The sequence below is a fragment of the Sparus aurata genome, chromosome 8 (genome assembly GCF_900880675.1).
Source record: "Sparus aurata chromosome 8, fSpaAur1.1, whole genome shotgun sequence".
NCBI lineage: Eukaryota > Metazoa > Chordata > Actinopteri > Spariformes > Sparidae > Sparus > Sparus aurata.
The window spans coordinates 9,535,166-10,657,328 of NC_044194.1; the positions used below are offsets into that span (position 1 = coordinate 9,535,166).

Consider the following 1,122,163-nt stretch of genomic DNA (forward strand, 5'->3'; position numbering starts at 1 on the left):
CCTGCACCTTTAACACACATCTGAAACCTTCATGTGGGATCACCTCCCTCTTCCTCACTCTTTTTGCTCATCTCCCTCTCCTCACTCAGTTAAAGCCGGAGTTGTTGTTCTGAGTGGTAAACATGTGCTAAGGGGGTGAATGGCTAAGTTTTCTTTTTATCCAATAAAAATGTCTCCTTGCCAGATCGATTGTTGTTGCTAGGAGACTGAAGCATCCTTTGGCAAGGGGCTACAGCTCTCCACGTCTGTTGTTTCCCTCCCCATCTCTCTCTCTCTCTCTCTCTCTCTCTCTTTCTCTCTCTCTCTCTCTCTCTCTCTCTCTCTCACTCTGGCGCGCACGCGCGCACACGCACGCACACATCCACGGAGCGAGCTGGCGCGCAGAGCAGTGGCGCCCATCCTCTCCTCTCAGTGCGACTCCTCCGAGGGATCAGGAGTAGACTAAGTCAAACTTCCAGCGGCTGAAGATTTTTTTTTTTGTGCGCAACATTCAAATGATCCAAGTCGTCAAGGTAGGTCAATCAGAGCGTATTTTCCTCTCTGCTGGGCAAATGTGTTGCAGTCTTAGATTTCGGGTTAGGCGACAGAGTGCAGAGAAGAAGAAAAAAAAAATTGTCAGTCCGGGACCGTTTCGGGGCGCGCGTTAGCCAATCCTACGGTGGGGAACAATTTGCTTTGAACTTTGCGCAGGATTTAAACACCCGGTCGTGCTGCATAAAATGTGGTTTCTTGTGGATTTTCCGTTTTTTTTTTTCAATCAGACGCCCCCGGTGATCGCGGGCTGTGATAAAGACAGGAGAATAAAAAAAGCCCTGGTTGCTAATCTCCGCAGCAAGATGCATGATAAAGATACAGAAGGTGAAACAAAGAGTATCTGCAGCTGCGTATTTTACGCTGCGCGGAGAAGTTATTTGGGTTCAGACGCACCGCAACAAGGCATGTCCCGCGGCTTTAAGCTTCCTGGGAGAAGGAAAAAATAAATAAATAAATAAATCAAAAGATGGGCGGGTAGTGCGTCTCTGGAAACAGGCGTACAGGTGGATTTGATATGTGTTCAGTGTTTATCAGAGGGACGACTTTCCTGCCTCGCTGTTAGAGCATCCACTCCACACCTTGCGCCAGAGGAGGAGGAGAGGCGCGTGGACCTGTGCTGAAGGTACAGCAGGACCAAAAAAAAAAAAAATGTCTCCATCCACACACACTGCTGCGCACACATACACACACACACACTTTAGACGTGTTTCCACTGACGGTCGGGGCTCTGAGGTGCGACAGAACTTGGACGAGCGTTTTCCTGCATGCGAGCCACATGTGGTTATTCCTCAAAACGGTTCTACCTTCCAGTCAAAGTCAATTACATATTAGAAACCTGGAGAAAAGCGAGAAGATCTAGGCCCGTGGGGTGTATTCCTGCAGATCAGGTGTGTCATTATAACGGTGAGCCCAGACTGACCTTACCTCTGTAGACAGTGTGTTTAAGAAAAAAAGAATGGTAACTGTTTTAGTTTTCCTCATATGTTTGGTGTGATCAGATCCAACTGGCATTGAATTTATATGTTTTCACACATGGGGGAGTGTATCAATGTGCTCAAGAGCCACTGATTAACTGTGGCTTGCTGATGATGCCCCCCTTGTTGTTTGTGTCCTGAATCTAAGAGACAAAACTTTACCGAAACGACTGGCAGCGGGCGGCGACGACATCATGTTCCTTCTCCATTGAGTCAAACGTTTGCATTGAAGGCTGCTTCTAGAATTTCTTGAAGATCTTCCAAAAACCACAGTGCTGTTTCCTCTGTGATAATCACCCTGTCTGTATCTGTATTGTAATTTCAGTACCACCATCAGAAGAAAGGCTTACTACAGTCGGATTACTGAGAATTTTAAACTGACTCTTAATGTTTATGTGATCTTTTAGAGAGGAGCGAAAGACCTGAGACGAGGGGTGGGCAGTGGCTGTACCGCTAGATACCTGAGAGGCTTGGTTCTATAGCAGACACACAAATAATAATAATGATAATCATCATCATCATCATCATCATCATAAAGGACTCGTGCAGCAGTAAAGAGTGAATGCAGAATTAGCTAATTATTTGGCCTTACAAGTGGTGTCAACATGTTATGTGTGTATTTGTGTGTGTATGTTCATGCACATGCGTGGCTGTGTGTGTAAAACTAGAATCGTTGGCTTTTCACGTGATGTCAGAAATTTGTGATCTACATGTTTTTGTTGAAATCTTTCTTTATTTCACTGATCCAATTCTAACTTTTTCCACGTTTGTGTGTACGCGCAGATTGCACGTGTGTGTTGCAGAGTGTGCGCCTGCGTGTGTGTGTGTCTGTGTGTGCAACTTGTTGCGTAATTAAGTGCCAAATTCATAGATGTGTTCGTTCACACTTGTGCGACGTTGTGGCACTGGAGGGTCAAACGCCGCGTAGAGGAGTGTCACAGGTGTGGGTGGGCATTTGGTGGCTTGTTAAACCTTGAAGACATGCTTACATGCTTCTCTATGGGCGTACATGCGCTTGCGTTTGTGTGCATGTGTGTAATGAGAATGTGCGTCCGCGTGCGAGTCAGGGCAGAATTGTCTGTCAGTGAATAGATTTGGCCTTGAGTTTCAGCATTTTTAAGCTGGTAAATGTGCTTACATGAGCTTGTGTTTGTGCATCATTGTGTGTGCTTTTGGTGTGCGTGTGCGTGTGTGTGCGTGCGTGTGTGTGTGTGTGTGCAGATGGCCTTGTAGCTTCCACTGCATGCAGCACAGAACCTCATCGTTAGCGGTGTGCTGGCACAGTGCATAGGAAAAGGAAGCCCCTGCATCAGTGATGTCTACTAGTTTTATTGGATGTGAGAATTGGCAGGCGAGCTCTGTGTGGATGTAAGTGTGTGATGTGACTTAGATTTTGGAAGCACAAGCCGTGCTGATTGTAGATCATCTATCGTGAGCCGATGGTCTCCCTGATAGTTTCCCCTGTGATTGATTTTTATCGGTTTCGCAGTGTGTTTGATAAATCCGACAACTTTAACTGGAGGGTTTTTGTCCAAAAAGATCCCGATGATCAGTTTCATTATCACACAGTGAGATAAGTTCAGTGATGTCTCGTCGACTAACGCACAGGCCGAATTTGAATCCTGCATATGAAATGTTAAAGAAAAGGAAAATAAAGTCAGTTCTGGTGTAATGCCATGAAAACGTCTGTGTTTAAGTCACGCATTTTCTTTGCAAAGCAGCTCTCTGTACTCGTCCATTAACATCATACTCTGCACAACTCTGTTTTTTGGAGTGCATAGTACTCGAACACCCCTGTAAGCTTGAAATGTGCCCGTAAAGAGTTTATTGTTGTTTTTTTATTCATGGAGCACAGTGGCAGCTGTGGTCAGTTAGAATTCATGTCAGCTGCAGTTAATTCCAGTATGGACCTGTGTTCACGTTTAAAAAAAAAAAAACACATCTGAATATCTACAGTCATGTCAGAAACCACACCTGCAACATCATCCACCTTTCTGCGCCCCATCCACAAAGCACGCGGCTGCTCACATTGTGCTTCAGGACTGAGATGGAAGTGTGTTTAACATGAGCTGGTGAGAATATATGTGAGTGTCTGGACCACAGTATGTACTGAGCATGTGGACAGACAGTCATCAGTGTTTTCTATGGACATTTTGTCACTGTTGGATTTTAACCAACAAGTTTCCCGGTCGACCACGGGACAAAACTTTTTTACAGAATCCGTTCAAGCTTACGGCTTTGGGCTCGCAGTATTTAACAGTAGGTCAGCGGTGTGAGAGAAGCCCCACAAGATCTTCCATCTTCTATGCGTTACTCGGACGAGGCGTTTTGGGTGATGGTGTTTTACTTTGACAGTAAAATCTGGCAAGAAGGTGGCGCGATTACTGAAGGAGTGCAACACAACCCAGATGAAACACTGTGATGGATCATTAGAGATCCGAAAGGACAAACTTAATGACACGCAGCAAACTACGGTCTGTTTTATGCCAAAGCTGCCGCCTACTGCTGCCGGCTGAATCAACTCTTTAGGAAAGATTTTTTTGGCATAAGATAGTGTATGTGTTACAAGTGTGTTGTACCATTTCACGGTATATTGTCATTATTGTATACTGTGTATGTGCCTTTGTGATGCACAGTTTGGGTTTTGCAGTCCTCTATCAGTAGATTTCCACTTGACTTAAACCTTACTTTGTTACACATACTTGTTTTTCACCCATTGTATTCAAATTCATTGTCGGTATTTATTCTAATACTCAAAAGCACACCAAGATTTGTACTTTACTTTTCAGTGGTACGTGACCTCTTTATGTTTTTAAGGATATTTCAGCCATGGTTGGAAGAGTGTGATTGTTCCATCCCTTTTCAACTGTTATTCCAGTATTTCTTTTGCAACATCACATCTCTTTCAAGGTGTATTTCATGTAGTGCTTTGCATTAGCACTTTGAAAAGTCCTGGAAAGTATAGTGAGACTTGTAATGACCTTAAAGCCTCCAGATTATTCTAATTGCACCATTTTCTGCAAAGAATAACACAGTACCTAAAATTGGTGCAGTGTACATGTTGCTGCTGTGTAGTGCTGTCTGACACTGGAGACAACAACAATGTCAGAAAATGTGAAATCTCTACAGTATATAGCGTATATCTTAACAGCAGTATGTTTTTTTAAATGTGATGGGATGTACATTAAAATTCATAATACCTTTAGAAACGATGAGTTCATGATCCATTCAATCCATCCATCCATATCTGTTACTATTTGCTGTCAAAGTTAACGCAATAATAATGCGTTTGGGGAAAATCAGGGAAACGATGGAGCAGTAACGTTGCGGACGGCGAGCGGAAACAAACGTCCTTGAGCAGGAATGGATGAACAAAAGGGTCTTCTGAATGGCAGGTCCAGCTTCAAAGCGCTGCCAGATGGTTTCCTCGACGAGAACAGAGCTATTTGCATTTACTGTCAATGTGAACTGAGTTACCACCAGAGTAGGTCGGGTGGCAATTACCGCTAGCAGACGCAGAGAGCCCTCCTCCACGCTCTCAGACCACGCTGTGTAGTTCGCAGCAGAGACGCCTGGATAACTCCAGATCCCACAAACTTTCAACTTGCAGGCAGATTAACATTGTTAAGTTAACCTTTACAGAGTACAGTTGGACACTACATTGTGTTAGTATTGCTAAGGAATGTTTCGTTCAGGTCGGTATGCCCATCTGTTGTTGCCTGTTGGGCTCGAGTTCTCAGCATATTGTATTTGTAGTTGTTTTGTATTTTTGCATTAATAATAGACATACATTTGCACAAAGCGAGCATATTTGTCCACTCCCATGTTGAAAAGAGTATTAAAACCTCGAAAAATAAGTTACTGTAAGTTATAACTACGGATAATAATGCAATATATCATGATACAATATTTGAATCGACTGACAGCCCTATTAATTATGTGTTATGATGATGTATTGAAAATCAGTTTGACGTTGTTTTGCTTGCTTATGTTTATCGAAGCATTTGTCGCCACAATTGCGGCAAAGCAGTTATTTCTCAGTTAACTTTGGAAGCTGTGAGCACAAACTTCCTACAAACTAACCCCAGCGCCACACACACACACACACACACACACACACACACACACAGTACATTTAACACACACAGCCACGAGTCAAAAAACGCCACATTCAGAAGTGGCAGACAATACAAATGGTATCACACATTAAAAATCCATTACCCAAGTTAACAGTGTATGCTTTCCATGAGTAATGTTGAAGCTCCACAGGTGTTTTTTGAGCACAGCGTGTCAGAGCCTCTTAATGTTTCTGTCCATGGTGCTGAACTCATTTTAAAGGAACTTGACTGATTCGCCATAAACAAGTATGATGGATGGCCGTCTTTCAGTCTTTTCTTTCTCTTTCTCTTGGTTTTCATGGGTTCATCAACGCCTGAAGACCAGCGGATGGAAACATGGGATCTGATCTCAGCAGAGTCGGGAGGAGCCTAATACACTAATTAAACAGGTAGGTGACCTCGAAGTTGATGATTTGTTTTGCCCCCACACTCCATTAATGTTTAATTATATTTTTTTAAAAGGGTTTTACTGTGTAAGTATCGGCATGCTCAAACAGAAGTCCATTCATGACTTTTCTCACTTTATTACGTATTATAGGAGCCTTTGTTGCAGGGCGCATAAGGGGAACTCTGAAAGGGAAAGATGAGGGAGTTTACAAGGACGGTCTAACAATGCAATAGAATAACATTATAGTCTTTGTGCTCACTCCGAAAGATATAAACACAAACATGTCCACAAGATTAAAAACTGCGCTGCATCATGGGAATTGAAAGATCCAGCAATTTTGGAGTTTGACTCTCACTCTGGACTTCGAAATAGGATATCGTGACTTCTTCTGTATTGATTTTGACCATTCTTTTCCTTACGCTGTCTTGCAGGTCCTCTCTTTAAGACTATAAGTTACACTGTGACATGTGAAAAAGGGCTCATATGCCACCAGTGGATACAGTATTTAACACAGGGCGTTATCGTTACGACATCGCTGCTTTGTTCCTTCTTTCAGTTCATCTCCACAAGTAAGCATCTCTAGAAAATTGTATTAAAATGATTCCCGGGCGTACTTAATTGGATGTAAAACAGTAACTGGGAAATGATACGGTAAGATGTATTATTTGAAGTGGCCTAAGTCGCTCGCCGTTGTTAAGGAATTGAAGAGAGGAGGGCGAAAGAAGAGTTTAGGCGGAAAAAGTGACACATTTAAATGAGAAGAAAGCATCATAGAATTCTATGGAAAGTGCATTTTTGACCGCTGTGGCTTTGACAGACGAGGATTTAACTAAGACAAAAGAAATGTCATTAACCTGCCAATAATTGTGTTCAATAGTTTGGGGTTGCTGTGCCTTTTTTTTTTACAGAAGATCTATTAAGTATTATTGACCATTGAAGTTGATGCAGGATCTTTACAGTTATAGCAAAATTACCTTGCTGAAGATCTCATAAAATTAACCAGGGAAGCGGAGACAGGCGACCGAGCCGCAATGCTTTTGTTAATCAAAATTTCAATGAATCCCATAAACTACGTCCTTCATTCTGTTGCTGAAGTTTCTTCCCAAAGTTCTTGTCTTTTCAGGGTTGTTTCTTTTTTTTCGCTCTCTCTTTTTTTTTTTTTTTTTTTTTAAATACTACTGTTTCTCCGCTCCACATGTTTTTTACACTGTTATGCTCTGGTGAGGAAACAGGGAAGTGTCTGGAAATCACTGCTGCTGCTTCCCACAGCTCACCGCTCATCAGCAACAACAACACACACTGAGCCTCACTCACTCACACACACACACATACACACGGCACATAGCACTACACTGTCTGTTCACTGACATCCATCCTTCCTTACATGCACAGACTTTCACACACACACACACACACACACACACATACATGGTACACTCGGGGGATGAGGCAGCGAAAGGGCAGTGGGATGTACAGCTGTGATGGTGTGTCTCAGAGAGAGATCAGACTCTTTAATAAATGATGAGCTTGAGGAGGGTAGCAGTGTGTGTGTGTGTGTTTGTGTGGGATGGGTAGTGAAAGGTGGCTTACTGGTCATGCAGTGGCTAATATCAATAGGAGGGGCCATCTTGAGAGTTACGGAGTGACTGTAACTCAGCAGCGACACTCAGAAACTTTTGACGTCTGTTAAGATTGTTAAGTGTTCATTCGTCGGACTCGGTGCAACAGTTGTGATCTCTAATCATTCCAAATACTGTTATTATAATATCCAGGAGCGGATCCAATACTGGTTAAACGTTTTGGGATGAGCAATCTAAAAATAGACAATAACAATACAAATCTGCTGCGTGGGTGTAGTATATCCGCTCTGGTCTTGATGGTGGCAATGGAGCTTTTCTCAGTTATGCGAGTGTACGTGTGATGTTACGCCAAACAACTGGAGGTTCGTTCATTGCTTCAGGCCCCAAGGCACTATCACTAAAGCAGTGAAGAGTGCAGATAGTGAAAGTGTGAAGCTCAAAGGTTGGCACTGTCACATGTCAAATCATTTCTATCATGGGTGATTTTTGATACCAGATCATTTTTGCATTCATTAATTAATACATTTCTTCGTGGCGTGGTCCGCCACACGGGGGGATTGCTTGACTCACAACAGCACAAATAGAGCCTTTCCGGTTTACACTCAGAAGGAAAACAAAAATGATTGTGGCGTACCACGAGAAAAGCTGAAACATGTGTTCAACATAAACAAAACAGATATTTTTACAACAACGAAAAAATGTTTTGGTTCCCATGCACCTCCCGAACGGTCTGACCATTCGGAGCTCTCTGTCACACAGCGCCTTCCGCCAATTTACATAAGCTCTCTCTCAGGTTATGATTACATGACAGCCACAATAACCTTCTCTTTCTCCACTATTGCATCAGGTGTAGTAACTCCCCCTGGAAATTCACTCCTAATGCATGGGTTGAACCCTCTCAATCCCTGCTCACTGCTGTGTGGGCATCTGCCACACACCTGGGAACTACATGTCAGCTGTGAATGTCACCATGAAATAATCAATAAAGGACAGTGTATACAGCATTATTATTATTATTATTATTATTAATAATAATAATAATAATAATAATAATAAAATTATTATTGTTGTTGTTGTTGTTGTTGTTGTTGTTGTTATTATTTTTATTATTATTATTATTATTATTATTATTATTATTAAATGCAAACCTGTGACTGTCTAACCTCTAACAAAACACAACACAACACAACATAGTTCATTATCACATGATCACATTTAAAAGCATACAAATTTAAAAAATCTTAACGTTTTTTCTAGTGTAGTCATTCTTTTAATGTGCACAATAGTTAGAAACCCTGCTTTTTTGTATAACACATAAAACATAGATATCAAACGATAAAGAAGAAGAAGAAGTTTGTCAAACACAAATATGCCTTTCATAATTTTGTACTGACAACCACGTATACAAATGAAGAAGTGCGCAGATGCACAAAAATTGAGAAATAACCTGATTCATCATTGACACTGATTCAACGCAAGACAACACAAAATGAATGACAACTTAGATGTGATTCTTTCTTAAAGAAACATTATGAAGACATTCTTTGTCTTCTTTGTGTTTCTCTTTTGATCAGTGCAACAACAGTGTTGTGAATAGAAATCACAAGTCTGTTATGGCGCAATGTAACTGCTAACTACAAACACAACTCATTTCATAACAATGTTATGTGTTGAAAACTTGTATGTTGAAGTAAACATGTGTGTAACACTGAGATCCGACCCTCGCACTGAAGTTACAAGCCACCTCCAGCTGACCTCTTTACGTCACCAGCAACAACAAACTCTGCCTCAGCATTCGAGAAAGATGGCGTACGAAGAGCAAGACAAAGCTACATCTTTGTACAATTCGTATATGGTGTACATGATAATTACACAAACTAGATGCACAATGGCGCTCTTGCTTGCGGTTATTATCGGAGGAACGCCGCCGCCGCCGCCGCCATCCTTCTACTTCTGAATCCGATCTGTTAGAACATATACATGCACGAGTAATGCAACTATCAATCGAATAATCTAGGTGTTTTAATCCGACTATGAGAAATCCGATCCGGTCCGATTTTAGTCAGACTAAGGTGTATACATGCATCTTAAAAATCCGATCATAGTCGGACTAACCCAATAATTCGGTGTTCTCGAGTCACGCAAACGTAGTGAGAGACATCATTCACTCTCTTACTATCAAAGACCATCAAAATCATTTTGAAGCAGTTATTTTAAGGTAAAAGAGTGACATAGTGTTGCTTCAAGAACCTGTTTTTGTTACACATACACTACACACAAAATCCACATACAGAATGCCCTTCATGAAAATGACAAATAGCTCAATTTTGTTACTTTGAAAGATAAAATACAGGGTCCATGTTTCAATGAAAAAAAAAAGGTTGTGCTTCTTGCACTGCAGTGGAAACAATTAGTATCCCAATAATGAGGATGACAAATCCAGGGTTAATGTGAGAGAGCAAATTAAAACAATTAGTATCACTTAAATTCTCATAATTAGTGAGGAATGACTGCAGTAATTGTTTTTTACACCTCACCACCTCAACTGAATTAGCCAAACCCAACCAACATTATTTTTGACCTAAGAGTCTTATGTCTCTGTCCGAACCAATTGTATCTATTCCTTTAACTGTCTGAGGGATACTGTGGTCAATACTCTCCATTACTCTCTACCTGTCCATTGCAACACGCTGTGCACCTCATGTATCGACCGCAGTGACGACAGACTGGCGGGGTGTGAACATGAATTAAGCAGGATGCAGCAGCGGCAGTGCCATGAAGAGGTTGACTGATGCTCCATGATGACTCCCAGGGTCATTACATGACAGTTAAGTTGATAGATGCCATCCACAGAGGGGTAATTCTCCTTCTGACAGGCCCCGCCGCCCTCTACAGTGATGAAATGCCGATCTGATGAATGCTTTCACACATTTCCCAGCCCTAGTCTGTTTTTAGGCTGAAACAGCCATTTTTAATCACGCCATGTCAGATGAGGTCCTGACCACTGAAACCCTCCGTGAAGTAAAGGAAGAAGAAGAGACAACTGATTGAAAACCAGTGGGAAGACATAACAGATACATCTGGGGTTGCAACTAACAATTATATTTTAAAATATAGAGACAGATGTTAAGTTTTCACATTGTTTTTTTTTCTTCAACCACAAGTTAACAAGTCTCTTTTCGAACACAGCTGTTAACAGGATGAATAGAGATGAGGTAACGTATCTATTTGTGGCCATATTACATTAATAACACCAATATGACAATGGTGAAACAAAGTAAACGTTCTAGTAACGTTATCATCCATCGGTCATCTGTGGGTTACATATAGGTAACAGATTTGGCTCAAGATGTATTTTTAATTCTCAAGTTATCTTAAATCAACAAGCCACAGCAAGTTGTAGTTGAGTAGCAACGCCAACATGAAATGTTAAGTTACAAGCCAGATGTTCTGATGCTGTCTAGCAACACAGAGGTATCTCCTGTTGTACCACCAGACTACAGAGCAGCTTCAATCCTCTCCTCAATTCATCCTCAACACTCCACCATAAAAAAATTGTATAAATTGAGACTGCTTCATAAGCAGTTAAAAGCTTCCTTTTTTATGTTTAAGGTGCCGTAACCAGTAGCTGTTTGTCATTTTGGCTTCATGTAATACTTTCACATTAAAATGTCTAAAAACGACTCGGCCTTCATTACACATATTATTGACTTTAAGCTGACTTTACCGTAAATAAATCAGGTAACCGATTACCTCCGAATGACCAGACTACTAAATTAAGTTGCACAAGCTAAAAGGTTTGAACCACTTAAAATGTTCAGCCTTCTTTGCTTGATCATTTTGAGGTCATCTGTTTCCTTTGATGTTGCAATCGGTTCTGGGAGTCAGAGAGTGAGGAAGGAAGTTTGCGAACTGAAAGACAGAACTTCATCAGTGAAGACAACGCCATGATCCCACGCTCTTCGCTGCTTCAAACTACGTCTTTTGTTTTTGTTGTTTTGATTGAGAGACCCCAAGTGGCAGCAATGACGTACCGTGCATTAAAGTAACAGTTGTCAGAAATCGTTTTTGAAGGTCTCACTGCAGTCAAACAGTCCACAGTGCTAAGAACGCCCACCGTAGACTTTATGAAGTACTCAGAGGTTAAAAGCTCTTTTAGCAGAGAATCCCTTTGGAGTACCCACTGCACACGAGAGCACAGTTTAGTCCGTGTGCCCCCGAAGCGCACCACTTCCTCTACGGGTTAATCCAATTTTCATCACAAATGCACTTCTTTATCTATCGCAGCATGCGGATTACAAAACTGCAGATCTTTTGTTGGGCAGAGATCAATGCCTGTGTGGTCAAATCTTTTCAGTTTCGGGTCCAGGAAATCAATTTCTGTGTTTCTAGCATGAGACGGCCTTTTAACCTTTGAACCTAATGCCGGTCGTGAAATGGACTCACAGGATCAATACAGGAAACGCTGGTTTCTATCTGACTGTGTGAACAGGAACATCAATAGCCATCTAAGACTACCTAATTATTGATTGTGGTTGGGAAATTATAGGTGATAAAGGTGGTTTAACCCAAGTTAGCCACCATCTCCCGGTAGATATATATTTTATCCAGATATTTTGAGGTCGTTTTTCAGTGAATTTTCACAAGCCTACACAAGTGTGTTTTTAATGTCGATCGAGGGATGTGCATCGTGTCTCGCTGGCTGTTGAGCTGTTGTGTTTTCTGATATCTTTCTGTCCTATTTATGGATCATCAGTCTTTCCTGACTAAAAACGCACTTAGTAAATAATTAATGGTCACAGCCCATTGCACTCGTTAGACTGTCAGAAGTCTGGGACACCATGTCTACGCACACACACACACACACACAAACGCACGCACAGGCAGCGTAATTGTTATGTGAGGGCCAAAATAAAAGTAGTACACTCTTCACACATTCTGAAAAGGGCTACACGCGTGCTGTCTCCTGCAATTAATCAGTTTCAATTCACATCCTCTCGGCATTAATGAGCAGCACTGTACTTATTTGGCCCTAATCGCCAGAATAGAAAAAAGGACAAAGAGATGGAAGGAGAACAGAACACACACACAAAGCAATCAATGAATTAACTGATACACCCCTGATAGTGTGCAGTCTGTTGTCCTGTCATAACTAAGCCTCTGATATAAAATCTGCCCCCTCTCGTTCTGTTAAAACACAAAAATAACTCACACACATGCACTTACAGTGTCTCCCATACTGTGAGATTCGCGTCATTGGTGCAGCTGTGGGGTCTGTGAAGTGCACTATAGATAGATAAACAAGCACGCACAAGCATGAACACACACACACACACACACACACCGAGTTAGAAAAAAAAAAACCCAGAAGAAACACACACAGAGGGCTGGGTTGTAGGGCTATCTCTCCTCTCGGCGTACTGCGGTCCATCGACCCTGCATGGCTGCTCTCAGCTGGATACGTGTCATCCACAGCAGCCCTGCCTGTTAGGGGGAGAGCACGGGCTGTGGAGGGTGTGAGGGAGGTGGAAGTAAATGGGGAGAGTGGAACACCAGCCAAGGAGGGAGGATGCAGGGGTGATGCCATGGAGGAAAAACGGGGGATGAAACGGTGGAAGCAAAAGAGGAGTGTGTCGGCGGTGTGTATGCAGCCTATTCACCGATTTCAGATTTGAGCGGGGTCAGAGGTGAAATGGGGTTGTCTGTCAGATGTAACTCTGCATCATAGCTCCCAGGGAGAAGGGTCAGTAGTCAGCCTCCCTCCTTTATCTGATCCTCTCTCCTCTGCTTCTATTGACAGTCAGGATGTTTTCTGACTGATGTTTACTCACCATGTCCCCCCCCTCTCTCTGTAATAGGTGTCTGTGGTGATGTTGCCATGTGCCAGCTGCTATCTGCTCTTTTCCTTCTTTATTCAGGTAAGACACTGAATGACTGTGTGTTGTATGTGTGTGTATTAAATGAATTTATTCTATTTGTACAAATGTTCTCCTTACTGAATTTCTTGGTGACATCTGAAAGGACATAACTCTTAAAAGTATTAGTTTGACTTTTTGGGAAACACGCAGTTAGAGAGGCTCAATGCTGCTCGTATCCATTAGTTTACAGCAAAGCTAAAATGAGTGGCTAGTTAGCTTAGCTTTGCATTAATAGTGAAAGCAGGGGGAAAGAGCTAGTCTGGCTCCAAGGTAACACCTACATGGACATTTAAAGCTCACCGGAGTATTTCTTATCCAGATGCAGTGAATTCCTGTTGTCCCTCCTGGTTGCCTGGCAACCTCACTGTAAGACAAGGCTCAATGAAGTAGCTTGTGTCTCAGTTCTGAGGCTGCATCCTTCAATGGGACACGGTCGAGGCCTTCCTAGACCGCCAAAGGCCGAGCTGAGTGTTGCAGCACTCAAAGGATGCAGCCCTTGAACGGAGACACAGTAATAGTCTGTAATAACCCCATGTTGAACCACAGTAACATTTTTCATGGTTTAACAAACACGATAAAGCATGCTAATTATGAGCTTGATAGAGAGCGTTTACCTTCAGAGAGAACCATGCTAGCTGTCTCTCCCTCGTTATGCTAAGCTAAGCTAACCAGCTGTTGGCAAAAGCTTCGTATTTGATGGAAAGACATTAGAGTGACTTCAACTCACTCATCTATCTATCAGCAAGAAAGCAAAAACGTTGAATGATTCCTTTAAAGGGCTTGGTTCTTTCAGGTTTTCACAGCTGTCAACAGTTGCTGTGCTAGTTAAGATGTTGGGCAGATATTACTGAAGAGCACTGGAGCTCAATGAGCACAATGCACCAGGTCTGAGACATACAGTGTTGTCATACATGAGTTGACCACAGGCACTATGCAGCACAGATAAGATGTTAACCACTGCTGCTACTGAGAAAAAAAAATCTCCAGTTGTCTTCAAGGTCAGAAGCTTTGACATGTGAAGTTTTTGAGCTGCTCGCCAAACGGAAACTTTTGTTTAGAAGCGATTCCAATCTCACAATCCTTTGAGAGTGAGCATGATTATCTAACGCGTCCACTGGGTTTGATTCTGACTGTATTCCGCTTGAGAAAGTGATGGTGTTTGCCAGCTGAATCTCGAAACTCGGAGGTCTTCTAGCCTATTTTAATCCCTAAGTGTATTGTTTGTCAAAGTTTAAAATCCCACCATGGTTTCCATACTCCATGAACTGACAAATCATGTCATGGTGAATCGTGTGGCTGCTTGAGAAGAGAAAACTGCCTTCTTCAATCCGATTTAAGCTGTGGCAGAGTTTGGAATAAGGACATTTTAGTTGGTTTTCAATATAGGGCTCAAGCATGTAAAATATTATGATCCTATATATATTTATAAGTCGAGTGCCCTGTCCTGAGCTTTAGCCTCCTTGGCAATATTTCAGTAATAAAGAAAGAGGGCTCCAAAAGTGAAATGGTTTCTGTTTCACTGTGTGTTTTGCTTGCACAGTTGCTCTTGAGACAGGAAGCTGGGTTTGGGCACTTTCCAAGAGGTTATAATGAAGCAAACATTCAATTTCAGTGGACACCATGAGAGCGGTGTAAAAATGCTGGGAGATATTATTTGGCACATTTCTGGGAAATTGACTTCAAGAGTTGCCAATTACATTAAAGCATAGTGTCGGAGCAAGGCGTCGAGTGAAACTGTTGTTAGAGTCTCAGCTCCATAAATATACAATTTTAGATGCCACAACACACACACACACACATACACACACACACACACACACGTGTGAATGCGCTTGTGCACAAATGCGTGCGCACACTCAAAACAAACACACGGCCACATCTGCAGCCTTGTTGCAGCGTTGTCCTCAAAACTGAGCTCATTACAAAGTTCCCCCTTTGTGTTAGTTTCAAAGTGGCCTCTAATAAGGATGTGAGTTTGTTTAAAGAGTTTATTTCCAGGAACTTCAGCGATTTCTGTGGATTACTGGAAATCATTCAAGGAGGTTGTACTTTTGTTCCCCCCAATGCACAACAAATACCATGGACACACACACAAACACACACACACACAGACCATGCATCGTGTGTGACAGCTTGAAGAATGGATATACATTTTTCATCCGTGCCATCAGTGTCCTTCCAAAAAAGTTAAATCATATTTCCATCAAATGCATGTCTCCAGTGGGATTTTGACAGGAAACAACCAAAAGCAAACCCATCAGGGACTTGAAAAGACCATATTAGGGGACGTCATGTGGCTCACACAGGCCCTTCAGTCTTCTCTGTAATGATTATTTATCATATATCCTGACTCTGTGGGTCTCCTACGTGTTTCCTGAACACCCTAATTCAGATTTCTGATGGTTGACAGAGAAGGGATCTAAGACATAGAAATAGTCTGCTTTTAGGTCAACCCCTCAGAGAAAGCAGAGGTGTGTGTGTGTGTGTGTGTGTGCACACGCGCATGTGTGTGAGTGTGTATGTCTGAGTGTGCGCATGTGGGTGGGTGTTTGTCTGGGTTTGTGTGTTTGTCTGTGCGTGTGTGTGTCATATTACAGAGCAGAGTGGTAAAGGTATGGCAGCCGCCTGCAGAAAAATCTGAGCTGCCTGCATCTAAGAGAAGCTTTCATCCTCCTACCTGCCCACCAAAGAGGGGAGGCACACACACTCTCTCTCTCTCTCTCTCTCTCTCTCTCTCTCTCTCTCTCTTTTACACACACACACACACGTACACACACACACACACAAACCACGGTTGAGGCCACAAATTTCAGCAATCAACAGAGATTTCACTACAAGTTTGCTCCTTGGTCTAGATTGATTTTCATAGTCAAAACGTCAACCTCCAGCTTCCGTTTCATCTCTCCCGAGGACTGAAGAGACGGCAAGTTAGACATGAGAGGCAGAATTTTAAAAGAAGAGAGCTTTTTTCAGCTACTCGAGGCTTTTACTGACTTTGCATTAGCTAAATAGTTGAAAAGATATAAACACAGAGAGGAGGCAGGAGAGCGACTAGAGGAAGAACAAGTTTTGCCTATTTATCATATCTTAGAGCTGAATCTTGGAATCCTTGGACTTTTTAGTATTGCGTTTGCATAAAGTTGTGGAACTTGCAAGAAAAAGAAAAGGTCAAAATCAATGCAGCAGGGAGCGAGATGTGCTGACTTCAGTGCCCCGTCTCCACCTGGTATTGACATGCAATATATCTGGATATGTTATCTCACTTGCGGCGACCGGAAAGCTATCGGTAAGGCACGTTTATCAGTACAGCCAGGCCATCTCTGACTCGTGTAAATGCAATCTGTATCTAGCTACATTCTTCAGATTAAGACTCTACAAGCATACTATCTGCTATAGGAGGCTGTGCTAGGCTAAGGTGGTGCTTTGAGCTAAATGCTAACACGAAGACAATGCTAACATTCTGATGTTTGCCAGATGTAATGCAAATACTAGTTTAGCAGGTTAGGATGCTATCGATAATTAGCACTAAACACAAGGTAGCTGAGGCTCATGTGAGTCACATTAGATTTGCAGCTCCTTAATCACGGTACTGGACAAATTGAAAATGTGACATGATGATGGCATTTGTTAAAAGATGATATACGTTATTGCAATTTGTTCTCTGGATGTTTGAGGTGCACCAGTTGAATGTGGTGGGGCACCAGCGTGCGGACAGGGCAGTGGACCCTACAGGGCTCTTCATCATGTGTTATCTACCATAGGGGCAGCCAAGAGGGAACTTTTGCAACATGTTTTTCGACCAACTTCAGTCCTACTGTCCCTGGGTACAATTAATGTCTGTGTCAGATTTCATGGCAATACATCCCATAGATGTTCAAGACTTTCACTGAGAAACAAAAACTGTCAACCACGTCGTGGCGTCAGAGGACAAGTCAGGCGATCATTCAAGTCATCAGCGTACAGTGTCCAACAACCAGACTGCTGGATTCACGTGTCCTGAAAAATCCATCCCTCCAGGTTTTTAAGATATGCGGTTGGGGCCGAAGGTATTGAACCAATCAGGGTCCTTTTAAAGAAGAACTGGCAGCTGTGAACATGGTTTAGATGTGACGACCAAGAGATTAGCATAGCTGCGACAGCATCAGTTAAATAAGAACTGGAAAATGACAATGAAGGCTTTTTTCAACGGAAAATATGTTTTTGCTCTTCTCTCGACTAGCTTAGGTAAGAGTTTGAGTCTGTCTCCACGTGTGGTAGCTCTCTCCTACTGCTGGCCTAAATGAATTTAGCCTGTGATAGACGGGGATAGACGGATGGCTTGTCACCTGATGAGTATCTTCTGAATGTGAGGCCTTTTCCAAACAGATTCTAGCGACAACTTTTCTAGATGGTCATCTCATCATCTCGCACTTTGGACGCCTGAATGTTTTGTGCCGATCCATCGAGATGATGTTGAGAGACTTCATACTTGTAAACTTTGGCCAGCTGTTGGTGAAAGTCATCACAATGTAGCTACTGTGAGCCTCGATTATCTGCAGCAAATTTCATGCTTGAAACTTACCTAACGACTTGAAAGGTGTTCCTCTGCTCTCCCAGCAAATGCCCACAAACGACCAATTCCTCTTCAAGTATAAAGAAAGATAAGTGGAGCGCATATGGCAGGATCACTTCACTAGTGCTGGGATACAGCAGCGTGGTTTCTGAAAAGTTCACCAGCTCCACCTCTCTCATTTGAGATTGATCACAGCAGTGCTCATTAACACTTTGCTGTAAATGCAAAGGTCAGTGATCCAATGTCACCCAGGTATCCAGACTGCATGTTAAAACGATGTGAGTTTGTACAGCTAGCTTCCCTTAATGATCCTCGATAGCATGTTTTGTTATACTTTACTTACTTGGTAAGATACCTACATCTTTCAAATCTGTTTTTACAGATACGAATTTGACATGTAAAATCTGCGGATAAGCTTATTAAAACAATTTTAAAGACTGTGTTGACTATTACAATAGTTCAGGCTATCTCTGAGGAGACGAACACGGAGAGTTGTTGGTGAACGAGCCTGTCAAAACACACAGTGATAGCTTTAATTGAGTTGTAAGCTGCGATAAGCAGCATCAGCTGTTGTTGGCCTCATTGTTGTCAGTTAGCTTCTTCCATGGTTAAAATGCATTCTGTCCTCGCACTGTAATTATGCAAGGGAGAGCGGGAGCAATAAATCTGATAACACGCGCACACACACACACACACACGCATACATACGCGCACACTAGGGGTATAAACTCGTGGACGAGCACAGAATTGTTGGAACAGAGATCAGATTAGAGAAGCTTTTCTGATCTGTGGCATGAGAAGACTGGGCTCATGTATCAACCAGCCATCTAAGCTGGCTTATCCTGATACAACCAGGGGCAAACACACCCCCCCCACACACACACACACACACACACACACAAAACACACTTATAAGAAGAAAGTTTACTGGGTGATGTAAGTGGGGGGGAGGTAGGGGAAGAGTGGGGAACAATCTCCAAACAGTCCCATATCCTTTTTAGTCATGGCCCCGCTTTGGCTGTGAAGCGGAAACAACTCTGAGCCCTTGTTAACAGTGTCCCCAAACTCCACTAAATGTCTACTTTGCTGTCTTTATACTTTATAGTAACATGTACTAAAGTATTTCATCCTGCAGCTCCTGACAGCTTTGTGATTTGTCCTGCGCTGACTTTAGTTCTCTCTCCTCTCTCCTTCTCCGAGCAGGACTGATGTCCAGATGGTGTGCCCCTCCATGTGTGGTCCAATCCAGCTCTCCCTGACCATTTCATGGGCCTCAAACAGACCCAAGCATCCACGGCCGCAGCTTGACTCAACCCTACCGCGCACTCTGTACCTCGCCCTCGACCCCTCACCCCTAACCTTCGCCCTCAGTCCCCCACCTCCCTCCGTCAAGCCTCTCCTCGCATTTTGACAATCCTAGCTCTACCTGAGTCCAACATGGTGGCCCGCATTCCCGCTCTCGTCTTGGCCATGATGTGTCGCGGCGTCCTGCTCTCTGTCGGAGACCCGCCTCCGTCCCGCAGGGAGATCCGCATCGAGGGAGATCTGGTGCTCGGCGGCCTGTTTCCGGTGCACGAGAAAGGTGCTGGGATGGAGGAGTGTGGGCGGGTGAATGAGGACAGAGGGATCCAGAGGCTGGAGGCCATGCTGTTTGCCATTGACAGAATCAATTCGGACAACAATATTCTGCCCGGGGTCTCCCTTGGGGTCCACATCCTGGACACCTGCTCAAGAGATACCTATGCACTGGAGCAGGTGAGCATGCATATAGATGAGAGGGATGGATCGGGATAGAGGAGTAGGAGAGAATTTTCAGATGTGCACTTCTGACCGAGGGTTATGAGAACTCTCTGTCGTGTATCATGGTCCTTTTCTTTATAACAAGTTTGCTGATGTAGCTAACCAACTAGCTAGTTAAACCTTAAAATTGTTATTGCAGCTAACGTTAGCAGCCTGGTAATGAAGCCGTGTGCTATTTATCTGATGGCTTGGTTGATAGTGTCCAAGCTTTTTTTTTATATCTTAATCACATGAATGGCTTTGTGATGATACCAGGATTGCCACAGTAATGCAAGAGATATCACCACAGCGGAAGTCGTTGGACTTAAGGGCCTTGCTCAAGGGCACCTAAGTGCTCAAATGAGTGGGAGGCAAGTTTGAACCGGCAACCCTCCGGTCTTGAGCTTCGCTTCTCTGATCATTTTAAGTTTATTGCTGCCTGCCAACCACTATTAAGCACTATTCGCATGTGTGTGGGTGTAATCCTAGATATGTAAATAAAGATCACTTAAGCTCTCTTTTGCACAACGCACTGTTTTCTGTAAAACTTAAACAAGGTTTTTGCCAACTTATGTGCAAAACATACATCATCGGTGAATGATGATGTGTGTATATGAAAGCGGGGAAAGCAGTCACACCCACAACAAGGTAATGCTACGAGCACATCACTAAAATAACAGCTCAGTTCGAGCATTTATTCTCCAACAGTGTTCATTTGTATCTGTATTCACCTGCGAGTGCTGATGCAACTTTTTAGCAGCGCTCGATGCAGTTGGTTTAATTAGCTGTTTTGTTCTCTTGTGCTGCCGGGCAACTTGAACTTTCACTTAAAAGTTGCTCTGTGAAGTAAGTTGTGGTGTCAGAAGTAAAGAAGTGCAATTTTTTCCATTTTAAATCAGGTAAACCTATAAGGTGTCATTAAAATGCAATATTCAGGTAAAGTAAATGTTCCTCGAAATTCTATTTAATCCACGACGGGTAGGAGGGCTGCCGCAGACGATGATGAACAGTGAATCCTTGATGAGAAATAGAGATGGAAACAATTTGCTTTGAGGGAAATGAGCCGGATATAAAAAAAAAAAAAAAAAGAAAAGAAAAGAAAAATAACACTTCCCCTCAGGGATTGTTATCTTGAAAGAAAATAGATCGTATTTTATTGCTTCGCTACTTAGCGGATGATGCATCTAGTGATCCTATAGAACGGGCTATGGATTCTTTATGTTCAGCTTCCTGAAATGAGTTGCAGGTTATCCGGCTGTTTATCCACAGACCAGCAATATGTTACACCGTGCTTCAGTCTCAGAGGAGTTAATTTAGCCCCTTCATTGCAAGCCTTTAAGAAGCCCCCAGTGTAAGGCAACAGGACTTTATAGTTGCTTCAAACAGACAGATATTTTACATAATAGGAAAACTATCACTTGTGTCGCATATTTCTTATATGGAACGTAATTCAAAGTGTTTCACAGGCTGATTTGAACCAACAGATAACGATGGCCATATGGTATTCAGTATGTCTCGCGGCGTTTGATATGAGATGTTGTGTTTTTCACAGGCTCTGGAGTTTGTGAGAGCCTCCCTCACCAAGGTGGACGACACGGAGTTCATCTGTCCGGACGGATCTTACGCCCTGCAGGATGACAGCCCGCTCGCCATCGCCGGAGTCATAGGTGGATCCTTCAGCAGCGTCTCCATACAGGTAACGCCCCTGCCAACATCATCCAACTTTCACCTCCGTGGCGGCTTCTTCGCTCAATCTTCTGCTCCTCCGTCACAAAGTCTACGAAAGCTGACTCCCGGTGACACGCCCGCGCGAGTGTGTCCATATCTGTCTCGCTGCCTGTGTGTGTGTGTGTGTTTGTGTGTACTTATTTCTCAGAGTCAAGTTCCGTCGGTGTGTTCTTGTGTGTCTCGGCAGCTCTTGTAGCTCTTGTCACAGAGCCGGGCAATTTGCATAGTTTAGCATAAAACCTCCTTCTCCCCTTACTCCTCTGTGACTGCACAAAAGCATCCTCCTATCAGTCCTTAAATCCCTAATCTCTGCAACTGTCTCTCTGTCTTCTCCTCCTCTCCCTCTCTTCTTCCTCTCTCTCTCTCTCTCTCTCTCTCTCTCTCTCCCTCTCCCATTTTATGTATTTCTCTTTTTTATTCCAGGCCCCTTAAATCTTCGCTCTCTTCCCTCTCATCGCCGCCCGCCTCTCTCTTTTCTCTCCTTCTTTATATGCATTCAGAGGCACCCCTCGCGGCTATTTGGGGAGAGCTCAGTGTATGCTGACCTCAGCCCCCTTCTTCTTCTCCTCCTCCTCCTCCTCCTCCTTTCCTGGGGCGGCCATTGTTAACACATCTGCTTCATCTCTTGTCCTTCATCACACATAATTATCCCCCTGTTCTCCCGCCGCTCATTCTTGTTGCCCTTTGTTGCCGCGGCTGTTGTTTTTACCTGTCTTTTTTTTTTTTTTTTCCGAGGGCAGGACTGTTTACAAGACCCGAACTGCGCTCTGCTTTCTGATCTCCTGCCAGTGAAGCTATTCCAGCTACTCCTCCATGCCGCTCCGCTTGGCCAGTCTGTCTGTTGCCTCCAAATGAAGTCGTAGGGAATTATTTCGTGTCTAACCATGCACAACTAAACTCCAGTGTTTTGCAGGCGTTTACGTAGCAGGCATCATTCCTCCCATCGCTCGCACACGTGTGTGTGTGTGTGTGTGTGTGTGTGTCTGTGTGAGTGTGTGTGACTTGCATTCCAAGCAGAAAACACACAGCAGCCCTCCACTGCACCAATTTTTTTCCTCCTTCCCCTTTCATTTTTTTTCCACTCATCTCTCATATTCAACCCATTCCTACAGTACACATCTCCCTTCCCCTCGCTCGCTCGCTCTCTCTCTCGCAGGAAGGCAGCAGCTTTTACTAACAGAGCAAACTCTCAGTGTCCCTACAGAGAGGCCTCTTAGCGGGCTGTAGTCATTGTTCACTGGCAGGTAATGGAGCAATGCGGTTACATCTTGCAGCGTGACCTTCCCTGACATTTAAGTCAACTGCCATCTCAAAACCATAAAAACCCCCAAAGCGCTACAAGCAGCCACCCGAGTGTGTGTCGGCGGCGCAGGTGCCTCTTTGCATGTCGACCTGTCCTCGTGCGCATCCGCGTACATGCACGCCAACGTGTTTTCTAATCTTCTACATTATTAGTCTAATGAGATTCTGACATGTTGTCAAAACAGCTCATCAGCTGTGCCATGAATGAAATATAGAAAAGCCCAGAGTGATGCGCTCTAAAAGGATTAAACTGAGGCGAGAACAGAACGGCCGTGCGATTTGTGTTTATTTGCATGTGCGCGCGTGTTTGTTTGGTTGTGTACGTTTACGGGTCTTTTGTGCGCACGAGAATGTGTAGCAATAATATTTCCACTGTTTGTGTTGGCGCCTGTGAGTGAAATTGTAATGAAGAGAACATGACCGAACCCCAATCAACAGTAAAAGGGAATATTATATGGACATCAGTAGACCCCAGATGATGTCCATCACTAATGCATGAGTCAGTGATTTATTGAACTTCTGCGCGCATGCATGCGTGTGTGTCTGTGTGTGTGTGTGTGCACGCACTATTTTGTGTTTCTCCGTGTGTGTGTGTCTGTGTGCGCCTACACTCGCCGCATTGTCTTTTATCTTTAAATAATCACATTATGCATGAAGCAAATCCTATCAGCAGCAACCTGCTAAATACGTTTTTAATTCATCCTTTGATAAAAAAATAAAACACATGTATTAAAGGATCATTCCAATTATTTTACCGGGTCTTATTCTCCAAGTCTTTGACGACTTGCTAATGATTTATAACTTTTTTTTTTTATTTCTTGGTGAACTTGAGGCACATGAAAAATCTACTGGCCGATACAAACAAGGGGCATTTTTTAAAAAACCTTTTTAACACAACAGCACCACCCCTGCAGTGACGCACATATTTAAATAGCTGTGAGAAGTGTGGCGGTTTAATAATATTGTGGTTGATATATTCTTGACATCATTCACACTGCTGGCTGACAGCCCTTAAGCAGACATCTTTACTTGCCAGCTACCAAAAAGAGGCTATGAAAGACACTGACATATTTTTCTCCAGAGAACATTTGAGGTCATGTTGAGTTCAATTCTTTGGTCTTTCTTTGTTCCATCAGACCATATTAAAGACAAGGCGCTCCCTAACAACTTCTTTTGACTTCGCTATTTGGAATACCCAGCATTGATCAGAAATTGTTGTCAACGATTCGAAAATATTGAGCTCGGCAGTGATATTGATTTGACATCCTGATTTCCAAAAATTGGAGTGTGATCATTTGCAAATGAACCGTGTTAACCGACAACGGCTTTACAAAGTGTTCCCGGACCCAAGTAGTAATATCCTTTATACAGTCGTGTGTTTGAGAAACGACTGATCGAGATTGATCCTTTCACACCCCGATCACGATACTATCACCTGTTATCGATGGACTGCTTACCTGTGGAATGTTCCAAGCAGGTGATTTTTGTACTGATTTTCCCACTACTTGTTTGAAACATGTTGGAGGAATCAAATTCAGAATAAGTATGTATGTATTTACAGCAAGCAGATGATGATGAGGTCGAACATTAGATATATTGTCTTTGCACGGTTTTCATTGAGCGTATTTCAAAAAGAAATTGGAAGATTATCACAATAAAGCATCCCAACTTTTTGAGGATCAGGCTTGTATACAAATGATTATTGTTTTACCTGTCAAGCAGTCCAAGGGGCGAATATATCCTTTGTAGCAGTATCTGACCGGCAGATAACAGAGAAAGTGTTAATCCTCGTCATCCCAGTGTGGCGCTGGAACAATCCACATTTTTCACATGTTACTCACACAGAAGTGTTTTGTTTTTGAGACACTTCACCACTTCCTTTGCTTATCCTCCAGTCTCCCGCTCTCTGTGTGTACTTGTATGCTTCTTTCGAGTGCCCCATTAAATTAATTGCACAATAATTGGCTCTGCTGCCGCCAACCTCTCAAAACATTTGCATCGCAAACATTACACTCTCGTTAAGTTAAGTTGAGTTAAAGCGGTTCCACATCGCAGGCCTGACGGATACACATTCAAACTCTCATCGCTGTAACTGTTAATCAAACCACGTTTAAGGAAAACGCTCCTTACAACGCTTTACAGAAATGAACTGGAGGTTAACGGGTCAGCGTACAAAAAAGACAGAGACGTCGCAAGTCAATAACAAAAAGCGTGATCATGGAAAGGACAACATGTATGTCAATCCTCTATGATTTAATCGTGAATAAGAGTTAATTCTGGAACAAAATCTCACTTGTGCATCTCACCTCTTTCCTCAGGTTGCCAATCTTCTCAGGCTCTTTCAGATCCCTCAGATAAGCTACGCGTCCACCAGTGCCAAGCTCAGCGACAAGACCCGCTACGATTACTTCGCCCGCACCGTGCCCCCCGACTTCTACCAGGCCAAAGCCATGGCCGAGATTCTCCGCTTCTTCAACTGGACGTACGTGTCCACCGTGGCGTCGGAGGGCGACTACGGGGAAACCGGTATCGAGGCCTTCGAGCAGGAGGCGCGCATGAGGAACATCTGTATCGCTACATCAGAGAAGGTAAAACAGCACTATAGAATGAGTTTATATGTGCGTGATTATGGCCTGATAGCAAAACCCCCCCAAACTTTAATAAGTAGTGTCATGCTGATGTATGGCCTGAGGCTGCACCAATAACAGAGAATGGGGCACCATATTTGAGCATATAAAAGTTTGTCTCCATGTCTTATCTTGTCTTACACACAAATGGGGTTTATATTACGCTGGTGTTATCAGTTGTGAGGCAGAAAATGAAAGCTTATCTCCAAGAACTTATTCTGGGTACTTTCACAGTCACATTTTTTCATCTCATTTGCTACGGAGGTGCATGATGGTGTGAGACAGAAGTACAGAAGGCGTTTGTTTTTCCTCCTATGAATGAAAGTGACATGAGGTGATATGGGGACATCAAATCCAGTTGGGAGCTGAAGGAGCATTTACAGTAAATCACTCATTACATAATGTCCTTTTCCTGTCCAGGTGGGGCGTTCGAATGCCAAGAAGTCCTATGAAGCTGTGATCCGTCAGCTCCTCCAGAAGCCAAATGCCCGCGTGGCCGTCCTCTTCCTGCGCAGCGACGATGCCAGAGAGCTGCTGGCAGCCGCTGCCAGGCTTAACACCTCCTTCATCTGGGTGGCCAGCGATGGCTGGGGTGCACAGGAAAGCATCGTCAAGGGAAACGAGGTCACTGCCGAAGGAGCCATCACACTTGAGCTGGCAGCAAATCCTGTGCCGGAATTCAACCGCTACTTCCTTAGCCTAAACCCAGGGAAAAACCTTCGTAATCCCTGGTACAGGGAATTCTGGGAGCAGCGGTTCCAGTGCTCTTTGGGTGGCGGGGGAGGTGTTGGATTGGGAGAGACGCCCCTCCCGCCATGTGACCAGGACTTGTCAACGGACAAGAGTAACTTTGAGCCCGAGTCCAAGATCATGTTCGTGGTGAACGCGGTGTACGCCATGGCCGCTGCCCTCCACAATATGCAGCGGAGCCTGTGCTTCAACACCACCAAGCTCTGCGACAGCATGAAAGCACTGGATGGGCGCAGACTCTACAGGGATTACATCCTTAACGTCAGCTTCACAGGTAAGAGAGCTGGAGCGTGGCGAAGAGAGCCAAGAGTCCTAGATAAGGTGTTCAAGGTGGATGAAGTGTGGAAAGAAGCGAATGTTTGAGAGGAAGTTGGGGAGGAACGGGGGAGGGAGATAGAAAGAAATAGACGGAAATGTGAGGGCGCCTAGTTAATAGTCCTCTCATGAACAACACAGGGATGTTGTCCTTCTCCTCAGCCCGAGCAGCCAAAACACAGAACATAAAAAGTACTGAGACAAATCCGCTTAATTGCGATGTATTGTCGGAGCCAGCCTGCCATTGACACCTATTACCCATGCGTAATTGATACGACACTACAAAGTTGCTTTGAGGAATGCAAGCTGCAGTTAATCCGTCAGCCATATTCTTCTTCTCTCGCACTAATGAGATTGTGTGTGTTATAATAGCTCCTATAGCAGGCTGCCTGTCTGTCTGTCAGTCTCTGTAGAGTTGGGGGAGCAGAGACAGAGGATTGGCTTGACTGACAGATGGCGTACAAAGAAAGCGTTATAAATAAACTGCTGTGTCTCGGGGACTGACACAGGTTTAGAGGTGCTTATTCGTCTCCCAACCGTGACCAGGAGCAGACATCAAAACAGCCAGACAAACAGCGCTAACGTGGCAGCTTTGCCACGGGACGCTGGGGAGCGAGCGCGAGGGATGGATGGAGGAACGAAAGAATGGCACTCACCTGCGGAGGGGGGGGGGGGGGGAGGCTTGCAGATAAGACTGACAGGCAGACTAAAACGAGAAAAAGAGAGTTTGTGCGGGAGGGTAAAAGGGAGCGAGACAGAAAAAGAGATAGGGAGGGAAAGGAGGGAAGGAACAAGGGAGCACTGAGGCAACGCCGGAGTGGGACAGCGTGCGTCAGCACAAGACGAGGATTCTCTTTGAAATTCCCCATCTTCATTTCTGCTACAAATCAAAGGACTCGGAGCATTTCTGCCTGAGAGGAGGAGACAGAGTGAAGGAAAGAGGGAGGAAGAGTGTGAGTAAGATAGAGAGGGAAGGAGAGAGAGTGAGAGAGAGAGAGGAAATAGTCAAGGCGATTGCAGTTGCAGCCTCCAGTTGGCACAGATGATAACCACTCCCTTATAGGATGCATACAGAGATGGACGGGTTAGATATGCAGATTCACACATAGAAAGTTTAAAAAATGCTGTGGAGTAAGTTGGAGAGGAGAGGAGAGAAAGGGGAGAGGAGAGGAGAGGAGAGGAGGTGTGAATCCCGCTGTGACATCCCTACATCTTTATTTCTGATCATCTTTCTCCTTTACATTCTGCCCTCCCGCTCTCCCTCCCCTCCTATTCACCACTGATGTATGTCCATGAGGCGCATCGCTCTCACTCTGCAGCAGGGAAAGAGTAACAGCATGTACAAGGATCTCCGAGTTCTTTACAGCTCAGCGTCAGTGACGACGGTGACAGCATGGCAAACAGCTGTATCTGTGTGTGTGGGGGGGGGTTTAGAAAAAATGCATTCAAAGAATCTGTGTCGGTGAGACGGCGAGGGGGTTTTAAAAAGTGGCGGGCCGGTTAAAACGGGATCCGTGGCGGGCGTTTGGTTTTTGAGCTGCCGAATGATGCGCACACACACGCACGCACACACACACACACACCGCTGTACATATACATCTCTCCATCGGCAGCGTGTAAAGGAAGGAGCCGAGGTGAGTTGAGGTTGAACGTGGGGTATAAATACTGCAGCATCACCATCCGCAGTGCTCTCAGTCTGAACTGTAGCAGACGGAAAACCAACACTGTTCGGCGCTCTCTATCTCTCTCCCATCTCCTCCTCTTACACACACACACACACACACACACACACACACACACACACACATGCATGTGTTCATTATACGTGCATCAAAGTTTGATCCTCGCTTACGTATTCCCGCCCCCCAGTACGCTGATTTACTGCCCCCCCCCTGCACCCGCCCTAACTTTACATTCACAACGCAGCGGACTGTGTCCTTTTAGCTGCGACGAGGCTGTTTGTGTTGTGTGCCGGCGCGAGCCTATGTGGTGCGCCGAGGCAGTGTGTTGTGTGGCCAGGAGTGTGTTTTTCATACGCCGCTCTCTCTTCTAGTCTCATCTCGCTAGTTGCTATGGTAATGAAGCCGACACTATTGCCAATTGTTGGACTGATCTGGTAGATCATGGGAACTGCTCCCTACCAACTAGTAATAGACGCAGGGGCACATTTTGCGCATTTTTTATGAGGCCTCGCTGCATCCCTTCGACACACACACGCGAAAGACACACACACACACACGTGCACACGCGCGGAACACACACGCACACGTGCAAAAACAGTCGGCTTTTCTTCTTTTTTTCACAAAGAGGCAGCTTGAAAATGCTTGTTTTTTTTGTTTTTTTTTCCACCAGCGTGAAATTGCAGACACCCCCAACCCACACACTTCTCAAAGCCATCATTCAACTCCCACCCACCCACCGCCCCGATCTGCAGCAAACATATCAGTATATACACACATGCACGCAGGCTTCTCTTCAAATAGTGTTGATAGATGTGATATTCCCCCTTCCCTGCGCTTTTGTGTGTGTGTGCGTGCGTGTGTGTGTGTGCGTGCGTGTGTGTGTGTGTGTGTGTGATATGTCTGTGTTAGCAGAGGCGGTGTGCCTTCAGGGCCATATTGAGCAGAGAGCTTACTGCAACGTTTAGATGCTAGAGAACAACCTTCGCTCCTTCCCTCCCTCCTTCCCTCCTTCCTCTGTCTCTCCGTCTCCCTGTCTCTCCCTCCCTCTCACTCCTCGCCCCTCCATCTCTCTATACGTCCCTCTCCCTCTCACCCGGAGAGTGTCCTACTCTCTCTCTCTCTCTCTCTCTCTCCCCCCCCCCTCTCTCTACATTCAAAAACAGCACATCCCACTCAGACTTCACAAGGTTGCTCTCCTGCCTCCACCGCCTCCCTGCGCTGGTCTGTTCCTCCACTCCTTCTCTCTCTGCTCATCCATCCCTCCATCCATCCTTCACCTTTTCTTTTATTGATTCCTCCGTCTAAAGGCTTTCCTCCGTCCACCTATATCTCGGCTGCCGTCACATCAGTTTCTCGCTTTTTCTCTCCTGCTATCTCCTCTCACTTTCTTCCCTCGTATCCCTCTCCCTTGTCACTTCCCTCCTTTCTCAGCCCCTTATCTTGTCTCCCGTGCTCATCCTCCCTCCCGGCGCCCCCCCTCTCCCCTCCAGCGTTCGGCCGTCCGTTCCCCTTCTTTTGTCTCCCCCCCTATCTCACCGCCTTTCCTTTCTGTCAAGCCTCGTCGCTCCGCCGCCGCACCTTTTCCTCCTATACATTTCTCTCACTTGTTCGCGACTTCCCTCTCTCTGCCCTATCTGTCCTCTGCTCCCCTGTGGCCTGTTGGTCCGTGGCCCAGGCAGCGCCTCCGTCCGCGGGGACCAAGTCCGCCGGGAGAACGAATATAGCTGATGTGATCCGTCTGTGTGTGCGTTTGTGACATGTGAGTGCATCCCTGTGTCCAAATCTGTATATTCTCGGGGATGTGTGTGTAGGGATGTGTGTGTTTGTGTGTGTGTGTGTGTGCCTCTGTGGGCACAGATGTGGAAGGTCATCAACCATGTGAAGCAAAGGGGAAAAAAAGGACGAGAAAGGTTGGTCGCCCCGTTAGCATTCAGCGCCGCTGCATCTTTCTGTTCTACCTGGAACAGATGTGCTTTGTGAGTGAGAGGACCTACTTTGTCAAACTTCATGATCACGACTAAATCCAGGATTGGGTTGATTCGATGCTCCGACATATAACTCTCTATTCCCGAAGCCAACGACTCATCAGCAGTCTGCTTTCAGGTTTTTTTTTTTTTTTGGTCACACGTTCACACAAAGACAAGATTTGCCCTCTCTCTGTGTGTCTGTGTACCTCGCTCACTCTCAGCTCTCCACTTTGAGATTACTTATTCCTACTTATTCCTCCCAAGCCCCTTCGCCTCCCCTCTCCCTCCCTGCCTTTAATACCCACAATCCCCCTTGGGCTTCGCTTTAGCCCGACATGGCCGAGAACATAATTAATTTCACAGCTTCTGAATGAAAAGCCTGTTTTTCACCATGCTTCTAATTAAGCTGGAATAATAAGGTGCTTCTCAAGTTAGCAGTAAATGCTAAAGCATCTCACAAAAAAATTGAGGGATCTGAGTTACGGCAGCCGCTTGTCTCACCCGAACTTTATTTGTTTTGGGTTTTTTTCTTCTGTTATTTGTTTTATGATCTGGGGCACCAGCTGTTTGATCAACTGCATTCACACACACAAAAAAAAAAAAAAAGAAGAGCAGATTTTTGGTCGGCAATGCAATGAATCCTCTCAGATAAAGAGCAGCATATTCACAGCTGGAGAAGGTCACAGAGAAGGCACGGCCGATCTTTGGATGCCGGGGGGGGGGGGCCTCAGCTGGACGCAATCAGCAGGAAGTATCGTATGGACGAGGTCGCGCAGAGTCATCAGTCATGCTGTTTGGAAGAAGTCACCACGTTCGATTCTTTGAATGATCAGATTGGTTGAGATTGTGGTTACGTCGCGTGGAAACTTCCTTTTGAACTGCGCGTTCGCTGAAATGCAAGCGCTTTGTGGCCGTGGGAGGTGCGTGACTCGGTCGGTCCGTCCACCCGACTGAAATATCTCATTACCTTTTGGTGGATTATCATCAATTTTTTTCAGAGATCCATTGATCCCAGACGATGGAGCCAAATGACACACTGGTGGTCCTCTCACTGTCCCAGTAGTGCCACCAGCGTCTATCCTGTACATCTGCCCTGATGGATTGGTGCTACATTTTGCACAGACCGGTTCCGAGAGGATGAAGCCTAATGACTCCTCCTGACTTTTCCTCCAGCGCCAATTATTCAATGAATTGCTGTGAAATTTGGTGCAGGCGTTTATGTGCCCCTTAGGATGAATTATATTAACTTCTGTGAATCCCAAACATTTAACTCCGTTCACAGTCATCATTCTAGATTTTGGTCGGTTTATGACCAAATACCTGCAAAAGGATCCGCATTCCCATCAGCCTCAGCTGTGTTTATGTTAGCTTGCTGACAGGTTTTACTGCTATGGACATTATATCAGCTAAACATCAGCGCATTGTCGAAATGCGACCTCACATTACCAAGTGGCTGTCGACTCTTTGCACAACGATCTCTACTCGCGCAGCAGACACTGACCAATACGCCGGCTTTGCTTTTCTTCACTGAGCCAAACGACGCTGGTATAATGCGTGTGAGTTTAGATAGCATAGATAGTCGTTCAGTTCATTTGACAGAAACCATAAGAGCTGATGGATGGTTCATTCAGATTTGCCGACATGGTGAGCAAAAAATACAGATAACGCCTAGTCGTTCTCCCGCGGTTGTTTTTTGGTGAAAGCAGTGCAAAAGCAGCGTTCTGCACAGACAGTAATATTACCAAGTCACCTATTACTTGCAAATGGAAGTAACTAGTAATATGAAATACAAAACATTTTGGAAGTAACTTGTCCGACATCTCATCAGCTTGCCGTCTCACCCTCTTTACAGAGAAGTTGATTCAGCTCCATCACTGTACTTCCTCCGCTGACAACTTGAAAGGTGGAAAGCAATGCCCCTTCATCCCATGTCCGTACCTTTTGTACAGAACGGCGAGGTGGAATAACTTTGCAGCGTTCCCCTCTTGAACAGCTCCAGTCTTGTTTAGTGAGAGCCAAAATCTTTGAGCCACCAGACTTTACAAATCCAGCCCGTTTGAAGAGAGAGAGAGGTTGGCGCCCGTCAGTCAAGGATCCGAGCTGCGTGTCTCAGCTCTCCGCAGTCACCAGAGGAGTCTCGATGGCCTTCGCCGGCTCTAACTTGCACCCTCATACACTTTTTTTTTTTTTTTTCTGATAAGCCGCTTTGTCACGTCAGCAAGGTCGCTTGTGTCAGTTGTTGGGAGGAATCGCCGGCCCTCTGAGTCCTGTTGCTCTCTGGATGTGATGCGATTGAGGGGAGTCAAGGACGAGACACCCTCAAATGGGTCTGTAGGCTAATGCTGTTATCTCTTTAGTCTGTATTACACGTAATTACCACATACAGCTAATTAGGCTTCAGCGCACATCTAAGGTCCTAATAAGGTGCAGTTATGATAATTAGCAAGTGTTTTCTGTGAGTGTGTACGGGAGTCTGAGAGGAGGAGGCCTGGCTGGGACTCTTGCTCAGTGTTATTAGCAGACTTTATTATCTTCCAACTTGTGGTATAATGGATTCATAACTCTTCTCTGTCTGAAGATATTATCAGCGCCATCCTTATTGAAATCATTTTCATTTTGGCTGTCACCTAAACATTTAGCCCCAAAATCCAAAGAAGACTTGACACTTAAAATTTCCTGTGACAGAGGGAGAGGAGGAAAGATAGAGGGTTGTGCTGTCTCCGTGATTTATGGATTTCATAAACCCTAACCCCCTCTGCTGCCATCTGACACGCCATTCTTCTCCGAACACACCGAGCTCGCACAACAATAGCACAGCTTTAGCCCTCGCTGGTGTTCGCGAGCACGCGCACACACACACACACACACACATTCGCACACACACACGGGGAGCTAACAGCGGGGTCAGAGCTTTGGTTCTGTCAGCAGAGCCTCCCACAGCGCTCAGAGCAATACCTTAACCATCACACTGTAAAGTAAAACCTAATGGAGCTTCCACGGGCGTGTGTGCGCACATCCTCACACACACACACACACACACACACACACATACACTTTTCAAACCAACAGCTTTATTCGCAAACTGTGTTTTGATTCATTCCACTGAACCCAAGCTGTATGTTTGGTAGAAAGAATTTGGCCCCGTGATTCCTGCAGTTACCCAATGACACAGAGATATGAGGAAGGCGGCGCGGTATCATTAATGCCGCGCAGGCTGACGACGGAGGGCCTTGTTATGCGCCGAAGAGTGATGCCTTATAAAGCCAGCGCTCGCTGCACTATCCCCAGCCACATCATCATTTGACAGGGGAGGCAGCAGCGTATAACGCTCAGCCCTGTGCAGTGTGTCAGCAGCACGGAGCTGATTGCTCCTCTGTAAGGACAGAAGTGGCACTGTCGGAGTGACATACACTTTGTCTGTGTCAAAACGACCAAGTGTCAGCACTGTCAGGTCCAACACCGCCTGCGAGAAGTTGCTTCTTTTTTACTTTTTTTTTTTTTTTTTTTTTTTTTACCAGTCCATGTCCACTTTTCTCCTTGGGTTGCTTTTAATGGTTTCAGCATCCTGCCAATTTTACAAACGTCTTCTGTTCCCACATCCTCAGGGTAGATGGTAATCCTTTCGTAACAACTTGTACACAAACCAATTTGGCAGTTTCAGCAGTGTACCTCCCTCACACGAGAGACCCAGAGGCTAATTCTATCAATGTGTGGGTAGTTGCAGCACTGCCCGGGGATTCAGTCCTCTGTCTTCATGCCTGTACGACTTTATGGGCAGTTTGTTAATGATGCATTCGGTAATAATCTTTGTCAGTTCCGATTTTAGAGCAGCGTTTTTGTCCCTATGTGACCTCAGGGAAAGACGGGAGGCCAGTGATACACACAGCCATCACCAAGCGCACCAGGCATTTATAGCCTCTTAGCAAATACTTTAGTAACTGGCTGGTCTTCAACAATGAAAACACTATTGTGAAATGCCCTTCACTGTCTGTTCTGGACTCCTGAGGCTTAACTGACCACGGCTTATTGTCTCTGTCCTCACTGCTGCTTTTAACAGGCATCAATGAGACATCAATGGGATGCTTGTTTGTGATTGTTTAGCCTTAATCTCCTTTTCTCCACTCGTCTTATCACTTTCTCCTCCACTCTTTGTCTCCTCTCACCCCCTCCCCTCCCCTCCAGCTCCCTTCGCTCCCCCTGGCAGCGAGACAGTCGTGAAGTTTGATTCCCAGGGGGACGGCATGGGCCGGTACAACATCTTCAGCTACCAGCGCTCTGCCGATCGCTACGTTTACGTGCCGGTGGGTGAATGGGCAGAGACTCTGAGTCTGAGCAACGAGCTGATTCACTGGCCCAGAGAAGTTGTGCCCACCTCTCAGTGCAGCGACCCCTGTGAGCGCAACGAGATGAAGAAAATGCAGGCAGGTAGGAGACAGTGTTCTTTTTTGTCATAGAGACATAGCGCACCAAGCAGGAATGCCTTTTGAAAAGAATCTCAGACTGTCATACTCTGCTGCTCATATTCCTGTCTCCCAGGTGAATACTGCTGCTGGATCTGTACAGCCTGCGAGCCTCATGAATACCTGGCTGATGAGTTCACATGCTCGCCCTGCGCTCCTGGCCAGTGGCCCACTGATGACCTTACCTCCTGTTACGACCTTCCTGAGGACTACATAATGTGGGAAGATGCCTGGGCCATCGGTCCAATTACCATCGCCTGTGTAGGGTGAGTGATAAAGGGCTGTCAACATGATGTCGGTAATGATGCCTGACTGGTGGTCAAGTTCCAAGTGCGTGTCTGGATGGATTTTGGGATGAAGGAACGGAGTTGACAGTTCACCCTCCACTGAATGAGCCGCCCTCCTCAGCCTGTAATTGGCTTACCCTGATACTCTTACCCATACCGTAACCAATCACCACTCCTAATGTTTAAACGCAGTCTTTGAGTAGAGAGAGTCGCGTCAGCTCTCTTTGTAAGTATCTCTGAATCACGTGACGGCCAAGCATTTTGAACTCCCGTCGTCTTCTCAGAACCTAACCAACTCAACCAAGTAAAGCAACTAGAACGAACCGATCAGTGGCAGAGTAGAGGTGGTTCCTTCACCATCCTCGGAAAAAGAATTGAAACCCCTGAACGGTGATTGTCCAGTTACAGCTGAGCAATCGTAACAGCACTTTTTTTCCACTGGCTGAGGCAGCGTACCGCGAGGCTCTGATGATGGCAATACTCAGCATTTAAAGAGCCCGGAGGGTGTCCTTTCCTCTAACCTCTGCTAAATCATAAACACGCGAGCATAACTGCAAGGGAAAAAAATGGCATGGCCGGCTAACTAGCCTAGCCTTCTACCCACAGCAACCGAGAGTCACTTTTATACTCTCATGGCCAAGGGGCACATTGTAAGCTTACTGCGTCCTCACTGTGTGGAAGCTGAGAGCATCAGAGTTTAATGCTGGCAGCCGTGTTTCAGCCTCTGTTACCCAAGATAGCATTGCATTTACAAAACACACCAGATAGTCCTCATCCTGAAGGCATTTTCTCTTGTATCGTTAGAATTGAATACAAGCCCTACAATGCAATACAAGAACAATGGGGCTTCTTTATTTGCGTGTCATGGATTTCGAACTGGAAAGGACCATTTGTGACTAATGAAACTACTTGTCTGCTATACTATCCCCCCTTGTCCACAGCTTCATGTGCACCGGTCTGGTGTTCTGGGTGTTTATCAGACACAACCACACACCACTGGTGAAAGCTTCGGGCAGGGAGCTCTGTTACATCCTCCTCTCGGGAGTCTTCATGTCCTACGCCATGACTTTCCTTTTCTTGGCCAAACCATCTCCTGCCATCTGTGCCCTACGGCGCCTCGGCCTGGGCACGTCATTCGCTGTCTGCTACTCGGCCCTGCTCACCAAAACCAACAGAATCGCCAGGATTTTCAGCGGCGTGAAAGATGGAGCGGGCGCAGCGAGGCCACGCTTCATTAGCCCGTCCTCTCAGGTGAGTGACCGCGGCATCAGATCCATCCATCTGCATCCGTCAGAGGGACTGACGCGCAGACAGTGGATCTTGATGACCTTACCTTCCTGTCCTCCCTTCTCTTTTCAGGTGTTCATCTGTCTGAGTTTAATCTCCGTCCAGTTAGTGATGGTGTCAGTTTGGCTGCTGCTGGAAGTTCCCGGGACACGGCGCTTCACGTTGCCAGAACGACGACAGACTGTCATCCTCAAGTGCAACGTTCGCGACTCCAGCATGCTGCTGTCTCTGGGATATGATGTGCTCCTGGTCATCCTGTGTACTGTGTAAGTGTTTCGCAGCTGGTTTGAGTTCAGAAGTTTCATCGATTTCGGTGGGTTGGTATCTGGGGTTTTTTTTTCCGGAGGTGGTGTCTATCTTTATGTCGAAATGTGAATCTCTCCCTTTAGGTATGCCTTCAAGACCAGGAAGTGCCCCGAGAACTTCAACGAGGCCAAGTTTATTGGATTCACCATGTACACCACCTGCATAATCTGGCTGGCGTTTCTTCCCATTTTCTACGTCACATCCAGTGACTACAGGGTACCTTCTTGAGCACACACACACAAACACACACACACACACACACACACACACACAGAAATACGTATCTGTGTCTTTTGGGAGGACAATACATTGGCCTTCATTCATTTCCAGTTGAGCAATCCTGATTCCAACCATAACTGCGACATGCCAAACCCAACCCAAAACTGAATGTAGCCATTATCTTCTAAGTAAATAGGCTTAAACAAGCGTATTCCTTTTCCTGCCCGGGGTTAGATCAGAAGATAACCAGTCTCACGTTAAATATGAAGCTTAGCTTAGCATAAAGACTCGAATCAGGGGGAAACAGGAGCCCCTCTAAAGATTACTAATTAATAAACTGTATCTTGTTTGTTTAATCCGTACAAATGACAATGACTCTGACTGTAGCTTCATAGTGGAATCTGACTCCAGGCAAGAAAGTGTATCTCCCAAACTTTTAATTATTCCCATTAGCCCTAAACATAATGATTTACCTTCTGGAGACGTATTTATTTTTCTTGAACAGGAGGGGAGTCCCTTTAAAGTCACTGCGTGAGCAGTTTTTTGCCCCCTCAACATGATTAAGCACTGTGGAGTCACAGAACAGTGACTACACAGGTGTAGTGGAAGCTTAAACAATTTCTAATCCTGCTGGCAAACGTCCCGGCTCTGCAGTATTGGGATGACAAACAGACAGGCTCTGTCAAACTGCTGACACATGTCCAGATTTAACAGCAAAGGGGAGCGAGTGAGTGTTCACCTGATCCATACAAATCTTAAGCACACACACACACGCACAGTACACTGTATCAAAGGGCATAAGAGAGGAGTGCTGATGCCAGGGCTGCTCATTTGATCCCCGTAAAAAAAATTTAAAAAAAACAGCTCACTTTCTCTTCCCCTCTCTCTCTCTGTAAATAAGCATCTCTTCGGCCTTGTAATCTGACTTTAAGATTAGTCAGGTAGAGGCACTGCATCACCAACATCCACAACCGCCCACTCACACACACGTAAGTGTATACATACACAGAGGAGATGTTAAAGGGGTTGATTACTAATGTGCTGCTCTGTGCAGCACTGTGGTTTTACTGCGAGCTGCTGTTATCCAACCCTGTAGCCCTCTGCACGCACAGATAGACGTAGCGATGATGATACGGCAAACCCGAATGGGACGCACGGCGTGCACCTCTCCGCACCTACTTAAGATAGTATGCAGGATTGATTTCGCACATTGAATCACAGAGAATGAAGTCAAAGCTTAGATACTGTTAACTTCAGCCTGTGTGGTCCCTGTTGATTAAGTCTTTTATTGATCCGTGGTGTAGTTGTTATCCTCTGGACCATTGCAAGGTAACAAAGTCTTTCAATAAAGAGTTACTCTCCTTTTGCAGGCCTCATTGGCTCTGTGTACATTCAGTGATTGTTAAATTACCTGACGCTTTATTATAGTCTATATTTATCTACTGTGTATCAAATTGGCTTTAATGTATTGGTATTATTTTATTCTCTGTCAAGCACTTTGTAATAGTCACTCAAAAAGCGCCTTTGAAAAATGTTCATTATTACAGATTATCATCATCAGATTAGCTCTTAACGGCAATTACTTTGTACGACATTAGCATAAGATTTATCCATCAAAGTCTGGCTGCTAATTACTGTCTCCTCCTGCGTTCTCCGCAGGTTCAGACCACTACCATGTGCATCTCAGTCAGCCTGAGCGGCTTCGTGGTTCTGGGCTGTATGTTTGCTCCCAAGGTCCACATCATCATGTTCCAGCCCCAGAAGAATGTGATCAGCCACAGGCTTAACCTCAATCGCTTCAGTGTCAGTGGGGCTGCCACCACATACGCATCTCACGGTAGGTTACATGCAGTTACCTCATTTTTAAAGAGACAGGGTTTAGAGCTGCACTCTTTCTTTTTTTTTATCCCGTCTCTGTCAAAAGGGTGTTTTTAGCTTTCAGTATTTGGAACAACAGACAACACTGTTCCACCTATGCTATAGGGGATACAACTTTTTTTCTTTTTTTTTTCAATATTTTGGTGTTTTCTGGATTTTCTGGATTTGTTCCTATAGAACAGCGCAGAACAGTTTTTTGAACAGTCTGTTACTGTCACTCCAAAGGTTACCTTTTGCAGTGATGCGTGATTGACAAGTGAGAATATGAGCTTGTAAGACTGTAAAGAATGGCATCGGCCGACAGAGCTGCAGTGTCGAGCCGGGCAATGACATGCCAAGAGAGAAGTCCGATGAATGGAATTTTTGACTGGACACATATTTCAAGTTTTTTGTTACGACAGAAAATAACTATTCACATATTTTAAATATCTGTTGCACACATTGCACCCCTGAATGAATACTAGTATAAAGCCTGGTGTGGCTCCAGAGGAAGCTGCACCCGTAATCCGACAAATTGCATTCGGTGGTGTCACTCAGTAGCTACATTGCATTATGGGTAATGTAGGCAACAGGTTTTGAAAAGAAAGAGAAATGTGTGGATATCTCTGGTTCTGCTGTGTTGATTTTCATCTTTTGTTTGTAAACCGTCCGAAATGAGCAAAATGAACGCAATGCAGACCAGCTGACTTCTTTTACAAACTTGGCGCCTACATTTCCCACAATGCAATTGTTTCGATGAGTGACGTCACTGGAGGCAATTTGTCAGATTACACGCAGCTTCTTCTGGAGCCACACCAGACTTTATACTACTGTTTTACATGTGCAGTAGCTCTCCTCGAGACCTGTGAACACATTTGAGTGTTTAAAATTGCTGTTACCCTTTAATTTGCCAATAAGGGCGATGCTGAGGCCAGGCTAGCATCTAGACCTCCACCATCACTAAGATTATTTGATTTCAGGTCGCGCTTTTATACTGCAGCTTTAAATGTAACGACATGATGTGATAAAGATATTGTTTTATTAACTGAGGAAGGCTTCCACTTCCACAGAATGATTGATTTCTTTGTAATTATCTGTCTTTTCTTCTTTGTCGTTCTGCCTCTTCTTTCCAGCCTCTGTCAGTGCCCACCCAGTCCCAACCGTGTGCAACGGGAGAGAAATCGTCGACTCCACCACGTCCTCCCTGTGACCACATCCAGTCCAGTCTCTAAATCTGCCCCCCCCGTGACTGTTAGCCAACCCATGAACATTATTCCCCCCCCCATCATCATTCAACCACCTCATACACACACACTGTATTCGCACACACACACAAATACACGCACAAACAGACAAACAAACCTTCCTTGTGGACTAGAACTGTATTGTTTCACAAAAATGTAGAAAGTGTGTAACTATAATTAAATTATTTTCTAGGGATGTACATACATGGAATCGACATTGTTGTAAGTAGAGAAACAAAAGAACAAAAAAAGTTTTTAGGAGGAATTTTTGGAGCCTTTGTTTTTGATAGCTTTGTTATGATGCGGTGTAAATAGACTCGCGCTTAATCATGGTAGGAGGGGGTGTGTGTGTCCCTCAGTCTGGATGCACATTTTGTGGCTCTGCTTGCCTCACCTGCAATATCCCACAGACTTTTTATTCTCATGCTTTTTTGTAGGTCTCATTGTAATAACCAATTATGTATGCATTTCTATTGTGTATCTGTACATTTGTATATTATACTACTGATGGTTCAAACAGCACAATGTTGACAAGTCTTGTGACCCTAGAATGAATGTGGACAAAAAGGATAAACTGAATAGCTCAAGATGGCAGGCACGGGCATGTACAAAAAAAAAAAAAAAAAAAATCCATCAAGCTCATCGATTTTTGTAGTTACTCTGTGCCCGAAACATCATTTTCAGTTGGAGAGTTCATCTCGTCACATCTTGTTAGATTTTGCTTTGCCTCCTAAATCCGTATAAAGAAACCCGTTGTGGCTGTTTTTTTGCAGGTAAAAAAACAAAAAAACAAAACGTGTTTTGCTTTTGATACAAATGTTCATTTTTCTATTTCTAACCATGGAATCCCTTTATATAAATGGCCATAGTTCTAGACGTGTGTTCAGCGAAGCAACAGTGTGTACGCTCCCGCTCTCAAACTGCTGTAATGAATAGACACCAACGGCAGGGCTGAAAAAGATATCGTGCACCAACTCACTTCTTTTGCCTCAAAACTGTCCGTACCCGCAGTGCTGCGATGGTACTGCAGACAAAAAACAAATCGGTGTCTAACCTGCTAATTATGAACTCTATTCGAAGGAAAATGTCTGCTTTGCTGAACACATGTTGATTTTTTTTCTCCGACTACAGGGGAGTGGTAGCTGATGTTTTTGTTCCCCAATAGATACAATACGTGGTGATGTTTTTGAATATGGCTATGTGCCTTAATTGTATGTTTGATAGTGCCCCAGGCAGAGGTTGTAAGAGATCGGTTTTTACATTACCAGCTGCAAATCCCTGTTTGGTAAATGTGAAAAGTGACCCCCAGTATAGTAGAGTACATGTTTCAGGGTGTGACTTTTGCCACTTAGTTTTAATCCCTTCCAAGCCTTCTGCTATTGATTGTTTACCTGAAGTGTGAATCTGAGGAATCCTTAGGTGGAAATGACGTTCTCTATACCCCCCTCTTCTCTCTCCAGTCTGTGATTTAAAAAAAAAAAAAAAAAAAAAAAAACACAACTTAATGGAAAAAATTTATATTTCTGGTAAACACCCATCACACTGATTCTCATTTGACATTTCTTACAGCTTAGCGGGTCCAATAAAAAGACTGGAAAAAAGGGGAAGAGAAGCTCTTATACCATTAAGATGAAGTCGTTGACTCGTCGACTTATTCAAGTGTGCGGTTTACATGTCTGTGTTAAATGTGTTGACGTCAAGAGGCACAGTGGAGCAGCTGGCTACGGCAGTCCCAGAGAGGCTCACGAGGGGAAGCAGAGCACACAGTGTCAGCTGCTGGCAGATCCCGACTAACAGAGAGGATGTCGAGGGTAGCGCTCATATGCATAACATACATCACATTTACGAACATCCATACCCATCAAACTCTTTGTTCTGTGGCTGGGAATATGGGAGAGTCACTGCTGGGCGACAGTTACGTAGTTGGGGTGGGGAAACGCGTGAATATGGTTTTTAAAAGTAAATCTAAGTAGACTAAATTAGAGGACTAATTTTGCGTAACGGCGCATTTCATTTCGAAGGCACAATGTGTAAGAACTGGCATCCTGTTCACTTCAAACTCAAAGCTGATGGAGGGCAACACATGACGAGAGTAACTAACTGCTGCCAACTGTGGCTACTGTTAGCTTAGTTAGCACGAGCATCCCAATGTCACAATGTCCGAACTGTTGTTTCTTCTCATTCTGTTGATGATTTAAGTTGTAATTCTTACACGTTGCACCTTTCTAAAGAGTCGCCTGTCATGCAAGAACTCATCGCATTTAGAAGATTAATGTTGATCATTATTAATTAGTCTCAAATGGTTCAAATATGCTGTCTAAAATAAATTGTGACTGTTAAACTCCCAGACGAGGATTTTTTTTAAATCAATTTCCTTCCGGTTAAAATTCATACAGTAGGTGCAGGCAGAACTGTCTTTTGACTGATCCACACCTTTTTTTTTCTTTTTTTTTTCCACCGGCGGTCTTCCGACAGCACCCTGCGATTATCACAATGAATGATAGATTGAAAGAATTTTTAGAGGGATGCACCAAGACGAGCCGACCTACATTGGGGCGTGTGTTAGGTGCAGAGAGCAGGAGGAGAGAGCGGTATGTGGCAGAGCAGAGGGGAGTAGCTGCTGCTGCTGCTGCTGCCGCCGCTGCTGCTGCTACTGCTGCTGGATTATGTAAAGCACTCCCACAGCCCAGAAGTCACAGCGCTTCTATGGAAGCTCAAAAGCATCTCAGAGATTCACAGCCTTTGTTAGCAGAAGGCTTAGCCATCCACTCAGTGGTCCTGCTCCCACAAGATACACCCCGCATGGCAGGGTTGCTATGGACAACCACCACCACATCCGCTGCCGGAATGTCTATTTGTCTGCGCGGAGAGGAGGGTGGGAGGAGAGGGCGAGAGGAGAGGAAGAAAAAGAGGAAAAAACGGGGTGCTGGTTTTTGATTCAAATTGGCAGTGACTGATGAGATTTGGCTCACTCAGGCACGGTGCTCTACTCCCCAGCCTTTAAATGGTTGAGCACTTAACCCTGATTCTCCTCTCATTTAGTCCGGGGACTAGCCTCCGACAGCAGTCTCACACTCTTCCCCTGACCCCTCTCTCTCCCTCTCTTAATCCGTCTCTCCCCCCCCCCACCACCACCACCACCACCACCTTCCCCCCCGTGCCAACAGTGTGTCCAACCTCGTCTCTGCTCTGTGTGTGAGACTTTGCTGGCCGAAGCCGGTCTCAGCCAAGACCACCGCCTAAGCCCCGGACCAACAGATTGGTGGCCCGCACTTAAAACCGAAGCACTCAGATGTGGGCGCCCACTTGCAGCGCATGCCAACAAGGTCGGCCTTGAGGGAGGGTTGGAAAAGGGATAAGGGGAAAAAAGGTAGACAGAGGAGTTGGAGAGCGTATGAGAAAAAACTAAACGGGATTTAGATGTAAAGAAAATGCATCACTTTGAAACACACACAACACACACACTCACGCACACACTGCAGTCAGTTTATCATCTCATGTACCCACTAGTTCTCTCTGTGGCTTCCCTTAATTGGCTTTACTCATGAATATCCCCTTTTCAAACGGCAAACCATCCACTACATTGTTTCCCCCTATTCAGCCTCTGCCAACTGCCATGTGCTCTACAAAGGTCTCTGTGCTGTAGCCCCCCCGCGCTATACGACAAAATGTGTCCTCGGCCTTCCAGGGCTTTGAAACGAGACAGAATCTGAGGGAGGTCAGGCTGAACTCTGGAACTTGTCAATCGCAAAAAATAATAAAATATAAAAGAAGAAAAAAAGAAAAGCAATAGTTCCCGTGTTGACGATGAGTGCAATAACGAGGCTGTGATGACATCATAATAAATAACAACAAGCAAAACAGCCGGTGTCGTCTGCTCGTCCTTCTGTGTCTCCTGTGGGAAACGTAGATCTGTGCGAACAGGAGCGTAGATACATTTGTCCCTCCAGCAACATTAACAGCCCCTCACCACCACTTTTCACAGACACACACACATACACACACACTCACACACACACACACACGGACTCTATTCATAGTGTGCGCTGGAAAATGTTGAAAGATGTCTCCAACACTCCTAATCTGTTCCCTAAGTGATGGCACTCCAATTAAACCATCCAGTGGAGTGCTCCCTGCTGTAGGACAATGCCCTCCAGTGTGTAGGCTCCATCTACCTCCCCCCGCCAAAAAAAAAGACAAAGACTAAAGGAAAAAACCTAAGTAAAAAGATAGAAAAGAAACAATCAAGGTTTAAAAGGACGATAAAAAATAAACCTGGGGCGGGAAAAGAGAAATGTTTAGGGCACCATCTGTCAATAGTTCTGTCCCACTCCGCCTTTAGCAGTGCGACACAGCGGCAGGGTGTGTCGGTGGATGTATCTGTTCGCGTGTTGATTCAGAAAAAAACACTGCAGATATTTTGCAGCTACTAAATGTCTGCTCCTGTCACTTATTTATTTATTTTCCTTCTACCTACATCACTCTGCCTACAGGTTCTACTTTTGCAGAACTAAATGTTGACTTTTCTGGTGCCTAGGCAGTGATTGCCCTCTGGTGGTCGGCTCAGGTCATTACACAAATAGACTTCAACACACTCACAGGGTAGACACAACAGCCAGGAACTTCTATTCATTTTAAAAGTTAGGCAGGGTGTACGTTCAATTAGATGGTACTGGTGGAAGACGTACTCAGATCCTTTACTTGAGCAAACAAATCGATCCACCAATAAAACAGAGTAGAAAGTGATTTATTACATGTAAACATCCTGCATTCAAATCCAGGTACAGCAGTATTGTCTGCAAAATGTCATTTAAAAGGAGATAAATATGGTCCTAGTGACTGATTTAGGCCTTTTATTAATTTGCACCACAAACATTTTCACATCAAGGAGCACTAAACTAAACTAAAGGGAGTAAAGTTACTTTTACCAACTGTTGACAGGTAAGTTTTTAGTTTGCACTTGGATTCCTGATTTCTGCGTGTAGAGAAACAAGAAACAGACTAAAATCAAATCAGACAAGGACATTAAAGATTGTAAAAAGTTTTCTCTCAACATCTCTCTGTTGTCCACTGCCCTCTACTGGAGAGCCCACTGAAGGCCGGGAGCCACAGGGGCTTATTAAATAATCATACAACGAGAATTATTTATATAAATAGATATTTTTGTAATCATGGAAAAACAACAAAAGATAAGACCCTTTTCCGGTAAGATTTATGAGAAGCTGAGCCGTGTTCGGACGAGGGTCAGAACAGCTACAGATGATTTAAAAATTGTTCACAGAAATTGCGAGTCTGGTTCCTGAATCTATCTTCAAATTATTACCACCAACGTTCTGGTGAGAACCTGAAATGTAATCAGTCACTGTGTCCCACCAAATCAATATTACCATCCCGTCTATGATGCTTTTATTTTTTCATTTTCATTTTCAAATGTCACACTGACAACTGGCTCATTTAAGCTGTGTGAGGTCATATAACATGTTGCATGTCAATATCAACTCTTTGCACAAGGAAGATGTTAAAATAACAGTCAGAACTGTTCTGACCCACAGGAGGTGGTGTGACTTGTGTTATTATGATCATTTTGAAAGTTACACGTCACTTTAAGGCAACACTGACCTGCTGTGCACTCAGATTTTAAGATATCAGGCCCAAGAAGTGAGAGGCTTTTGAAGCACTGAACAATTTCAACTTCAAGTTCGGAACACCTGAGCATTTTCTCAGCTTCCACTAAATCAGAAGAAGAAGCTGGATCGTAAAAATTCAAATCCACAAAAAAAAAAAGCCCTGGGACATAAATCGGCTAGCTGAGAGTTAAACCGCTGATTACACAATGGCTTCGGTTTATTTTGGCACATCTGCCACCGAGATCAGAAAACAAGCTGTGAGTTGTGATTTGTCCTTGAAGAGAGCTCCATTTAAGTGCTGTACGTTATGATGATAGGGAAACATTATCTCTGCTGCTGTAAGTGAACACTTGCCATTACAAGGAGAAATCATGTAATTATGGGGAATTATCTTGTCAAAGTAATATGCAGCACAATGCAGTCCCATTGTGCAACAGCTTTACAGCTCAGTCGCACTCTTGAGGCAAAAAAAAAAACGGGGAAAAAAATACACAAAGTCGTCGGCATTTACTGGACTGATTACTGAACCTTTTTCCCCCGAGGAAAGCCCCAAATTTAATATCATATATTCAAAATTACTTTTCAATTAAACTGCCAGTTGGACCGCTTTGTGTCGAAGAATCAGTAGACAGGAGAATCAATCAAACGGAGTCCGCTTATACATAAATACATCATAATTTATTTGACATACATGGACAGCCAACACCACAACGTCACCTCATCTCACATGACATCTTCATTTTCATCTTCTCCTCATAATAAAGTAATTTCAAACTGAGCAAGAAAACAAACAGATGAGAAGATAGAGCCTTTTAAATGGCCAGAATATAACCAGCAGTCTGTGTAAACGTCTGTGGGAGATGGACACACACACTCGCCACGGTGATCCTGGTGACATTTACACCGTGGCTGTCTAAAGACGCATTGGACACAGACTCAAATGAATACAAACGTAACAGAACATCAGTCAAATAGGTCCTTGTCTTACCCTGAGCTCTTCTTACAGCCTTTCTGACATCAGCTTGAATCAGAATATTACCAGGAAGTGTCTAACACACACACACACCGGCTTCACAGTACTATGCTTCCAGTCTGGACGGCTCTGTCGTACCGAGCTTTAAGGCCACCGTGTTCGTGGGACTCCTCTGAACCTGGCCCTAGGTGCGTGCTGTGTGTGTGTGTGTGTGTGTGTGTGTATGTGTGTGCTTGTATGTGCGTACACACAGTTGGTATTCCAGGTACCAAAGCTCATAAAGGGGTTGGTTGGTTGGTTGAAGGGGTCGTTTGGGTGGAAAGTTTCCGGAGGGTCCCGTCTCTCAGCCCAGTCGCTCCCACTCGGTTGCACCGCCTCTCTAGCTCCAGACCAACGCTTTGGAGTGAGACGAGTTGAGCTGCACGTGTTCAAAGTTCTCTCCGTTCCCCTAACATCAAAAACACAAACAATCATTCGGCACATTCGCTAGCCTCAAAATCATCTTTTCAACATCCTACGTTTTGTCAAAGCACTCTGAATCATTTATGATTATTCGGGAAAGGTGCTGTATTAATAAAGTTTGATTGGGGTTTTTTTTTTGTTTTTTTTTTTCAGAGCGAGATTTTCTTACTGTGAAAGTGCCACTCACTTTGGATGCTATGGCTTTGAGTTTGCCGAGCAGAGAGGGTTTTGTGTACACGACTTCATCCTCCATGTCTGCCTCGTTCTCTCCCTCCATCACAGCACAGCTGTCAGCACCTGGCAGCTCGCACTCCTTATTGGCAGACATCACCAAGCGGGAGTACTTGTACTCCAACCTAGCGGGGAGACGAGCGAAGGGAATCAATACAGCAGGAAGAAAAACAAGAAGCGGAAAGATGTTGCCCACATGAATATTGACAAAAATGATGTGATGTGACAAGGAGAGAATGGCAGGAGAGATCAGACAGCAGCAGCTCGGAGGCGAGGCAGAGCTGAAGGAAGAATGACAGAAAGCTGACGGGAGCGCCCGGGGAGAGCGTGCAGGAGGAAGAGGACTCCGGTGTAATGATGATTTGCAAAGTGTTTTTTTTGCATTATTTGGACGCATCTGAAATATCATCCAGCAGGGGAAACCACTGACTGACTAGCTGCACCTAATACTGTAGGTGCAACAGGTGATATCTGGCATCTTTGCAGTCTTCTTTGACATCATGCTGTTATACAGCCTTCCAGACTGCTATATTTTACCACAGTGCCTGAGAGCCACCATCATTTTAAAACGACTTCCAATGGATTTAAATACTGAGCTTTGAATAATAGATACCTTAAGCCTTCATCAATAACCGGAACCTGAAATAAATACGCATCGTAACATTGAGATCTGTGACTTGTTGCTTCCACTTAAAGTCCATCTAAAAATGTCTCCGCTGACTGTTTATCATCTTATGTGTGCGGATATTCTGTGCAGTGATTGAGATCCTGACCCACCATGCATCGTGGAAAGAGACAAAGACATTGAGGTTTTTCTTTTTTTATTATTCTTATTGAAATCACATCAAGTTTTCCGGCTCTCGGTACATGAGTGGGATGCTGTTTTTTTTTATCCGGGGCGAGATTCACTGTAGACTCAATAGGGAGGGATTTACTGGCTTGCGGTGACTTTCCCACACAACTGTTGTAAATTTTTTTTCAATCATGGAAGGCCACAAAGACAATGTGAGTTACAGAATTTTGCTCAAAATTGCATCAATTAACTAAAATCGGTATACAGGGAGAGCTGCCTGGAGGACAGGGGAGACTTTTCAGCACATAAATGTGGGTTTAAGTGTCAGAAATGTCTCTTAATTTGAACATCTTTTATGTTGAGTGTTATCCAGAGAACACACTGTAAACGGAGAGAAATGTAGTGGATCACATTGTCGTAATAGAATCGGACCAAAGTTACTTTCCCTTCTTTTCGGTAGACTGAGCTCCAATTCATCAGTCAAGCTTGGTTAATAAAGTGAGGCCAACATACGTCACGTTTGGTATTAAATCAAAGAGGAGGGCTGGGAGTAGGGAAAGAACGGGGAGAGGAAAGAAAGGTTGAAAAGGGAATCATACCTTTTGTTCTTCTTCCAGAAGTAGCAGGTGAGGGAGACGAGCAGCACTGCGGTGAACGCTCCCAGTCCTGCGCCCAGCCTCACCCAGTACTCCATCCCCTCGCACGGCAACGTTTTCTTCTCCGGCAAGGCCACGCCTCCCATACACAGCTTCGGCTCCGTCCACACATACAGCAGGTCCTGAGGGGTGAACACGCACGCACGCACGCACGCACGCACACACGCACACACGCACACACGCACACACACACACACACACACACCAAGCATGAAATAAGAATTATACAAAGAATTCTCTCTTTAGAAAATCCCCCCGCGTATACGGTGCTGTTTGACAGCATTTGGAGAGAGGGGTGTTTGAAATTGGTTTGGATTTACTCCTCAGCATTTCAAAGTGAAACAAAGACTGTCGGCTTTAATGGTGTGTGTGCGTCAAAACCCTTTTTTAATGCTTGGGGAGTATGATTCCTACAGTCCGTTGGATGTGGGTGTAAACAAGCCCACAGATTAGAGCTCAGTCAGCACATTGTTTCATCCCAAATCCAGTCCGTCCCAGTGCTTATGGAATATCTATCACACACCTGCTGTCCTCCCTTGCAGGCTCCCTCTATCTGATGGTAGTCTCTGTCTGTGCATGTAGGACAAGCTCCCGAGCTCTCCCAGAGGAAATGGAAAGTGCAGCCGTCGCATGTTCCTGCAGGGCACCGGCTGTAATGGCCAAAAGCACAAGCTGTCAGGTCTGCGCCGGCATCAACAACACAGATAAACAGGTTTGTCATGTGATATGAGGCAGGCGACCGGAGAGAGTGACAGACAGGAGAGTACCTGGGAACTGAGAGATCTCCTTTTGTGCTCTTTACCGGGTTGCAGCGGAGTGTCACCACTGCGCTCCGACCCAAGACGCAAGATGAGGTCTCGTCCAAGGACCTATGAAAAAAATTGAGCAAGAAAGAACCTTAGAGCGATCCTCTTTTTTTTCCACCTTTTGTGCAGAGAATCTCTGAAATTATAGGAGGTACCTGTAGTAGAAGTTGATATCAGGGACTTTCTTGGAGGTCTGGGGCCACAGCTCTGGTCCCGCCTTGACTCCGTCGAGTGCGTTCTCCACCGTCACTCCTGTTAATCACATACAAAGACAGACTGATTCAAAGCGTCTGAGATTTTGCTTTTTCCTCTGCGACTTCAAAAGATGAACATGACCGGACCTTTTTTCTTTTTTTTCCCCATCTTTCAAAAAGCACCAACAGCTGCAGGAAACACACTGTGCACAATGCAGCGCGGTTATGTTCGCTCACCGAGGAATGTGTCAGCCAGGTTAATGGATTGCGAGGAGAGCGCCGTGTGGAAGCCTCGTCCGCTCGCCGGGATTATTGTCGACTGACAGATGAAGGTCTTGACGGAGTTGGCTCCCTCACCTTTCTCTCTCTGGGAGTCGGTGACGGATAGGTCCGTTACATTGTCGGTGCACACGGCCAGCTGACCCTTAGATAAAGAACGAGAGCAAACAGAAAAAGGCGTTGCAATTCATCCACATAAACTTTTAAAAGGGCAGTATTTTCTGCTTGTGTGTGTGTGTGTGTGTGTTTTCATCTCCTCCCACCTGTCCCCCACACAGGCTGATGTTGAACTGGTGGAAGTACTTGGTTCCTTTGGAGGTGAAGCTCGGACCGTTCATCAGCGATCCCACCGACCCGAGGAGGCTGAAGTCAAAAGTCAGAGTGGCGTTGCCCTCGGTGTGGGTGAAGTGACAGTCGCTGTAACATAATCTGTGATCCTGTAAAAGAAAAAAACAAACACATATAAAACATTTGTAAAAGTCTGGTAAACACGATTGTAAGAGTAGCTCCATTTCCTATCACGACGCCTTCAAACCTTATCGCTCCTGCTGGCGGGCCCGCAAGGTTTGCAGGCGTCTGGGCCCGGCGTGGCGTGAGAGACAAGGTACGTGTTGCGCGGACACTCCGTGCACTGGCTGGTGCGCGTGTCTATGTAATGTCCGGGTGGGCACGGCACACAGGTGGAGCTGGAGGGCTGGGCGCTGAGGGCGCAGGCCCGGCACTCTGAGGACACCCCGTCCACAGCGTTGCTCACCGTGATGGAGTAGAGCCGCGCCACGTCGTTGACTCTCCGACGAACCTGAGAGATCGCAGAGAGACGAACCCGTCGTTATTGAGGCCGTTTTTAAGCATCTTTATCTATTTTTTTTCTATTACTACCAAGTTGCTTTTATATTGTATCCAATAATATCTGATGTTCTTTCCCTTTCTTGTTTATTTCTCATATGAAGCACTTGGTGTTTGTACTCTCTTTTTTCTTCTTGTACTAAAGCAAACCATCTTTTTCCACATGCTCTCACACAAACCCTGAAATGAGTGTGCCAAAACATACACGACTGGCGCTTGATACAAAACGCAGGTACAAGTTAATGATTTAAGCTTCACCTCGACCCTCTGCCACTGAAGTTGGAGGCATCTGGACTGAATGCCCTACCTCAACAAAAACACTATTCTTTCCAGTGTTCAGGCTTTGTGCAAGGTAATGAGTAAGCACAGTGATGAAGTAGTCTGTTTGATTTGTGGTTCGGTTTAAACACTAACACCACCTCAGGAATGATCTTTAATACCCAACAGAAGGGGAGTGTTCAGTGTACCAAGTGTGGAGCGGATGTGCAGGTCCAAAGGCCGTCTCAGCTGTTCGTTGAGCTTGCTTATTGAGTCGCTCCGGAAATATATTTTTCAAACCTTTTCTCGTGTCTGGACATAAGACAGCGAAGACGGATACATGGATATGCAACAGCATACACTATAAATGGTTTACACCTAAAAGGGGCGTGGGCTTGTCTTTGGGTTTCGATTCATGTGTTTAATAATAATGATCATTTCACTTACAGAGGTGAAAGAAGTACTCTGTCACTGATAACATTACTTACTAAAGTAAAAGAATGGAAGTATTACCACCTAAATGTGCTACACGTTCTGCAGAATGGCTCTTCTAAATGTAACATTATTGTAAGATATCACATCATATCACACAGCCACATCCTATTTTTTTATGTAAAAAGTATCTTTAAGTGTCAAATAAATGTAGTGGAGTACAAAGCAGAATATCTCCATCTGAGGTGTAATGGAGTAAAACTATAAAGTAGCGTTCTCATCATGTGTCTTAGTCCACACAATGTCCGTAAACATGAGGAGAGGAGATAAATCCTTTAACCTCAGCTTAAACCATGTTTTAGTGTTTTGTAGCCGTCTTTATTTATGATCCATGTAAAAGTGTTGACCGCATACTCACATCTGATGGTTGGTTCGTCCTCTGGAAAGCCCACGTGTAGGAAACGGAGGCGTTCTTTGTCATGATGTGCGTGTACGACTGCCTCGTTTTCGCTCCCTCCCAGGACTCCACCACTGTCGTGCTTTTCCTGTTTACATCCTGAAAATAAACACGGTCACTTCATTCAGCTCACCTTTCACAATCTTTCACAAAAAGATTTGTGGGGGGCTAGTCTCACCATCATGAAGTAGAGCTCGCAGTCAGCCGCGCACACGGTTTCAAACTCAAAAGTGATGCGGCCAAACTCGGTCGCAGAGTGGCTCGACACGGACGTGGGGAGCCTGGTGGGAGATGGAAAAAGGGAAAAGGGGAAATTAGTCACGACAAAAGCAATCAATGGAGACCGAAAACACAAGCTGACCGTACTTACTTGAAGCCAGGAATATGGATGTTGAGGATGAGGTAATCATTATCTGAGCTTCCTGCTCCGCTCTGGATGTGATCGCCTGCCACCTCCCAGCCTAGAGGACGTGACAAATACAAATAACCCTTCTGTTTCGAGATATATATACAGTCAGGTAATACTGACTGGATTAACTTTGGTCAGTCTACTTTTTTATTGTTCATTTTTGTTGAAAACTTTCAAAAATAAACTAAAACTATCAACAGAATCTAAAGAAAAAATGGCTTTGACGTTAGTGCGTCTATTAATTGAGTTGCAGAGATATCCACTTAACTAGCATGCTAATCAGCTAACCTCGGCCCATCCCAGTGCAAAGCCAACACCAACACTTGCCCTGGCGCCCCGAGCTCCCAGTATGGACCACTAGATGCACGGCTAAACAAGCTAACGAGCTAACGGCAGCCACAGTTTACCCCAGGTTACTCTGGTGACATGCAGCCTGTTTTGAATTTGACCAATTCTTACATAAAGCACCTTTAAGGAAAAGGTTTGTTTTTTTAGGGGGGTTTTTTGTGCATAGAATCAAAATAAAGGATCAATAAAACATTTGTGTCTATACAGTAAAATGAAAGTGTTAAAATACATTTGGTGGCTTTACAAGTCAAGGTACAACTAAAGGGATATTAATTTGCCAATCGATTAATTGTTTCAGTCATTTTACAAGCTAAAATGTCAAACATTTACTGGTTTCAGCTTCTTGAATGGAAGGATTTGTCACTTATGATGGTAAACTAAGAGTCTTTGGGTTTCAGACTTTTGTCTTAGCATATTTTTGACTATGTTGACACATTCTTTTATGAGAAGCAACAGGGAGAGAAAGACCAATATAAAGACAGATAGCAGGATATGGATGTATAGAATTTAAAAAAAGACACCCACCATTCATACTGTCACATTTGGAGTTGCCCACATTGAAGCACGACGTCTTCATGTTGGCAGGAAGAACATTCCACCATTTATACTCGTAACCCAAAGTGGGCTCGGTGCCTGCCGGACACTTCCTACACGCTGCGGGAAGAAAACACAATGAAAAACACGATTAGGCAAACGAAAGTCACTGGCAGGGATGAATCTGGATAAACAAAGCCCTCAGTACGTTTCATCCCGTCGGAATAGGTCCCAGGTGGGCACGGTGAGCAGGTGGCTGTGTCGTTGTTATAGAAACCGGGGTTACAGGGGGGGCAGGGCTCTCGCTCTCCACTCGGAGGCAGCGGCTCAGCATCGGCCACGCCCTCCAGGCAGATCTTAGGCTCCATCCACTTATACATGACCTGCGTCTGAAACCACACAGAGATGGAGACGGGATGATGGAACAGAACTGTGATTGCGGAACGGCTCTGCTCTGGGTGTTTTAAACCTGGAGGGCGGCCCCTCCGTCTCTCACCTTGCCCTCGTGGTCGCACGCTGTGTGGATCTGGAAATAGTCCTTCTTGGAACACGGAGGTTTGTCCTTACACGTGGCCGATCCCTCGGCTACGGGGACGAGTGGACAGAAAACGGAGAAAATTAAACAACATTTGCCAAAGAAACACAGCTGCAGACTACTTTAATAAATAATGTTTCGCAAAGCCAGTGCATGAAAGAATCCAAACGTAATGCGGAGCCGTTTAGTTGAAATAAAATACAGTGAAGCAAAGGATGATAGGTGATGCAAGATGTGAATGCAGACGGGAAATAATAGAAAGACTAATGTGCTCTTAAAGAAGGCCACTTTGGCAGGAGACTGCTAAAAACACAGCGGTAAAGCAAAAAGGTCATTCAATATGCATCAAGAGCTTGTACTGAATTAAATATGTAATGTGTTCTGAATAATCGAGGCTCCTCTCAGTCTCTTCGCCGTGGCTCCACCAAACAGGAGACACACTCGCAGTTTTCGGAAGCAAATAAGAGAGGAGGAAGGAGGAAGTCACTTTATTAGACCATGTTAAGATATCGCAAATTGACGAAAGCCAGGTTTCTGTTAATATACCGGAGAACATCAGCTCTCTTCTAATGGTTTTAATCCATTAGCCCTGCCTCTCAGCTGGGCAGAGTCGTACCCTGACTGCTTTTCACGCTGCAGTGTATTTGTGTTAACGCCTGTCGAGCAACAACCTAAAATAGATCAAGGGGCACTTTACTTCTGTCCCCAGAAAAGGCAGATTAGAAAACAAATTCGGGGAAAAGTAAGTCATATAGGAGCTTTAGGAAAAACACCGGGAGCGCGGCATTATCTGAAAAAAATACAGCGACTCCCTTGCGACACCCGAGCCCTCCGCACCGAACTAACAAGCGCGTTTCTCCGTCTCAAGTTTGACTAACGTGGCTGAAAATAGGACGAGCTCTCGTTCTACCCCTTCTGCTGTGTTCTGCGCTCCTGTGAGCGGCACCGATAACAATTATGCCACACTGAGCACTGCCACTGCGCTTTCATTGTGTCGTTCCGGAGATTCAACATGCCGTGGGATTTGGAACGCTTGAATTTGCACCGCTGTTTGTTTCCTACCTGCATACTGAGTGGTGGTGTTACAGGGGGTGCAGGAGCTGGCACCGTGGCCGGAGTAGGTGTCGTGAGGACAGGGGTCGCACGTGGAGGAGCCCGGGGAGTGGCTGAACGTCCCTGGCTTACAGGGGAAACACTCTGAGGTGTAGGCGACTCCTGGTAGAAGGGAGTGACAGAAAGAGAATGAAGAAGGAGGATAAATACATGATCAAGTGTACTGATAAGATGAGCGTAGAACACAGAGAAGAAAGGGAAGTCGCTCCCGACCTTCTATTTGAACATTTTTCAGCAGAACAGGCTTCACCACTTTGGTCCCCATCAGGACTCCGCCTGTCCTCCAGTACAGGATGTTGGTGCCAGATTTCAGGTTCACCTAGAATACACAAAATATCATGTGTTGTCAGTCAAGCTGTATGACAAAGCAGGCGCAGAGGTTCAGAAAACTGGTCAAACGGTTTGAGAAATGAGATATGCCATCTTCAAATGACTTTAAGGAATCAGTTTCACTGTAATGTGGTCATTTCAACATGCCTTCTTACAGAGTTGTTGAAAGAAAACGTCCAGGATGTTTGGGTGTGTTTACAGAAAGATATTCATAAAACCTGTGCAGAAAATAATTGTTGTAAAGTAAGTAATCAGCTGGGGAAGTTTCGTGTTGATATATATTTTGACCCTGTGCGTTGAGGAGACTGAAAAAGGTGAAAACTGAACTAATAGATGTCACCAGGAAACTTTCCCAGTTAATTACTCACATTAAGATGATACTTTTTGTATTACAACCTTTTTAAAATGTTCTGTTTAGTATGAAAGTATGCAAATGACTTAGAGTTTTTACTGAGGGAATTATGATATCTCTTTTTATCGCCTCTTAAATCTGAAAATACCATACCAGATCTACAGTCGTAAAGAAAATAATTAAGAATAAAATGTTGGATCAATCAGGCTGTTATGGATACACTCTGTTAAAACCTTAAGGATATAGAAAGGATTAAAACTGGTAAGTTTAATGATATGACGACTTCCGTTCATTTTAGATAAAGAATAAGACCCTAAAGGTGCATAGAGCTGCAAAATCAATATTCTCAAATTCAAACAGTAGTTCATAATAAGCAATAATGTCATACATATATATATATCATATATCATATAAACATAATATGGCTGGATAACTAAACTTAGAAATATTTTCTTGGATTCTTTTCAAATGTAATCTGTCTGTCTGAAACTGACTAAAAAGTCCCACATTTCAAACCCCACAAATACTTATTTCATTAAACCTTTATTGAACCATAAGCTACAGAAGAAAAGAAATAAACATTTAATGTTCTCCAGGAGATCCACTTACTGCATCCACCCTCCGCCCAGCATTAAAGCTAATTGCAATTTTACAGCGACTGGAAAAATACTGGAGACAACAATAAGTGATGCCAGCCGCTCTCTGTGAACTAACAGGCTTCCTGTTTGTTTCCACCCACTTCTCGCTGCTCGGCCCGAGCTCAACACATTTACTTCGGAGGGCCGAGCCCGGCTGCCAACGATCTGTCCTCTGAAGCTATTGTTTATCTGAAGCGCTCACCGTGTGGGTCGCCCATTCGCCGTGGTTGGTCAGCTTGAGCCACTTTGCGTCAGCCGACTGATCCATCTCCTGACACTGGTCGTTCTGGATCTAAAAACACACACAAAGGATCAAACTACAGTATATACAGTATAACTACAGTATTAACTCATATACGCGTGTGCACTGGGAGGATTTAGTGGCGTGCAAAGACTTTTTGAAGGGCAGGGGCGAAAAGAAGGGCACTTTGGCTCCCAAAAGGGCATTTTATCATGTTTTAACCAGCCAAGGGGGCAGTTAAGTGTGTTTTCCCAATCAAAAGGACACTTTAGCACGCGCTTTTCAACAATTGGGCCACGAGGGGGGTCGACTGCCCCCCCCCCCCCCCCCCTTGTGCACACCAGTGGTTGTGATGGCAATTTAATGAAAAAAAGAAAGAAAACATCTGCCACAACATAATGATTCAATACAATCTTAATCTTTCCAGCAAACCTGCCTTCAATTAAAACAATTAAGAGACTCATCGTCTGACTCACCATGGCAGCAAAAGCACAGGTGCAGCTAATGACATTACTTATGGGGTCTGCTCTGTGTCAGTATCCCAGCAGTGAGCCGACACGCACAATACACTGAAACCGGTGCACCTACCCGGAATGCGGTCAGTATACCTGTCTTTTAACAGATTCTTAACACAAAGAGGTCTTTCCTGGAGCCATCGGGTGTCATGTGAGGCAAATGTCAGCTCACGGCAGACAATGGAAGAGGTGTTGCTTCACTGAGGAAACACTTTTACAGAGAAACTGCCCCTAAGGTAAATCAGTGCTCTTAACAAGAGGTACAGCATCAGTTGTAGTATGCTTTCTAATTGGATTTCTCCAACTAGATGTAGCATTTCTGCATTAGCATTGTGACCATTACGTGTTCGGGCATCGATGGGGAGTGAAAAGACGAACTGATGTGCTCTCCGGGGTGTCTAAAGCATCTCAGCATCCACTTAAACAGATCGATTAAACAAGACGACAAACGCTAATGAAACTCACGAAGAACTCGAACAGCAGGTTCTTGTCTGGATACTGGTACTCAAAGCTGACGGAGCCCTGCTTCTTCAGGTGGACGGCGTAGATGAGAGAGACCGTGCACTCGTCCCTGTTGGACTCCAGGTAGTTTCCTTGAGGCACCCAGGACGAACTGCAGGGAAAAAGAGGCTAAATTAATTTTTACACTTAGAATCCAGCTTTCAGGGTTTATTGTTTTTGTATTTTTTGCAATTCAGCTCTCACACCTGTTGCAGGTGAGCCTGTCATCTCCGCGGGGGCTGTTTTCTAGCGAGGTTGCCAGGCTACTGAATCCAGCGGGCATGGAATCCCATTGGTCGAAGCGGACGCCGCTGCCGAGGGAGTAGCTCCCCGCCGCACACTGGGTGCACTCCTGAGCCGACATCTCCAGGAACTCCCCGGCGTCGCACGAGAAGGCTGGAGGCACAGAGGGATGGGGGGAAAAAAAGGGGAGAATATTGAATAAGTCGTTTCCTGAGACTCCTTTGCATTTTTCTGCAAAAATAACACACACAAACTGAATTTGCACACGGATGAAGACGCTGCATTCAGTCTCATGTAGCTCCTGTGATGAGGCAGCTTAATCCTGACATCCTGTTACACACTGCGCTTTTCTTCCCCCACCCCACTGAGCCATCGTGTCTTCTGCAGCTGCCAGTGTTTTGACAGTGTGAGCCTTTTCTGCATACCTGATCTGGTCATATGCTATTGTGATGCCTCGTCATGCTTCAAAGCAAAGAATGCAACAAAAAAAAAAAGCTCGTCTGTGGGTATGAAATGTGTGGTGTGTGTCATCCGGGGGATAAGGTGTAATTTGAGGATAGTTTTGCTGTGGCACTCATTTTCATGGTGGCAGGTAACTTCATTAACCGAGCCTCTTGCATTGTGTTATGTCGAATCACAGATAGCACGATCGTTAAGATGTCAGATAGTTTGCCCAGTTGCTACAAGGAAACGCATGTCTGATGTTCTTCCACTGAATTTGAACAGGAAGAAGGGACCCAAAAAAAAAACAAAAGGCATTCAGTGTTTTATTCAATGATCTATTGTTTCAAGAACTGTTTCTCTTTCATGCAGTCACATGTGCAAAGCATCCGTGTAAGAAAGCCTTACGCCCATTATTATGCACCCCGAGAGTTATTATCTTCTACTAAGATCTCACCAGTGACAATCTCAATCCAGCCATTAGTGAAGCGGTGAAGCGACAGTATAGGTCAAATCTGTTCCAGGGAAGCCCGACAGGGAAAAAACTTGTATGACTACTTGTAGAAAATTCAGGGGGGGTTTCACACACTTAAAGTCTTCCTTCCTGGCTCCACTGAGATGAGACAGAGATAATGTTTGTGAGTGCTGCTCGTCCCAACACAATTAAGGATTTACCGCTCTGACTCATCTTTTACTTAGATCTGATTCCATGGACGAACAATCAAGAGCACTGACAAGTACTAAATATCAAAAACACGAGAAAGCCCCAACTCTGCAAATGTCCTGTCTTAATCTGATAGTTTAATACTTAGAAACTGTACATGAGCAGATTTCCTCCTGGTGTGAAACACCAGCTACTGAACCTCAGATAAGATGCATATAAATCCCACATTTAAATGCGTCTGACAATACACATTAAATGGTGCGATATGTACAAATTTCAGTTGAAAACAGAATGTAAAAAAAAACAAAAAACTGTTTTGACATCATACTGGTCCAAAGCTCCTGTGCCAGTGGTGTAAGAGACACTACCCTGTTGATCCAAGCTCCCAGTCTGGACCAGTAAGTGAACGGCTAATCAAGCTAACTAGCTAACAGTTACTCAGTTACTATTTTGATATGCTGTCCCGTTTTTTGTAGGAATTTAAAATGCCAATTCGTACATATAGCACCTTTAACATAAATCTAACAAGTTATTTGAAAATGCTGATGATAGTCTACCCATGATTCCTTGGGCAATCTTGTGAGCATGCTAACTTAACTAACCACTAACTCAATCGCTGTACTGCACCTTTCCATAAAGGAAAACTAGCCAGCTCGTTAAGTATTATTGAAACATTTATCTCCAATTTGAATTATCATCACCCCACGTGCACAGACAATGTTGTTAGCCACAATGGATTGTTTTTTCTACTAACAAGCAGGAGACTCTGACATACCCTCCACCTCCAAAACCATTGGAGATAATTGCAGAGGGTAAGGCTAACTTGGCTAACATTAGCTATACTACAACTGCTGCAGACTAGTTCATACATGGCCCTACATGTTACTGAAGGCACGGTTTAAACTGCAACAGAATTTTGAAAATATACGTAAGTAGTATGGCGTTTTTGTTTTTTTACGTTGCATTGTCGCTGACACTTCAGCTGACGCCTTCAGCTGAAGGGTCCTTGGCCTCAAAAGAGCCCAGTATAAATCAGTTAATTAACGACTGGTTTTTAATTTCCAACTATTTTGATCATCTTTTATCCTTTTGAGTCATTTCTTAAAAATTCTCTGATTGCAGTTTCTTAAATGTGAATAAATCTTTGGGTTTGTGGATGAAACAAGACATCTGAGGATGTCATCCTGGGCTTTGGGAATCACTGATCAGTATTTCCCACCATTTTTGGACATTTTTATAGACCAAACAACTAATCAATATATTAAAAAGATTATCCAGCAGCAGAGCAGCTGTGTGACAGTGTGTTGCTCTGATATTATTGGCCAGTGGCTTCACTTGGTCTTTGAGTAGAGCAAATCCAAACAGGTTGTGGTGGTGGGATTTCCAGGCTCCTGAGCGTCTGTATCTCACTACGAAGAAGGTGAGATACACACACACACACTTTAACTTTCACTCAGTCACACTTATACTTACTGCACTCAGTGCCGCGTACTGGTTCTGGTAGTCCGGTGCAGGCCCCGGGGCTCTGTGGGATGGCCACTCTCCACCGGGATCCTGTGCTGTCACACTCTGTGTACTCATAGTAGTAGTCCGCCTGCCAATTACACACACACACACACACACACACACACACATATGCATAAGCAATCGGTCACCACAACCCAAACAATGGGCAGAAGTAGGCCAGAGGTTGGTCAGTAAACATCACACCACAATTGCCACCACCCAAATCAAAGCCCTGAGTCATCGCATTCTGGGTGAGAGTCTTTTACAAATCAGAGCTACTGCATTAGCAGCCAGCGCTGAAATTAACTTCCACATCCAGCTGCTCAGCCTCACAAAACATGTCCGCCTGTTATCACTAGAGCCACAGCCACTCTTCTGCCCTTGATACACAACATACCATCTCCACGGCGATGGGAACAGTGGAGGGGGGGGGGCCAGTGGCAGCGGTGTGGCTGCCGGTAAAACAGGCGGGGGCATCTCACCAGCAGCTTTTCCACATTTTCAGGATGAACACTGATGTTGGTGTTACAGTTTTTAAATGTGGAGTCTGGAGCGAAAAGCCTTTAGCTTCTCGCCTCCACCACCACCATCTCTGTGTCTACAGAGGAGGGTGGCCTAATTTCTGACAGTTTACATAATGTTGCTCCTTGAGCCAAACCAGATTTTGACACCACGGCGAATGCATGCAAGGGCTGTTGTGCGAGGAATGATTTTCCCTGCTGTCAGTCGTGCCTGTGGGTCCTGTGATCGAGGAAAAGCATCGCTGTGAACCAAAAGCATCGACGCAGACGCTTGAAACGTGACAAACCTGCTGAGAAAAGTGATCTGAACTCTGTCGCACTCATCATATCTCAAGCTGTGGTGAATCACTGACGTGGCAGACTTTCAATACTCATCTCGCACTGTTATTCTTAAGCATGAGAGCATCTGCCCTCCCCCCCCCCTCTAAGATGCATTTCCCCCAGAATGAATGACCGAATCCAAGATATCAGCTCTGATGTCGCACGCAGCCATCCAAGATCAGCAGCACTGTCATTTAGCACCATTATGTTGCCTTAACCGAGGGAGCGGCTGTAATCTCCCTGCCAGTGTGAGAGAGCACAGATTGGGACCAGAACTTGGGAGGAATGTTTGCTCCTTTATCTTGGAACTTGTCTGTGCTGCCAGTCAGGACCCCGAGGAGGTGTTGAGCTGAGCCAGACCAGAAGGGGAAGGAAAAGGGCCAGTCCATGCAGGAAGCTGATAACAGAACCATGCACAACACTGAGTGGTGAAGTTCAACACACACCAGAGCCTCAGCACACATTCTCCATTCATGCACTTTAAACTTGATCTTTTTTTTTTTTTTTTTTTTTGGCACAGTGGCGCTCTATTTCCCACCTCCTGCAAGATGACGACGAGAGGGAATGATTATATATATATTTTTTTTTTTTTTTTTTTTAAGAAACATCACATCCGGAAATGTGTCATCAATATTTAATCGTATTTGAGTAGTACTGGATTACCCCCCCCTCCCCTCCTTACCACCACCACCACCACCACTCACTGTCAGTGACCACAGCAGCTACAGTCAGTCCGTTTACGCTGTTTTTCTCTCCTCCTTCTGATTGCTCTAAAAAGCTGAGGACGAGCTGTTATCGATCGGCTGTGGCATCTCTCACCTCGCTACACGGCTGCTGTCCTTTGGCCCCGTCAATCAGCCCGAGCGCGCAGAGGATGAGAGCGCAACTGGCGACGAACCAAGCCGAGGACCGCATTGTGGATCATCGAGGGGGGAGAGAGGGAGGTATAAAAAAAAAAAGAAAGAAAAAAGAAAAGGCCTCGATCCAGGGGAGATAATCGTCTCATATAAAACCTGAGATCAGTGGTTGTTCGGGTACGAATCGACACCTGCTCGTGTCGCTCCTTGTCGGCAGATTGTAACCCTCACCACCTGCGATTATCCTCAGACTGTGCGCTCCGGGGCTGCTGCCTCATCACGATCAAGCCAGGCGGCGTTAAATAGAGCTTCCGGTTCACGTTTTCAAAGTAAAGCTCGCACGACGCACACATCGGAGAGGAATCGTTCGCTAGTTTACTTATCCATTCGTCTTTTCCCAGTAATTATATTATAGTTGTGTCAAAGTAAAAAACCTTCCTCGCCGTGAACAACAACCGCTTTACTTTCCCCGTCGTGATGGCTGGCGGTTTTATTTTGAAGGGGAAACAATACAACATCCGGTGTTTTCTGCTGACTTGGCGCAGCTCTCCGTGCGTGTGCCTTTAACCACCGGCTCTGACGCTCCGGTGACGTCGCTCAGGAAAAAAAAAAATAGTGTTTTGTTATGTTGGAGCCAGCCTGAAAAAACGATAAAAAAAAATAAAAGTAAATTTAAAAAAAATACGTTCAATAAACGCTTCAATCTTCAAGCTGCATGTGTTTAGATGAGCTGGAATATTATAAAATTAGGGCTAATTTACAGTTTCTGTAGAGGTCACGGCAGCAGATTTCTTTTTTAAAATGCCCCAGCTGCGTTTTGTCCTGACCCTGAAGGCAGCTTCTGGTAGATGGACTACACTGTTCATAAATCCAAACCACTGTAGTCCACATCACTGACCGCCAGAGGGAGCCAGAGCTCCACAGTCATCATCATCCCTGCAGGATGGGTCACACAGGGCTGCTGCTTTGTGTCGCTCATCTGCCTATAATGAGATGTTTGTATTTTGGATTTCAGTGCCAAAACTGAATGCTTTTTTTTTTTTTTTTTTTTTTTTTTTAAAGGCATAAATGTCCTCTGGAGACTGTGAAGGTTTGGTTTTGGAGCTGGCAATGTGGCCTGTTACAGAGGAGGGTCAAATGTATTTTGGAGAGGAGATTCAAACTCAGAATGTTAATATTTTACATTTTAATGAGGTAAAAATACAAACTCAGAATGTATTTATTTTTTCCAAAACTGAATAAAGAAGCTGTTGTCAGCAAAATAAGGTCCCCAGAACACTGTTTGAAGCTAGAAAGGTGGCAGGGTCCGCCACATATTAACAAAGCTAAACAGAATGAAACTGTGTTGTCCTTTAACGTCAGTTTGTTTATTCAGCTTATTCAGTGATGAAAACAAAAACAGTTTGTTTCTTTAGTTTGTTTAAGCATAAAAAACAGTCAAAGTCGATCCCAGAAAAGCACTCATGTTCTTATTAAATATGATTTTTTTTTTTTAAATCATGACAAATTATTTGACATATCACCCTAATAATTCAGATACTGCACTCTGTCTTTGCATTACCTGAAAAAGATATTCAGGCAATGCAACAGCAAAGTGTTTCGCTACAATCTTCTTCTTGTCTAATTTTTGAGAAAATCTAAATCTAATTTCTTATTACGTCCTGTCTGTATATAATCCTTTGAATATGTGTTTGTTTAAGGCGTCGTTTTAGATCAGCGATTAAGAACATTTCAAGCAATCATCAGGTAATATTTTGTGAGGTTAAACCTGTTAAGGTGGCTTGATATATTAAGAATTTTAACATTTATGTAAATCGATATATAGAATTATAAGATCTCATTCAATATAATCTAGTCTTAATAGACAGCTGACCACAAGAAGTCCTGCCAAAGCTCAGAAAAACCATGAGAGAGCGCAACCACTGCACTTACTGCAATGGAAGTGACTGTGCTTTGGCTTTGTAGGTCAGAACAGCTGTGTTGACAGGGCTTAATCCATCATACACAGGTAGAGAGAAAATAAGGCCACACAAGAATTATACAAAAGAATGCGCAACTGCGGATCTCTGAGGAGACATGCACATTATTCAACACAAGCTTGCTGCAATGCTAGTGTGCATCTGGCACCCTGATGATGGGGCACCACTGCTCTATTTCTTAAAGAAAATCAAAAAAATCCGATGCCGGTTTGTAAAATGCGTCACTGCCCTGAGAAGATCCACAATTCAAAAACAGCCATCATTTGCTCAGTCATTCTTTTGAGGGTGCCATCATGTCACAACAACTTCTACTCTCACACGAGCTTTACCTTTAAGTATTATTATCACCAGATGTTACATGGACATGTTGCTGAAAATAAATGCAATACATAGCAGTACAGAAACGTATCGCATGCTTTTTATTAAAGAATTGCCCTCATAACTATTTGGTCCTGCTAAGTTTCTAAATGGTAAGCACAAAACTTTGTCTCGGTTTACATCGTGAGACAAAAGAGCTCATGCATGTTTAATAGTCACAGGCCGGTTCAATTTGTCAGGGTGTGTTTCACTCACAACACAAGTTTGTCGGAGGGACGGAGAGCTGTGCTCATAACAGATTTAGTTTCTTTGTACTGTAATGACGGAGAGGAAAAACAATAAAAATGTGCCTTTGTTCACACGAAGTCTTATAATATAACCTTCTTATGGACAGAGATTATGAATGAGGCCTATTACCTGTGCAGGTCTTCAATAAATGAATACGTATAAGAATATGTTTTATTAATATCCAGGGGCCTGCAGACACCCCACATGTGCAGCATGTCTGACAGCATATTAATTAGCCACATCTCTTAATGCACCAACATTAATCTATCTCTGCTCCACACGAGCAACATTATCTAAAGTGGTTGTTGTGTCTCCTGACGGCACATCCACAAGACCGAGCCCTGCAGCTATCAAATCAAATCAAATCAAATCAACTTTATTTATATAGCACCTTTCATACATAAAAAAATGCAACCCAAAGTGTTTTACATTAAAAGAAAAGAAAATGAAACAAACCCCCGTAACATCCCCACTCCACGCACCCTCATTCATGTAACACATACACATGTACACACTCCCCATACACATGATACATACACCCCTCCACCCCGCCACCCCCCGCAAGATACAATGGAATATGGCTGAGCACTGATAGATCATGTGAGGAAACACAATCGTATGGGAGCATCCCCACCGAGAGCCGTCCAAGCCCACGACCACAGGGGACACCGACAGAGACCGCCCCGACCCAGACAGATAGGGGCCAATACCACGGCCATAAAGCCGTGGGGCAAGACTCCCCAACCGTCTGGGCCGAGAGAAGCCCCAGGACGGTACCCCCGTAGGCAGGCCAGACAGAGCTCCCGGTGTTGATGGCCCCCATGAGGAGAACACTGGAGCTGGAAACTATGAAACAATAAATAAAATAAGTAATAAAAGAAATGAAAAACCTCCTAAGACAACATAAATGAGTGTTAATATAAATTACAAAGGGTAAAATATAACTTTTAGGCACTTAAAATTGTAAAAGCAGCCTTAAAATTAAATAAATAAATAAATAAATCAATACAAATAAATGAATGAATGAATAATAAAACCTTTAAGAGAAAATAAAAGGACAAAGGAAAAATGACAGGACAGTATAAATGAGTGGAACTAGATGAGTAAAAGAGGACTCAGTTAAAAGCTAAATTAAAAAGGTGAGTCTTCAGCCTGCGTTTAAAAACATCAACAGACTCAGTGGCCCTGAGGCCCTCCGGCAGGCTGTTCCACAGGCGAGGGCCGTAATGATAAAATGAGGCTTCACCAAAGGTTTTGGTTCTAACAGTGGGAACAGATAAAAGACCAGTACCGGAGGACCTCAGGGTCCTCGAGGGCCGATATGGTAAAAGCAGGTCAGACAGATAAGAAGGCCCAAGGCCGTTAAGACACTTAAAAACTAATAAAAGAACCTTAAAATCGATCCTGAAGCGCACAGGGAGCCAGTGCAGTGATTCCAAAACTGGTGTAATGTGAGCCCGCTTTCTGGTCTTCGTCAGCACCCGAGCAGCTGAGTTCTGGAGCAGTTGCAGCTGTGAAATGCTCTTTTTTGGGAGACCAGAGAGCAGGGCATTACAGTAATCTAACCGGCTAGAAATAAAAGCATGTATTAGCACCTCTGTGCTGGCCAGAGAGAGAAACGGGCGAACTCTGGCTATATTCTTTAGATGGTAAAAACCGATCTTTGTAGAATTTCTGATATGTGGAATAAAATCAAGCTCAGAGTCGAAAAGAACACCCAGGTTTTTTATGCACTGTGAGTGTTTAAAAGTGTTTAGTTTTGGTAAAAGTTTCTCTCTCTTGCCTTCAGGACCAATAATTAAAACTTCTGTTTTGTCCTGGTTGAGCTGTAAGAAGTTCTCTGCCATCCATGACTCTATGTCTAAAATACAGTTTAAAAGGGAATCAATAGGCCCCATGTCATCAGGAGACACGGCGATGTAAAGCTGTGTATCATCAGCGTAGCTGTGAAAATTGATCCCGTGCCTCCTGATGACGTCCCCAAGGGGAAGCATATATAGATTAAAAAGTATTGGACCTAAAATTGACCCTTGGGGCACCCCATATTTAAGTTCATGCGTTCCTGAGGAACATGTATCCATACTTACAAGAAAGTGACGATCTGTGAGGTAGGAATAAAACCAGTTAAGAACAGTACCAGAGAGGCCCACCAGGTGTCTGAGTCTATTTAACAAAATGTGGTGATCTACTGTATCAAAAGCTGCGCTTAGATCCAGTAGCACCAGGACTGACAGTTTCTGAGAGTCCATGTTACACCTGAGATCATTAACAATCTTCACGAGGGCTGTCTCGGTACTGTGGTTCATCCTGAAACCAGATTGACACTGTTCTAAAATATTGTTAGTGTTTAAAAAAACATTTAATTGGATAAAAACTAGCTTTTCTAAAATTTTACTTAAAAAGGGTAAGTTGGACTCAGGTCGGTAGTTGGCAAAAATATCAGGATCCAAATTGCTCTTCTTCAGAAGGGGCTTCACCACTGCTGTTTTAAAGGCAGCGGGGAAGACACCCGTCTGGAGAGAGCAATTCACAATATTTAAAAGTTCAAACTCAAAGAACGCATAAAATTGTTTTAAGAGTGAAGTGGGAATTGGGTCTAAAAGGCAGGTTGTTGGGTTAACTCGGGAGAAAACTCTACCGAGTGTTTCTGCATCAACCAGGGCAAAATGCTCCATTGTCTCCTCAGATAAAAGCGATGGTTCAGGTCTGTTAAAAGGAACACTGTTTTTTTCTAAAAGAGTGGATCTAATGCCATCGATTCTACCTCTGAAGTGGTCTGCAAAGTCCTCACATAGATTGTTTGTTGGAACTATGGAGGACTTCTTAAAATCAGTATTAGTTAAACGAGCGATTGTGGAGAAGAGGGATTTATGGTCATTCTTTTTGTCTGAGATGAGTTGTGAGAAATGGGAAGTTCTTGCCTGTTTTACTGCTTTATTGTAGGTTTTGAGTTTGTCCCGGAATATGTCAAAATAAACTGTTAACTTTGTGTGCCTCCATTTTCTCTCTGCACTCCTGCAATTTCTTTTCAGTTGTTTTATTTCGGTCTTTATCCAAGGTGGTGTAGGTTTGATTGATACCGTTTTTGTGGAAAGTGGAGCCACTGAATCTAGGGCTGACCTGAGTTTACTGTTAAAATTATCAACAATAAAATCGCAGGGTGCAGGTAAAATGTCAGCAGTGCTGTTGTGTAAAACTTCAATAAAATTTGCAGCCACTTCAGGAGTAAGATAGCGCTTCCTCACTGTTCTCACCGGGGCCTCCTTTTGGATAAAACTGGGGATATCGAAAAACACACAATAATGGTCAGACACAGCCAGATCGACAACAGAGGACACACCAGTGGGGAGGCCATATGTTATGACCAGGTCCAGGGTGTGTCCTCTGTTGTGAGTGGGCTGTGTGACGTGCTGCTTAAAATCCAGGTAGTTTAAAAGATTTAAAAAATCAGTTGCAGTGGGATCTGAATTATCATCTGTGTGTATGTTAAAATCACCAGTTATCAAAACTCTATTATAAGTTGAGTGTAAAATTGATAAAAGTTCGGAAAACTCACTGATAAAACAGGGGTGGTGCTTGGGTGGTCTATAAATAGTCATACATAAAATCGGAGGACTGCTAAAAACAAAGGCATGGTGTTCAAATGATGTATAGTTGTTAAAAGAAATGTCCTTTGTTATTATAGAGTTTGAGATAATTGTTGCAGTCCCACCACCCCTGTTAGAAAATAAAAAACTAAAGTTTGGTGGGGAAGCCTCAGTGAGAACAGCTGGTGCATCAGTGCTGAGCCATGTTTCAGTTAAAAATAAACAGTCAAGTTTGTTCTCTAAAATCAGGTCATTGATGATAAAAGACTTGTTCGACAGGGAGCGAACATTAAAAAGTGCCATGTGGAGGGCTGCATGTGGGCTGGTTGACTGTGAGACCTTGTTGATGTTGACATGTTTCAGGTTATGACGGGAATGGCAGGAAGGTGTAGTGGGATGGTGGATGTGTAGTGGTCTGTTGTCTGTAATGACTGGGATGTGTGCAGGATGTGAAGTGGAGGTGGACTTGTGGCCTTGAAGGAGTGTCAATATCTTCCCAGCCATCTTCTCCTGAACAGTGATCTGTGCTGGATGGCTGGGAAGATACTGACACTCCTTCAAGGTCTGTGTGCAAGTCACGTCAAATTAAAACAGACGAGCAAAAGATGTTGGGTTATTATAGACGGCGATAGGAGCGATAGCATGGCGTGAACACTGATCAGTTGTTTTTAATAGTTACTACAGCATTAAAGTATTCAGTTTTTGTGCATTTTATCAAAACATACAACATAAAGTTGGTTCTAGATCTCAGTGTGGGAGATGGAGCCAAATCTCTCGGTCGTGATTTTACTCTCAGTGGAGGACTGCTTTCTTTTTGACAGTGCTGTTGCTGATTGGAGTCTGGTGTTGTTTATTTCACACATTCTGTATCTGCAATGAAGTTGTTTTTCTATCTCTCTGGGAACTGAGCTTGATGTATTGATCTTCTGTTGGTGCGGTCACTTTTGGTCACTGCTTCATCGTGCTTTGGATGCAAATCATCCAGCTTCTGTAAAGTGTTTAAGAATTCGATGTTAGGCCAGTTCAGTACCACACATACAAATTACTATATGTCCGTGGGAATAGCAAAGGTATGTCTGTAATGTTTCTTGTAACCTAATAATCACAATTGTGGCCAAAGTGTTTGCAGTTTATATTGTGATCAGGGAATGACATTTATGTGATCACAGGCAGAAGTATTGTTTACTGTAATATTATGTGTTTGTGTGCTTAATATCTTTGATTTGGCCTATATTTGGAAACTAGACTGTTATTAACATGATTTACGGATGGCTTATGTATTAAATAAATAATTGATCTCTATTGCAATTATCCTTATGACTGTCCATTATTTTACCTGTTCTGTGCCCTAGATGATAACAAATCCAGTCCTTTTTACCTGTTGAAATACCTTTAAAGAGCAGTTTCTGTGTGAGTGTCTGAAAATTGATTGTGAAAGCCAGCTAAAATCTTGCCGAGCGCACCATATTGGTCTGGGCCGGCACTGTCTTAAGGCATGCTTCAACGGAAAGGGATGCAATTCAAGGAAATGTGACCCTGATGTGTAATGCTAATATCAGCTATGGTTCAAAAGAAAACCATCCTCGAGTGTGTTCCATCTCCTGTAGAGCTCACATGGATAATAAATGACATTCTGCACAAAAGTGTGTCACAACCGCTGTGTGCTGATCCTGAGACTGCCCGGGTTGCAGAAGCCGTCCGCACGACTTCCCTTTGTTGAGACTGGCAGGATTCCGTCAAAACGTTTCACCTGACCTGACAGAATTAGTCAGAAGTTTGACGATGTGTTGACTCTCCTTTTTGTGGGTGCGATACTGTTTTGCTGTAATGTGGCCTCGTCTTCTGAATCTGCCACCTGATAGACGAAAAATACACCTGTAATTTATCTTGCTGTGCATGGTTTTTAATATTACTGCGAGCATGGAGTCAAAGATCTGTAATGCAATGCTTTCACTAGTGTGCACCCGAGCCCCTAATACATTATGGCAAAGACGTGCTAATGCCATCTCGGTGAGTTCAGAGCTTTTGTTAACGCTTGATGAAGCTTAGATTGATGAATTGCTTGTTTCCAGTGCCACCACATAGACTGACAGCTGCATTTGCTTGGTCATCAGCTAATTTAGCCAAGAAAAGTCTGAGCTTGGAGAAAAACAGCGCCTGCTATAAGATGCTCTCTATTTTTGTCATAATGCGTCCTATGAAAAAAAACAACATATAGACCAGTTTGGCGAGGCTGTATTGATGCAAGTCTGCTTTATGTGATTGTATGAATATTTAAGTAGCCGTCACCCAAGGGCAGCTGGGTTTCTCCTGGCTCGCTCTCTCTCTCTCTCTCTCTCTCTCTCTCTCTCTCTCTCTCTCTCTTTCTATCCCTCCCCCCTCTCTCTCCCTCTCCCCTCCTTTCTCTTTCTCATCTCGGGCCCCTATCACTTACGGTGTTTGCCTGTAACATGAACTCTCATATTCAACCATCTGTAACACTCCAATAACCTTTTACACTCCGGAGCCACTGCTCCGTGATCAGACGAGTTCATTAATTAATACTGGTGAAGTGTAGGGCAAGTGTATTAGTAACTGACCCTGAATCAGATGGTAACCAGAGTCCACCGTGGCCCAACCCCTGCCTCCAAACTCGCAACAGGCCAGGGACTACCCGCTCGAGAAAGGAGACACCCACCAGTGACACGCTGCAACTCACACACACACACAACACATACACACACAAAAACCCTGAGACGCTCACATACATATAGGTTGTCAGGACGGCAGACAAGGGAGCAAGAAAGAGTCACCCTCGCCTGTAAGAGTGGTTGGAAACCGGGTCTGGAATTTTTTTTCTAGAAAAAAAAGGGAGAATGATGTAATAAGAGAGCTCAACCTACTGACCCAGAAAGTCTGGTGACTGGAGATAAAGTCTGGGATAAACTGATGATCCATTGATACAGCTGCTGCTGCTGCTGCTGCTGCTCCTGCTGGACAAGTCGACAACTGATGCGGATATGACATGAAGAAGAAGACATGCTGATAATGAGAAAAGCCTGATGTCTTATGGTATGGATCAAACTGAATGTCTTCCCTGGATAAAGAGAGGTTTCTATTAAAGGAAATGACATATGTTCCTTACTAGTAATTGTTCATACTCTAAAGTTTGATGGTGCACAAGAAGCTCCTCCAGGTTAACTGCCTGGTGTTGCCCCCCACACAGGGAAACCCCAGATCCACCTAATGCCAGTGCAACTAGGGTTTATTTTACTGTCTCTTTTGGTCATTTCTGAATCCCCCAGCATGCACGGACTGCCTTGCTCCTCTCTGGGACACTGTTTTGGTTACCCGTCCGATGTGAACACTGATCCAGCACCTGCCCAGGAGCAAAACAGCTCCAGACGGAGCAGAAGTAGCCACGGGCTACCTGCAGTGGACCCGGTTACATCCCAGCCAGAAGGCCTGCCAGTCGGTCTACAGGAGCAGCAGCAGCAGCACGAACAGGCTCAGAGGACTGTCAGCTGTATCTCCACACACTCCACCAGAACCAAACATGTGAATGGCACCAACTCGAACTCTATCTGCCACCTGCAGGATGCAGGTGAGGACCCGTGCTTTGAGTCACCTCCACCCTGCCGTAGCCTCTCTCAAAGCTCAGAGGAGGATGAGCTGGAGTTGGACTGTAGTCCAGAGCTGGAGCTGAAATATCCTCAGATCCCCAGACCCTCCATTATTATCAGAAAGCCGAAGGTAAGAGACACTGGAGTTGGTAAGTAGAAAGTAACTGAGTACATTTGCAAAAGTACAGTATTTCCAGTGAGAACAATGTTTTTTAATGCTGTGATACTTCATATTTCAGAGGAGAATAGTGATGGTGACAATGGTTATCATTGTTGGCGTCTCTGTTATCCAGGGTCAGGGTTCAGGGTAAGGGGTTAGAGTAAAGACTAAATGTGAGTTTATTCAATCATTTAGTCTAAAACAGAAATGTGAAAGCAGACAGAATTGATACAAGTTCTCCAACCTGACTGGAAAACCAGTTAATCTTCCTTTTCCTGGAAGATTTCACGCCTGGTGGCTGACAAAATTGTATTGTTAAAGTGGGATTCACAGGGAACCAACGTAAACATACGTGGTTTCATAATTCTACATCCATTACTTCATGCAATCAACATTTACTTCATAATGATACATTAAAGCAGAAAACATGTCTATTTCCAGTTTGAATTCATAACACATGTCATATGACATAATAATGTATAAAGTACTACTACAACATTAAAATACATCACGAACAATCATGCAGTGATATATGAATATCAAATAATTACTGATTATTATGCACAATGATAACACTTACTTAGAGCCACCCCTGCTTTTAGTCTCATCTATTTAATACCAATCAATAAGGCCTTTCAAAATAGAACTATTTTTAACAGGAAGCAAACACTTATGTTGTGAACCTCTCAGTTCCTGCAGTTGATTGTGTCTGACTGTAATGTGATGGCAATATTAAAACACTGTTTGCATGTCAATCAGAATCGGATTCATTGCCGAGCAGTCTTTTCTATGTACAAGTAACCTGCCATGTGCTTCTTTTGTCCATAACAATAAACAAACGGTAAAAAACATATATATGTTTAAAATAAAGTACTGTTATATCACCACAAGGGGGCTGCATAACCAAATCAAGGTAATCATACACTGAGTGTGTGGAGTAAGTAGACACTGTTAAGATTTAATTCAGTCATTTCTCATCAGACTACTAAATAAAATCATCTTATCAGTGAGATGTAAAGCTCTGAAACTCTAAACACACACACACACACACACACTCTGCGGTCAGAGGGCTCGGTGTCTGTAGATAGGATGTCAGTGAAATGTGTCCGGAGCTCCTGTTCAACATGATCTGTGTCTGCTGATCTCCCTGAACACACACACACACACACACACACACACACACACACACGTGCAGCTGTGTGCTTGTAAATGCCTCTCCGTGTTGGGGGGTTGTTGCTCTTTAGTCTGACAGTAACCGGCCGAACACAGTCTGTGTGCGTAGGATTTTCCTCCTTAGTCCAAGAGGAGGTGGGCCCATTATGTAAGCCGTGCCCTCGGGCTCTGATCAATAATGCTGATCAGCAGTGGAAAACTCTAGAAGAATGAGAGGCGGGGGGGAGGGGCGGGTTTTAATAGGGAATCCTGGAATTTACACTGTTGATGACTTGATCCAAAGGGAGACATCTCATCAGCAGATGTTTAGACATCTGTTGGGTTTGATTGTTTTCGGCCGGGGGATTGTCCGGTTCCGTACGGTTTTAAGTTAAGAAATGTGCCGTGAAAGTATTGAACACATGGTTGATTTATTGTGGCGGTCAGATACGAGCTGTGAGAGTTTCAAATGCAGTGACCGATGAAAACATTGCGCCATCTGTAACCATTACTCAATTTTTTTTTTAATATAAAATCCCCTCTTTACTACATTGTACCAGCATCCCAATAAAACTACAGCAGTGGCGCTCACTGGCCAACAATACAAGACGTGTCTTTGGTGGACACCTCCTGGGGGTCATGAGATAAGGCTTGTGAATGTATTGAACCGCTCCCTCCCCCCTCAACATAACTATCACTGTACCGTGACTGACTTACAAAACTGTGTTTTCAGCGTTTTGCAATTTTCTATTCTGACACAGGAAGGAGGTTTCACAATGTTTATTTTAGCAAAGGCAAATATTGAACATGTGTTACACCAGGGTTGCTTCCTTATTGAGCCGTACTCTTGACAACAGGGTCAAAAGAAAAAAAAAAAAGAAAAGAAGCCCGATTGATCCGCTGGACGTAGGCGTGATCTGAGCATGTGCATTAACCCTTGTAGCATTCCACCTCCTTATCGGCTGACCTCTCACAAATCACAGCCCCTAAGGCCGAGTGAGTCCTGCCCTCGAGGCGCAAATTTAATGTCCCTTCTGTTGCAGAGCTCAAGGGACTGACTGTAGAAAACAATGGCTTTTAATGAACGCCATCATGCTGTAAAACAAAAAACAAAAAAAAAAGAGGACAGTACAGGATGTCAAGTAAGAGATACGAGAGGGAGTGTGTGAGTGTGACTAACAGGAGGTAATTTCTGAGCATTCATGTGCCAGTGCAGGGTGTCGCTGCTCTGTGTGTAATTCCTCGAACTTAATCATCAGTCTCTTTGAATCCAGCGCAGCAGATTTAGCTTTGATCTCCTGAACCCTAAGACCTATCTCTGCATGTGTGTGTGTGTGTGTCCGTATCAGCGTGTGATAATACGGCTGAAGCATTTATCTCTGACCCCTCCTTTAAAGGCGGACATGTTTATGGAGACTTCCTTTATCAAGAGCACAAACTTCTGTCACTCAGCACAGTACACACACACACACACACACACACACAGGAACAATGATTTATTGTTCATCAAACAATGTTTAACAATGAACACTCCATACAAATTCTTCTGTACGCTCGCTCTCGCACAAACAAGGCCACACACAGAAGTTAAAGATTACTGTTATTAAGCAAATGGCGGGGGTTGGTTTGAGCAAGAGGACAGAGAGCAAAGCCTGAACGCTCCCCTCTAAGGCGATCACTGTCAGCTACAGTTCCTGAACTCTGCTTACACATGTTCCAATATCTGACAGTAGGTTTTGTCTGTGAGTTGCATGCAGAGATTTTACTGTAAATCAAAGGGTGGTGAGCCCAGAGGTCCAATTCCTCTGTGTTTGTTCAATGTTAAAGGTGCAATATGTAAGAAAAAGCCACCTGTCAAATCCTAAAAACTCAATACGAATAGGGGGTGGTACAGCTGGTATGGGTTACAAGAGTAACCGCTAACTGCTTTTGATTCTTACTGTTGTTAGCTCATGAGCTCAGTTAGCAGTGCTGCTAGCGATCCACACTAAGAGCTCAGGGAGTGTAAGTGTCTAACTTCAGTAGTTTCTTCACATTCTGTTGATAATTTTAGTCATTTTTTTAACGTTTTCAACAAATTCAACAGATTCTAAAATACGGTCCCTTTAAGACATCTTTGAATGTTAATCAGAATAAGATGTGTTGACAAGTTTTTTCCATTAAGAGGGATTTGCTTCGGTATTTTGGTGCATAAAAAAAGAGTAAAGATTTTGGGGAAAAAAAGTAGTTACTGCAAAAGTCAAGAAACACAAATAGTAAATAGAGAAAAATAAAAAAAATTATTGACATCATTTTGTTTCTGAATTGGGCTGTACAAGACACTTCTTTGATACTTTGATCAAACTAAGCTGAAGGGTCGCTACTCTCTTCCATCTGTGCCTGTGTGTGCAACCTCATATGCTGTTGACAGGTGACTTAATCTGAACCAGAATGCTATCAAGCATGTTTTTTTTGTTTTTTTGGTCATAAATTACCGATTGATCTACAGCCCGGACCCTTGGATTCACCTTCTGATTGCCCATAATTACACTTTATTCAGCCTCACGCAGGCATGTGTGTACATATTGATGTGTGGCAGGTCATGCTCATCAGATTAATGTGTTTGTTATTCAGTGATGACCTTACAGTGACTGACGGCATTCCCTTTGTGTTCCCGTCCCACACGCTGCCCTCAGGATTCAGAATTCCAGGAAACAGCGTCTGACAGGTCGGACGGCAGGGAGACAGAGGATGGAGGGTTATCAGGTACGGAAAACAACAGGAGCTTCCTCCCCCTTTTCTCTCCACTCCCTTCTCCACCTCTTCCACAGCTGGAGCTGCTGGGTACAGATTTGATAATGGAAAAAAAAAAAAAAAAAAAAAAGCTTCTGGCTGGAGCTGTCGTCTGCTTGGGGAAAAACAACTTTGATTTCTATGTGGAGGAACATATTTGTAAAGAAAAGAAGAGTCACTCTGCGTGTGAGGGGGAATGACTGGGTTTACGCAGTTGGGTGTCAAAGTGTCAACGAGTCACTGAGGAGGAATTTTTGTTCCATAACTTGCCTGTTTATGAGTGATTAGGGGGACTTTGTACAGTAAGACGTGGTCCATAGGAAAGGAAGGACATTCTTTGTGTATTACTCTGTGTGTGTGTGTGTGTGTGTGTGTGTGTGTGTGTGTGTGTGTGTGTGTGTGTGTGTGTGTGTGTGTGCGCGTGTGTGTGTGTTCACTCACCTTGCCTGGATGTCTGAGAGCAGCTGAGAGCTGGCGGTTACCTTGGCGATGAGTCTTGGGGCAAAGCCTTGGGAGGGGTGGAGGGCTGCAAACGGGTAAAAAGGATGCAGCTGAGTGGCTGATTAATAATGTGATTGAGTGTGTGTGTGTGTGCGTCTTCGTGTAGGTGTGAATCTGAGCGGAGCTGTGTGTGCCAGCTGACCTACAGGAGAGGGTGTGTATTGTGTATCAGAGCCTTGGCTGCGCCCATCTGCAGTCAACCTCAACCTTTTGTTTTCTAACCCCCCGTCTGATAACATTACAAAGAGTGGATTTTGGGGGGTGGGGGGCGGGGATATAAAAACATCTCACAAAGTAATGCGGTCTGGTGCAAACACACCATAATCTACAGCCTCAAACAACTACAAAAATCTAATATTCTGTGTATTACACGGTGGAATTTAGTGAATTTAATCATTAAATGCTTTATATGAGGTTTAAATCGCGCGCATTTAAACACGTGATGGTTACTTTCAGATTCCCAGCTCTATTAGAATTTGTTTTTTATGTTCTTTTATGTTCCAAACACACATTATGTTTCTCCACACCATCCATAATTAAACACACAGTATGTAATTATTGCCGCGAGGGGTCTCAATCAAAGCGCCGAAAACACAAGACGACGTGTGACGGGTGTCACAGTGGCGCGGGATCACGGGAGTTGTTTTCCTCTCTCGTTAAACACCACGATTGCCAATTAAATTTCATCTGAAGTGACTGAGGCAGCAATGTTCCCCCAATTTTCATGTTATGTTTTGTCACGCTTGCATAGTTACTTCCTCTATCTCTGTGTCTGCTGTTTCCCAGGAAGTTACAGTAACAGGAAACCCGATTAAGCGAACCGTTACGTTGAATAGAACACACCTCATCAAAATGCGTAAGAGAGGTCGCATTGTGTTCAATCATTTTCATTTCTTGAACTCTTCTCCTGTATGCTGGGTAGAACAACAGGCAAAATAGGTTAAGCAAACTACACTGCCATTAATGCTTCACTAACCCAGCACGGTGTTCTCAGATGCTTTTAAAGGATTAACATCTTTAACTATGCCTCTGTGCCGCGAGCACATGAGCACATGGAAAAGAAAACAAGAGAACATCTGCCCGGGTACAGTACATGTGGGTTTTTTAAGGGTTGTTATAATTAACACGAAGAGCGCTGTACTCTCTGACCACTGCAGTCTCTTAATTCCAGTGAGAGAGATTTAAACAAGCAGACTTTGTTGCACCCCGCTCCGCCAAGGATAAAACGGGAGAGATTATGATGCACCGGGGGGTCATTTACGTACAGAACCTCCTCTGTCTCTCCTCTGCTACACGCACATACGCACTCACGCGCACAATTGTCACACTGACCTTGATTTCCTGTGGTCACGGTGTGTGCGCGTGTTGTTGGAAGGGCCTTCCTGCTCTCTGTGTTGGAAATCCTGCTTATTCAGCTTATTCACACAAACAAGCAGACAGACACAAGGGTGGACAGACCGAGGGAGGGACGGACGGGCGGACGCAAGGTTTCTCTATTATGTGGCCCGTCTCTCCAGGGCTCTACCCGGGCCGGCTCGCCCACCTTCCTTTTGTGTCCGTGTAGTTTAACTTTAAAGGTGCACTGTGTAGTTACGAGGAGGCAATTGTAAGATGAAAATCTTATTGCTTATTGATTTTGATGACTACATAAACAGAATAAACACAATAGACAGAATTTCTTACTGTTTTACTGTGTTGACGTTGGCAGGAGTGCAATATTTCTAGACTCAAACAGTGTTCTGGGACCTTATTACCCTTGAAAAGTGTTTTCTTTAGATGGTAATATATCAAATAACTATTTCTGAGTTTGTATTATTACATTAATATTTTAATTATTAACTTTTAATGGTTTCAATCTTTTCCCTGAAACTACTTAGCACACCTTAAGTGCTGTTTGCCTGCGTTTGAGTTTGTTTGCACATATCCAAGTACAGAAACAGCATTATATATGAGTGTTCGTACAGGGAGTGATGAATTACTTCTTCTTTTTGTTTCCAAGAGCAAAGTTTAGTGTCCCTAATGGTCTGACAGTGTGTGCTCTATCGTTTCTTGAGTGTCAAGCAAAGATTTGTATCCGAATGTTCTCTTGTCTGTGCGTGTGTGATGAAAAAAAAAAGAAAGAAAGAAAGAAAGGCACACCAAGTACTGCGCACTTTTGTCCAACTCTGTGGATATTCCACCCTCGCTGTACTGTAACAGAGCCATCTGCTCTCATTCCCGTTTTGGCAGTCATTAGGTTAAGTGGAGAGGCTCTGCACTGTAAAGCTCAATAAATCTGGGTGGCTTGACCAGCAATAACAGCCTCGGTGACAACATCTAAGGACTGCAGCTGAATTACTGTATCTTGATCGCTTTGCATATGCGCTTTCATGCGTGTCATTCAAACGCATGCAAACGCGGTGACACACGCAGGCATGCAAATGCATAAAAATAGCGTGCAGTTTATAAATGTTCTCTACTGTTACACTTGAGTGCGTCGCTTTTTCATCTGAGGCGAATTAAGTTGTGGTCAAATTCCCCTGATGTGGCTGAGACAAGAGGAAGAGAAACTGCAATGAATGGTGGTGACAAAAACGTTTCTAATGCCACCTCTGCTAAAACCAGTGTGGATCACAAAGGGGAAGCCCGGAAAAAGTGAGGCTCAAATGTCATGACAATTATTACACACACTGCTTTATCTTATCTGTATCCCTCTGCTATATATTCATGACAAGGGAGATGCCGGGTTTGTGTGAGAGAGACACCTCACAAAGGGAATACAGACGAGAAAACGGCGAATGACGGAGCGTGACGTTGCATCGGCTGATAGAAAACATCGAGAAGTGAGAGTTTGTAATGAAGCTGGGGAACAGGAGATCATTTCACAAGTGCGCTGAGAGGCTGACGCAGCACTGACCTCATAAACCTCATCCAGCCAGGCACCGTGGTGAATGTGTTTGGATGTGTGTGTGTGTGTGTGTCTGTACATCTGTGCAGAATGGGACACTGGTGGTGGTGGTGGTGTGAGTCATCCACCAGTGATTGAATTAGCTGAACTTTGGCTGAACACTCAACAGGGAACAGACAGGGGGAAAAAAAAAAAGCTGAATGCATTACATTACCCCGAGAAACTGGTGAACACATCTCAGAGACAGACCGGCTGACAGTGGGAGTGTCGAGCAGATGTCATTAAAATATCACCCAGCGTTATTAAAGCCGCACATATCCCCCTCTCTGTAATGCGCACGCGAGTCTCCTCCAGTGACCTAATAGGCATTTTCTTTCCAAAACAACGTGGAATATTACTTCAGTAGAGAGTTTTATCTTGCGGTTTCTCCACCAGTGCAGCGAGTTTATATGCCCTGAACAGTTGCTGGGTCAGACATGAGGGAGAAAAACAAGTGGAAAGAATGCATTAAGTCTATTTGGGACGAGTGAGAAATAAAAAGAAAAAGAAAAAGAAAAGAAAAAGGCTAGCTTGGTGTTTGAAAAAAAGAAGAGAGGAACGGGCGATTTCAACAAGTATCTCAAATTTAACCCAGGGCTGTAGAAACATGCGCTGCTTCAGCATATGGTGAGTGTGCTGCCGGTGTAAACCCCCAGTTACTCAGAAGTAGGTCACACACGTGGGGGTGGTGTTTATGTACTCTACAATTACATGCAATTATTTATCTGCTCCTTTCCTACACTGGTGTGATGTTAAGTGTGGCTTTACGTTCCTCGAAAAAACAGCCACGAATAAATTGCTTTCCTTAAATCCCATTTCCTGTCCGTTTGCGTCACCGTTTGAGCCCAATCCTGTTGCTTTTTTGCGCCTCAGTATTCTTCAAACCTCGGACCAAAGGAGACTCGCAATCAGGCCTGCCCCCTTACAGGAAAGACCTCTCTGTCGTTGTGTTCAGATAACTGTCATATCCTGTTTAAAGTGGAGGCCCTTGGAGGCCCGACGGAGAAAAAAACAGAGGGGCCTCACATGCAAACCTACATATGCACACACACACACGAGAACTGTGGGAAACACTGGGCCGACAAATGAAACATCTGTCCCAGAAATTAGACCTCAGATACCGGCAGTGTGAGACAGAGAGGCAGGGGGAGGGAGAAAAAAAACTGTCCAGTTACAGGCAGTGACACGAGGAAACGCCCACTTACACGCAGGGGAAAAGGGCAACAACGCGACCTTCAGTGTCCTTACCTGTCCGCATAAAGCAATCAGCCTTTATTTACAGTCAGGGATACGTTCAGCTCGTATGGGTCCATGCAGGTCAGTCATGTGGACGTTTTAAGCCGGCGTGAATTGTGTACACACGTAATAAAAAAATGGTGGCTGTGGGTGGAATTTTATAGAGCAGCAAAAAAGGGGACTTTCGCTCGTGTTAACCGCTTTCTGGTCGCGTCTGTGCAAATGCTATCGTCCCTCTGAATCTCCTCATCCAGTTGTGGTTTAGAGGAAGAGGAGTGACACTTCTCTGAAAACATCTGAAACGGAAAACCGCCGACAGATGCCCTATCTCCACCAATATCTGTAGAGAAGCTGTTTCGCTCAAACAGGCTGGTTGCCATAGCAGAGAGGAAGTACTTTCTTCCCACAGCGGTTGAGGTTTTAAATCTAACCTTGATATGATGTAAAGGACTTGACACTTGACTTTCTGCTTAAACTCTGTTTCACTGCTAGTATAACTTATAACTTCAGGGAACTATTGACGGGCTCCACGATCCACCATCACTGTGAAAAGAATGTCAATTAGTAAACAGAGTTATGTGCATCTCTCTTCTCGTGGGCTCTGGTTTCAGATATAAGCGCCTATGTTGAAGCCTGGCAGGATAAAATCGTGAGATCACATGCACCTGAACATGAACATTGTGGTCTCGCAAGTCCTAACAAAAGAATTGACAATTTTTACATCCAGGTTTTTGTGCAGATTAAACAAAAAACAGAGCTAGGCTGTTTATCCCTGTTCCCAGTCTTTATGCTAAGCTAAGCTGCTGCTGGCTCTTGCTGCACATTGAGCCAACAAACACCAGAGTGGTCGCAATCCTCTCATCTAACGACAAGAAAGCGAGCAAGCATATTTCGCAAAAATGTTAAACTATTCCTTTAAGTATTCAAGATTGTAAACATGTATTTAAATATCATGGTGAGGATGGCTTGTACAGCTTTGCTCTGACTTTTATTTTCTCGTACTCCTACATACTTCTCTGCTCTACACTGCGCACACATCTGTTTCCTGCACGGTGGGAGCTCTGAGAGTGGTGGTCTCGGGAGGGAGTGTCCTCTCTGTCAGAGGCGACCCCTCTCATGACTCATCCTATTGTTCACATCAGCACTTTGAGTCACCCCTCTCCTAAGTTATGAGAAGGTCCGTAGGAATGTTTTACTTCTTCGACGCCCCCACCTCCCACATGTTTAGATTTCAGACCCAACCCTTTGGGCTGTTTTCTGTTCTTTTTGTCATTTCCAGTAAGCATGCTCTGGAGGTTGTACAGCAACTTAAATTACTATCCAACCCAATGAGATACAATCAAGAGGATACACCCCCGCCCCCCTGAAATAAGCAGGGCAATGCGAACCAACAGATCGCCATGAAACTCGGGGTTTCTGTGAGCCGACTTAACAGAAGGGAGGGTGGATAAGCAGATCCACTGACCCTTCATCAGTAAGCAGATTACTCCTTATCACAAAGAATGGTCAGGATATGCAGTCTGCGACAATAACAGGCAGCCGCTTGATCTGATGTAATCAAAGTGAAGAACGATGAGAAGAATAACCGGAGGGAGTAATGATTATTTCACCTATAAGCTCTGAAAGAAAAGGGGCCGTAATATTTGATCAGTAAACCTTGAAGTTGCTTAAAGTAACATTAATTGATATTTTGGGCACAAGAGGCAGAGCAACAAGCCGTAAACCTAATACTGACATAAAGGTGCTGAAACATGTTAGTAAGCAGTTGCACATCCAGCAGGCACAGAGTAGGATTAGTTTTTGAGCTCTGTTTTGGTCTCCATCTACATTCGAGGAAATTATCTTTTCCTTAGCTGCTCAGTGCTGCAATCAAGCCCCCAGGAAATGACACCGTGTAGTTACAACATCACATGACGCACTGGGGCCAAAAAAAAGACTTTTTCTGATAAGCTTACATTGTGGGAGAAGTAAAACTGTAGATAACATTTGACAAAATGACTCGTTTCACTCTCATAATTTGAGCCATTCAGACCAAAACAATTTGGAAAGTGTAGAAGAGCTGCAAGATTAAATTATTTAATCTCTAAAGAAGGTAGCTCAGTTGGGGAAAGTCTCTGGTTCACGCCATCTATTGGCCCCCAACACGGAGGATCCATGCATTTCTACACCTCTCTCCATTCACTACCATAGACCCTTCCTTGGGGTCCACCGAAAGGGGCGTGACTTTGTGTCTCTATGAGCCCATTTTAGGGTTTTGCCACTACAAGAGACCCCCTCACATAGTACCAGCGTTAATATCAAAACATTGATGGTGCTGCTTTAAGGAAAAGAAAAGGGGGGAAGTAGCCTCTGCTCATGTTAAAGAGTTACGGAAGCTAATGTTAAAATAGCCTGTACAGTTATTGCAATTTAAAATACACAATCCCACAACTGATTTGAATCAATTACTTATTCTAAATCACTTCTCAGAACCCACTTTTATAGACATTCTGTCATGTGAAAGCACCTTTTTAACTGAATTTTTAATTGTTCCAGTCCATTTATCTGTTTTTAAATAACCCCTGTACTGTCCTTTACTGCATTTATTTTTTTTTATTTTTAATATATTTATTGTCGTTTATAAGTTTTTAATGTCCATAATCTTGTTATCTGCTCTTAATTCCTTTTTGATGCAATGTTGTCCTTTTATTGATTCTATCCTTTTATTTATTTCTATTTTTGCATTCTTTTTCTTCTTTTTCTGTGATTTTGCCTGTCTGACATTTTTTATTCCTCTGACTTATGAGGACTCATATTGACTTTTTGTGTTTTTACATTTTCTGACTAGGCTTACTTGTGTCTGGCTTCACTATAGAGTGTTTGTTCTGTAAAAACTGTCTTGCTGAGTTTGCTGCTTTTGTTTGATTGTCAAAGCACTTTGTAAACTCTATTTTTAAAGGTGCTACATAAGTTTATTAGAATTAAGTTAAAATAATTCTAATAATTATATTCAAAACACCTCAATGAATTAAGAATATACACTTTAACATACTGATTCCTCCCTTTTTATACTTAATTTTTATATTTATATTTCATTTTATTGTTTTTATTCTCTATCCTGGGACTTTGTTGTTGCACCAAACAGAGTTTTACTCTTAATTTCCTTGTATGCTGAGTTTACAGTGACAATAAAGGCAGTTATTGAGGTCAGAGATAAAATACATTGTAATATGAAGGAAATAATGAAAAAACTAAGATATAAAATAAATATATTAAGTATCTACAGCTGGTTCATGGAGACTGTTTTCAAATACCACAGAAAAAGTCTCATCACAGAAAAATGAGTCTTTCCACAACACAGATTTTAACTTTTTCCAGGAAGTGATGACGAATTTATTTAAAAAAAAATAAATAAATCTAGTGCTCGTCATCTGTGTGCGCGCGTGTCCGTGTGTGCGCGCGCGTCCCGTCCACACGCCCCGCCCTGAGCTCGAGGAGTCCCCCACTCCTCACATGAAGGAGGAGGAGGAGCCCGGGCGTGACGTCACTCCTCCCCGTCCCACCCATCCCACATTTACATTTTCTATGGGTGCTGACTGCGTGTGTGTGTGTGTGTGAGTAAGCGTGAGTGTGTGCGCTGAACACTTTACTAGAGCGGCGCGGCGGCGGACACACCTCAAGCCCCGAGAAGTGATCCGGAGAGGAGCGCTGACGTTTTCTCCTCTTTTTTCTTTTTTAAATATTGAACAAGTTCAGTTGGAGAAGTAGCGTCGGGCTCGACTTTGAGGTAGGTGTGTGTGTGTCTCTGTGTCTATGTATGTGTGTGTCTGGGAGCTCGTGTGTGTGGGTTTTTTTTTTGTTTCACTCAACAAAAGCAGCGCGTTTGAACTGTCTGTCTGCTGTATGTGGTTGTGTTTTGTTGTTGTTTTTTTTAACTGTAAAGTGAGGAAGAGGAGGAAGAAGGGGAAAAAGCCCGAGGAGTGAGAGAATGAGATTGCAAAAAAACAACAACACACACATACACACAAACTCTTGTTTCATTGTCTCCTTTTGTTGCGGCGCATGACTGCAGCCCGACGGGACAGTGGAGGGGAGCGAACACGTTGGGGTTTGTTGTACAGGACGTACAGTTAACGTGGACTAGTGGTGTTCATGGCAGCTGGCACTTTGCGCTATGGGAGAAGAATAGAAGAAGAAGGGGAAAGGAAAAATAATGTGGGTTTTATTCTCCCTGGTGTGTCTGAAGCGTTTGGGGGGATCTCATGGCTGAGGCTCATGTGATATTCCTTCTGACCCTCTTAAAAAAACAAGGGAAAAAAAGTGCAATCACTTGTTTTTTTTAAAAGAGAAATCAAGATTATTAATCCACCTTAAAATCACAGTTTTCTCTCAGGGTGCTTTACACAGGACTCCCTCTGTTTTTTTTTTACTGCTGTTTTTTTATCTCCATAACCTGACAAATAACGATGTCATCTTTTATTCTCGAAAAATGGGTGAGACACCCTTCTTTTTTTTTTTTTAAACTGAATGTGTTTTATGGATGAGCTTTATCTGAAGTGTGTGAGTAAGACTGTGTGTGTGTGTGTGTGTGTGATGGCACACAGCAGTGACTTACAGCTGCCTCCTGTGTCAGAGCACATGGCTACAGTCAGAGCTGACACACTGGCCCTGTGCTGTCATCAGGCGCAGAGGTCAGCTGTCATGTGAACAGCCTTATGATCTGGCAAACGGGTCTCAAACTCACGGAGTTTCTTGTTCGCAGTGCAAACACGTCTCCGAGAGTTCGCTGTCAAACTTTAACAAGACGTTTAAACAAACAGGGTTCAGCCCGAGTCGAGCCAGAGGGCTGAGTGTGTGTGTGTTTGTGTGTGTTTGCTGGGTGGAGGCTGACCAGCAGCTTTTAACATGTGAAGAAGTTTAACACCGCTTCATCAGATGGGCTCCGGCGAAGTGAAGTGAAGTGAAGAGAAGTGACGAAGGCAGGTGGTATGAATGAATATGCTAAACTCTCCAAGGTGAAGAGCTTTCAAGAGAGAGAGTGTGTGTGTGTGTGTGTGTGTGTGTGCGCGCAAGGAGAGGAAAGTTTCTCGCACATGTGTTAGTCATTTAGAGCCGAGTTCGCTAAACGATTTACATCTGTTTTGTGATCTTTGAACCCGTTCCTTCCCTCCTCTCTGTCTCTTTCTTCTGTTTCTCTGTCTCTCTCGCTGTCTTATGTTTCCTGTAAACGCTGAAGCTGTCACTGTGTGTGTGTGTGTGTGTGTGTTTGTGTGTTTGTGTGTGTTTGTGTGTGTGTGTTACAGCTGGAATGCTCTCTCCTGCATTATTACTGCACTCACAGGAATTTAGATATGTGAATGAAATGAGTTTCCATCCTATAATGGCACATTAGTGGTTCCTTCGCAGATGTATCATTATAGAAGCTGAGGCCGTGTCAAGGACTCAACCTGACCTCAAGAAAGTCAAGGTATTTAGGTCAGGAATGGGTGTGTGCGTGTGTGTCCATGAAGGGGTAACTGGCAACCACATGTCTGTTGACAGTATTATCTCCCACAGTCCTACTGGTCCGTCTGTGGGCTCAGAATCTTCATTACTCAGCAGAACACGCTGATCCTCGAGCGCCGCACACGACACACTGTTTCTGTGTGCGCGTGATTCACGATTATGCTCCGTTGCTAGTTCCTCGCAGACATGTTGTTCATATGGGTGGTGAAAGACTACCTTGTAGCAGATGTTTTTCAGTCTTTTCCCCTGTAATGAGTCGAGTAAACAGAGAGGGAGGTTTTTTTCAGAGGGCCTCTGTTCTGAGAGCGGAGCCCTCTTAGTTTTACCAAACACGTCTCCACTCCGTCCAGTTCAAACCTGCCGAGAGGCTTTGAGTTGTGCAATGTTTTTCATCCCTTTTAATGCTCTAGAATTGTTTCGCCTGGGGCTGGATATTGTTCGGCTTTGTTTAGATGTGTCAGTGTTTCACTCGTGTTGGATATTGATTCCCAAAAATGCTTTTTTCCGAGCATACTTTGAGGAGTCGAGTGTTTCTTCTGAGCGTTCAACAACAGAGCAAACACTTTGCCCAATTAAAACTGTTAAAAACTGGTAAAGTTGTGTCTCAAAGGAGGACATAACTAATTGAAGAACATGTAATCGTGACCCAGTCGTGGGCCGGAGGTGGAGGACCTCGCCTGACTCAAAGCCCACCTTCACTACCATCATGAGTAATGCACTTTTCTGAAATGAAAAGTGTTTTAGGTGCTATTTCACACAGCAGGCGTCATATTCAACGAGTCTGTCTGTTGTTTACGCCGTCGTCTAGCAACCCAACGGATCGCGGGCCGGAAGATGTGTAGAATCTGGGTGGTGTGCCACCTCCGCTCAACAGTTTCCTGTGGTACAACCTGGTGAAATGAGTCAAAGGGCAACTCCCACACAACTTGCTCTATCTCTTTTTGTGGTGCAGGAAATGCAGTTCCGCACCAAATGTCATTCTTAAGACATCATGTCTTGACACGTCTTTGAGAATGAAACGTCAGAAACACTGAAAGTACGACATGGTTAGTCACTTTTCCTCAAACTTCATGAGCGAATTTCCATTTGCAATCACGCTTGGTTCCTTCGTGTTATATTGTAAGATATCACAATTTTTGCTGTAACGCTTTTATGAAAAGGAACGTTTTTTGGGGGCGAAGGACAGCGGCGCTGTATGCGCAGTAAACACCATGTATTTATAGACTGTGGGGTGTTGTTTAAACTGTCACTACTCCCTAAATTGATTATGAGATGAGATATATTTGGACCTGGATGGTTTGCCACCTCAGCTAAACATTTACCTGAAAGCAAACCACAAAGTACCATTGGATGCTAACTATTAGCACTTTTTATTGACATCCACTCCTAGAAGTACATTTCACTCTGCACCACAGCAGCGCTGTATGATTATGGCAGGTTTGTGCAAACAGAAGTGATGCAATCACAGCCCCTCGCACCAGGACAAAGGATCTGTTTACACTGTGCTGGAGTTGTGTTGCCATGGTTTTATATTATGATGTCACGATTAAGGTATTGGGTTTCTTGATGGAGAGCTGGTGTGGGATGGATTCATATGAGCATCCGACATGCTGAGGCCTGACCGCCCTGATGTTGGCTTGCTCATAAAAGAAAGATAAGATGTGTGTGCCCAAGACTAAAACAGGCACACACACACACACACACACCTACAGAGACTCAGCTTCTCAAAGAATCCCATTGATTTTCCTGCTGTTATGCTGCAGCTTCAATCACAATAAAGCACCATTACTGTGCCGACCACTTTGCGTAGTCTTGGAGGAAGGATGACACACACACACGCGCACGCACACAGACTCTAAATGCCCTCCTCCGTCCAGCTTGTTAGGTAGAAGTATAGAGAGATTGGGAGTCTGAGCTGCATGAATTGGATTAGGCTCTTTGTAAGTCTCTATCAAGATATATGATCCTGTCTTATTACAAACAAACAGGAGCATACGCCCACTGAGGGACAGAGCCACTTGTTTTCTCCTGCAGCCTGAAGCCAGCGGCGGCTCTCAGAATGTATACATGCTTTGGAAAGTTTCATCAGACAATGAAACCACATGATTGCCAGCTGGCCCGTCTAAAAATATGCATCCACATGCTATATTTTGTATCATGTCAAGCATAGAGCATGGAGTCGGTGAGAACAAAGACTCCTCGTTTGGCTTGTTTTTGAACACCTGGTTAACTCATTATACATGTGCGTGCGTGCGCGGTCGGCTCGCACCTTGTGTGCCTGTCTGTCTGGATAACTGTCGATTCGCCTGGTTGCCCAAGGTAACAGTTGTTATTGGGGTTTTCTCTACTAGCATGTAAACAAAGGAGAACCTCCCAAATCCTCCCCGGTGTGCCCCCCAGCCAATGAGCACCGAGCTCCCAGCTGGGCTCAGCCAGTAGACGGCGTGAGGGGGCGTGACTCTGCGCCATGAGGAAAAAACAGCAGTAAAGCACAAAGCTTTGAATCTGGAACTGGAACAGACAGCCGAGCCATAACAAAGACTCGTCCCTTTTACGACTGAACGGCACTTCACACTGCTGAGCCAGACAAAACGGCTGTGGCTTTCTCTGACCGCATGGATTTAAGAGAAAGATATTCGGAGCTGCATTCGTGTGTGTGTGTGTGTGAGTATGTGTGTGAGGAATGTGCAGTATATGAGCACATGTTTACATCTCGGCGAGGAGGAGCCACATGAAACATGCATGTGCTCTGTCTATAATTTGGCGCCTTAGGGTGTGTCTTACGTGGAAAAGCAGTCTGGATTGAGCGCATGTGTTGTTCATCTGCCTCAGTCCACCTGTTCGAATCAGGCCTATACATCTACATACAGGAACATGTGTCAGTGTCAGCTGTGAGGGAGTATAGACCGGCCCTTTGTGTTTGACTGACAGGTGTGAACCCCCCCCCCCCCCTCGCTAATTATTCTGGACTTGTGTTCAGACTTTGGTGCGAGTCAGCGTTTTGATTTTGACCTTTTTAAAGAAAAGTGTTGCCGTCACTCAGAGACCGTCGGTGTATGGAAACCTGTCTGGCTGCGTCTGAGCGCGCCCCTACATGTACACGCTGTTGTGCGTCCGAAAGCCATAATCGCTTTGCAGGTTCATCACATTCCTGTAGTGTGACTCAAAGTGGTGTCTGTGCCCTTTTTCAATCCATCCCATTCATCCTGTAATCTGCCTCGGCGCTGGGCTCGCAACGTGTGGCAACAGGGCCGCGGAACGAGCCGCCGCAATAAATAACTTCAGTCAGTGCTGAGCACAAGCTGTCTAATGCGGGCACGTTTTAAACAAAGGGATCGATTTGTCCTCATCACGTTAACAATAAGAGGTGTCAGTGATTCTTGTCAGTTATGGGGACAGCCGTTGTCGAGGCACGTCAGCTGACAGATTCTGGATATTTGCTCGCAATCGGCCCTTTAAAAAGTCAGATCTGGAAGCAGTCAAACCCACATTATAATCTGACATGACCAGACGCAGCCACTGTGGTTATCCGAGATGCAAGACACGAAGAGGGACGCACAGCGATTTGAAGGACTGCAGCCACAAGAGATTGCTATTTTCACAACACTGATTCTAATCGGTTCCCGGAGTCACATTAACATCGTACATTCAATCATTGCCAAAGTAATGAATGTACTGTTTTGTTTCGCGTTTCACTTTTCTGGGGTTTTTTTGCACAGGAACTTGCAAAAGACATGAGAAGTTGAGTTGAAAAGGTTCCTCTGTTTCTGAGAAGATACCGTGTCCGGTGAACAACAAAGGTCTTTGTGTGATCGGCTCGTTTAAACTCGTATTTTCGAGCGTCCTCAACTTCAGCTGCCATTTAATGTCCCGTTTCCCGAAGAGCTTAGAGGCCCTGACGCACCGGGGCGATGATCAGCCATGTCAGGGAGCATCCACCGAGCTTTAGTCGGTGCAGTGTGTCCCAGTATTTAAAATGCCAGCAACGTATTTCTTTTCACGCAGGCGCAGAACGTACAAGCTTGTTGGCGGTCGGCTTCAGTCTTTGCGGTGTTTTCAAGTCCCTGTTTCTTTGGCCGAGACACAGGGGATGTGACGCGGTGCAACAGTCTGCCTAGGTCGACTGACAAAGGTGTGTGAATCGTAATACACCAAACGAATATCACGTATTATCGACGACTTGAAACTAGCGACTGAGGCCATAAACTCAGAAAAAGGGGCATTTTCTCATGAGCTTACATTAAATCGGACTTTCTTTGTGCAACCAGTGGAGTTGCCACTTCTTAAAAAGAATGCCACTTTAAGAGTCGCTGAAACAAAGAACAAAAATATGGTTTTGCAGTAAGCGTTGGGTGGCCAGAGAGTTGAGAACCAAGTTATAGGGAGAGCGTTTCAGTAATTCAGATGTTGTTTTTATATGAACGATTACTCCTCGCTGCTCTGTTGTAATGAGTTTGGGTGTTTGCTCTTCATCATGACAGTCTGCAGAGCCGCCCAGTACTCCCTTAATGACATCAGGGTGTTTTTAAACCTACACACACACACACACACACACACACACACACACACACACACACACACACACACACACACACACACACACACTGCATAGCTAAAGGCAGAGACAGCCCATTCTCCCCTCACATGATGCAATGTGTTACATTACCCTTTCATTGTGTGGGTGTTTGTGCGCATCTGTGCTTTATGAACCCTAAAACCTCGATTGTAAATTCCCATACCCTTGCGTCTCCCTAGTGACATCATCGTGTTGTGGGAGCGGGCCGGGCGCTTTTCGGATGTCGGTACACGATGAGGCCCCTAGAATTCCCCAGCTCCCCTTTCTCCCCGGCTCCAGACCCCCACTCCTCGGGAAAAAAAGGAAATACAAAACAGATCTCAACCCCCAAACTCCCAAGCATACTCTCTTTGAGGAACCATTTCCCTCTCACTGTCTGCGTTGCATTGTTTCTCCCTCACAGTCCAGTCTTCTTTTGTCCGAACGCTGTCAGCGTTGGCTGCGTCTTCTGCATCTGCATCTTCTGAAGATTGGTTACTACATTTGAGCCATTCACTCAGTCTAAAGTAGCAAGAGTCGAACTTTGCGTACAGACAGAAACATGTTTGAGTTCATGGTGTTCCTGTTTGGTCTTATCTTATTGGCTGCCATCTTTCTTTGGCGCGCACTGGTAGGTCAGTTTTTGGAAACTGTTTTGCCAACACACACTACACTAAAAACGACACTGTGCGTATGCGGGTTGTCTTATTTCTAATTGATGCGGACTCTGAATGTATTTTTATGTGACAGGAAAAATGTGTGTTTCCATTGTTTGATTCTAGAAATACGCGCACATGTACGTCACTGCGCTGCCAGCTGTGATTTATGTGTTGTCACTGGGGGGGAGGCTTGTAAACGAGCACGTACGTACACTCGACACGGCTCGTCCGGGAAATGAGCACAATGTCACTACCGGCCCCCCCCAACTCTCTGCTTCCCCTCCACTCTCTCTGTCACTTTCTCCCTCTCTCTCTGTCTGACTCTCCCTGCCCCATCCCCCCGCAGCTGCCAGTTAAAAGCTCATCTATCTGTGTGTTTTAATTAGGGCCTCCCCTATTTATGGCTGAATGGCCGCTTCATTAACAGAAAAAGGCTAGTAGACGCACACTTGGATCTGTCCGGCCTGTAGCACTCAGCCAAGGGGGGGAAAGGGTGTGTGTGTGTGTGTGTGTGTAGGTGTGTGTGTGTGTGTGTGTGTGTGTGTGTGAGAAAGGGAAAGACAGAGAAAGAATGGGGTGTGGGGGTTGCTTGAGGGGTTTTGGTGACGCAATTTCCCCCTGAGGGGTGGACCTCCCATCTGTGAGTGGAATAGACAGGATCTGGCCAAAAAAGAAAAGATAAATGGAGACTGAACAAGAGGAACTATGTGGGACATGAAGGAGGCTGGGAATTAGGTTTCAAACACTAATATAGAAGTATGGTTTAGCATTTGTTTTGCTCTTGTCAGCCTCCTTTTTTATCCGATCAGAAACCACAGATCAGTAATCCCTCCTCCATGTCAGCTGTGTCCACGATCGGCCGCGTATCAAACCAGATGCTAACGTGCTGATCAATCCGTTCTTGGAAACCTGACCCTCCGTGCGCACATTTGTGCAGGATACTGAGAATCACAAATCCTGGCTCGCTGAGGATGGAGGAGTGGGTGTGGTCAGCCATGTGTTCATAACCAATGACAGTTGACAGGCCAACCCCACCCTGTGCGGCGCGCTGGATGGCCTGCTCTGGGTCGCGCCTTGCACCTTGGAGGAGAGCAGGGGGGTCAGATGGTGAAGCAGTCCGCCAGCTGCTCTCCTTGCCTTCATTTCCTCGGTCTGTCAAGGCAGCAGCAGGAGGACGGCCGCTCTGGACTCGTGAGAGCTGAACCCAGTCTGTGCGTCTTGATCTCAACTGAAAAGTTATCCGCTTCTGTCTTATTTGAGTGCTTTCTTTCCTTCTTTCTTTCTTCTGATCGCTTTTAGTTTGGTATTTACAGTGTTGTTTGTTTCATGGCAGTGAAATGAAAGGGAAGCGCTGCTAATGGCCAATTTAGGTTCTCTTCCCCATCCCTCATCATTAGCCTTTCTGTCCATCTGTGCTCTTCTCTGTCTGGTTAGATGAGGAAGAATCCTTTTCGTGCATATAAATATATATATATATATACTTTTTGTTATTGTTGTAACCAACAATACCACATTACTTTATCATCTAGGCTGACCTTGTGTATGATCGTATCGTATCGCGACAGCTAGCTGTAAAAACAGTCGGCGGCCAGAAAACGTCAGCTTAGCAACAGCAAATCTCATCATGTGAAGCTGTGACATGGAAATTCTGGTTTGTTTTTGCAGAGGAAAGATTAACATGATGATGAACACCTGCGCTACACTTTGCATAAAATTTGTCATCATCTGTCGGCAGTTTAAAGTGAGCAACCGTGAGCTGAAAGGTGCTGCAAAGCTCCATCGATCTGGCGCAAACTGCACAGCCCGGCAATAATTCTGTCTGTGCATTTGTCACTGTGAGGGACACCTTTCACATAACCCACAATCATTTGATCCGCCGTTCTAAAATTACCGCTCATAGCCGCCGTGAGGTTGTCTTTGAGGGGTTTATTTCGGTTGGCGAAAGTCCTCCCCAGTGACGCCCATCTGCAGCCTTCAGGTGTCAGTGTGAGCTGGCAGCGGCTCTTTCCTGCCCCTGAGTGCTGTGTCACTGGATGAAGTGTCCAGGGGGGTGGGGGGATGCCAGGTCGCCATGGCAACCCCTGAGACATGACAGTTGAGGGAGGAAATTGAGAAATGGGCGCTTATTATGAATGCAAGTCTTTGTGCGTGCCTGCTCGTATAGCAGAGCCGGCCGCGGTGACGCAACCGCTTGGCACGCAGCGCGGGCACTCTGTCCTTCCGAGATAAGTCACTCTATCAGCTCTAGTGCGACCCGCCACTGTCGGGTCCACTGCCACACAGTCGTCAGCGCAGGCATGCTTATCAAACGCATCACGTTTTTAAAAAAAAAAGTCCGATTGCTTCCTGTTTTTAAGACTAAAAGGCTGCCAACCACACGTTCTTGTCTATATTTGTACAGTGAAAACAAAGCTCTGTGTGTGTGTGTGTGTGTGTGTGTGTGTGTGAGCAGGGTACGACCTTTTGTGTTTCATTTTCTGCATCGATTCAACTTTCTGTCTTTCTTGCGCTATTTTTCTCTGCCACGATTCATCTGCAGCTGATTAACAACGTGACACATCACAGTTTACAGCACCGCAGTCACACACAGGTTATGAGGATGACAGGGAGGAGGGCGAAGTAAACAGAGGAAATGTGCCTTTTGGCCAACTCCCTCGTCTCCTGCCCCAGACACTTTCCTCTGACCCACTTCTACTCCTGTCTTTTTTCCGTTGTTATCCCCAACTCTCCGCTCGTTTTATCCCTAAATGCTTGGACGTTTAAAATCCTCTCAGTGCTGCGGGCCATTCTCCTGGGCATTTTCGGAGTTTCAGGTCTTTATGAGGCTCATTATCTGTGTGTGTGTGTGTGTGTGTGTGTGTGTGTGTGTGTCTGTGGCCTGTGCTGTAAGGGTGTGTTTCCAAAACCAATAAACAAACTGTTTTTAATGGGATTCCTGAAGCAGCAGGACGTGCTTTCCCCCCCAGAAAAAGTGGCGCACCTTGGTTCGAAACACTGACACGCTCGTACAAGTTCGGAACACAGTTGTGTTCCGGAGTATCAACACGTGCACTCCACCGTTCTGGCAGTTTGTTAGAACGTCACAAATCGTTCAGAAATGTCCCGCGCAGACTGAGCCGTGCATTCAAATACTGCCCTACTTTACGTCACTGGAACATTCTTTATCTGCTGCGCTCTTTAGGTGTTGAGCGTGCGCTGATAGTGGAACATGTTATCTATGTGGCTTTTGAGTGGAGCGTAAAAAAATACAACATGCAGAAACGACCGGCCGAGGAGGGCCGCCTTCAAGCAGGGCTCCAATTTGAGGTTCCTTTTGAACTCCCTATGTCACTTCCCCTCTCCCTCGGGGCACGGAGGAAGTCGGAGCAGATGTGTTAAGCTAACGGACACTTTGACAACACTGCCAGTCTGTAAGTTCCTCTACCCCCCCGCAACCGGCAATAACACACACCGCCTTTGATGTTCACAGCACGTGTGTGCTCACAAGCAGCCCCCGACTGCAGCCACAAGCTGTTCTGCCCACCTCTGCCATCTCACATGCACACAGCATGTCCTGGCTGTAACAACATTATAGCCAGCGGTGTCTGTAGATAGAAAATACTGTTGACTGCAGTAGTCAAAAAAAAAAAAGAAATCCCTTTAGCAGTACCTCCTTCCCCAAACTTGACCCTCAACCTGCGTTGGTTAAAAAAATAAATGGAACGCATCCCCGGATTTTAAGATTTACGTCGGCCGCATGAGTCTGTAAACATCATGTTAAAAGGTTACTAATCTGAGATTAGAAGGGATTACCCACCACTACGACTGTGAAATCACAAACCACTGGGAACACCAGTATTTCCATTTTGTCAACATGTTCCACTTCCATCCATCCGGAGTGTTTACCATGTGGTATTTCTCTGCCTTTGTTCTGCAGCGTGCAGCCACAAGCCGTGTTTATCTTCGCCTCCTTTTGTTATGTAACTGACATCCTTTCTAGGATGCGAGAGTGTCGACCCCTAGTGGACTCCGTGGCTCGTTACATCCATCCATCCCTGTGTGTGTGTGTGTGTGTGTGCTTTGTTTTGATTCTGAGGACACACGCTTCCCCCACCTTTTGTGTCTAGCACGTGCAGGGTAATGCATCCTTGGTACAGCCGATGGATGCTATTGGATGATGTGATGTTTTCAGCCCTTATCGGTCACATTCAGGAGAGAGTCGGCTCGCAGGCGTGTGAGAAGCACGACTGTTGGGAGAATCTGAGTCATTCGCTCAGGCTGCGGGAGAAGAAACGCACGTGACGTTTGTTATCTAATGTTGAGCAGACTATTTTCGTAATGCACAATCAGACCACTTTGATGTTATTTTTAAGGCAGACCTCTTTCTGCCAGTTCTGCGTGCGGCTGTTTTTAACAGACGGGGTTGAAATGTGAAGTACCATTTAAAAACAGAAAGTGGAGGAATAATCATTGATCAGTGAAATCTGTTTCTGTTAGGGAGAAACTGTTCTTTGCCTGGAGATGTTCACTGAAAGTCAGTAGGAGGGAGAGGAGGTGATGGAGGGAGCACAGAGAGAGAGAGAGAGAGAGAGAGAGAGAAAGAGAGAGAGAGTGGGTGTGTGTTTGTGTGTGAGCGTGGCTATAAAACAGACTTTGAAATCCACCCAGCTCAGAAGCAGACAGCTGTGCAGACCAGAGCACCTCTCCCGTGTGACGCTCAGCAACGCGCTGATAAAACAGGACAGCGAGGTGTTCTTTCTTTTAAAAAATAGCTTTTTTTCCGGACGAAACTGTACCGAATCAGAACAGCAGAGATGGCGACAATGTTCAGATACCCCGTCTTTCCTCATCTGCAGGGTAAGAGTCGAGCCAGGATTGAGTTTTGTGCATTTTGTTCTTCTTGAACAGCAGATAAAAGTGAAGTACTCTTCTGTTCCAGCCTCTCTATTATTATTCTGTTCTCATTTCAGTTGTTTTGCGTGTTCATGTAGAAATCCCTACACATTCATGATCTTAAATCGGAGCATGTGATCAGTCGGATGCAGAGCGGCGTTGTTAACGGTGGCACTTAGTTGCCACCGTAAAAGTTATTTTTGCTTTGGTGTTATTGTGTGTACCCTGTGATTACGGTGACGCATTGGTCAAACTTTCTGTGTCCCAGTCAGTCATTTCTCAGCTGTAGGTGACCCTGTTGGTCCGTAGGTAGCTGTTTTTCTTTGTTTTTAAATCCCTTTTTGAATGGAGAAATACAGCTTACATGTTTTTATAACTGCGCAAGTTGCAGTGTGCTCACATCTGGGGGTCGTTAATGAGGGTTGTTTTTATTTTGTGAGGTCAGGATTGAACCTTTTGGGGTGGTAATGTGTCAGCAACTTTAGATACGTACATAAATATGTGCCTGAAGGGTTGCCTGAGGAACTTTTCTTGACTCATCTCTTGATTTCTTTCCTTACGCCCTCTGATAGGAGTGTGAAATGTTCCTCCTCGCTCGGTGTGGAACAATTATGTAATTCCAGCTCCATCGCCATCGAGACCGTTTAAAAACTCTGCGCGTGCTTAAGCCGGAGGAGCAGGCAGATGTTCGTTTCATGCTTTGAAAGGAAGAAATAATACGTCCCCGATGGATGTCGACCCCTCGCAACGCGGATATGGACGATCCCTCCTCACCATTGCATTGCTGCATCCCATACTGTGACATCCTGATGATTAAATTTAAGGTTCCCTTCATTTGCTTTTATCGTTTCAGATCCGTGTGACCCTGGTCTGTCGCTGTCACCAGGGAGGAGTGTCATGGCGGAGCCCGACTACCTGGAGGGAGACTGTGATGAGCTCATCAAACCCAAGAAGCTGATCAACCCGGTCAAGAACTCCCGGAACCACCAGGACCTACACCGAGAGCTGCTCATGAACCAGAAGAGGTCAGGAGACAGAAGAAAACAATGTGTCTCTCTCTTCGTCTCTTGTTTGTGTCCGTCTAATTTGTATCCTGGTAAACTGGCCTCATAAATCCCCAGAGATTCATTCACTTTACAACCAGCTACAGACGGCTTTATCGCGGTTTATTGCGCGTGAGCGAAACTCGGTCGCTGATTATCAAAGGTGGCCTGATTCCAAACCTTTTATTGGGACAATAATAATACTTCCCCACGTGCAGACATTGGTTTAGGCATTTATTGGGTGGTTGTTGTCCAACGGATTCCAGACAATCCTCATCTCCTTGTTTGGTTATGACAACAATACCACGCCTGCCCTTTTGTAGAAGGGGAAAACCAGCACAGTGTCCAGATCCACGCTAATACGTTTTATCCATGGTGGAGGTATTCCAGTCGTGCTGCAACTTCCTTGTTATTGGTCTGATAGTATCCATGCAGACTGCGCTGATGCTGTGTGTCACTTAAGTTTACTCCACTGGTCCCTCCAGGCCCCAGCAGCAGCAGCAGTATTATGTAAAGCTCAGCACATAAAACTTTCATAGGAGCTATTATATAAAAGCCCAAGTGCATTAGTGTGTCGAAAAATTGGTTATGTAAAGGTCACACAGATATACCGTGCAGGATCGACCCGGTCTGACTGCTGTTGATAATCACACCGCACCGCGCGAGCATCCATGCATCCGTGTCGATGTCCGTGCGCGGGAGTACACACGCATACAGGGAGCTATGATCCCGCCTTTTGACGCTGACTGTTTGTATTTTCTCTCACCAAACAGCGCCGACAGCTTTGTGTCGCAGCTATTAATAGCTAAGTAAACACACATGCTGTTGACAGCTGTTACATCACAGCAGCGGTGCTGTGTCTTAAACAAATCAAAGACTGGGGTGCTTTTGTAGTGATGGGAAAGCGGCCGCAGCGGGCAGGATAAGCAAGAAATGTAATAAAAAACATGAGGAGCAAAGCCGTGTTTTCCGTTCCAAGCGCTGCGCAGTGTTTGTTTGTAGTCGTCGTCTAGACGGAGCATCAGTAGAAGTCTGTGAGATAAATCTAGGGGGTTTTGGGGTGGATGAACTCTGTTTTCATTGGGCTCTCCACCGTGTAGTGAAAGTATAGAAAAGCTTGGCTGCATAGTGGATTAGTCACGCTGATGAGCGAGGCGAGGGGGGGGCGGGTGGGTGGATGGATGCATGGATGGATGGACGGTGAGGGAGAAAAAAAAAATGTGTTATGTAATCAAGCTTACAAAACAGTCTCTAGCTGAGGGCCTTTCTCTGCCTCTGCTACCTTCGCTGTGGTGACCCCTCCTACACACACACACACGCACACACGCACACACACACACACACACACACACAGAGGAATTTCAGACATTCGGCCACAAAGCCTGGTGAAGCAGTTCAGCAGATGGAGGTATTGCTGTGTCGCGTTTTGAACACACATTCTTTGTAGTCTGCGAAGGGGGCAACGCACTCATGGGAGGGGATCGTGGTAATGAGGGTCAGCCGTTACGTAAAAGATGCCCTCAGTGAAAAGGACACCGGCGTAAACATCTTTACAGCCCGTCTAACTGCGCCGAGTGACCTTGACCCCTCCTCCCTGTTCTAGGTTCATACTTGCTTTCATAAGACCCCTCGCAGTCAGGGCAATCGGAGCGTTTCTCTGCGGCAGCGACTGGAGGTAAAGTAGTTACTTGTTGTGAATTAACTCCCACGACTTCTTGGAACACGGCGGGCTCGGTTATGTAATCTCTCGAGGTTTAATGGTGCATTTAATTAAGGCACACTGTTGTTGCTACACTGCAGGCAGGTGGGCATGCTGTGTTCTCCCCGAAGAGCCGACGCAGCCCGTGTGGAGTCGGGCTCTCACGGGAAGAGAATAATAATCTGGATAATAAGGGTTTTTAAATTGATCCTCTGAAGGGCACGGAGATTACACTTTTTTTTTTGCCAACTGATAGCCTCTGTCCTTTTTTTTTCTCTCTCTCTCTCCCTTTCTCTCTTGTGTGGCACTTTTATTGTGCGTCCCTAATCCCTCCACTTGCTTTGCTGCTCATTGGCCTTTCCCGGCTGACTCCGACCTTCGTCTCCGTTCCCGCTCTGTCTTAAGCACTCCCGAGCCTCATCCTCAGCCCCCCCCCCCCGCCGCCCTTTTCTCACGCACTTTTTTGGAGGAGTTCGGAGCATTACGTAACATTTGGTATTTCTCGCTGTTTCTTCGCGCTCACACTGAGGCGTGTTCCTCTTTTTGTATTTTGCTGCACGCATCCAGGCAGTTGTGTAACAAATCCCTCCTGGTTTCCCAAGTAACTTAGCCACCACAAGACAGCTTCCATGAGTAATATGTTCGATGAGTTATGGTATGGTTTGACGTACTGGGAATGTTTTTAGGGAAGGAAAAAGGAAAAGGGGTCCAATGCTGGCAGCTGTCATATTCACAGATTGGTGACTTTCCCTGAAACAAGACTAGAAATGTGTAATCCTGAACATCTAGATCTGCATGTCAAACCAGAATCAGGTCATGGTCATCATCTGTTACGTATGAATGTGAATATTAATCTCCGGGGCTGTGCGGTGGCATCGGCGTGGGTTGTCGGGGAGGTTTGTTCACTTCGCTCCCGTTTGGTAACATGCCGTGTCGCTGATTTGATTTTCTGCGCAGGGGCCTGGCACCTCAGAACAAACCTGAGCTCCAGAAGGTTCTGGAGAAGAGAAAGAGGGAGCAAGTGCTCAAGGCTCAGAAGGAGGAGCAGGAGGCCCACAAGAAGAGGAGCGACCTGGAGATCGAGCTCATGAAAAGGCAACAGAAGCTAGAGCAGGTAAATGATTGAAGGAACGAAATGTACTTGTGTCTTTTCAGCACTTTGCGGGGATGCACCTTGCTACTGTGTCTGAGCATGAAGACTCAAGAGCCCCTTGAGACATGAATTCAGGCTTACATAAATATTCTCTGTGTCTGAAATGTTTTTTTGCAGAAAAATGCAAAGACGAATGTTTTCCCCTCATTAAAACCGCCAAAACATGTGCTATGGAAAGTATTTGCCTATTCATAAGTGTAACTGTTGGACAAAAGATGATTCTGACTTCAGTGTAAAGTCCATTCTCAGTGTTTGTGCACCCGAGGCTTTACGTTAACCATTTGTGATGTCACACAGTAAAAGAGAAAATGTAGACTTTCGACTTTCAAGAAATGTGAAAACAGCATTTTAGTTTAAACTCTACACAGTTAAGACATTCAACTGTAGGAACAAAAAGAAAAACAGAACGGTGGCGAATGCCCCCCTGATGCCCCATGTTAAAAAAAAAAATAAGAAAGTGCCCTCTGAGATGCCCATACATTAGACGAAAGGTGATAAAGTGCCCTCTCTTCACTGCGTATACATAGTGACTTTCTGTGCGCTGGTGCCCTTTTTAGTTTTTCCGCCCCTGCATCTCAAACATACCGAGTCCGCCACTGTTTTTGACCGGAGGGGGGCTTCAAAGTGATCGTCCGCCGAATTGCAAACAAGATTATAGCTATAATTAGCTTAATCCTGTCTTTTGTTCCTGCAGCTGGAGCTGGAGCAGCAGAAAATCGACGAGGAGCAGGAGAACACCCCCGAGTTTGTGAAGATGAAGAGCAACCTGCGCCGGACCAAGCAGGAGACCGACGGCGAGGAACGAACCACCTAAAGAATAAAATTAAGGAACCAGCAGGGGTAGTCTGGGTCCGGCTGATTGTGCGCATGTTTTGTGGTGCACAGAGTCGTCAGGAGCGTGTGTGGTGGTGTTGGTGGTGGTGGTGGCCCCCCGACCGTGGTCTCGAGATGAACTTTCCCAACCTAGCTGTTCCTTTCCCCGCAGTGAGGAGAGAGACTTTACAGACTAAAGACACCCCCCTCCCCCCCCCCCTCCTCTGTCTGCCTGCCACGGAAACTGCCAGTACTCACCTCTGCTCCTCACAGCCATCCAGCAGCAGCATACAGCTACCACCCCCACCCCCTGCAGGAGGGACCGAACACAGACATGTTACACGCCTTTCAATGGAGGGCGAGCGAGCTTCCAATGAGCTCTGATGGAGATAAACACACAAACACACACACACACGCAGGAGTTTTCATCCCCTCCGTTTCCACTCCTCTCTCCACAACGAGCGGTCGCGTTTCTCTTTACTGTTATCGATGTTGTCATTGTTGTTGTTTCTTTTTATTTTTTATTTTGTTCTCATCTTCAGAATCAAAAAAAAAATTAAGGAAAAGTGGACACTGGATGGACTCTTGAAGCTGTGTAATGTAAAAGCCAAACAAATGTGCTTCTTTGTTATTTATGTTTGTAGCTTTTAGCCCGGGTATATGGGAGGACACTTTTTAGTCGTTTCTGTATTTGAGTTTTTGTTTTACAGCATAGTTTATCGAAGCCAGAACGGGACAAAGGGAGTGTACGGTCATGTGAAAAAAAAAAAAACACTCAAGTTTGCTTTATTATTAATATTATTTTTTAAATTCCAGACATGCCATTTCCTCAGCTAATGCAATTTTTGAGCAATAGTAGAACTCCCAGGCATGAGAGTGACCTTTTTTCTTTATATATTCTGTTGTTTTGTATAAATAAAAGTGTTACTTAAATAAATAACTTAAGGTTTCGTTAGGTGGGTTAATGAGAAGGAGCCTTTGAGCCCCGTCTGATTCAGTCTTTGTGTGCTTTTGTGAACAAAGCGTTGCCAGAGCGCGTCCACATTCAGGCCGACTCTCATGACAGATATAGTTGAGTAATGGATCTCTGGATGTCTGCGTGGCGTCTGAAACAACTGTGATAAATCCTGGAACTTTACAGCTACAGTGTTTTCTCTGTTTACAGTGGAGCCGCAGATGTGCAGACGGATCGTGATCATCAAATCTGAATTAAAGCGGCAATCTCTGGGCCGTACCCAAATTCCAAACTGGTCACTGGATGTGAGAAAGTGTGATAACTATGGATGTTAAAAATGCACATGTGGTGGTTATTCAAGTATCGCACAGTAATACTATGGGTCTAAAAATTCTGGTTTGTGGGTCTCCAAGAGATGAAAACTATTATTTTAAAGGGAAGAAGCAGATTTCTAACAACATAATCCTGTATTCTTCTCCAGAATCTTCTTTTAAATAAACTTAATTTTAACACGTTCCATTTATTTATTTTTTTCTTTCATTTTGTTGTGCTGCTGCGGGAGTCTGTGGGTTTGTCCTGTAACTCACAGCTAACACTAATAATTATTTTCTGTGTGGAATGTGATGCAGAGATAACAGCGAGCAGTACATCTATCAACCGGAGCTCATTACTGCGATAAGCTCTGCTTATTTAGTCCAAGGCTAATGTTGATTCTGCTCACAGACTGCCAACATTCAGATGTCTGGACGTAGAGCAGCATTTGGAACAGAACCAGGCTCTCGATTAGGCTACAGATATTTTTTTTTGTGATGGTTTTTTAGGCAAATCAAAGATTTTGCCACATGTGGATCAAGCTAGAATCTGGCAACATGAAGAAAAAACTATAATATTGTATTTTTATTGCAGTTGTTGGTAATAGGAAGTTAAAATGTGCAACATGATTTATCTGGATTCAGTATTGTTTTAGAGCACACCACAAGCTTCAGTATTTCCATCAATGAGACGCCAACGAGAGGAACTGCGCTATTTAGTGGCACTAATGATACACTGGGCCACTTACGGGTTGGAGCCAATAAAAGAAAATAAATAGCCTACAGCTTAAAGTCTAGGCTACTTTTCAAAATAAAACACAGAATCTGTGGTTTTGATGGGTGAAGCATACCACCAGTAGGCTATAAATAAAAGTGAGCTCAGAGTGGAAAGAAGGTTGAAGCAAGCAAATAGCGGACAGTAAGGGAACGGTCATTTAATAAAAAAAAAAAAAGGAGCATTGGATCAAAATCAGGATGTTGAGGGCTGCTGAGAGTTTTAAGCATTTTGATTCATGTCTTTTTTTGGCAATTCAAGTTTTACACAAGTCAAAACTAACAGAAGTTAAAAAATATTATTTTTTGTATTATAACCTATACGGACAATTATCAATGTCATAATATTATCGTGATATGAGACTACCTATCATACTTTCTGATATCAGTATATGACAACATGGCTGAAGTGTTGTCTTTTCTTGGTTTTAAAGGCTGAGTCACAGTCAAGTGATGTCATTTTCTGAAATTGCGAGACTGTTCAACTTATTCTAATACATAAATTCCACATTACTGCAGATTATTAACCAAAAATGTCTTTGTGCACAACAGCAATATCAAAGTAGTATGTCCAAAATATTGTTATATTTGATTTTGTGGCCAATTAAGAGATTTAAATATATTGTATATCATGTATCGTGATGGAGCCTAAATAATATTGTGAAATTATTTTAAGCCCATACTGCCTGGCCCGAATATATATACTATAAAACATGTATCTTTGATGCTGTTTGTCTTGTTAATTGTGGCTGTTCAGGCACAGTTAAGCATCCTAATAGGATTTATCAGTGAATTGCCATAAAAATGAGGCCTGTCAGATCCACATATTTCCTCTGTAAGTCTCCTGGATCCAAACAGGACCCACCAAATCATCCAATAGAAGTTCTTTGATGCCAGTAGGTGTCTCGTGGCCAGCAGGAGGCAGTGACGCGCCGCCGCTGCGTCTCACCTGCAGGGAGAAGAAGTGGACCCACGCTCTCATCAGTCCGCGACAAACATGGCCGCCTGTGGGCTACTCCGCTCCCTCTCTTCCAACTTTTCCACAGTTTTGCCTTTACTTACCCGCTCGGCACCGCTTTCTCCGCTGCGGCTGGCATCTACACCTTATTTTGGAAGAACACTAACCTCTTCTAGCCGATTAGCAGCAGGTATTTCCACACGAACGTGTTTTATGGTAGCGTGTTAGCTAAAAGTCTCGGTAGCTAAGCTAGAGGGTAACGTTAGCTAAAGAAAAGGACACGAGAGCTGACGACGCTGTTGCGTGTCTTGTTTGTTTTCTTCTGCTGTGAGGGGATTGCAAAAATACTCTAAACTCTTTTGGTGGGAGTTTAGTTGTGTTCTGAGTCTGTTGTGTTTTCTTGCAGCACTTAAATTCACAGACAAACACGAATGGATTCGAGTAGGAGACGACGGGATAGGGACCGTCGGTATCAGCAACTTTGCGCAGGTAACATCCCTGTCCCGTGCACACACACTGAAGTACACACTAAAGTACACACTGAAGTACACGTGGTTGCTTCAACCTTTGACCTTGCTTTCAGGAGGCTCTGGGAGACGTAGTTTACTGTGGACTGCCAGAGGTGGGAACACAGCTGGCTCAGCAAGGTAAGAAGTTCAGTGCAGTGTGGCTCAGGCTCATATTACATAAAGCCTGATCTCATGCATCTCATCTGGAGAACTGATGATGCTCCACTCCTGGTTGAGCTGCAACTAACTCAAATGTATCAGTGTAGCAAATACTGTCACTAAGTTAAGATCAGTTACCTGCAATACAAGATTTTTGATCATTCTTGTACGGTAAGGTTAAACATGTGTTTTCACATGGCCTTGAAGGGTCCAAACTATTTTGTCATACAATTTTATCTTTTCACTGAGCAACATTAACATTGACGCCCCTATTCGCTTGATCAACACCCTGATTGATTATCTTATTTTATTAATATCACTAAATTTGATACATTATAGATGACGGTGCGGTAGCTACGCTTATTTTAGTTCAACCAATAGGCATCAGAAATGTCATGCGTTGGTTAATTTGCCCAGAAAATAAGTCATTAGTCCTAGGTACCTTATGTGTGCAGTTTTGATTGATGCATCTTGTGGTAAAATTAAGTGAACTTATTGCTCCTGTGGTTCAGCAAACATACAGCATTTAGTTGTAATCATGCCAAAGAACTAGAGCCTCATCCATCAACTGGCTGTTATTAACATATCACAGATATATCAGTCACCAAATATGTTGTGCAAAAATGTGCCAAGATGCTTGGAGTCATTTACACATATTTAGTTTCCAGTGAACTTTACTATTTGAGTGCACTGATGTCACCCATAACATGTCTTTGCCACAACTGGTTGATATCCACATTTGAAAGATCACTGCAATGACGTATTTATCAGCCAACATATCAAAAGCAGATTTATTTTTGCTTACTATTGGCACAGGCCGCAGAAATTGAGTAATTTTTCAGGTGCAACCAAAAACACCCACTTTAATTAAGGTCAACATAACATTTGTATTGTATTTGCTGGTGCTTTCTGTGTTGTTGCCGTGTCTCTGAAATATTTTATTCTTCGAATTATTTTCAAAGATGAGTTTGGAGCTCTGGAAAGTGTCAAGGCAGCCAGTGAGCTGTATTCCCCCTTGACTGGAGAAGTTGTAGAGGTCAATGAACTACTGGCCGACAAGCCTGGTCTGGTCAACAAATCCTGTTATAAAGACGGTAAGCACACACTTCAAAACACATTGTCCAGTCTATAAATGTCATTCTGTTATTTAGAGAAGGCCTCGGAAAGCTTCTGTAATGGGCTGTGAGGTTTAAGGAAACAGCTTAGAAGCCTTGTTATTGTTATTGAACAGTAGATGGCAGTAACGCACCATAACATAGAAGGCAGCCACTGGAGAGGAAGATGGGTTTGCCAGTGTTTTTACATTTCTTCATGTATCTATCTTTCCTCCCAAACAGCAACTATGTTTCCTTTAATTTAAAAATCTGAAAATCCACTTGGATGATATGATAAAACATTGTCTGCCTTTTGCTATTATAAGAATTACTTGGTGCTCTACAAAACGGGTATTTTTTATATGATGTTAATAATCACTTCACTATGCACTGATAATGTAATTTTGATAACTATAAAGGTAGAAATATTATAGACACAAATAATCTGACTTAAACAGGTTCAAAGTCGTCATACTGACAAAAAACTAGTTAAGCCATGGTTGGAAAACGTTGGTTGTGAGGTTAAAAATATGACACATGTATAAACGGGCTGAAATAGGCCAAGATAGTCATATATTGTCTTTGATGTCTAACAAACTAGATTATAACTGCTTTAATACAGGTTGGCTGATGAAGATGACTATTGCCAACCCTGCAGAGCTTGATGCTCTAATGGACGAGGCATCCTACGAGAGATACATCCGCTCCATTGAGGACTAACCCGACCCTAACCACAGCACTTATTTGTGTTCCTAATAAGTGTTAAGCTCCCTCTCTCCTTGTAAAGCACCACTGGCAGGGAGATCCTCAAGTTGTACCTGTGTCAGTTACAATGCTATGCTTAGCATCCACCAGGGGAGCTCAAAGGCTCCAGACTGCTGACCTGCCAGTGTTGTAGAGCTATGAACTTTAGGAATCCTTTATCTACTGTTTAAGACTGACATTAGGGGACTGGTCAGTCTGCACTGACTCAACATCCAATGTTGTTTTGTTGCAGCCTCAAATGCTCCAACAGCAGAGGATGAGACTCACGGTCCATAGAAGTTTCCAAGCATTTCAGTCAAAACTTGAATTTTTGTTCTAGGACATTGTTAGACTTTAAAAAGCACTTTGGTCATTACGGTATTAATAATAATGTTGGTCTACACTGCATGTTGACAGCAACACTGTAGACATGGGACCTGTATATTAGAAAATAAACATTTCCTCAAACATTGTGTTTTGTCATTTTTTATTCCCAAAGGTATAACTTCATATTATAAATCTTGGCAGTTTTTAAGAAATACTACTTGTCAATGTGCAGGTAATATGCAAAAACAGTCAGAGCAACGCATAATTATATTTGCATATTAAGTCATTGCATCACATAAAATGAATACAAAGAAAACTGTTTTAGTCGACCACCTGTGATATACACACAGTTTGTACAGCTTGTAGATCATACAAATTTAAAAAGGCACCCCAACAACCAAAATGAAAAATACAATATTGCAGTATTAAACATTTTCATACATGAGGCCAAGGAACCAGTGTTTGGCAACTGAGCAATGGATTCATACCAGCCTAATACCTGAGATTAAACTCTCGTGGAAGAAGTTATGAGCATTTTGCAAATCTGTCTCTTTCATCTACTTTTCTCTTCATCCTCCCTTTCCTATTCTGTAACGTTTCACTATTGTGCATTATACTTTTGACTGTCTGTCTTAGAACCTGTAAACATTCAGTCTTGATCACTAGGTCACCTGAGTGAGGTGACCGCCCCACCAGGTACTACAGAAAACCTGTCCTTGGCTATTGGAGTTCGCCTGGCTCTGCCCCGAGGTGCAGCAGGCCGAGGGAGTCCCTCCATCCTGCGATAATCACTCTCCAGCCTCTCCCTCCTCTGGGTTCCCTCATACATCACGCTGGTAGTAAAGTCTCTCTCGTTAAGGAAGGCGATGGTCTCATCCCTCTTGCGGCTCACGTATCCTTTCAGGACAGCGTTGTAGGGGTTAGATGCTGCATCTGCGTCTGGATCTTCTAGCTGGTGTTTGAATTCCATGCGGGTGATAACAGGCAGCAAGAACTGTTTCCCTGTTGTCACCACACCCCCATCGCTGTGTGATAAGCCCAAAGCCTCAGAGACCAGGCGTTGGGGCAGAGGCACCAGATCACAGCCTGAGCGCTTGTCCACATACTGTCCAAACTTTTTCCGCACCACAGCAACATCATGCAGAGACTGAGTCCTCCGCTCCTCCAGGTCTGTAACTACTCGCTCGGGATATGTCTGGCCAAACACCACACCTAAAGAGTGAGGAGAGCAAGGAAAGAAGATTTATACAAATAGTTGTATACTGTGGGGAGCAATTTTTCTAAATAAAAGCATGCTTTTGCACTGAAAAAAATCATTTAATCAAGAATATTGTGAAGCAGACTGTTAACTTTCTCACCAGAACGTCGAAGCATAGACGCGGGACATTTCCAGGGTTTGTGAATAAGCTCATCAGGCAGATCTGCAAGTTCAGGGCACCATTTCCTGACATAGCTGCCGCAGGGGTCACAGGTCATTGCTGCGTCAACGGGGTGCATGACAAAGTTCCAGTGATCCAGACCACACATGCCCCCGTTCTGCCACATCATAGCATCTATGGCAACATCTGCATCCACTAGGGTGTCCTAAACACACATACAATTGGTGAGTAGTACTTACTTACAGTATTACACTCAGCATTGCTGTATGATATCTGTGTGCGAGCATGTTGTGCCAGCGTCTCACCTGGAACCAGCGATAGCCTTCTTGCCAGGGCAGGTGGAGGTATGCTATGAGAAAGGATGCCACCACATGTCTCATGTAGTTGTTCATCCAGCCTGTCAGCCACAGCTGCCTCATGGCTGCATCCACCAGAGGGTAGCCTGTTCGCCCTCGCTGCCAGGCCTTCAGGTGGCCACGATCGCTGCTCCACCGCAGGGCCTGCAAATACCAGTGGGCGAGTAAGACTTAGAATAGAGTGATAAAAGGCTTAAAATCTATTCTTTACTTAATATTAATGTGCTATCAAAATATCCAAAGCCTAACTCTACCTTGTATGGAGGTCTGAGTGATTCCCAGGGGAGGTCAGGAAACAACGTTAGCTGCCAGTAAGCCAAATCCCTCCACGCCAGTTTGCGCTGGAACTTCGGCGGGCGACAGCGTGCCCCTTTGGCGTCCCACAATAACCAGCGCGGGCTGAGCTGACCAAAGTGAAGGTATGGAGACAAACTGCTGGTATTTGGCGCATCAGCCCTGCCTGACTCTTTTTCATATCTGTACACACCTAGGACACATGAGAGAATCATATGAGATTGTTAACGCCTCGCTTCATAACATTCCTCCAAACATTCTTCGATGTATGTACAATTTGCACAGCAGGTGTCTCACCATCTTGAAGAAAGGCTTCTAGTCGTGCATGCGCTCCTTCCTCACTGAAGTCCCAGGCTTTACGAATGTTAGCTGCCCAGTCAATCTGAAATGAACACAAAAAAATGAATCACGTCACGATCTGATCTAAATCTGATCCAGGGCCGTACCTCTTTACTACAGTTACTGACCGTTGTGCCATCCTTTCTGCGGGGCATGCGTGCCAGTCCTAGCGTGTCCAAAGAGACACCCTGAGGCCAGTTGGAAGGTGCGGGTAGAGATCCAGGAGGGTCCAAGGGAGCCCCTAACGCAGAACCTGGGTTCTGACTGCAGCAGCTCATGTAGTGAGACACTGAACCTATTCCTACATCAAGAAAGGAAAAAGTTCACCAGGTCAACGGCTGCAATCACCATACAAGTGTTGATATTAACCACGAATATCTAAACAAGGTTAGCACTAACCTCTGAGTCCCACACCCTCCGTGCTGACAGAGTAGGGGTCTTTGAGACAGTACGAGTCGAACATTTTGCATTCAACACCGTCTTTCTGCAGAGCTGACACCACCGCATCATCCCTCTCCTTCAGCCATGGCTCATACAGAGCGTTCGCCACGACTGTTCTTGCTCCTGTCTCCTTTACCAGCTCCTTAAGGGTGTGCACAGAAGATCCAACCCCACTTCTCTCTCTGTTTGCCTTCAGGAAGACAAGATGGCTGCCAATGCTCTCCAGAGATGAAGAGAAACAAGACAAAGCTTGATGAAGCCAGTATTTACCTGTGATAATATAAAAAACAGGTGATTAGACAACCTTTAGGAGCCTTTAAAATAAATATGCTGTCGATCTGTGAAGTTATTAAAACCACCACAAAAGGCAGTCACTGATTCTTCAGTCAACTTACAAGCTCCCCCCATGGCCACTGTTATTCCAGGTCCCTCCTCTTCCTCAGGGCTCCAGATGAAGACAGGGATGACTGGTGCGCCAGCCTCCAATGAGCCAATGAGAGCAGGGTTGTCACAAAGCCGCAAGTCCCTCCTGAACCACAGCAGCACCGGCGGCTGCGCTGATGGAGAACAGGGCAAACCTACAACCTGCTGTCCGGCGCCTTTACGCCGCTGTCGCCTGTTTTTAGAGCGTTTAGGTTTCTGTGATTCGGTCAAATCTCCCACATCCATCATTTGGTTGTCTTCTTCACCTGTGGCTTGCTTGGAAATTGAGCCAGACAGTCTGGAGACACATTCAGTCTTACTTGTCCCTGGTGTCTCCTTATTACATTTGTAAACATGTGCGCTTTCCTGAAGCCCGGTCTCTCGGGTTGTTTGTGGTGGGCTCGACTTGACCCAGGGAGCACCTCGTGACGAGTTGGTGTTTTTTCCTCTGCCAACTACATCTGCTAGCTGGGCGTGGCTGCTTCCCTGAGGCTGAGTTACTGAGGCCAATTGAACAAAGCGTCTCTGATTCGGTCTGTCTCCTGGTTGCTGAGGCGGAGAATCTTGGCTGGGAGTTGACAGCCGGTGGTCTTTCATCTCCAGTAGAGAGAGAGCCAGTGCAAGTTCCAGTTCATCATCTTCAGTCTGCAGGTTTATCAGGACAACTCATTAATATCACTGTTAAAGCAACTCCTTACTGGGGTTACGATGACAAACGTCAGGTTCAATATTTATGACTAACAAACTGTGTGTTAAAGCATAACTTGTTTTTCAAAAGTCTTTTGCAACATTTCCTTTGGAGAAAATGATGAGAGGGACTCAAATACATACTAAATAGTTAAAATAAGTACTGTTTCACCTGTAAGAGCAGATCAACATACACCATTGTCATTCTTGTTAGTGACTGGCGAGCACTGATAATTAACAGACTAATACATAGTATGTTTGTTAAACTTATATTCAGTACTTAAGTTGGGTCATTTTCAACATAGGTTTAATCAGCTAGAATATCAGAAAACACCTGGTTGTGCAGGTGTTAAATATCCTTGCAGTAATTAGTTCTGATTACTAAAATAGAGTACACATTTCATATTGATTTCTACTAATACATTAATTAAATCACAGAGGCCCAAACTACAGGCTTTCCCTATCCATTATTTATATCCAAGAGGTTGCTGTTATTGCCAATATTTCCCATTTATATGACAAATGTAGGTTAATATTAACGTAAAGGAATAAATCTTTGTTGTTTTTATACTGCTAACCTAGCTTAAACAAGGTGGTATGTTGAGACACAGGTAATTTAAACCTATTATAACTTGAAATACACGTTTTTACGATTTAAACTTTTTTCCTTATAGCCCATTCTTCACTTTCAACTCACTTTATGGTGCATTTGGTCCAAGAAAGACAAAATAGTGTGACTTAAAACCGAGGATTAGCTGCTGCTAGCACACGAGCTAACACAAGCTAGCTGTATTTGTGAGGTACTAGGAGCAGGTAAGTTAACGTCAACCTGAGTGGACTGCAGGAGGAACTGGTGAACGTATTAGTATATTTAGAAGATTAATTTCTCGTTCAAAAAAGGGTGAAATGTCAATGAAAGTGACACTTAATTTGTCCAGAATGACGCATCCAAAAATGCCTATATTTTTTATTTCTGCTTAAGTTGACGTAACTTAACTTGCTAGTTGTTTGCTAACACGTTAGCCATAGCAAATTCACTCACAAGTTAATGCTAATTTGGGGTACCATATTTGTGTCTCTTGTACTGGTCAGTAATTACTAAATGTAGCTTCAATGGGTAAGTAAGACACACGGACCAACTTTATTTAACTTAACTTAAAAAACAGTTGTTCTACTTGGTTCTCACACGCTTTGAACACTAAAATATACTTTTACTTGCCTCTTCTATGTATATTAATATTATTACAGGTGACATCTGATTTTCTGTCTCTTTTCTTTTTGATGTTCTTTCATCTGTACCATTGAGCCCCGTGTATACCTCTGTCCTAATGAAAGACTGCTATAACAACAGTATAGTGACATGTAAAGTCAGTAACGTTAAGCCATCACTGACCTTAGAGAAATACTCCCTGTAGATGGAGGTGAGGGTGGAGTGCAGGGAGCTGTTGGCCGTGGACAGAGGCTGGATGAGGGACAGAAACTGCGACCGGGTCTCCTGGTGACCCAAGGCGGACACGCACATCGCAAAGAACCACTCTGGATCCTCTCGACCCACCAGAACTTCCCTCAACATCTTCCTCACCAAGGCTTTACTGTCCTCGGCACCAGCCGCTGCTGCAGGAGGCATCTTCAAGTGAAAGGTGACGATAAACCCTACCTGTAAATGTCTGCAAAACTCCTGAGAGCTTGAAATAAGTCTAGTGCATCGCTAAAACTCAAATATGAGGCGTCGCACGTCCTGTAGCTGGCTGTTCCCTGTAGTGGTTACCAAACAGCTGATGCTTGAGTTACACAAGCCATGTGTTTGTGTTTTGTAACCTGCAAAGTTGTGTAACAGGTGTATGTCACCAGTAGGGGGCGCACCAGTCTCATAAATACGAGCCATGAAGGGGATGCTCATGAAACCCATGGGTGCGTGGCTGTTTTCTCCTGTGCATGTAAGTAACAGTTGGGATTCCCTGTTTACATTTCATTAATTTGACACCAGGGAAGAGTGATATAGATAGAGTCAATGCTACAGGAATGTATGTTTTGTTAATATCTTTCACTCTCTCTCTCTCCGGTTCATCTCCCTGTCACTCCTCAAATCATCAAATCACACATCTCATCTACAATGTGTCATGACAGAAGGTCCCCACAAGCCAAATCCAATCCAATAAAAAGATTCCTTGGTTCAATTTGAAATTGATGTGCAAAATGCCGGGAGGACATCTCCCTTAAGACAATAATTCTAGCATTTTTGCATAGCCCTTCATCTTGACAGGAATGTGGTCCTTTTCAAGTGCGCCCCGTGATGTGAGACTGGAAAACAAAGCCAGGAGACACTATACCCAGCAGTGAATTTTTAATCACGGTCTGTATTCACGCCGTCGAGGGGTTGCTAAGTAATTGATTTTTTTTTTTTTAATGAGACCCTGCGTAAGCGTTTGAATGTACGCAGCGGGGAACAATAATTTGAGACACTTGTGGACCAAACTCTGAAATGCTTTGTGTGGCTGGTAATCTCCATGAATAGTCGTATATGACTAAATGTGTTTTTTGTCCATGCCAAAGTGTTGTCAAGTGTCCGTCTAAAATGTGACACAACGTCTTCATGTACAAGGACATGGGAGTCTCAATTATTCAGGCTTTTGTCTGAGAAGTAGTTGGAGTGAATGAAGGGAAGATGTGTTGAGAGCTGTGGTATGTGGCGAGAGCCGGACGGGAAGAGGGGGAAAGAGAGAAAGAGATTGAGAGAGAGAGAGAATCAATAGTGTTTAGACAGAGAAGTGGAGTCTAAGTGTGTGATCAATAGAGAGCAGAGAGGAGAGATTAGCTGCTTTTCTCTCTCAAACTAACACTGACAAATTGGCGAATTGGTGTATCGGCCCTTGGGCTAAACGGATTGACCTGCTGTTTCCATGTTCCACCATGTACTGTCAATAAAGATCTGTGTTCATTGTGGCTCTCAATGAAGAGAGTGAATGAAGCTCCGGAAAAGAGGAAAAGGGTGAAAGGAAGAACGGGAAACAGAGAGGTGAAAACAGGGGAAAAAAGCAAAGTGCAGCTCAGGTGCCCGAGAAGCCTCGATCCTCACAAAATGCCCGCACCTTTGTCTCATTAACACATCCGCGCACTCACATGTGCATCCTCGTGCACATTGTTATAAAACCATAATAACGTCTCCAGGAAAATTAATGGAAAGACAGATTAAAAACTAAGTGAGGAGAAACGGGCCACTGGTGTAGCTATTTGCAACTCATAAATCATTCTGACACACCCACGCGCAGGCAGACACACGCATAGACACACACACCCCTACAAACACACACACACGTACTGTAATTAACCACAGGCTATTTACTCTCTCCTGCTGTAAATTAGACATGCAGACACAGTTATTACATTAGGGGGATCTGCCATGCAGAATACTAACAGGAGGAGGAGGGGGACACTGGTATACACAACAAACTGCTCATACAAACATAAACACACACACATACACAAGAAAGAGGGTATGGAAGAATCATAGACTGACGGGAGTGAAAATGAAGCTGCAGCACAGAGAATAGGGGCCCCCAGCTCTTTGTTCCCTGCTGCATTTCATTATCTGAAACGCCAGCCAACACACACGACACACACACACACACGCACACACAATGCACCTCCCCCTTCCCTAAAGCTGTCTGCCTCCACTCCATGCACGCAGCACAAAAAAGAGGAAAATAGAGATACTGCGTCAGTGCCATTCACTGGCATCTGGACTCGGTCATGACAAGCATGTCTGCATGGTCATCCCGAGCAGATCAGCCGGTCCAGAAGCTGCTCTGAGTTCCCCTTCAACCTTGCGCTTTCCCATAAATTCTATTTTAAGCAGGACAATAGGAGATAAGGACTTGATTAAAGCAAGTATTGATACTCTGTCTTGGGTGGCTTGTCTCCATTTAGTTCATCTGAAGTTTTTTCCTTTTTTTTTCTCCCCGGCAGTCCACCTCCATCTGTTTGTGTGTGTGTCCTCTGGTTCCCCCTACCTTCCTCACCCCTCTCTGTCCCTCTGTTTTCCCACGGTGATCGATAGCTCATTACAATCATTGACTGCGGCTCATCAGCACCTGTTAAGGTCTGGAGAGACAGAGAAGGTGCATGTGCGTCGGAGAGTGTGCGTTGTGTGATGCAAGCATATTGATAAATAGAAAAGAACAGTCTTGAATGAGTCTGGGGCGAAGTTTGACGTTTGAATGGTTATTTTCTGATTCACATTCATCGCCGGGGGTATCTAGCTTGTCGCCGCTTTATGGTCCGTGGTCTTGGGGAACATCTTATTATGCAACTCACGTGGGTACCATGGTTTGTTGCTATGGTGATTGCCAAGGGAGCCAGAGTATTATAGGTGTTTATCCTAGACAGGAGCAAGGCTACTCACCGTCTATCAGGACACGCTTCAATTTACCACACAGTTTGGACCACACATTAAGATCAAAACAGTCACAGAGGGACAAAGGGAGAAACCTAGCATAACATAGTCAAGTGCGGATGAGATTTAGTGGATAGATTATTCAGTATTCATATTCCTGGAAGAAAGACCTTGCTCAAACACTCAGCTGTTGGTTTAATGCGTCACTGCAGGGTTTGTTTTTGGAGAGGACAGGCAGTGAGCGAAAAATAAGCAAACAGAGAAAATAAGAGAGAGATTCTGAGAGACTGTTAAAAATCGTTGAAGACGGCAAGGAGAAATGTGTAAAATATGCTAAATAAATAGACAATAGCGAGACCTCAAGAAGTCCCTCTTGGATTCATTCACAGGATGTGGTCTAAGAAAAGAGGAGAATTGGCGTAAGGGTGTGAAGTTTTAAGGAAAGGGGATATAAATAGAGTGAATACAATAGAGGACTGAAAAGAGAACAAGTCTCTGAGCCCATGCATAAATTACACACATCATTTACATATTCATTATGTTTTGTGTACTAATGAGAGTATTTGCTTAATACCTCCACCACCACTGGCAGCTTTTGTTCGACACGAGAGATTTGAAAGAGGAGAGCAAAAAAAAAAGAAAAACAAGGGAGCAGGGGTCATCTTGGTAAAATGGGCGAAGTCAATGGTTCACAATCGATTTTTACTGATAATCACATCAATCGTATTCCCGTGTAGTGAGTGCATGAACAAGCACAACCTGCACAAGGCTGTTAAGAGATGTGAAACAAAGCACACAAGATGGGGGGGTTGGTAAAAGTTAATTAAAACAACACAAGCTTTCGCCAAACTCTCGTCATCTCTCTCTTCTTGTCTCGGTGGAATAAGTAAGCGCTGTGGTAATTACCTACCGGGCACTCACTCAGAGCATTCCTTCAGGTGCCAAAAAAAGTCTCCCAAATGACAACAGAGGCCGACGATTTGCGGCGATCATTTAAGAAATGAAACGCTATATTTATTCCAATTAAGTAATGTTGTGTACATATACAAACGCACCATTTCATACACACAGAGAGACTAAATGATTCAGAAAGTGCATGAATGAAACGAGGGGAAGAGAGAGGGATGGAAATGTAGAGACAGGGGGAAGGGCAACGGAGGGATGAGCTACAAATGAGAGCGATGGCGGTGGCAGGTTGGCACAGTGCCATCCAGTCAGGACTTGAGCGGGGGCGGGCATGGGCATGGGCGAAGGGGCGAGGAGAATAAGAATGGAAGAGGAAGGGAAACAGACCTCCATACTACTACCATGGTGCCACCTTGGCACAGGCACAATGAAGCGGGATACAAGCCGCGGAATGGGCAGAGAAGAGGAAGGTGTAGGAAATATCAGAGGACAGCAGAGCATGGAAGTGAGCAAGATGCCAGCAGACAGAGGATGAGTCAGATGTAGATTAATGAAGGGAAGCGTAGAAGGATTTTGAAGAGAGAAATGGATGATACTATGAAACTGTAAGGGCTAACTCCGTGATGACCATTGATCGTACAAAGGAAAACATCGGCGGAAAATCCTGCTTTCGGTAATTTTTCCGATTTTTCTTTCTCCCAGTGCCAGCTGCTGCATGCCAGCCGGCGGGCACCATGCCAGCCTGCAGTCGTGGCATAACCGAAGCGATCAACGCGGTCGACGGAGAACTGTCGTAGTTGAAGACAAGGAGACTCACCTCGGAGGATTTGCTGCTAATCACCGTTTGTTTGCTTGGACAAAGCCAAGAAGAGGTGCCCAGGCAACGGTTGCCAGCGATTCTGTGATGGCATCTTTTCAGGGTGGCGAGGGCACAGGGAGGAAGATGGCACGCAGCCAAGACAACACAACACACACATTTGCAAACAGAAACCTCCATACGGCGAGCAGAACATTTCGGATGCCTTACATGTTTTGGCGATGGCATCCCCTCAAGGGACAGAGACGAGGAACAGAGATGGCACCATGCCAGATGCAAACTGGGAGGCATTCGCGGGCGCCACCAGAAGCTCTGCAAAAGCGTAGTAAACGCGGACACAAAATCATAGCAGAAGGTTGGGACCAGCCACAAACGCAACTGTGGTGCGAGTATGGGATAAAAACCATTTCCTGACTGCCAACTCTACTCAGTGCCAACTGCTGCACTGGAAGGAAGCTGCTGCCCATTACAAAGAACCAAGACTAGGGATCATACCATTCCAGTACGAAGAGAAGAAGAGGAAGAGAAGAGGAATAATGAGCAAAATTAATAGAGGATATAGTGGAAGAAAAATACGAGGAATTTTGTGCTTAACGAAGAACAGTGGGAGTGGGTGGACAAGGATGATGAAGAGCCTCTTTCCTGCACATGCACACCTGGGATGTTCTTAAAGGGATATCCCCTCACACTGCTGTGTGAGTCAAAGGGAGGGATGTGTTGGCATCATCTCCAGGGTGTCAAGCTGTGTTTCTGTATTGCCAGTCAGGGAGGGTGCTGCAGTCGTCAGGGGCGGGCAACTGTCTGGGCATCTCATCTGCAGCTAATTAACAGCCACACACTAATTCTAACAGCCGATCATAATTAGCGATTTAATCGCTCGTCAACGCTTTTCTCCCCCCTTAAATTGTGCCTCCTATTTGGACACGTGCGGATAAGCTAAGGAACGCCGGATCCCCCCTCCCTCCCCTCCTTCTCGTCCTTCTTTCCTTCATCCTTGGCTCCAGACTCCAGTGGGATCTTAATTAAGCCTGGGCTTCATTATGCAAATGGAGTACAATAAACGACAGCAGAGGTGGAGCTGGATCCAGACTGAAACGGAACGGTGGGAGGGGGAGCACTGGAAGAGGAAAATGAAGAGATTTGGAAGGTTACCAAAATCGTCTATGTGATGTTATGACATTACAGTAACTGTTCATTGTTTTGACATGTACAGTGTGTCTTTGGTGTGTCACGACCACGTGTGGTGGGAGAAGCAACACTTTGTGATCTGATGCTCCTTCTCTGTTGCCATTGGAGAAACTTCTCTGAAATAACACTGGATACGCAGAATGTCATCTCTCACAAAGAAAATTCATAAGGGAATGGTGACAATGAACCCCTTAATATCACCAGTTGGCCGGTGTCGTGGATATGAAGAAAGATGGTAAAGATAGGCAGAGAGAAAGGAGGCAGACAGAAACACTGACGGTGGCAGCAGCATGGCAGCTAATGTCATCTCAGTTTAATCATCGCATGGGATCATGGGGTTCATGAAAATTCATTTGCATATCATTAAACAGAGAGAGGTTATTTGGTGCGGGCAGCCAAAATGGGATTGGATGAAGGAAGGGAGAAAAAAAAGGCAAATGGAGGGACTCGTTATTAAACAGCAATGTTTTATAGTCCGCCAGCCGATTCATTTAATTTGGGCGTAATTAAAATGTGTCAGACTCAATCAATCATTCCAACAGGGATACTATCAATGTTTCAGTCTGAAAAAAGACTAATCAGTTGATATGCGGTCGGACATTTTCCAATAACAGTCTAAGTGCTTTAGTCTACTTTGAGCTTGACCCATCCACTCGCTTTTCTCATTTATCTGAAGGAGTGTATCAAAACATCCATTGTGACTTCTATGTATTGTGTCAAGACATGTCTATCTCTGACAGGTGGTGATGCCACTCTGTGTTAGTCAGTAAGAGGATAGCTCACACTGTCTTTTTGACCTTAGTAGCAAGCTGTCAGCTGTGTGTATGGATGTGCATGCATACATGCATTTCTCATTTGCATAAGTGATGTAATTAGACCACCCTTTCACATGCAGATCAGTTTGACAACATGGCAATCACTCCAACACACACATACAGCCATGCGCGCACACACACACACACAAACACACGCGACAGCACACGCTTACTGCCGTGACCAGCACCATATCATGGGGAGTCTGTTGTCTGTGAGCAGAGAGTGTAAAGATTAACATAATCCAGCTAATAAGTGTGAGTAATATTCACACAGTGACGCGTGGCGTAGACACTGTCCTGCTGATGCGTATTTGTATCTCATTATAGATGTAAAGTACTGAAGGGGGGCCGACACAGGAGGGGGGTGCCAGTGTGGATGGGGGATGGTGAGGGGTCACAAAAAAAGTGTGGGCCGGAATATAAAGACACCAAAGAATGACAATGAACAGCAGTATTTTTTTTTATAAAGTTATTCTATCCACTCTTTCTGCAGAGGGCTGATGGAGTATAAAGACAGATTACACAGGGTACCTCATAACTGAGATGCTGGAGATCGGTATAGGAAGTCTTTCAAATGTCTCCATAAAATCAGAGAGACAATTTCACTCATTTGCCCGTTCGGATACTGTACTAAGAAGGCACAGAGTGTCAGTTTTTGTGGCAGAACGTAGGAATTATAAATAGAGTGTATTTGCGCTTGCAGGCTAGCTCTGCCACATGATTGATTAGGATGGTGTGACAACCATTAAAAAGTCATTTAAAAGATGGATAGGGACCACATTTCCAAATAAAAACCACTTTATACCTGATGAAGTGCTGAACAAACTCTCCTTCAAAGACATTTACTGATTACTCCCGGTGTGTGAGTGAGTGTGGAAGCACCCATATACTTTGTGTAGCTCTGCATCAGCTATAGAACATACCAAAGCAGTCTTAAGGACACAGTAGGGCAGCTGTAGTGGTTTTCACCTTTTTAAAAACTGAAATCAGATTGCAATTTTTAGATTCAAAGACACGGCATGATGTTCATTTGGTTGGGGGCGTAATCTCTACGTGTACACACAGTGCCACAAACAGGCCGCCACGCGCACACTGATTGAAATGTATCTGATAGCACAGCGTCGCCTCGACTGAAGCTTTATCCAAAGAAGCAGAGCTGTGTCTAAATGTGCGAATGTATTTCAGCTCTGTCTCTTTAACTCAAGGCTCCACCACAGCAGCATGCTTTGGGATTCATGCATAAACATGAGCTGGCCTTTCAGCTCTCTCCTCACATAACCAATCTAAATCTAAATGAGCCCCCACTACAGATACACCAGCAGGCAATGACATTACACCCCCCCCCACCCCAGCCCCAGCCCAACCCCCTACTCTACCCTACTACCCCCAGCGACACATATACACCAGCAGGCAATAATTTCACGCCGTCCCTCAAAGCCCCCCCTCCATCTCCTATGCGCACACACTCGTACCCCTTTTTGCCGCAACCCCACCAGCTGCACAGTACTCATTTGATTAAGAGGGGGAGGACAGGGAGAAGGAGAAATGGTGGGGGATCACTTTATCAGGATGACTTTCTAAGATGGCTATCATCAGCTCCGAAGCTATCTCAAGCCCTTTTTCTGTGTTTACTTTGCTATTGTCCTCTCCGTCTATCTGTTTGTCTTCTCCCTGCAACCCTGATCAGAATTGTTTCACAGATATGTTTCCTGTGTTGTCGCATTTATGTGTAATGGTTAAATGAATGGCTCGCTGCTGGAGAACTGGGAGAAGATACCAGTTTGTGCTTGAGACTCTGAATGAACAACACTTTCTTTTATTGTAGTTTTTCCTCTCTGCCTTGCCTTGCCTTGCCTTGCCTTGCCTAGTTTTTTTCTCTCTGACAAGTTGTCTTGTCAGCCACTGGAAAGTTTTGCTCAACAAAAGAACAAAATAATAAAATCTGCTCAAGCAACCTACGCTTTGGTCTTTGAAATGTTGCATATGAAAATCTGTGTCCTAAATGTGCTGTAGTGTGCAATTTTCCTCCCCTCTCTCCTAGAGTCGTAAAACACATTATCATCAGGAGCAGCAGCAGAAGCAGCAGTGTAATTCATCCGAGGTCGTTAATATTCATCATATCATTTAGTCACAAAGGAAACTCATCTGGCTGAATGTCACAGATGTAATTAATGAAGTGACCCCAGAGGTCATGGCTCCATTCACCAAACGCCTTCCACACACAGTTGTGTTACACACACACACACACACACACACACACCGTTGCACATCAAAAGCCTTCCAGCCAGACACACACCAACACATAACATGCAACCTGGAATATGAAACACATTACACGCAGACACCCTTGCATACCACAGCAGTCACAAAATGGCTTCTCTCGGTTAGACCAAAAGGATGAGACCAGAGCATGCACCAAAGCAGACTTTATTTAGCTCAGTGGAGTAAGGGAAGGGGAAGGAAGAGAAACACACACCAGTAGAGGAGAACCAGGGGAAGGAGAGTATAGAGACACACTAAACCACTGGAGCAGGACATAAGGACAGGTGCACATCACAGGTATCTTTTTGGTCATCACTATGGCAACAACATATCCAGAAAAAAATGAAAAGAATAGTTTTTTTACCTACAGTAAGGATAACAGAGTCCCTTCACCATAGAGGACCCCAATATGTACATCTTACAGTCACTAAGATCAAGAGAATATGAGAGAAATGAACTTTGAAAATAATCAGTATACAAAAAACTGCCTTTGTGGTATTTGGAATGCACATTTCTGTACAGAAGAAAAGCTCATTGGTATTGTCGTAAACATTGGTTAGTTTAAGAACAAAACATGACAGCGTTAGTCCAAATCCTTTGGAAAGTTGGCTGTGATGTCAGTTTGAGTTCAGCAAAGCTGTTTTCAGCTGGACGAACTGACGAGAGACATTGTAACACAGAAAGACTGAAAACATACCAGTAGAAGGTTTGGGACTAAACTCCTTCAAATAGCTATGCAGTATCTCCATAAGTATTGAGAAGTTTAATGCCCCAGGCAGGTTTCTCTGAAACTGGAAGCTTGAAAAAATAATTCTGGTATTACGAAAGCCATTTTTGTCTTCTGAGTAGGGGTAATTAATAAGATACTGAAAAACAAACCTGATGGAATTGAGCCCCACATATCCATTTGTTTTCAACAGAATAAGAGAGGCGCAGTTTATCAACAGCATCACAGGTATCATTACAGTTTGTAGTCATTAAAGCCTAGTGGTAAAGCGATCAGAGCATGCATCTTTCTACAGTATCGTTAGAAACTACAGTACATTAGCAGCAAACTGGACATCCTTAAGGGCTGAAGTTCAACACTATGGTAAAAAAAGAAGAAAAAAAAACTGCAACATTTCTCAAGAGAAGTAAAACTCTTTAACCGCTATATTACAGACTGCCATGGCTCTAGTTTGGGGTTTTGGTTACAGTCTCCAGTGTGCTTATGAGAGGCAGAAAACAGTAGCTTAGATATAGGGACTCCTTCCTTCTTTAAAAACAGCAATACATCGTCAAGTAAACAGTAGCGCTTATTTTTGTAGGTCATATGGTTAAAGTATTATCACGTCTTTGGATTTTTGTCTTAAAGCATTAATTATTGTTTAGCTATTATTGTTATATTATCATTATTACAGTTAGAATAAGGACTGGTTGCAAATGAACACAGGAAGAAAGGTAGAGAGAAACCGAGGAAAGCAGGTAGGGAAGGAGAAAGAGGGAAAATAAATTAAGTGTACAAAAATAACATCAATAACATCCAAAGTTTTTCTCAGCTTTGCGCAGTAGCTCCCTATCTGTAAGTGGAAAAGGGAGCTATGTCTCAATCATCCAATGAAGTCTTGAGTCAACCATACAAAAGCTAAATACTGTACATTTACCCCTCACACTATTAAACACTTTAGTTTCGATAAGGTTTTTGTAACAATCTATTACTCAGAGGTGAAAAGCTCAGATCTTTGAAATACAGAGATGTTTTTTGTAGATATCTTTTTTAATACTTAGTCCAAGGTTAAACCATGCCTCTTCTGCTTTAAAAACAGAAAAGTATAGTATTAAGATCACATTTGAAGTGGTGCCGTGTTGAGCTGTTGACCTGAGCATAGAAAGCTTTACATTAATCACATAACATTGGTCAGCCATTGGTATATTCAAATAGAACGGAAAGGCAGTAAGTCACCTTGCCTGAACATATCAAAGCTGTCATAATCTTTTCATAATCATGACACTATTATATCGAAGCAAGACAGTTTATCTCAATCCATAAGATTTATATTAAGAAACTATTACTAAACACACACAATGTAAATTTGAGTTTGGTTAAAGTTTTCATATACAGTTTAATGGTTGAGTGCTATAAAAAATAGTTTGCCCGGACAGGACAAACTGGCCTTTACGTTCTGTGCTATTTGGGCGGTTATCCACTAAAGGAACATAGAAGGTGTACATGTACAACAGAAGACTCATCATTGGCTTGTGGAGGGTGGAGCTGCATCCAAGCACCGTTTCAGTCCATTGGTACTCGGCTTACATATGCCAGATGCAGATCTCACCCATTCACCGTACAGACGTCAGCTCTGCAGTTTGTTACTGAAAACAAACATGTTGAAACTAAATCCACAGACATGTAAAATTTTGGTTACGAGCTTTGGAATCTGAGTCAGTCTTTACAAAAGCTCTATGCGAATACCTCCGTCTATTTCAAGGATATTTTCCGTTTTTTTGTTTTTTTTTTCCATCTTCTTTTTCTTCCACTGTTAACTGCTTTGTTTTTCTTCAAGTTTATCTTTTGGAGCTCTCTATTTACACTAAAATCTCTTTGACAATTTCTTTCCCAGCCTCTTACAGACTGGCACTACATGCTACACAGCTAGTCATCTAGCACTGTCTGGTGGAGGGCCCATTGTGAGTCTGTCATGCAGACTGAGAGGTAGACTGCAGGTCTAGCTGGGCAGTGAGGTCACATACTTGGAGAATGCTCTTTGGCCTCTGTGGCATCTGGTTGGTTTTATCAAGGTGGTGTTTGGTTGTAGTAAGGTGTCTGACAGAATAGGGAGAGGAGCTCTTTACAACAAGAAAGTACAGACCAGGAAAGAGAGTTTAAGAACAATATGAAACGAGGAAAGCTGTGGACTTGGTTTGGGCTCTCTCCGACTTTCAGTTGGGAGAGAGTTTGTCTTTGGGCCACTGTGGCTCTGCATCTTTGGGGTGTTCAGGTTACAGGTTTGGCAGCAAAGCGGACAGGGTATATGTTGAAAGGTTGACAGCAGGTGCAGGAGAGGTTTTGGGGAGAACGGAGTCAAAGGACGCAAAAGGACTGTAGTCTGCCTCTCTAAGCTCTGTCTCTCTCCCCTGCTCCTGCAGACAGCTCGGCCTGCTCCCTCTCTGCAGAGTCAGAGCTCAGGCTTCTGGCCCTCTTCTCCTTGGCTCTGGCATTCTGGAACCACACCTGCAAAAAAAAAATAAATGTGTAAGAATAAACATTAGCCTTTGCCTCTCTTTGACTTATTTAATCACAATGAATGCAGATCGAGCTACATCTTATTATTTTATAATTCAAGAATATTTGAAAATGTTACCTGCACCACGCGGTGAGGCAGTCCCAACTCCTGGCCCAGCGCCTCACACTCGTGTCGGTTGGGGGTGCGGTGGCTCCTGTAGAAGTCTCTGAGCTGTAGTATCTGGAAGTGGCTCATCTGCGTCCTTTGGCGCTGCTGCTGATGGTGGTGGTGCTGCAGACTTTGTGTGTCACCCCAATCTGAGCTCGGTCCGCCAGATCCCTCAGGACTAGGAGAAGCTTGGTCTGCCATACTGGAACCCTCCTCACATGGGTACTCATCATCTTCTTCCTCATAGTCATCATCCTCGTCTGGGTTGTTCATATCAGTGGTTGAAGACAAAGAGGTCACAGGTGGCTTCACAGTTAAATCTTTGTTGCTGATGAGATAGCCATGGTTTGAGATAGGGTTGGAGGAGATAGATGGACCTGGCCTGTCCATGAGAGATGACATGACCATCCCCATCTGCCCACTGGATCCATTGCTCATGGACAGGGCGTAGCCTGCTCTTTCAGCTTCAGCCCAGTGACGAGACCTCATATGGGCGTCCAGGGCACTCTTTACCTTGAAGAGAGCCCTGCAGAATGGGCAGCGCAGGTGGTTAAAACCCAGGCTGAAGGTGGATCCTGGCCCCGCTGAACGAAACTGTCCTTTTCTCTCTCTGGCCCGTGTATTCTGAAACCAGACCTGTGAATGAAAGACCCAGTATATTTAAAAATTGAGGTACACAAAAGCATTATGTCACCTTATATGCTTTTCTTTTCCACTCACTCGCTCAAAAATATTACATTCACACAAATTGAAGTACAATAAACATCCATAAGGTACCTGAACCACACGTCTTGTGAGGCCTACATCACGTGCAATGCCTTCCAGGACTCCTCTGGTTGGATTAGAGTCCAAGCTGTAGCGCTGATACAACACTTCCAGTTGTTCTGGGGTGATTGTGGTTCTCTGACGTTTATCCCTTCGGTGCTCCTCCTCAACCTCTCTACTGCCCCTTTGGCTTTCAAAACTGGTCTCTGACATAAGCTTTGAATTCTGCTTCATAGGTGTCAGGGAACTTTGAGAGAGACTGGTGAGGGTATTGCTTGAGTGATCGGAGAATGCGTTCTTCATTTGTATGCTGTTTAAGTGTGAAATCATGGGATGTGTAGAGTTGGGGTGCATCTGGGACATAGCACCCGAAAGCATTTGGCTGGCCATCAGGGTGTGGTTAGGGTGGAGCATCATGTAAGGCAAGGTACGATCTGTGAAGCCAGAGTGGAGAAACTGGACCTGGGTCTGAGCTGCTAATACATGCCTGGTCTGATGCTCTTGCCAAAGCTGGAATGATGGCAAGGACATCGGACAGAGACTGCACTGGAACTGAGCCTGGGTTTGGGGTTGGACCTGTTTTTTTGGCTGGGTTTCAGTGGATAGGCCGGAGTTGGCACCAGGCAGCCGAGTGTGGCTTCTCTCAGACTCTGGAGCAGCAGGGATGCTTGGTGATGTATCAGCAGGATTTTCAATTGCTTGATCAGAAGAAGAGCTTTTTGTATGCGCCTGGCTGGAATGAGCCATGGACGAGATGTTGGGTTCTGTTTTTGGAGAGGAAGAGTGAGGCCGGGGTCTTTCTGGAGTACTTTCAGGCCGCAGATTGGGCTTGAGTTCTGGAGAGGATCCTGTTTTCATGCCCTGAACAACTTCCTTACACTCAATGCCAGCATCTGGCAGAGTTTCAACAAGAGCTGGGCTCTTGCTAGTCACAGGAGAGTTTGTTTTATCTTCTTGTTTCATATTAACTAGCGGTGGTCCACCTTTGACTGCTGGATGCTCACTGTCTGTGCAGTGAGAGGAAGAATCAAGAGAAGGGGATTCAGGGTTGGTGTAATACTCATACCTCAGATCCATGGAGTTTTCATTCTGAGAATCACCTTCACCCCCATAGCCGTTATCCTCATTATCATCATCATTCTTCAAGTAGCCATTTCTCCCTCTGTGAATGTTGTCAAGCTGGTTCTTTCCCTCTAATCCATCATCTGATCCCCGGTCTTGATTTTTGCGAGCTCTCTGTCTAGCATTTTGGAACCATACGACAATGACCCTGTTAGGGAGACTCAACAGAGCAGACAGCCTGTCATATTCTTCTTCTCTGGGGTAAGGAGTGGCCTCAAAGACCCCCTGCAGAGTTTCAAGTTGTTGCTCTGTGAAGCGAGTTCGGGAAGAGCGTCTGCCCCTATGGGGCTCTCCTCTCTGGAGGTCTACTGTCTGGGCCTGTGGGGAGGTTGTTACTGGAAGGCCTGGGGACAGTGAACCGGGGGAAAGTGTTAGAGGCTGGTTTTGTGCTACTTCCTCTCTAGACTCCTCCAAGGATATGGTTGGGGGGTTATTAAAATTGTAGGGGGAATCTTTGTCTCGCTGACGTTCCTTAAATAGGGTGTTGCGGAACCAGTGTTTGATGACTTTATGTGGCAGACCAGATAGTGCAGACATCTTGTTGATCTCTTCATCGCTGGGAAGGGTGTTAATATCAAAGTGTTTCCTCAGAACAGTGAGTTGTTCCTCGGAGATCCGGGTTCTGGTTCTCTTACCCTGTTGTTCAAGTATTGTTGGGTTGACTTGGGGTTGCTGACCTGTTTGGTTGCTGGTTTGGGATGTTTGAGCCTGCAGTGTAGGACTGAGCTGTGGAGGCTGACCTTGCAGAGCTGGGCTGAGCTGGGGTTGCTGGGCTAGCATAGCTGGACTAAGCTGTGGCTGTTGACCGAGCAGTGCTGAGTTGAGTTGAGATTGGTAGAGTTTTGCCAGCTCAGGGTTCACACTTGAGTCTAACCAAGGTTGCTGGAGAGCCACAGACTGCATCACAACTGGAGAGAGGAGGGGTAGGTCCATGGGGAAAGGAATTGGGGGTAGGGGAAGCTTAGGCAATGTCAGAGGGGGTAACGGAAGCTGGGCCATGGGAAGAGAAAGCATAGGCAAGGTAAGAGGTATGGAATTAGCTGGGGATGTGGTATGAGAAGTAGCTGTGGCAGATGTGATTGGGATGGGTGCCTCTTGTTGTGACAAATCTTGAGGTTGAGATGGACAAGGAGGAGAAGGTTCGGGGGCAGTTGGTGTTGGGTCTATACCTGGAGGGCATGTTTTGGTTATGGGGTCGGAAACTGAGGACACAGGTGAGGGTGCAAGGGTTGTAACTTGAGGCTTAACTGGTTCTGGTGTTGGTTCTGATTCCAAAGATGGGGTTGGGGTTGCAGCTTGGGGGCAAGCAGTTGAATTCTCCCCAGGTTTCGGCTGTGTGAGGGGGTACATCTGGTCATACTGCAGCCTGTATTCTCTGGAAAACCTCTCAAGTGTAGCAGTGGGAAACAGCATCCTGTGAATGTACTCTTTGTGGCTTTTTAGAATCAAGGCATCAGAGAAAAACTTTCCGCAGTCTCTACACTTTTCTCCCTTTCCACAGCATACTTTCCCTTTGTCTGCTGATTCTTCATCTTTGTTCCACTTTTTCTCTTCTGTATCTTCTTTTCCATCTGCTACTTTGTTATCCATACAGCCTTCCATCTTTCCATCCTGTAATCCAATAGAGTCACCTCTTTCCTCCTCTGAGCACATCTTGTTGATATCAGAGCACTCTTGTTTATCTGGTATCATAGGAGTTGATATCTGCTGCTGGTGCCTGTGTCTACTTTGTATGTACTGCAGTGCCAACTCATAGCCATAACTCTGCAGCAGGGCTCTGAGAGGCTCCCCGTTTACAGCAGCATAGGGCACTCTGGGAGGAGGACACTGCAATCCAACAAGATTAACTGAGGAGGAATTGGTTTCCTCCTGTTGACTCTCGTTTTTAATGGTAGGAACAAGAATTTCTTCTTTTTCCTTCTTAAGACTAAAATCATGTACTCTTTCTGTCTGGTCATCCTTGGCTTCACGCTGCACACGATCTTTGAGTTGACTAACATCTGGGTTTGAACTTTGTCTCTGTGTTTCTTTCACGTCTATTTGGGGCCGAGACTCCCTTTTAGCTTCTGCCTTCACTTGCTCTTTTAGGATGGTGTTAATAGATATTAACTGACTTAGTTCTGGGCTCTTAACAGCTAACTCTGTGTTCAGCTTCATGTCTCCTGACAAGTAAAAGGGCAGAAGAAGTTGCTGCTGCAGAGAGAACAAGCTGTCTGGTGTCAGGGAGAAGTGTTGTTTGAGGAGATTTTCTGTCCCGTAGGGAAGGTGCTGCATCAGTTGGGACTGGAGCAGAGCTGTTTGTTGTAACTGAGCTTGGGCTTGTGCCTGGGCTTGGGCTAACTGCTGCTGTTGAATTAACATTAGCTGGTTTCTTGATGCTAGAAGCTCTGCCACTCGCTTTTTAGCCTGCTGGCTGTCATTTTGGTTAGAGAGAGCTGGCTGGGCCTCGGCTGTTAAGCCTAAAAGCAAAGAGGTTGAGGAGTTTAAATCTGACCTCTTGGTAAAAGAAAAACCTTTGGATGTTTCTTCTCTGGTGGTAGCAGCCTGGGTAGCAGTAGTGGGGACAGAGGCTGAAGCAGCTGCACTTGATGCTGGGGTCTGTGGAGCTGAGTTCTGGGCAGCACGAGCTCTAGTCTGGTGAAGGACAGAGCGAAGATGTATGTCCAGTGTGGAGCTCTGGCTGTAGCCCACTCCACACAATCGGCAGCGATAGGGCCTAGAATCTGGGCCACGGGGAGCCTCAGGGGCAGCAACACCTGTGCCAGAGTCCTGCAAGGCTCGCCTGGCCCGGTGGAGATGGGACACAGAATTATAGTGGACGAGAAGAATGGTTTTCTGGGTAAAAGATTCAGAGCATATGGTGCATTTATAGGGCCTAGTTGGATCTAAATAGCGGTCCATTGTGGGGTTAGAGCTCTTTTTGACAAGAGAGCTGGAACTAGGTTCTGATACAATCTCCTCATGTGGCCCTTTCTCCGGCTCAGGTAAATCCTCCTCACCTTCATCAACTTCATTAACCATGTCCTTGTCTTTAAATTGAACTTCTTCTTTTTCTTCCTCCTTTCCTTCCATGACCAGGGTTTCTTCCTCTATCTCTTCATCCTCATCTTCTCCTGCTTCTTGACCCACTTGTGGTGATAAACTAAAATCTTGCTGGACTGAACTCTTATTGTGCTCCATGTATTGCGCTGTATGGGGTGGTAATAGTGTATTCTGCCCCTGCGTGTTGTCCAGCTGTGAGTGTGTGTTCTGCATGTGTCTCTGCAGGGCCTCCTGACTGCGGCATTGTCTGGAACAGAGGGGGCACTCTGTCGCCGCTCTCATGGCATGGTACTGCCAGTGCAGCTGGAGCTTCTCCTGAGTTGGGAACGCCAGGCTGCACCTGCTGCAACGGAACCGGTAACCATGGCGATCAGAAAGAGGAGGGGGATCGCTGGGTGAGGAGGTGGGCGGGGAAGAGGGGGGGATCTGAGTTGGGGACTGAGGAGCCAGTCTGCCATTGGAAGGGTGAGTGGTGTTGTCTTCCAGGGGTGGGGTGAGTAGAGCTGTGACATCTTTGGGTGCGGCTACATCTCCCTCAGTGTTCTCCTCTAAAATGCCTGCAAAATATAAGAAAAATAGTGACTGAATGATGGAACAATAATATTACGACAACAAGACAATGTGTTTTGAACAAATGACCATGAAATGGTTCTGTAATTTAAGATTCTCTAATTATCATCTAAAATGTGGTCAATTTGATCATGCATGATACACCAACCTTTGTTGTTCTGTGAATCAGGTGAGGCAATGGAATCAGCAGGAGGGGAACAATTTGCATTGTTATTCTTGGTGTTTTTATTTTTCTGAGTATCATCTGTGTGCAACTCTGTCTGTGGAGCCATCTGCAGCTCAGGCTGCGGTTGTTCCATGGAAAGTGTGACCTGCAGGAAAAGAAAAAGTGATTGTCTGTCAGTTTGAGGTTTTTATTGCCAGTTACAATCAAGTGTTATTTTACCAATTCAGACTAAAAGAAATGTTGGATATTACCATATTTTCTTAATCCAACATTATGAATAAAACATGTTTAATTGTACAGCATAAAAGCAAGCAAATATCGAGATGTATAAACATAAGAGTGCCTGCACACACTCTTCTAATATCATAAAACATTAAAGTGTGAATTTGTAAGTGTATCGCTACATCTTGCACCTGCCTGCACAGCAGTGCAGACAGAGAGGCACATCAATTTGGTAATAAGTGTATATGGAGATATGTGGGTCTGCCCTTCAGCTCCTACGACACCCTCCAACATGCCCCAAGGGTTTAATAAAACTTTACTGAGCTGAATAATGAATTTATTTAAAATCATTCTTCATATAGAAACCTCCATCTCCACAGCTTCAAGCACCGAGAGCAAATACTATATCTACGCGAACAGCTAGCTACCCTAAGGAAAGGACGGACAGCTAAAGATGAGATTTACATGACAAGAGTTTTCTCTGCGTAACAGCTTCATAAGAGAGAGAGAGAGGAACAACCACACAGACACACACACACACATACACACTGCAGAGAAAACTGAAGGTCAGGCTTAATCTAGAGAGCGTAATTGGAAAGCAAGGTACATAATGGCCATCATCACCTCAGTCTGAATTAATGAACCTCAATTACTATCAGAGAGAGTGAGGGAGGGGTGGGAGGGGAAGGAGGGAGGACGATGGTGCGGGAGGGGGGGTTGTAGAATATGAAAAAGAGAGGGAGCAGGGAGAGGGAGGGAGGAAGTATGGGGCAATGAACAAAAAAAAACTGCTTCGGAGGGAGAGAGAGCAAGTAAGGGAGGGGTAACGCATAAGAAATTGAGAGAGAGCTTGGGAGAGACAGAAAGGGAGGGGCAGGGACAGAGATTGCTGAATAGAAATGATAGGAGTTGCTAGAGGGGGGAGAAAGGGACAGCAGAGGGGAGAAAGGGTGAAAAGCAGTCAGTCAAGTGGAGGCGAAGAGCACAAGAGACAAAGGCCACTTAGCATACGGGCCAGGGAGATGGAGGATGGTGATGTGGATAGATGACCAGTCTTTGTTAGTTGGAGAGACACAGTAAAAAGCATGGGGGCCCCTTTTTAGCTTGACTGCACTTCTGGTAATAGAGGGCTACTTAAACATGCATTATAGAAAGACTGGCTTTTCCCTCACTCACTCAGTCAAACCCTCTCTCTTCCACTCTAAAAGACGCGCATACACATACACAGAATGTACGGCTGCATCAAAGATGATAGCGGGGAGCTACTTAAACATGCATTAAAAAAAGCGCTGCCTTTCTCTCTGGTGCCTTCTTAATGGAATTGTCTCCCTACATTTCGCTCTCCCCCATCCCCCATCGCTTCCCCTTCTCATTTTCTTTTTGCTTCCTGACGAACGCAAATACAACAAATACACACTTGCATGCACTTACTGTGCTGATGAGCTTGTCCACACAGTCCTGCGCCACACTGTGCACATGTGTGAGATGCTGTTGAAGGTTCATGTATGGGACTTTAACCTGGCACAAAGGGCACTGGACAGTCTGAGAGAGTGGAGGGAGAGGAAGGGAAGTGAGAAAAAAAGAGAATTATGAAGCCGCAAGAGAGCATAAGATGTCCGCAGGTTTGTGGGATTACACGAGCACCTGCCAGGTCTCCTAATTGTGTCTGCTGTTACATTTTATAGTCACATGTACAGACCTGAATTATTAAGTGTCGACTGCTCACCTGCTGGTTCTCATTTTGCTGGTGTATTCTGGGGCGTTTGGTTGAGATGGAGTTTTCCATTTCCTCACATCGAGAGGATGGACGCTTGACTGGGGGCGATGACTCCTTCTTTTCTCGTTCCTCCTCCCTAGTTTCTCCTGTTCAGAAAAAAATTACATTAGGGACGTATAATATGGTAAAAAAAAAAAAAAAAAAAAATCATACTGCGGTTATTTTTGACAGACATAACAATTGAGATATGATTCAGGAGCAGCGCGAGGGATCATTTGTGCATCGCATTTTTCATTTTCACCCACAAGAAAGAGAAAATACGATTATAATCATGATGTGACATTTGTTGTGGTCTGTACAAATCAATCATGTTAATCTTCCATCTCGATAAAAAGATTTATTGTCCAGAGCATCTCGCAGCACTACAGTACTCCATTATAATGCTGTTTTGGCACATTTTCCCTTTATCAAAAAAATCGCAGTCTCTCTTTGTCTCGCAGTCTCTTCTCTCTTTTCTACTCGACCATGTTGTGATTTCAGTAATATTCCGATTAATTGCACAGCCCCTATAATATGTGTTGAATTGTTTTGCAAGTAGAAGCATCCATACCTTTCTCCTCAGAGATCTGCTTCACCCCCAAGTTACATGAGTCTTTGGTTGTGTCCAAAGGACCAGCGGTGGTCTCACTGGAAGTTTCCATATCCTCACTGAGCTCTCCTGGGAGGGCACAAGACGGATAATTAGGTTACACAAACACTGTGCTTCGTACAAACTATCAGGCTAATTGTAGTTTATATAATTCTCTGGATAGCATCCTTCAAAAAGACCAGTGTCTTTGGACCACACTTCATTCTTCTTGCTTGCCTCCATACACTATTGATCAGGTATTGATTCTCCATTAGATTCTCCTCAGAGGTGGAGTAGAGTTAATATGGACTTACAACACATCAGTTCACCTCGATAAGTCTTAATCTGTACATGACAAATCACGGGATACACTTAATTCAAAACTGAAGTGTTGAACTACTCATTTTCATATAATGTGCCAGCACTCCAGACTGGGTAGAGTCAGTCTTTTATCTTCCACAGACTGGCGACTGGCCTCCACCTCCCCCATTCTTGTCTCGGGGATTTGTATTGGTCCATTGATTAGCAGGTGCTAGTTAGCCGTTGTCAAGGGTTATTGGGGATATAACAAGGATGTGTATCGACTAATCAATTTACTCGATCAATATCTCAGCGACAGCCATTACTCATTTTCTCACTCTTTTCATCTTAATCGCGCCGTCTGCTCTCTGATGTCAGCGAGCACATGCAGCATGAAATCAAATACAGCCGCACAGCTCATATTTGCACCTGTGTCACTGTCAGGGCTTTTCCTGATGGTAAAAATGGCTGCCAGCTCCTCTCCGCCCATTGGCTGCAGCTGTAGTAGCCCCTCCCTCTGCTGATGGGTTGGGGTTTGACTGTGTTTCAGTACTTGGATTTTAGAAGAGGAGGAGTGGTTGCATAGGAGACAATGGAACAGCCACGAACCTCCATCAACCTCACCATCATACTGCTGCAAGAACTAAAAATAACGAGGCAGAAAGGAGAGAAAGCAAGAAAATTATTATTTGGTTACTATCAATTGCTAAATACGTTTTTGTTTCGAAGCTGCTTTCAGGGATTGTTATTGAAATTATACTGACTCTGTACACCCGGACACTGGCCTCATGGTGGGAACTGAGGGAATGTCCTCGTAGCTTCTCCAGACTGCTGGTCACGTAATCACACAGGTTGCACCTCAGCTGGACGGGGTTGCCCTTAGCAATAAGAGCTGCCCCCTCCTGACCCCTGTCACCACCCTCCTGGAGGTGAGCGGCGAGCTGGTAGCGGGTGCGGTGTCTGTCAGTCTGGCAGTGCAGTGAGAAGTTAGCCCTCAGCGGGGTGGTGTAGCCACACAGCCTGCAGTGGCAGCCGCCAGCGACCAGGGAGCACCACTCGGACTGGGCCAGAGAGCGAGGGGCGTTCAGGTGCTGCTCCACAGACTCTAAGCTGTCGGACGAAAAGCAGGAGCAGACAAGGCATTGAAACACACCCTGGGAGAGGGGTCCTGTGGGGGACATAGATGGGGCTGGAGGGGGAGAGGGAGAGGGGGAGGGAGATGGAGTCAGTGTAGACCCAAGGGTGACTGGCTGTTCTGCGACTTGTTGGGTGGTCAGTCGCATGTTCAAGGAGAGCTCGGCGCCTAAAAGACAGAGAAGACACCCAGTTAGGATTCTTTTTTTTTTTTCAAACTTTTATGTTGGTTCGCGGCGAGAAGACGTGACGAAGTACTCACCTGTGTTTTGTAGATGTTTAAGCTGCGGCGCAATGCTCCTGCAGTGAGACAGATAGTAACCTCTCTGGAGCCGTAGCATGTTATGTGTGTGTTTCTCGCTGGTGGTGTGTATGCGCAGGTTGCGGGCAATGCTGGTCTCGTAGTCGCACACATCACACCGCCACCGCTTACCATGAGAGTGAGTGTGTGCAGGTGGTGTGAGCTTGGCGGGCTGGGCGGCAGGCGTGGGAAGAGCGAGTGGGAGCTTGTATGTGGGCTCTTCCACTGCGTGACCGTTGGAGGAGCTGCTATTGTTGGTAATGTGAGTGGTGTGCATGTGACCATTCGAGTGTCCCCCATTCTGAACGTTATTAAGGTGTTTATCCGACTGCATGTGTATGCTGAGGTTGCCTTTCGACGAGGTAGCATAGTCACACACCTCGCAGCGGTAGGGCTTGTAGCCACAGGCGTAGGTTTCACCGCGGGCCAAGCGAGGATGGGGTTTCCCCGAACTGCAATATCCACACACGTCTCGTGTTGCACCACCACAAACACACTTTCCCCCAGAGGCGCTGCACACACACTGGCCTCCCGTCTCTGGATGTTTCTCTTTCATGTGGACTTGCAGTGTATGCTGAGACTTATAGTGCCAGTTACACTTGGGGCATTTCAGCGTCTTGCAGGAATTGCGTGAGTGCATTATGGTCATGTGACTAGTTAGGGAATTAGGAGAGAGGTCTTGGTTGAGGTTTTTAAGGACAGCTTCTTTCTGTTCCCCATCTTTGTCTCCCTCATCATCCACCTCTGTGTATAGCTGGCTGTCATTTGGTTCTGGAGCTTTGGCACCATCTCCATTCGAAATGGAAGAGTGAGGAACCCCTGCCGGCCCATCATCCTCAGCAGGTGTACTGGCAGGCTCCGTACCTGCCACTGGAAAAGCCAGAGTAGACTGCTGGGATTTAAAGCTCTGAGGAAACCCAGAAATCCAGCCCTGATCTCCCTTAATGTCTTTTACCTCTGTCTCGCTCAGCAGGGCAGAAGAGGAGGACGGACAAGTGAAGTGCTTTGGAGAGGCGGAAAGAAAAGGGGAGGGCTTTGGAGAGGTGGAAGGAGTGGGGGAGGGCTTTGGAGAGGCGGCTATTTTGCTGTCGAGTGTGCCACTGGCCTTTGCAGTGCTGGAAGAAGAGCTGTGCTGGCTCTGTTGAGGTAATAAAGAACATTTGGATTTGGTTTGGCTTTGGTTTGAGATGGCCTCCTCCTCTTCCTTCTCCTCCTCTCCGCCTCTGCTGCTGCTAAGGGCTGCTCGGAGGCCCGCTGTAACTGACACCTCTCCCACACCTACATGCGCCTCCCCTTCTTCCTCCCTTTGCCTTGACAAACATCCCTCCCCGAAGTCTTCCTTCATCCCCTGCTTTTGACACGCTCCATTCTCCTGTGAATGTCGGCCTCCTTCATTCTGCTCCCCTCCCTGGGTCTCGTCTCTAGCCTGGGACCCCTCTGCGCCCTCCTCCTCCTGCTGCTGAGGCAGGGTCAGGGGCTCTTTGGCAGGGGCCATGGCTGAGGTATGAGAGGATGACCCTTGCTCAGGAATGACCGCCAGGGTCAGGAGAGGAAGAGATAAAGCCTGGGGACTGAGGTCAGCATCTCTCTCCTCTCCTCCCCCTCCATCCCCTCCTCCTCCCTCACCGCTGTCCATACCAGAGGCTACAGCTGCCACGCATTACTTCCCCACCTGTGTGTTTGAGATACAGAGGAAGAGAAGGAGAGAGAAGGACAGAGAGAAGAGTGAAGGGAAAAGAGGAGAAAATGAAATACATGAGTCATGTAAATAGTATTGCATAACAGTGGAGGCAATTGATTGCAGTCCCTGGATAGCATCTGTTCAATACTGCCTTCACAGTGCGCAATACAGAGGCTGGTTACTCAGGGGTTAGCGTTAGCCCTTAATGGGAAAATCAATAGCATCAGCGCTAAACTAGGTAGAGGAATGCGGGTAAAGACTACGCAGGAGGTCTATGATATTCCTCAGGGGATAGGATTAAATAAAGAACTGAACGCTTCTGAGCTAAAGGGCTTCCACTAAATTGCCACACTTAGATAAAAGCGGATAAAAGAACAGTTTTTAAAGCCACTGTATCCATCTCGACATCTTTTGTTGTGGATTAGGACAGAGATATTATGTGAGACGTAGGAGTCTCCGTTTGGCACGGGACAATTTATAACACATGGGATGGACACAATATCATAGATAACTGGGTTAATCTAATTTCGTCCAAAAATACAACAAATACTGATGTGAAGCTCGTACAGTTTTTGTTGAGATTTCAGAAGGGTGTTGACTGAAATCTGTGTTGATCTTTGAGTTTGTGATGTTACAGTGCAGTATAATATTTTGACCTCTCCTCTTTGTATGTGTCTATTATTGTGTCCCTATAAGTCTTGCACATTATAAAACACACCCATACACACACTGTTAACACTAAAGCAACAATGTACATTTAAATAATGAATTTATTTTTGCAATAACACTAGTGTAATAACATACAGTTAAAAATGTTGCATTTTAAAACAGTTATTTAAAAAAAAATCTCCATATTCTACGACAGCATATACTTTGCTCTAGAACCGAAAAAAAAAATGATTTTAGTGAAACTAGCAGAGGGCTGTGGCATTTAATCAAACATGGCTGACTGTAAAAAATTCAAGTTGATGATTAAACAATTTTAGAAATTGAGCTACGAGGTTCCTCAAAGATTATGAATCACAAGCACAATGATGCATCACGACGGAGACTTCCTAAAAAATAAATCGCACCTCTCCTCCTCCTCTTCTGTCTCTGACTGACAGATGGATGCCAGATTAGACAGATACATCTTTCTCAGTCTGTGTGTGTCCCGCAATCTCATTACTGACCTTTTTTAATCAAGGAGAGACCTTAATGTACCCTTTCACCTTCTCCTTCAACCAGCCAGCCCCCTCCTCCTCCTCCTCCTTAAACACCCTCTCTCCCTCTCTCCCTCTCCGTCCTGTAGCCACCCCCCTCTCCCCTCTCTGCACCTTAAAGATATATGGCTCATATCGGCACTCTGATAGTGCTTTAATGTACTGTGTTTATGTCACAGGCCACAGACCCTTGCCCACTGCAGCTGTCCACTGTCCCGTTGGAGGAGCGCTGAGGGGGCTGAGCCTGGCTGCCAGCAGCTGAGAACAGTCTCTAATCTGATAAAGATTTTCATTTACACTGCAATCAATAACCTGGCTCTATCGGCAATGTAACTATTTATACAAACATTCCTGGCTCTCTATCGATCACAAGTGCGGGAAACCATCATTTAACAACGTGTGTGTTTGTGTGTGTGTGTGTGTGTGCGTGCACATCTACAGAATGTGTGTGTTAATGTGGGTACATCCTGTTGTTCACTGCAAACTGATTCTGATAATGTCAGGCACACACACACACACAAACACACAGAAACACCTGAAATGTGTCATGCATATTAGATATATATTAGATATGTGTTTGTTACCAGGTGTGCACGATGCAGATTTGCAAATATACAACATAAAGTGTTTTTGCTTGCATCTCTATAGTCTGGCGTGTGTGTGTGTGTGTGTGTGTGTGTGTGTGTGTGTGTGTTAAGAAAAGAGAGAAAGGAGAGACAGGGGTGTGGGGGTGTGTGTGTGTGTGAGAGGGGGGGGGACAGAGAGAGACACAGGGAGAAGAGTTGTGTGAGCTATACTTTAGGAAAAATGCATTTTGTTTGTCATTAAAGGATTCCGGATAAACACAGTTCGGATGGTGTTTTGAACGCAGGAGGAACCCGCCGGATCCAACACACCAGCACACACACCAGTCTCAAGGTAAACTGCACTAAGCTGTGTTTTTTTGCATCATTGTGAGGAGTGGGTGGGGGGGGGCACACCAGGCTTCGAGAGAATAACCGGACGGGTTAAGCGACTATACTCGAAGTTCACTCCCCGTCTGAGTCTGTGTTGTCAAGCCCCGCTGGCCGACACTCTGCCTGCAGACTACTTCGAGCCTTTGTTTACAGTGGATCGCACCGTACCACACTCCGATCCGGCGACACCAAAAGAGTGATCGCCGTCCACTAACCAGTAACAGGTGACTCAACGCGCGAGCCGATCGACACAAAAAGCTCGATTTCGTGCGAATAAGCGGGGCTGCACACTGACACAAACACCCTCCGCCTTCCCCCTGGTAGCCGGGGCTGCTTCCTAAAAACCCACCCGGTCCCTTTAATATCGTAAACAAATGGCAGACTTACATTTCTGCAGCGGCTCTGGTACAAAGCTCCGTACGCTGAATGTGTAGTAGTCCAGGAAACAATCGGTATAGAGAGCCCACTCATTCCTTATGAATGATCCTCTGCGTTTTTACGGAGCCAGGAGGAAAAAACCGGGGAGAGGGAGAGAGAGAGCAGCGGGGTCCAAGTTGTCACCAAACAACAGTGTAATTAAAGCTACATATAGGCTGTAGTAAACAGAAGAATGGGGGACGGAGGGGTTTGTGCGAGCTCCAGAGGTAGAATGAGTTCTGATCACTGTGGGGGGAAAAACACTTGGCTCTTTATTCCTGCTAATTAGTTTCCTTCAAAAAATGGCTGAGATTACGCCCAGTGCGCATGTGCGTAATTGCGCAGACACCGCTAATTAGCCCGTTTGGATCAATAGGATTCCGCGAGAGAGAGAGAGAGAGAGAGAGAGAGAGAGAGAGAGAGAGGGGAGGGAGAAGAGAGGGAGGGAGGCAGGCAAGGGGGAGAGGCTACAGGGGACGCATCGAGAAGACAAGGGGGGAAAAGAAAAATAATAAAAAAAAAAAAAAAAAAGTGCGAGAAATTACATCTGAAATGATGGATTTTAAACGCGGAGAGAAGATTGAGGGTGGAATATTTTCAAAAATGGATTTTAGGCGGAAATATAAGAAAAATAACATCTGATGTGAAAAATGAAAAGAGAAAATAATATCGCAGAAAAATCATTGATTGCATTAAAAACACATTCAAATACCGCGAAGTAGAAAAATGTCAAAAATAAAGTCAGTATTGACACACACAAAAAAGAAAACACGGATATTTAATCCCTAAAGTCTTGTCATAGGAACATTATGATGCCAGAAAATCTGCAACAAAATGCGACATTATCACCGGGAGTCACTGTTGAGGACTAGAGGCACACAGCAAGGCCCCGGAGGATTGTTTCAGGAATAATATATTTACTTTCTGTCTGATATCAAGCACATAAGCAGGCGTGTATCCCAGATTTAAATCCTTTTCTCTCTTTTTTTTCTTACCATGAAATATTTAAATTCCTGTGTTATATCCTGTCTGCTTTGGAGAAGTTGCAATCTGTGATCGACAGATTTTAACAGACAAATATTCGTCTTTAACAAAGAGATCTGAAGACGAAAAAAGGAACAAAAAGAACAAAAAGAAAAAGGTAAATGTGTTCATGAAATGACACATTGCACCTGTGATTGTGCTTGGACTCAGGCAGCAGGTCTGGAGGTTTCGGGCACTGCTCTGCTGGTCAGTTCTCTCACTTTGGAAAAAACAAAAACAAAAAAAATAATATTGAAGCGTGAATTGATGTGTCCATTTCTGTGTTTGTCATCACGGAGGACCTTTAGTGGCTTTTTCTGCTCCGGCCGTCCCATCCTCGCCACTCGGCTCTATTGTTATGATAATAGGTACTATTGTGAATTTCACGCTGGAGGTGCAATCTGTCGATCGTCCATATTTTAGAAGGTGAAGACTGCATTTATTTGTAAGATCAAATAGTACCTTTTTTTTTACTTTATCACGCTCTGATTGTCACAGCTGACCCCGTCCTTATTTAAGAATTGTATAAATATACATTTAGAAAAGATATCAAAGATACAATATTACAGCAAAAAATCTGATGGAAACGTGGAAAATAAATATAGAAATGTTACAGTGTTACCACAGGAGGTGAAACGGGCTGTAGCATTAACTGCAGTAAGGTTACTATCAGCTCAGCGTTGCGTGAAACACCCGCACTACAAGGCCATATCGGAATAGAACATGAATATTAATGATATTTCGTTCTGTTGGTTTTGAAAGCACTGACATTTTTAATCTGGCTCGGTTTGATTATATTCTTGCATTGTGCGTCTATAAATAAGTAAAGAATCGATGCATCGGCCATTCAATTAAGAGCCAGGTGGTTTGACCTGCGCGTGCAGAACATCCAATAATTATTTTACGATTTGAAAACGTTTAAAGGGCTTGTGTGTGCGTGTGTGTGTGTGTGTGTGCGTGTGTGTGTGGCACATGCCACCAAGCAGAGATTGCAGGTTATCACAAACATAAATCAGCGCCTGTTGTGTCGTCTTCGTGCCCACATGGATGTTTTTCTGCTGCTGTAATGGCTGCAGCGAGCGCGGCGACGATTTAATGTGGTTTTATGAGCAAAAAAGACAATTGGCAGTGAGTGGTGATATAATGGTAATGTTATTCCATTTAGCAAGGTGTGACTGACGTGCGTGCGAGCGTGCGCGTGCGTCCCTGTTTATGTCTTAGAATCTGAAGAAAAATCTTCAAATGTTCATTGAAGCAAAATATTTGCTGCTTAATTTGCTGTTTGATTTGTTTATCCTGTGAACTGCAGGGTGATCACAACATATCACGTGTCCATATAGTATATTACATATAAAACAATAACTTGTAAACAGATGTGAACAGATGTTGAAGAAAAAAACATAAAAAAAAAAAAAAGATTGGGCTCTGAGAATTTTGCTTTGATTTTAAATCAATTTTTCAGCCAATTAGTTTTTCACCACAGACAATAGATCTTTAAGTTTACACTCTGGTGCTGTGACGCAGCAATACAATGCTTTCACATCTCCCTCATATCCAGACGCTTCATGTTATTTGCATCGCCGGCCATTGATGTAAATTTTTTGATTTGCATTCAAATTTGCAATTGGATTTTATTTGCAACATTTAAAACAATGAAAAGGCAGGTGAACACCCACACATTTGATGTCTGTGCCTGCCTGCGAGGAATATGTCTGCGTGTTTGTGGTTCACCGTTGAAATACAGGGAAATGCACCATCCCACGCAGCAGACCTGTGATAAAGTCATGGGTTTTTTGTTTTTTTTACAGCCCTCAGATAAAGTCATGTTTTTACAGAACAGAATAGAATAACAGAGAATCATTGTCCGGATCTATTTTGTGTGTACGCGTTGAGAGAGTTCAGATATAAGAGGGTACGCTCCCCCATGACTGACACTGCAAGTTCATTTCCGTAGTGATAAATATAGAATTCCAATATTTTACAAATATCAAAGCTCTCGTGTGTGTGCGCGCATTTACATTCACATATTACACACACACCCACTCACACTCTCGCATGCATGGGCCACACTGTAAAACGCGCCATGCTTTCCATGCCCTCAGGTGTTTGCCAGGGGTTGTTGTTTTCACTGTAATATATAGTTAGCCCTTCCACCAATTTACCCTGTCAGTGCTAATGGGGCAATTAACCACTGCGATACCCCCCAGGCAGAGGGAGAGCCGAAAGCTCCTCAACTCCAAACTTGTCTTTATGACATTTATATGACAAAATGTGGGGGAAGCTAGGGACCCATCTGACACCTTGGAGGGTCCTTAATGTCACTCCCTCCCTTGCCCCCGCCCTTTTCTGCCCCAGGGTATGGCACTGAGCAGAAAGTGTAATACATCATGTGCAGGAGAGGCTAAGGCCTTGTCCAGGAGCGGAGAAAACTTTGTACCCCACATCCAAAGCTTCAATGGGACATCTCTGATTTACACACTGTGTCTACATCTGCATGATTACTAATGTAAACCAGCCTTTATACCCACAAACACGCTTCCGTGCCAACACACTCCAACTTGACCTCTCCCTTCATTTAGGTCTTTTCGGTGTCTATAAGTCCCTCCATCTTTGTCTCTGCTCACATTCCCCCTGTCTTTCTTACATCCCCAAGGAGGCAATAACCTCCCTAGCAAGTGCTTCCCCTTGAGCCGTTGTCATAGTAACTTGTGGGCTGGTCGACATGACATGGTCCAGAGATAGATGATAGGCCAGAAATGGGGAGGGAGAAGGCACATGGGGGATTTGCACCCCCTTTAATTTGGTTTGCCTGATTCTGATTCAAAATGTTGTTTTTCTCCCCCCGTCTGTCTGAGGGTGAGGCTCCTTCAGCATCACCCTGCTTTACATTTATACAGGTATTTACCGCCTGCGAAAGCGTTACCTGCCTTTCTCTACGGCAGCGGGGCGGACGCTGTCGTGGGAGGAAAACACATGTGTCGACCTTGTTTTATAACGGCATTAATGCAAAATAAAAATATAATAGTAAAAAAATATATATATGTTAAATATTGTATTTTTAAAATAACGTTTAAATATTTTCCTTTCCCGTGTGCCCTGCAAAAGACCTAAAACACAGCAGTCTCTTTCTTAAAAACAGAATAAAAATACTGTTAATGGTGAGGAAGCCTGGATGTTTTTACACTTTGTCCTTTTTTGAGCTTTCAGCGCAGAGTCTGCTATTTACTGTCATCACCAAATTGCAGTAGGAAATGCAGATATTTGAAAGTCCAGCCGGAGCATAAAGACATCAACGCATTAAACCCCCGTCTTCCCAAGGCTCCATTTTCTGAATCTGTGGATAGCACTGTTACTGTTCCAACGCCATCTTATTGACTTTTGTAATAAAATGAGTTTAACAGGTTCAGTATTACTACAATTTGATCTATCAGTCTATTAGACTTTGTGTTTCTGGAAGAGGAGCCATGGTTCCTTTCGAAACAAAATGCAAAAATGTAAATATGTCAGAATATTTATTGAATAACGGGCATGTAATGACATGTGTGACACAATGTATGCGTGTGGAAGGCACTGCCGACAGTTGAGAGTCAACCTTGTAGATTTGCGCAAATACATTAAATTCATTTTTCACGTTTCTATTTGTCACGGCGGTCGTGTTTTTCATAAGAGGTTTTTTAGTAGAATGGCCCTTCAACTGGAGGACGCGGTGTGAAGCAGCATCCTCGCTACAGAAGTCGTGAGCAAGATGACAAATCCGAGCCAGCTCCGTGGGTGCTGCCCCTCAGCTGACCCTGATCTCTGACCCCAAGTTTTCTATAAGGATCAATTGATCAGTAATGTTAAAAGCACATTATATTTCAAAAATAGCAACTGTCCTAAATGTATCAATTGCATGGATGATACCTTAACAGAACAGAAGGCCAAAAAATATATAAATATTTTAAACAAAAAGGAGGTAACTGAAATTATTTCACCACTCAGGAGGTTTATTATTCTGTTGATGAAGAATTGAAGCCCTGTTCTCTAGAAGCTGCACCACAACATTTGCTTGATTTAAAATTGATAGGCTACACCTTGTTTGCCAGAATTAAATGGTGTAAACAGTTTAAATGCTGCAGAAAATTCACCACCCTTTCATAAAACTCATAAAACCTCTTTGATGAATCGTAAAAAATCTTTACCTCATAAATTATATGTCCACCAAGATCCAGGTTTTAATTATTTAAAATTTTACTTTCCACCTCAGGGTTAGAAATAATTATGTAATGACAGACTTTGAGGTGGATTTCTGCCTTTGATGTGTGTGTATCAGAAATAGGTTTGTTCAGGTACTGACCTACCTCCATCTCACCTTACAGAAAAACCTCCAGATTCACTTTTGTTTAATAACTGCAGTCCCAGCAAAGAAAAAACATGAAAAACCAATCTTCTCCCCCAGACGCCCCCCACACACACACACCGAGCTACATGGTTTGCTTTTGTGCTTGATATTTTTCTCCTCGTCGTGCGCTTTGATAATAATTTGTCGGTTTTCTCATCTGGCCTCCTGTTTGTGTGACCGTCTCTTTTTTCTGTTTTTGGGTGCGTTTGATGTGCTTGCTTGTTTTTTGTTGCCTCTGCCTTTGACGGATGAATTTCCCCTTGGGGATCAATAAAGTGTATCGTCTCATTTCATCTCATCTCATCTTACCACCTCAGCTATGGCCCTCCTGCAGGAGAACATTAATAACATTAATGTTAGATGTAGATGAGCGTGCCTACAGGTAGCCAATATTTAGATGCAATCATACTCGGCCATAAGTATAATGAACAGATAGATAGATGCACGGATAGATGGAGGGAGGGGTGGAGGGATGGAGGTGGGGTGGGTTGCTATTCATTTGACTGTATTTCCTCCTCACATTAAATGGCTTAACTGCAAAACATGCTTGTAAAACTGAGCAACAGCGCCCCTCAATGGCCGGAGCGCGTAACTGAGAACTCACCAGGCAGCAAAAACACACAAAGGGCTTCACGGACACCGTACATTCGCGGAAGTTGTCAAAACGTAACTCAGTAAAACATGTTGGGAGAGTCGCGTAGATAAAACTACAGGAAAGGAGCAGTTACATTAATTAGCATTACCTCTCTTTGTTTCAGGGCTTTCGACATGGACGACGAATGGGAAGAGGAGGTACGAAAACACATCAGCGCACAGGCGTTTGCAGCGTTAGCTTCATGTGGCTAGCATGCTAGCGGGCAGTTGAGGTCCTGATGGGGTCAGTAGGACTAACGGTATCTATGAAAGACGTCAGGTTCAGCTTCAATATTAGTTACTGTGTTCATTTTAACCTTTAAAATTGAAGTTTGGAAGACAAACTTCCCACTGAATTTTTTTTTTTGTGTGTTTAAGCATGTGTTTATATCGGTTTCTTGGTGTAAACGTGCAAAAATCCCTGAGATAATTGTTTAAATTTCTGACCAAAATATTGTGCATGAGCCCTGGCATGGACATAGTTGACTATAATCCGATCACTTTATTTTACCTTAAGAAAAATGTATAACTGAATTATAAAACTAATACCCATTTTTGGTCTTGTGTTGTGTTTAGGAGCAGCTTGTTGTGGTGGAGCTTTCTGGTATAATCAACAATGACTTTCTGTCAAAGTGTCGGGGAACATGTAAGATACTGGTGAGTTTGAAGTTAACACCTTGTAGTAAAAAAAGAGAAGAAGCCAGGCCAACATGCACGACATCAGTATCGATGTAAGTCTCTAACTGCATCACCCCCTGAATCATATTTTACTCATGTGCCCCAGGATATTGACAGTGAGAAGCCCATGATGCAGGTTGGACAGTATGTGTTCGCAGGAGAATATGAAGGTAAGCATGGAACATGCAGACTTGTGTGGTGTAACTAATTGTGCCCACTTTTAAATTAAATGGCACCCTTCTCCTCTCCCTTTTCATAAAGCAAACACAAATGAGCCTTAGTAAACTCCTGTAATAGATTTGATCTCAATAAACATTTTAAACTGAAATCTTAATTGCTATATTTCCCTCTTCAAAGACACTTTGGGAACTTGCGTGCTGTTTGAGGAGGGACCAAAGAAAGGTAAGCTTCTCCATATTACCACTTATTGTTTACGGTTGGGTTTCAGTTATACATGAGGGATTGTTTCTTTGTTTTGCTAATTGTCGTATTTTACATTTGTCTGCAGGAAAAGAAGGCAGTGATCCAGAGCTGAAGTACACGTGCCACACTACAAAGAAACTGATGATGCAACGAATCTTCCTCACGGAAAAGAAAGAGGGTGAAATCAGCACAGGTCAGCCAGAACAGCTACTCCTCTTTCTTCTAATACAGCTAATTACATTTTTGTGGCATTTTTTGTGATTAGTGTGACACAAATCTTTATACAGTTTTACACACCACAACTGTAAATGTTTTTTGTGTGTTCCTCCAGCAGGAAGTGATGAAACTGGTGAGCAGAACGACACAACCTGCCAGTTCAATCAGGAAGAAAATGCCGTCCAACAGGTCGAGTCAGAAGAAGACATAGACAACACAGATTTGGATGACTCAGCAGTGAGCTGAGATATGAAGGCTTTTCTGTGTTTTGAACTCCCTATAAGTGTAGAAACTAGCATTTGTGAAGCCTTGAGGGACTTCATGTGTGAAACAGACAGTTGGATCTGTACAGTTCAACAGTAATAAGGAGAAGTGTCAGTGGTACTGTCAGTCTTGCACAATGTGTCACAGTAATTTCCAGGAACATATAATGCCTCTTCTTCACTGAACCGTAATTCAAAGAATGTAATATTTGAAACACATGATTATGGAGAAATGACACCTAAAGGCTAAAGAGGCGTTTACAAATCCTCATTAAAATCTATTCCTCTCAGATTCAGTTGTTCTTGGGAAGGGCAGTTCCAGAAATATGCGGGAAGTCCTCAGTTTAACTGGAAGGAAGTCCTGTCATTGTGTTTCTCTGATTTTTTTGTTTTTTGTTTTTTTGTTCCTACTGCTCATGATGACTAGTTAGCTTACTGAGGAATATAAATCTGCTTGATTAGCAAGGTTACAGTAGAGATGTGCTCTTGAGAGAATGAACCATTCATACATGTAAAGAAAAGATAAAATACTTGTTCAAAAAGGCGCAATCTGTATGTTTCTGGTTTAAGTAGAGCAGCTGATGAGTTGGTTTTATCTGCACTTCTATGACTACTAGTGTATAGTGATGAAGCCAAAACAAATATATATATTTTTTATTTGTTTATTAATTTAATTTGGCTCAATGAAAACGTCTTTATTAAAATATATACAGTTTGAGTGTGAGTTTGTGATTTCTTTTTGTAGAATTTCTTCGACAGATCTGTCTATTTGCATCTGGTTACAAAGCAAAAGTGTCCCAATCTGGCAAAAGGCTTTTCGTTTTTGAGAAAGGACAGTAATACAGCTGTGAAGAAATTAAATAAATTGCATTTCTATCGCAGTTCATGACATTTTTTATTTGTTTAATTCTAATTAAAAGCGAATAAGTGCTTGTTTTGGGTTCAGCTCAGCTTACCTGTCCCAGACACTGTGTAGTGGAGTTATGAATGAACGAAGTTTTGTTGCCTTTGAGGACGTGGCGGTTCTCGGCCAATCCAATCATCGATGTTCCCTCGGAGTGGACCAATGAACGAGCGACATCGCACTCGCTTTCGCGGATTCTGATTGGTCGCTTCGCGTTTTAGCACAGGAAGTGTAAGGGTGTGTTTCCGAGGGGAGGGTCTTAAACTCCATCGAGGAACTTCCCTGAAGACACCGGTGAGTTTTCTTGATAAGTTATGGCAAAAAATACGAAAATTAACTCGAATGTGTGTCTCCTGTAGCTATTGTTGATAAAGACGCAGTAAGGGCAGTTAAATAGTTTCTTATTTATCTAAGCTGGACGAGTGAAAATGTAGGTTAGCACGTAAAACTAACGGTACGCTACGTTAGCCAGTCTGATGTTGGTCCCTAACCTTGGATTTGGGATATTAACGGGAACTAACTGGTAGCAACTGTTGCTATGACTCGTTATACAACGACTTTAGCTATATTTAGTGTGTCAGGACACAACATAGTGTGTCACACGAAAGCAGCAAAAATAGCAATGAACGGTCTTTACGTAAGAATGTAGCTAGTTAAGTAGTTTATCCACATACCGCATCACACTGCCTAATGACAGTAACATTGACGTTGCATCCGCTTTATAAAGACTTGGATTGATGTTATTTTTTATTTCAGAAGATCGGCAGAAAGTGTAAACACTGGATTTCTCATTGATTGATAGATACAAATCTAACTAATGTAGTCTAATACAGCAGCCCTACAGTAGCTCTCCATCTAGGTTTCAGTATGTTTTTAGATTGGTGTGTATGGTTGGTGGGATATTAAATATTAAAAACAAATGACCGCAAAGTGCAGTACAATTCAAACACCATTGGCTTTAACATAACCATAACAATACTTTGATAAGGATAGGTTTAATTGCAGTGCTGTTGTATTAAGATGCATTAGTTTGAGTTAGGTTTACTTTATAACTTGTTGCGTATTGTTGGTTATGTTAATATTTTTGATAATTGTTGAGCTGGTGATGATATAATATGTGTATCGTCATCTTCTACTAAGTACCAAGAGGAGGAACAAATAAGGGATTGCATCAGCTGGAACAGATTAGCCAAGCAATCCACCTCTCATAGTCAAAGTATTTGCTTGGACTGTGAGTCAATGCGCAGGCATGTGCAGCGTTGAATAGCCCTATGTTGAAAGCTGTGATCACCACTGACAGAAAAGTGCATTGGAAATATAAGGTTTTGTACTGTTTGCGAATTAACCAGAGCTGATTGCGGCTTATTTTGTTATATCTCATCTAGACATAACGCAGGATGGAGCTGCGACCACTTGTCATGTGTTTTGCACTCTGTGTGGTTTACGCCACCAGTAAACCCACTGAGAAGAAGGACCGTGTTCACCACGATGATCCCCTCAGCAACCGAGAGCACGATGACGCAGACAACTTCGACTATGACCATGAAGCCTTCCTGGGACAAGACGAGGCCAAGACATTCGACCAGCTCACACCAGAGGAGAGCAAGGAGAGGCTCGGGTAAGAAGAATACAAGTCTGGGCGTGAATCTGTTTTATGAATGTCCTCTTACAGCCATAGTGGTAATAAAACTGCGGTAATGACCTAATTTCACCTCATGGAGGAGTAAAGTTCATCTGAGGTGATCTACTAAGTGCTCATGTAAGTGAATGAGCTGGATGTTTCATGCCGTCTCTCTACAGCATGTTGGTTGAACGTATTGACGAGGATCAGGATGGCTATGTGACAGTTGAGGAGATGAAGCGGTGGATCAAGCATGCACAGAAGAGGTGGATCTACGACGATGTGGACAGACAGTGGAAGAGTCATGACCTCAATGGGGATGAAGTGGTGTCTTGGGAGGAGTACAAAAACGCCACATACGGATACATTCTTGGTACGCCAACATACTAACTTTACTGTACATATTTGACTCATCCATGAAGTATTACCTGCAAATAGCGCAGACATGCTTTAAAAATGTACTTTGGGTCTCGCCTTGCAGATGACCCCGACCCCGATGATGGCTTCAGCTACAGGCAGATGATGGCTCGTGATGAGAGGAGATTTAAAATGGCAGACCAAGACAATGACTTGAAAGCAAACAAGGAGGAGTTCACAGCCTTCCTTCACCCCGAGGAGTACGACCACATGAAAGACATTGTAGTGCTGGTGAGTAACAAACGCACACTCACACAGGTGTTGAATAATGTATTGTTTAAATCCCTTTCTCACTGTCTTGTGTGCTCATTTCTTCCTCTAGGAAACCATGGAAGACATAGACAAGAATGGAGATGGTTTGATCGATTTAGACGAGTACATAGGTGAGTTCTTCAGAGTGTACTACACACAGTTGAAAAGAGCCAGAAACAGTCCATACTGGTTAATGTTTGAGGAACTCTTGTGAAATTTCGCAATGTCTTAGACCAACATTACATGTACGTTTACTAAGAAGCATTGCAGCATCATCAACACCCTCACTCAGCATGTTCCTATCCTTTTCTGCGCTCTAGGTGACATGTACAACCAGGAGGGAGATGCCTCGGAACCCGAGTGGGTGAAGACCGAGAGGGAACAGTTTACCGAATTTAGAGACAAAAACAAAGACGGGAAGATGGACAAGGACGAGACCAGGGACTGGATTCTGCCCAGTGACTACGACCATGCCGACGCTGAGGCCAAACATCTGGTCTATGAGTCAGACTCAGACAAAGTACGAACTGGAAAACTTAACATTTCCACAGAAAAGCTTTGTTGTCATGAATTTTACTTCCTGTCTAATTCACTAAACACTGGGGGAAATTGAACTGCATGTGTGAAAGCTCAAAGTAATTTATAAGTCTGTTTATATAGTATGTACACAAGTCTGTTTGAATGATTGTAGTGCAGGGCTACAAAACACAGAGAACACTTACATAAGTCTCAATGAGACAAACAAGTGCAGAACATTTATGTAAGTCTAAATTTAGACATATAGTCACATTTTAAAAATTCACTTAAAACATCTGCATGTTGTATGTCGGTAGTCGCTTCACAGTGAAAACCAGCCACTGCTCCCCTGAGGCTGTGTTGTTAACCAATAGTCAGTTGGTGTGCCTGTAGTTTGGGGCATTTTTTGACCCTTTCTTTGTCAGCCAGTCCATTTCAGGGGGCTCTGACTTAATTTCAGCTGTAACAGAGCATGATAAATGCAAGAGAAGCAGGCTTTCATCTCAGCTCTGCTGGTATTGTAGCCCTCTGAGATAGAGTATGTGTATTTTCAGATGAGAAAAGTCATTTATTTTAAGCATCCACAAGTGCAAATTAAACAACACATACCGAATACCTACAGTAATGCATACCAAGTCTTTGTGTACTAGGCTCATCATGTTTGCTCTCACCTTCTCAGGATGGCCGTCTGACCAAGTCAGAAATCGTGGATAAGTACGACCTGTTCGTGGGCAGCCAGGCGACCGACTTTGGAGAGGCTTTGACTCGACACGACGAGTTCTAATCATCCACCTGCCTACAAAGACTCTGTGTTCATCTTTTGTACCACCTTACTCCCCTGACAGCGGATGGAGTGTTTCAAACGAGATTAGCTTGCCTGATCCAACGCCAAGGACAATAATTTATTTAATTTCTTGAATGTGCCCCGTTGTACGCACGCTAACGTAAAGTAAAGTGTACATGCTCGGCCAGTATGTTCTCATGCTCAGTTGTCCATAAGATTGGGATGTATTGCCAGCCTTTCCTTTGCTTCCACACACTACACTTGCCTTTTCCAGGTCAGGCGAGGGACAGTGTTAGATGACAATGTTTTTTTTTTATTTGAAAGGATGATTTTATTAAATAGCCATGTTTTGTTACAAAACCCTAATAGGACAAGTTAAGGCTTGCAGTATACAGAATAGTTTGACATCTTTTTTTTTGGTTTTGCAATGCACTGGACTTTGAAGAGTAGAATTGATTTTTAGTCAGTAGAATTTCTTCTACTCTTCTGTCTAATCATGTAATCAGGCCCATTTGTACTTTGTTTTCTTGTCTTTTATTGGCCATAATTTGGTATTGCTGGTGATGTCTGGAATGGGGAGTAAATATTAAATTCCAGTGACAATGAAGACTATTTGGACTTGTGCAATACAGTTTCATCAGTGGGACCTCGCTGTTTGCTATACAGGTCCCCAAAGCATCCATAGAAGCTACTCGAAGGCAGGCTGTGTATGAATTTAGAGACTGACGGATGCTTTGTCTTCGAAGCTGCCTCCTTTCTTCTCTCTCATCACCTCAATAATGTGTTTCTGTGTGTGCGCGTGTGCGTGTGAATCTGTGTGTACATATATTACTAGTATTCTTAATGACTGATTCCCCCTTTTTTATGTTATGTTTTGTTTGACTCAGCTGAACTAACTCATTTGTGTGCCAAGCAAGAATATTTGTCCTGTTTTGTAAGCGGTTTTGAAAGAAAAAAAAAAAAAAAAGAAGCATTTTCCCTACAAACACTTTGCCCTCCTAAATTTGTTATGCTTGTATTCTCACTACCACCATTTATAACCACTGTTGGTAATTTGTATGGTATACTATAATGTATATGAAAATGTTTTTTTACATGCTCACTGCAGTGACCACCCTTTCACTAGTGACTTTACTGTAAATAAGTTGTTGGTCTGCAAACGGAGCACTCTTAACAATCAGGTCCAGTTTTTGTGATTGAGAAGAATGTCTCAATAAAATCAAACAAAGTTGGAGCTTTTAGTTTTCTGGGTTTTTCTTTTTCGCCATCACAGTTTTTCCGAGCTTTTCCCCCTTTTCAGGAAATGCTCTGTTTCCTGGTTTCTTTCTGACCATTGACCCACTTTTCTGTTTTTCAGACCCTTTTCCTCTTGCTACTTCTTTCGGCGAATCATTTGCCTCCTGATCTTTAAAGCAAACATTTAATAGATTGAATCTACAGACACTCATTACATTAAAGCTGAATACGTGTTTCAAATACTTTCGGTTTGTGTGCGTGTGTGTGTGTGTGTTAATGCGGACAGATTATTGTCAGTGCTATAGCATCACAACCACGCAGTTCAAATTAAAATGAAGGCTTAACTGAAAAATGGCTGTGGTCTGAGCAAGGGTGCTGAAACTAGGGAGCTAGGAAGTAGGAAAGTGACATTTTACCCCCCTGTATTCACTTGTGTGATCCCTTAACTGCGACTCTCGGGCCACCATTAGGTCAAAATTTTGATTTGTCCAGTGCTTTTGTTCATGAGTAAATAGACTTAACACTATTCATTGAGAATCCTAGCCTCAGGTTTTACATACTCATGTATTTGTGTATAAAGATTGTGTAGGTTCTGAATGCGCAAAGGAGTTTAGAAGAAGTGGGTTAATCTGCAGGAGGTGAAAAGCTGATGTTTGATAACAGACCTACTGAGGTAAGGTGACAGATTGCTAATTAGAAAAGTACATTAGTCACATGCTGCAGACATTGCTCTTGTCAAACCTACTGAATGCAGCTTTCTCATCCTTTTTGACCCACCAGGTAAAGACTTCAATTTGTTTATGACTAAATACGTGCTAAATTAATGGTCTTCCCATCAGTCACAAATGTACTTTGTGTTCAGTGCTATTTAGCAAATGTCATGTTAGCATGCTAACATGGGAATTTGTGGCAATGGTGAACATTTTACTGCCAAACATCAATATATATTAAGTTGTCATAGCGAGCATGTTAGCATTTTGACAGTAGCATTAAGCCAAAAGCATAGCTGTGCCTGGCCCCAGTCTGTGGCTCTTACGTACGTAGGCCAGAGCTGATCATACGAATGACTGTTGTGTTGAGGGTTTTTCCACAATCCACAAAGAGTGTAGCCAACAACAATGGTAGTTAGTGTCAACCTGTTTAAGAAACACTGCTGTAACTTGAGTCTGAAACTTCAGAACAGCCTTGTTAAATGACTTTCTTGGTTTTTCAAACATGGCTGACATAACTGTAATTAACAGATGCTAAAACATCAGAAGCACAAACTGGGGTAAGCTCTGTGCCGCTGAGTTGCTACCATGCATTGCTGTACAATAGTTTTTAAGCAAAGTGGGTCTTCTCCTTATTATTATTATTACAACTTTCACCAACCAAATCCTTTACCTAACCCCAGCCAGCTCTTATCTTATCCCCAACATAACCATTTTGAGCATTATAGCTAAACTTAAGCAGTGCCCCTGCCCATAAGCTTGCTTTAATAACAACTCTTGGCTCATTGATTCAGTTGGACAATAACTTTATTCATGTTCAAAGAAAAAAAAAATGAGGCAGCTTGTAGATTAGGCATGACAAACAATTAATGCTGCAGTACGTTTTGAAAGTTTTGAACATAAAGTAGCAGCTATTTAAAGGAAAAACCTACATGGAGCCACACGGGATGCAAAACCGCTGCTGCACTGTGAGTTTTAAACAATGAGATTAAATGATGTCACAACAGGTGTTTTGCATGTTTTACACTGTGATTCCATGTGGATTCATTTTTAGAGAACAAACAATTTCATTATTAGTCGTAAACAATTGCAGACAGTATATTTGACTTATTCATTCTGGCTGTTCTATAACTAATCTTCCCTTGAATGTGATATATTCTTGAAAAATTGAGTCATAGTTTATGCTGATACGTTTAGTCAACTACATGGTATAAATGGTACAACAGTAAGTATTGTAATTGTGCGTACCTACAGCACAAGCAAACCCACACGGCACTGATGACGTGCCTGTTGCCACCTTTCTGTGTCATCCATCTTCACCGTGCCTCCTCCATTCCCTGCCGTCCATCCCATCACTCTCAATGCCTGCGATATAGCAGAGTCATCACTTACTAAATGTTAGAAATATGGGATTACAACGAGCCATCACCCTCAGCAGCTCTTCTTCGTCTGACTCGAGCTCCTCCTCACCTTCACTGTTCTTGTCAGCATCTTCATCCCCGAGAAAACCATCATCATCCACCCCCTCTGCCTGGCAGCAGTCTTGCGTATTTCCTGAGATTGTTGAGGGCCTTCTGTCCTGAGATGGACTGCCAGCGTCTGAAGCCGCATGTGGGTGTTCTGCTTCGTCTGTTTGATCCAGTGATGTGGATTGTTGGTCTTCCTCTGCGCTGAGGGTCATTGATGTTTGCTGTGGCTTTGTTACAGGGGTATCTAGGGGAGATGTATCTATATGGACCAGCTTGGCTATGAAAGGTGCATGGTCAGGGGTAGTTGGGGGTGTACCGACCTGTTTCGGGAGGGGTGAGGGCAGTAAAGGGGAATATGGGGGTGTCTTCACACGAGGTTTACAGAAGGGTTTGTCTATTTCTGCTGAGGCAATTCGGGTATGGCTGCATGGAATACTGGATTGAGAGGTGGGGCTGGTGACGGGCTCAGCAGGGTCGTTGTTGGTGGTTGTTTGAGTATTTTGTGAATCAGAGCGGGTGATCGGTGGGGTGGTGGTGGAATCATGGGTCGGAGGGCTTGGGCTGGTGTTAGGTAGTGCTGTAGTCGAGTCAGGTGATGAACAGGGGTTGACTTTAGGTGCATCTTGAGCGCTTTGTGTCGGGCTCAAGTGTGTAGGGGCTTGCTGGAAGGTGGGTGAACTAGTGGAGGTTTTGGTTGGTGTCAACACATTATTATTGAGGATCACAGGACTGTGCACAGTTTCAGTGGGGATGAAGCTGGTGTCGGGGGCAGCAGTTGTTGTGGGTGGAATGGGTCCTCGGGAAGCGGGGAGGTCTTGGTGAGTGTAGATGCCAGGGTTGTCTGGTAAGCTGAAGGAGGGATTGTAGGTTCCATATTCTTCGTTGTTGTGGGGCACTTCCTCCATGTGTGGCATGGCATTACGGTAACTCAACTGAAGAGCAACCACAGTCATCAGGTCAACATTTGGAAAAATTTTATCTCAGAGAGGAGGTGAGTGAATGATCCTGGTTCAGTGTGAAAGGTAGGAACTTCACGGCCTTCTAAGAACCAGGAAGTCTAACCTTTACAGAATGAATCAGTGTTTATGTGTGTCATTTACTTTCAAGACTGATGAGGTGTCTTTAGTTTAAATACTGTATAACTTGAGCTTGAACGTAATTCTCAAAACAAGGTCCGGTTTACTTGCTCCAAGCGTACAACCACATCTTCACACCTTAATCAGAGGACAAGATGTTTTGAGATTGAGAATGTTTTTGTTAAACTGTCTAAAACATTTTCTTCAAGCATTCATTTCATCTTTAGGAGTTTATTAAAGGGGAAGGGACGGGGAAGAAAGGGCCACGTGTTCACCCAAAGAACCTGGAACTTTTAGGATTACTTTCCAAGGAACTAAAAGGTTCTCTGCCCATTGTTGTCTGCGTTTCCAATGCAGTCTAATGAGCCACTGACATGAAAAGCGGTAGCCTTTTCTACATGTCATTTTTGCACACAACTAAGGCCTGGGCCCATCGGACATGTCTGGCACTGCACTGAGTTCCTCTACTATGGAAAAAATGACTACCCCCAAGCATGTACCTTTTGGGGTCGCTGGAATTTAATTTAGACCTTGGTCCCTCAAAGGTTCCTAGTCCTTGGGGAAGGTTCCTGGTGGTGGAAACGCGGTTTAGGACAAGGATAGGATTAATATGAGCTTCAGTATTAGATGACTAACTCACCAGCTGGAACCAACGTAAGCTCTGTAGAAGTAAATGCAGGAGAAAATATTTTCAGAAACTTAAACTTCCACAAAAACAAATCTTGGTAAATTAATCTAGATTATAGAGATTAAGGCTCTCACCACATTTGGGTGTTTGCCCTGGGCCACACAGCCCCTCTCCAGTGGGTCCCTTTTCCCCTTGTGTTTTCTCTTCAACCACATCACCATAGACACGATACATCCAAGTAAAGCTGTGAACACCAGGCTCAGAAACAACGCTTTTCCCACAGTGCAGCCTGTCATACGGCCAACTGCCAGCGGACTATATGGGACTGCAGTTTACAGAGACAGACATGCAGAAAGTTTGGTTCAGTCTGCAGGATCATCAGCAATCAGCAATGAATGTAAGCACGTTAGTTTGTGTCCTTACCTGATTGTCCTTCAGATAACACCTCTACCACCACAGTAGCAAAGGTGGCCTCACCTGACTCCTGGTCTACAGCCATTACCTGCAAAGGATTTTGATTTGTAGTGGCTGGCTTTAAATATGAAAAATCAGTGATATGATCTCTTGAAATCAAACAAGAAATCCACTGATTACGTTTCCACTGAGACTCACCTCTAGAACATGTTTCTGCTTTGGTTTGAGCTGGTCGGTCCTGGTGATCAGAAAACCATCATGTGTGATCTGGTAGATGTCCGTGTGATTCGATGTAGGACTGAAGGTGAAGTGAATTTTTGGATTGAAATCCTGTCAATTGATGGAGACAAGGGAGGTGATGGGTAACAATATTAGTCAAATATAGGACTGCTCTGAGTATTTTTGGGCTGTGGCTGTATATGGTGTTATGAGTACATACGTGGTTGAAGTCTTGATCTTTTACATGTAACATCAAGGCCTTGCTGCCATAGGTAAAAACCAGAGAGGCCAGGTTCTTTCCTGCAATTACAAAACCTTGATATTCATCCCTGTCGAACTTTGGATAAAACTCATTGACTGCCAGAACTCGGACCAGCACTGTGGCAACAGAGTACTTCCTGGGGTCGTCGTCCTGATATGCCTGGTTGCAAGACACAGAGAGAAAGTAAGACAAAGCAGTGAGAATGAAATCTTTCATCCCAACACTAACCGAATATGTGAGACTTACCATAACCTGTAGCTCCAGCACTGGAGTTGTTAGTCTGTCTGTAATCGTCCGAATCAGTCTCACCTCCCCTGTCTCGCTGTCCATCAGGAAATGCCCGTCATCGTCTCCTGGCATGAACAAAAACGCAGTCAGAGATGCATACATGCAAGCACAGCACATTTTGAATATCGACTTGCACCGTGTGTGCATGGTACCTGAGAGAATGGCATAACTGACTGGAGAGCTGAGTCCTCTGTCTCCATCCACCGCATGAATTGGACCAGGAGAGAAGTCCAACACAATGTCCTGCAGTATGACATACATTTGTCAAATTTGTACGACATTTAAAACAGCAACCTAGTGAATCAATCTGGATGTTGCAGCTGGACTCTCAGATCTGGATCGAAACACGTGTCGAAAATCTAAATTTAACATGAGTTTTAACGTAAAAAGTGCAAGTACACAATTTCAAATATGCTTGATAAAACCATATAGCAACGCATCAGGAAAGATGCAGTGCACAAGAATAAAAATACAGATCAAAAGTATCTATATTCAAAGAACAAGAATTGGTGTAGTGTTGCATCCAATCATCAGTGTTGCTTTCTGGACTTGAAAAATTGAAGTGTTTTGAGTTAAATTAATATATGTAGAGTGTAATTTATTGTCACAGAGCCTACAAAGCTATTTTCCATATTTTTGGAAAAATTGATGTTGTGGAGGTACTTTCAAGGGATTTGTGCATTTCTCTGGATTGAGCGGTTTGATACTTTCACAGTCCTGCTTTATTATGGAAAAATTAACGGATAACTTGCTTTTTCAATCTGGGACCTTTAATGGACATTTCTATATAGCAGTGGTAATATACGCGTTGAAGGAGGGTTTATCAACTGACCTCGTTCCCCTCTGTGACATTGACTGTGTACACAGGGCTGGTGCAGATGGTGCTGGTCTCATCCTGGAAAAGCAGCATGCAGGGCAGGAACTGTGGGTACTGGTCATCTCCATCCAGGATGTTGATGGTGACGATGGTGCTGGTATTGAAATGCTCAGCTGTGGTCATTTCCTGAGATAATGACAAGTCAGGAATTCTTTATAGGAAATTGCCTTGATTAAAAATGTCTGCTAAAGAAATGGATACTGAAGAGGTAGTTCATCTTCTCTACGTAGTAAGCATCCGGAGCATCAAGGAATCAACTTTACTTTATTTTCTCAGGAAGGATGATAAAAGCATAGAAATTAATTTGATTTAGTTGAATATGGAGACATTTAGAGAAATGAAATGTTTACCGCAGCGTGGATGGTGACATTAAGCAGTGTTTTGGTCTCATAGTCAAGAGGTTTGGACAGGATCACCTCTCCACGGTTGGGGAGATCAACTCTGAAGTACTGTGCATCCGGCTGCAGAACAGACACACACACACACACACACACACACACACATACATATGTCAGCAATTATCCAGTGATTTTGTGTGTGAGGGGTAATGCTGTGTAGAAACACTGAGGAGAGTAAAAAGTTGAACTCACTGATGTCTGGTCAATGGAGTAAATGATCTTGTCATTATCTGCATCTATTGCCTGGACGGTAAAGACCACAGTGTTCACTGGAGTCAACTGGAAAACATAAAAGCAGAAAAACACTTTAGAACATGAATCCTGAGTATTTTGTGTCCATGTGTTGGTGAAACAGTCATACCTCACTGATAATGAGAGAGAGGACAGTGTCGTCTGCAAACGTAGGTAGATTATCATTCTCATTGAGAACCTCCACCATGATCCTGTACACACTCTGCAACAACAGCAAAATGAAAAAAAAGAATTAAAGAAGTCTGAACGTGGGATGATTGACTAAAGAGATATTAGATAGATGACGGCACAGTGTGTACCTGAAGTGTGTCCTCCTCATGACACGATAACTCAGCCATCAGGACAGGACCCTCAGTCTGAGAGACAGGAGAACAGAGAGTCATTGTCTAAATCATGAAAACCAAAAGAGCAAATGAGTGGCAAGACAAAACAAAGGAAAAACTTTTCATTTCAAAAGCTCATAAAATTGAGCTGTTTTCAAGTTATTTAAAGAATAAACCCAGGCTTAAAAAACGTTTTGAATTAGTTTTGCATTTACTGCTCACTCTCACTCTCATCTTCTTCTTCTCTCTTTTCTCTTTCTCATTCCCTTTTTAACAACATGACCTATATTTGTCGGATGTGTTGTGTAAGTGTAGAAAAACGTAATATTGCAACATGCAGTTTCACTAAATTTGTACACTGCCCAGCCCCCCCAAAAATTTGCACACTATTTTGTTTGACCGCCGTCACAATTTGAGCCAGATGAATCGTGGCAGCGTCATCCTGGAATATGCTACCCCATCAGGGAAGAAAAAATCCATTGATAGAAAAACCTGTTCATTCACTATTCAGCTAGTCAGCTGACCTGATTAACCGTAACAACCCCAGATCAACACAGGCTTGTATGGTATGGTAAATCTGTACTCATCAGACCACATGACCTTTTTCCATTGCTCCAGAGTCCAATCTTAATGCTCCCTAGCAAATTGAAGCTCTTTTCTCCAATTAGCCTCACTGATAAGTGGTTTTCTTAAGGCTACACAGCTGTTTAGTCCCAATTACTTGAGTTCTCTTTGCACTGTGCATGTGGAAATGCTCTTACTTTCACTGTTAAATATAGCCATGAGTTCTACTGTTGATTTTTTTACGATTTTGATTTCACCAAACGCTTAAGGGGCGATCATTCAAGATCTTCTTAAAGATGATGGTTCACCACTGTCCTCCCAGCTTTTAATATTGCGTTGGATAGATTTAACCCAATTGTAGCAGTTTAAGCAGCCTCTATATTTGTTTTCTTTGCTTGATGCAAGCCGATACTTTGACCCTTATGAACCAGAGTCTTTTCCACGACAACAGGATATGTCTTCCGACATGGTTGATTAAGACATCAAAAGCTACTATAGGCATCACTTAGGGTTAAATAACTTGTTGCCAGCTGATGCATATTAATCACTTATCCAATTGAAGGCTCTTAACTATTGCTTAGTTACAGTAAATCCAGGTGGGGACTTTGTTTTGGCCAGGCCAGGTATTAGTCATACAAGTAGAAAATGTTAGGGTGCTGTGCGAAACTTTGTAGCTGTAGTAACTATCTTTAGTTTATATATATTAAATAATAAGATATGTTGACGGAAATTGAATGAGAGACAGACAAAGAAAGAGAGAGAGAGACTGTTAATCTGGTTGACCTTTTTGCAGCTGCCATGATGTAAGACAGCTGGCTGGGAACAGGATGACGGTAAGAGCGATTGTGTCCGGTCCAAGGAAGAGGCTGTAGGGTTCAATCTTACAGTTTGTTCTAAACTTAGTAACCTCCTCGTTGCGGCTCTGCACTATCACAACTGTTCCAACAGCCTCAAGGAAATGGTATTGCTCCAACACTCATGTCAGTGCATACACGGGGCATATCCTGACTCATTTACCTCTCGGTCGAGGACCTTGTCAGCTGACGTGTTCAGCCGGAGGTTTCTCTCATCCAACAAGAACCAATGAGCGTCTTTCCCATCCAGCCTCCAGTGAACCCCCTCCATTGTGGTGTCAGCCATGAGTTCAGCAACCACTATTCCCGGAGGGCTGTTTTCTCTGATTGTTGCGAACACATCCTGACCGTCCAGACATCCACCCCATCCTGACATCCCTGCGTCAGCGCAAACACAAATGCATAATGTAAGAAATGAATTCCTGCCAAGATCTCAACTCTAATGCGAAACAAATGCAGAGCGGTGTTACCTGTGGTTGCGGGCAGACACAATAGGACCAGCAGTGAGCAGACTAGGGCCTTGGCTTGGAACAAACTCCATTTCAGTTCAGTGAGGGCCATTCCTGGGCTCAGTCAGGCCTCAGGAACCAGTTCTTGCTGAGTGAAGAGAGACAAATAACAAAAGACGGTTAAGTAAACAAAGTGATCCTTTTACCCTCCTACAGTGTAAATGAATGGACTTAGCTGTGCCTTGATGGCAACGTGTCTTAAGAATCATCATTAAGTTAAGACGCTGGTGCACAGATACACTCTGCGTTGTTCATTAATTCCTCTAAATCCCCTGTAAGTGGGTTTCTGCATGGCTTTCCCCAGTCTGAGGGAGCAGATCAGCAGAATAGTAGCCTGTAATCTTTCTTCTCTTCATGATTTCCCTTCTCCTTCCCTGTCCATCTCTGCACACTGGTACTCTTCTGAGTGGAGACCCGCCTGTCAGTCTGTTAACAGTGACGTTCACGTAGCATAGATCCTCTGATTCATACTCTCCCTGTATCTGTGGCTTAGCAGAATCCGGGGTCACATCTTACTGAAACAGCTCCTCTGCTGCGAACGTGAAGTAAACCAACACATATAAGCCTTCCATTACACACTCAATTGAGCTAAACTATGAAAACAGACTGTTGTCAGCTGTCCGACCTGTTGTTGTCAAATCCTCTGCAGCTCGTCTGTCAGTCTCCATAACCTCCTGACTTGTGATGGAAGCAGCATCTCTGATTCCCCAAAAGCCTGAAAAGCCACTAAACGCCCCTCAGAACGACAGACTGGGGCTTTTTGGAATAATCAAAGTGACAGCAGTAGATAACACAGGCAAAACACACACACACTCAATCGCACGCTGATCCACCCCTACATACATTAAAAAGCAGACAGCAGCTTATGGTGTGTATCCAAGGATAAATGTCAGCTCAGAGGCTAAAGCCTGAAGGCGGGACTTACCTGGTCAGGGACAAGGACCGAGCCAATCAGCTTAGACGCTGGGCGGTGAGAAGAGACGCGGGTCACAAGTGAATTTAAGAGATTTGTCTGGCACAAGACACTTGACCTTTGTAAACAGTTTGACATGCGATCGAAGCTCAGCAGTCAGAGCGTACGTAGAGCTCGCTCAAGCTGCAGTCTCTGTATTTAAGAGCATAACAGGAAGTCACATTTACTGTAGTGAAATAGGTATCATACTTAAATGTGTAAATGTATAGGTTAGAAGCTGCCAAAAGAGTCTGAGCATGCACCTTGGCCACACAGCTTGCGCCTCTTGGATTTGTTCAATCACCTAATGAGGTCTGACAAGGGATTAGCTATCAAACATCAGCTGTTCACCTTCTGAAGATTAACCCACATCCTTTTCCCCACTTGTCCCAGCATGCACAGACACAGGGAGAGACTCCTGCGATGAAAGCTATCGTCTGGCTCCATGAGAAATCTTTTGGTTAGTGCGGCCTTGTGAGTGGTTTCCATTGTGAGATAAAAGCGGGGGGGGGGGGGGGGAGCAGAAGTGTGTGGAGACTAAAGTTTGCCTCAGGGGGAAAGGAGGAACACTGCACCATCTGTGTCCCTGACAGAGAGAGAACACGGAGGACGAGCAGCTCTCAGATCAGATAACTGTTTAAAGATGGTAACTCCGGCAGAAATAACGGCATGAATTGAGAGGAGGAAACAAACGCTCTGTGTTGTCGCAACAAGCTAAAGTTAACAATAGCTGAGCGGATTAACAGATGAGCAGACTTGTTGAGTTTCCTGCTCTGACTGGATGTGACCACTGGATGTCAGCAGAGATGTGGTTAAAAAAAGACTCAACTTTTCTGTTTTATAGTTGCATGCTTTAGCATTTAGTCACATGTGCACTTATCAAACTCTCACACTTGATGCATATGAAATTTAAAACAGGAGATTTTTTCAGTGTATTTTTTTTCCACTGTGTGTATAGTTGGTTGGGTGTGTGAGTGTGTTTGGGCAAAGCATGCACGACCTCTCAAATAAATCAAGGCTGTATTAATGCATTAAATGATTAAACACTGCAAAAATCAAATGTTGCATTTAATGTTAATAGATCTTATAGATTGATTACTGTGCAGCATGCAGAGCAGCACTGCTCTACAGATGTCAATATCAGTCTGTCAGTCAGTCCACAATGAAATATCTAAAAAACTATTTGATAGATTAAGACTACATTTTGTGACAACCAGTGATGTGCACGAGGGGGGGGCAGGGGGGGCAGTTGCCCCCCCTCGTGGCTCAATTGTTGAAAAACGCGCGCTAAAGTGCCCTCCTGGGAGCCAAAAGGTGTGCTAAAGTGCCCTCTTGGGAGCCAAAAAAGCGTGTCAAAGTGCCCTCTTGGTTGGCAAAACACACTAAACAAGGGGACCTTGGCTGGTTAAAACATGATGAACTGCCCTCTTGGGAGTCAAAACACGCACTAAAGTGGCCTCTGGGGGGCAAAAAACGCGCGCTAAAGTGCCCTCTTGGGAGCCAAAACGCACGCTAAAGTGCCCTTCTTTTTGCCCCTGCCCTTCAAAAAGTCTGTGCACGCCACTGGTGACGACATTCTTGCAGCCCGGAGGATGAATCCTCTGCTCTTTGGTGACCCTGTGTGAAAATTTACCCACAACTATTGGATGGATTACCGTGGAATTAAGGCTGATGTTCATGTCCCCTCTCAGGATGAACTGAAGCTTTCGTGTTCATCTCGCACCATCATCAGGTCAACCTTTAAAATGTTTCAGTACTTTGGTTTGTAGCTAAATATTTGCTAAACTAGACCTGATGACATTCCCTGAAGATGGTAGATGCTGAACATGGCTAACATTATATCTGCTTAGCATCACCATTTTGGGACGTGCATGTTAGCATTACGCTCAAGCACCCGTGTGCCTCCAGCTTCACTAAATAACCCTTGCATGACAGAAAACAGCAGGCAATGTGAGTGGGCGATGCCATCAAAATGACCCTCTTGACCTGCCTTCCTCTCTCTCCATCTGCTAGTCTAAAAGTGAGACAACTATTCTTGTTCTAAGTAGCAGACTGTTTGTCCAGCACATTGACCCAAAACCGTCTGGGTGTAACGCTTATCACCGTCTTCCACAGCAGAGAAAGGCCCTCTGGGTACAAAGTGGGTGTGAGGAGCAACATTTTGTTCCCGTCAGTGTTCATCTGGGAGGCATTTTTGACTTGTGATGGGTTTTTTTTCTTCATAAATCTCAAAACTACTTTAAATGTTAAATCCCCCCTTGACGTGTCACATTCTTCTAGTTTCTACGGCTTATCGCAGTCTTCAATCAGCCCTCTGCCATCCAGAGGGAGTGTTTGTTGGAAAATCCACTGAAGCGAAGAGGGCAAGTCTTGCGGGAAAACCTTTTTAATTGTGATTATTACAGGCAATGCAGCATGAGTCATCGACAGAGGCTGTGAAAATCTTAGTAAAGGATCTCCAACAGATATAATTTCCAACTTTACTGACAACAATCTGGCACCGGAATGGCGATGAGCTCTCCAGTCTGCTACATCCATTTGCAAACACATGGGTGTCCTTTCATCACACCAAAAAAACACTCCACAAAGGGACGTGTGTGTTTTCTGTGCACGTCTCAGAGCTGTTGTCTGTGAGGGGGGCACTCATGGAAAGACTCTGAACTAATAAACACAGCAGAGAGGAGACGGACAACAACATGAGGGGAAAGCCAAGAGCTGTGGAGACAGATGTGGGGGGATCGGGCACAGTGGGATGCACTCTGGGATTGTTTCCAAAGCAGTGAAACATGACTACTTGTGTTTACCCCGCCCTCTCTTTCTGTCTCTGTACACACACATACATTTTTTTGGCTGCCTCAGCAGCAACATGGCTCCCCTCCAGTCTCCAGCCCAGGTTTTAGCTGATCACCAAGAAGGGGGTCTTTGGGAATCATCGCCACTGAGCAGAGCTGGGAGGGGAGATTTTTTTTTTTTCCTCTGACAAAATGAGGGGAAACACTGAGAGAAAAGAGTCCACTCTCAGCTATCCTTCTGGGACTGCACACTGAACGAGGCAGAGACAATCGCCGGTGTCCGCGCACCGCACACCTGAACTTTTCCTGCGCGCCCGCCTTCTTTATCTCCCTCTCATCAGAAATAACACGTATCAGCAAGGATAGTAATAATCATCAACTGTTTTTTTCTCACAGCCATCCGCCTTCGTGATTCAGGAGTGAAAGTGTTCTGCAGTTATGGCCCCAGGGGGGAAATGTAAGTGTGTGACTGCAGAGAAGTGACGCCCTGCCCGCATCCAGATGTTTCATGTTTCCCCCTGCGCGCTCTTTGGAAAAGATCCTGCTCGCAGAGGAACAGGGGGATCCTAAACACACAGTTCAAGCTCCGTGTCACCAGACCTTGTTTAATAGGACGCTGGATGACACGTTTTTTGTGTAAAGGTGTTTGGAATTGAATCCAAGGTGTCCCAATTGTTTGTGTCTGTGTGTGTCTGGAGAATGGAGAGCTGCAGACTGAGGACGCTCCTGCTGCTGGAGGTACATTTGCTCTGGGTCTGTGCGCTGTCTGTGCAGGGGCTCCCCGGTCCAGATCAAGACAATGGTGAGACTGCAATCATTTGCTCGGAACTTTAGTCACATTTATGTAGTTCTGTTTATTTTTCGTGTTGATGTTATATGGGGATTATACTTGTGCACAACAGTCACCAGTTGTGGGAAAAGCATGCAGGAGATTTTTTTTTTTTTTTTTTTTTTTTGGTATAAGTAGCAAAACTACAAATTATATCTAAGAAATCAAATCAAAGTTATGTCACAGAGAGTGTTAATATTGCATTATAATAACTAATTAAAGCTGCAGTATGTAAGAATTGTCCACCCCTCAAATTCATACTCCGGACAAACAGGGAGCACCATATCACTAGAGTTACCGCTAACTGCTGCTTACTGTAGCTGCTGTAAGCTATTTAGCTCAGTTAGCCATGTAGCTGGTGGTCCAGACTGGGCGCATGAAGTGAGGATGTGCTTACTGGTTAGCATGCTAACTTCAGTATGCAACACAATACAAACTACATTTTGACGTCACGTTGAAACTCTTATTTTTCCACATTTTGTTGATGATTTGAGTTCATTACATGCATGCGATGCATCAAATTTTAGAAGATGATCCCTTTTTTTAGTAACTGTAGATGTCATAAATAGGCCTAATATTTTTAGTTTTCTGTACATACCGGTAATTGTAGTAAGAAATGTAAAAAAAAAAAGTGCAGTTTTTCCATCTGAAATTCAGTAGAGCGGAAGAACAATACATTCAAATACAACTTACAGTGAATTGTACATTGAGCACATGCATTGAGCTACTTATAAAACCGAAACAAGATTTCTTGTAAAGTTTGAAGCACTATCTCCAGATTTAAAGGGTCGTAACAGCCTGAGATAAGAGGCAGATGGGTCGGACTGTGTCATGCAGGCCTGTTGGTGTTTGAGTTCGGTGAAGCAGCCATGTGTGACCGGCTGATGAATGGCTTCATTCTGATTCCCCCTCAAAGACTCACACTCATCACAGCACAGAAACCTGAGTGCAGTCGTCCATTACGCAGAGCACGACCTCATGCTGCATGCATGTGTCTCATGTGGGACTCTCTGTTTTATCTCCTTCCCAGTGATTGACCTCCTGGCTGCTCTAAACATGTCCCACCACATAACCGGCGTGTCCAGACTGCAGAGTGCCGGCAGTGTGACGTACAGAATACGTCCAAGGGCTCCATACCTGAGTCTTCCTCGGGAATATTCCAACTTCTTATACTCCAACCTTCATTCAGCTGGCATGGGGGTGCATTTGGTGGGGCATCAGTCATCGAGCTCCCGCGCCACTCTTTTCTCTCTCTCCTCTGGGTCATCCCCTATTCTCCAAATCATCTCCTCCACCCTCAACAACACCCTGCGTTTGGACTACCAGGCCGGGGGAGGAGGAGGTCAGGGCCTCACCAGCTTTCACTTCCCGAGGAGAAACCCCTTCTCCCGGGAGGAGTGGGTACAGCTGGCTGTGAGCCTGGAGACTGATAGAGTGGCATTTTTTGTAGACTGTCAAGAAGCCGTGGTTGTGCAGATAAAAAGTAAAGAGAGAATCAACCTGGAGCTGCCTCAGGATGTGGCTGTCACTCTCGGCAGCACACCGGGGAAGAAGGACAGCAAATTCAGTGTGAGTTTCTCTTACGAACTGGATCCCTGTGCACATTCACACACTGAAACAAGAGACACCATCTGAACTGACATTTGCTATTTTTTGGGTTAAGTTAAACAAAGACATTGTGCTATATTAACCATGTGATCACGAGTGTTTGCCTCCTCCTGAAAACACTCTTTAAGGACGTTATTGAAGCCACTTTTTGCATAATCACAAACTCATCAAACACACATTAACAGTCTCGGGAACGACAGAAATGTATGCCCAAAATGCATTTAACTGCTCCAAATTATTTTCCATATTTTCTGCATCCATTTAATGTTCCTTATGTAACATTTTGTACGTGTTCCTTTTTTTGTGTTTCTTTATGAATGAAGGGATATCTGAAGAGGGCTGAGATTTCAATGAGAGCATATCAGAAACGGCCGTGGCTCTGTGACAATGTTACAGGTAAATTAAAAACATAGTAAATCATGTTTCTGTGCATTACATTTAAGCACTGAAACAGGATTCTTCACATATCAGTTTGTGACGGCATGCTGAGGCCTGAGGGTTGCAGCGTCAATCCCTCTTTTTATTTTTTATGCTCCATTCTTTCTCTACAGGACTTACATAATAACAATAATTTTGCGTTTCTGAGCTGTATTTTGCAACTCTGTCTCGAGAACCACGCAGAGACTTACTTCTCTCGTTCTTACAATGAGTTAGAGATGTTAAGTGTTGGGACCACCATGGTTTTTGTGCATTAGATCATATCTTTAAGCCCTCAGGCAGAAAGTCTCCTCAACAGTTTGTTTATTATTTCTCGGTGTGGGTCTTCATTTTGACAGCATTTTCCCAGGATGTTTGTTTAGACTGCAAATTTGTTCCCTTATTCATTGAAGAATTATCGAGGAATGTCTTCTCCCACCGACTGCTTTCTTCTCCTCCTAGATGCTCTGCCGTCGTCTCACAGCGCAGATTCTCGGACCGATAGCAGTCGAATGCTCCAGCAGGATGCCTCCCATAGTAAACCTCAAACAAGCCACAGGCCAACAGACCAAACCAACCATTATCTCCATGAAGTCCAGGGTGACCAGCTGCAGAGAGGTGTGGTGCTGGGGCCCCCAGGATCTCCTCAAGGGGTAAAGTCTGTTTCTCAGGCACAGAAAGACGACAGGCTGAGGAAGCTGGAGAAGAGGCTGGAGGAGCTGGCTCATATGCTGGACATGGTCAAAACTCAGGTACATATTGCATGTCAAAAGTATCCATTTCCATGATAAAATATCAAGTAGTGTGACATGTGATATGTTGTTGCTTTCATCGATTTTTGTTTTTCTGCAGAATGCCGACCTACAGTCACGTGTGCATTACCTGGAGGGATGTGAGTGTGTGAGGCAGCGATGTGTGTGGGAGGGCCGTGAAGTGGAGGATGGCCAGCGTTGGCAGGTCGACCTCAACACCGTGTGTACGTGCGCATCTGGAAAGGTCACATGTCAAGCTAACATCAAAGGTAAAGGTGATTCCGCTGCTGACAGCTCTCTTTCTCTCGCTCATCCCTTCCATCATTTGCTTTCCCTGTTTAACTCGGTCGCACACAGACACACACACACAAACACACACACACAAAAACAACCTTTTGTTTTGACACACTTAACAAAAACACTAACACACATTCAACTGCTTTTAAGTAGCTAGTGTGCAGATGGCCGTCCCTCTCTCAGACCCCTGTCTGTCTAACCCCTGTCAAAATGGAGGCGAATGCTTCGTCTTGACCTCTGATCCTGCTGGGTTTCACTGCTCCTGTCCGCCCAACACCAAAGGACCGGTGTGTCACAGACAGCTGAGACAGGTATTATCATACCAGAATAAGTGGAGTAGAGTAGATTCTTTTACGAAACAACAAAATGCCCGTGTTGGTTTCAGTCATTATGTCCATGATGTAAAAATGTACATTTAAATTCCAGACTTTATAAAGCCGTGTTTGGCCATGGCAGCGTCAGTCAGTCAATCAAAAACATATGTCCAAATATCTCAACAACTATTGAATGAATTGCAATCAACATTTATACCCAGAGAAAGATTTGTAAAAGCTTTGGGCACTTGGTTAGCCTTTTGTTTAGTGCCTTCATTAGGTCATAGCTGTATGTTGTGTTTTGTGCTAATCAGCAGATGTTAGCATGCTAACATGCTAAACTAAGAGGACTGGAGAACATGTCAAACATTACAGTAGTGCCTGCTATAATTCAGCATGTTATCGATAGCCACATTTTCACCCAAAGGACCCAGAATTGTTAGTCCCAGGAACTAAAAGGTTCCCCCTTAGCCAGACCTGTGTAGATTTGGCAAATTAGCCAAAACCGAACTGGCTTTTGGGTGCAGATTTTTCAAAATAGTGGCTGAAAAAAAACTCTCCAAGTACTCCACCAATCAAATGGCATTTATGTCCCTGGATCTAAATGAAGACCCTGGTTCCTGCAGTGAAAGTGCAGCTATTTTTATTTTGAGCATGTTAGCATGTCAACATTATTATGCTTATCTAGCTCAAGGCACTGTGCCTAAGTGGGGCCTCACGGAGCAGCTAGCATGGCTGTAGATTGTTTGTGTGATATGTTTGAGCATGTGACCTTGAGTGCTTTTCCCAAGTTACTACTGAAGGTGATTTGGTTTTAGTTAGAAGATTTGTTTATTGTATGTTTGATTACCCGGCAGGTCTCCAGAGCTTTTCAAATGCTTGAGGTGGGTCACAATCTCAAATGAAACAAAGGTTTGAAACCCCCTACTGTAGTTTTCTTATAGCTTCTTATAGTTTTAGCATTTTCTTTTAAGTCATTTTGTTTGTTTTGTTTGTTCCTTTCAACATTTCACCAGGCAAGGTGCTATCACAGTAGTGACGTTGACATTTTGGGAAAAACACCAATTACATTCGCAAGAAAGATATGAAGATACCGTCTCATAAATGCTGTTTGGCTGATTTCTCTTATCAGGCGGAGTGAGGCTAGTTGTTTTGCCCTGTTCCCAATCTTTGTGCTAAGCTAATTTTGACATCTCCTGGCTGTAGCTTCATATTTAAGAGACAGGTGAGAGAGGTGTCTTTTTATCTAACTCTCATGAGGAAAGCGAATGACTGTGTATCTCAAAATGTCGAACCATTCCTTGAGTGTAACTGATCCAGATTTTAGATCACTTGTCAGTGTCTGTATGTCAGTGGTTTAGCTGTAGATCATTGCTTTGCCTGCTGCATTGGGTGAGTCCAATAGTAGTGCTTTGCTTTACTCTTGTCTTTTATAACTTCTGGCTATGGGCATTGCAGTGGGGTTTAAGGCTGGGTAAGAGGCCCTGTGTCCCCCCTCCCTACTTCTAGGCATGTTGGGTACCCAAACCAGAGAACAACTGTGAAGGCGTGCAGCCATTTCAACGCCACTGGGCCTTTAATCCTACTTCTGGCCTCTGTGAGGACTTCCTCCACTGCACTGGAAACAGCAGCAACAACTTCCCTTCCTTTAATGCCTGTAGGGACCAGTGCATGTTGGGTGCATGCTGCCTCCGTAAACCAAGACAGGGTCCGTCTTCTGGCCGTCAGCATTACATTCACCCTGGATACAACATCTCCTCTGTGAACCGGACTCTCTCGGGATACGACCAGCATAATTTGGAAGATGAAATATGGTACAGCATTATAGAGTTTAACCGTACTGAGCTGGACGATCTTACAGGAAACCATACAAAGGTAGATTGCCATGAGGACCCGGATTCCACTTTCAGCTGCGATTACATCACTGTAACACAGTGCCAAACTTTGGTGAAAGACCAAGCTGGAGAGGCACAAGTAATGAGCTTCTCTCCCGGAGTGAAGTGCTCTGATGTGAAATGTGGTGGAGGTTGTGGATGTTTCTTTCAACACAAGCTCCGGAGATATGGGGAAAGGTTCAGGCAAGGCTGTGAAGAGTGCATATGCACACATAGTGGCAGAGTTGATTGTGTGTGCAGACACCTGACCCAGCGTAAAGAGATTAGAGACCTGACGCAGAGAGAGATGCGCTTGTACCAACGGGCTGTGAGGAAACTCTACGCAAGGCCAGGTAAGACTGTAAATGTAAATACTTTTGTTACTGATCTTGCTTACCTTTTCAAAATTCCAAGTATACCTTTGTATCTTATCGGTTTACTTGTGTTTGTGTGTGTATACATGTGGATTTAGCTCTATGGAAGGGCTTTGCACTACTGAGAGCAGAGTTCTCCCCTCTTGCCAGTGATCATGCCTTCTTCCTCCCTTGGCACCGCCACTTTCTGCGACTAGTGGAGCGTGAGCTGCAGTCCATGTCATCATGCAAACTAGCCCTTCCATATTTCGAATGGACAGTGGACAGTGGGTCAATGAAGTTCTCTGCTGCCTGGCAGGCTGGATTGTTCGGAGGAGACGGTGAGCCCAAATCTGGCTGCGTCCCACATCACTCTTTCCAAGGCTTGACATCCCGCTTCCACTGGTCCCCTTGCCTCAGACGGTGCTTCAACTCTTCGGTTTGTCAAACAACTTGTAATGATGGTGTTTTGAGCTGTATTACTGGTACCAGGTTAGTCTAACTGATTACCATTGATCCCTTTAGGTGTGGCTGCCAGACGCAGTGACCCTACAGCGGACTATAAACAAGGCAGACTTCCAAGTGTTCTCCCAGTCCCTGCTGACCTTCTCAGGCCTCTTTAGGCAGTGGGTAGGGGGCCACATGGCGTCACCTCTAGCTTCTTACGACCCTTTATACCTGTCACACATGGCATTCATGGACAAACTGTGGGCACAGTGGCAAGAGAAACATCAGCATGGATCAATAAGACAAACTTCCAGCGAAAATCATGCTCAGAGCCAGATCCTTTATCCTGTTGAACAGAGGCATGTCAAGATGAAGCCTTTTGATGTCACCCCTGATGATGTGATTTCTTCCCAGCAGCAGATGTGTATTGTATATGTGCCCATAACCATTGGTGCACCTTGTAATATCACATTGTTACATACACACCCACAAGGAAGTCGGGGTAGGTTTGACAAACACAAATCAAACTATGATGGTTTTGTCATTGGTGGCTTTGAAAGCAGTGGTTATGACCAGCATGGATATGATCGTGATGGCTATGACCGGAGCGGTTGGGACAGGTGGGGCTATGACAAAGATGGCTTCAACCGGGACTTCATTGATAGGGATGGATATGACGTATCTGGTTTCAACCGCTATGGCTTCAACCGTTCTAATGTCACCTGGTTTGGCATGCGCAAAGATGGCGTTTTTGAGAATGGGAAGAAGAATGGAAAGGAGAAGAGTGATCAGACAAAAAGAGACAAGATAATGTCTGAGCTCTTCAGCGACACAGGCTACAGTATCACTGGATTCGATCCGTTTGGTTTAGATCGCGGCGGGTTTGACGCATTTGGCTTTCAAACAGATGGTTACGACAAGGACAGGTGCAACTGGTTCTTCAACGGGCCGCACTATTTGCGGTTCTACTTCCACACGCAGCAACAACTGGTGTCATCCAGTGACAGAGCTTTAAGCCGCATTCCCCGTATCTGCCCTCCAATCACCCCCCTGCCCCAGAGCTGGGCCATCCAGGACTGGATGACTTTTGATCTGGACAAAAGCTTTGCTCTGAATGGTCAACTACAGCAGGAATGGACAGGACAATATATGCCAGAAAGTGATGATACTGTTAAGGCAGCTACTAAAAATAGGAGCAAAACATGGCTGCCAATCACACCAGATCACAGGTACGAGCATCACAAGAAAAAGGTGACAATTGTCTCACAAAGCTGGCCTAAAGTGTGTGGTTAAATGTTTGTGACACGCTCAATAGGATTTGCTTTAAAGTAGGTTGCACAGTTGATTAATTAAAGTGCTTTTCCTTCCTTATCCTAGAACTCAACATGACCCTTCCCTACGCCTGATTAGACAAACACATCACTTGCTAGGCTGTAACTGATTAGGTTTCTATTTCAATCCATTCAAGTAATCTTTTCAATAATTTTGATGTTAAACCAAGGCAGTAACCTTGCAGATCCACACTTTATTTTACAGCTACAGCAGCCAGTTAGAACAGATGTTCTCAAGTTTCCAGAGTCAGAGTCACATGATTAGTTCTCCCTACAACTTTAGCATCCAAATTCCAAGCTTAAGCTAATGTCAGTAAAAGTTTTTGACACTAAATTCTTTGGAAACAGAACTTGAGATATATCAGCTGGCTTTATGAGGACAATATGTCAATGGTTATATCTTTGAAAAGTAAGTTCATCTTTTCCAATTCCAACCAATGTTGTTATTGCCTTTCCAAAACACTTTCTGTAGGTTTTGTTTTAAGCTCCACTGGTTCAGCGGCTGTCCCCTTGGATCTGCACCTATCACCTGTCCCGACCTCTGCCGTCAGGCCCGTTGCCATGTTTACCCTGAGGCTGTCTGTCATATGCACAACTGCGGTTCCTGTTTCACAGAGTGGCGGGATCCAGCTACTGGGAACCATGTGATATGCCATGGCTGGTAAAAACTGGATTTTTTTTCCAGAAAAATGCTGGAACAAAACAACTTTCACAGCATTTCACTGCAGTGAGAAGAGATTGAATCATCAGTTGGTACTGATGTGCCAACATCATCTCTGTGAGCACAGAGAAAGAGAAAAAAACTTGAAGATTGATTGATGGATGACTGTGAAAGATTTGTTTCTAAATATTTTTACGTCTTTCCAAGATTATCCATTTGTCCTTGTATGATGTACTCAAACTCAATAAGTTGTTAAAGCAGCTCATTCTTTTGGTTTTTACATCCCACAACTCTTGAGGCTCGCTCTTACTACTCGCATTAAAGGAGGAATTTGTAAGATATGGCCAGAATTTTGGTTTAAAAGTTTTTAAAAGATGAACTAAGAATACAGAGTGTGAAAAAACAACAGTGACATTGATGTATTGTGTTTTCAGATATGGCTACTAGAGTTAGCTTGCTAACCAGGTTATCCCTGGCCTGTTCTGTATGTAATATCACTGGCTCCATGGCCGACTGAGCCATGAGCTAATTCACTAACGATAGCTAGCTAGAGCGACCAAAGAGCAGCAGTTGTTGATCACACTGCTGATATGCTACCCTTTCTGTGTTTGGAGCTACCTTCAATACTGCTCATATTCTAAAAATTATACCTTTAACCCTGTTTCCTATTGCAGCAATTAGCTGCTAATGAGCCAGATATTCCCCTCAGGATTTGGTAGGGACCAAAGACAGAGCTAAAAGTGGACTGAATATTGGACTCAGATTCTTCCAGGGGAAGAAACGAGACTCTAAATGATTGCTAATGCTGCTTGTGATTGCTGGATGTGCAAAGAGGCAACTGTTTGCAATGATATTCAATATATCAAATTTTAAGGGGATCATTTATTAATGTTTTGTTTACAACTTGCCACCAAGAGTCCAAAAACAGTTAATGCAGTTGATCTTGATCATCTTGATAGTTGTACATGTTTTTGCCAATGCATTTTGTGTCACTAACATTTGCCAAAGCATTTCTGTAAGTTTTAGGTGACAATATAGTTGTTCCTAGTTAGTGCAATTGTGGCGACTGTGTTCAAGCGGCTGTCATAGAGGAGTGAACAACAAACATGTGGGACTTTAATTGAGGTTGGACTGGCCTCATGAAGGATTCTCTGCCTTTCTCTTAGAGTTATGTAAACTTCTGTTCTGTGCTGCTTATTGTGCGCATTGCTTGCCAACAATGTAATACACACGTGCACAAACAACCTGCTGTCTGCTCTCTCACCCCCTTTGACTATTCTCCGTCACTGTCTCTGCCTTTTCATACATCTTGCCTTTAATTGTTTCTGCATGTAGGCCTGAAGACTCCAATGGCACCCAGTTGATACACACTCGCAGACTCACACTCCCACATACACACACACACTTTGATCTCATGCATGCTTGGCTTGCTGGAGGAAATGCCTTTTGGCTGCTGGCACAGTAGGCAGCCTCACTAGCTTCTCTCGCACACTGTGATTACTCCCGTCTCTCACACACAGACATTGTCCCTGTCCTTTGACGAGTCATAATTAAAATAATTATCTGCTGAGACGTCCTGGCTAAGCAGAAATAATATTTGATGAGGTGCTTGAAGGCCTTTGATGAAAAAAAATGACATTGACCTCCAGTGTTCAGTATGCGCCATACTGTAAACAGCTTTGTTTTTCATCAGAGTAACTTAAAAAGCCGTAGAATGGGGTATGGTTTGGAGGGAACCTCCAGAAAACTGCTACCCCTTCCAGTTTTTTCCCTGTTTCTCCAACAGTAACTCTCTTTCAGCGTTAATAGACTTGCCGGTGGTAGTCTTTAACTGTTGGAAGGCTGCAGGCACTTGTGGTTATTGTTACAGCCCATAAAACATAGTGTGTGAGAGAGCAAGCACACGTGTATATTACATCAGAACCATGCTGTTCTGTCATTACTGGGGAGAGAGCAGAGCCAGATGTTCCCCAGTGACCTAGAGTCAAGACAAGGTGAAGAAAATCCAGATTCATAAACAGAGAGGGACCATCTATAATGTTCAAACTTTCTTCCCCATTCATCTTTTCTGACTTGGGATATACAGACACACTCCCCACAAGTTAAAAAAAAAATGTGTGTGCACTTAAACGTGTGTCTCGTCTTCAGGGTGTGAGCTGGATGGCACAGTTCATAATGTGTCCCACAGCAATGTTGATGGATGTCAGACATGTACGTGTAAGGTGAGTATTTGAAATGCACTTACACCAACACAAACATTTGTCAGACCTGAGCTTCGATCTTCTTCATTTTCCTTCATTGCCAACAGGGGGGTAACAGGGAATGCTGCCCTCTACCCTGCCCTTCACTGGACTGCACCCAGAGGGAGACTTCACCCGAAGACTGCTGCCCACAGTGCAGGGGTAAGAGCACAGTATCAACAACTTCAGGAAATGAACTTGGATTGTTGTAGTGTATCCATCATCAACATCACAAATATTACCAGAGCACAGGATGCATATAGGGGTTCATTGTTGGTATTCTCTCCTCAGTAGGTTTTTCACACAAAACAAACAAAATAAATTAAATAGTCTCAATTTTACAGCCCTCCTAATAATCTCATTCTCTCACTACACACATGCAGATACACATACTGCCAACTGCATGTATGTAGAATTTGCACAGATCGTCTTGACTTGACATTGTGTATTTGCTATGTATTTGCATTATACTGCATATACATATGTTGTACATAAAGAGAGCTCTTTGGGTATTTGGGTGATGTTTTTGTCTTATTATTCCTTATTTTCTTGTATTTTTATATATTTTTTCGCTCTCATACCTCATGTTTGGTTGTAAAATGGCGTTTAGAGTGGAAGGCAAAGGAAGAATTTCATCATTCAGGGAAACCTCTTTGTAACAGTGCGATATGACAATGAATATTTGGACCTTCATAAAAGACAACATTGTCATTCTGCGCCCAAAAGCACAGCTTCTTTGACACATAAAGAAAACAGCCTTTGCAATGCATCCAAACACTGAACTGAAGCCAATGCAATTAACATTTAGCCACTGATGTCAAATGTGTTTGCAGGTTGTGTCCACTCTGGTGTCCAGTATGACCACGGAGCCAAGTGGAGCCCAGAAGAGAACCCCTGTGACGTCTGCTACTGTTTGGTGGGTCCGATGCTGACTGATGTAAACATTACGTCTTTTCTGTCACCTTCATCTGCATTGATATCGTTCTCTCCTCTCACCAGGAGGGTCACGTTCGCTGTGAGAGGGAGCAGTGTAACCCCCCGTGTAAAAACCCAGCTGCTCCTCCCCCCAATACCTGCTGTCCCGTTTGTCAAGGTGAGTTTCTTTAGTTCACTGTGTGTGGGTTCAGTGAACCGCAGTGACACGGTGTGTGTTTGTGCGCGCGTGTCTTGTAGGCTGCGGTGTGAACGGTCATGACTTCCCTGACGGAGGTGTGATCCCAACTGGAGACCGTTGTCAGGAGTGTAAATGTGTGGTACGTCATTTAACATCATTTTCACCAAGAAAGCTTTTCTTGTTCTGTTTATTAATAATTTTCAAGATTGTTTTAAAGTTTATCTTTAGCATGTATGTTCTCCTCCAGAATGGTAATGTGGCTTGTTCACCCCTCCCCTGTCCCGCCTTGTCTTGTCGAAACCCTGTGCATCGCGCTGGAGACTGTTGCCCACGGTAACCATCCCTCATAACCTCATTCATTTCAGTTTCACACCTGCATCAGTCCAACTCCTTCTTTGAACACAGAGGTGGTCTAGGTATAAGATAACATGAGGTCTTTGGAGGTTTTTTCAATACAGCAGAAATATTTCCAAGAATTTTCAATCCTGCAGGTGCGAGCAGTGTGAATACGAGTCCAAAGTGTTTGCGGATGGACAGAAGTTCCCCTCCAGGAGAGACCCCTGCCTAGAGTGCCGCTGCTCTGTGAGTTCAGTCCGAGTGTGTTTTGTCTGATGTGATGTTCATGTGGCTGGACTCGTGCTGTGTTGGCACTCGTTCAAAGAAAACCTGTCAAAACCCATTGAACTTTCGGACGGCAATTTGAATGCTGTCTGATAATCTGATAATAGGATTAAGCGTGACAATGAACTGGTTTTGTCCTGAAAATCTCGTTGAAAGCATAGCATAACAAATCCAGGCAGGTTGAGGATTTAGAAACTTGATAATCCTTGTAAGATACACACATATTATAGACAAACAATCTTGATATGGGTTGTATAGATATGTTTTTGTTAAAGGGGACCTATTCAGCTTTTTTTTGTCAAAGTCATGAAAGATCGTGCAAACAGATGCTCCTCTCTCCCACAGAAACACTGCTACTGAAAACAGCGGTACTAATCTCTATCTACAGATATCCTCATATGAATGCATATAAACTTTTCACGTTTGTGTTCCAAGACTGCATCTCAGCCAATGCTTTTGCTCTCCAGATGAACAATTTACATGCATGCAACCCAAGCCCAGCTCGGATATGATTGACAAATACAAATGGGGACTAGAACACTTACGATATCAACATTTTGTCCATACATGTATCTGTCTAAAGAGCTTATCTGCCGACAAACACGCATACACAGATATATCCGCAATAAACCAATATCAGGCAGATTTATCAGTCTATCTCTACTTTATATTGAGCTTTTGTATCTGACAGTATCAGACTGTTAGAATGCTCAATCATAGCGACACTTTTAATCCCTTCCTGTGTCCACCTGACAGGGAGGTGAAGTGTCTTGTGAGCGTATGGACTCATCGTGTCCCACACCTCGCTGCAGTCATCCAGCTAAGCGCAAAGGAGAGTGCTGTCCCACATGCGATGGTCAGTACATCTGTAACACTCATGTTATAAATGTTATTTCTTGTGTCTTTATTGAGTTTGTTTTGCCACCTTCCAGTTTGATTTTTAGTATTCAAACTCAAGCAAACGTCAAAAGTTTGTATTTGTTCCCACAGAATGTGAGTATGACCGGAGGGTGTATGCTGACGGAAAAGTGTTCACCCCCGCTGGAAGTGGACCCTGCCTGCAGTGCAGATGTAAGGCAAGTCTTTTTCGGTACATATCCTACAAAATTGTGGTGGAATTTTAGGATTTATGTCCGAAAGAAAGTTTAGTCCAATGAGCAAATCTGGATCTGACGTCGGACTCAAAGTTAAACAGGGTTTCTATCTTTGTTTTATGTGTTTGTGGGTGTTGAAGCACAGGTATCATTCTATACTTTTCAAAGTAACTAATGAAACTTTACTTTATGTTTTCACACACTGTGTCTGTTACAGGGCGGTAACGTTATCTGCCGTGAAGAGAAGTGCCCTCCTGTCCAGTGCTCCAACCCTGTTACAGACCCACATCTCTGCTGTCCGATATGCAAAGGTTAACAATGCATTCACACACACTTACACGTAATCACACACACAGGTGCAGCTCATCAATGGGTGTAACTCCTCTCGTCTCACCGTAGCGTGTGTGTTGGACGGTGTGGAGTATGAGGAAGGCTCCAACTGGCACCCCGAGGGTCCCTGCTCCAGCTGCACATGTGTGAACGGAGAGGCCTTATGCACACACACACGCTGCCCCTCCACCGAGTGTCGTCATCCCACCAAGATCACCGGTAAGAACGTGCGTGTTTGAGCTTTTTTTTTTTAAATACAGATGCCTGTGTAACTGCAGCACGCTATCTCTTTCCTCTCCTCAGGCTCCTGTTGTGCAGTGTGTGAAAGCTGCACCTATAACCATCGTATCTATAACAATGGCCAGAGGTTTACCACCCCTGACCAGCCCTGCCACATCTGCACCTGTCAGGTAAGCATGACCGCGTCACACACACAGAACAGAGTATTGTTCCCCTTTCAAACCAGCTGATGCAGCCTCCTCTTCTCCTCAGCGCGGCAGCGTGGAGTGCGAGAGGAGACCCTGTCCTCCACTCAACTGTTCCAACTCGTACACACCACCTGGAGATTGCTGCCCTAAATGTCCAGGTACTCAAAGTCAGACACATTTACGGTCATAAATCAAAGCAGATGTTTTTTTTTAGTTGCTTTCTAAGTGTTTGCATCTTTGCCAGACTGCTCCTTTGAAAATCGTGTGTTTGTGGATGGAGAGGCGTTTCCCAACCCTGTGAGTGTGTGTGAGGAGTGTAAGTGTGTGAGCGGCACGGTCGACTGCCACCAGGCACAGTGCCCTCATCCTCGCTGTAACGCACCTCTACCTGGAAGCTGCTGTCAGAACAACTGCAACGGTGAGGAATACACATATCTGTCAGGAACAGAAATAGATTTAACTCATTATAATCTCACAATGACACACAATTCCTCCATGTTAGGCTGCAACTATGCTGGAAAGGAGTATCCCAACGGGCAGGAGTTTCCCCATCCTACTGACAAATGCAGGACATGCAGCTGCATCGTAAGAATAATGAGCATCAAAGCATGTGCTGATCACCTGTGGTCCACTTGGGGCAGGTTCTCATTTCAGTCTGTGTTATGTGCGTTACAGAATGGGAATGTTCAGTGTCTGATGAAGAGGTGTCCACCACTGTCGTGCTCCAACCCAAATGTGCTGCCTGGAGACTGCTGCCCCCAGTGTCCTGGTAAGGATGTTCAAGACAAGTTGAGAGGATTGAGAAATAACTATAGCAGTGGTATTCACACTGTGAGGGTTGAAGGGTGCATGACAGCGCTCCAGTTCGGCCACTTGATTTGAATAGTTTATCAACACGGTCAGCAACTGGAGCAGCAGCAGTTGCTCACAGAGGTAACTGAAAACCATTAGCACCCTAATCGTGTCACAAAACATCTTTGATACATATAGTTGAAGAATCAGTGTGACTCACACATTTCAAGATAACTGTGAGATCTGATGCTCATCTTGATGCTTATGAATCCAGTTAGAAATCAGAGAAATAAGACGCTCGTTTTAACTCCAGAATTTGTCTAAGAGTCATCACATGTTTAAATTTTCTTCAGGATAAAATGTCATCCATGGATAAATTGAAAACAGGAACTGCAAAAAGCAAATTGTGGCCAATTTTGCCAAACAAATACAGGCTAAAATAAACGTGGCTAAAGTTATTAGTTTGCAACTACAGTAACTCACCGTACTTCCTCTTTACCCTCCCAAAGCAGCACCCAGCATCATGTTTTTTATACTTGAATTTTTCTTGTTATTTTAAAAGTAACAAAATGATTTAGATACAATTTGAAGGGCAGATTGCGATGTCCCAATCTTTTTTTTTTTTAAATTGATAATCTGGTTATGAAAACTTTAGACAAGTGTATATACATATATTTTTTTTAAAGATCTCTGGTTATGCTTGTTAATTCTAGACACAGCCTTTATGCCCCTTAACTCCCTCTTTTTATTGGCATTGTACAAAATGATGGTTTCATACAGTCTTCATCTGATCCTCATTTGGAAAAGAGAACGCTAAGTGAGCATTATAAAAATCCTTAAAGCATCTGGTTTAAATTAGTTGCCATTAAGGATTTAGAGTTTAATGTTGTTTTTTTCCAGACAAATGTTCCTTATTTACCCTTTCTGTAGTTGCGGTAAATATGCATTTCTGAAATAATCTGCTGTTTGGTTTGTCTCTTGGCTCATGGTAATGTTTGAGCCCAACCTCCTATGAAATTTTATAGCGAAGACAAAACAGCTGACACTTTTCCCTGATGCTCCTTCAGCTCCTCCAGCGGACTGTGTGTATGAACGCCGAACCTACAGACACTCTGAGCGCTTCTACCACCCAACTGACAGCTGTCGCTCATGCGCCTGCACCGATGGGAAAGTTCACTGTCAGCGCAAGCCCTGCCCTTTCGCTTCCTGTTCTCACCCCATCACGCAGGAGTGCTGCCAGACCTGCGAAGGTAAAACTTATCTGCCCAAGAATTTTTTTTTTTTTTTTGTCAGTTGAAACAAAACACCTCATCAAGTTTGATTCGGTCACAATCTGTACTTTTTTAGTCTAATCATGTTTTTCGTCTTATTTCCCTTGCAGGCTGCCTTTATGAGGGTCGAGAGCGAGCTAACGGAGAGACGTGGGATGACGCTTCAGATCCGTGTGCGGCGTGTGTTTGTCGCGAAGGCTCGGTCCGGTGTGAGAGGAAGCGCTGCCCACCCTCCAACTGTAAGCACCCGGTCCAGAGGCAGTGCTGCATGTCCTGTGATGGTGAGTGATTTGAAAGAAAAAGGTCCCAATTACTGGAGATGATCCACTGACCTTCAGATTACCAAATTTTCTACTTGCAGGCTGCATGTTTCATGGTGAAGAATATCCTGATGGCACTGAGTTCGGTGATGACGAAGACCCCTGTAGCGTATGTTACTGCTACGGAGGGGAGGTCGTCTGCACCAAGATGCCCTGTTATGGAGAGTGCAGCCACCCTTACAAACCGCCCGGACAATGCTGTGGAGAATGTGAACGTACGTAAAGTCAAACTCTGCCCACGGTCCCAATTTAGGTTCATTGATTTTAAACTTTCTTTCGTTTCTCGTGATTACAAAATGGCTTTGTATGTTTTTATTTGATAGGCTGTTTCTACAACAATGCAGTCCTCACAAGTGGACAGTCAATCCCTGACCCCGGAGACCTCTGCTCTGAGTGTACCTGCCAGGTAGCATCAACACACACACACACACATTCAAATACACACTCAGCGAGTTAATCTCTTCAGACAACGTGTCGTGCTTCTTCTCTTACAGACCGGCTCGGTGCGATGCAGGAAGAAGTCGTGTTCAGCGGCCTCCTGTCCTCACCCGGTCACCAACGCATGTGGCTGCCCTGTCTGTGACGGTAACCAGCTCACATTACACCACAGCTCAAGTGATGTAAAGTAAGTGACTCATCGATGTGTCGCTCTGTGCGCAGGCTGTCATTTCCGAGGCGTGACTTATGCTGACGGACAGATCTTCCCTGGAGGAGAGGGAGGGTGCCAGGAGTGCACATGCTCAGTGAGTGCATTCACGTTGGGGCCGCTGACTCGCAGCATCCCTCACAGCTGCTGTGCATCTTATCTTTGTTCTTTGTTTTCCGTAGAGAGGTGAAGTGGTGTGTGCGCGGCGGAGATGCCCTGCTGTGTCATGCCCACACCCAGCTCTGGACGGCTGTGCGTGCGGCGTGTGTGACGGATGCAACTTTAATGGACGCGGCTGTTTCAACGGAGAACGTTTTCCCCACCCTACAGACCGCTGTCAGCTCTGCTCCTGTCTGGTACTATCACACACACTCTGATTTACATTTTTGATAGATTTAATCCAGCACTAGGACTGTAACCAACTATGTGAAGGAGTTATCGTCACCCTCAGTTTGCGCGTTTGTGTGCCTAGAACGGTGCTGTGGTGTGCACGCATGTGTCTTGTCCGAGTGTTGCCTGTGGGCGTCCGCTGACCCCTCCTGGAGAGTGCTGCCCCGTCTGCACAGGGATTTGTCTCCACCAGGGGGAGGAGTACCAGTCTGGCTCCACCTTCACTTCGCCCTCTGATCCCTGCTCGTCATGCTCCTGTCTGGTCAGTCTGACAGCTCTTAATAAATGATCCAAATCTGAATTGTATGATTCCACCTTGTCCCTTGCCTCTCGTCCTCTGATTAGAATGAGGTGGTGAACTGTCAGACGAGACCTTGTCCGGTCCAGTGCTCCCATCCGGTCCCTTCAGACTCCTGCTGCCCCGTCTGTGACTCCTGTCTCTATGAGAGTGTCATCCACTCTCACGGTCACACCTTCACGCCCTCCTCCAACCCCTGTCAACGCTGTACTTGTGTCAGAGGCACCGTTACCTGTGTGCCCATGGTCTGCCCGCCAACACCCTGCCTACGAACTGTTACCAAGCCAGGACAATGCTGTCCTGAGTGCACAGGTACGTGATATGCAAAGGATCAGATGTTTCTACTGATTGCTGAAAAAGCACGCATGCACAAACTTCTGCACGCATAAAAACCTGTTGTTACCTTGTCATCAGTGTGTACGCTCGATGGACAGGAGTTCAGCGACGGGCAGACATGGAGCCTGAGTTCAAACCCCTGCTCCACCTGCACTTGCCAGGTCTGAATCAACCATTTGCCTTTTCCCTCCATATGAGCTCTTTTCCTTGTGTGCAAGTGCTAATCTGTCTAAGTCTCACAGGTAGGCGAGGTTCAGTGTGCGCCTCCCGAGTGCCCCAAGCTGCCTTGTATGCATCAGGTGACTGATCCCGGAGCCTGCTGTCCTCGCTGCAGAGGTAAACACATCGCTGGAAACTGTAATCACAGGTGGAAACTGTTTTACCAGTGACTGAATTTTCCTCCCTCAGGTTGTATGTACGGAGGAGAGGAGCATACCGAGGGCAGCAGCTGGTTCGCAGACTCCACCCCCTGCATGACCTGCATGTGTGTCGACGGGGTGACCACGTGCTCTGAAGTACGCTGTCTGTCTCCCTGCGTCAACTTCATCAGCGTGCCCGGGGAGTGCTGTCCTGTGTGTGCTGGTAAGAATTCAAAACATCAGCTGCATTTTTCACAGTTTTTCCAAGTTGCTTGATGATCTTATATGATTGTTTTTGAGCAGACTGTGTATTTGAGGGCAGAGTGTACGGTCCAGGTGACAGTTTCCACCCAGCTGATGACCCCTGTCAGGTCTGCACTTGTGAGGTATGATGCATAAACTCCAAACAGCTGGAAGCCTGATTGTGACTTTTTTATGTTTAACTTGTTAACTTCTAGTTTTTAGATGGTCAGTTCGGCTTTTAGTTCATAAAAACATGAGAAAATCAGGTTTGATCAGTCCAAAACCAAAATATTTAGAATTCCTGAGAAGCTGGAACCTTGCTTCATTTGGCTTTTTGTGGTAACAAATTACTTGAATTTTGATTCAGTTGTCAAAATTGTTGCTGATAATTAACATTATCACTGCTAAAACATTTCTGGATATATTAAGGATGGTTTAAAAGCAAATGATCACAATCTAGACAGCAGAACCAGAGAAATCACCGCTTTTATACCACACAATCGTCTTCCTTTTTAAAACCTGGTGCCTACATTACCCACAATGCAACTTAGACATTGAGCGATATCACTGGAGGCATTTTATCAGATTACACGCAGCTTCCTCTTTATACCTCTTTTCCACATATGTAGTAGTATTCCTCAGGACCTGTAAACACACTTCAAAGTTTAAAATTGGTGGAGTCACCCTTTAAGACACTACAGGTGAACAAGGTTTACATAAACTAACATACATTTCCATAAAACTTCTGTCATTTTCACTCTTTAAAAGTATATTTTTACATAAATAAATTAAAACTAAGGTATTATCTCATTAAATTTGTGGTAATTTACATTTCCAGAACAGAAATCTAAACTTTAATTAAAAGTTTTTTTTACATTTTATAGAAGCAATATAGCCCAAAATCTCATCTTGACCAGTGAATGATGAAAAAAAAATATTTTCCCGACTGTTTCTGGTCCTAATCTATAGTCAATCAATTTATAGATTTACCTTTAGATTTAGATTTACCAAATTGTTTTAGCTCTTTAATAATAGACGTACAAGCAGAAGTTCTAGAAATAGATGCTTAAGATGTAGATCTTATGGTAGCAGCAGTTGAAATTGAAGTAGTATTGTCATTTTAGTAACCAACCTGTGTGTATCCCAGGTGATGCCGGACGGAGAGCAGCACCTGAGGTGTTACCGGAAGCAGTGTCCCAGTCTGGTCGACTGTCCCAAGAGCAACATCTTGTTCTCAGGACCTGAATCCTGCTGTCCTGTCTGTGCACGTCAGTACCCGACTAAAGCATGTTGTGCTACGCTCTGTATCACCTTTCAGCTGTTATTGATCTCTGTAACATTTGTTTGTGTGTTCAGAGCCTCTCAGTAACTGCACCTCTGCACTGATCGGCAACGAGGTCCTGGCGACAGATGACCCTTGTTTCACCTGCCACTGCAAGGTACCGCAGTGAAGACACTTCTCTTGAGTTCTGTTGTGATCTGTGACATTTGCTGAACTCATTCTGCAGCTGCTGACATTGGCTTAGTTTATGATAGCCACTAATGGAAAGTAAAATACTAGAACGAATATGTGACCTAATTAGAAAATCAGCCATCACACAGTTTTAGTTTCTTGCCATTTGAAGCAGTACACTCATACACTGTCTTTAATTTAGGACCTGACATGGACCTGCTTACACCAGATGTGCCTCCCGCTCACCTGCCCTCAGAATGAACAGTTTACCCCTCCTGACTCGTGCTGCCCTGTGTGTAAAGGTGAGTTAACACTGTCTTGGGATTTGAGCTGAGCCTTGTCGGTGTTAAAACATCCATATTTGTGATGCTTCTCCTGTGTTTGACACAGACTGTGTGATCGAGGGCCAGGACAGACGCGTCGCCAACGGCAGCAGCTGGACTGACAGCGACGACCACTGCGTCACATGTACCTGCAATGTAAGTGTCACAGAAGGACTCGCACTGCTCGTGTACTGCTTCAGCTAATAATAATAATGATAACATTTACACACCACAAAACACTAATCATACTCAAAATAATATGAGGAAATATTAAAGATATAATATTCGACATTTCTGTGTTAAAACTTGACTTGACTGAAAATGTCTTCACCCAGAGAAATATTTTTTTTTACTAAAGGAAAAGGTGTGTTTCATTTGGTCTCCTGTAGCTTTAAAGAGCACCTTGTAATGTTTTTAGACCTATATTCTTAAACTGCAGGAACTGTAGATGGGAATTTCGATCTCAACTCACCAAAACTCAGAATAAACACCTGTATGACACCAACTGTATTGTACCATCTGAAGACTCAGACCAGATTTCTTCTCCATTTCCAAAGAAGTAAGATTAAATTGTCCCTAAATTCCTGTAGTCTGCAGCCTTAGCTCATATTCCTCGTATCAACAACTCTGTCTGTGTTTGTTTAAGAAAGTTGCACTTATGTGAACAACACTTTGCCTGAATGATGGAGATATGTCTTCATCAACAATGCTGGCTGCTCAACAATGAAGACAGCATCTCGCACATCCCACTTTACATGTGTCTTTTCTTTTGTTTGTTTGTTTTGATCGAGAGACCCCTGGTGGCGGAAATCACACACTGTTCATGTTATGCAGGTTTTAAAAAAAATGAAAATAAAGAAAAAGAAAAAGCACAGAAAACAAGTTAAAGGCCTTTGAAAGCTGCAAACAGCCAGGACTTGATCTATTTTGATGAAGCAGAAGTGTAAAGCAAGTAAAGTACAGTCTAGCACTGGACCAAAAAATTGTTTATAAGTCTTGCATCTATTCAGACAATCTGTTTTTCTAAAGTAATCTGTTCTCTTTGTTTCTGTTCTCAGTGGGGCTACATTGAGTGCAGCATCGAAGAGTGTTTGCCTGCAGTTTGTCTGGAGGGTCAGAAACAAGTGAAGGTTCCTGGAAAATGCTGCTATGAATGCCAAGGTATCACAGCCAGCCAGAACACTGAGCGTCTATGATCGTGTCTGTTCAGAGTACGTCTTAACATCGTTCATGTGTGTGTGTCTGTGTGTGTGTGTGTGTGTGTGTTTTAGACTCACAGGCGTCGTGTTTGTACCAGGGAACAGTATATCACTGTAACGAACGCTGGGAGGTGGATGAGTGCACCAGCTGTACTTGCGTGTCTGGAGACGTTCACTGTCACACTGAGCGCTGCCCTCCCCTCACCTGTGCAACTGTCAGTATAAGAAAATAAACACACTCACACTCTTTCTCATCATGGTCTCAAAATGTTCCCATGGTGCCTCTCTGTTCTAAGCCTTCAGTCAGCAGAGAGACATTAAATATCTGGGAGTTGTCTTTGGTTTAGAGGTGTTCGCTGCAGACACTTGTTTGGCTCGCTCAGAGTCCCCTGAGTTCATAGTTTCGAAGGCAGTGTTTGTGTGTGTGTGTGTGTGTGTGTGTGTGTGTGTGTGTGTGTGTGTGTGTGTGTGTGTGTGTGCGTGTGTGTGTTTGCTTCCAGGACGAGATGCCAGCCATTGTCCCTGGTTTGTGCTGTCCTCATTGCCTTCCTCGTCCAGCCACATGTATTGCCTTCGGAGACCCTCATTATCGCACCTTCGATGGCCGCATGCTGCACTTCCAGGGAGCGTGCACGTACATCCTGGCACAGGACTGTGAGTCTGGAGACTTCAGGTGAGCGGTCGCTGTGCAGCAGTAGACATTTTTTTGACTCTGTCTCTGACCGGCTTGCACTCATTGCCTTAGTTGGTTGGGCTGGTTCATTTTAGGCCTGAGATCTGTGATCGGTTAGATTGGCTACACGTCTGGTTAGCGGGGCTCGTCATCACTTTTCCATCCGGGAAAAGTAATTATTGCATCCTGGACACCCACTGTCCTTAAAGTAACAGCAGTGAAATGGATTTGATATCTTTTAGTTTGCAAAAGCATCTACTTTTCAAGATGGGTTTCTCTGGATGCCTGTCGTAGAAAAGACTTTGCTTCGTACATTTAGAAGAGGAAGCAACAACTTCTCAATTCACGCCCCTCCTGAGGTTAAGAAAATGACAAGACATGAAAAGAAACTTGACATTTCATCTGAGCATTCAATAAAGAAGTGGTATCACTGCACTCTTTACGCCCTGCTCCTCCTGCTTACTCCTCTTTGTCGATGCAGTATTCACGCGACCAACGACGATCGTGGCCGTAAAGGAGTGTCCTGGACTAAAGAGGTGACCGTGTTCATAGGAGACGTCAGCGTGCAGCTGCTGCAGGACTGGGTTGTGAAGGTGTGCGCGAATACTGCAAATGTGTGTTTGGGCAGTCATAAGTGTGTCATGCATCCACTCAGCTGTTTTTGCACTCCTCAGGTGAACGATGAGGTTGTGACGTTGCCGTTCCTCAAAGAACCAGAAATCTATGTCGAGCGACAAACCAACACCATCTTACTCAACACTAACATCGGGCTGAAGGTGCAGGCTTTTGTCTCCTTTGTCTCATTGTCTTTGTCAGTAGCATCTGACTGGATACACACTTATACACCCACTGATCCCCCTTCAGGTGCTGTGGAGTGGCCGTTCGCACCTAGAAGTGAGTGTGCCAGGCTCCTATAAGGGCCACACGTGTGGTCTTTGTGGAAACTTCAACAACTACTACCAGGACGACCTCCGAATGCCCAACGGACGAATCAGCCTGTCAGAGTCTGACTTTGGCAACAGCTGGAAGGTAAAATAAATACTAAGTAGAAACACAGAGACAGAATAAAAGAGATAAAGTTGAATTTTCATGAATCAAACAACTTATTCTCCTTTTAGGTCAAAAACGGCAGCCACTCCCTCTCATCCTGTCGTCCCGGTGAGGATGTCGACCCCTGTAAAGACGCAGGCTACCAGGCCAAGAAGGGGGCTAACGCTCGCTGCAAGGTGCTGAAGTCAGCTGCCTTCAAGCCCTGCCATCGCGTGGTGCCTCCTGAACCGTGGTACGGAGCCTGCGTGTACGACCTCTGCGCCTGCGGGGCCAATACTGACGAGTGTCTATGTGACACGCTAGAGGCCTATGCCAGTCAGTGCAGAGAAGCTGGAGTCGTCCTGCAGTGGAGGAGCCCATCACTGTGCGGTGAGTGCAGCACAGACTGAAAGGCGCTGACAACATGTTTTCTTCAACAGCTTCTCAGTATGAGCAACAGGGAGAGTTTAAATGACAGATTTCTGTAATTGTGTGTCCGTCTGTGCAGATGTCACATACTACAGAGCGCTAATTTAATGATTTAATAAACTATTTTGACAGCTCTTAGTATGTTTTTGTGATGTCATAGCTTTGCGTCTCAGGGGTGAATTTATTCTTTTAAATGCATGTTTAATATTGAAAGGGTCTTTTTAAAGCCAAACCAAATATTTGTATACCCTAAAGCTAACAAAACAATGAATACAATGTTAGAATAATACATAGGATGGTTGGCAGGAAGTAGCGCTCATGCCAAGGACACTACATTTTATTTATTCCATTGTGGGAATTTTTGAGGACACATACATTTCACACTCAAGAATTGACTGATGGTTGCTTTTTAAGCTACGAATGTATAATGTTATCATGAAAAACACAAGATTTGAAACCAGGGTTTTAAATGGCTCTAAACATGAACTTTCTAATTTTGAGTTGACAAGAAAAACAAGGGGTGATATGTAAAAATTCCACTTAAGTGCATAAAAAAATGATCAATTTCTATCTATATTTTTCATTTCTACATCTTAAAACCAAGTTTATCACTAATGCTCTGACCAACATGCACTTAAATTTACTCTCAAATGAAAAGCCAAAGCAAGTAGTGGTCTTATTGTTGTCAGACGCCGGCCAGTTATTCCTGGTCACCATCACAGGTTAACAGAAGGTCACATCCTTGAGGCGGCCGTGGACACAATGTTCTCCGTCCCTCTCATTGTTTCCTCTCTGTCGCTGTCTTCCACAGCTGTGGGCTGTCCGGTGGAGAGGGGCTTTGTGTTTGACGAGTGCGGACCCCCATGTCCCGTTACCTGCTTTAACGTTGATGTGCCACTGGGGGTGATAGAGAGCCACTGCTTCAAGCCCTGTGTGCCAGGCTGCCAGTGTCCTGCTGGTCTGGTCCTACACAACAACTACTGCATTCAGCCAGAAAAGTGCCCCAGGATCATTCACGGAAACCCCTCGTAAAGCTTGAAACGAGCACTTTCAAGTGGACTAGTACGCACACACACATGCACTGCCACCACTAATAATCTCCACGTAAGGGACTGCACAAGACTGAATGACAGATGAACCTCCATCACCTGTGGATTTAACACAGTGACTGTGTGAAATACTGCATTTTTTTTAATTAACATTGTAATATTATTATTATTATATGTAGCACTGAATATTTATACTACACAGGGTTTGTTTTTATTCCACATGTTGATTTGTATCCATTGGCAATGTCGCTACCTGTTTGTTTTACACACTTATGGTATATTGTCCACAGCCTTTAGGTTATTTTAACAGTATTATTTATCTGAAGCGCATTTGTTTACTGTACAGGTTTACTGTCGGACTCTATAAACAGTAAGCCTCATAATCTCAGGTACCCTTCTTTCATTCTCCGATGTACAAATAAACAAAGGCTTTACTAATATATGTGGTGTTTCATTTTTTTATTCGGTGGTTCATTTTATTACCCATTGAGACATGAGTGTGATCTTGGTAACGCTCTCTTACTTTCGTTTCTTTGGATGTTTCCTGGAAAGAAATTAGTTATTTGGTACAGCGTTCAGAGGGAAAATTTGATTTTCAATTAAATGTGAAAGGTGTATTCTTAATAACAGGTCAACTGAATGTTCAAACATGCCATTTTATTTTGGAAATTCGTGATATGCGGAGATTAAAGTTCCCAAAAACAAATTCATTGATATTTACTTGAGATTTAATGAACTCTTCCTCTCCGTTAACACTGCCTCTGAACTCAACTAAGTTAAAGCAACATCATGTAGTCATTTGTATTTTGTTCAAGTTTCATATGGGCCACTGTTTTCTTCAGAATTAGCCCCAGTTGCATTATCTTTTCAGGAAAATATTAGGAAGAAACTACAGACTCTTACCAGCATGAGCTTTATAAGACTGAATTATGACATATACTGAATGAGACAGGTGACACAAAAATAAAATATATAATATACGAGCTGGTATTAAACAACTTTCACTGCTACAGAACACTTTTCACACATCGCATGCATCACATTTCACTCCTCTCCGTCTCCCTCTGACAGATACAGTCACTTTTCTTGCTTGGTAACCTGATCCAGCTGTTTTTTCCAGAGGGCAGCTGTAACCATAGTAACAGCCTGTATAATTCAACAGCCCGCAGTGGTGAAAACATGGAGCGGGTAAGAAGTTTTGACGTTGGTTGGGAACTGTTTTCCATTTGTATAGTAACCCTAATGTCCTCATGTCTTCCCCCAGGATTGTATCGCTGGTCTGTACCAGTCCCTGGGTAAGTCCACCGGAGCAGAGTTCTCCTCTGAAGACGTGAGTCTCCTCTACCACAAAGTGTTTCACGTTCCCTTCGACACTGATGAGGCGCACGCAGCCATGAGGAAGGTAACTCAGACATATTTGGAACAGCTCACGATCAAGGCTGCTATCGTTTGATCAAAACCACATTATGTTTCAGATTGCAGGAGATGACAGGAGCTGGTCCTGCGTCGGTGAAAGTGTGTTGGATGTTCTCTTAGAAATGGAGAGAGAGAGGGACAAGAAGCAAAAGGTAGTCAGGGAAATTCTACCAAGAGTTTATCCAAGAAACCCTCTGACTAAACTGTTATTTTTGTCGTCTTTCCTGGGGGTCATTATTCTTGTCTCTCTAGCTGTACTGGGACCTCCAGCTGCTTAATGGAAATCTCAACCCTCTCCATTCGATTGACAAGCCAGTCATCATCGTGCACCGAAGCTCAGAACCGAACACTCTCAAAACAGCTCATGACCCATCAGATTCAGGACCTGCACAGTCGTGCACCTCTGACACAGGCGGTTTACAGGTACAGGCTGTGCTTCGGCGGTGTCGTAGATTTTCCCTTGCATGGAAACGGTTGCCTTGTTCGTCTTTGACATTTGCTTTCAACTCACAGAGGGAGAGACTGATGGAGGATAGAGAGCTGGACGGCAGCTTGAGGGCAGCAAAGAGGCTCAAGAAGGCAGCCAGGCAGTGCTGGGCCAGGTGAGCCCAGCAGGTTTAAGAAGTTACTCAAGTACATCTAAAAATAAAGGCACTTTGCTTGACCCTTACAGAATTTAAAGGGAAATTTAAAAAAAATTACTCCACTACATTAATTGAGTTTCTAGTTAGCTTGCAGATTGAGGAAATATGTCTTTTTTCATCTCACAAAAGTCTCGTATTATCACTGTGCCTGAGTATTTACACATTGCAGTATCGCTCCTTTTTTATTTTTAGATTATTTGATGCTTTGTTACCACTAGAAACAACCGGTAGCTCTACCTAATGTTACGAGTCATCCTTTACACACTGAAGTGCTTCTTTATTATAGTCATGATGTTGGTATTTGTTTATGATTATCTTAGATTGGCATCAGAGGGCGTGCAAGGTATATTATTGCCCTCTCCGTGGCAGACACGAAGCCCAGCGGTTAGAGGTCAGGCCTGGGGCTGTGTCACGCTGTCAGACGTCCTCCTCCTGGTGGAGGTGAAGTACGATGTGGTGACCCACTTGCTCTTTACAGAAATGCTCCAGGAGCACTACAGTAAGGAAAAGTTTACCTGAACCGTCGTCAAAACATGAATATAAAGTACAACATCATAGATCATTGATTTTTTTTTTTTTTTTTTTGGGTGAAACCACAGCTCCCAGTATCTGGGAGACCATGCTGCCATGGCAACAACAGGAGGAAGAACAGGAACTAGAGGATCGAGCTAAGGATGCTATGGAGTCGGGTGACATGCTCCGTCTGGCTGAGCTGCCTGGAGCATTCAGGATATACAGGTAACACATACAGGGCCGGCTGTGGCTCAGGGGTAGAGCCAGCATCTTTTTATCAGGTTCAACTCAATTCAATTCAGGTGTCCTTGGGCAAAATACTGAACCTCAAACTGCCCCTGATGTGCTGGTCGGCACCCTGCATGGAAGCCAATGCCATCAGTATACGTATGCATGAATTACTGTAAGTCGCTTTAGACAAAAGCGCCTGATAAATGATCTAAATGTAAATGTATTACTGTACATTTAAGATGAAATGGAGACTAAATTCACATGAAAGTCTTGAACTGAAAAGAAAACAACACCCAAACTACAATACAGGACTATAATTTAGTTCGAAAAACTAACTTGGTTGAAGTAAGAATACAGATCAGTTCAGTTATGTATAAAAACACAATTATTTTTATCACAATGCTTGGTGGCAGGTGGTTTATAATCTGTCCTGCAGGGCCGGCCGGGGAGTGTCTCCTACAAGTCGTCCTGAGTCCAGGGAACAGTCCTGGTCTGCTGTCACGCTCCTGTGCGAGTTGGACACATTTCGTCAGGAAGAACGGGACGCACTCACGGTCCTGGGCGAGAGGTGAATACTTCTGAACCATTAGCTTGACTATAGTCTTTTATAATAATACCACTGGATTACTGTAGGATCTTGCTGAGCTCGCACCCAAATCAGATTTGACACACATGGATTTATGGATGGCTCTGACTGCGCCGGGAATGAGTTGATTCATTAATCTTCTGCCCTCCAGGCTCGACAGGGAGAGCCTGACACTGCTGTGTCTATACATCAGGGTGGCAACTCTCAGAGCTCAGAGAGAGAAAATGTCCTGCAGCGCTCTTCTGGCAGCTCGGCAGTCCTGGGAGACATGGTGAGCAAACAAACACTGATCGTGAAAAATAATTGTGTAAATGAAAACTACTACTTGGCATCCTGTGTGTCCCTCGTGTGTCTGTTTAGGCCAAATGTGAGGAGTCCGTGCAGAGCAGATGAGGCAGCCCTGTGGCTACGTGGTGGAGGGGAAGAGCGAAAGACAGACTCTATCTCCGTGTCGCCACAGCAGGTATTGTACATGTACTGATGGGCCTACGATTCCGAGACAGTAAGAGGAAAACACTACAGCAGTTTTTATCAGCGGCAGAGCAAAAACTTTGGCTCCGTCACAACAGGCAGTGCTGCAGTTGTTGGTGCTGACTCAGGAGCAGGAGAGGAAGCACCTGATAAAGCTGGTACACGGGGTCTCCCTGGAGGACTTGCAAGAGTCAGGCTGCAGAGTGCCTCCGAAAGAGGGTAAATCAATATTTCACCGCCTGCAAGTTTTTGGCAGAATTGTTTTCTTTTTTGCTCCAATCGTTCTTGTTTCCTGTTTCCTGTCTCCAATGCAGATAGTCACACGCAAGCCGCCTTAAAAAACGGCTGTGTGAAAAGGCTGCGACAAATTCATGCCGACCTGCGCGCACGCAATGAGACTCAGATCCCCTTGATGCAAACGAACCCTCAGCCTCAACACCAGGCCAACACGTGGTCCCAACAACAGCTGGAGGATTGTTCCCTGCTCCTCTTGACCCATCTGATGGAGCTCCAGGAGGTCCAAGCCTCTGCAGTTCTGCCAGCACTGACGGACAAGGTGAGTCGAGACGACCACAGCATGCAATCCAAAGATTACACAAAAGCAATAACTGGACTCTTTTTTATGTGTCTGTTAGAGTGCACAGCGTGTCCAAGCTCTGCGAGATGAGTTTGAATCGCAACTTCAAGCGCAGCGCTACACCAACTCACTCCAACTCCTGATCTCTGATGCCTATCCTTCTCCAAACTTCAACGAGAATAGCAGCAATGAGCAAATCGCTACCCAGTCCTGCGGCAGCGGAGCAGTCGATGCCCCAAGAAGCAGCGACCAGCCAGCTGAAGCTCTGATGGTGGATTCAATCAGTGGTGACCGCCGAGAGCTGAATGGAGTTCAGGCTGACAGACAGGACGTCTGTACAGGTAGTGCAAATAAAGGCAATCGTTGATTCCCACCCTGTACAATCACACCTGCAGTTACATTACTTTGCATCACCCCAGGTTGTGGGGCGACCGTGGAGGAGCTGCCCTACTTGGAGATCGTGTGTGTATCAGATGCAACAAGCCATTCTCATCAGAGTCCCGCTGCAGAGGGAGAAGCACAGGTAAAAGAGGAGGGCAGCGCAACAAAGATCCCCCAGAGCTTCGAGAAGCAGGACTCACTGATCACCCTCGCTTGGAGCAAACCACCAGAGGATGACACGGATTGCGAGGAACAGAGCCAGGGCGGCGAGGGCTGTATGCAGACACAGGTCCAGCCAACCGATATAAGCAGCATAGCTGAACACAGGCAGAGTGAGGAGACTTTTGGAGACAGAGAAGATTTGAGGCCCACTCTGATGTGGTCTGACTCCACAGGTCATTCTGACCCACAGGCTGCAGACCAGCAGTGCAGCACAGTAAGACCAGACTCCACGAGCAGACCTTGAAATACATTATTAATTTGTTGTGGATCTGATTTTTTTTTTTTACCCTTTTCTGTTCTCGTTAGTTGACACTGGAGGGGAGAGCGGTAGCTGAAGAAACAGAGAAAGGAAAAGCAACACATGCTTTGGTAGTGGAAACTGCGCAGCCACTCCTCTCAGCTGACCGTCCCGAGATTAACCGGCTCGGCGGTGACCTCTGCGATGAGACAGTTCATGTAGAGAGAGACGGGGTTGAGGCGGAAACGTGTTCCTCTGCAACAGAGTCAGAGGCGTGGGACCTGAGAGGGCCTGACCGCACTCAAGCTGAGGAGCAGAAATATGCAGTAAGTCTGGTGTTATTTGTGCAACCAGCGCTCGTTATTTACTTTTTTTTTGATACAGTACCCTTTTTAACTATCTGCCATCTCCTGTTGTAAAGGTTGACCGTAGCCCTGCCGAGAGAGAAGCCATACTGATGGAGCGAGAGCGAGCCAGAGAACCGGTCTCGGCAATGGAGAGAGAAAGGACAATGCGCAACCTGGTGGACATGCAAAGAAAGGTGGAGCAGAGGCAGCAGAGAGATCGAGAGAGACAGCTGCTGAGGGTGAGAGAAAGGTGTAGACGACGAGGAGTAGAGATTTCTGACACAAGCTTACATCCTACAGAAAGGTAGACAGAGGAGCACTGAAAGATTTCGGATACTCCCCCCTGAGATACGGTTCGTCTTTCAGGTTCAGGAACGTCTGTCGATCATTCAGAACAAAAAGGCAGAGGAAGACCTTCTCGGCCTAAAACACACCGACAGGCTCCGACACCTCACGCAAGATCTGCCACAGGTAAAATACTGAATATTGAGTTATGGCTTTCATTATTGATTAATAAGCCTATTATTTTCACTGAGAGATAGTTTATAAATGTCAAATATTACAATAAAGTTGTGAATAATTTTCTTTACATTTTGTCCAAAGTGATAACTCTTTATTTCCAGCCAATATTCCTAAACTCAAGAGTCTTAATTTAATATCGTAAATGATGGAAGAAAAGCAGCAGAGAATCACATTTAAGAAGCAGGGACCAGCACATTTTAGCTTGAAAAGTTTAATTAAAATTATTTATCGATCATTGCAATAGCTTGTCAATTAATTTGTGGGCTTTGAATCCACTAATCAGCGTATCTCTACAGCTGGAGAACCATAACTATTGTGTTTTTAGGAGGATAAGAACCAGCAGAAGACGGTCGTCAAAGAGCGACTCGAGCAGCTGAGAAGAGAGCGCTCCTATGTCATGCAGTCCAAACGAGACCGGTAAGGCACACATCTCAGGAAACACTAAAAGTTAACCACCATCCCCTCTCTTCCCTTGTATTTGATCTTATTTTATATTCTTTGCCCATTATAAGCACTTGCCTCTGGGTATGAAATGTGCTTTATAAATACAGATTGCTATTCCTTCCTTTAATCCTGTAGGAATACTGCAGGATTTAAGGAGCTCCTGGGCCCAGTAGCTCTCAACAGCAGAGAGACAGATGAAGCAGCAGACTGAGCATGTGCTTAAATTCATGTCTTGTTAAATAAAAAAAAAAGATTGTTAGTGAGTCCCATACGGTTCATAAAGGTTGTCAACAGTAGAAGTACCACAAAAAATGTTTGGTTTTCTAATAATCCATTAAGTTTACAGATATTTTGTGTCAGTGAAATGTTGCAGGTTTTGTATCAGTAAAGCTCTTCTTGTTTTTTGTTTGTTGTCATAATAACCACATATAAAAAAAACCTTCTGAATGCAGGTTGTGTATTTGAAATAAAACATCTCAAACCTGTGGTGACTGTGTATTATACAGTTTAATTATCATCTCGACAAACATAAGCATAAACAGTAACGTCATTTATCAATGACCCCCCTTCAGTTGTGTACACATTATCCCCCCTGTGCCCAAAATTACATACACAATGAGTCACAGAGGTGCATGTTAAGTCTACAGAGGTTCCATTAACTCCCCTTCATGTTAACGCAACAATTATATTGGCACTGCTGGCCATTACTCACTTATGTAAGAAATAATGATGAGACGAAGGACACTGCTGTAGACTGAATGCACCTATGGACTGGGGCTGTATTTATTTACAGGTCTATGGGAATGGAATTATTTTAACATGTCAAAGGATTTGGCTAACAACTCTACGATGGGGAGATATGTATAATACAGAGGGTTGGTGCGGGCCCAGTGGTTTTCCTGCAAGAGAGGATGATCTCTCCCCGGCGAGAAAAAAAGGAAAATGTCTACGTGGGAGAGATTCTCGACAAATAAACATTCTGTTTTCTCCTCTGTAATCAACCCTATAGTATAGTGTCCACGCACACTGCAGTCCAACACAAAGCAGGAATAACTATCACCCTAATAAGCCAGAACATTCCACAGCAGCTCAAAACACACTGAGCCACTGCATTACAAACATACATAAGAAGTACACAAGTGTGTCCTCATACCAAATAATGAGCACACAAATTATGTTCAAGTTCTGAGGTCTCAAACACACTAAACATTCAAACCGACAAAGACAAACAAGCTTAAATTCCAAACTAAGAAAACATGGCGCCTGGCTGACCGGTGCTATAATCAGGGCTTTAAAATTCTAGCAGTGTGACAGCTGGGGACTAAACAGAACCAGTCCCATTTTCCAAAATATGACAGTTCACCTTAGAGGATGCAGTGGGTTAAACATGTGCGGTTCTCAGCAGGCTGTGCAGAGGACACACTTTTAGGGCTTCAGTCAGGTCGGCTCTTATGATAGCAGGGCACTTTGAAACCGGTGTGGAGTCAAGATTTCTCTGTAGTGTCCGGACCCTGGATCTACATGTGCAAGATCTTCGGCAAGAAAGCAGCATGCGCTTGTGTGTGATAGACTAAACTACACCTTATACAAGATAGTCAACAATATTTGCATTTTATACACTAGACTGGTGTTTCCCACAGTGAAAGGTAAAAGCCTAGGATGAAAACGGGGAGGTCCGAGTCAAGTTCAGTCAATGAACCTCTGAGACTGGGAACACCTTCCTGCTGGAGGCTTTGATGAGCACTACTGTCCATAAACACAAAATGGTCATCACACATCCAGCATATCTCTGACTTATGGGCACCATGGAACTGAGGAGGGTGGATATATGTGTAATATGTATTTGGGTTTATCTCTTTTTCATGGGACTCATGAAAGGAGAGAAAACTGCATGTATGTGCGTCAAGTCTTGAATGGTGTTAGCGATGGGACTCAAGGGATGTTTATGTATGCGTCTGTGTGTGTGTGTGTGCGTGTCTTCCGTATGAGTCTTTCTATTGGTGTGCACACTGCACTCCTGGGCCATGATGGCCACCTTCTTCATCAGAACTATCATTGTAGGCCTCTCTCCTCGCTCCGCCTCCTGAGCCTTGGCTCTTGTCGAAATCTGTCAGGTCGACTTCCTCTGCATCTGCTGAAATGACAGGATTCTCAGCGCGAGCAGGCAGCAAGCACTCGAGTTCCTGAAATAAATTAATTTAACAGAGAACGCATCATTACACAACAATCAATCAAGCTTAATGGAGTTTAAAAATGTGCAAATGTTTCATCATCACGACTCACATTCAGTTTTTCAGCACTAATCCAGTTGTTCTCAGGAAACTGGACGTCAAACTTGACGTAAAGGTCTCCCTTCTCAAAGGGATTTCTGTACTGAGGCATTCCTTCTCCCTTCACCATTCGGATGCAGCCTGAAACACAAACGCACATCAGTTAAAGGGAGAGAAGGCATGCAGACACAACAACAATCTCATGATATACAGTATGAGGCTTTGGCTTTTGTATGCCTTTGCCCAATTTATAAGCTATGATTTGGCATTTATGATTTACACACTGGATTAAAAAAAACTAGTAACACATTCCACTTTAAGTTTTAACCGAAAAATGTATGTTTATGCAAAATATCTGGAGTTAAAAATACATTTTCGAGCATGCACCATTGTTAAAAATGTATTAGAGACAAAGTTGTCACCAGGAGATTTTTTTTTCTAAACACTTGCTGCTACAGTGGAGATTGACAGCAATATGGCTCATGGTTGATGTTTACTTCTGACTGTGCTTAGTTCTGTAAGCAACATTTCCATTATTCCATGTTCAAGTGGATCAGCCTGCACTCCATTAGTGTCAGTGTGGATTGCTCTCCAAAATCATCAGTTATTTTTAATCTGCTGTCCCAAAAATAGTGTGGCTCCACCACCCGCTTAATAGCTTCAGTAAACAGTAAATGTAAGAGCCATTATCTTTTGTTAACAACAGATGTCCACCAGATAGAAAAACAAGGAATGTGATGAAAGAGATCAAATCAAGTAAAGTGTTATAAAGACATGTTCACCTGGCTCGATGATCTTGCCAGGTGGGTATTTGACAAGCAACTGCCGTCCATCGAGGTGAGTGACGGTCATCTGGAACCCACACAGAGCCTCAACCAGGCCGATACGTTGGACCATGTGAAGGTCACTGCCTTCACGGCGGAAATCCTGATTTTGATATAAATCAGAAAATGTGTTGATTGGTTTACATGTTTGACAATTATGGAAACAGCGGCTAAATATTATTAATTTCCCTTGATAAAAAGTAACAACTAAAAAATCTAAATCAGAATCCAAACTGTTTTTTTTTACCTCATGTTCTTTCTCCTGCAGAACCAGGACTATATCTCCTGGTTCAACACCAGGTGCTTGGTCAGCCTCTCCAGAGAATGTGATCTTCTGTCCATGTTTCATGCCTTTGTCCACATGCACCTCCAGAAGCTTAGTCTCCTTACACACCTTGTGACCCTCGCACTTTCTGCAGCGGTCCTTCTCATTTATCACCTCACCTGCACACATCCAAGAGATCAGACGATTACAGTTGCTGCGGTAGTTGTAATTGTACAATATCCATATCTTTTAAAAGAATAGTCGGTGTGTGTGTGGGTGTTGGTGGACATATTACCCTCTCCATTGCAGTCTGTGCAGACTGACTGCATCTGTTGGACCATCCCAGGGGCCAGCTGTCTAATCATAATTCTCATACCTCGTCCTCTGCATGCCACACACTTCTGCACAGCTCCAGCTTTACCCCCCTGACTGAAAGTAGAATAGGAAAGCATCAGCACTGATTAGTTGACAGGTATTTCTATCCAGCAAAATTACTGATATTCCATACTACGTTCTGTCAGGGCAACCGCGGATCAGTTTCTCTTTGTTTTATGGCTGAAATGAAATATTCAAAGAAAACTCACCCATTACAGGCACCACAGAGCACATTCTTACTGAGCTGCAGTTTGGTGGTTTTGCCATTGTAGAGGTCTTCAAGAGAAACTCTGGGTGACAGAAGAGTTGAGATGTTAGCTACAGCAATTAATATTGAGGCAAACCAAAGAAGCACCCAAAACTGCTTTTATGTAACTTACTTGAGAGGGTGCACCATGTCATCTCCTCTCCTCTTGCCTCCATTTCGTCCTCTACCTTGTCCCCCCATGAACCCAAACAGTCCTCCGCCAAAAATGTGGGAGAAGATATCGTCCATGCCAGGCCCTCCGCCTCCTCCCTCCCGCAGCCCCTGTTCTCCATAGCGATCGTAAAGCTCCTTCTTTTCTGGGTTTGTCAGCACCTCATAGGCAAAACTGATCTCTTTAAACTGGAAAGGGGAGGCAAAAAAAAGAATGAGACAGCCTGACACAGAGAATACAAACAATACAGAAGATCACAGCAAAAAGGGGCAGCTGGTTTTGTTTTTGATGAGCCCCTCTGACAAAGTAAAAAAGAAATGATAAAAGACAGTCTCGTCTCTTGTGACACATTCTCCCAGAATCTGAAAAAATAAGTCATGGAGCAGCGCAAATCAAAAACTAATGCACTTCTCTCCAGGGAAACGCATGTTTCATGTTCTGTACTCTGATCTGTACCTTGTGTTGATGCTCAAAGAGTCGGACTGTGTGATCATAACAAACTAAGACATCAACTCTTGGTCCCAACTGTTGAGCAATTGAGCTGCTGCTGTTGATTCTGCCGCCAACTACGCTGTTGCTGCTTTTACCATGACATGCTTTGGTGCACTCATACCTTGTCTCCGGCATCAGGGTTCTTGTCAGGATGGTACTCTTTGGCCAGTTTGCGGTAGGCCTGTAAAAACACAAAAGATAAAATAATCATATATCAAGTGAACAAAGCCATGTGAGAGCCCTGAGGTCAGGTGCCAAGTGTGTTATAAGGCTCTGCTAACAAATCATTAAGTGTATCACCTGTCTTTACCAGCCGTACTAGCCAAGGGCTTGACTTGTGGGCCTGCTGTCAAAAACATCAGGGCACCCAAAGAGCATCGCTGCCTTTGATATCTCAAGACCACTCTTAACACTCTTACGTGTAAAGACGTCGTCAACAAAACGAGATAAAAAAAAAAAACACCCTCTTCACAGTTTCCTTTCTTACCAGTAGAGGAGTCCACATGTATAATAGCAGTCACGCTGTTTTGGCAAAACCCAGAATCTGTTAATTTACCACTGAAAGCACTTAATTTTGACATAGATGGGTGCTAGCTGTTTCAACCCAGCGTGTTACATTTGGTTAGGGGAAAACGAGGATGACGCGCAATTACGTTGCAATAACTCATAAAATCATCCAGTTAATCGATTGGTTTAGGTTACACAACAGAAGACGGTCGGACACAAAAGGCCACACACTGACCGTAGCTGCTCTGCTGTTAGGAAGGAGTTTACAGTGACGTGCATGTTGGCTAACAACCCCACAAATACAGTGCCGTTTATTAGCTAGCTACACGACGGGTGAAATTAATGTTAGCTAGCAACCGCCGCTAACGTTTATCGATTAACGTTAACCGAGTTAATATTCGCACCAGTTTGAGTTATCGAATGTTACACAAACGCCATATAAACACAAGCTTATTGTCTTTCTTGGTATTTTAAAACTGTGTGAGCTGTTTAGCTACCGCTTGTGTCGTTTCAGCTCGACCTGGCGTAGGCTATTTGCTGGAATGTAGCTAGTTATCATCTAGTAGCCGGTATTATCGCACTCGTGGTCACCAGTGTATTTCTTGTTTATCGGGTAGGTTAACTCCATCCTTCTACTTTAAACAGGCACGGAGAAAAGGACAATCGTTGTCGGTATTTCGTCCAGACCTTTTAGCGGCTTTGTTTGTCCTCAAACACGAAGCACTTATCTATTTTAGCTAGCTTAGTGTACTAGCTATGCTAGCAAGCTAACTACTGGTGGGCATCTTTAGCTAGCGGTTAGCAAACTAGATCACGTTGATTAAGTTAGCTCGTTTCTAGGCCACATTTCACCGGTGACCCCTCTTCCCCTTTTTATCCAGCCCTTACTCCCTCAAAATTCCCGATTCGTTTCAGATGGTTCTCTCACCTTTTTCAGTTCATTTTCAGAGGCAGAGGGTGAAACTCCGAGGATGTCGTATAGCTTCGTATCCACAACGTTCGCCATGATGCTAACCGGCTACACTGAGAAGACCTTCTGCGGAGGTTCAGCTGAGAGAGGAACCGACGCAAGATCCACCGGCTGGGACTGTCCAGGGTTGCCAGATACTACGACAGACACAAACACCCACTCGGAAACAGATGCCAGAAAAAAGGCAACCAGCCGACCATACTGTTCCTAACACAGCTCACGGGGCTAATATTATGTTTTCACCTCGTATGTGTTATTATTTTTGTTGCGTATCCAACAAAATGTTGCGGGTTTTTTCACATTGTTTTCCAAATCGCCACGTTTTTTTTTTTTGTTTTTTTTTTTTTAAATAATCAATGAAGCTACAACGTTACTTTTAAATACACACAACTCATCAGAGATTATATCTTTACATATATATATATGGTTGAAATGGCTTCAGATTTACTGTATTGCTACAAACATTAATTCAGATTTGGCCACCATAACGTGGGGGGGTAATTTGTGAGGGAGTTAGGGACCGTCTTTAAGTTCAAAGCTCCTTTTTAAATGAATTTTGCTCTGTGAAATATCCCCAAAAATCTGTCAGCCTCCATATGAAGAGGAGCATCATTTATCTGAGGAAGGTAAAACTGAGATGACTTGAAATAAGGTCTGAAAAATGTGTCATGAGACATTTTCAGCATCACTGGAGATTTGTGGCCTAATTTTAGGTGGTGAGAGTCAGATTGTTAAGGTGCATCACAACCAGGAGGCCTCATTAGCTCAGCTGGTTACTGTTTACATGATTATCAGTTAACATGGTGTATAGAAACCGAACTCTGAGGTTAATAGTGTCAACTGTTTGCATTAAAATGAACTTTTTCCTGTCAGAAATTGAAGGGTAGGGTTGGAAAGTAACTAAGTACGTTACTGAAGGACTGTTGTTAAGTGTAATCAGAAGTAGGACTATTTTGTTTCAATTATTTGCAACTTTATACATTAATTCCGCCACATTACTGAGACAAATAATGCAGTTTTTAATCCAGAACACACCTTTCGAAATTTACATCTCAACATTTTTGAACCAACAACATGACTGTTTAATATTTAATATATTAAAAATGACTCACTGGCTAACACTGCCACACTGTTTACAATTACACTGTTCATATTGTACAATGCTATGTTTATACAAGTCTATTATATTTCTTACCTTTTTGTTATATTGTCTACTTATTATTATTAACGTTTATTGTAATATTACTGTCCTCTGGCTGCTGTGACACAGAAATATCCCCATTTGCTGGACAGATAAAGGGATTCCGATTGTGATTCTGATTCTGCATCATATGAAATTTTACTTTTGACCTTTTTGCAGTGGTAAGGGAGACTGGGGTAAGTTGAGCCAGTGCTCAGGGTAAGTTGAGCCACAAGACCACTTTTTTTGGACATGCTATATTATCGAAACAGTTATGTTTACACTCGTTCTGTTTGTTTGAAGGGATGCACAACATCCTGAAATATATGCAGATATATTAGTTAGTGACAAAACAATGATTGCCTTGATGTAGGGATCCTAAATATGAAAAATATTTTTTTTTTCATCTTACCCCAGTCTCCCCTATTCATACATTTCTACTAAACGGTCTGAATGCTTTCTCCACCACTGGCTTACAGACCTGAATATGCCTTCATTTTTTTTTTTGCTTGGCAGGGATTATGAGAAGACGACAGCTAATGCTGAATTCTTCAACAATCGTGTTCGGCAGGTGACTCAGCTCCACGGTGTTGCTGCAGATGCCCATATGTTAAAATAATGAATGTGCAGACCTGTAACCTGACACACTCAGACCTGTTCAGCTGCAGGAGGGCAGCACAGGAAGACCAGAGTCACCGCACAGGGGGGTCCGCTGTTCACCAGGTTATGGATAAGGCACAACATTTTTGTGGGTATCCTTTGCTAGGGTTCAGTGTACGCTTATTTTAGTTGCAAATGTACCAAAACAGCAGTATGGCCTAATGCCATCGATATTGGCATGCTGAGTACAAATCACAAAGTCATTATCTGGTACCTTCCCTCCCTTCTCGGCCCCACATCCCACATTCACCCATCCGGTATTTTAGTATTAGAGTATACACAGGTGAGGCCTAATTGGTATTTTCACTACTCAAAATAAGTCAGGGATTTGGGGGATATGGGTGTAAATATATGCATGTGCACAGACAAACAAAAAAAATGTGTTGCATTATTTGGTAGAGCCAGCATATTGTTATTGGAAGGTTGCTGGTTCGATTCCCCCGGCCTGACTGTTGAAGTGTCCATGGGCAAGATACTGAACCCCAAACTGCTCCTGATGTGCTGATCGGCACCCTGCATGGCAGCCACCGCCATCAGTGTATGAATGTGTGATTTACTGTAAGTCATCTTGGACAAAAGCATCTGCTAAATATCTATAGATAGTCAGATAACTTTATCTATTCCCGAGGGGGAATTAGGTCATCATAGCAGCGGTACAAATATAATCAAAATGTAAGGGCAAATATAGACATTAAAAAGTACTATACACAATATGCAAACACTGTACATACTATACAATAAAATGCTTAAGCAGTTACAAGGATAAGATAAAAAAAAATACGTGAGGTAAATAAAATAAAATGCTGAGCAAAGGTGCAAGAGAAATAAGGTGCAAATAAATGCCCTAAAATGTAAATGATCCCCGACTTTGTATATCTTACAGGTGATGATGGACAAGGAAGAAACCCCCCCCCCACACACACAAGAAAACAATATAAATTTTGTTTGTTTATTATCAACAACAACATCTAATTGGTCCCTGGCGTCAGAAGAAAGGACAGTGAGCGACAGTCCCTAAACACGTGTCGCACTATGTGGCGTCCATAAACTTGTTTCTTGTAATGAAATTGTATTTTATTGCATCTTCTTTCACAATTTAAAAAACAAAAACACTTCTAGATAGTTCCAACTCGTGGTACAGTAGCAGATGAACCCGAACCTCACATTTTACTGCAGTAACTCGGCGCGGTTCTGACCCGTCTCGTCACTGCGAACCTCTAGGATGACAGCAGATAAATACTCAGTCGGTCTCGCGCGCTTGATGGACAGCCGAACTTTTGATTACGTTCTAGGTATCCGCCATTTTGATTTCCAAATCTGACAGCTTCTGTTTTTTTCTTCTTCTTCTTCTGTGTGTTGCCCGCCTGCTGAAGTGAAATTCGGACAGTGTCAACACAGCCGCTCAGCAAAAGGCCGACCCGCCGTGTTATCGGCTGTGTTCATGACATTGCAGCCGGGTGAAAGGGGGCGATATCTTCAAGCTAACAACGCAAGTGATGAACAGCCAGCTATGGGCCTCTGGGTGACCTGACAGCCCAAAGTCGTCGTCGAGTTTGCCGTTCATGTTGCGGATGACGACTGATACAATGGACATAAGGTAAGGGCGGCTTGTTTAAGGGGGGTTGGACACAGAGGAAGATGTAACCTAACGTAAACCCTTGTGTGAGCTGCCGCGCTGTCAAGTGATCGGAAGACGGTTAACGCTGTCAGGAGGACATCGTCCCACTGAGCAACGCAGCCGTTATAAACAACACATCGATGCTAGCTTCTCATCTGATACGAACGTCGCCTGCAACCGGTACCCGTTATTAAAATAAATAGTTCTGCTTATGTTAGCATAGATGATTGAGACGTTTGCCATCGTTTACGATGTTCGTGCAGGGTGAGTGGAAGGGAACCGTCGTTGAGCGCTGGAAACACAGCGACCGGGTTGATAAGAGGAGATAAGCTAACTTAACGCGAAGATAAGATAACCGTCTCGATAAGCCCATCCAGCTGAATCCTGAGTGCTAGCATGTTGCTACTAATAACCGTTAATAGCTCATTGTAACCGCGACCAGCTTTTCCCAGGACGCAAGAAAAGGCCTGTCTCACAGCTGAGCATGTTCCTGTTAGAACATTTTAAATCCATACATGACAATAGGGCAATGATGAATCGCTGAAGTTCATAGTTTAGTTTGAGCTTTAAAGCACCTGTTTAGCCTCAACATGTTTATCTGGGTACACAAGGGCAGCACACTCAGAGATCGTTTATGTTATGCAATCGATATTAATGGTGCATAGAAATCAGCAAGTTGTGCTAAATGCCTCATTTTACACTATAAAACTGTGTATTCCCCACGTGTTTTTTTTAAGGGACAGCTGACTTTGCGGTATTCAGGATCATGTCCATGTATAAGCGCGGCCCTTAACCACAATTCAGCAGCATGTATACAGTGGGAAGTGTTTACTGTAAAGGATAATGGGCTGAATCATAAGCCAAGTGTCATTAAGTACTGTTCTTACTGCATCTGTGGTTTGATTTGGTTCGGGGGGCTCATAAGCTGGAGATCCCTGCCTGAAAGTCAATGACAAGTGACAGCTCCTGCCTGCTTCATACAGTGTTAGACTGTCATCCTCAACACACCTAGACTTAAGTTGGCATTTTGTAGTAACACTGATGTCAGAAGACTCAGTAGTCTGCCCCTATCTCCCTGTCTTATTCCATATCAAACACTAAAGCGAGGGGATTTGTTATGTTCTACATCATTCTTCCTCTAGTCTTTATTTGATGATGTGTGTTTCCATTCTCAAAGCAAGCTAAGTAATGTCAATTACGCAGATGAACAGAAATAACTCTATAACAAATGCATTGCTTCCTGCTCTTTCCAGAGTGCAAGCCTAGTCTCTGCACTCACGTTAACTTTAACTCTTCTTCTGGCTCTAAAGAAGTCTTCCTGGAAGTCATTTGTTAACCTTTATTATTTCACATTTCTCTCATTTCTTATTACCAGGTCGAAGCCAATCTCTCCTGGGTTTGTGTGTGTGGTGTTAGTATGAGTCAACTGGGTGTGTTTGCGTCTCCATTTTCTCAATTTGCTGATGCTGATTGATGCGCAGGCCATGCAGAGTCAATAAGGCAAATGGCTGTTTAGCGAGACTGAAGAGGATACTAGTCCTTGTCCAAATGTAAGAGCATACAGTATATTGTATCATAACATCGTCTAGTGCACACTTGAAAACAGTGCCACTAACTTGTACATGTATGTCTGTCACATCCCCTTTTCGCCTGCAGCTAAGTGTATGTGCCTGTAACGTCAGCCATGTTTTGGAAATTTGATTTGCACACGTCTTCTCATCTGGAGGCTTTGCTGGACAAAGAGGATGTCACTCTCATCGAGCTCATGGATGAGGAAGATGTCCTGCAGGAGTGCAAGGCACAGAACAGGAGGTGTGTTTGGTGTCAGCTTTAGCATATCAGCAGAATATTATTATTATTATTATTATTATTACTACCATATTTCAGTCTCCAGTCATTTCTGCTGTTGCTAACTGGTGCTTCCCCTGTCATCATTATGGATTTGTAGGCTTCTCCTGTTCTTGTGCCAGGACCAATGCATGCAGGAGCTGGTCCGTATGATCACTACAGAGCCCCCTGCTGGTGTAGAGGAGATCAAACGCTTCAAGTAGGTGGTGGTGGTGTTGAATGTGCTGATGTAGTACACTGTGTCCAGGAAAAATGTGTTTTGCTGGTGCTGCACTACATCTTATCTCTCACCTGCAATTGTGTAGTAAAGATGAGAGCTTGAGTTGGCTCAAACCTGTAAAAAAGTGTTCGTCATCTCAGCCATTTGTAACGTCATCTCAGCTATTTGTAAGGCATTCAAAATGTTAAAAAAAACCAAAACTGTTGGATAATCAACCTCTAAAGACAGAAATCCTGTCCCAGAAAATGTTTTTTTTTTCTCCATTTAACTTTAGCAAGTAAAGTAGAAAATATGAATTGATTTAGCCTCTGCTTTGTTTTACTGCCAGGTGTGTTCTCTTTTATTTATTACAGGTATCCAAATATAGCATGTGAGCTGTTGACATGTGATGTGGGAGTGATCAATGATAAGATGGGTAATGAGGAGCCTCTGTTGGAAACTCTGTATTCCTTCCTGGAGCAGCCATCCCCACTTAACCCCCTCCTGGCGTCTTTCTTCAGCAAGACAATTGGGAACCTCATCACACGGAAGACTGAGCAGGTAACACACACAGACACATACGCACACAGCTAAATCATAGGGCATTCTCTAGAGAACTTGACAGCTATGTTGTTGTAATTTAATTCACAAAGTCTGAGGGGTGCTTTCAGCAGGATAATACCTGCTCACATTGGGAATTACTCTCAATGAAGGTGGCTGTGATGCCAAACTAGTAAATGCTCCAAAAAAGCAGTGCATAGTTCCCCTGTGTTTTACTGTGTTAGTAGTAGGTCCTAAGGATGTCAAGGTCAGTAGGCTTGTCCATCTACTAATCGGCTTGTCTGTCCAGAACAACATATCTTGCAAACTTTTCTGAAAGCTTTGACATTTTAATGTTTATGTTGCAGAGGGAGGATTTGATTCTGGCAACCTCGTGACCTTGACCATTACTTTAGTTCTTTGATGCTTAACTCAAACACAAAAACTCAAAAACTAATTGCAGGACCTTCCTATGGATAACAATGCCAGTCAAAAAGGCACCCTTTTAGTAATACAATAATTTGGATATTTGATATTTTTAGATTTTGTATTTGAATGTGAATGCTTGTATGTGGTTAGGAGTTGCATAGCAATGTCATTTTTGCATATTCAGTAGTTTGCATTGTGGTTTTGATTCAGGCTTCGCTCTGGTCGGAAAATCTTTTTCGCTTAGGAAGGTTCCTAAATGAGCTGGAAATATCCAAGTGGCAACCGTGATAAGAGGTGGTTGAAAAGGAAAGGAAAGGTGCCTCACTGCTTCCTTTCTTATCCTTTTTTTTCAGTAGGGTACACAGCTGTCCTCAAAGTGCAGTTGGATTCTCTTAGCACTGCGGCTGTTATTTCCCCAGTCCTCATGAATTCTGCTTCACATCCTACCTCTGCCTCGTGAGATTTTATATCAAGGTTAAAAAAAGTGTTCAGAAAAAGACATAAGATGTACTTTTTTTGACTGTTCTACTGCAGGGTTTTATGTGAACAAGTGGCCCAGCAGGATACATCTGCTGGCATTGAAGTGATTGACACTTATTGTTGGTGACAGGGTTAAAACTCTCAACCCTGAAGCTAAATAATTGATTGCACACTAAAAATGGTGTAGCCCAGGCATCTGTGCTGTGCATAGAGACTGAAGCAGAATGAAAAGAGCATTCTGTTGTGTGTTAGCAAATGTTTTGAAATATATTTAGGAGGTGAAAGGAAGTTTCTTTCGTGCTGCTCATTTCAATGAAAAATATCTTGATAATCTTAATTCTATAAATAAATAATCCCAAATCACAATTTCTGACACGTCATTTATGTCTTTTTCTTACTTTGTGCCTGGACACTTATTTTCAGTTTCATGTTTATGGTGTTTTCTCTGTGTTCTGTTTTGCTCAGGTGCTTAGTTTCCTGCGACGGAAGGAGGGATTCCTCTCTCTGGTCCTGAAGCATATCGATACATCAGCCATGATGGATGTGCTCCTGAGACTGATCAGCTGTGTGGAACCACCCCCACTTCGGCTTGAAACGCTTACTGTATGAGACAAATTGACCCACATTTTGTATTTGTATACATAAAGCAATGATATTGTTTGCAGTTCTAATATAATATTTTTCCCTACAGTGGCTAAATGAAGAGAAGCTTGCACAGAGGCTCGTAGAGCTCATTCACCCTGAGAGAGATGAAGAGGTAAGATGACATCTCAAGTATTTTTATACAAATGAGTAGCTCATTTATGTGATAAAAAATACTGTTGCTGGCCCTCAGAGATAGACAGTTTATAGGCCTGTGTGTTTCTCTCACAGAGGCAGTCCAATGCATCTCAGACTTTGTGTGACATAATTCGTCTGAGCAGAGACCAGGCCAATCAGCTCCAAGAGATGTCACAGCCTGACCCTCTGCTGACTGTGCTGGAGTCGTAAGTCGCACGCACGCACACACACACACACACACACACACACACACACACTCCCCTTACAGGATGTGGTGACATACTCCATTGTGTTCCTGCAGGCAGGAGTGTGTGGAGCAGTTGTTGCAGAATATGTTCTCAGGAGAGACTACTGAAAGCTGTATCATCAATGGGATTCAAGTTCTTCTCACATTACTGGAAATCAGGAGGCCTGTGTGAGTGTGAGATTTTCAATCAATTTCCAAATGTGTACACGTAATACTATCTAGTTCTACTTTAAGTGGATCGCTAAATGATTTATCAGGATCCTCTTCATGTGTTTGACATTTGTTTGGTCTGTGTTTATGACAGGGTGGATGGTGTAATGGATGCTCAGGGATTCGAGAGAAGTTACACTGTTAACAGCACCATTTTGTTGGCCATCCAACCACACCTGATACACTTCCACCAGCTACTTCTAGAGCCACCCAAGGTACATAAACAAATATGTAATCATCTGTAGGGCCTTAATATTAGCTAGTGTAGCATCATAAATACAGAAAGTTATTGAACAGTTCTGTTCGAGATCCCCTGCAGAGCATTATAATGCTTCCAGGTGCTACTCACGGGCAATATAAAGAGCATCAAAAATAAACAAAACACACACAAGAGCAGTCTCTTTCACATACAGAGAGTGAGAGCATGCTATTAATATCAAGCATGGTGTTGTTATTTCAGTGCAGTAGCAGTATTCTTCAGTAGTTATCTTTGTTGCTCTGCTATTTAGAAAACCACTACTATACAAATGTTGCAGATGTGTAACAAAACTCTGCTAAACCTTGAGACTGCTGTTTCCCATAGACCTCTCTGCCATCTATCTGTGTATTTTTAGCGAAATCCCATGCTGACTACCCTGGGTGTGCTGGAGGAGCCATTGGGGAACACACGTCTGCACGTAGCCAGACTGGTGGCCTCTCTGCTGTATACCAGCTCCGCTAGCCACGCAGTAGTAGCACAGGAACTCTGCCGACTCAATACGATGGACCTACTTCTGGTGAGATGAGCAGAGGTGTTATATTTTTTGAATACAATGTTGAAAAACGGAAATGTTAAATGTCTCATTGGAAAATCTGTGCCTTTTTAAAGGACTTGTTCTTCAAGTATACGTGGAACAACTTCCTGCACCTCCAAGTGGAGCTTTGTGTTGCAGCCATCCTCCGGCCCTGTGCCCATGAAATGAGGCTTCAGCCTGGCATGGGAGCCCAGGAAAAATTCAAGCCTCCTCAGGATGCTTCTCAAGAGCAGGCTGCGACTGAAACTCCTTCTGAACCTCCAGTCACCACTGAAAACTCTGCACATAATCTGATGGTGACTCATGTGGGTGTCTGTTTGTGTTTCAAGCAAGAGGCTTAAGTGACGTTTGATCTAATGCTTCGTTTTGATTAAAGACAATCGATTGACTGAATCTTTGTCTCTCACAAGTTGTTTCAGCACTGCCACCTTGTCCAGAGGATTCTCGAGGCATGGGAAGAGAATGATAAAATACAGTAAGGAGCTTGGAAATAAAGGCTTGATGTTGTTTTTGCTAACAGCCAGTAGCATATGGGGCTTAAGTGTGGTACTTCTGTGTTCAGGTCTGAAGGCGGTATGAGAAGAGGATACATGGGACATTTGACCAGGATTGCCAACACTGTGGTCCACAACCTGGAGAAGGGCCCGGTTCACACACAGATTAGCAGCCTCATCACAGGTGTGTGTTTCTGGGAAGAAAGTGATTGTTATACACTGGCTGAAAATATTTTCCTAATGCTGTTGTTCTTGCATGTAGAGCTGCCAGAGGACTACAGAGGGCGCTGGGAAACCTTTGTGGACCAGGACCTGTCAGAAGCCAATAGGAGGAACACCATAGACTTGGTAAACCTGCACACATGCTCATCCACTGTGTCTAATAGCTGTTTGTAATAAAACACGCACTCAAACGTCATGTGTGGCATTTGTGGTGGTTTTTCACTGTTCAGATTGGCACTGGGAACCCACGGCCATCCTCCGAGGATGATATGGAGAGCCCCTTCCCAAAAGAACTGACACTACAGCAGGTACACGGACATAAGCACACATTCTAAAAGACTGAGGGCTTCTCTTATCTGAGACGGTAATCTAATTCAAGCTGTGATGTGTGTTTCAGGCATTTTCTGACTACCAGATCCAGCAGATGACCGCTAACTTTGTAGACCAGTTCGGCTTCAATGATGAGGAGTTTACTGATCATGATGACAGCATTGGGTAAATTAAAGTACACTCCTATCTGTAAGATGGTGAACTATTGTCATTGTTTGTCAATTGAGTGACTTCTGCTGTTATTGCAGGGCAACGTTTGACCGAATTGCAGAGATCAATATCAACATCGATGCAGGCCAGGACAGTGTGAGTGTATTACATGTTTGTTCTATGTAGGGGAGTCCCGAATTTTTGGGGCTTTGATGTTCAGAGCAAAACATTAATGGGTTAGTCCTCCTCTTAGTATTTGTTCTACAGCATTGTGAATATTGATGTACATTGTTTAAACTTAACACATTTCATTTGCCCATCTGCCCTTGTAGGCTAATACAGCTGTGTTTGAGGCCTGTTCCAAAGAGAGGATTCAGCCCTTCGATGATGATGAAGAGGACATTTGGGAGGAGAAAGAGATGAACTTTGCAACACAAGCCAAGTCACGTAACAGGTCAGACACCCAGCAGTAAATACAGATGCTCTTAACATTAGTTTTTGGAATTCTTTATTTCTGGATAATGTATGTGAATTATTGTCCATGCTCGACCGGACACACTAAAAACATTTTTTGTTTTATTCAAGATTTGGTGGATCACAGTCATCCCAGGGCCAAGCAGCCAGTAAGCCAGGTGATAAGACAGCAGCTTCTGGCAGTGAGGCCTCTGACAGAACAGCCGACTCTGACTCTGAGGAAGGAGAGGATCCTAAAGATGACATGGATCCTTTCTCAAGCCTGGGCCAGACCGAGACAGCAAAGAGTGAGAAATGTCACATTGTATAGTAATGCATAATTTTGTCTTTGACCTATATGTTAGGATTTATGCAGGTTTTGAGTGAGTGTCTCGTGTAGATTGTGTTGGGTGCTCTTTATACACAGCCACTGGCTGGGTTGCAGACTTTGGGGAGGTGAACTCAAAGGCTCCTGCAGCAGGAGTGGGCTTCTCAGCCTGGGACACTCCAGACACCCAACCAGCTGCCACAGAGGCAGAGGAGAAAGGATGGGCCAAGTTCACCGACTTCCAGCCTTTCTGTTGGTGAGTCTTTTGTGTGGTTGGAATATGAGGAGCCTTTTTGAGGAACTGCACATTAGATATATATCATGTGATACTGTCCCTGTGTCGCACAGCCTGAGTCCACAGCAAAAACTAACAAATACAAATATATTATTTTCTTCTTATTCACTTACAATTATTTATTGTTCAAACCTGGATTGTACCTATTGTCTCCAAAAGTGTTTAGATATTTTTTAAATGTGTTTTCAAAAGAATCAAGAATTCAAAAGAATATATATTTTTAGCACAAGCAAAGACAGACACACAACATAATGGGGACAGCGTCATCCTTAAATTTAATTAGCTGTGTCTGTAGTTTATTATAGGCACTGTATTTTCTGCAGGTTTTCTTATCTGTGTGATTTATGTTCCTAGCTCTGAAACAGGCCCCAGATGCAGCTCTCCTGTGGACTCAGAGCTCAGCGCATCGGACAGCACCAAACCAAACCAGAACCGTAAGTTGCTGCGGCATTATCTTTTCAGTTATAGTAATTTGGGAACAAATTACATTGCTCTGGATTAGAAGAAAGGATATTATAGCTGACAAATGTTTAGATATTTTACCTATGTGCGATTGGCATCTTTTAACAACTGCCCCTCTATCTCTTACCGCTAATATGAGTCGACTTCTTCAAAAATTAGCTTATATCCACATTAAAGTCAGATTGTTTCCTATCCGTCACTTTCTGCAGCATGTGTGTGGAGTGTGTGTGTGGCGAGAAAGGCTCCACTGGTGGCATCAGACAGCTCTTCCTCCAGCAGCTCAGACAGCGATGACGAGGAAAGCAAGACAGAGTCTACGACCACCACAGAGACCATCACCACGGGGGCTGGCAAAGAGACCATTCGGCTCACCGTGGACGCCAAAAATGAGAGGGCAGTCTTCAGCAGGTACAAACACTCACACTCGAATAATATGCAGCTTCTTTGTCTTGATTGGTACAGTCTGCCCCCCTGTAGCTATCGCCCTTCTTTCCCTTTCCCCTCCAAACTTTTCCCGTAAAATTTTACCTCCTCCTTCTCTGTTTTTCTTCTGATATTGCCCTCCTCCTGTCTGTTCCCTCCTTTCTTGACTCCAGAGTATTCAGACCAGCAGTCAGACGGTATGTTTTGCTCGAGGTCCTCTGCTCTGGAGTGTGGAATGTTTTCCTGAAGTTGTTTGAGGGATTTTAAAAGGCCATCACAAGAACAGATGTGCCACATGTTTTTAGTTTGCTTGTTGCATTTAACAGGATGCGATGTAACATTTAATTGTGCCAGTATCCAGGACAAGTCTAATTTTTCCACAAAAATACACTAACCCACAGCAGGGGACTTGTAGAGAACCTACAGGACCTTCCTCCCAATCCTAGGGCTCATACCACATTCTCAACATGACCCCAGTGACGACTCCCTGGCATGAAACAATTGACTAAACATCTTACGAATCAAATGGTGCTCCGTCATCTTGCTTACGCAGTTATACCAAAAGATGAGTGTATGACTCACTGTGGTTATATGATACAGATAACTCTTTTCAGTCATAACATTGACCCAAGGTGACACGATTTGCTTTCTTTCAGAGCACCAACACTACTAACAGTTTGTCAGGTAGCATGCAATGAGCAAAAGTTGCCACCAATTCAACATTCTAACAAGTCAATACATTAGTTACTAACCAACGTTCACCTACGAGCATGCTACAGTTAAAGAGATCCGACTTGGAATCTGAGTAACTACCTTAGCTCTTAGCAAGTATTTTCAGAACTTACAGTACACATTGGCAGTAACAGAGGAGTGGATGCACGGGTTTGCTGTACGTGCTGGGCATGGTAATGTAGCCGGTGTGGGCAGCTGAGAGCAGATAGCTGGTGAAATATAGCTAAAGGCAGAAAGAAGCATCTGCAGTTTTTTCTTTACGGTCAGGTGACGATCCCTTGCTATCCATCTAGTTTGTTACAGCTACATTTGTTTTTTGCAGCGAAGCAGATAAGGTGCCATTAGAGGGACTCTCCATCAAAGACAAGGGGAAAGGCAAAGACAAAGAAAGCGGAAAGGGAAAGAAACATGGAGATGATCCCAGCCCCGCTACCGCCAGTCCAGTTCCCCAGTCAGCTTCTGTTACACAGTAAGTGTGTGTGTCTTTGTTTGTATACAACTCCAATCTTAAGGTTTTCATTGAGAACTTTCTATTGAAGCTTAGAAAGAGTTGCCAGTGATCTATGCATTATCCTCAGCAACATGCCTTTTATTTTGTCTTTTTATAAGAGGTGTTACTGATTCCTTTAACTGTAACTTCCTGTGTCTCTGTGTCAGAAGCCTCACTGGCAGCTAACATATGCAGATAAAACCAAGTTTGTTTGACTTCTCTTTTACTGTCTTTTTTTATCATTTTCTTTTGACTTGCAGAGAGACGCAACCCTCTGCTAATGGACCGGCCTAATGATGCAGCACAGGCACACACATACACATACTTCTTATTTGTCCATTCAACACACAGCCATGCCATCTTTGCTTCCTGTTAGCAGCCCTCCAATGCTCTTTGTTTCCTGTTCGAAGAATGAGAGATCCTCAGTGTTGAGGTCAAACAGCCCTGAACAGTATGTATGTTGGATAACACAAATCTACGTATGGGTACTACTGATCTCTCCTGCACCTTCATGACATATTTAAAACTGCTTCCAAGAGGAATGTGTGTTTTAAAGAACTTTTTCATCTTGCCAGACCCCCCCCAAAAGCCAAATTGTGTCTCATATGAACTATTTCAAAATGTGATTTTCTCATAAAACTTGGGAAACACTCTTACCTGTGTTGATGAGCAGAGGCTACACCTAGTTTGCCAGCTGTGGCACTTTAATCCTAAGAAATGCATAAGTGTGAAATTTGACCTTTTTATTTAAATCAGCATCAGAGTTTCAGGTTGTTTGAGCATGTGTGGTCATGAATCACAGCCCAGAGAATTTTCTATCAGAGCATTTGACTGTTTACACTTTACTAAAGCAAACCGTCTTCAATTAATCAGCCAAGATTACAAAAGCCAAGATGCTTGCACAGCTAGCTGCCATTCTCTCTTTAGCATTGTACAAAGCCAGGCAGACATTTTACCAGTGCTAATGTGTGAGTGCTCATAATTTGGCTCTTTTTCATACATGCTAGCAAAATAATTTCTCAGTCCAAGTAAGATTTCTTTGCTTTGATCATGTGGAACATAAATTGTTAATTTGGAGCATCATGTGTCACTTCCTCCTCAAACCTCTGACTGATTCATGTAGTGTAGAGGTGTGTGTGTGGTGTTGTATCCATGTGTGTAGACATGTGTGCGTGTGTGTTTGAGCTCTGTCTCAGGTACAGAGTGCATTCTCAGGTCCAAGGAGAGGTATGCAGATTTAAAGAAAGCACACCTGTGTAACACACACACACACACACACACAGGGCCGTACACACATGTATATGCAACCAAATCTATACACACGTGCAAAAAAATACAAAAAAACCACGAGACACAGTGATGTGCACCGATTCATATCACCCTCAGAGCTGTTTAAATGTAATATTGTGAAATTTGAACCTGTATTAGGTTGTGGCTATTCTTGGTAACATGTAATCGTAATATAAATGTAAACAGTATATATAAACATTATATCTATTTTTGGAATAAATCCAATGTATGGAAAGGCAGTTATTTTGCAGGTTGCAAAGTGTGTATTGTATGTGTGTGTCGTACTGTTGAAATGAGGCAATAATGATGTCTGTGTTTCGGTTAATACCCCAGCATCAGTTCCTGTTCCTCTGCTACATGCTTCCTACGTGGAGGTTTGGGAGTGCAAATGCGCATAAATGTGAGTCAGTAGTCTGTAGTATGTCCTCTGTATTCTTTGGCTAAAAGGGTAATTCTGGTTTATTAGCGCCTGATTCTTACTTTGATTCATGAGTTTAACACAAAATATCAGGTTCACCAATCTGATGTGGGGGAGAAAAGAAAGTTGATTATTAAAGGTGCAATATGAATTGATTTATAGTTTTAAAACATAAAAAAAACCAGAATGTGATGACATTACAGTTTCATCTATGCATTGTGTTGCAGGAATATCGAGTGCAGTTAGCATGCTAACCAGCTAGCCCCTTGCTATGAAGTTAAACAAAGGCACCAATTCTCCCCCAGTGCTCCAAACTCTCAGTCCGGTCAGAGTCAGCTGATACGACTGTATGGTTAACTTGGCTAATTAGCCAACGGCAGCAACAGTTAGCAACAGTTAAACTGTGTCTCTGGTGGTGATATGCTGCCTCCTTTGTTTGGAGTATGAATTTGACAGGTGGCCATAATTTACATGTTGCACTTTTTTAGACATATAAAAGTTGTTTGTGAACGTCCATCACATTGTGATGCAATGCTTCAACTTTGAACTTTAATCATACCATTTGTGCACACACTTGTTATTTGTCATGCGGGATTATCAACTTTGGCAAACTATTTTGATAGTCAATTATTTGTTAGACATGGCTTTTTTCAGGCAAAATACAAAACATTATTTAATTTCAGCTTCTCAACAGTAGGTTTTCTTTTTTTTGATGTTCTTATAAACTGAACAACTGTCCTATTTCTTGGGGACAAGTTATTAACAGTTAACCTTTTGAGTAGAACTTAATCATCAGAAGTCATCAAAATCAACAGAAAAGTTGTAATAAACCAGAATTATCTTTCAGGATTGCGTGTGCCAGTCATGCTTTACATTATCTTTCTCCTCGTCTCTCTCTTTCTCAGGGCAGGAGTTGACTTTTTAATTGCATATATGCCTACGGAGCAATTTACATAGATTGTTGTATTTATTTTGGAAGCACTTTTTCAAGAAGCACTTTTGGTTTGTATTTGGTGGTGCCACCAAGTGTCACCACATTATTCCCCACTCAAAGAGGTGGGAATGTTTGACTTGAATGAGTGAATCATGTAGATACTTTCGGATACTTTTCTTCTTCAATGCTTTCTGCCAAAGTGTGTCTTCCCACCAGTTGCACAGCTGGGTCTCATATCTGTGAAGTAGCCTCCTTTTCTTGCAATGCTCTTACAGGTCTAGATTCATCGAAAGCGGTATACGTTTGATCCCTTGTGTGTTTCTTTCTTTGCGTCATGTGATGGAGCTATCAGCAGCCACATGTCAAAGAAAGACTTTGAAGATTCATCTTAGATCACAGCCATTTTGCGTTTATCCGTTCAGCGCTTCGAGCTGTTTAAAGTGGAACTGCACAGAGAGGGAGCATTGGTTTAAGTCAGGGTTAGAGGAGACAAACAGGGCTGTTTTACGTCAGGGTGTGTGTTTGTACAGGGTCAGAATTTGTCATCTCGTCTTTCGCCAAAACCTAAGCACTGCGTCTGACCCTTACCTTTGTGTTTTTGGTGTGTGTGTGTGTGTGTGTGTGTGTGTGTGTCCTTCACCTTGAGAGTGCAGTGCGTGTGCAGTGTAGCTACGGGTACGGTGTGATGTTATGCATAATGGCATGAGGTACAATGCAGTCATCTTTAAAGTGCCGTTAAGTTTGCACATCATCTCATTCACCTCACTGGGTATGTGCTGTACTCTGCAGTGGATGCCCAACACTTTTTGATTGAGAGACAAATGGGTGTTAAATTGTTACTTCATCCCCACTGGGTGTTATTTAACACTGAGGCCATTTGAAAGTTGAAATCTTACTTGCATTATAGCTCATTACATATCTGTGTGTGTGTGTGTGTGTGTGTGTGTAAACGAAGTGGTGTGAAAGACAGCTGTGTTGTAAAATGCCTTTTTTTTGTAAAGTGGACTGATGCTGGTGTTGTTTTTAGTTTTAATTTTTTTTTTCCATTTAGAGAGTAATGTGTCTGTTACCTGTTGTCAATTTAGCTTGTACATTCAGATATGAACCTAATAAATATGTCAGACCAAGAAGAATCACGAGTCTCTGTTTTATCTCCCATTTAGAGCATGCTGAAATACACACACACACACACACACACACACACACAAAGTCCAGAAGTGTGAGACCACTTTAAAATGTAATACTGCTGTTTCATTATAATTGATCATATGTGCCTAAAAATTCAAGTTATAAAGTAGAATTTTGAAATAGCCATAAATAAAACAATAAATAAGAAAAAAAACCCTGACTAGTATTTGCAATTTCCTTCATTTCCTTTGAAGGTGCTATATGTAAGAATTGACCACCTGTCAAAACAAATAGGGGGGCAGTATATCATCTGAGTAACCACTAGCTGCTGCTAACTGTAGCTGTCATTAGCTAGTTAGCCCAGTAAGTGTGCAGCTAGCGGCCAGGACTTGGAGCTCAAGGACCAGGGTAGTATAAATGTTTACACTGCTAGCAGAGGAGCTTTGAACCAGGACTCTCGAGACTAGCATTAGAATAATATGTAAGTTCTAACATATTGCCCCTTCTTTTATATATGTATATAGCTCACACCACATGTTTCGCCTTGTTTCCCCTCCTGAGAAGCTATTATTTGTCCTCTGATATAGTGACTGATTGAAGTCTTATTTACTTTATATAGCAAACTTTATTAGGTGCTTTGGATACAACTAATTCAGTTTCTGTAAACTGTTTGAGTTGTGTACACTGCCCCCTTAGAAACCTTTATTCCAGCCATGAATAAAAGCTGCAAAAAAAGCCCCTCTTTGCTTAGAATGACATTTGACTTCTGACATTTAATTTATTTTCTGAATCCTTAAAGGAGACCTAGTATGCATTTCCTTTTCTTTTCTTTCCTTCAGTGTTCTTGTGCATGTAAAAAGTCTTGAAAGTTAAAAAGCTGAACAGGAGCTGCTCTCTACCACAGAAAACAAAGTTCCTGAGGTGCCTGAAACGCCTTGTCAGTAGTCCCGTCTTTAATTCTGTGACTTCTTGACATCACACCATGTCATTATGTCACACATTTGCATGATTCGTGCCTATATTCACAGTAGAAGTCAAGCTAACTGGAAGCTGAAAGCAAGTCATACACGGTGAGCTGTGCTGGCTCAGGCGTGTGTGAGCTGACCAATCAGGACCTTAAAAACACATACACATCTGATTATTTCCAGGTTTAGAATGAAAGAGATTTTCGAAGTGGCCTCAGACTTTTGCAGCCTTCTTGCGTGTACAGCACAACAATATGGCGAGAGTCTTCGAGAACATGTTTACCTTCAGGGGCAGGTTGAGGCAGCGGATTATGTTGCATCCTGGTCCATACAGCGTGTCCCACGAAACAATTAACACTACACCCTCACGCCATCGCCATCTTCCCCACAGTGCAAACATAAAACTTGCTGTCACATAAATCTTACAGTGCTGCAGGCAGAGGTGATTTGAGTTCATATGGCTGGGTGGTGGAGGAGCAGGAGGAGGAGCAGGACACCCATTACACACCTCACATCTCAACACTTGGGAGTCTGTGTTTAGTTGACTTTTGGCAGTGGGTGTATTTTCATTCCTCAGCTCGGATACATCATGTCCTGTATGTCATCACATTCCTCTAGTTTATGAGTTGAGCACACCTGGAGAGCCACCTTTACTTTGTCACCCACACCTGCCTGCTCACTTCTGGAGAGGAGTGTGTGTGTGTGTGTGTGTGTGTGCATGCGATGGGTGTAGAAAGAGGAAGAAGGCGGAGTTGTGTTTTTTGTGTGTGTGCTCTAATGGGGCTGTATGTGTACGTGTGTGTGTGTGTGTGTGTGTGGAGAAACCTGCCTGTCCGCTCCAGAGCTGGGAGAGGTGGAGCCTGTTGGGTGTGGGACTCCAGACAAAGACGACGCAAACACACTGACACTGGATCACCGTGAAGGGAGAGGCGAGACAGCTGGAGGGGAGACGCGCGTCACAAACTCCTGGACTAGTTTTGCGTGTTTTGTTTTAAAATCTGGGGGGGAAAAAACAAACTTTTTTGCCATGTGTTTGTCAGCTGTATGGATTCATCTGTGAGCTGAGAGGCATGTTTGTGTCGGAGCAGCAGCAGCAGCAGCGGGGAACATATGCCGTGCGGATGAAGTGTGTGGGTTAGTGTGTTTGGGGATGGAAAAGTGGGGCTGGCACGACCGACAGCTGTGCGCTTAGCTCTGCGCCATGGGGGGGTGCCACAGCTACCCCTCGGCTACCAAGACGGACAGCAAGACTCCCTCTGACATCAGCGGTCAAAAACTGTGAGTTGGGTTTTTCTCTTCCTCAACTTTTAGACTCACTTTTTTTTTTTTTACATTCTTGAGTATCAAAACAAACAAACAAAAAAAAGATGACTGAAGCAGCGGATGACTCAATAAGGGAGGCTGCACATGGTTGACAGAGGAATGTTCTCCAGATAAGAGTGTGCGCGCCCGTGTGTGTGTGTGTGTGTGTGTGTGTTTTGCATATTTCCCCGATGGCATCAGTAAAATGTGGATTCCTCCAACAGCGGGAACACATGTCGAGAGGCAGTCGTTTTGAAGCCGGAGCGGTAACTTATAGATGTTGTTGACTTGCGCGTTTCAGTTCAAATATTTGCTCCAGGACGAGTGTGTGTGTGTATGTGTGTGTGTGTGTGTGTGTGTGTGTGTGTGTGTGTGCGCGCGCAGCCAGCTGGCTCTGCGGCCGATCGGGGACTGTTGATTGCACCCACACGGGGCGCGAGGTAAAGGTAAACAGATGGCCCTGTAGAGTAGGTAGAGCTGGGTCGGTCACAGGAGGAGCAGTGTTTACACACAAACACTACATCGCAAGTAGGTCCGGGTTCATTGTATGTATGTGTGTGTGTGTGTGTGTGTGTTTGCGCGCGCTGACAACTGGTAGCCAAGAGGCGGTGACCGAGTTGATGCCATGGAGGTGGATCAGAGCAGGATGTTAACAAAAGAAGTTCCTGTGGACATTAGAGGAGTTTGTCACGGTCAAGGATTAGAGGTCGACCGATATGTTTGTCATCAGGGGCCGATTCCGATCATTTGTAGTCCGCTAGGCCGATAAGCGATATTTGGAACTGATACGCAGTAGGAACAAAGATGTAGAATAACCAGAAGTGTACTCAGCATCTCTATGTTCTGCTACTTTACTTTTACTCCATTACTTGATAACTTTAGTTGTTAGTTACTTTACAGCTTCAGATTATTGAGTTTTGATTTGTTATTACTCGTCATGTGTTACACACAAGCTGTGACGAGATATACGTCATCATCCTCAAGAGGAAGCTGATGTCGGCCTGGTCGATTAACGGCCCAATGTTAGGACATTTATATCATCGGTTATCGTCTGATAGTGGAATTACACCGAGAACCGAATTGCTTTCATTGACTTAACAAGCCGAGCATCTACACACAGGGACGCAGGAAGTCGTCAGGGTTGGGGTTAATAGGATTTTGTCATGATAACGTGTATGAAATCTTCATTCACAAATAATTTACAACAATTTGAGATTGTTTGGCACCACAGCAGACAGCAAAGTTGAACATCAACATACAATTGGTTAAAGCAGCCACATTATCTACAGTCAACAGCAGCAAAGAGGGGACAAGCGGGGAGAAATTTGCCAGGCCCCATTATAAAATTGCTCAATTCTGAGAATTGTTGAGTTAGAAGACACTTTTTAAACTTTGCAAAGCGCTTTTTCAGACTAATTCTTAATCATTTCCACCTTTTTGTAAATTCGGCATGTGTAAGTATCATTTAGGGGCTGTTGCAGCCCCCCAAAGCACCCCCTAGTTCCTGCATCCACGTCCACACACTCGGAGACAGGATACAGGATACAGGATACACTTTTACGCACCTTTGAAATTGGTTTGCAATGCGCCAGAAACAACACAAAGAAAAGACTAGAAGAAGAAAAAAAGAAAAAGAAAACTACAAAGCCTAAAATGGTGAGGAAGGTTGAGGAAGTAACGCAGTTTCTATTTGCAATTTGCAATACATGTTCTGCAGGGCTTCAGAGAGGAGTTTGAACACAAAAAAATCTCACTACAGCTGTTGAACATCCTCGGGTTCGCGTAACTACAGGATAGGAACTTCTCTTTAGATGTAAAATGATGGGTCATCTTATCAGTATCAGTCATGAGAAGCAGGTAAATATCAGTTATCAGTATCAGCTGGAGAGAATCCATGTTGTGCATCCAGAGTGGTAACCAAGGAAGTCAGGACCTAATACACAATAGTAAGTAGCATAGACTGATTTAATCAGGTGGATGAGGAGGAAGTGGCCATAAAACTGTTACACCATAAAACCCTAAAGATAACACGTACAACTAAGTGCACCGGTGCTTCCTACCCTGTAAACTATGTAGAGTTATCCTGCTGCTGTGTTGTGGTTCAGTGTCAATGGGCGGACACTGAGCGAGAGCACAGAGTGTGCTGACTACAGACGGAGAGAGAACGCTGCAATCAAACACAAAAACACCAACGTGGATAATCAGAAAAATGCTGGATATCGGCCCCAGTGATCAGTCTGTTAGGATTGGCGCTTTCTGTTACCTTTTTACGCAGCTAATGTTTACATTCTTCTCTTTCGCTGTTCCTCTTTCTCTTCTTGACCTTTTACTTTGGACAAAGACCTGCTGTTTGGACCATTAAACTCACACACATTTACACCAGGGCGAGTGAAACTCCATAGAGAGGGGCACTGTGTTTCACTTATCGCAGAAGGCAAGGTCACACTGAGTAAACTCTCAGCTGCCGTCCACGAGGCAGGCGTAGCAGCTGGCTGATGCCTCCACACTTTGAAATATTCACTTTAATCAGAGCGCTTTACGCACAAAAAACCCAAAACGCACCGGCTTTCAAACAGACGAGAGCAGAGCACCGACAGAACAAGGCTAAAAAGTGCGTCAACGTGGCCTCGCTGTTTGCATAAAGTCAAATCTTGAGGGCCAAGTTTAGCTTTCCAGTACACTCCTGCAATTCGCAAACAACATCATCCACTTCCTGGCAGCTGGTCCGATGTTCCTGATTACAACACAACACTACCTGAAGTTTAGCAGCGGGGGAGAGAACAGGTCACACTTTATAACTTTCATTTGAATCCCTAAAAAAATAGATTCCCCTTCAATTTGTAATGGAAGGTAGGGCGACCTAAGTACTACATGGTGTTTTTTAACCGCCTAAGTTTAATCTACATAAGCAAACAAGACTATCTGTGAGAAGATTGGCTATTTGTGAGTAGTTGTTATAGTTCTTTTAAAAACTTTTTAATGCCTGTCGTCTGGTTGGATAAGTCAAACATATAAAACACAGGGGGTCTCACTGCCAGAGGGAAGACGCGACGCGGAAGTAGACAAAGAACCCTGCTAACATACGGCTTTATTCTGTGACGGGAATGGGTACGTTCAGCATTCACTGCATGCAAATCACCCTTGCAGGTAGTCACAGGTGTTTATCAGCTCCAGCTCCGGTTGTGGTGGAAACACAACATCCGGGTGGACGCGCTGATTTGTGGCCGTCGACAGGAGCAATGTGGTGGCGCGCGCCGAGGTTAAGGCCACTTTTTCCGCCGTGTTTGTGTTGAAGAACCTGAATAGAAATCCTTCTCCTGGCAGCGGGAAAGGAGTCTGCATATACTTTACACGCTAATCTTTGACCTAAAAGTGGCATTTGTTTCAACTTCAGCGCTTTGCTCCATCGAAATGCACCAACCTGACTCGTCTTCTACCTTCAGGAGAACATAAAAACAAACATTTTATCTTTTTCTAACAACATAGACAACAATACTCAGCTCCTTATCTGTGACAACCAAGCCCGAAAAGAATTTGACAAGCGTCACCAACTGGGATTGTTTGCCTTCGACTAAGCCAACATCACATGTTGTATCTGAACTACACCTCTCCCTTCATACTTTATTATTGTACACTCATCATGTAAAAGCTTTGGGGGAGAAACACGGACGAGCCTGATATTTGCACTTTGACATTTAAAACACCAACATCAATGTCAAGTGCCTGACTCCTGAAACGACCCTGTAGGTGACCTCTGACCCCAATGCTGCAAATTGTTCTCTTCCCTTCTGTGGAGCAGACAACCAGCCCCGTTCTCCCCTTGGCACATGAACCTGATGTAGGCGAAGAGGTTTGTTTGAGCCGGCGGTCCTCGAGTCAGCGCTCACCTCCGGACATCATCCCGCCCACTGTTAGTCCTTTCGTTATTTACTTTGTAGCACCGACCACTGCAGCAGCGAGCTCCATAAACAGTAATTACTCCGGCTCTGAATTGACTGCCTTCATTACGTTTTTTACTGGATGTTCACGTCTGCAGTTCAAGCGTGTGTTTGCATGTGTGTGTGTGTGTGTGTGCCAGCCAGAGAGGGCAAGACTGATAAGAGCCGATCAGAGAGTGTAAAACGTGTTATCTGCAGCCTGCAGCAGGAGTAATTAATCCGCTGACCTATCGATTGTTCTACACAGCAATATTTTCTGACGCTCTGTCCTTCTCTCTCTGTCTCTGCTTCATTAACTCTGTACTATCTTCCCAAGGGGAATTAATAACAATAATCTGGAGGAGCGTCCGTATCTGCAGCAGCAGTATGTGTGCCAGAGGATCCCACACACGGACGTGTGCGGCCTCACAGCGCTGCCGCCCGGCGTCGACCACGCAGAGTGGCTCGCCAGCAACAGTGAGTAGACCTCATTAAACGCAGCAGATTTCGGACCGTTCGTACCCTTTGTCCTCCCCCACACACTGCGAAAAAAAAGAAGGAGGATTTACGAGATGTGGTTTTCTTCTCATCGATTTCTTTCAGCGGTGGCGTTTTTCAAGCATATAAACCTGTTCTCCAGTGCGCTGTCCGAGTTCTGCACACCCAGCACCTGCCCCACTGCCTGTGGACCAGGCAACACGTAAGTTCCTGAGAAATATAGGCTGAAGTACGCACTTAAAGGCTCAGTTCACCCAAATCACAGGCAGCTTCAAAAAAGTATTTTTACCAGCCCCGTAGATCTTTGTTATTCTTAAAATAACAAAGATCTATTTTAAGCTCGCCAATTTCTGGTCTTAGTGAACATTTTTTTGTATAGTTTTTGTTGATGAAATGAACACTGATTACAAGCAAGAAAAAAAATGTTTTCACTTTGTTGCAGTCGTTTCTGAGGTTTTTGAGGAGGTCCTGAAACATCCATCACATTCTTCAAAAACAGTCTTAAAAGCTTTCGACGGGGCCGTTTCTTGACTGTCCTAAGTAACTACGAGTTGTTTATGCAAAGACAAATTGCAGCTGAATTTCTCGGAATGTAATTTTTCGATTTACTTTGGGCTGCACAAGTGAGATATCACAGTATTCACCTCCACTTAGTAAAAGGGGAACACCCTTTTTTAATTTGACATATCAAAGTCCACACTGTTTTGGGGAGAACTGCTGCATACGCGGTGAAGAAAAGCGGTATAAATTCTTTCTTGACTCCTGAGGGATCTAATAAATGTCCTCGAGTGATGTCAGTTTAAATCCTCATCTGTTGAGGCTGAAGGTGACAAGTTTGAAAAAGACTGATGTCGTTCTAGTTGCATTGTGGGTGAGAGAGAGAGAAGAACGTGTGGAATAAAAAAAGATGATGTTTCAAAATCCACTTCCACTCAGCTTTGGACTGCATCTGACATTCCTTATCAGCAGATGGAGTTTACTTAGTTGCCAGTAGGAAACCCTACAGTGACATCATAATATTTATCCTTTGAAAAACATTAAACATGGTTACCCGTTGCTGCGTGTTGTTTTTGAACAACCACGTGTGTCTGCGCCGTCAGGGTTTATGTTTGGACCGACGACCACGGCAGGAAGCTGAAGTGCTCCGCCCCGCTTTACTTCGACTACGCCATGTCATACATTCAGGAGCTACTGACTGATGAAGATGTGTTCCCCACAAAAGCAGGTAAAGGCGTTTTTATTTCTCCTGCATTGATCTTCGTCACAATCAAGTTTCGCTCTGAAGCCTTCCTCTCCTCCCTGTCTTTTTCCAGGGTCAGGTTTCCCCACGGGCTTCATCTTTCTGGTCCAGAAGGTGTTTTTGCTGTTTTTCAGGACTCTGGCTCACATTTACTGGGCTCACTACAAAGAGACACTTGCGTTGGGCCTGCACCCACACCTCAACACACTCTTCACACACCTCATACTCTTCTGCCGGCAGCACGCCCTGCTAGAGGCAGAGGACACCGAGCCGCTGCAGGACCTCATCACAGCTCTGGGACAGCAAGGCGGGGCCTGAGGAGCAGACACAAACACGCATCCATCACACTTATTTACTTGTATCTGTTTATAATGCTTAATTATGCATCTCACCGCGTTGGGCCAACCTTAAACGTACTTCACTGCATGTATTTTATTTGAAAAGGTCTGAAAAGTACTGTTTTCTGAACAGTATGCGGGAGACTGAACGAGTCTGTGTTGATCAGACCGGCTCCTGTTGTGTATATAGCTTGTTCTCATCAGTTATCATGCTACTGTGTGAAACTGTATTATTGCATGTCTGTTTTAACACTATAGTGCATTATTATATTTTGATAAGGTCAAGAAATCTTCAAGGTGACTTATGTCTTCCGCATAAATCGAATCGTCCTCTGGTGTCCTCTCCTGTAAGACACCAGCCGACCGGGGACGGTTCACTTGTTACAAACAAAACGTGCCATCGAGGGCGTTGTGTTAACGCAAATGTGACCACGACTGCATGGAACAGCACAGCTTATCTCTGCATCTGCGAGTATGATACTGTATTCTGTAATAAACAAAATGAAGGACAGTTTTCTGGATAAGACTTCAGGTTTTTTTTTTTTTGTCAAAAGACAACCGAATAAGAACACTGAAGGAGTCTGATACAGTAGCTGCTGCCAACAGGTGTTTGAGAGAGCAGCACCACCTGCTGCCAGCACGGGAGCCCAGCATGCATCTCATTTTAACCTTCACTGTCGGCTCTGGTTTACTGCGGTGTGTAAATGTTTGTTTTGTAGGCTGCAGCGTGTTGCATTTCATATAAAAGGACAATAAGAGTCGAGGGGCCGAGTTTCAGCGTCCGCGTAAGGCTTGGGTCAACAGTCACACCGTTCATCTATTACAATTACAAACACCCTCCAGGACTCTTAAAGCTGGAACGCCAGCATCTACTGTGAAACCTTTGTCTTCATTTCTTCAATTTTAGTGTTGTGGAGTGAAGCCAAAAAAAGTAAATGTACCCTAGTTAAAAAAAACCTCAGGAGTGCACTTCACAGTTGGCTGCATCACAGAGACAAGAGAAAGCCCGCTTTTCCTAGATTTAAGCCAAAAAACGCCGTCCTTATCAATTCATCGCTCAGTAAAACATGACTGCACAGATATAAGACTAATATTTTTAGATTCAGTTACCATTATCCATTGTATATTCCATTGTATATTGTCCATAAATGTGCATAGACATAATAGAACAAAGATCCTCCTAGTGACTCTTGAACTTGCCTGAGAATCATCAGGTTTTTACGTTTTCTTCAGAACCACATAATCCAGGTGATAGTTGCCTGAACATCTGTGGTGGTGTTGCAAATTGGAACTGTTATTTATTATTTATTTAATGATTCGGCATACTTTTATCGGTGCCAATTGCAAATTGTAAGTCAACATAGGCTAAAAAAAGGTGGGCTCACTGACTCCATGGCAGTAAACTTAGTTTATATCCTCCAAAGCTCCCCAATGACAAAGGCTGTTTCAGTAATGACTGACCCCAGACACCTCGGCCTCTGTGAACATACTGTGTGCATTCCCAAAGTGGGGAAATCTGAGAGCAAGGATGTTTTACTGATGAAATCAAGGGACAGATTCTGGAGCTGCAGGGCTACCAGAGGACGCCTTTGTATGCTCAGACGGCACCGCGGGGCAATTTGACGAGACGATACGAGCTGCTTTTGTCTGCTTCCTGCTGTCAGCCACAGAGACATAAAGAGTATACGGAACTGAAAAGTAAACTGATACCGAAACCATGAAGTCGCTCTTGCTGACCCTCAGTTTCGCTGTCAGTGGAGCGGCAGACTGTATGTACAAGTGTCTCATGTATAGTAGATGCAGAGTGCTGTCTCTCTGTGGGGTGGGTGAACCAGGTGTATTCAGAACAACGCAGCCTACTCATACAACAAACACTCCTTCACCTAGCTGAGGAAAACTAGATGCACTTACTACTTCACTCATTTACATAAATTCAAACAGCTAAAGCTAAAGAGTTGCATGTAATTCACTGCAATGAAAAGATTGGTGAGGACTATAAATGTAAATCTGTTATTCAGCTGCAAAAGTAAAAAGATGTTCAACACATCCTTTGTTTCAACAATTAAATGGAGGTCAGACACCAACTGCAAACCATCAGGGGTGATATTATTGTAAGGAGAAATCATATTTTTCACGAGATGGAAGGGTCCAATGGGATTTACGCACATGGCCACCACAACAAAAGTGACTTAAATCTTGAGATTGTTTAAATAATATGCCAGGACGGGTTTTAGTCTTCACCCTGACACCACGAATAGGATCAACTGGGAAGATATAATCATAGAATTAATCATTACACTGATGTGCTGTGGTCCTTCTTTCGTCATGAGCATGTAGTCCCATATTTCACCACAAAGAGGCATCAAAGTATCATCAGAAACGGACAGACGGTCTGACAATACTGATATATAAACCGCATGAAGATCATTCATTCCAGTTAATATTACAACATGTTAGTAAGAATTGACTGTCCACACACAGGAGGCAGGAGACTAATTTGAATTAAGTAATGCAAAAAGAAGAGCCAATACACCGCACAGCTTTATCGAGATTTTCTTTGAGAAACTTTACGGAAACTCAGTTTGAGTTTTTCTACTTGGCTGATTTAGTGCTGCCATGATTGATCCGCTGAAAATACAAAAAAACAGCTCGTCTGGCAAAGTGTTTCTCAGTGTGATTCCAGATGCCCTGAGAAGTATTCTCCAATGAAAGCATATCTCACTGACACCTGCCTCAACCCGTCTGCTGCACTCACTGAACCTGACAGAGGAGAAATCTCAAGTCCACATCCAAAAACTGGACTCTCCAGACTGAACATTAATCAGATTTCTGTCCTCTTCTTCTTTTCATGCCTAGATTTACCGTTGACAAGTGAAGCTGACAGCTGCTCAGATTGTACTCACAGATTGTGAATGTGACCAGACGTCTGATTTTCTTTCAGCCCGAGGTGTCCGACAGGCTCGTCAGAGTTAAGACTGAGTTTGAAACTCAGCCTTTTTCCGTTGAGAGCCAAAGCATCTTTGCCTGCTAAGAGATCACACACACACACACACACACACACACACACACGCACACAAGCGCTTGTTCTTAGGACAGATAGGAGATGTGTTAATGCACATGTTGGACTGAGTTGAGGCTCACGGTGTTGGAAACTGAGCTTAGAGGGTAATACTGCAAACTGCTGAGTCACAGACACACACACTCAGGCTTTTAATTAAGACCTGAAGTCACCTCTGCATACAGAGCATTCCTTTAATCAGGTTCAGACTCTGAGCTTCTCATCTGTGTCGTCCCTCACATAAAACCCATACCTGTTGTTACACAAGGAGAATGAGGAGAACAGGGATCACTGCGACCAGCGCAGAACCAGACTACCTCTCTTTGTCTTTACTTCTCTGGACGTTTGTAAATCGAGGGACGCGATGAGGATCGGAGCCCTGGCTGAGCTGAGCTGAACCGGGTTACACGACGAGGCCTATATTCATTTCCCTGCACAAGAACACGTTTGATATGTCTGATATGAGATCTTGCTCCATGTCAAGAGGTAAAACGAGGTATTAGTGCCTGTCTAATAGTGATATTCTTGTCCAAAGTATCTAACCTGTTCAAAAAGGTGTGATGATGAGTTAAATTGTATTGATATTGTTGGTATTCAGTGGAATAGAGTCATCAGACAAAAACCGAATCATTAATTAAAAGCTTATTTACTTAAAAATGTCTAATAAAACATCACTTTAAAACTGTGAAATACTGAAAAAACTAACTAAAAGACTAAACTGAACAATTAATTTCTGTCGAGTCATGATGCAAGTTTTCAAAGTAATGACTCGAGTCGACATCTCTGGTTGTCTATTAAATAATTACCAACAGTTGTGATATTTAATCAGTTTGAATAGTTTTTCAATAATAAAAAATAAATAAATTCTCGTTAAAACTCTCTGATTCCAGCTCTCACTTGTGAATATTCTCTGGTTTCTTTTCTCCTCGACGACACTCAGCTGAACATCTTTGGGTTTGTGGACATTTGAGGACGTCATCTCCGGCTTTGGGAAACACAGATCGACTTTTTGCACCATTTTCTGACATTTTATAGACTGAACAACTAGCTATTAACGGAGGTAAATAGTAAACGGATTAATCAACAATGAAAATAATCATTAGTTGCAGCAGTACTCATCACCAGGGTTACATAGTCCTGTGAGAGCATTCACACAGGACTTCATCACCGCTGCATTAAGGTCACTCGGATGGACACCTTATATTTGTTTTCACTGAGATTGAATCTGGGCTGTAAAGATAAATGTCAGTTTGTGCAGTTAAACGAACAAATGTCACAGGGATAGAAGCATAACTTTTAAAAAGGGCAAGCAGACATGAATCTGGACTAAATATATATAGATATATATATATATATATAAAGTATGTAGTTCAGATACAACATGTGATTCCTCTGTCAGGCAATGAGAGAGAACCAGGAGCTGCACTGAAAGCCCCGTCTTTCATCTCTTATCAGCAAAGTTTTACTGTGAGCTAATTATTGATTGACAATTGTTTTAATCAGTTTTACAATCAACCGTCCAACAATCACACTCACGCTTCAAGGTCACACCGACACCTGCAGGCTTTGATTATAAAGCTCCACCGCTCCAGAGCGCCACTGATAATCGCTTCGATAGGAGAGCAGATTGATGTTGGTTCGTTTTTGTCTTGTTGTTTGTTCAGCACTTTTCAAAGGGGCACTGTGCAGATTTGGAGAAGAAATTCAAACTCAGAATTTTAATACCAACAATATTACCGACAGAATTTCCTTCTGATTATAATTTTATTCCCCAAACTACACAGTGCACCTTTAAACTGTCCCTACTCCACATGCATGGTATCCTTATTTACAAAACAAACTTAGCTATACGGCTGATTTTGCATTCTGCCTGTTTAAATAGGTCACATCATGCTTTTTGGGGTTTTGCCCGTCCTTTATTGTGCATTTTTTGTGTTTTTGTGCATGTAAAAGTCCAAAGGTAGTTATTCACTCCCACAGAAAACAATGCTGCACTGCAGTCGAGCCTGTATTTCCGTAACTTATGTGTCTAACTATGTAACAGGCGTTATGTAAATATACATATTTATATTTTTAACATAAAATATATACACTTAAGCCAGGCATTAGAGGTACAGTCGCTACTGCTGTAGTGGCGTTATTTTTGATCACACTACCTTGCTCAGTATGACGCACCACACTCTGCCTCTGATTGGCTACATCCTGCCCGATAAGTAATGTGATGTGCAGCTTTGACCAAAGATTGAACAGAGGCGGGATGTCTCACTCTGTAGGTAAAACGGAGTATTCCAGGCACAGTGTGCAAAGAGATACTGCAGAAATGAACCATGTGAGAAAAATAATGTGTTTTCTGAAAATCAAAGTATGTAAATCTGTTTAACTCGGAACCCCAAATAAAAGTATGAACCTTAAAATGTGCATAATATGACCTCTTTAAAAAGTTTTGCTTCACTAGTTACTTTTAAATTTCAAATCAAAAAAATGTTTATAGTTTTCTCTGCTTGTCTCTACATGATGCAGCCTATGAATAAAGTTGCGTTACAGTAAATGAAACATGGCCATAGTATTCACTGGCAGACTTTAATATGGCCTCGCTGCGTTAATGATGTGTGCAGAAGTTCCTTTCTAAGTGGGTCAAGCTCATTCTTGCCACAATCCAATAATACAGTGATTGTATTATTGGATTGTTTCAGTCTATAAGGAAACCTGTAAGGTCACCATGACCTCTCATTTGAAAAAAATAAATAAAAATAGGACAACCAGAATAACAAAGCACATGTGGTTTACTTCTATAACTAAGATCACATATGTACTGGTTTAATTAGGTTGTGAGGTTCATTAGAGGAAAGGTTGTTGAGTAGGACAGACAATAAGCCGTCTTCCTCCTCCTCCTCCTCCTCCTCCTCCTCCTCCCTCAATCAGGCTTTATAAATAAGAGAGCTCAGGACTCCAGCAGCTCGCCTCAATGGGCTCACATCTTTTCTTTTTCTTTTTTTTCTCCGCTGACTTCCTTCCTTATTAAAAGCAGAAGGTCAGCGCGCAGAGAGGATGAGGGGATGCTGCCAAGGTCACTCATCTTTGCTGGACAGTCTAGTCTTGTAGAAGGAACTCTAAGAAAGCTATTTTTTACGTGTTTAAAGTAATACTTCTCATATTTTTGGTCGTCTGAGATCCGCCTCCCCCGTCGCCGGGCGGTGCGTCTTCGCTGCGCCGACATGTGCGCGCTGCTGCCGGCGTGGCTGTGCCTGCTGCTCGGCTTCCTGCCTCTGGAGATCCAGTCCCGGGCTCTGACCCTGCAGAGCCTCACTCACAGACACAGGTACACGGACCCGCTCCACATTCACACCGGGGAGAGGATGCTATTCTCATTAACGGGGACTGAACTTTACTTCATGTTTTTATGTTGCTGTCGTTTGTCAAAGTTATTCGTTATTTCTATTTCAGGTTTAATTAGGGTCTATTTTACAGTAAACTGAAATATCTGTATGCCAAATTAATATGAACATTTTGATATTTTAACCCATGAAAGACTTCTGATGAATCACTGTCATCCAATAGTGAGTGACAGTAAAGTTATCATGCTGTTTATTTTACCTTATTGTTCCTCGGTGGTCCCCATACCCAAACAATATGCCCTAATATTATCATCAAGATCATATTATATATATATATATTTATTTAATAAACTGTTTTGTCACAGGTTTACATATATATATATATATTATACATTTGGGCTGGTCAATACATCAACGTTACCATCATGATATGAGACTTTATATATATTCTCTTAAAATTAACTTACCAAATTTTTTGACTTACCTTTATCCAGTGGCGGTTCTAGACCAGTTTTAATAGGGGGGCCAGGTTGGGGTCGGCTTTTTTGTAAGGGGGCACATACAACCCAGAAAAAAGGATAAATCCCTCATTTAGACAAAACAGTGTTTACAATTTCAGCAATTTTGATTGGGTAGTAAATTGCTGAGACACTTTATTTCTGCCTTTCCCTTCAGAACAAAATCATTGCAAGAAATCTGTCATTGTGTTATTAATGCAGACTCCCTGTCAGGGGGGCTTTTGAGATGATTTCAAAATATCAAGATGAGGTTTGTCACCATATCAGAGGTAAACTACGCGATTATCATGTCCAAGTGAATTAACGATAAGGATATTTTTGCAAATAAAATGAAATATAATAAATCACCTTTAACTGATTCGTGAAAAGGCAACGAGATGAAGCGATAAACAAACGATGCACATATCCTGACATCTCCGCTAGATTCATCACACAGTATTATCTTATATGTATTAATAACAGGATATCAATATTTCACAGTTATCGTGGATATTGTGATATCGTTACCTCCCTTATCAAGAAATATATTGTGCATTATTTTAAGGCCATATCACACAGCCCTAATGGGAAATCAACTCAAGCCAGTTTATATATTATTTCATATAAAATCACAATCTGAATTATATAGGAAGCCCTCCATTGTCCTTTTAATACAATTTGATTATGGATTTAATCGTTTAAATCGTCTATCAAGCAAAAACAACAGACATTTCCCAATTCCAGCATCTACAACGTGATGATTTGCTGCTTTTCTCTTAACGTTACGTTCCATTGAGAATCATTGATTTTTAGGGTTTTGGTGCAGCAAACATTTGAAGGTGTTTTGCGCATATTGGACTTAGTTTTTAAAATCAAATTATCAATTCATCAATCAAAGAAACTAATAAAGCGCTTCGTCAATAATGAAATAATCAGCAGTTTCAGCGCTAACAGCTGGAGAACATTAAAAGGTCTGTGTCCTGGCCTCTGGCAGCCATTAATGTGAGAAAAGGGTCCAGCAGCAGAGTGAGGTAATTCCTCTCAGCAGCAGGAGGTGAGACAGAGGTGAGGCTGATTTAGGGGGATTTGGGACAAGGACACATACCGAGGGGCCAGGCGGCAAAACAAGCTCAGAGGAAGGTAGACTACAGCGACACACTGCTCAGAGAGCAATGTGAAGGCTGTGATAGTTGAGGATGTGAGGGCAGCATCAGTATACCCGGGTGTCAGACACGACTTTTAACTGTAATATTTCGTGTTTCCTGCGTTTAGAGAGGCCTTTGAGTCTTATATAAGAAGGATTTCTCTCTAATTCAAAGTTGTTTTTAGCACTTTAATCCCATATTACTGTGAATACTCGTTGCACAACCAACGAAAAATAACAGGCGTTTATTATTATTACTGTATTCATTGTTTTTTAGCAGTTGAGTTTTAGACTGATATTTTAGGTTGTATTCATTTTCATTAATAAAAGGTTTCAGTACGTTGGGGCACAGCAGGTGTCCAAGAGAGAGGAGAGAGGATCTCAGTGTGATTCAACACTGATGGATGTAACATAATACGGCTGCTGGCACCTGACGAAATGCCTCGAAAGGAAAAAAAAAAAAAAAAAAAAAGAAGGAAGAGAGGAAGAAAAATTAAAGGATCCTGGTGTAATTTAGAAAAAGACAGTGAAGAAAGAGGAAGAGAAAATAATCAACAGACCCAGGAACAAGAAACTGGTAACAGTGGGGATCTGATGGGAACAAAAGTTTGCTTTTGCGCAAAGTAGTTTTGAGGAGTTACGACAGGAAAGTGTGTGTGTGTGTGTGTGTGTGTGTGAGTGTGTGTGTGTGTGTGTGTTCAGGTCCTCTCTGAAGAAGAACCCCATGCTGCGCTCTAACTTGGGAGGAATGTTGGAGAAGCTCCTTTTGCACTCAGACTCTCCACAGGTTCACAACCTGGACTGCCATACAACACACACACACACGCACAGGAGAGAGAGAGAGTGAGAAACAAATGTGAATGTTCTCCTCAGCTCATACTCGTGTCATGCTGTGTTCCCCAAAACCCAAACCTCGACCTTGAATCAGTCTTCTCAGCCATGTTCGCAGCGCGGCTCTGTCCATGGTAACGCTGGATGTTCAGCTGCTCGCCGTGCCAACATCTCAACCACCAGGCCTGTTGGACAGATTGGCTCAATTTTGTACAAACATTCACTGTACAGGGTCCACAGAGGATGAAGCGGAATGATAAAGGTGATCCTCTTGTGAAACAGCTTGGCATCGACTTCTTTGATTAATGGTTCCCAGACAGTGAATCCCAATCACTTCTCATCTGGTGCCAACACATGAGGTTCACATTTTTGCTCTCAAGGAGGATCTCATAACTTTGGCAATCCTCTGACTTTTTTTATTTACTTTTTTTTTATCTCAGCACCGTAATTATGTAGAAGTTTGTCCAATACCTGCTTTTATGGCCAGATACCTGCAAAATTAACGACATACCCAGCAGCCTCAGCTGCAGTGCTTAGCTCTAATTAGCAAATTTTAGCATGCCAACTCATCAGACTTGGATGGTGAACATGGCAAAACATTACACCTCAATATCATCATGTTAGCACTGTTTCTGTGAGCATATTAGTGTGAGTAAGCCTACATAGGCGTAAATCCAACCACCCCATAGTGTGAAAACTATATATATAAATATTATATATGGATAATCATCACCGGTCTGCACTGAATTACCAGTTGCTTTTTTCTTAGCCGGTGGTTAGCTGACGTTTGCTAGCTAGCCACAGTAATCAGCAAATGTATGCAGCTGTGTGTGAGTTGATAAGATTAGCTTGCAACGCAATGCATAGTTGAGTTTCCGTTAGCAGAGTTACAGCGCTACTCCAAGAATCGCTCATGAGAAAACGTACTGTAGTTGTCGCCTCTGAAGTTGATAGGTCTGTTGGATATGAACCACTGCCTCGCACAGATGCATAACGGCTGCAGACTCCCATGCCTTCGACACAGACACACACTTGTGTTTGTTCATTGCTGGTTGCTGGCATTGGTGCCGCTATTTGCACCTGTGTTGGTTGTGTTACACTGGCAACCTGTGCAGTGGCCTACATTTCCTTGTACTGGGAGGCACCTCTGCGCCAAGTGCCTTTTCCTCCAGAGGCCTCACCACAGGTGGTCTTTAAAACGTGTATGTGCGTGTGCATGTCTGTTTTTGTGTGTAGGAGGGAGAGAGACAAAGACGGTGGAAGAAAAGTGCATCTCAGCATGTCATTTTTAGGCGAGTGTTTGTATATATGTGTGCACGTTTTCGCGTTGGTAAACCTTGTTTGTTGCCAGACAGTCATGTGTCACTTGCACATGTTTTTTTTTCCCCCCACTAATGCCCAACCAACATTTCGACCATGTGGTGTGTGTGTGTTCAAGTGTGTGCCTTAAAAACAATACAAAGCTAAAAGAGCTGGGGTGAGTGAATGAATCAATATGTGTGTGTGTGCGTGTGTGCATGTTGGCAGCGAGAGCCCAAGGTGTCCGGCCAGAGGAGTGATCAGAATACCAGTCAGGATTACTTACAGGATAAAGATCATATGGTTTTCTGGCCCACTTCTCACACCAAACAAACACAAACATTACATTGGCTCCATCTGTCTCCAATTATTCTTTGTTTTCTCACCTCACGAATAGCCGACGCTTGAGCGGTGAGTGAGGTGAGGACACGAATACACACACATACAAAGTGATTTTCTACTTTGCACAACAGAAAAATGCGAGTGGGAACGACGCCGCCAAAAATCGTTCGTTCTCCTGCTAGTCTGTGCATATTAACGCCACCTAAGAAGCGTAAAATGGATGAATGTATTGACTTCAAGATGATACATTCATGGAAGTTAATTAAGGCTTTTGCTAACATTGCTTTAAAGGGCCAGTTCGTAATGTAGCCAGCCTCTCTTTCGAGAGTAGGCGCAACCTTCCTTATGTTAGATCCTACATGAAACTGCCTCACAGCTGCAACTGCTCAGGATTATCTTGAGTAACCGGGTCAGGATTTCTGGAAAGCGACATCGCTGTTCAGTTTTTCCAAATGTATGTTTTTTTGGCACTCGATCGCTCCGTCACTGATACCTCCAAAATTTGCCGACCTGCACCGAAACAGTCTTGAGACGCTGCGTGGAAGCCGCAGTGCACCGAGACCTCCTCGTCTCTCCTGCTGCTTTACATCATCTATAGTAAGCGTTTCATAATCTCTGACTGGTCACATGGCCAAACAGACGGGCTCTCTAGTAGCTGACCTCTTGAACGTCTGAGAGAGTGTGGAGGATGAATGAAAAAGAAAAAACAGTATTGTTACGACGTGAGAAAAAAAGTACAGCTACACAGCCGGGAGGTGAGAAAGAACAGTACTTCAAAACACACTCAGGAGGAGTGCTGCTGTAGGAGCCTCCGACTGCATTGTGCACTGCTCTGCTCTCCTCCTCTGTTTCTCTCTCCTGCTGTAAGATTAGACAGCTCAGACACTGTTGCTGATTAACTGAAAATATCATTATTAAGCTGTGTCGGTGATGGAAGCCTCAGCTGGTTGTCGGTTTAAACCACCTTGATCCGGAGAGGTGCAGGAAGCAGAGCAACCTTTAGGGGTCGCTAGTTGAGCATTTAGACTGTTGGTCTGAAATTCAATCACCTACTAAAAAAAAACACAACTCCTGACTTCTTTAACTGTGTTCTGCAGGGCCACGCGAAGATGAGTTAGCAAGAGCGCTTGTTTGCCGTTTTCACCTGGAGTCTGACGAGAGAATCAAGTTCAACTCACCGCGTCCAATACGTGGATCGATCTGGGATGTGTTTCGCTTAATAAAGCAACAAATCTGCGGCAGCTTAAGAACTTATACATGATAGTAAGAGCTGCATGCATTCACTTGAACCTGATGTCAAATGATGAAGGAACAGCTACCACTTCCAAGAAACTCGCCCTCAAATGACCCTCTCCTCACTCGGGATGTAACAAGTAAAAGTAACGGCACAGGAGTCTGAATATTCGCATGATTGGTCGAAGTCAGACTGTTGAAATTCACCTCAGATTAATGTAGGAATGTGTCAGAACTGAAATGCAAGCGGTCATCCTATAATGAACACTAACACACACACACACAAACACACACACACACACACACACACACACACACAGTGTGACTTGAGGTAGACTCCCACCTGTTCACCACCCTCTGTCTATCTCTCCTTCTATCTTTCCTTCTCACTTTCTCTTTCAATCCACTCTTTCTCTCCTCTGTGTCCCTTAAAGAAAAGAAGAGACCACAGGTTGAGCACAGTGGACATTCCTGCAGTACAAGCCTGACTTCCTGTGAGGCATTTCATCTAGTCGTAGTGATTCGGTTTCACTCAGAAACCCGAGCAGGCGACGTGCGCGTGAACAGGCTGTGTGTGTTTCCGTGCTGCTTTTCGATTGCGTCTAAACATTTCCTCCATTTCTCTGTCCCTCAGGTTGGCTTTACCCAGACCGACTAAATACCCAAAGTCTTCTCACACCGCCATCACGCCTACTGCGTCTGATGTCCCTGTTGCCATTAACAACCACCTCACCCAGGGAGACAGACATGTCGTCTGGAGGGCCCGGCTCCACAAAGAGCCCCCGTCGAGGTTGTCCGATCAGCTGCTTGACCAAAGCGACGGCGTGCCACAGGAACCGCCGGCCTGGCAGCGCGGGTCACGGGGTCGTCGCCATGCCAACGGCAGCGGTGGGAGATCCCACGGACATCTGATGAGGGTTGGGTGTGTCCTTGGCACCTGTCAGGTTCAAAACCTCAGCCATCGTCTCTACCAGCTGATTGGACAGAGCGGGAGGGAAGACTCCTCCCCCATTAACCCTCGCAGTCCTCACAGCTACGGATAGGACCACACCGCAGATCTATATCGAGATGCCTTCATCAACAAATGTTGGAGAGTTAGCGAGGTCCATTGTTGAACAAGTAGGGCCGACTTATATAATAAGCCTTTGGTGTCCTTGCAACCATTAAAATGTATTTGGGCTGTCCCGCATCTGAGGTGTCGAAGCTTCAGTGAGAATTTCCCACGAATATTCAAAGCTTCAACATTCACGCTATACTTATTTTTTTTTACCTATTTACTTGTCTTTAAGTGTCATTTTCAGTCTAATGAGGAGAAGACATTGGCCACTGTCTATTCCATCCTCGCATTCAAAGTCCAATAGGTCCACATGACAAGGGTGCGAGTTTTGTGCCGCTGGGAGGGTCAAACTCCGGCTTTTCTCAGCCCCGTGCCCACAGGACAGCTTTCAGATGGTTCTCTGCTCATTCTGTGTGCACGCGTAAATGTGTTAATGCCTGGTTTATATGTGAACAGGTCTTGTGACTAATGAAACACCATTGTCTTGCCTGGTTTTTTGGTGTAGCCGATGCACCGACGTCTTCTTCCTCTTTCAGAAGAGCACAGACTGAAGCTTCGAGGTCTCAAACCATTCGGGTCAGCCCTCTCCTTTATATGTTTTGATGAAAAACGTAATTGCTGGCTGGATCACGGTGAGAGCCAAAGCGTAGTCCTTTAAGACCACACTGTTATCGCCCATTATCACCACTTCACTGCAGTGACGCTAGAGTTTCTCGGTGTCCTGGCACCACACAGTAACAACCACTTAGACACTATTTATGTGAATGGGGACAAACTAAACCTGCCTTTTTTTTTAAACTGTCCTACCTATCCGTCTGCTATCGTCATCAATGGTGATCCTGAGCTCAGAGATAATCCATCCTCCACCTTCACCTCCACCTCCCTCTGGGAACAAGTAGCTTTACTCCAGAGCGCCCAGAAACCAAGAATAACCTCCAATCAAACCCGGTTAACCCTTCACCCAAAACCCCACAGTGCGCACAGTTAGCCAAAATAACCACTAACCCTAATCCGTGGACTGTCTGCACGCCTCTTTAACAAACACAGTGTCTCGTAACCGGTGACGCGGAGAGAGGCCGACCGTACTGTAGAGTGCTAAATCTGCCGTGTGTTATTTTGATTGTGCTAACTAGTCTGTTTTCGAGCCTTAATCGGTTTAATCGTCTGTAAGGCCTTATAACGTCTTGCCTTTTCGCATTTACAAATCAAGCATCATGGTCAAAAGTCGACTACTGAAAGTGTTATTTGAAGCTTTATAGTCCTCTGCTTTTCCTGTATGTGTCGGTCCAGCCTGTCTTCGCCCTCTGTAGTCTTACTCACACGTCAGACGTCGATAGGAATGCATGAAGCACTTTATTCAGTGTGACTTGAATTAAAAAAAAAAATGTGTTATTTAACTTAATGAGAGTGTTTCGCTGTAAATATCCCTCTTTACTAAATCTTCGTGTTCACCTGAGAGTCTAATTCCAAGTGTCCTTTTGTAAACCATCTGTGTTGCTGTTTTTTTTTTTTTTTATAATGGCGGCGCTGTGAAATAAAAACGTCTGTGAAAGCTGCACGTGCCTGTTATCTGTTGGTCTGAGGAGAGAGTGTGACCTTTTTTTAAAGTTTATGAGTGGAACGTTTGTTAGTGATACTGATTATTAATCTAGGCTACTACACATGCATGCACCACGCACGCACACACACACGCACACACACACACACACACACACACACACACACACACACACACACACACACACACACACACACACACACACACACACACACACACACACACACACACACACACACACACACAGATGGCCAACGAGAGCAAAGGATAAGGAAAGTGAAAAGTCCAAACCACTGCGCAAAATATGTCAAGTTCACCATGACATTACATATCTGTGAGTGTGTGTGTGCGCTTCTTAAAGGGAATCGTCTGCCTTTCTTACACTTGATTTTCCTTGAGCTGCTGGTAGATTCTGCTCTGTAACTGTTTGTACGAAACATTTCAACCTTGTAATGAGCAAAACCTGTACACTAAATCGGCCGGACACCCCGGGGGCCAACACAAAAAGGACTAACAGATCCGTCGTTGAGTCCGATGCAGCATCCTCGAACACAGTGTCCTGCCCGCGCCACCATCTGATTGGTAAGACGTCACAAATGGCATGGCAACAATAACAAAACAGCAAAATTATCAGAATCTGCGGAGTAAGTAGTGACTGAATGTAACACATAAATGTAGCGGAGAGGAAGTATAAAGTAGCAGAAGAAGGAAATACCGAGGGAGAGTACCTCAAAATTGTGCTTAAGTAACTGAGTAAATGGAACTGAGGTGCGTTCCATCACTGGTTGTTCGAACCTTTGACACAAAGACTTTCACTTCGGTATATCGGTTTTCGGTCTCTGATAAAGGCGTATCAGTCGACCCCTGGCACAAATGAATAGACAGTTGCTTTGCTCTTGTTTGAGCTAAGAATTACAATGGCTTTATCTGAATGAATTAGTTAAAGTATGATCATCCGCGTCCTCAGTTCCAGGTAGCACTCGACAGGCTGAAGAGAGTGATTCACTACAAGTTTGTTCAGTCGAGAGAGAGAGAGAGAGAAAAAAGAGACAGATTTTTTGAGCTATTCTTTTTCACACTGTGGATGTTGTCTTTCATGGGCAATGGGAGTAGTCCTCCCAAAATAAACGGAAATCAGTGGAGCAGAACCAGAGATACTGTACTTTTCATTCCACACATTCTTCTCTCTTGTGAAAACTGGGCAGCTTCGTTTACCCACAATGCAACTCAACCCCAGAGAGTTTCGGGGGTGAGATTCTGGCGACGGCTAATGTGGCCTCAAGCGGAGATGAAGAGCGAGGCTACAGCCGTCCGGTGCGCTCGGCTAGTCTTCAAACCAGAGCCAACACCGAGTCGCGTTACATCACTCGAGATGCTTTATTAGATAAGCTAATTCTCAGAGACACAAATTAGATTTTTTACATTTGCAGCAGCACTCTTCAAGACCTGTAAACAGGCTGTGATGTGTTTAATTGTTGGAGTTGCCCTTCACGCTAGAAATGCAGTGGCTCACTGGGGACCTGAGGTATAATTTGGGATTTGAGGGAGGCTGCCAAGGTGGCCAATCAGAGATCAGAGTTCGACTGAGCCTCCTAAACCACCAGACACGCCCCCAAGTTAAACAAAAGAACAACTAGTAGAAACCTCGACAGCTTTTCTGACTTACTGTTCTCAACGGTTTGGTGGATAAGCTCGTATGTCTAATCTTAATTTTCACAAAATGAGACAACAACAAAATGGTGCAAAATACTCGACCCAGTTAAGTGTTTGTTGCTGTGTGTGTGTGTGTGTGGGGGGGGGGTGTGTGTGTGTGTGTGTGTGTGTGTGTGTGTGTGTGTGTGTGTGTGTGTGTGTGTGTGTGTGTGTGTGTGTGTGTGTCCAGGCACTGACCTCTCCTAGGGCCGAAAGCCAAAAAGCCAAATTCTCAAAAAATCCTACGACAACCTATCAAACCTCACATCCCACTCACTGCTCTCACTGTGCGTTTATATTATAGATATGAGGACGTTATTAAGAATTTCCTCTCGGTCACACGTTCAGTCCAAAGTGTGTGAGAAAGGAAACCCGATGACCCGACGTGACTCGTGAAAAACAGGTCATCTGGTGTGTTTGGCTGGCAGGAATCAATAAATCACGAGTACTGGGCCATCGACTGAGGACTGTTAAATAACTTTTCGGCCGACTTCACCTCTGGTCCAACAAACAGAACCGATTTACCCTGATTAATACGCAATCGATGTGTGGACTGACACAATAAAAACCAGGACATGTGATACTTGGAACTCCACAATCAGGTGCCTCTGCAGTGTGTTACGTAACGTGGTCAATACTCACAATATGTCTATTAAAGCTCATTTGTTCTAGTTTAATTTGTTTTGTGAAAAATAAGCCTTTAAATTTTAATACTAAACCTGTTAAACAACTTAGCTGTGGAAAGAAAAGAACTACTGAGTCATGCTACATCAGTCCAAACAGGTATCCTGCTGATTATTGAAAAACTCTTCCTGACATGGACAAACACACTCATGTACACAAGGCCAAGGTTCATCACGGGGTACCCCATTAGCTGAGGTTTGGTTAAAGTGTGACTGAACACCGGCGTACACTTTATGTAGGCCTAACAGTGCAGATCAGAGAGTTTCAGTTTAAAACCAGCAGGATATATAGGAGCAGGGAAACGTTCAGTCAGCTCCAGAGGACCAACGCACCACAACACAGACTTGACCTGTCAGCCATGAGGGTCGTCAGCCTCGTACGTATCGGCTTTAGTACACACAAAGCTTTGTTTTTGGATCCATCTGTTTTGTCTTCTTGTAATTTACTTCTGAAAGACTATTTGTTATTCATCTGAAAAGTTTTTTTTTCTGAACTGTACTTTCATATTGCAGGGTCCAGATCCATCGCTGGCTTATCGGCCAAATTTGGAAAAGGCTGGAGCTAAAGAGAAGGAAGAATACAGAAACTTTGAGGTAACTGTTTCAAAGCGTTCCTCCTGCTTAACGCCACTTATTCAATGCTGCATTCCTTTATAGCAAATTGACAAATTCAGAGGTGAGAAACACACCGTTATTACAATTAAATACCATGAATTTTAAAAGTTGACTTTACTAAAAAAGTCTGGAAAACCAATTCCATCAGAGTTACTAAGTAAAGTAAACTATTAATTTAAGTTGTACAAGCTAAAGAGCTTTAACAACTTATTAGTGTGCTTTACCTGGTAAACTTGAGGTCAGATTTTATACTGTGGGAGGGTTATAATTACAAAAACAGTTTAGTTTATTTCTGTTTGTAAGGACACAATCTTATCAATCACCATTAAAAAAATGCAATTATACCCGAGTTACCTGAAAGGAAAGTTTCTATCTCTAGTCTCTTTCGCTTCGATGTAAATGCAGCTCAACTTTTGTTGCTTTGTTGCACCCGAAACTTTCCCCTAGCTTCATGCTCTGTGACTAAAAAAAAGAAAAGAAATGTAGAAATCTGCTACACACCCTCATGTGTGCGGTCACAGGAAGAGTCAAAGTAGGAGAAGTCAACCAAGTCATGAATTTTGGCCTTTAAACCGTAGAGGTCATTGTGGAGCCGCTCGATAGCAAACTATAAACCTGAAATGATGTCAATCGCTTTTACTACATGTGTGTGCGTGTGTGTGTGTGTGTTTCAGACAGGAAGTCTGATCGACCGTGTGTTCAAAACATACAACTTGATGCACACCAACCAGACGCTGGACTTTGTGAAACAGAAGGTGAGCACATCAGGAGCGTGTGAAGTGTCATCAACAGCCTCTTCACTTAAACACTGAGGGTTTTTCGATCCATATGGATTCTGATGTATGTGATTTGTGACCGCATCGTGCAGCCCTATTACTGACCCTGTTTATGTAACTTCTCTTGCACTAAATCTCACTGATTTTGTCATTTCTGTGTATTTTGTGAATGTCTATTTTGCTGTGGTCGACTGAGTGATCCCGTCAGACTGAGCAAACAAATGTTATCCTGTGTTTTGAAGTGAAACAGACAAGAACTGACGGACTCTCTGTCAAGACTAAATGTATAACTGACCTAAATAAGTTTGCAGAGGCACACTGTTCTGTTTTTGTGTATGTGACCCAGTCACGGTCATCTGCTCCGACGCCGTTTAGGGAACTTTGTATGATACTGGGGAATGCTGTTAATATTTAAAGAGGTGCAGCCCTGAAAGCACAATGTGACGAGCTGGTTAATAGTGCTATCTCCGGTCACTGGATGCATTTTCATGAACTGATTTTTAAATGATTTGCAGACACACCAGATCCCTTTATCCCTGAAACTTCAAGAGTAGACATTACTGAATAAATTCATCAATAAATAAATAAAGAAAAAGGGAAAGACATTTTGAGAGAGAAAATCTCCCCACCAACGCTGTGACGCTTACCTTCCTGCAGCACTCTGAGTGGACCGGCTGCACACACACTCAGATGGGAATGATGGACGCCATCATGTCTCTAGATCAGCTGGTGGACGAGTCCGATCCTGACGTGGACTTTCCGAACTCCTTCCACGCCTTCCAGACTGCCGAGGGCATCCGCCAAGCACACCCAGACAAAGGTGCCATGACAGGGACAGAGAATACACACAGAGGCTGCAACAAGCACATAGACACATCTGTTAAACATCTGCATTCATCCTCAGACTGGTTCCAGCTGGTGGGCCTGATCCACGATGTTGGGAAGATCATGGCTCTTTGGGATGAACCACAGGTAACTTTATTTCTCTTTGATCCGTTTCGTCTCTTAATGATCATCTTTGTGATTCTAATTATTAGAAATACCTCAAACATTCTTAATGTCATATAGTTGATCTAATGAATCCTAACAGCAGCCCACTGTATGTTTGCACTCTGCAGTGGGCTGTAGTGGGCGACACCTTCCCAGTGGGCTGCAGGCACCAAAACTCTATCGTGTTCAGAGACACGACCTTCCTGGACAACCCAGATGAAAAAAATCCCAGCTGCAAGTTGGTATTTTCATGATGCATTATCAAAATATCTGAATGATAGTCTGGGTGGTTTGTTGACTTTGTTGAAAATATGCAAAGAAACAAGGTTGTTACAATGTCAGATTTTTTTAAAAAAGACAACAGTCTTTCGATGCCATGGCAAAGAGAAAGGGTCAGAGCCACTATATCATTATCCTTTTTTTTTTTTTTTTTTTAAATAAACCTACACTGGTGCTGGTTCAGAAACAGTCACTGAACACACGCCAACACATTTTGTAACAACGTTAATATCTGCACACTCCCGGGTTGCAAATCTGATAGCAGATGTGCTTCATTTTTGTAGGTTTGCTACCACTGAATGCAGATGTTGTAGCAGTTGTATTAATTTGGAGACCGCTGCACAGAAACACAGAATGTATTACACAACTTACTGAAAAAGTTATAGATGAGGAGGGCACACGTTTTTCTTCGCTTTTGGAACACTTGTGTGCCAGGTTTGCCTTTGAAATGTAAAAAGACTTCAGAATGTATTGCCTTTACTTTTACAAAAAAAAATCACTTGAATTATCCTCATGACATCTCTAGTCCATAAACTTCGTAATAAGTTATGTGTTGGATTTTGTCCCACTACGTGATTTATTTTACTCTCTTTAGTACTGAACATGGGATCTATGAACCACAGTGTGGGCTGGACAGTGTCTTTATGTCCTGGGGCCACGATGGTGAGAGACATTCAGCCACACACAAACTGGGCCGTGACCAATCTCACGCACAATCACCCAATACAATTTTTAAAATAATAAATGATCGGTTTGCCACCTAAACCCCTGCTTTGTCGTTTTCAGAGTATCTCTACAAAGTAATGAAGTTCAACAACTGTTCCATCCCAGAGGAGGTGAGGTCTTGTAAATAATAAAGAAGATAAGAGCAGAGCAGAGATCAACTCCTTCTCCTTTCAGGGGCTGTACATGATTCGCTTCCATTCGTTCTACCCTTGGCACTCCCACGGAGACTACATGCACCTGTGCAATGACAAAGACCTGCGCATGCTGCCCTGGGTCCAAGAGTTCAAGTGAGTATCCATCTTACTTCTCACATGACTTTACTTGTCGCTTTGACTTGAAACGTCACCTTCCATCCTCTCCACAGCAAATTCGACTTGTACACAAAGACAAGCGAAATGCCGGACATCGACGAGCTGAAGCCGTACTACCAGTCTCTGATCGACAAGTACTGTCCGGGAATACTGAAGTGGTGAAAAAAGGACAACAGAGAATTCAAATAGCAGCAGAATTCAGCTGATTCAGCTCTGCCGGTGAATGGTTTGACGTGCTATTACTTTATAGTAATACTAACGCGCTGTATTTACACACATATAAAGGAATCACTGCGCTTAAAACTACACACGATAACCTGAGTGACTGTATCTCACTTATGCTGTCAAGTTATTACAAATGTCATGATTGTTACACATTTTCAGATAAAACAAAAAACAATCTGAAGAAGCATTTATATTTTAATGTATTTTAATGTTATAAAAATCATTTTAAAAAGTACTAAATCTATTTGTGTGGTGTTTCATTTCTAACAAACAAATGAAAAAAAGACATGTTTGTGAAAAAAAAGTGCAGAGTTTTAGTTCTGTACATACAGTAAGAAACCACAGCGACAAATATAAAAAGGGCACCAACACACACCACAGACAAGACCGAAAAAAAAAAGTGACACGAACAAAACACACACTTACTCTCTAGACAGGAGACACATAACCCGCTTTATATTTTAAATTCCATATTTCTCTATTATTTTTTTTCAACATGACTGAATTTCACTTTTAATGCAACATAAGGTTTTAAAATCTGGCAAGATCTGCTGAACTAAGTGATCAGTTTATGACGTATACAGCTGATATATGGACAGTGTACTGCATTAAAGTGAAGGTGGAAGAAGGCAAATGGTTTTCCATGATTGACCTGCTCAGAAATTCAAATATACAAAAGAACACTTTCTTTGGTCATTGTGAGAACATTTTACGAAGGCCAGTGGTCAGATCAGTCTACGACGTCTATTACCTGCGTCTTTTCTCATCTTTTTATTTCCTCCTCCTCTTGTTCCTCATCCTGTTCATCATCACCAACAGTTTCTTTCTCCTCTGCTTCCCCCTCATCCACCTCATCTTCATCATCCTCCCCCTCCTCCTCCCCCTCATCTTCATCATCCTCCCCCTCTTCCTCCTCGGCTGCCTGCTGTTCATCTGACTTCCCACAAAGGTCTGAAGCGCCGTCAGGTACATGATCACTCTGACTGCTGACAGTTTTGTGTCTGCTCCTGTTTTGTAATCCTTGAAGGAGACAGATGATGGTGCTGCATGCAATGAGGGTCCAGATTAGCGTGGGGGCAGGAACACCTCTGACCTGAGAGCGCACCCACCTGACCGCCTGAGCAACAGTGGTGTTGGACATGCGACGTACAGGGGATTTGTCCTGCACACAAAGATGAACATAATTCAATGGTGATAGGTTTGAGGTACAGAAACACATCTGTGCATTTTTAGATCTCGAAATTTACCTTGAGTCCATACTGGTTGAGCATGTTCTCCAGGAAGGCATTGCCCAGGTGCACTGTGGGATAAAACTCCTCATCGTAGACCCTCCTCCACCAGCGCTCTGGGTAAGAGCTGTCAACAAAGACCAACCCAGTCACCATTAATTTGAAATGAGCATCATCAGATTTCCTCAGTGAGTGTAAACAGTGAGACAGAGAGAGAGGGAGATAACTGACCCGTCAGCCTTTGGTTCGGTGAACCAGTATCTGTAGCGGTGGGCTCGAAGGAAAGCAGGAGGCTGCTGGTGGAACGGATACTGAGAGACATCTGTCTGGATCAACTCGATCACTGCAGGACAAAACAAAACATTCTTAAAAACCAGACAAAAATCACTTCCTTCTATTTGATGGTAATTTAATACTGAATCATTTAATGTAGAGAATACTTTTTGCACGGTGCTCTGTGGCTTTTAAATGCCTGTAGCCCTGGTAACATGGTTTAATCTCACACTAACACACCATCACAGATGATGAAAACGTAAAAAAAAAAAAAAAAACAATTGGTGTTTGTGCTTTTATAGTCTTCATCGCTAAAAGTAAAGACAGTTGAGCAGTGTGTGCATTTGTGTCTGCAGCGTTCCCTGTCTTGATTATACCACTGGGGGGCACTAGAGACAAGTTTTCAAATTCTACAGGTGGCTTTTACTGCAAACACTGATGCCCTGACCACATAACCATGGGTATTTTTGTAAACAACAACAAAAAAACAAGTATTCTTTAAAACAAAATGATCTCCTCAAGAAAAATGTTTTAGCCCCATTTCAGAAATAAATCTCTGTCCATACTAACACACTAAACACATATCATCTGGATCTTCACATACAGAGAACACACATGTCACATGGTGTAAATAAGACGGAGACTGTATACTCTGACTGGTTGCTTAGTTACAGAAGATCGTATGAACGAGGGGTGCAGCATCTTTGGAAGATTTGATCCATAAAGTGCAAAAACGTCACATACCATCTCTTTTGCCCTGCAGCAGTCTGTAAATGAGGCTGGTGAACCATGGAGCCTGTGTGTGAGTCCCGAGGGCAGCAAACCACATCTGCCAGTCCAACCTGGGCTGGTGAGGGGTCACCAGAGGAGGAGGCGCACTTAGGTTGCCTGGCTTGTACATGAACTCAATCTCCTACAAGATAAATAAAAAAAAGGTCACTGAAATAAATTACTTACAACAAAACAGGACTTCCTCCCTGGTATTATTGTATAGTTACAAAATGTGTAAACTATGGGCATCCGACACAGCAAGTCCTGTCGCCATGAACTGTCATTAACAGGCTTTAGGTCACGTTTTAACAATATGAACTTCTCTCTCTTACCGTCCATGACACTCCGTCATTGCTTCCCTCGATGACGACCTCCGGCCGTCCACCGACTCCGGTCATCCTTCTGAATAGACCGTATGAGTTGACCAGCTGGAAGCGATCCGTCACCTCGTAGGCCCGGCGCACTCCTGGCCACAACCTGCCGTGAGAGTCAAACTCTATGTAGGTGAATGGCACCTGGAAAAGACGAACACAATCAAGAAGGTGAAAATATTATGGTGAAATGAGGAATTATAGGACAGAGAAAGCCACATATGTTGATGGTGGCAAACAGAAAGAGTGAGGTGAGGTTAGAAGAAATACTGTTGCATAATACTGAAGCTCAACTGCATGACACAGCTTTACAATATGAAGCCAATCATTACTGTATGTCCAGGAGCACCCACCAGGCTAACAGTGAACATAGCAGCGGTGGCAGCAGCAAACAAAGTCCACTGGACAGTTCCACAAAACCTCCTCAGGAAGCCAGAGACACACGCAAACCTAGAAAAACACAAAATTAGACATCTTATTTGTGTACTTAATACTTTCTATTATAAAGGTACCATGCAAGAACGGGACAACATAATCAACCACACACATGGGGGGAGAATCATACCTGAACATGGATGTGACTATCTCCCAGGTGAGGGAGAGGACACCAATCCAGATACAGGGGATGGTGACAGTCTTCAGAAACTGGTTAAACTGGTGGTATGTGAATGCTGCAAGGACAAAAAAAAAATGTAAACGAAAAAATGCAAAATTGAATTGTCTATATTCACATACATTTACACAGACACACACACACGCACCTGTCCTGGAAGAGATGGCGTTCTTCTTTGGATCCAGCTGCAGGTCAAACAACACAATTGTTCCAAAGATCATGAGAGCCCAGACTGCCAGCTCCACCAGGTAACACAGCCACGACCACAGCTTGGAGTCTGAGCGAAGCAGAAAGCAGAAAGACAGCGTGATGATAGTGTGGTAGGTGGACTATGACAGGGTGGAGGACAACGGTTTGCAATATGTGTGTGTTGTATGTACACTGTTCATCATACCATTGTTGCTGATGTTGTCTGCCTTGCGTAGCCAGAAGCGTACGTGCTGGTCGTCCAGAAGCGACAGACAGAGGGTCAAAGTCAGCAGGTTGAAGAAGTTGTAGTTGCCCGTCAGAATGATGAGGACTTGCAGCAGCACCTGCAAATAAAGGAACCCAGAAATAAGTAAAAAATGATTCTGCTGCACAAAACCAGGCACAATGCTTAACATAAAAATCCTTGCTAATTGTAGATTGTTTAAGGGGAATTTAGGCCTGTAGTGTAACCTGCCATCTAAGCATAAACCACTATACAAGCCTGCAATATGAAACATTAACCTGTTAACACAAAACACAACTGATTCTCTGAGCAAAGTAAAGCAAAAAAACATTGTGAGAACAATTGTAAAAAATAAAAAACGCTTGTTTTTCTACCCACCTGCAGGTAAAAAGACCCGAGCCGGAGTCTGCGCAGTGGGCTGAAGAAAAGCAGGGGTACAGCGATCTCTATGATGTAGGTCCCCATCACGCTCAGCTTCTGCCACCACACTGGAAACTGGTGGGCAAACCAAGCCAGCGGGGTGGGGATACACTGAGTCTCGTAATGGTACGTCAGAGCTGTTAGTGAAAAAGAATATCATCGAATGAAAAGGTAACCAGGCAAGATCCTGATGCTCACTTACAAAAGCGAATGCCAAACAGCTGAGATAGTCTTGTAATAAATACTTATATTCACACACACCTGTAAGGCCCCACCACGTGGGACAGCGCGATGTGAGTTTCACCACACCAGAGGCAAACATGAGCCTGAAGAGCAGCCAGCGGATGAGCCAGAAGGTCACACGATCGTGCTCTCTGACCCCTCGTGACCCTCGGATTAACGTCAGCGGAGCAACGAGGATACAGAGGAATCCTGTCTCCAGAAGCAAGTTGTCCCTGGACAAGTAATAAGTTGAGAAAACAACAGGAAACAAATAAATGGATGGACAGAGAGGCAACGAAGAGTAAAGCATGGTCGTCATTCTAATTGAATTATTACAGAGTTGCTGCACAGCAGCAGGGAGAAACATTACTATGATGTTAGAAACAACAGACTGAGGATGACACAAACACATCAGCACACTGCCATAGCCGTCTTGGGATTCTTAAACCAGCTGCTATTTATAGCGCTCTTATGTTAATTGCAAAAATAATCTAATCATTACTCACCACTGGAAGTACAGAAATACTTGGCCCACCTGAAACAAGAAGTAAAAGAGAATGGGCGGTGAGAGAAGACGCACCATGACAGCAAATGCAGCAACCCGTGATTGAAAACTAGCCACAGTCAATACTGTAAGCTCACCTTGTACATGGACAGGTACAAGGCCCAGAGGCAGAAAAACACCACGCTGTCCCGGAGAGCTTCCACCAGCGTGGCGGCGAGGCTCAGCGCCGCCCCTACAAGACACAGCAGCTCCATGGCGGTGTGCGTATCCAACCCGAGCCGAGGTCCAAGCCACAGCAGGGTGGGAGATGACAGCAGCTGTTCCCCCAGAGGTTTACCGCTGTAGCGCAGCTGCCAACGAGCAGGCAGCAGACCCTCATTACCGTAGAGACCTGGAAAGAGACATAAAACATGGGAGTCAACAACATTTATTAAGATCTACTGGAAGGATGGTCAGTGTATCTTCCAATTAACAATAATTAAAAACTGGAAAATAAAAAAAAATCAATCAAAACCAAAATGGGAAAAAAGATCTGCATCTGCATTAGTTGTTACGTTTCTGCACTGACAGGTTATTTTGCCTAAATCTTTACCTGTCTGTATCCATTAGGACTACATTCTAGAGCTGATGATGACATCATATTTATATTGTGATGAGATTATAAGCCTATGTTGTGTGTAATATATAAAATATATATATATATATATAAATAATTATATATATATATATATATATATAAAATATATATATATATATATATATATAGTATATATATATATATATATATATATATATATATATATATATAAAAAATATATATAATATAAAAAATATATATATATATAAAAAATATATATATATATATATATAAAATATATATATATAAAATAATATATATATATATATATATATATATATATATATATATAATATATATATATATATATATATAATATATAATATATATATATATATATATATATATATTCACACACACACACACACAATATATTGTGACATGTCAGGAGTATTGGATTTTCCTGTGTTCAAAGGCCACATAACTGTAAAATTATGCAATTTTATGAACTGATTCAACTATCCACATATTAAATTATAGTTTATCAAAAACCTCGTGTTTTTACTTTAAGAAAAGACCCAAAAGTTATCAATATTGAGGTTTTTTGGTCAAATATTTCAAGAGGTTTGATATTTTTGCCCAGTCCTAGCATTTATGAAGTGCTTCCCACAAGATGTTAAAACATCAAGATATATAGTATGTATCACAATGTAACTTAAAATCAGAGCATAGACAGACCACCATCAGGATCAATGCATGTCTGCCACAGTCCAGTTTGAAATGCCTTCTACAAGGGATAACTTGTACACTTATATTTGACAAGTAATTCAAAAGGGCTTCTGTGTGTTGGTTTAATTGACTGTACTCTGAAATGAATGGATCCATTCTTGGAGTGGCTTTAAATAAATGGAAAGTGCACAGGGGGATAACAACACACTGTGAAATTAAGTTAGCACTGTGACTAAAGGCTTTTTCCAAAAATATGGGCGTGGGCGAGGTCTTCAGGAATTCTGCTGGGCTACTGAGAAATAAAAAGCGTCCTGCTGTGGTAAAAACTGAGGTTTTTATGGATAGTGTAGTAAAACACATTGCTATCATGTGTACGTATTTACAACAGGCTGAGTCTCCCAAGCAGCTTTTAGCTCGTAAAGTTGGCCAGGAGCAGGGGAAGCATTCAGGAAACTTCCATGCTGTCCTTCCACCTCATAAGGGAGCATGAGAAGAGCGCAGACCGCAGCTAACATGCTAACACATTAGCAGTGAACACAAGTAGCACTACGTGAAGTGGGGCTAGCGTCCACACACGTAGCAAGGCTGTGAGTCTCACCTGGAATCTGCACATAGAGGGAAACAAAGGCAGTCAGATAAATGACCGCCATGCACCAGAGGAAGATGCGCCGCGGCAGGATGACTTCCCCCATGTCTGAGCCGAGCTGATGGACGGGCACAGCCGCTGCTTCTACTGCTTATGTGCCGCTGCCTGTTTCCAATGGCAGGACGGGAAACAGGGAGCGCGATTTAACGCAGCCGCAGGCGGGAGGACACGTAGCGGCGAGCAGTTGATAAACAAATCGCTCGAGCGGCCTCAAGATGGCGCCGTAGTTCCGTTAGACGTTGTGCTGCATTCATGTAGCATCGGATTTACCACAATATAAGATGTTAGATGTTTCCGATTACGACGCTCATCAATCCTGTCTTTACCGTTTTCCTTGTGTACTTGAGTTGGTATTTTACATAATTGTATCAGTCATGAATATAATACAAGGCAAGCAATGATGTCCATCGATTTGTGATGAAAAGTCCAAATTAAGTCCTTATTTTTGAAATGATCTAACATTTCCAATATTTCCTTGACTTTGAAAATGCACCATATTCCCATTTCCGGTAGAGATCGGAAGATGCGGTACAAAATAAGAGTTGAAGCCCAACATCTTTGGTTCTGCTACATTTTTAAAACTAATGACAGATTAATCAATGTGATAAAAGATTTACATAAATTAACTGAATGTGCCCTAAGAATGTAATCGTATTCTTTTCAATATCCCATATACAGCTAAAAAATACAAGTATTTTGATCATCATTAAAATCATTTCATGCAAAAACATATTGTTTCAGCATCTCAAATGTGAAGAGTTTCCTGCTTTTCTTTTTAATAATTTAAATTCAGTTTTAAGTACCTGGACTAAACATAAGTTGTGTCAATCAATTAAGAAATAATCAGTATAAAGAGTTCTATACATAATAGTTAATATAGTTAATTAGCTCCACAACAACAGCAAAGCATCCTGCTTTAATACTACGACAGGAGTAATATTAATCTAATAATATAGCTCACAATGATTATTTATCCTCTTAGTAGTTATGTTTTCCTGATTATACTTTTTAAAAATATTATTTACTGCAGGATTGCGAGCATCTTTACAAAAAAAGTGAAAAAAGTATGACCATACTCTTTGATAAAAGTTGTGAACAAAAAGATACATCTTTGTTTGAGTTTATTGTGCAAGACTTTCCAGGCGAGCATACAGATTCATGGCAATAAAATGTGGGTCTGCATGCTGCTAGTCAGAAAGCAAAAGCATCTAAGTATGTACATTCAAGTTTTAGACACAAATATAGGAAACTGATCACAAATTGCTGATCACACAAACAGATTAGAGTACCACTTATTATCTGACACGGCGAGTCAAAACATCAGGAATTGATTGCACAGGCAACATGAGTAGTAGGTTTAATAGATTTTATGTTACAAAAATACTAAAATCTGATTTTTAGAGAACATTTACACAGTTTCTTTTCCGGTGGCACCTACACCAGAGGATGCTTTCCCCATCATTGGACATTTACATCAGAGATTTACAGATCAGTAGCAGGACTATTATGAAGAACATGAGTGCCAAAGCAACAGTGAAGAAGCTTGACAAAAAGCATTTGAAATATGTGTTTCCATTTATAGCCAGATGACACTACACCCATTATCATTTGCCCACTCACTCCATGTTTAAGTGAATAAAATTCTTACACCATTTGAAAAAGTTTTAAGATATAGCAATAACGACCCTGATCGTAACAATGGCTGTACATCTAAAAAGGAAAAATATTGCCCTATAAAAGTTTTTTATATGCCTGTAATCCTGACCTGTTTTTCTCACTGATGTATGGAAAAAACACGACTAATCTGTGACACTTATTTGACACTTTCTGAAGGAATCTGATTATCTTTAGGATACTGCCTGTGAGCAATACTGACAGTAATTAGGAAGGTTATCAATCAGAAAAATCAATACAAAAGTCTAAATTAGAAAATTATCTAGGAGATTATTCCTTAGAAAAAGAATGGCATCATACGATCATCTGGATTATTTGGATTTTAGATTCAAAATTTCTAGTAGATACTACTTTCAGGAAGATGAAAATTAAATACTTGCCTTGCCTGACAGCCATTATGTGACCACTGTGAAATGAACAGATCGGAAACAGACTAACACTGAGTGAGAATTCAACTTCATTGTTATTATCTAATTATTCCATGGTAAACTACTGTGTCCCTTTTGGCATGACCATTTAATGACTCCTCCTGGGAGCTGTGGATGGACAAATTAGTCATAGCTGCCTCAAGCCTCACGGGATTGCCAACATACTGTTGCTTTGAGTGACCCCAATATGGACGGCTGCAATACATAGGCAAAAGTTAGATACAGTGGGCTCCTTTGGCTGTTGTTGTAAATCTTCAAACACTCTCAGATTACCTAATTCCCAAAGAGCTGCATCAGTATCTCCTGCACACATGCTCTCTTTATACAAACAGAAACATCCTGCACTCCTCTGTTGACACAGACTGCATGTTTTTAAGTGTATGAGTACTTGTTCTTTATTACCGGTGTCCAAACCTTTGGATCTTTTACAGAGTTTTAAGGCAGACATAAATGACTTAAATTTGGACGGCTAGACTCAGATTGTGTGCTCTGCTGACAAGTGAGGTTTGAGTTTTACTGTCATGTAGCCCCGTCTGTTTCGCTCGTGCAGGTCTGTCCGATATTTGAGGGTACGGGCTCCTGGTCGGTTTCCCTGACACAGATGACAGCATCACCACTCACATTGATGAGACACTGAGCCTAAAGGAGCAACAAAGACAAGAAGATTAAACCCTTCGAACACAAATAAATGTGAGGTTTGAGGATGCTAATGGTAGTGCATTGTGCTTCGATGTATAGATGGACTTAATAGGGTAAAGTGTGTTTGTATGAGTACCTGGTTCTTGTTTGGATTTTCCATAAACACACACTCTTTCATGCTGTAGGACACTACTGCATTCCCACCCAGGGCTGCTACATGAGCTCGAACCATCGCAAACACTTCTGCTATGAATGAATGGAGGAAGCCACTGACACCACCTTCCTGTAGAAGACAAACACACATGTCATGTGTACAGGGATGCCTTCACTTGCACAAGATGATCCTGGGGCCTATACATGCGAGGTACGTCCTTGCAGCCTTACCTCCCGCAGCGATGTTGTCTCTCTGATAAAAAACATGTTGATGATCCCAAGGTATTTAATGATGCGTGTCCCAGGCAGGAAGGAAAGCGGCGTCATCTTCACCACGGTGACCGAACTGCCTCCAAACCCGCGGGTGGAGCGCAGTGAGCGCGAACGTCCATCAGGAACCGGACTGGAGCGCTCCAACGATGAGACTGCAGGTTCAAAGAGAGCAGGCAGAGGTCCACAAGAGGGAGACGTGAAAAAGGAAATGAGGGGAAGGAGAAAAAAAGGCAAAAGGAAATGGAGATACACTCAAAAATAGTTGAAAAATGAAAAGCAGATATGAACTTCAAAGCAGAAAGAAATGTGAATGTGAATGTGCATGAAAAAATGCTGTTAGCGTTTACACAGCTGGAGTAACACGTGTGAACAGTTATATGTGAGTAAGTCAGTTGTCTGTATGTTAGGTAGATATGTGACTTTACATGCAGTGTTGTGTGGATGAGCGGTGCCAGGACAATCACGTGAAAAGCGTGCGCTGCCATGCATGTCATGCAGTTAAAGCGAACAGACAAGACAGTTACACAGTGTCTGCAGACAGACAGACAGACCTGGGCACAGCTGTGTATGCTTACATGTGTGAATACAGACTCTGCAGTACAGTGAAGTACATGAGAGGATATTTACATCCGTTTGCTTTTGTGACAGAGGTTTGAGAAATGGAGACGGACAGAGACAGCTGTGAGCTGAGCTGGGCACATGTACACGAGCCAGAGTGTGAAAGATGCTCCATCGTCTTACTGCAAATTTACCTGATGTGGCATACATCCATCAAACCAGGAACCTTCAGAGCCACACATTAGATTGTAGTTCACTTACAGAGCACAGGACTGAAAATCATACCAGATCTTGAAGAAAAGCACTGCCCCCACGCCCCACTGATCTTGACCACAGTCAGATTTGTGTATGAAGAGGTATGTAGTAGAGTATCTCCTCAAATCATGTAGTGTTTTCTCAGCTTAAGTAGATTCACAAATGCAAATGCAGAAAAAAATCAGAGGAATTCTTCCAGAAATTGTCATCAAATTGCAAAGTACAAGCTTGCTGAATGCAGAAAGAAAACAAAAGAAGCTTCGTATTAATTTGTCATCACGGTTGCCACGACTAAAGGCATCTCAAAGCCAGGCTGCTGATTGCGGATCCCTCTGAGGGGCGGGGCTTCAACTTTCACACTCTAGCTAAAAAAGCTGGTGCTTGATTTACGATGCTCCGCCCCCCAGCGGCATGCATGGAGGGGTGTGTGAGTGTAACGAGCATGTGTGTATGTGTGCGGGATTGCTTGTGAGACTGTGTTCTGTATTTGTGGGTTTGATCACCAGAGTGTGCTAGAGACTGTGTCCTCCTACTTGTCTTAACTGATCCTCGTCTTATGGTGTGAGCTTTCAGCCTAAGCAGCTCTAGCCAGGTGCTGCATCTGTCTGCAAAGGAACCGTAATCAACGGAGGCAGCTGGAGAGAACACACACACGCGCACGCACACACACACACACGCGCGCACACACACACACACGCGCACACACACAGCCCACGCCCGAACATCCACAAACGCAACAACAACAACAACAACAAGAGAAAAACGAACAAAACAAAAGAAAAAAAACAAAAAACGAATCAAGACAAAAAAAACGAACAGAAAAGAACAAAAGTGCATGAGGTTTGGGAGCGGTGCAGTATAACTCTGTCCGAGACATAAGGATGAGAAGTCAAAACAGGGCAGTTGTTTTGGTAGCGGGGAGGTGGGTCAGGGGGTGATGATTGAGAAGGGGGGCTTACCTCTAGATGAGACGTTGGTAGTCTCTTGGACACCTGTCACACACACACAAACATCAAGAACTTTTACTTCAACGTCTACTTTTGTCCATGACAAAAAGCGAAAAGAGTTTAGGGACAGTCCCTAACCCTTGTTGCGAGGCTAAGACAGTTAGCTTTTACCTTCAAAATGTTTACCATACATGCATTTATTTGTGGGAGCCTGCCACATTTAAAATAGACAAGATTTGTAGAGCGCTACCTTGCTCCACTCTTACTCTCACAATCATGTGTAAGACAACGGACCGTCTTTGAGCAGCCTCTCCTCTCTTTGAACACTCTGAATCAAAAATGATCGTAGAAAATGGCTTGCCAAATTCCTGAACAGAATCTATGTTCAGTTCTGGAATGGAAAGTGTAATGAACACCTCTGCAAAAATGTGTGGGTCAACAACAACACAGTATGTTACTGCTTTGTGAGACCTCAGTGGCAGGAAAAGGTCGGGCAATCCTTAGTGGACAGGAAGGAAGGAATGAAGAACGAAAGGATAATAAGCGAAAACTAACTAAAACTATTGGTATTTTCACAAAATAGCAACACAAAATCATCAGTAATGTGGATATAATGACCATGTGGGCAAAGGCAAGTATTAGAACGAGTACAAGAGTCTGGTACTTTACTGTAGCTCAGCCTTTTAATTCAGGAAAGACACGCCTACGTCATATCACCATATAATGATATCCAAAATCTCAGATGTTATGTAGTCTCATTTCACAATAATGATATATCCATATGTTGTCCAACTCTTTATTTAATAATTTGCCTAACTTAAGAGCGTAGGTGTGCCCCCCCCCACCTCAGTCAGCTATTACCACAAATAGAATTCTGCACTTACATCAAAATACTCCATCATCTACAAAGCATGAGGTCTCATCTAGACAAGATCGCACTCAAGTTCTACATGAACAGAACACACCGTGCTACGACACATCACTGTTCATTTACCTGCTGGGCGAATCATAACCAGCTGATTCTGGCAGAGTTTTGCAGCTGGGGTGAGTAAAGAGACTGTACCTAAAGTGTTAGCTGAAGAGATTGGCAATGCCTGTTAGTGAGGCCGGGCAGAGGAGGAGGTCCACGAGCAGACAAAAAAAAAAAAAAATGTGTAAGGCTACCTGAGATTTTGGACGACAGCTGAGTGTTGGTGGATGACGAGTCTGCGCACAACTCCATGGGAAACTGTAGCTGCTCTTCAGTCTCGATGCACCCTGAAACGATACACACAATCACCTCGGTACTCTACTGGACTTCAAACACACAACATGACAAAAGTGATATTTCTTGAATGGCTAACACTGTCTGGACTAGTGTGGTCCTAAAAGGATAGTTCTGTTTTTCTATTTTCACTAGAAACTTTTGAAAGCATTTTTTATGCTTATGCATTCAGATTCAAGGTCTGTTGAATATTATCTATTAGCCTATCATAGCTCAGATACCGAGATCTACTAGCAGCTCCTCTCTCCAGCTTTGAAATGGTTTGTAGATACAGCAGATGGCATGTCTTACGAAACCTAACTGACTTATAGTCTAGGAACAAAAATTACACATTATATCCATTTACCATTTACTATTACTCCCTGTTCACAAGCACCTACAGTGAATTAATATGACTATTTATAAATCAGAAAATGTAATTCGGTTCAATGGAAGTGTATTTAAATTAATTAACTCGTCCTCCATCTTTCAATATAAGAAATAGTTGATTTTGGGACCTCTTCATTAAGTCAGCTGTTTTTCTGAGTAGCATATAGCGAATATATGCTTCATTTGATTATACATCCCTGAGCTAAAATTATAAAAATAAATAATGATTGAAATCTTTCTTAAATAAAACTGTTGACACTATACTAAATAGGACATATTAAAACTTGACTGAAGCAATGGGGAACTGAATTTTAAAAGGTATTAAACTTTTGGACTTTGTGGTTTTTGGGAAGTTTTGAATGCCTTCTTTCTACCCAAAGAATTTCCTTTAACCAGACAGACCTTTGGTGATGGGCTTTTCTGCTGGCTTCTCCTGAGTCTGGTCTTTATCATACGTCATAGCAACCGCTGTCACTGCGACCTGGGAGGCAGACGGACAGAGGTAAAGAATTTAATTTTCTGAATTTTAATACCAGTTCTGTTCCAAATGCAATTTCACAAATGAAAGACGGCTTGAAACTTCTCACCTGTATAAGTTCTTCTTCTGGCACTGCTACGGTAAAGTTGAGATGACAAAGACAGCAGGGGATCATAGAGCGCAGCTTGAAGTAAAAACTCTGCAACAAACACAGTGAATTACTTTAAAACACTGCAAGTACCATCGTAAACAGTGTGGGACACAAGCTAAGCATGACACCACATGTGGTGTAATAACTACTTGATCAATAAGGATTTCTTACCTTCAGCAGATTCTCACATAGGTCGGTGAAGATCTTGTTCAAGCCTTGGTTAGTGAGATTGGCATTACTCAACCTAAAGACCCTCACTGATGTAAACATCTGGAATACAGTAACACAAACACATAGCATAAACACAAAAAGTCCAAAGTTCAGAATTCCAGGACAGTAATGTGTAATCTGATTTACGGGTGGAGATGTACCAATTGATCGGCAAGAGACCTAAATCGTCCGTTTTAAAGCATAATTAGCCATGACCAGTGACCAGCCAATTAGTGTCAGATATACCCGATTTTGTATCAGTCAAATTTACACACAACACAAGAGTCCTTCCTCTTTACCTTTCACTATCAGAGTCCCGTATATCCCAGTATGCATTGTGTAAATGGTTAAATTCACTTAGACCATTTCAGTAACAGGCCATTCAATCAAATAGTGTTATCTTTACTTTATTAATGGAATGTTTCATAAAAGGGTTCCAAAATGTTTGTTTATGCTGTTAATCATAGTTCTTTAAAATAAAGGAATCACCAACAATATTGGCAGACTTGTTACAGCCATGTTAAAATTCTAGTTTTGCTGTAAATGTGTGTCCATCACTGCACAATTGACATGCATGGAAACGTCACCCAAAACTCCTTCATATTACAGTTTGGTAAAGATCACGGCAGGGCAATGTGTAGAGAAAGAAACATGAAAAGTATTATCAAGAGTGACCTGAACTGCTGATGTCCAGTTGTAGATTCCAGGCATGATCTCAGTGTTGCAGCTGTTGAACCCTGAAGACAGAAAAGTGGAAATGGAAACAGGGGGGATGAAGCAGACAATAATGACATTTGTAAGAGCCTTGTCCCAATCAGAAGACAGAGCATGTGCAGTGAATGATGATGATGTACCATCATTGCTATGGAGCATACCTGTGGGGATCGTAGCATCAGTGAGGAGGGAGTGGATGTCCTCCACAGCATCAGTGTCATCAATCTTTTGGAATGATATCAAATGGTTACACTTGTCCGCAGAAACCGTAGCATATAAATGTTTTTATCTTTATAGATACACACCTCCAGGACAAAGGCATCCTTCTTTCCATGTGAGAGGTCCAGTTCTGACACTTCGTCTGAGCTTTCCGAGTGTGAGCGGAAAAGTCTGGAACGTTGCCTTGGCTCAGGAATCGGAGAGCCCACCACTTCCTCTGTCAGCTCCTGCCAGCCAAAAAAGAAAAAAAGACACAAGGCCTGAGCAGACGGGATGTCAAAGTAAACATCTGAACACCACGGCAGCAGCAGCAGCCAACATCTGCATCTCACACTAGTAGAAAGACTATGTTAATAACACACCACATGCTCACACTCATTCAAGTACCCAAACAGCTGCATCATTTCACACACGCAGCTGGTGTTAATTTGAATATGGATCTGGAAGAGTAAGGAGTGGCCCAAACACACACACACAGACACAGACACAGACACAGACACATACACATACACACACACACACACACACACACACACACACACACACACACACACACACAGGTGAGAGTGTGAATGGGCAGGGTAGATGGTCGTAATACAAATATATTAATAGATACTACGACTCTACAGTGGGATGCCCTTGAAAAGTGACTCTGTAGTGGGTTACATATCGTCCAGCTCCCAAACGTCCCCCAGCTGTTATACAGTTATTGTGTTGTAGTACTGCGATTAATATAGTGAAATATTTGTCATGCTTTGTTGTGTCTCACAGCTAAAAGTTGCCGTGCTCAGTACCATGTTTGTGCCGCAGAACACCTCAGGGTCCAGGGCAAATAATTTCTTTAATGACCAGAGAGAGACAAGAGGGGTAAGTTTGTCACGATTCACAAACAATTTATGATTATTTACATGTTTATAACACACTAGAACAGAAATAATTTTACCCAAAAATGATGAAAACAGTCGACTGAAAAGTTTATCTGTTTATGGAACACTTATTGTGTAAAAAATAAAAAATATGCTGCCTGACATAACACTGAGTGTGACAGTGAAGCACATATCTTTAAGGGCCACAAACCATGCCTCCTTCAAAACATTATGTGATGTTATTTGACCTAAATTACATGTAAATAAATAACACTACAAGATTCCTAAATATATTGGAACAACTCAATTTTAAACTTGTGGTTGAAACAGGCATCAAAACTATTAACTTACAGTATATACTTTTTTGATAGGTTTAACACTGACTAAGTCATGGGCTGGGGGCTAGAAAACCTTCTCAGCAGTGACTGCTGTGTGTCTCACCGGAGGGTTTATTTGATAGATCTCTTTGTTCTTGGCTATGGTGTCATTGATCCGTTTCTGGATGGTCAGGATGTGGTGCTCATTGCTCAGGTCACCCGGAGTCTTTCCTGCTATCTGGATGCCCCCAGGTGCCGGTAGGGCTGTCAGGTAGACTCCTGTAGCAGACTGATCACACATACACATACATTTAGAAAGACTGTGTTGCATCAGACACACCTCGGGCTAATTAAACTGTTAACCTAAAATGTCAACCTACAGCCAGCCCCAGGAGCATGTTCTCTCCGATACTGATCTGGATGCGTAAGCCAAACAGAGCGTTCATGCTTCGCAGCTTCAGTTTGTTCATCAGCTGAGTGTGGAGCTCGTATTCCATGAAGGGCAGCAGGTTGGAGATGGCCGTTGCATTCACTTCACCCTGAGCCTTCTTTTTCAGACGACACAGCCTAGAAGACAATAAGCGTTGGCATTTACTTACTTTGATGCGAAGCTCCATTATGGGATGTGTGTTGTTCAGGCTAAATGCTGCTTGCAGGAAAATATTTTCACATAATATAGGTGTGAAACAGAGAGATTTTGCATTTCTGAATGTTCTCTCAGTGCTACATTGCATTAGATGTTATTAAATGGACTGTTATTTGAGTTTGTGTAGCGTTGTAATTCTTAGATTTGAACACTTTCAAAGTACCGAAACCAATAATTTAAAGACTACCAAAGCATCCAAAAATACAATTGCCAAAAATGTTATGAACATAATATCTTCATATCCAAAGCAATCAATGTATGTTGTAACTTTGGTCTTTTTTAATAGCTGTTCATCAAAACGGTGTATGTTTTGCTCATGATTATTGAATTCTTGCAAATTTCAACACCAGGAGACAACAAGCAAATATGATGACCTCTTTTCATTTCATATATATGCAGAATTTTTGTTTATATTAGTGATTGTGTTATTGAATCACTAGATAATACTGGAAGTATTTGAAAGGATAATAATGAAATTCAAGAATATTCCTAGCCTTGAAAAGTATTTTCCAGACTATGTGCAAACCCTGTTGAAATATTTCTGTTACCGAACTTAATTTTTTTAGTGCCGAACGGTTTGGTGCCATTTAACTTTGATTTTTTTTTTTTTTTTTTTACCTGGCCTGGATAAGGCAGCCCTTCCCTGTGACAGCTGCCTCTGGTGGCAGGTCGATTGTTGTGAACAGCACATCAGGAACCTTGAAAGAAATTAAACAGTTATTATCATTATTCATACTTTTTCCATCAAACAGAATATAAAATTGCATATAAACATGTAGGAGTCTTTGATTTAGGCAAACAAAAAATATATGTGAGACCTTTTGTCGTCTGCAGTGGTAACAGTAGGTGAGCTGGGTTGGAAAGGGCATGTTGAGTTCATCATACGGGATGTGACAGAAGCCACAACTCGGGGGTGACGGGTCCTCAAACCTGCCAAACAATACACATCATCTGCTATGACTCTCTATAGCTTAATCCAGATGATCAGAATCTCTACTGAACTCTACACATTAGAGGGTTTAACAATCAGTTTGCTCAGTCTCTTAATCAGAACAACCTGTGGTCGACGATCCCGATGTCTAGGCAGCCTTCACGCATATACCGAGGATTGAGGATGGCTGCTGTGCCTGATGCTGACAGGATACACACCTCCTCGCTGTGTTGGGGGGAGATGGACAGAACAAGAGAGAGAGAAAGGGAAGAGGAGGACAACAGGGCAGGAAACCCTTATCATAAACTGGTCCATGAGATCCTGATGCAATAATAGGAAAAGCAGGACAAATGTATAAAAGGGTAACAGTTCTCCCCATGTGGAGGAGTTTATTACATACCAGATGCTAGTGCTCTCGCTGTACCCCACAACAGCATGGCAACCAAGAGCTTTGGCATGAGATTTGATCTCCTGACGAATCTCCTCCCACCAGGCATCGCGAGTCTCTGGCTCATCTATAAAACACAAAACTCTGAATCAAACAGCTTTCACAAAAAAGTCAAAACAACATCCCTCTCTAAGCACTAAAGTCTAGCTAATGATGAGTTAGTACTCAACGTAACTGACCGTTTTAACATAGTCAACTTAAAAACAACTGCCCTGGCAAGTGCAAACAGGAAATCTAACGAGTCTGTATCTAATCTTATTATATCTACTCTGAGTGCTTTGACTAACCAGAAAATAACAGACAGCAAACAGTACAGTTTGTTTTCTGATGATGACTCATGGGTTAAATGGTGTATCAAAGCAAGCCAAAACCAACTATCAATTTGTGAAACAAAGTGACAATGAAGATGATTTAATGATTGAAGATGATGATGAAGGCAAAGTCAATGGTTAGGTTAGTCGTGTGTGTTCTCACTGGCATTTATTCTGTGTACGTTAACTTAAAGCAAATTGTCTCCCTCTTCTCTGTGGCTCCTTTCAGTCAGCTGCACTAACAAAAAAGACATAGGTGAGAAATACAGGCATTTGGTATTTTTTGGCCTGAGTTGGGATTGATCCGATCCAATATCAGTATCAGATGAGGATACGAACGTAGTGTAAATCATTTAATGGACTGGCATCCCCTTGCCACGTACCGATCCAGATTGTGTGAAACACAGAACTGTCAGGTTCTCTCTTTGCACTGTGTAAAATTCTCCAATTACATTCCAACTCATATAGAACTCATAGAACTATAGCATTTTTTCTGATTAATGGTATCTGTGTTTTTTTGTCAGGTTGCAGGTTAAATAAATTATTTTTAAAGTGCAGCTTTTGCTCTCTGTCTGCAGTCACCACTCTGTGGCCTCACTCGATATCCCCCCCACACCAATATCTGCTTGGATACAAGTCTCAAATAACAGCCTATCAACACTGAATAATCTGAAAGTAACTCGTAACCAACTATAAACTCAAGTCATTAGATAAATGTAGTGGAGAGGAAGTACAAAGTAGCAGAAAATGAAAATAATATCGATCAATAATAATCATAATGATAACAATATTCAGGGGGAAAAAAAGCCATTGCATCACTTAATATTGTCAGATGTCCGAATTCAGTCATCGAAATTATATCAGAACTGAAAGAAAGTGTCTGGGTACATCTCTAGTGTTAGCTGTGGTGGTCTGACTACAGGAAAAAAAATCTTGCTGGCTGGTCATAGAGTATATTATAAATATACTTATAAACATACATAAGAAGAACCTGTGCCTGATGTTTGAAAATTGTTTTCTACACCGGTGACAAAGGTTTTAAATTCAAAAAGATTGAGCCTTCATCATACTTAGACTAAACCATGGGTGTGTGTCAATAGTCTCATGAGGCTTTGCCACTTGTTTTAATAACTCAGTTCAGAAGAGACTAATCACTCAAAGTTGTGAGTATAATCTCACTTATCAAATCTCACAGTTTATCAAAGGACAAATGAAGGAAGCGACATTAGAGTATTGAGCTGCACCCCATGACTTCCTGAGAGGGCCACATGCTGACGATGCCCCAGAAAGAGAGAAACTCAGCTGTTTGGAGAGACAGGGGAAGAGGAATGGGTGAGGGGGACAGAATCAACTGAGGAGATGAAGAATAATGGCTGATGATCAGGCATCAGGCCCACAAAGTGGGTTCCTTTCAACCAGAAGCAGCATGTCACACAGGCACAGGCTCACCAACGTGCACGCTCATGACCATGTGCACGCTCATGGGCAGAGAAGGGCCATATTCATTCACCAGAGTCCATCAAATCTAGTTTAAGTTAGAAAATACTGAGTGATATCATGCCTCCTCCTTTCCCCAAGCGCACATCTGTCCTTACATCATCCATCCCAAATCAGTTTTTAATTTTCCTCAACTGCCACCCAACCAATCAACCTGCCTTCCATGCATCCATCCATCCATCCCTCCTTCTCTCTCTCTCTCTCTCTCTCTCTCTCTCAGTATGAATACGGCCCAGTGAGTAAAGGATGCACATGCCTGGTCAGTGGCTCTTTGTCACAGAGTAAACCTCCTAAACCTCCTCTGGTCTAGACAGGTTTGACCACAATGCTGACTCAGGAAGCGTTAGAACAGCGCTGGGACAACGTTAGGGAAGAGCTGCAGCTCTTCTGTGCAGCAGGATGAGCTGGGTGTGGGGAGGAGGAAGCCAGGCCAGACTGGATGGGGTGGGGGTGGGGGACACAGCGCATGCTCAACTCAGCTCAGCACACACTCACACAGATTAGAGAGAGGAGAATGGCAGCTCACTGAATTCATCAAATTTAAGTGATACGCTATCCAGCTAATGTTGAATTTGTTTGTGTTTATACTTAGGCTAGCTGCTCTAAGTTGGCTAAATGTCAGTGCTGAGTGCATGCTAAGAGGTTTAACTTCACTGAGCTGCCATCACTCCGTTGGGTGAGAGCAGTAAAAGGGGGGAAATACCTGCAGTGACACTATTCCAGTCTAGCAGTTTGTATGAGCGCGTGTTACCCAAGGCTGGGCCAGAACACACCGTTAGTACAGAAAAGAGAGAAAAAGAAAAGAAGAGATAGTCTAACAAACAAGCACAGCACAACAGCAGCACTCCACTATGCAAAGACAGACAGCACTTCACAGTCACTATGCAAAGACAAACTATATTCAGGCCTACAAAAATCTTAAAGGAAGAAGACTGACAAAGAAGAGAGAAGAACAGAGATGAGTAAAAGCTGAAGGCCTAGCCAAAATCTTAAAAGACTTGAGGTGAAGAGAAGCTATATCATACAAAAAGGTGCATGCAGTAGCAGTTTCACTCTGGTAGACGCACTTTCTAAACTTACTGGTGCCCTGTGGAGTTTTGTTGTAAACAAACAAATGTTATGTTTACATTCAGAGTTTCTCACTAAATTGCAACTTATGTATTTTAATTAAATGACTAAAAAAGCCGACATTAATATGGTTTTAAATGGTTGCGCAACACTGCCAACAACTTATAATCAGCGCACTAGCAGGAAACAATCAGCAGAGTATGCTCGCAAGTGCACCATACGAGACATGGATATCCACTGTTAAGAACATTGCACCACAGTACTTCTGGTCAAAACTTCACAGGGTACCTTTAATGTTGCTCTGTAGTTGATAATAGACAAGGCATAGCAACAGTGGACAGGGCTCTTTTCAGAATGGCTTCCAAGTTGAACCTGAAATTTGGATCCAGAAAAACTAGGTGGAAGACAATGTTGATAACACAACACTACCTTAGACAGGATTTCTGTAGGTTGTAAAATCATTTCTGAAATGCTTAGCTGGTTTCTCTTGTTCACCTCTGAAAAGAACCCTGCTTATCCTAACCCAGCCAACATTCATCAGCACTCCCCTCTCCCTAAATTCCGAACAAACCTCCCTGATTCATAGTGGTACAGGACCATTAAACCGAGCAAAGGGGCAAAATTACAGAGACTTCCAACACCTTCAACAGGCAGGCTGAATCTCAATTAATAAAGGCCTGCATAATAAATGAAAACATATGTAGGGCCCTATGAAATCCGTTTTATTTTTTCCCAAATTCCGTTTTATTTTTTCCCAAATTCCGTTTTTTCCGTTTTAATTTTTGGGAATTCCGTTTTTTCCATTTTAATTTTTGGGAATCCTGATTTACTCTTATTAAACTACTAGAAACAGTGTGTTTTCAATGTAAATAACTCAAATGTACACAAATTAAATAGAAATTACCTTAAATTAATTGAGGGGACAAACATATTTCCTCAACACTGTACCGTACAGTACAGTAAAGTGCATCAAAAATATTCTGACTTCATAATGTCTTCATACAGTAGTATATTTTGTGTTTTTATGGGTTTCATTGAATAAAAACATGGTCAGCTCTCAGGCAGATCCAGAAAAGCCTCCCAGCCCAGGCAGAGTCAGCTAAGAAAGCTGTGGCTAACGGGGCTAGCTAGCTAACAGCAGCTACTGTTGGCAGCAGTTAACAGTCACTCTGGTATTATATGCAAATAATATGAATCGGACAGTGGCTAACTCTGACGCATTACACCTTTAATTATGATTTCTCAGGTCTGCTTCTTTGCAAAACAACAGTGCACCTGACACATACAAGTCGTTCGGGAACTGCTCGGCTCTGTACTGAGGGGTAAATGTCAAGTTTCTCAGCTTTTTCGCCGACGAAGACGGAGCCGTGGGCAGCCACTTCGCCATGCTTGCAATGTTTTGACGGGAGAGCTCAGTCTGTGGGGAGGGGGGCGGCGGCGACTTGTTGTGCCACCCAGATTTGGTTCCCCCCGTGCAGTTTTCCCCAGACAAAAGTTCCTCTTCCACACGAGAACAACATTTCAGTAAAATTATGTCAAATTCCGCGATATTCCGTGTTAAAAAGTAGATTCCGTTTTAATCGGCCAATTCCGCGATTTTGTCCGCAATTCCGTGATCGCGGAAATCATAGGGCCCTACATATGCATTTCACAGATAAGAAGCACATTTGATAACTGAAGGCAGCAGAGCATATATTTAAGAAACCACAGTACGTCACCACAGTGCCACCTGCAGCCAACAACACCACACAACAGAAGCAGCAGGCAACAGATTGGAGCCATGCACCATTGTTGCACCTCACCTCCAGGGGACAGCACACAACAACACAGCAACCAGCAAACACACACAAGCACACACACACACACACACACACACACACACACAGTCAGTCAAACTACGAGGTGAAAGTTGCCCCTATTCATAGAAGTGATAATAGCCTATCCTTTATTTCCATCTAAATGCTTCCAAGCTGCAGGCTGTAAGAGCTACCAGGAACAGCTTTCACCTTCTTTAGGACTCGTACAGAAGTCTTTCAACAGGATTTATCTGAACAATCAAACAGATTGGGAGTGGGACCACACACAGGAAACAGATCAACACAAAAGGCTAATGGGCAGCATTAACTAAAAGCCAACGAGACTGGACACTCACACGATACTTTAGGTCAATGGTGGAGCTCACTCTTATCCTTTCACAGGACAATGAACATTAGGACATCATGTACTTGTGTGGTTTGAACTCACCAGGGTTGTGTATACGGTCCAGCAGTTTGACAGAGCGAGCGCTGACCACTCCACCCACATGAACCAGAAAACCAGGTGGGAAAGACGTCAAGGTGAAGAAGGGGAACTCCTGCAGATAGAAAACCCTGTCACTTACAGTAGGGGAGAACATACTCTAGACTTTTCCCAAATTATTTTTGCTGATCATGTTTAGTGACTGCTCCATGATTGTGATATTTTAATAGATTTGATGGTATCTTTCATGACTTAAGGTCTATAAAATCAGGGTCCAAATAAGATTCTTGTTGATATTTCAAATGTGCTATATTCGGTTTTGGCGATGTGTAATGAAATTTGTAAGATTGTTTACTTTAAAAAACATTAGAAATTTACAACTTATAAATAAGCACTTGTTGCATAAGCACTTAATGTACTGGTCATGCGATATCATCAGTAGATATTGGCCTTTTACAAGTATATATGCATCAGCAGATATGTTGTCTAGTTACAGAATATATAGCTGAGTGCACTAAATGACTAAAAAATATCCTGCCTTCTTTACACAACATATGTTCAATAACATTTGAGTGTTTGCTGCAAAAATAAAATCTGTTGAGCTTTAAAAATCCAGCGCTAACGATAGTATAGTTGTCTGTGCTGCAAAAATGTTTCAAGTCGAATAGCGAATTTAAAAAGGAAACTCAAAAATAAAAGCTTATTTGGACTGATTTTTTTTTGTCAACTGTATTGGCATTGGCTGCAAAAGCCCAGTATCAGTTGGACGATGTAATAGAAAAAATTTTATATTCTTAGAAATTCAGGGAACATATCAACAGAAACCCTATAAAAACTAGTATTTAAATGTGAAAAAAGAAATCTTTTAACAGCGGCTACGCATTCAATAATAAATGTTTCAAAACATTTTAAAAATTGGACATCAAATTTTAGATTTAGTTTTGTCTCTGTGTGCATTGTCAAAAATATTGCAAAAAGTCAACATGCAGCAATGATCAAGTGTGATGGCGTCCCTTCATGCAAGGTTTGTTCCCCCTATAAAGAAATTCCCACTTGGTCAATTCCACCCTACAAACGCAGAGACGACAAACTGAAGGGCATTTCAAATAGATTGGAAGTGATTGAGCCTAAATATTTTGTATCACTGATACACTGATATCACTGATTTCTTTCAATCTTTTCAAATCTATATAAATGCATTCATTAGGTTTGGAGTTGAACGTGAATAACAAACACACAAAAACACACACTCCCACAAGGTCCTGGCTGAGAATCAAGACCGTTTCACATGCTTCTCTCTGTCCACTAACATGGCAGCCACCCCTCTGCCTCCAGTCAAATGATGTGATGCAGATCCATGCAGTCACTCACAAGAGGAGCTGGAAATACTTTAACTGCATTTGAGCAACTTGGTATTCATTCTAGGTTGCATTGATAACCACCTTTACAGAACACCTCAGGGTCACATTGTGATTTCCAACCATGCATGTATATGTGATGGGACTACCATTAGTTTCTGTCTTGTCCAGTACTGCAGGAAGGAAGACAGCTACTAATTTGACTGACAGCTCCTCCCACTCGGAGCAAGAGGGCAAGAATGAGGTGATGATGTGAGCGTGCTCATTCCCGTTACTGACACAGGAAAACCAAATCAGACTCAGGGAAAAAGAGGTCGGAAAGGAGGTGAGGTGGGTATACAGAAGGCACACACACACACACAGTCATACACCCCTTCAAAGGGAAAACAACTCCTAGCCTCTAGCTCTCCACCCAACATGTCTGTGAATCTTTCAGAGTGCGGCGGGTGCTGAACAAACACACAAACAGGGTCACGCATGAACGCGCTGCCATTTTGCTCAACCCAGCCTGCCCCTGTGAGATCTACAAACAGCTGAGGAGGGGCGGGTTAGGAGTTGATTTAGACTTGGTGGAGGCCATCAGCTGGTCAGGGTGTTAAGGGAAAGGTGGAGAGAGAGAGAGTGTCACACTGATGGGACATACCCTGGCGTTTAACAATAACCCAGAGGAGGACGCTCCCTGAGTAGCACAAGTGGTCAAGAGGACAGAGAAAGGGAACATTACTTGCTCTTACACAGACCCACTCCCCACCTCAGCAGTGTAAATTAGTGAGCTTTGACAAAGAATGTAGCTGTGAGAAAAGTGTGCTCAGCCTAACTGCCTATGTGCAGACACCCAAGGTTGAAATGAAAAACAAACTGCATGTCAAAGGCTGAACTTACAAAAGCCACCATAAGCTCGCTGCTTTGACTTCTGATGCCCCTTGTGGATTAATAATACAACTGTATTCGAATGCTGCTAGTCAACCAAAGCCTAGATCAAAACAAACTGGCATGTATAAGTATGTGAAAGTAAGTGACACTGAACACGTTGGACCTTAATTAAACTGGACGAAGCAGCATCCATGACAAACGTTTCTTTTTGTGAAGTCTTTGGAAATGTTTGATAATGTTCTTTTTCTTATTTATGCTGTTTTCTTTGGCTTTGTATGTGCTATTATTAATCATTTGTTTTTCTTCTGGTCTTACTTTCTAAGTCATTTCTATATTTGCACCATTATTATGATCATTACACTGCAGATGGAGTTGAAGTAAGTTGGGAGAGGGTGTAGAGGGTAGTTTGGAGAAAGCAACTTTGACTTGAAATTTGTCATGCATTTCATTCTCAAATGTCTGCACCCAGAGTTAGTCATTAAATACATGTATGATGAGCATGTGTGAATGTTGAGTGTCATTGTACCCTCTGCTCGAGAGCCGTCTGCGTCTGTTGTCTGAGCAGGGTCTTCAGAGGCCCAGCCTCCTTCCCAGCGCTGCCCCCGCTGCCCATTCCTGATCAGAGAAGAGAGTGTGGCTTCAGTTTCGTCACTTTCAACACAGAACTCAATGGACTAGAAAGCAAGTCAAACTGTCAGCTAGGAATGCACGATAAAATCATGAAGCACTGAATGTATCTGCCAGTGGGCCATTACAATAAAAGTAGGAATGATAGCATTGTAATTGCACTGCAGGAGAGACTTTATGTTCTCTGGAATAGGGTGAAAAACAAGCATATCCGTATCAGACGAAAGGAGTAGGAAAATACTGGCTAATCGGATAGCTACAAAAATCCAATATCATGCATTCCTACTGTCGACAGAATATTACATTGAAGTATTAATGATATCCTGAATAGTTATGTGAAGTGCTAGAATGAAAACACTAGATAAACATCCTCATCATGAGACTAGCCTAGCCTAGTCTCTTCAGGCCTAAACACTGGACCTAAAGTAAGGTTTAAGTAGGACATCTGTCAGTACTGTTGTTTCACAATGAGCTCCGGGCAGTCACAGCATGCATGTTGAGTTAGTGTTTGTATAACACCAGTCAAGTTGATCACGGTGTGAATAATCCTGCTGTTGACCCAATGCACAAGTCAAGCCCCAACACACAAGGTGCTGTTATTTGATGACACACAGTGGTCCTACTATACCAGAGGCTGCCAGCAGCAGGTCCTCGGTGAATGACACGCTCTTTCTCAGCAAGGCAGAGTCTGAGCGGACGGTGGAGGGAGGGGGCGGGGTGGTGGCTCTGGGGGCAGAGCTGTCCCCTGGAAGGGACAGAGTGTTTGTGGAGAGGGTGGGGGAGCTGGGGCAGAGGAAGATCCCAGGCCTGAGTCTCACTGGCTGGGGCCTCTCTGATCCAGCAGAGAAACAGATGGAGGATGCACAAAGGGGAAAAAAAGGTATATTGAGAATGGACAGGCAGAGCAATGAGGAGAGACAACAACACCTGGGATGGGCACAGAGCGCAGAAAGATGGGATGGGAAGACGGTGGACACTCGTAGAGACCGAACAGCCTGGTAATTATAGTAAATTGCCATTTTGTTTCATAGAATTAATTCAGCATAGCATTGTGATTATGTGAGCCATTTTCTTGTTGATGGGTGTTTTGTTTTGCTTTAACCGCTCACTCATCTAATCATCTAGAATCACTGAGAAACAACTGTAGTATCCACTTTCATTCAAGCTCTGATAGAGGCTTCTGAGAGCAGTTAACCTACTGTTTTTTTCCAGGACAAATGAGGACACTTTAGGAGTTAGTTGTTATTTATGTCAAATTAGAACAACCTGTACAACTGCTTCAGTCTCATCCACGCCTGTTTCCATTTTTCATGGATTGAGCTGAAAGGTTATATGCCTACAGAATCTTGATTTGTTGATTATTTCTCATGTTAGAGGAAACCACCATTGATTTAGAGCTGCAACCATTAACTTAATCGCCAACTATTTTTGACAATCGATCAGTCGGTTTGTGTAAATTTTTAAGGGGAGAAGAGTCTAATTTTCTACTTCCAGCTTCTTATGTGTGAACATTTACAGGTTTCTTTACTCAAATATGACAGTAACTAAATATGTTTGAGTTGTGGACCGAACACAACATTATAGCATGTCATCTTAAGCTTTGGGAAAGGCTCATTGACATTTATCCACCATTTTCCAACATTTTAAAGACCAAATAACAACTCAATTGAGAAAATAATTGACAATAAAATTAATCATCAATTGTAGCCCTACATCACTGGGCAAAATACCAGATCCATTATAATTTAAGGACTGATATTATCTATAACATGTTTTCATTTAAAGTAATACTGCTGCGTTGATCTGTGAACTCTGACACATTATGTAACTATCTTGCCTTTGAGTTTCAGAGTTGTACCTATTTGAGTTGCATGAATGGAAGCCAGGCTACAGAAAAGAGGTATGCAAAGAATAAGGTTGAGCAAATGGGGGAAAAAATGAGAATATGAGAAAAAGAGGAGAGAAAGGAGAGGAAATATGAACAAGAGAATCAGAGGAGTGGGGGGATCAGTCGGCTTGTGGGGGCTGCTGGTCCCTTCCTGGTGGGTCAAAGGAACGGCTCTGGTAGGAAGGTTCATCGGGCTATAAAAGCAGTTAAGAGCTGAACTGTGGTAAAATGTGCTCAAGTTGTCCTGGGAGCTGACAACACTTACCTTTTCCTCAATGATTAACCATTATGGCTGCTAATGAAGAAGTGACCTTAGATCAACAACAGCCCCTCATGAGACACAGTGCTTCCATTAAAAGACCACAACAACAACAGGGGGACAAAACTCACACAGAGATCTGATGTGTCTTCATATTACTAGAATCGTGTTTTAAGTCTTTTTCAATAGTGTGGAAAAAAGAAGACACACAAGGCCTCTGAGGACGAGGGGGAGGATGGGACCTGGCTAAACAAATATTCACAAGAAATTAATGTTAAACTCAACATGACAAAATGCGTAAAAAATTTAAAAAAATTAAAAAATAAAAAAAGATCACCACCCGAGTAGCACCACAAATGAGGTGAGGGATTCAGGATGGGTGAGAATGGGAGAGGGGGATGGGGCGCCAAGTGTTCTTACCCGTCTTGGGCGTCAAACTGAGGTCTGTGTCTGATGATGAGGACTGGCGGCTGCATGGCTTGGAGGGAGAGAGGGGGGGAGGAGAGGAAGAGGAGGTGGGTAGTGCTCTGAAAGGGGTTGGTGGGCCAGAGGACGAGAGCAGGTCCTCACCAAATACCGGCCTGCCAGGAGAACATGACACATACACACACCCACGTCAGTCACCGCCTCACCGCTCTGAGCGTGTGTGTATGCACATGAGAGTGTTGCCATTTAGTGGGAAGGTGAGTATTTTTTGTGTGATTTGTTTGCTTTGGGTGAGGTGTGTTTGAAGTGCTACGGATGGCTGGGGAACAAAAAAAAAAAAAGCAAGCGTGGAAAGCAAAAATTAGAAAACAACAACAAAACACACAAAGACGTAAAACACACACAGACATACACACATTTAACAAAAAAAAAAAAAAAGCAACGTGGCAAAACACAGGAGGGTCAGATTTAACAGAGGATGACAAGCTGAAGCATGTGTCCCAGTAGAGTGAAGCAATAGTCAGGTGACTGTAGGGAGACAGTCACGCGCCCTTCCACAGGGCCAAAATAAACAGCCAATATAAATGCATAATGATGCATCTGGGAACTTGGCCTCTATTGTTTGAGAAAGGAAGAGGAATTTGAGGCTACCATCAACGTCTGAAAACGGGATATCTGCCTTTCTTCTTTGGCTTGATACCTCTCTCTGCACCATGGCTTTGCTGCTACTATGTTGCTGTCAAGCAAAGATATATTTACTTTTCTCCTCCAATGTATACATCACCATCTACTCCTCTTTGTATTTTAAACTTCTTCTCTTTCTCCTGTATCAGTTTTCTTCCCTGCCTCTGCGTACCAGTGAAGATGAGAGTGGGAACAGAGACAGAGAAGTTCTGGGACAGTCTCTGGGCGCTGCAGGCTGAATGCACTGGGCTGTTGTGGGTGGAGCGGCATCCATGGGCAAGAGGAGACCTGGGCCAATCAGCACGCACAGAGAGGACAGACGAGAGGGGGCCGATTTGGACACGAGGAGTGAGAAACGTCCCAATCCGAATGTAGCCAGAGAGAAAAAAAGAGACGCACACAAGAACCAACACCACAACATTGCAACAGAGTGAAAAAGGAGACAAAAAGGAATAGAAGTTTTTACTCCCTGGCTGTCTTTGCCTCAGCAGGAAATTCATGCATAGCTCTCAGCTAAAGGTCTCAGTCTCAAACAAACACACACAGCTGCAGGAATGTAAACACAACAGAAAAGGTGACAGAGGCCCAAACAGGCACAAGTTAACCTGTAGGATCCCAAACAACAAAAAGTGATGGTTTCAGCTTCTCAATAATTAGAATCTGCTGATTTTCTTTGTTTTATATTATTGTCAAATGTTTAATGTGTTGGGAGAGAAAACAGGCCATTTGAGGACCTCATTTTGGACTCGTGAGGGGGCATGTGTCACTATTTTCTGAGATTTAATTATTGATTTATGCTTCTTCACAGAGGACAGAGACTTCTTTTACAATGAAAACTTGACCTAGACTGCATTATTACAAAGGTGCTGACAAAACAAGAGAAAATAATCATTAGGAGCTGCACTGATAATAAAAAACTATTGTTGAATAATCGACTGTATTTCTTTTTAAGTAATAAGAGAAGAATATATCTATTGTCGAACAGGGCAAGAATCAAATCATCACCAAACAGTGTTTACATCCCTGATATACATAACCTCACACAAACACACTGACACACAGATACACTGTATAAATGCAAATAAGAGGCACACATGCACTCAACTCTAGTTATGCTTACAGTAACTAAAGGAAATCACAAGCTAACCACTAAAAATGCCAGAGTCAGGGCAACAGAAAAAAGTGACGGAGCACATTGTTAGAGGCTGGGGAGAACACAGGAGTGCTAGATACTCACTAAAAGACGCAGCACTAGAACATGCAGAGGCAGAGCTGAAAGCCATGCAAGAGCGGTCTAAAAGAGCAGACAAGGCAGGAGCGGGGTTGAGGATGGCTGTGTGTGTGATGTGCATGTGTGTGTCTCAGGATATGTTGTGTGCTGTTAGTTTCATGATGCAATACAAGTGACACATCAGACATAAAGGGGGAATCAAAGATACTGAGACACACACAGGACTAACTGCTAGACTATAAACAGACATTACATTCTTTACATTCTGTCAAAACACTCTCAACCTCTCATGCACACACCGATCATCTTTCCCCATTCTCACAAACTAGATTTGCAGTGAGACACATAAAAAGGGGCCGGGTCCATGCTTTCGTTGTTGCTTCATACTCACTCCTTTCCATCCTTTGAAGGGGAATTACAGGCATTGGAGGCAGGGGCTGTGTTAGGGTGCGTATGTGTGGCAGTGTTGGGGGCACTTCCAGAGCTGAGTTTGTCCAATGTGCAGGCAGTACCTATAGCCCGAACCACTAGGCCAGACTCTCCCTCCAGGTCAAAACACTGCAAGTAGCCCACCACTGCGTTCCCGCCCATCTCCAGTACCTTAAGCCCTATTTTCCTCTGCAGCTCTCCTAAAAAGGGGGTAACACACACATGAATTAATTCACCATGAAAGCAGGTGAACCAGGAAGTTCCTCTTCCTCCACACCAACATGAAAAGAGGATCACTGTGAATTTCCTTACCAGACATAAGAGAAATAAGCCTCTGACGGGCCTCATTGGAGGCCCGAGGAGTTCTAATGCGGTCAATCCACTGGTACTCTGGATCTTCATTCACCACAAGTTCCTCCACAAATCCGTGCACCATCGCTGCCCGGTAGCACCGTGGTATGGATGTGGCTAGCGTACACAATTAGACACAAGGAGCGAAAGGATTTTACACATAGATTCAATGGTAAAATATCATTTTAACTGTCTGTTCAGCAAACTTTCCAATTCTAGCATATTTTCTTCAGCATCAAATCTTGTTTACAGATATACTGTTGACACAGAAATGGCTCGTAATTCTGTTGAGCTTGGAAATGGCATCTTTCTTGACTGAATAAGAGCATCAACATTATGCCTAATACATCAAATGTCCTGAAATGAACCATCTTTCATGAAAATTGAGTAGCCACTCTATGTAATGTTGATCTGCATTTCATGTTAACTGTGTCTTTTAAACTGTAAACAAACAATTGTGACGCAAAAGTCAAGTCAGACGTACTGCAGAAGAACTTGACTCCGCAGGAAGACTGTCTGAATCGGTTCAAATCATTAAAAAGCTCCACTTTGACAAGGACATTGATCTCCCCTCGGATACCTAATAACAAATAAAGACACAGAAATACAAATATTAAATGAGGTATAGTAAATAAGGAATATAAATCACAATTATCATGGTCATTTAAGTTTATTCTTGTACCGTGGATGGTATCATAGATCGGAAACCAGCCAGAGATGACAGAAGCAGCCTCATTGCACAGCAGCGGGTCGATGTCAATGTAAACTTTCCCTATGGCATCATTAGCACTGTAAGTATCGTGGTCCAACACTGTGACCTGCAATGGCTCGTCCTGCAAATCCTCATCATCGACCTGGACAACAAGAGAAGAAGATGCAAAAGGGAGCAGAGACACGAGTTTGAGAGAGGGTAGGCATGCGAAAAACGTATGTAACGCATCCACATCATGAGATGTATTAAAATAATATAGCCTAAGTTAACTTCACAGGTACTTACCTCAAATTTGAACCACTCCGAGTTCCACTGTGGATTGAGAGACTTGGGACAGACATCAGTTTTGAAAGTTGTGTTTCCAAACTTAACCTGCGATATAAAAAGGCACAAGGCACATGTTTTTAATGCCTCATTTTCCCTTTTAAGTGATGAAGATGAGCCATACTGAGACCAAATATACGTACATATAGTATGTTATTGCTGATGTGTGAACAGTTTATTAGGGTTAAGGTTGAAAATTAGGGTCACCCACCTCTACAAATGCGTCAGTAAGGTCACTGGCTCTGTCCATCACAGGCAAGTGGCGCCCTGCCACAATTTTGGCCTTCAGTTTCCCAGGCATGATGTAATTATAAGTTTGTCTGTCAAAATCAATAATAATATCAATAACATTGAAACAATTATCAGTAGATTTTCAACTGCTGTAATTAACGCTGATGTCTCTAACAACAGTGTAGACTGAAGAGTGAGCCTCTTAACTGCATGGGCATATGTTGTTGACAGTTAGAAGAGACCCCCTTCCTCTATTTACATGCTCACTAGCTAATAAGCTAACCTAGCCCCCCTCAGCTAAACACGTCTTTAACGCTTCTGGATTTAATCTTGATAGCTTATCGCCTCGGTTCAACGCTAACTATTGAACTAAAGTTTATACAGACACCAGCAAAAGTCAGTTAGCTAGATTGTGTTAGCAAAGCAAAGCTAGCAAGAAAAGCCACTTAGGTTAACTGCATTGCAGTCACAATCTCCTTAGCTCTACCTGATCGGCCATGTTTTCACAGTCATACTGAAAAGCCACCGCCGCTCATGTAACAACAATATTATCTCTCACTTCTGCCAGCGCCAACAGTATCATCCTTACCAGCGCTGTAATATCAAAAGACGGCTGTCAAGGCGGCCGCAGGCTCGTTTAGCTCGGACATTACTGTTGACAGCCCACCGCTCGTCTGACCTCCGTAGCTCTCCCATAACACGAGTCGTTATTTCCCAGTACACCGGGCAGGAAAGTGTCGTTCGAGCTGGAAATATTCATCAGCTGTTAATACAGCTACAAACACACAGCTGTACGAGTGCTGTTACGACCGACTTATTTAGTAAAAACACATGTCGCTGTTAGCGCGCAAAGCCAACGGTTAGCCTGATACGGATACAGCTCGTGATGAATGAGTTTTCGGGGGTTGGTGTGTGCTGCCTTCGTGTACATCCCGTAGACTCGTACATTCATTTGTAACGCGACCCTTCTGTTTAAAATAAAAATAACTAGATAATATTGAGAACAACCAGTCTCACTGAAAGTATTAAGCATTATACACGCAAATACATAATAAGCACTAAGAATAGATTTTGGTTTCTTTTTAAGGTATGTTACGTAGCTACATTAACAGATATTCCGACGCTACCTAAAGGCAGCGCAGGGGTTTGATTTGGACATGCGCACCTTGAAACCAACCGGTCCAACTGCTTCATTCTCCAGGTGGCATCCAAGTACTCACCTTTTGTTTAGAAAATAAAGGGTTGTAGACATACCTGAGTAGAAGTAATGATATGTTGTTGAGATATTACTTTGGTAAAAGTCAAAGTCACCCATATAAATCGTACTCAAGTAAAAGTCTTGAAGTATCTGATAGTAAATATACTTCATTTTCTGGGAATAAATTGAAACTACTATCAGATAGTCTCAAAAGTACTAGTAGATATAAATTAAACATTTATTTACATCTATGTATGTAGGCACCATATACTAGGGGCCAACCATGGATCCAATATTTTTTGGGGGGGTTTGTTTGTTTGTTTTATCTATTTATTCATGTATTTATTTATGTACATTAATAGGCTACAGGAATGCATCATTTTCCACTTTTTTCATCAAGATATACCTTAAAATTTCTTGCTAATTAGGGTGCTGGTTGAGTCCTTTTGTTAAGTAATTCTGAGTGTTGTGCCAGGTGGATTTGTCTGAATTAAATCACAAAGCCTACAGCTTGTCACATCTTTCTACAGGGGGAAGTCAGACCATAGGTTGGTATTTTGGGGCTGTATGTCTCCATGAAGACAAATGTCTGTACCCTACAGTCACCCTGCGTCACGCATGTATGACCATCTATATGTGTTGATAAGTGCCTTATTTCACTTGGACCTAATTTTAAGCGTTACCTTCTTCTCTACATAGCAGTTTCACATTACTGGCTCCTTGTTCACTACAATATGTGACATAGCCCTAATAACAGAGAGACAGGAAGATGATGAGGGAGATGTTGATCCCAAGATAGATACAGTACAAAAGTTGTGTTGCATGCTGTCTCAAGGAGATTGAACCTGCCTCTAAAAAAAACACAACATGCTTTAGTTCACGTTGGCCCACAAAACATATCATCACGTCACAGGAGAGTGACACCATCAAGGTCAACACTTTCCAGCCATTAAAGGGTGGCAACAGCCATGTGCTGTAAAGAACAACAGGATCAAATGATCACCCAGCAAGTGTTTACTTTCTGCATCATACTATACACATTTTAATCATGTCACACAACAAACACATTATGGCTTTGAATGTGAGTTAGCCTCATGCAAATGTTTTCTGTTTTTAAAAGAGAAGGGTACAAACATATGCTTCTTAAGTCCCTCCATCTTGAACGTGATGACAGGGCAGACAATCACGCTGTCTGTATTCCCGGTATTCCCACATAAAGCTGTAAACATCCTGTTGGAGACCAGCGAAAAGCCAGTTTTGGGTCACCTCACATCAAAGTATGCCCTTGATGTGAATCTCAGCTGTGGTGTGTTCCCATAAGTCAGGTGAACTTGTCTGTCTTCCCCAAGTGAATTCTGGCACTCAAAGCCTGTCTGCGACCCTGAAAAACAGTGTTCACATTTGAAATACGGGTGAAAGTTGCAGGTTGAACCTTTGATGTTGCTGTTCAAGTCGCACAGTGGTCATATTACACAGACGGGGTGGATGTGTAGCAGTAGTGATACCTTTACACAAAACTAAAGCAGGTGTCTTCACTAGAATCCCCTGTTATCTCTGGCTATTCTTGGCCTGAATTTCCCCTCAAGTATTGTTCATAATTGGCATGTATATTCCGAAAAGGTGCATGCCCACAGTCTTTTTTTCTTAGAATATCCAACACTTAGGTACAGTGTCGGTTAAAATGGGGAATGTCAGTGTTACCTGATATTAAATCATAATTGTAATACATAATTATACACCTTGATAACTGAATTTGAGCTATTACTGTGCTGATGTGATGTGGATATTCCTGACGACAGCTGTCTTTAGGTTCTGCTGTGTGCTCTGTGCTCTTTAGGAACGGTTTTTGCACCCTTGGCCCCTAACAGGTTAATCCAACCACGTGTTTAATAGTGACTGAGTGGGTGCACCACATTGTGTGGATGACAGACATAGCACCACAAAGGTTATTGAATATAGCAATGCGACATCTGCTGCATAGCAACAGTAACAGAAAGAACAATAATGTCTACAGTCCTTGTGTTTGGCTTCACAAACGTGTCTGCATGGTAACATTCAAGGTTGTATGTTTGTGTAACACAAACGTGGGCACTGTTCGGAAATCTGTCTCATACTGAGAGGAATACTGTATGATGTTTTGTTTTCTGCTATTCCTCTCCGTTGACACATAGGATTAGAAGGACCACTTGGCAAATGCTTTATTTTTAAGTTTCAGACCTGGGTCCAGTGTGATTGTTAACAAGACACCATCCTTCCCAACAGAGGTGATAATCTATCAGTCAGCGAGGAGTAGTTGAGTTAACAAGCGGAGCTTTCCTGTTAATCCCAGTGACCGACCAGTCATTTCTGACTGAGAGGTGGGAGGCGTCACAAGGCCAGATATTAGTCGGAGAAAGGGAAGACAGCTCACTACATACATATTTCAAAGTACCACAGATGCCATCCTGACAGAACAGGCCTGTTGACTAGAGTCGTCTGCCTGGCATCAATACAAGACTCTGCTTGTTGTTACTTTTAAAATGTGTCTGGATCAAACTGCGTGCAACAAATATAATCCATTCAGAACTACAAGATGCATTTTGGGGAAGAACAGGAATTAATGATGTGACTATGCTGCTACTTCCACTGTGTCAGTGAGGTCTGTCTCTATACATAGAGCAATGCGATGATAAGAAAAATTCCACCTAATAACCTCTTTAACGGAGAAAAAAGGACAAATATAAAAAGTACAGTATGACATTTTATAATACAAGTAAATACAACAACGTATAAAGAATAAGAAAATGATAGATTCATGCCGGATCCAGGAGGGCAAGGAAGTGTTTTTAGAAACCTGCTACACAAGGAGTTAGTGGAGTGAGTCATCTTCTCGATAGAGGATCTTCGGTGCACAAGTCTCACATATAAAAGCAAGCTGCTGTTAAACACCACTCTGATTTCTTACTCTTATACATTGATGCATCCTCTGGTCATCACTGGACCATTCTTTTCTTTTTGAGAAAACAGCATCCTGACTGTTACTCTATCAAAGGTTCAACGATGTCTGATGAGTAAGTCCTGTCGTCACAAAGCCTAATTTTTCTATGGTGTTTATCGGTCTATGTGCATTTTTGTTATTTGTTTCGGGTAATAACTTTCTCTTGTTTTTTCTTGTTTGTCTCGGATTTCTCTGGTGCAACAAATTCCACGCGGCCATGACAGTTATGTAAGTAACAGCTTGTATGTCTTTCCGCTATCTAACCTAAATATTTGGGGAAAACAGTACGATTTGGATGTTTGGTGTAATTTGAATTCCTTGTCTTTATTTCTTCCTCCTCAGTACGCACCATCATCCATGGCCCCCAAGGTTGAGGCTAAGGTAGTAATACTTATTCAAACTGACAATGTTTATGAATAATTGTGCTGCTGTGTTAACCGGTCAAGTATTTATGTGTTGGCATGTTTGAATCTTTTCACTCAGCTCAACAGCTTAGCAGCAATTGGGTTTTACCATGTAAACAAATCTCTACAGCACAAGTTGAAGTGAATATCATCATGTTAGCAATAACTATAACATTTTCCTCTTAAATGACATTTTCCCTCTTTACATAGGTCGTACAACAAATACAGTACAAAGAAAAGAATCACATGTCGATTTGTTGCTTTCATATTGCTCCCACCCTGTTTTGAGGTACACAATATACTGTAAATATCCTGTAAATGTGAGGTAAATGTAGCGCTGTTTTGAGCCATATGTAGTCATGCATCTGCAAGGTTAGGAGACATTTTTGAGAGAAGACAAATATCTCTTGTCATGACTAAATTCTTTAGCAATAATGCTTATTGCTGTCAAGTGGGACACTCGGATAAATAACGAGTCAAAGACACAAATTTAGGTCCTATGACTGATGTCACTTGATGTTAACTTCCTTTTATCTGAAAGGAATGAATGCGCTGCGATTGCAAAAAGAAAAGTTACCAGTAATTGTAGCAAACTAGGAACTTATTCTAGCTATTGCAGGTAAAGAATTTGCAATTTATCTAACAAGAGTTGCAACATTATAGTGAAGATGTCTGGTGTGACATGTCATGTTTTACATTATTTTCAGCCGAAATGCAAGATTTCAGCCTCCCGCAAACTCTCACTGAAGGTAACAGTTCTTTAAAAATAAATGTGCAATACGTTAACTTTTTATCTTACAAGCATAGGAAAATTATAACTGCTGATTTTGCAACAAAATTCCCCGTACTTCTGTCATGTTAACTTTGATATATCTAGATCCTCTTGCTGGCCCGTGCTACAGAAGAGCTGGAGGCAGAGAAGGCGGCAAGAGAGGAAGCGAAGGTTGAATACCTGGGCGAGAAGCTTCCACCGCTGCAGTTAACTGGTTTGAACGAGGATGACCTGCAGGTAAAGAAATCTGTCAGAGGACGTAACGCATAACGTAGAGGACAGTCTCGTTTTTGTACTTAAACATAATGGTGTTATTTGTGTTTCATAGAAACTCTGTAGACAGATCCACGAAAAGATCGAGGTGGTGGATGAGGAACGGTACGACTGTGAGGCCAAAGTCTTCAAGAACAACAGAGATGTATGTCAGGCACCATGACACAGTAGATTTACATGAAAAGAAAAGAAAAAACAAGAAAAAGAGTTCTTTATAAACAATAAGTCATCAGCTTAGCTTTTCACCATCTTTGTAGATACATCAATTGAACCTAAAGGTGCAGGACCTCGGGGGGAAGTTCAAGAAGCCCGCTCTTAGGAAGGTGAGAGTGTCAGCAGATGAGATGATGAAGGCTCTCTTTGGATCCAAAAACAAGGGCTCCATGGACCTGAGGTCCAATCTCAAGTCTGTGAAGAAAGAGGACATCAAACAAGAGAAGGTACTCAAGTAGATGAACGGTAATTAAAAACAACAACAATAAAACCTCATTTTCTGAATGTGTGTTTTGCTACCTCAGGAGCTGACCTTGGAGGTGGGTGACTGGCGTAAGAACGTGGAGGCCATGTCTGGTATGAAGGGCAGGAAGAAGATGTTTGATGCATGATGTCCAGGAGTAAATGGAAATAATGAAAAAAAAGATAAACCTAAGAAAAACATGCATGATTTAAAAAAACTACTTAAAACTCTGAAAATGTAAGTATGCAAGTGTGATTATACACATGACTTTTCTACTTTATTATAAAGTAGCATTGTGAATACACAGTATATTACTGCCTGATAATGCTGTTATGTAAAAGAATCAAATACATTTGTACATATTGCCTCCTCTTTCTACATTTCTGTTGTTGGTGGGATTTAAATGAATTTTGAATTTTGCAAAGTTGCCTGTAATTCCAACAGACTTGACATCGTCTATTTACACAGTTATAAAAAGGACACTGAAGCCGTTTTTCATGTAGGCCTACAGTTTCCCCTCAAAGCTATGCCATTGACTTATAGTGACAAAGCACCGGAGATATTTTCTGTCAGAGCCAGGATATACTTAGCCTTTCCCTCTTGACTGGAATGAATTCCTCTCCAATAATAAACAGTAAACACGGTCACACACACACTCGTAGCTGTCCTTGGACTGACATCAGAGAGTGTCGGTAAGACGCCGGTTGAATGATGGAGGGTGAAGGATGAAGTCGGCAGCCTCTTAGGTATTTACGAGAGCTTGTGAGCATTTGCCTGAAACTTGGATGGAGAATAGATATCAGCCCAGAATAGACTTCATTCACTTTTGGTGCGGATCAAAATGAAGGGACTGATCCAGGAATTATTTTCTTACTTAATCTAAAATTATGAGGTAATTAAACTAAACTAACTAAATTATAATTTACATTTTCATTTACTTTTCCAGCGTGTTTAGGTGGCTGGTATCTATGAGTGACAGCAATTTCATGTGGGTGTAAATAACCATCAGCTATAGGGGAATTAAAGGGGACTGTTGGGCCTTGGCGGAGGTTTGCACTCTAAAAAGCTTAAAATGGTCCTCATGCACCACAGCTGTATTTCTCTTAAACTGTCTTTTTGATATAGAGCGTTGGCTAAAAATCACCAGCAGTCTGGATTGACACACTTGGAAAAGATGCATCATCTAGTTGAGGGACTACCCAAACAGCAGCAATTTATAACTGAATGTAATCCAAACAGTTACTTTATATGTTTAACAATGCTTAGGCAAGGACATTCATCATACTATGATTGATGTAATGTGTGTGCTGTTGTGACAAGGCTGAAATGTGTGCTGTGTATGCTAAAGGTGTGTTCAGGATTAATGTGATTGGGAAGCCAACCATACATCAAATGAGAAATAATGCTGTATACCACACCTTTGTTTAACATCTGCAGCAACATCTGCCCAGATCTTTAGCTAATAACGGATGACAGGCTGATGACTGCAGAGCTAACAGTGAATGCTACGGCTAACAAAAATAAAGAAGAAAGATCCTCATATCCTTTAGATATTGAACAGTTATACTTGTTGGTCAAACAACAAGCTGATATTTACACAGACTGTGCTTTGTTCCCGTCTATCTTGAGAAATGCTGTAGTTTGTTTCTACATGAGATTCTTGTGTCATCATTAATGCCACTATTAGCAACAACACAACACATTTTTTAACTATCCAGATAGCTTTAAAAATGTTTCATATTAAGAGACATCCCTTCAATCAAAGTACAAACCAAAATGTAACGATTAAACTAGACAATACTGATGTACAAATATGTCTAAAAGAGGCCATGGACATTTTCAAAAGCATGATTTATTTAAAGTGCGTATTCCACAAATTGTGATAACCGCTTATTATTTATGTTGGTGTTATATAGTCTTTAGACAATGTATAATTAATTGGCAGAATACCTTAGTTTATGTAAAATCAGTTTAAAGTTTGTCTGAGTCTAACTGTTTAGAAGTACACAAAATGCATTAAAAACTAACCCAAATAGATTTATTCTTCAGATTTGTCGAGGCAGAGAAACATTTAAAAAATACAGTCCCTGAGAAAAGAGATTCAGGTTGCAGGTGAACTCCCAGCACAACAAGAAGAATTAGGTATATGTAAAGACAACAAAGTAAGAGATTATGGCGTAGTAAAGGACAACAGGGGACAACATCACTGCTTTAGGAAATCAAAAAGTTTTGTTTTTTTTAAATAAAAAAAAACATCACACAATTATTTGCAGTGTCAGAAACCAAAACCAAGAACAAAGCCTAGCACCAGAGCAGCAATTGTGCGTTTGTGTTTTTATCTCCCTTTATGACAACAAAGACAGTAGGGCACAACAAGTTCCTTAAATTGGAACGTGAACAATAAGAAAATGCTGCCATTTGTCTTAAATAACAATAAAACAGGATAAATATACAAAGTCATTTTCATTTCCCTCTACTAGAAGAGGAAGATTTTTGGACACAGATTTCAGTTAAACTAGCTGCTGACTAAAACGGCCCTTAATTTTACATGTGAACATGTTAAAAAGCCTCCAGTAGAGGTCCCTCTATCCACTATTTCAATTATTGTCTTAGGTAACTGGAAGTGAAGAGAGAATCGGCCGACACATTGTTTTATGATTTGCATGACTCGTGCCAATAACTTAAATAATTAACTGTTATTGTAGTTTAAGGCTTTTGGTGTTTCATCTGTAAAAACAGTCCTGTGAGGCTCCAATACCTGAATATCAGTCACAACAAAAGGCACAATCAACATTAATGAGTACAAACATGGAATGGCACTAAACTGAGGTACAATTGGCCATTTGTAGAAAAAGCATTAAACTCAAATGGAAAAAATATTCATTAGATAAAGGTTTTCCTAATTTTTCTCCAGTTAAGACTCTTGTGCAAGACTTGCAATCTTTATGATCAAGGACACTTAATTTCATTAAATTTACTTGGCAATGTCATTTAATTTACATTTTGTCTTTGGATCATGTCCTTTCCCTGCAGCCAGTAGTGCAGATCATCCTGATGCACAGCATTATCTTCATGTAATATCACACACTCATTGACCAGTACCCTCTTAGTAATCAACAGTACATCCAGTGACACAAACTCTTTGGCAGGAGCTTTATCAGTAGTATATCCTTAAAAATGACCTTCAGTGCTGCCTTTCACTGCAGCTTAATCGGATCGGATGTCACCTTCTCTGTCAGTCAGCAGCATGTAGCAGGAATGACTCTCCGGCCTTAAAGTGCCCTGGTTGCAGTAGTTGTAACCGTGACGACCATGGTCATGGTGCGGCCACAGGTGACCTTGTTATGACACCTGCGTAACCCACATGCCACGTTTGGAGTGAAAGTTGTGGTAAAAGTTCCTCAGGTGGATCCTCTCCACTTCGAGTCCCCCCTCGAGGATCCTGGAGCAGAAAGCAGAGGAGAGTTTGTTAAGTTACTTAAAATGTGTTAGCTTTATAGGCAGCGTGTTCTAAACTTAAAACTGCCATAATACTGAAATTAAATGTAATATTAGGCTAAGGTAATACATAGGCTTATGTAATATTCATTATTCTTGTTCCTACAGTTGAATGTAGGAGCCATTTTCACAATGATTGCTGAAAGGGTACACGTTCTCTGTGCTTATTGGAGATCTGAGAATGAAGTTTACAGTGAAGTAGGAGGCATCTTGTGTCTAGTGATTAAACTTGTGAAATTAAAAGTATTTGCATATTCGTAAATTCAGGAAGGGAAAGCGGCTTCTTTAAAGATTTTCTCGACATAAACCACGTCAGACACACATGAGAGACTTGTGTGGACAGTAAATGTAGGCTACTTGAGTAAATGCAGTTAATTTGTTCTGTCTCTGTGTTTGGTCTCTACCAAATTTAGAGGGAAATATTCATTTCTTTAGATAATGAATGCTCTATTACGTTCACCAGCTACTCTAGCTATAGTAGTAGTGTGCAGAGGGTTTTTAGAGTTTTTGCACTTGAACAGCTGCCTGCCTTTGGTGAAAACTACGCTATGGGAGCGGTGAGCGTGAACACACAACCATTAAGCTCAGACAGGACAGCTAAAAAATGAGGTGTGGATTTGGGTGATCATTTCTACAAACGACCCCTTTCACTTCGTCAATTCCTTTAATTTTTCATCATCTGATCAACATCGTGCACTGATTACATTTTTAATTTCACCTCTCAGTTGCTTGAAGTAAGATATTCAACAGCTATTCTCAAAAAAACAAATGTGACGCAAAGAGCGTTGCATCGCTACGCAGAGCTGTCGTCACTGGTCTGAGCTGTGGCGTATTTAACAGCATGTTTGTGCCTATTTGGTTTGGTTTTGATATGTTTGAAAGCGCCACGCTAGTGCGCAGGTGATGTAAATATTTCCTGATGCTTTCGATACATTGTGTTGCAATGTTCATTTAATGTACCATAAAAAAAAAACATCGGCTGTCTCTAAAGAACAACTGCTTGAGTTTATTTTAATAAAACATAAAATCAAACAGTAGTATACTCTTACACTAACTATCTCTAACTTTATCATCAGTCTGCCATGTTGAATGCCTTCCAGCTGTTATTTTGCAATGTCTCTCTCGCTTTTCTCAGGTAATTTTCAAAACACTGTAAAAAAGGAATGTGCTCGAACCTGTAACACTTGTAAAATGCAAGTACATCTGTTTTGAAATGCCTTGTACAGTACAGCCAGACTTAAGATGGTCTGGCTGTACTGTGGATTTTCCATATTTGCGCTGTTAAAACACTGTATTTACATTTACATTTACATTACTGTATCAAAAGATATTGTCATGCTGCAAGCTCACTCGACTCAACTAACCATGCAGTGGACTACATCTCTCTAGTCAGTGGATTTAAGTGGAGCTTGGAAACATTACATCAAAGACATTCATTTTGTGATCTTAACGATTCCTCTGCAAAGTAGATTTTGGATGTCATCAAGATGAATCACAATCTAGAATTGTCATACACATAATTGCCCACCACTACCCAAATATAGTGTCATGTCTTCTGTTAAAAATGATTTATTGCCAAGCCTCTCATTCAAACTGTATCTTCTACTGTTGGTGCAGAAATGTGTTGGATCCTCTTTTATGGCAGAAGCTAAAAAAAGGCTTTTTATACTTTTTTCTAAACATTTAAACGCAAAATAAAATAAAATACAGGGAATAGACAGAACAATTATGAGCAACAAATAAGTCTAAATCTATTAGAAAGCACACCTGTCGATGAGCTCAACGTCTTCTCCTCCCCAGGTGTCTTTGAATTTCTCTGTGTTCATTCCTCCCACTGCCTCCAGATCTGATTTATAGATCCCCAGCAGGCCAAAGCCATCGAGCTCCCAGAAACCTGTCACACAGATGGTCACATTTTTTATTTAAATCTAGTGCCACATGCAATGAAACTCCTCCTGTGAATGTAGTTTTTAATTCTCATTTATCTTTATTTTTCTTGTTTGTGCTTCACAAGCCGACTGGGACACACACTACATGTCTTACCATAAACACTGCTTTTGTTTTAGAGATCTCAGGATAAGCGATAGGACATAGCACACTCAGGTTTCAGTGAAACAGGTGCAGCTGGTAAGGCTGATTTTTTTGCATGCGTGCCCTTATGCCATACGCTGGTAATTCAACAAGTCACGGCAAGATACACAGCTGAAGATATGAGTTTGGAGGTTTCTGTGTGGATTCCCTCAAGCGGCAAAGAAGCAGTGGAAGAGTAGGCTTAAAGGAATAATGGACATGTCATAATAAAACTAAAGATGGGCGTATTTACCTCTGGCATCAAATGGCGCAGCCCCACAGTCCAATCTCATGACTACTGGAGCAAAGACCATGTATCCCTCCACACAGTGCGTTCTGATGGCATCAATAATGTTGGAGGGGAAGTGGAGGTGGAGGTCACAGAGAAACACAATGCTGTGTTTTTCCTAATGGAGAATTAAGAAGGGAAAAGATATTTATTATTACGCTCTTTTCACTTTATCTTGTGCGTTACAGTGGAGTGATGCTACGATACTCACCTTTATGAGGTCAACACCCGCTTGCAGCCCAGCAGAGCGTTCAAAGTTTCCGCTCAGCTTCAAGTAGTCGTACCTGATCAATTCCACAGGCACTGTTTTAATACATCGTATCACACAATGAGTGTCACAGGTCTGGATTCATTAAAAGACGTTAACATGTACCTGTGCAGTGAGGACTTCTCAAGAGCCTTTTTCACGTCCATGTCGGAGCTGCTGTAGTCAGTGATGATGAGATTGAAGTTGGTGTCCTGAGTCTCTTTGAACAGTCGTTCCATTTCAGTGATCAGCTGCTGCACCCAACGAGCCTGGTTTTTCACTGAGGGGGACATACAGACAAATAATCAGTTATTTAGGGAATGCCTACACTGAAAAAAAGGCATAACAAGGTCTGTGTATTTAATAATGTGTATTACACATAACTGCAGTCACAATCAGCATGCTTAAATTGAATTTAACACTTAAGCGGTGAGACGATGGACTCTACAGGGTGGCAACTTGCGAGCCTTCGTTTTAAAAGATCCCCTCTGTACATGTATTAATTACTAATTATTATTAATCAAATTGGCACTTATTCCATCTCCCCCCATTAAAAAGGCAAAAATAAATGAATATGCAGATATTTTACATTTCACAAGTTTAAGTGTGATTTTAAGATTTCTCTGTCTTTGAAGTGGAAATCAGATTTTCATAGTGCGCAGAGAACCCTAACGAAAAAACTGCTTTCGAGTGTCAAACTCATGTCGCAGATACATGATTCAACGCAAAGAAGCTCAAACATTCAGCTGTCGGAACGAAATGAAAACCACATATTTGACGAAAGGGGTTGTTTTAACGTTTGACTTTTAAGATCTCTTCCCAGGGAAGTTGGCCTTATGCCGTGTTCCAGTGAACGTCTGAGGTCGGGATTGCCTCATGGAAACTTCCGTCTTCCGGCTCCAGGTGCAAGACACTAAAGGCTAAAAAAAAACTCGACTGACCAAAACAAAATGATGACTCTTTGGTAATTTAACCCTCAGCAGTGCAGCCTCCTTGCACTGTAAACGAAATAGAGGAGGAAAAACAACACGTGAGGTGTCAGACACTGTTGTACATTTTATTTTACTGCACTTTCATACTTGGAAACGTAAATAAACATTTACTGCAGACTACAAATACACCCTAAATACACCTGCACATAGGTGCTGTGTTTGTTTGTGACATCGGGCTCCCTCATGAATTTGAGGTAGATGAATGTGAAAGCTTTTGTGTGGCATTCCATTGTACTGTTTAGTAGGAGGTTGGAAAATTTCAAGTTTCTAGATGTCTGGAACAACAAAAATCCGGTGAGATCTGAAACTTTATGCAGCTTCAAATCTGACTCACGACTGAGGCCTCTCTTGTTTGATTTAGTGAATTGACAAGGATTGTTGTGGTTAGGACATGCCTATTAGTTCAAGATATTGGGGTTAATCTCACGTTTTTAAAAAATGCTTTGCACTCCATTGCTTTGTGGTTGTGAATGCTTGTCATCAAGTAAGTTATGTGCAATGTTGTGTGTCCTTTTATGATGAATGTTTTTGTGAATAGCAAAAAGTTAAAACAGAAGCAAAACATACAAAAATTATGAAACAAAAGGTTGGTGAATGTATTTGGTGTAATAAGCCAACTAAAGGTGGGTGTACCTGGCACTATGATGTGAACTGTAGCAGCTGGATTCCACTGGAAGTCCACAGGGTTACAGAGCAAAGGCGGAGGTTTCAGCTCCTTGACAGTTGTGTCCCTGCGGCGACGCCTGCCGCTGCGGTTCAGATTGTAGATGTAGTGCGACAAGCGCAGCAGCTTGCCACTTGCATCTATTACCTCCAGCTCCAAGAGGTAGCGACTGCCCCTCACCTCATCCACACGCTTCACCACATTAATCACACGCCCCAATCTGAACAGCCTGCAAGAACAGAGAGAATTAAAAAAAACAAACATTGAAATGTGTTGCAAACCAATACTGCGATCTCTGATGATTGTACTCGTTATTTAATTACACTGGAGGTGTGGTTTATGAATAGACGTGAAACACTGATTCAAGAAAATACCACAATACGTTAAAAAACTAGAAATACCACATGGCGGATTTATAATATTCATATTAAGTATTATATGCATCTTCAAGACTTTGAAGAATTTAGTGGAAAGGTTAAGACAATAACGCTGAAGTCTAATAAGTGTGGTTCTTACAAAATGAGAGTTGTCACCATATCAATGTTGTTATGGACAATGTTTATTTCCAGTGAGAAACATGCTGCTTGAGCTTGATCACACAACAATCACCTAAAGATCAATAGCTCAGTATCTTAGAGTAGAGTCTGTTGTGGCAGATAAGATACTGGGTCATGATCATTCATATGAATAGATTTGGAATATCCCTTGCAGTTCCAGCTGTGCTCTAACATTAAGCTTGAGTCTGATGGGGATGTAAGTGAAAGACCAATGTTTGATGCAACCTTTTATAATGACAATGTTGAAACAAGGTTCAGAAGGGCCCGGTGCCATGTGATTTGGGTGGTGGTTATGGGCGGGGGCCCCGATGGCCCAATCCCCGGACGGTGACTCTGGCCGCGGGGACATGGAATGTCACCTCACTGGGGGGGAAAGAGCCTGAGCTAGTGTGGGAGGTTGAGTGGTACCGGCTAGAGATAGTTGGGCTCACCTCCACGCACGTCTGGGCTCTGAAACCCAACTCCTTGAGAGAGGCTGGACTCTCTTCTACTCTGGAGTTGCGTGCGGTGAGAGACGGCAAGCTGGTGTGGGCTTGCTTATAGCTCCCCAGCTCAGCCGCCATGTGTTGGAGTTCTCCCCGGTGAATGAGAGGGTCGCCTCCCTGCGCCTTCGGGTCTGGGATAGGTCTCTTACTGTTGTTTGGCTTATGGACTGAAAAACAGTATAGAGTACCCGGCCTTCTTGAAGGCCCTGGGATGGTTACTGGAAAGTGCTCCAACTGGGGACTCCGTCGCTCTACTGGGGACTTCAACGCTTACGTGGGCAGTGAAAGCGTTAGCTCGAGGGGTGTGATTGGGAGGAACGGCCTCCCCGATCAGCCTTGTGGTCGTGTCACCTGACCTCCGACCGTATGTCTTCGACACTCGGGTAGAAAGAGGGGCTGAGCTGTCAACTGATCACCACCTGGTGGTGAGACGGATCTGCTGTCAGGGGAGGAAGCTGGACAGACTTGGCAGACCCAAGCGCATTATGAGGGTCTGCTGGGAATGTCTGGCGGAACCCTCTGTCGAGGAGCTCTTCAACTCCCACCTCCGGGAGAGATTTGACCAAATCCCAAGGGAGGCCGGGGACATTGAGTCCTGATGGACCATATTTTCCACGCGGAAGTTGTGGCTATAAGGTCTCCGGTGCCTGACATGGCGGCAATCCCCGAACCCGGTGGTGGACACCGGAAGTGAGGGATGCTGTCAAGCTGAAGAAGGAGTCCTATCAAGCCTGGTTGGCTCGGGGGGAAGGGGAAGCAGTCCTCCACCAACACTGTTGTTTACAGTGGAGGTGGGGAGCTGTTGACCTCGAGTGGGGACATTGTCGGGCAGTGGAAGGAATACTTCGAGGATCTCCTCAATCCCCATGACATGCCTTCCATAGAGGGAGCAGAGGCTGGGGACTCAGTAGTTGATTCATTCATCACTCAAGCCGAAGTCACTGAGGTAGTTCAAAAGCTCCTCGGTGTTCATGGTAGTTTGCCCAACCAGTCCACATGTGCTTTGTGGACTTGGAGAAGGCGTTCGACCGTGTCCCTAGTGGCATTCTTTGGGAAATGCTTTGGGAGTATGGGGTCGGAGGCCCTCTTAAGGGCTGTTCGGTCCCTGTACAACCGGAGCAGGAGCTTGGTTTTGCATTGCCGGCAGTGAGTCAGACCTGTTCCCAGTGCATGTTTGTCACAAGTTCTGTTCATTACTTTCATGGGCAGAATTTCTAGGCGCAGACACTGGCCGGAGGGGGTCTGGTTCGGGAGCAACTGGATCTCATCTCTGCTTTTCGCAGATGATGTTGTCTTGTCGGGTCCTTCGGAAGGATAGAGAAGGATTGTCCGGGCGTGGAAGGCTACCTGGACCAAAAGTATATAAACTGGATGATCAGCTAGAGTTTCTCAGGTCACCGTTGGGTGGCTCATGTGTGTATGTTCTGTATTTGTGAATAAAAAACCTTTTGGACAGAAGACCTGCTGTTTCACCTCTGATTTAAGACTCCAACTGTAAATGTATTTTATAGTTAATAAGTAAGTTTATTGTGAAGTTAAGAAAAGTAGCAGCGCACTACAAGTCTTAAGAGTACATTTCCAGAGTCCATGGGGATGTTTTCAAATGTTTTGTTTTATCCCATCGATGGTCCTAAATAAAAAAATATTCTGTTTATTTATCATAGAAATGTAAGAAAACCTGAAATTTTTGTTGTGATGCTATGCCAGTAAGGGTTTCTGGAAATTCACTTTAGTTCAGTTATCTTAACGTATCCATTAATGGACTAAACGTTTCAGCTCCAGATATATGTGACATGTTAAAGGCATTGCAGGTAGTAATACATGATCTTAACTAGAGGAATTCAAGGGAAAAATTAGGGTTAAATCTTTGACGAATTTTCATCTTTGATTTGAACAAAATTTCTTATAATGGAAACAAAAAACACTCACTGAAATTATCCCAACAATACTCACCCAGGTCGCTTTGCCTCGAGTCTGTCCATGAAAGCCTTGACCAGGGGCAGAGTCTCACTGGAGGAGAGCTGCACGTTGCCCACCAAATTGCATCCAAAGTTCACGTGGTGCGATCGCAGCGCCTGAAAGTCCTGGTAGCTGACCTGGAAGGTATCGTTCCAATTTACCACTGGCAGAGCATTTTTTTCTTCTTCTTCTGACCGCTTTTTCCTCATTTTGCCTCTCATCGCTGTGGGGCTGCTCATTTCCAGATCAAGTTGTAGAGGCATGTTCTTCTCTATCTCCTTTTCCCAAAGGTGTTTTCTGGTATATGTATTTGGAAAAAGGGGGTTATTTCTCAGGCCCGACCAGATTTCTGGCACTGATTTTCTTCTTCGGAAACCAAAATCCTCCTCGCCATCAAACACCGATCTCCTCCTCTGGAATCCAAAATCTTTCTTGTCATCAAACACTGATTTTCTCCTCCGGACAGGAAAATATTCTGCGTCATCTAACACAGATTTTTTCCTCTTGACAGGAAAATCTTTCTTGTAATCTGACACTGATTTTCTCCTCCTGACAACATGATCTTTTGCATCATTCAGCACTGATTTTACTCCCTTTAAATCAGAATCTTCTTGCTCATCTTGCAGTGGGTTCGCAAAATCTGACATTCACCAGAGGGAGAGACAGAAAAAGAGAGTGTAACAGACAATACTACTAAAATACTACATTTTGTTTTGCCAAGAGAAGGGGCTTACAAACACCTGTGGTACTTTTTTCCTCAGGACCGTCTGGTATCATGTATTTAGAGAAACGATTCCTGCAGACAAGAGGAAAAAAAGAGGACAATGAATTATGCAAAGATTCAGCTTGATGTTACTTTATGATCACAGATTAGATGTGACACTCTCTTCTTTTGCTAAAAGATTCTCAGTCTCTGTCCTACTGTGTGACTTTTTATTGATTACGGATGCTCACGTCTTCATGTCACTGGGGTGCTCCGGGTAGAAGCAGTTTTCATCCAACTCCATGTGTGTGAGTCTGGTGTAGTCATTGGGGTAGATGTAGGAATAGCGGACCTGGGGAGATGACATGAAATAGCATGCTGTTCAAGCTGGGCGGTATACCGGTTCACATCGAATACTGGTGTATATTTCCGTTATGATAAGAAATTTTAATATACCACAATACCGATGTATTTGATTACACAACGTTCAGAACACTATGTTACGCTGCGTGACACTGTTTTAGACCAGACCCTTTTTAATGTTGCGCTTCTAAACAGGCATGGTGCGACTGCAAGGCATGGTGAGGGTAAACAGTAGTGCTCTGGTGTTGCGTTACGGTGAAGATGGACAGGAGAGACATGGCAGTTCATGACTTCATCCGCGGACGTGAAGATGAGCAACTGCAAAGCTACTGAGGTCCGGGAAATGCTAGCGTCTCCTCGGTCTCTGTAGCTGTCAGCTTGTTGTTGTAGCGGCAAGGTCCAAGGTTTCAAATTAAAAGCCCCCCCGCTAAGAACCCAGTTCTAAACTCCAATAGAGCGCAACAGTGAGGTTCCGGAAGTGAAAATGCCATCCATATTCTGAATAGAGGATTTGAATTATTGGCCACAATGTCATAACCATCCAAAGTAGACTTACCACGAGTTATGAGATTGTGAAATGATGGTATATGATCCTGTAGAAGCCACAAGTTCATATGATATCAACCATGATTTAAGAAAAACATGTTTTTTTCGCGATGTCATGGAAAAGTACTACACTACCCACAATCCTATAGTGTAACAGCAACGTCTCTGATTGGTGGAGCTCGCTGTTAACATGGAAATGTTTACCAAACCCACGAATTTCATGTTTGCTAGTTACTGCTACCACTGAACTCTACAATCGTTTACCACAGAGCTACCATGATTTCACTTTCTGACCTATTGCGTTTTTTTAGAGATGAGGAGAAGAGTGTTGAAAGGGTTCAACCGAACATGAAATTTGCGGGTTCGCTAAACATTTCCTTGGTAACAGTTTAACATCAGGTTGTGTTTTACTGAGGAGGTGAGAATATGGGCCACAGGTCTATAATTAAGTAAATCAAGTGTCACCACATTTCTTCTGATGCACATCACTGTTCACGGCCAGCTTTGTGCTTCACATCATGTCACATGTTTACGCCTACCCCAGTGGTGGCTTTTTGGGAAAGAAGGAATATTACACCTCCCTTTTAGATAGACAATGTGCCGCCTTTTAATGTGCCGCCATCTAAAAAAGGCTAGTAATTCCTCTCTCAACCAGTAGAAAATGCTGTGAACACCTGATTATGCATGAGAAAAAAAAATACCGTCATATACCGTGAAACCGTTCAAAACGGGTCATAACGCCCAGCACTAGCTATGAGAGTTTAATAATGCATCATGGGAAATTGTATAACTGTATAATAAATGATAACTTACATGTAATAGTCATTAACAATTTATAATAATTATTGTATAATGGTTGTAGCAGACAGTAAACTTGAACACAAACAATAGATCAAAGCTGCCACATCAAATACAGTAAACAACAGCACAGAAATGAGGAGGGAGATAATTTTTTCCTAGACTTCATTATAAAATCACTCTATTGTGGAAGTTGTTGATTTAGGAGAAACTTTATAAACTTTGTATAATGTTTACATTGAAAAATGTTTAATCATTTGTGCCTTCTTGTAAATTCGGCATATGTTAGACATTAAATATTTTTTTCTTTGTGCAAATACTGTCATGTCCGTTTGTCCCCAGTGATGTATGTGTTTATGTGTACATAAAGAAGGGAAGTGAGATCAGATCACAAGTGGTCACTCGAGATGCATGTCCACACGCCTGATGCCAAAGACGCATGTTGATGCCGAGAATAAACAGCAGCAGTTTACGTTAATGCAGTGCAGTGAAGATACACATGTTCTATAGAGGAGTCAAGCTTATATATGACACAGATCTGCTCAGTTTGTGAGTGACAGCAGAGCCGTCAGTCTTCAGTGTGGTTAAAACTGATTGATAAACCACCCAACTTCAGGGTTCATGATCAAAGAAAGATTTCACATCCTGTTGACACTTCTGTTCATACTCGCTCGCTCCCTCTCCCGTGCATCACTCTTATCATAGTTGATGATGGTTTTTATGATGCCTCATTTTAGGGGTTGATCTGCAGTGAAAGAAGCTACATAAATACATACAGTCAGAGCTCCTTGGTAGAGGGGTAGATGTACGCCTTTGAGTGTGTAGCTGGGTTCGTACGAGCAATCGGCCAGAACACCTTTCAGGAAATTGCTGCTGACCAAAGGCACTGCAAATAACAAACACAATGATTTGATTTGAGGTTACTGTGTGCATTCAGCAAGAGGAAACAAGTTACACAACATTTGCAATGTAGACAGTAAAAAATGAGTGATTTGTCTGCTGCGTGGCAGAGAAGCAGAAAAACAGAGAGATGTCTCTTACCTCGGTAGAAAGTGTCACGAGGGTCTTCCCTCAACATGTCTGCTGTTGCACCGGGCTGTTTTGAGAGGATGTGATGGTGGCTTGCAGCCGTTTGTGGTATAGTGGAGACATCAGACGGTAACAAGCCAGACTCACCTGTGTCGTAAGAAAAACACAAGTGCTCTTTGTTAATTATGCAACAAAAAAAAACACTAACTTAATTTGCAGTTATGAGCATCCTAACAGAGTAATAAAATGCAGACAGATTTGTGAAAGACTGAGCTGGAGAGTAATAAAGATTTACTGAGGCTGCAGAAATGATGTGTGGTTTTTCTGTACATACTAGCAAAGAGGGAGATGTGCTTGGAATCAATAATGGTGAACCCAAAGTCTTGGTTCAGGAGCTTCCACTGTGGGAAAACAAATGCAATGAACTACACAGCTCTTCCACATTATTACCCACATTGCATATGAAGGAGATGACATTTTATATTACTGTCCAACTACTTACCGCCACTTCCACATGGCCAGTCCCTTTGTCGTCTTGCACAAAGAGAACTTCAAAAAAGTACCTCCTCTGAGAAGACAGCCTGTCAGACAACAAAATAAAGAGTTCAGTCATGTAGCTGTGTACGTCTTGGTTTGCTTTGCTGTAGCAGCTCAGATACAAATCTGTGCATCAGTCTCCTTCCTCTGGGTGCTGATTAGGCAGATATCATTATGTATTTTCTCTTATAATCAGGATAATTGTAGGGAAGTGCACACATTTTAAAACATGTTAGTTTTTTTCTGAATGTATTCCTGCAAATTTCACCCCATCAAAGTGTTGAGGTGAAAGCTGTGCCAAAAACATTCTTCTGGAGCTTCATGGCAAAACAGCACTGCAGCATTAGTTGTGCTTGCTTTGAAACTTGTTTACTTGGGTTATGTCTGGTTGTTCATTTGGGTTTACTACAAGCTAGAACACCCTGCAAACTAAATGTTGATCTTAAATGTTGCTGTTTAGATTTTCAATTGCTGGCTAACGTGGCTAACTGTCCCACACTGTGTCACGTACTACATCCACTACTAAGTTACAGTGAAGGATGCCCACACAGTGTGTCAAAGTTTCCAGCATATTAGCAGTAATGCTATGAAACTCTTTGAAAAGTGGTCTTATTTTTTTTCCATGTTGTAACAGCAGTGTAGAGTTTTTACCTAGCAAACCACATTAGTTTGGATTTCCAGAAGGGCACATAGATGTTGACATGACTGTTCTAACCATGACATAAAACTGTGTCATCTCAGTGAATTATGTTACTTTCAGTGAAAAGTTGACCAAGACTTAGTTGTTGTGTGTTTTGACAGCATTAAATAAGACAACACAACCTGTCATAAACATGTCAAGCATGGCTGCTGGAACCCGACTGGACATGAGTTAGCATTTACGCACCTGCGCCATTGTCTTGAAGACAGTGGGTCATGAGGGGTTTATTTTATTAGATGCTTGATAAAAAGTTTTTTGTTTGCACAAACTTAAGAGCGTGTTTTCTTCGATGACATGAATTCAATCAGTTAATACCCCCCCTTGTGAATTTTAGGTAGATTAGGCTGTCGGGAACAACCCCCCATAACAATACGGTACTGTATCTCCATCTACTATCTCCGTGCTAGCTCTTCATTCAACAGTGAAATGAAGCCTGGTGTCAACTCACATAATTGATCCAGAGGTCTGACTGGCATACTTGCCAAACTCGCCCGGGACTGCCCACTCTGTGCCGGTCTAGAGATGAAAAACCCACATGTAAATAAACATACACAAATGTGATACCAGTGTTTCCTCTAGGATTTTTTTCAGCAGTGGGGGCAGGCTCTCCGGGGAACTGTGGCAGCATAAATAAATGATTCTTGACTGCAGATTTTACTTTTATGCCCAGCATAATCCCCCTTTTTACTGAATGGCTGGCATGGAAAATGGCTTTTTAAAAACTGAATGTAAAAATAAAAAATAATAACAAAAATACAACAATAAAAATATAAATAAAAATAAAAAAATAAATAATAATTTCTCGATGGGGCTGTAGAATCAGTGGAACCGGCTATTTTTTTCAACCCATTTAGGGTCCCAGCCTGATAGTCTGTGCTTCCCTTTAGGTTTTTCTCCTCTACTCAACTCTCATCTCTCCCTCCTGCACCATCACTTTGCTCTCCTGCTCCTTCTCTTGGCTCTCCCCCTGCTGTACTCTACTCTCCTTCACTTTGTGCTCCTTCCTGTCTAATGTTACCTGTCTTATACGATTACATAAAACATTAACGTTAGATAATTTACACTCACATCACATCTGATTACAAGTGTGAACACAATTTTTTACCTAACCATCATCATTTGAGTCAGTAAAAGGCTAATGACACCTGACTAGCGTCATCTTCATCAGGTGTCTTTCTCTTCTTTGAGAAATATTTCAAGCTCATCTGAAAATTCAGTCAGCAGTGACATCATGGCATGTATATATTCGCTTAATGCTATCGATTAGTTTACTCACGCTAGCGACACTGAGTTGAGTTGGCATCGGGCCCAATTAATTAAGCTACCGATATGTTACGTAACATTAGCTGGCCATCAATATTTTGCGAACGTCTATCGAACTTATAAAATCTATTATAAGTTTTCTTAAGCTAATAAGTCTACCTTTTCTCAGGTGAGTCGCTGCCCTATTTTCAAGATGACACTCCTCTGACTCTCCGACCTGGTGCCTGGGTGCTTTCAAGGCCGTGCTCTCGCGAGTAATTAACGTTGATGGCACCAGTAAATTCTTGGGGGAGGGGGGAAAATCTATTTCAAAGAGTAGATACTGAGCAAGATAAATATCTAGTTTGCCTCAGCACTCGCGACACCCAACCCAGTGCACGACTCTGCTGCAGGCATGGACTGGCCATCTGGCGTACCAGCGGGCCGCCACACGTTTTTGGGCCAGGCTGTCATAATTTAATCAAAAAAGTTTATTATAAATCATTTTTATCGACCGCAACGGCCCATTGGTTGATTTTCTTGAAGGACATTGGGCTAATCCAAAGAAATCTCTCAGCCCTCCTCTTTTTTTTTCTAAGTGCACAATTTAGAGGGGGCGGCCCATTGGTCCATCTTCAATATAGACATTGGACTGAACCAATCAGGATATAGTACGACAGCGGCCCCCCCCCTTCCCTGCACTTTCACCTGTAACTCCCGCTAGTTTCAAAAGGTGACTTCAGGATCACGCAGTGCTGCCTAAATCGTGATGCATGCTGGTTAAAATGTGTCCACGATGAACTGGATGGGAGTGGTTTCTGCTTCGCATCCGATATCACATGACCATAAGTTATCGCGGGAGCAAGGCGGCTGCAGAGCAGTTGCGCAGTTGCTCTCAAGGTACTGTGCGACCCTAGACCCACCTTCATGGCGTCAAGACTTTGCCCTAATTGGCTCTCATCTACGCTGATGTATATGATGTGTGTTTCGATGAATTTCCATATCCATAAGCGCCTGTGCCTCCTTTCTACTCAAGTATCACATACTTTCAGATAAGTAGCAGCCGTGTGGCCACACCTATGGGAAAGTCAACATGAATAAACCTATAAAATCCTTCATGTAACGCAACAACCCTGAAAGATGTCGTCAATAAACTGTGCGCAGTGGGACAAGGCATCTGATTCAGTCATTTGTTCTGATTATTGTATTTCATTCATTCAGTGAAATGTATTTCATTCATTGTGAATAATGTTGCAATAAGAAAATGCATCATCTTATGTGTCTTTATGCTTATTTATTAAATGTCAACAAATTCCCCTCAGGTGTGATATAATCATGCACCTAAGCACAGTTGTCATCATAATAATGAATAACTGTTGTATTGTATTGTTATTGGTTAAGATTTACTATAATGTACCAGATAGACAACGTTCACATTTATTTAATGGTGATAATACAAGGAAAACAGAACATGAGCATTTACAGTAAGGCAACATTTAGGCTATTCATCTACTCTTGATAAACCAGTTGGACCATTAATGTGCCACTGTGTGACCGTTTTGAAGTTCAATTACAAAATATCCAAATTTGAAGTTGTTATTGTGACAAAGCTGTCACATTCTGTTCTCTCTAAATATGAACTGACACACACACACACATATATACATATATACACATTATATATATCTATATATATATATAGATATATATATATATATTTGTGTATTTTTTGGTTGACTACTATTTTGAACATCTCAGATTGAATAATCTGACTGACAGGGACAGTGTACAGTCGGTAAGCAGGTAGTAACGTTAGGATAATACAGGGACTGTGAGGTGATGGAGGTAACGTTAGCTCTATTACATGTAGAGTTATCAACGGGTCGGGCCGGTGTTATGCCGAGAAGTGCCTGCATGCTGGGATCTGCATGCCGCTCGCAATTGCCGCTCGCAATTTCTCTAACACTCTTATGAGGTTAGAGAAATTGTAATCAAGAGTGTTTATTCATATGAACATGGACTCCATACATGTAGCAGTGTGTTTGTCTTAAGCAGCCAGGGATGCATATCTTGGAAAGTTCAAAACCAGCTCTGCCGAATACTGCATCTCCCTCATGCTGCGGCATGCAGATCCCAGCATGCAGGCACTTCGCGGCATAACACCGACCCGGCAAACCCGGGCTGGGTTAACGGGGGGCAGACAATTGATGCGGGTGTGTCGTGCTGCGTCGGATTCGGGCCCAAAAACCCGCGGGCAGGGTCAGGCTGTAATTTGATAAGTATCAATAATAATTGGTATTGCATACTTCCCGAAATCTGGCAGCCGGGACTTTATTCTGATAAAATAGCAAATGGTCAAGGCTGAGAAGTGTTGGATGAGCAGCAAGTGTCCATTTAAGGCTTCATTATAGCATTTTAGATATTTATGTTAAAGGTGTGTTGAAAGGCGGCATAGTTTGAATTTGTAGCAACCATCTATGCTGTAGTTAAACATGTTTTAAAAAACTGATCTTAAAACTGCTAAATGATAAGTAAAAGCTTTGCAATTAAAGCATTACTAAGTAAGTGTAAAACAAGTTTAAAAGTATTATTAGCAAAAGGTATGCCCACACTGAACAAGAGTAAGACAGTGTCAAATGCTTTTAAGACATACAGTAGTTGCTTTGCTTGAGTTCATAAAGCAGCCCTGTCTTTAGCCTGATACGAATGCATGTTATAGCTTTTTAATGGAGGAGCACCTTTTAACCTGAAGAATTGAGCTGCTATATCAGGGAAATTCAGAAAATACATATTAGAGATGATTTCAACAAAAAGGATAAAAGAATCAATTGAACTATACAGAGCAGACAAAAGTGGGGAAGTTAACAAAAGACACTAAACCTCTGAGATTTAGGATGCTGATGATACATTATGCTTGAAATAGAATATACCTAAGGAGGTAGAACTATGTGTTGAGTAAATTTACTTATTTGCTTTCCACGATGGTTATTTGATAGACCTCTAAAGTAATATAAACTGTAAATTTCTAATAAACCTGAAGGCAAAAAGTTAAGGGTTTTTTTTTTGCTTGTACTCCGCTAATTATGAGGGGCCGGTCTAAGCCAAAAATGCCAGGGCCGATTTTTTGTCCCAGTCAACCCCTGCTCTGCTGTGAAGGTGGAGATATGATGCGGCGGTGGTGTATTTGCAACAATTACAAAAAAAAAAAAAGAAAGACATTTGTATTCGGCAGAGCTGGTTATGACATTCATTAATTTTGTTCATGTTGATGAATGTTAGAAGAAATATGAGGATATGGCCCTGAGCCATTGGCATACCTTTCCAACCCATGCCAATAACTTCACGTTGAGGGGAGAGTCATCTGAGCTGAGCCAGAATTCAGAGTTGTCTTCAGAGCTCACGGCAAACACAAACTCTCCTGAGACAAAGGGATAAAGACACAGATTAAGTGAGTGATTATGGGAAATGTACTACAACCATTTACTCAGTGTAGTCAAAGAGAGAAACCTACGGTGGCCCTGAAAGGTCACAGCACTGCAACTTAAGAAAACACATGCAAAAAGACAAAAATGTGTTGTGTTGCGGTCTATTTGCAGCGCGTTTTTGTAATGTGTTGTGTTGCGGTCTTTGCAGCGCGTTTTCTAAATGCTGCGCATGTGTTGTCAAATTGATGAAAATGTTTTCTCAATTTGCTTGTGTTTTGTCTTTTTGCATGTGTTTTCTTAAGTTGCAGTGCTGTGACCTTTCAGGGCCACCGTAGAAACCAGACGAATACATGTTGTACCGTTGGTGTGTGGATGTAGATAACCGAATATCCTGAGACCGTAGTTGCTCCACTTAGGACTGATGGCCAACTTCTTCACCGTAGTCCTGGTCTGGATGCGCGACGGAAGGGAAACACAGAGGATCAGCCATGATGTTTACTCAAAGTGACACAACATTGTGCAGGGAGGTCTTTGCCACATAAAAACACTTGGCTGCACAATTACAGCATTATCCTTCAAGAGCCACTCATGAGAAGGGGATGAATGATAACTACATGTGATAGACGATCTTGATAACGCTGTCCTCTGGTGTAGTTGAGAAAAAAGTGACGGCAAAAATCAGATACCCTCATCTAATTGTATCAATGTGTAAAAGGCTTCACTGATTTTGAGGTTTGAAGCACGTGCCTATATTTCTTTATCTTACTTGAGATGCTCAAGGCTAAAATAAAACAAATCCAAATAAGGATTCAGGAAAAATCCTGAAAAAAAAAAAAAAATAAGCAAGAAATCTTAAGGAAACATTTTGATGTGCCTTTATGAAGTTTAATTGGCAGTAGCTTTTCTAAGATTACAGCTAGAATGACATCCGACATGTTTTGTAAGGGATAATGCCCGACGAGATGTTCATTATCATAAATGAATCTTGCTTCCGCGAAGTCCGATTCATTTCTGTTAAGGGACACCTCGAAGGGCATTATCCCGCTTATACCATGGTCACTTGCCAAAGAAAAGAAATTTGGACCATTAATTTACATTTTCATGCGTTTTACAATCAAAATATAAAGTTTTTCACAAGCCATAACTTAGTTTATCTGGTAACGCCTGTGGGTTTGACTAATACCTGGAACAATCATTACTCTCCCGTAAGATTCTTATGCAACGGAAACGTTGTTCACTCCTCCAGTAAATAGGACAGACCATAGATACGACTTGGCAACGGGAGATATTCTAGTCCGCTCAGCGATGAGCCAGAAAGCTAACGCTATGCTAGTAAGATTCAAAGTCAATAACATTGCGCACGGTTGACAAACAGAAAATATAATTTGACAGTATGCTAGCTAACACGATTAGCTCGCTAACCAGTCATGTCATTGTCCCCAAATCAATAGCAACATTTTCACGAACAAATGACCGGCCGTGTGTAATGTTACTGTGGCCGCAGCCTGAAGCAGAGAGCTGAACGGCAACACCGGCATGTGAGACAACTCGCGTATCAGTACATTTAGAGGGGAAGTGTACTTTCTGCAGCTTGTGTGTTACAGTCGCCACCCTGTGGTGTTCAGAGGATAAGACACTGAAGGACTGACGGACTGAACTCAGTGCTGGGAATATAATATTAAGGTTTGATACGCCAGCTCGCGCATTGATTTACAGCAGTGAACAGTCAATTTGACTGGAACTACTTAGTAGGTGTCCATATATCAGGGGTTAATGGACACCCTGCAGCCAATCAGAATCGAGTATTCCCCCAGACCATGGTATAAGTAAGGGATAATGCCCGACGAGGTGTCCATAAACAGAAGTTAATGGACGACGCGGAGGCCTAAGAACCGTCCGATGCGCAGCGGCCATGGTATAAGTATCGTTTACTGTCAGCATGTAATGGTAAACTATGTTGAAATTTCATACATGTGATGTCTACTATCTTAGTTGAATGTGTGACTTAAAAATAAGGATTAAATGTAGCGTGCTGAAGTTGTTATTTCATGTGTCCTGTTGATTTTACAGTATAAGTGTGCCCAGCTTAGGTAATTTAGATATTAATTCACATCTTTATTTTTATAAGTACAGCTGCAGCAGAGCGAACTGTCGTTAGTTGTTTTTGTTTTTAAGGGTATTTAGTCATAAACCAAAGTGGTGAACCAATGGAAATGTTCACTTGATGACTTGGCTGAAGTCAAGAGCTTCAGGATGACCACAGTTATAATAAGCTTGAATGTTTGTACAAAGTTTCATGGCAACCCCTCTGAGATAATGGAGACATTTCACTTAAAAATACTGATATCAGCCTTATTTTAGTCTGGACCAAAGTGGTGGTCCAACTGGCGCTGCCATACTGGAGCGTGAGTGACTCACATGAGGATACAGCGGGAAGTGCCCGTTCTTGCGGAGGGCAGCTGTAGAAGTGCCACACCAGTCTTCAAAGGCATGCAGATTGGCCCGTCCCTTAAACTGCAGGTAGAGGAAAGAGAGAGCGAGGATGATGCTGGGAACACCCCGGTGATTGTGTTGCATTCAGTCAGCAGACGGACAATTAACCATCTGGCTTCAGTGCTAAAACTAACAAACACAGACTTCCTTAGAGACCACTTGTCAGAACCATGACAGGACCAAAGGTGGACCTATCATCGCGCTGTTTAAATCCCTGCAAAAGAAAGTGCCACATAAAACGGTAAAGCAAACAACAGTTTGTTTGATGACTGCTTGATAAAAGACAAAACATAACTTGATTACTGGTGCCGAAGAGGTGAAGACTGCCAATACTCTGGAGGATATTTACGTTTGTCTATTCCAACACTAATTTTGCAAGTCATGGAAGTCTTGTTTGTTGTTAAAGAGAGTGAGGTGCCATTTAGTTTTTTTTGTGAAACTGCTCAGTAGACTACATCCCTCCTCTTGTGCAATGTATGTCACCAACATGGCAATCACCTTGGCACAGGAGAGCAAGTATCACCCAACCAATAACTAAGAGGGCACCGGTACAAACATGATCCCTGGGAATATTACAGTGCTTATGAAAAGCTTGATTACACCGATCTGTAGAGACAGACACAGTAACAGCTTCCCCCAAACATAAAATGTGAGGTGGAAGCAACTGGCTAGAGCACAGTGCTGCTAAATATAGTGGAAATATGATAACCCTTATACGTTACATCGGAGGCTGCTGAAGCAGACCCTGCTGCAGGAAATATAGTGTACACATACACATATGCACTGTAATAGGAAGTCATTGAACAGGCCTAGGCAGGTTGATCAGAGTTCAGAGGAGGTGAGACTGAGTGTTTACACACACACACACACACACACACACACACACACACACACACACACACACACACACACACACACCTCTGGTTTCCAGGTTGGTGGAGTGTAGTTGGATCTCCGATCATCCAAAACATTCACAGGGTCTGTTTGATGGTCCTCGCTGAACTGGAAAACACACACAAACAAAATCCCAACTTCAGCTTGCTTGCCTCTACCCCTCCCTGCACAAAACACATATCCCCTTGCATCACCACATTTTCTATTACCACATACTTTTCCATGAAACCATCCTTACCACTTTGTCGACCATGGCTCTCCACCAGCTGTTGTCATCGGTATAAGGATTCAAACCTGAGGGAAGAGAACTTAAAAATAAGAGGCAATAATATGCAGCAACTGTATGTCGGAGTCCCTCAAACAAAATGTGTTCTCAAAAATCGTGTGGCTTGATCTGCTTTATCCGTTTTGCTAGTAAAATCAGTTAACTCCAAGTTTAAACCATGAGGGTGTACTGTCGCTAACTCTTCAGTAAGTAAAGTCGCTGTTGGCATCATCGCCTAATATGCATAACTGGCCATGTGCATTTAATTTAATGCGCTGTAGGACAGAGGAATAACGTTGTGGGAGGGAGAAAAAGTGAGAAAAAACACCCTTATTAGTTTTAGAACTACAAATAAACTTAGTAGTGCAGTGATTTATATTATTGGATCAGTCAGCAGCAGGTTCGCGCATGCGCGATTTAGCAGCCTGTGAGTGCTTTGGGATGGGGGACGGGGGAGGGGCCCACGGCAGCACCTGCTGCTCATTGATAAGAGCAACAATGTAAAGAAAGCAGAAATGTATTCTGTTAAGTTCTAACCTGTTGAGAAGAACTGTGCTGAAGAAGAAAAAATGAAACTTAGAAAAAGCTAAAGCGAGGGAGATGTCATGTATTTTGTTGTAGTACTGGAGTCACCACTAGGTGGGGCTATAAGATTACAAGGACTGTGCTGTATATGTTAAAGCGGTACTAGTAAACACTAGCCGTTTTCAGACAGAGCACCAAGCCGCCAATTTGCCCGTCCTTTTGGCGGATCGGTCCGCGGTTTTAGAGAGAGGGTGGCAAATTGGGGGTCTGTTGTGGTCCGCCGATTTTCCGCCTCGGAGGGTACACTTATATCTGCCTCGCCTGCTATCTAAAAACGAGGCAGAATTGTGCCGGCCTCTGTGTGAGGTGTCGATGACCTGCACTGTTGTGCGACTCACAGCTGGGGAGTTTTAAAACCAAGAAACAGCTGATCACAGCAGTCAGTCCTTCATTTCACCCGCGGACATTAAGATGAACAACAAAACAGCTACAGAGACATCTCCTCGGTCTCTGTAGCTGTTTTGTCCCATGGGGTTCAATGTAAAGCTCTTATTTTGAAGACAAATTCTATGTCACCGTTGACAGCCCAACTTCAAACTTCATGTCACGTCACATGCTTACGCCTACCTCAGAGGCGGCTTTTGGAAAAGGAGGAATATTATGCCTCCGTTTTAGAAAGACAGGCTGGCACATAGCCGCTCTAACCTTGGAGCAAATGTGCCGCCTTTTCTATGTAAAAAGGGCTGCTGTTCAGTCCGATTCAAGATGGCTCCTTATTGAGTACTATAAATTACAGTAGATTCAACTTTTTAAAGTTGACCTAACAATTCCCCAAATATTGATGCAGAGCCGCAGTGAGGAGGATTTGAGACAAACACGCACTGGGTGGACTGAGTAAGTGAATACAAACTGACTGAGATGACTGACTTTCATCTCAGCTCCGTTCACCAGAGCAACGTCTGCCTGTGGCTCAGCAGCCATCTCACCAATCAGATTGACCGAGTCCATTGACAACAGACAAGCAGACAGACTGAGAGACAGACAGCCAACATATAAATAAGTAATGTCAGAAATATGTAAGACTTGTGGATTATTTATAGAATAGACTACATAAATAATACTATAAAATGGTGAATATAACAAGTGTCTAGATAGAGACAAGAGCCAAAATACAGTATTCATAATTTATTTGACAATAATCCTTTTTGTTTTGACCTAAAAAATTATCCAACCTGTTTCTCACAAAAGTGATATGATCTAAATTTTGTGATGTATTGGTTGCACCCTTAGTATTAAGTAACAATGACAGTAATAATTGAAAACGACATGTTCTATTCATTTTTTTCACAGAGAGGATCTGCTGGCCAATCGAGTGCTGCTGCCTTATTCTACTGTATTTAAGGTTTATTTTGCACAGTTTTGATACATTCTTTCATACTTATTTAATGTTGATTTTGCAGTGTTTTGTTTAGGTTTTGGATTTGGACTATTTTGATATATAATAAATCTATTTAAATATAAATCTTGGTGAAATATTTCAATTTATCAGTGTTTTGTCAGCATTTTGAAGACATTTAAAAAATACTGTGGTATACCTACAACTGTGATAATTTTTGTCATTATTACCACGGTGTGAAATTTTCAAACTGTTACATTCCTACTTGCAAATAGCAATTCAATTTCAGATGAAAATATCCTTGCGTGATTACAGATACTGTGCGAAGGGAGTCATGTTTCCTGTACTGCCACTTATGAAAACATGGCAACTGTCACGATCACGGGTGGCAGTGTCGGTGTTTGTGCTTGTGTGTTTTGTTTTTTTCCTCAGAGAGGTGCTCCGGCGGGCTGGGCGGAGTTACGACCGCAGGAGGGAGCACACTCACACACCTGCAGCAGGCTGACAATCAGCGCAGCCTTTTAAGACCCCGATCACCACGCTTCCAGCTGCCAGATGATACGCTACCTCTCACTGTGCATGGCTCTGTTCGTAAGACTTAGATTACTAAACCCTAGTGTACTCGCTTCTAGAGTTTCTCCTTACGCCGTTTTCCTGTGTCCTCAGTGTACCTCCTGATTCCTGCGCCCAGACCCGCTCGCCGGCACCTCTGCTGCCACCCACCTGCCCTGCGTCCCTCCGAGCGCCGGCGTGCGCCTCCGCGTCTCGCCCCCCTCCCGAAAAGCTCGACACCACCTCTAGTTCTGACTCCTACCTCAGTGACTCTGCCGTTGCCTAATAAAGAGTTCTCGTCCATCCCTGTACTGTGTCCGCTTTTGGGTCCCACACCCAGTGTAACAGAATCATCTGGCCACTGTAATGGATCCAGCGGACCCGGCTTCCATCGCTCAGGCACTAAGCGCGCAGGGAGCCATCGTGGGAAGGCACGACCAGGTGCTTCAACAGATCATGGAGACTCAAGTGGCTTTTCACGCATGCTCCCGTTCTCCTACACCCAGACTCGGCCCGCCAGTTCGTGGTTGAGGTGGACGCCTCCGACTCCGGGGTGGGGGCCGTCCTCTCTCAGCGCAGCGATGCCACTCACAAACTGCATCCCTGTGCCTACTTCTCTTGGCGGCTCACACCTGCCGAGCGAAATTATGACGTAGGTAATCGAGAGCTGCTGGCAGTGGTATTAGCCTTACAAGAGTGGCGACACTGGTTGGAGGGCACCCAGGAGCCATTTCTTATCTGGACGGACCACAAAAACCTCCAATACCACCTACGCTTAGCACGGAGATTGAACTCGCGCCAGGCTCGCTGGTCCCTTTTTTTGAGCCGCTTCAACTACACTCTCTCATTTCGCCCCGGGTCCAAGAACGGGAAACCGGACGCTCTATCTCACCTCTTCTCCAGCGACACTCCCTCTCTCGACCCCGAACCCATCGTGCCCTTTCCCCGGATCGTAGGAGCCGCCACCTGGGAGATCGAGACCATGGTTCGGGCGGCCCAACGCACCCATTCCGACCCCGGCACCGGTCCTTCTAATCGCCTGTTCGTCCCCGAGGAGGTCCGCTCCCAGGTTCTCCAGTGGGGGCACTCGTCCAAACTTAGCTGTCACCCCGGAGCCCAGCGGACTTTACGCTTTCTCCGGCTGCATTTTTGGTGTCCGGGCCAAGCCAGAGATGTCAATGAGTTTGTGGCAGCTTGCGTGGTGTGTGCGAGGAGTAAGCCCTCTCATCGTCCCCCCGCTGGTCTCCTGTTACCCCTGCCCATTCCGAGTCGCCCCTGGTCCCACATAGCAGTGGATTTCGTCGCCGGGCTCCCACCCTCCAACGGCCACACGACCATCCTCACGATCGTGGACCGTTTCTCGAAAATGGTTCACTACATCCCGCTAACCAAGCTTCCGCCCGCCACTGAAACAGCAGACCTTTTAGCTCTCCACGTTTTCAGGCTGCATGGACTTCCCACTGACATTGTCTCGGACCGCGGCCCGCAATTTACGTCCCAGGTCTGGCGGGCTTTTTGTAGGGCTTTTGGTTCTACTTGCAGCCTGACGTCCGGTTACCATCCGCAGTCCAAAGGACAGACCGAGAGCGAACGAGGATTTAGAGACTGCTCTACGCTGCGTCACTGCACGTAATCCCTCTTCCTGGTCCTCCTTCCTCCCTTGGGTGGAGTATGCGCACAATTCACTCTCCTGCGCCGCCACAGGTATGACTCCTTTCATGGCTGCCTATGGCTACCAACCACCCCTCCTCTCTGCGCAGGAACGAGAAGTTGCTGTTCCCTCCGTCCAAACTCACGTCGCCCGGTGCAAGGAGGTTTGGAGGATGGCCCGAGAGGCGATTACGCGCTCAACTCGGCGGAGCCAGCAACTTGCGGATCTCCACCGCGTCCCTGCCCCTCCCTACCAACCCGGACAAAGGTTTGGCTCTCCTCTCGTGATCTTCCTCTACAGGTGGAGTCCCTCAAGCTGGCCCCCCTTTCGTCGGCCCGTTCGAGGTGGAAAGGATAATCAACCCCTCCGCTGTCCGCCTAAAGTTGCCTGCACCCCTACCGGTCCACCCCACCTTTCATGTGTCGCAACTGAAACCTGTGTCCACCAGTGACCTCAGCCCTCCGGCCGAACCCCCGCCACCCACCCGGCTCATCGACGACCACCCCGCATCTACAGTCAGCAAGATTCTGGATGTTCGTCACCGGGGTCGTGGCTTCCAGTTCCTAGTTGATTGGGAGGGCTATGGCCCAGAGGAGCACTCCTGGGTTTCACGGGCCCTCATCCTGGATCCCACCCTACTACGTGACTTTTATCGTGAGTATCCGCACAAGCCGGGCAGGACGCCCAGAGGCGCCCATTGAGGGGGGGGATACTGTCACGATCACGGGCGGCAGTGTCGGTGTTTGTGCTTGTTTGTTTTGTTTTTTTCCTCACAGAGGTGCTCCGGCAGGCTGGGCGGAGTTACAACCGCAGGAGGGAGCCCACTCACACACCTGCAGCAGGCTGACAATCAGCGCAGCCTTTTAAGACCCCGATCACCACGCTTCCGACTGCCAGATGATACGCTACCTCTCACTGTGCATGGCTCTGTTCGTAAGACTTAGATTACTAAACCCTAGTGTACTCGCTTCTAGAGTTTCTCCTTACGCCGTTTTCCTGTGTCCTCAGTGTACCTCCTGATTCCTGCGCCCAAACCCGCTCGCCGGCACCTCTGCTGCCACCCACCTGCCCTGCGTCCCTCCGAGCGCCGGTGTGCGCCTCCGCGTCTTGCCCCCCTCCCGAAAAGCTCGACACCACCTTCAGTTCTGACTCCTACCTCAGTGACTCTGCCGTTGCCTAATAAAGAGTTCTCATCCATCCCTGTACTGTGTCCGCTTTTGGGTCCCACACCCAGTGTAACAGCAACATGCCAGCTACACCTTGCAGCAGATTTTTTTTTCCTTCCTTTTTTCTAGCTTTCGCTGTCGTGAGTTTGGATGATGTGTGTTTTGTGTCTCTATGTTTTCCCATATGTGTGGGTAATGACTCTGCAAAATGTTGCAAACAAAATCTACCTCTGGGTACTAATAAAGGAACTTGAACTTGAAGAAGATAATTCTACTCTCCTGTAATGTCACAAAGTATTTGGTTGTTCTGAATGTCCTAAAACATGTTAAGTTAGTAAGTTTAATGCCCTGCATGTCCCAGTGTGTTTTACTCCTATTGTTCCAATTATTTCACAGAGTAATGAATGAGATAAAACAGTTCCAAGTTTTCTTGAAATGTGTATTTGAAGTTGGAATGCAGAATAAATAAAGGAGTTATTGATTCTGTTAAGGGTCACATTTCATTTTTCCAGTAATAAAAGTTCAATGTATTTGCATTTTATACTGAAATCTGCCAGGGAGAGAATAAAATAAGAGCACACCTATTTATCTAACCTGATGGAGCACATATCTCTCTGTGGGCCCTATCTTAACGATCTGAAACGCAAGTATCAAACGCAAAGCGCAAGTAGCTTTATGGGCGGATCTCAGGCGCTGTTGCTATTATGCCGGCGGGATAAATGACTCTTGCGCCCGACGCAAATCTAAAATGGGTTGGTCTGAAGTAGCTACATTAGTCATAGGTGTGGTTTGGGCGTAACGTGCAATAAACCAGTCAGAGCAGAGAGAAGCAAAGTGTATGCACGTTAAGCACACGCTACATTATGGCCAAGCATGCGCCCTTAAAATAGCATCTGAACAAGCGCCACTGACTTTAGACTAGGTTTTGTCTGGTCTGTGGCGGAAGTGTTTTCTGAAACGGCAAAATAGCACCAGTGAACGTTTGCGCCGGAACACGCCTCCTCTTTTCGCTGAACCGCCCCGGGAGCGCAAAGTCATTCCCTAATTTAAGGACGCGCGTCTGTGGAGGGAAAATTCCAATGTGCGCCGAGTGCAAAATAGGAATTATACAAGCGCCAGTGTACAAAGTCAATTGCGCTGAGTGCAAGATAGAGCCCTGTAAGTGTTGTGTCGGTCGCGAACGTGTCTATGGAGCCAGAACGGTGACTTTAAAATTTGGCATCCAAAAAAAAATTGGCATTGAAAACAAAACCAGTACTGAAAAGTCAACATTGTCATTGAAACATTTTTATTGAAAACAGTTGTATTGGCATTGAAACAAGTATTGGCACTGAAAAAGAAACTAATATAAATAATTCAAATCCCAAAATCTGTAATCTGTACTGTTGTGCTAACTGTGGCTAATGCTCCGTGCTTGGCGCCCCAGTACTACTACCACACTCCATACGCATGGACAGAACCAGATTGACAGAGACTTGGACACATCAGGAGAGAGCTTGAAGAAAAGTCCGCAAGGTAGTTGGACTCTGTGTTGCCCAGAGACGGCCGGTTACAACGGTTTTGTGGCTGGACCGTCCAGCCCCACCTTCCCGCAGGCTGCTGCCATTACCTTCTCAAATCAAAAATATGCAAACCACGCTCTACTTGCCACTCCCCTCAGGCCCCTCCCTCTCGACACCAAAACAGTGACAGAAAGTTGAAACTGAAAATCAGTGACACTGAAAAAAAACTGACATTGTAAAAAAATCTGTCACTGAAAAAAAATTGACATGAAGAAAAAATCTGAAGATTGTCATTGAAAAATACAAAAAAATCCCAATAAAATAAAATGAAAAGATTTTCGGATTTGAATTATTTGAATTAGTTTCTTTTTTCAGTGCCAATACTTGTTTCAATACCATTACAACTGTTTTCAATACAAATGTTTCAATGACAATGTTTCCTTTTTCAGTACTGGTTTTGTTTTCAATGCCAATTTTTTTTTTGGATGCCAAATTTTAAAGTCATCGTTCTGGCTCCATACGTGTTGTTCAAAAAAATGAATCTTTTGAGTGAACGAAGTGAACAAAATCAATTCATCTACTGATTCCTTCCTTTCTCAGTTCAGTTGAGCTCAGCCGCAAGCATGCCGGCTGGACTTCGCACTGTGATTCCTTCATGATTTGCGAACCTACTGCACACAAAGAACTGTCGCTGAAGACGTGATTCTCGTTCACGTACTGTGCTGAAAGTGGCGCTGTCACTCACCCACTCACTCAGGGCAGAGGAGTTGATTCATGTCCAGTAAACGTACTGCTAAAATTAGCGCTGTGTTGCTAACATCCGTGTAGCATCATGTTAAGTGATTTTACTGCACAGTAAAAGTCACTCACGTTCACGAACGTGATTCTCAACCGGTAACATAATTCACGTCCGCCTCGTCACTCACGTTTGCGAACCTGATTCATGTTCACGCTGATTCAAGTGACAGCGCGAATGTGATTCACATCCTCAACAGGTTGTTCGCGAACGAGGGACTCCAGAACGTGAGTCATGTTCACGCTGTCACTCACTCATGATTCTCGTCGCTGAGGACGTGATTCTCGTTCACATACTGTGCCAAAAGTGGCGTTGTGACAGTCACTCACTCAGGGCAGAGGAGTTGATTCACGTCAGTAACCGTACTGCTAAAATTAGCGCTGTGTTGCTAACATCCGTGTAGCATCATGTTAATTGATTTTACTGTGCACAGAGGACACTTTCACCGTGTAATAATTTTAGTGCATGTATACAACTCAAAGCAGCGTTGCATCTCGCACAATGATTGTGTACTATAGTCCGTGAACGCACCGTCCCTCAGTAAGTGAACGAGAACCTCAGGGCTGATTAATGAACTGAATGATGGATCGTTTGGCTGCTTATCAGTTCAGGGAGTTGGAGAGCATTGAACGATTCTGTGAGCGATTCGGTGAACGAATCTTTTGAACGAATCATTTTAATGAACGATTCTAGAGATTCAGTACAGTAAAAATAACTGCTGTTCCCATCACTACTCTCTGTCACTTAGCGTCCTTTGCTCAAAAAGATGAGGAGAGGATCACACAGAGCGACACCTGCTCCTCTTTTACTGTGGCTTTGCTTGCCTTGGATCGTACTAATGGCCACGAACAAACTTTCTGTTCATAGAAAAACACACTAAACTTTTTTCTTAAAAAAACAAAACAAACAGACACAAAACTGATGGTCTCTCCTAAACAATAGAATGGTAATTTAATGGGAGTGAAGTGATTAAACCTGTTGGGTACCTCAGTAAAATTCATTCCTTCAAGTTTCTTTCTTTCTTTTCTATTCTATTCTTTATATTGTCAGGCTTCTGTATCAGTCACAGGTTGTCTATTAGATCTAAACACGGTCTAAATGATGCACCAGTTTCACAGAAGTGAGGACATATTATTGCTGAGTAGGAACACACACTCACCCCATGATTCTGTCTCAGCCATCTCATAGAAGACAACCAAAACTCCGAGCAGAAGAATCGTCCCAAATAGAAGATATTTGCTGTTGCGCAGCAGTGTCTTCAGGGGGGAAATCACCGCAATCATCTTAGCTTTCAGGTGCAAACTCCTACAGAGTTATTCGAGTTGTCCACCTGCTACCCAGTTTGTGTGTGCTGTCCCTCATTTAGTTTCCCAACTTGCAAATCCTGTCATGCAAGTCTAGCTTTATCTGGGGAAACAGATTAACGCTGTTTGCATAGATAAGTTGTTGTTTACAGTTGTCATTAAAGGGATAGTTCAGGTTTTTTGAAGTGGGGTCATATAAAGTACATATCTAGACGCTTTGTACCGCAGTGAAGGGGGTCCAGCGAAAAAACGAAATTAACCACCTAAAACAAGGCTCACCTAAAACATTTTACATCAGGTCAAGTGTACGTTGTATAGGTAAAATTCATACCATAATTTTACCTATACAACGTACACTTGAACTTGTATAGATTTTTTTACGTGAACCTTGTTTTAGGTGGTTAATTTCGCTTTTTCGCTGGACCCCGTTCACTGCAGTATAAAGCTGAGCATCTGGGCTGGAGCAGCTCTCTACTTCTCCAAACTGAGGCTGCGCTGATCGGTGATTATGGTAGGAAACAGATCGACTATAGATATGTACTTTATATGACCTGACTTCAAAAAAACAGAACTATCCCTTTAATAGATGGCTCCGCCCTCCCTCACATTTACTTTCCACAGAGAAAAAAAAGAAAGAATTCATCCTCGAAAAGGGACTTTCTCGTTAGCCTGGTTCTGTGGCTTCAGACCTTGAACAAACCACGGTCCGTTGCAAAGTGAAGCATGTGTGTACCTGGACTTGTCTCCATGCCAACGACACACGGACAGCTGGGTCACTGTTTGAGTTCCTGGTTGTCCTGTTTTCGTAATCTATTTGTTTTTTCTCTTAATAGGTTAGTTGTTTCTTTTGTTAGGCAGCCTTAGTCGGGAGGATTCCTCGGATGCGACGGCCAAGGCTGGTCTGGGGTCTCTTCTCTCTTTTTTTTTGTTTGACCAGGAAATCCTGCCTTTTTCCTTTCTTTAATTAAACACATTTATATTGACTGTGCTGAGTCGGCGTCCTTTATATGTTACTGGCCTTTTTTTTTGTTCGAGTCTTTGTTTTGTTTAATTCAGGGCCGTAACATATTTGGGGGCTCGTCCGTTCCATGTTGGGTCTTCTTTTGTGGGGTCCAACCGAGTGCCGGTGTTTTTTTTGTATAGGTTGTATAAGCCGTACCTGGGTGACTTTGTGGTGTGCCTTTGTTGTTACTGACACATGTTTTTTTTGGCTTGCTCTTGGTTTGGTTTTGTTCAAGCCATGTCGTAACGTGTGTGTGGGCACTATCATTCATAGTACTGTTTGGTTTGCAGTGTGTTTACAACCTGTGTTTTGGTGTGTTTGTCAAGCTGCGCACTCGTGCACCGTGTTTTTTTTTTGGGGTGTTTTTTCTTCTTTGCGCCATTATGGAGTTCAATGCCAAGAAATTTGTTGCTCATCCGACATTAGAGGAGTTTCACTTATGTACCAAAGAGCATTTAATATCTCTGGCTAGTTTCCTTGAAATTCCAGTGACAAAGCAAATGAAGAAACAATCTCTTAAAGCTGAAATCTCGTCTGTATTGTCTGAAAAGGGTCTTCTGCGGAGTGAAGAGACTGTGAAGGGTACAGATTCTGATGTGGGTCAAGCAGTTCGTCTCAAGGAGTTGGAGATTGAGATGCGCCGTTTAGATTTAAAAGAGAAGGAGTTGAGTAATGAGATGGAGGTGAGGAAGATGGAGGAAGAAACAAAAAGGCAGGTTCGACTGAAAGAGCTGGAGCTGCAGCAGTCCACCGCATCCCCATTTCACTCCTCCTCCAGTGGTTTTGACGTCGGTAAATGCATCCGTTTTGTTCCGTCTTTTAATGATAAAGATGTTGATAAATATTTCACCTTGTTTGAACGTGTCGCCAAAACCTTGAAGTGGCCCAAACAGGTGTGGACCTTACTTTTACAGTGCGTCTTCACAGGTAAAGCTCAGGATGCCTATGTATCTTTGTCATCGGAGCTGAGCCTGGATTATGAGGAAGTTAAAAAGGCGGTGCTGAGGGCGTATGAGTTGGTGCCCGAGGCATATCGTCAGAAGTTCCGACGTTTTAAAAAGTCGGATGACCAGACATACGTGGAATTTGGCCACGAGAAAGAAATTTTGTTTGATCGCTGTTGTAGTTCTCTGCAGGTTTCTGATTTTGATAAATTGCGTGATTTGGTGCTTGTGGAAGACTTTAAAAATTGCCTGCCTGAAAGGATTGTGACACACATCAATGACCGTAAAGCACTGAATGTGTCTGAAGCTGCTGTGCTTGCAGATGAGTACGTTTTGACGCATAGGGACACTTATGATAGGCCGCAGCCCCCCCTTGAGCGCAGTTTTTCTGCACCCAGGCCTTCTGCGTTACAGAAGGGGAGTGGGGTCTGGGGTGTGACGTCAGGAGTTAAGGAGAGTGACAGGGTTTGTTTTTTTTGTAAAAAGCGTGGTCATACTGTTGATTACTGTTTCGCTTTAAACAAAAAAAACTCGTCTCCTAAAGCTGTCAATCTGTTAAAAACCGAACACTCACTGGGTCAGTTTCACAGCAGGTCCAGTTCAACTCTCTCCCCTCCTGAATCATCTCTTCTAGAGAAACCTGATGAGGTGTTTTTGCCTTTCATTATGAAGGGTTCAGTCTCGCTGACTGCTGGTGGACCGAAAGTTCCTGTTGTTATTTTGAGGGACAGTGCAGCTTCTCAGTCTATTATTTTGTTGCCCCTGTCTGAAACATCTTCAACTGAGTCAACTGTGCTAGTCCGTGGGTTTGACATGCAATTTGTGGGGGTTCCGCTGCACACCATTTATCTGGACTCAGAGTTAGTTACCGGGCTGGTTGTTGTCGGGGTCAGTGATGAGTTTCCTGTGGGGGGGGTGTCTTTCATCCTGGGGAACGACTTGGCGGGTGGGAAGGTCCTGCTTAATCCTGAAGTGACAGCTGGGCCCCAGTCTGAGTGCCCGGATGACTTGGTGGAAAAGTTTCCAGGGGTGTTCTCCGTCTGCGCTATTACCCGCGCTATGGCAGAGAAGCAATGTCAGTCGCTGTATGGGTCTGGTGATGGGGAGGTGGAGTTGGGTGATAGTTTCATGGCTGACGGCGACTTATCTGTACAGCCTGCTTCTTCCCTAGGCCCGGTTTCTCCCCCACCACTATTTCCCCCTTTTCCAGTGGAGGAGTCAGACAGGAAACTTTCTATGTCACGTGAACAGCTTATTGTTGAGCAGCAGCGTGATCCCACACTTATTTCTCTTTTTAGGGGTGTGGGTTCTGGTGATGATGGTGGGGGTGGGTCTCCCAGTTACTTTTTTAAGGAGGGTGTGTTAATGCGTAAATGGGTGCCGCCTAATATTGAGCCACAAGATGATTGGGGGGTTGTGAAGCAAGTTGTAGTCCCACAGCGGTTCCGCCAGGAGGTTTTGAAGCTGGCCCATGATAATCCTCTAGCTGGTCACCTTGGAGTCAATAAAACATATGACAGAGTGTTGCGTTGTTTTTGTTGGCCGGGCCTTAAAGCGGATGTGCGTCACCACTGTCAGACCTGTCATGTGTGTCAGCTGTCCGGTAAGCCCAATCAGACGATTCCCCCGTTTCCGCTCTATTGTTGGAGAACCCTTTGAACATGTCATTGTGGACTGTGTAGGCCCTCTTCCCCGCACAAAGGCTGGTAACCAGTTTCTCCTAACTATCATGTGCTCCACCACTCGTTTCCCCCAGGTCATTCCCCTGCGTAAGATCACCGCTCCTGTAGTCATTAAAGCACTGACGAAGTTATTTTCTTTGTTTGGGCTGCCTCGGGTGGTACAGACAGATCAGGGGACAAACTTTATGTCCAAGGTTTTTGCACAGGTCATGAAACAACTTGATATTTCCCATAGTTACTCTAGTGCATACCATCCAGAAAGCCAGGGTGCGCTTGAGCGTTTTCATCAAACGTTAAAGTCTATGCTCCGCACTTACTGCCTTGAGTATAGTAACGATTGGGATGAAGGGGTCCATCTGCTTCTCTTTGCAGTGCGCGAAGTGGTACAGGAATCACTGGGTTTTAGCCCGGCAGAGCTTGTGTTTGCCCATACTGTGCGTGGCCCCCGGAACTGCTTCAGGAAAAGTGGGTTGGTCACTCGGAGCCTCAGAATCTGCTTGACTATGTGTGCAATTTTCGTGAAAAACTTCACCGTGCCTGTGAGCTGGCTAAAGAGAGCATGGCTGTTGCGCAGGGAAAAATGAAACGCTGGTTTGACAAAGATGCACAGAGCCGTAAGTTCAGCCCCGGTGATAAGGTGTTGGTGTTGCTGCCCATTCCTGGCTCCTCGTTGCAGGCACGTTACAGTGGGCCGTATGTTGTCCAGGAGAAGGTCAGTGAACGTGACTATGTGGTGGCGACCCCGGACCGTAGACGGCGGAATAGGCTTTGTCATATTAACATGCTGAAGCCTTATATGGAAAGGGAGTCTGTTTCACCATCCCCTGTTGTGCTGAAATCTGTGGTAGCGCTGTCCGGTGCTGAAGTTATTGATCAGGCTGAGGCCGCCGCGGCACTGTCCGGTGCTGATCTGCTGGAGTCTGCAGATTTGGATTGTGATGTTGCCTTGTCCAACGCTGTTGTTCATGGCCGTTTAAAAAACTCTGAAATGTTAGCTAACCTTAATGGTTGCGTTTCGCATCTGTCCCCATCTCAGCGTGAGGATGTAGTCCGTTTGATTAATTTGCATATATCATTGTTCTCGGATGTGCCTTCCCAGACCCATGTGTTGCAGCATGATGTCGATGTAGGAGATACCGCTCCAATAAAACAACATGCTTACAGGGTTAATCCAGCTAGACGAGTACGCTTGCAGGAACAAGTGGACTACATGTTGGGGCATGGCATTGCAGAGCCTAGTTGTAGTCCGTGGAGTTCTCCCTGCCTGTTGGCTATAAAATCTGACGGCTCTGACAGGTTCTGTACCGATTTTAGAAAGGTGAACGGAGTCACTAGGCCAGATTGTTTTCCTCTTCCTCGAGTTGAGGATTGTGTAGATCATGTTGGCGGTGCCAAGTATGTGACGAAGCTGGACCTTTTAAAGGGATATTGGCAGGTGCCGCTGACTCCTCGGGCGAAGGAAATTTCTGCTTTTGTGACTCCGGACGCCTTTCTCCAGTATACAGTGATGCCATTCGGCATGCGTAACGCACCAGCAACTTTCCAGCGGCTGGTGAACATTGACCTGTCAGGTATTTCTGGTTGTGAAGCGTATTTAGACGACATTGTTGTATACTCGGGGTCCTGGGTTGAGCACATTCAGCAGCTCTTTTCTGTGTTTGGGCGTTTGCGTGATGCTAATTTGACTTTGAACCTTGCTAAGTGCGAGTTTGGCCAGGCTACGATCACTTATTTGGGCAAAGTGGTTGGTCGGGGCCAGGTCAGGCCCGTGCACTCGAAGGTAGAGGGCATTCTCTCCTTTCCTATTCCTAGCTCGCGACGGGAATTGCGCCGTTTTCTAGGAATGGCGGGTTACTACCGCAGTTTCTGCAGAAATTTTTCTGCAGTTGCGGCTCCCCTTACTGATCTGTTGAGCCCAAAGGGGTGTTTCCGTTGGTCTGAGGGTTGTCAGCGTGCTTTCGAGTGCATTAAGGCCTTGATGACAAATGCTCCAGTCCTGTCTGCCCCTATGTTCGATCGTCCATTCAAACTTTCTGTTGATGCAAGTGATGCTGGTGTTGGGGCAGTTTTGCTCCAAGAAGGTTTGGATGGGGTTGAACATCCCGTCTCGTACTTCTCTAAAAAGTTTAATAGGCACCAATGGGCGTATTCTACTATTGAGAAGGAGGCGTTGGCTTTAGTTCTGGCTCTGAAGCATTTTGAAGTTTACGTCGGTTCTGCGAGTTTTCCAACTGTTGTGTACACTGATCACAATCCTTTGATTTTTGTGAATCAGATGCGAAACTCAAACCAGAGGCTGATGCGCTGGGCGCTTTTCCTGCAGTCGTTCAACATAGAGATCAAACATGTTAAGGGGCGGGACAATGTCCTGGCTGACACGTTGTCACGCTGTTAGGCTTGTGAAATTTGTTTTTTTTCTCTTTGGTTTCCTCAAGTTTGCCTCCCCGGTATTCACAAGTTTAGGGTGGGGGTGTTACGTGTGGCCAGGTGTGTATGTGTGTGTGTCCTGACTCCACCCTGTTCTGCCTTCTTGAGCTCAGGTGTGGGTAATCACCTGAGCAGTTAAAGGGAGGCGGTATCAGGGCGGCTCTCTCTCTCTCTCTCTCATTACAGGTGTGTTGCAGGAGGAGGGAGGCTGTGCTGGCCTCACAGTCTTGTTGCTGTTTTCTCCTTTGTTGTTTCAATTTGGGTTTGAGTTCCTGGTTGTCCTGTTTTCGTAATCTATTTGTTTTTTCTCTTAATAGGTTAGTTGTTTCTTTTGTTAGGCAGCCTTAGTCGGGAGGATTCCTCGGATGCGACGGCCAAGGCTGGTCTGGGGTCTCTTCTCTCTTTTTTTTTGTTTGACCAGGAACTCCTGCCTTTTTCCTTTCTTTAATTAAACACATTTATATTGACTGTGCTGAGTCGGCGTCCTTTATATGTTACTGGCCTTTTTTTTTGTTCGAGTCTTTGTTTTGTTTAATTCAGGGCCGTAACAGTCACTCACTGCTGCGAGCGCAATTTTTAACTTTCGCTTTCGTTTTTGTTCGCGTAGTCACAGTTTGCTGGCTATAGGAGCCTAGACTGCACGAAAATGGCGTGTTCCAAGATCACTGCTAAAAGAAAAGTGGACAGTGAAAATCGGCGTTCAAGAAGAATGGACCGAAAAATGTGCATTCATTCTCCCTCCAACCAGCACAAGACCATGTGCTTAATATGCCAGGAGACTATGGGCTCTATCTTAACTATCTGAAACGCAAGTATTAAACGCAAAGCGCAAGTAGCTTTGTGGGCGGATCTCAGGCGCTGTTGCTATGATGCCGGCGGGATAAAGGACTCTTGCGCCTGACGCAAATCTAAAATGGGTTGGTCTGAAGTAGCTACATTGGTCATAGGTGTGGTTTGGGCGTAACGTGCAATAAACCAATCAGAGCATCATCTCACATTCCCTTTAAAAGCAGGCGCACTTGTTCCATGGTGGATTGCTATTATAATGGCGAATTTGCCAGGCACATGCCAGGAGCGGTTCACAGCTGAGGAGACCGACGTTCTCGTCAAAAGACCGATAAGTGGCACTGTATGGGAATGGGAGAAATCCATCCAAATTAGCTTTGGTTAAACAGGCGTGGGAGGAAATTGCCACAATTGTTTCTAAGGCTGGCATCCCCAGGACATCGCACCGGGCCTCGGAAGCAGTGCGCATGGGCCGAGCAGTGCGCAACAGCCAGCTGATGAGGGAGCAGCGCAAACACCAAGGTGCAGACCCACTACATGCCGTGGCAGCATTGTCGGACTGGACCGCACTGTCCAGGATGCGGCAAGGTATTAATGCCCGTCTTGACTGGGTAGCGATGTTGCTGCGGCCTCTCAGGCGCATCGCCTCAAGTCTCCAAACGCACCACCTGCTCCTGTTGTGCCTCTTCCTCCTCCTCCCCCAACTCTATCTCCGTCCACCATCTCAAACTTTTTTTTCCCTACTTTTTGTATGGTTTGCAAAAACTGTAACTGCTTCCTTGTAGACGAGAGAAGCAAAGTGTATGCACGCTACATTATGGCCAAGTATGCGCCCTTAAAATAGCATCTGAATAAGCGCCATTGACCTTAGACTAGGTTTTGTCTGGTCTGTTGTGGAATTGTTTACTGAAACAGCAAAATAGCACCAGTGAACGTTTGCGCCGGAACACGCCTCCTCTTTTCGCTGAACCGCCCCCAGGAGCGCAAGTTCATTCCCTAATTTAAGGACGTGCATCTGTGGAGGGAAAATTCCAATGTGCGCCAAATGCAAACTAGGAATTATACCAGCGCCAGTGTACAAAGTCAATTGTGCTTAGTGCAAGATATAGCCCTATAGCTGTGATGAAGATTTCCAATTTGAAACAGCATTATGAGACGAAGCATAGGAATTTTGAAGAGACATTTCCTCAAAATTCAGAGGTAAGAACAACAAAATTAAATGCACAGAAATCGTCATAGCAAGTTGCAAGCAGTATTCTTGTCACATCTATGACACAACAACACTTTGTAAAAACACTTTGCTCAATAATTACTGGCTATGGGTGGTATATTTGACTTCTACACATCTAAGACTACAACTATACTCAATATTAAGCATTTCTACTGCACCAATGTGGAGAAATTCAACAATAAATGTCCGATATTTATACCTCCAAGTGGCATACTTTCATATATTTGAACTACTGTAAAAACACTTTGCTCAATAATTCCTGGCTCTTGATGGTATATTTGACTTCTACACATAATTGACTATATGTTTGCTTAATATCAAGCATTTTTACTGCACCAATGTGGAGAAATTCAAAAATAAATGTCCCATATTTATGGAATCTGGAGGTATATATAGGACTTTTATTGATGAATTTCTCTACATTGTGGAGATAGAGAAATTATTTAAAGCATTGCATTAATGCATTAATGCTTTTATTTGAAACAAATGTGCCCTGCCATTGCAAACAGTGCACCTCCGAACTCACGTGAAAAAATAAAAATAAAAGTGCATCCTTTTGAAAAGACTGTGTCCCTTTTTGATAAAATGCTTTTGTAAACATAAATTTAACTTGTCAGTATGCTTGCTATTATGAAAACAGATCAGTTTCCATATTGGTATTGATAAAGTGTTATAACTTTCATTAAATACTTTATTTTGCAAAAGGTGCCTTTTGTATACAAAAAATATTTATATCCCTGAAGATATGTGAACTAAATTAAACATCTACAGGCACTGTATAGTAAAAATGACATGTCGGTAGCTGCACAGGACATGAGGTGTGTACTTTATGTCTTTTTAACAGATTTTTGACCAGGCAGATGAGCCTGTCTACTTCCTCTTGCTTGAGACATCATGGCTTGTTCCGGCTTCATAACACAAACCTGAGGTTGAACATTTTCAGCATGTGGATGAACCTCCGGTTTTCCACTGTATATATGGGCATCATATCTTTAGCGATATGCACTGTGACTGCATCCGTAAAAGCTGTCCACCGGGATCCTTTCAGTAGCGCCTAGATCTAAAAGTGGCTAAAGGAACGTCGATTGCTGCTCAGCGGCATACACCGACCCCTAGACTGGTATAAAGATTCTTGGAGTGGTATGCTGCTATTGTGCCGAACTCAATGATGCAGCATGAGCCCTTGACATGTAAACTTGTGTCACACTGTGGTGAACATAAGATACTGCACCTCAGTAAAACAGCAGTAAAATCACAATCACTGTGTACACATAATAAAGAATGTTTCTTAACACCCCCACTTGTACTCAGGTGGATGAAATTCAAACAAAAATTACACACAATAAAACACAATTCAGATGTGGATCTCTCCCACTCTTTTCAGATGCCAAACATAATACCTGCAAACTTTCTCAGCTTTGGTCATAACATCTGTGACCATCTCTTCAGTAGTGCAATATAATAGTGTCACTTTCCCCTCGTTTAAAATTGACCTTATAAAATGGTACTTAATGTCCACTCGTTTGCACCTCTGTCTGCTGACAGGATTTTTGGCTAAGGCAATTGTTCCCTGGTTATCCTAATACACTACTGTTGGTGTGTATTTGTAGTCATCAATTCCTTTCAATAGCTGCTCTAGGTATATACACTCTTGCATTGTAGAGCCAGAGCCATATACTCTGCTTCACAGGTTGAGAGTGCTACTGTAGGTTGTTTCTTAGTTTCCCATGAAACTAAATAACTGTTTTTACTTAGGCTCACACAGTAGCCTGTGGTGCTACGCCTGTCAGTAGTATCACTTGCCTAACTCCTCACTGTCGTTTCTCCTGAAACACAACTCCTTGTTTGTAGTGCCTCTGAGGTAGCCTACCTTAAAACAGGGTTCTCCCCAGACGAGGGAACAGCGGTGCTGCGCCACTATACTCATTTTCATTGTTAGCTGCTTTATAGCGGGTGTTTGTGGGCTTCCGCGATCTTCTCGTTAAAGACGCGCCCCCCGGCTGACAGTGACAAGCGTCCGTCCCCCGGCTGACGGTGACGAGCGTCTGTCCGTCCCCCGGCTGACGGCGATAACGACCGTATCTCTCATCTCAAACCTTGCTTTGTATTTTAATTTCCTCCAATGTCACTGTTAACAGAATAAACCCACTTACCCCCCACTGTTTTCTTGCCCTTTGGCAGAGTAGTCAGGGTAAAAGTGTTGTTTTCCTTAATGACTGGATTTCTTCGTCCATTGCTTAAACCCACTGTTTTGATTTAACTGAGTCCATAGCTTCCTTAAATGTATGTGGAACGCCACACACTGCTCTGTAGCAGTAATCAATGGTAGTATGGATCTCATCACTGTCAATGTTGTCAGTTACAAAGTCCTTTAAATGACTAGGTTTTCTCCTCTCTCTTGTAGGATACCTCCCACTGCCAGGTTCACCACTTGTCACACTTGACTCTTTTTTGATACAGTCAGATGTACCACCTTGTGGATTTTTGTTTCTCTACCTTAGCTCTTGAGCCTTGTCAGTCCACATAAACCCCCTGTTTGACTCTGTTAGCCACAGGCTGTCTCACTGTGTCATACTCATTGTTTGGTTCTGTCTCAACTGTCTGTGTGTTTTTCCACATTTACCTTGTTCACAAATTTGACAAGTTTGTGTTTTTGAACTTTCTCTGTGTCAGGATGATAACTCAAGAAGGCTGGGCTGTTCTTATCATGACCAACAAAAAGTCCCTGCTCACATCTGGAATACAGCTTTCCCTTGTCCTGTTTGTATGTGTAACATACAGATCCAAACTTCTGCATTTTGGATAGATTTGGCTTTTTGTCTGTCAGCATCTGGTAAGGGGTCTTCCCTGTTCACTTATTAAAGCATATGTTTTAGGGGTGGGTAAAAATATCGATTCATCAATGCATTGCAATATAATTTTTCCCAATTCAATATCGATTCATGAAACCTCTGAATCGATTCGGGCAAGCGACCACCCACGGTCCCTCGCCGGACCTCTCGGTCCCCGCCTCAAGCAGCTGGAAGCGCTTCGCCCACGACCGGTTGATGCGCAGCAAAACACCGTCAGAGCTGCAGAGGCGGGTAGCCGATATCTGACGCACCGCTCTTTCGCAGACTGTAATGTAAACTAACAGCGCAGCCGGTCTCATCCTAGCACAATGGCACTTTCTCAGCTTAACTATGGTTGTACTATTGTATAACTTAACACATCGTGTGCCTGTGTTTACATTTCAACTAGAGCTTCCAAGAGGAAAGATTTATAATTTAAGATTACTTTTTTGAATTTGAAAATTATCAACAGGTACTCTAATGAATTATTTGTTTATTACTGCTTATTACTGAATCCATATCGAAGCATTTAAATCAATATTGAATCAAATCGATATTGAATCGAATTGCGACCTGAAGAATCAAAATCGAATTGTGAGGTTCTTAACAACACCCAGCCCTACTAGAAGAGGTGGGTAGTGATGCAAAGCCCTTTGGGAGCTGGTGCTACTGTAATATTGGCTCACACTGGGTTTGTTTATCTCATGTCTGACTGTTGTCCATTTATTTCCCGCTGCCACGAAAGGTCTATTGCTTTATAGCTATTCATGTTGTGCATCATGTTTTTGAAAAGTAACTTAGTAAAGTAACTAATTACTTTTGAAAATAAGTAATCAGTAAAGTAACTGGATTACTTTCTTGGAGAAGTAATCAGTAATCACTAACTAATTACTATTTCCAAGTAACTTGACCAACACTGGTAAGGACCAACTGGCATCCCACACAGCTGCAAACATAGCGGCAGTAAAACATGCCCTCATGGAGGAATGGGGCATTAGGTCCAAGGTTGTATGCATGGTTACTGATGGTGCAGCAAATATGGTTGCATGTGTCAATAGCCCTTCAGATTAGACACAGCCACTGCATTGCTAATGTACTCAACCTGGTTGTGAAAAAAGCCCTGGATCAAACCGAAGGATTGGGTGATTTGAGAGGCAAGGCAAGGAGGATTGCCACGTACTTCAGGACCAGGACCCTGGCCAGGGAGTGGCTGCGGGAACTTCAGCAGCAGATGGGGGTTCCAACCCACAAATTGATTCAGGAGGTGGAGACCAGATGGAACAGCACCCATGACATGATGGCAAGGCTGTATGAGCAGCGGTGACCAGTAGGTGCAGCACTTGGGTTGCTGCACACCGATTTGGCTGCCTTGACCTCTGCTGAGTACCACAACATGTCAGAGTGCCTTGATGTTCTCTCACCTCTGAATGTGGCCACTGTGGAACTGTCCTCAGAAAAAAACTCTGTCTGGCTCCAAAATCATTCCTCTGATGAAGATGCTGAGGCACAACATAGTGGTCAAATCAGGAGAGGTAAGAGATGTTATGGCTGTGCAGCTCTGCAGCCATCTACTGTGCCTCATGGGGGAAAAGCTGAGTGGCTACGAGATGTCCAGCCAGCACTCTATGGCCACATTGCTGGATCCGAGGTTCAAAACCATGGGTTTTTGTAACCCAACTAATTCTGCAAGTGCTGTGCAGCGCTTAACTAGTAGGTGTGTGTCTCTTCTCAGGGACAGCACACCTATCCAAGTACCTCCAGAGCCAGTAGGGGAATCTTCAGGTATGAATCTATGGTACGACAGTATTGTCATAATTATATTATAGCCTTTTGTAACATGTTTTTGTCACGATTTCAGGGACAGGCCTTTGGGATCTGTTGGACAACCAAGTATTGGAGACGAGGAGGGTCCAGAGTGCAACGGCAAATGCCGCAGCAGAGGTTCAGCGCTACCTCACCAAGCCCAATATCCCACGCTCTGAAGACCCAGTACAGTTTTGGGCACAACACAAACATGTGTACCCCAATTCTATTGGCCTGTGGCACTCTATGTACACCTGCTTCCTCTGTGCCATTCGAGAGAGTTTCCAAGGCCAGCAAAGTGGTCTGCAAGAAGAGGAACCGACTCAGCCCGGGCACAGTGGAACAAATTCTGTTCCTGAATAAATATCAATTGTAATGTAAAACAACACAATAATGCCCCCTTTCTGACCCGTTCACAAGCACCACCCCTCCCTGTTTACACTCCAAAGTACCTGTCCAATCACTCTCCCAGAATAGGCATTGTCCTATATGCACTGTCAAAGCACTTCCCCACTACATTTAAGTCACTATCATTTCTGCACTGGCAGTGGCAGACTGTTGAAATATACGGCACTGCCTATTTTACATAATTTGTGAGAAGACACTCACAATTATCATAAAAATGTGTGCATGTTCCTACCCACCCTTCATTCATCTCAGATTCATCTACCTCCCCAATGAACAAACATACATGAACAAGAACTGTTCACATGCAGAACACCAACTTTATTTTATGATTTTGTAAATGAAATTTTCTTGTTTCAATCAATGCAGTGTCCAATGTACGCTCATTTATTCAGTTATTCATACCGAACACCCAAAAGTAGAATATGGTAGCTAATCAACGTGGATGTGAATTCATGACAGTGCCTCCTTTGGCTTTCACCAGCAGATGTCGCCATAGAGTCTGAAGCTTCGAGCATTGAATCATTTTTCGATACAATTGGATTGAGTGCCTCATTGGTTCACGAGGCTTCATTTTGCCATCACTAGGAAGCTGCTAGGTATAATGGACAGTCACCTCTCACGCCGAACAGGCAACTCAGGAACACATTCAGACACAGACACTTACCCTGTGCCTCAAAAGACTGCGGTCAAGTGAGCCGCTGTCTGATTTTTGTTGCGCCTGAACTACAGTTAATAGGGTAAGCATAGTCCTAGAGGTGTGGGCTATTTTTGTTGGTTTTTAATAGTTGTTGTGGTTGGTAACTCGTAATATCTTCTATCATGCGTGAAATCTGGATATATTGTACTTGAATTTTGACTTTAAGGTCAAAACCAAGTCAAAAGATCTATATGTTGTTATGGCCAGGGCCTAGGGGAAACCCTGGCACAACAAGAAATTGAGACTCCCCTCTTCCTGTTCCCCAATCACCACCAGCAGCGAGCGTTTTAACAAAGTTTTATTCAAAACAAAACACATTTTCGACAAGCATGCATGCTGGCAGTCTGGGTCAATGGAGGAGAGTCCGCAGGAACTGGGAGGAACCGGCCTTTAAACTTATGGCTCCAGGAAAGCAGCCAATCAGCGCCACCTACAATCAGACACACCTGCAACCACTCACATACTCACAGGTAAAAGAGGGATATTAAAAGACAAATAGAAACATGACCTCTAGGGTCGTAACACCTCCCCCCTTAAAACTGAACATTTCTTCCCTAAAGAAATGTTCAAGTTAATGCAATTGGGTGTTGGTCACATGTCTGTTCCCCCTTAAAACAAATCTACATAAAAACAGGACCCAAAACCTTATTAGTGGCCACCACAATGAGGAGAGAACACAAAAAGCAAATACACCAACTGTGGTAACAGATACACACACACCAAAAACAGCAACAGGTGCCCCACACAATAGTGGAGTGCAACATACACCACACAAAAGGCATCACTGTGTAGTCAACACTACACAAAAATGTTGCCAGCTTACACCTAAGCTGCAACCACAAGTGACCCAACAAAAGTGAACTGCCACTACCACACCCAAAATTGACACCTTGTGATCTCAAACCACACGTTACTATATCATGGAGTGTAACAAAGAGACAAAGGTGACCAGACAAACTGGGACGCCACATCCACTACTCAAGAGCCACTGATCTGGGGAGTGACACCATGCCAGTCACACTAATTAATACACTAAATCAGCAACACCTGTGACCACACCAAATGTGGACTGCAACAACCACACACACAAAAGGCATCACTCTGTAGTCACCACTACACAAAATGTTGCCAGCTTATACTTAAGCTGCAACCACAAGTGACCCTACAAAAGTAGAGTCCAGTTCCACAACCAAAAGGTCACAAAAAGTTACTGCACACAAGTATTAATTAGGGCCACACATCACAACATGAACACAAAAGCAGCCATCTCACACAAAACCACGTTGCTATGCAAAGTATAAAAAAGGAAAACTGTAGACACACCCCAACTTTACCTGCCTACAAAAGGTGGCTATCTCACCTAGGTAGTCTTCAGTGGCTTGCCGAGCTCGAGGCGTCTTTAAACGCTGAACTCAGTGAATCACCGAAGACCAGGAATCTAGTCAACTGCGAATCACTGAAGCGTACCCCCACTCAGGATTACCACCAAAAATAAGAAAGGCAAAACAACAAACATGGCAAATCCTTGAAAATGCCCGGCAGCTTTCTGGTTAGGGTGCTCAGTCAGAAACACAACATGCAGCAACAACAACTTAACAAAAAAAGATGACCACTACACTTAGCTAAAGGCCACTTACACAGACAAACTAAACCAAACCACATCTACCTCACCTCATGGACATTCAGATCCCGGACGAGCCCCCAATTGTTACGACCAGGGCCTAGGGGAAACCCTGGCACAACAAGAGTGTGAGGCTCCCCCCTTCCTCCAAGCACCACCAGCAGCAAAGCATTTTTCAATAGTTTTATTAACAAACATATTTATCACAATCACACACTGCTGGCAGTCTGGGACAGCAGAGGAGAGTCCGCAGGAACTGGGAGGAGCCGGCCTTTAAACTTATGGCTCCAGGAAAGCAGCCAATCAGCGCCACCTACAATCAGACACACCTGCAACCACTCTCTCACTCACACATACTCACAGGTAAAAGAGGGATATTAAAAGACAAATAGAAACATGACCTCTAGGGTCGTAACAATGTTATTCTGACTATGACATTTCACCAAACTAATTGGAGATGGAGATGGAGTACTGTCATTCTGAATTAAAATGAGTCTGTGGAAACAAACAGGTTTCCTTCCAATATCGATCTGAATTTAAAGGGGAATATCTGACATTTTAGAGGGCTTTTATTTCAAAATTACACATTAGAACTTCAGCATTCACACTAATAAGCCCCAATTGTTCTATTTCTGATCAGTGCAACTAAATTACAAAGACTAGTGCCTCATGCCAAATCACTGTAGCAACCCAAGTAGCAAACACAATTTTCATATCATGTAGACTTAGTTAGCAGGTAATCATAACCCGGTGCAACGTTTTTGCCATGCTGCCTCTCTGAAACATGAGTAATAACCTTATTTCTCTAAAACCAATTCAACCACTTAATACCGAACACAAACTAACGTTGTTATAACTGCCCCTCACTTGAAAGACACTTTTGCTAACCATTAGCCATAAAGACATAGCTTAACACCAGAGTTAGCATACAAGCTAACAAGCTACGTAGCTGGACTGCAACATGGTAGGAGATATGCTACTGCCAATATTACTGAAAAACGCCGCCACCATAGCCTTGTGGTTAAAATAGAGAATTAATCAAGCAGGGGTCCTTACTTGTCCAGCAGAAAAGCAGACAACTCTGCATCGCTCTTGAGTCCTTACAAATTCTGCAGCTCCCTCCACCAAATGACATTCCAATATTTTCCCTTTTTTTTTTTTCTAGCTCTGTCCAGTTCTTTCTTTTAACACAGTCAGTCTTTTTATTTCTTATCTTTGAAGTGGGCAATGGTGGGGTATTGTTCAGCTCTGTTGTTTTTGTCTGTTCTCCACCATTGTTTACAGTATGAGCTTGATGTATCTGACCAGGTAAGAGAAGGCACTGCGCCTGTGGCTGCCAGCAGCCTATGCAGGAGAATGATTGACACTTCTCAGACACTCCCCCTGGCTCTGATTGGTTGTTTTGATCTGGGAGTGGTGGATTCTTGCAAAATCAGGGCCACCTTGTGAACCACACACAGTGTTCTATTGTTAGGAAAGCTCTATTCTATTGTTGTTCCATATTGTATACAATGCTTCATTGTTTTTTATTGCCTCAATATTTTCCCTTATTTTTTCATTCTTTATTGTATTTGTACTGAATGTACCTGCTGCTATGATGACCAAATTTCCCCTCTGGGATTAATAAAGTTATCTATCTATCTATCTATCTATCTATCTATCTATCTATCTATCTATCTATCTATCTTCTAATGACTTTGGATTTTTACACAGCTGACCTGTATCTTACTCTAGAAAATATAACAAAAAAATAGTTACAGACTACAGCTTTAAAAGGGGATGGGCCTTGGCAGAGGTTTGCACTCTGAATCCCACCTTAAATCACCACACTAAAAGCTTAAAATGGTCCTCATGCACCACAGCATGAAACGAGTGCTGCGTATGCCAAAAGGTGCTAAAGGTGTGTTCAGGATTAATGGGATTGGGAAGCCACCCATACGTCAAATGAGAAATAATCCTATATACCACACCTTTATTTAACATCTGCAACAACATCTGGCCAGATCTTTAGCTAATACCAGATGACAGACCGATGTCTGCAGAGCTAACAGTGAATGCTACTGTGCTTTGTTCCCGTCTATCTTGAGAAATGCTGCAGTTTGTTTCTACATGAGACTCCTGTCTCATCAGTAATGCCACTATTAGCAACAACACAACACATTTTTTAACTATCCAGATAGATTTAAAAATGTTCATATTAAGAGACATCCTTTTAATTAAAGTACAAACCAAAATGTAACGATTAAACTAGACAATACTGATGTACAAATATGTCTAAAAGAGGCCATAGAGATTTTCAAAAGCATGATTTATTTAAAGTGCGTATTCCACAAATTGTGATAACCACTTATTATTTATGTTGGTGTTATATAGTCTTTAGACATACAATTAATTGGCAGAATACCTTAGTTTATGTAAAATCAGTTATATGTTTAAAGTTTGTCTGTTAAGAAGTACACAAAATGCATTAAAAACTAACCCAAATAGATTTATTCTTCAGATTTGTCGGGCATTGAAACATTTAAAAAACACAGTCCCTGAGAAAAGAGATTCAGGTTGCAGATGAACTCCCAGCACAACCAGAGGAATGATGTATATCTAAAGACAACAAAGTAAGAGATGATGGCGTAGTAAAGGACAACAGGGGAAAACATCACTGCTTTAGGAAATCAAAAAGTATTCAAAAAAAATAAAAATAAAAAAAACATCACACAATTATTTGCAGTGTCAGAAACCAAAACCAAGAACAAAGCCTAGCACCAGAGCAGCAATTGTGTGTTTGTGTTTTTATCTCCCTTCATGACAAGAAAGAAAGAAAGAAGAGCACAACAAGTTCCTTAAATCGGAATGTGAACAATAAGAAAAGGCTGCCATTTGTCTTAAATAACAATAAAATAGGATAAATATACATGGCATTTTTCATTTCCCACCACTAGAAAAGGAAGATTTTTGGGCTAAGACAAAAACATTGCATTTAAGATGAATGGAAACCGTTATTCCTTTGAATAAAAGGAGCAGGTAGATCAATAAAAATAGCTTGTGCTGGCTTGATGGACACAGATTTCAGTTAAACTAGCTGCTGACTAGAACTGCCCTTAACTTTACATGTGAACATGTTAAAAAGCCTCCAGTAGAGGTCCCTCTATACACTTTTTAAAATATTGTCTTTGGTAAGTGAAGTGAAGGGAGAATCAGCTGACACATTGTTTTATGATTTGCATGACTCTTGCCAATAACTTAAATAATTAACTGTTATTCTAGTTTAAGGCTTTTCGTCTTTCATCTGTAGAAACAGTCCTGTGAGGCTCAAGTACCTGAATATCAGTCACAACAAAAGGCACAATAAATATTAATGAGTAAAAACAGGGAATGGCACTAAACGGAGGTACAATTGACCATTTGTAGAAATAGCATTAAACTCAAATTGCAAAAATATTCATAAAATAAATCTCAAAGTTTTTCATAATTTTTCTCCAGTTAAGACTCTTGTGCAAGATTTGCGATCTTTATGATCAAGGACACTTTTCACATTTCATTAAATTTACTTGGCAATGTCATTTAATTTACATTTTGTCTTTGGATCATGTCCTTTCCCTGCAGCCAGTAGTGCAGATCATCCTGATGCACAGCATTATCTTCATATGTAATATCACACACTCATTGACCAGTACCCTCTTAGTAATCAACAGTACATCCAGTGACATAAACTCTTTGGCAGGAGCTTTATCAGTAGTATATCCTTAAAAATGACCTTCAGTGCTGCCTTTCACTGCAGCTTAATTGGATCGGATGTCACCTTCTCTGTCAGTCAGCAGCATGTAGCAGGAATCACGCTCCGGCCTTAAAGTGCCCTGGTTGCCGTGGTTGTAACCGTGGCGACCATGGTCATGGTGCGGCCACAGGTGACTTTGTCACGACACCTATGTAACCCACATGCCACGCTTGGAGTGAAAGTTGTGGTAAAAGTTCCTCAGGTAGATCCTCTCCACATCCAGTCCCCCCTCGAGGATCCTGGAGCAGAAAGCAGAGTAGAGTTTAAGTTACTTAAAATGTGTTAGCTTTAAAGGCAGCATGTCCTAACTTAAAACTGCCACAATACTGAAATTAAATGTAATATTAGGCTTACGTAATACGTATGCTTATGTTATATTCATTATTCTTGTTCCTACAGTTGAATGTTAAAGCCATTTTCACAATGATTGCTGAAAGGGTACACGTTCTCTGTGCTTATTGGAGATCTCATTTGTGACATCACAAAAAATTTGCAACCCCCCGCCAGTTCTCCTACACTGAGAATTACGTAAGAAGTCAGAATTAACCACATCAAACACTAGAGACTTGTGTGGACAGTGAATGTAGGCTACTTGATAAAATGTTGTTAATTTGTTCTATCAAAAATATGACACAGCATTGGCATAGCATGATGTTTTACATGGTGTCACGTAGTGGAATATTCAACACTCTTTTAGCTCTGTGTTTGGTCTCTAGCAAATCCAGAGGGAAACATTCATTTCTTTAGATGCTAAATGCTCTATTACATTCATCAGCGACTGTAGCTATAGTAGTAGTGTGCAGAGGGTTTTTAGGGTTTTTTTTCTTACATTTTTCATCATCTAATCAACATTGTGCACTGATTCAATTTTTTATTTCACCTCTTATTTGCTTGAAGTAAGCTATTCAACAGCTATTCTCAAAAAACGAATGTGACGCGAAGAGCTGTCGTCACTGGTCTGAGCTGTGGCGTATTTCACAGCGTGTTTGCTTGGTTTTGTTGTGATATGTTTGAAAGCGCCACAGCTAGTGTGCAGGGGATGTAAATGTTGCCTGATGCTTTCGATCCATTGTGTTGCAATGTTGATCTAATGTAACATAAAATGAACCATCGGCTGTCTCTAAAGAACAACCGCTTGAGTGTATTTTAAGAAATGTAAAATCAAACAGTAGTATACTCTTACACTAAATATCTCTGACTTTATCATCAGTCTGCCATGTTGAATGCCTTCCAGCAGTTATTTTGCAGTCTCTCTTGCTTTTCTCAGGTAATTATTCAAAACACCGTAAAAAAGGAATGTGCTCGAACCTGTAACATTGGTAAAATGCAAACACATCTATTTTGAAATGCCTTGTACAGTACAGCCAGACTTAAAATAGCCCGTGGATTTACCATATTTGCACCGTTAAAACACTGTATTTACATTTACATTACTGTATCAAAAGACGTTGCAATGCTGCAAGGTCACTCGACTCAACTAACCATGCAGTGGAGGGCTTGGAAACATTACATCGAAGACATTAACATTCCTCTGAGAAGTAGATTTTGGACGTCATCAAGATGAAACGCAATCTAAAATTGTCATACACATAATTGCCCACCACTACCCAAATATAGTGTCATGTCTTCTGTTAAAAATGATTTATTGCCAAGCCTCTCATTCAAACTGTATCTTCTACTGTTGGTGCAGAAATGTGTTGGATCCTCTTTAATGGCAGGAGCTTAAACAGGCTTTTTACACTTTTTTCTATACATTTAAACGCAAAAGAAAAGAAAATACAGAAAATGGACGGAACAATTATGAGCAACAAATAGGTCTAATTCTATTAGAAGCACACCTGTCAAGGAGCTCCCAGTCTTCTCCTCCCCAGGTGTCTTTGAATTCCTTGGTGTTCATTCCTCCCACTGCCTCCAGATCTGATTTATAGATCCCAAGCAGGCCAAAGCCTTGGACCTCCCAGAAACCTGTCACACAGATGGTCACATTTTTTATTTAAATCTAGTGCCACATGCAATGAAACTCCTCCTGCAAATGTAGTTTTTCAATTCTAGTGGTTGCATTTGTCTTATTGATCTTTATGTTGCTTGTTTGTGCTTCACAAGTTGACTCGGACTGGGACATTGCTATTGTTTTAGAGATCACATAACAATGACAGGATAAGCGATAGGACATGGCACACCCAGGTTTTACTGAAACAGGTGCAGCTGGTAGGGCTGATTTTTTGCATGCGTGCCCTTAGGCCGTACGCTGGTAATTCAACATGTCAAGACAAGATACACAGCTGAAGATATGAGTTTGGAGGTTGCTCTGTGGATCCCCTTAAGTGGCAAAGAAGCAGTGGAAGAGTAGGATTAAAGGAATTATGGACATGTCATAATAAAACTAAAGATGGGCGTATTTACCTCTGGCATCATACGGCGCAGCCCCACAGTCCAATCTCATGACTACTGGAGCAAAGGCCATGTATCCCTCCACACAGTGCGTCCTGATGGCATCAATAATGTTGGAGGGGAAGTGGAGGTGGAGGTCACAGAGAAACACAATGCTGTGTTTTTCCTAACGGAGAATTAAGACGGGAAAAGATATTTATTATTACGCTCTTTTCACTTTATCTTGTGCGTTACAGCGGAGTGATGCTTCGATACTCACCTTTACGAGGTCAACACCCGCTTGCAGCCCAGCAGAGCGCTCAAAGTTTCCGCTCAGCTTCAAGTAGTCGTACCTGATCAATTCCACAGGCACTGTTTTAATACATCGTATCATACAATGAGTGTCACAGGTTTGGATTCATTAAAAGACGTTAACACATACCTGTACAGTGAGGACTTCTCAAGAGCCTTTTTCACGTCCATGTCGGAGCTGCTGTAGTCAGTGATGATGAGATTGAAGTTGGTGTCCTGAGTCTCTTTGAACAATCGTTCCATTTCAGTGATCAGCTGCTGCACCCAACGAGCCTGGTTTTTCACTGAGGGGACATACAGACAAATGATCAGTTATTTAGGGAATGCGTACGTAGATAAAAAGGCATAACAAGGTTATGGGTGTAGGTGTATCTAATCTTATGTATTACACATAACAGCATGCTTAGATAGAATTGAACACGTGTGCAATGAGATGAAGGACTCTACAGGGTGGCAACTTGCAAGCCTTCCTTTTAAAAGATCCCCTCTGTACATGTATTCATTCTCAGATGTGAGTGTGTGACGTGGTTTTTACAGTAAGCACGGCATAATTACCACATTTAAACCCTTAAATTGGCACTTATTCCTTCTCCCCTCATTAGAAAGAAAAAAATATATGAATATGCAGATATTTTACATTTACATTACAAGTTTAAGTGTGATTTTAAGATCGATCCATCTTTGGAGTGGAAATCTACAGAGCCCCAGACATGACATGGTAAAAAAAAAAAAATTAAATTGTTGCCACAAATACTAATACTAATACTAACCGCACTTTCATACTTGGAAACGTTAATAAACATTTAATTCACTTTCCCACAAATACTGCGATCTTCAAATACACCCTAAATACACCTGCACATAGGTGCTGTGTTTGTTTTGTGACGTCAGACAACGGCTCCCTCGTAAAGTTGAGGTAGATGAATGTGAAAGTTTACAAGTAGGAATTCCAACATCGAGTGGCGTTCCATTGTACTTTGTCTAGTAGGAGGTCAGAAAGTTCCGAGATGTCTAGAACAACAAGAAGTTCGGTGAGATCTGAATCTTTATACAGCTTCAAATCTGTTGTGGTTAGGACATGCCTATTTATTTCGCATATCTGGGTTAATCTCACGTTTTTAAAAAATGCTTTGCACTCCATTGCTTTGTGGTTGTGAATGTTTGTCATCAAGTAGGTTATGTGCAATTTTTTGTGTCCCTTTACGATGAATGTTTTTGTGAATAGCAAAAAGTTAAAACAGAAGCCAGTATACAAAAATTAAGAAACAAAAGGTTGGTGAATGTATTGGGTGTATTAAGCCAACTAAAGGTGGGTGTACCTGGTACTATGATGTGAACTGTAGCAGCCGGATTCCACTGGAAGCCCATCGGGTTACAGAGCAAAGGCGGAGGTTTCAGCTCCTTGACAGTTGTGTCCCTGCGGCGACGCCTGCCACTGCGGTTCAGATTGTAGATGTACTGCGACAGGCGCAGCAGCTTGCCACTCGAATCTATTACCTCCAGCTCCAGGAGGTAGCGGCTGCCCCTCACCTCGTCCACACGCTTCACCACATTAATCACACGCCCCAATCTGAACAGCCTGCAAGAACAGAGAGAATTTTATAAAAACAGTGAAATGAGTTGCAAACCAGTACTTCAATCTCTGATGACTGTACTCGTTATTTTATTACACTGGAGGTGTGGTTTATGAAGAGATGTGAAACGCTAATTCAAAACAATACCACAATACATTAAAAAACTAGAATTACCGCCTGGCAGATGTATGACATTTATATTACTTATTACATGTATCAAAGACTTCGAAGAATTTAGTGTAAAGGTTAAGATGGTAACGTTGAAGTCTAATAAGTGTGGTTCTTACAAAATAAGAGTTGTCACCATATCAGTGCTGTTATGGACAATGTTTATTTCCAGTGAGAAACATGCTGCCTTCACTCAGAGGACTGACAGAGAGCTTTATCACACGGTGCAACAACAAGCACCTGAAGATCAATAGCTCAGCATGTTAGACTAGAGTCATAAGAGTACATACCAGAGTCCATGGGGATGTTTTAAAATGTTCTGTTTTGCCTCATCAATGGTCCAAAATAAAAAACATATTCAGTTTATTTATCATAGAAATGTAAGAAAACCTGAAATTATTGTTGTGAAGCTGTACCAGTAAGGGTTGCTGAAAATCCACTTCAGTTATCTTAACGTATCCATTAATGGACTCAACATTGCAGCTGTAGATATATGTGACATGTTAGAGGGATTGCAGGTTGCAATACATGATCTTAACTAGAGGAATTCAAGGGAAGAATTAGGGTTAAATCTTTTACTAATTTCCATCTTTTATTTGAACTAAATTTCTCATAATGGAAACAAAAATACACTCATTGAAATGATGCAGATCCTGAAAATACTCACCCAGGGTGCTTTGCCTCGAGTTTGTCCATGAAAGCCTTGACCAGGGGCAGAGCCTCACTGGAGGAGAGCTGCACGTTGCCCACCAAATTGCATCCAAAGTTCACCTGGTCCGATTGCAGCGCCTGAAGGTCCTGGTAGCTGACCTGGAAGGTATCGTTCCAATTTATCACTTGCAATTTATCTTCTGACCGTTTTTTCCTCATTCTGCCCCTCGTCACTACCTTCGCTGTGGGGGTGCTCATTTTTAGATCAAGTTGTAGAGGCATGTTCTTCTCTATCTCCTTTTCCCGAAGGTGTTTTCTGGAATATGTATCTGGAAAAAGGGGGTTATTTCTCAGGCCCGGCCAGACTTCTTTTTGATCGGCTTCAGCGTCAAACTCTTCCTCGTCGTTACGCACTGATCTTCTTCTTCGGAAGCCAAAATCCTCGTTGTCATCAAACACCGATCTCCTCCTCTGGAAGCCAAAATCTTTCTTGTCATCAAACACTGATTTTCTCTTCCGGACAGGAAAGACTTCCTTGTCATCTAACACCGATTTTCTCCTCCTGACAGGAAAATATTCTTTGTCATCTAACATAGACTTTTTCCTCCGGACAGGAAAATCTTCCTTGTCATCTAACACCGATTTTCTCCTCCTGACAGGAAAATATTCTGCGTCATCCAAAAGAGATTTTTTCTTCCGGACAGGAAAATCTTCCTTGTCATCTGAGACCGATTTTTTCCTCCTGACAACATGATCTTTTTCATCATTTGGCACTGATTTTGTTCCTGTTAAATCAGAAGCTTCTTCCTCATCTTGCAGTGGTTTAGCAAAATCTGACATTCACCAGAGGGAGAGACAGAAAAAGAGAGTGTAACAGACAATACTTCTAAAATACTACTTTTTGTTTTGCCAAGAGAAGGGGATAACAAACACCTGTGGTACTTTTTTCCTCAGGACCGTCTGGTATAATGTATTTAGAGAAACCGTTCCTGCAGACAAGAGGAAAAAAAGAGGACAGTGAATTATGCAAGGATTCAGCTTGATGTTAATTTATGATCACAGATTATATGTGACTGACAAAAAGACACTTTCTTCTTTTGCTAAATGATTCTCAGTCTCTGTCCTACTGTGTGACTTTTTATTGATTACGGATGCTCACGTCTTCATGTCACTGGGGTGCTCCTGGTAGATGCAGGTTTCGTCCGACTCCATGTGTGTGAGTCGGGTGTAGTCATTGGGGTAGATGTAGGACAAGCGGACCTGGGGAGATGACATAAAATGACATGCTGTTCAAGCTATGAGCGTTTACTAATACATCATGGGTAATTGTATGATAAATGATACAACCAAAAAAATTATAACTTACATGTCATAGTCATTAACAATTTACAATAATTATTGTATAATGGATGTAGCAGACGGTAAACTTGAATACAAACAATAGATCAAAGTTGCCACATCAAATACAGTAAACAACAGCACGGAAATGAGGAGGGAGACATTTTTTTTCCCAAACTCCCTTATAAAATCACTCAATTGTGGAAGTTGTTGATTTGGGAGAAACTTTGTAAACTTTGTACAATGCTCACTATGACAAATTCTTAATCATTTTTGCCTTCTTGTAAATTCGGCATATGTTAGACATTAAGTTTTTTTTTATCTATGTGCAAATACTGTCATGTCCGTCTGTCCCCAGTGATATATGTGTTTATGTGTACATAAAGAGGGGAAGTGAGATCCGATCACAAGCGGTCACTGGAGATGCATGTCAACACGCCTGATGCCTAACACGCATGTTGATGCCGAGAAGAAACAGCCCAACAGTTTCTGTGAATGCAGCAGAGCCGTCAGTCTTCAGTGGGGTTAAAACTGATAAACCACAGAACTTCAGGGTTCATGATCAAAAAAAGACTTCACACCCTGTGGACACTTCTGTTCATACTCGCTTGCTCCCTCTCCCGTGCATCACTCTTATCATGGTCAATGATGTTTTTTTATAACATATAATATAATCAGATTCCAGAATTGATGTAAAGAAAGGTTCATACATGAATCATTTACAAATTTAAATATTTCTGATTTTAAAGAATAATTTCATGTTTTTTCTGGATTTATTTTATTTGCTTTCTTGCTTCACATCAGATGTGAAGATATACATGAAGCTATACTTACTGCTAGTATATCGTAAGCAACAAAAGGCCAGTTGCATACGATATAGCACAGTGTTACTATGACCAGTATGACTGATAATCTTCATCAACATATATGAAGCTATACTTGTCTATGCTGTTGGGTTATGTATGTGGTTGCTTGGCAACCAGCAAAGACTCCAGGAAGACACCACAAAGTGACTAATGAGACTTTGGAACAATAGGCTGCAGGATCAGCTGAGATAAATCAGAAGGCTGTGAAAGCTTCCTGTATGACTTTACGGGAACATAAACAAGAACACAAAAGCGTCATGGTGTTTTTTTTTTTTTGATCCCACACTGGATTCAAGAGCTCTGTTGTGTGAATGATGATCTCTAAAGAACAAAGTGATCTGCAGTGAAATAAGCTACATAAATACATACCATATGAATTCCTTGGTAGCGGGGCACACGCACGCCTTTGAGTGTGTAGCTGGGTTTGTACGAGCAATCGGCCAGAACACCTTTCAGGAAATTGCTGCTGACCAAAGGCACTGTAAATAACAAACACAATGATTTGAGTTGAGATTACTGTGTGCATTCAGCAAGAGGAAACAAGTTACACAACAGTTGCAACGCAGACAGTAAGAAGTGTGTGATTTATCCGCTGCGTGGCAGAGAAGCAGAACAAAAGAGAGAGACGTCTCTTACCTCGGTAGAAAGTGTCACGAGGCTCTTCCCTCAACATGTCTGCCGTTGCACCGGGCTGTTTTGAAGGGATGTGATGGTGGCTTGCAGCCGTCTGTGGGATGGTGGACACATCAGAGGGTAACAAGCCAGACTCACCTGTGTCGTAAGAAAAACACAAGTGCTCTTCGTTAATTGTGCAACAAAAAAAAAAAAAAAAAACTGACTTAATTTGCAGTTATGAGCATCCTAACAGAGTAATAAAATCCAGACAGGCTTGTGAAACACTGAGCTGGAGAGTAATAAAGATTTACTGAGGCTGCAGAAATGATGTGTGGTTTTTCTGTACATACTAGCATAGAGGGAGATGTGCTTGGAATCAATAATGGTGAACCCAAAGTCTTGGTTCAGGAGCTTCCACTGTGGGAAAACAAATGCAATGAACTACACAGCTCTTCCACATTATTACCCACATTGCACATGAAGGAGATGACATTTTATATGACTGTCCAACTACTTACCGCCACTTCCACATGGCCAGTCCCTTTGTCGTCTTGCACATAGAGAACTTCAAAAAAGTACCTCCTCTGAGAAGACAGCCTGTCAGACAACAAAATAAAGAGTTTAGTCATGTAGCTGTGTAGGTCTTGGTTAGCTTTGCTGTAGCAGATCAGATACAAATCTGTGCATCAGTTTCGCTCCTCTGGGTGCTGATTAAGCAGATATCATTATTTATTTTCTCTAATAATCAGGATAATTGTGGGGAAGTGCACACATTTTAAAACAAGTTAGTTGTTTTCTGAATGTATTCCTGCAAATTTCACCCCATCAAAGTATTGAGGTAAAAGCTGTGGCAACATATGTAAGCAACCCTTCAATATTACTTCCTTTTTTAAAAATGTCTCATGTTACTGAATCTTTTCAGCCCCATGTCGCGCAGAAGTCAGGGGAAATTTCGACGTCCCAAAACATTCTTATGGAGCTTCACGGCAAAACAGCGCTGCAGCATTAGTTGTGCTTGTTTTAAAACTTGTTTAATTGGGTTATGTCTGGTTGTTTATTTGGGTTCACTATAAGCCAGACCACCCTGCAAACTAAATGTTGATCTTAGCTGCTGATGTTTAGATTTTTAATTATTGGCTAACGTGGCTAACTGGCCCACACTGTGTCATGTACTACATCCCCTGCTAATTCACAGTAAACGCCCACACAGTGTGTCAAAGTTTCCAGCATATTAGCAGTAATGCTATGAAACTCTTTGAAAAGTGGGCTTATTTTTTTCCATGTTGTAACAGCAGTGTTGAGTTTTTACTGTATCAACCACACTAGTTTCGATTTGCATAAGGGAACATAGATGTTGACATGACTGTTCTAACCATGACATAAAAATATGTAATCTCAGGGAATTACGCAAATGAAAAGTTGACACAGTTTTACATGATGTGTGTTTTGTTTTGACAACATTAAATAAGACAACACAACCTGTCATAAAGATGTCAAGCAAGGCTGCAGGAACCGGACTGGATGTGAGTTAGCATTTACGCACCTGCGTCATTGTCTTGCAGGCAATGGGTCATGAGGGGTTTATTTTATTAGACGCTTGATAAAAAGTTTTTTGTTTGCACAAGCTTAAGATCATTTTGTTGGATGACATAAATTCAATCAGATAATACCCCTCTCGTGAATTTTAATTAGATTAGGCTGCCCCCCATAACAATACGGTACTGTATCTCCATCTAGTCACATCGATGCTGCTAGCTCTTCATTTAACAATGAAATGAAGCCTGGTGTCAACTCACTTAATTGGTCCAGAGGTCTGACTGGCATACTTGTCAAACTCGCCCGGGACTGCCCACTCTGTGCCGGTCTAGAGATGAAAAACCCACATGTAAATAAACATATACAAAAGGAGATACTATGACATACTGAAGAATGTTAGAAGAAATATGAGGATATGGCCCTGAACCATTGGCATACCTTTCCAACCCATGCCAATAACTTCACGTTGAGGGGAGAGTCATCTGTGCTGAGCCAAAATTCAGAGTTGTCTTCAGAGCTCACGGCAATCGAAAACTCTCCTGAGATAAAAGGGATAAAGAAACAGATTAAGTGAGTGATTACGGAAATGTACTACAACCATTTACTCAGTGTAGTCACAGAGAGAAACCAGATGAATACACGTTGTACCGTCGGTGTGTGGATGTAGATAACCAAATATCCTGAGACCGTAGTTGCTCCACTTAGGATTGACGGCCAACTTCTTCACCGTAGTCCTGGTCTGGATGCGCGAGGGAAGGGAAACACAGAGGATCAGCCATGATGTTTACTCAAAGTGAGACAACATTAGGATCTAGCACGTGGATGTAGAATGCACCTCAGAGTGGAAACCAAGCGTGTTTGCCTACGCTCATATCGGAGTGTGTGCAGGGATGTCTTTGCCACATAAAAACACTCGGCTGCACAATTACAGCATTATCCTTCAAGAGCCACTCAAGAGAAGGAGATAAATGATAACTGCATGTGACAGATGATCTTGATAACGATATCCTCTGGTGTAGTTGAGAAAAAAGTGACGGCAAAAATCAGATACCCTCATCTAAGTGTCTTGAATGTGTAAAAGGCTTCACTGATTTCTGTAAGAGTTTGAAGTACGTACCTTTATTTCTTTATCTTAACCCATCACATTGATCGTATGTTTTATGTAATGTTGAGAAATACAGTCTGACAGTGGGAGTGATTTCTTGTGTATTTTACTTTTTGCGGATCTTTGTGGTCATCCTGTGCAGCTACCCTTGTCACAAATGAACAACAAGTGGAATTTATCATTGTGTAGTGTTCAGTTGAGCGTATAAACGAGGGGAGGGTCATAGCAATTGCTTTATTAATTTATTTAAGATTGTTTTCTCTTTTGGTGGCTGGACACCGAGGAGACTCAATGTGTAAAAGCAGTCTCATATCACCCATTTGTGGTTATAACAGCAATTAAGTTGACATTAAGATTAAAATAACAAAGACTCAGTTTAGTAAGTAAAACAGCTGCATCACGTGACCGCGCCAGAGCTGCAAGAAGAACACGAGTAAAAGAACGAAGTTAAAAGATAGGCGCCCAAACCTTATATATGCAAAAGAGAGTTAAGAAGATATGAAAACAAAAAGAGTTTGAATACAGCTATGGCCACTGAGAAGCAGCAGAACTGGTTCAAGTTAAGCCAACATCTGCTACTCAGCTACTTTAAAACAACGACTCACTGCCCAAAGCACTCTCATGCCATGAGAACAGAACTACAGATGCCACACCAATACAAACTGTGAACCGGACTTGGGGAACCAGAAAGCCTACAGGCAGCAGTATGAGGCTGTAAATAGAGACAGTAGCAGTGCTTGAGAAAAATGCTAATATCAGCATGGTAACATGCTTTACAATTGCCACGGTCCCAAACCCAATGCTAAACTGATCCTAAGCAGAACAGTATGCATGATAAATACATTCTTCCAAAATTCAATGTGCAAAGGAAATAGAGGAGATGCTCAAGGCTAAAATAAAACAAATCCAAATAAGGATTCAGGAAAATCGTGGAAAACAAATAAATTAGCAAGAAATCTTAAGGAAACATTTTGATGTACCTTTATGAAGTTTAACTGGCAGCAGCTTTTCTAAGATTGCATCCAGAATGACATCCAACATGTTCTGTATCGTTTACTGTCAGCATGTAATGGTAAACAATGTTGTGTGTGACTTAAAAATAAGCAATAAATGTAGCACGCTGAAGTTGTTATTTCATGTGTCCTATTCATGTTACAGTATGAATTAGCCCAGCTAAGGCAATTTAGATATTGTTTAAAATAATTCACATCTTTATTTTTAAAGCGGTTAACTACTACGGTCCACATACGTATTGTACCCTTTATAAAGCTAGTGCTATCCCCTTAAGAGTTTTTACAGGTGACTCTGTATGTGTAGACTGAAAGAAAAAAAAAGTGCTTGTGTTCAACTTTACATTAATAAAAGTTAATAAAACATTGATAAAAGTAAATAAAAGTAGCAAATAAAGGAAGAAAGGTGCTTTTGGCGGTTCATTTGGGGGGCAACATAAACAAGAAGTCCAGCTGCAGCAGAGCGGACTGTCATCAGTTGTTTTGGTTTTTTAGGGTATTTAGTCATAAACCAAAGTGGTGAACTGATGGAAATGTTCACTTGATGACTTGGCTAAAGTCAAGAGCTTAAGGATGACCACAGTGATAATAAGCATGAATGTTTGTACAAAGTTTCATGGCAACCCATCTGAGATAATGGAGACATTTCACACAAAAATACTGATATTAGCCTTGTGGATGGTCTTAGGTGCGGATCACTGATGTCTGTAGGATTCATCCTCCAGGTACCATGAATGTCTTCACAAAACTGAATGCCAATCCATCTCATAGTTGCTGAGATATTCTAGTCTGGACCAAAGTGGTGGTCCAGCTGGCACTGCCATACTGGAGAGTGGGTGACTCACATGAGGATACAGCGGGAAGTGCCCGTTCTTGCGGAGGGCAGCTGTAGAAGTGCCACACCAGTCTTCAAAGGCGTGCAGATTGGCCCGTCCCTTAAACTGCAGGAAGAGAAAAGACAGAGCGAGGATGATGCTGGGAACACCCCGGTGTTTGTGTTGCAGTCAGTCAACTTGATACTATTTTTTTTACTGATTTAAAAGACAAACATAACTTGATTATCTGTGCCCAAGAGGTTTAGACTGCCAATATTTAGGAGGATATGTACAGCTTGTTTGTTGCTTGGCCCAGGGGTGTTGTTTCATGTAGAGCTGGACAATTTGAGTGTGGTAACATGCAGATAGTACAAAGGGAGGAAACAAGGAAGTGAAGTCACTTTGCCTCCAGGCGATGTTCCTTCAGATAAAAATATGTAAAGTTGTCAATGGCAAGAGACGTTTTTTTTTTAATCCAGTTTGATTCATGCTCTGAATTACACGTAGAATGTCTATCTATTCTAAAGGTAATTTAGCAAGTCAAGAAAAGTCTTGTTTGTCGATAAAGAGAGTGAAATACCATTTAGTTCTTTGTGAAACTGCTCGGTAAACTACATCTCTCGTCTTGTGCAATATATGTCACCAACAAGGCAATCACCTTGGCACAGAAGAGTATTAAAAGAGGTTCAAATAATGACGTGTCTGGCTATGATGAGAGCTGCTGTCAAGTGTTGAACAAGACACGTCACGCGGTTTTTGGGTGTTGGTAGTCCAGTGGTAGGGGAGGAACATTGCCTCTATATGGTCTGGCAATTACAGGCTTATTCACACAGCGTTCCTCCTATGAGTTCGACCAGACCTCAGGTTTGATTTACTAATATATACCCCTTCTGCTGTATACAGACATGTCTTGCTTAAAGAGCCTGTTCACAGCATGTTTTATCTCTTACCTCTCGTTGTATCTAGACATGTAGATAGTTTTGGTTCAACAGAACAAATTTTTGAGGAGGTTTCTTGCAACTACTACCTACCAAAGAAATAGTCCCTATAAATAAACTGTTGAGAGTGTGCCCTTTGTGATATCTGGCAAAGAAGGCTGTCTTAACTGATCTGTCCTTGCTGATTGAATCACAGTAGGCAAATGATGCCCGAAAGAGTCAACTCTTCGGGCATTCATGCAACATACTCTGCTGTCATCAGCACACGGTTAAATGTTTAGCATGACCCATGTGCTGAGGTTCAGGCAAAAGGTTATAAAATAATCACTCAAGCATTTCACAGGGCTTCTTTTGCTTGTAATGATTTAACAAACACATGATCCAAGTCCACTTGCCTGGGAGTCAACCTTATTTTATGTCAACTGTGGTTCTGCTGCACTACTATCTCTTTCTTTCCCTCATAAAACAGTTCGACTGACAGCAGCCTTTACTCTTTAAAGCAGATTTAGTTATAGGAATGAGCAATATGTATAAAATCGTCTTTACATTGTAATACTGATACGAAACATGAAGAGCTGCAGCGATTAGTTGATCAACAGAAAATCAACAGGCCACTTTTTTAAATCTTGATAATCAGTGATTGTAAACTCAAAGTAAATAAAGTACATCTAATTCTGTCATAAAATAGCAGTTTGGGAGATATTGCAGGGAAACATGCCCTGGCATAAACAGTCATTTCCGAAATCAATGATGGTAATTAAATTGTGGGTGTAGCATTTTGTCAGTTTGTGAGACAACAGGTTAGACAATCTTATTTGGAGGGCAAGCATCATCCGACAAATAACTAAGAGGGCACCAGAACAAAACATGATCCCTGGGAATATTACAGTGCTTATGTAAACTTGATTACACTGGTCTGTAGAGACAGACACAGTAACAGCTTCCCCCAAACATGTAATATGAGGTGGAAGCAACTTGCCAGAGCACAGTGCTGCTTAATATAGTGGAAATACGATAACCCTTATATGTTGTCGGAGGCTGCTGAAGCAGACCCTGCTGCAGGAAATATAGTGTACACATACACATATGCACTGTAGTGGGAAGTAATTGAACAGGCCTAGGCAGGTTGATCAGAGTTCAGAGGAGGTGACACTAACACACACTGACACACACACGGACACACACACATGCACACACACACACACCTCTGGTTTCCAGGTTGGTGGAGTGTAGTTGGATCTCCAAGCATTCGAAACCTTCACAGGGTCTGTTTGATGGTCCTCGCTGAACTGGAAAACACACACAAGCAAAATCCCAACTTCAGCTTTTATTGCCTCCACCCCTGCCTGCACAAAACACACATCCCCTTGCATCACCATATTTTCTATTACCACATACTTTTCCATGAACCCATCCTTACCACTTTGTCGACCATGGCTCTCCACCAGCCGTTGTCGTCAATGTATGGATTCAAACCTGAGGGAAAAGAACGTAAAATAAGAGGCAATAATATGCAGCAACTGTATGACGGAGTCCCACAAACAAAATGTGTTCTCTCTTTAAATAGACTGTCGAAGAATTTTAACTGGTGCTTTTGAAAGAACCAGACAACCACACCTGTAAATTACTTAAGGCATCCTATGTAGGATTGGTCATTGCTGTTGGTAGACACGTCATTCAATGTTTGCCGCTCCTCCACGGCTCCACCGTTGAGACAGAGAGAGAAACGTTTTTCTTTTGTCTGATTGTTTCACAGCGGTTACATTCTAAATCACAAATAAACACACCACACCTCCACACAACTCTCTGGATTTTGTGTGAATGCAGCTGAAGTGCACGCCTCATCCTTTCTGCTCTGCCTATGTGTGTATGTGTGGCTCAGCCCTGCCCTCAGTTGAACAGACACACTTACCCCTTTTAGATACAAAAGGTGGCACATTTGCAGCAAGGTAAAGGCTGCAATTTGCCGCCTTGTCTGACTAAAAGGGAGGTGTAATATTCCTTCTTTTCCAAAAAGCCACCACTTGGCCGCCACTGGGGTGGGAGTTAACATGTAACGTGACATGAGGCACGGAGTTTGGCGTGAACAGTGAAGCAGGTTGAATTTTTCTTCAAAATAAGAGCTTTACATTGCATCCCATTGGAGTTTAGAACTGGGTTCTTAGCGGGGGGGCTTTTAATTTGAAAGTAGGGACCGTTAGTAGCTTGCCACTACAACAACAAGCGGACAATGAAGAGTTACATTTGTGTCAATCGATACATTGTTTCCTCTCAGGAAACTCCCACACAGTATACCTTAAACTGCTTCGACACAGATCGCATCCTGTGTCATAAATCTAACTGTCCAGTCGGCCATATGCAAGCTGCCTATGATACACCTAATTTACCCAAGGAACCATTTTCTCAAAAAATACAAACCTGATCTCTCTGATTCCTGTGTATTCTACAAAATTGAGACAGAAACGATTGTACATTTATTTTATGATTGTATCTATGTAAAGTTCTTCTGGATTGATGTTGAAAATATGTTTGAATCGCTATGTGGGATTAAGATCAACCTGCAAAAAAGAGATGTCATTTTTTACTTTGAGAAAAAAGTTATGGACCAAAGTCATGTATTTCTGTTAAACCTTTTTATATTATTTGGACGATTTTATGTACATACATGCAAATGGACTGAAAGAAAACCTAATATACACCAATTTAAAAATGAAATGAGGATATACTTTGATACATTAACAGGACTAATGAACAGGAAGGCCATCCGGACTGTAGCTCTCTACAGAGCCTTGAGATCCTCATTGTGATTTTTTATTTATCCACTTATATTTTTTTATTTATTTATTTTCTCCACAAAGCCTTTGGGTCCTCTAATTGAGTCGAATGTATGTACCCCATGTTCAGTATTGTTTGTTTGTCATTGGTGATGAATTTAAATAAAGATTGGAAAAAAAAAGAAAAAGAAAATGCAAGCTGCCTTTTCATCTATTGCTTGTGAGCTTATGGTGCATGAACAATGAAGCCCAGTGTCTGAGTGGAGTCCCACCCCACACCCTGTTCCAATCCATTGCTGATGACCACTGAATGCAAGTCATCTCAGTCACAGCCCTAGATGAGCTGCTATGGCGGTGTTGGCAAAAGAAATCTCTGGCAGAGCAGAAGAGAATTATTATTCCTTCAAACCTCTTTCTGTCATCTCTTAAATTATAGCCTGGAGTTTATATAAAGGGGAGCTCACTGTCTTTTTTTTTTTTTTATGAACTTGTGGTATCAGTTAGTGAATTGGGGTTATAATGCTTGCAAACTCGGAGTCTGTCATTACCAACAGGGCGGAGATCTCCACACACACACACATACACACACACACACACACACACACACCCCCTCAAGACGTGGGTGCCAATTTTGGTAACACAAGTAATTCTAGAGTGGCGGTCGAGAAAAGAAGGAGAGGAATATTTTTATCTTCATCTGCGCTCAGCCAGTTTTCCTAAGTACACTTCTGCTGTCGCCTTTTTGTCACCACATTCACTACAGCACTGCCCTGGTAATGCATTTGTTTACTATCAATTCAAAGTGACTGCCAGCAGATTCGTAAGGTGAAATTTAATGACTCAACATTGAAATGTTTCAGTTGCTAGAAAGAAAAATTCCTCCAGGGCTTGACAGGCTTTCAGCCTCCATACTATGTACACAAAATAGGCTTCTATTCAAAACAACAAAGTACTGGAAGTCTTTCATGTCGTTATTGTATTAAATTCATGTTTTCGTAATTTGACACTAGGGCTGCTGCTCTCCTTAGTCAGCCAAAAAAAGAATCATGTTATTATCTTCACCTTATCTGCCCCTCCCTACCAAAGGATTATTTAGAAAAATGTGGGGGAGAAGCCCAGTAAAGACAATGACCAGGCAGCCATTTCTCCATCGGGACATTTATTAACATGACACCTCATATGCTATCTGTGTTCTTAAGTGTCCATGTGACCTACATGTGCAGGGTCAAGCATAAGAGCGCTCCGTAGTAACCATTGTCACCAGTATCAGTCACTCAGTTCCTTTCTCAGCAGTTTACGGGCAGTGAACACGATCTGCTCTGCTGCACGACAGGAAACCACAACAATAAGCATTTGCAGTGAAAACGCTGCTAGGTTGTTAGTTAGGAACCTCTGAGCCAAACAAGTTAATAAAAAATGCTCTCTTTTAGATGCTCCTTTTTTAGTTGTCTGTCTTTTACTTTTTCAGTAAAGGTTCACATAAGCTGATTCAGGTTGGTTGTGTATGTGCACAACTCTGACTGACAGTAATGCTTACTCAACATAACCAGTAGGTTACAGGAAGCGTATTGTTGATCTGTTGTTGAAATAGTTGGAGCTTAATGAGGAGTCAATATTAAATCAAAGCCTGTGTAAAGATGTCATTATAATTTATGACTTGAGAAAGCTCTGCAGGCTGAGCCGCCTCATGTCACCCAGCCACCTGCTTCTTGTTTGATAGGAATTTGATTTGAGTCACAAACTAATGAGTGAGGAAGTGAGAATCAAACAAGAAATTAATCAGTTATGTCCTCGATTAATCGAGTAGTTGGTTGTTCTATAACACACACCATCAGAAAATGGTATAAAACGTTTGTCCGGGTTTCCTGAAGACTACGTTGACGTACTCAAATGTTTTGTTATGCACACAACCCAAGGAGATCTAGTTTACTGTCATAGGGGAGCAAAGAAATTGGAAAAAGTCAAATTAAAGAAGCTGAATCAGAGGATTTATCTTTCTTCCTTAAAAAATAACTTTAACTGATTAATCTGTTATCCAAACAGTTCACGATTAATTTAATCGTTGAAAATCTATCGATTATGTTTTGCGGCTCTTCGTTGGTAAATGCAATCAAAAAGGTTCCCTGTAATATCAGAATTTCCAGCGAGAAGAAAAGTCTGTAAAAATGTGTTATTACTGCCGTCAAGGAGGTTTTGTTTTCACCTGTGTCCGCAGGTTTACACAAAAAATACTGAGCAGATTCCCACAAAACTTGGATGGAGGATGGGTCTCGGTCCAGAATAGAGCCCACTAACTTTTGGTGCAGACACGATAAAAAGGGACGGATCCATGGATTTTTTTTTTCACTTTCTACCAGTGAGAAATAGGCCTTTTTTTCAACACTTTCATTAATTTCTCAAGGAACAACACACGGATCTTGATGAAACAAATATGGCGTATTTAGGTGGTCGGTATATATGAGTGAGTACTAAAACGGGACTGTTGGGACGTGGCGGAGGTATGCACTCTAACTGAGGGCAAACCCAGTTCTAACTATCACTTTAATCATTGAATAGAAACGCATTAATGAATAAACAATTCCAACTGTTTAAAAAAATCCGCTGCTTAAACTCCTTTATCAGCCGACATGAGTATCACGTTTCATGTACAGGAACGTGAGTTATCAACATTAGTGACAGTTTTTTGCCGTGACTAGGGAAAAAAATCATATCTGAGTGCAAAATATGTACATTTAAATGTGCATATTAATGAAATAATAATAACACGTTTAACCGATGAGTATTATTGGTGCCAACAAGCGAGGGCGGCAGTATTTGATCAAGTAGTCGACCAATCGCACACATCAATGGTAAAATCACCAGCAGCATCCTGCTTATGGACCTGGTTCAGTTATATAAATCCTTGGTGTGTTTGTCCTGTGTCAATCCCTGTGGACAGCTGTAGAGGAGGTTGTACAATCATTTGGTTGTTTAGTTCAGCTGACTTCACTAATATTCATCACTGGAGAAGAGAGTCAAAGCAAGTAACAGAATAGCCCTGCCTCAAGCTGAACGTGTCTCGCTGCCCTCTTTCTCTGTCGACCGCTTTTTCCGCTTACATCAGTTGATTTTGTGATTCGGCATCATTTCCAGAGTCTGTTTGCAGTCTGTCGTGCTGTTGCTCCCGCGATGTCCAGAGAACAAATGTGTGATGAACCGACAGACAAAAAAAATGTGAGTCTTGTCACTGACTATTCCAATCACTGAGTTTTAAGCAGCAGTCTTAGAAGCTGCAACTCTTTTGACACCTTTTGTCCTCCAAACACCCGGAACAATCCTGATGTTGACATCTACCACGCTTCTGTGACATTTTTACATCGTCATGTTGCTCTTTGAGCTCCGTTAGAGGGCTATGTGGAGTCCTTTGCCTTTGAGACAAGCCCCACTGTTTGTGAGGAGGGGGTGACAGCCCAGGAATGTGTAGATAGGCGGGCTCTTGAATGTAGGTCTCAGGCGTGTGTTTACACGTCAGACGTTGTTCAAAAAGTGCCTGTGTGATGTTTTGATGTAACTCCCTCGTGGGCAGACCGCATCCTGACTAGTTTTTCCGCGTTTTCATCTCCTGCCGTGCCCGTGTGATGACACCCTGATGTTAGAACTAAGTGTGAGAGCAATGAGACAGATGGTGAACCGAGGTGTGAATACGGTAAGGGCAGGAAGTTTGGTTACCCAGTGTGAGACTAGACTTCCTTCTGAGTAAACCTGCAGTCTGACCTCCCCATCCCCCCTCATGACTCTGTATTTCTTCCACACACAAGCACACGCGCGCGCGCGCAAACACACACACACACACACACACACACACACACACACACACTGCTCCATCTCTTCAAGTCGACCTGTGTTTCACCTGCTGTGGGTTCAGGTTTCCTGTACAAACGCATCCAGCATCATTCATGTGAATCAAAAACAAAAGTAGATTACTGTTACTGTTCTTGCTCACATGGAGATGTATGGATATTATTATTATATATATTGTACTGGCAGTCATCTAGCAACATAAGGGCCTAACATTTTAGGTCAAACTGGTTTGTTGGGGTGCTGCACTGTTTTAAAACCTAAAATTCATTCTGCAAGTTTCTTTCTTTCTTTCTTTCTTTCTTCTTTTTTTCTCCTTCAAATTATTAGGCACAGGTTGTCAATTAGAGCTTTACACTGTCTAGTTTCACAGAAGTTTGGACATATTATTACTGAGTGGGAGCACTCACTTACCCAACTCCTCAGTCAGGTCCATCTCATGGAAGACGACCATAACTCCGAGCAGGAGAATCGTCCCAAACAGAAGAAATTTGCTGTTGCGCCGCAGTTTCTTCATGGGGAATAACGCCGCAATCATCGTAGCTCTCAGGCGCAAACTCCAACAGTTATTCGAGTTACAGGCTTTGTCATCGGGGGGCAGCGACCACACAGTGTGCCCGTCCGCCTGACACCCAGTGGGTGCGCACTACCGGCGTCCTGGATGTCCCCAGTGCGCGCTGCCCCCGGCGGCTCTCATCCCACGAAAAATCCCACCATCAAATCGGGCAGCCGTCCTTCACACTGATCTCTCGATCATCTATGTTTTGTTTGTTGTTTTTAAATTGGGCTCTCTGCTGCTGCGTCCTCACCTCTTCACCGGCGGGTGTCGCACACTGGGCAGCACAGACAGCGGACTGAGGAGTGGATGTCACACCGGCTGTAACCCACACAGCTTCATGAAAACACAGAGTGGCAGGGAAAGAGCGGATCCACGCTTCCCGCTTCACTTTCAAAGTAAAAGTTTCAGTTGTTTCATCTGAGATTCGCTCCCTGGTCACCATCGGGGGCCAGGACACAAAACGAGTCACACGGAACATCCCTGCCCGCATGTTCCATGATAAGTGTCGGGGAAGAATAAAAACTGGAAGAGGATAAATGGGGGGAAAATATTATTTCAGCCAGATGGCATCGCCTCGGTGGCCCGTGAGTGACCCCCAGTGGTCCGCAAGCAGATCACAATTAACATGAAATGTTTCCAAAACTGTCAGTGACTTTGAGTGACTCCAAAGCCTCATAGTGTGTAGAATAGGTGTGTTGTTTTTAATATTAAATGAACTCATATGTAACTTCAACCATTATTATTTGAATCGGCTGTTTTGCTGTGTTGTCAGACTTCAGCAATGTATGCTTGCTGACCGTTTTGTGACTGTTTAATAGCGTCACTGCCTGCATAACATAGGTCTGCATTACGATTTGTTACAAAAAAAAAAAAACGGTCAGTGCAGTAGGTTTTATGAGACGAAACTTCTCCTGAGCCAGACATCGCTTGAGTGATGTCTCAGAAAAAGCAGCAAAGTTCTCCAGTTCACAGCAGCAACAAATGCATTTGAAATAAGTAAAACTGTTGATTTAATGCCTCATTGGATAAAAATGTCTTGTAGGCTTGTAACCTTGGTAACAGAGGAAGCCAGAAATCTAAGATGGCGCAATCAAAAAACAACAAGAAAATAAGCCTCATCAATACAACTAAATTACAATGACCAGTGCCTCATGCCGATCTCTGTAGATATCCCGAGTAACAAACAATATTCCTCACATCATGTAGACAGAGTTGCCAGCTAATCATCACCCTGCTCAATAGGGGTGTGCCAAAATATCGATACTACGATATATCGCGATATTTCGTCTTGAGGTACGTTATCGATGTGGTGGAAACCAAGTTGTTATGCATGTGCTTTTATTTTGAAGGATATTGGAGACGTATACAGGAAGTTAAGTGGAGAGCAGCAGCTTTACAGTTACGTCAGGGGAAGTTCAATGTTGTGAGTCCTGCTGAATAAACGGAGGTAACATAAAAGTCTCGTCTGTTGTTGGCATTCCTACTGAAGAACACGACATGGTGTCAGAAGCGGGGCAGCGGTAAGAAGCAGAGGACAGGCAGCGGGAGAGTATTTCCCCCCCCCAAGACTCGCGAGTGGGAAAATGACGACCGACGGTGGCGCCGCTAATGACGCCGTCGCACAGGCTCCCCGGCTTGCAGCTAACCCTGCTAACCCACCTCCAAGTGCAACGTTCACGATTCAGCCTCCAGAAGCATTTGACTTCTCAAAACCCCAGGACTGGGAGAGATGGATCAGAAGGTTTGAAAGATTCAGACTGGCTAGCAACCTGCATCTTAGCTCTCAAGCTAACCAGGTAAACACGTTGATCTACTGTATGGGGGACGAAGCGGATGATATACTGCGGGGCCAAGCTTTATCCGACGCACAGAGACAACAATACGGAGCAGTAAAAGACTCTTTTGAAACATATTTTGTGCCCAGGAAAAATGTAATATATGAAAGGGCAAGATTTAACCAACGGGTACAACAGACTAATGAGACAGTGGACTCCTTCATCACTGCTTTGTATACCTTGGCTGAAAACTGTAGCTATGGAGCACTTCACGACGAGTTGATAAGAGACCGCCTTGTGGTGGGACTCAGAGACACAAGTCTAGCAGAGAGGATGCAGCTGGACAGAGATCTGACCTTGGAAAAGGCACTAAACATGGCACGGCAGTCGGAAGTGATCAAAAGACAGCAAACAGATCTCAGGGGAGAAGCTAAAGGTGAAATTGATGCTATGATGACAAAGCACAAGAAACTAAAGCAGCCCACACCAAAGACATCTTTTCATCATAAAAACCTGGCAACAAAGTCCAAAGCACCAACTGATCGCCAGCAGTGTTACAGGTGTGGAAAAACACCAGCACATGGAAAATGGCAGTGCCCAGCCAAAGAGGTGACATGCCACACATGTGGGAAAAAGGGACACTACAGTAAAGTGTGTAAGTCAGCCAAAGCAGTACATGTAGTGGAATCTAGTACAGCTTGTGGAGATACACCTTTGTTCCTAGGCTCAGTAGATGCAGGAACAGCCCCCTGGTACACAGATTTGACTATCAGAAGCCATAAAGTGAGGTTTAAGATAGACACAGGAGCGGATGTCTCAGCCATTCCAGCCCAGACATACTACACCATCGCTGATAGAGACTCCCATTTAACTGAAACAGACAGACCACTATTTGGCCCAGGTGGCACACCACTCTCTGTCATAGGCAAATACACAGAGTCACTATGTAAGGGGGAGCAGGTGATTCAGGAGGATGTGTATGTAATAAAAGACTTAAGTACAGCTTTGCTAAGCAGACCAGCTAGCGTGAAGCTTAACCTTGTCTCCAGACTAGATAGTGTGGATAAGAAAGTAATGGCAGAGACTTATCCAAAACTTTGTCAAGGCTTAGGGATGTTGCAGCAGCCGTACACAATCAAACTCAGGCCAGATGCCATTCCCTTTTCTCTAACAACACCAAGACGCGTCCCTATTCCTTTACTTAGTAAAGTGAAGGAGGAACTGGAGAGAATGGAGAGTCTGGGCGTCATTTCAAGAGTGGAAGAGCCAACAGAATGGTGCTCAGGGATGGTTCCAGTCCCATCAAAAAATGGCTCAGTGCGCATATGCGTAGACCTCACCCGCCTCAATGAAGCAGTCTGTAGAGAGAAATATATCCTACCTTCAGTAGAGCAGACGCTTGGATCTCTTGCAGGAGCTCGACTCTTCAGCAAATTAGATGCCAATAGAGGGTTTTGGCAAATCCCATTGTCCCCAGAGTCAGCACTGTACACAACGTTCATAACTCCCTTTGGACGTTTTTATTTCAACAGATTGCCCTTTGGCATAGCGTCAGCCCCGGAACATTTTCAGCGGAGGATGTCCTGGATCCTCGATGGGCTGCAGGGAGTAGTCTGCCACATGGACGATGTTCTTGTATGGGGCAAAGATCAAGAGGAGCATGACACCAGGCTTCATGCAGTGCTGAACAAGCTTCAGGAAACCGGCGTCACACTAAACATGGAGAAGTGTGAACTGAGCAGACACAAAGTCAAGTACCTTGGCCACATCCTGTCTGCTGAGGGTGTGCAGCCAGACCCGGACAAGACACAAGCCGTAAGAGACATGAAAGAGCCCTCTAATACAGGTGAAGTCCGCAGTTTCCTGGGCATGGTTAACCAGCTTGGGAAATTCATCCCAGGGCTGGCAGAGAAGGACAAACCACTGAGAGACCTTCTCTCCAAGAAAAATCAGTGGATCTGGAGCTGTGTGCAACAAAATGCATTTGATCAGCTGAAAAATGATCTCACCTCACCTCCAGTGCTGACACTCTATGACCCCAACAAAGAGCTGAAGCTGTCGGCGGATGCATCTTCGTATGGACTCGGTGCTGTCCTACTGCAAAAAGAAGGAGAACAGTGGAGGCCGGTTGCATACGCATCACGTTCAATGACAGAGACTGAACAGAGGTATGCTCAAGTGGAAAAAGAGGCACTAGGATTAACATGGGGATGTGAAAGGTTCAGAGACTTCCTTATTGGGAGACATTTTTCCTTAGAGACAGACCACAAGCCACTTGTTAGCCTGTTAGGTCATCAGACACTAACAGAGCTCCCTCCCAGGATCCAGCGATTTAGACTTAGGCTCATGAGGTATAGTTATTCTATCTCACACACACCTGGCAAAGATCTTCACACAGCAGACACTCTCTCACGTGCACCAGTCACCACTACTCCAAGTTTAAAGTTGACAGACAAAGATCTAATGGAAAACACAAACATCTATGTTGATGAGATAATCCACAACATGCCAGCTAGCTCATCATACATGACACAGCTGAGGGAGCAGTTGAAGGAAGACAGTGTTTGCTCTGTAGTTATGTCATTTTGTCAGAAAGGTTGGCCTGACTACAGTAGACTCACAGGTCCAGTGAAAACCTACTGGCCAGAAAGAGCTGTACTTACTGTGCATGATGGATTGTTACTTAAAGGCTCCAGACTTGTCATTCCTACAGCAATGCGCAGCTCTGTCTTAAAGGCTCTTCACGATGGACATCAAGGGATGACAAGATGTCGAGAGCGGGCTAAAGAAACAGTGTGGTGGCCTGGCCTGAGCAGCCAACTGAATGAACTTGTGACAAACTGCACCACTTGCATCAGAGAACGCACTAATCCTGTGGAGCCGCTGTTGCCGAGTGAGCTCCCAGAGAGGCCATGGCAAAAGGTGGGAGCAGACTTATTCACCATGAACAATTGCAATTACTTGCTTGTAGTAGATTATTACTCAAGATTTGTGGAGATTGCTAAACTAACGCCAACACGTTCAGAGGATGTGATTGTGCATCTGAAGTCTATTTTTTCCAGACACGGCATCCCAGAACTGTTTTTCAGTGACAATGGCCCACAGTTTTCCAGCCAACAGTTCACAGACTTTTCATCAGCCTATGGATTCAAACATGTTACAAGCAGTCCAAGATTTGCCCAAAGCAACGGTGAAGCAGAACGACATGTACAGACTGTGAAAGGACTACTAAAGAAAGCTCAAGACCCATATCTTGCTCTGTTAGCATATAGAGCTACTCCATTGTCTAACGGCTACAGTCCTGCTCAACTGCTTATGGGCCGCAGGCTTCGTACTCCAGTGCCCCAGCACCCCTCTCTACTCAGCCCAGAGCTCCCTGATAAAGCCACGGTCGCAGAGAAAGAGAGAGAGAGAAAGAGAAATGACACAAGAGTATTCAACAAGAGACACCGTGTGAGGAATCTACGTCAGCTCACACCTGGACAGCCTGTGTGGATTACTGATACCAAGACTCAAGGCACAGTGGTTTCAACCCACTCCACACCCCGCTCTTATGTAGTGGACAGTCCCACAGGCACCATTAGGCGCAACAGGCACCATCTTGTCCCCATGCCAGGGACTGTTCCTCAGAGTCAGACACCTTGCACATCAACTCAGCCAGAGGAGTCTGTCTCAAACACACCAAGTCACCGTGAGCCCCCAAATCAGTCTCAAAAGACAGTAACACCTATCCCTACCAGAACTAGGTTTGGCAGAGTGGTGGTTAAACCTCTGAGACTGGACTTGTGAGAAAAGAGATGTCGGACAAGGGGTGATATAGGGAAATGTTTTGTTTTGAAGATTGCATGGTGTTCTTTTCAGAAAGGCATAAGAGTTTGTGAAAGTTTATAACAGGAAGGGATAGATATAATTTTGTCTCAGTCCCAATGTTTTTTTTAAAAAGGGGAGATGTGGTGGAAACCAAGTTGTTATGCATGTGCTTTTATTTTGAAGGATATTGGAGACGTATACAGGAAGTTAAGTGGAGAGCAGCAGCTTTACAGTTACGTCAGGGGAAGTTCAATGTTGTGAGTCCTGCTGAATAAACGGAGGTAACATAAAAGTCTCGTCTGTTGTTGGCATTCCTACTGAAGAACACGACAATCGATACACTGGTGCCAAATATCTATATTTAAAAATGTAAAAAAAATAATAAAAAATATTTTTTTTTTTTTTTTTTTTTTTTTTAGCCCACCACCACCACCCCTCTTCGGAGGACAGCTTTATCTTTATTCAAACATAGGTACACAACCAAATAAAATAAAAAAAAATGGTTTAAGTAGCTCTGAAACCCACACATATAGATATTTAATGATAGTTGTACTCAGTGTGTGTGTTAAGAAGAGACACTGTGCAATATACTCTTTGTTTACTTGGCTGTAATTCATGTGAAATTGATTGACAATGTTTTGTAATTCCTGTGAAATGGATTCAGTGCAGTCAATAAATTCTGAATTTCTTCAGTGACACAGATATCGTGATGTATCGTGGATGAAATTCCTTGCAATATATCGATTATCGCAGAATCGCTGTATCGTGATATATCGTTATCGTGGGCAAAATATCGTGATAGTATCATGTTGCGAGGTACGTGGTGATACCCAGCCCTACTGCTCAACATTTTTGCCATGTTGCCTTTCTGAAGCATGAGTAGCCTTATTTCTCTAAACCAATTCAACCACTTCAGAGCGTGTGGAACACAAACTAACGTAATTATAACTGCCCGGTCACTTTTGCTAACCAGTAGCCATAAACACAAAGCTAAACTGCGTTGCTAGCATACAAACTAACAAGCTAGATTTACCTTCAAGCTCCGTAGCTGGACTGCAACATCAACCATATGCGCTATTGCCAGTATTAACTTTACTGTAAATGCCGCCACCTTGGCCTTGTGGTTGAAACACAGAATGAAACAAGCAGGGGTTCTTACTTGTCCAGCAGAAAAGCGGCTAACTCTGCATCGCTCTTGAGTCCTTCCACCTCTGAAAATGACCTCTGACAGTTATCCTTGTTTTTTTCTGGCTCTGTCCAGTTCTTTCTTTTAACACTGCTTAACTTCGCCAGTCTTCTTATTTCTTCCCTTTAAAGTGGGCAATGGTGGGGCATTTTTTGGCTCTGTTACTGTTGTATGTTCTCCACCATTATTTCCAGTTTGGGCTTCAGCTTAAGGTATCTGACCGGGTAAGAGCAGGCACTGCGCATGCGCGGGGATGGCTCTGATTGGTTGTGTTGATCTGGGAGCGATGGATTATTGCAAATCAAATTATGGCCACTGGGCGGCCCACAGACAATGGATTTTTACACAGCTGACATGAATCTTATTCTACTGTCAGATCATAATGACAATTTTGGCAAATATACAAAAAAAATAGTTACAGACTACAGCTTTCAGTTAAGTTTTTACCCTGATGATCCAATTAATTCACAGAGTAATGAATGAGATAAAACAGTTCAAAGCGTTTTTTGAAACGTGTATTCAAAGTTAGAATGCCGAAGAAATAAAACAGTTATTGATTCTGTTTAGGGTTGCATTTCATTTTTCCAGTAATAAAAGTTCAATGTATTTGCAAGTTGTAATGACCTCTGTTGAGTAAGGGAAAGTTCCCTAGCTGACTGTTGTGTAGTTTTATATGACATGAGCCTCACTGATAACTGATGGCTCACTTATAACTGCAGAAGAGTTGTATTTTGTTATTTAAAAAAATATACCAAAAAATTACCAAAATAATAATAATAATAATAATAATAATAATAATAATAATAATAAAACAACTTAAACAGCTTCACAGTAAAGGCATTTAACTGAAGAAGGACAGGGTGGCTTAAAGTTTCGTCTCCGATGTTTTCAAGTGGTGACCTGGGCATACCTCTTCTTCCCCTTGAGTGACATTCAAACACCTGAGTGGCATTTACTTCAGGGATTGTAAAATGGGTAAACTCTGCACCTGTGCATCCTTGTATTTGATGAACAGACGTCCTGTAGAGAATCCCTCAAAGGTTATTGTTTTATGGTTTCCACGTGCAGATTAAAAGAGGATTGAGCCCCTAGTAGAAAAAGTGTCCACTTGGCTGGTGGTAATTGTAATAAGGCTTTAATCTATATTTTTTTTATTCATGTACCCAGCATCAATAGTGTAGAGGATTTAGGGTGTTGTGTTATGTTAGGAGATGTCCTCTGGGTGGTAGCATAGCCTAGGCCAAATGTGGTTTACTCAGTAGTCAGAGTCTATAGCGCCACTGCTGGTATGTTGTTGACCTTTCGCCATGTTCCTGTCATGTTATGAGAAGTGCCCCAATAAACCAACGTCAACTGACCTCAGTGTCCGTCCATTCTTCCTTAATATTGTAAAAATATTACAAATAGCAGCAGATTAAAAATACACATGTTTCAAACAAAACTCATCACAGTTTCATTTGTCATCAGAGTAGCTTGATTGGTGACATTGCACCTGTCAGTCAGGTGTGTGGTTTACATAATGTGCGTCAATAGTGGCGCCGCCAGCCCGAATCCTGTACGCACTGTGCGTACTTTTTTTTGCAAAGTTTGAATGAGCAGTGCACTGTCCAGGGTGCTGAACAGGGGCCGATTGTAAGGTTCGGCGGACTAGATATTCAAATTATGCAAATCAGCGGGTGACACCAGACAACGTCTGCCCAAGCAAGTCAGAGCTTTTCTTTCTATCACACATTGACCTTGAGAGACGCAGCCGCATCTGAGAGGACGCTCGCGCGTGTGTGCGCAATTGCGCATAGCTTGTGTTGCCCCTTCTCCACTATACAATACAGCTCAGCTCTACTCGACTCAGTTTAGGTGCTTTTCCATCACAACTGAGTTCTTCATAGTTCCTCCTCAGCGGGGGCGACGTCGTCATATCATGGCGGCTACAGTCGCGTCATATCGTTCTCTTTTTTTCTCTCCTCTGGTCAGCTCCAAACTCACTCGTCTGCACCGCGATTACGGACCACAGCGTGGTTTTCCACACAGCAGCCATTTGACTCGTGTCAGAATAACCACAGTCGCACAGATTATGTGGGCGCTGCAATCTGTTATTTCACTGATACTGAAAACATTAGATGTTGTCTTAAAAAAGTATTTTTCCATTTGCCGTTTCTGTGCGTACTTTGACACTGAATCCTGGCGGCGCCACTGTCAAAGCAGCACAATGGCTTGTTATAATCTGGCAGAGAGAATAAGAGCACACCTTTCTATCGAACCTGATGGACCACATATCTCTCTGTGACTTATTCCTCTGTGGTCTTTGCTGGTTTGCTTGCCTTGATGATGGCCGAGAACAGACTCTATTATTCACAAAAAAAAGGACTAAACTGCTTTCTTTAAAAAAAACAAAAAACAAAAAAAAAACAGACACTCAGCGGCACCGAGCAGGGAATACAATGAATCGATGTTGCATAAGTCAAACATTAAGGAAAACTCCTAAGGAATACAATGGTTTTTTAACTGGAGATTAAATAACCATTAGATCTAAACACTGTCTAAAATGATGCACCAGTTTCGCATTAGTTTGGTCATATTGTTGCTGAGTAGGAACACACACTCACCCCACGATTCCGTCTGAACCATCTGATTGAAGACGACCACAACTCCGAGCAGGAGAATCGTCCCAAACAGAAGATATTTGCTGTTGTGCAGCACTTTCTTCAGGGGTAATAACGCCGCAATCATCTTAGCTCCCAGGTGCAAACTCCTACAGAGTTATTCGAGTTACAGGCTTCGTCACTGACACCCAGTGGGTGCGCACTACCGGCGCCCTGGATGTCCCCAGTGCGCGCTGGCCCCGGCGGTTCTCATTCCGCGATTAATCCCACCATAACTTCAGGCAGCCGTCCTTCACACTGATCTCTCGGTCATCTATGTTTTAGTTTTGTTTTAGTTTTTTAAATTGGGCTTTCTGCTGCTGCGTCCTAACCTCTTCAGCGGCTGGTGTCGCACACTGAGCAGCAAAGACAGCGGAGTGAGGAGTGGATGCCACACACAGCTTTTTGAACACAGAGAGAGTGGCAGGGAAAGAGCGGACCAACGCTTCCCGCTTCACTTTCACGGTAAAAGCACTTGTGACAAAAATTAATTAAAAAATAACAAAAAAGAAAGCTCTCACAGACGTGATAATATGTCTTCAATGTCACCACATACAACGGATAAAAAGTCTAATTGTAGCTACTTATAGAACGGCGCACAGGAGTACTTGTGGCAACATTTTTGTCAGTGGGTAGTTTTGTTTGTGCCTGGCTTGACCGGTTCCCCTCTGTAAACATCCGTTAAAAGTGCCAGCTTTAAAATACACGCAACTAGGCTGATCCAAACTCATTGCAGTTTGATTTGTCATCAGACGAACCTGTTTGGTGACATTTACAACTGTCAGTCAAGTGGTTGGCACAAATCATGAGAAACCTGATGGACCACATATCTTTCTGCCACAGAGCGACACCTGCTAGTCTTTTACCTGAGGCTTTGCTTGCCTTGGATCTTACTAATTGATGAGAACAGACTATAATGTTCACAGAAAAACTTAACTTCTTCTTCTTTTTTTTTTTTAAAGCAAACAATGCAAACACACATACACGATGCGTTGTCGTCTCTCCTAAACAACAGAATGGTAATTTAATGGGAGTGAATTGGTTAAACCTGTAGGGTACCTCAGTAAAATTCATTCGGCAAGTTTTTGGGGGTTTTTCTGTCTATTCCTCACTGTCAGGCTTCTGTCACGGGTTGTCTATTAGATCTTAACACTGTCTGAATGATGCACCAGTTTCACAGAAATGAGGACATATTATTGCTGAGTAGGAACACACACTCACCCCATGATTCCATCTCGACCATCTCATAGAAGACGACCAGAACTCCGAACAGGAGAATCATCCCTAACAGAAGATCTTTGCCGTTGCGCAGCAGTTTCTTCAGGGGGAAATTCGTCACAATCATCTTAGCTGTCAGGCGCAAACTCCTGCAGTTATTCGAGTTACAGTCTTTGTCACCGGGGGTGGGCGACCACACAGTGTACCCCTCCGCCTGATGACCAGTTTGTGTGTGCTGTTCTTCGTTTAGTTTCCCTACCTGCTACCCCTGTCATGCAAGTTTAGCTTTTTGTGGGGAACAGGTTAACCTTGTTTGCAGGTATTTTGTCGTTTGCATATTGTAAGCCGTTCAGGCCCAAACTACATTCTACACTTGCACACATACATACTCTCAGTAGTGCATGCGAAACATGCCTATATGTGCAAGTTCACATCCACATACAAGTTCATATTCTGTTATGTATGTAACTAAATGTGTATCTGTGATAGAGTAAGACATCGGGAAGATGATGCAATGATAATGAAGAGCTAACCTGTGAGGGAATTAGTTTGGTGAAAGGTCAAAGCCAGAATAACATATTGATCTATTGATTTGGTTTTGACCATAAAGCCAAAATTCACTTACAATATTTCCGGATTTCATGCGTGATGGGAGATGATATTACGAGTTAACGACCACAACAACTATTAACAACCAACAAAAAAATAAGATAAAATAAAAGCCCACCCCTAGAAAGTCCCCTAACACACACAGCAGACTCCCTACAGATCAAAGAGTGTTTTATTTTGAAACTTCAACTACCAGGTACAGTGGGAATAATTGGGTTTACTCTCATTAAGGAGAACATCAGAGTAAACAATCACTTGGATTTGTCGGATAAACGATTGGTAGAATAAAACTTACACCTGATTAAATACTTCACTGTCACTTTAAGATTGATCGTTTGTGCACATTGCACATTATTTTTTATTAAATATCTCAGAATGCTGCACATTGCACATTTGCACAGTCACATGTATTTTCCCATTTTGTATATATTGCACACATCATGTACACACAAGGACAGCTGCTGTATATAGTATGCCTATTTTTTTTAACTATATGATAGTTTTTATTATATTTTTACTCAATTGTTATTTTATTCTACTAGTGCAGTGCCCGTAAGAAAAGTGTATTCATATAAAAAAGTGGGAGGTTAAGTAGCTTTTTCATGGATGGCCAAATGAGGCTGTGTTTGAAGGTGGGGCGTCAGGGATATTTAGGTTTGTTGTGAAATCCGAAATTCCAGGGTATAATTGGCCGTTTTTGACTATTTTTGATTTTGCCATTATATTTCACCTTAAAAACTATTTACTTGGTGTCATTATTTTCAGCACAACCTCACATGTGTGACTGTACAGTTATTTTTTTATTTTGACATAGGGGAGACCGGGGATGGTTGTAACAAAGGGATAGTTTTAACACTCTCAGTTTGACCAATCAGAAACGAGCTGTGGTGATGTCATCAATATAGTCCATGCCCACTGACAAATTGACCTCACTGGTGAAGCCTCATGTCTCTGAGTTGAAAACTGTCTGTTCTGGAGCCAAAAAACTATTTTTCAGGTAAGAAAGTAAAAATTTCCATCACAACTATTTTTTGCATAGTGTCCATTGTGTTGTAGATACAGTTGTTTCACTTACATAAGCTCAAGTAGTAGTTTCTCTAGTTTAATTTGATGTGTTGTATTAGTGCTAGCTTTGAAGCCAAATGCTAAAAATGGTTAGCTTTTTAATGGCTGCCTGGCATGGGGATGGTTGTAACTGCACCCCAGGCAAGGACAACTACATTTGCCACAACTGCCTATCTAATTAAACATATTATATGTGCCTTAGGCAGTTTGCTATCTTCTTCACCTTAAAAACACACTGTTCAAAATAGGCAGTTCAACTATTCAAATGCATTTTAGTACTTACTAAGTATTTAGTGCAGCTTTGCACCACACTGTTCAAAAGTGGTTTGTTCCACAGAAATTCAAGTGTTCAAATACTTTTTCTCATTAACGTGTTTCAGGCTACAAAACACACAAACAACAGACACCAGTTTGTACTTTATTATTCTTTATTTTATTTATTTTATGTTATATATATGTATTTATTTTATTGTATTTATTTTTATGTGTTTAACTTGTACCTTTTATTTATTTTTTATCATTATTTTTGTATTCTGACAAGTTTATGGTTCCTTCTTTATTATTCATTAAAGTTCTTGCATACATTTTAAGTGTAGATCTTTTTTTAAGTATAATAATTTAATTGTTACATCCATCCTCAAGTAGTGTTACAATTCACCCCGGTATTGGGGTAGGTTGTAACAACATACCTCTTTGTGTTTGACATTAATTTACATAATCTGTGATGGTGTAGTAGAAGTCCAAGTGTATGTCATTCACAGCAGACAAATATGGGTACCACATGTCAAAATTTGAGATCTCTAGCACCAACAACCACTGAGTTACACTTGCTCAAACAAAAAGTGTTACTATCATCCCCGGTCTCCCCTACTGTATTAACACAATGGACCTAAAATAACAAAAAAAAACATAAAATCCGAGTAGAATTTTTTTTACTGTGAAAACCACAAATATGTTTAAAAAAACATTTTTTTTTAATTATAATGCAAATATAAATTGTTGTTTGCTAAATTTGTGCATACGTCCTTCCCACAACTTCCTGTTCCTCAACAACCAAACTTGCTGCTTGGACACTTTCGTGACAAAAGCCCATTTTTACAGTTTCTTCCTGCACCAGACACAAAGCAAACGTGACGGCAATGTTCGTGAAAAAGCGTGGCGGACATGATTTACCCCAAATACGGTTTTGGACGTGCCGATGCGTCCGGTCTGTCGCCTCGGGAGGTGGGCCGTGGTCCGCTAGCTACACACGAACATCCACAGATTCCGATTTCACTTTGTTGTCCGCGCGTCTCCAGATCTCCTCAGACACGAACAGACTCGGTCCGGACTCATTTAATCTCATTAATCCACAACAGTCAGTTTAGATGCACAGTACAGAACAGAACAGACCGAACCGCCGGCAAAATCCCGGTCCAGCTCGCACCGCTGTAGGTATAAATCTGCTTGTTTCTTCAGGTATGTCGTGGGCTTGAGCTCTGCAGTGATTGGCTCTGGTGCGCACGTGACTGTGGTGGCTCGGTGGACAATGCTGCGAATTTGTAAAGCATTTATGAAATAATTTATTAACGGTGTCATTGCAGTCCAAACAAATGCGAAGTTGCACACCCTTGAAACACGCAGCAGCCATGTTGTAAGTCTCGGGTCAGTCTGATCCTGATCCGCAGAGGTATTTGATAAACACACACAGACAGACAGACAGACAGACAGAGATTCCTTGCTTTTATAGAGATGCTACTTATTTTACCCTCTGTGCTGCTGTGCTACCTGTGAATTTCTCCCAACGGGCATCAATAAAGGAACATCTTATACATCTTAAAAGTGAAGATGTATATAGCCTACGTAACAGTGGGTATGTGAATACATAAAAGTGAATATTAATTTGAAATCTCTACATCAGACCTTCCTGGTATTACCTGAGTTACACTCTGAGACGGAGCACTATCATTCTGAATAGAAATGAGTCCTTGGAAAGAAGTAGTTTTCTTTTAACGTAAATCTAAATTCATATGGAAATATTGAAAATATTTGACTATCAAGTGGGCTTTCATTTTGAAATTCCTCATCAGAAGCTCCTGACATTGGACCAATTATTCACACAATTAAAATGCCATGGCCTCCATCTTCTAAAGGCTTCAATGTGATCAGAATTAGGATGGTAAAATGAATAAGGTAGATAAACGATTAATTAATTCCTTAAACGCTCAATAAATCAATGAACTAATCGTTCATTTAATTCATCAATTAATTAACTGACTGAATTAAAATGAAATTGCAAGTTGCGTTCATAGGTCGGTGCTTTCATTTGAACTCTGTTCTTGCACTGCATAACCGTAATATCTAGTATATACAAACTGTAATATTTAGTATATACAGGCACCACAAAATAACTGAGCTTGTTTGACCAGGGGTTTTCAGAGTGGAGCTAAAGATCCATGCAAGGAAAGTCCTCCCAAAACTAAGCAAACATCTAGACTCCAATACATTAAATACTTAATGAAAAGCTCTTTTACTTTGTGTTATCATCCACCTGGAGAGAACAAGCAGTACTATTCCTTAATCACACTGGAGACGGATCACATCCGTTAACTGACACTGGTTTACCTGTGAGAATGCAGGAGGATCATATCAGATCCTGTTCTGTCACAGGGAAAGGAACACTCTGACCTCCTTTGTGAATCTAAAAACGATACTTATAAAATAATGAAATTCATCACTTGGGAGTACCATCACTTGGATCATCATTGTTTTCTGTAAACAGATAACTGTGAGGAACAGATTAAACAGTCCAGAACATCACAACACAATCAAGCTGAAGCTATTGTTTATTATATCCTTCTGTCAGGGCAGACCAGGCAGTGACCTTTCCAACAGACAAAATAAACTCAACACGCGACCCAACAGCCCAGTTTTAAAATCAGCCCCCTATTTCAGTTTCTGACCCACTCTACTGGTTCCTGTTGCCTAAAATGAACGAACAGGGCTCCCATCTTCTTCCAATGGCATACCATCTCTAACAGCCTGAATCTGATGAGCCACATATGCACATGTTCATACTGTACATGTACTTCTTACAGTAAATTAAGACTAAGACTTAACTGTTTATTACTTGAGTGTGTCCAGGAGAAGCATATTAATGTCCTTTCTAGCTGGTTTAAAATACACATATTCCAGTTAAGTAATGGGTTGAATTCATCATTTTGAGAACAATACAGAAATCACAAGCACAACACTGGAAAACAAAAAAAAGAAAAAAAAAGTACAAAATCAGTATTTCCAAAGAAAAAACTGAACAGTCCTGTATCCTGGGGGCTACAGGGGAGCTCTATATTCAGAGAGAGAGAGAGAGAGAAGCTTGAACTCCAACAGATTTTCCAGGTTAATGTCTTATTCCACCTATCCACAGTGCTGCTACATACGTACTTTGGGACACAAGCACTCTAACATTCAGACACATATCTATGCACACAACCATCACAACTCCAGGAATTGATCAGTAGGCCCATGAGAGAGGAGGGTTGGATGGATGGCATAAAATGTGAGAAGGAGCATAGGACAGAGGGGGTAGTGCAAGGTAAATGGTCTAGCCCTTGACGGGTGAGGGTTTGAAATTCTGCACTTAACACTTGGATGCACTTTTTTTTTTCCTACCCAAAAACACCGTGAAAACACATGCACAGTTCAAAGCTGTGGGTCGACAGGGTTTGTGGGGGGGTGCAGGCTGTGGCACACGATTCATTTATTAAAACCACGTCTCACAGTGCCATCAGCTGGGGAGGCCCCACCCGCTCCTCTTAGCAGCCACAGCAAAAAAAAAAAAAAAAAAAAAAAAAAAGCCCAGACACAGAGAAAAGCCAGAGATGACGCGCCCAAAATCAGTGCTCTCGTTGACACGCTCGTTCTTACATACACACACTCACACTTCATAAACACAGTCAAACCTTAAACACAAATGGCCAAAGTTACAAAAGTCTGACGAACTGATGAACCATATTCTCATCTTCATCTACACTTTCGCTTCGCTCGCGGCTTCTTTATCTCCATTCTCGACCTCCATCTCATCATTGCCGTTGCTTCCAGTCTTCACCTTATCCGCTTCTTTCTGTTTACAAGAAAGAAAGAAAGAAAGAAAGAAAGAAAGAAAGAGCGAGAGAGAGAAAACAGATCAGCTTTTATTTCCTCCAGTACAGTCTCTTAGAAAAACACGCCCTTTCCTCCCTCTGCTGGCTGTTGTAGAAAACACAATCTTTTACCTTCGAGTCCCTCTCTGCAAACTTCGTGAACATGTTGGCATAGATGCGTTTGTCTTTCTCGTGTTGCTCCTTGATGCGTTTCTGACAAAGAACCACCTGGCAGGATAAAATTGAGGAGCGGTCACACAACCATACTTTCAGATATAACAGGTACAGCAAAAGCACAAAAGATACAATATAGTAAAATAGGATGAATTCAGACTGGTCTTTAAGTAAAGACAAATCTGATATATTCTTTTGTCGTACCTGGCTCTTGGCAGCCTTGTTGGCAGGATACAGTTGAATAACTTGCTGGAAGTCATCTCTTGCCTTATCAAACTCCTTCATACCAAACAGTGCCTCTCCCCTTCTGAACAAAGCCTTCTCATTGGATGCATCCAACTCCAGAGCCTGCATTAACAAACAAAGCATAATGAAATGTTTACAGTATCTTACCAAATACATAAAGCCACTATATTATAAAAGACACCTGTGAAAGACAAACTATACTCAGTGTGAAACTACTTTAAGACCAACAATGTCCACCTTGAAGACAAACATTACCTTATCACAGCTTTCTAGGGCTTGGTTGGGCTCCTGCAGTTTGAGGAAGCACATGGCCAAATTCAGATGTGCAGCCAGCCGCAACGCTTTCGCTTTCTTCTCGTCCTCCTCCGACAAACCGGATTCATGTTCCAGCCATGACACGATCCTTTTGTACTGCACTGATGCTTGCTTGTATTTTCCCTCCTTAAGCATAGAGAATCCACATGAGAGAACATAAATTATTCATCCGTCTTAAAAAGCCTCTCTTCATAGCAGTGTGTTTGGTAACTACAACCCCCTGCATACCTTAAAATACTGTGTTCCTTTCTCTTTGACAATAATACTCTGCTCCAGCTTCTCCGTTGTGTTCATTTCCCATGATTCTTTAGCCTAAAAGATAAAAACAAGAGATAATTAATCCACTTCTTAGGGCGGAAAATGTTTCTGTACACAGCTGACATGTAATTGGCCAATTTAAGTCTAGACTTGTTTACCTTCTCAAAGTTGGTCAGCTTGATTTTGTATTGCACCGTTGCTCCGCCAGGAATATTATACTTTTCACTTCCTGCATTCCCAAAACCGTACCTACAAATTACATATACTTGTTAGTCATCTCAAGAGTGTTGTGTAAACGTTATCAGTTGTTGCAGTTTAACGAAAAGCAGTAGAGTAGAGCAGCAGTGAAGATTGGAACATTTTGTAGCAGGATTTCTTATTTTATTCTCATGACAAAGCTTAGACCTCTGTAGATGACTGTTTAAGCCAAATTTCAGTCTTGTTATAAATAGGCCCAAACATTCCACTTTCTTCATAGCCCAATGACTTTAATCCCTATAGGGTCATTGATACACATCTATATTTATCAGTAAAGGCTAGTCAAAGATAGGCAATGATCATAAATAGACGTTCAGCCTTGAAGTTTTAGATTGACACATGAATAATGTCATAGAACAAGAACAAACACTGGCTATAAGAATACATCACTTTAGCAAAACGTTGATCATACTTAGGCTTCATAGTGAAGAGTGCCTCCTCCTCCTGCTCCATAGCCATGATAGCCTTCTCCACTCCAACTGGGAAACCAAGATTTTCTCCATCTCCGATCTCAAACTTCAGTTCTCTCTCGTCAAATATACGTCCCTCACAGGAACCCTCCACCGTTACTGAAAGGAGTTGGGGAAATGTTGGGGTTAGCTTGTGATTCAAATCAGACTCGAGTTTGCCACAAACTTGTTAACATCCGGCAGATTGAATGCTGAGGGGAGGAGGTAGCAAAGGAAAGCCATCGAATTTCTGTGAATAACTGAGTCATTTCAACTCTTTTGCTTTGTTAAGGATGTCTGTAATCACAAAGTGAATTGAGAATGGGGAATAACTGTGCGAATGAAAGAGACGTGGAAACCATTTGTATAGAGTCCACCATTTTGATGTGATAACCATCAAAATGGTGTATAGTCAAGTGTTTGTTCAACCGATACAAAAAACATTCTGTTTTCATTTCTTCAAGGGTCATTGCAGCTGCTGCTACTACTACTACTATACTTTGATATACTTATTGCTTAAGTTATGCATTTTGCATTTGTTTATTGAATCATGTTTTGCTTGCCACTTTCTAAAACCAATTCTTGTCCATTGTCTTTGAAATTCTTACAAGTTCAGCTAATAATTTGATGAAACTAAGAAAATGTATGAAAATTAATCTACAGACACTGAAAGAGTATTAGTCGACCACTAACATGGTTACAAGCGAAGTTACTCACTAGCATTGTTAATTTTCTTGAACTCCATGAAGTGCCATGGAATGGATGCACACACTCTTTGAGAAAGAGTATATATATATATATATATATATATATATAGATATAGATATAGATATAGATAGATAGATAGATAGATAGATAGATAGATAGAGAGAGAGAGAGAGAGAGAGAGAGACACACACAACCTCTCAAGGGATGGGGATGAATCAAACTTAAAATGACACTAACTAATCTCTATTAATATTGTGTTACCTTCAACGGAAGCTCCTTCATTCGGCTTGGAATACCCCTGCCCTTTGGTGATAATGCGACGGATGATTCCTTCATCCTCATCCTCAGTTATGTCCTCACCTCGAAAGTCAAACAACTCCACCTAGAAGTGCATAGACATGTCAATTAAGACCTTTTCACACCAATAAAGGACCAAAGAGCACAATGGATAATTAAAATACCCTGATATTACTAAAGCTTACCTCAAAAACAAGAGTGGCATTAGGTGGTATCTTCGGTGGGCTTCCTGCAGACCCATATGAATACTCTGGCTTACAGATGAACTGGCTCAACTCACCTACTTTCATTGTAGCCACACCGATGTCCCATGCCTTTATTACTTGGCCTAAAAGACAGGGGAGACTGATTACCAACACTTGCGATGTAACTATGACAGGTGAACGTTCGTGTCTCTGCTAGCTATGAAACCAACCTTTGCCCAACTCAAAGGAAAACTTCTCTCCCCTGTCTCTGCTCGAGTCGAAATGAGTGCCATCCAGAAGTGTGCCGACATAATGTACAAACACTTTGTCACCGGTCATGGGCAGCTCTGTGCCTGTGCCTTCCCTCTTCACCAGCTAGAAAACAAACAGCAAGAAGAGAATGTATCAAAAATTCAGTTACAGATTTATAAAAAATGAAATCATCTCTGCACCAGACAAGTAAACCCAGCCAGACACATCTGTGTATTGTACCCACCCTGCAGTCAGGTACTGTGCATCATAAGGGATCAGGCTGCCAAATCTTCAATTTTGAATGAACGTGAGCTGTAACGTCTTATTCAAATCCCTTTGAGGGTGTGTGTGTGTGTGTGTGTGTGTGTGTGTGTGTGTGTGTGTGTGTGTGTGTGAGAGAGAGAGAGAATATCAAATGACTCGATCACCATTAATAGCTTTTACATTTGCACTTCCTCCTGGACTCCAGATCATTCTAGAAATGTGGATGGTTGCAATGCCTAATTATCTATGTTGTCTGCGTTATGCTAATGACACAGATGACAGGAAACTATAATACATTGCGTTAAGGTATTGTGGTTAGCTTGAGTTAGCTGCTTTTTGTTGACAGTGCACGTTATAGGCTAGCTTGCAACAGCTAACGTTAGCATAGCCGCGTGAGTAAACAAGCAGCCCGCTAACCACTCACTCGGCTAGCTGGATTAATATACACCCCCCGAAATACAAAAAAAACATACCTTTAAAACACCCCCATCTTTCTTTGGTGTGATGTCCTCTCCCTCCATTGGGATGCTGTGTTGTCCTTCACTTGTCTGCTCCTCTGCAGTCATTGTCATGAAGAAGCTTCCCCGCTCCTACTCTGACCTGCACTTCAATTCAAACCAACACTGGCTAATAGTCGTGGCTAAAGCTAACTACTTCTCAAACCACGCCAAATGCAGCAAGCAACAACCTGACTGAGGTCAACGCTAGCTAGCTAACTAACGTTGGTTAAAGCTCTCCGCTAGCCTAACTTAAGCTACTGGCGAATGCTAACGTAAACAAAATACACGCCACAGCTTTAAACTAGCTGCCTTGAGACCGTTCTATGCTATCGTTGTGCACCAGCCACACTTGTATCCAAGCAGGATATAGGCTTCCTATCAAGTTGCCTCAAGTCCACGTTGTCTTGCTGCCAAGCGTCTGACAAGCGCTTAAAGAAGGGTAGAGAATTTTCCAGACATTTCAAGGAGGAACCATGGGGATAAGCCCGCGTTGTGGCGCTACTTACATAACGTACGCATTTTCCGGGGAGGCGGTGCACACGCACAAACCAAGGCAACCCCATAAACTACATGTATTTTATGCAGCCACATAATACATAATAGAGTACTCAGTTAAGATATTCAGTAATGTCTGCCGTATCCAGCGTTAAATGACTAAAATAAGCATGTAGACGTACATAACCCCCTCCACTCGGGCGTTACTGTATAGTAAAACAGGCGCACGTTGTTTTATCTCGCATCCTATTGGTCAGATTCTATGTCCACTCCTCTCTGTTGGCGCGGTTGTTGAATTGCCGGGAGTCGAAAATATTAACACGTAAAGAAAAAACTACTTCACATTAAGGACAACTGAGGGTAAATATAGCGACGATATCTGCCAGTTTATGATCATCAGTAACTTAGATGTAAGAGTTCAGCTAACAAGGGGACTTGGATTGTTTATATGTTAGCTAGCTAACAGTATAGCTATGGATCAACACAGCTAAGTTAGCGTTGACGTTTCGTCTCAAAACATCTCATCTTTAAGTGACACTCTTTAAAATGAAATGATAGCTGCTTGTCACAACGTGTAGACGAATTGTATGCTGTAGTTGAATTATAATCCATGACGATGTGGTGAGTTCACGTGTCGTGGTATAAATTATGGAAACTTAATCATAAATACGTCAATATATGGTCTGCGTAGAAACAGGATTTGGCGCATGCGTAGGTGCCTCATGTGAGACATAACATCGCTATCACAAGTTGTGTCTCGTAGCCCCTACATCCAGTCTAAACTGAAATTTTTTATCTTGTTAACCCTGTTGTTGCCCTCCAGGGAGGATCACGAGCATGGAGAACGGAAGAGCCCAGTTTCCATTTCCCTACCAGCCCTATGACATCCAGGAGCAGTTCATGCAGGCCCTGTACAGTGCACTTGACCAGGGCAAAGTTGGCATCTTTGAAAGTCCAACTGGAACGGTGTGTACGTGTGAATGCGTATAAAAAAGAGAGACTGGAGCAAGAGCCATTCGATTTTCTTGACGTGTGTTTCCTTTAATTCAGGGCAAGTCTCTGAGTCTGATATGTGGAGCGCTCAGCTGGCTCTCAGACCATGAAGAGAAGAGGAGACAGGAGGCCGCTGCTCTGCTGCAGGAAGGAGAGGCAGCTCTTTCCACCTTCACCCCTCAGCCCTCAGCCAGCAGCTCCTCCGCAGAGCCGGACTGGATCACTGATTTTGTTCAAAAAAAGGCTGAACGAGATTTGGTGTCAAAGTTGAAGGCAAGGGTGTCATTGTGTTTCAGATGTGACCTCTTCGTGGATCTCTGGGGAATGTTGGCTTTAATGTTGTTGTTGTTTCTGTGTGTGTCAGGAGGAAGAGTTGAAAAGAAAGAAGAGGGATGAACGATTGGAAATGATCAGAAACAACGTTCAACTGAAGTATGCGATGAAGAGAAAGGTAAGCGACCAGGAATTTACCCCATAAATGCAATCACTCCGAGCCACGACTTTAAATCTCTGTGCGTGCCTTTGTAGAGCTCTGAAGATGATGAGGCGTTCAAGTTGCTCCAGCTCAGTAAAGAGGAACAACCTGAGACGCGAGGAGATCAAGAGGACGAGGAGCTTATCGTTGCAGAATATGAGAGCGACGACGAGTCAAAGACCAGGAGCAGGTGAGGGGCCCCCCCCATTAATTGTCCACCAATCTCATCGGGTGTTACGTCCCAGTGAGTTGTTGAGATGCCTGACAGTGACATCGGAGTGTGTTTGCTCTCATGCTCAGGTTTTGTGCTGCTGAGGAGGACACAGATGATGACCTGGTTGAAGAACATGTCACTAAGGTGTGTGCTGTGCAACTGTAAGAACGATTGTCCCACTGGTTTGAAATATAATAACGATGAGTGTCACACATTATGCTGAATTTCCACAACTGCATGTTCTCAGATTTACTACTGCAGTCGCACTCACTCCCAGCTGGCCCAGTTTGTCCACGAGGTTCAAAAGAGTCCGTTCAGCAAGGACATCAGTGTGGTCACTCTGGGCTCACGGCAGGTATGTACGCACGCACGCACACACACACACACACACACACACACACACACACACACACACACACACACACACACACACACACACACACACAAAAGCAAAGTGTACCAATGTTTGCTCCCGATGACTAGAATGACTATGAAACATGACTGTTAATCAACTCAAATCTGTGTAATGCTCAGAATCTGTGCGTCAACGAGGAGGTGCGTCGCCTGGGCAGCATCCAGCGCATTAACGACCGCTGCATGGAGATGCAGAAAAACAAACACGGTGAGAGCCCTCCTCACACACTCGCTTCAACGGCGCTGTCTTTACTGGTGAACATTTGTGGCTGACTTCAAGCTCGTAATAGATGAATTAAACTTTGTTTGAAGCAGGAAATCACTGATCAAGATGAGCTTAAATAACAATGAGTTACAAACAACGCTGTATAGATGTCTTGCCTTGAAGCCAACATGAATGAATCAAACGCTGCCCGTCCATCCGTTTTGTAGAGAAGCAGCATGACGAAGAGGGTGTGAAACGTAAGCGCGGCCCAGCAAAGACTGTATGTCCCTTTAACAAAGCTTCGGCACTGCAGAAGATGAGGGATGACCTTCTGGGGACAGTCCAGGATATAGAGCAGCTGGTGAAACTGGGCCGCGAAACACATTCGTGTCCTTACTACGCCACGCGTCTCGCTATTCCACCTGCACAGGTAACGGTGTCTTCTTTTGTTCATTCATTCCTTTGTCTCATTAGCCTGAAGATGGCTTAGGAACTTTTGTATTTTCCCCCCAAATTTCCAAAGGTTAACCCGAGGAGCAAAGGACAATCAGCTTAATCTATGGTGGTGTGTGTTTATTGTGTCTTCATAGTTGGTGGTGTTGCCCTATCAGATGTTGCTTCATGAAGCTACGAGAAGAGCAGCAGGAGTCCAGCTGAAGGGACAGGTAGCTGTTGTTTTTGAGCATTTCTGATTCCATCACAATTTTATTATATTTTTTTTGCTGATCCATTGTCAGTATTATCATAAAAAATCCCCCCAAAGATTAACCTGGCACACAGGAGCACATGATGGTACACATTTCTGAGGAAAGATGAAAAAGAAATATGCATATCTTATAATTCTGCTATACTTTCACCCATTTCTCTACTAGAGCTGCAACTAATAATCATTTTCATTGTCAGTCAATCTGTTGGTTATTTCCACGATTAATTGTCATTTGTCTATAAAAAGTCAAGAAATTGTGGAAAATGCTCAATGCACCTGTCTAGAACCCAAAGTGACTTCTTCAAACTGCGTCTTTTATCCAACCATGAGTCTAAAACCCAAAGATCTTCCATTTAATATCATAAATGACAAAGAAAAGAAAAAAAATCCTCACATTTGAGAACCTGAAACCACCAACTGTTTGACATTTTCGCTTGAAAAGTGACTGAAAACATAATTTCAGTTATCTAAATAGCGGGTGATACATTTTTATTTCAGCCGACTAGTGGTTGCAATTGTCAGAAATACAGTTCTGTATTTGATAGTTGTCTCATTTTACAGCTTTTCTCTAAATGCTTCGCACAATTTTCAAATCAGTGCAGATGTTTTCTTTATTTCCTCTTATTTTGTCTATTACAATGTTTCCGGTTGCAGCGTGTTGAGCTCTCAGGGCCACCGTAGTTCCCGTTATTTGAAATGGAATCAATCTGGCTTATTACTGACCAGGAATATAAATATATATCTATATATTTTTTTACAGGTGGTGATCATTGATGAAGCTCACAATCTTAGTGACACCCTCTCCTGTATACACAGTGCAGAGCTCACTGGAGCGCAGGTACACACATCCATACATCATGTACAAATGCATGGAGTTTTAAATGATGCCTGTTCCCTGTAGTAGTGTGCTTAAATGTGAATCTTCTGCAGCTCTGCCGTACCCACTCTCAGCTCAGCCAGTACGCTGATCGCTATAAGTGAGTGTGTACACACTCAAACACACACCCCACACAGTAACATGAAATTAGGAACTGTGTTACCTTCCTGAATCCTGATGTCTTAAATTTCTACAACACCAGGAGCCGACTGAAGGCGAAGAACCTGATGTACATCAAACAGATCCTGTTTGTGATCGAGGGGCTAGTCCGCGTGCTGGGAGGTGAGTGTGTTTGGGCTGAAACTAGTTTTTGATTATTGATTATTGCCTGCCCTTTTTTTTTTACGTAGATTGTAAAAAAAATCCACTTTTAATATGAACCATATCCCTGCAGGTAAGGTGGGGCAGAATCCACAGAGCCAGACGACACAAACGGGTCAGTAAATTATCCACGAAAAGGCACTATTACACCCCTTAAGCAGACTTTACTAATCAGTCATGTTTCTCTTATCTTTTAGGTACCGAAATGCTCACCATCAACAACTTCCTGTTCAAGGCTCAGATCGACAACATCAACTTGTTTAAGGTATTACCAATATGTGTTGTAATGCTGTTAAAATGAAAATCACAACCACGCCTCCATGCAGCAACTCTGATTCTTTCGATGTCACTCTAGTTACAGAGATACTTTGAGAAGAGCATGATCAGCAGAAAAGTAAGTTTAACACGCACATACGTACTGACCTCGCCCTCATATAAATGCAGTTCAGTTCTGAGAGAGATCTGCCGCAAGAGCAACTGAATACCACGCGTGTGTCCTCTCTCTGCAGCTGGGAGGCTTTGTGGAGAAGTACGCTGGGTCAGGCGTGAGTCTCCACGTTCAGAGCGGCTCCAACAAGGAGAACCGACGCACCGAGGGATTAAACCGTTACCTTCAGACGCTACAGAGCAACCAGGGCGCTGCGACAGGTCAGAGGGCAGGTGTTTCCGTCAGACACATTTGGAAGATGAGCATCCCCACTGCAGACACGTGGCGTCATCTGTTAAGGGGAACTGGATCCTATTCAATCATGAGAAAACGTACTCATTTATTTTAAAGTTTAATCTATTTAGGGACAGGTGTGCAGCAAAGACGTATGCAGAACGCAGCAGCATTTTTAGCCTCAGCTGATTTACAATGCCTGTCCCTTAGGTTGGCGTTTTAAAAACACAAAACGTAAAACTCAACAGCAAATACGCAAGAGACGATACAAACACAAATTCTGCAGTAAATACGTACAGGAAAACGCAGACAGGATAATATAAGCCACGGACGGTAATACAGTGCAGAAAAAAACGTCAATTGTTGCGCTGCCGCTTTCACCATGCAGCACTGAAATATTCATCACTGCAGTAGGTAGTTGCACAGCAGGCCAAAAAGGCTTTTAAAGCAGATACTTTTCATGTGAAAGAAGGTTAGATCAAAGGTTGCTTCATACATTTTTATGATTGAATCAGTCCTCCTTCAGGTATAGTGTAATGAGGGTTTTGAAGGAGCTCAGTTGAGTATATCTTTGTTATCCTGGAAAGAAAAGGGATAATGATTAACACCAAAAACAAAAGGAACAACAGCCAAATTGTTATTTTTAAGATTGTATCAGAATCTCACAGTCAGTGGATCCCACAGTACCCACAGATGTAGTCCTACTAAAGAAATCTCCCACATCACCAAACACGTGTGTTGTTATTTAACTGAAAAACCAGTTTGGTGCATGTCAAATCATAACCATGCCCCTCACATCCAGCCGCGTCTCACACTCTCCTATTAGGCAACAGAAACTGAACACTGTTGGTTCCACTCATCTGTTCGTTATGATTTACTGCGTCTGCCCCGTCTGCTCCCATGTGTGCAGTGTCTCCAGCCGACCAGCAGGGGTCTGTAGAGGCAGAGAAAGTGCTGTCTGCGTCCCCCATGATGCAGGTGGAGGGTTTCTTCATGGCCCTCACCAACAGCAACACTGACGGCAGGGTGGTGGTGCACAGACAAGGTGCTTTTCTTTAAATGTATTTATTTTAAAGTGCAATGCTAAACAAATGAGTGACTGTAAGAAGATCATTTATCCCCACAGCAATCACACTGGAATACCTGATCAATCACTTGTCCACTCGTTTGTCTTTGTAAATATCTTATTGTTTTTTGTATGTATCTTGCGTTTTTCCATTTATTTAAAATTTAACTTTATGCATATCTTTCTGATTGTTTTTTTTGCAAATATCTCGAGCTGTTGTCACAAGCGAATTTCCCCCGTTGTGGGATAAATAAAGCCAATAAATCTTAATCTTGCTCTTAACGGCATCAAAGTGTTTTGAAGCACACCGTTTTGTCTGACGTGCAGGCACTTTGTCGGAGAGCAGCGTCAAGTTCCTGCTGTTGAATCCGGCGGTCCACTTCGCCCAGGTGCTGAAGGAGTGCAGGGCGGTCATCATCGCAGGAGGAACCATGCAGCCTGTGAGTTGTTTTGAATCCCAGCAGAGATGAACGAAAAACCCTCGTGTGTATGTTTTTATAATTCCTAAAGATGTCGCATGTAGGTTTCAGACTTCAAACAGGAGCTGCTGTTCTCCGCCGGAGTGGGAGAGGAGCGCATCACTGAGTTTTCCTGTGGTGAGTGGCCCATTTTATAACACGCAAGTACTTATTCTTGTGTTTTTTTTTGTAATGCGCTCTCTCTCTCTCTCTCTCTCTCTCTCTCTCTCTCTCTCTCTCTCTCTCTCTCTGATGGGTTTATCAATATTTCTGTGTGTGGGACTTCTTGATGAATATTCCAACGCTTGACAGAAACTCAAACAATAAGAGATTTTTTTTCAGTGTGACTGCTAATTTTCCTGTTTGGTTATGCACTCAGACTGACTAGATGTGAGTCATGATTCCGTGACATGATAGATGTGAAAGAATTATATTATTGATAAAATGATGATAACAATGCCCCCCCCCCCCCCAATCCACTCTATGCAAACAGTAGACTTAATGTTCGGGATGATGTGAGCGTTACATTTTCTGCCCATCATCACACAGGTTTGCAAATTGGAAAAAGGAAGATTACTGTATCATATGTGCTCCTGTGACTGTGGCACACAAATGTAAAGCCACGTACTGTGACTATGTCCTTAGACCGATGAGAGTCACTTTTACCAAGTTCATTATTTATATGCACAGACAACACCCCGAAAAAAATGGCAAAATGGTTAAAACGCCTGTTATGTGCTGACAGAACTTTGCTTTTGCCTGGTGACTTCGTCTGTAGGTCACGTGATTCCTCCCGAGAACATTCTTCCTCTCGTCTTGTGCAGCGGTCCGTCGGGTCAGGAGCTGGATTTTACTTTCCAAAACAGAGACTCTCCCCGCATGGTAACAAACACGCACGAAGTAGTTCATTTGAGGATAATTCCAGTATTTTTGAACCTGGGGTCTAAGTGACTTTTAGGTAGAAATAAATTGCTCCTGTGAAAGTGGGTCTATTAAAATGGCTTGTTTCTGTCACTGGCAGGCACAGATTGTCATTCTAAGCATCTGACAAAGTTTTGGATAAGATCTCTACACGGATCAGCGTTTTTGTTAAAGTGTTAGATCCTTTTTGATTAATTAGAGACAGTTGTTATATGACTCTTTTCAAAGCAAACAGACTCCGTTGACAAAAATGATCTTGCAGAATACAGAAATTGCAGTTCTGCTGCCTCGATCTGTTATTTAGTTTGTGCTCTCGTGCGACTTTGTTGTTGTATCGTGTTATTTTACGATCTGTGCCAATTCCAAAAGTTTTTGTATCTATTACTCACTTACACATTAAGAATATGTAAAAGGCACAGGTTAACAACTATCGAAATTTCCTTTTAAATTATTGCTGTGATGGGGTTGACTGTAGCTGACATTGTTTATACAAATATTACTTTGTCGACAGATGGACGAGACTGGGCGCATTCTGTCCAACATTTGTAACGTGGTCCCGGGCGGGGTGGTGTGCTTCTTCCCTTCCTATGAGTACTCGCGGCGGATCATTTCTCACTGGGAGGCCAGCGGTGCGCTGACTCGTCTGGCTAACAAGAAGAAGGTACATCAGCTACATTACTTTTTCTTACATGAGCTGCTATTTAAAAAAAAAAAAAAAAAAAAAAAAAAAAAAAAAAATCCTAATACTTGAAAAAGGAATTTTCCTGACACTTTAAGTTGTCTGAATTACTCTCTCAGATATTCCAGGAGCCGAAAAAAGCCAACCAGGTCGAGCAGGTGCTGAGCGAGTTCTCCCGCTGTATCCAGGTAGAGCTGTCACTCCTCAAACGCCAGCCCTCATCACCTCGCACTGAAAATATATTATTATTGTATAATCTCATTATATTTGTTCTTTCGTTAGAGATGTGCCGCTGACAGTAGCAGTAGCCTCACCGGAGCGTTGCTGTTCTCTGTGGTCGGAGGAAAAATGAGTGAGGGCATCAACTTCTCCGATGACCTGGGCAGGTGTGTGGTGATGGTGGGGATGCCGTACCCCAACATCAAGTCCCCGGAGCTGCAGGAGAAGATGTCGTATCTGGACAAACACCTGGTGAGACTCCTTACGAATAGTCCACACTGCATCCACAATCTTGGAAAAACTACGGACTGTGTAAATAGAGGACGAAGCCAATGTGGAAGTGTCTTAAAACTGTATTGTTTCTATTGGCAAGACTCCACTGGTTGCAGAAAGTAGTCCGATTGTGTGTAAGCCTATGTGAAAATGACCCTACTTCTCACCTGATTTTTCACCTCCGTGAACAGTTCCCTAATGAGTGAACGGTCTCAATCGTTAGTCTCAGATCTTCTTCAACACAGCGTGATGTTCATTTAGTAAATTATGGTCCCGTTTCAAGTAAAAGAAACGAGGTATGCTTCAGGTGTCGCTACCTTTTTATGAATGGCGAGTTGTCTCCTGGTTCTCAGTCAAATCAGGATAATCTCTCCAGCTCCACTCTCTCTCATCCAAATGTGGTCACCCCTGGCCCCAGCAAACCCAAGATGGGGGATGAACATAATGCCAAACTCAAAGCCGCAAGAGTATTGAAATGAAGCTCATCGTCGGTCTCAACACAGCTTTGTTTTGTTTCCCTTGTAGCCTCACGGTGGAGGAAGGAGCCCTGGCCAAGCACTGATAGAAAACCTCTGCATGAAGGCTGTCAATCAATCTATAGGTAATGAGGCAATATTCATGACAGATATGAATAAAAAAAAAAAAACATTAACAGCGATGATTCATTCTGAAGGTGGTAGACAGAATAATTCACATATATTTGACTTCATCTGCCCGAAGGAAGAGCTATCCGTCACCGTGGCGACTATTCCTCCATGGTCCTGTGTGACAGACGTTACGCTCGACCTGCGACGCTCTCCAAACTGCCCACGTGGATCAAAGATCGCACCAGCACGCACGCGTCTTTTGGCCCCGCTTTTGCTGCTATGCGGAAGGTGAGAAGCAACCGCGCGTACGAAATCCACAATACGACCGCTGCAATCACCGTTATTCTCATGCCGTCTGTCTGTTCTTTCTTTCCCAGTTCTTCCTGGAGAAGAAGCAGAAGCAGCCGTAGTCTCAAAAGAGGAGACTAGAAGAATGGATTAGAGAGAATTTGCCGGGAAACTCGCTCTGCATTAGCGAACCCAAGATTGTGCTTCATTAAAAATACTGTGAGATTATTAAAGGGCTGTGTAATAAGTTCCTTATCACACGATTGCCTCAGCTCTTTTATGCTGCTTTATGTTTACATTCATGAACATTTTGAAGCCAAAGCACGTCTGACTGGAGTTCAAGGATCAGTCAGGGGACAGCTTTTCTGTTCTCAGTGCTTCACCCTTCTTTATTTAACACGTTCAGCTTTCATGTTTTGTCTTTTAACTTGTGTTCTGATCCAGCTCGCCAACATCTCTGGTTTAGAGAAGTGAAGATGAATGCAGACAAAGGCCAAAGGAGGAATTAATCAGATTGACTCAGATGTATCAGCCATGTCTTCTAATGCAGTCTCGAACATGTTGATGGCACAGCGCATGATAAATACTGAAGCGGCACTGGCGGAGGCACCCGTGTGACTGATTCACACTTTGTGATGTTAAATATTTAAAGGACTTGACGTAAAATGTTATGTAATGGGAAAAAAAACCCCAACTTTTATTTAATGTGGACGTGTTAGTGAAATTATTTCCGTGAATGTTTATGAAAATATGATTTAAAATGAATATGATTATCAGTAAATTGTTTCGTTATTTGAGTTTTAGTGGCGTTTTGTTTTATTTGGGTAAACCAACCAATGCAGTGAAAAATGATATTAGTGGGATATATTTTTATAATATAGAGTGATTAGAAGTCCTTCGTGTACAAAATTATCCAACAATGTCCAATGCTTTCATTATCAGTGCTTGCAGTCTTCACTCTCCATCACGTTATGCCTCCCAGTCATCATCGTCTGCCGTTGGATGTGGGGCAGGAAGTGGTGGGATGACATCTGACATCCTGGCAAATGCACCGCCGGTACCAGCAAGCGCTTCACCTGACTCCCCGCCTGCTGGACCCTTACCAGATATGCCTGCGGAGAGGACACAACACATTTATTTACTGCCTGCAGGTTCAACCACCTGCATCAGTATCCTTAAATCCCCTCTATCTATAAAAAGGATCCTCACCTTTCCGCCGCATGGCGAGTTTATTGAAGAGATCGGACATAAAGTCTCCACCACTAGATGCAACTCCCACTGCTGAGAGACGAAGACAAGCAGTTGGTGAATAATTACAGTCAGTATTATTTCATTAGTAACTCTTCCCTGTGCTGCACATCGCTGCAACAGGACTCGATCTCGTTAGCCGGTATCAGCAGCTCCCTCTAAAAATTTAACTACAGAGTTCTCACGTGCTGCTTCCGACTGCATGACTTTCCCGTCCTTCTTCAAGCTGCATCATGTAGCAGTTAATAAAACATGAATTCACAACCACATCTCCACTCAAACAATCTGACACCTTGCTCTTGCTCCTTCTGTTTCTTCTTCTCCATCTTGCGCTCTTTGATGTTGCGCAACTTGGCTTTGCCGATGCCTCCGGCGTTGCGGATGGACTCCAGGAGACTTGCGCGGCCGTCCGACGGCTGAACCACCTCGCTGGGAGCACCAGCGACAGGGGCTGCAGTCAGAAGGGAGACAAGGGTGGCAGTACGATTACGCCCATTAATGTCAGTTAGGTCAATCTGATTAAGGGAGGAGCACTCTGTCACACTCGATCATAGTCCTACAAGTATGTGTTATGAGTGCGGGAATTTCGAGTTGCATGCGTGACAAACCTGAACTTGGCGTTCGAGAGGCTTCAGCGGGGCTGTCAGCAGGAGGAGGAGGCGGAGGAGGCGGAGGAGGGGGAGCTCCTGCAGGAGTGGCGGGGGCGAGGGCGGGCTCAGGAGGGGGAGGAGGAGGTGGTGGGGGAGGTGGAACATTAGGTTGGAGCTGAGGACCTGAAAAGAAGATGCGAAAAAGTCAGCTCACAGACAAAACAACATAAACCACAATAAGACAGTGGAAAGTGTGTGTGTGTGTGTGTACCAGGTAAATTGCTCTCCTCAGAGAAAGAGGGCAGCTCAGGGATGTTGTGTGTTGGTCCTGACGGGGCAAAGCCAGGCCCGAGGTCTGCACTGTAGGACAGGTCGTCTGCGATGCCCGGCAGGTCGGGCAGGTATGAGGGCACATCGATCTCGGGTACCTGGCCCAGGTCCGGCACGTAGAAATACGACTCTGCCGTCTGTTAAGAGACAAAATATTATCAAGATTAATCACTTAATGTATCATTACTATTCCTACATATTAAGAATAGTCATATTATTAATGTGCTTCGGTTGGCGAAGAGCGTGAGGCACCTGTCTCTCCAGTTGCTCTCTCTTGGTGATGGACAGCGGTGCGTCAAACGGCTTCTCTTCTTTCTCGGTCTCTAGTGTTGTGTGTGTTTTTGTCACTGCTCCCGCCAGTGGATCAAGGAACACGTACTTCTTGTATCTATGAAAACACAAATCCAAAGACATGAAGAGAAGATTTCAATATAATCTGTGTTTACAGTGAGCATCTGTGTCTATTTGTGTGCGTGTGGACTCACAGGTTCTCGGTAGTATTAAAGAGCAACAGGGAGCTGACAGATGAGATGTTGCGTGGCAGGCTGCCCAGCCCCTCCTCCGTCTCATCCTCAGACCTCTTCTTATTGCTCACACACACGGGGAAATACATCAACTTCTCCTGAAAAAAAGACAAGCAGACGTTGAGTGAGAGGGAGATCTGGAAAACGTCAACTTAATTCTTGAATTACGCACATCACAAACGCAGCCGAAAGTGGCCCGGCGGATGCAGGCACGCGGGCACACGCACGCAAACACTGTCTGCCATGCCGAATTATATGGTCAGGGATATTGCTTCTGGGGGATATTGAATAATGCATTTCTGCACAGGAGAAAATTGCTTGCAATGTTTTCATTTTTTTTCTCTCTCTCTCTCTGACAAATACAAAGAGGCGCACACACAAAATATGCCGTTTTTTGTAAGGTTCCCAAAGATGGTAACGTAAAAACTGTGGTGTTCTCTATCAATAATGCAGGAGCTTATGCAGAGTCTCACACACAAAAAAAACACACAAAAAAACACGTTGAACTTTCCGACACGTCCGTGGTTTTCATCAACTTTGGAGAAGAAAAAAAAAAAAAAAGACGAGCTAAAATAAAATTGGGATGTCGTGATCTCCTCTGCCACATCTTGAAACCTGCCCCGGCCTGATGAATATTCTGTCCAAAAGTTTTTCTAAATGTCACGGTGCCCATTATAGCCAATGTAACATTTAATTAAGTGGATGCCAGTTGGTTAATTATCTCAGAGGTGTGAAAAAATTGAGACTGATGTGGATGAAAGCTCATCAGTGTCGGTTGAGTGATATATGTTTTTAACAAGCACGCTGCTAATCATGAGAAAACAGCTGTTCACGAAAGAGAGATGATAAGTTTCCATAACAACAAAAAATTCAAGAGGCACAGCGCAAATAGTAACACAAACACCTAAAGCAGACTTGTTCAACTGGTGGTCCGTGGGCCGAACGTGGCCCTTTAAACAGCCTCATTCCGGCCCTTTGATCATTTTACCTGTGAGCTCATTAGTCCATTCATTAGTTATGTCTGTATCCAAGCATAGAAAAACTCTCATTACAGTGAAAAGTTTTAACCCAGGATGACAAAACAGAAAACCTACCTCTAAGATGAAAAAGGTGCATTGTTTCCACACATACTACACACACATCACAAATGATATGCTTTTCAGTTAGACATAGGGAATGTAAATGCGTGGCCCATCAGTGCCTACGTTTTGTTTTTATTTCTAATCTGGCCCCTCTAAAAATAAGTAGTTGAGCAGGCTGGATGTAAGTCCTATGTTATAACAGGCCTGTGGGGCAACCTAGCAGCTCAGTTGAATATAGCGTGCGCCCTATAAACACAGGCTGCGTCCTTTCTGTAGCGGCCCAGGATTCAAATCCGTCCTGTGGCTCTATGTTGCATGTCACTACGCCCTCACTGTCATCCTGTTGCCTGTCATTTCTCGAAGATGTCCTATCTAATAAAGTCACGAAAAGGCCCAAAACACACATACATACACATATATATATGTATATATATATATATATATATATATATATATATATATCTATATATGTGTGTGTATATATGTGTATGTAGGTATATATGTATGTATATATATATATATATATATATATATATATATATATATATATATATATATCTATATATATATATATATATATATATATATATATATATCACGTTGTGTCATGTTTTCACTCAAATGTTATTTGTCGTGAGAGGTACATTGTGTCCAGATCAGGTCAAACATTAATTTAAAATACTTTTTGGTCAGGCTTTGGTTTAACATTCTAAGATTTTGTATCAGAACAAAAAAACCTGGCGCAACGGTGATTATCATGGCTAAAACCACCTCGCTTCCAAAACATCTGCATCTATTCTGTGCAGTTTGAAGTAAAAATGCAAATACTATGAAGGCTGCAGCTAACTATTCGTTATCATCTATCACCACTTCATCTGTCGATTATTTTCCTTGATTTTCTTGATCGTTTTTTGGTGTAGGATCAGTGTTTCCAAAGCCCAATATGAAGTCATCCGATGTCTTGTTTTGTCCACAACCCAAAGATATTCAGTCCCTCACAGACGATCAAAAAAACCCAGAAAATATTGAGTTTAAGAAGCTGGAATCAAAGAATTTGGATTTTTTTTTCTCAAACACACTCAAAATAGTTGACCACTAATCAATTAATCATTGCAGTTCTAAAAAAAAAAACCTACTTTAATGCAAATAATTATTTAAATCAAAATAAAGAGTCATCTATCTTTTTAAACTAATCCATGTCTGGGTCGAGTAAGGCTGAGAAAAGCGGCGCAGGTGTCCTCTCCGGCCACCACATCCTGCTCTTCTTGAAGGAGCCCGAGGCGATTCCTGGTCAGACAGGATACGTCATACCTCCTCAGGGGAGACATCAAGGAGATGCTCTCATCACCTCAGTTGACTCCTTTCGGACATGCAGGAGAGAGCACTTCCACTTCCAGCTCCCTCTAGATATCTGTGCTTTTCACCCTGCCCCCAAGGGTGAGCCCCAGATGCTCACTCTTCCTTCTATCAGTGATTTCATTCTTTCAGCCACAACTCAGTGCTCATAAAGGTTTGGATATAGATTTTTTTTCCCTCTCCATCAATGTTGACACCACAGCGACAGAAAGAAGAGCTGGTTTCTATTAATATAAAAAAAAAAAGGGGGGGGCCGGAGAGCATATTCCAATTATCGAGGTCACACTGCTCATCCTCTCCGGGAAAATCACATCTCAGAGCGCTGGAAAGAAGACCTTGGATTCTGGAGGTGCAAGGTGGATTCTGTCCACGCCATGGCAGGTTCTCTTAGGTCATGGGAGTTCGCCACTACAGTCTGCGTTAACGTGAGGAGTCGTGACTTTAGCTCCGAGCCCCCTTGTGTCCTTTGATGACCGCAGTGAGAGCTGCGTCGCAGTTCCTCAGCACCAAGATAAAAGCCATGTAAATGGAAAATTAATCATGCCTCTTTTATCCCTGTTTGTACCCGCAGTTTTAGCAGCGTCATCTGTATAAAGAGGCCTCGACACCATCAGACGAGCACACGCTTTCTTCCGTTTTATCTTAGCTACAGCACTATGGCTTGTGGGCTTCGAGACATTCGTTGCAGAACACTTTGTGGAACCAGTTTTTTTATTTGTTGCATAATTGGAGGCATCGCACGTCAGAAATCCCCGCGTCGTCAACATTTTAACGCATTCATCTTACCTGCAAGGCCTTCTCATCAAAGGGCCGCAGTTTATTCTGTATCCTGTGTCGAGGGCGGGTTTGCGAGGAGGGGTCCGTTGCCTCGGTAAAGATAGACGAGTAATCCTGAAGTCGATCTGGGGCCGGGTACTTGGCACTGGAGAAAACCTTTAAACACAGAGAGGAGCTGATGTAACGGACAGACACAGGGCTAATTATTGTCTTCAGTGATCTCACTGTGTATCATTGGTGCAATATGTAATGCTGCTTCCAAAGGTGGTGGTGCTGTGTTACCTTGGTGGCCTTCTTACTGCCTTTGATCTTGTCGACACGGGCCTGAGCCAGTCTGATCCGGTCAGTGATGCTTTGCAGCTGGCAGCGGTTCTTCTCTACACTGTCAGACACCCTGGAAGCAACACAAACACACACACACACACAATCCAATATAGCTGGGTGCATCACCTGAGATTCTATTGTTCACTTTTCTTTGATACATGCACTCTGCAGCAGGGAGCTGAATCCCGAGAAGGAAAGAAACAAACTATCGAATTACTAACGCATCACCTTTCAAAAGATGTGGCATACAAGTGGCATAAAATGTGGCCTGAGAATATGAATTCCTCATGTATTAGACTACGGAATCCATAATTTAAAGACAAAACATATATTTTTCTGTTGATAAATACATGAAAGATGCTGATTCCAACAAACTCGGTGATGTTTGTTGTTATGTGATACTACCTTATGGGGGAAAAAAACCCTCTTGTACTCGTAAGCATTTGACTTTTTTTGACTTGATCAGAAATGAAAGAATGATTAATCAATACCATCAACCAACAACATGGAACAATGCGACCAAAAACCTAGAATTTCTGAAGACGCAACCACTAAAAAGAAAACATTTCACTGATTATCACAATAACCGATTGAATTTAACTTTCTTTTGAGAGACTAATCCAACAAATCCTTTTAGCGCTACTCATCCGAGACGGGTGACATGTTGGGCGTGATGTTAACATACAATTCAATATCATTTAATCCATAAATGACAAATCCTCTGACGCAAAATCCTGTAGTCTGTCATTTGCATATCATGGGGAAACCATGACACACACATGCTATTGTTAATTTCAACAAATCCTTGGTTTTCATTGTGGCTTTAAGTCCATATCACTAGCTATTGTGTGTGTGAGTGTGTCTGTGTGTGTGTGTGTGTGTGTGTGTCTGGGCTAACCTTTTGAAAATATCCGTAGAGATGGTCTCAAGGTAGAGTAATGCATCTGCTATCTGATGGACAGCCTCCTCTCTCCTCAGGTCTGGCTGGATGAGAGGCACTGAGTACACCTGGCCCTCCAGGCAGTGCTTCTGCGTCATCCTACATACAACAACAAAGAGCAAAGTTTATGATCAAGGACAAGGCTGTGTGTTACTGACATCCTTCCTTCCTAATAACGACATCGGTGTATTATTCTGGTAAATGAAACGGCCAAATCTTTCACAGTGGTAGTTTTCAGATTCAACACCACTAAAAGTAGTTGTTATCTATAGACCTTTATCGTTGTTTAAACTCTGACCTCCTTACAAATACACACTTCTCGACCTCATCTGACTCTCACATGACAACGTCGCAATATACATCCACACTAACTCATTCCAATGCTATGTTATATTCGGTTTTACACCAGCTCCGGTCGATCCCTGCGGCTGTATATGGTTGACATGAACAGGGAAAAAGCACACACTATGGCTGTTAACAACCATATATATTCCAAAAGAAATAATATGACAGTGTATCCGTGCTAAAGAAAGCATCGCCGCGAGCCTTAAATCCAACAATATCCGTTTAACGACACGTTAAACTGCGAAACGTCGTCGCTTGGAAACATTTCTCTCACCTGACCATGGGTGTTGTTTACTTGTTAACGGTTATATGACAGTTATTATAAGAATTAAGTCGGCTATAGGTGCTAGCATCTGAGCTACTGGTTAGCAAAACAACGGTTCCGTACTTCCGCATCCCCGTGTCATGTGACCACGCCATATTTGTAGTGTTGCCTTCATGTTCGCTCGGACATTTGTAATTTCCAACTCAATGAAGTGAGACATTTATATTTTATGACAAGACTATAAATTCAAAGCAGCATTCTTCAAAAGAAAATTGATCATTATTAGTATTCATAGTAAATTATATTTTTCTACAATTTATTTTATTTGTCATTGATGGCAACTCAGTAACTCAATTTGCAGAGATAAAATGTACTACAAGAAACGAAAGCTCCAGAGCAGCTATTGAATGGACCTTGACGTGATTTGGCTTTATATATCATTTCATGTGTTAAACAGCCAAATTTGAGCCCAAAACAGAAATTAATAAAGAAATAAATAGATGAATAAATAAATAGAGGTTTTTTTTATTTATTCCCCTTTTTATTTATTTATTTTGTATTTATTTTATTTTTATTTTATATAGGCTATTATTTTTTCATGTATTTATTTATTTATGATCTCGGGAGTTTCAGTCTTGCGTACATGTAAAAAAGTTTCTTCTTTTTCTTCTTTTTCCTTATCTTCTTCTTCTTCTTCTTCTTCTTCTTCTTCTTCTTCTTATTATTATTATTATCATCATCATTATTAACCTATTACTATTACTCTTTATGTATTAGTTTACAAATAATCTTTAATTATTCTGGCGGGCTATAATAACACTTGAAGGAAGGGTAAGATATTTCTAGATGTTACAACATAAATATATTTTTAGATGTCCTATGTACTCAGGCAGACACAGGACTGCTGCTCAGATGTTGAATCTCCTTGAGCAGCCTATAGGGCGCGTGCTTGCTCTGTAGTTTCCCCCGTGCATGTGCGTAATGACGCATCCGTCCTCCAGCGCCTCTCCTCCCCTCCTCCCTCCTGTCACATCTGGATCTGGCTCCTCTCATCAGCACCACTCAGCGCAGTGGGAGATAGAGACAGAGGGAGGGAGGGAAACGGCCGAGAAGCGGAGGGTAGCTCGGTCGGTGCAGCCTCGTCCACAACCGAGCAGAACCAACAAGCGGAGAGCTGGAAGGACATTTCACCTTCTCATCCGCACTCACGGATATTTTGCATCTCCTCTGCCCTCCATCCGTCAGTCCAGCTTCTTTTTTTTCTTCTCCTTCTCTCCCCCCTCTTGTCCTGAGTATGATGAGCTCCAGCCTGCTGGAAAACCCTGTGCAGGCGATTCTGTACCTGCGAGAGCTCACCACCATCGTCCAGAACCAGCAGAGTCTCATCCAGACGCAGCGCTCCCGGATAGAGGAGCTGGACCGGCGGGTGGACGAGCTCATCGGCGAGAACAGGCACCTGCGGGACGTCAGGGTACAACAGCATCATGCTTACCATCACCACCATCACCATCACCCCGACCCCAGCTGCCTTCTCCTCCACCACCACCCTCAGGACCCCCAGCTCAAGACTGGTGCGGGGTCTCTGCCGGACCATGCGTCTGCTCCAGCACAGGTCGAAGCGGCTCCTGTGGTCGAGGAGTCGCCTTCTCAAACTATGGATCCGGGGGACATGCAGCTGGTCCCGGCCGACCCATCCACGGTTTCCCCGGTGGAAAGTGACCCAGAACACGGGGCAAGTTGCCACAGCTGCCGCTCTTTGGTTCCGATGACCCCCACAACCCTGTGTCGGTCCCTGGCCCTGTCTAGGAAATCCGAGTGAGTAGAGGGTTATATGGATGTTTGCATATGAGTGTTTTAAAATAGTCCAACAGAGAATATACGTGTTAGTCTCCTCAGAAGGTTTCTGCATTTTTTAAAACCGTCTCTGGTTCCTGTTGCAGTATCGACCCACGCCTGAATAAATCCCTTACCTTGGTTGTAGTAGACTGCTTTCAATCCTCCACAATATTTCTGTAGCATCCGTCTAAAAACTGTATAATTGCGCAAGTGCACGCGCGCGCGCGCCCTGCAGATTGAGAGGTGTTTAATTAATGAAGAAGGCGCCTGCACATTTCCAATTTTCAGCTGTGTGTGTCGGCTGAAGACTGTGCCAGCAGAGGAAGAAGGTGGATTATTTAAATGAGAAACTGGATCACGATCACTGGATCATTACGTAACAAACAGCTGTAGGCCTTTACGCGTGTGTGTGTGTGTGTGTGTGTGTGTGTGTGTGTGTGTGCAACAAACAGCACAGCGGTCAATGTCAGATAAGCAGCTTCACGTGCGGTGATGAGACAGAGAGTCGCTGTCCGCGCTGCTGCTGCTGCTGCTGGATCCTCTGTTAATTACAGCACGGGATCTGGGAACTCTCACGGGACCTGTGGGCCTCTGATGTTGCTGTGTTAGATGAGACACACGTGCACAGAGTCACACACACACACACACACACACACACACCCCGTGCTTGGAACCGGAGCCTCATAGTAGATCAGCACATCACCAACAGTAATGAGAGGAAACCCATCTTTCTCTCTCATTTTGTGGCTTTGTGTGTGTGTGTGTGTGTTCATAAGTTGTATCCCGGCAGGAGTCCTGATTGGTCTCTCTGGGACTCCACCCCCACTGAGAGGAGCAACACAGAACAGAGGAGGTTTTGAGAGGAGCAGAAGAGTGCAGAAAGGGGGATATATATTAAAAAAAGGAGTTGTTGATATTAATCGCAGGGAATGATTCACCTGCAGCGCACACTTCCTGCTCTTGAGTCGTGTGTGTGTTCGCGTGTGTTCGCATGAGCGTGTGAGCCTGTTGCTCTTTCAGCCCTGCCTGAAACCTGAGTTGTGCCCTGCGGCAACTATTTGTCGCCATTTGACGTGAATCGGTGCAACGCGGCTGGTTCTTAATTTAAAGGAGTTCAACTGGGGAGGAGGATTTTACAGTAAACTCATTGTCATTCTGAAAAGCTGCGTGGCCGTCCACCAGTTGATCGGGCGGCTGAGTGGGCTGAGAGGTTCATTACATGGCCTTCTTGTTCCTGTAGGTGCTGACGGTGTGTCCTTGAATGCAACCTTACAGCCACAACTGCTCATTGATTTTTTTAGTCTTTCTGGATAGGACTGGCAGCTTAACACCTAATTTCTAGCTTTGCCTCTGGGGCCTCCAGGCAGGTCAGGCTTTCACTTGCATTTTTATAAGATTCACCTTCCTGTCACCGCCTGCTGCCTCCTGCCTTCTGCTGCCCTCTGCCTTTCCTGTAGTCGGAGTGTGTCAGCATGTTTTTAGGCATACATATGTATGCTTTGAATGTTTATATAGAGCCCACTTTCCCTACACGACATGCGGGCTGTGTGAGTGTGTTTGTGCGCTCTGCGTTGTTTTAAGTGCTGCCGATGCACATGGATGGGCCTATGGGGGGAGAGACAGGATCCTCTCCTCCGCTCATTCTCCATCTCTGTCTCTCCCCCCCTCTCTCTCTCTCCAGCTGAGCCTCCTATCTGCCCCACTTAGCCCATGGAGCGAACGGTAATCAGCCATTCTCAGGAGAGAAAATGGCAGAGATGATAGAAAGGGGAAAAAGAGAGGGATGCATGCTCGGTCGTCGTCTTGGATGGAGCCCTCGGAGGTGTCTAGAGGAGGGAGCTCGAGGCTGACATTGGAGTGGACGGGTGAAAGGAGGAAGGAGAGAGGAGGAGCAGGGGAGGGGGAGGTAGTGATGAGAGAACAGGAAAGAGAGGGAGGGAAGGGTTCAGTAAGCAGAGAGTGAGACAGGTAGAGGGAGAGACCAAAACAGGGAGGACAGATTTTAAAAAAAGGGTGCATATGAGGTAGCTGTCTCAACAGTTTGTCTGTCGTTACTGGCAGACAAATAGAAAGGTTGGACAACAGAGGGACAGGCTGTGGCATCCTGTGGCTCAGTGGCAGGTGCACACAATGTACTGGCAGCGTTTTACGTCCAAATGGAGCCGCTCTTGTTGCATGTCAATACTCCACTGGGTGCTGATGAGGAGCATTGCATTTAAGTAGTCTTACAAAACAGGACAGAGGAGAGGGGCGGTGTGAGGGACGGCAGGGCACAGAGATCCGGGGAGAACACGGGTCGACAGCAGGAGGAATGTACTGTTAAAATATTCACCTGTTCTCTTTGTAAGCGTTGTTGGGAGCGGATGGTCCGTTGTGTGCCTGTCTTGTACAGACAGATGGATGGACCCACTGAGAGTGTGTGTGGTTGTGTGTGTGTGTGTGTGTGTGCTTGCGTGCTGAGGGACCCGAGGAGCCTGGCCTCGTACTTGGGGCTCGACTGTTTTGTATCAACCTGGCAAAATAATTTAGCTTTTACATACCGGCTGTGAGCACGAAATGGCTCTGCAAGTTCAGAGCTTTCTACATTTTACATTACATAACTAATTGGACTAACTAACTAGCTAAACTAAGAAAATCAATTTAAATAAATGATAACATTTTTCTGCATGCATCCGTGGGGGATTGTGAATGCAGATTGTGATATGATTTGTCTAATTTTAAAGCAATAGTTTGACATTTTGGAAAATATTTGTGTTTTCTCTTTCCAGATTGGATGGGAACCACTCTCACATCTCTCTGTAAATCACAAAGTTATATGCACCCCCGTTAGCTTAGCTTAGCATAAAGACAGGGAAAAAAACAAGTGATAACTCCTATGTCAAATCCTTGCAGAGCAAAAGTGTACAATAAGTTGTGGTTGTACCGAGGGTTTTTGGCCCATACCATGAATTTCCCCGGAGTATCTACTCCAGACTCCACATAACCCCCCCCTAAAACCATAACTGCTGGGCTGTGCACTTTGGTTTTTCCTGACTTATGCTAAGCTCAGCTGACCCGCTGACGGTAGATTCATTATTAACACACAGACACAAGACATGCTGTGAATCTTAGCAGCTGAATCTCTGCAAGGATACGAAGACGCATATTTGCCAAATGGAAAACTATTCCAGGAGACATGCTCATTTTTTTTTATTTTGGCTTACTACTAGAATGAGTTCACATGCTTTAGTGCTCAAAAAACACCTACATAGTGTGATGTCACAATGTCACGCATTTGTAGGCGGGACTACCGATGAAGCGCTTCAGGAGCAGTGTTTTTCTGTGGGAGAGAGGAGCTTCTGTTGGTGCAGACTTTGACCTTTTGAGATCTTTTACATGCACGAGAATCTAAATAAAACACTGAAGGAAAGAACAAATACAGACAATGGCTCTCCTTTTAAGGATGGTACTTATTGTTGATGTAATTGTCTGAGGTGTTTGAGATTTGGCTCCCTCTAATGAGTTGTCACAGCCTGTGGCTTCAGTGCGAATATCAACCCCAGTCAGATTGTGGATCTGACACCTGACCGATGAATTGTGTCTCTAATAAACTGATGATAATGTGACAGAACTTTTTTCTTCCAATGAAGGTGAACTCACTGCACAGATTTATGGGTGTTCAATTAGTTTGAGTATGATAAAGAGGAGATTAGATTAAAGAGATACATTAACTCGTGGGTTTTTACATTTCAATGGATATTCCCTGATGGCAATTAGCTGAAGTGAAGAAAGAAATCCATTTCATACAAGAGAAAGCTTCCTGTGCAGATCAAGGGACTGAACGGTAAAAATTGGGGAAGTAATGAAGTAATAAAATGGAGAATGATATTAACCTGCAGGTATCCTGTAGGGGGGGAAAAAACACTTTATTTATTATCTGGTATTCTGGTCCCGCTGTTTGATTGATGCGATAGGGAAGCCGAACAAAGACAAATGTGCGCGCTGATATTGAGAATATTGGGATTTGACGTAATTGTTTTAGAGATGTTTGTAACCCCTGGGAGCAGTTTAAAAGAAAACCATTTGCTTGTATACTGAGAGAATTACTGCAAGAAAAAACAAGCGAGTAAATAAATGCTGTCCATAAACTCAGCGTGGGTACCGGGGCTCCAAAGACGACAACAAATTAGTCACATATGTACAGTTAGTTTGCGTCCGTGTGAGGGGTGTCGGTGGTGACGTAGGTGTTACAACAGATGGAGGAGTATTATTCATCGGAGCCAACTGTGAGGAGCGCTGATTGGAGGTCTTTAAAGAAATAAAAAAACATCATTGTGCCTTTAAGTCTGTGGAAGTTGCTGTGAAAAAAGTTGCTTTTTATAGCTCGGACTGTCACAGTGAGTCTCGCGCCGACCCTGACTGCCTGTCACTGTGGGTCTGTGTCACAAGCAATATGCTGGGCCCAGGTCAGAAGACTTACTGTAGCGTAGCCAAGAAACTCACTGTCAACTGAATGCTTTCAGCTCATTGTTGAAGAACCCCGTGTGACCCGCAGTCCTTAGAAAAAAATAGACCTGGCAGACATATTCTAAAGTCGTATTCATGCCCGTTTTTATGTCTCTGGTGGTGGAAGGAGTCCTGCAATCCAGGAGGTCAAAGGGTCGATATGTGCAGCAGTTTAAACACGATCTGTCTTGGTTTATATTTTGTCCTGTTTCTTTTTTCTCTTTTCTAAATTGTTCCAGATAAGAGCACCAGCGAAATGCCTAAAATATGAATGTAGATGTAAAATGTATGAGAGTGAAACGAGAGAGGCGAAACTTAAGAGGAGACGGAGCAGGAAGCGGAGCTTGAGTAACCATCTGTCCAGATTGGGTTTGGGGAATTCTGCTAAATCACCGCAGATCTGATGAAATGGAGGCGTAAATAAGCACATCCGCGCGCACAAACATATAAATACCCGCACTCATCCTAAGCGTTCTCAGCCTTGAATTGACCTACATAGGGTATTTACGCCGGGATCAGTGCCAAATTGTAAACAGAACCGATGGAAATAATCCAGAGGAGTCTAATGAGAGCTTCTCTCCAGGATCCTCTGGGATGTTGGACTAAGAAAGAAACATAAAGAGGAATATGAAAACAAGGCAAACAACAGCAGCAGCAGCAGCAGCAGCCAATAAAGACTGAATGACATGCCTGTCCTTCCTGAAATCTGTCTCCTTCTTACCTCTCCTCCTCTCTCATCTGCCCTCCTGCAGGAGCGAGACCGTGCTGCATCAGTTTTGCTGCCCCGCCCCTGAACATCCAGAGGCCGACTCCACCGGCTCATCCGGGTAAGAGCAACCAATCACAGACACTCTTACTCCCCTCCTTGTTGTTGCCTCTGCGGTGTGATGCTGAGAAACTTTCTGGCCCCTACATGTGTGTCATCTGAGTGAATCACGTCCACACCCAGGCTTTTAATCGTGCTTGTTAGTGTGTGCACAGTACAGCATGGCAGTGTGAAATGATGTATTTATGGGCGCCTGGAGTTACGGCAAGAGAGTTAAATGCTGCGTAGCAAACCTATAGCTCTCACAGCCTCGAGGGTAACTCACAAATAGAGAGTTATAGAAAGCAAGGGGGTGGGCGGTGGGGTATGAACTGATATTGCCACCATTAAAGTGCCCATGGCAACCCAGTAATGACGCTATGAACTGCTGCCACTGCCATAGTAACTGAGGGGATATGACTTTTGCCGTCTGTCTCTGCGTGGGCAGATGGTCTGTTTGTTGTTTTTGAATGTGCTCATTTCAGTTTTGGCGCGCACGGGGGCGCGTGAATGCGTGACGTTTCACTGGGAGGGTTGTACAACTTTGAAAAGCTGTTATGTTTCTCTGATGATTGCTGTTTGCCCAACCCCCCTCCCTTCCACTCTCCTCCGGAGTTCCTCCCATCTTTTAATCCTCTGTGTCTAAATCCAGTCTTTCCTCATCCGATGTCTTCTGCTTACTTCTGCGTGCACCCCTGATCGTTATCCATCCGTCTGTTTCTAATCACCTCTCCGCAATTATTTCCATCGCGTCCCTCCCTCTCACGTCTCTCTCGCTCTCATTCTGTTTTTTTAATAATATCACCGTCTGCCTGTCTCGAATCCCTTCTCTGGTTTTCTCCGATCTGATGACTTAACTTCTTACTCCCACGTAGCCCTGATTGGATGAGCTAATGGCACAGCTGCAGTTGGACGTCCACCTGAGATGATAGAGGAGCAGTGTAACCTCATTATTATCATCCCATGAAGTTGTGTGTGTGTGTGTGTGTGTGTGTGTGTGTGTGTGTGTGTGTGTGTGTGTGTGTGTGCGTCTGGTGGCTGGCATCGCTGTCTGTCATCCGCTGAACCCATCTGAGCATCAAAAACCTCCCAGGAGATGCCATGAGATCCGCCTGCAGCCTAACCTGTTGTGCCTTGTCTCTCCTCTATTCAGCTTTTGTGTGTGTGTGTGTGTGTGTGTGTGTGTCTCCCCTGGCTGTACAGTACCGTGAGTCTCTGAGGGGGACTAGAGAGATGCAGCTCGACAGGTGCTCATCTTCTCTTCCCCACGTGACGTCACGCGAGCAGGCGGAGCAGCAGAAGCGTGTGTGCTTGGCGTGTTTGTTTTGCAGCTACGTATGTGAGCATGTGTGGGGGCGTGTGAGCTCGGGACGGAGATAGAGAGAGAGAGAGAGAGAGAGAGAGAGAGTAGAGAGGATATAGCGCCCATATCATTATGGAGGCTTTTGCTGTCCAGATGCATTAATAGCTCGACTCTTGCTTTTAAATCCCCTAATGTATTCTAATGTACTCTAATGTATTCTGATGCAGCGCAAGGGGCATAGCAGTGTTTTAATAGAGGTTTTGATAGAGACAGCCTCCAGCGTGCACACACGCACACACACACGCACACACACACACACACGCACACACACACACACACGCACACACACACACACACACAAACCAACACAGTGTCTCCGTATCTTCGTGTTTCCTCTCTCTGTTCTTTATCTCAGTCTTTCCTCCTTTCCAACTTTTATCTCATTCAGAGATTATGACAGAGCGTCTTCCGGCCCTATCTCAGACTTTTTTAGCCGGGGACGCAGAATATTTGCTTTCAAGGCATTCGAAGGAAACAAAAGAGGAAACTTTAGTGATGCAGTCATTATTTAACCATGAGCAGGCTTTTTAGTCTCCCCGGCCCTGTTTTTTTTTTTTGCACTGTTCCCCCTTGTGTAAAAAAATTATTAGAGTAAGCATTATCTGGGTGGAAGAAAGATTGCGCACACACACACACTCTTAATTGCACGCCATTATAAAAGCTCTTAAGGGGAGATCATACCTCTATGCTTACCTCAGTCCAGAGCAGCCATATAAAAGGTGCTGAACGTATGTGTTTAGTATCTTTTAGAGGTGGTCTGATGCCAGAAATGTTCACTTCACTTTTTGTCCACAACAGAACTTGTTGTTGAAAAGTGCACTTTACACACAGTCTGCTGTGTCATGGCAGTACTTTGCTTCGGTAAGCCGTACATGGCTTTCGCACTATTTTCGACAATGCTGTCATGTAAAAGAACATTGTTCCATCTGTGGACAGGAGCTGGGATTATGTGAAGAAGGGCTGTGAGCACTAGTACACAGCCTCCACAGACGACTTTGTCGGATTCAAATATATTTTTGTTGTTGCTTCCAGCGGGTGCTGTTCTACAGAAATGAATGTTTATTAAATATCTGTGCAGCCAGATTTGGTTATTTCCCTTCTTTTTCTTCGAGTCATGTTTGACTTTGAGGATAAGACACTCTGTCTGTTACTGTATTGCATTGCAGCCTGTGTGTGTGAGCACTTGTACAGCCTGGATTTAAAAATAATTCTATAGATGTCAAGATAGTGTTGTCATCGTGATTTGTTTGGCCATGATAATCAGGTGGTGAAATCTGATTTCGTGACAGCTCTATCTGTAAACCTAGCAGCGCAACATAGAAAAATGTTAAAGGACAATCATTCTATTTCTTTGAAGGAGACTCTTTACCACAACTGGTACTGAAAAGTTCATCCAAACTGATGTCATTGCTTGAGAAACAAATCAGCTTTTGGAGTCATGCAACATACACAAAATCAGCACAGATTTCAATCGTGAAACATTGTTAGTGACCACTCAAGAGTGCAGATCCAGCTGTGTCCAATAAAACTCCCCGCTTGCCATCTCGTGCACTAAAAATACTTTCCACCCTATCGATTCCAAGTATCAGACAGTGTCAAAGATGTGGGAACAGAAGAGTTCACATGAAGAAAACATCTTTCGCAGGGTCTTCATTGTATGTGTTTTTTTTAATGTAATGAGGGTATTGTATGAGGTCACACAGTAGACATGAATGTCATAATGGTGCATCACAATACATTTAAACTTATTTTTTGTTCATGTTTTTTTGCACATTTGGGGTCATGTCACCAGCTTCCCCGGCGTAACTGATGACTGCGGGCAGTGTAACCCAGGAATGCTTTGATTGGTCCAATCTGTAAGCACATTGAATTTAAATCATGTACATTATAGCCACCTAAATGATGGATGTGTTTGTTTGTTGCGCTTCGGTGGTGTGAGGTTGACAATGCAGGTTCTAAATGTAAGACTACTTAGTCCCCTCAAGGAAATTCCCATGATGGAGCAAACACTTCAGAATCCAGCGTGAGACACTCCTTTTTGCTTAAAAGTTCATTAATCTCCACTTCAATCTTGATAGATTTGTTTTAATCACAGTTCAGCCGGGACTCTCACATCAAAGTTTAAACCCTCATTCAAAGACTATGCGGTTTTCTTTTTGGATCCGTTCATCCTGAGCAAATATGTGCGAGCTAAACACAGACTGTCACTGAGTGCAAGCTTTCCTGCCAGATACAGAGGTACATAACAGTCATTGAATACCCACATGCCAAAAGAAACATCAAAAGAAATAAGGGATTTCCCTTTTCCCTTGTTGCTTTGGTGTATTACAATAACAAACGGAACAATATGAAGAAATATACATAGAAAAAATTACCAATACAATATGAAAGAAAATATTCTATAAATATGTTATGTAAATGAAATAGCTGCAGTTTTGAGTAGTATTTACCAGGGGATGTGCCAAAAGTTCACAGGCGAATAATGAATATTTGACTGTAAATATGTGACTATGAAATGATAACTGTGCCTGATTGAACTACAGCAGGGCCTCATTTATGACACCACAGTCAGTGGGGCACAAAATGGTGATCAATTATAAGTGTCCAAAGTTTACTGCTCACAGTAAAGTAGGACTGAAACCATCGGTCAATAAACTGGTTCATTGGCTTGCTAACCTCGGGGTCCGGACTCTAAAACGTCGTAAGCTGATCATCCAGGTAGAAAATAAGAATGGGGCTAAATCCTGCCCCACATAAACATGATGATTTTTCAGACTTTAATCCACCTTTTTTTTTTAAAATGAAATACTACACAATATAACTACCTCAGGCTTCTAAAAAGTAATGAAATGAAAGAATCTAAAAAGAGAGAATCCCTCTTGGACCGAACTGCTCACGACTTATAGATGTGCAACCTGTGACGAGGGGTAAAAATGCACATAGCCCTTTTTTAAACCCAGTTTACTAAGTAGAATATAGAATAATGTAGAAAGAGAAATGACAAATACCTACCACAGAGCATAATGTATACATACAATACTAAAAAAAAGTCAAAAGTACAGAGACAGACAGCACAAATCGACACACTTAAAGCATATAGAAACTTATAATCACACTGAGGAAGCCTCGCAGTCATGGAAAGATCAAGAGACTGAACTGCTCTAATGGGGAGAGGGAAAAAAGAGCAATCGCCTTTGGTTTTAAATTGATCACTTAGAACAACCAAGAAGCTCTGACTGGATGACCGAAGAGGCTGGTCAGGGTAGTAAGGGGTCAGTAGCTCGGAAATCAAAAACAAGGGCTAAGCTTTTTGAGCAGAGGTCATACTATGGTCAGTTGTGGCCCGAGGCAAAAATTCTCAGGGGGCCTTTTATTTTATAAATAATCTGACACACACACACACACACACACACACACACACACACACAAAAGAAAATGTACTTGTACCAACCTCAACGTCATCCCATTCTAAATAACCATAATAAACAAAGGCCAGTGATCAAACACATACAAAGCTTTTTGAGGCAGCAGCGGTGCACAGAGGTTTACGGGATACCATCAGGGGACACCTTTCCCAGATATCTTTAGTTAGGCTTGAAACATTTGCCTGGTCCTGACGGCGCGCCTCTGCTTGTTAGTAAAGAAGATAATCTTGACTGGTATTAAGTGCAGTGAGGCTAGAATAGGTGTACAAAAAAGTTGGGAACCACTTGATTAATTGTTTAGGTAACTTAATGATAATTTAGTGATGGTAAAAGTGCTGAAGATTCCCTCTTTTCTGCTTTTATCTGTTTTATTTCTTTGCACATTGAATTTCTTTGAGTTATAATGGTTGAAAATCAAGTTACTGACAGATTAATAGGTAATTTAAATATGGCTGAAGCCCTGAAGGTGAAGTAGGAATACATTTGAATATGTAGAAAAAAGGAAATGAGGTAAGAAATGCTTTTGGATGTCAGCCGTTAAATAAAGGCATTTTAATCCTGGTCACCTGTCCAGAATTCGACTCCTGCAACCTGCAGTGGAGCCATAAATCTGACCAAATAGGACCAGGCACATAAATTCAGTCATCCTTGCCCCCGAGCCACCACAGCCACACATTACTCTCCACCTGCTTCTTCCCTCGCGAACCTCCCCACACTCCACACAGTTGATGACTCGCCGCTGCGATAACGGAGCAGAGTTTTGAAGGTCAGTAGGGAGGACTGATAGCTGTCTGTCCTCTCATTTCCATGGCAGCGGACAGATGCTGAGCCTGGAGGATGGATCGTCCTCCGGTGGTGGACAGGAAGTGGAGGGGACCAAGAGAGAGGGACCCAGCGAGTATGAGATCTCCCTGGAGAATAAAAACAAGCAGGTAATGTTCTTTTTTTTCTCTTTGGTTTTCTCTCTGAGTGTGTGCGTGGGCCCGGTAAGCACATGGTGGGACGGAGTGGATGTTGACTCCCTCTACCTGTTTCACCGCGAGGAGGTGTGTGAAGGATGATCATTTGACATTGTGCCTTGACGTGACAAAAAAAAGATTCTCATTGAGATCTATTTCTGTCCGTGTTGACATGAAAAACAACACCAGCGATTCGGCTGCCACAGCGACAGGAACACGAAAGATGCTAGGTTGTCATGGTAACAGCTAATAACTGCTTCTGGCGGCTGGAGATGTCTTTATTTCTCATACCGAACTGCTGAAGGGTCGGCTGTTGCTGCGGCAGTGCGAGTGTGTGTATACAAGTGTGTGTGTGTGTGTGTGTGTGTGCACTTTTTGTGGGTGTGCTTGTGCGAGCAAACACACACCCAGGCACATGTGTGGCTGTCCTCCTTTTTCTCCCTCTCTGCCTCTTCTTCCCTCTTCTTCCCTCTTCCTCCCACTCTCTCCCCCCCCCCCCCTTTATTTCCCTCTTGCTGAAAATATAGGAGGGCAAAAAAAAAAAATCCTGGAGGATGCTGAGATTAGGCCTGAGCTGCTCTGCCAGCGAGCGGCGCAGGAATAGGCTCGTGCGGGTGTCTCCTTTCCTATTCGTTTTACTCAACGGCACCTTTGTCACAGGCAATCCATCCTCCTTCCAGTGGCCCCTCAGACGGTATTAGGAGTGGAGTGATGATAGATGATGTTTACTTTGGCTCTAATATCCTAAAAGCCCCAAACTGGTTTTCAAGTGAGAAGGAGTAGGGTGCGAGTGGGAATTTTGTGACTCAGGCGGCGCTCGAGTTCTTTTGATCTTTTGTCGACATGGGCACAAAATGGCAACATGATGTTTGCCTGCCGGTGGATGAATAAATATTTTCCAGTGGCTGCTGTGTGCTTTGCAATATCACTCTTGCAGTGTCATCAGTGGGTTTCAGAGCCTTGTAAACATGTTTGATATTTAAACTCACTCCCCCTCACTCTCTCCCCATCCCCAGATAGAAGAGCTGGAGCAGAAGTATGGAGGCCATCTCATAGCGAGGCGGGCGGCCCGGCGTATTCAAACGGCCTTCCGGCAGTACCAGCTGAGCAAAAACTTCCAGAAGATCCGTAACTCGCTGTCGGAGAGCAAGTTGCCCCGCCGGATCTCCCTGCGCCATCCCAGCCCTTCAGGCCGCAACCGGAATTCAACCCAGAGACACAGTTACAGCCTGCATCCGGGAGGAGGACAGATACCCTTACGCTCCAAAACTCCTCCTCCGCCCCCGTGCCGCTCCACCTCTCTGCCCCCTTCACCTGCGTCTGCCCCCACGGCTGCTCCCTCTCCGGCCCCAGGCCCAGCCCCCAGTCAAGACCCTTCGCAAACACTCACACAGCTGGAGGACTGCTTCTCTGAGCAGGTGAGTGTCTCTCCCACCTGTTTCAAAAGAAGTCTGATTGTATGTAAGCTTATGAGAAAAAAGCACTACTTCTCACTGGATTTATTACCACAGTAAATAGATTCCTAATGAGTTTATGGTGTCAGTCTCTAAACGCTGGTCCAATTTAGAGTAAAATAGGTTAAACAAGCAGGGTATGCTTTAGGGCATTGCTACCTTGTGATTGCCAAGTTGCTACCACGGCATGTGCTCACTTTCTCAGTCAGATTCAATCAGGATAGAGACCAAGCAATGCGTGTACTTACCAGAACCAAGCTCTTGTCCTAATAGGGTTAGGACAAGAGTTGGTGACGGCTGTCATGCCAAACTTAAGGCTTCAAGATGGTAGTCCAGGAACCAATAGGTAACGTCACAGTCCAGACTGAAATATTGTAATGACTTCCAGTCTGCTGTCTGATTCAGCTGTAAACTGCTGATGAATTTTAAAACGAGTTCCCTCTTTCAACGGTATCTAAATAACTATTTGTTGGGTAAAAATGACATTTTCTTCAGACATGCATGGTGCCCAGAGGATGAATCACGATCAATTTAGTGACACCTGCAGGTCAAAGTTTTCACTTCTCTTGTGAAATATCGTGATATCATCAAGATGGACTGACATAACATGAACGATGAATGATACTAACTTTGGTGACACCATTAAAGTCAACATTTCAATTTCCAATCCTATCCTTTTTACGGCTATTGCAAATATTCAGCTGCTCGACTCGGCCTCATATCTGCATTGTGTATGCACAGACTGCACTACATTGGCTGGCCCCACTGGCGCAATCACTGGCAGCTTCATCTGAATGCCATGGTCTGCTCAGTAGCCAACCACCATCACTGTTTATCCAGTTCCACTAGTCTCCCAAATAGCCACCAATTAGCAACCCCTCAAGTATCAGAAACATTCCTCACATGAATCGTGTCTCTTGACCCGATTAACTTGCTGGTTTTGAAGTGTTTAAATGTTTTTGAAGTGTATTCTTTCATCATCATGTCTGCAGCTTCATTCCTTGGCCCAGTCAATTGACGATGCCCTTCGTGGTTGGAGCTTGTCGGAGGGTGGAGAGGGGAAGGGTTTACTGATGGACCCAGGGGCTCTTCGCGCAGCTGCCGAGAGCGCCTGTCTGCCACGCAGTGCCAGCTCGCTGCTCATGGCATTCAGAGATGTCACCGTTCACATCGACAGCAATAGCTCCTACACCATCTCCTCCGCCACCACCACAACCACCACCTCTTTGGGCAACGCAGGCGGAGGACAGCCGGGCAGCAGGAAGACTTCTGTGAGCGGCATGGCTGGGGGAGGAGACTTAGACGAGCCAGAGTTTCCTGCACCGCCCCCCAGTGAGGAGCTGGAAATGGTCGATCCAGGATCCAGGAGGGGCTCAGCCGTACCAGTTCAAGGTGGAGGTGTGATGGAGGGGGAGTGCGGCTCCACCTCCACTTCTACCTCTACTTCCACCTCTATCTCCACCTCGGCCCAGTCTAACCAGCAGCCTGCTCAGATTTACACCCAGTACCAGCAGTACCACTACACTCATCCTCAGCAGATCCCCGGAGGGCCGAGCCCCGAGGCCCTGCAGGCTCTGGTCGTCTCTCTGCCCAGGGACCGCTGCCAGGACCCAGCTTCCTGCCGCTCGCCAACACTGTCCACAGACACACACCGCAAACGCCTCTACCGCATAGGACTCAACCTCTTCAATGTGTAAGTGGGCCGGCCACACGCAAACTCACACACACATGACACTGCAAAATATATCCGTGCCCTGTGGCTCAGGGTTCAAAGTACAATTATTGCTGTGTGTGTCTAACAAATCTCCAACAGCCCGGCAAAACTGCTCTGAGCAGCTGCTCATTAGTGTTTGTAATAGTCGGGAGGAGCCGCCTGTTCAGTGCCATCTTGTGATGTTGTGATGTCAATGAAAAAAAGAGGTGGAGAGGGGGGCGGGGGACGTATAGAAGGATTCACGAGAGGGAAAGAAAAGAGGGAAAAGGCAGTTAAAGTGGAGAGGCAGTCAAGGAGGTCAGGAACAATGTGAGAGCCGCTCAGCTTCTATTAATAGAGTCCACGGTTGGCCTGCACTTATTATTAGTTAATACAAATTAAAGTAAATTAACTCACATGCATCAGTGAGAGCGGGTCTGATCCAGAAGTCCAGGGCTAACAGCTTTTGCACATGAATGCACATTTTCATTCCTTCGTTCTCTTTGTGCTTCCTCTTGCACACACACACACACACACAAAATCACTTCCCCTCATTCACACACACATTAAGCACCCTTTCTCTTAAAGACAGTGTTACGCATTTTCTTTCTCACTCAGGCCCACACACCTATCCGCTTGAAAGCACAGAAACATCACACACGCGCTGTTAAACGCTTCACACCATCTCCTTTTCTGCTGTTGGCTATCTTGCGGGCAGGAACCCAGAGAGAGGCATCCACTTCCTGATCACACGTGGCTTCGTCCCGGACACGGCCATCGGAGTGGCTCACTTCCTGCTGCAGAGGAAGGGCCTGAGCAGACAGATGATTGGAGAGTTTTTGGGGAACAGCAAGCTGCAGTTCAACAGAGATGTCCTAGAGTGAGTCTTCATTATTTTTATGCATACATTTATATGCATCATTAAATATACATATGGTTAGATTTTGATAGCGTTTTATCAAAATCAACGTTCAGCTGCACCTCAAGGTCTTCATCATTCGAGTTTGCTCAAATATCTTGGAAATGAGATGTAAATCGCAGGCATATATATTTTTTTTTTAACTAATAGATATCACCCTGAAATGTCCCCAGATATTAACTTACAACAAGGTTGTTATTTTTCTAATTACAACTTTTCTAAAAAATTTTACGTTTAAATATGCAAATTGGACATTTTCTTATCAAAAATACACAAAACTCCACAATTTTCCACAACTGAATGCTGGATAAAACCAAGTTAAACATGTTTTTTTCTTTATGTTGATATATTAGAGTCCAATTGTTTTTACAAAGGGACTTTTGGGTGTCTCATTTCATCACTCCATGAATCAGAAAACACTAGGTTTTTACCCAGTTTTTATAATAAGCTGTTATACAAATAAGGCTATGAATATTAAATGAACAAACTCCTCTGTTAAACCCTGAATAATGTAGTTAATAAATTATAGTTAATGCTACTGAAGTGTACGTCTCTGGTTCAGAGGAAATAGGCTTTAAACATACTATGTGCTAAGGGTACAACATTAAACTAGTAGATGTCACAATGAAACTTCCCCAGTTGATTATGAAGACAATCATTATTTGTATTACAAATTTTCCAATGCTTTATGTTTAATTATGCTATTAAATATGTGCATAACTATTAGAACAGAAATCTGAATTAAAATAAACACCTAAATGTTCATTAAGGATGTTTTCTCTCCACTAGTCTGAAAGAAGAAATGTAATCCAAACAAAATATCAAAATTGACCAGTGCATTAAAAAAAAGCTGCTTTCACCTGTAGTGCCTCCTCTTAAAATTGAACAAATGGCTTATTTTAATGATGATAAATCACTTACTGATACTTATATATAGATCAGGTTAAAGCCATCAAGGTGTTCTCTAGGGATTTAGTATTGCACTTCTACACTGTCTGTGGATTTTGTGGTCAACAGTCAAAGCAGCAGACGCAGAGATATCCTCGCTAGTAGTCCCTACTATGAGTCAGGAACTAAAAATGCTTCAGACTGTAGTATCTCTTTGTTAGACTCTCTCTAACCGTTGAATGCTGGAGCATGCCCACGTCTTTCAAACTGCACACGTCTACTTTGAAATGCAGGCTCTGTATCTTGAATTCTCCAAGCCCAAGCCAGCAGGACTCTGAAGACATAACCGTTGTTATTTCTTAGGCTTTAGAGAACTCGACAGACGCGTCATAATTAATGTTGCTCCAGGACCATCATGATACCAACCAATCAAGTTCTTTTAATGTCACATCCAAGAGACTCTGGGAAAAAGACCGGAAAAGATGCATACATGATAGAAGTTATTCTTTCAAATACGTGTTTAAGGTTGTGAAAGGGTATATTTCAACCTCCTCAACCATGTTTTTCTAAACCCAATCAAGTATATTTTTGTCGCCAGAAATCGACGCCCAGTCTCCTGAGTGAGAGTCCTATTCTTAACCCACTCAGCTACAACAACTTCCTCCAGGTGCAGTTATTCATTGGTGTTCTGTAAGTTGAAATGATGGTCCCTGGAGCACTTCTCTTCCTGCATGACACTAGCTCGTTTAGTAAAACCCTTAGTTAATCATAAAGACCTCTCTAATAGACTGGACCTCCACTTACCTTGCGGAAAAAGGGCTACAGAACATCTGGAGCGAAATCAGTTTATTTACATATTCTTGCATGTGGACTTGATTTAATTACCTGCTACTTAAAGCGAAACTTTCGGCAAAATGCAACCTAGGCTTTTTTTGTGTGAATGTACCCCAGTCAAACCTCCGAATAAAACCACAATTACGACGAAAGAGGCACTTTTAAGATTTACCGTATTTTCGTTTTCGGGTCAAACTCATGTTCAATGGGAGTGCTACGGGCACTTTAGCGATAGCATCAAAATCACTATTTTTAAAACACTAAGAAGGCTCTACACAACATGAAACTTTGCTCGTAGTATCACCAGGGTCTCTACACATGAACACGAGCATTGAGAACATTGTTTGTGTACACAGAGTTTACTAAAATGAAAGTTTTTGAACAACTCACGTTAGCAGTTGCTTGTTCTGCTCGCTGCAGTCCTGCCAGCCAGAAGTATTGATCTCCGAATGCGACGAAACCTTGAGGACAGTTAAGGTGGACCGCTACTGTCTGATATCTCTAGTGACTTTTCTGCCTTTTTTATTTTAGTATTATTTCTTATATGAGGCTCCTTTTTCAGCTTTAAGGTCAATATTGTTTTTCGCTAGCGACAAAATAAATAATCCATGCATTTTTATGGAACTAAGCTTTAGGAGCAGTCCACCTTAACTGTCCTCCATGTTATGTCACATTCTGAGATCGACACTCCTCCCCTGGCAGGACGGCGGCTAGCGGAACAAGCAGCTACTAACGTGAGTTGTTCAAAAACTTTCTTTTTAGTAAACTCTGTGTGCACAAACAATGTTCTCATTGCTCGTGTTCATGTGCAGAGACCCTGGTGATAATATGAGCAAAGTTTCACGTTGTGTTGAGTCTTCTTAGTGTTTTAAAAATAGCTATTTCGATGCTATCGCTAAAGTGCCCGTAGCACTCCCATTGAAAATGAGTTTGACCGGAAAACAAAAATACGGTAAGGCTTAAAAGTGCCTCTTTCGTTGTAATTATGCTTTTACATAAAGGTTTAACACGAGTACATTCATAAAAAAAGCCTAGGTTGCATTTTGGTGAGAGTTTCCCTTTAACTGAATGACTGACAGGATTTGAAACAAGCATTTCACCTCAAGGTCCACCGAGTAACAGCTCTGGAGGTTTCCACCACATCACGTAGGCCTCGTCTGCAACATGATTAATTGCCACTGTGCAGCAGATGCTCAAACTTCCATTTTATTGCGACTTCCTCTCATCTTCGCGGACTTAATTACTAATGAAAGTTCCTTTATAACATAAGGAGCAATGCTACCTCACTGTCTATTTAGTAGAAGTTCTGGAGCTTTCAAATGTGCCTGTTTGCTGTTTATCCATGTGTCTAGGTTGCTCTGTAATACAAAAAAAAAAAAAAAAAAATGTGAGGAGATAAAATATTAAACAGGAGATTTGTTCAACATTAATGTATTCAGGTATTCTAAAATATCCAAAATAGAACAAGCTATTGGAACCTAACCTGACACACACACAGGGCGACACACACAAGCACGCAAAGTCACTTGACATGCGGCTCTTGCATGCATAAATGCAACGCATCCACGAGAACACGCGTTCGCTCAATGCTTTCACACTCACCCTTTTTGCATCCAAGCAGTGTAGACAGAGATCCAGGATAGGGAGGCTTTTTGCTGAGGTTGTTGCAGAGCTGTAGAAATAGGTCACTGCACTGAACACACACACACACACGCACACACACGCAAGCTCAGTTTCTTTCAATCAGACACATAGACACACACACTCGCGGACACATAAACGTGGACGCACAATCTTGTGGATGTACTTCTGCCGTTGCTGCAGCTTGTCTTCAGCCTTTCATGCACCTCTCTCTCTCTCTCTCTTGCCCGTCGCACTAAAGATATCATTATTTTCGTCCTCTCTTGCCTTTCTTTCCCTCTTATCTTCTACTGCTGTTAGACCCGGTCGTCCCCATTGATGTTTGCACAAAGTGTGTGTGTGTGTGTGCGCGCGCGTGCAAACATGTCGTCTCTATGTGCGTCTTCCAGGTCAGTGCTTGTGTAATGGAAGTATGACTGTAAGGGGGAGATTTGCCATCAGCACTTGGGCACTCATAGTTTGATGCACACGCGCAAACACTCACCTTCTCCTCACAGTGACACACTACAACCAAAGCCCATCTCACTCGCCTTTCTCTTTTGCTCTCTTTCTTTGCTTCTCTCTCCCTCCCTCTGTCTGTCTGTCTGTCCCTTTGCAGTTGCGTTGTGGACGAGATGGATTTCTCGGGCATGGAGCTCGACGAGGCCCTGAGAAAGTTCCAGGCTCATGTACGTGTTCAGGGAGAGGCGCAGAAAGTGGAGAGACTCATCGAAGCCTTTAGGTGAGACTGTCAACTCGCTCCCCAACCAGGGGGAGCCTTGCTGACTAACAGGCTCTGGCTCCACGTTTTAACACGATTCAACACAACGACAGTCCATCACACGACCGGGGAGGGCTTGTGAGGGCACTCTTAGCTTTTGAGAATGAATAGACCTTTTGCCTGTAGCCGCCTATGCAAAAAAAAAAAGCATTCCTGATCTAATCCTGCAGCCATGGGGTTGTGAACGTCTCCAGATTTCTATACTTATAAGCTCACTCTATAGACAAAGTGTTTAGCTGGTTCTCACTGCGGCAGGCTGGGACGAAGCCAAAGCCTCATATCATTAACAAATTACACTGATTGCATGTAACCTTTGACTAAACTCAGCAGTGTTTGATTGTCAGCCAATCATAACGGAGATCTGAGCCGCAGGCAATCAGTGTGCGTTCCATCAGGACCAAAATAGATGTTCTATTTCACAACTTTGTCTCCTGGATGACACACAGCTACACAAATCTTGGGCCTTTGCGAGCTGGTTATTTTCTTTTTGTATGTGCTTGACAGTTACGTGTCCATTTCCATCCCAAATTACACATGAATATGTAAAAGTGCATGTTTAGTACTCATGGGGTCGTAGCGGCAATTCAGTTTTCTGCTAGTATTTTTGTCGGTGCTGACTCCTGCCCTTGAGCCACTAGTATTCATGAGCAAATCTGCTGAAGAGTTAAGACTCATTTAAATACAGAGGGGGCCTTGAGAGACCGACTGTAGCTTGAACACTCCCTTTGCGCCTTTGAGTGGACTGTCTGGCTTCACCTCTAACAAACCCCTGGGCAGAAACATTTTTTTTTTTTTTTTTTTTTTTTTTTCTACCTTCTGACTGAACATTTTTTGAGGCGAAAACAGACAAACTGCAACTGATGCTCTATCCCCAGGCAGGCACCGTCCTTGAAATGTCCTGCTGATGTCCGAAGATTGCTCCTAGGACTGAAAAGGCAATAAAAACGGCCATCATTGTTTTCTATTTCAGAGTAATCGGTGTACATTTAATCTCTCTCTGCCGACGCGCTGCTCTTTTCCCTCAGGATTGCCAACAGTGTCACCACCAGCACACGAGTTGAGCCACTGCCCCTTTCAAAGCCATTAACAAAGATGTCCCTCCGAATTACGCTTAATTGCGAGTATAACTCAACATTACGGGAGTGTAATCACCGTAGAAAATGTGCTGCATATTAATTGTCTGCCAAACAACTTTCTGCATCTACAGTGTAATCCTTGTTTGTCTGAGCTGCTGACTTTTGTTGTCTTCCAGTGGTCTTAAAGCTAACGTGGATTTCAGGCGTCTTTTGTTTGTTGTGGTGAGCCAGTTTCTCAGTACTTTCCCCCAGTATTCTTCCCCGTCTGTGGCAATCAGCCCTCTGGTTCCTACTGAAGATTAAAGCCTTTAACAAGTCTAAGAGTCTACAGTCACGCTCGCAGCTCTGCGAGGCTGTACACTGTACCCTGGCACAATTTTCCTTTGAGCTTAATGCAAGTGCCAACATGCTGACATGCCCACAGAGACAGTGTTAACATGATGGTGGTATAATGTTTACAGTGTTTACCATCTTAGTTTCTACTTGTTAGCGTGCAAACATTTGCTAAATAGCACAAAATGCGTGCAATAAAGCAGAGCTGAGGATGAAGGGAATGCTATTACCTCCTCCAAGGAGTTTTTTTTCAACGTTTGTTTATTTGTTGGTTTGTCAGCAGGATTATACAAAAACTGCAGAACACATTGCCACAAAACTTGGACGGAGGATAGGTCTCGGCCAAGAACAGAATCATTTGGTGTGGATGTGAATCCAGGAATATTAAATTTTTGTAATTTCACAGGGAATAATGCATAGGAAAAAAAAAAAATCTGGCATATCTAGGTGGCTAATATATATGAGTGAGTACAATATGATGTGAATCCTGAGCTTCAGTTATGGTTAAGCAGTTATTTGTGGTTTTAAACTTTGACTGATACAGACTGCTACACATTTTGACACTTACTGAATCAAAGGGGGCTGCTGGACCTTGGCGGAGGTATGCACTCTACTGAGTGCCATGCTAGTTTTGCAGTTCTGTTGTCGCAAGCCAAGGTGTTATGATTATGGCAATACGTGAGAAGACAGTGGATCGGCAGAGGTATTACTCTTCACCCCAGAGGGCTGATAGCTGTCTGAACCCAATTTCATGGTAATCCATGCAGTAGCCGTTAAAACCTGGACCAAACTGCCGCCTTCGCTGGAGCCACATGATGATAAAAAAAAAAAAAAACAGGTTATATATAGTGTCGTTTTCTGTACTGTAGTTTCCAGCAAACAGGAATGTTAGCATATATGTTGGAGACTATTTTTAGCTGCGGATTAAGGCACATTTGTTGCTGGGACAGAACTGCAGGACTGATGCAAAATAAGCTCAATGTCCATGTTCATCGTAATAAATGAACACGTCACTCAGAGATGCAGCTCATTGATGTGTTTTAAGAGCTACAGCAGGTTGCGGATGCGTATACAATACTTGCTCGAGGAATCCTATTCACGGCTGATTTTATTCTTTTCTATTGGATTTGGAGCGGTGTGACTTGAAATGAAATCACCCGTCCCATCCATTAAAAGGAAAGTGAGTTCCTACTCCAAGCAGAAAGTGGTGAGGGCAGAGACGAGAAGGAGCAGTCATGACACTTTCCCCCCCTCTCTGCTTCTGATTTGAGCGGGCCAATCAGAACACCCACCGCGGTCATCAGTTAATCACATCACACTCAATCATACGTGCTGAGCCCCGGGGTGCAGATTACAAATTCATCAGCGATCCGAGACCACACTGTCTGTCGCTGGAGCTGTAGTGAGTATAGGTCAGAAAATGAGCTGGCTTTATCGGGACAGCCAGACATCCGATGCCACGTCTGTTACGTAACAGTTGTTATGTCATCTGTTTGAGGCGTGTTGCACTCTTGTCGTGAGCAGTTCCTTTTATTCGAAGCGGTATTTGTGCCAGCTGGCATGCAACTTTCATGTGCAGATATGAAGATAAGAGATTGAGAGCTAGTGCTTAAATAAACTGGTTACGTAAGACGGAGATCCGCGCTTGTAAACGTGTGAATGAAGCACACATATGCGCACACACACACACACACAGTGCTTTATTTATTCGCTCAACTGTTTTCTCTCTCGGTGCACAGCCATGTATGCACTTACACACCCATGCATATGCTAATTCGCATACATTCACACTCACACATACAGTGGATCTTGCCTCGCATGCAGTATTTGATGAATTTGCCGCAGAGTTACATCAAGTTGGCAAATCAAGGGGAGCTCGTTTGTGCCTCTGTGTGTCTACGAATGTGTATGTGCATATTATATCTGTGGCAGCGTCTGTGCCGAGCAGGATCTATTCTTCCTCAAACAAAAGCATCACTGCTCAACTGGGCTGTTGTCGATTGATACCCCGCGAGTTCCCTGGCCTTGGATCTCGTGTGGGGTCTGGGAAGAAGGCTTGCTGGTCGTGCAGGTCTCAGATGTGGCCTCTCGCTCGCATACACTCTGACAAGTACATAGTCCTCTGGAGCAGAGCAGCCCTCTCCATGTCTGCATCCTGCCTGGCTGCAGAGATAAAAGCCTCCCACCACTGAAATGGCCCACTGTGTAAGTGTAAGTGACAGTAAGAAAAGGGAGATGTGGGGGGAGGAGGAGGAGGAGGGGTGGAAGTGAGAGTTTGTGAAGCCTGTGGGCAGCGAGGGAGCAAAGCAAGTCCAAAATGCAGCATCTCTGGTTCCATCGTAGACCGGGCAGTGTTACCTGACCTCGGGCAGCACCATTTCGCATTGTCAAAAGACTTGTGTGTCCTGTCAGTCTCGTTTGCTCCTCACATACGAGTAGAACTTACAATCAGTTTTTCAATCAGATTGTCTGATTACAGACGAGTGCAGCTTGTTTTGGCCTTAAAACCCGCCTTAAAGTGTTTGAGTTTGGTTTCACTGTCCTGAAATGCGCCAGCTGAAATCCAAAGATTTCCCCCAAGCTTTTCGTTGATATTTTGAAACGTGAAAAACAATTTGAGCTGAGAGGAACTCTTGCGATTTGCGGGTGCGATTGGGCACAATAACAAAGTCACAGAGAAAATCATTAAGATTTAGTACATCGGCTCTGGAGTGCTCGTGTTGCTACTAATATTCTCTTCCCTCACTGATTATAATTTAACTGGAGCATCATCATCATCTACAATCCTCCAAAATGACCACAAAGTTGAATCGCTGCGTTTCTGGAACGGTTTCAATATCAAAACCTTCATGAAGGTGAGGTTTCAGGCCGTTGTATTAGATCGCTTTCATTTCAGCGCGGTGTACCAAATGAACTGAGCATGATTTAATGTCAGTCAAGGCAATAACTTCCAACAGTTTCTTCAATTAGCTGATGTCAAATTGATTTTTGTGTTGCTGGAACGTTTGTTGTGTGAGCTGAAGAAATGATCTTATTTACTGCATTAATAACAGAATGTGGTTGGCTTGGTTACAGTGTGTAGATAAAGCCAGACAATGTGATTCATCCGGGATCCATTAAATCCACGATTAAACCCCATTAAAAAATTAGCAATGAATCTTTAAAGGGAAATTCTAGGGGCCTTTGTTCACATGTTTCGGTGTGTAAATGGTTCATACTTACCGGAAGTCTGGAACCGGTCTAGTAGTTTGCCTCAGCTTTCAGCCGCTACATGGCTGCAACGTAATCTTTTGGGGCAAGTCCGACTGTGAAAGTTATGTCCACTAAATGTGTTTGTTTTCGCCACTGAAAGGTTGTCAAGTGTCTGGCAACATTTAAGAAACGATTCCTAAGGATAATCCGATCTGTTTTGTTACAAGAAACATATGTCTCATTCAAGGAGAAGACTTGTCCTGAAATCTAGATCTCCATCCATCCATCGTCTCTAACTGCTTACTGATGGCAGAGGCCGCCATGCAAGGTGTCACCCGCACATCAGGAGCAATTCTGGGTTCAGTATCTTGCTCAAGGACACTTCGACATGCAGCTCAGCTCAGCCCGGAGCTGGGATGTGAACCAGCGACCTTCCGATCACTAGCCGACCTGCTCTACCCGCTGAGCTACAGCCGCCCCGAAATCTAGATCTTATATCTGAAAATACTGGAAGTCCCCTTTAAATGGATTAGTAGACTTTATACATCAATTTTGATTATTTTAAAGTGACACGGAGGACATTTTAAGTGTTTATGAAACAGTCTCGTGATTCCTCTTATGATTATAAATGACCTGTAACAGCAAGCGAGACAATCAGTCCAATCACATATATCACATATTAAAACATTACGTCATCCAATCGATCCTCACTTTTAAAACCAAAAGAGCTTTACAGCAACAGGTGCTGGTGTCCTATCGCTTTTGTCAAAAGGGGGCGCTAGTACTTCCTTGTAGACACTTTAACCTACATAGAAAAAATGGACACTACTTACACTGCAGTTTTGTACTACTGACCCCACATTAATGTATAGTGTACTCATTTATTTATTTGAAACGCTTACATTTTGTATTATTTGTTGTATTTTCTTTAATTTAAATATTTTTTTAAATTTCATTTTATTTCCTTGCATGTCATTTAGTGTTCCGTCTCGCCCACATGTAATTGTATATGGATTCTCTGTTGGAGCAGAAACCTGGGGGTGGTATATTGTGTTTATCCAACTGTATCTGTGATTCATTGCATTTTGTATGATTTCATATAAACAAAGATTCAATGTGCTTGCTTGGTATTATTCACCGGACATGTGCTGTACTTTATTTCCTAGTAACCGTGTTGCTGTTATGCTGATTACATTCGATGCTGCTGATGGTTACTCGTAGCATCTTCTTTAAGCTTTCGTAGTGGTATAATTGCCTCGAATCCAGACCAGTATGGCTGGTAAAAAATACTCGCCCAGACGTATAAATCTGTTGTCCTGTTGCTCCTCCACAGCCAGAGGTACTGTATGTGTAATCCTGATGTGGTGCAGCAGTTTCACAACCCAGACACCATCTTCATCCTGGCCTTCGCTGTGGTCCTCCTCAACACCGACATGTACTCGCCTAACATCAAACCCCAGCGCAAAATGGGCCTTGACGACTTCATACGCAATCTAAGAGGTCAGTGTGCACACATACAGTATAGTACATGCATATGGGAGAGATGAAGAGTGTGTATGTACAGTAGCTGGATGCATGTGCTATATCGGGGAGTGTAAAGAGCTCGTATAATGAGCTGCAGACGCCTGTATGGCGTCAGAGTTTGAACACTGGTGATATGCAGTAACTTCACGTGCGCACACATGCACATTTTTGAACTTTTTACTGCAGATTATGATGAGGAGATCCATCGGAGAGATATGTCAGGAGGAATGATAAGAAAAGACGAGAAAAGAGAGCAGAGGGCAGAGGAACTTTTACAACAAGCACTCTTTTATCGACCTCACCATCGGTAATTTGAGTGACAGCTTCTTGAAGTGAAATAAATTACTTAAAGAGGCAGCGGATGCTCGCCCCGGCTCCCTACCATCAAGAAAGAAAAACCCTCAGCTGTGCAGGAGGAGATTTCAGATATCCTTGAGTCAGAGTTCTGCCCCAGAGACCGCAGCGTCGACCCATTTAATTGAGGCTCACTTAGCGTTAGATTTAACGATATGAGCTACAGTCACCGGAAGTATCTCATCAGCTGCAGCCTCCCCGAAGGCTCTCAACACATCCCCTGTCCGGCGAGCAGATACCAACATTCACTAAAACTAAAGGAGGGTTTTGACTTTCATTTGTATCTTCAGCTGGCAGGACAAGCCACAATATAATACATTTCAATATCTTCTTCATAAATATTGCACAGTTCAGGTTTTAATTTATGAACAGTCCAGCTTTTCCCAACAGAAGCGACAGACCACGGTGAGGATGTCATTGTGCCGCACGATGACGGAACAATGGCCGTGACACAATGACAGCACACACACTGGGAAAAAAGCACGGTTTCGGATTCACAGCTGCCAACACTAATTTCCAACACAAACCTAATTTGGTTTTTTTAATACCTCAGACAAAAACTACACGAGCCCACAAGGCCAATCTCAAATTCAGTGATTACTAAGTGTTTGGATCCCCATTAACTTGCACTGTGGCTGTTGTTAATCCTCTGGAGGATACACACAGAGAAGTAATTTCATTCACAATCAACTTCTGTGAATAATAAGCACAAATATGACATTTTAATCAAGTGTTTGATTTAAATATGTTTGGCATTGGTTTGGAGTCTCTTTGATAAATAATTAAGTTTGCCACATGGCACCAATTTGCTATAATTATTAATCAAAGTTTTCAGTAATAGGCAAGTCACAATAAAATGAAAATGAAAAAAAAAATTGGTATTCTGTAATTTAAACATCGATTAACTGTCAAAAGTGGAGCAGAGCAGCTAAGCTAACTGTCCTCCTGTTGCTAATATACCACTTAAAACCAACTTTTCCGAGGTTGTCATCAACGAAAGTTAACTGGAAACATTAAAAAGTCAGACAGTTAATGTGTTTGCAACCAACTCAAGGAGTTAACGTTAGCTTGAATAGCTACAGAAGATGTACCGCCAAAGTAAAAGTACCTGTTTGGTTCCTGTGACTGATGTCATAAGATTGTCAATACTGTTAATCTTAATAGGCAAGTCTCGTCACTCAGCAGCCATCTGACAAGATCAGGCCCATGTGAATGAAAAGAGATAGAGCAATAACTTCCTTTTCAATGCTCACCCTGACATAAAAACTGCATGTATAGCATCACCAATAAAACTGCTTAAAAACTTTTGAGACTTAGTTCTTAAATAATTTAGAAGCCTTTTTCCCCCGCAGGTTATAGCTGCATGTGCAGTTTCACGACACCAAGATTTTTTTACAGGTTAGTACAGAGTGCCGAGAGGTGACGCCTGAAGAGATTCGAGTTTCATTCTCCTCTTCCACGCCCGTTAGAAATCAATCTGCGAGGTAATCCTTGCTATCGGTATACACTTTTGTCCGTCACTGGGCAAGAGGTAACCCGGCAAAAGGAAGGTTAACTGGTGATGCATTTAATAAGCTCAGGTGTGTTGTTACTTGCAACGGTGGCAAATGATCCAGCCATCTTTGCAACAGCGGCACCGCTTGTTGTTGTCCATTCAGCGGGTAGAAATGATCACCTGCAGGATATAGATGACGTCTTATGGATGATTGTTCCCTCAGGTGTGGATGACGGAGCAGACATCCCCAGAGAAATGGTCGCAGGCATTTATGAGAGGATCCAACAAAGAGAGCTGCGCTCCAACGAGGACCACGTCACCTACGTGAGCCGCGTGGAGCAGTCCATCCTAGGCCTGAAAACTGTGAGTGATGCGTGTGTGCAGATCGTTCCCCTTTGCCTTTCTTCTCATTTCAGTGAGCTGTCTGCTCTTGTTTGTGCTGTCTCCGCTCTCTTGTGCCATGTATTATTTCGCTGCAGTCTGTCCTCTGTGCTATCTGTCATCTCCGTCTCTTTAACCTCGCCTCCGTAGATCCTCGCTGTGCCCCACAGACGTCTGGTGTGCTGCTGTCGTCTGTTTGAGGTGCCTGACGCCAACAAGCCTCATAAACAGAAACTCTCCCAGCTCCAGAGAGAGGTCTTCCTCTTCAATGACCTCCTGCTGGTAAGTAACGTCTGTTACGTCACTCACTTCTCTAAATATGCAGCTGAAACCAGCCAGATATAATCAAATTTACAGTATGTTAATTCAGTGATGTTGCGTGTCTTGCTGCAGATCCTTAAGCTGTGTCCCAAGAAGAAAAGCTCGGCCTCGTACACCTTCTGTAAAGCGATGGGTCTTCTGGGAATGCAGTTTCACCTCTTCAGTAATGAGTGTAAGATGCTGTTTTACTTTGCAGTAGTTTATTCTCGGTTACACTTATGGCCCGGGGCTGGAAAAATGCTGAGCTAACTGTCAGAGCTGTCTGTCAGTTCGAGGTTGAGACCCAGACTTTGAATGAATAAAAAGAAGGAATGCACAGCTGTCAATTTATTGGCAAGACTTTTCAGGAGAGTTGCTTGCTTGATCTTTGAAAGAAAGTTTATTTGATCAAAATTTGAGTGGTTATCTCTGGTAAGAGATAATGTTGATGTGACCGGACCTGCAGTAGGCACACGTAATGAGGAAATCAATGACAATAGTGTTTACTATGTTTACTAGCAGGCAGAGCCCAAGGACGTGTTTTTTTTTAAAAATGTGGATGCAGTGTTGGAGCCTCATTCATTCTAAAGAAAGCTGCTCTCTGGTGCATGAATCGAAAGCCATTGTGAACGTGCGAACAAGCTGATGTTAGGATTTAGCTCACAAATTGTTGGTCATTCGCTTACATTTGTTTGTGTGACCGTATCATACCTTCCCTCAAGCTGTGCTGCAGATAGAGCGTCCGTCCAACCGAGTCGGCTAACCTTCTGTTTAGCTAACATTTATGGGAATAAAATAATTTAAACTTGTGTCTCTTCTAGACTTTCCGAATTTACCAAATGGCTTAACGTATGATACTCAAACAAGACAGTTCTTGGGGGTGGTGCTAAAAAGAAATTATCCACAGTTTTAGAGCTGCTTTTTTCACAAAGTGAGCTTATGAAAAAAGTATTTTGGGGCCCCATGTTACTGTAATTATCATACCCGTATCGATCTTTATTCAAGTTAGCTAGTTGCTAAACCGGAAGTTAGCCGGCTCGGTTGGTGGAAGTCTCGACGGCCCCACAATGCCAAAAATCTGGGTCATTTTAAAGCCGGGAGGTCGACCTTTTTTGGGCTTCAGGCGCTATTGAGCAGCTTTCCTTGGAACGAATGGAGCTTCACCTCCAACACTGCATCCAGGTTTTCCAGGAGAATAATTTGACATTACGATGGCACTACAAATTAGGGGGTCGACAAAGTTATTACAATTCATGCTCAAGGGAGCGTGAATGTCACCCAGATTTCATTTGGTAAAGACACAATGCAAGGATGGCTAAAACTAGTCTGTGAAACATAAAAAAAGAACACCAGCCAATTCACCTTCTGTTTATATACGCTTTCTAATGTTTCTGCAGACTTTTCGTTGCAATGCTCAAGAAGATGTTGCTGCCAGCAAAAACACACTGAGCTTTTTTTGCTGGTATTTTTAGGTGCAACATCTGGAGATCTGTAGCAGAAAGTGAAATCAAAACTGCATCACTCAAGTGAAAGTTTGTTAGTTTTTCTAGTTCCCTTTGACACTTGTCGGGGTTTTCTCATCAGACTACGCCCACGGCATCACCATGCTGAGCCCGTTTACCTCAGAGAAGAAGCAGCTGGTGAGTTTCTGCTCCCCGAGTGGAGACGAGCTCAGGAAGTTTGCCGAGGAGCTCCGAGAGGCCATCACAGAGGTCAACGAGATGGAGCAGATACACATCCAGTGTAAGAGGAAGCACACACACACACACACACACACACCTCATGCAAAGGACACAAATACTGCAGTGAAATGTATGTGCCTGGTTGCAATCCTCTTCTTCTTGTGTTCCAGGGGAACTGGAGAGGCAACAAGGTATTCAGCCACACGGCATTCACACCAATGGCGGGCAAATGGACACGCACACAGGACACGGCTCTCCCTCAGGTGCTGGTTTTGCTCACGCAGCATAAGATGCATAACACAGCACACACTACGCATAACGATTCATACATTACTCAAGGCAATGTGGAAAATGGGACAACTTCACGGAAGAGAGGCGCATCAAAACACACCGAAAATGAAAATGGAAAAGAAGTGTGGATGATGGTCAGAGGGCTTAAAGTTTTGCCTCCGCTGTCATTGTCACTTGAATTCTGTCTTTATGCTAACATTAGATGCTAGCCCTGGCTACATGATTGCTCTCAGTGAGAAAGCTATATGTTTGGCAACCCTAACCACAGCACCAGGCGAGCCATTTCCCCATTTCCAGTCTTTATGCTAACTTAAGCTGCTAGCTGGCCCTGACAGATATGAGGGAGTTATTTATCTCCTCATCTAACTCTCAGCAAGAAAGCAATTACATGGATATTCCCAAAATGGTGTACAATTCCCTGTTAGAGTTGTAGGTTTACATTTTTATTCCACTTCGGACTGAACCAGGCTAGCTGTTTCCCCGTTTCAAGTCGTAATGCTAACATAAGCGGCTAGCTTCACGTCGTATGCACCAGACAGACATGAGAGCGGTATCTAAACTCTCAACAAGAAAGATAAGAAATATAATTCCCAAAATGTGTAACTATTTTTGGGTATCGTTGTTGGTTACGATTTTTCCTCCATTATGGACAGAACCAGGCGAGCTGTTTCCCCGTTTCCAGCCTTGATGCTAACATAAGCTGCTAGCTCTAGCTGTATATTCACCTGACAGATATGAGCGAGGTATTTATCTCCCCATCTAACTCTCAGTAAGAAAGCAAATTAGTCTATTTCTCCAAATCCCTAATTGCCTGGTAGACCTGCTGCTTTACACTTTTCTTCTGCTTCGGCTTGCTGTGTTCCCCTCTCGCTCCCGGTTTAATGCTAATGTCCAAACTCAGCGAGCGCTATCAACATCCTTAACATTCTGTATATGAAGCGTAAATCTGCCTGTTGACTTACAAACAGAACCGTTTGTCCCAACAGGCCAACAGGATCCGTATGATAAAACTGGCAACAACAACACAGTAGAGGTAAGTGCTAAAGCCATTCTTGTCTCTCTCAGGTAAGTGCCTGCATTGACAGCATTGTGGGTGTGGTTTGTGTGTGTGTGTGTGTGTGTGTGTGTTTGTGCGTGATTGCAGTTAGACAGGGACCGTGCCTCCTCCTGAAAAGAAAAGTCTGCTTTATGCTTTGCTTTTAAAAGAGCACCGCCCGAGGCACATCCCCACTATGCAGCCTGGGATACAAAAAGGCCGCCGAGAGGAGTCTGCGGTAGCGGCGCCACAAACAGTCTCTTTCTGTGCCTCGTGAGTGGATCAGCAGCCACTCCACTCGCTATACAACATCCCTTCTTTCATCAGCTGCTGCTTGCCAGCCTTACTGTATAAGCCTTTGCAAGCCACCGTAAGCCTGGCTGGCTCCTAGAATACCATCTACAAAGCCAGATAAGCTTGATACCGTTAACAGTCTGTTGAGTGTGTGTGGGTGGGTGTGTGTCTGATAAAAAAAAAAAAACAGCCCTTCCTTTAACTAAACATAGCGGTAGAAACTGTTTTCCCCCACCTTTTCCCCAGTTTTCTCTCTGTTTTATACCTTCGCCCATTCTCTCGCCTCTCTCTCTCTGTCTCTCTCTCTCCCGCTCTCAGTCAGTCCTTTAGAGATGTAATTAAGTGTGATAGGGAGACACCACGCCCTCGGTGTCACTTCTCTCCTCTCCCGACACCCCCGAGCTTCTCATTCTGCCACTCATGACCATGTCCGCACACACGCACGCACCTGAAATCCCAAAACGTTACCGCCATGATTTCTTTCCCAAAATCTCCTCTCACCTCGCAATCCTTTTTCTCTTCCTGGGCTGGTGTGTGTGTGTAAAATAAAATGTCTAGAGAGAGAAAGTGTAAATCATGTAAAAGCATGATTAAGGGAAAAAGAGAGGAGGTGTGTGTGTGTGTGTGTATGTGTATTTTGCATGCGCTCGCTCTGCATTTTACCTTCCTGCATGCCTGCATGCCCATGTGCGTAACACACCAGAGGGCTGCGTAGAGGCTGCGTTCAGGCTGGTAACTCCTCATGCGTTCTCTGACTGTTCCTAAACTAGGTGTCAATTCACAACAGGCTGCAGACCTATCAACTGAGCCAGCCCAGCATTGAGTCAACGCCTCTGGCCCTGGCTGCGCCACCCGCCCTGCTCAGCCCCGTCCAGACAGGGGAGCTCCGCCCAGAAACACTCATCCAATGCCAGCAGATCGTCAAGGTGATAGTCGTGGACCAGAGCGGGCGAGGGCGGATGGAGGCCTTCCTCAGCCAAGGCCCGGCTACCCATCAGCTCATCCAGTCCGCCCTGTCCACCCCCGTACGCGTCAGAGAGGGGGATGGTCCTCAGCCCCCTCTTCCGCCTCCCCCTCCACCTTACAACCACCCCCACCAGTTCTGTCCCCCTGACTCACCCATGCCCCTCCACCACACCATGCCTCTAACCCGCAGACGCAACTCCAGCGGCTCCCGCAGCATCGTTTGAGTTGTCAGCTGCTCTACGGACCCCCGGGGGGGGGCCAGACCCTCACACTCGCACACGACAACATGCACTTGTCTACTTTCTCCGAGTGGTGAGATAAAAGCATTGCAGGGGATATACTGTATGAGTCCAAAAAAAGGGACAGAGGAAGAGGAAACCAACCAGAATATATTCCTAGTCTTTGACTGAGTGGTGTAGTTTTTGAACGTGGAGTAGTTTTGATGCCATTTCTGAAAGACTTTTCTTCTTTCTTTTGTTTCCAACATGTCACCCAGTAGCTGATGATGTTGTCCATCTAGATTTCACACCCTTCAAGAGGTCTTGTGACTTTGCATTTTTAAATGTCACCTGTCCAACAACTGTGTCTGCGAAACCGATGGGCGACGTCAGAAAAAGCAGACTTTGGCAGCCCTGAAAGGACAAGGGATTGCTTTAAATATGAAGGATAAAAAAAACTTTTGATGATGACTTCGCACCTCTTACCAAACTCAGTGAGGGATCACTTCAGCAGAGCAAATCTAGCTTCCCCTCACTTTCTTTATTTTCCTCATCTCTGCATAATGTGAGCAAACCAGCTTATTTGTTTCCCTCATTTTCTGGGGAACAGATAATCAGTATGTGTGATGAAGAAGGGCAAAGAACTGCTGCAACACCACCACCACCACCCCATCATGTGCAGTGAAGTGTAGTAAGCTAGGATGCTGCTTCTCTCTAACCTAATCTAAAAAATCTGAAACCATATCCTGACGACAATCATATTTTTCCCATGCTTCATCTTTGTGTTGCTGAACTTGAGTGAGCAGATATCGTCACTGTGGCGTGTGACGGCCCCGATTCTGTAGCGCTTTGCTCTCTCGGAGCTCAGGAAAGGATTTGTTGCACTGTAACATGTAATTTCTGCACGTCTGAGTCGAACAGAGAGCGCGCTTGTGTACTGTGTGTTCAATCTGCTTACTCATGGGCAGCGGAGAGTAGGGCTGGTAATTCATCCAAAACAAGGCTCGAACAGCCAGCCGAAGCCTTTCTCCTCCTGTATATTTACCCCTAATGGGATACCTAGTGTGAATATTATTGTTACCTTTGGCAATATCTCTGCCTGGAAAACTATAAGAATAAGAATTGCTCCACGCAGGGCAGATCAAGGTCACCTCACGAAAAAAAACAAAACAAAACATCACTCTCCTCTCATGTAGTATATTTTTTTTCCTTGCACACAGAAAATGTTTTAAAAGCAGAGATGCATTCCTTTGCTGAATGTTAATCAGGGGGAAAACCGAAGATGTCCATGGAATACTTATTGATTTCACCGTGTCGTCTGTCCAGCGTTGATGGTTCCAGCTTGAGCCGGTTTGTACAGCAGATCACAAACCATCCGACTGAGACACGCGGAACACGTCTTGTATCTTTTTGCACCACAGAATATATTGAATATATATTGTACATAGATAATATAGATTTATTCTGAAAAAGTGATTGGTTTGCCCAGTGTGTGTACCCACGTATGTATTTGTACAGAGAAGATTCTAGTTTAAAAGAAAAAAAAGGATATTATAGTTATTATAGATATTATTATTATTATTATTATTATTATTCACATTTAATATCAGGGGGGTGTCCTAAATCCTACTGCTACCAGAGACAGGAAACAGGCAGCTTTTATAGAGTACACTCCAGTTACCATGGTAACACACACTGATATTATTACAGATCTACATTATTCATTAGAAAATTACCATGTCATGTTATTATAGGATTACTAAGAGATGGCTGTGTCACCTGTGAAGGTGTGTCAAGGGCTATGCTGTATTGGTAAATACATGCAGTTAATCACTGGTCATTTGCACACACACGCACATACACACACACACACAGGTATATAAATACAGTATATATATATAAAATAGATATATATACAATTATATATATATATTTATTTAAGAGCATACACAACCACGCACACTGATGTATACGTAGCTGCCAAAGCAACAACAGATCCAGCTTAGATTCACCTTAGAAACTGCTTGATTTCTCGTCAGAAAGCCCACTTTGTTTACTGTAAACTCTGACTGACTTGTACTGTACAGCATGAGATCGTTTATTTCATTTTTTTTAGGTTTTTCATTTGCAGTACAAAGGGGAGGGGGGGGGGGAGTTTAATTACATGTTTGTATCATTATCGTCGGGCATGTTGAGTTGATTGATGTCATTTTTTCTCCCCTCTCTCTCTCTCTCTCTCGACCACTTCCTCTCTCCTTTCTTTCCCCCGACCGGCCCCTGCACCGATCTGCATCCTCACTGTGGAGCACTGTCATTAATCTTTGCACCCTCACAATATTTCTAAAAAGGAGATTTCTTAAGAAGATCAACATGTTTACTAATGGAATATTTCTAATTTTTTCTGTTTGAAGAGAATGAAAGAATAAAAGTAGTTTTTACTCTCGATCTCGGGGCTTTGTGTCTGTGTGCCTTGACGTCAGCGCCGCCTCTCCAGCAGTCCCTCACCTCCCGGACTCTAATGGCTTGAATTTTGCACCAGGTGTGCGAGAAGGACGGCGGAATGAAGGGATGTATGGGAAATCAGTCTTCAGCTGCATTCCTGCGTCCTTCCAGCACAACGGCTCTGACCTCATTCATTAGCGGGCGAGGGTCAGCTGCAAAGCAATATTGAATCTGACTTGTTCTAGTGAATGTCAAGTTGTGTGTAGTGAATCCGTGTGTGTGTGTGTGTGTGTACAGCGTTTACCATGGTGTTGAGTCTGCCCTCTAAACAATAAGACAGCCATTTGTATATCGTATTGCGAGGTGTATTCACGTTAAGTGTTGAGGCCAGAAAAAAATACAAGCAGCTTTTATTTTTGCAAGTCACTCTTGAGAAAAGGGATAATGCTGTCAACACCTCGACGCAGGTAGAATTACAAAGAGATTGAAAAAAAACAACAAAAAAAACAATACCATTTTGGCTGAATAAATTATCTTACAAAAACATAGATGATATCGACATAAAACAGTAACGACAATACACAGTGAAATCAATTTGTGCAAAGTACCTGAAGGCTTGCAGATGTGATAGAGCTCTCGCAGTCAGCTCACCGTTTTCGCTCTTTTTTTCTCCCCGTCGTCTCTGAGACTCTTTGTCCCTGTCTCCCTTTTGTTTCTCTCACTCTCTTTGAAAACAAGTGGACAGGCGGTTCATTTAAGGAGGGAGGACTTGCGCTGAGAAGTGGGGTTGAAGTGGAGCAACAAAGTCTTAGTCGACTGACAAGGCCATTCAGTTCAGACTGTTCTGTTCACCTCCTGTTCCTCCTCCCTCTGACCTTGAGTGGTGGAGGCGGTCCAGTCCGTGGTTGGCGTCCCGGTGACCTTGAAACATTCAAGTGTCACTCCTCCGGGCAAAAGTGTCCCCTCGGTCGGTCTTCACATAGTGGTCTCCTCCCATTCCAGCTCGACATCGCCTGAAAAACAAGGTTAAATGAATGGAGTGAGCTCTGTCCCGTGACGAGTGTGAGGTTCATATTTTGTTGTTGTTTTTGTTGTTGTTTACCTTCCATGGCGTCCAGGGAGTCCATCTTTTCCAGAGCAGAATAGCTGACAAACCAGATGGATTGACTGTTGCCTTTGTTGTTCAGAAGTTCAAGTGTGCTTTGGTGCAGGAAGATGTACTGCGCCTGAAACACACACACACACACACACACACACACACACACATATTGAGAAACACTGAGCCGATGTCCATATTAATTAATTTGATGTAAAATCAAGTCTCAAGATTATGTTTTCTCTGGTGCCCTGGTGGTTGATGCAGATCATGAAATAAACCCTGGTTTGAGTCCAACTGGAAAAAAAATCACTAAATTAATAATAGTAATAAGAATAAATACATCATAAGTCTGGATAAAGCACATGAACTTACATGCAATCGTGATAATGCCTCTTGATATGTGGCTTTTTTTTCTCTCTTTCAGGACAAACCTGTCGATCGACTCGTTTTTGATTTATCTCCCGGTCATGCACACAAAGTGCTCTACAGTCATGGTTTCACACACTGCCAAAAGTAGAGCTGCACTGGACAAATTTTTCAATTTCTTTACGAAATTTCAGGGTTTTTTTGCTGCTCGGTCTTGGACAACATTTTCTCTCTTCTTTCAAACTTGTCAAATGTAATCTGCTGCAAAAAAGGTTCTCCTCCTGAAGCACAACTCAAGTTTCACATAATAAGCCCGCCAACAGAAATCAACGTATAGAGAAGACATTTTTACTAAAGTGTGCATCACTTATGTCCTCACAGAACCTTATCAGAGCTGATTTGCAGATTTATTTCTATTACAAAAGTAATATTTAAAGACTCATGGATGTATTACAGTAAGAGTAGTGGATACCGTGTTTCCAGACAGCACCAAGTAAGTACATTTCTTTTCAGGCTTCCTCAGGCTTTGAGTTTTCTGACCCATAGATCTTCCTAATTAGTGTCCTTCACCGGCTGAGTGGTGAGATATGGACGCTTGAGAGTGCTGTGTTTTCAGATGAAAGAGCGACTCTTCCACTGGGGCAATGATAGAAAATGAAAGATAACCTTCATCCCTGAAGGACTTTGGTTTATTTCTGTCTGTGTGTGAATTTGTAAACCAAAATGAACTGAAACCAGTGTTGAGCTGGGTGCTAGGCAACCACCTACGGTATTGTTAAGTTGCAAAGTGGTACTAGGATACAATCCTTACAGATCCTTTATATTAAAGAGCATTTTTACCTCACATACTTAAAACAGCATGAACATTCACTAGAAACTCCTGGCTCAACCACACAGTCAAATGATGAACTGCAAGGTATGAGCTGACTCTTAACTTTATCCTATATTGATTAAGCTTATTGCTGTGATCTGCAGATGTGGAGACATACGTTTTGAAGTCAGGCTACAAGACAGATTTTAAATACTTTCTTAATTCAATTCAATCATCTAGGGAATTTCTTTGGAAGTAAAAACAAGTGAACACACCTGAAATGCTACATTGCAATTGTTCATTGTTGTGTCATCATACAAACCATGTAGGAACACAACAATGGGAAGTCTAGAAGATGATTTATGCATTTTGTTTAAGTTCAGTAGTTCTTTTTTAGTCTCATTTTTTAGTCCCCCCCACCAGAAAAATCACATTCACATCCTCCCTCAGACTGGCCGTTGAAGCCACAACATCCTCAAAGTGCCAAAATAAAAAAAGAGTGTATATGCACACTTCAGTGCTCACAGATGCACTCAATAAAATATATTTGAAGCCTAGTCGTATCACTGGTACAGGCATTTTCGTGTAAAACCTACTCCACAGTCTAAAATATTAAATACAATTTCTCCAAAACTATTTGGTGACCCCTGGAAATGAACTTGCGTCCTGACCCCCAGGTTGAGAACCGATGGCCCAGATAATAGAGTCCCACTGTTGTCTTGTTCAAAGCTGTCAGTTAAAGAACTGTTCTCCAGTATCTCCGCAGTGAAATTTGTGAGTTCATATAATACGACTGGACTCTGGCACACTGAACACTGCTGTCTCAAAGAATCATGCCCTCGCCGGTTGCAAGCGACTCTTGTAGCTGCAGACACTGCAGGGCTCATACCTCACTGCCACAATGTGGAAACTAGGAAATGTACAGAGCATCTAGAAACAATGAAACAATAACACCGAGAAGAAGCACAGGCACCAGGCGAAGGGTCCCTGCAGACCCCGAGACACTGAAGTAATGACTGAATCGGGTAATTTTGGGATAGGTTCATGCTGTTTTTAAGAGGGGGATTCCTGCTTAGCATATGCCTTTAATCCACTGCCAGATCATTCCCTTTGTCAAAGCGAGAATTTTCCAGATATTTCCTCACGGGGATGGGATCACAGCAGGGCACGAAGTGGAAAGTAGGACAGCTACACTGCCACTGGAACAACTTAAGACAAAATACTGTATGATCACCCCTTTCTTTCCTCTTTTGTTTGTTCTTTTCGGGGCTCTGAAATAAACTAATTTGACGTGCACTCACCAGATTCTGTACCATACACATCCGCTCGCTGCGCAGCTCCGCCACCAGGCCATAAATATCCACGAAGTCGTGATCTCTGACGTGCTGAATGAGGTGGTCGAGAGCAATAAACACACCTGTCCTGCCCACACCAGCACTGAGGGATAGTGAGAGAACAAACCATTATACTGTCTGCTGCTCTGCACTTAGAAGACTACTAGTGTGTTAAAGTGAAACTCTCGCCAAAATGCAACCGAGGGTCTTTTTGTGAATGTACCTGAGTCATACCTTCGTGTTAAAGCATAATTATGACGAAAGCGCCACTTTTAAGATTGACAGTATTTTCGTTTTTGGGTCAAAATCATTTTCATTGGAGTGCTAGGGGAAAATACTATGTTAGCATTATGTTTTTAAAACACTAAGAAGGCTCGTAGTATCACCAGGGTTTTTACACATGAACACGAGCATTGAGAACATTGTTTGTTTGTGTACACAGAGTTTACTAAAAAAAAAGTTTTTGAACAACTCATGTTATCAGTTGCTTGTCCCCCTCGCTGCCGTCTTGCCAGTGGAGAAGTGTCGATCTCCGAATGCAATGTAACCTGGAGGACAGTTAAGGTGGTACGCTACTGTCTTCCGACAACAACTATCCACGCGATATCTCATGTGATTTTTCCGGCTTTTTATTTTAGTATTGTTTCTTATATGAGGCTCCTTTTTCAACTTCAAGGTCAATGTTGTTTTTCGCTAATGACAAAACAACAAATTATCCGTGCATTTATATGGAACTAAGCGTTAGGAGCGGTCCACCTTAACTGTCCTCCATGTTAAGTTGCATTCGGAAATCGACACTTCTCCACTGGCAGGACCGCGGCTAGCGGAACAAGCAACTGGTAATGTGACCAGTTAATGCTTTCTTTTTACTAAACTCTGTGTACACAAACAATGTTCTCAATGCTCATGTTCATGTGTAGAGACCCTGGTGATACTATGAGCAAAGTTTCATGTTGTGTCGAGTCTTCTTAGTGTTTTAAAAATAGCGATTTTGATGCTAACCTAGTATTTGCCCCTAGCACTCTATCAAAAATGATTTTCACCCGAAAACGAAAATACGTTCAATCTTAAAAGTCATGATTATGCTTTTAAACGAACATTTGACTCGGGTACATTCGCAAAAAGACCCTCTGTTGTATTTTGGCGAGAGTTTCACGTTAAGCACCAGAGGAACAGAAGAGGATATTATATCATTGACAGTACGGCCTTTTATGGATGAATTTTGCTGATACGAGACATATTTATGCCTTGTCAGTACACACAGTACCTGCAGTGGACCGCTATAGTGGTGTTGTCGTGCCTGTGGGCTCGGACAGCTTTGACAAACTTAATGAGAGTGCTGCAGGACTCCGGGACTCCGTGCTCGGGCCACGATGTGTAGTTGAAGTGGCGAACCAGAATGTAGTGGCCGTGCTGCATAGAGGCATTAAGACAAGACGAAGGACAGCAAGTTAAATGTCATGACAGTACCCGAGTTTATTTCATTGCACCGCAGGGCAATATGTCGATATTATACCAATACTGTGATATGAGACTACATATCGTCTCTGACTTGGATATCGTTATATGGTGATATGTCATAAGAGCTGTCTTTTCCTGGTTTTAAATGCTGCATTATAGTTAAGCGATAACTAACTAACTATCCAGACTGTTCTAGTAGATGTGCCTTTACACACGTATTACTGATGATGATTTTGTTTAAAGATCTCATTATGAGAATATTTTAGTACCAGTAGTCATCCCTACAATTTTGTCACAATATTATCAAGGTATTTTGACATAAATATTGCAATATTTGATCTCGTTGCCCTTTTCTAGCATTTATGAAAAGCTCTGCAGGAGATTTTTAAATATCGTCATATACATGTATATTGCAATAAATCCTAAAAATATTGCAATATTAATTTAAGCCGTTATTGCACTACTTCATTATAATGTGAACTTTTGTATTCATATTATGATGATGAACAATATATTCACAATAACACGACCACATTTGGAGACATTTTTGATCAGATTTATTCATGCAGGAGTTTTTTCTGTTTGTCAGATGTGGAATAAATAACTATCAACACGGTGCATTAAGGAACAGTTTGACATTTTGGGAAATCTGCTCACAGACAGTGAGATAAGAAGATCAATATCACCTTCTTTAAATTCAAAACCGGAACCAGGGGACTGTTACATAAACAGCGTCATATTTCCCAAACACACAAATATGATCATAAGTCTTCTCATCTCATTCTTGGTAAGAGATTGTACGAGCGAGTTCCCCGACATGTCGGATAATTCCTTTTAAGTGGTTTTGCCTTTCAAAAATATTGAAGACCATTTGCTAGAATAAATATGAACAAAAGACACCCACAGTAAATCACATTTTATTTGGTTTACTATACATAGGTCGTTACCTTCTGTTTATGTGGTGCTTTACAGTTTACAGTATGCACAGTTCATGTGTGAGGGGTCAAGAGCTCAGTTACCTTTTCTACTTTGAGGGTCCTGACAGTCCAGTCAGGCAGGACCTCCTCTGACACTTTTGAGACGAGAATGTCACTGAACACTGACATCGGCTTATTGTCCTCTGGCCAGTACTTGTGACACCGAATCTGAAATGTCACACACACACACACACACCCGCACACACACACAAACACAAACACATTAGATCTTCGAAGCAGATATTACTTTCTTGGCAATAGAGTTGTAAACCCAAAATGCAGCACAGCCTGTCCTCAGAACACTATTTCATAACAAATCCTTGATGACGCACTCTGCCTTTCTCATAACACTGCGTGAGCATGGCGATGGTGCGGGTTCCTGTTTCCCAGATCATCCTCCAGAAGTCCGCCACAGTGCCAGGCAGAGGACCCTGGGTGGCTATGAACTCATTGGGACAAAGGTAGCCCTAAAAATGTACAGGAAAGGAGAGAGAAATGTTTCATTTGCGACATAAAGACCCACTGAAAAAAAAGAAACACAATGTATTATTGAAAAGATTAATTATAAGAAACAAATTAATAAGCCTGAACATTACAACCATGTTTGGAAATGATGAATCAGAGAGGCGCAGGGAAATATCTGGAACAAATTCCTCGAATGGCAAGAAATGCGCTTCATGCCTGCATAACTTCTTTCATGACCTGATAATGAGTCAAGTAGAAGCGAGCCTCCAGGTCAACCGCCGGGCTTTCAGCAGCTGATAACTTGTACTCACTGAGACAAAGCTGGCGTTGATGTAGTCGGAGCCCGCAGTGCCCGGTTCTGACAGCAGTTTCACTCGGTTGTTATTGTCTAGACACAGTTGAGATCCACATGCAGTTAATATTAGAGCTAAAACACAGAGATAGTTTTACTAGGTTTGATAACTCGGGACAGTTAGTTTTTTTTCGATCTGGCCACGTACAAGGTTTGATGTTGGGGAAGCGGTTTTTCGATTTGTTCCAGGGCAGGTCGGCGTCAGTGGTGCCCAGGTCCTGCAGCAGTTTTGGAAGCTCCTGGGGATATAAGATATATATATATTAAAAAAATCAGTTTTCACATAAATACACTCATGAAGTTAAAGGTCAGGGTTATAATTTGGGCTTGCCAAGATGTTATTCACTCCCTTTTTAAGCTGAAATCTTGTGAGTCTATGTGCATAACCTTGATGTTGAAGCTTTTGGAGACTTGGACTATGCCATGGGGCCATTTTCTGGGGTCTTTTTTGGTTGTTTTGTTGAGTCCCTATCTACTTCAGTTGTTTAGGAGAACACTGCAGCTCTGTTTTGCTGCTCCAGAAATATTGTGTGGATTACAAAACTTCACCCAAATTTCAATTGGCATGAGCATGACTACTGGCTGAATTCTCATATTTGGGTGCACTTACTCTTCAGGTGAACGTGCAAACTTTATAGATTTTTGAAAAACACAATGAAAATGAAGAGAGTGTCGGAAGTGTCTAAGTTAAGAATTACGTATTGGAGGTCTTAGATAGATGAAATACAGACAGAAGCGAGCATGCACATTCTGACATATGTTTTGTATTGACTATGCACGTATTATGGTCATGACAAATATTTTAAAAAAGCAATATGTATAATAAAGACTGTGCTACTTTTATTTTCCTATGTGCAGTTGCTGCCATCTTATATGATTTTTTTTCTCCAAATTCGTTTCTCCAATTTTTTTTTTTGAACTTCTGTGAAGTGCATGAAAACAAGAATAAAGCTGGCACTTTCCATTCATCTTCACTGTCTCCACTAAACTCTCCTCGTTATCTGTTTTCTGTGATGTACCAGACTTTCCTTTATGCGCAAATTTTCTTTGGCAATAACGGGCAAATCTTCTATTATTTCATCCTCATTCATACATTTATGAGAAATCTTCTGATATAAAACGTGTCCAGCTTGCGAGCAAACACTTACAGCAAACTCTTCCTGGAACTTGGCATTGTCACTGGCGCACAGATCCTCTACGTGCTGCAGGAAAGACTTCTTGTTGACAGGCCTGACAGAGAAACAGAGAGAAAAGCTCTTCAACATGCTATTTTCCGTCGGTTTATTCTCGGTTACAACGTGCAGTACCGAGCAGTACAGAACGTGCTGATCTATGCCGCAGCTACTGTGTGAATAAACACATTATTTATGCAGGATGACTTACTTGAGTGATTTCCTGTAGCTGAGCAGCCTGCACAAAAATAGACAGCAAACATGAACCAAAATAAACAAATTAACTCAATAATGACAACCCACACTGTGGTATTTCTGACAGATGAGCTGATCCACAGCGCAGAGAGTGTGTTGTTTTGTATGTTTAAGCCAAAGAGCTTCAACCATTTGAAATCAAATCCACTGATTAAACACTGACTTTGATGGTTCACTCTGAAAGAATCTGTGAACGTCAGAAAACTTGAATGAAGCATGTGGTTGTTCCCCCGTGTCTGACGCTTCCTTGCATTACTGATGACTTGTAGCAACGCAGATTCATAGCTATCGATAAAACTTTCCATCTGTGCCCTCTGAGACCGCTACGCTGTCTGAGCAATTTCAAGAGAGTGGGTGGGTAAACACATTAAAATAGTCTCAAGGAGAGGAGTGTCAGCAGAGCTCTGAAATTCCTCTCGTGACGGAGGAAGAGGAGAAGGCTGTGGGCACTACTAATTAATTCAATTATTGACCTCCACTGAAAGTTTAGTACACAACACACAGATGATTTCAATTAATGGGAGACGATGATGACACATGCATAGTGACGAGAGGAACATGCGACAAAGAAAACTCAACAGAACGTGACGCAAACACACACACACACAAACAGACGCAGGTCAAAGCCAAACTTACTGGATCACATAAATCTCTTTCCGTCTAAAGAAGAAGGAAGAATACCTGGTGAGAGAAATGTGCTCAGTGAGAGAAGAATAATGTGATTCAAGGCAGGTTCGTGTGACGCACGGAAAGTTATTGGAGCCATTCGTGTGACAAGTTACAAGGAAAAGTGTGTTATTTTAACAGATGGTGGTGTTCATATAGCTCAGCTCAGTGTCCAAGTCAGTGAAAAACACTGCTTTTGTTGTGATCAGACTGTTTTTGAAAGAGATACGCACCTTCCCAGTGATGGCACATTAAACATAACGATGAGCAACACATGCAAAAATAAAAGCCAATTCTACACATGACAGCCTCCTTTTTTCAGAACTCGGGGGAGTCAGCGGGTATGAAAAAATTTCATATTTGATGTTAAATAAGGCCGGCTAATATTTGCTTAAGTAGGGCGGTTATATTACTTTTACACATAAGAGATAAGAGACCAGATCTGTCTGCCAAGTGGAATCTCTTATTATTTATTTAGAATCTCTCACGTGGGTGATTTTTCATCCATTCCTCTTGAAGAAATCCACATGTTGCCGCTCTATGTTTATTTCCATTTTTGTTGTTATGTGGGTATCTTTGTGATGTCAAAGAGGGAAGCTTTTCACAGCTTTTCAATTTTATTATTTATCTCTCTTGGAAAGTAAAGCAAGATTTTAGATTTTTTTTCTATTCACACTGAAAGCTGCTTCTTCTTTCCTGAAGTGTTTTCACCTTGATACACCAAAGCTAACACTGAATTTGACTTAATTTCTCACGAGCTTGCAGCACTATTGTCTGTGCAGTTGTTAGTGCCAAAAAAACGACAAAGACTAGACGCTGAATATGTAAGAGAGGGTGGTTGGCGAGATGCAGACAGGATGACTCGTCTGCTCTGCAGAGAACTGAAGGTAAAGTTTAAAGCCACAACGATGCTGTGTAGTTTTCGTAGTGCTGCTGCTGCTTCTATTTTCTGCACAAACTCTACCACACTAGAGGAGTTTGTGCTGACAGCACATCAAATTGGCTGCAGCAAAGAGATTTTTCTCTGTTGACTTCGATTTAAAATCTTGTCTGGAGCGGCTAAATCAAGCCTCAATTCATGTAGTGTGCACACAGCTTCAAAACCGTGTGTTATATTTGGTGAAGTGACACTTTTAGATTGAAACTAAACACACGGACTAACCGGTTGAGCTTTTCCTGTTTCAGCTCCAGATCTGCCACAGCGATCAGCTGATCCAGTTTACACTTTGTCTCTATGATCTCTGCCTCTCTGGGTGAATAAGTCCCACCCTCCTTCTTACGCTGATGGATCCTGAAATGTCAATCAAACACAGATTTAAAAAGAATAGAAAAGGAAATACATCTGTTGCAAATTCAACAATCTGAAATAAGCTGTGTTTATATAGGACGGTGAACATTGATTTAATGCTTGTTGCCATCTTACTTGACTGAGCCACATATGATGATGATGAGCAACACAGCCAAGAAGAAAGAGAGCAGAACTCCAAGAATGATCTGCTCTTCTCTCGTTAACAGGCCGTCCACTACAGAGAGAGGTCGAGGAGACAGACTTGATAATGTCACACAAAAACACCACAATCGGCTGTACAGGTTTTTGTTGTCACTTATTAATACAGGGATGAATGCACGTACCTGCAGTTTTGACATGCTCAGAGTACTCAGAGTCTGTGGATTGGCCGTTGACGTTAGTGGCTCTGAACTTAAACCTGGTGAGCAACAGTTGAGTGTCAGCATTATGTTGCCATAAAACATGTACATACAACAATTTCAAGTTGTTGTTTGCACTTACACGTAGACCGTGTTGGGCTTCAGAGGTCCATTGCAGAAATTATCTGTGTTGTTCTCCTTCATACAGTCATCACTCTCTCCGATCACGTATGTTCCTGCCGTGCTGTGATTGTGCCTCACCTGGAGCCGGCTGTCTCTGGACACGCTGCTACCGCCTCTGACGTGTGCGGCCGTGCGCGATGCCCCGTCCCCCGCAAAACAAGGTGGGTTGGGGAACCCCTTGTCAGTCAGGTAAGGGGCAGGACGATCAAAAAATGCTTTTTTCCAGTTGGTCAGGTTGTGACTGTCCTTCACTGTGACAGGAGTTAGAGAGGAAGGAAAGACACATCACAGGCAGACTCAAATTTCTGCTGACATAAAGCCCCTTTGGTTTTTGCTTACATTTTGTCTTTTGTGAGCTTAGCGCAGAGTGACGTACTGTAAAACGAGATTCAACTCTGGGCTTAAAGCACAATAACAATATTTATGCATGTATTTAACTAAAAGTGATGGCTGTCAATGTTTCTGAAGAGTCATACCCCCTGACTCGGCCACGATGACCTGGATTTTTGTGATTGGTCCGTTGTCGTCACTATAGAAACAGGCAGGCATGCGGATGGTGATACTCCTGTGGGTTACCATGGCAACCCCTCCATGGCCCAGCGCTGCCTGGGGTCTCTGGGTTGGCTTGGCCGGGGCTGGATCACACAGAGGAACACACAGACACACACACAAACACACACACACACACACAGGTTGTGTGAACATAGCGTGTGTGACAATGTGGTTTCAGTCTCATGCATTTACATATAAAACGCGAGAAACGGGCTGCTGCTCTGAATCATGAGAGAAAACCTGCACCTCCACATCATCCACACACATCTAACAATACTGCTGACTTACACTTGCTGTGTCAGAGTGGGGGCCTGTTTGCTGTTGTGCTGTGCGATTATACTGTGCGGTGGCAATTCTCTGTCTCCAATCTATGCTGCACTGCTGCAACAAGAAAGAGAGAAACTCTGCAGCGCAGTGCAGAGCACAAGCAAAGAAGGGGGGACTTGTACCTTTGATCCCTGTAGTTATCTGGACATGTGGGCTCGGTGGGCTCCTACCAGCCCCGTTCTTTGCTGAAATCTACAAAGAGACAGAGAGAAGAAAGGAAGTAAGACAGCAGAGACGAGTTAAAGAAAACTATTCTTTAACCAAGCGACTGTTTTAACAAAGGCAACCTGGAGTTACAGCCTCAGGGGCAGAAAGTATAAACTACGCCCAAAAACCATGCATACACCTTTTCCCTCACTTAAACTGCTGTTGATTCAGACCCTTCATACACACTTTTCTATAGACATAGCTGCAACTTAAATTATGAGGTGAACATGAAATATAAAGCAAAAGGTCTAATCTTACAGTAAATCTTTGTCTTCGAGATCTTTTTCCAAAAGTCACATATTTTGTTTGTATTTTTCAGTCGTCACACTTTTCATTAAAACGCCACTCACACACACGTTCATAAACATAATTTCAGTTATTGATGTATGATGAATTTACCATTATTTGTATTTACATTAGACTAAATGATCTTTCAATCTGATCCTGAATTGCAAAGCACTCTGAAAAGACTTTGTCAGACTGTTCAGTTTCAGCTCTATAGAAAAATCACAGATAATCCTTCTGACGTTTAAAAATAAAGATTGAGATATTACTGCCCTGATGGTTTATAATGGTAAATGTGCACTATAAATAGCCATAGACGTGTGAAATGATCTCGCATAATGACAGCTGATCTGATGCTGTTGAATCGCTGATGAAACACAGTATGTTGCACCGCACTGTGCCTCTTATTTTCTGCTCTTCTCGGTTTAATGTTTGGTGGAGCAGACACAAGTATACATATTTAAACTGATGTTTAGGAGCTTTTTTCATCATCCGTTTCTCCAACATGAGTGCTTTAAGGTGCATGCCTGTGTGTTCTTCACCTGTATACTGTAGTTGTTTCCTCCTTTGAGACCCTCTATGACAGCAGTCATCATGTTCTGGTCATTTCGGGTGATATCAAGGCTGATGTTCTTGACCAGCTGGCCTTTTTCGTAGATGTACACAAAGTAAGCAGTTATGTTTCCATTGGGCTCCTCTGGAGGGGTGAAAGTCACCCTCACACGGTTCACCTCCTCTGGGATAACGGAGACAGTCACGTTCTTGGGAGGATCTTTGGGCTCTGGGGACAAAGTTGAAATGATACATGGGGATAATACTGATACATATTGGTCATATCTACAGGTGGGCAGCAGCTGTTGTAGAAGCTCCAACACGGTTTACAACTATAAGGCTTTGGTGCAGCAACCAAGCTGTTTGGGGACTACCTAAGCCGAATTAATGTAAATTTAGTCTGGAGAGCATCCAAAATAACTTAATGGCTTCAACTAGGTTTAATGGTAGTAGTTGGCCTCCAGTAGAATTCTTTGGTTTTGCCTCTAAGCATGTTGGGTGTTGTTACCTGGTGTTCTAGCAGGTTTTATGTTTTTACGGAAAAATCCAACCACCTGCCAAATAAGTGCACATACTGTACATCTTTCAGAATACCCAGGGAAACACTGTCCAAGTCTTCACATACCCTCTTCTAGCGTTCCAAATTCAATAGGCCCGATGGCTTTCCCATCAGTGGCTGCGTGCTCCAGCGGACCGGTGAAGGCAGTGATCGTCACAAAGTAACGAGTGAAAGCGGTCAAGTTAGTCACGACGACTGTCATCAACTCTCCTGGAGCTCGGACCGTTGAGGTGTTCAGATCCGGACCGACCACCTGGTAAGACAGAGGATTTAATGGACAGATTTAATACTACAGAGCAGAGTTGGAGATATTTATTTACGCCAAAACAACTCTTGTTGACCTAACATCTGAGAACATTTGTGTTTGTGTGTGTGCAACTTTAAAAATGAAACTCGATAGAAGTGACCTGCACAAGATACGACGTGGGTCCAGAGAGAACAGCTGGAGAGTCCCATGTGATGCGAAGACCGTTGGAGGTGGCGGTCACATTCAGGCTACGGGGAGGAGCATCAGGAGCTGAGGGAGGGGAAAAGAGAATACAGAACGCCTATGAGGTACTATTAACTTTAAAAATGCTTCAAATTACATCTCTGTCTAACTAATATATGTATTTATTTACACATTATCTTTATCCTTTCTCTATAATTTTTCTTTCAGTTGCTGAATTCACATACTTTAGCATCTACTACCAAACCAGGTCAGATACAGTATGACTAACTGACTGCAAGCGCTCCCCTGGCAACACAGGAAGGTCATATCATCACGGTGATGTTCTTACTTCCAGCCAGGGTGCGTGCATAATTCCACCGTGTATATTCTCCGACTCCGGCGTTGGTCACAGCGGCCACTTTGAAGCGGTAATATCTGTATTTAGCCAGGGATTGGAGTGTGATGCTGTGGATCTCTTGGGTGCTATTCGAAGCGTTCACCGACAGCGTGGCATCAGAGTCCACGCAGACTGAGGTCAGCTCGTCCTCTGGGGCAGGCTGCGCGGGAGCTGGTGTGTTTGGTTCACAAACAGTCGAGAGCAGCTGTGCAATGATGTGGTACTCTTTGAGCAGGCCAGGGATGGAGAGCGGTGGAGCCCACTGAAGTGTCACATTGTTAGTTGTCACCTGAGAGATGGTGAGGAAGCGAGGGGCAGCTGGGACTGTTAAGTGAGACAAAGAGGATTAAAGTATTTACTCTGTGTTACTGTACGTCAGCAGCTGAAATGATACACATTAGAATAAGACTACCTGATTCGGAGAGAGTGGAAGCAGTACAGTTTACTCGATCTCCAGGTCCTGCAGAGTTGACTGCAGCCACAGTGAATTCATACTCCTGGTCGGGAGACAGGCCAGACACTGTGTACTCAGATGTGTGAGCCTGGTGTGTGTAGGACTGCAAGTCTGCCTCCAATAGAATGTCATAAAATAAGATCTGTCCATTAGGGTTGGCTGGAAGTTCCCAAGACAGCTTAACTGAATCCCAGCTCACTCCTGAGCAAGACAGGTTCCCCACAGCATCAGCCACTGCAGACAGAGACGTTGTTATACTGGCATTAGCTCTGGTTATCATTCTTTACTGCCCCCTGTAAGAATTAATAATCAGACTCAACGTCAGCATATGTGTAGGTTGCTTCACACATACTCTCTGAATAACTGGAAACTGTCTGGAGACAAACATTAGAGATTTGTCATTGGAAATCCTTGAACATATTTCACAGGAAAGGCAAAACAAAACAGCTTTATCTTTGCAGGCTGCATATTCAGCAACTCTGCGGTAATGACCCGCTGTTCCTGAGGGGAATCACATTCGACTTGTGTTGTGCGGTGCTGCTGTGCCTTTTTCATGATGACTGATGAGCTTGTGAAACAGACGCTACCCTTTGGTGTAGATTGCATATTTCTTCACTCGGACTGAAATCATTCCAATAGAAGGTTTTGAGTCAAGTGTTTATATGGAACGGAACTGATAACATCTGGTGTTTCCATGCAACAGCATATTTAATTGGAATAGCTTTGTGACGTACGCAAAAGTGACATCACAGTACGCATTCGTCTTCCTCGTCCGGTATTTGTCTATTTTAGCACACGTTTGATTAGCTCCCTGTCCTGAAAATGGAAATCTATCACCTAGGAGTCCTTTTATGTTTAAGTTCTCATGAGTTTGTATTAAAAACAAACTCTCTGCAGCAGACCACTTCACCTTAGAAGCCGACATCTTTTGTAAGCGCAGAAATCTTCGTCACTGCACATTTTATGTCAGGACGGTGGGCATGTGCAGAAAGAAAGCAGCCAGAGGTGGTTCGAACAGATGAGATTAAAGAGGTGATCCATTAAGCCTTGGCTCTTGTCTTTACTAACTATTTATTCTCTTCTTTTCTTGTAAGTTCTTACTTTTGCAAATGGTTTTGCAAGACGTTTTAATATTTTTTTGCAAACTTGCTCTTCTTGAATGCCTCTTTAGAGACATTAAGGTATTTAAAATCAAATTGAATATACCGTACAAAGCACAAACTGTGAGCAGCAACATCAATCAATGCTGCATCCCCTGCGTGTAGACAGTGTGTACTTTACCTGACTCGTTAGTCGTGAAGGTCACAGGGCTGCTGAACTGATTCCCATGGCCCACTCTGGTGTAACTGTAAACACTGATCTCATAGGAGCTGTGAGGCCTGAAGCCTGATAGATACTCTGTGGTCAACGGACCAGAAGAATTCTAGATTCGCGCGCGCACACACACACACACACACACACACACACACACGCACACACACACACACACACACACACACACACACACACACACACATACAAAATTGACACATAGGAGATTAAATCATCCAATCTTGATTGCTGGAGTGGATAATGTAACTTATTGTATCTGCAGACATATGCGCATGCACGTGTACGTATAATGTTACCACTGAGTGGTATCTGGAGTGTGAAATTAGAGCTACGGTCTGTGTGACAGTGTGGATTCTTACTGAGTGGTTCTCTGGAGTGTGTGTGAGCGCGCGTGCGCGTGTGTGTTGTTGTTATTATGGGGTAGCTTTCAGTGTGTGAAATTGACGATACCCTGTGTGTGACGGTGTGTGTGATGAGGTCCCGGATCCTGAAGCCGTACTGTATCACCACTCCATTGGGCTCCAGAGGAGGCTCCCAGCTCAGCCACACAGATACTGCTGTGTGGTTGTATATAGTCAGGTTACGAGGAGGAGACATGGGGCCTGAAACACATAATTAGGCAGATGAAGACAGTAGATATACACCAATGATTTCTTAAATGAAACCATCTCATTGTGATATTCGAAAAACTTTCAATCTGACCTCCTTCGTCAGTGTGCAGCTGCAGCATCAGATACGGCCCTGAGCCTTTGCGCGTTGCAGCCGTAATAGTGAGGTTATACGCTGTGTATGGAAGTAGGTTGTTGAGGACGAACGAGGTGTTGGGGGTGTGTGTTGTGTTGGAGCCTCCAGTGCCAAACAGAGTCAGGGTGTACTCTGTTATCTCCCCGTTGGCCTCGAGAGGGCGCTGCCAGACCATTGCGATGGAGGAAGATGACAGATTCCTGGTGGACACCAGCAACGGCGCAGAACTAGGAACTGAAAGGTAACACACCCACGCACGTGTCAGTAATTCAACGAGTACACCTACCATACTCTACCTGAGGGAATGCTTGCGTGGATAAACTCACTATCATCATCCGTTCTCAGGTACATCGTGCTGGTATGGTTGTAGGCAGGTCCAGCACCAGTTGCTGGTGTAACAGTCAACACATAAGGGAAATACTTCTTGAGTCTGGTGAATAAGAAGACGTTGTCAGTTGTGGTATGCTTGATGGTCTTGTTGACAGCTGGAGGCCCTTGGTTGGATAGGTTAGCTGGGACTCCGGCCTCCTGTAAGGTGAGAATGTAGGAGGGACGACCATTCGGCTCCAGGGGAGGGTCCCAGCTGACGATGATGGCTGTGGAGCTGAAGATCTGCGCAGTCAGGTTCCGGACCGAGTCACTGGGCACTGAGGAGGGAAACAAGTAGATTGGAATTACTATTATCATCTGCCAGTGAGAACAATGGGTGAAATCTGTGAGCCTTTCGATGCGAGTTTACTACACTACAGAGTAAGGCGTTAAATTAAGGGCATCAATCAACCACACACACTCCCGACACTTGAGGGAAAATGAACAGCGCACCAATCATCATCACCATTATCATCATCTGTCATAATCATGGGCAGCATTGACAACAACAGCACGTCAAGTAGAACAATATGGCAGGACATTAGAAACACAGAAACTCAGCGAGTTAAAACAGCACGGTAAACAGACACATAAACAATACCCCATAAAATTAAAGCCCATTCAGAGACACACAGAGGCAATTAGGAGGGAAAATGGCACACTGAAAACATCGGGAAAGAAAGGGGTTGAGGAGGAAATACTTATCCTGTTTATCATCTCAGCCCAACCAAAAATACCTCATGGTACATAGAGTAGAAAAAAAACGGGGGAGATGAAGGGAAAAGGGAGCTAAAACTCGAGAGACCCATAAGATGAATGAGTGGATGTGAGGGGCCAGGTGTGTATGGGGGTCTGAGCCCAGAGGGAGTGAGCCCCTGCTGGGCGTGGAGGTGCCCTGGAGATCCGGTGCTTGTGCTGAGAGTGGAGCAGCTAGAGCACAGGCAGAGATACAGAGTCAGTATGAGCAGTAACCATCAGCAGAGACAGAAAATACTTAACAAGAACAACATTAACGAGAAAATAAATACATCACAACATAAACATATGTACTGTTCTGTGGCGGATTGTCTGCACCATTTTTCACAAAATCACATAAAAACAAAGAGATCCAGCTTTGTGTGCACGTCACTTTTTGTAACTGAGGATATCAAAAAGTAAGTAAGTACGACTACTATATGCAAAAAACTTCAGTATCCATGGAAACAATGCAATTGTGGCACGAGCACAGCGTGAACTTTCTCAAAGCACATCAGGCTTTGTGTTTTTTTTCTCCGTGTCATCATATCGTAAATGCTCCTGTGCCCTCTTTGTCTTTCTCTGTCTGTTTTTTTTTAACAACTTTCGTTGCGCCTAGTAAAAGGAAACACAAACTGGCTGTCTTCAAGAAACACAGTGTCACAGGCAGACGAAAATAGAGCCAGTTTGCCAGACCCACTGCTATCTCCTTATAATAGGCTGAACGTTTTGTCTTCAATCGCAGAGTTTTTATGTAATTTTATTTTTAAGTCGGAGAGTTTTGAAAAAAGTGCGCAGACTTGCCGTCCAGTGAGATGCTGAATAGCTGTATGCAATAATTACCTAGCGTCATGTGCAGCTTTTTATTTTTATGTGTATTCTTTTTTTTGTTAGTTTATGTTGGTAGATGTGGGATTGTGTTGGTGTGTCTGACTGACCGTCCTCCGGTAAAAACACGGTTAGAGGCTCGCTCTGGACCCCTCCGTCCCCCTGCAATGTGCTGGAGGTCATCCACAGGCTGTAGTTTGTGCCCCCAATCAGAGTTAGAGTGTAGGAGTAGGCTGAGTCAGGAGAGGCAAGGGCAGGTAAGTCTGAAATAGGAACCCTCTATGGAGGAAAAAAAGAAAGAAATGTTACTGCAGGGTTACCACAAGCATTTGAAGAAGAGCAACTTCATTTGTTGCCCATCTAACAAATGACAGAAAAACCCAACATTAAGTCCTGAGCAATTGTTGGTGGGCCATGGGTCTCCACTCATTCAGATTGTTCCTTCAAAAGAAGTATTGACTTTTTGGCCAGCAGCATTTTAACACAACACGAGTAATAGCACATTATGGTGTTATTTATGCAGGCATATATTGGCTATCTATTTACACAGCTTGCAGACATGAAGCGACATTAACATTCATTAGGAGTCATGTTTGTGTCCACCTGACAATGACTGACAATTAAGTCCAATATTCTCTCTTCTTTGGTCTCCCGAGAGAATTATCTGACTCTTTGGCTGCTCCACTAGGTTTAGTAGCTTGTCACCAACTTTTTCTGATGGGCTGTGTAGGTAGCTTGCAGTGAGATTTCTGAGCTGAAAACAAGTGCCTGCTGCTGTTAAGGAGAGCAGAAAGAGTGAACCAAAAAGTGAGCCAAATTCCGCTAAAATGCTTTGCAGAGTTGGGTGATAATTCTCGGTGTGTTCGTCACTATGAGTGTAACCTTTCACATTACATGTAGTCGTTTGACCCTTTGTTACATAAATATATTGATAAGCAAAGCTTTAATTTGTCACATGTCTGTATATACTATATGCAGTATGTCTCACCTGTTCAGTCACAGTCTTGTTACCAGAGTAGTAAATACTGTAGTGTGTAATGATTCCATTGGGTTCGGTAGGCGGGTGCCACAGCAAGGTGACAGAGGAGGCGGTCACATTTGCAAAAGTCACATTCTGCGGCGGGTCAAACGGTTCTGAAAGCCAGCGAGCAAAAAGACAGCGGACACACTCAAACACAAATATTCTGAAAGTGATTCAAATGCATGGGGATGAAATATTTTGAGAATGACAAGGTTATCTTTCAAAAATGCTAAAACAATTAACCAGCACCTGCATCAGTGGTGGTAAAGCTGATGTAGATCAGCAATCCTCCATCTCCTAGTCTGGTCCAGCTGGACACCGAAGCATTGTAGCGGCTCTCTGAGTCTACGTTTAGAACCACTGACGTCCCCGTCACATTCTGCCACTGCTCAGTCGTTTCATTCCTGACAAACAGAGGAACTGTTTATGTTGCAGTGAGTTCTGTTTGAGAGTGAAACAGACAAAGACAAGTGGATAAAGAAAACTCACCAAACTCTGACAATGTAGTAGAGTACGTCTGAATTGGCTTCCATTGGAGGTTGCCATGACAACTCTACCTCATAGTCTGACAGCTTCCTGGCGTGGAGGAACTGAGGAGGTGTGCTTGGAGCTGAGAGGCAGGGGAAAGACTTTCCAGTAACGTAATAAAGACCAGTGCATCATGGCTTATCAATACAGGATCTAAACCGATGAGTGAATTTTAAAAATTAGATTTGCACTGGCAATTAAGAACCTCAGATGGCCCCTCGGGAATGTGCCGGAGAGAAAGAGAGTGTTGCCCTGAAATTAAAAACTGGTTAGCTGTAATGACGTTGTTGTTGTTGTTGTTGTTGTTGTCGGAGACTTGACTGTCACGTGCCGTCAAATACCTGTGATGTAATGTCATTAGTAAGAGCTGAAACAGAGAGATGTAACTGAAGAGGAAAAGACGAGAGGAAGGTCGGATTTAATCAGATGCCCTTTGAACTCTGGGGTGATGTAATCGTGCTGGAGCTGAAAACAAACCCTCCCCCTCTCCTCCTTCTCCCCACCCATCCCTCTCACCATCCTCCAGAGTGGTGATGTTGAGCGGCTCGCTGCTGTAGTTTCCGGGCCCGACGCGTGTGTGCGCTTGCACCATGACGCGGTAGTGTGCATACTTCCTCAGATGCGTGATGTGGATGTGGTTGGTTGGTGAGGTGAGGTTGAGGTAGTGGCTGGAATTCCAAAGCTCCAGGCTGTAATGGGTAATGACCCCATTAGGCTGCAGAGGAGGCTGCCAGGTCACGTTCACCTCGCTGGAACTGACCGACTCAAAAGCAACGTCGTACGGAGGACTGCCTGGGACTGGAGACACATAAAAGTTATAGCGGTTATCACTTAAGGTTTTAATATGTGTGTATTCATGTGAGTGGGTGCATCCATTAACCCACCATCCTCTCCAGACAGCAGGTGTAAAGTGTCCGACGTCTGGTTGCCGTGGCCGAAACGCGTGTACGCCCTCACAGATACGTTGTAGTAGGAGAACGGCTTCAGGTTCATCAGGGTGACTCTGTTAGAGGAAGTGTTCATCATGGCAGAGTAGGATTCATTCTCATACAGGACCTCGTAGTACTGGATCACCCCATTGGCTTTCTCTGGTGCAGACCAGGTCAGCATGGTGGTGGAGGGGCTGGTGTCATCCACACTGAGGTTCTCAGGAGGGGAGTCAGGCTCTGAGGATGGGATGGACGAGAAACATCTCAGAGTGAATGGCTACGGACTAAATTTGATATATGAATTTAATTTCACTGTTAACAATCCAGTGATTAAGCAGTTTTAGAGGTTTATAAACATTAGTTACAACTTTAAAATGACCATCTAAATGAATTTATCCAGTATTTATCAACCATTCACAAAGTATTATAAACATCAGTTGCAACTTTACAATAATCAATTGCTTGATAAATAGTTTAAAAAGCATGTCATTGTTTGCTACAGTTATATAAGTATTGACTAAAGTTAATTTTGCCTAATTCTTTTTTTTTTTAACACTTTACCCTGGTACTGAGAGTAAATCAAACATTTCTTAATGATGGTTACTAGGTTTTCTTTCAATGTTTCATATTAAATGTCACTGTCTTTCATTCACTGACCTTGAAGGGTTGTGGGTGTCAAGTTTGAGGTGCGCTGCCACACACTGAGCACCCACAATAATTTAACAAGGTGAAACAGACCAAACAGTTGTGTAAGCAGTTTGTGTTCAGCACATACCGTCCTCTAAAGTGAAAACAAAGATGTCATCTTCCTCAGACAGAGAACTCTCTCCCACAGCTGTGGAGGCAGCGACACGCAGCTTATACCCCGTGTACTTGTCCAGATCTGCACATTAGAGCACAGATACTTAACAACGGCGCTGCAATATAATGATCATAATGACTGCATGGAACTGTGCAGGAGAGGTGATCACTCACCTCCTATCAGTATGCTGGTGGTGTTAGAAACCCACTTCAGGGCCTGATTACTGTGCAGTTTAAGACCGTAGACGGTATAATGTGTGATGCGTCCATTAGGGTTGAGTGGTGGGACCCAGCTCACTAGTATGGAGGTGGAGCTGATGTTTTGATAGGACACTTCGAGCACTGAGCTAGGGACTGAACAACACATAAAGTGAAGGACATCATTAAGGACAAAGACATTTTTAAAGGCATAGCACACTTTGTAGGCCTTATCATGAGTTGTTTTATGGTTAATGGTTATTGTGACATGCGACCGCTCACCCTGCTCCCTGGTCTTCTCAGTGATATCTGCTGCAGGACCCTCTCCCACAGTTGTGGAGGCAGTGACCCTGAACGTGTAATCGGTGAAGGGACTCAGATCCAACACCAGGTAAGACAACTCCTCAGACCGAACGTCCATCACCTCCTCTTTCACTGTTACACCTGCAACATTCATCCAGATGCAGATGGATACACAAGACAAGCATGCACACACAGGATTTAACAGCGCTGAAACAATAAAGATCAACAAAGCAGTGTTAATCCTCTCCCACCTGTGGTACCAGAAGCTGTTGCAGTACGTGTTGAAAAGTGTCCCGTAATTGATGCATCATGTGTGGACGAGCGAAGCTGGCCCGGGGTCAGGGCCAAGGGAGAGGAATCTGAGGTCATATCCCCGGCTTGTGAATGCTTTGTCAGCCAGGGTGGAAGTGTGGCGGGTGGCACAGAGGTAGGAGAAAAGGAGTAGGACCCGAAGACCACAGAGTCAGTGGGGAGAATATCTGTGCTGTTAGATTGTGAAGCAGAAGCGTTACTGGTGCTGGGGTTCTCGGGTACTGTGGAGTCAGTAGCTGGTTGAGCGTCGGTGTTACTGATTTGGCCAGAGGAGTGTGTGGAGCTGGACGCAGTCACAACAGTGGGCCGCGTGCGATCAGAAATAGTGGCCGTGAAAGATGGCGGTGACGTGACCAGACCGAGCTCGAGCTCAGCAGTTCTCTTACGTCGATTGTTATGGACTTCAGGGGGAAGTGTCTCATCTTCGTTCAAACCGGTGTTATTCTGAGGGAAGAAAAAAAAAATGCATCTTATATTCTGACTGTAGCGCTCTAAACTCATTAGCTGTTAAACAAACCTTTCTAAATATTCTATCCCAAATACTCTTTTCTTCTTTTTATTTCTATCTATAATTCAATCACTTTTTTTTCCCTCTGCTTCTGACTCTTGAGCTGTTGCAACAAGTGAAATTTCCCCAGTGAGGGATCAATTCTTTAACTTGTCTCATCTTAGAAATGTCTACTTGAATCAGTAGACTTCAATTGACAGCAGACATGGCTTACAAGCTGCATGAGAAGATGTACTGATAAAAGGCTCAATTATTACAAAGATCTTATCAAATTACAGTGGAGCATGTAGATCAAGTGGACATAGGATTTGTACCGTACAGTCTAAGGCAATCCATGAGTGCATTAAGGGCAGAATATTACCCTTGTACTATTGATCAATACGTTAATTTATGATGCTGAAGTGGTGGTTTTGCTTTGGAATACATCACACTGTACAGCCTGATGACACAGCCTTAAATCACCATGCCCTCATTTTCATTGATGCCAAGACTACATCAGAATAAATACATATAAAAATGATTAACAAGAAAACAAACAAAACCTTTCAGGAGTTTTGGAGCATTAGCCGATCACTTTAACGGGCCAAATAATTAGTATAGGACCAGTTTAATGAGGAAGTGATGGATGGTGGCATATTGGGCTTTACACTTAAAAAAAATGTAAACAAATGGTTCAAGAGCTTTAATACAGAGCTGGAACACCTGGCTTACTTCTGCAGTGAGTGTGATGTCCTGAAGCAGAACGTCAACGACCAGAACCTGGAGTCTGTACTGGGTGATCATGCCGTTGGGCTGAGCAGGGATTCTCCAACTCACACGGATTGAAACTGAATCCTCGGCTATCGCTGTCAAGTCCTGCACTGCACTGGGTGCTGCTCACACCGACACACAAATGGAAACACAGACACACAAATAAAGAAGCAAACACACACTCGCAAGGGATCACTGATCATATCCCTTTGTAGCTTTAATATTAAACTGAAAGCGTTACTCAATTAATCGATTAGGGAACAGACAGAAAAGTAATCTGCAAGTATTTTGATTCTTGTGTGAGTCAATTTTCAAGCAAACCTCTGAACGATCTCTGGCTCCAGCTTATCAATAATGAGAATATCCTGCTTCGCCCTGTTTCAATCACTGCAAACTGATTATCTATAGATGCCCAACTGTTGGTTGGACAAAATAAGATATCTTTTATCAAATAAATTTCTCGATTAACCTTCAGCAGGTGTAATGACGTCATCCTGTGCTGCTGGACCCACTTCTCCAGCGGCTTTGGCTCGCACCGCTACCGTGTACCTCGTGTACGGGGTCAGACCGGTAAAAGCAAATCGCATGTCTCCTGTGCTGTTCTCATACAAATATCCTGGTAAAAGAACAAAATGAAAATAAATTCAGTTTGAGTCTGTTTATGCATGCACGCCAGTGTGTAAAATAGTGTGTTTAATAACCTGTAGGTCCATAAAGGTAGAGCACGTAGGTGAATTTTCCTGTGATGATGTTGGGAGAGCTCCAGGACACGGAGATCGATCGAGACGTCATATTTAAAATGTAGAAGTTTTGTGGCGGGTCTTCTGGGGCTAAAAGACACAGAAATAACATTTCATACATGCGGTAAATGTTGTTTATGCTGAGCACATTCTAATTCATAGACTAACCATAAAATATCCACACCTGATTCTGGCATGCGGACCATAGTGGAGGCTATCTGTCCCTCTCCATCAGAGGTGAAGGCAGACACTTCGAATAGATAGGCGGTGTAAGGTCGCAGCTGATCGACTCCTACTGCTATGGGCACACTCCAGGAGGCTGCAGGGGGCACGGCGGAGAGGGTGATCGGCGGAGACGATGCTGTTATCTCCAAGGGACTGAGAGTCGCCCGGGACAGGATATCGGCTGCATCCTAGACATACAAAATCATACAGGACGTACACAGAGGGAAAAGCATAAGAGAAAACAGTCCTGGCCTTGTGCCCTGCTAGCATCTATAATCTTGACAGAAAAAGGAACTTCTCACAACAACAGTTCAGTTAAGAATACAAAGGGTGAAGGTATAATGAAGTACATTGCAGTGAGGCAGCGCTCCGGTCATGATGTCCTCTGCGTTGACCTCCAGCGTGCGGACCGTCTGCCCTGTGCGGGCGTGTTTCGCCTTCACAGCAAACTTTGTGATGAGGCCGTTGATGCGGTGAGGCAGGAACCAGGTAACCATGACGGAGGTGTGGTTCTGAGCAAACGCGGTCAAGTTGGTCACCAGACCAGGGGCTGCAGGGAATTGAAAATACTACTGTAAATACAACTGACTGTTGTAGCTTCATCATTGTGTTTTACTCATACTCACGGGACTCAGCAGTCTTTATATATAAGGATTTGCTGAAGGCTCCTATTCCAGCTGAAGATATGGCTGCTACCTAAAGGGACAGAGAGAGTCAGTAGGTATTACTTAACGAATAATGCACGTTCCTGTCGATGGTCATCAGATACAGATGAGGAGCAACGATCAAGCAATGATCACAGCTGGAACAACACTCTGTTTGAGGTGACTCAGTGATCCCAGTACCACATAAACAACAAGGATACATCGTCAGTTATGTTTGCAGTATGTAAACAGACCACTTTGCTGCCCGCACCTTTGATTTTCTCAACGATTTAAACAGTATAAATCAAAATGAGAAATGAATTAATAATGACGTGGAAATTAAATGCCAATTTAAGTCTGTTTATCAGGCTAGAGGAGAATTTGTATAAGTGGACAAAATGAAAAATGACCCCTCCAAAACATCCATCTTCAGCTTTTATTGGATTTATATTTAGTTTACCGAGCAAAACACTGCATATTTAACAAACATGTCAACTTCTCAATTAAGAGGAAAATAATCTGTCTGTAATCTGTTAGTTTGGCTCCAAAGCATTTGGTTTTAAAGATCTTTCTAAATGCCAATACTTAGGTTTGTTCCAAGCACAACACCAGCACAGTACAGTTAAATATTAAATAACAACATCACCAGATGACCACCACTCTCTGAATTTTTATTTTTTTTAAGTAGACAGGTAATGGGCAAAATTCAGGTTCAGACAACTTTATAAATCCCACCAGGGGCAATTTGTTTGAGTAGCATGCCTCGCACACATACCAAAACATACAGTAACATGTAGACACACAAACAGTTGAGGATATATTGGGATTATTGCCAAAATAACCAAGTATAACCAGTATCATGAATGAATGACACTTGATTCTCAAATGTTCTTGAAAAAAAATGGCAACAGGTAAATAAACACTCATCCTATTGTGCATTAATTTGTGTTTACGGAACAAAAAGGAGCCAATTTTAAATAAATCATTGTTTTATTTGTTGCAGCTTACAGTGTGTATGATTTTTAATGCTCAGGTATCAATAACATGAATATATGGGCCGACATAGGAGAAAGAAGTTGGCCAGCACTCTCACGGGTGGGATGTGGTAATATGACACACACACACACACACACACACACACACAATGAATTATAGTATGTGCGTGTGTGGTACAGTCACAATGTGTGTTCCCATTTGTATGAAGGTCATTGTGGGTTAATGAATTCTGAAAACTAATAAGCACGATCACATTCAAGCTCAGTGACAACAGACAGTGGAAAGAGCCAAGGCTGATCCATAGATCTGTTTACCTGATTAATAATGCAATCAGGATCAATTACAAGTATTCAGCCAGATCAAGAGAATAGTCTGGAGCTGTGGGATCTGTTTTTGCTATCCCCATCCAAATGAACATACATGTGCTATGAGATATTTATCTAAATATATTAACCCAGATTCAGCAGTTCCATCCATACAATATGGTCGATGTATCATCCTTTATTATGATTATTTGCGTAAAGTTGTTCCCAAAGTAAATTCCTATCAGCTACCCTGTAGTGTTTTGACATTTAAATTGTGTCTCCTACCTCGATGTGGTATGTGGAACCTGAGGTGAAGTCAGTGAGCAGGATCTCTGGTATGTCCAGGTACTTAGTCACCTGTGTGAAGGTGGGGTCGGGATACGGACACACCTCCTTGTACCTACAGGAGGAAACCATCATCACCATCATCTCCCAAATCAGGAACATAATGTGGCTAACTGAGGGACTCCAAGAAGATTTACATATTACTTGAACGATTACTTGAGCACTATTTTGAGGCACAGTTCCCGTACTTTTATTGAATATTTACATTTTATGCTACCTCCACTACATATTAGAAGGAAATTTTGCACCACTTCTTTTTCATCAAAATGTGGGTTTACAAATCTGATCCACTGAAAAAACTCATCTTATCAGGTCTGTTTACAGTAGAATTGAGACATCAAAACATTATCTCGTTACAATTATATGTATTATATTATATTTGGATAAAAAAAAAAAACAGTTATAGAATTTTTTTCTGATTTCAATAAATATAATTTCCTTTTTTTCTCCCATAAAAAAATACTTATTTTTTATTTATTTGACTCTCTGGTTCAACTGGCCATAGTCAGCTGTATTTGCCATCAGGAACATGTTGAATGTTGTCAATAATTAAGGGTAATTTAAATCAAAAACAGGTTGACAGATCCTTACTGATTTGTACAAAATGAGGTTTTTAGGACTTTGTAATATCTGTGTTATAAGAAAGTTTGCCGATAACTGTTGTAAACTTCATAAAGTAGTTAAAACCTCCACAGAGACGATACACTGAAAATTGTACCTCAGTGGAATCACCTCCATGCATGGAGAAATGAAAGTCAAGGCCATAATGAACACAAGATTACAGTGTACAAAAAAATGATATGTCCATTGACCTTCTTTCCTTTATTTGCTGGCATTGCCCTTCTTCTTCATTTTGACAGTTGCATATTTGGTCATTCTCCATCTGACATTTTCATGATCTCAGCATGACTCAGCACATGATTGCCATTTGCTATTCTGTCATCATAGACGCACACAATAAATCCCTCCTGAACTGAGAATTTGAGACTCACAACCTCTGTGGACCCACAGTAATGGAACAAAATGACAAAGAATTACCTGATGACATATTCATCAATATTTTTGGCATCTGGTGTCATCGTCCAAGAGAGCAGAATACCATTAGAGCCCACGGCCTCTCCTTCTAGGCTTAAAGGTGGATCTGGAACTGGAGTAGAACAAGGGAAGCGTGTGTGAGGGAGAGAAGAGGAAAAAAAAAAGTCTTTCCCTAATTCTACTGTGTGTTCCAATTTATCGATACAGCAGAAATACTATACAAATATTTAAATAAATAACACAGAACACAGTATCACAGTCATTTGGAGAATAGTGTTGCTGTCTGTCTGAGACTGATCTTCCAAGTGTTTGTGTGTGACTCTGTGTGTGTGAGCAGGCCTGCGTGAGTGTTTTAGGCTGAACACTGATGAATAAGGCCTCACACAGCAGTGGCATTTCACTGACATTCACTGCAGACCCATTCATCGTGTGGTTCAAAAGCCCGGGCTTAAGTTACCTAAGAGGAATTAAACAGGGAAGGGAGAATACACACACACACACACACACACACACACAAATGTACTGTACTAATTCTGTTCGTCAGTGTGTGTGTGTGTGTGTGTGTGTGTGTGTGTGTGTGTGTACAGGGATTGAATTAAACAGCAGAGGGCAGGCGAGAACGTGATGGCACTTGAGCGGTTCAAGACATAAACCATCCAAACAACAACAAAACTGTGTGTGTGTGCGTGTGTGTTTGTCTGTGTGGGCACGTCTCACCACTCTCGTTAGTATTGATCATGCGGCTGACTCCTGGGCTGATGTTGGAGGAAGAGGAAGCTGTGACCATTGCAGTGTATTGTGTCCCCGGACTGACATTCTCCACATCAGCCTGTGAAAACAGAGTGCGCACAAACACCCAGTCACAACAACATGCACACATTAGAGCATCAGTAGTTCAGAGGTTGCACACATACAGCCATCAGCACCGCCTGCCAATTGTCAGCGTCAAGGCTTGGTCTCCTTTTTTTCCTTCTTTTTATTTTTAGTAGACTTGCTCTACTTTGTTTTCACACTGTAAACGCTCAGAGTGGCTGAAGCTGCATGCTTTAAACCCTTAGCTGCTGATTTCAATGCCTCTGTTCTCTTGCCATAACGTAGTGGGTGGGTGTGTCATGTAAATTTATGGTCTTTATACATTTTTGGTTACTGTTACAATAAACATATGAAAGTGAAGTCTCACACCAAATCCTGAAAAAGTGTTCCCATAGAGTAATCCCATCATTCTCTTCTTGATTCATTGTTTGGTCTATAAAATGTAAGCGGACAGAAAATTGCCCATCACTTTGATGTTTTTCATTGCTTGTTTTGTCAATAGTCTTTTGTTATTGCTGCTTTTTTCGCAACAGTCAAAATATATTCTGTTTACTTTCACACAAGACAAGGAAAAGCAGCATATTTTCTGAACTGTAAAGGTGGAATTTGTGGAATTTCAGGTTATTCTTGTGTGAAAGAAGTTGCAACAGTAACAGTATTTATTTTCCTCATAAGAGTTTGTAGATATAGTTTTATTATTAACCTATACATTTATTTCTTCAATTAGCTGGGCTTCCCCAGCCATCCATCTTATCCATCTTAGGGAAATCTAATATTCCCTGCGATATCTCTTCAAATAGAAGCAATAATTAATGTAAAGCCTTCTGTTATACCGTGGAGATCATTAAGGCATCACCACAACTCCATTTGAAGATTAACAGAATTAATCCTCAGCCATCTGTATCAATATGAAGGTGGGTGGATGTAAAAGGATGACAGCTTGTTTCTGCTTGTGGTTGCACTTGTTTGTATCTTGATATAGTTTACGTCTGTTTGACAGGAGATCAAGTGTTGCCTGTGTTGTGTCTTTTTGCTTCAGTGTGTGTTGCAAACAACATTTGCACCTGTGACATGAGTACGCTGGATGGCAATTTGTCACGCCAAAACCTTCTGGTCCCTCCCAGAAATGTGACCAAGCATTTTTTTCTCCAACTGTGCATGTAAGTGTTTTATGGGTGTTCTGTATATCTTAGTGTATGAGCATTTATGTGCACAGCAATGCCACGCATGGTGATGATGAGTGTTGAATTCTTACCTGTGAGTGTACCAAGCTGAGTGTGAGCAGCAGCAGGAGTGAGAGGAAGGCCATGCTGGGTAGCAGAGTTAGCTTTAGTTTAGACATTGCAGGTTAGAGGCCTCTCCAGCTGAGCCGCATCCAGTGTTAGTGCACAATCTCTAGCAGTGGTCTACAGGTAATCCACTGAGCGGAACAGGAATAACTCCAGGTCTAGCAGTTAGTTAGTGGCATGAGCAAAGGTCACAGTGTTAGTCGTCCAGGTGTTGGATATTAACGGCTCTCGGTCCTGAGGTATTCCCAAATTTTTTTGTGGCTAGCCAGGGAGGGCAGTTGGTCCTTTCATTAGCAGGAGGCTAGCGTTCTCCCTCCGGTCTCCCTCTCTCTCTCTCTCTCTCTCTCTGGGGAGAGCTGCTTAAGCAAATGAATGATTCAGGGTTGAGCTCATGAGGCCAACTTAATAAATAATGAGATCTATTACTCAACTCTGTGCTCTGTGCGCTCTGTGTGTGCTGTGTAAGGTTACATTTTGGTGGGTATCTGACACCTGGCAGTTGGGAAGAGCCGGTATGGGGTGGGACTTGGTTGAATGGGAGGGGAGCTAATGCAATTCATGTTTGTGTGTGCGAGTAATTTGTGCCTTTTATTATCATAACTCGGCTGAAAGTCCGGAGCACTAAAAAGCAGGGCCTCCCACGTTTTTGCTGCTCTTAACACTGCACCCTTGTTACTGCTTCTTGGCAGTGTGTGTTTCATTGAGGATGCGTGTGTACCTGAACGTATCCATCACGTGCAGGTTGCACTGTGACTTTTCCCTGGTTTGGTTGCAGGGTCACCTGGTAATGATCCACACACCCCGGCGGCTGCTCCCAACGCAGCGAGAATGCACGTGCAGACACATTCACGACACGCACTCCTCGCACACGGGCTGGCACTCATGAAGGACGACCGAGGGAGAAATAGAGTCAGAGAGGTGGAGAAAGTAATTAAATGAAGAAGCAACCGGGGCAGGTGATAATAATGGGGTGTTGACCGGCGCAGGCCTTATCTACCTGTGGTTACGGTCAGGGAGGCAGCAGTCCCCGCTGTCACTCCTCTCACTCTCGCTGCGCTCACGTTGTAGGTGCAGCCGTCCACCAGCCCCGTAACCAAGGCAACCCGCTCCTCTTTGGGTACGATGAGTGTGTTTGTGACCGAGGAGTTGGCCACAGTGACTCTGTGGAAGTCCAACTCTCCAGATGCGCTGTCCCAGCTCAGAGAGACAGAGGAAGAGTTCATGTTGGCTAAATGAAGCGAGCATAATCCTGCTGGGCCTGGAAAACAAGTTTTTTTTCGTAATTTTACACTTGGTGTCTTCAGCATTTAGGCCAGAATTTAATTATTTCTTAAAGTGGCACAGTGCTCGAACTGAGGAATCAGACAAATGATTTTCTCCAAATGTAGGGGAACATGCTTGATTGGTACAGACCCCAGCAAAACACAAATTCTGACTCATATCGCTACTGTAAAATCTTTAAAAGCAATTGCAATACCATTTTTATTTTTTTATCATTCAGCCCTATTCTGCATGTGTGGGTGGATAAGTGTCTCTTACGTGTGCTGAACTCTCTGTGGACTTCCTGACTGGTGTCTGATCCGAGGACACTCTGAATGCTGACACCATAGTCTGATCCGGGGATCAAATCCCTGATCTCATAACTTGTGCCCTGGACAAGCCGTTTAATCCATGATTTCCTGTCAACTGACAGCAGGCCAAACATAATCTGAGAAAAACGAACAAACAAACAAATAAACAAAAATCTTCCAAGTTACTGTTTAGGGGCTTGAGAAAAACACAATTCAAGATTCAATTATCAAACATTACAAAACCGAGACATTTTATTGCTTCAGCAGTCCTGTGTATCTACCGCTGTCTCTCATTTTTGTTGATGTGGGTTTGTACTGTGCGTGCATGTAATGTGCTTGGTCATTCTTTTTGGCCGCGGCTCTATCGAGGTCATACATCTTTAAAGAGTTGGTAACCAAATCTGTGGTGTGCCGACAACAGTTGCTAAGTAACCAACAGGTGAGCGCGGAAACTGACGTAAGTGGCCTCATTTGTCCTTGAAGAAAAAAATTATTTGGAGTAATATGTATCTGAGATCAATGGTCGAGGACGCACATCATTACGTCTGGAAGTTACTGTCCCTCTCCCTCCTCCTGTGATTGTTACTTGGAGCTGGACAGGTGCAGCAGTGTACTTACCTTGTAGCCCTCAACCCCTCCCAGCGGTGGTCTCCAGGTGACAAAGACAGACGTCACTACCTTGTCTGAAAGAGCCACTTCCTGCGGCACTTCTGGGACTGGAGAAAAGATTATAATTAGCATGTGACCCATGTGCTGACACTTAATCATCTGTCACACTGGCTAATAGTCGTGTGAACAGAGGTGTGAAGTGACCTTTATAATTGCTTTCTTTTCGGTAGGGACTGTGCTGAGAGTCTAACATCATTTTGTACCTTTACCTGAATGTGAAAAATCTAGTCTAAAAAATTATACTTTTTTTCCAAGTATAATCAGTGTCATCATTGTAAAAAGCACCGTTCACCAGCATTACAAGCAAATACCGAAAAGACATACATGCATAATTTCCTTTCCTAGGCTTTTTACTACGACTTCTATTGTGACAGTGATTTATTTCAAACCACCATCCTACACTGGCACAATATTGTAATAAAGTGTTATCAGTGAAGTGAAGTAAGACTGAAACAATATGCAGACAAAATCATTTCCTTTCTGTCTCTCGTGGTTTACCTGGGAACCCGCACTCCTTGAAGAGATCTCAAAACTCCTTCTTTCAAATACTGTTTGTGATAGGATTTCTTTCCTTTTGCATATTTCCTGCAACATTCATTTCATGATCCAAATCATTGTATTTCTTCCCTCTCATACACACACAACATATGACTCAAACAGGCCTTGTAAACAGTAAAAGTGTTTGTGCAGTTGCAGTGTCTTTCAACACTGGGATGCATTTTATTTTTAATTTGACTTTTCTTTAGCGTTCAACACAAATAGTTAACTGTTTCTAGGTTTAAAATGAATAATGTATTGCCTTTAATAACTAATTTTCCTTGCTTTTGACCTGACAGCCGCCAAATGCATAGTTTACTGTAAACATGTCCAGAGTTTACTGCTAATAAATGCATAATAAAGCATGTATTCATTTTAATACAGTCTCAAAAATCCTGGTAAATGTTTATCAATTAAATAATAGGTAATGACTCAAACTCAGTGAATGTGTTTGTATTGCTTTTAAACAAAGAATCTCACAGGGCCTCTAATTAATGTTCTTAAGCTCTTTATAAACCGCTAACAAGCGCTTATAATCGTCTCAAACTTACTGGTATGGAGGATCATAGTAGCAGGCTCACTTCTTTTTTCCCTGCTGGTGCTAAACACTTCGACTGTATATTGGCTGCCCGGATCAAGGCCTTCAAAGCTGTAAGATCTGTGAACACACGCAGCTCTAGCAGTCAGTGTTTTCAAGTACAAAGTGTGATGTAATCCATTTTCTAAAAGAAAGTTTGATCTATTGATTGTAATTCCACTCTCATAAAACTGTAATCATGTTTGTGACCTGGCTGACGAGAGCGAGGCTGACCTGGGCTCCTGATGAGAAATGTTCAGCTCTTGATTGAACGCTCTGTTTTTGATTGACAGGATGAGCCCGCTCGCCACTCCCCTGACTGCACGCCAACAAATGCATATGGATGAAGTGGTTTTATTGACGAGAGACACCTCCACCGGGCTGGGAGCTGGCACATTACAAAAAGCATTGCACGTAATCGTTAGAACAGAGATATTGAGCGGTGTGTGTACGTGTGTGCGCCTGTGTGTGCGTGTGTTTACCCGCAGTGATGTTGACAGTGACGGGGGAGCTGTCTATGAACGACTCCTTCTCTGTTCGTACTGCAAAGAGGTAGAGTCTGCCTGGAGTCAGACTGGAAAACACTGTGCTCTGACTGTAAACCTTCTGCACCTGGAGCACATGAGTGATAGAACTTGACACACAGCCTTATTAAAAGTCTGACAGTAACAGATACGTAAATATGATATGATACTGATATGATAAATATGAAACAGAGAAACATCGACATACTCTAGGAAATCAAATCTTAACCTAAACCAAGCAGAGGTAAAACGATTCACTGTGTTCTTTTTGGTTTACCATGTGCGAACGGTCACAGTTGAGGCAGATGACCTCGTAGCTGTGAGCCTGTCCTTGCGCCGGATCCCAAAGCAGCTCAATGGATGAAACCGTCACCACACCCTCCCTCAGTCTGTTAGGAGGAGCCAGACCTAAAAATCACAAACCATATCCCACAACACGCGCTGTAATTACTCACTAACATACTGAAAAATAATTACCTTTGGTTGGGGACATTTAAAAAAAAAAAAATAGGGGTCATGTGATAAATTATGCCTACATTATTTTTTTTTCTCCAAAAAATAGAAAAAGCTGAATCTTTACAGTAACAATGAACTTAATTTGTGTCACAAAGTTAAAATGAATTTCAATAAAGAGGCAGGATAGAAGACATCACAGGAAAGTCGATAGAAGAGATGATATTGCTTCTTTGAATCTAAGCTCTTCAGGCCGTCTGTCACGTTTTCATTTAGTAACACAGACAGAAAAAAGCTCAACTACATCAATGTTACACTTTTTGGGGGGAGATTTTAGGTGATTCATCCACCTTTAGAAGCACACTGGCTGATTATTAGATATCCAAGATATTAAGTTTTATAAAATGTGTATAACAAATTACATATAGGTACAAAATGGTGTTGACTTTGTGAAGAGAGAAATGTATTGGTGACCATTTTGAAATTACAAATAGAAGTTAGAGCATCTGGTTTGTTTTGTTTTCAATTACAAAAAAATGCTATTAAAGCATGTATAAGTGAGCAAAGCAGCCAAAAAGAGCAGCTCAGTGGTCCGGTGACTGGGCTTCAGGTCAAATGTGTGTGTGTTGTAAAAAAATGACAAAGAAAGCTGGATTGATGAATTAAATGACAAGAAGGGAAGTGGTTAATGGAACCTCTCTGTTGTGTAATCATTAAAGTGAATATGTGCCATGATATTTTCATTGACACCTTCAAATTAGAACCATTTCATTATATGAAATCATTCCTCACCTGTTCTAAACGGGTGGGTGTGGTAAGGTGGTCCCACCTTCTCTCGGCTGGTGCTGTACACCCTGAGCTGGTACTCTGATCCTGGACTGAGGTTGTCAAGGGTTATGACGTGAGCGCCAGCAGGGAGGGAGTACCAGTCACACGTGTACCCGCACGGACCTTTGCACACTATGTCACAAACTCCTGGACATACACACACTTTGACCCCATCGATCAGAGCCAGCTGTGGACGCTGGATGTACAGCTGTGCAGAGTTTGTGCTCACTGAAAGAGGGACTGCTGCTTGAACTGGCAATGGATCTACGAGACAAAGATAGTTTACACAGTCAGTCGTAAAGAACAACATCTAAATTGTTAAAAGATACACTAGGTTCACAATTACATCTTTTTTATCACAGTCAGTTTAAACACTGAAATGGGTTTTTTCATGCTGTGATCATTACTCTTATTCATATCCGCGATTAGGGACAAAATCCACAGTCCTCCTGTCAAATATATTCCAAACTTCATCTGAAGCTTGCTTTCCAAATAAATGAATTAAACTGAATGTCTCCCAGAGTTACAGCCTGTTTAGTTCAAGATGGTTGGTACCATCCTTCCAGTGCCTCTCAACAGGGAAACATTGTCTGGGGAAACACAAAGAGGGAATTTTAGACTAAAAATGCTGTAACCTTGGAGGATACTCACAGACTACTTCAGACTGGCACTCTGCTGAAGCCTCATACTGCATTAGCTTCAGACAAACCTTTGAACACATTTGTGCACAAAATAAGGACAGTGGATTTGTCCTCCAGCGCTGGCAATCTTTCAAAAACAAAACGCTCCCACTTCCATTTTTTTAGTAGTCACTTGACTGTTGTTTAAGGACATACATAAAAAAAACTGTGAATGTATTCTCTAGAGGGTTAGTATCCTTGTTTCTCTAACCTGTGGTGTGTATGATGTCCGTCCTCTTGCTTCTGTCCTTTCCCCTCAGTGAGACCACTCCAACCTCATAAGTCTGACCTGGAGTGAATGTGCCCAAATTAACACACACAGACTCATTTACCCAGTGTGCACCAGGACTGGACTGATTCAACCACAGTGGACTCGGAGTGGGGTAAATGAGTGGGTGGGACGTGATATAATAACCATCTGGTGGGTCATCAGGTGGACCGGTCCAGCAGACTGTCAGGTTTTCTTTCGTGCTCAACACCGCCAGACCACCAGGGGCTCTCACCGCTGAGAGACACAAAGTGGGAATTGTATTTAGTTTACAGCTGATGTCGGTCAGCGGTCAGCAGACGCAGCTGATTAATTATTGTGTTCAAAAGAAGGGAAATGTTGTCTTCATAACAGAGACACAACTTTGTAATTATTGATATTGATGGCAACAAAAAGCATCACACAAACATACTTGTTAAACCAAATGATTTGATCACAGTGTACGAAGTTACAGACATGTCTACTTGACTTGAGGTTTAAGAGATGTAACTCTGCTTATCTAAAGTACGTGTTAGTGAAGGAAATCCTCAGCATTTATCTTCAGAAGATGCCACCATCCTTGCAGCACCTTTTGTTGAAGTGGAGTTGATTTCCGGAAGTGTAGAAATGTGGTCCAGCCAAATCTCAAGTATTACTGTGCTATAAAATGTAATGTAAATAAGATATATGGTGGCAATAATTGAGAATTATTGCACCATGACTGTGATGTTTTCATTTGTGTATTTTTCTATTTTTTAACACCATGCCTTGTAGATTTCCTCTACTGGGCAATAGTGGTAACAGAACATAGTCACAGAAAAAAATATAAGTTACATTTAAGCGCTGCCAGTGAAGCTCAATGGGATAAATTTTAACTTTACCCCAAAATGTGCTCAGTTTAAGTGAATAAATTGATTTAAGTGAATCACTGTGTGAAACAGTCCATTTCCACAGATTGCACCGGAATAAAAGCAATGTTGAGAAGCATAATCTGCCAGCAAGCAGTTTACCAGCTGGTAGTGAGCCATCCATAAGATAAATCCTGTTTTTCAAGTAAGTCTGATATACAGCTCATCGACAAGTATGGCCTCTTCTTAGATGTCCTTCATGTCTGTTGATTTTTAGACTGTGACTGTGATACTAACAAAATGTAAGCCTGGATATTAAGCCCTGAACATCCTTCAGATATTCCTTCCAAATGGAAAGCAAAGATATATTTGTTTCCTTTGTATGTTGGATTCTTTTGCTGATTGCTTAAAAAATGATTCGATCCTTGACTAAACCATGACTCTATCCAAACTGAGTGTTCTACTGAATGATTTTGATGTCGGTGCAGCTCACATTCTAATCAGCTGTTATAAGTAACACCTGTGCTTTTTCTACCATGAAGGCTGGCTACATGCTTACCAGTCCGTACAGTCACAGGCGTCTGGCCAGAGCTCTCTATCCCTCGCTGGGTGACTGTGTAGACTTCAACTGTGTATTTCCTGTAAGACTCCAGCCCTCCAATCACAGCAGTGTATGACTGCAGCCCATTAGTTTCAGATAACCTGGAGATGTTGGTCATTCCAATTATCCTCTCTTCTTTTGTAGACATGTCCGCGTAGCGTACAGAAAATGCCCATCCAACCTTAGACTTTGAAGCCGTCAGCATCCAGTGGACGCTAATTTGACTGACGGCAATGAGGCCTACAGTGATATTTTGAGGAGGAGGAGGTCCTGTAAGACAGAGAACATTAACAGTTATTAGCATTGGGTGTTGCTTGTGTAACTTATGTGAATGACAGCAGACTCACTAGTGTACGCAGTCCGTGTTTGTCCCAAGCTCCAGGTGGAGCCTGCAGGGTGAACGGCTCGAAGGGTGAAGGAGTAGATGCTCCCTGGAGACAAACCTGCCACAGTTACCCCTCGGGAGGAGAGGGAAATGAGGACCCTGACAATCTTTCCAGTACTGCTCCGGCTCTGTGCGCCCTTTTTGTCCTCTGATTTCCCGTCTCTTTCTTCTTCAACTTGACACAACTCTCCGTTTGCCTCTTCTCGGTACTGGAGGAATATCTCAAAGGCTGAAAGATTAAGGGAGTTCAAAGGGGAGAGGTCACTCCAATGAAGCTCCACCTGTCGCTCTGTCACCTGAAGCAGGTCGAAGGAGAATAAGGCAGGTACTGGAGGGGCTGTCAGAGAGGGAAAAGAGCAGCGTCATAGTAACATTAGGGGAAGAAAATCGACGAAAAATTACATGGTGTGGCTAAAGTAGTCATTGTCGTATATTGTTTCTTTATCTACACAGACATTGAGCAAAGCAGTTGGTGAAGGGATGTTATGAAACAACACTGAATCGTCAAACTCGGTATGTACAGTAAACATTCTGGTTAGTAAAGGTATATTACACAAGTTATTTACTCTGGTACTGGCAGATGAAGGGTAAAGGGATGTTACAGAAGAAGGGAGTGAGAAAGTATTCCCGGCCTGTCGCATTCCTCTGAAGGGCAAAACAGTCCGTATGATTGGCTGGCAGTGATGACATCACAGTGTTCGTCAGATTGTGGGCTGAGCCGTCAGACCAGCGAGGTCGCCCCTCCTCCTGTGGAGCGACAGAAGAGCCACATTAAGCACTGTACTGTTTACACATGGCAGACATCAACAGCTTACAGTTATTAAAAGTGAAAGTATCAAAAACAAAACTCCTGTTTAAGGAGTAACTGCTGCCACGGGGAATTTCATTTTTACAAAGTAAATCCATCTTTGAAGCTCTGACGTTCGGCCCGTTGTGGTCTTGCTGCTCTGTGATGTTGCTGCGGAGGATAAACCACAACACGCGAGGACCTCACTGCAGGCTTCAGTCGAGGCAGTCAAGAAGAAAACTGTCATTATGGCTTGACAGACTGGTTTTGATGTTAATAGCTTATATCTATAACATCTGTAAATCCTACCAAGACCATTAACATTGCATCCCCCAGTCAGTATAGTCACTGTAAATACAAAACTATCTGTGCAATTTTCTCAAAACATACATTTTAAATGGCATGTTACACCTACGGCATGTTAAATGCGGCTAAAATGTTTTCCCTCAGAGGGCCAAAACTTAAACTTAACGGAGCAAAACCCTATTGTAAAAAGTTATATGTGTATGAGTATATTATACGAGTGATGCACCTTCATCATTGAATTAAATCTTTGCTAAAATCAACCCAATCCTGTACCCGCCACGCATATAGATACCACTCCTTAATCAGTCCCCTTCCTGTCATGTGCCTTTATAAACCTCAGCGCGCTTCTTTTATTCTATCAGTGTGAATGATTATTCTTCAGCGTTGAACTGGAATGGAAATAAAAAATGTGTGCAGGCAGGTTTAATTATACGGCAGAATATTTTTTTAATCCACTGTCGTTTACTTCACTCTCCGCGTGTTCACTTGTACTCAGACTAACTAATTAACTTCTACTGGGTATTGAAATGCACTGTTTTTTAAAAAATATTTATTTAAAAGGTTGCCTTGAAAAATCTCGTTTTAAATTAGTAAAAGTTAAGTTATTCATAGAAATCCCATGATCCCCTGTGATGAAAGGTGGTTAAATGATTTATACAGAGGCACGTTCTCAAAGAATCATTTGCAATTCTGACGAAGTAAATGGGGAAAATAAAGTGATATTACAAAGTTATTATTTTGTAGCTTTTACTGAAAAATAAAAAAGTCTCTTTTTCACCCGTTCCGCTTGTTAAAGTGTATGTTGCTGTAATGAAGCTACCTGCTGGTCATTCAGTCCAGTCCACAGCAGCAGCAGGTTGCTGTGGCTCAGCAGGTGTGAAGAGATGAAGAGCAGATCTTCCGGCGTCTTCAGATCGGCCAGGTGACTTCCAGCTGCCAGGTGTCTGCAGCTGTGCTGGGCATCACTCCAGGTCAGACCCGTCCTTCTCACAGCGTAGCAGCTTTCCCCACAGGCCAACCAGTCACAGGGGCACTGAGCTGGAGACAGCAATCATCATAATATTAACTAATACTGGCAGATTCCACCTTGCCTGCAGTCAGGTAAATGCAAATGTTCACAATACCTGTTTCCATGCCAATGCTGAGTGTCTGCTTCACGGTCAAATCAAGGTGTTTAAGGAACATCGTCACAACAACCTTTGCCATGAAGCGTGTGCCAGGCTGGAGACCTTTCACTGTGTACTGAGACTTTGCCTCTGATGAGTTGATGTTGAAGATGTGTCTGACATGTGTATGAGTGTTGTGTAGATTCAAGGCGGACAGGATCTGTTGGGTGTTGATTTTCCATGTGAGGACAGCAGTAGTCGTCGTGCTGTGTACATGAAGGGAGGACAGGGAGACTGGAACTGGACACAAATAGAGGAGGGAAGAGTAGCAGAGGCACGATGAAAGATGGTGACATCAACTAGCTTTAATTAATCAGCAAGTGTGTCATTTATCTCCATCAGGGCTGTGGTATTTAGGTTCACAGACACTCACTGAAGTGAAAAGTCTTTGCCTCAAGAGTGGCATCATTTCTGGTGGCTCTCAATGTGATGTTATAGCCTCGAGGGTCCTCAACTAATTGCAGTGACATTTTGCAGTGAGGGGAGCATGCTGAATGATCAACAGGCTCCACGTATACCTGCAGAGACATTGTGACAAAATGTTTACTTCTCAAACTAATCACACTTGACCAGAGTATACCTGCACAGGTGTTCTTACCAGACGGTTACTCGCGGTCCTGCAGGTGACTGTGTAGGTGTCTGGATCTTTAGTGGAAGGAAAGCACGGAAATACAAGTTCAACCTCGACGGGGTTTAAATGTTGCTCACAGGTCAGCAAGATCACCTGAGGAGGAAAACAACATCCTGTCACAGAAGCTATGCACCTGACATACACTAACAACAGACCTATGAAGCATACTAGATCTAGAACATTAACTTCTTCACAGAGAAATCAAAGTATTGCATGCCTTTCTTACCTGACAGAAATGAGCAAGTAACCACAGAAGCTCTGCTCCACCCATTGGAAATGTCACTCCATCTCATCAAGCACACCTTCCAGCAGTCATTGATCAACCTGCACACACACAGTCACTTCCACGGCAAAAAACAACAGATCCTGACTGGGCTTTCCGCCATTTGTAGGCTCATGAGTAAATCCAAGACAGCTGTGCGTAAACATCGGTTGTGGAAAGTCCCAAACTATTTGTGTCACTGACGCACAGCTGAGCTTCAAAAAGCACTTTTAAACTGTCTTTTTCTGACTTGAAAAGTCTTTGAGAGTAACTTAGAAGTGCATTTCTATCTCCTTCATATCTAGCTAAGTTATAACTATTTGCACTTTGGTTTTATGCAAAGCCTGGACTTTGAATTTAGCGCGCACTCAAAGTCAGCATCAAAGTTCAATGGATGGTTCCCCTCTGAATGAAAGCCTTATGTGAGAGAGGAGAGTCCTAAGAGAGAGAGAGGGAGGGAGGGGGAAGGAGAGAGAGAGATTGAACAAGTATGAGTTCAACCCATTTGTTCTGGGTCTTTGTTGGGATAAGAGCAGCTCACTATGGCAACCACGGGCACATGTCCACTCCAGAGCTTGGCTCCTGAGGAGCAGAGAGGTGGGGAGGCTGGGGATGAGGGGCATACTGAGGGGGAGAGAAGAGGGATGAGAGGATGCGGTGGGGCTTTGAGAGAAATTGAGTCGTGCGCAGATGGCAAAGCCACCAGCTTCACACCTCTGGATGACCGACGGTCAGTCACAGCGGACAGGTCCAAGAATGTGCTCTAAAATAAGCATGTGCTGCAAAATTGTGCACAACAGTGCGGCGGTGAGAATGGTTTGGCTCGGACGCAGGGTGTGGTGGAAGTGCCGGCCCGTGTGGAATGACGGGAATGTGAAAGGGAGTAATGATTGACAGGCAGAAAGCTGAGTCCACTGAAGGGGCTCTGTTATGATGAGGTGACTCCCTCAGAGCAATAACCTCCAAGAGGTGAAACACAAACACGTGTCAGCACTGCGAGAGCTGAATCAGGATGAGTATGTGTAGGCAGTAAAGGTTTGAGAATGAGCAGACACATTGCAGGTCGTGAGGTCAGTCTTGTAATAATTCAGACAAAAACACTGTTAAATCTTTTATTCACCTACTTTACTTAAAAATGTAACTACAAAGAGGGCAAAGATCACATTTTAGAAACTCATTAAACTGCTCTAACAAAACAAAGCATCACATAACACTTTCATTTGTACAGAGGCTAAATTCATCTCCTAAGAAACCAAAATGCATATACAGTGTTTGAATCGAACAGTGGATGTATAAAATAAGCAACATCTGCTGTGTCAACATGATATCAGTTGTTAATATACAGTAGTTAGGAAGCTAATGGCGTCATACTATCACTTGAAAGCTCTAGAAAGCGCACTGGGTTGGCACAGCAAGACAATAAAGACTAATGTGCAGACAAAACTACTTCCCACTTACTCAGTTATTTTCAGTATATTTTAGTTACAAGTACGACTCAAGGTCAGTGTTGTAAAGCTATCTATGTGACAAACAAAACAAAACATGGCTGGTTTTCATGTTTATTCATCAGTACTGTGAGAGCCCCGCCATTATTTATCCCTCTATTCGTACAATCGCTTAATTTCTTATGCTTTTATTCAATTTTCTGCCTGCTTTCAGTTCCACTGGCAGGTACAGTCCACAGGCTCCTGGAAGTTGTACTCCACAACGGTGGAGTTGCGAGAGCAGTACAGTGTGACGGAGCGCGTTTGTAGTCCACTCTCCCGGCAGCATTTACAGAAACGGGCGTGACTGTTGATGTTAAAGTTAAATATGGTTGCAGACGGACATTTCCCATCACAGGAATAGACCGTTACCTGTAAGAGGAAGGGGACAGGATGATGATGGGAGAACGACAGGGAATAATTGTAGTTTTAGTAAATAATAATTAATAATAACTAATAATGTTTAGTTCCAGCCTCCTTCATTTTTTCTTTTCTCTTACCGGCGCATTGCTCCTGCAGTCGTCTTTTCTAATGGTAGTCCGAATGGCCACGCGTTTGCATGTCTTACCGTCCTCTTTACCTACACACATGTTCACACAGAGGTAAGGTGCATACACACTGACACAAAATACCATTAAACAGCAGAAACATGAAGTTCAAACACACACAGAGAAATGCACAACACACACACTGGTAAATATGTACTCACACACAGACACACTCTTTGATCATTTTACAGAGAAGACCTGCCACTCACACAACTCTGAAAGGCCTATTGAGCAGGGCTCTTTGTTGCCCAGCAGTAGGAGTTTGCCTTGATTGACAGTTGGGTGACGGGGGGCAACGTTCTCACAGAAGAGATCCGGCTCTCCTATTGGCTACTGACCTAAACTTAACCTTACTTTTAAGCCAATCAAAGCCTGTCAAAATTATTTGTTGCAGGGTTGGAATGTATGAAAAGAGTAATATGATCTCCAGCTTTTTGCTAATGGATGAGTGTGTAAAACTGGTGTTAACACTTTGATTAGTGGAAATATTCAATACAGCATATTGTCTGATTAATGGTTTCAAACTGGAGAATTATGCAAGGTTAGATGCTGTTCATGTTGAACTGTGTTGGGGATTAACCACTGATGGAAGAAAATAACAAGACACACATACACAAAAATAGACTCCCACACATTCACACAAAGCTGTCAAGTGAATGAGTCACTGTGTGTCAGGATGCCAAAGCATCACAGTAAGTGGGAATAGTGCAAGGTGGTGGTACCTGTGTCACAGTTAGTACTACCAGTGGGAGTTACGGGATTAACAGTAAATGGCAAAACACCCACTCCAGAACCTGGGAGCATCATCAGGACCGCAGCCATCCGGTTTCAAAGAACGTCAGGAGGACACACACAAGGTTAAAGTTTGGTTCAGAAAGCATTGTTCAGTGTCACACACAAACATATAGAGGATGGAATCAGTGCAGCTGGCATGCACATGGGTTTCACTTCTTTTTTGGGTCACACCGGGCAGCCAGCCAAGGAACTCAGCCATTTGACGTACTACAAAGAAAAGCTCAGCAGGGCCGACAAACTGTAAAGCCCCGAACCTTCTCGCATCCTCATTGGTAGAACGCTCACCGTGGAGCACCCTGATTGGCCAAACTGCAAGGCCACTGCTGAAGCAGGCAAGCGGGCGAGGCTGCAATGCCGAATCCCCAGAGAGACAAAATGTCACCGCTTAATGTTTAATACAGACTTAATTCACACAACATGAAAATATCTTATTTTGTTTTGTAAAGCAGACATGTAAAACAGCTCACAGGTCATCATCTGGAAACCACAAGTTCAGGTAGTCGTGTGTTGACTATTTCCTATGTGTTGAGTTTTTTTTCATTAAGTATTTCTTCTGCCTGAGCTGTGCTGGCTCCTGAATATGTCAACAGTAGGGTCGGGTACTGACCGAACTCAATTCTTTTAAGGGCACTAACTGAATTATGTCAGTACTCCCGAGAACCAACTCATGTTAAATAAAACTGTGTCAAATTTCGTACCCGAGAGTGAATCTAGATGAGAGAGGGAAAGACAGAGAGCCAGGTTACAAACTCTTCATGGGAAATACATTTTAAGTGGGGCGTTAGCAACTTTATCAAGGTCAGAAAGCTCCAGCAACATTTGTAATAATAATTACAAATATGATAACTACGCTTTTATCATTGTCTTGGCTTATGTTAGTTTACCACTTTTGATCACATTAGTCACTCAGTCAAGCATTATTATGGATCCCACTGCTTCTCCTGATCAGACCCTTTGCCTCTGATTGGTTGCCTTCGTTGTTTGGGTTGATCAGGTTTAAGAAGGGAGAGTGAGATTGGTTAAGGCTGGGGTAAGAAACACAGTTGGATCGATAATAATGCCTCAGCCACTGTTTCAAGCTTTTATCTATTTTTTATATGTAAAATTCTCTAAATAAAATAACAATGTTGAATTGAATAGTATGGACTTCAAGTTTGGACTTCATTTTCATGATTACAGAGACAAAAACATATTGAAAAAAGGTTCTGTTGGAGATCAGTACCAACTTCCAGGTACCAGTAGATGTAAATGTGAATGGTACACAAGCCTAAGAAGATTTGAGGACGAACTGAGAAAGCCAGGGATTGTGGGAAATGTAGTGTTAGGCCAACCACAGGCTTTATCTCCACCCTCTACAACAGGCCACACCCCCAACCATTCAGCCAACAAGCCCATCCACTGCCAGGCAACAAGGCGCTCACCCCACCAATTGACAGCTCAAAGCATTACCCGTAACACCAATAAATCTCGAGACTCACATGTCTTGCAGCAACCGTCCACGTAGCTCTGAACTACGCCGCCATTCTGTAGGAAGAAAAAACTAAATTAATCAGAAACACCATTCAAATAATCTCAAGGTGTCCAAACAAACATTAATATATGGTATTACTTCTGCGGATAAAATGATTTATTGTCATCATTGGGCACATGAATGTGGACAATAAAGGGTTTAACCTTAAGATATATATTGCTGTACAGTTAGAGCTCCTGACCTGAACACACTCTGTGTCATTGAATGGCGGGCAAACCACCCCAGAGGCGAGTATCACAGCTCCCACTGTCGTTTCCATACAGTCATAACGTGTACAGTTCTCCACCCAGGAACTCCCTGCCTGCACACACAGTCAGAATCAGTACTGCGCCAAAAAGTGGAGCATTGAACACGCGTGAAAGTGTTTGGTCTTACAGCAAAAAGCTCTGCTGTTCCGTTTTCATTGGTGAAAGTACAGGAGATGTTTTTACAGGAGCCGCAGCACACCTGAGGGTCTATGGATGGTACGTACACCTGGTGCTAAAAAGATGAGGCCCGAAGTGAAGATTAGTGGATGAGTCAGGGTGTTAAAGCTAAGCTGAACAGATAAAATCTGAAAAAAAAATGCTTCTTACAATAATCTATCAAAAGGTGTTAAATTTGTTTGATACATACTGTTCCACATTTCTGGGAGCAGTTGACTGAGGAAATTTCCATAGCGTAGAATCCAGAGTCTGGATCTCTATGATGCTGGCAGTGGACGGTGTAACACAGCTCTCCTTCAAGGTACTGAACAAGAGACTGGCCTGGGCCCAGCACTGTTACCCCTTGGAAGAGACAAACCTCTGCCTTCTCTAAACATATAAACATACGACAAATAATTATACTGTCATTGATGAATAAAATGTTTTCATGGTTAATATAAAAGTGGCAGGGAGCCGGGCAATTGAGTAGTATGAAACAATGGATTAAACAACATCTACAGCACGTCTATTGTCACTCTCTGTCTGAGTGCTGTCATGCTTTTATTACACCTACGGCATGTATGCTGGGGACAGCCACAGTTGGTGCTGCTGTCTGGAACCTCGACCAGCACCTCCCCCTGAGAGAAAACAGAATGCTGACTTAACTGAATCTGCTCACTTTTTCTTCCTCGGAGCAAAAACCTGATTAGACAGTGACTTGTGATGCAGCTTTTTGCTGACTTACCACCTGACAGATGGGGAGAGATGTGTCCTCACATTGGCATTCTGGGAGTGAAAGAGAGAAACTTGTTGAAGATTAAGTTAATCTGAGTACGTGACAGGCATATAACATCATTAACTCAGCACACACAAATAGGATATACTGCAGGTGTATGCATTTGTGTGTGCGGTTGAATGTATGTGAATATTTTTCAACGAGGCCTTTGTCCCCCTATTTAGAAGGGATCATTCTTTGAATATATGACATAAATATTCATACATATTTATACAAATATACAGCATGACCTTGTACTTTTCTCTACCATAATGATTTAGTAATATCTTCAAATTAAATTGCTAAATGTATTCAGACTGCTAGACAGGTTGACCATCTTGTTTCCTCAGATTTCATGGTTTATAGGGAGGGGAAATTGTCAACACATTTAATTACTGATATCATTTTTTTCTTTAACTTGTTTTGTCCTTGTTTTTCATGTATTTCTTTGTTTTTATCGGATTGCTTATAGATTGTTTTTTAGCTCACTTTACTTCTATTTGACATTTATTTTTTTGCTGTAATTAAAGTGTATCTCTCCTAAAGAAAGGGGAGGTCGAATGTATAACTTTGTGGCTTCTTGTCCTCTCCTGACATAAATCTTACTATTTTTTTTATGTTGGTTTTATGTACTATTTTGTGTGTGCAAATAAAATAAAATAAAAACAGTTAGAGTGCGTACCACAGTGGTGCTGTGGGCAGCAAAGCCCAGGGACAGTAGTTTGAACCACAGTGAGCCCAGGTGCACAGCTCACAGTTGATTCGGGGCACAGGTTGGCATCACAGACTGCAACACATTAGAGAGAGTATAAAAATGGCTTTAAAGACACAGGTACAAAAGCAGACTTATGCACAATGTCTCACACACACAAACTTACCACAATGGTACTGAGGACAGCAGCTGTTGGTGTTGTTAAGATCCACCGCCAGAATTTCTCCATGTGAACATGTTGGAATTGGTTCAATGCATGACTCACACACTGCTCACACAGAAACACAAACAACACGTTCAGTTTTTTGCTGTAATTGATGGAGGTGTAATAGATGGAGAGGTAGCAGACGGCCAACCACACACCAAAGACTTCGGAATAGAGTTTTGTGTCTGACGTATGAACTATTAAAAGCTTACCACATAGGTAAGAGTAGCAGCAGGTTTTTTCCCCCCTGACCTCCACTAGGAACTGATCTTCCCTGCAGTGTGGGGCAGACACAGGAGGGCATGCCATGGGGTCACACTCTGAGAAAGACCAGTCACAGCAAAGCAATTAGTGAAGGCCACATACAAAAAAAAAGAGGTTAAAAGGATCTAAAAACTTCGGAAAGTGAGGAGAAATGAAAGTTTGTGCTCACCACATCTGTACTCTGGGCAGCAGGATAGAGCGCTGTAACCGATCACAAGCCTGTTCCCATTTTCACAAGGTGGAGCTTCGCTGTCACAGATGGTCATGTTGCACTCTTACAAGTAGTGAAGGAGAAAAAAGAAGTGGAGGAAAAAGACAATTTGTTATATTCACTCGTCATGATATGAATTTGGTCTCTGAAATGTACAGAGATTTTGTGGATACTGGTTAGCTACAATAGATGGTGAGACTTGGCAGAATAAATAGAAAAGGTTAAAAAATCATCTCTGGAATACAATCTCCAGATGATTGTGTTTGCAGATCAATTTCTAAACTCACCACAGATCTTCTTTGGGCAGCAGGCTCCCTCTTCCACCACGTCTAGCACATACTCTCCCTCCCTCTCACACAGCGGTGTAGGGACAGTGTTGCAGTCTGGCTCAACAGCCACCACAGAGCCATTCTCCATACACTTGTACAGACAGCAGCTACGAGCAGAGCCGTTCCACACCTCGCCCGGGGCCCTGGGGTTACCCTCATTATCGGTGCACACTGGATACATCAGAGTCAAGTAAATACGCTAATGATTCGGCTATGAGGTGTGTGAGTCAAGGAGCAATATAAAGCACAGGCCACAACTTAATCAGACTGTCTGACAGTGCAGTTTTCATCACAAAGACAGGTAATTACTCTGCCACTCACCACAGCGATCCTCAGTTACACAGTAAGGGGAGTCAGCGCGGTGCAGGATGGTTCCACTGCGGCACACACACTCCTCTCTGATGAAGGAGCAGGTGGTCTCCTCGTAGTACTCTCTGTTCAGACAGGTGCGACTGGTGCAGGTGCTCACACATGGCTGATACTCCTTACCAGGGGGACACCGCAGTGCTACAGGATGACAGGCGTTTAGCATTGCATGAGCAGATGAGAAACACGGACGAGTGCATCTGCGTGTGTAATTTCTTTGTCTCCTTACGGCAGAAGTTGTGTCGTCTCCAGCTGATGCAGACTTGATGTGTGTAGCAGACCGCCACGTACGCCGCCAGAAAATCACATTGGTGATCCTTGTAGTGCAGGTCGCCCGCCCAAATGATGTCACAGAACTGCTCTGGAGTGACCTGCAAACACACAACCAGGCCAGAGTCATGTAGGACTTCAACTAATGAATATAGTCTTTATTGATTTAACGGATTGGATCCCAGTTAAATGGTTTATAAATTTCGTACGGTGTCATGAATTGCTTGTTTAATTTGACCAGCAGTTAAAAACCAAAGAAAATTCTGTTCACAAGGACAGACAATAGAGATAAATCCCAAATCCTCATACCTCAGAGGCTGGAGCCAGAGAATTTTTGACATATTCATCAGCTAAATGACTCAAACGACAAATTAATTGTCAAAATTGTTCAGTGTTCATTACCTCTTCATCATGATCACAAATTAATCAACATCTCTCTTCAGAACTAAAGTCATGGCAAAGTAACTAAACACATGCTTCACGATCGAGCTACCTTGCTGTGGCATGGTGTGAAGGCTCTCTGACGAAGCATGGACAGACAGGTGGAGCAGTCCCCGGTGGTGCAGTTGTCTCCAACCCTGCGTGTGTGTTCGGTTTCATCTGTAGTGTGAACTCTCCAAGCCTGTAGGAAGAGCATCATGTCTCCCAGCTCTCTGACCACTGTGCCATTGGGCAGCTTCAGGTCATCCTCTGGATTTCCATCACAACAACCTGACATGATGGGCAGACAGATGTGTGGTGTTAAGTGTGGTTAAGTGTGTGTGTGTGCGTGCGAGTAATATTGCTGCATTACAGTGAGCAAATGTGGACTAAGATATTGTGTGTGTGTGTGTGTGTGTGTGTGAAACCACCTAATTAAACCAAATGGCTCTCGACATCTCAAATTGTCATATCCCATAATGAGAGGAGTCAAAGTGATGCTGCTGTTTAGACACTAAGCCTTTAGGTGCTGATAGCTGGCACTTAGATAAATGAGGCTGGTGCTGATGAAGTCAACGCTGGTGTGTGTGTGTGTGTGTGTGTGTGTGTGTGTGTGTGTGTGTGTGTGTGTGTGTGTGTGTGTGGGTGAGTGTGTGTGTGGAGACTCACCACACAGGCCTCGAGTGGGCACAGATGAATTATAAGTTGTGATGTACTGCAGCACCATGATGCCTGTGCTGTGATACCATTGTATGCTGACCCCACCAGGTGTATGGATCAAGTACATGCTGCCTGTGTCTTCCACATAAAGAGAGTGGCGGGAGAATGGAAGGCGAACAGGTCTGTAGTTCACTGTCACCTGGAGACAGATGGACACAGAGGCAACAAGAACCGCATTATTTACGTGGGATAAGATGAACTCTTGGCAGTAAATTAGGCAGAGACTCACCTTGCGATCCAGTCTGTTGATAATGATTCTGTAGGAGGAGGTAGTGATGTTCAGCTTCTTAAAACACAAACCAGATGTTCCACCTGTTGGACTCTGTAGGGCAGTGAAATTAGAAAATATAAAGATTAAATAAAGATAATATTTACTGAATAAATAGCAGCTTTTGGTTATGATGCAAACGTAAATGTAGTGAACAATAAGAAATAGTCTGTACTTACTGTTCGTCTTATGGAGTTTACGCTCTACAATGAAAACAAAACACATCAGAGAAAAATAGTTTAAATGTCATGTAACAGAATTCATATTCCATTATTTTTTTCATACCTGGCTGGTCGGACATTTCTCCACGGTGCCAATAATAGTCTCTCTGGGCAGGTTAACCAGGATGTAGGAGCCATTATCATACAAGGCCACGTTGTTGCCATCAAAGGTGATAACACGCAGGTCTGACATCACAGTGCAGCGACCTGGAAAACAGCAAATTGCATCAATAAAATTGAACTGAGATCACAGCAGCAATAAATTTCTTTTAAGTACTATTAACATTTGAACTTACAGGGGCACTGCCACTGTGGACAGCAGGGGTCTGTGTTGATGAGGATGGGCATGCCCAGCAGACTGCACTGGGGCTGGGTGGTGTTGTAACGACAGTGTAGAGAGGAGTTGTGAAGCAGCAGCTCTCCATTAAAACAGATCAGCTCAGCACACTCATCAATACGGTAGGAGTACGGAGGCTGGGGAGACAAACATTTTGATTTGCACGTTAATATTCTAGTCTCAATATCAACTCTTTACTTCTTACCTCCTACCTGAATAACAGATACAGATTGATTATGGACTCATGCGAACAGCAATAATTGTATATTGATAGTCTAAAGTTTTACAAAGTAATTTTAACGATATTTTTACTTCACTTGTGCTTTTCCTACTATGACAAGTCAAAATGTTTACCCTGAGGAAGGTCTATAGACACTTAAAAACCACTGTAAGTAAATCCACTCATGTATATAATCAATTATATAGCACACCTAGTATAATTGTCCCAATTTATCAATTTCAGTACACACATTTATCTTCAAGGTGTTTGTGTGCATGTTTATGAGCAGTGTGGCTGCCTTTTGAACCACAACAGCGACACTTACCGTACAGGGAGAAGTGGGCAAGAGGAAAGGAAGTGTGGTTGATGCCTCCACTGTTACAGGTGAAGTGTCGGGGCTGGTGATTATTTCGGTGGTTACCGGCTCAGTAGTCGGCTCGATGGTTGTAGGAGGTGGTGCTGTCGTTGTCACAACTGTTGAGGTGTCTGTTGGAGTGGTGGTGTCTATAATGATGGTTGTTTCTGTTGGTGCAGGTTGAGGTGTGGTTGTAGGTACGATCGTGCTTTCAGGAACAGAAGTGGGGGCAGTTGTGACGACTGTGGTGGGTGGTGGCTGTGTGGACGGGGAGGTTGGAGAAGGTGGGGTGGAAGTTACTGGAGATGGTGTGGTAACAGTGGTGGTGGTAGGAGGGGAGGCCGAGGTAGTGAAAGCGGCAGTAGTAGGTGATGGAGGAGAGGAAGTCGAGGGGACTGTAGTAGCTTCAGTAGATATGATGGAGGGTGCTGTCGTGGTGACCGTTGTAGTGACCCCTGTGGTTGTCGTAGTTTGAGTTGGGGTCATTTCAGTTGTGCTGAGAGTGGTTGTCTCTGGCTGGGTTGTTGGAGCGAGAGTGGTGGAAACAATAGTGGTGGTGGGAGGGGCAGGTGTGGATGGAGTGGTGACGCGCTCAGTGGCTGTAGTTGTGCTGGGAGTAGTGGGAGCGGTAGTGGTTGTTGTGGGCCTGACAGTCGTGGAGGAGGTAGTTGTTGCTCTGGTGGTTGTTGTAGTTGTGGTTGTAGTGGTTGTGGTAGTAGTGGGGGTTGTGGTTGTGGGCCTTGTTGTGGTGGTAGTAGTAGTAATTGTGGTTGTTGTTGGTGGTGGTGCTGTGGTTGTTCTGTTGGACCGCGTCACATATGCAAATGGTGTCGGAGTTGGGGGAAGGGACACACCTAGTGGAAATGATTAATATCAAAAGTGCATATTTTGTAATGTTATAAGAACAACTCTTGAATAAAAAATACATACAGTGAGGATAACAATCCCACTATTTGTTGATGGAATTTTAAAGATGAAACACTTTATTGCACTCACAGTCCTCTGTGTAGACGCATCTTCTGGTGACTTCATCAAGGACCATGTTCTTGGGACAACGTGGGAAGCAGCCCTCCACACTGCAACATACACAGACCACTTCAGCACCTGAGCTAAACATAGATTCTTTTGTAAAATAAATGCTTTTAATTAGCCAGGCCTCTTACGGAGGCAGAAACTGGCAGCGTGTGGCATCTGGGTCACTGCACGTGTGGACACAAGGGCTCGCACAGGCCTGGTAGCGCCACTCACACATCATACGGTACGGTATCACAAAACTGCTCTCTGCCAGAGGAGAGAAAAAACACCTGATTAGTTCATCTTAGTTCATCTTAGTTCATCATGTTAATGTGTGTTTGTGTGTGTGTTTGTTTTGGGTTCATGCATTCGTTCCTGACCCTCCAGTATGAAGCTGCTGCTGCCTTTGAAGCTCTCGGAAGTGTCGTATCTCTGAGCTTGTGCAGCAGTGCGTGTTAGTGTTAGAAAGATTCCAGGTTGGCCGACAAGCTCGAATGAGGTGTGACCTGGCAGAAAAAGCCCCTGGTGCTGGATAAAGGTCGCCCTGCGACTAAACTCCGCCCTTCGACTCCAGCGCTCCATTTGCAGATGGCTGCGCCCTGACACGACAAGGAAATAGTTTGGCCTCTCTGCAGACTCCAGTGACACCACAGGGACACCTGGGAAAAATAGCAAATAGGGTTAATGTACCAAAAATACAAAGAGTTGTCACATGTGAATGTGTGAATGTGGATGCTCACGTGATGTTCTGTCCTTCTGCAGGCCTGCTGTGATCATGAAGTTGAACATGAGGCTTGGGGCAGGCAACTGCCCTGGTCTCTCTCTCACCAGAGGAAACACTGAGCTGCTGGTGCGATTCACTCCAAACATGATGTCATCAGAAACAGCACTCACCAAGGAAAATGGGCCATCACCTAGCTCTGTGGGGAAGGATGACAGGAAATGAAGATGGTGACAAGCTAGCGGGGAATCGTTGTATGTAAGGTTTGGAAATGACAATCAACAAATAGCTCTCCGAGAAGGATTTACCCACAGCCATACATACCTTGATTATAGTATTCACAATCATAGGCTGAAAAAAGAGCAGTTGAGAAGTTATAAAGCATTTCTCTAGCACTGAGATAATATGCAACTGAGTTGAAAAACTGTTTAATATTGGAGTCACCATTGATGACCAACACAGAGTAGACCAATGTGCTATGAGCAGGTGTGTGTATGTGTGTGTGTTTGTACTCACGACAGACAGAGGGTGATCTCCAGTGTATCGTGACCCCCTGTTGACAGCATTTGTGTGCATATGCAGCGATGGACGTACAGAGGCACTCACAGTCTCCCCCGCGGTTACAATTGCAAGTGTCTGTCAGGCAGTTCCGATAGAACCAGGCCACATCCACCTGGAGGGCACACACAGCATGTGTAGATGGTCAAACACATATATCCTGTACATATATACACACACAGGCATAAACATTCATTCTGTGAACCAGGCCAAATCTCACTGGGGGAAACTAGGGGAGGTTTTGTTTATAGGATGAGTAGCATTCAATAATTCAGACGGTGAAAGAGTGATGAGACATCAGGACAAAGCAATGTGGGTCAACCTCTGGTGCAGAGGGGATCAGATTAGCTCTATGACAGACAGACAAAATGAATCAGCAATGAGTTGGTCTGTCCAGTGGCAAGGTGAACTGGGCATCTGAGTTTTTTGACACTGGCTACTGTAGTGCACACAAACGGCACACTATATCCCCACAAAACTTAAAAGATGTTGATTATTGATCATTTTAGATGTGAGAAGGACAAATATTGGTTAGGCAGAGATTTGCAGCAACAGTGATTAAATACAGTCATGTTACTGAAAAGGTACTTTAGAGTAATGCAGTTATCTATAACGGTTTTGGACAATCCAACAATCTAAAATCTGCTATAATTATAGCTAATTAGTAAATCAACTTCCCTCCCTCACCCTTTGTTGTATCATCTGCTGTATAAAAGACATATGGCGTCATTGATAGTTGACCAAATGAAACACACCCTTGGATAAAATGTATCTGGGTTTGAACATTGCAAACATTTGGGACAAAGTCACAACTCAAAAAATATATATAACATACATCTAGTAGTTTTAGAAATGTTAATGGGGAACTGTTACATATCATTTCTTTAATTCTATCATATCCGCAAACAAATCCCCAAAGCATATCACTTTGAATTTGTCAGTGGCTAAAAAAAAAAACAAATGTACCTGGTACAGGTTGTGTACATTTTAAACTGCATACAGCACACGCTTCCACTGTCACACTGTGAATGGAATCTCCCTTGTCTCTTTGTATGTTTGTCCCTTGCATCTGTCCCTACAGAAAAGTCATTGGCATTTAAAGTGGTCCCATGTTGCAGATAATACAAAAAGCCAAGCTAACCGACTGTGTCTTTGCAGCGCTCCTCGGATGGGTGCTTTTCTCTCCAATTAGGATATGGAGAAAATGTCAGTAAAGTCACGAAAATATGGATTTTGGCTAACTTTGCTGGTGTAATTAATTCCTACTTCTCTTACTTGTGTTTTGAAAAGAATCCTAAAAGCTGGTCTGATGAACTCACTTCTCTTGTCTGAATGCAAGACGGAAAACCCTGCATGTGTCCTCTAACCATGACCTTTTAGATTTAATTTTCAGAGCTACTCCCACTCTCTGGGTATGTTTTTTTTGTGTGTGAAACTTTTTTTAATAATACATTACATCACATCTTTTCTGCTAAAGCTTTTATCTAAAGAAACGATTAAACCACGTGGACACCATCTAAGATTGCAAGATATCCAATATGCTGAGCTGTCTTAAATATAACAGTTTCCTCTCTGAATGAAAACCGATTGGTCACGTTTTTCTCACTAATCTATTCACAAATTAATCAACATACCAAAATATACAGTTACATATATAAAGTATGCCATTTGCACTTTGTTAGTACCGCTTGAAACTATTTTAGTCTGAAAAAAATAGGCACAATAAGAATATACCAAAGAAACACTTGTAGAAAAGGGTGAGAAACACAACATCTGGGTTGACTGGAAGTCTAGTCAACTCTATGTCAAATTAGCAGTATTTTAAGTTACAAAAACTAAATATGAAGAATCAACAAGATTCACTTCCTCTATTTTCTTAACAATGTGTCATCACAGCACTAAATTAGAAGGGAAGCAATAGCACCAATTAAAAATCCGATATATAAAAAACACCCATTTCCAAGGATTAATTATCACATCTCAACTGTGTTCATTGACTGAAACTAATAATTAAATAAGTCAAGTAAGTGAAGTGGGTGTCGCAGTATTATGTTAGGTTTATGGTCGCAGTGCATGTATATACTTGGCTCCATCTGCTGGCCATATAGAGAAATGCTCTACTGTAATGAAACATTTGCTGTCGGTATATCTGTTTGTACAGCCTTGCATCTGGTGTGGTAATTGGTATTTGTCTCTGAGGGAGTGTGTATTTGCTAGGATCAGTTAGGAGTTGTTCCCATAACCCCTTCACCAACCCCTACTCCCCTGGCGCAAGCAAGATAACCTTTCTACAGCTGCATTCACTCTGCATGGATGTTTGTGTGTATGGGTGTGTGCGTCACTTCAATGACACTCACCACGTTGTGACAGGGTGCAAAGACATCACTGTAGAGGAGAGCACACTCCCTCTTGGCGTACGGCTGTCTGCCTAAGTCCCCTTCACACGGTCGCTCGACTACATACTCGCTTTCACACTAAAACACACAAAATACACACACAGCGAAGGTGATCGAGTGTCTGATTACCCTTAAATATCACAGTGGGCTCGAGGGAGAGAAGCACACATAAATTACAGGAGCGACAGAAACCTGGAGAGGAGTGAAAGAGGGAGGGAGTGGGAGCGTGACAGAGACAGAAAGAGGAGAGAGGGTAAAGGGAGAATTATTGGAAGAGAGGAGCTGAGCTGATTCATACCTGTCCCAGGGCCCAGCTATCTCCAAAGGTCTGCGCATTATTGACTTCCATGTGGCTAGAGGTGGTCATATCGTTCACTGTCACACTGTCGAAATTTCCACATAGCCCACTGAGAAGTCCCTAGAAGACAAACAAAAATAGAGTCATCTTTTTGGATTGCTTTCGATACTCTATACAGATATACAGTATTTGGTTTATCTGAGAACACTAAAAACTCTTTAATTTGCTAAAGTTCCCAGTCCAGACCTTCCACTCAGGTCCAGCTCTGATGTGTACAGTTGTCTTGCGGTCCCAGAGGATGGTCAGGTCCTGATTAGAGAAGTGGATCACAGTGTAGTAGCCTGCTTTCCAAAGCTCAAACTCCGACCCTCGACCTACGACAGTGGATGGGCTCTGCGGCAGGAAAGACAACGTTAATAAACAGAAACCACTGGTCTTTCATTGATATATTTAGCATTTATATTCTTAAAAGCATCAAGAGACAGGTACATAGCTTGATCTGTAAAGACAGAGCGTGACTGTGTGTGTATAGTTCATACAGGGTTGCCAGAGTTGTCGGTGAAGTAGATCTTCGTAAGTCCCACGTGAATGACCAGTACTTTCATGCATACAATGCCGCTCTCATAGCAGTCCTTGTTTTGGGCAACAATGGACACCTCGGTTTCTCCTGCACTCTGGTGAGAGGGGAAGACAAAATATTACTCTCGTGAGGGAGGGAAGCCTTGCCCACTCCTCTCATCTCATCACTGTCCCAAAATCGAAACAACACAATATTTCTGTTTGTTTGTTCAGTTTCCCCTTTACGATCGTCACAGGGAAAGATGCAACATTTGAATACCAGACAATGGATTCAAACTTGGAATTTGTTTCTACCTGTTGAGGAAACAGGCATTCTAGTTACACAAGAGGTGACAAGAAGAGGAAGCAACTCTAGGCTATTAAAACACATCTCTGACCTGCTTCCCCATTCTTTTCAAGTCTGTACGGTGGCCGGCTGTCTGCTGTGTCTCAATTGGAATGTCTGTTCTACTAATTCTAATTCTATATCCCTGGGAGCGCAGGAGCCCTGGGGTTTGAAGTGAACACTGGTCTCTTTGTGTTGCCACAGCTTTGCACCACGTCTGATAGCATTACCACGGTGCAAACCCACCAGCACACACACACACACACACACACACACACACACACACACACACACACACACACACAAATACACACCTTAATCTGCTCTAATTAAAAACCACTCACTCTTCCAAGATTAGAAATGAGCTTGGATCTTCTTTCCCAGATCAAAATCAGTCTTGGCCAGGAAATGTGGAGGATGCTCCTCCTTTGCTCCTCCATCTCTCGCACACGTCTCTGACACAGTCTGATTAGCATTTCAGTTCAAAAACTGAGTCCATAAGTCAATTACATAATTTTTCCACCTTCATGTGCACACCCGAAAGTACCTACAGAAATCCTCTCACACACACAGTCTACTCACTTTCAGCAGGTAGACCTGACAGTCAGAGTGGTAGTCATACTCAAGGCCATCGAAGGTGTGGTAGTGTCTGTCGCTGTAGACAGTACACACAGCTGGACATGGTGAGTAGCTGCAGTTAAAATAGCCACGGTGACACACACTGAGGAGATGGACAGATGGATGCACGTGAGAGCAGTAAAGAGAAAACAAATGTGGGGCAAATAAGAAACTAATTATTCTTTAAATGTAAGACAATCTTAAGATCTGACACAGCTTGTTACTAGTTTGTTCTAGTCCTACATTGAAAATGCTCATCCTAGTTCTCTGTCTATGGGAAAATACTGTACCAACAGAGGCTTATACCATTTGTAACATGACGTTTCCACAGTTTCTCCAGGCAAGTATTCAAGGCCCAGCCAGGCACACGGGCAGTTCTCTGGATAGTAACAATCCCCGTTGTGTAGCACCAGCCTTCAAAGATAAAACATGACTCAGAACAGGCCAACACCTGACCTCAGACCCCTAGTGCAGTTAATTAATCCCTTAATTCTGTAAGTAAAAGGCATATGTACCTGAAGTGTGGGAGGTGGATTCACTTGGAATTTTAGGTTTAAGGCAGTAAAGAAAATCTGTCTTCCATGAGTAAATACACATATAAAAACTCTAAACTTGTGTTTTTACCAACTAATTACAACCCACTCATTACAAATAATTACTGACTAACACTCAACACAGCTTCCAGGCAGAGACAAGAAGCTCTGATGAAGCACTGATTCTTCACAGAATCTGCAAGTTAATTTTTATACCGTACTGAAATGAACAGAGAGAACTGATTCCCTGGAAGCTAGGAAATCGCTCAAATAGTACGTTTAGCCAAGTGGACTGGAAAATTGACTTTTAAGGTGTTTTAAAGCCAAAAGTACCAAACAACATTGGAAGGCTGAAGGTTATTTAAGGCTGAGGTAATTTTACCCTGGAGGGCAGATGCAGCCAGGGATGCATGGTGTAGTTGGAGGGCAGGTGAGGTTCAACATCAGATTACGGCAGGTCGGTGCACAGGCCACGCCTCCTCTCTGCTCGGTGCAGCTGTGATACACTTTCCCCTCTGGACACTCCCCGACCTCGACACTGTCTGGCTCTACATTGTACATGCACACACACACACACACACACACACACACACACACACACACACACACACACACACACACACACGCGCGCGCGCACACACACACTCAAGAAAATCAATGCCTCAGTCGCCTTAAAAATCCGCCGCAACATCAAGTCATGGGAAACAAGCTACAACCACAGACATAAGGCTCTTGATTTCAGCAAGAGGGACACAGCCTGAAACGGCACTTTGTTGTTGGAACGAACGCGAGCAGGAACTGAAGGGAGGGGGGAGTGCGGGAGGTTACCTTTTTCCTCTGGCACACACTCCATCTTCCCATTTCTGCACAGGCTGATAGAGGAGACAGGAAGGGAGAGCAAAAGGGGTGAGTGTTTGGGAAAGAGAGTAATGTTATCAAACACAAGGTTAGTTTAAGTGCTCTACGTCTCATTTGACAATCACTCAAGCTTTAATCGCTTTCTCAAATGTATCAGGCACTGTGTGTGACGACGCCACACTGTGTGCAGTTAAAAAAGTGGGTTTTCAATTCTGAGCGCAGGTCAAGGCCAGCCGTGACTCACCAAGGGCCAGAGGCGCTGAAGGTCACTTCCCCTGGCTGTGACACACCACCCATGGAGTAACAATGACACTGAGACCTGAGGAGAAACTCGTGACATTATTTTAATTATGTTAACTAATGACAATGCTTTCTGTGTGTGTGCCTGCATGTGTGTGTGTGTGTGTGTGCTTCTGCTAAATTGCAATTGATGGTCATCGTTACGATGATATATGAGGTGGTTTAGTCTTACAGTTGCACACAGCGCTGGCGCACATCGTCATAGTAACTGCCGTCTGGACAGCCACACCCCTCGGCACAGTCGTCAGGGTTACATGTCTCCGTGCTAGACAGACCACGGCAGGACCGCCCACAAGACGACACGCAAGCGCTGTACAGCATGCCTCCAAGACACACCACTCCTGCGTACATACACACAACCAATTTATATACTGCACACCTTAAGAAAGCCTGCAGAATAATTTTTTCTTAGTGTTGTTATCTTGACAACGGGAGTGAATTATTTTCTTATCTCAGGAAAACAAGCTTTGGTATCATGAGATAACGAGATAATCAACCCATTATCGAAACAAAAAGGTTGTTTCCTCCCGTTATTTATGTTTATCGGAGATCAGCAGTGCTACGCAAGCATGCATACATGGCGTCTTGACAACTGAAGCAACTGATTTAAGAAGAAAAGGTCAGATTGAAGGGAGTATCCATTATTGATCAATGCGGCAGACTGTGTTTCAATCAGGAGGACAAAGGACAAAATTGTGTTGTGCCTACATTCAGAACATTCAGGTCAGCCCCTGTCTTATTAGTAAGATTAGTCTAGCCTTACTTTACTGGCGAGTGATTCAGTGATTCAGCGATCCTGCTGAGATTATTTTTCTCATGACCAATTAAACATATTTAATCTAACATCATTTTGAGTCATACATTGGAGTATTTAAGCACTGTAGGTAGAAAAGTGACCCAGAAACAAAACACTCACCACATTCCGAGACTTGTGATCTGAAATCAATGTTGACTCCATGTTTGGAGCAGAGGTAAGCGTAATGGGCCAGTGCTGTGCACAAACAGCTGCTCCCACAACGACAGGCCTGGTAGCGGCACTGCTGCTGGTAGATGTTTGGACTGATGTAGCCATGACATGGAGCAAACACACTCCCCACAAGCACCTCACACTGTGATGCATAGAATACTAGAACACACACACACAGACAGACAGACAGATACACACACAACCCTGATAAACACATTCCAAATTCTAGTCTGAACAAACTGTGATACCCCTCAACTAAAACCTGTTTAACTCACAGTGCCATCCAGGAATTAATACCCTTTAAGATGTCAGGATGTGCAGTGCAGTCTGCATGAAATTTATCCTCCTTATGTGAGGCACTTGGTAGCTTGATTTCAGGCCAGCCCTTCAATTTTCCTTTCCTTTTACTAAAATATGCCTAAAATAACAAGCTCACACAACATAATACAGACAAAGAGGAAGACATTATTACCGTTGTTCTGGTTCATCTCACATGGGTCTACGATGGGCAGGTTGACTGGAGCGACACAAGCAGATGAAACCTTCCAAGCATTGGCATGAAGCTGAGGAGTGCCTTCTATCATACCCGCTGGAGACCTACAAACACAAACGTAGTCAGGCAAATTGACGTCCTCAACATTGTATCTATTAGTAGGAAGTAATTCCTCACAGGAAGTCATCTCGTAGGTTTCCATTGAAAGTTCCACAAAGGCCCAGAGTCTGTCCACGCCACTGGCTGTCCAGCTGCAGGTAGACCCGCCCCCCTCGACCGTCATAATGCAGCCTCAGACCAAACCCTGCCCTCAGCATTGTAAACACAGAGGTCAGCTTCCGCACCTCCACTGCATCTACGTACCCAGAAAGAAAGTTTATATTACAGTACAAACAGGATTTGATTTTCTCCAGGTTGATCTGTCTACATTTGATTCAAAATATAAACCCGTTGTGTATCAGAGAACTTTTGTGAATCCTACCATCAACATAGGGCAGGATGGGTGCTGGGTTGACACCAATTATCACCTCCCCTTCTCTGGTCAAAGTGATCTGACGATTCACATCTTCATCTAACACCACTGTCACTGACTGAATACACACCTGTTGCTGCAGACATACAGAACATACACAAGGGCAAGTTACATCTATGTAGTGTCTGTGCAGCTGTATTCAAGTAATCGTGGACACTACCTCTGCACAGGTGGTGTACTGCAGTGTGACGGTGAATCTGCTGCTGCTGCGGCTCTTGGCCAGGACATACTGACACGCCCCCGGTTGGAGGAACATCCTACCGTCAAATGTCGTCACAAAGACGTCACCTATCACTGAACACTCCGCTAAGGAGAGAAGAGGTACAGGAATAATACTGAGTTCACAGTTCCCCCCTTGAGTAATGAACTATTCTGAAAGCGTGATCTCACCTGTGCAGTTGTTCTCAGTGCAGTTCCACACTCCCCCCGCGCACACGCTAAAAAAAGAACACACAGTAGGTCAACAGCACATTGACAAAGATACAGTACCTGCTGATTATATGTCCGCACTCACCAAACACTACATCCTTGTTGAAGCACATGTCCTTGTACATAGGAGGTACCATGGTAAACACATGGACACTGAGAAACAGCGATACATGTTCCATTTTGCAGGATAAGCCCTGTGGGAAAGATGATTAGGAATTTAGATGTCAATCTACTAAACATAATTCAACAGAAATTATGAAGATTTTTTAATACCATCAGGACAGTAGCAGCCATCCAGACAATGTAGGTTGGTTCCCAGACACTCTTTCTCAAATGTACAGGTGGGTGGACAGCAACTGATGCAGTCTCTATAGACAAAACTGTCCTCGCAGCCATCATCTACATAAAATCACATATCTGAGTTTCACACAATGGCAGATTACAGAACACAAGCATGGACTAAATGTTGACTTTATATACATGCAGTGTGACATGTCACGTATGAAATGAACGCCGTTTTCACAGAGAATGTGGAGCAACGGTGGTAACTTACTACAAGAAGGGAAACTGTCTCTCCACTCTCTTACTGGATATCCAACGTGTGAGCAGGCTCGGGTATACTCAACCAAGGCTCGACAAAATGTTTCTTCATCATCAGATCTAAAAAAAAAAACCCAGAAAGGGTCTCTTTTGTAACTGGGCTTACACTCTTAACAACACAGAGAAAATAGGGTTAAAAGATAATATATCAATAATCAATGCAAATGTTTTGACTTACACACAGAGGTCAGACACACAGCTGGCCACAAAGGGATTTGGGTCGATGTTTTCATGACAGGACAGAAATGGGAAGAAGAGAATTGCACTGCATTTCTCTATGGCATCCTGTACAGATTCACAATGAATGCAGAGTGGTATGAATATCATGTACATAATAGAGTAACAGAGATATAAACAAACAAGTAATAATATAAAAGTAATAAAGTTTACTGTGGTGAGCCTAATTTGTCTTAACACATTTGCATTCTTTGGGTGCATTACACTGTCAACATTCAGTCCTAGTATATACAAAAAATAATACTGAACAGACAAAATGTTTCTGTGGTTCTCACATCCATGTCTGACTCTGAATGACAGGCCCCGTTGAAGTCGAGATCTACTGAGGGACAGGCTCTTTCATGAGGCAGGTCCACTGCCCAGCTATTAGCAAACAGTGCAGGCTCATCTGTCCGAATGCCTAAAACACAGCCAACACATATGCAGTATGTACACTGTGTAACCTAGCACACAGGCTAAAAGATACAGATAGAAATGCAGAATACACGGGGTACAGGTACAGTACAGCTACACAACCGTTTCTGTTTCTACACTGTCATCAAACACATTTACATTAAACATAATACAGAAGATAAAATACAATGAGCATGTAGAGGAAGTTTGATTTACTCTGTGTGTGTGTACATGCACCGTGTCCATGGAAGCTTTATAGCCAGAGCCTTTCCACTTGTGTACTCTTTCTCTGAGCTCATCTTCACTCTACAGGACAACCCTCTGCTCAAGCACGTAGGAAGCTGCAGTTCATATTACGGGTCATCTGAAGAAGGACTTGCTCCTCACTGCTATTCATACCTCAAACTATCAGTTCTCCACTATCCTTCCACTCTGCTCGTTCCAGCTCCCACCGCAAATATAATTGGTCAGAATCAGTGTTGAGTGTATAATAACAATAATTGAGGTGAGTGGGTGCTGAAAGAAGGGATAAGAGGATGAGGGGCCGGTCGGGCCGGTCTTACCGCGGGTGGTGGTGAGGTCATCGCCAGCGAGGTGGTTGAAGTTCCCACACAGGCCACAGGGGGCACCCTGGTGCTCCTCGCTCATCTTCAGGTAGACACCCGAGCCTCCATCCCAGGCCAAGGAGAAGCCAAACGCACTCTTCACCAGCAAGTAATCGGCCAGCCGCTCAATAAACACACCAGCGATAGTCTGAGGCAGACTTAACCTGACGGGCGCGTGAAGAAGGTGACAAAGTAAGTGAGCTCTTTGAAAATCATGCTAATAATTCTCTATTGTGACTTTGAGCCAGGTGTGGTGAATAACTGCATCAGATATTCTGTCATGCAATTTGTGAGTTGTTATATTGTTGTTCTGTTCATGTGACATCTATTGCATGTCTGTCTGTTCTTGGAGAGGGATCCCTCCTCTGTGGCTCTTCCTGAGGTATCTTCCATTTTTTTTAAGTTTTTTTTTTCTCTCAATATGGCAAGTTATTCCTCACTCGAATCGAGAGTCTGAGAACAGAGGATGTTATCCACTGTACAGTTTGTAAAGCCCACTGAAATAATGTGATTGTGATTTTGGGTTATATAAATAAAATGTATTTGCTTTTCGATTTAACTGAGTTGTTTTTCCCTTTTCTGTTCTTACAGTTATGTAGCAAAATGTATTTGTTGAAGACTCTCTTTTTTATTGCCTTCTACATCTTTGCAAAACAAACAAACAAACAAACACACAGACCTGCGGCCTCCTTGGTGGACCTGATATCCAGAGATGTGGATCTCCTCTTCATTTGGGAAGAACAGACTGAGAGCTCTTGGGCATGAATATACACTCCCATCACACACTCTGCTGTTGTGGACCTACAGAAACAAGGGAAACGATCACAGAGAATTTTTTTTTTTAAGTGTCAAATTGGTGGAAAGCATAGAAATGTATCAAGAAGGATTAGCCACGATCTGTAACCAACAAAGTACAACAACAAAGCCACTCGTCTGACACAAATGGTTTTGTGATATGCCCTCTGAAGTGCTGCAACAACTCAATTTACATTTTGATTATGAAACAAGGTATGACAACGGTTGAAAGGGACAGACAGTCAGAGACACTTGAGGAAGTAGGAAGTTAGCATTATTTGTGAGCTAAAAGAGGATGAGGCTGGTGATATCTTATAGTATTTACAATGGTGTGGCTTATTGATCTGTTTTCAAAGGTTTTTAAAACACTAATAAGTAATACGCTCTATCAGGCTTCTGTTAAACAGTCAATTCGTGTTTACAGGACAGACTTATTGTTAGGTTTGGTCTTGTCATGGGATTTGAAGGCCATAAAAGACCAATAATTATGACCAGACATGTTTAAGCTGTTGAAAATTAGTTTTAAACGCAATGTTACCTAACTAAGAGAGCCCACAAAGATCTAAGACTCCAATGCCCAAATTTCAACTGCAGAATATTTAACAGGTCAAGAGGAATGGACTTAAGAAAAGCAAAAGGATATAACAATTACAGCATATGCACTGTATAAGAGTTGTACAGGGTTAACAATAACTGCTAATTGGCATGCACCATACTGTTATATAACCATCACCATAAACTACTATTATCTATTTCCTGATTGTAAGTATTTTGGTTGATTAAAGCACTTAAATACCACTTTGTTTTAGTCACGTGACAATATGTAAATAAAAAAAAAAAAGGCTAACTGACTTGCATACATGAAGGTTAAATGCTGACTGAATATTTCACTTGAGTTTTGATCTGTATGCTCTTACCCACACAGTGTACTGTGGCGTAGCTGAGTGGCAGTCCTGGGCCAGAACGTAAGAACAGGTTCCAGGGAAGAAGAAATAGATTCCATCAAATGTTTCGTAGTGGTGCTGACCCCATGACCTGCAGATGCCGTCTCTATCCTGGCCCTGGTTAGGTACTAAGAGGAAAATGGGCAATTCACTCACACAAGAATCTTGTAATGATGAAGAGGATCAGTTTCATGTGGTGACACAAATTAATTCCGGCAGAAATTGACACTTTTCTAAACTGAGAGAGCAAGTCATGCATCCTATCTCTTTTATAATCTTTATGTCTTTCATCATCTTTTATTTAATTGAACATATCAGTGGAAAATGAATACCTTAATTTCTAAAAAGCCCTTTGTTTCAGGAATTCCCCACAGCTGACTATGCCAAAATGCTGCCTAAGACCACTCCACCATGTGAAGGGGTGGGAGCTGGTGACAGTGAGTCACATTTTCTAATTTTATCACTGAGTGGCTTGCCATGCTAAAGGAAATCTGAAACAGTAGAATTGTTGAATAATACATTAATTAAAAGCAACTAAGCCCAGATTCCAAAAAAAGTGGAGATACTGTATAAGTCAAAAATAAAAACAGAATGCAATAATTTGCAAACAAACTGTTGTCCTCGAGTCCATGAAGTAATATCCTGTATCATCCCCATTAACCTGTTTACCTGTGGATTGATCCAAACAGGTATTTTTCCCCTGTCCCGACCTGTTTGGAATGTGTTGCTGAGGTTGATGAGGTGAAACATTTAATACATTATCTTTGTACTGTTTTCAAATGAGAATACGTAAAAAATGATCACATTCCTCACAACTTTTTGGAAGCGGTCTTGTATAAATACCAAAGTTTCAATGGACAGAATCTTCCTACATTATTGATTATTTTCAGAACATGTGTTCTGCAGAAACAGCTCTGTTTGCCTGATCTTAAAAATCTGGATTGCAGCTGGGAAGCTTGGTAATGTTTTTTTTTTGGGACACATCTTGTTATGACCCACTTTCATGTTATCTTTCCTGAACTTGATTTTGATAAAGATGCACATTTTTGCAAATAGTCTATTTCAGAATTTCATGTCAAGCCTCACTTCAGATACAGGTCCCTCATGAAGCTATACTGTTTCCAACATGTGTGTCAACACTAAATTAGTCTGCTGAAATGAAAAAATGTCTTTACAATAATTATGACCTCAGATCTCCTGATATACTGTATAAGGAGTCTGTTCAGAATATAGAAACCAGAAACTCCATCACTCAGCTCTAACCCTATTACCTTAGTGCAAGGGACGTTATATCTGCTGCTGTAGGGAGTTATGTCTGTGTGTGTGTGTGTGTGTGTGTATGTGTGCGAGTCCGTGCACGAGTGGGTGGGTTGAGTTTTTTCAACGATGGTGGGTTTGTATTAAAAACAAAGAGATCGAGAGAGATCGGGGGAAATCTTATAATTAATACTGGAGTGTATGCAGGAACTGTAATTAACCTTTGTTGAATGATTGGAGACTCTGACGCGCTCACACAAACAATCTCATACACACACTCATTCCTTTATAGCATGGTAACAAACTAGTCTGTTGCAGACAGGGAATGATGCGTGAGTTCGCCATGTGAATGAGATTCTGACGAATCTGAGCTTAACACCAGACATGTAGGTGTGTGTCGGTGTATTACTCACTGATCTGGCAGCGGTCTCCCAGTGCCTGGAACTGAGCACAGTCACACACACCGCCCTCCTGACACCAGCCACCATTGAGGCAGCCGCAATATTCTGGGAAAGATCCGAACAAACTCAAGTTGACTTGTCCAGTCTATAAGGGTAATGAAAGGTTCAAGTTCCCTAAATGCATTTAGGGTTACCTCATAAGTAGCGCATTTACCTGAAGAGGCATCTCTGGCTGTGTAGTTATGTAAAATGCTGCGTGACAGAGTACCCTCCGACAGCAGGGGTCTGTATGTCTTGGAAAACGAGAAAAACAACAAACACTTAGAGTAGTTCCTTAAACAATCCTTAAGCTTTAACAGCATTAGTGACACTGTGCTGTTATTGGTGTAACTGCTGCTATAAGTTAAAAGTTGCGTCAGATTGAGTGGGGGAAAGTGTATGTGTTACTGAGTGTGTCTCATTCTCTACAAAGACAGCTTTGTGTCGGTTAGCGTGTTGTGCGCATGTGGGTGCCCTGACCTCCGCTGGTTCTCTTAGGTGTAGTGTACCAACCTCCTCCCCGAGGAGATCCCGTTTCCTCCGAAGTGCATTAGCCCTTCTGCACACACACAAACATGCACATTAGTGGGAAGAAACAGTCAGAGGGGAGACTTAAGTGCACTTTACACCACTTGAATTCAGACTCCAAACTAGTCGTTACTGAACCCTTACACACACAAGTGCACAAGCGCACACACTGATGTGCACACGCAAGACCCCAGCACACACTCTAGTGACAGAAACAGAAAGTGCCAATGCAGGCACCTGTGTACGCCTATAAAGATGTAGGATGACAATTAATAGTAAAAAAAATCATTGGGATTATTTTTTGGTTTACAAAACATTACTTACAGTTTGTCCACACCAATTATGTCAGACAATCATATACTTAATTTCCTCCTTTCGACTTACCTTTGTAGTCTTCCTTCTGCCACTGAAAGTCGGCTCTGAGCTCCTAAACACAAAAATACATCAAATATTCAGTTATGAAAACCCTGAAATCTACATGTACGAAGATGTAGATTGAGAGTTGTCCAATTAGAAACATTTTAGTTATCAACATCTGTGTCACTTGTAATGATTTAGCAGTTCGATGCCCTGTTAGGACACAACAATATTATGAGGTAGTAAGGATGAACATTTATTCAACATGCTTCTGATATTCATAAAAGCATATTATCTCTGGCAGATACACCGGAGAAACAGAAAAATAAGTTGCTTCAATAATACTCAACTTCAGAATTCCCACTAGCTGTGGTACACTTATCAATATCCCTGACTTTATATGATGCCAACATCTGTTGATCACAAGACATCTTTAACACTGTGGAGAAGTAAAACTGTCAGACTCACCCTCTAATAACAGCAAGTGGGAGATTGAAAACGACATAAGAAGAAATCGTTTCACTGTCCACTTTAAGTTCATCTCAGAGTCCGAAAGGAAGTCCCGCCGAAACGTTAACGGTGCATCTCAATGGTCCCGGGAGGAAAGGGTTCAGGATGTTTGGTAGCACCGGGACGATGCTCGGTCGTACCTGTAAAACCTACCTGCTGGCGAGACAGCCCCCCTGAGCAGATGACGAGTAGCCTACACCTGTGTGGGCAGGTGATACCTGCACTGCTCTCTGTCACTCCAACATCCACAGCCAAGCTACTCTCCTCTGTGGTCTGTGTGTGATCCCGCAGGTCTGTGGCTCCATCACGGAGGTTTTCACCTCTTAAGTTCCCGTTAAATATCTGGCTGACAAATGACCTGGGTGGGACACTTTAGAAGTGGAAACCAGCGGACTGAAACGGAACAACGGCATTACCATTGAGTCAAACAGAGGACAGAGAAGTGAACTCCAGATGACAGTTGCACTTGAGATAAGTTTGGCAGAAAACACACTCAACAGTTTCAACGTTTTTTGGAGAGCAACAACCAGAAATGACATTAACCTAACATAACTGACAGCAGAACAGTAAGCTAATAAAACAACTTACTGTAATTAATCCACATGGACTACTATAATATAATAGGTATTAATGTTAACTGTAGCTGGATTAGGTATCTTAGAAAAAGCCGTAGTGCTTGGCAAGTACGTCATGTTACTGCTAACTCACCATATCTGTGGAAAAAACAATTAGCTTTAATGCTAATGTTGGAAGAGTTAGCTTGTTAGGTTAATTAAAGTGAGCTTGGCAAAAAAAAAAAAAATCCATAAAAAAAGCAAAATGTGTGAAATGTCTGTATTGATTAAATTTGATTCACACAGCTACTACAGATGACTAGTGACCTCTAAGGTAAGTTTTATTGTAACAGTAACGTTAACTGCGAACAATACTAAAACGTTAACGTTCAGTTAAGCTAGCTACAAAGCTAATTGTTTGCGCTAGCTTTAGCTCATGCTCACCTTCGAGCATTTAGCTTAAAATAATGTGACGTCACATGTTATCATCAACATTACCTTTTAGATATATTGCTGTTTTTATATATCTTAGCATAAATAAAATAGATCAATGCTTCAATAATGTGCATTCCCAGACACCTTTTTGCTCACACATAACTTCACCTTACAGTAACTGTTAAGGTAAATTGTCATTGTCAATTCAAGTTGGAAAGAGGAGAACATATGTGTATTTAGCTCCTTAAAAAATAAAATTAGCATAAAATGAAAACGTACCAAATGCCAAGACATACCTGAAGCTAAATGCCTCAACAGAAACCCTTTTTCTGTGCTTTAGGACTTTTTTCTCAGAATTCTGAGATTAAAGTCAGAACTAAAAAAAAATTCACATGTGGCCCTAATCCTCTTCCGTACTGTTACAACTCAGCTGTGTTTAACAATCAAATACTTGTAATTGTAATTTAGAAACAGGTAATCCTGATTGCTGATGGTTGTATTAGCATATTATACAGTTTATCGAATCTCAAAATGAAATGTATCATATTGTGAAGATATTGATTTTATTGTGTCAGCATGTAGCTCTGACATGTACATAAATGGTTGTACACCAATCAGCAACCATGATGCCTTGTGCTTATTTCCCATCTAAGATTAAATAAATTCAAAAATGAAGTATCACATTGGACATAACATAGACACATGATTGAAAACTAAAGCATAAAAGGTTTTACAGAAGACATTTTGACACTATGAGCACAGTGTAAATAATAAAATTTGTGATGTCTGAATTCCATTTAATTGCTTCATTTTCAGTGTCCTGGTATTGTGCATGCTGGGTTACTGTCACACTGTTATCTTACTAGGACTCTTGAATGAAACCAAGCCATAAATAACACACTTAATATTGATTATAAGTGATACCTGTGCTTTCTGCAAGTAGAAATGTCAGCTGTATAAAAGGCTTATTTCATATTACTCATGTAATACCGAGACAGAAGAAAGTATTGAATCATATTCTAGATTGATTTGTGATTCTGTCTATGAAACTATGATGCAGAGACACTTATCTTGGCATTTCTCTCATTCTAGGCTGTACTCCAACACCACACTCAGCTTTATAGGTATCATTTCTACTCTAAGATATTGCAATGGGATAAAAACATTTAGAGCACATAAGTTACAACTGAAGGAGTTTTGGCAAATTGCAACACACTGAACATCATAAAAGTAAAGCAGCGACAGCGGGCATTAGAGGTTCTCATTTCATTATCCTTTGGATTGTCTCCCTCTGCAGGTTAATCGTGTTAATGTCAGGTGTAGCATGTATTTTGTCGAACAACCCAGAACAGAAGAAAACGTACAAAGGTTTTAAAAATCTCATCTGGTTTAATAGCACTGTACATGGTGATACATCTGTGATTAAAACTCTTTGTAGCAGTTAAGGCAGAAGCAGGAGGAGGGAATTACTGAGGGAAGAAGGCTTAAAGTCCGTAAGAGTGTCTCGGATAGTGTCGAGGTTAAAACAGGGTATTATTGGGTAGATTTACATTAGTTAAGCAGCTTACAGTAAAAGGTTTTTAGGGAAGAGGTAGGAACGTAAATTGGAAGTAGCTGAGGTAAATGCTGCGAGGTTTCATAGCACACTGAGATCACGGTTTCATTTCTTGTTGGAAATCAGCACGTTGACTTCATCCTCTGGTTTGAGGCTGTGCCACTGGGCTATTGGCCTCCTTGGGTTGGCCAGCATGTCTGCCCAGTGGCATTGCTCAGTCCCGGTGCTGTTACCGCCAAGCAGCACCTTTCCAATGGCATCATTCTTCCCAATCTTATCATAGTCCAACACAGTCACTGCTATCTGCACCTTCTGCAAATAAAAACAGAAACACACAGAGAGATAATTAATTATTTTCTGATGGATGGCATTTGTGTATGTGTGTGTGCGTGTGACAAAAAATGTGTACCTCTATTTGTTCACATGGCACTTCAAAGCTGAAAGACTCATTGTAGTAAGGGTTCAAAGTGTTCTTCTTTATCGTTGTTTTCTTCTTCTTGAGTCTTTTCCCATTCTGCATTAAGTGGATCTTCGCATAAGGGTCTGATAGAGAGGAAAGAGAGAGGTTTTATGGCAGAGGAACAGACCGACAGCCTGGCACAGATGCAGTAACTCCATCAGTGAAACACAACATCTATTGTAGGCGCTCCTGATAGTTTTCCCCCAAATAGAAACTGCTTGAAAGTGGACACACCACTTGAAAAGTAGTTAATAGACCTTAATGCTTAACCACAGCTATCAAACCTGGGCTATTGCTTTAAGTGTGCACCCACTCATCTTATAAAATGTACTGAGGCATTTATATTAGTTGAAGACAGAGTGATTTTAAAAAAAAAAAGAAAGAAAAAAGATTAGTTAATTGTGGCATTGAAGTCTACGTGAATCAAGTGTTGGAATCACCTGATAATCCACCCACATCCATTTTCTTCAGGTTTTTGGCCTCCAGAATCACTACCGTCAGCTTCCCCGCAGTAGGCACGTACCTCAAGGACAAACATATGTCTCCAAGCTTCTCACTCTAAAACAAAGAAAAATAATTGAGTATGTTGCTGTTGCATATAATAAAAGAATAAACCTTTAATAGCAACTTTACTAGAGGCTAAGGTCTTCCTCACAGACAGAGTTGCTTCAAATTAAGAATAAGTAACAAAAGGAGAAAGTACTTTTTATTTTACTCATGCCAAGTATACATCAGCCTACAATACCTAAACACCGAACATACAAGAAAAATTGTTTTCCGCTAAATACCCGTTTTGGAAAACCTAAATAGGTTTGCTTATCCAAGATGTATATTCCTCATTTTTCAAGTTCATCTCCTCGTCCCTTTTCACAGCGTGCTCCCACCTCCTCTTTCTCTGCCTTCTGCAGATCCCTCCACTCCTGCAGAGACTGGCTGAAGTCCACACTGCTCATGGGTATCTTCACAGCTCCAATGGCATCGTGTTTTGAGAAACGGTCGAAGTCGTACACAGTCATCACCAGCGTCTTCCCGCCCAGCTCAGTGTATGGTACCTCGAGAGCACACATCAAAGACGCTAATTTGAAATCAATCCTGTGCCGTGTGCTGATAGTGAACAAAAATCACGTATCTTGGAGTTTTAATTTACCTTAAATGTGAAAGTCTCATTGAAGTTCGGTTCTAGGGTTTTCCTATGAACTTTTGTTTCAAACTTTTTCTTTTTGTCTGGGAGCAGATAGAGTTTAACGTAAGGGTCAGAGCTGCCTCCCACATCCATCGCGGGAAGCTCAGCCGCCTGCAAGATGCCGACTACCAGCTAGAATGTAGAAGCAAAGACAAGTATTAGCAGGAGAAAAGGAGGTGGCTAATTGGCGGAGAGAAGCAAAGTATTAAAATGTGAGATTTTAAAGCTGGCAGATGGTGGGCAACAACATGTCACAGCAAATAGCAGCGTCTCACCGTATTCTCTGTGAAGTTGTAGTCTAATGTGAAGTGAAGCCTGCCCAACTTCTCCACCTCCTTGGGCTCATTATGTGACAGCTCTGTTTCTTTGCCGCCTTCATCTTTCAGCGGCTGCACACACACAGAGACACACATCACATTCAGGTGAAATACATAGCTTCTACAAGTAATCAATAAGGAGCGTCTGTCAATGTGTGGAGCAGCTATTTGTGCTGTGTTCTTTCAGTATATTGTATAGCATTACACAGCCAGAGGCAATTAAACAAAGATAAAGTTACCATCTAACGCTTATTTATTGTTTAAAGGGGACAGGGGTAATTTAACACCATCAGTGTGTTTAAATGTGACCTGCATCCTTGAAGAAACACAACTCATCTCAGACCGCAGCCTTTACTACCAACATGAGGGATGTGCAAAACATCTATTAGTCTTAACACACACTGACAGTTTTACTACTCCTGTGTGACCCCAACGTCATGACTGTGATACATTGCAAGGACGATACATCTGCAGGAGGGAGTGTGTGTGTATGTGTGTGTGTGTGTGTGTCCTTGTGTCTTGTGTGTGTACCTTGTTGAAACCTTCATCCATTTCAGTGTCAAAGTCTCCCTTGCTCTTCTCTTTTCCCTTTTTCTTGTCCTTTTCTTTGTCCTTGTCTTTCTTTTTCAAGCACTTCTTCCACACACACACGGCACACGACAACACTGCGCACAAAGTCACGATGCAGAGGGCAGCAACAGCCCATGATGGCACTGCAAATCCATGTGGACACACACACACGCACACACACACACACACACACACACACACACACACACACACACACACACACACACAAATGATAAATAATTCATTTACATATACTTTTAGTCAGCCACTTGATGTCAGCCTTAAATGTACGTTCAGGATTAAACTTTTTCCCCCAATTACTTAGGGACTGAATAAAATATCAGAGACACTGGAAAATGCGATCCAATACTGCTGTAATATCTGTGGTCATTTTTAGGGAACACCATAGACAACGTATTGTGAAGTGCTATCATTTGCTCCTATGTGTTGTGCTTGTTTTCAAGTGTCATCAGAGTGATAGATGACCCTGATATCAACTGACATATGCAAATGCAAGATGCCATCTTTCATGACTTGCAGTTTTCTGCAATATTCACGCACATAGCATTACAAGCAGTATGCATAAACTTCTGGGCACATCCGAGGAGTGACTTCCATCCAATAGAAAACAAGCAGATAATGCACTTCTGCTAAGGTGATAATTGTCCTGTATGCATTTTCAAACATAACCTACCTAATGGAGTAAATCTGGACAATATGAAAAAATACTTGTCATATGTAGTGTGACATTTGTTTAGTGGCACATTCCTGAAAACAAGACACCCTCAGCACCTTTTACTTCTGAGAAAAGGGGGCCATATCTTCCAATGAAAACATTACCATAGACAGTACTCTCTTTAAAATATAGTTATGGATAGAATGAAAAACTATAACTCGATATGAAGTGTGCAATTTTACTGCATATCTTCAGAACGTTTTTCATTTTTCAGTCAAGCACACGGCATGAAGTTAAGCACCTCAGTTCAGTGTTTCCAGCACAGTATTCTAAAGAATCATTTCAACTTCACATCTTTTTTCAAATCAATTTTAGACATTTAAACTCAAATCTCTTGACATTTTACTGAAGTTCATCAATGAGTTTGATCTTAAAATTCTTAGAACAAGGTAATACTTTGATGCCTCACATTTACCAAAATCCCTCAGGGTTAAACTGGTTTCAGGTGTTGGGAAATGTCATCAAGGTTCTTTAAAGATGCTGTTTGCATGACCATAATCATTTATATTATAGCAGACCTACATAAAGGCCCATGAATGAGTGAGTTGGGTGTCTAACTCACTGTGGATGCTGTGCAGTTCACTCATGAATTTGTTGGGATGCTGGCCTTCAGGTTCTTTTTGGTCTGGCTGGGTTGTTGCATTTGGCAAGTGGGTTGGAGTAGCGGGGTAGCCCCTCCCAGATGGGGCTGCTCGGCGGTTCCCAGTCATTATTTGAGGAGTGAAAGCAGATCCAATACTGGCAGAGAAACAGGGACACAAAAAAAGATGGCTCAGCCCCAGCAGGAGAGCATTTTGTGTGCAATATACGAAACATTACACTTCCCCAAAGCAGAATCAGGCAGATCAGTAAATGCCTTCCAAATTTGCAAAAATCTCATCCAAGCAAACTATTTAAACACACACCGGAGCAGAGATTCCATCAACGCTATTAATCAGATGTATTTGAGGCAGTAATCTGCTTATAGACACTGTATGACCATCAGAGTCAAATGTCTTCTCCTCTTTCTGCTGGTCTGGCACTAACACTTGAACACAGGATATGCAAGCCGGTGTCTCTGCCAAACCTGCTGACATGGAGGGGAGAGAGTGATGGAGGAGAGGAAGGGGAGAAGTGAAGTTGAGGCGTCACGCGTGGACCGCTGCTGTTCCACAGCGAGCTGCCAGAGGTGAGAATATGTGCCAAGGTCATGCTCAGTGCAGGTCAACTGTATATTAGAGAAAAAGTCCTGCTGCTGCTGGGATCTGATTCCCAAGTGAAACAATGTTTTGATATGTTTTTTTTCATTTCTGCAGACATCCCAGGTATTGAGTATCTGGGGTCGAGTCAGCAGATGTGATCCAGCACCCAAGCGAACACTGATCTCAGTTTATGTCTGCTTTTTCGGGATTGTTCACTTGACACTGACACAAACAAACAGCTGCAAGATTTCAAGGTACATAAAAGGAACCAGTAACAGTATTTCTCATTTTCCACTTCTCTTATACTGATCATGTGATTATTTAATATATCGTACATATTACACTGTATTTAGGGCAGTGTGTGTGACACTGATCTTCTTTTGTGAAAGTGCAACCAAGTGTTAATGAATAATTCACAGCTTTTACATTTTCATATGCAAAGGTAATTATCGTCAGAAGATGGTATACGTGCAAATGTAGGTATCGTCGTATTTCTCTCATTTCTGCTGCAGAGGTGACTCATTATTCGCACCATATGTTCCCCCAAGTTCAGTTGTCGATGCAGCTGCGAATCTTTTTACACCCGATCTTACAAGGTGCCAAATTCAATATAGTTTATGAAATGTGGTGTCGAGATGAAAGATCTGAACTCTGAGATGACAAGTTTAAGACAAAAATCCTCCTTGTTATTGGCTTTACTCTACAATAACTCTCAACCTTCAGAAGAAGCAGATCTTGCAGCTGAAAAGAAAGAAATTACTGAAACTGGAGTTACAGAATAATAAATCACTCACGACAATGCTGTATCCAATAACAACAGAATGACCTGCACAGACCTCCATCCATGGTTTACACACAGTTACCATTCACTTAGCCCAGTCGACGCAGAAATAAATCAAAGCGTTTATGATCGATGAAACAAAGACAAAACAAAAGGACCCAAAGACGTACCTGTATTCAGTCGTCCCAGCAGCCGTGTTCAGCTCACAGGTACTCCTATTCCTAACAGAGAGGTGGAGGATGATGGGAAAAGATGACAGGACCAGAGAGGGCGGGAGAGGCGGAGGAAAACGGGTGAGGTAGGAGAGTTTTTGTGTCTCACCAGTTCTCTAGAAGAAGAGCGCAGGTGTGTGTAAGCTGGATCAAGATGGGGAGAGAGAGAGAGGGAGAGATGGAGGAAGGGAGGGAAGGACAAGATAGGGTTGGGGTCGGGATAGGTGGCAATGCAGCCCGGTCACTTTGTGTTGCTTCCGTCTATATGTGTGAGTGTGTGTGCATGTGTTTGGGTGGATGTGTTCTGTCCATTCAGGTCTCATGGGAGAACTGGTGCTCATTTCTGACGCCCCACCTCTTGTGTGACCTCTGTCCCATCCCTACAGGTCACCCTCACCGGGCCACTGATGCATATTCATTAGGGAAGTGACATCGCTTTTTAAAGGCTCGTTAGCATAGTGAGCGTTCAGCAATAGAGAACATTTACATTCAGAGTGGACAGCTCCGTCGGTCTGTGTGCATCAGTACATCTGGCAGTAGCTGCAGAACTGTCTCATGCTGTCTATGTATAGATGATGTTGCCTGATTTAGAAACTTAGGATGTGGTTTCTGCAGCAACACAGAGATCAAGTTCCGGCCCCGCCCCATTCACCTTGAGGTGCCAGAGATGCACAGAGATACTGTACAGAAGGAGGGATGAGAAAGAGGGAAAGAGAGGGGGCAGGGGGGTGGGCAAGGTAGAGATATATGTGATTTGTTTGCTTATGATAGACATTTTTATTGTGCTATTTTATGATATTTGACAGTTGACCTGAGCCCACAAATGTCTGTTTCTTTTTGGCTGTAGAACAGTTATGTGTATCAAAATATTATGCTTCTTTTGTTTATTGAGGAAGTCTCCTCTATATAGGATTCATTTAAGGATCGCCTTTACCAGCACTGTCTGAGAACAATATTCCAGGAGTTCAGTCAGACAAAGCAATCTTCACATACAGAGAAACACACTTTAAGAGTGTTATAAACATTTACAAAAAAAGCGAATGTCATGGCTATAAGCTCAGCTGATGTTATATATTTCTGCAAACAGGATGCACTAAAGATGATTGAATTTCCCAAGAGAAAGTGATTCCAGAAAGCAGAGCACCTCACATGTGCTGAGAGACAAAGCTTCTAAAGAGTGGACCAACAGCCTTTTTTACACGAGACTTTGATTTTGAATTGTAATAGTCCAAAAGGCACAGGTGTTACTGATAGTGAAACAATGGATTATTTTGCCAGCATGCACAATCACACGAAAAACCTGAAACTGAAGCAGAAATATGGATTTCATACACTGTCTATACCTGTGCTTGGGCTTTGACTTACAAGACAGAAGGTTTATTGTTCTGCAAATCTTCTCATGTATTTTTTCCACACCTGCGATCACTATTATTAGGCAGGGAGATTGTGAATAGACATATGACGTCCGCGTAAACACTCAAACTTGCATTTACAATCTCATAACATCCACATGCAGTGATCTCATATTCACATCATAATAATCATAAATCTACTTTAGGGAATAATTACACATATCCCTGTACACGTACAGTATTTGTGTATAGACAGTGTATGAACAATGTATACCAGCATTCTTGGTTTGTCAGAAAACAGCTCATACCTCCACACGCTAGGCGGCGATAGTCATTCCTGATCTAAATTACATCTACGGGGCAAAACCACAGAAGAAGAATCTCGTCACTAGGATACAGAGGAAGCGTTCCTGTTGGACTGACGGTGAGTTTTCCGGACTAAAGCATTCTGTTATGAGAGGATATGTATTATTTTTGTTTTTCTGGCAGCTAGAAAATGATAGTTTATAGTCATTTATAGGTTTAGTCATAAAATAGGCTCACCGCAGCCGCTGACGAGTTGCTGCATTAGTTCAGCTACACCGGTAGCTAGCTAGTTGCTGGCGGCAAACTACAGTAAAAATAGGGATTCGCACCAAAACGCTGTCATGTATTAATCTTGTGACATGACGAGTAATGAAGGAGATGCACACAGGACATGTGCATGGTGAACTCTGACAAATGCTGACTATTAACTGTTATGACAAACGTAACATGTGGTATTGTAATAAAGTACTTGTTGCTCCAGAGATGTATTCATGGTTGCTGACCGTAGTAAAATTAGTTTTAGGTTACTAGATATTCGACAGACATTTACTCCGGAGACACTCAGCGGCGTCTCTTACTGGGTTTCGCCCAGTGTTGGCTGAAGGAGGATGGTTAGCTCGCCTTCCAGAACCTTGCACCACCCTGGAGGCTCAGATAGGGACCGTCAATAAATTACCCTATTGTTTGTTTGATTTACAAAAAACAATCTTCATGCTGACTTTATGATATGAGTGGAAAATAATGGTAAAAAGATAAACAAACAAAAAAATTAAACTGATTTCATGTACCGCACTGAGTTTGATGGCTTATGTGTTTTGTATTTATTTTGCAAAATTATTTACTAAGCCTTTTTTTTCAATAGCTTCCCTGTCATTTGACGAAGTAACTCCAAACTAATGCTTAATTTTATTACAAAATGGAACAAATAAGACACCTGGTGTTATTGGATTTTACTGCTTCTTCTATCTTATATGGATATTTATTATGAACATTTAGCATTTCTTTTCAATAGCTTTCATGTCATGGGAGTGGATGTGGATACTATATGTGATAATACTTTAGAAACTATTTAGAGTCTTTATTATGGGCATGTTCATTCTGTTTACTTGCAGTTGAAAGTTGAGCTGTCTTAACAGTAGTACTTTATTAACATTTAAAACTCAGAACATGGCTTTTGAATTTTAAGTCAGAGACCTCTGCAGCATGTGTGTCCTGGAGATATATAAATGTGTATAGCGATTGATAGTTGGGACCCTTGTTTACCCTCTTTTGAACCTTAGCCTGTGTGATTTCCAGGATGTGACGATGGTGCTGGTGGAACATCTTAACCTGGAACATGTTCTGCAGACTGTGTCTGTGTTGGAGTCAGTCGTCCTCCGCAGCTTTGGCCCTGAAGGAGGACAAGTGTTGTTCACCCGAGATACAGGACAGGCAATGTTAAGCCGCAGTGGTACGTGCATACTCACAGCACTACGACTGGAGCATCCACTGGCCAGGTTAGACAGATATCTCTACCTAACACTATGATACTCTTTATCAAGTGACATTTTTTTTTTTGATGTTTTTGTGTGTATCTCATTTCAGGATAGTGGTGGAGTGTGCCTTGAAACACGGCTCTGTTACAGGCGATGGATCCAAAACCTTTATCCTAATGCTGGCATCTATACTACGGATGATTCACTCAACAGCCTGCAAGGAGCCGAATGTGTCTCACACGTATAACTCCAGGGACGTCTCAGAGGCCACTGCTGCTAGGCGCTTGGCTGATGAATTGCTGGCATTCGTGTTGGAGGAGCTGGATGATCTCATTGCTACAGGAGTGGTCCCGTACGGATGCTGTCTTTCGTGGGAGGATTTCACTGCAAAGCCACAATTACCAGCTGACAAAAACAATCACTGTGTTCAAAAGCTTTTGGCATCATTCTTTCAAACCCGTCTGGGTTGCACCCACAGTGACTTTATTAGCGACCTCACCTGTGAACTGCTCACTCACTGGAAATTTAAAAATGACCAACCTTCCTTATCACTCCAGTTTGTAAATGACAACTTTCCTGCATTGCATACATCTGTATCAGGCTTCCCTATTAGCTGTTCACGTTTGATTGAGGGGCAGGTCATTCACAGGGACTTTGCTACGCCCTGCCCTCAGACTGACCACAAGCCTGTTAAAGCTGTAGTCTTCACTGGGTACCTTCAACCAAAGTTGCTCAGTGCAGGAGAAGTGCTTGAGTTAAGATCTGGAGAGCAAGGGAAGGAGGGAAGTTTTGTGCAGTTTAACACATGGGCAGAAAGGTCACTAGAGGGTGTCTTTGCAAACCTACAGAGTTTGGGTGTCTCTGTGCTCCTATCTGGAGTCAAACAGTCAGCTGCTGTCCTGGCCTTAGCTGCACACGCGAATATGTGCGCTGTGGAGTGTGTCAGTGAAGATGAGCTGTCTCTCTTTGCCCAGCTAAGTGGTGCCAGGCCAATCTCAGACTGCTGGATGATTGAACCAGACAACGTTGCTACACTGACCTTTTGCCAACCAATACTACTGGGAGCTCATAGGTATGAAAACACATCACTCTTTCTCACTCACATACAGTTACAAAGTGTGACTTGTGAGCTACACGTACCTGTAATCTATGGGCTGATTACTGGTGTTTTTTTCATCTTGTTTTCTTCATGGAAGTCCAGTTGAACTTTTTTTTCTCTTCCACAGGTATGTCCATGTTGCTTTTAATGATTTGGAGGAAAGGCTCACAATCAAACCCTGCAGTCTGATTATTTGTGGTCCAGGGGAAGGTCAAACTGACCAGTGTGCAAGTGCTTTTCAAGATGCCATCCGCATGCTACTTTCCACGTGGGAACCCATGGGTAGGACTGCATCTACAGCGTCAAAGAGGACCTTGCAGTCCAACAAAAGGACATCTTTTCATAAAGACGATCAGATCCGCAATGCGCCTGTGTTTAAACCAGGCTGTGTTATACCTGCTGGTGGGACATTTGAGTTTCTCTTAAACCATGCCCTTCTACAACAAGCCCGCAGTTGCTTAGTTTCAGATGACGCAAATATGGGCTTCCCTGCTGTTTCCCAGCTCTTGGCAAATGCTCTGCTGTGCGTGCCCCGACAGATTTACTCCCACAGTCCTCGATGTTTCCTGCAGACTCAAACTGCGCTCTTAAGTTTTATTCAGAATCATTCCCCCCCTTTCAGCCTTGTATATAACCAAGAACACAACACAGTACTCACACAGGGTCAGGATAAAAGTGAATGTCCCCTAGTGGAGGGTAAACAATGCATGCATTGTTGTAGAGAGGCTGACAAATCATCAAAAGGTTTTATGTTGGACTTGGGCCTTGAATCTGTCTCCTGTAAATGCCAGCTGCTTCTGGCTGTGCTGCAGTGTGTCTCAAGTCTTCTCCACGTGGACACTGTGCTGCACATACACACACAGTCGCGCAGACTTGCGAACATTTCCTCGGAGGGCACAGAGGACGAGGCTGAGGACTGAGAATTTACTCTGTCCCAAGATGAAAGCCACAAACATTTCTTCTCTCAGGTCTTACTCAGGTATCATTCAAAAGTTGGAGGAAATAATTTGCACTTTATTGCAGATTGCTACAAGAATTTATTATTATTTTTGTTATTAGTATTTTACCTCTCTACAATATATTTGTCATGCAAGTTTGTGCTTCCACTGAGATAGTAAATAACATTCCATGGCAGTGCTGCTGTGTGGTATAGTTTAAAGGCCAATAAAATGTTATGGTGGTCCTGTCCTGAATCAAGGCTAGGTTTGGCAATAACACTAAAAAAGAGAACATCACAAAGGTCTGTGTTTATCTCTGTGTAGGACAGAATGTGCAGTTTTCAAATAATTTAGTCCATATCTACTGTGTGTTAATGTGAACTAGTGTGAGACTCTACGTGTTGATGTTGGCCTCTTTCCTCTTGAGTCCTCATCATGGTGCCTATTTTTTCAGTGTTTCTCTTCCTTATCTCAGTTTTCCTGCTCCTTTCCCTTTGCAAGCACACATTCTTTTATATAAAAGGCATACACACAGAATAACATGGAGACATTAAAGCACTAATATACACACTGCTTTTTATAATTAGTGTTATCTCCATAATTTGGGGCAGGGGGGTCTGAAAGGGTCCCACCCAACTGTCAACAACCAAATCAAAGTGTACTTCCTTGTGCTGTTATCAGAGGAACTCTAACTTTACGCTCACTCCTTTTTTGGGGAAGTAGTGAGTCATTTAAAATTAACGTGAGTCACCACCGTACATAAACGTGCATTGTTTACTCTAATCAGTGTGTGCTCCAAATTTTTCCGTAAATTAATTATGATGGGATAACTCAGACAAAGACGGTTCTTGACTTTGTTTGTGCTTTGGATCAAACTCTACGTGAGTCACACTTGATGTTCGCAGATATCAAAAAGGGTTGCGGAAGCCGGGGGGAGAGTATTAGGAATGTTATTTTTCCATTGCGCATGAGGAAAGACCTGAGTGTTGTTTTCACTCTCATCAAGGCATCCACACCCTCTAACCCTCGCGTGCCCCCATATCCTACACAGCTCAATCTAACATGCAAGGCAGAGTCCATATAATATTAAGTCAATTTAATAGTCAAGATTTCTCTATGACTATTACTTTACTCGGTTACCTGCCAAAGTGAGGCCTAAAGAAAACCTCCAGCTCATTTGCCTCTTGTTCTGTGTATATCAGTGACTGCCATAATATAATACCTCCAGAATCGACTCAGTTTGGTTTATTTGGTTCTCATTAATTTTAAACTATGTAAAACATAGTGCATATGTTATAAATCAACCCAGTCTCTGTAAAATAAAAGGACATTATAAAAGACATAATCAATCTGCAAGTACCATACAACCAACTAAGTGTATAAATCTTTTACAAATAAAAAAAGAAGACATTTACAAAATGTGACAAAAACTTAAAGGCGTTTTTTAGAAAGGGCAAGTTAGAAGATGGAGAAATGTCACAATGACGGATCTGAAATGCTACTCTAATACCAAGCTAGAACAGACCACAGTCAACACAGTTCACAGCTCGGCATTCAGTTGGCTACAAGTCACCTTGGTTTGACTTCAGTGTTGTAAGGAAAAGGAAATGTATCATTTCATTGGCTACTGCTGTATTGTGCTGAAGTGGTGGTGGTTGCCTTTTTTAAGGCCCTAGTCCATGACTCCTTGCCAGAAGGTGAGAAATGTGATCAGTATACAATAATATGATCTTTTGTTTAGATAATTAGCCGTTCACAAACACTAATTTCAACCAAATGACCACACAATTACACATTTCTGTACTACACTGCCACTGAAGCACAGATGACACCCAGTCTATAGTTGGGCCAAGTAACCACATTGCAACTATATGGTCCAGGAAGTGTCAGCAGCACAGTTACAATTACTAATGTATAATTCAAAAATCAGAAATATCTGCACCCAGCATAGCTTAGGTTATCCCCCTTGAACAAGCATTGTTTCTATTGGCAGTGGAGAGTCATGTGACTCTTGGAGTGACATCATGCAACAATAATAAGGACTTGAGGGTGTGATGGTGGGTTTCACACCACCTCCCGAGACTTCCTGATGGCACAGCACAGGAGCATGCTAAAGATCATCCCAAACACCTGTGAGAGAGAGGAAGACAGATATGACTTATGTTTGTGTTAGCTCATGTACGCTGGGGCGGCTGGCGTCGGAATTTGGTGGGTTTCTTACCATAACAACCCCGATGGCGATGCCCACTCCACCTATGATGTGTAGCTTGGAGTCAAACACTTCATCAATAGCGTCAGGACAGCTCTGCAACACACAAGCATGATTCCTTTTAGTTTTCTCTAAAGCATTGCTAGAGAGGACTTGTTCTATGGCCGTATAACAGACAGCCTGAGAGCGTGCAGGCTCCAGTAAACCATTGTTGCCATAGTAACACTTCTAGGAGGCTGAGGGAATAAGTCTGCGAAGGGAAAGCCGATAAACTTGTGACACACACGTCAGACCCTCATTATGCATTTGACATGCAGTAATTGCTCAAGCACCACAGAGCTGAAGCATGTTTGACATGGCTGGATCTTTCAGATGGCCCCTCGTATTTGAATATTTTTCTTCCTGTACCTCTTAATTGAAGTTCCTAGCTGTGTCGGCATCCAATCTATACACACATTCAGGGTAGAAGTACCTTAGTAATGAGCTCCTCGAGTGGCTCGCCCTTGGGACAGGTGTCTTTGGCGAATTCTTCTACAGTGCCAGTTGGTCCGCAACAGTTCAGCTGTAAACACACAATAATACATGTTCAGAGAACAAGATGACTTACAAAAGGACAAAGGCATTTCTCTAACTGCAATTGTTTTGAAGGAATATTTCAGTTTTGTTTCAGTTTCTAGTTCCAGAAGTCTTGTCATCACAATGAGGTCACCATACTGGAATCTTTATCTAATAAAGGTTGTCAAAATGGTTGGTTGTTTTTTTACCCTCCATAAACTATTCATTTAGCTCTTGTTTTCCTCCATTTTCTCCCCCTGGTCACAACTCCTCTAAAACAACAAACTTGTGTTTTCACATTCTATTGCAAAAATTAAGCAAACAAGATACAACAGGCTGGTAGTTTCGTTTTTTGCCTTTGGACTAGGGATGGGGCCGGTCCGATACCAACGTAATTCACCGATCGGAAATTCACAATCCAACCTGCAGAGATTTCCAATCCATGAGCCATGTCTGTGCTTTAACGTTGTCTGGTAAAATGATTCCACAAATGATTCCTGCCAGCTAGTCTGCTAACTGGCTGCAAACTGTGGAATGGATTTTCAGAACGGAGGCATGGCTCAATGAGACACAGAGTTATGAGACACGCCCCGTTCAGGAAATCCATTCCACAGTTTTGCTAGCATTGAGCAGCACCGTGGCTAGCCAGCATGCCCGCTGTATGGGAATATTTTACACTGGAAACCCCGCAAAGCAAGACAGCAAAATGCAATGTTTGCAGAGCTGTTATTCAGAGAGGCTGAAGCTCCCTTGCGACGTACAACACCTCTAACGCAATTAAACATTTAAAAAAGCACAACGTGAAAGTGCACAAGGAATTTTTAGCCAGGGGGCAGAAAGACGAAAGGAGCCATTAGGAATCACTTCTGGAGTAATTCCAAAAGCAAGGTAAAGTCCCAGCAGACAACGTGAAAGCTAAAGGGATTACCAAGTAGTTGCTCAACTTACCAACCGTTATCAGTGGTGGAAAACGCGGGATTTCGCAGCCTGATTGAACACTTGCTGCCACGGCATAGTTTACCATCGAGGAGATGCTTATCAGAAACTGCGCTACCTGAACTATACAACCGAGTGTCAACCAAGTTAGCTGAGAAGTTAAAAGGAGTTCCGGCCCTGAGCTTTACTACAGATATTTGGACTTCAGATGTCTGCCTGATAAGCCTCACAGTGCAGTGGGTTGACTCAGATACACATGGCTTCCGTAGTGCGGTGCTTGAGGTAAAAAGTGCAGGGGTTCACACAACCGAGCTACAATCGCAGCCTCTATTACAGAGATGTTAAATCACTGGGAGATCCCTCTGGAAAAAATACATGTCATTCTATGGGACAATGCAAGTAATATGAAAGCTGCGATTGAATAAATCAACAATAATGATGATGATAATAATATTAAAGCAAACAAAGCTCTGGTATCGAAATAGTATCGGCATCGGCAGATATCCAAATTCAGGTATCGGATCGGAAGTGAAAAATGTGGATCGGTGCACCCCTACTTTGGACCCTCCTTTCAGTCTTTACACTAAGCTAGGCTAACTGCCTCCCAGCGCTATCTCCACATGCACCAAAACAATATCTATACTGACCTTCTCATGTCTGACCAATACAGTGAATTAGCTCATTTCTAAAATGCTGAATGTTTTTTTTTTAAAGCTAATTTGCTGAATCTGAAACTCTAAGTCATCTTAAACATGGATAATACTTATGGAGGGTTTTGAAAAGTCTTGTGAAATAACCTAAAACAACCTCCCTTGGTAATGCATTTCTTTTGTTAAAAACAAAACAAAAAAGAATATTACTTCCACATCAAATCTGAGTAATTTTGATTTAAAAGGGGGCAGAAATAATGAAATGAGGCTCACCCCTTTTTGGATCAACCGCAGTGTGTCTTTGAGGCGTTCATCTCCTGTCGTCTGGTAGTTCTTGTACGTCTGCATGTAGAAGTTTGTGATGTCGTTCACCACCTGCAACACAGAAGCAATCCGAGAAAAGATATTTTATATACATCTCTTAAGCAGACAGAAGTAAACTGTCTGCACACTGCCTTATCAGTCCTGACTGCAACATTTCTTGTTCATCTTTACTCTTATTTCACTGTTTTTTGTCTCCATATCTGTCATATTGTGATTTTATTAGTTTTTGTTTTGTAATTGTTGCTTTTTTCTCATTTTATTATCTCCTATGCACCTATTTATGTGTTTGTAAAGTGCTTGTAACAGTATCTAAATGGTTTCAAGAGATACAACAATCCTGTACCTTACCTTGCTTTGGTTGGAAAATCCCCAGATTCCAGCTGCGACCTCAACGGCAAAAATGATAAGCAGGAAGAAGAAGAACTGCAGAGAGGGAAAGACAAAATTAAAGTCAGCTGATTGTATCAATGTGTGCTTCCATTCATGCATGTGCGCATGTCCTTTGCGTGCATGTGTCACAAGTAAGGTCACTTGAGTGTAGTTGAACCTAATTTACATAGGCTCCTCCTCCTGAGAGATTTAGTACAAGAAGATTAGGGCCAGACAGGGCGAGGGGGGGGGGGGGCAACAAGCACATGGTAATCTAGAGAGTCTTCTGTGGCCTTGATACTGTTCAGTAAACAATGATCAAGGCAGAAAATCTCACATTTCTTAGTGAAGGCCAAATGGGTGAAAACTGCTGCAGAGAGACATCACTACGAAAACTGAGAGAAATAAACTGTCGGGTGAACAGTTTAGATGTTGTGTTTTGTCAAAAGAGGTTAATAAGATAAGAAAGGAGGGGTAAATGACAAATTAAAAAGTGGTACGAACCAGTCCCAGCATACAGGGGGACTCCTGGATGGCCCCACAACATCCCAGAAAACCCACCACCATCATCAGTGCTCCAGCTCCTATCAGGATGTACACACCTACACACACATATACACACAAGCATACTTAGCGCATTGCACAATTCACACAATCCAGAATTTTACTCAGACATTTCTTGAAGTGACAGTTCCCCCTAAAATCATAAATACACACATCCACCGACCGTATAACTGGCAGAAGGAAGCGTGCATGTAGTCATTGACGAGAGGCTTGTAAACATCGACGGTTAGCTTAGTTAGCTAGCCTCTTGTCCATGAGTAGATGCATGTAACCTTCTGGTTGGGGATACAGCTGGTAAGTGGGGGTAGCCATCTAGTTCCATTGTATGAGAAAGAGGGCAGACATCTCTATGGACAATATCTTCAAAACTCAGTGACACACACCAAAAGTAGATGGATAAATAGCACAACGGGTTAGAGGGAAGATGTATTTTAGATTTGGCGGGTGGATTCTTCCAATAAAACCATAATGGATGAAGTTCCTGCTTATGGAAGTATCTTACCTGTGTAAAACACATACGGAGAGTCTGATCCTTCAAACAGGCCTTTGGTCTTTGGGTCTAATCTCAGCCACAGGCCTATGGCAAAGACAGCAGTGCCAGCAAGCTGAAACACAAACACATTTGGAAATATTGCAATTAGTTATTACAACATTAAATGTCTTAAGCACACTGTGCACTCCTAGACTGTCAGTCTTGCTGTGCAAATCATACTCGACAGTATAACAATGAGAAATGAAGCTCAATAAAGTTTCAGACGGGAAGAATACTCTTCGTACTCATGCCCTCTCCATATGCATATCCCTACTTGTCAACTCAATTAGCTAACTGTGGTTTCGCTACGCCAGTTAAGAATTATCTTAATGCCGTCTGAATTTAAAACTTCTCTTCTCGGCTGCTTGCAGTTGTCATTTCAAATCTGCACTGACAGGCCCCATCTGGAAACCCTCTCCAGATCTCATCCTCACAGTTTTTTTTTTTTCTGTTCAGCCTCCAGTCCAGGAAGTCATGCCGTATCCAAATCTCCCCCACCAGCAGTATCTGCTCTCCAACGGGGGTTAAACTCCTAATCATGAGCCTACTCATCATGTGAAAGTGATCCTTTAATGATACTCCCTCAGCATCTCCTACTGTTCCACTGCATATCATTAAAGCAAACACTGGTATTTATCTACAACTCTGATTTCAAATTAGCTGGGACGCTGTGCGAAAAGGTAAATAAAAACAGGCTGTAATCATTTGCGAACGAACAACAGTTTTGTAAAGTGTTCCCGTGTAGTCACACATTTATGCGATTATGTGGTGAACCTCGTCCATACCGTGCTTGTTATCACTCACCTGTTATCAGTGAACCTATTTACATGTGTAACATTGCACATATGACTTGTTTTGAGCAGTAAACAAATTTCCCAACTTTGCTTCATCAGATTTTTTTAAAGGGGCAGTACGTGAAAAATTCCATCTCAGAATTTTAATATTCACAATTTTAATGAGGTAATACTAAAAACTCAGAAATATTTATGTTGTCCACAAGTAAATAAACAAGCTGCTCTCTGAGGAAAATAAGGTCCCCAGAACATTGTTTGAAGCTAGAAAGGTGTTCAGTAAAACAGGATGAAATTGTGTCGTCCTTTAAGGTCAGTTTGTTTATTCAGTCATGAAAACAAAGAGATTTTGTTTAGCTTGTTTAGGCATAAAAAAAAAAAAAAAATCAGTCGATGAGGAACGTTCTCTTCTGATTACAAATTACTTCCTCAAAACTACTTGTTGTAGTGCAGCTTTAAATCTTATATTTATTAATTAAGTCGATTTGGTAACATTAAATATACATTATATTTTATATGGCGTCCCACCTTTTTTTGTACACACTTTGTACACACATCACAGTTCATTACCAATTTGGCATGACATTTCTAACAAACCCCAGTGACATGCAGCTTTCATGTCTTGATCGGGACATTTGGCTCAATCAATCAGGTCTTCATATAACACTGGTTTTAACATGAGTTGATGCTGAGCATGATATGCTTTCATGAGTGCATGTAAGTGTCTGCGTGCATGTGCCAGAAAAACAAGACCACAATCAGATACAAAAAGATTTTTTTTAAAACCCACGCATTTCCTCATTGGCCAACATATTTAGTACTTTGTATTAAATATTTCTAGCATAGCGTGTGACCACATACACACACACATTTTTATGCATGCATTTAAGTAAAATCTGACACGTTGATTTGTTGTCCTCTTGCTTTTTTAAACAGCATGTGAACAAAATACTATAAAAGTCGGTATTTTACACTGTAAATGTCTGTGCATGGTGCATGGTGCAACATGCGTACTCAGGTACTTTCCCAGCCTTGTCAGCCTAGACAGGTCAGTGAATATTTAACTTTGAGAGCCTAACTGAAAGCTATCTGTTTTATTCAAAGGGTGTGGGTGTTTCTGTGTTTACTCTAATGCACTTTCGGCTGTTGTTCACTTCATATTTTCTGTTGTATCATTTTTATATGTTCCACTGTAAACAAAGAGGACAAAATAGTAGAATAGAGCAAACCAAAAGGGTGCGTGTCTGTGATACTATTTGAGGAAGCTTCTCCACTTCTCCACACACACATACATACCCAACGCGATAAGACTCGATAAAATGTAAAATAGACCTACCCAGAAGACAAGGTTGAAGGCAAACATGAGATATTTCACACACTGGATTCCCCCGGCGACAGCCATGCTGATTCCCTCCACACAGTGCACCGCTAAGTGTCTAACACAACCTCAACTAACCTCTTCCCAGGAAGAAGCGAAACACACGGTAATGGTGTCAGTTAGAAAAAGGTGGTGGAGAGGGAAAGGGTGTTCATTACCCCGCCCTCATACAATCACCTGACCAGACTCTTTAAGGAGTGGCAAGAGTGCTTGACAAACTTGACCTCCGTTCATGCATGCACGGTTTTTATCTGAAACTACTGCATGAGTGCAGGTAGTGCAGGCGTTTCACGTGGGAGTTAGAAGCAAAGAGGGTTCTGTTGAGGCATGTTGACATAAAAGCGTTCTTAAAAAACTCGCCTGGCAGCATGTTTGCTGCTCTGTCATCTGAACAGCGTGTGATTATAGTTAATAGACTGCTCTCAAATACGACTGCTTCCCATTCAGCCTCCCAGGAAGCAGTTTTTTTGATTGAAAGACGGGTTTTTGGACCTAGCTCTTGATGCGGTGATACAGAGCTGTACACTCTTGTTGCATCCAGACTGAGCTGTAATCAGATATGTGTGCCATGTGATTTGTGGTGGCACAAACAGGGTTTTGACCAGAGTGCGTCACAGCTTCAGTAGAGGTGTACTATTTGTTCAAAACCCAGTGCCGATTCTGATACCTGAACTTTGTGCATAGGCCCATAGTGCTGATCAGATACAACTGTATTGGGAAACAAGGAAAACTCTATACAGTGTTATTATTTCTAAACAGCTACATCTATTTTACCATATTTCAATACTATGTGATAGATGTGTTTGAACTCACATGAGTCACCTGCCGTTTATGGATAGTTGCACACAGGTTGCTGGGAAGCAGCTGGGCCCCTTTTCTTCCTTTTTTAATATTTGTACCCCAAATTGAACAAATCCCATAGTTTACTAAAATAAATATATCTGTATTCTTGAATACAGCTCTACATTTTAAATTAATGGATTACACACCAAATCGCCCTCAGAACAACAGTCACTTCCAGGTAGACTGCTGGTGGTTGATTTGCACTGTGGAGACATGAGAAGCTGGGAAACTCATTTATTTCTGTAACATTTAAAGAAATATAGGTAAAGGTGCAGTATGTAGTTTTGGGGAAGATCTTCATTGAACATTTTTTTGTATGCCTAAACAAACTAAATAAACAAATTCTCTTTGTTTTCAAGACTGAATAAACAAACTGAGCTTAAAGGACAACACAGTTTCATGCTGTTTTACATGCAGCGGACCCTGCCACCTTCCTAGCTTCAAACAGTGATCTGGGGACCTGATTTTCCTCTGAGAACAGCTTGTTTATTCACATATGGAAAAGATCAATATTTCCAAGTTTGTATTATTACCTCATTAATATTTTTTACATCATTAAAATTCTCCAAAACTGCATATTGCCCCTTTAAACATGATGGTCCTCTCTATCTGATGTCAGCTGTGCCTACTTTATATCATTTAATCTTGTCTTGCATTCGAGAATGAATGAATTAAAGTGTATACACTAAGTAACATGGTGGAAAAAGAGAGTTGAATTGTGAGTAGGCAAGTATGTATGCAGGGGTTTTCTACCCGGAAGTTATTGTAAACATACATTGTGATTCAGTTTATAGATATGTGGGTAAAAACCAGAGAAAAGAGAACGACAACAAATGATAATTATACTAAAACACTTTAGACAAGAGAGAGACAGAGTGTATTTTAGCTGTGGTTTCGACTGCAACCATAGAACTGTAATAGGTCTTTGGCAATTAAAAGTAGAGTCATTAATAATTACGCGTTCTTTTTCATCCTTTGATTTCCTAGAGGGATCCCGAGAATGAGTAATTTGGGGACAAGTTTTAATTTAGTATCCCAAGATCAGGTCTAACATCATTCCCGCACCTGTGCACATTCGGACGGGCTCATAACATATGTGACAGGTCTCCTTGTTGGCCACAACCCCTCCAACATAATCCTGAAGATTTGTTTCATATTCCGCCATTATGAGTGGAGTCCTGAAATATCTGTTTTTAGAGAGATGATGTGTAATCAGATTGGTGCACTCGCTGATGCCAAAGCCAGATTTTTTTGGCAGCATCGGAGGTATTTCTGACACTGGTATCGGTGTCGTAACAAACATCATCTTCGGTTCCGGCTTAAATCGTGAAGATCTGCTCTTATGTGGGTGAGAGGTTTGAGCCTGGTTTCCTGTTTACCGACACACAGGAAATGGTTGGCCACTTTATAGTTGCCTCATTGGTATTTTTAAGTGTTTTTCATCACTGGCAATGTGGATTGTTTGAATCTCTTGAATACCCAAATTTGGTTTGTTTTGCCTTGATCATTGCTGTGTTTGTGTGTGTCTCTCTCTCTCTCTCCCTCACACACACACACACAAACACACACAGCGTGGGAACCCCCTGTCTGCCCTGTAATGAACAGGTCTCTATCTATAGCAGCACAAATTATGAATGTTCATCAAAGGGGCAGAACATCCACATGAAACCACACGCAGAGATCACAAACAAAACGGACACAACCAGACACACCCTGCAGCCTTTGGGACACAAATAGCCTTCATGGGATATCCAGGATCCTTCTCACACAGACACACACACACGCAGGCTGACATGCGCAAGACTTTACATCCCGTTACGTAGCAGAAGTCTTAGTTATTATTGTATCAGCCACATTCTTCACTATAATAAAGCGCTCCCTCCCTCACACCCCCCCCCCCCGTCGCAATTATTAAAATGCCGTGCGCGCAAACTCCAGAGTGTAGTCTGCGTGGTGGAACTGGGTCACTTGGCCACTGGGGGATTATTCCTCCTGCCCGCTCGGTCTCCACAAGCATTGGGACACTTTGTTTTTGAATACACTCTGATCAAGTGGCCGAGGCTGGCCGCGGGCGCTTTGGTTACGATTCTGCATCTGGGACATCGTATAATGTTCATTCACTGTAGTAACCTGCTCACACACGAAATGCGCATACACGCCAAGATCTCTCTCCCCTCTCACACACACACAGTTAAAACACAGGCAGGATGTATAGCTTTCCATGAGAACAATGCGTTTTCCTCGCCCTCAAACTCACCCAGAACACCAGGTTGAAGGCGAACATCAGGTATTTGATGCACATCTCTCCTCCCGACAGCGCAGCCATGGCGGTGCTTGAGCCGTGGATCACACTTCTGCCGGTGGCTGTCACCTTGTTTCAGACCGACGGTATAATACCAGAGAAGACCTTCGAAATAACAGTCAGTATGCAGAATGAGGTTATTTGCCGACGCGCCGGCACTGATACGCGCGTCGTGCTGTGCGCGCCTGTAGTGGTCCGCCCCCACACATAACGGACTGCTCAGGCAAAGCTTCAGGAGGCTTTTTCTTTTTTTTTTTTTTTCCCACCTCACTTTTATTCGTTGAATTTGGTTTCCCATTTAAGTTCCTTTAAAATAGCTTCTTTTTTTTTGTTCTGCAAACCGGTTCCGTTCTTATACTATTTCTGCAGGGGATTTCTTGGGGGACTTTTGGTGATTTTTAATGTATTTATAGCAGTTTTAATCGTCCTCATATTCTTATACGGGAACATCTATGGGACACTTAGTGGTAATTTCCAAGCTTTATTGCGCCTGTTCGTTCAAAAATGCAGATGATTCTCAAATGGTCTCATAGACATGGGAGCTTATAGCCTCAGCTCAGTGTGGGTCCTTCCTGCACACAATGGCACGGCTATGCACCGAGCAGGAACCCGCTGTGGGCTTTTTTGCTCGCAAGTTTCTTCCTGCAGCACCCTGGGCAGTGCATGCGATGACGTAATTCACCCAGAATAAGAAAGGCGCGTTCGCGGGGGTTGAATATACTGTACATGAATGAACACGGTGCACGAGCATGAGTATGTCCGCTCCGGCTACATCTCCTCCACAGACAGACACACAAACACAAAGTGAACCAAAACCCCCCTGTCAGTCAAAACAGCATCGCAACTGGTCTGTCATGCAGCCTGGTGTTAAGTGCAATATTCATGATTTATTACATCCACGGAAAGTTTAAAAAAAATATTTGATCTTAAAGCTGAATAACAATTTTTCACAGTTTTTTATATTTGTCCTTGAACGCAGCCATTATTCAAAATAAACTGGGCACTACATTATGATAATTAATACACTATTAAAGATCTATAAGTTGCAACTAATGGCATTATTAGTAGGTAATAGATCATTTAATAATGCTTTATAGATTAGGTAGCCATTAACAAGAACTTCACCAGGAGGAGCCATTCACTCGGGACTGGTAGCTCACCTGGAAGAAGGTGCGGCTCATGTACTGAGGCTGAGTCCTAAGCAAAGGCCCGGGTCCCTGTCATACTTTTAGCTTTATCCAAATAAATAATACCTAATATATAATTATTCGTGTTTGGCTGAAGGCTTATTAGCACATTATTATTTGGCTGAAGGGTGGCTGTGGCTCAGGGGTAGAGTCAGCGGCTTGTTATCGGAAGGTCGCTGGTTCAGATCCCATGTTTAAGTGTTCTTGGGAAAGATGCTGAACCCCAAACTGGTCCTGATGTGCTGGTGGCCACCTTGCATTGCAGCCACCGCCATCAATGTATGAATGCATGAATGAATAACTTTAAGTTGCTTTGGACAAAGGCATCTGCTAAATGCCCTCAAATGTAAAATGTAAAACTCCAGAGTTGTTCATTTATGGGAAACCATCAACAATTTCTTAACGTCGACCTTTTAGAAAGTGACAAGTATTTATTGCTGGATCACCAACATTTATGACCAACATTGACGAGTGCCTTTTTATCAACAAACAGACACAGACACGTTATTGACAACGTATTAAACCTCTTCTCGGGTTAAAGACGGGTGGTGGAGCGCTGTTTGTCACAACAGCAGCTGATTCTTAACTCCATGTGTGAGCTACTCCCCACCTGCCCTGCAGTGCCCCTGTGTTATTACCATTCCCTGTAACCTCACCTTCCCCCCACCCACCTGCACACCTGTTTGCACTTCAGCCAAGTGGCATATAGCTACAGCGCCTCACTTACATTCACTCCCCCGCACCGAGCCTCTATCGTGCCTCACCCTTCGCACTCCAGCCATTTTCTCAGCCAGCCTGAGCTCTGCCTGTCATGACCCTCCGCCTTCCCTTTTAGACTTCTGCTCTGCAATTAGATGAGATGGCGTCATCACACCTGCCTGCCTGCTCTCAGAGTCGTGCTTTTGGGGTTAAACCGGTTTTTACTGAGCCTTTTCCACCGGTGGTAACATAACATGGTTTAATTCAGTGGTAGACTCAGGCTGTCTGAGGAGCAGGGGCAAAAAAAATATATTCCTCTGGCTGCATGTGACTGGGCACCCGCATGCAGCAAGACATGATGCAGCCTCTATGGCCACGGCATTGCCACTGAAAGAGCACTGCGTAGGGTGGTTTATCATGTTATCTCAGTAGGAATAAAAACATGATTAAGTGATCAGTGGCCCGTGTTTGACTGCACCCTAAAACAGGGCCATCGTTGATATCATTAGTAACACCTGGCCTTTTTATAAAGCACCTTCACACTGATGGCGCAAACCCACAGACCTTTTCGCTAAATATGCCCGTGCTTGTTTGACGTCCTCTCGACTCACTTGTTAGTTATGTCATCACAGGACAACTTATACTTTTATCAGGATTATTATCAGCATTTCATGTCACAGAAATTCCAGCAAATGGAGACATCTGTGAGATTATGCAGGGCCTTGAAAGTATTTAAACACAGAGCACTCTGTTGCAAAGGGGCACCAGAGTTTGGATCGGCAAATATTTGGACACAATACAGATGTTTCAGTGGTTACAGAGGCAAAAGGTTGGCTAGTTTATGTTTGGGATGGTGACAGCGTCTGTCTTTGTCTTGTTGCCAAATGATAGGTGAAGACTGCATCTGAGAGTGTTGATCCGCACACATTCCCAGTGTGTGCGTGTATGTAAATGTGTGTGTAATTTTGGCACAGGTTAGTCATGTGTTTGTGCGCTTGGCAGCACCAAAGCAGTGCTAGTGCGTGAGATGACTCCAGTAAGTGTGTTTTCCACTAGAGTTGTTTGGGTTGGCGCCGGCACAGCTTCGTATGTGTAGACTAATCACTCAGCCAGGCGATCAGTGGTTCATATCCTGGTATTGTCCAGCTGAGAGTGTTTGATGGTGTCAGTCTGCAGGCACGGAGCTGTGGACAGAATGATGTTCTGCTCTTTTTGACAGAAGCTGGCAAGGGGAGGGGTCTTATGGGAAAGCCAGTGCCGGCCGGGTGGGGGCAAGTTCCTTGGTATAAAATAGGAGCCTTCAGGCTGGTTGAGTATTTGACCCTCTTCTCAGTTTGGCATATGTTTGTCACCTACCACCAGTACTGTGTCAGTATGCCTTGACTGTGTGAGGCGTAAAAAGTGCAATATCTGGATTCTCTGATTTTGGATTGTGCGGATTGATTTGGATTTTCTCTGCAACTCTGTGGATTACCAGAGGTCTGGAGCCATGGAGGTAAGACAGGCCATGCACAGCTCCCAGAAGGACGTGATATTTAGACATAAGATGAGGATGATGTCGGTGTAGGTGATGTTGATTATAAAGTGGAGCACATTTGTGTTTGTTCCAGGTGTGTGTGAGGAGGTATTTGCGAGAAATCTGGCTTCTTCTGCATCTGACGGGTGAGGGTGACGTCACTTAAAAGAGACTAAAGATAAAATAAGATCTGCTGTAGTCCTACTTCGGCACTCAACTGCATGTTGGCGTGCTTGTGTGTCTCCAGCTTGCGTGGCAGGTCTGACAGGGAGATGCAGTCTGTTCGGACGACACCACGTCCACACTTTTGACGGGGTTTTGTACGAGTTTCCTGGAGACTGCAGCTACCTACTGGCTGGAGACTGCAACCATCGCTCCTTCACACTGCTGGGTGAGTCACACTCAGACAGCTCAATAAAGCAAACAAACAGATTTGAATTCTAATGCCGTCTGATGCTCAATCATCCAGTGCAGCTCAGTGTCTCGTGTGTAGCCACTGGCAGGGGTTTGTATGTACTTGTGCTGAGACTTTACTCTTCTTTGCATTTTTGTATGAGACGTAAAATAAATGGGTTCAATCTGCAGGTGATTTTGTTGGCGGCAAAAGAACTGGAGTCACCGTGTTTCTGGGGGACGCCTTTGAGCTGCACCTGTCTGTCGACGGGCGGCTCTCACAAGGAGAAAAAAGGTTTAAGATCCAAAAATCCCCAATTATATGTGCATTATTAGTGATTATGGAGAAGCTTGACACGTGTCTCTTCTTTTTTCATAGACTGTCCCTGCCCTATGCATCTCACGCCGTGTTTGTGGGCTCAGAGCTCGGCTTCTACAAACTCTGGAGCGAGGAGTTCGGCTTCACCGTCACCATCGACAATGCAGCCAACATCGCCCTGACGCTCACCAAACACCACGCCAACCGCACCTGTGGCCTCTGTGGCAACTTCAACTCTGAATCAGCTGATGAATACACCGCTCAAGAAGGTGAGGTCATGTGAGTCAAAGAATCTGTGTACTGTTCCTCTGAATGTCCCAAAGCGAAAGGGGAGAGGGAGAGTTCATTATTGCTGGAATCTAGGAAATGATTTGAATCACCAGCCCCTCAGCAACAGGAAGAGTAGCAGCTCGGTACAGGAAGAGATAACGAGGTAAAAGAAGGCAAGAGAAACAGTCGTGGTAGGATGAGATTAAGGAGAAATCTGTCATCTCGTCTTTCTGTGTGTTTTCAGGATTCCTAACAGAGGATAGTTATGACTTTGCAAACTCATGGGCAGTGAAGGGGGCCGGTCAGTCATGTCGACGCGTGTCCAACCCCAGCCAGTCCTGCAACAGCACCAAAGAGACTTCAGCGGTGAGAGGGCAATGTACACACACGAGCAGGTGTTAGGACTTCTGTGGGGATGTCACAAACATTTTCCTTATGCTAGCAACAAGTCTGAAAAGTTTCTTTCTTAAAAGAAAAGCTTTTATCCAAAGAAGAAGCACAAATAAATATAGACACCTTTGATGTAAGAGCATTTGGTATTCAATGGGTGTTTTTTATTGCACAACAAATGTCTGAAAAACCTTAGACTGCACCTCACTTACAATCATTAAACAGGCATCTCCCGCTACGTACAGTATTTCTCTCCATCTAGTGTAACATAATCATGAGCTCGTAAGTCATCATTTGACTCGGCAAGTGTTGCCGATGATATATATAAAGTCTGAAGCAGGCAACAGTTAAAAGGTATGACTGATACTACAAATGAATTATGTAGTTTCTGCTAAGTATTTCATAATTTTTCCATTTTGCTTAACAAATTCGAACAATTACAACATGATCTACTACCAAAATGTCATATGATGCAATAGTGGCCAAAGAGTTGCTGTGCCAAACATGAACACAAATTCAAACTATTTCCTGTCATCGCTCGTCTCCCTTCTCCCTCGTTTCCTGTCCTCTCTCTACTTTCAGATATCTGATAAAGGCTTAAAATCCCCCCGCCCTCCCTCAAAAAATCTCATCATTGTATCAGTTTTAGCATCTTCCGTTAAACCACTGCCTTGTGTCTTTTAATTATAAGATTACTATTCCACATTTTTTCGTGTGGGTGCTGTTCTGTAATATGTATGCTGTTGTCGCTGTGGGTGGGCTGATGTGAAAGAAAAATAAAATCACTCTGTTTTAGCGAGAACATTTTGTACCACAGGAACACCCACGTGTAATACAACAGCAAAAGCAACATATTAGTGTGAAACCATCCGATGTCATGAGCTCCTTCTGCAGGTCTGACATAGTTCCTTTGCGCTTGTCAGTTCTCTAAAGAGAAGGAAACTGATGCTCTTACAGTTTGTGACTGGGCTCTATGCAATAACTCCTCTGAAGTGACAATATGAATTTTAAAGCTTAAGATATCTTCACCAATATGTTTTTCGAACTGTTACTGACAGACATTTATCTCTTTTAATAAACTAATGCCATCAATCATCAAAAATCTTGTTTCAATCATGATGTCGTCAGTAGCTGTTACTGGCAGAGGAACGTATTCTTCCACACCTTAAAACCTACCCACCAGTAGTCATTATTAGATATATTTCTTATTTAGATGAGCTGACAAGACATGACAGCTCAGGACAGGACAATAATAATTATAACAATAATATTATTTGAATTTTCTCATACAAGAAATGCAGCTCAAAGTGCTTTACAACACAGAAATTAACATGCACCAAGTGCTTCAGTGAAAAAAGACAGAAAGAGAAGAAGGAAAACAGGATGAAAGTGGAAAGAAAAACCCCGCTCAAGAAAAATAGTAAAAATAAGATCAAATATGGATGATTATTGAATACCGAGAATGCATAACAGAGATAAAATAAACCCCACTGAATAATGTTAATAATAACGATAATAATAATAATAATAATAATAATGATAAAACTGTATACATAAAATGCATAAAATCAAATAAAAGAAGCCTTTTAAAAGAAGTGCAGCAGTGCAGCAGTGCATTAGTGCGAGGCAAAGCGCCAAGAAAGTCTCAGCCAGTTAAAGGCTGAAGTGAAGAGATAAGAAAAGACCTGAATACAAATTTTTTCATTCATAAACAACTGGGGGGGTTTCTTTTAAGGTTTTTTTTTCTTTTCTCGGCACTGTTATAAAAACCTATAGCTGCTAAAAAGAAACAAAAGTTAACTTCACTATCAGCTAGAGAAGGGTTTTCTTTCACTTGAAACTAATGAATTACCCTTTATCTAACCTCATCTCTCACTTGAACTTAATCGTGTGTTGATATAGATTTTGTCCAGCTGCGGCGTGTTGCAGACGTCCAGCGTGTTCCTGCACTGTGCCCACCTGGTCTCTCCAGAGGCGTTCCTGATGCTGTGTCAGGAGGAGGCGTGTCACTGCGACCACAGGGACACGGAAGACTGTTACTGTCCAATCCTGTTGGAGTATGCTCGCACGTGTCGCGCGCACGGGATACCTCTTCATGGCTGGCTGGAGGGGAGCCAGTGCTGTGAGTTTGTCAGACAGCGTGATGGTTAGTTGCACGCCATGAAGTTGCATTAATAATCTAAATGTGTCTTGTGTTCAGTCCCCAAGTGTCCGATTGGGATGCAGTACAGTGAATGCACCAAGTCCTGCTCTACAACCTGCCATAGTCTCAACATCCAGGAGGTCTGCAAGGAAGAGTGTGTGGATGGCTGTACATGCCCTGGTAACCTCACGCTCACTGTATCTCCTCCTTCTTCTGACTCTGTGTTACTTGCAGTGTTGACATGGTGTGCATTTGTCTCACAGTGGGTAAGGTTCTGGACGGTAATCGTTGTGTGGAAGTGTCTCAGTGTTCCTGTGTGCACATGGGCCGACATTTCCCTCCTGGATCCACTATCTCTCAGGACTGCAACAGCTGGTGAGAGGGCAATATGCCTGCAGAAACATGCATACACGAATGGAAAAATAAAACAAACGTCCCCACTAAATTGTTTCTGCCCTGCAGCGTGTGCCGTCACGGTTCCTGGGAGTGCACCAATGAAGGCTGCCCCGGTGAGAGAGATGCACCGACAAACACATTCTGCTGGTAAATAAAGCCCAGGGTTGCTCATTTATCTTTGTTGTCTGTGCAGGTGAGTGCTTGGTGGTGGGCCAGTCTCACTTCAAGACCTTTGACAACAAGTTCTTCACCTTCACCGGTCGCTGTCAGTATCTGCTGGCTAGAGACTGCACAGACAGCGGGTTTTCTGTCATAATTGAGAACGTACAGGTAATGGATGCTTTTTTAAAATCTACATGAAATACATGAGAATCTGTTGCTGTCACTTTCCTGGCACTAGCTGCTTGTCAGCACCAGTATTTTTGGCTCATGTTGTTGTTGTTGTGATTCAGTGTGCAGATGATCAGGATGCTGTGTGCACACGCTCGGTGACGCTCAGCCTGCCCTCTCTGGAGGACATGACAGTGAAGCTGAAGCATGGAGGAGTTGTCTCTGTAAACAGCATGGATATCCAGACTCCAATGCACCACGGTATGCCAAGTTTTCAGAATAGATCAACATTTTAAGGTCCCACTAAGTGTATAACACCGTGTATAGTTATATTCTGATAATAAAGCCTAGAGTTTATCAGAGAAAGGAAGGAAAATATTGCACTTCTTCTTGTTTTATTCTTTTTTGGTATGTTTTTTGGGGAAAAGGAAACAACAGAATGAAAGGAAACATCAGACATCTTTCTTCTTCCTCCAACCCCATGCTCACGTGTACACATAACGGCTGCTGGGATTATTTGTGATTAATTGTTTAAAGTTAAGTGTCCTGATAGAAACCCCTGTATTTAAACCTCTCATCCTCCCGTTTACATTCTTACAAAGATAGCACGTTGTCTGAAATTCACAAAATCTGTTTTCAGCAACATATAAACATCAAATACAGTGCAAATGAATCTATTTGAATATCTTGATTAGTCAAATCTGGATTGTTAACATTATATTGAATTCAGCTACTCAGTTCCCTGTGTGTGGGAAACTTTACAGGCCGTCTTCATATCCAGAGATCTGTCCAGTCTTCTGTACGAGTAAAGTTTGGAGACGACCTTCGTCTGGACTGGGATGGAAGGGGTCGTGTGCTTTTAAAGGTACAAACAATGTAAAAAGCATATAGGTAGATTGGTGTTTGTGGTACATGTGTTAAAAGATAACCGAATTCTATCCACCTCCCCAGCTGGGACCACATTGGGCAGGGCGGACTTGTGGTCTCTGTGGTAACTACAATGGTAACCAAGGTGATGACTTCCTGTCTGGATCTGGCCTGGTTGAGGCAGGTCCTGAGTCGTTCGGCCAGTCGTGGAGGATCAACGGAGACTGTTTAGCCACCCACAAACACGCGATCGATCCGTGTGCCATTAACCCCAAACGAGGTATACACATCCATGAAAACACACATACACGCCACAAAAAGTACAAAGTAAACCTCTAATCCTCCCGTGTCTTTCAGTGAGATTTGCAGAGGAGGCGTGTTCGGTCATTATGTCGGATGTCTTCAGTCCGTGCCACTTCATGGTGAACCCGGGTCCGTTCCAGCGGTTCTGTCGCTATGATGTGTGTGCATGTGTGGATGGTGAGGAGTGCCTCTGCTCTGCTCTGGCTGCCTACTCAGCGGCCTGCGCTGCCAGAGGAGTGCTGCTCAACTGGAGGTCCCCCTCACTCTGCGGTAACTCTCACCACTGAAATCTTTCACAGCTGATCATTAATACGCACTAATAAACATGCTAACATTTGTTTCTATTGATTATAAATTGTAGTTTATTAATATGAGTAACACATGACCTTAAGGCATCAGCACCACATAAACATCTGTCTATTTCTATATTTGTAGAGTTAAGCGCACAACAACAATCATGACAAACAATAAAAAAAATAACCATTTTTTACAGCCTAACTGAAAATGAATTCCTAACCCTCCTTTGTTCTGGTCACCTCAGCGCTTGAGTGCACTGGAGGTCAGGTGTATGAGGCCTGTGGGAGTATGTGTGACCGGACGTGCCGCGCTCTGTCTGGGGCGGAGGCAGGCTGTGAGGGGGAGAGGGTGTGTGAGGAGGGCTGCTTTTGCCCTGCTGGGAAGTACCTGAGCGACTCGGGAGAGTGTGTGACGGCCGACCTGTGCACCTGCCTGCACGATGGACAGGTCTACCGGCCTAATGACATCTACGCAGATCACAACAGCATTTGGTCAGTCACTGCGCATATTCACAAACCATGCTCAAGGTGATGAAATCACAGACGTTGTGACACTTTTTGTGTGTTTTCCTTTGTGTGTGTAGCAACTGTGAGAATGGCAACATGCACTGTAGCTCCAATGAGGAGAGTACTTTACTGTCTGACCTCTTCTATGACGACGGCCTGGCACCATCCAGAGGTACAACTTCACTATTTTACAGTAGCTCTTTTGAATTTCCATGTAGTCCATGAACCCCCTGTATGCAGTGAACAACTGATTAGTTTTACTTGACAGCTGAAGCTAAGGTTAGATAACGTCATCGCTGTCTGGCCAATGACGACTGTAGAAACATGTCGAAGGAGTCACCAGTTTGGTTCAGTTATATTCATTAACAAAATAGATTTTTGAATCTCACAGAATCACTCGATCAAATTGAGGGTTTTGTTCGAGAACTTCTAAAATCTTTTTCTTTAGGCCACTGATGTCAATATGATGACAGACGTTTGAAGCTTCTTTCCAAAACCTCAAAGAAACTTTGAATGCCAAAAAATGACTTTAAGAACTTAATTTTGACCAACTATACATGCTGCTGTTTATTTTTGTGTGTGCAGAGCGACGGTCAGCCCAGTGCCCTCCTCCACTGATCCGTGCAGACTGTGATGCAGGACAAAAAGGACTTGAGTGTGCCAGAACCTGCCAGAATCTGGATCTGCCCTGTGTCAGCCTCGCCTGCATTCCTGGCTGCCTCTGTCCAACAGGCACAGTAGGTGGTGTGTTATCTGTGTGTGTGCTGTAGATAATGTATCTAAAACAGAGCGCCGTGATTGATTGGCGGATTGATTTCAGGTACGTCACCGCAGAGACTGCATTGCACCGGAACAGTGTCCCTGTTACCATAACAACAGGCCATATGCATCAGGACAGACCATCTCCGTGGACTGCAACACCTGGTAAAATGATGATGTTTGCATGCGTGCTTAAAAAGGGGAATTCTCGCACTGCGCTTGCTTAACAGGCTCTGTCGTTCACAGTGTGTGCGAGAACCGGAAGTGGCGTTGCACAGAGAAAGTGTGCGATGGTGTGTGCCGCACGGTGGGGGAGGGGCATTACATCAGTTTTGATGGCCTCAAATACTCCTTCCCTGGCCTCTGCCAATATGTCCTGGTCCAGGTAAGAGACAGAGAGATCCAGAAAGAGCTCCAGGGAGGACTGAAAAGATGCCTCATTTAATTTCATCCCTCCGTCATCTCCCAGCGTTTTTCTTTTTCGTTGATCAACAGGATATGTGTAACGGAGAAGAGGGTTCATTCAGAGTGCTGGTAGAGAATGAGGCCTGTGGAATTGTGGGACATCGCTGTGCAAAAGCTGTGACGATCTTCTACCAGGGAGGGTTGATTGTAATGCAAGAAGGAGAGGTAACACAAACACACATATTCTCATAACAACTCACACATGTAGACAACACAAAATTGTCAGATATCAACATAGCATCTTGCATGTAACAAAGAACTTTTGTCCCAATTAAGATCTGCCACAAAAAGGTACCCTTCTGAAACGAAACAAATGTTTTCTTAACCATGCAACCAGGACGAATCATCAGAAATGAAGCACATTTTCCTAAAAAGTGTAGCCGTCGAGTCATCATATAATAATCAATAAAACATTAACTGGTCTTCCGTCTCTAAATCACACAGCAAACAGTTTTCCCTCTTCAGGGAGAAATCAAACCAGCCTGCCTGCCAGATCTGTACTGAATATTTTTAATCATTGGATAAAAATAGTGAAGTGTTTCCATGTAGGCTGAGCATGGTTTATCACTCTGATGCAGGGCCAAACATCATGGTGCCTTTTGCATAACATTTGGATATAAACCATAAAGGAATTGCAGCGTGTATGTGTCCATGTTTAGCATCTTTGTCTCTCACAGGTGAAGATGAAGAGGCCGGTGCTGCAGGGCTCACAGGTGGAGATTGTGCGCTCGGGTCAGTTTTACACACTGCTGCTGGGGAAACACATCTCTCTCAGCTGGGACAAGGGAACTCGCCTCCTGGTTCACATCTCAGCTGCATACAGAGTATGAATGTATCATGACACCACATTTTGAGTGAACCCTGTTTATTATTTTATATTAAACATTTTATCATGTTTCAGGGTCGGGTGTGCGGTCTGTGTGGTAACTTTGATGGGAACGTCAACAACGACTTGGTGAGCAGTAACAACCAGCTGGAGGTGGACTCATCACACTTTGGGAACTCCTGGAAGGTTGCTCCCAGCTGTGCCGACGTAACACAGGTGAACTCTGGTTTGAGATTTAAGAGGGTTGGTTCGCTCAAATGCCAAATAACCTATTTTCCCTCTAGCCTTGGTTTTATATAACATATCCATCCCTTAGATTTCGATCTCAGCACATTACAAAGAAGGTTCGTGGAATCATTAGTTTATGTTAGCGTACTCCATTTCTAAACTAATGATAGCTAATGAGAGACACTGAGACGAGGCACTCGAGAACATGCTTAAAGTCACTTCCTGACGACTGTCTCAGAAAATCCAAGCCGAGTCCTTGACAAAGAAATCCACTGTGCAGGAGCATTAAACAAATTAAACAAAACGTCCACTGCGTCGTATAGGCAACTGAGATGGACGGGCAAGGTCTCTTTCATGTGACGTTGCAATTGGCACACACCTTTACACAGTAAGGTTCTATTCATGGTCCAGATTGGGAGCACAGAGGACCATGGCCTAAATGCTCACTGTGATGGATTACCTGCCTCAGGCGAGTCTGTAAAGTGGAGTATTCTGCCATACTGACATGACTCAAAACAAACGTCTGTCTGGATGGTTTTAATAATGGAAATGATGCTTTGGAAATGAAGGTTTGCCATCATGTAACATGAGCATGAGTTATAGTTAATGTTCCAAACAATGTAAAATCACTAAATCTGTGTGTGTTCTTGTGTGTACAGATACCTGCTCCTTGCAGCGACAACATTGTCAAGCTGGTAACAGTGGAGCAGTCGTGTCGTGTGATCACCGGTCCGCTGTTTAAAGAATGCAACAGCCAGGTGAGCTTAATTAAGAACACACCAGACATCCCTTGACACAACATGCACTTTGTTCGAACCAGTCACCGTTTGTCTCTAGGTGGATGCCGAGCCGTACGTAGAGATGTGTGTGGAGGCAGCCTGCTCTTGTCCATCAGTGGGCGACTGCGCGTGTTTCTGTGATGTCATCGCTGCTTACGCACAGGCCTGTTCAGAGAAGGGTGTATCCATCAGCTGGAGATCCAATGATCTTTGCCGTGAGTGTGATTCACTCAGACATTCACCATTGCTGTTTGTCATCATGTTATTTTTTTGGCTGATATAAACTAACTCCCACAGGTTCGGAAAATATTTTATCTCATCCAAGCTAAACCAGTGAACAGTGTTATCTGAGATGTCAAAAATAATGTATTAAGTTTAGTTTAGTTTATTTATTTGACATGGATATAAGAAAAACATTGATGCTGCAACGTACTAGGATGCACAAGCGCCACGTGCACTGCACTTAGTGTTCATAGCAAGATGTTAATCTACAACACGTGAGGCTTTTTAAGAATTAAAAGTGGAATAAAAATAAAATAAGGAGAATAAAAGTTGTAATGTTACAGTTACAAAGAACTCCGTCTGAAACAAGGGTCATCACCCCAAAGCAGCTGTTCTCCTTTTTTAAATAGCACAATCACAAGACTACTACCTGTTTCCCCACATAGTAACTTTTGTGGTTTAACACTTCAGTAGTTCTGCTTTCTGAATGGGAAAATAGACTACATTTCTATTGTCCTCCTTGTGAGGTTTAGGTTGTTGTGTTCGGTTCTTGTTTTTCTACTCAGATAAGGCCTCTGTTATCTATTCTCAGATATCAGATTACACTCTTTAGAAATGTAACATGTTTTCCTGCACTTTTGAATACTTTATCATGGTGGTCAGAGATCGTTTTCATCTTGCAAAAAGAGAAATCTATGTGTCAAATTAAATCAATTCAAATCAACTTTACTTGTAATGCACAATTAAAAACAACAGGAATGGACCAAAATGTTGTACGAATAAGTCAGCTGTGAAAAAGTAGGAACAAGGCACAATAACAACAATAATATGGAAAGAAAAAATACAAAGAATATAAGAAATTTAAAACAAAATAAAATGTTGTCACATCGTTGATAAATAGTGTATGGATTTAACTTTTTTTTCCTTAGCCGTGAGCTGTGAGGAGCTGAACCCCAGGATACCGGGTGTAGGGGAGGAGTTATGCCAGTGGAGGTATAACACTTGTGGCCCAGCCTGTCCGATCACCTGCCAGCACCCAGATCCCCTCCACTGTTCGCTCTCATGTGTGGAAGGATGCCATGCCTACTGCCCCCCAGGTGCCAAAAATACTCACTGACTCAAATGCCAACAACAGTATAAATAAAACAAACAAAACAAAAAGTGTGTGTGAGTTTAACTTTTGTTTCTTGTAGGCCAACTGCTGGACGAGGTGGCCATGCGTTGTGTAGATCCCTCTCAGTGTCAGGTGTGTATCCATGAGGGTCAGAGAATCTCTCACGGCAACAAGGTCATCCTGAACCATGACGACCCCGAACACTGCAAGATATGGTAATACTACAACTGTGATTCACACACTCAGGAACAAGTCTGGACATCTTGCATTTGCGATACGCTTCTTTGCATATATTTAGATGCTTTTTGTTTTTCTCTCCTGAAGTCACTGTGACAACAACACTCTGAGCTGCGAAGTTTGTACCTCCCTCACCGCGTTCACCACTCCCACACCAACACCGAGCTACGGCACCTTCACGACCCTGCCCTTCTCCACCTTGATGCCTGAGGGAACGTGTGACCGCGCCATGGATCTGGCGTTCCTGTTGGATGGTTCTGAAGCCCTGAGCGAAGAAGAATTCCAAACCACCAAAGAGTTTATACTGGGTGTGGTGGAACGATTCCGCATGGGATCAGCTCACACTCGAGCCACTGTGCTGCTTTACCACTCTGGAGTCAAAACATATGACCTGCAGGTAGATAAGCATAAAGTGTTTATTAATGACACAGTAAAATTTTTATTCTAGCCAGACTTATTCACAATGCTTATTAGACTGGAACCTCTATTCAATTCAATTTCTAAGGGACCTTACCAATGGGGGCAGAAAAAATTAGAGCAACAAAACGTTATCCACCAATCAGACCACACCTGGTTCACACCTGACTCCTTTCTCATTTATGCCTGTAGGTTCAAAAGTGGCTGTTTAAGAAGACTGTGCGTGAGCTGCATTACACAGGAGGAGATGCAGCCTTCTTGGATGAGGCTGTCAAGTATCTTGTCATCAACATCTATGACAAGAACAAGCGTGAGAACGCCGGCCGTGTCGCCATCATCTTGACTGCTAGCGCCAACCCTCGCTCCGTCCGTGCCATGACAAAGATGCTCCGCAAGAAAGCCATCACCACCCTGACAGTAGCGCTGGGTCCCGGGGTAAACATGGCGCAGATCAATGACATCACCAAGGTGAATCCAGACAACAGGGCGTACGTGCTGAGCAGCACAGCTGAGCTGCCTGATCGTCTTTTAGAGCTGACAGATTACCTCTGCACCTTGGGGATGGAGCCAGAGGTGCCGAAACCTCCAACACCAAAGACCACTCCGGCTGAAGTTCGCAAAGGCACGACCACCACTACCGTGGCTCCTCGTCTGGAGCCCAACCCAACACAACACCTCCTCAACATCCCTACAACCACCGCACCCTCTGGACTGTCTGCCATCACCACAATGTCATATTCCGGCTCTCCAGCCAGAGATGTGACATTCATCCTTGAAAGCTCTGATTCAGTCGGCGAGGCCAACTTTAACAAGTCACTCCTCTTCCTGGAGGAGGTAATCTCACAGCTGACGGAGGAGGAGGAGCACATTCGCATCACCGTGATCCAGTACTCGGTAACAGTCACTGTGGAGATCACCAGGTGGGAGCTGAGGTGGCAGAGGAACCTGCTGATGCAACGACTGAGGGAGATTCGATGGAAGGGTGGCAGTAAGACGAACACAGGCGCAGCTGTCACTACGTTTCAGGAGATGACCACGGTCCAGCCCACACGCGGCCCCACACTTCCTCAGCTGGTCTTCCTAGTGACAGAAAACCCACCCACTGACACAGTGACACGGCCGCCATCCACCAGCACCCAGACACAGGTGTATCCCATTGGTGTTGGACCAAAAGTACGCGACGTTGACTTGCTACCATTCAGCTCCCCTCAGCGCCCGATGATGGTCGATGACTACAACCATCTGACGAGCCTTGTCCACCGCATTGTCAATATCACCCACACCAAAGTCAGGCCCCGCTCTCCCACACTGCCACCACTGGTCCACCCAACACTTGCCACCCTGCCACCCTCAGGTATAAAAGACACACATATTTCAATCATTCAATCCACAAGGAGTCACTACTGTATTAATTTGTGGGCATGTCTTTGCACAGTGCCGTGTAAGAAGCCTGTGGATGTGTTGTTCCTGCTGAAGGCTGGAGAGCAGATTGAGGACATGAAGACGTTTGTGAAAGCTTTCATCAATAATGCTGACATAGGTAGGTGTGAAACAAGAGGAAACCTCCGAGCCAATGCACACGTGCCAAAAACTGCAGTTCCTTGAATGGCCGCTTGAGGCTGACTCCAAAAGCGTGTCAATCCCCATAAATCTTTGTATTTGAATGTCCAACTTTACAGCAAAATAAGAATGTTTAGAGCCTGTTACAAAGAATATATTACTATTATTATAACCTTTTTTTTTTTTTTTTAATTTGTACTAAAGCGTGAAGTTACGCTTAATTAAAGGTGCAGTAGGCAATTCTGGAGAAAACAACAAATCCTACAAGAACCCAAAACACTGGCATTTCATGATCTGTAAATCAGACTCAGACATTGAATATCTTTCACCACAATAGCGTACTTCACCTTTAACAACGTGGCCACCTGGCCGCGAAGCTATCTAGCTAGCTGTCAGCATCCAGGTTTCATTTGGCTCGCCTCATCTCCACCATGCTTCAACCCTTTTCCCGAAATCGAAGTCAGATGATGTCACGGAGACTACGTCCATGTTTTACACAGGCTATGGTGTGACTCAGCCCCTGAATGCCCTTTACAATATGTGCTGCATTTCACTGATGTGTAGCATTGTTATTAGCTGTCTTTTACAATGATACTTCAAAATTTACTGTAGGGGAGTGGGGCCTTGAGATAAGTTTGCTTTATTAAAATTCTAATAACTACCTCATGGTCCTGTGTTTGCCACTATGCAATTATTATTATCTTAGTCAGGACTATGGAAGTATTAAATATGAAGTGGTGGCTCTATATAACATGTGCATGCCTTAAGCTATAATTAGTCACTGTTGAGTGTCAACTAGTGTTTTCTAGTCATTTATTTAGAGGAGTAATTTCAGTCGGAATATTGCATGGCATTAAAGTAAATGTATACTGCTACTGCTTATCAAATAACCAGATTGTGGATTTCCCTCTCCAGCATTACTCCGATTTAACTCCTTGTTTATGTGTGCAGGGCTGAATGGCACTCTGGTGAGCGTGGTTCAGTATGGAGACACCAACACAGCAGAGTTCACCTGGAAGGATGAACAGAGCAAATCTCACCTCCTGAACCTGGTGGGGCGCATACCAAGCAGGACCGCCGCTGCCCCTGCACTAGGTAATGCATACATAAACTAATGAGTGCTCACACAACAAAGCAAACACACAACGCTCACTGCTCTGTCTGTCTGCAGGCTCTGCGCTGCGGTTTGCTGTGCAGACGTCCATCTCGCCGGTCAGTGGTGGACGAGTCGGTGTCCCAAAGGCTGTGGTGATGCTGGTGACTGACAAATCAGCTGATGATGTCAAAGAAGCTGCTAATGAGGCTCTGGCTGCAGGTTATTAGTCATGATGACATGATTAACACTGGATAACTCAGTTTAAAATTCAGTTAAATGAGTCTCTTCTCTCAGGTGTGTCAGTGTTCCCCATCGGAGTGGGACCGGGCTATGACAGGAGTGAGCTCAGCCTGCTTGGACAACATGGCAACCAAGACAACACCTTGCACCTGAACAGCATGGATCAGTTGCTGATGTTGCTGACTCTGGATCATGGTTACACAGAGAGGATATGCAGAGGTGATTACAAACATATACACACACACATATCTATGTTTTTTTAATCTATGTTAAAATTGAGGAAGAAATGAATCTTTGCTGTGCTTCTCAGCCGGTCCACCGGGAGTGTGTGTTGACGATAACGGAAATGAGAGAAAGGTGAGAAATATCTGCAGCACATCAACCCTTTACAGCCCATGACAGTATTTCTCGAAATGACTTGTGTGCTTCTCTGTGTCCATGTGTTTCAGCCGGGTGAGTCATGGATGATGGAGGACGGCTGTCACTCTGTCCTGTGCCACCCCAGTGGGGCAGTGACCGTGCAGAACCACAAAGTCAGCTGTGACAGACTGGAGCCGCCAGCCTGCAGCAACAACATGCCACCCGTCAGAGTGGAGGAGACCTGCGGCTGTCACTGGGAATGCCCTTGTACGTACATCAAAAGGATCAAATGGCCTTTAGCAGCAACATTTAACCCTGTCTATATTAAGTCCACACCATTTCCCACTTGAGCCGCTCACAATGAATCGTCTGCATGCCTTTTCTATTTTTACCGACTGTTAACAGACCACATGTTTCTGACTCCAGCATTAACACTCCTGCCATGTGTTGACAGGCATGTGTATGGGCAGCTCCACCAATCACGTGGTAAGGTTTGACGGCTTGGCGCTTAGGCTGGACGGGGAGGGTTTGTGCACCTACACGCTTCTCACTGAAGGCAGAAGCACCAGTCAGGGGTCAGAGGTCAGACTCCACACTGGACCGTGTCAGGACTCTGCGAATTACAACCAAGTTTGCATGAAAGCCATGGAGGTGATCCACGGGCCGCATACACTGCTGCTGAAGGACGATATGACGGTAAATGTGTGCCTCTGGTCAGGATACCGTCACAGACACTGACACTGATCTTTATATGCGAGTCTATAAAAGGTTGTTTACTAACTGTGTGTGTTTTTTTGTTTGAGCAGGCAGTGATCGATAAGGAAGACCTTGCGCTGCCGTGGCGGTACGCTGGCCTAGAGCTGGTGCGTTATGGAGGAGTGATGCTGCAGCTCAGGTCAGACCATGGCTACGTCGTGACTTTTACTCCTCAGAGCAATGAGTTTACCATCACACTGTCAAGCTCCACCAACATTGGCCTCACTGCTGGACTCTGCGGTAACAATCACACAGACACAAACATTTCCTGTTCATTTGCTTCTGTTCCTCTGACCTCCGTACTCTCTTCCAGGTGCCTGTGGGGAGGAGAAACTCAACGTCCTTTCTTTGCGTAATGGCAACTCGACCACCGACCAGCCAGCCTTCATCTCAGACTGGACCGTAGCTGCAGATGGGGGTGTGTGTCTGCCGAAGCGGAGGGCAGTGTGTGCGACCGGAGCAGCGATGGGATGTCAGGCCCTACGTTCTGAGGTGTTTGAACCGTGCCACGCTCACATTCCCGTCCAGGTGTTCCTCGCCAAGTGTGAGGAGCAGACATGCGAGGAGTCGGACGTGTGCGAGCTCATTTCTGCCTACGCGCGCCTCTGTAGACAGAGAGGTGTGTGCGTGGACTGGAGGAGCCCCCACCTCTGCCGTAAGTCAGTTTTTGATGTGTGTGTGTGTGTGTGTGTGTGCGTGCGTGTGTGTGTGTGTGTGTGTGTGTGTGTGTGTGTGTTCAAGTCAGTATGAGCCCAAAACCTAAACTTTAGCTTGATCTGTGTGTTGCAGCGTTACAGTGCCCCAGCTCCATGGAGTATGACGCTTGTCGGACAGGTTGTGTTGATGACTGTGGGAGCATACAGACGTTGCCAGGCGACTGGTCGGTTGCCAGGGGTAACAAGTCAGCCTGTATGGACACACCTACTGAGGGCTGTTTCTGTTCTGGAGGGACAGTTTTGCATCACGGACAGTGTGTGCCACCGGAAGCTTGCCGGCAGTGTGTCGACCAGCACGGGCGCACGTATACGGTGAGACACGTGAGATGAACGACGCAGAATCGAAACCAACTCTTTAATTACAGAGACACATGATAATAGGGTTTGATGAGGGCAACAATTGAAGTGTTCACTAGGATGTGCCGCGAGCGCCCTCTAGTGCTTAATTGTAATATAATCAAACACTGCGCTAAAAATGAACATGGTTGGATTTGTTTTTACAGTACATGCAGAGCTGGGTACCAGACGACAACCCATGTTCCATCTGCATGTGCTTGGACCAGCAACACATCAACTGCACCGCCCGGCCCTGCAACGACGTCAGAGGCAAGCACCCATTCTGTTATTGCTGCTTATGCTCATACAGAATAACATACCCCTTTAATATTTAATCATATGGGGTGACTTGTAGCAATTGAATTAGTTATGGATAGATTACAGATATCTGCAGTGTACTTTGAATAGAGGTAATTTACACAAATTGACTTGTAATCAAGTAACTTTGATTTAAAAATCAAGCTTTAACATTTTGACCAGTGAGAGATAAGTTGTAAATACTTTTTTTAAGAACGGGTCAGCTGTGAAAGTAACAAAATCATCTACTCACATCACTGTAATTAATTAACTTGTGGTTTTTGGGGTATTTGGGGTACTTGAAAAATCAAGTCTGTAATTTTACTCATACTTCAATAACAGTTCAAATGAATATTTACACCTTTCATCAGCATTTTTATAGCTTGTTGAGTTGTGTACTCACATCATCCTAAATGATGTGCTTCATTTGGTCATTTGTCACCATAATTTTCATGGAAAAAACAGATGTTACGTCAGAGAGTGGAAGAAAGTTGGCTAACGAGTTCAACCCAGCAATAATAAAAACCTTAATACATTAACTCACCTGTGATCTATTCTGCCTGAGGCACATCTGATGCAATGTTTTAACAATGACTTCAACCACTCCCATGATTCCACGCTGCTTAGGTCTTTTTTTTTGTTTTAATTGAAAGACCACTAGTGGAAGAAATGACATATTCTCTGCCAGAGCTCGTCATAGATACAGTTGTATCTTTTTTCTGGTTTTGCCAAAAATTTTAAATATTATCTGTGCTGTGAGTTTAGACGTAACACTTTGATAATGAAACATCTGTATATGTGTGTAGCTCCGGTGTGTGGACCCTGTGAGATCCGGAGGGAGAAGAGAGAGTCTAAGTGCTGCCCAGAGTACGAGTGTGGTATGTGGCATTATTACTACAATATCTCTGTTTCCAGATCCAGTATTAAAGTAGCCTCATCAGCAGATCTGTCAGTGTTCAATATTTTGCTGTGTTACCAACTAGAAGAGATATTGAAATGTTGGTGCTGAATACCAGAGTGTTGCATTAATAACAAAATTGAACTCAATGTTGATTTATTGCTGTAGATAAACAAGTTAACTCTTGTGGGACTTTGGCTCACTTGACCCTTCAGGAGAGATGAAGAAGTCTCAGAGACACCGATGGCTTACGTTGAGATCGTTTGTAAAACAAGATCTTGGAGTAGCAACATAATATCACATCTGTCTACACAGAGTGCTGCCATGATAATCCTCCCGAGCCTTCCCAAGTGTCCAAATTATATCTTACAGCTTCAGGAGGCAGGGCTTCCATACATGGTTATCTGTTTAATAACATAGCAAGGGGGGTGATGCAGAATCTCTCGCCATTAGCCAGAAGACTAGAGGTAAAATAGGTCAGTAAAATAGTCTGCTAACATAGATATATCAAAGGCCTCCTTACGAGGTTTACGCAAACAGGTCCTAGGTCCCAGATACTATGAGAAGATTGCTCTTAGAGCAGTCATCACTATCATTATCCAGACTTTAGTGTCTGTACAAGACACTTATGATCTCTTATTGTTTGGATACATACTGTCCTTGGATAATCATATTTCTTCCCCAACATTAACCACCAAGGATATCAAACAACAAACCTATTTTTCCATGTTCCATATACATTTTTTTCCTCACGTATCTGCAACAGACTCTCACTCTGTCATTTTCAGTGTGTGATCTGGTGAGCTGTGATCTGCCTGATGTGCCCCGCTGTGAGGATGGTCAGGTTGTGGTCCTGAAAAACCCAGGGGAATGTCGGCCTATACACGAGTGCGGTATGACATATGCACACTCTCTGTGATGTTTGAGCACACACGCACACACACACAGACATGAAACAGAGCACACATCCGTGTGGTCTCTGACATGTTTCTCTTCTTCTCTTATCCACCTCAGTCTGCAGAAAGGAAGAGTGCGCCCTTCAACCTACCCCTGATTGTCCCGCACACCGCCAGGTGTCGTTGAAAACGACAACGTGCTGTGATGTGTTTGAATGTGTGTGCAACTGCCAGAACTCCACACACAGCTGCCCTGCTGGCTTCATCACGTCCTCCTCCACCAACGACTGTGGCTGCACCGAAACCACCTGCCTGCCAGACAAGGTGAGTGTGTGTTTGGATGCATCAGTTTCCATTACGGTTTAAACTTTCCAGTTTTATTAATGTTTGTTGCTCCAGGTGTGTGTGGTCAGCGGCGTGGTTCACCCAGTGGGGAGCGAATGGAAGGACGGCTGCGAGAAATGCAGCTGCACCCAGTTACAGGATAAAGACACATCGCTTCACATTGCTCAGTGTACCCCACCTGTGTGTGATCGAAGCTGCCCTCTGGTGAGACACACACGCTCACACCAAATATAAACATTTGCTTTTGGCTTCTGAAAACAATTCTTACGTAATCTTTATGTATTTCAGGGTTCAACGTACACTGCATCAAAAGGAGAGTGCTGTGGGAAGTGTACACCGACCAGCTGTGTGGAGTCCGAGGGAGCGATGCGAGGAGACACAATGATTGGAGGAAGCCTCAGAAATGTCTGTGTGACAGCTTAATGTATTTCTAAGTAACATTCAATCTGCTCAGGCAATATATTTATGGCTGAGTGAACAGAAACAAGAAAAATTTATCTTGTCAGTGCATCTGTTTCTCTTCTTTCTGATTTGATTATATTCCGTGTCTGTTTCTAGGTCGGAGAGGTTTGGCAGTCTCCAGATGATAAATGTGTGCTACAGAGGTGTGTGAAAGTGAGAGAGGAGGTGTTCATCTCCGCAACAAACGTCAGCTGCTTAGCTATGGACGCTCCGTCCTGCCCGCTGGGAACCGAGCTACGCTGCGACACACAGGATTGCTGCCCGCGCTGCCACTGCGGTAAAAAATACCTGCACGTGCAATTACATGTTGAAACCACTCGTGGACAGAGTGACCTACATAGGCAGTGTCTTTAAAGTTGGGGAGAGCCACCAGACTTACTTAAAGTTGTGGAGTTAGGAGACACTTAACTCTTAACAATCTTTTTAGAAACAGTGTCTACAACATCTTTCTTCTTGTTGCCTTCTTGTTAATTCGGCAAGATATTTCTTCATTTGGCTTAAAAAAACATTGAATCTATATATCACATTTTAATGCCAGGTGTGAATTGTAAAGCGTGGTCGACTAGCGATCAGATCACTCAGGACGGATGTTAATACCAGGTCTGAATTCCCTCAAAGGAAGAAAACACAGACTTTCCTCCTGTCCGTCAGACAGTTGCAGTTGCAGTGATTGTCCAGTAGATGACTCTCTCATATTGGTCTCATCCATGAGCCAGTCACTCTGACCAGACCTTACCGAGCCCAGAATTTAATTAATATGTTGTTTGATGAACGACAATACAATTATTTGTGCTTCTTTCTCTGCAGCTCCCATGAATGCCTGTGTCCTCAACCACACTGTGATAGGAGTAAGCCATGCAGAAAATAGCCACTCTCCTTTCATATACAAACAATTTTAAATAATGCTCTCAGTGCTCCATCTTGATCTGTGTGTTTGTTTGTACAGGCAGGGGAGAGGATGATGGTGGACGTGTGTACGCACTGTGAGTGTACGGTGGAGGAAGGGGCCGTGAGTAAATACAGACTGTCCTGCAGGAGAATCAGCTGTCCCACTTGCCCCATGGTAGGCATCATCCCGTCATTATTTTTACTTTTTACATCTTTCATTTGTCGTCTCCATCTTCAAGATTAACAATCACCGCAATTCACATCATTGTCATCAAAGCTTCACTAATTTACCCGAAAACATTCCCTCCCTGCTCATCATTAAATCGCGGCCATGTCATTTTCCGTGATTCATTCTACTCGCAGAGGTAAATGGTGAATTATTCATCCTGGCAAATTGATGTCATTATGTGTTCCTATATGAACTAACATGCAGTGCTGACCACAATGTTTTTCAGGGATACACTCTGCAGAAGGAGGAAGATGCTTGCTGTGGTCGATGTGTTGCCACTGCCTGCTTCATACAAAGGCCAGATGGACAACTAATCAGTCTGGAGGTAGGTGTCAAAAATAAAGATGCCTTGCTCATGAACCCTGTAATTTTTTTTTAAAGAACATAATGCAACTGGGATGCACATAAATACTGTATGTATGTGTGTGTCTCTCCCTGCAGGTGAACACCACTAGCCAGGAAGGTTGCAACGTGTACACCTGTGGTGTGAACAGTAAAGGAGATCTTGTCCTGCAGACCAAAGTGACCACCTGCCCTCCTTTTGACCGCCAAGCATGTCTGAACGAAGGGGTATGGCCACGACATGAAGTGCCCTCCATCCATCTCACCGTATTCCCACACCTACACCTCCGTCTTAGCCACACTTTTATGTAATCTCTCTTTGTTTTCAGGGGAAAGTCAGCCAGATTGGAACAACCTGCTGCGAGATGTGTAAGTACTGTAGCGGCTGTTCCTCTGCAAGACTGGTGCACTATTTAGAACAAATCTGGGCGCCCTGATTATGATACGTTTGTGTGCATGTGTGAAGGTACCGAGCCACAGTGTCGGAGGACAGCGGGAACACTGAACTACATCAGAGTGGATGACTGCCAATCAGAGCAGCAGATAGAATTGCAGTACTGTGAGGTAAGAGACTGCACACACACACACACACACACACACACATTTAAGGATGATTAATACTCGTTTCCCCCTGGGATTAGCCTACAAAGTTCAATGAAATCATAACACTGTCCCTCACCGTCTCAACCTTTCTCCCTCTCCCCTGTGGCGCTTGTCCATCTGTCTGTCTGTCTGTCAGGGCAAATGTCGCAGTAAGTCCATGTACTCCCTGGAGAGAGCGGCTGTGGAGCAGGAGTGTGTGTGCTGTTCTGCTGTGGAGACGGAGCCGCTGAGCGTCCCGGTCCTGTGTGCCAACGGCACTCGTAGCCACCACACTGTCCTGTCTGTCACTGCGTGCGACTGTCTGTCCAAACACTGCACCTAGAGCGAGCGAGTGAGAGAGAGAGAGAGAGAGAGAGTGAGTGAGTGAGAGCGTTTATAATTGTAGATGGTATGTGTGTATCCAAGTCAAATATATCAATATATGAAACAATATACCTGGCTGCAATGAATCACATTTTAACCAATAACAACACAATTAACAATAAAACAAACCTGTCAGTTTCTATAAGCACTACTTGTTTGTCTCTTTTATTTTAATCTGACTATTAAAGGACAATGCAATTTCATGCTGTCTTACTTTGTTCATATTTGGCTGACCCTGGTACCTTTTCTGGTTTCAAACAGTGCTCTGGGGACCTTAATGTCCTCTGAGAACATCTTTATTCACCTATGAAAAATGTATAAAAAGTTTGCATCAAAGCTCATTGATATTGTAAATATTAAAATTCCGAATTTCAGAACGACACACTGCTTCGTTAAGTGACAATTTCACTGCAATTCTTTGAGTTTTTTTACTTATATTGCAGTTTTGTTACTTTTGATTCCTTCCACCACCGAAAATGCTTCACACGGTTAGATGAAACTCTGACTGAGGGATTTTATAAGTTAATAGGAAAGAGAAGGAGGAATGTTTATATGTGAAAATGACTGGGTGAAAAAAGCACCGTGATTCAAGGTGCTGGAACAAATTGTTGGAGGTTATGATAAAATTTAAAGTACAATAAATAAATGCTTCACATTCAGTAAGTAGTTGTAATGCACAAAAGCAAATAGTTACTGCAGTAATAATAATAATAATAATAATAATAATAATAATAATAATAATAATAATGAGAAGAAGAAGAAGAAGAAGAAGATGATGATGATGAAGAAGATTTTTATCTCCACAAAAAAATTAATGTGAACGTTTTTGGGGGTTTTGGCTGCTACTTTATTGAAAAGTAAATAAATAAATAATCAATAATAAAATAATTCCCAAAATGATTTACTTTGTTTCTGTCATCTGGCACCTTACGCCTGCAGAGGGTAGGCGAGGTATACATTCACGTCTCGTCACCTGTAAGCTCTTTCTTCCCTCTCTGGCTTACACACACACACACACACACGCACACACACACACGCACACACACGCACGCACGCACACACTGCTCTCGCATCCGTAATAATATGCATGACACCTTTCCTACCCTCCCGTATGAAAGCTGTCAGGGGAATTAGCCGCCCTGGGCGCGCGCGTGTTAAGCCAGGGGTTGCGGGAGCGCGCGCGGATTGTCCACCATCTCAGCCCCTCGCCAGGCTGTGCACCTCGCGCGTCTTGTCATCCATCTCCACAGCGAAGAGCTGATCCTCCACGAGCACTGGTGAGTCCCACTTTTTTCCACCTTTATTTCGGCCGACGCGCGGTTTAAACGCGACCTGTGTCACCTGAGCTGCCTTGTTTCTGTTCCCTTCTCTGCGCTCTGACTGCGTCTTCTTCTTTTTGGGCACTTAATTGTTTGAAGTGTAGCTGCTCGGTGTGCGCACTGCTTCGTAAACAAAAGGCTGACCCGAACAACTTTTCTCGTCTTTAAACCCCCTCTCGGCCTCTCCTGTGGCTGCAGTGGCGCGTTTCACGGTGCGAAGGCGTTTTTGTTTTTTTTTCCATCCGACCATCTGGGTTGCGCACAACTGTTGAGCGTTTAATTAAACACATATTTGTCGAATAAGCAGCTCCCGACAACTGGCAGATTAATTAGTCCAAATGGAAAAATCAATTAGTTTGATGTAGTCTGAGCTGCTCGCTGTTTCTGACTTGAATTAGTATCCGGACAGGTGCCGGAGTGAAGGTTTCGCTGCGTTCGTGACAGAAATTCAACCTCCAAGTGTTTGTTTGAGTTGGGTGTTTCTCCCCTCGTGGCGTTAGAATGCTGCGGGCAGCTGTTAAAATTAGCGATGTGTAATCTGCTGTATTTCAGGAGAGACAGTATTAGACCTCTCCCCTGTTGCCCTCTGTCCCGTTAATGTTAATGTGAGGGTACAGCTGACCCTCTTGCCTCTGCTCTTGAGCTGTCAGCAAGCTTACAGACCTTTAAGCCTCGCGCTGAGACGCACACTTGGACGCATTTGCGCACTCCTCCTGTGCCACAGTGGACAGGCAGGACGGGCACACAACCAACACGATTCAGGCCTTGAAATGAATACAGAAAGTGCCGATGCTCAGGTGAGAACTTTGAGTCAAAATGTAGTTGATAAAACACAATAAGGTATGTGCTGACTTTGACTAATATTGGGCATCTATGTTGTGATTTGTGCTCATGCTGGTGAACAGCCATGTGAAAAAGAGCAATTTTGGCATTTCTGTGTCTTGGAATGCAACTCCAGCCCATTTTATAATAATAAAAAAAAAAACTGTTTGGTTTCATAATTAAAGGCTGTAAAAAATATCCTTTATTTCTTTGAAAGTCTGCTGTCCTCGAGCTCAGAATCACTTCATTTAGCTGGAAGATTCGCTGAGAACCCCTTTTATATAATAACACAGACGGTTTGTTTCCTTGAGTATAATAGTGCATTCATGTATCATTGTGTCCTTTCCTAGTGAAACTGTTTCTGCTAGAAGCAACAGAAAACACTGGAAAAGTTAGCTGCTGATTTGATCTTTTCTTTTATGTTGTCGTGTATCTGAGATATAAGTCTTGGTCAGATAAGTCTAATTTCTAGATCCTTTTTTTTTTTTTTTTAGATTTTTTCGGCATAGACACCTTTATTAAGCAGTAGACAGATAGGAAATATGGGAACGAGAGGGGGATGTGACATGCAGCAAAGGACCTCCGGCTGGAATTGAACCGGGGTCGGCTGCGTATATGGCATGCGCTCTAACCACTCGACCACCTGCGCGCCCTAGATCCTTTATAACATATCCAGAAAACATGATTTGTGTCCTCACGTGAATAGTGAGAATAAGAAAAAAGATGATGAAAATCATGGCTGCCAGTTAAAAGAGTGCATGCATATTGATTAACATGAGTAGTACAAATTCCTTGGAGTTACAGCAATAGCAGTGATTGGGGGGAAAAAAGGCATCATGACTATTGAATGAATTAAGTGATTGATGCACCACACATGGGATGAGATAAACAAACTCTTCATGTTTCTCCAGAAACCTCCACAGCAGCACTTGAAGGATGCAACGACTTTATAGATTTAATCTATAAACACATCTGCAGAGTTGTCATCTGGGGACCCAGCGTGAATCTGAGTCATTACAAGAGAGCTGAAAGGATAAGAAACAAGACATGTAGATTCTGTTAACACAACATGATCTCACACTTTCCTGAATTTTATCTAAATGTTGTTTTTTATACTTTCACCTCCTCAGGTCTGACCCATCCCCAGGTCGTCAAATACATTTTGGGTTGTTGTCTGACTGCAGCTGCAAACCCAAAGCATCAATATTTGACGACCTGGGGATTAAACTCAACGATCACCCATCTCTCCAGGGAGTTGCATTTTTTTTTTTTTTAGAAATCACTCACCAAACATCCTCATAAGGCAAAGCAACATGTCTGTAACGTGTAGCAGTGGATGACAAGCAGACATCACTTTGTTTTTAGAGGGTCAAAATCCAAACCGTTTGGTAACCACTGATTTAAATATCCCTGCTACCCGATGGATAACTTACATTAAGTCTTTGACCTGCTGAACTCTGAGTGACATATTCTCCATTTCGATCTCGGCTCCGTGTTTGCTAACACATGGTAAACTCGGATTAGCGGGGAACCGTTTCCATATGTGTAAGGGGATTGGCTGTTGGAGCGCTCTGCATGTGTTGTGTGTACATTATTTGGATGGCTGTTGGTGCATTTAAAATGTCTCCTGGCATGAATGTGATGAGTTGTGGGATAATCGCGCATTTTTGCAATCCCCTCTCTCTGTCACCAGCGATAATACACACTGATGGAGGACTCTGTGCAGCTCTGTTACTGACTCTGTCCTCAAAGGTGGACACCACCGCATACTTTAATATTTTCTTGAATGAAATGTGATGAAAGAACAGACTTTTGCATTTTGAAATGTATGAATGACAAGGAAAAGTGGAGTCAAATGTCTCTCTGTAAAACTAGAGTCATTCGATGACAAACATGACATAAACATGCCAGTATAAATAAGAAATGTCCACTATTTGTTATCGGGAAAAATTTGAATGTATAAGAGCGTTAACATGTTGTATTTACTCTCAGCTATGAAACCTGGAGCTTTACTAACAAGGTCATGACAGTAGAACACATGATTTTAACTTAATAATTAACTTAAAACTTAACTTAAAATCATAAAAAAAAGAATTTCAAAAAATGATGCCGGTGCCATAACAGTCATCTGTCTTGTTGTGTCTGAGCTTGTGGAACAGTTGAGAATTTAACTGATTAATTGTGTCATTTTGTGCACCCACACTTTATGAAATGTCTCACGCTGTATGTCTTCAAGCTCGCGGACGCTCATGTGCTTCTCGTAGTGTGCAGACCTCGGTCCTCGGCCGTCTCCTCACACTTCCACTTTTTGATCTCCAAAGAATGGAGCCCAGTATCCAAATTACCCCAGCAGATTGTAAGCTGTGCCGCTTGGATTGCAGCGTGAGCTTAATCTGAGCCTACAGCTTCATTTGGGTGAAAAAAAAGAGATGAGACAGCTTAACTTTGGCTTACAGTTGATCTGTCATTCTCAAACAGCCACTACTGTGTGATTTTTCAACGAGATATTTGAAAGTAAAAGCAACCTGAAGTTGATCTGAACAATAAATCAGTACCACGGGGCATCATCAACTCTCTACAGATACTTTATTTATAGAAAGCCTGTTCTTTTAAAGACAAATGTAGTAGCATAGTCTATGGTAATGTAAATATTAACTGCAATTCTGCCCATATAAGTTAAGGATTCACTTTATTTTATTAATTTCATTTATGGCCAAATTTCTGATAAACATTACAGAACATGTCATACATTTATGAGATCCCGTGAGAGAAGCAAAGTATCAGTTTTGCTTTGTAGTGTAATTTATTATGCAAGATAAAAGTAAAATTCAATATCTGAGGTAGCACCTCTTTATTATATAAGACTTTATTTTGGTGATGCATGATTTATATCGGCAGGGTAGTGATAGTTACTAATTTCCTGTTAAACAATGAGGTCTGTAACCTAAATGTATAATAAAACACGACACTATTAAAGTTATGTAACTTGATTAGCAAAGTATCCTGTAAGAATTCACACTTGAATAACACAAATAAATTATCGTTTATTTAACGTTTATCTGTAACGGATGAAAAAAGTCCATCATGCATCCCCTTCTGTTGCCGGGTAGGTTTTCACATGTGAGGAGTTTGCCACAGTGTTTTGACAAATAAATATATAAAGAGGGATAAAATACATTCAAGATGCAAAAATAGTGATTAAAAAGTTGACAATTAAATATGAACTAGTATTTTGTTTGAATAAAAGAGCTTTACAGTTTGGGACTCTGTCAAGTATTTAGCAGATAAATAAAAAACATATAAATATCCTAGCTATGAAATAGTCTCATTATTCAAAAGTCATTTTCATGAGAAAAACAGCCCACAGGTAATATTAGAATTATTTTAAAATGTTGTCAATTTTTTTCCCCAAGTGGCACTGGAGGGTTTCCATGGTAACAGGAATTTCTGCTCACGTTTGTCGGCTCCGCTCTGGTTTCTGCTTTTGTTCTTGTGACTAATTAAATCATTTCCAATTTTAAGGCCAGTAAAAATTATTTATATTAAATGAAGAAGAAACTCATTCTCTGTAAAAGATTGATCTCAAAACAGTGAATGGTTGCCGTACGACATCACTTCCCTTTCACAGGTCATAATGCAGAAAAATTGGGACTTATGTGCTAAATCAGTGTGATCCTACTGGGAGGAATGGCACCACACATTTTTCTGCATGGTTATCCAAATTTCATTGACCTCCTGTTTTTCCTTTTCATGTATCATCAGAGGGATGAAACGGAAAAGAACGTATGCCTGTCACCACAGAAATGAGTGAGTCGTCGTCCATTCACTCGGCGAAGCTTGTTTCATTGGCCCGATCGCTGTCCGGGCTTGGGCTTGATGCCGCCAATGGAGGTCCGATCAATCCCCCTGACCATGAGCCACCTCCTCCGGTACGGTCTCCTCTGAATCCAAACCTAGTTTGTCTAGTTTGCATGCTCTTTACACTGTATTACTCTGTGAATTTGCTGCTTGTAACCCTCATCATGCATTCATGCATTCATTCATTACCTGCGTTTGCTTTTGCGTGTTTGTATAGGAGTCCGGCATCGATCTAGGCCCTGGGCTTTTTTTCTCTGACGGCAAGAGGAAAGTGGACTACATCCTTTGCTACAAATACAAGAAAAGGCAGTCGTCCAAGCCACGCCTTTCCATCACATCCAATGGGAGTATACCAATACCGATACTGGGCCGATGGGAAACGGAAGCGGAGTCTGGGGAAGCAGGTGCACCTGCCGGAGAGGTGGAGGAGCCAAGGCTGTCCGAAGAGGAGAAGGCTTTAATGAGGGAGGAGTTTGAGGCAGGTCTCCTGGAGGCTGGACTACAGATCGAGCGTGACAAAGAGGTGTGTACTCTGCACTGACATTACATTTTCTTGCAATTCCAGTACACTATTAAAGACATCATTGGGTCAGAGCTGTCCTTAAGTGATTCGACCTTAAATCCTGTGACTGGATGGCTTCCAAACAGGTTAAGGATAAGTCTCAGTCTGTCTTCTGAACCTTGAGGACCTGCCTGCACCGTAATTAAAGAGAGAGCTTGTTAGAATCGGTTGTATTTTATTGTAAAGTTTAGCAACAATAAGCGGGTACATGTTTGCGCGTGTGTGTATCCGTGTGTGTTTGCGTCCGTATGTATGAGATGCTTGTCGGTCACATCAGCTGCTGTTTTGGTTGAGGATTAAGACCGCTGACCGTAAGTGTGAAGCCAAAGGCCAGATTATAGGGCCTTATTAGAGAGTGATCCACTACTCGGAAGTGCGCGCGCTGGCACATGAACGCATACTGTGTGGGGGGCAATTGATGGGTTGAATGGGTATCACTGTGTCCTGAAAATACATGTGTCCGTAGCTTTCTAACTGGGGCCAAGTATGAATTAGGGTGACGTTTCTGGGAAGTGAACAGCGGCGAATCCATTTTAGATTCAGTGTTGAGGATCAGAGAAAGAATCTGCTAAGTTGTGTTGTTTACGTAGACGAGAACATGTTTACAGTAGTTTTTCTTCACAAATGTGCAATTAAGGTTTTGTCAGCATTGGCAGAAAATTATGTAGCATCATTTGGTAAAAATGTTGGCAGCCATCCAATCACAGGATTTAAGATCTTTGATATTTCCTGTCAAGGATCTGTCAGTAACTTTGTTTTTATTTAGATGTAACTTCATTTTGACATTATAATTTTGGTATTTTCTAGCTTGACACTAGTGCAGACTGTGGTGAGTGGGAAGGATCTATGATAGATTTAAATGCTACCATCGGAAAATTGCGCACAAACATTAGAGGTGTAGCAGGTGTTGCTGGTGCATCTTAATTGCGTTCGGATCATTACAGTAATTGCAAGGACAGGTTGCAATTCGGTGGTCGGTCCAGCAACGAGCTGAAAGCTTTTTCACCTTCTTACATGATCAAAATGGATAATTGGCTACATTGCTGTGGCTCTCAGCTGGTACCTGTCCTAATAGGTGATAATTATCTGGGCTCGTTTCCTACACTTTGGAGGATTTGACGGTTTCTGGGCTTGAAATAATGGGATTCCCCACAAAACAGCGTCACTATAACACAAAGTAGCATGCTTACAGGTTTAGAGGAGGCTCATCAAGCTGTCTCAGGGCAAGTAGCAAGAGCAGTTACATGAGAATCCAAAGAGAGGGAAGGAGGCAGTTGCCCAGTTAATCTGTCCGCGTAGGCCTACGGCAAAAATGCACCTGTAATCCAAATCTGTCTGGTTGATATTAAAAAGTTATGCATGTAGTGTTTTTTTATGGTCAGGTGTTCTTATTAATCTGTGTGTTCATGCACAGAGGGCAACCGGCCTGGGGTTCATTCGGCTGCACATCCCGTGGCCGATACTCAGTCGAGAGGCAGAACTTCAGAAGATCAAAGTTGCTGTGAAAAAGGTCAGTCGATTACACACAGTGGTCTCTGATGTTATAGTTTTATGTATGAGTGCACCTTTAAAAGGAGACCTATTGTGCTTGGATTTCCTTTCATTCAGGTTCTTGCATGTAAATTGTCTTGAAAGTTCCCAGAGCTCATTTCGCCTCGTTAGTAGTACCGCCTTTTTATTCCATGACTTTGTGACAACACATTATGTCAACCTGCCACTATATACAGGGTAGAATTGAAGCTAACTGGAAGCTGACGGAGCCGACCTTAAGCACTCTGAGCGGTGCTGGCTCAGGCATGTGTGAGCTGACCAATCAGAGCAGACTGGGTATTCAGGAGGCGGACTTTAAAGAGACTGGCGTTTAAAGCAGAGCGTTTCAGACAGAGGGGGGGAATACAGCCACCTAAAATATAATAATGAACCTGAAAGTTAGCATGATATGTCTCCTTTAAGATTGAGGAGTTGTATGTCAGAATGCTACTAGGGTGTATAGTGTGTGACTAAGCAGATTCGATCTAACTGTTGTCCATGTGTCTTTTCACTGAGCAGAAGTGTGAACTGAGGAAACGGATGGGAATCGCCGGGATATGGGATTCCTTCGTGACCAAAGTCAACATACCGTTTCAACCAGACGTCCCCGACTTTGACATCCAAAAGGACTCACAGACACATGTCCATTTCAAAACCCTCAAACACGCATTTATCAGGGACAAGCTCCATCTGTGAGTACCTGGACACACACGCACAGAGATATAAATTGGACGTACCCTTTTGAGGTGTCACCTTTGTCTGGTGACACGCAGATATTTTAGTGCAAGAGCTCTTACATATATAGAATTTTTACCGTTCACACCTCTGAAATGTAAATTAATGAATCTATGTGCTAGTGGGGACACAGGAAGTGGCAAGATCAGTGTAATAGTCTTGGCTCATTGATCTAAAACTGGTGAATATTTAGAATATTGAATGCTTACATTGGGTCTGCTTCTTGTCATTTCCTGCAGGTATGACATCAAATCAACAGAAACCGTATTCGACAATGCAACCCGCAGCAGAATAGTGAGTTCAGAAACAAACATCCTCTAATTTATTGTGATTTGCACGTGCGTTTGATCTCACATACCATTTGCTATGTTTGCTTCTAGGTGGCTGAGATTATTTCACGCACTACCTGCAGACAAACTTGCCAAACAACTGGTGAGCTTCAACTTTTCTGTGGCTTCATTCTCCTTTTTTCATACCATTCATATGCGTGCTGTCAAGTCCGATTTTAATGCTGCTTGTGTCCGTATGCTATCTGTCAAATTACTGCCAGTCACAATGTGTCACACTTCCTCTTTGCGTCCCAAGGCATCAGCTCATTATTGGCTCGGGGTGTCTATGACTCTGCCTTCCCTCTACATGATGTGAGTATAACAGAAATATCAACTTCATTGCAAAACAAGAAAAAGGAACTCAACTCATGCATATATTCTATAAACTGTAGATGTCACAAAATCCATTTATTATGATATTTTGGTGTGTGTTACATCCACTGTTTGTAATGGACATTATACAGGTTAGTCAGTATTGGCAGTATGCAGTAGCTTTATGGAGATAAATGGGGAAGAAGGGATGAGTATGAACAGTTTAAGCAGAGAAATACTGTTCAGAACCTTGAGCTACAATTATGATTATGGATAAAATATGTCATGTCGTGTAAAGAGCTGATAACGAAATACTTTTCTTCAGGGGTCGTTCACAAGGAGAGGACAGAAAGATCAGCGAAATGACAGACAGGTGAGATAAGAAGCCTCGAGTCTTTTCAAACAACACTAATGTAAGAAGAGTCACTGAAGATGATACAAGTCATTCTCCTTCAGGCTGGAACAGATAACACTATTAAAAGCCCGATGACAGCTGATGATGAGCTTGTCCTGATCTTGCAAAATGGGGCGTCATCAGTCAGTGCCTGTCATCTTTTAGTATGTGGTGGTTTAGGAAGCAGACCTCTGGCGTCTGAGCCTCAGACCTGTCAAAAATACATCAGACGTGATCTTTTTACAACGTGAGGCCAGACAAATCTGAATGTGACAGTGTAGTTTGAGCTGGATGTTTAATGTACACACAGGCCTATAAAACTCATTTTATCGTCCGTTTTGTGGCTCCACAAGCAGCTTACTAAAATCTAATAAATTGCTGCAGGTGATATCACTTGGGTCAGCACCTATTAGCTGGAGAATTAAATAAATCTGGGCTTCCTGGCCTCTTATTTCTGCTCAAGGTTAGCTGCTCAGCGCTACATTAGTGGATACGAGCATTAACACATAAGTGCATCCATCCCAAATGTTTGCGGTCAACCCTCATTATGGGTAGGTTTGGACAACAAAGAATGATTTGAAGAATTTGTGGAATAATAATAATGATTGGTCATTTGAAGCTTATTTACATTATGCTTGAGTTGTTGTTAATAGATTAGAGACTTGGGAAGACAGTATATGAACAATCCAAATCTATTCTGACATTTGTATCCTGTATTGAATTATAGTTGTCTTTAACTTGTGTTTTACCCTTATCTCTGATGTCCGTCAGCTCCTCCATGAAGAATGGGCGAACTATGGAGTCATGCATAAATACCAGCCTGTGGACCTGATCAGGTACTGAGACAGACATAAATGAATATTTTAGCTAAAACTTAAGACTGCAAGTGTTGGCTTTTACAAATATACTGATGATTTTGCTGTTCATAAAGACATACCAGTGGGGCTGAATATAAAGAGTTTTATCTGACAGCGTTGCTAGTGAAAAGGCTACTGGGTTATTAAAATCGTACAAAAAAAAAAAGTACACTAAGTGCACTCAGCAAATTACTTTGTATTTAATTAATCATTTCTCATGTATAAAGCTACTTTGGCCAAAAGGTAGTGGAAGATGACAGCTAATAGAAAGCATAAAATAATTGAAAGGATCTCTACTCTGAGTTGGATGAAAGTGGTCATTAAAGCTTCTTGTTTTCTGCCACTTAGATTTTGACATTGCTTTAAAGATGTAGAACATTTGTGTGGGTAGTGGTGTTAGAGGAAAGGTCAAGGGGTTTGCAAAAAGATTGAAATCCTGCAGCAACTTTTAATGGAAAAGAAGCCAATACTTCAGCAAGATCTTTTAATGGATGAAGTGGTTGCTTTAAAGAAAAAAGTGGGACTAGACTTCATGTTTATAATTTGACCTGTACCTGGGGGGGAAACTGTTTACAACTCTGGAGCAGAGGTGGACCGACTGTAGGACATCACTGTCCCTAGGTCCTGCTAATTGCTGGTTGATACATTTCCTTTTCTTTCCACAGGAAGTACTTTGGAGAGCAGATTGGGTTGTATTTTGCCTGGCTGGGTGTTTATACCCAGCTCCTCATCCCTCCCTCTGTACTGGGCATCATTGTCTTCCTGTACGGCATATTCACTGTGGATGCCAATGTGCCAAGGTAAGCAGACACAAGTTCTTCAAACGTAACTTTAGCAATGACTCATCATCTCATCGCTGTCAATGTACGCGCATTTATATTAATTTCCATTTGTATATTTCAGCGAGGAGACATGTGATGACAACCTGAACATCACCATGTGTCCACTGTGTGATGGAGTGTGCGACTACTGGCGCCTGAGTACGGTGTGCTCACTGGCCCGAGCGTCGTACCTGTTTGACAATGGAGCCACCGTCCTGTTTGCTATTTTCATGTCTCTGTGGGGTAAGTGTATGTTTCGTAACACTTTCCTGATAGTGCACATTATAAAGCAGCAGGTGTATGTCACCAGTCCAGGCACTACATAATTAAACTATTTACTTATTATTATTTAAGATACATGCAGTAAGATAGGCAGTAGGCTTTTATGAAGGCTTTGGAGTAAGTGAATAGATTTCAATCACAAGCTGCACATGCCATGCACATGTGGGCCAACTCTGATGTGTGTTTGACCCTTAGTGGACGTTAATGCTATGTACGCATTCAGCTTCAAATGCTTTACCACATAATCATTATTATCAGCGGCTGAATATTTGTCGACATTTGGTTAGCTAGCTTTTTGTTAGACCATCTTAATATTTCTGCCCCGATAACACAATTTTAATACATATCGTTCGGGCTAGGAAGGCTTTCATAAATCTGTTGCTCCACATGCAGTAAGCTCTCGAGCACGTTTAAAACATTCTTGCAAAATGTAATAATTTTATTTTACATCTTCTCGTAGCTGCCTGTTTCCTTGAGCACTGGAAAAGGCGACAGATGTGTCTGAAACACGCCTGGGACCTGACGAGCTTGGAGGATGAGGAGGTACAAAAATAAATTTGAGAGTACCACATAGATAGATAGATAGATAGATAGATAGATAGATCAAATGTACAGGAAAATATAGATATAAAAAAGTACTATACACAATATGCAAACACTATACACTATACACAATAAAACACACAGGTACAGTATGATCTCCTGTCTGTTAAAGTGCCAAGTCAGTCAGAGTGAGCGTGTTCACCTCACGGCTCAGGTCAGCCATGATGACAGTGATCAGTTGTGGTTTGTTGTGAAGATTATCATAAGTCTCAGAGGCAGTGTCCTCCCCTCAGCCTACACACATGGTGTGCACATACTGTATACTTGAGGCGACTCATGTATGCATGCATTAACATGACTCTCTGCTCTGTGAAGGATCCTAATGGGATTGGCCTGTTCTTAAAGCGGTGTACTTGCTGCATAAGATGACGCAATGGGGTCGCAACATAAACACGGTCTCTCTCTCTCTCTCTCTCCCCTGTCACTCTGGCTCTGTCCGTCTGTTTATCTCTGCGTGTCTCTCTCATGTATTTCTGTCTCTGCTGCCCTGAAGGAGCGAGTCCAGGTGAGTCCGAGCGTCTGCACCCATTTACCCTCCCAGTGGAATCAGAATCTGGTTTAAGAAGCTTTATTATTTTTGCATTGGTAATAACTTAAGCAGTTTAACATCAGATAATGACAGTCAGTCACCCCCCCCCCCAGAATTTTTAAAAAAAATAAAAATACAGTTTGCGTCCAAATATCATGTAGTTTCTCGATTGATAATGACTTATAGACTCTCAGTTGGTTCGTGGTGGTAGTTTGCAATCGGCATTCTTGATCTGCAACTTGCTTCACTTTTTTAGTTTTTTCACTTTTGAGAAGCATACTTTCCATGAGACTTCCTGTTTACTTGTCACTGTAGTGAATAATGTATTCCTATGTAACAGGAAACAGTAAACAACAACGTTTCTAACGCTTTTTGAGTCATTCAGCCAGTTAACCCTCATTCCAATACAATAACAAAATTGACCAATTGACACTTCATAAATTAAATTCATGAAGCCTCATTCATGTTCATGACAGTGTATTATATGTTATATATCAATATTTTTTAAATAAAATAAACCCCTTTTTATGTCTGAACAGATGATACAATCAGAATTAGTCAGCTCACTTTTAAAATAGCAATATTTTTTAGGTAACATTATGTTGTGAGGCTATAACTTGAACATGTCTCGTTGTAGGCTACAACCTCCTCAGGCTACAGATACAAGCTCACTAAACTCTGACTCATGAACAGGGGACTAAAAACTGCAGAAAAAAACAAAAAAATGGTGGAAGAAGTATTCAGATCTGTGAAAGTAGCACTAGTCCCAGGGTGATATCTCTCCACTACAAGTAAAAATCTGACGAATTGGAAGAAGGAAAGTTTTATTCATCAAAAGGAAAAGTGGTTAACTGACCAACCTCAGTCAATGTGACATTATATTATTGGATTATTAATACCTCTACCAAGACGGTAGCGTTTTTCAGCTGTCTGTTTGTCTGTTTGTTTGTTTGTTTGTTTACGTATCCAGCAATTTTCCTCTAACATTCTTTAAAATTGCAAGATTTTTGTTAACTTCTCAGGGAATGAAAAACTATAAAATTATAGGTGGCTGGTATCTATGAGTGGGTCCAATCCCAATAAACAATGTAGATCTAGTGGATTTAAATATGTGTATGTGATACTGGATTAGGCTTTAACTTAAAGGGAAATGTTGGGCCTTGGCAGAGGTCTGTGAGGTCTCTACTGATGCCACTCTAGTTACATTTGCGTGATTGTGTAAGCAGCATTTCGTCTTTTTTCTAGAACAAATAACCTATAATTAATCAATAGTGCATCAATGTTTATTAACTGAGCATTTATTTTGCATGTAGATTAGTAACTAAAATAATAATCTTCCTGCAATAATCAAATATTTGCCTCTGAATGTAAAATTGCATAAATTGAAAAAACTCCATTAAACTACAGGTACCTCAAAATTACACTTAAGTATAGTTCTTTCTTACCTTTCATCATTGACTGCAGATATCATGCAACAGCTGTCAAAAAGAAGAAACTGCAGCTGTGTTTTGTGAATTTGTAGCCTTAGGTTCATTTTGAGCCGTAGTTCCTGTTGACTCCATGCTGTACAGCTGTGAATAGCCGAAACAAATACAGTGTGATTTAAGGTTATTTGTCCCTGTTTTTAACATGCGTATGTGTGTGCTGCAGGAGGAGCTGAGGCCTGAATATGAAGAAGCTCTACAGGAGAAAAAAGCGAAGATGAAAGCACAGTCGAGGAAGAAGGTAATGAACCTGAGTGTCTGTGTTTGTGTGTTTCAGGTACAATTTTATTACTCGTAACACAAACTGCACACATAGGTCTCACTCTGTGATATCACTATGTTGCAGACGGCTCAGGCTGGAGATGGTGTCGATGGAGAAACGGACCGGATGCTGGCCTCCCAGGTAGGACTGCTCTGCTCTGTGTGATAGGACGTCATGTTGACAGAGTTGGACAGGGGGGCTGGGCTGGCACACCGAGGTGATTTAAACTTACCTCAAAGTGAATTCTAACACGGATCTCACTGCTTCAAATACACCACAGTCAGTAAACGGTAAACTGACTGCATCTAAGCAAATATTACAGCCTGTCTAGCCCAACAATAAAGTTATTATATACAAACTCAGCCTGTATGAGTTTATGTCCGTACATAAAGAAGAAACCCCCTTCACCCACAGTGTGTGGTTGAGTCCAAAGCTGCTTACCTGCCTGAGATTAGCCCAGATTACTGATGGACAGAGACAAGGGAGGAGGGAGAGGAAGAAGGGGAGGGGATTTCTGTCCTTTCAGATGGCAAACATGCACCTGGCAGACAGAAAACATAATGCGTGTGTGTGTTTGTCTGTCTGTTTGTATGTGTCTGTGCAGAGCATTCCGGCAAATCACAGACTGCGCATGCAACCTGGACTTTATTTACCCTAATTTTTGTGCCTAAGTGCCTAATGAGGACAACATTTTTCAAATGTATCTAGTGTTGAGTGAGGCCGCTGCAGCTGACAGCCTTAAACCAGGGCCTCAGTGTAATCCTTTGGGGCAACCACACACTGTCAAAGTATACGTCTACTACAAATGCTTATTTTTGCAACTGATAGGTTCAGATTGTTATAATAAGAGTCTGACAATATTATGGAAAGTAAACAACAGAGAAAAAACTGTTTTTCTCTGTCGTTGCTTGATTTCTTTAATTCCTGTGTAGCCCATTCGCAGCTGCCGGCTGCTGCAGCAGCTGCAGCGCCCTCGCTAATACTAGACCGGTTTAGATAATGTTGTCCCCGTTAGTAACCATGTAAAGCACTTTGTGACTGTGTTTTGAAAAGTGCTTTTTAAATAAAGTTTATTATTATTATTATTATTATTATTATTATTATTATTAGTCACTTGGAGACACAAACAACTGAAAATATGCTCCAGGTGGAAACAATACAGAGTTTAGCTTTGAAGCGTAGACCAATATGTGTGCGTTTCTGTTCGTGCTGCACGTAATCTGCCTGTTTTGTCCTTACAGCCAGAGCCAGAGTCCCTGGACATCGAGGATCACCTCTACGGTTATCTCATCAATGTGTCCACCTTACTTTTTCTGGTACTGCATTTATACGCTATACCTTATATTATCGCTTATCTAACCTGCGTCTGTCTCTTTGTTGATCCCTTTTTATTGTTGGAATGGTTTAAATTTTTTGTTGTGTCATTCAGTGCACTTGGTTAAAGTCCAAATAACAGAGATAAGATAAGATAAGATAAGGTAAAACTGTGATAATGATGGAATAGAAAATAAATCATTAGATAATGTAATAATGGATATTTACATTGACCAAATATTAAAAACAAACTGTCAACATGAAGCATTTGTATCAAAGAAAAGTCTTGTCTTCTGACTTTTGTTTGCACGTGTGTTGTGTGTGTTCAGATCTTCGTGACCTTCTCGGCTGTGTTCGGGGTGGCAGTTTATCGTATCTGCATGTTAAGCGTTTGGTCCATGAACCCTGATCCTGAAGCCAAGGCCAGCGTGAGGATGACCGTCACCACCACAGGCATCATCCTGAACATGCTGGTCGTTCTGGTGTTGGAGGAGGTCTATGGAGCGATCGCCGTGTGGCTGACTGAACTGGGTATTGTACTGAATGCTGTTATTAAGCAAAGCATTAAATAGGAAGCCATATTTTTATTTATTGTGCCTACACTTTGGCTGATGAACTGCACACCGGAGACTGAATGTGGCAAAATAAGTGGGATAAAAGACCAGATGAAATTTTACTTGAAAGAAAATGTTTAAGTGCTAGTCTCAATTAAAAGATGGCACAGTGCATAAACAGTGCTAACGCTCAAAATATTGTATATATTATTCATAAAATGTCTAATTTCTAGTTGGAATAGCTCATGACACTAGATATAAGACACAATCACCCAGAAAGTAGCTTTTTATCGATATCCAAGTCTTGACAATTTGTTCCATTGGTAGATTTCCTTTAAGAGGAATCCCTGTATTTTAGATCCCCATGTTAATGTGTGACAGTGTGTAAATGATTCATACTTGCCAAAGGTTTTTGAAATGGTCCAATTGGTCACACGTTATTAATGTCTGACAACATTATGGAAACTATTCCTACAGAGATAGAACTTTTAGCGTATGATCCTTTTTTGTAACAAGTCTTGCTCAAGAAGAAGTCTCGCTCTGAAATCTAATGAGATGAGAAAAAAATATTGGGAACAGCAACAGAGTGCCACAAATGGGCAAGGAAAAGATTGGAAAGCCATAAATTCCCCTTTGCATTTTACAGTAAAAACTGTTGCAGAGTGGATTAAATGGACATTTTGCGCAATTCCAGGGTCAGGGTCATTCTGTTTGAGGTTGTAGTATGTATTTTTAATTCGATTGCATGCATTAGCTATTGGTTATAAATTCTCACACTGTACAACACAGGTTATTTCAGCATGAAAGGCCATGTTGCTGATTTACAAAGCGCAGCTTCATCTGAAAAAAGTGATCGAGTGTGTCTGACAAATGTTGTGTCTCTTTCCCAACAGAACTTCCTAAAACAAAGGAAGAGTTTGAAGAGAGGCTCATCTTCAAGTCTTTCTTTCTCAAATCCATGAACGCCTTTGCACCTATATTCTATGTGGCCTTCTTCAAGGGCAGGTTTGTGTGTGTTTTATAAAGTCTCACTTCACCCAGTTCACACCAGCGTCTATCTTTCTTTTCTTATCATGTGACCTTGTCCTCCCTACATACAGGTTTGCTGGGCGGCCTGGGGATTATGTTTATGTCTTTGGAGACTATCGCATGGAGGAGGTAGGTCCAGTAACGCAAATAGCTGGTTGATGTTCTTGTGTGTGTGTGTAAATGTACGGTAAATGTACTTCTTTGTCTTTTATTTCCCCACAGTGTGCTCCACCAGGCTGCCTCATCGAGTTGTGCATCCAGCTCAGCATGATCATGCTCGGAAAGCAGCTCATCCAAAACAACGTGTTTGAGGTTCTCATACCGTACGTACAGTTTCACTCCTACAGCCACACATTACATCCCTCGTCCACTGAATATCCAGTCTACACCATCTTTGCTCTGACTCCATTTTTTTGCAGTAAGCTGAAAAAGATGTACAGAACAATACAGGAGGAAAAAGTAAAGAAAAGGGCAGCAGAAAACAACGAGGAGAATGAAGAAGAGAAGAGACCGAAGCAACAGTTTGACAAAGATTTCACCCTAGAGCCCTTTGAAGGCGTGAGCCCAGAGTACATGGAGATGAGTGAGTCTCTCTTTAATTCACTGAGTCACTCACTTCTCCAATCACATAAAATATACGTTTTTTTATTTAACAATGTGTCCTTGCTTGCATGTGTGTTTTGATATTTATAGTAATCCAGTACGGGTTTGTGTCTCTGTTCGTCGCCTCCTTCCCGCTGGCGCCGGCATTCGCCCTGCTGAACAACGTCATTGAGATTCGCCTCGACGCCGCAAAATTTGTCACCGAGATCCGGCGGCCTGACGCCGTGAGGTGCAAAGACATAGGTACGTATGACGTATGAGAGCATGTCCACTCTGTCAGTCTCTGTGTGAATGTGAAATTAGCTATCCTGTAACTTTTTAATCACTTTTCTTTTCCTTTACTCCGCTCTGCCCCTCCATTTTGTGTCTCTTTGTCTCCATGTCTGTCTGTCACTTTCACACACACGCACACAAACATGGATGGACACACATCCCTTTCCCTCTTTGTGTCTCTTCTTGCACATGCTGTCTCCAGGGATTTGGTACAACATTCTCTGTGGAATCAGCAAGTTCTCTGTCATTACCAATGTAAGTGTGTTAGTGAGTGAGTGTGTATGTCAACTGTGCACATAACCTTTGACCTATAGTACGGCAGACAAGTAAATACATTTATCTAACTCCTTTTTTACATCTTCAAGTCTTCAGAAGAGTTCAGTCTTAAGTATTGCTAGTTCATTTTTAAAGGGTCAGTGAACTCTTGTGATGCGTTAAAGATGCTCTGTGGAGTTTTAATGTGAAATGACATATTTTTGTTAGCTGGTAGTCTTCTTCTTCTTCTTCTTTGTGTTTGTTGGTGCATTTTTCTAATCTTCTTGACATGTTACTGCCACCAGCTGTCAATCAACCAGTGGAAGAAATGTCTCCTCTCCTTTCGTGTCCTCAATTCCTTTCCCCGCCTCATCTCCTCGTGTTTTAGTCTTTCCTGTCTGAGATGTGAGTGGAGGAACCGAGGAAGAGATACGAGGAGAGAGGAGTCGAGGCAGCAGGCCTTTTATTCAAGGAGACCGATCATATGACTCCCTCATTGTTTTACGTGTTCCTGTGCATGTAAAAGAACTTGAAAGTTAAAAAGGTCAAAGCCCTCACCGACAGAAGCTCCTCTTTCCCACAGAAAACGCTGCCCCTTGAAACGCCTCGTCAGTAGTCTCGTCTTTAAATCTGTGACTTTGTGACATCACATTATGTCACAATGTCACACATTTGAATAATTAATGCCCCGAGGCAAATAAGAATTGATTTAGCACAGCTGCTCTGTTGTTGTTGGCAGCAAAGGGTCGGAAATGTGTGCGCTGACCAATCAGAGCAGACTGGGGTATTCAGGAGGGGGAGCCTTAAAGACACAGGAGCTAAAACAAACCTATTCTAGTAGTAACCCAAATTAAAATTATGAACCGGAATATGAGCATCAAAAGGACAACAGTGCATCCTCGCTCATAGCTTCTCCTGCAAGCCTCCTCTCCAGGTTCAAAGACAAGAAGATGGAGAAGGGAGAAGACAAGGAGGCACAACATAGAGAAATGAGAAGAGGCTTGTCAATCATGACACAAAACAGGAACAGCTTGTGAAAACTCTTCTGTAGCTCTACTAGTGGTCAAAAACCTCACAGGGTGTCTTTAAGTCTATGTCAGAGTCTGCCTCAATGATTCAGTGTATAAGTAAATAAATCATTCAGCAACTGAACTCAAAAATCATGGTCCAAACCCAGTACAGTATCTGGCATATAATGATGATATTTCATGTCATTAACGCTCTTTGTTTGTCTTCTCAGGCTTTCGTCATCTCCTTCACGTCGGAGTTTGTTCCACGAATGGTTTTCCAGTACATGTACAGTGTGAATGGCACCATGAATGGCTTCACAGAGCACTCACTGTCCTACTTTAATATCAGCAACTTCCCTGCTGGCACCGCGCCCACCACCACCCTCTTCACCGGAGTCTCCGTGTGCAGGTCAGATTGACTCCCTTAACCTTGACCTACCTGGATTTCGCTTTAAGTCTTTGAGCCTGGCAGATTAACCCTTTCTGCCTTTTTCAGAAACGGCAGAAAGGATGCCAAATCTGACACTTGTAGCAGGAGTTTTCCCGAGGCACATCCTTCTGAGAACTGAAGTTGTTTGTCTGATCGTGGTTTTTCTTTGCTCATACTCTGACGGTGCTTTTCAGGTATAAGGATTACAGAGACCCGCCGTGGGAACCTGATGCCTACACCTTCTCTAAACAGTACTGGTCTGTCCTTGCTGCAAAGTTGGCCTTTGTCATATTCTTCCAGGTATGTAAATAATGTTTATAATGCACTTTGATCCTACCCTTGTTTCTGTATGTAACCCCAGTTACATACAGAAACAAATATAGCTGAGACAGAGACACCGTACATCATATTACAAGACACTGTGCCATCACACTGATTTTGAAGCAGTTATTGTGAGGTAAAAAAAAGTTACATAATGTAGCTTTAAGGACAAAAAAACTCTAGGGAGAGTTTAAGACTGTTGTATGCAATACAATGAGCCCAATGTACACAAAGGGTGTACCAACTCTCAAGACATACCTGTCTACCTATCTGTAGATTCTATAACATGTGTTGTCTGATCACACATATGTTTATTTATTTATTTAGCTAGAATTTGCCTCTGTTTTAGGAAATACATACAATACAATACAAAGTGCTGATAAATAACCACTGACTTAGAGTATCTGCTGATCTTTTTTTTTTTATATACTATTATAATCCCAAATTGGGAAATACTTTTTTCCACTCACATTACACACAGGTGCGCACACACAAACACACACATGCAGTGTAGAGGAGATGAGCGAAGGGGCAGCCACACATGCTACGGCGCCCAATGAGCAATGTTAGGGGTCGGTGTCTTGCTCAGGGGCACCTCGGCAATGCCCAGGATGTGAACAAGCACTCTCCAACTGCCAGTCCACATCATTCTATCTTGGTCCAGGTGGGACTTGAACCGGCGACCTTCAAGTCCCCAAGCCAAGTCCCTACAGACTGAGCTATTGCTGCCCCTTTGAGCTTGTTCCTATCATCATTTCATTATAGTTTTTGTCATTATACATTATTGTTGGAGGAAAACTATAACAGAAGACAGTAAGTCAGATTGATAAAGTTGTAGTGGTGCAGTGTTGATTGGAGAACTGTTAAGACAAGCGATACAGTGATTAGACTAAATCCATGTCCTCTGCCCTACAGAACTTTGCCATGTTCCTCAGCATGCTGGTTGCCTGGATGATCCCGGACGTACCGCGATCTCTGCGCGAACAGCTGAAGAAAGAGAACATGATGCTGATGGAGTTTCTGCTGAATCAAGACCAAGAAGCGCGTGTCAAGTCTCACTGCCCGAAACGCTCCATCCCCTGCTTCCCCCCCAGAATAGACATTGTGGTGGAGGCACCACCGGACGAAGAAGAAGAGGAGCAGCAAGTGGAGGAAGAGGTAGCAGAACAGGTCGAGATCAATCTGGATGAACCCAGAAGGGGCAGTGAAAGTGATCCAGAGATCGGGAGGCCATACGAAGAAGCTGAAGAAACTGCACAGGAAGAGAAAGGAGGCGAAGGAGAAGATGAAGGTGGAAAAGTGGAGGAGGGAGAACTGGAAAAAGATAAAGAAGTGATTGAAGTGGATGGAAAGGAGGATAATGAGCCAGAGGGGGGAGAGGAAAAAGAAGAAGGGGAACAAAGACATGAAGAGGAAAAAGAAGAAGGGGAACAAAGACATGAAAAGGAAAAAGAAGAAGGGGAACAAAGACATGAAAAGGAAAAAGAAGAAGGGGAACAAAGACATGAAAAGGAAAAAGAAGAAAGGGAACAAAGACAGGAAGAAGAGAAAGAAGGATGGGAACAAAGACAGGAGGAAGAAAAGGAAGAATGGGAACAAAAACAGGAAGAGGAGAAGAAAGTGAAGGCAGAAGAGAATTTTACTATCGATCTGGACGCCTTCATGAGCGAGCTGGGCCTGTTGGGTGAGAGGAGAAAGCTTTATGTTTACTGTCTTTTTCTTGCTTTTGATTGTCAATGGTTGTTAAGTAATTTCATCTCGTAATTTCTCTATTTTATGCAGATGAAGAACCGGCACCCAGCAGAGCTACAGCTACAGAGCTTCCTCGCTCGGGCTCCAAACAGGACAACCAGAGAGACCAGGGGCCTCCATCACTTCCGTCATCTAAAAGAGGCTCCACTCAGAGTCTGAAGAGCTCCAGGGCAGACATTACTGCATCAGATATTGACACTAGGCTCTTCTCGCTAATTGCTCCTCCTCCGAGAGAGTCGGGCTCAAGGGCAAAGGCCCGCTGCTCCACCCTGCCTTCCCGCCACAAAGGGGCTGAGGCTTGCTACAGCCTGCCACGGCCAAGTCACTCCACCAGCCTCACGAGGTTCCAGCAGACACCCACCCTCACTCCCCTGGTTCCCCTGGGCTCTTCGCTATCAACCTCATCCAACCCTTTGTCTCTCCCACGCACACCGGTCACACCGACATCTCCACATCCTGAACAGTCCCCATCAGCCCAACAGTCCCCATCAGCCCAACAGCCTAAAGCCCCCAGTGAACTATTTGCACTGAAAGGCCCTCCGCCACAACAGCCTCGATCCAGGGGCAAAGCCCGGTGCTCCACACTGCCTGCTCGACAAAGAGCCCCCGGTCCTGAGGAACCCTCCGCCAAGCCTAGCCACTCCACCAGCTTTACGAAGCTGGGGGACCGCATCCCCCCTTCTCCCAGTGAACTGAAACGTAACACGGCAGTATGAGGGCGAGCCGGAGAGCAAGGGAAAGGGATAGAGGATGGCATGGGGGGAGGTGGACTATCCAGATTAGCCTCTCCTGTCTGGTCCTGGAACCTCACCCCTCCATCTGTACTAACTATCTGCATACGTAATACCTGGGGTCTGGGGAGAGACCATCCTGATGAACAGGGCATCTGTTTTATCCTCTTAATCTTCACAGACATCTTTGTACTACTGAGTGGTTTAGGGCTGGTCTAGACAAGGAGGGTATTGGACAATCCAGAGAAAGACTGCTCTGAAATTCTCCCTGCCATGCCTGGAAAAAAAAAAAAAAAACACCACTGGACTGAAAACTTTCTATTCTGTTTTTTTTTTTTGGATGTTGTATTATTTTTTTTTTCTTTTGTTGGTTTGTTTTTGCCCACAGACACAGCTCAGTAGCCACTGCTCCTCTGTTATCTTCAGTCCCACACATGCAGCAGTGCTGCCTTGCAGACGAGAGGAAATATATACAGCACAGCTAGTATCAGCAGTTATTCTTGTAGATCTACTGTTTATTTTTAGAGGTTTTGATATATAAAAAAATGTAAAATTATAATAAAAGAAAGACATATTTTTGACATTTGTTTTTTCCTTTCGAACGCTGAGGGTCATGGTACAGCTGAGCAATAAGGCCTTAAAAGAAAAAGTGCTATATTTTTGGTCTATATATTATAAATGTTGATGTTTTAAAATCTCTTCAAACAAACTTCATACATGCTGCGATCGACATCAAATATGGGATGTTTGACCAAATACTCTTTATATTATAAAAGGCCTACACTTTCTATGAAGCCCAAGTCTATAATATATTATAATGTGCCTATATGCTACGTAATCGTAGTTATAAGCACTATAATATATGATTCATAATGCTTTATAACAATGATCATAACTCAGAATTACATGTCAATAATGCATTATAAACATTTAATTTGTGTAATCTGTTCATGGTATCATAGCACCTATTAAAAATAAGTACAGCGTTTCATATGCTCATTTGCTGTGACTTCACTCAAAGCAAACAATGGCCAGTTATAGTTAGTAGAACCAGCTTGTAGTTTGTCTGTTTGCTTGTTGAAGTATTAATACTTGACCCTGTAACACATCATAAAATTATTGATAGTTTGTTATGATTATTGCTATGAAGCATTCTGAATATTCATGAGGGCGAATGACTCTTATACAGGGCTTGAGGTGCATTTTATGTTCAGTTTGTTTATAACACATTAACATGGGCTTGATAGAGAGTATTGCCTGGTATTGTGATAATATTGTAGGCATGACAATGGGATTTTGATACATAATCCTCAATTATGTGGTTATATTGGCTATGAGTGGGTAAAGGCAAGTAGAAGAGTCTATTAAATTCCAGAAAATCACATCGCTTGACTGTAATGTCAGTGTAAATGAGTGTTATTATGCCCTATCACAATATAACAATATCCATAATCTGAAAACAAATATAGTCTCAGATAACCATAATGATATAATGATATAACAATATGATATATTGCCTAGCTCCATGTCATGGGTTGTTTTACGATGCATTTTGCCACAAGGGTTTTCATAACTAACATGTTGAAAATGTTTTTGTCAAGAAATACCACACATTTTAATAAGATCAATAAGTTAATACGTTTTGATAAGATCTGACGTACATAATAAACCCATTGGCGCTTCTTTTAAGAGATTGCACGCTGAACAAACACAAGGCCAACAACAACAACAACAACAACAACAACAACAACAGGACATTCATAACATGTCACCCAAGATGGTAACGGTGTCAACAGTTACAGGCCTGTTGTGTTGTCTCTGTTGCCCCCCTCTGGTGTATGTGGAAACACCAAGAAATGATTCCCTGTCCTGTATTTAAGCATGGATGCTCAGTGGTGTGCTGCTTTGCTTTTGTATCTTAAATCAGATATTTTCAAAGTTCTCCTGCAAAAAAGCATAAAAGAGAAACACCTTCTCCATGAAATTACAAGTCGGATTCTCTGATTGCCCTCATGAAAAACTGAGCGGGGAAATCAGTTAATATCAACCACGGTAACTTGGTTTTATTGATGCGTTTTATTATTAACCTGGGCAGCTATTAATGCAGAGTGACGTTTTCCCCCCTGTGTGTGTGTGTGTGTGTGTGTGCGCATGTGAAGGTTCCTCTTTCTCTTCTCTCCTAACCTGCACTGACTCCTCCTCCCCTGCCCCACCAGTGAATGGGGCCTTTGTGGGGGCTTCCCGGCATTCCGAGAGAATTCTTGCAGGTGAGGGTACGCAAAGCAAAACGCACACTCGGATGCGCGCTGCAGCTTAATTTTTACAACGGAAAACACACATAGTACTCCAGTGCTGAGCTTACCTCACTGTAAAGAAACTTGCTGCAACTATTAAGGGTGTGATCACAAGAGCAGAACGAGCAGACAGAGTGGGAGGAGGGAGGAATCCCATTCTGTTCCAACCAGGTGAGCGACCACACACAAAAATCAACATGCTCACTGGAGCCCATCGCCCTCACACACATTAGGGGGAACATTTGCTCTTGAGTGAATATTTGCCTTCCTTTTTCTGAAGTTATTATGCTGTCTTTGAAGAATGGGAGCCACAATAGCTGAAAGGGTGAACATGTGTGATCTCACAGGGCTGTTATCTGATGTGGATAAGCGCAGTACATGAACGGTGTGAGTAACAGGCTTGCTTCACACGGACAGGTCCCTGGAAAACACACCGCACGTCTCCCAGTGCCGAAGGTGAGCGCCTTTCTGTTTGTATACGTGGGCATGTGCGTGCGGTAATGGATGGATTGAACTGAATCCGCAAAGTAGAGATTTTTTAAAGTGAAGTTTTGACTTTTTTGTATCCATCTTCTGCCAAAGCTTCCTACTGTTGTGCTGGAACTTGTCAAGACAACAGTGCCTGCAGGTACGTTTGGTCATTTTTCCATGCTGATTTATAACAAACACTAATATGAGTTACACTGAGGCCTGGTGAATAATTGAGGCCGTCATCAGACACTTATAACTGTTTATGTTTGGTTCAGATGGCTCTGATTGCACATTTGAAAAGTAGTTTTCCAACCGCTCAAAAAACACGTTTTTATCTACGCTGTTATGATCAGAGTCCACAAGAAAAAGGACTTTACCTCCTCGAATTGCTCCTCACCCTTCTTTATCTTTGTTGCCCTTTGATATGTATTGTCCATCTCCTAATTACACACTTCCTTCATGATTGCATGTCCACAGATCAGTTGTACTGCCAGAGACCAGTAGGTGGAACTGGCAAATCAGCAGAGGCCACAACTCAAAAAAGTTGGCACAGTAGACCAGAGTCTCAGCCTGTGTCCAGTGTTCAGTTTATTACTTGAAAACTGGTTTGGAGCCTCAGTAAATACACACAATACGTTGGCCAGCGGACACAGTTTCATGCAATACCTAATTTTAATAATTTGAGTCTTTAAACCAAACCTAAGTGATGGAAACATATACCCAAGTGGTTGCTCTGCTTGAATATGACACAGAATGTTTTTCATCATAGTTGCAATGTTCTTTCATAGCTCCTGTCCGTGTTTCCCTGCAGCATGATGCAGACGGTCAGTGAGTGGTTCTTCTGGGAGCGCCTGTGGCTGCCAGGAGACCTCTCCTGGTCTGACCTGGAGGACACCGAAGGTCGCATCTACGCTAAAGCCTCCCAGCTCTACGCTGCTCTGCCCTGCGCCCTCTGCATGCTCCTGGTCAGATTTGTGTTCGAGAGGTGAGAATATAGAGTATAATGTGCCTGTGTGCCGTTGAGCTGAGCAATCGCAATCGTCTGGTTTCAGAATACTGGGATTATGTTGCGCAAGCTGTGTGGAGCAACACTGTGCTGCACCAGATAATGTGTTTTGTAGTGATAGTGTTATGTTGCTTGTGTGCAGGTTCTTGGCCACACCGCTGGCTGATGTTTGGGGAATCAGGGACAAGATACGTCCCACAGTGGAACGTAACCCACTTCTAGAGAACTACTTCTGCGACCAAGCACGGGTTCCATCGCAGGTACGTTTAAAGGGGTATTTCACAGAGAAACAAAGGTGTTTTGTTGTTCACATACAGAAAAGTAAATCAACTTCCACACATACGGTAGAAAACTTTTTAGGTATGGCATTTGAATGGCAATCGTTTGATCTTACCCTTTGTTCCTGAACTGAGATGCATAGTAAATGCAATGTTTGCATCACAGACCACAACTTAAAGGCAAAGTTCACCCAAAAATGAAAGTTTTGTCATTATCCACTGTTGAAGAAATCATTCAAGTCCTGTTGAGTAGTTTGCTGTGGTGATGTGTTTATTCAAAGAATACCAGTCAACTGGTGAACCGACAGGCACAGAGCTGACCTGAGCCGGTGAGTGGACCCAGAGCAAATGAAACGGGTGCATTTTTTGCAGTAAGAAGTAAGTAGGACAAATGGCAGGTTCAAACAATGGGTTAAAAAAAAGCCATGCTAAAGTTTCACTGCAAATGTGTATTTTCTTCTTCACCACACACCCTCAGGTTGATAGAAAGCCGGGTGAAGTTTCTTAGTCCACACAACATTTCTGAAGCATCACAGCAAAACAGCGTTGCAGCATTCTCCTAAACAACTGAAGTGGATGAAGTGGAAAAACTTCAAATGGCTCAACAGCTCATCTCCGAAAGTCACAAGATCCCAGATTGATTTGAAACAATGTTATTTCCACCCTCCATGTGCAGATCAGCTTGCACACCCACATCACTCCCCGTGTGCTTCAGTTGTTTAGCAAAAAACTGCCATGTTGTTTTTCTGTGAAGCACCAGAAAATATTTTGTGGACTTTCAGCCAACATGGGGGTGAGTAGATAACGACTGAATTTTTCATTTTTGGGTGAACTTTTCCTTTAATGGCTGCTCGTGTATAACTTCAGAGAGTGTGCATCCTCGGGAGGAAAGAGTCTAAAAAAAACGGATTGTCCCTTTTGTGTCCCAGGCCGACGTGACCGCTCTGTGTAAGAAGACCAGTTGGTCAGAAAGGAGAATTCAAGCCTGGTTCAGGCGGCGGAGGAACCAGGAGCGTCCCGGGCTTCGCAAGAGGTTCTGCGAGGCCAGGTGTGTGCGCTTGTGTATGTGTGATGATTACACACCGATGTGACAACAGATGTCTATGTGAATATGTGAAATTATTGTTTCTTGTCTGTCAACAGCTGGAGATGTGCGTTTTATTTTTTCGCCTTTGTCTATGGAGTCCTAGCTCTCTATGATGTAAGTAGTTTGGGCCTTTTCTCATCTATCACAGTATTTGTATCTATGACAGGGTTTGTCTCTTATGTCAGTCAGTTTTGAATTAACCAATTTTTCGCTTTGCTGCTTTCTTTTGGTCTTTCGCTGTGCTTTTCTCCTTCAGTCTCTCGATGTTCATGTACCACTCTGATTTCACTGTGTGCAGCTTGTGAAAGTGCTTGGCTCTCCCCCTGGCTCATGTCACTCTGTGCTTCAGGGATTTTCTCACACTCTCAAAGCTGACATGGCAGACAAACATGCATGAGCTTGTGGCAATTGCGCGTCTCTTCTCTCAAGGCTATTCTCCAACCGCCCCCCCTCTCCCTCCTCACACTGTTCTCCCTCTCTGTTTTTGTTGGCTGTAGAAACCTTGGTTTTATAATCTGAAGGAGGTTTGGGCAGGCTTCCCTAAACAGGTAAGTGTTTTTAACTTTGCTGTTAGGGAATGGCTTGTACAATATTTCATTATGCAGTAAACATCTCTATGTGTGTGTTATGTCCCTGCAGTCCATGCTGCCATCTCAGTACTGGTATTACATCTTGGAAATGGGCTTCTACATTTCTCTGCTCCTCAGCCTCTCTTTTGACGTTAAACGGAAGGTGAGTGTGCAGGTGTATCAGTTTTAAAACATAACCTGTATTTTGCCTTTTAAGTCATGGCGGGTGGCTTTGTTGGGTATACATACATATTAACCTTTCTTTTGTGTGTGTGCGTGTGCGTATGTGTGTGTGTGTAGGACTTCAAAGAGCAGGTGATTCATCATACAGCCACGCTGACTCTCTTGAGTTTCTCCTGGGTTTCGAACTACATCCGTATTGGAACCGTTGTGATGGCACTTCATGACTGCGCTGACATACTGCTGGAGGTCAGGGCTGTTTTTCCATCAGTGCATGTGCAAAGTCATGGTTGCAACACTGTCTTTTTACATAATAGTACATCAACAACATTATCAGAGGGAAGCATAACAACAAGGTTGAAAAATTGGCTAAGTGGTTGATTCAGTAATTTTATGCAGAACAATTATTCATCGCTGAAATTGCTGTCGGCAGAACTCTAACAGGTCCGATGACATGAAAAGTAAGAAAAATATTTGCTAACATGCTCTCACTCACCTTTACTGCCGTTCGAAACTGCATGAACATTGAGTGTGAATAGCAGTAAATGTGACATTTTGATGCTGACATTTCTTGACATTTCTATTTGTTTTAATGCGAGCTGCACACAGTGGTGAAGAAGCATTCAGATCATTTGCTTTAGTAGAAGTAGTAATACTACAATATAAAAAATCCAGCATAAATTAATGTTGAAATATGATTGTGGATGCATCCATGTCCATCACATGAGCTAATGTTGACTACTTTCTCGAAAACTTTCTCTTTCTTGAATGTCACATTTTTGCCTGAGTCCGTATCAGAGCAGTAATATTACTGAACATTAATGAAGCAGAGTTGAAAACAACAACCCTTCAGACTTTTTCACACAAATCTAGCTATGGCTCTTATGTCCACCACCTGTAGTAAATAAAGTGAGTAAGGAATGAATCAGGACTAACTTGATAAATGATGAATCGTTAGTGCATGTGAACAATCGTGATTCGAGGATTACATAGTTGATACAGCATTAATGAATAAATCTGCACAATAATTCATTAATGCTGAACGCCCAGTCTGTTATCTAGTAACTCATTAGTTCAAAAATATCTGTGAATTGACATACTGACATACAACTCATTACTAATTAACTCATTGTCTGATTATTTTTCCTGTACTTGTTGCATCTTGAGCTGTTATAACAAGGACATTTTCCCATTGTGGGACAAATAAAGTCTATCTAATCTAATCTAAATTAAGCATAGGTTATTTTTTGGTTACCTTCAAGTAGAGTGAAACATAATACTTCAGTAGTTACCTAGTAGACTCATTAATTAGTAATTACTTAATAGTTAGTTACACTTTCCGTGTAAAAGTAAAGTGAAAGTTACGAGTGATTAAGTACCCAGTCACTAATGAGTCTAAATGGTAACTACTCAGTATTATGTTTCATTTAACTTGGAGGCGTGAAAAAAGGAGTTACTTATGATTAAGTAATTTGTAATTAAACACCACCACACCACTAGTTCATTAATATGGTATCTCCCAGACTGGGATTCAGGAATTACTTATTAATGATTTATTAATTATCAAGTTGTTCCTGATCTGTTCCTTAGTAACTACTCACATTTCTGTATACATTCTTATAAATTGTTACCTTGTTAATATCAATGGTAAACATGCCTGCATTGACTTCAGAGCTGACTAAAAAATATTCCAAAAACAAAGAAAAGAAAGACCTGAGGCTTATTCCTTTTTTCTGTCACACAGGGTGCAAAGGTATTCAACTACGCCAAGTGGCGCAAGACTGCTAACACCATGTTTGTGGTGTTTACAGTTCTCTTCGTGGGAACAAGGGTAATCATTTTCCCTCTCTGGTAAGTGTGTCAAATGGACAGATGCTGTATGATGCATAGTGGTGACGCTGCGTGACAATGTGTGAAAATACATTGTTTACACATCCTCTACAGGATTATCCACTGTACATGGGTGTACCCACTTGAGCGGTTTCCTCCGTTCTTTGGCTACTACTTCTTCAACGTGATGTTGGTGGTTCTACAGATGCTCCACATCTACTGGGCTGTTCTCATATTACGAATGTTTTTCAAGTGTATCTTCAGCACGGTGTGTTTGCCTGTGTTTCTATGTGTATATAAAGAGAAATGCATGAAGACTCCACAAATTCTTTCCATGTCTTGTTGTTGCTGCTCCTCGGTTCACCCTCATTTTGTTCCTCTTCTCTGTGGCTCATCTTTATCCGGCAGCTGGAGGGCGATGACAGGAGCGATGAAGACGAGGAAGACAGTGACTCACAGAAGGAAAGAAACCACAAACCGAGTCACAAGAATGGCCCTGAAGCAAGAGGCCGGGCCACTGGCCACTGACACATGCAGACAGACAGTAGCAGAGGAAAAGGAAAAAAGGACAGCAGACACATGGACGGGTTTTTCAGTCTGGATTGCAGCTGCTAGAATCTAATTTTCATACATAAGAGTAAACATGCTTGAGCAGAGAATAGGTACTCAGGAACTGTGAAGGATTATAAATTTGAAGCTACGTGGTTTAACAACACATTACCTTATTAAACTCTGAATTAAAAATAGGGGAAAACTCCTTTGATATGATGTCTTTGCATGTTTGTATAATGTTGAAAAACAGATATGATACAATCACAATGACATGTGTGAGTAGCATGTGTGCCATGTGCTTCTGTGTAGTGGAGCAGATTAATGCTAAACTGAAGCACTACAGGGTAATTTATGTTTGTGGTACTGTGAATTAATTCGTGTGTGTGTGTGTGTGTGTGTGTGTGTGTGCGCGCGCACACGTGTGTGTATAAAACTGGATATGTGTCAGTGTTTTTCCATGAGTTCGTCCTGCTTGGCGCTGTACACCAATGGCAGTGCCGGCACGCCCTCTCGCGACAATCCGCGAGAACTGACGAGCTGAAACGTTAGTTGGTCCGTCCCCATCTGTTACCATAGAAACCCCCTACACAAACCTAGCCTACCCACATTTAACAGCTCAGACAACACACAAGTTATTGTCTTATCGGTCGGCTTCACAAAGAGTTTTGCAGTGTTATGGCCAAAATGGCTTATCGCGCCAGTGTGAAAATAGGAAACTGGACCGAGGACCTGCGCTTGGACGAGGTTTGTTTCAAAATAAAGCACGTCACGTTAACAGACACATGACAGCTAGAGTTAGCTAATTCATCCATGTGAGCTAATCTGCTTTTTTTATGAGGCAAGATGTAAACACAGTTTAAGTGGAGCTGTTTTAACTTGCTACAAGGCATACACATACACATCTGCCTGACAACGCTTGACTATAAAACACAACACTACTCAGTTTAGACTTACAAGACATCAAATGAGTACAGATGCAGCAGAGTTGTACGTGTATGCAATGATACTGTCACATGTTCACACTGTTTTTCAGCCTTCATAGATTGTATAAGCAAGCATTTAAACGCATGGATACACAACAACAAAATGTATCATCAGAGTTGTAGTATAGTTAAAAAGTACCATCTCCTGTCATTTAAACATTTTTTCTTGTCACGGCTAATGTTGGTGTACCATGCAAGATCATTCACAATTTAGCACCACAAGCTTAACATACTCAAGGACAAGAGCCTGGGTATCCAAGAGTACAGAGAGCATTTTAAAGTAATTCTAGAAAACATGGCCGAAGGACAATCAGGTGTGTAATCATTAGGCTAAAGGATACTGAAAATAGAAACATATTCAAGACAAAACATACACTAGAAGAATGTAGGAACGTTTTTTTTTTTTAGCAACCACACTGTGGAATAAAAGGGATGACAACATTAGAAAAGTATTGATTTTGAAAAAGCCAACTGTTGTGTTTGTACTGTTGAATTCCTATGTATACAGGCAATAAAGAGACACACTGGGATATAAAAATGCTTTAGGGCCTGTTCACTAACAAACAAGATGAAAAAGTAGGGAAGACTACAGTTTTACTTCTTCATACTTCTGACTGTTGGTCGAAATCTAATTTCACACTGCCTGACAGCACCATAAATATATGCATAGCCTGTATGAGCTTCTTCCAACTCTTCATTGAAGATTCATGTGTGAAATATTCAAAAGCCAGTACTCGTACTAAGTGTCTGTCTTTGTGCATCATTTAATAATTTCCTTTAAATTCAGCCTGGCAAACTTGGTACCTCTGAGAACTTAAACAAGGTTATGTGGGTGTGAACCCTTGAGTTTATACATTCTCGGGCTTGAGCAAAATTTGTCTGCACTGCATGAGTTTTTCAACAGCTCACGTAATCATTTGCAAATTGGTAGTTACACATTGGGTTACACAGTAACAGAAATATGATGCTATACAATTGTGAAATCTCTTCTTTGATCTTGAACATGTTAGAAAATAGTCATTGCATATGCTGGTATTTTTACAGGATGCAAAGAAAGAGTTTCTGGAGAAAAAAGAGAGGGGCGAGCTTGCTGCCCAGAAAGTAGACTTCCTCAAGCAGAACATGTTGAGTCCGGTAAAATGACTTCAAGCGGATTAAAGGCACCATTACCAACAACAATAATATCACAATGCAAATGGGGAAGGTGATGATAATGATGATGGTGTTTGTTCTTGTGTGCAGGTGGATCTGACTGTTACCAATGATGGAAAATTGCACTTTGGCGATGTTGTGATCTTGGTGAACATGGGAGGAGAAAAAAGGGGGTGCAGCGCAGTCAGCATTAATGCTGACGTCAACGGTTTGACAAAGACCCCTTCGCCTGGCCTTCAAGCCCCGTGCGGAATCAGTGCAGGAAGAGCTATCCAGCCCTGCACACGCACTGCCTTCATCATTACCAGGTGCACACACAAATACACTTAAATTACATCAACACACGAGGTAACACTCCCAGTTATGAATCTGTAACACTGAGTGTGTGATTGCAGTGTAGATGGCAGTCCTGATCGATCGACTCTGCATTTTGAGCAAAGTTTTGCCTTGAAGACAACAAGTGGCTTTGCCAGGGGGGTAAGTGAACACACACACACACACAAAATTAAACATACAAGGTGGACGTTTTAACTGGTTATAAGACAATTTAATCCTGATGCCTTTACATGTCTGTCACCAGTTTGGATTCAGAGTTGTCCACATAGAATAAGATATCAAATTTAAACTAATTTTTATGGCGTAGTGCCTGAGGAAAAAAGCTTCTCTGCAGTCTTGCAGTACAGCACGGCACTTAAACAAAGTTTACTCTATTTCACCATTGTCATATTACAGTTAATAATCTTACCAAGCCACACATAGATACATTACTTCATCACCATGCGTCCTGCAAATAATAAGGACTCAGTACTACATTGTAAGTGGGTGATAAGTAGTGTCGTAGGCCACCTTCTCTGTTCAAAGGCTGTTTCAGTTTGTCATCGCCGGATTCCTTTACTCCTTTTTTAAAACTATCTGTCATCTCTGGCCAAGATGTTTCCATTGTTATCCACAAAGAAAGGATTTTTCTCCTTTAGATGTCAGTGGACAGCAGAGTCTTGACCTGCAGTACTGAGTTCCCTCACCAGACAGCTTAAGAACTATTCACACTTGGACTCACCTAGCACCTAACTACCCACGTGAAGGCCGTTTGGGTCAGGGACCCACAAGTGGCCCTACAACTCTGAAACTCAGAGCTCACGTGTACTCAACGACTCTGTAAGGACACTCCCATAGAAAGTTGAAAAGGCTTAAACTCTGCTCCAGTTAGTTAGAACAGAAGAAGATGAGAGGTGAAACATCTTCAAGAAACTGAAAAAGTCCAGTTGCCTACTATTCAGCACTTTAAAAAAAAGCCGGTATAAGAAATGATATTTGTTGATGGGTTTTTATTGATCATGGTTATCGCAGCAGGGCTTCAAGCATTTAAAGTTTTGACAGAAAGCTAGTGTTACAAACTGGGGGTGTGGAGTTTGAAAGATGAGGGTATTTACATGGCAGTGCGGGTCAAAGGATAGATGCAGATGAGTTGCTGTATGGGCAGTGCAGTTATAGGGACTAAAAGTCAAGACATCTTTGCCTCAACTGCTTTGATTTGAACATGCTTTTTTAAATCTGTCTTTCAATGTATCCATAATAATGGAATACACGTTAAAAAAAGGGACCCCTTTTCTGTCAGTTCTTTATGGCCGATCTATGTGAATGTCATGTCATTATTGTTATATGTTGACAATATGTGTCGTTTAATTTTTTTTGTACCTTCAATTAAACATGAGCTAGCAAGATTCCATTACTTAAATTCTTAAATAGCACACATGGTTCACATATTTCTTTCTTTTTTCCTTTTTCTTTTTAAAAAAAAACATTTTTTGTCTTCCTTTCCTTGCTTAGCTTTACCTGACGAGTGACCGGCAGAGTTTTCAAAAGGTAGGTTAAGTTTTAAGGTTTTAAGCTTACAGGTACGCGGGAAGGTGAAGGCAGAATGCATCGGTTATGTTTGTACTTTTCACAAGATTTTTCTACAAATTGTTGATCTCATGTTGATGTGACTTCATTTAAAGTGTGCAAAAAAGTCCCGCCTACAGGAAGTTAACTTGGAAGCTGTCAGCTCCTTTCTGTCTTGGTGGAAGATAGTGCACTTCGACCCCCAGGAGAGGCTTGAATATGAGGGTCAACCTGTCCCTGTAAGTTTTTCGCTCTTCTTGAAAATCATTAACTGAACAGTGACACAAACGTCTTCTGTTTCTTTTACTTCCACCTCCCTTGCATTGAGAATTTTCAATGCATCTTAAAAGGCTTTTGCTTTTTTCCAGGCTAATGTGAAGGTGCTGATCGTACACTGCAAGACAAACCAAGCTCTCGCTGCTCTGGGCGATCACGTCCTTTGGTACTTTACAGGTTCCTCTTAAAATTAACCCCAAACCAAGTCGAAATAGGCTGCTGTGTCAAATCCATATGTATTTTATAATGAGAGAGAGAGAGAGAGGGAGAGAGATCAGAGGAAAACTCCAGTGTAGATGAGAAGTCTGCTTGCTTTCTGTAAAAACAAACATCCTGTTGAGTATCCTTTTTAATAAGGTTACTGTGACATGAAAAAACTATCTCTGAGATACTTAGGTCAACTCCAAGGCAAACTCTCTGTCGTAGCAGCTTTTTCAGCAAACATCTGAACTTTTGTCATGTTGAGTATTCAGTTGCACTCAGCGCTCATGAATTGAGTACCTCCAATATGGCAGCTGGAGGTCATTTTACAACTGCTGCATGCCCGCTGTCGATTTAAAGCTAACAGTTGTGTCCCTGCAGGACCACATATGGCAAAGAGTATGAGGTGACGGCTCACACGTTTTTGGACTCCCATAAAGTCGAACAGAACAACAACCATTGGATGCTGTGCACCTCTGAACCAGCGGGAAACGGGCTTTTGCTTCTCAACCACCCACACTCAGCGGCTAACAACCAGGAGCTCACACAGGCAAACCCTGACGTCAAAAAAATCTAACGCAGTCCACTCTCATATCCTTGTGTTGTACGCAAATAAGGCACATAGATACCACATCAGCAACGACGCCTAAACATTGTGAAATAAAGGTTGTTTTTTCTGTCTGGCACACAGTTTTTTTTTTCTTCTTGTGCAAAGACATTCCAGAGTGGACTCCAACCTGGAGTGTTAAGGTTACATGTTTCACATCAGCTAGCCAAGCCCCCGGGAGGGTCTGTAGAAAGAAGAATTTGATATGTCTCTTCAAACAAAGGAGGAGTACACTTCCATTGACCTTGTAGAGAAAAAACAAGATTTGGGCAATTTCCCATGCATTCGCAATTTCCCACAAAAGAAACTGAAAAAAAAAAAAGATGTTAACGAGAAAAGGGAATGAAGCAGAGGCTCTGTTATTGGATGGACATTGAATTCAAGACAAAGAGATCTCCAAATGTATTCATTTAGTGTGTTGAAACACTAGAAAGGGTGAGAGGAAAAGAAGTTAATGATCGGTTACGTGACTGTCTTCTGGTAAAGATGTAGGATCATTACCCAGCCTTTGCCAGCTTAGTGGCCTTTACAAATTAGGTTACATCATCTCTCACTTATATGAAATGGGTCAATTATCTGTGTGCCCCGTGCTCAGAGTCTCGAATATTCATCAGACGAGACTTCTCAGACAGGTTATATGTAATATGTGTGTAAAACACAGTGACTGTGGCTGCAACGTCACTGAATAATACAACCCCCGCTGTTTAAAATAGAGAGTTGAATTCACAGAGGACACACCCTTGTGCAATTTGGAGCACTTGATAGATGTGACTTTGTGTCTAACATCACTGAGGCATTTTTACTGTGTGACTTTTTTCCACCTCTGCTACACTAGCATTTTCACACATACCATACCGATTGACCACAGAGTAACACAGGAAGTGAACATATCACATATCACATTGCTATCTTTTTCTCACTCAGGTCCCTGATGACAGTGGGTTTAAGCAAGTGGCTCATGACAGAAAAAAACAACAAACAATTAATAGATATAAAACAGATGCAGTTTTGTCCTTATAGTATTCTGTGTAAGTCACTTGTGAATTTGTGTGTTAATCCAGGGTTCATACGTGTGTGTTCTGTTTGTGCACCTCTCAAAACCTCATTCAACATCCTCATGGAAAACCGTGTAAGATTTACTCCACACAGCCTGTGTGGTTGCACAACACTGGATACTGTGCAGGTAGTGTCAGGTTCCGGGCATCAATTTCTCTGCATCCAGGAAAACATCGTGTAGGACTTTTTTAACCGAGCACGATGATGTATGTACACGTGTGGCCAGTCACGGGTTATGGCATACGCTACTGTCAGTACAGAGGGTATTCCTGTCATAGATAACGCCACAGTTATTATATGGCACTCCGTCCAGGGTGCGTTCAAGTGACAACACGTCTCCGTCGATCTGCAACATTTTCGTCTCGATCTGATTGTGCGCAACGTTTCAACAACAGCGACTTTACGGTCCTTTATCCGCCTCTACACTTTCGATTTATTTCCATATTATCTTTTAAAAGGAAGCGGCGCAAAAGCTGCCACCCGCACGCGAACTTACGACTACCCCACTTGTCGCTTCCTTTTTAAAAAAACGGTTTTCCGCGTTTTGACATCGCTGAACGCGACAACGGTGTCAGCTTTCATAGGACACAATAGAGATGAACTGACCGGCCGCGGCTATTTATTGAGAGCCTCACTGGAGGCAGCGGCAGATGTGAGGAAGACAGGACACCGGCTCCACGGAAAGGTACGTTACCTTAGCTATCACATGGGAGGACAATACAATGCCCTATTTAGTCTTTAAAAATATATATATTTTGTATCTCTGCCTGTGAAACCACCTCACACTCATCGTACATTTCAAACAGACTGGACTAATTTAAGGTAACGCTCGTCGTTTTTTTTTTCTTCTAAACTGCGGGTTATGACGATTTAAGCTAGCAGGGTTAAATGGGGTCTACCCGGATCTTGCACGGGCGTTCTAAAACTGGAGCGTGTGAGAACAAGGGCCGGTATCCGAGTATGTTTCTGTGAAGGTGAAAACCAATATTCACTGTAATTGAAAACGGTATGAAAATCAATTCAGCGCCGTGTGTGTGTGTGTGTGACTTCCCGAAAAAATACATAACGTTACACCACCTCTGAAGAATTACTCATCTCCGCGGCGTCTGCTCGGTCATGTAACGATAACGCGTTATTTCTGACAGAGCTGTTGATTAAACCTCGCATATGTAGAAGCTTACGTAAACCCCCCCCCCCCACGTTTGAGGCTTCGTGTAAATCTAGATGATAGAGATTAAAATTCGTGGCTGTGCGAGGGTGACTTTGAAGCCATTGCCTTGTTATGAGGGGAGGGGGTGGGGGGGTCTCAACGTCCCCATCTTGTTCTCTTTACTCTGCTACATTTATTGTCGAGCTACATTTACATTACAGATGTTTCACACACACACAAAACTCGTTTTAGCTCATAGGATGCAGTGTGTTGTTGCAGTCGTTTGGCAAAGGGCTCCACTTCCACCTGCTCTATCAGTTGAATGCTGTTTAAACATGAATAAAATATGATATCACTCTGAAAGGCTCAGTTCTGTCTGCACAATGAGCACTCCTTGTTGGTAAAAATCTACTTAAGTAACATTCTGAATGTAGGGCTGTACTGGACATATTCTTATTTTCATTCGCACAAGGATATTTAAGGTCAATATATTGTGTCACAGACTTAATTAGACCAATAACAAGATTGGTACTCGTATTTACTGCAGCAGAAATGACCAAATTCAATCTAAAGAGAATCTCAATCACAGTTTTCACTTCATAGCTGATAGTCGGCGTCAACATGACCTGCCTAAGATAACCACCAAATCAACTATCTGGAGCTGGTCTGTCATAAAAAAAAAAAATAGCTTAGAAAACATCACTGATTAACTGTACTGCTGTGCTGGTGAACTGAACTGCGGGGTTTACAGTGTTAGTGAAAGAAGTCAATGTGGTTAAATAGAATAACAGCCAGATTATTTCACTAAAAACATCCAAAGTTAACTGCTCAGCTGTATTTCCTGCAAGTTTATTCAGTTTAAGTAGCTGATTTAACAAAATTCTTTTGGCGAACTCAAACTAAACGGACTGCTCCGCTGTAACTTCACTCCCTACAATTAGAACCAGACTATACAGCCCCTTCCAGGAAGCTGCCAATGAACTTTCTAGGTAATTATGGAGCCGTATTTTCAAGATAAGCATTTGAAATAAGTCTGTTTACCTTTTTATGAAGGTCTACACACGGTTTCAAAAGCCTGCTAGTGAAAACAGTCTGAGTGAGAGAGAGACTGAATCCTGGTGGAAAAATACTGGATGTAAAAAAATACTGGAATCCAAACTCCCCCAAGAGTCCTTAAAAAAAAAAAAAAAAACCCCAACAAATTCCCAGTAAAATTACAGAGGACGTGACGTCAGGGTCCTTAATAGTAGCCTGACCCTTGCTACACACTTTTAATCAACGTGGTAGTCTGCAGTTTTTCCCACAGAAAAAAGTTTTAAATGTGGTGGCTGACTCACCAGATGTAGACAGTTTGTACAAAGCCTGTCATTGGCGCCTGTTCTAATCGCCTCTTCCTTCCGCTATCTGCGTACTGTTTTTATAATCCCCAAAGCTACATGAAACAACAAACTCCAAGCTAGCAACCCACACGCTGAAACTAGCAAGTTACTACAAGCTAATGCGACCAAAGTAAACAAGCTTGCATCTCTTACCTTTTTCTTTTGCGGGGATTAGGCTATTTTAATGCCATGCTCACCTCCACATGTGCAAAACAAGTTTCCCCCCCGTAAAGGTTTTGCAGGGGCACGGCACTGCGGAGAAACATCTGGTGGTCAGTCTGGGGTGATAACCTCTTACCAGCTGTTTGTTGTAGGTCTGAAGATCTGTGTGCTACTTCATCTTCGGCCACCCCTCTCACCTTTGTCAGCCCTTTCTAAATTTTTGAAGCTTTCGATACCACTAGTTCAATCAGGATAACTCCGAGAAGTTAAGAGACAAGAATTTGATAGCGGCATATTCAGCGGGCTGCATTACTAAAAAGTATACCAGGAAGCTATAAAACAGGTTTTTTTTTTTTTTTTTTTTTTTCCGGTGTTTGTGCCAGTTGGGCAAGTTTCTTTGGACTGTATGGGTGCCACCTTAACGCTCATTATCTAGTTGTATTAAAGTCTTTTGTTTAATGTTCTTTGTCAAAGAAACAATAGGGGCATGGCTAATAGTCAGCCTTAAAGGGATATTCCGGTGTAAATTTAATCCATGGTCTAACACACTGTGAAACTGTGTAAGACTCCCTCTCGAGAGATCAAGTTTGCAGACCGCTAGCTAACGTAGTTTTAGCATCCTCAGAAACGACCGCACGACAACAATACATTGCAGTAAATGGGTCCAAATAGAAAACCATCATCCAAAAGCCCTTTGAGTCGATTACCGAGTGCAGTAAAGTTCCGCAGCTCAATGATGATCATTACTGCGGGACTCTACTGCACTCGGTAATCGACTCACAGGGCTTCCCCACAACAAGGAAGGCTTCTCGGGTGGTGAGATTTGTTTATCTTTTCTGACAAATCCGGCAATAATATCAAATGTTTGATGCCTCGAAATATGTGCTGGGACCCTGTTTCAAATGTTGCTGAAGTTTAGTGCTGTTCTGCGCATTATTTGTGGCTTTTTGATGACGGTTTATTATATTTGGACCCATTTACTGCAATGTATTGTCGTGTGGTCGTTTCTGAGGATGCTAAAACTACGTTAGCTAGCGGTCTGCAAACTTGATCTCTCGAGAGGGAGTCTAACACAGTTTCACGGTGTGTTAGGCCATGGATTAAATTTACACCAAAATATCCCTTTAAACCTTTGCGTTTGCAAACGGACTGCTTTTCTAGAAAGGTCAAGATCATGAATCGCAATAGCATGGATATTAGCATGGATAGCAATAGACTGGCTACTCGCATGGATAGCAGCAGCATAGATTATAAAAGGGATGGCACTAGTGCGGATATTAGTGGGGTTAGCAATACCATGGTTATTTGCAGGGATAGCAATAGCGTGTATATTTATAGGGATAGCAATAGCATGAATATTAGCAGGGATTGTAATAGCGGTCACTTCAACATAAGTTCTTCACTGTTAAATCTTCCCTCTGCTCTGGCCTATAACACCTGTTTGCTCTGAGTGCAACCACCTGTCTCCATCATCCTCACACCATTGCCCTCTTCTTGAAAGAGCCATGCTCTTCTTATAACCCATATAAGCCAAGCTTGGAGAGTGACTTATGACTCCCAGATACCACTACAGTCATGGCCTGCCTTCGATAACCACGAAATCCACTATCTGGAACAAATAACAAATGAAAAAAAAAACATCACTGATTAACTGAACTGCTTTGTTAGTGAACTGAACAGTGGAGTATACAATCTGAGTGAAAGAAGTCAGTGAGGTTAAATAGAGTAACAGCCAGATAACTTCACTGAAAACATCCAAAGTTAACTGCTCAGCTGTATTTTCTGCAAGTTTATTCAATTTAGGTAGTTGGTTTTAACAAAATTATTTTGGCGAACTCAAACTAAATGGACTGCTCTGCTGTAACTTCACTCCCTACAATTAGAACCAGATTATACAGACCCTTCCAGGAAACTGCCAATAAACTTTCTAGGTAATTATGGACCTGTATTTTCTAGATGAGCATTTGAAATAAGTCTGTTTACCTTTTTTAGGAAGGTCTACACACGGTTTCAAAACCCTGCTATGGAAAAATATTCTGAGTAAGAGAGAGACTGAATCCTGGTGGAAAATTTGCCCACTAAATTAAAATATTGCGATGTGAAAACTGACTTATGTTTTATCAGCAGGGCTCATGTATGTCTTTTGTACAAAATGTAGTTCAAAATGAGGTTAAACATTCGGATTATGCTACATCCCAGGTATAACAAAGGGAAACCAGAATCCATTAAAGTTTCACTGAAACAGAAATTATAGAGTCACCAACTGAACAATTATGTATTTGTGCTGTATACCAGATGAGTGGGGGAGGGCTGTGTCGGGCCTATTCACAGTCTACCAAGGTCAAACTGTCTGCAAACGGCTTAATGCTTTTCTCAGTCGTGTTTCCTGAAGATGGCAAAAGACAATTGTTCCAAGTCTCATCGACTTTCCGCCTTCCTTCCTCACTCTCTGACTCTCTTCTGGAAATTAAAGTGATGGGCAACAAAATGGAATGCATCATTAGGTTGACCAAAATTATGGCTTTCTCTGGGGTTGAACATTGTTTGAAATGTTTGGGAAAGTTGTGTTTAGACATTTTAGAGAGAGCTCAATTAATGGCAACAGCAGCTGTTTTGTATAATGAAGTTAACTTTCAGTATATATTGTTAGTAATTGAAGAACTGTGCATTTTTTAACCAGACAATCATGGCAGTGAACATCCCTGGACTGGTGGCTGTGGTGATCTTTTATATTGTCATCTTGCTAACTGGGATCCTTGCTGCTCGGAAATCCAAGAAAGTAGAGAAAACATGTGCTGGCAGCAAGAGCGAAGTTACCATGGTTGGTGGCCGCAACATCAGTGTCCTGGTCGGGGTTTTCACCATGACAGGTAGAAATTTTACCTGATATGTCTTTCATTTAGTAATACTGGATGTGAGTTTGCTCCTTTTGACTGTGTTGTGTTGCTGCGTTTTTCACTTGATTTTCTTCTGTGCCTTTCTTTCTTTTAGCAACATGGGTTGGTGGAGGTTATATTTTGGGAACCGCTGAGGTTGTTTATTCTCCCAGTCAAGGTCTCATCTGGGCTATCGGGCCTCCTGCATATCTTACCAATTTTCTTTTGGGTAAGCAACTAAAACAAAACAAAGCTTCTATACAATAATATACAACAGGGTAAGAGGTTGTGGCAGAAATATATCTTGATATTTTGACAACATATTTTTTCTTGTTTTGGGTAAGTAGTAATGCCCTCTGGTTGTTTTTTAGCTTCACACGCTCAATTGTCACAGGATGTGAGAATATACATGTGCCTGAGTGTGGGTTAGTCAACATCTGTTCAGTCAAGAAGATGCAAACAGTAATTCAGAGACTATTTAAAGTGCATAGATCGCTATAAATGCATGCGATTTGCATATAGCTAGTAGGGTCTCAACACTGGCTGCATTGTTCTGTTCGAAGGCCAAGGTGTAAAACATACGTAAATGGAATGTATCTTGTTGGGAAGCTGAAATGTTGAATCTCTGGATTTCTGGTAGACATTCAAGCCTGAGCATAAGGAAAGGCTGTCTAAAGAATTTAATTTAGTTTGAAACATATGTTTAGGCTAATATAGCGGACAAAAGTCCCCTGACAACTCGAACACCACTCACCAAAAAGTATCCGATTAAGCAGTTGTCAGATGACGTGACACTTCTAACAGAGGTTATTTTTTACAGACGGATGAGCTAAGCTTTTATTGCTCAACGTTTGAGTGGTGCAGCAGCAAAGGACAGAAATAAGTACAGATAAATCGAGTTAAGTAAAAAGAAATAATCAGAAGTATAGAGAATAAAAATGGAAATAAAAGTGGATACCATACAAGATGAACTCAAAATTACAGAGCATACAGCAGCTTTAGAAATCTGTGCATCTCTAGAGAAGCACAGTAATTTAACTATATGTGCCATTTACCTGCCTATCATTTTAAGTGTTGTTGTGGGCTTTTACCTATCCCACCATGCTATGGATAAAATGCAGGATAGATATACTTGACTGAGACTCAGGCAGAGTCCAGTTTGAATAACTATGCATGGAACTAACAAGGCACATGCTTAAAAAAGGTAATGCTCACTTTTCGTGTAGAGCATACTGTTTATTTTCACCAGCTGACTTGGTGCTAACAGCTTAAATGCACATGCCCAGCAGTCATATTATATTATGAAACAGCAACATTATTTCCATCAAGGTTCTTTCAGACGCCATCAGCAGAACATTGTCCTGTCTGGGCCCACAGGCAGACATTCACAAGTACATATTTACACCTACAGACAATTTTAAAAAAATGTTCTACTTCATCTAACCTGTTTCTTCATGGACTGTGGGAGGAAGGCGCCTCCTTCAAAGGGAGGATTTGTTCACAGGCATTTTCCATCTAGTCAGATCCAAACCCACGACCTCTTTGCTGTGAGGTGACAGCACTAACAACTGAGCCACTGTGTGAGGGAAAACAGATTTTACCACATTTCAGGCCATACCCATTGGCAAAAACCAAATGGGATTTTTTTTATTTGTCGGCCACTTGAAACTGGGTTTGCAATGCATTATTACTGTCTTTGTCTATGTACTGACTATTTACCCGATTAATCATTTGGCTAGAAATGTCCAGCCAATAGGGAACAATGTAACAATGTCATGCACAAGTTGCCAGGTGCCATGGTCATAAAATGTGTAACCAATAGTCCAAAACCTGAAGAGATCGTTCACATTTGAAGTTGACAATGGATTTCTGTTGACCTCTATGATTTGACCATGATTAATATTGTCTCTGATGTGTCTCAGAAAGTACATTTTCTCTTCAACCATTGTTTTCTTTCTTTGTATACTTTCTGTTTCTAAAGGAGGATTGTTTTTTGCAAAACCTATGAGGTCAAAGCGCTACGTGACCATGTTGGACCCATTTCAGCATCGCTATGGCAACATGTTCACTGCAATACTGTTGCTTCCTGCAATGTTCAGTGATGTATTGTGGGTGGCCTGCATCCTTGCTGCTCTGGGTAGGTCTTTATGTGTTTGTGCCAGCTATAACGTCAAATCATAACGCTCTCATCATATTTTTAGATACCGTCTCTGATTTAATGTTCTGTGTGTTTTCCAGGGGGAACGATGAGCATTATTCTCGGGCTGTCGTCCGACCTTTCCATCATTATCTCTGCAGCTGTCTCTATCATCTACACGTTTTTGGGGGGCCTCTACTCTGTTGCGTACACTGATATCATCCAGCTTTGCTTCATCTTTGTTAGCCTGGTGAGAAACAGAGGGAGTACAAGGTGGTAGTGACTGACAGAAATGACTGAGAGGAGAGAGGAGGACGATTGAGGGAAGGTCACAGGGATAATGGGACTTTTGTATATAGGATAGATAATATATATTCATGATGGAGAAGGATAAGAAATGTGAGTAATTCAATCAATGACTGGTCCTTTTGATTTTCTCTAACAGCTGTGTTTTTTTTCTCTGTTTCAGTTTCTCTGTATTCCTTTTTTGGTACTCAGTCCTGCAGTTGCTGGCAACTCACAAGCAATCCACTTCAACCAAACACATATAAACTCATTGATGGGAGAGCTGCCGCTGGAAGATTCAGGAAAATGGCTGGATGAGATGCTCCTATTGGTTAGATTTTAACTTTTATTTTGTGTCACTGTGTGTGTGGTAGAAACAAATCAAGTAGACATAAATAAACATGTTTGACAGGAAGTGCTTGAATTCATTGATTTTGTGCAATAACAGAAATTGAAGTTTTTCGCTATTTTTCAGTTTTTGTCTGTGAGCTTCTTTTAAGTTCTCTTTTTATATAAAAAAAAATGTTTTAACAGAAATAAACCCTGATGCGTACCTCAAACATTGCTGTGTTGGGTCCTTGAATTCAAGGGAATCTGGTCTGGAAAATGCTCGACATTTGTGAAAGTTCTTTCTTTGTGTGACAAAAATGTTTAATTGCATGAATATACAACTGAATGAATGAATGAATGAATGAATATACAACAATGGTCTTAATTCCTTTTCTTACAGAACATTTTAGTGGATACAATTGTCTGTATTGTTTAACAGTAAACATTAGCTGTCTTTTATTCCTGAAAGGAATGTTTGCAACTTCTTGTGTTTGCAACTTGTTTGTGCTTCCTATACACAAAGCTTATGACAAACAAGAGGGTAGCAGCAGTTGTTTTACTCATTGTCATAGTGTTATCTGTGGCCACGCTCAGATGCCTGAGGTTCCACATGATGGAATGATGCTTAGCTCGTCACAACATTAACATTAACAGTTTATTAATGTTCATGTGCACCAAAATTACATGTAAATTGTTCACGAGTCCCAAACCTCGAGTCTCAAGTCTTTTGAGTGCGAGTCGGAAATCAAGTCTCAAATCACTGAGTGTGCGACTTAAGTGCAAAGTCCAAGTTGCAAACTCAAGTCCCCATCGCTGGCACAAACCAACAGCAAAGATTTGAGTATTTTGTTAGGTGTTTATATTATATGTCTGACTGACTGTCTGTGGAGAGATACAGTCACAAAACGTTTAAGGTAGTTCATGGAACTAGGGAGGTAGGAATTAGTAAGCGACTATTGGCCCCCACTTTAGTAACATGACCTGCAAAATGGTTTGTTTCAAAATATGGTTTCTTTCACAAATCCATCTGGAAAGGAACCACTAGATAATGTTTTGAAAAGGGCAGGCAAAAAAATATTCTGAAAATGATTGGACTGAACATCTTTCTATCACCATCTCTCATGGGCTAACTAATCAGACTGACAGTAGGACATCGCTAACACCAACAGAACCCTGTTGGTTAGTCAAACTTACAGAAGCCAGCCGGAAGTAAAGTGATAAAGTTAACTATAGTGTCACAACTGTGGAAGATGATGGTTGAGTTCAAAGATGAGTATGTTCTCATGTTATAATGTAGTAATCACTACTGAGTGGTTTTGGGTCAACACGTGAACTGTAACTGGGCGTGGGGCTGTTGTGATCCCATTGTGGCATGGTCTGTTCATTCTGGCAATGGAAATTTACCCTCCTTTTGGGATTTGTATGTAAGTGAAGAGGTACAAAATCAACACACGAAACGCTTTATCCCTTGCTGAGCTGCTGTGAAGGGACAGTAATACAAAGATGGAATTTCCAACTAAAAAGACTAAGTTTGGAATATTAGTTTGGTAACTCAAGCTGTGGAAGTATCTTCCCCCATCTTTTCCATTCAAATCACAACAGGAGCTTTTCAGGGCCAGTATGGACAGGAGGAACATTTGTAGCGACCAACAGCTTTTGCAGCTCACACAGGCATATGAGTATGAAAAAGCGTCAACCTGTTCTTTTTAAAGATGTGCCAGGAAGTTATACTAGCAAGGCAACATGAACAATATAAATTTAATGCATTTGTTTTATTTGTCTTATCGTTATTGCTATTTTTAAGTAGATAAAGTGTTCGTTTGACCAATGTGAATGATGCTGCGAAGAAGATGTAATTTGTTAATTGCAAGAATTGCTAAAGTGTGTTTTTTGTTCATGCATGTGTATGTTGTAGGCTTTGGGGGGACTGGCCTATCAAGCTCTCTACCAGAGGATCCTCTCTGCGGCCTCCTCTGCTCAGGCTCAGGTCACCTGTTTTGCTGCTGCTGCTTCGGTTTTTATTATGGGAATCCCCTCGGTTGTCATTGGAGCGCTGGCTGCTAGTGCAGGTACACGTGACTGTAAACACTCAGATGCACATTCAGCACACAGATATTATCAGCTAGACCACATTGTTTAAAGATTTCAGTCCCTCTACTGTGGTAAATGTCTTGGTATGGTATAACCTTGTTTGCATTTGTATGTGTGTGAGAATTTGCATAGCTGGTTATGGTTAACTTATCATAATCAGTATGGTGAAACATGCAGCTTGTTTTCAAACATTTAGCTTCCTTCTCCCCAGTGGTAATTTTATTTCTTTAATCTGATGCCATCACCATAACCTTAAAAGCTTCTTCCCCTCCCATTATTTCTTTTCCTCTCAATCCCTGGCTATCTCTTTCTCTACTTCTATGTCACTACCTCTCTCTTCCTCTCCTTTCCTCTAAGACTGGAACCAGACAGCGTATGGTCTACCCCCTCCTTTTGAACGAGGGGAGGCAGGGAAGATCCTGCCACTGGCCCTGCAATACCTCACACCCACCTGGTTGTCAGTGTTAGGCATTGGTTCTGTGGCGGCAGCAGTTATGTCCTCCATGGACTCTGCGCTGCTGTCCTCAGCATCCATGTTTACACAAAACATATACAAGGCGACATTGAGGAAGCAGGTGTGTGTGTGTGTACGTTAGAATTTGTATGTGTTTGGTTCAGTATTAAAGGTTCAGTATGTGGGATTTAGGGCTAAATTTGATAATAATAATTTATTTTTTGTGTGTAATCACCTGAAAATAGCAATTCTTGTGTTTTTGTTACCTTATGAGCAGGCCACATGCCACTGCCAGCCATTTCTCTCTACATGGAGTTTGCCTCCGATAAGTAACGGATAATGCCAAACAAGGTGTCCATTATCAGAAATGAATCCTTTCCTTCCTGATAATGGACACCTCTAAGGGCAGTATCCGTCTTATTTCATGGTCACTTGACAAAGAAAAAAAAACATTAATCATTAATGTATATTTTTTAATGTGTTTTGCAATGAAAATATACTTGTTCTCAAAAGCATTAACTCTGTTTCCCTGGCAACACCTTAGAGTTTGACTAATAGCTGGAACAGTCATTAAATCCCCATGCAGTTCTTATGTAATGGGCACATTCACTACTCTAGTGAATAAGATGGACCTTAGATATTTAGACTCATCGACGGGGGGGGGGGGGGGGGGGGGGGGGGGGGTGTTAAACTAGTCTGCTTAGCTCATAGAACCCCTCCGTTAGCCAGAAAGCCAGTGTTACGCTAGCATGATTCCAATTCAAAAACATTGCTTAGGGTCAACAAACAGTAAACATAGTTTCACACCAAGACTAGCTAGCTAACCTGTCCCCAAATCTGTTCATCTAAATTCAGAACGGATTTTCTATATCAAGAGTTTCACCAGTGAAAAACGATAGGCCATGTATGCTGTCAGCCGCAGCCTGAGGTAGAACGTTGAATAACAAATGGAATGAGGAATGATCACTTGACACCAGTAAGCTCAGAGGGACAGTGGAGCAGGGCTGTAGTGGGAGGTAAATTCACATTAAACCAGTTTACATGGCTTATCTAAATCAGACAGGGTTTACTCACTTTTTTTATGAGTGATCCATTACTTGTTATGGACTGTTCAGCCAGTGGACACTTAGGTAACCCACTTTTAAATATACATCTGCCCTGAGTAGAAGAAACTTCTTGTAACTTGTGTGTTGCAAGCGCCATCCTGTGGTGTTCAGAGGGTAATGCAACGAAGGATTACATTTTGTGTTGTAAATAAAATACTCAGATTGTTTTAACATTCATATCTGAAACATTGAGGTGTCTGCAGCCAGCTGATGCCAATGCCACTTAATTTATACATAGGATATAGCACTTTAATTTAGAACAGTGAACGGACAGTTTCAATGGAACTACTTGAGTTCCAGAGGTGTCTCTATATATCAAAAGTTAATTGATCGTCCAGCCAACCGTAATGGAGTATTCACCCAAACCATGGTGCACTGATCAATAGAGATTATGGTTTTTGAGAAATTTGAGGATTTTTCTTTATTACCATTGAAGGAGAGCACGAGGCAGAGAGAGATAACACTGCTCTTCGCCTGTTGGGTGTAGCCTTTCATGTCTCTGACATTTTTTATAGATACAGACATTCAGTGGAACACTGGTGTGATCTAGATATGACTGTTTTAGGTCTATTTTGGCCAAGAACCGTGCGCCTGATGCAGCAGAAATAGACAGGACTCTGAATTTCTAAATGATGTACCACTGCAGCCTCTCATGTGGGCTGCGTAGTTGTTCTTACTTGCACTTCCATGGGCGCAGAACTGAAAATCAAAACGTTGTGCCACTTATGCAGGATGTGTTGCCCGGCCATTCGAAAAAGCCCCTTGTAGCCATAGAGGGAGCGTGTCCGCTCCCATACAGTCAGCCATGTTGCACCGCCATGTTTCTACAGAAGCCCAGAACGGATAAACCAAACACTGGCTCAAGAGGGAGCCCTTTTGATTTTTTAATATTGGTTCTCCTACATGCTTGGAAGAGGAAGGTGAGGGGAGGGGTATTCTGTTGGCTGCGACCTGCAACCTTACTGCTTGATGCCACTAAATCCTGCACACAGGGCCTTTAGGCAAAGTAAGTCTGATTGTATCATCCTTTTCCTCTCTCTCTCACTCTCCCGTCTTGCAGGCCACAGAGCGAGAGCTGCAGTGGGTGATCCGTAGCAGCGTGCTGGTTGTGGGCCTGACAGGAACGGGCCTGGCCTTCAGCGATGACAGTGTGTTCTCCCTCTGGCTGCTGAGTGGGGATCTCCTCTACTGCATAGTCTTCCCGCAGCTCATCTGCGTGATCTACTCCAGCTGCGCTAATAGCTACGGCGCTATTAGTGGCTATGCTATGGGACTGCTGCTGCGTGGGCTGAGCGGGGATCCAGTGCTCGGGATCCCTCCTGTCATACTGTACCCTGGCTGGAGGGAGGAGGACGGAGTTATCACACAATACTTTCCCTACAGGACTGTGGCCATGTTCGGCTCAGTGCTAAGTATTGTTCTAGTGTCCAAGCTGGTGGCGCTAGGCTTCTGCCACCAAGTAATTCCTCGGTCCTGGGATTTACTTAGAGTGTTTGAAGAGAAAAAAGAGGCAGAGGAGGATGACTTAGCTCTGGAGGAAAAGAACAGTATGAGTAATACAAAACTGTAGTCTTAAATTAATTACAACCTCAGCCAAAGTATACACAAACGTCTTTTTATGCAAATTCCTACCAACCTTCTCTGCACAGAATATTTACGCACACTTTTACATGTACTGTATACTACACATGTTTAATACTGAAGTATTCGCTTAATATGCTTTATATGACCAGCAGTGTATTGAGAGTGATTCAGGGAGGCAACTGAGACATGGTATGTGTGGAAAAAGCAAGCAGAATTAAGGCTTATTATGAAGAATTCGAGATCTTTATGTCAGTGTTCATATGGTCTTAATCCTCTTAAAAACGGACCTCTTTCCTCAATTGTTAGTCAGTTAACACATTTTCTTAGTTCCTTAATCTAGTCCTTTCCACTCAATCCTTTTTCAATGAATCGTCACCCCACTGGTGTTGTTTAATTGTGTAACCATTTGCTATTGTCTTACTAAGAAGCAGTTTTGCCTCTTTGCACAAGGTATATTAAGCACCTAAGGGACAAAGCAGTGCTGTGGCAATATTTGAGACGATGAGGTTTTAGTGTCCCTCAGAAACAAGAATTTTAGCAGGAATTTCCTGTCATTAGAAGTGTTTACTATTATTTTATGTTTTAAAGGGATTTTAAATGATGGACCATTTACATATAGAATTCCAATGAGTATATTTTGGATTTTTTGTGATTGCAAGTTTTCATAAAAAATAATTAAACATTATCTGTTTCTAATCTTTGCATCTGATGGAATCTGTGTTTTGTTTTTAATGTACGCGAAAAAAAAGAGAAAAACACTAGAAATCAACACCAAACACAACATCCATATTTAATTTAGCGTTACATAAATGCACACTATTCTATTTTAAATCACACTATTTTAGTATTTAACTCTTAAAAAACAACAACAACCCTCTCGTCACCCTCAGCACCTGCATGATTGAATACCACACCATCCAATAAGTATTTCTATATGTTGGCTTGATTATTATTTGACCTGAGTGGGAGTCTAACCCACATGGAGCTGTAATTCCACCTTTGCAACAGCAGAGGTCGACACCTGAACAGTGAAAGGAATTTAACGATGTAATCCAGGCTGGATCTCAGGAGATTACAAATTATATCTCTAACAACGCACATTTGATTCTCTCACATGCTACTTGTCTTGTTCCACAATATATGTATCAGATGTAATCATTGAGACTTAAAAAAAAAACAAAAAACAAAAAAACAAATAGGACTGCTCAGACGTAAAAGGCTTCTCTGGTGATAAATAAAAACAAAAAGTATTACCGAATATGAGAAAAGAACGCAGCAACATTTCTTTAAACGTCTGTAAATTCACTATTATATATAAGTTACTATTTAGAAGTATTAAAATAAATGCCGGAATAGCCTAATTATTGTAATTATGTCACAACTCTAACAGGCTTTCCGGTTTTAAATCACAATTTCAGTTAAATTCGTTTTAGAACAAAATGGTCATAGAAATCAAACTTGATGTAACACAATTATATGATGCAATTTGTAGAGAGAAAAAAATACAAAAACATCTCACTTGAATTATGAATAAAATAAAAACACTGAATTCCGGATGTGTCACAGAACACTTGCGGTGTTAAAATGCAGCCGGTGATGTTCGACGGTGACATTATAAAACCTTCATCCAGGATCAAACGGGCTTTACAGTGAATAGCGACGCCCATCCGCTCACCGTGTTTGTCTCCGCTGCGTGTATGGGATGAATGAACAGCTGACGCCAGTCCGGCTCCTGAAGGTGCGGCTCCACGTCGCGCTTTACTGTGAGCCCAGTGACGATGGCGTGCAGTGTAAAGCTATGGTACAGCCAGAAAATGTACAAAATAACACTTCATGGTATGGAAGGGGTTTTTTTCAAGGTTAATCCTGTTCACACACCAGAGATAATTAGCTCTATGAATGTGTGTGTGTTCATTTTAAAACAACAGCGACAAAGAAAATGTAATTATCAACAGGAATTGTTCCTTTTTTAAAAAAAGAATAGAAACAACAATGTCACAAACCCTGCATGGAATTTGACAAAGTGGGACAAATTCATACAATTCTCCCTGTGCAAGTAAATGATTAGTTATGTTGTTGTTCAAGTAATTAGTGGCTATCCTTTTCAATTCTTTGTTACAGCATGAAATCAACACAATTGTGTGTAAAATATCTCCTATTTGTTGATGCACAGACAAGTGAAAGGAGTCCACATTTTTCAGGGCTTGTCAAACTAACTTTTAACTGGAAATATAATTTAACATAAAAGACGATGAAGAAGAAAGAATCACAAACTGTCCTACATGTCGCCCCAGAAACCTACATAACGTGCCCACACAAAAACGTGAACTGAAACTTTAGTCGTCATCGCCCTGCAACGGACGGTCCAGGCAGAAGAAATCCAGCTGTGGTGAGAAGACAATTATTGATCTGTAGCTTGCTCCCACAGTTTATCCAAACCACACTCACACTGTGTGAAGGAATACCAAGGGTATACTTCACTGCAACATTATTTCAGTCCCTGCAACAAAAGAGAGAGAAAACTCAAAGGATTCATTTGTACATGTGTTGCCTCTTCACCTCAGTCAATGTCACCTGCTAAGTATGTGTTAACTCTAAAAGAATACGGTCTTACATTGTTTACTTCTCTACAAATCTCAGCTCATTTTCGTTCTCGATGGTGAGCTCGCGAGTGCTTTTTTTTTTCTTTTACAAAAAAAAATGAACTAAATGAAATGGATCTCATTTTAAAGGACGATGAGCAACACTGAATGCTGACAACAGACCTATTCAGTCGAACTCTCACATTCTTTGTAAGCGATGTAATCATTTACCTCTCTAGGAGACAAAGCTGTTCGGTCAACTGTGAACACAACTAGGAGGAATTTCATCTCAGGTGGCGTCGTCTGGACACAGCTGATGCATTTCTTTCCCACCCCGACAGAGTTATGTTTCACCCCCGACTCACTGCGGCAGGACAGGGTGTATCATCTCCCCGTGTTTAACCAAGACAAATACATCGGTCCTGAACAAGCCACGCCTCTGAGTCCTGAAAGTCCAGACCATTTTGTCAGATCTGACGACTGACAAGAAAAAACGCCAGAGACACGTTTCCTCGACAATTATTTTTTAAAAAGAGTTACAGAAATCAAACAGAATAAAAACAAAAACAAAAAAACAACTAAAATATAAATGATATAAGAACTTCATTTTGATACATGTGCAAAATCAAAAACTATTAATAATTAGCCGGATGAGCCAGCTTAAAAAGTGTACCTAACTCTACATTTTCAGTTGGTTTTTTTTTGGTTGTGATGCCTTAAAGGATGTTTGAGACCCGTTGGATGAAGTTTGAGCGCTTCAGTTCAACAGTTATTTATTAATCTGTTTACTGCTGCATCCAAGCTAAAGCTTGAATAAAGTCATTTTAGTCAGATATAGAACTAAGAACAGATTAAAGGATAAGCCCACCCCAAAATGAAAATCCCGTCATTAACACGTCCCCCGTCATGCTGACGGAAAGTCGGGTGAAGTTTCGCGGAACACAAAACATTTTCCCTTGAGCTTCACGGCAAAACGGCGTTTAAAAGCATTCTCCGAAACAGCTGCAGCAGATGGGGACTTGTTTTAAAGGTGCAGTATGTAGTTTTAGGGGAAGAGATTTTAATCAGAGGAGAGAGATCGTCATTGGCTGATTTAGCTTCAAACAGGGTTCTTTGGACCATATTTTCCTCTGAGAACAGCTTGTTTATTCAGATTTGGAAAAAAATAAATGTTTCTGTTTGTATCATTACCTCATGAAAATAGTAAATATTACAATTCTGAGTTTGAATTTCTCCTCCAAAACTACACAGCGCCCCTTTAACCCTCGTCAGGCGTAATCCAAGTCTCCTGACAAACTTCTTTTTAAAGGTTGAAATCATCACCGTAGCTGTGATGCTAAAAGCTCGACCGCTACTCAAGTATGTTAATAACTTCCTTTTCACATCAATTTGGGACCTCGGGACTTCCAGAGTATTAGATTCAACTGGATATGGTTTTTTTCTGTTGTTTTGTTTTTACAAGTCCCCATCTACTTCCGTTGTTTCGGAGAATGCTACCACAATGCTTTGCTGTGAAGCTCCAGAAATGTTTTGTGGACTACAAATAAGAATCAGAATCAGAATCCGGCGGCTGTGGCTCAGGGGGCAGAGCCAGCGTCTTGCTTTTGAAGGTCGCTGGTTCAATTCCCCTTTTCTGCATGTCGTAGCGTCCTTGGCCAAGATACCGAACCCCAAAAAGTGCTGCCCCTGATGTGCTGGTCGGGACCTCGCATGGCTGCCACCGCCATCAGTGTATGAATGTTTGGACAAGTGCCCTAAAATATAAATGTAGACTCAATATCTGAATTGTTGAATTTGCTGTGGTCTGTACGATGAAGATACAGAATAGAGGGGAGAATAAAGATGTGATGAAAAACAGAAAAAATAGAGGATAGACAATAAGACAAAATACGAACAGAGAGAAAAACAGTAGAACAATACGCACAAGAAACTTCCCCCGACTTGGTGATCAGATAAAGACGAACTGATGATGAAAGATGATTTGTCATTTTTAGGGTGAACTCATCCTTTAAATTGCAGTACTTAGAATAAAACCCCAGCAGCACATCTCTCTAAAAAAACAAAAAAAAAACATCCTTACAGGCATTAATGGACACCCAAGTTTGGGGACCAGGCGCCAGGTCCGACCCCACTCCGGGTTTTCCAGCCCGCTCCCGGCCACCTTATCCGTAGCGCTGTGTGTTTCTGAGTGAGAGGAGCCGACTCTTGTTTACAGCAGAGATTCACGGAGGAGCGGAGACCCGACACAGCCTGCGTTCACCGAGGATCCCACAGCCTCTGGATATATAACACACGCAACGGGACTTTTTGAATTTTGAATTTTTTTGAATTTTTGATCCCCACCCTCCGCTCTCCTCTGCTTCTTCTTCTTGGTGTTTTTTATGAGGATAAAAACAAGAAACACTCGTAAAAAAAAAAGAAAAAAGGAAAAAGGGGGGGTAAACATATTCTCTCTCTTTCTCTCTCTCTTCTCTCTCTCTCTCTCTCTCTCTCCCTCCCACCCTCGCCGAGGTCGTCTCGCTTTGGAGACCCATTCTCCTGCGTGGCACAAGTCTGGTGCCTTTTCTCTCCGCCGCTGCAAAATCCCTGACTTGACGGCGGAGATATCAAGTCGGAGCCGAAAGGATCTGGGAGCTTTTTTTTTTTTTTTTTTCTCTCCTTTAAGAGAAAATATAATAGGGGAGGGGGGGGGGAGAGGAAAAAAATAATAAAACGGCGACTTCTCACCGCAGGCCGGGAGCGAGCTGCTTGCTGTAGGGGCGACAGAAGAGAAGCCAGTGGTGACTGAACGGACGGCATAGGGGGTGAAAAAGAAAACGCGAAAAAGGAGGTTTTTCATTCATTTTCCAGCCTTCCTCAGCCACCACCCCTGTGGATCTGGACGTGTTTTCTGCCCCCACTCCTCCTCCTCGTCCTCCTCCTCCTCGCACGCAGTCATTCAACACGGGGGAATTCTCCAGAGCGACGCTGGCGTTAATTTATGATGTCGCTATAAGGCTGAGGATAACATTTGTGCTCTGATTTTTGTTTTTTGTTGTTGTTGTTGTTTTTTGCCTTCCAGGGCCATCGCACTTGTACGCAACCGCTGTGTTTTTTTTGTATTGTTTTTTTTTTTTTTTTTTCAAGAGATGGAGACTGAAGATGGGGATTACCATCATTTATCCAGTAAAATCACTGGCTCGTGTGCCATACCAGCCGACGTCAAAGTGTCCTGCGATTGGCAAAAATAGCAGACTGTTTTAGTATTTTTTTTTTTTTTTTTTTTTTGTGCTCCTCCAAAGGAATCTCCTGTCTCCAGATTTATTTATATGTTTGTTTTTTTTTATTAAGGCAGACAAGCACATTTTGCAGGCAACCACAGCAGCCTTCCTGGGCTAAAGACACTCTATAATATCACACAGAGGTTGTTGGGTTTTTTTTTTTTTTTCCTAAGGACGCTTTAATTTTATTTTCTATTTCGTCCCAGCCTGTTTTTCCTTTTCTCCTTTTTTTTGGATTATTATCTTTTTTTTTTTTTTTTTTTTTTGATGTTAAGGAACATGAGATCTGACACACTGATGGGTAGCCCGACCTTGTTTTGGGGTCTGATGCTTTCTGTCTTCACTATCTGCATCTGGTCCACAAATGGAGAAAGTGAGTATTTGTTTTTGTATTCACAATTCATATTTTGCTTAAGATTATTGGTAAAACAGTGAATGCGTAATTTCCCTTTTTTGACATCTTGTAAAGCTGTTTCTGTTCTGTCTGGTGTTCGGTGGGAGGAATAATGTTAAAATTCAGATTAATTCAAATTAAAAATCAGAGGAATACCTTTAAAAAAAAAAAAAAAGAAGAAATATATATATATATATCAGGACTGAGTGTTGTTACTCAATACAACAAACCGAGCTGAGCTTTTTCACTTCTGTATTAGCTGGAGACCATGTGGCAGCCCACAGCTCTGCCGTCACTGGCTCAACGCAATTACGCAAAAGAAATGTTCCTTACACGGCTCAACATCGCCTCGTTTGATGGAGCACTTTAGTTCACATGGACACACAGAGACACGCCAGGCACATGTCTCCACGGTGTCCACGTTGGACAGGCTAGAAAAACCCCAGCGGAGGAGGATGAGTCCAGGGACCGGAGCTGAAGGTTACTACGACCATGTGGCCATTTTGCATTTCGTGGTGTGGCGCCGCTGCGCATGAACAGGCTGAATCACACAAACCCATTTGCCTCTTAAAAAAAAAAAAAAAAAAGGCCAAAGACGCACAAACTGTGGGGGTGAAAGCCCAGAATCAACATTAAGGTTCACCGTGAGGGAACAAAAATGTATTTGCTGTCGAAGGTGGTGATATCTCTGGCAGAGTTTCCTCTGTGGAGGCTCCAGCTACGTGGTGTTAATGAATGCAAGCCCTTAGAAACACAGGAGCACCTGAGTCTAGGTGCAGTCCGGTCTGAACATCATGTTTTGTCACACTGATGAGACAATACGAAACCTCTTTTATGCGTGACAAACGTGTAAAGACTTTAAGACAAAGTGTCAGAATATGAAGGCGACAGATAAACCTTGTGGAAGGAGCAGCCGAGGTTTTATTGTTTTCAATTTTCACAGCTTAAATTTCTCTTTAAAACTTTTCCTATCCAGCGTTTGACATGTCCGAGCAGCCACAGCCAGGCGGATGTATCAGCTGGCTGATACTGGCCTATAGTGGATATATATCGGTATTGGCTGTCAGTGTGTTTCCGGTATGCGGTGATGTTAAAAATGTCATTTCAGAAGTTATAATGTAGAAAAAAGATGCTCGGGCTCATTTGTAATCATTAAATTACCAGAAAAGTGTATTGTTTCAGTGCAGTTGTGTCGTTTATAGAGCATACAATTTATTGTTCAACTGTAAAATGTTTGTAAATAAGTGTTTGATAGCTACATTTGAGTGATCCTGGCAAAAACTAAAAACTAAAATGTGTGTATTGGCTGATGTATCAATACTGGAATTGATATTTTTCTACCAGAAATCAGTATCGGCTCCAGAAGTCAAGCATCAGTCGGGCTCTTCTTGCAACCACAACAACGCTTTAATCGATCATCACTTGTAGAATTCAGGCTTTATTTTATTTGACAGTCGTTGTCTCGTAAATGCAACAGAGAGCACACTAAAAGTGTTCTAATGTTCCGTCTGAAGCGACCAGAATCGCCGGCTGCTTTCAAAGCTTTCACACAGAACACCTGGGAATGAGTGATGGTAAACGAGGGTTGCGTCAACTCACCGGTCTCTGTTAGATTTTATTCCTGTAGCTGCTCGGTGATGACTTGCAGGATGAGGCTTTTCATCGGAGCCTCGCTAAAAAGAAAATACCTTTTGTCTAAAAGCAGCCTCTTCAGGCTGACTTAATAAATTTGATTACAGAGATGATTTCGCCGATTCCTGCGCTTTCTCCGAGAACTTAACATAACTTATCACATTATTTTTCTGTGTGTGTGAGTGTGTGTGTGTGCGCTAAATATAACGTTTCCTAAGTTGAAACAGGGACAAAGTGTGTTTTGTACGTCACCAAACAACGCTGTTCTTTGTTCCTGTGGCTGCATTTCTGTTAGTAATCGACATTTTTTTAGATGACTTCACCTGTAAAACTACGTCAGAGTTGACGTTTGAGGCACTTCTTGTGTTCATTCGTAGAGTCACACACCAGGTGTTTATCACTTCTCCAGGTACATCCCCCCACTTTTAGCACAAATGTTGTAGTTGTGTATCTGATGATTGACTTGATGATTTGCTTCCATACGTGTGTTCAGGCTTTTTTACGTTCTTCCTGAGATGATGTGTTGACATGGGAAGAAGACGAGCAGACTTCTAATAGCATTCAAACACAATTTTTTTTGGGTGGAGGGTGCCCGTCTCGCTCCCTCCCGAGCCGGTGACACCCATGAAACGCAGCTGGGGGGGGGGAGGCGGGCTTGAGAGGCAAGTGGCTGCTCTCAGATCTTGACGCTCTTGTGTTGTATAATACATCAGGCCTTCCAGAACAAAGAGTTCACAGACAAAGACGGTGCTGAATGTTGAGACGGGGAATGGGTGTCTCACCGGTTTATCACTTGGTGGATGATGTTTACTTCGCCGAGGGGCTCTGGAGGGTCAGAATTTCCAGCTCCTCTCATCACTTAGTGGAAAATCACAGATATCCCAGAGCTCCATTAGAGGTTGAGGACTTTTTTTTTTTTGTTGCTCTGTTCGTTTTTGATAATCTGTCCGCACCAATAAAACATAATTAAGCTCGCTTTTTAACTCCGCACCGCAGTAAACTTTCCGTGCCATGGCTTCCAAGCATGCAGCAAACAAGTCTCCAAAAGGGAGAGAGAGAGAGAGAGAGAGCACGAGGGAGATACAGACTTCGGTGTTTGGAAATAGAATGTGCAAAAATACACTTGCAAGAGAAACAGACTTGGTTTTGTTGATTGGAAGAGTGGAGAGTTTGTGGACTGTTTTATTGGCTCTCGCCGTTCACACGGAGCGGTCTCCTGCGTAGACCGATGCGCTTAACTTCATCACTTGGCAGCGCTACTATTCCGGGTTATAAATAGACAGGTCACCAACAACACTGGCGCTGGGGTTCGTTTGAGTACAGGCCCCCTCTGTCCCGTTCCATGAGGCCACGCCGGTGTTCCTGCTCAGTTATTTATGAAAGGACATGTTGCTCCGGAAAACTTGAATGGCGGCTTAAATAATCAAACGTCAGCGAGCATTGTGTTTGACAGGCTGCCCCCTCCTACTTCCCCCCCTTTGGGGGGGCACGGCATGTTGCAGTACAGCTCACCTTGTCGTGATGGAGCAAGTGGCTCAGCCATGACTGCTGTCACTCTACTCCAAGGTGCCCCACTCCATCTTGTGACCGGCCCTACACGGTTACGTCCACCACCACCACCACCCCCACCCCCCTTCCTGCCCTCCTCCTCCCCTCTATGCATTCCCCCTTCCCCCACTACCGGCTTGGCTGGATGCAGGAATGTCTTGTCTCACCCCCAGCGAGAAAGTGTTGCGAGTGTTCACAGCCCTATGGTGTGTGTGTGTGTGTGTGTTTGGCGTGCGTTTATTGAGCAGCTCTCTCAATGTGTGTGTGTGTGTGTACTGCAGCAGGGCTCAGCGTGACAGCCTGAGTCAGTGGCGTGCCCCTGTGTAAGGATGTGAAAGTGTGTCACTGGGCTAGTTTGCGAGAGTGCAGTCGAATGCTGTCCTGCAGCTCCTCCGGGCTGCCAGCTGAGGTTTACAATGCTTAATTAAACACTTTATTTCAAGTGGCCCGTCATTGGATTTGCTCAAATGCATACCCCGGCCAGACGCACATACATCATCGCGGGCCGCCGGTTTAATGGCCCGTGGAGTATCGTACAATTTGTGAGATGATTGCGAATGTTAGCTCTTTTAATGGATGCCCCCCTTGCCGTGTAAGTTAAAAGCTGTTTTTTCAAGAACTGGACGCGGATCGGACCTGAGTGGAGAATTTCTCCAGTGAAAGATTATTCTCAAGAGGTGTTTTTCAGAAACGTACACTGTTCCAGTCCTGACTTGGTTAAATTTGTGATTTGTGACCTGTCTTAACTATCACTGAAGGCAGGAGGCCAGTTTTTTTCCCTCTGGTATCCTGTTAAATCTGATGTTAAACCTCACAATCAGCACCTAAAATTGTGCTTTTTCTTCTACGGATTTTATAGAGAAGCTATAAACTAGGGCGGCAACTAACGATTATGTCCATTATGGATTCATCTGCCGAACATTTTCACAATTACTCGATAAGTTGTTTGGTCTATAAAATGTCAGAATTGTGAAAAATGCTCGTCAGAGTTTCCAGATTTCCAGAGGCCGTCCAGCAGTGCAACACCCAAACGCTCTTCATTGGATATTTAATGTTATAAATGCCAAATAAAAGCAGCAGATCCTTACATTTTAACAGCAGCTGTTTGACATTTTCGCTTGGAAAAATGACCGAAACTATTAATAGATTACCAAAAGAGTTGCAGTTAGTTTTCTCACTCGACTAATCCTTTCAGCTCCTCGCATGGAGTGAATCTCATAGAGACTCGTGTTTCTGCACGCTGGCAGCTGAATCGCAAGTGGTTTTTAGAAAAACATAGTTTTGGGGTGACTCCAACGTGGATTTATTTTTTTTTATTCTACCATGTACAAATGAAAGCAATAAATTCATCACCATTTGAATTTAAACTCTAATAAAGTCCCTCAGTTTTCCTTCTCTTATTTTGTACGTTTCCTGTAGGCGTGCGCGCTGGACGTTAACCCTTTATCGAACAAAGCATTTCAGGAAAATCCGTCACTGCTCGCCCTGTTACAGATGCATTAAAGATTCAGTGGTTGTTTATAGTGATCGGGCTGAATAGCGTGCGTATAGACCTGGAGTATGTTCCCTCCTGGCCTTTTTTGGGAGAGGGGGATTCTTTGTGTGAGAGTTGTTCTGACGGGGGGAGTGTAGTGTTACTGTTTGGGGTTTCGGTGATATCTGAGCCACGGTGTTTGAAGTAAGGTCCGCTGAGGGGAAGTGGCCCACCAGACCGCTGGTCAGATGACTTCCAGTATGCCGGGGATTAGGGCCAGTTGATGTGGCAGGTGTGAGGGGATGTGACCGCGCGGTGACCAGCTCCCTCGGCGGCCTCAGCTACAACTGGAGTCGAGTGGAAACGTTTTGATGCTAAAGCCGGTTATTACGGCTCAATACGAAGAGCGACTGCAAACGTGACGCTTGGCTCAGTTTTGTATGTTTGAATTACTTGTGGCGTCACACTTGTTCATCCGTGCGCGCCTCTCATACATTAAAGTAGGTGCTTGTTGATGGCCTTAAATGGGAAAATCCGATCAAATAATAAAAAAACAAGAATATATCTTTAAACACTTTGATAACAATCAGGATTTCTCAAAACCTAAAAACTGACTCTGATATATTGTTTAAGGAGGATGACACCAAACCGAGATATAACATTTTAACCATGGCTAAATGATTGACCGAAATATGGTGTAATATCCAAATGTGGAATTTCTTTTGGTTTCAGTAAGAATGTGTCAACAACATACCGTCACGATTGAGCAGCGTTGTGGTCTTGAACATGCTTGTTTGGTACAGACCCCAGCCGAAAGTCGCATCATCACTTTTTATATGCATCTCTTTTAGATAACAAATACTCAAAATACAATATCCTTAATTATACCCATTACTCATATGATTTATATTTGTTTGAAATGTTTTTTAATTGGAAAAAACGTTTAAGAATTAGCAACTGGTGATATATATATATATATAGGTTATAACAAAACCCACAGAAAAGGGGTCGAGCTCTGTCAATGCTAGAGAATACAAATGTAACTTAGTCATTTTTAGTGCTTAACACGTCAGAAACAATAGTGTTTTAATGGATTTTTCCAGTAGAAAAAACACATACCTGCTCCGTTGTGATCACTTATTTGATTTTTTCTCCATTTCACATTATAATCAAGGAGTAATCAGAACTCCGCGCTGTCGCAGCCTTGCTTGTTATACATCTTCAACCCGGAGGAATCTTCCTAATAACCTTCCTCGGAGTTTACAGCCGGATGTCGGGGGGGAAAAAAGGGATACAATTATGTGCTTTCCCACAATGCTCAGTCTGTGTCCCTTTCATAAACAGCTCGACATGTGGTCTGAAAGTGCAGATCTCCATCTCATGTTTCTGTCAAGCGAAACTGAGATGAGGTTTATTTACGTGGAGCGCCTGTTTACTGAATCGGAAATTGGGAGTTTATGTGAAGGTACACGGGGACCATTAGCCTTGAATTAATTTGACAGACTCACACGGGGTCATGTTTGAGTGCGTGCGTGCGCAGGTGTGTGTGTGCCCATGAGTTTTTGTTTGTGTGATGACATTTCCGTGGAAGGCCAGGGCAAGGTTTATCAATCATAAACATGAGCCGATGGATCCCATTACGCCGCGGAGATATGTGTGTTTACTCAGCAGTGTGAAGAGCAAAGAGAGGCGGGAGGGGGGGGAGAGGGAGGCGGACTCATGCATGCGGGCTTATCCCTCTCTGTGGACACTGGTGCTAAAACATCCACATCACTTCTAGGTCATTATTGTCAGCGCTTTTAATGTGTTTTTTTTGTCCCCCCCCCACCAACACCACCCACCCCACCACTTTCTTCCTGCTTACGTTACAATAAATTTAAAAAGGGGGTCCGGTATCCAAATCTTATTTTGCTCTATTTTGTTGTCGTCACAACGCATTGGATCGGAGAAGCCTGGAGGCTTTAGTTTTGAGGCGACGTCCTACTCAATCCTTTTTTTTTTTTTTTCCCAAGGAAATGATTGGAATTCCTGCTACTTAACATGCCTAATGAGTAGAACAAGGGAATCACAAAGAGGGGGCTTTTCTTTCATTCTCCAGTCCTTTCTCTCTATTCTTCCTTCTTTCTTCTCCGACGTTACTTGAGTATAAATCAATCCCAGGAAGATCTGCTCGGTGTTTGCGACCCAGGAATACATTTAATGCGTTTAGCGGTTTCTTTTTTTTACGTGTTTTTTTTTTAACACCAGTAGGATGCTCTCAGATAGCTACGCTTGGCAGAAACCTTATCTCTCCCCCTCGCCACAGTATCTCTCTGCAACACCCCCCACATCCACCCCCACACTTCCATTCTCAGGGCCAGACGCCCCCTGATTTTATTAATGCCCTCATCAGGAAGTGGGGCCTAGAGTTTCTCTTTACTAACAAACAAATTAGTCTTTGTATTTGAGTGGCTCCACCCCTCCTCCCTCCCCCCCCCCCCTCTCTCTCTCCTCTCTCTCCCCTCTCTCTCCGGCTGCTGGAGAAGCTGGAAGAAAAAAATTCTCAATGAAACAAAGAAGACATGCAGCTCGATGGCTCACAAGTGGAGCCCAGGGGCATTGGTGTTGATTGGAGAAAGCAAATACTATTTTCTGCCGGAGTAATCGTTTCCGTTTCTAAATTTGGGAGAAGTGAAACACCACCGACAGGAGCAAATATAGCCCATTCATCCCCGTAAACAATGCGGCTTCTATATTTGGCAGAATAGTTTGAACAAAGAACATCAAACATGGCCCCCTTTTTTTTTTTTTTGTTTCTCTACTGAAGTGGAGTTAATTTACTCACAGGAACACTTTCAGAGCACACACACGCACACACACACACACACACACACACACACACACACACACACACACACACACAGATGGTTGAACGCAAGCCAAAGAGAAGGTCACATGTGACATTTTTGGATGATTTTTCGACAACCGCTTTTGCCATTTCAGAAAAAAAAAGGAGATCGGGTTGAGCGGCGTTTATTTTGGGACCAGAAACAGTTTAGCTCTTCGCTTTATCCCTCAGCCATGATTAATGTTTTGACAAGGATCAAAGAGTCTTGTCGAAAACATGCCTGTCTGTCACGTTGGACCGGTGCTGTGGCGGTGTTTTGCTCGCTGTGACGGCGTCCTAAGCCCCTGTAAGAACATAACAGGTTTAACCAAGGAGCTCATATGTCAAGGCATTTCCTGTGCTGACCGCTGAACCTTCTTTTAGACGGTACTAAATAAAATGCAACCTGTTACCTGCGGTGTATGCCAGTTCAGTAATTCATTTATTGTTTCATAAATATCCAACACAATGCATTGTTGGGTAGTTTATAGGTTTATCCATGTTAGGAAGTTTACAACTTATTGGTTGTTACAGTACAGCAGTGGGTAGTTGTATCCCAGGTGACAATTGTGCAGTAGGAAATACATTAAAAAAAAAAACATCCATATTGAGTCAGCTGTAACACCTGAACACTGTGTATTGCAATTGCGAGGCGCAGAGATACTACTCAGCAAACAAGCAAGCAGGGAAATCTAAACTCAATGCTAAACTTAATTGCTAAATAGTGAAAAACAACAGTTATTGCTAATGTTGCTATTACTCAATGGTGAAAAGCCAAACGTAGTAAATAAACCGATGTAATTGCTTGAAATAGTTAGCTGAATGTAATGGCTAGTAAAATGAGTTAGCTAAAAGCAATGTAAGCTATGAATGGTCAAAAAGGTTAGCTAAAAGCCAATGAATAGTGGTTATATAGTTAGCTAAAGGTAATGTATAAATAGTTAAAAGTAGTAGCTTAAGGTAGAATGTTAATGGTTAAAATAATTTGCTAAAAGTAGCGTTTAAATGGTGGAACATGTTAGCTAAAAACAAAGGAATTATGGTTTAGATAGTTATGGGTAAGCTAGTTAAAATAAGTTAGTTAGCTGAAAAAAAGGGATTTATGATTAAAATGGACGATGCGATCCATTACTTTTACCTGACTATAGCTAAAAGTAATGGATCTAATCAGTTAGAATAAGCCAGAATTAAGCAAAGAAATATTGATAGCTAAAAATTAACCAATAAATGGTTAAAATACTTTGCTAATGGATAAATGCTAAAATTAGCTAAAAACCATGTATTCATGGCTAAAACAGTAAGCCAAAGTCATTTTAATGGACAAATTCATATAATAGTTAGCGGTTAGCTAAAAGTAAAGGATTAGTGGTTGTAATAGGCAGCTTAAAACAGTTTTAGAATGGTTAACATGGCTAAAAGCAATGAGTAACTAAAGTGGTCAAAATGGTAGCCTAAGAAAAGCAGAGGATGGATGCTTAAAATAGTAAGGTAAAAGGGTCAAAACTTTACCCCTCGTAACAGTTACGAATACAAACCTGACCAAACAGACCTGGGTGATGACAAATAAATTGTGTGATCAACTGTAAAAATGTCCACTTTTATATTATAGATAGTGTCAAGTAACATACAGTTTAAAATCAGCTCATATTAACATTTGTAAGATGATCGGTGTTGTCAGTAAAAGGGGCACGTAGCTCATTTGACAGGGATGTGAGATTGCATCAGACAATCAGACTCATGGAACAACTTGCATCAGAGAGCAAAAACATTATGAGAATACCATCTACCATTAATTCCCAGGTGTCGTAATTGATAGGCACGATTAGAGGGAGAGTTGATTGTCATCAATAATAAATGCCGCCTTTGTTGTTAATGTTGTAGGTGTGTGTGTGGTGTGTGGAGAACGCTGCAGGCACTGGTTTCAAGTGTTGTTTTCCGAACACAGGGCTTATTCAAACGCTGGAGTTATCTGAGGTGACAGACACAACATATTCCAGAGCATTGTTGGTTTTGTATTTGATATGATGGACACGGAAGGCGTGCCGACATGTCAACTTGTTAGCCTCGACATGAGATATTAAAAAATGTCTTCACCTCAGTTGACCCTGATGGTAATATCGCACTTGTTAGAATAACAACGTCTGCGAGAGAGAACACGCAGAGTAAAGATTAACATCTCTGAAACCGATGGAGAAACATGGTGTCCTAGCACGGCAGACACCGTCTTTTTCAGAGCTCTGTGTTATTTGTATGTATGACCGTACACAAGCCTTACCATCTTGACTAGCAGGATTAAATGCTTCAAGAAGATTATTATAATCAAAATCTTTTGGCAAAAGTAATCTACCTGCTAATCTATATGTAGCATCGCTGTGTTACTGTGTGTTTTGATTCCACGCTTCTGGATTAAGAGAATGAAAGATGCATTCTAATGTGTTCTCCCATTGTGTCTTTCAGTCTGTGGTCCGAGCATCGACATCCGAAATGAGATCAGTGAGTTCAAGCGGCTGGAGAACTGCACGGTGGTGGAGGGCTACCTGCAGATCCTCCTCATCAACGACAAGACCAACAACGTCCACCAAGAGCTTTTCCGCTCCCTCAGCTTCCCAAAGCTGACCGTCATCACCGACTACCTGCTGCTATTTCGCGTCTCGGGCCTGGACAGCCTCAGCATGCTTTTCCCCAACTTGAGCGTCATCCGCGGGCGCAATCTCTTCTACAACTACGCCCTGGTGATCTACGAGATGACCAGCCTGAAGGACATCGGCCTGTACAACCTGAGGAACATCACCAGGGGAGCCATGCGAATTGAAAAGAACCCAGAGCTCTGCTACCTGGACTCAGTGGACTGGTCCCTTATTATGGATGCTGGGACGAACAATGTTATCAATGGGAATAAGAAGGCAAAGGAGTGTGGCAATGTCTGCCCGGGCATCATGGAGGATAACCCTCTTTGTCAGAGTACGTCGTTCAACGACAAGTACGACTACCGCTGCTGGACCTCCAACCAGTGCCAGAAAGGTAACCTGAATTCATTTTAATGTCAGATAGCATCAAGAAAGACGCTATCTGCTTAATAGCTGTAGCGTTTGTGCTATATTTTGCGATTACAGTAAATGCAGATGTGACTTTGATCTAGGTGGGTGGTTTCCAGTCTCGTAAACATTCTGAAATTGTGCGTTTTTTTTTTCTGCCACCGGCGAACAAATCCCATGAATCTACGCAGTGTTTTTCCTTCATTTCCGTCGGGCTGCAGGATTGTCCAAGGGCCAGTGCAAACATTTCCTCTCTGTTCATTATAGAGACCTTGTCTTTAGATCAGGCTATTTGTGGAGTGAAGGATGGCAGCAATATAGGGCACTGGGTATTAGAAAGGCATACTCAGTTGAGGTTGAAGTTGCCCTGGCAAGAAATGAGCTAGTCTACCTGTCTGGACCATGTCAGTTAAATATTTGCCTTAGGGACTTTTTGCAATTTATGAAAAGGGGTATGTTGAAGAATCTGGGGGAGGGTCATCCTTGTTTATCTTCGGCCCAGCGGTGGGGTCATGCATTTTTTTTAAACGGTTCAGAGCAGGGTCATATATTTATACATATTGAAATCAAATTCCACTTGATCTGCACGTCTGAATTAATTCAGTAATGTGCATTTGTTGCCACTCTCCCAGATTTTTTATTAGAAATCGGGACAAGCAGATCAGCTGTCTCGTGCCGCTTCAAAACTACAGTAGAAGGCAGTTCTGCTCCCGCAGCCTGTTTGACATAGACAGATAAAGCCAGAACTGTTGACGAGGCTTCTGCTGGAAATGTTCTGTTGCTCCCTGACATAAAAATCCAACCATTCTTCTTTTCTCTGTAATCATGTGTTCTCGCCCGTGTTGCTTTTCATGCAGCTATTTTGAAGATATCAAACTCCTAAATTTCCTTTAGGCCATCTGTACTTTGTTTTTTGTTTTTTTTACTTTTCCCTCCAAGGGTCCGTAGGGCAGGTTATGAATAATTATTTTTTCAAGGTTGCCGACAGGGTCACGTACATTATTCTTCACATACAAAAGGGGCCATTGATGTTTTTTTATCAGAGGTGCAAATTCCTTCAGAGACTTAGAAAATAACACACAATGAACTGTCTGAACAGTTGAAACGGTGATCACTTAAAATGTAGAAAAGGCCTGAAAACACTGGAGCTCAATTAACATATCTTTAAAGGATCTGAAGTGCAATAATGGTGCTAAAATTTCATTATGCATGACCTTGATGTTATTGGTGCATGTGTAGGTATCGTTGATGAGATCTGATCGTCATCGTGCTTCTTCACTTATGTTGTTTATGTGCGGCTGATAGAGCTTTGCCATTGTGTGCCGCTTCTCTGTATTTGTTTATTTTTGCATAGACTATTAACGCGCTGGCCTCTCTCGTGTTTGCCTCCCTCTTGGGCGTCATTATGCATACTGTACCATAACTCAGTGGATTAATTCAAAGATAAACAGATACACGTTTTTCCTTGGTGAAAGGGATTATCTTCAGTTTGAGAAAAGACTTGTCCCGCACTCCTGCTCCGTGCCATTTCCTCTGCCCTCTCATCTGTGTGGAATAATGGTGGGAAAATGTCCCTCCAGCCCTCCTCTATTGAAGACCTGTGTGCAGCTCCCATGGTCAGTCGGGAGTCTCAAACACCACCCTCCTCCAACCCCCCCCCCACCCTGGGGACCCTCAGAACAAATAGTGGAAATCAAGCTTGCGTCTTTTCCCTGGTGACCGCGTCCGTCTTCTATAGAAAAAGCCATGGTGTTTATAGTTGTGCCTCTGTTTACTTCTCGGATTCACCCGAGATTGAAATTGGCCCTATGAATAACATTACGAAAACTGTTTCGGTTTTTATCCGAATATCTTTGTACGGAGCGTTTTTTTCTTTATCCACAAAATGTTACATTGTGAAAGGTGTAATCGCCTGCGACGACCTTCGAGTCACATCCGTGCTTCCCACAGTAGATTGTGTGTGGCGTTTTGTGGTGAAAACCCTCTGTTGTTCTCGCAGTGTCGGACTTGAGAGGCAGAGCAGCAGTATTGTTTGAACCCTTCTCTCAGAGGCCCCGGCCGAGGTCAGGGTAAATGCATTCATCTAGAGGGCCTTGAGGTCTCAAGGCTGCAGATAAAGGCTCCGGGGGGGCTGCGCTGTGAAAAAAAAACAAAAACTAAAGGAGTTACTGAAGCAATAGTAAGGCAGAATGAAGCTTAGATTATGTCTGCGAGATCTTTTTTTTTTATGCACAGGTAACATTTCTCACCCTGTCTTTGTGTTTTTTTGAAAGGCTTGATGTGTCCGACTCTCTCCTTCCTGTTTAAGATTCCTCTCTCCTCCCTCCACCCCTCCGCGTAATTGCCTTGTTTTTCTCCAGTACAGATGTTCCTTCAAGGGCATTCAGTGGTTTTCTAGTCAATACGGCCCGGTCTCCTCTTTAATTACACTACATGAGGGAGGGAGTGCTGTCTGCCTAGCACACACAACTTCACCCTTCTTGGCGTTCTACTGCTTCGCGGAGCAATAACTCCTCGTGTTTGTCCACCTACTGGATACTGTTTCCCACAACAGTTTGGGGATGTTTTCGATTATAGTCGTCCCTCAGAGGTTGAACGTGGATCCCAGTGCCGGGAGACAGAGCGAGCCAGGTTGAATGCTGTGCTCGTGGCCTTGATGGGAGCGAGTGGGAGTGACCGTGTAGGGAAGTGCAGATTGGAGCAGAGGTTCTGGGTTGCTTTTTAGTGGCGGGCAGCGATGCGTAGAGAGGCCCTGACTGCAGGAGGAGGGGCACTGAGGGGAAATGTCAGACAAATGTCAAGTATACGAGCTTGAACGGCGAGCTCTCACCAGAGCGCGGTGCTCTAAGGGTTGAAAAATGCCTGTCACTCCCCCCTTCTTTTTTTGCCCCCCATGTTTCCCTCCCCGCCTTCCTTTCCGCTGCTTTCCCCTCTTCGTCCGTCTTTCTCACTACCAGCGTTCTGCACTCCACGTCTGATTGTCCTTGTCAGTGTTTCCTCCTCTATTTTCACCTCACTCGTTTCTGCAGGGCTTATCAGGGGCTGTTAACAGCTCCGGCTGTCAGATATCTCTCCTCTGTTTACTTGTCGGAGACATTCTCTCATCACTGCGCCGGTCACACAGCCAACCAGCTCATTTGGCCCGGCCCGGCATCCTTTGACGTCTCCCCGCTGTTGGCTTTGAGTTTTGAGGGGATCCCGTGACCAAAAAAAAAAAAAAAAGTGTCTGGCCCGCTTCGAATAGTGTCCTAAGGTCGCCGTGTGTTTGCTGCACACAGGCTTGGCGTACTGGCCCTGGAGCCGAGCCAGAACCAGATAGACAGGAGGATTTTAAAATTAGGCGGACGAGCAGGAAAGCATGCTGTGGCGTCCATGCCCAGTCCCAGGGCAGGTTGGGCTTCATAGCTCCACATGGAGGCACGCACTCTCACACTTGCCAGTCCTCGCATAGCTCACATGTCTCCTTTACGTGATTGAATATTAACTTACAGTGCTCCCGGCCTCGCAGGCACTCTTGTCTAGTCTCCTGACCCTTACCGTCCTATGTTGTCTGATTTTAAGGAACATCGTGTCCTCGATGTTGTTTTTAGTGATACTGATAGATAAATGTCAAAAGTCAAGCCTGCGTGTGAATGTTTGATAAATCAAAACGCCCACGTACTTAGACTGCCTTTCGCTTTGTGAGAAAGCAAAACGGAGATGTGCTTGGTTGCGAGTGGCGCGGTGTCGGCTTGCATTTTTCGGGCCTGATGCTATAGTGGTGCGTAAGGTGACATTTAAGGAGACCTGCTGTCCTGTGAGGCCGCAGACTGTCTGTGCGCCCGGTGTCCTTGTACTGAACCCAGAAGAAGCGCAGCTGAGCAAAAGCATTTCAGAGCCCCTGGCAGTCAGGAGAGCTCTCAACCGGCCCGGGAGACTTTAGCATTTGATAATATGTTTACTCCCTTCTTGCCAGAGACCCACTTGATATCTCTGGTCTGAGTGCTCTGACCTAAGCCCACTTCACGCAGCAGGGGAAACAGTTTCCTTTAGAGGACACAACTGTAGGGTAAGCAGGTTCAGACGGGAAGACAAAATTTTAGACCGCAACTGCAGATTTCTGTTCTTTCTGCTGCTTTGGTGCAATTTCTACTCAGTGATGTATTTTATATAGTAATAAGGCTTGAGTTGATAAGAGATAAGGCTAAGGATAAGGCTGAAAATATTCAATTTTTCAATGTCAACAAATCCTGTGAAACAACCAAAACCAGCAATGTGTTTATATGTCATTGCTGCCCCTGGGCCCACTGGTCCCTACAAAAGACACGAATCTATAAAAAGGGGTTTTGCAAATACATTAAGTTCTTTTTCAGAGAAGAGAACACATTTTCTTAAAAAGCAGGAGGAATGAACCCGTTGCTTTTTTAGCATCCATTATGAGTTTAGTCCTTTCTGTGTATTTCCGTGTTTGTTGTGAAGCACTTTGTAACGCTGGTCGTGATAAGCGCTGTGTAAATAAACGTATTATTATAATTTATAGCAGCAGTATACGTGCGATCAACTCTAAAATTAAAGCTACAGTTTATTAATTTGTCCAATCATTTTTGTTTAACTATAAAAAGTCCCTTGAGATTAAAGTCTTTTTATTCCTGACCTGGACAAGATGGCATACGATCACAGAGTTACAAAAATGATACAAACATGTAATAAGGTAATAAAGGCTCACTAATGTTTTTATTTATTTTTTTTTTTTAAATAGATTTGGAACAACAAAAGAGGTCTGTGGCTCTTAAGGATAAGCAATACCAGGCTTTGGCTAAAAAGTTGTTTGTTTTCCTGGCCCTGTGATTAAGTAATATTTTCTGCTAATAACCTTTTGATTAAGTAGATTAGCACGGAGAGACAACAGAACACAAAGCCTCCTGTTCCCTCGGAGGCTTTTGTAAATTAATTTCTGGAGCTGCCACATCGCTCAAACCTCTTGTTGTCAAGATTAGCCCCCCGAGAGATCGAACTGCACTGGAAATACGCTCCGTTTGTGCCGGCGAAGAGCTAGATTTATTGGTACTCGATGTGTAAGGCATGTATGTGAAGTCCTGTGGAATGCTTCTGCCCCTTTAAGTGTATAAGGTAGAAATTCCTGCTGGGTTAGTCATTGCAGTTGTGAGGGGATACAGAGGGGGGAAATACACAGCACGGGCTGTACGTGCAGACTACATGTGCACGGGTTGTACAGTGACTGTTTGTTGGCAATAGGAAGGAGCCGGGCTGATGGCTGCGATGATACTGATATGGGTTTGTTTCAGGGTGTTGTTCGCCAAGGTGGACAGCGCTCCTATGATCACCTGTCAGTCGCTTTTGTTTAACCAACATCCAGCAGAAGATACGAGGAAGCTTCTAAATATTTAATGGCTTTTTTTTTTTCTTCTGAAGCTCATCAAAGTCCCGCGGTTATAAGGGACAGGAAGCGAAGAGAGGGCTCAAATTCCAGTCCCGACAGCCCGGTGCTTTCCTGGGGGCACGCTCAGCGCCGTGACTCAGTGCCCATGCAGCCGATATTTCCACCCAGCATGAACTGCTCGCCTGCGCTCTGCTCCATTTTGTACAAAGCTTAGGCAGCACGCCAGCGTTAGTGCCAAAGAGATGGCACTCATGATCAGACTCATTCATTCCTGCCCTCCCACATCCACCAGACTACAGATGGAATAATCACATCCGTCATGTTCTCCACTACTGTGCCGCACTCAGATTTTCTTTCTGTTCACTGGGTCACCGCAGATTCATGGAAAAGGGGGGAAAGTGGGAAAGTGTTTCAACACCTCACGGTCATAAGAGGCATTCAACACGTGAGACACAGTCGTCCTGTTCGGTTAACTCTGGCTGCGCTGACGCCGTGTGTGTGTTCGTGCCCTCGTCTCTATTATTTCCCCGGAGGACTGGGGGACTATTGATTCACAGTGTTACAACTCCATGGTGTCATTGAAATAAATACATTAGAGAAGGCAGACAAAGCCCCCTTCACAGCAGCCTTTCGTTCCCTTTGTGGTCTCGCATGCTTACGTCTTTTTAAACAGTGGTCCAGGGGCAAGCGAAGCGACAACAGGCTGTAAATAGGGTTGTGTGTGTGTGTGTTTGTGTGTGTGAGAGGACACAACAGCTTCTCTTGTCATTCCTTTACTGCTGCTCCTCGAGCTGTTGCGTCTATGTCTGAGGAAAAGAATCTCTCAATTGAAACATCAAGGACCTTTTCATCTCTTATTGATTTGCCACAATATTGATTTCCAGCTTTAAGTCAGTGTGCGTCAGTAAATTAGTGGAAAGTAAGTAAAGCTTTGCTTGTATGTATCTTATCTTAAAATATCGATTCATGGTTGTTCAGCACGGCCTCGTTTGACGATTCCATTTGAGATATGTGAGCCTCGGTTTCAAAGCTGGACACAAAATGGCGGGCCAAGTTGTCATAAACTTCCTTGTTTGAGCGCTAAGCAGTACATGGCTCTGAAACCTGTTTCAAGCTAGAAAAAGACATTCATATTCATGTTCGATCACGACCGCCTAGTTTCATAATGAAATTATTTTATCACCTGTTTTTGTTGGTTTTGTCAGCAGGATGACAGAAAAAATGCTGTAGATACTTCCACAAAACTTGGATGGATGATGATCTCAGCCCAGAATAGACCCCACTTACTTTTGGTGTGTATTGAGATAAAGGGAAAGATCCAGGAATGTCTTTTTTCACTTGGATCTTGATAAAAAAAAAAAAAATCAAGTGTATTTAGGTGCCTGGTATCTATGAGTGAGTATTTTTGATGTGGATCCAATCTAGCAGATTCAATGTTTAATTTGATATTGGATTAAGCTTGATTGAATTTAAGGGGGACTATTTGGGCAGTGGCAGATGTTTGCTTATTTACATTCTTGCATTAAATTGTTAGAACAGCCTCTAATATTGGTATGAATCCACAATTTAGTTTCTGCAGCGATTAAACTTCTAGCTTAACTTGAGCTTTAGAGGTTCTGGTCGCTGGATTTTGTTATGTTCAGGCAGAGCTGTTTCCCCTCCTTATGCTAAACTAAGCTAAGGGGATTCTGGACATATATTAGATAGATACAAATATACGATATTTAACTGACAGATTAGATAGCGCTATGAATCTTCTTATTTAAGACTTGGCAAGTGTATTCACACCAAGAAAAAGTTTTAAGGGTGCCTTTATCAAAGATCTATCACCGAATACTAATAATTTGCTTTTTCCCGTGTGTGTGTGTCAGTACATGCCACATCCTTACACCCTCCCTCCCTCCCTCCCTCCCTCTCCTGGCCTTTGCCACATTTTCTTCCATCTAGGTCACATTCATAAATGTCATGCTTGGGAACTGTTAGCAGCCAACATGAGTACATTCGCCCAAAAACAGAGACCTTCTTCACTGAGTACCCAGAACCTGAGTTCTCTTAAAGCGAGGAGGGGAAAAAACTGTGTTTGGTTACAAATAGCTTTTCTGCTCAATTGGTTTTATTGGTTGCCTTTGGACTTTTGAGAGGCCTGGAGCACGAGCGGTGAGTGCGATTGGTCAGAATGGAATTCATTTTGCCTCACGCTTTAATTTATTTTGGGTTCCTCCAAAAACGCAGAAATTGTAACCTATTATACAGTATTCGCCTCGGAGCATGGTGGAACAGACACGTGTCGACCGCTTTTGCTAACCTTTAATGTCAACAGCCGAGTCTTTCTCTGCATAATTTCGGTTTGATTGCGAGCTGGCAAAGTTCATTCATGATGGCTATGACTATACAGTGTGTTATTGTCCATGTATGAACAGCAGGGCTTATTGTCCATTGATGGCCGGCGCTGTGAGTTTATCCGACTCCTGTCCTCTATGGCCTACAAAGGACTCCTCTCAAAGCACTGACAGATTGGCCTCTTTTCCTAGGTTTCCTCTCATAGACTTGATTGACCAAAATAGGACCTGTGTGTCATGCTGCTCGCCTCCAAAGAGACTGACTGACACACATACACTCCATCCCTCACGTGCCATCCCTCCTCGTTTACAAATTTTCCTCATCTTGTGCCCAGGTTGCGTGTGCCCACTGTGACGGTGCCTGCTGTGTTCATCTATGTGTGTGTGTGTGTAGCCCAGTGTGTAGAGTGTTTCCAGCCTGCTTGATGCCTATTTGAGCCACCCAGCGCCTCTGGTGATAGGCTGCGTGCTGCCTTCTGGCTGTGCTGCTCGGAAGCTGTGAGTCATCCTTTGCTCTCACCACTCATTCATAAATCTGCGTGAATACTATAACTTCCTCTCGGCGAGCCGTGGGGCCCCCCCGGCTCTGTGGTAGGTTCCCCTCAGCTCTGCTCTAAATGGCAGGAAGGATGAGGGGCTGTCTCCGCCTCTTAGTGACGCCTCTCAAAGAGGTGAGAGAGACGAGCGCTCACTCCTGCTGCTTGCGCCTGCCCTTGGCGCCTGAGCCGTGCCTCTGTCTGCCCCGGCTCTATCCCTCCATGTAGCGCGAGGCCAGACCGGCCATTTACTCACTGTTGGACCGGCTTGGCAGTGCTTCCTGGGAGATAATGTGCCATGCCTGCAAGTAAAGCTCTGAGAGCACGGGTTAATTCCACTGTGGGAAAAAAAAAAAGAAGAAATCTCCTGCTGACAAATCTCTCCTGCAGAGGTGAGGATGTACGCTGGCATACCGCAGAGAGACGACAGTACACGCTTTGCCAGAATAGTTAGTCAGGTTCACTGAGGTCACAGAAACACTGCTCCTCTATTTTCTTCCCCATGTCGTGTGTGTGTGTGTGTGTGGTATGGAGATGCGATCCACTCCCTCTACCTTTCCCTCCACCCATGGCTGAAACGCGTGTCTCTTTGAAAACGGATCACTTCCCAAGGGCGCGTCGATGTGGGATTCGTCTTTGTGACGAAATGGGTTTGGTGCTAAATAAGCTGGAAGGTACACACACAAACACACACACACGCACACAGAGTTTGAATAGATAACTTAACTCACAATAACTAAAGAGCAGCTTTTGTGTCCTGGAGCAGCTTAGCTCCGGATGAGTCATGGATCTAAAGTTTGTGTGTGTGCGCACCACCTATAAAAGATATATCAAGCAGGCCTCAGCGTGCCAGCGGTGTTTTGCCGCCTGTTCTTTTCGGGAGCATGTGCACGATGAAGAGATGAAAGGAGCATCATAAAATTACAAAGGAAATCTCATGAATTACACAGATGGATGAATTGCGCGTGACATCCGCACACTTCCCCCTCTAACGCCTTTTTCCTCAAGCTCGCTGTTAGCCAGCATGACGTTTGACGTTATATAAGCCCCAAACAAACTTTTGATCGCGTCAGCTCTTTACAAATCTTCCCCCCGTATAACTCTCAGTGTCAACAATCCATAAAGCAGCCTGGCTTGTCTGATGTCATTCGTTTTCGTTCTCTCAATGACTGAAAAATGACCTTGACCCCGTCCGGTGCCTCCCCTTCCTCTCTCTCCTCAGCTTGTTTGGGTGGGATCCCCAGGGCCTAGTGCAGTTGTCAGCACGCAGCCTAATGGGCACAGGTGGCTGGGGCTCCTCTGCCTTCTCCAGCCCTCTTGGCATGGCTCTCTTGGCAGACCGGCAGCTCCTTGGCCAGCCGCCTCAATGGGCCACTCCAACACAGCAATCACCAGTTGGTGCTTTGTCAGCATCGGGGTGGCCCAGGATGAAATATGGCTCTCAACTTTGAAATATGGCTTCTCCTGTAGAAGAAAAAGCTATGTGTGTGAAGTGCCGGCGATGAGCTGCTGAATTCTGTGTATTTCTTCTTCGGGATGCAAAACCGGTTTTTACTCACGATGTCTCTCAAAGTGATGACACGCTGCGGAGTCATCCCTGCTTCCATCATCACCGGCCAGAGCCGAGCAGAGTCCGTGAAAGGGACGAGGAGTGTCGGGATGTTTGGTTTAAGAGCAACTGTAAAGCTGTACTGCAGCATGCAGCAGTCAGACAGCGGCTTGTTACTGTGTCAGATAAATATAGAGGTCTCTGGAGCTCCCTGCTGCAGCTCTATCTCTGCCCGCTGCTTGGAGGGAGGGAAAGGCCGCATCACCTGGGAGCTGCCACTATCCTCATTCATCCTCGCTAAATTGGCTTTAGACTCGTAGGACATTAAAGATTATTGTGGCTCTGCGGTGGCAGACAGAGCCGGGTGAGCTGACAAACACAATTTTGCCCTTGTTTTTCCTATAACCCCGCAGGACACCTGCATGACAACACGGTGCTGACCCATAATGAGATTATCAGAGAGATTTGTCATTGAGGGTGGGCCTGGGCAATGTGATTAAAATCAATATCGTCATGTTAATAAGATATTTTCACTATTTATATATATATAACATATGTATTTTTTTCTTTATTTGGGTTAAGTAACCATTTAAAAACACTTTTCTCGGAACCAACAGAACTTTGTAAAACAATAACATTACAATCACAACGTCAAATTCAGTTGCAATTGAAGATACAATAAGACACATTTTCAAATTAGGCCGAAAGTGACCAGACGTCTGTTGAGTTGTGAACTTATTTTATCCCAAATGTTTACAGAAAGGTTAAAACCCACAGAAATCCACACATTTACGTTGCGTTTTCTTTGGTTGCCTGTCACTATAACTTTATTGAGAGAGTCAAGAGCGAGGAAGGCCATTAATCTTTAAAACATTACTTCTTCCATGAACATTTCTGCTTGTGACTTATAGATAGATTCTCATCTGCGATAGATTCAGAATAAAGACACCGACTCCCATGATCCCACGCTTCTTACATCTTTTGTTTTCGTTTCGATCGAGTGGCCCCTAGCGGGATAAAATGAAGGACCCGTTCCTCACTGATGAACTCGCTCACCAAACTTTAAGAACCCGCTGACCCGCCCGCTGTTTGTCGATACTGCGCCTCCTCCCGCGATCGCCCTGGCTCCTCAGGTCTGCTGCTGATGGAGCAGAATGCACGCTGGATGGGGGCCGGAGGAGGTGGAGGTGCATTAGCAAGTCCTTTCATCTGCTCCATCCTCTTGTGTCTGACGAGAGCGCGTTTGTTGATAAGCGTCCAGCCGGCCTTTGAAGTCCCTAGTCTGGACTCGTCCCTCTTCAGTCCAACGCCATCCCCCGCCACCCACTCCCATTAGCGCATCAATTACAGAGATGAGGCTTGCGGGGCTTGTTTGCACTTGCGTCAGGTATCTCTCTTCTCTCTCTCTCTCTCTCTCTCTGTCTCTCTTTCTGAGGCTGTCTGATAAACATGACAGACACTAGCCCACAGCTTGCATGTAAACACCGCCCATTCTCATTCATATTTCATTACTCACACTCATTTACTCAGCGTAGCCGCTCCTCTCCGGGCCCACGCTGCCATCTCCGACTCGCTCTAACTTTTTGTTCTGTTAAGCCTCTCCGTTTAGCTATGATGTGGTCTGACTTTGCTGTTGATGAGTAAGTCAAAATCCACCCTCCCACCATAATCCGGTAAGAAATACAGGGGTCAACACTTTGTATATTGTGGTCTGTGTGTCATCCCTTCCCAGCAATGAGACACTGCTCCGTGCTATATGTAGTGTTGTGAGTGCTTTTCCTGGCCAGACATGTACTTGCTTGTAAAAAGCTTGTTTTTGAATTCCTCCTACCTCCCTGCATAATATATGGTATTATCTTCCAGCCCTTTTTCTTTCCCTCTCCCTTCCTCCGCCCATGTGTGGGGTAATGACATCGATGCTCCTATGTAGGAAAATCCCCGGAACTTTATCCTGCTTCGACTTTCTCCGATGTTTTCTCAGCCGGATAGCAAAGGGGACCGCAAACTCTTCGTTTTATCTGCTGTTACGCTCGTAGCTACAGTGTGGATGCACGTCAAAAACATCAGTTGTCAGTGGCCAGGAATGATGCCATAGCGTGGCAGGGAGGCAGAAAGAGAAAAAAAAAAACACGCACGGTCCAATTTAAATACATCGGCTTGTTTTTCTTATTGCACATGAAAATAACATTCCTTTTTTTCCTCCCGTTGTTAAATACATCAGCGGAAGCCTCTTCCTGTTTTCTTCCGTTTTCTATTTCCTTCTCCTGCTCTATATTTTATTTACCGTACAGGGTTAAGTGCTATATTTTTCTTCTTCCTTTTCCCTTTTTCAATGCAGCAGTATAACTTCCTGTTCAAGTAAAATACAATAGCCGATTTGAATCTGAATGGCTGTTTTGAAACATTTACATTCCAGACATGCTTTCGACATTTTTGTGTTTACAAAGCTTTATCCAAATCGGATTGGAGGTCATAACTCAGTTTGAGAGCTCAAACACAAAAGGCCAGTTTTCACCGTCACAGCAACTTTTTAGGGCCCTGAGATTATCTGAGCATATGTGTTTGAATTGACACGGTATGCATTTGAAGCTCGACTCCGGATGTGTGTCATACTGAGGATGAATCATGGGGCGGGGAGGTGTGTGAGAAGGGATGAGTGTCACTGCATGTCAGCATGTGCATGGCATGTACTGTACATTCAGTATGTACTGTATGTACTCTATGTATGTGTCGGCATGCTTGCAGCATGCGCAGACACAAAGTAGCTTTTGTTCGGGGAAGTGAAGCATTGTGACGCTAATATTGTTGCTGTGCGAGTCATTCATCTGCACTGCAGAATACTGTTTCCTCAGGCTCTAATTTATGCATGATGGGGATTTTTTTCCCCTATTTCTTCTGCTCCGTGGCGTTTTTTTTCTTTTCAAATGAGTGACTAATTCTGTTTACATCAGAGTCGTTGAGGAGTACGATTATCTTGCCAGCAAGCCAGTGGTCCGGGCCCAAGACCATCTGCATTGTGACATACAAATGGACAATTATAACGAATGGTTATCATCAGATTAAACATCACTTTAAAACCATCACTTGAAACATTAAAATATTTTCCTTCAGCACATGTTCACTCATTCTGTGCTCCTCTCCTCAGTCACTGTCTCTGATTATGCAAGATTTTTTGTGGGATGCTATGTGTCTATGTGTGAATTTATCTTAAACAACCAGTTTCACACAAACAACTGTGTTTGTTACATTGTGCTGACGTAATATCATTTATAGCCTTTAACCTGTTTATATGTCTTCCATAATCTGCAGGTTCTTTCCCAACTGGATTTTAAGAAATACTATTAATGTGACTTGATATTACAGTATGTTCAGCTGTGTTCAGCTTAGCGGTATCCATGCATTCACTTGCAGGCACAAAGTGAACACTGAAATGTGTAGTGAAAATTAACCATAATGTAACTAAATTCCTTTCGCAGTGAAAATACACCACCTTAAGCAGAATGTTCCACCATTTTGTCCGTGACAACACGCTGAATTTGCTCTCATTTGGAGCAAACTGCCAGGTTTACTCTGTCAACTGACCCTCGACTGGCCGTAGCCCACTTCTCTGACACACTTTGACTTCGTATCTGCGCGAGTGCAACGGTACAAGAGAGTGCGGGGAGAGAAAGAGAGCGTGAGACACTCTTCATTTTATCACCGAGGTGCAGAAAGGTCTGTGAATTGCGGCATTAGCACCGGGGAATCCATAACTCATCTCGGAGCGCGGTGATGAGCGTGCTGGGTTCGATGGGAGCACTCTCTCATGGATCATCGTGGATTATGGCCGAAAAAAAATGTGAACTCTAGCTGGCAGATTCATGTGATGTAAGACTCCTCTACATGTGCTTAAGGACATTCCTGGGTGTACAGTCTGCGTGGATGAGTCAGATTGTGTGGCACGGCTTTGGCACCAGTGGCGCGACTGGCACATAGAGGTACAGTTGGATATGCTGCTGGACTCTGGCCTGCTCTCTGCAGCCATGGTATTATTAGCATTCTGTGCCTCCGGAGGCCTCTTGGTCATAAAAACAGCCCAGCTGCCCCCCTCGGCCTGGTGAGGGGCTGAGGTACCGTATAAGATCACAAACCTGGAATGCTCTTGAAGTTTTTACACCTTGCGGTATGCTGGCCAGTGTTTTAATTAAGTGAAAGCCTAAAGTGGCTGGCATAATTACACAAGCATGAGGGCCTAAGCAGAGGAAATATTCCAGACCACCAGGGATGCTTTTGAGACTGTGACCTTTTCTAGTCACCACCTCCGCTGCTTCTCCAGTTTAAGGATTAATGACAGTTATTAAGGCATTTTTATTTCAAGTGGGGGGGATTAGGTGGAAGCTCTCATCCGTGCAGTTTTGACTGCGTCGTCACCAGAAATACTATGTTTTTGAATTCTTCACTAGCTTTATTTCTCGCATTTGTAATATATGTAATAATAATTTACACAGTTGGTTTGCCTGTTTCAGGTTAGCTTTAGCTAGTTAGCTTCAGTAGTTAGTTTTAGTTTTGGAAAATTATAACATGGACATTTTTTTGTCACGGATAAGATTTAAAGTAACATTATGTCAGAATTGGTCACCTCAAATTCATATTACCAACAAGTTTAGGGGAAGTATATTAGCAGGGTAGCTTCTAACTGCTGCTAACTGTTTTCTTTTCTATTATTTTGTGGCCGGGAACAAGGTTTCAAGCCTGGGGCTAGCAGGTTAGCATGCTAACTTTAGTAGATGTCTCTTCAGCACAATACATGTTATTTCTTCACATTCTGTTGAAAGTATTGGTTAATTTCTGAATGTTGTAAACTAAAATTCTTGCATATCGCACCTTTAAGATCTATTTAAGATACACAAGACTGAACAAATGCACCAAAGCTTCCTAATGTTGAGTCTAAACATTTCCCGTATTACACAATAGTAAGTTCATTTTCAAAGTAGTTTTTTTTTCATTTCAATTAACTAAAATGTTTCTCCTGCCGTCATCAGGCTGTATGTTAATATTAAAAGGGGGTGGTTACTTCCCAGCATTTATGTACGTGCCCTTCCCCACACGCCCTTTGGTGCTGCCATGGAGACAGACACCTCTGCAATTCGGCATGTCACTTTGTGCTTGCGGGTGTCAGAAAGTGCTGCACACAAGCATGTGTTTAAACTCTTGGCTCCGGTGCAGCGGGAGGAAGCGGCCTCTCGGGGCACGGCATAGAAAAAGGCAACGCGGTGGACTCTTTTTAAGTGCAATGACAGAGACGCAGCTCCTGATTTATGGAGTGAGTGCGAGCTGGGCGGGTCATGTCCTGCCAGAGAGGCCCGCTACTGGAGGAGGAGAAGGAGAGGGAAAAAGTAGAGGATTGAGACGAACGGAGAAAGGCGGAGGTTCGCGCGTCCCCACCCAGCAGTGAGGTCACATCCATGGTGACATCTATATCTAAGACAGAGTCGAGATCAAACAAGTCTGCCGCCCCCAGGCTCCCAGACATACCCACCAGCTCTGAACTATGACCAGACCAAATGGTAAAGCTTCCCCTCAACTAATCACCCCCAGCCATGAGCACTGAATCAAAGCGGAGAAGGAACCATAAAAAAAAATCAGCCAGAAATTGGGAAAATCCATCCTTCATTTGGCTGTATTTGTTGTTGTATGTGTGTGTGTGTGTGTGTGTGTGTGTGCATATATATATATGCTTGTTGTGTGGGTTGTGTTTGTGTGTGTATGTTTGTGATTGACTGACTGAGCGGTAGAGTAGGGCTGTTGTGCGAGGCTGACACAGAGAGGGAGATGCTGTGAAATGCATCTGCGTCTCTGTCATGTGTCTGTAATTGCATTGTGCCGGGAAGCGTGTTTGTCTGTGACATTATTTCTTTCGCTCTCCTTTCATTTTTTTTTTTTTCTTCTGTCAACTCACTGACACACCCATTCCAGGAACCTCTGGTGGTTTCCCTGACTTCAGCGTTCTCATGTAAATACTCTGAATGGCCCAAATTAGGGTTATCGTACTGCAGATTTGAATTTGGGATATTGGCGACGGGCCACTGTGGGGATGGTCTGCAGCAGCGTGGCATTTTTCTGACATAGCTCAATGGAGGAGTTTTCGCATGTCTGCCTTTGTGGTGGAGACGGCAGTGTTTGTGTGTGTGTGTGTGTGTGTGTGTGTGTGTTGGGAGGTGTAGTAGGGGTGGGGGGGGGTGGGGGGGTGGGGCCTAAAGAAACAACGGGGACTGCTCTTGGGTCTGTCGCCTGTTCCCTGCCTCTTGGCAGTAAACTTGATCAGCGAAGAAAAATACACACTCTGCCTTTACAATGCGAGCCTTTGTCTCCGGTCGGCATCCGAACCGTCAACCATTTTGCAAATAGTTTCCAGCTTATTAAAATGCTTCCAGACCGTGACTGTTGAACCAGTTCTTTTGCCAGTTAATTGCTTGGCATCCTTCCCCAACCAAGGTCTATCGTGGGCATCCTCAGAAGAGTGAAGGCTTTCTGATTACAGCGCAGCGGCTGGTGTTGTGGTCGCTTCGCGCGGAGCAGGGCGTCTCTCGTGTCAGACAACAGAAACATGTGTGCTTCATTGCTTCGCGTTTCTCTACATAACGGTTTCCTCCCCTCCTCACCTCTCCATCGCTTTGCCCCCACTGTGAACTGTTAAGATCGTAAGTTAGTTCAAGTGTGCCCTCATCGGCGCCCAGTGTCATTGTACCGACTAAGCTGCGCTACTCAGCAGAAATGAATTAGCCCTTTTGTGCCAATGGCCTCTTACAAATGGCCATTTATGGTCTGTTAGTTTAGTTTGGACTCTTTATCTAAGTGAGTTAAATCACAGACTCTATTAAGCGATGCAGTGATTCTCGAGTCATTGCACTTGCCGTTAATATCGGACACTCAGCATCTGACACGGGGCTACTCGGATTAACTCTAAAGCCGAGACAGCTCCTCGTTGTTTTCTAAATTGACAGCGGACTTAGGGTTACACCGAGAAAGTAATTTGATTTCTGCGTAAGAATATTGGCGCGGTGGTGTTTTATTTAATCTGAGTATCGGTTATCATTGCCGCTATCACGTCTGAATTGATTCCTCGAAGGTAATGGGTGCACGGCCCCTTTGTTATTGGATCCAGTGCTTTTCATTCCTCATCTGGGCAGCCTTTACTCGCCGCTAACTGCTCCTCTCTCTTCTCTTGCCGTTATGTGTCCCAAAGACCACGGGCTGAAGGACCATAAATCTGCTAATTGAGTTTTCTAATGTGTGCCGCTCCATTAAATCCATGAAAGAAAATGTCTCGACCAGGAATAAACAAGAGCGTGTGGATGTTATTGGAAAGAAAAGCCCCTCTGCCTTGATTTTATTGGGCTAATGTCTATCTGACCAGAGAAATGTTCAGAGCCATGTCTGGTAACAGGCTGCATCTGATTACGTGCAATTTATGAACTGCTGAGGGGAAAAAAAAACAAAAAACAAAACGCACTAACACCTGGTAAAATTGCTCTAAAGTCGCAGGGCTTGGCATCGAACTTTGATTCTTTTATGGCAAAAACTGAATTGCCTCAATCGGTCATTAACCGCCATTGAAGTCAAGGCATCAGTGCTGGTACTGAACGTTTTTTTAATGACACCAAGGCCTATACAGAAGTCACAGGTGTTAATCGGTACCAGCTCTGTTCTCAGTGATGTCACATGGGGGAAGAAGCCCGTGCATTATGGATTTTGGCCTATAAAAACTCTTTTCACTGCTCTCCGCTCAAACCGCACTTGAACATCGTACTTTTGCTGTTGAGTTTGGGGAGAGAGAGACTGCAGTAAAAGATATAAAAACTACATTCACATTGTCACTTACCTCCATGCTGCTTACCACTGATCCCTGTTTTTTTTCTACCGTGTTGTGACATCAAACATAACTAACGGAAATAACTTAATCTCCTTTTTTTTTCTTAGCAGCTTCGCCCGCGTTCCAAAGAACCCACGTCCAATTTTTCCTATCAAGCTTGCATCTGATTACAGATAGACTTCATAGCCCTTTTACAGCATCAGAATCTGCCTGAAACAGATATTATAGATAAAGAACAATCAACATTATGCAACATATTTTTAGCAACAACATCTTGCAGGACCCTCGAGCTTCCCGAAATCTATATTTTCTCTGCCCTGTGACATTTTACCCCTCAGCCAAGGGTTACTTAAGTTGAGTCTTGCAGCTAGTCTCCCTGCTGGCATTCTTGTTGCATACTGAAGATTCCTCTGTCTCTGAGAGAGATAAGGAGAGCAGATACAGCGGTAATGAGGAATGTGGGACGCCATCGAGGGCAGTCACTGTGTGCGGATTCTGCTTAACGAGCCAATTGGTATTGACTTAGGCTTACCGCGTCTTACATATTGTCACAGGGACGGTATTATTCCCTTGGTGATGTCATGTCTGCCTCGTGAAACAGCCTGTTGTCCGTAATGCCCCGGTATACGCCTTAGTAAAAGCTTGTGTAACACGCAGACAGTGCTCTGCTTTAAATGCTTTTGTAGGGCACAGCATGTGGGGGGGAGTTGTTCTTTTCACTGTCTGACCCTCACAGGGAGAACTGGAAGAATGCCTATTGTTTCCTCATCACTTGCTTTGTCTGATAAACTCTAGACCAACTCTATGCTGAAAGCTGTCGACACTCCATCACTGGCTCTCCTCCTCCCCGCGCTCTCGCCCGACTCCCATTCCCTTTCTTCCCTCGCTCGCCCTCTTCCCTCCTGGCCTCTTCGTCGTCCCCTTCCTCCTGCCGGTCTTCAACCCAACAGCTGCTGAGCTGCAGGACCTCCTCTCAGCCTGTAGGCACTGTTGGCCTGCTCACCCGGGACAGAAAAAGAATGCCTCGGTCTGGACAAGGATTACATAAAAGACTACTGTCTTTGCTGTCAGTACAGTTCATTTTCCACTGTTACAAAGGATAGCACCGGTGCCTTTTATGTAATGTCACAGACAGAAAGAGGACATAACCCCTGTGCTCTGAAAACTTAATTTCTCCATACAAAAAACTCTCAGCTTGTTCAGGCCTGTTGTGGCTTAACTGCCAAGATTTCCTTGCAACCACCATTCAGTGGGTCCGATGGTTGAACAATGGAAGCCAGAAAGTGTGCTTGGGTGACTCATTACTTTTTCCTCTTGTCATTTTTCTCTAGTATACCATCAAGCGGAAAATATGGATGAGTTCTCAAAGGCTATCATGTTGAGTTTTCTTTGTAGACACCAGAGCTTTGCGAGGCACTGAAACAGCAGATGTTTTGCCACGCATCCAAACTAGCACAGAAGTCTAGGCCACGTTTCCACCCGAAGTAACCGGATCTTTTGGTCCGGGGAGCTACCTTTTCAAAGAAACTCTGAGGTTCTTTCAGCTCCTGATTGCCTCCATCTCGATCTCAATCTAGAGAGAGTTCCTGTGGTCGAAGCATCCTTTGTTTACGTCTAGCGCCATCCAGACCGGTCTCCACTTTAGCCCCATATTTTGTCAGCATTCATTTGCGAGGTTACCTAAGGCAATCAAGAGGCATACAGCTCAAATAAAGAATGCATGACGGTAAGCGATCCGTTGAAACGTCACTCAGCTCAGTCTCTCCAGAATGCAGTGTTCAGCCGCTTAGACCCCAACAAATCAGGTTATTTTTAGAAAATTCCACTCCTTATTCCTCTTAACAGAGATTAGCTGGTGACGTCGCATCTATTATTTTTTTTCCAGTGTTATTGAGCTTTACTGTAGGTTGGCAGAGAGGCACTGCATCTTTAGTCGGGCTCGCTGCTCAGCGGTGTCGCTTTTCCTGTAAATGTTGTCTTTTCTCACATTCACCCCTGACGTCGCGTCCCCCCCCCCCCCCCCCAAGTCTGGACTGGTTCCAATTCAGCACATCAGGCATCGTGTGTGTGGGCTCGCCTTAGAGCTATATGGACTGTAGATAGTTTCTATATGAAGTGGTGCAGCGGGAATGGACCAGCTGTAATGCCGTTGTTGCTCTTGGCTTGGTCACCTACATTCTTCCCTAACCCCAGAGATATACGATCATGTTCTTTGGATGTCATGGCACTACGGCTTCGACTACTGGGCTACTTACCGTCTCTCGCAGTCAGCGCCAGGTGGCCCGCCTTTCCGCCTGTTCCCTCCAGTGTAAATAAGAGTTAATAGACGCAGATTTTTCTGTCTCTCACGTGCCTCACTCTCCAGGTTTAAGTGGTGTGTCTGTTTCATCACAAGATTTGATTAATGGTCTGGAATTCAGGTTTACTCGCAGGTCAGGCGCAATTTAAGCATGTTGAATTCCAGAAATTTCTGCAAATATTGAGACCGTTGAACACTTTGAAGTGCCCGCAGGGTTGACAAGAAGCCTTTCTGTTCTCCTTGTGATCCGAGGATAAGTGGGATGGATGCCTTGGAACCATTTCCCTTGTTTAAATCTGTAATTGGATTAGAGGTACCCTCTGGAGAAAGGTGCCATAATGATACAGCACTGCTGCACAACAACACATGCTAGCAGACCCTGCCTGCATAGCTCTCCCACACAGTCTGCATGCTGATGTTTTCAGGCGACAGAGAATACCGAGATCTCCCAGATGTGCGGGTAAGGGCCATGTATCACAGGCTGAACACCTGTGGCGGCTTTGACACAGGTGTTCATTGCAGTGCTCTCCTGCTGTGCGTATGTATCTCATAGTGTGACCACTTCACAGCCCCCACCCCCCCGGAGAGAAGACGGAGGGAAAAATGTGTGTGTGTGTGTGTGTGACAGGGAGAGGGAGTGAGAGAGACAGAGAGGAGTATCTCTTCAGTGAGCTGAGGAAACAGGCCAGAGTCCTCTGGGCCATCCTTGACAGCTGCAGCAATCTGAGAGGCCGAGGTAAAGTTGTGGTTGCCTAACAGGGGGCTCACCTCTGAAGGCAAGGGAGAGCACGAGACCAGGCGCAGCCATGTGTATATCTGACAAAGTGGGGTTAAGAGCCGGCTGCCATGTTCCATTAAGAGCTTCATTTAGAGCAGGAGACAGTGGGAGCGCAGGGACGAAACGCCCATCAAGTGAGCTCCAAACTTGGCAGTTTTTTTTAGTTGTTTCTGTAAACGTGTACATAAGCACATCCACACACGGGCACAGACACTCGCGCGGTTGTGCGAAATGACCCCGTCCTGCACACACACCGTTCCCTTCTGTGAACGAGGCAGATCCCTGAGCTATCAAAGACAATTAATGTAGTCATTCATCTCGCAGCACTATCTGGTTAACACCAGAGGAAATGTAGGCCGGGGAAGGAGGAGGGAGAGCAGGGGGCTAATAGAACACTGATGAGGGAGGTCTAACAAACTGTATCCCACCGAGTGAACCTGCTCCGTGCCAACCTCAAATGACAAGGGTGGTGGAGGGGAGAAACACACATACACACACACATACAACTGCAGGATGCACTCACACCTACTCTTCGCTGATAGCTCCTTCCCTGTCACAGTTCAGTGCTGCAGCCTACTAATATACTCTCTGTAATACTGGGATCTGTGATTATGTTTAGAGAAAGTGTTTAAAGTTTTCACGCTTTTTGGGGTTTTGATAAATGTGACACTGAGACACTGCATCCAAAGTGGAGACTGTTTCACTGACATTTAATTAAACTGGTCGTCTAGTGTAACGGTAAGAATAACATTGAGAAAACAGGTCAAATTGATTCGTAATGTTCCAGAAAAGGTTCCAGAAAAGGTGAGACGCTGTGGCATTTCTCACCTTGCATGTCAGAATGAGTGTTTAGTTAGATCAATAAAGTTTATAAGTTTGAACATTACATTTCTTTTTTTCTTATACCGTATTCAATTGAATGTACATCAACAAGTATTTGCAAAGCGTTGAATTCTTCTTGTATTTATATTTTTAGAAAGCATGCCAAATTTTTTTGTAATGGGGCTGTATTATAAGAGACGTTAGAATCCGTTAATCACATTCTTTAATAGAATAATAGACCATATCCCTAAAAAACATGACAAAAAAAAAAGAAAATAACAGTCAAGAAATAATATTTACTGATAACAAAATTCAACCCAACACAACAGCGTTAGGAAAGTTATTATTATAAAAGTTTCGTTGGGTAAACAAAGCCATAAATAAATCCACAAATATCTTTGATGCAACAGTTTACAACAATCATGGATGCTGTTTTTTTTAATGTGCTAAATTTGATAGAAAGACCTGACATGTCACTGTAATTTACGTCTAAATGTTTAAGGTTAACCGACGAGTATTTCCGGTCCGTTCTTCGTTCCCAAGATATTAAAACCGAGATGGACCAAAAATGATCTAATATCAAATTGAAAGAAAACGATTTTAAAGCTACAGTTACAACTAAAAAACATAAATATCCATGTCAGAATAACAACAATAGCAGACATCGAATCATTTACTTGGGAACCTCTCTAGCTCAGGTAAACTTGGATTTGGCATGGATGTGCAAAGAGGATAAGTGTGTGTGTGTTTTGATCCCCCGAGGTTTTAACGAGGGAAGCCAAACACAGGTTGTTGTGATTTGATTTTGGCGGTTGGTGCAGCAGATGGGGAGGGGGTGACCGGAGGATGTAGTGCATTATATTGCTCCCTCCTTCAAGTGGGTGGGTGTGTGCGCGCAACGTGCTCTCTTGTCCGTCTTTAGGCAGACGGACAGCTGGTCAAACAGGCTTAGGAGAGCAGTGGGCAGTCTGGGCTCTGACTTAAGCCCATTAGGCCCTCTGTACTCCTCACTGGTCAACAGCAAGTTCAAAACTATTTTCATAGTATTGTGGCTGGGGGTGCCAGGTGGAGCGCCGTGTTTATTTGTCCAAACGGGGGTCTGAAATCTTTTCTGTGACACGAGAAGGCAACAGATACTCTGAAGAAATCAGAAAAGATTTTTCATGTTCTGCCCTGTGCCAAAGTGTTTAAGTCCCTGTCTGTTGTTGTGATTGAGTGTGACGGGGTGTGCTGTGAGGGCAGGGGCCCCCTCGCCCTGCCCCTGTGTATATGTGTGAGTTTGTGTGGTGTAGCACGTAGGCTTGTGGAATGCCGGACTGTTCTCCTGCTTCCCTCGTGGCGGGTGGCCTGGGCGAGTTTAGCTAGCAGAACGGGGAACCAGGAGGCTGCAGGGGCAACACAGGGATCAATGCAGTATGCTCTGGAGTCGGTATTTTCTGTGTCTGTGAGATTGAATTTCATGGGCAAACCTGCTTTTTTTTTTACCTGTGAGATACTCCTCATAGCACTTTAAGTCTAGACAAACAGACGAGTCAGACAGCTCAGCACCAGGATGTCACTTATTAGCTAACGCACTAAACCACTGGCCATGGCTGTCTGTGTTACCCCGCACTGAACAGAGAAAACAGAACACAACATTGTATTACAGGAGAAGTCCAAGGCGCAGAGGAGAATATTGACTTACACAAAGGTTTTGATTTTATTCCAAGAAACCTGTTTATCCAATCTGACATGACACTGATGTACCTCTGACTGCAGAAATGATTTACTTTTATTGCTGCCTCCTTTGCCATCTGTATCACTTCTCTTTAAATACGAGCCAGCAGCCGCTGGTCAACCAGACAGTGCTATTTTATTTGAATGCTGGCCCTAGTGTGGGCACCAGGAATGCCTCAGAGTTATTTGAGAGCAGACACATAATTATACCATTACACTGACAGTGATGCTCGCTGTGAAATGCCGGTGTTTAATTTTGCTTGCGCTAATCAATGCTGATCTCAGTTTCTGTTTTGGGGTCCGCAAACGGCCGTGACATCCGGATCATGCTCTCCCTCCTCCCAGTCCTCTCCTCCCCCCCCGCCCCTGTGTGAAACCGACTCATTCAGGCGCCTGGTCAAAGCACACATGTGCTGACGTCACATGGGCTGCTTGTGGGCTGACGTCGGTGTTCAGACTCGAGCCATATCAGAGGGGCGACAGGGCCCCCGTCAGTGTGGCTGCCTGGTAGCTCAGTCCACAATGGCTCCTGTTCAGACCTCACGTCCCACAACCGCAAACAGGACCCGTGTGTGTGTGTGTGTGTGTGTGTGTACGTACGCACGCGTCTGCGCTTGCATCAACTTTCTCATGCCAGACATATCTGATGCAACAGCGGATCAAGGGATCAGTATGTCATTTCTGAGAATACTCTGCCCTATCCGTATCCATTCACTGTGGAAGAGGCATAAGTGTGGGATGATAGAGCCAGATGTGACTAGATTAGCAGCTGTCCACAGCCCCTATTGTCTGCTGCGTCAAGTCCAGTGGCTGTAAGAGCCTCACTTAGACAGAAGGACAACAAGCAGTAATGGTTGGAGGCGGAGAGGGGCAGCAAACCGATGGACGGACAAACAAGTTCCTCTGTTATTCAAACCCCGTCCTTCTCCGCCCTCACCTAGTCTCCACCTCTACATCTGCAGGAGCTCAGCCCAGGGATTGATGATGTGTCATTGGATCCTCGAGCGGATCTATGGGCTAGTAGCCCACTGGGGGCCGGCTACTGGCAATCCATCATCAGGGGTCACAACACATTTAGCCCTGTCTCACAAGCACTCATTGTCATTCAAGTGCCATGGTCAAGCAGGGGGAGGAGGAGAGCAGTGTTAAGTTATGTTAGTCGGCCGGCTAAGAGCTGCGCGATTTAATCTTTGAAGCCTCTGACGGGGCTGCGACCTTAGCTTGTCAGAAGAATGCTTTCTACCTTAACCACTTCATCCCATGACTCGCCCACGCAGCTTGACCCGGGTCAATGAAATATTCATGTCCAAAAGATAGTTCCAGAAACAGATTGTCACCACAGGTCTTTTGTTTGACCTAGATTTGCCTTCCATTGTGTCTGAATGGGAATTCATTTACTGCTGGGTTTTTGTTTTTTTTTGTTTGTCAAAGGAACAAAACGATAATTGACTTGAGTCCCCTTTACACTTTCTACCATGACAACCCTTCCCGCTGCAAATATTTGTCATCCTGTTCCACTTTAAAGGTGAATGTCATCTCGTCTTTGTCCTTGTCAGAGTGGACTAAAGTAGCTGTCTCCTGAATGACAGCACAGTAGCTCGGCAGCAGCAGCAGAACCTCCGCTGGGTCCAGGCTGCCACCTTTCAGTCGGGCTGCTGTCTGTCCTTCCTCTCACATCTGGATCCAATAGGAGCGGCTTCCTTCTCTGAAGGAGGGACACATATAAATAGCCAGGCAGCCGTAACCACACTATGCAGCACAGCCTGGATGTTGGTTCATTCGTTCGTTCGCCGCTGTCCCTCTCTTGCACTGCCAGCTCAGATATGATGTAGCCATCCCCCTTCCTGCACGTACCCAACCCCCCTTGTCCCTCCACTCCACCTCTGATCCTCCGATCCCTGGGCTTGCGGTATGACTGACGCATGGACGCTGAATGCCCGACGCACGTCCGCACAGCTCTGTGCCCATCTGTGGAAAGTTTGAGTGGAACGGGGCCAGGACTGAAACACATGCAGGCAGAGGGTGGGTGGTGGGTGGGCTGAAGGTGGCCTGCGTGGGCTGAAGCCTGTGGGCTGAGGAGGGGTAATGTAATATCCTGGTTATAGCTGAACAACTAAATGTGCTGCTTTTATGAGATGAAACACAGTAACAGTGCCATTACTAGTACAGAGATTATGTAACCAGATCATACCTTTTCTTTAGCTAGATATATATAGTTAAGCCCGGAGTCCTCATTTAGATGCATGATGTAGAAACAGGAGGAGACACGCAACCGTGCCTCTTTCTCTCTTATCCCAACACTGACCCTTGTTGCTGTGTCTGCCGTGTGTGTGTGAGTGTCTGTGTGGATGCCATTGACCAAACACACTTCCCCTTTTGTGTGGCACATGTTCATGTCCTACCACAGAAGCCCAGGCCCAGCCCCACCCTCCCAAATTAAAACTCATTCCAGCAAGAGGTGGGTCTGTTCGGCTTCACTGCGGCCCCTCGATCCTTCCTTCCTTCCTTCTTTCCTTGTCCCCTTGCCCGCTTGAGGCTGCTGCTGCAGCAGCAGCAGCAGCAGCAGGAGAGGAGCGGGGAGGAGGAGGAGGAGGAGGAGGAGAGGGATGGATGGAGGGGAGGTGCAGCCGAGGCTCTTGCTTGAGTGAGTTTTAATTTGTGTGCTTACAGCAGAAGACGCTGCAGAGCGCCGTAGTGGGGGGAACAGATGCATTAGCGCTCATGCACTCATTCACCTCGGACTAGATACACACACCTCCTCCTCACAAACAGACACACACGCAGTGACACTTATTATTGCACCCTGTGGTGTTAGTCTAAATGGTTCAGGCACTGTAGTCTTTGTTTTCTCTCCTGAACCAAAGCCTGGTGTGTGCACTCACTGTCTGATTGATCAGTTTATAAAACTCTGTGGCAGGCTGGAATGAGCTGCTCAGGGACACAATCCATTTGCTCTGCCTCATTTTGTCGCTCCTTTGAAAGTAGATCGCCCATCCCGCAACAAATACCACCTTGCAAAAATGTTTTTTGGAATGTTTATAAAAAGACAAAAAAAAAAAAATCGCCTCCTATTTCTGGACTACAAAGAAAGGGGATAAAAAAAAACAAGACGTCGCAGCAATGAATCTCATGTTGCTTTGAACGCATGCCTTGATAGTCTGCATGTGTGTGTGTGCGTGTGATGTGGTAAAACTGCAGAAACATGGAGGATGTGTTCCAGGGATGGAACTTGAGAATGTCCCCGTTCCCCTCTCTCTGGCCTCTGAGGAGGAGCCACCAGCGCTCGCTCCTGCCCCTGCTCCGCTCTGCGCCTGCCTTCCCCTGCCAGACGCATAGCTTCAGTTTCCCTCCCAGGCCATGAGGGTATCAGGTTTGTTTTGGACGGGGGGGGGGGAGGAAGAGGAGGAGGAGGAGGAGGAAGGGGGACAGGAGATGAGGAAGGCTGGCATATGCGAGGAGGAGAATTAGGCTGACAAATCTTTGCACCGGTGCGGGATGGAAACGGTTAGACGGACGGAGGAGGGCGAGCGGAGGGATGGAGGGGAGGGGGAAAAACAGAACAAACAAGTCCCTCCTGGCCCGTTGCTGCCCCCGACCCCTCATCCTTAAATTCCGTGCCAGCAGCTGGAGTTGTGAAGCGGCCATTTTATGAATGAGGGTGGGAAGGAGAGAGCGAGACACGGAGAGGAATAAGGAAGGAGAGAGAGAGGGAGAGAGCGAGGGAGAGGGGAGGCGGGTCAGGTTGTGTGTTGTGTGTGTGTGTGTGTGTGGGTGGGTGAGACGCGGCTCAGAGGCGCTTGTGGTGGAGTTGGTTATGTGTGTGTGTGTGTGTGTGTGTTCGGGCCGAGGAGGAGCCTGGGGTAGGCCCACACACATACACTCCTGCGTCCTCACAGGCTTTGTGTGTTTGTGTTTTGTTCATGCCTCTGCTGAGACACTGTGCAGTCTGGAACAAAGGCCCAATTTGGGCTGAGCTTCCGCCCGAGGCTGCTCGCTTAGCAGGCGCGGCAGATCAGTCCCCACAATGAGGAGCACCGGGCACACCTCAACACTTTCATAAAGTCTTGGGCGAGGAAAGACTTCCTGCTTTTGAGTCGCGTCTGTTTGTCCTCGAGGTGTGAACTGTTGGTAAACATTTTTCCGCTCTCCTGTTGTCCCCGTCGCACCATGAAATCCACCCCGCTGTTATTTTAGAGTCCCAGTGGCTCGGCAGAATACTTTATTTGCGCTATTATTTCATTTAAGTCTTCTAGTAGCATGCATGAAACCTCCCAACTGCAATATCATGGCAAATACACATTTATTCTCATATTTACTCACTAAACACCTTCTTTCTATTGCTAGAAGAGAATGCGTTCGGTTTAATTGTTTAATGAAGCTGTAGAGGATCTTTTTTTTTTCCCTTCCAGGTTCTTGCTTGCTCTCTGCCCACTTAAAGTCAGGTGAAGTTTCACAGTCCACAAGTTTTCTGGAGCTTCTGCAAAACAGCGGCGCAGCATTCTTCCAAACGACTGAAGGAGATTGGCGCTTAAATGCAATGTTTTTAACGGAGCGTACAAATGTAACTGGAAAAAACACAAGACTGCAAGCCAAGTCTTCGGAATCCCCGAGATCCCAAACTGGTTTGAAAAGACTTTTCAACTCAGCTAAAAGAGTTAACGTGCAACCTGCCTGAAGTCGGTGCACGAGCTCGACTGGGTATCTGAAGGTGCAAATAACATCTTTTCAGATCAATTTGGGATCTCGGGGCTTCAGAAAACTTGGATCATGCCGGACGAGCTATATGGAGCCATTTAAAGTTTTACTAGTTTTACAAGAAGTCCCCATCTGCTTCAGCTGTTTAGAAGAATACTGCGATGCTGTTTTCCCGTGAAGCTCAGGAAATATTTTATGGACGACAAAACTTCACCCGTCTTCCCAATTTTATGATTCCTTTGATAATGTTTGGTGTGTTTCAAGAAGGTCTTGAAAAAAGCATGGTACATTTTTTCAGCATCTATTACTTTTTTAATTTTGTTGTCTTTTCCATATATTACATGGATCCTCATGACGTGAGGCGTTGAGCTGCAAAGATCCATTGATCCTTTGCTGCTGTCTTTCCTTAAACCGCCAGTATGGCCGTCCTCAGGTTTCTAAGGGAAGTTGGGGGCGTGCAGCTCCATTTGATGCATGATGAAGTCAAAGGGGGGGGGCGGTCTTGTGTCATGGGAGAGGGGTTGAACACTCAGGCCTGCTCCACCCTTTCATTTGTGTTTCTCCCATCCAGCACTTGTGCAATCCAGATAACTTATGGCTGCTGGTGAATAAGTCGACAGGACCTTTTGTGGAGGCAGTGAGGCAGGCGAGAATTGCCAGAGTGCTGTGTGAAAGGATGAACGTTTGGTTTAGCTTGTGACTGTGTTGGCAGTACGTTTGTTCGATTTCTATAGTTTTGCAGCTATTTCCTCCTTCTTTGTAATCTATAAATATTTATCACATCAAGACGCGAGATTGATATTGTCTTCTTATCAATTAATAATTGATGGATGATGTTTTTTAAAAGCCAGGTCGAGGTCAGGGATAGTTCATCCTCTGCCTTGTAATGATGATCCCGGCCCCCTGCGGTCATCCATACAGTAGTAGGTAGCAGGTGCCATTAGCCAGTCAGTCACTCAGTCAGTCGGTGCTGGTCGTGTAGCGCTGTAGGTAATGAGAGCTGACACAGAGTGACAGTGCAGACAGGAGGACACGCTGTCACTGCAGCTCAGGGACACGAGGACGTCCTCTGGTGTTGTTTACTCCTCGCTATGTACATTAATTCTGCTGATCGCGCCTGCCTGCGACGCTGGCTGCCTTTTACTGCTTCGTCTTCTTCTTCTTCTCCCCCGTAGGCTTCAGAGAAGGAGCAGCTCAGCTTGGACACGACTCAAAACTCTGTTTATGTGTTGGATGTGGGTCCAAGACACATTGGGAACACAGCGCAGGGGCTGGGTGAGCTCACTTGCTCTCAGGGCAACTCGATGAACTCGTGCCTGTTTTTTTTTTCCCCCCGGAGGACGAACGATGCAGTAATAACATGCTTCAGGTGTGCCTGCCTGGCGTTGCCTACATGTAGCAGGAATGTGCTCCTGCAGGCAGAATGGGGCTGGGAAGAAATGGTGGAATGCTCCTTTGATCAGGAGGGCGGTCTGTTTCCGCCGCTCACATATCTGATGTAGCGGTGACACAATTTGTCAATGATTTGTTTAGTTAGATTGATAAAAAGTCAATCATCAACAGGGCCACATCTAACAATTCATTGATTGATAATTAATTGTTCAGTCCATAAAATGTTAAACAAAAAAATAAAAAAAGCCGTTACAATTTCCCAAGAGACCAAGATGACGTCTTCAGGCGGCGTCTTTTTTCTCCAACAAACAATTCAAAACGTTGATTTACTTTTAAACATGACATAGAAAAGCAGCAAATTCATGTTATTAAGAAAATGTGACCAGCAGATGTTTGAAAATTTAAATATTTTGCTTGAAAAATGATTTTAACAATTAAAAAATAAATAAAATTAGCTGGCAACTGATTTGCTTTTGGCCCAATCGAATAATTAACCCGTCACTGCAGCTGTAATTGACAAAGAGGTAATCATCAAGTGATTTATAAAGAAAAACACCAAACATATACTGCTTCTCATTCTTAAATGTGAGGAGTTGCTTATTTTTCAATGTTTCTATCGATTTCTTATTTATTTGATTTCTTTTATTATGTCATGGTGTTGGATTGTTGGTCAAACAAAATAAGAGATTTGAAGTTGGAACTTTTCCATCTCTTGACATCATAGTCTTTGATTGTGATGAATCACCTTTATGTTTTCAATTGTACAGATCTGTCTCTTCTTAATAATCTCCTGGGAAGTGTTCTGGAAAGAACCAATAATTAGATATTATTATAGACCAACAGTCACTCATGGGTAGAATACTGGCGGCTGATCTGCATCGCAGAGATATGTGAAATCTGGAAACTTGTTTATTTCTCGTCACGTTTACATGTACAGTATTTGACTGGAAGTTGTTGTAATCAAACATTGTAATTGGTTCGATGGGGAAATATCAATGCCCTCTAAAACCGCTGGTGATTGTTGACTTACTGTTGGAAACTTTATACGCTTTGTTAAATGGTAGGCTGGACCTGTTGACGGACGTCATTTTTCATTTTCAGCCGAACGTCTGCACTCTGACTTACATAATCTCTTGGTTATACTAGTGACTGACTGAAGGTATACCAGCTGAACATTGGCTGTATTTTCCCTATAATCAGTACAAATTGTAGAGTGCATTCTTCAAAACGTATTAAAAATGATGATGAAATTATGGTCTCGTAAAAAATAAAATATATACCAAAGAATCAACAGATTACTCAATAATAATAATCACTAGTTTCATCCCTCCTCTGATCTATTGTGCTCACTTGCTTGATGTCCTTCCTTCAGGTACCAAGTAGCCAAAAACGGCACGCTGCTGTATGTTGGCTACGGCCTCCTTGGCAGCCTTTTTGTCAACCCCTTGCTGTCTGAGAGCTCGGCAGAGTATAGTGAGGCCCCGCAGCAGTGGGCTAGTTAGGATAGCAGATAGCTGTCGTGGTGCAGCAGACTGTATAGGACACAAACACACACACACGCACACACAGACACACTTGCACACACAACTCCTCTGAGAGGGGTCGGGGCAGAGTAATAGCAGCTCTAATCAAACCACCACAAGACAAAGCTGTGCTTAGAAATTTGGCCATGGAAAAAGGCCTGGAGCCGGAGCCAGCACTTTGATGGCTTTCTTTTAAGTGGTAGCTAAAGGATATGGTCTCCTGTTTCCTGTGTTTGCTCCGTCTCGCTGTGTGTGTGTGATTGATGGCTCATTGATTGAGCAGCGTGCTCCCATTCCCTCTCTCAGCCAGCTATCTGTCCCCTGGCTGTCTGTAGCCAGCCGGCCCAACACCGGCTGTTCCAAAGTATGCGAGTGTGTGCACATTCGTGTTTGTCTAAGTGCATTCTAGAGGAAATCGGTGATCCAGCAGGTGTGGATCCTCCTCCGACTCTGGCCACATGTCATGGTCTCATTGTTTAAAAGTAAGGGATAGATAATATGTAACCCAGAGCACATTCAGGAAATAATTTAACGCAAGTTCATAACTCTTTAAGATAATAATTTATAAAGAATTTGAATGTTACAAAGGGTTCTATGGTGTCATCATCTGCATGCCTTTTGGTGCAGTTAAACACTGAATTCACAAGTATTCTCGGCTCCCCGGTGCAGTGATTTGTTTCTGAACCAGTTCCAGAGCTGCAGCAGTGCTACTGTGGAACAGTAAATATAGCCTGAGGCCCTCCATTTGTTACAGTTTATGATGTGCAATTTGGCGGCTTTCATACCAATAATAGTTAACAAGACATTTATGAAATAACTGCAGCAAAACACTGCATCTGGGGACGACAGGGATACCGGGTAGCTCTCAAGTAAATATAGAACCGGACTCCCTGTCATGCAGTTGGTGCAGTGTCCTCTTTCCACAGGTTCCCACACATATGTCAGAGTGATCTCTTCAGAATGACACGGATGCAAAGCGATGTGTCTTGGGGAAAAATCCCCTCTGGCTAAATGACCCGAGCTGGAGCAATAATAATAATAAGCCTGGAACATTATCATGAGCGAAAGATCCGACCGTGAAAGATGAAAATTGATGGTTGTACTTTGTGTTGTAAGACCGGTCGAATAAATATAATCTTTTTTTTAGATTTTTTGATTTTCCTGTAAAAGCCGACATTGCTCACATGAGATGTCACGGATTTTGGGTCATCCAGACTTGTGTTTACGTTCTCAGTGGATGTGTGCAACATGTCTGCAGTGCAGCGTGCCCTCCTCCCGCGGCTCGGCCCCCTGTTGGTGCTCTTATACTGTTGCAGCCCGGTCCGTTGAGTTGTGTGAGGTCTGCAACGACGGGAAGACAAAGGCATATTTTTCGGAGCGGGGGGCACTAGAGTGGGTGGCGGTGTTGCGCGCACCTCCCCCCCCCCCCCCCTTCCTCTATGTCCCAACTGAAGGAGAAAGTTGTCTGAGAGAAGAGAAAAGAGAGGAGGGGGTATGAAGCCCACTGTTTTCAAACTGTGTCTTTATGTCTCCCCTGACTGTGAGTGTGCCACAGCATTTCACAATGGAGGCCATTGTTTGTTTGGGGGAGAAAGCGTGGGTATTTTGTTTCAATCATTTCTCAAAGTCTTATGTTTGACACGCCGGGGGCTCAGCACTTCCTGTGGTTGGAGGCAGGCTTGTTCTCTGTGCCCATTTCCCCGCCTCTCTGCTGGCATCTGTCCTCTCTGCCCTCTGTGTCGTTCCTCTGGAGGTTCTGGTTTACTGCTTGTTCACACCTGTGGAGATTCTCAGCGATGCGGCTGCAACTCTTTGGATTATATTTGTAGTGTACAGCTAATGAGCTCTGTCGTGCTGGTCATGATGGTCCGGGGGTGACAGTCCTCTCTTTGTGGAGTCCACTCAGAGTAGATCAGATCCCTCTCCACCTGCCTCGGAGGCGTTAAACCCCTCTTCCCGGCATCCGCACTCCCCGCTGCAAGCCCCCCGATTCGTCCCGCGGTGCTATGATGACATTTCACCTCTTCCTACGCGTGCTGACTCCTCCTTAATCCGACTAAGAGCTAATCTCTCATGGAGGGATGTGATCCCGGACTGAACTCTGCGCCTGATTGTGGCAGAGCAGAGGAAGGTCAGCTGACCGGCCGACCTACACCACACTTCCTCCACCCTCTCTCCATCCTTCGCCTCCTTGGAACACCTGTCTTTCACAGTGATCGATCGCCCCCCCCCCCCCAAAAAAAAAAACAGCCGCATGCCTCTGCAACATGTCTGTTTTCTCCTTTCTCTTCCATCTTTTATATATTAAGCAATTGTTTCTCAATGCCCTTCCAAGGGGTCTCTGTTTTTTTCCCCCCTATCCTCGTGAGCATCTTTTGTTTTATTACTGGAGACATATTACGGTGAAGCCCAGCTGATAATTTAGTGAGCTGTCTGCTAGACAAAATGTCAAACTCAAGACTTTCACAATAGCATATTATGAATCCACCAACTAAAACTCCTTACTTGGCTTGTGTTGATTAACAAAGCTTGAAAAAAAATGGCAGCATATGTGGAGTGTGTTTATATTTGTGTGTGTGTGTGTGTGTGTCTACTAGTTCCTTCGCTCTTCTTCTGTTTTCTCGCTCCTTCCTTCCCTCTCTCTTCCCTCCTCCTGAACAAGAGTGGCCATGTAAGCCGCTGAGGTCCCTAAAAGGGGCAAATGAAGCTGCGTGTTTCTCAGTGTGTGTGTTTGTGTGTGTGTGTGTGTGTGTGCGTGATGGAGAGAGAAAGAGAGAAAGAGAAACGGCCTGGTTGAGTGTAGAGAAAGAGAGGTGGAGGAGGAGGAGGAGGAGGAGGAGGAGGGGGAGGAATAACTGAACTCTCCGCCCACACTGAAAAGAGGAGGTGAAATATGGGGATAGAAACCATGATGTCACTTGCAGCCAATAGGAAGTGTGGGCTGGGGACTGTCAGCTGTCCTGCTCCATCCACATCGGCTGCCCTCTCCTGCTGTCGGCACTGTAAGGCCGGGCGAGGCTTTAGACGGCCACATCAACGGCCTCTAGCCTCTGACCTTTGACCCGTGGGCCTGTGCTCTCGTCTTCCCGCGTCTCTCTGCCCTCGAGCCCGGCTGTCCGTAGTCTGATTTGTCTTCCCGGAACTAAATATGTTGGAGATTAGATAGGGAACCGCAGTATTGTTTCTTACGGTTGGGACCAGAAGTGAATGGGGAGGCTGTGTGCGTCACGGTCAAATCTGATTAACACCCAAACTTAGGTCGAAGTGGAAGAGCTGGAAGCTTGCGAGTGAAACTTAGTGAAGGTGACATAACCTCCAATTTGAGACTTGTAAACAGTGTTTTCTTTTCTTTTTCTTTTTTTTTGCTTCTTTACACTCCTCCACTGCACAGGCTTTGTGCAACGGCCATATTTGGTGCTGTTGTTGCCCAATTAGCAATGAGGACATGCTATGGTGAGCTCACTGTTTACTGCACTGTAGCTTTTTTATTTGTAATTGGTGCCTTTACATTTACATGGTTGCTCACACCGGCTGTGTGACTGTCACCGCTTGGAATAAAGGAGACGTTTAAGGAAATTTGTCCCCTACTGTAAATCACATGTGCAGCTGTGACTCCCATCGCAGGCGTACTCTTTGAAGCGAAGGGATCAAGTAAAAAACAGCACATTGTTGAGTGCCAGACATTTCCCATGATTGGTCCTCTTACAGCTTATCAGTGTGCAAACATGACACAGAGTCAGCGGCAAGTGCCTTTATTCCTCTGTGTTGTTCAGCTGCCCATGAAGTACCTGCAGGCTGCAACCATTTAACTCCCCGAGCAGATAGGAAATTGGCAAAACAAGCATGAGGTTTGTGTATTTATAAGGAGAGGGTAAACCCCGTGATGGGCTCCTTTCATGTGAAATGAAGCTTTGTATACGACAGGTCCCAGATCAATACAATACCGTTTTACTGTGATACCATCTGGGGCTGTGGTATCTTATCAGACCATTACACTTGAAAGGGCCAGCCTACAGTCTCAGCGCAGGCCCTCCGCTTGGAGAGAGAATAGTCCCAGTGTCCCGTCGTAACAGATGTTAACTCTGGGCACAACTGTCCTTGCTGAACCCGCAGCTTGTCCTTTTTAGAGAACGAGTGCAGCCTCACAAGAAGGATACTGTGTGTACCCTCAAGAAACTCACTGTGAAAATGAAATTAAGTGGAGGAAAAATGAAAACCCTAAATCCAGATGTCATATTTGAAGTGGCTAATAGGACGGTACAGAACGTCAGGCTCCACTGAGGTGGCAGACACTGAGGCGTGTATCCTAAAGAGAAAGGGGAGATGCATTGGAGAGACGGGAAGAGCAACGGCATTTCACCGCAGTCTGTCTGCGCGTGCCAGCAACCAGCCACTGTCAGACAGCTGCAGTCAAGACGTACAGACAGAGACTGCAGTGTGAGCTACGTATAGGATCTCCAGACACAAACACCAATCCTTGCACGTATTTAAAATGTCAAAGTGAGCCATAATTTCAGGATTTGCACTCCGATGGCTATCGGCTCAGTAATCAACTTAATGGCCTTTCTCAGTGTTGGTGAAGCGCACCATTTTAACCTGGTGCGAATGCCCGCAAGTCACAAAGAACACAAACTTATCCCCATCAGCTCTTAAGCTCAGGGCGAATGTTGCTATGCTTAATCAGGATTAAGGCCTCCTTGAAGTCGATGCAAAATGAAGATGTGTCATTTTGAATCCAGACGTTGTGCCAGCAGGGAGAATGTATGCCACGCGGCGTGCCAGGACGAAGTCTGGGCACCGTGTGCCGCAAAGCTGCAGATGGTCATCTACAGAAATAGGCCTTGGCATCAGAGCCACTACTATTCTGATGCTCTGATGATGATAGGCTTGAACCAAGTTTGGGTACGGAGTAAAAATGTTACACAAGTGCTGCAAATGGTTTGCCTGCAACAGTTCGCAGGTACTGCAATTCAAATGTCAGTTCAGCGAGTTCAGCGTTATTGCTTTTTTTTCACACTTGACGAGCAGGTGGATCAGAAATCTACTTGCACAGGTACATTTTTTTAAAACGACATAGACCAGAGTTAATCGTCATCTTGGCAACAACAGTTATTGCATATCAAACATGGTATGGTTAACCGAGTGAGTGAGTGAGTGAGTGAGTGAATGAGTGAGCGAGACACTTTGCACCCACACGGCTGATAAAACATTTCCAGTTTCCACTTTAATCCGATTGGTTAAGTGAGTCGCTAGATTTACTAGCCTGACTCTGCATTTTACTCGCCCCGGGACTTACTGTTGATTGTTAGTCGTTGTAATTCACTTATTTAATTGTTTTTCTGCTAACCAGATTGTACAACTACTAGGCCATTATCTAAACGTTGTCCCACAATAACCTCCTAATCACTGCGTATTGATTGTAAGTAAGGAAGTCGTTGCAAATGCTTTATGGCGGTGAAGGCGGTAGTACTACAAGAACAGTCTTTGATTAATATGGTCTGTTCTGACTCATTCACTAATAGGTGGACACTCAGTGAATTAGTTACGAGGAAGACCTCACTTTAGAACAGGGTATTCAATTAGCATAGAAAGAAGTCCAGTTAAAGAGAACTTCATCAAGCAAAGGTGCGGAACATCACAATGTTTATACACTGCTATATATAGTATATTAAATGAGCTTAGTATCTGTATCAACTTCTGCGAAACTGTCAAAAACAAGATAAATAGTCTGTCAGTACTCACATTGACCCAGAGGGATTATAAATGGTAATAAATACAAGTTATTTTCTCATTTGAAATGAAAAAAAGTGCTGCATATCAATATAGATACATAATAGAAAGCTTTTTGAAAAATGTGCCTTTTAGAGAAAATAAAATAAAAATATTACCTTAAGTTTCCCTCCCTTCTATTTTTTAAAACTCCATTTCACGTCTTCACAGTCTCGACACATCTTGACAACAGAACAGTCTCGCCTTCCGTCGTATCTCACACTTAGTAAGCAGCAATTAGGAGGTTATGGAGCGTAAACTCCTAGTTAATTGCCTAAAAGTTGTAAACTGCGATCACACAGAAAAAGGCATCAATATGAAGTGCTTTATTTGATACTAATAAGGAGCCAATATGCTAATAAGCAGCTAGTTAATGGTTAATGTGTGCACCTTGATATTAAGACTCAGCAAAAGTCACATTTTTAATGCTCCGAGGTGTAAACTGAAGTGTTGTGCACTCAGTCTGAACGTGTTGAGAATCAACATCGGGCCATATGTCTGGAGGTTGGAGGTTGTGGGTACACAGCCAGGTGTTAGACTGAGCCAGCACACATCCAGCACCTGAGCCAGATGAAGCAGTAAGTTGTTCGTTCATATGTGTACGGTTTGTTATGTTCCTCAGTCGTCAGCGTTGCGTAGTAAAAGCCCGTGTTTGATGGATACCATGTACAGTTTATACATGTATCCAAGCATAAGTCTCCTTGAATGATTGTCTCCTCTGCATTCAAAAGAGGGATTAGAGAGCAGTATGTCAGAGGCCGAGGGGATGTGAGGGCTTGACACGCTCTCACTAACTCCGACCAGTCACCCAGCTAGCAAAACAACCAGCCGGCGCAGCTTGCCAGCCAGCAGAGCACAGCACTGCCAGGAAACACAGTGTATTTAATGAAGCAAATCTGGGAAGTCAGGTATTTTTAGAAGCCACTTTAAGTGCGAGGAAACACCTCCAAATCTGTGAAAAAGGGAAAAAAAAACATCGCCTGAGTTCTCCCCAAAGTAGATTTTCCTATACCGAAGCCTGCCTTAGCATCCGAGCTATGAAGTCTGTCACGTTCAGAGCCTGCATGTGACACGGTGATGTCTGTAAATGTCATTATTGAGCTGAACCAGAGGAAGAAAAACTTTGAACTGGCAGGATTTACTCTCCCACCGATTGTGTTTCTTAAAATGGGCAGCAGGTGATGCAGCAGGTGATGCACCTACTTGCCATTCATATTGTGATAGGAGTCACAGAGAGGAGGCATCGCTGTCGAACATGATTTAGACGTGTCGTTCATGGTGGAGCTAAAATGATTCGGTGCATGGATCTGTGTGAAAAAAACAAAACAAAACAAAACAAAAAACCCTCCAAGTCATGACAGCCACTATGTGAATGAGTCCTCAGAGTAAGTTGGAGAGTTGCCTGATTTAATGAGGGAGAATGCCGCAGAGGCTCGTCTTCATGCTACAAATGTGACTCCAGGGGTGCTTCTGTTGAGGGATGAACTGGGACTCTGGGAGTTCGGGCCTACTAGAAGTCCGGCCTGCAGAGATTTAGAGGTCCAGCTCGGGCTCAGGCTAAGTTCTGGAGTTTGACCCCCACCGGCCGCCCTGTGAAGCAGCTCTTTTCTTTTAAAGGGCATTTAAGCTGATGTTTATGAGCACTCTGTTTTGAATAGGTTGGCAACTAACATTATTTTTTTATATCATCAGTTAATCTGCTGATTATTTTCAAGATTCATCTTTCACTCTATACAATTTCACAAATTATGAGAAATGCTCATCACGGTGTCTCAGAGCCCAAATTGCCATCTTCAAATTGCTTTTTTTGTCAGTCAAAAATAAAGAATAAAAACTCTTCATATAAGATTCAAGAAGATGACTTAAAAGATCAATTAGTTATCTACTAATCGACTACTAATCAACCACTGCAGCTCTAGTTTTGGACCTTCATATCAATTTTATTTCTTAATCTGTCTGTTTTTGTCTATTAGTTACAGATTAGTTTCTTTGTTACAGACTTTGTTTTGCTGATATGCCCCTTACAATTAGAAAACCTTATCTGACCAGCAAACAACCGCCAAGATTTTCCCTCTAATATGACATATGACCAAGAAAACAATCCAATCCTCATATGTGAGAAGTAGGAACGAGCTAATTTTTGGCATAATTAGATCTGTCATCCTGTCAAACAAGTCACATGAACTGACTCAGGAATAACTCAAATTAATCAGAAGACATATTGTTTTTGCACCCTGTAGCATGGTTAACATTTTTGTATCCCTACCTTTTTATATTACGTTTTCCATTTACCAGAATCCATTCTTATGATGGCTATTGATAATTACCTGCAGTGAATCGTGCTGACTTATATCAGAACATTCATGTACATTGTATTTGCCTTAGTTTTGGTGAAAATACCAGGATCTTCTTACTCACTTTTTCCACTCTTTTAACGTGTCTTTAATAGCTCTCAGACCATCCTCCTCCTCCTCTCCAGTGATAAAAACAAAGTGTTCTCACATGTGACGGTGCTGCATACCTGTGTCCTGTTAATAAGTGCAGTCAACAACAAAGCAACAACAACAACAACAGCAGCTGCAGAGTGAGCCCAGGCCTGAGGGTAGAAGGAAGGGGTGTGTGTTCGTGTGTGTGTGTGTGTGTGTGTGTGTGTGTGTGTGTTGTTGTGACTGAATGCGAGTGAGGGGAAATGCCACGCATGCCTGAACACACAGACCAGCACATAGTTGTGTGAAAAACACATTGCTGGTCTTTAGTGGGCATGGGAGTGGAAGAGACCCAGAAACACTGGGACGGGGAGGAGAGGGCTCAAACACACCTTTGTGCGCAGGACTGAAGAGAGATTTAGCCAAGCTCTCCTGAGCCAGCTGTCTGCATGAGAAAATCACATCATGACGCTGTGCAGTGTTCCCCCTCTGAAAAAAAAAAAACCTCGGATCAGCAGAACGCTCAATCTTGCCGAACATGCACGTCCAGACACACTCTGTCTGAAAAGGTGAAAAACACCACTCTAGATTAGATCATCCTGGCGCTTGAGACTTTATCTCTGTAGCAGCGAGACTGCGCCGGAATCTCTGATGCGGTTTGCCTTTGGCTGTGAGCGGAGGAAGCATCCTCTCTCTCTGGCCGTCTGGGCTGATGTGGTTTAAACAAGTGTCTGGAGTGATCCACCGGGGGCTCCCAGGGAGGATCGGGTTGCCGGATGAGGATGTGGCCTGATGGAGCTCAGGGAGCTTGGTGGGGGGGTCGGCCTGCGATCAGGGCTGCAGCAGCCCCTCGTAGGCCTGCCGTCTGCTACTGTACTCCTGTTCTGCTACCTTACTGTCTGCTGCTGCCCTCAGCTCCGGTAACCCGATCTCGACGGTTCTGACTCTGCACAGAGCGGGGAGGCTTCACATCCCCGCCGTGCAGTGGATTACAGCAGTGTGCAGTAGAGTGAATACTTTGGTAAATGGAGGTGATGTAGAGATAAATTTAATCATGTCCTAATGGAGCTATGGCCCCGTTTATATTGTGGAGCAAGGACAGGCAGGGTGATTGAGCTACTACAGCACCCTCCTTCAAAATCATGCACACCATCACCATCATAACAAAATAAAAAAAATAAAAGAAATTGTATGTTAACTATATTTACACATTTAAATAAAGAATCCTCGCAGTCACAGCTGAAGTGTTTTTCTTCCTGCAGATTTGAATCTCGCCCTCCTCTTCCCGTACAGCCGAGTCATGTTTTTGTTATTCAGCTGACGTTCAAGTTAAGGGTCAGAGCTGTTTACAGGAACAATCTTGCTAAGGCTTGTTGTTGAGTAAGCTGCGTCTGTTCAGGTTTTCCCCTTAACTTATGGTTTCTCCGGATCTGTGCAAAAGCCATGCTTAATCACTATGGTTACGACTCCCCCCTCCCAGCGCCTGCTCAAGAGAGGACTTGTTTACCATCTCTGCTCCAGACTCAATAACATGTCAGTCATCGGGATTAGCACCGCCCCTGCCCACCTGCTATTGGTCCAGCGGGCAGCTCTCGGTTTAACCCCCACCCTCCTCTCTCACCGACACCCTCCTCCCCGCCGTCCCTCCCCTCGAGCCCCACTGTGAATAATGAATGATTTCCCAACTGTCTGTCACGCTTCCTACTTATCTTCGATGACACAGGGAAAAACATACCGTGCTTTGATATGTTATGAAGAATGATATATTTCGTCTTTCAATAGATCATTTCGATGTTCCACTGTGTCTGACACGTGGGATTGGCTCGGGGGGGAAAATCCTCCTATATTTCCTGTATTCTCACTCCTGCTTCTCATCTTCATCTCCCTCATCTATAGAGGGAGCGGTGCGGCCCATTGGCAGTAAACGTGTCACCAGCCTCCCAATGTAAACAGTGTAGTAGTCTCTTTTACACAGCGTGCTCTCCAGCAAACAGGACATGACTCGCATTCAGATGAGGAGCACTGCCGCACCGCAATCCTCATCCTCGTCCTCCAGAGCAAACGCCGGCATTCTTATACAATAAATTCATACATTTGATTTGAGGAGGCAACTTAAAACCCTCTCACCTGTCCTCCTACTTTTCTCTCTCTCTCTCTCACACACACACACACACACACACACACACACACACACACACACACACACACACAGAACCTACTCCGTGCAGACAGTGTTGAAATCTAGCCATCTTGTTATCAGATTGAAGCTGCTTTTTTTTTTGTCAATACAGACTGTGTGGAAAGAGAGAAAAGGAGGGGTGAGGCATAGTTGAAGGGGCTCTGGGTCACATGACCGTGAACCCCCTATCTTGCATGCCGTGCTTTAAGAAAGCAAGGCCAAGCCTGACAGAGGAATACATTTGATGCCTCTGATGTACGCAGTTGTGCTCTGCTGCAGGCTCACATGGACAACTGATGCTTGAGTCTCATTTTTTTGGTACGTTCAGTTTAAAGCTTCCCTTTTCTTATCTCACATTACACCTCCGTGTTCATCATGTCTGCAGCTAAAATAGCCGCCTCTTCTCAAGTTTCCGTGGCAATTCCTGAAGTCGTTATTGTGTCATTGCAGCGGAACAAGGGATTAACATCCTCCCCCTCGAGTCCTCTGCGGCCTGATACATTCTGCGGATTCCTCACATAGTCCGGTGACTGGAGGGATACCTTTAGAACAAAAACCAAACAGTGCACAGCACTTGTCTGTCCCTCGATCAGCGATGCGTCTTCCTCCCCCCGCGGCTGTGTTTAATGGCGGTTGTAGGGATGCACCAGCTGCTCTGAGGGAGACTCCTCAGTGCTGACTGTTGTCTCGTTTACTATGGATGAAATGGACCCGGGACGCTCCGTGTGTCGCAGCGCTCTGGTGAACGGCTGGTGGTTGGCTATGGTGTCTGACCTGACTGTGTTTGCTTGGGGAACGAGCAGGAGGGAGGGAGGGAGGGAGGGGGGGTTGTGTAACTACTGTATGAGAGGAGCAACATCATAAACCTCTCTATCCCCTCCTCCCGCAAGTGTGACTTCTTTGACCCTGCAGCCTTCGATCATGTCCAAGTTTTTGTTTCTCCAGAACCTCGTCTTTCAACAGTTGCTTAATGTAATACAGTACGCAATTAAATGGGGTCAGATCCCAGCCTGCTGATGCCTCTCATTTATTCCTGCTCATATTAAACGTCCACTCAGGGGACTACAAGGATGATGACGAGTTATCTTAAGAGGCGCCCCTTGTTAGGTAGTCCCTTTCCTTTGAAGCAGTGGAAACCCACAATGCCCCGCATAGCTATGTGTCGAGAGCAGTGGCGTGGAAATAGGGCTGCATTAGGAGCATCTATAAATAGTGGATTGTATCCTTGATACCACGGGTTGTTTGGTCACACAGTGAAACCGGGTCGACTTATATGGTTTTAAGGCAGCAGCTCCCCCCCCCCCCCCACCTCCCCTCCTCCCTCGCTTTCTTCTGGTGGAAGGTATGCATGTTTGGAATTTCTCTTCATTGAGGAATCTGTTAAAATGATGCAGGAAGGAAGGGACCTCCTCCAGTACGGCTCATTAGAGTTTGCCTTGGCTGCCCCCTTTTGGTCGGATTCCAAGAAAATTAAGCCTCGGCCGGTGTTTCTCTTCTTTTCAGTTTTTTTTTTCCCTTCTCACTCTGCAAAATGTGCAACACCGATGTGACGTGCCGGCTTTAAAACACACTTGGTTCGGCGTCGTATTTCCAACCGAATCACAGCCGACCATGCGAGAACCTGTGTGTGTTGGCGTTTCATGCTGCGGGTTTAAAAAAAGGGCCTTTAACATTTTCTTTGGAGCAGATCCAGAATATTTGGATACGGTGTTCATGAAGTGCCACGGAGCCAGTCAACTTTCTGGTGTGGTGGAGCGTGTGCTTGATGTGAAGCTATACATAGTGTAGCAAAGGCCACAAAGATAAATACTATTAACCGTACTGATGCCATCATGAAAATACTCTTGAATGCCATCAATACTATGTTGATTTCATGGTCTGTCTTATCAGGAGAGGTACCGCAGTGTCTTTAACAAAGAATATATGGTATCATGTCTACTGGATGTATACAGATCAATTTTTGTTTTTGAGAAAATACCTTTGTTTGTCAATCTCTTCTTCACTATCAGATTTGCCTGAATGTGAGAAAGAACTATTTGAGATGCCGTCAGGGTTGGGAACGATCACTCCCCTTCCCTTGTGGAGGTGAAACTGGAGTTTGCACTGTAGGAGTGGAGTGTCTGTGTGTGTGTGTGGGTGTGTGTGTGTGTGTGTGTGTTTGCTCTGCAGCATTGCTGTAGTGCACCGTCACATTCTTAACCTACACAGATGTTTTGTAAAGCAACATGAAATATTCATCAAGAGATTAGCTCGGCAGCCGGCTTCATTCTCTCCGCTGATTTCACAGAGCGAGCCGGCGATGCTCTGACACCCGCATTTAATTTAAAAGCAAATAAACAAGCAGCGCTCCCTTTTCTCCTCTTTCACTCTGGCACCCGCAGACGCTCACATACCAACATGCTTGTGCACACATGTCTCACACACATGTGTTCTCGTCCTCGATCACGTGCGCTCCTGCAAAATGTGTCTGCAAAGAGGGGCGGCTGAAATGGTGACACCGGGGACAATGAAGTCAAATTTTGAGTCTTGCAGATGATAATGGCGCATATGAAAGAGAGAGTGGTGAAATGTGTGTTTGAGTGTACTTTTTTGTCTGAGTGTGTTTGATTGTGTGCACATTTCCTTCCAGCTCTGGCTTTGCACCAGGAGGCGGTTGCTAAGGAACCAGGAGTGCTGTGCCTCCTATTTCAGTTCAGTTCAGTGTAGTTCAGTTCAGCTTTATTGCCCCTGTGGGGAAATTTGCTTTGCAGCAATAACAAAGAGCATAACAATAAATAGTAAACACTTCAGACCCTAATACAGCAAACAAACGCGAGGGTGTGGGGAGGGCAGGGCACTGCTGTCTGCACAATATGCAAAAAAATTTTTTTTTAAAAAGGGCTGTTACTTTTATCAAACGTGCAGACAGATTTCTGATATTCTACAAGAAACCTGAACCTTGACTCTTGAGTCTCTCACGGAGCAGCTCTTTATCTCGCCTGGGACTTCTCAAACAGGGAACAAACATTAGCAAAAGAACACCTTGTCACCGGGCCCTTTCACAACCATTCATACAAGTCCTCAAACAAACACACACTCCAGGTGCTTTTTCTATGGAGTGGACTCATTGGAAACTAGGACACTCCTGCCTGCAGTGTCTCAAGATTCGTTAACAGTGGGAATCATCTGCTTTCTTCACTCTACATCTGCTTTTTCAGAAGTGCTTCTTCTCTGTAAATAGGCTACAGTAAAACTGCCTTTGAGCATTAAAAACAGACGCTCTCCATCGTCTGATTTTCGTCTGTGTCACTTATCTGTTAAGTGTGAAGCTGAGGAGACTGTCAGAAGTAGTCGGCGGAGCTGACAAACAAGCACTGATCTCACTTTTTCATGTATCTTATTACCTGAACAAGAACTTTTCTGTTTTCGTTGGATTTGGAAATACTTTTCCTCCGGGGGTTTAAAGGGCTGATACATTAATGTTCATTATGTAAGCGCTGCGAGATAAATCTGTCAGGGTGCACAATCTGTCAAATGGACTATTTGTCCATCCCAAGCGTTGGGAAAACGCTGTGTTATTGATAACATATTGTTATGGCTTTTGGTCTCTCGGAGATCCTCTGTAAACAGAGGAGCTTCTATTATTCATGTTACTCAAGCTTAATTTGAAACACCCCGCACAATCGTTTTACTGTTGCTTTTTTTTTCTCGCGGCCTGGAACGATGTACAGTAGTTCTTTCTTAGAAGCTGCAGTGATAGCGGGAGGGCTGCAAAAGTCTTTTTTCCCCTCCATTATGGAAGAATAACGAGGAAATAAGATTGTGTGTTATGTGTTTTTTCTCCCAGAATTCTGACCTGTTATTCATTTATTTTTAGTGGCTCTGTGGTTGCAGATTCGGTTAAAAACAAAAAAGGCAAGGATTCATTTGCTCTCAAAAATTTTCCTTTTTTCGCATTGCTGTCAAAGAAAGGACGATACCAACGGGAAATCACATTAAGTGAGGCCAGCGCTGCACTCCAGTTCCTCCGTGATGGTGTTCTCCAGCTCTGCCTCTTCACTTGCACAGAAAGACACGTTCAAACGTTTAGAAACACGACATCCTCTCGTCACGAATTTGCATTTGTGTCTGAATATAAATGCCATCACTTGTGCCCGAATCAAAAAACCCTTGTGTGCATATTTTAATACATGGATACACTTGAGTTGCCAGTTTAGTCTGAGGACAACGCCGCTGCTCGTTGTCCTCACATGCCAGATAGCGTGTAACACAGGGCTCTGAGATTCATTACAAACTGTGGCTCTCTTACTCATCATTGTGTACGATTCTCAGAAGTGAATTGGTCTGGTTTAGGTGCACGCCTCCTCCGTTGCTGCCTGTGTTGTGTTTGTATTTAGAAAGCCACTCTTGGCAAACTTCCTCTTTACCTATCTTTTCAGCTTGAGGTATGGAAATCACAGTCTTTGTTCACTTGACTCTTTTTAAAAAAAAAACCTTTTTATCATTTGTTGCTCCTAAAGTCCAAACCAAATTGGGAAAGACAGCTTTTCACTGCGACAGACTGAACGTAAACTTGTAGTATTGTAAACCATCAAACCCCCTCTAAAACTGTTGAATCCAGGATGTCTGTGTGCAAGTGCTTTTATCTGATTATGTTCGCGTGTATCTCTGTGATTCACCGTTATCACTCTGTGTTCCTGCCATTCTTGGTCAGGTCTCTCCTGTAAAAAGTGATCCGCAATCTCTCAATAATATTGATGATGACAGCTTGATAACAATAACATTACAAAGTGCTTAAATGACAGAAAGGTAAAAAAAAAAAACAATCAATGATAATAGCATATTAATGATGAATGAAAAAAAGTCTAAAAATAATCTAAATGTTTAAAAAGCCTGAAATTAATCTCCCATTTGTGAAGATTATACTGCCGTTCATTTGTTTTGTGTCATACTGACAGGTGTTTCCATTATTTTGTCCACCCCATTTGTACCAGGGGTAGGCTAAATCAAAAGTTAATAAACTTAATAAACTGGCAGCTGAGTGTTCGACTCTGTACCCCTCTTCAACGTATTTGCTTCCTGGCCTGTTAACAAACAAGTTGTTGTACATGTTTAAATTGTGATCTGTGCTCTGTAAGAAGAAGTTTTGGGCTTTATCACCATTGACTTCAGCGGTGTAGATTGTTTACACGCACCCAAAACTCACCTCTCGCCCATTTTCTCTTTGTCTCCTGCAGTGTGCCCGGACCACTGCAAGCTCGCCTGCACGGACAAAGGGGAGTGTTGCCACAGCCAGTGCCTGGGCAGCTGCACCGAGCCCAACAACGACATGGCCTGCTCCGCCTGCCTCCACTACCACCACGAGGGTCGCTGCGTACCAGACTGTCCCCCGGACACCTACAAGTTCGAGGGCTGGCGCTGCATCACCATGGACCTGTGCTCCCAAGTGCACCTGCCCATAGACATGCACTTTGTCATCCACAGGGGAGAGTGCATGCCCGAATGCCCCTCTGGCTTCACACGCAACGAGACTAATCGGTAAAGACGTACCCCTTCGCTTCTGGTTTCAGTCCTGATGATTCCGAAATGTCACGGCAGGTGACACACTGAATGTACAAAGAGCTGTTAAAACGTAATAATTCTACTTTCAAGGCTGAAACCTACTCTTCTTAAATGTTTTGTATTTGATCTTTTATACAGAGCGAGAGCATGAAGTACGTATTATTCCCTGGATGATTTTGCAGCGTGGTTTCTCCTCAGTATTCACACACACCAGAGCCACTCGTGCTCACTGTGTACTTCTGTATAAAGAATTTATTTGCATAAAGTATCCTTGAGCTGAACTTCACCTGACCCGCCCCCTCACAAGCCCCTTTTTCTTAAAGCAGGTCTCAAAGCTGAAAGTGCTGGCGGTTAAGAGCACGACAGACTATTAATGATTCAAGTTTAGGCTCCCCAGACTGTTTAGAGACAGCGAAAAGTGCTCGACGCAGCGGCTTGCTCCCATCGCTAGTACTTTCGTAGATTAATACTCAGAGGTTTTGAGAAGTGACTCACCTGACATTTACTTTGTTTGACATTAGCCTTCGAATAAGAAAACTTTTGTGCTGCAACTTTCCTCTCCTGTTTTGTCTCGTCAGTTCCCAAACTTTCCACTCTATCTCTGATGCTGTATGTTTTTTTGGACGTACCGCTGCTGTTTTGTCTCTGAGGTCAATACAGTGAGTCACTCTCTCACGAGTTCAGATGAGGGCCCATAAAAGATTAAACTCTCAGTGAGAGATGACCTTGTGTCATGCAGTGAATTTATTTGCCTGAATCCTCTGGAATGCCTGGGAGTTAGGGAGTGGGCAAATGATTTCTCAGTGAGGTAGAAAAGTTCACGTTAGATTTTTTTGTATTTTTTCATTAATGTCTCTTTCTTCTTCTACACTCCCTCCCTCTGTAACGCAGCATGTTATGCAGTGCCTGCAACGGCCCGTGCGATAAGCCCTGCACCTCCTCGGTCATCGACTCTGTGGATGCCGCTCAGTCTCTAAAGGACTGCACCATCATCGAAGGCAATCTGGACATCAACATCCGCCGCGGAAGTGAGTGCTGCTGACACCACATTTGCTGTTAATTTTGCAGTGTAACGTCGGTTAGAAGGCCATTCCATACTAAACTTCAGTAAACATTAGCGGACCAAACTACAACATCAGCTGCAGCTAAAGGGAGCATTCACACTCATAGTCCTCTGTTCTCAAACACAGCCCCAACACTCAACAAGATATTTAAAGGTCCCATATTATGCTCACTTTAAGGTTGAAACCTTTAGACTAGCCTTAAAGGCAAAGTTCACCCAGAACTGAAAATTCAGTCATTATCGGATTAAGTTTTGTAGTCCGTTTCTCGAGCTTCACAGTAAAAACAGAGCATCAGCATTCTCCTTAACACCTGCAGCAGACGGGGACTCGTTTTCAAATGTAAAAAAAAACAAATCAAAAAGAACATAAGATGGTTCTCAACATTTCGACAGGTGTAATATTAGAGATTCTCTTTGAGAGCATTGAGATACCAAATTGATATGAAAAGATGTTATTGACACCCGTGATGGAGGTCAAGCTCTTGCTTTTGTCTTGAACGCTTTCTTTGCAAATCAGTTACGGGTCTCTGGGCTTTCTGAGACCTAGCCTGCGTCCTTTAGACGAGCTGTACGGAGCCTTTTTTCAGTCGTTCAGGAGAACGCTTCAATACTGTTTTTCTGTGAAACTCCAGAAATGTTTTGTGGACACTGAAGCATCACCCAACTTTCCATCCACATTTATTTTTGGGTGAATTTGCCCTTTAATGGTCAAAAACACATGATATTTCATGCTGTCCGTTACTGCAGTACCTGTGTCAACTCCTGTCTGAACACTCTGATCCATTTATTGACTGTCCCTCCTGAAAAGCCCTGTCAGCCGTGATTGGTCAGCCCTTACAGGCCTGAGCAGACACTGCCCACCGTGTTTCATATCCGCTCTGTATGTGTGTTTTTGCAACCACTGGGAGCGTTGCTAATGGCGGCGTCTGTATAGTTGTGACATCACAGCCTTAGAAGTCCTGACTGCTCATTTAAAGGCACAGTTTCTGTACACAGGGCTGTGTTCTGTGTGTGGACTGTAACCGGTACTATTACAGCACCTAACCCTGCTTTATGCCAAAAGAGAAGTGGAAATCTCACTTTTCTCCAACATGGGACCTTGAGTTTGGCTGCAATCTGTTGCACAGTACGCTCCTGCAATCCTTATACTAACTTAACCACACTTTGTTGCACTTGACTGCTCTGCAAATATTATGATTACTGAGACTGATAAAGTAGCGGAGCCTGGCTGTCTAAGCTGCCGGGATGCACAGTGAGGGCCACCAAATCAGCATTGCATCTGCTTCCTGTGCTCTAACCCAATTATCACATTATGCTATAACGCTGTTTATTTGCTCAGTTGACAGGGCGGCTCACAAGCTAATCTCCACGTATGACAAAGCTCAAACAATGGAGTGCTCATCGGGATGTGTGTGTTAAAAAAAAAAAGGGAGCCTGGATGTCACGGTAGCAGTTAGACGGTCCTTGTGCATTTTTAATGTGTGTTTATGTTCATCCCCTGTCCCCAGATAACATCGAGTCTGAGCTGGAGAGCTTCATGGGATTGATCCAGAGAGTGACGGGCTATGTGAAGATCCGACACTCCCACGCACTTGGCTCGCTGTCCTTCCTCAAGAGCCTGCGTTACATCGATGGGAATGAACTCATGGACAAGTATGGCTCGTCTGCACATTGTGCCTTTGAATGTGTGCGTGCTTGTGTGCGCCGGCTGAGGGAATTAGAGGGACGCGAGCGAGCCGCAGCCAGGCAGGGAGGTTGCCACCAATATATCACTGAAGTTACATTAATGTCAGAGTGACTTCTCGCTTGAATGACGGGATGGAGGGATGAGTACATTCCTGCGAACTGATAAATCTAAATATAGCAGTGTCTAGAGACGCCGTTTAGATGTTGTAGTATCATTTTAAAAATGACCCAGACAGCCGAGATAAGTGAGTGTGGCTGCACAGCTGAATGGAAAGTCTCAGGTCCATCAGCCTCGCCTTTACTCTGGTATCAGCAGCAGTCTGAGATACGAGGGAAGGTTTTTTTTTGGTAATGGCCAAAGGGGTCATGGGAAATCCCGTCACCCTTCTTGTTGTCGTTTCTCCTGGGGTAAAGTTTCACTCTGAGGAATGCTGTTTAGGATGGCAGACATTCCCTTCCCTCTGGAGGTGTTCTGCTGCTCTTGCTCGGCCTGCCGGAGCTCAGAGTGTTAGCGCTGCCTCCGTGTCCCGTCCTCCTCTGTGCAAACCCAGGCTCATTGTCAGACAGACAAACAAACCTGAGCTCGTGTGATGTCCACCTCTGTCGGTGCTTGACGCTGCCACCAGGTGGCAAAACTTCTTAACCACATTTCTGCTAAATTAAGCCTGTTCACACGGCGTGGTTGTAACCTCCTTCTTGATCTCCTTCAATTTTTCAGAATGTACTCGTTCTCCGCCATCGACAACCAGCACCTGCAGTATCTTTGGGACTGGAACCAGCACAACCTGACAATTCTGAACGGACGTCTCTTCTTTCGTCAGAACCCTAAACTGTGCGTGTCTGAGATCCACAAGATGCGGCAAAAGGCGGGCATAACTGTGAAGCCCGAGGAGGGCGACTTCCGCAACAACGGCGAAAGAGCCAGCTGTGAGTATTTCTGACGCAACCGGGACAGGTTGAGCTCCTTTTTTATTGCGAGTGATATTTTGAAAAAAAAAGAAACAATCTGTCATTCAGTGTTTGTGTAAGCCATGATATGTTCTCTTTTTTTGTAAGTGTGTCTCATTGAAGGTTCTGCTTTGTCACAACAGGTGAAAGTCATATTCTGAAGTTCAAGTCTAACATCACATCGAGCCACACGATCAGGTTGACATGGGAACGCTACAGGCCGCCGGGCTACACTGACCTTGTTAGCTTCATAGTCTACTACAAGGAGTCGTGAGTACCCATTAACTCACACATTATCTGCTATAAGACACTCATATCATAAGATTAACTCTGCAGTAAGGAAGAGTGGGTATGAATAAAGGGTTGAATAAAGGGTCAACTGAATAATCTGAGTCATTTCACGGAAAAACAAAATCCTAGATGATCCTATCTGTCTGGTTTTGCATATTTTACCTCAATCAATAGTAACTGTGTGCACTTCACATCGCTGCCAACCATTTTCTAAAAGCATTGTCTCAGCTTTCGGATTGATTTCCTGCCTTTAAGGCGTTCTGATTTCAACAGATGACCAAAAGAAGATTCCCTCTAATGCAAAACAAAAGACCACATTTATAACAATACATTCAGAACATCCATGTCTGCTTATTGTTTGAGATCTGGGTTTGATTAACTGTCAGGTTCCTCTTATTGAGCTGGCACAAAATGAAACAAATGTCTTGCCTCACAGGCAGGTAATCAATCGAGAATTATAAAGTACACAACATTTGTAAATAATGGTCTAAAATAGGCAAGACCATTGGCAAATGCTCTTAAGATGAAACATCTTCAAGTGTGACCTTGATTGTGTTTTACTTTCATGCAAAATGGCAACGTCATGTTCTCCGCCATGTTCTCAACAGCCCTCTGCAGGACATCATAGAGTTTGACGGCCAGGACGGCTGTGGCTCGAACAGCTGGCACATGGTGGACGTGGATCTCCCTCAGAACATAAGCATTAACCCAAAAGTCAGCCTTCAACACCTCAAACCCTGGACTCAGTATGCTATTTTCGTGAAGGCCATTACCCTGCAGGTGCAGGATAAGCTTATCACAGGGGCAAAGAGTGACATCATCTACATCCGCACACGTCCATCACGTAAGTCGGTCGTCAGTCTGTTGATTCTTTCTAAAGCTGTCTGTAAACAGGAGGACAACATTTTAACTGAACCTGCACTTTGGCTCTTTCGCAGCCCCGTCTATGCCCAAAGACGCCCGTGCATATGCCAACTCTTCAACAAAGCTGGTGGTGAAGTGGTCTCCTCCAGCCTTTCCTAACGGCAACCTGACCTACTACCTGGTCCGCTGGCAACGGCAGCCTGAGGACACGGAGCTCTACCAACATAACTACTGCTCCAAAGGTCTACGTCACTCATTCTACACTACAATAACTTATTATCTGAGCTCTCTTTTCTGTATGTTAGATATACAGCAAGGGAATAACTGTGTTCCCCAAAATAGTAGTGTAATGGTTAAACTTAACTCTGTGCAGGAAAAAATCTCTAAACAGTCTTGGTTTCTCTTAAAACAGAGCTGAAGACCCCGACCCGTATCCCGGCGACAGGGCTCACGGACATGGAAGAGAACACCAAGCCCACTAAGTCCGACCTCGCGGGGCCAGAGAGCCCGTGCTGTGCCTGCCAGAAGACGGCCGAGGAGAAGGAGCGGGACAAGGACGACCGCGTCTTTTTCAAAATTTTCGAGAACTTCCTCCACAACGCCATCTTTCTGCCAAGGTAGAGTGAGCCACAGATGGAGCGGAGATAATTGCAGCAGCCTGTCATTGATCTCCCTTTGACTGTTTGACTCTGCGGAGAGCTGAACTAGTCCGCCTCAATGGGTCAGAATGAGGAATGAGGCGGCGGCTGACAGGACCTGAGCATTGGGGTGTTGATGGGACCGGACGAGGGCTTGGCCGGCCCGCTGGGTTGGCCCTTTCTGTCGGGCGGTGCAGATGAGGAGACATGCTGAGTCGGATCCAAAGCCTTCTCAGCGCGGTTGTGGCTTTCTGTTTCCCTGGCAACGGTGGCAAGGGGGGGATGTTAGGACCTAGCAGGCAGCAATTTAGGCAACACAAACAAACCCAGGAGAGAGATGTGATTAAGGAGTCTGAAGGGCCTAGTTTGGCTGCACAGTCGTAGCTGCTTAGGCTTTTGTTCCCCACAATGGGGACCGACATCTGTGTTGTGTTATCATTTAACTTGCTCGTGGCGAAGGATGTTCCTCTGTTTTCAAAGACTCCCGCTCCGTGTCTTCTCACACACTCCTTTACCCTCAAACACAATCTGTGCGTTTTTTTTTTTTGTGCGAATCCGGTGCCGCGACGCTCCCAGCATCCATCACGGTGAAACACGGAGACTTTCGATATACTTGTTGCGTCTCGCTCATAACGCTCCGCAGGTATCTTATAAATCCATAGCTTTAAATGATGCCTCCAAACCGAAAGTTCATCCATTCAAACGGCGTTACAGCGCCCTTCTTTTTTTTTCTTTGCAATGCTCTTGTGAGATTGGATCAATATGTCTTTGGAAAGAGGATAACAAAACAGCTTTCTATTGTAATTGAACGCATATCTGGCCCCCCCTCCCTTCCTCCTTCTCCTCCTCCTCCTCCCCCTCCTCCTCCTCTTTCTGGCCCTGTTGATTTGTTATACTATAGCTGTCTAGGAAACAGGCGGGTGGCAGGTCCCGGGCCTGCAGCGAAGGGCTCAGCCTGTGTATGCACAGACTCTCCACTGTAACAGAGCCAGCATTATTACAAACCACTCCAGGGAAAGGACTCGAAAACCGGGGAGAGGTTTTTTCAAAAGTTCAGGGTTTAGACCCGGGGTGAGGGGAAAGAGGGCGGGTGAAAACAGAAACAGAAAGAAGAGGAAATGTTTTCCATTCTGTCCCCCCCTCCACTCGGCACTCCACTCTCCTCCTCCCCTTTGCATGCTCTCTTTGTCCAGGACTCGTCTTTTTTTTTTTTTTTTTTCTTCTTCAATTCTGGAGCGAGACAGCTGCCAGGAAATGTACAGTGGATCCATCTGGAATTTAAATGAATGAGGGAAGAGCCCCATCAGCGCTAGAGCACAAACAGAAAAGTTAAAGAAAGGCGGAATGATTTACCGGAGAAGTGGAGGGAGGTTTAGCCGTTTGTGTAGGTAAGATCCACAACCTGTTATTGGCTGACAGGAGTGTGCGTTCACTGTAGTCACCTGCTGGGAACATACAAGGTGGATTAATGAGGACACCCTGGAAGTCCTCCTCCATCACATCCTTTTCGCTGTTCTCCGTCGCTGCTAATAATGCGCCCCTCCTCTCCGCAGACCGAATGTGTAGACACGGCTCCCTCCCTGGATTCTGTTGCGTAAAAAAAAAAAAAAAGGTGGATCTTTTTTGAGCGGGTGAGGTCAGGACACTAACTGCAGTAACTCACTGGTTATAAGGTCACGCTTCAGTCAGCTGAGGCTTCTCACACTGCTAGCACTGCCCTGCATAACCCTTAACACTCGTATTACACACACGAAAACGAGATCCCTCAAGTTTTCGTTCTTCTGGCCTCTCAGCTGGCTCCGTCCTCCTCTCGCTCTGTCACTTTTAATACTGCGATATCTCAACGCTTGTGCTAGTTTCACGCTTCTGCATCTTTACATTAAACTCTTCTGTCAGTTTGTTCAAAATATTTTTGATGCACTTTTAGGAGTCACCGTAGCAGTTTCTCGAGCCCTGGACTTTGCGGATTGCACCGCACTGTCAGAGAGGAATGTTGACATGTCAGTGCGACTGGTCTTTCCCACGGGTCCGTCTGTGTCGGCGCTCTCCTCCTGCAGGTGTACGTCTGCTCGGAAAACAACAGATTGTTTGACTGTAGCTCGGCTCAGATCGGTCTCTCGGTTCAGCATTCTGTTCATCCCGACGGAGCTGGGTTGATTAGTCGAGCTACAGAAAAGTGGCCGGGGAACTATTTTTTCTTTTCTCTTCTTCTTTCTAGTCTCATTTGATCGTAAGTTGAGCATTTGGGGCGTCACTTTGGGCGGTGACGAGCACAGTTTACAGACTAAACAAAAATATGACAGATTTCTCACGAAAAAAACATCCCTAATTCCCAGAATGCTCTTTCAATCATAAGCTGTTTCACATGCTGTAATAGAAAACCCAGCCACCTGTTGTCCTCATTACTTTTCTAAACAACCCGGAGACATTTATCACCTTGCCAGAGCTCCTTATACTGTACATCACCTGTTGTCACCTTCCGTCAGCGCGGATATCGTTTTCCAACTCGATCAGAGCTCAGAACTCTTTCCTTTGTCCAACCGTCCTGTAGGTCTCACGGTGAAGGTAAGGAAGGTGCCCTGTGGCGTCCGTTGTGTTTCTGCCGCTGCCGCCGCCACAGCCGAAGCTGTCACCACCTGAATGCTCTCAGTAATGATGATGTCCAGCTCCAGGTCGCTCCGCAGCCGCTCATCATCGCCGTTACGAGACCGCAGCGCCCTAAGTTTGGCTGCTGGAAATTGGTCATTATCATTGAGCAGTTCTTTCTCTCTAGGTTATACTTCAGCTTTTTTTTTTTTTTCCCTATTAGACTTTTTTATTGTTATGATTGGGATATGCTGGAGAGAAAGTCTCATTTTATAGTTTTTTTTTTACTGTGGAAAAATCTCTCATGCGTCTGTCTTTTTCTCTCTGCGACTGTCTGTCCACCTCGCTGTGATCTGTCTGACCTCATCCTTCCACACAGCTCCACAGGGAGTAGTTAGCAGCATCTGGACACATGGCGCGCACACACACACACACACACACACACACACACACACACACACACACATAAACAAAGATGCAAAACACACAGTCTCTCCTCCCAGTGCAGTGAGATGCTTCAGCTTGTGTAAAATGCTTCTGGGAGTTATAAACCTACAGTTACTTGTTACAATAGGTTTTACAGGACATATATCTTTCTGTGTCTTTAATCCACATCAAAGCTTTACTTAAATCAACTTTATTACAGCTGTTGCATCTGTTTGTCCTTCTGTATTGCAGACCTCCGGATCGTCGGCGTAGAGATGTTGTCGGCGTGGCTAACAACACACTGTTTGGTGATGGTAGGGGAAACACCAGCTTCGGTCAGGGGGATAACAGCACAGATGGTATTCCTCCTATCAAGGAGTACCCTTTCTCAGAGGACAGGAGCACAGCCGAATCTTTAGAGATCCACAACCTGCAGCCCTTCACTGTCTACCGTATTGACCTTCACGCCTGCAACGAGGAGGTGGGGCGCTGCAGCGCCGGAGCCTTCGTCTACTCCAGGACCAAACCGGCAGGTACGAAAACTGACTGGATACACTTTGTACACTCCAGCAATGCTTTAACACCTTCTCATGCAGCACTCTGCAGTCACAGCCTTTAATAAAGTTGTGTGTGTGTGTTTCCCAGTCAGAGCAGATGACATCCCTGGGAAGGTGATGTACGAGAGGAGTGACAAGGTGGAGGGTTGTGTCGTGCTGCACTGGCCGGAGCCCGTCATGCCCAACGGACTCATCCTGACGTATGAGATCGCGTTCCGTCTGGGGACTGAGGTGAGTCAGAATATAGATCAACTCAGGCATGTTTTAATCAAAATACTTAAAAACACGAGTAGTAGTTTGTCTGATTTGGCTTTTCCAAAAAAGCTCAATTATTACATCTTCTGAGGTTTGACATTTACACCACACACGTGTAAGATGAATATTGAACCACGATTGGCTAAAGGAGCTCTATGTAACAATGTCTAGCAACTGACATACATTATTGATTTATTTATACATACATAAAACAATGTGTCCTTTCCGCCTCTCTTGGTTGCCTATACCGATTGCTGACCTTGACTAATTTTGTGCTCTCTTCCTCTCAGCCTGAGAAAATTGAGTGTGTGTCGCGGCAGCACTACCGCGAGCACAAAGGAGCTCGGCTGACCAACCTGGGCTCAGGGAATTACTCTGCTCATGTGCGCGCCATCTCACTAGCAGGGAACGGCTCCTGGACGGAGAGCGTGTCCTTCTACGTTCCTCCGCCCAAACGTAAGGAAGCATCTCTCACACAAAAAACACGGCATATTGTCACCTTTACGTCCTCGCTGATTACTTTCTGTTTGACCTCTCTCTTGACAGGAGAAGATAGTGTAACGTTCTACTTGGTCATCATAATCCCCATCATCGTGACTCTTTTCATCGCCGGCCTCTCCACGATTCTCTTCTTTGTGAACAAAAAGAGGCGAGTACCTTCGTGAACATGCTTTCCACATTATGTTGCTGTTGTTTTTGTTAAAATTCCCTTTGTGGTAAAGACTAAACTTCCTATAGAGAATGACTCATACGGAGCTGCCTGCTGACTTACTGAGAGGCCTTTGTGTCAACAGGAACAGCGACAGATTGGGGAACGGAGTCCTGTACGCGTCCGTCAACCCAGAGTACTTCAGTGCAGCTGAGAGTAAGAATGTCGAACATCTCCACGACTCCTCTGTTGCATTTTGGTGCTTGTACGTGCTGTTGACCAGCTGTCCATCTGTGTCGTGTCAGTGTACGTACCGGACGAGTGGGAGGTGGCCAGGGAGAAGATCACCATGCACCGGGAGCTGGGTCAGGGCTCCTTCGGCATGGTGTACGAAGGCATCGCCAAGGGAGTGGTCAAGGACGAACCCGAGACACGCGTGGCCATCAAGACGGTGAACGAGTCGGCGAGCATGAGGGAGCGCATTGAGTTTCTGAACGAGGCCTCCGTCATGAAGGAGTTCAACTGTCACCACGTGGTAAGAGAGAGAAGACGCCTTCAATAAACGCAGATCAATCATCACAATATGGCTAAAAAAACAGCATTTGTAAGAGGGTGCTTTCCATTGTCATTATTCCCTAGTTAATCTGCATACATGCATAGAGGAGGGTGTCAGCCGGTCACCAGTACAGGGTGGTTGCCTTTACTCTAAAAAATGTATCAAGCCCAGCTGCTACAAAAAACAAAACCAAATATTTGAAGGAAAAATTTATTTATTTATTTTTTTACAATCTTCAAAGCAAGTTAAGAGAAACTGTATTTTGTATATACTGAGATGTAAAATATGAGCTGTTGACTCCCCAATTGTATACAGTATTCAGGAATCAGGATTCAATATCCAAGATTGATTTGATTGTCATCATATAACCAGAACTGTCCAGTGAAATGATAGCGGTAGTTCCTTTTCATGATACAAAATCCTATAAATGGATGGTCAAATAATAAATCATTACAATAAACCCAATTATGTCAGGTGGGTTGTGGAGAATAAATTGAGAAGTCTCGAAGCCTGAGGAAAGAGGAATTATACTACAAACGAATGAATAATGAAGAACACCGGTTACGAAATACATGCGCCGTCAGACATCAATCAAGCCGTGACAACAGTTGAACCGAACAGAGAGAGAGTCGAATGTTTTTCCAACAATGTAATACTTATTTTTTGTTTTTCTAATGTGTTCCTGGAGCTGTTTCACCACCATCTGTTGTTAGTTTGATTTGTCTTCCAGCTGTGAGCTTCTTCCTTCCTCCCTTTGTGCATTGCATTGTGGGTGAATTATGTCTATCAACACTAAAAAAAATGATATTTTTTTTTCGGTGTGGTGCTTACTGACTGTTCTGAGTTTGTCACTGTGTTCCTCTGTGAACACACAGACCTAACATGTTGTTTAAGTTTTGGACTCGTCCCTTCTGACCTGCACCGTGTTGTGATTGGTTCAGGTGCGGCTGCTAGGCGTGGTCTCTCAGGGACAGCCAACCTTGGTGATTATGGAGCTGATGACCCGTGGAGATCTCAAGAGCCACCTGCGCTCGCTGCGCAAAGAAGTAAGCAGCTTTTGCTCACACGCACGCATAAACACACACCTCAGCTGTATATCAGATGCTGTCTCTCTCTTACAGTAAAAAAGTCAATGTGATTTGTCCTCCACAGGGTGTCTTAAACAGTCTTACATGTAAGACCTTAAAGTCAATAAATAGTGAATAAGTGGGTCTTGATTGCCACACACATCCTTTAATGTCTTTTTCATACCTAGTCAAGCTCCTCTGGGTAAAAGATGTTACAAATCTTTAAACCTACCTGTCTTTACTTTATACTTGCACTGTTGGCAAAATGTAGAGTAACCTAAAAACATTTTCTAACATAGAAACCTGCTTGGATAAGTAAAAGTTGATTTGTCCAGAAATTTAAGTCTTAATTCTGGGTTCCCACATCTTTTTAAGACATCAGATTGAGGACTTTTCCAGGCCTAATTCCCTCAAATTCAAAGAACGCGGCACAACAAAGTTTGAGACATGTATCAAGATGAATTACTGTTACAACAGTGAGAAGATTATAATGAGAAATTGCAGGTGTTAGAGAAGCTCACAGATGACAAAAAAAAAGAACGAGAGAGAGAGAGGGGCTCATTTGTGTGAACGCTTCTCAATTGTGCTGCTTTGTTACACATGCAATGTAAATTCCAGTAATTTAAGCCCCCCCTCATACTCACAAACTGTCCAGGATTTCAAGGACCAGTGGTGACCCTGTAAATTTGGTCAAAGTTATCTTAAAAAGCATTACATTTGAGTGTCTGACACGTGTAGTCATCCTGCACATGCAGCCTCCATCCCTCGCTTTGCAATGCTGAACTGTAACCACTGTGCTGCGGAAAGCATAAAGAAGATGACACGAGGACCGACTGAACAGTGTTTTTTTTTTTTTGGTGCTCTTTCCCCTCTCACCCCGTCCCCTCTCACTCTGCAACAGAACAGCACCACCCAGGTCCTTCCCCCGCTTAAAAAGATGATCCAGATGGCGGGGGAAATCGCCGACGGCATGTCGTACCTAAACGCCAACAAATTTGTCCACAGAGATCTGGCTGCCAGGAACTGCATGGTAGCCGAGGACTTCACTGTGAAGATTGGAGGTAAGTCGAGTTAATGCGATGCCGTGAGCCGTCCCCGGTCGCTCGGAGCTGAACCCACTCCACCGGGCCTTGAAAAATAAGTGTTTGGATTTTCAGTGAGTGCCTGAGGCAGCGGTGTCTTAATGTAGATGGACAGAGGGAGGGAGGAGGCGAAGGAACGGATGGGTTTCTGAGTAGCTTCCTCTCCCACACAGAGTGAGCGATGTTTAGTGGCTTCCCCAACCTCTTTCTTCATTTTTCTCCTCAGATTTTGGCATGACCAGAGATATTTATGAGACGGATTACTACCGAAAAGGAGGGAAGGGCCTGCTGCCGGTCCGCTGGATGTCTCCAGAGTCGCTAAAAGATGGCGTGTTCACAACGATGTCTGATGTCTGGTATGAGAACACATCACTCCGTTACACACACACACACACCCACACACTCGCAATTCTGCATTATACATGTATAAACCTTCCCTAATCCAGGGGGCTCGCAAAAGTATTCCAGAAATGTCTCCATGTTGCGTGTGGATACGCTTAAACATTTCATGCTGTGGAGTCCAAACTATAAAAACACACACATCACTTCTCGGCCCGTATTCTTAACAACATTCTTTGCTTAACAGCGCGAACATGCATTTCCTGCCCTCCGTCCTCTTCGAGTGTGCTCTGACAGCAAGAACTTCCAAAACCATCAAAAATCTTGTGGTTTCCAGCTGGAAATTCCTCTCTCCCTGATAGAAGAGTATAGAACAAGGATTAATCTTTTTTTACCGAAACCCTTTTTTTTTTCTTTTTTTTCGAATGCCAGCTTGCGGTGAAATCTCAGCTGGCAGCGTTTTCTGCCACGTTTTTCTGTGTGAAGCGATATAGTTCTCGAGTTACTCGTTTACTAGCTCCCTCGCAAGTTTTTGTTTCCCAACTCAAACTGTCCCACGGGTCAGTCCCTAAGAGTGGTCTTAAACTGCTCCAGATGTTTTCAAATGATAGGCTGCAGTGCCAGCACAAAACCCACCTCCACATTTTGCCTACTGCATCTTCGTCTTTGATGTTGCGCAGATGAACTTCGCAGTAAGACGAGCCCGCTCTGGTCTCGTCTGGAATCCACAAGTAGGTGACTTTTATTTTGTTGATCAGGAGAGCTGTCTGAACGTGGCTTCGTCTGTCAGCGCGAGGCCGTTTCAGCCACTTATGCGCTGCAGTGTTGTAATAAGACGGCGGAGTTCGAACCCTCAGAACTCGTGCCAGTGGTGAGAATATGACTAGCAAGGGTGAACAAATATTGTGGTCCTTGTTAGGCGACTTCAGAGATTTTCCTCAGGAAAAGTCTCGCAGTAATCTCAGAGCAGCGTAGCCCGAGGTTAAGCTGAGGTGATGTTTACTATAACTAAGGCTCGACCTGCAGTAATGAAATTACAGTGAATCACTGAGTTGTGCACCAAAACAGTGGGTAGGTTGCCAGGTTTTAAGTTTAGCCCTCTGTTAAATGCTGTCAGGTCACTGTGACTTTGCGATTTAAGTCACAGGTTGCTTGTGCACGAGGTAACGAAGGAAGTTAAAGGTGCAGTACTGGCTGTTTTGGCCTCTTTAGGGCAGAAATCCACATCAAGCTGAACATTACGCATACAGTTCATCGTTTATGTAAATCTAACACTGTTGAAGCTGAATTAATGGACCTTTTTCGCTACTTAAAGCTAAACACATCACAGACATAACATCGCCTTCAAAGGTGTGGAGCTGTGTGGGCCCACAGAGTCGGGCGAGAGTTCATCCTGCGAGCATCATTCAAGCCGATATTAATATAACAAATATCGACGCAGCTTTAAAGGACCAGAACAGAGTTTTTCTCGCTTCATTAAGCATATTCTGCTGGTTTATCGGCCAATTAACATAAAGAAATCGCATATAGACTACAGCAGCTACTACTGCTGTTCTGTAATGAAACTAGTTGCATAAAAGCACAAAGACATTATGTTCACTGTGACGGATGACCTAATTCAAGCATGCGAGGAGTCTTTTAGTGAAGGCGAATAAACCACTGGCTGCCTGAAGGGTGAGGAAAAAAACACAATTCAAAAGTGAAAAACACTGACAGAAGGGTTTACTGTACGGAAAGTGAAGAATTCTGCTCACTTGATTAATGATTTCATTGCTCTCAGACATTCGTCAGTCACTACTGAATAAACAAATTACATTTTCTGATTAAGGTTTGCGTGCTGAAACGTCCTCAATGAAGCGAAGTCCGATGAGCGAAAGTGTGTGTAGCTGGGGGTTGCAGTGGCATGAGAATTTCACGGGACGATAATAATCTCAGGAAACATCACGGTATTACACAGTTATTATAATTAGTCAGTCAATCAGTTATAATGACCCTGAACGGATTGAAAACAGGAGGGTTTATTTGGCTGAACAAACGTCTCATTCTCATTTTAAAAAATTCACACAGTAGAATTCAATAACGTAGATGAGCAAACATACTCCATATGGTATATATCGCTGCAACCCTATGTGTCAATAGTTTTTATTTTTATTTTAATCATACAGTTTTAGTTTGATACTTAAAAAACTCTGGTGAAAAGAACAATTCAAAAACACACGTTTGGTTCTTTTAAATGTAATATTTATTCACTATCCAGATTCCCCAAAAAGTTGAGGCGCTGTGTAAATTGTAGATAAAAATGCAACGCGATCGCTCGCAAACAAAACTGTGTTTGCCGACAAGTGCCCCTGAGCCCACGTAGCAATAACCTTCATACAATCGTGTGTTTCACAAAGTGGTGAACCTCGCCCCGTCCTCGCTTGTGAATGACCTGACCTTCCTCAGTTTTTAGTTTTTTGAAAATGTGTCACTATGACCAGATTCAGAAGAAGCCAAATGTGGCGTTGGTGAGGTAAAACATTAAATATAGTGTCTTTGTACTGTTTTTAATTGAGTTTATGTCATAAGGATGATCAAATTATTCATATGGCTGCTTCAAACGTTTTCTGTTGCAAAAATGTCTCAACCTGTCGTTTCTCTTCTTACTGTAGGTCATTTGGAGTCGTGCTGTGGGAGATCGCCACCTTAGCGGAGCAGCCATACCAGGGCATGTCCAATGAACAGGTGCTGCGCTTTGTCATGGAGGGAGGACTCTTGGACAAACCAGACAACTGCCCCGACATGCTGTGAGTCTCCTTCTTCCCTGTGATCAATAACTCCATATGATCGCCCTTTGAGACCTTCCAGGTGTAATGTTCTCTCAAAGGATGCATTGTTTCATCCTCTGCTGCCGCCGCTTCACCCGCCTTCTGTCCCATTAATATTTTACCCGGCGTCTATTTTAAGTTGTGTGTCTAAGTGTGTAGGATATCATGTGGTGTGTACGCTAAGGTAGAGCCAAGACGAGGCCTGACATTAACGTCACGGGTTAAATGTGGCCCGTTGACAGCATGGCCCCCGGCGGTCAGCTGGCAGCGCGAAGCCTCCTCACCCGTCAGCCTCGGCCCATAGAAGGGATGCCACGGCCCGTGTGTGAAAGATGCCCCTCATTCCTGCCGTCGGGGGGGGGGAGGCGCATGAGAAAGGGCGATGGCGTCTGTCCGTCAGCAAAAAAGGGAGCTGGAGAGACAACCTTCATAAATTCATTTCTAATTTGATAATGAATCACCCTGGCTGCTGGAGGAGAGAAAACACAGCACAGCCTGCTTGTCGGCGTGCAACGCTGCATATATGCATGTCTCCCCCCTCTTTCTCACCCCCCCCCCCCCTCTCTCTCCCTCTCTCTGACCTCAATGAGAAGGCATTCTGCTCCCTCTCCCCTCCCACTCTCCACGGCTGACCTCACCTTAGAAAAAGAGTGCGAGCAGAAAAAAGAAGAGGGCCGAGTGTTGTGCAGACACAGACCTCCGGTTTCTATGGCAGCCTGACTGTTTTGTCCTGATTACAGGAGTGTGTGGATTGTGTTACAGAGGTGGTGGTGCTAGTGGGGGTGCTGGTGGTGGTGGTAGTGGGGGGATTTGCCTCCCGAAAGTCAAGGCTGCCGCCGCTGGTCGCCTCTGCTGCAGTGACCAAACAGAGATTTCCAGAAGAAGTGTCAAAGTGTGTCCGCACAAAGACCGAACAGAGCGATACGAGACGAGAGAGCAGGAAGGATAAAAGACAAAGGGGATGAGTCATATTTGGAGAGCTTTCAATGTCTCCTCCTTGTGCCGTCTTCTTTCCCATGGTCAGGTAGCTGTGGGTCACTGATTGGGTTTCCCGTGGTTCTGTCTCCAGTTTCCTTAAAGACAAAAGTGCATTCTTGCTCTCCTGCTCTCTCTCTTGCTGCAAGGGCTGGGCGAAAATGAAAGGCAGACTCTGCGATCATATTAAACATCATGATTTATTGTGGAGTGCGCAGTATCTCTTTCAGCGCTATTGTACATCAAGGTTTCATCACGCCGAGGATGTTGCATGTGTGAAGTTCTGCTGGACTGCTGCAAGAGAGCGCCGCAGAGGTTCATTAAACGTTTACCGTCAGTGTTTGGAGGCTGCTCTGCGCTCTCATTTGGGCAGAAAACGTGTCTGTTTCTTATTTTACCCGATTGTTTCAAGGACTTTTTAGTCTTGGTGAGATTTCGTCTTTACTAGCGCAGATTATTTCTGGGAAAGCCTTTCATTGTGGAAGCACCGGGGATGCAACGTTCGTAACATCTGTATCGCCCGACGGGGTGAGGCTGACGTTCGCCGAAGAAAGTGGCCGATGTTTTCATGTTTTGTCGCAACAATTTCGCGATCCCTTTTTTTTAAGGGTATTTAAAGCAACATTATGTGGAAATTTGCATTTTGTGAAATGTGGCGCCACCCACAGTTTTCTGAGTGCAAACAGAACAGTCATAAATAAAAAAAATCCCAGGTCTGTAACAATAAGTCAGACCCAGTGTAGGTGCGAACTCCAAACAAAACTCATTACATCATAACAATGTTATGTGTTGAAAACTTGTATGTTGAAGTAAACATGGATGTAAAGCTGTGATCCGACCCTCTCACTGAAGTTACATAGAGCAGAAACAAGCGATAGGGGGGGCAGAGTGGCACCACTCATCCTGTTCCTAGACACTCTTTTAAGGTAAGAGTTACATAATGTTGCTTTAAATGCTGAAAAATATTTCGTTTGTGTGATCTAATTTGTGCTCTGTCGAAGACGGCGTAATAAAAGGCTGACGAGCAGATGAGGTTTCTTTATAGAGTGCAGATTTCTTTGTTTCCCTGAAAATAAAGAACAAATTAATAACATCAAAAACACAAACAGCAAAGGAACATTGGTATCGGCCCCGAGTTTTACAATTGGCACGTCCCCGGAGAGCACAGCTTTAACACCATCGGACCAGATATCTGCTTGTTACACTCACTTTGTCGCTCAGCTCGTTGATGTGACATAAAGGGTTCAGAATAACACACGCAGGATTTGATTAGCTCTTGCTATACTCAAAGATGATCAAGATGCAACTGTACGGATAAACATATCAAGCTAAACAGAACAAAAAGTGTCGGAGAGCAAAAAACAGAGGCGCCGCCCTGACTCAGCCAGCGAAGCCTTATTTATACAACATGTTTGATTTATCAGAACGGAATTCAATCTGCCAAAATGTGCGTGAGCAAGTAAACGAACACAAGCGAGAAGCAGGAAAAAACGACCGCATTTCACAGTAAAAACAAATGGTGGAAAATAACCGATAAGAGAGAGAGAAGGAGAGGTTGTTGTTTGACCTTGAGGAGCCTCTTTTCATGCCAACCGAAGAACATGGCATGTCGCTAACGTCACCGATGACAGGTCAAATATGAGTCAATTTAGCCTGATGTCAGTAGCATGTGTCTGCGTGCGCCGTGACTGACGGGACGCTGACAAGAAGTCCAGATTTACTGCCGTGTTTGTTTTCTAAATTTGCATCAACAGGCCTCGTGCGCAGCAACAGATGGTGGTGGTGGGGGGAGTTTTTGAGTCAACAGGTTACAGTGGAGCGCCGGCCCGCCTCCAGCCATTACGTGTCTGTCCATGGGAGGTCTTCGCTGCCTTGGGGGGGGGGGGGGGGGGGGGGGGGGGTTCCAGCCATCTGAACATCAACTTTTAAGACACTTGCCGCGCTGCTGAAAAACAACCCAGAGCCGCTTCAGAGGGTGAAGGGAGACGCGTGCTTAGGAAGGCTCTACCCATAATTCCTCTGTGCAAGAGAGGAGCTGGCACCCAGCTGCAGAGGTCTGCTGTAGACTGCAGAGAGAGAGAGAGAGGGAAGAGAAAGAAAACAAGAGAGAGGGAAGAGAGCGAGTGGAGGAGAGATGACTGAGGTGTTTATGTCAGCGGGCCTTGGAGAGTATTCTTAGCTTGTTTGTGTATAATTGAAGTTGCGGTGTGCGGTGTAGCACCACACAAAACTGTAATAATTCTCCCTTTTATGATGATGTTTTGACATTCCCAAAGCTCGGCTGCTGGCCTGGCACAGTAACCTTATGTATGATTTACTGCGCCGCTGAGTTCATGCCACAGTGCTGACTTTTCTTGTACAGTAAATGCAGCAGCGAAAAAAAAAAACCAAAAAAAAAACGTTTTCCAAAATTTTGGGAAATGTCTTCTTTGAACTGGCGTTTCTGAATTGGCTCGACACACGCAATTCAGAGCGCTCTAGCTACTGTTTGAATGGACTGCAGTTACTGTGGCAGGAGAGTGTCTGTCAACAACAAACCTGTCTGAGATGGATCAGCTAATCTGAGGGATAAGAGCAGACATCTGTGATTTCACACAGCCTGTTATTGTGTGCGAGCTGCTCGATCACACGTCGCATTCGCACCCGCAAACTCAATAATATTAAAGAAAACGTGAAACATAAAATCTGTTATTTTGATCAAGATGAACTAAAGTTAACTGAGTTTCAGCGGCAGAGAAGTGGGTTTAAACGTCAGTGTCTGCTGCCACCTGCTGGTGAGAAACAAGAAGTCTCCCCACTTGTTTTTAAACACAAAGCTCACGTCCATATTGTTTTCTTTTTAACATCGTCTTTATAAGGTGAAGTTTGAGACTTAAGACTTGTAACAATCCTCTTTACATTGCTGATTTATCCTTTTGCGCGTCACATGCAGGTTCGAGCTGATGAGGATGTGCTGGCAGTACAACCCCAAGATGCGCCCGTCCTTCCTGGAGATCATCAGCAGCATCAAAGACGAACTGGATCCTCCCTTCAGGGAAGTGAGCTTCTTCTACAGCGAGGAGAACAAGCCGCCGGACACCGAGGAGCTGGACATGGAGGTAGAAAACATGGAGAACATTCCACTGGACCCTGCATCCACCAGGCAGCCCCCTTCTGCTGCTGCCGCCGCCGCCGCCGCCCCTTTGTCGGGGTGTACAGGAGGCACGCCGCCTCCCTCCACCCAGCAGTTATCCCCCATGCAAGGCCCGAGTACTCCATTGCTGGGACCTGTGTCTCCCTCCTCCCCGGGCCCGGTGGCCTCAGCCCTGGCGTCTCCAGGCCAGGCCTTGGACAAGCACTCAGGACATGTTTCGGCCAACGGGCCTGTGGTGGTGCTGCGGCCCAACTTTGACGAGATGCAACCCTATGCACACATGAACGGGGGCAGAAAGAACGAACGGGCGTTACCACTGCCCCAGTCATCGGCCTGCTGATATCAGACCAGCCCCTCCTCCTCCTCCTCCTCTTACACAGGGTAACACAAACCTCTCCTCCATCTCTTACGGAGGGATGGACGAGGTAAGAAACAACTTCTTCTACTGTGTGCCAGTAGACGGTCTCTCCACTCCTTTAAGGTCAAACTTAAACTCTAGAAAACTGAGAAAATAGCACAGAAACCTGCTAAAGCATTTGGAGTTCAGTGGCTCAGACTGGAAACTGGGGAACTCCTTCCTGTGGGGCCTGTTTTTTTTTTTTTCATTTCACAAGTCCTTCAAGGAGGAAAAACAATACAGGCATGAATGCTGACATACAGATACAGACATGAACTCAAAGAAAATCTTTCTTTTCTTTTTTTTTTTTAAGCATATCTGCCAGCAAATCCAACAGAAGAGCACTTTTTTCCTGATGATTTCAGAGAGGATGTTGTGGATATCTGAGTGTGTATTTATACGGACACGTGATTCTCTCCATAATATGGTAATGGCTCCATTTCTAAAAAGACTTTCCATCAAAATGACTTTGTTTGCATTAGCAGACTGGCTCGTGTCACGCGAGGACGCCTCAGTTAGACAGTTTGGACTAAGATCTTTGTTTCATTTTCCTGTTTATATTTCTATGGGTGTAGATCCCGTCAGGGGTGGGTCAAAATGGAAGAGGAGGGCCTATTGTCTAATTTGCCAAACTATTGCCAAATCAAGCTTTTTTGCTTTAGTTTCACACACGTCTCCCTTCTTGTAGGAGGCTGTGATTCAGAGTCGAGATAAGCCTGTCTGGGAAATAATGCCAAAAATTGTTTGGTGGTATTCAGACTTCATGCTTATCTTTAGTACAGAGCAGCTGTGGGTGTGTGTGTGTGTGTGTGTGAGAGAGGCTATGAAACAGTGTTTCTGCTGGGGCTGTGTTCACACCTGCAGTCAAAGTTTTTCTCAGAATATGCAGCGTCTGCACGGGGGGGGGGGGGGTTATTAATCTCGCAAGCTTCGTGGTACTTTGAGGAGAAACACTAAATTTCTGTCAAGTGTTTTGCACACGGAGAGGCCAGTAGAAAAAAAAAGCAGGACCGAGTCTGTTTCATGGAGGAATTTAAGTTTCTTTCAACTCAACTGACACAAATTCAATAAGTTAACAATATTATACCACAAACAAGTGGGCTCTTAAATAATACTGACAGCTACTTAAGTACGAAGTCAAGCAAAAAATAGCCTTCAATAGCCCGGATTTACAAGTTCACATGAATTATGATCAACTGTGTACACAGGCGACATGCAGCAGACCATGATTTAATCAGACGGATCATCAAAAGAACTATTTTAGAAATGTCATGGTATAAGTTGATTTCATGTGTCAACAGACTGAAAATTAGCATTTTTTTTTGTTAAACAACAGTGCCCAAATTCCATTAGCTCATCAAACACGACGATTTCCTGCTGTTTTTAGACTTTTGGGTTTTTTGATCTGTGGCATTTTTCACTATTTTCATGAATTTCATATAACAAACAATGGATCAGTTAACGTTTAAATCAGGAAAGAATAAAAACCAATCGTGAAAATAAAGAAAATAGTCCCACACCGTGGCCCGATGTTTCCGATTACATTTGAGAAACCGGCATTCCGGTGACCAAAACTTTCCGTTGCGCCACCAAAGTCCATTCAGATTTGTAGCATAAATAAAACTCTCCGAGGGAGGCACACGTGTGACTCCAACCAGCCGGCCGACTCTGAATCACAGCCTCAGTCTGTCTTTGCTTTAGAAATGAGAAAAAAAACCAACAACTCTGAAACATCTCCAAGTCTCACACTGCAAAATCACTGAACTTCACAATCAAGGGATACGACTCTGCCTCCACTTTCATTTTCTTTCAGACCTTAACCTGACGTTTTATAAGTGTGCATTTTATGTGGGAGGTGAACATTGGTTTCGCCGATACTGCTGTCCAAGTTAAATGGCACCAAATACACCACAACAAACAAACAAAACAAAGAGAGTCTAAAAGACAGAAAACGAGAAGGTGTTGGATTTGGATTTCAGTAGCCTAGAGACAACTTTGAAATCACAGCAGGTCTCTTTTGGAATAGTCATTAGTTTCTCTACATTTCAAACACATATAAAAGGTCTTACAGTTGTATTTTAAGACTGCAGGATCGTTTTTATACACATCATTGGTTTTGTCACTTTTTTAAAAAACAAAACAAACCTTTTTACGGTTGGAAAATGTTTTTGCCTCTATGTCTGTACAGAACAAAAGCTGCTATTTTATTCTTTTTTTTCTCTCTCTTTTGGATGTTATATATAAAGAAAAATCCTTCAGGTTTGGTATTTTATGGTCTCCACTACAGTTCGTTTTCTTATATCTTCAAACTCTGTTTAAGAAAATAAAATAAAAATAAAACAACAAAAAATAAGATGATTTAGATATAAAAAAAAAACTCTTTTTTTTTTCCTTCTGTTACCCCAAAAAGGTTTTCTGTAACACTATATTTTGCTCATTGCCTTTTATTTTTATGAAATCTTTCCTCTTGTATTTGTTTTGTGGATGTCTATATTATTATTATTAATATTATTATTATTATTATTATTTGGAATGGACACCTTAGCTCGACGTGTGAGTGTGTACTTTCTGCACCCTTTTTGTACTTGTTGTCTAGCACTGCGCCTAGCGTTGCCCTCTAGGTGCGACTCAATCTCAGGTCAAAGTAAAGGCTTTGCTTTCTCCACACATTCTCATGATCGTCCTCCCACATTTTTTTTTCCCTCCCCCCTCATCGTGTTTTGCTGAGTCCAGTAGTGCCCTCTCTCCTCCCCCGCTGGCCCCTCACTCGTCGTCTCCCCCCCCCCCCCCCCCCCCCCCTCATCCCCCAGTGCCTCCTATTGAAGTCAGGATCAGTTCCAGTAAACAAAGATATTTACGTTACACCAGATCCGGTATTTTAACCCATCCATTTCCTGCCTCTTTTTGACTCAATAGGGCTAATTGGGTTGTTCTCGTTTGCCTTAATTATGCCAGAACATCTCCCGAGCATTTAAAATCTGATTTCGTTTTTCCACATCTCTCCGTTTCTTTTTTCTTTTTTATAACTTAAAACACTCTCGAGCGCAACGCAACGCCACTCCTGCTACTCTTCAAAGCGTGAAACAGGTCTTATTGTTTGTCTTCATAATCACTGCTTCTGAGAAACCAAATAAAGGATGGGTTAAAGTCCAGGGAAGGGAACACATTTCAAATGTTTATGAATGGAAAAAAAATAAGAAAAAAGGTCTTAAAACGGCGGCAGAACAGTGAAAGTGTTTTTTGAAGGATTCCTCCTCATCTTTTGGAAAATGTTGCCTGGCGATTATTATTATTATTATTATTATTATTATTAATAATAATATTTTTTTCCTTTTCTTTTTTGAAGTTTTTTTTTTCCTTTCTGTAGGATTGTTATTTATTTATTTTTTTTATTTTATTTTTTTTTGTGATATCAGTTTAAATCACTGTATAAAAAATGCCCCATGATTCAGTATAAAGTTGGATTTTTTTTTTGTATGTATTTTCTTTGGTGTCATGACTGGGGGACTTAAAAAACGTTTTTTTTTTTCCTTCGAGTATATATCTACCTCACTCTTTTAAAAAAAATTATATATATGTATGCGTATGGAAAACAAGTACATCTCACTCTCTCTCATCAGTTTGTATAGAAAACCTCATAATCTGGATAAAACCCACGGGGATCTAGATCAACCTCACAAAGCGGACTAGGATGGGAGATGGAATGTCTGTGTGGAGGTCGAAGCGTTGCGCCGATTTCTGGCTATTAAGTTTGAAGGAAAAGGACTTTAAATTGTTGCCGGGTATTACATAATAACGTCATCCTCCACTTTAATTTGACTGGAAAGTTCACAGCGTCACAAAGGTTTAAAGCAGGCGTTTGATCGGACGAGAGGCCGGAGCGCAACATCACGACGTCAGGCATTCCATCCCCGCTGAAAATATTGTCACAACCACAAACCCTCAATAGACAGAAACCTTCATCTAACAAATGCATTTATATAGAAGTCTAAACAGGTATTATGGGGAATGTTTAAAAAATTAAATAAAAAGGGAAAAATCTTTTATTGACCTCCTTAGAAACGAGCATTTGCTGTTTGCAGCACAACCGCAACATTTCACGTTAGCTTCGTCGTTCACGCTCTCAAAAAAAAAAAATACTGAATGTGACAGCGACGATTCTTCGGTCTCGACACAAAATATTTATAGCTATAGCAGCGACCCCACCTCCTTCATGTTTCTACCTTTGGTCCTGATCAGACGATCCTTTATCAGCAAATGTCCGATCAGATTTCATTGTTTTTTATTTTCATATTATTATTTTCTTTTTATACATGTGAACTCTTTGTGTTTATGTAAACACCATCATTTCCCCAGTCCAAGACTGTAGGTCTGGTAGTAGCTAATTTCCACTGTCATAGAGGTGAATGCCTTTATGATCATCTGCAGGGCTCCAGACTAACTTCTCACAGTGATTGCACTGGTGCGCCTAGCTCTTTCACTCAGGTGCACCAGGACATCATTTTGGAGCACGTAATAATAAGACATTGTAATTCTTAACACTTTATTGAATGAATGTAAACAGGTATAGAGGTCTGAACTAAATTATTAACTACATTTCAGGCGCACCGGTGCAACCAAAGACAAAATGTAGTCGCATAATACAGGTTATTGGGCGCATTGTGCGACCAGAACAGTCGCACCCTGGAAGTGAGCTCGTCGCCTCTTTCCGGCACATTGTACTGCTACTCGACACTTAATGCTGCTGGTTCAAACGAACAGTCAACCTCAGTGGATCTCATGTTGTCGTCAAAAACGTTGACTGTGAAAGTGGCAAAGGAGCTTTTACACCGCAAGGCTTCCAATTTAAAAAAAACCTCTCGCAGAGTGAAAGGGCTTCTGGGCTGGAAGCGAAAGAATTATCGGAATAATTGAAACCCAAAAGCAATAAAAAAAACCCAATAATAAGGAAATGGAATTATGAATAGGCCACCGGGTAACTTCTAATGTGAAATCTGGGTGCTCGATCATGAAGCATTTTCTATCCGTGCATGAGTTTTGAGGATAACAAAGAGTGAGCCATCTTTTTGGTTGAAAAACAGTCTGACTGCTGCTGAATATCACATTGGTACACACACACACACACACACACACACACACATCACCACTGACAAGCAAGCAGCTTGTGTAGTTACTTTACATATCTGTGCATTTAATGTTTTTTTTTTTTCTTTCTACGTAACGATACAACAAACATTTATGATATACTTCAACTTCTTTCAGTTCTGGGAATAGCAGACATGACATCGACCTGTTGTGAGGTGAATTACTAGTCACCGTAAGCTCACGGAGCATTTAAACATAAACACGTAGACATACGTAGGACAGGGATGTTGACGTAGATTACGGGTAGTCATGGTAAAGAGTAAACGACATGATTAGAAAACAGATGATAGGCCTAAGTTTACAGCTTCACACTAGTTGCTCTCTCGCATTCGCAGATTTACAGGAACTAACTCGGAATGCACTCAACCTTAGTCGTCTCTGTCATTTCAACTCTTCAGAATGTTCTTCGTGCAAACCTCAGGTTTATGGAGGATGCGTCGGTGCATTCAAACTGCAATAATAAGTTTGAGGTTTTATCATTGTCATTGCCTCTGTTTTTATGATTATTATTATTTTATTTTTTTTGCATTCCTATACCTTCTGAGGGGGCCTTGGTCTACTGCTATGATTTTTTTTTTATTATAAATACTTTCACAAAAAATCTCTGTGTTCATTACCTGATTGGGGAAAGAAATAATCAAAAGCAAACAAAAAAAAAAACAACAACAAAAAAAAATAATGAAAACCTTCACTAGACTCTGTCTTTTTCTCAAGCTCTGTATCTGAGGCCTCAAAGTTTTTTCACACCTATAGCTGAGATGGTGTATTTTTGACACGCCATCTCCAAATGTGTATCTGAGAATTTCTTGTATTTTCTTTTTTTTTTTTTTTTCCTGAAATTTTGAATAAATAAATGAATGAGAAGTACGGTTGTTTGTGTGATTTAATTCCCCACTGAGGTTTTTCTCTCCCTGTGTGGTGTTACCTGATGATCTGCCTCACACAGGGTCCTCCAGCTGCTCCAGCATGGTCTGAATGAGGCTCTGCAGCAGAGGCACCAGTCTGTCGGCCGAGCTCAGGCCTCCACGTGAAGGAACGTGGACGAGGGCCGCCCTCCTCTGACCGTGATACAGCGAGCAGTAGTACGCAAACTCACACAGGTACCTAAAGAGGGAGGACAGAGAGCGTGATCCCATATTCCGGAGCGTCCGAACATGAGCAAAGAAACTGACGTCTGCTGTACCTGCCAGCGTCTCTTGAGTAAACCACATCCCTCCCTGCTTGTCTGAACTCTTTGGAGACGACCCTCATGTTGATGACCGAGTCCAGTTTCTCTGGTCCTCCCTCCACACAGCAGTGACTCTCAGGACAGAAGCCGCACACGTCTCTGTCTCTGTAGCCGCTGTTCTTCCCTGTTTGCTCCAGAACGACGACACTGGAGCCACTGGCTACGCCGAGGTGTACAGCAAACTGGCACACACGAACGCAGAGGTCAAAGTGAGATATCCACCTTCTCATACCATAATCCAATGCATTTTAACTTATATATCCCCAACCAGGGCAGCAGCTGACATTGAGGACACTGAGATCATGTTCTTTGTATCAATTATTTTCATTGGCGATTAATCTGTTGATGAGTCGTTTGGTCGGTAAAATGTTAAAATAAAGGCCCAAAATGAAATTCTCAGATGTCTTGTTTTGCCCACCAACACAAAGATATTTCATATGCCGTCACAGAGGAGTAAAGAAACCAGAAAATATTCACATGTACAAAGCTGGAATCCAAGAATTTTGACTTTTTAATTTCCTCAGACTGATTAAAAATTGTATGTGATTTCTTAAGTCATTGACAACGAACCAATTAAGTCATTAATTGTTGCAACTCTACTATAATATTTATAGTTTGAGTCTAAATACTGAACTAAATCTATTCAAATTAGACTTGTTTGAGGTTGATAAATAAATAAATGCATAAAGGATTGATCATTTTGTCTTTGGTGGTGTTGATTAGGGTTTGAAACAGCTTTTAGAGACTGTGTGGTGGAAAAATAAAAATTATTATAACTATATTTGGTATCTGCTCATAATTTCAGTGTTTCTAAAGGTTTAACAGCTCCAACAGTGGACACAGTATGTCTTACCTTTGGTCGAAGATTTTTCCAAACCTCAGCAATGATTCTCTGAGTCTTCACATAACTCACAGGTAACTCCTGGATGCAAACATCAGTCATCTCTCCCAAACCGACCAACTTCAGTCCCTTTACATGATTAAATATAACACATTTAAGTCTGTGTGCCTCTCAGGAGGGCATTCAACACTGTCTGCTAAAGCACTGTGTTATTACCTGAGCTGCTGTCCAGCTGGGGTTCACTAAGAACTGTCTGAAAGGTCCAAAACCTTAAAACAAGACAAAAGCTTCAACAGAGGTTTAAGGAAATCTTATATCCATGAGCAAAAAATCTTTACTTTACCTGTAACGAGCACAGTGTCTCCTCCATTCATGGCGCAGTCAGTCTCACAGTCAGTGAGAGGAGAGAGTTTCATTTCATGTCGCTGAAAAACATAAAAGTTTATTTTAGCTCCAGTAGCTCAGTGTCGGTCCGCTGGAGGGAGCTGTTCCCCGGCTGATCAGGATGAGGAGCCCGTGTGGGAGTGATGCATTCAGGAGCCTCCGTTAAGTTCTGACATCCAAGTAAATACGTTTAATTTGCCTGATAAAGAGGTTGAACTTCTATTTTTGATTAAGTTTGTCCTACACATAATCTGGCTTGCATACTTTTAAAAGGCTGTTGATGAAGTTGGTCATTCAATGGCCTGAAGCGTGTCAGGATTTTTAAAATTTAGAATAATAAATTACAATGTAATGAAATTGAGTTTCTGTTTCAAGGTCCTTCATTTCTTCTTCTTTAGTCATTGTCCTGCAGAACACTTATAGAACACTTATGGAGCCTTATATTGTTTGATTCTTCTTAAAACCACATTAGACTGATTGTTTTTTTTGTTCTGATGTTATTTATTATCCCTAGAACCCTGCACATTTATTATATATTGCATAAGTAACTTACATACAAGGACAGTTTTTTTTAATCATATTTTCTATTCAAATTGTTGTTTTATTGTCCAAATATCTCTTAATTATTGTCTGTATTTTTTTAGACTTACTCTTGTGCTTCTACTTATTTCCCTCTGTATGTGCTTCCTGTGAACTTCTCCTAAGGGGGATCAATAAAGGAACATCTCATAAGCAAATGTTTTACAGGCTAGGTCAATTCTGAAAAATGGCAAGTTTAACAACTAGGGATGCACGATATATCAGACAGATTGCTCGCTACATCTTTGCCTTTTTTCCACTCAGGTGTGCATGAAAAAGCATTAAAATGTTGGTTTCTATTATCGGTTACTTTATCGGTATCAGCCATGAGAGTCAGGTGATCATCGGTTATTGTATCGGCTGAAAAAAATCCATGTTGTGCGCCCCACGATACCTTTCTGATGTCAGCTTGGTCAGAGAAAATCAAGACAAAACATGTCCGCAAATAATACGTAAACATTATATTTACGATTATAGCACATCCGTAATAGCAGCAGCTACACAAGACAAATATTTAGACCCCATTGTCTCTTTATTTTCTAGCCCACATAAACTTGATGAAGCCAGTTATTTTCTGCACGACACATTTTCAGCATCGAGCTTCAGTCTCTCTAGTTTACATCTTTGGTTATCCCTGCCAGATCAGGATGTTAATATTTCAGACAGCCCTTGAATGCGGCCTCACATCTGCCAGGGACTCGGTCTCGTTTGGGACGATCCTGTGAGGCAGGACCCGCCCTCCTCCTCCTCCTCCTCCTCCTGCACTTGTCAAAGGCCACTGGTCGCATATTACATCACAGTCGTGCCCACAGACGCACAAGCAGATGACACCGGGACAACCTGCCTCCTAAATCTACACAAGCGGGACATCTTTCTAAACTCTTTTTCATTATTCCTATGATCAGAAGCCACGATGTTGCCTTTCAAGAGAACTTTTGAGAGCGAAAAACAGCAGCTGCAGCAGCTCAACAGCAGACTCGTCCAGTATCTGTCCCGGACGAAGCAACTGGAGCAGGAAAATGCGCATCTGATCACCGAAATCAACAAGCTGAGACAGACGAGGACGGCGGAGCGGGAGCCCAAGTACAAGAGCGAGATGCGGGACCTGAGGAGAATGGTGGGGCAGCTGTCGTTCGAGAAGTCCCAGGCTGAGGTGGAGAGGGAGAAGCTATGGCGGGAGCTGCAGATGGTCCAGTCCCTGTGCAAAGAGCAGACCGGGGTGTGCATGGACATCAGCGGCGAGCTGAAAGGCTGCGAGAAGGAGCTCCACCACGCCCACAAGACCAACACCGAACTCCAGCAGCGCCTGATCCAGCTGGAGAACGAGTATCAGTGCATGGAGACCGCGCACAGGCAGCAAATGGACCACCTCCGGCGCCAGGTGGAGTCCCGGGTGGTGCCCATCATCACGCAAACTTATCGCGGGCCTCCGGCGGCCTCCGTGGAGGAGGTGCAGGAGTACGCCCGGGGTGTGTCCGAAGGGTGGATGGAGACCTTCGAGATGTACCAGCAGAAGGTGGAGGAGATGGAGCAGTCGATCAGGGCGGACCAGGCGATGCTGAGCGACCTGCAGAGGGAGAAGATGCTCTACGCGTCAGAGTTGGACAAATTACGCGCGGAGGCGGAAAACCAAGGCCAGTTCCAGGCGCACCTCGAGGAGCAGCTGATGCACATGCACGAGAAATTCCGCGTGGACTGCACTGAATATCAGGTGAGGGGGAAGTTTATTATTATTATTTTTGTTATCAGACATTATACATGTGCACATCTAAATGAATAATGTCCTCTGCATCGCACTGAGTCACAGCAGAGAGGAGAGGCTGCCACACCCACCGCTCTGTAAAGGCTCTGGTGCAGCTGCAGCTGTCAGCGGCTGCTGGAAAAACATTATGTGGATAATTATCACAGCATCACAGTCCAGGCTGACATTTCTAATAGGAATAACTTTGTTGATGTTCTGTGGCTGAGGCATCTGAGAATCTCAGAAAACATATCATGGTTTCAAGTTGACTGATGCTCCTTTTTGGGGTCAAAACCGATATTAGGGAATCAAATATTTAATTATGCAAATATATCAGTCGGTATACACACATATCTTGCGATAATCAAACAGGTGATCAAACAATCAAACAAAGATATGTACTAATGGAGGCAGCAGACTTTAATGTACAAAACATCAGTGCACTCAATAATTCCTTAATCACCACAAAGCATCTTTTCCCAAATTAAAACCTCTAAAAAGGTTTATTATCCACATGTATCGCACAACATATGCGTAGGTACCGATATATACGTGACACGCCAATAGCGGCGGATAATATCAGCCAACCGATGTAAATTGATCGACCTCAAGTTTCATGGTCTCCCAGTAATACACAATCATAAACCAAAGGTTATGTTTTATTTTTGGTTTGGTTCGATCGCAGAATTACACAAAAACTACAGATCAGATTTCAGTGATGCTCGCGTGGAGGATGGGTGTGGATCTGGATGATGGGATGGATCCGGGTATTTTCTTTAAGATCAGGAGACAGGGCGTCATTTTAATCTAATTCCCAGGGAAAAATGGATTGATCCGGATGAAAAGAATAAGGCTTCCGTAGGTGGCTGGTATCTGAGAACAATGAGGTGCAGATCCAATAAAAAATGAAGATCTGGTTTTATTCGATATTTGGATAAGGCTTGATTGAATTAAAGGGGCCTTGGCGGAGGTAAGCACTCTGCTGAGTGCATTAATATTACCAGTATCAGCAACAATGACTCTAAAAGAAATGGAAGCAGAGGGTTTTTGTTTTTGATTGAACAGAACCTCGACTTGAAATATACATATTTTAATCATGTAATTAATAGTAGAATTAAATACACACTACAGCAGCATCAGTTTTCATACAGCAGTATACTCTGAAACCATTATACTGCTGCGACCTGAGCTATTGCATCCTGGAACTCATTCTGGCTTCAGCCTGTCCTGAAAGCACACACATGCCGTAGATGTCGTCCTCTGACAATAATGCATCTCTCCCCGCCACAAAACATTAATGACATTACCAACAGTAAGTGCTGCCTGACACGGTTGTGTTCCTTTAACTGTAAAAAGCACTGGGTCTTGCATGCAACATCTGACCTCAGTATTAAAGGATTGAATAGCTTGAGTAGCGAAAAGACAGTCTACCTTCCTCAGTACTTTACGGCTGCTAGATTACGCCGACCACTTAAACCAATTAGCTGTCAGACTGACAAATCCTTATTAGCCTCCTAAAGATGGAGCCGTAAGCAGGTCAGTCAGTTGCCAATGATTACACTGGTTGTGCGCTGCGGGGGTGTTAGATTTCTTTACAAAAACACAGTTCTCGCATTTAACCCTGTGATAAAATATAGATTTGGACATGATGCCTGTTGTACGGTGTCAGGATGTAGGATAAAACGGGTCCCACGTGAATAATCCGGTCTGTTGGTGGGATCAGATTTGATTTGGACAGGAAGTGATCAATGTTCACCGTCTTTCTGCATCAGGAGTTGGCATAAATAAACTCAAAACAGAAACAACACAGATTGACCAAGTTAACAACTACTGTAGACTGCAGTCAAATAAAAAAGTGGTTACAAACTTTATGGTTAACAAGGGAGCAGAATGATTACAGTATTTTCAGTTTAACTGCAGGGATAAACATAAAAAAATGGAGAGACCGCAGACTTGTAAAATTAAATTATGTGCAAAGTGAAAACTTTTTATTTTTTTCTCCTTCCTTTTGCAGATGCTTATTGAGCAGCTGGAGCGCGAGAGGAACGCGATGGCTGACACCATTGCAGAAAAGATGCGAGAGCATCAGCACCTCCTCCAGGTGAAGATGGATCTGGGCATGGAGGTGGCTGCCTACAGGTGATTGATGGTTTATTCATTTCAGTACTGAGTCAACACAGTTTCCTAAATGCACTGATCCTTTACACAGCAGACATTTTGAGTTGTCATATTAGGAAAAGAGTTGCACAAGTCACAACAAGACTTTTAAACCAAGGCAGCGTAATGGAATTCATCCATCATTAACTTTATTATTTATATGTGTAAAAAGGTCTTCCGTAACAGGGCTCATGAGATTATTAATATTTTTGAAGCAGCAGAGTTTGGTGCTCTCTGGTTCAGGAAGTATAAGCTTCTGTGTGAGTGCACTCTCTAATGTCTGGCTCTCAGTAGTGTGCTTTTTCATGACCTAAAGGTCAGCAAGGCGATTCAGGTCATCAAATGCTTCGGGTTAGAATTTCGAGCCAGATACCGACCCAAACTGTTGGGACCTGGGAATGAGACTCAACAATTGACTATCTTTCTCTAGAACTACCTTCCCTACCTTTAAGAAACTCTAAAAGTTTGCAGGTAAATCTTCCCTTTTCAGTGAATATTTCCATGCTTTCAAGAACAGATTGAAAGCCACCCTGCACTTACTGAAATGACTCTTAGCTTAATTAGCGCTTTCATCAGAAAAAAAACATTAGAAGACATCAGCTGCTTGCTTCCTGCTGGTCTTGGCACTAAGTGGTCTGATCTGAACCTTCAATCTGAAAAGTAGAGTGGTTTAAACTTTCTCTGTGGTTTATTTTAAGTGTTTACGGAGCAGGACTCATTATATCTGGCATTTCATATCCTGTAATAGCACAGCATGCCAAGTTGTCATGCTCCTAACAGAGCCACATACTAACAAGACTATTTTTACTGAAAGGCAAAGTTATTTATGAAACAGTTAACAAACATACCGACAGTGTATTTCCTGCTTGGAGGTATTATATGCAGTCTTTTTTTATTTCAGTTATCCTTGTAACTTCCCTCTCGCCTCATATCCCAGGACATCAATACGGTCTTCAACAATTATTTAAGTTGTTACCGAAATGTCATAAGTATCGAGCCTATTCCCAGGAAGTTGTTCTGAAGATTTTCCACTCCAGCGTGTCTCTATATGGCAGTTCCTCTGCTGGCACATGAAGGTTTGTTGTGAATCGCTGGAATAGACGGAATGCTTGCTCAGAGACGTGGCCGTGACAAGTGTTTTTTGTCTGTGTCACGAGTCAGCTTCTGCTCGGGGATTCACTGGGAAGTATGGACCGCCCTGCATTGTGGCTGTTATTTTTAAGTCAGTCTCTCGGAAGGCACTCTCCAGAGAGGTTGTCCCTTTTTTTGGTACACTTTGCTGTGCTCAATCGGTTGTAGGTCTTGTTGAACCATGGCCAAGGGAAGGTGAGCTGCTAAAGCTGATTACTGCAAGGTCTTTATTACATGATAGTGGCTTGTTGTGTTTTTGGTGATTACCACCCTATATGGTCAGGTCCTGGGCTCACACCGTCTTGTAAGCCTGCTGCGTTTAGTTTGAGAAGGTTGAGATGGCAGAGCTGAGTGATGTAGAACGTCTTGTGAGGTATTTGTCTTTTCGATTTTCCTTTTTCTATATATGGGAACAAATAACTGTGTTGAAATAGGAGGATAACCAGTGATTTACAATGACTTATTTGCTTTCGACTTCAAAAAGGCATTCTGTCCTGTCTCCTGTTTTGTTCAGGGCTCTTCTGGAAGGCGAGAGAGCGGGTCTGCAAGATGCTCACAGGAGGGCGAATCAACACCAAAGAGAAAGAGTAATAGGTACAGTATTTACAAGTATTATTGTTGTTACATGTTGACTAAAGAGTACTTTGTAAGACTGCTTTTAAACGATCTATTTGACATTTGGCAAATGCTCATTGGCCTTCGTGCAACCATCACATGCCAAGAAAAGGAATAAGCACATTACCTAATATGTCCAACGATTCCATTGTTGTATCCGTCGGGTAATTCATGCTGCTTAATTCTCTGCCTCAGAAATCAGGATGCCTGCCCAGCCCTACACTCCACGAGCTTCCACCTTAACCACCAGACAACATACTGATGTCAGGTACACACCGCCAGCTTCAAACCTGAGAAGATCCCCCGTGCTTCCTTCCGGGTCCAGGAGTCCCTCGAGGGTCATTCCTATTTCAGTTGCAGGCAGAGCTCGGCATGAGAGTCCTGCATCCAGAAGGGACATGATCTCATTCACCAAAGCTCGGGCTTCTACTTCTGCCTCTGCTACCCCCACCACCACCACTGCTGCTACTGCCAAAGATAAAGAAATAAGCCAGAAAGGAAACCTAATTGGTCAAAATGCGCAGAAAACAGAGGATAAAACAGTGAAAACCAAACAGGTTGCTCAGCAAGAGAACCAAGCCAGGCCCATCAAGTCCACCACTACTGACACAAAATCAGTGAGAGTGGTGTCACCGCCAATGATGAGCCTGAGCACCGAAACTGAGACAGAAAGCGAATGGAAAGTGTCAGAAGAAAAAGAGAAAGGCAAGTTCAAAGATGAAGAGAAAACCGAGTCCATGGGTGGCCCAAGTGAGAAAAAGATATTGGACTCGGTGTCTGTGGAGGAGATCATCGAGAAAGTGATAAAACCGGCAGGCTTGGACGCTAAGGTTTGCTCCTCAGGAGAATCGAAGGTAAGGTATCACGTGGAGAAAACTGAGCAGGCGGACGGCACGACTAAGACGCAGATTGTGCTGGAGTCCAAAGTGGAGGAAGAGGTGGATATTTCTGAGGACACAGCACTGGAAGAGCTGCTGGGCCTAGGGGTTAAGAAGGTGTCACTGGAGGACATCAAGGACACAGCAACAGGAAGCATGATTAAGAACCTGCTGAGTGGTCTGCAGGGACGCGAGGACCTGGAAAATAAGTCCGTCAATGTGGAAATCATCGAGGAACCAGTGGAGTCCTACAGTGATGAGGAGATTGAGGTTGAACAGAAGTCCAGATCTACTTTTTATCAGCCCTCCTCAACTTATTTCCAAATTGAGGAGCTAGAAAACATCCCCTATGACGCCCAAATCCAGAAGAGTGATGGTGATGCCACGAAAACCTCCATGACAGATCCAGATCATAGCAAGGGCGGATCTGTGAAAGTTCAAGAGGTTTCTAGAGAAGCTGAACCTTCATATTTCTCCCAGGATCAAGAGCCCGACGAGTATTTTGTCTCCACACCGGATGATAATCTTTCTGAAGCCGAGGAGGGTGGCGGCATTACCTCATATGGACATTACGGAATCTTAGATGACTTGTCAGATGAGAGGTATTATCAAGACGAAGCTCTTCCCCCAAGAAGGGTAATTGTAGAGGAGAGTGATGATTACAAGTTCCCGTCAGGTGATCGCTCGTTTGTCAAAGAGAGCTTCCCCGAGTGCATCATCGAAGAAGAGGTTCGGGTCTCCCCCGTCGTGCAGGAGTCAGTCCTTGAGTTCCTGAGAGAGGAATCCCTGGAGCCCAAAGAGCAGCTGAAGGGAGCTCTAGAGAAGCTACAAAGCTCAGTGTCGGGTCCACTGAAGGAGGAGTTGGCTTTCCTCACCAAAGTCAGTCGTGAAAGTCCAGAGAATGTGGCTGTCGATGTCAAAAAAGTGCAACAGTCCAGTGACAATGGCACCATGACTATAGTTGCAGAGCTGAATGTGTCTCAAAGCCTGGAAGACTCTGGGCTGCTGGAGGCAGGAGATGATCTATCCGAAGACCAGATCATGGCAGCTCTCCGGTCTTCCAACCTTGGGCTTGAGAAAGCCTTCCAGGGTGGAGCGGGAGGATACAGCGTCAGAGTCTCCACAGAAGAAGATGTTGCGTATGGTAAAGAGTTTGAAGGTTTCACTAAAGAAGGAGAGTCTGTGTCTGAAATCACGGAGAAACATATTAAATTGGGGCCATCAGAGAAGTCCTTCACCTTCCAGATGGACACACAGGGCAGCCGTGCTGAAGCGGCCCCAGAGAAAGTGCTGCAATCTCAGATCTTGGAGACCCCGGTGAAGATTTCGCAAGAGAAAAGAATTGTTTACCTGGAAAGCCCGACAGATGATTAGGAAGTCAGTCAGAAATATTTTCAAACTTGCCAATGTTACTTGTTGAGGTTTTTCTGATGCAGCAGTCCACACTCACACACACACACACACACACACACACACACACACACTCACACACACAGCATTAAAGCTGTTTGCAGTTTTTGCAAGTTTTGAGTGAAACATCAGATATCTAATTGATTTTAGTGCGCTCTTTTACTAGCATGTAACTTGGGAGTACTCAACTGCAACTCATTCAGTTCATCAGTCAGAATAACCAAATTAATACATATTTTTGATAACAATTGTGGCAGTACTGCTATTACAAATACTGAGTGCTAACTAATATGGGCAACTTTATTTAGAATTGTAAAAATCTACATATTGTGGCAAATTCTTATTTTGTTCAATACTGATGGAGTGCTACGCTGGAATGTTTTTATGTTTTATATAGTTTTCCGTTTATCTTCAAAGAGGTTTGTTTAGTCTCTCTATTTTTCTCTATTTTTCTACTAACCTGTGCTGTACAGCTTTAACATCCCACTCTGCACGGCACCCGATCACATCACGGCTGTGTCTGCCTTGTTGTAGAATCTACTTGCTCTTTATTTAATGCAAGCATATGATAGTTAAGGGTCATGAGGTGCTGTGCACTGTTTGCAGATTGGGGGCTTTAATTTTTACTTTTGACTTGAGCACTGCTGCCAAATGGTATGATCTTAGTATATATGCCGGAAACACGGTAGTTTATTCTTCCAAGTAGTCAGTGAAGTGCACAGAATATAGTTAATCTTGCAGCTGAGAATGTTACAGTGGGACTAGAGAAGAAGATAACTGTCTTAAGAAAGTTTGAAATGCTGAAATTGAGGTGTAGTGCAAGTGAATATGAAAGAAAAAAGTGGTTGTTCAGTTACTAACAATTTTATGTATTTGCAGTTTATTTTTACTTTACTCACAACAAAAGTCACATTACACATTTTGATTGATCAGAACAAAAAACTGTCCGTTACATAACCAAAGCTGGATTACATGGTCAATGTGATTGCTGTGAAAAAGGTTTGTCAAAAGTTTGTCTTTAAATGCGGTGAAACCGTCACTGCGATATATTTTGTAATTTCCCAACATTTTGATCAGAACAAGTGATTAGGGAGCTGGGAATTCAAAATAATGAATTGCACCATTAAGAACTTTATAGAATGACTGTCAAAGATGAAAGAATGAAAAGAAGTACCAGAATTGAAGAAAACGAATTGAAAGGATTCATCATTGAGAAAAAATTATCACAGGTGGTTTTAATGTACAGTACGTCTTGTCTGGACACCTTTTGCTCGTAGACATGTGTTGGTTATTACCGCATTGGCTTGAAGGATTCACCTTTGCTCTAACATAAGGGTGTGCTCATGACCGTGACTATTTTTGGATCATCAGCTTAGTGGCACTGACTGTTTATTTGAGTTTGTAGTGTTGTGTACTAGTAGCAGGCGCAGAAACGGTCCACTATGATTACAGTCTTGTTACATGTTTCTCCACATTGGCTGCAAAGTTTACAATTTCTGACTGTTGAGCGATGACTACACTGCTTAGCTTTTTGACACTTTCATGTAAATGTGCAATGTTTAGCATAAATGCCATGCTTTTATGAATATGTTAAAAACACCCTGTTCCATTAAGTGCCCAGATACAGCATATCTCCATAAAATGAGCTCATCTGCAAATGGTAACAATTTAAAGTGGCAACTGACAACTTTCCCGACCCCTAGTGTTTCCAAATGGTCTTTTTGTTGGCGCTGTTATTTCAAAGAAAATTGGATAAGTTTTAATGAGCATTGCAAACAACAACACAGGTCAAAACATAACTTCATTGATCTGGAATTAAGTAACTTGGATTAGATTAAGTAACTGTTCCTTTTCCTGGGAGAGTTCGTGCCCGGTAGCAGACAAAATTATATTGTGACAGTGAAGCCTAAAGGGAACCAATTTAAACGCTGGTGGTTTATTTCCCGTTACACTGTGCATATACATTTACTTCATAATTGTACATCAAACAGAAAATGTGTCTGTTGCCAGTTTAAACAAAACCGTAACATCAGTGCACTTAAATTGTGGCTTAACACGGAACTGTTGTTAGGAAACAGTGTAATCTGGATACCATGTGCCATCTCACGGCATGAGAAATTCAGCAAACAGAAAAACTACATGGATGTATGAACAATGTTTAATGAGTCAAATGTTTATTACATGTAGCCCAACATCATTACTTTTATTGACATAAGGATTTCTATTTAACAAATGGTCATGCTTTGGTTTAAAAAGGTTCGAGCCCTCATTTGGAAATTGATTTATATGTTAACCTAATTAAAACTTATTGTGGGAATCTTTTTGAGTGTGAGTATTTCTTGAAAGCTGACAAAGGACACAAAAATTGTGCTGCCAGTGGACAGCGGCTAATTTTTTGCGCTCGTAGCAGCCAGTGTTATCCAACAGATATATACATCTCTATAAAAAAAGATTTATGTCAGCAGTTTTTTGTACATACCAGCAAAGTTATTGCAGTGACACAAAAAAAAAAGAACATTTCAAGAATCAGACATAGAGTTTCCATCATTGCCGCTGGATGGTAAGACTGAGATTGTGTGAGGTTTCTTTCTACCTTGCCTCCGTTGTCTCTCAGCCACCTCAGGTGCCCTGCAAAACATAGATACATGGTTGCATTACTGAAACATGTTGAGTTTGATTTTATTTTTTTCTTGTTATTCCTACACGTTTTACTCTACTGTAATCATACCACTAAATAAAATCAACTGTAGTCATGCAGATTTACCGAGCCAACATGTCCACAGCTTTTTTTGTAGCTTTTGTCTTCTTGTGCTGAAGACCATACAACAAACTCTGAATCTCCAGGCACTACGAGAAAAAAAGAAGAAAAAACATTAACAACAGCAGAGTGAGTGGTCCGCGGAAGATGAGAGGTGTAACTCATACTCAAGAGGGGGAATAAACACTTCCTAGCAACATGGGAAAGCACTAAACATCCCAAAATAACCACTGTAGCCGTCCCAAGTTTTATATAACACCTGTGCTGACCGCTCGGAGTGTCAGGTCAACTAGGGGGATTTGCTAGATATATTACGAGGACTCCAAATCAACAACCCAGGAATCTGAGGGTGTTATCTCATCAAATTTAAGAAGCGGTCTGAGTCACTTTCCATTCCTCATTTAGTTTGGTCCAATCCAGTGAGAGGAGTGAGCAATGACTGCCTAAATCTGTGACGTTTAAATATATTGGGTAATTTAACAAAAACAGAAAAGTCTAACCAAAAACAGATGTAATTTGATAACAGTGTGCGATGCAGCGGACAGAATAAACAAGTGCCTGCTGTGTCTGTACTGATCAAAAACAAGACGTGAGGAGAACTTTGTTGAAGTTGGGGAAAGTGGAAGAGAAAAGTTTTCCTCTTCACCAGGGAAAGTAAAACACTATGTAATCTGGAACAGATCCATCTGGCCTCTTGGATGTTTTCACCGTTGCTAAGGTTGATGTAATGGAAGGCCTTTTTTTCAGCAGCACTACAGAGGGGAGAGGGAAATGTCAACTCTATGTTAGTGTGTGTGCTATTGTTCGCTTTGTTTTTGTAGTAACTCTTATGTAGTGTATCTACTGCATGAGCCAGGTTTCCTCTGGAAAAACAAGTTACTCAGTCAGAGTAAGGATTGTGTCACGATGACAGGAAACGAAAGTCCCGACATATCTGCTCTGTGTCAGGGTACTTCGGAAAGGTTACCAGTCGGTGTAGAGAGAGTGAGCCCTGACGAGCCCTGTCAGTGCAGAGGGGGACTTGGAGCCCCTCTGTCAAAACAAATCAACATAGCAACCGGGCTCCTTTACTTACAAGCATGTAATTACTAGCATGAAGAAGCTATTGTAGTATATTTGGCGGGCGGCAAAATTGAACTCATATGGCAAACATGCGTGGCAAAACTGAATGTGAAAAACAAAAACACTTGTTACATAAGGAATACACAGTAACATCTCCAGGACCATGATTCAGTTAAGTAGAAGGCTGCTCTCTTTCCTGTAGGGCATAAGAATGTCACTTTTTGTTTCTATGGACTTGATTGCACGGCTTACTAATTGGGGTCGTGTCCCTTTAATTGACAGCAGTTAGCAGGCTGCCATTCTCTTTCCAAAGTTGTGTTGCCCATCTGTCAGGCTCCATCCAGACTGAGGAAACACAAAGTCACGCCGTGTGATACTTTACACCAGGGAGGACGGCTCTGCACACTGCACCCTTCCAAGATTAGCCTGCGACTCTGATAGCGCTGAGCTTCAGGGACGACGGTGAAAATAGCTCATCTCAACATGACAGGGACTCTTTGTGTGTATATTTTGAACAGGAATCTCACCGGTGTTGATGGACACACCCGCTGACTCCTGGCCTTTTATTAAATCCTCCCACATACTTTTGGCAGTGTTTGATAACAGTAACTTCTACTCTGCCTGGCATCTCTAATATGAATTTACAGGTTGCAGCCAAAACAAACATTAGCTGTGCCGTTTGTCTATTGGAACTTGTGATTACCTTTGTCATGGTCCTGTGAGCTAGCTTCATCCTGCCCTCAGTCATCTCCACACTTCCTATGAGCTGAAGTGTGTCTGCTACCTCAGCACTCAGCTCACCGAATGTAGATCTCTTTGTAGCGAGAGAAGCCCTCTGGATCTCCATGCACCTCTGCACAGGCACAGTAAAATCAGGTAAACTATCTCTTGCTATCAGTGGTGAGAGCCACACCCTGTTTAGCAGGTGGAATAAATCCCCAGACGATCACAAACTGAGGGCGTTTCCAAGGTGCTGCTCGATGAACAAAACATAACTGGAAAAAAACTTTACAAAATTTAAATGTCTACAATCTGTTTGTCTAACAGTATAGTGACACTGCCTCACTGTTACTACAGATTTCTATATTGGTAACATTGTGTGTGACCTCTTGTTGGCCATTGAAGAGGAGGAAACGACAGTAATCATCCTGAGCAGCGAGAAAGGCTGGATCATGTGGACCTGCAGAGTTCTCATAAGCACTTAGACTCTGCTCAAAGTAGTGACCCGCAGACTCTGCACCGGCATGGAGAGAAACACACAAATGATTCATGTTAAATCAAACCGAGAACACTGCAAAATGTGCTGCTATATAATTGATGCAATTAGGGTGGCAACTAATTATTATTTTCATCATCAAATAATCTGCACATTATTTTCAGGATTAATCAATTAATAATTCAGTTTATAAAATGCTCAATCAGGAGCAAGTGTCTTCTTTGAAATGCTTCTTTTGTTTCGCTAACAGGCCAAAACCCAAAGACTCTTCATTTACTATTATATATGACAAAGAAAAAGTGGCAAAACCTGACATTTTAGATGCTGGAAATGTTTTTCGCTTGAAAAATTACAGAAATTATTACATAGATTATCAAAATAGTTGGCATTTATTCTTTCGATTGACCAACTGATTCATTGACTATTCATTACAAATGTAAATGCAACACATTCATTTTAAGATTTTTCTACATAAATCCTTATTATTGTCTTAGTTCCAGATGTAATGCTTGATGTAACTGCCATGCATATACTGCATTTGCCTCAAGATGGTTGACATCATGGCGACATGCCTGAACTCGTCTTCAATAAGACCATTATAAGTCTGGTTTCCATAACATCATCACAAAGAATTTGACATATAGGAAGACAACGAGATATTCAAATCCCAATTAACCCCTTGTTGCTCGGGCCTGGTCTGTATCCAAGCATAAACTCACCATTGTGATTGGACTCTGCTGCAGCAGAAAGGATGAGGGCCAGGCTGTGGGAGATCTGAGCCCCCTCCAGCTCCTCTGGGCTGTGACTCACAGCAATGGCATGAGCCTAGCAGAAACCCCCACGTGAAATAAGACAGATCACATATCAAAATTAAGAGGTGTTGGAACATTGCCTTAACAACAAAGCCTGGCACCCTCTTAAGAAACCTCCAGGTGTTTATTAATATTAGATAAGAGCTGTGTATGATGTGCAAGGGATGTGCCTCTTGCCTTGGTGAGATGCTCTATGGCTCTGTCCAGATGACCTCTGTCCTGTTCGATAGCGGCCATGTCCCTATAGACGGAACACGTCTTCTCCAGCTGATCGCAGTCCTTCAGCAGTTGCGAAGACTTCTCACACTGGCTTAATGCGTCCTCTGGTCGGTTCTGTCTCCTATAGACCCTATAGAGCAGAAATGGACAGCCTGTCAGAGACAGAACAACAAAGATAGTGACCAGTTCAGCCTACTATATAAGGCAGCAGGGAGGGGTAATGATTAGTGAGTAACGCTTCAAGCAGTTCTAGCCTCTGCCGAAGTATACTTGAGCGTAACACTAAAACCATCGCATTGCACTTCATTACTTTCAGGCTGTTTTACATCACTGAAGAAACTGCTTGGTGTCCAGCCAATCCCGGACCCAACAGAGTGGTGAAGGCGGCAGTTGGAGCCTGGTGGAGTGCAGACTATAATAAATAAATGGGGAAAGCTTGCACACCGTTTTTGGCTGCTTCCTTTCACAAGTCTTTAACCATCTCCTCTGGGACTGAGGGTTACGCTGCTGGTCCTCTGTTTTTAACTACAGCCTTGCAGACTTTGACAGAAAACTCCTGCAGTGTATTCAAACTCAGAGTTGTGCCTCTTGTCAACAATGTGTACAAGTTCTGAGGCCTCACATATTTTGCTGATGATGTCTTTGCCCTTTTTAAAAGACACTCACTTCCTGTCATACTGTACTGTAAAGCTGCTTGTGCTTCTACAGGGCAGTAAAGTGGGGGAGAGAGAGGATGAGACGATGGCTGAATTAACCATTGCAAGGACCTTGGATCCATCAGGCTGCTCGGCTAACAGCTTCAACCAATCTAATGGACTCTAAATTTAATTCAGCTCTCCAGTCAAGGGGACGGCCTTTCTCAGAGGACACAGTGTTCGCTACTGTACAATCATCCTAAAATGCCATGATGGATACTCTCTCATAAGTGCCCCTCCCACATAAGTGGTCATGGGGCAGGCACTTCAGGTCCTTTTAGGGCAGCAAGGATGGCTGAAGCCAAGCTACATTCCTGCATGGCTTGAGTCCTGCCATTCTGCCTGCATGGACGGACGGAGACAATACCCCTCTATCCTCTCATTCACTCTGCATCCTTACGCACTTCCTGGCAGAACGGTAATATGCCACATCCAGCTGAAATCGACTAAGAGTACACAGGGCAGGGAATTAATATAATCAAGGAATCAAAGATCCGTTGCCAAACAAGCCACACAGCCCTCTTTTGTAAACGTTTCCAGAACATGGTTGATGCAAGTTTGCTCTGGGCTTTTTACTCTGGAAAAATGATACAGTAAGGCAAAAGTGAACACAGAGGGACAAAACACAACAGCTTGCCCCAGAAAGTTCCTATGGTGCCTTACACAGATGGCAAACCAATTGATGAGGCTTTTTATAGTGTTTTCCCCCAGGTGGATATGGGCAAGAATACAAAACTACCTGCTCAGTCTCAGGTAGTGAATCATAGCCATTAAAAATAGAAATCCCTGCTGGTTTTATTTCAGCCAACTAATCAGAGACAATTTCACATCTGGAACAAGAGCTACCTTTTTGGAAGGAAAACAAGCCGATCTTAAACGAAGAATAACACTGCTAATTACCATACAGCAGAAATTACTATTTACACCATAGCTGCACTCCAAATCACATACTGTACTTTACCAGCTGCGACAATGTTGACTGTGATGTTTTTTACCTTGCGAGTCTGTGTGTGTGTGTGTCATCATGACACAACGTGATCCTGGACACACCCTTTACCACAGAATCAGTGTAGAGTACTTTGCCAGGTGTTTATATATCAGTCTGTCTCTCTGTCTGTCTGTGGACCAGTTTTCTCAGCGCGATAGCATCACAACCACACAAGATGCAGTCATGAAACCTCACAGTTTGTAACAGAGATCAAAATGAAGGCCACACTCAAGGATGAGTGTGAAATTTGAAGTAGAAAGAAAAAGAATGCAGTTTGAGCTGTAATCGGTTTGTGATCTTACAGAGGCTCAGCCAATGTGACATATCTTCTGCTGTGCAGAGGATTGTGGGTCAGAATAGCCAAAAAAGCATGCTGACTTTCATATTGCAAAAATGCAACCAGATGCACTAGGACATCCTGGTGTTTTTGGCACACACTATGCATTGGGGCATAGCTGGGCTGAATCTTTTTAAAAGCTGTATGAGTATTGAAACGCAGCATATGTCTGAATTTAGTCAATAGCCTACATGTACCATAAGGATAGGGGGACATGGCTGCTGCTTTCTACAACAGCACAAACTTTGGACACTCAATGCACAAATTTGGTAAACAGAGAGTGTATACTGACACCAATATGATGTATGATAATTAAGGTTAGGGTGGGGAAATATGGAAGAATCTTTGGTAATTTATCACTCAAGAGATAATTTATTAAACACATTCTCAAATTGTTTAATTGAATAAAATTTGTCAGCTAAAATGTAGATTTATGATAGCAGTTATAAAGAACCAAAGAAATTAAGTCATATTAGCAACCATGGCCATTGCCACACAATACATTATAACCTAACAATAAAGGCTCCTTGTATCAAAGTGCCCATCTGGCTGATCATAAGTGCACACCTTGAGTGTGAATCGAAAACCCGGCAGAATGTTTGGACCGGGATCTGTAAGAGAGCTGAGCTTGGGTTATTGTTCCAGGCTTTGGTGGGAACATTCCCCTCCATCACAACAGTGTTGACTGACAGAGCTTTTAGAAGCATGCCAAATTCTTAGTCATCACCCAACAAAAGAGATTTAGTAAGCTTACACACCAGCCAGAGTCTGCACATTTTTTCAATTACACACATCATGTCAACAAACTCTGACTCTCTGAAACAGACCAAGATGGCATCATTTACGAATTCCTGTGAGTGTAGCTCACCTCAGCTGCTGATAAGGATTGTTTACTGTAAAGGCAGCAGGAATATTGCTCCTCTTTACCTCCCAGCTGGTCTTCAAAACATGGGGTCATACATACAAAGTCAAAGATTTATATTCAAGAGTGTTCCTGTAAGATGGGATCCCTTCGTTGAAACACTGTTACCCTGCAACTCTCTTTTCTTATATACTTTTTTTTTTCAGACAAGGGCAGTTCTTTCAAATTTGTTAACAAAATGTTTAAATTCTGACAAGACAGGCTGCTTACAAGGCATCACAAACATTGTGAAGTTGTCTAATGTTTTGATGGAGACAGGCCTGCATTTTACTTGGTTTTGCAATTCCACAAAACTTACAGATGATACATGCACTCATGTTAACGGTATAAACACACATTAACAATACTAACATTCAGAATGAGTGCAAAATTATGTACCAAGTCAAAAAACAAAATAAACTCTTAATTCACAGAGTTGGAAATGAAAACATTCTGGATCTACAAGCCTCTTCTCTTTTTAGAAATGTAATATTTCATAAGGATTTCTGTAACAATGAAAAGCAAAACCAAGATGAACTAATGTTTATATAAATGGAGTGTGGTGGATTTTGGCAAAAGCAACATAGCTTCTGTTTCTGGTTAAACAATACAGATTTTACTCTTTCATAAAAAAGTTCTTTGTAGGGATCCATTAGATGGTAAAAATAACAATCTCAGCCCGTCAGTGGCAAAAACAAGCACTTTAAGTGGATGTACTTCGACCGCAAAGTTGCCCTCAAAGATAAACTGGACCGATTCCAAAACTTTTTCTGCATATTAGTCATTTAGACCACAAAATATGTAAACATAGGAAGTTAGTTTAAAAATACTGGAATTCCCCTTTAACATGATACAAATGAATATAAACACAGTAGTGGGATGACCTCAACCCAGGTAAGTTTATACTTAATTTCCTGGTTGTGTTTCTAATTTCACCCACAGTGATCTAAGCTATGACAAGTGGCTGCTATTTTTTAAGTTGCCAGGCTCCACAGCTCCCAGGCTATCAGTTGCTCTTACACTCGATCTGTGTGCTTGGTCTCTTCAACATGATCCACTAAGTCTTTAATCTTTTCCTGAGCCCTGGGACCTCTGCTGTCAATACCACCATCAGGTTACAAATGCACGTTGTAAATTGGTAGACGCAAAATCAATAATATGGAAATGGTGTGAAGCAAAAAAAGCAGCTGACATTTAACAAGGAAATAAAGAGCTCGGCAGTGTCTCAAGGAGTAAACCAGTCTGTAAAAGCAATGTCTAAGAGTGGTATGAGGTGAGAGAGGTTAATAATTAAGGAGGGGGTGAAAGCTAGAGCGAAAGAATAAGGGAAAAAGGCAGAGACCGTATGGAGAAGGGGGGGAAATGCTTTTAAAAAGGAAGAGGAAAGCCCCGCTCCCATCTGTGCCTGTGCTGGAGCAGTGACTGGATGAGTGGACGTGCAGAAACCCCACCCAGCAGGTCTCTGAGCATCATTACGACAAAACACCCACACTGACTGCTAAGTGGACTGGACAACAACAGGGGAAAACCCTGATTTGTTAGGTTGTTGTTCATAAGATAACATGAAATAATGTTGTTTTTATCAGCACAACTTTGTCTGCAAAAACCCCCTTCTCTCAGAAAAAAAGAAAAAAAAACATGTGAAGTGTTGGTTTAATGCAATAAAGAAGGAATGTAGTGCCATCTTGTGGTCAAATTTAAACACGAGGTACTGTACTTGAAACTGGGAGAGTTTGAGTAGAACATTAATAGAATATTATTATGTATAATAACAACTTGTGAAATTGTGAAACCACCCTGGCTATACTCTAAGTAGCCTTTGAAAAGGCCTGACTTTTGACACTATTGGGAACAGCGACAATTTATTTGGATCAGTCTGAACATGATACAAGAGTTGCAGGAAATAAATAGAGCATATCACCTGATTACCAGGCAGCGATGCTAAAAAAACAAAGCAGCAGCTGCTACTACAAATACTGCGTTACAACCTCCGGTCTACTGTATATTTACTTCTATTTTTACTAGATAGTGGCCTATTGCTGATATACTGGCAATGACATATATGTTGTCCAATATGTGCACAGTGATTTCATTTCATTTTTGGTCATGTTATTTTTTACTTTAAAATGTACTTCCTCCTAACTTGATTTACTTGAGAATTGTTGCAAAAAAAATTAAGTTTCTGTTTATATTTCTGTTTATAGAAGAATATCAACCGATACTTAGATATTCAAATTTGTTTTACTTTCCAACACTTGTACCGGCCCCAAAAATCCAGTAGTGGTAGGGCTTTTATGGTATGTTATCTAAAAATATGCTGTATGCTGCTGCTGCTAAAATTTAAAGGAAATTAAAAATCACAAAGTTGTTTTCTGCACCTGGATAGACCTGTGGAGATTTCCACCTCTGTGTTTATCTTCTCTTCCTGGCTGATGCCACCGCGTTGATGAAGCTCCTCAACAACCTTTTGTGCCTCCAAAAAAGAGGATTCTGCCTCCTCAAGAGTTTAAGAGTCAAGGTGTTACTCAGCTTGTTAATCGAGTTGACATTTCTGTTCATTCCCATTATCTACATTAATGTTAAACATATCAATGCAAGGATATTTGGCTGCGGTCAGTGAAGCAGCTCCCTGTGTGAGGTGTATGCTCAGGAGACACATGAGAATCTCAAGCTTTTTTTCCCTGCAGGAGACGGAGGAGACGAAAGGCAGCTGCTCTCTGGCAAGGGCCGCGTGCTCCTTGGCCTGCAGTCCCCAACCTGAGGGAACAAAGAGACACCAATGAGTGTAAACTGAACAGCAAGCTAACTCTCAGTCTGGACACATCTCAACCACATGAAAATCTAGTGTATTAGATAAATAACTATAAATCATAGGTGGCTACATGGATTAATCGCAGTATGTAGAAGTAGTTTGAAAGGACTGTCCTGGTGGATGAAAAGAAATAAAATAGTAGGTGTGATCACTCAGTGACTGCCAAATGCCTGTGTCTTATGTGGTCATATTTAGAAAATATATTTAATAATTTGCAGTTAAATGTACTCAATGTACTCACCATATTATGTTTTCAAAATTACCTTTGAGCTGGAAATATGCCTTAGCCAGTCTGACATGGGCCTGGGCTAGTTTCAGATGTCCCTCCCCATGCACCAGCCTAGTCAGAGCCACGCAACGCACCAGGTCCTGGATGCAGGCATCAAACTGAGCAGATACAGTAAATGACTGTCATTAACACTTTTTTTAATACAGAAAAAAATACAGAGTCACCTTCAATTTTGATAACTGATTGATTGTTCAAATCATTTATCAAGCAAAAATAGCACGTTTTCGCTGGTTCCAGCTTCTCGAATTTGAGGATTGAATGCTTTATTCTGTTTTATTTCAGTGCGAAACGGAACATCTGTATCTAATAAAGTACCTCAATCTTACTTAAAAACACTACTTTCACCACTGGTTTTTGACTCAAATTTTCATTTTTACTGCGAATGAATATCGATCACAAATATCAGTTTTCAGCCTATTTGATTTCCATATCTGGCATATCGGTCGACCCCAGAATGGAGTCAATGACAATGACTGGCTGCAGTTTGCATTAGCATCAGCCCTGTAAACAAACATAAAGTCTGTAAATACACATCTTCTGAGCACACCTACATGTAAAATACTATCAGTTACTATAATATGGATTTGTTAAGGTGTCTACCTCCTGGTTGTCTTCGTGGGCCTGAGCTCGGCTGTCAAAGTGTTTGAGCTTTCCTTCAGGTGGCACCATAAGAAATTCCTTGTTTGCACATCCTGTTTGTGAGGGACTCAACACACCTGAGTCACACAGAGGAGATGTGTTCATGCCCCCGTCGGTGCTCCCCATGCTGTCAAACAAGTTACGTCGATACATTTTTAGCACATTTTTAAAAGGACAAAAACATTTGGCATCCCTATCTAATACGCCAACCCAACCTGAAAGCCTCTTATGAAGACTTTACAGAAGCAATAACGCAGGATAGTAAGTAACTTAACGTTTACTTTAACATATATCTTCATGGATTCATGGGTTAAACAAAAATGCCATTGAGAAGAAATGACTTACTCAGCCGGAGACACGGAGGAACTGTTGCGTGTTTTTGTCATTTGATGATTATCAGCCATTTTTTTTTTTAAATCACACACAATTAAAATGAGAGATGTGTGATTTCAGCTAGCTAACGTTGACTGCGCCATCTACACTTTGTGTTCTTCACGTTGTTGTTACCGTGGTTACACTTTGCGTGTTATCTCGCGTGAACTCAGCGCTGTTCCTCCTCCGCTCCTGTGCTCGAAATAACTGAAAATATACATCTATATCTGTGTTATTATAACTTACGTGATACGCTTTTGTGCGAAAAATCACGCCGCCACTCTGCAGGAGATAGTTTCCTAAAGACAGAATTGCGGTGTATCGTTGTAGGAGAGAAGTGGGTTATAGAATGCCGTTCTTGAACATACACGGGCACCTCATGGAAGTGGGGTGCATTCAAGAACCGCGCTGTTCTTAAAATACTTTAATGTAGATGCCTTTCAATGATTTTACAGTGTGATTTTCATATAAAAAGGTTAAGTAAATCTACAAAAGTGGGGAAAAAAAACGTTTTCAGTAAGTACATGTACACTAGGAAATAACGTAAGTTATTTTACTTGCTAATGGTTCTTGCTCTCACCTGGTTTCTGCTAATTTAAAGCCACCCACTATGGGTCATCCCATGCCAACTCACCCAGTATCCAGAACTTGTCCCAGTTCATGCCGTGGAGTTGAAATGATGTTCATGTATTAATTTGATTACTGTAACCATTCAGCTGATCAGCTTGAACTGATATTTATATAAATACATGTTGACAAGCTTCCTTAGGGTCCCTTTTTTAAATACACTTTTAATATAATAGAATTTTACTCTTTTTTTTTCCAAGATAATCCATGATATGAACTGGGAGGCCCTAGGTGAGTTGGTGTGGCATGGCCCCTATGCATTTCTAATTATATATGCTAACTTTAAAAAGAAAGAAAACATTCTAATTGTCATTGGTTCATGCAGTTTGGTGAAATGTAGTTATTCCCAGACCAGTGAAACTTTGAGTCTAATTAGCCAGAGTAATTGTAAAACCCCTGTGTGGGTGTGCAGGTCCTAATTAAACATTTGTCTGGGAACATGCAGCAGTAGATAAATCACAATAAATGACATGATTTAAGCCTTGAGGCGGGCCATTATCGCCTGATCTGTAGGCCCCATCTCAAAAATGGCCCATGTGTTGAAATCTGATTTTAGGATCTTGATTTTTCAAGTTTTGTTTTTTGAAAATTCCTTTTTATTCATTTGTGTTAATCAAATTGTACACAGCATACCTAAGGCCAAGAATCGCAGAAAACGGCTCATAATGCACAGAGCTGTGACAAAAAGGAGCCCATTATCTTTTTTTTTGCACCAGAGCCCCCTAACAGGTTGATCTGGCCATGTTGGTCACAGGATGCTGGATTTAATCATGGCAAAAAAAAAAAAAATGCCTGCTCGATTTATCTTATGCTGTGTTTTTTAATCTGTTCCTAGGGGACCCCAGCCCTGCATGTGCTAGATATTTCCCTTCTCCACCACACCTGATTTAAATGATCAGCTCGTCATCAGGCTCTGCTGAAGCCTGATAACGACCCATTCATTTGAATCTGGTGTGTTGGAGCAGGGAAACAACTGAAAGATGCAAGGCAGGTGGCCTCCACTCAAGGCAGGTGGCCTCCACTGATAGTTGTGCATTCGCATTTGTGATTCAAACAAAATGATTTTCCAACTCCGCTTCTGACTCTGTTGTGAGTTACAATTGTTGTGTCAATGCAATATTTATATGATATATTCACAGTGTTGTGATATACTGTATGCCAGTGTTTAAATAATACTCTGCATGGCTGTATGTTTCTGGAACTGTGTTTAAACAAATGGGAAAAACTGTAAGAGTTCCCTGAGTATTGTATAATTCATGCCAGCCCTCCCAGGTTGAATTGTAGTACTCTAATATCACCACAAGATGTCAGTATACAGTTACACAAGAGTAATGGTCCTTGATGTAATGGAGGCTTTACACTTGTACTCCAGGGAGAATTAGACAGTAATATTGTTGGGCTCTTTCAAGAAGTGATGCTGGGATTTCGGCCTCTCCTAAGGGCATGCACACTTCAAAGTGCTAAACTGGCAATATGTAAACCCCCGGGCTCATCCCTCTCTTCCCCCCCCCTCCCAAGTATTATCCGAACTGCGTCCTCAGCACGCATCAGACCATTTATTTCATGTTCTATCAGAGCGCTGAAGATGTTTCTTATTTTTAGTTAGCCATAATTCTGTCGCCTTCACATGCCAACGGTCTGACAAATGGTAAAACGTGATCATAATTTTTCCTGTCGAGTATTTTATGGGGACGGGTAGCAGCAAGGGGCCAAAATAATCAAAAGCACCATGATGAATAGAAGAAGAATATGCAGCGCTGTCAGTTAATCAGAACCATCTGATACAGAAACCAGGCCTACATATTGACTGCTTATTGGTTACTGTACTGTATGTGAGTGGCAACGGTGACCTCAAGTTGTTCAAAGGCAGCTGCTAGTAGCTCATTAGTTTTACTGGGTGGGTGCTAAATGGGCTGAAGTCACAGTGGTGTACAGGTTGAGGGGTGCCACGCAGATGAAATGGTGAACAACAAACCTGAAAGAGGTTCTCCTATAGTTTGGTAACCCTTTATAAAATATCTTTTACCAGAAAAAACCCCTTTTTTTACAGTGTCTGCAGTGTTTTTTTATATACTGGTTCGTGGTTCTCTGAAACTGCACTGCCAGAGATTTAAAAAAAAAAAAGAAAAAAGAATGATATTTGCTCACAGGCTCTGTCTTCTGTCCAAATCTCCCGTAAATAAAACTGATTAAATCTTCTACAAAGCAACATCCTTTCCTTTCTATTCAATAATTTTTCTCCCGCAGAAGAGTTTACAATTCAAACAGCGCTGCATAATGTTTATATATTTCATAACAAGTATAGAATTATGTATTGTATGTATAAATGCAGACGAAGAACTGAGAGGCTGTTCGAAATAAAAATAAATCTCGGTTTTAAAAATACAGATAAGGAATGTCTGTGTACCAGTGTTAACACTATATACCAATAGCGAGAAGCGGAAATGTACATTTCCTTGTGAAAATATCCTTTCTTACATCAGTGCCCAGACTCCATGCCAGATAAACAAGAAGTAACGTCTCTGTGGCTGCTTTGAGAAATTGGTCTCCGGAGACAGCTTTCTAGGTTAATTTATTCTGTATCGGGCTGGCAGTGTGTGTACTGTCACCACTTTTAAACTCAGGGCAGGGCCTGTTTTGTGTGCAAGACTGCCCAAGATAACTTCTTATGGCTCCTTGGGATGGCTGCTGTCGGTTGATTCTGGCAGGCCATGAGACAGCCCGTTTATTTGTTTGTTTGTCCCGTGAGTTTTTGGCTGGCCGTTCAGGGCTCTGTTTGGCCCCGGTCCCTGTTGGGCTTCTATTTCTGCAACCCAAGTGGCTCTTAATGAAGCTGGTAGGGTTGGCATGGGCCCTCAGCAAACCCAGGCCTGATCAGACCCTTCTTCTTCTGCCTTGGCAGCCACACTCCATTTGCTCCCTCTGGCTTCCTAATTTAGTAACGGTGGGTAAAAATATGTGCTAACGAACAAGGTCTGGTATGTCAGGCTGGCGTCCAGAGAAGAGGGAGAGAGGGGAGGAGGGGTGAGTAGAGGAGGGAGGGAGGGAGGGAGGGAGGAGGGGAGCTGTTTTCACAGCAGGCACCCAGTGACAGGGGTAGAGTCACTCAGACCCCTCTGACATCTGTGTGTTTGTGTGTGTATGTGTAGACATTCAAGAGAGTGTATGTACGTGTGTGTGGGTGGATGATGAGAGGTGGAGGGTGAGCACTTAAAATTTCTCACCCTTGCCAAACTCCATTCAAACACTTCTAATCATTCTTCTGTTTTAGTCCAACTATGCTGCGAGGCCTGCAAAGCAATCCCCTCGTTTACAGAGAAAATGGACAAATGACTGAGAGGATTGCGTTTTTCATCTCATGTTACTATCTGGTTTCCACGTTGGCTCGCGGAGGCTAAGTGACGTGCTTTCAGAGTTGAATTTCAGGCACCGTGACATATCACGTAAGGCAGCGTTTTTGGTTATTTAAATCAATGAAACATTAAACTGAAGCAGCAGCAGCAGTTGGGTCACGCGAGCTGCTGTTTGCGCACGCAGTTTTCAAATATCCTGTCAACAGATCTGTGGTCACAACTCTTGGTGAAGTTTTCTAATAAAGCATGCGTTTAAAAAAGGTTTATGAGTTGATGCATAATAGCGCAGCAGTACGCCATTCGTTAGACGAACGTTTGGTTTGCTCCATTGTTAGATCTTTGGACATTTTCACATTCTGTAGGATGCGCGGATACATAATAGATCATCCTGTCGAAAGACTTTAATATGAGTCTTTGTTTTTTGAGTGATTTTTGTTTGGCGTGTATCCTCCTCCAGCCTAACTTGCTTTGTCTTTTTTATGTCTTATTTGAATTCATCAGGAGGGAAATAATGGCACTTCAAAAACAAGTAAAGGAATAATGAAAACAAGGTGTTTGCTTGTAGTAACAACAACACAAAAATCTACCAGTTGAACAAGTGAAAATAGTCTAGAAACCGGTTTCCTACATCTCACTGAAATGTTGAAAATGAAAGGTCCAAACTGTGGAATCAGTACCACTGGTGGTACGCAAGCTCCTTTTAGTGTTTCGCAGAGGAATCACTATTACGCTATTTGAAAAATGATAGTCATTAAAGCTGCTGTGATGGAGTTTTGTATTAGAATATGTGTTAAATAGTTCTATTTCCAGCAGTAAAATCACTAGACATGGGAGCAAACAGGAGGATACTGCTCTCTACATGTTCATGAGCAGACAGCGCCGCCTCTTTATGGAGTTCTCTGTTCTGATTGGCTGAAATGTGCAGGGATACCAGAAAAAATTTATTTCCTCTTTTACTGCCAGAAGAGGGGGAGGAGAGACACGGGTTAATGACCAAAAGACAGTGATTATTGGAATATAAAGCTATGTAACAGATGTTTTAATACAAATACATCACTTTCAGCAACTTTAAATTTTATGTCATTTAAAATAAGTTGTCTTTCTTGTAATATTTTTGTTTCAGCCCGCTACCTAGTCATGTTCATGCATGTTGTGTGCAAATGTCAACTATGAGTTACAAGTTATGGCGCAAGTTAAATTCAAACTGTGATGGCAAGATGTTAAGCTGAGGTAAAATTAAAAGGTTCTAAAACCCCCACGAACGTAGCTCCAAACTTTTGGGAAGTCTGAATAAGTAGTAGGACTTTTTAAGTAGTCTTTTTGAACCAAGCGCCAGTGCTAAAGGCTACCAAGCAGGGCCGCTAACCTGCTACCATTAGCGGCAAACTGTGCAAAGCCGTGAGCTTTACGCCACTGTATTTTAACGTTGATCTGAACAGGCTGATATTTTCTGAGGCGGCACAAGGTGTAAAAAGTTTGAGATACAGCGTTTTTTGACTGATTGTGTCATATATTCTATGTAATGAGATATTTTGACCAGATTTCAGACAAATGTACTTGGTAGGATTGTGAGTTTTTGCAGTGCCCCTGTAATTTATGACTGCTCCATCACCCCACTGTCTGGAAAAGATCTTCAGAGAGTGCAGACCATAATCCATGTATAACTTAAAGACCATGACACCTATGAACTAAGAAAGCTCAGGAAAACATTCTGGGTTGCACACGTATGTTTTTTTTGAGCTGATGCATTGCTCACTGCAGATTATTTCTGTTCTGTTTAGTGTCTGTGAGGGCTTACTGGATCTGTGGGGGAACCCTTTTAAATGTGGGCTACAGAGCTTCCTGGTTCAGCTCTCTGCATACTGTAGGTCTAGCTGCAAACCATGCAGCCAGCGGAAGAAAAACATGTTTTTTAATGTATGTTTACCCTATACACCTCAGACTTTAAAAGTTCCTCATTTTCCATGGACCCATTCCAGCAAACATTAACGGTGAATAACTTTATTGAGGCCATTTCAGCGAAAGGCAGAGAAGTAGTGCCAGTAAACTTTATATAATATATATGATATAATCACACAATGACCCTGAATATTTGACTCTGATTCCTTAAATGCCAGGCCTGCTTTGAAATGATAGCAAAATGTTAGTCCAATGTTGATAATGAGAGCTGTTTATTCATTGTTTTGTAGCTCAGAACGTCCACTGCCTCAGAGTCCTGTGCTCCATTTTCATCCGTCAAGACAGTTGACCATAGAAATCTGCCCTTAAGCACTTTCGCACTTGCCCTTCCTGTTCACAGTTTAAGAGGCTCATGGCATCCTTGTCAGCTTCACTTGTAAACTCAAAGCTTTCGGATGAAAACAGAAAAACACCCTTGTCTGTCAAGCGCAGCAGTAGAAAAGTCTATAAGACGCCCGACCCACTGTTACTGTACATTTGTATTGATTCATTTAAAAAAACATTCTAATAACCCATGTCTTGTTTTCTCATTGCACCGAGTGCTTGGCTGAAAGCTGTGCGCTGAACTTTTGCTTCGCAGCTGCGGTCACAGACAGGGCTAGATAACAAACCACTGTCCCCAGCCTGTGCAGGAGCGGTGCTATTGACACACAGCACGATTCACATCACTGACGGTGATGGCATGATTGTCATGATTGAGCTGACACAAGAACGAAAAAAGAACTGCACAACACAATTAACATTTTTAATTCCTCTGTATAATCGCCACGCCTCATTATAAGTTTAATGCCATATAATGTGCGATTCATATTGTTTTAGTTTGATATGAGTGTTTCTCAATAATACAATACATCTGGCAAAACTATCTCTTTGGAACTATTACAGCAGGTTCGTAAAGGGATCATTTAGTGTTTGATTGTTCGCATTTAGGAGCCGGCTAACAAGGCAACAGAGACCAGGTGTTATTATGCCTTTAATGTACAACTCTACCCAGCTTAAGTGCTCCGGTTGCCGACACAGGAACGTGCCAGTGTTGCACAGCAAGAAAACAGCTCTCAGATGAGTAGAGTTTCAGTTTCAATCAGCCAGAATCATCAATCATCTCCTGCTCACGATATGTCACAGTTATTTCTCGAAACCACAAACTAGCACCTAACTTTTGTACAGCTGTCCCCACTTCCTGTGTTAGTTAACCCACAAAACACCCACCCCTTAGCGCTGAACATTAGCCCCTTTCATAACAAATGGCGTTTTGGAGGAGAAACTGACAGAGCAGGCGGTTTAATGTGACATCTTTTTTACCTTGTGTTCAAGTAAAAGTTAAAGACTCACCTGTGTGAGGCCCTCTGATACTCCTGCGTTATCTTTCGCAACAACTTTTCGCAAACATTTTCAAATGAAACTGAAATTTTTGGGGAAAAAACTGGCACAACTCTATAGCTGCTACATTACACGAGTGGTTTACCACCTCAGCAAAGTTATTCTATCCTGACTCACAGCAGACATGCCGATCTTCACAGCTGCTGCACTTCAGATAAAGCGCGTTATTCGCACATAGAAAAAAGAAATGTGTTTTGGTACCGTAATCAAAGTATTTGTGTGAGTAATGCTGCTGTTAAGAGGACAAAAACAAAGCCAGGCACTTAAACCAGGCACCCATTCCTTTCAACCGGAGCTGTCCAAGGCGTAGACATGATAGTCACAGTGCGATAAGATAAGCTCTCTTCCCATCCAGCAGCGTGGTTGCATGCCAGTGCTTTGTTTAACAATAGTTTTGTATTCAAATGTGAATTGTTCCCTGCTATGGCAAAGACTTAGGATGGCTTAAACTTGTTTTCATCCTTACCCAAACCTTGGCCTAATTTGAGGCATACGCAGCAAACCAATCTACTATTGTTCCACCGCGAAAGCTTCTTCTCTCTTTTCTATTCAATGTCAACATCAAAGATTACCGATCGCTTTGGAGGTGATACTGCCATTCTTTGTTTAGACAATGGGCACGCTAAACCAATAAATGTGTTTTTGTGCGCTGACGGCACGTACGTCTCTTCATAATTGCAGTTTTAGCATCACTGTGACGGGGAGATACGTGCATGAGGGGAGTTTCATCTCCCTCCAACGGCCCCTGCGGTCAAGCTGCAAAAACATGGATCGGCAAGTGTTCGCCAGACGTTGTCAAGACAATGTAGAGGAGGTTTGTCTGTGTCTCTGCACCCTCACACACACACACACACACACACACACACACACACACACACACACACACACACACACATGCAGCACACAAAGATAGAGAGCGCTGCCAAGGACATCCCCTCCAATGATGAGAGGACGGTGCAGCTTCTCGTCCTTGGTGCACTGTGACCCAGCCTTGCACACCCCATCACTGTGTCGGTAACCAGGAGAAAATGTGCCCGCTCAGTCTCGCAGTGCACGGTTAATTGTGCTCATGCCAACAAAAACACATTTCACCTGCTTCTTCGTCTACACCAGTAAAATGTGCGACATCTGTCCAGGAAGAAAAAGAACAACAGAGAACATCTCAGTCCAAAATGCAATGTAACTTTCTGCAGTTGTGTGAATGTTGGATTTTGTTTTTTCTCCATCTCACTTTACGCAGCATACACATAATCTGAAATACACATTTAATGTCTGAAAAGACTTTTTTTCTGATGTAACATCTAGAAAACTTTGTGAAAATGGCTCTTTTTGAGCAGGAAAAGATACATCAGGTTTAAAATCTCAACTACTACATATCACCGGGAAACTTCTCAAACTGATTACTTACATGAAGACAGTTGAATTCTTTTTACAACAAATGCAAAAAAGCAAAAATTCCCAGAACAGAAACTTGAACATTTGATAAAACCAGGTTCGCAATTCTTGTTTTACCTTGTTGACATGTTAAAGTTAAAGCTTTTTACAGAGGATTTTTTAAAATATTTCTTTATATTACTCCATGAATCTGATAGCAGACAGAGTTTGATGCCTTACTCAAGAGCATGTCAGAAGCGCCCCTGCAGACTGAGTTTCTACCACTGACACTGTCAAATGTAAAATATTTTTAGACAGAAAATGGTGCATAGGATGAAGATTGTAACTCATAAATAGCACCGTGAAATGTTCCGATTAGATTTCTTGCATTAGGACAGTTATTTTCTTTATATTACGAGTTGATACTTTTCAAATGTACACATGCAAATTAGACTATCTAATTAAGTATGCCCAATGAATGATTTGCATTCATTTCCAGAACAGAAATCTGAACTTAAACAAACATGGAAATGTGTATTTTGGGTGTTTTCTTTCTGCTAATCTGAAAGAAGACAAGTTTTGAGACCAAAATAGCCCAAAGTCTCAACATTGACCAGTAAATGAAAACAATTTTTTCACCTGTAGCGTCTCCCCTTGAAGCTGAAGGGAATCACTCTCATGAAAGACTTAACCAGACTTCTCATTTAACCCCCCACACCCTCAGGAATATGCCTCCAAAATGAATGCAATATCAAAATGGGGGGTTTTGTCACTTACCTTCGACTGTGACTGTGAATGAGAGGCTAAATGTCCGCCTGTGGTTCTCTGACCTTTGTGGCTCCTCTGCTGACTTGGTTCAGGTAAGTGCAGGTTGTGTGATGCAGCGGTATCAATAATGGAAGAAAGGCAACCCCCTCCCTCTGGCTGCTATGTGGGTCAGAGGAGGCTCTCGGTGGATGGGAGAGATTGATGAAGAGCACCAGGGAGAGCGTCGGAGCGCCTACCTCACAGCGGTGCAACCCGAGCCGCTCCCCCTGCACTTGTTCTGAGGCCCCCCTCCTGAGCTGCAGCGCCCGGCGCTCTTTAAATGACCTTCAAATTAGCCTTATTTTTCAGGGCTCCAAACCCTTCAGGGGCCTTTCCTGGAAGGATGGTGGGCCTTGTTCTCACTCTTTTTCTCTGCTTCTTCCTTTGTTATCCTCCTGTTGACCAGGAGTCGAAAAACAACAGAGGAGAGGAGCTTATGTAGCAGAGGTGACTGATTCTCACCCTCTGATGTAACCACATAATCGAGCCGTTATTGTGTTCCCGATTACGCAATTACACACTCATAACTTTTTTACCCTTTCATTGCACCTTCTCTTTCAAACAAATCCCATTATCACACGTCCCCTTGTCAGAGTCTGCAGTCGATGATACATGTGGTGTTTTGAGAGGTCTGTCTGTGTGTGTGTGTGTGTGTGTGTGTGTGACGGTGGCTGGGAGTCGCAGTGGGATCCTTCTTCCACTACATCACAGAACAACACTCTGTCAGGCCAGCCCATCCATCACTACAGCTGTGGTTTATGTACACACAGCAGGTCACGCAGGCCCTCTGTCCAGACCTGGTGCACCGCTCCGGATTATCCATTTGCATTAAGAGAAACACCCCTTTCTAATGGAACTGAATGACTCAGACGGCCGCAATTTGTGAGGTTACGCTCTGCTTTTAATGGAGCGGTTACCCGTGAAGGCTTTTGATTTACGAACTTTTTCAGCAATTTTCAGGATGATTTGTTCACAATTTATTATTTTTTACTTTTTTTTCTATGAGAAGACAAATTCCCCAATCTCATCTTTTCTCTTCACCTGTGACAGACTGCGAAGGGCGAAGAAGCTTGACGCAAACTCACCTCACCAATCAACAACTATCTGCTGCAAATGATAGAAACAAACACTTGTGCCAACACTGATCGGCTGATGTTTTAAATTTTCCTTTTAGTTCTGTGCACAGTGCACACTGCACAGCAGCCTTAAAGGTGACCTTATACAGTATGGGCGTTGTACAGGCATATGTTGCGCCCTTTTGGGAAAAGCTTTGACTTTTGTTATGTTTTTATTACACTGGAGTGAAGCCTTACCTCCCCCGAGAAGACAATACACCTCCACACAGTATCGGCATTATACATTTTATTTGCACAAGTAGCAGTTTGTCACAGAAAGCTTCTCAGCCTTAACATCCTCTCCTTTTTTTTTAACTGAACTCGTGCAGAATAACGCATGGAAACTTTTAGCGCAGATAAAGTAGCGACTGCACAGCAATCAGAAACCCCCCTGGAGGTAATTCAAAAAGACCACGTATTCCGTTTCATGGTAAATATTATTGACAAAGGTAAACAGCCAGAAAATTAAGATCAGAATTCAAACCCGTCTCTTTTCTCTCCAGGTTTCCTCTTGCTTGCTCTTGACACTCCGCCAAACATTTGGAGCTAGTTCTCCCGCTATCGTGATGGAAAATTGACAGGCGGGATTGTAGCTCGCAGGCAGCGAGGGAGTTAGAGAGCAAACATCAAGGGGAATCAAGTTGGAAAACATAATAAGTCATCGCGTTAGCCGTGGAGTGAAAAAGATGGTGTGAAAATAGGCAAGAGGACGACCAGAGGTGGGCCATGACTGATGGCTGGGTAGGATGGGGGCTTGTTGCTGCAGAAGGGCAAACCTGGCCTGATTGATTGGCTAGTATTTCAGAGAGGCCCCCGTGCCCATTTGCTTATGATGCTGGAATGCTTTGGTAGCATTTTGTAGAGGGAGTAGAGACAAATGATGAAAAGCGGCCAATGTGAGATGAAAAATTAGGAAGATGGGAGAATCAGGCCATGGGAAGAGATCATGATGGTATTCATATTGTCTTAAGCTGAATGAGAGCTGTTTATGTCTTTAATGCTGCCTTATTATGTTACTCTCTTCACAAGAAAATGGTGCAGATGTTTTATCATTTGCTTTTGTAGCTACTTCCTGTGAAATAACTTGCATATGATGAATGAATGTTAGACTCACAACAGGCTGAATGTCACTGAAAATGACACATAAATCAGAATCTGTGTCTTTTGCGACAAGTAAGTCACAGTGATCCTTAAAGGTCCAGTGTGGAGGATTTAAGGGAATCTATGGGCAGAAACTGAATCTAATATTCATAATCAAGTTTTCATTACTTTATATTTACCTGAAATAAGAATATGGTTGTTTTTTCTTTTCTTCTTTTTTATTTATTTATTTATTTACCTTAAAATGATTATTTTATATATGAAAGGACAGGTTTTGTTTCTACAGAAGCCCAGAATGGACAAACACCGGCCCTCTCAGCCACTTTTTGCATTTATTGCAGTTATCATACTGGGAGGTCGAGAACCTGCAATCTCATGACTAGATACCACAAAGTCCTTTACGCTGGAGCTTTAAATGCTATCATCAGCAATCTTACAACAGCACAGTCATAGTGTAAACCCACAGCGAGGTCACCGATTGGTTTGTGGACCATTTTGAAGCCAGTTTGGCATAACATTCTTCACCATCTTGGTTTTTTTTTTAGGCCAGAATGACGATTTCTTGAGTAGATGGTGGTGCTGGAGAGGATACGCTTTGCTATGCAACAAGTTTACCCTAATTGGTACCATAATTTACTAAAGAGACATCATGCTGCATTGAAGTATACTCGAAACTAGCCAGTGAAACCATAAAATCATTGGGAAACTGTTTACTGAGGTAATAAATCAAGCAAGAAGTAGGGTCTTTTTCTCATAAGCTTATGCAATTAGACCTCTTTTTGAAACCAGTGGAATCTCCCCCTGCTGCCCATTAGTAGGAATGCAGATTAATAGCGTTTCATTTTTCCAGACCCAGAATGAATGCTATGAAAATGCATCATACTGTCTATGGCACAACCACAATATACTGCTGTTAAATCTGTATCATATGCAGCATATTATTGTAGATAATATGATTATTCAAGTGCATATGAGGCTGGCACTAGATCAAAAATTAAGTTTTTCTAATTTATCTTTAGGGGGGACGTGAATGTCTGAACCAAATCTCATGGCAATCAGCCCAGGAGTTGTTGAGATATTTTACTACAACAACAAATGTCCGTCCACTGAATACATTAAGGATTAACGATAGTAAGTTTGGTTTATCCCAAGAAATCTTTCACATGGCAATCATGTGATAGTTGTTTGGAAATTTCAGTCTAGACCAAAGCGGTGGACTGTCCGGCCAATAGTTTAACGGACTGACATGACTGCTAGCATGGCTAAAGAGCACAATTTCTGGTTTACCAAGCTTCACATTTCTCTTTTCTGTTTAATTTCCTCTGGCAGCCCTCCTTCGTTACAGTATTATAATGAGGGGCTCATGGACTTTCGAGGGTTTTATTGCATTAAACTTCATATCTAATCTCCCCAGTCTCTCCTGAATAGTGTATGGCTCTGTTCCACGAACTACAACAGAAAGAAACACTTACGTTTGGAATGTGCTTCACTGAAGAGCTTTTCTCCATCTGGATAAAGGGGTTGCTGTTTCCTGACTGTCTAATATCTATCCAGAGAGGTTATTACAGAGAGAGGGATATCATGGTGCATTATCCACAGACATGGTATAAAAACAATCATGGAAATGTACTGAGCACTTTGTAAGAACATGACCAGCTGTTTGGCTGTTTTAAAGGAGGAAAGAGGATACATGCTGCTTCCACGTTGCACTTTTCCTCTGCTTTTTGCCTCTTTGAACTTACTTCAAACATGATCCAGCTTGTGTTTAGTGTCATGCCAGCCATGTGGATGGCATATGCTAACATTGCAATTGAGGCCTGCTGGTTATAGGTGTGCGCGGTGACCGGTAGCCCTCGGTTATTATGTCCCTGAGCTGATGTGAAGCGGTGGACAGGCAACGACTGAGAGTAGACGTGTGCATGGAAACAATTCAGGCGCAAGTACGACAGTAGCCACATGAAAGGCCCCTTTGTGGGGCTCCGCCACCTTACAGATGGTCAGCTTCCCTCGTCCATTAAACAATAACAGTGCTCCGATCTCTCCCCGGGCCAGATGTGCTGAATCTGTGCTGCTAAATGGAAACAAATCAGCCAGGCTTTGCTCTTTAATTGAGCACTGGAGTGTTTATTTTCTTGAGACTGTCACAATAGACTACAAAATTCCCATAAAAACTCAACTGTGAGGGAAGATTAGCCCATTTAGCACCTCTAGACAGCATTTTTCCACATGAGACGAGTCTTAAGTGCAGTTCTGCTGGTGGCAAGACTTCCACACGGGACCGGCCACATCTTTAGTCACTCCTTATTTCTGCACTGTGATCTTGCACTTAGAAGCACCCCTTGTAAAAGCAGCCGTCGTGGGGAGGTCGCCCTGACATCTTTATCATAATTGCCCTAAATACCCCCATTAGAGAAGCTAGCCGGTATCCTCAATAACACTAGTCATCCCTGGTAGCACTGGTGCATCTAATTGCCTGGGCCTTTTTTTGAAAGATTGCCTGACATCAGCACGGCTCCCTGTGGGCCGGCCCTCTTCATTCTCTGCCCAGCAAAGCATATCGTTATCGCAGCCAGCAAAAAGACCCGGCCTCCCTGCTCCTGGATAATTAACTGTCTGGCTTAACTGCATAATGGAAAAAGGAACATTGGAGGTATGGTAGTTATTCAAGCAGGCCTTGGAGAGGAGAAGTATAAGACAATACTGGGGGTCATCCATGCTCGCCATTTTTCAGTGGGATGGGTGATAATGCAGAGGGATAGGATAGGAGGTGATATTGTGGGCAGAGGCTGGTTATGGAGGATTGGTTTCATATGATAATTAGGCCCATATGCTAATTGCCAAGGAAGCTTGATGAATTCCATCAGCCCGGCTCTCCGACTCCAGCGCTGGCTCTCCTATCAGCTGTCCCCAACGTCCCCCCACTTCAAAGGCTCAAACCATCTTTACACAGCACTACATTCTCTGTGACTCTTTCCTGCTTCAAAACAACAGTCTCCATCGGTGTGACCCCCTCACGTCCCCCAAAAAAAGAGATACAAGAACAGCAACAGCAGGAGGGGGAAGTAAAGGGGCGTCTGCCGTTGTTTGACATTTACAAGTCTCTTAGTGAAACGCATGATGCACATCCTTGTGAGTGTGTGCGCGCGAGTGTAATTAGAACACGGCAGGCATGTGTTTGTCTTTGTGTTGTTGTATGGCGAAGCTATCAAGGACAAGTGCATTAATGAGCACCTGGAGAGGAACAGCTTGTGTCTCCTGGTTAGTGTGACCGCGAGCAGGGCGCAGACTCCTTCACTGACTCAGATGACGTGACTGATGGAGGGGGAGGTTTCTGTCAGATCTGGGGCGCTCCCAGGAGCTGCAGTTTGTCTCGGCTGACAACAGCGCTCACCAAAGGGGCCCCCGTCCCACACATCAGCTGGAAAGGTGAGAGAAGATGTTGTCCTTCCCTATGTGCTTAGAGTCCTGCAGCTCCCTCCTTTTCAATTTTCTTAGGTTTTCTTTTGAACGCACGTGTAAAGAAACAGCTGCAGAGCGCTCGGACATTCATCTATATAACATGCTCTGTGTTTGTGACTAAGTTTGTTTTATGAACCAAATATAAGCTAATTAACACACTTTTAAATCTAGACTTTAAACATTAAAGGTGCGACTTGTAGGATATGGCCAGAATTACATTTTAAAACCTTCAAAAAATGAACTAACATCATTAACAGAATGTAAAGAAATGACAGTTTTCTATGTTTTACAAGCTCTCTTAGCTTTTTTAGTGTAATAAACAAACAAAAAAACTCTAACAGCACAAAACAGGAAATTATTCTTGCACCCTTTTCCCTCATTAAACAAGCAATATAACCACACACCTCCTGAATTCAAGTTTTCCTCTTTCCTCAAACTAAGATGAGCTTAATTGTCTCGTTAAATCAACAAAACGCACATCATTCTAACTAATGAAACTTAACAAAACCATCTTGGTTGCTATTCCTCTCTTTCAACAATCTACTCAGAATTTGCCAAAATGAATCCTAAATTCACAGAGTAAGACAGGAATACATTTTGGCTGCTTTTCCACGCTAGTAATGACTGACCATCCTCTCACTCCTTCACGTCTCCTACCCCTGCTGTGAGAACCAACGCTATCCCTCTGAATCCGAGCCAGTCAGCTAATGGGGCTAATAACCGAGCTAACTAGCCTTAAAGAGGTCACATTATGCTTTTTGGGTTTTTGCCTTTCCTTAATTGCGTTATGTAGCATTTTTGTGCATGTGAAAATTCTGCAAAGTGAAAAAAAGCCCCATGTCCATGCCAAAAGGAGTTACTCTTCTCTCCCACAGAAAACACTGCTGCACTGCCTGAAACGCCTGGTTTGGAGTCGAGCCTTTACTTCTGTAACTTATATGCATTACTATGTGACAAACATCCTATAAATATACATTTATATATATTCATTATAAAATACTGTATATGCAGCTGTACAACAACAATGGTTACCAGCTGTAGTGGTGTTATTTTAGATCACACTACCTTGCTCAGCATGACCTGCCCTACTCTGCCTCTGGCTACATCCTGCATAAGTAATGTGCTTGTGCAACTCTCATCAAAGATTGACCATTAGTTTACATGAACACAGACAATTTCCAAACCGTAAGATAATGTAAGAACTGGCAACATGTCAAATTCTATATAATCCGGACAAATGGGAGGCAGCATCCAAAGAGAGTAACCGCAAACTGCTGCAAATTTTAGTTGCCTTCTGTAGCTGCCATTAGCCAGTCAGCTCAATTAGCCGTGCAGCGAGTGCTCTTATTAGCTGACACTGCCCAGAGTGGGAGCTCAGGGCACGGAGGGAGTGTTGGTGTTGTTCGCACTAGTTTTTTTATACTTTGAACTAATATAAAAGCTATTGCACCTTTAACTTTAAGATACACATATTAGTTTGTTCTGTGTTCTCAACAGCATTTGAAATACAATTATTTTTAGTCTCAAGCAGTAAAAGTCCAACCGTATCATTGTCAAATAAGGATAAAATGAATATCCTCCAAATGTCGTATTTATACTTTCTGAATGGCAACAGAACAAAGAGACAGAGTCATATCCTCAGTTACATATGGATTGAACAGGAAGCATGTGGAACCAGAGATATGAGACAGCAGCTGGATTTTTAGAGTTTGGCATTGCTTGAAAGTGTGCTGAAAATCCAGCCCATGATGAAAAAAATAGGCTCATACAGAGTCATCTATGCCACTTAACAATCATAACACTGTGTCTGCGCTGTGACATTGATAATAACTGTCTTATTAGATTTGCTGTGTGGTATTACACTGCACTGCTAATAGAATTACATTCGCAGTGCTAACGGCATTACATTCACTCAAGTATCTCACATCCTCATCAGTGCAGCACAACACAACAATGTCCTGTCTTGTTCCCTGACATGAAATACAAAAATGTACAAGCTTCCGGAGTAATATGTTTACACTGAGACTAATGGCTTTAGCCTGGATTGGTTACAGTGCATGAGGAGAAGGAACAAATGACTCATTTAAAGCCCTCACAGCTATCTCTCATTCAACGTAGATGTTTCATGTAGCTTTGTTTGATTTGCTCGAACCAAGAGTTGACAAAACAGCTGCTCTGGAGCTTTTGATTACACGACGCATTCTGCATTTTTGATTACACGATCAAAGAACTTCACTTTAATGGCGGCTTGAATGACTGGCCTTAAGGGACAGTTCACCCTTAAATCAAAAAATCATATTTTTCTTCATTCCTCTAGTGCTATTTGGATCGTTTGGGTGAGAGTTGAGAGTTTTTGTATGTTTTTTTAGAGATGACTGCCTTCTCTTGAATATGATGAAAGTAGATGGCACTCGGTTGTGGTTCTTTGAAAAACAAAAATCAAAACAGTAATCATGACCATGTGACTCAGCATAATTCACAGTTGCTTGTGTTGTGAGCAGTTTTATGTAGGACCCATTTCCTCTCTATTGAGACTATATAACTGTATCACTGCCCAGAAGGAAGCGTGCATTGGCCCGTGGACCAGACACTCTGCTTGTGACAGCGTAGGAAGGAAATATTATGTTGTCCGAAGCTAATACAAGCCAGTTAGCTTCGTTAGCGAGCTTCTTGTCCTTAATTAGATGCATGCCTCTGCATGCATGCAGCTGGTGATGACAGGATTGGCATGTGTAGTTTGGAAGAAAGAAAATAGTTCCTACTAAATATGGAAATATTGCTCCATGTGGATTCTGAATATTTAAAACAGGCTCAACAATGATTTTTCACAGTATTGATAAACCAGTATCAGGTGCGCTTTCTTGCTTTCTTCTCATGGACAGCAAGTTGACCCACACCACCTCTCACTCTTTTGACTACAGTCAGAAAGAAATGAACCTTGTTGTCGTGCTTAACACACACAACACAAACCTTGTTGTGTTTATCTTTAATAAAAATTGATGTGGATAGTTTTTCAAAAGTTTTTTTTTTTTTTTTTTTCTTTTTCGAGTGCCATCTTGTTCCTTTATTGAGAGAAGGCAGACACCTCTACGGCAAATTTCTCCAAACAACCAGCGGGCAACAAACTAGATAAACTACATTTCAGGTAAGAGTTAAAAAACTGTCCTTTTGATTTTGGGGTGCACTGTTCCTTTAAAGAAAATGGAAAATTTGATTATCTATAATTTCATGGCAACTGGATCTGCTGGTGGAGATCATGTGATAGGACTGATGATGATCTAGAACATCGACTAAATAGACCTCGTTCTTGTGGTGAGAATGTTTTGTAAACAACATATTTGCTCCAGTTTAATGTTCTGTAATGAAAATAATGACAGACATGTGACAAACACATTACTGTACTCACACTGAGGTTTTTACAAGTCTGTGATGGGTTTTTCCAGGTTCCAGTCTGCTGGTGTCAGAGCTGCTGGTTTTATAGGTACAATAGCCCACAACAGCTTTGAACACATGATACTCATTACAGTAAGAGCATCTCCTCAACTGTTAGGGGAAAATGAAGGCTGGAAAATTGGAGCAGCATACCGCACGCTCCCTTCTCCTCTCCGTGACTTTCTCGTTGCCTGCTTTTATTCAGCTTACTTGGCTTCAGCGAACCAAACACAGAAACAGAAAGAAGAAGGCTCAAGGTAGTGTTGAGATCGTGCTCCGTCTTAACCCGAGACAGGCCTTTGAAGTGAGTTCTCCAGCCAGCCAGACACAGTTAGCAGGAGTTGGTAGTATGCTGTCTGAAATCCGCAGAACCGACGATCTGAATACTAAGATGTCCACAGAAACTGATATGGTTATCGATACATTACTTTCTCCTGGCAGTAGTTTGAAAAGCCCCAGCTGAGTCCACGGGGACATGTGTGCTTGTGTTACAGCTGCCCATGTTTACCATCCTCCACCTCGGGCTCTTTCCACTGAGAGAAAGATGCTGGCTAGGGTGCAACTCTGCAAATCCCACCTGGATGTGGCATTTGTAATAAACAACCTAGGGGCATGGCTGCCACCCTTTCTCTTTTCTCTCCCAGCGCTCCTCCTCGAGCCCTTTTCCACACTGCTCATAAGCTCCCCAAACAGCCTCTAATTTGTGTCTTGATTAGTGCCATATAAATTGCAGTGTGTTGTTTCTTAAGCAACTCCACGGGTTACATTTGACATGGCTGTTTTCACCGCTCGCTCTGTCCTCTCGCACACACATGCACACTCGGTCTTCATTACTGTGATAGCACATGAGGGGGAAGATATAGTTATTCAGGGAATTATCTGCCTCATTGGTGCCATATCTCATCCCGTGCTTTTCTGCCAAATGGCCGTGTTTCCATGGAGCCTGCTTGTGTTTACTGTGACGTGCCATGGCAGAGCCCTTTCTGGTACAGAGGGACTTAACACACAGCAGTGGAGGGTATTTCAGTCCCTGTTTGGAGTTTTGGGGCTTACTTCTCCAGCTCTCCCCTCTCCTCCCACCTGCTCTCCTTGCTGTTCCTTCGCTGGGTGCCTGTGTGGCTGCGTGCTGGCGCTCCTGGCCCTGTTCTTAGACAGACATGGCTAATTGAAAGGGAAGGCTGCTCTCTGCTGATCAGCTCTGACAGCAGTGTCTTGCCAGAGGTGGGTGTGCCACCCCATGCTGAGAGTTTTCACAGCAAAATAACAGTGCTGTCGTGAAAAACACAGACCGTGCCACGATTACCCGGGCAGCTTGCCAAAGGAGCCAGATGAATTTTGCGGACAGAAGAAAGAGGGGAAACCCACTTTGTCTGCTTTTACGACTTTAGGGAGGAGAGCCATGCCAGCGTTTGGTGAAAATCTAACAGACAGTGTCCCATTTCAGTCGGGGGTTAGAATAAAATGAAACCACATCGTTTTCTTTTCTTTTTTTTTCCTTTCTTTTTTAAAGAATGCAACAATTAATGATCATATCTGATCACAGATGTACAGTCTGTCATTTCGTGTTGCTTTCCAGCTTTAGAGAATAAAAGGAATTGTTCGCCCGAAACATTCAATATTCAGCAGTTAACAGCTCGCCCCCCCGCCTTGTCATCAAAACTCCACTTGAGTGGAACAAAAAAAATAAACACATACACCGGAAATTTCATCTGAGCTTATTAACTTTTGAGTGTTAACAGGTATAACAAGGTATGTGATACAATATGGCCCTTCATAACTGCCTGTATTTCAATTTACACTCACCGGCCACTTTATTAGGCATGCGGATCCAATGCAAAGAGCTCTGACATGAATTCTACATCTACGAAGCTCCTAATACTGACAGAAAAGTAATGGTACTACTCCATGCTTAACATTGAGGTTGTACTGTGTGATGGTGCATTATATCGAGAGACGTTCCTGACATACTGGCCCTCTCATGTGAGTTAATTGGGTGGACATAATATCAGAAACACCTCTCAGTGTAATGCAGTCCAGTTAATCACCGCCGCAAACTACAGCCTCAATAATCAAATTAACACCGCTCTGACGGCTTCAACAAAGGCAGAATTCATGGTGAACTTTCCCTTTAAGTCACAGTTTGATACCCTCCTCTATATCATTTTCATACATGCTTCAGGTTCCTGGATAAGCAGCACCTCTTTTAAACTTTCGTGTTGTGTCTCTTCCGCTCGCAGGTCCTCCCCACTGCCCATATCAGAGGTGTCATGATCCAGAGTGACTTGATGCACACGGACAGGCTGGGACCCCTCAGCGGGCCCGCAGTGGACAGCTGTGATTACTGCTGACAATAATTTATGGTCCCCTCTGATTGAAAACATGAGAGCTGGAGATAGAAAGGCTGGTGCGGAGTCAAGGCACCACCTTAAGATATAAAACTGAGGCCGCAGCTGCTGTCAGAAGCAGGACTCCTGCCAAGCTCTGCAGGCCTTCTGCCCATCCAGACAAACACAAGCTCTCGTTTTGCTTCTTATTTCTCTCTCCTTTATACTTTCCTTCCTCCCTTTCTTTGCCTCTTCCTCATTGTATTCTCTCACCATTTTCCATCTTTGCTCGCGCTTCTCGCTCTTCACATTTCGCTCTCTATTTTTTTTCCCAACTCTGCGCCGCATTCGACCTCAATGTCCGACACAATTCAGAGGCGCGCTGTTTGTAATGATTGTCTGAGATGAAAAAGGAACAAATACTTATCCGCCCCGGCTGATCAGGTGTCTCCACCAGTGAGCTTTTCCAGCCCTGAGATTACCACGCTAATCCTAACAATAGCAATGTGCAGCTGGTTTGAACAACTATCTGCACCATTGTTTATGTTGTCATCCCTGCTGGATCGCACTCACGAGGAGTAACCATTTGAGTGGATTTGCATTTACTATTTCAATGCCACATCCAGGGATGAAGAGCTCTTCCTCTTAAACAATGTATGTTCTGGGTATTATGTTCTATTTCTAAAAGAGGCCTTGAACTGAAGAGAAGAGGGGGGGAGGACAGAGCTCTTGTGGAAATGGAACTGAAATTAAACAATCCCCGGATTGAATTGAAAAAGATTGAAAGGGAATGAGATGGGATGAAAAGATCTGCTTTTAAAAAATGACGAATTCTCTCTTTAATAATTGGCATTGTATTAAATTCTAAAGCGTTTTTATACTCGGGCAAAGGTTTGTACTATGTTCGAATCCACTCACGTAACAATTGTAATGATTTCAGTTTAATATCATACAAATTGCATTGCTTTTTTTTTTTTCAACTTCACATAATTGGTGCCAAATGTGTTAAACACACCGAGTCTCTCCAGCGGTTCTGTTGGCTACCTGTAAAAATAGCACCTCAATCTACGGAGGGAATATGTTTCCTCTCAGGGCACAATGGCTCCCAGCAGCCTCGGAGTTATGTCAACAAGAGAGCGAACGGAATCCCCCCAAAATTCAAGGCGCACAACTTAGTCATCATTAAAAAACAAAACAAAAAAGAAGGGGGTCTTGACTACATGGTTAGACAAAAGACGAATATGTGTTCACTGCAAAGAGGTAATGACAAAAACAGTCCAGCATGTACTCGTCAATGCGTGTGTGCTGGGACACGCTCCAGCCTCCCACAGCCGTGACCAGGAGAGATAAACTACACTACAGATAAAAATAAATGAATGGGTGATGGAGAGAGAGAAATATATGCACGCTGTTTCCTCTATTAAGTTACGTTCGCTTCCAGTTTGCGGCTGTGTTGCGGATGAAATCATGGCAGCGACAGACACTGACATCAGATCACTGTAGACCGCGTTCCACCGTTAACTCTTATGAGAACTACCAGGGCGCAGATCTGCATTCAGCTGTACCAGTGCCTTACAACACCGCTGTTTTCCAGCTTAAACAATGTGTTGCTACGACTTGGCAACACTGAATGTGACCTGGTCTGACAGATCTCTGGAGATTGGGAGGGAAACCATATTAACCCATATGAACACGGGAAATGTCAACAGAAAGGAGCAGGGTTAAGAATCAACAGAAATGAAGCACCAGTGGAAGTTCAGGCAAAAAAAAGATGTATTCGTCATCAAAAGTCCCTGGAGCTCAAACTCACTGAGATAATTTTCATAAAGTGTCAATAACAACTTACTTTCTCAGCATTTTAATAATGTAATTCAGAAAAATGAAATTACTGGATGAGTTTGACTCATTCTTCCAGCACTGGCTCGTATATTGGGCCCATTGATGGTAACATAGAGATCTCTGTAATAAAGCTGCACTGATGAGTCCATTGATAGAATAATCAAGTGAAAGAAAACTAATTGGTGACTGATTTGAAAACCGTTTAATTGCTTCCTTCATTTTCAAACAAACATTTTTTTAAAAAGCATGTCGGTTCCAACTTGAGGAAGTCACTTTGGGACAAAAAGAATAAAATGTGATGAAGGTTTTTCATTTTATATAAGTCTAAATGATTAGTTGTGGAAATAATCAGCAGATAAATAAACAATAAAAATAATATTTAGTTGCAACGGTGCTCACTAATGATGTGACGCTGAATTTTAGTCTAATTATCCCAAAAGTATTCTCTACATTGGAAGATATAAGCCTACAAAAGCATACAATGAAGATACCTGATGTAAGATTGATGTATGATACTGTATTTGATGTAAATGTAATATATTTTTAGTACTTTTAATACAACTATTTTGTTTGGACATCATGCAAAAATGATTGTGAGACCAGGCTAGTTTCAAAGAGAGTACATATGATTTTTAAGTCATTTTTAAAGGCAGCTTACAAAATGTCTCCAAAAATGATTTTGTAATGTTATAAAACATTTTCCTGTGTTATTGAGACGTAAGCTCGACCGGAACGGCTGCTGATATGTAGGTTTTGTCCTCGTGCACCTGGTTAAAGGATCCAACTTTTCACCACTCTCTGCCTGAAGATTGCTTTCTGTCTTAATCTCACACGATGTGATTTTGTTCCAGAGACACCACAACCATTCATCACTTTGTCACCTCTCACAAGAGACTCACTGGTGTCTATTTATTCAATGGGGGGAAAAAAAGAGAATTCCTACTATACAGTATAAAGTACATACTGTAGCCCTGTAATGTGTATCATCGTAAGGGGAAAACCGAACGAAAACTTCACAGAGGGAGAAATTTGTGAATTTAGACCTGTCTACATGGTGAAGAATAACTTATTAATGATATTTAGAATATCCACTATACTATTAGAGGAACAAATGAAGATGCAGTAGAGTGAAGCCAGCATTATGGCAGAGTTGCAGTTTTTTTTTTTCTTCGTGGAGGTTGTTACCGGTTGCTTGATGTTTTTTAGCTCACAGGAGGCTGATACCATCAGACTTGCTATCTCTCTCTCTCTCTCTCTCTCTCATCTCCCTCTCTCCCCCGCCGCCTTTCCGCGCTCACATTCACTCCCTGCCACCTGCACACGCATACTCACATACGCACACATCGATGACATAAAAAGACTGCTTTCTGATGAATAAATTTGTATATTTTAGAACCTATCCCTGTTTCAGCAAGTATTCTCCAGAGGCCCTGCCTTCTTCTCTCCTGAGTTCCCCTGCAACCCAGTGGAGTCATTAGTCTGCTTGCTGTGTTGAACTCTTTAATCATCTGTGTGTTACATAAAAAGAGGACTATTCCTCAGTGACACACAACGGCATGCTCAGCTTGGCTGGGGCTTGCTTTGATGTGTATAGGCTGTTGTGTTGTGTCTGCACTATAGGCTTCTTCAGGCTCAGTTTTTCCATCCTCTGTGGAGGTGAGATAAGATGTCAGTCTTCCTCTTGTTGCAGTAGAGATGTGACTGCGAGTGTATAGTTTGCTACTAAATGGGAGCATAGGGGCCTTTGTAGACATACGTACTACCGCGGTGTAGTCCCAGGTTTGCTGCTGTGCCTGCGGCGCCTGGATCATGCTCATTGTTACCGTGTGATAGTGAACTATACTTGAATGGTTCTGATTCTGCAGCCCCTGTTTATAATTATTTGTCTTTAACGTGTTAGAAAGACGCGAACATGATGAAAATGACACAATTCTTCACAATGCGCACACACACACGCGCGCGCATGCTGCATCAGTGTTCCACAGGGACGGAGGCAGGCGCCTGCTGCCTTGGTATCAGGTTGCAGGTCTGTCAGACACAATGGTGAGGAGTTGCCCCGCGGCTCGGCCTGAGAGGGCAGAACAATGGAGCCGCAGTGCAGACGGAGCAGCAGAGGGCACGACGGGCCAATCTGTCAGCCTGGCAGAGCTGGCCGGGCTACTCCGGCCCCAGACCCTCTCCTCGCACACACAATGGAGAGTGGGGAGGTCAAGAGCACGAGGAAATGGAGGGGAATTCCCAGCATGCTATAATAAAATGGACTCCTCTATTTTGGTGGCTGAAGCAATAGGACACGGCTAGGCTACACCCAGGATACATCATAACTTTGAACGATTACAGTGAAGTCATTTCAGTGGGTCAGCATGCAGCTGGAGATAATCAATTTACGGGTCAGCGGTTCACTCTCTTGGACCTCTGCTCATTACTTTTGCATAAAAGTAAATGGCTCGTCCTGTCTGACAGCTGAAGTTGTACCGTGAGACCATTAGCACGCTCTCTTCACGGCGATCAGAATGTGTTACAGTAGAATCTGGTTATAAATGACGTTCTCAGACTCCTTTTTTTACTGGAATGATGTAAAGGACTTTCACATAGTTCAATATGTTGGGATGTAAAATTGAATCACATCAAGCCATGACATCCTATAAAGCTGAGAGCGTCTGATCTCCTACAGCACTTACAGGAAAGAAGCATATCACTTTCTGCTGCGAGTTTTATACAGCACTAGCCATAATATCTCCACTCTTCGCCTTTTATCTACCCAGCACATGTACACCGCCGTCGATCTGTTACGGCGGACTAGGCGTTTAGACAGGGCTGTGTGCAAGCTGAGGTCCTGAAGACGGCTGCCCTCACAGCGGTGACTAACGGGGGCTAGTGAAAGCCAGATTTTGTTAAAGCTCTTAACCCTCTGGGGTCGATTGACGCGCCGGCGCGTCAAAATCACGTGACTAATTTAAGATGACGTAGCAGCGAGAGGGAGCCTCTGTGCGTCTCTGTTCTGACTCTATATGTTAGAGCAACCTTCAAACTATATGCCAGTTTTTAAATCGTGTTGATAGGCCAAGTAAAACCGGAGTTACGATGTATTATGTACGCCACACTTTTTCGCTAATGTTGCTGTCACATTTGCTGCGCGTTTGGTGCAGGAAGAGACGGAAAAGAGATCGGGCTTTCCTCACGGACATGTCCGCAAGCAGGAAGTGCAAGCAAAAAAAAACATGTTCCTATTGGTGGAAAAAGGCACCACACCAGCCAATCACAAAATTACATGGCAAATCACGTGATTTGGTTGCTGAGGGCGGGGGGAAGATTTGGAAGGGACGGGGCGGAAAAGTGAAAGCAGCAGTGCCGGTCAGAGAGGCAGCGACAGAGATCGCGAGTTTTGAGAGTTGGGAGATTTGTGACATTTAGCGTGTTTGGAGTGCGTAGTTAGTGTGTTATGTAGTGTGTTTAGTGTGTAGTGGAGTCGTTTTTTTGTTTAATGAGTCAAAACAATGAGAAGATTACTGAATGTGGAGCAGACAGTACAGCTTTTCATTGAGCTGGAGGAGCTCAGGCAGACCTGAGCCTGAGGCGTTGCCTGCATTTAAATGTAAATAGTTACATATAACTTTGTAAATTTCAAAAACTTATGCACAGATTTAGCAAACAACTATTTATATTTGCATTATAAGTAATAAAAATGGTTCGTTGAGCATATTTGTGGTTTTCACAGTAAAAAAACTAACTTTTTCCTACTCGGATTTTATGTTTTTTTTGTGATTTTAGGTCCATTGTGTTAATACAGTATGTCAAAATGAAAAAATAACTGTACAGTCACACATGTGAGGTTGTGGTGAAAATAATGACACCAAACAAGGCAAGGTAAATTGTTTTTAAGGTGAAATATAATGGTAAAATCAAAAATAGTCAAAAACGGCCAATTATACCCCAGACCCCAGAGGGTTAATAAGGCACAGTGTGATATATAAGCCCGGAGGCGGCAAAGCTCTGTGTGCAAACACTTCAACAACTCGTGTGATAGGGCAATCTGTGTGTGGAACAGCGGACGGCCTAACATCTCTGTTATTTCACACACGACCCTATTTGGCCTCTGTGATATCCTTAATTTGGTCGCTGAATTTGATATAGCGCTGCAAATATTTGCTTAGGCACACACTAAGTCTGTTTGCCTGGTATGTTACGATAAACAAACCGCAATGGTGTACTGAATGTAATAAATGTTAAACAGTGCATGCAATTATATACTTCGCATATCTGGCCCTGCGCACTGAAAGCGCGCTTTGTGGGCCCGAGCCCTGTTTTGACAGATCGTTATTCCCCTTCCTGACCACCTAGGGTCACATTCAGAAATGAACTGTTTATGAGATGCCCAGGGTGGACGGCAAATTTAAGCCCATATTTCAGTGCGAAGAAAATATAGATTTTGACATGATATTTTGACAGTGTCAGGGAGCAGAGACGGCATTGAAATGCACAGAGAAAACGGGCACTAGCTCCTGCAGATCTTAGATGCTTAAGATAAGATTATGCAAAGTACAACTAGTCCGTTTCTTGCTTTGCTTTCTAGTTTGCCTTTTTCCAGATAATTTATGCTCCTCGGACTTCAACTTTTGAGCCACACATTGGTGCTTTGTCTACGCACTTGCCATAAACAAGTTTTATCTCCTTTGGCTTTTTTTCCATCTCTCTTGTTCTTGTAAAAAAAAGACTTTCCCTCCCGCCCGCGGTATCGTCTACAGTTCCTATTATGTCCATGAAAACACTCAATAAATTACAAGGGAGGTTCTTTGTGTCAGGCAAGCATTTGATAGACTTTTTGCTACAGGACAACGAACTGTGAGAATATCAAATCAACACACATCCAATTGTTTGTTTGGATTGGACGCACTTAAATGAGGTCTATTATGATTTGTCTTTTTTTTTTTTTTTTTTACCTTTCCTCCTTTCTATACCTTCTTCTGCATGTAAAGGATCTTGAAAGTTAAAAAGGTCAAGGTCGGTATCAACAGAAACTCCTCTCTCCCACTGCTCCTGAAACGCCTCGTTAGTAGTCTGGGCTTTAATTCCGTGACTTTGTGACATCACACTACGTCACAGTGTCAAGCATTTGCATAATTTGTGGCCAGCTGCTAGCAGGGGTGGTTCTGGGGGGGGCCAACTCTGAGTGTGGACCCCCCTGTGGCCCCCCTGACAGGGAGAATGCATTAATAATACAATGACCAATTTCTTGCAATGATTTTGTTCTGAAGGGAAAGGCAGAAATAAAGTGTCTCAGCAGTTTACTACCCAGTCAAAATTGCTGAAATTGTAAAAACTCCTTTGTCTGAATGAGGGATTTATCCTTTTTTCCGGGTTATGTGCCCCCTAACAAAAAAGCTGGCCCCAACCTGGCCCCCCTATTAAAACTGGTCTAGAACCGCCACTGGCTGCTAGTTTGGTACTTGAGAGTTCATGTAGCACAGCTGCTCTGTTGTTGTTGGTCATTTGGGGCAGAACATTTATTCAAGTACTCTACTTAAGTACTCCACTACATTTATTTGATAACCTTAGTTACTAGTTACTACTTACTATCAGTGAATAGGTAAAAAAAGAAAGCACTAAATATCAGATCCGATAATCGTTCGACCCGCAGTGTATAAATTACATGTAAATACATATATAATTTACTCAAAAATATATTATGAACCTGAAAATGAGCATGACAGGTCTCCTTTAAAGCTTTTTCCCCGAGGTCGAATGCACATTTTGAATTCAATGTACTGTAATTTGACAACAATTATGTTTTTGTTGATGTTCGGCTATAAGTATGAAAAAAAGACCTCTAATTTGATGCTACTGCTGGGATTAATTACCTCAAATTCAAGCTCAGCCTGGAAGGAGTGAGTGTGTGAGATCAGTAGAAAGTGGGGCATCGGCGGTCAGCTGTATTTGGATTATAAGTCACCGTGCTTTTAGCTGTGCTGCTCGCTGAATCAGCTGTTTCTCCGCAAGGATAGTGAATGATCTTAATCCTGTATATCTAGGTAACCTTCTTCCGAAGGGAGGACGAGCGCGAGAAGAGCGCAGACATTATAAAGACAAGACAAGAACATATTAATGCAGCTCATACATGAGTTTTAAATCTTTCAGCATACGTTTTCTTTTTCTTCAGTGGCTGCTACAGCTGCCACACTGTGAGGAGGAGAGTGAATAGGGGGTTTTAGTGTTGCAACTTTATATCCTTCTCTGTTCGGAGACATATACACCCTGCAGTTTCAGAAAAGCACCGCCAGTTTTCTCTTACTTCCTGATAGTTTTGAAGTAAGCTTTTCTCGGGATGGTGACAGCTCGCAGCGCTGGTGTGAAAGGAGGAGAAGACAAAGCGCTCTGTACTCCGAGGCTGTGTGTGATTAATGACAGAGGTGTGTGTTGCAGTGGGCACCCTCGGAGCAGCTACAGATCAGTCTTCCTGTAAGACAAATCTGACACTCACCAACCCACCCGCCCCACCTGCTACCCCCTCACCACCATCAAAACCCTCAGCTCCTCACAGCCAAGTGCGCCCAGCACGACATCGCACTCATAAATCATCCCAAACAAAGCATGTTTAATCTGTGACGCGCAGGCCTGACACGCAAATTTATTACCTGTTGTAGGGAAACTGCATGTGCCCCAGTGAGTCAAGCCTCTATTTACCTTTGAGAAACCAGTAAAATACTGGAAAGACAAAGTCTGCAACAAAGAAAGCTGATGATGGCAGAGCCTTTCATGCGGAATTCGGGGAGACAAAGCCCCGCTTTACCCGACCATCCCGCTGCCTTTTCATGGTGGATGACATGCTTGCACGACTTTCTCGACTGCACTTGCCAAAAAGATTTAGGGATTTTTCTCAAGCACATTTGTAAAACATGAATACCAAATTATCTCTTGTGGATTAGAGTTGGATAGCTGCTCTATGCCTGGTATGAGTCATAATGCTTAGTGAGAACTGGGCACCTACTACCTACAATTGTGCGATAGATAGGGTTGTTGTTTTTTTTTGGAGAAATCAAGCGTGCAGTGAAAGAGCATTGTGAGGGAATATGCATGTAATATTGTGCTCAGTGTTCAGAGACAGCAGCGATTCAGAAAAATGGGATCGCAAAACAAAAGTTAATATGAGGGGAGGAATGAGGGCCTACTGTACTTTATATTCCAAGCCTCATTAGGGTGCCACCTATCAGTTAAAAATGACTAATGTAGGAAAAAAAAAAAACTGCTTTCAGAGTGGTGAAGAACAGTCTTATCTAAACGCTGCCTTCAGGTAAACAGTCCCAATATATTCCGATATCTTTAGCGTTCTTGCTTTACAGCCTGACAAACTGAATTACAGTAGCATTAGCTTGATGTGGAATCGTGGCTCAAACGCCAAGAAGAAAAACTGGCTGAAAGGCAGAAATTAGAGCGGTCTCTCCCACACGCTCCCTTTGGCAGCCTCTCTTGATCCTGCACGTCTTCAACATGTCTTTACACTGTAAATGGTGGGAATGAGAAGTGATGGCACCTGCTGACTGGCTCCGGCAATGTCAGGAACTCACACGTACACACACACACACGTACACACACACACACACAACAAGGTTTTCTGCTTATGATGCAATCATCAAGTCAGAAAATCTGTGAAATTTATCCAACAGTGAAATGCAAAAAAGTACAAAATGATCGTTAAGCCTCACATCAGAAGTTGCATCCACCGAAAGCCGGAAAAGACTTATTAAATTAATTAAAATTAATTAATTAAAGCATCACAAATCTTTTTTTTTTTTTTTTCATTTTTAATACTTATTTTAAAAAAGGGAAGACATTAGACAGATTCTTCTTCCATTTAGCTTGCAAAAATGTACATTTGCAAGTACAAAAATTGCTAATATAATCCAGCAGTTTTGGACATTGTGAATCATTTGAGTCACTCCAGGTGATTAATGAAATAATACTCGAAATTAGGGACAAAATGAGTAATGGTAAGAGCAGTTTCATTCCTGACCTTGTTCAATTTTTAATGAGCTCAGTACAATGGAGACTACATTTTTTATAAATGGAGCTATAGGCTCATGTGAATATTAGAGATAATTAAAGAGCTTGTGTTATGATCTGGATCTCTGTACATCTGAAAAAAAAAAAATATCGAGGGGCCCCCATCAAGCAAAACAAGACAGGATGGGTGTTCGGGGGCTGCTCCACCTCGCAGTTGATAAGCATTTGGCAGTGCGATAAACAGAGAAGAATACTTTCAGCAACCCCAGAGACTGGTAATCTCAGGAGGGATCATCAGCTCATCATAAGGACCTTTGTATGGTGTCGTTCTGTGCCTCGGGTGGAGCACAGGCGCGTCACAAAACCTACTGCAGAGTGTCAAAAGTTGTGCAGATATAAACAAAAGACGAAAAAAAAAGACATCAGAGAACACCTGAGAAGTCGTTCCTGCCATTAAAACTGTACGACAAATACACTGCGACTGCATTGTCTCGATTTTTGCGAACGAACATTTGACTGCAGCTGACCATGAAAACCCAGCTGGACACCTCTCTACTGACCCACATTCACTGGAGTTCTCATAGCTCCGCGTTATCTGCTCCACTTTCCCCAGCGAACTGATACCATGAGGGCTTTCATTTCAAGTGTCATTCCTTCACATTAACAGTTGTGTGCTATTCTATGCTATTCGGAGCTGGCAGGCCTTGGTTACTTTTAATTACAGCGGGTAATGAGAGAAGAGATCCAGACTGTGAGACATGGGGGTATTTTTAGATCTTGATCTTGATTATCTAACACATCACCGCAGTCTCCCCTCAGATACCAGTTTGTTGGGGGAGTTTTTGTACCATCAATATGATTAAATCACAGCGGTTGGTGAGTTTAAGCGCTTTGAGATACATATTAAATTAATTCATTGATTTAAAAAAAAAAAAAAAGAAAGAAAAAAAAAGGCATGTGTGTTTTGGGGCCTTTACATGTGCAGCATTCGGAGGCACATGAACTACAACTCCCAGCAATCCAAACTAAACGTGGGATACAGAGGTGTGTTTGTGTGGGACAATAAGAGACACGTTACCAATGCCAAGAGGAAGTCTAAAAGTTAGATGTAACATCTAGTTAGCAGTTAATTAACATACTTCCTTCGCGTTTTAAAAAAGTTCTGTGCTCATGTGCCAACGTTAAAAACTATCCTTGTGCAGTTTAACACCACAGAGAAAGCACCACATGCCTGCGCACAAACACTTCCCTCCGCAATGCGGTGAGCTGTCACATCACAGTAATGGTGCAGCAAATCTACACTTTGCTGGAGTAGTGTTAATAAACCTCGGTAGATTCAGCGGGACGAAAAGCCTGATAGTCCGCCATTGTTCTTGTTGTCCTGCTATTCTTGAATGCCTATTGAAACTGAAAATGTAATACACGTGCAGAGAATTGTGTACCTCCAGTTCACTGATGCCAGTAGGGTTAGATTAAACTCTTGAGCCAGATTTCAAAAGTTTTTCAGTTGTATTGAGTTTTCAGGCCTCCAAAATGCTTTTTTTTTCATGTCAACGAACGGCCAAAATACAACATAAATTTACCGTTGCTAAAAACATTGTCCAGTCAACAGCTCCTAAATCTGTTGGGCAGCAAAGACAGTGACAGGTTAAACTGCCCTTTGCCATATGTGCAGTTTGATTGACATCAAACACAGTCCTGTCATGACAGCCCTCTGTTTTCCTCAAAACCACTGGATAAAATCAAGATTTAAAGTGTCTTTCCTGCAGTGGTTTGACTCTTAGAAAACTGTAGCCAATTAAATGTGAGACATCGTAATGTGTGGGACAAGGGATGCAAATGTGCAATCTCCCATAAAGCAGGAAACACGTTCACCCAAACACGTGCTTTTTGAACGTCTCACATGTGATTCGCGGATGATTTGCATTTGGATGCAATGTGGTTTCACATGTACAGCATTCAGAAGCGCATGCTGTTTTCCGGATGATTTATATGTAAAATTTGAATCTAAAAGTGAAAAAAAGCCACCGAACGTTATTCATGTCCAAATAACGTGAAGGATTCAAAGGCAAACGTGTTTTTCAGACACTTCACATGTGAAACTCCGACACATTTAAAAAGCCAATCACATACAGATGTGACATTTCACATATGAAAATGTTCACATGTGGACATTTGTTTTCATAGGTTGAAAAAGTAAATCCTGTTAACATGTTTTTTTCACATCTTCAAATGTGGGAAAAGTAATTTCACACGTGACATTTTCATGGAGGTTAGCAGTGTTGAAGCAATCTACTGTAGTGGTCCTTCTAGACTTTTACACTTCATCACAACTACTTGCACATTTGTATAATAAACCCGACTGGTGTTAATGTCAGGGGTAACACTGCAGAGTGTGCATGATAAGTATCTTTATATGTCAGAATTGTTATCTCAAAAGTCAGACAGAAACCGCAGTATGACATTTGTTGGCGGTGTTTGTCCCATGACTGGATGTGTGCAGCGAGGGCGGAGGAGGACCAGGGATTGGTGCGGGGTGCTGAGGGCTTTTCAGACAGGCTGTTTTAATGAGCCTCAGATAATTAAATGTTATTTCAGAGCTCCGTGGTCAGATTGCTGTCTTGTATGACTCAGTGATCTGTTTTTGCCTTTCTCATTTACAAAATAAACATCTCTTTCTTTCCCCTGCTATCACATTGTAGATCAAACTCGACTTATATAGCCTAATAAAGCTCGCTGCATGAGACGCGTGTTTTAGTCTCTTTTTTAATTGGAGAGAAAGAGTGTCTGGGTCTATTTGTGGTCTGGTGCAATGTTGGAAATGCCAGCTGTCGCGCATCAAAGCCTCGCTGGAACAAACCGTTATTTGGCATGTCGCTGCAACTTGTTGAAATGAAATCACTATTATTACTATGCCATACACAATAACACTTTGCCATTAATCTAAAAACTCATATGTACATCTGATGAATAAAGTCTTAAAAAGATGTTTGTTATCTAATCGACAAAAATATTGCACTGTAAAGAATTATAATAGTATAAACCAGACTACAGTAAAGACTCACTCATTTACTCACAGGCGTTTTCTCTAAAACTGTTGATTATGTTGTAAAAAAAATACTCTGTTGCACACTCTGCAGCGGTCTGTGAGAAGCAGAAAAGATCTGCAACACCTTCTGGAGTTATGACTGACAGCTGTGGCTGTGTCCTGGGAGCCCTGAGCCAAGCCCCACCACATAACACATGCCCGACATGTCTATGTCCATCTGGGGTCCTACCCTTCAAACCAGAGCACCCCTTTTCTCTCTGCCGGCAGAGAGACCCAGGGACAGGAGGGAAGAACCGGGTGTGAAGACGCCGGGCCTCTCAGGGCTCCGAGGGAAGTATCCAAAGCCAGCTGGTCTGGCTTTGAGGTAAATCAATGGGCAGAGTGAAACAGAGGCGGCAGAAAGCAGACGAAGAGTTGTAGACAGAAAGGAAAAGAAGAGATAAAGAAAGTCAAGATTTATAGCGGGGAAACGTGGAGATCGGAACAGTGGGTCCTGAGAAGGCGTTTGTGCAACAACAAACAGGTGAGACACAGGTGTGAGGAAAAAAGGTCTTGACTCTCAGTGCATGATGAAAACGTGATGCTAATTAATAGTGTTACCTCAAGATTGCAGGCCACTACTGTGAACAACGGGAGATGTTATCTTTTGTGTGATTATTTGAATTTGTTGAATTACTATATAGCTCCAATTTCCACCAGCATACATAGTATCTATTATCCTGCCTGTTACATTGTATTCAGGTGAAACAACACAAGCTCATGTAAATCACTACCGAGGCTGCACTTTTGCTAACAACACCGTTTTTTTGTTGCTGGCATCAGTTCGGGCGGAGGGGAGGGGTGCATGTCGACTCAAAAGTGCTGCTAAAGGAGATGCTGAGAGCAGTTTGGATCCACACTGTTGTCAGTTGGCATCAGGCTGAACTCGCTAAGAAGCGCTGCACAGCAGAAACTTTACTGACTGAAAACACTCCAAGAAAACAGCTGGGGACTGTTTCTGTCTAATTCTTGTTTGTCACGACTATTGTTACTGTCGAGTGCAGACGAGAGGGGAGAGTGACAACCACAGTCAGTAGTTTTGTCAGTTGTTTTCATGCTGCATCTCTTTTTATCATAATGCAAAAAAAAAAAAAAAAATGTCTGAAAGGCTTGTGGAGTGAATAGTTTCAAGAGATGGAAAACAAATTCCGCTTACTTGTTGGAATACAACACTCACATTATGTTGCAGCAGTATTAATATTATAGCAGATATCTTGATCGGCAGCTATATTGAATATTTGATCGAGCGCTGAGTCACTGGAAAGCCAACTCTAACCAAGTATCACAGAGAGCTGACACTGATCATTAAGATGAATGTAACAATGCATGAGGGTCTGAAGAGAAGTTGATGTCCCTCTAGATTGTTTGGAAATTAGTGTTTCTGTGATACAAAGTTAATTTAGTAACACTTAATGAATAGTAAATGGTTAATTGAACAAAAAAAAAGCTTCGTGAAACATTTATAAGGTTTAAAAACATTAGTTGCCACTTTATAAAGGCCATCCAAACAGTGTTTATAGATAAACTTTACAGTATCAATCAAACATTTACGATTAAAACATCAGTTGCAATTTTACAATAAACAAATGCTTAAAGTTCCTATTTGTAAGAAAAGTTTATACTCACAAATAAACTTTTCTTGCGAATAGGACTCGTCTTATAAAGCATCTCATCATTAGTTTACAGTAAACTACAGGAACTAAAGTTTACCTAACAAAAAAGTTACAATATACGAATGATGGTTATGATGAGGTGATCATTTTGAAGCTCCTTCGAGTTCCACATATTTCTGCTTTTGTCGTGGAATGCAATTTGAGACGCCCACATAACAAAGGAAATGTATTTGGCATTATTGTGTTCCAGTATAATTGCCATATTGAGTACAGATTCAAAATGTGCCTCTATATTCTCAATGGAAATCTGCCAAACACTCTGAATACAGCCATAATTATCAATTCTGAATATTGGAAAGCAACTAACTTTCCCATCGACACACGCACCTCTATAGTGCCCACAAAGGCCGGGCTCCTCACATTCTGATTACAGAAAAAATAACCTAGATGCTATTGTGATTAACACACCGTACTAGCCTGGTCATATTTACCTTTTAATAGAAATCAAAATTTTAGGCCCTTGATGCGTCAGTTTTTCCCCATGGTATCAAACATGGTATCGGGTAGCGATTTTTTTCATGGCATTGTTGATTTTTGTAAATATACGGCTGATGCCAGCAACACGCTTCAATCAAGTTGGAACTGGGGCAACACAAAAGACGGTGAGAGCTGTGGAAGGCTCCAGAAACACGTGTTTGGTACATTCCACAGGTAAACAAGTTCATCGGAAACAGCTGATAGTGTGATGACGGGGAGAGGGTCACCACTTTGTCAAACACATGATTGTATAAAAGATATGATAACATTAGCTCGGCAACGATTCTGTTCGATCAACGTTTCAATGAGCGTCCCAACTTTTTTTGGAATCAGGTTTGTAGTCTGCATTGTTACTGCTCTGCGAAAAAACCTGACAGGCTGAATTTCTGGTTTCTTGCACACAGTAAAGAAAAAGTGGACGGAGGCTCAAGCAAAGCAAACTGCAGGAAGAGCCAGCCCACATCGCCGTAAAGTACGACCTTGTTTAACCTGAACCGGCACCGGGCCAAGAGCCGAGAGCAGGATCATGCAGACTAAATTTGATCAACTTCAAGCAATTATTTCAATTGTATATGTGACACAATAAGTTATGTGACTACTGTGACTTTAACATATACACATTGAGGTGTGGCTGCTAATGCAGGAAATGTGTTGTATAGGCTTTAAAAGCCATCAAGGACAAATTGTGGCTTCTTGGCCCGGAGCCCTGAGGAAACAGGAGGGATGAGGAGGACTAGACACGGCCTTTTCCTCTGGGACTGGGACTAACTGTTGAAAAAGGGCTGCACAATACACGAGGGACCAGGCTATACTAGACTAATACAAATGAGCTACATACGGCAGCAGCCATACTTTGTGCAAACCCTCTCCTTCATTAATGAATAAAACAGGATGCAATTAGAGGAGGATGTCTAAATAATAACACATTGTGTTACCATTCAGCCTGGATCGGATGGTGCCGTAAAATCGCTGATTAGCAGGCTGCTTTGACTGCTTTTTTTCCACAACAAGGGAAGAGATGTGAGAACATTCAGAACTTAGTCTGGCAACTCTTTGCAGCTTAACCTTTCAAATGACACTTGGAGCAATCAGCGATGTGTCTATGAAGTCCTGTGACCTAAATGATGAAGTCTTACCAAACTGAAGCAGTCATTCGAAGCAACATGACATTCCCTCATGAGATAATGAGAAGCCTAAAGTGTGAATCTCGTGTGCAGCTCTTAGGACTCTTTTAAACCCAGTATGTTAGGTAAACTCAGGATTCAAGTTGTGGCGTAAGAAGAGGATCCCAATGTAAAGACACAAGTTGTGAGTGAGGCTATGAGTCACTGTTTTAATGACTTTCAACTTGATTTTACAGAAAATACTTGGAAGTTGTGGACTTGGGACTTGAATGACTTCTCTTTGTTTATTTTATGTTCTCATTGAGTTTTTTTGTTGTTTTTAGTCCAGCTGTCGTTATTTCACTATTTACAAGCGATGGGGAGGGAATAGCTTTGGACTGAGAAAAAAAAAATCAAGATGTCAATACACTTTTATAAAGATATGCATGCATTTATTTCACTGAATAACAACAATGGTACAAATTCAAGTCATTGTCACTTTAACCCTCTAACAGGTTAGATCATCTACCAATATCATTATTGTAAAGACATGTACTATTATCGTGTCTCATCTCTTTACAGACAGCATATTGGGGGGATTTGCCATAACTAAGGACTTAACTTGACATAATGTGGTCCTTGACTTGACTTTGACTCAAAATGACTTGGGACTTGCTTGACACTTGCACCAAATGACTCGAGTCACGTGTCTGTTCTGAAGTAAAAATCCTGCATTTAGATTTTTACTTAAATTGTCAAAAGGCAACCTTTCTGCTTTAAGTGATCAATCTGAAGTGAATACTGACTGCACAGTGTAATGGCTGTATGTTTGTATGGTATAATGACACCATTTTTGGTTTTAGTGGTTCCCTATAAACCTCACTTTCACTATGCTAATTGCTGTGCGCACACAAATGAAGGCTGCATTATGGCACAAAGGAAGCACATCTGCTGTTGCACAACCAAAACATGAAGAGATACTGTTAACCCTGGTTGCAATCCCTCTGTAACGGTGGAACAACTGGAATAACTGCGGAGACTCTACACTGCAAACAAAAATGAACCCCTGGGAGCAAAGGTAAAGAAGGTGAAGAAGGAGAGTGACAGAAACTGACTTAAAACAAGAGTGAATGGACAGCATTGTCTTGATGGAGAGCACTGGTGTAGTGTCAGAGAATGTTCCCTTGTTAATGTGTTTTTTTGCTTTGGACAGTAGCCAGGTTGCTAATTGTAGCTTTGTTGCTGACAGTAGCCTTGTTGCTAACAGTAGCCTTGTTGCTAACGTTGTCTGTTTGCAACAGTGGCATCAGTAATACCTAAAGGAAACACTAGGAGGGGGAAAGGTTAAAAACCTGTCGATTCCCACGATAAGTAAACATAAGAATTATCAGCTATAGAGTTGTGTAGTTTGTAATCCTAAAACACGAAAATGGGTTAGAGTTTTTGCACATTCGGTTCCCGCATAAAAAACTCTGAGTTTTTCTAATTGGTTTATGGTTAAGTGCCTGAATTAAAATCTGTTGTTACCACAGGCTTAAGATATTTAAAGGTTTTGTTGTACAACATAAAATACATGATTACATTTCCCATAATTTAAATAGTAAGTGCTAACATGCGGTAAAAACAGCAGAGTGGAAGTACAAGTGGAACACCCGAACATGGAGACTCATGTACTCTCAATTCCGTGAATTTAGCACAGAGCAGACAGGAAGTCAAGCGCCAAAATAACAAACAACATCTGATTACTTTTCAAAATAAAACACTCCGTGTTGACACCAGCACACAAATCTCAAAAAAAGAGACAAACACAAGCTCTTCTGCTAATCCTTAGGTCGGAAACACTTCGTGTTGTTGTTTTTAATAACACAGACCTATATCTGCGGTCGCGAGTGATCATGTGATTATTGCGGGAACTCCTCGGCCTGGCAACATAGCTGTCTAACGTACTGCGTGTGGCGGACTCAAAACGCAACCGGTGGGGATTGCCGGACGGCGTAGCAAAACCGGATCGGAGCCATAACGCAGCGGACACGTATCTAGTGGAAATTAAGGGTTAGTGGTGGTGACGTTTAAGTCATGTGACTGCAATGCACTGTTTACAGAGAAATGACCTTTTTACTTCTGGCTATTTAAAACTCTGTACGAAACGACCCGTTAGCAAACATCCCTTTGTTGTTAAAATAAGTGAAGTTCGTGTAAAATCTTAAAATTGAGACTTTATGTACATTGGCCTGTGCAAAGTCTAAATCTGCAGTAACTATAGCTGTCAAATAAAAGTAGAAAACATGGAAAATACTTGAGAAAACTTGAGTGAATCTGCTTACTTTCCAACTCTGTATGCTAGCCCTGTGTGAGGTAGCTAGCTCTGATAACTGAGTTAAAGCTTTAAACTGCTACATTTCCTCATGACAGGCTCCCATGTGCGTGTGGTTACTCTCTCTAAACATGGCCACACGTTCATCCCGTTCACACTGAACACACGGCTGACACAGTAGATGATAATTGTGCTGAATTTGCTGTCGCACCTGCTTCAAGACGCCGGTGTACGCCGGTGTAACACAAAAACAACACACACACACAGAGCCCGTCAGGTCCAGCAGGCACCACACCTCCTCTGATCCTGCTCATACACGTGACGGGCTCAGACAAGAGTCACGCAGGCCCCGCCCCTTTCCCTCCGCTCTAATTGGCCGCTCGTCAGACGCTGCGGCTCCTCATTGGCTGCGGGGAGGTGTCCTTTACAGCGAATTCCATCGCTGTTGTCTTAGAGATGTGACGTCAAATGCGTCTAATGTGATGAGGGAGGGAAAGTAGATTTGCAGATTGTGGTGACTTTTATTTTGGTAGTTGATTTTTATTTATTTTTTTTACTTCATCTGTAGTTTCCTTAAGTTTGATCTGTTTTGACAACGAATATATTAAAACATAAATGAATACATAAATATAATCAGTATAGTATGTTACATGTCGATGGGTTCTTTCCCACACTGTACGTGTCACACTCACACAATCAACCGAGACCTTTACTTTTTTTGGTTCTTATGTTTTGGAGGAGGTGTGTGTGTTAATGTGTGTGTGTGCGTGAGAGAGAGAGAGAGAGAGAGAGAGAGAGAGAGAGAGAGAGAGAGGCAGCTCGTCAGAGGAGGGGAGGAGTCTCTCACTGACAAGAGGGAGACTGGCTTTTTCTGAGTTTGTCAGCTCCCCCTAAAATAGCAGTCAGCGCGTAAATGTGCACCGAAATTACGTTTATCCACTGGAGCCACCGATATAGAGTGTCTATACACGGCGACTGACTCGGGAGTGAAGGTGAGTAACGGAAATAGAAACAATGTTTGAAGGAGTGTTGGCGGCGGCGGCGGCAGCAGTGGCTCCCAGTTGAGAGAGTGAGAGGAGAAAGAAGGCGCAAGAGGGAGACGTAGAGTGGATTTGGGGAGACAGAGATATGACTGTGTATATATATATCTCCTTATCTCTCCGGCTTATCTTTCTCCGGGGGGTTAAGAGCCCCGAATCGGAGACAGGGGGGAGTGTGGAAGCCGTGTAGTGTCAGTCGTGTGACGGTATCGGCGAGGGTTTTGTCTTGGGGCGCAGCGGTGAGACGCGCGCTGTTGATATCAAGGCAATCGCGAGTAACTTTTTTCTTTTTTTTTTTTTTCTTTTAGAGGAGTCATTTTCTAGCAGCAGTAACTTCTCTCCATGTCCCAATGTGTGTCTATCTATCTATTTATCTATCTTGTGAGTAACGAGTCGTTAAAACTCCCTCGCGGTGAGTTAAATCGTGGGATCCGAAGTGTCAAACGGGCGCATCGTTCGGCCAAAATAGTAATCAATGTGTGCGTAATAACACTGTTGAGCCATCTCAACAACAGCAGCCAAACAGTTCACACAGCGACTAACTTCTTAAAAATAAGGCAAAAAAGAAAACTCCTCAACTTATATCAACTTAGATTATTATTTAATTTATTCTGAGTTTTTTTTTTTTTTTTTTTTTGTACATCGGTTGCCAGGTTTTAATATCTGGCTTGACATTTGTGGCACCGAAATCTAGATGGTGCTGGTCAGCCCCAGCGCATGACATCACCTCCCTGTGCTTACTGCCATACATGTTGTCACCAGTGTTGTTCTGTGTAACTACAACTGTACTGTAATTTGTTTGACAAGAGGAGACTTGTGGCTGCATGACATCAATAAGCACATTTAGATTTTTAAAAAATCTGATAGTCTATGTGCTGGTTTTTAAACTTCTCTTTCTTGAAATCTTGAGAGATGATGGTGGTTAAAGCTGCAATAAGATCAAATTTATTTATTTTTTGTCTTCGACCTCCCACTACACAAGAGGATCCCACTTTTTTGTGTGATTCAAAGTGACAGGCTTGAGAGTGCTCGGTACATTTCAGATAAGCTGTATTGGCAGTTTGGAGGTGCGGTGAGAGCAAGAGAGAGAGAGAAGGGGGGATCTTTTTGCTTTCTGGTGCTTCTTCGAATCTCCGGGACTCTCTTGTGACCTTAACCTCTCGCCAGAGTGGGCAATGGCCAGCAGTAACCTGACCTTCTCAAATGTTTTCTGTTGTATGCTCACACCAAACGTGTCTCATTAATATTGTAGAGGAGTTTTTTTTTTATTCTTTTTTACACAGAAAATACCAGGATCATAACCTGTAAACTGTTCTCTGTTAACTTCTCTCAAGTTAAAGGTGCATTATGTAGTTTTTAGGGGAAGACATTTTTATCAGAGGGGAAAAAAAAAAATCTTCGCTGTCTTATTTTTGATTCCTAAATAAACAAACTCTCCATTTGCACAACTGAATAAACTGAATAAACAAACTGACCTTAAAGGACAACGCTGTTTTACTGTGTTTATGTGTGGCGGACCCTGCCACCTTTTCTGGCTTCAAACAGTGTTCTGGAGACTTTATTTTCCTCTGCGGGCAGCTTGTTTTTTATATATATATATATATTCTGACGATGTTATATCCCTACAATAAACTACATAGTGCCCCTTCAATGTTGGTATGAATTTAGTCTTTGGAGGACTTTTGGTTGCAACTTGTTTAGTGTGTTTTGTGTTATTCAGCAGATAAAATCCTGCATATTATGTCCTGTCAGCATCCTTAAAAGCTGTGTATTGTTAACGTACATATATCTAAGTGCTTTACCTGCACCAATAGTAAATATTTTACTTTTGCAGTATTTCCCTCATTTTCCAGGTCAAACCAATGACAAATGTTATTGCCAAAGTAATCCACCAGGGATGAGAGTTGTTGCAAGCGGCATTAAAGCGCGCTTGTCTTTTTCACTGTTACTGCTGTTCTGACGGCATGTACATTACCATACCAGCTGGTTGCCAGTGATTTCTAAAGCAAAGCAGTAAAGCACCCTCCAATCTGCAGTCATTAGCTCCTGCGCTGCCCCAGGCCCCGCCAGTAATGGGCCTTGTTGCTCATGATCCACATCACGTGAGCTCTTATGTCTAATGTGTGGATGAGGGATCCTTTCAGCGCGGCCGAAATGAATATCATTTTAACAATTTATGTCGTATGTAAGTCAAAGGAATGGGCATGATCTCTGTGACGGCACAGATAGAGCCGTCGTGAATGTCTTTTTCGTGCATGCCGTGAACTGCTGCTCTAACCTCGCAGACCCCCGAACGTCCCACAGTAATTTACCATTATGCAAACACACTCAGATGTCTCATTAAATCGGCTATGTGATGATGTGGTAATGCGAGCTCAGGCGGATGCTATTCCACGATGACTACCACTGTTTATTGACTGATTTTTAGCCTTGTTACATGTCATGTTTGCGTGGCCCCTGCATGTCTCTGCAAATGTGCGTGAGTGCGTGTCAGCGTCTCAGCACAAGTTCTCGGCGGAGGGAGAGGGAGAAATGAGAGGTGGTGACGGTGTGAGGAACGGGCAGCTGCAGCATCTTTTACTGCACTCCTCATCCCACTTCAATCTCAGTGTCTCAGCTTCTCCTTCCAGGAGAAATGTGGAGTGTGTGGGCGAGTCGGATCTGCAATTAACGCCGGTTGTCAGAGAGAGAATGCTGGCGTTTACACGATGCCTCTGAATCACTGAGTGAAAGTCTTTCTCCTCCACTCTCCTCCTCCCAGGACATTTTTTCTATTTATTTTTTTTCCAAGGAGAAAGCAGCAAGCAGTAAGCCAAGGATGTATTCAATGAAAAATATGAGCTAGAGGATGAACATTCTTGGTCCAATAAAGAGGACAGTGTGTCTTTGATTGTTCGGTAAGCCAAGATGTTCTTTTGTACTGCAAATTTAGCTCTCACATTACAGCAGATATGGATATTAGCATTGTTTCATGATTGTTTCTTATATCTTTGAGACATGATTTTGAATCTTTTTTTTTTGTGCTTTATTTGCATAATATCTTGTGCAGGATTTCAGTGGCATCTCTACAGGGCTGTTGGTTGAGTCGGTTGAGTTTTCAGGTAAAGACAGTGAGCACTGAATACAGTTTCCTGGTTGATGAAGCTTTAATAAGGAGCTGAAACCCACAGAAGTTTTCTTAAGTTCTCAGTCAAATGCAGCGAGATGATTGGAGACTCGTTTTCTGTAATCCGGACACTTTTCTTTGTGCTTGAAAATGTGTTTTTTGAAAGCTTTTCTTTTCACATCACTCTAAAGTAAAGTGGCGTGATAATACTCGGCGTCACTTCGCAACTATTCAATTCTCTGTTGGACAAACAAAAGCATCTTAGCAACATGATTCATTGTTTATTGGAGCTCTATCATCAATATGGAGATTCCAGCGTTTTCCTGTGAGACCTGGAGGTTGGATGCAGAATTTTGAGCCTGGCAGTTAATGTTTTAGGCCACAGTTAACTGTAGACTGTCCCCTGCAGACTGAAGAGGAAAAGACTGTCTGCTGCCGTTTTTTTTTGTATACAATTATCTGCCTGTCGTTGCACAGCATACCACTGATGGGAAAAAAAAACTTTTGGTAGTCTGATGGTCAAGAGACGAGGTTCTGAGTTCGTTTTTTTCACTCTGAGTGTGGTTAATGCTAACTAGGTCATGGTGGCCTTTGGTTAGCACTGCCACAGTCCTGGGTTCAGTTCCTGGACCCTCTCGCTCTCTCTCTTTATGTGTGGCATTTGCATGTGCTGCAGGACATTCATGTGCTGTGATCATGAGCCACTGGTACGTGCGTGAGCTGGCACCCTGAGTCAGGTGCTAAAAACGATTTATTAGTTAACATGGAGTGGTTGAGTCAAAGTTAAAGACATTTCATGCTATTGTTTTTACTGACTCAGTGATTTTTAAAACTTTCCAAATGAATATAACTAATAAATGACTCCTTTAAAAACTAGAGCCGCAGCTAATGATTGCTTTCATCATCTGTCACTTTTGACGAATAATCGTTTTGTCTAAAGGATGCCGGGAAAATTGCTCATCATATTTTTCCGACGTGACATCTTCAAATGACTTCTTATGACCAACAAACTGTCCAAAACTCAAGGACTCTTGATTTACTGTCATTGATGGCAAAGAAAAGCGGCACATCCTCATATTTTAAGCAAATGTTTGACACTTTTGTTTGAAAAAGTTCATCTATTATCAGAATAGCTGTCGAACAATTAGCTTCCTACTAATCCCACCGATCCACTAATCAGCTCGGCTAAAAAACACGTCACCTGACAGAAACTCTAAATCTCCAGTATGTTTCAGGCCCTCTAACAGCCTCATGTAAGCTCAGAGGGTGAATGTATTACTCGCTGAGGCACTGTTTGTATAGCAAGACAGCTCGCAGTGACCTTTCAACTGTCCTGCCCTTGACTGAGACCTCTGGTGGTAAGCCACCTCGTTTGGCTCACTCAGCACATGTGCTGCTGAGCGGGGCAGAGCAGCTTAAGGCCGCGCCGTATTTTCCTGTCCCCCGTGCGCTTCCAAACGAGGCCTGACCGGCGGTCTCTTCACCTCTTCAACCTGGACCACACGGGAGAATCAGCGGGAAGATCCTCAAGCAGAGCGGCACTCTAAATCTGCTGCTAATCTGCTTTTCGCCGCAACGGTCCTCGTCTGTCTCTCTCTCTCTCTCTCTCTCCGGATACTTCTTGTGACACTGAATGCAAACAGTCAAGCACATGCAGGTAATGTCGCCAACGCAGCCACAGTAGTGTCATGTAATAACAGCAGTAGTATGCTGTATTTTTTTTTTTCAAGCATTAAGCCCATGTTCTCTAATAACTAGCAGATACAATAGCACATGCACATGGTGTGGTTTTGGAGTGTAGACTGAAGAGGCATGTGGTGGAGCAAAGGTGATGACTTTGAGAAGTCAAGTCATTTAGCACCTTTCTATGAAGCCCCCTCCTCCTTTCTTTGGTTTCTGGACTGCAAAAAAAAAACCACAGCATCGCACTGCGCGTCATCTCAAAAGTGAGTGGGCCACACAAGGACATACAACCCCACGGTGTGTGTCCTGTGGTTTGGTTTAGTCACTGTTTTTCTGCTTGTTTTATCTTTATTGACATGGAGGAGATGTTTACCCGCGTGAAGATGTAAGCTGTACAGCACCTCTGCGATTATTATCGAGCTGAATCGTGTATGGTAGCAAAACTGATAGTTGAAAAGGGAAGTTAAGAAAGACATCTCTTTGCTGAGTTGCGTTTTAACTGCATTTTAATGAGACTGGGAAAAAAAAAAAACATAAATCAAAGGAATATATTATAATCTAATTTGCTAGATCAAAAGATCTCCCATGATTGCTAATATACCCCACTGTATTGAATTCCTGATGTTCTACTGTAGATCTTAAAAAGCATCTCTCGCTGGAGATTCAGCTTCTCCGGCTTTGTGTTGGGTCGAGCGAGTGGAGGCATCGCGCACAGACAAACAATTGAATTATGTGGCGAAGTAAACTTTTTCTTCAAAGTCTGTGTGATGAAGCTGTTTACTGCTGCTGCCTAGCGCCAAAATAGGCGATTTTGAAACATCCGCCTCAGCCTTTTATCACCATTTAATCCAGCCTCCCATTATGTTACCAAAGATAGCGAGAGACCGTGGAGAGGTGTTTATCATTGTCGGGCGTAGTAAACACAGCTGTGAGGCCTGGGTGTCACAGCTCCGACAGCGACCGAAAGTCCAGTAGCTGCTGGGAGGAAGACTTGGATCTCCTGCAGCTGGGCCGGCGCTGTGGCCTCCCCGAGCTCCAGGAAGGAGGCCTGGCCGTTGATATCGTTGTTTTTCATGTTTGTCTGAGAAGCCCTGTGAACCAGGACAGCTGGGGAGGATGTGATTCCTCCCATTATTCTGCAGCACACATCAGCCCATACGAACTGGGAAGGGAAGTGACCCAGCCCCCTCTCTTCTCTCTGGAAGCTGCTCCAGCCCGCCGCAGGGCTCTGACTTGTAGTTCAAAGTTGTCTTCCTCTCTGCTGTTAGGGCCGAGCTCAGGCAGCGTGAGCGCTGCGACTCCTCATGCATGTTCTTTTTTAGCTTGAGTTTTAAAATGGTTACACATCAGACCGAGATACAGCATTTTGGGTTGATGCTGTGTGGGCAGATTCAGGATAATAAGAACGTCTTTTGGACTGTGCCCACTTTAGAGGGAGTGTCAGCCTGGTCAAGAATCAGTTTTACAAGCCATGATATCAACTCAGTCCCTGAGTTTTGAAGATATTGGCCGTAGAGATGTTTGCATTTTCTCGATGGCGCTTGGCTTGTGGTGCTCAGAGCGCCAAAAATTACATTTGATAGACTCAGCAAGAGTGTCTCCTTCCAGAAATCATGACCCGGTTACTCAAGATAATCTAAAGAACTTGTTTTGAGCAGCTTCAAGCCAACTCATGGACGGGAGGCTAGCTCACGGAGCTAACTAAGCTAGCTAACTTTATAGCTCAACTGAGGAGGACGCACGCTTTAAATGTTACATCAAAAACGCCATCTCCGACGCCGTATCCCGATTTTATTTGTTCGATCCACGCGCACGCTTCCTTCTGCTTGGTGGTACAGCTGGCGAGTGTGGTTCGGTAAAAAGTAGTTGCTACATATGTAACCAGGTCATGGTTTCTGTAAAGAGGCATTGTTATTTAGTTTTTCAAATGTATTTTTTGGTGCTTTGAGCACCACAAGCTGAGATCCATCTATGTCCGTTATATTGGAGTGAAAGCTGACATCTCTACAGCCAATATCTGCAAAACCAGGCATCTCGCACCAAAACAATATAGATGGACTGATACGACTACAGGTAAGAGGAAAAATATACAATTTTGATTTTGAGGTCAACTGTCCCTTTAAAACCAGTCTTTTTCAAAACAAGGGCATTGAGAAAAAGTATTGTCATCGCATCTCCGGTCTCTCGATCCCAGCTCTCTATAGTGTGACTGTGATTGTGAGTGAGGTGTCGAGTCTGCCCGCTGTTTGTGCGTCTGCCCGTCTGTCCTCTCCCTCTCTCCCAGTCCACTTTCCATCTGTGTGCTGTGGGCTGCAAATCTAGTTGAAAATGGTGTAGTGTTTCCACCAGTGAGCTCTTGCCAGCCTGTATTCATGTCAGACTGTGTTGTTCTTGATTTTTTTTGTTTCCCTCCCTCCCTCCAACCTCTGTCGCCGGTCCAATTGCCAGGGGTGCTCGGAACGTATATGGAGGTTGAGGAGGGAAGTGGGAGTGGTGGTGGTGTTGGGGGGGGGGGCATCCATCATCAGCCGCCGGGCCTGGGACTCAGGACCAGAGGCTATCGGCAAACAGTTTGACTGAAAAGATTCCTGGAGAGGCGAGCAGCAGCAGCAGCAGCAGCAGCAGCAGCAGCAGCAGCAGTGGGGCCCGCGGGGTCTCGCTCTCTCTCTCTTTCTTTCCCTTCGTCTGTCTATCTCCCTCTCTCTCTCTATCACACTGTTTGCACACAGTGTTCATGTGACAGCTAGCACACATCATCTGATTTGGGAGGAACTCTGGGCTGTAGCTGCAGAATTACCCCTTAGATTGTTTGCTCAAAGAATGCCGCTCATTGATCACTGAGCTGGAAGTTAAAGAAACGATGACGGAGATTGTAGTCTCCCCTGCACATTTCGTTTTTGGCCCCCTCCTCCCTGTGAGAAAAGGGGCTCTTGGGGCTAAACTGCTATTAACTCAACTAAACTCATGTTTACCCTCAAAACACATCATTCACAAAGCAGACTGATTATTCAAAGTGCGAGCTGTCTCTCGGTGTGACGTTACAGGAAACCTTGAAAAATAAAACCCCATGACAGACATTTACAAACCAGCTTGTAAACATTTCCAGTCAATAAGTGTGTGTGTGTGTGTGTGTGTGTGTGTGTGTGTGTGTGTGTACGTGTGCGTTCAGTAATGTGTCGCCTTGTCTGAAATGTTTTACATGAAAAGAGACATGCGAGTTCATTAACAGACTGATTCTGTAACATGAAAGTGTAAGGAAAAAGGGAAAAAAAAAAGAGAAAAATCAATGCTACTTCAGCTAGCCCCGGTCCACTGTTGTTATGACTCATGGCCATCCTCACTGCTCAGATTGCATAAACCTTTTATGTAATGGAACACTGTGGGAAAGAGGCATCGAGTGGAAGATAAAAATGGGAAGACAAAATCAAATATTTATCCAGAGCTTTTAAATTCTCTCCCCCCCCCCCACCAGTTAAATGCAGACATTCTCCGAGGGCATACGTATCCTAAACAACCCGCTGTATATGCACTCACGTGCGCCAGAAAGAAGCTGTTGTCTCTCTGCAGCGCTCGCTATTTATTTAGTTAAATCTCGCCTGCTGATCATCAAACACTGGGGGAAGAATTGAATATCTGGAATCTCAGCGTCTAATCTGGATCCACGGCGCTTTTCCAAAAGATGCGCTGAGGTCGGGTAAACGCGCCGCTGCTGAGACACATTATGCATGACGTCCCTAATATCCTTACACTGTGGATTCCCCCTGGAGGAAGATCTCGGTTCATCTCTGCTGTTTACCATTTCTGAGTTGCGGTCTGTGCAACATCAAAAGGCTTCTCATGGCACTTAACACAGCTCGCAGGGTTCCTGGGCGGGTGGGGACTGTTGCTCCCTATGGTGTTGGCATTATTATTGTTCCCCGGTGAGACGGCCATCTGATGATAGACAACCATGCAAATGGACACATGCCATAGCACCACATCAGACCACGGCGCCGCGCTGGTAATGCGATGCAAATTTATAAACCTCCAGGACCACGCATGCATTAGTCTTACTGTATTTGTGTCGATGCGTTTGAGCGGAAGGAGTTGTGAGGTTTTTCTTCTAAGTGTTTGCTCCACCGGTTACATCTCACCAAAAAACCTAACCCCTCCACAGACGCTACGAAGACGGTGCAAATTGAGATTGAAAGTGACTTTATCAGTGTGAGACAGGAAGTGTTCGGCCATAACTAGTGTTGAATACTGCTGTTGCACCATGTCAAGACACTGACTTGTTAAACTGACATACTGTCATAAGGAATGTTAGTGATGGAGGGATTTTGCTCAGAGACTTAGTTTGTTAGACCGACGGCGTTAATGTGAAGTGAGTAGTTAGCCATTAGTGTTGTCAATTGTGTTTAAAGATGCGGCGTGACATCCTGCAGATCGCCTGATTGGAAATTATCTGTATGGGTCAAGAGGCTAACCCAGTAGAGAAGTTTCTCCGGTCCAATGACGCTCTGTGCAGTTAAAAAAAAAAAAATGCCATAAAGGATAAGTTCACTTAAAAATGAAAGTTTAGTCATGATGTCCTCGCTGCCATGCAGATAAAAAAAAGGTCGGGCGAAGTTACGCAGGCCGCAAAACATTTCGAGAGCTTCACAGCAAAACAGCTTTGCAGCATTCTCCAGAGCAGCTGAAGTAGATGATGACTTGTTTTAAAATATAAAAAGAAAAAGAAACAAATTAAAAGAACAGCTTGTCCGGAGCAATCCAAGTCAATAGAAGTCCAGAGATCCCGACTGCACCCTATTTAAAAGCGATGCTGTTTTTGTTCTGTTTTTTTTCCTTACATAAAGTAGATACAAAAAAGTACTTAATGACTGAATATTCATTTTTGGGTGAACTTTTCCTTTAACAGCTTGAAACTCTAGCAGTATAACTCCCAGATTTGGCCAAAAAAATGACCACAAAACAAAACGATTTAACTTTTCAGCCTACTCAACCACAGTAGAAGCACAAAAATCAAGGAAAAAGTTACAAAATAAACACGATCTGAGCAGCTCAAAAACCTCAGGCAGGCGCGATGCTCCGTGTTCTGAACGGCTCCCAGTGGGACATGACGCAGATTGGAGGAAGGAAAAAAACAAAACAGCGTTGCACACGTCAGGTAACTGCGTAAATACCCGGTGGAATCTAGGGGTCACGCCTGTCACGATGGATCCATTATCGACTCATCGTCACATTATTTGGTTCATTTAAAAAAATAAAAAATGATTAAATGATTCTGACCTTGATACTACCTTATCTCTTTACATCTGTGTTTGTTGACATTGAAAATATCACGAACATTTGGGTCAACATGTGGCCAGAACAACTAGCAGGGGTTTTCCCCTCCACTATTTAAAGACACAGGCGCAACACCTTTGCTTTTTTTCACACTTTATTTATTGCTTGTGGTTTTATATATTTTTTATTCATAATCTGTTTATTTAGGATTTTAAATTCCCCCTTCTAGTCGGAAATGTGTTTTTAGTCTTGTTGAATTTTTGAGCGTCGCTGTGTAGGAGGAAAGACAACTTGGTAAACAGGTTAAAATGTTAATAAACAGCCATCTGGTTTATACGAAGATCGCTGAGTGATTCTTTTTCGGCAACTCCAATGTAAAGGAAATACTTGGGAGGCGCAAACTGGGGCTCGTAGGACACTATAGCAGCTGCACCGTACGTCTATGAGGTCTCAGTTGTCAGGCGCATTCATTTTTAATGAGACATAATTCATCACCCCCCCCCCAATGCTCGCATCAAGGAAGTTATCATCATTTTCTTTGTTCATGAAAGTTTCACTCAAATCTGCATCAAGGGATTTACCTTGAGGAGGAGAGTAGCTTTCCTACATGAAATGGATATAACTGTTAGGAGAGGGTCATCTCTTTATCCTTGAGAAAACTGAGAATCCATTCATTGGCTGGGCTCGAAAAACCTGACTGACGCAAATGGATCATTGGGAATAGAAGTGTCCCAGCAGTAATTATGTTACAACGCCGCTGCCGCACACTACCACAGAGGTGGGATGGGATGGGCGCGTGGTGCTTCTTTTAGTCTTGTTTCCCTTACATCTTTCCACATAGTTAACACAGTCATACTGTCTTCTCTCCCTCTCCCACTCTCTCTGTCTGACTCTCCCTTCCCTTACCCTTCCCCCCCTCTCCTTCTCCCTCTCTGTCTCTCTCTCTCTTGTTTTCTTTTTGTCTCTCTTTCACACACACACACCTGCTTATCAAACCCAAACACACGTGAAAGCGCAGTGGAAAGTTTTTTCTGACTAACGTTTATCCTGCGCCGACGAAGCCACCGCGCGTCTCGCCGTCGAATGACTCTAACAGCGAGGGAAAAAGTTGCTGGCTGATCGCGTCGCCTATTCGTCACCGGTTGTCTTCCTGGCCCATCTAGATCCCCGCTGCCTCGAAGCTGAAGCAGAGAACGTCTGCTTCATTTATTCCTTTTTTTTTTTTTTTTTTTCCCTGCTATTCAGGGCTCTGTGGCACTAAGTCAGTTAAAAAAGAGACATGAAATTAATGTAATGTCAATGGCGTTTTTCTCATGAAACCCCAAGGCACTTAGTCAAAGTCACCTTGCGTGGTGCTCTCATCCCCTGACAGTACAGTGAGAGTGAGATGGAGGATGTCTGTCTGGTAATACTGTCAGCATGGGATGTCCTTTGGTCGTTGGTCGTTGCATCCACTCATCACCGTTCAGATTTTTTTTTGTAGATCGGATGCCTGTCCGGTATTGTATCTGAGAAGCCACGACGTTTTTCCGTCGAGTCGGGCCGACAATGAAACGCTTTCTCTCGCCGAGAACAGGTTCATCCTGTGGGGTTTTCCTTCCTTTTGATGTCATTTTGGAGGTGATAAGTAGCTTTCCGTCTCCTGGTCCCCATCTTACGGCATCATCCCCCCCTCCCCCAGCCCAAGCAAGGTGCTAGCAGCATGGAGGATTGTTTGAACTTGCATTGATCCAATGTGGGATTACAGCTGGGTCATTGGAGAGTTGGACTGAGCCACCAGTCATCAGGGCAGATTAACCACTCGCTGTCTGCTTGGCTGCCATTTCGGCGCAGGCTCTCACTGCAGGCTTTGTGGGCTGTCCCCACCGTGCAGGTCACATCTCCCTCTTTTGAACAACGCGCTTTTTGTCGTGTTTGATCGAGTTACGCTCCGGCTGATTTAATATGAAGAGGAAACATTTTGCTTGATGAAATTAGACAAGAATGATGCCCCACGACCTCCTTGCGTGGCTTTTTAAAATCTGTGAGCGCTTCGAGAAAAACAATTGCCAGGCTTAATTTTACAACCCCGAGAAATCGAGAACCTAAGTCGTCCTCCGGTGTGAGAAATGTCACCCCGAGCGATGCCTCGCAGAGGAAGGGGAAGTGCTGCAGAAAGTCCACGTTCTGCAGACGGCCCCACCTCGCGCTACATTTTCTCAAAGCCTCCTTTTTTCACTTTTTTTTTTTTTTTTCTTTCTTGTTCGCGTGCTCTTGCAATAGTTCTTATTAATTATATCTCATTAGTTGCCTTGGAAACTGAGGTGAGGGAATGTATAACATGAGTTCAAAGAAAGAGACAGAAAAAGCAAGCGAGGAAGAGAGAAAGAAGAAGAAGAAGAGGAGGAGGAGGAGGAGGTGGTGGTGGTGGGGGTTTTGAAAGGAGGGGATGGAGGAGAAAGTGGTTGTTGAGGGATCAGCCGTGTGTCAGATTAGCATCAGGAGACATTAACACTAGTGATGCTGCTGGGGCCACAATCCTGCCTTTCACTGCTGGAGAGGGAGATAAGCGCGCTCGCACAAAAGGGAATGAGGGAGAGAGCGTGAGAGGGGCTGGCTCGCCTCCACTCCCCCCCAGGCCAACAGCCCCATTTACAGGTACAGCACCTCCTGATGAAAAGCAAGAACAAAGAGGTTGGATGTTCATTTCCTCGCGCGCGCCGCGTCAAGGATCCATTGAAACAAATCGGTAAAAGAAAAAAAAAAAAAAAACTGTGGATTTAGGCCGCTCCGCTTTATGTCTCCAGTCTGCCAGGAGCTAATCATATCTAAGCCACAGTGTTGACACTTTGAGTTCGATACACTTTAGAACGCCGTCATGGATTATTTTCACAGAATCCCTTCCCCCCCATGTCAATGCACATCAGATTACACGTGCAGGGCTTTTTAAATTTTTTTTTTTTTTGCTTTCTATCAGACACGTACTTTTCTGTTTGTTTTAACGTATTTTAACTCTTGTTTGGAGAGCCGTGATTCACTCTTATGTAACCGCTTCGAGTGTTTGAATAACAAGGAAAGGTCCCTGCCTACTAATTGTAAAGTGAGTGGCTGGGAGCAGCGTGTGCACGTCGTCCAGCCCGTGTAATGATCCTTCCAGTAAACATAATAAGCACGCGGAATGAAGCCACAAGAGATGAGCCTCTGTTGTTGTTTAGTCTCGGACTTATGGTCAGGACGGTAATAAGGGAAGGGATCAGAGGGGAAGGGTGTCCCTGAGGTGGTCCCTCCCTTTCTTCCTCCTCTCCGTCTGTCCCTGGCTCCCTCTGACTCCCCCGCAGAGGGCAATGCAGAGGGGTCCTGAATAACAGGAAGTGGAGGGGCAGGAAGTTGAGTCTTGTCTGCCCACGGCCTGCGGTAGGATACCGAGTCTAACGCTGCCTTGCACAGGAAGCACAACTGTCACGGCTGTGCTTAAGACTTTGGCTGCCGTCCATCACCTTCAAAGAAGTGGAGGCACATAGTTTGGTGCTTCTCGATAAGTCAGACAAATTTTCAAATGACCTTCTAACAAATTAGATTTTACATTCCCCATTTTCAGACAAACACAGGAAAAGATTAGAGTAAATCAATTCATACAGTTTTGTCGTATCACAAACATACAGAATTACACTGGCCTCGTTTTTTTTTTTTTTTTTTTTTTCTGCTCATTACCTGCAACATAAATCTACTATGTAATTTAGTTACCTTGTTATATAGGACAACAGTTGAGGGAGTAATGCCTCAACTTTGTGTGGAGTGAACACAGACTTACAAGCGGAGAGGGAGGAGGACGCGCTGGATCCGGTAATTACGCTGGGAATTGAGCATGTTTTATTGATCGTGAAAGGGCCAGGCCTGTCACCGAGCCTCCCAGTGTCTCCACGGTCTGTCTTTCGGGAGGTGGAGGCAGACCGGCCCTCCTGTCACTTGACCAGTCTCACACCTCGTCACGGAGGACGAAAGCGGCTCTGGTCACAGAGGTTTCTTTTATACTGTGGCCACTGCGTGTGCCAGAACTTACACGTGTGTTCGACTGAAGGTACAGCGACAGCCCGGACTCATTGTGTTAGACGTGTCATATTGACTTTCCGTCAAGCTTCCTGTGGCCACATATTCTCTGCACATTGATTTATGTGTGACAAATGTTTGGTAAGCAACTTTCAGAAGTGCTGGACGTGTTTATATCAAAGTGGACCAGGTGTATCACATCAAGGTCTTTTTAAAAAGAGTAAGCGATGAGATGCAGTTATACGATTCTCTTCTTTGTGTGTACAACCCGAGCCGGCACTGAAATCTTCCTTTTGATCTGGTACCAGACATTTCTCTGTGTCGGATTTATTATGCAAAGCCGTTTATACATAAATGTGCTCTTTTGGGCTTTTACAAATGTTGCTTATTTTGTTTAGGTTCATGAAATCGCAACATTACACTAAATCAACCTCATAAAATCAGACAGATTATAAAGTTTTATCTTATAGATACTGGTGCTGTGAACAGTTACAGACCTTCCAAATATGTCTTAGCTGCTGTGAGCGGAGATGTTTCGTGCGTCCACATGGAAATGACTCATCTGAGTGCAAAACCCAGACCAACACTGACTTGGCAGACAGCGCAGCTCATCCAATGGCGTTTTTAAACTCCAGTGGACGAGGTTTTAGTGTTAATTGGGCTGGCTGTTATGTCAGTCCGTTTTTCTTGTCAAACTTCAGACAAAAAAGTCCGAAAAAGTATGAATTGGAGCCTGACCGATGTTAAAGAGTAAAAAAAAACTTTTGATATATATCGGACAATATGCGTGCATAAGCAGGATATTTTACAGTTTAACTACAAACTATACTGTCTAAAATGATATGGGCGCTCTGAGGCAGTAAACTTCACTGGGAATGTAATCGTTATAAATTAACCCAAGCGTATTGCTGCATGACAAGTTTTCATATCATCACATGTCGGACAACGTACATGCTGATACCAATACATCTGTGATCGCCCAATATTGGCAATAATATCACTCAACCAACATATCGGTCAGGCTCTCCTGTCTAAATCTACCGCTGAAAAATATTTGTTATGTAAATCCTAAAAATAAACGTATCGTGCAGCTTAAAGCACATTAGATTAATGCAGTGAATGAATGTATCAGAACTATGAACTGTACTTAATGTGTGACGTTTGGCAGATCTCCAGTCTGCTTGACAAGGTCAGTTTCCTCTCTAATACTGATCCAACAATTTGTTAGCTGACGAATGACCCATCATTATTTACAGAATTATATATACGATTTATCGGCCGGGACTTTCGCTGCAGGCTTCGCCTTTACATCCCGTCAACAAGTATCACCCACGTGGTTGTGCAACACCCATATTTGAAGCGTTGCTGTCTGTCATGGACGGTTACAGCTTTGTGATCTGGCATAACAAGCATGTGAAGCAAGAATTTGACTCTTATTTTTTGTTCCTTGGGAGAGCCCCGCCCATACACAAACACACACACACACACACACACACACACACACACTCGCACAATGTGTGCAGGATGAAGTTTGCACAAGTGTTGGCAGCCAGGCAAACGGGGAGGTGAGAGGTGAAGGGGGAAGACAATGAATAACAAGCTAGACAACAACAGAGGGAGTAGTTCGCCAAACACTTTTGACTTGAGAAAACATTTATTTTATTTTCTTTAGATGAATGGGTGAAGAGCCAGGGCCGAAAGCTGGAGAGGTGATGAGCTGATTGATGGCAGGTGTTGGATGAGCTGAGTGAATTTACTCATAGAGCAGCAGTCAAAATCACGTCATGATCACTGGAGCGCGACGCAGCTTGCGCAAACATGAACTTTTGCGGTTGCCACACATTTTACTGAGGAAGCGCCGTCATGATTTGGGAGAGCACATATGTGGATGCATCGAGGAGCGGCTGTATACAGTGTCGGAGCTCGCTGGCGCTCACTTTAATGTGGACAATGTGATTTATGGCGCGGCTCATCTAGGCTTTTCCAAATGTTACTGAACCGACGTGATTAAATTCTGATATTTAAAAAAAAAAAAAAAAAAAAAAAAAAGTCATTTCGCAGCATCTTTTCGCTGTGTAAGTTTTTGCCACTGCTGCGCACCACGTGGCGTTGTAATTACACGGTTTTGCCACTATATCAAATTAGCTTCAAAGCCCTGGCGCCCTTCCTGGGGGCTTGGTTGAAAGCCATGTATTTCCTTGTTGAGCACAGAATGGGGCTCATTGAGGAGGCTGAATTCTCCAGCAATTGTTAATGGCTTGCCAGTTGCACCGACGAACTGTATTAAGTCGTTAAATGTGTTGTGGAACAGAGTCGTTGTGGGGCCGCACGGTTTGAGGGTTTTTCTGTTGTTAACCCACTGGAACTCTGTGTCATCCGGAGCCAGTTCACATGGCTGACATTGTACAAACATGTTGACACAGAAGCATACTCCGCCACAACACAGATGGTGATTCCTTTTATTCTAGACCCAAAGGTACTTGGAAGAGTCGGCCCTCTTTACTTCCTCTCCCTGGATGACGACCGGGACAGGAATCCTCCTGTTCCTCCGGTGGTCCACCGCAAGCTCATAGGTTTTTTTCCTGATGTCGAGCTTCGAGTGATTGTCCTTTCGCCATGTGACGAAGCTCTCTATCAGTCCTCTGTGCTCCTCTGTAAAAATAGTCTCTAAGTGAAGGCAGCATGTTTTTCGCTGGCAATGATTCAGTGGAATAAAACACGTTAATATACTTCGATTTCGCCAAAAAACACACTTTTATGACCCTCTTATTGCGTTTTCTTCAGCGCGCGTATTATGTGATTCTGGAGAGAGAGTGGTCTGCAACACACACACACACGCAAACACACACACACACACACACAAAGAGCACATGATTTAGGCCAAAAACAGATACTCTGTCCCGTCTAACACTCCAGAGAAGTCGTAGTGTCACGCACAAACATGGCCTCCGTCACAGTGCGGACATTGTTCTCCTTTGTAATCTAACCATCTTCTGACTATGTCTATCTGGGCAAGCGGTGCCAGCTTTAAATTTCCCACTTAGTTCTGGAAATTGTGTTGCTTGATCTACACTGAAGTATGTTGTGATATGATCAACCGCAGCATCAGATTAGAGATCAGTCAACTCCCCCCCGAAAAATGACGTTTTGTCAGCTTTTCCCGACTAACTTTTGATGAATGCGGACACTAAGTTGGGAGCGCGGCACACCTGCAGTCTGAAGGCCCTCTCAGCTTGTCATTTCGTATCTGTGTAAGAGAAATGTCATGACACACGCTATTATGCCTCTAGACTCGAACTGTCCTGCTCTGACAGCTCGTCTGTGCGGAGAGAGGGGGGGAGATGTGCGCGTGCCCGTGGATGTACGGGAGCGTCTTGATCCTTTTGTGTCGCACGATTCCACTGGACTTTTTACGGAATGAGCATTTTGGGGCAGTAAGATTGTAATTGTAATTTTAGATGCGTACACTCGTGTTACAGTCATGAACACATTCGCATGCGCTCTCAAAGACCGTAATCCCGCTGTGGTCAGTTCAGATCTGCCTCAACAGATGATTGCAGGTGAGTCCACCTCAGAGAAGCTCCCTTAAGCCAACATCAGATTCACACGTAGGCACAAAAACACTGTTGCCTACTATATAGGGCTGTAACAAATGTCACTTTTACTTTACGTTCAAAGCTTCTGTCGAGGTTTGTGAATAACGTCTGTCTTCATATTTTATGACCTCATCGCCTTAAAAATCCTCAATTTGCATGGAGTGATTCACCAGATTAAATGGAGCAGATTAAACCAAGCGAATGCCGATACATAATACGATCTTCAGTTTTTGGTAAAGACTTAAGTAATTCACCGCAAATGTGACCGAGACTAAATAGATTTTTGTTTCTGCGGTTGTGTAAACGATCACACTTATCCCTTTCCAATACATTTTGACATTTGGATTAAGGGCCGCTCTGGAGTTACTGGAAATGTTTGGATCACATGAAACGACCCCGCGCAGCCACCGCTGGAATGTAATTCTACAAATAGATTCACACTAATAATATTAGTGTAGTCTAATATTTATGTGCAGCTATGCAGATATGCTGAATAGAACTGCGAAATAAAGAGCGCCTGCATTTGACTGTTGATTTAGAATTTGAATGTCAACATTATGAGTGAAAGCTCCAAAGCTTCCGACTAGTACAAACACAGATTGTGTCTTTATCTCAGTGTACTGTAGATTAAAATACGCCACTGTGGTCTATTGTCTGCAACTAATGATTATTTTCTTTGTGGAATAATCTGTTGATTATTTTCTTGATGAATCGAAAACCACAAGAAAACGATTAATTGATTATCAAAATAGGTAGCAATGTAAGCTTACTTTTCCTGTGACGAAATGAAAAAAGGACAAACTCGAGATCGATGGAGAAATCCAAATTTCTGTCATTATGATAACTTTTGGGACAGTGAATCCATCAAACATGCCTCCCTTTTCAGTAAAATCGCTTAAGTTTTCAATAATATATAAACAAATGGTGAAAAAAAACAAAAAACAGAATGAATGAGTATGAAATTATTACATTATCACAATTGCTTTTGGGATGGCTCCGGTATATCTGATCCCCTCCCCCACCATCAACCTTCCTCTAATTTGAACACTGTTCTGTTCAGTGTGTGTGCGTGCATATGTGTGTGTGTGTGTATGTGTGTGTGTGTGTGTGTGCGTGTGAAATGGTGAATGAAAAAAAGAACACCGTCATTCTTCCTGGCCTGTTGTGATGTGGTTTGGGGAAATTCTTTGTGGGGGTTCAGGCGGTTACTTTCCTGGCTCTGACAGCCGTGCGTGGGTAGTTAGCGAGGTGATCTCAGTCAAGTTTGCCTACAGTGGAGCCCCGATTCAGACAGCCAGACACCATAATGCCAGTCCATCTGTAACCCATAATGACTGTGTGCCACTGGAACTGGTCATTTTCGATTTCGCTGCCAATTCGGCCCCTGGCTTCCTCACCTCACAACTGCTGACTGCATCTAACGGCCCGAGTTGTTAACCTTTCTACATTTGTACTCATAGGGGAAATGCAGTTGTTTAGACATTTTCTATTTGCCGGGTGTAAGTGATGGATGCGCCTCCGGGGAGGGGGGCTATATCTCTTCTTGCCGAGCAGCGCAGACAGGACAGAGTTAGATGCTCTCTGGGGAGCGGTGCGGTCTGAACCACTGGCCAGGTGACAAGCTCATGAGGGAATATACTTCCCACCCTGCTCACACCCCATGGCTTCTCCTCCAGCTCGGGGAGATTTCAGCTACTGTCAACCCCCAGCCCGGGTGCTCTCTTAATCATCTTAAGAGCAAAGCTGGCATCAGGGTGGGTCAGCTCAGACAGAGAGGAGAGAGACTGTTCTGTTTCTGCAGGCGAGGGAAGGTAGACTTTAAAACTTTTTTTCTGTTGAGGTGAGCGTAGCTTTTTTTAAAAACTCGATCATAAAAAATAGAAACTACATTAATCTACCTTGGAAATTAAAAAAAGGATGCGCTGATGTCCAATCTTTTGGACCTAATTGGTGATGAAAGCTGGTTCAAGGGGTCTCTACCTAGATAGATGAGTTGATGTATAGCAGTCTGTAGTATAGCAGAAATAATCTGGCACCTAAAGACCCGGTAAACACTTTGAACACATTTTTTTAAACTTAACATTTATGCACAGATTTAAAACACAAGGTGCAACTTGCTAGTTTGTGAGCTTTAGAGATGCTGGCAGGTGCATTTTGTTAGCTGTTTCCTCCTCTTCATTGCTAAGCTAAGCTAACCGGTTGCTGGCTGTAGCCTCGTATTTAACGTACGGATGTGAGATTGGTGTCGATCTTCTCATTTAACTCCCCAGAAGAGGAAATATGCACATTTCCTATAATATCAAACTACCTTAATCAACTTATTGGCTTCTAACAAAGCCTGTAGGATAGTTTTCAAATCACCAACTAATGGTTCCAACCGGTGGTGAAATTATTTTGATCTTTGTGATTATTGTGGATAGAATAAGTGTAGGTGCAGTTCAGTCGAGCCAGTCGGTGAGTCTTGTATAGCAGCTGCCCTGAAAGTGTGAAGCCGTCTTTCACTGACTTCAGCTGAAGCTCAAGTGCAGCAGCAGAGGAGATAAGATTTACGCCATGCGGGTCTCATGCTTTCTGACTGTGCCTGAGAACAGAAAACAGAGCCCTCGGGTGCTTTGAAGTGCCTGAAGGTGGAACATTGTCGAGTGTCAAGTTAACTTTCTTCCGCCTCTCCCCCTCACTCTCTAATTTTTTTTTATTCTGTCTCTTTTGGTCCTCTGTTGCAGATTGTGGTGTGGTCTGTCGAAGAGTGTATCGCGAAGACAGAAGAGAGAAGAGCGAGCGTATACAAGAAGAGCGGCTGTTGCACGATGTGCTAGGAGAGCGGGGAGGAAGAAATCGTTTTGTTGTTTTTCTGATATTGTCGAGGTGTCAGAGAGACCGGAAAGGACGCAGCCATGGGGCGGAAGAAGATACAGATCACCAGGATCATGGACGAGAGGAACAGGCAGGTGAGTGTCACGACTTTTGTTAATTATCCATCTCTCTCTCTCTGGTGCATGTGCAGTTTAAGTTTAAATTTTCTCATCATATTGGCTTTTTTCTTTGCTTAGTTCTTCGCCTACTTTACAAGATGCTACTGTATGCTTCTATTGTGTCTGAGAGCACAGTCTGCCCTGCACCTCTCTGAAGGTTACGCTCGTCTTCTATTTTCCTTTGCTGCCTCGGCCTCGAGTTCAGCAGCTGTCATGGTGTGCACGGATCTAAACAGACATACCTCCCTCCCCAAAGTCTCCGGCCAGCTGAACAGGGACCATGACATTTCTTTGTCAGTGCGGTCGTATTTACAGACATGATTCCCCTGCCACCCTGCAATTTCAGCCCGAGAAGTTGATGAGGCAGCAGGAGCGCTGGGCTGTAGCGGGGGCCTCATGGCGTGGGAGTGAACCGAGGGTAGCGCGGAGCACAGCGGGCCGCCTGTGGCCTCCCCACACTGTAGGGCTTGTCCCCTGGCCTGGCAGTACGGCTGGGCCCCTTCGCTGTAGCCCTGTGTGTTTGCAGCTGTTTGGTAGTAATTAGGAGCAGCCACTGCGCCACAGCACCCTCTCATTTGCAGGGTGGGTCAGCGGGACACACAGCACCCTTCTCAACCTCGGCTGCGCTGGTCACAGCTAGCCGCAGTGAGGGAGAGAGCCGGAATTCAGTCTGTCTGCTCGTGTTATATATAAAACTCCTAAACAGCAAAACATCGCACAAAACAGTCTGTTGGAAACAAGAATAACAGGCTTGGATATCTTTAGCAGGGAGGCTGGGTTCATTTTCTTTTTTAGCCACTCGTCTGTTGATACAAGAGCTAAGTTAAGAAAGCGGGAGCGCAGTTTTTTTTTGACAAATTATACCAATTAATGAAGCTACCCATAGGTTTCCCATAGCAAACTGGAACACATCTCGTAAATAATATCATATGCATTCCATCACAGGTGGAGCAAGTTTTCTTTTTTTTTTTTTGCTGCGCATACAGAAACATAATGGAGGTACAGTAGCTTCCTCTCCTGAGGGTGTTAACACGATACGGTAGCAGCCGACCGGCGTTCTGACCGTGTCTCCGTCTGAGGCGAGCAGTTCAGCCAAGTGCAACACAAAAATCCACACTGTGGGCCAATTATCAGTATAACACCTGGCTCTGGGTGGGATCCAAACAGGTGGGTGGGAGAGGAATCACCTCTTTGCTGGTATCTACAGTGTATGCAATGACCTGTGACACTGCGGGGGGGAAAAGACAGAGAGGAAATTACATGAAAACAGGTTGTCAAGTATTCGCCGGATGAAGTTAACCCCTTCAGACGATCCGTCCTTTTACACCAAGAGCGAGGGGAAGACATTTTGTTTCAGCTGCAGAGAGAGCGAGAGAGCGAGAGAGACATTGCTTTTTATTAACGTGTCTCCCAAACTCGGCCGTTTGCATCAGATCTTAAATGCTTCCCCTGTATATTTTTTTGCGAGAGAAAGTTTATCAGCAGAGCGCAGGCACTTGAGCTCGCATTTAGTTGGTTTTAGCTGGCTCAGCAGAGAGTGTGCTGTGACAATAGACCGCCATGCTAAAATAAAGCTTTGGTATGAAGTGATGTATGCGTGTGTGTCTTCCTCTCCTTTTTTTTTTTTTTTTTTTTTCCTGGGCCATGAAGCACACAGTGCCATCTCCCTGGGGCGTGCTCCTAACCAAGGGGGAATAGCCATTAGCATATGGTCCCCATTGTCGGGAGACAATTTGAATCTTTATCTACGCCGCTCTGCTGCTAGCTATCCATAGTCGTAGCATTAAAATGAAAGAAGTCCTTAAGTGGGCTAATTAGATAGTATTGCTGTACGGGATGTTGTGTGGGGACAACTGGGGCTCCCTTGCGTTATCACTGCAAGTGCTTTAGGAGGGCTGTTAACCTTTCAGGATTTATAATACAGAGTGTGGCAAAAGGCTGAGGAGGTCTGTAATTGCACAATCTATCAGGAACTGTGGGTGCAGAGTTGAGACAGGCAGTGAACTTGGCTGATATTTTTATTTTTTTTTGCTTCAAGTCATTACCTGTAGTTTATGATGACACAATGCCATAAGTCAGGGTAATGAAGTGTGTTGCGCAAAAAAGACGAAGTAAGATAAGACAACAACCGAAATATTGGACACATCATGTGCGAGCGTGTCTCCCCGCTGTGTATGGAATGAGACATGACGGCTGCAGAGGTCCTGTCATGCATACTGTAGGACGGTAAAGAGCCAGTTCCCGAGCCAGGCCCTGCATAAGTGATGGTCCTACAAGACAGCGGCACAGCCGTCAGCCCGTCTGACGCGCCGGTTGCAAAATGAATGCTGGATAGCAACCAGACAACCGCACCTCCCTGGTTGATTCTCCTCATTTACACTATTCGCAGCAATTATTACCCTTTGAGTCACACACAAACGTCTCTCTCTCTTTCCTGCAAGCACACACTGGAATAATACGGAAGTGAAATTTGGCCTTGAATATCTGTTGTGTTTTGACTTGGAGGTTCGTAACTCGCGAACCATGCAGAATAACAACAGCAGAGCCAGTGGCGCTCAGTGAACATTTTCAGGGTCTTTCACCTGCCTCGTCTCGGAGCAGGCGCCATGCTGCGTGTGGATCTACGGGGGGGTACACATTAGTCTTGTAAGTCAGCGTGGGGAAGAGGCTGTTGTAGCCTAGTGAGCAGTGTCTGGTGACGTCCTCTGGATGCCATTAAGCAGGCTCACTGGGGGTAATTGCCCAAGTCATTAAAAGTTTGATGATTTTGCTGCTGGGTGGAGGGTTGCCTGCCCTTGCTGTGGCTCATTTTGGATTTTTGCTCTGGTACTTCAGATGCCTGTAGGCACAGCGCAGCTCTCTCGCGCGCGCTCTCTCACTTTCTCTCCGGGGAGCAGCATGGCGCGCACCTCCCGTTTTTCAGCCTTCACCCGTTCCTGAAGTTCTGAGCCGTTGTCATTATTTTTCTGACAGGTAAAGAGCTTGTTGATAGGCCGCGGACGGAACTAAGGAGCGCTGTTAAATGTGACTGTCAGTGCATATATTATCACTGTCCAACATGATATGTAGTGTCCGTAAAAACTGCAATGAAGCTGCAAAACATTAAAGTTGGGTGATGGGGATTTTAATTTTCTCTGTTGAGTGTCATGCATTGCCCAAAATGCTCACACTTTTAGATGATGTTGAATTATTTCCAACAATTACAATAAATTGAACAAGCCAGCTGTCTTTACACTGGATCACCCTCACTATGGATTAGATTGAAATTTCGAGGAAACCTGCTCGCATTTTCCTAACTAACATGTCACCCTCTCCACTAAACAGGATCAGTCACGGCTACTGTAGGTTTCAAGGTCAATCCCACCCAGTCGGCGAGGCCTTTGCGCCCTCACTTGTCCACAGCGGCTTCCTGGGGCTGTCCTTTCTCCCAGCGAGAGCTGATCCAGGCAGACAGTCGCGGTGGCCCTGGCCTGTCTCCCAGGTCCACACGCTCTGGCGCTGCGTAGCCAGGGCAGCAGCCACAGGGCCTGGGTCACTCTGCCAGCTGGTGCCAGACCTCTCTGACTCTCAAGCCCACTCTCATGTCTGCCACAGGGGCCATCAGAGGTGACATGAGGTTCTAATAAGGCCGCCAGCTCCTCACCCCACTGAAGGTGTTAGTGACTCAAGCATCTCTTGCCATGCCCCAGTCACAGCTGCACTCTGAGTCCCAGATGTCTTGTTTGTCAGCTTGGCACCTCTGCCCGAGGACCGACATTGATAGACCTTATGATTGACACATCAACTGTGGTTGGATGTGTGCGTCGGGGTCTGTTATAGCATATGCTGTTATATACTACACAGTGTCTGTGGAAGAGACCAAAGGAAACAAAGTATTGCAGGGAAAGCCCTGGTGACAGGCACATATGCTCGTGACGTCGATTTTACATGCATTTGTCTCAGGACAAACTTTGCAATGTTGCATATAAACGGTTGCATTAAGCACGGCCGGTTATCACGAAACTGTCAACTCTGCTCCCTTGTTTTCCCCTTTGAGTTTCAGTTTCAGTGATAACCTCAGAATTTTTTTTTTTAGGTAAACAGTGGCATTCTTTTTTCCCCTTGGCACCGATTTTGACTGATAACACTTTTAGAGAAGCAAAATGCACAGTGCAGCGCGCAGCGTGCTCTATGGTCTCATTAGCTTGCACATACGGCTGCGTAACATGCAAAATTAAAATCATATTGTGATTACAGATATTGTAATTGTGAGTCGCTAGTTTTGGTCTTTCACAAAAAAATAATGATCAGATTTTTGCTGGGGTCGGTATCAAACAAGTGTGTTCCCTCACGTCAGCAGAGTATGATGTGTGGGCCGGGGCAGCACGCTGCTTCATTTATAAGGTACGTTGTGACACATTTTACCTTTACCAAAAAACTGCAGCTCCTGCAGTTTCCATAATATTTTGATTAATTGTCCAGCCCCTTCTTGCACAAAACCCCCACATAAAGCTCACTAAAAGTATGAAACAGAACTGAATTACCAAGCCCAGTTAAAGCTCAATGAATACAGGTAGTGGTGGTGGGGCGCTTGGGGAAAAAAAGTTGAAATTTCATAAAGTGTGAATTGAGATCAGAATTACCACCTCATCTTGACACTGTGAGAGCTTCTTAAAAGGTCAGCCTGGCGCAGTCTAAATGAAATGCTGGTATAGTCACTGATCTGCCTGCTATTGTGTGAGCTGTTATAATGACCTTATCAAAAGCAGAGAAAGTTGGAATCACTCCAGTTTATTGGAAGTTCAAACGCGGCCTCCCTTCTCTTTTGTGCTGACATTTTGTTTCTCAGAACAGCTGTAAGATGCGCTTCGTACAACGCAGCTTTCCAGTACTGAGACTAATCCTGTCACTGTGACAATGACATGAATTAGTCAGGGATGTAGACTATGTGTGTACCACATCTTACTATAGGAGCAGCTCACATTTTTGAAAACCACACTCAGCGTCTATGTGGGTGTCTTTTGACTTGGTGAACCATAGGAAAGCTCCGCCAGTGAACCTCCCACTTGACCTCAAGGATGTCTGTGGTTTTCCACCGTCTCACCCGTCACCCCAGAGAAGATGGGGGTGGAGGGAGGTTATATTTGTATATGTAGGTCCTTCAGCTCAGAGTTGTTTTTGTCACGAGTTATCAAATTGAGCTGGACTTCTAATGTGTTCTAACGAAAAAAGAGAAAAATAGGGCAAAACTGTACAAAACAGCCTCCTTTTTCCCTTTTAAAGGCAACCGTGTGAGTAGAGAAGAGTAATGTGGTCGTCACCTTTAATGGCTGTGTGAGCAGCAGCTGGCTTTTGCAGAGGCGCACTGTGTCTATGGCTGGGGCGAGGACCAAGTCTCAGTGCTGCTGCTGAGGTTGAAATGAAGCAGTGCCTGGGTCAGCAGACCTGCACTCAGCACTCTGCCATGCATCCAGGTGGAACAAAGTCCTCGCTCAGCGTCTCATCCTGGGCTTCCTGCTGAAAGGTGACATCTCCATGGCTTAACAGCCACATTCATCTGCTAAAGAGCATACAATTTGTTAATCATTTCCCCCCACGTCACAGCCCCTGCTTTCCAGCTGGTTAGGCAAACAAACAAATATGTGAGCGGGCAAAATGAGCGAGTGGGCAGAGGAGACGAGTATCAGAGGGTTGGAGCGGCATCCGCTCGAAGTGAGACCGCTTGGACCGTATCCCTCCGACCGCCTCTACGCAGTGATCCACCTTGAGACACTCACCAGAATGACACGCACAAAACCACACAATGCTTTTTTCTGCTCCACCAAACTCACTCAAAGGCTTTATGTGTCTGCGATTTGCGAAAGAAACATGTCATTTGATTCAGCTCCTCCTGCATTCAAACCTTGTCATTTCAGGAAATGTCATTTTAGAATTTGGTTTGTCGGATGAGCTCGGCTAACGCCGGCATATTGAATAGGGAGTGACACGAGGACAGGCTCCTCCATGTCTAGAGCGGGAATAATGGTCCTGTGTAATTACCTGTAGTGTGGAAGATTTGAAATTCATTTATCACAGTTGGAGTGACCCCACTGCCTCAACGGTTACATACACACTATGCAACACATAAGATTATACTGCATTATACCAGTTAAAATGAGGGTATAGCCGCAAGCTGTGACCAATTAAAGTTGAACAAAGCCAGCTCATCTGCTCAACTCCTCTCTTAGTAGGTCAGTGAAGCTGATGGAGAACACAGACACATGCGCTCCTCTGCGGCTCTAAGCGCGGCTTTTTACGAGCACATTCACGAGCCACGTCGTAGCAACACACGTCTAACAGGACGCACGCTGCGAGAGACAACATAAATCTGACTCCCAAATATACGCATTTTAAAAGAGCTATTTTCTGCAAACAACCATTACAAAACCAAAAGGAGGAGAAAACAGATACATTTCTGTCCTCCCCGCTGGCTGATGGATGATTTGAGCTTGAGAAATGACTGTAGCATATACTGTAAAGAGGTGGTGTAACATAATGACATGTGTGTATGGGTCTGAGGCGACCACAGAGACAGAGCTGCAGAGGTACAGGACATAAAGTCACTTTGCAGAGAGGGTTGCGTTACCATTGGAGTGATGTATGACCCCAAGTCCCATCTGAGGGCTCGTGTTACAAGGCTTATGCTGCACTACTGAGATAGCTTTCCGTATATGGAGTCAGGGGCTACAGTAATGTATGGACCCCTGTTGTTGCCAAAGCTCTGACTCAGCTCGCTGACTCGTGCCTCTTACCCTGACCTCTGTCCTGATAACTAGACGTTTGAGACACGCACTATGTCATTGCGATCATTCCTAAAGGAGGACTGATCTTGTTATCTGTCACCTTGGTTACAGTAACATTGTTGAGACATAATGAGGCTGTTAATACTGTTATTTTCCTGGCTTAGCCTACATTGTACGCTCCAGATGACAGTGTTTGTTTTTCAGTCGCACGGCTTTTTAAAACTTAGCAGAACTCTTTACTTAGAGATTTTATACAAAATAATCAGCATTAAGCAGCTCTGCAGTATTATTGAGAGTTTGTTGCCACCACAGTCGTCAGTGGTGAGACTACATTTACTGGATTACTGGGTTTTAATAAAGGTACCTCTCACTTTTTTGTCCCTCTTACTTTGTTATACTTCACCACATTTCAGAGTGAAATATTGTGTTTTGTGCCTTTTTGTCCAACCCAAAAGACTCTTCGACTCACTTAGCGGCATAAATGACAAAGAAAAGCAGCAAATCCTTCTATTCGAGAAGCTGGAACCGGTAGATGTTTGACATTTTTGCTTGAATCAATTATCACCTCCAAATGTGGTTTTGGATCCAGTTGGCAAAAATTGCATTAAATGTGGTTTTCTCTGCTGTCCAGACTTCCTTGAAATCAATCTGGAAACATTCTGGATATGCCAAAAAAACAAACAGATTTGGGCTGGTAGTTGGGAACATATCCTTAGATGCTTTCCTGCCCCACCACACTTGATTTAAATTATCATTTTTGATTGTTTTCAAGCTCTTCTGAAGCTCGACAATGACCGATTTTGTCAGGAAAACATCTAAAACATGCAGGACATGAAACACACCAGTCTAATTGTTGCAGCTTTACTTCTTATTCTTCAATGCAGCACTAAAATTATTCCAATGTAGACAATCAAATGTAACACAAATGTGTATTTTCCTTGTGATATTGACTAACTTTGTATTTTTACTTCAATACAAAACTTCTGTTCCTAATGGAGTGGTGTTGCTACATTCGCTGAAGCTGGCAGTAGACAAGTTCTTCGCTTTAACTTGTCATCATGAAGTAAATGCTCATTGCACAATGTAATGGCCATAGAGTAATGACACCATCTGCGTTTAGATTCCCTATAAACTTTACTTTCACTATGCAATCTTTGTCTGCCACCGGGCACAACAAAAAAAAAAAAGAAAAAAGAAAATGAAGGCTGACTGTCGTTCCAGTCATGCTGGCAGCCTGGCACCATTTCACTTCTCACGTCTCAAGTATAGACTAAATGAATGAGTAAACTCGTGTCTTGTCCTGTGTTGTTGGTGCTCGCTACTGAGGAAAAAAACCAAAAGTGATCCGGCTTTCTTTGTGACCACGGCGCCAAAAATAATACGACTTGGAAACGCCAGGGAGGGGAAATGTTGTCTGCTTCCACTTTAAGTAAAACATGTGAATACTTCTTCAACCACCGCCATTTGTACAGTAAACATGGAGTCGAAGGAATAAACTACCACCTTCTGTTATAATAAGAATGCAAAACGAACATTTGCGCTCGTGTGTAGATGTACAAATTTCAAATTTGTTCTCTCGGATTTCATCTGTTTGATTTAGAGGGACCGCTTTTCCCTCTGTAATGGCTGGTTTTGTTTTCTGTGTGTTTTCCTCAGGTTACCTTCACAAAGAGGAAGTTCGGTCTGATGAAAAAGGCCTACGAGCTGAGCGTACTATGTGACTGTGAGATAGCCCTCATCATTTTCAACAGCTCCAACAAACTGTTCCAGTACGCCAGCACAGACATGGACAAAGTGTTACTGAAATACACAGAGTACAACGAACCCCATGAGAGCAGAACCAACTCGGACATCGTAGAGGTGAGTGAGCGCCGCCTTCTTACACGTGTCCATTGTGATGGAAAAAGACGTTTCTGTGATTCAACTGTGCTCAAATATTCTCTCATCTGATGTAGCAGGGTGTCTGCAGGACCTTTTGAAGATGTCTTAAACTTAATTCTATAAACATAAAGCCTTAAAAGTCATTAAATAGTCTTACATTTGTACATTTCATCTGATTTCATTTATCCATCTTATAGACGCACGGTATATAATTTCTCGCCATCAAAACGAAAGACAAACAAAAAGTGTGGGATCATGGGAGTTGTAGTCTTCATTGTTTAACAATCATCACTGCCAGGGAAAATCTAGCACGCAGAAATGTTCATGGACGCATGTTTGGTCGCGTTCGCCGACCTCCCTCCTCACCCTCTGACTCTCCCCTAGAAGGCATGGCGACAGGCGACCAAATGAAACGCAGCGTTCCCTTGAACAAAAGTGTGAGTTTGATCATTGTTGGAACCATTTAGCATAAGTGTAAGCTTACTAGCAGCTTACTTTTTAATTTATACTCAAACTACACTAAATGTAGATTAACCTATCCGACCCTTATAATCATACTGTTGCATAAAACCAGTGTGGCCTTCTGGCAAAAAAAGTAGTGCGTCCCATCAGAGCTGCTGTACGGCAGGCGTTTAATGTGCGAACATTACATCTCCGTATAATTTTTCTGCGAAACCAGCTCAGTTAGTTGAACCCAAGAGGATTTTATTTTTCCGCGGGTTTCTGTTTCTTTCGCTCGTGCCATTGCTTAGCTTTCTCAGTACAGTTAGCCAACTAACTTCGTTCCGACCTTCCTTGTTACCTTGTCCAAACCTTACCTGGAGTGCTTGAATAAAAAAAATACATCAATCAATAATCTGTCTTAAATTTTGACAAAAATGATGTTGAAAAGGTCTTAAAAAGCATTACATTTCACCATCTGGTACCTGCAGACACCCTGTTTATGTTAAATGAAGTATTTTAAGACTGGATTCAGACTGAAAAATTTGTTGTTTTTTTTTTCTGTGGGCTTAAAGGTTTTCTGGAGGGTAACACTTTAGACACACAAGAGTGAGGAACAAGTAACAGTTTCCTTCTAGTCACCATTCAGATAGGGCACAGGAGGTCTGCACGCCCTGATAAGTTCATCTTCCCTCGTGCCCATCAACTGACGTGGAGTCCTATCTCTGCACCCAGTAGCCGCTGACCACCGGCCTCGACTCTGTTTCCCATAGATACTGTACCTGTAGGGCTCGGCTCTCCGGCTGCTCCTCATCACAGACCATCAGCTCGCCTATTGCTGCAGCGAGAATACAGTGTTTAGTGCATTCCATACCGCTCTATAAAACTCAACAAGCACTTGGGTTTCCTGGCAGCTCCTGCGTGCCCGGCCGACTAGCGGAAGAGTAAGCCACTTGTTATGCCAGTATACAAAACTGTGAGCCAGAAGCGTAGAAAGCCAAAGTAAATGAGAATGATTAGGGATACATCCTGTTCCAAACATCTTTCATTGGCACACGTGTGGTTTCTCAGCTTATTCAAGATCTGCTTTAAGAGGCCGGTATCTTCGCTCCGACGGAATAAAAGCATATACAATGTATGTTAATACCCATTGATGCAATCACAACACTGCTAGTATAAAGTTGTCTTTGAAACACACTTAGACTAGCTTCTTCTGCACTAAGATAAGTCTTTATCACGCTGCATCGCAATACTTTTACCGCCACCTGCCCACTAAAAACATACAGCATTTTTTATTACTGCGGCCCAATTAAGAGACATTAAGGGGTTTGAGATGGGCGAGATTGAAAAAATTTCAAGAATCCCCAGCTTTGGAAAAAGACTTTCACTTGGAGGAATTAGTGAAATTACATGCAGCATAAAGGAGTCAGCTGTGGCCCATTATCTTTTATTCATGCTGCTGCTGCTTGTGAATTACCTGCTTGGCAGAGCTGCAGAAGAGTGCTCTGGCATCCAGTAGACTCGAGCAGTCACTCCTCCATCAGGGGCCCTCGGAGCAGAGCTGGGGCTCACCTGCATGAAAAATACATGGATACAGTCCTTACTTACGTAACGGTGACCACAATTTTTTTTTATTATTATTTTCCCGTGACTCAGGAAGTGTCTTATTTCGAAACAAGCAAAACACCACAACGTCAGAGTCATTATGGGGTTATTCACCTCGGGCTGTTTTATCACATATATCTGTGGGCTGACGATGTGTGTTTATGTCAACAGCGGGATATGTTGTGCGTAATGTGGCACCGAGGTCCCGTGCAGTCCTCCCGCTCGGCCCTTCTGGCTACTCTCAAGGAAGCTGCCCCGCTGCACAAAAGGCGAGAACAAGCCACTGTTGTCCCCGCTCACTCGGGCCAGCATCTTTGCAGATATGCACAAATCCCCCTTCTGCCTGCTGGCAACGTGATTAAGGTTCAGAAATGAAGAAGCGGAGCAGAAGTAACCCACCCAGTCCACTTCACAGCATCACCACACAAGCCCCTCAATTTCGCTTGGCCAGCGAGTTGTGTCGGAGGTGGTTGATAATCTAGATCTCATCGGAACTGTTTTCCCAACAGATCTTAGTACACAACATGCAGTCGCTGATGCTTTTGAATCGATGGGAAGAATCCACCCCCTCCCTCCCCCCCGTTTATCCAGTGAAATGGGCCTCACATGAGCACACTTACGCTGGACACTTAAATTGTGTTAAACCAATCTTTGCCATGAAAACAATCATGTGCTCATTTGTCCGGTTTGGGAGGCCAGAAAAAAAAAAAAAAAAAAACCCTCTCCGGCTTTTCACTGGGATGCTCGTTCCGTGAGAGAAACTGAATCAAAGGTCACATTCCTGCTCAGTAGTACCATCTGTAGATAAAGGCTGAGCTGTGCAGTGTGGGAGAACAGTCTCCATGTTTTCCACAGATGGATGCATGCCTGGGCCACAGTTTGATAACCCAGTGGAGGGCTATGGACTTTGTCTCAGACTTGGCTCGCGGTCCAAAGCGAAGCAGTGGGCTCCGATTTTTTTTGCCCGTGTGTGTGTGTTGGTGTGCGCGATCGTGCACGTGTGCATGTGTTGATGGTCTTAACCTTAGCAACACTCCGGGCGACAGGTGAACTGTTGTGTGAAATCTTTATTTTTATGCATTCACCTGTGTGTCACATGAACCCTTCATTTATTTTCAGACATTTCTAAGTGGCATTAGGGTGGAATGTTCTTAATATAATTATAATGTATTATATGTGTTGTTTTGTCAAAACCATATCATAAAGAACCACTGCCCTCTTGTTTGCTTGGTGCAGGAAAACAACATAATTACTAGGATTTGGGCGACGTGGCCTTAAAGAAATATTACAACATCTTTAGGCTTATCGCGATACGTGATATTAACTAGGCCTGTCGCAATATACAGATGAATTGTCATTTAAAAATGGTTGGATAATCTTGAATATCAATGTTTAAAATGCACACATGATTATATAATGTAAATAATACATCACCTTTAAATCATTTTTTTTCCCTTTCGCTCTTGCTTTGTCATAGGTAGGGAGTGATTATGCACCTTAAAGCTGCAGAAAAAGTCGCACACATAAAAGATATTGTCAAATATTCACATTTGTAGATTCGTGGTTACGGACTCTCTCTTCCTCCTCCCAACACGCAAAAAATAGTTTTATGGATTTTCTATGGATAATCGCAAAACGAAAAAACTAATATCATGACAGCCCTCATTAATATATCTTGATATTTTTTATAATCTCCCGAAACACACTTGAGAAAACTCACCTTACTTTAACACAGCCTTCAAAACCAGGAAAAATCAACAATCAGGCCATATCACGATATAACAATATCCATAATCTAAGACGATATATTGTCTCATATCACGATAATGATATAATATTGATCTGTTGCCTAAAAATTACAGCAACAGAGTCTTTTGAGAGTCTCCTGCTGTGTCCTCAGATGTTTGTGATGCAGAAGAGTTAACACGCACGGCAAACATTGTATTTAATATGGCTGTGTTGTCGTGAACCGAGCGGAGTCGTCACGACTGACGGTTTCATGGTGCTCTCTCCTATTGTGCTCCGTATTGAGTTCTGTTTATGCCACAAATGAAAACGCTGCCGTTAGTCATTAGATTAATCTAATAATATTTACTCTTCCTCCCCTCTCTGCTTGTGGAGCTAATGAGATTTTGCTCTTGCTCGGCTATAACCTCACACCGTTCCTCGGGCGCACACAAAGATCACTGTGTCTCCAGTAGAAAACCTTGAAATCAGATCGCAACTTCACAGGCTTTCGTTTGGCTCTCTTTGAGCCATTCAGTACAATTAAAGGTATGCGGCGTATATCTGGATTAGTCAGGTTTGCAGGCGCGCAGAATTATTAAGTCAACGCTTAATTGTAATCCTATAAAATCGGGGTTGCGAACAGGCTCTAACCCAATTTGAGAATGCAATTTAAGTCAAATACCAGTGCCCCGTAATTGTAAATAACTGGACTGCCCCATATGCAAAGCACTGACTTTTCAGTGCTCCTCTTCTATTTACCCTGATGATTTGTGAGCGCAAACAACCAAGAAGATCATTCATAGGGAAATTCTGCTTATCTTCCTCATAATAAAGAGGGTCGGCCATTGTTAATGTGACTTGGGGGGGGAAGAAAAACAGACAATCTCCTCTCTATTTATGAAGGAACGCCTCCCCTCTCACAAGACCACTACAGTGAGAGGAAATGAGCATAAAATTATCAGGTCATTTCCATTAGGTTTTATTTCACGATCGCTATCGGCCGTTGTTATGAATGGAGCCGTATTAATCATATAATAAGGAATGCAAATTCTGACCATTACCGAATGTCAAGGTTTGTGTTTTCATCTGAGTCACACCTACTCCCTTTTTTTTTTTTTTTGTTTGAGACTTTCTCGACTGCCCTTCGCAGATTTTTTAAATGACAAAAGCTTTTTTGTGCATCCACAACTAAGGGTTCAGTTCGTCACCGTGTCCTATATTTTATATCTTTTCTTTTCTTTTTTTTTGTTTTGCAAATCAATGCTGTGCTTCAGGAGTGCATCTCCCGTGGCTTACAGCTCAAAAAGAAAAACACATTTTTATCACCGGTTATGAAATGAATCCTTTACAGTGCTTTGGGCTGAGCGGGCACCAGGAGTTTCAAACAGGGGGATGTTTATGTTGTCAATCAAAGGCTGAGTAGTGATTAAGACTCATTTCTTTCTTAATGAATGCAAATTGGCACATCTGCTATGGTGGGCTAGCTGTCCAGACTCTTCAATTAGCATGATTGATCAATTATCCTCCTGCTGGTGGCTCACTGGAAATGGAAGCCGGGAGAACGGATGGGGGTGGAAAGGGTGGTAGGAAGAGAGATGAAAGAGCAAGAGAGGAGAAAAAAAATGAACAGAAAACTGTCCAAAAACCCTGTCACTCGATAAATCAGGTTCTTGGGTTGATTAGACCAAAAGAATAATGGACTTTCATTTCAATCAAAGATGGCTCTCAGTTTAACACATACTTCTTAAAAATTGTGTTGATTTGCGTTTTGAAAAAGAGAAATCCTTCCATGTTGACGCCTATAAATGCAGATTAAAGATCTGAAGGTGATATTCTTAACATTTACACATAGAAATACATATTTCACTACAACTAGTGAAGATTTTACAGGTTCTGAGTCTTTTTTTTTTTTTTTTTCCCCACCTCTTTTGTTTTTCTGCTGGCGTTCCCATTGTGACACCTCAACCTCCCCGCGAAACAAAAACACAATTTGCATTTTAAATCTGCGTCTGATTCCCCATCAGCGGAATTTTTTGATCAAATATTCCCGTGAGAAAAACACGAGCTTCAGCCGTGCAAATATTTAGCAGATCAGTACTCTTTCAACTCCGGAGTCTGTCGAGGGTATTGTGGTGCGCGGCTTGTTTGTGTTTGTTTTAAACAGTAAGCACAAAAAAAAAAAATCCTTGAATATCAAAGCACACTGGTGAGAGGAGCAGAGGCAGATTGTCCTGAGTGTGTATTTATAATTGCGACACAAAAAAACATACTGGGGATTGGTCAGATGAGGCACTGGCTGGCACACAGGGACTAGCTAGTATGCACCTTTTCAACACATTGATCATATATTAATGAGGAAAAAAAATGAATTAACAGATATAACAGACAGGTCCTCTGCGGGGTGATTATTATTTATAAGTAATAAAAACAAGATATTTATCCCAACTGACTATTATCAACACGTTAAACTGTTTATTTAGGTTGAAAGAGGTCGGCATTATGAAAATAAATGCAGTTAACATGGAATGTAAGTGAGAAAAAGTTTGTGAGTCTATTATAAATTGAAATTAGAGCATCTGTATTCACACTTTGAGATGGTTGACAAAACAACTGGTCGCACTCCCTGCTTAAAGCACCAAACGTCACCAGTGATTTAGCGTGTATAAATCCCACCTCCTTCGTACCAAGCACGTTCATTTTCAACTACATCACTGCTGACGAGGCATGTGATGTTGTATTGTTATCATGCCGTTATAAATTCTGCCTAATCAATCATAAAAAAATCATATTATCTGATCTGGCTTTGAACATACCGTCTGTGGCTACAGTTAAGAAACTTGCAATGAGCTGGAGGTACGATACCACAACCACATCATGGTGTGTGTTGTCTAGTATCACTTTAAAATATTCATATAGTCACTTATGAGTTTGCTTGTTTACACTTCGTGTCGTACCCAGCATGATCTTAGTTTTACTATATCATACGTCATTGAATGATACATGTTGCTGCTCCGCTGTTGGTTTATCACATCCTTTTCTATATGATGTCATGATCCGCTACTCTAAACCGGTCTCCTCCGCTGCTGTGAGTCTTGCCAACGCAGAGAAAAAGATCTCCGAGATGATAAATTATTCACTGAACTCCCAAACAACAAACTGAAAACAAGTTAGTGTCCAGTTTCATGCTGACAAACCTGCATTAATTAAAAAAACAAAAAAAACAACAAAACACAACAAAAAAATCAATCACAAGAATCAAAGAAAACGTTCCTCCGCCTGAACACATCTGTGCACCACACTTCTGTTTTCTCTCTCCATCTTTCAGTAGTTTAGCTCTTGTAGACTGAAGAAGGTGGAAACAACTCAACTCAAACTACAAAATCTTGCCTTGACTAATTTGAAACAGTCACAGATCTACTTTGAATGTATTCTGTAACTTATATAACTGATTCATTTATGTCAAACTTAATTGATTTAAATATATAAATGTTTTAAAACAAAGCCCAGGCACACTTTCCCATTTATTGACTTACTTAGAAAATATATATTTTCAGCTGTACAGAATACAACAGCAGGTGTTTCAAATCTTCATTAAAATAACTTTAAAACATCTAAATATATGGTTTAAAAAGGCAGAGACGCTCAGTTCTTAAGTAAAGTAATGCACACTATTCAAGTTCTGTTCAGTTCTTCTGTCCTAGATTATGAAAATATTATGCAACTGGCGAAAAGTTAAATAGGCGCAGTTATATAATGTACAAATAATTTTAAATACTTTAAAATCTCTGTCTTAATTGTCACACCAAATTGAAATTGATGGAAGTTCATAAAACTCAAACCCAACAGTGTGCTTTGGAAAATGGTTAGCAGTGAAATATAAGGTGTATATGTATAATCTGTAGTGAATGGACTAAAACACACAGTAACAGAGTAAAGCTGTTTTAAATTACATAGGTAATTATTGATCATTTAAACGGTTATCTTTTTTTGGCAAAACTAGCACAAAAATTGCCCATAACACATGTTAAAGTACACAAGTAGGTAACATGTACTTGAGTACCAGTAACGATCAACATACATTTTCACGCAGAGTTGATAACGTATTTTCAGGGATTCAGGGTTTGTGCTGACCAGTACAGTAAATCTCTTGTTTCCGATGACTGGAAGTCCACAATATTTGGCTGGATAAGTACAGGAATTCACTCACATTATGGTTTGTTGGGTCTGAGCAGTAGTTTGGATAATTACATATGGGACCAGTGAAAGTTGGTCGTCTTAAAGTGGTTTCACGTTACTTTGTAGAACATTTGTGTGCAGACACCCGTAGTTTTTTTGTCGCTGTGGCTCTTGTCTGCTTCTATTTATACGTTTTTTTGTCTGTTTATTCTGAAGAAACCAACATTGCTGTGGCCAGAAACATGAGTGACATCACTTCCTTTGGCAACAGAGCCTTTTTTCTCTAGAAAAAGACAAGACTCAATACCTTGTTATTGGGGCCATCTTCCTTTGTATTAATGTTCACAGGCACAAACTAAACAAGGCTGAGACTCAGTTGAAATGTTGAGGTTTATTTGTGAAGTTTAGAGAAGTTTAGGTTTTCTCTTCCTTCTTCCCCCGACTTCTGACCTACGACTGTAAATATCATGCGCTGCCTTCGTCTGTACTCTAATCACAGTAAACACAGGAGGGATAGCAGTTTTCTTTTAATGAGCACTCATGTTATTCACCTGAAGTCAAATAAGCCAATTGCATTAAAACCTTAAAGGTCCCATATTGTGGATAGTGAGATTTCCATGTCTGCTAAAACAAGTGTAGGTGCTCTTTTAATCCTGTGAAACGATCAAACGGCTCAGTCCAGGGAGAAAAAACGCACACAGCGTGTATTTAGAAACTGTGCCTTTAAACAAGATGTGAGGACTTCTGGGAAGTTGTGATGTCACAACTATACAATCACTGCCCTCAGCACACTGACAGAGCGGATGCAGAAAAAAGGTGAGAAGTGATTGCTCAGGCCTGTAAGAGCTGACCAACCAGAGCAGGCCTTTTTTGGAGGCAGGGCCTTAAAGAGATAAAGCGCTAAATCAGAACTATATGAGGACAATATGAGGAAAATGATGTGACTTTTGAACATGTTAACATTTTCTAAAATAAAAATATGAAGATGAAAAATGAGCACAATACAGGACATTTATCTTTTTTAGCCCTTTTATTAACCTTTCGTTTGAGGCAGTCTTTCTCCTTTAGCGTTTGGTTTGTGTTTTCAGGTCTTTAGAGAAACATGCCTCTGTTCTCAGTGTTTTCTTTGTTCTTTTTCCTCCAAAAAATGGTGAGCTGTCATTTCTGGAAATGTAGAATAGCAAGTTAATTAGACATTTTGCATCTGGGATAGATTACACTCGTGACAAGTCATTATTCTAGTTGGAAGTATCCGTGATTTCTTATTGTCTGACTGGTCAAATTGGCCATTCTTTGTGTGTAATTATCTGCATCATTATCTATAATTTTGCCGGTCTATTTACAGTGTCTCAGAAAGGGAAAGCTGCAGTCTTAATGTAACAACAAAAAAAGTCTGAACTAAGAGCAGATTTGATTATTTTCAAGCAAACTTTTGATTGAAAATCTTAGATTTAGACCAGATATAGACTTTAGATGAGGTGAATATGGGCAGATTGAAAAAAGCTGGAATTTAAGAAATATCTAGCCAATTCAAAAGTGTTCATTAGGTTAATTTGCTTCATGGTAAAGTTTTGATTATGCTCAATATCCACCTCTAGGTCTTCACCCTTCACCCTTCACTCGCCACCACCCACCATTACTCCTCTCCTTTTCGGTGTTTCACCACAGAGCTCGCAGCAGCGATGATGAGAAATCCCTTTTAAGCTAAATCAAATGTCATTGCTATTGACATAGACTTATTGGGTTGATGTTGATTTTTCAGGGCTTTTCAATATATGTGAAATATTCTGCCAGCCCCATTTTTAATATTACAGAAAAAAAGTATGTGCACTTTGGGTCTCCAGTGATTTATTGGAGTGATATTGAAATGAATTTCTTTATTTTCATTGTGACTGTAGGTCACACAGACAGTACAGTGGATTATCTTAAATATGATGGTATTGCCTGAAGTATGATTACTTTAATGGAACTTCCCCCAAAAAATAATGAATATGTACTTTTTCTCTGTTATATTACTTTGTGGGTTTTCTCTACATGTTGCCACTTAAACATTAAGCCCGTCGGTCAGTCTGTTGTCTCTGGAGGGGGACGGTAAAGTAGCAGCATGGGCAGCCATTAGCTCTGAAAGCCCGTCATGGCCCCTTATTTGGGGTTCATATAAACACACCGAGTTGTAAAGATGAACAACTTCCTATTTCCTGTCCAGACAGGAGTGTTTTGTATACCTGAGAACAGGCGTTTAACCTTTTGGGCCTGCGGGTCAAAACAAACACGCTGTTCATACGGCACCGGCATCTATTTTCAGACTAGTGCAGTAGGACAAGTTAAAAATAAATAACTCAGAAGTGTTATAGTGAAAAAAGAGGGCTGGGTTATCACTGTTAGGAACTTACACAAGTGTGTCTGATTGCATTTTAAAGGGTTACTCCACCAATTTTACACATTCAAGTGTGCTCACAGGTCCTTAAGAGGATCACATCGTATGGGGAAAATAAATATAAAGCCTTTTATGGCTCCAGAGGAAGTTGCATGTAACCTGATGAATTGCCCCAAGTGATGTCACTCACTGGCTAAGTTGCATCGTGGGTAATGTAGGCCCCAGGTTTGAAAAAACAGTCCACTGGTCTGACATTGCACTTGTATAACACTATCAGAGAAATTGCCTTTTTCATCCCAAGCATTCCTTTTCAAAACACGTCACCTACGTTACCCACAATGCAACCTCGCCACCGAGTGACATCACTGGAGGCAGTTTATCCTATTACATGCAGCTTCCTCTGGAGCAACAAAAGGCTTATATGTGACTTTTTTTCACATATGCAGTAGCACTCCTCAAGACCTGTAAACATACATAATGTCTCAGATTGGTGGAGTCGGAATTTTAACCTTGTGAGTAGGGTGACACAAAACGACAAGACAAGTAAATATTACTGTAAGTTGTTTGCTGTTTAATATATGTTTTCAGCGCTACATTAAGACCCAAGCATGTTTTTATTAATTGCAAAAAAGTGAAATCCGATTTTTACACATTGCGTATTTTATGTATTTGAGCCTCATTATAAAGTTATGAATGTGGGAGTGTAAAGTTCAGTTCATTTAGTTTGTCATTACCCTCCTCTTGTGGTACAGCGTTGCATCTTAACATTATTATGGAGTGCTCTGGTACTTGTCTGAAAAGTCTTCTCTCGCCACACTGTGAGTGAAGCAGTATTAATGGTTCTGTTACGAGCAACATGCTGGGTTTCAAAGTGCCCCTTTTTATAGGACAAGGACTCCTTTTCCTCTGGGCTTTTAGTGAAAAAGGGTCACCACTCCTCTTTTGTAGTTTTTCTCCGTGTAATGAAACGGTTGTGGTAATGCTCATGCGAGTATAACATATACTCCTCTGTAGTGTGTGTTTTCTGCGACCGAGCAGATTCACTATAATCAAAATGTACTTTGATTACTCAGACTTGCCATAATAATCAGTAGCCCTGCTCTTTATTTGGGATTGTGTCAGCCGTTCAACAACGTTCCTTTTGACTTGCTCAATGGCTTAGCTCCATTATCAAGCCCTGGTTTTAAACCCATCGCGTATAATATCTCACTGTTTTATTATGTCTCTGCTCTCCGGCCTGTGATGCTTGTTACCAGGTTACTGCTGAGAGAGTTTTGCTTTTAGCACATGTCGTCCCTTATTGACGTCAGAGCTTTTTTTTTTTTTTTTCCCCAGCCTCTTAACTATGTCGCATATGTCTTATTTCAATTCAAGGGTCTCTTAGAGAGCATATAATGAAAGGAGACAACAACAAAAGACCACAAGCCATGGTGCGTTCGTCAACATTGGTACCCATTGACACCAACCAGTTAAAATTAGATGTGCTCATTCTTGAAATCTGTAACTAAACATTTTATTCGCAAGATGTTTGAGTAATATTTCAAGCTCAATCACAAATTTTTCCTCCCACTGATTCCTGTTAAACATCTGCAAAAGGTTCTTGGAACCAGAGCTCAGCTGACAGCAGTTGAGTTTGTTTGACGAATGCAGAGAGTTTAAAAAGAAGACACGGTATTTGAACTGATGTGTGTGGACATACCTTTTGCCCTGTAGAGCAGAGAAAAAGTGTTTCCTCTTTATGCATCAGCCTCTGCAGAAATGAAGATGTCTGACAGAGAAAAATTTTCTGTTGTGATTGTTGCTGATCAGTGTCGGGATCCGATATGGAACATTGGTTGTTAAATGCATATCATTAATTTTTTTTGTAACTGATAATGCTTACATAAAAAAAAGTTCCCTCTTGTCGGTAAAACACAACTACCAGTTGAGTGAAAAACAAATGAGGCTATAGGTGAGTAAAACCTCAAAATGTCTTAATATTAATGTGTAGCAACCATATTTTTTTACATTATTCTTGCAAACACTGTGTAACTACTTTACTATTATAGACTGATAATCCCAGAGTATCTTAGCAGAATGGTAGGATGTTACCAAAAAGGAACTCAATGCTATTAAAAAAGGGAAAGGTAACATGATTTCTTACTTTTCTGAGGTAGCTTAATGTATAGCTGCTCAAACTGAGCTTCCAACCACATACCTGTCATGTCTGTGGCGTGAACCACATGAAATAGGTCAGACATTGAGCTGACCTAATTTGGTTTGATCTAGTTACAGAGCAGCATTGACGCTCGTTATGTTAAAGATCACCAGAACCACAAGTCCACCCTCTGCGTTCCTAAATGACCTTGCGGGCTGAACGGCTGAAACGGGACCTTGCCTTTTTTTTTTTTTCTCGTGCACAGCGGCTTCTGTGAGTTAGCTTGTGCAACAATCAGCTTGCCCTTGTGGCCCCCTCCTCCCACTGTGCGTGCTGCGCGGCCAACCCCTCCTGCCCAGGGGCGAGGACAGAGCAAAGCCTGCTGGGATGGTGGTGGGTGGGGAGTGAGGGGGGTTAGCTGGCACCGTGCCACCTTCCCCTGGCTGCCTGGCCTGACTGGGGGCAAAGAGGGAGGCTGCTGTGTCTCAGATTGATGAGGACAGGTCTGTGGTCTGGGTATAGAGTGTTGCAGAACAGACGTCCTGCTGGCACATCCTGCCCTCTCTGCCGCGCGCCCCCCAGCCCTCCGTACTCGCCTTATCGGAACTCCTAATTGTCCTTATGAATATTTTAGAGGCGAGCAGGAATGGGAGTTCAGGGTTGGGGGTATGGTTTCAAGGGCCCTGACAGCTAATGATCCACTCAATGACCAGAGAGAAAGGGAGAGAGAGAGAAGGCGGGAGACAGAGATACAAGGAGTAGAAATGGTTAGAACGATGTTCAATAATCTGTACGTTAATGCTTTTTGTCGGGAGTGTAATTTCCTCTGATCAGTTTCGAATGTGCGCTTCCTTTTCCTTTATGTGGAGTGGGAACAGAAGTGTGTGTTCCCATTCTTTTTAATCTGTAGATAATGATGACATTGGTTTGCCTTTATCCTCAATTTGTAGTTTAATTCCCTCTTGTCTATACTGAAAATATGCAGTCCGCTGATTGAGACTGTTCTCTCTGACTGAGGCGGCTAATAGCTTTGTCACTCCGTCATTCACCACAGTCTCAGAGCGGAAGGCTCTGAAGGGAATGCTCGCTGCACACCAATTGCTTCCTTATTCTGTTAAATGGATGGGCTATATTTAATTGGCAATCTCGCCAGTCAAATGCAGGTAATTATTTGTAGTACACAGTAGGGCATTCACAACTTATGCATCTTAGCAGCCATAGGCTATTCTCAAAAGGTACTTTGGTAGTTGATATATCGCAAGAGATAACACATATTTAAAATTTTTTGATGATCAGTTGTCGTCAAAAAAACATCCCAGGTAGAAATAAGAAGGCTTTAAATGCACAGTTTGTAATTCCTGCCCCCAGGGGTCTCTCAATCAAAACAAAACATGTAAGTCGCATGGGATCATGGGAGTTTTTGTCCTCATTATTGAACAACCACCATTGTTGAAGAAAATCGAAACACGAAATCACGTTCACAGTTGAGGTAATACTTTTAAATTTTATCCGCGTTACGTTTGGTCACATTCGCCGACTTCCGTCCTCGCTTTCTGACTCGCTTCCAAAGTTATAGCATCAGGCAACAAAAATGTAACAAAGTCGTTTTAATGCAGAGATATTAGGTATGGTTTCTTTGAATAATGTAGGCCAGACCAACCAGGGTCCAGGTGCAACAGCAAAGTCCTTGATTGGCTCTGAGACGCTGTTTTCAAATGTGTCGCGATTGGACTGAACCCTTGTTAGAGGGCCATCTCAACACCGTACGTGTACGTGACATTTCGAAAGTGTCGTATCACGTTCACATAACATGTTTATCACCCGACTCTAATATCGGGAGATGAAAGGGAATGGTGGCAAGTGGAAGGCGAGCCAGTGACCCCTGTTCAAGACTGCGTTAACATTAGTAAGTGAGAAACCAGTGAATATTTTGATGAGAAACCCACGATGTTTCTACATTAATACACGTGACGGCACTGGATGCTTTTAAGGAGACCTCGGGACAATTTCCAGCCTTGTTTGTGTTCACTGAAACAGGTATTAAAAGTCAAAACCTATGTATTTCTAACCCTAACCAAGTCTTTTTTCTTGCCTAAACCTTACTGGAGTATAAGCAGAGTGTTGTCAAATGATAAAAGTAAAAAAATTGTTTGTGGTTTGCAGAAACGCACATTGCAGACATTTCATTTGGGTTTGAGCATACGGTATAGAATAGGTATATCTTGTCCTCATATGTATCTGTGGCTTTAGGTTTAGTATGCATGACTCATTCTGTAACTACTACTCTGCCCGTTGAGCTCACAGATCATTGTGGTCCGTCCATTGTCGCTGTGGTGTCAGGTGGGACTGACTCTCACTCTGCGTATTGTTTTTCAAACGGCTACAAGACAACAGTATCAAACTAAAACGCAGACGAGAGAGCTCGCCCCCTCCTGCTTGTCTTCCTGTCCGCAGAGTAACTAGACAATAGAGTAAGCCAAAGGAAGGACATGAATCCAGCCTCATATCCTGATATCAATCCGCTCGGTAATGTGCAAATGGTCATGAGATAAAAACAAGATATGTCTGGGAATTACAGAGGTCTCCTTATCTAAAAAGCCCCTCACTCCCAACTCGCAATATGCGGTGGGAAGTGGAGAGAGAGAGAGAAGACAGCTGCTGCTAGTGCTGCTGGGCCGTGGCATACAGTCGCCTTAAGACCGACCAAAAGAGCCTTTTATTCCCCTCAAGTGAAGACTACAGCACCACAGGGGAAAGGGAACATGATGGAAGTGAAAGTCTCTTAAGATGTTATATAAGAGCAGAATTATTCCTCAGCAGATAAAAGCCTCCCTATCAGCCGCCTCCCCATGCTGATTTCCTAGCGCGTTCACACTCAAAGAAGCCCTTTGATAAGCACATTAGATGGAACGGCCTGGACACAATGGTGATGTCATGAGGATTAGCACGCTACCTTGCTTAGTGTGGCGGGCGGGCACAAGGGCTAATTCACAGCCCTGCAGGGTGAGCGGCTGGAGCGAGGTGAGGGCAGGCCTCCCCGCTGCACGACCGGTCGAGATATAGCTGCTACTGTATGCAGTTTAGCATACACAACGTGCATTAAAGCGTCGTGTTGTGCTCCTGTTTTTGAAACGTTTTGTGCGATTTCCTGCTGGATTGCCATTGCGCTACACACTGTCTTGCTGTGTGAGGGGGCCTGTAATCAGAGCCGCGGCGCAGCAGTCACAGGTCAGGTGGTCCTCTGCCGACGGTGAAAGCCACTGTAAGTGACTGTGATTCAGGCACAATGGTGGAGACTACAGGAGCAGCCTCTTCATGCCTTCCTTTCAGCCATCTCCCCCACAAATGTTTTGAAGTTTTAGCTTTTATGCCCAACCGCTATCTTTCTCCTTTCACCCTGCCTTCTGTTCACGTACAGTACCGTGCAGTACATGAATAAGTTAAACGCAGAAAGCTCTCTTGACACGGGAGGGGGAGAACATTGGAGTGAGATTGTTTTCCAAGACTCGCAGCAGCAGAGTAAATTGCATGGGCCCATTTCACTGAAAGTACTTCTCAAGAAACAGGTGATGTAGGTGGCTTATGCAATGGTTCGAGTTTTATTTTTAATCCGCGGAATAGTGTTTGCGTCAGTTTTCGCAATAAAAAAATGAGAATATAATTCTTAAAGGTAAACATGAGACCCAGGGCTGAGCGGAATGTAGGCATGATGAACTGTATGACAAAAAGGAGTTTTTAAGGTTACTTGGTGGGCAGAAAATACATCGATTTCAAATCAAAGAGGTACGCAAGGTTGCTCTTCACTCCGACGAGGCGCTCTGTACTGTACATGCAGTGCGAATCTGGAGAGGGAATCGCTGTGCTTAATGTTCCCCATGGTTACAGTGAGGTTAGCAGTGAGGGCTCGGGTGGAGATGACAAACAAGTGTTTTTTTCTTCAGCATAAGGAAGCCTCCTCCAATGGTTTTTCAAGAGAAGTCCAAGTACCACACAAGGGGAAGTGCTGGACGCGCACACACAGATGCGCGCACGGACAATAGTGGCCGGTCGGTTTGACGTCAGCCACTCAGAGTCTCATTTTTATCTGAGGAGCCAAATTTCTATCAATACAGGTTTGGACTGCTGTGAGAAAATAGCAGCTGGCCTTGTTCCCACTCATCTTTGTGAGCCTCTCAGGGCCTTGTGAATAGATTACACAAGTTCCCTTGTCTATACGCTCTGCGGCCCCCCCCCCTCCCTCTCCGGCAACAAACATCCCCTATCCATCTTTCATCAGAAATGCTACTGAAAAATCCAAACCTCAGCTGTATTCACGTCCAGCCAACTTCACTTTTGAACCCCACATGCTTGCTTAGGCATTTGAGAGGCATTCTGAAGCTGCCTTTTCAAACTGTTCATAAAAAAAGAAGTCATCCTTTCTTTTTTGCCTCCTGATTGTCTGGCAAGTTTCCCCTTTTCTAGGTCAGAGCGCTGTAGTGTCTCGAACGGTGCGCAGTGTCGTCGTGTAAGAGCGAAGTTGATCTGGGGTCGGGTGGCCTTCAGGGCTCCATGTGGTCCCTTCTACGGCCATGTCTCTGCGCGGCTGGCTCTGATTGGCCAGCATGGGGAGCCAGGTCTTGACAGGTGTTTGGAAGAGGGACACCTGTTTGGCCATGTGCTGATTTAGTGATCCATTTAGTAGGAGCTGTGGGCAGCGTCTGTGGGACACCCGAAACATGCCAAGTCATTTAACAAAGAATTACAGCCATGCTTCCCAGGCCGTCAATGTGATGTGCATTTAGAACGCCACGGGGATGAGAAACTCTCGCATTTAGCGCACCTTAAATGCATCTTTATGGATATAACATGTAGAGCTGTAATGATTGCTATTTGTTTTCAGTTCCTTCAGTGTTTTCTATACGTTTTTGCGCATGTAAGAGATCTTGAATGTTTAAAAAGTCAAAGTCCGTACCGACAGAATAAAACACTGCCTCTGAAATGCCTCGTCGGTAGCCCTGCCATTAATTCCTTGACTTCGTGACATCACACTGTTGTCAGTTGTTTTCATAATTTAAGCTTTGCGGCTAGTTTGGCACCTAAGAATTTATTTATCGCAGCTGCTCTGTGGTTGCTAGCAGTGCAGGGTCAGGCGTGCGTGAGCTGACCAATCAGAGCAGACTGGGTATTCGGGAGGGGGGACTTAAAGAGACAGGAGCTAAAACAGAGTTTCAGACAGAGGGGAAATACAGTGCTGCAGTACCCAACAGTGTGAAAAAAATTGTGTTTTTTGTTTTTTTTAGCATTAAAGCATGTAAAGTTATTCTAGATGTAGCCCTAAATAAATTTATGAACTTGAAAATTAACATAATGTGTCTCCTTTAGGGAAAAAAAGGCAAAATTCCCTGATTCCATTTCTGTAAAAGTGTTTTTTTTTTCATTTATGTGCCTGTCTGACAATAATCTTGGTGTCGTCGACAAAACACAATAATCGTTAGACCGAACACCTAGTAAGTTGATTGAGGAAATAATCAACAGATAAGTCGATAATGGCAATATATACGTTAATCCTGTCCTGTATCGTTGTGATTCATGTATCACGGTACAGATCTGTGTGCTGCCTGCCCTCGTCCGCTGCTATCTGGTTCCCGCTCACCCACTGTGCTGCAGCAACCCCTCCCTAAATGGCTTGGGCCAGTGGGTGCGGCGTGCTGAATTTTGGCCAGGCTTGTTGTGAAAGTAGAGCAGCCCTGCCCATCTCGCACAGCCGTGCCCGACCAGTCCGACCAAACTATTCCCATAATGAGCAGGTTGGAGCTCAAAATTTGCAGGTTGAGATCAGATCTTTGGCTCGCTCGGTAGAGAAAGTGCATAGTTCTAACCCCAGTAAACACAGGCCTTTCAGGACCCTAACTAAAGAGGGTTCATTCAGTAAACAGGAAATGAACCAGCAAGGCGTTTTCTTAGAATGAGAAGAATGCCACTGCTCTGTACCACACCAAACAGTAATGCATCTGTGGTACAGTGCTAGCCATTCATTATCCAGAGGACTCGCTCTCTCTCTCTTACTCTCCTCTGGGCATTGTGGACACTAAGGTCTAAGGAGATGCTGCTGCTTTTCTGAACTTCCTTATTTCTGTCTCAGCGTGCACCGTCACATCTCTTCTGCCCGCGCGATGTGCATTAACATTGTTCTTGTGCGGCCAAGAATGTACATGCCTCCGAAAAACTTAAGCGCGTGAATGCACCGAGACGGAGCGAGCGGCTGGTTCCTCTGGTATTAACGAGCAATAATATCATGCAGGCGTCTTGTAAAGAGCCATGGCACAGGTTTTTTAGGAAATGTAACTTACACTGAGGTTGTGGTGAGCAGCGCTGGGTTAGCCGCATTGTCTAAACGCACTGTCACATTGCTGTCAGAGGATGTAGCAGCTGTAGAAAATACCCCCGCCCCCCCCCTCTCCCTTCCCCACACATAACACACACACATACACAAAAGTCACACACTCTCACACCCAGCACAACACTCAGACATATGCGCCGCGCACACACTCCTACTCGTGGACTTTCTGCTTCTCTCTCACGTACACACACGCACACGCACACACACACACACACACACACACACACATTTTCCACTTTGTTGGGTGATGAAGACCAGAAACATGGAGTAAGGTCTCATTAGTGTGTGTAGGCTTCTCTCCTCCACCTCGCACTCTGACCCCTGCATCCACAGGAGTCGGCGACCTTCCGTGTAGACACGAGGCCTCCGAGGCGGCCCGCAGACAGGGCAGGGCAGGCTGCTGTGGACCTGCAGCGGCCCGATAGAGGAACCTTGAGAGCCACACATAAATCATGTTTTGATGTACGCTGCCTTGATATCACAAGCTGTCACATGCTGTCAGCGAGTCTTGTTAACACTGCTATTCAGAGCTGTAATGAGGAGCAGAGAACAGCCTGTATGAAAGTGAGCAAAGGAGCGTGGCGTTTGCGTGTATTTGTTTAGCTTCCCCCCCCCCACCACCACCACCACCACCCGAAGTCAGAATAGGCTCTTTATAACACCACAACACGCTGTCCTGTGTACTTAAGAGCTCTTTGCTTTTACAATAATTGCTCAATTTCATGCTCAAATAAGCATCTTTGACCACATTTGATAATCCATTTTATTCCCCACATGCATTAACTTTGATAAGATCCCTGCGAGTGACAACCATACTGAATTACAGGCCGGGATGGTTCTTAAAGTGCTCCGCAGTAGTATCGTCTTAGGCAAGGGGTTTCTTCCAGCTGGGTGGCTTATGATAACTGAAATATAATGAAAAATGCAAACACACACTCGCCGCAAGAGAAGGAGGAACACAGAGGGACGAAGGGAGGGAGGGAGGGAGGTCAAGGAGGAGACAGAAAGAGGGGAAAAGGGAAGGAGGAGGACAAGATTTTGTTTCTCGGAACACTTCTGAAGGGTGAAAGGATATGGAGTGACATTTCAGTTTCCCCTCGGTACAGAGCCTTGCGCCGAACTCCAGATTAACCTAGCGCCGGTGCAGCAGCTGTTCATGTTGCGCCGCAATAAAAGAAACAATTTGAAGGGGAGACATTCAGGAGTTGATGATTGTTTTGTACATTTGTTTTTTTTAAATATTTTTCTGCTATAAAAGTAGCAGAAAACAAAACAAAACACAGAGCCACATCTTGTATTCTGTTTCTTTTTCAACTGTGCAATTTCATTTCAGAAATTGAGAAACAAAGGCCATAATGACTGTGCTAGTCCTGATCCCGATGACTGTTTTGGGCACAGCCCCCTCATGGACGACCATTTCGGCAAACTAAGCGAAGAGAGTGATTTAATGTACAAGCGCTGTGGTGTAAGTACTTCCTTTGTCCCCTGCTGTTTTGTGTTGATTCCTGTCTTTATGTTGATGTTCACTACAGGCGCTAAACAAGAAAGAACACAGAGGTTGTGATAGCCCGGACCCTGATGCCTCATATGTCCTCACTCCTCACACAGAAGAAAAGTATAAAAAAATTAATGAGGAGTTTGATAATATGATGAGAAATCATAAAATCGTAAGTACTGTAAATGCAACATCTTTGCTTGGCTTTGTGGCACAAAAGGATTTTCACTCTTTTTTTCATTTAACTTTTTCCTCTTTTTGTTACCCCCCCTCCCCCGCCCCAACCCCTCCTCCAGAACCTCTGTCAACTTCTTTCAGATCTACTCTAGCTTAAGATTAATGCCCCCCCTTCACTGGGCGTGCATTTGTTTCTTATGTTGATTTGTTCGGCAACTGATATTTTGGCACACCCTGATAAGATCACATTTCATGTGAACAGGTGAAATGTTGCATGCTTCTGCTGGAAAGATTACACCCTAGTATCACGGTCAGTGTTATCATAACTCGAACAGCAGTCGCTATTGAAACACATCGCATCACGTAAGCGTGAGTGTTTATCATAAACTTCTGCAGGTTCTGAGATTTGAGGTTTTACATCTCAGGCCTGATTTTTATTCATAATGTAACAAATGAAAAAATAGACTCCACAGTTCTTTGATAATGCAATGTTTATCATTTCTCCTGTCAGATCTTTCTATTATGTCTCTCTCAGCGCAGCCTCCAATAAAATATCTCATCCTCCAGCAGTGAAGTGTTCCCACAGCACACTAACACCACACTATCATTTAGCATCTTCCCTCTCCTTCATCACGTACCACACTGGCTCACCCTCTAAAACGCCACAAATCTTTTGTGATCTTATCATGCGTGACAATATTAGAATTATGCAAGAACATAGTGCTTACTAAGCAGTCGTTCCCTCTATGTTCCTGACATGAAGAGCATCACTTTGCCATTAACAAACTAATGATAACAGCCGACCGGCTCACTGGATAATGCTATGATGAAACGTTCTCACTGCCACCTGTCATTCTCACTTACGCTTTGCGCAGTCAGCACTTTGTAGGTAGATGCAAGTGAGTCACGACTCTTGTCGTTGTGAGTCCCCGCATTCCCCGTCTCTGCAGTGGCGAGAGACGCATTACACAGCACTGTTTCAGACAGCAAAAGTACATCTGTAGTGCTGACTGCTGCAATGCCAAAGTGATCACCTGAATGCATGTTTTTGGATTTTGTGTTTTCTGTGTTTTCTGTGTGTTTCGGTAGCACTGAAGAAATGTTTGTATTCTGTATGTGTGATGTTAATGAGAATAAACTCTTTTGGATGGTTATAGGATGTCACTCAATCAACCTCAGATGTCGGGCAGAAATGTTTCTTAAGATATTCTGTTATGAAGCAACTGCTGAGTTTAAAATGCACTTGCATCTTACTTCTTTTTGCAGTTCTTTAGTTTGCTCTCTGCCTGATTATTTTGTGAATTTATTAATGTACTAAAGGGACAAAATACATATTTTTCCTCTTACCTGTGCTGCTATTTGTCTTTCTAGTTTGTTTTGATGTCAGTTGCTGAGTTTTGGAGATGTCATCCGCAGATATGTCTGTTTTTTTCTCCAATAAAATGGATATTTTCCAAATTTAGGTTTATTGGGACTTTGAGCACCACAAACCAAGTGCCATCTAGTTCCATTATGTCCGAGAGAATGCAGACATCTCCGCGGACGATATCACCAAAATTCAGCTGGTAACGGCCAAACAATGTTCGTGGCTAAATAAGTACAACAGCTAAAAAGAAAAATTTGTATTTCTGTTTTGGGATGAACTGTCCCTTCTATAAAGAACAAAACTCCAGGGTCGCTGTCTGTTAATGATGCCATGACAACCATCAGACCATCAACTCAGAGTGTTTGTGTGTAAATATCTCTGTATGTGTTTGTCTCCCTCTTGTAGCCCACAGCATTGCCTCAGCAGAACTTCTCCATGCATGTGGCAGTGCCTGTGTCCAATCCTAATGCCATGTACCAGCCAGGAGGGACTCTGGGTAGCCAGGCTCTGGCAGCGGCCACGGCCTCCCTGAGTGACAGTGGGATGCTGTCCCCTCCACAGGCCTCTCTGCACAGGAATGTGGGCTCGAGTGGAGGCCCCCAGAGGCCCACCAGTGCAGGCAGTGCAGGTTAGTGAACAGGAACCCATGTCAGTTGGTCAAAGAGTTGTACTGAGGATGATCCAAATCACTCAGAGCAGGTTTTACAAAAGCTCCTTTGTCTAGAATTTGTATGTGATTATAGCATCTTTCAAACTATTGTGATGTAACATATTATGCTCGCTTTCAGTTTCCTCATACACTGCACTCCCCATCTGCCTGAGATGCTCCTTTTTTTAGCTCCCGTCTCTTTAATGCCCGGTGTGCTCTGATTGGTTGGCTCACACACACCTGAGCCAGCACAGCTCACTGTGTCTCAGGTCAGCTTTGTCATGTATTCAGGTTCCAGATCGCTTCACTTCTACAGTGAATATATGCACAAATTATGCAAATGTGTGACATGGTGACATACTGTGTCACAAAGTCACACAATTACATGTTGGGCTACTGACGTGGCGTTGGGGGGTGGGGGGGAATGAAAAGTGATAGTGGTCACCAAGGACTACTTTAGCTTAGCTTAGCATTAAACCTGGAAGAAGGGAGGAACAGCTAGCATGGTTCTCTTTTTAACAATATAGCTAGCCTTTGTATATTAACAGAAATGTAAAAATGATAAATGATATATTTTGAGAGTTACCTGCTGTACTTCTTACAGCCCTGATCGCCCTGCATCTCTCTCTCTCACACCACACCCAAAAAAACACAACGCCTTAGCTAGGCTAGCAGTTTCCTTTGCTTCCACCTTTTATGCTAAGCTAGGCTAAAGTTGTAAACTACTCATTTCAGATAACTTCAGGATTTTCTTGAGTTGTTTCTAATACAGATAGAGTTTCAACCTTGTTTTCAAGATGGTACATCGGATGCACTGCTCCCGAGGCCAAGCAGTCATGTCATTCTGACACCTGTAAACTGGTGTTTTTCTGTTGTGTTTTTCACACCCTCTTAAATTCTCATCATCACACCTTTTACTGTATCAGCATTGTGGAAAAATGAAGTCACTCTACGCTAGTACTTGTGTGGCTCGTGTGACTCAGTCAGTCCAGATGGCTTTTGCAAAATTCAGCTCCACCGCATACAACGGAGGTACATGCAACAAGGTGTGAAATGCCTCATTCAAATTTGACCACATATCAAAATTGGCTGACACCTTCCCATCTGCAGGAGGTTTACTTAGCGGTTGTTTATGACGATATCTCCTGTTTTGCATTTATCATCTGCAAGCGCTCTATTGTATCTTTTTTTTCTTATTCATGTTGGACCAACATATTTCAACAAAAGCTGAAAAAAAAACATGGAGGCGCATGCTGCATATTGGCATCGTGTGCTTTCATTTAAGTGCACCTCTGCTTGGCTGAGTGTTCAAATGATTATTAAGGGAGGCATAAATAATTGCATGTTGGAGATGTGTCCTCATGGTGGAATTCTGCATTCACCATCTCCAACTTTATGAACACAGCAAACACCATGCTGAACACAGCTTGATGTTGCTGGCCTCTGGTCGTATAGTGAATATTTCCCCACCGTGAGGCCACTGGCGGGAGCACATGCCTCGCTCTTTGTGTGCTGCTGAAGATAGATCTACATGACATTTCATGTCTGGTCTGGCATCTCCACCACATCTCTGCTAGCTTGCAGAAGGATGCAGATGGTTAATCATATCACTCTGTGCATCTCATTAGGTGGCATGCTGGATACCACAGACCTTTCAGTGCCAAGTGGTGTGGGCTCCAGCCCAGCGGGTAAGTCCTCCCGGAGAGATTCATTAGCTCTCTGTAGCTCTGCCCAATAGGCCTCCTGCTTAGCACGCGAGCTGGATAGTTGCGTGTCCATCTGTGATTGGTTGAAGACGGTTGTCTCTATCATTGACTGCAATTGCCTTTCCCCCTATATTCTCACCGCATGCAAAAGGAAATACATGTGTTGCTCGTCTCAACACAGGAAATGTATGATATGCTTGTTTAATGCATGTTTGGGAGATGGGAAGTGGCTCAGCAGCATTCACTCAGCGTTGTGTTTGTGCTTGGAACCAACCTGGGTAACCAGGCGAGGCAATTAGCTGTCCAAATGACTTTGGCAGGTAAATAAACGCAGTGTTTCCTTTAAACTTGTCACCTCGCTGTGGCCCTCCCGCCTCCTGTTTCCCTCCCTCTATTGACAGGTGCATCTGTTCCCCCCCCTGCCACTCTGACAGCCCTTATAAGGCTGGAGAGGGTCTGTAAGATGCCTAGACCAGCATAACCCTGTAGGTATTCGGGCCATGACATCCCACTAAGTCCTCAGTACACAATGACCGTACAGCCTGTCATGGATGCAATGTGCTGTCTGAGAGGCAGAGGCAGGTGGAGTTTAACTCTTTCCTTATTGCCCCATATAGCATTTATGACAAGATGCAGTATGGTGTTACGAACCGCTAATGATAGGTAATGTTCATAGCTTGTGGCAGACCATAAGGACATGCTTACAATGGGATATTCGGTTAACATATAAAGACCACCTCGGATTGGTTTACAGGCAGCATTAAGGAGAGAGTTTTAAGTTTGGGGTGTGGTACCGGGTTCGGGGTAAGAGTCAGGATCCTCTGCCAGGGGGCGTCAGCGTCTTGGCACAGCGCGAGCATGCTGCAGCTGTTGTTTGTACCAAGTGTGTAGAACAGCAGAGGCTACAGGGAGGAGAAACCTCTCCAGGCCTGCTGTCAGATGACCATTCCTGACATAGCTCTGATTTTTCACAAGTAGCAGCTATGACCGCGGCGGAGGCCTTTCAAAGCGGCCAGATGGAAGATGTGTCGTGTGATAGCTTCACTCCTGCTCGATGGCGTCACCGCAGAGAGAAGATTATGTGCTTTTTTGACATAGGAAAAAGGAGAATCTCTGGGCCCCTCGGTGAGATTTGAAGGGTTTACTTATTGCCCGATTGTGATGATGTCACAGTGAGCATTTGTAGGCAGATTTTTCTAGCAAACAATTTTCTACTGATAAGCCATTTTCTTGTCCTCATCCAGTCTCTGGATCAGATAACGCCTCTACAGCCACTACACGTTCACACTAAGCATCTCTTTGAGTCTCGTTTGATACACTTACTCCAGTGTGAAGTTCAATAATAGATCTTTTCTCTTAACAACTCATACAATTACACCTAATTACAAGCCCTTTTCCTTGACTGGTGAGTGTTAAAAGGTAACCACCGATTTTACACATTAAAGTGAGTTTACAGGCCTTGGGCAGAACCACTGCATATGTGAAAAAGGTGCTTTAAAGCCAGTTGTGGCTCCATAAATAGCCTCCAGTGATGTCACTCAGAGTTGCGGTGTGGGTAATGTAGGCACCTGGACTGGTCTCTAACTGGAAGTTTAAACACAAATGATCAAAATTGATACAGCGGAACCAGAAATATGGCCTTTTTTTATTCCATGCATTCGTCTTCCTTTCCAAAAAGCTTCCTCTGGAGCCGCATGATTTATACTACTTTTTATCACATATGCAGTAGTACTCCCCAAGACCTGTAAACACACTTTAAAGCGTGAAGTTTGCGGAGTTACCCTTTAAGAATGAAAGCTGTGTTGACGACCAGGGAAGATTAAAGAGTGTGCTCTATCTTATGCAATATGTCTGCAAGCTGTACCCATCCTTGAATTACTATCGGAGCATTTCAGGCTCTTGGAATACAACTACAAAGCTCGTTTGTCTGTTCGGCAGATCACACCAGGAAATGGAATGAAGGGAACAACGAGTTTGTGTTCTTGTAGAAAGTTATTTTCTTTAAATGTAGTGTGTGATTTCTTCATGATGAGGTTAATTAGATGTAAAAAATAAATAAATAAAACGTATTCAGAGGTGAGGAGGATGATGATGATGACACCCGTGCTGCACAGATAAAACTAGAATGTGAAAAGGGTGAACGGAAAGAACTTATGATTTACCTGGTTTCCATCTGCCTCTAGTTTCAACAAATCACTGTCTGCACATCCTGCCTGGACTCGGTTTTTATGAGACACAACAATAGGAGTGAGCATGGCATCTATTATTAGAGAACTGTTTTCGGAAGGTCTTGATTCTCATCTTTCTTCTCATTCATCAAGACATTTTGCCTGAGCCTGACGCACGTGGGCTGCTGGGCACAATAAGTCACTGTGTTTTCTTTCCCTGAACTTAAAATGAAAAACTGAATATTTCAGCTGTAAACACAAGGCCCTTATGTAATGCCCCTTCCCAGACCGTGTTAATAATTCAGGACAATGAACTGAAACCAAACAGCTTTTCAACATGCGAAGGTTTCAGCCAGAGAGGATTTATTGGCACAACCAATTCGAGAAGTCTGAATATGGAATGAGGGCAGACACCAGAAGAGTCCACTGAAGTGTCTGGGCCCTTTACTCGAGGCTGATACCTTGGCTCAAAATGAACTTTGTGGTCTAAATATTTCCTCAGACATGTGTTCCCTTGTTGGCAATTATTTGAAAGAAGTGTGGGATTTTCTCATCATCAGACTTCTGAAGTCATAATCAGAGGCGCGTTTTCAAAGATATGCAAGTCAGGTGGGTTAATCCAAGTCTAAATTAGCACGGACTGTCTGTCTTTTTGCCCTGTGATGCACTGGCAATGTGTCTCAGTGTGTCATCACCGTTATCAGGTCGGCATATGTTGGTATAACAGTGGGCAGAGAAAATGACGGAAATTTTAATAGATACAGCGTGACGACAGTCCTGTTTATAATGCAAAGTGAGCACCATTTATGTTTTGACATTACAACAGCAACAGCTGTACACACAGTGAAATTCAGTGGATTATTGATGAGCATGAGCATTAGATGTTCTGTGGGGTTCACAGGAGCTATAGAGGTATATCTCGTCTATGAGAACAATTTTAAGATTGTGAGTTATTCTTGACGCTGTTAACAGTTTAATTTTGATTAAAAAAACAACACAGCAGAGATGAGGAGAAAATGTCAGACTTATAGCATTTCTTTGTTGTCATTGCACAATTTATTAAATTTAGCATAAAAATATACCTCACTTCACAGTTTACACAAATATATATGTAAACGTTAATTTATCTGTCTAGATACAACACAGGGTTGCATTATGAAATGAAAGTTTGTTCCTTAAAGCAACATTATGTTGAAATTATGTGCGATCTGGCGCCCCCCACAGTTTCGGAGGGCATCACCACTGTCGCAAATACAAATCCCAGGTCTGTAACAATTAATGTAGGTGCTTACTACAAACAACTCATAACATCATAACATTGTAATGTGTTGCAAACTTGTATGTTGAAGTAAACATGCGTGTAACGCTGTGATCCGACCCTCTCACTGAACTTACAAGACACTGTACCATCAAAAATGATTTTGAAGCTGTAGTTTTAAGGTGAAAAAGTTTAATAATGTTGCTTTAAATCCTTCACAAATAGATAATTCATACAGTTATTTTGTTATAATTGATAGTTTTTTATGGATTTGTATATGTGCTACAGGACCAACCTAGCAAACGTACTTCATCATAGCAGAAAAAGTCTACCAGCAGTAACAGCTGCATTACATTGAGGTTTAGCAGTTGTAGGCTATTTTGCACGCTAGCTTACTGATGTGTGAGATACACATCTCAATGCAGCCATCTTTGATGTTGTTAGTTAACACCTGTGCGCCCCCCCCCCGCCAACAAGTCAAAATGGCTGATGAGAAGGCCGTCATGTTGTGATCTCCCCTGTCTTGTTTTCTTCGACAACAGCTTTCACAGCTCAGCGATTGTAATCAGAAAAGCTCCTCACGTGCCGTTTTGCCCGCCGTTCTCTCGCATGAAAACTCTATTTGCACTAACGTCTCATTCCCAACTCAATGAAATCTTCGCTGCTTTTAATCAGATCTATTTTTAGGCCTCTTGGACATTTACTCTGCTAATTCTGTAAACACAGTTTTTTACTCGCAGCAGCCAAGTCTCGAATGATCAAAGCCAGAGCTGATGCCGATCTGCGCCTGTATATACTGTTGATTCAGCTGCGTGATACTATTGTCGGCATCATAACTGTTTATTTGACCGTGAATTGTTGCTGTCCTTATCTGTAGTCGGAGGGGGCTATTGTTCCATTATGTTCCTACGCAAGAGCCCACTCATTGTGCGCACACTTTGTGCTTCACTGGGATACAACTGAACACAATGGAGAAGTCAGCAACTTGTTGAAGTGTTACTGATCTGTTGATGCAGTGCGAGATACAATTCATTCCGTCTTCCCGTTGTTTTCTCGGGATTTCAGCATGTATATATTGTAATGGTATATATTTTTTTTTCACTTAGGCTCACATGAAGTAAGTTCAATTTAAAATGCGAGCGCACTTGGAAATATTGCTTTTGTCTGGTTATTCTTTTCATAGCAGTTCATGGCTTCGTTTTTATTAAAGGGGATTTGTGTGGAATCTGCAGAATCCCACTGCAGTCCTTGATCAGATGAGTCATACCGCATCTTGAAATTGAAAATAAGCGCTGTACAACTGTACTGGTCGACAAAACCATGAAGAATACATCTTTTTTCTATATTTTTTAAAAATGCATAATATTGGGTGAAGACGGCACGGCACGGTCATTTCTGACTTCGTAGTTTTACTTCAGAATGTATTTTTAGGGCACTTAACATGTTGCAGTCTGTTATGCAATAAGATACAGTATCTTAAAGCTGTGGTATGAATCTATGCACTCTTGCACACTGTTACTGTAAGTCTTTTAACACCCCTTTGTGGTTCTCTGGAAAGTATTTATCTTGTTAAATGTGTCCACACCCACTGATAATAATCACCCCTTGCATGGGATAGTTGTCCAGCAACTCAGTGAGTGAGTGGGGGTGAGGAGGATGGGAGTTCCTGTAATAACTCGGTGGTAGCTCATACTCACTTATCGAGAAAGAGGAAATGACTAATGACCGGGCACATCAAGGTGTGAATGTTGAGGGGAGAGTCTAACACGTTGCTGTTGTTTGTGGGCACAGTGTTAAAAACAAAACAAACAAAAAAAAACATCTTTTATTGTTTTTTATTCAACTGTAATGGCTTCAGCTATTCCTTTTAAGCGGTCACAGTACATTTGCCAGTGAACTGCTCCTCATCCCGAGCTGCGAAAAGAATTGACTTTGATCTAATCATTCACGATAAAAATAAAAGGCTCATCAATTTTGAAATGGACATTTTATTTTTGTAAATGCGCAGGATAATTATCCCAGTCTATTAAAACTTCCCAGAGGGTTGGAAACACTTAACGCTGCGTGCGGCGGCGGGAAAACAACGCTGCGCGAGAGGTTCGCTTGATGACTGCGAGTGTTGTCGGTCACAGTCCGTGGTTTGATGATGTGTTTTCTTGTCGCTGTGTGCCTCTGCAGGGAACGGTTTCGTTAACCCAAGGGGCTCTCCGGGCGTCCTCAGCACACCCAGCGGCAATGGCCTGGGTAAAGTCATGCCCACCAAGTCTCCACCACCCCCTGGAGGGAACATGGGAATGGGAAGCCGCAAGCCAGACCTGAGGGTTGTTATCCCTCCATCTAGCAAAGGGATGATGCCCCCGCTGGTGAGTACGGAGCACACCACTGCACACAAGCATCAGCAGCTGAAGTGTCTCCGCTGCAGGGCACGCCAGACCTTTGTTCGGTGTTTTAATCTAGACTTTCATTGCAGAAAGTGCTGTTTGTCACATTTTTTTTTTTTTATATTATCACACCGATGTAGCGTGTCATGCTAGTGAGGTCGTCACCTCACCAAAGACTATCTGCCAAGTGGGACTTGGGCACAGCCGAGCGGCGTTAAAAAACGAGCCAAGAATCTGCAGTCCAGGTGTCATAACTCTCACTCAGTTATTCCAATTTAAATCAGAGGCATTCTCTAATTACAATGATGAAGATGCAGCCGCTTTTTTTCGACCACAGTGAACACCTGAGGCTGAACTGCACTCCGCCTGGTCATAAATCAACATTCTGGAAAAATTCGGGGATTTTGAGACGACCGGCCAGCCAGTTTCCAACTTTGCGTGCTGCCGGTGTTGTCAGCAACAGGAGCCACTCCAGGAAAATGATTGTGTTTGGTAAATAAACCTCGGGTTACTGTGGGTGCTCCTCCTTTTCTCTGAGCCGCAACTTAGCCCGAAGCTCAGCGTTAAACAACTGTGTGTTACCATGTTGGCATGTGGAATCAGCAGAGCGGGTCGGGCCGTGTTGTAAGAGGTCTGAAACAGGTTAGGCAGCGGCTGGAGGACGATTCTGCTCCGTCTGAGCCAACGGAGCGTTTTCGATGGAGGCTGTGGAGGGTGCTGGCTGTGGCAGGTCTGCAGACAGCCTGTCATTAGGCCATAATGGTATTAAATTAATCACATCTCAGTGTGACAGAGTGTAGATGAAGACTTAATCAGGGGCCCAGGGTGTGAGCCAGATAATATCTTGTCGCCCTTGTCGTGTCTTCCTGCCGCTATTGATTGAGTGTGGGTATTAAGACAGGCCCGGCCCGGTCACAGTATGTCCCACAGCACAGAAAAGATGGAAGATCGGGGCTTCTGGTTCCTCTTTCAGCACAGGGAGGATTTGAAATACATAATGCCATAAGGTCAGCGGAGAAAAGTCAAATGTAATTTCCGATGATGACGAGATGATTGCAACGTTCCAAGTCAGAATCAGACGAGTGTTGGTCAACATCCAGAAGGCTTCTGCTGCCTTAATGGACTCTGTTCTTTAACTTCACTGACGTTTGTCCAGGATTTGACGCTACTTCTTCCCCCTCATTTACAAGATGTCTACTTCATAGCCTTTCAAACTACATTGTTGGTAGAACATGGCCAAAAGTCATACTTGGACGAAAGATATGGTGTTAAAATGTTACAGTGCACATGAAAGTCACCCATACGAATAGTAGATGAGAACATTTCTTAAAGTATCTGATATTAAAGGTGCAATATGTAGATTTAATCAGCAGAGAAAGATCTTAATGGATTTCTTCTCAGGACTAGATAAACTTAATAAACAAACTGTCTGTACAGGACAAGCTTGTTTATTAATTCACGGAAATATTTCAAAGTATTCATGAGCATAAGTATTCATGTGTTTGTGCGATTATGTTATATCACTTTTGTGAGTTCAAAACTGCATAGTGCACCTTTAAATGAACTTAAGCGTCAAAAGTACAAGTTAAATAAAAAATACACATGTATGTACATGTATGTACTGTGTATACTGTGCACTGTGGGTTGACATATAATCGGTTTGGCCGGAATATTCAGCATTTTTCTGATTATCAGAATCAGTATTATTTCAAATCAAAGTAACTCGTCACTAAAGTTACCAAATAAATGTTGAGGAGTAAAAGTCCAATATTAAAAAAGTAAAATATGCTACAAGTGCCTCAAAACTGTACATAAGAATAGTACTTGAGTAGATGTACTTCTATCACTGCACACACTTTAACTGACAATAAAGACATATTACCCAGATGCCTGTGCTTTGGACCGCGTAGTCCATGAGCAGAAAAACAGGCTGTAGATATAAAATGAGTGTGCCCGCAGAAGTCTTCCACACTTCTGTCGTCTTTATTGTTCCTTTTGCTGGCCCTTTTTTTTCCAGAGCGATTTACAGTCACTCCGCTTCTTAACTCTGTAACTCTGCCTCTCTTCTTCTCTTCTGTTGAGGGCAGTCGGAGGAGGAGGAAATGGATTTGGTGAGTTCTGACAAAATGCCTGGGCAAATGGCTGAGATGTGCTTCCGGTAATCACACATGCTAGAGTAAAGACAGTGCTCAGACCGGAGATTGGCTCTCAGAACTGCCAGCAACAATAAATGAAAAAAAAAAATGTTTTGTCACTGCATGTTTTTGGGTTTGGCCTGTGAAAATTGCCTCAGCCTGTTAAATTGGCTCCTCCATGTCCAACACGTCAATGTTAGTCACACACCACCAGGAATGACAGAGATGAAACGGTGGAAGATGAGCTCAAATTAATGTTATTTGTTCAACCATCACTGGTCGAGGAATGACAAAAGTGGTTGATTGGGCAAAAAACATAAATAATTGATATTTTTTCAAAGGGAAGGGAAGATGACATCACCTCAGATGACATCATTCTGTGAGATACTTGGGTTCGGTGAAGTCATCTGGCTGCAGAGTGTTGGAACAATACAAGGAAGCCATCAACTAGATCATGATGCAATGCCGCTTACGGAACGTAACCGCTGGCAGCTGTTTGTTACATTATATTCTGGTGATTGGTTTTCGTATTGTTCTAAAAACCGCGTCTGCATTCGATTAGCGTAGTCGGGAGAGTGTGTGCGCTCGGAGCTCACGCCGCAGTTCGCTTGCATGACCACGCCGTGCTGTGTAGGTGTGTTTGTGTGGACTGCACTAAAAAAAACAACAAAAAAACCACTGGAGCTTTCCTGTACGTCACTCTGGGAATTAAAAATGTGTCACTTGTATTATCCCTTTGCACCCTCGCCATTATAAGGTTGTTTATTTGATTATAAAACTAATCACCGCATTCACTTTGGTTTGTTGCACGCTGGGTGTGTAGGCAGCGGGGGCCTTGCCGTTCCTCACCTGCACCGTCACTGTGCCTGTGTTCCCCTTTTTTTTTTCGTGTCTAACAAAAGTAAAAATCACGAAACACTTCATAGTAAATCTGATTAATAATTTGCCTCTGCCTGAAGCTGCATGTCGGTTCTCCTGATTTCTGCACTGACTAAAACTGTCAGTCGTCCACTTAAAAATGGTGGTGGAAGTGAATTATTCACTGTGATTACTGAAAACGCATAGTAACCATGTCTAACGTGGGGTGAAGTCCCAATACATTTAGTAAACTATATCTGGACTGACATCCGAAAATCCATCACTAATTGAATGCTGTTTTCTGTATTTTCCCATTACATTTATTTGTCAAAAGATACAGTCAGTAGTGAGGACAAGAGAGCCGAATATTGGCTGCCATGAAGCGACACTACCACCTGGTGGCAGCTCTCTTTATTACATCTACATTCCTGATAACGAAAGCATGTACAGTAAATGGCAACTTAGAAATATTCAAGACATTTAGGGATCTAAAAAAAATTGAATATGATAAATTATAGCAAATACACTCATGTATAAGGATTAGTGGTTTATTTGGGGCTCATCCGTTTTCTGTGTCGTTTTGTGTGTCTTGCAGAACACTCAGAGGATAAGCAGCTCCCAGTCCACCCAGCCGCTGGCCACTCCTGTAGTGTCTGTCACCACCCCCAGCTTACCCCCACAGGGCCTGGTCTACTCAGGCATGCCCACCTCCTACAACCCTGCTGGTGAGTCTGGCCTCGCTCTCCCCTCGGACCCGGGGAAAACAAGCGCCTGAGCCGTGACTGTTTGTACTACACGCTGTCGGTTCCTGCTCTTTTCTCAGTGGCACACGGTGTTGTAGCTGAAATGTGAGCGAGTTTCTCACCGTGTGTGGCTTGCTTTTGTTTTCACAGAGTTCTCCCTGAGCAGTGCAGAGATCTCTTCCCTACAGGGCTTCAGCTCTCCCGGGCTCGCACTGGGCTCCATGTCGGCATGGCAACAGCATCAACTAGGCCAGGCAGCTCTTAATTCTTTGGTGTGAGTAACACACTTCCAAACAAAGGCACACTCTCCAGACGCCCTCGCATAAAAGCAACACCCACTGTGCTCTGCGATATCATGCTGAATCACACATCTACATATTCCCGTTTTCTTTCTTCTTCTTTTTTTTTTTCACATTGTTGCACCTCACATTTGTCGTCTCATTTTTTTTTTTTGTTTTTAAGACTGAACACAAAAAATGTCATGCTTATCTTCCCCGCAGTGGTGGAGGTCACCTACCTCAGGGCTCCAACCTCTCAATCAACACCAGCCAGAGCATAAACATCAAGTCGGAGCCCAATTCGCCGCCGCGGGAGCGTGTTACCCCCTCCGGCTTCGCCCATCAGCAGCTGCAGCAAGGGTCCAGCCGACAGGAAGTCCTGGGACGTTCACCTGCCGACAGCCTCAGCTCCTCCTGTAGCTCGTATGATGGCAGCGACCGTGAGGACCACCGGCCAGACTTCCACTCCCCGCTGGGACTGGGCAGACCCCCCGCCGGCTCTGAGGAGAGGGAGAGCCCCTCAGTCAAGCGCTTGCGCATGGACACATGGGTGACATAAAGAGCCCGCGTCAGGCCTCCAGTCACCAGCCAGTCAGAGAGAGCGGGAGGGGTTAGACATGGAGATAACAGAAAGAGCAAGGGTCCTTAGAGCTATCATTATGATACTATTATTCAACTCCATTTCAATTTGTAAGACTGAGCGGAAGACGTGTTTAAGGCGCGTCAGGACATATCTAAAAGTAAAATTCTCAAACTGATACAGTAAGATTTCGGGGAAAAAAAACAAAATCTCGGTTAGCTGGACTGAATTAAGTGCACAAGCAGATGGTATCAGGTACTCGGTGCAATTCAGATGACGTTTGCAGAAGAGAGAAATTGTTAAAGAGTAGGCGGTAGGTTATTGTAGTCACTGGTCTAGTCAGACACTTACATGTAGTTGCTGTATTGCTGTCGTGCTCGCAAAGTTGCAAACAATCAGAGGAAGTCGTGTCGCTTTTTCCGGCTGAGGACCCTTACATACGACGTTTTCACCGCAAGAACGATCTTTTTTTAAAAGAAAAAAAAAATCATGCTGTAACCACACAAGACCTTTATCTCGAGTGGCCTCTTCTAATTTAATCGATCCAGGCCATCAGGAGACACACGGAGTCAATTGGTAGGAGTTTTTTGATCACACAGTAACTTACTGCAGCAGCTGAGACTACTTTAGCGAACACATGAAACAATACTGTCGGAGCTAAAAGAAACACGAAATAGCAACAGAATTTATCGCAATAATGACATACTATTCATTTTATAATTTAAAAAAAGAGTAGGATATATAAATGTGCAATTAAGATAATGCGAACCTGTCCAGTTGAACTGGTGAGAAAAATCAAACGTGTTCACATTTGTGCAACAGTTCATCAGTAATATAAGCCAAAGCTGTTCTTTTGTGTTGTTTTGTACAGTTGCTACGGTTTCCTAACAACTCACTCAAAGGCGCCATCTCTTTCGGTCATAGTTTTATTTTTTATCGTGCTGTATTGGTCATGTAAAAGCAGATCTTGAATCGATATCTAAAGCCATGAACATTTTGCCGTTCTGTTTGTATAATTGAAAAAAAAAGAAAAAAAAAATTTGAGCCAAACGTTTTCTTTTCTTTTTTTCTGTTGTGTAAATAACGACTTTAATATATATCGCCGGGGGTGTGAGTACATGCTGAATGTACTGTACGACCACCGTTTTCGAGGAAAAGTATATTTTTGTGGATTACAGCCAAGTTTACAAGAGTAGACCCTTAAAAAAAAAAGTAGATCATTCACTGGTCGATATTTGCTATTTTGTTCCTTTCACTGTAATCTCTTCTAAATTGAACATAACCTCCCGTGTGTTTTTAGTTCCAGGTGGTCAACTTGTTTTGTTTTTTTCCCTCTCTTTATTAGTGGTCACTGTTTGTCCTGAAGACATTGTAACAACAATGCTGTGAGGTTGAAGTTTCCACTAATATCACACAAATTGTGAAGGATGACCACAAGGCTAGGGGAAATGGGTTTTTTTCTTTTCTGCCCTCCTATTGTTAGCTTGTGTTAGTTGTATACCAGCAGCTGCTGAATACACTGCCAACATTCAGAACCCAAGGTCCCAGCCCCACACAGAAAAAAATAATCCATTGTTACCGCGTGTAGCTCGAATTGAAAGACATGCCATCTCTCAAGCCCTCTCCACTATCCTGTTATTGGTTCGTAGGATTCAAGGAGAAGACAAAAAATGTGGTCGAAAGCGGCTGCTGTCCTTCGAGCGGGACTGATCACGCCTGTTGCCCGTATGTGGTTGTAAATATCGCAGTCTACTTGAAATGTCATGTACAAAAGAAAATACTCATGTGTTTCCTTAATCGGACCCAGAAATTGTATCTTATATCGACGCCCTGTTACTAGTAGGATTGCTCTAGGTGTAGGAACCTTAGGAAAACCCAGAAAAATGGAAAAAAAAAACCTGAAGGCAATGAAGTCACGTATGCGGAGGGAGGCAGAAGGCGAAAAGACAAAAAATAAAAGGGGGGGGGGGGGGCTGTGACTTGTTTTCTTCTCCCATCATCACGGAAGCAAAATAAATTACAGCAGCTAATTCATAGCAACCGCCAACAACGGAAAAATGTAATCGACTTCAATCTCACTGCTGGATTGCACACATTTGTACGAGAAGTTTTGCTGTTACGAGAGAAAAAAGGTATCACTCTGCATTCGCCGCGACATGCCGTAAGCTGCGTGCGCCTCTGAGCGGTTCTGTTCTCTTGCCGCCCCCATCGTCAGCTCCATGGTATTTCTCAGTATACATATATATATATATATATATATATACATATATAAAATCTATGCAGCTTCAGCCCCTAATGATGTCACTACAGGTCACACTTGGTCCATGAAGCATGAGGGAAGAAGAGCATCTGAGAGTCGACTGTTAGCCTCTTTATCCTGAAGTGCCACAGCTGGAGGTCGCTGGACTACGAGTCACATAATGATATATTTTATGAAATGATTAATTTGGATACTCCCCGGGGGCAGTCTCTTCATGTTCATATACATTGGTAGACATACTTTACATAATGTATAGTAATCCATAATGTAATCCAGCCTAACGCAGCTGGGTAAAATAGCAATAATAAATGACTACAACGGGAAAAAAAAAAAAAAAGCAGCCTGCCTTGCCCCGTCTCGGCAGCACCACCTCGTAGTTGAGCACACACTTTAGCACTTGGTAACATATCAGGGAATTTTTGTAGTTTTCTCTATCTACAGTATATGCACAGTTAGGAAATGCCTTATCCCAAAGAAAAAAAAATTATAAAACACTTTTTCTTCTATTTTCTCTCGGTTAAAAAAACACACACACACACACACACACACACACACACTCACACAGACATCACTCAAAGTTGACCAGACCTGCCTCTTTCTCAGAGAAGACTCACACAGCAACAACAGCAACAAAATAATTGAAATGCGCGGTGAATGCACTGTGATACACTTTGTCTCGTTTTTTTTGGTCTTTGTTCCAAATTGTGCACAACTGATGAATGTGAACGGAAAGAGTAAAATCAAGGAAACCTTTGTAGAGGACTTTCTTCACTTTGCTGTGTAAGAGTACACCGCTTTTTGCTTCATGGCTTTTATAAACAGAACTATGTGTTTGGTAAGTGTTTGTAGTTGATAGTTCACTTAACTAAAGAAAAAAAGCTGTTTTCGGTTTGAGCGCTCGGACCGTTTGGCGGCACAAGCTGGACTTTGTTGCCAATAATGAAATTATTTGTTTTCAAAAGTCGAAAGAGGTTTTAAGTTAATCTACATTTTATTTCCCTTGAATGTGTTTATTTTATTTTCATCATACGATAAATATTCAAGTGAACTTTTTATTAAACAATTAAGATACTATGCTAGATATTGTTGTACAAAATTTGTATTCTTCACAAAAGTACAAATATTGGCTTTTAATGTGTAATTTAGGTTATCTCTCTTATTCTGTATAAAATGAAGTAAACGACTCTTACATAGAATTTGTTCTCCTGTGAAGTCCCAAACAGTAGAAACTGTCAACTTTATTAAACACCTCAGTGTATGCTCAATCTCAACTCGATGTCCGCTCATCTTTGAACTCTGACTCGAAAATGCATTTTTATCGACTGCATGCCTCGGCAGGTACACTGTCACTGTCTATCACACATTGGGTTTCACTGACTTTGTGAAAGAAGACTGTCTGGTCTACTCTTCCACTAAGTACATTTACTGAAATACTGCACTCAAGGACAATTTTCAGGCACTTTACTTGAGTATTTCCATTTTATGCATCTTAAACTTCCACATCACTACATTTTGGAGGCAAATATTGTATTTTTTACTAGCTTACTAGTTACTTTGCAGATTGCACGCTGTATCAAAGCCAACATAGGGCATTTTTAAAGTGATTTTATTGGCTATCAGAAAAAAAAAAAAATCATTTTATAGTTAAAAAATGCAGAATTTCTGATGTTATAATTGACGAGGCCAATAAGTGATCCACCACTCTGCAAACAACATGTACATGCATGTTAACACTTACTTTCATTTGTACTTTTGATACCTAAGTAAATTGTATATTAGATGCTTTAATCCTTAAGAAGTATTCAAATGTTAGGGTTAGGGTTCACATCTATAACAATGTGGGATATTTTATGAGCTCATCAAATGTTTTGGAAGCAAAATCAGTTATAAGAAGTCAGACAAAACAAAATGTACTGAGTAACTTTCCACCACTGGTGCCAATAACAGTTTAAAGTTAGCCCAGCTTTTTCTGGTGTTGATTTATTCATCTATTTTAGTTGTCATAAGATCATAAGATTTTGGACAGCACATGATCTGGATAATGTGTGTTTCACAGGTGATTTAGAGATATTTCCTCTATGACAACAGTTTTGAGGACGAGCTCATGTATTTCCACACTCTCGCCAGCAGGAGGCACTGTGATACAATACATTACACAGTTCTGTGGGGCCTGTTGAGACATGTTGGAAGACGAGGTGAAGGTAAGTTGGTGAATCAGGTCAGGGACGTGAAACCCGACATGAAATATCCATAATAATTCAAATTTCATCAACTTCTGAGACGCATATTTCAGAAAATAAAATAGTAAAACATGCTTTGCTATAAAAGCTACGAAATACCATTCAGCGACTCTCTGACTCCTTTTAAAAGGATAATAATTTGACTTTTCACGTACTTTTTCTGGAGTGACTTGTGTTATGAGCATAGTGTGTTAATTTTTAAACAGCGGGGTTTTACATGACGTCACGAAACATTCAGTACTCGTAAAATACGACGCGTTCAAGTTCAAGCTTTAACTTCAACTTTTAATTGAGGCAAAAGTAGCCTGTTTACAGTTGTTTGCCTAAGTGGAATTTTGAATGCTTAAGCTTCGTATACTAAATCATGAATGAACAATTTAAACTGACTTGCGGCGAGGCGAACGAGGTGTTTCAGGTCAGATGTGTATTTGACAGCCTCCATCTTTCATGTTGTTTTTAGTGTGAAGTCTTGCATGTGCATCACTCACTATATCCGTCCCCAAGTGCATGTTCTTGGCTTTTTCCGTCCGTCAGACCAGCTGTGCTGCAAGCTGGAACAGGTCCAGTGTGCATGTGTAGAGTAACCAAGCAGGGTTTTGGGGCTGTTTGAGTTGTGTGAGAAGAAGGGCGACAGGCCACCTGCCATAGGGGCTTGCCCTGTTCGGATCCCCCAGCCCTGCCTTTCAACTGGGAGCCAAGTTAGGGTTCTTTCATGTGGGCCTGATCTCCTTAAGACATCAGCAAATATTGAACAAGACTGAGTCCAGACTCAAACACATCTGTTGTCATATAGTCTCCACTGTTTCGGCACAGACAGGGAGAGGGAGTGAACACCAGTGGGTCTGTCGCATTGGCTTGTATGTGTGGACAGAAAGCTATAGTTTATACTTTGCAAACACAAATGCTCACTTTTGACGAGCTTAGGCTAAACCATGTTCCACTGTAAACAAATATGGGGCTGTGTGAGAGAAATGGAGTTTGGTATGACAAGGCAGCCGCCGAGTGCCAGATCCGCAATGAAGATCGGGGATGAGACAAGATGAAGAGATAGCCAACATTTCATATGCCTCAGTCATGTTGTGGAATCCATCAGCAGTATTTTGGGACCGTGTTGGACAGATAAGGAGGACAGTTGTACTGTAGAATTAGGCTAGATTATGGCATTAAGTACGTTTCTCAAACACTTGGACCTATAAGAGAACGCATACTCGAGGAAATGTAAAGCATGCGAGTCTTAAAAGAGACAAATAGCCTCGCAAATGTAAATAGACAGTCGAATATTCAAATAAACAATAAGCAGACTGGCAGGCAGGCAGGCAATAAACAGCCTGTCCAGCCTGCTGTACTGTGAGCCGCTGATTCATCATCGTTTCAGTGATTCAGTGTGCGTTTAATCTCCCTCCACGGCGTCTTTATATGCTCGATACTCAAAGATTTTTTTTTTTCTTTACACGCACACCTAAAGTCACACTGTATGTGGAGTCACCCAGACGACAGCCTGGGTAGGTCCCAACACATTGCTGTGGCATTCTCGAAGTCGTTGAAACTCACCTCGTCGGACTGGTACGACGAGTTTCACCCAGTTCGGCATCTCCACCAATCACTTCTCTTCAAAGCTGTCTTCAAGAATCAGGAAAGTATACTAACTACTTGTTAGTGTTGTGTTCCATCATAGTTAGGATGGTTGAGCTGCCTTTCTGGATATTTACTGCTGCTCTCGGTACAGAGTGACTCTTTGCGTGGCTTTGTCGAGCTGTTCGGTAAACTTTAACCAGACAGGTAGGGTATGATGTTTTCTTTGTATACGTTCTAGTACTTCTGATGTTAAGATATGTCTTATCTTTGGGTTAGCTGATCCGCACGTAGTTTAGCATTGTTTGTGTTTTAAAACAGAAGTCAAGACAGAGGGCTGGGTTTTGACTGTTGGTCGGGCGAAGAGACAACAGTTTTAAAGATGTCACTCTAGATTCCCGGAGATTGTGAGGAGCATATCTGACCATTGTAAAGACTAAATGATGAATCGATTAATCCAAGATTATCCAAGGTCTGTTTTTACCAGCGCACTCGCTCTTTCGCCGAGGCCAGACCTTGTAGACAGAGAGAGTCTTTAAGGTGAAGACAGCCCAGCAGGCAGAGTTTGTTCAAGTGCTGTTTCTGCAGCGCTGCTCAGAGCGAGCTCAGTTGGAGAGCAACCAGTAAAGCTCCTGCAGCCAGAACATCTCCGATATCAGATACGAGATAGTCGTTGCAGTCACAATGATGACAAAGTCTTTCAAGCAGTGGTTTTCAAACTTTTTTCAGGTCGAGGGCCCCTGAACAGAAGTCCACAAGTCCCCAGTATGAAAATAATTTTTGCTTTCTTTTGTTTGTTTTATTACAGAGAGTGTATAAAGCACATGACCGAAATGTTCATACATGGTGTTGTTGTGTAACTAATGAATTATAGTTAATTATAGTTAGAATATATTTCCCCCTTTTTGCTGGGCCCCTGGAACCCCTGCAAGAACCCTTGGGAATCCCTGCGCCCTACATTGAAAAGCACATCTTTAAAGTGCATATCTCACCACTGTTTTTTTTTTTTTTTACGTTTTACACCCACTTTCAATGCCATTTCCTGTAAAGACACTATGTAAATTGGAAGATTAAATTGTGCTTCATCAAATATTATTTGGGTCAAAGTGTCCGACTTGAAATCACCAAACACCGAAGCAAAATGTGTTTAGAGGTTTTATGTTTTTTGCTCAAAACTAAGTGTGAGTTTGGACAACCCCTTTTTTGACGTGTTTATGACCATAACCAGTACCTGTAGTGCATTTTACATTTTGTTGTGGTAGTGTGTTGCCTTCACACAGGTAACACGAAGCATCTGGATAATCGCGGTTTTATTTTTATGTATATCTGAAAGGTATCACTCAGGATGGAAGTCAAGAAAAAGAACTTCTTGGAGAACTTGCGTCTCAAAACTAAGTTACCCAACCTAAGGAAGCCACGGAACAAGCCCCTGAGCAAGCAGGGGAGGAGGCTGGCCCATCGGCGCAGTATCTCCGTTCCAGACCTCAGGTTCGTGCCAGGTGAAGCGCACTCCTCGGGTCATGGCTTGGTGTCTGCTGCCTCTGACGCTGTCTTCTTCAACATGTCCTCTGGTCACAGCGATACTGATTCTGTGGCAAGTAGCTCCATCAACGACGGAGCATATTTCACAGACAAAATGACGGATTCCGCCTCGGTAACTGGACTCAGAGTGCCAACAGATTACACACCTGCCGCTTTGAATAGAATGAATGCACCAGCAGAGATGCTTTATGAGAGAACAGGAAATGTGATAAATTCAGGCTTGGAGGACAAAGTGCCTCTAGAAGGCTTGTATGCACAAGTGGATAAAAAAGCCAAGGCTAATATACCGAAATTTACTTTTGACCCTATTCCTGCACCGAGGTCTGTTACCACCAGCTCACCAAGGCCAGACCTTGTAGACGGAGAGAGTCTCCACGGTGAAGACAGCCCGGCAGACAGAGTTCGGTCAAGTGCAGTTTCTGCCGCACTGCTTAGAGCGAGCTCGCTTGGAGAGCAGATGTACCCTAACACAGAAAAGAGGCCCACATCATTTGAGCAGAGAAAGGCAGCCTCCGATAAAGGGACTCCGCCGAGAACCAAAAAAGCTCCTGCAAACAGAACACCTCTGATAATAGATACTCTGGGAACTCCTTTGGAGAGTGCAGACCGTACCTCTCTGGACTCTGCCTGTGGTTCTCCCAGCGAGGAGCAGGTCAACATGCCCTGGACGACAGACTCGGAGGAACTGGACCGAGAACCCACCTCTCCCCTTATGATGAGACAGTTCACCACAGATGACGCTCTGCTACAAGAGGCCCAGTGTGAGGAAACCCTGGAAGACATAGGAGAGGTCAGTATCTGTACAGGTATTTATAACCACGAAGATAGTCAGACGATCCTGTTCTTAATCGTAGTCTGCATGTACTCTAGACTATGATATTTAAAAGTTGCAGATGTCAAATGGTGACTAACTCATCCAGTCCTGTGCTTATAGAGTAATCCATAGAGCCCCTAGTGTTAGATGATGAAACCTAGATGATCTTGAAGGAGTAAAATCAAAGTATGCAAGCTCCAGTGCCACAATTAGGTCGTCCAAAACATGTTGTGTGATTAAATAAAGGAATTAAAAAATAAAAACAAAAGAGCTGTTGCGGATATAAATATAAAGCAACACCACAATAACTGAAAATAACATATATAACATATTCCGTCATTGTAGCTTTGAACTTTCACTTTTGAATACTGCGGGTTGTTTTTTTCACACACTTCAGCTGTTACATTGAGAGTTGTCCACAGCCTCTAATACGGTGAAAAGCATGAAATCCACATTCCTTTTGTAAGCCCAAAGATTAAGTTTTGTGGTTTTATAGACATAGTGCATATTCAATGTACATCGCCATTGTGACAGTGACTATTCAGTCCGCTGGTGCAACATATCAAAAGCATCCCTCAGATGGTTGGTGTTACATGTAAAATGACCACCTGGGACTTGGCTTTACACGGCCCTCGGGTACGTGTGAAACTAAGACTATTGTATCATCTCCTGTCTGGACGCCTGTTAGACGAGGAAACCAGTCGGAAACCTGTGTTACTAGTCAGAAACACAATGACGCTGTGGAAACAAAATGACTGATTAGCATCTGACTCTGCTTTATTGTTGACTCCTTCCACTGTCTGCTAGTAGCATTTACAGACTGCATCCACAGTAGCTGTGTCACTAACAGCATGGGTCACATTTTATTTTGAGGTCCACATTTTTACCATTCACTAGTTCCTCAATAGCATATATATGTAACTAGCACCGCCATGGCTCTGTATTAGTCATTGTAACCAATTTATTGAATGCCTGATTCTGCATGAGGCTATTTTACAACTGCTTGGCTTTTAAGCTGAAGGTTTTCTCTCAATTTACTTCCTAATTATGGATTTTTGATAGAAGGTAAAGAAGTAGCTGTACATTCATTACAATAGTATCACAATAATATCACAATAATATTGATGTATTCCAGGTAATAATATTGATTTAAGAAATATGGTCTGTTCCTAAGCTACATGTCTTAATATTGTCCTAATAATTCTATCAAGTCCATCTAATATGTTCCCCATTCTTAACTGAGGTCCTGCTCATTAGTAATTCACTTGTAGTTTACACTTATTAACACACACAGTCTCTACTGGTGAACTCTAATGGCCTAGTAAGTGTAGAATAGCATCATTAAGTGCTTTATAGTTTCCAATAAAGAGCCAATAGGCCACTTACTAACAATAAAGTGTTACTAAAACATAATCTATAGTCATGGGGAATACTTGAAATGGATAAACATCATAAATATGTGAACCACAGGGTGATACACACACCTAGCTATCTCAGCTTGACTGTACTATATTTTGTTTGCCTTCTGATGTTTCATTCAAATGTCATCACGACTTCTCTCCGTGCAGATGTGCAGTGAACAGGCTGATTTCTTTGACGAAAGTGTGATAGATCCTCTGGATAACTCTGTGAGTACTCGCTGAACATTGCTGTGCCCGCTGAAGTATGCCAAGCATCAGTTATTAGACTGCCTGTAAATGTGAATTGTTCTCCCCTGCAGCTTATAGCGGCCGGGCCCGACTCCCAACTACCCGCCCCGGTCCAGAGATACCTCCTGAACATCAACCTAAAGAAGGGAAGGAACCTGGTCATCAGAGACAAGCGCTCCGGTAGGTCCACAAACCGCAAATCCATAAGTCCTGGACTTTCACAGCCTGAATTGCTCAAACCTTGAGGGGATGATTACTCGCTCTTTATTAGCTTACATCAAACTGATCTCATAACTGTGGGAATTGTTTTGTAACAGACCAGATCAAGAGATACCATATCCGGTTTCATGTACACCCTTAAAGAATGCGGCTCTTTTTTTTTTTTTTGTGCTGGCTTTTCAGGATGAGCCTCCTGATGAATCACTGCACGCACATGTACTGTCATGCGAAGGCATCTTGTTGATCTTCGCTGTGTTTTACGAGCCAATCAGACAGGGGAACATCGGCGTGGGGACATGTGTTGTTGTGTGTAAAGGCAAGATGGGCTATGTTCAACTAATGCTTCTGTTTACTCGTGAGAATGACGTCTCCTGTTGAGCAGTGTATGTACAAAGAAGAAAAAAAAAAAAAAACACGAGAGAAGTATGTGGTCCGACCAGTATGACAAAAGACGGCCTGGGATAGAGCGATGAGCACTTTTACATGATCTCCACACGGGTCCACTGGTACTGGCAGCTTAGTTGGACCCGATTTTTTAAAATTGTTTTCCTGGAGTAATGGTGGTGATTGTTTGCTAAATTTGATTGACAGTCAGACGTTAATAATTCTTCCCTCCTGGCTTTCTCTCCAAACAAAGCCTGCGGCTCATAGATTTTTAAAGAGGAGGCATTGTCATATCTTACCCCGCAAATTACCAAACGTCTTGAATGATTTTGTTAATGTCTGCAGGCTTCATGTTGAAAATCAGTCCGCATTGATTTTCTATAGGAGGACTGTGGTCGTAAAAGCCAAATTTATGAATGTAATCAACCTGTACAGATGAATTTTGATCTGTCATTTTGGTTGCAGTCACTCATTTTCTTGTCCAGGTATAAAATCATGTATTTGAAAGATCATTTTAACACATTTCAGTGAGCTGATTTTCGTAACTGGGTGTCGTAGTTTTTCTTTTTATCTTTTATCATTGACTTTCCATTGTCAATAGTAATTGATTTGTGAGAAAGAGGAAGAGACACAAGTGTGAAGTACTAATTGCCACTCATGTTGACCCGTCCCTGAGGCCCAAGCTCAGCAGAGCTCTTGTTGGAAAAGCAGTGACACCAGGTGGCGGTAAGCGGAACTACAATATATGAGAAAATTCATGTGTGGTCTCATTAAGCGTGTCTGTTACTGGGACTGGCAATTTTTTTGACTTGCATAATTAGTCTTACTTAAAGACAAAATGATAGCAATAGATGCATTTTATAACAGAAAAACTGTGCAATAATGCAATATTTTAAAGATATACTCATCTCCTCCAATTAAAGAGCGTGAACCCTCAGGCTATACTGCTGTTCTGACCAATATTACGCTTTGCTGTAAATCCTATAGCTTTTGGAAGTCACCTTAAATCAAAACGGTGAAAGGACGTCCTTCTTGGAAAGATGCTCGACAATTTCTTTTCCCCTGCCTGGTGGCAGAGGACCCTCTGAGCCCGGTGCCCTGCTCCCTGCTAGTTGAGACCTTACTTTCCCTGACAAGATGGCACCGTGATGATGCAATCCCCACACGCCCCCTGTCTCTCCACTGTTTGCCCAACAATAAACACCGTGCCAAAGGCTCACCAATGGCATACATTGTCATTACATATTCTGAAAGGACCCACGCCACCAGCCCCCACTCCTTAGTTTTTTGTTCTCCCCTTTTTTCCCATTAATTTCCATCGTCACCGTTCTCAGTCATGCCAGAGCTTTTCTCCTTGCTAGCTGCCACATTCTCCTCCTGTCAAGTTGCCTGGAGGTTTCCCTGTCACAGGCTGGCAGGGTGGAGCTGCTGTGGGTCCTGCCTGCCTTTGCGAGATGTTCATTTGGAGTGGGGAGCTGACAGGCCTGACAGCCCATCCCCACAGGGCCTTTGTCATGTGATTCAAGCCTCCCTGCAGGCTCTCTCAAGCACCCCTTTATTCCCCTATACAAATGAAGGCATGGGACTGGCTTTCATTTTTTGGCCAATCTGCATGCAATTGCAGAAACAAAGAAGTCCCATACCCCCACCCCACTCGCAGACAGACTTTCTTAACAGGCTTGGGAGATTAACACTGGTTGCTTCTAGATTTTTGGTTTCTGGTTGCCTCATGCTGGCGAGTGTTTCTACTCTTTCACAATTAAACAGCTACATCCCTCTGTTTTTTGCCATGTGTGGGGTGCACCTCCTCCTCGTATATTTCGGTCTCTCACACAACCAGCATGGGGGAAGGGTGTGTACGTGTGTGTTCTCGTACAGGGGAACATTTTTGAAGTGACAATATGTTCCGCACCGAGTAAACATAGTTAGCATTTAATAATACATGCCCGCCGTAGATCTGCTACGAAACCAGCGTTTACACTCTGAGCTTATGTATTAATTATCGCTGGCGTAGCACAACATGATCTCGCTGATTTGCTCTGTTTTGTGTTTGACCACAGGTACCAGTGATCCTTATGTGAAGTTCAAACTCGAAGGAAAGCAGCTGTACAAAAGCAAAGTGGTTTACAAAAACCTGAATCCGCGGTGGAACGAGTCCTTCTCCCATCCCCTCAGAGACAGAGAGCACACCGTGGAAGTTCGGGTGGGGACCGCTCGTTTGAACAGAGGATGCAGAAGTGGTCTTCTCGTACCAGGGCACTCAGTATCTGTGTACAACCTTCATTACGTTTTCTTTAATGTTGTTGCAGGTCTATGATAAAAATCGCACCTCTGATGATTTCATGGGTTCCAGCACAATTTCCCTGAAAAATCTGGAGCTGTACAAGTGAGGAAAAATAAATTCTTTTGAATCATATTTTAGGGAGTCGATTATCATAAAGCTATCACTAAGTGATCATCACTTTGAATGCCCGTCTCCGTCCCTTCACAGAACTTATGAAATGGAGTTGCGTCTCGACGATCCGAAAAGTAAAGAAGATGACATGGGCGTTATTTTGGTTGACGTCTGCATGATGTTTAGAGATGCCACCATCAAAAGAAGCCCTGTAAGAATATTTCCGATATGAGAAAAGTATTTATTGATCCCCAGTCTGCCCTGAATTGTTTGCACTGATTCGTGTTATTATTTCTTTTCTCACAGCGATGGCCACAGAAGAAGAACAAGGTATGGAATCTGTGCGTCTTTACATTTGCCTTTAAACTTGAATTTGTATCCAGAGTGCCATCAGTATTTCTAAATCACACAGCTGATAGTTACCCTCTTCTGAAGCACTAGGGGGCAGTAGCTCACTGTACTATGGTGCAACAAAGAATGAGGTGTGTGCTCAGGACTCAGGCTTTTGTGTGTAACCTTGGTTTCAGCACAGCCTATTTCTTTTGTGTTTTTTTTTTTTTTAGTTTTTACACCGAACCTTTTTTGCATTGCACATTACATTTTTCAGTGGTATCATTTGCTGTGAAACAAGTACGGCGCCATATTACATTCTGATCAAAAAAAAAAAAAAGCCCAAATAAATAATATTTACTGAATACGTTCTCATGAAAGAGCCCTCAGATGAGTATTATAGAGCGGTGTTTGGGTTTTGTAGTAAACAAAGTTCCATCTCCTTCTCAAGTGGCTTTCAATATATGGCAGCTGTAATTAGATTCAGAGTGAAATAGGAGGGTTCGATGGCGGCACGGCGGCGAGTGGGTTTATATTCACACCTATGTAGTCACTGCATCTGCCACTGTTCAGTCTCTTGATGGTCCAGTAGACAATCTCAATTTGAAATTAGATGACAAAGGAATGGAGCCATTTTCATGCACATTGTAGGTTATCCACTACAGATGGTTAAAGATACTCAAAGGGAGACAGAAATGTGTGATGGGACTCTTCACAATGTTCTGCTGCCTAAATCGCGGTGCTAATTTAACAATGTAACAATGCCATTTTTTTTTTTTCCCATTTCATTTTTGACAAACGTACAATATCTTATTGCATTTAACACCTATCCTGGAAGTGCTGAATACCCAGCTCTTACAGCTCCACTCCCCCTCTCTCAGAACATCGTTTTCTCCCTCTGTGTTACCACCACAGAGACAGGGAATGGCAAGTGCCTGAGTAAAACTCTGCTGTGTGATAGTGTTTCAAACAGGAGGGGGGCGTATGGGAGAAGCGGGAGAGGGGGCGGGAGGGGTGGTGCCGGCGGTGGGGAGGGGGTGCTCTGCTGTTCGAGGCATGTTGCCAGTGTGGGATGCCTAAGATCGGCAACGCTGGTAATTCCCAGGCATAGCGGGCAATAACCCAGATGTTAGGATGTAATATCACAGCTGTGGATGGACAGTGCTGAGGTACCAGCCAAATGGACCTGGGTCTGAGCTCATCGTGCTTGTCCCCATGCTGTCCCACCATATGGAAGCAATCGCACAGCCCTTTTAGGACCAGGAATAGATTCTCTTTAGGGGCCACTTACAGTTAAGTGGAATTGTTTTATTGGCCGCTGAGATAGAAATGTGTCCAAGATAAACACTTGGGATGACTTGGCTGAGGCCTGTTTTATATCGCTCCTCCACTCCCTCTGTTCCTCTTCTTTTGAAGGGGGCTGATATTTATAGGGCTGTGCCTGTGGTATTCCATGTTAATTCAGGTCCCTGAGATGTGCTTTGATCCCCTCCGGATTGGGTGGCAATGTGGGTTGCGACCCCGTAGTGAAGAGGAGGGGCCGGAGTGGCAGGGGAGTTGTAGTGGGGCTGTTTGAAGCAGCGTCGCCGGGGCAGTCGAAGGAGCCGGGCAATCAAAGAGGCTAGAGCAGATTACGGTCCTGCTCTTTAATTACAGTCAGCCCCACACAACCTCTCCGCTGTTTGTTTTTACAGCCCTGGCCTATCACCGCATGGCCTCACGGGAACTCTAACATGGAAACATATCAAGGCCCCTCTCTCTCACTCCCTCTGTGACACACGGCAGGAGGAGTGGATTATTTTGCCGGCCTCGTCCTTGATTTTCCAGAAGAGTTCTTGAACGCGCAACATCACTGTTAGTTTGGTCGAGTCGCCTCAGTCGGGAGAGATTTGATATTTTTTCTGGTTGAATTAAAAGGCCGGGTACATTTTTGCCAACGCGCCGGTAAAGTCAGATGCTGGCCATACATGCTGCATGTATGCATAATTTGCTGATGAGAGAGCTGTGTGGTTTGCATCATTACTCACTGCTGCCTGCTGTCTCTGGTGCAGTATGCCAAGTGTCCTGCCTCCCCACACTCAGTCTGGGAGCCAGTGATGAGTGGGACTGTCACAGCCAGGGACATCTGGCTGCTCGCTGACGTCCCTCTCTTCCTCTCTCTCCAGGAGCCTCCATGGTGTGGCTTTGCCTGTCAGTAGAGATGTGCTAATGCGCTCCAACAGAGATGTACTGTATAGTGTAAACCTTTGTCCTACTTTCATGCACTCTGTGAGCATGATGAGGTGCCAGGGTAAGGCAGGCAGGAGCAGGTAAACGGAGGCGAGCACGCATTAAAAAAAAACAACAAAAAAAAAACCTGCCACTGTCTTATTGTGTCTTTGCCCTGCAGCAGAACCAAGCCACACCGGCTCAGCGACCCGCTGAGACGCACAAGAATCAGCCGAAGAACCAGATGTGGTCTCGAGTTGTTGGTATCACCCTGGTGGAGGGACAGGACCTGCCGCAGTACGGCCATGGCGACATCTACGTCCGCCTTCGCCTCGGCGATCAGAAGTATAAGAGCAAGGTTGGATGTTTTTCAAAAAGTCTTTTTCTTTTCCCACTTCTCCGCAGTCTTTGTTAATGTCTGCTCTTTATACTTCGGCTCCTTCTTCCCAGCCCCTATCTCTTACTTCCCCGCGTCTCCCTCTCAGCAGGTGCCTGTCAGTGACTCACCTCCACCTTGGCTCACTGGGCCATGGCAGAGGCAGCTCATTAGACTGGGCAAGGCTGCCACTCACTTCTCCCTGTGCTCCGGGTGCCGGGCTTCATTGCCTTCATTTGCATACCCAGCATGCCCTGTTCATCTACCTGTACTTGTTGGCCTCCCCCCTGATGATTCTATGGTGCACTTGTCTTGTGTTGTCGTGTTATTTCTTTGTAAACCTCTCCGCTTTCCTCTCTGCTTGTTTGTTTGTTGGACAAAGCTGATTCTAATTGGAAGCTGTCAGTGTTTACAATCCCAGAGTGGCTACTGAGGTGTACACATACAAGCACACACAAATAGAGAGAGAGACGCACACACACACACACACACACATGCGGCACACCTCTCTTTTCTCCTCTCCTGCCTTGTTCTGGTTGAACTGAATGAAGACTTAATCCACCTGTCATGCAGGAGCTGCTCAGCCTGATAATGCATTAAACCTGACATGCGTCAAAGTGTGTGTGTGTGTGTGTGTGTGTGTGTGTGTGCGTACGGGCGCGTGCGTGCGTGCGTTCGCACGGTACTGTATGTGCTGAATCTGTGTCTTCGTTGCCCTCAGAACCTTTGCATTCAGGCCAATCCCCAGTGGAGAGAGCAGTTTGACTTCAATCAGTTTGAAGATAACCAGGAGCCTCTGCAGGTGGAGGTGTGCTCCAAGAGAGGCAGGAAGGGTGAGGAATCATGGGGGATGTGAGTATTTCCTGGTGGGTTGTGTTAAAAATTTTGCTCACACCGGCTCCTCCGCAGAACTAGTTTGGCCTTATGTGTTTCAATGGAGCTATTTTCCCTTTTGTGTCTAAGGTTTGAGGTTGACCTATCGAGACTTCAAGTTAATGAGAGGCAGCTCTACAATCATGTGCTGGACCCAGGAAAGGGCAGACTGGTGTTTCTGGTCACCCTGAGACCCTGCTGGGGAGTCTCCATCTCTGACATTGAAACAGCTACCCTGGAGAAGCCCGTGGAGAGAGACGCAGTAAAGGAGAAATTTGTAAGGCCTTTTCTTTTATTTCTACGTGTAAAAAGTAAAGTTAGGATCAGCGATGATTTCATGAAGATACACTTACACCAACATCAACTTTATTCTGTTATGCACCAGATGTTAAGAATGCATTTTCATGTGTCACCCTGTTGATCATGCTCAGAAAATGTGTTTAAAAAAAATTTTTTTTAGGGCTTAAAGAACTCATACAAGTGTGGGGATGAAGTCGGCTTCCTCCAGGTCAAGGTTATAAGGGCAAATGATCTCCCTGCCACGGACCTCAATGGTAATCCATAACAACAACTCATTTCCCTGTCTCCTTTTCTTTCCATTAGAGATACCCTTCAGGCAATCTTAAATATCATCACTCTAATTTAAAGTTCTGGACTATATGAGTATGTGTGTGTGTGTGTTATGTTTTATTTTCAAAGTTCCATAACAGCTGGACACACAATGTCTTCTGCTTCACTTTAAGTCCATTCTCGGTGCAATGGAGGCTTCAGACTCAGGTCACACTTGCGCAAATTGAAAATTGGACCAGGGTTGGTTTCCGAACTATTTGTGATGTCACAAATCATGCAGAGAAAATTGACACTTTCAGAAATGTACGAGAAAATAAAATTCTAGTGTCAAACTCGGCACATGCATCATTCTCCACAGTGGAGCTTTCAACTGCAGAAACAAGAAGAAAAACACTTGTGAGTGGAGGGGGACTTTAACTTGAACATTTCTTTGTCATTTTTAAGGGAAAAGCAACTCCTTCTGCGTTGTCGAGCTCAGTAACAGCAAACTTCAAACTCACACGATCTACAGGTCCCTCAATCCGGACTGGGGCAAAGCCTTTACATTGTAAGTGAGACACGTGGAGAGAAAAAAAACCAAAACATATTCTGTAATGTATATTTGAATATGAACAAAATAATTCTCAACTCTTGTGTTGCAGCCCCGTCAAGGACATTCACGAAGTGTTAGAGCTGACCGTCTTTGATGAAAACGGAGACAAAGCCCCAGTGTTTTTGGGGAAAGTGGCCATTCCCTTGCTGACTGTAAGATTGTTTATGAAGAGCCAGTGCATTGCTTCTGTGACAGGATTACATTTGTAAAGGTCTGACCTCCTGATATCTGATCTAGGTTCAGAATGGGCAGCAGATTTGTCTGTTCCTGAAGAAAGAAGACTTGGGAAGTGTGTCAAAAGGAACCATCACCCTGGAGCTGGAAGTCATCTATAACAAAGTAAGAGCCAGTTGGTTCAGGCCTGTTGGGAAGGCGATAATGTTCTATGTGATATACTGTGAAGTCAAAACGTGGTTTAACTGTGACGTTTATTTATGTATTTTCTTTTGCTCCAGGTCAGAGCTGGAATCAGAACCTTCCAACCAGAGGAGACGAAATTAATGGAGGAGAACCTGAAGTTCTCCAAAAAGGTGATCTCTATTGGTGGTTTTTTACTAGAATTTAGCAGATGGAACAAAAAAAGCTTGCCGGTTACGTTCCCCTCACATCCCACTAATAAAGCGTCCGAAAACAAAGCTACACGCGGCCACAGTTTGGATCAGACATTGTCGAAGTAATCTGTTTAATTGGCTTTAAACATCTGACTTCACAAGTAGCAAATGAGGGATTGTAAAGCTGATTCAACCTCAATGAAAAAAAGTCATAACCATTATGTCCAGTATCAAATGATACTAACCGGTGTTTTGTTCCAATTATTCCCCACTAGGTTCTTGCCCGGAATATATATCGGGTTCGAAAAATCAGCACGGCAGTTCTGTACACGTTACAGTACATTAAAAGCTGTTTTCAATGGGAGAGCACGCAACGGAGTCTAATAGCCTTTCTGGTAAGTCATTGCCTCACGTTAATGAACTCTCTTTAAGCCTTGGGGCGAACAAGTTTTGTCCCATTTCACTGCAGCCCGGTTTTAACTCTTTCATTTTATCTGAATTAGATGTTGAGGGGAATCTTTTCGGTTTAGCCGTTTTTTTTCTCCCGGCAAATCTTCTTTTCCCATGAAAAAAAACAATGGCTGCCTTCTGTTTTTTTAATTTATTTTTTTATCCCATGCGTATGTGATGGATGTGCTTTATCCTTTAAATCAAACCCCACTTGGCTTTCCTTCAGTTCTGATGACATTAGAGTACATCTGAAGGGGTGGGGTTTGGGCGTTTGTACATCTGACTTCTCAGCGAAGCCTCCGAACCCGGGGGGACGGTGTAAGGAGGATCACAGTCTCAGCTTCCTTGGGTGGAGGAGTGACACTCTGCCTCCGAGATTTGAACCTTGTTTAAATGTCTCTGTTTAGCTGTTTTTAATGAGGGTATGTGATCTAAGGTCCTAAGCTTAAATAATCTTAAATCACCCTGTGAATCCCCCCTCAGTACAGCACATGTAATGTCATGATTAAGAGCGTACACTTGCCATGAAAGCCCCTGCCAGCGCCGTGTCAGGGTGAGGAAGCGGTCACAGACAGGGTGTGTGAAGAACTCTCCTTTCACCGCCTTTTTCTTCTGTCTGCTCTGTCTCAGAATGACATGCAATTCATACCTGGTGTATTCTATAAGCCCTTCTCACTGATCCTGAGGTGCAAATCCCTCCAGGCAATGGCCGGGCTCAATGTATCACAAGCCTTTAGAACAGCAAGACAGGCAAGGCAGACACGCAGACAGGAAGACGGAGAACAATGCGGGCGATTGTATAAGGATAGAGTGGGAGGCAAGGCTCCTATCTGGGAAAGAAAGTTGGAGCGGAGAGGAGAGGGAGACAGTTGGGTAAGAGAGTGCGGCCCGCGAAAGGTAGATAGCGAGAGGCTGGGAGGCAGGGATACGGGCAGGAGAGCAGGAGGATAGGCAGGCTGACAGGTGACAGGTCAGCGGGATGGGGCCATCTTCTTCCACCTATAATTAGATCCTCCGCGGGCGATGGGAGTGTGTGGTGGCACACTCTAATCTTTCATTTCCACTTCTACTCCACCTGCTGTTTAGAAGTCAGGCACACAAATAGAGATCTTAGAATGAAGGAAAAAGACTCGCACACTCGCCGTTTTCCATCACGGCCGTCGCCACCGCAGCACAAGCGCTTCCCAGCCTTATTTTTGTCACTTGCGTGCGTGTCATCTGCAGACGGTAATTCTCGTGACATCGTCTGCGGCCGCTCTTATTGGAAACAGCCGCTCTGTTTTTGTTTTTCTTTCCAGACGCACGCATCAGCTCACCGGTCGATGTTTTTTAAAAGCAGACAGTAACAGAGTAGTCGGAGGAGTGCGCCTTTGTCTGCGCTGAGTTGTGCTTCAAATAGTCTAAGTGTCGAAGGTGCACGCCCGGAGTGAATCCGCCGCTGTGTGTTCATCACCCACTCATCAGCAGAGTTCAACAAGTAACAAAGTTCTTTTTTTTTCTTTTTTTCTCAATGATTCATTATATTCTCAACAATCACGGTCAAACATGCAAATCACATGTAAATATGGCTTCTAATTGATAGTAACAGGAGAGGAAAAGCTCTGAGCTAGCGCCTGACACCGAGCCAGGGCAACAACGAGGTCTTCGTCGGCCGCGTCAGTGCCGTGCCACCATCCACACTCGTGCCCCTGCCCACTCCAAGGCTGCTCGCTGTACAGCCTCTCCTCCTCCTCTCCTCCACCTCCAAGTCATCATTTGCAATTAAGTTAGTGTTTGGAGCTGTCTAAAGCAGCATGCCACCATGTGCCTTAATGAAAGCAGCTCCCACTCCTATCTTTATATCTTTAGGCAGTGGTAATAAGGTAACTGATTCAGACATTGACAGATGGCCTCTGCTTGCCTCTCAGATGTGCATAATTATACCACTAGTGTCTGCTCTTTTCCACCGTGGCAGGCAGTGCGAGGGCTTCTCAGGGTATGCCGGTAGGAAACGCTGCAGTGGTGGGTCTGGCTTTAATATACATTACAATACATTATTTATCAAGCAGGCAGACCAGTCCTACCCTTTTACACCATATACATCCTGTAATGCATTACCGCTGCTGTGGTTTCTACTGGGACTGCGGGACGCTCGTGTAGTGCTTTACCAGGAATACTTAGCCATTATATCACTCAGTCCCACAGGCCAGCTTTCTGACCTCTGCACAGCATGCAGTCTACATTTGTATCCTGTTTATGTAGATTCATGTATGCATTATGAAGTGGTTGTTGGTGTGTGGCGCGTAAGGTATTCAAATTTTTGCGTGAGGGATCACTGCTCCGGTTCACGTGAACCAAGTGAATAAGAGCGAGGGAAAAAAGTACTTTTTTTCATTTCGCAGAAGTCTTCTTTGTTCGCATCAGGATAACTTTTCCCTCATGAGCGGCAATCAGAAAACCGCACATCCAGGAACATATCAAATTAGCATTTACAGATTGATGGTTTATTTGGGTTTTATGCCGCCGCGCAGCTTTGCCGCGCGAGAGGAAACTCTGTGAGGAATGGAAATACTTGCAGGATTGTCACTGTTTGCGAGTGCAGGAGGTCACTTGTTTTGATTGTGCAATCTCATCAGCGGAGTCCGCGGCGTTTGAAGTTGCCTTCGATTTTTTCCACCAATGTGCAGCTTTTCTAAAATAGATTCTCTCTAATTAGGTAATGTTGCAAAAAAAAAAAAAAAGAAAAAAAAGGGAAAGAGAAAGAGAGAAAAAAAATCTTTCTCACGCATTAAAACAAAGTTCTGGCAAATCCTCATAAACATTTTCATCAGTGAATGGAAATACAAACAAGAAATTTTGATTTTTTTTCCCCCTCCTCTTCTTGTTTATGCTACAGTAATGAGCCTAGGATCTGCGCTTTTCAAGAGTTTGACAACAGCATGTTCCTTTCTCTGAGAGGGAGAAAATGTGACAGCTAAAATCTTCATAAAATAACGGCCTTTAGATGTGCTTTTCACTAAGACTGAGCGAGATGAATGTGCTATACATCAGCAGTGACTGCAGAGGGGTCACCCAGAGTTCTTTGCTGCACACAAGAACGGGACCTGTAGATGGAGCTACAGCACTGCTGGAAACGTGAAACGGAGACGCCGAGGAGATCAGTTACTTTTCCCAACAGGAGCCATTTGTGGGAAACAACTTGGAGCGAAATCCTCCATTCTGTGCATTAGACCAAGAGACACCAAGTTTTCTTCCACCAAAAAGGAAGAAAGAAAAAAAAGAAAAAGAAAGAAGCTAAATGAGCATGTATTAGCCGGCCAAATTAATCTGCTTCAGAAGTTTAAAGTTGAGAACAATTTTGATTTAGATGAAATGGATGAAAGTTAAAAAAGAAAAAAGAAAAAGGATCATTTACACTTGAAAGCTGATTTTGAGCTTTGCTGTCATTAGACCGCTTTAAGTATTTAAGTAGAATTAATATTTTAACATATGAGGTACCTCATCTGTCAGGAGGTAGACTAGAAAGAAAAACCTGTATACCTTATGAGAGTATTTGAACCGGTTTCTTTTTGACACTGCCAGGTAGCAACCGCTTTAGACATCATTTGACAGCCTGTGAAATGCTGATTGCCTCACATCACACACTGTAAAGATGGCATTTGATGAATGTTTGATGCCGTGCAGCTGTAAACACACTTGGCAGCTGCAACGGGCACTTTTTTTGGGGGGACGGGGGGAGAGCTGATAGAATCATCGTCTCCCCAGATGAGGGCAGGACAGGGTCAGATCTGACTCCAGAGGTCCGGGGAGACCACCTGTGTGGAGCCACAGCAGTCGGGGCCATTAACCAGAACACCAGCCTGGCCGAGATCAAAGACGTAATCAGAGTTGTCATAATTGTTCTTGTTAACACTGTCCCTGAAAATGAGACGCTTTGTGAGTCTTGGATCGGACTGTTTGTGGTTTTTGCTGCATTGCAGCGTGGCCCGAGCTTTTGTGAGAAACGGCGAGAGGGACTGTGCGCGCCTGTGAATTGTCTCCTTGTTTCTGCTTTGCATCTGTTTTGTCTCTGTTGGAAAAAGTTGGAGGCCTTAAAGGAGTGGGTTTCTTCAGTCTCCTGGGGGTTACACTCTCCATCTCCGCGGCTGCGAGAGTTCTCACAGACTTCGCAGTGGGAATGTGTCTAGTAGGGGGAAGGAAAAAAAATGATGGCAGTGACGGCGAGGCGTGTATTCGCGGTTTGTGTCTGAGATCTATTAATTATTAAATGATAGGCTGTGACTACTTGTAAACTGCTCGGCAGTGCCTCCTGTTTTAACACAGTGTTGTTATTATTTAGCTGCCCCGAATGGCTATATGTCACTTGCTAGCTCTTGAGGTTGGCTGACTGGGATGTGTAACCTTGAAACACGTCCCCTTATTAGTGGGATTAATACGTTGTGTCTCGCTAATTCATTAGAGCTTTGAAATTGCTCCCTTTTTCTATGTTTTAGGGCGTGGATTTCAGTTTCTGAACACATTTGATTCTTGTTATATTTACTAAATACATTATTATTATTTCACATTATTTAACTTTAAGTACAGAGAAGCTAATTGTTGCTGATTGAATGAACATATGGACTCCTGAGAAGACACAGTTTTGTCTGTGCGTCTGATGTACTTCTACCATCATGTTTTTTTTTTTTTTTCATGCCTAGATGAAGTATGCTCTGTGTTTAACCCCATTGTGTGTGCCATATCATAATGACTGCCTTTAACATACTCGCCACCTTCCTAGCCACAGAGGACACCTCTCCCCAGGCAGCTGAGGCGGCGACCTGTCCGCCCTCGCGCATGGCTGTTCCGGGGCCGGTCTTGGCCCCGGCGCGTTAACGTGCGTGTGAGCCGAGCTGACAGGGAGAGAGAGTCCATGCCACTCCCTCCCCACCTCCTCGGGGGAAAAGGCTCGCATGGCAGATCTGTCACCCAGGAGGTCGCTCAGTGTTAACGCTTCCGACACGGATTAAACACTAGTGGCCAGTGCCGGAGTGTGGGGTCAGCGTAGCCACCAATGACAGGCACCACGGGGCCCCCGCCGACTGCCCCGCTCCAGCCTCATACTGGTGCTACCCTGGCCCTGGCATGTGTCAGACAGTCGGGGAGACAACGGCCAGAGCTGGCCCCGTGAGCAAATGCTAATGCCTTGCCTCGCACGGCTGCTCATCCTCAGTGCTTTGATAAAGAGCTGCTATCACTATTTCACTGTACTGTGCAGGCGTCCTTACAAGCTGTAGCATTTTGTTATTATTTTGCCATGGCTAACCTTGTTTTTTTTTTTACAAATAATTTGTGAACACAGAGTTAAATGAAATTGGACCATATAGCACCACTTCTATCTTAATTTTTTATTAACCTAAAGAATATATATATTTTTTATATTTATATTTGGCCATGGCTTTATTACTAAAAATGCGTGCGTGTGTTGCTTGTTTTTATTAAGCCACCACACAGGGCAAATAACAGCAATAATACTTACAATACTTGTACACAAAGTGGAGAACTAAACACAACTTGAGTAACTCAAGTACAGTAAATATCAGTGTTACTACGTCCACATCCGTTTTAAAAATTGAATTGTAAATTGCTTCACACTCCAGGACCGTCCACAACCGATTTCGCCCGGCTGAAGAGGGACATGAGATTCCCCATTTCATTGCACTCACTCGAACATAGCCTCTCTCTCTCCCTTTCTCTCTCTCCCTCTCTCTCCCTCCCCAGTCGATAAGACTTGAGCTGAGCATATGTGAAATATTTATTCAGCGTTAGCTCAGAGCACCATAGCTGCCCACACACTCATACCTGCCCCGAAGAGAAATCTTATCTGTGCTTCCTCTGCCTCCGACACCCCCTGAAAGCCTGTCCCCACACTGGCCCGAGCTCAACACAAATTACATGTCTCATTGCTCTGCGTTTACAGCTACTTTAAAGCCTGCCGCTCCTGTCCCCAACATAAGCCCTCAGCCAGACTCTGTTTCAGCCCGGCTGAAAAAAAAAACAGAGAAAAAAAAAAAAGACCTGCGTGAGCTGAGCTGCTACTTGTGCCTTTGATTCATTATTAATCTCTCTCTTTTTTTTGGTGTATTTTAATTGAGGAAGTAATGCAGATTAATTTAACCGCCCTTGATTTCACCCAGAAAAAGAACATCTCTCTCAGAGTAAAGACTATTCAAGGTTTTGTGGAGCTTCTGATTTGTTTTCTAAATATTAATCATTTGATTTTATTTCATACATTTTTTAGCGTATGCTGCGCTCGCACATGGTCACACGCACGGCTTCTGTCCTTTTCCCGTCTCTTGCACACACACACACACACACACACACACACACACACACACACACACACACACACACACACACACACACAGAGAGACACATCCACACATACATACACAAACCCTGCAGCCTGTAGTCAGCCTTGTTAAACTCTTTCAGTATATATTCACGTAATCTGGCATCCGTCCACAGCCCCCATGACTGACCCTCATAATGCTGGCTGGCGCTCTCCTCGCTTTGTTTAGCTTTCCAAGTGGAGTGCAACTGAAGAGAGTAGTAAAGATATAGCCACGATTAAAATCTTTACGTGTTTTTGGACGGTACGTAGTCTCCAAAATAAGGGTATTTTTGTAATCTGCCACGTTGAAAAAATAAGAAATACAAATAGCAGAAAAAGGGGTGTTTTTAGTGAGTTGCAACAGCCGTGATGTTGTGTGGCCCCATGTGCTGCGACTTTACATCAACTTGGCTCGCGAACAGTATTATGTGTTATACTGAGGTAAAGCCTGTATTTATACCCCGTTTATGTTTTTTTTCGTGTATAGGGAGAGCATTTGGCAGCCGCGCAGTCTGTTGGGTGCGTCTGCCAGTCAGTGGTTTGGGCTGGTAGACCGGGCCACCCCCTCCTCTGTTAATCAATTTACAGGATGGTAGAAACTCTTATAGAGGGTGTCTTTGTCCCTTTGTTCCTGCTACGATCCCTTCTCCCTCTCCTGGGAGAGTGTGGGTGGTGGGAGCTGCCATGCTTGCTCAGCTTTAAGTTATTTTATTCACACTTTTAATCGCTGAGTGCTTTATTATTAGGTGCTGGATTCTGCTGGCCAGGGGATCTGCATGAGAAGGCGCAGAATGCATTTAGTGGAATCATATTAATGGCACTATAAAACAAATCTGTCAGGCTGTTCTTAACCCTGCTGGCAGAATTGCTCTGCCCAGGGTTGCCCCCTTCTCCAAGCGCTTACAGGTGGCTAAGGAGAGTGCATCTCCATCATCTACTCCACCGTGTGCTAATAGTTTTATTAATTCATTCTTTTTTTTCCTCCCCAGGCACCCTGTGCATAATCATACAGACATTTTTCAGCTAAATGGTGTTTGTCAAGGGAGGTTTTTCTACATTAGAGACACTCCTCCCAGACATACATACTAACACTTGTTCAATTACGAGTCATTCGTTATCCAATTCTGCTGTGTGTAAACCTAAATGTTCAGGTATATCATTAATTATCACCTCCCTTGCTTTTGTTTGCTGCTTTGTGTCCTTTTCCGGGTTAAATAAATGACTGTTTTACCAGCTCGTGAAACACGCAAGCGTCGCCGTGTTTAAAAAAAAAACATCAAGGTTTTTGCCTGTCACGCGTAATTTGCAGGTGGACGAAAAAAATCCGCAGTTGAGACTGAAAACGAAGCCCATCTCTGACGGCAATTAAAAAAACGTGGATTATTTTTTTATACGAATTTACACTTACGCCTGAAAGGTTGCACTTTGTCCAACACGTCCTTTAATCACTCAGCTGCTCGCTAATAAAACATAAACCACTTAGTGGCGGAATTAGCTCTGTCTCCATTTCACAGAAACTCCGGAGAATGTGAGGAGACAAGGGGAAGGTATAGTCCTGCCTCTGCTCATTACCGCGGGATATCTGACGGCGGAGTCTCAGTCTGTGCACCTGAGTGAAGGAATCCGAGAGGTTTTCCCAGATGTTTCTCTCCGTCGTTTTTATTAGTGTTAAAAAAAAGCATGTAAATCCCGAACACATGGGCTGACATACCATGAGGGAGGAATTGAGGAGATATTTCTGACAGTTTTGGTTTATACCCTCATTTAAGCACTCAGTTTAGACACAAGGCATTGTATTTCTGTGGGCTTTTATCTTGTCCACTGAGCCAGAACGCGGTGAGCAGAAATTTGCATTAGTGGGCGATTATGAATACCTGTGACAGATTCTCTCTGCCGGCTCCCTGGGTGGAAATGAATTGGCTCCCTCTGTTGACTTGCACAGGAAGACAGAGACCAAGCAATTAGACTTTAGTGGTTAATGTAGCAGCTTTTGCAGGGAGGGCAAGGAGGTTCAACATTCCTGCTGGGCTCATGTCAGTTTCCAGGCACATTTCCCCCTCTTTTCTTTTCCCTTTTTCACGAGAATACTGGGAATATGACAACCTACCTGTCCAGCTGAATTCCTCTGGGGTGAGGGGAGCGTCGCTTTAGAACCGCCTCATGGGAACTGAGGTGACAACACATGACGTAGGTTATTCATAACAGAGAGGAGATGTACTGCAGCTACCTCCGCACATCATGCATATTCATTGTTTACCTTTTTTTTCATCCCCCACCGGCTCTAGTTTGATGCTGGGTACGTAATTCGGATGAGCTCTTATGAAAAATAACACTGTTCTTTCCCTGGTCATCCCACCGTGTTTTCCTGCGCGGGGCCTCGGCTCACCCGCCATCTCCCAGGTTATATTGAGGGATAATAAGCTGTACAGTAGTGAAGCCCAGGGCGGCCAGGCCACAGCGTTGTCTGCATTACTCACGGTTCACGTTTCCCTGGTGGCCATTTGAACCTAGGCCTGGTGTGGCAGTAGGTAGATCGCCCCCCAGAGCAACGCGCACGGACTCTGTACAGTTGCTATGACAGGAGCAGTCTGCTGTTTACAGGCCCGCTGCTGAGGCCTGAAGGCCACAGTGCTTCACATCCTGTCTCGGGCTTAACTCCAACATATTGTTCATACTCCACGCAGCCTCCAGCTCTGTGAGCCTAGCCCGCACAGTGCTAGCATCACGTGGGTTCAGCTAGTTACACATAGTGTTTTCATATGAACTTTGCACACAAAACAACAACTTGTTAAGAAAGTAAGATGAGTCTAACTGCTGTAATGGACGCATTCATTAGCGGAAAACTGTTGTATATGAAGAATGAGAAAGATTTTACATTGTGAGAGACGTCTGTGGTGAGTGAAAGTAGACCATATGTCGGGTGTATTGGGCGCATAATCACACTATGATAGATTTTAAGATTCAACTTGCTATGGGGGACATTTTTTATTTCATCCCTGTCAACCTGCTGGTGTGATCCTCCTCACACATTCCTGATAATTTCAGCTGGAGACAGACTCATTAGGCTGTCACTAAATGGGTTTAAATGCAGCCGTCCAATTAGTGCTCTGCTGTGAAATGCAGTGGGTGTTGTGCAACGTGCTTAGCACCACTCCTTTACAGAATTATGAGGGATTACTCATTCAGTGTGATCCATCTTATTTCTACCAGGGGTCTTGGCTTTTCTCAGTATCATCGCCACGGAGGGGGTAAATGTTGCAAATGCTTCTCCAGTTGCCATATGCGCCTCGTCAGAGAGCCTCACTGCCTCCGAATCTAAGAGGATTTGATGTGCTAGTTAAAAGACAGCATACCATGCCTATCCATGTCATACTTTCTGTTCTGCAGTGAGGCACTCTGCCAGCGCAGTGTTATTGGTGTATATAAATAGGATTTCAAGATATTAAAAGTTGTCCCTGAATGTCTGTTACTTTCAAACCACTAAGAGTAAAATCTGTTGCCATCGGCTGTAAATCTCAGAGGCTTTACGGTGTGTAGTGCTTTTCATGAGATTTAGGATGTGGTTAAATCCATTATATATTTTGTTTTGGGAGCATTGAGCTTGCTGAGATTTGAAGGCCGGGTCCTTGCTTTAGCGTGATGGGCTTTGCGTTACACTGTCATGTCCTGTCTTCCTTAGATCTTCCTCGTGACAGTGTGGAACTGGGATCTCTTCATGCTGCCCCTGTTCCTGCTCCTGCTCATTGGATGGCAGTACTTCCAGCTCTCGGCGGGGAAGGCCAGCTCCAACCAGGACCTCGTGAGTGACTCCGAACTCTTCAGTATTCACCCATACGCATCTGTAGACACATGCTGTTACAGTGTAGATTCAATCTATATGTTAACTTAACGCCGGTCACACCCTGATGGAATAGAATCCTTTGGGGACACAATGGGCAAATGCAGTTTGACAGTTATGTAACGCTTGTTTTCAATATCGATTAATCTGCTTATTATTTATCTAACCGAAACCCACAAATTCTTCATTTTCTATCATAAATGGCAAACACATGTAGCAAATTCTTACATTTAGTGGCTGGAACAAACAAATATTTGACTTATGAATGAATGAATGAATCAGTTTTCAGTAGTAGTAGACAACTAATTTGTTTTTGATTAAATGGTTGCAGCTTTTATGCCAATTAGCAACTCTTACACTTTAATGTGTATTATATAATACAGGAGCTGTTCTATAAATTTGCCTCACAGTGCAGTTGGCTGTAGCAGCATTCCACATGTTTTATAGCTATTTAAACTAGTTTCTGCTTTGTCTCCAGAGGCCCAATAAAACACCGAACAGTAAGAAGCCACTAAAATCAAATCACTGTAAATGTATGTGTAGCCTACAGTCTGTTGATATAGTCTCAGCACATCTGTAAATGCAGGACTGTAGTTCTCCACGCCGCGTTCTACTATCTCTATCCACTGTTATGGAAATTATGTTTGCCCTACACATGTCTGTGAAGGTTAATGCTGTTCACACTTCTGACTGCCCCCCAATTTCACTGTGTTGTAAGCCTTCTCACCGGCCAGCCGGGGGCCTGGCCTGCTCACGCACCCTCCCCAAAGTAACAAACCCGGGTCCGGTGATTGTGTTTATGGCTGCTGGCAAAGAGATGCCGTCCCTGGGCAATGTTAAAGCCCAATGCTCACCCTCGTATCCAGTGTGGAGACTCTGCCACCCCTCCGTGACCCTCTGGCCGGCAATGACACAGCTCTGTTCCCGGGCAATGTCACAGTGTGCACCACATTGGGGTCAGGGATGACTTGATATAAAGTGATCTAGGCAACAGCATCCAAATTAAATGTGTTTTTTTTTCTTTCTTTTTTTCCCCTCTCCCCTCCTCTTTTCTGTTTTTCTGTGTGCTTATGTTGTGGAGAAATGAGATTGCTTTGGTGTGACAGTGCTCTTGTGAGGAAGGCCCTCTTTCACCTCTCCTTTTGTGTGAGGTCACCCCTGTGATGCAGTCTCTATGGAAACAAGCCTCTCCCAATAGGGGTGAATGTACTCAAAGAAAATTTCATTACTAGGTGTTTGTTAAAAATGCTCCAGTGCCCACATGTCCCGTTCGTTTGAAATCACCCACTACCCTTTATTTTTCTCTTAGGTGAACATGAGCATGGGTGACGACGAGGAGGAAGACGAGAAGGTATTTTATCTTGTCTCTCTCTAACATTTTACTGGATAATATGTTTTGGTGGCAAGTTATCACCTTCCACTATAAATATAAATACATCATTCAAGGCCGAATATAAACACTGAACGTTTTAAAATGAGGCTTGTGTGCAAAAGAAATGTTGTATTTCAGCCTTTTCAGAAGTGTGACCCCCGCTCATATTCCTCTCTGAATAACCAAGGTTAAATCAAACACATGACATTGTCTGCATTGCTTCTGGCGAGCACACATTCCTTGTTTAGCAAAAAAGATAAGATTCTGATACAAATGAACTCCATTTTTTTTATTTTTTTTACCAACGAGCCACGCAGGTACTGGTTGGTATTTCACAGTATTTCTCAGCCGCAGTGACAGCTACCTCTCAGAGGCTCTTTTTCTCACTAAGAATAGAAATATTTTCCTGCATCCCAAATGAGGGCGACATCTATGAAACAGTCGTAGCATGTAGCTCTTTATTCCGCTCCTCTGGGTATTCGGTGTCACTCCACAAATGTACGCCGCTGAGATACTGCCACCCCTCTTAAAATCTATAAATCAAATCTAAAACTGCAGCGTCAATTAGATTTCTGCACGCCGAAGTTGGGGATGAAATCTGTTTTGTTTTTCGCATCGTCGTTGTCTAAACGCGACCGCTGCGACGAGGAAAAAAAAAACGACCTTTTGCAACCAGAACAAATGAACAAAGTGCAATAACACAGCGGTAAACTTATACTCTGCCCTAAAGGTTATCAGTCGCTTTCACTCGTTCGTTTGTGAGAAATCACAAGTGATGATGTTTATTAATACGTCTCTCTAGTGTCTCTTGAAAAACAAAAACAACAGGAAATCTTTAAGTAGCCTGAAAATTATACTTCCCCACAGCACATAATATTCAATTATACTCATCCCACTGTTTTCTGTAAAGAAGGAAGAGTTAACAGGGATGTGTATTATTGCTTTATGGCAATGAAGTGTGGAGCGAACGCAAAGCCTCCGAGCAATGACCCTTGCGCTGCGTGTCTAGGCCCAGGATTCATATCCATAATGCGCTCAATATATTCTGCTGTGATGACCCGGGGCTACGAAAGAAGCCAGATTCTTTTAAAAACACAGGCACATCCACCAAATCCTGTCTGAAAGGATGGGCTAATTCACAGATGAAACTCGCATGATATGTCTGCACACACAGAGTGGGACCTGCTATCACTGCTCGGAGACAAAAAAAACAAAAAAAAACAGGCACGCGGTTGCTTAAGCAAACAGCGGTGGTACGGAACATTCGGCGTGTTTATGAATATAGAATCGGGCCGGATTATGTTTATGCGCCAAATTTAATATAGAATGGTTATTACGCTTTGTCTTTACCTTAAAACCTCAGTGCATGAGAGAGGAATGTTTACCTCTTTCAGAGTAGGAAACAGCAGTCTTTGGAGGGAGGTTTAAGACTGTCTCAATGCGTCGCACATGTTTCTGAACTCAGCCGTCGCCTCTTTAAAGCTTTCTGAAAGGTTTTCTCCGTGTGCTTCCCTAAGCCCTTTCACACTCTGTGGAAATGAAATATCTCCTTTCATTTACTAATTAAGCAGTCACCCATGTTTGTTTTAAGCTGTCAGCTTTAATTTAAAGTGGCTTATTTGAAAGTCTTGTTATGGTCTCGCTGTCACTTGAATGTGATATCATGCAGCTAGATCAAGCAGTGTAGCTTTACACCTCCTATCAAAGTCGTCTTTAAAAATATTTGGGGTTAAAGAGTGATCAGTGTTAAATTTGATGGCTTCAAAGCCGTTTGCTTTTTCTCCCCCAAGTCTTTCCTGTAACATGTGAATAAAGGCTTTTCCCTCTGAGAAGGTTATGATTACCACTCAAATATGTTTTTATCCCCCCTTTTTTTCTCCCCCCCCCCCTTGAGGAAGGAAATATGTAAACCTCAGACAGAGCAGCAAGAATGTGAAGGCATGATGCTAAAGAGAGACGAAAGGCAAGGCAGTGTTACAGCAGCATAATACAGAACAGATTCTCTGCCTGTGAACAAATCTGTCCTCTGGGAAAGAGACAGCTTACAAATTATGTGTGGGCAAAGTGACTTCCCTTTGGCCTCAGGTATCAATTGTGCAGATAGACAATATTTAATCATAACATAAAGAAACAGAGAGGCAAAACAAGTCCATAGATCTCCAACAGAAACGAACAGGGGAAGATGAAACAGGCCTTTCATTGCCCCCCGGCTGGCAGCGCTGGTCTGGGGTTGACTTGCTCCCAGAGCCTAGCCCAGGGGAGTTTAGAGAAAGGGAGGGTGAGGAGGTGGTTGTGGGGGTGCTAGACTGGGCTGGGGGGTTGCTCCATCTCTCACCCAACAGTCCACAGTCACCGCTGGATCTCCTTGAGCACACCAGTCAGACAGACTGCCCGTGTCATGATCCGTGGCGTGCACGATCGCGAGCCACCCGCCCATTAAACCCCCCCGAGAGCGTTTCTGTGTTTCATCCCTGCAAAATTGTTTGCTGGCCGCGCGTGAGACGATTCACCGGGAACACAGGTGTCTTTTATTTAGATGCAATTCTTATCTTTGTCGAAAAAAAAGGAAAAAAAAAAAGTCACTTGACAAAATATTCAGTCTGAGAATTCAAATTTGGCACCGTTTATTCTAATTAAAATGATGCTAAATGAGCTTTTTTCCAGCCTTTGATAACACCCCACGTGTCTGCGAGAGTATGTTTACCTTTGTGCGGGAGATCAAATTGGTTCTCCATTACAGCACCTTAAAAGGAAGCTTTTACAATTTTATCCGAAATGAGAATATGATTTCACACAGGTTTTCTAATCAGTAGACATTTAGGATTCATTTAGTCCGTCCCCAGTTTGCCCGTGCTTTTTCCATTTCAGAAGGAGATCTTTTATTTATTTTTGTTTTTTCTGCGCTCGCGAACACGGGCGAAAAAAGAGAAATGAACAAAGATAAAGAATATCATCAGATGATTAATGTAGGGAAGGACTTCGGTTTTTTGGTCGCTAAGGAGATGGAGGATCTCAAGAATCTTAAAGCACATGAATAATGATAATCATGAGAGCTCTGCCTCTTGATGCATACTTCAGAGTACATCTATTTGTCTGTTTTTCCCCTTTTAGAAATGAAAGCCAATATGGTTTCCTCCTTTATTTCCTGCCGGAGCTGTATTCCTGGCAAGAATTTACCTCGCATGTGTATCCGCTGCAGTTAAATAACGCCTCATATCTCTTATTAGATTTTCGAATTCTAAATCATGTAATTGGGTTGCTTAAACAAGGAAATATGAAAAGGAATGTGAGCCTAACTGATGAGGCTCCACATCGTGTGAGCTATCATTTCCCAGTGCGTTGCTCTCCGGGTCCTACAGGAGCTCCCCGGCATGGATTGCGACGGCTTTTTTTTTTCGAGCAAATTTTAACAGAGTTCCCCGCTTTCAAAATCAACTTAGGATAAAAGTACTCAATTAGCACCTGATGTGGACTAAAAGACAACACGTGAAGCTCAGGCCCCCTCGATGCAGCGCAGCGGAGTAAAGACGGTGGCCTGAACGCAGATAGTCCCCCTCCCCCCCATGATGAGACCATGATGTTAATCTCCGAGGAGGCATATTTGTGATAGTTTCTCCTTTTTTGGACAGTGCTGAGCCTCCAGTGTCTGTCCAGATCCGAGCCCAGTGGGGGGAGGCTCTACTAGTGTGGGAATTGCTCTCTTCCTGCGCCTTTTCCGTGGAGGAGAGTGGGCCTGACAGTGGGGAGTCTCTCTGTGCTGGCAGACAGCGTGTTCCCAGGGGCTGCCTCATGAAGCTCTGATAAAGGCATTCTGTCTGGACCCTGTCAATGCACACAGGCTGCGGCTGCGGCTGACTTGTAACATAAACATATAGACATCCCCAAGCCCTCCTGTTAGGGTCCATCAGAGCGCCCTCCCCCAGCACTCTCGTCACCCCCTCCCCGCTGTCTCTCCCTCTCACTCTTCCTCTCCCGCCCTCTGTCATCATTCCTGTCATTATTTGCTCCTTTTGATGTGAGCCTCCTCAGCCCTCTTTAGCTTGTGTTACTTGTGTTATCTCGAGTCGCTCCTCTGCCTCTGGAAGGCTTCATGCCTGTCGTTATATCCCGCCTTGATGTGATCACATTTATTTAATTTCGAGACAAACCCCCCCCCCCACACACACACACACACCTCCCGCCCCCCTCCTCCTCACATGTTGACTTATTGCTTCGCCAGACGCAGTTGTTATTATGTCAGTGCATAAAAGCAAATAACGCTGCTAGAACGAGTCCAACTGGTGTTCTGAGCCGAGCTGAAGTGTTTTTCTCTGTTAGGACAGGTTAGCGAGCCCCCGGGCCCGGCAGATTTGTAAAAACATGTTCAGGCTCGTCCTGTGCAGGCTGCTCGAACGGAATCTTTCCTAAGTTGCGTGAGGGCCCCTGCACGTCTCGTCTGGGTCGTCTAGTCCGCCTGATTGCGGATGGCCATTTTGTGTACTTTTCATCTACCGGAGAGTCTTGATTGTGCCGCACTTGTGCAACAGCTCTATTGTAAGCGGCGGACAAAAGCTGAAATCTCTCAGCCGTCCAACATAACAGCTTCTGAGCACTGAGTCCGTCTCATCTTCAAAAGCATAGTCTGAAGATGTACAGTGTTTGCTCATTATGGGCCATTCAATAGATAAATCACACATAATAGCACAGCAGAGATAAACTGGTCTTTGTCTACCCTGCCCAACAATTGACATACAGTGTACCTCATCAGTGTGTCTGTGCGTTTTTTTTTCTTCCTTTCCCTTTTAGGAATCCGGCAAAAAGGGTCTGATGGATAAGATACATATGGTGCAGGAAGTAGTCCTGGCCGTCCAGAACGCTTTGGAGGAAATTGCGAACATCGGAGAGCGAATCAAAAAGTAATCTGATGATTTCATGTTTGTCCTACAAAGCATTTTTTTTTTTTTTTTTTTTGGAAAAGATTTTTATTTTCAGAAAACTTCCAATTAATCTGATCCGATTATTTTCCCGCAGCATCTTCAACTGGTCCGTCCCGTTCATGTCGTGCATGGCCTGCTTGGTGCTGTTCGTGGCGACGGCACTATTATATTTGATCCCGCTGCGATTTATAGTGCTGATATGGGGTAAGTACTACATCTTCAAACACATATTTTCTTCATGAAATAGTAGAGAAAAAAAAAAAAAGGTGTAACTTAAAGCTAGCAAAAAAGCAAAAGCTAACAAACTCCTACTTTCCTTTACTCGATTCATTACTACGATTACTACGAACATCCTCACAAATTGCCTAAAAATTGCAGCCTATAGCTCGCTGTTGCAGAACACAACTCTTATTCAATCTTCCGAACTGGAAACCCATGATTTAATGAAGTACAGTAATGTAGGAACTCTGCCATCCCCACACCTCTGCAGATGCACCGAGATCAGACAGCTGCAGAGGTTTGCTCTGCTCAGTGTGGGCTGATGTAGCGGAGCCCAGCAGAGGCGAGGCCTAGGGTTTGTGTGAAAACAAAGCAGAGGTAGTGTAGCAAGCTGTATATAATACATGATGTCCTTGGGCAGTCTGTAGGCTCCTGGTCTAGCCTCTCATTATCTGCTGTAGTCATACAGAATAGACAGTCATCTCAGTGGTCAGGGAGATACGCTGCCCTTAACAGGCTCTCCTCCTCCAGCTGTAAGCCCACAACCACTGTACTTCCACACTGCCTTCAACACAATCAATACCAAAAAACCATCATATCAAACAAAAAACGCACAGTCTGAGACACTCCTCTGCCTCCCCAGTTAACCCCCATCTCTGTGGTTGCAAGGCAAGCCTTTCAAGTTGCTTGCACATATTTAAGTCCTTAGGTTCTTTGTCTGCATGTTGAGGTACAGGCAGTACCAAGCTGTGAATATAATGGTCCCATTACAAGACCCCAGAGATGTTCTTTTCTCGGTGGTATGCAGCCATGTGCAAAGTAAATATAGATGTGCTAGGGATGATCGGATCGGAGCGAAACAAAAGTGAGGAAAAGTTGTCGTGAATGTGCGCCTGTTTCTCAAAGTAGAATTAGCATTACTGTCCATGGTTGTGTCCATGGTATTGATTTAGCTTGAATTCAGTTTGGCTGAGGAGGATCACTTGAAACAGCATCGCATAATGCAGTTAGTAATACCCTGGTGGGAACCCTATACCGTGTACAGATGAAGTTACACAGCTCTTTTTATTATCATTATTATTATTATTATAATTATCTGCAATGTAAAACTGTGTACAAAACATGCTGGTGTGCGTGACACCTTTATTTATTAATGTGCTCTTGTTTTCACAGGCGTTAACAAATTTACCAAGAAGCTGCGCAACCCATATACTATTGACAATAATGAAATACTGAATTTCCTCAAGAGGGTGCCTTCTGATGTTCAAAAGGTAAGGGTCCAATTTTACATACAGATAGGGAGGGAATTCCCCAAAGATGTCTGCATTATTTGCTGTACCAGAATTCCCAAGTGTTGCAGAAATATATCCTCTGGCTTTGTTTGATTATTAATGGACTCTCGCCTTTAAAGCAGCCCTGGCCCAATTATTCCCCAGCGCGGCTCCGTGCAGTCGCCGTAGCGAGGAGATGCTCAGATCCGTCCTCGGCCATATTGCGGCAGCCTCGTCCCGTTATTAGCAATTTTTGTCCGTCTGATTGAAGCGCTTGTGACATTAAAGCCGCTGATTGGCCGAGGGGCCGGCAGGGGCTCCTGACGTCTCTGGCTGTTGTGTCAGCTCTGAAAAACTCTGATGTGGCCTCAGTCACTTCAGGGTGGCGGAGTCAATTAATGTAGTCGTGAGCCCCAGTCGTCTTGCTGGGTGCCATATGTGATTACATATTAGCCATGGCTGATATGTCATTTGCATTTACATCACAGAGCCGAGGAGAGCTGTCAGGGCGTTGTAAGTGGCGCCGGGTGCTCGCCGTTCCCTGACTGAGAAATTTTGCTCGGGCCAGGAAATGAAGTGCCACACAGTGCCTTCATCTCCCAGGTAACTCGCCAGACGGAATTCAGCGAGAAATCCTGACAGTCTGGATCTGGAAAGACACTCTCACCCCAGTCTGCTTCTCTGCTGCACCCTTGATGTCCTCCTGCAGCAAGCCATCCCTGACTTCTCTGTGATGTTGGAGGGAGCCTGTGTTGTTTGAGATTTGGCTGACTGAGTTGGCAAAACAAGGTGGTGAATACATTTTTTGATTCAGAATCCTTTGTATGTCTTCTTCCCCATTGGGATACGATGTTTGAGCTTTGAAAATGACTCACTTTCAAATCTCACGGAGACAATACTTTTTTAGCCGGGTTTAAAAGAGAAACTACATCTTAAAAAAAAAAAAGGAAAAAAAAAGAAAAATATGGCTCCAATCATAAAATAACAAAACACCCTTAAGATTCATCATAAGTACGTTTCATTATGTACTGTGAGAAAAATAACCTTAACATCATATACACAGGAGACCCAAAAACAATAGACCACATATTTTGTTTTTGTTGACTTAGAACTTCAATCCTCAGATAGGTGTGGACACAAAAACACCACAAAGGCTGAAAATTGACTCCTGTCTTTCTTGCAAATGTGACTTGGCAATTAGTGCCTGTGCACATCTACAAAGTCTGCCTCAAACGGAGACTTCTGACAACAGTGTGTCTGTCCTGAAATAAGAAGCATCTGTCAGTTCTGAGGACAGTTTCATGTTCTGATGCAGGAGGCAGTCACTTTGTTCCCACATTCCATCTCCCATTCTAATAATGGAGACCGGCTAATTAGCATAGAGTTCTTACCTTTATTCAACAGATTCACCGTATTGTTTGAGCTCAGCAAGCATGCTTCAAAAGCAAGTTTTTCAAATTCCGGCTCTTCTCCTTTTCACTTTAGCCTATGATCAGTCCTCTTTGGATTACGGTGGCAGTTTTGGGGAGGAAAAAAATTAACAAAATACGGACAATTCACGTCACATTTTTGGAATGTCAAAGAGAACACGATTCTACGACATACGTTTATTTTGCGAATCCGCTTGACATCAAGCAGATTCCTAAAAAGGAAACCTATCTCGTGCATAATTCTACACATGCAAAACGCAGAGAAACAAAACAAGGTTGTGAGTTCAAATGTCACACGTCGGGTTGTGGTTTCCGCGGGAGAAATCAAAGTCACACCGAGGGTCTGTAGAGCTGCGGAGTGAAGTGGCATGTCAGCGATGTTGGTAACTTAAACAATGTAATTTATGCTATTCTCAGGCTGTTGCAAAGTTTTCTTTAGGGGACGTAACTTAAAGTGAGTGATTATGCAGTTTGCAACTCCCTCACTGGCCTGGCAGGTCATCTCAACAGTTGATGTCTGTTTCTAATATTGTGATTGTGGTGCAGAATGAGGGGGGCGTACACTGGTACGGAACCCTTGACTCTTCAAATCCTTCCTCCCTGTGATTAATCCCCTCTGCTCCTGTGTTTAAAAAATGATTCATTACAGGCGAGCCCGCCTCGCTTTCCCCTGCACCAGCTCTCCTCAGGGGAGCCATTACCGTGCGCTCCACTGAGCTCGGATTACCTGCCTCTGACCAAACTCCTGTTTGTTTTTACAGGTGCAGTACAGCGCTCTGAGAGCGCCCACCAGCCAGAGCCAGCCACGGAGGAAAAAGTAAGCTCCGCGGACACGCTGGATGAAAAGCTGGTCTCCTTTTGAATACGGCACGACGCAGTCCACCTGACAGCAGTGCTCCAGTGCCAGCAGAGCCTGTGACCCCACGCACCCCACAGCACCACCATAACTCTACCCCCTGCTGCTGAGGGGCAGCCAGCCGCTCTCTGGCTTGTGTGTTTGCCACCCCCCTGACAGAGGCTGTGAACTGCAGCGGCTAGGAGGGCAGCACATGGCGCTGTCAATCACAAGCCTGGAGGTAAAGAAAAGAGAGCGCTGCGAGCCCCAGCCTTCATCTTTGGATATCATTTAGAAAAGGAATGAAAAGCATTAGGTTTGGCTTACCTTAGACCTCCACAGTAATGCTTTGTTTTTGACTTTGGTGAAACTGAGAAATTTGCCTTCAGGTAAAGTTAATACAGGCTAAAGTTTATGGAAAACAAACCATGGTTATGTTTTTTTTTTTTTTTTTCTAAATATATATGTGGTCTTATGAATCACAATTGATTTGTAAATAATGATCAAAATTATTTGTAATGTCGCACAATTAAAATGCTTGGCCAGAGGTTAGGATTTAATGTACATATAATAATGCTGTCAGCTCTCTTAATTCTAACTCAGCAGCAAATCTATATTTATATGTGTATTATTTTTCAGCTGACTTCATTTTTCTTAAGTAAAGTTTCTATGTCAGTGTATCTCAGACTGATTAATTTGGGGGTTTTATTTGTGCTCAGCATCGTGTCTGCATCGTCAAATGGAGAATTTGCGAGAATCCTGAATAAAGAATCTTGATCAGTTTGAGCTCTTGCTTTTGCCTGGGTGTTTTTCAATAACTGCACTCTAGTGAGGATGGATTACACCACTTCTTTACTTGAATACACAGTAAACACATCTGATTACACAACACAGCCATTGGAACAGAGCTCACACACCGGCCACCGCTGCGCCTTGGTTACCGAGCTCACATCAAAGCTGTGTGGCTCCAGTGTGCTTCCTAATGCATTGCTTTGTTGCCTTCTCACAATAACAGGGTCCAGATGAGAGAGAAAGAGCTCATCTCACATAGAGTGCTCTCTCCATCCTCAGCACTTAGTGCTTTACATTTCCACTAAAATCACCTGGCCTATCTAATGGCTACACACACACACACACACACACACACACTCACACGCTGCTTTTTCCATCTTCCCACAATAGTTTTTTTTTTTCAAGTAGAGCGATGTAGTATGACCTCTATCAATTTTCTCCTCCATATTAAGTTTGCATTCAAAGTATCAATTATTGACACCTTTCACCAATCTGATTGTTCAAAACATTTGTGACAGTTTCCTTCAAAATATGAATACTGCATTGATTCAATAGATGAGAATGTCTACATCACAGGCAGCTAAAGACAGGACGTTTCCTCCTTTACCTGCTCTCTGTCTGATAGTAGACACATGGCAAGTCCTCTTTTAAAATATACATAGTTAGAACTGGAGTTGGGCTGAACTGAGGCTTGGACCCCACCGATGGGAGTTTGTTCTTACTGATTGGGGGACTGAGCATCACGGCCGGGCGCCCCCCTCCTCAGCAGTAGCACGCTGGTGAAAGAGCATCCATCTGTGCTTTGTGAAGAGTTTGATTGGCTCAGGGGGACCTGGTGGAGCCCCGGGCTATCTCTTTTGACAGGCTGATAGAGACATCACTGGGCTCTCCCAGGAGCTGCCACCAGGGGTCCATTTCAAAGTGAGAGGGTGTGGAGGTGACCCTGAGCTTCTGACGAGCTAAATCCCACACACTGGCTGAAACCCTCCTACATTCTTGGCTCCATCGGGGCTGAAGGGGGGGGTGGCTGTGCCGGGAGGAGGGCAGAGATGGGGGAGGGGAGGGGCGGAGGGTACATGCAGATCACTGGCAAGACCCGATGAAGTGTCCCCAAGAGGTGAAACCAATTAAGCAATAGTCTCGGGGTACTTTTAATCGACATTCGGCAAACAGCTAAATTGCCGCGGCAGGACATCTAAATCTGTGACAGAATAGGTAAAGTAAGAAGCCGACAATTAGTGGGCACATAAAGCCACATTTAACCCATAAATGTATAAGTTTGGAAAAGATCAATTTTTAAGTTCAAATAATATTGTGTCATGCGTCAGATATATTATTGAGGCGAATGCCGCCTGTGACATTAGGAGAGGTCACGTGGGAATACGGTTGCCTGCCTCCAAGCTGTCAAATCTTTGAGTCCGTGGCACCGAGGTTGTGGACTTGGATGTTCCCCGTATCATTCACAGTCAGCGGATCATACAGGCGAGTCTGACAGGGTTGCAACAATTGTTGATTCGGGTCTCCATGCACCAGTGCACACTCATGCCACGCACTCATGGGCACAAACACACTTAAGCCCCCCTTCAAAGAGGTGTGATGATATTTAAGGAATTATTTATCAATGTATTTTCTCCTGGGAGGGCGGCGAGCCTCAGCAGAGGAAGTCGCCGCGCAATATGGTCCCCGAATGCAGTGGGGAAAATCCCTGGATGTTTTACAAGCCTGCTAATGAACATTTGAGCCACACAGCAGTTAACATTGTCTGATCACATTTTTTTTTTTTTCCTCTCCAGTAGTTGTTGTTGTTGTGCATGGTGTGGCAGTGATGTCTTCATCAGGCTGTCAAAAAGGAAGTGCCTGCAGCTGTGGCGGATCCCCCCAGAGCCTGTCACACTCCTTGTTTCCATGGCAGTCCTTCAGGCAGCACCACAGGCAGGCTGTGTGCAAGGACCCATACAACCTGTTTTTTCAGCAGCCGCTCCTCTGATGTTCAGCCCCGGAGCGGGCGTCAAACTACCAAGTGCAGAGAGAGAGAACACCGCACCCTTTCTCTCTGTTGCAGTTCTGCGCTGCTTTACAAGGAGATGCGTCGCATAAAAAAAAAAAAAAAAAACCCTCCTCATTTGAATAAGCCACTACTCTCGGCACCTCCTTAGTAATTGTTACATGTGCAATGCCGTTAAGGTTCTCTGACCTCCTCTCTGAGAGACATAATGCGCACAGTAGGACAAAGTAAGAAAAGCGCGACTCATGGCTGTCTTACATGTGTTAAAGCTCTTATGCACGTGTTATTCGGTCTGCTTGTACCACCTGAGAAGCAGGTCACCGAGATCAGTGGCTGCGCTCCAAGTCCCAACTGGCCTAAATTAAAGGTGCAGAGGTCATGGTCTGCCTCCAGACAGAACCCTGACACCAATAAAGAGCAGACAACACAGCAGAAAACACATTCTCAATGACAGAAGTGACTGAGCTCTACCGATTTATTTGCCTGCATCTACCTGAGCCGGATGCACACGAGGAGCTTTTAAAATGATGCTGTAACCTGCTTTCGCTGTTTGTTCTAGATTGTAACTAACATCATGGCACATTGCTTTAGTCTCTCCCAATGATAGAAGATATAAATCACGCTAACCAGGATTGATGTTGTCTCTGGGAATAGGGGCTGGGAATATGTCTGCGATAACAACGGAGAGAAAAATGGCCGCTAATAGCCGCTGTTTTCAGCAGCTCCGGTTTACTAATAATTCATTTTGTGGCCCAGAGTACACGCTGGTGTTAAGACATGGCAAAAGCCATAATTCTTTATAGCATCAAGAATAGAGGATGGCCTTTAAGAGCTAAAATTAAATCATTGGCCTTTAAAAGCATCTCTCTAAGGGGCAAGCTACATTAATAAATTCAACTGATTCTGCTTTAATATTATTCAGAGTGCATTAAAATGAAGACAACAGCTGGGATCATGCCCAGTCTCGGGAGTATTGCTTGGGCCAATGAGTGCCGGCAAGATGCAAAGCATGTCTGAGCGCAACCCCTCGTTGTGGATGGCGCGGAGGCACAAGGTCTCGGTGTTACAGGTGCAGGCCTGACAGTTGCTGTTCCCGGATCAGAGGTTGTCGGGTACTGACACCGGCCACAGGACAGCTACTGGCTGCCTCAAAAACAATGTCACATGGGAGCAGACACCCGGCCACCCAGCCAATCAGGCCGCAATCATGACAGTACTGCTTATGAGATCTGCAAGAACCTTCAGACCGCGCGGAATAGTCATGCGCTCCCTTTGTTATGCGGAAAAATGGGTAAACTGTGGGAGAATAAAGTGTTTAGCTTTCTAACACTCGGCGTTACATCAGCGCTCTATAGTTAGCACGGGCACACGCGTCAGGAAACAATACAAAGAATAATTGAACTGCATATTTCATTCTAATTAACAGTGATATAACGCAATGTGACTCTCAGCCTCCTGAGGAAAGAGCGCCGTATTTTGTTTGATGAATCTGCTAAAGCCACACCGCTAGTCTCGCCACTAACCCCCGGGGAATCAGGTATCATTAGAGATATGAACAGATCTGCTTTTTGTCTCGCTGGAAGAAGGGGAAAACACATTTTCCTCCGCGCTGGCACATGGGTGAATGTGAAAGTGTTCAATATTAATAGCCTTTCATCAAGGACACAATTAGGACACCTCTATTTGACACATTCTATAGGTTCTGAATGAATATGGATATACGGTCCCAAGGAAGGAGCCACTGGCTGAATAACAAAGTGAAATCTCCCGCAAACCCAGCAGAATGAGGAATGCACAACATGACAATCGGGGGGAGCTGATGTATTTTGATCCAGTGTGAATTTAAAAGAAGCAGCAGACTGTAAGTGTATTATTATTAGCCTGATTTACAATTCACGGCCAAGGGCAAGTTGTATATTTATCCAAATTAGCATACATGCGGCTATACAAACACACAAATGCAGCGCGTATTAAAGAGGCCACACTACTTTCATCTGCTACACTTGAAGTCCCACTCCGCAGACACTGCTTGCGTGTCTCAGTATTTCCCTTCCCTTTCAAGAGAATTAAAACACAGATTAAACCTTAGCACTGGTCACGGATCAGTCAGGGGTTCACGCGGCGCCGATTTGATTAGCGAGTGCAGTTCAGGATATGTAATTTTCTCCACCAGAGGCATGCGGTGCCGCTGACTGCAGAGCTAAGGTGTGAAGAGGGCTGTGGTGAAGTGAGGAGACTAATCACATGTGTATCACCCCTGAGCACCGTCTCCTCCAAGCTCTGCCACGTTATGACACCGGAGAGTCATGTAGCACGCGAGCACGGTTAGGCCCATTAACCAGAGCGGCTAATTATCGGCTCCTACAAGGTCTTGAAGCTCTCAGGCATCGCATGCTCTCATTTCTGATTAAAAACATAAATGCGCGCGGAAAAAAAGAGGATCAATTACGGCGAGGCAGAACAGATAACAGCCCCGTACCACAGTAATTAGGCTGGCTGTTTCATCGGAACCGCTTGCTCTGTGATGAAGGTTTAAAGAGTCCAGTGGCAGAAACACCACAACTGTGTTTGTTTTATTTATGATGCTGCAGTGTCACCCACCGGGGCCCAATTAGCCGGCGACTGATGCCTCGGAAAGCATCTCTCCGCTCCTCTTTGACAGGGAATGAAAGCTCCACTTGCTTATGTCCTTCTTGTGACCTGCGGGGCTGCAACCTGTTAAGGGCAGACCGGCCGACGGCGATGGCTTGAGCACGCCACCGCGAGCTCCTTTTCTTGCATCCTGCGCCAGCATGTTTCATACCATTTAACTGTGTCAGCGGAGGACGTCGTGCGGACAATGTGCCAGTTTTGGAAGTATTTAGGCGACGGATTCATTTCCACACCTCCTCTTTCTCCTGGCTGGTTTGACGGTGACGGTGATGGTGATGGTGTGTAATGTATGTAAGGGCCCTCTCCCAGCGTTCCTTACCCCACATGAGGGAGCACCACCGCGAGGAATGAGCCTGATTGCAGTGTTGGCTTGAGCTCGCGCTCCAGCTTCAAAACCGTTTGTCAAAGTAATTTTCCTAATTAACCGTGATGTGCTCTGATTAAAATAGTATTGACCAATTTACTTCATATTAGCCGGCACTGGTTTTAAATTGGCTTCCGTGGACATAACGCATACGTTTCACGCCAAGAGAAATAAAGCGGCGAATGATCCAGTCGAGCTCTATGGTATGGTATTATGCGCGTGGCTTTGTTAAAGGACATGCTCATTTTAGTGAGCAGATTCAACCGCGACCATTCTTAAAACCCACTGTAATAACAGTCCTTCACACCTTCCTCCCTTTTCTCCATCGGAGCCACACAGTGCTTCATGTAATCCTTGATTTACCACACTCACACAGGCGTTACAAACGCAGACAGACATAGTTTATTAGTTTCAATAGGCAAATGAAAAAGAATGTCTATGGTCCTTTAAGCAAGCAGCAAGAGACCAATTAGCAAGTATCTCTATTCAATTTCTCCATATCTCTACTTAGTGAGTGTGAGGGAGAGAGAGGTCTGCGGGGGGAGGAGTTTTGAGCGGCACAGACAGGAAGAGAGAAAACAAAGCCATCATCTCCCAGTGCTTGCCCTCCTCTCCCCTCTCCTCTGCAGCTCCAATTACTGGCTTCTCTCCCTGCCATCAGTATGCAGCAGGGCCGCTCCTCTCCTCCACTCGCCCCAGGCCATTGAATACGTTACCTCCGCTATGGGGCTCGGGGCTCAGGGGCACTGCGCCCCCTAACCCCCTGGATAATTTGGGATTCCTGCTCCTGCCTTGGAGAGCTGAAAACAAATAAAGCAGCCGGATAAATAAAGAAATAAGCTTGCCTCACAAATATCCAGAGATCTACTGATTTATTGATTTGTTCATTCCTCTACTTATTATTTGTAAATCATTACTGATCCGCCACCACCCACACCTCCATCCCCTAAACCTACGCGAGAGGATGTGATAAAAAAAAGCGCTTCGCTCAGGCCGAAGTTTCGGAGTGGCTGAAGCAAAAGTTCTTAAGAGCGACCGAAAGAAATGCGAATACCCGTTGAGTTTCTACGTTGTTGTGCTGTCGTTCTATGGATGCATTTTGGTTTTTTTCTTAAAGTTCCCCTCATTCATGTTCGTAAATTATGCAAACATTTCTCTAACCTCCTAACATTTAAATGTTGATTTCCTGTCTCCGCAGACGCCAGTTTGTTTCTCACAGAGCGAAAAACAACAATCTCCAACCTCTTTTCACTCGAAACATCCTGGAAGCACACAACCCCCCCTTCTTCTTTTTTTTTTTTTTTTTTTTTAGTTTTTAAACGCAAACCCACTGTCAGGTGAGACTAACACATTTTCATTCTTTTGCACCCCTAAAATCCACACAATGCACTCGAGGCAAAGTCTAGAAAGCCGCTCAAACTAGACTGCCTTTGGCTTAGATTTTCTTTTCCATCTCCCCGTCTTTGTCCGAGGTTTTAAGGTTTAAGATAGCTCACAGCTACAGACCATACAATTCTTATTAAAGCACTTCAGGTTCCAGGCGCGATGCAGAAAGGTGTGTTTTAACATCCCCTTTTTTTTTGTTTGAGCAACGAGCAGAATTTTTTTGGTGGGGAACTCGTCAGACGATGAAAGCCCCATAATCTGTCCCCCCTGCATCACTACTTGTATCGGTATCACAATGCCTAAGTGGAAGCCGAATGTAGGGGGAAAATGCATGCAATCACGCGGTGGAATGAATAACAAAGCAGTGCTCCAGTGCCGTTCTAAAAATTGTGAGAGAGTATCAGTGTCTGTCTAGAGCCTTTTATGTTGACAAACACCTACACTGTGGTTCTCATGCAGCGGTCTGCGTCCACAGCTGCTCTTCCCACTCGCCTGCGAGCAGATCTTTTGGGGTACGAACCTCATGACTGACTGAATTGTTTGGTTTTTTTTTCTCCGAGTTAGGAGACAACGGCGAGATGCAAAAAAGAAATGGGGTGGAAATGGTGGCGTGAAAAAAAAACGGGAGATCTTCCACTTCACTGTACCGCTCGAGGATGGAAAACTGAGAGCGTAAGAAAAAAACCCCAACGCGGGCCGTCCGAGTCTTGCGGCGCTCACATCACACCCAAAGCGCTCCCCTCTCCTCGTAGTGACGTTAATGCCGGTTTAATATGCCTCTGTTTTATCCAAAAACAGTTGGTGTAAATGATTACTTGATTACCTAATGTAGCGCTGAATCGATTCTCAAACGTGTCCGTCCTCGCCATGCAGAGCAGGCTGGGCCGGGGAGCGGAGAGAGACAGTGAGTATGATAGAGCCATGGGGGAAATTACGAGACTGCTAGTGAGACACTGTTGTTACTCTTGGCCTCTTACGGGATTTTGTCAGTGGATGAGTCTCCATTTTAATAGTTGGCAGCGACTGTTCGGGCGATGCTAAATCTGCTTATACTATCCCGCGATGTTGTCAAACAGTGTGTCCGCAACGTAAAAGTGATGTAACGTAAGGTGAGGTAATCCAGTCCAATCCACCCGGAGTTATTAGGAGGCCCCCGGTTTGCTTCTCTTCTTCCGTCACGGCGCGACTTCAATGCTCCCCGTGCAAGAGAATTCCACTTTTGAAACAAACCACATACAAGGTGGAATTTGACAAGCTCATAAAGTATCATCTGCTTAAATGCCTTATGACATTGTAAGATTAATGACGGTCCGTTCGGTGCTAAGCAGCAGTGGTAGAGGAGGCACCTGCTCCTCAAAGGCCAGCTCTAATCATTCTCATCTGGACTCCCCGCTGACACACTAACCTGCTGTTCCTAAGGAAAGGAGATCTGCCTCCCAGATCCTCAAACACTTTTTCTGGGCCCTGCCGTATTACTTTCCTAATTCAGCCCAGATGTGACGTTTTCACTCTGCCATCCTGTTTCTTTTTTTTCTTCTCCTTTTTTTTCTGCCTTATTCCCGCTCTGCTTCATCTCATTCCCACCTGCTAGCTGACCCAAGGGGGACCCAAGGCCCAGATTCTCATTTGGTTGGCCTCTCTCAAAGTAAAGTCCTGTTCTTTGAATCGCAGCAATCTTTTTTTCTTTTTTTTTTGCCTCAGCCTGGAGGGTCTGTAGTGAAGTCTGCACACTGTAGAGAGCACTGGAATCTTCCTCCTGTCACATCCTCACTCGCCTTTTGTTGTCTTAATAAGAATAGCCTTGTTCATCACAGAGTGGTCAGACCTCCACGTGGAGGGTGGTACCTACAGCACATACCTACAGACTCAGTGGTGGAATGTGAATGTGTTTACTCGAGCACTGTAGCTATTGTAAAGGTATTTTTGATAACATTCAGCCTCTAAATGTTGGGCTCCATCTCCTGCGTTCCACTGCACAGTTGCCAGTTTGTTGTACAAGCTAATGTTGCTAATGCTAGCTAACAATCTTCAACACTGCTAACACTAGCCAGCTAACATTCAATATTAGGACATTTGGAAAGAAAAACAGCAGACGTCGCGTTGTGCAGCTGCAGGGGCGTGGCTTCAACACTGGCTTCATGGCTGAGCATGGGTAAGCAGACGTAAACAAAACATAGATTAGTGTGGTCCAACAACCTGCTGCAGTAATGCCTCGCTGTGAGAAAAAAAGACAAATGCAGAAGGTATCAACGAGTTTGGACGAGTGTGGACAGGTTTTCTATTCCTCAGCGAGAACTGGAGGTGAGAGTTCTTCCAACAGTAGTATGCAAGCTAATGTTAGCCTAAAGATCTAGCTTTGTTGGTCTTGGGATTTGATGTTCATGGTGTTAACATGTTTAATCTGTACTGAACAGCATGTTTTGAATGGGCACTGCACAAGTTAAGTATAAGTATGACTATACAGAAATAGCCAGCCTTCTGGCTCATGTTCTTGTATTAAGTCATATACAGGCATCAGTATTAGAAGACGGATTCATTACCAGTTAAACGTTCCTTGAAGCAGCTTCATGTCAACGACCTGAGTACTTCACTGAGTCCAGCCTGTGAGACTTCATGCCTTCTGTAAACAAACAGCTAATCAACTCTAATCAATGCGTTTTAGACCGTTTTATGATTGGTCTTCATCTGTTCATCTTGAAAAACAATTGCTCCTGTATATTCTACACTGAAAACAGGTGTTTTCCCCTTTCAATAAAAATAATTATTAAAGCAATGTCTTTGCCGGATGATGAACACCATCGGTTAGCACTGACCGCCTGAAAGATCTCTACTTTAATTGGATTGCTTGGCTTCCCCAAGCTGATGGACATGCTTGTCTCTCAGGACCACTGAGCGTCTGTCTCCACTGGATGGGCCCCAGTAAATAATCTCTCTCCCCTAAACGCTTACCGTTAATTGTGTTTTTTTTTTTTTTTTTTTCCTCCTCTTGTTGAGATGTGATGCGGGGATTGGGGAGGGGGGATAATTAAGACAATGCCTTTGCGCTTCACTTTGGAGCGAGGGATCCCACTTGGGCTGAGGCAGGTGCCTCTTACTGGAAGAGACTTACTGACAAGGCCTGCCAATCAAGCCCCGCAGAGCTCTCCATTTCTCCAGCTCTTAGGTGCTCTATTCCCCTCAGTCCGTTTATTCCAAACACAGTTTTTAAAATGCTCTGGATTAAGCGGGTTGCAAACAGGCCCAGTCTGTCGGAGGGAATCAGCATTCCCAAGCCTACGTGCACGTCGTCTGTCTCAGATTGACTACAGCTGCACTCGTGGTGGAAGGTTTTATCCTCCAATTGATTAGAGTGCCCATATTTTAGAAGTGGAACTGTTACATGGGAAATAAAAACGGTGCAACAAAAGTTTTGACAAAAGCTACAGGGACTATCGATGTCACAGAGCAGTACAATGTGTTTTATTTTCTTTTATGTGCCACCGCTACAAAGGTTGCTAACTGGGAAGCGCCAAACAAACTCCGTGGCTGTACTCATCCGAAGCCAAACACCGTTCTCGGATTTTTCTCTGTGTTTCGTAAATTCCTGCTGAGCATTTGCTTGGAGTGTAATCCAACTATACAAAATATAGTTTGAGGAACACAGAAGGAGACTCCTTTTTAGTTATTCTTATACCTGACCTGGAGGGCATTGTCAAACTGTGCAGAACCACGCGGACATAGCATAAAGTATAATACCATAATCAAGGCAAAAACATAATGGTTGGAAAAAAAAACGCTGTATCTCTTTAAACTTGCTCCTCATCTAGTAGACAGGCTGGAGAGAGGTGCCAGCAGCTATTCACAACCAAGCGGGAAAGCAGGTCACGGAGTCACGGCCACTAAGAGCCGCTGTGCTATAGAGTGCCACTGACAGGCTCGTCCAAGGCCAGGGCCTCATCTGGCTGCAACGCCAAAATGCAGGCGCTGAATATGGTCTTCTGTTGAGACACAGAAAAGATATCCTTGCAGAGAAAAAAAACAGAATATCCATGTCTGTCCAAAACATTTTGCAGACTGTTAAAAATACATACATGTTTCAAAACAGATAGGATAACAAGTGAGCTGAAGTTCAAAATCAGTGGGGAAAAAAAGCGTGTTTTTGTTTAATTCTCATGTAACATTTTTAGATATTGTATTTTTTTTTTTTTTTTTTTTACATTTTTGAAGAACAGGCATCCATTCGCTTTGTGCTAAATGTGATATGGGAGTTAAGTGAATGGGAGAGTGGGTCTGAATTCCCCAGCAACCATAGCCACTAGTCACACGCAGACAGGAAATGGACAGCCACTTTGGGGAAATTCAATTCAGTTGTCGTCCACTGTGGAAAAAGATTGAATCATGTAGACATTTGAGGTGATTTAATGGTGTTAACATAGGCACAGTGGAGCTCCATGACTTAAGCTGCACAGGCTTTGGAATATTGAGTTCAGTGTAAAATCAGTCACTTCTCCAGAGTCCATTTGACTGGGAGAAATGGATGGACATTAGCGGGAATTCTGAAAGTGATCCATTTTTGGGTAGATAAACTAGTGATGGGTTTCGCCTCGGGCGCTGTTTTAACAGTCGCTTGAAATTCACCGGATCTCACTGAGCTTTGTCTTTTTCAGATTTCAGATTTGGACATTGGACACAAGTTATGGGTCAAAAGGTCTGATGCATAATTGAGCCTGCAACCGAATACGGAAAATATACCACAAATGGTCACTGGCCACAAATAATGTAAGTCATGATCCTCATGATACAAAATTATTACTGACTTTGCTTTTCTACACAGCAACATGGACCCAAAACCGTCAATGATGTCATCCAGGACTTTGATGTTCTTTATGGACATAATGCAAATTCTGTTTTCCCCTGCCAACCTTTCTCCATTAACTGTTGTTATGTATCTTTGCCAGATAAAATATGGCCGAAGGTTCCTTGGCTTTAAGCGCGGATGATAAATTCTCCTTTGATCAGTGCAGCAGTTCTCCTGCCACTCTCATCATATCTGAATAAATACTTTGCAGACAGTAGCTCGAGTCCAAGGATAGAAATGGATATTCGCTTTTGGTCCTGCTGGACAGATCAAGTCTTTCAAAGACATTAAACCTTAGTCAGTTGGTTTTAACACTCTGGTGATGTAGTGTGTAGGGATGATCTAGCCTCTTGGGGCTGCGTCCAATCCGCAGTCGTTCATTTGTTCACTTTTCATTGAACTAGAAAGTGTGTCAGAAAACAGAAGCAGACATTATTCAGTTTATTCCGTTAATTGGTCCTTATTGTAACACTACAGGGCTGCGTTTCTGTCAATATAAACAGTATACAATGCAGGATGTTGAGCTAGTACACATTAGCTTTGGTGCCATTCCACATCGAGACAAGTGGGTTTTATATATATTGCCCAGAATCATAAAAAGAAACAGACGCAATGCTTTACATTCTATCCAGATTATGCCATCTTCTTTCCTTAAACCCTTAAAACTTAAACTGACTTAAAGGTGTACTACCTATTTTGGGGGGGGAAGACATTTCTTTTCATTGATTTTCATGCTCAAACAAGCTAAATAATAAAACTGTCTTGGTTTTGATGATCGTACAACACAGTTTCATACTGTTTTACTTTGTTTATATTTGGTGGACCCTGCCACCTTTTCTAGCTTCAAACAGTGTTCTGGGGACTTTATCTTCCTCTGAGGGTTTCCTTATTCATTCAGTTATGGAAAAACTAAATATTTCTGAGTGTGTATTTTTATCTCATTATTATTGTAAATATTAAAATTCTTAGATTATGAATTTCTTATCAAAAACTACATAGTGCAATTCCAGACCAGTCCACGATCATCCATTTTATCATCACAGCGTAGTTTACAAAATCATTTTCTGTGAACTTATTCAGTGTCTGCTGAAATGTTCTTTCCCAAACAAAAATGCTCTTTTTTTTGTTATTTAAGAATTTAAATGTAATAATTTTGTCAGTTCAAGACTTTTCTTGCATTCAAATGATGCCTCGAAGTGTTTTTAAAAGATAAAGAGAATTATGCTGCTGGATGAACAACATGAACTCCACACACTTTATATACAGTCTGTATCTATATAATGTCATTAAGACTCCCACAGATTTTTTTTTTTCCAAAGGACAAACCGTCTGTTGCTGCGTGCAAGTGGCCAGCAGGCTTGACCTTGAGGTTCACGTTACACAGTTACAATAAATAAAAAAAATATTAAAAGTGGAACGAAGCAATTCTCTCCTTTCTTTTCTCGCCAGTCTTAAAGTTTTGTCTTGTGTCGAACACTGTCAGTTTTTTTGTCCTCCTCACCGGCAGAGATACGAACAGTGTCCGCTCCTAAAGACTTCCTCATCAGCTGCAGAGAGCGTGGGAGTGCTCGTATCTGGAAACAAGCTTTAGCTGACTTTTTTCAGACTACAACAACATCCTCCTCCCTGTGCTCCATGCACATGTCCTCTCACTCCGTGCATTATAACCCTGATGAGCTGACCACATCCTTGGAACACTTCACAAGATAAATAATTGAACTCTCAATAGCCCTTGATGGACAAAAATTGCTCCTCCAGCTGCCACTTCTTCTTTTGCTTTGTTCTCAAGAGCAACAACAACAAATGGGCCTTTGCAGAATCCCACACTAAGAAAACACATTTCACAATGATAACACATAAGAGCCGGGGTTACATTACTCTCCTGCTCAGATGATTTGTGCCATTAGAGGTAGCCTATGTGTTGTACAAATCGTAATAAAGAAGCCTTCAAAAGAGATATGTGATCTTAAAAGAGTGTTTTATCCCGGCACATGACTGATGTCACTATCATCAGTTATCTGTTACCAGCTAACTTGTCTTTTCAGCAATCAAGAGAGGCGGCAGACAAAGGTTTCAGAGCCCGACATGAGGACTTCGAACAATAGGTGGCAGTGTGCTACCACACAAGGCGGCCAACAGTGGCTGCAAGTTGTCTGAATCCAGTCTTGGCAGAGGAAGGCTTGAGGCTGTTCTGCGGATTTAATTAGACAGAAACAGATACTCACATGTTCATTTCTCAGCTGCCTCCCATCCATTTCTTTACAGTCTGTTGGGGAAAAAACGCTTTATGGTCCAATTGTAACTTTAACTGTGAGCACAGAAAGAAACCACACATTCATAGTGAAAAGCCACGTGTTAAGACCTTGTTTCACACCTCCTAGAGGCAACCATTACAGCAGGTAGAGCTGTCAGAATCACAGGCCAACTGTTAAAATACACAAAAGAGAGGGCAGAGGCTTTTTTCTCTTTTTTTTTTTTAATGGACAAAGAAAGTTTGTTTTTAAAAAGTCTAGAGGTATACTTCTGGTGGAAGACCACACCCATGCTACTCAGACAAAGACCTATAGAAACCTTTGTATTAACAGAAATAATCACAATTCTTATATTTAAAGTGATTTTAACACTCTCATTCTTCCCCTTCTTCTTCGATGAGCTTGTTCCATTTAGTATGAGCATTTAAACTATAGTGTTTTTTTGTATTAATTTTATCAAAGGGCTTAGAAAAAATTGTTTTACCTTAGACATTATATAGTTATCGTGAAATACAAATATATATCAAATCTTAGATTTTGGTCATTGTTATATCGCAACATGGCACGAGTGTTATTTTTTCCTTGTTTTAAATGTGCACTTTGTAGTTTCAAGCAAAAATATTACTCGGACAGATAATATTTCCAATATTATCAAGGTAATAATGCAACTTCAGAAATAATTATTTCATATATTTCCATCCAAACAAGCCATTCTCAAAGGGAAGAAGCTCCCCGGAACACTGTGTGATGCCAGAGATGAAGTTACTTAGAAGGGGGTCCTGCTAACACAAACAGGAAACCGTAAAACAGGATGAAATTGAGTTTCCTTTTTTGTTTATTCAGTTTATTCAGTTATAAAAATCAATAAGGGAGTTTTTTTTTCTCTTTCTTCCTTAAAAACTAAGTAGTGCACCTTTAAAAGCAGCATTACAGTAAAGTGATGTCACTTTCTTTACATACCACACTGTTCTGCCTTTTTTCTTCTACTTAGTCATTATATTCACATTACTGGTGATTATCAAAAATGTCACTCTGTTAATATTTTGTGAAAGTGCTAATAATCATCCCTATGATACTCAATACTGGGGTATTTTGCCGTCCAGTCTTATTTTAACCTGCATGTGTAATGGTCATTACCCATGTGAATCAAAGCCTTCATTCAGTGTAGCAGTGGGGTATGCTAACATCATGTATGCTAACATACATGATGAATGCCAGCAGTGGAACAAAGCATGGAGAAAAAAAAAAAGAGCGGGGGTATAATTGAATCAGAGACAAAATGTGGCGGCGTTAGTGACAGTGGGGGGACAAGGAGCTGGAAGAAACAATATTTAGACCAATGGTAGTCGCGGCAGAGTCCTGGCCTACCACTAACCTTCACATCCATATTAAAAGCAAGGTGTCAGTGCATGCAAATTAGAAGTAGCCGGGTAAAGCACTGTTAATGAACCCAGCCATTGAACTCCGTGCGGCAGGCTCGTCGTAAGATAGGTGCGCCATAAATAGTCCATTTGGCCGAGAGCCAGAGGGAGAGGCTAAGGCAGAGTTACCAGCAGTAGGATAGGGGCCTTTATTGTGTTATGACAGACAGAGGGGACGATCAGACAGGATAGAGATATGGGCTTTCCTTTCCAGATTAATTAAAGAAAGGATCAATTAACAGTGATGAAAACCATGGCGGCATACTGACTAGCTGATAGGCCAATCAAGCCTTGAAATGCAGAGTAGTTGGCATGTTTTATCTCTCCAAACTTAATTGCAATTTTCCAGAGGGAATGACGTGATCAAAATGGCGGGGTGAAATTAGCTGCACATGAATAAAGTATTTATTTGATGCATTTGTTCTGTGATTTTAGGACTAAGTCTGTATTGTATTTTATATATACGGGGGACTTTTTTTTTTTTTTTTCAATTTTTCACCGGGCATGCAGAAGTTCCTAATTTCACAATTTCTCCCTCCCCTCCCCGCTCACCTTTATCATGGTAATTGTGAACACGGTTCCACTCCTCAACATTAGCTTTTGCTGAGTAGCAAAATGCCTTGGCTGAGGACAATTTGTCCCACACTGCCCAATCATGCCAGATGCATGCGGTTATACAATATGGAGTATTCATGAACTCATTTGCATATTAGGACATGAATTTCATAGCCCCTCACCGCCGCTGCTGCTTTGCGCCAGATTCGAGGCAATAATGACCTTACAACAGATGAAAAGAACAAAGATTGTGACGGCTCACTTGTGGGGGTGAAATGAATGCAGTGTGTGCAGAGAATTAAAGGAGGGGAAGGACCTGCATACAGGAACGTGATGAGGAAGTTTACCAGAGGGGCGGGAGTTTTTTTTTAAGTGTTGTAGCAATGACCTTTAACCCAAGATAACAGAGGGGATACCTAAAGGGGTCTGGAGTCCCAGCCCCTCACTTAGACGCTCACATTTGGGCAACATTTAACCGAGATCCCGATGAGCATACAACGCTTCAAGGAGAAGCTCCATTGTCCTGTTAAAAAGTTGTAAAAATAAAGGCAACAAATTCAAGTTGCACTGGTGGTCTTTAGGATGTTGCCATTTGCTTGTTTTTAATAATTTATCCAGTTATTATAACAATATTAGCTAAGATTAAACACACACACACTGCTCATTACCTTGGGAACACAGCCCACCAAAAGCTCATTTCCTGTTGAGGAAGACTGCCTAACCCCGATTGACCCTCAGATATTCCCATTACCATGGGCCAATGTTTAAGGGAAAGCTTATTGAGCTACCTCAGCTGGAACACCCACCACTGATTTATGAGACTACTCTGCTTTTAATGATTATCTGTTTATTTTTTCTCCCCTCACAAATCATATCAGAAACAAGGAAACAGGAAATATTATTCAAATGTGCCAAATAGACGAAGAAGAAGAAAAAAAAAAGGAATCAAAGGAACCATTGGAGTCTTCTGCTTGTTGAGAAGCATAAAAATAAAATGTAAGAGAAGAGAGCTCCCTAGAGAGAGGGGGGATATTTAAAAAAAAAACTGTTTATTTTGATGTTAATGTCTTGTTTGGTTTAATTTGTGTTTTTTTTATGTGCAATAAGTCAGTTAAAAAAGCACGTCTCCATATACAGTCTATGACTAATTAATCGTATCCCTGGCAGTCTTTAAACAGCGTCCCGGTGGGATGAATTCAGTCCACCTACATTCCTCTGACACCTTCCATTACAAGAACAAGGTCTAAACCGTGGACGCCGCAACCTCTGCTTTTTCCGGCAGCGTGTGACCATTATGCACAACAAGAATCCCGAGATCTATCCATGTCGGTAATGCTGCTGGATGGACGAGAAGCTTAAGTGAGTCTGTCATGGCAATTATGGTGGATAGTTGAGGACTATCAGGTCCTCAGCTCGCTCACTGTCGGTCTGATCTATCCTGAGCATAAAGAGTCTCCTGTGTGCTTGGGGGGAAATTGAAAAGATGCACTTACCTACCTAATGGCAATAGCTGAGGCAAATCACATGCATTTTATGGCAAGGAATAACTGTATTTGAGGTATCAGTGTGTGTGCCCTGTGGCCGTGTTCGACTGCTATGTTTGATTATCCATCAGGCTGTGTCAGAATATGAATGCTACTGTACCCGGCAGCCTGGTTAAGGCAAATGCAATGTCACAGATTTGTCATTCATTTTATAATTTGCTGACTGACAATCCAGTCAGTGTTTGACAGGAAGACCGTCTGACAGCAGCAGCTCCCAGCACCCACGTGAAGCAGGTTTGCCTGTTTTTCTTTTCCGCGCGTCTGGTGACAGCCTTCAGAGCTGTAAAATGCCCTCGAAACAGTAAACATTGAAAAAATTAAGTTAGTAGGAGAGGGATTGACGGAGTCTGCGTTCAGGTTTTACATGATCAAAAAAAAAAAGAAGAAGCCTGCCTCCATGCCATCGCTGCATGTAGTTAAGAGATGTTTTTTTAATCCGCGCTGATGGTGTTGTAGCACATTATCTCAAGTATATAAGTTACTTAAATGAGACAGCGGGACTGTGTGAAACCAGAGTAAGCCAGTAAATGTAATGTGTTTGTGCATGGACATCAATGGTGAGACAGAGCCGTTTTACAGTCATTTATCTGAAAATGGCAACATAATGTAATAACATTTGGGAAGCAACTGTTTTGATTGGGATGGGATAGTCTGCCGAGCTGAAGTTACATGCTGAAAACGCTATATTAGCGTCCATCATTTGAGGTAACTAACAGGGTTTCAGTTTCAGGGTTTTTGGGAAATCAAATTAGTCTGCCAGACATCCAATTTGCGTTTTGGTTTAGTCAAATGTAGCCGCTGCGTAATATGCTGGAGGCCACGAGACGAGAGGAAAGTGGCTCATTTGAGTTGCATAACACACGACTGTGCTGCTCTTGATGCGAAATGGAAACTTTTATTTTTTGCTCAGCAAGGAAATGACCTACACTTGATGCACTGAAGACCTTGTAATCAAGAGGCTCACATACACACACACAGGGTGCCGCTCAGCAAATCCAATGTGAATAATACATTTCCATTAAAAAGGCTCATTAAAATAATTGTTGGTCAATAAACTAGCGAGAGGAGAAGTTAGCCTCCGAACGGTCGGCGGGGATTGTCGAGCTTCTGTGGTGAGCACATAGTTCCTCCACAGCTAAATCATATCAGATGGACTATTGACAGCATCCTGTCAATAGCTGAGCCCTTGGAGGGTTAGCTATTTGCACATTGACTGATTGACTGTTTCTTAATAGACACATAATTGGTGACAAAGACCTTCCAATGAAGTGTCATTTGCCAGAGCATTTGTGATAATTCACAGCCTGTCCCATTTTCTGTTGGACACAGTCCCAAAGTAGGGGCTGTGATGAGAAGCATGAACCACTAGACAGTGTGACACCGACGACAGAACATGTATAGCGTTTGTAGCATGGAGAAATAGCTGCGCGGCAATCACAACGAATGCGAGACAAACAAAGCTGGTATGGAATCCATAGATGGAAACATGGAGGAGACAATATGGAGCATCTTAAACTCTGACCTGATATAACATTATTCATTGGCAGTAATATTACAAGCTATTTCCTCTCATTCCACACTGTGGACAATGTTGATGGATAGTAATTTTCACATGGCACTTTTGTTTACCTTATTTATCTTCTCCCCTGTCTGTCCCCACAAAGCATTTACAGCCGGGCTGCTGTGATTGCAACGTAGTGCAGGCATTTTTAAGAGGGAGATGAAGAAACAGAGAGAGAGAGGGGGGAAAAAAAAGAAGGAAAAAAAAACGCCCCCGTGATCCTGCAGCATTTCACGAAGGCACTGCTTTTCAAACCAGCTGCTTGGAGGATTTTTAACATCTATTAATGCAGAATTACTCCAATTACAAGCCTTCTTTGCACCAAGGCCCCCTTCCGCTGCCTGCGTTAGATAGTGCACACCTCTGGGAGCCAATCACAGCCTTCACAGCCACTGGCAGCAGATGTAAGCAATTTACTTCTGATTTCTTCATATTCAGTGTGAGACAAGCTCCTGGTGACCCACGACCCCGGAGCCTGCAGGATTCTAACCCTATCAAATTAAAGCTCTCTGCTCACTTATTCCCTAGCGCTCCTCTGGTGCTAAGCAGCCATCTCGCTGCATAGCAACGCCGGTCGGGCGTGCTCGCTCATACGCCCTGCCTCATCAGCTGCTATTAGGGAAAATATACAGTGCTCTAATTGGATGAGATTCAGCTAAGGAAGTGCAGTTAAAGGTCATTTTCCACCGTGTGCCTCCTGCTCTTCAGAATAATTTCTGTGTCCTCCGTCTTTGGGAGCTGTTAAACAATAGGGCCAAAGTTACAATCCTTTCTCTCCTTCCTGACAGAGTGCCACAGGCCGTGATGAGCAGCGAGTCCTATGAATCATGTAAACAACATGGCCAGGCCCTGACTGATGTGCTCTGTGTCAACTGCACATCTCCTCCACTGTCTTCCTTCAAAGTGTCCCCGCGCCTATGTCGTAACCTTGTAGTTAGCCAATTTTTATAAATTTGCAAAAGGTTAGAGAAGACCAGCTACTATTCTAATTAGTAGCCATTTAGCCGGATTTTTCTCTTCATGGTGGCAGTTTTAACGGCGGTTTTACCTCGTATTTTCTCTATTGAAGGATGTAGCAACGGCAAAGAGATGAACAAACATTTACAGTATGTTTTTTCAGGGCTAATTGGATACTTTGCGATGGTCAATTATAGCAACAGATCATAATTAGCCTCGATGTGTTGAGCCTATAGAAGCTATCCAGCTGTAGAACAGAAACAAAGAACTGTACTCAGAAGTGACCAGTCATTCAGGATCATCAGTTATTAAAAATATGCAACATTTTGGGTGAAAAGGTCTTTTTGAGACTTTAAAGGAACAAGCATTTAAGAACTGGTCATTCATACTCAAAACAAATAGGAGGCAGTACATCACTGGAGTAACTGCTGCATGCTGTCGCTGCTGTTAGCTGGTTAGCACAGTTAGCCTAGCAGTAAGTGGACCTACAGCTTGAAGCAGTGGGGGAGTACATAACGATAACATAACGTCAAAGCTGTTATTTCTTCACATTCTGGTGATAATTTCAGGTCATTTTAAAATGTTTTCAAAAGAAATTCCTACATATGATTTAGATGACTAGCATTAGCATGGTATTCGCATTCTTGATTAGAGTCTAAAACAGCTTTTTAAGTTCTATGCTGGAGACATTTGTTGACAATGCTCTAATGCGTGTCTGGCAGAAGAAAAAAAAGTGTAATTGCCAGATGTAAATCCTGAAAACAGCAGTCCTTCCCCCTAATTAAAAATTCAAGAGCATATAAATATATTTTGTATTTCCTTCTAGCATCAAACTTTACATACTGTCATTCTACAAAGTGAAGCTCAAATTTACAGCAGGAAGAGAAATGCATTTTTGACTGTAGGGCGACTTTAAACAGTATTGCTGGAATTAGCTCAAAGTTAGCGCTACGTGACTATCAAATGTATTCACAGGACCTTGAGGGACTTTCCGAGGCGGCTGCTATAAACAGCTTTGTAATGATGACCTGTTACTTTGTTTAAATGCAGTTGTTTTATGTTACCATGTGTATTGAAAATCCCCTCATAAGATCCATGATCCTCTTAAGTCACGCACCACTTCATAAATAAATGATATTCTCCACTGAGGGGCTTCAGCTCAGTTCACCAGCTTGTGATGCAATAATGATGAATGCAGACCCTCCAGTTTCATTTAGTCCTCTAATGTATGGAGACTTACGACATGTGGATCACTGTACTGAGGCAATGCTTAAGTAGCAAATGGTGCATAGACGCGATATCTGACAAACAGGAAGGGTTATGTGTTTCTTCACACGTTGTTGAGTCTGATTTAAAAAAAAACAACATTTTTGCTGGAAACTGATAGTGTGCAGTGATATTATGATGATATAATAACATAGCAGGTTGTTTTTATATGAAGAATATACAAGATAAATACTAACATATTAGTTGTTTTCTTCATTACTTATTAATATATTTTTTTAAAGATTGAAGAATTTGAGTCAGTTGTGTTCTCCCTAAAGCTATGAATGATTGAACTGTAAATATCATCTAATTAATCACTTATCAAAGTAATTCTTCATCTCATCACACAACTGTCATTTCTTCAGAGTAATTACTAAACTAAACCCTCTATAAAATTGTGACTGATTATCCTTATCTTCTTATCTTCTCCTTTGCAGTAATGATAAAAAAAAAAGACCCACAGTTTTAACAATAATCTCCCCTTCCTCAGGTCTGTATGGGTGTGGCCATTTTTATTCAAATTGAGTTAATTTCCTTCCAATGACCAACAATTGCTCCGTCCATTTATCAACTGTATTGGGAACACAATACGAAACACAAAACGTGGAGACATGTGCTGCACTTCAGCTGCTCTCACTCACAATAACAGTATGGAGAACGTGTTGTATTCAGACCGGTATGGGCTGCGCTGAGGCTCGGTTAGCTCCTTCTGAGTAAACGCTGCAGTTTTGTGTGGACTCACAGTAGTAGGGGATTTTAGAGGCTCCCCGTCTGCCAATTTTACAGCTGGAAGGGCAAAGGCCTTTTGAGCTCCACTGGAAAACTGAGAGACATTCAGTGAAGGAGAGGGCTGGGCCCTGAGTCCCACAGCTTCTCCCACCTTTTGTCCTGCCTGAAAGGCCTCGCTGCCTGAAACGCATCACTTGACGCCCAGTGTTTGCTGTTGGGAAACCTGATTAAAGGAGGCGAGACGTACACATACACAGCCTAAGCCTATCAATGACTCTCACAACCCCCCAAGATACTGTATTTGTCCTTGCAGCTTGGGTGCTCAGAGTGAATGCTGCCGTCCATTGATCTTTGTCTGATAAAGCCGCTGGCGTGGTGTGCATGGTGCCTTATGGGTTTCATTCCACTCAGGCGAGTCCATTTCAGTGAGCTGTGGTTGAGCTAATGTGGGACACGCTGCGCCAGTCACGGCCTTTGGGATTTGGCCTAAGTGCTGTGCGTTGTGATGCTTTGCTCTGAAATTCTCAAGCACAGGCAGCCTTCAAAGTCTTTTACACTCCTTTAACAATCCCATCGAGCTTCTCTCAAACATCCAGGCGGGTGAAAACAAGGCTAAAGCCAAAGACTGATCAGAGGATATATTATTTTTTTATTTGTTTTTATTACTGTTTGTTTTATTTTTTTATTTTCTTCTCATTAAACAATCTTCTAGCTACTGCACAGTATCAGATGGCATTAGAGAAGATCTCCCCATCCATCCACAAAGTACTTGTGTCTCTTTAAAAGAACGCCGTCTGATTGCTGAGCAAACACTCCTGTCGAAGACATCTGACAGATGATCTTTGAGTTCTATTGGCTTAGATCCTGCTGCCTGTCACCTTTCACATCTCAATGGGCCCAGAGGTGACCTCTCTGTTGCCTTGGAGCTCCATACGTTATTGGCCCTAACACAATCAAATGCACGTTCAGCATTTGGGGGTCGAAGCGGTGGCAGCCACTAAGGTGCCCTCATGCACAGAGAGGGCCGGCTCGGGTGACCTCTGGCACCTGAACCATGACCCTCATTTACAAGCAGGTCACCTCTGCAACAACTGCATTTATACAGGGTCAGCTAAGATCTCTGCGTACCCAAAAAAAAAAGCACTAAAAAGCGGACAGATCTTAATCATATAGTGTTCACTAAGTGTGGAGACATGACTACACATCAGCAGCATAAGAGACACGGGTCACAGCTGGGCCTGGTGTCGAAAGAAATATAATATTGACACCTTTCCGCTTAGAAAGACAAATTCAAACACTTACACACAGACCTGAGGTCAACTACCATCACAGGTGCTGAAGTGAGTGCTTATATTTTAGGTCAAATGTGTTGCTGAAAACAGAAGCTAAACACTGATTCTTATATATTTATATTTTTTACATTACAACCACACGAGGGAAGGAGAACAATGCCAATGTTTATATTTCAGTGATGAAATCTTGTTTTAATCATGGACGGCCAGTCAAATAGTAATGTTGACCTGCACATTGTGACCACATTTCACAAAAAGAAAATCACTAGCATGAGCTAACCGCATTCTCAGCCACGAACCAAAAAGCCCTTTTTTCTTCTGGACACAGTAAAGTCTGAAATGTGATGGCACAGAGACGTTCATTGTTGCTGATCGGCCTGTCTTGGCATACAGCTGTGCTGAAACAGTACCCTTATTGCTGAGACATCTCAATAAAAGTAAAGAAAAGGAGAGGGGGGTCCTTTCGCTGTGACCTTCTGGCAGCTCTAAATAGCATAAATAGGAATGACATAATGCACCATTTTATGGTTAATCAAATTCCCACAGAACCGAGAATCAGGAGAACAGCTTTACAGCTGACAGATGAAGTCGGATATTGTTCATCCGCCTCACACAGAGTCATTACAGAGGAGTTTAAAATTCTGCATTTTGGTTAGATTTATAAAATCTTCAGTGACCATCATTATCAGCCCCGGGACTGTGCATTAAAGTTATACCTCGGGGTTTTTCTAAAATGAGAATGTGTTCCTCTGCTTTGGTTATAAAGTGGGAATTTCATTTGCTTCATATTCTGCCTAATACCGCACACACACGGGGAAAAAAAAAAAAGATTCACCTGTCATCTGCTGCTCTCTCATAACACATTTATTGAGAGACAGACAAAAGGGGAGCGAAAGAAAAGAGGAGGATATGGAGGGAGAGAGAAAGGAAATAAATTGAGAGAGAGGGAGAGGGAGGTCACAGCGACCGTGTGATGGTCGCTGACACAGGAGTTCAGCCTGCGGTCAAGGGAAGCAGTTGAAGATGAAGCAGACACACAGGCAAGGCTCTGTGTGCAGGTGCCCCCTCGCTGCCCCGCTCGCTTTCATCCCCTATCCACTCCCACATTGCCCCGCCAGCCCCGCCTGCTATCCACCAATCAGGGCACAGGGGGGCGGCGGCACAGTGGGGACACATCAAAGCGTTTTCTCGGTGAGAGGCTCAGGGCTGATGCTGGCACAACACAGAGGAGCACAGAAGAAAGCAGGGACGGCCAGTTAGAAAAAAGGAGTCCAAATGGAATGGAAAAAAGGAGTCTAACCAGAACAAAACATTTCATTCTCTTCACAAACCAGCATTATGCCAGCCGTGCGTCCAAAAACCCAGACACATTTTTCTCACTGCCTTGAGCCAATGGCCCCCTTGAGTATGTGAACAAGGGGGATAATTTAATTAAGAAAATCCAATCTTCCAGTTTGAGGGAACAAAGTTAGATTTGAATGAGCGCAATATGTTCCCTCCTTTCTTTTTTCAAATTAAAATTTCATAGCTGAAATCAAAGCGTCACTGAGGTGCCCCCATCTCTATTGAGTGTATGCTTTTTCAGAACAGACGCGGCGATGAGAAAAACTGCTAGTTTTTCTGTGTCCTCGGATCTAATTAAAAAATATTTATAACATTTTGCTTCTCGAAAAAGAATGCAATGCTCCGTAGGTGAATAAAATGCCAAAAATGTGTTCTCGGTAGCAGACGGAAAGAACGCAGGACCATACCTTATGGCTTCAACATAAGAAACGCGCAAACGCCGATTATAAATACGAATGAATAAAGTCCGGCCGAATGTATTCCAGTTACACAAACTACCAAGACATGTTAACGTCTTCCCTCTGATGTATGACCCTTCACGTCGGCTCCAAACTTATAATGACTTTCTTTGTGAAAGCCCTCAGAGTGAGGAGAGCTTTCTAAATGAGAAGCACCCCTACAATGGTGTTGAGCCGCCCGCACAGAAGTACGCGCCTCGTAATACGAGCGTGTCAAGTCCCTAAGTGAGTACGATGCACAATCCAGCAAGCTTTTGCATATGTTAAGAAGGATAATAGGTTCCTATGGGAGAGGAGGCTAAGGCCCAAAAGTGAGCATGACTATAAAAGTGCTGTGAAGGGGATGCACACTACACAGAGAAGTGCCGGAGCCACGGTGAACAAACACCACTTTGAATTATGAACTACACGGCGGAAATACGGTGGAACTTGTATATACAATAAAGACGGTTTAAAGGTTCGCCGTCACCTCCCCTAAGGCACTTTCAGTTAATTTGAACAAAATGCCACTCAAAATACAAAGAGAGGGGAAAAGAAGAGAAGAAAGCGCGAGTAGAAGAACATCTTTTGATTTACTAAATGCTCTCTTCACTCATCCTTTTCCCCAATGGAAGCCAAACATGAAGTGCAACATTAAGATCAATACTTAACAAAACAAAACACACAAAAAAAAGAAAAACACAACAGCAACAAAACAACACCCCTGTGACTCTGTTGGATCGAGCTGCAAGGGAGCTCCGCCGCCGCTACCATCCCCACATCGCTCGCGTTTCTTAGGCCTGTCAATAACACGAGCGGCGCTTCGAAATTCCCCGAAATGTCTTTGAATTCAACCTCTCTGCTGTGAACTATAAGGAGAGAAATAAATACATTAAAAAACATCAGGTCACTGGATGCAGTTGCAGCACCTTGATGACTGGAGGCGCAGGATGAAGACAATGCTTTCATCATCTCCTGCCCTGGGAAGAAACTATCATACCGTATTGACTGATGGCAACCCCTTGTTGATCATTAGAGGAGTGAGGACATACAGGTGTGGAAACATGAAGTCTTATTGATGGAAATATCAAAGCCACAGACAGGCGCTGTTTGACCCTTTCAGCATGTCAGCGCTCCACTCTTGCTGCTGGGCACTGTTTAAGTGATAATATAGACATGGCATCTCAACATAATGAAAACTTATTGATGCCCTGCGCTGCGGTAATGATGAAATTGACTGAACGCACCGAGCTATTATTTGTATTATTCAGGGCGTTTGACATGTGTCAATGTCCCAGAATAAAAGGGAAGGTTTTATCTGGCTGGTGTCAATCACTTTAAAAAACATTATACGCAGTTTAAAGACAGCAGTGGCATACGCGTCTGAACAATGAAAAATGTGGCAGTTGGGACAAATCTCAGGATTTATCACTGAACAATAAAACAGAGCTGCTCAGCAGGAAATGGGACACATTGAACACATGTTCCATGGTGTGTGCAATCTCATGTAAAGACCCAGCTGACATTCTGGCAGCATCCTCCTTTCTGTTTTCGCTTGCCGTTCTCTGCTCCTGTGCCAGCTTATCCTGTGTGTGGTCTTTGCTGTGACTTGGCACCGTACCGCCGCGGCTCAGATTACCACATTCACATTCGTTTCATTGAACGGGCTCCGCAGTAGCTTTTTGGGTGGAGAGAGGGCAAACGCGGCGACATGGACGACACGGGCAAGGTCGGATCTGAAAGTGCGGATTTTTTAGCAAAGTGAGAGGTGTCGCTGCGGCGCCACGGCCACGTGGCTCGCCGGCATGTATTTGGGATGACCTTCCCATTGTTTGTGAGGAGAGGCTGCCGTGCCCCTGGTCTGGGCTGGGTCTGTGCCCGCGGCCAACCTCATCAGACACTCAGCTACTACCTATCCATCTTCCCTCATTGTGCACAGAGGTGACAGCTGGCATTCAGCTGTTTGTAAAAGGCCTTTAAAAAACACGCAGGGCCTCCATACTCGGTTACATTAAAGTAATTAGCTGCCAAGCTAGTAGAAAGCACCCCCCACCAAGTGCCAGCAAGACTGCGGATTGAAGTCGGCATCCTGTTTGACACATCTGGGCAAGGGAGAGTAATGAAAACAGCTGCTTCTGCCCATATGGCATCCAAAGGCTGGCAGCGTGGCGGTGTGCTGTGCCAACCTTAGGCAAATTATCCATCATTAATCCCGGGATCTGACCAGCATACGAGTTGCTGCTAATCAAAACATCTGGGGACGGTGGCAGAAGAAGGGGGGAGGTCTCACTTGAAAGGGACGTATTTTGTGAGTGGAGTCAATGCAAGGCGACTGTTCAACAAAGAGCCCCGGGTAGATTACAGGTGTGATATCGGCAGACAAATAGTGGACAAATTAAGCACCAGGGATCTGAAAATAAAGGCACTATCTATCTATCTATCTATCTATCTATCTATCTATCTATCTATCTATCTATCTATCTATCTATCTATCTATCTAGCCTCATTTTCTCAATAAATAATGCAGTGCGACAGTCAATGTTTGGGATTTAACAAGAACCCAACAGGACTTTTAAATGTTGTTGTTTTATGAAACCCCTCGCCCTACAAACATTCGGCCAGGGAAAAAAAATCAATTCACAGCCGTTCTTTGATTAGCTGCAAATTGCCCTCACATTTGTTTCTGCGTTTGTCTATTGTGTGTCCTTTACGTTCATAGGCTGGCCTGTTCAAAACCAGCCTTCAAATTCCCTCAGAAAGTCAGTGACATTAAAATGTCCTTTGATGTGCCTTCCCCAAGCAGGGAGCACTAACAGTAATAGTGATTCTGTCACTTAATGCTTTTCCGGGGATCAATAGCTCTTAAATGCTAAAGTGGGACAATTAAAAATAAATAGGAGGTTGCTCTAGTCTAAATCAGATTATACATTGCTGCCCCTAGCAGGTCCTCAAAAGCACAGTATGCCTCCTCAGTGAGTCATCTGCACAGCACCCTGGTTTGTGACTGATGCATATGTAAGTGAGGATGAATTGGAAACACACGGCTCGTTTTTTTTTTTTTTTTTTTTTCTTCTTTCCTCTGGCAGAGGCTCTTCCAGCCAGTCAATACAATAATTCCAAATGAAAACCGCTGATCTAAAATATTGCGTGTTAAAAAAAAAGAAAAAAAGGGCACGGCGCTGTAGTACTGTATACAAAATATCTAATGAAATGCAATTAAAAAACAGAGAAAAACTCCAAATGGCAAAATAATGACATGGCTGAGATTTATATTGGCTTTCGAGGCTCCATCAGCCTGAGCCATGGCGGCGAGGTCGCAGGTTGACTCCAACTCCCCTGTGGCTGCTGCTGTAATGTCAACTCTGGCAGTAATACAGCTGTAACTGGAGGCAGAGCGTGATGGGAACCCGCTCCTGACAGACATGACCAAACCCAACACAATTAGCCAGTGACAGCAGGTGCTGCCTAACTCTGTTGCGTTAACACGTCTCAGGTTTCCTTGTAATGGCCACAAAGTGATCCTAACTTTCAATTAACACATCCCCTGCCTCCATCGCCCTGGCCAGCCACTCATTTCCACATCCCCGCCATTAGCTGCGTGGGAAGCACTGCTTTGGCACAGGCGAGCTCTGTGCACGCTGACTGTGAGAGGCAACAGTTTTCACAAACAAAGACACTCATGTCCTCACAGTTTCTCCCTTTCTTCCTCTCTCGCTCGCTCGCTCTCTCACAAGCGCATACACACAAATACCACTCCATTCTTCAAAGTTTTAAACAAACACCATTCTTCAGAGTTTTACACCACAGATTTGTAGGGGAAAGCCACTTCGCCTTTAAGAGGCTGAATATCAGTCTCTGTCCGGCACAAAGGGGAAGCACTGATGTTACCACTCCAGACTAAATCAGGATAAATGGCCAGACTCTCCAGGAGAAGACGAGGCGGAGGCAGTGCACAAACACACATAGCGCAGGCACCTTCTCGCTCGCAGGAAGAGGTTCATCTTCATTCAACGGTGCACAATCCATCACTTGGTGTGACTCCACAACAAAGGCCCGGCAAAGCACACAGCTGTCTGCAAAGCGTCTCTGTGACACGGTGCCAGGGGATTTACACGGCACAAATGACTGCTCAGGTAAGGAGCGGTTTGCTGTCGAACAGCAGTGTTGTCTTTAACTTGCTCGCCGCTCTCCATCAGAGCCGAATGAAGGAGTGCTCAGCTCTGTCATTTGAGTCTATTGACCTTTAGTGATTCACTGGCAGGCTGTACCTGAAACAACAGACAAGAGGTGAAGGGTTTGGGCCTAACCTACACACCGGCGTACAAATGCAGCCTGATGAGCGACGCAGCTCTATAAAGTGTCATTTACCCTGTCAGCCAGGCAGATACAGCATCCATATGGATGGACATGCATCCTCTCCAGGTCACACATGCTCTGCCTGCAGACAGAATGGCAAACGGTCATTTGGGAAACAAGTTCAGTGATGGATGTCTTTTGTCTGTCATCTTCTATAGCACCATGTTTATACGGTATATAGCTTCAGGTGGAATTAAATAATTAAAAGGAGAAATTATGTGTATGATGCTTCAAACTTACTTGTGATGTGTTGGTGTTAAAATCGTGTTAAATCGTGTACAGAAGAGGCATTTAGAGGAGAATCCATTGTATCTTGAACCGACTCACATTCACCATACACAACAGTGGATGTATGCATGGTGCACTGAGCAGAGCCTTGTCTCAGAGGTACAGTACACGGTAGCACTTGTCAGGCGGGCTCTATCACAGTTTTGACCTTGTTTGAGGGGCAATGAGAGTCTTCAGGAGCTCCCTTAACTTCCAAGGGACTCAGTAAAAAATGACAGGTCCCTGCAGAGTCTGAATAAACACGTGCTTCAGTGAAAGTTGTGCGTAATTTGCTCTTTGCCATCTTAACTGTAGTTATTACTATTTTAAATGGATACATCTGTCTATGTGAAGTCTTTCATTACCTCCACTCATTACCAGCACATCACAGTGCTCCCCAAGGATACGCCTTTTACGTGCTCATCCGCTGAAATCCACTTTAATGTTCTGAATGTGACGCTTGTCTCTAAACAAATTTGTCTGAAGCAATTAAAAAGTATCACCTCGCAAACAGCCCCTCCTAAATGGTATGTTTTACATCAGCTTTCTCTCCTGCTATCTAGCAAACATGTGCAGTGTGCCGCATGTCTGACCTCACTTTAAACTGCATATCTGACATGAATAGATTGAAAGTAAAGCATGTTTTTCTTTTTTCATTTCATATGGAAAATGTGTGAAGCTCGAAACAACGTTTAATTGGCATACATGCTGTATTCGTGTGTTATAATTTTAAATGTTAAATTGCCGCTGTGGGTTTTTTCGACTTTGAAGCAAACGTATTTTACAATATGAGGAAGGACTCATGAGCGGAATATAAAATCATCCCAACTCGCAGTCAATAAAAATGTGTTAGCATTCACTTTTTATTCAGCGTATTTGTATAATTTTGTATGCATGCACAAGCACAAAGACACTAAGGCTGGATATATATACGCTGTGTTATTATAAATTATGAATTTGCAGTTTAATACACAAAGCTTTTTGACATGTGCTTCTCAACCATCACTCATCATCACATCAAATATACATCCTGTATGCTGTATATACTGTATTTATACATGTATACATGCATGTACTGTACATAACCGCTCAATATTTATTTCATTGTAATATTTGTATTGCTTACAATTTACGGAAATATTCTTATAGTCATTCCATGCAGTTGGTCATTTTTATCTATATATTTATACCTTATATATGTATATACATCTATGTTATCCTAGTTTGTCAATTTCCATCTCTGTTTCTATTGGAACTGTGTTAGAGCAACTGAAATCCGGAGTCAAATTCCTAGTAGCAACGTTTGGAATGACCACTACAAAAGAAGCGTGTTACAGTCATAAATCACTTATCACTAGGTGGTAAGAGAGTAATGAAACATGTTTCTAATAGTGTTTAAAAAGAAGTGGATGTGTCCAAAGCCACCGACTGCCTTCGCTGGCCCAGTCTGTCCTCATCAGAAAAACACCCGTAACGGTCTCCTGTGAAAGCAGCTTATTATCACCCATGTTGACATTTTCACCTCTTGTAGCTGTTATTGTTACCAAGTTTTTTTGTTGCCCAAAAAAATTACCAAACTGCCAGTGTGCAATGAAGGGCTGACCAGTGGGATGTGATATATGTCATTTTGGGAATGCTGGCAATTGACCTATTCAGTCGTTTAGGTGTTAGGATGTGTTGCACCGGCCAGCTGGGAGAAGTGTCTGCACTGACCAACAAGCTCATTTCGTTTAATTAGTCTATTAAATACTTAAACAACTCAGAAACCATATAAACATAAGCACAATAGCCAATCGCAAATGTATGTCAGTCTGAAGAGGCCACCCACCCTGGCAGTTACTGCTCACTGATGTGGGCGTCTGTCGCTCCTGCACCGGCTTGTCTTGCTCAGGGGCAATGTACTGTGAACTAAGTGCATCATAACTACATTATGTCTCATTAACATGTATAAAAACAACAATCATGGCTATCGTTGGTTCTTACCGCTGTCTAGCTAGCATGTTAGTAGTTAGCATTGGGAAATTTCTCTTTACGCCATTCTTGTGTGACTTACTTGCTAACAGCTTTGGCAACACATGCGTGGAAGCCTTGTAGAAGACCCTAGTCATGCACAGTGAGTTCATGGAAGTGTGCAGGGGGTAGGCCGTTACGTATTTGGAAAGGCAGAAAGCCGTCCAATTATTTGATTTGAGCTGAATTAAATGATTGGATGGCCTCCCTGCAGGCTTGTGACAGTCACACATAAATATATATTAATTGCGAAATGTTTATGATGTGTAGTTCTTTCGTCTTTTCTCCATATTTAATTTCTGAACCACTGAGCGACTGACTTTGAGAGGCCAGACAGATTCATTTAAACTGTCTAAGTGCCTTGATGTTATATTGAAGGTGTGGCTCAGAGGATATGGAAACACAGACCCGTGAGAACCCAATCTATGAATGTGGATGGACCATGTTTAATAGGTCAAATTCACAGACACTGAGAAAGTGCAGAAATTAAACTTTCCGTTTTGCGAAGATATCCACGCTTTTTGTAAACACAGCTGAATGTCTCCTAACCTGAACGCTACACCCCACCATGACATCAGACATCTACACAGCGCGCCTCGGACACACTGCCATGCTCAATAAAATCCAGGTCAACATAATACCAGTTGAAACCAAAAGTGGCGAGAAAGGTCTTGACTTGTGCGAGTGGACGGAAATATGAGCTTCTTTGGAATGTAAGCTTTTTTAGAAGTCGTGAAAAAATGCAGCTGTTGCTGATGAAATCAGTTGGTTCCAGACCTCATTTACAGGTCAGAGTTGACTCAAAAAAGACAATTGCGTAGCATAGGCCTGTGATTCAACATATGCCTGCACTTAACATAATTACATGTTGAAGGTGGCTTTAAGTTTATATTTACTTTTGAGATCGACACCTGAGTACAGTCCAAAGTACCAAATGGCTGTGTTTAAATCCGCGAGCATGCTGGAAGTGATTTAGGTCAGTTGCAGGCTATTCACTCCTTGTGTCTTCATCCTCCACCTTGCCCCTCGACTTTTAGGTGAATTACTGACTTCCTTTTGAAAATATTTTCCCAGTTTGTTTAATATTGTTTGCACAGCTGTAATACTCAGCTGCACATACCTGCTGGCAAACCGGTTCCCCGTCTCCTCTAATCCAGTGTCTCCTAGAAGTCATTGGCTGTGACACAGCTTTGATCCATTAAATAGGACCGATAACTGCACCGTTTAGAGGGTAGAGAGGGGTTGGTGTGGTTTATAGGCAGATGTGCACTAAGCACATACAGTAGCCACTCAGTGGTCAGCTTTTGGTATATAATTCTGTAAGAATACAGTCATATAGGGCCATCCTTTAAGGGCTGAGGTCTAACTGCGCTGTGGAACATATAAATGGCAATTTACAGTCTAGCAAGCTTCATTGTGACTAGGGCGTAAAGTTAATTGCATTACTTGTTACCTTACTTTTGTTCCTTCACAGTTTAAACATTTTTTTTAAGAAGCAATGTCTGAGAATTGTTTGATCTCTTAGGTGATCTCATGGGAAAGCAGACATAAACAAAATGGAGGTGGATGAGTTCTTTAGCAAGAACTCGAAGTGAGATTTTCAGTTTCAACAGTAACAGTAACAGTGCTTGCTAATGTTAGCCTCAGGTTCAAGAATGTTTTGCACTGATTGGCAGTGCCAGCAGCTACTGAAGTTAACATACTAACCAGCTAGCCTTGGCCTTGCCACTTCATACCTCAAGAGGAGATTGTTAAGTCACAGTAGCTTCCAGTCTGAAGAAGTAGCACTGAGGGCGTATTGTAAGCACCAGCTCCCAGTGACAAAAACTGATGGCAGAGAGCCCACACTGATATCAATCCTCCATCAACAGCAGTGAACAAGCCAACACAGAAATGTTCAATATGATGGGATTAACAAATGTGATCAAATTGTAATCACATTACTGAAATCATTTCAAAGCAATTGGAATTCATACAGAAATGAACACATTTTAAGTGAGACAAGGCTGGAACATTTGGAACCACGTAGACCACAGCAACACTCACACATGGTTTCTGACTTTACCTCGAACTTTATTACTAGCCTCCTGCCATTCTTTTGTCTTTTTTGGAGCACATTTTCAGAGAAACACACATTTATGCAGAACGGTTTTATGGGTGTTGTGACATATCCACCAATAACCTCATGCTGTCAGGCAATTGCACCTCATTGGAAAAAGCCTGATGAAATAAATGCTGGCTGCTGACTCCTCCAATTTCACGGCACTCCTCATTGTCACCCCGAGTGCCTTTCCACAGATTGAGATATTTGCAAACTGTCATCTCCCATAAATAGCTGTCTGGTCTGACGCTGCCGGTGCCCCTCTAGCTCTGATTCTGAGAAGCTTTGGTGCACCATTTCCACATCCTCGTCGGTTAGTCTATTAAAAGTCAGAGCTCCTGCAAAAAAAAAAAAAAGGAAGAAGCAGTGACAGTGGCTGACGAGTGATGGAGCAAAAACCCTTTTTAACAACACACAAGCACTCACACAGCTATGTACATACCCTTCCTCACTTCATACCTCGTGCTGTCACTCACTTCCCGTGACTCCTTATCTGACACGCTGCAATCTTTGAACTCCATTAGTGGAAGCAAATCCCTCTCCCTGTCTTTGGGATAAAATGGGCTTTGGCATAGTTCCATGCTGAGATTAAAAGTTGTCATGTCTTGTGTGGCCTCCGAGGCGGAGTAAGTTTTCGCGGCTCTTTAGGATGTTATCTGGCAGCTCATTATTTCATGCACATTTCCATCTGTATCAGATATAAAAAGAAGATAAGAGTGAACTCATTTTATATTTTTTTTTTCTGGATTACAATGTCACAAAAACTCGAATGTGATACATTTTGAGATTTTCTCCAATTTTCCTCTCCTTGTCGTCCCAGCAACTTTTACTTCCACTCTTCCAATGACAAATGGAAATATTTTGATGAGGCTAAAGCTGGGTTTTTTTTTTTTTTTATTACTCCATGAACGAACACACCACATAGGTTTAACAACATGATCTGTAATCATATGCCTGAATGAATGCCATGCTATGTTGTACTGTTTATCCCCTGATAGTAACACCTCACTTTATTGGCAACTGTTCTGGAAACATAATAGCCCACACGGAACTAATGAGAAGACGAAGCAAGGTAAATGTACAGCCAATAACGAATGGACTCAATTTGCCAAAGGAATCTATACGTACAAACAGTGTGAGGCAAAGTGCACATTACAAAAAGCTGGAGGAAGGTGAACCCTAAAACACATTTATTTGGCAATACACTTTTCTGGAGGCCTCATTAGCAAAGGCAGTGTTGAAGCTGAGCAGAAATACAATACCATATCAGATATGGTAGAGGAAGTTAAAAACAAGGTTAATGAGAGGTTTAAAGCACCATAGAGCCATGAAAAATAAACCGTAAAAAGCTGCTTTCGCGACCATTAAAATGCTTGTTCTTTCCTGCTTTTCAAGCCAGTATCTCACTGTTACAACAGGAAATGCAGACAGGCTGTTAGGCAGCAACACAGGCCTTTATGAGCTTAGTTATTACCACTGCTGGCCCACTTTTAATAGCCACATGATCCACCGAGCACACAATGGGCTCTGCCTGATAATATCATAACCAAGTATTTACCATGGAGCCGTTTAAGATTTCCCAGATAAAGCTGAAACACTAGAGCTGCAAATTTGTTAATATCATTAAAAGATGTTACCAGTAACTGAAGCTGAGAGAATATGATCCCTCAAGGCCTCAGTCTGTGGAAATAATTTATAATGTAACAGCTATAAAACATGTACAAGTTATCAGGTTCAAGACCTGTCCCAGTATCTGAAGGCTCCTGTTACACATGGCACTGCCTTTAATACAAGTGGTAAAACAATTAAGGGAAATGGATTTTCCACTGTCCGCTTGTCAGAAATCAGCCTCCCAAGTCTGTCATAAAAGCTCCAATCAGAGTAAGTAGAGGTACTCAGCGAGCACAAGTAATAAAAACTTATTTCACTTTTGTGCATAGGCGCTTGGATCATGGTGGACAGCTCAAGTTTTATTGTGGATGTTCCACATGCATCATAAAAAAAGGTGTTTGCCTCAGGCTTATCCAGGCAAACAAACTGTATCACATCTACAGATGCAATATGCAAGATTTATATATATGAATGAATATATTCATACAATGTTATTAGTAGTAGTAGTATGTGAACCAGTTACCTGCTGGTTACCTGGCTCCCGTGCCAGCGGCTCAATCACCAAAGCTCCCCCAGTGACGTGAGCTAGCTGCATGGCTAACTGAGCTAAGTAGCTAATGGTAGCTACAGGTAGCAGAAGTTGGCTGTAATTCTGGTCATATTATACCCCGATTTGTTTTTCCAGTATGAATTTGATATGACACAAAATCTTACATATTGCACCTTTATTCCACAACTTCTAAACAGCGTGATAATAGCTCCTCACGTACGTGTGGAAATGTACTTGTCACATGTCAAAATTTTAGCTGTGAGCCAATAGTATGCAAAAATGAGAGATTCACTTGTTAAGAAGCCTTTTTTACATGGTGTCATGTGCAATGTTTAGTTAAGCTCTAATCCACATGTGAAAAAAGCCAATTATATATGAATAAACTATGTAGGTCACATGTAAAAAAAACATTTTTCACATGAGGAAGTCACCATTCACATGTGAAAAAGAAGCCATTCATTTGTGAAAATGTCCATTTTACATGTTTAATCATTCTCAGTTCTCGCGGCAATATTTTAGTTTTAGTTTAATCACATTGGATTTCAGGTGCCATGATTTGTTTCTACATGTGAAAGTTCAAATTCAAATGTGATAAAAGCCAACTACATATGATTATAGCATGTGATTCACATGTTAAGATGTTGTTTTAACATGAGGAAATGAGTGAGAAGGGTTGTGAGAAGAGCCAATTATATATCACTTGTGAAAATGTTCATTTTTTTTTCTCGCAAGTTGAGTTTTCAGTTGGCATGTCAAAATAGCCAATCGCGTGTAAAAATACAAATTCACATGTAAAAGTGAAATGCAAATTTCACATTTGACCTCTTCGTCAGGGACACGATTGGTGAAAAGCACTGTGTTGATTGCAACTTTTAACCTGTCACACAGTAAGCTAGAAAAGGGATTGGGTCAATGCAAATGCTTTAACCCTGCCTTGAATTAACTGCATATCAACATTATCGCCGTATGTATAATACCTGTCTACTGCGTATAAGGTGACAGTCGTGTGCATCAAATTAGCTACAGCAAATGGGGCATAATGGCTCGGCAGAAGAAAGGAGGAATGGACGGTCATTGAAGCTGCCATAGTGTTTAGTATCTCCTTTATTGTATTCACAGTGGTAATGTGATATGTCACACTGTTGCTAATACACTTCTGTACGCTGTCATCTGGCTGTAATGCTTATCAGGCCTGTGTTGATGATTTGCCCTCTTGTCAGGGCCAATTATGCTTGGATGTGTCATGGTGGCAGACTGTGCGACTGCTATTACTGGTGCAGGGGGATGACGTGAGGCAGTCACCAACCGCCTGTCCCCTCCACCCAACCTCCAGGTTAGCAGGTGCTGCACTCAATCTTCCCGACTGTGGGGCAATGTAGGGCGAGAACCCATTAAAGTTAGCATGGACTGTCGAATGAGTGGAAATCTTAGCTATTCTTCATGTGACTGGCTGATTTTTTAGACAATTGGCAAGATAAATGTTTCCTTTTTGGGGGCTGTTCTACACGACCTTGCCTCCGCAAGTAAAGCTATGAAAGAAAAACAAGCGTAATTGGTTATTTAGAGGCTTATATTACTGAATAATCTGTTGGAATAGCGCAGAAATCTCCATTAAGCTTTAAATACAATTGTACACATTCTCATTTGGAAAAGCCCTCTAATGTTTGTGACCTTGAATAGTTCAATAATAACATGGATAAAACCGTATTTGACGTGACTGAAATGTTCTCCTCATTCATTCGTGTTTGATGGAAGTTACACCAGAATGCAACACTTGCCCTTGGCTTTCATTAGCCACTTACTCGAAAATGTCTAAATACATCAAGTGCAATGCATGCATCTCAAACAGCAACTGTGCTTTATTAAAAAATGCCATTGTAAAATGTTATTTGCCACGTCTGATAACTCTTGGCATCGGGGCGAGGATATAGGACATAAGCTGTCAAGCCTACGCTGGAACTGCGAAGGTGTTGAATTGCCTTTAGACCGTGATAGTCAATTCCAGGACTAGGACTTTGTAGTGTTTCCCTTTAAGCTTTGTTTGGTTCAGAAACAAGACAGTTTCCCAAAATAAAACTCCTCTCGGTGACCTTCCCTTTCCACTGAGTAGTGCAAATCCCCATTCTCTCTGCCAACACGGACTCATTACTCCCTGTTTTAAAGAGAGCTTTCTGGTCCAGGAGGCCTCATTACAGCTGGAAAAGACACCCATGGGACATGCAAGGAAAACAGTGAAGACCCCCCCTTGAGTAATAAGCCGGCAAACTTCTACACAAGAATCAGTTGAAGAACTTACAAACTGTAAAGCGAGCAGCCCCCCGCTGTTCCATAGGAAAGGTGTCTTTGAGGTGTGCAGATTGTATGGCTCAGTAGTCAGGAGAAGTTCCAAATGCTCCGCAAACTGATTAGCGCTGCACAACGGTTCAAGGCAGCAAAGCAGATACTTTGACACAACTGATGCCTTCACTGTCAAACACAGCTAAGGAGAACATACTTTGAAGTTTTCCTTTTAGCCAAATGTCACCGCTAATACGCTGGTTCTGTCCTATCCCGTTGTCAGAATAAATTAAGAATCCATCATCCTCATTAAATTAGCTTCATTAGTTAAAAAAAAACAAAAAAAAACAAGAAAAAGTAAGAAAAGCTCCCTTGTGAAAACAAAGACTGAAGACTTCGATAACAAATAACTATACATGAAATAAGCCTCATCTCATGCATCAGGAACTACAATAATTGTTGCAACAAGACATTTTAGAACAAGTTATTTTTAGCCGGTGTCTACTGCGTGACCTCACGGCCAGGACTGAAAACACAGCTGTCCGTTTCTCCGGACAAAAAATGTTATCTGAACCAATAAACTTTGGGCAGCAGTTTACTTTAAGAGAAACATTAAGGGACCAAGAAACTCACAATTGAATTTTCCCACAAAGTCTCGCAGACGTTTTTGTTTCAATATTGCTGCAAGCTGTGATTCCCACGTGAAAGGCATCAGCGAGCTGCCTCCTCCTGTCACTCACTGCTAAGGACAGAGAGCCGGGTACGTCAGTGTCATGACCCAACGCTGCAGGCAAGTGTATCCACCCACAACCAACTCCGTAGTGTCAGTTACACAGTCTGGACCTGATCACCATACTCAATCCAACTCCTCTACTTTGGGCCGCTGAACTAAATAAACATACAAAATGAGCTCACAGTGTGAGGGAGGAAGTTGACAACTCTTTCCATGTTTCTTGCAAATAACTTCAGCTTCTCAGAACGAATGACTTTACACACTTTGCATTCGTAGACACGTACTGGCAGCGGTACTATAATTCACACATTTTCCATTACTGGAAAATAAAGATTCCTTTTTTTTAACAAAAGAAAAAGTGTCAACCTGTTTTAAACAGTAAGTCGGCGAGTCTGCCTCTCAGGATCTGATCAGTTTTGGATGACTTCGGTGTCTGCAGAGGTCAGCATTCCCAGCAGTTAACACAGTGGCAGATGGCATCTCCATAAGATTTAGTAACACATGTCAACTGAGGCTCCCTTAAGGGAGTTACCCGGCCCATTTATAGCATCAACTTCAATCTCTCTTCTCTGTAACAACAGAAAGGTGACTGCAGCTCCCGCTCCACATGCAAATGCTCCGTCGCTTTCATTCTCTTAACCATAATGCAACTGTTATTTTTAGACTTTTCATAATTTACACTATTCGTTTAGTGACGAATCTCTACCATATGTAAGGAAATAATTCTTGTTCCTTATATTGTACTGTGCATCACCATGGTATGGTACTTTGCTGTATATTCCAGCAACATGGATGTTCTGTGTTATGAGTTTTGTCTTCTGTCCTTTATTAAAGGACGCTGTTCGGAAAGTGCTGTTTGTGCAAGCAGAGTCCTTTACAAGATAATCCACAGTAGATCATCCTTGGAATTTCTCATTGTTATCTGCATTATTTTTACAATCTGTATTCTTATACAGCGTTACATCATTCACCTTGTTCTTCTACCCCGATCCGCTCTCTACTCAGTAAAACAAGAAAACGACAACAACTGAAGTACAAAAGATCTGTAAGTTAAACAGATAATTAGATACAGAGAGCAACATGATCGTACAGAATCATCTGTCTCCCTCAAGGTCACAGTCAAGGAGGTGCTGTATGCATTAGTAAATAGGTAATAAGTCCCTAAAAATGTTAATAAAGGCATAGTTAACTGGTAAAAAATGCATCATAAGTTATCTATTAATTTAATAAAACAACAACAAATTAATAAAGGTTTAATAATTATGCAATTGGTGAGGTAACTCAATAAATGTGTTTATAATAGAGATATAAACAATTAAAAACTCATTGGGCTTTATTTAACAGACGGACCTATCAGGGCCCTATTATCTATTAACCCATGCTCATGCAAGGCCCTTAAAGAAGCACTACTATGTTTTGGAGAAGAAATTCAAAGTCAGAATTTTAATATTTGAAATATTAATGAAGTAATGATACAAACTCAAGTATCTATTTCCATAACTGAAAAAACAAGCTGTTTCTCAGAGGAATAGAAGGTCCCAAGATCACTGTTTGAAGCTAGAGAGGTGGCAGGGTCCGCCAAATATAATATTATAATATAATAATTCATATTTGTTTATTTAGTTTGTTTAGGTTTAAGAATATCAGTCAATGAAAATATTTTTCTTCTGATTAAAATGTCTTCCCAAAAACTACACAGTGCACCTTTAATATAAAGTGTTACCAAACTATTATTTATATAGGTTGGTATGTCTTATTTATTTAAATTTGAATCATACGTATGACATTCACCACTGACATACATATAAAGCTAATTTAAAAGACACAGTGGGCTACAGATCCCTGACTACAGCACGCACAGTATGTGCTCTGTTCACACTGGTTAATAATTGTGTTTATGACATTAGGGTGCATTGACCGGAGGCGAGAGGCTCCGCACATGAGCCAAATCCACGCTCTTCAACAGGTAGTGTTGAGTCATAGGGGACTGTTTATTGACAGGCCTTTAAATGTTCAAGTCGTTTTAATTGATCAGCCCCAGGAGCTCGCGGGCTGCTAGTCAGAGGGTGCAGGGGAGCTGTAGGGCACGGGAATTTAAGAGCCATTAGGCACAAGTGAGTGCACAATCGTTGATGTGAACAGATTATTGTGGCTGGTCAAGCCTTAAAGAACACTGATCGCAGTGATTATCTTTTCACCCGGAGCACTCAAAGTGCACTGACACTGGCAGAACATTTAAGAGATGTCCAGGATGAAGTGCAACCGGAGAGGGTCCTCTCACCAGAGCGGTTCAATGTGCCATGGCCTACCGCGGTAAGTGGCTCGCTGTTGACAGAAGGTCATGTTAATTTTGCTAAATTTATTAACCCACAAGGTGTGATGCCTACTGTAGGCTGACAGCGTGACGACGTGTTTGACTAACCAGTGTAACAATAATTCTCTGCTTTTACCAGGCAAGTGTTAAAGTAATTCATCCTGTAGCAGAAGGTTCGCCGGTTCAATGTCTGCAGCGTATACTATGTCCAATCTGTTATCGGCCTTCAGATATGTTGCATTCTTTATTTAAGATACCGAATTCATATCTGCATTGCAAGGTAGTCTAGATAAGAATGTTACCTGAAGGCAAAAAAAAAAAAAACAAACTGTGAGGATTTCTACAGTAGCTGTCCTTGAAGTGAGAGCCTTTTTTTAAAAAGCTTAGGATATCACCGCGGTCAGACGCACTGCAGCAAGATGGATCTTAAACACTATATGTTGATTCATGTTACACATCGCTTTTACAGCGGCTATCATTTTAAGTCTAGATGCTCCGATGGAAGACACTGAGTTATTTCTGTAATAAAAAAATAATAAAAAGTGCTTTGTGTTTGCTGTGCTGTCAGAGACTTTTTGTTTATCGATACCCATAGCAAATTCTGTTTGAGTGACAGAACATTGCAAAATGCCAAAGTTGGAGAGAGCTTTCAAGTGGAGGGAAATTGAGTATGCAAGACTGACACTGACTGATTTAGCAAATGTCAAGCAGTTATCTTGAGCAACAAGAGCCACAATCATAATCGGAGAGGCTCACTTTCAAGTAGCTGTTGAAAGAGGAGATATTTTAAAAAAAGATGTTTCATCTACTTTCCCGTTCTGCTTGCGTCCATAATTCTGAAGATTTCTGCACTTCTGTTTTCATAATGATAGATATAACCTTGATATTCCAGATTCCTTAAATCACATGACTGGGAAAAATATCTGCACAAACTTTGGATGCCACAGAGAAAAATGTGCACAGCACCATTCTTAGTGTATCTGAGCTGTCACTGAGTTGTCAGAGTACAGTGATGCTGACAATTGATTCATGTGCAAATGTCTCCGCTCCCCGGATGGCAGTCAGAGTATATAAAACTCACTTTTCCCTCTGTGAGAATGACAGGATGCAGTGAGTCAAGACAACAAAGCTGTCACAAACAGCTGTCTGCACTGACAATTATCAGATTTATTTATTGACAACGATCGGGCAGAACCACTCCATGAAAAGCATCGTCTGAAGACAGGGACATCCTCTCCTGTTAGACAGGATGGACAACTATGATAATACACTGCACACTTACACTGATAGGATGTTGTCAATCACCTCCTCTTTGAAAGGCTGCAGACTGATGGCTGAAAAATTCTTTGAGGCACTCGTTCATTACCTTTCACCATCCTCTGAGAGGAGAGAGCTCCCAGTCAAGCCAACGTAGAGTGCCAGATATTGAACTGGGTCACAGAAAAATAATGTTCAACTAAGTGAATTCACTGAAAAATAGCCCCGATAATGAAGATCTATTGTGTTAAGCACATAATGATCAAAAGGCTAACACCATTACAGACCCAGACTCACCTCCGTGTCATATTGGCTCTCCGAGGACAGCTATACGTGCATCTGAAGAAACACAGAGTGGAGGCCACCACCCCCATGTGGCTTCTGTACTTCTGGTCACAAATGCAGTGCCCTGCGGTTAATTTAATGATCTCTCTATCCAAAACCCCCTCTCAAAGGTGAAAGTAATAGTACTTGTAACCCTACTTGTTTGGTGGAGAGCAGGCGATGCATGTGACTTGGCTGTGGGGGACATGTTTTAATCCTGGCGGCTCGTCTCTATCCAGAGGCAATGGCCCTTCATGTCTCATCATTTCTTTGCCGTGCCCCACTGCTACCCATTACATAAAGAGGCTGCACTGTTTGTTCACTGCTGTAAGTGTCAGACCTATCTGAGGAAGTTCATTTGTATTAGTGGATGCACACAGCATGCTCTGGCACTCACTCCTTATGGGATGGATGTATACTGAGGGCCACCAGCTGATTTGGGTAACAAGGTTTTCCAAAGAGCAAATATTTGACTCGAGGTGGCTTCCAAGTGGTGCTGAATAAGAAGTACGTAATGAATAGCATGGTATTGGATTTTTGGCTTTGTGTCGTGACACACCTAGTGGCAAATCCTACTTGTCCTGATAATGTCAACCATTATTTGCCCAGAATATTTGCAGCTAAAGATAGAAAGTGGAACTACTGAATCCAAATGTCAGCAAACCATTGCTTCTTAGTCTTCTCAGAATTTTATAATATGAAGGGGAGACGCTCTAGGTAAAAACCTTATATTTTCGTCCACTGTAATCTCACACATTTTGAGTTTTCGGGTTATCTTGCTGCCATGATATTTATTTATCCCAATTTAACATTGGGATAAATACACAAAGAAGACCTGTTGTGCATTATATTTTTTTTTTCTTCCTTCAGTGTTTCACATAGGTTTTTCTGCATATAATAGATCTTGACAGTTCAAAGTCCACACAAACAGAAGCTCCTCTCTCCCACAGAAAACACTGCTTCCGAAACAGTCAGTAGTCCCGCCTTTAATTGCGTGACTTTGTGACATCGCAGTACGTCACAGAATCACAACATTTGCATGATGTATGCCTAGCGGCTAGTTTGGCATGTAAGAATTGATTTAGCATATGTGCTCTGTTGTCGTAGCAGTGCTGCATCAGGCATGTGTGAGCTGACCAATCAGAGAGGGCTGGGTATTCAGGAGGCAGGGGGCCTTAAAGAGACAGGAGCCAAAACAGAGCATTTCAGACAAAGGGGAAATACAGTGCTGCAAACACTGGACAGAATGAGAAAACTGATGTTAAACACTGAAGCATGTACTTTTCTAGTAGTAACCCAAAATAAAATTCTGAACATGAAAATTAGGATAAATATATCACCTTATTTCTGTTGTGGAACCATATGCAAATTACTGCACATTTAATCAGACAGTGCCTCATTTGCATACTTAAGCATAAAAATATCAGAAACTCATAATACAAAGAAACAAGTGTCTTAACTTAAGTAATCAACTGGGAAAGTTTCATGTTGATTATCTATTAGTTACAATCTTTACCGCATAGTGTCCTCCCTTCATTTTTTGGGTGATCAAAGTGCCCCTTTAATAATTTTACTCTCATTTGCCATCTGTTCTTTGGGAAAAGCAATACAAATACTTCCTACATTTTAGAGGTCAAATTATTCATATTATTATAATCATATCCTTTCCCCGACTAGATACTAGTCAAACAGCAGGGAACAAAGACAGAGATTTGGGATTTAATTTGGTTATTCAAATCAGTATAGTTGACATAGCTGTTCTTCCTCCTCTGTCATAAGAAATTACCATTGCTAAGAACACCAGGAACACCTGCACATGGAGCCTTAATACAAAACAATATTTCGCTAGAATATTTCTTGAAAGCAGAGCGAGTTGAACATTCATCGCCCTGCTGTGTTTACCAACTGAATTGCTCGAGCCAACGTCAGGGATGTGCTTTAATGTCAGACATGGATGTGATGTCATTGAGCCCTCCAGATAGATAGTGCCCATACACTAGCTAGCAGATTACTTTTTTTCAATTGTGTCTTGAGGGATTTATCTTCACATGGAGTGGCTGATAACTTACCACAGAGCTGATACCAAACTTTTTTGAATGTTATGCTGCATCTCCTGCTCAGCTGAAGTACACGAGTGAGGTCTAAATGCCCTGAGAGGATACAGAAATGCTCCAAAGCCCACGTACGAGCAGGAATCATGCCTGTTGTCCATTTTGTGGATCATTTTGTGTCTGAATAATCGCGTGCATTCTGGATGCTAATTTTACTGCGTTGAAAGTCTAACTGGCATTTTTTCCGTTCTATTCCTAGATCACAAGCAGATGATCCATCCTTACTGTCAAGCACATATTCGTCTCCACATGACTCCAACAGAGCTTTTTCTTCGGGCAGAGTTTGCACTTGTTGTTTTTCATTGTATTTCTTTGAAAAAAATGTGAGTTTAAAGGAATCAGTGTCGCAGAAACAAATAAGTACCACACTTGAAATCTATTTCACTCCAGGTAAAGTAAGAGTTTAAGGGCTGCGGCAATAGATGAGTGCAGAATTGCTGTAAATCACACTTTGTTTTGACCTTTGTCATGTGTTAATGGTCTCATTTTAGAATGATCTTTGAAAAATGTTTTTTAATGGTGTTTTAATTTTAACAAGTCAACCACATGAAGCAGGATTTTTGCTCCTCTGTTATGATCTTGCTCGATGACCAGTGGAAAGATGCAGCCGGGTCACCAGGTTGGCAGTTAATGTTTCTGCAAACAACTGATACGTTTACATTTGTGCTGTGTACTGTATTAAGATTTCTCCAAAACGTGCCATTCTATATTCACTTATATGAGTTAGTCTTCTCTACCTGTTCCACTGTGCTAGCCTAGAGTACATTTTAGCATGTCACAAATACAGTTGAACCATTCTAATTCAAACGGTTTTCATCACTAAAGTAGCAACAGGATGTAAACACATTTTACACTGCAGTGAGGCAGGCATTAGTATATATACATTGACTAAAGTATTTTGGGAAATGTAGGATTCAGTTTGGATTTGTCATGCAATAATCACGAAAGTGAACTTCATCCTCAACCTCAAACTATCCCCACTGTGATAACCATACTTTGGTCATAGAAACGGGCGTTTAAGAGATATTTACAATAGGAAATATAAATTGTGCAAATGGGCATGGTATCATAATTGGTTTATATAGTTAGTACAGTTCAGCACCTGTGTTAAATATGGCTCTGCTCTACACAAGTGTCAGTGAGTCATAACAGTGTGACAATAATTTAGCATGAAACAATTCCAGGACCCTGAAAACCGAAGCAGCTAAATGAAATTCAGCCATCTTTACTCTTATTTTTTACACTTGTGTTTTGACTAGTGCGGCGTGTCAACAGACATGTCAGCAAAAAACTTGTTAAAAATGCTGTTTATGTGTGGATGGAAAATACTACAAATATAAACACCTCCAGGACCTACAGTAGGTATACACACAGTACAGTGCAGCTTTTTTCACTCCAGCACGGTAGTCCCACTCTTCTTAAGAAAGTTTTCAGTGGCAGAGAAAGGACTTAGTACATTTAATACATTGCACTTCAGTGACTTTCGTCTACAGCTATGGATTGGTAAACAAATCATTCTCAAATTATGCCGGGATGGCTCATTTTCTTATTGAGTCCCAGGTGCCGCTATTTTAATCATTACCTAATTGTCTGGCTGCTCAATCGACAGCATAGAGGCCTCCCACTCTGATTCTGCTGACTCTGGCAGGGCCTCCAAGATCTGGGTTAACCTTTCGATGTCCATTGACGCTCCACAGGCTGATGATGATTGATCGAGGTGGCCCTTGCTGTTAGATAATACCTAATCAGCGTTCGGAGTAATTTGTGTAAATGAGACCTCATTATTGATGGTAGGCAACTTTAGGAGCTTTCATGCACGCTGAATCTAAACAGGGATTGGATCAGCAATAAAACTTTGCTTTGTGCCTCCTGCATCCCCTGCTTGAGATTGAGGGCAGGCAGGCCGGTTGAACTGTTGAATGGCAAATAAGTGGGAGAAGATGAGTTGACAGGGTGCACGTAGAGAATGAGAATGCATGTGCCTCCTACAAGGCTATGATATGTTGAATGTGTTATTCTCTCTATTTAATTATTCTAAAATAAGATTACCATTCAAAACAATGATAGCAAAATCTTCATTGGGCAAATAATGCCGCCTTGAGTTTCCTTTTTTTTCCCATTTACATATTCCTCATAATACGACTTAGATTTGTTCCCTCTTATCTTAATTGAGCTATCTGTGATGAACCGGGGGAAAATAATTTTCCTTTCCATAAGACGACTTACTCTCAGAAACCATTCTGTCAGCACCCTGGTGAAATAAGTCCAAGCAGGGTATTAAAATGATAATAGAGCGTGTGGGTGCTTGACAAGCCGTCCACGGTGGAGATTATGAAAAGTAACTATTATATTCAGCTCTTTACAAATCTCAACTCTGGTGGAAACGGCTGCCAAAAGACAGACAAAAAGTCAGCATCTGGACAGCAGTGCCCATGGATAATAAGCCCGGATTGGATATACACCATTATAATCATATACTGTACCAACAATTACCTTTTGATAAAAACATCTGTCCCATCATCTGGTTGCTGTAGCTCTAATTTTATCATTAGGTTTGCCGGTCATGGCAGCTTTTTTTTATAAAATCAGGGTGGAACGCTTCAGGTGCTGCCGCTTCTGAGATGTTGATGCTGGTGGATGGATGGTTGCCCCAAGGACATGGCCCAGTCCTGGCCTCTATAGATGGAGCTCTGGCCCGCCACTCACAGCACGAGTCCCAGGCTTTGACATGACGACACCGGGCCTTGATGATGATTGATCATGTTGTTTTCTTCATTACTTTAAACCCAATCAGTGCTTGCTGTAATTTGAGTAATGATGGCTCATTATTGGCAATTGCAGAGTTTAAGGGCTTCTTTATTTTGGCCCACCAGTGGACCCTTTGGGACAGCATTAAAGGATCAATGATTTTTCCCTCTTTCTGCATGGGCCCTGCTGGCCGGGAGATTCTGTTTCAACTGTGAAGTTCAAAATAATGGCTTGTGATATTAACAGCTATGTCATTTCACTTTGCAAAAGACAAGAATCGTGACAATAAAACTTAATCTCCTGTGTAAGAAACCAGAGGGCCATCGCACTGACCATGATGATCTTCTCCTTGATTTGATCCATACAGATAATGGTGCCACATACCAGTAGATACAGTTGCATGTTTCTGATCTTATTTCAATACAATTATGGTAAATGGACAACAAGTGATGATGAAAATACAACATGTGAAGTGGTGCTGGGCACTTTATTAACAAGCTGTTAATGAATGACTCATTAAACAGAAAACACATAAATTATACTGAGTATCGCAGCAGGTGTACTTATAATAATTTATTAATTACAGACTTGTGATATCATATTAAAAAAATCATAGATAGATAGATAGATAGATAGTTAGATAGATAGATAGATAGATAGATAGATTAATAGACTATAACTTCACTTTGCTGCAGACTTGAACCTTTTCAGTCAGCATGTCGCCCTTAAAAAACACAGTGTAGGTGTAATGTTTGATGTTCAACACTTAAATGGGACATTTTACAGCTACAGTACATCACCGAACTATAATACTGTCATCATTATTTTTCTTAGTCTGGAAAGAGTCTTTAATATTTGTGCAAAAGCTCAATAACCAGGCGGAGACATTTCAAAGCTGGAGCTGATCAAAGTGTGGAGAGCACAAATGCATCTCTAAGATCACTCTGAACAAATAAGACTTATATATATATACAGTATATTAATATGCAAGTTTCTGATTAAAGACGAGAGTCACACTCATGTTGAAAAATCGATGTGTCGCGGTGCGAGGTACACAAGAATTACACGTCATCTGAGGTCTGACGGTGGAAATGAAAACATCCTTTGCTCACAGAGCGTTTTAAAGCTCCGGCTGGATGCTTATAAGCTTTGACACGCATTTTGCGTCGCTGATAATCAGCTATTGATCCCAGCCATACAGATGTGGCAGTGAGAGACAAATAATCAAATGGCGCGGTTATTAAAAAGGATATGCAAAATATGAAATGTGACAGCTTAATTAAAAGTGGGCTGATTACAAAGCGAAATGACATTGAGCTGTGATAGAGGCCGACATCTGAATATCAGCACTCTTGATATCGGAAAAATAAAACAATCTATTACCATTTCCAAAGCTGAATGCTGTGGCTGAGCGTCGTCTATAGTGGCACTCGAGTAAAAAAGTACATCTAAATGAAACAGTTGCTGAGGTAGGAAAGGCGATCATATATTCTTAGATGAGGGAACCAAAGCTCATCTGACCTCTGTTACAAATACTGTGCAGGTGTTTAACAAAACAATCACAGCGGAGAGCATTTCCAATTTCACTCGATGCCAACAATCAATCATAGAGTCCAAAAGATGGGACGTAGCAACAGAGGCACGGCGAAACCATTAATGAGCCTTTCTAGTGCGGGGAGACACAGATGCTGAGGGAGACCCGAGCAAAGGGAATTGTAAAGAAAGGTCATGCCACAACTTTACACAGTCTGATCGGAATCAATAGAAAATTTGGAGATAGAATATCAGCAGTCCAGCAGGAGGAATCAGCGGCACAGAGGGTGATTAATCATGCTAACACTTTATTATTGCTGCTGTTACTCGTAGGGTCACAGCATATGTGCGCAGGGCACTTCGAAAAAGCAAATAGAGAAACAAACTATTGTCGCACTTCACTTTGATGTCGCCGTAATGACCAGACTATCACACACTGTTATGAAATTTACCGCATGAAAAGAAGAATTTCCGCGAGACACATGAAAGAATCTACGGCGAGTCTATGAAGTCTATAACAATTCTTGTTTGTAGCCTTGACAATGTTGATCCTGTGAGGCACTAATGCCCTGAATTAGAGCAGATGAATGGGCCACTCTCCTGGTCATGACAGGGTTTCACTAGCCATCTAGTCTCTGCCTTTTCATCTTATTCCCTTTGGTGGATCCCCCGGTCCAAATGTTGTCCCCTTTCTTCTGGTCTCAATTTCTGCTCATCAAAAGAAAGGTGAACATATGTCCAAATCCCGTGGCCTCAGCCGCAACATACTGTGTCATTAGGGCTGAAATGGGAGGGTTTTGCTGAAAAAACACACAAGCGCAAGCACAGACACACACACACACACACACACACACGTACACACACTTGGTCTCAAACGCACCATAATGGCGGATAAAAACACAAAAAAATGTACAGCACAGGCATCTTCACACACTCTGACATGCACACGGTGGACACTGACACACACATGCACTCACACACACACACACACACACTCACACACACACACACACACACACAGAGGTATTTGATGTTCTCCCTGTTTGAAGCCAAATTCTTGTTATCACTGCTAGCTCTATACCGTGCTCCATTTCCCAGGTTTTTGAGGAGAGTCCAGGGCTTTCATCTGAGAGCCACCGTCTATGCAGAAGCCAACAGTCTCAGAACCAGTGACATACTGACTGATGGTTAACATTCCCAAACCCTTGCCTTATATTAATACATGACAGAGACCACCATAATACCAGGTGAGTGGAAACAGCATGCGAGCACACGTACACTCCCTCTCCCAGACACAGCGAGACCTATGCAAATCCGACTCCCCCTCTCTTCAAACGGCAGCCATATCTGCCCTTTCCATGTCATATATCATCTCTTTATTAAGTCTTTCTGCACACCTCAACCAACAGCAGCCCTCTCCTCGCCCACTCCTTGTAGCTCTGTAGAGAACCACTTACAGACAGAGTAGGTAGACGTTGGCCATTAAGCCTTGTTGCTGCCATTTCCTGTCTCTGTATTAGCAGAAGCTTGGACTTTGAGCAGCAGGGACTTGAAGAGGGCGCCGCTTCCACTCGTACAAAACATCTGGGGTGTGGGGGTGGGCTTCAAGCGTGGTCCAGACTCCGAATGTTTTTAATTTTTCACTTCAGTGAGGGGCCTTCCTGAATTTAGACAGCGTGGAAAGAAAAAGAAAAAAAAGAAAGAAAATGAGACTACAGAATGACTAACTGCATTCGCAAAGAGTCCGAGTGAATCATTAAAGTCCCAGTGAAACGGCTGATCGAGTGCTGCGGCTCCGGCGTAGTTACTGAGTGAACTGGGTGACTGTTCAGGCTGAGACTGGGTGAACAGGAACCACTAACCAGCTGAGGGCAGGTACTGGCAGCTAAGTACTTTAAGCAGCACTTAGCGCTGACTTTAGCCCCAAAGCTACCAGTATCTGTCTATTAGGAAACTCACCCCGGTACTGTTTCTGACCTTGGTCGTCTGAGGCCCCGTATCTCCCCCCGGTCCAGAAGGTGTTCGTTAAGAAGCTGCTGGCTGTCAGCACGTTTGTTTGCAGTTAATTCAGCAACAAGTAAATATATCTGTCCAGAGCTGCTCGAGGGCAGCGGAGGGAAGACCGGCGTGTATTTTCTCCATAAAACATGACCCAGTTTCACCCAAATCATCGCCAATTTGTACAGTAATCTACGAGGTCCGGTCAAGAGCAAAACTCTGCTCCGGTGGCTTTCTTCTTTTTATACATCCATGGCAGAATCATAAGATAAAGAAATCCTTTATTGGACAAATAATTAACACACATCCCTGAGTGCAGGATGACTCATCGACATTTTTAGTGTGGCTCCAGGATGTTCCAAACGCTAAAATTCTGTTAAAATACCTTCAAAAGGCTTTCTTTTGCCATCAACAAATGGTGTAAATAAAGCATTATAATTCCGTTTCAGCTGGAAGAATAAAAGACATCTAATTACTGTGGTGATGAGGTGATAGATCACCCGTATTATGTTTTATTTTTTTTGCATTTATGAGCAATTAGACAGGCAAAAACATATTTGCTGAGACAAAATAAATATATTTTGCTTACAAGCCAACAGAAAGTGAATGTAAGGCAGAAATCATTATTCTAATGCTCAAACTGAGACAAAGACGCTAGACTCGAAATAAAGAAATGCTCTAGTTGCACAGTAAAATGAATTCGCTCATGTTTGCAAAACATTTGGAGGCTTGGTTGATACTTGCACTCGGGGTCACAAATCTGAATGTCTGGTAGAAACAGTCGATTCAAAAGGATCACAAAGCTGCGAGCCACGTCACATCTCCTGTGCGGGTCAGTTTGTGCTCCTGCAGATCAGGTGTATGTGAAACTGAACGGTGAGACGCAGCTAATGTGACCGCTTCCTCCATTCTGGACTCTCTCTGTTCTCTCAAGTGAGCACCGTGAAGGCGCTGTGCAATTAGTAAACACTGTTAATCTGTGTAAAAAGTTGAACCCTATGCAAATCAACTTCATCCTGGCAGGCAAATCCACTGATTGCAGCGATTTCTACTGAAACTGATTTATTTCGTTGCGAAATGTTTTGCTGGACCCTCGAGCTAAAGCCAGCAGTTGACGCCTCTCTCTCTCTCTCTGTGGCGAGATCGGCTTCCGGCGGGCTCGTTAGATGACAGAACATTTTTTTGGGTTGTGCCCTCCCTTGAAACCTTTTTCCAAACATAAAGAGATTGTTTATGCCAAATGTCCGCTTTCTAGTTTACATTATCCAGGAGGACTTTTTAGGGTTAGATTCCCTCCCGCAGTCGTTAGGACGGGAATGGGAGTCCCTGTTGACCCCTGAAGATAATAGGAAGGGAAAAGGTAGAAAGATCCGGAAGTGTTCTCTCATCGTTCCTTTAAAATCCAGCCAATATCTGCAATATCAGCTATTAATATAGTGAATTTGCATCTCCTTCTGGACAAATAAATGGCTCCAAACTTTCCATCCATGCGCTGCCTATCAGCAAAAGATTAAAAAAATGGTAGAGACAGAAAAATGGAGCTTTAAAGGCAAAGCGAGAGCGCGCGAGAGAGCGCTACAGAGGACAGGGTGGGGGTTGAGGGTGTACTTAACTCTATTGTTCTAAAAATGTTCACTTCCTTTTTGAACACATATTTGATTTACTATTTGGCAGGATTTCAATGCACTTTTACCCTCCATTTTCAGCAGAGGAGGAGTTAGTTGACACTCTCAATTCAGAACTCGACGAAAAGCTGAGGGGATCCCTGGAGGATCGCTCATTCATTCAGCATTCCCATCAGCCCATTAGACTGGCCATCAGCCAACATAACTGCTTCCTGTTTCTCTAAGACACCTTTTTCATCCTCAGTATAATTCAGTTGTTTGAGAAACTTCCAATGGGAAGAGGGTAGTAGATTACTTTAGCCTGAGGATTCTCGTACATTTAACAAACCGGAGCAAATACCAGGAGGACGGTAGTGCATTCATTCCCGCTATTCATCGCCTACTCAAAAGCCCAGAAAAAAGGATTGGATTGAGATTTGAATCCGAGGCGTGAGCTGCACCGGAGTTTGTTGCAAAAGTGCCTCAATACGCGGTGTAAGTGAAAAAGTAAAGGGTCAACACGTGTAATTGGATTTCACAGATGCAACCACTTCCACCGACTGTCTCTTTGAAAAACGAACGGCGTGTGAGTGCATCGCTGACTGAAAGTAGACACCTTGTGCATGATACACAGGATTATTGGAGATTCTCATTGTGGGATATTTCTGGTGACTGTGAGTAAAATATCACACTTATTGAAAAATGTTACCAAGTCTTATTAACGGGGGGGGAAAAAAGTCTTAGTTATTTGCATTTAGTCACATTTTACACTTGAAATGAATGCCAGATTTTGGTCAGAATTAGTTTCACGTTAGATTTAATATTCGGGATAGCACGTTATACACAAGCTCTGCAACTAACAAACAGTTTCACTGTTGATTAATCAGCCGATTATTTTTCAGTATTAATCGATCCATTGTTTATTAGTCTATAAATGTGAAAAAAGGTCAAAAATGCTGATCACTGACGTCCCCCGAAATACGACAATTTCTTCTGTTGTCGCAAACTACAGTCCAAAAACCTAAAGATCCTTCATGTACCATCATAAATGACAAAAAAGAAGCAAATCATCACATTGAACAAGCTCTGACCAGCAAATGTTTGACATCAATGCTTGCAAAGTGAATGAAACGAATATGAAAATCGTCGTCAATAGTCAACTCATCGTCGCCGCTCTACCCCTCACACTCCTTCGCTCACATCACTTGCTGTTTGTGGAAACCAGCGGACGACTGTTTTTACATGCTGCACATTAACCAAATTGAAGTACAGAGGGCGAAAAACGGAGGAACAGAACAGTGTTTTTTTTTTATACATGTAGGGCATAAATTATGTCCGATCGTGCAAGCTTCATGCCACCGTCGAACAGCTAGTCAATGGAGAGGGCAGGGAGAAGCAATGGAGCGAAGTAATGTGTAATCTTACTACTCAATGGGCTGTGCCCAGCAACGGGCCTCTGAATGCTGGAAGTGTCAGAGAGATAAATAGCAGAGTGTCCCCCTCGAAAAACATGATTAATACCCCGCCTGGTGACGCTGCTGAAGATGAAGTGGGAGCAGCTGGCTCAGGCAGCGTAGGCACGCAGGGAGAGGTGGGAGGGGGGACGGGAGCGAGCGCAGCGGAGCAGAGAGGGCAAAGAGTAGGACACACTGGCAGCTAGGGGAAAGGAAGGCAAGGCAAGGGCAATCCGGGCCACCAAAGGCACTGGGACCCCTACCTCCCCTCATCTCCCCATGTACGCAGCTTTATTTCCGTTTTTGTGTATTTCGTCATGGTTTAGCACTTAAATAATCCTCAGCTCCTCGCTTACTGTTTGTGTACACAAACACACGCAGGGCCTCGGTGACACCGCTTCGGTTTCTCTGCACGAAGGAGAAGCCTGCGTCCTTTAATAATGCGAATCTTACAGGAAATCAAGGCCACCAGGAAACTCATCGCAATTCAATTAAACAGGCCACCAGTTCAGAACCTGGCCATTTATGACATCCGGAATATAACGAAATCTCACACTAATATGTGGCACTCAACCCTGTTTTTACGAGGGTTATTAACATGAGTGTGCACAGGGGTGAGAGCTGCATGGGGCGATATGCTACAGAGCACTTTCACGATGCGCCCCCCACCCCCCCCACCCCTGAATGAAAAAAATCGCATTATGCATTGTTTAACACCAAATGTCAGCTTTTTTTTATAGCTCTGTAACCACTCATGTATCAGCCTACACCTCAATTGTTACTCACCAGACAAAGTTTTGTCAGTCAGTAAAAAATTCCAGTTCCTATTGAATACAGTGTCCCCCGCTGAGTGGGGGCCTGTTTCTGTGGAAACAGTTGAAACTCTCCTAACGCAGTACAGAACACATGGAGTTATTGGGTCTGTTTTGTTGTGTAAGTAAACATGTCGAGGGGTGGGCTACTTTTTCATGGTTCAGGGGCCCCAACCCTCCCCTCACACAATTAACTTTTCCAGTGTAATGAGATGATTGATATGCTGGAAGTGTGTGCTTTAAGGAGATATTAATCATTCCCTCTGGTAATTTTAATCATGCGTTCCATCATCCCCAGCTGCTGAGGATCACCTTCCTAGCAAACAAAGGGCGGCCACGCCACTTGCATAGTCATTCTGTTCTAGTTTAACTTTATTTTATGCTGGTTCCTCCCATCTGTTCGCACAAGCCTCCACAGCCCACGTTGCACGTTGACAAGCTGGGGAAGCAGTGTGTGGGTGGGTGATTGTATGAGTGTGTGCGTGCGCATGTATGTGTGTAAACTTTAGAAACACAGGCATCTTTGAAATGGTAAATCTAATCCTCCAGGTCCGTGACTAGTTGGTACACCGCCACCAGCCACCTCCACTAACACGTACAGTAATGCATACAAACAGCGGGCACACATACACACACGCGCGCACACACACACACACACGCGCACACACACACACACACACACTCGCACGCACGCACGCACACACCCGCTTGGGCCCGCATCGTCTCAAACACACACAGCCATTGTGACACACACACACATACTGGCGCGCACACACATATACACAATACACACACATACACCACATGGTGTGGGCAATATGTCAGAGCAAAGCATAATTTGGCATTTGAACCAGTCACTATTATTGGAAGTATGAAGAAATGCTGCAGGGAAGATTTGTTTAGATGACAAACAACTTGGAAACTCTTTCTCTCCCTTGACTGCGTTGAAAGTCAAAGAGACTTATATATTCCCAAAACACTGATTAGTTCATGTTGAGTGCCTCCATTGTGCCGTACTGTACCTTTGCGTGGTTGTTCCGTGTTTTTACCTAAGGCGATGTAAGATTTGGAAGGGTATTCCACAATCAGAGACATTTCTCCCATGACTTTTATTCAGCTGCTGTTCTGTCACAGTCAAGGCCACGGGGAAGCTAGCGGTGATCCGGCGGTGCGTTCAAACGCAGAACAGGACGATACTGACTATACAACGGCAAAAAACATGTACCGACTCAGTGGGAAGTAGAGAATCTAAGCGCTTACAGGAGGTGAATTATAAGCAATACAGAGACCGCAATGTCACCCACACAGTTTGAATACCGGTAGCAAGCGTCATCCAGTTGCTGCCCTTGTCGCTTTCATATACACTATGTCATACATCTCACTTCCCTCTAGCAGAGTCAATATCTAATTTCAAACTTGTAAGCTCACATATTTGGCAAATAAAACAGATTCACACGATGTTTGACTTGATAATTGTCAGATCATTTCTCCAATCAGCCTCTGTTTTTGCCACATAATGTAGTAAACAAAACCATAAAGCTCAACAAGGTTGCGCAAAAATTGCTGCCTGTGCTCAAACCAGCGACAGCTCCAAACTTCCACTTGACGAGTGTCGTAAATGCACACTTAATCATGTGCAAAAATTAATGACAACCAGCTGACAGATATTCCATCATCAATGCAGAAGTTTTTGAAAGTTATTGAAGGGGGCTTGCCTGCTTGTGCACAGATTAGCATTGCCTGCATGCAGTCAGAGGCCAATGCAAAGCAGATAGGTTAATCCCCAGGACGAATTGATAGGACACATCCCTAAATGCTCTGAGCTCCGCTGCTTCTAAAACCCATTAATTGTGCCCAATATGAAAAAAGTAATTTAATTTTTACATCAAGTCCGGCTTCATCTGTTATCTGTGGCACACTTCTGCGGAGTACATAAAGGTAATAGAGGTTTTCAGGGGCTATTCCCCACTTATTATCTAATAATGATGAATGAATACGCCGGGAAGTGACAGGTGTTTAGATGCAGTGGAAAGGCCTCTATTTGCAGCTTTCCCTGGAAATCAGTTCTTGTTCACTTTGAGGCCGTGCGGTAACTTTAGCGCACTGTGTATCTTACTTAAAAACAAAGGAAAGACTGCAGCTTTATATCTCAAGAGTTAAGAGCAAGACATCCAAAGAGTATTCAGATACAGACCCTTGCATGATAAAATGTTAATCAGGTAATGATGTCTGTTCTGACAGTTTTTGTACTCTTTCGTACTAAGTGACTATTTGATTTTTAAAATCTTACTTGAATTTCCTTTATATAACCAACTCAGCCCAGTCACCAGGATAAAATATTGGCAGTTGATGTTTTTTTGCAAACCATGGATATGTTAAAGTTTGTCGTAACATATTGACATTTTTACGAAACGTGTCATATCACATTCACAGTACCTGATGATGACCTGACTTTCAGGTCAGGTCACAGGGTTCGCAAGCGAGTGACTGCCGGTCGAGGCCTACGTTTAACATTTGGCAAAGTGACACCACTGGATATTCTTAAGGAGACATCGGTACAATCTGTAGCTGTGTTTATGTTCAACAAAAAAAAAAAATTTGATTTTTAATAGGAAGTCAGGCCATTTGCATCTGTGTTTGTGGTAACAAAACCAGGTATTTCTAACAAAAAAATAGGGATTGTGAAGCCAAAAACGACGATGATGATGATGTTTTCCCCTGGCTAACCAAGTGGTCCTTGTGTCTTAACCTGACCAGCCCAAGAGCACAGCATTGTTACAAGAGAAAAAAATAAAATTTAACCTTAAAGAGATGTAAAGGTAACCATCAGGGAAATTAGTAATTTAGCAGAGATATTCTTAATTCTCTGAGAATGTATTATGGCGGTTTTATGACAGAGGCTTAAATTTGGCACCAACCTATAACTTTTCAGAAACAGTAACAGTAACACTTATTACACATGTTACCATTGACATGTTTCTTTATTTTGCAGGACCATATTCTACAACTACTAAACCGTTAACTTAGCATTTTCCCTCAGTAAACTCCTAATCACTGCTTATTGACAGTAAGTAGTTGAAGTTGTTATGACCTTAATATGCTTTGCACAGTATGGGCCTTTCAAGGTGTTAGTACCACGAGAAAAGTCATTCTCTCTGAATAGCACGTCACAAATATGTTCTATTCTTATGTAACAAAACAGTGTGAGTGTTAATAGTGTCCAGACAACTCTAAAGGAAGTCTTTGTCAAACTGCTAATTTTTCTTATGAATGCCCTAGTTGTAGAATATGGTCATGCAGAATAAGGCGTTAATAAGTGTTTTACAGTGACTAACAAAGCGCTTATCATGCATGCTAATAAGCAGCTAGTTAATGTTTGATATGTGTTCTCTGATCCAACTTTTCATGCAAAATACAAAGTAATTTAAACGTGTTTTCAGTAGAACCCATTAACAACAGACTCTTCTGTGAAGACTTATGGGGCCGACCTGAACAAGAAGGAAATGATGGAAGAAACCCTTTAACCTTGCAGGTGCGTCTCTGCGAGTCGCACAATACCAGTATTTTCTACCGATGCAGCGCTTAATTCTAAACGAAGCGAACGGCTTGTCAGAGCATTACATAAATATCCTCCATTCGGCAGCGCTTCACATGCTATTATGACTTCACGCTTATCACCGATCTAAACAGTGTTGATAGAGTGAAGCTCCTTACAGCAACTGTTTTGTGAAGGCTGCCTATAAAGAAAAAAAGCGCCCCTCATTATTTCCACCTTGCTTTACCCTGGCACTCCTGCTCCGCTGCATGACTAAAAGACAATTAATCCTAATAATCAGGGCCTTAGCCATCATTCCTCATTCTGGCAGGCCTCTTTTTTCCATAGGGGCACGGAGGGAGTGCCCGAGCCATGGATCTCTGCTGCACAGATGAACCTCTTACAGATGTTGAGTGAGCAGCGCGGTTAATCGCTTAGCCATCTTGTGGCCTTCAGACACGTACAAAAATGGAAAACTGAAGGTGGCATTTTATCATGTCATGTCTAGCGGCTGAACGCGAGACTAGCCGGACCTGGTGTATATTTGGCTCGGTGTTCTAAGCAATGTCATACTTACTGCAAAATAAGAAACTTAATAATAGAAACCCAGGAATGTGGGCGCCTGTTAAAGCTCGTCGTAAAGGCAGCGGTCCAACATGTTGGCTCTGGTAATTTTAGCCTCAGTTAACAAGACATACGCATATATATTTCATTAAGACATTAACCTCTCTGCTGAGGCAACAACTCTTAAAAATAAGCAGGATTGCATGCTGGCACCCGCGCCGTTAAAACGTGCACATCCTTTTGTCAGCAGTGCCAGAGCGTAGTGACACCCTTTCATTTCGCGGCAGAAAAGGCTGTGATGCAATGTTTGACTTATCAGCATGGGGACCTAATCTTCTCAAATTAGAGCCCAAATGTTTGGTGAGTGCTACAGGCCCAGTGTGTGGAAGCAGAGGGAGTGCTATGACCGCCGCAGACAGGAGGCCCAGGCAAACAAGCAGATGCTAAGGGGCTGCTTTGGATGCGGAAGAAGAAAATCACCATCACAATGCAGCAATTATGGCAGTCTCAAATTCGCTAGGCTGGAGCACAGTGTGTTCTCGCAGCGTCTCAGCAGCTCTCACAGCATCCCACACAACAAGCTCATTAGGCCAGCACATCCTCCCTCTGATTTAGGGTGGAGGAATTAATGCAACAGCACCTGGTCTCTTGGAGCCATCCATCCTGCCACGTACAGCCGGCCACGCTCAGGTTATGCATTATCTTCTTTAAAAGCGTGAAATGTGGCCACCCCTGCTCAGTTTTAAGCTACACCTCTCTTTTTCCAGAGTGCTATGTGAGGGGCAGGCATATTAATCACACTCACAGCCACTAATGCTAACAATCAGTCAACACAGTTGGCCAGGCTCTCCATCTCTGGTGACAGGGAGGTTTGTCCTGAGGCCTGCTGATTCGTCCTGCTACGTCCGCCTCGAGGACAAAATACACAGCACAGGCAGGCTTTTCCTCAAGCGCTACCCCTACATCATATGTTTTAAATGCGAGAAATGTTGAAAAAATTAACATTAAACATGGTTTTCTAAAGTAGTTATACCTGGACATTAAATTAATTCTGAATAATAATATTATTCTCCTTTAATATTTAAAAGATATCCATTAGTGCACACATGAACACAGCCCATTCCAACAGTTTGGGGAAAACTAATTTGTTATTGGAGTGATTTTGCTCCAACATGGATGCAACATATGTCAAACAGTCAAGTTTTGATAAACTAACAGCTGGCTGGTTCAACTGAGAGGAAACTGCCTACTGAGCAAGAATGATCTCTCCCTGAGTGTCATCCGCCAGCAGCATGAGGCAGAACCAGCATGTTTGGATTCCTACTGTACAACAAGAATATGGCTCCTCTTGTCAACTTCAAGCTGACAAGTGTAACATTGACACAAATGAATACAGAAAACCTGCACAATTAATTTCATCCTGAGCTCCAGCTCACGAAAAAAAAAAAAAGAAAAAAGAAAAACTAATAAATTAACAGGGAATTCTATGAATGTGCTGAGTGCTGTAAACGTGCAAAGCTAGTCTGTGTGTGCGTGTGTGCGCGGTTGCCTATGCAAGACGGGGAGTGTGTGGTCTGTGTGATATTTTTTTTTCCAATGCTCAGAAAGAAATGCTAATTATTGGGCTTCAGGTAGCGTAAAATGTACAGCTGTGGTGACTGTCAGTGCTCGGTGGACTATTGAGCTGGTGTACAACTTGACAGTGGGTGGTGTCTCTCGCTCTCATACCAACAATCACCCAGTGGCACTGCATCTTCTTCCAACGTCAATCAGCAGGTAGCTTTTAAAGCACAAGGGAATCAAGCTATACCTGCCATTCAGCACTCAAACCCCCTTTTTTTTCCCATTTTCTGTCTCTAAAAGCTGAAACGTCACTGTAGATTGACCCCTATTGAATTCAAGGTTTCTGTGTCCCAGAAAGTACGTCTTTTTGTGGTAGCAGGTGGTGAGGATCAGTTTGATCTTTAACTTGCTCGAGCATTAAGGTTGAGCCTTAATGTTTGCATTTTAGATCCCCTCACCTTCACTGATAATAGCCAGATGGCGGCGACAGTCCGTGCACAACACTTATAAGTGGGGTCTGCTAGCAACAGCTGCTTGCTATGTTCCACTGCTCCACTCGCGCATTTATACACCACAAGTCACTGCTATTTGTTAATAAAAATGTTTCTTTACACTTCATACTGATGTCGAGCCAGATTGCCTGATCTCGGGGAACAAACTTTATAGACCAGCTTGACGTCAACTTTGATTACTTCATTTCTGAAGAATCCCAGATGTTTGAGTGTTCACTCAAGGGGTTTGGCGGTACCTGCGCTGACAGCGCTTGGACCCATGGGCTGTCGCAAGGAAGAGTAAATATACACTGGTGTTGACATTAGAAAGATGCTTGTAGATGTGTCAATTAGTTGCTGTGTCTCCCTTACAAAACAGATTATGACTATAATATCGCAGAACGTGGTGTGCATCCCTTTTATGTATTTAAATATGGAGTCACCAGGCTTAAATTGACTATATGCAACTTTTGCCACTAGGGGGCAATCTATCAATACAAAACAAAAGGTTTTTGCCTAGTATTGCATAGGGCCTGGTGGAATATAGGGGCATACCTACAATATCCTGATTGCCAAGAGATTACTTTTAAATTTTTGGGATTAAAAGGTGGATTTATCTTCGCTCCTGTTTATCAACCTGACTGCAGCAGCGAACCCCAAAGAATCCCTATTTTGTCCCTGCTGTTAGTCATGGAATCTATATCTACAGGGAATAACAATATCCCAAGGCTATGTCATGCAACTAGCCACAGTAGGAGTCAGGATCGTTTGGCTACATGACAACTTTTGAGTATAGGGACAGGGACGATCTCCTGAGTGCTTTACTGTCTCCAGAGGGAAGCATCAGTGTCAGCAACCCAGTGAATCCAGAGTCTTGAGAGACTTCAGCTGGGACTTGCTCTGGTGTTTAGGCTCTTTGTACGCTCTACATGTAGCAAACCAGCAGCTCAACCACTGAGGTCTGAAGAGTTTGGTCACCAGCACACCTGCCCCAGGAGACTGTCAGGGACTACTTTCAGAAATGTAAGTGCACTCTGTACGAGTTCTGGAGTCGGGCACAAGGAAAGGTGAAGTGGCTGAAGACATTTTGTAATTTTTTTTTTGCGTCAAAATAACAGCTTCAAAATCTTCACATTACATCTGGCAGGTTGTTACAGACCTGGGATTTGTATTTCCAACAGTGTGGTGTTGCACTCAAAAACTGTAGGGGGCGCCAAATTGTACAAAATGGCAATATCTACATGATGTTGGTTTAAAATGTTAGATTAGCGTTCCACTCATTTCAAACCTTTAAAAACTTGAAACCTATCCAGGTACTTGAACCTTACCTGAACCCGCCTACAGTATTGCTCGACTGAACCAACTTATTTCAAGGTTTCTTGTCAAGTAGAATTATCATGCTGTATGGACGCATAATTTCAAAAGTATTACATCTTTTTCTTGTGGAAATGTACTTTCCTTTCTTGAAGCTCTACGACTTCGAGGTGAGGCTTTGATCTCTGGCTTACCTTTGCGGCTAACGGGAGAGGTGGGAGTTCATCTCAGGGCTATACTGCCACCCATCTCATAACATAGCTGCCCCACCATTACACTTGTACTTTATTCATTACTGGCTGTTAAGCTCGGACTATTGCACATGAGATATTACAGAGAGAAGCGGGCTCTGACAGGGGCTTTGGCTTCCTAAAATGCTACTTGTCTGCATTTTGAATAAGCTATGAGGAACCTGAACCTTCAAATCCTGACAGCCAGAACACCTCTTGTAGACAGTAAGCTACCAACTTCCCAGCAATGTGATGAAAATGAGTTGCCTTGCCTTTCCACTCACTGCTGAATACTAAGAGGATGAAGGTTTGAACAGGGTTGAAGAGGTTCATCCAGTCTGAGAAGGAACATTTTAATGTGCTGTGATGCAAAGAGGAATAAGTCTATCGCGCCCCATTAGTGGTCTCGGCCAATAATCATAAAACTACAGTTCCAATAGTTAACTGTTGTTTCACAACATTAGGATGCATTTGACCAGCACATAATGTCTTTCAAACATCTTATAAATACTGTAAGGTCTTCAACCCGCTCTTTGGTGGTGTTGGAGAGCTGAGTCTATGAATGCTCTCAGCATTATGTCATGGTATTCCTGTGAAATGCATTAAGTACTTGTCGGACAGTTTTATTTTGTTTGTACAGTTCAGAGTTCACCGCAGACATACATGCCATCGATCATCTATAGTTGAGTCACACTTGCAGAGTCAAAGTGCACAACGGGGACATGTTAAGAGGGGAAAATATGCTGAAAAAAGGGAAGAATGTAAAACCAAGCATATGTAGTAGGAGTGTAGCAGGATTGAAACTCACTTGGCTGATTCCGTCGCCCCAGGGAGAGCCAACACTAAAATGCTCTTTGACCATGAAATGGCCCTGCCCGGTAATGGTGGTTAATGGCTGTATGGTGCAGTGGTGCCTAGGCTAGGCAGGAGGGAGACCTAACAGGGGCATCCTGCTTGCTCCAGTAGGCCACATCCAATGAGGTAAAAAGGGAAAGGGATAGTAGTGATGTTTTGCTTGAAATTATAAATGTCAATGCACTGTAGTCAGGAGACTCTAAGTGTGATAAAAGATGTGATAAAAAATAAGGGATGTTTCTTAAATAGTGCTGTACTTTTTCCACAAATAAGCACTAAGGGACAGGGTGGAACCAAGCCATGGAAAAACTGAAGCACTGGTACAAAATTAAATTAATGGTTGGCTAAATGAGATTTACCGAGTCAAAGACAATAACATGTGAAAATATTTCAACACTATGATTATCAATGCCGGACACCATGCATTATTGGTCATTTTCTTGCTCAGTAGAGGTAAACTGCCAATATCATGCATTGTTTTTGCGGACAGAGTATTATTGAGTTTATGTACATTCAAAGGTTCTCCATAAACATTCTTTATAGCTACATGTTTTCCAGAATCCAGAAAAAAATTCTACGACACTGACCCCAAACTTCTCTGAACACTGTGCATCAGTTTAAGTTTGATTCACTCGACCTTCAGATTAGAGCGTATTTTACCCTTTGACTCCTTGACTGTAGTTGATGCAACTCGTCACTTGCGTCCAGTTATGCCATGAGTTGCAGTGCGTCTGACTGCTGACATATTGCCCTCATCACTGCAAGGTCTGACCAACATTTCCTCTAGCGGAAATCCTGAAAGAGCAACACCCAAGGGCAAGATGTGGGTATCAAGACCTCCACAAAGCAATGGCATATCATGGGCCGACCATGGCCCGCTGAGGTTACTATTTGAAAGCCATCTAGTAATATAGCATGTGACAGTACAGAGGTGATGCAATGTAATGTAGCCTCAAAGTGTCCGTCTCTAAAGGTCAGTATTAAGAGACAAGAAATAATACCACAAGACCCTGCAGGTAGTTTGCCTTTGACAGACAGATGCTTTTTTCCAGGTACTAAATGAGATGATCCTGTATTGTTTTTGAGGCAAATAACACATTTAGATCGAGAAAAAATTAAAAACTAGAGACCCAAATAGACTGGTGAAAGCCATCACTCACAACTTCAGTACAGTGCCTTCTTTTTGAAAAACATAACGATTTGCCTTATTATGACAATGAAATGAAAAAACTGGGCTATTTAGAACGCTTTGTTACGTGACGGTGATTCTACATAACCAATAGCATACGCTCCCTAGTGTTCAACGCAAGGATGGACGGAAACACCATCGCAGACATGGGAAAGAAGTTATTTTGTCTAATGGAATTTGCACACAGAGCATCATCGAGACAAAAACAGGACCCATAACAAATGATAACAAATAAGTGAGAAGCCTGGACCTGCGTATCGTGAAACATTATGCTTAAAGACATACGAAGCCCAATGCATGCACTCTCACGTGTTTGGGTAGACAACTGCCGGTTGATTTGCGTCACAGAGTTATAATATGTGAAATCTGCATATTTGTTCATTTCTGTTGTCATTTTCAGCCATAACTGTAACGTTTAAAGATATGTAGTAAAATGATGGTACAACCGATGTGACGTTTCTGCTGTGCTTATTTTATGTACCATGTTGCTTTGCTAGCTTCTTCGCCATGAACCCAACAGTGACATCTCAGACTAGCTGCTAGTTCTTGGGTAAATTTAGGTGCCAAACTAAAGTTTAGTTAAAGTGTCAGACATACATTTTAGATGAATGAGATCTATACATTTCAAGATAACGTCATGAAAAAACACAGCTAAATTGTATGTAGGCTAGCGCAAAATGCAGGGGATTCCTACCCAGAAGTTACTGTTAACAAACATTGTGATTGGTTCCATATGTTACACAGCTAGCATGCCTCAAATGCTACCATTGTGTCCAGTTTTACCAATGTAGTCAAAGAAGTGAATTCAGCGTGTATCACTGCATTTAATTCTGATGAAACCGAAAAGTGTTGTGTTTATCTGTCATATTCTTGGTTTTAACAGTTTCATCGTTGAGTTCTGTTTATCGACACTTTAAATTTAATCAGTGCTATATTTGCACTGCCTGATGTCACAATATTAAAATGTTATGCGGCCAAATAGATCCGCACTTACTTTAATTACCCCACTGTAGTCTGTGAAAAATGTTCTTAAATTTGTCCTTGACACATCAGATACTGGATTAGCTGGATTAATGTTAATGTCTTCAAGGTTTTGTTTTGGTCTTCTTTTTCCTGACATTTAGTGTTGCGGCAAATATTCATAAAATTAAGGGAAAATCATTCGAATACACTGACAGAGGTCGTTCCACTGGCCTTCATCGCTGATCGCACAGTGCAGCATTTGCCTGATCGCTGAGCTACCAAACATACACATGTACACGAACATATATGCAGATATTAAGTAATAGGCGGACACATTTTTGAACAGCAATATAACAAACATGCACAGACATACTTACATATGCCCTAAATTAAGACGCTGGGTCTGTGAGCGTTGATTGTGGAGCAAATCCAGTTTTAATCAGATTTGACGATGAGTGGTCATAAGGAACTGACTCATCAGCCGCGGTGAAGACAGTGAAGAGAGACGGAGACAACTGAGGGTTAAGCTGCAAACCTCTTCTGACAAAGCTTGTCTGAGAAAGCTTTAGTGGACGAAATGACAAGTGAAATATGGGGTCGACTATCAGTCATTCATCAATGAACCCGTCCTGTCATCATTTGAATTCTGAGCACTAGGCAATATTAACCTTCATAACCCCTGAGTCGCATAGGACAGCTTGGCAATGCCTAAGACTGACAGGCACAGTATCAAAGTAACTGTTGGGTGTCACTGTAATAAATGCTTTCAGTCACATAAAGCCATGGATGAAATGGTAGCAGCGTGATGATGGGCACTTGAGGAGCTCTTCATAAAAGTCTTATCCTAACTGCTTCACACCGAAGGCTTTGGCAACTCTATGTGGACCATACAGACGTAAAATTTAAGTAGTAGTTTTTGCAAGGATATTTTAAAACAATTGCTAACTTTTTCGTCTCCACACTACTTGTCCTTTGTGCTCCTATGGATAGTTTTTCCAAGTCTAGCTGCCAAGGGCCATGCCAAGGCTCCGGGCTATTTAATCTTTGTGATCCATACGAGTGGACAAAACAATGTGGCCTCGGTGTATAGAGGCTACTTCTGTGACCTCCGCGGACCTAAAAGTTCGCTGGCCTTGAGTTAGCCTGAGATAGAGTTACATCCAGTGGGAGCTGGGTGATATCCACTTACTGTTATCGCCTTGTGGGAAATGACTGTGGTTGACACAAGGAACCATGACTTTTCACACTATACAATATTAACACTGATACATGATCGGCAGGCTCCAAATGTAAACGATAGCTTTATCATGTTTGCTATCTTGGTAAAATAATAACTGGAGATAAGTCACGCCACGCTGAAGTCTTAAAATGGCGGCTCTCCTTTCCTGCATTTAGCTGGATTATATTCTCTGTTGGTAAATTGCTCCCTTTGGAGAGGGAAATTAACCCAGATTTCCATATCAAAGCATTATGAATTGAGCCATTTTCCCTGCCCTGCCGTTCTGCTGAAAAGAGCGAGTGGAAGGAGCCTGCAGAAGTAGCCTGCAGTGATATGCAGGGCCGTACAGGGCTCCTTTTCTTACAGGAGCAACACTCTAACAGAGAGAATCAGCTGCTTCCTACTGAAGCGAAGAATGAGATCACTGGGCTTTTTGTGCAAGGTCAACTTCGAGGCAAGACACATCGTGTTTAAAATTCAGTCCTATCCTCACCGAGCACTTGAAACACACTGTGCCAGCCAGGGAACCTGCTTGCCATTATGCAAAGAGGCGGCGGGCTTAAAGTAAATACGTAATCTTAATGAATGCTGAGATCTGTGGAGGTGGGAGTGAGGGGAGCCCAAGTCAAGTAGAGAAGGGTCAGAAACACAGGGTGAATAATCCTGTGTGTCAACAAGACCCGACTAGCTCTCTCTATCCCGGTCTGTAGCCATGTTTACAGTAAACAGAATTCAAAAGTTTTCTGACATCTGACATCATTGTTCGATGGCAAAATACACAAGACACTGCAGAACTCTTTTTCATGTAAGAAACTGTTGTTGAATACCTGGTCTTATGTGTAGGTTGAACAAATACAACCTCAGTCTAATTACTGACGGAGATAACAGAGGTTTATGATAAATCAACAGATGCTAATGGATACTAATAAGGGAAGGTAATTATGTTTCCAGCCGCGAACAAAAGCGACTCATAAAACCAGAGAATTACACATTAAAACGATTACCCATTATGTTCATTTCTGATATTAAAGAGCCTGCTTACATTTGCTTATTTGTATTATACGTTGTGACCTATGTCATTGGCCCCAACTTGTCTCAGATGCATAAATTTAAAACAAAAGGACAGCCATTAGATGACATGTCACACAATATAGGGGTCTTGTTCTGGCCCCGTGCCTGCTGGCTGTGTCCTTTGCTTTGCCCACTTTGCTCTGCGAGACTGCCAGGACATTGAGCCTGACACATCAGAACTGCTGCTCTCTTCGTGCCCTCTTTCATTCGCACTATCACAGAGTCAAAGCCTGCAGAGACGAAGCTGTCCAGAGACTGAGCCCTGCTGGGTTTGACTGGGCCAAGATCCGATCAAGCCTCGAGGAGAGGGTCATCCTCTTCCCTGACTTCTACTTGCTATGATCTCTGAACCGATTCTAAAAAGGCCTCTGACTTGATTTGAGCAGACAGTCCCCCTTGAAAGCTGCCTTTGGTTTGGCTTCTGTAGCCTGGAACGGGAAGAGCAGGGTCAGGCTACACACAGGCAGGAGAAAGCTAAAGCAAAGGCAGTGTGAGGGGGGGGGCGACAGAGCTGATAGCCATGCTCCAGGTGCAGATGGCACACTGTTTTATGTGTGGCCTCAATGGATTATGTCAGCCAAGCTACTGGAGGCATAAAATATGGAGAGATCACACAAAAACATTGTCAACCAAAATTCAAAGATTCATTAACAAAGGTCATTTCCATGACAGCAAATGCCTAATAGATGGCCAAGACTCTTGAAGTCACCATGAGGACAAAAACCAGGCTGGATAAAGGAGCCCTAACAATTAGGATGGGATTTTTAATTTTACAACCTCACAAGAGGTTTCTACAGTAAATTATATAATATTCATGCAGGATTTTGTCTGTAGTGTCTAATTTGCATGAGATTTACACAAGTCGCTTTAAATAACAAATTTCCAATGTAGTGCTGTACCCAAAGCATCACGTCACGACAGCATTTTGCATTTATGGGACACGTAAACCCTCTAAACAGAAAAAATAAAGGATCAAGTGGCACCTGCTGTACCGACTGAGTCAGAATATGTTATTCAAGGTTCCAATTATTCGCTAAAATACTCCCATTTCTGCACATTGCTATGATATGATCAAGGCGGACACTGCCCCTAAGGAGCCGGGGCTTGCAGCAACCCTGAAAACCAATAATGGTCAGAGGTCAGAAAAGGGGAAGCAAAGATCCAAGTCCTATCCTATTGTGTGACATGTTTCCTTCGCCTGCTCGCCCCAAAGGCTTAGTGTCAGTGTTAACACTTCAAACACTCAATATCTTCACAAAACACAAAGGACACAACTGCTTGCCATCCACATCATTTCTTCCAGGAACAGAGATATGGATCCTTTCCAAAGGTCACTGCCAGCTGAAGTTCCAATGATTAAGCAACGCTTTGTTGTTTGACTTTTTTCCCCGAAGGAAAATCTACTTTTAGGTGCAAATTGAGTCCATATTGTGAAATAAAATTGGAGCACATCTTATATGTCGACTTTAAAATGTAATGGGCGGTCATTTTTCTTGTTTGATTATTTGAAGAACAATCAAAATGTCAACGAGGAGAAAATACATTCAGTCGTATAAAAGAACCCAGTGATTGCCTTTCTGACCATAATGTCTGTATAGGTTGTAATATTGTTGCTTGAATATAATGGGACGTCTGCAACAATGATTCAAACAGTATTAATGTATAAATATGCAGAGGGCAGTCTGAGTGGGTGACTATAACGAGACTACAGCACACCTACATATGTTCCTCACTGGAAGTTCATTCTGTTGTCTGAGGGTGATAGAGCGTTCTCAGGAACTTTCCTTGTCCTGCCACTCTTGAACCCACGAACACTGTGCCTGCGAGCATTTCAGAGAGAACTACTCTGCCGCTGAACTCGACAAGCGCGCTCCCGACTCAGTCAAAAGACAGCATTGTTACCAGACACACTGAGTCCACCCCTCCACCACTCTGCTACACATTTATGGAATCATGCACCAGAACACAGACACTGTCGTCGGCTAATCTCACAAGACCGGGATCCAATTTCAAGCAGGCACGGGTGATTCAGGAATCAATCTGGTTAGCTTTCTGTTTTTAGCCCGCTGCTGTTTTGCTCTGGGCGTAACTCAAAGGGATCTCCAGTTTCCCCCTGGAATGTGCTCCCGCTCCTAAGGTGGTGATAAAAACACCTTATTTTATGGGTCGCTGATTACTCACTGTACCCTGATGTGTGTGTGTGCTGATACCAATCTTAGCGAGCAACACAACTAGAGGACTCTCCATATTTACAGTATCCTTCAATTTTTTTGCATTTCTATCCCCTCATTTTTTCCCTGTACAACCACACACACACACACACATACACACACGCAAACACAAAAATAAAGAAAAAATCTCACAAGTGCGGCAGATAAATATATAATTGTTTGTTCGAGTGTGTTTTGCACAGTATGAGACCTTCCGATTGCTGCACCAAGTAGAATGCACTGCAGGCAGTCTCTTGAGGGAAGGTCTCATTTTCTGCCTCCCGCCGTGAAATATTCAGTCCGGCCTGAAATAATATGGGACTCGTTTCAAGGCTTAGCACTTTTCAAATATGCTGGCAATAATGGACAGGGCATCAAATGAAGCACAGCCTCTCATAGTGAGGGGAGCAGAGGTTTTGAATCCACAGCCAGGGTTTCACATAACACCATAGACAGTTGAAGTGCTGTCTACATATGCAGTGCAGTGATTAGTTATTGGTGGGGTGAGCCCATGAAATCCTGCCAAACAACTGAAATTTAATACTACATACACTCCGTTCAGTTTGGTAACATACAATATACATTTATTTTATTTCCTAAACACACAAGTATGATGTGCCGAATGACATTTCCATATTCCTCTCCTTGCTTTTTGCATATCGCCAGGGAATCTGAATCTCATTCAGTCTTAAGAAGGAGAAGAGAGAAAAATCAAGGGTGCACCAGAAATGCACAGAGATGGAGTGCAGAAGAATGTTATAGGAGGAGGGGGGCTTTGGTGAAAGGATTCAAGGATTTAACAATCCCACATCCTCTCAGCCTGTCCTTCATCTCTAATAATCAAGCTTGGCCACAGAATATCCCTCTGGATGGGAAAAAAACATGTTGCCTGTCCGCCTCTCACTCATCTTTAGACTGCCAGTCTTGGGTCTTCCTCTTGAAGTCTTCTGTCACATTTATGGCTTCAAACACGAAGCACAGCCCTTTTTTTAACTGACTGCCACGTCTTTAAAGCTGGATATCTTTTTTGTACTACATTAGCATGAGATGAAGGGCAGTGCGTTTCATGCAAAAGGAAGCCCCCGAGAAGGCTGGACCACAGACGCTGTGAACTTGTTTGTTGCTGTACACCAAAGGCCACCGAAACAAACTCACCACTTTCCAGCTGCAGGTGAAGCTGAACGTGTGAGTTCACGGCATGCTTGAATATTCACTGGCACAATTAAGACAAAAGCGCAGCACTCGAATTGGACGTGTGCGGCTCACATATCACAGACTGAAGTCAAAACTTAGATTTTCGTAGATGGTGCGCGCACATATCGCACAAGTGTTCACAAAATGTTGAACAGGCTGTATGGAACAAAGTTTTGGAGAAGGTACAGCGTGTTGGTGTGCGAAAGTACGACAGGCTGCTCTCATTGCAGAGGAAACACCCTCAGAGCCATGGACAAACTTCAGTGACCTCGTAATTAATACATCTAACAAAACTAATAAAAACAAAACTTTGTTAAAAATCCATCTATCTATCTATCTATCTATCTATCTATTTATCTATCTATCTATCTATCTGCCTGTCTGTCTGTCTGTCTGTCGATCATACTCACCTCCACCTATGAAAAATGTCTTAGACACATTTTAATGAAATACCCTCCAAAAACATTTCCTCTTTTATTTTGAAGGGGTTTAAATTCAAACTTCCCCCAAACTTGGAGCCTTAACAAAATACAATAATACCCCCGACTAAATAGTTTCCCAAAAAAAAAAGAAGAAGAAAAGAAAGAAAAGTTCGTGGGTTCCAAAACTTTTTTCTAAATAAAGGGACTTTTCTTCACTACTTTCTTTCTTGCCCAGAAGGCTGCCGCGACTGGGAGTGAAAAAGCAGGAGAAGCTCCAGACACCGGAGCGTCCACTGAGCGGCGCCGCAGCCCGCAACTTGCACGGCGCAGCCAGCCAGGCAGCCGGGCAGGGAGGCAGGGAGGTAGGCGGGCGGGCAGGCAGCCGGTGCTTCCTCCCCTGCTCCACGCTGCAGGCCAACCCGCTCTCTCACACTCCGTGTTGGGTTACAGTGACAAGGGCCCCAGTCTGAACCACGACTTTTTAGAAAGATAATATTACAGGTAGGTGCAAGCCACGGACCGTGTCACTATCGATAGACAAATTAAGCATTGAAAAACAAGACCGTGACCCAGAAATTCTCGCTTTAATCGGGTCACCGTGCTCGTTTTCAGCACTGAGTGATAATGGCACCTCTCACTGTCCTTAGCATTTGAAGTCCCCTTACCGCAACCTGTAGCTTTTGGGGCAGTGAAAATTGTCCAGCTGGACGCCTTGTATTTTCCCCTATTGGTGCCTTTTGTGTGTGTTTTGAGCCACGTACACCTGCCTGCTGATAGCTTTCAAGGTTTTTTTTTTTTTTTTATCTAGGTGAAGGTCAGTTTACCCCTCTAATGAGCTGCTGCTGTGAGGATTGGTATCAGCAGAGCTATAACCAAGGATGTAGATAAATGTGTACAGCCCCCTAATTCACTTGTAACTCTTAATGTAAGTTAAATGAAAGAGTAGGCTGCACTTAAAGAAACAAGAATGGACTAATTTTCTGTAAATTTAATCACCTCTCTCTGTTTATAAAAGTGGCTGTTTTTTCCCTTATCACCCTCACTATATGTTAATCACGGTTCACCCTTTTTTTTTTATTTAAAAAAAGCTGCAGAATCGACCACATTATTCTGACATTGCTCTGCCATATGCTGGAGGACTGCAACCGATTCGAGCTGCAGCAACAGAAGGGTAAAATCTTTTACACTTTCTGGGGCTCGTCTTTATTGTTGCACATGTCGAGGGGGGGGGGGACAGCCCGAGAAAGTCCAAGTAGGCTTGTTGGGCGTTGAAAAAGAAAAATGCCGAGATGCAAGCAGAAATCTCTCTGAAATAGGCCGAACAGAGAGTCTTTTTTGCTCCTACAGGGTTTTGTTCAGGGTTCCACTGAGGAAGCCCAATGCAAAGTGGGCCTACAGCCAACTGGGATGGATTCTAGGGTGGAACCTAAACAGATGGGAAATAGTATAAAGGTGAACACAAGGTCAATCTGAGCTTCAGTGATAAAGCTGTGGGCACTGCTCATAGCAGTGTTTTAAAAGTTGACTTAAGAAAACAGATTGTGTGGTCAGAATAAACTCTTAAGACCATATTGGAGCATGTTTTTTTTTTTTTTTTTTTTTTTTCCAGGCTTCTTTTGTCTAGATTGCCACAGGCGGAAGCAGCAGACACCAAATGGTCAAAAAATTGTTATCATTATGTTTGTCTGGAAATCAGCAGAAAGGGGGGGGGGGGGTGTTGATTTCCAGCGGGTGGGGTTTTTTTCCTTTGTCCCCCCCCTTTTTTTTTTTGTTTCTAACCCAGATTTTCATGTTGAACAGGCCCACAGCTGATCCATCTCACAGTGCACAATCGAGACAGAGGAGGTTAAAGCACTCTGAACGCATGGGACCATATTGCAGGTAATTAATATGTCAGCTCAATGATGAACTTCGTCAATACATCTATCACCACACTTACTTGTAACTGGAGTAGCTCGTGGGATGCTGCAGAGAGCGCCGACTGAGAGTACATTTGTCCATTAGTAAACACTTCATAGTGTGTGTTGTGATTGGGGAGGTAGCGGGGCTCCTCTCTGTCCAGTTGCAGTCATTTTCGCCCGTCACCTCCTCATTGCTGTAAAAACACTTGCTGTGGTTTGGTAGATTAACAGAGAGCCCCCTAATGGAGTAATTACACCGAGCCAAACATCTATTTTTCACCTGTGCTCTGCCATTATTCTCTGTCCCCTATCCACTCCATTGGAAGTCACTTACTCTCCTTACAATGAGTTATCATTGACTGCCATTTAGACGTTCTGGAGCAATTTGTCTTACTGAGGCCACGCGCTGGCCTCATTGCAAAGAACAATCATTCTCCCTCCAATATATAAAACATTCATGGGGAAAAAGGAAGAGAAAATGCCCCACAAACAGATAGTAGAGAGTGGCTAATAGATACTATGAAGGTGACAGACAAGGAAAATAATGCAGGAGATTACCAGAGCAGGAACAAGCCTGCACAACCAGTACAAAAGCTTCAGGGACTGTACTGCTGTAAAAGGGGGGGAAAAAAATAAAAAAATCCTGCACCAGACAAATGTGTTAAACGGGTAGTATGGCAGCTGTTGGTGGTGGTAATTGCTGTTGTGGCAAACAAACTACGAGTCTCAATTTAAATTTCAAAAATTGTAATCTTAAAGGGGCACTATGTAGTTTTGGAGAAGAAAATTCAAACTCTGAATTTTCATACTGACGATATTATTGAGGTAATAAATACAAACTCAGAAATAATGATTTTTTTTTGTTGGAATATCTGAATAAACAAGCTGTTCTCAGCGCGAAATCAGGTCCCCAGAACGCTGTTTGAAGCTAGAAAGGTGGCAGGGTCCGCCAAATATAAACATCATGAAACTGTGTTGTCCTTCAAGGTCAGTTTGTTTATTCAGTTTATTCAGTCATGAAGACAAAGTGAGAGTTTGTTTATTTAGTTTGTTTAGGCATTACAAAATCAGTCAATGAAGATAAAGAAATAAAATTTCCTCCCCAAAAACTACATAGTGCACCTTTAAATTTGAGGCTATTATTTACAATATTTTCTTCATTTAATAAATGTTTATCCATGAGATTGTTGAATATTCTGAGTATTATTCTTGTGTAATATTAACTCTAACGCTCTGGATTCATCATTCAAACATTTTTTCTCTCCCTTTTAGTTGGTGCTTGTTCTTCTTCTTCTTGGCTGCGCGATTGTTATTGATTGACCTCAAGTTCTTGATTCTCCGCCACTGGTGTTTCAAGTATTAGATCATTTGTTCCTATGGAGTATGTAAATAGGAAACCTTTTTCATCCTTTGGCCTGAAAGTTTACCCATCACACTCTTATTTATGCACCGAATTAACTGGGAATGATACAGAGACTATCACATTGATATTCAAAGGGATATGAACCGTGTGCATTTGTTTAGATTCTTTAGCCTCTACTGCCATCATTTCAGCATAGTTTTATCTTAAAGTTAATATTATAGCTTCTGATAGATGATTGCACCATAGATCAGTTTGACGCAGCTCTCCTCAAGGCAGGCATTTCATTCACAGACAGTGGCTTGACTGCTGTGCACAGTCCAACACACATGCATACCATGCAGCCTCACCAGAAAGGGTTAATCACGCTCTTAACTGACTGTTTTGTTAGATTAGTCCCCCTGCCTGCTTAACACAATGACAAATAACCATTATTCTTTTTCTTGCACTGATAATCGGGACAACTTAAACATTTCTTACTAGCACAAGTGAAACCATTAATCCTCAGCGATACTGCCGATAAGTGGTGACTTTGGAGTAATGGCCCTGTCACCTTTAAGGAAAAAAAAAGGAGAGAGGAGAGAAAATTTTAACAATTAAAACAAGATTGCCATTATATTATGTGCAACCCATCTCTTTGTGTCATCAGGAGGGGTCTGCCAGTGGTAATAGTCTGAATAATTGAATGAGTTTTTGTTGGTTATGAATAAGAAGGCAGAAAAAATGATCAGTTTGAATGTATACCGGCGGTAGGAGGGTTAAAAGACTTGAAAAATGAAAAATATCAGATGTGACTTTCAACATATGACCATTTTATTGTGCCTTTTTTAGTTTTGGCTTTATCAGAGGGGTCGGGGCGGAATGAAGAGTTGTATAAAGAAAAGTGATGAAAAGCTGCTTGACTTGATCCTGACAAGCTATTCATAACAATCTTCAAACTAGTCCCCTTTTATGATCCTTTAACTTCACACGTTCCGGAGCTTTCTTATGAAATATTTCAGACTCATGTTATGTCACATCGACATTGAATGAAAGATAATGTTGCGTCTACAGCTCCAACAATTAGACGAGTAATTGATTGACAGAAATTGCATTGATATGTTGTTTCAGTCAGTTTTTTTACAAAAAAAAGACATACATTTGATAGTTTCAGTTCTCAAATATTAGAATGTGCTGCTTTTCTCTTTTTATACTAAATTGAATCTTTTGTTTGCTTTTGAGTAGTTGATCGGTCAAAACAAGACATTTTTTGCAGAGGCCAGCCAATATACAGTTTTTGGGGCCATTGTAGATATTGGGGAGTAAAAAAATTCCGATATCAGTGTATCAGCTGATGTACACACGTTTAATGCAGCGGTTGTCACATACTGGTGACGAAAATATGTAAAGATGGCAGGATATTTAACAGTTAACATTTAACAATTCAACAATAAACTTAACTTTCTAAAATTACATCAGTGAACTCAAATGTTTCAAATTCAATCATTAGAAATCACACCAAGAACATTTTCTGCTCTGTGGTCTTTAAAACCATGTGGGATGCTATCGATACATCTGTAATAGGACAACACTGGCCGAAGATGTTTTATATACCATTAATTGAGAAAATAAATGAAATTAGAATAATCATAGCTTGAATCCGAATTTGCCCGTCCTCCTATAGGCAACAAACATTTTGTATCATATTGCAATTTGGTCTCATGGGACTTAAGATAACTTCTGATAACTGCTGAAGATGCTGCAGACAGAAAAAGGTAGGAGTTGAAATTCATGAAGGCAACAGCTGATAGACTAACAGTATAGTGCATGCAGGTACATGCCAAAAAGAAAAATGTCTGATATAGTGCTGGATGATGTGGCCTAAAAATAAGCTGTATGGCGATACATGGTATATCTTGATATTTTTAAACCTCCTCGAAAGCACTTTATAAATGAGTTTTTGATCTAATACCTTGATATCGATGTTGGGTCCATAGGGGTGACTCTTGGTGCTGTCACAACACATCAACACAATGATATCTTTATAAATAATTATCAGTAGTGTGGACGTGATGACTAAGCGGGTAAAGGCAAGTATTAAAACAAACAGAACAGGTAAGTTCAGAGAATGAAATCACTTTATTTCATGCTATATTGGGATATAACAATATCCAGAATCTAAGATGATATATAGTCTCATATCAAGATAATGATATAATGTCAGGAAAATGGCCAGACCTAGTCAGATTTGACACTTAATAGGCATATTTTCATTTTTATCCAGAATGTGATATTATTCTTACAAAAGAATGACAATGCAATGCAGGTTAGTCTGCTTTCCCCACACTTAAGTCAGCAGTCGCACTGTGTGATGCACCGTGCACCCCTCTGAGTACTTTTAATGTGTACTGGAAACACTGGTGATAACTGTTTAAATGTGAGCTAACCACCGGTGCCATGAGGAAATATTCAAAGACCTCACACAGGCTAATTGAAATTCTCTCAGTTTAATCGTCGTCTCCATCATATGTTCTATTTGTCATTATGGCTGTCTCCAGCACTAATCAGTTGTTGATGTAGCAGCCTAGAGGTGTTTCACTATAACTGACAGGATGATAATAAACACGCATAATTGAGTTTTTGATTGATTATGATTTTAGATTATGTGCCCATTTTTATTTAACGACTTCGGGCGTCTTGACGTTAAAGGCAAAAACATTTATTAATCACGCTGTACGATTGGTTAAGGCTGTATTCTTAGTGTTATTGTCAATTTGGGGATATTAACTTTAAACACAGTTGGATTCTTTTAGACTCGATGCATTTTTTATTAGAGTAAGATGAAAACATGTTTGCTTAATTGCTCCAAGGCTGCTCAAGATGTGAAAAATCTGTTCAGGTTTGAGTTCGAATCATTTGGATTCTCGTGTGTTTCATCAAGCCTGCTAACCAAAAAACGAGACGCTTGCTGAGAGTCAAAGTAGAAACCAATTAGCCAGTTGTATATTTACAGAGTTGGCACATAACATTCTTAAAACAGACGCTTTTGCTACCCAATTTAATCTTTTATATGTCATTAAAATTGAATTAAAAAAAAGGGATTATCCAAACACTTAGCTAAAATTGATGGAAAATTTCAACATTTTCACAAATGAAAGCAGCAATCAGCGTCATTCCACGGCTCTGTTGTTGTAGAATGAAGAGGCATCTGATACCAAAATATCAAAATGCATTCATAATGTTGAATCTTAAAGCTAGTACTGGTGCTCAGGGCCATCTGGCTCAGTTCAGTTTCGAAAAACTACCTTAAATAATCTGGGATGTCGGCCATTGGTTGGAAAATTTCATGCTCCTTAGCTTCCCACCAGACTATATCATTATTTCTATCTGTTATTGACCATATAGTTTCTCATCCGGCATGCCAAACTCACTATTCCTTGGCAGCTCCACAGTCCCAGGCACGTGATACTTAGTATTTCTATGGCCGTAGCTCTGTTTTGATCAAAGGGCTTCAGGGGCCTAAGTTTCAAATCCCCCAAAGCCCATTTTGGCTACTCTTTGTTTAGCCCATTGGCATTCTGACCCCATGCTTCTCAGACTTTGAACTCAAAGCTTGGAAAAGCCGTATCGCTTCTTTAAACACATTATCAGTGGGCTAGGTTTTAAGAATATCACTAATCATCTTAAGGTTTTAGTGCAGTGTGGCAGCATCATTCGAAGGCGCAGGGGCCCGTTTACTGGCATGGACACTGTAAGAAATGTCCTGTGAAATATACGACACCCTAATGGCAGCAAGTGTTACGTAAGTTTATGAATTTCATATCAGAGCTTCTTAAACTCTACACAGCTGCAAACAATCAATTGTTAAGGTGAAATATTTCGTCAAATTGTTTAAATTTACAACAAGATTTGGCGTTAGACCAGAGTTGGCTGCAAGTTTGTGGACACTTGATAATTTCCAGTTGGGTTGTGGCATGACAGCCTGAAGCATCCTCAATGTAGCATCTTAATACAGGATGCCACAGTATTTATTCCCCTTCATTTAACTTATTTAGCTCTGAACATAAAGCTTTGTGTGCCATATTAATACTTCATCAGGGAACTTGGCTTGAAGTTAAATGCTAAGTGTTAATGCTACGGTTTAATAAATAATTTATGTATCGCTGTTAAGAAGTTGGCACGGATCACTTGCAGTTTGAAAGGGTGATGCAGCACATGCATATTCTCCAGCGACTATACAAGGAGATGTGAAGAGAGCAGATCTTAGTTGAACCTACTTGATTGGAAGTGTTGCATAATCAGTGTAAACCGACAGTTTGATCGATCAGTTAAGTAAAACTGCTTGACTTATTATCATTTTCATATTGTATTTTGCAGAGGCAGAAATAATTTTCTAAATGTATGCGGTTGTTTGCCTCACTGGAAGCAGTGGTTGATATTTTTGGCCTGGTGCTATTATAATACTTTTTTTTACAACCAATATCCAGTGGTAGTAGTGGTATAAAATGTGAGCTCACCATTGACAGCTTACCACCTGCTTAAATAGAAATACAACATTTGACATGATTGAACGTTTATTTTATGATTTAGATGGACATATGCTGTTTTGTCCTATTGATGATCACGCTCTTTGTCTAAACTAAATTGTCGTAAATTGCATCGAGAGTGTCGGTGACCAATCAGGTCAGTTTCTGAACACATTGAGCGCTATCTGGATGAACAATTGTCCATATGTCAGGTGCATCTGCTTCATCCTATCGAACGCAACACTCTACCTGCTGTGCGACTTCTAATTGTCGATGAGGATACTGATGAATACATAATATATAAACTTATATCATTCTCGACTAAATTCATAAATGTGTCTCGTGAACACATTGCGCCGTCTCTTTGTGCACCGGCTTGACAATGCGCACATGTGATTGCGTGCGAGTCTGCTCGTGCCCCTTAGCTCCTCTCACACCTCTTCAATCTCATCAGCCTCCATGGTTAAGATTTGGCACCTTGAAACGCATTGTCTTCATCTGGAAATATTTCAGCTGCATTTCTGCCACTCTAAAGGGAGATGAAGATAAAGGAGAAGAAGGTAAAAACACACCCTGTTGTGTGAATCCTAGAGAAGGCCTTGAACCCTGCCATTCATCCCTTTCACTTCATCAGCTGAGTCTAATTGCCAGAGAGGACAGGATACCCAGGGCCCAATTGTTCCTTATCCTCTTTGGAGCCTCTGAGGCATGAAAAGCGAAAGGCCTGCTTTTGATCTTTTTTTTTTTGTTAGTTTTTTTTTCTCTCTTTTTTTCTGTCATCCCCTACTATCCTTTCCCTTAGAGTGAAACACTCTTTTCACACTGTGCCCCCTTCTTCAGCCACGCAAAATAATTATCAAGCTCTGCTTCATCAAATAATGGTAGATATTGGAGGTCATGATGGGGAGGGCCAGAGGTCTGCAGGGGTGGCCCTAAGACGTGGTGGAGCTCCCAGCTCATCTTAGAGGCATGCTCCTTAGTTGTGCCCACCTTTATATACCTTGACCCCGGTTTTCGTTTGTCTGTCCTAATGAGACCCTCTCATGCAGCCAATGCAATAGAGGTCTTGCAATGGCAGGGTTGGGAGGCCAAAGTACAATGAGACACAGGGCTGTGCTCAGACAAGGGCGCATCTGTGCTATCTTATTAAGCCTTGGAAAAGAGCTCATGCGTCTCAACGTCCCATAGGCGCTGAGAGCAGATCTATTGACACCTACTTGTCCTTTGCGGTTAACACCTTTCTGTGAGGAGGCAGGCACACCCAAGTTCTTGTAAGAAGTAATTCTTGGCAGAGTATTTAGCGAGGCAAAGTGCTTAACTCGGTTTGGGTGGCCATGTGGCGCGGGGGATAAAGAATGCAGTTTTGTAATGATGAGAAATACCTTGGAACTAGAGAAATGACGAGGGATGTCAAAGACCAATTTGTCAAAAGCAAAACGGTCCATATATTTAACGAAGGACACCAGCCGCTCTTAACGCTTTCTTCCTTTTGATTTTTTTTAGAGCTTCAAAAGCATGCTTTAGGTTATTGTTAACCATCGTTTTCTAGAAATAATACAACGGAACAGTTGCTTATTCAGTTTTGTAGCCTTTAGTGATGGACTTGGCCATTATCCATGCCCAGAAATTTGACAAAAAATTTTAAGAGTTAAATGCTGGGGAAAACCCCTGCTGAATTTAAAAAAAAAAAAAGAAAAAAAAAGAAAGTAATCACTAAGTAATGAACAATGAGACTCAAGAAAACCAACCTTTGTGACTCACTAACAGAAGGGACAGGAGGATGAACTATAAGTAGAGCGAAATGACAAACAAAAAACACAAGTAGGCAAACAAAAACCTTTAAGCAATCATGTTAAGCACGCCCAACATCTGAGCGCTGTGCGAGAACAAAGCAGGGCTCCTGTCAGCGCATCGATCCACTCCTGAAGGCACACACATCCATAGCTCTCTGATTGCTCCCTGCCTCTCGCGCCTCTCTCCCCCGCGCCTCTAACTCTCTGCGCTCCGGCTCCTTTTTCTGAGAATGTGCTTATCGATCTGGCCTACTTCGTTGGAGTTAACTCAGTGATAAAACCTGACCGAGGGCTGCCAATGGCCTGAAAGAGTTTGGGAGAGCTGGTGAGAGGGCAGGGTGATAAGAAAAGAAGAAGAAAAAAAGAACACTGGTCGCTAAATTCACAAAAATGTTTTGTCAGAATATTAAGTTGGCCGAGACAGTTGCTAAACTCTAAATATTAACCTTTAGCTTTAACTCAGAACCTTGAAAGTATTGAATAATATCTAATTAATATATTTATTCTAAAATGATTTGTACAGGTTGTTGTTCAAACCGTACACACACATTCAATGCATTGCTTGAAAATGTTGATCAAATACATGTATTCAAACTATTTTCTTTTGTACACTCGTGTGGCATTGACATTTTATACATGATTGTGTGGGTAGATTTGGTTGTTCAAATACACTTTCTCTTGTGAGTGACATCCCCGGTCAAGTACTTAAATCCATCTGCTGTGATATGTATGCTACTATACCGTAGGGAAGACGGTGTTTTACTCTCAGGTAAATGTTGTGTTGTGTGAAAATGCAGAAAATGGGGATGGCATTGACGTATAAATTAGCCTTGGTCATTCAATTTCACATAATAGCAGTTGAGTTAGTGGAAATGAATTGTATCTTCGAAGTTACACTTGCTCACAGAGAAAATAACCCAATATGTGGGCAGTTTTCAATAAGTGATGGGGTGACAAATGACGTAAGTTTTCACTAAGTGACAGGGCAACATAGCTTGTTGCGGTCTGAGCTAAAAAAACGTTGATTGTGGTAAATATCCAAAATTGGGATAGGCTTGAGTTTCCTCGCTGTAAACAGCACTGTAGCTCAATAACATGCAGCCCCAGAGTTGCAATGGTTAGTTTATTAATCGCTGAAAAAATGTTGCCAACTATTTTGGTAATTTCCTTTTATTCACGCAAAAATGTCAAACTGTTCTGATTGCAGCTTCTTAAATGGGAGGATTTGCTGCTTGTCTTCGTCATTTGTGATGGTAAATAAAGAATCTTTGGCTTTCGGATTGTTGGTTGGACAACAAGGAACATTTTGAAGACGTCATTTTTGGGCTCGAGTTGATGTTTCACAACTTTTTGACAGACTAAAGGATTAATCAATGAATCGTGAAAAGAACCATTACTTTGATTTCAGTCCTGCAAATTAGGATATTAATTTTCTGATTCATTCCGGTTGCCACGAGGATGAGCTCGCATCTTTCCAGTTATTCCAAAATCCTAAGCCTGTCGCCATAGTTGAAGGCTTGGCTTCCAAGTTGTTTACCCGAAAAACAAATGATGTGTGGATGTGGAAGGATTCCAAACAAAAGATGTATTTCTTATATGTTAATATTTTTCCTCAACAAATGTAAGGTAAAATATGTTGACTATTCAATTCTCAAATCAGCCCACGCCTATTTAACATGTTGAAATAGTGAAGCACTATGGGCTGAATTTGTCCATTGGTTGAAATAACCAGTTGAATTTGAATCTGTGATTTTGCTCGGTGTGTTAATTCCGTCAGTAGTTATCTGCAACAACAAATGACAAGAAAACGTAACAGCATTTCCTTTGGTGAAGTCGTGAAGAACAGCAACTATTGTTGCACAGTGTATTGTAGATCTCAAACAATCTTTTTCTTTTTTTTTTTTGGAGAAGGCACCAACTGAAGATATCAAAAATCAGTGTTTCTTAAAAAAAAAAAAAAAGTGACTCATGTTTTGTGTGTCAGTGTGTGTAATCGTGTCTCCAGAGTGTGATTACATTGTATTTCAGTTTGTGTATATTTTTGCAAGTGTGTTGTGCTGTCATGTTTGTAACATTCCATGTGGGAGGGTCTGTTGATAAGTAAGCCATCTGTAGTGTTCTGCCGAACGACATGTTGTAAAGCGAGATTTGAGAGTGTGGAGAGACTTGACTTGACAAATCTTGGCACATAATGAGACAGAAGGGAGTAAAGGCAGAAGTCTGTCCAGAGATAAACAATTAGATTTGTCCCTGAGGTAAAGGCCAGGCAATGCAAGGACTCTCAGACTAACAAAATCAATATGGCTTCCAGTAAGAACACTCAGGGGGTAGAGTGATGAAGAGGTTATCATTCATTCCTCAGATTAGGACACACATACACAATGAGGGAATGATAACGCTTTAAAAATCAATATGATCTCCAACATTGAGGCTGCTTGTCAGTGATGTGTACATTTGAAAGCATGCATCTCATAGTCAACTATCCGTCAAACGTCACCGGTCTAATGAGACGTGATAACACAGATCAACAGGGATGCCGAGCCGAAGCCGGTCGAGCCAGTTTTCTTCGGCAGCCAATTGTGAGAGGATCTTAAAGGAGACAGCATTTGGGAATGATAGTTTCACACCCCCAGATAAAACCATAATGGAGCATGAGCCATAGACAGAGTGGGCAGTCCCATTGCGTTGCATCCCCTCTCAGGTCCTGCCCAGACTTGAAGGTCTAATCTAACATCTCACCACTGTTCCCAGCAGGCCTCACAAGGGGTAGCACTGCCAGGGCAGGGAGGGGTGGTACTGTTGGCCGCGTTGTGCTCGCACCGGCTTTAAGGAAGACAACAAAAAAGAGAGAGTGAATGGTTTTCGGGGTGGGAGCGGGGGGGTGATCACAACTTGTGTGCAACTGCTGTTGTGCAGGGAGGACTCCTCAGAGACGGCGAGTCGCTGACCATAAAGGTGTGAGCCTGAGCCGCGGCCAGCCTGTCGCCTCATCTCCATGGAGACAGCGACGTGGCACCCCAGTGGGCTTGTCTCTGCTGTGGCCCGGAGCAGCAAGAGCACTTGGGGATGTGGCCTGGCCATCACCTGGGCTCCAGGGGACCGGGAGGCACTGCTCTGATGACCTTCAACAACCTGCCAGTCTGTCATCTCGGCTCGGGGAATAACAAGGAAAAAAAAATCAGCTAGGGATTTGTGTAGAGACATTGTTTACTGGGCCGTCGTATCTTTGGAGGGAGGCTCTTTGTTCCATCGGGAGTGAAGTATAGAGAAGGACGCACGTTTCACAACATCACCTCAATTGATATTCCAAAAAATCTCCTTTGCCTTTAATACCCTCTCATCTTAAAACACCATAGAGATTTTTAGACTATACTTTACTTATGTGCTTTGCTCTTGACTGGTCGGTAATACAGATATAAACATCTGGCTGGGGAGGAAAAGGGTAAAAGTAAATTAACATAATCACATTGAACTATTATCACGCTGATTCTTTTAATTTTCTCCGCAAGTGACAATAAAATGAATTCAGTGTTTGGACATGCCCTGACTCACCACCTTGGTCTGCAACGATTTTATTGTAAAAGAAAAATGCTTAATTTAAGCTGTTGCACCTGTTGTTGATATTATTATTATACACAGTACTACTCCCAAATCTTTAATAAACATTAAAAAGAATTATTCTCATTATTTAATTTATTCTCTAGAACTTTGGTTTATAGCATGTCCAACAATGATGGTAAATGTGCGTCACTGTTTTCTTAAAGCCCAAACTAACATCTTTACTTGTTCTAGTCCAAAAGCCAATAATACTTATAATAAAAGTGATACTGAAAAGGGGGGGGAAATAAGCACATCATTACAATTGAAAAGCTGGAATTTGACAATGTTTGGAGATTTTAGGAACTTTAATATTGTGTTGATTTGGGAGGCCATTGTTGACAAAAGTGGTATTGTTTCCACTGTCAAAACCACAAAATATAAAGTAAAAAAAAAAAAAAACGAATATCCAAAGAATGATCTCCTCCTGCTTCTTTTTTTAACTCACTACTCGCTGCAACTTTGCTTGGTAAAATGTAAATGCAGTCTCTTCCAGCGGATGGCAGGCGCTAAGAAAAACTAAATAGAAATAGTTCATCGTCTCGCTGATGGTCTTGTTTTACTCATTTAGGTCGTATAGAGGCATCGGTGTTTAAGTGAGATCAGTTAAAAACATCTTGTAGTAGCTTTAAACAACTAATCGTCCATTAAAACGGTTGCCGATTTTCTCTCGATCGTGTCAGATCACATCGCTAACTGCCTAACTTCATCAAGCACAAGCTACTCTGACTGGCAGCATTGTATGTCTTTAAAATACAACAGAAAAACACGATCATTTAGATATGTTGTGCATTGTTATGCATTATATACAACACTAGAACACCACAGCTTTTCAAGAGAAGGGATATTTCTTTCTTTCCTTTTTTTTTACAAGAAAAAAATGCTAAATAAAGACGCTTGCTTTCTTATGTTAAAGGGGTGTGGACCCAAAGAATTCAACATGACGAGGTGCATAATCCGGAACGTCAGAGTAATTCCAGTATAATGTTAAAGACTATTGTTGGTACCACTGGGAAAAATTATTTGCCAAATGGGATCTCAAATCTCCTGCATTTCGAGTGTAAAGCAGCGCCATCCAAACCCCGCTCCCTGGAGACACTTGTGTTGCATTATCTGACAAACCAATACAGGAGATTCTGTGCAAAAATCTGTGCTTTCTTCCTTTCAGCCAAAAAAGAAAGAGGATTTTGAATGGAGTGGTGATTCTTTATGCAGAGCTGAGACGCGACACCTTCCAGACGGTGAGAGATGGCGAGCCCTAATAATACAGAGCCGTACAATGGTTCTGACAGGCGAGCAATAAAGCAATCAGGGTCCCAGGCATTCCAAATCTCTTTTACCGCCCACCCTCTAACAGACTGAGAGATGGGCGGCTGACCTGTGAGCTGTCAATCATGGGGGATACCTGCTGGAGCCTGATCAGGGAGAGCTGAGGGCACCAGTCCATCAGATCTGTTTTCACACTCCAGACACTAACATTGCAAGCATAACCACAGACACAAAAAAAAAAACCCACCGCCTCGCTCTTAATTAGGAGATGTGTGTGTTGTTTGGGGGCGGGTGGAGGAGGGTGGGGGGGAATGGACTTGTTTGGTTTAAATGGGTATGGGAGTGTCTTAGATATAGGGGGATAGTAAGTGGAATCCCAGTGAGACAGAGAATAACCTTTTCCCTTGATTTAGGAATCAGGCATTGATCTGTCACGCTGTTTTGTACAAGCAAGAGCTCTTTCAGCATTGCTTCTCAGTGTGTGCTGCTCCTCAGCGTGTGTGTGTGTGTGTGTGTATGTGAGATGTGTGGTGATGGGTGGTGGGTTGAGCGAGGGGGTGGGGGCGGGGGTAAAGGCTTGTTCATTAGCTGTCTGTAGCCCATTCCAGCAAATAGATCACCATAATACTGTGGTTAGTTAATGGCTTTCTGGTGTTTCCTCCAGAGTCTTCCTGTCTGAGGGCTGACTGCTAAAAACTCCTTCACGGTTTTTCTCCTTTTTTTTTTCCAAGTGGGGAGTCTTCTGTTCTGCTGCCTAACTCGCAGACAATTGGCTTCAGCCAGCGGCCAAGTCTGTGAGCAGTCTGGCCGCATGGACTCACATTAGAGAGCGAAAAGCAACATCACAGACACAAAAAAAAAACATGCTGATCTGACATTCTGTCTCGCCGATGACTGGAATGGTAGAAAAACCTAGGCTGCGACGGGAAATGTCCCCCGCAATATGGAGTGTTATCGTCGCGTTTCCTCTTTCGTATTTTACAAGAATTAATGAATCTTGACTTTTTGAATGTTTAAAGAAATGCGAGCTAAATTAAAGTGAACATTAACGTAGGGTAGAGTGAAATTAGTTTTCTTCAGGTATACTGCACATATGTAATAAAAAATGACTTTGCAGCAGTCATCACCTGAAATACGTTTGACATCATCATTACAAACTAAATAATAGTTACCTGAAGAGAGATCGGGATGTCCGACTAAGTGGTCCAGTGAAACCGTGAAACTTGGTACAGATATTTACGGATGATTTTGAACTCCCCAGCTGAGGAACCACGGTCCATTTGGAAGCTCCTTTAGCCTGAAAAACAACATCATAGTAAACACAACTGAATTTCAGGACATTGTAGGCACATAGGTGGTTTTTAACTATCTTGGATTAATTTGTTTTTTAAATGTTTAACAAACATCCATTATTTTTTAAAATTAAATCAACTGACTGTGTAAACTGACAGGGGTTGAACTACTCAACCCACTGTGTGACTAATTTGTAGTTGATCATTCTCAGTTGTTTTAGCTCATTGTGTGTTGGTTTCCTCTCATTGGTTTGCACTGAATCACCCATATTAGGGACGTCAGTTTTGGTCAATTTAGCTTTACATAGGCTGACACCCATTATGTATGCAGGGTTTATTTGATTAAGAATGGCAAGGCTGTCTCGCTTAGCTGGACCTGTTTCCACACTTGGTTTAGTCGCTGTGTCAACTCCGGAGAACGGAGCTCATCGGACTGCTTCTCCCAGTCAGCACTGACGAAGTTACAGGTAGTTACGAAGTTAACTTTGGTTTGTGAGAGCTGTCCCTCAGTCGCTAGTCAGAGCTAATGTTAGCTTGTTTGCCCTGGCTAGCTAGAATTTTAGCTAGGGATGCCCCGATTGCTACTGCTACCAATCGCCTATCGTCATTAAGCCATATTGGCCAGTCCCAATCGTTTTATGTTTTGCTTTAGCAGCTGATATTGCAGTTTTATAGGTCAGTTAGTTTGACTTGTTTGTAGTGTATTAGGATCTCCACCAGTTGTTAGGTAACCTAGGCTATATATGCCATGTGACTGACTACAATATCTATAAGTCTATAAGGACAACTGAAATGCAGCCCACACAACAATATGTGACTTGGATAACTCAAACATAACAAATGTATTAACAGGCTGGGAAATAGGCTAAACTTCCATTAGCCTGACAAATAAAAAGCAATTTGTCTCAGAACGTGGTTTGCAGTTGCCTTACTGCACACAGCCGAACGCAATAAACAATTAAGCCCAACGTTCAGGATGTAAAATAAAGTAGCCGTCTTCTTTCAGGAGGTTATTTATGTGTGAAGTCACTGCCTGGTGGAGCTTAGGTAGGGCAGAGAGTGTAGCAGGGGTCGGTGTGAGAAAGAAGCCGGCAGAACCAGATGTCTTGACCGTCAACGCACTGAATGGCTGTTTTTCTTTTTTACTTTTCCGGTGATTGCCTTAGCCTTTGGACTATCATGGTCATTTGGTCAGCTGCTCTCTAAAGCAGTTTGCGTTGCCTGGCCTTGTTTGGGTGCTGCTGCTTTCTCTGCCTTTTTTTTTTCCTTTTCACTCTCCGCTGTCAGTTTAACAAACTCACCAAGGCTCCGCTGGGCGACGCGTCTTCAAGTGCCTTATTAATTTTGTTGTGTTGAAAGTTTTAGACTTGCTTCCCCCCCCCCGAGGTATTTTATCCTCATATACCCTGCAGATGGCAAATGATATGTCTGTCTCACACACTTTGTAAAGGTTCCACACTGCCGACATGTTTTGTGCCTGAGCGACCACCTGCTCCCGGCCAGGGAACGTTCGTGGGAGGTGGGAATACGCGACGCACATGCGCCCGAGTGTTTGACCACGGGCTACTTGTTTTGCCTTCAGGGCTTTCTGACAGAAATTATGAGCATATGACAAGATAAATGAGTTAGTTTTTAAACGGATGTTTTGTTAAACCCTCCGGTGTATCTGCACTGCGATCGGCGAATAAAAAGTATTGATGCCGATCTCCCGGTTGCCTCTTTTTTCTAAATATCGATAGTGATCGGTGGCTAATCAATCTGGGCATTCCTATTTTTAGCTCAACCTCCGTCTTTTGGAAGTTTCTTCCAATATGTGTAGTCAGTAGCTCGTTTACATCGTAAACTAAACACACAATGTAAGCACACTGTTATTATACTTGGGGTACAGAACTAGCCCTTTGTTTTACCTGCCCTCACAGACCTGCTGCTGTCATAACTCAATCCAGCTCCTTTAACAAAACGTGATTGAATGTTGGACTTTGCACCTTAATCTGTGCTTACGGGTTTGGTTTGTTAACAAGATATTTTCTCAGTTTCACAAGAGGAGAGGGCTGAAGAGTGTATGTATTGTGCTGTGGTCTGTCTATATTGCTAAGTAGCTAATTTAAGCTAGCAAATCCTGGTGTCCTGAGATACCAGACTGATGTTCTGTTAAGGAATACTGTAGCATCACTGCTGTATTATTCAGGACCTATTTGTGGGGATGTACTGCTTATTATTTGCAGTATTTAAACAACATGTTTGATTAGCTCCATGCGGTAAAATGACAGTCTCCAGTGGGTCCTTGGTTTCCTGCAGGAAATGTGTCAGTGGAGCTTCTTTTCTTTGTCTGTGTGGTTTAACCTGCATGGTCAAAATATATTCTCCCAGTACAGGTCCTTAACAATTAAAATACAGTAAGGTCCTGCACAGTTAATCAGAGGTATTAAAATAGTCGAAAGCTGTTCTTCATCTGCTCTCTGTGTGGCCACCTCCTCTTTAGCAATCCACTGCAGATTTCAGCCACAGGATCTCTTGGAGGGGTAAACACAGAGGCCTCCCCGAAGTCGCCTTTTGTTGACACAACTTGATACAACTAACATGAAGCTGCTGCCGTTGAAAGGCCAAACCTCAAGCTAATTTTACCACATGCACGTGAGTGTCACTTAGCCGGTTAATGTTTAGATTCAAAATAACTTTAAGAGGGACAAAGACAAAGTCTTTGAGAGGGATCATTGTTTTGTGCCATTCCATACAGGTAAAGCATTTCTAATGCCGATCCAGACTCATTTAGATTGTTTGTCTTGCGAATGGTAAAAAACTCAGAAGGGTGTTTTTTTTCTTTCTCTCAGCAGTGGATAATGCTGTTTTGAGGATTACAGGAAACACGAGTAAACTTGACCATTCAGTCGCTCTCATCCGTGATAAATGTGGATCCTAACTGAGGGTCTAATCAACACCCTCACTCATTAAATGGTCTTTGTTGTGTGAAATAGTGCATCTTCACCAGAAAAGGTGATTCTATCTGTAGGGTAACAGTCACAGCCAGGGGAGATACGTGTTATATGATTTATTAGGTCGTGATTAAATCTCACAATGATACTTTTAGATGTAGCTTCTAAATTTGTGAGTTAGTTTTTTTTCAACAATTAACAACAAAAATTGGAGGTCGTTTTTTTTTTCTCTCCTGCATCTCAGCATATAGCTTTGTAATGAGGAAACGGTGCCTCCCGTTGGCTCAGACTTTGTAAATAGTCATAAATGTACATCACTAGTTGTATCCATCCACACACATGATTGTGAGATATGACAGTTGGTCATTGTTACCATAAATCAATAACATGCTGTATTCAGTGATCATAAATAAATAAATAGTCATCGACACCACGACCCCAGTTTTACTTCTGTTGTTTGCCTCTTTGAGTGTTATGAAATGTGAACTACACTGTCTGACTTTTCTATTCGTACAATGCTGACACCTGGTAATGTTGTTGTAACCAATACCTGCCAAATCTGTTTAAAAAGTAAACTTTTTAGTTAGTATTGTTTAAATTGTTTAATAATCAATTCATTCTGATTTTCATCTGATAACAACCTTCATCTATAGAATCAGAGTCTGATGCCTTAAAGCAAGTTATTGGGCCCCCAAAGCGTTTCAACAAACTTCTCTGCAACGGTTCAAATTCAGAAGACATAAGCAGCACTTAGTTTAATGTATAGATGTGTAAATATGTTTTTATCTGTCTTAGGTTATTTAATTTCACTGCCTTAAAATTAGATTTTTTTCACGAGTGTTGTGTTTTTTGGCGTAACAGAAACCATAAATTGTATATGTTTAAAATGCACCCCGTAATATAAACATTTGAACCCTCTATGACAGCAAAATACATTCTTCTGATCAATAACTGAATCCATAACTTTAATAATGTTTATGGACATTATGAATGATGTTCTATAATAAACTTTATAATGTTTTTTGTGTTAATCCAGCACAGTTTTGTTAGGTTCCGAGTTTGGATTAAAACTGTATTTGACTGAGAAACACATCAAAGAAAGCCAGTGTCCGTATGTTTCACTGTGTTGTCCTCCTCCCAAAGAGCATCTGTACAATTGTACGTGACTATCTGTGTTTCTGTGTGACTCCTGCTGACTGGTTTTTAACATGAGACCATGAAATCTTAAAATCTTGTCCCTCTTTTTGTGAGTTTATGAGATAGCTGTTTTATGTGTGTGGGCAATGATAGAAGATGAAAGCAGTGTAGGTTTTAGGGTGGATTCTTACCTCAGCCATATTTGACAATGAATGATGAGCTTTGCAGAAGTCTTTTACTTAAACTGCCCCTTTGTGGGGCTCTATGGACCCCCCCCCCCCCCCCCCGTCACCCCCTGCATCTGGGAAACTAGATCACTTCTGGGGCCAGCAGTCCGAAGAAAGCCTTGTCTTGTTCCTTCCAGATCTCTGATGTCATCCTTTACTGAGAACATGTATGTGATCTTCTGCAGCTGGAAGAGAGGCCCATATGCATTTTACATCACCCTTAGTTATTTTTGGGTCGGTGAGAAGCAGGGTTTACTGGACCATTCACAATCTGACATCACACTGAGGTCTGGCAGAGACTGGATTTTTCTCCCTATTCTGCTGTCCACTGACAGCAATATCCTCCAAACACATCATGTCTTTTAAATCTTTATATCATGCTCTCTGACTAGACTCGGATGTCTTGTTTTTAATGTTTTAAACTGATGTCAAAACTTTTGGTTTGGTTTGCTGCCAACATACTCTATGTGGTTTATTTTACAAAACAGAAAAACCACTACTTTTTTGTAGCTATGTCATTTTGCACATTTCTATATGGTTTTCCAAGTTCATGAACATGATATGGCAGAATGTTCGCAACCACGACAGTATTTCTGTGAAATGAATCAATGAACAACCCTGACTATAGAATCAAGACTTAAATGTTTGATTATTACATATACTTATGAGGTTATGCTTAAGCCCGTGTCAGTTTCTTTGTTGGTTGGTTTGTCAGCAGAATAAGACAAAAGCTCTTGCTTAAATCTTTTCTTGCTTACTTTAACATTGCAATACAGGCCGTTCATCACGCTCTTCGTTAATTGCTCAGGCAATATTGCATCGATGTTGATGGAATAAAATCAGAATATTTAGGTGGCTGGAATCTATGAGCAATGTTACATTCATGTGCTCCTGGGATAGTCCCATTTCCCGAGTTCGGAATTCGTTCTATCAACTTTGACCAAGTCCATTCCACACAAGAAATGTGGGAGCAACATGGACACCAAAAATAAGTTGTTTTCATTTAACGCGCAGAGAATTTTAAAAACACAAAAAGGGAGACAAGGAACAGCAAAGGAAACAGATCATGTAAGCCATGAATTATATTCCACAAATGTGTATGTTACCATCCACCCAATGGTTACTTTTGCATGTTTACTTATGCTGCAATGTTTCAGCATCATATGACGTCAGCTCTGCAACTCGCATTCCAAACTTCTCCGACTTTTTCAGTTGTTGCTCCGACTTGAGGGGGTGTCCAAGTGAATTTTCCCAGTTGGAAAATACCCTTTTCCAATTATTCTGACAGGCACTATGAGTACGAAGGGCCTTGGTGGAAGTATGTACTCTACTTAGTGCCATTTTAGTTGTCATTATTGATCAATCTGCCAGTTTTTCAATAATCAATGAATTGCTTAGTCTTTAAAATAAAAAAAGGAAGTTGTAAAATGTTCATTGCAATTTTCAAGAACCCAAATTGACATCTTCAAAATGCGTCTTTTGTCCAACCAACAACAATTCCAAACCAAAGACACTTCATTTACTATCATAAAGGTCAAAGAAAAGCAGCACAGTCTCCCATTTATGAAGCTGCAATCTGCAAATCCTTGACACATTTTCTTGAAAAATGAATGAAAACAAATGATTGTCAAAAAACTTTGGGGGATACATTTTTTTTTATCGATTCATCCGCTCTAGCATTAAGTCAGATGTGAAGAGGATTGTTGAGCTACGGGTGTTCCAGTGGAATCAAACTTTCCAAATCCAATAAATGTTCACAACCTGGCCTTGTTGGAGAGTGGGAAAGAAAGCACACCATGCCGCTGTCCTTCTGGCCGCCATCTTAGAGATGTCTTCGTGTGAAGTTTTTGTTCACTTTCCCATTTCTCAACTTCAGCGCGGACACACGGCAAAACAAACAAACCTGAAAGCCTGCCCCAACAACTTCTCCTCTTTTATTGGCAGCTGATACATGAACAAGAGGTTGTCTTGGCTGAAAAAAAGCAACTGCTGAGGCGTTGCTGGACCTCCAGACCTTTGTGACCAATGGCGTGTCATCCCTCACTTTGTCATGTTTAACTAAAACCAATCCCCATTTAAAGCAGCATCCATCAGTGTTAGTTGAGAACAATGACAGATTGCCTTTCTGCAGCACTCAAAGCATCTGGATCCTTTCTCTACTCCCCCTCTTTTATTTATGGTAAACAGCCTGAATAACAGCTGGGCAATGGGAATTTACAAGTTAATCAATTGTTTGTTAGGAGCCGCAGCGATGCCCCATACCCAACCATCTGCAAGTTATTGTTCATTTACCATGCTAATTTTCCCATAGGCTACAGCATAACTATTGATTTCTTCTTGAGAGATTTATCCACACTAAGCATTAAGGAATGCTTGATACAGAAAATGACACCTACTTTGAAAAAATGTGGGAGTATGTAATTTCCACTGTGAGCAATAACATGTTAACTGAAATCAGCTGGTGCCGATAAACTTGTACACTTTGTGCGAAAGCAAGCACAGAACTATAAGAGCAGTCACTCTGTGGGTCCGTGCACATGTTGTGGGGGAGGGGGGGGAATGTTCTGGAAGACATATTAAGTTTCCCACACTGATGGTGCATCTAGGTGAGCAATGTTTATCCTGGACACCGTGTTTCCTGTCAAAGCAAAGTTTGCTTTTGTCTCTCTCCTCCCAGGTATTTGTGCCTGTGGCAGGGTCTCAGGCTTTTGTTCCCTACCTGCTCCCCCCTCTGCACCCCAAGACGACCCGCATGCACCCGAGCCTCAGACAGGTCAGTCACAAGTATCGCTCAACACGCAGTCAGCAGCACGATTGGCTCTCGCACACGTGTCGGCACGTTCCCAGATTTCATCATGAGGAAAAGCTGGCAGAGGCACTGTTTGTATTTGGTTTTGAAGTAAGGTTAGCTGTATTTTCCGTAGGGGTGATTAAAAAAAATAAGCTACTGTATATTTAAGTTTTTGATCCTTTGATCCTCTAAATCTGGGATGCATGATATACGTATATCGGATCGATAAATTATCAGCCCAGTTTTTGGTGCAGTGTGTAAGATTTGTTGGAACATTGAAAAATTAACAGAAATGTGCAGAAATAACACTTATGATTTTATGATGTCTATGCATTGTGTCGCAAAGATGCTGATGGTAGCATGCTAACTAGCTAGCTCTCACCCCGTCCCAGTCCAGAGCTCCTTTGCTAGCTTTGTAAATGCTCCCCTGGTCTCTGAGCCCCCAGCCCTGGACTGCTAGCTGAACAGCTAACTAGCTAACAGCAGCTACGGTTTGCAGCAGTTTGCGGTTACCCTGGTGATATGCTGCTCTGTTGGTATTTGTTTTGAGAATGATTTCGACAAGTGGCCTATTCCTACATTTTCTGATACAGTCGTTGGCTGCTTGCACCTTGAAAGTTTGTTTACGATCCATCAATAGTCATGGAGGAGGAGAAGGAGAAGAATATGGGCTATAAAAACACCCATCTTGGCTCACTTAATTTTAGCCTTTCTTACCCTCACGTGTGCATAAACTACAGGTTAGGAACTTCTTTTTACAAATATAAAATGTGAAATTATAGTTGCCTGTGTCAGCCTTAAGAAGTGGGTAATTATTGGTTATCAGCTCAAAAAAAAAATCCATAACATCCATCCAGATTATAAATGTTTTTTCTGAATCGGACAAAAACAACAATACAAACACGATGACACGAACATTCAAAAAATTCTACTTCCATTTGCCCGTGACCCTACAACCCCCTGAAACGAGGAGCATTATTTAATGATAAGGCAGAAATTAATCGTAGCAGTCAATTATCTAACAGTTAGATGTTTAGAAAAACTAATGAATAGACGACGGAGCTGCAGAATCTTTGAGCGTGTCGAAATTGGGAGATACTTTTCCATTAAATCCACTTTATTTGGCCGTGCTATCTTGGCAGCCTTGAACCAGTGTTAGGATAGGGCACCATTTACAACTGTGCTGTGAGCTCTGGTATTCACCTTTTCCTATTTCCCCGGCTGCAGCACAGAAACCACACGCTACTTTATTTATAATCCAACCAACCTCAGTGTGTAACTCTTGCCCCGTACTCTTGCTCGCATCACACAGTGAGGTCACTTCCCTCTGCACCTCCACCACTGCTCTTGCATTCCAACATGGCTCTAGGACAGCAGCCCAGCAAAGCTCTGTACTCCTCAAATCACAAAGAGGCCCAGATCAGAGCCGAGCTGGACGGGAGCCAGGATCCGGGCCCTCACAGCCCAGGCAGCTGGGGGCAGCCTATAATAAGTGGGAGACAATGAGAACTAGCACACCTCCCACGCTTTGCATGTGGATGTCGATCCAGAATTGAAATTAAATGGTTTCCTAGGTTTTCCATAGGCCACACTCATTATGTAAATATGACATGAAAGCTGCAGATAGGTTTAGAGTGCATATGTGCATTAAGAGTATATGTTTAACATATCAGACCTTAAAATCAAGAGAGCATTAACAAAGGTTTGTGAACACAAAGGCATGGAAAAATAACATTTTCTGAAATGTAAAAAAAAAAAAAAAGGTGCAGTACTGTATGTTCTCTCATGACGTCTGAATTTCTAGGCCAGGTAACTTTTTTATGTGTTACCTTCCCTTTTAAAAGCAACATTTAATTGCACCAGACTGACTTTACTGTGAAAAAAAAAAAAACTGGGCAGCTGAACAGTTTTTTTCGTTTTCCAGCAGTCATCAAAAACATGTATGTACATTTTTTTAGTTTTTTTCACATGGGAAACTAGACATATTAAAGGCCTTCTGTTTTAATGAATAATAATGAACAGTTCACTGTGATGTAGAAGGCGGCGGTGCTTTAATGGTCCCTTGCAGCCTCTTAAGCCTGTGGTGATAAATCTCGCACAGGCTCACTCGTATAACTAAAACCCAAACCTCATTCAACTTCACATCCATCAGTATTTGGCTGAAAGCGATGACAAAGCACTTTCAATTACACCAGTAACTGACTCTGGAAACAGTTCATAGCGGGGTCCAGACTCGAAGACCAGGGGAGAAAACACAAGGGGGGGGTGGGGGGGTAGGAGAATGGCTGGTAGGGCATCCGTTTGACTCACTTCCAAATAATAAAAAAGGGTGGTGCGACTCTGCGACACAAGGGGATGCCGCCAGCATCGCGCACCCAAGGACAATTCACCTATTTTGTGCGCTGTCACCCCTGTAGTCTGATTTATGGTCGGGACATCCTTCCTGTGACCCGTTCGTCCATCAGCTCGCCGCTATAAGGATACTCTGGTGATTAGAGGCTGAAGTATCAAAGCGTCCTCAGTCAGGGCCCTTGTCTAGCACCAGAGGGCCTTGCGCTCGCTGAATGGGGAGTGTGTCAGCTGGGAGGGAAGAGCATCGCAGCGGCAGAAGAGTGCCATTCTTAACCCCCGAGCACCAGAGGAGAGGAGAGCTTTTTGAGAATCCATCAGCTGTAAACGCTCCCGTTCTATAATGTTGCTGTTTTCTTTTTCCATTTTTCCATCCCCAATTTGTAATTATTTTACGTGGAGTGTGCGCTCTCTAAAAGTTAACATGGCGGTGTTTAATTGGAGTGATTTTACTCATAATTGCATGATCCTCTCTACCACTTTTGGCTCCCACTTTGTTTGAATAAGCAGGCTAATTTTCGGCATCCGTCCTCAAAATTAATCAGTATAGCGTGCTTAATATTGAAGTTCAAAAATGAAATAATTGAGGAAGTGTAAACCCGCTTTTCGAAATAACGGGAGCTGGGACTGTCAACAACAAACCGCAAACCCCCCGCCCCCCTGACAATGACAGCACCGGTGCGGGAGACATCTAATGCAAAGATGGATAAGTGATGTTCATTTTTCTCTCTTTTAAAACGCCTTTATTACATAAATAAAAACAAGATCTGATCCTCCAGGGGGCCTGATCTTTTAAAACAGCTCTGACTCCATCCCCCCTGATGAAAGGCCCACACTAACATCAGGAGTCCAGAGCCTTTACTCTCTAACTTCAGGCAATTATGACACAGAGGAGATCTTTGCCTTCTGCACTCAAAAAGAAGAAGAAAAAAGGCATCCCTTTTTTCCGAGCTTAGCTGTAAAAATAAGCTTGCTCTCCCTCAATTGCAGTCACCCCGTGCCCTTTGCAATAGCAGCAAGGATGTATCGGAACAAGCCATGGGGCAAAACAAATCACTTGTGATTTACAGAATTATAAAGATTTTAATAGCTGCAATGTTTCTCCCTCAGATTGGTCTTTATTTCCAGGAGTCAAAGTTTCCTGGGTGCCCCGGGCTTTTTAAAAGCAGTAATTGGCCAACAGAGAGACTTAGGATCTCCCTGAGTGATTGAGTGTATTTGTTGCTATGAACTTGAGGGTATCACTCTAAAGATCACAAGTCCAGGTTGTGAGAGCATGCAACTTATCAAGCACAATTCAGTGTGCAGCCGTGGAAGGCAGACTACTTTTCCACACAGTTTTGTTTAAAGTTTTAACCTTTCTGTGGAACTCCGTGTTTTTTTTTTCTTTCTTTTTTTCTTCCTTCTTTTTTTTGCTGATTAGTTATGTTTCAAAATAATTCAGCGTAAACTAAGGGGCGCTGGTTTATGAACTAAAGACGGCCCTGAATTAATGCAGAATAATAGTTCTGATGAGGGGCAGGGCTGTTGTTCTGGCATGTGAGAGAAACAGTTGTGCACAAAGTACCTTTTTTTGTGAGAAATTACATTGATTTTTGAAGGGAAAATAATTTTTTATTTTGCTCTTTGTTTACAGTCGGCAGTGAATCAGCACACAATTTATTTATTTTTATTTATTTTAACACAAATATATTGGGTACTGTTTGATTTTAACAGTGAAAAAGAAAAACTTTACAATACTGTGTACCATGAACAATAAATAAGCCCACTACAATGAGCACAACACAAGCCTTATATTAGAAATTAATTTACTGTTTAACAACTCTTATTTCTTCTCTTGACTGAAACTCGACACTTACTGCAGCTCTCTCTTAATTAAACAACCTTTCTGCACCTCTCACCTGTTTTTAGAAACTCGGGAAGTAAACAGTTCAGAAATGTCAGCGTAATTAGCTCTATTTTCCACAATCTAAACTACATCTTATCTACATTCTGCTGACAATTTACGGAAAAAATAAGAAATTGATGAACTGACTTTTCTCATTGTGCACTGGAGTTATATAAAGATTGCTTTTCCCCGCATGTGTAATATTAATTAATGGGTCAAACTGATTTCTTCTGCAGTATATATTTTTCCGCGCACATCTGCAGAGCAACTCTCATAACGTCGAAAGCATGTGCTCTTCTGACTGAAAAACAAGCCTGGCAGTAGCTAAGCTATATTAAGGAAATCCACCAGGGAGGCATAATCGAGTTTGACTCTCTACCGGTGGTCTCCTTGTTAGTGTTGTGAGTGTCAGAACTGACAGTGCAGGTAGCTCAAATGCCACTTAAGGTTTTAGCTTCAGTGGCTTTTGGAAAGAAATGACCGTGACCTGTGTAGCTTGAGCCCACATCCCACACCCTTTCTGCCTGACAGCTGCTCAATGGCAAGTGTCTGCCAGCATGCCGAGGGGAACGCTGCCAAGCAGCCGGAGATAGAGATGATTACCACATCCCTCTCTCCCTCTCAGCCTGCTCGCTGAAAACTGATACCTACTAACAAACTGCTGTCAACATGTTAGCGAGGCAGAGAGAGTGAGAGCAATAGTATGTGCTGAGAGAGAAAAAAGGGGAGAAAAAGAGACGTGTGGGAGAGTCAACGCGAGGAGTCCAAACAAGTCAGGATTAATGACACTGAGGCAGGTTTTCTTTTTCCGCTGTTTTCAGAGGCAGCACTGTTGAAGAATGCAATCAACGCTATAAGGGGAAAAAAAAAAGCTCACCTACAGGGTGATGATCAAATGATGACTGTCAGAAAAAAACGCAGTCACAAGTTCACCAGTTCTCAGGCTGCCGGAGCTCATCATGCAAAATTATGTACGTCCATGTACAGTCATGGATGCGATCGGGAGAGAAGTTTTCCCTCTTCTTACTACAACAATTATAATGTGTGCACAGCGAGCGCCGCATTGTCGAGAGTTTTCCACTTTAAAGTTTTTACGTTGTTGTGTGGATATGCAAATCGCTTCCGACCTTTTACTCCAGTCACTTAAAACTTAGGTTGTTTCTTTTTTTTTTCCTGCTGAGGAGGGAATGAATGCAGTTGTTTCAGAGAGGAGTTATAAATGTCATTGTTTTTGAATAAAATCCCCCGCTGCGCCACTTTAAAGTGAAATAAAGGCAAAATCACAGCTGACATATATTTTTCTAATTGTTGCAGAGGAGGGAACAGGAAGCAGCATGGAGTAGCCTGAATTATCGTCAATTAGAATATCGCTGTGCTTAATTACAAAAGATTCTGATTGTCTGATTTTCAGCTACTGTCTTTAATACACATTTTGTTTTTGAAGATGGGGAATGACAATTATGATAATGCGCATCCCAGCATGAAATATTTTTGTCAAAGGCGGGGGGAAAACAGGGGACATAATGCATGTGTAGATTCTTTTTGGAAAATGGTAATTAAAGACATTGTAACAATCTATTTCGCATTTTTTTTTTATTGTTATTTGAAAAAACGAAGCTATTCTGTTCTAAGATTATTTTCAGGGCACGGAGGAGTGTGACGGGATACACTTTGAGGAGCTTAAAAAACAAAAACAAAACAAGGACTTTTTTTTTAAATGAGTCATCTAAATCAACCATTGTTCACTTCTGGTTATTAATCACCCTGCCAGACTGTGGGGTTTGAGAACACTCACAATCAGGTATTTATTTTTCCTGACATGAGGTCACAGCGAAGGTAAAAGTTTTGTCTGCCAATTAAAAAGGAAAAAAGGCAAAAAACATGCGATTCGGAGTCGTTCTACAACCTTGGAGGTCAGTGCTTTACTTCCCGTTTACGTGATTCGGTTATTAAATGCCACAAATACTAATAAAAATAGCATTAGGGATGAAAATAACATTGTCTACAGTAATTCACTCTGGAACTTTGTTGGGCAACAAGATAAGTATTTCTCTAAAAAAAATCAATTTTCGAGAAGAGACAATGGAAACAAACCTAAGTGCTAGTTTGAACCAACCCCACAAGGCTTCCAGGGAAACCACCAAGCCTAAGAAGCACTTTATTAGCCAGCAGGGGGGGGTCAGGAGGACCGGCCCTGTCATTGATTGAGGTTGGAGGATGCATCCACAGCTGCACTTTCTCTAAATTTCTAAGAGTAAATATGCACCTTTGAAGTGGGGGGTGCCTAGGAGCACTCCTCTGCACAGATTGTGTGGGTTTCTGTGGGGAGCTGTAGTTACGGGAAAGATCAATGGACAGGGCATTAGGGGGAAGAGTACACTACACTGTCCAGCCCTGCAGCCTGCAACACAACTCAGCAGCTCCTAGATGGCCAGTAATATTGAGCTCAAGGCAGTTTAATTCTCCACGCTGTTTTTTTTTTTTTTTTTTCCCCAGACTGATAAATTTCAACCTTTTTCCGACTGCAAAAAATGTGTCGGAGGAAAAAAAAAAAGATGAAATGCGCCGTGAACTTAATGCACAGCTGGAGTTTGGCTGCTGCTACCACTCTCTTTTTCTTGACACACATCAACTTCTGTTCTAGTTGTGATGTTGAGGAAAATATTAGCAGGTTTAGAGGAGAAATGCTGTCTGGCTTTTAAACGCTTTACGTAGCTCTTTCTCGAGCGGCTCCTTCATCATCCTTTTCGTCAATTTCTTTAACTAGCAGTTAGCACGCGCAACAATTTGGAAGACAACCTGGCTTCATGTACATTTTTCAAGCTTTTTAGAGAATAATCAGATCATATTTTTGACTGGAACCCCCCCTCCCCCCATCTGCATAATTACTGACTGGAAAACTCCTCCGTCCACTTCGTGAAAGCAAGGAAAAACCCATATCCTGCTCATTGTGCGGCTGGATATGTGTACTTGTGGCAGGCTTTAAGTGCATTATGCTTGTGCTGAACACACAGCTTCCATAATGTGGTTTGTAAAGACTATGGAAAAGCCTTTTGGGATAGCCACACACATCCAGATGAGGCTAATCTGCCCATGGTTGGTGCAGAGTGATAAGTGTGCAAAGATATTTAAGCCCTTTTCTCCTCTGCTTGTGCCTCCATCGTAGTATCTGTCTCAAACTCAGCGTTTATTAGATTTAGATGTGACTCAAACACAGCGCTGCAAAAACTTGGAAGAAAAGATAATACTAATTACACACTGAAGGCGTCATTTTTAATGAGTCTGAATTAAATCCATCCAGTGCCTTAAATGCTGCTTGGTCGCCGTGACGAGGACGAGGGGGACAACATGTATCGTCTCCGCGGAGTGTCGGGGTTGTAGCGCCTCCGCTGCTCCCAGGTGTCGCCAGGGTTTGGCTCCACCATGCTCCGGAGATGCAGCCAGAGAGAGTTAGCATTTACAACCCCTGTCACACCCCACAAAACACTGTGTCACTCAAGCGCAGCCCGCGTGGCAGCTCTGGCATTAATGGAGACGTTGACATCTTCCGACAGAGTGTTTATCTAATACTAATGCTAAGCAACTAGAGCCAGTCGCCCCCACACGGAGCCATCGAACCCCGCCGCAGACCCCGGTGTCTGGCAATCACGCTAGTTTTCCCATTCATCCCTCAAGACTTATAGAATTCATAACAATGGCTTTGCTGCTGCTACATGTCATGACTGTTTTTTTGTTTTTTTTTATCATTCAGCCGGATATTTCTCGCCACCATCCAGCAGACCCCGAGCCTCACAGGTGCTCGAGACGAAGTTGAGCGAATTTATGACGTGCTGCAGGAAGTGTCACCTGTGTATACTGGCATGGCTCTTCCTCTTCAGCTCAGGGGCCTCCGACTAAAAGGCTGTTTACATATTTCTGCTGCAGTGTTATTCTTCCACACCTTTTTTTTTTTTTTTTTTCTTGTTCAGTCTCGCCACTATCCCTCCACCTCACACGAACTGGTCCTTTTCAGAAGGGAGAGATTCAAGCTTCTGATACAGAGCTGGCGTCGATACTTCACCGCTTTTTAATAACGCCTTTAAGTGGTACATTCTTTACGTACGTACAAGAATTCTTTTAAAAGATGAGTTGTCGAGGAAACAATCCGAACAGCGGCTGTTTTGAGACTAAACATTCTGTGCATTATACAACACACAAAAGGCCACAAAAAAGAATTCCTATATATTACTATATGTATCAGAGACTGATGATGGGTTCATGAAGTGTATGGAGCTATCTTTAGAGGATTGATTTCCCATACTGCCACGCAGTTGGCTGCATTTATATTCCATGCCTGTGGCTCTGTGACCCCTGGTTCTCCTTTGATGTGGCAGGCAGAAGCACAAACCAGGATGAGGCAGAGAGAGAGAAGGCTGAGGGATAGCAAAAGGTGAAACAGTCTACAATGGGAGAGGAGGGGAGGGGGATGTGGGGGGGGGGGGGGGTAGAGATTTTTTCTTGTGGTGCAGGTTTCTAGGAGGGATGAGAGGAGGACGGGATGAGGGTGCGTGGAGAAAAAAAAAAAAAAAGACCGGTACGAGTTTCGCAGGGTAGCGGGAGAGAGAGCGAACCGATGAAGCCATCATCTGACAGATCTGTGAGAGTTTGCACCGAGGGCGGGTTGGTGGTGGGTGGGCAAGAAAGGAAGCCGGGCCCAGGGAAAAAAGGGGATCGGGTGATGGTGGGGGGTTGGGAGAGGGCATGACGGTGGCGCGAGCTGATAGAGACGTCAGCGCCGCTTCAGTAATCTCACGACGGCTGGCCGCAGCGAGGGGCCATCGAGGGGCCCACGAGAGCACAGGCATGATAGAGCAGACCACCCCGACAACACTAGCAGGGGGCCCGGCAGTATGGACAAATCAAAGCGGGAAGAAGTAATTTTTGAGAAATTACAGAAATCTCCATGGAAATTAGCATGAAACACTTTCTAATCTCTTGCTTTTCACCGTGGACGATAGGGGTCAGTGCTTCAAGTTCTCCAGCCCTTGCTTTCTCTTTCTCTCTCGCCCCATCCCTAATTTCATTATTCCCTCTTGATTTTTTTTTTTTTCCTTTTCCCTCGTCTCCCTCCTGCTTTTTTCATGTATACTCATTTTACAGCCTGACACTCCTAAAATAGCCCCTCCCTCCGCTCATATTCTTCAACCCATTCATTTGCTTGAACCCTTTTTCATTGACCACAATTAAACGTTCAGATTTTCAAAGGCAAATCAAGGGAGAGCCAAGCCGTGCCCTCGGAGTGACACGGGATCAAGCTGTTGGGTGCTTTGGAGCCTCAGATGGGGTGAATCCCCCAAGATTTGTCCTCTGCACCCTTTCCTTTTTTCGTTCCTCGCGGTGTCTGTCAGAGCTCAGAGCCCCGTTCAAATGAATGGGAGGAGTGAGGCACCTCTAGTAGTGAACCAATGCCGTTATTGGTAATCAACAGCGTTTACGGCGATACAATGAGAGACCCAAGCCATATTCTCCTCTCATCACAATCGCTGTTTTAACAATACGGGACACAAACACAATGACAGTATTTTAAATTCTCCTGCAGTTTGCTTGGTTCTTTTCACACTTTTTGTTTTTACTAGTTTGGATTTGTAGTATAGCGTAGCTTACAGACACCAAAGTTGTAGTTTTTTTGTGTTTTTGTGTTTTGTTTTGTTTTTTTCATTTTTGCATCCATGGCAACACAGAGAGTGTTGTCCTCTTTCATGATTGTGGTCATATCATCAAACATTGTACTAAATAGAGCCGCTGCTGCCTCACTGAAGAGCCAGACTTTATTATGTTTTTGTGCTACATGTAAATTGTTCCTCCTCGCGTGTTCTTTTCAAGGCCGGACGGAATATTAAACTTATTCTGCTTAAATAAAAAAAGAGGAGTGTCACATTTTGACAGAAAATAAAAAATAAAACCCTCAGTGCCCAGTGTAACATACCATACTCGACTATAAATTCACGAGCTTGCGCCGTTTGTCAAATCCACTATGAAAGAGTAATTATTTTTTTTCTCTTTTTTGATTAATTATTAAGTGTTTTGCCTTCCCAGACAGCAGAGAAGAATGAATTGCCAGGAAAAAAAAAAAAATTAAATCGGGGCAACATTCAAAAGAGACCAGGGTCTCTTAAAGCCTCGGTGCAGACTAGAGAGCCAGGGTAAAAAAAAAAAAAAGAAAAATTAAATTGGGTCATCTTTCTGTGCTGTTTGCATTCAGTCGTCGCTGTGCTGACAATTCCTGTGAAGTTTACCAAACTGGCTCAATAATTTCATCAAGGTCTTCAAGTGTTCAGTCCCCTTTTTTTTTGTTTTAATTCACGGTTGCATTCAGAAAAATATAATTCAGGTTCCTCTTGTCGGGATTTTCCTGAATGCGCAATGTCAAATCACTTTGACACGTCTCCGCCTTATTAAATGAGAGATGCGAGAGAAGTCACCGACAGTGGACGAGACGAAAATAATGGGCATTAGGGTACGTCTAAAATAGTGGCATTTGATTAGCATTACATTGTATGCTGATTCATGGGGAATGGCTATAGAGTAACGCTGGTGAGGGACTTAATTAGAGTGCTTGCAGACTTGGCACATTGCAGTGACAAGCAGTGGAAATGTGTGTAAGATATAGAAACCTTCATAACCTCTAGTTAAACCTTCTCTTCCGTTCTAACAGTTTGCCCTCTAATTAAGCCGCAGAGTTGGATTGTGTGTTGTGTTTTTTTCACATACAGTTTTCTTTTTGCTAATTGCAAACCATGGAAAATGACAGTATCGTCCGAAAATCAAAATCTATGGTATTGTCAGACAGCAAGAGGAAAAAAACAAAAAAGAAAGAAAAGACGTCTGGGAATTGACCGACTTATAAATACGCGGAAAAGTTGCACATTTTGTGGACGGACGTTAAAGGTTAGAAAACATGTCAAACTTGCGCTAGATTTTGCCTTTATAATTGAGATTCAGAGCAGCTATTTATAGATAATATTGTAGAGGATATTTTGTTATATGTGTCTCATCCATTTGAGTTTTTTTTAATATAAGAAACAAATTGAATATGGTCTAATTTCTGTGACATCGCCATCAATGTGTTCTGAAGGAATATAACAAGGATACACAGATATAAAGCTCGAGACCTCATTTAACCTAGGTGGTGCAAACATTTGGCAGGGGCCTGAGTGTACCTGCTCTTAGTTGCGGTTCTGCCAGTAATAGATAGATGGCACTGCATCCAAGGTAGAGCAAAGGGCCAGAGACTTCTCCCCACCATCTTTTCAGGGTCTTACTCTCATTATCCATCCGAAAATTAACCTGTCAATTTATCAATCAACACCATCTCGAGTTTTCTGCCTCCTTGTTTGGCGACTGGCGCTGTGGCGACGCCGACGCGCAGATAACCAGGAGGTATGTGTTTGTTAGTGTAGTGAATGAAGTGCATTATCACTTAAATGACTGCTATGAATCACAATCGCTGCCAGTCGCTTGATAACAGCTACACACACAAGCAATTTGATTTTTAGAGTATATATCTGTTTATGTATTCTTTTATGTGGCCGAGAAAATAAGGTCAGGGCCGGGCCGGGCAGGGTTTTTTCGGCTTTGTTGCACACGGTCGTCTTTAAAAAGTCCCATACAGGGCAGGGCCAGGACGCATTGTCAGCATTGAATTCACCAGTTTAGCCCAATCGCTACCAGACTGAAAAGGAAGACTTTGAGAGTCAGTGATGAGCTGCATTTAATTTCAGAAATACACACAGTTTTTGATGAAGTTTAATTGCTTCATACCCACAAGAACGACTTGAAGAAATATAATTAAATACTAAATTAAAATAGAAATTGAAACCAAATCCATAAACATGTAAAAAACAGGTAATCTGGTAATATTAAAATAATAATAATAATAATGATGATAATAATAATTATAATGATAAAAGCTTCCACAAAATTAATATACAATTAATGAGTAATTACAAGAGAAGGAGATTTTTTATGGACACTTTGATCTTTTTCATTTAATATCTGGACAACATGTAACGTGTTGTTTTTTTTTAATATTCTGAATGCTTAATCCAAAATGTAGTAGTCATTTACAAAAAAACATTATTTACTTCTTGACAATTTCAAGAAACAATGCAAAGTTGTGAGTGTAAATATCAATATTATAGCTTAAAAGTGTTTCAAGGACATTGCACACACTGTCTAATTCTTCCCTATTGACTTTGGAGTTAATGTTACATCTGCTCTTAGAAATATCTAAAAGAGAGGCGGATTGAAATATGTGTTTGCATGCTCAGCATGCTACAGAGTTATAATAAGCACTGGGACATGTCTTTATCTCTAAATGGGTTCTAATGTGATAAGCTAAACTAGACCCTCAAAAATCCCCACCAAGTGCAACCACGGGTGGGGGACCTCAATTGCTTCAGTTCATTCTTCTTTTTTTTCTCCCTCGGTCTTCTCTTCTTCTCTGTTCAGGTTATTAGCCGCTACATGGCTGGATCGGCCGGAAAAATGGATGGACGCGAACAGAACCAGATAGTGGCTGTGAATAGCGGGAGGGGACTTTTTCTTTTTCCAATTGTTGTTATTTGCAAATGGCCTTATTGTGTAGAGGTGTTGGAGAGGAGGAGGGGGCGCTAGTGAGGAAAAATGGCGGAGAATATTTTAAAATGCTGACAAAAAGAACGAGAGAAAAAGGGACACAACATCTGGTAATTTGTTTCAGCAAGCTTAGCCTAATGATGTAAGCAGATTACTTTCCAACCGAGCAGGACAGGGGCATACGGCCCTTTTTTCTTTCCCTCTCCTTTTTTTTTTTTTTCCTCTTTACGTGCCCCCTCACGGCATTAAAGAGCGAGACACAGGAGCCACTGCCGTATACACAGTCAGTTCACACTGGCGACTCTGTGAATGCACTTCCAAGCCATTTGATAGTTCACATACTCAAGAGGTGGATTTTGATCAGATCAGAAAAAAATTCTCGGTGCACAGTGGGGGCTGGGTGGGGGGGCTTGCTTTGCGGGTTATTTTAACGCCTCAAAAGGGGAAACCTCCCTGACTCTGTGAGGTGGGATGTAAGCCACTCGATGCTGTGGGTGCCCCGGCCCGATTTGCTCCCTCTCCCTCAGAGAGCAGAGATCAGTGGTATGCCCAGATTGAAAGGGAGGGCAGGAACCCGGCGTGATGAAGGACACTGGCTCCCTGTCAATGTGTGGAGGAGACTGGAGGATGAAACACACCATTAAGACCAATTTAGAGTGTTGCTCTAAATTTCAGCAGGACTGATCGATCCTGACAGGAGGGCATCGTACCGCCTGCCAGATCACTTAAACCACTGCCCCTTGTCTCGCGTTGCTTAATGTCATGTCATTGGCTATCATTCCCAATCGAACATTGAGCTGCCGGATTTCGTTTCAATTACTACTTGTAGGATTACCTTTTATTTTTTACACATCAGTAATCAATGAGGATTTTGATAATAATGTCATAATGCGATCTCAGTATTGCATTCTGTCCCTTTTTTTTTTTCCCACTATTCTTAATCCAAAGTGAAATCCTCTGAGACTAGCTGTCCTGTTGGTTTATTGATTTTTCTTTTCTTCCGCCTTGCTCTGTGAACATCGGACAGAAACTTGAGAAGCAAGGTACCGAAAAGAGAGACTATACCTTACTCGAGGGCTTTAACCATCAGACAGGTGATTTACATGATGATAACAACGACGGGTAACAACGCAATATATTTATAGAGCTCCTTCTGCGTTTAAACGCAGCTCAAAGCGCTTTGCAGAATAGGACATGACGCGCGTCCCCAAATCTGACAAAAATAATGAAACAAAAAACAGCTAAACCAATTTATAAGAGCTAAACCAGGGAACGGAAGGAAAAACTTTGTCGAGATTAATGATAAAACATATTAGACAGCTTAAATAACAAAGTGAGATAAGAGAGAATAAACCTGGAGAATAATGTCTTTTATTTATCAGAGTTAATTCCCGTCCCAGTCTTAATGAGTTATATCGTATGCACATATTTAAAAGAACATGTCTCTGCTGTGTATAAATAGACGTGTATGTTGTGATGCGCGTAGTCCTAGCATACACCGTGCGTTATTACTGCAGTGTTTCTGTTTGCAGCCGCTGACATTTTATATGCCATCTATTTATTAGTTGGGATGTTCATTGAGGCAGCTCAGGTTAAGTATCTTGCTCGGTGTCTGACTGGAGATATTGAACCCGCAGCCCTCCTCGTACCAAGTTCAGTTCCCTAACCACAACCAGTTTGCCCCTTTGAAGGATGAGGTCTCAGGAAGAGTGCTGCTATGTATACCACACAGACAGTGATCTATTCCGCGTCTCATATCATGTTGCTCCATGTCACTGACTGATGTTACCTGCATCCCCCCGCGATGATTAGATCCATGACTGCGCCTACAGTTCCCTTATAAAATCAGTTCCTTTTCTTTTAACCCGCGAGACGCCGAGTCCTCCGCCCCGGAGAGGGAAGGAGAGAGCGAGCGAGCGAATGAATGAATGAGTGAGGGAGAAAGAATAAGTGAAGTTATTTTAAAGGATGATATTGCTTCATCGCGCGCTGTCACTCCATCCTTGATAAATGTTCCTCATCTGAGTTGGTGACACGCCGCACTGTATAAACGGGTTATGAGCCGGGGTATAAGTTATGTAAGTCACAATGCTTCGAGACGTTTGCTAAGCACAACTCGCATGTAATGAAACATAATGTAATAAAAAAATAATGGTGGCAGCGGAGAAGATTTATATCCCATTATGAGCATCTTTGCTCTGCCTTATTGCAACCTTCCTCCCACGCCTCGACAACATGAGGACTTTTGAGAAAGAAAAATGCCTTTGAGCTGAAAAAATTCTTTGTACATCGTCAGCGGTCTGAACACTTGGTATCTTGAAAATTAACTTTTAATTATTTCCTGACCTTCCTCACGATGCTTTTGACTAGAAAAATTTGTGAGTGTAAAATGTAGAATTTTCAGCTGTAAATGTTTGGTAAAAAAAATGTGTATTGGACCATTAATCATAAAAATTTGCAAAAATCTAAACGTTAATCAATTGAAGCGCTAAAGATATATTATGGAAGATGTGTTTGTTTGTGTGTGTGTATGTGTGCAAATACTCAGATATCAAGCCTAAAATTTTATTTTGTCTAGGTGAGGGAAGTAAACTACTCGCCCATTGTACCTTTTAATGATTTGTCTGGTGCGTTTCTTCAGGGGCTTGTCTGTGCCACCAGCTGAGGCGTTAATACAAATATAGCAGATAATTTGTGAACTAACCTGTTTTTAAGTGGCTTTCGCCAAAAGTGTGACAGGCAGGTGGGGAAACATGGCACAAGTAATTAGATATTTGCTGTTATTGAACCATCCAGAGATTTCAGATTTTTTTTGGGAGGGGGGGGGTATTAAAACTTTTGAATCAGCGGATTACGATTCCCCTCTATTTTTATTTATTTTATTTGTAATCCGTTCTATACATCCTCACGATTGTTGTAAAATTAAGACAACAAGTAATTCTACAAAAAGAACATCTCGTTAAATAATCTCATTAGCTTCAGCTGTTTTCTCTTAAAAAAAAAAAGGAAAAAGAAATAGTAGGGCAATTGATAAAGTCTAAGCTCCACCTTCGCCGCCTCTCCATTTTGTAATCACAGGCAGTTTGGCAGCGCAACGTAATTAGTTTGCACGCCAGATTTCCCATGAGTCCCAACCCAGCTCAAAGCCAATCCCCTTCCTCATCAGCAGCCCAGAGACTAAACACCTACTTTATCTGGTTCCCCCAAGGCTGTCCATCCATGGGGAGTCAGGGTGCCCTCAAAAACATTGCCAACGAGGGCTCCAATGCCTCAGGCTGATATGGGTGAAACTTCAGATGGCAGATGGCACTGGGGAAGGGAAAAAGACCATATCTTTAAGGTAGAGCTGCCAAACAAAAGTGGAACATCGTATCCTAGAGCCTCACATCCCAGGGCTGAGATTAAAGCATGAAATATATGTTTAGGGGAGCCACAAATGTCTTCATTTCACAAAGTGTGAGTGATCAAAGTGTCTGATGTGTGGAGGCATGCTGCAGGGTATTTTTGTGTTTTCACCAGTTGACAAGAACCGAGGAAATGTTCCACAGCTTGTTCAAATGTCACCGTCGATAAACAGGAACGGCTGAAGTTGAGTGTCATTTCCTACAGCGGCTATCCACCGCAGAACGGGGTCGCTCTGTGCATTATACGTTTTGCTTCACATTTTGCATGTTCATCAACACCACATTATCATCTACTCTTCATGACTGACGACTGTATTTGAAAGAACTCCAGTCCCTTTTTCTCTATCTTATCCGGCTCGCTCGTTTTCATTGCAAGTATTTGTAGTTGTGCATACGTCTGAATTACCTCTGCCAGTCAACAGCAAGAAGTGATCGGGCAGTTTTTAATACCACTAGGCCCATCTGGGAGAAGGACCCTTTTCATTCGACATACTTGGCTGCTTGTCGCCTCACCATAATGGGCACGTTGAACGAGCTCTGAAGCAATAGCCAATTAAATGCCTTGAAGGGGATGCCTCGAGGCCCTGCATGAAAGGCTTCAGGTGTGAAATGCTTGTTTTTCAAGAGTGCTGCAAATGTTGGCTGCTTTCAAGTTTGCTATTGCCCTGCTGGCTTCCCCTTCCAGCCCACCCCAACAGCCCTTCTCATGTGGAGGAGGGTAGAGGCTAGAGGTGATGGGCAAGAGAAGACCACTTAAGTACAATTTTCTATTCAGCGTTCCAAACCTGTGCACTCTCGTGTTTTTCACCGCTGCCTCGTAACAGCGAACAGAGTTTCAGATGATGCAGACAATAGCTTTTTAGCGCACAATGGAGAGAAGAGGAGAAGCTGAAGGGCAGACAGGGGGGGAAGTATGGATGAGACAGAAAGTCTGCGCGTGAATCCAAAACCAGACACTGTGGTGGTTGGGTGACGGCGGGGTTGGCTGGGAGGGGGCTTAAAAGGAGATGGATTGTTTGCTAATTGTGGTCATTTCTGACCAGAACATGACAGGTTCAATGACTACTTTAATGCGTTATTGAATACAACAGAAACTTGAAAATGCGATTGTGTGCGAGAGAAGCTTCTGTTTTTAGACATTTTGTTTTCAGCTCCTCCACGGGGGGGAAGAATGTTCATTCATAGTTCAAGTGTAAAAGAATAGGCTGCCTCGTCTGTGTACAATAAATGGCTGTTAGCGCCACAACATTTATATCCAGCGTGCATTGGAGTATTTATCCAAACCGCTGTGTTTCCCCACTCTCGATTTCTTACAACACGGAACTTGAGAAACAGCCTTAGATCACTGAGGAGGAACATTAAAAGATGCCTGCGGGGACTAAGAGGGAATAAATCCAGGGGATATTAATCTTATTAGGATCATACATCACCGCGGTGTCAGGTGAGGAGACAAATGAATGGGTGCCTGTTTATCTGAGCTAAGCTATGTGGTTTACCTAGCCATCGCTCAGGGCACATATTGCCACTAATAAATTGGTTAAGTCCGAGCAGAGTGATTGTAATGAAGTTAAGGGGACTGGCTCGTCTCAGCTCTCGCCACTACAGCCGGCCACTCTCGCATCCCCCCTTTTTATCTGTCCAGATTGGGAGAGCCCCCCTTTTTTCGATAAGATGAAGAGAGGAGAAATCAAAATAAATGGAGTCCATTAAAAGCAGCAATGCATCAACTGCTTGATAAAGTGATTAATAAACAGGCCGGGATTGTGATTGATTAAAGCATTTAATCAAACTTTTTAAAAAGCACTATTGGCAGTGGTGCATAAATGCGCCGCACGGTTTAAACGTATAAAACGCTACGTAACTGTTGTTTTTTTTCTCTCTCCCTACAATTTCAAAACCAACGCTGAGCCGAAACATGTGAAATCATGTCTTTTGAGTTAAAAATCACATTTACACACAATTAATCAGAAGAGTGCCCTGATACGTTAGACACCGTCGCTCTCTTTTTCTTTTCCCCTTTTAAACAAAAGAGCAGTGATTGACTTAAGTGGCAACATGGACTCATTAAAGATGTTTTAAATATGCCCGGATACACTTGCATTAGACTCCCAAACACTTAGTAATCAATGACTGGAATCGCATGCAAATTCTAAGGTTGGTGGATGAGTGGGCAGTGACAGGCTTGTAACGACGTCCGCGAGGACTTAAATGTCATTCAAATCCACTAATGCAAAGGGAAATACATAGAGCAGATTGACACGTCGAGCTCGGTAAAGTTCAGCCTTGATGTATAGCACATTAAGATAGGAAATTACAGATGTTGTAATTATCAGCAACGAGCGACCTTGTGTGCCAAAGGACGCTAGGTGAAAGTACTTGTACTTTTGCTTTTAAGATGTGTAGCACAAGAAAAAAAAGATTGGCATGTATCCGCAAATGGCACGCTTTTATTAAAATGAATGGGGCAAATTGAGAGAAAGTAATGTTAGAAATAATTTCCCCGTCAGGAAAAAAAAAATTTATTATGTTCATTCACCTTTAAGAGCATGCAGAGTTGGAGAAGACGCTCCGGTTTATTCTTCCAGTTATTTTTCATTGTCGTCTGACCACAATCAGTTTACATTTACTACAGAGATTCACATGGATGCACTGTTTCTGACCAAAGTGTGAGTTTATACTATGACACAAATAAGCGGAACTGTTGTATAACAATTTGCTTAGACCTCAAAACCTTCATGTGCTGCGGCTCATCTGCGGATCTCGTCTGAGCTTTTTCAATAAGATGGCCGTAAGTATATCAACAATGTATAAGAGGTAAAATACCAGAGTGATCTGCGGGAGTCGATGATGCTAGTATCGGCGGAGAGAGCCTCAGGGCTAAATAGGTGCTGGAAATCACACACAAACTCAGTTCCTTTGAGTTTTTTATTTTATTCGGCCCATACCACGTATCATTCTCTCTCTCTGTCCTGTCACAGCAGTGGTGGAATGTAAACTCACCTTTTTTTGATGTATTGTCACAGAAATAATAGCTATAAACCATGTGATTGTAATTTTAAATCCATTTTATGTGAATGATATAATGATTAAAAAAAAACACAATATTGAGACAATGGAACGGAAATTGGAAAAAAATATTAAAACAATAACCAAAACAATAAATTGCATGTAAAAAGGTTTGGAGGTCTGGCCAACGATGGTCGGGAAAATGCTGCCAGTTCTTCTGGCTTCGTGTCGATATAAATTGCGTTGAAACGTAAACACAGCAGGCAATTTTGAGGGCAACAAAAAACAGTTGATGTAATGTACAGATATAAATATGTAGATACGATGTGAAATATAGGATAAGATATGTCCAAAAGATAATGATATATACCGTGACAGGACTTGTTGAATGTTTACAGGATTCGTTTGTGCTTAAGGAAATTTTGAGATATGTCTATTATTACCATTGCCAAGGAAGTTGTTTTTCGCCAATGTCTATTTATTTGTTGTTTTGTTTGTTTGGTGTTTGGTTTCTTGGAGAGATTACAGAAAAACTACTGAACACAAAACTTGGATGAAGGACAGACCCCCTTAACTTTCGGTGTGGATCTGGTTAAAGGGACGGATCTGTGTTTTTCAATATAATGTCTCTGGGACTAATCGATCCTGATGAAACAAAATCAGGCATACAATTTGATTCAGATCCAAGCATAGATCCACATCTGGTGGATTTGAATGTGTTTGATTTGAATTGGGCTCAATTGAATAAAAGAGGACTGTTTGACCTTGGCGAAGGTATGCACTCTACAGAGTCGACTCTAGTTTCTAATCTTTTATTTCACCAGGAATATTGCAATTAAGATTCAAAACGTCTTTTACAAAGGAGTCCTGGCCGGCAAAGCTGCCTATAAAGTTTCTAACGAACAACAAACTTTAAACAAACAACATAAAATTTTGCATGTAAAAAACATAAGCAACAAGTTTAAAACATGCAGAGAATCACATCAAGAACATTATTTATTAATATTCAATAACAGTACATGTCCATTTCAGTGGTCAAATTGTGTTTAATCCTATTTCAGTGCTTGTTTCTGTAGCTCGCACAAGACAGGAGAGAAAATGACCTCATGGACACTTTCACCAAAAACAGTGCGGGAAATTAACAAGCAAGTTATTTATGATAGCTGAAGTATGTTTCTCTGACTGCGGTTTTAAGAAACATCATGAACGAGGGACTTACAGTGTGATGTTGCTGCTTCAGAGGAAAGGATCTCCACCGCTGGGTAAAAGTACATCAAACTGCCTCTCTCTGTGTTTACCACTCCGAGCCAACAATTTCACTGAAGCAAGCGAAGTGCCAGTTCTGCCAGTGGGCATTCTGGAAGTGCACGGACTGCTACGGTTTAGCCACCATTGTTGAACCAGCATTCCCATATTTGTGTTAACCTGAAGCATTTCTTTAAAAAAAATAAAAAATAAAAAAAACACATGCCAGGACCCACAATGCAATGTTTTTGTGCAAGCGTTCGCATATGTTTCTTCACCAGTTATCTTAAAAAGGCAATATACTTAAGTCGTTGACTTTAATTTGTGCTTTTAGTGTCGTAATGAGTTGACACTCGGTTGAAATTACCAGATACAGTGCATGCTATATTTAATCTGAAGTCTCCTACGTATGAATAGAAGTCAAATGAATGACACATGAATGACTTGTTAATTATGCAAATGGAGTGCTGCAGGAACCTGGTAAGTTGCGGGAACTCTGTCATCTAAAAGGGTATGGTGAGTGTGATAATGTAGCAGCTTGGCATGGCTCTCTTGATGTAATGACAGGTCAATTTGACTGGCTTTATGCTCTGCACCCTGCTTCTTTTCTCTGGCTCTGGTGCGACGGCCCGGCCGCCTCCCCCAGCCCCCTTTCTCGTGTCCCTTGGACTTTGATTTCTCCTTTGTTCCGCTGGCTCCTCTACTGACACTTCCCAAGAATAAGAGATGCCACACAACCATGACCCTTTCACACCACACCGATGACCTCTGTCTCCTCCATGCATGACCTCTCACCTTGACGCTGACAGCTTGATTAATTGAAGAATGTTATGATTTATGAGTATCTTCTCGGCTTGATTAACAAGGCAACAGGTGGCTCAAGCAAACACGCTAGCAGGAACATTTCTTAAAGAGGGGAAAACAATGGCGGATTATATTTAGAAACCATGTTTTGTCCAACAGTGGCTGTCAATTTGGTTAAAGCCATATATCATTTTGACTTTTCTGTCCACCAATGCAGTTAGGATATCTTCACAGAAAGGTTTCCTTTGTGTCTCAACTTGTCAGCCCAGTCAGACGCACAGGAAGATGTCACATCCCAACAATCTGCTTAATTAAAAAAGAAAATGCTGTGTTGTGATTTTCAACTAGCTTTGGCTTATGAAGCGTGATAGCCTGAAAAACCAGCAGACCAGCTCAAATTTCTTTGATTCAACAATTTTTTTTAAATTTATGTCCACACTGTATCTATGAATGACTCTCTCCGCATGTGGTTACTGATGACACTTTGTTAATACTTGACTCTGCACAGCCACGAGTGTCATTTGGAGAGCAGCATGTAAGAGGAAACCGTGTCAGTCGTGACACAGGGCCACGTCCAATTGTCTACCCAAAGCTTTGCGAGTTAACTCACCTGACAGCTTCACAGATAAGTCTGTCTTGTAGTCGAGACACTTAACTGCGCAATGGAAGTTGGTGGTCCAACTCAGGTGACAAGGGGATGGGGGTGTTGAAGAGGTCATATGAGACCTTCTCATCAACCAAGTCAGTCACAGAGGAGGACTATAGAGTGGGATAGCGGTCTCTTGACACGGTGTCACCGACAGACTGTCCAGCTGAGCGAGGGCTCATGGTAAGATGTGGCCTTTTTCTTTTGACATGGATTCGTCCTGACCTTAGCTTCAGGTTGTGACAACTGATGGGTGATTGATGGTGCTGTTTCAGCACCGTCAGCGGAGAAGTAAGGCACCTCAGAGAAGGCCTTTCTCTGACCCACAGTGACCTGGCTCTAACTTGCGGTGGACAACAAAAGTTTGTGCCTGTCATCATTCGCTTGCCTGATTGTTGTCTAAAAAATATTTGTGTTTCTTTTCCCTTATTGGCAATATCAAAGCCTGTTTTACATTTCCAAATTCAAGCTGCATTCCAAAATTGCATACTTTTTCTAGTATTTAGTATAGAATGTTATTGTTTTTTGGTACGTAAAGATATTAAGTTTATCCAAGAAACAAAAAAGAACTTGCGTATGAAATGTGCATGATTAGGTACGCATAAGTGACAAAAATGAGAACAGGGTGGTTTTATTAAGAGTCCGTGGCAAAGTAGGCAGATCGACATAATATAGTTAATTGCAGTTGCAACCAGAATGGCACTAAGTAAAGCACATATTCCTCACTAATGCCCAACAGGCCCTTTAATCATGATTTAAACTCACCAGATCTATTTTTTTAGTAGTTTTCATGCAATCTTTGCTGGAACAAAACAGACAAACAGAACTTTAATGATAATAATTCATATATAGGCTAATACCATATACTGCGATACAGTGAAACAATGATATTTCGGCTAATTCAAACTGTTGCAACCTTAGGACATCTTGTTCTGGCAAAATAAATATTACAGCAGTATGGGTACTGAATCACAGCTTCAGTTCAGTCTTCATATGACTTTGTAGTTTCTTTTCCGCTCACCAGCCGTCGCTTGTAACGCTCTGAAAAAACACCTGCACAATGTGAAGTATCAGTGGCTAAAAGGCACCGGGTGGAGAAATGTTGGGGTGTTGTGTTTACAAAGAATTGCCGTCAATGAAAAATTAATTATCTGCGAGTCAGCAGAGGTTAATTTTGGTCAGAAACCTTTCGATTCGGAGGAGCTGACCCCGGCAGCGCTGGTCGCCGCACTTGTGCCTGGCTGAGGTGACACATGCAATGACCTGTGACATGGGCAGTGACAGCAGAGTAAACTCAGCCGTGCTCCCCTGCCTCACCGCGCCTTGGAGAGCTTAGAGGGCTCCCGGCTGAGAGGAGCAGGTTAAAGCGCAGTGCTGCTCCCGTGTCACCGGCCCCGGCCCGCGATCAGTGGCTCTGTCCTCGACAAACACTCCCCAGTCCTGCCACCCACCTCTGTTGTCTCCTAGAGACAGTGCTGCCCACCGCTGGTTGCCCCATATGTTTGGGCTGCACACAAGGTGGTTTCTCGGATACTGTGGTTGCTAATTATAAATTTAATTTGCATTTTAATTAGAATGGTGGAAAATTAAAGCCTGCCAGCTGGAGAATTTCAAAACACTTTCCCCTCCCTCCTTTTTCTCTCTCTCCCTCTCCTCTCCTAGTTTAGACTGAGCATGACTCTGTCCTGTGTTCGTCTGCAGCCTCTCAGTGTGGGACAGCGCGTATACCTTCCGAGCTATTCCTTTTATTTATAGTTGTGTTTGCTAAACTTCTGTATGTGTGGTGAAAGCTGTCATGTTCACCAGCCACGTTCTCTCCTAATGAAATTTATGGCTCATTTGACACCTCACATAATGCAGTTAAGCTCATAAAACTCGCCGGTATTTTATGGGAATTCTAATAAGTTACTGGATGTCTTCTTCTCCGCTGGTTTGATTAGTAGAAACAAGGTCCAAATCCCTGTCATGGTGCTCATCTGATGCACTTTACGCACCGGGAAGTAAGCGATCTGCATGCGTGGGCCGCTAATATCATTCAGTTTTGGTTATTATTTTCCAATCTCCATAATTCGTCCCATTCCCCATGTTGTTCCCCCCATGGTCATTCTCATTCCCTCGCTCACCTCCCATGGGCGTCCTTGCTCAATAATTGTCATTAATTGATTGACAGCTCTGATAGACCCAACTAACCCCGGTTCTGCTCTCGTGTCTATGTTTTAAATGGGAGCTTGTACATCCAGTGACCTTGTCTGCCCATCAGCTGTCAGGGAATGTGAAGCCAATCCAGAGCAACGTCTCACCTTAGCAAAGTAGACCGTCCTAAATGATTGTAATTGGTTTGCGAATCCATCTTGTGATGCGCTGCGTTGTGCATGGTAAGAGCCGCTCAAAGTTTTGTTTTGACTCCTCGTGTTGACTGCATACCCATAGGCAAGCATGTGTCGTTATAAAAAGACGTATAGCTCTGTCTTTAAGCTAATAATCCGACCATTATCCTGTCCAAGATCACCAACCATGATTTCATCCAGACTATCATCAAAATATTCTTAAAACCTCAACAATCACTTAACCTTTCATTTTGTTGGGAAACAAATATTTGTGTTGTGTCACAAATAGGACGTCTTTCTTCAGTGAAAAAAAGTCAATCAAAGGATCTTAGATAAGTAATCATGAGGCCTTCGTGCTCAAATAAAGGGTAAATAGATGGTGGTAACTTCATGTCGTTTGTATAGGTTGGTATCCATAATATATCTGCACACAGCCGATTGAGCTTGTATGTATGGGGGGTACACTGCCGTCAGCCATGGTGACAGTCTTATGTAATTCAAAATAAATCACAAAATCAATATAGGACTAGGATAGCTAGAGAGCTTTTTCAAGTCATTCGTGTAAAGATATTCACGATGATCTCGATCCACGATGATCCCAATAACGGAAATTCCCTCACGATGAGCTTATTGTGAGTGTTTTGGTTTTTTTTTATCAATAAAATCTTCCCTACTCACTTTTGAGCTCGGATTTTCCCATGCTTGTGAAAACGTTCCCCAAGACTGTGCCATTAAATTGAACAGAATTCAGAGATGTGCTTCGAAATCCTGGAAACCCATCACAGCGGGGTGTCCTCTCATCATGTAATTTCTCTAAATTTGTATCAAATTATGTAAATAAGAATGTACTAAAAAAAAAAAAAAAAAAAAAAAAAAAAAAAGGCAAGCCCTATTTTCTTTTGACGGGAATCCAAAAAATCGCAACATGTCTCGTCATTTGTATAGAAGCCACCAGACTGAATGTTATTACCACGTTCCTGCTTTTCTCTATTAATGATTTTCCTTAAAAATAAATGAGCTAAGCATTTTAACAAACAGTTCTTCAAGGAGACGCCTCCACCTTTTCCTCACAGCTGAGTCACTGTTAATATAGCCTGTATATTTCTCGCCCCTATAATAATCCATGCATGTACCGTGTCCCAGGCACATGTAATGTCTGACATTCTTCCAGGTTGTTTTGGTTTGGGAGGCTGCCAGCCCCAGTTTTGCACCTCTTTGCAGGCCCAGTTTGATGTGGTGTGAATAACATTCAGACATACACACACGCCCTCATTAGCATTCATTCAGGGAAGCAATGCAGGACACCCTCTCTGCTCTGAGGGTGGCATTTGGCAAGGGCCAAATACACCTGGCAAAAAGTCTCCATCTTTCCCCAGCCCCATCGCGTTCATCACATTTTACTTCTCCACCATGCACACAAAAACGGGCTCTGTTTCATCCAAAGCGTCTTTTTATAGCGGCTGATTGCTTTACATGGAGAGAACACATTTATTTGTATTATACTCTGGTGAGCAACAATTGCATCTTAACACTGTCAAATTGCATCTTAACACCATAAAGTCTTTGATGCGATACAGCGGGGGAAAGTCCCCCCAAAGCAGCGATTAGACTACTGATTAAATAAAAAAAAAAAAAAAAAAAAAAAAATGAAAGCACAAGAGAACAGTCCATTCAGTGACCCTCAGACGCCTGGCATGCAGCAGCTTCTCCCTCTAAGGCATGGATCCATCAGCCTTAGTCTGGAGCAACAGTGGCTATGTGAAAAAAAGGCTTGGCAAGAGGAAGGCACGCATTCTCCAGATCTGAATCTGTGGACTGCTGTGTCTGTTACTCTGTATAACAATCCCTCTGTCTACCCATTCTGCTGCTTGATCTTTAATGTTCAGATATGTTGTCGCACCATTGATTGTACATCTCCGTGTTGATCTTTCACAACATATAGGTGGGGAAAAAGAAATCCTCGTAATGCAGCCCAGAGAAGCTTTCGCAACTAAAGTTTGAGGGAAGGCTGTGTGATTTTATGTTCCTAGTTAATAATATTCCCCTTTAGCTGAGAGAAAAAAAGTCTCAGCAGCTGGCTATTGAAGACCCCCTTTTTAGGTTTATCTTTGTCAATTGTCAAATATTTGAGTGTATGAAGTGGTGTGATGAGGTGCAGAGACAGATATTTGAAGGGATTTTAACTCATTTGAGCAATTACATGCTTAACTGGCCCAAGATAATCTGTCATCCAAAGCTTCTGTCTCGGGCTCTCTCTCTCTTTTCCCGATCCTCCACTCTCTCATACCCTCCTACGTGGCACAAGAGACGCTCCGAATAGTGGGATTTAGAGCACAAAAGCTTACCCTGAATAGAATGAAGGCCTCGGAGAAATTAATTGCTTCTAACAAACAGCATGACTGCTAGCATGTTTTGTGTCCCATTCTTATCAGCCTCCAGAGGTAGAGGGGTGGGCGACAGGTCTGGAAAGGGGTGAACCTACAAACGAGGGAAGTAGGCCACAGGAATTTGTACTTACATTATGGTTAATGTTATTCAAAGGATAGTCATCAGCCGAAAGCTTTGCGCAGTGTGTTTCTAGGTATGCGTCGAGCCGGAGTATGCAGTGTTTGCATAGAAAGAGTGCATTCAATTTGAGATCAAGGATGCGATACAAGCGATCAGTAAAACCAGCTGACACTGAAATGAATACACGCTGCTGAATGTAAACATAGTGTGCATGAAATTAATAAAGGGCCTGTACGTGGCTACGTGGTCTTTAATCGTTAGGAAGCTATACTTTGATGCGATTTTGTGTTTTTCTCTCAGCCTAGCAAGGTTAAAAGTTACATTTTTATTCACAGCATCATGACAAGCTTCATTTTGAAGGTTACATTTGAAAAAAACCTTTGCTTTCCTTTCACCAGAAAATTAAAAGCTGTGTATTCGTGGGCCGGGATTGATATAATGATATCTAATGTTGATTTCCTTCTATTTAAAAAAAAAAAAAAGCCTAAAATTCAAGTATTTCCGTGTTACCTGCCAAAGAATATCTGTAGCATTTAATTAACTGTATAGATTTGGAGCGCATTCAGGGAAGCATTAGCCAAAGCAGTTATGGGATTTACTTTTGTGAGGGTGTGTGGCATATTTGCCCCAGTTCTGTTCCCCTGCTTGCTCCCTCTCCCACATGTCACCATTCTGTCTACCACCACCAGTGTGGCATCTATCATCCGCCCGCAGACGCCGCGGCACCCCACAAAAGGAGGCTGGAGCATGCACAAAGACATTTGCATTTTTGCATCTCATTACGGTTATAATTGCATGCCAGTGTAAGCGGCCCGCTCTCCATTATCTCGCGTAATTTTATCAGTGACGTTTGAAACGTGTGTTTAAATGTCAATTATTGAGTACAAAAAAGAAGGTGACCTTCTTGGAGTCATCTCTCTCTCTCCTCCATTCCCAGTTCACTCACTCTCCCTCTCCCTCTCCCTCTCTCTCTCTCTCTCTCTCTCTCTCTCTCTCTCTCTCTCTCTCCCCTTCCATGGTCTTATCTGTTCCTTATGTCTTATTTGAGTCCTCTCTCCCGTTGTGCTAGCTATATGTTGACTGACTTAGCTTATCGCCTTTAATGACAACAGTCAGTTGACACGCGTGCTGTTAATAATGTTAATATACTCACTGTCAACAGCTTTTCTCGAGACCTCATTAAAACAACAGCTATAATAAAGAAGGTGTCCGAAACAATGACACAACGTGATGATAAGTGATGAGCCAGGTACCAGTTTGTTGTTGATATCCTTTATATGAAGGTAGTTTAGTAATATAGTGGATGTATGCACCATGGCATTGCTGTCATTAATGAATAAAGGTTCTTAGTGAAAGTGATGGATTGACGTACATTATTTTGTGCTGTTCACTTGTTTTTTGCTGAGTAGTTACAATGATAATGTGCGATCAAGGTAATTAGAATGGATTCTCTAAACGCTGTGTCATTTTAGATTATATTATTAAAAAGAAACATCAGTGAAGGGCACTCCCATCAAACAGATTCCAGGTTGTATTATAAACAGCATACTGTGCTGTGCTGTGGACAGAACAACTAAACTTTTTTTTTTTTTTTTAAATCCCAGGACCGCCACGAGCCATCTCAAATATCTTTTTAAAATGACAAAATTCGTCTTTTGATATTCGAGTTTCATTGTTACAGCAGGAAAAAAAAAGCGTACAACCATTGTTGCCTCACGCCTCAACACAACAGAGTGCATCTGAAAGAACCGATAATGTGCAATTCCTTTCTGGGACAAAAGAAATCAGTGAAATTTAGTTCCCATTAAGTGACAGAAAACACCTTTTTATACAGACACTATATAATGTGCTTTTTTCCTTCTCTTCTCGAGCCTTTTTCTGGTTGTGAAATTGAGGAAGTTTGCTTTATTACTTGGTGGACAGCAAGTTCTCTCATCTGTATAACCTTCAGCCATCAGTGTAATTTCCCCAAATCCTGTTCTCTCAACAATGGATGAAGTCTTTCAAAAAAAAAAAAATGCTTCTCATTGAGAAAATGTACTTGTTAAACTCAGCAGCCCTTCGTGCTTTGACAACATACACTTTCTACTTATAATGAGAGAACTTTTCCCTCCGTAACGAGATTCTGCAAAAGTTTTGGAGGGATTTGGTCTGTGTGTGTCTGTGTGTGTCTGTTTGTAAGTGAAAGTTTCCACGGTCATGGCGCGCCGTGTCCAGTGCAGTCTAGTGGCGAGAAAGAGACGAGTTTCATATATTAATGACCGATAAATATTTTCTAGTTTTAAAACATAACTTTTCATGACATAGATAATGATACGATACAATACTGTTTTCCAAACTTCGTCTCAAACGTGCTTGATATGTTTTTCCTGCACTTTTGAAGAACGTTATTGATTTTGTTTATTTCCTGTTTCGAAACCTCCTTTAACATCCTCATTATATGAAGAGGTCAGCCTTTTGTTTCTCACCTGAGAAATGAATAATTAATGACTAGAGGATCAACACTCATCATTACTTATAATGAATACTTATTTGAGTCGTAATTGACGAACAGAGACGTTGGATGCCTTATATTCTCTACGTGAGAGGATATATTCCACATTCGCGGTATTTGTTAATACGGTGCAGTATGATATATGGGGGGGAAAAGGCACTGTGCTGCAGCGGAATGAACAGGCATGTAATGAGCTGACAACCAGACGAACCACAATCTTTAAGAGTTTATCAAACTACTTGCACCTTCTAATTAAAGGAAGCACAACCCACCAGGATGCATTTACATTTGATTTGATCTGGAGCAGAAAATCTCCCTATTAGCATCCTCCTCCCCATGAATATGACAGTAATTGCAGTCTCACTCTGTTCCTGTTGTCCTTCTCTAGTTGAACACATTTAGCAAATTTACCTCGTACTGTAGGTTATTATTGTGCCGTACAGTCTGGGGAATCAAATAAATCACTTAGGTTATCTTATTAATTAAGTCAAAATAAATGTGCTAGAGCCAATTTATTCCTCTCCAAATACCATGGGATCTCCCACTGCAACTAATGGCATAGTCTGACATTTCATAGTCTTAACAAATAACCTGAAGGTAATTCATTTAGATTTTTCCAATTAAGGATCATTTCTTGTGGCTGCAATACAGTGTATATATATATTTTTATATATATATATACGCGTGAATTTGCATTGTAAGTTGAACAGAAATGCCGTTAGACCTACTGTTGTGTTTTATTTTGAACTCCTACGAGCTGTCTCATTATGAGGCTTTTTAAAGAAATCGTACCATATAAATGTCTATAAAATATTTTCACTTACAGCAGCAACGGAGTATCAGGCAGAAGTAGCAGCTAATTTTTGTAATAGTTATGACATAGTTTCACACCACACGCTCATCACTTTCTTCACCGATAAACACATTAGTAATTTAGCAAGTGTTTCTCCCAGCAACAGCCTGAAGCAGGCGATGAGACCGTACTGTATAACCCAGGCATATGACAGTGCTGAACCTCCGTGCCCCTGCCATCACCCGCCCCTCAGGCCCTCAGCGGAATAACACTCGATCCATAGCTCTTGAGTCTCTGTCCACGCCTCCCTTTTATGGCCCGTGGGCACGTGAAGACCCCGAAGCCAGCCGTGCTTATCTGACCCTAACCTTGGCGTATGGTGACCTTGACCTGCACCTCACCCCTTCCTCATCCTCAGGGCTACATCTGTTCCTTTCCCTAGGACACCCAAGTAGTTAGTGATATTGAAACATCACCTTGGGGCTCCATTTGTTTCCTCTGGAGAGGTCAGCGAGGGGTTTGTCATTAGGACTGAACTTGATCCTCCGCTTCCCCATAAATTGGTCCATCCATGCAAGGAGCGTGCACACTGTAAATAATGAGCGCGTAATGCTGAACATGAAACAGAATCTCAAAAGCTGACACTCTATACTTTTCCTTTTTTTATATATGTCATATAGATCCATTTGCTCCCGGTCAAATGTGTCCTAAAAAAAAGTAGAGAAAACTACAAAAACCACATGTAGAACAGAAATGTAGCTTCTTGTTTCTCTTTGAAGCTGGCACTTGATCTCTTCCAACACTTGAATGGCGATTTGAATAGTTCAACCTGCCAAAAGAAAGAAAACCAAACACACGTGCAATTGAAAGTGAGCTCAAATCAAATAAAGCATACATCGTGTCGGCCTCGCAATTGTGTTTTGGGTGCTGTCAGTTCAACACATTGCTGTGTCCCAGGATGATATCTTGCTTGTGATGCCCTTTATTATTTTTGCTTAGCAGTTCTGTGAATTAGCTGACCTTTTTTAGCGATTCTTCCCTTTTATTTTCTCCAGCAGAATCAAACGTCCTTGCCCACACAGTATATAGCGTGGAAAGACAGAGTTGATATTAATATTAATGAACATACACCGACAATGTCAGGTTTTAATGGATAATAAATTAAAGGATTCTCATTGATAGTTAACTCTGTGTGGGCAATAAACATCACCCCGAGGCAGGATGCCGTCTTTGTAAGCAACGATGTTTTAATAAATCATAAGACGGATTGAAAATGGTTTTATTCTTTCCTGTCATGCAGATCAAATTCGTGCCAGACACCACAGAGGAAAAGATGTGTTTGGGAAAGAAAGAAAGAAGGCCCTGTAGCGGTATCGTGTTCGCTAAGTACGCGAAAATGTATTTGCCGTCTCTATCAGTCTCATGGTATCATATCACGCTGGAGTCAAGGGGGAAGGCTAAAGGTTACAACTCTGAAACATGGCATTGATCCTAACACCTGACAGCCTCCCTCTCTCCGTTTCTCAGGTTTTGTTTTTTTTTTTTGTCCTTTGTAGCTGTTACATGCGTCATTTGCTGCTCTTGTTGTTTTTTCCTTTCATTGTGATATAAAAGAAAAACCAAGACGAAATAACAATAACAACATAACTATAGATGTATTTTATATCCGCTGTGTTATCAAAGACAGCAGTTGTTGACAAATTATTCTCTTTTTCTTATTCTGTCTGTTTCATCGGCCCAGATGCGAGGCTGAAACCAAAGGTGTTGTCGAGCCCGGTGTGCTCTGCATATCATAAATCAGACCTAACTGACATTTTTTTTAAAGAGAATGAATATCCACCCACTCTCTGTGGAAGGGCCATGGTATTTGTATGGTCAATGTGACCTTTCTCCATACCCTCTCAGATTAGGTGTACGACACAGAAAATTGCGCTCCTGCTGCAGTCCATAAATCATACCCAGCCATTTTTTCCTTTAAAGAGGTATGTAAATACCAGTGTACTAGCTAGGTAAACAACACTAACCCTGATACAAATGGCTTGAAAATTGAAGAAAAGCACCTTATTTTTCAGCTGAAATTGCTTTTGAAACCCAGTTCTGGCACATGGGATGAAGGAGCCATGAAATGATTTGTGCTGGGGGAATAGAAATGGGTTGATGATAACCACACTCGACACAGTTCCTGTGTTGGGGAGTTCTAGCAATGATCAAAGATATCATTGTTGCACATTATTTTCCCCCATGCAGACTCCAAATGCATCTGTATCTGAAGTGACATCCACCCCCATGCACTCAGAGTATATTTCGTTTTAGGGGACAAAGGCCCTCCACCACAGTAGAGCGAGGGCCGAGCTTAACCAGTCAGTGATGACATTCAGTGTGATTCCTCTGCAGTATGTGACCAGTAAGGCTTTAGAATGAAATGCATTTTTGCACCATCAATGATGGAATGTAACTAACTATATTTACTCATGTACTTTATCTAAGAACAGTTTGGAGGTACCTTTACTTTACTGGAGTATTTCCATTTTTCTGCTGCTGTATACTTTCCACTCTGCTTCATTTTGTAGGCAAACATGCTACTTTTTACGTCACTACATTTATTTGATAGCTTCCATCAGTAGTTACTGTGCATCATAGTCTGAATAGCACTTTTTGAAATAAATGTATTACATCCACCAAGGTTATGCTGTCTCCATTGTCCATTGGTTGCTTGGTTGGTTGGTTTGTCAGCAGGATTACAAAAAAAACTACTTAACAGATTTCTGAGAAACTTAGATGGATTGTGGGTCTCTGCCCAGAATAGACCAGATGGATAAAAAAAACAAATCTTCTAACTTTAACATTACAAGTAAAGGTGGGAATGAAGGATGTATCTTGATGAAGAAAAAAATGTGGTGTATTTACATAGCTAGTATCTATGATTGAGTATAATTTGATGCAGATCCTAGAATGGTGAGCTTATTATGGCCACGCAGTTATGGATGGTTTTAAATGGTGACACAGGGCTATTGAGTTTGATATTCTACCAAGCTTGAAGGGTACTGTTGGGCCTTAGCGGAGGTATGCGCTCTACTAGTGCCATTGTAGTTTTATCTGCAGTTGGATTAAAAAAAACACAGATTGTGATGATCAGAAAAATATTGAATACTGAATCCAATAATCAGGCAGGCTTATTATTGGTCGTCGCAGTAATACATGTTTACATATGGGTATTTACTTTACTTATATTTTAATACTGGAGTGCGTTTGATGCCAGAACAGTACTTCTGAGACTTAAGTACATTTAATATCAAGATACTCTAAGACTTTTATTCGATTGCTTTATGTATGGGTGACCTTGACTTTTACCAAAGTAATATTTTAGCATGATATCTTTACTTTTTACTCAACTATGACTTTGGTGTACTTTTTTGCAACGTGACACAAGATATGATGCACAAAACCAGGAGAGGTTTCCAAATAAAATGTAAGCCAACTAACTGAAGTTTTCCACCTCTGGGAAAAAAAAACATGTTTTCAATTATTGTCCCTGTCAGAGTAACAGGATACTGTTTTGTTCAGGAGGCCTAGCTGTAATCTACAACAACAAACTCACTGACCAGTCGAGTAGACCAATAAACATATAGTATACAACTGAAACTATTTGTGTCTCAGGTTTATTCCTAGCATCGCTGTGCGTTAGAAATAGAAGGGGAGAATAATGGGTCCCACTTGTCGTAGAGTTTATTCACTAGATTTTGCAGCAAATGTGGAGCCTCCTGCTCCTCAGTCTGTCCACTCACAGTCCTTCTCCATGTGGAGCTCGACTTTTCTTATTATCAAATGCAGACAAAAGGGTATTCGTCTGGTCAGCATGTTCACCAAGCATAATGAGCCAGTCTGCATCTTTGGCCGCACTGTGACTGCCTTTAAAGCCAAAAACATGGTCAGTGCAGGATGCGGTGTTCTAGTATAGTGACCATTTATTATCCTAAGTATCCTTCCATGGCCCTTTTTGGCAACTCGTCAACACCTGCAATCCTGCACAGTGAGTCTCAAGGAGAGCTGCAGGGCACAACCCATGACAGCCAGAGGGACAACTAATTCCCAACATCTGGTACAAGCCGGTGCTGTCCGTAGTTATCGCCGTGATCGTAGTATCGCTGTGGTGGACGCTGCTTGGCAGCTTGTGGCATCAGACTGTTGAAGAATCACCCCCATCGTGTTCTAAGCAGGATGGGCGGAGAGCAAACTGTTTCATTTCAGCACGGTGGACCATTGATGCCTGCAGTAGATCCCCTGTTATCTAATCAAACAGCACTGGTCAGTTATGATGCCAACTCCTAAATCCACAGCCGTCTGTAAAGCCGTGGGGGGAGATTAACCGCTACAGCGCCAATGTCCTACATTCAAAGACTTCCTCTTAAGATCTCTTTTCCTGGAAAGTACAGTTATCCATACAAGCAAACACAGACAGACATACACAGACATACAGCCTAAAGTAAGAGTCCTTCATGCTGTAATGGGGCTATCACAAAGACCACACAGCTTGCATTTTGGAAGAAGACTTGATGCTTTTCTAAACCCTCTTTGTCTGAGACCACTAGAATATCTCAAAGAGGCTTGAGTCTCTGCCATCGTCGCACATTGTGAGAACGTGTTGTTTTGCCATGTAGGTGCTGCCTCGTGTCTAAGATCCCACATAAGTAGAAGAGAATGGGAACTCACAAAGAAATGTGGCCCGAGACATTTATCCCTTTCTGTCTTACAGTCTGCAGGAGCCCTAATAAGAGCGAGCCTTCCAGAGTTACCCCGTTACGTGGCCGCACTTCATTATAACCCAAGAAGCAGGAGCTCTCACGCAGCAACCAAAGAGCTCTGGGCACTTTTTTAATATTTATATCACAGTCTGGTGTGGCAGTAATGATATTAGGGAGCTGACGAAATTCTCCACCCAGCTGGACATGTTAATTGAGAAGGCACGATATAAAGGCAAAGTTCACATTTGTGCAGATGGTGGGACAATGCAAGATGGCAGACCTAGGTCAGTGTCATTTCCAAGCTATACCTTAATGGCAGCATTTTTTTTTTCCTCCCTCTCCTTTTTTTCCTCAAGTTTGACACATACTAGTCCCCGAGGTCCGTAGCAGTCTTTGGGGCTGGTCCCTGTACCTTAGTGCCCTTGACGTGAGGACTATATTTTATAGTTGACATAATCACACAGTTCTCTTTCCCACCTCCACTTTCAGGGTTAGTGAGTGCGTTTGTGTGGCAGGAATATGTGATTGTGTGAATTCTTTGGCCACGTATGAGAAACTGTATTCTAGAAGATAAATTGTAATCATTTAAATCACAGAAAAAAAAACTGTTTTTATTGTAGAAATTGTATATCAAATCTGCGATCTTACCTTGATATAGATGAGCTTTGAGGGTTAATTACACGAGTGCATACGCTGTTAAAATGAGCCTGCTCATTTGTTATCAACAACTGGTACCTGCTGTAGGTTACCACGCTGAAAATGTTTGCCCTGGAGAGCTGTACCTGAACGTTATGGTGCATTGTACAAATATCACATGAAACAGGACATAATGTCATGCAGCCGACTGCCGCCGGCCCGGAGTGTATCTCCTGCAAATACTTGTCCCCTCACTCGGGGACCTGTCCTTATAAATTATATGTTGCATTATGTGGCGACGATATGGCCATAAATCAATAGCATTTGTTATATTCCAAATAATAATGTTGGATTTGGAATAGATTAACAAGGCTAATTCAATTATAAAGTTATACTAGCCAGTGTAAACAGTAAAATGATCACACTGCATGCAGCCGTCAGTGAAAGTCACACTGCTGGGAACAGATGGGTGTATCCTTAGCGAGATGGATACTGTCGCAGCACACATCTACATCAAATTAGAGTACCCAGAGTGAGTCCTCCCCCCACTCTGACCATACACCGGAAAGCAGGTGTCTGCTTAATAATTTGGTCAAAGATCAGTGAGTTAAAGGTTGAGGCCAGGGGCAGAGAGGACCGGGGTCATCCTGGTGGTAGGGAGGTGGTGAGACATGATCTCCTCAAGTCTGGAACAGCCAAACCCCAAGGTCATCCATTAGTGCTCTGGCCCATTGGTGCTGGAAGACCCACAATAAATTTACTGTGCACCCTTAACCCTTTTAATACTCACCATGACCCAGATGAGGAGATCAGCTCCCTCAGGGAGGGGCACATTACATTATTAGCACTGTGCATCCATTGACAGCTATTATATTCTCACAGTGTATTACGGGTGACTTCATACTGTAAATACTTCAACACCAGTCCCAGACAATAATGTGCATTACTGTACAATCGTTCTTTTTTTAAACAATTGTGTTTAGTTTTTAGTTCAGTGTGTTCTGATCAGTGAAATTGCCTGAACAAGTCTGCTTAATAATACTGTGAGAGAGATTGGATCTTTAATTTAAATTACTGCAAGATATTTTAATATCTACGATCCGTCCCCTGGCCATCTGTGATCAGTTTCAAACGCGCAGATGATAGTGTCAGTGTCTGGCCAATTTTTAAAAGAACATCTGAGTTATGACTGATCATTATCTGCTCTTTCAAACAATGAACGACTTATCTACCTTTAATTCGATGCATATTTCCATTCCTACAAGAAAAGGTGATGCTGCAAGGAAGAAGGAGAGGGAAATGTCAACAGTGTCAACCACTCCCTTTAAATAGGACTCTCCTATGATCCCCTGCTACCATGCTCGGTCAAACCTTTCCAGGTGTCAAGACTGGGCGTCAGAAAAAGAAATTAAAGTGACATAGTGTTGACAGGAAGAAAAGACATTCCAGTTTTCACCCCTCTCAGGACAATGAGGGAGCCATCACCTCGGTGCAGACACAGGCACTAATGAATCAAGCAACACCTTAACTTCTGCAGTGCAGGGGACTTTTGGCCGGGGGCACCCATATAGTGTCATTGATAATGGGATCCTGTATTGGACCGCTGTTGATTTGATGTCTACCGCAACCTCTCCCATGGCCTGCCATTTTGACACAGCTTAATTTTGCCCCTTGCTCATGAAGACATCCTGTTAGAGGGTGTCGCACAAGTGTTAGGTCTTCATCTTCCCCAGTTATCTCTCCCCTCTCGGAGTCTGAAAGACCAAGCAGTGTTTTATTAAGCAAAGACAGCTCAGTTAAATGTATTTTACCCACAAGGTAAACGTGCAATCATGCAGGTGTAGGAGGCAGCAGTGTGTTGAGACCAGGTTCTTTGAGTTGAGTTTATGGAATACGTGGATGGAAAGTGTACTGGAATATTTTAGTTGCATAAAAGTACTGATACTTTAGAGAAATTTCACTCAAGATTACTTGTGTAAAATGAACAGGTCAGTTAGAATTTACTCTGAGTAGAAGTCTTAAATAGAGCTGATAATTTTAAATGATAGAACAATTTAATTCAGCACCTTTTGTGCTTAAATTAAAGATCAACATAAATACTTGTGGATCAACATCACCCCGCCAGGCCCTTGTGTGTAATCCAATGATAAAGGTGATCTCTATTTACAGCTACTTAAAACAGATTATAATTCAACTAATTCAGAACTAACAATCAAGAATATACAGACAAAAATCCTCAACTAAATAAAAAGGAGCATTTAACTTCGCAAATTAAATGTTTCTTTAACCAACGGTAGAAGAAAGTATCGACACTGCAAACTGTTACCCACAAACACGCGCTTTAAATTAAAGAGAGAGCATCACAGCTTTTTACAACGCTCCTGTCCGTTGGTAGTGAGTTTTGTTGTACTCACCTGTGTTCTGAGCTTTGAGTCCTCACAATCTGCCACGAGATTTAACTTCCCATTCAACAGTTTTTCAGACATTTTGAGCTGAATGAGCTGATACATCTCATTGAAGGTAAAAGTTCCTAAATAAATATAGAAGTCACTGCTGAAAGATCCACCGTGAGCAGTTCAGCATTCAGCCTGATACAGAAAACACCCCGGATAAAACCCGTCGGTTATTCAACCTCATTCAATTTGGGTCACGTTACTTCTTTTTTAAATGTATGCCGAGATACAATGATGCTAACCATGACCATAACCAATAATGGTGTAACCTTTTAATTAAATAGCAACCATGACACTCGGTCAATAAATATTTGTTCCCATTAAACGCGTCTGTTGTCCGGAGTGTCACCTCCGCAGACATTGACCTCTCTGGAGGCCACAGTCGTACCAGCAGCTTCTACTCTGCTGCAGCCATTGATTGAACACATTTCTTTTGTTCCATTCAAACAAGTTTTGTTGTCTTTACTTTTTTTTTCATGTGACTTAATGACTGTGACTTAAATGTATTAGTTATTGGATTATAAAGAAAGCTATACAACCTTTACTGACTCACAGAAACAAGGCTCAATGTAATTGGCTACATCCGGCCCTTGGAAAACAAGTATAACGATAAGAGATCTCATTCACTGTGTACAGGGGTACAATTAGGTCAGGTTGTATGTTTTTGATAAAGTATTCCTTTAATCCACAACTTCTTGGCTGATTTTGTTGAACATTTACGAGGAATTTAAAATGCTCTTGAACGTAGGTTTTTTTAAAACGCTATTGGACCTTTTTTCAGCTCTGTCTTCACACTTGTGTTCACCATATATGACGCTAACTAGTTTAACCCTGTAAGCTAATTATGTGAGCTAACCTGATTAGCACTGTCGTACTTACTTTAAGTTGTCAACAACTGGCACGCTGCCAAAGCTTTGTGGGAGGAACTTTTCTATATTGACGTTCTGCATGTTCCAAGATGTAGATAATTACACTGTTTTACACTAATGGTGCTGTAATTATTTCGCGGATACCAAACCAAAAACACCAAATATATCATTACACTTCTCGTTTTGAAATTTGTTGTGGAATGTTTTGTGTATAATACAGATTTTGTCTTGGCAGGCAGCAAAATAAATCATCTTCAGTGAGCGTTAATGATGGTATTGAGTAAAAATGGCTGAAGAAATAGTGGGTTAGTTAGTTAATTCACTTTCTCTTAGACAAAGTGAATATAAATACTGTGCATGAGCAACATTATACGACACGAGAGAACTGTCATTAGACCAAAAAAAAAAAGGTCTTAATGACTCTACCCCTCAGTGGATATTCTGTATGTTATTCTTACATGTCTCCGCTCTCCTGTCTTGAGCTGTCGTTCGTTTCCCCCAACAGACACACACCACGCACCCCCAACATCCCCCCGCGTGCGAGGCTGGTGGCTCCATTGTGTGACCTGTTCTCACACTGTTCCATCTCCACATCACGCAGCCAGCCTTTCACAGCAGCAATTCAGCAGCAACAATCACACACTCACGCCTCAAAAAAAGGACCTCTTGCTCCCTTTGCCAACCAATTAAGAGCCATCTGGGCTTGGATGCAGTAAGAAAGCTATTACAAAATCATTTTCATATTTTCATGATATGCTTTTTTTTTTTCTTTTTAATGTGAGGACCCAAAATGTTTTTGGTCTTTTTTTATGTTTCCATGATATGTCTTCAATTCCTTGAAAATAAATCTTAAACAGAGATCGTGTGCTTATCAATATTTTGTTCATTTGCGCGGAGCCAGTGGAGGGCATGGCGCAGTTTAAAAACACGACAGAGCCAGCCATTGCTTTTGATGCTGCCATGCAAGTGTGTGATTCCCGATGAACTTCAGGTCACAGATTCCCAGTGGCTGTGTAGGGCAGGGAATGGAGAGCAGCAGGGTTCAAGCCTTGGGTCACTGGAGCTTCAGAAGTGACCAGCCAGCTTTGTCCCAGGAGGGATGGTGGTGACGGATTCACTGGTGTTTCCTCATGGTCCACTGAACCCTACAGCAAAGACTCCAACTTAGAGCCTGCAGAAAGAGGGAGCACTCCTCTCATCTCCAGTTCACAGAACTCCTAAAGCGGGGCCGTCTGGACGGGCTCCAGGATGCCTCGAGATACACGAGATCCAGCCGCAACCTCACGGTGGCACTGCCAAACCTCATTTCATCCTTTCCCCTCACATATAATCTGGAGTACACATTAGGCCTCTGACATGCACCGCAATGGTTCATTTCCCCATTGTAGGGAAGTGTTGAACCACTGTGTTGTCAAGTAGGCTTTATAAGGCGCAAAGATATGAACAGAAACTCCACCCTGTCTTTTTTTCTCCCCAATCTAACTAAGTTAAAAGGCTTACTTACCCCTAATCAAAATGGCAAGCCCACTGGCATGGTATGTCCCAGCTGTGGCCCTGGCGCAGCATTTCCCTTCTCCCCGTACATTGTTCTGGGCAGCACATCCAAGAGCTCTCGCTGTGTTATGTACTTAACTGAGGTCAGAGTTGTCATTATCTGGGTCTTGTTGGCACTAAGGCCTCCTCTGATGATAGGACTCCCTTTCAGACCTGCAGCTTTTAGCACTCCCTAAGAGCTAACCTCTGTGTAGACCAGGCAATCGACCACCTGCAAATGTAGCCCAGGGCTGGGACTGTGTTTAAAGGAGTATGCTTTATGACATTCTGTCACATGTGTGCCGTTTGCCCTAACCTGGTGTAAGTTGCTCTGAGATTTGTCTCAGATCTTTTTTTTTCTTCTTTTTGGTTGTGGGGATTAGGTAGGTTGATATGTACAGACAAGAGACTTATGTTGAGTTGTTTTTTGAAGTGAATCGTAATGAGCAGAAATCCGAGCCCCTGTCGTCCCAAAAAAAACAAGTCGAAATCCAGTCCCCCTAAAATTGGAGGTGTATTTCTTTCCGTCTTCTTTTTCTATTGTATCAAAATTTTAAAGCTTTCACAACATCGGTACATATTGGAGAATTGATCCTTAGATGCTTTTGGCATGGATCGGGGTGGGGGGGAACACAACAGGAGATGAGTGTTTGTGGAGGCTTGGCTTTATTTCTTGATCTAAGCGCTGTCATCTCCATTCTAGCAACACTTCCTCATTCACGTCAGCCCCATGGTGTTGCTCTGTTAGGAATAATTTTTTCTCAGAATATGCTGCATTTTGAAAAGATATATCTCCCCCACGCCTCTTATTTTCCTCTCATTCTCTTGCTCTCCCTCTCTGTTTCTCCCTGTGCCTTACGAACACACATAAACACACACACTGCAACGTAGCACACAACCAGACATGCACAGCTCCCTCTTAAAACCGGTTCTCCCCCCTATAGCAATTTTGTCAGAAGTTGACAATGTCTTGATTTAGTTGTCTGGCTGTTCCGGCCAGTTTTCCCTGCTGCGCTAATGTGAACAGGACATCCTGCTGGGCACCAAAGAATACCACTTCACGGCAGCCGCATAGCTGGCAGCTTTTATTTATGGCGCTACCGAAATGAATGGGTATTAGTGTCCAAACATTTCACCATGCTCCTGCAGCCACACACAAAAGCCACTGATTTCCAGCAAATCTGCACTTATTTTATTCAAGAAGACTAAAGCTAGGGGAGAGAGACGGACAGACAGAGAGAGAGAAGGAGAGAGAAAACATTTATAATGACTTAAAAGACCTCGAAAGAAGAATGGGAATTGCGATTGAAAAGGATTTACCAGACAGAAATCGAAAAGGAAAAAAAATGGCCCCTCCATTTCACTGCAGAGTCGAAAATGGAAAATATCCATATCCCTAAAATGACTCAACATAAGTGCTTAAATTCACAACAACAAAAAAAAAACTGCACATCCTTCAAAATCACCCAGTTGTCTGTTTTGTAGTAGAAAATGTTGCGTTTCCAGGAGGAGAAAAAAGTATTTCTATCATCGCTAAAATTGTCAGTTGAAAGTGTCTGCACAAATCACTCTTGGTACCATTTTGCAATCCAGTCTGCCTACTGTCTTGTTAACCTATGAATTTTAAGTGGACGGCTCCCATTAGATTGCAGTAGCACTGCTGACTCCTCTTGGCTTTCCTGTAGGGAGCAGGCTGAGGCAGAGTGCTCTCCTGGCCCGGCGCTGCACTTTGCCAGGTCTCTGTGTCCAGGACCTCATCAGCACATAGTCCGCCTGTCCTCGTGTCCCTGCCACTCACCTCCCTGCTCTTCATCTGTCATTCCTGCCCTTCTGCAAACACACTCCACTGACATTTTGAAAAACTCTGGCATTCACCCTCAATATGGATTTTTGTTGATTATAGCTTTCTGTCTGTGAAGATTGCACGTATTATTGACTTTGCAATCCCATGACTATTTGCACAGCTCTTTTCCTCCCCTCTGCATCTCGCCGAAGTCCAGCAATAATATTCACTCTGGTTTCTCATAACCTCTTTTCATTATCCTTTCTTTTTTTTCATATTTTTCTCTTTTTTTTCAGTTTTCTCCATATATTGTACTAATCCCCTCTGGCCGCGACCCTTTCTTTATGCCACCAGAGATCAGAGTTTCTGCAAAGCTTCGGTCACTGATGTCATTAAGATTGGGATCTGATACACTAGATGTCCATTGGTTAAATGCCCCTGGCCTGAACTCCCTATTGTCCCCTAATTCCAAGCGGCAGCTCTGTTTCACTTGCTGCATAATAGCCCATAGGTTAAAGTTCTGCTGCTTTTGCTTTGAATTTACATCTTTCACAGGCTCCAGTCTCTTGTTCTGAGCTGGCGTTTTCTTTTTTCCCCCCTTTCATTTCTAGCGAGCCTCATTGCCTGCAGGCAGCACGACTGTTTGTGCTGTAGCTTTCCTGACAATCTCCCACATACAGGCATCTTTCGGAGGGTCAGAGGAAAGCAACTTGACTTAACAGGTCAACGTAAGTGGGCTCCGCCCTTCTCCAGAGGGGAAGCCATGGAGCCCTCCATTAGGAGCTGACCTCCGCGTTGCACTGGTCTGGCCCCAGCCAGGGTATCACATGGCTCTGCCTGAGACAGTCTGCTCATTAAAGCCTGCTGCCCATAGCAGGATTAGGCCTTTTCATGGTTTATCCTCTACTCTGACAACTGACAATGGGCGAGGATAGCTGCTTCAAATGGAGTGTGCATATGAATCATGGAATTATAATTGCTCTTTCATGATGAGAATATTGGAAAATCTATCCACATGCACAATGCAAAGAATTAATTGGGTTCTGTTTTCAAGGGCACATTGCTACACTATATGAGCCCGAGAAAATGGCAAGGGTGGTAATGAGGCATTTCCAATACAGCAAAGCACCTGTACACAGACCGCTGTTTGCACACATGCACACGCGCACACACACACGCACGCACGCACGCACACACACACACACACACACACACACACACACACACACACACACACACTCGGAATACCTTCTGCTTGTAACCTTTACCCACCATGATACTTTTACTCAAAGTTTCACTGCACTTAATACACAATGGTGTGCCCTGTTTACTTGTGTTGTGATGTTTTCAAAGAGCAACCCCATTAACAGCGGTGGCCCGCACCCCGCGACCCAGTTGTAGCTTCCTAAGGGTGTGCGGGTTATGGAGGGCTGCAGCTCGGGCGCCGAGTAGGAAACTAAGATGACATTGCCTCTTGAGCTGTGTGGGAGGGAGAGAGAGACGGCTGGTGATAGCGAGGCAACAGAGGCGCTATCTGCAGCACCAAGCCCCAGTCATGCTTCCTATTTACACCACAATTCTGTCTGTTTTCATTATTCATATTTCATGTGGTATCCTGGCATGAAAGAGAGTTATTTCCTTCATGGTGGAGGGCAGGCTACAGCTGGCTCTCAGGTCGCACGGCTCGCAACAAGTTGGGGAGCGGGGGGGAGGGGGGCAGTTTTTCTGGATCCAAAGCATCAAAACACGCTGCACAAATAGAAAAATAAATATTTCCCCTGAGACGTAATGCCCAGTCCTCTGTAGTTATCCAGAACATGTAGCTTTACATACATCTGAGGAGTCCAAACCTCAACACTAGAATCCTGACCGTAAGATTGTCACTTTCAGTGCAATGAGTAAAAAAAATAGAAAATAAAAAATATTACCTAATTTAAAGTGTGAACAACACCATCTGCATTTACATATGTAGTGAAGCTTTTTCACACTCATCTGTAATAAACACAATGTGATAAGGACCAGGTATATTAAAAGGTGTTAATGAACTGCTGATTTAATACCCTCCTTTCTATTTCAAATTATTCCCCCATCAATAACCACCTGTCAAAGACAATGCCTTTTTTTTTTTTTTTTTTTTTATTTGAAGTGGCAGTTAGACTTTGTGTAGCTGAGTTTTTCCAATGAGAAAAAGTCAAGTGTAAATCATGGTTTTTGAACTTAACAAGCTTTTTTTCTTTTTTTTTAACTTTAGTTTTATTGAATGTGAGCTGGATCACTGAAATTGTAGAAGTTCCTTGTGACTCTTAACTCTGAGTCATGTAAAGCCACTTTAAATCAGTATTCCACACCATTGGACAAAGTGCAAAGGAAATAAAACAAACAAAAGATAAACATATTAGAGAAATCCCTCACGGTTCAATAACATTTCCATTTTTCCCAGTATCTTTCACATTTTACAGGAGCGTGTCTAAGAGGGAAAGTCAACCGTTTAAGCCAATTCTTATTGCGCTGTTGCTAAACGTATAAATAAATTAAGAATAACAGTAGATCTAACTTTACTTTATTTTGCCGATTAGAATTTAAAGAAAAAAATGTAATTTACCTTTTTCAGCCCAGGCTCTACAGAGTATTTTTCATTTGAATTTCAAGTGACCGTGTGGTTAAAAAATGTACAGGAAATTAATTTAGTTTTGTGAGCAACAGAGAAATTCTTTTGGAGAGCTGTCAAAAACCAGAAAGAGGCCGGAGAAAGGAAGAACTGAAACACTGTTAGCAACGCAATTAAACTCTGGTAATGAGGTCAGACATCAGATCCAGTGCAAGTGATATCATTACACAGACTGAACGGACGGGACGCTCCAGCTGCCTTGCTCTTGCTGTGGGATTAGACTCGCCGTCCTGAGGGCAGCACTTTTACTAGGCTGACCCCTGCCTGCCACTGGGGCACCAGCCACCCCCTGGGCTCCTTGGGGCTCCGGCTCACAGTCCTGGTGCCAGTGGCACCAACAGGACTGCGGAGAAGTGAACTGTGCTGCCACGTGGGATGACAGGACTCGCCACTCCATTAGGAAGCACAGAGACAGGCAGGCACCAGCACACAATCCACCCTGTGTTGCCAGCTACGAATTAGTGGGTTCCTCTATTTCAGTCAGCTCATTTGTAAAACCCAACCAACAATGACAAGGTGATAAAAGGACATTGTATCAGTGATTAGAGTGCCTCGTTTGAACCTGTTGATGGTTAAGATATGGCTCCCAAGTAACTTTTCTTTTTCTTTTTCTTTTTTTTTTTTTAACTGGAGAAGGAACCCTTTCTGCTTAGTTAAAATCATGGTTCATACTTGCAAAACAAGATTGAAATAATGAAACATACAGATTGGTAGCAGTCTAATTTTCTTTCCCCATTGTCTGAAGCCTCGTTTGCAAAGTCCCTAGCAGGAGTCGGCTTAATTTGTCTTTTCTTATTGGGTCTGCTTGTGTGTTTTGTGCTGTTCTCTTTTTGTCTCCCATGATTACTTTGAGGATATCGTTATGACATTCAGCAGCAACAATAATTCTTCTGTTCTAATTCATATCAATTAGTAGGGGATGGTAATTCAAACTGACGGCACAGTGTATCTTGAAAGGCTTGCGAGGATGTTGTGGCGGCAGCATCACTGTGCAGCCAAAAGCCACCCTCCTTTCCCCTTTCTTCCCCCTTTTCTGTCTTTCAGTCCACAACAAGGGGCTCCGAGCAAAGAGGACAATACAAGTCGGAGCCAGTACTTTGATAATTAGTTATTGATTGAGAACAATGGCATGGCGTACACTGTCGTATTAGCTAGACGCCAGTAGGTCGCGACACCGAGAGCAGCCATCAAGAAACGAGGGCCAAAACATGCCTGACTCCCCTAATAAGATATTCCTTCATGTTTTTCTCTTTCATTTCCCTCCTCTTTTTTCCTTCCTCAGGCATGTTAGTGTTCGGGCTACACGGGGTCAAAAGTATTAATGCTTGTGCACAAACGAGTGCCTGATGAAGGAGAATTTAATTAGAGAATGCCCACTCAAGCTTCTCATACCACAGTGCCCTGTTTTTTTTTTTTCTTTATCGTTTCTTTGTTTGTGGGACTTTTTCTCTTTTTTTTTGCCAGTGCCCCCTCCCCACCACCACCGCCCCCCCCCCCCCCCCCCCCCCCCCCCCCCCCCCCAAAAAAAAAAAATCAAGAAGAACAGCAGTTCAAAATATTGTGAATTTTCTGGCCCTGCCGGCTTTGTTTTCATAACATACAGAAATAGTGACTGGAAAAATGAAACAGTGAAAAAGTGTTGCGAAGCACCGTTGCTTATCAAAGACCACCTATCCAAAAATATGAATTATATTTCATGGCAAGAGTCTGTGGAATCGATCTATTCTTGGCCAGGACTTAAATACAGAAAAATAGACAGTATCTGTTGTTATTTTACACGCGATTGACCCGAGCTGTGTATCACGCCATCTAAAGAGGAAAAAACAGATGCATCCCGCTGCACATATTGATACGTGTATGCTTACAGTGGCGGCACGCGTGTCAGAGATGGTGTCAGCCGGTGAAAGTTTGGCTTCTAACCAAGCCGTGTTTACATATAACAGAATATCCTCAAATAATTGCTAGGTCTCCTCGCTAAAGAGGGACGTGTCAGGCTCGGTGCCGGTGTGAAAGACGCTCCCTAACTCACTTCACCTGATCCGTGGCCTGTAAAGATGCACCTGGCATTAAACAGACAGGGCAAGAGCGTCAACTGAACAATGGAGGACTGTCAGGCCCGACAGCAGGGCACGGCTCTGCCGTCACTGCTCTGACAGGGAGGGCCTCAGAGGGTAAACTGCTTTGCTGGAACTAATTAAACAGATGAAGTTATGACATGAATATGCAGATGTTGTTTACATTTTACCATATGGTATTATTTCAGGTAATAACGCACAGGAGAGCCTTCCCACTCATTAATGTGAAGGGATGGAGTGAAAACACTGTCTATCAAGAGACACTCGGAGCGTGTTCGAGAAATATGATCAGACTGACACTCGGGTGTTGAAATCTATTTCAGGCCACTCAATTAACATACATGTTGATAGCTATTACAGTTTGATTTAAATTGTTAGCAGGCTGGATGTTGGGGCTGGTGTTTCCTCATTCAAAGTGGAATTTATCAATGTTCTTTAAATCTATCCAAAATGTGTCAGATTTCTGCTTATTTAAAGCGTAAAATTAATTAGCGCGGTGTCTCGTTAGCTCATTTGACAATATTTTACTAAAATAATCTGCAGCCTAAATTCAATAAAGTCACTCATGCTGTCAAATCATTTTCCAGAGCGGCTGCGTGTCTGTACGGTTTCCATAAACTGCCATAAACCCAGTTTAATTCTCAATGCACATCCTACATTTAACTCAACTTCCCTATTTTTTTTCTTTTTTTTTTCTCAAAGTGTTAAAAGTAGTAGCCGCGCCGTCTGAGTTCTTTTTCCCCCAGTTCTGTGTGCAGCCTCACCATTCCCCCGGAGCGGGTGCTGAGAGGTTAAGAGGGAGAGGGCCGATGGAGTCGCGTTTAGTAAGAAGTGCGGGATCACGGGGGCCAGCTGGTGGGGTGATGGGGAGCGTAATTGTGCCCGCTGTGTGGATAGGGTGGGGGGGGGTGAAAGGATGGGGTGAGAAGCCCTGGAAAAAAGGGAGGGGAGGGGACACCTCAATTACCTGTGCTCCCTCTGACCCCTCTCTCCCTCTGTCTCTCCGCGGACAGACCCACTGTCTGAGAGGCGGGGCCGCGTTTTCCACAGGCAGATGCACATCCCCCTCCTTTGTTCGAGATAGCATTCGCTGCTTTTCCTGAGCTACACAAACTTAATTGCAACAATCTCCCCCCTCTAATGCGTTTCTCCTTTTATTTGTCACTGTCAAAAAAATTTGAATTTTCCGCTTTTAAAAAGAGGGGAGAAAAAAAAGAAAATCAAAGCTTTTTTTCTGATGTGTGTTTATGTTTGATCACGGATCTTGGTCAGGCGATATTAGATTAAAGACGTACAACAAAATAGAAAAGCGAATTTACCTGAACTGAGCAGTTCTCTCAAACATATTCAGCAGGTTACATGCAGCTGTCATAGTTTATTTTGGAGCCCCTGCTTGGGCTAATACAGTAAGTGACAGATACTGGTGTAAAATCAATACTTCACAGGAGTGTGATGTCTTAATAAACTCTCTGTGTTGTTCAGACAGGAAAGCTAGACATGTACGAGGAGGACTACAGCGCAGGCCATTGTGAAGCTGTCAAGTCTAGCCCTCAAAAGCAGATGAAGCTGTCAGATTATTAATATGTTTATACTGACAGGCCCCAAGTCCACCCCTGAAACCCTCCCCTCTTTCAGTGTCTCTCAAAAAATATGCTCGGCTTCAAAGACAGAGGCCATGGGGTTGGATGCAAGGTCGGAGGCCAAATACATTTTGAAAGCAAATTCTCTTCCTTTTGCAACCTGTTTTTATTGCTGTCGCTCCCCTTCTCTGTGGCGACCATTCAGCTGAAACTTAGGCTGAATTGGCAGCAGCTTTCAAAGCGCTTGGCAGCCTGGTGATCCTCAGGAGCTCTCAGCTGACATCTCTCTGGGCTTGTCTATACTCAGGGGTCAGCGCGAGCCCTGACTCCCAGGACCCACTCACTCAGGCGCTACCATGAGTCAGTCCCGCAGACCGAAATTAAAATGTGAAAAGCTGCGCGACTGAAGGCATTCCTCGCCCCCCATGGCATTTTCCTTTCTCTGTGACAGTTCCTCTGAGACTGCTTTTTCTTTCATGTTTCTTTTTTTTCCCCCCCTTTAGATTATTTAACAACATGCGAACAGAGCTGTCAAGGAGAGACATGCTTGATCGACAGAGCAAGGAGTGTCTCAGTCAACACGGGGTTAAATTCGATTTTCTGCATGTTCAGTGTGCCAGTCTCAAGCCAGTTATTGCCTTGGCTTGATGTTTTTTGATGGATCAATTATCCATTATAACATGTTGCGAAGCCAAACATAACAGCAACTATGACACCTGTCACAATCTTCTATTAGGGTAAGGAAATTGAAATAATTTAATGACAGCTAATTTAGTCTTTGTTTTGAATCTCATTATGGCTGCAGTAATTGTGTTCTGTAAAAAAAAAAAAAAAGAAAAGAAAAAAAAGAAAAAATACTGAAAGTGAAATATGACTGCGCACTCAAAGTAAAGTACCCCGACTAGAGCTATTAATTTGATATCTCTCAATGAAAACAGGAGGGAATAAATTGCGCTTTATCAGATTCAGACAAACACAAGTTTGAAAAGACTACGAGATCCTGGAGATTTTTCTTTTTTTTTTAATTCAAAGTCCAGTTTAGATTAAGTTGAAGTCGGAGATAAGGCTGAAAAAAGAAAAACACGACGACGCCTCCATATTAAATGAACACCTAGAATAATTGTAGAAAAAAAAAAGAAGACTGCATTTTTCTTTTAGATATACGTTGCTCTGGGTAGCGTAACGATATAAAACAGAGCATCCTATGTGACCCGCAGGTTTTTTCGAGGTTTTTTTCTGTTTCACCCCGACATATTTAGCGCCACTCCGCCACCTAACAAGTCAAAGATATTACTTCGAGATCGGGACAAAAGCGCTGGGAGCTGAGTGGATGTGATATGCTTGTCAATAACACGTATGTGAGAAAGCTGCGTGGGAGCGTCTTATCGGTACATGTGTGCCCGTACTTGAATTTGCAAGTAAAGAGCCTTATTGGGATTACCCACGGTACATTCTAGTTGGTATCATAAAGAGAAAGAGGGACTCGATGTGTCTCCCTCTTCTTCTTCTTCTTCTTTTTTTTTTTTTTTTTTTTTTCTTCAGGGGTTCAGTAAGCTCTCTGTCAATGGTTTGGGTTTGAATTGGCCTGGATAGCTCCCCTCATTCCATGGAATGATCTCAGACCTAATTTAGTGGGCAGCTCAGGATCCAAAGCATACAAGGCTCTCCTCTGCATAGAATGTGTGAAATAGATAGAGCAGCCATCCCTCAGATGTGCTGAAGTAATCTTCAGCCAGAGCTGGTCCAGCAGGCCTCACCCCTAAAGGGATTGATGCAGTGTCAGAACCTTTGGCTCAGGGGTCATCCTCTCTTCTTGCCTCCCCAATCTGACAAAAGCTGAATTTCTTTCCCCTCGCCATTCGTTTCTCTTTTTTCTTCTATTGAATTCATCAGCGAGGGAGGCATGAGATGTGAGATGTGAATGAAACATTTTCATTAGAAGGGAGGAGAATCCCCCGGTCAGAGACAAGGCCGGAGCTGATCTGAGCCAATGACATCCCCACCAATTCTTTCTTTCTCTCCCCTTTTTTTTTTTTTTTTTTTGTCCCTCTTACTTTCCCCAGCTGTCACTCTCTGCGGTATGTGGCGAGCTGATTGAAATCAGCACTGTGTCAGGGCCGTCATATCTCAGAGAGACATAAAACATGCAGAAACATCAATAAGCAACAGGCCGCTGACAGCTCTCAGGCGCCGATGCCGGGCGAGGAGAGATGAGGGGAAGGTTAGGACTCTGGGGGGATGCTGTGCAGTTGAAGTGTCTTCTTCAGGCTTCAGTGAGACCCGGGGAAGACAAGATAAAGTCTATCAGGTTATCGCCTAGTTCAAGTTGCTTCTCGGACAGCAAGGCCACTGGGACGTCGGATGTCAGAAGATCTGTGCGTGTGTGTGTGTGTGTACATACGAGCTTGTGTGTGTTCGTGCAGGTGTACAGTATTTGGGGGGAAAGAGCCGAGGCAGACGTTGCACCTGCTTCTAACACCAAGACCGAGGTTGATTTTGAATTGATTGAAGAGGAAATAATTGTGTCGCACACTGAATTAAATGTACCTGAAATTCTCCAGCTGTCGAATACGGATTTTTGAATTATATATCATTAATGTATTTTATAAAATACCTAAAAAATATATATTTTTTTTTTCTCGCATCGCAAATAAGCATTTTTTTCTGTCATGTCTGCTCGTGAAAATAAGATTGATAACGCTCTAGTTTAGACCCAGTTGTGAGGGCCAAGAGATGCTCTGGGATATTTCCAGTGTGCATTTAATTCACTAATGGGAGGTAAAGGTGATAGTCTGTTAGATCACAGCCTGACACTAACTCTCACCACTGCTAATTAGGCAACTTTTTTAGCCCAGCAAAAACTGCTGAATCTCCAGTTTCTCACACCTGATAATGGTCATCACGGGTGCCCCTAACCTACCTGTGTGGAATTACGATAGGGGAATAAATCATCAGCCCTACAGCATCCTGACTTTTGACGAGGTAAATTCAACAGTAATTAGCATGACACAGGCGCGAATGAAGGGAGCAGAGTTTTGGCTGAAGTTGGAAGTTTCCCCCCCCCTAAAAGTTAAGCCTATTATTTTTATTTTTTTGTGTTGACGGGTTAACGTTGTGGACAGGCGCCCATCTGCATATCAAATGTGACTCCCATTATTTTTTTTATGTTTCTCCCTGCTAACAGCGCCTCCCAGCACTCCTCCATGTTCTCCTCCATCTGCCTCCTGTCCATTGATCAGCCTTCCAGGGTATCAGTCTGTTTAACATCTGCTACAAGTTCCAGCAGCTCAGGTAACTATCTCGCTGCTCTCCACCGCCTATTGATCTTCATGTCCACCTGCAGGAACATCTGTTTCGGCATGTCGTTTGTCAACGCAAACCGGCTACCTTGTTGGGCTCCACGTCTCGTCCACTTTCACTCACTCTCACAAAGAGGCTTCGCTCCTTAAACGCTTGTTGGAGTGCTGTTTGCATTGTTCTAATAATGAAGGGTAAATTAAGTCACTCATAGCAAATAGTGTGTGTAGCTCTTGTTTAATCTTTATATGTGTCATTTTCTCGTGCAGCACCATCTAAATATTACTTTAGATTTCATTTAAAAACGTCATTTATTTGATTGCACATTTGTTTTGTTTTTTTCTTTTTCCTTTTTTTAAGCAAAAATCTGACTGTTCATTTGGAGAAGCTGTCGATTCTTCCAAACCTATGAAGTTTAATAATTGCACTCAAAGCATTTGCCAATTATTTATACAGCACTCTGGGTTAAATGTGTTGTTTTGCCTTATAAATCTGAACAATTGCAAATTGTTATATTTGCAGAAAATTAGATTTAAACGAAATGGTATACGCAAAGCAACCTGCATAACAAAGTCTATTATTTGAATAAAATAAATGTTTTCTATCCCTCACAACAAATTAAATGTGCTGTAAAATTTATATTAAATTAGAATTGTATATATTATTACAAGACAACAGTACACTTTTTTATTTTTTATTGTTCTGTGATGTTGTTCTTGGCAGAGAGCACGAGGCAGAGAGAGTCACGGGCCGAGAAGAGCTCGCATCTTCAAAAATCCTCTTCTTCACAGGCTTCGAGAGCTCGGAGGAACCGCAGTTGCACAGTTTAATTTGCTCTTTTGTAATGACGGGGCGTAGGTTAGTTAATTTCAATTTTTGATTTCAAAAGCTATCAAATACAGCTCAGATGAGAAATCAATTTTCCCAGCTGCCCTGGCTTTGTGGTGAAAAGGACCGGCGCCATTGGTGAACAGCCCGTCACATGACCGAGTCAGGGATTAGTTCAGTAGGCCCATGTTGCCACCACCTCAATTACAGGCTGCCTCTTGTCATTTACCTCTATAGCATCTCATTCTCAGACACATCTCATATTTAATTCATGAAAGCCGGCACAAGAGTAATTGTAATATAGATTGTTCGGAGAAAATTTGACCGAATTCGGAGCGCAACTTTTTGTTTTGCTCGCCAACGGCAGTGATTGTGCCATTTACTGTAATTTGAGATAAACAGACGCAGAATAGCGAACGTCAAATGCTGCACTGATAAAAATAAATTGTGCTGAAAAGTATGTAATTTGAAAAACCTGCAACTCTATCACACAGAATTATGTAGATTGTGTGTAACAAAATGGTACATTATGATAAATGGCAATGATGGTTTTAATTGGAAAGGTAGCCTCCTGCGTTGGAGACGATGACAATCATCAACACCATTATTAGGTCTGTCGACTGAAAAGATGACTCTGGGCGGATCCACCGACAGTAAGCACTCACGTAAATAAACCCCGTTTGGCGTGAGTGTGGACCGTGTTTGAATCACTCTGGTTTGGAGTTTATAAAACTGTCACATACCGATCTGTGTATCAATAAATCAGATATATAGAATAAAGCCTGTTTGTTTGAGCCATTGACTTCACAGTGTAAAAGAGATGTAAGTGCTTTAAAACCATTTTTCCTTCAAATAATTGCCCTAAATTCCTTTTTGATACATGTGTCTAATTGTTGACTCTCCAAAAAAGCTCAAAGCGTTTCGGACTGCGTGTGTGTATGTGTTTGTGTGTGTGTGTGTTTGTGTGTGTGTGTGTGTGTGTGTGTGTGTGTGTATTTTACATTCTTATGAAGCTTTGGTTTTGGGAACATTGAATCCATTCCAACATTTCTGTCTCTCAAACGCACCCCTCTTCCCCTCTGCACACACACACACAAACACACACACACACACACAAATTGACAATTTGCTCAGCAATCAAAGAATCTTTTTTTTTTCTTCTTTTTTTTCATATGGATCAGTTCACGGAACAAAAAGTGGGAAAGAGAGAGAGAGAGAGGGGCAATTTCTGGACATATCATGAGATTATATCCGTTTGACAGTTGCGTTATTCTATGTGGTTTCCATGGCGACCGGGTGAGGCCTCCAATAAAACCAACCTCAGCTGTCATCTCTTCACCTAAAAGCTTTGTAATTGCTCTCATTTGCATACTACAATTAAGTGTGTTAGCTCACAGCAAGAACAATCAACCTCCACTAAAGACTGGGGATAGTATAATTATTATATCAGTGGATTTGTATAAAACATTACTGACGAGCCTTTGTTTGACGTCCGCATTGTGCTGTCAGGCTAGTTTCACCACCTATTTTCGTAAAATATACGTATTACACGGACAGCGGCGGGTAATGCATAGCCGCCGGTTGAAAATGTTGTCATTAACATTTTCAGTCAAAATCACATTATTTATTCTAGAGATGATAATTTAGCTTCCTGTCTGTCAAAGATATTTCTATCCATATTTTTTTCCTTCCTTTTTTTTTTGATAGGAGGCTTTTTGACTCAGCGGTGCACTTGACTGGCTGGAAAGAGAGTGAATTGCAGTAGTGGGAGACGGTTTGAACCGCTGATTGAATGGAAAGGTTATGTGCATCGGGCTCTAAGCATTGTTTCTCTTTCCCTCAGATGCGCAGAGGCTGTAATGAAGAGCTCTTGAACTCGCAGTCAGGGAAGCAGTGACAGGAGTTCAGGAGGGATGCCTCTTTGGCTCTGCTGGACGTATGACACACACACACACACACACACATTCAGGCACACATACAGCTAGAGACATCAACAAACAGGGAATACAAAATCAAAATGAAGCTGTCACTCATGCATTGTTTCACAAATCACTAGCTTTTCATTTAAAGTGTCCAATATCCAATCTTCCTACTGATATTGAAAAAAAAATATCAAACATCTATCCCTGTGCTTCTGTTTCTTTTATTTCCTTCTCAATATTATGTATTTATTGACATGAAATTAGAGGTTACAAACTTTTAGATGAGAAACGTCTTCACTCCAGCTTTCTGATCTATAAAAGCAGCCCGTATTTCCAGCTTTATTATCAAGCCTGTGATAGCGCGGCACATCTTTCGGGGCAGGTACATTTGATTTTTGAGTTTTTGCCTCCAGGCCCTGAATTTGAAATGGAAGACCAAATGGCACAAATGGCAAGTGCACCATTCCCAGCTCTGTGCAGCCTCCCCAACACAAACTGGTCAAGCAGAAATGAGACCTGCATCAATTTTAATTTGTATTTATCCTGCTGATGACCCGCTCCTTTCACTCTGCCGTCGGAGGCACAAATTACACCCATCATAACTCTGATTCCAGCGGCCCACGGTGTGCTATCAGGAAATTAACATGGTTATATACCACCGGCGGGTTCAAGGTGTCACAACACAATTATACAATCATGCAACCTGACGAGCTCTGACTGGTCGCCGGTGTATGACAACTAAGCTGGAGGGCTACACTGTCTGTCACATCCAGGCGGGTAAGATAAGTTCACTGAAGAGTAGACTGTGCCTCAGTGTCTGCTTCTCTCTATCTAAATCAGTTAAATATCGCATGGCGGCTGCAGTCTGCGGGGATTTTTCTTTTTTTTTTCTTTTTGGAAGGAGAATGTAAAGATCTGAACTTATCTTTGACATGTCAGGTTTTTTATTCAGCACGGCAAATTGAGCCTGCAGAATTTGTAAAAACATAAATCAAAGCGGTACAACATACTGTGTATCATTAATAGAATTAATTCATCAATGGTGGAAGTCTAATGTAAGACCTTGTACACGCTGCAGTGCTGAGCAGCTAGCTGACTGTGACTTTCAATCAACCCTAATCCTTGTATCTCATAAAAGTTAGGCCAAAAAAAAAAAAAAAAAAAATGAAGGGAAGCTCCCCTGCCTGGATCCCCGGTGTGCTCTCAGTGTCAAGCCATTAGGCTGTGTGAAATTAGGTGCCACTCATGAGTTATAATGCTGCACATCTATAGATGCAATGGTAAAATATAGCCCCTTCAATGCTCAGTTCTCTGTTGGAGTTGGGGGGGTAAAATAATTCTGCTCTGATAGTGGGTCCATCCCTGCTATATCCCCAATTCAAAGTCACAAAGATATGAAGAGGGCTGTTGGATAAATTCAAAATAATCCACTTCAGGGTGGCTGTGAGATTAATGGAAAAAAAAAAAGGTGTGTGTTTGGCAATGCGTCCGTGTGTGTGAACTAGCTTGCGTGTCTATGTGAGACCCAATGAATACAACTTTTACATACTGTCGGATGATATTGCTAATAAGATTATCAACCTTGGCGATGAAAAGAAATGACACACGGAGAATTAAAAAAAAAGGAAAAATGACAGCAAACTATTCCTTAAGAGCAAACAGAAGCAGTGGATGTCAGCCTTCAGGAAGTCTATTTGTGGGGTAAAGTATGTTCATTGTGTCTGATTTGAAAGCACGTCAATAGAAGACACACGTTTCTATAAGCAGTGCTTACAGAACTACAATCAATGAAAGTTATACGTCTGTACTTAAAGGCACATAACAAAGCAGGCTAGCAGCAGTGTGCTCCACTGCAATATTTACCCAGAGGTACTGTAGATGTAACATTGATAAGGAAATAAAGCTAATAAGTGTCACTTTGATGTGACAACAAATTATACATGGTTCTATCAGATCTCATTTCCATTCCACAACACAGAGACAGAGAATACCCTGAAGCATGGCTGTTAATGGGAGCCTCTATCAGCCATCGTGGAAAGCCTGCCTCATTACTCACTCCAACACAACTGTGCCCAGGGTGGTCGATTTCCCCAACGGACACTGGTTCACAGACCAGAGACGCACTGTGCTGCATATGACTTGTTTTTCAATGCGCAGGGCGCAGATGCTGTCATGCTGCAAGTGTGCAAAATCATTTATTATCAGGAAATTTGTTTATTAGACATTTTAAACTGAAGAGAAACAACCATATAAAAATTCAGATATAGGGGGTTAGCCATTTGTTTTTATCATTCTTTATTTTGTGTCTGACTTATTTAGGCAGTGCATTTATATATGGTTCTTTTATAGGCAACAGAAAATTGCCCAGTGTGGCTATAACCAGCTACCACTCATCTTCGTTCTCATTATACATCTGATTCTATACCACCTGATTGTTATTCAGAGAGAATTTTCCCATTCGGGAGGACGTCAAATACTCACATAACCTTCTATCCCTTCCAACCTGTGCAATGAATATTTTAAAACCTTAATGTATATTGGCCACCTGAATTTTCAGCCCGAGCGTCTCTTTTGTCCATATAATCTCAGGGACCAGTTCCCTACTGTTGTGGTTGTAACTGAGAACACTGGCACTCTGCTTATTTTCTTCACAATTTGCAATCACCGGTGCTCTCTGGTTTTACTCTCTCTACCCCTGTTTCTAGCCTCCCCTGACAAAGTCAATAGGGGGCATCCCTCATCTGTCAAAAGCAAACATCATACTTCTCCTACTTTTCTCTTCGCTCTCTGTGTGCGCTGCCTCTCTCGCTGTCTGTTAGACATACTGTAGATTGTCCCTCAGTGCAGATTATGAGATTATTAGTCGGGTTGCTCGCGTGACCCCAATCAACATGAGCTAGTAAGAGCAGTCAAAACGTATAAGGGAGAAAGTCCTGAAGAAGTAGCTGACCCTCTGGTGACTCTCTCACCCAGACGGGTGGCAGCGGCGCTTGCTGTGTGTGTTTCAGTGCAATCTGTGGAGCAGATGGCTGGAGTCCTGGGCAGAGAGCAGCAGGTCTCAGCCTGCATGTCACCAGGATGATGTGAGCTGGCTCCCTCCGAGCTTTAGTTAATACCTTCCTGTATCACAGACTTGTTAAGGGTCTGGGCAAAACTCACCGACTCCTTACAAAAGAACAATATTCCCTCTCCTCTCGCCTACTCTCTGTGGTTCCCTTTGTTGCCTTTCTTGGGTGGTAGTCAATGTTTACTGGTAAGTATTGCCCTGAACCTCTTTGTAGTTATATATATATATTGATTTTCTGGCTGGGTGGTGTTATTTAGACTAGGGGTGTCGCAATATCGCGATATTTACGAAACTCAGGATATTAAAAAATTAGATGTTGATATTATCTTAATGATACACATATGATGATATTGTCTGAATAGACCAGTGAAGATTAATCATTTGTTCATCTGGCTGCTTTTTCATTAGTAGTAGTTTATAGTAATTGTTCTTCTATTATTTTTTTTTACATTTATGGTTACAGAGGAAAGAGAAAAACAGTGCAAACACTCAATAAAAAAAGTTAAATATAGATTTGATTTTTTAGCATTTTTATGTCAAATTTCTATCGATATTGCGATAATATTGTTATCGTGAATTTGTTTCGCCACGATAATCATGAATTGAAAATCTGATAATAAACAGTCCTGATTTTGACACTGCTGTATTTATAGACTTCAGAAGTGAGCAATAGAATTACTCTACATGCAAATATTGATATTGATATTGAAAAATTATCTTGATATCTTTAGGCTGTATCACGATACATAATATACATCTCGATAAGTCTCCTAAAAATTATCATCGTATTTTTGAATGAGTACATTGATATCGATATTGTAACAATACTGTAGGGATGACTGTTGGAACAAAAATATAAACACCATGGGATTTTTTTAAATAAATAAACAGTAATGTGGATATATTGACAAGGAGGTTAACGGCAGGTATTAGAACAAGTAGAACATTCTGGTTAGTTGAGGAAATGACATCACTTTAGTGTCACGCAGCCTTTAAAACCAGGAAAAGATTATAGTTATACCATCACAATTTAACAGTACATACTACTCCATCACAATAGAGATATAATACCCATGTATTGCCCAGCCCTTATATTAACATATATAATAACATAACAGATAGCCTTGTGCTTCTGCCTATTCCTTTATGGGATAATGACTGTGATACAATTTGTGTGCAATAATCTTTGTTTCTCAGGATTTATGTAATCAAAATGAAATCATTATTGAATTCATTTGGTCATTCATTATATCACAATATTGTCTCATCTAAATCTTGTGATAGACAATATTGTATACAATATTACTAATATAGTATTTTATTTTTAAATAAAGGACTGACAGGTTCATTGACAGGCCTCTTTACACATCACCTTTGCAGCAACACATACAACACTTTTAGATAACAAAATAATGTCAAATAGGATATTTCAAATACGAACTTTAGCACAAAGCATAAAATGCGAACAAGGAGAGAGAGAAAGAGCGAGAGAGAAAGCCAGGTGAGAAATAACACTGTTCCTCTCTGGTGAACAATCACACAGCTGGTCGATATTCGATACTGTGAAAGATGTGACAGCAAATATTGCGATATTCGATAATATCTAATATCAGCCCATGTTGCATTTCATTAAGAAACTATTCATGGATAAAATAACCAGATGTTATTATCTGTTTTTGTCTCATTGAGCTAATTAAATAGCTTACACATATAAACATCTTATACTGACAAAAAAGAACAATCCAGTGTTCCCTGCAATGTCCTAACCCATCGGGGGAATGTGAACAGGAAAGTGATTTATGAATATGGCACAGATTAAAGATGTAAAGCTATTGGAATTGCCTGAATAGCAGACCCTCAAACTGCAGTGTCAAAGAGTAATTATGGACATTAGTGTTTCTCTATTACAAGATAATGTCCCTGACTAAGTGATTTTACATCGACTTTGATTGAGAACTTTTATGGTTACGACTGAAATCATTAAAGCGCAAAACGGCCCGCCAGGTAAATAAACACTGGCTCGTCTTTTGTCCGTTCAGCTCTCCCCCTGCCACTTACTGCAGCCTTTAATCTCGCATACTGGCAGGTAGAGCGGGCTAGGGCCGTGCCTTGTGAGGTGCAAGTGGTGCTGCTGCTGCCTCTCCTCCTCCTCCTCTCTCGCTCTCTCTCTTCTCTCTCTCCTCATATTATATAAAGAGTGGCAGCAGGCAGAGTGACAGACTGCCCCAAGAGATGACACCTGTCACTGAGGGGAGTGCTGCTAATCTACAAGCCTCATTTTGTTTGAACTCTTTGTCACCTTGCCGTCAAATCCTCATCTTCTCAGTCACTGCCAGCTTCTCTCCCCTCTGCTTCTCTGCTCGCTCTGCTTTGCCCAGTCTCTCCACAATACACCTCCAACATCGCCCCACACTGCAGACTCCAGACAAAACCAGTGTTCCCTGACATATTGCTTCACATTTATTTATTGAATGAGTATTGTATTTTGCTGTCCTTTTATTTTGGATTCATAAATAGTATAGAGGACTTTCTGACAAAGTAAAAACTTGGCAGCTCGGTGTCTTTTCCAGACGCCGTAAAAATTGCTTACGTGCCCCCAGCGTATGAGAAGATGATGCGTCCTTGTTCAAATGTTTTCACTTCCCGAACAAAGCCCCATTCATTCTTATTGAGATTTGTCTAAGTTAAAGTGATCTGAATAGAAACGCAGTCTGGAGTGGCCCAGTCTCTATGGAGCAGCACACTCCACCCCCTGGCCAAATATCCATATTGTCCACTTCTACAGACTGTGCTTTGTAATTATAATATAATTCATTATGTCTATGCTGCATGTGTCACAAAAGAGGAGTCCTCCCCAAAATCCTCCTGCGCTGTTCAGGCTGACCGAACACATTCTTGTTCCCATTTTAATGCCCGCGGCTTGGAAATACCCTCTCACACCCCCGTAAACAATGGATTTTCCTATTTTGCTTAATTGAGATATCAACGGCGCAAATCTGACAGCTCACAGCAGCCCCCTAACTCCGGCGGAGGGAAATCCTCATAGTGACAGGAAATGGGACCGAAGAAGAGCCAAATAAGATTACATGACAACAAATACGATAACAAACAACAACAACAGTGATATTAACAATAATAATAATATTATAATTGGTTTTATGCCTCTCAGAATGTAGAAAATCTCATTATTTATTGTGTCCCTCAATGTGATCAAATCATTAATATAGGGGCTGTGGGGAAACATCCATGTTGATGTTGAATTTCCTCATTTTTTCAAGATAAATTGTGACAGCAGAAAGAGAAAAAACATGATATAATCCAAGTTGCAGCAGAGGCATCAGCCAACTTCTTTAAATGCCTCCATTAAGTGGAATTATCTTTTCCAGACACATTTTGTATGAACGCGTCCAAAAATCCCCGTTCCATTTGGATTGCACGGGGGTTTAATTTAATCCTTTTGCTTATTAAAAAAATAAGATGCAGCATCTTTAACAATAGAAAGGCTAGTCTGCATCGAACACAATGGCTAAGGTTAAATTGAAGGTTGTGTGTACCCCTTTGCTGTATTAGAGGAGCATTCATATTCAAATAAAAGCAGCTATCGCTGGTTTATGTTGCATAGCAGTGTGCAATTGTGCATTTTGTACGCACAAAGCAAAACTGCATTGCACAATTACAGTTTTCTGATGTAAAAAATTTGACATTCTTTAACCATTTTTAAACATTGTGTGAGCAATAATTACTTAATGCCTCTCTTAGTCATACTACTTCAGTGCTGACATACAGAGAAGCTATACTGTGGAAAATACCGTATTAGTCATGATTCTTTACACAATTTATCACCATCTGATTGTTAGCTAACCACATCAGAGCACAAAGCTCCAGCCCTGTCATTGGCCAGAGCAGAAATCCTCCATCTGACAGTCTTAAAGTCAGTCGCTGCACACAATGGAAAAACATGTCAGCAATTGGGACATGGGCTGAACATATCCCATGTTCGATGAGTTCATCCAAAGATTCTTCGCGTCCTCCAGCAGAATTAGAGACTTGTGTTTGTGAGATGTGTTTTCCAGAAACTCGATTCGAAACCACTCCGCCATCTTTATCAACTCATGACAAAAAATTCTAAATCCATTGTCAACGCACTCTTTAACATTTGGATAAGATGACGATAGCTTTCCTTTGTACAGTGCACTTATAATCGACATGTTAGCTTCACAACACAGCACTAAAATGTACAATTTCAAGATCTTTAATTCAATTTAACTAACATTTATTGTATTAATTTCAACACACGTATTTGATAGTTGTGTAGAAAGTATCAGTCAATATTAATCACGCTTTACAAATACGATCCGGGGCTATTGACAGTGATATCTCTGAAGCTCTCATAATTTCAACCATGTTTGCACATCAGACAGCGGAGAGAGGAGAGTGTTTGTAGCCAGTGTGCAAAGCAAAATTGAGGATCAAACATTTTTCATTTTGTGTTTTCATCACTTCTCTCAGTTAGACGGTGAAATGAAGACCGCAAAGTCAAAAGATAGGTTTTGACATCTGACTGTCACGTGCACCATATGCCAATGTGAATTAAAAGTTATATCACATCTTGACTTTTAACATTAGTTTTACAGTGCAAAGAAAGTCACTTGTAACGACAAATCATTTGACATTGGTACAACTTTTGCAGCTAAGCTACACCTATTTCCAGCTCTGTTCATCTATAAAGTATGTTGCCATTAATCTTGCCACATTAAATGCTACCTATTAAATGAATGAATGCACCTGCGGTTGAAACTGGCTACTGCTGATTCTGGTGTGAAACATGACAAGATGTTAACCTAATGTTGACCTAACATCAACAAAAGTTAAGCAAGAGCCCCATGTGCATAAAAACAGTTTTTCATTGGATAATAGATGTGATCAACACACTGTATACCTTAATATCTGCATATGTAATATTACGTATCTGTGATGTCACTTTCTAACTGAACACATATGATCTCCCCATAATTATTGTCTTACATTTCATGTGTTAAAGACTAATTTTTTTTGGTCTCCACCACTTTTCTACACAAATCGTCACCCTTGGACAGAACCAGCCTCATTCACTTTGAGGCACAATTATCGATTAACCAGTAGAGTGAAATTGAAGGTTTTTTTTATTGGGCTTAAAGAACTAATGACTGGTGCGTTGTACGTTTTATTATGACGATACTATGACAAGAATTTGTTACAAACACAGCCTTTTGAAGCATCTGCCAAAAAGTTATGCAGCACTGTAGCAACACAAATGAAACAATAATGCACTATAATATAGCACCCTTCTTTAAATACATTAAAAGTCATGGTTGAAACTATTGTGAGTCTGAATTATATGTGAGTTACAATGACTGAATGTTAAACTCAGTTATGAGTTATCAGTGTCTGAAAGTGTCTCTATGAGACCTGAATGTTCTGATTTTGTATCCATTATGATTAGTTTTAGTGTTTAACTAACTTCTCAATATTTTCATGAGCTTAACTCTGTGATAGTAAGGTTAAAACACTGCAGAACTTAAAATAGATAAATGCTTGTACAACACCGTAAAATCTGGCAAAGGGACTTCACTTGAAAATAACTTTATTCTAACTGATTGCCTCATAATTACCAAGTACACTAATACTTTCGAGTGGTTAAAACTGTTTAGCTTATGCAACTTAAATTTCATTGTCTATCTTACTTGTTTACTTGTAAGTTCATCGGTGTCCTGCCTTTTTTTAAAAGTAAACTCAGCTTTTACAGTATTTACAATTTACAGTATAGTAGTGACACACACACATTTTTCTCAACCATTGTAATGTCAGATATTCAACACCCAGCTGCTTCCTAATTATAACTGCAAAGTAGCCAATCTCTTGTCAAGGACTTAAGTGAATTATGACACCAAGACAGTATATAATGACAGTATATCTCTTTCTATTATTGTTGATTAACTTTAGATCCAATATGTTTTAATTGCAGGCGGCACAGTTACAACAAATTAATTAACAAACTAATCACAAATTACCACCTTGCAAACATCTGTGACTCCGTATGCTAACGTATAAGAAAACTTGTGTCCGGCTGGTAAAACTCACTTCATATGTAATGTTTTCTTTTTTAATTGCACACACACACACACACACATCGAATTGTTTTTCCAGAAGCTCCGTCTTAGCGTAGGGAGAGGCTCCACCTTGTGATGCATTGTCTTTCCCATCCCCCTGTCTTTGTGTCTGGGGGAAAGTCACGTGGCTGTTGGGGAAACAAATAATTTCCTTGGCTATATTCAGAGCATGTCTAAGAAGAGCACAGCGGCTTGTCTTGGGAGTCAAGAACTTGGTACAATGTCTTCTGCGATGGGATGGCCAACACAAATGGGCTGGCGCACCTATCCAATTAACACCCCGTCTGCCAATCCCTGTCAGGTCACACGCTGACTCCCATGGCATGCTCTACCTGTCTCCGCTGCTCTCAACACATGCCCAGCTCCAATATAGAATTAACGCCACTTTTCACCTGGTCACGCTGACATGCCACAGATTAGACTGGTGCAGCATGGAGATATGCTAGGCACTCCAAATGAGGGCGCCTGGGGTTAAGATTTCAAATGCAGTGGGGCTATTGTTTTGCCACTCCTTTAATATTAATTAAACTCTGAGGTGAAAATGTTCTTTAGCAAACTACTGCTTAATTCCTCCATGAGTGAACACCTGATAAGAGATTTTGATTTAATGAACACCTAGATGTTACAACTTATCACACCAGCTAAGACCTTAATAAGACCAATAAGCTACCGGGGCTGAGTGACTCTTTTGTATTGTACAATATGCATTTTTATACAATGCTGCTGAGGCAGATGTGTTTGGGGGATTTTTCATTATTAGTATTATATATTTCTTTTACTGCTGCCCTAATCCTTAAACACAACATCATGCAAATGATAAGCTCTGCCAAGGAAACTGTAATATTGTGTCATATTCATTAGAGAAAGATCATTTCTGCATTTATTTTTGTATCTGTGCGTGGTTTTGTGTTTGCATGAATGATCAATCAATGTAGAGTTCAGCACTGTGAGTTTAATATAGTTGAAGGAGTTAGTAATACTATTACACCTTATTTTATGCGGCTGTTTTATAGCTTACATAACATCTGTCAGATGGTGCAGTGTGTGCACCATGAACATAATGGAAATTAAGTTTAGTTAAAAGTTGGTAAATACAGCTGGCACCGAGCAGAGTACACTGCAAACAGGTACAGTGAGGACAAATACAGTTCATTTACTCTTCGTTGTTTGTTGTACTAAACGTATTTAGGTTGTAATCTGTCTCTCAAAATGGAAACTCTGCTGCCTACGTACAAGCTTTTTGCTTCAACGCAGTCGTGTTACTGTGATCTCAGTTGTCTCTTGAAATTACGTTTTTCTTCTAATGAGACATTCGAAAATGTTCTAATAAAGCTGAGTTCTTGGTCAGATATTCCTAAATATGTGATAAAAAGATTGAACAGAACCATAGCAGGTGATGGGAAAAAATGCATCTAATTACGTAGTGCAGAATTTTATTTGATGCTGCGATAGACATAATAATAAACATTTGCCGAGGTACATTAGCAGGTTTAGCATCATTGTCATCCCACTTCAATTTTCTCTTTGCTCTGCTTTCACCTCAACAACTGGCCTCCAACAAACACTGTCTGGGTCTTGATAGATGTTTGATTTTCTCCATCAGTCACTATCTTTGGACAGAGCTTGTTCTGATACTTGCTGGAGGAGTTGATGACAGCTACGAGATCTTTTAGATTGGGCTAATTGTCAATGATTACAGAATATACTGTACAGATATCTAACGATGTACCACATACACACACACAAACACTGATGATTTTGGTTGCCAAATGCTCCATTTTTGTAGGTGCGCTGTCTACCTTTTGCAGAGAACAATCAACTGAATGTTTGTCCGGTCCAAATTATATTTCATTAATTCAACCTCTGCCAATATTTACCCTCACATGGGTGGGTGTTTGTTGTTTTCACAAGTTAAAAGCATTTTAATGGATTTATAACTAGAGCAGGAGTGCGCTCCACCAATCACAAGTGACTATGGCACCCCATGCTTTGTGGGCTGTTTGAGAGTGCTGGACAAAGTTTTCAATAAGTGTCATAGAACGCACCTGTGTTGTTTGTTTAATACTCAACAGGAAGGAAAATAGGGCAAAACTCGCCCACTCACAAGTTTTACAGATTGATAACATCAGATTCCACAATTGAGCCACAGTTGATATTAAATCACAGTAAAAAAAATAATAATAATAATAATAATAACAATAATAATAATAATAATAATAATAATAATAATAATAATAATTATTATTATTATTATTATTATTATTATTTTTATTATTTTTATTATTTTTATTATTGTTATAATGACTTTGCTCTGTGGTTCTTGATGTCAACAAAAGCAGAACAAATATAAACTTGTCTTTGAAAAAGATATCATCAAAATACATGTAGGTCATTCAAATATGCTAACAACTCAACAATAGACCCAACGACAAAACTTAAGCATGGGTATAACCATTTTATTTCTATGAACCGAAATAATCGGTTTATTCTATCCCAGTTCAACACACACAGTTGACACAAAGCATAAAGGATTGTAGAGGCTATCAGAGGTTTTTCAGGTTTTGCTTAATTCCCTTTGTCAAAACTTATAAAAAGGTGAACAATCACCGTATTCTGGTTGTCAAAGTCACCAGTACACATGTGCCAAAATTCTGAAGAGCCCAAATGTGGCCATGTGGACACAAACAGTAATGTTTTAGTCATGCTAGTGGCATGAGTCTAAGGGTGGGAAACTCAGTCTGCGTGAAGTGAAAAGCATTGATCATCTTGTTACAATGCAACGTCTTACTGGAAAAGCTTTGGTCCTGGCATTCATGTAGATGCCGTGTTGACATGTACCACCTACCTAAACACCTTTGCAGACTAAGTATAAATCCTCTTATGGCAACGTTACTTCCCGATGGCAGTGGTCCCAACAATAGGACAATGTGCCCTGCAACATGCAGGAACTGCTCAGCAATCGCCTGAGGAGCAGACAAATGTCTCGATCTAAACTCTAAATTCCCCAGATCCCAATCTGATCAAGCATCCATGAGACACACAGAACAAGTCAGATCCACAGAGGTTTGGTGGCAGATCCTTCTGGTCCCGGTGTCTGGCCTTCGTGGTTGTGGCTGATCCATATAGATGTACAGACCTTTCTAGACCCTAGAGGATGGATCCGTGACTTTAGTTGATCAAGCAAAAGTTGGCATGTTGACATGCTAAACAAAGATATGGCAGCAACATCAGCATTTTGGCATTGTCGTTGTGTGTGTATGTTAGTTTGCTCTCATTAGCAGTTTGTTAAAAAACAGCAAGTTGAGCTCGTTTTCTTAACTGATGTAAAAATCAAATTAACACCAGCAGACATTCTTTATTGATGGTGGTTTAACTTCACAATGTTGCATTAATGTAGAAATGCATTCCAAGATGTGTCAGTGCATCATGACATCACATCAACAGTAAATATCATCAACATATACAAAAATATATGTAAAATATATATAAAATATAAAATATATGATTTACATTTCGACAAACACTCATTGCCATTTTTACAGGTAGGACTGGATGGTAAGATTGACTTCATAGTTGGAAGTGAGATCAGCGGTGAATTTCTTCATTGGCAGATGAAAAATAGAGGCTGGTGACTCTATTTGTGTAAGACTGTCCACCTCAGAATTTTCTAACTGACATAATACTTGTCCTCTGAAAAGTTGTAATCTTTATTTCCTTCCAAAAACACAAACTTTTTCACCTTCAACTCATACATCTTTCTAAAACACTGTTATTGGGAATAAAAATGACATCTGTCTAAGAAACTGACATTAAAAACTATAGTTTCTCATTTCTAACTTTGGGTCAGGTGCCAAAAATGCACTTCTGGACACATAAAACTCCCTCTTGATGAGAAAAACCATAACTCTTTTGCCAGTAGAGGATCAGAAGAAGCAAAACAAGTGTCCACTACAATTTGACCAAATGCTCACACAGTGTGTCTCAGTATCTTAGAGGGTACTATGATCGCTGCATTCAAAGCCAGATGAATGAGTTTGCAGAGTTCGGTCTGATTTTGCAGTAACAGGAAGTGTTCGGCTGAATGGATATAAGTAAACTGAATCAGAACACCCTGCGGATGATTCAACAGCCAGAATCTATTGCCAGGACATTTTCTGTGGGGAAACTCACAACATGTCGGTTGCAAAGATCATTTTTACACAACCCACTCACCAGACAGACCGCTGATATTGGACCATTTCTCAAAAACCCAGATTACGTTCTGTGACAACATTTTTGAGCATTCACTGCCAAAGATTTTCAAATGATTCTTCCGACAATATCTGCTCATGACAAATACAGTATGGTTAAGGTTTGGTTAGGTTTAGGCAACCAAAGCTACATGGTTTAGTTCATGGAAAGACAGTGGCCACGGGAAGTAGATTATGTTTTTAACAGTGGCCAACTAAAAACCCTTTTTTCTTCTTTTTTTTCTCATAAACCAAAATTTGGACCATGTGTTGCAGCTCAGAGGAACCAAATATACTGTAGATTTGAATGAGATTAGTCATAAATTGACATTATTTCTCCCTCTTTGAATACTTTATTAATATTGTATGTCTCAATAGATAGTGAACTGCTACAGTGCACAAATACAGTGTTGAAGTATTTGCCATGTAGAAAAAAACATGGCTTTAATTGTGTTTAACCAACTAGTCAGTTATTTAAACCATTCAAGGAACAAATCATTAATGAGATGACCAGCAACAGATTCTATGGTCTCTATCATTTTGTATAAAGAATGGTTGTTCTTTATAATTTGGGTAAGACAGTTTTTATGGTGGAGTGCTGAAGATGAATTGTAGAAAGAAGCTGCTCTGTAGTCTGGTGGTACGACAGCCGATACTTCGATATTGATAGACAGCAGCAGAACATCTGGCTTAGAACACATTCACATTTTTGTTGGTTTTGCTGCTGAGCTATATTTTACTGGTGGATTATTGTTATAAAGACATACTATTACGCAGGAATGTTATTAACATTAGCTTTAGCCCAACAAAATTTCTATTTCTGAGCACCCTGATGTGATACCTCCCCAGAAATGTAACTGCACGCCACAGCGAAGTCTACTGCCACGACTCTGGTTGGTCCACCTGGAAGCATTGCATTTTCTGTAGCCTAGCGCCAGTGCTAATAATGGGGATTTCGACCTGTAGTTTACCTATTAAACACACTGCACTCTTCAGCTGTTGCAGTCCCTCCTGAAAAGACTGGACTCTGCTCTTCTTGGGTTATCTCCTCCATGAGAAAAAATACCTGGATTGGTCCCCTTATCCAGATCCACAACACAATTAATGGGGCCAAGACTCTTCCTCCATCGGAGTTTCTTGGAAATCTGAAATGTTTTTGTTTAATCCTGCCGACAAACCAAACAACAAAACAAATGGACATAAGACACGACCTCCTTGGTGGAGGAAAATTTTTTTATTAAAAATACATTGCATATTGATTTCACAAATGCACATGCTACTCAGGATCAGGATCTTTCAACCGAGGGCGTGGTGCACATACTGCTTTTGTCCACAGGGGCCGCCAGAGTCAAGAAAAGATGAAAGTTGCTTATAGCTGCTTTAACTAAGTAGTTCACCAAAATGAATCAATCTGTTGCAATAGAAATAATCAATGAGCTGATCAGAAACAGATTCTATGTAAAAAAAAATAAAAATAAAAACAGAAATAAAATAAATGGTCGTGGTTCATAATTTGACCATGACGGTTGTATTTAACAAGTAAATGTATCTTTTAGTTTTCAAAGCTTTGTGTTTTCATTTATGTTTGTTTTTTGTAAATCGAGTCCCTGGAAAACACGTATGGCAAGTAACCCCCACACCAAACCCCATCCACCCCCAAAAAGCCTCAGGTGGTTCTCAGTGCAGATAAGAGTTGTTGGAATTTGATCCATGACTCCCTGTGTGCATGTGTAACAATCCAATAATACTTTAACCATGGCTTTTCTCACTGTCAGCTTGAGCAAGGGAAATATCATTAGTGCCAAGTTTGCCAGAGATAAATTTTGCTATCTTGGGACGTTATACAAACCATTACCATCAAGCAAAGACGTATCACTTTCCAGGACTGAGTATTGTATGTGAAAGGCTACACTCACCTCAGTGGATCCCAGTGGATATTAAGCTAACAGTTCTGGACTCCAGTGGGCATCTTAGCAAAGAGATCCTCTTTATTACACTGTAAGTCAATGGCACAAATATGATCTGGGTGATGTGAGGCTTTTTAGAGGAGCTTTGTGAGGGAAGGGGTGCAGCTTGTCTACACTACACGCAATTTGCAGATTCTTTGCACTGTATTGTGCATGCTGACAGGTTTGTGATTTGTTTGCACTTCATGGGTGTCTAATTGATTAAGATTAAAGGAGAATGGTTTGTCTGGCTGTTGAAGAAAATTCCTGGCTAAATTGTATTTGCTATGCCCCTCCCTTTTTTTTAAGAGCGAGTGGACCCTTTAACTACACACCTAACATGAGCCAACACGGGCCACATGCTGGTCTGCATGCTGGTTCACATGCACCGCATGACACAGCAGCTGAATAAAGCCATCACTTACTCACCAAACAACTGGGCTTGTGGCGTTTGCTGTCTGTTCCAGGGAGGTGTGCCCTTTCCACACAAACTAAACTTTTGCTTGTCATTCACAAAATTCAATGAAATAGAAATAATACATCTTCATATTTGAAATCGAAACCTCTTAACAAAATCGAAGAATTTAGAAGATATGTCATCTCCTTTTTGAAGTGGAGATGAAATAATCTGGAGCCGGCGTTTTAAATTAAATCACATACCTGATTTTCTCTCATTGAAAAGTAAAAAGCAATTGTATTTCTTGAAAAAATGCACATTTGCAGTCAGGACTCTGTGATGTAATTATACTTGAATGGACAAAAAAAAAAATCCCTGAAACCGCCACTTGTTTTAATTAAACCATAAAATTTGAAAGGTAGAAATGAAGTGGGCTGAATAACAAAGGAAAATATTATGTCAAAGTCTGAGAAGTGGTTTTTATTTTCCGCTGCGAGTTAACGCTAAACTACAAAGTACAAGAACTGAGTCCTGTCCTACTTCACTTGCTTTGATAGTGGACCACCATGTTATAAATAATGTATTAAAGGATTTACAATGCAGAGAAAGAGCGCTGCTTTTCAGAAGAATGAAAGTTCCTTTACTAGCGCATGAAAAAAGCATGTTAACTCTTCACAGTCCAGACCCAATCTGAGTTATAAAAGACTTCATATATTTTCTTTTGTATTGTCCAGGTTAAGAGAGTGTTTGGTTTCCTTTTTACAGTTTGTGGTAGCTTATTTTTTCTGGCAAAAGGTGTTTGAGGCCTACTGGGACCACTTAAAAGTTTATGCAGAGCACTAGCCAAGTTGGACAAAAAAGCCTTGAAGTATACACACACTGGCCCCTTTCTCAGAACCTCTCAGCTCTGGCTAGGGGGAGTGTTGTTGGTTTATGAGAGGGAAAATAGCCCCAGCCTTCTGCAAAAGTGAAATGGGATTAAGGCCTTTGTTCAGCCCACAATGGCGAGGGGAATTAGCAATAGTTGTAGGCACTTAGAAGAGCTCTCACACAGAAGCTTATCCCAGATTTTGCACAATAATCATTTGAATATCAACAGTGTTTTGCAACTACAGCGCTAATGTATAAACCTCTCTCTTTTAGATATCGAAATCCCTGAAAAAGGATTTTTTACCATTGGCCGCATCGTAAAATATCCACGCTCTTTATGAAGAATCATATTTTTTTAGTGGTTTGTAGCAGAGAACTAACAAGTTTAGAAAATGAGGTGACGTTAAAGTTTCGGAGGAAAGTTTGTGACATTTATTTCAAGTGATGCGAGCCTGTCTGTTGACTTAAAATGTCATTAAATCACACATGTGACTAAACAGTCTTATATCCACTACGCCTTATAATACACCAAATACCACTGATGTCCATTTCAGCATAACTTTTTAATTTAAAGCATTGCTACCCCGCTTTTGCTACTTTTTTCTCACAGGCTTCAATTTAAAGAACTCGATTACATGAACTTTATAGTGAACTTTCTGCTTGTTGAACTTTTATTTATAAGAAAATAGACAAACAGCCTTAAAATGAGTTTGAACATCAAAGTCATCAACATTAAAACTCAAATGCTCAGGAGTGCAACATGATGTGTAAATTGATGCAGAACTTTTGCACAACTCTTCTCGTGTGAATATGAACTTTATATAAAACAGTGTTTTGCTCATATCAGTATAGAAAAGACAGGCATCCGATCTCTGTTTGACTGCCGACTTATCTGGGATCAGCCGGATTCACTTACGAGCATAACTCTCACAGAGGAGGAATAATTCCGAGCTTCTGCCTCAGTTGAGTCTCACAAGACCAGCCTCAAGAAGTGTGATGGCCTCAGCATTTTTTGCCCACACAGTGAAAACGTATTGTCCAAATCACAAAACATTGAGTGAGATCAGCAGACTTGTCAAGAGGCCCTGGCTTGAATATGAATGATGAGAGAAAAGCAGGGTGGTCCTAGTGCTGTTTTGGTGTTAGGCAGGTGAAAATAAGCTCAACTGTCCCCCGCCAGCTGCCCATCGCTAAATCAGAAATGTGAGAACAGAGAGTTTTTAAAAAAAAGGGGGGGAGAAGAAAAAAAATAGCTGTTTAGCACTTTCATGTAGATTAACACCAGTAAAACACACAAATCAGCCGCAGACAATTGTCAAAATATATTGAAAATTTCTGCGCGATTACAGCGTTTTACGCCCGCCGTCTTCCTCGCGTGGCTACTTCAGGCAGACTGCAAGTACTCAGACTGAGAGGGGAAAAGGCTGGAGGTGGTTTTTCAGAGTGAAGCCACGCATGCATTTTCTGTCAAATCGAAGAAATTAAGACATAACACCTCCCCTTCTTTCCTGTCCTTAACACATGCACGCACGCTAGTTCAATTCACTCGAGTGTCTGCATAGTTTCTGCATTCAACTGGATACAATGATGCACAAGATGAATAAAGTTATCTCTGCGGCTGAATGGGATGTTGCTGGTGGGAGGGAACAGGGAGGGTCCCTCTGCGCCGGAGCTGAAAGGAGCTCGGCTTTGAGGGCCAGTGCTGCAAGGGTCAGGGCCCAGCTGCTTTTAGGGGTGAAAGGGACACCAGCGGGCTGGACTGACTCAAGAAACCTAACAAAAAGCAATCGTGTCAAATAAAGACATCCCAGATTGGACGTTGACAGATCCCTTCCCGAAGTTGCTGAACACACTCCACACATTCAAACTATGCTCTGGTTTGTATCATGTGTCCCAGTCCGAGTCCCATGTCACTTGTAAAGAGTTTCATATATAAATCTTTATTTTTTGTTTTGTTTTTTTGGGTCTGAAATCACCATTACCACACAGGTAGGATATACTTTTTCAATCATTTAATGCTGCCAGAATTTCATGTTAAACGTCTTGGCCTCTTAACCAACCGATAGTCGAAGTCGTCTTTGTTTTAACTCGTTTTTTGTGTTTGTCACTTTCGCTCACTTCAAGATTCATGTGGCCTTGTTCAACATAAGTCTCAGATTTGGAGCATTAATATCAGACAGATAGGATGGTTTTTTATATATTGGCCGTGTGATTTGTTAATGTGTGTGTGCGCTGCTGTAAAGTGGTTTGTTGATGTGTTTTACTTACTCTGGAATTGCTGTGTTAGTGCTGCTTCCATTTGAATGTCATTTGAAAATATAAAAAAGAAAAAAAGATATTAGGGCCCTTTGCTGGCTGCAAGTTTAGAGAATTTCAAAGGGTGCAGAAATTCAGTAAGTTTGAATTTGTGGGGGGTAAGTAGGATAATAATCAGGCCACATTATAAGGAATTGATGGTTCATTTTCCCTGTCAGCAGTAGCAGAGCTTTGCCCGAAGATGTGCCGACCTGTGCAGATGGGGTTCAAAGCCAATTTCCATGTTAAAAACTCCACACAGCTCGCAAATCCCTCTGACTGACTCTTGTTGATCAGAGTGTGTGACAAGCCTGTCTGTTTAAAGCAGGTCCGCTCATGTCTGCTCATGTAAGTGTACACATGTACAACAAACAGTGTGTGGCCAGGTTTGAGTGTAGTAATAGTGTTGTTTTCATGCATGCCCAGAGGCAATGACATAAAGACAAAAGATAGCTCTTGAGCGTGCTGTCAGAATGGGAAATATGGCCCATTATATGTGTCATACAGTAATTACACAAACTGTAAGAAAAAAAAAAGTCGTCAGTTTCATTTTTTTTTTTTTTTTTTTTTACTTTCTTTTGCTTTCCCTTTCATCAAATGTGTGTCAAGTGTCGTTACAAAGCTTTAATTCTTGCCAGAAAATCAGTTCAGCCATTCATCATCAACTCACATTTAAATTCATTTTCCTTCAGGCTGCTGCTTTTTTTTTTTTTTTTTTTGCCTATGTGCAGAGTTTACTCAGAGACAGAGAAATCTGTGAGGAGAATAAAGAGATCACTGGGATGGCGGGAATTTGTTTGATGAGTTATGAGATGAACCAATTCAAAAAAAAAAAAAGTGGGGAGAAAAATACATCTGCCAGGCATCATCCTCGTGGCGTCCTGAGGACCACGGCGGCGCTTTTTCTTTTTTTTTCTTTTTTCTTTGCGTCACTCTTTATGTGGCTGTCGGCTGCTTGCCTTGAATGCTGTGTGTTTGCATAAGACGCGTAGTGTGCAACAAACGTGCAGGAGAGAGGACCGCTTTTTTTTTCTTAACTTGTAAGTTTTGCACATAATTACCGTGCCCCAGAATTGGGTAAAGCCATCTATCTTAATTGCAATCACATATACTTCAAGAAGAAGAGGCAACTGGAGAACAGTCTCATTTTTTTCCCCCACTTTGTTCTTTGTTCACTGTTATCACACTACTCTGTGTAATGGTGTCTGGTGCTATATAAGCTTGCTAGCCTGCTCCACTGTGCTGGAGTATATTATATCAATTGAAATGCCTGCTGGCTGGCTGCAGAGTATTAAGCATGGTGCAAAAACACAATCTTGGTGGGGTCCATCCGACTAACAATAGATAGAGGCATGATGACTTATTAAACACAGCCAACCGGCAGCATGGCTTTTCTCATTACCTTTTTCAATTCCCAGCCTATAAAGCCTTATGGGGGTCCAGTGACAAAACTCTTGCCATGTAATTCTCTCTCAGGCTGCTTTCATCAGCCGATTTCGTGGAGAAATATGAAGCTGATTTTATCGTACTCTATAAATTCACAAAAGGCCCTCGAGTTGCCCCCATGGAAGACATACCTCATCTCAGTGATGTGCCACCACTATTGCTGATCCCGAGCGTTTGATAACAGTACCTCTCCCTTTTTAATGATTTGACAGGCTTCAGACATGAGCCCTATAGACACGGCTTTTTTTTAATACACTTTTCTTTGCTTGTTTACACCGAAACCTGCTCGGATGAAAGAACATATCTATCATCTCTTTCCCTCTCGATAAGTGATATATATTAAAACCTACAGCGGCGCTCTGATTGTATCAACTGCGCTGCACACAAAAAAAGGGTTGTTTCTTTGGTTGCAGTTGTCAAAATAGTGAACACTTTTTAAAAAATTCTATTGCTTCAAGTGCATTTATTTTGTGGGTTTTTTGTGCCATCAACACACAAACTCCATCCAAAAAGTCTTTGTTCCTGCAGAAATTGCTTCATTAATACACATTACAGGTATACGATAACAATCCACAGCCGTCAAAGTCAGCTGTAAATAACAAAATGACACATTAGACGAACTACAAATTAGTTATTGGGGCGACCAGAAGGAAATGAGCACTAATAAGACAGTTACTGTCATATATTGTTAGATTCTCGTGTGTTTGAATTTGCTTTTCTGTTTTAACCAGTTGTATTCTACTCTCCTCTTATCTAATTCTCTCATGTGGTTTCTGGCACATTTACAGTATGCTGGCATACAGCAGGGATTTTTTTTTTTTTTCCTTTGAAATGTTTTGACTGTGGTGTCATTTAAAAAAAAAAAAAAAAAAACTTTCATCATGCTTGGGTACCTAATCAATTGAAATTCAGCTGCGTTAGCCCCCCAAGCTTGGGTGTAACTTAGACCAGCTTTCATCAGCAGCTAAGCTTTTTTAAAAAAAGAAAAAGAAACAGAAATCCTGCTATGATGAAATTTCCAGTTTGAAACAGATAGTCAGCTCCTCCACTGTGCTGTTACTGTATTTAAGGTACAGTAGTTTTCATGCACACAATTTGCACAATTAGTACTCGATAGTCGGAGAATTTGTGGATATTTTCGTAGTTTATGGTGTAATGAAATACTTTGTGTGTCAGTCTTAGCAGGTGTCTGGTTTTGATCATCCTGGAGGTAACAAGATGATCAACCCCCCCTCCCCACCCACACCCCCACCCAGTCCTAATTAGATTTCCTGCATTATAATGTTTGATGAAACCTCAAGGTTTTGGTCCCTTCTATCAAAACATTTCTGCAAATATAACACCCCCCCCCCCCCCCTCCCCAACCCTGTTAACTCTTTGTGGGCCCCAGCGTTACATAATTATTTCATATTTGCTATCTTCACCTCCATAGGGAAAATATTATCTGCAATAATCATTGTCATCATCATGATTCTCTTCGTGGTCTGTTGGCTCCAAATAAGTAATTTAGTTGTAAAGCAGCTTCATTTATTTTGCCTATTCATTTTTCTTCCTATCATATATCTAAATACAAATCTTCATTTTATAACTGACAGCTTATTACCTCTGAGCACATGCTGATAAATTTAATTCCAATGAGTTAGCTTCCATTTTCGGATCCCATTATCCACTAATGTGGCAGCAGCGTGTGGGAGGAGAGAGAAACTTACAGTACGAGAGCTCAGAAAAATAAAAAATACATGTTTTTATATACAAATGTAAATGTTTATATTATTATTATTATCAATTTGATAACTGCTGTTGTGACATTGTGTTTTTTAAATTTTAGGTTTGACGTTTTTTTTTTTTTTAATTACGAAACCGTGAATAATCTTTTTCTGAATTTATCGTTCGAAAGAGTGTATTTTTTTAAATGAAAACATTTATTTTGAAAAGTCTTAAAGTTTCACACATAACAAAGTTGTGATTTTTAAATCTGTTGCTTTATTTCTCAGGGAGATTTAAGTTGGTTTAGTTTTTTTTAAAATCGGAGTTCAAACCTCCCACATAAGGCACAACTGTGAGTGTGTGAAGTGTGAAGTGAGACTTTTTTTTTTTAGTGACCAGTGTTGTTTGGTTTGTGTTCCACTTCATTCAGAGAACACAGGTCCCTCTATAAACACACACCTTGTAAGAGAGCAGCATTATGGCCACGGTTGGGTCTATGTTGGCGAAGTAAGGAAGTAAGTAAACAATTATTATTAGCTTTGATGTTGGCCTGAATGGCACTCAATTAACAATGTGGCTAATGAGCCCATTAAGGATGAAAGTGTTCTCAACAGGTATGAGAGGATACTGCTGTTTTTGGAGTCTCAGTTCTCAGCGTTGAATGCAGCATGAATAACGGTGCTCCTTTCTCAATCTCTTCAAAGGCCAAACCTCTACAGCCCAGAGAGCAGAGTTAAATAAAGGTTTGCTTGCAATTGGGAAAAAAAAATAAAAAATACAGATAGATAAATATTTTCAGCATAAATAATTTCCGAACAGCAAATACAGCGGAGGGGCAGAAGAAGAATAAATAAAGTAATGCTGTTATGAGAATGAATACATTCCTTTTTTCGATTTTTTGCAGCAGGGGAATTAGATCTTTTTTTTCTTCTTTTTCTCAGAAAGCCCCAAAATCAATTTGTGTATTTTTTAAAATTTTAACAAATCCTGCTTTAATTACATTTTAGTTAAAGCAAACAGGAGCTTGCCTCTGTCTAATAGTAATTACTCTGCAGTATAAATAGGGCTTGTCTGTTGCAAAGAAAGAAGAGTGAAAGAAAAGAGAGACTGTGAGGCTTTTTTTTTTTTTTCTGCAGCCCCAGCGTTTCCTCTGAAGGACTTCCCACTGAAACGCACTGAAAGCCTCACGCGTGGATTATTTCCACCTTATTTGCTGCTGGATTCCAAAAACGTCTTGTTCACTAGCAACACCAATTCTTTTATACCGACTGTCTCGTTCGACTGTTTGTTTTACACCCAGGGAACTGTGTGTTTTTTTTTTATTTCAATCTTCTTTTCTTTTCTTTTCTTTTCAGGAATAAAATGAAAATAAATGGAATTAAAAATGTATGTTAAAATGTATCGTTTACGCTTTTCATCACAAAAAAATGTGACCTTCCAACAAATATGGATCATCCCTGTTGTGGCATCGTTTTGAGGTTTTAATTTAAAGTGGGATGAGGACAAATCTTGCAGTGTGACCTTTTATCCTTCAGCTTAATATAATGATAAAAAAAATCAGCTTTTATTTATGTGAAGGTGGAAAGCAAAAATAATTTCTGAAAGGGAGAAAAAAAAAACAACCACTGCAGAAAAAAAGGGCCAAAAAACGGTATTTAAAAACAGTCAGCGTGCCACAAAAACTGACAATAAATAAAGAAAAATGATACAACAGAGCGTTGAATGAATTTATCTATTTGTAAAACCTGCTTGTCTGCAGAAGTTTCCGAATGTTATCAGTAGTTTCAGCTCAAGAATGGCTTGAGGTGTTTTGAGTGTAAATCCGTCTAAAGCTGCCAGCACTGACATACACAGCATATGCTAAATACAGATAAGAGTATTTTTAATAGATCTGCAAAAAAGTCTCCCCACATAGCTCAATGGATGTGCTTTGAATGTAGTTGATAAGTTGGCTTAAGCTGAATGCTGTATCCCACTGCAACATTGTGCTACTGGGTGAGCCCATCACAAACTAGCCTTCCAATAAAGACCACTTCCAGGGGAGGGATTATAGAAAAGCCTTCGAGATCAGCTTCATGTCTTACTAGAGTTTCTGATTATAAATAGTGCTATGTTACAGGAAAAAAAACTGGCCATTGCCAAGGATCATATGGAGGAAAAAAAAATATCTTTAAGCATTTTATTTACCTACAATGTCGAACTGAGAGGAAGAAGGAGGAGGAGGAGGAGGAGCGTGTCGGGGACATTTGGATTTTTAAATCCCCCTATAATCATTTGTCGTCTTTGATTCCAAATTATTTCACTTTTTAATTGTTTGGTAAATGTTTTTCTTTTAGTTTGATATATTTACAAGCACCAAAATAACATTTTATTCAGAGAAAAATCTTCTTCTTCTTCTTCTTCCTTTTTTTTGGAGCGTGGAAGTTGCAGGAATAAGTTCCATTGTGCTCCCAAAGTTACTCTGTTGGTCGGACTCTCCTGTGTATTAATTCATGTCTACGCTCCGAGTCGGATGAACTCGGGTCGTGAACTTTGCCTCTTTATTATTTTAAAATGTGAGAAGGGAATTCTGCTCCTTCCACTTCAGTTTCTTTGCAACAACTAGTCTCCTGGAAAGCCCAACAGAAAATTCAAGAGTTAAAGTATCCAAAATGAAAGATGGCTGGATGGATGGATGGATGGATGGATGGATAGATGGATGGATAGGGAGTTAGCGTCTTTGTTTCTCTTTAGCTTTCCTTCAGGTCATCTGATTATGTGGCTGAAGAAATGAGAGGGGGCAGATAAGCCTCTTTTATGCTTCCAAGCCACTTAAAGAGCTGAAGCACCAGCTTCTGTTGCTACACTGTGAGGGGAAGAAAACAAGTCATTTGTGTACTACAAAATGGCCTCTCTCTCTTTAAAAAAAAAAAGAAAAAAGTGTGTTTGAATATATACTGTGAGCTCCGGCTCGCCGCTTTGACATCCAACTTGGTTCACTTTCACAGCAGTTTTATGACTCAGAAATGTAAAATGATGTTCAATAACGTCACATAAACCTGCTGGATTTAATTTAATTCAGTATTTCTCTTTAGCTGAACTCTTATTTTGCTGTTTCAACCCGCTTTTCGTTAATAACCTCCGAACACTTTCCCTTCGTATTATTGCTAATTTCAGAACTAGAGAGTAAATGTTTGTACATGCAAATTTTTTCCATTGGCTTGACTCTTTGGTTGTGCGGCAGATAAAATAGAAATCTAAGATTGTGTTTTATTCAGTAATATGGAAATGTCCTCAGTTCCCCGCTATATGTCACGAGGGCATCTCTTCTCTGCCTCCTTAATAAGGTAGTTCTACAGTCCTCTACTGTAATATATTTCACCAATAAAGCAATTCCAAAGCTAGCCTGGCCTTTTGACCACCACTGAGAACGTGGAAAGCAGCAGGCCGCCTTTGCTAACTAGGCTTACTCTCTAATATTAGATACCTGTCCCTTGGCTTTTCAGAGGGGGGCTTAGCAGTTGATATTTTCATTTGGTCCTGCCAAGATGCGACACCCCCGCTTTAATCTTGTGTTTGACGTTAAGCGCTCTGTTCATGAAAAGTCTGGGTGAACTTCAACCTTAGGGTGGTGCTGTCATACAAAAATGATGTGGTGGGGGAGTGAGGCTGGCTGGTCTATCCTTGACCTCTCCCATTGGCCTGCCAAAGTCTTTCCCCTGCCCTTCTTAATCAGGTGGGACCCCTTCCCTTTTAGAGTGGAAGATAGTATATTCTTCTGCATCCAGCTGCGTCTTTTATACTAACTGGCACAGATGTCTGCGGATAAAGACGCAGCAGAGGAAATCTTGGGAGGAGGAGAGCGATGCTGCTCTGTGCTTTATAATAGCACGCAGAGGTCCATAAAGAAAAGTGTCGATTTTAGAAAAAAAAAAGTCAATAACAGCAGTTTAGTATCAAGAAACAATTTGGAAAACTAGTCTCTTTGATATGTTATTTTTTTTTAATTTAAGAAAATGACTAAACTAAATCCAGTGTTGTCGTGTTTGGAGGAATATTGCAAAGATTAATGGTCTCATCTGAGTTTACTCCGTTGTCGAGAGGCAATTACTTTTCCTTATTTCATCAGAGCTGCAGAACATCAGTCTACATTTGCAAGTGTTAGACATGTTTGAAAATATCAGGGGGGAGAGAGAGACACGGAGCAAAGTAGGAGCGGACTAATGAATTTCCCATGATGGGTAACTACCCCTTCATTCAGCCGCAGGTATTGTGCGCTGGCTTCCATGTTAGCATTTATCGCGGCGTTGAGGACAAACAAGCCACTTCTCTGCAATCGTTAAGATGAGTTTCCCTACTGATTGATGTGTGGAATCAATTGCTCCCCATAGCATCCATGTCAGTCTATTACCACACTGCCTGGTAATGATAGGCTGTTCCCCACAAGATTATAGAGCTCTGTCACAAAGCAACAAAGACTTGCTTCCCTGCGTCTGACCTGGTCTGCTATAATTGAGAAAAGCTTCATTTCTACTCTGAAGGTAAACAGGGAAAAAAAAAATTACAATGTTGATGGAAGGATGTTTTTATTATATTTAAAAATAGTGAATTTTTACGCTGTAATGTGATGAATTATTGATGATCGCGTTGCTGAATATAGAATTGATTTTTTTTTCTTTATTTATTATCTCTGTGTGCCTGGACAAGAAAAAAAAGTCTTTATTATCCCTTCGAGAGTTTTTTTTCTTTGAAACTTGCTAAACGATAAATTTGCAACCTTTTTTTTTACTTTAATGTTAAAGAAACAATCTCAGCGGGCCAGGGGATCGCATTCAAAGCACATCTCAGATCAGAAAAAAAAAAAAAAGTCCACGCTTTCCAATGCAAACATATTTGAAATCATCAAAACAACAGGTGTTTTTCTCCTCGAAAATACCCCTCTGTGTAACTGTCCTTTTTTTTTGTCATGTGAATACACCACAGCTCTCTTACTGCCAAGCTGACTAGCATCCAAACCGGCATGTGCCAGCAGCATTGCAACTCATTTAGTTTGTGGCCCAGGGATGCAGCACACAGCCCTGATCCTGATTACACATGATCAAAGATGAGTTCTTCAACAATTTGATTATATATTTGAGCTCGCCTGTGTTCCCTCTAAAACGACTAATTGAACGGAGTTTTGCTACGACAATTGGCATTTTTTTTTTCTTCGGGTCGACCTCAGTCGTCGGAGCAGGACTACAGTAACGCGCTGCATTTAATTACCTACAGTGAAATTTGATTATCAGAAAATATGGCGCATATCAAGTGATTCCCTGCCCTTAAGTAATATTATTCTGTACAGTCGGAGTTGGAGAAAGACGACATGGGAACTTCAGTCAAGACAAAAGGCGCGAGCTAATGAGACTGGTTAGTGATTCAAATTTATGGAGATTTTATTAATTACAGACACCTATCTTTCATCTGTACCATTTGGTGGTGAAGTAATTAAAACCAACAATGGCGGTCCCAGCGGTGGAAAAAGCAAACAAGATCAAAGAAAAGAGGAGCGGTGAGGAGAAAGTCCCGTATATACTGAACCGGGCCTGGCCGTGGGCAACAGGGCCTCATTAAAGTCAGACTGTGTTGATCATCAATTAACCTGCTTTGTTTTGCTTCTGATTTCAAACTTGCGTAACACCACTTTCCCTCTGCTCTTCAGTGATTAAGGGTTTGCGCATAATGTTTGGCTGGAGGTGACCAAGGCACATCATAAGTGCTGCCTGGTGTCACAGTGGGGCAACTTTTGATGGGTTGATTGGAAAGGACAATTGACCCAGTGGAGTCTCACTGGCCTTACCGCATATTAAATCATACATTTTCTGCCTCAAAACATCATCATCAAGATCGTCTGCTGTTGACCTTATTATTCTCTGAAACTATGGAAAAAAGAAAAAAAGAAAAAGGGCTGGGAGCTGATTGTTCTCATCTCTACTCCAACAAACCACAGGTGGCAGAAGTACACACATCCTGCACTCGAGTAGATGCACAGATACTTGTGTAAGAACATGATTCAAGTTGTTTATTCAAGTGAAAGTAAGAAAGTACAGGCTCTGAAATGTACTCCAAGTATAAAAGTGTCCCTCTAAACATTTCTACCGGCCAGTTTTAGTGAAAAGCTGAGCGAATCTGGCTTCATATGAATATAATTCAAAGACTATTACACTTAAAGATTCAGTAGGATTTATCCAAGCTGTTCGTAAACGCACCAGAAAGACTGTCGATTGTTGAACTTCATTCCCACATCAAATACAGACATTTTGTGTTGGTAAAATGATGTAAATAGTCAATCAAATTCCCCTCAAATGCAGATGAGTTTGGTTCACTTCTTTGATTCTTCTTTTCTTCTTTGACAAGCCCGTTTTGAAAAAGTGGAGTACAAAGTACAGATAGTTGTGTTAAAATGCAGGAAGTAAAGGTAAAAAGTTGTCATAAATAAATAATATATACATAGACAAGTAAAGTAAAGACACTTGAGAGATCCACTTAAATACAGTGACAAAGTACTTGTACTTGGACGTCATCACATTTTATTTTACATTGTTGTCACCTAATGATACTTTTGTGTTTTAAGTTTGTACAACAGAGCACATATATCTTTAAAAAATCCTTAAAGGTGCACTACGTAGTTTTGAGAATACAATTTCAGAAGAGAAAAAACTTTCACTTATTCTTCTTTCATGCCTGAATAAAACAAACTGTCCTCGAACCAAAACGCAATATCACACAGTTGCACTGAAGTAGCCACCTTCCTAGCGTCCAACAGTGTTTTGGAGACCTCGTTCTCCGCGAGAACATCTTTTTTATATGGAAAGATATCAAATAACTCACTAGAGTTTGCATTATTACCTTATTCATATCGTAAATATGAACTATTTTTAACCAAATCTACATAGTTCACCTTCAGCTGAGCACTGAAAGTTCAGCGAGCGTTTGACAATGTTCAAATCAACCACTGATCGAGATAGGCAAGTTGTTTAATTGACTCGGACTGTAAAGTTAAGATTACCCTCACACTGGAGGAGTGGATCACTACATCTCCCGCTCACAAAGACCCATCAGAGGACCTGTATGGACAACAAATGGACGTACGGTCTTAACTTTTATTACGAGCACTGGAGGTCATATTTAAAATGAGAGATTAGCAGCTCATCACAATATTGGTGGATTATCAACTACCTGCAATGAAAGCAGACCCCTGGCTGCGGGTCGATAAGAGTTTGACTGCATTTCGAATTAATTTTCCTCAGCTTAGAGAGCCGGACTCCTATCTTGTTATTGATCACAGCGTTAATCCATAACCGAGCTCATCCTTTCCCCCACGGAACGGGCAGGAAAATATAAAACGATCAGTGTGGAGGACTCTTGACTCCGTGTAAAAGAAGAAAAAAAAAACCTGGAACCGACTAAGAAGTGATTAGAGTTCATTATTCAAGAAGACGCTCCCAGACTGTTGTTTCACAGTTCATTTTTGTATCGATCCGTCTTTATTGCCCTTTCTTTAAAAAAAAAAATATATATTTATTCTGCTCTGTGTTCCTTTTGGTCTGGGGTGGTGTTTATACATGACGAGTGATTGATTTCCCCGACAGGCAGGAACACTTCACACCTCGGCGGCCGTCTCTCTTTGTCTTCTCCAACAGAGGGACCTCCACCGCGGATGAAATTTAGTCCCGACCTCCAACCTTTGGGGTTCAGCGTTTGCCTCCAGTCCAGTGACCACAAACAACTCCTGGATTGCTGTAAATGTCAGTGCAGCGGCGTCTCCACCCTCTCCCCTGTGAACCATAGGGCTGCACTCAACCTGCACTAATAGGACAGGCTCCATTATCAGTTATGCTGTATTTGATATCTCAGGTTTCCTCATGACGCCCTCCGTAAACTGGACGGCTGTCATCAAACAAAGAGCAACAAGGGGTCTGCCTGGAGCACTTCTTCAAGCCCTGCCGACTTTAGATGTGGCTGGACCCAAAAATATGGATTCACGCGAGTCATTCGCATTTCATCCTTTAAGATTTCAGACGCAGAGTTTTTTTTTAAAAAAAGCGAGTGCAGGGCTAGCCGCTGGGAGCGACCCATTTAGCGCACAAAGCAGCTGGTGCTATCACAAGGCTCGGTCATAATAGATTAATTGGATTCTGAAGGGAATGGATCTCTGAATTCATGTACTGAAGACACTGGTTGTAATGCATCCCGTTCTGAAGCACTTTGGCTCACCCTTCCCCCACCCATAAACACACACGCTCCCTTTTTCTCTCCTCTCTCGGGCCTCCCGAGGTTGGTGTCTCTGCGTTAGGACTCCATTGTTGCCTACTGCTGGATAATGCCCTTATTAATTGTACCTCTTTGTAAGGTGTCAGCTGTAGCCTCAGATTGAGATGGATGGATCTCTGGAGTCCGCTCCCTGGCCCTCCACAGACGCCCTATCTCTGCACAACACACAGATGCAACAGTGAGTGCTGCCATGCTACGACTAAAAGCTGAGATATAACAGGCTTCTTTTTTTTTTTTTCTTTCTTTAATTATTCCACCCAAAAGAGAGAGAAAAAAAAAGGAAACATGTTTCCAAACTGAAAAAGCCCTATTTCTGTCATTCCTGAGGTGAGCTAGCATGTGCCGCGCTTTAATTATCTGAATATCTGAGCGTACGGACTCATAGCGGCGATGAAATATCTCTTTTTATTGATTATTTTAGTGTGTTGCAGGAATACCGCTTAATTAGGTGGATTGAAGCCTCCGTGAGATCAACAGCATTAACATCAAATCCTTTCCCTCTCATTAAAGGAAACAGAGTCAATTTAATTAATGCATATTAATCCCCACTGATGCTCATTTTAGCTTTAAAAAAAGAAGAAGAAGCTGAAGCGAGGCGGTGTCGACTTCACATTCATCCATTTAAAAAAAAAAAAAAATAGAGGTGTGATGACTTTTTGAATCGACATACGCAAACTCTCATTGTCTTTAGATCCATTAACTGAATTACAGGTGAGGGGCACAACCTGCAGCCAAGATGAACATTTTTGGATGTTTATTTATTCATAAATGTTTTTATTTATTTTTTTTTATCATCATTGTTCGTTGGTTTCAATTAGAGCCAGGCAGTGATTCAACAGTGTGATTTATTGTCTCGCGGTGTGATCTTTGATCTAAATAATTAAAGATTTCGCGTAATTTTTTTCAAAGTTAAAGAATTTATTGGCTTAAATGGCATGTTTTAGAGATTTACGTTAAAAATGTCAAACACCAGTATCAACGTCATCAAGATGTCATCCTCCTCCAGCATCGATTCCGCCGATATTGACGCCATAACTCCTCCGCTGGATGCTCCCCGCTGTTTGCTCTCTTAACACGGCTCCATCGACCCCGGTCATCACGGTCACACAGTTAACCAGGGTGCTGGAAGTTAGAAATGAGCTGACCTTAAGCCCCTCGATGACATGTTATAGTAACTGCCATTGATAGATGGTAAATGATTAGTTAATTAAACATTAGATAACAGTTACCTCACTGTTTATTAAGCAGCTGTTTAATGGAAAGTTGAAGCAGACGTTTATCATTCTTTTTTAAAAGGTTAATAAATACTGCGAGGTTCATCTGTGGACATTATGAAGTGACTGATGTAACTGATGTTCATAAACATTTAGAAGTGCTCAATAAATAGTTGACAAGGCATCTTGTTGTTTGTTAACAGTGAAATAACTATTAATTAACGATCAGTTGAAAGTTTATTCGTGTTACCCTTGTATCCAACTGTAAAAGAAAAGAAAAATCAGTTGTTTAGGTATAATGCAGAAGAATTAGACGTCTTCCTTTCCTGCCACTACTGTTGAGCTCTTGAGCAAGGCAACTTATGGCTCCTCGCTCCGGTCAAGCTTCTCTGCTCCTGAGCAGTACTGATGTTAAGAAATAATAACTAAAAGTTAAAGAAAAAAGAAAAAAATAGATGGGGGGGGGCTCTTATCCGCATCCACATATTTAAGAAGAAAACAGTTAAAATGTTGTAACACAAATTATAGAGATCCTTTTTTCTTTCTGTCAGTCCTTCTTAGAACGCCAAATTCCTCGACATATAATTCTTTCAAAGCACTTCATCCACAGTTCTTCTCTGAAACAATACGCTAACCGCACAGGCAGGAGACTGAAGTAGGGAGGGGAGGAAGGGGAGAGAAAAAAAAAAAAAGAAAAAGAAAAAGCCCGGACCAGAAAATGGAGATCCATTCCCTTCAGATCCCATTTAGAGAGGCCCTGCACATTTTTAAAGTGTCAATTGTTTTTGTCTCTTGAAGTGTAGATGGAATGTTTGAATTCCAGTATTAACTGTAGTGCCTGCTGAGTTAAATTATGGTCCCTGGGCTGTGGGGTGGGAGTAATCAATAAGAATACACGAGGCAGTGTGTAATGTGTCTGCTCCTAGCAGCAGGGACACTGTCCCCCTTACCCTGTCCCCCAGCAGGTTAGATAAATATGATACTGAAACAGGGCACACTGGATTATATGATATCAATGTAGAATCAGGGAAGTGCTATTACACTCCCCTAGCCCACTGTGAGTACTATTGACAAGGTTGGCTTTGAACACGGTAGTGTACTGCTCTCTCTCTCCCTCCCTCTGTCTCCTCTCTCTTTTTTCCTCCCTCTCTTTCTTTCCCTCTGCTTAATGTGAAGAACCACAGGAGGAGAGAGGATCCATATTTCACTTAGCTTTGATTAAAATGGCTGTTTTATGCCTTCCGCCTTGAAGTTGTGTTCATCGCACCCCGCAAGTTAATCTGTAAAGGGGAGGGGGGGGGGAGAGGCTCGCTGTGATCACCATTTCCACATTTCCAGATGTTTCTTCTTTTTTTGCGTACAGGGGCCCGATAACATAACGCACAATCAATATACATGATTGGATTTTTCCCTGTTTTCCCGTTTGGCGTTCGCAACTTCTCTCTTTGTCAAATTTCCGCCCCAATTAAACCGGCCGTTGTTGTTTGTCTGCTCGTACAGTAACCTCATATCACTGATCTGCTCCGGACTATTGATTAGCTCTCTCCCCTCCCTCCTCCAGCGGTGAAAGGATCAAACCTGGCATGTCTTGAAAGGCCATTATCAGCGTCCACTCCAGATAACCTGCTACAACCTGATACAGCCCCTTCTCTCAGGTCTCAACCTCTCTGCCCTCTCCAGCCCTCTAACCTCTCTCTACCCCTCCCTCCTCCTCCTCCTCCTCCTCCTCCAACCATCATTATCATTCGTCTGTTAAATGACACGCAGGTCAAGGAAAAACTGCAGCTTGTTGATGTCTCACATGTGAATAATCCATGTCGCTGCGAAATGTCACGCTTATCAAGGGAGTGAGGGGGGGTGTATGAGCATGAATGGTAAGTTTAAGAGATTTACAAATTAAAAATATACTAATTTTTTTTCAGAGCATTGTTTTAAGAAGAAAAGAAAGAAAAAAAAACCAAAACACTTTCATGGCAGACACCAGGCAAATTCAATTAAAGGTGCCTCCACCACCTCCACCACCAATCACTCGTTCTGTGATTTCAATTAAAACCCCCCAACAAGTGTGCAGGGGTCCGGGGTTTGTTGTTACACTTTCCAAAGTGCATTTTGCATTCTGAGGGAGGAAACCCTGGATATGAAAGCGTTTTCGGGGGGCCAGGTATTAGTGACATCGCGGTTGCTTCTCGCACAAAAGATTTGGCAGAAGCTAATTTGCATAAAGGTCAGAGTCAAGCTCCTGATGGAAGTTGTGCAGCATCCCCGTCTCTTAGCAACACTCCTCTCCCCTTTTTCTTTTTTTTTTCTCCTCGCGTCGTCTGCGTTGAGTCGACTGCTCCTTGGCACTCATCTTTTCACCAAGAAAATTCATAATGAAAATGCCACCCGACAACCTGCATCTATCACCGGGAGACACTCCTCGCGTCTCCCTCTTGGGTTGCAATATTTATTTTTTTTACACTGAAATTAATAAAAATCAGGGCAGTGTTTTAATGGAGGCTGTGACCACCGCCGTGTGTGTGTGTGTGCGTGTGTGTGCGCGCGCTCCTGCTCACAATTTTCAGAGACTTTGGTTGTAGTGGGGGTGGGGATGTGGTGGGTGGGTGGGGGGGGGGGATAAAAACATGTTTATTAAGAATTGTGCCAAGATTAGAGGCAAATTAGCAGGTAATTGGAGACACCTGCAAAACAAAAGGGGAGGATGGAGAGGTGGTAGTGTGGAGAGTGATAAAGGAAGAGATTGGGGCTTCTGGGCTGGCCTCCACCCATTTATTGGTGGGGTGGGTGGGGGGGCGTTTAAAAAGAGGGGATTTGGTATGTTGAGAAAATGACTTTTGTCCTCTGCCATGGTGACAGGATCCAGATGCTGCCAAGAGATGTTAATAGAGGGTCAAATTTTGGACAATAGTATCCATCACTGCTTTCACAACTGCCTCCGTCCTCCGAGCTGAACCGCTTTCCTCTGGTTAAAAAGAAGAGATGTGCTCCAATTACTGTTTCTGGCAAAGGCAGCCAGCCATAAACTATACTGTAATTACCGCCCTGCTGATGATTTCTATCATCTTTTTGGTCACATGTGGTCTTTTGCCCGGCGCGTTTTTCAACTTTGCGTGAAGAAGAAGAAAAAAATTTAAAAAAGGTCAAATCCTTACACTTTTTTGGTTGTTGTTTTTTATTCGCCCACTCCTTCTCATCCTGCGCGTCATTCTGCGTCGCACAGGTCTTCATCCCCTTCCTCCTCCTCTTCTTCTTCTCGTCAACAACATCCCAAAGTCATGACAGGTGCTGGGCGGACATTAAACCTGCTGCTTTTTTTTTTTTTTTTTTCTGTCTCCAAGTCCTTACGCCGCGCTTCACGACTCATTTTCCAGGCAGAGTCTGGCTCTGGAGGAGCTGCTGCCTGAGGAAATGTCTGCGCACTGGGAATTATTTCAGCTCTCCCTGCTGTTGCACCAGATACACCAGAGCCCCTCAGCCGGCCACTGACACTGGAGCAATTAATACTGACGACGCATGGTGTCTGAAATCATCATTATTATTATTATTATTATTATTATTATTATTATTATTATTATTAGTATTATATTTAAAAAATACTTTAAAGAATATTTGGGAATATAGATCAGTTTTGTCAGACACACATCTGTTGTTAGATTTAGTTCGCAGATTTTAAATTTAAAACAAAAGTACAAATATGAATGAAGTAAATCATTTCAAAAAGCTTCGCTGCTCCACCTGGACACGTTATTTACGCGCTTGGCCACGTGCGCACTGTGACACCTCTGGATTTAATTGTTTTTACCTTATTGTTGCTCTATTTATTTATGTATTTATTTATTTAATTATTGATGTATTTATTTATTTATTTTACATTTGGATTATTGCAACAGAGCCTTTTTTTAATGGTTGTTATTCATATTATTATTTCATGATCCCCTGCGATGACTCCACACGGAATAGTCCTTTAAACATTCTCTCAACCTTTTCATGATTTCTCTGTTTTTATTTTTACATTTTTCTTCACTTAAAAAAAAAAACAAGAAATAACAAAAACAACAACAGCAGCAGCAGAATCGGAGCTTCCAGCGCTGTCGTCTCTCTTGTGTCCGACACCATCAGTATCCCAAGTGAACAATGAGCCTCTTCCTCCCCTCTCCATCTCCCAGCGCGTTCTTCCCCCGCTGCCAGAGGTCGTCCACTTCTGTCGCGCTGCTGCACCGACTCCAACACAACCAAACCACTAATTGTCACCCTTTAATAGCGACTTAATTCGCTCCCTTAGGCTCCCGCGATGCTGTGTAAAAAAAATAAATAAAAAATTATCCTCAACATAAATTGTTGCAAATAACAAACCTTTTGTTGAAACGATATCGATTGATGCACGTGTGTGTGTGTGTGTGTGTGTGTGTGTGTCAGAGTGTGTGTCTGCGCGCACCTGCTCTATCTGTCCATCTCGGGATCATGGACACACCAAGTAGGTCTAATTTTCTGAGACGTTCAGTTGGGATATGTCTCAATTGGGACCGAGATCAGAGGCTGTGATTGTCTATTGGTTGAGATTGGGTCGCTCGGTGCAATCCTGGGAACTTTTATTGCAATCCGCAGATTGTAATGATGGAGAGCCCTCGATGTGGCAGCGCTGATTACATCAGCCGGTCTCTGTGTCTACCTTTCATCCCAGGTGTTTATTCGTTTCTGCGCGCGGCCACAAATAGCCACAGCTTCTATACGTCTCTGTCACTGCTCATATAGGGACGGACTCTGCGTTCAGAGAGTCTACAGTGTGACACTTTCATCACGCACATTTTATTTATTTATTTGTTTTATTCCCATCGTTCCTATTCATTTATTGATCTCAGTGCGCAGTTGGCGTTAAAACATATCCAGATGTTTGCATTGTGCGTTAAAATGCATTTCTCGTTTCCTATTGGCTGCTGTGTAATTATATATGCAGAAAATATATATTTATTTGTTGTCTGAGTGGAAGTTGAGGGCAGGAGGCTCCTCCTTTACAGGCAAAGTTACCAGAAGTATTCAGATCCGTTAATAAAGTTTTCTGAAGTACAGCTGTAAAATAAAAATACTACAAGTCCTGTATTTAAAATTTGACTTATGAATGTGTGCTATTAGAGAAATACACTCAAATTTCAAATGAACATTTCAAATTAAATGTAATGTTTTATTATCAGGCTATATTTTATTAACAGATTATTATGAGTGATGCATTGATGTGTAGAATATATTACTTAACTATATTTGAGATGAAGCTTTAATTATTTATTTATTCGTTTTTTGGATAGTTTAGTTTTTAGTTCTATAAAGCTGCGTAATATATTCAAATTATTGGTTTATTCTGAAATTTAATAAGCAGAAAATACCATATTTCCATGAGCACGACTGTACTTAACTACAGAGTACTCGAGTAAAGCTACCAAGTTACTTTCCACTACAGTTCCATACAGTCAAAGTCACACCACGCTGGAATTTTCTGTCGTTATGTGACTGTGTTGATGTAAAATCCAATTCATTTCTTTTTTCCTTCTTTATCTAGTCGTTGTTCGAAGGATGGATTCCTCCTGTTGCACCTCCAGAGTAACACGCCAGGTAAAGTATCCAGCATAGGTGGCTTTTGCACTGGGGACATTTGAAATGGACACTACTTTAAAAACCTTATCTGTTAAAATTGCTCTGCTCGCACCAAGAAATGTCGAGTAACGGGCCAGAAGCCGTCTCTGGCCATCAGCACCTGCAGCTGAACACGTCTGCGGCTGATTCTGCTGCAAAATCATGAAAGAAAATTAACTCCAGGAATTATTCTGTAATGGTTCAAACATCGACTGAGGCTAACACAGAAGCCTACAGCACGTGAAGATGAACTGGTGCTCTTCATTAGACCACAACTGTGATTACAGATACTGTGAAATCAGAGCGTGATACATCAGGCGGGCTGACGAGCTTAGCCGGCTATAGACCAGCCGACAGTTTGCAAACATAAATCATTGCGTCTTATTTGCTGGATTTTTAGGGTACATACTAAGATGGTGATTTACAGCACAGTGCTGCTTGCTGAACAATGTCTCCATCCTTTTTTTCACACGATCCCCCCATTAAATCACCTAAAATACTATTTGAAAACGTTTTTTCCTCAGTATTCAGACCCTCTACTTGAGAAAAGGTAAATAGATAAATGCTCCATTGCAGCTGTGAGTCCTACCGCCAGAGTTTCATCAGTGAAATGTACAAAAAGCATAAACAAGCAAAAGTGTGCATCATTCTGAATGGCCCCTTGCAGAATATCACAGACATATATCAAATTAAACATGATATTTATCGATCGTTATTACTGATTCATTGGCATCAGTACCGCGTTTTCATGCTGTATGCTGACTGTTCCCACTGGGCAGTTTAGTCTAAAACGTTTCTTTACACTCGTATGTTTTGTATGTAAAATCTACGTTTTAGTACACCCATCAGATATCTATAAGTAACACATATACCCACTCCTCAAGTAAACTACAAGAGCCTTAAAAATAGCCCTCACATGACGTACCTAAGGAGATCTACTCAGTTACTCCACCGCCCCCCCCCCCTCCCCGCTCCTGCAGCTGACAATAAATCACACTCATGTGTCTGCAGGTTGTGATCACTATCAGCATGTGATTTCCAGCATGTTCTTATGAGAACCATCTCTGTGACATATGGAGATGCTTCCTCCCACAGCCACACCTGACTGATCCTCTCCTCCCTCCCTCCTTCTCTCTCTCTCCCTCCTTCTCTCTCTCTCTCTCCCTCTGCACAGATGATATCACACAGCTGACTGTGACAAGATTCCCAAACGGCCCGCCTTTACAGTGAAACATGTCATCCGACCATGTCCGACCCGGCTAAACCCAAATATTGTGCATTGTTGGTAAAGAGAGGTCAGGAAGGAAAGCGGCGAGTCGGGCGTTTCAGGGCTGTGTTCCCCAATTAAGTATTCATGAAGCGAGGTATAGCTTTACACGACACTGCTAGTTCCGACGGCACCTCCATCCCACCACCACCACCACCACCTCCCCCTTATGTGTAATGCTCGTGCTTCCACCACCCCACCCACCGGCAGACAGGCCATCATTCCTAGTGTACTTCCAGCAATGATATCAAAAAGGTTTTTTTCTTCTTTTTTTTTTTTTTTTCTTTTTTTGGTCAAGCCAAAGAAAGGTCACTCTAATAATACCCAAGGTCAGTGGTGGGAGCCAGCGAGTCTCCCAGTCATTATTCATTTGTTCACAGAGTTAATGACAGTTGCAGGGGGACGAGGAACTTGGAGCCAGTAGCCATGTGATGTCATCAACACATGCCAGGGGATTATGAGGGCAGGCAGGGGACAAGAAGTGTGGATTATACAGGGAGGAGGAGGAAAAAAAAAAAAAACACAACACAACCTTTAACTGTTCCGTCATCCAAATATCCATGTTTGCTGCTGGAGATATGACAGAATGCATGCCGATATCTCTGCAGCGAGGAGACGACGCTGCCAAATAGGACGGATAAAGGAACCTTTTAATAGTGTTTTTTTTTTTTTTGTATTGAGGGAGTTTTAACGTGTTTTATGGCCTCGGTCTGATGAGAGAACGTGCGTTTTTTTTTGTTTTTTTTTATTCATTCGCAGTCTTTTCGGTAAATGACTGTAACGCTGTGGATGTTTTGGTGGCGCGAGGTGATCCAGCTGTCATTTACCTCCCTCCCCAAATTACAGTATTTCGCATTCGCCACATTACATATTACGATACGCCGAAGTTAAGCACAGTAACAACAGTGGCGGGGGGGAGGAAAAAAAAAAGCTGTAGCCCATTTGCTTTCACACAGACACACACACACAACACGGAGAGAATGAACAATGAACACACCTTATTCAGTCATTGGCAGCGCACACTGAACAATGAACCCCTCCCTCCTGTCTAGCACCATGTCTGATAATGACCACATCCAGCCTCCACTGATAGCGCTCTTCTTCTTCTTCTCTTTTTTTTTTTTTTTTATGACCTACATGAGCATAAATACGGCTCGGATGAAACATTTCTCTCCGAGGATATTGAGAATATGATCAGCTGTTCACGTGCGAGGCGACGGGAACCCGCGCCACATGTTGCATACGTGTACGGTACCTGCTGGTCACTTGATCCGTGAAGTGAAGGGATGTGGGTTTTTTTTTTTTTTTTTTTTGCTTTCTGCACCAGAAAAAAGGGAGAAATGCTCCATATGTTGTTTTGTGTAAACAACATTTAGTCAAACTCTTTCGGCTGCAAAGCAGAGTGCACGCCTCGTCTTTCTTTCCGCCGCATCTGCCGAGTGATTAGAAAGAAAACATCCTGTGTTTTTAATAAAATTACGCCGTTTCCTCGCCTTTGTCTCGTTCCACCAAACATGCAGATACAGTAGATTCCCTGTTTTTGAGCGTAAGGTCAGGGTATAAATATGAGCTGCGTTTTGCATTACTTTCAGATGAGTGAAGCTGTCAGACCAATAATATGAGCTTTCAGTCCTACTTTCTGCCACTTATCCCCCATTCTAGGACCAAGGGGTCATGTGAAAATTGAAAGTGACAGTCAAACCAGCATGTTGAACAGGCTGATTGGACTAAGCTGTCATGGCCCAGATCAGAGCTCTTTAACACCAGGGCCTAGCAGAGGTCGTTTCTGTTGGAGATCCCAGCGAGGCAAGGGCCAGTTCGAAAAGGAAAAAACTAAAAGCAAAGTTGTTTTTAACCCACCATCTGAACAGCCACGGGGATTTGGCGCAGTGATCAACATGTGTGATTAGCAAGAAAGACAAAGTTTTAGGAAGTTGTCTAAAAAAAAAAAAAAAAAAAAAAAAAAAAACTAAAGAAAAACTTGAGGAATACTATTAACAACAAAAACAAAAGCTTCAGAGTTCACAGAAGGTCGCCTCTCTCAGACAGGATTCAGATGAATGAAGTCCAGTGTGGGTTTTGTGTGTGTGTGTGTGTGTGTGTGTGTTTTCCTCCTTTTTGATCGTTTGAATGAAAATGTTTGTATCACCTGTTTAGCGGATGATTTAATGAGCGCATGACGCTGTCACATGAAAGATCTTCTTTCTTTTTCTTTTTTTTTTTTTTACTTCGTCGAAAGCATCCCCTGTCAATTTATATTTCATTTCATATGCAGCATTGCATGAAGCTCCGTCAAAAGCAATCAGCTCGCCGTCATCCATTCAGATGATAATAAATCACGTCATTATCACTTTTACCAGGGTCCATCTTTGAAACAGAGGGGAGAATGAAATATTTTTGTCAGGTGGAAGAATAACTTATGATCCTTTTATGTCCCGCTGAGAACCCTTGAAAATAATAATACACCACAGCAGAAGCACATGAACAACTGAAAGGCGCCGAGTGTTATAAATCTGATGGGATTTGCATATTTTGCCTCCCTACTAAGAACGCAGAAATCACATGGCATGTGAAAAAAGGGAGCGGTTAGAAAACACACTCAGAAGTTCGGGGGGGGGGGGTTCACATTAAGAAGGATGCGTTCCTCCAGAACTCACTTGTGATTGAGAACATGAGGATTTCAAGGTAAAAAGCTTCTTGAAGACGAGGTTTTTCTTATTTATTTTTTAATTTTTTAATTCTGGCATCTGAAGGGACTCAAAGACGAGAAGATGATTAATCAAATAATCTGTCATAATGTGCTTGTTTGACCTTTGTCCCTCTTCCCGTCTGAGCCTTAACAGTTTCTCTTTGGTTTCATTTCAACTGATTTACTTTATTACTCCACTTAAACTAAAAAAATAAAAATAAATGCTTCAAGAGCCTCTAAACTCGTGGAGAACCTCGGCTGTCAGACAATGTTAGTCCTTGCTCGGGGAGCAGTGTGTGACAACTTCGAGTCGTGTCTCTCCTGCTCGAGTTCTGACATGAAGTTAAGGGTTGTTTGTTCAAAGAGAAAGTGGCTTTACATTTTAAGGTCAGTTTATTGTAAGTATGTTATTATCATGTAGGGGAAGGAGCAGGAGAGCCTGAAGAGATGAACTAGAGACACATAAGTTGAGGATTCTCCAGAACGTTTCGCCCACAGTAAATATTCTTTAAGGAAATTCCTGGACTGTGATTACAAAAATCAAAGCGTCCTCCTTATTTAACAAAATAAAATGCCTGTAAAGATTCAAAGAATCCACGTTTAAACAAGAGTTAACCCTGTTTACCTTTGTCCTGAGCTATGATTGGCCGAAACGGCTCGATTGATCGAAGCAGCACACCCAAACTCTGCTTTGTGTCACCCTGCATGTCTGGAGTGTGTAGCAGGGTTATGTGAGAAGACACATTTGTGTTGCTCTAATTGAAAATTAATAACCTTTTCATATATATTTATTTCAAAATGTATTTTGCAGCATGCAGCTTGCTAACTTTTGTCTACTTTCATCCTTCAAATACATTTTTTTTTTACATTAAATCTTCATGAAATTCTCGCCCACTGTCTCCAGCAGGTCCTCCAGACAGCACAAGCCAATAAACAAAAAACTAAATACTCATTTTTAATTTGATTAGCGGTTCGATGAGAACTTTCCCCACCCTCTCTCCTTCCCTTCTACATAATCAACCTAAACACCTTAGAAAATTGCTTTCTACAGACTCTTCCCAATCCTCTAAAAAATTTACTCTTCTAGAGAAATATAGTTTGATCATCCGGATAAGAAACAGAGAAAAATTAGCATGTGATCACCGCAAAATATCGACGGTGCGGTTACACATCCTTGTTTGGCTCAGGCTTCAGAAAATAAAGATGAAAAGTTGCTCTAAAAAAAAAAAAAAAAAAAAAACGCAGCAGAGGAGCAGCTAAAGTGTCGAGTTAAACCCTGAGAATAATCGCTAATGAAGGCTGTAAAAAGTCTTTATTTAATTCTTGTTACCGAAACGGTGCCAGAATTTTTATTCACGAGAGTTCTGCGTTGAAAAAAGAAAAAAAGGTTCTCCTGGAATCCGTGAGAGAGAGTCGTGAAACACTCGAGGGTTGTTTTCCCATCGCTGCTTCTTTTTTTTTTTCCTGTCCACACACACACACACACACACACACAGCAAATTAGAGGGGAGTGTGGAGCAGGTTTTGTACATTACCTTTCCTCTCTCTCACACACACACACACACACACACACACACACAAAGACAGACACACACACACACACACACAAAGACAGACACACACACACAGACATGAGAGACACTGTTGCTTTAATTGTGTGATGCGTGTTTTAATGTAAGAACAAAACAAAAAACTTGGGGTTCGCCTCCTTCTTCTGAAAAGGAATCAGGTAAAAGGCTCCAAAAAAAAAAAAAGCAGCACTCGTCCCCGTGTCCATCCCAACATCAGAATCCTCCAGCCCATGTTCTCCTCTTCTTCTTCTTTTTCTTTTTTTTTTCTTCTCTTTCCCCTGATTCCACTGATCTGAGCTTGAAATGCGAAGACAGCAAAGCCCTAAGCCTTCAAACGTGTGATTTTTTCAAAAGATCTCTAGAAGCAATCTCTGCCTGACTGACCCCTGACAGCTGCAGATCTCTTTATTTCTCTCTCTGCTGGCACTTCATTTGGTAGAAAAGCTCTCAGATTCACACCTCTATCAGGCGAGCACAAGTGTTTATTATGTGCATACACACAGAAAAAAAAAAAAAGAAAGAAATCCCATATAGTGCACACCTCAAAGGCGACGCAGGGCTGCAGGCTTTTTTTTTTAACCAACATCCTGGAAATTCTAACAAAAAGAAATAAAAAGAAATGTACATGTTCCAGTCGTTAATGTTGCTTTTTTTGTCATATTTAATGCACAAAAAACTCTTTTAAAACTGATTAAACGCCCTCATCGTACAACATGGCTGGTGTTTTATTCTTTTTCCGGGGAAACCCGGCGTGATCCATGAAATATGTTTCCTTACTCTCAACGCTGAACCTCAACTGTGTCCTCTGTGTGAGACACATCAAGTTAATTGGTTTGACTCTCACCTCGTGTTTGCATTTCTTCTTCTTCTTCTTTTTCTTTTTCCTTTTTATCCACACTTAAAAATACCTAGCAGTGGTCTCCAAAAGGAAGGATCTAAATCAGCATCATTGTGTGATAACATGGTTCAAAAACAAACATACACACACATACTGTAAAGAGGCAGTGAGATTTAAATACACTCTCCTCGTTTTGTTTCCATTGTAAATCTCCACACCACCAAACAGAATTACCTGAACAATAGCATGTGTTTCTTATGAGCAGTTTGTCTGTGTTTTTTTTTTTTATTATGGCAGCCCCCTTTTTTTTCCCTCCATCACTGGGGGAGAGCAGGGTTGTGTTTTTTCTTTTTTTTCTTTTGCTGGTTGCCTCCCCTCTGTGGAAATGAGACTGCAGGCTCTATCATTAGATCGGATGGCAAGTCTTTATGCAAAGTGTTTTGCATAATTACATACCAAAGCCAGAATAGCCACCCTCAAATTTTATGGGTCACAAAGCATCAACAATTGCCGCATTATTGTCCACCAAAGTCCAGCCCCAGCGATGACAAGGGACGGGGATGAAAAAGGGAGTAGAAGAAGAAGAAGAAGAAGAAAAACTTGTCTGCCTAATCTAAGCTTGGGGAAGAAGATTGGGTTTTCATTCCAGCAAAAAAAAAAAAAAAAAAAGTAAAGAAGATTATTGCCAAACTGACAACTTGTTTACATATAGTTGTAAAGTTCAGAGGAGGCTGAGGCCAGGAGCTGCAGGGAGAGGGAACGTGTGAGCATCATGGTCTGAGTCCTTCATGATTCCTCCTGTGCACAAGTCCTGTTCAGAAAACTTTTAGACAAGAAATGAAGATCATCACGTGATTTTACCTCATTTAAAAATATCTATATATGAATATATATTTATGTAGCAGGGGGGAAAAAACCCAGCTACAGATCATTCACAGGAGGAAGTGTTTGAAATACACTAGCTTTACTAATTACACCTAATATTGTTCATTATTATGACGTGCTCTTTCTGTTATAAACACGTGGAGCAGATTCTCCTGCAGCGTCGAGAGAAACGCTCTCATCACTGTGCTTAATTGAGTCAGTTTTATGGGAGTTTGACGCTTTAATTTACAATAAATGCTGTAAATATTAAAATAATTGTAATAATCCGCTGAATCCGATCATATTCATTTGCGTTACAACTTCTGAAGTCCACAAACAAGAAATAAAAGGAGAATGAAAACCGAAATGACACGCCAGAACGACTTTTTTATTCTATTTTCGGCCATTTTCTGATTATTTCTGTTATTGCAAGTGCGTCGATTAATGTCATTATTCGGAATTAATAATAAAATAATATATTTGCGTTCTTTTTTATTTTATTAGCGAGCATCCGTCGTTAACAGGCCGGTGGTGTTTTCATCTCCAGCAGGCTGGAAACACACGAAATGTCCTTATAAAACAAAATAAATAGAACCGAAAGCGCACAACTTGATTTTTTACAATTATTTTTTTGTACCAGGTGTTGCGAAAATAATAATCTGTGACAACACGGAGACTCAGTGGGATGGAGGGAAAAATAACTCAAGATTTTTCGATGGATTTTTGGGGGAAATGTGTTTGGGTTTTTTTTTCTGTCAACACAAAAAGTGATCGTCGGTCTTGTAAACGGATCGTTCTGTCGTGTGAATAAAAGAAGAAAGAAAATATTCGATACCTGAGAGCCAGCCTGGTGTGACACGCCACACCGTCATCACCGCATAGCTGTCGTGAGCGCCTGGTTTCAAATATAAAATAAAATAAATAATCGAAATGTGAAATGAGCGAAGTTGTGATCCTCTCAGGTGTGTGAGGATTGTTCCACAGCACATAAACAAACCTGAACTTCATCCTCACTTTACAGTGTTTGTCCCCCTTTTAGTATTATTATTATTATCATTATTTATCTCGTATTTTTTTCCATACGAGCAAACGATTTGTTTTGAATTACGAATTAAATAAACGCTCAAATAAAATCTTTGGAGGATGTTTGAACTATTTTAAAACTGCCAATAAATATCTGAAACCCTCGCAGTAGTCATCGCACTGTATTTGCATGAGTCTGTAATTTTTTTACTTTTTTTTCAGATATATATATTTTTAGTGGGGTGGACATTTTTGCGTGGAAATAAGAAGAGGAAGCTCAGTGAGACGTGTGAAGGAGACGTGATGGAGGCAGCCGCTGAGGTTAAACGTGCAGAATAGCGCCATCTCGCTGTTGCGGACAGATCTTCCCTCCACAGTGTGTTTTTTCCTTGTTCTTCTTCTTCTTCTTCTTCTTCTTCTCTTTCCTCTTCCTCCTCTGCTGTCTGAGACCCTCCGTGAAGATTTGTCCTCTCATAAGGTTGACCGATTTCTGTGTGCGTCGCCAGCTATGACAACAGCCTGCATGCTGCTGTCTTTTGGCGGCCACCAGTTCTATGTGTTATCGCTGTTCATTAGTGCAGGAGGGGGGTCCCGGAGCGGGTCCCTGGACCTGCGGGGGTCAGGGTGGAGGAGGAGGAGGAGGAGGAGGAGGAGGGGAGCGAACCGGCGTCCTCTGCGACTTCAGAAGTACTGTAATCTAATTCAAGGGAAATTATCACAGTCAAACATATACACTAGTTCCCCAATCTGAGGGTCCCGGGACGCCCGTGGGTCAGCTGGGGGGGAGATAAACAGGGTCTTCAGAAATCAGAGGGATAATTTAATTTCTCTTGTGGGTCATGATTGGTTTGCAGTTGCACATTTCTTCTTCTTCTTCTTCTTCTTCTTTTTTTTCTTTTACAGGATGTATGAAACTGGCGATGCTCGGGCTCGGCTATCAGTTTGTGGACAGCGTGTTGCAAAAAAATCCCATCGAGCCCGCAGAATTAAAAAAAAAAATAAATGTCAGACAATCTTATCAAGCTGGGGGGTGTGGGGGGATCCACGCGTGGGGGCTGTAGACGCGTCTCTGCTGCGGGGTGTTCTTGATATGAAAAAAAAAAAAAGGTGTGCGGGAGCTCACAGCGAGGACAGCCGGAGTCTTCTGGACGAGAGAGGAGCTGCTCACACACTTTTTTGGTGTGGTTTTATGAAGCAGGTTTTTGGTTTGAGGACTTTCAGCAAAAATCGAAAACAGAAATGTAAAAGAAAGAAAGAAAATCCAGCATCAGTGGAGCCTCCACGAGAACCAGCAGTGTTGGGTTGGATGTAAAGCCAACAATTAAGTTCTCCTTTATTTTTTTTTTTAACTATTATTGAATTTTATCCTCAAGCAGAGAAACCAAATGTCAAACTTTTCTGCCGACGTGAAGGCCTGTGGGTCAGATAAACGCAGCCAAACAGTGCGTAAAAACGCGGTCAGAGACGCGCACGGGGAGAGAGGAGAGGGTTTAAGCGCACGCGGGGCCTTTGTGTCTCCCCTCCGTGTTTTCATACTGTCTGAGTTCCATGTATGAAAACCCAATAAGCTCCGTTGTGCAAGTAAAAAAGGGGGAAAAAAAATGTCAGACGCGCCCTCGGTGCCATTTAAAGGCGCGGAGGAAGCGGAACGAACATGTAGAAAACACACCGACACAAAGAAGAGGAGACGTCACATTTCAATCGGATCCTGCTCGCGTCTGATGGACAAAACAAACAAACAAAAAACCGTTTCTAATGATGACTTCTTGTTCGTCTTCTGAAGAAAAAGAAGACAGGAAAAAATATCAGCGTGAAATTGCACATGAGAAGTTTGTTGGGTTTTTTTTTTTTAATTCACAGGAAGAAAAATAAAACTTTGGAATTATTTTTACATTCTTCCTCTCTGTCCTTTGTTTTTCACCTGAGGAATATGTGAACGTGTAGGCTGTTGACGAGGATGATGATGATGATGATGATGATGATAATAACCGTGATAATAATAATAATGAGGATGATGATGGTGGTGGTGGTGGTGGTGGTGATGAAGAGTGGAAAAGAAATAACGCCCAGGGTGTGAGGTGTTTTCTTTTCTTTTTTTTTCTTCGTCTCCATCTTTTCGTTAAAGCACCTTCAGTCTGCCACCAGCATCGACCAGAATTACGCCAAATTAATTTCACAGTTTGAGGGAGCTGTGCCAGAGTGCGCGTTTTGGAAGTTTATTCGGCAAAAACACAAAAGCGCGCACGCAGATACACACACACACACACACACACACACGGTTCTGTAGAAGGAAATAACAGAAAACATCTCCATCAGCGAGCGGACGCGGGGAGTCTGTGTTGGTTGGTGTGTGGATGGACGGATGGATGGATGGAGGGATGGAGGGATGGATGAAGGGACCCGAGCGAAGCCTGGCACGGCCTGCCCGCCTAATTGACGCACAGTTGAAGAAACATTTAGCGCTTATTTGAGCGATTTATGCCGCAAATTTGTAGAAGCTCGTGTCTTGATGCCGTCGGTGTGATCATGGACACTGCTGCTAGGTGCGTCAGGGTGAGAGGAGGGGGAGGAGGTGAGTAAACAGACCTGCGCGATTGACATTGTCAATTAAGTTCACCTCATCGGCCATTTGTCCAAACACACACACCGAACACACACACACACACGCAGAGGGGCTTCAGAGCCGCGCACGTGATCTGTGGGGTGGTAGTCAAACCGCTCCCTTCTTCAAAACTCCTCGAGAGTGACGAGCCCCGCTGCAACATTAATGCTGCGACCCCCAGGAAGACTGACAACCACTGCGGCGCACCTAATGGGGATCTTAATAAAGTATCTATGTACCCCAAGTAACAGATCGATGCAAGATGTAGGCCCGTATCGATCAATACCTATGAAGTAGCCCTGATGAAATAATGCGTTTGGGGTTTTTTTGGGGGGGGAGCGAGGCTGAGGTGGAGGAGGAGGAGGAGGTGGAGGGGGAGGAGGGGGGCTGTCTAATATCCAGGAGAGTGTTTGCGGTCTCTTCAAATCATCCCTCTGGCTCACCGCTCGTCTTGGTCCTCCCCTCACTGCCTCTCTCTCTCTCTATGTGTGTGTGTGTGTGTGTGTGTGTGTGTTAAGGACACAATCAAACCGCGCGCTGCTAAAGAGGTGCCCGTCGTTATTTGATTCCCACCCTCACTGGAGCCGCTCACTCCATCAAAGTTGTGTCCTCTCTCGGGAAAAGAAAAAAAAAAAAAAACCTTAAATACTTTTTATTTTATTTTAAACATGCTGACCGAGTGTCCAAATAGTGGCTCTGAGATTGGATTTATTTCAATATTCGAGCTATCACACAGCTCACACTGGCGCCGCAGAGAGAGGCTCCACTGTGTGTGTGTGTGTGTGTGTGTGCGCGCGCGTGCGTGTTAAAGAGAAAGCTGAAATAGCCCTCAGATAGAATAGAATAAAAAAAACAGGGGGTAAATTCAACATGGGGTATATTCACACTCCTGCTCTACATCAGCTGCAGTTGTCTTTATCTCCCCTATTTATATCGCCACAAAGCGCTGCGCTCCTTTTTTGAAAGTCTGGCAGTGTTTTTTTCTTTTTCTTTTTCTCTTCTTCTTTTTCATCCAAATGAACTTTGCCATGTTGGTGCTGATTTGCTCTTATTCCTCCTGCAGTTTGTCTCTCCTTTCTCGCTATAACCACAAATGAGAAAAAACGCCCTAAAGAGGAGAGGACGACTCCTGCACTGTCATATTCTCGTTAAAAGGGGGGCTGTGATGAGACTATGATATGTATTCTTCTTTCTGCATCTACAACCCACTTATTTCCAACATCAAGGGGGCGAACGAGGCGCCGATGTTGTCAATAACACGAGGGTTTTACGCAGCGTCCGTGCGTCACATAACGTAGCAGAAAACTCCCTCAATGCTGTTTGATTTCAATCCAAACTTTTCCAAATTAGACTCCTGACTTTTCACGTGCAAATCTCATGTTTTTTGTTTTTTTTTAAAACTACAGCATCACATGTGGACTTCCCTCCTCGGTGGCCAGCGGGGCCCGCGCACCACCTTCTCCACTCACACAGACAGACGCAGTGGGATACAGAGTGGATGACAGGTGCTTAAAACACACATTACTTGTAAAGTTACAGCCTAATAGCAGTCGGCAGCTGCTGTCGCGGTTTGTGTGCGTGTGGAGGGGGCCCCGCGTGTGCGAGCGTCGGTCGCTTTTCCCTTTGTGTTAAAGTGAGCCGAGGTCTCCGAGGTCTGCGAGCTACAGTTCCCGGGACAGCGGGTAGATGGCACAATTTTCTTACATTTATGGGGGCAGAATGCGAAGGGGGAAAGCCTTGCGTGTGTGTGTGTGTGTGTGTGTGTGTGTGTGTGTGTGTGTGGACTGAGCAGACGCGAGAGGCGATGTGTTATTATGAGAAAGTCGACAAATAAAGAAAAGTGGAAGAATGTGAAGAAAATCAAGAAGTTGTGTTGAAGAAGTGAAAGACATTTGAGAGAATTAAAAAGAAAGGAACGAGGGGCTGTAGAGTCGGGTTTAATCACAACGGTACAGCCAGTCTGCAAGAGAAACAATAATAATAACAATAATAATAATAATAACAATAATAATGTTAATAATGATAATGATGTTCTGTACCTAACATAAGGAACAGGTGCCCCATCCTGCCAAGTGTTTGACTTATGGTGCAGCCTGCATTGTAAATGAGCTGCGGCGCCTCAGCCCATATATGCAATAAAAGCGCATGCTATATGGACTAATTTGTCATAGTGATAGCGCCAAGGTGCAAATAATGTGCACATTTGTCGCTTAACTGTGCGGGCGTGTGTGCGCGCGTGTGATAGAGAGAGATAGAGAGAGGGGGAGAGAGGGAGCCATATTCGTATTAAACAAATAGCCCCACTAATAGCCTGTGAGCCCGAAATAAGTTCCCAGCTTCAGTGTGCAAACCCCGAACACACCGCCAGCACACACACACACGCACACGCACACGCCCCGGCCCCTCAGCATCCTCCGCAGCCTGCAGGATTTTTTAAACACGTGTGTGTGTGTGTGTATGTGTTGGGGGGTGGTGCTGGTGCTGGTGGTGGTGGAGGGTGCTGGTGGTGTTTATAGGGGACTGCCAGCTCGTGTGTCAGAAAGTTCTCACGTCACGCAGACGTAAATAAAAAGTGACGTCGCGGCGAGTTACACCTCATTAGGTTTTTAGATTTTTCTTTTTTCTTTTTTTTTTTTTCTTTTTTTGGTACAATGCTAATAAACGAGCGAGGAGTACAAATGATAGAGTCCGGCTCCCGCACATCACGCACTGTCAGCTGGAATCAGCCCCCGGGTTCGGTGTCGAGATCCAAAGCGATTCTGACGCTCTCGCCCGTGATCTGATGAGCGAGCTCCAGTCCTCTCTGCGCGCTCGTGTTCTGAAAAGACTTGTTCCGTAGTTTTGGGGGGGGTTTGTTGTTTTGTTTTGTTTTTTGTTTTTTTTTTCTTTCTGATGTGCTCCAATGACATCACATTGGCTCAGTGGTGAGATACTGTGTGTGTGTGTGTGTGTGTGTGTGTGTGTGTGTGTGTGCGTGTGTGCGTGTGTGTGGATGTCCATCCTTAATTATCAATGTTCGGATTGGCCTCAGTGTGATATACCCTTAGAGACAGTTTGCTTGGACAAGGCAGTGAAAGCATCACTGTATGGATAAATAGCGGCTTTCAGCCGGGGACAAAAGACCATCAGCATCACATCATAATCATCATTTTCATCATTATCAACAGCAACAAAACCACACACTAGCTCTTACACACACAGACACACGCACACACACACACCACCAGCAGCAGCAGCAGCAGCAGCAGCAGCAGCAGAAACTGTGGTGAAGTTGGCTTCCATACCCATCCTGATTAAAGCCCCTATACAACAAGGCTAATTCTATTTCAGGGCCTAACTCTCAATCTAAGCCAATAGTGCTAATAATTACTGATAGGCCAAAGGTTTACAGCATCACAATAACCCGCGTGTAAATAACTGTCATTTTAAAATACAACCATCATGTCAAACTTCTCGGGAAAAGCAAAAAAAGTTCAAACAAATGTGGCGTTCAGGGACTTTCTGGGAGCGATGGCGATGCAGCTGGGAAAATAAACGTATAGAGCGTAATGACGCAAAGATCATCAGCCAGTTATTGGAAATAAGAGAATATAATTTAACAACTTGTTTCCCCCCTTAGTCAATATCGAGACGGCAATATGTCTGATGTGCTGTATGGATTCACCGCATTAATATTTATGTGAGCGTCCAAAGGTGAAAACTGTCCGCAAATATAACGCGCTGAAGAAGAAGAAGAAGAAGAAGAAGAAGAAGAAGAAGAAGAGTTGGGTTTTTCCTCCACTACGGTCCCACGTAAAGAGGGTCCACAGTTAGAAAACGTTATAAAACAACCCCTCGCCTCTGAAGTTAAACACACAGCAGCCCGTCAATGCGTTGTTTAAAATACTGATCTGCGTCTTTCACAGTAAATAATCTGAAATCCTGGAGCCCAAAAAGAAGTGAAGGCGCTGAGCGCGGCCTGTTGGCTGATTGATTAATTATTTTGAAATTCATTAATCACTTTCATGGGGCAAAAGGGCAACATCCCGCCACAGCAAATTGACTCCAGTATCCCCCCACCCCTCCACCTCCACCCGCGCACACACACACCCCAACCAACTCGACCACACACAAACAAACCCACACACCCCCACACACATACACACACATACACACACAGCACAGAACAGGGTTCACACGCATTTGTGTGTGTGTGAGGCAAAAAATAAAAACATGGAAAAACTTTGTGTTTTCAAATTCATAAATTATAATTTAATACCAAGAACAAATTTACAGCAGAATGCTTGTTTACAATAAGCTAACACAAACAAACAAGAATTGTGTTCAACTATAAACTTTCACACACACTCACATATATCACTTGCAATTAATAATAATAATAATCATAAAAAAAGTATCTATACGTTATCAATACCCTGCAGTCATATATTTTTATATATTTATATAAAAACGTGGGTCAGTTTAAACTGTTCATAATTACAATCATGTATCATTCTCTGGTCCATATGTGGCCACGAACAGCCAAAGATCAGTGTTCAATCAGTGATCCCTTTTAATTCAACCACAACATGGTGTTTCCTTTTTTTGTTGTTGTTGTTGTTGTTGTTGTTGTGTGTGTTGAAGAAAAGCCTCGAAACAAGGAACAAAATTGCTAGCTTCCAAATACACACACGCGCGCACACACACACATACACACGTGCGCGCACGCACGCGCGCTCTCTCTCTCTCACGCACACCCACGGCACCTGTCAAAAGACCCAAAGAAAAAAAGGAAGGAGCAATAACACTAAAGTTAAAATATCCGCTCCTCTTTTTTTTTTCCTTCTCCAAAACCTGCTCACCCTGTTTTTAAAGTCTGTAGCCTAATAATGAACGATCGTTTCACTTGTTCTTTTTCCACTTTTTTTTGTTTCTTTTTAAATACAAGGGCTAGTGTACTGAATGCACAGATTATATCTATACAGTCAAAAAAGAGAGAGAGAAAACATTTACATTTATATATCAAAGGTAAAATAGGTTAGCGACCTGTGGCCATGCATTCACAGTCTAAATATACATGAAAAAGAAAACATTTTTCGTAGTAATATGTATATACATTTAAAAACATAACTTTCAGTGCTACTAGCTAAGTCTGCCACTCAATTTTGAAGACGTTGTATTACCGAGAGAAAGAAAAAAAATGGCAACCACAGATTTTTCTTAATCACATATACTTTGTATAAAGGAAAAAACTCGTTGAAATGAATTGACCTATATTTACAAGAATACTGCCTCTAATCGGTGTTTTTCTTCCTCAAGTGAAACAACACGACTGAAGTTTTTCTTCAAAATCTAATTGTGTTTCCCCCCCTCCCAAAAAAAAAAAGAAAAAAAAAGAGAAATGTTGCAGGCCTACTTTTTAACAACGTTCTGATAAGAAATCACATCATGCTCGTCAGGCACTTAATGCTTGAAGTGAATAAAGGGTGACATTTTCAGGGGGATGCCTTTAATAATACTGCTATTAAACACTACTCGGGCTTGGCTTCAAACTTTTATGACCCTTGACCTCTTCCAATTTAGTTTTAAGGAGAGAAAAAAAAAACATCTCAGTTTAAACTTCCGGTGCAGTTGCGAGGTGACGCAGATGACGCACTCGGAGAGCAACCTGTTTCAGATGACAAGCAGGTCGAGACAACTTGTAGGATTATTTTAAAATTGTGTCCAATCAGAGGAAGGGTTGGGTTGGGTTTGGGGGGGGGGACTGGTGCCAAATATTCAGAAGTGGATGAAATGGGGAAGACTTTTTTTGTCAGCTAAGATTTTTGGGAAACAAAAGTGGATCCTGTAACTTCATATTAGTAAAAAAAAAAAAAAAAAAAAAAAAAAGTTTCATAAAGGTCATAAAGAACATGAACTCTGAAAACCTCCCTTTTTTTCTCCCCAGATGGTATTGATCATCCTAAGAATATAAGTGCGCTTGCAGCATTAAGCCTAGATTATAAGCCTATACTCCTATTGCTGTGGTTTTAATTCTTTTTAGAACTTTTTTTTTTTTTTTTGAAACATTATTTCACCTTTTTTTCAAAATAAAATCATCGTCTTAGAAAATAACAACCACCTGTACTACAGAAATCACAAAAGGCCGGTTTGGAACCAGAAAGGAGGAACAAAGAAAGTACAAAAACACAGCTATACATGGACACAGGACAAGTCATCTTTGAGAAAAAAGAAAAAATTCACGTTTGTATCCGCATTTTCCCTTTCTCCAGTTTTTTTTTCTTTTTACCCAAATTTATCATTTTTAAATGCACTTAATACTTAAATTTTTCCTTAACCGAGGATTCGACAAAATCCCCTCATCCTTTTTTTTTCCTCATTTTTCTTCTTTCATTAAAAAAAAAAAATGAATTGAAGCAGGTTGTCCTGCATGAACACTGGGAGCACGTATCTGCCATTTTGAAAGTTCAGTGGATGTCTCAATTTTTTTTTTTCTTTTCTTTTCTTTTTTTTTTTTTGGAGTAAGGGGGGGAATTCACAGTCATTTACGTCAATGTCTTTCTTCATGAAAGCCAGCCCCGTGTAACAGCCGGTTGGGTTTTTTATTCCTTCCACAAAAGCAGCTATAATCATTGTAGTCTCGCAGCCCCCCCACCTCCTCCCCCCACACAACCCCACCTTTTGTTTGTTCGTCTCCTTCTTGGTTTACTGAATTGACATGTAAGGCCAGTTAAAACTGCTCCCCGAAAGCAACATATCCCTGATGAGAGTTTCAATTGGGGTTTTACCTACCAATCGGACGAAAAATAACTGTTCTATGACCGAGGAGGAGACTGTGCGGAGGGAAGGCAAGCGGAGTAACAACTTCCCAAACCGTGTTGGCTGGTTGGGATACTGGCTCCGGACATATTCCTCCAGGGCGCACTGGGACTTCTCCTGCAAACTTTCCACATGGGCCACATCTGAGAGGCCACAAGCATCTGAGAGGGGAGGGAAAGCAAATAAACATTAATAAAGTGAAGCCTAAAGTGTTTCTCTCACTAGGAGTTTTTTTTACTCCCACTGTGGCGATACACTGGCGGAAATTGATAGCCTGTCAAATTTAGTAGAAAAGAAAAAAAGCAATTATTTTAGGAAATGAGTCTGATCCTATTGGATGTCAACGTGGGGTTTGTTTGCCTCGAGCCTTGTTTGCGTAAATAACTAGTGCACGTATTTTTCAGTGTGTGAGAATTGTTTAATATCAACTTGTAGTCTGATAGAAACATCGCGCTAGGCGCGTAATCACCGCATCGTTGATGAAAAAAATATAAATCTCCTCACTTCTTTTCCTTCAACAATTATATGTGATTGTTTAGAGATGGGAAAAAAAATCTTGTACATAAATAAAGTAAAACTTGAATTTTGTCAAGAAGCTGCTTTAGGTGTGATTTGATTCGGTGTTCCTCAGTTTTGTTTTGTTTTTTATCGCTTGTTACCTCTCGGTTATTTCCCTCGATAAAGCCACTTAAAAGTCAGCTAAATAATTAAGCATATTCATAGCTAAAGACTGTGTTTTAGATGGGCCCTGTCTTTCACAGTCGGAGGCAGAGCGAGGAGGAGGAGGAGGAGGACGGGGGGAGCGAGGGAGGGAGAGGGGAGGAGGGAGGAAGAGAGGGAAAGACAGGGAGACCTACTGACCTTTAGTGAGCAGAGATTTAGCTTGGAAAAAAAAGGGTCCATAGCCTACGGAGCTGCCGTCATACTATACCACCAGAGACGCATAATCACTATCTGTGCTGCTTGCATGTGGGCGGCAGCTGATTATGTGCCAAAAAAACGCGCTTGTACGCGCATTGGTTAAGTTTGTAAAGTTTGTGCACGACAACAAGCGAACCACCAAAGTAGCAGAAAAAGGCCTGTCATTCAAGCCACAGCGCGGCTCGTGTTCGAGCCTGCGGGTCTCAGGTATGGAGGAGACAAATTAAGCTCATCGCGGCTCCATAAAGGCTTTAATAATAAAACTGAAAGATCTGTAATATGATGTTTTTTGCTGCTCTCTAGAATGGGCTAACAAGCCGCAGCCGCAGCGACAACGGTGGGCTGCTACAGCTCAAATGAAACACAAGGCGGATGGCTCGCAGGTATGATATCATATCAAAGACGTGCACTCAGTCTAACGGTGAAACCTTGTAAATCTCTTTTCTAAAAAATATTATTATTATTACATCTCCTTATAATGGTGCAGCTAATGTAATAAAATAGCAGGCAGGCTCGGGTCATGACCTAGTTCTGGAGCAGGTCCAGAGACGCCTTGAGTGCGCACAAAATGCGCACCGAATATTTCTGCGAAAATAAGAATTAAAGCCGCCCCTCCTGTCACTGCTCGCTGCCACACAATGCTGTTAGATACTGACATATTTCCTATCACAGGGGTGTGCATGGCTTCTGTAGCTATGCTTTGTCTCGGACTTGCTCTGTCTGCCTGTCCCCCCCCCATCACCACCACCAACACCACCACCAACCCCCTTAAATGACAAGAGAGCGTTGAAACCTGCGCGTTGCTTTTACTGTGTGCAAATGGGACATTAGGCTTGTCTTTCTTTTTCTATTCCCCTCCCCCTCGGAGCCTGACATCATTTATATCTGTCATTCCCTACAAACAAGACGTGGGGTGTACACACATTGATAAATGGCGAAAAGGAAAAAAAAAAAAGAAAAAGAAAAAAATCAAAGTGTTGCAATTCATCTGCGAGCTTATTGGGGTTTTTCTCCAACACTGTTTTTTAACAGCTCAGGTTTTATGACGCTTGAGGCAATTATTGTGAAGTTATCAGTCTTATTTAACTCGAGATTATGTTGTGATGTCTCGCTGCACTCTCCCTCTGTTTTGGTTGTCAATTTAATTAAAAAATCTCTTGCGTGGTCATGCCACGATTTTCCAGATCAGCCCTGTGTGTGTGTGTGTGTGTGTGTGTGTAATAAACCACCTGATTAATCAAGTGGGTTTTTATAATTTTAGAGCCCCTGTCTGAAAAAAAAAAAAAAAAAAAAAAAAAACACAAAACAAAACAAACCCTGACCGTGAAGGCAGCATGGCTGGACGTTTACGCATGTGCTCATATGAGAGACATCAACAACCCCTGTGTGCCACTGTGGATCTATTTAGGTCAGCGTTGATCTGGCTCATGTCAGTGTGTGCATGTGAGTGACATTCTTGTAGGGTGGCCTCGTCTTATTGTCTTACCTGTGGTGAAGAGCACAATTGCCTTTAAGCAGCTATATTCGGCAGAGTCAACGTGCAAAGCTTTCAGCTTCTCCACTTGTTCCTGGAAGATCCTAATGTGGTCCATAAAGGCCACCACTCTGTCCGCGGACATGGGGGAGGCGTGAAGGCCAGCCGCCGCCAGGAGAGGAGCCACATGCAGGGGCATGGAGCACTGCGCGGCGTTGAGCACAAATAACTCACTCCACGTCAACCTCAGCAGAGCCACCTGGTCGGTGATCTGAAGGTCTGGAAAGAAGGGAATATTCCTGGCCCACTCCACGGCGCTGAAGAGCATCCTGGCTGCTAGTTCACAAATGTTCTCGATGCCCATGATGTTGTTGGGCTGCATGCATTGACTGCCATACCGGGACGTCGGGTAGGGCTCCGCTCTCAACAGAAGAGAGATATATCCGGATAAGTAGGAATGGCAGTGCAGCGGGTCTCCATTTGTCAAGGCGAACTGACCGTGGTGTGGCTGTGTGGGTGGCACCCGTCCCCTTTGCACGGCTGCAGTAAAAAGAGAAACTACAGATATTGAAGCCTGAATTCTACTGAACAATCACACAGAACATGGAGACAGCAGCTGTCAGATATTACACGTTATGTTTTAAAAAATTCACATATACATATATATATGTACACGCACAGCTGCTGAATAAAAATAGCTTTGCACGTTAGGAGGATATATGACACACAGCATGTTTGCTGTGCAACATCAACACACACACACACACACTCTCACACTCACACTATGTTAGCATGGGAGTTGGGGGGGAAAAAGACAGGTTGCATTGTTAATAATGAGGCTGTAGTGAGTCTAACCGTGCGGTGGAACAGCAGAGATGCGCTTTTTACACGTTTTAACGCACGCCACGCATGTGTCGAGCTTTCTTTTTCTTCTTCTTTTAAATAAAATGATGTTATTCGGCAACAAGCAACACGAGCTGGCCGTGAAGGGGGGAAACACAAAGAGGGGCAAAGGGAGACCTCGCATGTTTAACCCTTAACCGACTTAGCAATTCATCTCGCTTTTACACATACATGCGGGGGGGGCCTGTTTTTCGACACGATATTCAAATTTAAAAAAAATAAAAATTATGATAATTCTCGCGCTCGGTGCGCGCAATTGGAGCCGGTGTCCAGTGTTTTTGAGACACAATGAAGAAGGGGGGAGGCACTGCAGGGTAGGATGTTAGAGATGCAGCCCCGAACACGCTATCTCTTAATTCGATACTCGCCATAATAGCGCAGGAGAGGGAGGCTACGTCGTATCGTCTATTCAGCACGCATGTATCTGGATGTTTCAAATTCGATACGATCTCATTTAGTAAAAAAAAAACAAATTATAATAATAATGCACGGCTATGATTGCGCCGAAGCTGGATACTGTAACGCAGCGCTAAAAAAAGAAAAAAAAAAGGCAGGGGAGGTGGGGAGGGAGGGAGAAGAGATCCAGCGAGGACCCGTCTCGACCACAGCAGAGAGCGGCTCCATGGCGTGCTCGAGCCGCACAGAGGGAGCTGTCGGGAGGGGAGAAACAGGCTGAGGCTACGGGGAGGAGGAGGAGGAGGAAGAGGAGGTGGTGGCGGTGGTTGTAAGGAGGGCGACATAACATGATTTCATGTCTGGAAAAATAAGCAGGAGTACACGAACAGTCACACACACACAACACACACACACACGAATAAAGAATCAAAAAGTCCCAATAGCTACCTTCCCGTCTCATGCCGACTTTAAGGCATTTTTTGAGGCGGCAGTACTGACACTGATTGCGGTGGTGTTGGTCGATTGGACAATTCCTGTTGGCACGGCATGTGTAAGTGAGGTTCCGTCGTACGCTCCGTTTGAAGAAGCTTTTGCACCCCTCGCAAGTAAACTGGCCATAGTGTTTGCCACTGGATTTGTCCCCGCACACCACGCACTCGATGTGCTGCGGCTGCTTCTCCGACTGCTGCGTCGTCTGGTTCGTCGGCGTGGACTGTGTGTTGTTCGGGGGTCCCTGGACCGGAGTCTGAGGGGTCGGAGGGGCGACCTGAGAGGCTGTCAGATTCAACTGGCCTGGTTGAGGGGTGGGAAGAGATAGTCCTCCTTGGGTCTGCGAGGAAAGGGTGCCTTGGGTGTCAGCCACATCGTCCTGGGAGCCTCTCCACACTACCATTGCCATATCTATCAGTCAACGTAAAGAAACTTTTTGTCTGCCGTTTTGGTGTCGCGGTGGAAGAATGTCTCAAGGAAATCGCGGTAAACTGTGATTAACAGCCGGGGGACACACACAAATGTCAAATCTAGCCTACGATGAATCCACTCTGGATCTCCCGAGGAAAAAAAAAACTGTCGATTTATTGCTGTTGGAAGGACGTTGCGAAGCACGTTTTCAAAACTGATGCGATGGCGAGCTGAGTCGCTGCCTTGCGCTTAAAGGCCAAGTCCAGGGGCGCTTACAGTCAGCCATCCAGCACACCCATCAATGGGAAAGGTAGTCTAAATATTAAAAAATCACCAACCGAGGTAGCATGGACTAGTCAGTGGACGGATGGAGCAGGTTTGGTGGAGACCGAGCCCTGCGAGCAGCATACAACAATTGGTGGAGCACACACAACACTGGTAAGCAGCTACTATCAAGTTCCAGCACAAGTCTTGAAGAAAAAAAATCACCAACTGGGTAGAAAAAATCGCGTCTTCTTCCTTTTTCTTCCTGTGAGGTAGCGCCAGCGAGCGCGCAAGCTGGAGCCAAATGTTTTCTCTTTTTTTTTTTGGAGGAGCTCTGGAATATGAAGACAAACTCTCTTCTCCCCCCGAACCGACCAACCAACCAACCACCACCAAAAAAAAAGCGAAAGCACTAAAAAACCAAAAACAAAAAAAAACAAGGATCACAACCTGCAAAACCTCCTCCGTGGACCGAAAAATAATAGGAAAAAAGGAGTAGAGAATCAAAGTGATCAAATATGTTAAAAAGGCGGAGGTTAGGAAGTGATTTGCGATTGGTAGGAGCCGGGCTGGCAGAATGCTTTCTCTCTGATCAGCTCACTGAGCTCTCTATATAGTGAACTTTGACACGACTGCTGCAACTTAGCACACGTTACCATGGAGATCGGCTGCCATATAAGGAAGGAGAGTGTGTTTGACTGGTCAGAGCTCAGGGACCTCCCCCTGAACCCCATTGGCTAGTCGGCACTTGTGCTACTTGGTACCTTGCCAGAGCCAGCATTCGGAGGTCGAGAGGGCCGCTTGGTCCTAAAAGGAGACGACTTTCTGGGAGGGGGGGTAAAAAAAAAAAAAAAAAAAAAAAAAAAAAGCAGGAATCATTTCTAGTCACTCTTATTCTAACTACACGGCTATTCTCACCGTGCAAAAGAAAAAATAAAATAAAATAAATTTTCATTCTCAATTCTTTTGCGTCACATTGCGTTGCAGTGTGCGGAAAATATCTTTTTTTGGGGGGTAAATGCTTATTAGAATGTCACCATCCATTATTGCGTCCCTTATCTTAATCGTGTAGGTATGTAGGACGTGCAGTTGAACACAACATACAGGAGGAAATATGACTCCAGATGAAGATGTTATATAGGATGAGCATTGAGGAGACAATAACACATTCACGTTAGGTCCAACTTCCTTCACTTCGTCCGTGCTAAACACACACATTAGCGCCTCTCATCCCACCGAGGTACCATTCATCACAATCCACACCTCTTATAAAAATGTTATGATAGGGGCTGCTGACATCATCCAGGGCATCCCCTGTAGCCTCCTAACCCCCCCTCCTCTCCTTGGCCACAAATATTCATCCAAACCTCACCACCAGGTCAGAAAAGGCCAAAATGTGGGGTCCCAAAGAGTCAGAGAGAGAGGGAGGGGGGGATTGGCCCTTGGATGTGGTCAGAGAAAAACGTGAGGCGACTGCAGCTTTAAATAGGAACTACATTAAAAACAGAGAAGTCACGCGAGGTGAAAGGCCATGCCCTTCACGTTAAAGGTGAGGATGAAAGTTTCTAAGCCCGCTCTTCCTGATAAACAACACAATAAAAAGTCAAACCCGTTTGTTGCGGTGTGTGCTCAGATACCTGCTAATGTCTGACAGATGTTGCCCCCCTATAATAAAGATAATCTACAGTGTGTGATAATGACGAGCACAGTAGAGGATGCCGTGCATGTAAAAAAAAAAAAAAAAAAAAAAAAAGACAAACGGGGTCAGCGGAGGGTTACAGTCGCTGGGATTAATCTTTTTTGTATTTATTTAAGGCTTATATTTAAACTTTTTTTTTTTTTAACTTTATGCCCGGAGGCTTTCAAACTTGAACCTGGAGTAAAATAAAAAAATATATATACATATAACTTCACGGCAGTCATATAGATGAACCTGTGAGCCTATGGAGCTGTGTGTTAGTCTATGGAGAGCAGCAGCAGCAGCAGCAGCAGCATGCATTGTCCCAGGATGTATTACAGTATATGGCTGCCCCCTAGCGTATGAAAACTCCTCGCCTTCGAAAAAAAAAAGAAAAAAAAAAAAAAAAACAGAAACACGAGATTCAATTTAGAGGAGCCATCCGACGCGGAAACTGCTTCAGTCTCGTCTCCCGCATCGAACCCAAACTAACGAGCAGCATTTTTTTAAAAACTGGTGACTTGTTTGTTTAAATTGTGTTTTACATGACTTGGACGGCGAGGCTCTGAGAGTTGCCAAAGTTGGATTTACTTTTCTTTTTTTTTTTCCCCCTCTTCTCTCTCGCCACCTCAGACAGTCCCAGCGGTGGTTCATTTTACACCAATTATGTCTTTATTCTAAAACAAATTGGCCCAATTACAGTTCTTCTGCATGACTATTTTGTCGGGTTTTTTTTCTTATCATGAATTTTTATTTACAGATCTCCGTGAAGGTGGAGAGGTCTGTAAATAAAATATATGTGTAACACCGCGAGGTATCACGCTCCAGCCGTGGGGGACCCGGCTCTTTGCTTCAAAATCGGTGAGTATACATTTTGAACACTTCATGAGGATAAATCAGCTCCATTCATCTGTTGTGAATTACATATTGTTTTAAATGAGGCTGAAATGAAAAAAAATATAACAAAAAGGCACGGACTGCTGCAGACAGAGCACGGATACCAGTTACCAGCATTGCGCATTCAATACGCGACTCTTTCTCACTTTATCCTCGCCTTATTAAGACCGAGTGATAATTCATAATGACGACCACCAACAAAGCCCAACTACTTTGCAAAAAATACTCATGAGTGATTTGATAAGTGCGAGTGAGGCAGGAAGGGTTTCTTATAGCGACAAAAACCTACCAAATGCATACGATGCTGACTCGTCCGTAGCGGGATGCATCTTCTCTCTCTGTCTCTGTTATTCAGAATATATTTAGTCTTCCTCTTTTTCGACACAGTGCTCAGATTGAACCTGGCAGAGCGTCCCCCTTTCCTCCAACAAGACCCGAGATCAAACACACCAAAAAATTTAAAAAAAAAAATTAAAAAAAAGAAAAAAAACAGCAGCAGCAGCAGCAGCAGCGCGCTGTTTTATTGGAAAACTGCAATGTCTGATGATCATGCGAAAACTTTGGAGAAGGAAGCCGGAGCCCAAAACCCAAAACTGATTCACGTTATGTGTTGATGGAGGCGAGGCAATTGGAAATATAAGTTGACGTGCCGTCCCGAGGATGGAGGATCATTTGACCGCACTGTGGAGATGATAAGGACGCTTGTTTTTCTCTTATTCTTTTCTTTTCTTTTCTTTTTTTTTGTTACAGCGAGCAGCGAGAGATCCTGTGCGCCTTTTTTCCTCTCCATACAGTAAATGTGGCCAAAACGCGCTCGCACGCCGCCGCTGCTTTGTGTGGGCTTACGAGAGAGAGGGAGGGAAGGAGGGGAGGGAGGGAGGGAGGGAGGAGGAGGAGGAGAGGGGGGGTGTGCAGTCAGAACAGACACCTGTCTTTAAGTGTGGCGAGCAATGCACCGAGAGATTCTTTACATTAGAAATTATATGGAGATTGGAGGTAGAGGTGCGGCACGACGCCTGATTAGAGCTGAAATTAAAAAAAAAAAATCAATTTTTTTATGTCAAATAAACACGCTTAAGTAGAGCTTATAAAAACATATTATCATTATCATCATCATCATCATCATCATCATCATCTTCATAATTTAATTGGCTATAATTTATATTAATAATTGTTAAATTAAAATATTGTAATAAACAATAAAGATCAACCAGACTAATTAATAATGTATATATATATATATATATATTTTTCTCTCTCGCTTCTGTTATACATTATGCAGAGAATTAAAAACAAAACAAAAGAGGCAATATAAGAAATGATAATCGCCTCAATTAGCCTCGCGTAAATCTATAGCTGAACAATTGAGCACCTTTTTTTACGGGGTTTTTTTTTCCACGCACAAACATTTCCACACCAGCACAATTGATTTGCTATTAAACACCCACCACACCACCACCACCACCACCCTCCTCCTCCCCAAAACGTCTTGTGTGTTGCAGTTCTTTATTTCCCAGGTTTAAAAGTTTCCTCCGTGTGATAAGTGGTTGTTCTCCTCCCTTCAAAACGCAAGAGGATAAAAAAATAAATAAAAATAAAGCACTATATGGCTCAGCAAGCCCCTCGCACGCTGCACAACAATAGCGCTGCCCAACGGGGACCCCAGTATCGATTAAGACGAGACAGAGGATGTCGCCTTGTACTAAATATTTACTGATCACACACAAATAGCTGGATCCTTAACGATTTCCTCCGTGCAGCCGGCTGGGAGAGAGGACTAAATCACTTTATTATTGTTAGTAAAACAAAAGCACACGCTCTGGAACACAGGAGTGGAGATGTGCTGATCGGGATAAGTGCAGTTAAATTAATCGATGGTGAGCAGATAATAGTTGAGATTTACGGGCGTGCGAAGAGAAGAGAAGAGAAGTGGAAAAAAAGAAGCTCTCATTCATTCATGTATCAGGTTAAAACCGACACGTGCACCTGCGATTGGTTGGCCCAACATGGGTACAAAAAAAACAAGTTCGAGTCCAGAATATCGTGGACGTCAAGAGTCAACAATTTACGCATATCATTTTTTTTTTTTTTTTTTTTTTTTTTTTAGATACAAGGAGGAAGACAGCAAAAAATCTTTCCTCATACTGGTGTTAAAAAAAGAAGAAGAAGAAGAAGTTAAAACTTGAATAAAAAAAGTGGACTTTCATCTTATCTCTGCCTTCACCAAGTCCTTCACAGCAGATAGAAGAGAGAGAGGGGATGTGGGGTGGGGGGGCTGGTACTGACCCGGAGGTCTCCAAGTTCCCGGCCTGATTAACCCTTCCAGACCCGCGCAGGAGCAAATGTTAACCAGCCTAATCAACTTCAAGAGCCTGATTGAATTAGATGACTGAGGAATTTAGGATAGACACTAAATTGCCACACATTAAAATAAAAAATAAAAAACTTCTGGAACAATCGACTCCATTTAAATTAAGATTAAAAAAAAAAAACTATCAGGGATTAATTCCAGATCACTTGTTAACAGGCAACAGGTTCCAGCTATGTCTAGTATAAAACTAAACATGCCTGAAATATTCAAAACTCTCTCTAAACAGCAACAGATGATTTTTATTCTCTGCTTGATAAAGATCAGTTGATTGATGGTGCTGGTGCCCCCATATGTCATCTCATTTTTATCTGCTGCGTTGCATAATATCAGTCAGCAGCCTCTTGTAAAGGTTTTTTTTTTTTAATTTTTTTTTTTTTATCTGGAGTCTATTTTGCAGCAGTGGCTGTTGTCATGTTGGAAAGATGTAAAAAAGAAAAAAAAGAAAATAATAAAATATAAAGAAGGAGAAAAGGAAAGAACTACATCAATTAGTCATGTTCATACATTTGGCTTCATGAAAAGGTGAAGGGTATTTGCTGACAAAACATAATGAAAGTTTTCTCGAGGAGTTGGACCCGTGAAGAGTGATAATTGCAGGGAAATATAACGTAAAGAAAAGACTGTTCTCATCAGGATTTACATTTTCATGATATGAAAGTTATGATAATCGTGTCAAAATGATTATCACAAAAGTGATGATATGTAGAGATTTTTAAAAACTAAACATGGCTTTCTTCCTGTGTGTAATCTAATATACAGCCTCTTTTGGATTTGACTCTCTTTCTTTCTTTCTTTGGCTTTTACAGACTTTCAAAAAGAAAAGCATGACTTGTCCTTTAAATTGTTTCTGTTTCATTGGCAATTACAAAAAAAATTGCATTCCATAATCACAATTAGCACCTCCTTATGGTAAAAAATGGGGGTATGTGTGTGTGTGTGTGTGTAAGCAATTTGACTGTGTGTGTTTACATAGAGAGAAAAAAGGTGTGTAATATTCACCTTTTGGTGAAAGCGTGCTTTTCGTATACGCAGACATACTCGTCTCGGTCGAGTCCATTTTATAAAAAGAGTTCATTCAGCGCTGTAGATCACTTTCCTCACTCCCTGCGTGCCCCGAGGGCCGCTATCTAAAAAGGCAATAGATCCCAGATAGCTCACTGTGTTCAATTTGCCAATGATAGATTATAGTGCCAATTTAAACAGATAGGGATCAATTTGTCTCAATGATCACTCTTTAGGCCGTCTGCCAGCGTGCTCTTAATGTATTTGTAAACGCTGGTTGTTTGAATGGCGGCTGTTAAACTGATCAAAAGTGTAGTACGCAGAGACGATGTGAGAAATGATAAATGGTGTGTTGTTTAGGCTGCTGAAGGCCCGCGTAGATGACGCGTACGCGATGGTTTTGCTCGAGGCGGCAGCAGCACTGTGGCAGCGATGACCAGGAGGTCAATGGTTTAACTCCGAGGACTTGCTGGGAAAGTCTGGGTAGGAGAATTGTGTGATAAGTGCTCTCTAACCCTCAGGAAACCACTGCTGAAGTACCCTTCGGCAAAGCAGCTTACACCCCATCTGTCCCAGAGGAACTGCACAGCGACCGGCGGTACAAGACTGCGGTTGTACTTGTGAGATGTGTCTCTTTGAGTGTGACCTACCCTCCCTTTTTCTTTTTTAAAGAGGCAGAGTGGGCAGTCCAGTCGCCTCACATGTTTCTCTTTTGTGTTTTTTTTGTTCATGTACTCAGACAGTGAAAAAAGTTAGGGAGAAGATACAAGAGTGAAAGCTGTGGCAGCACTCAGTCCCGAGGCCAGACATGGCTCACATGTGGCCCCAAAGGCAGCAGACAGTGTATTGAATTACTGTAACTGAAGGTGTAATGTGGTAGCAGTGTGGGAGACGGATAAATTACACAAGCGGATGTAGGAGAGGCTTATTTCAGCTTTCTATTACAGCTATTTAATGTTGGAGCGTATGGTATATTTTCTCAACTTTCAGCCAGAACAATTTATTAGTTGTAACGGCAGCCTTGTTTTTTTTTTTTTTGTGATAATTAATGTCTCATTATCATTGGATTTACTTATTATCTCAAACCGATATCGCCATGTGAAAACGCTGCACCCCTAGGATTTTCGTGTACGGCGAGAAGTAGACGGCACGGCCCGAGGGGAAAACACCCACAGCCGAAGCCGTGTTCCGTACTCCGTCAAGATTTTGGACTTTTGGAAACACTTTCCCTGTGACATGTACAATTATAAGATGACTAATAAAGAATTGCTGTTTGAAGTGATAGCGGTCAAATGAGTGGTGCTTTGCATAATTGCAATTTACAGTGTTACACCTGCCACATCTATGACTAATAAAGTTGAAAAGTCTCAGATGAACTGCGTTTAAACTGACTTTCTTTACACAGAACATCGTGTTGTGCACTTGATTTTTCTTTTGCAGTTGCACGACATTTTACTGTAAATGTGTCAATAAAGCTTGTTTTTTTTCCAACTTGAACTATTGTTTTAATGCTGTTAACTCTACAATGATGGGTTTATAACAGTGACACTACAGAGCTCCATATCTGTTGAATTTCTGTATGTATTAAAAATACTGTTGAGATTTAGCGAGACCTTGCAGGTACTGTCTGTCTTGAAATGCTACATGGTATCGTAACAGCATCTTTCTGTGTGTTGGTTAATGAGTACAGTCTTCACGTCTCCTGAACTTGAAGAAAAACTGGATTTAAAACTGTGATTAACAACAGTATCATCTCACATCTGACACTTTGATCACTTCCAGCCCAAAACTGCAGGCTGGAGAAATCAACCAAGCTGAAATGCTTCAACACAAGAATGTGTTTCTCTGTCAAAGTGCCGCAGACATGAATTTTATAACGATGAACAAAACCAGCAGCCCGTGAATATTGACGATGTTAACTACACCTCTCTACCTCCACAGGTACCGAATCAACATTTGTGAACGGAACATATCGTATTATAGCAAATACTGCCATTTGAGGGGGTTTTTCAATCACACAGATCCACATGTGATCAATGGTCCTTGTGAACCTGATGGAGGGAGTATAAAAGAGAATGTGAATGGGATTTGGTTAAGAGCTTCACAATAAGGACAGCTCCGACTGAAAAGAGAAGGTTTTCCCGGTGTGACCTTGAGGTGAAAAGCCATAAAATAAAAAACAATAATAAAAGGAATCACTTATGCACAGGATTTCAGTTACTTTATCTTCTATATCATCTTGCCAGGACGCGTACGCAGAAGCTGCTTCTACAGCGCCACAACATGAGAGTCAATACTCCCTGGATGATGTCATCAGAGCCAAATCTTAGAACTGGGGATATGTGGACATGTGATAGTGGACCAGAGGTTAGAAAACAGACATCACTTACTGTGCTCTCAAATACAGTCTGAGAAGTGAGCAGCATGTGTTTGTAATGTTCCAGTTTATGAGTCCTGCTAATTAGCTACTACGGTTTATACAATTTTTGTAGGTTTATTGTCACACTTCAACATGTTTAGTAAGTTGCATTTTCTAAACACGTAAAATTTCAAGTACACTTTATAAACACTACGGTATTTGAGGAAAACAAAAAAAAATAGTATATTCATTTGTTGTGTTTTCTGAAAAGGCATTTTAATAGTGAGACTATAGCCGCAGACAAACACCAAATATCAGCGTTTGAAAATGTTAGTTGTGTATATTAGCACAGATGGACACTGTTATGGCAGGTCCGCCACTGAGCTGTGTCAGAGGAGTTCGGAGGTCAACACAGAGAAAAGTAGGAACAGGTATTTTCGTCCACACAGTAGCAGGATGATCGTCTATAAACATGTATTTTTCTGAGCGTAAACTGTCAAATAAAAAAGTAATGTGATGCTGACTGATGACTCCACGTCCAGGTAAACGTTTTATGTTAAGTCAGACCACTTCATTATCTCTGAGGCTGTGCTGTGCTATCACAGCTGATGACGGCTGGCTTCCATCAATAAAGGATCCATGTTGGGTTTATGTTAAGATGTAAAGACATGAAGAGGGGGCGTAACCGACTCTGCTTGCTGGCAAGAGCCACAACAACAAAATGAAACACCTCATCCTGTTTGCTTACCACCTCCATTTGTCACAGAAGAAACTGGGTGAGAGATGCAGTATTATCTAACAGTAACAACAAGAGCATGGAACTGAATAATCAGATAGGACTTAAAGCATAATCTTCTTCCAAAATGGCCACTCGACCTTACAAGTTATGGCCTAAATTAAAAGTGGCTGTTTTATGTAATTGTTTATCGTGGTGGTATGAGTTCAGATAGCCACCACGGTGCTTGTTACCAGCATTATTGCAGATGCAAAACAGAATTAACAAAAGGTGAAAAATGTTTTGTTCACCTGTTTATTTTTGCTCCTTGTTATAGACAGCGACAAAACCATTACAGATGGCAGTGTTTGTGTGGGATTCGCGAAAAACAAATCATACAACACAGTCACACTGCAGACCTCGAAATAGAGCATATGTTTTTTATGCCAAACTTAAGTTCACACACAAACAAAAATAAGGCAAGAAAAGGTTACCTAAAGTCAGGAAGTTGACCTCCAATTAACAATATGGTGAACTAACCATAAAAATAAATTGAGGCTGAATCAGCTTTGGTGAATCGAACTCAAAGAGATGCACCTGCTTGTGGATCAATCGACACGATGAAACAGCTGTAAACAACCGTGGTGGCTGCTGCGGAGCGTTGTCCGTGCAGCGGTGGCATCTGGCACAGGCAGAGAAAAAGGGATTAAAGCGACGAACAATAATGAACTTATTAGCTGAGCGTAAACAGTAGCAAGAGACAAGCTAGTGGACGATCACCGCCGTCTTTGTGCTTAAAACAAACGCTTTAAACTTGTGTTATTTCCATGACAACAGCTGGCGCAGGAGTGTGTGCTCTTGGGCAAAAAAAAAAAAAAAACGTCAAAGAGAGGTGCCCACACACGTCCTGTGTTGTCTGAGGTTGAGAAACCTAATCTGGCTTGCAAAGTAAATGAATCAGAAGAGGAAAGAACAGCAGAAAGCTGCAGTTATTACATTATTTATTGAATAAAGAAAGGCCTGGGGTGGAGATGTACTGGTAGTAAGGTGGTAGGTCACCACAATGTTGAACTGCAGCCACCTTTATTTCACAGGATCTACATCCGAATCCTACCTTGCCTTACCTTAAAGTGCCCTCTTATGTGATTTAATCTCGAAATGAATCATGTTTTCTACCTGGATTCGCCTCATTAAGGAGGTACATGAAAACTTAACACTGGAATTTGTTTGGCCCCGTCTCTCTCTGTTGCCTACAACCTTTGCTGCTGGGCTGTGGATTTCTTTGTGAGGGACTGATTTTCTGTGCTAGTCCAAAGGATGCGGCTTTCGGCACATTCTCGAGCGTTAGTTTAGAAATAAAGTGAAAACACAAGAAGTTCCATAGAGCCCCTTTAATTAACATACTGACGTGGTATGCACTTGCAGAATAAGTGATGAAACCCCCACAGACACAATTATACATCCGACGAGTGCTCTTTGGTGCATAGTGTATGTACAGTAGGTACACCCACCTACCTGCTCACCCACTAACTCCAGTACAATCAGCGATATTCTTTTTGCTTCAATAATCTGCAGTCTGATCATTTTTTTCAGCCACTAAACCATTAACTGTAATGGTTTAGGTAATAATATTTTACACAGCTTATTTCAGAGGAGGATTTACAGATCTTCATGTCATTAGCCTGCTCCACAGTGTTAACTAATACTAACTTCTAGCTCCGTTTTCTGATCCAGATTTACCTCTATGAATGAAACACTAGCAAAGCCTGTTAAATAAGGGTGTGACTGATCTATTCCAGGAAACATACAGTAAAAGGACAGATCTGCGCTGTCAGGTTGTATAACTGGCATGGCAGTGAGTCTACAGCGAATTAAGTTCTCCAGAGGAAAACTTTCAAGCGAGATGGAAATACATTCGGCTCAAACGGTATATTTTTATTGCTAATGAGAACTCATTATATGAATGTAAAACAAAAAAAACGCCAACGTTAATCTAAAGCAGGGATACATAAGTAAATGATGTGTTTTTCTCAAAAAAGCAGTAGCGAGCAAATTAGTATATTCTGTATATACAGTAAATGTATGATCGTTAATTGCAGCAGGTTGCAATGAATCATTGGTGTGAAATTAAAGCTGAGATGAGTTCAAATAAATAAATAAATACACAACTTAATAAAACTTATCTGCTTTGCCTGTACTCGTTTAATTTATGTGCCCTTAAGAGTTTCTCAGCCGGTCTAAAAAACTAGCGATGGTGTGATACTTGCCACCTTCATCACATGATATAAATACCTCTGTTTAATTCTGTACTGCACAAATTAAGCTCTCGTGATGAAAAAAAATGCATGAAAACAGCTCAAGTTTGCTCAAACACCATATTGTTTGCAGCTCAAGGTGAAAATAATACCATAAACTCCGAGGCTGCCCATAATAATATGGGTTCACATAACCAGGCTGCGAAAAAAAAAAAAAAAGTAAGACCCATTTCATCAAGCTAATTGCCTGTTTGTGAGAGGGAGCAAACTTTTCTACCAGCACTCTGCTATGGAGGCTCTTTCTTAATCATAAATAGAGCCCTTGTATCCCATAGGGACTTGCTATTCTAATTTACAATTGAACTAAAGACCAAAGCTATCAATCTTTCACAGACACTTTATTTCTGCCCCCCTTCTCTCTTGTAATTGTGGTGACACGACCATAAACAACAGAGGAAAAGGCTGCTGTGACTGATCTGTGGAAATGACAGCATTAACACATGAGCTGCAAGTAAGCACTCCCATCCACCATGCATGCGGTTGTGAGCGCACGCGCACACACACACACACACACACACACACACACACACACACACACACACACACACACAAACATACATGGAAACACACATCAAGGTGGGTACATCGAGTGACCCAGGCTTGAAATTTAAACACGGTGTTATGAAGACCTCTTCCTGTTATGTTTTATGAGGCTTGTTAAATTATACAAAATAATGCAAAGATACCACTGTAAAAAGGGTTTATTTAAGTAACGCTTAACAGTAATGCTTTATATTAAGGTCATCGTAGTAACAACTCGTTCATCTTTCAAGGCCCTTATAAGATGATTATTTGCATTACTATGTATGAATAAGACTACACAACAGGTAATAATATAACAAACAAATTTATTGTTAAACTATAATTCTTACTATACTTTGAGAAACTTGTTAACTCTTATAGATGCTTAAGAACACTAATAATAGCCTTTGTAATTATATTATAAATAATAAGAAACATACAAGGCATTTGTTAATATTCTTGAGCAGTCAATTAATGACACGTTTACTCAACAAGTTTCTTATGAGTGCTTATAAATGTCTGAATCAAAAAAATGCAAACATGCCAATGCAGATAACCTGAAAAGAATCCATCACTTTCTCATTAGGTGTCCTTTATGAATTGTTTTTAAGTTGCAACAGTAAATAGTGTATGGGTACATAAAGGTCTTTGTAATAAGCCTTAGTTAATAGGTAATAAGGCCCTTATAAGTTGCTTATTTACACTGTTAAGTGTTAATATGACCATATAAATGTTAATTAAAGGATCATCAACACATACATTGTTTAGAATAAGCCATTTGTAAGTACTTATAGGAAACTTAAGAACACACAAAAAAACTTTACATACATTGCAAATGTTTCTATTAACGTTCTTAAGTTAACAAGTTAGGGTTAAGTTAGTTAAGTTCTAATAAATGTCTTATACTCAACAATTTACATATTTATGATGCTATGACACTTAGACTTATACAGTTTAATTAATATATAACAATGTTAATAAGACACATGTTCGTACATGTATGTAAATGTGTGGATATGTATGAATAAATATGTAGCTATAGATCTGTTTTTTTGTACTATATGTACTATGGATGTCTTAAATGTAAATACTTGTAAATACAATGGACATTTAGTGGCTGTACTGAAAATACATATTTATTACAATAAAGTATTTTTTAAAAAGTATCTTAAGTGGCGTCTTATAAGGACTTATAAAGGTCTTGTTACAAATTCACTACATTTATTACAAAGAGTTTAATATAAAGCATAACCATAGTAACTAATGGCCCTGTTAAAGTTTACCATTTAGTAATGTTTTAAAAATCAGGTTTTAGCAATTAGCCAGCAATTGTTTATCAATTGTATTTGGTAATGATAGTGTTATAAAGGTTGGACTTTCTACAAGCCATGAAGTCTGTAATTAAATGATACCGAATCATCATGAGGGTCACAGGTTTCTAACTTACTAATAAGCAGTCGAATATGCAATTATGAACGTTAAACTGTTGTTATTACACAGGTTTTGTTGCAGGCGCTCCGCAAACCCTATCTGGCAGGTAAGGAGTCAAAGAGCCATGACAGATTTATCAGAACCTGGCAACCCAAACTCTTTTTATCATTAATGCCTTATAATTGATCTATAAAGCATAATCATTATTTATTTAACATCAATAAACCTATTATCTACAACTAATGAAATCTTTGTATTCAGATGGTTTATCCGAAAGTCGTACTGAGGTCTAATATCTGAGGTGACATTAATTCAAATACACAGTGTTTAACACGACATTAGGAACACGTCTGAACAGCTTCACATTTTCAAACAAAGCACTGTGAAGGTCTAATGCTCTCAGCGTGCGGCTGTAGGAGCCCCGGACACATTCCTTGCTTGCAGTGGTGGTGTGGTGTCACCGCCGCTGCACCGTGCCTCCGTGATGCCTTTAATGATGAGTCTTTTCGTTAATGAGTTAATGCAAAAACTCTCAATGTCATCAGCAAAGATAAGAGGGAAGAAAGCGGCGCATTGTACACATAATGACAGGCTCCCTGCTTGCCCCTGAGATGTCACGGGTCAGCCATGTTAAGAATGTGTGTGCCCAATCATCCACTGATCTTTATCTGCTGGGCCTGCAGCTAACCATGACATGGGCCCAATCAGGGGTGCTGATGAATGGACAAAGGGGCCCTTGAATTGTTGAATCTGCCACATGACTGCCTCTCTACTAAATCATGATGACATTAGCAATCAATATACCAATTACACAACAAGATATTAAACATGTTTGGCAAAGCAATGATCTTTGGAAACTATATACTGTACATTTGAAGGATCTGTGTTTTGTGTAAGTTAACAGCACTGGCAGGTGCAATGCTGACTTAACCAGCTTTCAACAATGATGTTCAAAAGACAATGTTACGCTCAGAATGACAGATTTGAACAAATAACCATAACAAATTATTTTTCTAAAATGCTGATCAAATGTTGGAAAATAATAAATCGTTTTAATGAGTCCTAGCTGAACAAAGAGCCTTATTCACATTCATCCATTCCCTCAAAAACAAAGAAGATTATTTGTGATTAAAGTGAGTTTGTGATTAGGTCTATATTAATTCATGCGTTTTAACAAACCCCCCAGAGAGCGATGTACAAAGTGACAAATTAGGACCTTGAACAGATTTGGATGGCACAATGAGGTGGAGTATAAAAGGTTGAGGAGATGAATCCCAGCCGTCACTGACATCATAAAACCTGACAAATTGTAATAACGGACTGAGTAATCCACACCACTGTCATTCTCATCTCTTCGAGTTCTCCATGACACAGTTATAGTCTCAGATTCAAGTCTGCAGCCAGGTTTAGACAAAAAGCCTCATCCGGTCCGGTGGCATTTGTCTTGTTCAACATTATCTGAAATCAAACGCTCTATTCCACTCCCTCCGTTCCATATAGAACAATCAGTCCGGCCCTAATGTGGGAATGTCCGTAATCCTCACAAAAGGACGCTGACATTTATACCCAGCAGAAATGAATTAGATGGGGCCTGGATTCCACCAGTGGCTTTGTGCATGGTACACTAGACTGGGTGGATAGATAATGACACTTTATTACAGGGTCATTATGGCAGGTAGCTCTCAACGATGAAAAGGCAGATCCAGTCAATGTGGACAGCTCAGAGACAGGTGACCCAGCATGTTAACAAATATGGCAAATGGGCATTATGGGACTAATGAATTCAAAAGGCGCTCTGGGGAAAGATCAACATAATAGCTGGGCCCATCTAAGGATTGCCAAGAAAGATACACATCTCAAGACCAGTTTAAGGAACTATTCACAACTGTCGTGACCTTGCTTTCCCACAGTATTGGAAGATGAGAAGAGGAAGAATCTGAAATATTACAAATGGAAAGTAACACATGCTTCATGACTAAGCTGCTCAGTTTTAGCAGAGTTTTCTTTTTCTCTGGCATCTGTCTTCTTAGTTGATCATGATAATGAACCTAGCAGGTTGTGGATGTAATAAAATGTTGTGGCCAATTTGTAGTGTTAACACTACTAAATACTGTATTCCCAGGCCGTCCCCATCAGAAAAAACACCATAATTGTCAACTGTGAAAGCATCTACATATGAACCATATTTATGCTTCTTCTTAGGCTGCGACCTCTAGTTGCTGTAGTAATTATTACATTTGCAAAGGAGGACGTAAGGAGAAGGAGCATAAAGATCTAAAAGTCCTTAAAGGAACTAGGTTGAGGATAGATGGTTGAGGTAAACAAGTATAGGACTTTCATTCAGGAGAACACTAGTAGTGTCCAGTGAGAAACCAGAAGTCAAAAGCGAGTTGTTTTATCTTACTAATGTAATGAAGTCATGTCACATACGTAATGTACCTGAAGTCACGTGCGTAATTTAGGTATGTTTGTAACCGACGTTACAGGAAGCAACATAGTTATCTCAAGCCAAACCACATTGTTTTCCGCAACCTGACCAAGTAGTTTTAGTGCCTAAACCAAATCAAACTGAGTGTAAGACAAAAGTTCAGTACACCTGTTGCTGGTATTCTGCAACGATTATGTATGCCGTTTGAATTACATAGCTTAGTTTTAGCTAGCAGGTACCGTAGTAGTGATTTTGTTAGAATGTAGGTTCAAACTAAATTTTGAATATAATAAACAATATGTAATCTCATTACAGCAAGGTAGAAAAAGGAACATGTTAGTCTTCTTATGTAGAACTTGTCGGGTTCTGGCAGAAAAAGTTAAAACTGAAATTAAACTTCTAATACTACAGAAGCAATTTCAAGTGAGCAAAATTGGCACGTCATTCCCCTAAACCCACAGATATCTGTTTTCCCATTTGTGTCTAAGTGTTAATTAAACAAGATTTTACACGGAACTCTGTGAGTGTCAACCCTAACCCTAACCCAAAAACATGTTAGTTTGTCCCTACACAAGTCAGTGTTCATATGGATACAATACACTAGATCAATACAATCATATCATGGCCTTTAGAGTGATTGTACTGATTGTAACCAATCTATTGTTACCGCTCTAGACCAGGCTGTGGTAGAGGACTCATGATCACTGCTGTAAGGTGACTACAGGCCAAGAGAGGAGCTATCAATATGAACTTAAGCAGTGGTTATATCTAGCCAAACTCAAGTATAACAGTGCTGAAGGGTTGGGGAGCATTTCATCAAACATCTGCTAATTCACTGTGTCTGCCAGTGTCCACACCAATTTGGCATCGCCCCTTTTGAAGACAAGGGTTCCCTCCGATATCTAAGTGCATATGAGTTTAAAATGACAGTTTTTACATTTTTATCAAACATCTCACTGGACATGAAATGAAGCCAAGAAAACAAAAAAAATTGTCTATGTTGAATCTTCTTCACCAACTCAAGTGCAAAAGTGAAATGTAAAAATGGCCACATCTGCATCTGTTCTATTCTAGCCACTCAGAGGGGTCAGGTTGCCGTTGGTATATCGATACTACTTACAGAACTTGGATGTTCATCCTGTTCTTTTGTCACTGTGCCAAACGTTTACCCAATGAGATCAGTATAGGTGGCTGCAAATCCTATAACATGAGATCAGCCCTTTTGACTTCACAGACAAGATAATGACATTAGCTAATGTATGAACAATGGAATACCTCTGTGTGCATTCTGATACCTCGCTGAGAGTGACACGCAAGCACTTTGTTCTGAATTCAACCATTTCTCTTTGAATTCCATGTCTCCACCTGATCAGCTAAAAGCCTTCACAGTTGTTCTGATCATATGTGAAACCTGTTTTTCAGCGCCAATTAAAAACAATAGCTTGTCTGTCCTCTGGACTGTGTTGGTGACAGCGCAGTCTATTTTTCTGGAGCGCATTTCTTAAAAGTGCTCATCACAGCAAGTGATTCTCATCACGCACAGTATGTGCTATTACCGGGTCACACTTGATGCACAAGTGGTTTAACACTGTACCCTGTAAATAGACGTTAACCTGACAATGGCAGGACTGAATAGATGCTAGCAGCTTCTTCACCTCCAGTTTGCTCTCTTTCCTGAACTGATACTGTTAGTGTTTTTTTCTGCATGAGGATAAACAACCTCAACTTGGCATTCTAAGATTTGATGCGACAATGAGTACATGTGTAGCTTCTAAGAACCAGTGGTGGTACATGATAAGTTGGGAACAATTCTTAGATGATAGGGCAAATGGTGAACTATTTGGAAGGGAGCAAGAGACTGTAACATGAAATAACATTTCCCTAGTGTGTTTTTTCACAGAATTATGTATCTAAAGAAGTTTTCAAAGTGGTTGCACAACTTATTAAGGTCTTTGGGTAACATGAGGACTTGATTAAGATCAGGTTATTTGAAGTTAGTGAAGGTAATTCTTGAGAAAGGTAGTCGATTGTTGAGTCTCATTCCCAGGTCGTGAAATACTGACATCTTGGGTTAGAACTTCGAGCCAACTACTGGCCGAAAGCATTTGGATTTGATGATGTGGGAATATGACTCAACAATCAACTATCCTTCTCCAGAATTGCCTCCCCTACCTTTAACAGACAGTTTGATTCTTTTAGCTGGATAACAGCAAAGAACATTTAATAGCCTTGGATCTCTTTCAAAAGTTAGAAAGGAATAAAAAACAAAAGAGTGACAGATTCATAATGCAATTATACATGATAACCTCATGTGAATGAGAGAAGGCACGGCTTTATTATCACACAACAGTTGGGAGAAAGGACCAGGGGGAGGTTCAAAGCACAACCAAGGGTGAAAGTCCCTCAGCAAGTGAACTTTGTGACCTGTGGGTTTTCCATGTGACCCCACCAATAAGAAATGCCTTGGGTAATTTAAATCAAGCGGAGGTGTGTCACTTTCAAACGGACTCGGCTGAAGAGCCCTGCCGGAGCAGAGCGCTGCTCCCCTGACCAGATGTGTGGGACTTTTTTTTCTTTTTATTACAAGAGAAGGAGAAGCTGATAGTTGCAGGTGCAAGGCTGACATGAGGGCCAGCTTTGGAGGCCTTCATAAAGGGGATATCCATTGCATGCGTTTAATCAGAGCCAGTGGGATGGGATGGGATTCATTGCTCTTTGATGGAGAGCACTGTTATGAAGATGGACAGTCACTTTGCTCTCTAAGTGAAACCATCGTTTAGCCTCAATTCCCAGAGAAAAGGCCCATTTGTTATCCACAGGGGAGTGCAGCAGGGGTGGTTATGCTAGGTGGAGGCTGCATGCATTTTCCACACAGTTAGCATGCACAGGCCTACATTTATGGTCAGAGGAAACTGACTACGCTGAGGTGACATACAATATAGACTTTTAATATCCTTTATACCAACGGAGCAAAACTGCAACACTAACACACGGCACAACTGAGTATGATCAGTGTGTATGTGCTCATGCATGTGTGCATTTAATGTCTGCTCAGTCATGTGTGGTTAGCTGCTGTTGGTGTATTTGAACACAGTCATAGCGCAACTAATTGAAGATAAATGCTGTTATGTAAACCTATCACACATTATCGCTGAACAAAAACATAAATATGGGGCAAACTGGTAAAACCGTGTGATGAGTTCAATTACGTTTTTCTTTGTTTTAGTTCAATGATTACTTGCTTTCTCCAATACAGCAATCATAAGTGAACAATCATGGTTATGGAATACAAACTATAATTTGTAGTATGTACCGGGTTAGCAAACTAAAAGATCTTGGATTAAAGGTTAATGAAAAAGGGAACATTAATTGATGTTTGTGACAGGACAAACATCCACCACCCCAACAACCACACCCTTACTTTCTGTCTGGCTACATATAAAGGGCATCAAAACGCGCCAATGCAACATGAACACATTTCCTTCAGATACCGTGCTTAAATTATCACCACTTTCCCGAACTCAAAGAGGCATTCAAAATGCCGTTAAGAAGCGGGTCTTATTAACAGTCCGTCCACTGTTACAGTCCTGACCTCTGTGAGTCTGTTAAGATTCATTTGAGGACAGGTTTATCAAACTGTTTCTTCTCTAACAGGAAAAGAATGAGCCTTGTCAAAGGAAGTGACACGGTGAGGAAGACAAGTCTCTGTGTAGCCTTAATTCCTTACTCAGTCATCCAAGAGGATGAGAATTACACCATGTATCATCCTGATAAAGAAGCTCCGCTCACCCTGTTCATGAATTTGGGCTCAAATTCTAATATGCTAAGTGGGAGTGTGTCTGAAAGGTTAATATATAGGAGAAAAGGCCTTTGATTGAACATGAGTTATTGTTAATGATAATAACTAATCAAATTAAAGAGAATTAATTTGCTGAATCAGATATTGTGTTGCAGGCCCACACCCGTACGGACAGTCGCTCCTAAAACAGAGTCGCCAAAAAACTCAAGAAACTGTTATCAGGTCTGACATGTTCCTAATTTTCTAAGTCTGGCAGGATGCCACTGTATCCTTGCCTTAGCTTTTAGTGATTTTAAATCTCCCTGCTGTGTCCACTTTAAGGAATTTTCCACATCCATTGTTTTGTTTCTAAATAACCAAGCTTGACAGGCATGCCTTGGACCAGTGCTTTATAGTATCAGGGTATGTGTGCCTTTTCAGCCACATGTTGTATTTCACACTTGCATTGCCTTGTCTCAGCTATCATGCCTTTGTTGTGTTTAATGGTATCTCCAGCCTTGGACCACTGATACCAGCTGAGCGGTCAGAGTGTTAGCACTCCTCAATATCTATTACAATTAGTTTTTGATTAAGGAACCCTGCGCGGCTGTTTGAAGCCTTTAATGTTGTGTCAACTGGATGATGATGGAGAGAGCAGCATGGACGCCTCCCAGTAACAAAGCGGCCAGTAAAAGGCTGCGAGTGAACCATTTTATCTTCTTAATGGAAACCAGATGACCTCTTTTTTTCCCTTTTTTTCCCCCTCTGTTTTTAATGTTCGAATTTTTCTTGAGGTGATACCGACTCAGAGTATTCTCTCACTTATGTAATTTATGCCAGGGGTCTTGGCAGCTTCGTTTCACCTTCCCTGTATTGGTTTTGGCCAATGGTTTTGACATTATGTCAGCCTTGGAACAAAGCATACAGATCGCCTTAACAAGAGGTGACAGATCACCTCCTCTAAACATCATAATCAGGATTTATTTAGACATGGAAAGCAACTTTATTTGAGAGCTCCAGGTAAGTCTCTATAACATCTGGATATTATTCTGACATGTGTAGTGTAGAAGGGGCATATTCCTTGAGATTTTAAAATGAATCACCATTTTTAGCATCTGCAAATTTCCAAATCTTGAATCCTAACGACTCAACAGAAGTGTACCTTCGGCCAAAAGAGTGTTTGCGCAGAGCACTGGGTTTCAACAAGTTCACTTATTTATTTTATGTCTACATCAATAAGTGGTTTCTCCGGACCACAACCATGTCTGCTTTGTATAATCATGTTAGAAACCCTTGAAGTGACTTCTTAATCAATGATACATGATTGTCAACATTTTAGTCCCCTCTTACGCTGGACATTTTTGTTAAAAAGGGAAAAGAAGTAGAAAAGCAACACAACGTACATGCATTTTTTAATTTGACCCCAAATAATGTTTAACAGAGGTACACAAAGAATAATGCACATTATGTATAATCGATTGGCATTCTGAATAATAGTGTCTAGATGATAACGACATCAAAAAGAATCTAAAAAGTTAAATATGGATCAATAGAGAGATCATTTCCATGATAGTTCAACTTTCATTGAGTTGTGCGCAAGTAAGCATGTTAGAAGATGATAATTTTCCACCAAATGTTACTTTAGCATAGCAAATCACAGACTTTTAGAACTTGCTTTCATCAATTATACAGTGGTGCATCATTTTTCAAAAATGTATGCTAGTTTATTTATTTATGACTGATAATTTGGACAGCTCCTCTGACCATTTTATGCAGCAACCACCATTTTAAGTTTGGGAAACTAAGTGAACAATGCTGCGAAATTTCAAAGTAGTCAAAGGATTTCATAAATAAACATGTCAAGAAGTCCAAAGGTCAAACAACCACACTGCCTTTCCTGTATTTTAAAAAGCTGCAAAAATATTCAGGATTCGTGTTCTTGAGCACCCTGGTGGTTTTCAGCGATCACATGTTGGAGCAATTCACAGAGAGGAAGTTCTCCTCGAGTCCTCTCTGCTTAGTTACTGGAGGAATGTGCGAAAGCGATAAAAATACCTCCCTGCATTTCATCAAAATAAACAAAGAGATCCTCACAAAAGCCCCAATGATGTTCTGTTGAGATTTAAAGTGGCTCATCCAGAGCTTTCCTAAGCCGCGATCAGATCAGAGACCATGTTCACTGTTACCCATTCTAACACTGAATAACCAGCTGACTTGCCTTCAACACCTCTCTTTCAGTGAAAAAGTGATAAATCAGCAGTGTAATCAATTACTAAGTAAAAAAAAAAGATATCTAAGTGTGCTGAAAACAAGTGATCCTTACAACATATGACTGTTCGTACGAATTATCAATGACCGCCTCGACTGTGCAATCCCTTCTTTAAAAGCTCTTTATTAAGAGACGACTATGAATTCTTAGCATACTGAAGGTCTTTCTAATGTTTGACGCCACTGAGGACTGTGAGGCCTCTCTGTCACACTCACAAACATGAGGGGGAGATAAAAATGTCCTGGCATGCAAGCAGTCTGATAAGTTGCAGCTTGTGTAGTTCTGTTTAGTTTACTTAATCCCTGAGCTGGAAATGACCTTGTGAACTTAAGTCGGGTTGAATGTTTTTCCTGCGCCTTCTTTTCTCTCTTAATTTCAGTCAATCAGCACCTACCATCTCCATACACTAACTCCACTGCACCTTCAAGATCGCTTTCACATATTGAAATCTCAGAGATGTAGCTGCCAGCGAGAGAACGTGCGCCTCTGCTGCCGTACCGAACTGACACCGAGCTTTCTGTCTGCAACATTCACACATCACAGGTCAAAGATCGCTGTCCTAGAACAATTACATTCACTCCTTTAGCACCAGCTTGAACCTGCTTTCATCCAAAATGCTTTTGAGCACACATGGCCTATAACCTGGCCAACCTTGGCTTAATCATTACCATGACCTGTTTATCTGATTGTCATGCAGGTAACCATTAATAAGTGTTTACCTCCCGATGACCTCTGGAAATGTGCATGCCGCCTTTGCCCCACAAATGTCAGCGCTATCACACAGGTTGGCCCGATTTCCTTTTTTTTTCTTCCTTTGAATGTTGGCTGCACCTTGGACTCTAATAATTGAACTGGGACAGTATGATAAGCCCCCCACATTTACAGATTTGATTCTTCTGAAAATGTTTCCAATTTCTTTTCCAAACGGCTCACTTATGCAGTTCAGTATATATAATACTGACAGTTTGGGGAAATGTATGTGTGAAGTGGAAAAGAAAGAAAGAAAGAAAGAAAGAAAGAAAGAAAGAAAGAAAGAAAGAAAGAAAGAAAGAAAGAAAAAAGAAAGAAAGATTAATAGAGGGGCAAAAATGAATCTGGCTGAGATTTGTATTGGCTTTGTGAAATCCTGCCATTTGCCAGTGACCAGCCGTGTCTCCCATCTTGTGTTTAGCTGATGCAGAATGATAACTCACCAGTTGTCTTCCTCAGTGAGATGGGTAATATATAGCCGAGAGGTGTCCTGACATAGTTATAGCTGTTGGTGTCCTCGAAAAGACAAGGAGAGTCAATTACAATGGCAGAGCAGAACGCCTGTACGAATGTCAACTCCCCGCACAGACGGCTGTGATAAATAACACCTGACCTCACACCAGGCGGCGGTTTCTCTGCAGGGCCCGCGACAGGCTCGTGCAAGGGATATGTGAAATCAAGGCAGAATGTGGGGCACTTTAGGAGAAGGGTGTAGGGCATAGCACAAGAGGACAGGGGACGTCTGAATGAGCAGCAAGACATGTCAAGAAAACATGGTGCAATTGCACTACTGGTGTTTACTTTATGGCAATGCTGTGAAGATATGAAACTTCACTCGGGGGGTGTTGTGGCAGGCCCTGCTGTTATTCATACCTGTTTCTGACAAGAAAAACAAAGCTCCAACCCAACCTGCACATACTCTATTTGTCCGCATGAGACATAAAGCAGCAGGTCGATCTGCCCAAAACTCCCATTGCGCTCGTCTGAGTGTAATCTTTGTTGACAGAAAGCAAGTGTGGGTATCAGGTCACTTTCTATGGCTTCCAGTAATGCACCACCGCAGTGTTCTGAAGCCAGCCGAGACAGCGTGCAGATTGTTGATGCTCCAAGTGCAGAGTTCTCTGTGCATGGCCGTGAACAGACTGGATTATTGGGCCCCAGCGAGGCCGGCAGTAGCAAGGTGCGGGTTAGCGTGCACTGCAATAGTGAGCACAGCTGAATATTCTCACCGTCTGTCTGCACGTGCTTGTAGTCGGTGTGTATGCATGCACACAAGCGTGTGCGTTAGGGGCAGAGAGGGGCAAGTGGGGGAGTCCCAGGTCCCACGGGAGACATGCTGGCTGAAAGAAGGGAGGAATGAGCAACAGGCAGACACAAGGGCACGGGCAGATGTGTGCAAAGATAAATAAGGAGATAAATCACTGAGTGTCTGGGCCCAAGGCATTTGCATTCCTGAAATGAAACTCCAAGGAGAAACACTGGTGCGTACTGAGCTTCAGTGACTTTAAATAAAATATATACAGTATGTGTGGCGAACGTACATGTGATGTGTGCTCGTGTGTGGGAGAAAGAGACCATGGAGACGAGTTATTTCTCCTCCCAGCAAATGTATCACGTTGCTTCATCAAACGATAACCTCTGCGCAACCCTAATGAAGTCAAACGACTGTTACCAAGTGACAACATCTCCTGGTGGGCTGCAGCTTTTTTATCGCACGTTGCGTTTTAAATGAAATAATGAACTCGAGCAAATTGGAGGTAATTTTGATAACAAGCGCCCCTCGGCTCTGCGTGCTAAAATAAATGGTGGAAGGGGTCACCTACACATGGCTTTTTTTAGGCAGGCTATGTTTGATCTATGGAGGTCCTGGGTTGTCTCAATGTCAAAAAGAAGGACACCCCCCTTCTGGGATCGCAGCGCTCCACATCTGATCTTCATGTCCACAGAAAAGACAGCTAAAACATAAGTGTGCTGTGACGGGGGAAATGTGCTTTTGAATTTATTTCCAAAACCCCTGATCAGAGTTTTCCTGCCGGGATCAAGAATCGGTGAAATAAAAATAAAATCTGAAAATGCTTTCTGGGAAAGATTATTATAATGCTATAGGAATATCGTAAACATAATGCAGGCTTTACCAGTTATATAATTACAGTAAAGAATGCGAACACATTGACTGGTTTTAGTTCGGAGAGCAGATCTAGTCCTCCCACTGAGCTGTGTGAATATTAAACACTGAACCTACATTTTGCTGTTCCTACATAATCATTCACCCCGGTCATAACTTTACCAGCACTGGGACTTTCCCATGAACAGAGCAGGCAGAGAACTGAGAGAACTCAAAGTGGGAGGCTCTGGGTGTGTGGGAGGGAGCATGAAGGAGAGACTGTCATCACTAATTCCTTGCCAGGCAGCCCAAGAAGTGTTGACTAACTAATGACCGTGTTTAACAACTGAAGTGTATCATGCTTGAGGAAACACAGCTGGATATGGGTCCTGTGCATTGAGTGACTCAGAGAAAACAATTCATTGTCTTAAATGCCATCCACCCACAAACGGTTTCTCTCAAAGCGAGGAGGATCTGTATTCATGAATGAAGAAAAGAGGGAGTAAAATTGGCGAAGGGAAACAGCTGGATTTTTAAAGCAGTATGGTTGGCGGTTGGGTCACAAAGGCATATCTCTGTGGTGCTGTGGTGGGAGTGGAGGATAAAACGGTAGTCCAAGACTCGTAAATGAGGGATAGAAGGATTAGGATGTGAGTGCAAAGAAAAGGAATGCGACTTATCTTAAGGATGTTGGTACAAAAAAAGGATGAGAGAAACGGAGATGTTTCCTTTGTAAATCACGCCGCTGCGTCGGCTTGTGCAACAATCAACCGCAGCTCATTTGGAAGAAAGATGTCATCTGTAATAATAGGTCAAACCGAGTTCAGAAGTGTGATGCGGGAACACCGCGAGGAACATAAATTAGTCTGGAGAAAATCACCTCTTTCTAGCAGAAAACACCTCAAGATTACAAGGGACTTAAGCATATGCTATCAACTTGTCTGACAATTATTTCAACTCAAATTGGGCATTTGGCAGCTCCACTAACATGTGTTGGGATGATGCAGCGGAGCCAAGTTAATGTTTTATATTATAACTACAGCACTCCTGGCCAGACTAAGGCTCATGCTGTTTTGTATTCCTCTCAAGAGCGTGTTCATAACTCATTTCACATGCCAAGATTCTGTTTGCCTATAATGAGGCAGAAAAAAGGAATCCCATTTTACAACAGTGCTTCGGTTGAACGGTGAACTAGTGTTTCCCTAAAACGTCCTTCTAATGAGCATTTTCGCTCGCGATCATTTATGACCAGGCTGTAGTTGCCTTTTGACCGTGTGATCTGAAAAAAGTCCCTATTTATGGCCTCTCCATTACCTCCTAACCTTTAATACCTACCCCACTTAGCACACGCTTAGTCAGCAAAAATATTTTGCTAGCTTATACACCAATAATTCAACCCTGTCTCCCAGATATGATGTTTGTATGCTACTAGAATAACATTGGGTATATTTGTGAGAAATGTAAGGCCACCTCTAGGAGGTAGGTAGACTGTCCAGGCTGAAATATCCCAACAACTACTGAATGGAATTTTCCATGAATTAATGTACATTTACATTTAGGATGAATCCTGCTGACATTTTAACTGGCTCCACCAGTAGGTCATGGTTTTCAGCATTTATAAGAGACACAAATTGTTTTGCAGACATAGTCTTCATAGTCCCCAGAGGATGAATCCTGCTGACTTTGGTGATTGTTTGGCACTGTCAATCCACCATTCTGGGACTGATATATCTCAACATCTATTGGAGATATATTCTGGGAATAAATGTATGAAAATGCAATTTCCCCAGAGGATACATCCTGGTGATGTTGTACCGGGCTCCACCCAAAGGTCAAAACTGTTCAGCAAAATCTCTGACTATCTACTAAGAAATTATAACTTTTATAGACATTCATAGTCCCCAGAGGCGAATCCAACTTACTTTGGTGATCCCCCCAACTTATTCTCTGGTGCTGAGGTTTTATGTGGCATTTCTCAAAAGCTATTAAACGGATTGCCATGAAATTTGCGACACACATTCAAGTTCCGCTCAGGATACATTGTTAACACATTTGCGATCCCTTTTACGTGTCATCTAGCACCACCATAAGGTCAAAACTTTAACTTGTGTTATGCTTTGGTTTATGCCCAAACACTGAAACACAAAAATAAACATTGCATTTTTGTTGTGAGCATGCTGACATTAGCATTTAGCAACATGGTGAACAAATGCAGATGTTTTGTTAACTAGCAAAAGATTGTCATCTTGATTGAATTTTCAAAAATTAAAAGTTAAAAGCGACAACAAGTTTGCAGCATTAAGACAAGGCAGTAGACCACGTTTTTTGCCTTAGCGTGTCATTTCGAAGCAAACATTGATTGTGCGATGAAATGGCTTTAGAATAATGACACATCAGCGTTTAGTTCGGTTCTCTATAAGCCTTCGTTTTCACTTTCCAATTCTTTCTGCCACACAGTACAAAATCCCCCCAGAAAATGAATGCACGGTACAAACCTAGTTGTTTCCATTATATACTAAATGAATGATGGACTTTTTTAGTCTTGCATCCCGATGCCAACACCTGCTGGAGTTACTCATTTGAGGCGACCAATGCTAAAATTATGTTATTATTGCACTTTTCCTTACCTCTTCCCTGTGAACATGCTGATTTCTTCTCTCTTACTTCCAAAGTGGTGTTGACCGTTACTTTAATGGAAACAAATGCAGTGTGCCCTGTGTTGTTGGGTTGCTAGGCTCTGAGGAAAACGAAAAGTGATCCGGTTGTCTTTGCGACAGAGGCACCAACAATAATACCACTTGAAAATGCTAAGGGGATTTTTTTTCCGGGGAACAGGAACAAGAAGTAAGAGAGAACAAAACACTTGCCAATGAACATAATCAAGGCGGCAGTTATGGTATCCTCAATATGCATGTGGCAAAACAAATTAATAGTATATAAACATGAGACAGGGCTAATTAGTTTTATGTATGAGGTAGAAAATGAATGAAAACATCAAGAACTAAATTTCAGATCGTAAAAGTTTGGATCTAAACCGCCACCCGCTTCCCTTGAGCCAGCCACACACATATACGCGCACACAAACACACACACACACACACACAACAACAATATTCGGTGAGGAAGCTGTCCTAAGCCACTTAAATCTGTGCTATTTGATAGTGTTTGTGAAACGTTTACTTGTGACCTGCGCACTCAAACTCCTTAAGCCATCCACATGACTGAGGGAAGTGAAGGGCCTTTTAAGGCCCTAAAGTATTGCCAGAGTCCTCCTTATATTACTGATGATATCTGTCCTGAGGAGTTTGCTGACAAGAGCCCAGGGATCAGAAATAGCCATAAAGCAGATGGGGAAATTACATCTTATCCAACACATACTGAAATGGCCTGTCTGTTGATAGAAAAGGCTCACTACAGTGTCTTTAAGCAGGGATTTAGCCTTTGACCCATTCTCCTCGTGCCCATGGACACTAGTACATCATGACTCAGTTGCCACAGATAGCTTTACACTTCACTGCAACACACTGTGCTGTAACACTGGTATGTCTGAGTGTTAAACAGGAGTGAGAGAAATCCTTAAACAAACCATCTGGCAGAAGTACGTAATATGTTCGTGTATGGAGCTCAGCAAATGGATGGGTATTGTTAAACTACAGTGATGCGACATGTTTGTACAAATTGTGCTCGATGTGCTCTCACAGAGCACAGAGTTTGATTGAATATTGGAGAGACAGAGTGAGAGCGCGAGACAACATTAATCCCTTAAGCCCTTCAATGATGGCCTCTGACCAGGCCATATGAGATCCACTGCCCTCTACTAATCTGCTGCAAACAGTGATGAACCCAGAAAGTGGCTCTTGCATTTAACAAACTGTTGACAGCCGGATTATCCAGTTTGTGGCAATGCAAACGTCAGAAATCCCACCGTAAGTGCATGTCTCTTCATGTGAACGTGTTTTTTTTTTTTTTACGTAGCTGTCCTCATCATGTTATATGTGATGATGTTTCAAGAACACTCTTTAGCTGAGTTACTAATCACTTGATCTCTGTGAAATAAATACAAACAGATGCAAGGCTAGATTTGTATCTTACAAGGCCACTGCTGCCCACCGTATCTACAATCTGAAAATAAAAGAAAATGGCAAATAGTTTTGGTAATGTAGAAATGTGTGTAAAATTGGTGTTTTAAAATGGATTTCATGGTAAACACAGCCTTAAGATTGTTCTAAACTTTGGAGATTTGTGTTTTTCAGGTCTATCTTTAAGGTGTTTCTGCTTAACATGGTCAAGGAAGGAGCATTGCCAGCTCACAGCTGTAGAGTCCTTGGTTTCAGTCTTGACCTTAGTCTTTTCTGTCTAGTTTGCATGTTCTCTGTTCATGTCGTTTTGTCTCCTTGAGCTCTGGTTCCCTCCCATATGCAACATTTAGAGTGAGCCAGAATTGCCTGAATATTATTTTACTTTCAACTTTTCTCAACTGTTGCTCTATCTATCTATCTACAAAAAATACTGTACACACTGTATGCTGGTTACACTGTGTTTACACAACAGCTGAACTAAGAGCAGATTACTCAAGGGATTATGTATATAATTTAGATAAATACAGGAATAATCTAATCTTGTGACTGGTATTATATGTTGACGATGAAATGTTTTATATGAACCAAAGAAAAGCGTTTGATTAAATTTCTATTTAAACTGACACGTTTTTTAACTTTCGTTATTCATTTCGTTATTTATATTATTATTTATTTATTTATTAAAATTGTTATGATGTAAAAGTTGATTGCACAATGTAATGGCTGCAAAATAATGACACAATCAGCTTTTAGACGGGTTCCCTATAAACCTTGCGTTCACTTTATTGACTGGCACCAGGCATGAAGTCTTGGAAAAATAAAATCTGACTGGCGATCTAGTCAAGGTTTCAAAAATGAACAAAACTTCTGGTGTCTCAAAGAACAAATCTTTTTTTCTTTTAAACTGTCTTCACAATTAAAAAAAAACAAACACTATGAATTAAATGTATGAATAAACTCAAGTTTTGTCCTCTGTCGCTGGTAGTTGTTACTCTGAGTAAAAAAGAAAGCAATCTGGTTGTCTTTGTGACAGCAGCATCAACAATAATACCACTCAACAGGCTGAGACTTCATGATGAACCCACTCTTCTTCAGTAAAGAACGAGAGAACACTTTTACAACCATTTCTGACACTGGGGTTAATCTACAAAGTTTTTCCCCTCTTTATTTCACACAAATGTCTTTCATAAAAATGACAAACTTAACTTCATTTGAGGAGGGATCCACACCATTAACTCTCTCTCTCTCACACACACACACACACACAGGCACACAGTAATGAACAATTAAAGGTGCTGTTTCTTAGTTTGAAATATGCCGCCTTCCTATTCATTATCTGCAATATAGTCACCCTTCATCTGATAAAAATCCTTGAGTCTTTGATTGACATCCTTAGCCATCTTCACACTCTGTTGATTGAGATGCAGTGCACAAAGTCAGCTTGTCGGGGGTCATGCGAGGTCTGTGTTTGTGAAAAGAGACAGTCTATCCAAGACAGAACGTCTTACATTATCTTCTAATGAAATTGGTCTTGTCGCTGTCTGGGCCTTGAACCTACGGTTACCATGACACTTTAGCTTAAAAGAGTCATTCATTCACATCGAGGCAATATTCTGAGGTTTTACAATATGTGGAACTGTACTGTATCTCATAAATTATTTCCTTGCATTAGTGCAAAAAAAGACCAATGACCTTTATTAAAAAGGTCAAACCTTTATTAAAACAGCAATTGTTAAAGCCATATTTCTTTTGTTCATCTGGCTTTAAGACATGTCTCCTTGGTTCGAAAAAAAAAACAGAAGTAAATCTACTTTACACATAATAATTTATCTGAGCATAAACTTCCAGCCTATTCATCTACATGTCCTGTTGTTTTATACCACGCAGGCCGTATCTTGTAGCAGAGATCTACGAGCGTTGCCTCTCAGTTTAATGTTTTTAGACACTGATAATTCTATGTGTCGGCTAAGCCAATTAAGTTCAGCCCATTCAACCCTGCCGGCAACTGTGACAAGCAAATGATGGCTCAATCAGGGGACTGCTCAAAATTGTTCCATGCCTGCCTCGTTCTGGTTTGCGACAGTGAACTCTCCGTGGCAGTGCCTCATTGTTGAGCATGATGCTGTCCGTGGAGCTTTACTGTGATGAAAAACGCAGCCAAGAGTGGCTGTAGCAGTCCCAAAACCGCACCTTTCCTTGCATTGCATTCTGAAGCTTCTCGTCTGGAGGATGGAGCGATTCCATGCTGCTCGCCTGCAAAGATGACGTGAGGGTTGAGCAATCTCCATCTCCCGCCCTGTTGCTCTAGTAGCCAGCGAGGGAAGAGTGGCTAGGCTGACGTCAAGAGTTCCTTCTGTGTTTCATCCTCGTACCCATGATAAGCCCGACACGTTAAGCCCGACTCATGGTTAAAGGCCCCGTTCCCAATTTTGGGTCTGGAGAGTGGAGTTGCTGATGACAGTGGACTGTCACAAAATAGTTTGGCAGCCATCAGGGACCAAATCTAGGCCCAGTCGGTGAGCAGGAGGCATAATCCTGTTTTTACCCAGACTGGCAGCTTAAGGGAAAGTGGGGTCCACCATTTGGATACGCAGATGATGAAGCTGTCTTCCCAGCTGGCCTCTAATCTAGCAGCGGGTGAGAGTGCGCCATTCAGCTATGCTGCCACTCTCTATAATATGCAGTCATCCTGCCACGCAGTGAGCGGATACGTTTGAGGAGAGCCTGCTAAATGACATGTTATGTTGCTTTCCCCCGTTGTCATCATGTCTGCTACTTAGCAGCATTTGGACACGTCACAAGAAGCAGAAGCAAGAGCAACACTCTTTGTTCAGTGCATACTAGCTGTTATTTTTGATCGAGTCTCCTCACAGTCTTTCTAACGGCTGGACAGGTTGGCAGAGGACAGTGCAGACGTAGCCCTTTCTCTCCGATGAGCCATATACTGTAGGAAATACCAACGTGTCTCATGCAGACACAGAAGTTACCCTTTTGTGTCTCTCTAGATGCTCAGATCGACAGCTCAAGTTTTCCATTTACTACGATATTAAACCAAAGTAGTACAAGGAGTGACAGACTCAGGAAATGAGGAGGTCGGGATGGATTTCACCCAGAAGACCGGTGTTTGGTTCCTGTGTGAAACAGGAACTCAGTGTTCTTTTCCTTAACCTGAGTAGTTTTGGTTCTCTAAACCTAACCAAACTGTAACCATTTCACAAATTTCACAACCAACAGACAGTTAAATGGTTCCGTGTGACTGTATGAGCTACTGAGGTGCATGACTAAGCAGCAACTGTATTTGATGGTGTTGTAAGGAGTAGGTAGAATCTCGCAGTGGCTAGGGTCGGCTGTGGCTATTTTCGATCGTGGCAACCTGTCACCTGTCATTCAGCGGAGCAGGGTCATATGAAATTGTAAATTGTAATTTTATGATATCTTCCTTTGTACTGAACTCTCCCATCACTGTAAATGTATGCAACTCTGCGCAAACCCAATTAATCCACTGAAATTAGCTGATTTAATTAAATTATTTGGATATCACAAATGCTTCTGTAAGAGGGGGGGCCAAGTCTTGCTACTGAAAAAATCTGAAACTCTTCTAACTTAAGAAACCTAACATACTCGAGAGCTTGTGACGGTGAGAAGGAAGCGTACTGTAGCTGTAGGCTTATGTAGGCTAAAGGTAAAAGATACGAACAACACATCATGAGGTCACGCTGTGCAGCGGAGGCAAACACTGTATATCACAAACCAACAAACTCATATTTGACGAACCCACAAGAGAGGAGGAGCAACTTCTGATTTACTGTTTGAGTTTTGCCAAAGCTCCAAAACACAAGTGAATTATTTAGACTGGATTTGAAAAGCTTAAATATCATACACAATACTGCACAGACAGGGAGATTTATTAGTCTCTCTCTCTCTCTCTCCCTCTCTCTCTCACACACACACACACACACACACACAGACACGCACACATGCACACACACACAAACAAACACACACTCCTTAGTGTTCTCTGGTTGGCTAGGAATCAGACTCCACTGAAAGAAAAATCCCTCCGACTCCCATCCTGATAGAGGCCATTGAAGCGCAGACCCCACACCAAGACTAATAGCAATGGGAATCAGCTGAAAATATGTGACATAATCACATTAGTGTCTTAAAGAACACAAAGCGCATAGTCAACTTCCCCTTGATCAAGGCACATCTGGAGGGGCAGGGGACTTGAAACAGAGTCCTGCCTTTCCCCTACTGAAATGAAAACAAGCTGTTTCACTATGCTTCCAGGCCAAAGCAGAACAAGAACTTTGACACAGTAATGGATTGCTCCAGCAGCCACACAGCTTAATGTGAAGATGCCAGAAAAGAGGGGAGAAGAGAAGATCTTGAAAGGTTTCAGAATGACGCCCACTGCTTTCCCAGTGCGTTTGAACTCTGACCCGCAAGACTGAACATTCAAAGCTGCAATTTTTTTTTTCCCTCGAAAGTGACTGTAAAACACTTTGTAGTTGTCCCATCTATAACAATGATGTTCCATTGTTCCAGTGTTGATGTCTACCGAGATCTGGAGCAAATATACACGTAAAAAAAATTTGTAAAAATGGACTAAGAGTATAGAAAAAAAAGCTCGAATAGTCTTAAATTACAGTTTTCAAAACAATACTTTATGCACTCTTGGGAAAAATCTAAAAAGGGATATGTTTTCTGAGGTAAACTGGAGTCCCTGAAATTGTATACAGCGAGTTGCCAAAGAGTTTCCAGCTGAGCACACACAGAGAGGTGACAGTCATTATAACGGCCTTGTGCTTCGGTCCAAGTGTTCTTTTAAAATATGAATGCCAGTTAATATTTTCCAGAGGTCCTTCTACACACTTTTAATGCCCACTTTTTGTCTTCTCCCTATCCAAGGAACAAAGACTGGTTTCTGTTTCTGCTCTCAGCCTGCTGTGCGAGTAAGGGCCTGGCCAGCCCATTAACACCCACCTCAACATGTTCCATTCCAGCACTGGGAGCTAATTACAAACACTGGCTAGGCTTAAAAACCTCTTATAGACAGCAAAGAAAGAAAGAAAGAAAGAGCGAGAGTGAGGCGTTTGAGGGCGTTAAGAGAGAGAGGAAGAAAGACATTGAGGGAGCGAGAGCTTGTGGGGACTGAAGAGAGGGGAGGGCCCCAAAGAGGCTAATGAATCCATAGGCAGCTTCACCGCTCGGCTACTGCGTAAATAGTTGTTCACTATATGCACTGCTACTTAGGCAAAATGGGGCTTCAAAATGTTCAGCTTTTGTCACTCGTCAAATTCCTCAAGAGCACAGGCGCTGAAAGGTGTGGCAGTGTTTTATTCTCCTTGTGCCGCTCTCTTTCTTTTTCGCCCTTTCAACATCTATTCCTGTGTAGTGTGGAGTGGGGGGTGGGTGGTCGAGCAGCAGCGGCCATAACCCCCAAAATAAAGCTGTTCAAGTCTGTATTTTTATTTGTGGGAGATAAAGAGGAGAGCGAACGTTAGTAAAATAAAATGTGTGTCATCGAACACTGATTGGGACAATTTGGCTAATGGGATGTTGATAAATATCCAATTTGGGGAATTACGCAAAATTAAGAATAACACTTTCATTTTCCTTTCAATTGGAAATTTCGATTAAATGAGGTTTTTCTTTTTTATTGGCTGTAGCGTTACACTAAACAAACATCGGATCCGTAGTTTGACATATGCTATTTTCCAAAAGCTAAATTCAAAATGGAACAAGGTTTTTATCATCGATCATAAAGTTATGTAACTTAAAAACTTTTCACAAATTAATTTCTGTTTCCCAAGACGTGCTGTACATGGTATGAAAATACAAAACAGATGAGAACCTTTTAAGGCAATGAGTCTTTTGTTTAATAAAATCCACTCCTTTGTGTCAGAGAATGTATTCTTAGATCTAAAAACCTTGATGAGAAAGTCAAAAACACCTCGTCGTGAAGCGCCTGCCCCCTCTTACCTTTGTAGTTAAATCTACAAAGATACTGCAGTCTCCCACCGCCGCTCTCACCCCAATATATCTTAGCGAAAGACACATGACATGCGTGCGGCTGACATTCGCTCCGAGTTGTGGTTAGCGCAGTAGTTCCCACATGTAACTGTCTCTAATCAAGGCCTGTGCCTCGACGCCTGAGGCGCAGAGATCAGACAGATCTCAAAGTGTGCCATCAACCACAAATTACAGCCCTTGATTTGAGGTTAACTGAGAGCCACTCCTCTAAGAATAACAGAGACAGTTGTAATACCTAGATTGGCAGAAACCTGTGAGAGAGTTAAGGAGTAACACTTTGTAGCAAATTTGGCATGGAATCAGGTATTGTTACAGAAAGGCGAGGAAGGGGAAGAGCGGCACTCTACTCTACAGATATTATATAGTGTATCACTGAACTGTAAGTTGCCTTTGACCAAAAACTCTTAATCTTTAGTTTATCCAGAGGGGAAGGTTGGGGGTCTTGGCCAAACACCTCAACTTGCTGATGGTCTGGTGTGTTTCCACATGCATGTGCAATGTGCAATCCAACTCCTACTTTTTGCAACATTTAAGCCCTACACAGGTTAAGTCTCCTGCCAAATACCAACTAAAGCAACTCGTAAAAATGAAGTGAAGACTGCTTTACTTCACCTCGCGACAAAGTTTTTATCATGTGTACTTTTTGGCACGTAAACAAACAGAGCGGAGGTGAGTGGTAGCCTCGTAAGAAGCAGCAGCACAATGACATTTCGGGTGCCAGAGTTTCACTTTTTTTATTTATTTTTTTTATGTCGAGGCTTACTTTGCAGTCACCTTATTCAGCGCCTTTAGTTACCACATCATAAAGCTGAGGCAGACATTTTCCCCTCTGCTCCTGGCACCTCCCGCCCCTAAATCTACTTTTCAAGAATGCTTGAACTCGTTTGTTAAGATGCGAGCCAAAGTAAAGCAAAAAACATTTGTCATTAGTTGGCTGTAGCGGAGGGGTGCCCCAGATGTAGCCCTTGTGCTGGCTTAAAGAGTGTGAGTGTGTGTGTGTGTGTGTGTGTGTGTGTGTTAACCGGCCCAGCTTATGTGGCTCACAGGCAAGCGGCCAAGAGAAAGCAGCCTCCTACTGTTTAATGACAATAAATTTACTGCCCCACTCCGTACCGCTCTTGTATTTTGTAAACAAGGTTAATGCTCCTTTTAATTGAGTACCTGGTGACAGAATATGACCTTCCTCGTGGTGACACCTACCTGAATGTCTCTGTCCATATCGTGGTCGAGGCTTTTTGGATAAAATACTAGAAACAAAATGAAAATAAAATAAAAAATGCCATCACATTCTCACAACTAATGGTGCTTGTGGTTTTACTCCTGCGTGTGCACGCCTGCGTCCAATTGTACTTTCTTGGCAGCAGTTACAGTGTTGAACATCTTTCTCGAGCACACATTTTTTTGTCATTTACTCAAATTTAAGCTACTTTCTCTCTCTCGCTAAATGAATAATTCCCTAACTCCTTTTTTCCCCCCTCAAAGATGAGAATGATGTATTTCGCATTTCATCTCACTTAAGGAGGTTCTTATTCTATAAGTAAAAAACATAAAACCCCTTTACTATCACCTCAAAAGAGGGATTATGGCTAATTGAGCATTGTAGCCAGATAATTGGGCCCGAGGACCTATCCACATGGCGAGAATAACCCTCCTAGTCTGATTCTGAAAAAGAGACAAAGCCAGGGGGTGGAGTAATGTGAGTTAAGGGATTCTCACCAGCTCTTGTGAGAGCTTGTTTCACATACACAGCTCAAAGTGGAGCTAATAACTTAACGCTAGTGTGTTTTCACTCTTGAGGGGTCTTTCTCCTTGGAACCTAGAACATTCTCCCAGATCCTTTGGTAAGGACTCTTGAGGGACTTTGTTGAGCTTGCCAAATTCTCTACAAAGACTTTCCCTCTCTTTATCTGCCTCTGTCTCACTCTCCCTCTCTCTATGGCACACACACGTGAACACACGCTCGACACACACACCCACAACAGAAAACAAGACATAATTATAGACTATTAAAAAAAAAAAAAAAAAAATCAGGCTGAAGTGAGTTTGTGTTATATTTGTCATCTAAGCTAAATTTGTGATTCTCTTTGTGTTCTCTGAATTTTCCTAATCAAAGTAGCAAACACTTTAAATTTAATTGGCAAACAAACTTTTTGTGATGTAGATGCCACTTCTTTTGGTGCTGTGGGTCAAATTAAGACCACTGCTTTTCTAATTAAGAACAAACTTTTATAATAACTGATATATATATATATATATATATGTATATATATATATATATATATATATATATATATATATATACATATATATATATACATATATATATGACTATATACTATAACTATTTCACTAATACTAACAATCATTTTGAATTGGTTTTAAAAAATATATAAAACAAATAACGACATTTTGCCACTGAAAATGTACGCAACTGGTGCCAAGAGTACCAGCCAGAAACATCATTCTCCTGCTTAAATTGAGGGACCTGCACCTAATCTGGCAGTATATTCCCCTCTCATCGTTGCACAAAGCAGCGCCTACACAGGACCTGGTACTTTCATTTCCCTGCAAGCTCGATGTCCTGACACGGGAGTCTCTGTCTGCAAAAACACCATCATAGCTCAAGATGAAAAACAGCTAAATTTAGACTGAGAGTGTCAGAAAAACAACCGACTCACCAATGGCCGGTCTCACTATCACCTTCTACTGTGCAGTGCATTGTTGCAGGGTCAAGGTATCCCACTTCCTTATTACATAACTGTCCGGCATTTAAAAGCAGCTTTCTTTTTTTCAGGTGTGACCCAGATGGTCCAGAACATTTTTCCTGTTCTTGAGCTGTACCTGTAAACAAACACAGGTGCACAGATATTTTCTTTTCAAATGATTTTTTCCAAGTTCCGTTTCCTAGAGGCAAAATGAGTAAGATTGAGATTTTCACCCAGAAAATTGCTCTTTAAGTCAGAAGCTAAGCTAGTGGAAGTAAATGTAACACTGCTAATGGGGTCTCAATCCTTCTGCAGTGACCCTTTACCCCCCTCCCATCCTCTCTCAAGACAAACAGTCCATGACTGCCCTTGACTCCTCCTCTGGTGCTGCAGCTTGATGCCCCGGCTCTCTCTGAGTGTGACCCTTGGTTGACAGTTCTCTCTCCGAGCCCCGAACTTAAGCTGCCTTTGGCTAAGCCCGGTCTGACGACAGGGGCATCAAGTGATCACCGGTCTTGGTATGAGAGCACGCCCCCCAGTGGGAGGCTTGTTAGTGATCCTCCATTGGTTACAGGAAGAAATGGCCTTTCTGTGTCCGTTGTCTAGAAACTGTAGTCTGACACTGCACAACAAAGGTGAAATATGACATTTTTAACTGTGTATTAACAGTGCAAAGACTCAGAAAACATCCCTTAGTTTTCCATAATGATTGAATTACATTATTAGAGTGGATTATGTCTGCATGCATCTCTCCACAACATTTCGATAAAGCAGGGACTGAATACCAATAACAAGAGTGATTGTTGACAGTGTACTACAAGGGAAAGAGTGTGGAAAACCACAAGCAAAAATCCATACAAAATGTGTACAGATAGTAGACTTAACACTATTGAGAAATCATCCCACACACTGATGTTGGACAAATACATCAAATGTTTTGGGTTTTTTTTTTTTCATGAGAAATTTCTATCGTTAAAGAAGACCGATAGAAGAAAGTGAGATATTAATTGTAAAATACAGCAAAGTCTTGTTTGACGATCAAGAAACACAAGCTTAAACTATCTTTTTGGTGATACACAAATATCAAAATCATATTAGCTTGTACTCAACATGGTGATAAAATTACCTTCCAATATCTATGTACCACTGTTCCTTCAGCAATGTAAATACTGTATGTTGTTGCTTCGCTAATCCAACTCTGACAGTAATGGCTGTACAGCCTTGCTCATCATCATGGCCAGGTTTCAGATAACATAATGGGTAAAGACATGATCCTGCGCATCCTCTAAATGAGCCATGGGAAAAGGTCACAGGGAAACATATGGGGAATAATGGCTAAAGGAACATCACGAGCAGTCTGTTGCCTTCTGTTGATATCACATAGATTTCTATCGATGGTGAACAATGTGGCGACCTCGGGACGAGAGCCAAATAATTCTTAAAGGTCAAAGACTTACTTTGTCTAAATTTTCCTCTAAATGCGACTCTAACAAAAACAGTTTACAATTGCTCTGTCTCAATTGCCTACTGTCAGTGGGACGTTACCCTGGGGAAGCGATTTCAAGCAAAAAAATAATTAAAATACTGATACAGTACACCAAAGGAGGCATATTTAAAATCTATCTAAAGCCTGACGGTGGAGACAAAACTTCAAGAAGTTGTCATTAGCAGTGGTGTTGCACTGGTGTTGCATCATTTAGACAAAGGGTTTACCTGGATTTAATTCACTGAGTACTCACCTTCTGTATATCAGTGATTTCCAGTTTGATTTTGAGTTGAGGACAACAGTGCAGTGGGAAGTAATTAAACATCTTCATTTTACTCTCCAGCAAGAAGAATAGCTGTAACTGAGATCTCATGTTCTCAATTCACTGATCTCCAATTCCAGATGCTAAATCAGCTTACGGAGGTCAGCAACCAAATCATGCATTATGTCAGTGTATGAAAATACATCTTACTGGAGTTCATGTTTCACTGAATCCAAACAAGAGCACACTGTTGGTATGAAAACTGCCCTGGCTAATTTGATTAGATCACAGCAACATCTCTTACTCGTGTGGTAAAAAAGTCCTCAGCACTGTACGGAGGGACCGGTGGTAGCAGTCAGCGGTTAAACCACAGTAGCAGAAAGGTTAATACACTCAGCACATGTTGCCTCTTACAACAGGTGGTGCAGCACAATCGGCGGCTCCCAGCATTCCAGCTTTTCCATGCTGGTGGCCCCTGGTATTCTGGGATTTACGCTGCCTCCCCTCCTTTCAACCACAGAGGCCTGACTGACAAGCTAATCGTTGGGCTGGGATCCCCTCAGCTATTGATTCCACTGCAACACAACACCTCCCAGTCAATGAAACTGCAATATAATGCTTGAGCTGCAAAGAAAAGGGGAGTATTAGCGTGTTGAGCAACTGGAAGAAATTTGCTGCTGCTTGCCTCCACTGCTTGCTCCTCGTTGCAGCTGCTGGTAGGTAGAAACAGAGCGGCACAAATAAAGAAGGGAAAAATGTGTCTCAGGGGGTAGAAGCTTCAAGGGGTAGGTTATTAAAAGCCACAAAGTGGAGCCCATGCTGGGCATAGAGAAATAGCCGCAGCATGGTAGAGGCACAATGGAAAAGAAGGGGGTCTGCTTTCTAAATTGTTCTAATCCTTTGAGTGTTTTATTTCATTCGGTTTTGTAGTTTAAAAACGCTGCCTTGGACTGTGCATATGCTTTGGCTCAACTACAAGACGGCAGGGTTTGTCAAACCAAACATACATATTTTAAAGATAAAAAGGCACATTTACTGTTTGATTTAAAAGATAAACGACTTCAATTTATTTTTTATTTTCTTATTATTATTATTTTAAAATGTTCTTATGGTAAAACAAAAAACGCTATCAAAACTTCTTACAGATGTCCGTGCAGATTACTGTAGAAAACTAATCTGTCATCAAATTTCACCAAGTTATTTGATCACTCCTTTAACTTTTAAGAATTCAATACCCAGCTACTCTAAATATCGATCTGTGAGGCACAATGGCTGCAACAGTAAACCGCAATTAGTCGTATTACTGTTGGTTCCAGTCATTTAGTCAAGTATCCAATTTCCATGCTGTGTGAACACTTAATTAAAACAAATGTGTTACAAATATATATTGGGGATCAGCAGCCTTCAAAAAGCCTCTTGTGGCTTGGCGAGTCAATGCAACGAGGAGGATAGCAAATCAATGTCGCTGGTCACTTATGCCACAGGGATTTAATCAAATGTGAATACTGACAACAACACCCAGAGAGGGACAGTGAAATTATGGCTAATAGCCTCTCTGGGAAAAAGACCAAACATGCGGTTTGTGTCCAGTAAGACTTAAAAACAACTGTCGACCATTCTTCACTGGAGATTAAATTAAAAAAATGCAGAAGCAGAAGCTCACAATACTCAAGCATTAATGAATGCTGGCAGGAATATTCATACCAGCGTTTGATGGGTGGTCATGCTTGGCAGTGTCACTTTCCATATGAGTAACAATGTACTTACTGTGGTGTCAGCATGACCTCTTCTGATATTTGTGGCCTGTTTATATTTGGTCTTAAACATGTCAGGATAATTGAGCGGATCATATTTGGACGCAGTACAAAGGCAGAAGTGTTATTTGTTTCCCAGTATGACGTGGAAATTAACTGTTGGTGGCAAAGGGTGAATCTGTTTCTATTGTACAGCATATTGAGAAGAGGGCGAGGAAAGTTCAAGCCCACATATACATATTTAAGAACAAACAGGAAAACTACTAATTATTGTGTACTCATTAATAAATTACTAAAAGAACATTTAATTACCAACGGACCAAGTAAAAACATATCAATATAGCAAATTTACACGCACATCCATCGTGGTCATAAGGAATGACAGATGCCCTGACAACAACAAATCGTCCTTGTGGCAAGTATGACACAGCAGCTATGGTTGGTGGTTAAAGGGAGAGCTCATAGTCGCGGTTTAATGGAAACCAATGTTGACTGCTGGTAGGAGAAAGAGGAAATCTGCGGTTTCTGGTGTCGTAAAATTACACACTTTGTGCATGCAATAATCTGGCCCCAACCTCCTCTAAAGAGTCTCTGTGACAGTGCAACAACATCCTGCAACTTATGGTTTTGTGACCCTCTTTGACAATCATGATTTTAAGTGTTTTACAGAATTAAAACTCTCGGTTTAAAAACAAGACAAGTCTGAGGGTGCATTACTCTCCGGCACTGCCACTTTGTGAGCTCCAGTTTAGACCCAGTGACTTTTCGAAAAAACAAAAAACACATACATATATTGGCAACCAAACCTGTCAATTATGTGCAAATGGCAAACTCACAAATTTTCACTTTAAAAAAAAAACAAAAAAACACTTCTTACCTCTGCAAATGAGATGTTACAAGCATATGGTGTCCAGTGCGCAGGGACCCTAATTAGATACAGTATACATTATAGTAATACACATCCAGCAGGAGGAAACAAACCTTTTTCTATGTAAAACTCAGCTGAAAAATACTTAATAGTAGAAGAAATTACTGGCTGATATTGGCCTATCCCAGATTTGTTGGTATCAAGTATCTGTTATCTAATATGGGCTGATATAAAAACCTCTTAGTTACAGAACATAATGCATAAAAATATGAGGGGTTACAATTTATAATTATTGAATTCCCAGTGGAGTTTTACAGTTTCAGTGCAAGTTTATTGTTAAATTGTAAAATATTATGCCACCATTATGTATGTGTCTTAGTCAGAAATATTCATTAACCACATTTAAAAGCTCATTGCAAATAAATTTGTGTTTATACTTACATCGTGTGTATAAAAGGATATCAGCTAATTTATTCATATCAGAATTGTTGACTACCTAAGACCTGTATTGGCATTGGGCCTAAAAATCTTGCTCTAAAAAATAATTTGTTTCATAATTTTTCAAAAATATGAACCACTTAGTAATCTAAGTGAGCCTCTGCAGAAAACGAATGCCTTCAAATTTGAGAGCGTCTGGGTCACTCACTAACAGGATGTGGATGCTCAAATGAAGTGCCTTTCACTAAAAAGTTTAGCAATAATGTGATTAGTAGTTTTAATTATTTTTAAGACTGTTTGGCTACTTTTGGTAAACAATTTGTCATGACAAGTGCCAGACCTTGGCAAAGGTACGACTCTCTCCAACGACGCCCCTAATCATTTCGTCGTGTTTGAGATAATGAAGGAATCAGTAGCAGATGGTTAGTGCACCATAAATAGCAAAGGTAATTAGAGAGCCTGTCAAAACAGAAATGTACTGTTGGTGCAGGTAAGGAAAAAAAAATCGCAACCAATTCTGTAACTGATGGCCCGAGTTTTCTCATGGGTGTTTCGCAGTATCCCTCAAAGAGCAGAACAGATGACTAGATTGTCTTTAGCAGGGAAATCACTGGTAAGTTATTGTTTTAAGAATGTTTCTCGGTGCCAGATGGAGTTATTGGACCCGGTGCCAGACGTGGGAGTGTTATCGCACAGTTCAACAGGTAGAGGAATAAAATGTGAGTGTTTGCGGCAGTTAAAATTCCCCATAAGCGAGAAGACTCTTTGAAAAAGAAACGCTGAGAGCAGCCATATGACTGCAAGCTGCCGCACGGATGCTAAACATTTGTTTCTAAAATTGTAGAGCAACACAAGTGATTAGAAACTGACATTTCAAGCAAACAGTATAAAAACAACATGATAATACCGCTTTGTAATCCTTTGAAATGTCACGAGGAGTCATTCTTTGTTTATATATGGGAGTGACTGCGGAGCACTTCCCCCGTGAAGCTGAAAGGACGCCGTTTTTGAAGTTTTGTTGAGATATTTTCCACATGTTGTATTACAGCTAATGACCTTATAACTCAGGTTTGTGGACATTTTTAAAACAGTACAGCCTTTGATTTATCTCAGTACAATGCACTTTAAACTTAACAAAACATGCTTTAATAGAACTAAAGTACTTCTGTGCATGATCAACTTTAATCCCTGTTTGAACATTGAGTAAAGGTAAATAAACATGTATGTGGAGCTGCATGATTCATCGTTTAAATATGACGGCAGCTGTTATTATTTCTCTTGAATTGTTTTAATTGGATATTAGAATCTAGGTTACTGTTTTTCAGGTCATGCTCAGGGAGTCTTGGGCCAAAATATCTCAGCATAAAAGAGGGCCAAACTGTTTATTTTCGGAATATTCCCTGTCCCCGTACAATGCGCCTGTGCTCTGCATAAACAGTATTGCTCCTGCAACATTTTTCAGTCCTCAGCCATTTCTGGGGCAAGCTCAGACCCCTGGGAGTTTACAGAAATATCCACAATATCAGAGTGGCTGTTTTATATTTTCTGAGGCTCACCTGTGTCGTCTCCACGGGCCACAAAAGTCAACCGGTGCTGCTCAACATCTGACAACATGAGGTTATGAAATCCGTCTTATTTGCAGGTTTTTGGGAATAGTGATGGCAATCTGCTTTATAACACACGTGTTGGTAATTTTCAGTTCAAATAATATTGTTTTGAACCCATAATACCCTGTAAATCAAAGCAATCTCGTGACAGTTAACACACATCACGTAAAAGCAACCAGATGTCACATAACGAGCCGCGTTCACCCGAGTTCAAATCTACCTGAAAATCAGATTAAAGCTTTACATTCACATGATGCCATTGCTGTAATCAGACATGAAAGCTGAAGGTGATACGCAATTCGGATCAAAAGCCTTCGACTGCTTTGCTGAAATTATGGATAGCAACTTTTAGAATGAGATGAACAAGCATATAGTTGTGGTTTCCCCGGGCTTTATTCAATTTCAGGGTCCATAAAAACTGAAATTAGATTTGCCTGTGTGAGCTTTGTAAGTCTAATTCCACATGTTATATAGATCGCCTGTAATATGCAACAGTGGCAATGTGTTTCCTAAACACTGCTGACTAAGGGCATGTAATTCTCTTTTTTTAACAGCTCATTAACCTACAGTAACAACACTATAGGGCTACGTTATTATTGTCACATACAAATGATTCAACTTGATTTTGATAAATTAAGTTTTCTGGTCAGTTTCGCAAGTCAAACTGCAATAAATCCAAGCCACAGTTAAGAGTTATAATGTTTTTTACGGCAATGCTTCTAAGACACTTAAGAAATACTCGTAACATTGTTGATTAAATCCTCATACCTTTTACCTTTTCTCAGTCAACCATGTTTTTCACAACAGTGTTTTCCCTATTTAAACAGATGATTCCACTGCAGTTTGATTTACGAAACTGACCGGAAAACTTAGTTATGTCCATTCAAGTGTTGAAAGTGCTGTTGCATAACACTGCCCATGAGAATTTAATTCCCAGGACCAACTATTATGCCAACCCTAATGGCTATTGTTTCTTCTATCTTTCTTTGATGCCGAAAAAATTGAGAATAAAAAAATAAATAAAGGTATGGTTTTTTTTGCCCTTTTTTACACTTAACACTATCAACTCACCGCACAAGTTAATCTGCATTGATAAGAGTCAGCCAAGACATGAGGAGACGGAAAGCTGTGTCTTTAAATCTTCGCAGGAACAGGATGTCATCAATTGTTGACAAATGTTTTTGACAGGTTGATAAGCGGGGCAGCAGTAACGCTTCATATCAGCCCTATCTACAATATCAATTATTGTCAGATATGTAGCTGAAATAGTGCCGTAACTAAAAGTCGGAAGTAAAGAAGCCTCTGGGATGAGAGGTGAAACTAAGAATCACTTTTTCAAAGGGGATCCACTGATTTCTAATTATCAGCAGTGACTGAAATCTTACAGTCGATCCCCCAAAACCTTTATTCAAACATTTCTCTCTTATATTTGTGTCTCTGTAAAAAGAAAAAAAGAAAAAAATAAGCTGATAGTGAGCACTGAAGCAAACAAACTTGTACTGTCCTGCAGCATGTAACTTTGAACACTTGAAATGTCAGGCATAGCACAGCAAATTACTAATTTCCTGTCTGTGTGTATGGCAGCAGGAAGTTGGAGATACATCCTCCCCTCTGGCTGAAGGGAAGGAAACAGTGTGAATGGAGAGGGGATGTCACTGACTCCTCTGAAGAGAGTCAAGGCTTGACCTTGAAGCCTAGCTGACTAAACAGAGGACTTAAATCACTCAGGGCTGAACATGGACATCACTAGCACAGTCCCCTTATATAAGCTGACATTCTTATGGCTGATTCTGTGTGTTTAATAGTCAAAACTATTTAAATACAGATTGCTGGGATAGTTTCTGTAAGTTGTACCAGCATGGATTTTACTGAAGACACTGTTTTGAATTTTATCAGCTGAAGAACATCTGTTTGTGTCACTTCATTGTCTTAACAGGGATTCTTTAAAATTAAACGCACTAAGTAGTTTAATGCAGACGAAACAGTGACAGCAAACTGGATCCACTTTAGTTGCTCATCCAGTTGAACAGACACGCTGTCTTAAAGTCAGTACTCATCCCACAAAACCTAACATGCTACATGTGTTGGATCATAAAGGAAAGAAGCAACTTCCTGGATTTATGAGCCTACAACATGGGATGAAACCATTTGGTTTTTATTATTCCATTTACTCTTAGCTGGACCACAAAGTGGTTCTGAGAGCCTGTTTTATGTATTCAGCTGCCTTCCCCTCAACAAGCATGTGGAGCCGCTTAAATAAACCATCAACCAGAGCACAGCTGCAACAACAACCGATCGATCGGAGGCAGGTTACCGTCTGAACACTGCGCCGCCAGCACGCTGGCTTCAGCAGGTGGGGTGGGAGTTGTAATTTGCTGCTGAAGGGCTTTTGTGCCTGCCTGACTTCAGAAAAACTGTAACTTGTGCCTCCCTTGATAGATAGCCATGAAGGCTGATAGAATGTGTGTGTTTGGGTGAGATTCGCCGCTGTATAAACAATCGACTCCCTACCTTCCACAACATCTGGGAACTCTCAAGTATTGAGGCAGAAACAAATAACCAGGGACTTGTTAGTTTCTGATTAGATTTTAAACAACTCATCATGGCTCATGGAGTTCCCCTCACTGCGCTGCGTGGCCAGTCATACAGGAATACACGAGAAGGGAAAAACAACGACAAGACTAAAACAAATGAACATGGAAGGCTCATCAGTATTCAGAAACGGCCATTCATTAAATATCATAATTACACGCTCGCGTTTTTTACCCTGCAAAGCAGTCAAGAGTTTTCAACCAGTTTTGGAGAAAGCTTGTTCTAGTTACAATAAAGCAAATGCTTCAACCGCTGTAAAGACGGGGGCCCCACTGGCACGACAAAGATGGCAATCTCTCAGTAGTGTTTAATTCCCTGAATTCTGTGTTCTCGCTCTCCTTAATCTCCCCGTTCAAACAAACAAGCAGCATCAGATTCTTCTCCCCGTCGGTCAACTCAGTCATGTTTGCCAGCTCTCCTTGAATGAGGACCGTCCACATTATCAGTAATCCTCTTGTCTGTCTTCGTCTAAAGTCTGGGCGAGCATTGTGAGTAAAGTCTGGACCGTTCTTGGGCTTAGAAAGAATAAAGGAATTCCGTTTTCTTTTTTTTTTTTTGCACCGAAGCTCACATAAACTGCATAAAGTTTTATCAGTCTGCAGAAAAGAGACGTACGTGGCAGTTTCAATTACAGCCAGAGACGGGACGTGTTGTAATGAAATCCATACACAAGAACTGACTCCTGAGGCGAATCACTTATGATGCTTCAGCAGATTAAATATTGATATTGTTTTATTTTATTTTATGGCAACACATACTGTACTGAAAATGACACCATCATGCTTTCAAAACTTTTCCCGGCACAGCTGTACATCCAACAAAGCCGCTGTTTAACACGGTATCAAACAAACTCTCTCTGCCTCACACACCTTGTTGTGCTCTCGCTGTGTATCTGCTGTCTGTGCATGCGTCTGACGTACGTTTACACTTTCTCTCTCTCACACACGCACACACAGAGGGCCCGCACAATCGCGTCGGCTGCAGCTGAACTTTTGCACTGCAGCATGGCGCAGGTTCTGCCCCTGCAAATCCGGCTGCTAGACAATCTAAGCCAATTACAGTACGAGGGCAAATGGTTAACCTCTATAATATACATTTCCCAGCCTCTGTCTCTGAGCTTGCTTGTCATCCCCCAGAGAAGAGTTATGCACCAGGGCCCAGTGTCCCAGGCGACCCAGTTTGAATTGGCTCAATTCATTAAGCCAGGACCCGTGCACAAGCCCGAGTTCACACGGCGAAGACACTTGCAGCAAACAGCTGCTGCACATTCCTGATGGGAGGGCCAGGCAGATGTCCAAGGAAAATCAAAGGGAGAGACAGGGGAAAGTTTATGAGCCAGCGTTTGCCAACCTCAATGAGAAGCTCTCCATCCCCTCCTCAAAGACAGGGTGCAGCTGGCGGAACTCGTGGCCCTGTCCTGTTTGCAGCTCCCCTGGTTCTGTCTCTCCCACTCAAAACACTGCAACAACTCAACATGCTGACAATATCAGTTGTCTCCTCGGTGCTCTCCATTTGAACCACGACCACTTTGGCACAAGCGGAGGTGGTCTGGCTCAGGGGGCTGGAGTCATCATTAAATTTTATTCCTTTGACATTGTTACACTCAACCAATTCATTGCAACTCAAGCCGAACAATAAAAGTTAAGAATTTGCAGCCGTTAGCGAAAGGCTTAAAAAAGCAATATGCGAAACATGTTGTTTGGTGTCCACTCAGAATCTGAAAACATAAAATTGAGATTATTTTAATTTCATTTTTTATTCAGTAAAATTAGGTCAAGGATGAGATGGCACTGGGTATTTTAAAGGGGCAATCTGCAATTTGTGAACCATATAAAATACAAGTACATGCTCAAATCAATGAGGAACGTCCAAATTAGGGGTGTTGCGATATATATTTTGATATTTGCGATAATCATGACATCAAAAATCGAGATATTGATATTCTGTTAATGATACATATATGATAATATTGTGTGAATAATCCAGTGAAGATGAGAGGTCTTGTGCAGCTTTAATATTCATGATAAATCCGACTGCCTGTTCACGAATAATTGAGTGCAATTGTTCTTTCTGTACACTTTCTTTAAAAGTTATGGTTACAGACTCTCCACCTCTCTTCAATCGTATTTTGAGTATAATTTATTTGATGAATAAACACAAAGTTAAAGAAAGATTTGACTGCTAGCATTCTTTTCAAAATTTCTACTGTTATCGTGATAATCTGGCCAAAATAATCATCCTGTTAAAATCTGATATCATGATAGCCTTAATCTAAATTCAGATGTATTTTATACGTTTTGATGGGAAACAGCTGTTTTGTGTGCTCCTCAAATTATCATAATTGGAAACATGTGCCTGTGTTACTGCGGCATTTACAAAGTCTACTAATAAAAACCCTGTACACAAACATTTTACAGTATCGGAGAGCATTAACGACTAACAACTATTGTGGAAGTGACAGTAGGTCTCCGGGCTGTTGAATAACGTCGCCCTACCCTTGGATCATGGATGGCGCCTTTGAAGACAACTCTCAAATACCAGAGTGCCTCAAGCGCCGCACAGCCCTCTCATTCATCACTTCACAAACAAGGACAGGAGCATGGTCATGCTTACACTTCTCCCTCTGTGATACTTCTTCTTTGTCCTCCATGCCACCTCCTAACCCACTACTGTCTCAGCTCTATCCCTGCTCCACCACCACGACCCCCCGCTCATCTCCACCCCTGCTCCACTGCACACAAACACAGCGTGATGCCAGTTGTAATCACTGTTGGACACAATTTCAGGGACAATTTGAAGACTATTTATTATCCTTGGTCAATAACAAAAAAAAAAAAAACAGGGGACAAGCATTTTCTGAACATTCATTTGAAACCAATTGACATTTTTATAAATGGATCACTGAGGTAGTAATTACTGTACATGGTTAAAGTGTTTTTCAATTTCAATTAATTTTGGTTGCTTTTAATTTACAGTCTTCATATTCTCCTGATTTGTCACTCCAGCACAATTTGAATTTCATTGAACGCAGAGGTTTTTTTTTTTCATGTCCCAAAGTGAAAAATACGATCACCTTTTTTCTTTAACATATAATTTAGCTGTATCATATAACCAGCATTTAATCTTCTTCTTCTGGTGAGTAAGCTCCTGCCTGCTTACTAAATTGAATATGAAGCCTGAGAGAGTTCCCCTGGGAAGAATAGTGATAAAACTACCGGTAAATGGTGCTGTATCCATTCGTGGCCTCTTCAGATTAGGTGGACGGGACAAACTCCCCTCCAGGGGAAAGTTCCTCAGCAGGGCTCCAGGTAACACAAACCTCTTAATCACACATGACCTGGCAGCTAAGCGAGAGTTAAGCAGCGGCATGGGGCCTCCCATAGTGTTCCCTCCCTTCCTACAACATCATTAGCGGAGGCACATGGTCCGCCCGCATCCATCCCACTGTTTACAAACACCAGCAGCAGCAAGCAGCAGCAAGCCAGCGAAACTGTGGCTCATTTTAGATATTTGCTTATGAGGAATCTGAAAGCCGTAGAGTCTATACTAAACTATCTGGATCAAGTAAATTCCATATCAAGCCAAGGCTTTTGGTGTAAACATTTGTAATCTATTGTGCCAAACCAGATTGCCACTGTACGTTGCCAGTACGAGTCGGTTTTGACAAAATGGAATTATTGTTTTTCAGCAGCAAATAAAAATCATTACAAACACATAATGTTTAATGAGGCCTTTACAGCCTAACAATGGGGCGTTTATGTGTGTCTGTACAAGCTTGTACTGTATGGATCTCTCCTTCAGCGCAGCGCACAGAGGTTCATTTATCAAAGCAAACTTTTAAGGGGAAAAATATCCTGAAGAGTGGCTGAAGGTTTATATGTCATCAGCCGTTAGAGCGACCCGGGTGGTGCTCATGTTGGAGGAAACTGTGTGCCCTTGGAAGAAGCAGACAGCAGGTCCTCAAATTTTTGGTAGAAGGATATATATATATATATATATATAACATAACATGTTTATCTGTGACCGCTGCATGCAGGTCACTGCTGGGTAAGATCACAACCTTGGGTTAAATAATCAGTATCCTCGATTATAAATTAAAGGTAAATGATATTGCTTTATTATTTCATGGGATGAACAGGCTTCATGGCAGACAGGTTAACAATAATGATAATATTTTATCTTTTAATGACCTCAAAAGAAGGCGGTTTCTTTCTCTTTTTATCATGAATTAGTTAGTTAATTATAAAAAAAACAAATCAGTCAATCAGAAAGAGCAAGAAAATCAACAACAATGTTGTTGGGCGGTGAGAATATATCTTTCTAATAGTTTACCCCATGATAGAAATCTGTGTTTTGTATTTAAAGCCTTTCAATAGCTGTGTTTAATTTTTTTAGTTTAAATTTCCAGATTCTCTTGCCTGGATGTTTGTCAGTATTTTGTGAACAATGACAAAGCAAACGTTAAAACTTATGCATGAAACCCCCTCTTAAGGTTTCACTTGTGCTCATTGAATCACATCAACTTGTTGCGCTCTCTTCTTCTGTAATGGTTAAATGCACCCAACTGGAAAATTAGCGCCACCCGGGGCCAGATGCATAAAAACTCTGTGCAAACACACAGTTTTAGTTGGGAATCTACACAAAGACACAGATACGAATATGCATTATTTTCTTCAGATTTATAAAGCTGTGCATACCTCTGATCAGGTTTTATACATTTCAGCTATTTTGTAAACCACCACTTTCACCACATGTTTCACATCCAACTCATCGGGTATGAATGCACATTTTTGTGCATATGCATCGTTTATATAACTGGCCCCTGGTGATTCTCTTGATAAACCAACATGCTTATCAGCATAACAGCAGTAGATAAGAGGCGCACATTAAGTTGCATTTCTTTTGCAGATTTTCTCAAAATTCGGTCTGAATTTTATGACTGAAAATGTGCTAGTGCCATTTGATTGTTGATAATCAAACTGTCAAAATGAAATAAAATAAATACAGATTAAATCCCAGTGCCCTGAATATATTTTGAGGAAAAATAAATCAAAAGTATATAGATTTTTCAGGCAACCTCTGCAGTAAATTCCTGTACCGGAGGTTTAATGGTTTCATGATGTCGTGGATACATAACAGTCACTGCTCTCTTACTGACACCTGATGATTATTATATTAACATATATCATAATATCAAATAATAATGCATAATAGTGCTACATAAAGTTAATGTCTGAACTTCAATTCTTCCAACAACATTGGAAGGTAGGACAACACTCCATAATGTAATTTGTACATTTAGAAGTGCACAGGCTTTGGCAACAACTTTTGCAGAGGGCAAAGGCTAAAGGAGGTCTTTAAGACCTGGGGCAGTTGTTCCATGGGCTGGAATGCAGAGGGAGGCTTGTAAATTAGAGACCTA

At 42.8% G+C, this 1,122,163-nt stretch overlaps 42 protein-coding genes and 4 long non-coding RNA genes across 117 annotated transcripts; 26 read left to right on the plus strand and 20 right to left on the minus strand.

The window, feature by feature from the left end:
• Window positions 1-335: 335 nt before the first annotated feature.
• Window positions 336-42,221, plus strand: grm3 (glutamate receptor, metabotropic 3). The gene is made up of 14 exons (XM_030425872.1): window positions 336-512; window positions 5,947-6,015; window positions 13,453-13,512; window positions 19,268-19,819; window positions 21,396-21,539; window positions 25,192-25,461; window positions 25,921-26,524; window positions 34,397-34,639; window positions 34,751-34,940; window positions 35,903-36,212; window positions 36,321-36,514; window positions 36,638-36,770; window positions 38,433-38,610; window positions 39,764-42,221. The coding sequence occupies exons 4-14, from the start codon at window positions 19,502-19,504 to the stop codon at window positions 39,838-39,840; spliced, it is 2,661 nt and encodes an 886-aa protein (XP_030281732.1). The 5' UTR covers window positions 336-512; window positions 5,947-6,015; window positions 13,453-13,512; window positions 19,268-19,501; the 3' UTR covers window positions 39,841-42,221.
• A 3,936-nt stretch (window positions 42,222-46,157) lies between these two features.
• Window positions 46,158-62,240, minus strand: elapor2a (endosome-lysosome associated apoptosis and autophagy regulator family member 2a). The gene is made up of 22 exons (XM_030426803.1): window positions 61,920-62,240; window positions 60,226-60,346; window positions 57,611-57,800; window positions 57,369-57,516; window positions 56,350-56,439; window positions 55,041-55,146; window positions 54,777-54,929; window positions 53,676-53,764; window positions 53,388-53,568; window positions 53,171-53,299; window positions 52,259-52,349; window positions 52,067-52,169; window positions 51,850-51,987; window positions 50,431-50,694; window positions 50,159-50,332; window positions 49,854-50,040; window positions 49,578-49,674; window positions 49,384-49,485; window positions 49,140-49,266; window positions 48,560-48,738; window positions 47,124-47,292; window positions 46,158-46,922 (listed from the first exon to the last, which is right to left on the minus strand). Exons 1-22 carry the CDS (start codon window positions 62,013-62,015, stop codon window positions 46,854-46,856), a joined length of 3,003 nt encoding a protein of 1,000 aa, XP_030282663.1. The 5' UTR covers window positions 62,016-62,240; the 3' UTR covers window positions 46,158-46,853.
• Window positions 62,241-84,040: 21,800 nt separating this feature from the next.
• On the plus strand, window positions 84,041-102,228 carry fam107b (family with sequence similarity 107 member B). Of its 2 annotated transcripts, none has more exons than XM_030426165.1 (4): window positions 84,041-84,244; window positions 96,902-97,073; window positions 99,748-99,904; window positions 100,638-102,228. In XM_030426165.1, the coding sequence occupies exons 2-4, from the start codon at window positions 96,946-96,948 to the stop codon at window positions 100,755-100,757; spliced, it is 405 nt and encodes a 134-aa protein (XP_030282025.1). In that variant the 5' UTR covers window positions 84,041-84,244; window positions 96,902-96,945; the 3' UTR covers window positions 100,758-102,228. The 2 variants fall into 2 exon arrangements, with proteins under 2 accessions (XP_030282025.1, XP_030282024.1); XM_030426164.1 differs by lacking the exon at window positions 84,041-84,244 and adding an exon at window positions 95,740-96,012.
• Window positions 102,229-103,758: 1,530 nt separating this feature from the next.
• Window positions 103,759-106,730, plus strand: LOC115586774 (glycine cleavage system H protein, mitochondrial-like). The gene is made up of 5 exons (XM_030426113.1): window positions 103,759-103,944; window positions 104,161-104,243; window positions 104,338-104,401; window positions 105,385-105,516; window positions 106,139-106,730. Exons 1-5 carry the CDS (start codon window positions 103,794-103,796, stop codon window positions 106,234-106,236), a joined length of 528 nt encoding a protein of 175 aa, XP_030281973.1. The 5' UTR covers window positions 103,759-103,793; the 3' UTR covers window positions 106,237-106,730.
• Window positions 106,731-116,049, minus strand: LOC115586772 (deoxyribodipyrimidine photo-lyase). 2 transcript variants are annotated; one of them, XM_030426110.1, is made up of 9 exons: window positions 111,900-116,049; window positions 109,792-110,464; window positions 109,355-109,666; window positions 109,084-109,256; window positions 108,914-108,998; window positions 108,577-108,809; window positions 108,272-108,466; window positions 107,946-108,171; window positions 106,731-107,799 (listed from the first exon to the last, which is right to left on the minus strand). In XM_030426110.1, exons 1-9 carry the CDS (start codon window positions 112,131-112,133, stop codon window positions 107,255-107,257), a joined length of 2,676 nt encoding a protein of 891 aa, XP_030281970.1. In that variant the 5' UTR covers window positions 112,134-116,049; the 3' UTR covers window positions 106,731-107,254. The 2 variants fall into 2 exon arrangements, with proteins under 2 accessions (XP_030281970.1, XP_030281971.1); XM_030426111.1 differs by lacking the exon at window positions 111,900-116,049 and adding an exon at window positions 111,204-111,453.
• Window positions 116,050-116,305: 256 nt separating this feature from the next.
• LOC115586776 (uncharacterized) lies at window positions 116,306-120,583 on the plus strand. Its single transcript, XR_003984914.1, has 2 exons — window positions 116,306-116,410; window positions 116,508-120,583. It is a non-coding gene; the product is annotated as an uncharacterized LOC115586776 (long non-coding RNA).
• Window positions 120,584-121,035: 452 nt separating this feature from the next.
• LOC115586771 (zinc finger homeobox protein 3-like) lies at window positions 121,036-138,831 on the minus strand. The gene is made up of 11 exons (XM_030426108.1): window positions 138,452-138,831; window positions 134,187-135,897; window positions 133,555-134,093; window positions 133,220-133,433; window positions 132,473-132,580; window positions 131,872-132,008; window positions 131,577-131,687; window positions 129,906-130,068; window positions 125,036-129,744; window positions 124,229-124,894; window positions 121,036-124,098 (listed from the first exon to the last, which is right to left on the minus strand). Exons 2-11 carry the CDS (start codon window positions 135,859-135,861, stop codon window positions 123,982-123,984), a joined length of 8,439 nt encoding a protein of 2,812 aa, XP_030281968.1. The 5' UTR covers window positions 135,862-135,897; window positions 138,452-138,831; the 3' UTR covers window positions 121,036-123,981.
• gtf3c6 (general transcription factor IIIC, polypeptide 6, alpha) lies at window positions 137,861-146,816 on the plus strand. 4 transcript variants are annotated; one of them, XM_030426115.1, is made up of 7 exons: window positions 137,861-138,026; window positions 144,644-144,677; window positions 145,095-145,175; window positions 145,303-145,366; window positions 145,554-145,598; window positions 145,705-145,812; window positions 145,951-146,816. In XM_030426115.1, the coding sequence occupies exons 2-7, from the start codon at window positions 144,654-144,656 to the stop codon at window positions 146,079-146,081; spliced, it is 453 nt and encodes a 150-aa protein (XP_030281975.1). In that variant the 5' UTR covers window positions 137,861-138,026; window positions 144,644-144,653; the 3' UTR covers window positions 146,082-146,816. The 4 variants fall into 4 exon arrangements, with proteins under 4 accessions (XP_030281975.1, XP_030281976.1, XP_030281974.1 ...); XM_030426116.1 differs by lacking the exon at window positions 137,861-138,026 and having other exon boundaries at window positions 144,488-144,677; window positions 145,954-146,816; XM_030426114.1 differs by lacking the exon at window positions 137,861-138,026 and having other exon boundaries at window positions 144,494-144,677.
• Window positions 146,817-147,159: 343 nt separating this feature from the next.
• Window positions 147,160-151,826, plus strand: calub (calumenin b). The gene is made up of 7 exons (XM_030426112.1): window positions 147,160-147,296; window positions 148,388-148,620; window positions 148,803-148,996; window positions 149,105-149,271; window positions 149,363-149,423; window positions 149,613-149,812; window positions 150,488-151,826. Exons 2-7 carry the CDS (start codon window positions 148,400-148,402, stop codon window positions 150,590-150,592), a joined length of 948 nt encoding a protein of 315 aa, XP_030281972.1. The 5' UTR covers window positions 147,160-147,296; window positions 148,388-148,399; the 3' UTR covers window positions 150,593-151,826.
• Window positions 151,827-153,337: 1,511 nt separating this feature from the next.
• Window positions 153,338-161,545, minus strand: LOC115586045 (cadherin-related family member 5). 7 transcript variants are annotated; one of them, XM_030424804.1, is made up of 17 exons: window positions 161,297-161,545; window positions 160,633-160,759; window positions 160,326-160,540; window positions 158,721-158,777; window positions 158,531-158,623; window positions 158,362-158,448; window positions 158,122-158,232; window positions 157,727-157,897; window positions 157,047-157,137; window positions 156,853-156,959; window positions 156,565-156,765; window positions 156,324-156,455; window positions 156,135-156,213; window positions 155,846-156,036; window positions 155,724-155,744; window positions 154,009-154,939; window positions 153,338-153,903 (listed from the first exon to the last, which is right to left on the minus strand). In XM_030424804.1, exons 2-17 carry the CDS (start codon window positions 160,721-160,723, stop codon window positions 153,845-153,847), a joined length of 2,637 nt encoding a protein of 878 aa, XP_030280664.1. In that variant the 5' UTR covers window positions 160,724-160,759; window positions 161,297-161,545; the 3' UTR covers window positions 153,338-153,844. The 7 variants fall into 7 exon arrangements, 6 of the variants coding, with proteins under 6 accessions (XP_030280664.1, XP_030280661.1, XP_030280662.1 ...); XM_030424806.1 differs by lacking the exon at window positions 153,338-153,903 and adding an exon at window positions 155,584-155,652 and having other exon boundaries at window positions 154,822-154,939; XR_003984799.1 differs by lacking the exon at window positions 153,338-153,903 and adding an exon at window positions 155,108-155,652 and having other exon boundaries at window positions 154,883-154,939.
• A 2,963-nt stretch (window positions 161,546-164,508) lies between these two features.
• kcp (kielin cysteine rich BMP regulator) lies at window positions 164,509-190,375 on the plus strand. Of its 2 annotated transcripts, XM_030426575.1 has the most exons (46): window positions 164,509-165,217; window positions 166,275-166,813; window positions 167,176-167,248; window positions 167,732-168,021; window positions 168,122-168,290; window positions 175,447-175,520; window positions 175,607-175,700; window positions 176,372-176,454; window positions 176,538-176,631; window positions 176,712-176,791; window positions 176,900-176,985; window positions 177,144-177,234; window positions 178,030-178,129; window positions 178,264-178,349; window positions 178,585-178,678; window positions 178,767-178,916; window positions 179,001-179,107; window positions 179,190-179,283; window positions 179,370-179,543; window positions 179,628-179,710; window positions 179,801-179,894; window positions 180,985-181,167; window positions 181,299-181,469; window positions 181,550-181,723; window positions 181,832-181,914; window positions 182,003-182,093; window positions 182,169-182,251; window positions 182,337-182,510; window positions 182,627-182,806; window positions 182,890-183,154; window positions 183,257-183,339; window positions 183,421-183,514; window positions 183,587-183,760; window positions 183,841-183,923; window positions 184,928-185,048; window positions 185,137-185,219; window positions 185,436-185,535; window positions 185,624-185,712; window positions 186,615-186,717; window positions 186,828-186,970; window positions 187,256-187,428; window positions 187,910-188,021; window positions 188,103-188,204; window positions 188,293-188,457; window positions 188,547-188,847; window positions 189,698-190,375. In XM_030426575.1, exons 1-46 carry the CDS (start codon window positions 165,115-165,117, stop codon window positions 189,916-189,918), a joined length of 6,309 nt encoding a protein of 2,102 aa, XP_030282435.1. In that variant the 5' UTR covers window positions 164,509-165,114; the 3' UTR covers window positions 189,919-190,375. The 2 variants fall into 2 exon arrangements, with proteins under 2 accessions (XP_030282435.1, XP_030282436.1); XM_030426576.1 differs by lacking the exons at window positions 164,509-165,217; window positions 166,275-166,813; window positions 167,176-167,248; window positions 167,732-168,021; window positions 168,122-168,290 and adding an exon at window positions 173,257-173,298.
• Window positions 190,376-191,097: 722 nt separating this feature from the next.
• LOC115586861 (uncharacterized) lies at window positions 191,098-197,013 on the plus strand. The gene is made up of 19 exons (XM_030426270.1): window positions 191,098-191,123; window positions 191,200-191,337; window positions 191,411-191,503; window positions 191,604-191,774; window positions 191,865-191,953; window positions 192,316-192,494; window positions 192,595-192,733; window positions 193,176-193,307; window positions 193,477-193,596; window positions 193,686-193,788; window positions 193,895-194,015; window positions 194,111-194,352; window positions 194,432-194,714; window positions 194,793-195,190; window positions 195,283-195,540; window positions 195,636-195,800; window positions 195,928-196,032; window positions 196,409-196,500; window positions 196,663-197,013. The coding sequence occupies exons 1-19, from the start codon at window positions 191,115-191,117 to the stop codon at window positions 196,736-196,738; spliced, it is 2,913 nt and encodes a 970-aa protein (XP_030282130.1). The 5' UTR covers window positions 191,098-191,114; the 3' UTR covers window positions 196,739-197,013.
• Window positions 197,014-197,015: 2 nt separating this feature from the next.
• On the minus strand, window positions 197,016-202,855 carry dnaja2b (DnaJ heat shock protein family (Hsp40) member A2b). Its single transcript, XM_030426280.1, has 9 exons — window positions 202,608-202,855; window positions 201,294-201,353; window positions 200,642-200,868; window positions 200,471-200,551; window positions 200,182-200,315; window positions 199,869-200,065; window positions 199,580-199,724; window positions 198,811-198,938; window positions 197,016-198,710 (listed from the first exon to the last, which is right to left on the minus strand). The coding sequence occupies exons 1-9, from the start codon at window positions 202,683-202,685 to the stop codon at window positions 198,522-198,524; spliced, it is 1,239 nt and encodes a 412-aa protein (XP_030282140.1). The 5' UTR covers window positions 202,686-202,855; the 3' UTR covers window positions 197,016-198,521.
• A 2,238-nt stretch (window positions 202,856-205,093) lies between these two features.
• Window positions 205,094-219,788, plus strand: ppp6r2b (protein phosphatase 6, regulatory subunit 2b). Of its 8 annotated transcripts, none has more exons than XM_030426277.1 (25): window positions 205,116-206,086; window positions 207,483-207,657; window positions 207,764-207,919; window positions 208,056-208,154; window positions 208,529-208,715; window positions 210,069-210,206; window positions 210,295-210,360; window positions 210,456-210,589; window positions 210,685-210,798; window positions 210,935-211,055; window positions 211,455-211,616; window positions 211,709-211,939; window positions 212,045-212,109; window positions 212,197-212,312; window positions 212,391-212,476; window positions 212,581-212,658; window positions 212,748-212,845; window positions 212,929-212,986; window positions 213,163-213,284; window positions 213,416-213,591; window positions 213,711-213,867; window positions 214,261-214,340; window positions 214,578-214,776; window positions 215,846-215,992; window positions 216,274-219,788. In XM_030426277.1, exons 3-25 carry the CDS (start codon window positions 207,792-207,794, stop codon window positions 216,305-216,307), a joined length of 2,796 nt encoding a protein of 931 aa, XP_030282137.1. In that variant the 5' UTR covers window positions 205,116-206,086; window positions 207,483-207,657; window positions 207,764-207,791; the 3' UTR covers window positions 216,308-219,788. The 8 variants fall into 8 exon arrangements, with proteins under 8 accessions (XP_030282138.1, XP_030282135.1, XP_030282131.1 ...); XM_030426279.1 differs by having other exon boundaries at window positions 205,120-206,086; window positions 210,477-210,589; XM_030426275.1 differs by having other exon boundaries at window positions 205,105-206,086; window positions 211,709-211,930; window positions 212,197-212,476.
• Window positions 219,789-221,610: 1,822 nt separating this feature from the next.
• LOC115586864 (MOB kinase activator 2) lies at window positions 221,611-228,569 on the plus strand. Its single transcript, XM_030426281.1, has 5 exons — window positions 221,611-222,026; window positions 226,305-226,444; window positions 226,571-226,667; window positions 227,566-227,690; window positions 227,779-228,569. Exons 1-5 carry the CDS (start codon window positions 221,950-221,952, stop codon window positions 228,021-228,023), a joined length of 684 nt encoding a protein of 227 aa, XP_030282141.1. The 5' UTR covers window positions 221,611-221,949; the 3' UTR covers window positions 228,024-228,569.
• Window positions 228,570-234,047: 5,478 nt separating this feature from the next.
• Window positions 234,048-242,395, plus strand: adm2b (adrenomedullin 2b). Its single transcript, XM_030424952.1, has 2 exons — window positions 234,048-234,420; window positions 240,417-242,395. The coding sequence occupies exons 1-2, from the start codon at window positions 234,317-234,319 to the stop codon at window positions 240,823-240,825; spliced, it is 513 nt and encodes a 170-aa protein (XP_030280812.1). The 5' UTR covers window positions 234,048-234,316; the 3' UTR covers window positions 240,826-242,395.
• Window positions 242,396-244,985: 2,590 nt separating this feature from the next.
• Window positions 244,986-248,929, plus strand: miox (myo-inositol oxygenase). The gene is made up of 10 exons (XM_030425919.1): window positions 244,986-245,149; window positions 245,286-245,366; window positions 246,062-246,142; window positions 246,821-246,983; window positions 247,068-247,135; window positions 247,282-247,391; window positions 248,028-248,095; window positions 248,219-248,268; window positions 248,333-248,445; window positions 248,523-248,929. Exons 1-10 carry the CDS (start codon window positions 245,132-245,134, stop codon window positions 248,629-248,631), a joined length of 861 nt encoding a protein of 286 aa, XP_030281779.1. The 5' UTR covers window positions 244,986-245,131; the 3' UTR covers window positions 248,632-248,929.
• A 53-nt stretch (window positions 248,930-248,982) lies between these two features.
• lmf2a (lipase maturation factor 2a) lies at window positions 248,983-255,705 on the minus strand. The gene is made up of 14 exons (XM_030425918.1): window positions 255,436-255,705; window positions 253,669-253,922; window positions 253,533-253,561; window positions 253,066-253,259; window positions 252,763-252,941; window positions 252,346-252,484; window positions 252,100-252,228; window positions 251,904-252,009; window positions 251,692-251,788; window positions 251,300-251,482; window positions 250,941-251,109; window positions 250,155-250,266; window positions 249,942-250,050; window positions 248,983-249,856 (listed from the first exon to the last, which is right to left on the minus strand). Exons 1-14 carry the CDS (start codon window positions 255,527-255,529, stop codon window positions 249,458-249,460), a joined length of 2,193 nt encoding a protein of 730 aa, XP_030281778.1. The 5' UTR covers window positions 255,530-255,705; the 3' UTR covers window positions 248,983-249,457.
• Window positions 255,706-256,566: 861 nt separating this feature from the next.
• c2cd5 (C2 calcium dependent domain containing 5) lies at window positions 256,567-282,453 on the minus strand. Of its 18 annotated transcripts, none has more exons than XM_030425900.1 (31): window positions 282,120-282,453; window positions 281,511-281,619; window positions 281,261-281,347; window positions 280,946-281,117; window positions 280,748-280,843; window positions 280,225-280,380; window positions 279,875-280,112; window positions 277,563-277,723; window positions 274,895-274,983; window positions 274,139-274,174; window positions 272,144-272,252; window positions 269,535-269,588; window positions 266,976-267,090; window positions 266,702-266,800; window positions 266,463-266,574; window positions 266,263-266,342; window positions 265,379-265,565; window positions 265,123-265,287; window positions 264,610-264,654; window positions 263,902-264,042; window positions 263,758-263,821; window positions 263,558-263,619; window positions 262,844-262,942; window positions 262,631-262,720; window positions 262,446-262,524; window positions 261,575-261,667; window positions 260,423-260,455; window positions 259,997-260,068; window positions 258,609-258,802; window positions 258,361-258,507; window positions 256,567-258,224 (listed from the first exon to the last, which is right to left on the minus strand). In XM_030425900.1, exons 2-31 carry the CDS (start codon window positions 281,598-281,600, stop codon window positions 258,105-258,107), a joined length of 3,285 nt encoding a protein of 1,094 aa, XP_030281760.1. In that variant the 5' UTR covers window positions 281,601-281,619; window positions 282,120-282,453; the 3' UTR covers window positions 256,567-258,104. The 18 variants fall into 18 exon arrangements, with proteins under 18 accessions (XP_030281760.1, XP_030281755.1, XP_030281754.1 ...); XM_030425895.1 differs by having other exon boundaries at window positions 259,967-260,068; XM_030425894.1 differs by having other exon boundaries at window positions 259,997-260,098.
• Window positions 282,454-285,657: 3,204 nt separating this feature from the next.
• Window positions 285,658-287,983, plus strand: tnni1c (troponin I, skeletal, slow c). Its single transcript, XM_030425920.1, has 7 exons — window positions 285,658-285,782; window positions 286,048-286,086; window positions 286,817-286,858; window positions 286,987-287,118; window positions 287,210-287,299; window positions 287,412-287,594; window positions 287,673-287,983. Exons 2-7 carry the CDS (start codon window positions 286,063-286,065, stop codon window positions 287,757-287,759), a joined length of 558 nt encoding a protein of 185 aa, XP_030281780.1. The 5' UTR covers window positions 285,658-285,782; window positions 286,048-286,062; the 3' UTR covers window positions 287,760-287,983.
• A 1,464-nt stretch (window positions 287,984-289,447) lies between these two features.
• LOC115586674 (N-acetyl-beta-glucosaminyl-glycoprotein 4-beta-N-acetylgalactosaminyltransferase 1-like) lies at window positions 289,448-320,290 on the minus strand. The gene is made up of 20 exons (XM_030425917.1): window positions 320,115-320,290; window positions 311,341-311,396; window positions 311,127-311,210; window positions 310,134-310,229; window positions 308,075-308,165; window positions 307,608-307,708; window positions 303,497-303,564; window positions 302,314-302,392; window positions 302,146-302,212; window positions 301,824-301,958; window positions 301,559-301,668; window positions 299,327-299,427; window positions 299,107-299,168; window positions 298,367-299,012; window positions 295,341-295,600; window positions 293,842-293,995; window positions 293,680-293,752; window positions 293,433-293,586; window positions 292,877-293,003; window positions 289,448-291,053 (listed from the first exon to the last, which is right to left on the minus strand). Exons 1-20 carry the CDS (start codon window positions 320,236-320,238, stop codon window positions 290,954-290,956), a joined length of 2,688 nt encoding a protein of 895 aa, XP_030281777.1. The 5' UTR covers window positions 320,239-320,290; the 3' UTR covers window positions 289,448-290,953.
• Window positions 320,291-337,981: 17,691 nt separating this feature from the next.
• Window positions 337,982-370,766, minus strand: LOC115586673 (beta-1,4-N-acetylgalactosaminyltransferase 3-like). 4 transcript variants are annotated; one of them, XM_030425916.1, is made up of 21 exons: window positions 369,307-369,888; window positions 354,183-354,238; window positions 353,968-354,051; window positions 351,855-351,950; window positions 349,543-349,633; window positions 349,333-349,433; window positions 349,155-349,222; window positions 347,877-347,955; window positions 347,709-347,775; window positions 347,380-347,514; window positions 347,113-347,222; window positions 345,699-345,799; window positions 345,473-345,528; window positions 344,777-345,372; window positions 344,556-344,698; window positions 343,466-343,725; window positions 342,277-342,430; window positions 342,115-342,187; window positions 341,868-342,021; window positions 341,303-341,429; window positions 337,982-339,703 (listed from the first exon to the last, which is right to left on the minus strand). In XM_030425916.1, exons 1-21 carry the CDS (start codon window positions 369,428-369,430, stop codon window positions 339,613-339,615), a joined length of 2,766 nt encoding a protein of 921 aa, XP_030281776.1. In that variant the 5' UTR covers window positions 369,431-369,888; the 3' UTR covers window positions 337,982-339,612. The 4 variants fall into 4 exon arrangements, with proteins under 4 accessions (XP_030281776.1, XP_030281775.1, XP_030281773.1 ...); XM_030425915.1 differs by lacking the exon at window positions 369,307-369,888 and adding an exon at window positions 370,564-370,766 and having other exon boundaries at window positions 344,556-345,372; XM_030425913.1 differs by having other exon boundaries at window positions 344,556-345,372.
• Window positions 370,767-375,041: 4,275 nt separating this feature from the next.
• Window positions 375,042-380,804, minus strand: fkbp4 (FKBP prolyl isomerase 4). The gene is made up of 11 exons (XM_030426645.1): window positions 380,235-380,804; window positions 379,476-379,620; window positions 379,246-379,388; window positions 379,025-379,145; window positions 378,019-378,175; window positions 377,507-377,597; window positions 377,319-377,402; window positions 377,031-377,216; window positions 376,734-376,877; window positions 376,488-376,583; window positions 375,042-376,336 (listed from the first exon to the last, which is right to left on the minus strand). The coding sequence occupies exons 1-11, from the start codon at window positions 380,331-380,333 to the stop codon at window positions 376,241-376,243; spliced, it is 1,362 nt and encodes a 453-aa protein (XP_030282505.1). The 5' UTR covers window positions 380,334-380,804; the 3' UTR covers window positions 375,042-376,240.
• Window positions 380,805-380,989: 185 nt separating this feature from the next.
• Window positions 380,990-390,373, plus strand: ddx11 (DEAD/H (Asp-Glu-Ala-Asp/His) box helicase 11). Its single transcript, XM_030426643.1, has 27 exons — window positions 380,990-381,116; window positions 381,580-381,722; window positions 381,807-382,022; window positions 382,114-382,200; window positions 382,278-382,414; window positions 382,525-382,582; window positions 382,686-382,793; window positions 382,973-383,060; window positions 383,285-383,487; window positions 383,648-383,722; window positions 384,524-384,601; window positions 384,694-384,740; window positions 384,843-384,922; window positions 385,035-385,076; window positions 385,159-385,226; window positions 385,317-385,355; window positions 385,471-385,609; window positions 386,533-386,667; window positions 387,016-387,128; window positions 387,212-387,284; window positions 387,925-388,028; window positions 388,579-388,728; window positions 388,866-388,934; window positions 389,029-389,217; window positions 389,764-389,839; window positions 389,959-390,113; window positions 390,203-390,373. Exons 2-27 carry the CDS (start codon window positions 381,594-381,596, stop codon window positions 390,233-390,235), a joined length of 2,691 nt encoding a protein of 896 aa, XP_030282503.1. The 5' UTR covers window positions 380,990-381,116; window positions 381,580-381,593; the 3' UTR covers window positions 390,236-390,373.
• A 413-nt stretch (window positions 390,374-390,786) lies between these two features.
• Window positions 390,787-398,144, minus strand: wash1 (WAS protein family homolog 1). The gene is made up of 11 exons (XM_030426644.1): window positions 397,904-398,144; window positions 397,243-397,383; window positions 396,303-396,414; window positions 396,030-396,176; window positions 392,767-392,903; window positions 392,534-392,669; window positions 392,223-392,418; window positions 391,970-392,134; window positions 391,654-391,812; window positions 391,323-391,394; window positions 390,787-391,225 (listed from the first exon to the last, which is right to left on the minus strand). The coding sequence occupies exons 1-11, from the start codon at window positions 397,909-397,911 to the stop codon at window positions 391,083-391,085; spliced, it is 1,416 nt and encodes a 471-aa protein (XP_030282504.1). The 5' UTR covers window positions 397,912-398,144; the 3' UTR covers window positions 390,787-391,082.
• Window positions 398,145-398,588: 444 nt separating this feature from the next.
• Window positions 398,589-434,543, plus strand: iqsec3b (IQ motif and Sec7 domain ArfGEF 3b). Of its 2 annotated transcripts, none has more exons than XM_030426641.1 (15): window positions 398,589-399,709; window positions 404,968-405,042; window positions 410,623-410,740; window positions 411,784-412,185; window positions 413,214-413,914; window positions 414,633-414,794; window positions 418,795-418,917; window positions 424,891-425,057; window positions 427,154-427,293; window positions 427,462-427,593; window positions 427,705-427,804; window positions 429,196-429,354; window positions 429,464-429,556; window positions 430,571-430,617; window positions 431,685-434,543. In XM_030426641.1, exons 1-15 carry the CDS (start codon window positions 399,189-399,191, stop codon window positions 432,102-432,104), a joined length of 3,360 nt encoding a protein of 1,119 aa, XP_030282501.1. In that variant the 5' UTR covers window positions 398,589-399,188; the 3' UTR covers window positions 432,105-434,543. The 2 variants fall into 2 exon arrangements, with proteins under 2 accessions (XP_030282501.1, XP_030282502.1); XM_030426642.1 differs by having other exon boundaries at window positions 398,592-399,709; window positions 431,702-431,874.
• Window positions 410,346-411,229, minus strand: LOC115587058 (uncharacterized). The gene is made up of 2 exons (XR_003984956.1): window positions 410,837-411,229; window positions 410,346-410,719 (listed from the first exon to the last, which is right to left on the minus strand). It is a non-coding gene; the product is annotated as an uncharacterized LOC115587058 (long non-coding RNA).
• On the minus strand, window positions 434,253-476,324 carry ptprq (protein tyrosine phosphatase receptor type Q). The gene is made up of 63 exons (XM_030426640.1): window positions 475,878-476,324; window positions 475,619-475,744; window positions 475,394-475,538; window positions 474,979-475,260; window positions 474,675-474,892; window positions 473,328-473,508; window positions 472,724-473,098; window positions 472,335-472,646; window positions 470,892-471,185; window positions 469,965-470,264; window positions 468,997-469,127; window positions 468,678-468,807; window positions 468,430-468,583; window positions 468,170-468,276; window positions 467,031-467,128; window positions 466,381-466,549; window positions 465,839-466,099; window positions 465,560-465,720; window positions 463,457-463,568; window positions 462,743-462,851; window positions 461,645-461,759; window positions 460,041-460,110; window positions 459,765-459,964; window positions 459,374-459,602; window positions 459,151-459,279; window positions 458,919-459,065; window positions 458,411-458,571; window positions 457,131-457,635; window positions 456,859-457,020; window positions 456,553-456,732; window positions 456,353-456,460; window positions 455,533-455,814; window positions 455,165-455,446; window positions 454,610-454,730; window positions 454,370-454,524; window positions 454,088-454,233; window positions 453,210-453,378; window positions 451,494-451,814; window positions 451,126-451,401; window positions 450,874-451,025; window positions 450,373-450,514; window positions 449,050-449,325; window positions 448,590-448,961; window positions 448,218-448,327; window positions 447,877-448,063; window positions 447,242-447,480; window positions 446,330-446,399; window positions 445,805-445,963; window positions 445,288-445,579; window positions 445,131-445,204; window positions 444,922-445,021; window positions 444,661-444,789; window positions 443,469-443,513; window positions 442,789-442,815; window positions 442,554-442,635; window positions 441,554-441,644; window positions 441,365-441,441; window positions 440,921-441,055; window positions 440,631-440,756; window positions 439,418-439,563; window positions 438,118-438,253; window positions 435,643-435,766; window positions 434,253-435,553 (listed from the first exon to the last, which is right to left on the minus strand). Exons 1-63 carry the CDS (start codon window positions 475,920-475,922, stop codon window positions 435,516-435,518), a joined length of 10,797 nt encoding a protein of 3,598 aa, XP_030282500.1. The 5' UTR covers window positions 475,923-476,324; the 3' UTR covers window positions 434,253-435,515.
• A 687-nt stretch (window positions 476,325-477,011) lies between these two features.
• Window positions 477,012-504,592, minus strand: otogl (otogelin-like). 9 transcript variants are annotated; one of them, XM_030425067.1, is made up of 60 exons: window positions 504,344-504,591; window positions 503,594-504,005; window positions 503,153-503,195; window positions 502,721-502,799; window positions 502,416-502,494; window positions 502,214-502,306; window positions 500,517-500,671; window positions 499,484-499,605; window positions 498,763-498,968; window positions 498,082-498,206; window positions 497,748-497,854; window positions 497,523-497,629; window positions 497,243-497,368; window positions 497,055-497,163; window positions 496,931-496,977; window positions 496,701-496,846; window positions 496,490-496,616; window positions 496,186-496,363; window positions 495,988-496,112; window positions 495,465-495,674; window positions 494,721-494,889; window positions 494,493-494,567; window positions 494,219-494,262; window positions 493,773-493,938; window positions 493,164-493,271; window positions 492,822-492,960; window positions 492,584-492,694; window positions 491,875-492,009; window positions 491,582-491,728; window positions 491,336-491,455; window positions 490,999-491,115; window positions 488,600-488,756; window positions 488,408-488,434; window positions 488,103-488,282; window positions 487,743-488,021; window positions 487,512-487,629; window positions 487,345-487,424; window positions 486,319-487,202; window positions 485,733-485,910; window positions 485,501-485,643; window positions 485,395-485,418; window positions 485,177-485,269; window positions 484,897-485,086; window positions 484,301-484,518; window positions 483,767-483,908; window positions 483,493-483,678; window positions 483,130-483,342; window positions 482,801-482,905; window positions 482,580-482,687; window positions 482,329-482,430; window positions 482,133-482,237; window positions 481,421-481,461; window positions 481,250-481,313; window positions 480,887-481,065; window positions 480,647-480,751; window positions 480,453-480,572; window positions 480,219-480,264; window positions 478,668-478,739; window positions 477,898-477,977; window positions 477,012-477,769 (listed from the first exon to the last, which is right to left on the minus strand). In XM_030425067.1, the coding sequence occupies exons 2-60, from the start codon at window positions 503,664-503,666 to the stop codon at window positions 477,569-477,571; spliced, it is 8,028 nt and encodes a 2,675-aa protein (XP_030280927.1). In that variant the 5' UTR covers window positions 503,667-504,005; window positions 504,344-504,591; the 3' UTR covers window positions 477,012-477,568. The 9 variants fall into 9 exon arrangements, with proteins under 9 accessions (XP_030280927.1, XP_030280925.1, XP_030280926.1 ...); XM_030425065.1 differs by having other exon boundaries at window positions 503,594-504,028; XM_030425066.1 differs by having other exon boundaries at window positions 504,224-504,591.
• A 1,401-nt stretch (window positions 504,593-505,993) lies between these two features.
• On the minus strand, window positions 505,994-512,140 carry LOC115586229 (synaptotagmin-1-like). 2 transcript variants are annotated; one of them, XM_030425076.1, is made up of 10 exons: window positions 512,107-512,140; window positions 511,578-511,763; window positions 510,008-510,183; window positions 508,671-508,852; window positions 508,098-508,211; window positions 507,787-507,954; window positions 507,524-507,691; window positions 507,080-507,197; window positions 506,589-506,722; window positions 505,994-506,491 (listed from the first exon to the last, which is right to left on the minus strand). In XM_030425076.1, exons 3-10 carry the CDS (start codon window positions 510,153-510,155, stop codon window positions 506,285-506,287), a joined length of 1,239 nt encoding a protein of 412 aa, XP_030280936.1. In that variant the 5' UTR covers window positions 510,156-510,183; window positions 511,578-511,763; window positions 512,107-512,140; the 3' UTR covers window positions 505,994-506,284. The 2 variants fall into 2 exon arrangements, with proteins under 2 accessions (XP_030280936.1, XP_030280934.1); XM_030425074.1 differs by lacking the exon at window positions 512,107-512,140 and having other exon boundaries at window positions 511,578-511,999.
• Window positions 512,141-513,332: 1,192 nt separating this feature from the next.
• On the plus strand, window positions 513,333-518,178 carry bbs10 (Bardet-Biedl syndrome 10; the record flags this gene model as incomplete). The annotated part of the gene is made up of 4 exons (XM_030425709.1): window positions 513,333-513,395; window positions 514,574-514,773; window positions 514,862-515,824; window positions 515,979-518,178. Coding segments are annotated over 4 exons (2,019 nt in total), but the record flags the coding sequence as incomplete, so codon positions are not given.
• cd9a (CD9 molecule a) lies at window positions 518,020-528,455 on the minus strand. 2 transcript variants are annotated; one of them, XM_030425077.1, is made up of 8 exons: window positions 528,198-528,455; window positions 522,899-523,001; window positions 522,337-522,434; window positions 521,812-521,886; window positions 521,413-521,514; window positions 519,471-519,560; window positions 519,011-519,094; window positions 518,020-518,919 (listed from the first exon to the last, which is right to left on the minus strand). In XM_030425077.1, the coding sequence occupies exons 1-8, from the start codon at window positions 528,264-528,266 to the stop codon at window positions 518,854-518,856; spliced, it is 687 nt and encodes a 228-aa protein (XP_030280937.1). In that variant the 5' UTR covers window positions 528,267-528,455; the 3' UTR covers window positions 518,020-518,853. The 2 variants fall into 2 exon arrangements, with proteins under 2 accessions (XP_030280937.1, XP_030280938.1); XM_030425078.1 differs by lacking the exon at window positions 528,198-528,455 and adding an exon at window positions 525,056-525,202.
• A 3,014-nt stretch (window positions 528,456-531,469) lies between these two features.
• On the plus strand, window positions 531,470-553,495 carry vwf (von Willebrand factor). Its single transcript, XM_030425064.1, has 53 exons — window positions 531,470-531,623; window positions 531,739-531,790; window positions 531,892-532,035; window positions 532,230-532,332; window positions 532,417-532,625; window positions 532,871-532,992; window positions 534,919-535,138; window positions 535,217-535,339; window positions 535,423-535,534; window positions 535,622-535,668; window positions 535,749-535,885; window positions 536,008-536,146; window positions 536,650-536,750; window positions 536,837-537,032; window positions 537,110-537,325; window positions 537,597-537,843; window positions 537,936-538,030; window positions 538,444-538,595; window positions 538,679-538,782; window positions 538,864-539,002; window positions 539,113-539,247; window positions 539,760-539,906; window positions 539,984-540,124; window positions 540,796-540,894; window positions 540,974-541,130; window positions 542,067-542,234; window positions 542,331-542,466; window positions 542,576-542,885; window positions 543,098-544,259; window positions 544,341-544,445; window positions 545,417-545,560; window positions 545,637-545,780; window positions 545,856-546,020; window positions 546,112-546,158; window positions 546,251-546,428; window positions 546,616-546,857; window positions 546,968-547,157; window positions 547,231-547,572; window positions 547,707-547,945; window positions 548,137-548,239; window positions 549,073-549,144; window positions 549,953-550,057; window positions 550,179-550,384; window positions 550,460-550,609; window positions 550,694-550,810; window positions 550,964-551,144; window positions 551,675-551,715; window positions 551,814-551,930; window positions 552,211-552,309; window positions 552,426-552,554; window positions 552,656-552,695; window positions 552,793-552,890; window positions 553,066-553,495. The coding sequence occupies exons 1-53, from the start codon at window positions 531,618-531,620 to the stop codon at window positions 553,249-553,251; spliced, it is 8,559 nt and encodes a 2,852-aa protein (XP_030280924.1). The 5' UTR covers window positions 531,470-531,617; the 3' UTR covers window positions 553,252-553,495.
• A 956-nt stretch (window positions 553,496-554,451) lies between these two features.
• ano2a (anoctamin 2a) lies at window positions 554,452-576,844 on the plus strand. The gene is made up of 29 exons (XM_030426714.1): window positions 554,452-554,569; window positions 559,196-559,362; window positions 559,509-559,814; window positions 561,268-561,363; window positions 561,903-562,075; window positions 562,358-562,412; window positions 562,499-562,550; window positions 562,704-562,759; window positions 563,085-563,132; window positions 563,925-563,989; window positions 564,676-564,810; window positions 564,914-565,074; window positions 565,574-565,656; window positions 566,210-566,221; window positions 567,896-567,970; window positions 568,076-568,132; window positions 569,233-569,307; window positions 569,635-569,836; window positions 570,753-570,864; window positions 570,960-571,017; window positions 571,111-571,211; window positions 571,308-571,471; window positions 571,582-571,734; window positions 571,967-572,019; window positions 573,260-573,438; window positions 573,654-573,759; window positions 574,696-575,121; window positions 575,320-575,464; window positions 575,563-576,844. The coding sequence occupies exons 2-29, from the start codon at window positions 559,219-559,221 to the stop codon at window positions 576,246-576,248; spliced, it is 3,978 nt and encodes a 1,325-aa protein (XP_030282574.1). The 5' UTR covers window positions 554,452-554,569; window positions 559,196-559,218; the 3' UTR covers window positions 576,249-576,844.
• Window positions 576,845-578,540: 1,696 nt separating this feature from the next.
• cers3b (ceramide synthase 3b) lies at window positions 578,541-584,746 on the plus strand. 7 transcript variants are annotated; one of them, XM_030426706.1, is made up of 13 exons: window positions 578,541-578,728; window positions 578,838-579,013; window positions 579,140-579,185; window positions 579,840-580,013; window positions 580,177-580,294; window positions 581,242-581,360; window positions 581,456-581,513; window positions 581,897-581,947; window positions 582,039-582,131; window positions 582,269-582,397; window positions 583,893-583,999; window positions 584,093-584,246; window positions 584,387-584,746. In XM_030426706.1, the coding sequence occupies exons 4-13, from the start codon at window positions 579,841-579,843 to the stop codon at window positions 584,504-584,506; spliced, it is 1,122 nt and encodes a 373-aa protein (XP_030282566.1). In that variant the 5' UTR covers window positions 578,541-578,728; window positions 578,838-579,013; window positions 579,140-579,185; window position 579,840; the 3' UTR covers window positions 584,507-584,746. The 7 variants fall into 7 exon arrangements, with proteins under 7 accessions (XP_030282566.1, XP_030282567.1, XP_030282563.1 ...); XM_030426707.1 differs by having other exon boundaries at window positions 578,905-579,013; window positions 579,817-580,013; XM_030426703.1 differs by having other exon boundaries at window positions 578,905-579,013.
• A 244-nt stretch (window positions 584,747-584,990) lies between these two features.
• On the plus strand, window positions 584,991-589,709 carry cfap161 (cilia and flagella associated protein 161). Of its 3 annotated transcripts, none has more exons than XM_030426711.1 (8): window positions 584,991-585,274; window positions 586,558-586,647; window positions 586,756-586,973; window positions 587,061-587,142; window positions 588,493-588,528; window positions 588,657-588,785; window positions 588,915-588,988; window positions 589,405-589,709. In XM_030426711.1, exons 1-8 carry the CDS (start codon window positions 585,206-585,208, stop codon window positions 589,598-589,600), a joined length of 894 nt encoding a protein of 297 aa, XP_030282571.1. In that variant the 5' UTR covers window positions 584,991-585,205; the 3' UTR covers window positions 589,601-589,709. The 3 variants fall into 3 exon arrangements, with proteins under 3 accessions (XP_030282571.1, XP_030282572.1, XP_030282573.1); XM_030426712.1 differs by having other exon boundaries at window positions 588,663-588,785; XM_030426713.1 differs by having other exon boundaries at window positions 586,558-586,638.
• A 1,066-nt stretch (window positions 589,710-590,775) lies between these two features.
• On the plus strand, window positions 590,776-604,936 carry LOC115586951 (high affinity choline transporter 1-like). Its single transcript, XM_030426447.1, has 9 exons — window positions 590,776-591,371; window positions 596,058-596,247; window positions 596,369-596,482; window positions 598,235-598,390; window positions 598,492-598,640; window positions 598,860-599,006; window positions 600,921-601,074; window positions 601,454-601,671; window positions 603,717-604,936. The coding sequence occupies exons 2-9, from the start codon at window positions 596,064-596,066 to the stop codon at window positions 604,224-604,226; spliced, it is 1,632 nt and encodes a 543-aa protein (XP_030282307.1). The 5' UTR covers window positions 590,776-591,371; window positions 596,058-596,063; the 3' UTR covers window positions 604,227-604,936.
• On the minus strand, window positions 604,613-607,811 carry LOC115586953 (uncharacterized). Its single transcript, XR_003984936.1, has 2 exons — window positions 607,054-607,811; window positions 604,613-606,740 (listed from the first exon to the last, which is right to left on the minus strand). It is a non-coding gene; the product is annotated as an uncharacterized LOC115586953 (long non-coding RNA).
• A 2,438-nt stretch (window positions 607,812-610,249) lies between these two features.
• Window positions 610,250-690,811, plus strand: igf1ra (insulin-like growth factor 1a receptor). Its single transcript, XM_030425026.1, has 21 exons — window positions 610,250-610,455; window positions 620,454-621,017; window positions 667,503-667,803; window positions 668,719-668,855; window positions 670,399-670,543; window positions 671,295-671,503; window positions 671,668-671,794; window positions 672,424-672,659; window positions 672,754-672,921; window positions 673,092-673,296; window positions 676,582-676,862; window positions 676,975-677,117; window positions 677,432-677,597; window positions 677,688-677,790; window positions 677,936-678,006; window positions 678,096-678,325; window positions 679,288-679,392; window positions 680,315-680,474; window positions 680,722-680,851; window positions 683,486-683,620; window positions 687,549-690,811. Exons 1-21 carry the CDS (start codon window positions 610,350-610,352, stop codon window positions 688,087-688,089), a joined length of 4,263 nt encoding a protein of 1,420 aa, XP_030280886.1. The 5' UTR covers window positions 610,250-610,349; the 3' UTR covers window positions 688,090-690,811.
• Window positions 687,887-697,121, minus strand: pgpep1l (pyroglutamyl-peptidase I like). The gene is made up of 6 exons (XM_030425032.1): window positions 695,704-697,121; window positions 695,577-695,629; window positions 695,373-695,489; window positions 694,475-694,701; window positions 694,217-694,395; window positions 687,887-688,019 (listed from the first exon to the last, which is right to left on the minus strand). Exons 1-5 carry the CDS (start codon window positions 695,774-695,776, stop codon window positions 694,230-694,232), a joined length of 636 nt encoding a protein of 211 aa, XP_030280892.1. The 5' UTR covers window positions 695,777-697,121; the 3' UTR covers window positions 687,887-688,019; window positions 694,217-694,229.
• synm (synemin, intermediate filament protein) lies at window positions 697,070-706,572 on the plus strand. Its single transcript, XM_030425027.1, has 4 exons — window positions 697,070-698,034; window positions 700,079-700,203; window positions 701,867-701,946; window positions 702,163-706,572. The coding sequence occupies exons 1-4, from the start codon at window positions 697,237-697,239 to the stop codon at window positions 704,217-704,219; spliced, it is 3,060 nt and encodes a 1,019-aa protein (XP_030280887.1). The 5' UTR covers window positions 697,070-697,236; the 3' UTR covers window positions 704,220-706,572.
• On the minus strand, window positions 706,400-718,717 carry ttc23 (tetratricopeptide repeat domain 23). Of its 4 annotated transcripts, none has more exons than XM_030425030.1 (11): window positions 718,616-718,717; window positions 716,945-717,060; window positions 716,319-716,442; window positions 715,847-716,000; window positions 715,622-715,747; window positions 710,281-710,452; window positions 710,011-710,116; window positions 709,182-709,309; window positions 708,779-708,928; window positions 707,020-707,102; window positions 706,400-706,883 (listed from the first exon to the last, which is right to left on the minus strand). In XM_030425030.1, exons 1-11 carry the CDS (start codon window positions 718,644-718,646, stop codon window positions 706,775-706,777), a joined length of 1,299 nt encoding a protein of 432 aa, XP_030280890.1. In that variant the 5' UTR covers window positions 718,647-718,717; the 3' UTR covers window positions 706,400-706,774. The 4 variants fall into 4 exon arrangements, with proteins under 4 accessions (XP_030280890.1, XP_030280889.1, XP_030280891.1 ...); XM_030425029.1 differs by lacking the exon at window positions 718,616-718,717 and adding an exon at window positions 717,602-717,706 and having other exon boundaries at window positions 716,945-717,110; XM_030425031.1 differs by lacking the exon at window positions 718,616-718,717 and adding an exon at window positions 717,329-717,544.
• A 32,698-nt stretch (window positions 718,718-751,415) lies between these two features.
• On the plus strand, window positions 751,416-825,279 carry mef2aa (myocyte enhancer factor 2aa). Of its 6 annotated transcripts, none has more exons than XM_030425277.1 (10): window positions 751,416-751,695; window positions 778,221-778,445; window positions 786,887-787,090; window positions 807,487-807,621; window positions 809,398-809,620; window positions 816,952-817,136; window positions 819,242-819,265; window positions 820,743-820,872; window positions 821,041-821,164; window positions 821,391-825,279. In XM_030425277.1, exons 2-10 carry the CDS (start codon window positions 778,392-778,394, stop codon window positions 821,725-821,727), a joined length of 1,416 nt encoding a protein of 471 aa, XP_030281137.1. In that variant the 5' UTR covers window positions 751,416-751,695; window positions 778,221-778,391; the 3' UTR covers window positions 821,728-825,279. The 6 variants fall into 6 exon arrangements, with proteins under 6 accessions (XP_030281137.1, XP_030281139.1, XP_030281136.1 ...); XM_030425279.1 differs by lacking the exons at window positions 751,416-751,695; window positions 807,487-807,621 and adding exons at window positions 757,598-757,770; window positions 807,288-807,419; XM_030425276.1 differs by lacking the exon at window positions 751,416-751,695 and adding an exon at window positions 757,598-757,770.
• An 885-nt stretch (window positions 825,280-826,164) lies between these two features.
• mctp2a (multiple C2 domains, transmembrane 2a) lies at window positions 826,165-861,789 on the plus strand. Of its 3 annotated transcripts, none has more exons than XM_030424609.1 (23): window positions 826,165-826,209; window positions 829,154-830,152; window positions 831,745-831,804; window positions 831,897-832,005; window positions 834,489-834,631; window positions 834,738-834,814; window positions 834,920-835,034; window positions 835,130-835,153; window positions 837,543-837,719; window positions 838,459-838,589; window positions 838,701-838,887; window positions 839,071-839,164; window positions 839,625-839,727; window positions 839,822-839,924; window positions 840,010-840,111; window positions 840,228-840,302; window positions 840,599-840,718; window positions 850,802-850,921; window positions 852,270-852,311; window positions 857,118-857,227; window positions 857,343-857,452; window positions 858,641-858,738; window positions 860,930-861,789. In XM_030424609.1, the coding sequence occupies exons 1-23, from the start codon at window positions 826,189-826,191 to the stop codon at window positions 860,987-860,989; spliced, it is 3,180 nt and encodes a 1,059-aa protein (XP_030280469.1). In that variant the 5' UTR covers window positions 826,165-826,188; the 3' UTR covers window positions 860,990-861,789. The 3 variants fall into 3 exon arrangements, with proteins under 3 accessions (XP_030280469.1, XP_030280470.1, XP_030280471.1); XM_030424610.1 differs by having other exon boundaries at window positions 837,546-837,719; XM_030424611.1 differs by lacking the exon at window positions 826,165-826,209 and adding an exon at window positions 827,716-828,027.
• Window positions 861,790-1,062,867: 201,078 nt separating this feature from the next.
• On the minus strand, window positions 1,062,868-1,073,310 carry nr2f2 (nuclear receptor subfamily 2, group F, member 2). Of its 4 annotated transcripts, none has more exons than XM_030425457.1 (3): window positions 1,073,160-1,073,310; window positions 1,067,845-1,068,372; window positions 1,062,868-1,065,598 (listed from the first exon to the last, which is right to left on the minus strand). In XM_030425457.1, exons 1-3 carry the CDS (start codon window positions 1,073,197-1,073,199, stop codon window positions 1,065,324-1,065,326), a joined length of 843 nt encoding a protein of 280 aa, XP_030281317.1. In that variant the 5' UTR covers window positions 1,073,200-1,073,310; the 3' UTR covers window positions 1,062,868-1,065,323. The 4 variants fall into 4 exon arrangements, with proteins under 4 accessions (XP_030281317.1, XP_030281315.1, XP_030281314.1 ...); XM_030425455.1 differs by lacking the exon at window positions 1,073,160-1,073,310 and adding an exon at window positions 1,069,579-1,070,935; XM_030425454.1 differs by lacking the exon at window positions 1,073,160-1,073,310 and adding an exon at window positions 1,069,579-1,070,935 and having other exon boundaries at window positions 1,067,845-1,068,390.
• On the plus strand, window positions 1,072,407-1,077,740 carry LOC115586417 (uncharacterized). Its single transcript, XR_003984880.1, has 2 exons — window positions 1,072,407-1,072,834; window positions 1,074,978-1,077,740. It is a non-coding gene; the product is annotated as an uncharacterized LOC115586417 (long non-coding RNA).
• The last annotated feature ends 44,423 nt before the right edge of the window (window positions 1,077,741-1,122,163 follow it).

Bases quoted from the DNA above. Each gene is read 5' to 3' on its own strand.
- LOC115586772 (XM_030426110.1), bottom strand. From the start codon at position 112,133: ATGCCTCCTGCAGCAGCGGCTGGTGCCGAGGACAGTAAAGCCTTGGTG. The intron at 109,257-109,354 runs GTTAGTGCTAAC...TTCTTGATGTAG, and splicing joins GGAGGGTGTGGGACTCAGAG to GAATAGGTTCAGTGTCTCAC. The intron at 107,800-107,945 runs GTGAGAAAGTTA...CTCACTCTTTAG, and splicing joins GTCTATGCTTCGACGTTCTG to GTGTGGTGTTTGGCCAGACA.
- igf1ra (XM_030425026.1), top strand. From the start codon at position 610,350: ATGTTAAGGAACATGAGATCTGACACACTGATGGGTAGCCCGACCTTG. The intron at 610,456-620,453 runs GTGAGTATTTGT...TGTGTCTTTCAG, and splicing joins CTGGTCCACAAATGGAGAAA to TCTGTGGTCCGAGCATCGAC. The intron at 680,852-683,485 runs GTATGAGAACAC...TTCTTACTGTAG, and splicing joins ACAACGATGTCTGATGTCTG to GTCATTTGGAGTCGTGCTGT.
- c2cd5 (XM_030425893.1), bottom strand. From the start codon at position 281,600: ATGCCTGGGAAACTGAAGGCCAAAATTGTGGCAGGGCGCCACTTGCCT. The intron at 265,566-266,262 runs GTAAAAAAAAAA...ATTGTCTTCTAG, and splicing joins GGCTGCCTTATCCAGGCCAG to GCTGTGTCGTCTGAAAAAGA. The intron at 258,225-258,360 runs GTACTCATACAA...TTGCTCCTTTAG, and splicing joins AAAATCCAAACAAGAACCAG to GCTCAGTGTCTCATCAATGT.
- LOC115586774 (XM_030426113.1), top strand. From the start codon at position 103,794: ATGGCCGCCTGTGGGCTACTCCGCTCCCTCTCTTCCAACTTTTCCACA. The intron at 103,945-104,160 runs GTATTTCCACAC...GTTTTCTTGCAG, and splicing joins TTCTAGCCGATTAGCAGCAG to CACTTAAATTCACAGACAAA. The intron at 104,244-104,337 runs GTAACATCCCTG...CCTTGCTTTCAG, and splicing joins GTATCAGCAACTTTGCGCAG to GAGGCTCTGGGAGACGTAGT.
- wash1 (XM_030426644.1), bottom strand. The intron at 396,177-396,302 runs GTAACACAGCAC...CTGTGTTTAAAG, and splicing joins GCAGTAAGAAGGCCACCAAG to GTTTTCTCCAGTGCCAAGTA. The intron at 392,904-396,029 runs GTAAGATGAATG...TCTTTTTTTCAG, and splicing joins TTGATGAGAAGGCCTTGCAG to GAGAAGTTGATGTATTTCCC.
- cfap161 (XM_030426711.1), top strand. From the start codon at position 585,206: ATGGCCAAAATGGCTTATCGCGCCAGTGTGAAAATAGGAAACTGGACC. The intron at 587,143-588,492 runs GTAAGTGAACAC...TTCCTTGCTTAG, and splicing joins CAAGTGGCTTTGCCAGGGGG to CTTTACCTGACGAGTGACCG. The intron at 588,989-589,404 runs GTACTTTACAGG...GTGTCCCTGCAG, and splicing joins CTGGGCGATCACGTCCTTTG to GACCACATATGGCAAAGAGT.
- mctp2a (XM_030424609.1), top strand. From the start codon at position 826,189: ATGTTGGAAGACGAGGTGAAG. The intron at 835,035-835,129 runs GTAAGAATATTT...CTTTTCTCACAG, and splicing joins CCACCATCAAAAGAAGCCCT to CGATGGCCACAGAAGAAGAA. The intron at 840,112-840,227 runs GTAAGAGCCAGT...CTTTTGCTCCAG, and splicing joins TGGAAGTCATCTATAACAAA to GTCAGAGCTGGAATCAGAAC.
- pgpep1l (XM_030425032.1), bottom strand. From the start codon at position 695,776: ATGAAACTCTCTCCTCTCACTGACTGTGAGACTGACTGCGCCATGAAT. The intron at 695,630-695,703 runs GTAAAGTAAAGA...TCTTGTTTTAAG, and splicing joins AGACACTGTGCTCGTTACAG to GTTTTGGACCTTTCAGACAG. The intron at 694,396-694,474 runs GTACAGCAGACG...CTCCCTCTTTAG, and splicing joins TACTCAAGAGACGCTGGCAG to GTACCTGTGTGAGTTTGCGT.
- LOC115586674 (XM_030425917.1), bottom strand. From the start codon at position 320,238: ATGATTGCGGTGATTTCCCCCCTGAAGACACTGCTGCGCAACAGCAAA. The intron at 302,213-302,313 runs GTAAGTAGTTGG...GTTTTCCCACAG, and splicing joins CTGGCCATGTGGAAGTGGCG to TGGAAGCTCCTGAACCAAGA. The intron at 299,428-301,558 runs GTATGTATTTAT...TCATCTCCCCAG, and splicing joins TCTACCAAGGAGCTCTGACT to GTCCGCTATTCCTACATCTA.
- grm3 (XM_030425872.1), top strand. From the start codon at position 19,502: ATGGTGGCCCGCATTCCCGCTCTCGTCTTGGCCATGATGTGTCGCGGC. The intron at 26,525-34,396 runs GTAAGAGAGCTG...CCTCCCCTCCAG, and splicing joins CCTTAACGTCAGCTTCACAG to CTCCCTTCGCTCCCCCTGGC. The intron at 38,611-39,763 runs GTAGGTTACATG...TCTTCTTTCCAG, and splicing joins CACCACATACGCATCTCACG to CCTCTGTCAGTGCCCACCCA.
- mef2aa (XM_030425277.1), top strand. From the start codon at position 778,392: ATGGGGCGGAAGAAGATACAGATCACCAGGATCATGGACGAGAGGAAC. The intron at 778,446-786,886 runs GTGAGTGTCACG...TGTTTTCCTCAG, and splicing joins TGGACGAGAGGAACAGGCAG to GTTACCTTCACAAAGAGGAA. The intron at 821,165-821,390 runs GTGAGTAACACA...TCTTCCCCGCAG, and splicing joins GCAGCTCTTAATTCTTTGGT to TGGTGGAGGTCACCTACCTC.
- iqsec3b (XM_030426641.1), top strand. From the start codon at position 399,189: ATGATGAGCTCCAGCCTGCTGGAAAACCCTGTGCAGGCGATTCTGTAC. The intron at 414,795-418,794 runs GTGAGTCTTCAT...GTCCCTTTGCAG, and splicing joins TTCAACAGAGATGTCCTAGA to TTGCGTTGTGGACGAGATGG. The intron at 427,594-427,704 runs GTAAGTAACGTC...GTCTTGCTGCAG, and splicing joins TCTTCAATGACCTCCTGCTG to ATCCTTAAGCTGTGTCCCAA.
- ano2a (XM_030426714.1), top strand. From the start codon at position 559,219: ATGCCTGTCACCACAGAAATGAGTGAGTCGTCGTCCATTCACTCGGCG. The intron at 562,551-562,703 runs GTGAGCTTCAAC...TTGCGTCCCAAG, and splicing joins ACAAACTTGCCAAACAACTG to GCATCAGCTCATTATTGGCT. The intron at 568,133-569,232 runs GTAGGACTGCTC...TTGTCCTTACAG, and splicing joins ACCGGATGCTGGCCTCCCAG to CCAGAGCCAGAGTCCCTGGA.
- vwf (XM_030425064.1), top strand. The intron at 545,781-545,855 runs GTTATTAGTCAT...CTCTTCTCTCAG, and splicing joins TAATGAGGCTCTGGCTGCAG to GTGTGTCAGTGTTCCCCATC. The intron at 550,385-550,459 runs GTGAGTGTGTGT...TTGTTGCTCCAG, and splicing joins CCACCTGCCTGCCAGACAAG to GTGTGTGTGGTCAGCGGCGT.
- LOC115586045 (XM_030424801.1), bottom strand. From the start codon at position 160,723: ATGGCCCTCACTGAACTGAAATGGAGTTTGTTCCAAGCCAAGGCCCTA. The intron at 160,541-160,632 runs GTAACACCGCTC...GCGCTGACGCAG, and splicing joins GTGTCTGCCCGCAACCACAG to GGATGTCAGGATGGGGTGGA. The intron at 157,898-158,121 runs GTAAACATTTCA...TCATTATCTCAG, and splicing joins ATGTCACCATCCACGCTGCG to GAAATGACCACAGCTGAGCA.
- cers3b (XM_030426706.1), top strand. From the start codon at position 579,841: ATGATGCAGACGGTCAGTGAGTGGTTCTTCTGGGAGCGCCTGTGGCTG. The intron at 580,295-581,241 runs GTACGTTTAAAG...TTTGTGTCCCAG, and splicing joins AAGCACGGGTTCCATCGCAG to GCCGACGTGACCGCTCTGTG. The intron at 581,948-582,038 runs GTAAGTGTTTTT...ATGTCCCTGCAG, and splicing joins GGGCAGGCTTCCCTAAACAG to TCCATGCTGCCATCTCAGTA.
- LOC115586229 (XM_030425076.1), bottom strand. From the start codon at position 510,155: ATGACTGGGAACCGCCGAGCAGCCCCATCTGGGAGGGGCTACCCCGCT. The intron at 507,692-507,786 runs GTAAATTAAAAC...TGTGCTCTCGAG, and splicing joins ATGAGACTTTCACATTTAAG to GTACCATACACTGAGCTGGG. The intron at 506,492-506,588 runs GTACACATTTTT...TTTTATTTGCAG, and splicing joins TGCCATGTGAACAAATAGAG to AAGGTGCAGATAGCAGTGAC.
- fam107b (XM_030426164.1), top strand. From the start codon at position 95,970: ATGGCGACAATGTTCAGATACCCCGTCTTTCCTCATCTGCAGG. The intron at 97,074-99,747 runs GTCAGGAGACAG...TTTTCTGCGCAG, and splicing joins CTGCTCATGAACCAGAAGAG to GGGCCTGGCACCTCAGAACA. The intron at 99,905-100,637 runs GTAAATGATTGA...TTGTTCCTGCAG, and splicing joins GGCAACAGAAGCTAGAGCAG to CTGGAGCTGGAGCAGCAGAA.
- ppp6r2b (XM_030426271.1), top strand. From the start codon at position 207,792: ATGTTTTGGAAATTTGATTTGCACACGTCTTCTCATCTGGAGGCTTTG. The intron at 210,207-210,294 runs GTATGAGACAAA...TTTTCCCTACAG, and splicing joins TTCGGCTTGAAACGCTTACT to TGGCTAAATGAAGAGAAGCT. The intron at 211,617-211,708 runs GTGAGATGAGCA...GCCTTTTTAAAG, and splicing joins ATACGATGGACCTACTTCTG to GACTTGTTCTTCAAGTATAC.
- elapor2a (XM_030426803.1), bottom strand. From the start codon at position 62,015: ATGCGGTCCTCGGCTTGGTTCGTCGCCAGTTGCGCTCTCATCCTCTGC. The intron at 53,765-54,776 runs GTAGGAAACAAA...TCGTCCCCGTAG, and splicing joins CACCACCACTCAGTATGCAG to CCGAGGGATCGGCCACGTGT. The intron at 52,350-53,170 runs GTGGGTGTCTTT...CACGTCCTCTAG, and splicing joins CAAATGTGACAGTATGAATG to GCTGGGAGGTGGCAGGCGAT.
- adm2b (XM_030424952.1), top strand. From the start codon at position 234,317: ATGTGCGCGCTGCTGCCGGCGTGGCTGTGCCTGCTGCTCGGCTTCCTG. The intron at 234,421-240,416 runs GTACACGGACCC...TCTGTCCCTCAG, and splicing joins AGCCTCACTCACAGACACAG to GTTGGCTTTACCCAGACCGA.
- nr2f2 (XM_030425454.1), bottom strand. From the start codon at position 1,070,029: ATGGCAATGGTAGTGTGGAGAGGCTCCCAGGACGATGTGGCTGACACC. The intron at 1,068,391-1,069,578 runs GTAGCTATTGGG...CAATATCTGTAG, and splicing joins AGTCGGCATGAGACGGGAAG to TTTCTCTTTTTACTGCAGCC. The intron at 1,065,599-1,067,844 runs GTAAGACAATAA...CTCCCCTCTCAG, and splicing joins AATTGTGCTCTTCACCACAG to ATGCTTGTGGCCTCTCAGAT.
- cd9a (XM_030425077.1), bottom strand. From the start codon at position 528,266: ATGGCTGCGCTGTCGGGAGGAGAGATGTGCATCAAATACCTGATGTTC. The intron at 522,435-522,898 runs GTAAGATACTTC...ATGTGTGTGTAG, and splicing joins TCCGTATGTGTTTTACACAG to GTGTGTACATCCTGATAGGA. The intron at 518,920-519,010 runs GTAAGAAACCCA...TCTCTCTCACAG, and splicing joins TCGCCATCGGGGTTGTTATG to GTGTTTGGGATGATCTTTAG.
- LOC115586673 (XM_030425915.1), bottom strand. From the start codon at position 370,687: ATGATTGTGACGAATTTCCCCCTGAAGAAACTGCTGCGCAACGGCAAA. The intron at 347,956-349,154 runs GTGAGTTGACAC...GTTGTCTGACAG, and splicing joins CAGACCTCTGGACCAATTAA to GCTGTCTTCTCAGAGGAGGT. The intron at 343,726-344,555 runs GTGAGTATTTTC...CTGTTCTTGCAG, and splicing joins CTCGAGGCAAAGCACCCTGG to GCTGTTCAGATTGGGGCGTG.
- ddx11 (XM_030426643.1), top strand. From the start codon at position 381,594: ATGGAGAACGGAAGAGCCCAGTTTCCATTTCCCTACCAGCCCTATGAC. The intron at 385,610-386,532 runs GTCAGAGGGCAG...CCATGTGTGCAG, and splicing joins CAACCAGGGCGCTGCGACAG to TGTCTCCAGCCGACCAGCAG. The intron at 386,668-387,015 runs GTGCTTTTCTTT...TCTGACGTGCAG, and splicing joins GGTGGTGGTGCACAGACAAG to GCACTTTGTCGGAGAGCAGC.
- ttc23 (XM_030425028.1), bottom strand. From the start codon at position 717,387: ATGGCTGATAATCATCAAATGACAAAAACACGCAACAGTTCCTCCGTG. The intron at 717,111-717,328 runs GTAAGTCATTTC...CTTGTTTGACAG, and splicing joins TCCTCCGTGTCTCCGGCTGA to CATGGGGAGCACCGACGGGG. The intron at 707,103-708,778 runs GTAATCACAAGT...TTTTTCTCGTAG, and splicing joins CTCACAGGACCATGACAAAG to TGCCTGGAGATTCAGAGTTT.
- LOC115586771 (XM_030426108.1), bottom strand. From the start codon at position 135,861: ATGGACAGCGGTGAGGGAGGAGGAGGGGATGGAGGGGGAGGAGAGGAG. The intron at 133,434-133,554 runs GTCAGTATAATT...CGTTATTTTTAG, and splicing joins CCAGTGTCCGGGTGTACAGA to TTCTTGCAGCAGTATGATGG. The intron at 124,099-124,228 runs GTAACATTTTCA...TTTTTTTTGCAG, and splicing joins TGCCTCACCGCGTGGTGCAG to GTGTGGTTCCAGAATGCCAG.
- tnni1c (XM_030425920.1), top strand. From the start codon at position 286,063: ATGGCCCCCAAGGTTGAGGCTAAG. The intron at 286,859-286,986 runs GTAACAGTTCTT...TGATATATCTAG, and splicing joins CCCGCAAACTCTCACTGAAG to ATCCTCTTGCTGGCCCGTGC. The intron at 287,300-287,411 runs GTATGTCAGGCA...CCATCTTTGTAG, and splicing joins TCTTCAAGAACAACAGAGAT to ATACATCAATTGAACCTAAA.
- LOC115586861 (XM_030426270.1), top strand. The intron at 191,338-191,410 runs GTAACTCAGACA...ATTATGTTTCAG, and splicing joins CGCACGCAGCCATGAGGAAG to ATTGCAGGAGATGACAGGAG. The intron at 191,504-191,603 runs GTAGTCAGGGAA...TTGTCTCTCTAG, and splicing joins AGAGGGACAAGAAGCAAAAG to CTGTACTGGGACCTCCAGCT.
- fkbp4 (XM_030426645.1), bottom strand. From the start codon at position 380,333: ATGACAATGACTGCAGAGGAGCAGACAAGTGAAGGACAACACAGCATC. The intron at 379,389-379,475 runs GTTGGTTTCATA...CCTGTCTTTTAG, and splicing joins TTCCTTTGAGTTGGGCAAAG to GCCAAGTAATAAAGGCATGG. The intron at 376,584-376,733 runs GTACGACAAAAG...TTATCCTGCCAG, and splicing joins ACAAGGCTGCCAAGAGCCAG to GTGGTTCTTTGTCAGAAACG.
- LOC115586864 (XM_030426281.1), top strand. From the start codon at position 221,950: ATGGGGGGGTGCCACAGCTACCCCTCGGCTACCAAGACGGACAGCAAG. The intron at 226,668-227,565 runs GTAAGTTCCTGA...CTGCGCCGTCAG, and splicing joins GCCTGTGGACCAGGCAACAC to GGTTTATGTTTGGACCGACG. The intron at 227,691-227,778 runs GTAAAGGCGTTT...GTCTTTTTCCAG, and splicing joins TGTGTTCCCCACAAAAGCAG to GGTCAGGTTTCCCCACGGGC.
- otogl (XM_030425067.1), bottom strand. From the start codon at position 503,666: ATGAACTTAAAGTGGACAGTGAAACGATTTCTTCTTATGTCGTTTTCA. The intron at 496,847-496,930 runs GTGAGATCACGC...TTCTCTCCTTAG, and splicing joins CACTGAGAACAACTGCACAG to CGGAGTGTTCAGTGATAGGT. The intron at 491,456-491,581 runs GTCTGGACTGGG...TTTGTCTTCTAG, and splicing joins GAGCTGGACCTGAGTGGAAG to GGACTTCTCAGTGGGCTATG.
- calub (XM_030426112.1), top strand. From the start codon at position 148,400: ATGGAGCTGCGACCACTTGTCATGTGTTTTGCACTCTGTGTGGTTTAC. The intron at 148,621-148,802 runs GTAAGAAGAATA...GTCTCTCTACAG, and splicing joins GAGAGCAAGGAGAGGCTCGG to CATGTTGGTTGAACGTATTG. The intron at 149,272-149,362 runs GTGAGTAACAAA...TTCTTCCTCTAG, and splicing joins TGAAAGACATTGTAGTGCTG to GAAACCATGGAAGACATAGA.
- gtf3c6 (XM_030426115.1), top strand. From the start codon at position 144,654: ATGGACGACGAATGGGAAGAGGAG. The intron at 144,678-145,094 runs GTACGAAAACAC...TGTTGTGTTTAG, and splicing joins ACGACGAATGGGAAGAGGAG to GAGCAGCTTGTTGTGGTGGA. The intron at 145,367-145,553 runs GTAAGCATGGAA...CCCTCTTCAAAG, and splicing joins GTTCGCAGGAGAATATGAAG to ACACTTTGGGAACTTGCGTG.
- LOC115586951 (XM_030426447.1), top strand. From the start codon at position 596,064: ATGGCAGTGAACATCCCTGGACTGGTGGCTGTGGTGATCTTTTATATT. The intron at 599,007-600,920 runs GTTAGATTTTAA...TGTATGTTGTAG, and splicing joins TGGATGAGATGCTCCTATTG to GCTTTGGGGGGACTGGCCTA. The intron at 601,075-601,453 runs GTACACGTGACT...CTTTCCTCTAAG, and splicing joins AGCGCTGGCTGCTAGTGCAG to ACTGGAACCAGACAGCGTAT.
- lmf2a (XM_030425918.1), bottom strand. From the start codon at position 255,529: ATGGGGGAAGTCATCCTGCCGCGGCGCATCTTCCTCTGGTGCATGGCG. The intron at 252,229-252,345 runs GTATGATGAACA...TGCTTCGCTCAG, and splicing joins AGACAACATCAGCAACAATG to ACTCCAAGCTGTGGTCGTGG. The intron at 249,857-249,941 runs GTAAATTTCGAG...CTTTGTGTGCAG, and splicing joins TCAACCAGTATGGACTCAAG to GACAAATCCCCTGTACGTCG.
- miox (XM_030425919.1), top strand. The intron at 246,143-246,820 runs GTGAGCACATCA...ACCTTCCTGCAG, and splicing joins TGGACTTTGTGAAACAGAAG to CACTCTGAGTGGACCGGCTG. The intron at 248,269-248,332 runs GTGAGGTCTTGT...TTCTCCTTTCAG, and splicing joins ACTGTTCCATCCCAGAGGAG to GGGCTGTACATGATTCGCTT.
- dnaja2b (XM_030426280.1), bottom strand. From the start codon at position 202,685: ATGGCGAACGTTGTGGATACGAAGCTATACGACATCCTCGGAGTTTCA. The intron at 200,869-201,293 runs GTATGAGTGCAC...TCCCCTTTCCAG, and splicing joins ACCCTGATGCCGGAGACAAG to TTTAAAGAGATCAGTTTTGC. The intron at 200,552-200,641 runs GTAAGTTACATA...TCTGTCACCCAG, and splicing joins GACATGGTGCACCCTCTCAA to AGTTTCTCTTGAAGACCTCT.
- kcp (XM_030426575.1), top strand. From the start codon at position 165,115: ATGGAGAGCTGCAGACTGAGGACGCTCCTGCTGCTGGAGGTACATTTG. The intron at 181,168-181,298 runs GTAAAACTTATC...TTTCCCTTGCAG, and splicing joins GTGCTGCCAGACCTGCGAAG to GCTGCCTTTATGAGGGTCGA. The intron at 183,515-183,586 runs GTAAACACATCG...TTCCTCCCTCAG, and splicing joins CTGCTGTCCTCGCTGCAGAG to GTTGTATGTACGGAGGAGAG.
- ptprq (XM_030426640.1), bottom strand. From the start codon at position 475,922: ATGGGTGGAGCAGAGCTTCTGTGGTTACTTGCTCATTTCTGTCAG. The intron at 475,539-475,618 runs GTAAGAACACCT...ATGTCTCTGCAG, and splicing joins GGACCGCGAGTAACCGTCTG to GTATACGTGGAGCCTGTTGA. The intron at 438,254-439,417 runs GTACTGTGTGTA...ACTATCCCTCAG, and splicing joins ACTATAGCGGTCCACTGCAG to TGCTGGTGTGGGCAGGACAG.
- synm (XM_030425027.1), top strand. From the start codon at position 697,237: ATGTTGCCTTTCAAGAGAACTTTTGAGAGCGAAAAACAGCAGCTGCAG. The intron at 698,035-700,078 runs GTGAGGGGGAAG...TTCCTTTTGCAG, and splicing joins TGGACTGCACTGAATATCAG to ATGCTTATTGAGCAGCTGGA. The intron at 700,204-701,866 runs GTGATTGATGGT...TGTTTTGTTCAG, and splicing joins ATGGAGGTGGCTGCCTACAG to GGCTCTTCTGGAAGGCGAGA.